The 1153433-nt window shown below is 31.6% G+C and overlaps 12 protein-coding genes, 6 long non-coding RNA genes and 2 other non-coding genes across 39 annotated transcripts; 10 read left to right on the top strand and 10 right to left on the bottom strand.

Annotated features, from left to right (window-relative positions):
* Positions 1 to 42294: 42294 nt before the first annotated feature.
* Positions 42295 to 131296, bottom strand: Eip75B (Ecdysone-induced protein 75B). 5 transcript variants are annotated; one of them, XM_076395605.1, is made up of 5 exons: positions 130884 to 131296; positions 60227 to 60315; positions 47940 to 48084; positions 45488 to 45729; positions 42295 to 44990 (listed from the first exon to the last, which is right to left on the bottom strand). In XM_076395605.1, exons 1-5 carry the CDS (start codon positions 131029 to 131031, stop codon positions 43251 to 43253), a joined length of 2364 nt encoding a protein of 787 aa, XP_076251720.1. In that variant the 5' UTR covers positions 131032 to 131296; the 3' UTR covers positions 42295 to 43250. The 5 variants fall into 5 exon arrangements, with proteins under 5 accessions (XP_076251720.1, XP_076251719.1, XP_076251721.1 ...); XM_076395604.1 differs by lacking the exon at positions 130884 to 131296 and adding an exon at positions 105551 to 105959; XM_076395606.1 differs by lacking the exon at positions 130884 to 131296 and adding an exon at positions 60974 to 61465.
* A 143158-nt stretch (positions 131297 to 274454) lies between these two features.
* On the bottom strand, positions 274455 to 276699 carry LOC143190990 (uncharacterized). The gene is made up of 4 exons (XR_013004371.1): positions 276441 to 276699; positions 276071 to 276235; positions 275552 to 275997; positions 274455 to 275495 (listed from the first exon to the last, which is right to left on the bottom strand). It is a non-coding gene; the product is annotated as an uncharacterized LOC143190990 (long non-coding RNA).
* A 44988-nt stretch (positions 276700 to 321687) lies between these two features.
* LOC143190979 (uncharacterized) lies at positions 321688 to 351856 on the top strand. The gene is made up of 10 exons (XM_076395603.1): positions 321688 to 322036; positions 332068 to 332771; positions 336962 to 337509; positions 340307 to 340919; positions 342376 to 342745; positions 342799 to 342964; positions 345397 to 345749; positions 349199 to 349625; positions 351221 to 351503; positions 351554 to 351856. The coding sequence occupies exons 1-10, from the start codon at positions 321755 to 321757 to the stop codon at positions 351753 to 351755; spliced, it is 3948 nt and encodes a 1315-aa protein (XP_076251718.1). The 5' UTR covers positions 321688 to 321754; the 3' UTR covers positions 351756 to 351856.
* Positions 351857 to 362569: 10713 nt separating this feature from the next.
* On the bottom strand, positions 362570 to 364080 carry LOC143190976 (uncharacterized). 2 transcript variants are annotated; one of them, XR_013004368.1, is made up of 4 exons: positions 363476 to 364080; positions 363125 to 363415; positions 362821 to 363077; positions 362570 to 362761 (listed from the first exon to the last, which is right to left on the bottom strand). It is a non-coding gene; the product is annotated as an uncharacterized LOC143190976 (long non-coding RNA). The 2 variants fall into 2 exon arrangements; XR_013004367.1 differs by having other exon boundaries at positions 362821 to 363415.
* Positions 363856 to 364452, top strand: LOC143190975 (uncharacterized). The gene is made up of 3 exons (XR_013004366.1): positions 363856 to 363983; positions 364058 to 364239; positions 364305 to 364452. It is a non-coding gene; the product is annotated as an uncharacterized LOC143190975 (long non-coding RNA).
* Positions 364453 to 365881: 1429 nt separating this feature from the next.
* On the bottom strand, positions 365882 to 366857 carry LOC143190974 (uncharacterized). The gene is made up of 3 exons (XR_013004364.1): positions 366734 to 366857; positions 366576 to 366672; positions 365882 to 366015 (listed from the first exon to the last, which is right to left on the bottom strand). It is a non-coding gene; the product is annotated as an uncharacterized LOC143190974 (long non-coding RNA).
* Positions 366858 to 367139: 282 nt separating this feature from the next.
* TRNAE-UUC (transfer RNA glutamic acid (anticodon UUC)) lies at positions 367140 to 367211 on the bottom strand. Its single transcript has one exon. It is a non-coding gene; the product is annotated as a tRNA-Glu (tRNA).
* A 5383-nt stretch (positions 367212 to 372594) lies between these two features.
* On the top strand, positions 372595 to 415281 carry spoon (A-kinase anchor protein spoonbill). 4 transcript variants are annotated; one of them, XM_076395596.1, is made up of 11 exons: positions 372595 to 372748; positions 405500 to 405756; positions 406500 to 406670; positions 406863 to 407207; positions 409643 to 409837; positions 410002 to 410262; positions 411168 to 411317; positions 411376 to 411553; positions 411620 to 411835; positions 412045 to 412187; positions 413804 to 415281. In XM_076395596.1, exons 2-11 carry the CDS (start codon positions 405547 to 405549, stop codon positions 413933 to 413935), a joined length of 2001 nt encoding a protein of 666 aa, XP_076251711.1. In that variant the 5' UTR covers positions 372595 to 372748; positions 405500 to 405546; the 3' UTR covers positions 413936 to 415281. The 4 variants fall into 4 exon arrangements, with proteins under 4 accessions (XP_076251711.1, XP_076251714.1, XP_076251712.1 ...); XM_076395599.1 differs by lacking the exon at positions 372595 to 372748 and adding an exon at positions 374787 to 374859; XM_076395597.1 differs by lacking the exon at positions 372595 to 372748 and adding an exon at positions 388462 to 388728.
* Positions 415282 to 416796: 1515 nt separating this feature from the next.
* Positions 416797 to 464202, bottom strand: Cpr (Cytochrome P450 reductase). 3 transcript variants are annotated; one of them, XM_076395593.1, is made up of 12 exons: positions 463991 to 464202; positions 445376 to 445560; positions 445125 to 445317; positions 425006 to 425155; positions 419858 to 419982; positions 418833 to 419018; positions 418601 to 418778; positions 418310 to 418544; positions 418020 to 418247; positions 417765 to 417964; positions 417489 to 417706; positions 416797 to 417306 (listed from the first exon to the last, which is right to left on the bottom strand). In XM_076395593.1, exons 2-12 carry the CDS (start codon positions 445549 to 445551, stop codon positions 417162 to 417164), a joined length of 2034 nt encoding a protein of 677 aa, XP_076251708.1. In that variant the 5' UTR covers positions 445552 to 445560; positions 463991 to 464202; the 3' UTR covers positions 416797 to 417161. The 3 variants fall into 3 exon arrangements, with proteins under 3 accessions (XP_076251708.1, XP_076251709.1, XP_076251707.1); XM_076395594.1 differs by lacking the exon at positions 463991 to 464202 and adding an exon at positions 462655 to 462795; XM_076395592.1 differs by lacking the exon at positions 463991 to 464202 and adding an exon at positions 450929 to 451107.
* Positions 464203 to 467264: 3062 nt separating this feature from the next.
* LOC143190966 (ras-related protein Rab-36) lies at positions 467265 to 469172 on the bottom strand. Its single transcript, XM_076395588.1, has 6 exons — positions 468935 to 469172; positions 468774 to 468875; positions 468652 to 468716; positions 468310 to 468443; positions 468052 to 468256; positions 467265 to 467453 (listed from the first exon to the last, which is right to left on the bottom strand). Exons 1-6 carry the CDS (start codon positions 469144 to 469146, stop codon positions 467404 to 467406), a joined length of 768 nt encoding a protein of 255 aa, XP_076251703.1. The 5' UTR covers positions 469147 to 469172; the 3' UTR covers positions 467265 to 467403.
* A 282-nt stretch (positions 469173 to 469454) lies between these two features.
* On the top strand, positions 469455 to 471088 carry LOC143190965 (uncharacterized). Its single transcript, XM_076395587.1, has 4 exons — positions 469455 to 469608; positions 469911 to 470234; positions 470294 to 470499; positions 470635 to 471088. Exons 1-4 carry the CDS (start codon positions 469572 to 469574, stop codon positions 471022 to 471024), a joined length of 957 nt encoding a protein of 318 aa, XP_076251702.1. The 5' UTR covers positions 469455 to 469571; the 3' UTR covers positions 471025 to 471088.
* Positions 471089 to 474291: 3203 nt separating this feature from the next.
* LOC143190962 (putative tRNA (uracil-O(2)-)-methyltransferase) lies at positions 474292 to 477250 on the bottom strand. Of its 2 annotated transcripts, XM_076395583.1 has the most exons (6): positions 477203 to 477250; positions 477044 to 477136; positions 476249 to 476993; positions 475961 to 476194; positions 475023 to 475827; positions 474292 to 474470 (listed from the first exon to the last, which is right to left on the bottom strand). In XM_076395583.1, the coding sequence occupies exons 3-5, from the start codon at positions 476969 to 476971 to the stop codon at positions 475030 to 475032; spliced, it is 1755 nt and encodes a 584-aa protein (XP_076251698.1). In that variant the 5' UTR covers positions 476972 to 476993; positions 477044 to 477136; positions 477203 to 477250; the 3' UTR covers positions 474292 to 474470; positions 475023 to 475029. The 2 variants fall into 2 exon arrangements, with proteins under 2 accessions (XP_076251698.1, XP_076251697.1); XM_076395582.1 differs by lacking the exon at positions 474292 to 474470 and having other exon boundaries at positions 475010 to 475827.
* Positions 477251 to 477569: 319 nt separating this feature from the next.
* On the top strand, positions 477570 to 478838 carry LOC143190968 (corrinoid adenosyltransferase MMAB). Of its 2 annotated transcripts, none has more exons than XM_076395590.1 (4): positions 477570 to 477754; positions 477802 to 477987; positions 478043 to 478244; positions 478302 to 478838. In XM_076395590.1, exons 1-4 carry the CDS (start codon positions 477690 to 477692, stop codon positions 478530 to 478532), a joined length of 684 nt encoding a protein of 227 aa, XP_076251705.1. In that variant the 5' UTR covers positions 477570 to 477689; the 3' UTR covers positions 478533 to 478838. The 2 variants fall into 2 exon arrangements, with proteins under 2 accessions (XP_076251705.1, XP_076251706.1); XM_076395591.1 differs by having other exon boundaries at positions 477571 to 477754; positions 477808 to 477987.
* On the bottom strand, positions 478827 to 479827 carry Sbds (SBDS ribosome maturation factor). Its single transcript, XM_076395589.1, has 2 exons — positions 479613 to 479827; positions 478827 to 479559 (listed from the first exon to the last, which is right to left on the bottom strand). Exons 1-2 carry the CDS (start codon positions 479741 to 479743, stop codon positions 478926 to 478928), a joined length of 765 nt encoding a protein of 254 aa, XP_076251704.1. The 5' UTR covers positions 479744 to 479827; the 3' UTR covers positions 478827 to 478925.
* A 153-nt stretch (positions 479828 to 479980) lies between these two features.
* Positions 479981 to 856186, top strand: LOC143190961 (protein phosphatase Slingshot). 3 transcript variants are annotated; one of them, XM_076395580.1, is made up of 11 exons: positions 479981 to 480200; positions 526346 to 526401; positions 732277 to 732499; positions 772822 to 772985; positions 797619 to 797684; positions 846713 to 846935; positions 850129 to 850370; positions 850437 to 850599; positions 851823 to 851991; positions 852053 to 852994; positions 853173 to 856186. In XM_076395580.1, exons 1-11 carry the CDS (start codon positions 480120 to 480122, stop codon positions 854225 to 854227), a joined length of 3384 nt encoding a protein of 1127 aa, XP_076251695.1. In that variant the 5' UTR covers positions 479981 to 480119; the 3' UTR covers positions 854228 to 856186. The 3 variants fall into 3 exon arrangements, with proteins under 3 accessions (XP_076251695.1, XP_076251694.1, XP_076251696.1); XM_076395579.1 differs by lacking the exons at positions 479981 to 480200; positions 526346 to 526401 and adding an exon at positions 720073 to 720405; XM_076395581.1 differs by lacking the exons at positions 479981 to 480200; positions 526346 to 526401; positions 732277 to 732499; positions 772822 to 772985; positions 797619 to 797684 and adding an exon at positions 832608 to 833237.
* Positions 586201 to 586307, top strand: LOC143192091 (U6 spliceosomal RNA). Its single transcript, XR_013004715.1, has one exon. It is a non-coding gene; the product is annotated as a U6 spliceosomal RNA (small nuclear RNA).
* On the top strand, positions 799645 to 802933 carry LOC143190969 (uncharacterized). The gene is made up of 2 exons (XR_013004363.1): positions 799645 to 802053; positions 802213 to 802933. It is a non-coding gene; the product is annotated as an uncharacterized LOC143190969 (long non-coding RNA).
* LOC143190963 (uncharacterized) lies at positions 856155 to 860545 on the bottom strand. Of its 4 annotated transcripts, XR_013004361.1 has the most exons (10): positions 859980 to 860545; positions 859770 to 859923; positions 859488 to 859711; positions 859246 to 859435; positions 858885 to 859086; positions 858726 to 858827; positions 857423 to 857515; positions 857060 to 857346; positions 856907 to 857004; positions 856539 to 856669 (listed from the first exon to the last, which is right to left on the bottom strand). XR_013004361.1 is itself a non-coding variant. In XM_076395584.1 (9 exons), the coding sequence occupies exons 2-9, from the start codon at positions 860131 to 860133 to the stop codon at positions 857173 to 857175; spliced, it is 1293 nt and encodes a 430-aa protein (XP_076251699.1). In that variant the 5' UTR covers positions 860134 to 860165; positions 860428 to 860517; the 3' UTR covers positions 856539 to 857172. The 4 variants fall into 4 exon arrangements, 3 of the variants coding, with proteins under 3 accessions (XP_076251700.1, XP_076251699.1, XP_076251701.1); XM_076395584.1 differs by having other exon boundaries at positions 856539 to 857346; positions 859980 to 860165; positions 860428 to 860517; XM_076395585.1 differs by having other exon boundaries at positions 856155 to 857346.
* LOC143190960 (telomerase-binding protein EST1A) lies at positions 860501 to 955132 on the top strand. Of its 3 annotated transcripts, none has more exons than XM_076395576.1 (28): positions 860501 to 860593; positions 860801 to 861115; positions 861182 to 861352; positions 861406 to 861665; positions 861733 to 861923; positions 862081 to 862290; positions 862379 to 862569; positions 863483 to 863775; positions 863831 to 863985; positions 864162 to 864182; positions 864251 to 864340; positions 864391 to 864596; positions 864754 to 865111; positions 865170 to 865486; positions 865605 to 865821; positions 865881 to 865959; positions 866017 to 866127; positions 868092 to 868310; positions 868568 to 868629; positions 868761 to 868906; positions 909026 to 909317; positions 911095 to 911195; positions 916145 to 916422; positions 923470 to 923670; positions 944088 to 944235; positions 945617 to 945919; positions 949108 to 949320; positions 953772 to 955132. In XM_076395576.1, the coding sequence occupies exons 2-27, from the start codon at positions 860827 to 860829 to the stop codon at positions 949236 to 949238; spliced, it is 5040 nt and encodes a 1679-aa protein (XP_076251691.1). In that variant the 5' UTR covers positions 860501 to 860593; positions 860801 to 860826; the 3' UTR covers positions 949239 to 949320; positions 953772 to 955132. The 3 variants fall into 3 exon arrangements, with proteins under 3 accessions (XP_076251691.1, XP_076251692.1, XP_076251693.1); XM_076395577.1 differs by lacking the exon at positions 953772 to 955132 and adding an exon at positions 950312 to 950501; XM_076395578.1 differs by lacking the exon at positions 862081 to 862290.
* Positions 955133 to 1001376: 46244 nt separating this feature from the next.
* Positions 1001377 to 1002397, top strand: LOC143191238 (uncharacterized). Its single transcript, XR_013004453.1, has 3 exons — positions 1001377 to 1001790; positions 1001865 to 1002080; positions 1002134 to 1002397. It is a non-coding gene; the product is annotated as an uncharacterized LOC143191238 (long non-coding RNA).
* Positions 1002398 to 1153433: the final 151036 nt, after the last annotated feature.

Genomic DNA, 1153433 nt, shown 5'->3' with positions numbered 1-1153433 from the left:
TAAGAGGAAATAACATAATAAAACATATAGGCACTATACTAAATCGATAATTAAACAATCATCATGCCTGATCATAACATAAAAATTTTTATTAAAAATTGTATATTTATCAATATATTTATTTTATTTTTATTTAACTTGAACAATGATAAAAATAATAAATAATTAAATCAAATAATTATAATAAACAATACATTTTTTAAGAAAATAAAATATATAGGAAATCATTTTGGATGTCCTACAACGTGAAACCATGAATCTAACATGAAAGATGACTAAATGCAAACGAAATCAATAAAAAATCACTACGAATTAATTAAGTCAATCGAATATACGGAACAAATATTTAGCATTGACTAGCAAACCAATTTTTCTCCACTGACTGACCTTTCACCACTTCCTTATCTCACCAACATCCTGCGAATAGAATACTTGAATGAACGGGTTCGTCAGTATTCAGCTGTCGAACTAGTTAAACTTATTTATCTGATTAGAATTAGTTGATATTTAACAGGTGTTGTATCGATACTCTTGTTGTTCATAATTTCTTAGCATATATCACGTCTGATAAGCAATTCAACTACTGGACAATGCGCAGGAAATCAGAAGATTGAAGTGATTCAAACCACACGAACTTGTATAGTATTATAATTCATCTTAAGTTATTTTATTTAATTTTAATTTTGGAAAGACACTGGTCTTGTTTGTATATTTATGCAAGTAACACAGATCAGTAAAAATAAATTAATTTGTAAATTAAAGTTATGCTAACCATATTTCATATAAGATATAAAATAAATACATTTTCTGAACATAATAAACCAACAAAAAAATATGACTGAACTCTGAACTTTGTTCTTTTGAAGAATCGACTTTTCAGGAGTGTCAATTAACCAAGAGAGATTTAAAAGCTCTACAAATATGATTAATCCGTGTAAATGACACTTTGGCTTTGGGTTTTAATATGCTATGTACGTAGTCGTTGCCGCATTCGCCAACAATGGAAACAAAACATGAATATGACTTTAAAATGAATTAAAGAAATTTTGTGCGTCGCTGCATGACTGTGCCTAAAGCTTAAGTTTACCGCCACAATTTCGAATCAAAACAGTAAGCTAAGGAGTGGTGTAGTACTCTGACACTAAAACGGGTTTAGACTCATAAATAGACCAACAATATGTTAAAATGTTTTCCCTATATTCTGCAAACTCGATACTATTATACGATCATTGTAGTTAATTCAAGAATTCACGAAGTTGCGCCAGGTATTCAGACGAATAAAATATTTCTATCAAGGAATATATACCATTTTTCACATCCACTCACTTATAATTTTTTTTTAACAATAAACTCATTCAATATTCACTAATCGAAAAGGTAATGGCAACTGTGAAAGTATATTTCAGCAGCCTTCTGGATACTCCAACGACAGAATCCATTAAAACTGAGAGGAATCGAAGAAGACCGGCTGAACAAGAGTATTCAATGAAGATTACATTGAATAATAAAATATTTGTGTTTGAAAATATTACGTTTATAATTTATAATACAGAGAGTAACATCGTATCAGATAATAAATGAAACGCAAGGTAAGAAATAGAACCAAACACAATTAATAATAAGTGCAGCAATCTAATAATTTACTTAAAGCGATAATAAATAACATAGCGAAAACCAAAAACCAGAACTATTGTAATTGAATTCAAAAACATTGGTAAACATGACAGAAGGCCAAATATACAAATATCATGGATTCCAACCAAACATCAGGATAAACCACAAAGATATTAAAATTATAGAGGCAACACAAACTAATTATATTGTTTATACTAGAAAGCCCACTTAATTCCCGCTATTATCACCACAAAACCCACTCTTCATCGTTCATCACATTTGCAATTCAGGCACTCACATACTTTTATGGTATAATCAAAAAAACGTAAACGAGGGAAATATCTACATTTCCATTTCACAAAAAAAACTTCAATCCATCAGCATCAATCCAAGTCACTACTAGATTCTTCTTACAGCTTTAGTCACACTTATGCATAGGTTGAATCAACGATAACAAATATATGATATACTATCATAATAATTTATATTATTATAATATTTCCATTGTTATATAAATTAACTAGACCACATATTAATTAAATAATTTATGTTACATTGGCTCACATAAAACAGTGAAACAATATATATATATATATATATATATATATATATATATATATATATATATATATATGTGGGGCTATGAAGAAGTTCTGCCAGAAGTAATATCAACATATTACAAGTATTTTAGAATAAAATCCTGAGAAATATTGTAGATGCACCCATATACTATAGGATTCAATTATAACAAGACCTTCGAATTCAAGCTGTCATAGAGGAAATTAAGAAATTCGTAATAAGTCACGAAGAAAGAGTTGTAGAGATAAAGCACTATACAAATAATAAAGACATAACTAATAACTAAGACTAGATCACCAACGGATGAAAAATCTTGGCTCAATGTGTTAAAACACATAATATGACAAGAAAAATTGTCTACCACTCGCCAGCACATATAAACTCATCGCAACCTATAAATATGTAAGTAATCTAGAATTACGATAATAGATTATAGATTGTTATCTATACTGAACACAATACCCAAATAAATCACACATAATTTTCTGAATTAGACAAACATGTCGTTTATCATATGAACATATATATGGTACGAATATCCAAAATAAGTTAAAATGACAAAAAATGGAAAAACAGAAAAAAAAGAGAAAAAATGATAATCAGACCGTCATTCATCAAACTTGACACGTTTTCACTACACATCTCGAACAACTGACTCAATTTTAAACCATTCATTTGTCAAAGTAACAGATCTATTGAAAAGCCCCCAGCCTGACACATAGATGGCGCTACTATATGTTTTTTAATTATCACTAACCCTCAAAAGATGCGTGTTTAAATTTGACAGCTGTCGGATCATTAGTTTGTGAATTATAGAATTTTGAGTGAAGTAACTTTGGTTATTGTGAAAAATGGATAAAAAGGAATTTCGCTTTTTGATAAAATATTGCTTTTTGGACGGAAAAATGCAGTTGAAGCAAAAACTTGGCTTGATGCCGAGTTTCCGGACACTGGCCCAAGAAAATCATCCATCAAGCATGCTAAGTTTAGACGTTGTGAAATGAGCACCGAAGACGGTCAAAGCAGTGGAAGCCCAAAAGAGGTTGTTACCAACGAAAGCATTTAAAATATCCCCAAAATGATTTTGAATGACCGTAAATTGAAATTGAATGAAATAGCAGACAATCTAAAGATATCTAATTCACATAACTCATTTCACACCGAAGTCTAATCGATAGTCGTCCGAGTGGACTGCACACGATGCAAAGCGTGGGAAAACGCAACAGTCGACTACCTTGAAAAGGGAAGGACCATTACAGCGACTATTACATAGCGTTATTGGACCGCTTGAAGGACGAAATCGTCGAAAACGGCCGCATTTGAAGAAAAAGAAAGTGCTGCTTCACCAAGACAATGCACCGTGTCACAAGTCAGTGAAAACGATGGCAAAAATCCATGAATGGGGCTTTGAATTGTTTCCTCATCCACCATATTCTCCAGATCTGGCCGCCAGCGACTATTTCCTATTCTCAGATTTCAAAAGAATGCTCGCTGGGAAGAAATTTTCGTCGAATGAAGAGGTGATCGCCGAAACTGAGGCCTATTTTGAAGCAAAGGACAAATCGTACTACAAAAATGGTATCGAAAAGTTGGAGGGTCACTATAATCAGTGTATCACCCTTGAAGGGAATTATGTTGAATAAAAAAAAATTCTAAAAAAATGTGTTTTACTATAGTAGGCCGAGGGCTTTTCAATTGACCTGTTACAACTAAAATTGCACGTTAATCAAGTTAAATAAAAGGCAGCAAGTTAAATTAAAAAAACGGTACTGGTTACTAGGAAGATACTCCCAACTTGACCTAAAATGAAGGACCGGTTGGATCAGTCAATTATAAAGTCTATTCGAAAACCCGAATTTAACCCAATATTTCGCCTTAAAATATAAAGTTGCCAAATAACAGTAACATGGAAGCCATACAACTACTAGACAACAAGCAGGAAATCAGAAGATTGATGCAAACTAAACCAGATAAACTTGTATAGTATTATAAGTATAAGATAATTAATTATAAATTAAGATTGTACTAAGCATATCTAATGTATAGTGTAATAAAAGTAAATTAATATTTAATATTTTCTAACAACATAACAATTAGCAAATACATTAATTAATTTTTTTGTTATTTTTATATTTTAAATATTTTGTTTGTTAAATTTTAAGGGCTGTGATAATCTATAGCGTGTGAATCTGATCCTTCATAAACAATAACCCATAAGTAAACTACTTAATTTAAGAAAGGTCATACAAACCATGAAGACGAACTATGTGGAGCAGACCAAAAGCTGCATCGACATAAAAAATTATAGCAAAAATGTACGCAAAGAAAAACTTACTTTTTATTAAGATAACGCACTTACCCACAGCTCAAAATACACACCTAATAACAGTGTTTTAAACTAAAAGTGATATCGTAAAAAATAACTTCCATCAAAGAAATAGGTAAAATCTGCAATATAGGTGTGTTTTGCTAGCCTTGCGGAAGCCCACTAAAGTGACTGTAAACGGAAATATTTTCCTTTCCGGGAATTTATTAATTGATTATTGAAATAATGCAACCATTCCTTAATAACAAGCAATACAATCTGAAACGACTTGGTTGTACATGCCGCCTCATAACAAAAGATCATTCTCACATCTAGAAATACACCCTTTAGTGAACAAAAGGGAGATGGCCTTTTGAACTGTACTAACGGCTGGTTTAAGCAAGATCTACAATAGCATAAGGCATTATCACTAAATGTTTTAACAATTCAGAAAATAAACATAGAGGATCATATTACAGATCATAGTCTCAACCAAATATCAATATTAATTTATTTATGAAAATACTTCCAAATAGTGAACCTAATACACAGAGCATTAGCAACTTGCTCGCTCAAATAAGGAAAGAAAAACAAAGAGATTATCATTTCATATTTAATGATGGTGCCAAGAACCAAGAACGATATATATATACATACGTATATATATATATATATACGGCAGAGTAGGTGATAAGATATATAAAACAGAATCAGTTTATAATTAATAACGCGTCTTAACAGTAGAGGTTATATTCCCGTGTAGACTAGCAAGCCTCGCACTCAATACAAACCCATGATTTCCCCATTGGAAACCAGTTAGGATCTGAATAAAAGGGAAGGAAAACCTCAAATTTCAAAGGCACAATGTCCTTTTAATCGTTCAATCTTTTATCTAAAATAATCAGATATTTGTGTATAATATTATTGTTAAACTGATGTGACGAAAAAATCGGAAGTAGTTCACTGTAAAAGTCAGTTTACTTTTTAAGCACAACTAGCATATGAACCGTCGTGGAAATATTGCATGCAACTGTTTCTATGGTGTAATGGTTAAGACGTTCAGCCCAAAGGCGGAGGTCGTGAGTTCGATTCTCAACAGGACAGCAACTTTTTTGTTCTAGTTTGATTGGAACATTTGTCAAATCACCTAGACTATCTAGTCTAGCGGACCCCAGAGCCTGAAATATTCCTTATTTTCAATCATTGTTTCTTTATTCCTGTTTTTCATCATATGGGCTGTAATTTTACATGGGCTATCCATTGTAATACTTAATAAAATACCTGCGTAATTTATTGAGTTAATACCTAATACTAAAAAGAGAAAAAGAAATAAATTTTAAAAAATTTAAATAGTTTTAACCAAAAAAATTTTAACCGACTTCAAAATATAAATAACAAATACATAAATATTAAACAATCGCAAACATAAATTTACGACCATGCCCCAGAAGGATTCGAACCCTCTACTATCGCAACAGTAGGTGGACCGTCCTGTTGCCTTTACCACTGCGCCAACAAAGCGGGCGAAAAGAATTTTAAAATAACATATATACATAATAATCGTTCTAATAACTAAATAAAATAAACAGTAAGCCTATTTAAACCATCTTCTATACGTATTTTATATTCTACTGTATAGACACAATATAGCTTAATACCTACCTAAACCTATTTATCTATTTACAATATTATTTTAACTACTACCAACTGAGCAGTTTGAAGTCGGTGCTGAGCCTAAACAATACAAATATAATATAATTTTCTGACATATACTCAAAATTAAATTACGAACAAAACAAATCTAATGTGTTGCAAGGCATTAAAAATGATCAGAGTATAATATTAATACAAAAAAAACATTTTGATGCCTTTAAAACAAATATATTTTATTTCTCTCCTGCCGGTTTTTTACGATTGTTATATTTTGATATTGTTTTTCGAATAAACAAATAAATACGTATATAAAAATCTGAATCCTGGTTATAGAAAAAAAAGTATATTACTGGTAACTTTACACGTGCTCGTTGCTAATAAACAATACGTCGTTAGCGAACTTGTTTTTCCGCTCAAAGAATATTTGTGCTGTTATTGTTATTGATACTGTTTTATTCGTTGTCGATCTTGTGTCTAGAAAACAAAAGAAAAGCAACAACAATCGAACGGTCGAGACTCCGATCTCGTCTAGTTTGAAAAGTTCGATAAAAATGTTACTGGATGGAAAACATTCGGCTGCGTATAAAAATAAACGCAACATTGGCACACGCAGATCAGCGCCAACCTTGACCTTGAGTTTAAGCGACTTTACTCGTGTGCGTTATTAAATTTTTATTGTATGAAATTTTCGAACAATATTTTTACGATCGACGTCATCGAACTGTTTGGCGTGTGATTTGTCCATTCGAATCATTTTAATTGTGTTTTACAATTACGTAAAGATATTTAATAAGTATTTTATAAATATAGTTTTAAAAGATATTTAAGTATTTAGATTTAGTTTTAAAAACGTTTTTAAAAAAGTTTGGCTTAATATTATTATGTAAGAAATATTTTAAAAATAATTTAATTCATACATTTTATTCTGGATATCATAATGTTACTCTAGTTTAATGTTTGGTTCTGTTGGGCACCAAGTTTTGATTATCTAGAAATTGAAACATTTATATTCTCACTTAACTATGAAGATTTCAAATAACTGATAATACAAGATCTACGTGCTGAAATAATTGATATCACTTTATTTTTTTCAAGCGTTTTAAATTAGACTGTATCAAATACCTGAAGGATTCAATTGAAATGTCGGAGGATTGAAATCAATAGATTATGGAATGGAAATATCGTAGTAGGTGTTGGAATTGATTCTTACCCTTTTTGGTAGGTTATTATCCACTTTAATTCCGTTATTTCCTCCAACAATATATTTTTCTCAATCAGATGTTATTAAGGGTTTATCAGTACCTTTCGGTTGATTAAAATGTAATATAAATTTTATGTATTTTGAGCAGTATCTATTAGCGAAACTAATAGATAATCAAGTCATAATGGTACTCAGAGCAGGCAAACTACCACAGGATAGGGTCTTGTATGGACCTATAAACTTCCTAATTCTAATAATTAGTAAATTAATGAAAAAAAATTCTAAACAGAATGAATGAGCACACGTAACCTTCTGTCACCAATTTGCATTCCGAGAGGATCATGGAACTATCGAACAGGTACTTCGCACTGTAGACGTTATCAGTATATGCTTGGATATACTGCTGCGACTATACTGCTCTACTGCCTTTTTGTATACAGTCTATACAAACTAAACAAGACGCTTCCACATATATATTACCACATACCCTCATCGTATCCCAATCTAAAAAGCTTCATGGTTAAGTGTAATAATGAATATTCCTTGCTTTGTACTAAATATACAAGTGTCCCAAAAGGCAGTGTACTACGAATATATTGTACTTGATTTACACTGAGGACCTTCCAACTGGTGACGACACGACCTGACTGCGACCTACGCCAACACACTGCCATACTCTCACTGCATTCTAATCCAAAAACTGCTTCTCTCGATGTCATCTAAACAAAGTAGGGAAATGATTTAACTAGTGGAGAATAAAGGCAAACCAAACCAAATCCACTCATGTTACTTACACACTGAGAAGAGAAAATTACCCGCCGATAAGATAATATAACAAAAATATCCCACAAGAAGAACATATAAAATATTTGGGCCTTTACTTCGATCGCAGAGCACATCGGCGTCAAGCTTAAACAACACCACAGCAAACTTCGTATTGTGTAGTTGTACTAAATGTTCTCAATAAAATCCTTTTAAAGTCAGAAAAACGATCATAATAGATACAAGCACGTAATAACAATAACAATATTATTCAACATTAACAAAATAAATCTGGAATATGAATAAACTAATTGAGCTTAAAATTCTAATGGTAAAGTGATAAATAAAGAGTCAACAATCAGAAAATATTTTAAGAGAAGCTATGAGAAAACCAACTGATAATTATTTAAATCTAATGGCATTGAGTATTACATGGAAATAATAACACTCAACTTACCTTTTTAGACAGGACTTATACACTAAACCAGTTCGTGTTCTTTGGTTCGCTTAAGTCTTCTGATTTCCTGCATGTTTTCTAGTAGCTGTTTTGCTTTCACATTTGATTCCGAGGTCACGGTAAAGCTTTTCGTTGGTTACGTAGCTATAAGCATTGGTGATTAATAGTAGAACTTTGTTTTGGGTGCATTGGATTACTAGTTGTTTGAAGTTTTAGTGCAACCCCATATTTGCACCCCATTAGTGCTATATGATTAACTATATATAGGCTCTATGATTAACTGATAAACCAATCTCCTTGATTTTGGATCAAGTTGAAAGTATCTTCCCACTAACCAGTACAGTTGCTTGACTTTGAGTCTAATTTGCTCTGCTTTTTGTCTCACATGATGTTTCCAGTTTAACCTACCATCGAGATATATTTCGAGATATTTATCTGATTCTGCTTGAGGAATCGGGTATCAAAGTGGTATAATTAAATTTTTGTCAATTCGCCGCAACACAAAATTAACTTTGGAGAGATTTAGAGCTATTAATCTGTATTTTCCAATCTCTAGTCCATTTGTAGATCTTGTTGACTGCTACTTGTACTTTTTCTATAGCTTTAAACAGAGATATATATTTTTCCATTATAACTGTGTCGTCAGCAAATGTTCCAAGTACTACCTACAGATAAAATAAAAAAATATTTGGATATTTCAAAAAAAAATTATCCAAGTTTAGTAGTATTAAGTAACCATATTTTAATAAATAACATTATGACGCAGAAATTATGAAATTGAATAATTTGTAAAAAAAAAACAAAGGCTTTTATACGTATGGCCTTAGTTATAGTTTAGTTCATAGTTTTGTAAATAGATTATTTTGAGGCTGTTTCTGTTAGAATGGATGTGTTAATTTAATATTGCGTGTCAAATAATCCACGGCCAAATAATAATATGATTTATATAAGGTCATTTGAATAAAAATCACAATAATAAATAAAGCGACCTCAAATTTGATGTACTCTAGAGATAAAATTGATAATGTAGCAATTGTTCACATTTGAATGCCAAAAACACAATCATAAACATTATTACTTTTACATGCCGTTATACTTTGAAGATAATAAAACAACATACAATATTTTACATTAACAATTTCACCAGTATTTGGCTATAAATATAGAATGTATTTTCAACAATAATTTTTAAAGGATTGTATTTTCATATAGTCGTTTATATTAAATGTTGTAGGTAAAATATACTGCGAAACTTATTATACAGTTCAAAAATATACTTATTATTATTATTGTTTTATTATTTTTGTAGATTTACGCAAAAGGTATTGATAAACATTTTCTTAAAGAAAAATATTGAATTATCCCAGATATTATAATAAACTCTAATGGTTCTTTAAAAGTTTTCGATTCCCCACTATTAGTTTAGAAACCAATAAGAACACTTTGTCGCTTTTCGTCATCAACATATACTCTTTCCGCATGGATTTGTATAGATATTCATATAGACGTAGTTTACAAATACTAGTCAGCAGTTTCTTGGCCTTTCAGGCCTATTGTTGGGAAAATAATTGGAATGCATGGATATCCTTTATTTTTGCCACTATTTCTTATACTCCTAGAGCTCTATATTTTGATATTTTACCAGTGTCTTTTAATGTTAGTATCATACGAATCAACTACTATAACGTCTGGTCAATTGTGGTTGGCCCGCTGGTTTGTTACCACTTTACGGTCGGTATACATTTTATATTCTTGGTTTTTTAAAACGAATTCCGGTGCCTACTCATAATGTGGAACTTGAGTGGGTAGAATTTCAGCTTATCACTGAGATCTTGAGTTCTTGATGGATTAACATGCTTTTCTTTCTATTCAGTTGATGCAAACAGATCCCTGTAATACGTTTTATAGTTTCATTACTTTGATTTTTATACCTAAATTTTTATAATTAAATATTTCAGATGTTTCCTAATCGTTACGTCTTGGTCTTTTATAACAGTATCTGGCCTTTCATCTCTGGATTCTGATGTCGACTTTCCGATATCAACCAGGATCGACCGCATACCTTACATTAATGGGTTTTCCTTTTCAGCTATCTATTTTTACTTCCTTTGTCTCTTCAATGTTCCAGGTTCTTTGAAGAAATAATTTGTTAGATTAACTTATCCCCTTATTTAAAAGTATCAAGAGAATTAAGTTATAAGGTTAGAATCAGCGTGCTTCCTTAATTTTCCTATGTTTCTAGAATAGTAATGTACATTATCAATTAACATTATCAATTCTGTTGTAGTGTATAGGCAATATTAGGCAATAGCTATGGTTTCTACGTAACATTTTGAACAGATGGAACTGTCCATGCATTAGAATGGCAGTGGGAAACCTTTGGCTTGCAGGTTTTAATCACTGACTAGAATACTGATTGTAATATATTGCTATTATGAAAATATGCTGATATTTATTGAAATTATATAATTGTCGATCTAAAATGATTTGTAATTCCTCGCATTTACTAAATGTTCCTTTTTAATCTCTTGTTTTAAAAAACAGCACATACCTAAGTAGGTTGTGGTGGTGTCTGATTTAAAATGCGATGAGTGTTTACAATATAATACTTTGTTTCTATTAGAATGAGACTGTATCAGCAATATCCTTTGTGCTTCGGTCAATCTAATAAGTCGTCACTTTTGTTTAAAAAAATTGCAGCCACATATTATATTTCAGGATTTTAATTTACCTCTTTACTATTCAGTCACCCTTGTCAAGTCGCCATGGTAAGTTACAGGATTCAACAAGTGAGTACTTATTATGATCCCTAATTGACAAATAATTATTATGTGTCAGGTTTCATTCACTTTTGTCCATACACAAACATCCATTCGCACTGGGGATTTCGAAGCCGCGAGCTTTTACAAAGTTATGAAGGAATTGGAATAGAATTAATTTACTTATTAAATATAACAGTCATTTTTAATTAAAAATTATTTTAAATGAAATATCTTGTCTAACATATTTTATATGTTACAAATTATTATGTGGAAAATGTGCAGAAAACGAACAACCTTCAAAATAGCCATAAAATAAAATACTAAATAAATATTTCAAGGAAACTAGTACCTTTTAGTACAGTTTTGTAAATATTATAAATATTTCGTTTTGAGGTTATTTTTGTTAGAACGGATTTGTTAATTTGATATTGCCTTTTGAATAATTCACGGTCAAGCAATATTTATATAAGGTAATTTTAATAAAAATCACAACAACAACCAAACGACCTCAAAATTATTAGATTGTGGAGATAAAAAAAAACGATAAATCGATAAACTTAAATCGAAGCAATATTAATTATTCACACTTAAAAACTAAATATCTAATAGTCACGAGATTTAGATGATTTTTTCTTTGATTTCTTAGTAACTGCCAAAATAAAATATTTTAAAATGTATCTTGTCTTGTTTATCTGCTGAACTTATGATAAACAGTTCCAAGTACACCATTTAATATTTGCAGTGCTTTTATAAGTTTTTACCAGAACAGGATCATTTAGGGAATTACCAAACTTATACTTTTTTATTAAAATATTGTTAATTAGTTGTTGCCGACTAACCGACAATTTACTTCTACAATCAGCTACATCTAAAACTGTCTAAGATGGTCAGATCAAGTATACCAAGTTACTGCGAAATGTTATAGGGTTTCGAAAACACTTTTCCCTGTCCTGTATAGACCAAGCAAACTACCAGTTTCAATTTAAATCCTTATCTCTTATAAGGTGTTCTCAGTCCAAAGTAATATGTTTAGGATAAAAACCTTAATGCCCCATTAATGCCAGAAATAATGAAATAAATCGAGAAATAGGAATATCTGCTGGTGCCACAATATTTCACAAATATTTCACAATATTTATCAATTACATAAATAATTAAATTGAAATGTGATATTTATTAGACGCTTAAATATTTCGTTATAGAAGTGAGAGGAAAAGTCTACGATTCTTTAAATAAACATATCCTAATAATTGCAATTGGCCTCTTTGAATCGTTTTTTCAACTCTTTATTGGCTATCTGGAATACTTCGCGGTTACTACGAATTCTAGCGATATCCATGTCACGGAGTCTTTCAGTGGGAAAGTTTGAAAAAACGAAATATTATTAACTATAATTTTTGACATCAGCAACTTGATTATACCCAGAGAAGCACATGATCTTTAAATCTTACAGTGAATATTTATAAGTAATTAATCGAAAATCTTGCGTAAGAGAACCAGATGAGGATGATAATAACGGAACTTACAAAAATACGATAAGTCGTTTAAACTCCAGTTTACCAGATTTACAAAGAGAAAATTGTGTTTGAATATATAAAGAAATCCAATGAACTGGGGATGCAATAATTCTTCAGTACTTAGCAGAAAACAAAAATACAGTTATAGAATATTTACCTAATTAAACCTATTTGCATGTATTTTTATATATTATGCGATATTTATTACTGGGAAACTGGGAAATATCAACGTAAATATTAAACACTCTAACCTAACCGTTAATATCGATGATTTTGATATTTCTCTGTACAAAATAATTTTTTTTTAAAATACTTTGTTTTTATTTTAACGAACTATTTAAATGTGTACAGATGCTTATAATGCACATTACTTTTGTTTCTTGAAACACTTTCAGAAACGTATAGTGCTGTTCCGTCAAGTCCTTATTGTCGACTTTGATTTCAAGGATTTAAATTTGGTGAATTTGATGAGAATGAATTGCATTTATCACGACCACTACGACGATCCCAAGTACAAAAAGTGTGTTGGATCACATCACCACAAACATGGATTAGTCTGGAGCATATTTATCGATATGAAAGCGGAATATTTATGATCATAACGTCTTGCCGTACATAACGGGCAATTGAAAAGCCCCTGACCTGACACATAGATGGCGGTACAAGAAATAAATATGGATTTATTTTTTTAGTTAGCCCTAACCCTCAAAAGATGCGTGTATAAATTTGACAGCTGTCGGATCATTAGTTTGTAAATTATAGCATTTTGAGTGAAGCAACTTTTGTTATTCTGAAAAAAAAATAAAAAGGGATTTCGCATGTTGATAATGTTGATAAAATATTGCTTTTTGGAAGGAAAAATGCATACTTCATCAAGACAATGCACCGTGTCAAAAACCCATGAATTGAGCTTCGAATTGCTTCCTTATCCAACGTATTCTCCAGATTTGGTCCCCAGCGACTATTTTCTTTTCTCAGATCTCAAAAGAATGCTCTCTGGGAAGAAATTTTCGTCGGATGAAGAGGTGATCGACGAAACTGAGGCCTATTTTAAAGCAAAGGACAAATCGTACTACAAAAATGGTATCGAAAAGTTGGAGGGTCGCTATAATCAGTGTATCACCCTCGAAGGAAATTATGTTGAATAAAAAAAACTAATTTTGCCAAAAAAATTTGTTTTACTATAGTAGGCCGGCGACTTTTCAATTGACCTGTTATCATGGAATCAGCAATGTTTAGAGTATTACGAGCTGTTAAATCCGAATTCAATTGATACTGCAGGTATCTATCTACGTCAATTTACTAAATTGAACGACGTCTTGTTGCAAAAAAGACCAGCAATAGCAAGTAAAAGAAACCCTCTTGTAAAACTTTGCGCGTTGTAAGAGTGCAACATACTCACCAGACATAGCCCCTTCTGTTTACCATTAGTTCAGATTGATAGTTCTTAAATGCCGAAAAACTGCAAAAATGCATCGACAATTAGATGGATCGCTGCTAAACAACTTTCCCAACTTATTTTGACATGGTGTTGCTATGTGATCCAGCTTGTAAAAATTTGTAGACAGTTGTAGCAAATGGTTTAATTAATATATATTGTACCAATTGATTTGATGCAAGCACCTAATATATACGTAGGAAAAGGTTTTCGTCTAAATTAATGCATTAATATCGATATTTTATCTTATTTAGATAAGGGTTGTTTTGATAATATTCCTAACGAATATTTTTGAACGCAAAATAAACCTATAATAAACAAGAATGCTTAACTCTTTTATTGTAAACGGTAAGGACTTTGAACATGTCTAAAATAGAAATAATTCTGAAAACTTCATTAACTTTTTGTTCTTAATAATTGTAGTTTGACCCTGGTACTTCCCTATTTCTGTACGTAGCTATCATAGAGACGCAAATGGTTCAACTTGATTTGAATATTGAAATCAAAGTTATAGTATCGAAGTATCATGTTAAGTATTATAGAATCAGGAAGTCGAAAATACCTAATAATATTATATTATATCTAATGGTAATAAACTAAAACATATAATTAATTAAGTACCTACCATGTATAATATGTATGTGTATATCAGATTCTATTATTGTTCTATAGATCTACATTTTTGCCACTTTAGTAATAATAATTTTTGACTTATTAAAAGATGTCTTAAACTAACAATAACTTAAAACTCAAATTGCTTCTTATTAAAACCTAGGTCACAAGAATTAATTAACACACAAAATCGTCACAAATAAATTCGATCAATATAACTAACTGTATTTTAACGTCATAATGAAACAGTCTCCGTTAATAATTTTCATGATTACACATGATGCTACGGCAATTAATATAATTCATCCGGAGTCTTAAAAACAAGTCGCCAAATTCAATAAAACCAAAGTACCAATCAAATTCCGACCACTCGGTGACCGGAACTGGGTATTGTTTTGTATAAACGTTTCAGCACTTAAGCCATCGATAACCTTCGTCTCCATTAAAAGATGCTAAACGAATTAAATATGGCTCAGAAAACATACTTGACCGCCACTTGACTTTTATGATTCATAAAAACGATCCCACTTCCTCATTTGTCGTTAATTGCGTAATCCAACAAAATTTAGAGGACATTCAAATATATGCTGATGTACCAGGTGAAATATAACTGTTTAACTCATTTCATACTAACAGAAATCATTCCGAAACATATTTTACTAATAGTAATTAATTTTTAATCAATTTATATTTAAAATACTAGGTGTAGAAATATGACCATGTCCTTTTTTGTGTAATAAAATTTTTAACTTTACGGATTCATTCTCTGTAATAATTTGCTTTTATAGATGTTCAAATGTTCTATCAGTAACGTTAAAGATATGAACCGTTTTTCAAATATTAGGTGCTTGCATTCTGTTCACTTTCTCACTTTAAAGATATATTCCTTCAGAAAAATTGGTACAATATGTATATATTTTTTATTATTATTGTTACTAGTCGTTTCCGACTAACCTACAATTTGTCTTTATGATTACTTAAAACTAGGTATATAACTAGAAGGACCCATCGGCCCTATCTCAGTCTCTGATGAAATAATGTTTATATATGTCACTGCTGTATTTTTTATTATGTGCACTTCACTACACAACACTACACAAGATCTGAAAGTTTGATTCTTTTCAGTCTGTATCCTGTATATTTATATTTTCCAAGCTTGTGTCCATTTATTTATATTGTCACTTGTCTGTTGTAATTTTCGTGAGGCTTCTTCACTATTTTCTCTGGCAGCTATATCAGCAAATGTAGCCATCGTAATATTCTCCATTTATGGTATATCACAAGTGTAGAGTAGATGAAGCCTTGGTCCCAGTACACTTCCTTGTGGCACACCTGCTTTAGCTTCTTTTATTGTAGTGTAAGCTTCTTCTTGTTTGACTTTAAACATTCTGGTTGTAATGTACGATTTTAATAATTCGGTGTATTGTTTTTGTAACATTCTCTATACTTTATGAACAAGGCCTTCATGCCAAACCTTATCGAAGGCTTGTGCTACATCTAAGAATAAAGCTGAGCATACGTTTTTACTTTCGTAGGCAATATATATTAATCAAAATATTATCCATAAGTTTCGGAAATTTTTTCTAATCTTTCTGGTAACATGCCTGTAGCGCGACGAAAGAACAATGTTGGTATGGCGGTCATCTGGAATTGATCCATTTTGGTATTTCTTCGGCATATCGAACTCGTGCGCCAACCAAGCCATGCTGCGTCAAGTGGTAATCAGAAAGCGCTATCTGGTAGCTCCGCTGAGCACGGTTATTGTCCTTTGATGATGGTATTCGAGGAATCGCGGTCATGTGTAAGTACCCTAACCACCGGCCAATAAGTCACCTCTTCTTTCCATAAGTTAAAACAGTTATTTTTTAAATAAAGTATGTTACAATTTTTTTATGTCTTAAAACTTTCCGGGATATCATAAGACTTTTCTCTTGTGACTAATTGAAAATGCAATTTTGAGAATTCCAAATTAGCGTTGTTTAAACTGAATGACTCAATAATACTAAATGGAAAACTGTTATTTTTTGTACGGAAATGTGAAAACAATCAGAATTAACAATTAAGTTAGATGGTTTAACTGTTTTATACAGTAATATAATTATACGCATTTTTACCAATAATCTCTGAGGTAACAGATGATTTGAAAAATCCCCGGCCTGACACAAAGATGGTGTTAATAAAATTAAATCCACATGTTTTTTAGTTAGCCCTAACCCTCAAAAGATGCGTGTATAAATTTAACAGCTGTCGGATCATTAGTTTGTGAATTATAGCATTTTAAGGGAAGCAATATTTGTTTTCGCGTGCTGATAAAATATTGCTTTTTGAAGGGGAAAATACAGTTGAAGCAAAAACTTCAAGGATTGGTATGCTAAGTTTAGACGTGGTGAAATGAGCACCGAAGACGGTGAACACAGTGGACACCCAAAAGAGGTTGTTACCGACGAAAACATTTAAAAAATCAACAAAATGATTTTGAATGACCGTAAATTCAAATTGAATGAAATAGCAACACTCTAAAGATATCAACTGAACGTGTATAGCATATCATTCACGAATATTTGGGTATGAGAAAGCTCTGTGCAAACTGGGTACCGCGCGAGCTCACTTTTAACCAAAAACAACAACGAGTTGATTATTCGGAGCAATGTTTGAAGATGATCAAGCGTAATAAACCCGAGTTTTTGCGTCGATATGTGACAACGGATGAAACATGGCTCAATCATTTCACTCCGAAGTCCAATCGACAGTCATCCGAGTGGACTGCACACGATTAACCCGCTCCAAAACGTCGCAAAATGCAACAGTCGGCTGGCAAGTTTATGGCGTCTGTATATTGGGATGCGCATGGAATAATTTTCATTCACTACCTTCAAAAAGGAAGTACCATCAACAGCGACTATTACATAGCTTTATTGCATCGTTTGAAGGACGAAATCGCTGAAAAACGGCCGCATTTGAAGAAAAAGAAAGTGCTGCTTCACCAAGACAATGCACCCTGTCACAAGTCAGTGAAAACGATGGCAGACATCCATGAATTGGGCTTCGAATTGCTTCCCTATCCACCATATTCTCCAGATCTGACTATCAGCGATTATTTCCAATTGTCAGATCTCAAACGAATGCTCGCTGGGTAGAAATGTTCGTCGAATGAAGGGGTGATCGCCGAAACTGAGGCCTATTTTGAAGCAACGGACAAATCGTACTACAAAAATGGCATCGAAAAGTTGGAGGGTCGCTATAATCAGTGTATCAGCCTTGAAGGAAATTATGTTGAATAAAAAAAAATTTGCCAAAAAAATGTGTTTTACTATGGTAGGCCGGGTTTTTTTCAATTGACCTGTTATAGGTACGTAAACACCTAATAAATTGGAAAAGTTAAGTTTCAATAGATTAACCATCTCTGGTTTTATCAACGATATATATTATATTTTGAATTTCTGAGAGTATTTTCTTTTTCATCATAATTATTAATTTATAGCCAGCAACAGGGAAAGTATGTACTTCTCAACCAATTCACTGTTGTTGCAACCGCAGAACTACTCAGCATGAATTTTTTATCAAATATGGCCATAACTGGCGATCGGCCGCAACCATTCTGACTTTCTCATCCGATTCTTATACTGCTGTTCTTTAAGATTATCGTCTAACTAAAGTAGTTTTGGTTCTTCCTAGAAAATGGCTTTAAATTACCATATCTCCAGTAATATTCCAAGTTCCTAGGATATTCCATAAAACTGCGTTATTGATTTATTCGGCCCAATGTTGTTGTGCTTTAAGAACGCAAAGCTCAAAAGATGATTCTCGTCATAGTTTAAGTATTTAGTCATGAGTGTTTAGTCAAGAAGAGCTAGTGTCAGATTTGGACAGTCCGTTTTTTTCTTTTTCTCAACGCAGTTACCGGCAAATGTACTAGATACTAACCTAATCAAAGATCAACCTGCCTTCCTTTTGAACAGTAAAATTTCAAGATATTTACAAATAATTCAAGAGCAAGAGACCGTTATTTTTATTAAGGATTCTTTTAATTAAAGAAAATTACATTTTATGACTGTACTAAGTCAATATATTATTAAAACCTAGGCCAAATGTAGGAGTTGGTAATAAAATACACAACCATTAACATTTTTTTAAATATTTCTAAATCCATTAAATATCTGTTTATTTAACTTTATTTATTTCTACCTCACAGAATACGTTGTGAAACGCAAATTCAAAAAAATCTGTCTTAACTTTGTGCCAGAAATTAATTAAGTTTGCAATGGTGATTTAAAAAATATTTTACCGCTAACGCAAAATATGAATCATAGTTTATACTAATTTCAGTCATCGTATTTTAAAATTACGTAAATCACCGAGACATCCGAAACCAACAGAATGACTAAAACTGAAATATTTGCAGTTATACACATCTGGTTATTCACTACTAGTATTTTTTCTTTAATATTTCTTTAATTCTTCTAAATCTAGATTTAAGACTTCAGACATGAGCTTAATTAGTACACTGGTGCTGTTCCATATAAGTTTACACGGCACAGTTTTCACAGATAGCTATACGAATACAAAGGGTTTTACCTCTTCAACCCCCCGGTACTGTTGCTGAGTATTTTAAGTTTGGATCATATTGATATTTCATTTCATTGTACAATCCCATAATAGCACATTCTAGGTCTAATACATAGGGATATTTGTTTATGCATTAATTATAATCTGTTGCGAAATGATCATATATATTGTCGTCCAAACAACCATTTCATTTTTTGAGCCTCATACATACAAATTCTGCTCACCCCTTCTTATCATTCTATTTCCACTTGAGATTGGCTACAGTGTCATGCACAAATTTTGTTATATTCGGAATTGAGATTCGATTACCACTGACCATACTTTTTGAACAAATCTACATGTTGAGCTTCATAGCATTTTTTTGAACAAATCAAAAACGCTATTAACAGCTGATTGTAATCTATTTCGATATCGAACTATCTCAATGTTATTACATTCTTACTTCTTCATATTTAAGAATATCTTTGGTTTAAAGTAATATTGGTTTAAGGATACTACCTTGCCACATATATGGGTTTCAAATCCGGATATTCATTATCTTATTCTGAAGTGACAATCAGAAATGCAGGATTTGAGAAATTGGCACATCTGACTAGGTAATTTATTTGTCATTTTCTATTTGAGGCCCTCATTATATCTAGAAATATCTGTCCAGAAACATATCTGAACAAAATTCTTTTTTAAACGTTTTCTCAATTATATTCGTAATACGATGTACTTGATCAATTATCGAGGGTTTATTTCTAAATCAAAATTCGTGAGCTGGAATGATTTTTTTTCAATAATTGATTTAAGAACAACTGCTCCAACAATTTGGATATGACTGTTAATGGCGACGTTGATCTATATAATGTTTTTCGTTGAGATTACCTGGTTTAGGCGTCATAATAATTTCCGTAATCTCCCACTGCATAGGCACATATTGCAATCGCAGTTTAATATTAAATAGGTGCACAAGTTTTATCATATTCTTTTTTGGTTCTTTCTCTTTAAGCTCCTAACCGTGAATTTTGCTTTTCCGGTGGTTTCAATGAAGTCCTTTCACGATCCTTTACACTTACGATAATTATTGTTACCATAATGGACGATGAATACACAAACACTCTCAAATATCTCAAGACTATTGAATAATTCATGAATATGACATGAATTTTCATGTAGTATCTTTGACTCCAACTTTTTTTTATGATATATTTACACCAATGACTAAAATATAAAAAATTTATTGGTTATTTGGAAGAAAATTTTAATTATCCATACATACTAAGTTCTACAAGCAAATACTAGACACTATATGTACCTATGGAATTCAGTATCAAATTGTAGTAAAGTTCTGAGAACTAATGTAGTATTATAGTATCCGTGAAGTGCTTACACCGGTACCTTTGGGTTCCAACTGTCCTAAAGGAAATTAGGAGATTCGCCACGAAGATACGAACTCTGTATACTGTGTTGCAATTCTTAGATAATATTCAACTAGAACGCAGACTGAAGAGAACCAAACGTTGTGATCTTGAATAGTTGTGTAGTGAAGTTCAATAAACAATAAATACATTGAAAAGTGCAACTGAATCTTCCCAGATAAGTACCTAAAAAATTATAAAAATTCAACCAAAGAAATATGTACAAACAAAATAATATATTAGCTAATACAGAATAATATAAAATATTTTTTAAAATAGTTTTATTCGTAATTTAATTTTGTGTCTATGTCACAAAATTATATCATTATTTTTGAATTATTTGGGCTCAGCACTGATCAGTTGATAGTAAATAAAATAATATTGTAAATATATAAATGAATTTAGGTAGGTATTAAGCTAAATTACGTGTATATAGTAGAATATAAAATGCGTGTAGTAGATAGGTTAAATAAAGTTTCTGTTTATTTTCATTTATTTATTACAACGGTTATTATGTACATATTTTATTTTAAAAAGTTTGATTATATTTTATTTTTAGTGACTTAATTATTTATTCTTTGAAGTCGGTTCAATTTCTTTGTTAAAAATATTTTATTTTTCCCTTTTCAGTGTTTTCAGTAACTACTCAATAAATTACGTAGTTATTTTATTAATTTAGGTAGGGAAAGTAAAGTTGCAGCAGTTATAAGGAAAAATTGTAATAAAGAAACAATCATTGAAAATAAGCAAGCGTTTAAGGCCCCGGAGTCCGCTACCTAGTCTAGGTGATTTAACAAATGTGCTAGCCAAACTAGAACAACAAAAAGTTGTTGCCCTCCTCGGGAATCGAACCCGCGACGTCCGCCTGTGAGCTGAACGCTCTAATTATTACACCATATAAGCAGCGGCTTGCAACGTTTCTACGATTTCACATATGTTATAGATAGTGCTTAACCAGCAAACTAAATGGCTTTTACATTAAACGACTTCCGATTTTTTGTCACATCAATTCAACAATAACATTATACTCAAATATCTGAAAACTTTGTGGATATAACGGAATCTTTCCCTTTCAAAAATTTGAGGATTTCCCTCGATTTCATCGGATTCCGACATCAGATCCTGACTTGGTTCCAATGGGACCACCTCGGTATTGCACTCTTTCGAATAAGAAAATAATTTTGAAAATTAGTCAATAATTGACCATCCAGCTTCTTTTTGGTAGTCGGTTAAAAACACATGAATATACGGACGATAAATAATAAAAGGAAATATTGGACATAAAAGAGATAAGTAAAATAAGCTTATATAATAATAAGCTTATATGTATGATTTATACAACTTTGAGCAACTGTAATAACTGAAACAAATAAATATTGTTATAAAACAATACGTATTAATCATTTACGATTGCATTTCTTATTAATAATAACTCTACCCGTCTTTTCTTGTATATTTAAGTCACTCAATAAAACTATAGTCAATAAAAAAACCTAATTAAATTATACCTTTTCAATTATATCGACAATTTTTGCATTTTAATTGCGATTAATACGTTTTGCCATTTATAACTTACGTAATTAACTAATTACAACACATATAATAACCATATTAAAAAGCAATAATTATGTTTAACCGTATATAAATTAGAAGTTACATTACATACGTTAGAATTCGTAGATGATTATCACTTAATTTCGTTGTGAGGCCGTTCAAACGTGTATTTAACCTTTGAAAGGTCGCTCGGCAAGATCATCTAAATTTTTGAATATTATTTTGACCTCCCGACAAATGATACAATGTGATTTCCTATTTCTGCCTTTGCCAGCGCACACATCACTATGTGCGAGTTTAATAGTTTCAAATTAATATACGGAACGTTACTTATTGCCTTGGGAAAAAGCATTGACAATATAGAAGGTAGACTAAATTATCTCGCATTTTTCCATACTTAATATATCAATTACAAAGTCAATGAAATTTTAAATTAGCTTAAATTTTGTATTTACTCGTTTCCTATATATACGAGGGTTTCGGTGGATGTTGTTTGTTGAACTATTGTGGGATGCCACCTAAGGTTTTCATTAGAAACTTGGCATTTTTTAATATAACCTTTTCAGAATTATTTTTAATTAGTATCAATAAACTTAATTATTTATAAGGTGATAAAGCGCCAGTAAAAAAACTGGTAATTAGAATACAACGGTGGTCGACGAATCCATGAAACCATAACGAATCAAATGGTTGTCTGTTTCTTTAGTATTATTGGCTTCATAGCAATAACAGCACTAAAGCAACGTAGGACAGTCAATCGTATATGGTATACTATTATTAGTTTATACTAATTAATTTTATACTAAATTTGAAAACAATAGGGGAGAGAAGAGAGGAATAATTATCACCAGAAAATAAGCGCTTACAAATCCGCCCAATTTGCTAGCTTAAAGCCCTGATTTGGTAACCAATGACTAGCAATGACTTTTATTTAAAAAATTTTGGTGGTCAATGATTTTCAACATCCAAATAAGCGGTTAAATCATTCCAAACACGTCAACAACATCGGAGTAAAAAAGTGTTACAAAAATTAGTTATAATTCATGGAAATGTCAATTATTTTAAAAACGCTAAATTTAATTTCGATCACCAATAAAATAATTAAATAGCGTGAAATGTGTCATCGTATCACAGTATCCACAGTAATGCAAGAGCATGTACAAAACAGGGTTAAACATCATCGGCGAAGAGGAATAACAGACGAAACCCAAAATTAAGTGACAGAGATCACGAGAGCTACGATTTTGAAACCCTTTATAAAGGAAACCAACGCTAAGCCGCGAAAAAAGTGGCGCAACGATCACAAAACCTAGACACGTGATGATTGGAAAATGGTATGTCCCGATGAGTTATCGATTATGTTATTTCTGACAAACGGCCGGGTTCATGTATGGAGAATTCCAAAAGCAGCCTATAATTCGGACTGCCTGCTTCCCACAGTCAGCATAGGGAAGATTCCGTTATATCCTCAATAATGAAGTATTTGCTATGACTAGCATATTGCTGTCAAACATCGCTATATTTCAAGATGATAATGCAACCGTACACACCACCAAAAAGGTTTAGCCTTAGTTTGAGGAGCCTCGAAATATTATCATTTGAGGAGCATACAGCATTTAGATTAAAATATGTCTCAGGCATTTGGAAGATGGCAGATATAATGGTCCCAAAACCGGGGAAGACACCAAATGAAATAAAAGCCTATAGACCTATACCACTGCTGCCAGTAATATCTAAGGTTTTTGAAAAACTCCTGTTGAAAAGAATAAAACCGATCATAGAGAGAAAAAACCTAATACCAACACACCAGTTTGGGTAAATTAACAAGCATTCAACAATTGACCAGAATAACACAGAATTCCACAGAATAACAGATGTTATTGAAAAAGCCTACGAAAGTAAAAATGTATGCTCAGATATATTCTTAGATGTAGCACAAGCCTTCGATAAGGTTTGGTATGAAGGCCTTGTTCATAAACTACAAGAAATGAGCCCGAACAACATGTACCAAAACAACACACCGAACTATTAAAATCGTACATTACAACCAGAATGTTTAGAGTCAAACAAGAAGAAGCTTACTCTACAATAAAAGAAGCTAAAGCAGGTGTACCATAAGGAAGTGCACTGGGACTAATGCTTTATCTACTCTACACTTGTGATATACCACAAGTGGAGAATATTACGACGGCTACATTTGCTGATGATACTGCGATTATAGCTGTCGGAGAAAATAGTGAAGAAGCCTCACGAAAATTACAACAGACAAGTGACAATATAAATAATTGGACACAAGCTTGCAAAATAACAATTAATGAAAGTAAATCTGTGCATGTGGAGTTCACCTATAAACAGACCGTACAAGCACCAATAACATTAAATAATACTATTATTCCGTATAGCAACAACGCTAAATATCTCGGAATGAATCTTAATGCAAAACTTCTCTTGAAGGAACAAATCAAGAAGAAAAGAAAAAAATTGGAATTGAAATATAGGGAAATGTACTGGCTAAATGGAAAAAATCACAATTATCAGTACATAATAAATTACTATTATATAAGCAACTACTGAAACCTATATGTACATACGGAGTTTAATTATGGAGATATTCTGTAAAGAATAACATAAATAAAAACAAATTTTTCAGAACAAAGTCCTCAGAGGTATTGTGGGCGCACCCAAATACTATAGTACTGATTACCTATATCGAGACCTTCAGATACCCACAGTAAGCCAAGAAATCAAGAGAATTGCAAGGGGGCATGCCGAAAGACACCATTCTCATGAGAATATTGAAGTATTGCAGCTTTTAAATATCACCAGAACAGGACACAGACTCAAAAGAATCAAACCATCTGATCTTGTGTAGTGTTGTGTAGTGAGGTGCATATAATAAAAAAAATACACCAGTGACATGTATAAACATAATTTCACCAGAGACTGGGATAGAGCCCATGTGTCCTCCTAGTTATATACCTAACTTTAAGTTATCATAAAGAAAAATTGTAGGTTAGTCGGAAACGACTAGTAACAATATAATAATTATATAATAAAAAAAAATTGAGAAGCAACATAATTGAACTTGAATTGAATAATTGAATTTCTTATAAAAACATAAAAAGTTTCCAAGCTCTTTGTAAAACAACTATTTGAATAAATGTGACTATGGAAACTGAAAAAAAAAAACACTATTTTCCGTCTCTACGACTTCTATCTTTCCGTCTATATCGAGACCTTCAGATACCCACAGTAAGCCAAGAAATCAAGAGAATTGCAAGGGGGCATGCCGAAAGACACCATTCTCATGAGAATATTGAAGTATTGCAGCTTTTAAATATCACCAGAACAGGACACAGACTCAAAAGAATCAAACCATCTGATCTTGTGTAGTGTTGTGTAGTGAGGTGCATATAATAAAAAAATACAGCAGTGACATGTATAAACATAATTTCACCAGAGACTGGGATAGAGCCCATGTGTCCTCCTAGTTATATACCTAACTTTAAGTTATCATAAAGAAAAATTGTAGGTTAGTCGGAAACGACTAGTAACAATATAATAATTATATAATAAAAAAAAATTGAGAAGCAACATAATTGAACTTGAATTGAATAATTGAATTTCTTATAAAAACATAAAAAGTTTCCAAGCTCTTTGTAAAACAACTATTTGAATAAATGTGACTATGGAAACTGAAAAAAAAACACTATTTTCCGTCTCTACGCTCAAATATGAATTTTCCCAATCCACTCGATTGTTGAGTCAGCTCTTTCTAAGTTTGTAGAATATCGACTATTTTTTTTGTAAAAATTAGACTTATAAGTTTTTAGAAATAATTTTTAAAAATATTTAAATACTAATCTTAATTTACAAATTAATTTATTACCACAATTCTGTTGTAGTTGCATTAATACAAAAACAAAGAAAGTATAGAATTAATACATCAGTATGTAATTCCTAAAGTTCGCTTCAATTCCTGCGTTTTGTCCAAGAATTGTATTGCTTCCACGTTGCGGTGATTTAGCAACCTTATTTCATATTTGATTTTTTCGTAAATCCTTTTGATTTCGAAGTTATCGTGCAGCTTTACGTTGGTTACTTAGCGATAGTAGGGTCGAACCTCGTTATTGGTAATCGTAGACTTTTTTTTGACTGGATTACTACTTAGTTTGATGTTTTAGCACAACCCCATATTTGCATCCTATTAGTCCAAATTTGTTTTTTGATTAAATGATAAGCCAATCTCTTTTATTTTAAGCCAAGTTTAGAGTATCTTCCAACTAACCAGTACAGTTGCTTGAATTTGAGTATAATCTGCTCTACTATAAACAAACAAAAAAAAGACGGAAGTCCAACTTGATGTTTCCAATTTAACATACTATTGAAATGGACGCCGAGGCCTTTAGATGATTCTGCTTGAGGAATCGGGAATCCATCAAATGATATAGTTAGGTTATTATAAATTCGCTGCAAGACAAAATTAACATGGACCGATTTCAAGCTATTACACTGTATTTTCCAGTCTCCAGTCTATTTGTAGATCTTGTTGACTGCAATGTTAGTGATAAAGCAAATACAAAATACAAAAAACAATTTGTATATAAAAATCAATTTTATAATAATTTATAACTTTAATATATATAGCATTAATGAATTTAATTGTCTTTCTTTATTGATAGATATTTTATATGCACTAATTATTTTATTATATTAATTCAAATTATGTGAATTTAAGATGTATGCTTCTTTTCCCTTTTAAATAAAATAACTAAAATTGCTAATCATCTCTATTTCCCTTTCAGCACATATTGTTTTACAAAATAATTATGATTCTTTTAATAAACTAAAAAATAGCCTATCGGAATCAAAAATAATACTTTTACCGATTTTGGATCGTTTTTTCCTTCGTTCCCCGCTTCGGCACGTCTGGTTCTTTCATTTTTCTGATGCCCCTTTATCGATAAAACATTACATAATCCTTTTATAAGCCGCTAGTCCTTTCACCTTGACTTTTCTATTCACTGTCACTGTTGTAATGACTACTACTGCATAACAATGCATCTCCCGATTCATTCTTTCTTCAATCACTCGTTGAACAATACTTGTGGATCGCAAGTGGACCACTTTTAGTAGTGGCTAGAAATGTTATCAACTACAATTAATACTCCATAATTAAATTATGTTTTGTATTGTAATTAATTACAATAATTATTATACGTCAATGAATATTTTACTTTGTTATTAATCTCTATTTGTTCATCAATTGTGCAAAATTTTGTGTAACAATTTGACAATGTGAAAAAATTATGTGGGAACACAACCAATATTTTACAACTTATCATTTTATTATCTTATTAGAGTAGGTCTGATACCAAATTTCCACAATTAACTTTTACAATGTTGCTTTAAAAATTCAACAATTTTGCACAGACAGCATTGCAATACATATAAAAGAAACGTAACATATTCAAAATGTTGTAATATATTGAAATTAATATTATTTTAGATATACGATCATAATGATACACAAACCGACCATATATACTTTGTTATTAATAATTTCAAATACAAATAACTAATAACAATAGCCTTATAGTGCTCTGTAAACGAGGACTAAATAGGAGAACGGAAGTGCTGGCAAAAATATAGAATTAAAACTACTAGAATTAAATCCATATGTTTTTTAGTTAGCTCTAACCCTTAAAAGATGCATATATAAATTTGGCTGCTCTCGGAACATTAGTTTGGAATATAGCATTTTGAGAAAAACTTTTGTTATTGTAAAAAAAAAGGATCAAAAGGAATTTTGCGTGTTGATAATATATTGCTTTTTGAAGGGAAAAAATACAGTTGAAAAAAAAATCAACAAAATGATTTTGAATGACCGTAAATTGAAATTGAATGAAATAGCAGACATTCTAAAGATATCAACTGAACGTATACATCATGTCATTCACGAATATTTTGGTACGAGAAAGCTCTGCGGAAAGTGGGTGCCGCACGAGTTCACTTTTGACCAAAAACAACGACGAGTTGATGATTGGGAGCAGTATTTGAAGATTATCAAGCGTAATAAATCCGAATTTTTGCGTCGATATGTGACAGTGGGTGAAATATGGCTCCCTCATTTTACTCCGAAGTCCAATCGACAGTCACCCGAGTGGACTGCACACGATGAACCCGCTCCAAAGCGTGAGAAAACGCAACAGTCGGCTGACAAGGTTATGGCGTCTGTATTTTGGGATGCGCATGGAATAATTTTCATTGACTACCTTGAAAAAGGAAGGACCATCAACAGCGACTAGTACATTGGGCCGTTTGGTGGACGAAATCGCCGAAAAAAGGCCGCATTTAAATAAAAAGAAAGTGCTGCTTCACCAAGACAATGCACCATATCACAAGTCAGTGAAAATGATGGCAAAAATCCATGAATTGGGCTTCGAATTGCTTCCTCATCCACCAAATTCTCCAGATCTGGCCCCCAGCGACTATTTTCTGTTCTTAGATCTCAAAAGAATGCTCGCTGGGAAGAAATTTTCATCGAATGAAGAAGTGATCGACGAAACTGAGGCCTATTTTGAAGCAAAGGGCAAATCGTACTACAAAAATGGCATCAAAAAGTTGACGAAAAGGAAAGAGGGTCGCTATAATCAGTGTATCACCCTTGAAGGGAATTATGTTGAACAAAAAAAACTAATTTTGAGAAAAAAAATGTGCCAGTATGGTAGGCCGGGAACTTTTCAATTTAACTGTTAAAACTTGACAGACGAAGAAGGATCATATTAGAGATAATGTCACTGAGAGCACCAGAAAATTATTTAATATTTTTTATGTAGAAGTACGCAGAATTTATCTCTAATTAACTTTCCAATAAAAATATGTATAGCTGTACCAAAAAACTTTCATTTCGAAAGGATTATCTGAGAGAAAAACCACCAGCATAGAAAAACGACAATTAACTTTTAGTTTTACCTTTCAAAATTTCTAAAAGGATATCCTGTTCTTATTATGGGTAAATAACCGACGATAGAAGGAATAGAAAATGCGTCTGATCGCTTTATATATTTCAGAATAATGATATTTTATGTTTGTATTACATTAAATATATTATTATTAAGTAAGTTAAGTAATTAAATAGTATTATTAAGTTTATAGAATCATTAGCGGCTTGTTTGTGTTCTAATCATTTTTGTCACTTGATGAAACGTACCGAAAGAACAATATTGGTTTGGCAGCGATTCATCGATCAATTTTCTTTCTTCTTTCAATTTTTATAAATTTTTTTTCTCCGATATATCGATATATTTTTTAAATATGGAAAACGATATATTGAAATTTTTCTCGGTGACCGACACCCAAACTACGCCTTGCTGATCCCAATATATGCGTAACAAGACTTGGATGTTGAGAGCCATGAATATTCCGTTTCGGTGTTAATGTGGATGCTTCTCCTGGACTAACCTGGATAACTTTTTCATTGTTGACTGCCAATCAAAGAAACCGCGATATTGAAACGACGCTATGATAGCTACTTCCCTCCCTTCTCAAACGTCTCGAAACACTTGATGTATCAATTGCTGAGTTTGAGCTGGGCCTTTTTAATTTAAAGAAAAATTGATGAAAAGTATTGAAAATATAATCCATTGATAAAACAATGTAGATATTGTTTTCCATATAATAGTGATTTGGATACAGTTGATAATATAAAAAACGAAGTAATTCGAAGTCTAGGAATTGAAAAACCTAAACTGAATGAATGTATCATCAATCACACACATCAATATATGTGACAGATATTGTCACACCCCTTCCGAATTATTATTGTTGGGATGTATTCTAGTTTAGTTGAGCAGCCCTTTTTGAAAAATTGGATACATTCAAGAAATCTATCGCTTTCTGATAATATAATTTTACTTGTGCATCTTCTTGTGTCGCTTTACACTGCCATACATACAAACACAATATTAGTGAAGTAAAATAAATCTTAAAGGCAATATTTAACCAGTAATGTAAATAACCAGTAATCTGTCTATAGTAAAAAAGTTCTCTTGTTTTTCAATAGTGTTATGTACTTTATTTATAAAATATTTTTAAGAAAAGAATTGAACCAACATCAAAAAATAAATAAGGAACTCACTAAAAATTAAAAACTTAGATATTTAAAGCAAAAAAGTCTTTTTAAAATAAAATATGTACATAACAATCGTTGTAATAACTAAATAAAAACAATCAAAAACCTTATTTAACCTATCTACTACACGTATTGTATATTCTACAACATACACGCAATTTAGCTTAATACCTACCTAAATCTATTTATCTATTCACAATATTATTTTACCAACAACTACTTCCAACTTATGACTTTGGAGTCGATACAAGCAACAAATTAGATTTGTTTTGTTCGTAATTTAATTTTTTGTGTATGTCACAAAATTATATTATTATTATTTTCTATTGATACTCGGCACCGAAATATAAGTCGAACATATAACATCCTCCTTTTTTGCAGTCCGTTAAAAAAATCATACAATTGTCGTATATGTACTCTTCATATTCTCTATAAAATGTATTATCAAATCAAGTTATTTTATTATATCTTCAAGTTTATGTTGTAACTTCAAGATATTTTCTTATTTTCTTTTACCTTTACACATTCAAAATTGGTCATATCATACAATGCTATCGATTATATTTCTCAATTTCTTATAATTAATTAATATACCAGGTGTGTCGGTATTTACTTTCCTGTTTTTATAATTGTAATAGGCCAAAAACGATTGAAGTTGAGGAATTACGGGAGTTATTGGAGAAACACCCAACACAAACTCAAGATCAATTGGCAGAAAACGTAATCCGACTCGCAATTTATAAATGATTACAAGCGATGAGAAAACGGGAAGATTATTGTCACATGAATTGAATGACAGACAATTAGAAAATTAAAAAATCGGTAACAAAATGCGTTGTTTCACATTACAACAAAACCAGTCAAAAAACTGTTGAAATCACTTGGATGGGAAATTTTATCGCATCCGCCGTACTCTCCAGGCCTGGTTCCATCTGACTACCACCTTTTTACATCGACGGAGCACGCGGTTACAGAGCAGCACTTCGTCTATTTCCAAAAAATTAAAAAATGACTGTATTAATGGTTTATCTCAACGGAGAAACTGTACTTTTGTAGTAGCATCCATAAAAGGCCTGAGAGATGTGCAAAAGGAATAAATAAATTTGGCCTATCCATTGTAAATGACATGTTTAGTAAAAAAAAACTGGAGAGGAATTATCGACACATCTGGTACAAATAAAATTGTAAGGAGTTCTGAAAATTGTTCAATTGTTTTTACACCAAATAAAAATGACCTAAATGATGTATATTTCGAATTAAACATGTTTTATAACCAATTTCTCTTCGAAGATTTCCTCATTTGCAAAACGAACCACTCGTTTTTACACTCCATTCGTCATAGTAATAAAATTCTGCACCAATTTTATCATATTATTGTTGTTAATGCTGTTTTTATCTCGACTTTTTTACGTTTACTTTCACTAGAAAACGAGCGCAATGATTCTAACGTTCAATACGAGCGTCGCGCTTCAATTAGCATCGAGCAATTAACTATAAACCTAATTGTTTTTGCGTTTTAATCGCAACTGGGGACTGGCCTAATCTCAAATCGACCACCGTCGAACCATACCGAGGAGAAAGTTTTTCGGTTAAAAGAAACGCTATTTAACAGTCTCAATGTGGGCCGTACTTGAAAATCCCGACAGATTTTTTACGTTCCGCTGCGGAAGCAGTATTAAATGAATGTTATTGTATGCAGATCCGATCTATGACACGTGTAACTGTTACTATTATGTTGAATTCTGTTCGTATCGGTTTTTGGACACAATTCTTAAAGAGGTCGCTTCGTTTAGAATAACTTAACGGAAAAATATAGCATATATCAAAACTATAAGTAGCGTAGTATTGTATTAATTACGAAAATAATGAAGGGAACATATACAATCATAAATACTTTTTTTTATTGGTAAATAAAATACAATATAATATTCACTATCTTGACATGAATTATTCTTCAAGAGACTAATATATAATCCTTCCATAACAACTCACACCCTCACGATGCCGAATATGTTGCCTATTGCATATTGTAAATTCATTTTATAATTAGAGCGTATTTTTCATGTTATTTAATCTTTATGGAACAGGCCTGAAAAAAATATTCCCTGTAGATCAAATGGCAGAATATTATTATGCTTTCCCAGTCATTGAATATTAATCCTATCAAATTGATAAAAAAGGTTGACAAAGAATTATTATAATTGATACGCTTGTCGACAGGGATATGTCATGAAGTACTGTTTGATTATGTGCCAAGAAGCAATGTTTACAATAAGACCTTTGGTTTAGATGAACTTAATTAGGCACACAATAGAAGAAATTAACAAATGGTGGAATCCTAACCAAGTGTTCAATAGATTAGAAATTAACAATTTAGTTATTGACTTAAGTAGTGATTCTGATAAAGAAGGTGACTGAATGAACCTTTTCTAGCGATGCTAACAATAATCAAGAGAATGGGAGTAAAGTCAGTTGTTTTTACTTTTTTACCTCCAGTCTTCTAGTGGTTCCACAATGCTGTACCCAGGACATGGACACGAATATATATTGCTACAAGATAGTATGCGATTCCCACCATGCAAAGCGCCAGCCTTTGTATCCAAAATCTCTAAATAAAATCCAAACTGAATCTCCTCCTGAATCATATAATCCAGTCCAAAGTTCTACCTTGTGCAAAGAATCTAGTCTATATATTGCTACCATACAGTGCTTACCTTTATAAAATCATTGAAATTTATAAAATTTAACTGTGGACCAATTGCATTAGTGGTGACTCCTATTCCCTGTTAGTTGGAAAATAATAAAATTAATTTCTTGTCGAATTATAATTTTAGCCTCTATTTTTCTTGAACTCTCAATGCAGAACTTAGTCAATGTAGATACATCCAAGTACCCCAATGGTCTTGACTGAGCCCAAAACAAATTATATACACTGGTTTATGGTCTATTAACTTTTTAATTAGTGTTGATATTTCCACCTAGATATGAAATTTAATGTTTAATCTCATAATCTTCTTCAACAGCTTTGAAACTTGTCCAATATGCTTCAGGCTCTTGGGATTGCTCACAGGTTATATTTAGCCTAACAGAAATTAAGTGTACATGCATAGTAAATTAAATAAAAGTTTGAGCAAAATAAAATACTCAGTTAAAATTGACCTTAATAATTAACCAACTTAACCATTATCATTATATGTGATATTCAACATAAACTGATAAGGTTGGGCATCCTTTGAAAAATGTTTTTAAACTTAAAACTATCAATAAAGACGAAGAAGATAAATGATATTTTAGGGTAAATGATGTAGCTCGGTGAATGGAGGTAAAACGAAATGAAACAGTGGTGTTTACATTATGGGACCGTTATTTATTGAAGTAATATAAAATATGGAAAATACAAATAGATAAAACGGATGGCAGCGGTTTTACCTGGTGACGAGGCTTGGGCAGTCGATGGTGGCACGTCTAAACCAAACGATGGTCGGTTACTGAATGATTGGAAATACCCTTCAATAACATCCCAGATAAATGTCTCGGGGTTGCCAGCTATTCGTTCTCGGATTCTAGTTGTCGCTGTTGGCACCCCGCCCGTGTTCAACATCTGGGATTATATTTCTTGGTATTTTGTAGACCATTATTCCACTATGTAAAATTCGACATGCCTCAAGGTCGCTACAATATGAATATATAAAGAAATCACAAATTATTAAAATTATAAACCATTAAAATATATTAACGCTGGCACACAAAACACACAATAATAATTGTCATCAAACATGTCGAAGTTTAACTAGTAACAATTAACATTGTTTTAGAGATATTTTTATTAATTTTTAGAAAAACTTTGCTCATTATAAAAATTACACATACATCATAAAGCACATGTCATAATCATAAATAATAAATAAGACAAATAACAGAGAAATATATCGTTATTAATGCTTTTATAAGAGGCAAACATATATACAAGTATTACAAAAAAGTGCTGTGTTCTTTTTCTTTTATCCTATTATATACGTTATTACGCAGCATTTTATTTATATTCATCTCAAAATGCATGTGGTTAAATAAAACAAGGGTAACAATCATATTAATCATCCTGTAACTCGATATTTCATTTCCTTCCAACACAGATTCCAACCTCATCATTTTTATAATATATCCAATTTTAGTATAACATATCCTGACCTCTTATGCATATTTTTCTAGTATAATTTAACTTGGATACCATTTAAAATAAAACGCTCTATACAAAAATCTTAATATTTTCATAGTGTATTACATTCGTTCATAAAATTACAATTTTAGGTTAACCTGTAATGAATATGAAATATATTAGTTTAAAAACGAATTTATTCGTAATATTTCAACAACTAATCAGTGATATGAACTGTTTCAATAAAATCAATGATTGACTTTCTGAGAACGGCATCTTGCCCCTCCAAAAATACATCAATAACATAGAACAATAACATTTAAAAAAGCGGGTTCCGATGGACAACTTCAAAGAAAGAGTACTTCTCTGCGCTCTCATTGAAGCTCGACAATTAAAAACATCATTCAAAACGAGAAGTTTGGTTTTCGAGCCAAACATTCATCAATGCAACAAACTATGAGGCTAACGGGCTACATAAACCGTACTTTTTATGACAAAAACCTCTTAAGCGGACAGTTCTTAAATTTGGCTAGGACCTTCCACAAAGTCTATCATGGTCTAATATTCAAGGCACTAAAGCTAGGGATTCCTAGTGATCTAGTAAACCTGCTATATTCATATTTAGAAAACCGATCATTCAAAATAAACATCGGTGATTCTTTCTCGACTAGGAGATGCATCCAGTCTGGTGTTACACAGTTCGATTCGCTCCGGTACTATTCAATATGAACATGGTTAATATCCCTAAAGTTGAATTAGCAAAATCCTCGTTTTATGCTCATGACGCTACCATCTTTGTACGCTCCCAATGGCCTAAACACATACGCTTGAAGCTCTAACAGCAGCAGAGCATAATAATGATGTGGCTCAAATTTTCCATCAAAAATCCATAAAAATCAAGAGGATAATTTTCAACTGTAAACGTTCTATTACTGAAAGCAATTTTTATTTACCTGAATTGGTTTCGTAATAGAAAAAGTTCCCATTCCATAGCTACAAAATGTGACATACCTCAGATTTCCATTTCGATTACCGTCGAAGCTGGTCACATCAAATCCAATAAACCTCTTCGGAGCGTTACCGCGTATCCAGAGAGTGTTGACTCCCCCGTATACACCAAGTAAACTACGACTATCTATTAGAATCCTTGGTCTCGATTCCTCAAACCTACCGAGACGAAACATTGCAAGTGTTCCAAAATAAGATATTGATGATGAATCTGATGCACCATTCCTTCAATCTCTAATTTCATAAACTCAATCATCGAAAAGTTCATGAAAAGGAACTTCCAGCACAAAATAATACGTTTTAATTCGTTTTATTTCAACTTTGCCACCATAACAATATTGCATATTGCCTAACAGTATACCGATTTGTATTTAAGAAAGGTCCCCCGAGCAATCGTATCCAGAAATGAAAAAAACACTTGTTGCAATACAACAAAGTGTATTTGTTGTCTGTTAAATGTCAATGCTTTCTTTATTGTTAAATATGTTTATGTATATGTCTGAAAATATATCATTTTTATATGCATATAGATAATGTAGGGTTCTAATTTATTAGCTCGTTTAGATAGGATTTAAAACAGTAAGTCTAATCTTCACCATTTTGTAAATAGTAATGAATAGTATCATTTTGAACAATCACTAGGTGTTCATAAACAAGTCACTTAAAAATAAATACATTTTTGCTCTTCAATTCACGTAAGGAAGAAAGAATATATATGCATTTTTTATAAAATGTATATCCTCTCCTACACTTCAACAGCCCTTGATCCATGCTTCGTTTCCTACCACAGTCCCGACTCCAACTAAAAAAACTGCTTCGATCCTTTACCACTTTTGTAGTGAAATCATACTCAGTAGAAACCGCCACTGTAGAATATTGGAGATTTCTGGGCAAAAAACTAATCAAATCGTTTTCATAATATTCTTCTGTAACCAGCTTTACGTCATGAGGAGAGTTTTTGGAGATTATTTGAGCAGTAGAAAGGTTTGATCTATAAAATGATTTCATCAAAACTTTTCAGCCAATGGTTTGATCAGTTTTAAAAATTACTCGATTTTGTTTTGATTCAGCAGCGATTCACAAATAAAAATTAAACTTGCTGGAAACTCAGAAGGCTTACAATGACGAATATTTCGTTAGACAAAAAACTAAGCAGATTAGACTGGATCGATATTGGCATAGATTAGACTAATCAAAGAACTATACTGGTGGAAGGCACTAACTTGACTTAAGATTAAGTTAATTATAAGGCCTATTTGGACTCAGAGTGTTCCAAGCCTTAGATTTGTTAGATTAGTGCCTTAGATTAGTGTTGCTTATCTCAGAGTAATCCCAAGCTGTCGAAACAAATTTCTTCGGTTAATTACCAATACTTATCATTACATAACCAGCGATGAAATTGCACAATGACCTCGAAATCAAAAATTAACAATAACAATACTGCTACTGGACAACGCGCTGGGAATCATAAAGTTGAAGTAAACCAACCACGCGAACTTATATAGTATACAATTTTACTCTTAACTTTAGCTTAAGTACTCTACCTTAATTTTAAATTGGAAAATGCATTCATGCATTTATCCCACATTCATCTTGTTTGTGTATTGATGGAGGTACAGTAGAACAAAAGTAACAAATTAATTTATAAATTAAGGGTGCATTAGAATTCGCCATCTAGATTGCTAATTCATGAGATCATAAAACAAAGCTTCAAAAATGTTGTAAAAACGCCTACAAATGTTTTAAACTATTCCTTCAACTTCTAAAAGTCACTGACATTCTTATAGCATGCGTAGATACGCAGACTTAGATATCAAAACGTAACATTTCTTTTTTCAGTTTAAACCGATTCATGAAACAGCAGTGACTTGATAATAAAGCCGGTGAACTTACAACTATATCCTCTACAACATCCCAACAAGTACTAAAAATTTCTATTGTAAAACAACAGCGGTTTTATCAAAATTTGATAATAATAGATGTAAAAATAATAATAATGTATTATTACATTCAGTGATACATTCAGTTTACATTTAAATGATATAAAATATATACATAAGAACCATCAATATTGCGGAATAATAAAATCGAAATATCTGACAGTAAACTGAAAATGATTTTTTCTCATATTTGTCAACGATAAAGATGCGAAAGAATGGCTATTAAATAATTGCATTATTCGGTTTAGGTTTACGCCTACTCTGTTATATTTATGACTTCATTTTACGCCCACACATATTCACGGGATACTTATGGTTTACAAAGCCCAACTTTCTCTACCGCTGAAGTAAATTAATGTTCTCGCTTGAGGTACAAATGACACCCCTATTACACTTTTTGGCAAAACTCTGTTATTTCAATGTCATCAAATATTTACTGAGCTTTTCACTGGACAGATCCAAAATCTCAAATCCAAAATATCTCAAATGGAACTAACCAAATAGATAAAAATAAATTTACCTAGCCACAGCAGAAATGTAAAAACAATTAACCGTTAAACTAAAATTTGTACCTGTATTTTGGAAAGTGAGGGATGTCATCATGATAACAAAGTCTGATAAATAATTAAATAGTGTTAATTCTTACAAATTAATTTATTTCATTTACTAATGTTTTTTATGCAACAATCGTATGGCGCTCATATTACGACTTGTTATTTATTATCTAGTAATTTTATTTAATTGTGTTCTTCTGTTTATCTTCTTTTTCTCTTGTTCCAAATCGAATATTTTAAAACTAAACTTAATTAACGTTTAGGCGTTTTCCCATCTACCGGCACCGACACGGCAAGAGCACGACACCGACACGGCACCGTATTTTGTTTTTATCATTTTCATTAGTATTATCCCATATAGAAGACTTTCATTCTACTAATCCATTTAGTGTTACAATATCATAATTAAAGCTAGACATTTTGCTCTTTTAACCTTAAAAATATCTCTGTACACAATAAAAATCGATGCCGACACGAGTGGACCGATTGCTGCCCGCCGACAGGTCGGTGCCGGTAACGACACGATACCAACATATCGGCGAGTGTGAAAGGGTTCCATTTTTTAACGTGAGATTACGCGTCCACCGATATCGGTGTCGTGTTGGTGCCGGTAGATGTGAAGACGGCCTTTGATGGATGTATTCCCACTTATGAACTACACGTATGTTCAAAATACGGCATAGTTTTCACACATAGCTTAACTATACCGGTTCAAAGTATTTTTGTTTCTTCACATCTCCGGATAAAGTTGTAGTATTTCAACGTTTTTATTTTCACGCGGCATCACTTTTCACATATCGATGCTATCTTTAAGTCTTTATGGATGTCCTCAATTTGAAGAACATAATCTCGGAGTAGTAATTTAGGTTCAGACACACATGACAATCGATTAGATTGGTCTATTACGTAAACTTTTTATTTTTAAAACTTATTTGTTATCTTTTAGTTGGTTTTATCAATATAATAAATATATAAACTGCTTGGAATAATGCTCTTCATATTTGAGAGAACATCCGAAGATTATTGAGGTAATTCTACATTGTATTACTCCAGAGTAAGGATGTCAAAAATATATCAACAGTTTTTAAAAAAGTATCGAATTTTGAGTTTTTCCGTGGCTACAACATGTTACATACCTCAGACTTCCCTTTCGATTACCGTCTAAGTTGGTCACATTAAGTCCAATAAACCTCTTCGGAGGGTTACCGCGTATCGAGAGAGTGTTGACTCTCCCGTAAACATCAAGTAAACTACGACTATCTATTAGAATCATTGGTCTCGATTCCTCAAACCTACTGAGACGAAACATTGCAAGTGTTCCAAAATAAGATATTGATGATGAATCTGATGATAAATATAATAAATATATAAACTGCTTGGAATAATGCTCTTCATATTTGAGAGAACATGTTTCCGAAGATTATTGAGGTAATTCTACATTGTTTTACTCCAAAGTAACGATGTCAAAAAAATATCGACAGTTTTTAAAAAATTATCGAATTTTGAGTTTTAAGTTAAAGTACCGATATTAAAAAGCTGGAGTTTTTCTCCACTATATCGATATTTTTTATACTTTAGATATTTATATATTTTGAAAGTATGGATATCTTATCCGCGACCGTCAACCCTACAGTCTAGACTGACTGAAAACAGCGACAGCAATACAAGTCGCAACTATAGCACTTTTCGTTATCAAGTTCACCGAGATGACATCCGCTACATATTTCTTTTAAGCTGTCGCATGAAGACCGTTTTACATTACATTAAATAATTGTTGTTGAGTAATACTTTTATTTAATAGAAGATCTAAAATTTTCTTGCATTATTTTTCTGCTGCTAATTAATTTGCCAATGCTACGTACAGACCGGACCAACGAAGAACAACGAACGAATTAGATTCGGCGTTGGTACATATTGCATTTTTTGTTAGGAGCAAACATTCGTTGGGTATGAATAAATAAATATGAAAAGATAAATTTATGAGTTTTTGTAGGAGTATTTGTACACTAACAAGTCTTACCATAGTGTTTATAACATTAGTTTCGCTAGTTAGCGATCTTCCCATCGGATTTAAATTAAATTTAAAAAATTAAAAATGAAATGTATTTTTTGTCAATCTAAAAATGTCTTCAGCCATCCTGGCCACACTAATAGACAGATCTATTAGGGCCAATGAAATAGCCCGTGGATTATCAGTCCAAAATGTTTGTGATTAGAACTGAACAAATTACACGGTTTGCTTTAGTTTTGTTGATTTGCATAGATTTACGACCATACCCCAGCAGAATTCGAACCCGCGAGTGTCGCAACAGCCCTGTCCGCTTTACCATTGCGCCAACCAAGGCGGCGCTTTGATTTAATTAATTATTTTTCTCTGTAATAAATATTCTCTCCCATGTATTTAAAATACGAAATACAAAATATTTTTAAAAAATTTAAATTATTAATAATTATTTGCAAAAGTCGTCTATTTTATTTAAAATAAAAATCATAAAATACAGCAAGGCTATGTATTTAAAATAAAAGTAATCCAGTCTAGGCTGTTAATCAATAATACAATTTGCTTTCATTAATACTATATTTTTAAATGTTCTTGTTCGTGAATAAATAAAACCTATTCAAGAAAATAATCTTCCTATCGGTCTTGATGCTTTTTGCTCTTATCGTTTAGGAAACTGTTTAACTCTAACCCCATTTTTGATGCCTGCACCTGTTCGCAAAAACATCATCTTCTTTACTAGTAGAGCTACTAATGTTTTTAGTAGTTTGCTTTGCAAGATTTTTAATTCTTTTTTCTCATCTGTTGCAATGCTCTATAATTAGGATGGTGGCATAAACCCGATTTTGCCCCATTTATTTCAGGGTGCAGGTTAAAAACCTTATCAAAAAACTACCTTTGTTTTTAAGTTGCCTGGACACTTCTATTCATCATTGAGAAATACAAATTAAGTTTTCCATCGTGGCATTCGTATTAATAAACTTTTAAGTTAAATAATACACCGTTAAAGTATGAAAATGACCACAAATTACATTTTTAAGAAGTTATTGAATTACAAATACCAAATACGTATTTGTATTTTAATTACAATACCAATCAATTTTACCAAACTCTGTTTGTCGAGACATCGAGAACGTTATCTGAAATTTCTAAAATATATGGTCAAGTTTGATCGTGTAATATTTAAAAACGAAAATGACTTAATATATTGCAAATTAATTTTACTCATTATAGATGCCAATAAATGCACTACATAAAACTGTTTTCAAATGTCACAGTTAAAATCTGCAGTCCCAAATTTTTTTAATAAACTTATCTGCCTATAGAATCAACTAGGGCCATTTTGTTGAAAAATTTTGACAAATATTAAAATTGTTGCCATATTAATCATATATTTTCTTCTTTTAACCAGAGTTGCTAGTCTCTCAAAATAGTTTTACTATTCAAATTTAAGGTGTTCCTTGCATATAAACATATTTTGTTTTACATGCTATATAAAATAATAGTTCTTATCAAAACACAAAAATATTTTATTGCTTCAAGATTCTACTAAAACTTACGCAATGAACGAATATTCAAAAAGTACATTGCTTTTATACAGAATTATATATATGCTATAGTAATTTAACGAATACCATTTAGAAACCGTTTTTTTCAAAAATCATTTATGTAGAATGTAAATCATTTTTATTTGTAAGCATTTTAATAAATTATTTATTTCCATTTCATTTATTTTTGCACTGATTTATTTTAAAGATGCAATAGTTTTTCAGTATATAATATAAATAAAATTATAATTATTATAATACTTGAAAGCTTTAGTAGTTTATACAATATTGCAAATAAATTAATTGCATATTCTATATATATAATTATTTTCTATCTTTTATTTTTATATTATATATCCATATATTTCTATATATATATATATATATATATATATATATATTTATGACCTGTTAATTTTTAATTTCACTAGTTCAATGAGATTTTGAATTTTTATTAATGTTATACTAAACAAACACAGAAGAGTATGTTTGTTGTTCGTTAATAAATAGGTTAAGGAAATGAAACTGCAATGTTTATATCACCAAGACGTTTTATTCTGTCGGCCTCAACAAGCTCCCAATTTATAAAATTGTTACAGCAATAAGTAGGAAACTCCTTGGATCGCCGCTGATGATGACATCGCTTCATCGGCGACGCTCCCCGGAGAAAAATAAATTACATGTTTAATTCGACGATATGAAATGGTGTTGGAGTGGTGCAGAAGCGCGTGCCACGCGCCTCAGCCGCCAGTCCGCGGGTTGAGGACAGAACTAATCACGTCCAAATTGCGAGCAGGAGACTAACAATGGGGGGCACCCCGAACGGTGAGTTGGCCCTTTCTTTTCAGGGCCTAGTACGTAGGCGGGGGCGTCCCCCCTCAGTCTCAGGGTCTCCTCTCCGACTCGCGCCTATCTCTAAATGAAAAAATGGTGGCGATACAAATACATGACGGGATGAGGATGCAATCATGGGTGAACGATCGATGATTATGGGTTTTTACAAACTGAGATACGTAATTTTAACACAAAACTTAGTTCATAAATATATCCTACAAATCAATTTATCACATATATATATATTAACAAATAATATAATAAATCTATAAAATAGGATTGATTGGGTGCCGATGCCAGAATTAATCATAAATAGCCATTTACAGATAATCTATTTAAATTACTGATTGTTTGAATGGAGTCCTAACTAGTGGGGGGAGGGGGGTGACGGGCGCCGCTCAGGGTTGGTCCGCTATGTACAATATGGGCGTCCGTCATGGCTTAGGAGATAACTTTACAGGGTGACTACACTACAACATGGTCACACATCGACATTCAGATATATAGACAGCGATAGTAATGTGAATATACAGCAATACGAATTATTTGGTTTGCATACGATTAAAGTGGCACCAGATCGCCCGGGCAAGGCTAACAGTCTCTCGCCGCGGAAACGCGCACACCACTTTGTACTGTCGTTGGACCGGCAGCCGGCCTACACCTCCAGCGTTACCACTTTGGGCAGCGGCGATGGGGACGGTGACTTCTTGGACAGATTTAGAGGTTGCTGCGAATCGGCCACGTCCACCTGCAGCTCGAGCAGCCGCGGGGGATGCGGACTGCACGGTGACCTCGACAGTGGCGGTGCTGGGGACGTTGAGTGTGGCGATTGGGGATGTAGCTGCATTGGACTGGAAGCTGAGCGTGCACTGGTGATGACACTGGTCGCCCACGCGGGTTGCAGCAAACCGACGTTGGTTTTGTATGGACAGGCGGTGGGTAAGGCGGTCACGTGGGGTGACGCCGTCGATACTGGTTCTCCACGCATGATATAACTGTGGATTACCTCTGTGTTCTTCATCTGTTCGGCGGTCATACGGGGTCCCTCCATCAAGCTCTTAGCGAGCATCGAATGTGAGCTGGACAGCGATGATTGTGGCGGCGAAGACAACTGCATTTGCAACTGTGATACTGCAGGAGGTTGGGGTGACAACACCACTGCAGGTTCGGCTTCTGCGGAATCCTTATTCCTCAAAGCACGAAATTTCTTGTGGGGTTTATACGCTTCATCCATTAATGAATTGGTGTCGTATAGTGGTGGGGCTTGCAAGACTCGTTTCAACACAGGCATATCTTCAACTATATGGTGATCGTCCACAGACGATCGCGGGCTGGAACAAACCGACGTTGGCTTATCAACTTTCTCCGTTCCGGACTCGATGCCAGAATCGCTGGGAGAATCCAGTTTCCTGAACCTATGTTGCACTGGCGGTCTGGGTACTGGGGTAATAGTCAATCCATTATGGATCAAATGTGATGTAGCAGCAAGTTCGTCCTCCCCGGACGATGTCGACCCGGAATTCGCCCTATGCCTGTGTGGTAAACCTCCCGCTAACGTAGCAGCTAAAAGAGGTGCACTGGCCGCATTAGCACTCACGTGATGTTGCACGTGGTGATATTCGTTAGAGATCATTTCTGACGAGCACATTGATTCGGTGCTCGACACAGAACCCAGGGGCGATTTGGCTTCGTCCATCGTAACGTCTGAAGATGATGACCACGACGACGCGGCTGGACTCTTGCTGTTACTCTCCTCTTCGGAGGGCGAGTTCCATAAATGTTGTTGCTGTTGCAACATTTGTTGTTGTTCTGTCATTTTAAAGGCCAACAATTTTTCGGAGTGAAGCGTGTTCAGCGTACGCAGATCTGGAACTTTCTTCATCAGCTCATCCAATATATGAAACTGCCCCTCGTGGTTCTGAGTGACAACGGCTTGTAGGCAATGCTTCAACTTGTTGTGCATCTTCTCGATCAGTTCGGTGTTCCGGAGACCGGGACGGTCGGCGGCGATTACTACAACCGAGCAGAACAGGCCGATTTCTGCGTCCGACAATCTCAACGAATTCATTCTCTCGGCGAAATCGAACATACTGTCCATAAGGAAACGCGCGTTTGAGCTATTATGTATAGAGTCTCTTTTCAACACTTGGCCATTCAGACAGATCATACTGGCTGTTTGAGAATCGAACATGCACGCGAGACGCACCAGCAGCACTTCAAAAACTCCAGCCTTCAGCAGGGTGACTTGGTCGTCCTGCGACAACAACGAGAAACCGGGAATACGTTTGGCGAATTCAACGACTCCTCGGATGGCTGGGGAGAATCTCTTGGAGAAATCCTGTAGCAGTTCCTGTTGGCCGGTTAGCGGTTGAGGATTTGGATTCAAAGGGCATGCCTGAAATAAAATAAAACCAATTAGTCAGAGCACACAACGAGAGATACGCGTATTGACTATCTGAGCCATGTTACTGCCAAAAAAAAATTATTAAAAATAGAACAACCTTTAAGCGTTCCATCGGAAGGTTAAAACTAAACGATCCGTAATTCGGTTAGGTCACGTACGAATTTGGCGTAAGTTTTTATTTTTCGAATGGAAAGTGATAAATAACGATCGAAAAAAAACAAATCGCTTTTATTATCCGGACGACCTCCACACTTTGTTTTTGACCAGTATCATCAGGAGGCGTTCAAGTGCGCGCTAACCTTGTACCTTAGAGCGGCGATCGAGATAGAGACGACAATCGCGAACCTTGAATATTTCCGCCTATCCCCGAGTATAGACAAGGCCACTAGCGGGAACATGTAACCGTTTCGACCAAAGGGATAAAATCGTTGTTTTTTTTTGGCAATTAATATCACTGTAATATTAAATATAATAAATTAATATCTTACCAGTGTTGGAGGGCAAGCAGTATATGAGGGCTGCTCTCTGGCGCGTTGTAGCATTGGTTGAACCTTTTCTCGTGTGAAATCGCATGTGTCAATGTGCGCTCTCACGACGGTATTCAACAGCCGCTGTTCATCATCGAGTTCAGCGGCAACAGCTTTTTCCAGGGTGCGTGAGTTGGAGCTCTGTTGCATAGCCGCCAAAATGCGGGCTTTTTCCCTCTTGGGGACACGGCCAAATCTCACAGCTGAAAAAGAAAACACAAATTACGATCTTTGTCTCACTAAAGGTTTGGATGTCATCAGGATGGCGGAATAATCGAAACAATTGAATTTATGTGGAGCAGCTGTTGCAATAAAAATTCGAAGAGAAAGTGCAACACCGGAGAATGATCTGAGTTCCGAGTGAAATTCGGCTGGCTTTCACGCGATGAAAGTGTGGGTCAACGAAAGCGACACGGGAGGAAGAGATCGACAGCGATAAACGAAGAGGACACCTACGTGCGTTATGATAGTTCACGACTCCATTGAGGATCCCTTTGAGTATGGGTAATTCTTCGGCCATCTTGCACTTGTCAACTGGCGGCGCGGCACGAACGACCGGGCTGCTGGCGTAGCGAAGGAGCGCGCGACCTGGCATTCCCGACTTCAGCGGACGACGTCGTGCGAATGGCGCGAACACGGCGCGGTCCGAGGCCCGCGGCTCCCCACTTGGCCCCCTCCATCACCCTTGAACTTGGAGCGCTGCGCTGACGCTCCGACCGATAGCGAGGTAGGACGGCGTCAAGGCCGCCACCGCGGCCGCCTACAACGCCACTCCTTTGTTTTCTGTGCCACGTTGCCGCGCTGCCATATCGTCATCGTTCTCCCCACTTTACCGTAATTTTCAATTTTATTTACTTTCGATTCGCAGTTTCCTTTCAAATCAAGCGAAATGCAACACTATTACTAATGTGTTTAATTAACCCTTATCTATCAGAAAAATCGCGCTGTGTAACTGAAAGTTATTTTGAAAAATCGTCAAATAAACGCCACCTTGTAGTCATATTACGCATATAGACTTAGCAATAATAAGCTACATTTTTTTCCTGGAAGCATTTCGACGTACACAAGATTATGGTAACTGTTGCCAAATATCACCATGATAATAAAATAAAAACTTCACTGAATTTTTTTATACATAAAAACAAAATAATCAATTAAAATTAACATCGGGATCAGATACCAATCGACAACGGTTCGAAATCGCGTTATTTTGATCCAAAATTAGATTATTGACCTCAGTCCGATTCACAACGATCCATTCAAACAGAACGCACGCGATGGAGTGAATTAGTTCAGGTATTTGTCGCTCGGCGCCGCCACCTACACGGCCACCGCTCGAAATCAGATCACGCGCGTAGTTGCCAAATGTCCGCGAATCTACCAGACACCCGGACAAAAAATCTCACTGACCACAGTCGACCGAAATCGGTCTCCCATCAGCCCCATGTTTCATAAGCGCGACGAACGCCTCTCTTCGCTCGTCGTCCGCTAATTTTTTTTTCCAGGTCAAATCGGCTATTTTGCAAAACGCGCGATTGTGAAAACAAAAGTTTAAGGTGAGCGGGGCGCGAAAGAGAATTTCTCCAACCATAAAAACAGAAACACGAATCCGAATCCATCATCGTTACGACATAGCGAACTTTCTCGCCGGGGCTTCGACCGCACCAAGGGGCATGAAACTTTCATTCTCGCTCCACGGTACGACGACATTTACATTAACTTTCTCCGAATTGGGGCTGGTATGCAACGAGCGCCGATTATTGTGTAATAGAAAAGTTGTAATTAGGATAATAACCTTTTAAAGGCGGTTTCTATTTTTTTTCTGTGTCGGATTGATCCGTGGAAAAAAAATTAAAATTATTGTAAAGTCGGGTGGGGTTGATGATGATGTTAGAGTTGCGAAATAAATTAGATATTTTTTTCCTAGGTTAATAATAATGTTGGTGAGGGTAGGGGTCCTCGTTCGGCAAGGCCGTGAGCAAAAAAACTGTTGCGCCATCCACCATAACTGCATAAGCGACCGAAAACGGACACCCTTACGCAAGCCGATGGAGACGAAAGTGCGAAAAGTGGCACAACGCCGTCGGGTACACGCATTGGAGTCGACGGCCTCCACGACAGCGAGCCTCGATGCAGATCGTTGTGCAAGAGGCGCGCGCGAGTTCGTTGACCTCGCTCGCTCGCCCGCAATGGACTTTCTCGATTCGCGAGCTGGGCCGCCCGCGGTCACCGACCTCAGCCGGGCGACCTATATTTCGCACTTATCTCCATTTATCTAGGTAAACCTCCAACCGACGAATGTGTCGGATGGTATCGATCGTTTTAATTACAATTTTCTGCTGCTCCACATTATTATCAGTACGGCTCAATGATGAAATGTATAATAAACAGTATAATAAAATAATGTACTTACCATCTCTGGACATTCCCACCGCGATGCACTTCTTTAATCGACAATACTGACACCTATTCCTGTTGATCCTCAATATGGAACATTGTTGGTTTTTGGTGCAGGGTCTGTACTGGATCTTCTGTTGGATGCTGCGCCGGAAAAAACCCTGCGGACAATCTTTGTTTGAACAATCGTCCCCCGATTCGCAACCGGAGGTACTACCCCCGCTCTCATCAGCACTATTGGGATGCTCGTCGGGCACCACTTTATCCTGCGACACTAAGGACTCGGTACACGGTAACACAGCCATCATGATTCACTTATATTTCCTTGTCAGCGTTTATTATTAATCGAAATAATCAATCAGCGTTTCAACTAATCAGCATAGATATACCATGGCGTTTCGAACGGACAAAACACTTGAGCTGGTTGAAAGATCAACACGACGGTAATCGAAGACCTGATCGCACGTCTGATCGACTTCGAATTCAACGTAGGACTGAGGCCTGGCGATAGAGTTCGCAGGCTGTTAACCAGTTGACCCAATTGCCGGTTGTCGACCCGCCGAAGTGAGCTCGCGAGGCCAGTTCACCGCGTGAAAGTGAGAGTCGTCGTTCTCTGTCGCGCGTTCGCCTACGCCGTGCCGCAGACGGAGACAGAAACAGTTTCGTCACCCGCTAACCAGCCCGCAGTGTGTTGTTGCTCCAACCGCCCGATTTTTCGCCGTTCTTTTCGAGAACCCGATTGTTTTTTCTCGTTCTATCCATTTCTTTCTCTTTCTCCCTCCTCCCTCTCTCTCTCACTACTTTTTTCTATTCGCAATATCTAGTATCACGTATTCAAATAGAAAATATTGAAAAATCGGGATGGATTTCGAAGTAAATCGCCGGTCCGTCCTCCAAAAAATTCAGGGCGAGCGGTCGACGACCTCGCGCGCCAGCGAATCTGGCTCGTTTCGCAATCGTAACGAAACAAAAACGCAAGTAGCGCTATTTACATTGGCTTATAAACAACGGGGACCCGAAATTGTTTACGTTCGAAAAAAAAAGCTGAAGGTCTCATCCGATAACTAACATAATCGGTTGAATTAGGCTTTGACCTGAATATTAATGGCCGCCTTCTATTTTCATCGAATCAGAAAAAAAACTGGGTTTCGAACCGACGCAAATCTCCTTGATATGTTTTATATAGGCGAAAAAATAAATAAATTCCAATGAATATATAGACCGGAGAGGGACCGTGATATTTAAATGTAATTAAATGGTATAAGTGGTCGATGATCATTATATTCTCCGATGTGTTCGAATCGGTTAAAGGAATAAAGTGTTTTCCATTGAACGTGTTGAAGTAATCGGGGTCTCGAGTTGGGCAAATGCCGACGAGAGAGAGAAAAAAAAATTGAAAATAGACCGAGGCGCGAAGGTTGGCAAACGAGTGATGATGAAGTGGCGACGGCGCGCGCCGCCTTATCTTGCTCAATCGGGGCGCACGATTTGTTTATCGAATTTCGGTAAGTATCGAGGCCACAACAATAGTGCGATCCGAAAAGGAGGACGACGCCCGCGAATGAGGTCGGAGCGTTATCTCGCCCGCGCGCCCGTTTAAGTTCATTTTTGCAAATTGACGAACGAACAAAACAACGCGCCCGATACGGCCCGGCCGGGATCGTTGACCCGCCGCGACGCTAATTGGTAACTGACCGACCGGTCAAAGAACTTCTTAGAACCGAATATGGGTTTCTCGAATGGTTCGGGCCGGCTGGTTCAGCGGCCTCTGACGTCACGCCGACTGTCACTCTTACGTCACCGAGATGCGATGTCAACGCTCGGGCCGCGCGCGCTATTTTCAAATATGCATCGGTGTTGCGAGCGGCCGAAGACGAATGCCCATTACATGCGCCGCTATCACTCACTCGCCCGTTATTTATAGAAGTATTCTCTATTTTCATCAAACCGCTCAGTTATTCTTATTTTTGGACGTCCTAACTCAACACTTGCTCAGATTTCCTTGTACGGTGATTTAATGCATAACTTATTCTTAAAAAATTACACGTTACTCACATTCCTGTTTTTTTCTATTACGAATAGTTACTAGACATTAGTTACTTGGACCTGGGTTAACTTTTTTATGCTGGATAGCATACATGATACATTTATATTAACTACAAATTAAAAAGATTCCTAAAAAATATCCAATTTAGTCAATAATAATTACCAACTAAATTTCTGAAAGAAGAACATATCAATGAACCAAAAATATGAATTTAAAAAACTTATTTTATTTATATTTAACAAGAAGAACTATTTTTTAATTATCTTTAAATATAAATATTTAATATCAGGCCTAGAAATTAATTTCAAAGGATTTACAAGAGATGGTGTTACTGTGTATTAAACCGCAACACATACAATTGTCACCAACTTCATGTTGAAACCTAACTTGACAGGCTTCGCTTTTCAGTATGTGTCATTTCGTCCGAAGTGTGAACAAAATATTTTTCGGTGCAAAAAAGGTTCGTTACAAAAATAATCGTTATTTCGAGATGGAATCCACTAAATGCCTGCAAGATGGGAAGAAGTAGCTGCTATCGATGCACAATACTTTGAATAAAATACACCGCAGAGATTGTTCACAACAAAAGGTCAAATTAAAAAAATTCTATAAAACTAATTTCTAAGCCCAACATAAACTAAATTAATAATATAAAGTAATAAAAATAAATATTAAATAAATAGTTCAAACATTTAAATTGCTACCATCAATATTTACTCAAAATATATTCAATATCGACGATTTTGCAATTTTGAAATCATATCCTGCTTTCACATTATAAATATATATTTGTTTTATATATCCTAACTTGAGCGTAATTTCTCGAATGTGGCTAACACTAAGCTAAATCACATGTTGTTTTATACTTTATATTTTCTTAATTTAAAAAATACTGTATATTATTACAAGTATTTTAAATGAAACTATATTAAAGGTTTTGACCATAATATAAAATTTTAAAACATTTAATCCACTAATTGATGCAGAATTAAGAAGATATAAACAATATTTAACGCTTTTTAAGTAAACAACCAGATAAAAATAAGAATATTATAATACTAATGTATGATAATAACACCGTATTATAAATTAATTAATAGTACAAAAACTTGATTATTATTCAACAAAAGATGCCATAATTATGCCATGATGCCATTAATTATCTGTAAAATTAGAGGATATTGAAAGACTCTCTCTTTTATATAAGTTTTTTACTATAGAATCATTTGTAGAAACTATATTGAAATTACTTGCTAGGAAAGAAATAAGGCCATTTAAATCGTTTAAAAATAATTAATTTCACATCGAAGACAAAGAACATAATAAATGGAGAAAGGTATATATAAAGATACAGAAATAAAAGTTCAAACTGCATGCCAACATCATCATCAGATATAAAGATATCATAAATTGAATCTATTCATATAGATCCCCAAAGAATCGTCCTTCTGATGCGTTAATCCTATGATACGTTGGGAAAACATAGTGATTTTTTGAAGTAAAATGTAATTACAACAGTAAAAAACGGCGACCTCCCAGTAAATTAAGTGAAAATATCTTATTCAACATAGAAAAAAATACCTCTTAGATTAATATTGACGAAATATTTCTTTTAATTCATTCAAACGAGAAAGAAACGTTCAAACTCACGCCGTTGCGTAAGGGATATTACGTTTCGCGTCCATTGTCTGCCATTCGCTTTAATCCCCGATTCGTGATATGTGAAATCGTTTTCTTTGCAATTAAGTAAAAAAAAGGAAAAATCGCCTCGTTACTTTCTTCGTCGCTTTCGTGTCGTCGATTTCATTATCTCGAAACGGCGTCGATTAGAAACCTCAAAGGAGTTAAAAGGGGGCCGAGGAAGGTTATTCAACCTTCAACTCGATCCATTAGTCCACCGCGGGATCATTCGAGGAAACCGTCACCTATCCAAAACGTAAACACGGTACCGTAAGATTCGCCCGAACTTGAGATGAATCAACTATTCGGGTATTTCACCCGCTTCTAAACGGGAGCGAGTTATTAATCAAACGCGGAATTTACTACGGTAAAAAAATGCGAATAGCCATCGTACGAATGCGCTTTGTTTCTTGAAACGCGGGTTCTATAACCTGACGCACCCACACCGTAAAGTGATTCACGCCGTAAGAGAACGAACGACCTGACGTCACCGGTCTTACGTCATGTTCGCGAAGCTCTCCGCCCGGCCGGTGTCAATGCACCAGAACGAAAACCGTTCGGAAAAATCAACTGCAAAAATACACGGGCAACGATTCGTTACATTGGCCGCACCCGGCTTCATTTCCAACACACAAACAAAAGATAAATCGATCGAACTACAAAAGACACACTTCCTCTCTTCCCATGCGATTCATTCCGACCGGAATTATATTTTCGAACGCCGAAGCGATTCTCGGTAAGGTTATGACCTTTTTTTTTCGACTGGTATCAAAGTGTGTTAATGCTCCGTCAAATTAGCACGACAAAAAAACACCCGAAGGGGTTAAAGAACTCCTCGTTGGTTTAGTGATCGGAATGTCGGTCACTGGCGGACGGGTCATTACAAATTTCGACAATAGAAAAAAGTTTCTTTCTAAGCGCTTTTAGCGACAAAGAATTCCAATCGATGGTGTTAATGAGGTGGACAAACTACCAACTAGTGTGGATACACAGTATGTAGCGATAATCAGTTAAATGACCTCGAAAAAGAATTATAATAGTTTCAAAATTCGACAAATAACTGTAACATGATTGATGGGGGACGATCATTTAAAGAACAACGACGATTCATCGTTTTTAAAAACGTTTGTTGTGTCTATAAAACGACACGACCAATCCACTACAAAAAAAGACACGTTATCGGCTATCTTGTAACTTGTTATCATGCATGACGCTTTTAAGGGTAGTAGTCATTGCATATTGAGTTGGTCAGTGCACTCATTCACCGTTGTGTATTATTATGCGCTGCGGCTACATTATGCGGCACCCACGTCCTAAGGTCAATCAAGTGCACTGACCCGCTGCACGAATTACTTCTGGAAGCTTCACTTTTTACGTTTTTATTAACTAGTTAACATTCTGACGTAGTAGCGCCGTTCCTGATAACAATAACAAGAAACGATTACGAATGAAAAAAACACAGCGCCTCGCATAAATCGGCATGTTTGCCGAAACGGGTCCCGTTCATGAACTCGCGAAACAATGAGGAAGTTATTTTTCTTTCAATTCGTGCGTAATTTTCTAGAACCTCAACATTAAGGTTGATGACTTGGACGCGCACGGTTACTAAGTTGTTGTCGTACTCGTATATAAGGTTTTTCTTGTTGCGAAACAAAAATATGAATTATGCAGATCTGTGTTTGGACTTCTTTTCTATTTATCTATTATTTCATAAAATTCCTAACTTTGTATTAGTTCGTAGATTTGTATTGCTTTTTCAGGTCACCATTTCAAAACTGCAGATTTTCTTCATGGAATTTTTTATTTTGACAAAACGCCTGCTGAAGAACAGGATTAAATTTCCCAACTCTTGAGCAAACCAATCATTGGTATAATGGGAGATCAATTTGAGTTTAGAGATAATATTTTTAAAAAAATGCATTTCTTACATTTATTGTGTGATATGCAGACTACAGAGAATTGAACAAGATGTACTAATGGTTCTTTTTGCGCATGTACATTACGATAATTTACTTTATGTTCATTATTCGCTAAGTTTCCATTTACATTTACCAAAAAAAAAACTTTAATTTTTTTATTGCTACTCGAACGAATAAACAATTTATTAATCTAAGTAAGTATCTGTTACTAGACTATATATTACTATAATGAGATTTCGTTTTCACTAAGTTTTTTAATGGCAATTAAAAAAGGCTTTATTTATATTATTTTAAGATATTTAGTGAAGAAAATTTTTAGCACATTTGAGTACATTTGAGCAACATACAAGTTTGATTTTATTGAGTTATGTTTTTGAAATTTTAATTCTACTAGTTGTCCTAAAATATTGATAATAGTAATCGTATTGTGATGAATTGTTTATTGAACAGAAAAAAGATCGTCAGAACAATGAAAACGTCGTAAATAACAAAACTAAATTGAAATACTATTCATTTTATTTAAGTGTGCATGCCAATCATATCCTAATGTTCTTCACTTATCTGTAGTTTAAGACATGCAAGTTAGTCGAAATTGTCAGGCAACATTTGCATTTGTCAACATTCGAAGTGAACTTCCTTCAAATAGTTAACTTCTGGAATATGAAAAACTCTGTGTATAGTGGTTTAGTTAATTATATATGTTGAATTTTTTATCAAAAAATCATAACAGCTTTGTTTCATGTATATATATATATATATATATATATATATATAAATACTTTTGTTCACATTTTTGCACATTGCTCCAATTTTCAGTAACAGCTTCACATTAAGTTGATAAATTTAATCAGCGACGAAAAATATAAATAAAAAAAACAGTCCACTGAACTATTTTATTGCAATTAATGATTCAAGATGATATTCGAAGATCATAAGATCATATAGATTAATTTTAATAAATTTTGCATTGAAAACAATATTAATTTGAAAAAGGGAATTATAAATACAACGCTGGAAGACCACGAATTTACCATCTTCAAGCAAATCGGAACAAAAATATACTTTTACTTAAAAATTAAAAATGCTGTTTAATTAGTGAAAATGAAGTTATATTGAGTAATAATAATATTTTGTTATTTCATTTCATGCTCGGTGACGTTCGAACAAAAATAAACCGAACGAATTCGAGAGAGCATATTGGTCTTGCAAATTTTCGGGAAATATGCGAATAGACGCGGCAACGTCGGGCGCCAGTGCAATTTCGCGCGCTGTATAACGGATCGACCGACGTTCGCGCAGGTTCTAGAATGCGGGTTCGTTCACCCCGCGTCGCGTAATTCCCATAATCCGTACGGCGAGTTCGAAAATTGGGCCGGCCTGGATATTTTTATCTCCATTCGCCCGAACGGCTCTCTCTCTCCGTCTCGCGCGCACCACTTGCAATATCCCCCAACCTATTTTCAGTGTTCGCTGCGGTGTGTTCGCCGTTTTTTTTTTTCCACTCAACGGCTGTTTTGCGAGCGATCGTACGTGTCCGATAAGAGTTCGGCCGTTTTAAAGCGATATTTCCCGATAACCTGTTATTATTATTCGACGCGAATTCAAGTGTTCTAGCGATAATTCGTTCCCGATTTAATTACGAGTCCGATACCGCAGTTACGTTTGTTTAAATTAACCTAAATTAATTATACTAAAGTATAATTTACGTCGTGACACGGAAACGTACACACACCAAAGGCAAACAAGTGTATTCGAACTTGATCCAGACGGCGGGGTGAACGAACGAAAATTACCCCGAGAACCGATCCATGTCGTCGCGTCCTTTTCTATTTCACGGTTTGTTTTGCCAGGTCTTTTTCCACGTCGGTCAATAACCTACCGCGCGTACCAAATTTAGGTCAAGAGGTCTCCGAAACGTTTACAAAAGACTCCTCCGGTTCATCTTATTGTTGTTTTTCTCTCGGTTGACGGTGAAACAAGAGTGGAATTTATTGATAACATATTAATCCCATTAATTTTGTAACGAAAAATTAAACTATTTTATGGAACTGACAATGCAATTTGAATAAATATTTAAAGGAAACGAAACAATGAAATATATCCGGTTTTGACTTCTCTGGTTCATCTCTATTTCTTTCAGTTGAGTATATTGACAACATTTTAATCACAATATTTATTCTCTAACGTAAAATTCACCCATTTAATGTACCCGACCATGAAATTTGTATAAATATTTAGAGGAAACGAAGCAATTAAATATGTCCGGTTTCTAATTAATCAATTTAATTACGGAAATTATTTTTAAAATATTGTAAGGATGCTAGAAAAATATCGTATGCCAAGTGTTTTTTCTTTCTCTTCAAAGTTGTTTTTCATGTATCGAACTAATTAACCCAAATTTAAGTTCGTTCGAATCCCACATTTCATTGACTCGAAAATTAGAGTGTCCCCATTTTGTGCTAAATAAAGGACGAAGAGGTGAACGACTGTTAATTAGATCGCCGACCTATAATACTCGAGCTTGCAAAAAAAGTAATTTATTCGCTATAAATAAAACGTCACGGAAAACAAGTCGTATTTTCCGCCGTATCGCTTGTTTATTTACGTCCTGCGCGCTCGTATAACGCCGCGATTTAAAAAACACCGACTTAATAACGATAAATACGAATTAATAACGAATAAAATGAGGATTTTCGTCGAAATTTTCCTTGACTCGGCAACGCCGCTTCGGGCGGAAAGGCCCTTTCATATTTCAGTAAGTGCATTGATCTATATGCCAAGCAAATGATACCGTTACTCAACTGCCGGATTCCAAACTCGCTTGCTCCACCGGGTCGTTCACCCGCGCACTTAAAAGCTCTATGTGGCGATGCGAGCGCCGTCGCGCGGCCACCTCGCCGTACTAAAGCTCGAGCGCCAATGACCGCTCAATAGACGCCTATCGCGCGAAGACCGACGTTAACGTTAAATCGCTCGGCTTTTGTTTCGCTCCCTTTATCGAGAACTTATAATTGGTTCATTGTTGATTTGATTTTTTGTCAATCGTAAATAGATAATAGTGTATTATTATTTAAACGGATGTCTGCTATTCTTAATATTTATTAACATATATACATAACGTCAATGCGAATATTTTACTTTTGCGATGATCTAGAACTATTTTTACTACCCGTATTGTTTCATAAGCGCCCGATTTGGCAATCCACGTAATAATAACAAGACTAATTTAAATATTAAATTGGTCTTGTTTTTTTCCTCGTTATCGGCGCTAGTGACGTTCCGTCTTTCAGGGTTACCAGTCGGTTGTTGACTCTTCGCGTTAAATTGGAACAATCACGGAACGACCCGAGGAGGTAAACGTATTTTTTGCGGTTTTGTTTATCTTACACTGAAAAAACCCCAACGCAAATGGGAAATACGACGAATAAATCGCTTTTCGCTATTCTATTATATATTTGTCGGTCTATCAAGAAACAAAAGACCCCCCGGATACGTTTAAATTGATTGAATTTGAGCAAAAAAATATATCCCTTCGTCAAACGCGATTATTTTTTTTCGGAACCCTTTAAGGACACAATAACGTGGCAGTTTTCAGTTTTACACGAAACCCTTCCGAATTTCACGTAGGGAATGATATAAAAAAACCTCGAAACCCCATATTATTTCAACAGGTAGATACGTATAATGGATTTTCGGCATCAGGTATATAGTAGATTGCAGATTGGCCAAAATTGCATCGACCATCTGCCGGAGGGAGGTAGAAATAACAATATTTCGTTCGAAAAGGGATTGACAGGATGCGAGTGCAAAATCCGTGAAAAGGGTAAAAACGAGTAAAAGGGTATGTTTTTTTTGAGGAAAATAATTAAAAAAAAAGACAAACTAGAACATACAGGTAAGACTGAAAAATTATCTGGCGTGAGAAACAGTCTGATTGACCTAGTTAATAGCAGTATATGTTTCATTAGCCAGATATCTTCTAAATGTCTTTGTTTACCAAACAGTGCTTCGTTATCGAAGTGGTGAATAATTTTCAGACTGTTAACCCATTCCAAGAACAACGCAGATAAGATTTATCGTACAGTGAAATTATTACGAACAATATGGTCTAGTTTATTTTAAAATATCAGTGTTTTTTATTATGATTAAATGAAGAGGATCGATTTAAGATTATTTGTGCAAAAACAACGATATTTCTTGCTCAACTCTCCGAAAATGGTGCTTTTTGTTTATGTAAAATATGTTAAGGCCGTTTCATTTGTTACATATCGAGATCGTCAGCTGTTAATCAATCAACAACCCCGTCTCGAAATTAGACGCCTACCCTTTCGGAGCTGCACCTTTACCAATTTTTAAACCCGCCCATTTGCACAAAAATAGGGGTGGCTCGGCAATGGTTCGGCGAAAAGTAAAACCGACAGCAGGTGCTCGGCAACGTCGCTGACCTTGAACTGCCAGAGCGCGGTTTTTGAACGCCGCGGCCGCCTCCGATCGAACACCGGCGTTGCCCGCTTCGGTTGCCTCGGCACCAACCTGACAGGTAAAAGAAATGTCGGAGAAAAGGAGAAAGCACATACTATTCCACTCGCTGGACCACTTTTACTTTTATTCTTGGTGCGTGAGCGTGAAGCGAAGCGCCCTGTAGGGCTGGCGGCGTGCCGAGGGGAAGGACACGGTGGTAAGAGGCGAAAGTGTGGTCGACGGACGATACCAATCGGGCGGGAGGAAACGGCGTTCTTTTTTTATCGCTTTCGTAAATGTTTTGACTCGAACACATGCCGCACGGATAATCGATTTCGTTCCGGTTATTTTATCCGGTCGATTTATAATTCATTAATCTCGCCGGATCATTAATAATATTCGGCAAACAGAAAAAAAACCACTATTTTAATGACACACAGAACGGTAACAATGATATTTCAATAGTCAAATAGCAAGGACGCCGAATGGTTCAATGTTGCGGTCCCACAATGTGTTTCCGTGGTCAACTAATGTCAACTATTCAATGTCGTCGTCTATTATAATTCGTTCAGTAAACATTTTCGGTACAGGAAGATAAAAAACTTGAGCACGGTGTTCCTTCCGCATTGCCCGTAACCCTGAATCGATCGCCACGCGATTGTATGACGGTGGCAAAACAAGAGGCGAACGAAACAAAAAAAAACAGCAAGAAGTTTTCGTTCTGCTTCCTGGCAACTCGTTACGCACTTGACCTCACGGATTACGCCGGAGCCTTGAAAATTGACTATTATTTGGACAAAGGCCATAGGCCGGCCTACTCAGATTTTGTTTTGGTCAGTAGCGGAACTTCATCAACATATATATCATTATATATATGTCATACATTTTTAGATACGTTTAATCAGCGTTCATGATAAGAACTATATTTTGGTGGATGCGTATTAAACTTAACCTCAATTTTCATCAAGCTTATCATGGAACTCTACCACCAATATATTTCTTTAATTTGGTCCATAGTTTTAGATTTCCTATATTTTTCAACAACAAATACAACAACAATACAACAAATACAATACAACTCAACAAATTTAGATTTTTTAAATATTAATAATCAAGTTTAGTTATACACTCAGTCTTCATATAATTTATATAATTTTTTAAAAAATTAATTACATGTACATTAGGTATGCTTAGTACAATTTTAATTTATTACTAATGGTCTGTCGTACTTGTGTCAATACACAGGCAAGGCGAGCACTGAGTTAATATTTTTATTTCTTAAAGATTTACATATTGATTTTAATATTAGCACCAAACTAGTCATTAAATATTAAGTGATTATCATTAAAGCTGATTGTTTGCCAAGTAATTTTTCCGTAAGTTTCAAAATAACATGTTTCTTTATTAATTAAGTAGTTGAAAGAAAGGATGCAAAACGTTTAAATATCATTGATTTTTTTCATTCATAATAATGAATACTAAATGAATGCCATCAGCATATTAGTATTTAACATTACCTTCAATTTCCATAAAAATGCCAATAACGATCGATAACTTGATTAAAATATAATTTAAGGTAATCAATACAACGATGGCAATGAAAAAGAATTGATGTCCGTTTATAAGCAATAACAAAAACATTATTTACCAAACGGCCAAACGAAAATCAATAAATAATTCATGCGAAATTATTGATTTCTGATTTAATTAGCAATGTACGCCTCTGGTGGCAAAGTTCCGTGATCGCTGTCGTCGAACAAACGCGAATCGGCCATTGACATTGGCAACCGGCCTTCAACTCGACGCTTTTTGCGCCTTAGACGTACACCCGTGTTCCAATCCACCACGCAGGTAAGGGGGAAACAAAATACGATATACCGCACGTTCCACCCTCCGAAAAAGGGCGAGATCTAATTTTTTCTCCGCGGCCCCTGAAACCCCTCCATCGTTTCCGGATAAGGAACGCAAGGCGAAAAAGAAACGCTGACGTATAACAGGAAGAGGCGAAATGCTGGTTGTATCGAGTCCTTAGCCGTGCTATTTCGGGGCTACGTCCTCACACGCGACCATTCAAATCTGAACGTTTCGTTCAAACCTGACGTCAGTCGCCTAATTTTTAATGCTAAGGACGCAGGCACGAGGAAGTTTTTTTCGGTTCGTTTTGTGCTGATGGGAAGGTCTTTTTTTCTTTCTTACCTTGCAGCCTTCGCAGGAATGGACGCCGTAATGGAAACCAGACGCCTTGTCGCCGCATACTCGGCACAGAACGGTCGTCCCATCGAATTCTGAAACAAAAACAAAACAGATACAGTGGACGAAACCGATCGTTGAAGCTGAAAACAAAGAAAAAAAAAACAACGCGACGAAGCGATCGGGCTGGAGAAAGAGCTTTTACTTTCTCTACGGGCATGCAGTCCGGCATTACGCAAGGAAGAGAAGCCGAGATGGTGAAAGTGGAATGGACGAGAGAGTGCATCGAACGTTGGAGAAATTACGCAAGGTGCTGTGCGTGCTAAGCGCAGGATTTATCCAGCGGCAAAGCCAACGAACTACATGTGTTTATTATTAGTTTTTGTTTGTCGTTCTCAATCATTTACTGAAGAATGCAACGACAATAAGAACGACGACAACAAAAACAACATCGCCAAAAACAAAATCATGTTTTCACGTAATGATCCTCGAATTTATCTCGTTTAAAAATAAACGTTCACAAACAATAATAACGTCTAATGTCATAACAATCAAGATAGTAGTCCGGCTTGAAAATCGAAAAAATTTAATATAATTCCGAGAGCTCAATGACCTCTTATCAGTCTTAATTATTTTGAAACATTTTTATTTAATATTACATATATATTATAGTATGTTTCTTAGAGTTTAGTTTTAACACTGTTGGTTTCCTTTATTTAATAAACTACATTATTTTTCTGTATATTTAATTACCTAGGTTCAAGACTGGTTCTTTAGATTCTCTAAAATCACCCATAGCAGCTGTGGTTGACTCTGGAACCTGGGACATGGTATGTCCACTGCTGTCAGGTGAAATAATCATTGTGTTCTTATCGTTGTCAAGTCACTGAGTAAATAAATATCACTGGACACGAAAATCGATGAAAAATCAATTTGCAGAACGATAACTGTTCGCGATCACTACATTTAGCACTGGGAAAGAAGTGGTGTCATTTTCACGGCCAGACCATGTGAGTATATATGGTGTTTAGTGTATCAACGTAAGACGAAGAAGACGATCCCAACGACCGGGAGCTTAGCCGACGACCAACTCTAAGAGTGAAAGTCCGAATATCAACTGGGCTCTTCTCGACGCGGCCGACGATGTATAGTAAATATTGCAACTACCTGAAGGGAAGAAGGGAAGCAGAGAACGCGCGCTATAGAGTTCAACGTATTTTGAAGTTGGAGGTCACTGACAACAATGCCGACTCGCGGGCCAATGGCAGGCGAGCTGCCGCGCCGCGATTGGTCGGCCGCGCCGGCAGCCCCACCTGGCGGCGGAGTGGGAGCAAGTTCATCGACACGAACCTTGACTGAATTACCCAGACTTGGCGTGCAATGATCGGCCAAGGCCGCGAATTGCGCGCCGATCACTCTCGCGACGATGCTGTTGCCAGGGTTGGCACGCCGTTCGTTCTTGAGTCTAACCCACGATACCCGGAAGGGACGGTTTTTTCGACGGATGAAGCACCATCGGCCGTCGTGTTACACCACCACCTGGTGCCAGGCCCTTTTGTCGATCACTTGTCTCTTTTTATTTTTAAACAATATCGACGTGATACATATTCGATTAAATTAACATAAATGCTGTCGACGGAAAACACAATCTTTAAATTTCAAAACAATTCCCTGAAATCGTGCTACATATTTAACAACTGGTGCTTATTTACATGCAAACGTCACTTGTAAAATATTTTTAATATATTTAATGAATTAATTTAATAATATAAAGCAAAAAGCAATGCATTATTTACGAACCATAAACTTGGAATATAAACAAATGTACTTAAATAGATTATATGACTCATGATCCTTCGAACACTTGTCAAATACATACAATCTCATCAATAGAAAAAAATTGCATTTAAAAATTAACTTTTTGGCCTTTGAAAAGAAAAACATATTTATTTGTCATTCGGTGTGTAGTACAGAAACAGTTTTTCTTATACTCAATGGATTAGTAAAATAAAGGTAACTATAGTCAGAAAAAGAGGCAAAAATATGCAATATTCATGAGAAGTATTGCTTATATTTTGATCCACAGAAATTTTTACGGGTCCTGTTTATTTATAGTATTGTATTTGAAAATTGATTCTCCATTATCGAGTTTTTTGCGCAAAATAAATATTTCAAAAGGAACTGGATTTCATTATCAGATACAAAACCCTTAAAATATAATTAGCAGTTTCAGCACTTATGTTATTATAACTTACCTGTGAGTAACCCTTATTTTCATAAGACAAAACACACTCTGAATATTCCTCATTCACAAATCATATGAATACATTGTATATTCAATAACTAAAAAAGTTCTATGTTTGGCTGTTTTTTTTAAATGTATGTTCGCCGATTTCTTCGTCAATTGTAGACCGATTTCCAAAATTCTTTTTTTGTTCGAAAGAATGCACTTCCGATGTGGTCCCATTGGAACAAAGTTACGATCTGTTGGGAGATAGGAGGGAAAATTGAGGAAAACCCTTAAATTTCAAACGCTTGTAAAAAGTTTTCACATATTTCTTATCTAAAATAATCAGATATAATTTTAAAATGTTTTTTTTTTGTCAAAAATCTTAATTTGATTATTTTTTAATATTTAGTGAGTTACATATTTATTTTTTGAAGTCGATTCAATTTTTTTGTTAAAAATATTTTATTATTAACTATAAAATTTGCATGACAGATTGAGACCAGACACTATAACACACTCTACCAAATCTGTGTAAATAACATATTATATTCCGACCGGAACAGACTAAATAATCTTAAAAAATTGAATACTATGTTCTGCAGATCACCGAGATACCGTTTTGGAGGCTGTCAAAAAGTCAAGACGTGAATAAATAAGATAATCTAGCAACATTCGGCCGTAAAAAAGGAATAATAAACCCACCGGAATAAAAAGGTCCGACAGTGGAACGGTCCGTTTTAGGCGATCGGTAATATCAACAAACTTATTGATTTTTAAAAAGTTAATAATGGACGCAAGAATGACAATTTTGTAATCCGTAAGCAAGCCGAACACAAAAAATGTTTTACGACCATATTAACCTAGTTTTCACTCTTGATGGGGATCATAACATTCAATAAATCTTTTTTTATGACACAATGCCGATTTCGAGCGTGCCGACATTTTTTCCGTTCAATACGAGAAAAATCCTCAAAAAATGTCGGTATAACTGCGTTCCAAATATTATCTAAACTTTGTCATGGATGTTGTTAACTGTTAAGTGTTCTTTCGTAAATAACATATTAAACAAGTTATATCTACGAAGAACGAAAATATAATAATTAATACACGTAACAAGTATGGGAGGTTAATGTGATTTTCTTCCAGCGCAAAGAAATGAACAGAATACACAAAAATAAATAGGTGGAATATAAGAAAGATATTGGAAGTGTATGTTAACTGTGAAGCAAAATTATTGGTACTTAAAAAACGAACCGGGCAGATGATCCACCTCAAAGAAAATATTTCATCACTCATCAGATCAAAATTATTGAATTTTTCTACTGAAAACTAGGCCTATTGCTCCAGTCACAATGATCTGAGCTTAATGTTTTATCTTGTTTAATCTGTGAACGCAAACTCAAAAAGTCAGACGAAAAGATGGGTTCAGAAGTCTACTGAAGTCTTGTTAGATGTATATTTAGTTTAACTAATTTTTGGTCCTTATACAGCTCCTTATTTTCGATGTGATAAATTTGATTTTGTTACATTTAAGAGTCTTCTTACCAACTGAGGTTTATCCGGATTGGACCTACTGTTTAGAGTGGATCCCAAACCACGGTCCTCCGTATTAAGCATACCGACTAGTAAGTGTTCAACTTCAACAACAAGGGATCATCTCAGAAGACATCCGGTCTTACTCAGCCTCGTTACTGGCCTGACTAAGATCATTGCCTTGAACTTGCCATGCCGGAGAAGGGTTCGAACTCACAACTATTGCAACAGTAGGAGGACCGTACTGATTTATTTTGTTATCCTGTCGATACTTAATATACTTAATATATATGGTAACGTTGAATTATGATTTCCTTATTAGGAACTAGATAGTTTTTAAACTTCTTATGTGAAAATTTGAAAATATTATCCAACACATAAGAAAAGAAATAAGAACAAATAAGAATTTAATCATTTAAAAGTGAACATATAGGTGACAAAGGTATGTGGAATGTTTTTTCAAACAAAGAAATTGTTCTGCTTAGCTGTAATTAATGATATAAATACAAACTCATTTATATATTGGTAAAAAAGCGATAAAAAATTTAAAAAACAGAACGTAGCTTTTTTAGACACTTATTGCGAATGAATTACGACATAACAATACCCTAATATAAACATTAACTTCAACAGTGAATAGGTTCAATAATGTAGAATCAACTCAAATGACACGGTAACCGGCCCTCATTCTGCGAAGTGATCCCGAATGAAAGTAAAAAAGAATACTAGCCAATAAACTTTTATAATTTTACGATAAGAGCGAAAGTCGGCATGAGGCCGGTCGTTGTAAAAGTTTTAACGTCTGAACCGTAAAATTGGAAGGGTTGCAGCACTGCCTCGGACTATATTCGTTGCTCCGGTATTGTGTCAACGAGTTAACGCATTTCGCAATGTTATTTACGGACCATTCTGCGTTTTATGCAAAACGGTGACCGACACTTGGGGCCCATAAATAACAATTTAAGCAGAAAATCCAAAACCCGTCTACGAACGCAAATATTTGATACGGACATCTAACCTTCGGCCGAATTGTTTGCGATTTTTTCCCTCGTCATTTCGTTAGAACGTGATATTCGGTCATCGAAACAATTCTAATTGTTAATAATGGCGACGCCAGCACTTTCTCCGCTGGGCGCATTGCAGGAAAGAAAGTAATTTTTGCGAATAATCTGCGAATTATATCTTCGGAGCCATTATCTTTTATAACATCGCTTTCAAATCAAATTATATAGATACTTGAAGCGTAGGAAGTGCACTTTTACGAGAAAAGAATATTGTTTGATCGTTGAATATTACTGTTTCTTGCAATTTCTCTTTTGCAAAGGTCAAAAACACCGAGCAAAACTAGTTTTTTTCTTCGCCGGCTTATTGACATTGCATATTGACTTTCTTCGCAGAATTAATGATCAAATGCTGCAGTTACTCTGATGGTAGATAAACATCTAATATAATTTAATAATGAAAACTATTTAGCATAATATTCAGTTTCTATTAGGGGCCTGTATGAACATCCAAAGCCATAATTTTCTACAACTTTATCCAAATGTTTCTGGCAACATAGTCGTGTGCCGATCATGCTGTATCAATCTGAATATAAAATTCTATATAAAGAGCACGTAAACAAATCTGGTAACAGTTGAATCATCAACTGCGAAGCTGTTTGAAAGATATTTTAGAATTTTTTGACATTGTCATCAAAATTCCCACTATCACTAGCATTATCATAAATTATAGGAAAGGATTTCATGGGCTCTAGCAGCGGATGTCTTCACATCAAACATCCATCAAAGTTATTATCTAATATATAACTTATAAATTTATTTATCAAGTTTTCATATAGTACTTTTTTTAAAAGTACATTTTAAAGGAAAATTATATTATTTGATCATTTGGTACTATAAAATATTACCAACTTATCTTATAAACACCAATTTTACCAACATTACCCAACATATTCAGAATCTACATCAATTGTCTTATCTTATTTATTGTTCTTATTATATTTTTTATTAGTTAATACAAAAAATATTGAATCGTATTTCATGTACTTACTTTAACTCATTTATATTCATTTACATACTAAATAAATAATATATGATTGTTGAAATATACTGTTTCTTATAATTTTTCTTGGACAAATGTTAAACAAAATATGTCTGTTGTTAAATTACTAGTGTAAAAAAGAAAACTGTGTATTTTGTTACAAGTATGTGTTGAGAAAATGTCAGAATAAAATTGCAAATATAAACATAAAATGAATACCCACATAAAAGTGAACAAGTTCAATATCGAGATATGTTGGTTGTCTAAGGTAAAATAATATTTATTAATAAATATAATTAGGGAAAGAGGGAAAGAATTACACTATTTATTTTAAAATTCTGTCTTTTAATCCTAGTATTAAACAAGTGGGACACGCAAGACTGATAAAATTACATTGTTTTGTTTCATAGGTCAAACAATAGAGATCCTCCAAAATGTGACTGGTGACGTGGGAGTGTCATTTATTTATTTTTCTGTTTTAAAATTATCTTATTTCATTATTAATTATTTATTACACATACAATAGAAGAATACTTTTAAATATTATGAATGAGTAAAGAATTAATTTAATATAACAATATATAATTTTTATATAACATCTTTATTAGATACGCTTAGTACAATCTTAATTTACAATTATTTTATTACTACTTTTCCTATGTACTTGGATTAATTAACAAGCAAGACGAGTGAGAGAAAATACATCAATATATATTCCTCAATTATAAAATTATAATTATTTATTAATTATTAACTTATAGCTATAGTTTACGCTAAATGTATATACTTTATATAAGTTCGTATGGTTTTGTTCGCTTCAATCTTCTGACATCCTGCGCGCTGTTCAGCAGTTGTATTGCTTCTACGTTAGTATGATTTAGTAATCTTCTTTCGTGTTTCAAGGCAAAATCTTGGATAACTTCGCAAATCCATTTAATTTCCAGGTCATCGTGCAGTTCTTCGTTGGTTACATAGCGATAGGCATTGGTGATCAATCGAAGAACCTTGTTTTGACAGCGTTGTATAACTAGTTGATTTTAATTTTTAGTGCAACCCCATATTTAATTATTTATTAATTATTATAATTATTTATTAATTATTAACTTCTAGCTATAGCTTAGCTATAGTTTACACTAAATGTATACACTTTATATAAGTTCGTATCGTTTTGTTCGCTTCAATCTCCTGACATCCTGCGCGCTGTCCAGCAGTTGTATTGCTTCCACGTTAGTATGATTTAGTAATCTTCTTTCGTGTTTCAAGACGAAATCTTGGATAACTTCGCAAATCCATTTGATTTCCACGTCATCGTGCAGTTCTTCATTGGTTACATTGCGATAGCCATTGGTAATCAATCGAAGAACCTTGTTTTGACAGCGTTGTATGACTAGTTGATTTGAATTTTTAGTGCAACCCCATATTTGCAGCCTATAGCTCCAAATTATTGCTTTATAATAATAGTATAGATCAACCTGTTTGATTTTAGATCATTTTAGATTTTAGATCTTCCGACTAATCAGTATAGTTGTTTTATTTTGGTTCCAATGTGTTTTGCTTTTTGTCTAACGTGATGACAAGATATAAATAAAGCGTATACTATTATATTCAAATTAGAACATAATTTTTGTCTATTTTGTATGTTTTTATGTTATAGAAGTTTAGTATTTTTTATTATAAATAAGATTTCAATATGTTATGTAAAATTATAGAAAGTAATATCTGAATTAAAGGAGAACATATTTTAGGTACTCAGCAAGAACCGACTACTTAGCTACTTAGCCTAACCGATTTACTCATCTAAACACATTTAAGACCTAATTCAACATACCAAATCGAAATTAAGCATCACCTTTTAAGACAAGCGAAAGTTAATGAATTAAAGATTAGGGCCATGAAAGTAGAACCTGGATACATTCCAAATGAACCATAATTAGGAGTTTTCAGAGCAGTGTATCATGTAAAAAATACAGTAATAAAATAGTTCTTTCGGTAAAACCGTTGGACGTCCGTGAATTTGTATTAATTGCGTTGTAACAATTCGGACGGTGTGCGTCTTGACCCGCGATAGATACAAACTTGTTTATGAAAGAGCGAAGGCAAACATTTCTCGAAAATCCAACCATCTCGGAATCTACGAATGAGATCGTCAGCAGTCGTCGTTGGCCAAAACCGACGCCCGTCTGGTCAGGAGGTTATTGGCTTTTTGGCTATTTTCACGGCCGAAACCTTGAACATAGGCGCTTATGGCCAGATCATGTACATTAAACTTCTAACGCCCAAGGCTAACAATCGAAAATTACTTTTGTAAATAAAAATAGCCACAACCTTGTTCTAATACAGGATGTTGTCGGTATTCGGCCGCACATCTTTCTGTCGGTCTTCGTCTCGATTTCACATCAAGGTAATAACACATATATAGCAAATTAATTTTTATCATAACTAGTCTCGACTAACTTACTTATCCAACTCAAACAAATATATACGAAATAACTGATTGGTTTTTTTTGGAGGCCATGTTGACCAGTACTGATTAACTCATTTTTTTAAGATTACTTATTAATATGATAGGGTCACAAGTTTTTACAAGTCCTCATATAAGTTGCTATAGAGATAATATCGTTGAAAGGTATTATCTTATCCAAATTCTCTTATACAAAGATCGGAAAAATTGAGAATAAGGATGAATTAACAAAAATCAAAACAACATAATATAAGGTAACCATTGTCATAAAAAAATCAAAAATATTTGCAAAAAAAAAGAATAAAAAAAGACCAAAGCTGAGATATAATTATTAGTAAAAGGGAATGAAAAATGACGAAATCGGGAACAAAGACAAGATCACTGGAAGGCGTGGAATAGTATATGCCAAAAAGTTACATAAAAGTCTTCATATAAATCACAATATAAATCGAATAAAAATTAATCCTTTAAAATAAGTTGTTAAAAAAATATATGTTGAAAATATTATATAAGAACCCGATAGAATATCCATTGATGAAGAACTGTGTTTGAACTAATTGAAGGTAAAAATAATTGAAAATAAAAAAAAAACTCAATAAATACCCAATTATTTCCACCAAAACGATTTACATGCGCAGAAATATCGTAACAAAGAAGATTATTAATCGCTCTAAAATAATATTAACAATAATATAATTCAAATTTTAAGCCTACTTGATACAAGTACTGTTGATACCGTACGGTTTCATTACACGATCACTTGGATTGGATGGTATCTCCGAATCGAAAGTGATCTGATTATTTGTAGAACAATTTTATATAGATTGAACTTGCTAATTATTAATTGACAATAAGAAAACAAATATCATTGTGGCTGAGAAAGTGAAGAGAAAGTTAGAAATGCGATTTATATTTGCTTCATTAAATAAATTATTATCTATTCCAATGATAATATTACAGGTTTCGCGGTGACAGCTTTATGAAAATTTGCATGCTACATAGTTGAGATGTCTCAACGACTGAATTTTGATATCAATCGATAGTCAAACATATTTTAATTTAGTTAAAGCGTATCAATAATAACTCCTGTATCAGTACCTAATATAAAAAATAACGAGAATATTGTTATTAATTTTGTATAACGATTTATTAGTAGTCCCGATTTTTGTATTTGTTCATTTGGCTAAGCTGTCAGAGACTTTTCATGTCATTTCCTTTAACTTCTTGAAAGCTGTTATAAATGATCACATAATATGTGTTAAAAAGTTAGCATTTCACAAGAATACAATAATCCATCAAGGAGACTCCTAAAACATCTTAATAAAATACTTTGACAAATATGTAAATATATTGGCATATCAGGGGCAAATGGAGTTATCCTTACATAACAAGACATTGCTATACAAATCAATATTTAAATCATTAGGTCTATAATCGTGATGTCTCTCTAGGGGACACAAGGAACCCATAAGGAACATAATTCAGTGTTAGTGTTAAGTATTTCGAAGGAGTGTCAGTACATCATAATAGACTTGGCCACTCAGCTAAATATCAGTGACAGGAGTGCAGTGCGTCGACCAAAATGTTTAGAACCATCCAACAAGATAAATAGAGCACGATTTAAAATAAGATATTATACATGGAGATTATTTAATGTGTTTGTTTTAAGTGATTTTCTGCATCTCATATCCATTAAATAGATTTAACAATTAAGTGACTAGTACTAGTAGTACTAGTATTAATTGCTAGTAATTAATTAATAGATTTTTGTTATTACCCTTAATGGGTGTTTATCAAATTTGATTTTCTTCTCCTTCTAACTATGAAAGTTTTCGAAATAACAATCCCATTAAAGTAAAATAAATAATACACAGTTATATGCAGATATACAAAAGGGATTTGCGCTGATATAGTGAAATATGTGTTACAAGTCATAGCGAGTCATAAAAAAACTATAAAGTTCACCTATCACCAGTAGGAATTGTGAAGAAAATGTATTAAGAAACCATTGCAGCATATTGTCCGAGATCAGCAACAATGATATGACTAAAAAAGATAGCAGAAAAGAAAATTCAGAATATTTTGTATGGAAACCAAACAAAAATCGTACCTAGCAAATCATCATTACAGATGTATGTCTTAAAGACTTACAATATTCATTGAAATAACGAAAAAAACGAACAGAATCCTAAAAGTCAACACCATATATGTCAACATATATACTATGTAATGGTCTAAACAGATATGAATAAAAAATAACAATAAAATTTTCTTAATTACCATGACCCTATAGTACATTAACAATAACTCTTACCCTAAAATTCTAAATTTTTAATTGAAAGTATTTCGCGTTAATTCCCATGAATTTCGCCATTGCGCCAAAACAACTTTTTGTTCTCCACCATGAATCTTCTCGCTCTATTAACTGATCCATGGCGAATATTATTTCACGTATCAAATCTCCCCATATACGTTCAAAAAACATTGTTCAATTATAAAACGTTACGTTATATAATCAAATCGGTCGAGAAACGTAGCGTAAACGATTTTTCCAACGACACAATACAATTGGCCATCATCCAGCAACCGTCGGTCGGAAAGAGACGAGTGACTTCTTTCGGAGACAAGGAAGAAAAACGGAGTCAATAAACAAGAAGTGAATTTCGTCAAGGTTAAGAGCGCCAGCAAAAAAAGACCACTTGTTATTCTATATTGTAAATTTTGGCCACTGCCAAATACGCGGTGCCTGGTTACGTAGTCGAACATGGTTGCCAAATTTGTTTCGATGATATAACCACCAAAGACAGGAGAACTATGCCTAATAAAAATTAAGTAATTTTAACATATTTTTATTGGTATGATATTATCTAAGAAGGTCATCTTGGTATAACAAGAAAAAATTAAAGCAGTTTGATCTACCAGGAGGAAGAACAAAAATTTATTTTAATTTCAATAATTTCTTCTTATGGCTTGCAACAAATATTCGTTTTCCGAATAAAGTCTAATGAAACCAGGAATATTATGTATATATGGTGACATAATTCACAAAACATAATAAATAAATCAGAAAATAATTTATATAATATCTAGGAACAATTTAATGCAATGTGGTTTTCGTTAAAATTCGGAAATAATTCGACAAAACTGGCAACGCCGGTTCGATTCGGCCCCGGGGCAATAATCCTCTTCTTCGCAGAGTTCAATGCCAAGCGCGACTTCTTTTTTCCTGGGTCCATGACTGGCCGTGGCCTGCGACTATTGCGAACGGCTACCGCTGACACGAAGCCTTCTGCAATGTGGCGACGTCGATTGTAAAGCCCATTCTTCCACGCTCTGTTTCCCAACAACGCCTGAAAGTTTATGGGAACCAGAAGATTACGTTTCGAAAACGTTAAAAAACCAGAAAATGTAGTGTAATTTTCAAAAATTTTAATCAATCTTGTAACATGTCAAGTATATATTTCAATAAAAGTAGTAAAACTAACTGTATTATTGTTCCAAATGTGGAAAGAAAAATCTAGTTATTTCCTTTTCTAAAATTCTAAAATGCTGATATTTAGTTATAAAGAATCGTTTAACTGGAAATCTTGAGTAGAATGAGTTCTATACTTTATTCAAAGGAAGTATGATGCAGGAACTTGTTGCTTGTATGTTGAAATAGAATGAAAAATTGTTAATTTCAACATATAAGTAATTGTGAAAATACGAACCGTTTGATGGTAAATTATTAGATGAAGGTATATTATAAACAAAATAACAAATAGTATTACATATGAGAAAGAGATAAATAAATGATTTAAAAATAAGTGCCAAAAGATGTTTAGTAGCTTGTGACACCTTGCATCTGTTAAAACCTGGTCCAATCTAACACAATGATTCATTATAAAAATTTCATTGAACTAAGTATTGAATCAATATCATTCGAAACTTGCTAAATGGCAATGGAGATCTAAAAGATGTTTGGAGGCCACACATTGGAAATATAACTAAAATTATAATACAATACACTATTATTTTACAAAACAAATTATTATAATTTATTATAGAATAAAAAATATTTAGTAGATTTTTCATAAACACCCATTTACATTGATTGAAATAACACAAAGAGAAAAAAAAACATTAAAAAAACTTTAAAACAATAAATTCATCAAGCTAACGAACGTACTCTAAATTATAACGCAAACCAATTTTGATTGAGGAAAAAAAAACAATGATCATTAGCGGCAATTTATTACCTAATAAAGGCAAAACAAGATACACTTTTATCCGAGTTTAAGTGAAGCGATCGTAAAGATTGCTCATAGATAAACATTTATACGTAGGAAAAAAATAACACGCTATATAATTTCGTTCCTTCTATTTGCAGACTGTTGCGTCACGGACTGATTACCAAATCAGCTTTGCAAAATAACGATAGATGGCTGAAAAAGTTATTTCCAAACGTAGAAGAACGCCAGTGAAAGGGAACCTCTGTAAATATTGTTGTTTTCATAAAATGAATTAGTTTTAGGTATATTTGGAAATAGGGATTGTTGTTTTAATAAATTTGCCCAAAATAGACTAATTTTAACTGATACCGATTTTTGTTCAGTATCTATTATAATATTACTATCGTGTTTTAAGATTTAAATAGGCTTTGGTGTCTTCAAGAAGAACAATGTGTCAATAATAAATGTTCGAAATAGTTTATGTCATTGCAATTTATTGTTGATGTTGAATGCACCGTATGATATCATTAAACTAATCAATGTAAGTTCTTATTCAGCACCAAAATCTACTTTTATCATGCATAGAAAAGCATGTACTCATCAATGGATATTAACAATTGCCAGTACCCACGGTAGAGATTGTTAAATATCTCGGCGTGCATCTAAACTGACGTTTAATACGGAAGAAGCACGTACTTCCTAAACGGAAACAACTTGGACAATTCTAAGTTATCTTTAGATAACCAGATAATACTATATAAATCAATTGTCCTACGACATCCAGCTATGGGGAACTTCTATCAAATCTAATATATCCATCATTGAACGGTTATATTCGTATTACGTATTATAGTTGATGCTTTGTAAGTTTCTAATGAAGCGATACAACGCGATAACCCTCTAGAACCCATAATAAGTATAATTCAAAGTGTAAGAGTTAAGTAATTCGAAAGAATGTCAATGCACCCGATGTAATTGCCAATAAGCTAAATATAAGTGATAATAGTGAACTATGTACACTAAAACGTTTACTATAATCAAATCTGGTTAATAGATGATATATATATATATATATATATATATATATATATATATATATATATATATATATATTTAGAATAAGATATGTTATAGATCCAATATGGCATGTATTGTATATATGAATTAAATATATGACAAAATACTGTATTAATGAATTTAAATAATATAATGAAAATAAAGAAGAGACCAACAACTAAAACAAAACAAATGAAGAATGAAAAACGAAACAAAAGAAAAATAAAACCTTTGATTACACTTTCATCTGAGAACGTCTTTTTTTTCTCTCAGTTTCTATTTCCGCAGCTAATAGAAATTGATATTGGCGATCGGCGAGTTGAGTCTGACACCGACCAAAAAACCAAAAAAGAAACGGTGTCAGAATGTCTTCGCGGTTTCGGGGGAACGTTCGCCTCTGCTCGAATTCGAACAGTCAACAGCACGAGAACGGCGATACAGGAAAAAAAACAAAAACCTGCCAAATCGGCGTGCAGTAAAGAATCGCAGGCCACTGCCAAGAAATAACTTTTCTGTACCAGTGGGGTAAGTGACTCTCGTTGACCTGCTATTCGCAGCAGCAAGCGTAGACCGACAGCGACGTCAACGTACGTAATCGGCTCGGCCTGTAGGTCACTGGCCCGGGAAAGGAAAAGAAGAAATTCGTTAGAAGAAGAGGTCCAAGCCGTAGTGGACTTATACGTGTTTTGGAAACGGTAAAGCATATAGTAGTTCGATTTGGTAAAGGTATAACGTCGATAAATTGCACAGTTACCGTTAATACGCAGATGTTGTTGCTAACGTATTCACGTTTGTTCTATAAAGTAGAAAAACTGAATGAATAACATCTATATATATTCACTGCGGTATATTACAACGAAATATAAATCACCTCATCGTGTATGACTTCCGCGACAATATCAGGCCTGAAATTTTAAACATATTTTTCTTTATAATGCCCACCTATCACACATTTGGATATTTCAACAAATTGCAATTACACGAATCATCTGTAATGACGATAATAAAATATTCTTGTTACATCATGAATATAAGAAATAAAATGTCTTATTAATATAGTTTCCTATTAAAACATGTTCTATCCTCTATTTTCTTCTCTTTTTTATGTATTTGTAACAATATCTAGGTTATATATTTGTGTAAATATTTATAAATTGGGACTATACTCAAGGGAGTTACAATTACCTATTTTTTTTATGGAAAATAGCTTATGTTACATAACTGCTCGAGCTAATTTGCCAGTAGTTCATTCTCTTAATCCAAATTTGCAGTTATTGTCAATTGTTTGTGGTTTTACTTGTGGTACGAACATCTCAATGGATATCTTAATTCACCAGTGATGTTCCTGAGTTACAAAATAGTATAATATATAATATGCTGCTATAATGTTGTAAATAATGTATATATGTAAAAAAGTTGATATAATATAGGATTGCATAATAAGTATCATTGAACAATTATTGTTCAAATTGTAATATTTAGTAATTATCACTGGAATAAAATATATTTAAGATGTTTAAATAATGGTATCACTAATTAACAACATATATATCCATGCTAATTAACTTCTATTACAATAAACGCACTGAATCTAACTCCTAACGGTGAACATTTTACATATTAGTGAATAAATTATATTTAATCCAGGTATCTTGATCAACTCAAATGATTCCTAAGTTCTCCCCTCTCACGTCTAAAAGAACAAAACTCATTTTGCCCTATACCAACAGGTCTATCTGTACAACAGGTTAATCTTTAATTGATTTAATAATCTTAATATTTATTTTAATTTATCTTGATTATATACTTATTTTATGCATTGTGCTTTATTGTCTGTGAAATTGACGTAATGGTATATATAATCTATGAATTCATTTTAAAGAATTTACAACAGATGCTGCTACTGTGTATTAAATAGCATTGTGTAACCAACTTCATGTTGAAGTCTGGCTGACACTTTTCAACATGAGTCATTTCGCTGAAGTGTGAATAAAAATTGTTTCCAGTGCGTTGAAAATTTCCGAATTTGTACCGAGTAAATCGCATTTGTGGGAAGTTTTCTTTTTTACCTCGATTTGAAGGCGGATGAAAGTCTTTGAATGCTATGTGAAGCTTATGACAGCTATGCCCCATCGATTTCAACATGTGAATACTGTTTACAACGTTAAAAGTGTTAATTTTAAATCTGAATTATCTGAATGTACGAAGATTTCTTCAAATTACAACAAAATCATTTAAAACTAATTTATAAACCCAATATATATTATTTATTTAAAACAATTATAATTGACTAATTTCGATTTCTATATTTTCGTAGGAATCTTAATGATTCCATCTTAAATTAAATATTAATTCATTATTAACATTATAACATAAATATTAGTTTCGAAGTATATTTAAAACTAATGAAATACATACGCGTATGTCATAAGATCAAGATTAAGATGAATACACCGGGTGAGTTCAAAAATCCTTTCGGTACGACGTCGTTTCACAATAACGAACCCAATCAACGAAGTCAAGGACAAAACTTTAAATTCATTCGATGATGGGATCTTTTGGCTGGAGGGCATCCGGTGCCGATAGAATCGTTGGCCCGTAGAAATGCGTAGTAAAAGTTTGGTTCAGTTGTACACAAACCCAAAAACTATATAAGTATACACGCACACGCATCGAAACGTTTGTAGAATAATATTAGATTATTGTTTGGTACCGATCAAAAAGTTCCGTGTTGTACGTTAACGTCTACGACATAATCACTGTACATTTTACGCATACATAAAATGGTGCCACATGTCGACAAATTTCTTCTTTATTTTTCAGGAACACCGGAAAATAAAATTATCTTGAACAATATAACTCGAAGGTTGAAAGAAGAAATATTGGAAGTTAAAAACAACATCCATAAATAACTAGCTGCGAGGTCTAACAAATGACACGGAAACCGAAACTTTGATCTGGGTAACCTCCAACAACCTACAACTATTATATTTGCAGTCCACCTACAAGAGTTCTAGATGGAAAATGAACAGGCAATAATCAACAAAAAGCTGAAACATTCACTGACTATTCAGGACAATTCTTCAAACCAAACGAAAGTGAATGTAAATATAATTTACTGTTCATTGAGTCGCCAAAGTTATGAAAACTAACATCTACAATTATAGAAAGAAAATTATCTAATACATTTCGATTACTTTGGTTTTATGAACAAATATTCAACAATTTCACTCAGCAGTAACAAGATCTTCAGATACAAAGAAGCTGCCACAGAACTATGACATTCCAATAAGAATATAAGTAGAACTAAACATGGAGAATAAAACTCAATGGCAGCAAATCAGTGCATATTAAATTCACACGACTCATATGCCCAACCTATAAATAAAATCATAGTAATTTCAATGCCCACTGCAACGAACATAAAAAAAGAAAATTACTTGGAATAATAAAGAAATAATAATAAAGAAAATAAGGTGCTTCTGTACAAGCAACATTAAAACGTAAATGAGCTTAATGAATTTAGTAAGAAAAATATTCTGCGAAGAATAATATAAATATAAAATAAGTATCCATAACAAAATCTTAATACGTAGCATTGATTTATGCATATATTACAGAAACAATTCAAAACATGTGGAAAGACAGTATTAACACTGAAAGAGGCCACCGCTTTAAAAGGAAACCGCTTTATATTTCTGTACTTTCTGTAGCAAAATATATTTGACCGTAAAAACAACAAAGGGTTAATTAATGATCAAGTATCAACTTCTAAGTAATTTTAAACATAATTTGTCATCACTCGTTCATCATTTATTTTATTCGGCTTTTGTCAAAATCATCTTTATAAATAACAACATAACTTTCGGCAATTCGACTTTGTACTAATCTTAATCGAGTGAATATAATGAATTAAACAAAACGGCGTGGACGTTAGCTTCTTTGTTGTCAAGATGGCCTTGTTCAAGTACGAATTTAGCCATTTGTCATCGCAGATCAAGGTTATCTTGTGTTTTTTTTTCTCGCGATACTCTTTTGTTTTGATCGACGTGTTTTTTTGTCTCTCGTTTCGTCTTATTGATGAATAATGAAATCACCGGGGTAATCAGAAACGAGTTATATTAGCGATTACGATGCTAGAGAAGGAAAAAAACCAGGAAATAACCGAAGAAATGAACGATTCTCAGGAGCAGGGAGGATGAGCGAGGGTACTGTTTGGTTTTTTCGACGCGGCATATGCGTAACGCGGACTGTTGTCGACCTTCTGTTCGTTACTCGGAATTTCATTTCGTGGTCTTCGAATGGGTCGACCTGTTAAAACGTTTTGACATCTGTCAAAGTAACGATCACCAACTACATAATATAATTATTATAATTAATTGAGTAATTAATACGAAAAACATATTTTTAATTATAAAAACTCTCACTTTATTTTATTAACTCTCATTTTCACATACCACACGAGAACTAACCATATATTAAATATACGTCAATTAGAATCAAAACATATATTAGATGTTTACATAAAATAGTCAATGTGTATACCGACGTCAATCATGGACCACTTGAAACTGCATTTTTGGTATTATGTTTGTTTTAAGAAGTCTATCAGACACTTCTTATAGTTATGGTGATTCTGTTCATATCCCAATCGTCGGTTTTGATTTCAACGATTCAAAAGCTGTGATTTTAATGTCAATGACAAAAGACGGCCTGCAGAACCAAAATAGTTCAAAAACAATGAGTTATAAAGTCGACTTACTGGACAAAACATAGTTGAAATTATCACAGAACTTTCAGACAACTTAGCAGTTGATTACTACATACGCTTACAGAACTTTACATATGATGAGAAAGATCATGTCAAGTCAAATCGTGGGTTAGCCCAGGGGAACCATCCACATCGATTATCGGCTTTAGACTTGCTGCATATATAGTAGAATCAGCAAGGTGTTACTATTAACGAATTAAATATTGCTGTAGACCCAATGGAAACAATGTCATCGTCTGGATGAATACAGACAAAGATGAAGGTTTTCTTGATGAAAATATGTCGTATCTATTTCATGCAATATATTTCACTTCTTATAATGTTTCATTAATGGTTTTGTATTTTTTACTATTTTAATTTATTAGAAAATGAAAAAAATGTTTTGGAGATCTTGTGTTTATTCATACAAAAAAGCGACTTTTTCATTTCGTACTATACGTAACATATCCTGACGACCACAAAAATATAATGCTACAACCTATTTTAAATTTTCATTATTAAACGATATTAGTCAGACGCCAATTCAACGCAGTGGTTAGTCGTGGCTTCGAGTCCTGCTGGGGCAATGGAATCGACTCCGAATGGTCGCAAATTTATAATTGTGATATTTTATAATTGTGATTATTATTAAGGAAAGAGTGCAACATCCGACCGAGAAACACCAGTAACCAGGCTCGGTAAGGCCGGATGTCCGGTAGGCTTAATGCCGGACCGTGGTTCGGAACCCACTGGACCTAAAGTTTAACGTGGGCTTCGAATCACGGTCCTCAGCATTAAGCCTACCGACTGGCGAGTGACCAACTTTAGAAATCATCCCAGAAGACATCCGGTCTTACCCAGCTTGGTTACTGGCGTGACTGGGATCATTTTCCTTGTCGGATTTTACACCCTTGCCTAGAAGATTCACAAATTTTAAACAATCACAAACATACATTTACGACCATGCCCCAGCAGGATTCGAACCTGCGGCTATCGCAACAGTAGGAGGACCGTCCCATCGCCTTTACCACTGCGCCACCAACTCGGCTTAACTTTTTTTTGTTAATTAATGTTAACGCCACTTTACTTACAGAATTAAACAAAATTTAAGGGATTCTTCATGCATCATTTAAACAATAGAAATCATAATAAATGCCTTTTACTTGTACTAAGCAAATGTTTAAACCACTAGAGGGCAATAAAAAACCGTATATGCCTTAATAATGTTTATAGGTCTCAAAGAATCTGTTACTATCACATCATTTATATCAATTGTTTCTAATATATATTCTAGAATCTACCAAACTGAAAATGTTGAATATTATATATATTACAATAGGAAACTATCAAAAATCTTTCACCTTTTTCCACCTTCAGTAAATGTATTATGTATTTTTTAAAGATTTGTCTAATGTGATATGATCGAATTACATTTTTATTATGAAGTGTTGCATATTATAATAAGAACACACGACCGACATATGTTTTGAAAATTCCCTCGAGGGTTTAGCCGGCAACAGACGAAAGGAAGGCGAAAAACGCCATTGTCAGACGCGTGCGTGCTTGCAGTACGCCCCCAAGACACATGGCGGTGCACGTCGACAATTTGCCTTGGCCATCTTCCAGATTCGCCTTCGTTACCTGTCGGGATCATATCGAAAGAAAAAGCGGAAGCGCAACACAAAACCGGGCGAGGAACAATAATCATTTTCATTTCGGCACACGCCCGTCTAACGGTAAATCTTCGATGATGGTATACTTGTAGGTTCTAATTTGGTATACCTATCAAAAGGGTGGGTGAGCCAGACACGTGGCCACGCTATTTTATGCAACTCGTACTAGAAAGTAACGGGATACAGTAACAAAACAATCAAAATTAAAAACCTTCCAATAATTTTTTCAGTATTTAGAGAGCAGTAAACTCTCCTCCGGTATTTGACCCTAATGAAAAAATAAAAATAGACCGACCCCCTTCCCTGTGCCTAATATTTACTACGTAAAAATATAATAGAAATAAAATACAAATTTGGTTAGTTATAACATTTATATAGTCATATAGATAAATAATTTGTCAGTAAAAATTTATATTTTTCAAAGAAACCAGTAATTTTTATTTTTAGCCACCTCCTTATAGGAAAAAATAAGACATAGTTGACCCTCCACGCCCTTAGATCGTTTTACGTAATAAATAAATAAATAAATGAACCCTATCTGGCAGAACTCTTTTAAAAATACCTGAGAATGTTTTATTTCTTAATCTTCATTCTCCAAATGAAATTGTATAACTCCACAACTGTACTTGCTAGATATATATAGACTTTATAATAATTTACTTATGTATGAGAAATAAGTTTTTTATGTTTCTTTTCTTTCATAACTATATAGTTTTGTTCGTCAGTCTCTATCAGCTTCTCCATTCAGTTTTAACTTGATTAATCAACATAAAAGGACATATTTCAAACATTATGTAGACAATATGGTAGAAGGATTGTGGAAATACTGGATGCTTGCATGTATTTTGATCAGAGGCATCTATTGGTGAAAATGTGAATTATTTGTGTAAACAACCTAAAAACTGTCAAATTCGATTGTGTTTAAATTAATGACAATAAACCATTTGGTGATCAAATTAGCAGTTTAAAGACAATGCAAGTCTTAATGGATGAAAAATAAAGCTCTCAAAGAACTTTCAGATTACTTAACAGTTAATGGAGTAACTGTTTCCAAATGTTTTCATGTGATAAGAAAGATCCAGAAACGGGAAAATTACTACGACACGAAACTAAAAATGTCATTTCGAACCGTTTCAACTTCAATGGTATTGTCAGCTTGTCAGGCTAATAAAAGTGATGAGTTTTTTGTAGAATATTATGACTGACAGGGAAAAGTGAATCTACTACGGCAACTCCATTCACCAAAATGTCTAGCATATTAATGATCAAAAAATACTGATGTGGGTATGATGCATTAAGCAAAGTAAAGCGTAACTGCTAAAGCCAAATAAAACTGCTACTGTTGCAAGTAACTTGCTGCAACTTAAATGGGAAGTTTTACCAAACCTAATTTACTCACCAGACATAACACCTTCTGATCTATTTTCGAAATATGGAAGAAGTGCGAATATGGATCGATGGATATAAAAATTTATAAAAAATGATCGAATATATAAATTATAAATATATACTGTACCATTAAAACCTAAAAAATGATCACAACACATGCAAGCCCATAATATATGCATATCGTTTTTATAATATTTTAAGTTGCCAGTTCATTAGTTTGACTTCTTGCGATGAACAGCTTTAATCAACTAGCCCATAAGGCTCAAAAATAATATTTCTTGTTAACACTTATGGCGGTAGATTTTTGTGTTTTTGTAAGAAAAACATAAGACATGGTTACTCACCTTCTGATCTTGTTTCGAAATACGGAAAAAGTGCGAATATGGATCGATGATTATCACTACCAAATCAACGTCTTTCTTTCAATACGGTTTCATGATATTGTCAAAAAGATGGAAAAAAGTTGTAAAAATTATCAAATATATTCTGATAACAATACATGCAAGCGTTTGATATTATCGTCTTTTTTTTTAATTTTTTAAGTTACCAGTTCATTATTTTGGCCTCTTGAGACGAACGACAAGCAAAACCAATAAAGCTCAAAAATAATATTTCTTGTTAATGCTTTTGGCCTGCGGAAGAGGTTTATAACGAACAACAGAGAAATTTAAAAATCTTACTATCTTTTGATCCTAATAAATAGTAGGTAGCCTTAAACAGTAGTATGAAAAATGAGTCATATTAAACTGAGTCAGTCTCGATATTCTATGAATTGTTAGTTCTTCGGCATTAAGCCTGAATCACGACGGGAATATTATAATAATAAAGATATATTTAACTTTGCGTATCTATTTTCTTAATGAATTTACGGTCTAATGCATTAATTCTGAAAAATCGAACGTTTCATCTATTCTGACCCGTTACTCTTAAATTTAAGTAGCGCAGACACCCGACAATTTTTGATAACGGTTTGATGGGACGATGGTCTTTCTTCTTCGTCCTTTGTTAGAAACAGATGCGGCCCATTTTGCGATGGGCGATCAAAATTCGACAGCTAATTTGATCGATAATTATTTCGGTGAATTTTTCTATTGACCGCCATCTTTTTTTAATCGAGATTGGTTCTTTTGTACGACAAAAAAGTATATTAACGTTGTTAGGAGGGTTATGAAGTGAGTTTTATTAATAACAAAAGAGCGATTTTCATTGACCGTTACTCCGGCGCGTTTTTAATTGGTGTTGTGTTACGAGTACGAAGCAGATCATACCAAATCGTATTTTATTCAATTCGATTTGAAGAAAAACTTCAATTAACGTTCGATTACTTTTAGAATTCGAAAAATGTCCGACGCCATTTACAGGAAGGACTATTTTATAACCACAATCGCCGAGTTCAAATGTTACTTTACCGAGGACAACGAACGTATTGGTTCGGATATCTTAAGGGCGATCGGATCTGTTTATGCTCCGGCCTTGGACCGAGATGAACCGAGCGAGAACGATGGCATACACACGCGACTGTTTCTAATGGCCAGATCGTGCTAGGACCGACAACATCTCTTAATGAAGTTGTTTGTTTTCAGTTAACAGTTGTTTACATCGTGTACGTTGAACGCAAAAAAAAAACTTAAATTGACGACGTAATCTTTAGCGGTGAACGACTTTGCGTCGGCTCTGACTCCCAAAATTTCGTTATTCAGATTAACATTTTTAGATATTGTTTAGAGTTCAAAAGTGGAACTGAAATACGGCACAGCGAAGTCTAGGTCAAATATATTTTGCTAATATTACTAGAAATAAAAACTGCACCTTCTCAACATTCTTATTGTACTAATTTGAGCAAATCAAGAAACTAATTAGAAAAGATCCTAGATGATTTAATAGCCCAATTGTCGCATTAAAGGTTTTTTTAGAAATATCTGAAGTAATATCACAATTTGAAGAATAGTCTGCGACTGAATCAATGAATTTTTCTAACCTAATTATGTATAATTAAGGCTTAAAACCTAATTCTTGCTTACTATTATATCTCCAGGACTAATAAGTTGATTACACTAAAAGTGCTATTAAAACACAACATTCTTAAACACTTTAACACTTGAAAATACATTAGATAAATATTTTAATCAATATTAAAATTAACTGCCAATAACAATTTCAAAAATATTAAAGGCTTATATATAAGGCTTAAAACCTAATTCTTGCTTACTCTTATATCTCTAGGACTAATAACTTGATTACACTAAAAGTGCTATTAAAACACAAAATTCTTAAATACTTTAACACTTGAAAATAGATTAGATAAATATTTTAATCAATATTAAAATTAATTGCCAATAACAATTTCAAAAATATAGATCACAATGACCTGAAAATATTTGTCGAATGAAAAATTAATAACTTCGTCACATATTTTTGTGGAGAAATCCTGGTGCAACTTGACTGCGGTAGTCGTAATGGAGCGAATTTATTTATGCTGAAAATTCCCTTCATGAACCTTTTGGTTATTGAGTTCAGAGACTAATGACACCCCAGCTTCTCGATGTATTAGTTTGTTTCTGACTTACCATGGGGTATTCAGATTCGTCATCAACATCTTATTTCGGAACACTTGCAGTTTTTAGATCGTGGTAAGTTTCAGGAATCTAGACCATACTTGCAAAACTATATAGAAACATGGAGTACCATAGTTATATAAGGATGTTAATTGATAGTTTAGTTGATCTACGCCAGAGAGGAAACAGTGCTCTCGATAACCTTTTGAAATGGCGTGTTGGATTTAAACTAATCGGGTTAGACAGATTATCGCTTGGTATCTTTTGTGGATTAATTTGCAGATTCCGAAATTTGAGCCATTGACGTTGAATAGCTATAGAATGCAGATTTTACTGTTTCATCTTTAGGGATAACAACCTCCTACTTGGAAAAGAATCACCTACTTTAAATGGTCGATTTTCTAAATATTATCATATCAGGTTTATAAGGTCACTAAGAACATCAAGCTTTAATGCCTTGAATACTAAACCATGATGCCACACTTTGTCGAAGGCCCTAGTCAAATCAAAATCCTAGAACACCGTGCCCATGAGGCGCTAATATTGCAGCTTGACATGGCATGGCTTGACGAGTGTTTGGCACGAAATCCAAATTGAACGTCTTGAATGGAGCTTTTTGTTTTTGCAGCTTCAATCGGAGCATAGAAGATCACACTCTCGGCATTTTTTTGATAGTGAGCTCAGAAGACTGATTGGACGGTTGTGGAAGTTGTTGAAGATTGCTTTAACATTTGCATACTAGTACATGTTGTTCCAGACCATGGATTGTTTGGTCAACAATGTTATAAAATCCATCAATGACTAAAATGCTACTCTTGTTAGATTATATTCAAAATACAAGCTCTACACTCAGTATAAAATTTCTTTATAATCTCCAGAAAGGACAGTTGTCGACAGTTTGAATGAGTGTCCATTATATTATCTTATGAAACTCTATGATTTAATAAATTAAAATAACATAATTATTAAAAAACGCTATACATGCATAAAAAGTTTACGTTTTAATAGAATTTTCGTGAAATGAACGACATAAAAAAGTCGGTGACTAATGATTTCTTAGCAGTATGAAAAAAAAGGTTGCCGACACGCTCGTTCTATAGCGTTACAGTGTTCCGGTCTACAATGCGGCATAAACATCATAAACGACGCGGATGCGCTTCGTTACACCAAATTCAAGGTAACAACAGGTACGCGAACATCAAAATGTAGTACTAGGCCCTCTGGGAAGCGACCTAGGCCCGTAGCGTTAAATATAATTAGCGAGTTTTTTTCCTATTCAATAAAGTTCTTAATGCGGAATAGACTGCCAACAAAGATATTTTTTGCCTATATGCAATTAATATCAGTCCGAAGAAAATGACTGATGATGTCTTTATAAAATATCTGAAACCCTTTTTTATTATTTGGTTCCATCATCACCACACATGTTTTAATAAATAATTAGCTTTGGGTAATTTGTACCACCCAAAGTTTGGTCGAGATTCGTCCGTACGCCCCCCAAGAGCGGCCATGGTTCCCAGAAAGGAACCATATCCAATCTGTAACGACTCAATCATCGCTGTTGACCTTCTACAAATGTTTTTATTGCTTCCAGTAATGTCCTTTAATCTTCTGGCCTTTTTTACGGGCATTTCATACAAAAACGACTACAAATCATTCGTCCTTAGCCAGCGTTAGTTTTACAAAACTATTAAGGAAAAATTTGACGGCCGTAATTTACAAATGCGCCATACTGTGTCCAAGAGACACCAACAGTCGATCAGAAAATAAACGTCTACTTGTTCCGCTTTTTTTTATTGAACGGTTTGAGTTAAACCGTACTGTCAAAACATACCGAGTAACGGTTCCAAAATAATTATTGTCCTCTTAAAAATGATGCCACTATTCAAAATATATTATATCGAACGTTATTCAGATAATCTACAATATTTAAAAGTGTGATTTTTTATTTCCTATACCATACTTAACAATATCATACAACAAATATAGAAAAAATTATTGATTATAATAAAATAAGATATACAATATAGAAACTGACAGTAGTGTATAACACTGTCATCATTTTTTTCAAATTACCTCATTAAATATTGCCAAAAACTTTTAAAAAGACCAATAACTAACGCAATTTTACATTAGATTATAAAGTAAAAATATATAGAAAAACAAGTATATTATCTAATATAAATAAATTACTTTATAATGATAATATTACTTTATTTCCATAACAACTTGAATAATTACATTGTTTACAAAGCAAATGTAACTGAGTTTTTCAAAGTAGTTGCTGTAGATGTTGCCCATTATAAAATAAATGTGCTACCAACAGATGGGATTAGTATATTTTGAATAGGATAGGTTAGTTAGATTTGCATGCGTACACCACGTAGATGAGAAAGCGAAGAAGAGGGGGAACAAATAAAGCTCTTCTGCAGATACAGAATAAAAATAAATTGTAAAAGGGTTAGTTAGTGAAAATTATTTTTTCTTTAAGTTTTCTATTTTTCCTAACATTTTTAATAAGACGCACTAATTGATAAATAATTAATATTTGTAATAAATCTTCTGTTTTAAACCCCAAACGTTTGATAACTGACGCAGTCGGTAGCATTTCGAAGAGATCTTAAGGCTGTTCTCAATCAATTCAATCAACAGGAAATTAACTTACAAATAGCATATTGCATATTTCTAATTGTATACTTAGATGTAGAATTAGCAAGCATTTTGCAGTTTACTCCAAGCTTTTTTTAACATAATTTAGCGGAATTCGGACAAAAGTACCAAAAAGTAGCAGTTCAGAATGTATAGTCATCGAAAGTAGATTGAAGGTGCTCAAGTCCCCTAGCCATAAATTATTAGAATTGAGAGACATACATTCTTGGAACTGGAACATCCCTAAAATCTATCAATTCCTGACAGAATCATTGCAATTCAGCGTATAAAGCCACCAAAGGCGGACTGAAATTGTGAACTAAACTAATCTACTAGAATTAGGGTGGAAGCCTTAATTCTGAGTATTTTACCAAGAAATGTTGAGACACCAAAACTTGGGAAAGGATTCCATACAGACGCTACCATGGAAATTGGGATAAAAACAAGGCAATCCGGATGATCATCAAAGGTAAACTGGATAATTTTAGTGCAACTGTAAACAGTCTAGATGGAACAACAACCATGTACAACCCGTTGGTTGTTTCTTTCAAAGAGTGGGTTATATAGCGCTCAGTACTGTATTATAAAATCCCTCTATGATTAGACTGTAACTCTTGTTAAATAATCTTCACGAGTATAAGCTTCAGTATTAAAATTCTTTATAGCTTTCAGAACCACACATACACAGTTTCTACAGTTTCTACTAGAATTAGGGCCATTAGAAAATACCATTGAAATTCAGATAGAAATAATGCAATTCAGATTATCAACAAAGATAAACTTCATAATTTTACTACAACTGTAAACTGTCCAGAGAGGACAATAACCATGTACATCCCGTTGGTCGTTTCCTTCGAAGAAGGTGTTATATGGCGCAATTGATGCAACTCTGGTTGTTCAGAAAATACAATGGTGTGTTGTCAAACATGGCTTATCACTTATTTCTGTTAACATATATTCAAATTAAAACTACACGTTTCATAACTTATATAAACACGAATAACATGTCCTCATTCTTATTAATTCAATTGGGCTTGGGCACAGATTCTGTACGGTTCAATTCGATCAAAATCAGTCAGTTCGGTTTCCGATCAGTGGCAAACAATTACTTGCAAACGAAACTATTTTTTTCGACGAATTCTAGACACAATGTATGCATAATATATTCACACAGACTACAACAAAGCTCGCGTATGTTTTTTTCGCGATGCCGTTATATTTATTAGTTTCTAAGATGCCGGGAGTGCATTAACCCTCGGCGGGGCCGGAAGTTAAGGCTGCCGTTTGTCAGTTGTACTGTCAGTCGTCGATTGTCAATGGCAATAATAGCCGCCGACCAGTGGGGACAATGAGAGAGAAAAAAATCGACGACACCCGATGAATCGTAATGAGGTGGACGACGCTCGAAACGGGCGAGTTTGTTGGCCTCTCGGCTCGATTTCAAGGGCAACTCGATTGACGATGACATAAGCGGAGTCCTTGATGGAAACCTCGTGTGATCTTCGCCGATAGAAAATCTGACCGCGAACGATGATATAACTGAAATACTCTTATCTCGATTGATACCGGGTAGAAGAAAACTTACCACGATAGAGTGGTATAATCACGAATTAGACGAAACGCCAAAACCACTTTCGTTTGGCCGTTTTGGCCTACTACATTTTCGGGTATTCGTAGACGAAAGTAGTGTAATAGACAGAGCGAAAAAATAGATGTAGGTTATAAAGATTTTGTGTTTACAGACGAAATATGTATACAAACAGGCAGCGAAATTATTACAAACTTTTCAACATTAGTTTAGTATTTTAATATTTTTATGCATATATTTAATTATAAACACCATAAGCTTTTATTCATATATTAGGTTCATATTTTATTATATTTAACATAACATTTTTGTTACATATAATTATTATATCTCCAAGAGCTTTCTTGTGTCCTAATATATGCATATATAGTGTTATCTATAACAGCCGTTTATATAAAAATACAATTATATATTAGTAATATATAGTAATGCAAAATGTACAAAACATAAGAACAAATAATAACATAACATAAATTTTATCAACATGATAACCGCAGTTGTTAAAGAAAGAAGACAGTCCCCCTACTACTACGATAGCAGCAGGTAATAAGGCCATAAGGGCATAAATGTAGCTGATGTTAAAATCGAGAAAAAATAACTACCCTAGTTATAAATAGAATAACTACCCTACCCATATACGTACCTAAATGGTTTCATCACTAGTAATAATATGAAGAATGAAAAATATAGAATATATTATGAATATGATGGTTGTGAAATAAAGTAAACAGCTAAAAATATGATCTATATCAAATTAAAATATATTTATATAATATTAGATATATCTATATATATATAATATTATTATTATATACATGAGTGACTGTCATGATACTCATGAGCCTACAATAACTAATCTTCAAGAGAGCAAAGCAATGAGTTTACGTTTATTGTACTATGTGAACTATAGGTTTTAGTTGAAGATGTTCTTGGTTTTCTGATTTTAGAATTGAACGAGTAACAATACATCGATTCCTCTGTTTGTGAGTCGCAAACATACTTCCATCATTTACTCAAAACTTATTGTTTAAGTATAACGTAACGCATTTGATCGATTCCTAAGCTGCTATCGAACATTAAAGAAAAACAGATCAGAAATTAATGTGCCCAATTCTTGTAGAAATTGAACAAGAAAACTTTTAAAATCATTTAAAATATTATCAAAAATTATAATTCATAAATATAACTAAAATAAATAGAATAATAAACGGATATAAGAAAAAAATTGGGTATAATAAAACTGACGTGTGATAAAAGAAAACCTGCTCAAGTCCATGCTCAACTGAGAAATAGAAAACAAAATAAAAGGGATGGACCCGTGGAAAAGTACAAGGAAAAAAAACAAACAATACGAAAGTACGGTTCTTTCAAAATGGTTATGCATTTATGTAAATAAGGGCTTCATTTATAACTTAACAGTACATATTAAGTAAGAATTGTTTATCATTTAAATTAGTTACTTAGAATACCACAAAGACAATGCTTTTGCAATTCACCTTTTAATGGAAAAAATAAATACCTAATAAAATGTGATGCTTGATGAATGAAAATCGCCTTTTCCTTTGAAAACAAACTTATTTCTGTGGCTTGGAGACAAATAAGAGTTCTTTCTTAATAACACACACTACAGGATTGAATTAGTTGTATGATAAACTAAAAATATGATTTAAACGAATAATATCACGTACTGAAATGTAAACCTATAACACCCTGATTTTATAACTTTTCCACTATTTAAGGACATTTTTACGAAAAACTAGAAATGGTTTGAATTAAATGGTAATTGATAATATACCAAGGATTGATAGCACTTTGGTTTCTTAATATATTTGTTTGTTTCTGACATACCGTGAAGCACACAGAATCATCCTGAATATATTATTTAGAAAAACCTCCACCTCTATTCTTTGGTCAGTTTGAGGAACCGAGGTCATACCTAGAAACTACATAAGAGTGGAAATAACTTTTTCCAATCGCTTTCTGTATCTGATCCAAAGCAAACATACTCAAAAAACAGATATTTTAAAAAGAATGAAAATGTCAATTGAAATATACAACATAAAAATCTCAATTATGTTATAAATAATGCTTTATGTCAAAAATAATATATTTGCGACAAAGACAAAAATAAGAAAATACATTGTCTGTGTGGCGTCATCAATGAGATAAAGTGTTAAAATTTCTAAAAAAAGAAAAGATCTTCAAAAGTGCGTTGAACACTTAGCAGGTTAATATTTACGTTTGGAACTAGGATCCGTTAGATTCGCTGACTCGGTTTACTTTATGACTCTTTTTGGCAATAAATTATAGAAACACCTACGTCAACAGTTCGTTCACATCGCCGTTGCAGAAATGTATACATCGAGAACTATTTTTCTCTGGGTACGAGACAAGTCACATGGAGTTCATTGACATATACACGCTATTACAAATTCAAACTGTCATGCCACTTTTAGCACAGTTTAAAAACATTATAAATAATGCGAATATTTCCAAATACTTTTTGAAAAAACATTATTCGCATGTCGTTATGTCATTAACGCGGCATATTAATTCGTCGTAAAAGGAAAAGGTTAACGATTCTTCGTCGTGTCAGTTTGATATACCACCATCTCTGCCGCGAAATCAAGTTCAAAACGGTTGTTCGAATTGTTTACTGCATGATCAATCAAATGCCTATCTCAGGTGGGAAAAGGCAACCGCACCTTCCGCATATAAAACACCTGATTGCAAACCGATCATTTTATCGCGATACCTGACGGTGAGCTCGATGACAAATGCAAAAAGCGCCCACGTGTATCGTAATTGAAACGTTTTTTTTTCTGTGCCATAGGAACTACTTTACAATATTTGTGATGTTTATATTTGGTTCAAGATATACTATAATATATGTATGCGTATAAAATTATTTATTATTTACAATAACGTAAGAAACAATCTGGTAAATAGAGACAAAAAAATTCTAAAAACTAACATTTTAAAAGGAAATAAGTATCATTCAATATACAAATAAATAAAACAAGAAACACGGACGGTCCATTCGGAGTTACAAAAATTATAACATCGTGAAAAGTGTGAAAAACGAAAGTTTGAAGAATTTTGAAAATAGACACGCACAAAAAAAATCACTCTCACATTAAGGATAATAAACTAGAGTAATAAAATGAGAAAGGCGCGAAAATGGAAAGATCTCTAGACTAACAAGAAGTTTATTACTTACTCTATAGGGATGTTTAATCCCTTCTTACTTACATTTTAGTCAAATTTAGTTTTCTTGAAACTTCCAGTGAAAGGGTATGTAAGTAAATATATATTTATGATTATCCTTTTTAGCTCTTATTAAATTTAACAACTATCAATCGTAAATTTTATATGATATTTGTCATCAACAGTAAATTTACTTAGGACTCAGCAATTTTACAAATATTATTCATGAACAGTAATGCTTTTAAAATTAAAAGAATATTACATTAGCATTATTTAACCTAAAATATATTATTAAACATAAAGCATCCAATATAAAAATGAAACAAAAACGTAAATGTATTTCATAATATCGTGGATTATTTTAAATTAATAATTCCGTACTATTAAGATTAGCATTAATTTGGATTAGCAATATTTGTTGATGAAAATGCGTATATAAATAAGTATCAATATAAATAACTATTAAATTCGATGATTTTGGTCTTTATCTACATAATATATCAGTTTTTCATTTAGCACTATGGAGCCATTCAGTATATAGAGACACAAATCTATAGAAATCTGCTATTGAAGCTAATCAAATGCTTTTAGAAACTTATAGTAGTTATAGTAGAAAAAGGACCAACAATTTGACAAGAATTGAAATTAATTGCGAACATGCAGAACTATTGGACGAAAACCAAGTTCAAACGCTCAAGGAACTTTCAAACATTTTAATAGTTGATGAATCAACAATATGAATGATACAAAAGGAAGAAAAATGGCTACTAAACGAATTAATTGAAAATATTATTCTGGATTGTTTTAACATCGCTGCTGTACTGCTCACCAGATAAGACTACTAGTTAGGACTGACGTTAAAAGTGAATCTAGTGCGACACATCTTAAGCGCAAAAACTCATGGTTTAGTCTAAGGAAATCATCAACATCGACACGAAACTCACAATGAAAAGATTGAGAAAATGGCTTGGGTGGCATACGGTTTCCAAATGCTAACAAAGTGAGAAAATTAATCAATGAATATCTGCCAAATCATTTTGGTTTTCGGCACAATATTGCCAATAATGAGAAAAAATTGTAGCAACTTATAAAAAATCTTTTGATTAATAAGCATTTTGTACCAATTTTCGACAAAATTATCAAAGTACCTGCAGCAGCTAATGTATCCCAAGCAGAACAATCGATCATTTCTTAATTTATTCAACTCTTCAGTTTTTTTTTGAAATGAGATCAATATGTCCCAAAATTATCATCCTAAGAAATGTTATCTCAATAAATTAGGACTATCAATTAATATTAGAGGATTTACAAGATGGTGTGATTAAATCACATCGGGTATATTTGTAACGGGCTTGACTCTTCTGTATGTGTAATTTTCTCGGAGAAAAAAAATCAGCGTGAGAAGTTTTGTCTTTTTACTTCAATTCAAAGAAAAAAGCAGTTGAAGATCATGAAATGCTGTGTGAAGGTTATGGCAACCATGCTCCATGGATTTGAACATATGAATACTGAATGATCGAATGAACGTTTCGAACGTGATTTTGACACCGAGGACAGCCAAAAAGCCAATGGGGATCGCTATCGACTACATTGATGCGTTTGAGCAGAATACTGCCCGATAAACGGCCAAACTACTGGAAAAGATACAACAATATTATTTTTCAGCATAACAACGCTCGACTACATGTAAAACCGGTGAAACATACTTGAAAACTTCAAAATTGAATCCGCCGCATTCTCCAAATCTCATCGCTTCTGATTTCTACTTGTTCCGAAATATGAATCTTGAGCTTCGCATCACTTTTTATGAAGAAAAAAAAATGGGTCGATCAGTGAATAGCCTTAGGAGGTATGTCGGTCCTTCTAGATGGAATCCGTAAATTGCCTGAAAGATTGGAAAAAGTAGCGGCCATTGATGGACAATATTTTGAGTAAAATACATTATACCGAAATTTCACAATGAAGATTCCTATTAAATAAAAAAATTTAAACTAATAACAAAATAATTTATTTGAAACCGGTGATTCTTCAATAATCAAATAAACAATTACAGAAACGGCGATTTCGAAGCAATGTTATAAACTTCTGAAAAATAAAAGTAAAGAATTTAATTGATTCTAATGTCTGACTATGGACGCTCATAAAAAGAATTCTCTCGAACAAGACGAATAAGATCAGTGAAAGCGCCAGAGGAATCCGAGTCCTCTGGGACCCGCCTCCGGCACCATCATCTGCAGTCCTGCGGCCCGTCGAGCGACCGTCGTCGACTGCACCGGCAGCCAGCAGGGTAAACGCACTCGGGTCGGCGTCATCGAACCCGCGGCCGATCGACACCGTTAGTTGCACCTTCGCCGCGACGCGATGATGCATCGACCCCTGCGGGCCGATGAACCACGTTACAGGAACAGTTGGCAACGTCGACCGTCGAACTATTGCAGTTGCACGCCGCCGCCGATGCAATTTACAGTGAAATTTTTCGATGCAGATCGATGGAGGAGTAGAGCGACGTCGAAATTGGAGACACGTCGTTAACATAGGTTAAGAAAATCATAGATAACGTCGTTTTATTTGTTTTGATTGCGTTATCAATCAATATATTAGGTCTATAAATTAATTTTAAAGGATTTACAACAAATTATGTTACAGTGTATTAAATTGCATCGGGTACATTTGTGACTAACTTCATGTCGAAGCCTTGTAGCTTTAACGTTTCCGTCAAGGGGTTCGTTCAATAGGCGCCACGTGGTTCTTGGCTCTCTCCGATATCCCAAACTAAGAAAGATCTACGGGATGTACTAAATAAAGAGAACTAACGAGAGGATAAAATATAACTATATCTATATATTAACTTATATGACTAAGAGACAACGCTCGGACTCATATAGGCAGACTGCAAACTAACAGTACAATGTCCTAACATATAATTATCCTGACAAAAATATTCTCGCATAAAAGAATAAAGAATCCTCGCCCAACAAAACAATCTCTCCTAAATCGTTCCTAGCTGATATGTCCTCGCGTGAAATATCTTATCATGAAATATCCTATGATCAAAAAATATCCTATCATGCTATGCGTTTGCCATTATATGTCAATGTCTGGATTGAACAGTCAGAAATACAAGTTTCTAATGTCTCAAGGAATACAGAACCGGTCGTTTGAAAGAACGAAGTTCAGAAAATGTTTTTTTTAGTAGAGGAAGCATACAATACAACTGTAACTTTATCCCAAGCTTTAAATTCGTTTTTCTCGAAACTTACTTTTTCGAGAACGGTTGACATGATATGGCTTCTACTAATCGAAGTTCTACTAAACGGATTTATATGAAAATTGATGTGAGCCTTCTCTGTAGTACTATAACTATAACTAAAGTAACTTGGATTCTTACAATTTTTAAAATAAAATTTTAATTTGGCGAAACAATTATGTTCGGTTTTTGTATATTAACAGCATTGCCCTAGATTAAGAATTTTAATTTTAAATTGATTTCAAACTACAAGGAAAGTTGGAGGTTGAAGGAAGGTTACAAGGAAGGTTGCAATCATGTCAATAAATATCTAGTAAAAAAATGACAGTAAAAAACTATAACTAAAAGCCTCTAGACTAGAAAAAATAGCCCCTTATATACAAAAGTATATTAAACCAACAAATAAACTTTGATTTAATTTTATCAACGACTTTCTATTAACACTTCACTTGTTTCAATCTATTTGCATGCATACTGCCCACAAAAGGTGTTACAACATAGTAATTTACCATTTGTTCATTTTTGAATGAAAATTTAAAATAATTCGACCGAAATGTTAACCAGATGTTTACTTTTTAACCAAACTTATATTTTAAACGTTTACTCCATTGGTATACCCGTATACACAACATTATTTACAAAGTAAAAGATGGCTGATAATATCGCTAATAAAATTCACTAATCAGTAGTACCGTTGCATTAGATATAATAATTATTTATCTAAACAAAATAACAGAAAATTAAAAATGCGATTTTACAAAACCAATGCAATAGCAATATAGATTATACATTTTTAAGAGTTTTTTTATTATAATAACATAAAATAATATTTTAAAATAACTAATTCAATTTGCATAATTAATAGCCCATTAAAATAACGTCAAAATAACGCTTTTATACAGAAATACTCTTCAAATATTTAATTAACCATAATGAAAAAAAAACAAGATTAAGACTGTCGAAGTCATATTATATGAACAGTTAATATTTAGAAAAATATATTACAATTTGTTTGAATGTATATAACACATGTACTATAAAATAAGGAAATTAATCTATACTATCAGCTATTATTTACCACGCGTGGACCTATACTAAACAAGTAACATAATCTGATGTAATACATATGACCAATTATGCTTAATAACCAGTTATCTATTGAATAACATGCAACACCTTCGCCAATTTTAGAATAGGTCAAGATAGTAAAACGTCAAATGGCCCTCCCAAGAAAATAAAGTTGAGGTTTAATGTTTGCAAGAGACGCACACGACGGAGTGCACCTATTTGCATATGGTCATAGAAGGACAGTTACGTTAATTCAGCCATGAGATCATCGCTTTATCGCCGTGGACATATCCAGCTATATATACGAGGGGCGATTATCCGAAAAGATCAAACTCTAGGCATAAAAATATGTAATGGCTGATTACAGTTCATTTATAATTAGACAAAAAAAATTGTATGGATATACGAACCCATGGATATTGTGTATAAAGAATGCAATATATATTTCCTTGACCCAATAAGAATAAATCCAAGTTCTAAAATAATCAGCGATAACAAAATAATAATACAATTCCAATCACACTGAAGCATTTCGGTACATAGGCCATATCCAATTAATTAGCTATTACGCCACAATCACAAATGCATACGATCCCTCGTATACGCACGTCTGAACGACAGCAGCCTGATCGTAAACAGAGTAACGACTCGGGCGTACGTCAGGTGAACGACTTGCAAAGGGGCCACTGGCACTAAGCCCATACCAATGTTGCCGATGGGCCTGAGCGTAAATATTTTTCTTTTACACGTAAAAATAGCTCCAACACAAACAAATATTACGGAATTCCCCCAGTTCCACGATCAATCCCATCCTCATCATCGAAAAACCGTCCGGTATTCCATTTACATAATTCTGGTTCGCTCGAACACATCTGGTTATTTCCCAGTTCCACCGAACAGACTTAACAGAACATTGATTCATGTTATAGTAAGAAATATAAAAAATATATTTTTCCAAGTTCACGCTTCTATTTAAATTTAGGTAAATGAGTAAAGTGCGGCAACGTCGTGCGCGCATTACGTAACGTGAGACATTTGGCGCGAGCCACTCGGTGTTATTTGCATAAATGGTTGCGGTGATTTGTCTTTAGGTTCAATAACAAATTAGTGGCGTGTTAACGACAAATTCGTTGTCGCTTAAGGAAACGCGACAATGCTCGTAGTCCGCTGGTTTAGTTTCGAGCTACTTTAATTTTAATTGTCCGCTGCCTTTTAATTCGGCCGGCAGTAGACGGTTTGGGCTATAAACAAAAAGAAAAAGTAAAAAATCCAAAAGAGAGTGAAACGGTCTGGTCGAATTTATAGTACTATAAAAGAGTTCCCATCACTAACACAGGTTACTCTTCACGTTTACAAGTATACCTTTTGTATTTACTCGATTTACGATAGTTTAACAATATGCTTTAATACTAAATTTGATTATAAATTAAAGAAACAATAAGATGTATTGAACGTTTCATTATTCATAATCTTTTATATAATATTTGTGTATTATTATATTAAATAAATATATAGAATCTAATTCTTAACAGCTTCAATATTATACAACAAATATTAGATTGTTTTGTTTGTTATATTTTAGTCATCTTACCAATTAACTACCTGGGGTTTATCTGGACTGATTCTACAGCTTAACAAATACACTCCAAATCATAGTCCTTAGCATTAGGTCTATTTACTTATATTGGTATTGAAGTGTATACCCTTTTATATAGACAAAAACAATTACAATCTTACAAATATCACAGCAGTAAAACAATAGAAAATTTCAATATGAAAACAAATGATCTATCATCACTGAAGAATATTTTTAATAGACATTAGGCCATTAGAAACAGTAATTCACATCATCCCCAAGATCAGATGGACACTATATGCTAAACCATACATTACCAAAATATTTCGAAGAAATCAAAGTCAATGACTTGAATAACATGTAAACGATCAAAACAATTCTAAATTCAATAAAACACTCAATTAAAATGCTTCATATAGGAAACTTAACAAAGATAATCATACGAGAGCAGCGTATAACAAAATGTTGTACTATACTTGTAATTAATGGATCAGGATCTAAGTTAGGCTGGTATAACATTACTATTACTGATTAAATTTAATGATCAGATCGAAATATTAGATAACCAACTTATATTAGTCATAAATTTCAATCTGAATAATATTAGTGCCTGTATACGAAGAGAAAACAACATTATACGCGCATCAGAACGTTATACAATAAGCATCAGGTACATTCCAAACGGACCGGTATCATTATTGTAGATAAATATAATTTATTCGGATTAAATTACGAAAAAATTCCGAATGACTTTCGAAATCGCCCAGTATATATAGCTTATCCTTCACCTCGACTACCGTAGGATTTTGACCTCGGAAATGGCAGCAGTTAGAGTCAAAGTCTCGTCACAGAGCCCCGTTATCGCAACTATGTTTTTAATATCGTTACAGCTCAACATTATAAAAGGCTGTTTACGATCAGTCCGTGCGAACATAATCAAAATTATTCCTTAACATATTCACACGCACCAAATAACAAACTAAATAAATCATTGCAAATAGATATATCGATTTTTAGATCGTGGGATGAAGATATTCAAAAATAGCAACAGGGGCTCTGGCATTTCATTCTTAGTAAACAATGTCTAAGTATGAAAAAAAAAACCTGAAATAACATTATTAACCCGAAATTTATTAATAAACAGTGTTTAGGAGCAATACTGCCAAGTCATATATTAAATGGCAGCAAAATAATGGATTTATTGTGAAAAATTGGTACAATGTATTTTATTCAAAATATGGTCCACCAGATAGCTGTTACTTTTTCAGCCAAATTATGGATCCCATCTCGAAATAATGGTTGCAAGTTTGAACGATTTTATGTAAAGCCACACAAAAATGAATTACCAGAATATTATACCGGAATGAATAGTATATATAAGATTTAAACAATAATACTTATTTTACTGATTAAATCAATTAATTGAAATATGTTAAATACATTATTTTAGCAATCAAATAAACAACAATTATCAGTAACTTTAGTCACTAATTTATAATCAATTATATTAAATAAATTCGATTACAAGGCTTCTTATTACCGCACAATGATAAGATACGTGGTTCTTTTATTATTAGACAACAACTCTTCTATAATTTAGCTTTGGAAATTATTATCTCTCCCATAAACTACGATGATTCAAGAATTCAAGAGGTTGAGTAGTTTTCGAGGACAACTGCCTACATATTTTGGGTTTCAATGAGATAAACAAGGACGGACTGTTTAGTTTCTTAGGTTGTATGTAGTTTGGCCTTGAGCTGTCTAGTAAATATAACAGACAAAACTTAGGAATAAACATAAGGCGAACATTTTTAATGTGTTTCTTAATTTTATGATATAATGTTTGCCAGTTGAAATTTTGAAATTATAATTCAAAATAATATCTAATTAATTACATTTATTAACAAAGCAGCATCCAAACAGTGTAGTTACAGGACTTACGTAATATCGCAGCAATTTTGTGGTGAAGTTATGCAATAATCTGGATAATTACCTGAAAATAAAAAAATTGTAGTGTAAAATATTATATAGAATAAAATTAATATTAATATAAAAATATCACTACCTATACATCAGCTATTTGTTGGTAATAAAATATGCCTAGAATATATGGTTACTACAAAATTATTTATAAATAATATTCATCTTTACAATTACAATATATGGTATTAATAATCAAAATTAAAGTCACATAGTCAGTCAATATAACTAAAAATAGGGAAAGTCCCACAGTTGCTTATACTAAGGGTGTGTTATCAGTTTGTGGCATATATGTATTTTATTCTATATATATTTTATAGGACTCACTTCCGAGTTTATCCATAACAAGTGAAAAATAATGATGAGAGGCTCTATCTTGTGACTGGATAACGAAAAGGAAGTATGGAAGCCTTAAACTGTTGGTTTGATGATACTCTGAAGTTACTATTTTAACTTTTATCTACTGAATTTATATAAGAACATCAGGAGTTTTTCGTTAAATGCTGACTCTACAATTTAACTTGCATTCGGAACAACGTATCAAAATTTGTTTCCTCTTGATTAATATTTGATGTGTATATATTATCCTCCGATTATTTGAAATTTGAGAGTGCTCTCAAGGCTTATTAAAATCATTTCGTGTCATATATTAGATTCCTACCTATATATAGACATTTACCTACCTATATATTGACAAAGATATCGTTCGAAAATAAAACCTCATAGTTACCGTACATCACTTGAAGGGTGTTGTATAGGTACTCTCGTGGATATAACATCAGATTGCATATATTAGTCTGAGACTGACTTATGCTGTTCAAGATTAAATTATTAATATATTAATATATTATTAAATAAATATCTTGCTATTATGTTTAAAAAACAGAGAAATAGACTTAAATAATTAAAACAAAACAAATTATTATCATAAATTAATGCATGTATCAAATATTACTAATAATATGATAAAAATAAATGATGTAAAATATCAACCAAACGGAAAAAAATATGATGCCTCATCATCCCACGTATCAATTAGTAGAATTACTTATGAAAACGGTCCTCATTCGTCCACTATTCCCTAGCCAACGCTTTTTTTTCTAGACAACGGCCTTTCCGACCTCGCTATCGAGGTCAGTCACTTCATTGAACGTTCCTCGACCCCATTCGTGAAGAGCGACGCGCGCGACCTCTTTACATCGCGCCAGAGTGTCATTATGCCGGATCGACGCTGGCGAAGTTCAATAACTCAATCTTTAGACTCCGAAGGCCTTTGTCGTCGTAAAAATAGATGAAAAAAAAAACAACACCGAATCGTACTGCGCTAATATTATAGATCCTTGTGGTTTTTAACGATCTCTCGAATTCGAGTGACACCACTAAATTACGTGAAAATTATCGAAATTGTAAATACCCGGCTTGACAAAGTTGAATTTTGAAATTAATATTGAACGCCGAATTGACACACATTTAAACAAAAACGGAGCAAAAGTGTATTACGTGACTTTATATAGCAAATCACATAAATGCTTATTAATATAGTTTTTAATGTGGCTTTCAAACAAAGGTCATCAGCGACCAAGGCCATTCCACTGTCGAGTAATTACTTCGTAGCACATTTCGCAAAAGTCATTGATCAAGTAATTCAATGGAAAAACGCCACATTTTATACAGTATAACATACATAACAGTGAGCCTTAAAATAAGTATTAACCCTATTGACGGAGTGATACTATTATTACATGAATTATTCGTTGAAAAACTTTCCAAAAACCAATAAGAACAAAAAATAGGGAAAACACAGATGTCTATCTTAATTGTGCAGGATATTAAATAATAATTAATGATTATTAATTACGTATATTAAAGTATAACACTAGCCCAATATCTAATACTTATAGCGGAAAAAGTTGTCATTGTTATCACACAATGTCATTATTATGTTGTAACAATATAATAGGTCATTTAAAAGGTAATACGAAGGTTTTCGTTTCTATTATTCATCATCAAGGCATTTCCAAAACGAAGTCTTTAATTTTTTAAATATATATATATATATATATATATATATATATATATATATATATATATATATATATATCAATATCATATATATGTATCAATATTGAGTTTATGGTATCATCACTAAACCCTAAGGATTATTTAATCCGAATGGTAATCAGGTTGATGGAAACAATCTTGTATAGCAGTATCAGTATGAAACAACAATCAATTTAGGATAACTCTTAGAGAATTTGCCCCAATGGCCAAAATGAATCAAAAAGCGGTTAAAGTAAACTGATCAACATTTAATGAATTTTTATTTTATTTGCCTCGGTTTACCAATCAGTGTGTACGTTCAAAGTCATTTTTCTTGTGTGTCTTGCAGTATTCAGTTTACCATTTGAAGTTGGAATTATGATAAGAAATCAAAAGGATGGATCAAGGCTGTTTATTAATTTCTGGACAAGATAATGTGGGAAACTGTTGCAAATAGTGCAACATAACATTACGGTGGCAGTGCGGAAATGGGTCAAACTAGACTATTATTGATTTCCTTTTATGAACTTGATGATTGTGTTTGTTAATTCGAAATTGCGTGAGTTCTTTTAGAATCATCCTCAACGTTTTATATTGCAATACTTTATAGTTTATTATATTTTTCTATTTTTCTATTTTTTTCTATTTTTATAGTTTAAGGAAATTGGACCATTCTTTCGAGCCATATAAAGAAACGAAACGCACTCAACTTATAATTTTTACATAACGATTTTCGCAGCTTTAAAAAAAGAAAAATTAATCAATTACAGCATATCAATAATGAGCACAAAAGGATAGTTAAAAGGAAGGGCTTTATATGTGTTTCAAAATAGGTAGACACGACCAACATCACGATCAAATTTGGGATATTTATAGCTTTTCAATGAAAGAGTTTCTTAACGATTATTGCGATTATCTTTGGAGTAACCGGATGGAGATACCGGTTGATTATCGCATTGGTGACATCTTGATTTTCGTTGGTATAGGAATTTTAATCGACATGGTTGGTCATCTAAGACTGGAAAAACTTAAAAGCTCTACTTCTATATGGTGTCAAGGTGTAATGAGTAAAAATTGGGGAGCAAAGTTTCCCATGTTTCTCTGATTATATTTTTTTATTTATGGGGGTAACATGTGAAGCATGGTTAACGTGGCTTGGAAATATTTGTTTTAGACATCATTTGTATTAGGAGGGATATATATTAACACTTTGGAGCCTCAATTAATCTATTATCACCAATGGTTAGTAATTAGTCTGAGTCCAATTCGTGGCGAAATAAGTTGATTGGACGGTCTACGTCTTTATCAATAAAAATTCCATAATTGATGGGTTATTTCCTGGATCGGATTAATTTGTGTTTTGTGGTTTGTCAATTAGCATAAGTTATAAACACTATTAATACATTTTTAATCTAAAACTGGAAATTAGCTGGGATTTCTTTGTGTTTCATGTCAACATAAATAATCCCAGTGCATCGAAACATCTATCGTTAAATGTATAATTGGCGCATAATTTAACAAAAAATTATTAAAATTTGTTTCTTAATTTCTACCAAAAGCCCCAAAGAAACGTATATACATAAAATTTGTAGCAAAATGTAAAAAGTTTTGATGGCGAAAGATATAGAGGATAGATATAGATTAAGAAGATTACGCTAGTTATATTATAATTCAAATAGTATCAAGTAATCAACTATCCAATGTTAATTTACTGAAACAAGGGATATGCTCTAATTAACATATAACATACGTTCTTGACCTAACACTATTGACGAAAATAATTATTGCGATATTTTTAAGCATTTTCCTTGATCCATTAATTCCAATTCAGATAATATCAACATCTTTGTATTTAATAACAATCGAATCACTAATTTAGAAATCCAATATAAAAAAATCTGAAATTTCCAAACATCGTCATTGTTTTCTAACAGAAACAAAGCCTTGAACCGATCGATTAAGTCCTGTTTTTATCTGGAATTAGAAAAAAGGACCGACTCGTTTTTTCCCTTCAGCATTTTTACCATACTCGAGCATTCTCTCCATGAAAGAAACCGATAAGGCAGCTAGAACATTGCGAGGTCTACAACCGCGAATAAGGTCGGGGGCCTCGAAATGGTGTGACTGACCTTAATTAAGTCCGGCACCGTTGCCTCATGGATAAAACGGGAGATCAAAAGTCTGTTTTGTAAAAAATGTGTCAAAATGGTCGGTAAAGATGTCTAGAAACACACCTAAATGTACAGGGATACAATGATTAGTATCAGTTACCTATGTAAAAGTGACTTATTCGCATAATACCAAGATTGCTATTTATATTTAGAACCTAATGATGAAAAGACAATAATTTCTTAACGTAAGTGCTTTTATTATTTTTCGAATTATTCTCCGTGATGATCAAAAAACTTTTGCATGAGCTTGAAACAATCTTCGTAACAGTTTTTCCACTCTGATTGAGGAACCTCCAAAACAATGTTTTTTACATACATCAACGTAGATTGAACGTCATCATTGAACATTTCTCAAATTACTCGAGATCCAGCATGAACAAATCTTTTTCATAACTAAATGTTCATTGATGCTCTTAAGTCACACGCATCTTTTCTGGCTCAACTGATTTAGGATAACTTTCGTGGGTTTCGTCGATTAATTACAATTAAAATCATTATATCAACGTTTCACAGTAGACAAGGATGACGCTTCGTAGCCAAAAGTCGAAATAAGAATTGAATTTGAAAAGTTGAAGGTGAATACTCCAGTTGGAAACGTCATATGGAGCTTAACAACACATAATATTGCCTAGAGTCAAAATATAAATAGCAACCCTTATAAATATATTGAATAAAATCCAATAAAGTAATATCTCAATATAATTTTAATTTCAATCAATAATTTTCTCAATCAATTTATACAAACATTAGAGAACATCTCAAAAGATAACTAAAAGTTAGTTTATATGAATAGAAATATTTAATTTACTTATAACACAAAATAAGAACATAAACCAAACTATAGTCTATCCAAAGCAGCAGTGAACTGACGTCATCTAAATGTATGACGTCGCAATGTTGCTGCAGTTAATTTTGATATTTTACCCATCTTAGTTTATTTTAGCTTTGATAGATAACAACATTCTAATATAAATAACATAATGAAATAAAAATGTTATAAAATATAAATCACATCTAATGTGTATATTATCCAAGAAGTTAAAGTACAGTTAATTAAACAGCCACAATAATTTGTAGGGTAGAAAATTTTGCAGACATTTGACAACACAACGACTTTTCAGGCTGATTCGGTTACATCTTCGAACGGATCAGATAGCAACTTTTCTCGTGTTAACTGGAATAAAATGAGGAATAAGATATTGTCTGGTATTAATTCGAATTTACAAACTGCAATGGATAATACATTATACATCTTGATGACCTGAGTTTACTGCTACTTTGGATAGACCATACATATATAATAATTTGTCAGAAATATTGATATCAATTGATTGAATTTGAAATATTAATGAATTACCAATTAATTTATTATTAAATAATAATTAAACACTTTAATTTTACTAGTAATAATATGGAAGCTGATACCTAAAGAAAAATATATAATTTACTGCATGAAATCATAGTTTTGTGCTAAATTGCAAATTATTTTTATATGAGTTCTACTGAACCCAAAATAAATACGAAAAAATCGAATCTGCACACTGCCTTGTTACATAAAAAAAACAAAAAACATGTGCTTAAATTGTACAGACGCCAGATCATAAATAGACTGGAATATATTTTCATTCAACTTTTAAATCAAATGTATTCAAAAAACCGCTCTTTCACAAACGAATCGATCCTTACGAAGGTCAAGCTCCGAGTTTCGTGAAAAATGAAACGGTGCGCCATCTGTTCGATTATACGAGAACAGCGCTACGGCTGAGTTCGCTCGTAGATGGCGACACACGTTCGCGTTTTCCGAATTATTTTAAATTTGAATTTAGCTATATTATTTATTGATATAAATTAACGTCAATATTATGGTAAAATAATCTATTCATGAATGTACAGAAATTTTTACCTGGAGAAGGGACTTGTTTCGGTTGTCGTAATGATGGCATTTTCACTTTCCGTATGCCGCGTCGGGAATTAGCGAATCCAATAAAATTCACCGATGATTCCAGTAAAAATTCGAAAGTTGTGCGAAACTTTGAGCGGTCCTGGAAATACTGATGGAAATTCTCTTTGGCGCCAGAGGACTTTTCCAGAGAAAACGTGGGCGATAGAGGCGCGCGCTTACACCGTCCCACCTGACGTCGCGACGCTCCTTCACCAACACGTGACCGAAACAACAGTTGAAGCACATGAACGGCACAACAAATCAGCCTCAATAATAACAACCATCCGTTCGGCGGCACAAGCAGAACGATGTGAACCACCTTTTGATATGATTTTCGCGACTGCAAACGCCACATTCAAAAATATGTTTCATGGTCGCCACACATATTATTAAAACGATAATGCTCTTATCTCACACGAGGTGAATGAACACAAATTGGGTCAATATTCAAGGACCCGATCGTCGTACGTCAAATTTCTGGTTGGTAGATGTGTATCATCTTCAAGATCTCGCATCTGGCGAAAACAACTGCACGCCGGAAAACGATATCGAAAACACAACGGAATAACGACAGGATATTTGTACATTTTTCCAGGTCAGTGTAGTCATGTGTTGTTGAGTTTCGGCCCGTAGCCGAAAAAAAAGAGATTAAATCGCATTAAAACTAATCTCGCACAGTCAAATATTTGGGACTGATTTTATTACTAAAATAATTACCGAACTCTTATCTTTGTTCGGTTTAATGAACTTTGCAAATTCGATAAGGCCGCTCGTTTTTATGTCGGTTACAGTGTAACACCAATTCAAACATTAGAAACAATAACAATAATGATATGATAACATAGCAAAACGTAAACAATTTACTAGAGCAATGTAAATATTTTCATTTTCTTCTTCAGTCTCTATTTATATTTAGGTTATTCGCGGAAATAAAACAGACATTTCCTAAAACAGAAGTGAAAAACAGCTAAAACTCAAAGAAAGCTAAACATAGCAAATAAATCCGATGTTAAAAAATTTCGTTAACTTTTTTAATTGAAATGGTTTTATTAATTTGTAAACCTCGACTTCTTTCTGAAAGATTCTGATTTTTATTATTTTTACCAGGTTAGAGATATAGTTCACGAATAAAACGTTTTTGTAGCCAAAAAAAATCCTTCCTGAAATACAAAAAACAGTAACCCGCTTTGGAGACGAAATGGAGTTCTTGTATGACTTCTGGGTATCTTATTTTAGATAAGGATCGTGATGGTGGATAAACCAATGTACAAAATCAATTTAATTATTTTTAAAGCCGCTCTCGAACGTGTGTTTGTTTCTTTCTCTATCGTTCACACAGTTTGCCTGGAAATTGCACCCACAAAATTGCATGGAATTGATAATTGACGAATAATATATTCTCGACGAATTTTATATCCAACCTAGTGTTTGAAAAAAAAATGACATTTTTTTGGAGATAAAATTATCTCAACTGTAAATAGTTATTTTGAACCTAACACAAACCGAACTTGTTAATGATTCATTTTTGCACATCCTGTAGTCTCAAATTACGAGATAATTGACGGCACGGTGAATTTTTCTACTTAGAGTTTGGCAAATACTGTGGGGTCTATAATTTTTTTTTGGTTATTTGTACATCTATTAGGCGATAAAAAAGATAAACGAGAGGTAAACGAACCGAATTTAGGTCAGTGCGAAAACAAAACGTACACAGGATTGAGTAGATGATTATTTTTGCAACAAAAATAATCCGATGACGTAACATCAAATTGCGAATTAGATTTCATTAAACACTCGAAGTCGAAACGGAAAAAACAACTCCGTTCGCCTTTCGATGAGCCGTTTTCCTTCGTGATGACGTCTGGTTTCTATTCATGTTTGTGATTACTATTTGCGTTGCTAATTACATTTTTTTAAATACAATTCAAGTTCATTTAAAATATAGCAATACTGAAATAGATTTACCTGATAACATGCAGTTTTTTTTATTGTTTTATTCAATGCAATAACCAGGCTAACTAATATCAAATGTCTTTTGGAATGGCTCTCGCCCGTCAATAAGCTTAATACGGAGAATCCTCTGGGTTAATTAATCTAGAAACCAAGATTTTCTAAAATGGAGGAGCTATGTGGTGAAATTTTAAGAAAATGTTGACATAAGGATATACCAATATTGGATATTTTAATAGTTGTTCAATTTTACAATCAATAAAAAAAACAACATACTGATAATTCATACATAATGAGTGAAACAGTGATTCACCACTACACACCTGAAACATAGAAAATAAATAGATAGGAAGGAAAGTCAAACGAAAGTAAAAAAAACAAAAGCAAAAACAACTGACAGATTTATTCTTTGTGGTTTGAAATTTTGTAAGGCATCTTTCAAATGCCAATAATTTTTTAAAATTATTATTTGTATATCATTATAAGTAAAAATCCATATTTTTAATTTCCCGCTAAATATGTTCCCATTTCTCACGCCCTTTGATGGACCTAAACTGGACTAAACTTGTCTATGACTTCATGTATGGGAGATCGCCTTCTATGTATATCCATCAACAACAACTCCAGTCCTAGCCCAGGGTTTGTCACCTGCAAAGCATCTAATCTTAAACCTAAAGCAACATCAGCCTAACATCATTCTGTTCCAGCTCGCCAAACAAGACAATGAATTTACAACAATTTACGGATTCCATCGGTTTAGACAGGTCACGTCTCATATAACGCAACAAGTAGTAATTAGAAGAAACAAGGTCTGGAAAATATGGTAGGTGGAGTAATTTCCCTTTAATATTTCGGGGCATGTTTCGGTTTTGCTACATGTGGTGGAGCATTGTCATGCTGAAGAATAACTTTGTTGTGTTTTTGCTTTCATTTTGACCCTTTTTTTCGCACGACGTTTCGTTTTGCTCGACACAAACGCATCAATTGAAAAAATGTTATGTCCATTTATTCTATGGAAAGCAACACCACATACAACACAATGCTACGTATTTTGGAGTGTTTCTATAATATTACACACAACTGAGATTAATTTATGAATAGCAAAAATATCTCATCGAACATATAAATTGAATATGTCGAAATAACTCGCGAAATATTTTATAAACCATTTCATCGTCGCTGAAACATCACGGAATCTAACATAATGACCGTATTTAGCAAGAGAAAGTGTTACAACACAGAAAAAATAAATGCGTTTCGTGATGCCGCGAAAGTACTATTTACGAGGCATAAAAAATATATAACTTTTACTTAACCCATTGTGTCGCAAGTCGGTCTTTTTCTATGTATTGTTGATGATTTTTTAAACAATTATTCTCATATAAGTCACCAAATATGAATGTGTTTCATAGAAATTATGATATAGTAAACAGTCATGAACCATATTGCGAAATAAACTAATCGTAACTCATTTTTCACCCAGAAAAAGTGTACATTTCATGAAACCTATAATCATTACTGACACATCTAAAGATTAGTTCATACTCAATGGTTTACAATCATGTCGATGTTTTTTCGCGATATTTTCGTGACTTTTTACCAAGAAACATAATTACTTATTGGCCTGTTTAATAGCAGATAAATATGCGTGTTTTTGACCCGGTTTGAGTTCAGTTACCTCGCCGTTTTATCTTTGACGATTACAGTACGGAGTGCGATCTACTTGTTAAGCAAATAGAAAGTGAAATTGAAGGACGACCATACGGGGACCGACCACAAAAAATCATTCTGGTTTTTTTTTACGAAACTGGTGTTATATATACTGGACTAACATTTAGAGTGATCAATCTAAAAATACTAACCTGTTTCAATATTAACTGCATGTTATAACGGTGCTTATTATATATTAGATTATAGTCCCAATTTAGAATGTATTCAGTCAATGTTTAAACAGTTTAAATAGAAGCCGGTGTTCCAATTTTATCAAGAAACCTAACAGAAACTATATAGAGTATTATCAAATTCAAAAACTATATGGATAGTTCATATTATATTTTTTATAAAATAAAACTTTTTCTTGAGAAGTTCGTAGAAACTTTATATTTCACAATTCTCTCAATATTTCCACTCTTCAATGGTGTTGGTAAAGAAAAACATCGAATGTTTCAATGCCAAATATTCTGAACAACTTTCCTATATTCACTTGGAAATTCGCTTGAAAATTGGAAAACATATTTAATCAAATTGTTGAAGTTGAATAATTCCTGTTACAAGAAAGTAAAAAGTAGCATAAAACTGAAAAAAAAAGGAAACATTATTGGGACTCAAATAACTTTTAGGTTAAGGAATGTGAATGTGATTTAGATGGAATAGTAAATTCACGTACGTGATGATACAACCAATTTTGAATGGGAAAGATGAGATCTATTAAGAACTCTATAAAAGTGAATTATATAAACTGAATTTTAGTTTGATGGATGCTATTATATATTAATTACTGACTAACTTTATATAAATGGTGACAGTAAAATGAAAATGATTCCTTACAACATTTATCATTAATCCAGGCGCATACAGTTGCGATTTTTAAATATAATCACATATATGTGTAATTTCGTATAATTTCATCCCATTAAGAAAAATAGATCTACTGTTATTATATCTTATTTAAGAATAGCTGGAAATATATATATACATACTAAAAATATATAAAATATACGTCCTCTATAAATGGAAATAGTATAAGCAATGATAGAAAACATCCAATTAGTTTGAAAAATATCGGGCTCAGAGTGCCGGGAACGATGATCACATGGCCTAACCGGCTGTCGGGAGAACTGATGACGTAGGAGCTTTTTCATTGTCAAGAACAAATTGTCGAAATTGAATGGATCGCTGCTTATCGGTCTAAATTTAACTGCGGACCTCGAAAACTCTTCTGCAACTGACGCCGCAAGAAGACGCCGCTGACGTCAATGGCTACTAAGTAACATGTCTATCCGCTGTCTCCGTTCACGTGGACATCCTCGTTCTGAATCGAGATGTTTGTAAAATTGTATTTAAAGCAGCGAACCGAAATCGATGTAAAAAAATTAAATTTAGTTCGGCGTGTCTGTCTTCATTATATCTCGGTTAATATATTATAAATATATTTTTTTAAAGTCTCCTTTTTACCAACGAGGGTTTATCTGAACTGGACCCACAGTTTAAGTGGTCTCCCAACCGAGATTCTCGGCATTAAGCCTAACGACTGCTCAATAACCATCTTAGAGATCATCCCAGAAGAAATCCAGTCTTACACAGCCTGGTTACTGGCCACTTACTTTTCGGATTTTCACTGTTGCCTAAAGACATTTATAATTACAATCACAGACATAAAATACATTCATGTCCCAACAGGATTAGAACCGACGACTGCCGCAACAGTGGGAGGACCGTCCTGTCGCCTTGACCACTGCGCCAACGAAGCCAGCAGTTAAAATATACCGATTGATTTTTAAATTATGTTATTTATTATCGATTTGAACAAGTTTTCTGCATACAAAGTTATTAAAGCCTCTAGTATAATTTCCTTCTGTAGGAATGTTCGTCAGGTCGGTCGAAATGTGTGGCTGCCGCTGCGATTATTTGTCAAAACACTAACTAATATTTTTGGAAGGATTTGCACGAGAACTGAAAACAGTGATTGAAGAAATACTGTTTATTTTAATATTAAATTATACATGTGATCGATGGGAGAATTGACAGGATATTAGGTTAGGTAGAGGAAGTACGGTAGCGCTGTGGAAGTGGTACTATTACAAGGAGATGGAGAAAAGAAAAGAGAGCGAGACGTCGTCGTGATGATCTTTTATAGCCTGGAACTGCATGGTACCAATCCAACTCAACTAACAAACCACCACCAGAGATCTTAGATGATACCTAGACTACTAATAACTATGACAGGGATGGTTGATCTTTCTTGAATTCTAACATAAATTGAAAATACATGCTCGTAGAGGGATTCGAACCTGAGAATATCCCATCAAAAGTTCAAGTTCCGCCTGCCGCCTTGGACGTTGCGATACCAAGTCACCTTTTTACCATAATATATTTTAATTACATATTTCACAGCTCTATTGGATTTACCTTCAAACATAACTAAGCATATTGGAAACTAATACTAGCAAGGACCAAATTAATAGATACGAGTCAGTCGGTTGAGAAATACATACAGTTTTTCACAGTTAAATTAGTTCAATATAGCATTAACGTTTTTTTTCTGCAAAATATCACCTTGCAATTTCCGGTGTGGTTATTCGAGTTTTTAATACAACGGAAAAATTCAATGTTAAATGCGATATTATATGTCTTTCACTTTCAAATTCTGATGATAAAGTCATTTAGTTAAATGTCAGTGCTAATTATCTTTGAATAAATTATGTTAAATTACTTAGATGAGTCAGATATGCATCTAATAAGTTATTAAGCGCTGTCACTACGTAGCAACTGACGATCTAATTATTTATAATCACCATTTTATTTAAAATTTCGAGTTATAATTATTAGAACCAAATCTAAATTAAGTAAATAATGACGTTCTTATTTTAAAGCAAACTTTAAATCAATAACTAATTTATTATAATATAGCACTAAAATTGTATAATAATTGTAGATTATTAAATATTATATCATCAATTTCATATTTAATCTCATTATCTTAACATATTAAGTAACACATTATTTCCTACTTTTAACCTTATTTAAAAATATCTCATGTCACAGAAACTAAAATAAAATTTCCTTAAATCTATTAGAGAAAATCTTAAAATAGCTTTACGAATAATAAACGGGCCATGGTTTTAATTAAAATTGGTTGTGCAAATTTTACGATTCAAAATATTCATAATCAAATGATCAATGTGTGAATAAAAAACCCTGATATATTGGTTTGATATTTTTATATAACCGCACGACGACGTCTACACACCGAACGGCAAATTCACGTAAAATGTAAACTAGCGGCACATGCGGTCTGATAGTGAAATAAACTAGAAAGAAACAAATTCAAGGACTCGGAGAATAATAAATAGCTGGCCCACTTTCCATGCAGGCGGTCGACGACCCGAACTGCACGAACTTATTTTAACATGATCGCTCATAATGGCGTTATTTATTATTGTTACTATATTCAGTTGTTTGTATTTACGTCTGCAATGATTCAAATATCGTCCAAAGCCACCAGATATGATTTTCTTAACTTTATAATTGGCATTATATAATAATTAGTATTATAAAGAAATAGCTAAAACGAAAATAGCATAAATAAAAAGATGTTGGATTATTTTTTGTCACTAAATATTTTTATTTCACATTCGGCTATAAAAGCACATATTGAAAAAGCGTTAAGCGTTAAAAAGTTTAATTTGTTTATATTTTCTCGTTAATTTTTTCCTAAAACAAGTACATGTACCATTGAAGGAAAGCATAAGTCGTTCCGAATATATGTATGGTACTTAGAATTTCATCTGGGAGACCTTTTAATTTTGGGTCGTTTTCATGTTTTTTCTAAGAAAAAAGTTTGAACGGCATTGTAAAATAAATAATTACCATGAATGACAACATCGTTGATGTTTCTTCGGGGTCTGTATTTGCCAGATGTGATAATATATATGTGATATATAGATGTGATAATATATGATAATGATTTAGTATATTCTATTCACTTATTATTATTTAATATATTCATATTAATTTTCATTTATTATTCTCTATTTATTATTTACTCTTTGTTACTCTCTATTCATTATCCTCTACTTATTTATTTATCATTTTATCTATTTTATTCTACTCTATTTTATTCTTTCTTCAAATACTCGTATATTCCCCATAATCCTTAAATTATGGTAAATTAAAGATAATTTACTTCGTCCTAGCATAGCTTATCATTACTATTAGTTGCCATTATTGCCTGCTTTATAATGATTGTCCCTCGATGTTATTGACAATTAAGGACTGAGATTATTATTAACCATGCTGGATTCCATCATTGTTATTGTCTACGATTGTCATCGTCTTTTCTTGAGATTATCATTACTAGTATTTGTCGATATATTTATTAATCGATACTATTATTATTGATACTATTATAGCTGCCAGCATTAGAATTATCTATCGAAATAATCACCAATTCAATAATATTTCAAGTATATTTTTAATTTCACCTTTGTCGTTGAAAATTGGTTGCTCAGGTACGTTTTCATTATGCTTCCAGAACTACCACCCGACCACTTCAAGATCGTCCGACATCAAGATCTCGCACGCTTATTTGCTTTATTTATTTTGCGATTTATTGAGAAAGTTCTTATTATATCATTTATTTTGATCTGTTTTATTTATTTAAAATGTTAGATTATTTTATATTATTTTCATTCAAACAGTGTCTCATGATGTACACCTATTCCTTATTATAGAATGATTTGTTTTTGCTTTCAAAATTAGATTCAACAACGACAAACACTTATTGATTTGAGACAACTTCTTTCCCCTGAATATTTTTTTCACTGGGAGAGGAATTTACATTCTACAATGGATATCAAAACAACTTTCAGCGCAATTTTTTTAATTTGACTTAACACTGTCTCTTCTAAATCAAACTCTAGATTCTCATGAAATCTGATCGTTTAGGACTATTAGATTTGGTTCAGGAAGGTTAAATAAAAGGAGGCATAATATATATACCAAGAGAAAAATTTTTGACTTATATGTTACAAGCAGAATCTGGAGTAACCGAAGTATTGAAAAGTAACATTTAGCCAATGCACTAAATGAACGAAGCCAAAGGGGACTTGACATACAAAAGCAAATTTATATGCAACGCAAAAGCTGTCTAAAAGAGAGAATTACTTCAAATTGTCACGTAAATCGGTACTATATTCGTCACATTAGTAAAAAGTATAAAAAAATCATAGTATAAAACAATAGTTAATATAAAATAAAACCCTTAAAATGTCTACTGTTATATGACAAAATTGAGATTATAGCAATTTATTAACCTTATAAAATATTTGCGAATAAAACAGAGCAATATCGCATTTTAATGACAAGTAAATATAGTAGTGCGCTGAATACCGAGAAGTGCATAATACCAATGATTCATGATGACATTAAAAAGTTGCATGACAACCCTTAAAAGACATTTCCTGTTGCATATCGAAAACAATCAACGATAAAATGCATTACGTTACAAAAACGAATAGCAACTCAAATTCTAAATATGGCGACGAGCGCAATCGTAACATAAGAACCAGCCGGTACGCCCCTGTAATTTCTGCAATGACGTAACTAATCGAGAGTGCGGCCCAGAAAACAAACGGTTCGCTGACCGTTTTGCGGGTCAAGATTCTTTTACATGTCTACGTAACATTCCTGCCATACAAAAACTGTTGCAGTATATTTCGGACTCGCTTATTGATTATTTTTGTTGACAAATTTATCTTAATGGATTTTCGATTCTCATGGTCGTTCACTTCACCACTTTAAAATATGGTGCCTTTATCTTTTTCATAACAATGTACGGATAAATCAATCACAATCTCGGTATCGACTTATCGATTTTTTATTGTAATTAGGTAATCCGAAACAGTCGAAGGTTAATATGGTAATTGGTGGTCCTTTTTACATCAAATTGGCCACATTGAAACGAAGTACAATAAGTACAAAGTAGATAATTTAGAGTGTTATAAATAAGACTTTATAAATCAAATGTAAATTATATCCAGAAAATAAAAATTAACGAAAGTAAATCTGTGTATATGCAATTCACGTACAATCAGATCGCACAAGCACTAATAACAATAAAGTAGTTTAAGTTTTCTACAGGACTAATTACTTATATCGAAACCTCCTTCAAATATATAATCATGGGTGAAAATCAAGCGAATCGCAAGGAGACTCCATTTTAATGTCAATATCAGAGTACTACAAATCTTGGGTAGCACCAAAATAGGACACACAAAACTCAACCCAATCAAACTGTTTGGTAATATTGTGCAGTATAGTTAGGTGCATTTAACTGAAAAACAAGTGTTAATACATAAGTATTATTATACCAGAAGCTATATATACCTATATTTAAGTTATTGTTACAACGATTACTACCTACATATTTTATTTTAAAACGTTTTTTGTGTGTTAAAAATCTAAGTATAATTATTTTTTACATTTTAATGAGTTCGTTATTTATTCTTTAAAGACGGTTCAATTCTTTTTGTAAAATATATTATTTTTCTCTTTTCAGTGTTAGACATTTACTTAATAAGTTACGCAGATATTCTATTAATGGATAGCCTAAGTAAAAGTACACCCCGTATGAGGAAAAAAGAGGAATAAAGAAACAATGATTGAAAATAAGAAAATCAGGCATTAGGGCCCGCTACCTAGTCTAGGTGATTTGAGAAATTTTGCTAACCAAACCAGAAAAAAGAAAGTTGCTGCTGTGTTGGGTATCGAACCCGCGACCTCCGCGTATGAGCTTAGAATTATAATGATTACACCATAGAAAAAGTTGCCTGCCATGTTTCTACGACTTCCCATATGATTTGGTTAGTGCTTAAAAAGCAAACTGAATGGCTTTTACACTGAACTACTTCCAATTTTTCATCACATCAGTTTAGCAATAACATTATACCCAAACATCTGATTATTTTAAATAAAAAATATGTGAAAACATTATACGTGCCTTTGAAATTTGAGGTTTTCCCACAATTTTCCCCCTTCCTTCATCTGATTCTAACTTCGTTCCAATAGGACCACCTCGGAAGTGTACTCTTTCGAGTAAGCAAAGAATTTTGAAAATTGGCCCCACATTGACGGAGACATTGACGAACATACAGTAAAAAAATTATACAGCCGAACATAGAACCTCCTCATTTTTCGAAGTCGTTTAAAAATTGATTAATTGTATCCAATGCGAACTTCTTCCAATACGGAATTGGTCTTTTGATTTATCTCAAAAGATGAGAAAATCGAGCAGATAGCGATGGGCAACAGTTTTATTAATTTATTGTAATATAAGAAATTAGAATAATTGATGTTAAATAACACACTATTTTTTTGATGTACTCCGTTCCAACACGCGATATAATTAATAACATATCTTCGATATTATATTTAAGATAGTACTATTAAAACCTGAAAATATGTTAAACTATAATAAGAAAATTTTTAAAAAGCATATCTCAATATTAGATTGTTCGCTCAGTCGGAGAATGACTAATAAAAAGAACGAGGAACACCATTATGTCGAGAATGTTTCCTATATCAAATACTGCAGCATACATCCCACGCGAAACTGAAAAGCGAGCGAGTAGGTAACTGACATGGAACGTTTAGAGCAAAAGAACCATCAAAGGTTCTATGAACTCTCAGCGTCAGAGGTTAAAAGGATTCGTGACCCGCTCTATATCCGTTGAAAGAAAATGTTTTTGTAAAGCTTTTGTGACCATTCCGAATTCCTCCGCTTAGAATGGAAAGACGTTTTGTTCGACATGAAGCCATAGAAAAGCGTTCTCGAGCGATAGAACAAAAAAATGTCTAAAACAAATGTTGATTCGTGATATTTTTCTCATTTGAAATATGGTTTTAAAATATTTGTTGTAATATTTCAACACAAGAATATTTTAATATGATAATATGACTGTTCATTTAAGCCATTTTCAGCGGTAAATGAGAACCAGCTATTCTAAACGAAATTTTCACCGCAATTTACAATAATCTAAATACCTTTTTCAAAACTTATAATTGTATAATAGTTACCTGTAGGTACTATAATAATGAATAGCGTTAATTTTTGTTTGTAAATGAAATTATTCAAATTATATTCAGCCTCAAATTTTAATGTGTCAATGCAGGTGCTGCTTACTTATTTAATAAAAAAGTAATAATAAATAACATATTTACTAGTTATGAACATTCGTACTGCTAAAAAATGCTCAAAAAAACCCTGAGTAAATTAGCTAAACTAAAATTAAACGTTAAAAATAAAATAGAGGCGAAACGCTTGGTATAGAACTGAAAAAATATATACCGACTACGAAATAATAAAACTAAAATTAAACGTTAAAAACAAAATAGAGGCGAAACGCAAGGTATAGAACCGAAAATATATATATCGTCTACGAAATACGCTGCAAAACCGCAAACTAGTGACAATTACAAATAACAAACAAATTTAGTAATCCAGAGTTGCCAGAATGAATTACCGAAAATAATTTTCCACGCTTATGGTACATTAAAAACAGTGCTCTTTATCAAAATATCCAGATGGACAGACTTTAAAATTTAATCCCCATGTGGATGTTTGCCATATAATATTCGAGTTGTACTGATTTCCTTTCAGACAATTTGTAGTTGCTGTTAATGTATAGATAATATTAACATAAATAAAAGAAACACCAAAAAGTACTAGAATCTGCTGAAAATTAAAAAGAAAATAGAGTTTTAATATATGAAACTCAGAATCAACAACTATAATAATATTTCAAAAAGAATCAAATTTAAAAAATTAAGTGAAAATTGCGTTTGAATGATTTAGAAAGTGAATTAACGTGGTATATTTTATTTATCTATTTGTTGTTGATAGGTCTTTAGCAATTGGCACTACCTTCAATACTCCATAGGTTTAATTATCCTAAAACTATTATTTGCAAGGAACATTTACTTCTTATTAAAATTAGTATTCTTTTAACCAAATTATTTAACCAATAATTAGATGCACATTCACAATAAAACAAAGAAGAGGTAAATATATAATTGGATGTCCAATAATATGACAATAATCTGGAGATACCAGAATAAAGTACTGAAGAATATTGCCAAAATGTTTTGGTACATCATCGAAGTCTTCAAATAGACAGAAATTTAATCACCATATAAATTTTGAAGCAAATTAGCCTGAGAGTTGTACTGGTGATCAGGACTTACTTCATTTTCGCTACCTAGGTATGCGTGATCAAATCATTAATTCCTTGACCAAATCATTAGAAACAGCTGCTTTGAATTATTATTAAAATTATAAATAAAAGAGTTTCCATATATGAAGTTCAGTTCAATCAGCAATATAATAATATTTCAAATAAAATATTTCAATTGAATTAAAATAATAAAATTAAAATATCACTGAAATAATTTGGAAAATAAATAAATTATTATTTTTATTTGCTTTGTCTCTTTATTGTTGATAAATCTTAAGTGGTTATTTCATTAAAATCTTCTTAGAAGTACTTGGTACTACCTTCAACACTCATTAAATTAAATTCAGCTCAAACTATTATTTGCAAGGAAATATTTACTTCTTATTAAAAATCGGTATTTCTATAACCACATTATCTAACTAATAATTAAACGCACAATAGCAATAAAACAAAGGCAAAATTACTCTTATTTTATTATATTTATTAGAAACAGCCGATGCGAAATATTAATATGAGCAAAGAAAAATACCAAAAAGTACTGCAATGTGTCGAAAATTATAAAAACAGTTTCAATATATGAAGATCAGAACTATAATAAACTATAATAATATTTCAAATTAAATAACTGAAATTAAAATGAAATGAAGCATCGAAATCATTATGGAAAATAAATTAATGTATTGGTATATTCTTATTTACTTTGACTATTTATTGTTGATAAGTCTTTATGACTCGAAATTAAATTCGCCTAAAACTGTTATTAGGAAGTCAATCTATTTTAATAAAAATTATTCTTGCATTTTACGCATTAAATATTGATAGTATAGCGACAGTAAGTCTCTATTTCAACGGATAAGAGCGGAAATATACAAGTCTCAATTCTAGTATGAGCATCACGTCCCGAAAAAGCGACCACGTATCAAATCGATGCAACAGTTGCATGACGGAAACATTTTCTGAGGCTACTAAAATACCATCACGTGGTCAATGACGTTTCGTGTGAGTTAATAATACGGGGAAACGTGTGCCCACGTGGAAAATTTATTAAGTCCTACCGCAACGCGTTCTAGCTTGACGTAACCCGACCGGCCGACGAAATAACTTACTTGTCCGTTTAGGATTCGAAACTACGGCAACTATTTACCTGAAACAAAACAAAGAAACATTAGTATTTATCGTTTATGATATTGATAATAAAATATCTATAAATAAAAAAAGATAACAGTAAGGTGTCGGCGAGTAACAGTGGCTATATAATGCCGGAAGAAATATGCAGCGAGCCTGACCTGGCCCAACCAAGTGCATTATACGCTGGTAACCTGCGCAATACGTCACACTCTAAGTGGTTTGAAAGCAGTCAACTGACGAATTCTATAAACTGCATTTTTATAATGCCTGTAGCAACAAAAATAACTGTAAATATTACAGTTTCGCGATGGATTTTTTATGCTGCGGTTGCGTCTAATAAATTTGAGATAACCATCTAGTTCTTCAAAAGTAAAATACACGTTCTCATTAGCAAATCTTAAATATATATAGTACAGGATTTTTTATTAAAAATAACTATATCAGAAAATCTAATCAATTCTTGTATATTAATCTTATTGTTTAAGTCCTATTCTTTAATGCGTATAGACTTCTTATCAGCATCTTTAAATTCTATTATGAAATAATATAATATATTGCAAAGTTATTTAATTCGTACCTATTTTTTTAATTGTCTATAAAATTGAAGGTGTTATGTAGATAATGATCAGAAAGAAAGTTAGTTTTCCAGTAGAACACTTCTAATTTAACTACGCCATGGAACTTTATCATAATGGATATATCATAATCATAAAAAAATTATGTATCAAAAAACGATCAAAACTTCTCATATTTTAAACTTTAAAATATAAATAACTTTGTATTATAAAATTAATATCCGAATTCTCTACTGATATTTAACACTATTATTTATATTTACAACTGATCTTAAAATACTATGTTATATAAATATAATTTATGTATCAGAATAAAGAAACGATTACATTCGATTTATTTTATTTTTCATTCATTGCTTCATTTTTCCTTTAATTAATAAATAAAAGTAAGGATTTCTAGAAATGTTGCTAGCATTTTAACCTAAATCTATTTGTTCTTGCTTCTAATTCAAAATACGTACACTAAAATAACATTAATTATTAATAATATCACGTACGACACTATTAATAAATAATCATTTACATATATTTAATATTACAATGAATATTAGTTTTAATGAAAATCTTATTTCATAGTAAAAAATATTTCATTATACATTCATTGACCAAACAGTATTAATAAATAATAATTATTTAGTAATATCGGAAAGTATATTATGATTTTATCAAAATAGATTTTATTTAACAGAAAAAAAATATAAAAAAATTTTCAAACCAGTAAAGTTCCAGTAAATAATAAATACGACAATATTTTTAACAATGTTATTACAATATTTTTAACTATATATAAAAGCATTAACAAAACATTACTTAATATTAATCAAACAATTAAATTATTAATTAATATTTTTTAACTAGAGATAAACATTTTAATTTTAAATATTAATTATGGTTTATCTATTTATATAATTTATATCTTTGAAATCATTATGATCAAAAAAAAAACAATTAGCAAACTAGAGAAATTAAAATATAACAGTGCCCATAAAGTAACCAGATTTCTTAAATTCTGCCTTTATTTTATCATTTCCTTCTTTTTTATTTTTATTTGAGAAATACTGATGTATTAATCTCATACCCGCCATGCTTATATTAATGCAAGTGCAACATAACAGTAGCAATAAATTAATTTGTAAGCAGTTCTTCAATCATCTCAGTTACCGTTTTCCACAAAATATTTCATAAGAAAAAAAAAAGAGCATTTACTTAAATGTCACGGACGATTTTCTTCATATATTACTAAACGTGCATCTAATTACGTTTCAATCTAAACCCAGCAGAATGCAAGGCAATACTCATTAAGAACCAAACCAATATTTGCTGCTGAAGTTTTGCATAAAAACCATTAACGATACAAAAGAACTCACGACAAGCTCTCTCGAACCCCTGACATACAAGAAAACAAAAAAATTTCAGCCATGACTTATTCGATTTCAAGTCAATTTTATTACCTAGCTTCCAGCGATAACAATGCGCAGTGTATAGTTGTTAGCTAATCGTATTAAAACGCTATTGATGCTGATGTTATGATGGTATAGTATGATTGATAGGATACCTGTTTATTACGTCGAAATATTTTCATTGACTGGTTTACTTGACATATATCGATATTGATTAACGATATTGATGAAATCCGTAATTTTTTTCGGTATTAGTGTGGTTTAGTCAGTCACGTTTGTGTCGATATTAACCCATTTTAGAACTGAAGGTTATTAAGTGCATATTCTACATTACTACTTTAAATGACGTAAATTACTTAATTAGTAGATGCGTTTACATTAGCCAATGCAGCTCTCAACCTAAATATTTCACATTATGTTGCAAATCGTGTTCTGCAAGATCACATATACAAATCATAATTATTATATGATACTTTATATTAATGATAGTTTCGCTGCACATAAGAAGGAATGTTGTGAATAATTTTATTTCAATTAAACTAAATTTTATAATTTCATTGATTGTCTAATTTAAGATTTTCTAGGTGTTCATAATATTTCAATATAACGCCCAACATAGTTGCTATTCTATTCTATAAGAGCTATTCTTATTTAAATCTTAATTTCTTATTAGGGTTTCATTTGGTTTGAGCTTCAAAGACTTCATTGGGTTTTTTTTTCAGCTGATCACAGGTTTTTCTGGCAACTGTAATTAAATAACTACTTTTAAGCATCAACATTTGTTAATATTTATTTAGTTATAGCCACCGTAAGTTTTCTATTAGCTGTTTGCATGTATTTTGACCAGCGATCACTATTATTAAATATGTGAAGTGCAAACGTAAACAACTGTTAAGAAGCTTAAACTAAATGTATAATTTAAAATCTATGATTTTGGGCATTTCTCTCCGTATATTAAGAGATGTTCTATTAGTATTATTAAGTTATTCAGAACATATAGACGATAATCATGGAACGGTCAAAATTACACATTCAATATTCATTACTTTTGTGGTATGGTTTGGTTTGGTGCCAAATCTATTTCCGAATATTCCGTCATATACCAATTGTTGATTTTAGTACCAATGAGAAAGAATGGTCTGGATGACTAAACATGTTTGATGATAATTAATTAATAACATAGAGCAAACTCTTAAAGAACTTTCAAATAGCTTAGCAATTTGTGAATCAACAGTTTTCAAACGTTTATATACAATGGAAAATGAAATAGGGGGAAAAATTGATCTACTTCACGAATTTACTGAGAATTCCATTTGAAGCCGTACTCGCCCTACATAGCGCCTTCAAATTACCGTTTGTTTAGATCGATGCAGCATGGTTTGGCTGGCACATGGTCTTGAAATGTTGAAGATATATGAAAATGATTGGAATGCTGCCAAACCACCATTCTTGTTTTGACACGATATCACCACATCGCTAGAAAGACGGGAAAAAGTTATTGAAAATCATGGAAGCTATTTTGATTGATATGTTTTAGCATTTTTTTTCAACAAATGTCCATTTAAAGTAAAAACTGAAATATGATGAATGAACGACGCAAGCACTTAATATTTTAAATCATGTAAGTAACTGCTAGCTGTAAATTAACCCGAAATGAAACATTAAAGAAAACAAAAAATTTTACACTAGCATGATGTCAGAGCCTTAGTAACCACAGAATCATCATTAATAAATTATTTCTCTGATCCGGTCCAGCTAGTGCAACATTTGCTTTAATAAAAATTCGAAATTTACCAAATCAATAGAAGACTATTGCGAAAATATTAGAAAACAAAAAAACAATCACTGATGACTATTGTTTCAGCTTACGTCAGACTGCAGACGGATCAATACACACCTACACAAATTCTTATAGTAATTTGTTTAAATATTATTCTATCATAAATGCGACGATGACAATAAATTGTAGAAAAACAACTCGCTCGACAACATATGGGAATATAAATTAACCCAACCGAAAACCTACCAAATTTTATACCAAATATAACAATGCAGGTTTCGTTGAATATTAAATGATTCATCCATAAATGTTGTGGGTTAATTTTTTCGTTCGCCAATTGAATGTTAACCAAAGGCCATCGAATTGGAAAGGGCGGTCCAACCGGAGGTTAGTGGTTCATTCACCGATGGTGAGTCGAGGCCAAAGGATATGGGTCAGTTGCCTCGCGCGCTACAACTTATGCAACCTCCTTGACAGCCGCACGTACTCCGAACGGCAATAACCTTGCATCGAGATTGTTCACGTTTAGTTATAACCGACGCTAAATATCTCGTTGTATCGCTCTCGGTTCTCTTTGCCCTCCGCCTGTATCGTTTCTTTTAGTCAGGGTTGAATTGAACAATGACTTGCAGAAGAATTTCTAATAGAGCATAAAGCGGCGACCGCCCGAGATAATGTACGTTGTGAAACGGTATGCATGCAAATGTAAGGGCGTTAGAAAAATGAGAAGATTGCGCAGCCAATGCGGGGCCGAATTATGCACAATTTACTCGAACGTGTCGTAACTCAATGACAGGAATTGATTTACCACTCGTATTTAGCGGACCGTTTATTCATAAAACTATTTGTAATATAATGGCCTTTATCAATCAAGATAAACGAGTAGAAAATCTAGTTGATTTTGTCAATGTGCATATTTTATCATAACGGCAATATTCTTATTCTATTGTTGTTAATTCAATCCATAGACCTATATGTATCTAGCGTCATATCAAGTTCGCTACATCAACTTAAATGAAATGACTTCAAATTTCAAAAGCATCTTAAGTGCTTCCTGAACCACCAGGAAACTGACGTCTCAGCAGATATTCATATCTGACCTCTTCACAGATTCTCAACAAAAATCGAGGGATTCTGAGAATAAAGGAGCTGACCGACTTGTTGGGCTTTATAAAGCGTTTGTCTGTCCACCCTGTACCAGGCAAAGCCAAAACATCATATAATATAACATAACCAAAAATATAATAATAATAATAATTTGATATTATAATATTTAATTTTAAAGACATCCCTCAGCCTTCACCCACTAAAATAAATGAGTGCTACATTAAGAAGAACGAATTTGTGCTTTGTTTTCTTCTTGTTGTGCAAAGCGAATTATATTTTAGAAACGAGCATATTAATAAACTTAGATTACTACTTTAATTTTTTTGACCAAATGCAGACTAAAGGAAAGGCAATAGATATAAAAAACTATGCCTAAATGTCAAAAACTTAAAGCATTGTTGGAGACTGTGTTGTTAAATCGGATAGATCTAAAACAGAATCGCTTTCGAAAAGAATCAAAACGAAATTTCATCAAGTTGCAAATATATTTTATGACTATTTATACCTTAGGATACTCAAATTAATACATTCAAAAAATGAGTTATACACTATGAATACGTTATTAAGAGTTAAAAAATCGAAATATTATGGAATATAGGAGCAAAATAATAAAATAGAATATATCGAACTTATCGAACTTAAAGAACAACGTACTTAAAAATAAAAAGACTTTTTTCTTAACTTAACTTAACTAAACTTATTTGACTTTAGTGACACATTTTTTAATAGGTATTGAGTAATTTGAGTCGTATTTATGATTACTCACTCTGTCACATTCGGAAATACAACAATGACACATTTAGTTTCATTTATAAAAATTCCTCTTCCATGGCTGTGGTCGATAGCTATGGTTATATATTTGTTTTTTATATATATTTTAAAGTCTCCTTTTACCAACTATCTTTTTATCTGGACTGGGCCTAAAGTTTAACGTGGGCTCCGAACCACGGTCCTCAGCATTAAGCCTATGGTCTGGCAAGTGATCAACTTTAGAAATCATCCCAGAAGACATCCGTGCTTACCCAGCCTGGTTTCTGGCGTGACTGGGATCATTTTCCTTGTCGGATTTTACACTCTTGCCTAGAACATTCACAAATTTTATGTTTTCCATGCTCTTTTAATTTAACTTTCTCTTTGATATTTTCTTTAATTAACTTTAATCCATCAGATTAATTTTTTGCATATTAATATATTTTATTTCCACATAACCAAAAAGAAAACGATTTTAGGTAGGAAATCAAATTATAAATGATACTATTTCCTTAATAACACAATGACATATTTTCTAAAGAGACAGGAAGTGTAAATGTTCATTTTAAACACTTTCATATGGCATATAAATCATCTTGTTCCAAAAAAAGAGATCAACAACAATTTGTATAATACTGTGTCGCTTTCAGATCAAGCGGGTATTCCAATAGTGAAAGTAAAAGCAGGTAAAAGTTTTTATTCTCATCAGCACAAGTCAATGATCTAAAAATTGTTTGAATAAATAATTTCACTTCTTTCATTTGACGAAGAAAAATAAACAAATATACAATGGGAATTATATTAAATTAAAATATGTTTCGGCAAACATTCCTGCAGCCCAAAGAACATATAAAAAACTCGATTTATTCTAAGCATTATGTCAAAATCACTGATCCATATTTGTATCTAATTTTTACTTTCATTAACGATATTCGATTCGAAAACTTTCGATCACGTCATGGTGGCGCTTCTGTGTTCTAGTTTTTTTAAATACTTAGCTGCTACACAATTTAACTTTTTTTTATATCTATATCGATGAGATTATAATGTACAAGCTTTCATTTCATCTTGTCAACGTCACTATAAATATTTGTGTTGTTATATAAGCTGGTATTTATGTTGAAAAAATTATAATACATTTTTACACGTTGTTATCTATTTTAACGACAGTTTTTTTTTTAATTTTCAATCTAATTCCGGAGATCGTGTCATTAGCCGTCCTATCTCTCGGAGGATGGAAGGAATGATTTATCTGTTGATAATTAACCTCAAAAAGTCAACTGCAACAGGAGCCCGTGTACAAATTTAGAACAGTTTGTTTATTGAACTGTATTTATTTACGGTGTAGTTTGACTCTTGTAATAACATAACAAATATATTGTACAATTCTTGTCAAGGAAATAGTAAACTAAATAACCTAGATTCTTTATAAACAAATGTAAAATGTAAGCATTATATTAAGCAGTATATTGTTCAGGCCTTTTTATATTAGCTCGTTATACGAATATAATGTTTTTTGGTGCCTCGTTATAATTTAATTATTTGATAAAAACATTCTTAGTCGGTTAACCCCCCCCCCTCGATTTCAAATTTCAAAACTTCAGTCCAATGTCTATATAGTGGGACATAATATGTTATTTAATTTAAAGGTAGTTTAAGTAGTTTGGGAATTTGGTTTAAATATGGTTTCGTGTACAATTACTATTACTTCTCTAAATGTTTTTATGTTTATGAGCCTTACTATAGAATTTTAATTTCATGCTCCTTCGTGTGATGGCTTCAATGTCAAAGCGCTCCAGATGATTTACATCACAATAGCTTTCTACCATTCTTCGTGTCTTCTTGTCCGTATAGAAATTGAAGATATCAAGTCGTAGACTTCCACCGATGCTGTATGATTCTTTCAACTGTGAATAATACTTATGGGCACCATAGTTATTTTGATGATTTTTGTGACCATTCTATCTTTCAGATATTTAATAATATGATAATATCCGAACATAAAAAATGCTTTTATGTTTACTATGTCACTAATAATGCTCAACTGAAGAAGTTTTGGACTTGGATTCCTTGATTTTGGAACGCCTTCTCTTTATGAAACTTGACGAGAATTCATTTCAAAAGGTACTGAATAATGAATAAAAAGTATGAAAAAATATTCGGACACTTATTAAACACCCTATATGTATACACGTGTGTCAGGGTCATTAGTGACGTTTGTTTTTTCAACCCCACGTAATAATAAATCCCGCTCGAACATTAAACCCGGAACTACCCTCCACCATATCAGCATTAATCAAGGCGCAAAATCTGACTTCGTTCGCTTAACAGTGCCCCACGCAAAAAATTAGGCAACCCTCGTTACGCTGGGCCATTCACCTTGAGCCTAAATCGCCTTATCTAGCCTCGTGGCGGGCTCGCGCGCTGCCGATATTAGTCCGCCGCATATCTGTTCTCTTTTAAAGCGCAAAATTCAGGTCAAGCGGATCCGCGCGCGAGGCTAGTTCGTTGACTCGGCCTGTGGCTTTATATTTGTCGGGGTCGGAAAACGTAGCCTCGAACCGGGCTCGTATGGCGAATGCCTTAACAATCGAGGTCACCGAGGACCCGGTTGAGAGACTAGGACAATGCCTCCTCCGATTTTGAGGTCGCAGCGCCTACTATAAACTGTAACTGGTAAGGATTGACGCGACTGACGTTTTACTGTCTTTGTTGGGTACGTGGAATTAACATAAGAGCGTCTTTGGGAGCGTTTCGTAAACGAGGTTGTTATTTTTATAAAACCAATGTCAGTTTATCTGAGACGCGCGTTATTTCCCCGCTTGTTTCTCTATCGTAATCTATATTTATATGGCAATCCGTATTGCTTAGTAGTTTTCCGTTCATTTAGAGGATTCTTTTATTAGAACAAAATGATATAATTTGAAAGAAGGTAATTTCATGTATTTTTTACGTATTCGGACAAGGTCAGTCATATTAGTAAATATAATTTGGTGGTTGGTGCTAAACAACTCCAATTCATGCTAATTAAATTGATTTGATGCAAAAGTAACTTTCGAATAGAATTATTATCGCCTGACACATCCTTCAATTGAATACGTAAAATATATATTAATAAATAAAATTGACAAGCGACAGGTAGCAATTAACAAATCGAATCTATTATGGTGTAGTTCGTGCAAACACCTGCCTAAAGAGATAGAGAATAGTGAAATCAAAATGATATGTATTCATCGCTTTCATGTGTTGCCAATAACAAAATCAAAAAAAAACATTCAAAATAAAATGACATCATCGCCAATAATACGCGACAATAAACGTAGTAATGAACTTGCGGTGAAAGTAAATCTACCAAAAATTCCTGACGTACCAAACAAAAGCGAAGTTAACTGTACCCCAGATGGAAATAAAAATCGAAACGTTCGGTACAACGGAAGAAAGTGAAACCATCATGACGTCTTCCTTATCAAGAACCAGCACCAACACCTCTCGCTCGTCTTCCGTCATACCTGGACTTTCTCTCTCGGTTATTCTTCTCTCGAGCACACATGGAGAAAGAGTTGGCGTAACAAATATTGGCCATGCTATTTTGTGGCTATCGCATACATGAGGCAAGATCGGACTCTACGTGCTCTTAAAAAGTTTCGGTGTTGCAAAAAAATTCGTAGCAAGCACGAAAAAAGCAGGTAACCTATTTAGCGAATTTCGTGTCGATGAACTTCAGCTCCACTTGGAGGTCATTGTGAAATGCGGTGGGATGGAAGGGCGCCTCGTGATTGGCTGTTTATGAGGTCATGTGTAGTGAACGCAATCGCTGTTGTCAGATTTCGAAACGATAAATAATATAATTCTTACTAAGATTTTGTTATCTATATATAATCATATAAATATAAATATAACGGTTAAAAAGATCCCGGCCTGTCTGTAAATAACATGCCTGTAATTAAAATAATACAAAATATTTAGACAAACGTCAAAATTTCCTGTGTTTTTCAAGTGATATGTTGGCTTAAAAAATATTTAAGAACATTTTCTTAAAAATTAATTTAAAAACTATGATGATATTTTTCTGTAATAAAACTACCATAAGTTGAAGTAACCAGAAAACTACTGAAATATGTACTTTATCTCACTTATTTATCCTTAACTAAAAAACAAACGTGTTAATGACGGTGGTGTCCTATATGTCGGTTATTCATCAAATTAAAACAAATAAAAAATCTCGACTAAAATAAAATTATTGCTCATCATCAAAATATCGCAACAAGTTGGATTGAAAATTATTGGACCAATAAAAAACTAGAAAAAAACTGAAAAATCATAACAAGTGAAAACCCTCGTTTTAAATGTTATTTCATAATTTTTTAAAAATCCTAAAGAGAAAATATTCAAAAATATCATTGTATAAAATTTCAGAATCAACAGGGTATGTTGTAACCCAAACGGCATAAAATTACGGAACGGAGAACCCAAAATCTATCGGCGTGAAAACCTACCACAATAATCCGAACATATCACAAAGGACTGTTAATTGCGCGAAGATCTGGCAACGTCGCGTAACACTCAACCTCCAACTTTAATTTCATCTTGCCCCACATTCGTTAGGACGGCAAACTGAGGTGAACGCACTAGCCTCTACCGAGGCCTGGCTCGACCTCGATACTTCAGTAAGCGAGCAGGACTCGGTAGCTGAGAGAGACGATGAAAATCCGACATCTCGACGCGAGGCTAAGCGCATTCGATGGGATTAGCAAACGTAGGCCTATATACATATAATCGGCCGGAGTATTTAACATTAATAAAAATGTTTACTTACAGTTATTTGGCAAAAGATAATTCTATAACCTATAACATTAATTTATCGAATAATTGTTCATTATATCTATTATCTGTAATATTGTTGTTATCTTTTCATTCATACATATTTGTCTCATTACCAATTCGATTCAGGTATTTCGGAATTAAAATATTTTTTATCGGATACATATATATATTTTTATCATCATACGAGTCATTACGATTTAATATTTGTCCCACATTTCTGAACCCGATCAACAATTTTCAATTGTGACATCATCGGGATTTTTCTTGCAACATTCCGGCCTTGATACGCGTAACGGGCGCGCGCCTTTTGCTAAAATTAAAATACACACACACACGCGGGAGTTATTTCAACCTAACAAAAGCGCGAGTGAGAAAACAAACGACAAGGATCGGGACATAGATCGGACAGAGACGGAGAATGTCCGTTGAAGGCCGAGAGTCAATGAACTAGTCTCGGGATCGGGCGCCTTTGGCCCAGATACCTCTTGTCGGCTTTAAAAGTGAAAACGTTTAACCTGCTGGTGGCGCCTTGCTTGGGAGGCTATAATCTGTTAAAGCGATAGTTTAAGGGTTGTTTTGAAGCGGTTTCGATGAGATGGTTGGTTTGTATTGGAATGTTGTTGTTTGTTATATACGTAGAGAAAATATGTTATATAATTTGGAAGATAAATTGAATATTTAGTACATGGATTTATATTTGAATGATTTATTTATTTTAAAATACTTTCGAAATGATTGTGGAGTGTATTAAGGTTTATTCATTATAAGTTAATTGAAAAGCTGTTCCAAAATTTACTAATTATTAAATTAAGAGAGCCAAAAACTTACCTTCTAAGACTCTTCCCAATAAATTCTCATCTTGCTCCTGAGGATCTGGTAAGTGGTGACTAATCACCACCTCCCCCTCCACTTCCATATCATCAACCACCGGCTGTACCCTGGCGCAGGCCGTTTCTTTGAAATCGTTGACGGTCATTTTTCAACCCTCTTTCCCTAATTCGGTCCGCTTATCCAAACTAAAACCTATCGATAATTGTCGTTCTTAAACACATTCAAGCACGATCACGTTTTGTCGGTGACAGAAAGGCGTTTTATTTTTGTTTGATGGGCCTTTTTTTGGTTAAAAAACAGTCGCTCGCACCGTGCGCTGTCGCAGGCGACTTGACGTAGCGACGGCGTGCGAGAGTGAATCGGCGCGATGGTTTGGCTCGCGCGGCCACTCCATGACCCACTAACTCATATACACGGCCGGGTCGACGAACCGTCCCAATGTCTTCTTCATGGGTGATGCTGGGTTGCGCGATGGGGCAAAGAAAAGCTTTCGGTTTCAATCAGAAATCGGTCTTTGATACGTAATCGATTCGGCTCACTCTGGGACATTAGGACGTTTCTTTTTTATTTTGGTCGGATAAAATTGTATTAGCGTAGGTCAGAAGTATTTATTACAGGAAATGGGTATTTAGGCATATATAAATAGGGAATTAAAAAATTCAATTACCATTGTTGATAAAATTATTTTTAATTTGTAAGTAAAGGTATTTTTTAAAATTACTACTGATTATTTATTATTTTGTTATTCAATTTTTGCTTAAAATAATGTTATGTTCTGATTCATCAGCTACGTATATTTTAAATAAAGAGATATTTTTGTACTGGACCATTTTTAGCTATATCACAATTTTTACCTTGATATAATTTATTAGTATCGATCATAATCATGATATTTTAGTAATTATTGTAGTCGAAATAATCGTTTCAGGTTAATTAATAGGGTATTCAAATAAAAACGTCCAGGATGCCAAATGTAATCTCATCTTAACATAATTATAATTTGCGATAAGTAGCCAGTATCTTATAACCTGGTAATTTCGTTTGCCATTCTAAAATAACTAGAAATATATGAACTTCGATATAATATATATAAAAAAATATTAATATATCCATATATAGACCAACAGAAAATGTCGATACTTATTTTTAACAATATTCCTTCCAAAACATTAAATTTTCTAATCGAACTTTTTCCGCTCCCGTCCTACTTTTCCACGTACAATTCATTTGATGGCCGTGAAGGAGAAATCTCAAAACAAAATCTCTCTTTCTCTAAAAAAAATTTTTAAAATAATTTCGAAAAATATTGATATATTTTTCAAAACATTTTGATCGTTAGTATCGTTATACTTCATACAACATGATTTATTCGAATAATACTCAGTATATTTTTCAAGATTCATATTAAATTGATTAAAGGATTCATTTTAATGCATTGGATATATGCAATATTACTACAGGTTAAAAATTACCTAAAAAATGGTAGAGAAAAAAAATTTCTGTAGATATTTCCTAAAATCTTATGAAAAAGTTAGAAAAGGAATTTTAGAAATAAATGATCGAAATGTGATCTGCAGAGTTTGCTGCTAAAAAGTTTATAAAACTGGCAATATTTAACAATATTTTCCAATATTTATTTATAATTCAGGTTCAAATAATAACAAATTTCCTAAACATTAATTTTTTTTTGATATAATTTAAAACCTCCTTTTTCGGCCTCGGTATTAAGCCTATCGACTGGCCAGTGACGAACTTAGAGACGATCCCAGAAGACATCCAATCTTATCCAGCCTGGTTACTAGCGTGACTAGGATGGTTACTCCTTATCGGATTTTCCACTACTTCCTATAAAGTCATTTACAATTGTAATCATAAATATAAAGTACATCCATGCCCAAAGAAGATTTCAATCCTCGACTACCCCAACAGTAGGAAGACTGTTGCTTTGACCACTGCATCAACTAAACCGGCATTTTCAGGTATTAATATTTTCCTACAATTTTTAGTTATTACTAGTTATCACATTATTTTCACCTACATATATTAAAAACAATTCTATTATTTTGAAAATTCTTTTGGTACTTCTGATTTTTGTAGAATAAAAAAAGAATATATGTATCAAATCATCATTTTTTAAAAATGTTTAAAACATACTACTAATTAGTTGTACAGCTAGTTATTAACCACAAATATCTAATAATTTTGCATATTGTTTTTATGAAAATCTAAGATCTAATTTGCTCACTCGATTTGCTATAAAACCTAAAGTTAATTTAGATTTGAAGAATGTGTTCCCACTAGTTTTAGTTCAAAGGGTGTTCACTTTAAAGTCCAAGTAAGTCCACTGCTGTAGATCAGTTGAAGTACTTCCACTTTTTTGTGACCACGCAATCTTTGTTGACGCTTTTTCACAAAGCTTTCTTAAAAAAGTCTTCGCTAATCGTTGGTACCCTTAGATCTTTGTGGATGTCCTCATTTCTAATGTACCATGGAGCGTTAACAATTCTGTCGAAAACTTTGTTTTGTTAAATTTGGATCAGGCTAACATTAGCCATCTTCGTGCAACCACACAATAACAAACTATAACACAATAACTACACTAACGTACCATAATAATTCTGATATAAATAGGTAAGCACATGTTAAACATGTTCAAAATTGTTTAGTTAAGTTTAGTTTTACTAATAGGGTACTAATATTTGAAGTAAAACCCTAAAAACCCTTACAAATCCTGACTATAAAGAAATTGACAAAAGAATGCTAAAAACATTTGGGTCACTAACCTGTCTAAAAGTATATTTTCTTCATTCTCATATTGACTACTTTCCAGAAAAATTAGGATATACAATTTGATGGTAAAATACTTCATCAGGATATTAAAGAGAGGAAGAAAAGATACCGAGGAGTCTCAGTGACATCAAGCTACTTTTGGACGCTTCAGAAAGAATTTCCAGATATTTATCAGAAGGGAAAATGTACAAATTAGGAAAAAGAAAATATTCTATAATATGCTAGCGAACGTATATGACGTACGATAAAAAATATGTATCGTTAAGAATTTGTAAATAAAATAATATTTTTGAAGTTTATTCTCTTTTATTTTTAACAGATTTAAAAAAAGGTGGAGGTTCTATGTTCGGCTGTATATTTATTTTTTCAATGTATGTTCGCCGATTTCACCATCAATTATGGACCAATTTTCAAAATTCTTTTTTTATTCGAAAGAGTACACTTCCGAGGTGGTCCCATTGGAACGAAGTTAGAATCTGATAGGGGTAGGGGGGTAAATCGAGGGGAAACAAAACAGTTTGAAGTCGGTGACGAGCCTAAACAATACGAAAATAATAATATAAATTGTGTGACATATACACAAAATTAAATTACGAACAAAACGAGATTTGTTGCTCGGCACTGACTTCAAAGTGATCAGTTGGTAGTAGTTAATTGTAAATAGAGAAATATTTTTAGGTAGGTATTAAGCTGAATTGTGTGTATATAGTAGAATATAAATTACGTGTAGTAGATAAATTAAATATGTTTTTTTTGTTGTTTAATTTTATTTAGTTATTACAACGATTATTATATACACATTTTATTTAAAAACGTTTTTTTTTGTGTTAAAAATCTAAAATAAAAGTTTGATACATTTTTACTTTTTAGTGAGTTCCTTACTTAGTTTTTGAAGTCGGTTCAATTTTTTTGACAAAAATCTTTTATTTTTCTCTTTTTAGTGTTAGATATTTACCCAATAAATTATTAAGAATTATAATGGATAGCCCAAGCCCCCCTTTTATTTTAACATAATAATTCCTTTAATATAGTTAAATTTGTCAAGAAGCTTGTCATCCTATAACAAAGACGAAATCATTTTCGGATTCATCACACCAAAAAACATAATGAAAAACATAAGAACTGAACAACTTTTTTTGCAAGCCTGTTTTGTAATCATCTATTAAAAATAGAAAAGCAGCAGAATAGCTTTAGAAATATGCTGTAAGTTAAAATTACTAGTTCGCAAACACCATATTCATCTATTAACCGTCCCCTGTTTATTATTTCTGGCTATTCCCTAAACTCAAAGAAACGCTTTCTTCTTTGAGCAGATTAAAAGTGAAATGAAGAAAACATGAAACATTGGTCATTTATCAACATTTTCAAATATTGATAATGACTATTTTTATAGACATTAAAAGTATATACCGTCGGTTTAATAACTACAATATGTTGAATACTGTTTAATATGAATTGTTTAATATTGAGACAAATATCAGTTAAACAAAAGAAACACTTTTATACGAGCAACATCTTTTTATCATCTTGGATATCATTGTTTGCTATTAATGTTTAATAACAAACGATAAACAAAATACATGTTATATATTAGTTCATTGATAACCCAATATTTGACTTATTTATGACGACTGAATAGTACAGAATAGTGTTGAATTTCGTCATATAACTGATTGAGTGGACAACAATTCTGACTCATTTTCATTATTCATAACGAAAAGTAATATACATTAAATGCAATATTGCGTTTATATCGAATAAATTTCTACAATCAATCAACGAATGTCGGTCAGACTTCTCGTATTTTTAAGCTTGTATTTTGCTTTTTGTTTCAGTATAGCCTCCCTTGATAAAGCGGACGAATCTAGGACAGTTTGAGAATGGGTGAATAACCGCTGAGCACGTTTCAGGGCTAAACGTTTCGCAGGATAGACTGGTACAGAAATTCAATAAAACTGTTGAAATATAGCAGTGATAATATTCGCTATATATATATATATATATATAAATATATATATATATATATAAATATATATATATATATATATATATATATATATATATATATATATATATATTATGGATAATAGATTGTTTAATCTTTGAATTATGCTTTTAACATTGTAATAAAGTTAGAAAGAATATTCATCCGGGTGAATTATTATTCGAAATATATACCCACATTTTTTTTCAAGTTAGAAAAGTATATTTGGAACATTTTTATTGCAAGTCGAATCTGTATACAGAAGATATTACATCAAATAACCTGTCCCTGTTGATAATGCAAAATATATATGTGGTTCAGTATTTTTATGATGTTGTTTTAAAATACAGTATTATTCTAGTTGTTATATTATATAATCGATGCAACATAACAATTTCGTTTGGCTTCCTAGCAAGACTACTTAAATCCTCAAATGACGTCATTAATAGAATAGTATTCGATTCATTTTTAAGATTAATATACATACTAAAAATAACCATTATAAGAGCAATAGTATATGGTAATACTTTATTCTATCTACTTATTCAAAGAAAATCATAACTTCTATTATTTTATATGCTTGTTCTTTCTTTTTATAGTATATCATTTTAATTTTTTCAACTATAACGTTATATTCGACCATGACCTAATAGTTATCGTTTTCTTTTTTAGATATACACGGTTTGTTTGATGTTAGTTCATGAATGTTCAAATTTGCTTAAAGTATGAATTATTACATTAGTTTATGCTTCAGTAACTGTAACGTAAAATTTATCCACACTTTTCATTCTTGTTTGGTTCTTTTCACAACTAAACAAAACGGGTAATATTGCTGTATGGTATGATTTTATTAGAGTATTATAACAGCTGCAACAATTAACAACAAATTTAATTATACAAACATTTAGAATTAATTATTTACTACTTTTACAATTTTAGTGACAAATGATCATTAATTTACAGCCCATGTGTGAGAGTTAGTTGGTAGCGTTTCTAAAGTAATTTCATTGTCTTTTCCATAATCTATTCCCTATTAAGCTATGATCACGGTGCAAGACGAGCAAACGTGTCAGATTTGATGTCCTCATCTTAAAAGTGATGATATTGATGCGAAGCAGAGAACACCCTGAACAATCGAACTTTGTCCATGAAAAATGAAAATGAAAAATGAAAATGAAAAAAATGAAACCATGAAAATTTTTTTTAATATAGCATAACATCCTTTTTAGGTAGCGATCGTTAGTCTGCAGACCCTGTGCGTTCGGGTATAATCGCAATTGTCCTTTTGGTATAATCGTGTACTCATGACCGATCAATTTTTTTTGCATATAGTCGGCATTTACGATGCATAATTTTTTTCTATATTCATTACTGGATGTTGCGTGTTTCCTAGTGGGTATTAGACTAGTGATTGAATATTCTTCAAACATGATTAAGGAAAGAAGGACATTTTTAGATCATCTACTTGGTTAGTTTATTTTTAATTAAAAAGTGTGATATTGAAGAATGTTGATGAACAATTTTGCTAGAATATTTGAGGTTAGCCTTGTGTTTATATCAGTTATGAACTAATTTAGTTGTAAAAATAACTTATTGATTCTGACTAAATTGGTAGAATTAATATAATATAATATGAGTAAATGTATGCTATATAAAATCAAAACAGTGAATTTGAATGTGATGGCAAAAGTAACATCTTAGTCTGATTTTATTTAAATGTTTTTGATTTAGACATTGACATGAAGACGAATAAATTTGACAAATTGTAAACATGAATTGAAGTGTATTAAAGTAATATGTATGTTGACTTGATTGTTATTTTAACTAAAGACTTATATATATACTTTTTATAGTTCACAAGGGTAGAATTACAATTATTCATTTATAACAATATATATCAAAATATCCCAATACAATTCTAAAATTTTATTGGGATTCAATAAATATTCATGGAAAGTTTTATAATAATCTGCAAAAAATTATGGAAATGGAAAATTTGTTTTTAATTTGCTTGTTAGAATGACTCTACGAATCCTTTTAGTAGTATCTAATCTATAAAAGTAATTAAATGATTAGTTAAGACATCACTGTACAAAACATGAACTCATGACCTATTTTATTTGAAATAGAAAAGCTCTTTGTTCCACTTTTCTACCTTTAGAGTAGGAGCTGTTGGAGCATTAGGATGTCGTTAACAATTAATATTATGTGTTTTTATGAAAGGATTTGTCAACTCTTGTCAGCACATTTATCCTTCGAGTATTCTCTACCAGTCTAGCATTCCGCAAAATCCTATCAACAGTTAGACCTGTAGTCAATTGATATTTTTGTTTATTCTCTTCGGCTTTTGTCCATTTTTGTAACATATCTTATATTTATGCCCCGCATGTGTTTCAGTATATTCAAGGCATACTTCACCTAAAATAGATATTATTACTAAAACATATAATGGCTAAAATATACTTTTAATTGTTACCAGTCAATGCAATTTTTGTTATTATTCTTGAAGGACAAACTCCATTAAAAAACTCCAAGTTACAACTCCAGTCCAAACTCCAGTATTAAATACCTTTGTTTGTATTTATTATTGATATCAATTCACAAACAAGATAATCGTAGGATTAACATATCAGTATGTATTTCCCAAACTAGTAGACAAACACTTACGCAATTTATAAGTTAAGTTTGTCTGGTTTGGTTCCCTTCAATTTTCGTTTTCCGTCGTGTTGCTTTCACGTTGCTGTAATTTAGTTCACTAGATAACTTCATATATCCATTTGATTTCGAAGCAATCGTGCTGTTTTTTGTTATATAGGTAGAGGTAACCATTGATGATTAATCAAAGAACTTTGTTTTAGCAACGTTGGATACTAGTAGACGTCATGGATTAGTGAAACTCTTATTTGCTTCTTAAAAGTACAAATAGGATTTATTATTGCCTTATAAATAAATATCTTTGATCGTAAGTTAAGTTATAACAGGTCAATTGAAAAAAACACATTTTTTTGGCAAAATTAATTTTTTTTATTCAAAATAATTGCACGCTTTGGAGCGGGTTCATCGTATGCAGTCTACTCGGATGACTGTCGATTGGATTTCGATGTGAAATGATGGAGCCTTGCTTCATCCATTGTCACATATCGACGCAAAAACTCGGGTTTATTATGCTTGATCATCTTCAAACACTGCTTCATCAACTCGTCGTTGTTTTTGGTCAAAAGTGTTTCTCATACCCATTAATATTCGTGAATGATATGATGTACAGGTTCAGTTGATTTCTTTAGAGTGTCTGCTATTTCATTCAATTTCATTGTACGGTCATTCAAAATCATCTTGTGGATTTTTTTTATGTTTCCGTCGGTAACAACATCTTTTGGGCGTCCACTGCGTTCACCGTCTTCGGTGCTCATTTCACCACGTCTAAACTTAGCATACCAATCCTTGATGGCATCAAGCTAAGCTTTTGCTTCAACTGTATTTTTTCCTTTCAAAAAGCAATATTTCATCAACACGCGAAATTCTTTTTATCCATTTTTTTTCACAATAATAAAAGTTGCTTCACTCAAAATGCTATAATTCACAATCTAATGATCCGACAGCTGCCAAATTTATACACGCATCTTTTAGGGTTAAACCAGACTAAAAACCATGTGAATTTAATTATAGTAGCGCCATCTATGTGTCAGGCCAGGAACTTTTCAATTGACCTGTTACAATTGAACCGTAAAGGTCGGGATTCTCTGGAAAATAAACATCATAAAATCGATTTTCATCTCCCAACTCCAAATCAAAATCAACAAGACAATGCTCCCTCACAAGTCCTAAATTCGGTGCCATTTACCATGTGTTAATCCCGCTTATAGTCTTAATATTCTTCAGATTATTCAAAATTCGATACCATTTTTTCTATTAAGTAAACACTATTGATTAATTACAACACTTAATAATATTGGTAAATATTCATTCGCTACAGGAAATGTACGTATTTCAATTCATGTAAAATTTAAACAAACTGGGAGAATTGAAATTAATTCATTAAATTAAAAGTTTCTTTAATTAAAATATTAACTATTCATACAGAGGTACGTTCCAAATTACAAAATTTCATGTAAAAAGGGCAATACACATTATCTTATTGTTTTACCCTACCGTACTCACATTTAGCATATTCATATTTGACCTAAAAATCGAACAAAAGGTTTTTCAACTCGATAAAACGATCGACATTTATCTTGGTCACTAGGTTGTCTCCTTTGTTTACACCAACCCGACAGTATACCGTTACTATTCCAGCCGAATTTAAACAGACTTATGCGGAAATGATTTTTTTTTACTATATACAGTTATCGTGCTTTTTTTCAGTCATACTCTAGTAGCATCTTTGTTGTTCGTTCGTTCACAGTTCGGTTGGGGCCAATTGTTATTAACGCCGCATAACGGTGTATTGCTAATTAGGGTATTAAGGTGATCGTATGAGATCATATACTGTGGAACAAATAGGCTGAAAATTTAACAATAAATTTGTTATTTTCAGTTAGTTAAATTGATGCTAATGCTAGTTAATGCTAAAATCATCATTAACTCGTATTCGATGTTATTTTTTAAATAGTTTTTATTGAGTTCTGTTTGGTACTTGATTATTCAATAAATTCGCTATAATGAAACGGAAACGAAAATGTTGATGTATATTTAAAATTAATGTATTTGTCAGAATAATTCTCTTCAGCTTCAACATTGTCATTCCAACGATCCTACAATTTATAGGTAGTGTCAGCGTACTGCTTTTAAATTAATTAATGTAAATGTTTTGACATAACGCTTAAAATTGACATTCATAACATTTAATTTGTTGTCCTAACCCATCACGCACTTTAAGAAATCATGGTAGGCAGCTGCGCCATATCCCAACTGTCGGTTTTGGTTTCAACGACTTAAAGTTGGTGATTTTGATGTCAGTGGCAAAGAAGAATAAAAAAATCGAAGAGAATGAATTGCGAAACTTATTCAACAAAAACTCTTTTCATTCAACTCAAGTTCTCAAAGAACTATCTATCAGCTTAACAGTTAATTAATATGTTTTCACAAAAAAGTAGGGAAAATTGTTAATACAGGAATGGACTGAAAAACCATTTGGAACTGATTGAATATCGCGGTTTCATTGCTTGCCATGCACAAAAAGAAGGGTTTTCTGCGGCGTGTTGTTATTAGTGGATGTAGTAAAATGAATCTACAACGCTAACATAAAGAGCAAAAGAGCCATAGGCTAATCGCATTCAGCATACTCACTAGACATAGCACCATGTGATTACCATTTGTTCAAATTAATGAAGTATGATTTGTGTGGCACAGGATTTGGAAATACTGAAGAACTGTCAAAACGAAACGATAATTGGATCGCTTTCAAACCAACATCGTCCTTTCGACACGGTATTGCCATGTTGCTACAAATATGGCAAAGAGTTCTAGAAAATAATGGAACATATTTCAATTAATAAATGCCATAACAATTTTTTGATGAATGCCTTTAAAAGAGAAAAAATGGCCAGAATATATGCAATCAGAAAAAAAACAACTAAATCATCCATTGAAATGTTGAGAAGGTTAAACTTGAAGCTAACTAGATATTGAAACAATTTGTAGTTTAATTCAATGATTTTAGGGATTTTTCTGGAGTGTCTGAGCAATTATTTATTGCCTTCAATCTTTTTTGGGAAGAAATTAATAACCTTATTAATATTGTCCATTATTAAAAATATACTGACACTTAAATGGCTAGTAAACAAATAACTCTGAATGCCACATTGTTATCTCACGAGATCTCGAACTAATTTTGCGACAATCCCAAAATATAATTTGAGCGAGATAAAACTTACGATATTAAAATAATAAACAAAATGTTAATAAATAAATTCAACTGGTTTTTGATAACTGAATAACCCATTGGTTCAGTTTTTAATCTTGATTAGTATGTACAGAAGTGAAGCAGTCTGTAGTTAAAACACTGATGCACTTTTCGTTCAGTTCTAATTCGGATACATTTTCATGGTGAAGAAAATGCGATCTTTGTTGGCTCTAAATATAAATGTCTAACAGTGAAACTGTCCAACGAGATCGAGTCGTCAAGATGTAGTAAGTGTATATGTAGTATACATATATCGCTTTTCATGATTAGATTGTGTCATATGGCAATTGCATCTCTGCCCAAAACTATTTAAAAACTACAAACGACATAAGACTGAAAATACTGAACTTACTAGCTCAAAATCTGTCCATATCAAATTTACCTTGCCTAAGACAGGAAACTTGTTATATCATGTAGCGAATTGAGGCATGTCGAATTTTACATCGTGGAATAACGGTCTACAAAATACCCAGAAATATAATCCCAGATGTTGAACACGGGCGGGGTGCCAATTGGAACCCGACACCGAATAGCTGGCGGCAACCCCGAGACGTTTATCTGGGATATTATTGAAGGGTATTTCGGTCATTCAGTGCTCAACCCTCGTTCGGTTAAGACGTGCCACCATCGACTGCCCAAGCCTCGTCAACAAGTAACTCCGCTGCCATCCTTTTTATCTTTGTATTTTTCTCATTTTTTATATTATCAATAAATAACGGTCACATTATGTAAACACCACTGTTTTATTTCGTTTTACCTCCATTCACCGAGCCACATCATTTTACCCTAAAGTGGTGACCCCGACGTGATCTTTCGCAAAATTGGGTTTGGACTCGTGAATGGAGGGTACGTAGAAAATGGTGTATTTTACGTGACCGTTATATTTTTTTTTGTTTCAAAATTTTAAATATTTTTAATTCGATTCCTTTTCAATTTTACCTTCAAGATTCATTTTCATTTTATTCCGATTAATTTCATTATTTCCAATTCATTTTTAAATTTTTTTTTTTGTCAAAATTTTTATTTCACAATCTTTTGAATATTTTTCATCACTGCTTAATCATCAGCGTCTCGGCTAAACATTTCTTTCGGCGCTATGTTTAAATCATAATGTCTTCCTTCGCTCGCCGTCTCCGTCATAATGGCAGATATTTTGATTTAAAAGGCTTTGGGCAGCTTCGGTCGGATACCGTCGTTATTTGTTTTTTCTGAATTAACCTAACGTATGTGACTACGGATTAGTCACAGAGCAGCTCCAGAAGCTAGGTACCGATTGCAGTCACCGTAGACTCGTTATGTCTTCGCCGAAGTACCAGAATTGCTAACGTCTCGTCGTGGAAGAAAATAAGCTACCACGTCGTTGAACAGTCGATCCTCCCACAGCGTCGATTACGGGAGCCCTGTCTGAAGAATAGCTTGTTTTCAATGTCGTCGATGGACCACATTCAAGTGCCAAAGCGACGATGATGCAACGGTATCTGTAGGACCGGAAGATATCAACAGCCGTACCAGATCGCAACCGTACCAACCACAACCGTTTCGAACTATCATATTTTTTCAAAGCCCATTTTACACAGCACATTTTGTTTGGTATATGTTTTTTTTGTATTTGATATTTTTTGCAAACATTTTTGTATTTTTGTTGAAGTAATTTTATGTAAAATTCTGGCAGGGGAGTATTGTAGCGAATTGAGGCATGTCGAATTTTACATCGTGGAATAACGGTCTACAAAATACCCAGAAATATAATCCCAGATGTTGAACACGGGCGGGGTGCCAATTGGAACCCGACACCGAATAGCTGGCGGCAACCCCGAGACGTTTATCTGGGATATTATTGAAGGGTATTTCGGTCATTCAGTGCTCAACCCTCGTTCGGTTAAGACGTGCCACCATCGACTGCCCAAGCCTCGTCAACAAGTAACTCCGCTGCCATCCTTTTTATCTTTGTATTTTTCTCATTTGTTTATATTGTCAATAAATAACGGTCACATTATGTAAACACCACTGTTTTATTTCGTTTTACCTCCATTCACCGAGCCACATCATTTTACCCTAAAATCACTTAAGGGATTCCCAATTCCTGCTAGGTAGTATTGCATTGGTAACATGTTGAACAAAATTCGAGCAGACTAAACTCAAAATTAAATAACTATACCCAACTGAGATAGTTAATACTCCCCACTTAACTTAAAATCAAAGAAATAAGAGATAATGTAAGATATCAATCAATAGTAAAGCCTATCAGAACTTTTAGTGGGCAAATATGGGATTGTATTAAGTCATCAAACTATTAATTACCAAAGCTTGTCGCTAGTTAGGTAATCTGAAATTTGAAGCGAATCAAACCAAGCGAACTTAGGAGAAACTCAGATGAAGGACTGTGTTACTATTCATTTAATTTGAGCTTAAGTTAGTCTAATTTAATTTCAATTTGGAAAATACATACTGATCTAATTTATCCCAAACTCATCTTGCTTGTGAATTGATGAAAGTAGAAGACAATAGTAACAAAGCCTATAGAAAAAAATACATTTTAAAAAATAGTTCGCTAAGTTAAAAGGCCTGAAGAATCCGCAGTCAAAATAGCTGGTCAATTCGATGAAAAAACCTACTACTACTTAATAAATACATTCTCTTACTGGAAATATGTTAATGAAAACATGAATTAAATATGAGAATACATATTTTTTAATAAGCTATATCCCAAATAAATTAATCATTATATAACCCATGTATTATTTCACTATTACAGTAGATACACGTACTTTATTAATTGCATGCAATTCGATTTTATTTGTGATTAATTCAAATGTTTTTAACAATACAATAGCGAACGAGGAAATAAAAAAAAATCGAAACAAAGCTTTCGTTGAATCGATAGAATCGGGGTCATAGGGTTACAATCACTTTCCGACAGATTTCGCCAAGTGAAAGCATCCCGTGAAAATAAAAGTGAACATAATAGACGAGGAGCTATTCGAGAAATCCGCCCCCGCTTTACGGTCTTAATAGCAACAATAACACGTTATACAATACAATTAGTGTCATTTTTACTCTGAATTAAAAAGCACAAAAATCTTTGCAGTATCATTTCAGAATTATAATGTTTTAAAACCTACAATTCCGATTATTGGATTTATAAGCCGGCTTGGTTGGCATGGTTAAGTTTACTGTTGGGGTAGTGGTGGGTTTGAATCCTGCCGGACATGGTAGTAAATGTATGTTTGTGATTGTTTATAATTCTGATTGTGAATAAGGTCAAGTGACAAGGCAAAATCCGGCAATGAAATAATCCAAGACATGCCGGTAATCAGGCCGGGTAGGACCAGATGTCTTCTGGGATGATCCCTGAGGATCACAGCATTAAGCAGTAGGTCCACTCCAAATAAACGCTAGATGTTATTAATTTATTTTCAAATTTAGGTCAAGATTAATTATGTAATTGATAAGATATAACTCGAAATATACTGTATCCGCCATGATAAGTTGAGTGAATCAGAGTGAATTGCTTTGTGAAGTGAACTAAAGTCAAAGGACGCTACAGGTTTGTGGGAAATGCCAAAAAATATCGATATATCTAGGTAACACTATTTAAAAAAAAACATCCTTGTTGAAAATATTTCGTATTAGATGTTCGGAAAAATAAAAATGTTTTTATAGATTTTATAAATATGATTTTTTTCAACAAGCCTAGAATTTAAACGCTATTTTATTCTGGATTAACTTTTCTGATGAATTCATTCATTCATCGGATGAATTTAATTTTCTTTCGGGATTTTTAATCGCCTTATCTGCTTTTAGAGGCCCACACGCTATTTTAACTGATTTCAAAAAAACTTCCTATGTTCGAAGGAGGAGGTTCTATGTTCAGTTGTATATATATATATTCAAAGGCACGTACAAAGTTTTCACATATTTTTTATCTAAAATAATCAGATATTTGCGTATAATTTTATTGTTGAACTGATTTGACGAAAAATCGGAAGTAGTTCAGTGTAAAAGCCATTCAGTTTGCTTTTTAAGCATTATCCATGTCATATGCCAAGTCGTAGAAACATTAAAGTCATGTATTTTTATGGAGTAACGTTAGGACGTTAAGCTAACGCGTGGAAGTCGCGGGTTCGATTCTCAACGGGGATAGCAAATTTTTTGTTCTAGTCTGGTTAGAACATTTGTTAAATCACCTAGCGGACCATGGGTACTGAAGCGTTTCTTATTTTTAATCATTCTTTCTTTATTCCTATTTTTCCTCATATGGGCTGCACTTTTATTTGGGCTATCCATTGTAATACTTAATAAAATAACTGGGTAATTTATTGAGTAAATATTTAACGCATAAAAGAGAAAAATAAAATTTTTAACAAAAAAATTGAACGGACTTCAAAAAATAAATAAGGAACTAACTAAAAATTAACTAATTAATTAATTAAATTTTAAAATAAAATATTTACATAATAATCGTTGCAATAACTAAATAAAAGTAAACAAAAAACTTATTTAACCTATCTACTACACGTATTTTATATTATACTATATATACACAATATAGCTTAATACCTACCTAAACTTATTTATCTATTTACAATATTATTTCAACTACTACCAACTGATCACTTTGAAGTTAGCGCCGAGCAAAAACAATACAAAAATAATAATCTAATTTTGTGACATATACACAAAATTAAATTACAAAGAAAACAAATGTAATTTGTTGCTCGGCATCGACTTCAAAATGACCAGTCGGTAGTAGTGCTAAGACACCATATATATATATATATATAAAAGTTTAACGCCTAAAGTTTAACGTGGGCTCCGAACCACGGTCCTCAGCATTAAGCCTACCGACTGGCGAGTGACCAACTTTAGAAATCATCCCAGAAGACATCCGGTCTTACCCAGCCTGGTTACTGGCGTGACTGGGATCATTTTCCTTGTCGGATTTTACACTCTTGCCTAGAACAATCACAAACATAAATTTACGACAATGTCTTAGCAGGATTCGAACCCGCGGCTATCGCAACAGTAGGAGGACTGTCCCATCGCCTTTACCACTGCGCTATCAAGCCGGTTTGTTCCTTTTTATTTAATTATTACAAATATTATTATGTACATATTTTATTTTAAAACGTTTTTTTTTGTGTGGTAAAAATAGTTTCGCACCATATATATTGTTTACCAATTGTGATACTGGCGTTATATTTTACCCCCGAACATTTTGGAGCAAATTTAAATATTGAAACAGATAAACAGGTTCTTTTCAGAAAACATAATATATGAAATAGTTAATATGCTATAATATTGTAGGACGATTTTTAAAATTTTAGTCATCGTCCCAACTGCGCTCTATCCTGTGTTTTTTCTTGAAGTATTTATTTAAAAACATTTTCTCAGGGGAAAGTTTCGACGAATTAATCTTGGCACATACATAGTTAAGAGTGATATATCGGCTTCTATTTTAGCGATAATAGAAGTAGCTCTAATACTTTTACAAGGTCGTTTTCTTGTCCCTATTAATATATCATTTGCTCTAATTTTCCAGCCCCTTCAAACAAATTTTAAATCCTCTAGGCTTATCAGTAGTCTTTCCGCCTTAACAGCTGATTTGTATGGAAATTTCCATATATTCTACATTCCAATATAAGTCGTAACATTCAAACAGTAATTTTCGTGACACAAATTAGTATAATGGATTCACCGAAATTAATAAATATTATTGAAACTACTGTGGAAAAATATCCCATATATATTTTAATTGTAATCGGCCAGCAATTATTTTCTCTAATAGGTTAATAACAAGTCAATTGAAAAGTCCCCGACCTACCACAGTAAAACACATTTTTTTGGTAAAATTAGTTTTTTTTTACTCAACATAATTTCCTTCGAGGGTGATACACTGATTATAGCGACCCTCCAAATTTTAAATACAATTTTTGTAGTACCATTTGTACTTTGCTTCAAAATAGGACTCAGTTTCGACGATCACCTCTTCATTCGACGAAAATTTCTTCCCAACGAGCATTCTTTTGAGAGCTGAGATCAGGAAATAGTCGCTTGGGACCAATTCTGGAGAATACGGTGGATAAGAAAGCAATTCCAGGCCCAATTCATGGATTTTTGCCATCGTTTTCACTGACTTGTGACACAGTGCATTGTCTTGGTGAAGCAGTACTTTCTTATTCTTCAAATACGGCCGTTTTTTTCCGATTTCGAACTTCAAACGGTCCATTAATGCTATGTAATAGTCGCTGTAGATGGTCCTTCCTCTTTCAAGGTAGTCAATGAACATTATTCCATGCGCATCCCAAAATACAGATGTCATAACCTTGCCAGCTGACTGCTGCCTTTTCCCACGCTTTGGAGCGTGTTCATCGTGTGCAGTCCACTAGGATGACTGTCAATTGGACTTCGGAGTGAAATGATGGAGCCATGTTTCATCCATTGTCACATATCGATGCAAAAACTCGGGTTTATTACACTTGATCATCTTCTAACACTGGTCCGAATTATCAACTCGTCGTTGTTTTTGACCAAAAGTGAGCTCGCCCTCAAAAGAGGGCACCCACTTTTCACAGAGCTTTCTCATACCCAAATAATCGTGAATGATATTGTACACGTTCAGTTGATATCTTTAAAGTGTCTGCTATTTCATTCAATTTCAATTTACGGTCATTCAAAATCATTTTGTGGATTTTTTAAAATGTTTTCGTCGGTAACAACCTCTTTTGGGCGTCCACTGCGTTCACCATCTTCGGTGCTTATTTCACCACGTCTAAACTTAGCATACCAATCCTTGATGGCTGATTTTCCTGGGGCAGTGTTCGGAAACGCGGTATCAAGTCAAGTTTTTGCTTCAACTGTATTTTTTCCTTTCAAAAAGCAATATTTTATCAACACGCGAAATTCGTTTTCGGAATTCACAAACTAATGATCCTACAGCTATTAAATTTATACACGCACTTTTGGGCTAACTAAAAAACATATGGATTTAATTATAGTAGCGTCATCTATGTGTTAGGCCAGGCCTTTTCAACTGACTTGTTAAGATGTAAGGGAATATATTGTTTTTTAACACATTTAAGTAAAGTTGTAATAAGGGGATAATTTAATAATTAATTAATAATTTAATATAAACATATAATGTGCACATAAAATATTAATTAGGGACGTCTATTGGTGAAAATGTAAAGTATCAATGTAAACAATTTCTAAACAGCCTAAACTAACAGGAAAAAATCGATGGTTTTGACATTTTTCTATATAAAATAACGGTTTTCCATTTAGTGTTCGACATATTTAATATACATAAAAGCTAATCCTTGGTTTTCGACATTGATTAGTTTTGTTGTTTGATTTGAGGAAATATGGTGCTAAAACCCATCAAACATTTTTGGAAACTCATGGCGATGCTGCTCTGTTCTATATCCTTTGTCAATAACTAAAATGGCTTGGACAACCAAAAAAATTTGAAAACAATATGTAATTCACCGTTCTTCATCTAGATGATTATTCAACGAAAACTTAGTTCAAACTCTCAAAGAAATTTCAGATAACCAGCAGTTTATTAATCAAATGTTTCTGCTATCACACGAATGGACGGAAACTATAATTTCGAACCCTTCCAACATTGCGGTTTCATTGCTTGCCAAGTAAAAAAGGTGTTGTTTAAGTAGCAATGGGAATAGATCTACTGAAGAAATGCGAAAATGAGTCGAAGATTGGATCCACTGCCTAACTAATATCGTTGAAAATCGGAAAAATGTTATAAACTATTTTGATTAATACATTTTACTAATCTTAATCAATAAATAAGCGAATGTTTATAGCCAAAAAATATCGATCAAAATGCGTGCAAGTACCGAATATTGACATAAGATGCATTGTCAAGATAACGGTCTCGAAAAATGTCATAAATATTTTTTGTTTTAGGTTAAATCTGTTAAACCAGTTTTATTGGTTACTAAGAAAAGCATTTCGAGTGAGCTAGGAGTTAGATCTATCTAACATTTTAACATTTATGCAATAAAAATCCAGTTCAATATAATTTAAAATTCATTAATCCATTCAAAATGAATCAATATTTATCGTATAACCGCAATCTTCAGGATCTTCAAGATCTTGAGATGAAAATATGGTAATATGACAAGGCTAAAAACATTAAAAAGTCCATAAATATATCAACGCGCTTATTTAAAAAACTATAATTATTCTAACAATTAAGCTGATTGAAATATAGAATATATGAAGGTTAACACGGGTTTTTTATTATGAAAACAAGAAAAACAAAATCAAAGTTATTCAAATGAATATACTCTAATATAATGTACTTATTACAAATAAATCACTATTTACAATATATGACGCACGTAATAAACAGATGTACAACCAGCAAATATGCATATTGTGGTTTTGAATATGATAAGTTGGATATAAAAGAGTTCCACTAACGTCATTGACATATCAAAAGAATAGTATGAGGTTTTTTACATCCTTTATAAAAATGCAAATAAAAATAAGAGAAAATAGAAGATTAGAGCATGTCATGGCTTGGTCACTAGGAAATTCAATACGAGGGGATGATTTATCTTTTATTTATATGTCATGGAAATGCAATATCCAGGACACAAACTAGATCGAAACTAGGACAGTCGCATAGCCGCCGAACTACTTGATAATAATACTGCAAACTTCAATTGAAATCATACGTTTTCGGTCAGAAATAGGATCTGGATCAATAATCAAAGAGAACGCGCTATTAATACGCCTTGCTAACAAGGTTAAATAATATAGTATACAATACTGTAATAATACTGAGCAATCAGTAATCTAAATTATTGTAAGACCATTTACACAATGCTTATTATTGCATTTTATTCTTTTAATAGGATTTGGAATAATATCTGATTTCAAGCCTACAATATCCCTAAGTCCAAAATATATTACGACTATTGTAAAGTGAAGTTGACAACTTAAGCCATTAATTTACGATTCAGACAACTTTTGGAGCTGCTCAAGAACCGAACGTGCTCCGAACTACGATCCTCAGCATTCGGCCTACCGACTGGCGAGTTAGCAACTTTAGAAATCATCCCAGAAGACATCCGGTCTTTCCCAGCCTGGTTACTGGCGTGACTGGGATCATTTTCCTTGTCGGATTTTACACTCTTGCCTAGAACATTCACAAATTTTAAACAATCACAAACATAAATTTACGACCATGCCCCAGCAGGATTCGAACCCACGGCTATCGCAACAGTAGGAGGACCGTCCGCAACAGTCGCCTTTACCACAAAAATTGAATCCAATGGTTCGAGTAATACTAAATTATACTTTACTATCAACTAAAACATAAGTTTTTTATGTTTTAACGGAGTTTAGAAATTCAATAACAAAACATCGTAAAATACATCATTGTTAATGTGCAAATTTGATTGAGTTCCATATGCTTATAAGTACTTATACTATAATTTATGTTTAAAAAATGTGTTTGGTAATAATATTATAACGTATTATTGAAAATAAGATGGTAGAATAATAATTCAGAATATATTAAATAGAACTATTATAGATGTTATAATATTAAATTTACGAGGATTGTATATGATATCATCTAATAATAATTAGATTATAAATTAGATTCAATGAGGTGTAGTAGAATTCAAACAAAATGAAAGATGTATAATAATAACTTAAGAGCCTTAATGAGCGTCAAAGGACGGACATCAATCATGTGACTGACATCCATAACTGGTAAGAGGACAAATTTAAAAATAAATATAAACTGAATGTTAAAGTATAGGTTACTTAAATTGATATTAGATTGTAAGGAGTATTATATAATATGCGTAAATATTTATGCCTTATATTATATTGATAGAGATAATCCGGTAACATAACTAGTGACTATAACCTAGTAACCAGTCAATTGAAAAGTCCCCGGCCTACCATAGTAAACCAAATTTTTTTGCCAAATTTAGTTTTTTCATTCAATATAATTCCCTTCAAGTATGATATACTGATTATAGCGACCCTCCAACTTTTCGATACCATTTTTGTAGTACGATTTGTCCTTTGCTTCAAAATGGGCCTCAGATTCGGCGATCACCTCTTCACTCGACGAAAATTTTCTCCCAGCGAGCATTCTTTTAAGATTTGAGAACAGTAAATAGTCGTTGGGGGGCAAATCTGGAAAATACGGTGGATGAAGAAGCAATTCGAAGCCCAATTAATGAATTTTTGACACAGTGCATTGTTTTGGTGAAGCAAAACTTTCTTTTTCTTCAAATGCGGCCCTTTTTCGGTGATTTCGTCCTTCAAACGGTCCAATAACGCTATGTAATAGTCGCTGATGATGGTCCTTCCTCTTTCAAGGTAATCAATGAAAATTATTCTATGTGCGCACCCAAAATACAGACGCCATAACCTTGCCAGCCGACTGTTGCGTTTTCCCATGCTTTGGAGCTGGTTCATCGTGAGTCCACTCGGATGACTGTCGATTGGATTTTGGAGTGAAATGATGGAGCCATGTTTCATCCATTGTCACACATCGACGCAAAAACTCGGGTTTATTACGCTTGATCATCTTCAAACACTGCTCTGAATCATCAACTCGTCGTGTTTGGTCAAAAGTGAGCATTTTGTGGAATTTTTAAATGTCTTCGTCAGTAATAACCTCTTTTGGACACCCACTACGTTCACCGTCTTTGGTGCTCATTTCACCACGTCTAAACTTAGCATACCAATCCTTGATGGTTGATTTTCCTGGGCAGTGTTCGGAAACTCGGCACCAAGCCAAGTTTTTGTTTCAACTGTATTTTTTCCTTTCAAAAAGCAAATTTTTTGCACAATAACAAAAGTTGCTTCACTCAAAATACTATAATTCACAAACTAATGATCCCACAGCTGTCAAATTTTTACACGCGTCTTTTGAGGCTTAAGGCTAACTAAAGAAACATGTGGATTTAATTCTAGTAGCGCTATCTATGTGTAAGGCCAGAGACCTTTCAATTGACCTGTTAGCTATATTAGAGTCTAAGAAGTATTATAGGAAATACGTAAGTATTTATGACTTACAATATATTAATAAAGATAATCCGGTCACACAACTAGTGACTATTACCCTCGACTTGATACTACTGGTGACCCCATAACTAAGGAAACAGCGACCCATGAACAGTTAGCTTTATTTAAACAATCATTATTTTATATTCATTAATATTCCAAAAATATAGATTTCGATTAAGTGAATAATTCAAATTAAGTTACTTCGTCGTTACAAAGTCGGGTCGAAATTGCTGTAAATTAACGTAGTCTTGCAGTTCAAAGTAATTCATTTAAAAGAAAAATTGTGCAAGTCAGAATATTGTCAATGGAAAACTAGGACGAAGGAAAAGACGATACTCACAAATAATTTAAATACAGCTATAAGCTTTCCAGACGGAACAACGACCACGTGGATCTCTTCGTGCGTTGGCTGTTTCTTCAAGAGGTGTTATATAGCGTGACTGATACGGCCCTGGTTGATCGAAAAGAACGGTGTATATAGTCAAATAAGATGAGTAAAATAGATAGATAGTAAAGTAAAAAAAATCCTTTTGTTTTAAACCCTGCACTTTCCAATAATGAAAAGTTCAATAAAGAATAATCTTTACATCATTAATTTAATTATTTTTAAGATGATATAAAATATATTAATTCTTAAAAAATATTTTGAGAATTTTAACAAAAAAGAAACGGATACTATGGCAACAGGTATTTCCTATATAATATAATAATATAATCGACGGGTTCATTATATTTTTAGTAAATTATTTATAGCCTATTCAGAGTTTTTTTTGTACCTACGTTATCAAGATGTTTAATTGTATTTCCTGCTGCAATCTGGATATTGGTTTTAGAATCAGACAATAATTTCCTTCTCATTTTATTCTAGTTAAAAAGAGACATAATGCTGTATGATTAGTTTGAACACGTAAACGAATGATCCTGTCAAAGTCATCCGGTTGTCAGACCTATGCAAAATTCTTGAAAGCAATAGTGATAAGAGGTTATAACACTAAGCTATAAACTATTATGGCTGTATAATTAACTGTAGTTTTTAGATGTACTATAATGTTAAAATAAATAATTTTAAATTTTGAGCGAGACTGCGAGAGAATTTGAGATAAATTGAGAGTTATCATCATAAAAACAAAAGACAAAATAGTTTTTCATAACGATTTTACTTGGTTATAAGTTAAAATAAATATATAGATCTACAATAAGATCTATAAAATGTTATATAAAGCATATGAACATATTTATTTCATCATTTTTAGTAATTAATTCTTTTTTCTGTAATTATATGACTAATTAATACCATATGGTTTGGCTCTGCAGCACCTTTAATTTAATTCAACAATAGAAAAATCCTGGAAAATTTCTAAATAAAGGTGTTTTCACTTTTCCGATGCAGAATTTAATAAAAGAACAAAGACAATACTTTAAAAGATACTGTTTCGTAATATTAATATATTTCTAAAATAATTAAGAATATTCTTCTTATTGGACAACTGTGTACGAATAAGTGAATGTCATCAAAACACATGCTACTCTTCTTTAGAAACGAAAAATGCATGAGATGATCATCAATGTTTACCCATAATATAAAAATATAAATGTAACTCACATCTGGAATTTATTAACAAGTTTTAAAAAATATTACATAAAATTTATCAATGTATCGTGACAAACATCAGAACAATAGAGCGTAAATAGTAGCCTGACTAAGTATTTTCTCTATAAATCTCGTTTTATCTCGTCTCATTCAGTATAACGTACTAGCTTAAAAGTCAATAACCAAATAAACCTGGTCACCTATATCGTAGAACAGACAGACGGTCATAACTCAAATAATTATGTACGTTTCATATTAGCCAGGTAATAATTATAGAGCAAGTTAATTAATTGATAATTGTTACTCGAATATAGCTTGTTAATTAAAAATTCATCTTATTGATTGAAATATAATGCAATTAAAAGTAAAGTTACGAACTAAATTTTTGCATTTTATTTTGCATTGCATTAAACGAACTGGAAAATGGAACAATTAGTAATCCCATGTGGATGACCTTATTAATTAGATTGTATAAAGCAGATCAATATCTATAAAATCATGTCAATAATACAACTATAAATTTGCAGCTATTTTATGTGAATTAATGAAATAATCGTACAGGTATATTTAAAAACTGTATATTAAAAAAATAATAATAATAAAAATTACTTTAGGCATCTTATTATTCTTGCAAATGATAACATATAGTTAATTTTTAAAAAGCTCTCGTATAGATGAACGACCCTCAATGGTTCAGTGCTCCGCAATCTGCATGTATGTCAACCGCTGTTTGTGCGTTGTTTCACTCTCAATCGCGTTGGCTTAGACTTTTATTAGCAATTACCATGATAGGAGGCGTTAGCATTTGCGTTTATTACGCGAATATTTTATTACGAAGCTTTTAATAATATTTAAACTGAATTGCATTTGATTTATGAACAATCTTTCGATATTGAGTAAATCCCGGGTATGTTTTACGACCACCTTCGAAATCAAAATAAAAACACATTAAGGATAGTTGCTATTAAAGAATTAGAATGCTGCGTGATTGTATAATTACACGGATAGCAATAACAGATCTATTTTTAGTAAACATATCGAAGGTAGAAATTTAATTATATACCTATGGTTTGATATATAAACCGATCTGATTCAGTGTTGTTAGAAGAGTAATAAAAAATATTAAATCGTAGTTACGTCATTGAAATTATTAAATAAAACCATCAAATAATTAATTGGCAGTGTAAAATTAATTACCAATCATTTTTCAAAATGAAACTATGGCAGAGTCAATCACTGGATACACACAATAACTTATTTTAACTAAAATGTATATTTAAATAATATACTTAATTTTGTTTCCTTGTTTTTGTCGATTTTATTTAACAATTTTAATTTCATTTACATTTATTTAATTCACTCATTCATTTTTTGATTCATTTATTATTGGTGACTTAAATTTCCTCTTGAACTGGTCAAACTATTGTTTAGTTCTGAAAAATGAAACAGAATAAAAGGCAAGTTAAATCTGCCATGTCTGAAATGGCGTAAAATAAATTTCAAATTGCTATAAAACAGGTTTTCAGCTGTTTTGCGTAATCATCTTATCAATACTTATTGACATTCTAGCAATAGTGATTGATTTGATCACTATACCACACAAGTATGCCAATAATGTCAGTATTCTCAATTTGTTATACCTCCGCATAAACACAGAGGTCTTTCAGCTATCAAGTACACAACACACAGGTTGTAGCCTAAAGAAGACTGCAACCTGAGAATTTTACAACTATACCTCATTATTAGATACACTTTAATAGTATAATTACTAATTTTAAGTATTACATTAACGACCAAGAGACCAAGAGCTTTAAGTATAAAATTATTGATAATTTAAAAAATCCTATAACACACCCGACTACATAAATTAAATGACAATTTGAAACACTAGCAACGGTAATACCTACTGATTATCCAAAACCTATGAAGAAATTATAGTTTGCTAAAACATAGAAGTTTGCAGTCGATATACCAACAAAATGGCGTAATATTTAAATAAAAATTTAATGCAAATATTAATGAGTCAACGACAGCCAAATTAAAATATTGTGATTCGTTATATCCATACAAGCCAACACTAACTTATACTGCCTGGTGACATTAGTAAATTCTACCCTTAAAAATTAGATAAAATTAAATCAATGAAGACTTACCACAAACTCAAGAACAATAGACATTAAAAGTGGAAAAGATTTAAAAGATGAGAAGATGGATGTCACATCAATTTTATGACAGACAATTATAAAGTCGAAGAAAAGTCAATGAAATACTGCTTCAAATATATGAACGGGTGATGAAAAGTGGATTGATTTCCAAATTCCCAAGAAAAAATATCATGTTTATCACCAGGCAAAGCCAGTTCATCGACTGTAAACCCAAATCGCTTTGTTGTTAGACCATGCTATGTGGGAACAGGTTTCTGACGTATACTATGAACTGTTGAAACCTGGAGAAATAGTTAATACTGATCGTTACCTAACACAAATAATTAATTTAAACCGTCATGATCGAAAAAGTCTATAATAAGCTCAAAGATCTGATAAGGTGATTTTGCAGCATCACAACGCGCCCTCTCATACAGCAAAACCAGTCCAAAACCAAATGAAGTATTTAAATCACTTGGATGCGAAATTTTATAGCAACTGCCGTATCCTCCAGACCTGGTTCCATCCGCGTCCTTTTCACATGCTCTTGCAAAGCAGCACTTTTTCGATTTCCAAGAAATTAAAAAATGGTTCGATGAATGGTTTACCTCAAAGGAGAAACTGTTCTTTTGGAATGACACCTGAAAATTAATGTGATTGTGAATTAGGCAAAATGTATAGAACTTTAGGATTTATTTATATGGCTCGGTTAATGGAAGTAAGATGATATGAAACAATGGTTATTTACATCTGGAATTATATTTCTAGGTGTTTTATAGACCGTTATTTCACGATGTAAAATTCGACATGCCTCAAGGTCGCTACAGAACAAAATGGTCAATGTTTTGTATAAATAAGTATCAACTATCCACTGTAAATAATCTGTTTCCTTTAATAAAAAAAATAACAGGAAAGGGTTTACCGACATACTTGGTATGTTTTGAAGTTTATTTGTAACTTGTTTAATTCAGAGAAATTGGTAAAATTCTATTCAAAATATTATGGTTCACTACAACTTTTCTATACCATACAGGCACTGTAGAGATACCCCGTAAAAATATCTCACTTATTGAATCTACCTAAGAATCAATCCAATTTTCGGACTTTTTCTAACTTCATATTGCTCGGTTAGGATTTGATTCATCGACCAGAACAAGTGGTAATCGGAAGGGGCAATAGCTGTTGAATACTGATGGGTCTTTGATTTTAACATTTTCCTGGATTGTGAAAGATGTGGCCGGAACTATCTCTCATAATGATTTAGTTCGTTTTTAAATTTCAATTCTGTTTTTATACACTATGGGTCATTTCGAACAACTCCTCCTCCAAAAACTAAAATAAAAGAAAATATATATGTTATTGACAGATGTCAAACAAATATCACAATATGACGATTTAAACAAGACAATTTCACCTCATTTAATTATTTATAGTTCCTTTCTAATTATGGAACTTATTGTACACCTAACAAAAATACTTTCAAATAATAATAAATAAGAAATATTAAAACAGAAATACCGTAAACACCATGCTAAACCTACCTAATATTCACCATCTCAGCGGAGCGATGGCCTCAATTTTTGAGGTTAAACTCGAGGCAGCTTCGTGAGTTCGTCGACCCTTCTAGATATGATCGGCACGATATCGGGCTTGATTTATATATAAAAAATCGGTTTTTATTGTCCAAGGTCTTGTGTTCGTACTCCCAGTGACATTTCTGTTTTTGTTCGCCTACGAGTGGTCGTAAGGGCAACTTGTACTTTTTGTTATTGGGTTATTAAGAACAATAATCATTCAATTAGACATAATATACCATTTATATTATCAGGCGATTATATATAATTCGAACAGTGGCAATAAACGCTTTATAAATATGTATATCATAAACATAAATTTACGTAAATTGGCAAAGTATATATTTTATATTTCAAAATCAAACATTTATTATTTATTTCGGCAACAAATCCGCCATAAATTATTGAAGAGTAGATTATAATGGATAAATAAACACAGGAAGTAAGTTATGATGAAATTACTACCTTCTTGAAATTTCGTCTTTTTTCAAAACTTAATTATAACATATTTTCATTAGACAATATTCTGAAATATTTCGTGCAAAAAAGAAACAAAGAATTGTTTTTTTACGTTGAATTGATTGGAATTTAGTCAATGGGTTCTTACGTAAGTTGTGTCGTTATAATCCGTTGGTCAATGAGTTTCTTATTAGAACCAACAAATAATTAATTAAAGGCAGTTCGTTTGGTGTTAATTTCCTGTCATTCATTAAAATCCTTTGTACTTTTCATTATTCATATTATAGATTTTTTTTAGGAATTTAGACTGTTAAATCACGCAACTTGTAATTAAATTAATGGCAAGTTATAAACATTATAAATAGACACATGATAAATAGGCGTTCTTATTATGATTTCTACAACTTAGTAGTACGGTAGATTATCTTAAGATGACACATTTCTAGCCTTCAAAACGTTATTAAATTAAAAACAATATATATACTGTTAAAAGCCATACGTCCATATCTGTTGGGAGATATATATGATAGTTATAGTTTGGATGTTTTAGTGTATTAATATTGATGCAGATGATAATACCATTATTATAATACTATTATAATATCATTATCGAATGCAATCGTAAATGCGACGAAGTCATATTGCAGCAGGTCAACATTTGGTTATAACTTCAAATTCATCATGGAAATCAGTAAATTGGAAATCTTACACAGCCCATCAAATTCAGTAGATTCAGTAGACCTATTCAATTCTGATACCGCAAGAGATGATTGGAAAATGATAGTGCAATTTTATTACAGTTTAATATGGATACTCATAATACATAATTTGCATCACTTTTTTCAAAACAAAATCTAGCCTTTGTAAAAATGCTTCAAAATTAATGCAGTGTCCTTATATATAAATTATTTTCTGTTGTAAAAATTTCTTTAGAAATTATATTAAACATTTTTGTTTAATCAACAATTCACTATTTTATTTAATTATTATATTATAACATTGAGTTAAGGTTAAAATAATTATTATGGAAGATTAGATAATAAATTGGATAATAGATTTTTATTGTTTTTATAAAGTGAAAATCAAATCTTCCTACAATGAATCAAAAAAGAAGTAATATTCAAAAGTGCTTCAAGGTTCTCCTCTTGGAACAGCCTTGATGAAATTTTATGTGGTTTATTTCTCTCAGTAAAAAATGAAATGAAAATGGTTAAAAATCTATAGTACTAACAATATTTCACAAATGAAAATACCAACTAAATCCAGACCTGTCTCAAAGACATTCCTGCAACAGGCTCTTTTTTCTAAATTTACATTAATACTCCATATCAAAGTTAAAATGTTCAGAATTCAGAATTAATTAGTACTAACTCAAAACAGTTAACTACTCAAAAGCAGCCAATTGTCGCAATCCTTCTTCTTGATTTCTCATTGTAAATGCAAGATTTCTATGACATTAAAATTTACAGAAAATTCTGCCTTTATTAATTGTTAATTATTGTTAGTTTTTGATATAGTTCTTATTGTCGTTATCGTCGTGTGTCTATCAATGAAAACGTTTGAAAAAATATGACTCGGTAGCACACTATGTGAACCATAACGTTTGTAGCATTTCAAAATAATTAAATCAAAATCACAATCATAATTTCGAAAAGAACGCCAAGCAATTTCTCAAGATTTCTCTCGAGTCTAAAACCTGATCTTCAGTCATTTACCTGATCTTCAATCATTTACCTGATCTTCAAACTGACAAAGGCTAAACTTATAATATTTTAAAATTAAAAATCGTTAATCCAAAAATAATATAATAAAAAGATATTTGACAGTAAAATGGCCAATTTCTCACAAGAACTATTTACCACTTATACATTTAAATATTAAGGAACAATAACAAATTAAGAAAATTCAAATGAAGTATTGGCAACGCAATTAATAATAATAAAGTTCATAAAAGAGTCAATTAATTAACACATTTTAAAATGCTTAAAAGCAGAAGTATTTGGTAAATAGAACTTACATATAAGAATAATTAAACGTTTTTAAACTATTGTGAATAATACTAAATATAAACATAAAGCAGTAATATAAAGAAACATTTAAAATTGCACTTTCAACCAAAATATATTTTTTCTTACCACACAATGCAAACAATTTCTTACTATATTTGAATATGTAAACATTTACATAGAATCGCCTAATAGACAGAACAAACGTGCCAAAATACATTTCAATAATTTTTATTATGTAATTTTGATGTAACCATGAATTTGATTGACAAAGTAGAACGGATTAAACTTATTTTTTTCTCGTTCCTATTTTGTAATCTGCTAGAAACTAATGAGACTCATGGGAGGTATCACTAATTGCATCATAAACATCTAATCTTCAAGATCAAATTATATACTGTAACTGGTTCGATGTTTATAAAAAATAATTAAAAACAGTTTTTTAGCACGTATGACATGAAGATATAATCTGATGGAGAAACAAAGTTAATTAAATTTTAATTTGACTAGCCATCTGGATAATGGAAAAACTGTTAAAATATATGAAAAAAATATCAAATATAGCGTACCGATCATTTTCACGATTCTGTGTATAACTCATAATATCAATCCTCATATTATCTGTAGCTAATTGAGTCCATAGGTCTATTTTGTTATACAAATCTATAACCAATTTAACGGCTCGTAAGTGTTTAAGAGAGACTAACATAAATCTCATGGGATTTTACTGATGGAAAAGATGGAAGATTATACTTTAATGACTTGAAAATGTTTAAATGACATTGAAGACAAGAGCAAAGAACAAGAAGGCAAACGCATTGTTTAGAATTATTATACAGTGTAATCACTATATTGGTTTGATTAATAATGACCAAATAAATAATATTTTCTTAGAAAATCGAAGAATTATTTTACTCAAATTTAAATCGGCCTTTATTTGTCTTAATTATTATAATAGTTGATATATAATAAGTCTGCTTAAATTTATTCAAAGGTAACAGCATAACATTCGACAAGGAATAATTCATCTTTATATATTATATAGAAAGCCAAGTTGAAAGAGAATTTATACTTTCTATATTTCTATACTGTAATTTCACTTTACTGTAATTCTAAAAAGTTTCGTGTATGTCGCTTTATCATTATGGAGGCTGTTTTACTGTATTAATTGTGAATCAAAACAAAAAGCTAAGAATTAGTGTGGCCAGAAATCGGCCAAAATAGTGCTAGTGGTGGGTTTTTGAGATGCAAAGGGAACTTAGTGAATTACCTCTAAGTTTGCAAAGCAATAATTTCAAATAATTATTATAACCTTTTGACAGAAATCCGGTCTACAGAAACTCATCATATGAATGGTATATATGGTAACCGACGGTTCTACATATGGTTCTGACGCCAGAAATGTCTTCTGTCGAAAATTATTGTCATCAAACAGATAGGGACTATAAAGCGGTGTCATCCAGGTTTACAAAAAAAAATGCAATGATACGATTCACAAATTGCAGGATGCAAAAATCCTGTTATGTACACTGAAATGTAATAAAATTATATTTTATATATCATTGGCAAGTGTTTTGTCAAGCCTGATGGCGATATTATAGCTTTCAGATGCCAATCTAATGATATTTTGAACACTTTTAGTAAACCGCTGTTCTAACTAAGAAATTATATATATATATATATATATATATATATATATATATATATATATATATATATATATATCACTGCTGCCAGTACTATCTAAAGTTTTTGAAAAACTCCTGTTGAAAAGAATAAAACCGATCATAGAGAGAAAAAAAAATCTAATACCAACACAACACATCAGTTTGGGTTTATTAACAAGCACTCAACAATTGACCAGGTCCACAGAATAATAGATGTTATTGGAAAAGCCTACGAAAGTCAAAAATTATGCTCAGCTATATTCTTAGATGTAGCACAAGCCTTCGATAAGGTTTGGCATGAAGGCCTTGTTCATAAACTACAGAAAATGCTACCAAAACAACACATCGAACTATTAAAATCATACATTACAACCAGAATGTTTAGATTCAAGCAAGAAGAAGCTTACTCTACGATAAAAGAAGCTAAAGCAGGTGTACCACAAGGAAGTGTACTGGGACCAATCCTTTATCTACTTTACACTTGTGATATACTACAAATGGAAAATATGACGATGGCTACATTTCCTGATGATACTGCGATTATAGCTGTCGGCGACAATAGTGAAGAAGCCTCACGTAAATTACAACAGGTAGGTGACAATATAAATAATTGGACACAAGCTTGGAAAATAAGAATTAATGAAAGTAAATCTGTACATGTGCAGTTCACCTATAAACAGACCATTCAAGCACCAATAAGCAACATTAAATAACACTATCATTCCATATAGCAACAACGCTAAATATCTCGGAATGAATCTCGATGCAAAACTTCGCTGGAAGGAACATATAAAGAAGAAAAGAAAAGAACTGGAATTGAAATATAGGAAAATGTACTGGCTAATTGGAAGAAAATCACAATTATCAGTACATAATAAATTGCTATTATATAAGCAAATATTGAAACCTATATGGACATACGGAGTTCAATTATGGGGATGTTCTGCAAAGAGTAACATTAATAAAATACAAATTTTTTAGAACAAAGTCCTGAGAGGTATTGTGGGTGCACCCAAATATTATAGGACTGATTACCTACAGCGAGACCTTCAGATACCCACAGTCAGTCAAGAAATCAAGAGAATTGCAAGGCGGCATGAGGAAAAACTCCATTCTCATACTACTATTGAAATATTGCAACTTTTGGATACCACTAGAACAGGACACAAATTCAAAAGAATCAAACCATCTGATCTTGTGTACTGTTGTGTAGTGAGGTGCATATATTAAAAAATTCAGCAGTGACATGTATAAACATTATTTCACCAGAGACTGAGTTAGGGCCGATGGTTCCCCTGGTTATCATTTGGAAACAACTATTATATTTTTGAATGTTGACTAAGAAGTAATGAGAATCATTTCTCATCCCAGGCACAGATGAGGGTAATGTATTTAACAATTTTGTCAATTTTACTTCCACCGGAACAACATAACCAGTAGATTTATCGTTTTATTTTAATGCATTGCAATATTGACTAATTATAACTGACTTGTTGGAACCATAATCTATTTTTGGATGGTAGTGGAATACTGCTTGTTCCTGGATCACAGAAGCACTGCGTCTGCGGTCACTCAATTTCATTGTGTCTCTATTATTGCGTTTGATGAACACGAATTCACTGCATTCTAAGCCTATCCTCTTCATTTTGAGTCACTCTCGAACGCAATTCTGATATACCATTACGACTATTATCATTTTATGTTTCTTGCTGGTCATCAGTACGGTTAGTACATTTATTATTAACTTCGACGAGCTAAGTCAGAAAGTAAGGAGAAGACGACTTTCTGTCATTGTTAATAATAAAAGTAAAGAAAGTTCTCCCATACTAAATCTATGACTAAAAATAAGTAATATGAAATACATTTATAAAGAATGCTTTACCATAAACAATCACAACATATTTCAACTATATTCTGGTAAATTTTTATTCAATCGAAGTTAGCATATGATTCGAAATTAACATTGACTATTATATTTATAATATCTGAGACATATGTAGTAATTTTTCATTTGATTTTCACGTTATTGATATAGGTATCTAAAAATACGTAGTACTAAACCCATAAAAACGTTCAGTGGCGAGTTAGTAACACAAGGACTGAAAAGGTCCGGACCTAACACATAAATGGGGCTAGTTTTACTGCACTCACCGCTCTTTCGGTTAGTACTAATCTTTGAAAGAAAGCTGTTAAAATTTCATGATATTATAATCATAAGTTTGTGTGTTATAGTGCTAAGAATGCTAGTTTTGTTATTTTCAAAACAATGGATCAAAAACAATTTCGTGTTTTAATTTTACATTGCTTCTTGATAGGAAAAAAACCGTTCAAGCGCAGCAATGGATTGAAAAGTGTTATAAGGTCTCGGCTCCATCAGAAACAACAACAATACGTTGGTTTGCTGAGTTTAAAAGTGGTTGTAAAGACACCGATAGTGCAGAACGCAGTGGATGTCCAAACGGAGGGATAAAACCAGAAAACATTAAAAAAAACTACAAAATCGTTTTGAATTATCGAAAAGTGAAGTTGCGTGAGTTAGCCAATACCACAAAGATATCAAAAGAACGTGCTGGTTTTATATTGTATAAGCAATTGCCTATGAGAAAGTTCTGTTCAAAGTAGGTGCTGCGTTTGATCACTGTTGACCAAAAGCAAGAACGTTTTGATGATTTTGAGCAGTGTTTAAACGTAATAAACTAGAATTTTTGAATCACTGGATGAAACATAAATCCATCACTCCCGAATCAAAACGATCGTTATCTCAGTGGACAGCAACTGGTGGCAGGCCTATTTTGAGATAAATTGTTCTACAAAAGTGGTACTGAAATGTTAGAGCGACGCTGGAATGATTGTGTGGATCGTGACATTGATGAATAAAGCCAATTTTGAAGAAAAAAACACCGCATTTTCTTTGTTACGCTCTGGACTTTTCAGCCCATGTGATAGAAGATTTAGAAATTAAATTAATTAAATAAAATATTAATGAAGCTTTAATAAAGAGATGGACTATCTTTCAATTCAATAACCAAAATATAATTTTTGGTAATAAGTACTTGTTTTGTAATAGCAAATTACAAAAAATTAACTCGTTATAGTATATTTTAATATAGTATACCGTTAATTGATACATAAAATTAGGTATCTAATTAAACGGATAATTTGATATTAAACCGGCTTATATATAGATTTAATAAGCGATTAATTTATTTTAGAAAAATGTTTCCATTTTTACGCGAAACTAAACCGTCGATTTGGTAATAAAATAACTAACGAACAAGATCGGTTTTCATTTTAATTTAGCTGCGCCCAAAAAATTTCCATTTACAACTCGCCAAGGCGCGTGGTCGTATAGTAAACATGTTCCGAGACCGATGCAAATGGTATAAATAAATTTCGTTTTCGTTGAGCAACCGAAATGATCATATAAGAACCGAGAGTGTCCATGAGAAAGTACTACGTCACAGTTTTACCTCACTGACAGACCCAGTTGGGGTTTAGTGAACCTGGTGCGAATCTGGGTCGCGACGGTTTTCACGCGTTGGACGGAGACGGAGCGCGCCGAAGAACCGCGTGCTGAAGCGAAAGGGGATGATCTGGACGGATCGGCGGCAAAGCTAGCGCAAGGGGGGTCGAGGGGGGGGGTTAACAAAAGTGACAGTGGAAAATAAATTATTAATAGAGCTGGAGGGAATTGGCGTTTTGTCATTTGCGCGAGGTCGTCGACACCGCTCCGCGCCCCGACCAAAAATAAACAATGTAAACGTTAGGTTGACGGTTGGGCAATACGGTTTACTTTGAGAATCGATTTCTCAAAAATCGAGAAGAAATTTTAACGGCAACACTTTTACTTCTGCGTTAGCGAAACAAAAGCGTTACATAAATGGCGATGGATAACATAATACATTCGATGCAATACAGCGCTTGTGGTATCAATGACCATTTGCTTATTTTGGAATGCCGTTTCGAAATATAGTTTAATAATAACTCTACAAAAAGTTATAGAACTTACTATTAAGTCCATAAATTAATTTTAAGAGATTATTTATTGAAGTCGATACAGTGTATTTTATTTAAAGTTATTTCCATCGGTAGCGACTACATTTTCCATCTTTTAGGCAATTTACGGATTCCATCTTAAAAGAGCGATGGACATTTTGACACTATCCACGAATATCCACGAACTCATATGTCCGAATAAGTAGTAATAAGAAGGAGCAAAGTCTGGAGAATTGACTGGGTGCTTTATCGGTTTTGCAACATGTAATCGAGCGTTGTCATGCGGAACAATAACATTGTTGTGTCTTTACTTGTATTCGGGCATTTTGCCGTTCGATATATTCAGACATTTTCAACGCACTGAAAAATTCACATTCACAAGTTATACTATATTATTCACTCCTTATCATTTTAAGTATTTAAATATTAGTTTATGAAAAATATTTAAAGGTATCTCTAATAGATGAGCAGTCGGTTCAACAGCAAAAAAAAGTCCAAGGTAATGAGATAGCTAAAACACATGTAAAAAAACTGATAATGTACATGGGGACAAAATAATATAAACAGCTGATATATACACAACACATATTTATTAATACGGTGTTGAGCCGTCATTTGTTTTTGAAACAATGAAAAATTTTGAACAATTTTTCGCGGAATAAATTCGTACATTTTCTGAATAGTTCGCACAGGAATATTGCCCCATTCTTGTACCAAAATCTCCGCCAATAGCTTCTAAATCCGAAATCTACTTCTAATTCTGATCTAAAACTCCCCATAACGGTTCAATTATATCGAGGTCTGACGTTTAATCTGACAAGTAAAAATGCTTGATGATATTCTAATGCTTCTTAGACTGAAGACTGAATCTTTCTGGTTGTGACTATAGGCGCCTATCATTTTGGAATATGCTATTGTTTGGCAGCAATTTGCTATATGACAGAAAATAGCTATATATAATAGCTAAATGAGAGGATCAGCTAAATACTACTATGTTTTCGCCGATCTCATAATGGAACCTTGACCTATGCTTGACTCTAAATCATACGCTGTCGTTTTCTTTTAGGTTTCTTCATACATAAACACTGCCGTTTGTAAGAAACAATGTATGCCATATTCTTCCAATCATCAAGTTTCCAGGTTTTATAATCCTTGCTCCACTTCTTCCAGTTTAGCATTGGCTTTCTTTTTAAAGGGTTTCGCAATGAAGGTCCTTGCATGAAAGTTAGCTTTTTGGAGCACCCGCCGTAATGTGTTTATCGAAAAAGTATTACTCAAGTGGGTATTAAATTACTTACTAGTAATACTTATTCAATGAAGCCGTGCTGTAAGCTATTTGAAAAATAACAGCCCATAGAATATTCTTTATCTAAACGTAGTATCATTAATTTGCTCTCTTTGTCCTTGATATTAATAGTGATAAGTAGTAAGGCAAACTCCAATGTCAGAATTGGTTCACTCGTTTTCGTTCAGAAAATGTCGATGTTAAAAATGAACCTGGCCAACCAATCCTTGAAAAATCTATTAAATTCATAGAAAATATATCGAGGCAGACCGAGACACTTCTCTTTGTGTCACTACGGAACTAAATATTAAAAAACTGTTTTAAATTATTGAATGATAAGAAAGTGAGCCATTTTTGATGTGAATACTTAATTATGAAGAGAGTCGATCCTGTACGAAAAAATAGTAGTTGCTCCGTAGTAAATCCGGGGAAGCTTCACAAACTGTTGCAAAGCCCGCATTGATATAAGGGGATACCGCAAAGTGTTTGGTAGGATTGGAATTACTCATTACTTTTACTGTAAACAACCAATGTGACTGAAGAAAGTGATTACAAAAAATAGACCTGAATTGATCAATAGGAAAGGTCTAGGAAAAACGTCTACAGCGTCCAATAGTTTTAGTCTCTGCAAGAGTCTCTTAATAGTGTAAAGCTGGTTTCAAAAGAGGCTTAGGAAAATCACTTGTTTCAGAGATTTTAGAAGTTTTACAGTTCCAGAATTATGGTTCTACTTTAAAAATTAGCAAATGGATATCTTGAATTAGTATTTGAAACTCATATAAACAAATTTGTAACGAAAAACAAAAAAATCCCCAATCTATTATTTCCATAAACCATATTTTGCATCTTTGTATGTGGTTACGTTTTGATGATATATTTGTATTTTCTCTCTGATCATTTCTAGCCACTTATTGTTGCCTGTTTTATTTTTCTTACCATATAATACCATATACTTGCTTATAATATGATCTCTTTCTAGTATTAATATACTGTTTAAGATATTACTTTTATAGTTAAATAATATTGCTATATTATTAATAAAATATTGTGGACATTCGACTATTTAGTTGAATTAGGTTTGCTTCATATAATTGCTATAATTTCACAATTCAATTTTCCAGGTGTCAAACTGTTTTTCCAAATATATAAAAATATGATGAAATCTCCAGCACAGTAATACTTAAAAATCAAAATTCAAATATTTATTAAACCAACGCTTATCACAAGATAATTTAATTAATATTTAATTGCAAAATGGTTGGAAAATTTTTATATATGCAATATAAAAATGCATTATTTAACATTGCAAATATATTAAATTTAGTACACAAAATACATATTACGAATTTCGTTTATTATTTATTATAAAATAAGAAAACTTAGCCAATGTACTCTACTTATTTTAATCTTAAGAAGTAAGTAGATCTCTGCACAAATAAAAATATTGGAAACATTGAGTAAAAATTAATTTATTTCGTAACAGTTAGCAGAATTATTCAATGTATTATGATGACAAAACAACAGAGATTGATTTACACAACATAGGAAGGAGATTATTTATTAGAATTATGTAGAGAGCGGATTAGTAGAAAAAGAAGAATATTTTTTATTAGTGAAGATTGAATAACTTTATGTAATATAATAACCAACGATGGGGAATTGAATGAACCGATGCGATTCATATTTCTAAAAATTAATTACTGATATATCATAACCTTTTATAGATATTGTGAACTTGAACAAGTTTATCCTCTAGAGCAGTATTCTAGATTGTTCTTAAAGACTGCATTTCATGTACCCACAAAGAAAATAACACAAAACAAAAACAAATTAATATCACCATTTAATTTAACAATCGGTCTAGCAGATTTAGTTGCTGAGGTATTTAAAAATGATGCAAAAAAGATATCGATATATCGATATATTTTATATACTTGTTGCACAAAATATATAGATAATTTTTTCCTCCGATATATCGATACCATTTTAAAAATGTGTTTAGACCAAAAGTGTAATGAAGCCGCTCAAAGACCACCTAGCCATTAACTATTCCAATTAGAAACAAAACATCCCTAGTCCAAGGTATACGACGAAGACTTGAATAAAAACAGTGCTATTCGGAACATAATTTAAAACAAATTAGCGAACGAAGGTACAGCCGTTACGAATACATAATTTTACTACTACCCTCTGCATCTCTTTGACCATTTTTTTATGAAAAGCATTTGGCATTGCAACAAAACTAGCCATAATAGATGGAACAAACTCGACTGTAACAGTACCGCATGGACCAAATTAGAGCACCCCTATATAAACTACGTCCAGCTTTTCTAGAGATGACAGAGATCCTCCTAACCTGACAGAGAACATTCCTCACTAAGGTCCGCATTCCTCCAAACAATCTCTGGACCATTGATCTTGTGGTTGCAAGAATAGTCAAAGACGTTCACTCTCCTGAAGACCCGTTTTACAGCAGCTTAACTCAGAGAGGAGTATTTTACCGATCGTTACATTGCCTTAGGCCACCATCTATCCAAGATTCCATATCAAGAATCCATCATACAATAATATACGGTTGGCAATGCGCGAGTACTGGTACCATGTGGCTAGAGGAAATAAAATCCAGTACTACAGCGTCTCTCTCTTTTTACTCTTTCCGGAACGATACTGATCGTAACCTAATTATTATGCCCATCATCCCGTCAGCCATGTATAACCTAACAACTTAATAAACTAGTACAACTTTACTAAGTGTTTTGCTGCTCCCATGCAGTTGCTTCCCAACGAATTTAATGAGTGTATAACTAAATTACAAAAACATAAATTCCTACAAATGTTTTGTACAAGAAGTGCCATCTAGGAATTAGATCGAACACTTTCTAATTGATTTGTTAGGTAACTTAAATATTTACTAACAAAGAAAAAAACAAGTTGCAAAAAACATTAATTGTAACAACAACGTTCAGGTCATCACGTAACTTACATAATATTTGATACATATTTTAAACGCCAATTTGTTTTTGCTTTCGACAGCCAAATAAAGCTCATTTCTATATTGTACAAGTAGTTAATTGCATTTTTCACCCGTTAAAATAGAAACTGATATAATTATTGTCGTTCGAACGTTCATTCGAGCGGTGATGAAATGGATGGATAACGGGAACAGCGGTTGTAATCTTACGCTCAATTAGTAGATCTAGAATGTCGGCGTGCAATTTTGCAGCCGAGGAGAAAAAAACGAAACGACCCAATGAAAAGTCTTTCGCGTTGCATCGGCGGCCGGCAAACATAATTTCTCTCAAATCGAAAACGATTAAATAACAAAACAAACAGAATGTAAATCAGTCATGCGATTTTATAATTATTCCGTTCGTACGATCTCACTTTCCATTTTCTTTTTGGGCTGGAAGAAAGTGAAAACGATCGGTCGAAAGTATGCATCTGGCCGAGTGTCTCGTCTTCGGTTTCACCGATGTCGATAATAATTATTATAACCTAGAAATTTTTAGGAAATACTCTTGGATTAAGAAAGAACTTTCATATTTATCGGACCGACAAAATATAATATAATTTCATATGTTTACGTACAGAATTATTCATTTATAACTTTCATATTGTTTTTATTTGTAAAAAGATTTATATGTAAACTGATATTTAAGATCAACTGAAAAAATCCGGTTTTGCAAATAAAAATGATTAAGCCTATAAATTAATTTTAAAGATTTTTTATACAACAGGTGGTGTTACTGGGTATTCAATCGTATCGGGTATTTGTAATCAACTTCATGTTGAAGCCTCACTGGCAGGCTTCAGTTTTCAGTGTGTCCCATTTCCTCCAAATGTGAAAAAAAATCAGTGAATTGGTATCAAGTAATTTGCATTTGCGGAAAGTTTTACTTTTTACATCAATTTGGAAAAAAAAGCTGCTGCATCGATTTCAACATGTCAGTGCTGATTTCGGCCCTTAAAAGTGATGATTTTAGCACCTAAGACAAAGAGCGTTCCGGACAGTCAAAAAAATTATAATAGGATTTGAAGGCATTACTCGATGATGATACGTGTAAAAGGCAAGAAGAATCTATAGAATTGTTAGGAGTAATACAGGAAACCATTTCCAATCACTTGAAGAACGTGGAAATGCTGCTAAAGCTTACATATTTTATGCCGTACGAATTCAAGCCAAGATTTTGGTCATGTATGACAAACTACTTCAACAGCCATTTCGGGAAGATTTTTTGCATCGTATTGTCACTGGTGATCAAAAATGCATTCATTACGATAATCCAAAGCGAAAAATCATGGGAACTACCTGTTCACGTCCATGGGTCCGAGCTAATTATCTATATTTGGTGGGATCAACTTGATGTGATATAGTGTAAGCTGTAAAAACTTAATGAAACCATCAATGGGGCTCGCTAAAAAATTAAGCTTCAAATTAAAAGAAACCCTAACACTTGCATCCACAAACTACCATTCAAAAACGAGGACACTATGGTTCAAAAATACAAAAATGTATACATTTTTCGTTAAATTTAGGTAATATAATACTAATTGTTTTTATAAAACTTATAACACTTAACCCATATACGTATTCGGAGTTTAGTGTCTTCCATTCACTGTTTTAGTATTCACACAACTGTGCTGAGCTTTATGGACATCGATTCTTCACTTTCCTATCAAGTTCACTCCTAATATAACTAATTCGATAAGGGAGAGGTCTAGCCATTGTCATAATTTTGACAAACGTTTAGGGTCATTTCTGTTGAAAAACAGAACATTTGCCCATTAGACCTCTTGAAGTTAGTGGTTACAGGAAATTTCGCAGTCACTGACCAAGAAAAAGTCGATCTCTTCGCAGAGAACTACGAGGCTCAGATGAAATACCCCCTCCCGCAGAGAACACTAAGCCTAAAGACAACGACACGGTCATCAACGAATCCAACCCCAGCCTTTCTTCTCCACCATTTCATGTTTGTAAAGTCCCTAAAAAGACTATGATCGGCAAACTTCAAACCTAAAAACCTCGAGATTTCGACGGAATATCGATTACTTAATTAAAAAAGCTCCCGCATAAGCAGCTCGCGGAATTGGCAAACATCATTACCTCCACCATGAGGCTGCAACATTTCTAGGCGTCTTGGACACATCTGAATTCAAGCCCATCAGCCTTCTCAGCGCCATTTCGAAGCTTGTTGAGGGGGCTATACTCTACGCTCTCAACTCTTTCATAAAGGAAAACAACATCATTCCTGATGAACAATTCGGCATTTGCGCTCACTATTCATCCATCAATCAGGCTAACCGTCTGGCCGCACACAACATTACGCTCTTGACCACCGTAAAAAGCTTGGAGCAGTCGTTCAGGTCTTAACCAAAGCCTTGGACAAGGCCTGGCACGATGGTTTGATCGCAAAATGCGTGAGGATAGGTCTTCTGGGATTTTTCCAGATCAAGATCAGGAAAACAATTTCCAGTCGAAAACAAATTGATGCTGGCGTACCTCAAGGTTTCCCGCTGGTCCCAGCCTTATTTAACTTCTTTATTTTAGATCTGCCAAGAAAAGAGCACATTGACGTCGCGTTTTACCCTGACGACATTGCTTTCTTCACACGGCCGCCAAGTTCGAAGTTACAATTCATGAATGTTTACAGAAACAGCTCGATGATGCGCTCAATTGGTACAACTTCTGGAGGGTGCAAATCAACCCCCTGAAAACCCAAGCCATCATTTTCCATAAGAAACGTCACGTACCTAGGTCTCTACTTCCATCTACGGTTCGGGTTGGCATTCCCAAATCCAGAAAGCAATTCAGAAAGTTTCGAGAGTAACAAACCTGCCATCTTCTCTAATCTGCCCTTCCAGCAGACTTCCCATCTCCATCAAATGCTTACATTACAAGATGTTAATTCGGTCCGTACTCATCTACGGATCTAATATCTATTTCAACTCAGCTCAAGTTGTTCTGAAAACGCGCTTGTTCGCGAGCTGGTTTGATATGCTGGGAGCTTAGCACCGCATCACCGCTAACCTCCCCCCTTTTCCAGGCTGAAACGACCTCATCCGTCGCTGCAGTCATAACTTTTGCTCCCATACGACAGTATCCAGTCGTGTGTTAACTCAAGTTCGCGAATCAATAGAATAGAATCGCCGGGCCTATGTGCCCAATAACGGCTGCCCGATCAGCGGGTGCCATATACCCAAATTTAATGCAGTAGCAGTAGCGATCCACAGGGGTCAACTATGAGGCGGTTTCGGTTTAGTGTATTGGTAAGCCCAGAGGCAGTCTCACATAACCCGATCCAACTTGTCACTCCAGGGCAAGTCTTCGCGACTATGCGTCATGCATTCCACCACCTGGTTTTAGGCCAGAACGAAAAAACATTGCCCATTAGAATCATTCTAGAAGGAATCTCATTTTCTTGATGTGTTTTCAAATAGCCTTCTTTATTCATTTTACTTATTATTCCCAAATCATCCCAAACTATTATACTACCACTATCATGCTTCATAATCTTCACAGTGCATGCTTTTGAAACTCGTTTGTTAATCGGCGCACAAAAACATGTCTAACAAATACAAAAATCTGAAATTTGGACTCATCCGTATATTTTCTAATTTTTTCCTTCTAGTTCTTTTTAGCCCAATACGTTTATTTTTCTTGTGAGAGTTAGTTAGCTATGCTTATGCTGCTACCCTTCCTCTCAGGTCAGCAGACAATGAATGTCTACATACTACATGTACGTATGTGTTGAATACTCTTTTCATTTTTCATTTAAGGTACCGTTAATATCAGGTGCAGTTAAAAGTCGATTTAATTTCGTTAACATTACAAAAACTTATTTTCCTACTTTGTTATATATTTGGGACATCCAGATCTCTTCCGGTCTTGATTTCCTAGGGCAGTTTGTTTTCGCGTAGGAGTATAGTGTACACCTTTACATAAAACTTCGACCTTCTCTGTAATTTGCGTATAAAAGATACTTCCTGGCTCAAGTACAGATAGCAATCCGCTGCTCAAGAGAAATCAATTTCCTTTTTGCCATTTTAATAAATGAACGTCACAAAGTACACTGAACTCTAAACTAATAGTTTTTGAAACTATTAGTAAAGATCTATTTACAAGTTTAGATTATGTTCAATGTAAAAAAATTAATAAAACTGCCAATTCTGAGAAATCAAAAACTGGTGGCAACAACCTTGTTGTCACAAAACACATTGCCTCTTTCAATATAAGAGACAATTTCAAGAAACCAATAATTTTATTAATTACTCTTATTAGCACAGTAGTAAAAATAACAAACTAATTGAAATGACGTTGTAATCAAGACAAGTATTTGATTCCCTACGATTTCTTCGTTTAGATGAACTTAAACTGTTAAATTTAGAAGCTCACCAGCAAGGAATAGTCTTTAGTATAAACATTTAAATTTTTTTCATCAATTCACTGTCGTTTTGACATGATCATCAATAGTCATCGTAACCTAGCCATGGTGATTTGCGGTTATATTTAAACTCGACATAACATTAATTGGTGGTTCGTTACACGTATCTCAAATATTTTCCGCGTTATCCCGATTACGACTGCCATCCAAAGATAACTCCACGAATTTTTTAATCAAAATGTTACTATGTGATTCATAATAAATACCCTTGTAGTATGATTATTTTGTTGATGGTTCAATCTTGCTGATTAATGCGAATATTGCAGAGGCTTACCTGAAACAAAAAAAAAAATATTAGGAAGGTTAAAACCACTTAATTTTTATATAAATTAATATTTTCTGTAACTTTTTCAAGAATATATTTTCTTCGCTCCTTTTTAACAGTTGCCTTGATTCTAGTATACTCTAATTCTAATATGTTCTAATATTCCATATTTACTTTATTATTTCAATTTATTTATTGTATTTCAATTATTTCAATTATTAAAAAAAATTAGAAATGTACTTAAAATGTCTTAGAAGGCTACAAAGTTTGAATTTATTAATCATGAAAACCATATTGTGAATAATTATACAAGCACTAACATCAAAAATATGACTCTTTCAGTTTGCTGCCTTGGGTCAAATTATATTTATATCTTAAAATAACAATATTTGATTTGATTTAATAACAATTTTCACTATACTAATAAGTATCAAATTATTGAATCCAAAATGACTATAGAAAATACTATAAAATTTTAAACAAAAAGTTAAATTAAATATCTATTATGATATAAATAGATTTTTAGCTCATTAATACACTAAATATACTACTAATAATACTTCGGGAAAAATAAACATGAGGGCAGTAATGAACGGTCCAACATTGTATTAACATTGCCATCTAGCGGTAAGCGGCGAAAACTTCAGTAAAAATATACAGATTGCTGCAACACTACGTCTATAAATCAATACTGGATAGTCTAGGCAATAAATTCCAAGAGAAAGAATTATTTTATTCGCTATCAAAACTTTTAAAGGGTTAGGGAGTTACTATTAATCGATATATCTTAATTAAATAATATAAGTTTCAATTCTTGACATTTTGACGGAATAGAATTTATTTTCGGATAAAATAAATAACGTTAGTGTTACGGAGAGAGAGAAAAATTAAACCGTTCTTTCGTTAGGTATCAGGAGACCGAATCCCGTAATATGGACACATAATACATTCAAGGTTAGGTACGTTGTCATGGAAACGCTTCGAGAAGCTTTTCCGGGTTGCGAATGAGAGCCTTGACCTCTTCCAAAGCTCTGTGTATTTTTGGATGAACTCATATTTGATATCGTTTCATCTATTTTTTTTTTCGTCAAAAGAAAAACGTTTGTTTTTTCTATTTGGAACTAATAATCTACTAAAAGAAAACAAAATAGAACAAATCTCTTGGAGGAAAAATGATAAATAATTTTTTCTGTCGAAATAACCATTATATTTTATACGAGGGTCACTATTTATATTTGGAAAATAAGAAAAAATAAAAAAACAAATAGTTAAGCTGCGAATATATTTTTATCGTTTTTCAAAGTACTCGCCATAATGATCGATACACTTTTGCATACTCTTAAACCCATTTTCAAAGCATTTATTCCATTCTGAATGAGGTACCTTCATAACACAATTTTTGAACGCTTTCATAGCTTCTTAGAGCGATGGAAATCGTTGGCCACGCAGTTTATTCTTCACGGATGGGAACAAAAAAAAGTCATTGGGTGCAAAATCAGGGCTGTACGGCGGATGACCCATCAATTCGATGTTTTGAGTGCTCAAATAGTCTCTTGTTTGAGCTCGCATTGTCATGATGAAGAACAATCCGGCTTCTCTTGTTTGTTTTCCTTATTTCACCGAAGATTTCTGGCAAACAAATGGTTGTGTACCAATCAGAATTTACTGTTCTATGATCCTCTAGAGGCACTGTTGCAACATGACCAGTTTTCGCGAAGAAACAGGCCTCCATTTTCCTTGACGTGCTTCGTGCGCGAACAACTTTTGTTGGATTTGGTTGATCTTACAACACCCATACAGTCGACTGTTGCTTACTTTCCGGTTCATACGAATATATCCATGATTTGTCACCACAACATAACTTTCGCACAGCTAAGTGTTGCAACGCAGATGTAAAATTGCATATGTGATGGTAGAACTAATGCTTAGAGATGCTTCAATCTCACAACAGGTGACATCACGATTTTGCTTAATCATTTCGCACACAGCATCGATGTTTTCTGGCACAATAACCGATTTTGGGCGACCTTCACGAAACTCGTCGGACAGCGAACTACGACCACAATTGAATTCACTGAATCAGCGATACACGATGGTTCTTGATGGAGCTTCATCGCCAAAAGTTAAATAAAGGTGATTGATACACTCTTGTTGTAATAATCCACGTCGAAAATCGCACGAAAATGTTCACGATTCCGTACCATCTTTTGCCGAGCCGAAACTTTCTACTAAATATAAAATAAACAAATAGCGTCCATGCGACAAAATGTTCTATATTTTTTATTATGTTTTTTTATGATGGAACCGTCAGATGGACTCACATGACAACAGTGCTGCCCCCGAAATATAAATTCCCGAAATATAAATAGTGACCCTCTTATAAGTTATTCAGTTATTAATGCTATTACTTGGTCTATATTTAAATGAAGATCAAGTTTTATTTTAATAATTAGTTTATTTAATCTTGGATAACTGAGCTTTAATGGAACTTACATATATCAGAGGAACCAAGGATCGAAAAGTTTAAATTCGTTATTCCTATTCTTTCTTTTTCTTAATTTTTATTTTCTTTCATTTTTTCTTCCTAAACCAAAATAATAACATAAATAATCATCTATACCAATGTATTTAGCTCGAAGTAGTAAATTAGTATAGGTATGTGAAAAAGTATTTGTTTCATTATATATACATCATAAGTTTGTTCGAGACTTCATTAGAAAGGTGCATTAGAAAGAACACTAATTGTCAACATTTGAAATAGTATGACACTCCATGATAAAACAAATTTTAGTAAGAAGAAGGAAAGAAAATATAAACAAAAATGGTCTCTTTTTCAGAATTATAATGGTTGTTCGCGAAAGACTACTAAAATTCACAGTGAGAATTGCCTGTATTATATGATGGATGGGATAAAATTTAAGAAATCTAATTTTTTACAGACGTAATGATTTTTTGTCCACTTATTTTAATACAAATACTGTGACAAATACAAGATTAATACGAAACTGATCTCGTTCATATATTTATAGGAGACTAAGACAAAAATATCTCGGCGTGACAATAAGAGTTATATAATCAGTAAAAAAAGAAAAATTATTTTTCTAGATAACCTCCACTGATTTCAACACACTTAGGCCAGCGCTTCTCCAATACTAATATTACAGCCCGGAAGAACAGTCTGAATTCATATTGTATGAAGTCTATATTCAAGATCATCACAACTCTTTAAATTTTCGCCAATCGTGAAAAAATATTTATTTATAATTTTTCGAAACATGATTCTCAACTGATTCTTGCATATGATAGAACCCACATTCCAAATATTCTGATATTGAAATAGAAATAACTCAGTTTTACTGTAGTAACTATTTTTCAGGTGTTGAGAACGTCTATGATATTTTTTTAATATATAGGAATAAAAAGAAGATGCAACATTAAATGTATATGTTCATAACATATCACACATAACATTCTCAGCTGTCACGAACATGACAGATAGCAGTAATTGATGTATATATAATGTATACTGTAACAGTCCACTTCAGTTACCACTGATTATTAGTTATAAATATAATATTTCATAAAATGACAAACTTTTATAAAAAGAGCAATATCATAGAACATTGACAATGATAAAATATTTGAATTGTTAAACGTAATATAGAGTTTTGTGATTAACTATATAATTGTGATTACATTCAATTTGTACGACAAACACGGCATGCTGAAGCTTCATCTTCGTGCTCGCAATCACGTTAAAATATCAGGTCAACTCAAATTTACTTTAGTCGAATTTTCAACCGTCTTATTTTCGACTGCAAACACGAAAACGTTATCTGAAAGTTAACGTAACTCGCAGACTCATCGCACAAACATTGAATGTTCCTCCCCTAATTCAGGGTGGCACACAGACATGCACACACATGCCGGGCTGATGCATGCATAAAAAGCGATGTCCAATCGATTGCAATTTTGCGTTACTGCACTAAGGAGGGGACTTCCCAGTTATGCACTGGCGTCTAATATACCGGGGTGAAGTTTTACTATTACTATGCTTTAACTCTGTGTATAAAATATTAAAGTATATATAAGTGCTACTACTAATTATAAATAATTAGTGTTACAAGAAAGTTAATTTACGGATGGGATAAGGTCAAAAGCATCTAAAATACAATAAATCGACGTTCAAAAATATGTATAATATTAGAGGGTCTTTTAATAAATTCTTCGTATCTTTAGTTTCATTTTTATTGTTAATTGAAGCTAGAACATTTTGTTTGATAAGAGAAATAGAATTGATATTTAGAAGGTTTAATACCGAAACGGAAATAATGTGAATTGGATGAAGTTCATGGCAGTTCTACTGCTCTGTCTAAAAAGGCGAAAGTCACAAACTAGATGGTATTATGCTCATATTCTAAATAATGATTCTCTCATGACTATAAAATACAAGTATTATTTAGTTTTGATAGCCAAAATCATAGACGAAGATTATGTCGACAAATAAAAGAAATAAACAAAATCTACAAATAATGTGCTAGGTTTTTTCTAGGTACCTATGGAACGACTTACCTTTTATTTTATACTAAACACTAAATATTAAATAATAATTATTTTTATTAAACTACTGTTATTAAAATATTTGTTATAAATTAGCTGTTAATATACAAGAAGCAAAAGAAACAAAATAAAAATTCTGAGCAAAAACATCTACCGAAATGGAACATATTTGAATTAATAAAGGCGATTTAGACGGAAAAATATTAATTTATGTGTTGAATAAGAAAGCGACCTGTTACTAAAATAAAACTTCGAACGAAGTTTAGAGTTCAAAAACTGCTTGCTTAGAGAACTTTATTATTGGATTATGTATGTAACTAGTTTGTTTTATATATATATATATATATATATATATATATATATATATATATATATAGGTATATATGTAGGTCCAGTCCAGATAAGCCCTCGATGGTAAAAAGGGGACTTTAAGATATTTGAAAAAAATTAATAAAAATAGCTCCCAAAGTAGCTCCATAAAACTAACACACATGGAAGGGTTGCGATTGCAAACCCCTTTACAACGGAAGCCAATACTAAGATGCGAACAAAGTGTTCTTAACAATGCAACGTTTCATAAAACCTTGACTCTTAATGATTGGAAGCATGAGGTATGGTCCGATGAATCATCGTTTACATTTTTTCTTAAATGACCATGTTTATTGCTTATATTTCAATACGAGTTTTTGCTTTTTAATGTGGCCATAAATTAAAACAAACACATAACATCTACTTCATTTCATGATACTAACACCCCATCGACCATCAACTTCTCTGTAAAGAATCATGAATGCACAATCTTGTAGAAAGTAAAAAAAAATTTAAGAGACCATTTGTATCCCCAGAGTTGCCCATCCCGCTACGGTTTTTCGCCCTCTCCGACCAACTACCCCCAATTATCGTTTGTTTTCTTGGCACCCCACTCGAAATTCAAACAAAAGCGAACGCTCACTGCCGCCGCCGCCGCCGCCGCCAAGCGAGGGTGCATGTCCCTCCTGTACCTGTCTGGGTCATTGTACCGCTCTGGACGCCTCCTTCGCCCCACCCTGCCGCTGCGTCTGGATGCCGACGCTGTTGGGGAGTTGTCATGGAAACTGGGGCAAACGTTCGTCCGCCCACACCGTTGTAAAATATGCAACCGTATGCACTTTTTTGTTTACTCCAGTCTAGGTGATGTTACATCCCTCTGTTATATAATAAAAACTAATAATTACCGAAGAAAATTTAAATGATGTATAAATATATAAATTGAAGAAAATCAAAAACATTTAAGTTAAGAATGTATACATATGTAAATACCTTAAGTAACAATAAGAAGTAAATATATAGCCTATTCAATGTTTTTTTTGTATATACGTCATAAACATGTTTGATGTTTTTGCCTGCCACAATTTGTAAATTCGTTTAGAATCAGACAATATGTTCCTAAGACATAATGCTGTCTGATTAGTTCGAACAAGTAAACAAATGAGCTTGTTAAAATCGTCCAGTTGTCAGACGTATGCAAAATTCTTGAAAGCACTAGTGATAAAAATTTATAACTCTAACCTATAAACTATTGTTGCTGTATAATGAACTGCAGTATTCAGATGTACCATAATGTTAAAATAAATTATATGTGATAACATTTCTGTTGAGTTATTTTATTTAGATTAGACTTTTGTTCTATATCAAAGCCCACCTGAACTAAAACTTAGTTTGTTTAGAGTTAATGCGTCAATATTGATATCACAAGTTTAGATGACGCATGTACAAAATAACATTGAATAGACTCTATAATACATTGCGATAAAACGCATAGCAAACAGAATTAAAATATATTTATTATTATTTTCAACAGTAGGTCAAAGAATAAAATGAACGAATGAATGAAATTAATGTTTACTTAAATGACTCGTTTTGTCAATTCTACACACTGCTCCGGTTGTTTAGTGACGAAGCAATTATCCTTGATCGTCTTCCCCTTCTAATTCTTTGACGAGTGAATTAGTCTATATATTCGTAGAATGTCTTATTTAGCGTATAGATTGGGTCTTATCCTAGCTCGTAATTATAGATAGCAACGGGACGATTCTAGTTAATAATGTTCCTCACTAATGCATCCTGTTTCGGACGTCTGCCATTTTGGTCCAAATTTGGCAAATATTACAGTTTCATATTTTAATACTTATGTCTAACTTTCGGTTTTTCTATAGATTGTTTTAAAATCACATACTTTATCAATGAAACTATAGAAATAATTTGTAATTAAACGAATTTCAAAGGTAACATTCGATATAACATTCTAGGTATAAAGGTAGTGTGGCTAATTCAGGGTGGCACACAGACATGCACACACATGCCGGACTGATGCATGCATAAAAAGCGATGTCCAATCGATTGCAATTTTGCGTTACTGCACTAAGGAGGGGACTTCCCAGTTATGCACTGGCGTCTAATATACCGGGATGCACTTTTACTATTACTATTCTTTAACTCTGGGTATAAAATATTAAAGTATATATAAGTGTTACTACTAATTATAAATAATTAGTGTTACAAGAAAGTTAATTTATACGGACGGGATAAGGTCGAAAGCATCTAAAGTATAATAAATCGATATTCAAAAATATGTATAATATTATACGAGGGTCTTTTAATAAATTCTTCGTATCTTTAGTTTCACTTTTATTGTTAATTGAAGCAAGAACATTTTATTTGATGAGATAAATAGAATTGGTATTTAGAAGGTTTAATACCGAAACAGAAATAATGTGAATTGGATGAAGTTCATGGCAGTTCTACTGCTCTGTCTAAAAAAGCGAAAGTCACAAACTAGATGGTATTATGCTCTTATTCTAAATATTGATAGTCTCATAATTATAAAACACAAGCACTCTTTAGTTTTGATGGCCTAAATCATAGACGAAGATTATGTCGATAAATAAAAGAAATAAACAAAATCTACTGAAATAATGTGCTAGGTTTTTTTCTAGGTACTTATGGAACGACTCACCTTTTATTTTATACTAAACGCTAAATACTAAATAATATTTATTTCTATTAAACTACTGTTATTAAAGTATATGTTATATCTTGTCTTATCCTAGCTCGTAATTATAGGTAGCAAGGGGACGATTCTTGTTAATAATGTTCCTCACTAATGCATCCTGTTTCGGAAGTCTGCCATTTTGGTCCAAATTTGGCAAATATTGCAGTTTCCTATTTTAATACTTATGTCTAACTTGGTTTTTCTATAGATTGTTTTAAAATCACATAATTTAACAATGAAACTATAGAAATAATTTTTAATTAAACCAATTTCAAAGGTAACATTCGATATAACATTCTAGGTATAAAGGTAGTGTGGTATTCATGATAATGAGTAGATCATTAAAGGCTACTGTTGGCATTAGTTTTCTTGTTTTCGTTCCAGATTTAGATCTTGAAGGTGAACCAGGCACTAACCAGCCAATTATGGAAAAATTAGATGAAATTCTTAAGTATATCGAGACAACCGACATATTTCATATCTCGATCATGCTACGGAACTAAACATCGTCAATAAAACAACTTTGAATTAATTGTATAACGCTCTAGCCTTATACCAAAAGAAGCACAATAATCATGAAAGACTCTATACTATCAGTAAATAACAAACGATAAAAAAGATATAAATTAATTAACAATAAAGACGTTATCTTCCATCACTATACTTCACACAACTTCAAGACTACAGTACACAGACTACAATTATGTATGGAACAAAAAGTAAGAGTGGAGTAAAAGTAAGAGTGGATGTTTTACAAAAAAATATATCGATATTTTTAAGAAAAAATAAAAATAGTTAAATTTTAGCCTAAAAAATATATATTTTTTCTAAATCTCTTAAAGATTAGCGCTATTTTTAATAAACCTTTAAAAATTAAGTAAAACCTAAATTAAGTACCAAAATTCGCTAAACCTTTCTTTAAAAAAATATCGGTATATCGGCCAAAAATATTGATATATTTTTCAGAAAATATAGATATATCCACAAATTAGTGAGGTCATTTAGTTGCGACTCTAAATTTTCATGTTAATATATTTATATAATAAGCCATATCAAGAATACACTCACTATTTCATAATTACACATTGCTGGCAATCATTTAAAACACGAAGAAAATGACAGCAAAACAACACCCTTATTATATCGAAAAGCCAGACGAAACAATACCCGCATATACCAACATAATTTAACATGAAGAAGAAAAGAAAAATTAAGCCTTGTCGAGCCGATAGAAAACCCCCACGTTAAACTTTTGTGGAAGTCCCTTTTGTTATCCCACACCAGACTGGCCCGTGATGCCGTTTCTATTCCACCCGTTCCGCTCGTATTTCACCTTTTTTCCATTCCTTTGCATAGACAATAAGCAGTCGTCTCGTCTGCAGCGGATCTGGCTTGCCTTCTTACCGAGTGGGCGGCAGCATTGTCCTTGTGGTCCCTATCTCCCCCATTGCGCTGTTGCCGCATTATTACGGGATGTTGAGCCATTCGTTAATCTCAAATTTGAATAATATATATGAAATGGAAATGAGGATTCGGTAAAAAAACACCTGTTTACAAGTCATGCTCAATTACACGTTTCGAAACTTCAGTCATATCAATATACCTATTTTTAGGCGAGCTGGAACTTTCCAGTCTGTATAACTTTATCAAATACCATTCGATATTATTGGAAGTAAAACAAATATATGTAAAAATTGTATTTTTTGTTATAATTAATTAATATAGAATCTTAATAAATAATTAAGAGCCTAAATTTTGCAAACTAGGGTTTATCTCGAGTTACTGCTTAATGCGAGTTCCGAACCAGAGTCCTCGACATTAACTGGCGAGTGATCAACTTGGAGATCATCCAAGAAGTCATCCGGTTTTACCCAGCCTGCTTACTGGAGTGACTGGAATCATTTTTCTTGTGGGATTTTGCTCTTTTGCCTTTCGGACAATTACATTTATAAACAATAACCAACATTTACGACCAAGTCTCAGCAGGATACCAATACGCAACTATCACAGTATTAGGAGGACAGTCCTATCACCTTGACAATTGCATCAACCAAGCCGGAGTACGTTAGATATGATTGTAATATTTTAATAATCTTTATTACCACAATCATACGTTTTGTTTAATTGATAGAACAAATTACAATTTAACACTATTTTTAACAAGAAAATTGGAAAATTGGAAAATTATAGTTTACATCTTTCTACAGATACGTAAGACCTTTTATTAGTTCTTCGCCACTCAAAAGCTTGGTTAAATCATTAGATCATTCATATCCAGACATTTTTGTTTCCATTTCTCAATTGAGAATAAGCCCCAATTTTTTTAAAGAAGAAATATTCAATTTCTGTTCGTCATGTCAATTATTTTCCATTTTAAACTTTATTTATTAATAGTTTTTCTGACCTGACCTTTTCGTTTTAAGATATGTTTAACAAAAAATCAATTGCTACACGAGTCGAACAACAACACATAGTTAGATTTTAAAAAAGCAGTCAAAATATTATGTTGTTGATAACAGAAATAGATTGGAAAGTATTATCATTAGTGTCCCCAACAGACGTTGATATATCCCAACATTAATTTCTGTTTGTAATTGGAACAATTTATTTCAACAATAAAACAAATACCCTAAGATAGTCATAACATCCAATTAGTGAATTTGTTGTGATATGTTTTTATAATTGAAATATATTTAAAAATTCCTGGAACCCTATTGCAGCGCTATCTATCGATTCCGATTGTCAATCTAAACTAAGTTTCATCAAAATCGTTCCAACTATTTAGTTTTAATTTTAGTATTAATTGTTTTTATTTTTAAAAATATGAATAACTTGAAATGGCGGAAGTAATCTTTGATGATTTCCTAATAATTACTGATTTTTAGTATCTCCATATAAATAAATTCAGCGGGCTTAAAATGAGGAATCCTCAAGATATACTACCAGTTCCATTGCAAAAATTTAATGTCAACAACTAGACTACTTAAACTAAAGTTAGGAGTAACACTTAAGCATTACACAAATTATCTTATATCCTGCGCCTTATCCATTAGCCGTATTGATTCTGTGATTTAGATAACCTCGTAGATCCTGCAGATAGAAGTCCAAACAGGCCTTATAATTGACTGATAAACCAATCTCTTTGGTCTTGTTGGGAGTATCTTCCGACTAACCAGTTCAGTTATTTGATTTAAACTCTGACCAGCTCGGCATTTTGTCTAACGTGATGTATCTAAATACATTTAAAACAAACGAAAATTAACCAGCTGATCGTAAATGATCTCGCCGGTACATAAAGTTCTCTTGCGACGTTAAAGTAAAATGTGACATTTTCTTTTAAATATTTCAACCAATTGTCAATTTAAATTAGTCGAGGTGGAAAAGAATGAAGAAATGATTGTGTAATAAGTATGTACACACAATATCTTCCATGGATACTGAAATTGAAACAGCCGTGCTACGCAATGAAACATCCCAACGCCAAAACGAATTTCTTTCTGGGCTACCCGGTATACTATTAATATGTTTCTTTTTTGATACTATTAATTATTAACTAATAAATAAATAAAACTTGTTACTGAATAATTACAGATTACAGAATTAACAGTATTTCGTACCTATGAGCTCTGTTTCTGAAGAAATTATTAAGGGGCTTTTAATCGCTTGACTGATGATAATTAAGAAAATACACAATGTTTAAAGTAATCATCAGCAAAGTTTAATTTATTACATTTAAATGAACGTTTATATAAAAATATTTAAGTAATTTGTATTTATTTAAAATAACGTTAAAAAGAGATTAAGTTTATATATTTCAAAAATAAGGAGTATAAAGTATAGAATTTATATTACTATTCGTAGTAAATAAAAAATTTTATTGCCGACTTGGTTGGTGCAGTGGTAAAGGGGACCGCGACCTACTGCGATAGTTGCGGGTTCGAATCCTGCTGGGACATGGTCGTGAATTTATGTTTGTGATTGTCCTAGGCAAGAGTGTAAAATCCGACAAGGAAAATGATTCCAATCACGCTAGTAGCCAGGCTGGGTAAGACCGGATGTCTTCTGGGATGATTTTTAAGTTGATCACTAGCCACTCGATAGGCTTAATGCCGAGGACCGTGGTTCGGAGCCCACGTTAAACTGAAGGTCCAGTCCAGATAAACCCCTAGTTGGTAAAAGGAGACTTAAAGACATATTTCAAAAAAATTCTATTAGGTAATTAAATTAAAATATTTTATTAGTGTTGTTGCATAGAGCAGAAATTTAATGATATAGAAACAATAATAAAAGAAAAAATCGATAATATTAGTAGATATTTACAAATAACTTATTTAGCTTCAAAACATCCAACAATATATGTTTAAATCAGCTTTAATACCACTTAAATGAAAGTTGAAGTAAATATTTTGTGAAAAAAAACACAACAAATAAATTAAGATTGAGCTTTGGATGTAAAGAAAGGTAAAAAACCTTTATAAAAGCGAAATAATACTCAGTGCGACAACAAAATGTACAATATTTTTAGCGCAGCCATGATACAATGACCCAGACAGATAGGGCACACTGCCAACACCCACCCATTCCACCCTCGCCTTGCGATCCCTCCAGCGAGAGTGTTTCGTGTTTTACTATATTTTCTGATCCTGCAGAGGCGTAGTTTTGGATGTGCCTCGCACAACATCTTATCATAACGAATAATGTACTTACGCTTAATTAAGTTTAGTATGTATAATAGCGTTGAACAAATATTTATTATGGAAAAAAGGTCAAAATAATAAATATCCTAGTAATTTTTAAAGGCAAAGATACGTACTTTTTAGAAAACGATATGTATTTAGATAGGTTGACCAAGTTAAAAAAAGTTTTAAAAATCATTAATCTAATGCATTTGGCATTATTATGTTAAGCATGGCATTTCAAAGACGTCAAGCTTACAAACTTCCAGAAGGATTGGCAAAATGAACATTTCAAGGAATTTGATATTAAGTCTTGAAGAAAGAAGGTGGTCATATTGCAACAGTGATTAGAACTATGAATACGCTGATATGTCAAAGCAGTACTAAAAGATTCTTATTTGGATATAAACCAAGCCATAGTTGTGATATTTTGTAACCAGACGATAAGTTAGTTGCATATAACAGATCAATTCAAAAGTCCCCGGCTTGACACTTTTTTTAGCTAGCCCTAACTCTCAAAAAATGCGATAAATTTGACAGCTGTCGGCATTAGTTTGTGAATAATAGCATTTTGAGTGAAGCAACTTTTGCTGTGCAAAGTCGGTGTTGCGCGAGCTCACTTTTGTCCAAAAACAACGACGAGTTGATGATTCGGAACAGTGTTTGAAGATGATCAAGCGTTCTTGCATCGACATGTGACAATGAGTGAAACATGGCTACATCATTTCACTCCAAAGTCCAATCGACATCCGAGTGGACTGCACACGATGAACCCGCTCAAAAACGTGGGAAAACGCTATAGTCGGCTGGCAAGGTTATGGCGTCTGTAATTTGGAACTCGCATGGAATCATTTTCATTGACTACTCTGAAAAAGGAAGGACCATCAACAGCGACCATTACATAGCGTTATTGGACCGTTTGAGGGACGAAATTGCCGAAAAACGGCCTCATTTGAAGAAAAAGAAAGTGCTGCTTCACCAAGACCATACACCGTGACACAAGTCAGTGAAAACGATGGCAAGAATCCATGAATTGGGCTTCGAATTGCTTGAAATCAAATTGAAATTGAATGAAAATGGTATTGAAAAGTTCGAGGGTCGCGTGTGTCAATCAGTGTATCATCCTTAAAGGCAATTATATTGAATGAAAAAACTAATTTTGCCAAAAAAAGTGTTTTACTATGGTAGGCCGGGGACTTTTCAATAGACTTGTTAGATAGACACGTTAATAAAAATGAGCTGAAATAATTGAAAAGAACCCAGTCAAATAATAACTAAACTGGTCCTGTAGACCAAAAAATCAATGGGTTAAAATAATAAATGTAGATAAACCTTTTACCTAAAAAACATATATTGGCGTTCATCAAAATGATTAGAAGACATGAAAAATACTTTAAAATGTAACACAATGGCTTAATTAATTCATTGATGCAAGGAAGAAGTGAGAGGCTCCTCTAATTTCCAAACTGCTGTAATTTAGAATATGGGCATGCATGCTTGTGATTGTTTATAGACAAGACTATAAAATTTGACAAAGATTAACCATATCTGTCACAAAAAAATGGAATTGGAACCATTCATAAAAGAACAAAATAAAACTTTAATCATTTGCAATAACGTGCTGAAATATGACATTTGAAAACGGTATCAAACTCAACATGTGAGCTTATTCTAGTTCCAAACCTAGAAAAATAAATTCAAGCAACTATTAGTATCAATATTCAAGCAACAATAAATGTATGTGTACTATTAATGATAATCAATATACTTTCTCAATATAGAAATGTGACTGTCAAATCTTAATATACAGTTTTAAAGGCATGTATTCAAAATATGATGAAATGTTGATTAAGTCGACTAGGTAATTTTACTGCTGCTGCGAAAGTCACTATTTCTAATCGTGTCCAAAGTGTAAAATTTCGATACGGAACACACAACAAACTACACCAATAAATAGACTGGATAATGAAATGTCTTCTGAGAAAAGAAAAAAGTCAAACAGTAAAAAGAAGCAAAACATAAAACAATATATTGTGTCTTATTCGTTATAATATATATTTCCTCCATTTATTATGATAAATTAACTGCAATCTCCAGAAATCATAATCATACTCATCAAATACGTCATACTTCAAATTCAAAACAACCTCGAAATTAATTAAAAATAATATTAAATATATTTAAAAATAATCTACTACTTATTCCATACATATCCGCAATTTAATAACAAGAAGACCAAATAAACAACCAAAGAACTGACTTCGATTTTAGAAACCGTTCGCTTTCGGACGAGTAAAAAAACCACAATATCAAGTCGAATGCTTTAGACTGTTTCAATCTCCCATTTTCTTCCTGAAATATCCTTCTTTTTTGCGGTTTCCATCGCAGAAACCATTATCCGAATATAGACGTAATCGTCCTAATGCCTTTTTGAATTATTCGAGTAAAATATCGCACGGTAGAATCTCAAAATAATTAATTAAGATTGTTGTGTTTATATTATATGTAGAAAATGTATTTAAAATAGATTATTTAATTAAAATTAGATTTCCCTGACTAATTGGCGAATGCGCCTTTTAAAAAGGTTATTTAAAATATTTGAAATGTGTTTTTTTTATTTTATCAATATTTACCATTTAAATATTTTTGGATATATATTTATTTAAATTTATTTATTACATTATAACTAACCGACTAACCTACGATAAATCTTTACAATAACTTAAATCTAGGTATATATCTAGGAGCATCCATCGGCCCTACCTTAGTATCTGGTGTAATAAGGTTTATATATTAACACTGCTGTTTTTTTATTAAATGCGATACACAGGATTAAATTGATTGTTTTTAGTCTCTGATGTTATTCAAAAATTGTGTTACTTCGATGGAGCCCTTCCAATTAACCAATAAATTTTCCTATATTTAAACTCCATTTCTTTCCTTTTCTTTTTTTACATGTTCCTTCCCGCGATATTTTGCATTAAAATTCATTTGACAATACTTAGCGCAGTTACTATATGAATCATGTGTCGCTTCTTAGTTATTGTCTCCGACAGCAAGAATCGAAGTATCATCAGCAAATGTATATCACATGTAGGATATATAAATAACTGGCCCTAATACACTTTCTTCTGGCACACCTGTATAGCTTCTTTTATTGTAAAGTAGTGTTACTCCTATTTGATAATAATATTCTGGCTGTAATGTAGGATTTTAATAGTTGAGTGTGTTGTTTCGGTAACATTTTCTGTAGCTTATGAACAAGGCTGTCGTGTCATACTTTATCAAAGACTTACTCTTATGCTTAAGAATATATCTGAACATACCTTTTTACCGTCATAGGCTTCATCAATCTCTATATTCTATTTTATTTTTTTCAACAGGAATGTTGCAAATACTTTAGATATTACTGGTAGCCGATAGACCTAAAAAATTGTATTTCATTTTTAATCATGATTTCCTTGAATTAATATTGATTTTGATAACTTTCGCATTGCTGCATACCCAATTTCTAAGCAAGTCTCTAATAGATGCACTGTATGGGCATAAGCGTAATAAACCTTTGGGTTATATTGTTTAAAATGTTTTACTTTTTGTAGCTTTCGTTTTTGCAAGTGGCATTTTCTTGATTTTTTTGGATATATAATAATAATATAAAGTTCAGATACAAAATTATAAAAGCACGTTCATATAAAAAGGTTTATTTACGTATAAAGGCATTACCAAAAATTAACGATAATTTTGATTATTTGGCAACGGTGCAACGTAACCCCGTCGGCTACGTTGCACTCTCACCAGAACCAGAGCCAGACGGATCGATCCCGAACGCGAGACAGTAACCCCGTTCATGAGTCACTCTCGCTCCCCGAGAACGACAAGTGCACCCGAAATGCGGTGTTGCCGATGTTCCATCGTCTGCACTGTGGGGCAATGGGTAAGAGAAATTACCCATGACGACCAGACGGGATACAATTAGTGACGCTGTACTTTGACGACGATGTTGGTAAATCGGTATAGGCACTGCACTAAATTGCACAATGTAATATTCATTGATTGAGAAACGGACTGATTCAACCGTATATCAGATTCATCAGAAATAGAATTGGTGGAAATCGGTTTACGACTCCTCTTTTTTTTCGACTGGTTCATTGTCTGATATAAAATGGGAGAAGAGAAAATATATATCGGAAATTTGTCGGAAACATCTCCGAACCCTTGGAGAACGCGGCAATCGTCGAAATTGAAAGGGGCCCTGCCCGCCAGAAAGCGTCTTTAGGGGATTATAGGATCATTTTCTCGGGGTGGGGTAAGGGTGCGATTTCAAGGCCAGACGATGTTGTTACGAAAGTCGAGGGAGGAACAACGAAAAGAAAACTGGGGAATATTGTTGCAGCTTTGTTTTTATTCGGTTATGTTTAGGAAGGCTCATTAGATAACGGTGTTGCTGATGCAGGGAAGGTTGTTTATTTACATTATTGTTGAACCAAACTCCACAACATGTTGATACTTTTTAGTGGAGAGTTTGTTATTATAGAGTCGTTTAAAAATTAATTTAATTTCAAAAGATTTATTCATTCATTTGCATGAAAATCTCAACGGAACACAAAAGTCTCTGCATTCTCGAAATTAGAATTAGAAAATTAAAATTAAATATTATATAAATATTAGTTTTGGGAAGTATCGACTGAAAATGACTATCGACTGTTTAGTAATTGTCTACTTTTTACTATCGACTGGTTCGACTGATTCTACTACTACTTTTTACCGGTAACTCTTTCAGTCGACTGTTTCAGTCGTACTTTTAGTTACTATTTTTGGTTCTACTTGTTTCATTCGAATGATTCGTCCTGTCTATGTCATCCTAGCCGCGACCTTGACAAAAATGTACCCAATTTATGCTTACATAAATTTATATATAATATATGTAGTTCTATGATTTTTTCATAGTTTGCTTGTAAACGCTAGTTTTTTAGCGATCGACTGTTTCGACTGTTTTGCGACTATCGACTGTTTTCAGTCGATAGTTCCCAACGCTTATAAATATCAAATCTTTAGATTAGCCGGCTTGGCAAAGCCGTGTTAATATTTTACCTCAACAACATGTTGATAATAAATAATTTTGTTACGATTTTAACTACCTCTAACTACAAAGGGTATTCCTTTAAAATGGTCTGAAAATATTAAAACATTTAATCATAAGTCTATAGGAAACTGAAAAGGAAAAAAAGAAAGTCTGTGCTTTGTTGTAATTTGAATTAGAACATTAAAATATGTATCTATATTTATACAAAAATTTAAATTATTACTTAAAAATTATTAATTCATTTAATAAATATATTAATACCAATTCTTCTGGTTCGCTGATGCCATAGACATAGGTTCGAATCCCGTTCAAATCGTGGGTGTTTTCAATTATTTCAATATTTGTGGTTGTTCATGAATCCTCATCATCATCTCTTGTTGCCGGAGGACTTCGAATATTCTTCACTAAATTTCGCCACAGCTGGCGATCAGCCATAGTTGGACGATTTTGATTCATGCCTTTTTCGGAGCTGCTCGCTGTATCTTTCACCCAAAATTCCGATTTCTCCACAGAAGTTTGTGAGAAATTTGTTAACCTATAATTCTGCAGACATGTCCAAACCATTTTAGTATGTTCTCTGAATTTGTTCCACAGCTGCGCGGTGGTTGTGGGATCTCAAATGGATGATTTCGTTTCCAATACAATCAGAAACATGTAGAATTTACCTCAAGTTTCGCAAAACCTCGAGCTTAGTTGATTACTTGCGCTTTCTTTAACTGAATCCCGATGAGAATTACACAAGCAGGCGGTTCGTCAGTTGCCAATACTTTGTATTTTCTTCATTAATTCTCAAGCCATATAACTCTCCAGTGCAAACTATATAATGAAGAATGCCAGAACATCAATATCAGCGTAAATTGCGCTCCGTCACCTCATGTTGAGCACCATGTCTGTTATTTTAAAATTTTCGCATTATTGCATGCATTATTATCTTAAAAACAGAGAAGAAGCAATCTTCTTGATTAACACCGCCACACATTTCAAATTAATTCGTTCAAAAGTGTTCGTGATTATTCATAAGAGTGAAAAATTCGAAAAGGAACATCCATTTTTCAAGTCACGCCATTAATAAGGTTGCCTTCTAAGGTCTAAGACCGTAAATCAGAGCTTATATTAAGCACTAGATTATGTTCAAATAAACCTCAGTTGAGAAAAAGGGTAATAAACTAAAATACAACCCAACAATATTATTAGATTTACTTTAAACTTCAAGACAATATACACAGCATTCTATGTATTTGATACGGTATTGTATAACATAATTGTTATATAACAACTTCTTTTCTATTTTATCATATCTAATTATATTACGGATTACGTGGGCATATGTTTTACCTACAACCACTTGGAACCGACCATATTAAAAAGATGCATACAATACATAAGATTCACATGGTACTACAAACTGTATTTAGTATTGCCTTTATCTCTTAATTTAAGGTCAAAATCGCGGTCATTGTTTGCCTATTACCCGAAATCAATATCTCCCAAAAGTATTTAATGTTTGTCACATTTGAAGTGTAATGATTGAAAGAGAGATACATAAAGATTTTTGTTAGCCTATAATATTGTAAATCTATAACTACATCAACTATATCTCAAATTAATTAGATTAAAAATGGAAATAGACTAACGTTGAGAAAATCAAGTAAAAGGTGAGGTAAACTTATGGGATTACTACGACTACCCGCTTATTATTTACAGTAATCACATTTGTGATCTATGAACCAGGATCTATAATGAGTAGTAAATCAAGTTTAGATAAACTGTAGATAAATGACAAAAAAAAAAGGAAAAAACAAAAATCGAGGTAAAACAATATTAATAAAAATACAGGAAATATAATATCTATATATACAGATTTTGCCATAAAGCTTCTGTATGTTTGTGTCTGCATAATGGAAAGTAACTGACTTGAAATCTGTACACAGCATTACTAATTTAAAAAAATTATTTGTGTATACCTTGCTTTGTTCAAATATTCTAATGGTATATAAAAATTGACTACGCGATTGAGATTGGTATATGAATTTGTCGTAGTAAAATATCAGTGGCAATTGTTAAAGGTTAACTGAACAAAGCGTTTTTACCATAAACCAATCTTCACGAGAATATTTCTATTTACTTCTTTGATAATTAATGTCAGACAGGACAGAAATTATACTACTTTTTAATTATAATATATTTTTTAATAAATCACTTGTTAAAACTGCCTGAAAAAGTTTAACCTTCTTTTCGTATAAAAATCTTTAATTTATTATGAAATCTAAATATGAAATTAGACAAACATAAAATAATACTAAACAAAATAATCTTATTTAATTCTTATTACGTTGATAAAAAAATCAACATATAAATTTCATTTATTTTATGTAAACTTGAAGTTGATTATCGTACCTATATATAAATCGTAATCAAGCGACACCTTTCGTTTAATAGCGGATGGAACTATCTGATCTTTTCAAGTGTTTTATATTCGTAGACGTCGATCCAATATAAGAATATATTCTCATCAGGATTTCAACATGATGTGTTCACATCCGCCGCCGAAAAAGTTCAACGTCATCGTTCTTTTCCAACGAACGCCGTACGAGAAAGACAGATAGCTTTATCGCTAGAGCACACGAAATAATAATGTAAAGGACAGATCGTAATAATGCCCGTTGTGATTGTGAGGCCGTGCTGCCGACCATAAAAACTAGTTTTTTTTCTCTTTAATATATGCCAGACGCATTAGATTAGATATAGGCCAAGGGTACGGAACTCTCTTGCGTATGTATGCGTGAGAGTGAGTATTTGTCAGCGTGTGACAAACAAGTTTGTCGAGGGTTAGAGGCATGTTGACTTTTAGATAGTGCAGGTTGAAGTTGTTAAGATGGTAAATTTATTTTACAATGTCGTCGTCTGTCTATATAAGAAAGAGCATTCTTTATCCATGACGATAAGCTAGTTGTTGTTATCGTATATCGTATTTATATTTTCCTTTTACGTATAATAGTTTCCTATCGTTTTATTTCAACTTTCGTTGGTACAATATGGGATAAATACTGTTTTCATTAAAAATAGACATATTTTATTTATATTTTAATATTATTGGTACTGAAAGGTTAAGTTTCGATAAAAGCTTCAAGGATTTGTCGGTAGAAAGACACCACAAAATCGTTATGATTTGAAAGCATTCTACAATTTATTGTAGCAATAGCAACGAATAAAATGACATATTTCATTTCCATCATCCGAGAGCTAAGAAATGATCATTTATTTTCTTCCTTCTGGTACGAATGACGAAAATATTAATAATATGTGGCTACCACTCGTATATTAGTATTATTTTATTATGACTGATATATTGAAGACGTCTGCATGCGACTCATACTGAAATTACGCAAAAGTGTTTAACAAAATAATCTGATATGGAAAACCACTTAAAGAAGTTGAAGATCATAACTGATGTTGGGCACTCTGAATGACATGAATAATGAAATGATTAACTGATTTATTATTTTGCCTTGGTATTTCCTGATGCCCTTTTTGATATCCTCTTTGCTTAACCATGTAAGAATATGCCCTTGGGAGGATTTTTCAATATTTAAATTATTTTTAGACACAGCTATTTTAGTGACGCGGCATCTAAAAAGGCATAAAAAAATCTAAAAAGGAAAGGAAATACACTTGACGTGAGTCTTCACTATATATTTTTCTATCCTAAATGTAAAACTAAACACTAAGATTCATTTTTGATTTTTTTCAAATTTGATTTTTTATTATTTTAAACAAATTTCTTTTTCGAACAAAAGTAATTTGGGGATTTTTTTAAATTTCTAGGACAGCAGCTTTTTTGGATTAAGAGTTTTCTTTTATTTTGGTTTCAGATTACTAAGGAGTTTGAAATTTCGCATAATTTTTTTGAGACCCCACTTCATCAGATTATAACCTGTCACGTTTTTTCTACTAACCTTTACAAATTAATAAATATCTGGTAAAAAATGTATGGTTGTTTTTCTGTTTATTTTTTATTTCACTTGAAAAAATAAAATGCATGCCTCTAGACCAGAATATCTCCTTTATAAGTAGAATAGTATGATTGAATTTTTAAATTGTAAATTAAAACTACTTCAAATAATGATAAATTCAGGAATAAATAGAACTAGTGTTATTTTATTTTGAAAAAGGTTTGATAATTTTAGTTATACGTTAATTTGTTTTAAATATTTATCAGGGAATATTGTACATTTTTAATTTTTTATATAGTGCCCCAAATTTCCGAATATTAACATGCGACGAATATTATGATATTATTGCTCCACTCCTTTTGACAATCTCCCACTATGGTCTCCTTCAGTAATTGTTTTTGTCTTCGCTTGTTACATTATGAACATCAGATTTTTCCAAATTAAAGAATGTTGGATTTATGAATTTGCAATAGTTCTGTAATTTTGTAAAATAAGCCTAAGAAAGGCTAATATTATTTAGATGCTAAGCCACATCAAATCAATTATATTACTTCCTGGTAAATTGATATTGACTCTTTTATAACACGGATCTACCGACAAGGACATCATTCTAGAAGTTATTCCGTCTTAATCAGCGTTGTTTCTGTAATAACTAGGATAAATATTCTATATGACACTTTTACCTATAAATAACTACTAAGATTCATGCTCATAGTGAGACAAAAAATATATTATATCAATTAGACAAGCAGGGTAGACTTCCCGGTCAGAAGGTACGAACTGAGTTAGAGTTCCATAATAGTATACGAAGACTGATGAATTGCACAAAGAACGTCTGTTCACAACACAATATTGTGGGGAAGATTTCTTAGAACCAAGACTCTGAACAGTTTATAGTAAAATGCAAATAATCGGAAAATGCAACAAATATATCTATATATTATTATAAAATATAATATTTATAACAAGACGACAAAAAAACTATTAAAAATAACTGTGCTGCAAAAAGTCTCTGTACCCAAAGGACACTCAAGGTCAATAATTTCCCGCTTTCCCCTAGCTGAACTCGTTCTAATGGCCACGCAGACGACCGTGTGCAGTTACCCCAAAAAAGGGCGGCACCCTTCCGGAGTCGCGATGGGGTGAGTGAGCCAGACAGGGCGGCTCATTGCCTCCCAGTCTGTGTCCCCCGCAGACAGGGGAGAATGCAACCGACGGAGGATGAGTGAGGCGGCGGCAGGGGGGAGGGTAAACGCGGAAGGGATCGAGGTCAGGGACCTGCGATTCGCCGGGAACATTCCGTGCGCTGTTGTCGTCGCCTCCTCCAGCCGCAGACTGATAAATAAGTCAGTTCCGATAATAATTTATGTGGCTGGCTGTCGGATATTTTCTGGAACTATCAATTTATGAACGACACTGAAAAGCTGAAAAGCTCATATTACTTTCCCGGAAAGGTAAAATTAATGCTTTGTTCGGAGTTTCCTTACCGGATAATCAGTTAACTTTTATATTCAGAGAAGATATGATTTTAAAATAAGTATAAAAATATAAAACCACATAAATAAAGATTGTTAAAGGGGATGGCTAGGATTTACTTTAGAATATTTTAGGAATTGGCACCTGCAATCTCATCAACATCTCATAATTTTATAAAAAATTAAATCTAAACCTGAAGTAAGTATAGATAAATACTCTATGAAGGAATAATTAAAGCCTAATCTCAAGAATTTTATCTGCTGATGGGTATGAATATTTAGAATTGAAATGTGAGTATGATTTAATATGCTCTATCAAAATAAAGTATTTGTTTCAAAAAACTTAACTTCCAAAATAAACTTCCAAAAAAATATGGTCATAGGCAGAGAAGTAGATTTACAGTATCAGCAATTACCATTTAAATAATTTTTTAGCACAAATCGATTGTTAATTTAATATTAAGCTCTCTATTGAACATATCAATGATATATTGATAATACTGAAGCTATAAATATTTAAGGAATCACCAGCTATTGTATATAATATTATATAACATTATATATATATATATATATATATATATATATATATATATTTAAATAAAACGGCTTTTTTGTAAAATTGTACCTGCTGCAGATTTTTTTATAGCATGTATCATTTTATAAAAAAAAGATAGTATGAAAATTTTAAAGCATATTTACTTATTTATATGAATAATTTCATAAAATAATAGTGTTTTTTATTATTTAATGATCATGTTGTTACTAGTCGTTTCCGACTAACCTACAATTTGTCTTTATGATAACTTAAATCTAGGTATATAACTAGGAGGACCCATCGGCTCTATCTCAGTCTCTGGTGAGATAATGTTTATACATGTCACTGCTGTATGTTTTATTAAATGCGCCTCACTATACAACACTATACAAAATCAGATGGTTTGATTCTTTTGAGTCTGTGTCCTGCTCTGGTGGTATCCAAAAGTTGCAATACTTCAATATTCTCATGAGAATGCAATCTCCCTCATGCCCCCTTGCAATTCTCATGATTTGTTGCCTGACTGTGGGTATCTGAAGGTCTCGATGTAGGTAGTCAGTCCTGTGGTATTTGGGTGCGCCCACAATACTTCTGAAAAATTTTGTTTATGTTACTCTTTGCAGAATATCGTCATAATTGAACTCCGTATGTCCATATAGGATTGAGTATTTGCTTATATAATAGCAATTTATTATGTACTGATAATCGTGATTTTCTTCCAATTAGTCAATACATTTTCCTATATTTCAATTCTAATTTTTTTTATTTTCTTGTTTATATGTTCCTTCCAGCGAACTTTTGCATCTAGATTCATTCCGAGATATTTTACGTTGTTGCTTTATGGAATGATAATATTATTTAATATTATTGGTGCTTGTATGGTCTGATTGTATGTGAACTGCACATGCACAGATTTACTTTCGTTAATTTTTATTTTCCAAGCTTGTGTCCAATTATTTCTATTGTCACTTGCTTCATTCAGCTTGTGTCATTTTAGTAGTTTAGTGTGTTGTTTTGGTAACATTTTCTGTAGTTTATGAACAAGACCTTCATGCCAAACCCTATCGAAGGTTTGTGCTACATCTAAGAATATAGCTGAGCATACTTTCCTAGGGAAAAAAATTTAAAAAAATAGTTCATTACAAATCAGCAGTAATTTGCTAACATTTTAGCATTATATCTTCCTTGATAATGAAGTTTTCTTATTTATAGGCCAACAAAAAATTATTTTAAATTTATTTAAATTTATAAAATTTTAATGTAGGATTACTTAACAGTTTGCAAATACAAAATCATTTACCATTTATATTCATGACATTGATAAAATTTTTCATTAAACCAAGTTTTAAATGTAAGGGTGAAAGAATCACATTTTCTTGTGGAATAAGAGGTTAATATTCAACGTTTGACCAATCTTTTCGTGGTGGTTTTTGGGTGTCTCCACGATCCCACAAACAGAGGAAACAACAATATTTCGTGAAATCTGCAGTCCAAGCAATATAGCACAAACTTTCCAGAAGTATTTCTTGTATTTGCTTAAGTATAAAATTAGTGATGTTTTAATACGTTTCTTTTAAAATATGTAATAGGTATGAGAGGATATCGGCTGCCATTGTGAAGTAATACAGCTTTTAACCATATCATTTAAATGTTAGGCAACCATATCAATAGACAATGATTTTAACAATGAAATAAGGAATGCAAGAGTATTCATTTATTCATTGCTTAGACAATAGGGACTAGGATTTAATTTATGACAGTAAACAAACAACGAAAATTGTTGGTAATGATAAACAAGAAAGGAAATTAGTTCCTTTGCGAGTTAGTACTCAGGCATATTTTTTTATTTATGACCGATTATTTAAACTTATCAGAAAGGTTTGTTCTTCCTATTTCAGACCAGGTGATAATGGACCTAAAGATGCAAAAAGCATTGGTTAACCAAGATACAATTCCTAATTGTAATTTTAGTAGGAAGTTTTTCATTAAAATCTACATCCGTATCGATAATGACTCGAAATACATAATATATATAATTTTTCACAGATCACTTCAATTAACCTATCGGAAAGGAAAATATGACTGGAAGTTAAATATTGAAATCAGCAGTTGCTCAACCCATGTTAGAAAGTCTAAGAACAATTAGAAGTAGTATAGATATAAAATTATTTTCAACTGAAGTAAATTAAAAAGTTTTAAAACCAAAAACATTTTAAAACGTGTTTTTCCAGAGATCCTGTCGAAACAGGCGAATATCTACCTTTAAGTTGACGCAGATAAGAGTCACACAGTATAACACCAAAAAAAAACTAAGAGTATAGTGGTAATATTACAGCCAAGAATGGTTAAATATATTTTTATTATTTTGAGGTTATGTTATATTTTCTAACTGTCTGACAATATTAGAAACCTATTTTTATTCGATTATGCGTGAATCTATCCTGGACCCTCTTATTTATTGGACGTATCAAACCAAATTAACGAAAATTTCCATTCAGATATTGCTAGAAGTGCTGGCTCTTTTAAAACGATTAATGATGCACAACATTCTGAGTAAGGTAATGTATTAAGTAAAATAATAATTAGGTAGGATGAACTAGAGGATGAACAAAAAATGAATGAAAGAAATGATAAATAATAAGGATTGTAAATGGCAAAAATTTAAAAATTTGCATGGGTGCATATAATACGGATTGTGTCCAATTATAACTATATAAAAAAAGAAAAGGAGGTATTGCAATCAAAATTGATTACTTATTAGATTACAAAATTGTAATTCTTATGTTCAATAAGTTTAAGTATTCAAATATATTTAAATATGAATATTATTTAAATATTAATATTATAGTATTCTAGAGTATATTTTCGATAAATAATTTTTTAATTTATAGTTTCTTTAGTTTACAATATTTAAAGAAATAATAATGCACAATTAGAAAATAAGTATGAGTATCTGTTGAGAGAAAAGATAATCTTTTCTGATGTATTTTGAAAATATTTTATACAAATGTTCAAATTTCGCTATATAAATAATATGGCTTGGAGCGCCCTCTGTAGTTACGACGGAAAAAACTTGTTTAAACAAAACGACAAAACGAAACGTTAAATACTGGCGTTTGTATTATATGTCTCTGTATTTTATGAATAAAATTTAACATTAATGACATTAAGTTCAGAAAATTCCTGTAATTATTTAGTAACTCATTTTACTAACATAACAGTGAATATAGTAATACTTACTATCTGTTACTTGATATACAAATCTTAATAAAATATTGAAGTTATACGATAAACCATTATTTTCGATCGATTGTCAAAAACGAAAGTTTTCGTTATTCGTCAGTAGCTTCATTACAACACCGAAAACAAACACCATTTTCTGAACAATTTATGGCGGCCTAACGTTTTTGCTCCTGTTTTCCATCTTCAACTTGTCCGCTCATCCTTGAGCAATCGTGACCTTCTGGTCGGCCGGCGTTGGTACGGGAGTTAATGTTTTATTTATTGCCCTGTTTATGCTGTTTTTCTCCCGTTGACTAGACTGGATGGCTTTCGAGTAGATATCGCACTTGTTTTATTTATTCTGCTAGTAAACATTTCATTCAGTTGCCGAGTTCGTTATAACTTTCTCTGAGAGAACTTATTTTAGTATAAAAAGATACTTATTTATTATCCTAAAAATTGAAGCTAGGTAGATAAATTATTTTTGAAAACCTTTTGGATGAATATATTTAGATGATTAGAGATCATAAAAATATATCTAATATTTACTTCAGATTTATAAGGAGGGTTTATGCAAATTTGTAGCATGTAAAATATTGCTTTTGAATTTTGAAGGAAGCGTTTTTAATTATATTTATGTATTTCAAACATTTTTCATAGATATATATGCCAGATGGCATATATATCTATCCCTGTCACTGTAGAATTCCTGAGGAAAAACTAAACTCTTTTGAAGGCATTTTGATGTCCTTGGCTTCAACGAGGATATTTTCGCACATTATTGTCGTACGTGATCCATCTGCAATTATTCATTTCAAAAATTGATCGTTTTGAAAACTTGACTCAATGAATTTTTTACTTTATTTTTAATCAATGTAGAACCCAAGTACCCAGTCTCTTTTAGTGTCTAATGTGTCGTAAAGTCATGACATGAAATTTCCTTGTTTCATGTTTGATCGACTGTTTAAATAATTGCAGGACCAGGATGAAGTTCACCAGTAACTGAAACTTTTTCTGGTAAAAAAACGAGCAAACCTATTTTGACATTGGGCTTCACTTAAACACTCATCATAAAAAGTACCCAATTTTCAATGAGACTGCATTTCATCTTTTGAAATCAAAAAAGCAAAATATGACGAAAATGACTTGCAGGAATCTCCATTTTTAAAGTGCAATAACGTTTGATAGAATTGTGGCGATCGCCACGACCATTTAGGCCACCACGAATTCACCAACAATGAGTACATAGGTTGGCAACGCCGGTGGATTGGTACCATGCAGTTCCAGGCTATAAAAGACCATCACGGCGACGTCTCGTTCTCTTTTCTATTCTCCACCCCCTTGGAATAGTACCACTACCACAGCGCTACCGTACTTCCTCTACCTAACCTAATATCCTGTCAATTCTCCCGTCGGCCACGTGTATAATTTAATATTAAAATAAACAGTATTTCTTCAACCAGTGTTTTCAGTTCTCGTGCAAATTCCTTCCAAAAATAGTAGTGAGTGTTCTGACAAATAATCGCAACGGCGCCACACATTTCGACCGACTGCCCGACCCGACGAACATTCCTACAATTGGTGACCCCGACGTAATCAAAGTGCCTAACAGGTAAATCAACTCAACATAAGCCACTCGACAGGTGCTTGACACGTGCATGGAAGGATAGCACGAGGAACGGAACCCATCAACATCACATGGTCGACGACATCCCACGAGACTAGCCTGATGGACGAAAACCACAGAAGCCCACCATGTATACCATCAACACATGAACACCCTCGTATCACGAAACAGGACACGTAACACACTTATAAGTACCGTCAAACAAAGCTAAACGCCCCAAGACGAATGACGTCCTGCTGCACCTTCGATGGCAGCTGATCCCGTAAAACTCCTCGCTCAGGTTGGGATCCCCATCTCATCAGCAGTCCCTGGGCGTTTGTTTGCGTGATTGCGGGTGCACTCCGGAACCTGCACCACATAGAGGTACGTTCCACGGTAGTTCCACTAGGAGGGGAGTTATGTGGCGACCGCCACTACCCTTTAGGCCACCACAAATTCACCAACAATGAGTACAAAAGTTGGCAACGCCGGTGGATTGGTACCATGCAGTTCCAGGCTATAAAAGACCATCACGACGACGTCTCGTTCTCTGTTCTTTTCTCCACCCCCTTGTAATAGTACCACTACCACAGCGCTACCGTACTTCCTCTACCTATTCTAATATCCTGTCAATTCTCCCGTCGGCCACATGTATAATTTAATATTAAAATAGACAGTATTTCTTCAACCAGTGTTTTCAGTTATCGTGCAAATTCCTTCCAAAAATAGTAGTGAGTGTTCTGACAAAAAATTGCAACGGCAGCCACACATTTCGACCGACTGACCGACCCGACGAACATTCGAATATAGAATAAACGGATGACAGTACCTTTATATCTAGAATATTCTGTGAAACATATTTATTGAATTGTTGCTAAAATATTGAAGTGTTGCTGATACCGATTTTGGGAAAATTACGCCTACTGTGGCTATTACTAATGCACCACGTTAGACCAAAAGCAGGGAATATTAGGCTCAAAATAAAAAAAACTGTACTAATTGGTTAGAAAATACTTCACTTAAAATTAAATAGATTGGTTTATCAGTCCATTATAAAGCATGTTTCGACTTATGGGATTCAAATGCTTATCGATACGTAACCGACGAAGAACTAAAAATATCGAGATTTCAAATTAAAACATGAAATAAGGTTTCTAAATCGCAGTAATGTGGAAGCAATACAGATACCATCATCATGCAAGAAATCAGAAGATTGAACTTCTAACATGGTGGTAATTAAGTGGTTAAACTTAACTTAGATTAAATCGTCTAATTTAATTTTGATTTGGAAAAATACAGTAATGTTAATCACATCGATCACTGTATTTCAATTTAATTCACGTTAAAAAATCCTATTTCACCTATATTTTAAATTAAAATAGCTCAGTCATATTAAAATAAAACCATTACACCAGTAGTGGACACATATTTTCATGTTATGATAAAAAGATCAATTCAATAAAAATTAATTGATGTCACATCATTTAGTGAACTAGTTTCATAGTATGTTTTGGTAATAAAGGTATTAACCTAGATAACATGTTTAGCTCCCTAATGTTTAATTCTAACAAAGCAAAAAATAAACGAAACCGTAATAAACAATATACTATATATAATGAAGAATATATAGTATAATAGAAAATAGATATAATCTATTTATTTGATCTTGGATATTACATTACCGTTTTTTATTGGTGTCTGTGTCTTATGTCTTCGTTCGATAAGTTCGATAAGATTTTTTTGTAAAGCTCTTCTACCACTTATAAAGTGGTTACTATTACTAAACTTAAAAAAATAGTTCTGTAAAATAATTTGAATTCTGTAAATAATACTACTACCAAAACAAGAAGAATAAAATATCATATGCATGATACTGTAATAACTAATTTAGTTGTTTTGGAATGCTAACAATGCAATCGATATTTCTATAGCGTTAGGAGAGATAAATGAGAAATATTTCAGATAGTAAACCAGAATATATTTAATATTGTAAGATACACAAGAATAATAATTTTAATAATTAAAAATAGAAAAGATAGTAATAACTATAAAACATAATATTTTTAAAAATAACTTGAAAGTAAATTTAAATTCTAGTTTGTATATATGTTATATATTTAGTTATTATATTTTAGTCATCTTTTGTAGTAACTAGGATTTATCTGGACTAGATCTGGGCTAGTGAATTTACAACTTAGATATCATGTTAACAACATAAACGGACGCCCATCTGCAGACGGAATTCGAACCCGTAACTCTGATAGTACAAGTTTAAAATTCAGCTCAACTTTAACATGATTTACAACGTTAATTTGACGCCCAGAACTCAGATTTTCTATCCGTATGTCAAGATTGGTTCTAGTTTTCGAGTTCGCGCATGGTGGCAGCACTGTGCTCTTATAACGGCTGTCAGCTGACGTTACTGACAGTTAAAAATCATTTAAAACTCATTTTTAGGTATGTGATTATGCCTTGAAAATTTTGAAAATGCAGAGGCAACTTTGCAAAGTTGTTTTGTTACATTTGTGGATGGCTCGGTAAATGTGAAAAAAAGCGACAAGTGAACTCAAGGATGCGTATTAGTAGTATTTTAGTTTTGCTGTAATAAACACTGAGAATGAGAATGGTGCTCACTTGTTAAAAATGTATGCTTTTCATTTTCTGTACCACTGTTATGGAGAGAACAGGAAGATCATATATGTTAGATGATTGTTACTTTTGCTCAATGAGTGTCGAAGATAGTTCCACGTACAAAAAGTAATCCATTGCCAATTTGTCCGGGTACAAGTGCAAAAATGCCTTAAGAACTTAATTTTCATCAGCGGCGAACAATGAAAGCCCCTTGGTTATGGAGGAAATTAATTAAATTTATTAAAGAATATTTGTCACACCTGATAATCAAAAACTAATAGCCGACGCAAAGCTTACAAAATGTTTAAGTTCTGATGAAGCAGTAGCATGGGCAGCGTTTCAAGGTGTTATTTTCAACTTTCTCGGTAACCAAAAATCATCGGATTACAAGCACGTAATCAACATTTTGTTGTAAAATAACCACAAGATTGGAACTCGAATGTATATCAACATAAATTTTCTGCATTCATATATTAAATCAATAAATGGCTGTTAATGGTCAAAAATAGTAGAATGAGTAATCTATTAAATATTTCTAAAACAAGAGCTAACTAAAAAAACGGGCTGCTGATTTGAATTCAGCCCCCAATTCAACTTATAAATTATATATTAATTATATATTATTATTATATATACCTAAGTCTATAGAAAAAGTGTAAGTAGCGATCAGCAAGATTTATAAATGGACTAGAGACTGGAACATTCAACTTAATAGCTCAAAATCTGTCCATGTTAATTTTGCGTAGCGGCCAAATGACAAAAACCTAATTATATCACTTGACGGATGTTCGATTTCTCAAGAAGAATCAGCTAATAATCATGTTAGACAAAAAATAGAGCAGATTAGACTCAAAGTTATGCAACTGTACTGGTTAGTTGGAGATACTTTCAACTTGACCTAAAATCAAAGAGATTGGTTTATCAGTCAATCATAAAGCCAATTTGGACTTAGGGGGTGCGAATAAGGGGTTGCACCAAAACATCAAACCAATTGGTAAACCAACGCAGCCAAAACAAAGTTCTATAATTAATTAATTAATGCTTGTCGTCATATAACCAACGAAGAACTGCACGATGACCTCGAAATCAAATGGATACATAAAGTGATCCATGATTTCGCCTTAAAATATGAAATAAAGTTTCTAAATTACAGCAACATGGAGTCAATATAGCTAATGGACAACACACAGTATATTCTTAACTTTAGCTTAAAAGTTGTATTTTAATTTGGGAAATACATACTGATGTATTAATCCCGTACTCACCTTGCTTGTGTACTAATTAATGCAGGTAGATCAAACTATCTTCAAATATAAAACAAAATAAAGAAAAAATATAACATTCATAAGAGAAATTTATAATAATAATAATAATAAAGTATCGGCATCGGCATACGAAAATCCAAGGCTCTAGTAAGGGTGACATATAAAGATCGATTACAACTGATGCGTTTGAGCCGAACACTGCGAAAAAACGAACCCCATTAAAATGGCTACCGCACCCTACGTATTCTCCATACCTTGCTCCTTCTAATTACTACTACTAAGCAGCGCTTCATTTCTTATGAAGACACCAAAATATGGGTCGATACGTGGATAAGCCTCAAAAGATAAATCGTTCTTTCGAGATTGAATCCGTAAATTGCCTGAAAGATAGAAAAAGGTAGATGGATAATACTTTGAATAAAATTAATTTTTTCGATACTTTACAATAAAGGCTTAAAAAAGAAAAGTTGCTCATAATTAGTGATCAGAAGCGAACAGAGACATATTTAAAATGTTTAAAAGAAATAATAATAAAAAAAAAATTATAACGAAGAATTATTAAATTGACGCTGTAATAGAAATTAGAGCAAATGGTTATAACAAAAATACAAATACAGAATACTCGGAGAAATATTTCTAGACGAAATATCAAAAAAATAACAAAAAAGCATTTACTAGACTAGAATATTTAGAAAAGATATATTTATGGTCAATAGTATTAAGAAATAAATGTATGTCATTATTGGACAAAAAAAAATTAAACAATTCCAAAAACGATAAATCTCTTAGACCAAACTATCTTTAAATATAAAACAAAATAAAGAAAAAATGTGGCATTCATAAGAGAAATTAATAATAATAATAATAATAATAAGGCATTTAATTAATAACATAAGTGGTTATTTTCGGTCGATAATTTCCCGGATACAAGCAAGCGATCGAGAACATCCAAGCGAAAGAAGAAAACGAAAGTCAAGGCTCTGGTCGGGGTGATATATAAAGATCGGGCCGGCTGGGAAATTAAACAAAGAACAGTCATCCAGCCATCAAGGTCCAGACGAGGCCACTTGGCGAACGACAGCGCTTACGGAAGGGTTTTGCTCTTGTTGGAGACGAACGGCTTTGTGAGAATTGCCTGATACCTGTGCGTGTCCGACCAACTCGATCCCTTTGCGTTTTACGGCTCTTAATCTTTCTTATGGATATATAAATCTCTATGGGTGTAAACTTGTTTAAGTCTGCTTTCGACCGTAAAAACAACCAAAAAGGAATAATAGGATAACATATCCAACCGCGTAAAGGAGTAATTATTAGTTTTTCCCGTCAATCTTGTAAAATACTTTTATTTATTACCACTTTATCGACGTATATATGGTTCTTTATTTTAAATTACTATAAGTTACAACTACTATATATTAATAGTAGTTAAATGATCATTAGTCTTAAATCTCTATCTGATACTGGCATATTATTTATTACAGTTCTGTCCATTTATAGAAAGTACCGGCATGAATGCTGCAGTGGTCAAAACGACAAAACGGCCTTTCTATTGCAGCGATAGTCGTAATGGTGATTATTTCTAGACAATAGCATAAAAAACAACCATCCCAGTCATGTCCGTAACCAAGATGGGTAAGATCGAGATCGTGGGTCAAACAAAAGTGAATATAAATCTTATATAAGTAAATAAAGATTTTTAGAAATTCCAGTTTATTATTGTAAAATATTGCGAATATTATTGGTTGTACTTTGTTCTGAAAGAACTTGAATTTAATGTCGGAAAACCTACACGTCCTTAGAAACTGCCCAAACTCGGTTTATTACGCTTGATAATCTTTAAACACTGCTCCGAATCATCAACTCGTCATTCTTTTTGGTCAAAAGTGAGCTCGCGCGGCCCACTTTGCACAGAGCTTTCTCATAACCAAATATTCGTGAATCATATGATGTACACGTTCAGTTGATATCTTTAGAGTGTCTGCTATTTCATTCAGTTTCATTTTACGGTAATTCAAAATCATTTTGTGGGTTTTTTATAATATTTTCGACGGTAACAACCTCTTTTGGGCATCCACTGCATTCCGAAGACGGTCAGTGATCATTTCACCACGTCTAAACTTAGCATACCAATCCTTGATGGTTGGTTTTCCTGGGGCAGTGTCCGGACTCGGCATCAAGCCAAGTTTTTGCTTCAACTATATTTTCTCCCTTCAAAAAGAAATATTTTATCAACACGCGAAATTTCTTTTTATCAATTTTTTTCAACAATAACAAAAGTTGCTTCATTCACGATGCTATAATTCACAAAGTAATGATCCGACAGCTGTCAAATTTATACACGCATCTTTCGAGGGTTAGGGCTAACTAAAAAACATAAGGATTTGATTATAGTAACGCCATCTATGTGTCAGGCGGGGGACTTTTTAACTCATCTGTTATGTAACATTGAAAAACATCGGGCGTAGCAAAGAAAACGAGATTTTTTTGTTCCAAATTGGCTTTATTCATCAACGTAATCTCCATCAAGAGAAATACAATCGTTCCAGCGCCACTCTTAACATTTCAATACCACTTTTGTAGAACAATTTATAACAAGAGTAGTGTCACTCTTAGCACAATAACTCACAAATTTATGAGTAGAATTTCATGAAATTTCTATAACAGCTTCCTTTTGAAGGGTAGCGATTTCTCATAATAAATCGGTTGCAGTAGATATGATGATTGATAAGAGTAGTAAATATCACACCACAAATCATAATACGACATAGCGCAATTTTTGTTCTACAGTGATGAACCCCTGCCAAATCTCTTAAAAGGGCATTAAATTAATAATTGTTTAAAATAAAAAATAGATTTAAATTTTTTCATTAATACAAACAATCTTAATTATGATGTTAACGGGTATTTTAAGTATTAACCAATCTACATCGTACAAACTCTAATCTCTCGTTACGCATTAACGACAAAACCATATTCCCTCGGACCGAAATGACGAAGTACGCAACAAATTCATTTTTGGATTGCGTTGCCGTGAAACCTGGATGGTGACGTCGCCTCCAGAGAGGTATATTTTATGCACGGCTTGGGCTTCCCTGCACCGTCGGGAACGAGCGGCAACGCCGCAGCATCCCACTGCGCCCCACCCGATACGTCTGGCGTGCCCCTCGCCCCTCCCCCTGCCTCTGCCCTTACAATAACCCTGATGCCACTGAACTCTACCGACTCACCTATTTACAACTGCACTTCACTTTCAATTACATTTCCTCTGCTCTTTCACTACGAGCCAGACTGGAACGGCGGTAAAAAGATGGTAAAACGTCTGAAAGACACTTCAGAACGTTAGAAGTTTTAAAAATCATTCTAATTAAAGGAGTAAGTAGACCGAGGTTTGAAAAATGTTCGGGGGAAAAAAGTGTAGTTTCGGTTGGGGGTTTAGTTGGTGTAATATTTTAATTTATTTCGCGTAACGACGTACTATATTTTTGCAGGTTTATACAGGAAGGGCGTTTCGGGACATTGGGGACTTATTTATCATTGCGGCACGTGTTAGGGATGCCTTTCTGACACCCGTGCATCCTCTAATAAGGGATGACGCACGGAGGGGAGGTCGAAGACGATAACTGAGAGGTAGTCTTCCTGGTTGCGTCATTTAAAAGGAATTTGATTAATTCGTCTGTCAACCGATACAATATTTCACGGGATTTAATTTAGGCTGGGGCTGCGAAACAAAAAGGGATCTTCGGATTACCAATAAAAATCAAATCCCCTTTTTTACATTGGATATTTTCTCCAATAATGAATAATTCTTCTTCCTCTTCTTAATTTACTGATAATTTTTATTGGCGATATCTATTGATAAAAATGCGAAGTAACAATGTAAACAACCGTTAAACACCCTAACTTCACTGTTAAATTCTATGGTATTTCTTTAAAATAACCATTTTCTATTTAGTATTATTAATTTCGTATTATATTAGTAATATCGAATTATTCAGCTTTTGAAATATCAACTTGAAGACTTATTATTGGACAAAACACAGCAAACTCTCAAAGAAATTTAAGACAGTTCAGAAATTAATGAATCAACATTCCTAGTCATTTTTCCAGACTTACATGCTTTACATATGGGCTAAGGGGTTCAACATCACAATGTCGTAAAATGATGAAAAAACGGAGCCATCCACATTAACATCGAAACTGAATATCCATTGCCATAAATTCTTGCTGTGCATATTGTGGATCAGCAAACTGCAGTATATTGAAAGCTGCTAAAACCGAATAGAACTGTTACTGCAGATGAATGATGACTTCAATTGAACATTATAATGCATTGAATAACTTATTGTTGAAAAAAAAACAACAATAACAGACGCAAAGTTATCCTCTTGCATAACACTTGGCAACATGTTGCAAAAGTTGTTAAGAATATACTGTTGCAGTCCGAATGGGATATTCAACCGCATCCAACATATTCTTCAGATATAGCGCATTCTAATTACTACTTCTTCAGATTGGTGCAGCAACTCAGATTGGTTGGAAAAGCATCTCTGTTATAAGATATTGTAACTATAAGAAAGATAAAAGTATTCCATAATAAAATTAGTATCATAAATTTAAACAAGGGAACATAATAAAACGTATTTTAAAATTACTTAATGCATTGTTACTAATCGTTGCTCACTAACCTACAATTGGTCCTTACAATAGCTTAAATACAAGTACATATCTAGGAGGGCCCATTGGTTCTAATTTAGTCATAAGTATAACAATGTTTACGTGTTAACATTGCTGTTTTTTTTCTATTAAATGCACTTTACTGCACTACTCAGGATCAAATGGTGTGATTCTTCTTGAGTCTGTTCCTGTTATCCAAGATGCTTTATCCAAGAGACGCTATACCTCGATATTAAGATGATGTAGTAGGCGTGTTGGCCCCCGAAAATAATATCGATATTTCGATTTTTTATATATCGATTTTCCTAAATATTGATATACCGTTTTCGATATTTTTAAAAAAATATCGTGAAGGCTAGATCTATATAAAATAAACAGCAGATAAAAAAAATTCCTAAACTCTGATCATAATGGGGATCATATTATCATTAAATTATCTATTACCCCGTATATTTTATTGTAATATAAATTTAGTTGCTCGCATTTCTCAACGATTTTTGTAATAATTACAATTAATAAAAATACATCCACACTACATAAAAAAGAACTATTTATAAAAGCAGCTGCCTCAACGATTCCTTTATAATCCAAGCATTATATTTAGAGAATCGCCCCTCTATTTAACCTATTTTATAAATAATAAAGCCGAAATTAGCCTAGAACTGAACAGATGTGTCCCTTACACCGAGAGCTCTATATTTATTCACCGATTAGATTCAAAGAATCTCCTTGTCTGAGGATTTTTAATGGCCATTAAGCGTTTTAAATAACTCTTCGAATAGGTATCGGAATTCTATTTAAGACTTGTTACTTCTTTTTCTGGAATGCTCCCGAATTCTTCGACATCCTTTTGTTTATCGTACCATTAAATATGCATCGTAAACATTAATTAAAATATTGAGAAATCCACATAGAAAATACAAATTAATGAGCTTTGCTATTTGATCATTCATTGTGTAATGATTTGATTGCAGTTGAACTGATAATAGGGACTCCAAGAAAACGTTTAGGACAATATATGTGTTAATACAGCACTGAATGTCATAAAATGATAATAAAATGACTTGAAAGTTAATTAATATGTTTTGTTATGAATCCTACACACGTTGACTTGAACACCTTCTTTACTCACTAATAGGCTATTTGAGTTATAAAATACGAAACGTGATAAGTAATTTTATTAATTGAATGAACTCGAAAGAGAATAGTTTTATGAATTCTCCCCAGAATCATGTTCGCTTATCACCATTGTTCAGTCTTAACATACACACCCAGCTTTGTCTTCGAATACACCGTTTTCGAAGTCCTGTAACAGTCGTGTGATATAATATATATTGTGAAGTTACTGTTACCGGAAGTTAATAGTCTAACAAAACCCCGGATTTGGTTAACCCTGGCTTATAATGGGGTCATTTAGAATTATCCTATACATATTATTCTGAAAACCTGACCTTACCCCCATCAATTTGCTAGGTCTAGTGTGTCCATCTTAGACAACGATTGCAATGAAGTATGAAACTTGTTGTAGCCTCAAAATGCACAAATAAATTGGTTTCGGTCAGTACTCATGAGGGAATGTTATGGCTTATGTTTCTGTGACTAAAATTTGCTCGTTTGGTTGTTAAAAGATATGCTGGGGCATGGTCGTAAATTTATGTTTGTGATTGTTTAAAATTTGTGAATGTTCTAGGCAATAGTGTAAAATCCTACAAAGAAAATAATCCCAGTCACGCCAGTAACCAGGCTGGGTAAGACCCGGTCTTCTGGGATGATTTCTAAAGTTGGTCACTTGCCAGTCGGTAGGCATTAATGCTGAAGACCGTGGTTCGGAGCCCACGTTAAACTGTAGGTCCAGTCCATATAAACCCATAGTTGATAAAAGGAGACTTTAAAATATATATATATAAAACAATATATAACATATAAATAATAGCACTAGCAAATAAAATAAACGTAAATAAATGCATGGTTTGAACTTAATTTAAAAGGAATTGAAATCATTTAAAACGCATATATAACAGTAACCATAATTTTAGTTAAATATATAAACATAACTACAAATATTTTACAATAACCTTCCTTATTTTGTTAACATTATTAAGAAATATATTCATAAAAAGACAATAATGAAATTCCAAGTACTACTGAAAATCGACGAATATCGATAAATATTTAGACATAATATATAATAAAATAAACAGAAGAAGCCAATAAAAATATGCCTGTGCCTGCTTGTTTGGCCCAGTGGTCAAGGCGACAAAAAGGCATTCCTACTGCTGTGATGGTCGCGTGTTAAAATCCTGCAAGGTCAGGGTTTTAAATTTACGTTTGTGATTGTTCATAATTATGATTGTCCATATGACAAGAGCGCCAAATCCAACAAAAAATAACCATTGCAGTAACGTAAGTAAGTTGGTTGGTTAAGACAGAATGTTTTCTGTAATTGGACCACGTTAAGTAGTAAGTAAGGCCATTCCAGATAAACCCTAGTTGGTAAAAAGGAAACTCTAAAATATAACAAAACAAATGCAAGCAATAGGTCTCTAATCAAATCAAAAGCAACGTCAGAAATATCGTTATTTTTTTTATTAAAAGTGTATATTTTTTGTTAAAAATTCGATAGCTGCATATCCTTTATCATTTAACAATATTATGCAAATTCATTATAAAAAAAGGGGGAAACGAAAAAGCTCAAAGTATTTATATACATTTTGTCAACTTAAACGTTAAAAAGGATCAATCGTCATTCCTCCCAACGGTCATTCAAATACCATGACCAGACAAAGGGGATTTAGGCCAAGGGCACACTTTTTACGCCCGATGGGACGGACAAACGAGTTTTTTACCCTGAAGGTTCTATTCACTTTGTCTATAGGGTTTATTTTTTATGGTTCGTCGTCTGCGACTGTGCCAGTACTTAACTTTCATCGCATCGGTTCTTTTAGTTTTTTATTTAAGTTAAAAAGATAATTAGTAACATAATATTTTGTTCATTTTTTAGCTCCTCCCTGTAAATGTAATGTATTATTTTGGAAGCTAGAGAGATGCTATATTCATTAAAACCTATATATTTAATTAGGTCTTGCATTAAATTAATGTGATTTTGCCAAACCTTTTTTCATTACCAAATAAACGATAAAACTATTGAACTTATTTACTAATTATAAGTATTTGAAAAAGTTTATAAAATGCATTATTTTATTTGGAATAATTGAATATTGAAGTTATTAAAGGTATACATTTCATATTTATTCTTATGGTGTTTTGACTACATTGTTCTGAAGTTTAAGTTTTATCTTATAATATATATTAATAAATATTATATTATAATATTGTTTTAAATACAACATATTAATTTCAAAATAAATTTCATAAAAATATTAATTTACATTGGTTTTACTTTAAAATAAGTTAACATTAATTTAAAATAAATTAAACAGAAATGATACATAAGAGTAAAAAATAAGAAAATAATTTTAAAATCGAAAAAAATAATAGAAGACAACGTCATGAAGATTTTAATTATAAAATTGCAAACATAATCATTTTATATTTATTATATTTTATTATTTCTTTACCATTTACAGCGCATTCGCAAATAGTACATTTCATATATAAACATTATTTATGTACTCACCACCCACAGAACGATGAAATTCCATGTATCTCTTACCTGAAATAAATATAAAATTGTATTTAAAAATCACATCATAGGCACACTTAAATAATTTCATCATTAATAGGCAAATGACTTAATTTGATAATTTAAAGGCCAAAGAAATTCCAGGATGAAAAAACAGAATATCATTGAAAGAAATCTAATTCTCGATTTATTTCACAGCCTATTCATGAATCTAAACATATTGTGATAAATTTCTCAGGAAAGGCAATAATTTTTCGAATTATATTAATAATAAGATCGGTCTAAAAAAGTCAAGCATCTAGTTCTAGCGAACGTGGGGCAAAATGTCCTCGTATACCTTATCGTACCTTCTGCAGAATTCAAGACAAGTTTCAGTACTCATTTTATTATTATTATTATTTCATATTTCTTAATTATTTATGAATTATTTAAATATGATTCATATTTAAATTCATTCGTACTTATAAAACTATTTCATATCAAGATCGGCGATTCTGACGTATGAATCCAATCCTTGCATGTACCACAAGATAAATTATAAAATATTTCTAACAATTTTTTTTCTCTTTTTAGGGTTAGATATTTACTCATTAAATGACGCAGTTATTTTATTTAATATTACAATAGGTAGACCAAGTAAAGGTGCAGCCAATATGAGGAAAAATAGGAATAAAGAAACAATGAAAATAAGGAACTTTTCAGACCCCGGAGTCCACTACCTAGCCTAGGTGATTTGAAAAACGTTCTGACGAAACTAAAACAACAAAAAGTTGTTTTCAGCGACGAGAATTGAATCCTCGATATCCGATTGAGGGCTACACGCTTTTACAATTACACCAAAGAAGAAATTGTCCTTATTACTTCTACGTCGTCTTATATTCTATTATTAGTGCTTAAAAAGCAAACTGAATGGCTTTAGTACTGAAAGGCTTCCGATTTTCCTTCACATCAGCTTAGCAATAAAACTACACAAAAATATCTCATTATTTCAGATAAAAAATATATGAAGACTTTGTATGTGCCTTTGAAAATTGAGCCTTTCTCTCGATTTAAATCAACCTCCTCCCCCCCTCGCCATTAGGTACTGACTTGGTTATAATGGGAGCACCTCGAAAGTGCACTCTTTCGAATAACATACATCTAAAAAAATATATACAGCCGAACATAGAACCTCCTCCTTTTTCGAAGTCGTTTAAAAAGAAGTAAAATTTGCGTTTTATTCGGACGATGCTAACTTCATTTTACGTTTTGGCTCCGTTATCCAAACGCATACGTCATAAGCCTCAATAGCTAGTAAATTCAATATTCAAATTTTAGAAAATGGGTATTACTTTACAAAAACACAAGCAATAAGTTTTCAACACAAATGTTCCTTTACTGAAACCAAATTACGTGGTAAAAAAGTTTCTAAAATAACATATATCGGACTTCATCTCGATTACCATCTAAGATGGTCAGATCTTATCCAGAAAGCCAATCAGAGAAAAGAGTTATGGCATATCGAGAGCACCTTTCCTTCTGTTATGTAATCAAACAAACTATCAGTCTCAATGGAAAAAACAGATAATTCTCGTCTGATTTCGTCAATCCAACCAAGATACAAAACTGCAACTTTACCAAAATAATATGTTGAGTATGGATTATTTTGAGTGCCCCATAGTGTGTAGGAAGATACACATTCAAGAATTGACAAACGCAATTATCGAATCATGAGTAACTGCGAACAGAGTATGTGTTTAAAATAAATATTATTTTATAATAAATAAATATGTCCAAAACATGACAAGATATCCTGCAGACTGGGTTGGGCCGTGATTGAGTTACTTATCATTAAAATATGTAATTGAAATACAAATATATTTTGTATTTCTAATTCAATTAGTCCTTAAAAATTTAATTTATAATTTGTATTTCAAATATATGACGCTGATGTATTTTGTAGTTAGTATTTCAAATACACTTGAATACAAATACATTTAGTGATCTTATTAATGGATGCGTTCTATAGAAAATAACACAGGGTGTATTTTTGCTTGTTAAATGTCAGTGCTTTCTTTATTGTTTGTTTATTTATGCGTCTGAATATATACCTTTATGTTACACTAAGGCACTTTAAGAGTATTATTTATTAGCTTAACATACAAGTTATATTTACGACCTATTTAGTAAATCACGAAAACGACTTATAGGAAATTAACTTAACATAAACAGTTGTTCATCTCGAACTCAATTTCTTCGTTTATTTACAAGGGTTTAGTTAAATGGGCCGAATGTTGTTGTAATTAATAACACTCTTAATTATATAGTATATCCAAGGATGCAGTGAACATAAGTCATTGTATGCTGCAATTTGCAAATTCGATTTAGAATCAGACAATATTTTCCTTCTCATTTTATTCTAGTTAAAAAGAGACACAATACTGTCTGGTAAGTTCGAACACGTAAACGAATGAGCCTGTCAAAGTCGTCCGATTGTCAAACGTATGCCAAATTCTTGAAAACAATAGTGATAAGAGGTTATAACTGTAACCTACAAATTATTGTGGCTGTATAATTAACTGTAGTTTTTAGATGTACTATAATGTTAAAATAAATTATATTTGATAACATTTTTATTTCATTATTTTATTTAGATTAGAATTTTGTTATAGGGCAAAGACAAAATAAACTAAAATTCAGAGTGGATGTGGCAACATTGCACCGTTTTAACGTCATAAATTGAGATGACTTTGGATACACATATATAGTCTATCAAATATGCACGTCATCAGAATTTATGACATCAGCATGTTGCACTGTTGCCGCATTAACTTAGAATTTTGGGTTACAACAATTTTGGGTTTGCCGGTTTGTAAGCTCCAATTACTATCGTTAATGTTTTGAAAAATGTTCAAAACACATTCGACAACAGTTTCCCCCAGTACTAAAACTAATCGGATTTTATAGAGTGATTCAAATACATGTTACGACGCATCAGAGAGCATTCTGTCTTTTTTTAACCAAGGTAAATTGAGAAAGAAAAATCCGTTCCGAGATTAAAACGAGTTTCATATTTTTACAAATACAATATACATACAATATATTCGTCTTATAAGAGGTCAACTGAAAAGTCCCCGGCCTACTATAGTAAAACACATTTTTTGGCGATATTAGATTTTTATTCAACATAATTCCTTTCAAGGGTGATATACTGATTATAGCGACCCTCCAACTTTTCGATACCATTTTTGTAGTACGATTTGTCCTTTGCTTCAAAGTAGGACTCAGTTTCGGCGATCACCTCCTCAATCGACGAAAATTTCTTCCCAGTGAGTATTCTTTTGAGATCTGATAACAGGAAATAGTCACTGGGAGCGAGATCTGGAGAATACGGTGGACGAGGAAGCAATTCGAAGCCCAATTCATGGATTTTTGGTATCGTTTTCACTGACTTGTGACACGGTGCATTGTCTTGGTGAAGCAGCACTTTCTTTTTCTTCAAATGCGGCTGTTTTTTGGCGATTTCGACCTTCATACGATCCAATAACTCTATGTAATAGTCGGTGTTGATGGCCCTTCCTTTGTCAAGGTAGTTAATGAAAATTATTCCATGCGCATCCCAATTTCAATTTACGGTCATTCAAAATCATTTTGAGGATTTTTAAAATGTTTTCGTCGGTAACAACCTCTTTTGAGCGACCACTGCGGTCACCGTCTTCGGTGCTTATTTCACCACGTCTAAACTTAGCATACCAATCCTTGATAGTTGATTTTCCTGGGGCAGTGTCCGGAAACTCAGCATCAAGCCAAGTTTTTGCTTCAACTGTATTTTTTCCCTTCAAAATCCAATATTTTATCAACACGCGAAATTCCTTATTATTCATTTATTTCACAATAATAAAAGTTGCTTCACTCAAAATGCTATAATTCACAAACTAACAATACGACAGCTGTCAAATTTATACACGCATCTTTAGAGGGTCAGGGGCATCTAAAAATATATGGATTTAATTCTAGTAGCGCCATCTATGTGTCAGGCCGGGGCCTTTTCAATTGACCTGTTACTATATATTGGACGTCCTATATGACACGCATTGGCTATAATAATGAATGGGAATGGGAAGGAAGATGATCATATGCTATAAGAATGTCAATGAAGTTGCGTTTGAATATAGTGAGAATGTTGCATCTATTTTATAAGCGCGCATCTCTATTTATGTTAAGAAAGCCACATCTAGGTGTATTTTCATCTCCAGGTAGTAACAAATCTGGTGGTAGAAAATGATAATAGATTCAACTATCTGAATTGCTAGACAAACATAAGATTAACACTTTCTCGATCATTGTATTGACCGAGTGTTGAGACCAATTGATGCAGATTATATTCAGGGCAACAATTGCTACTATAGCAAACATTGACCTATTTTGATGTCTGACGAACCACATTATCCTTCCATTTTTTCCATGTGTTCTTCTGTTTTCTTTTCTGAAGTTTTATTCATTCCTCAAGGGGTTGTTAAAAATCTAATGTTCATATTAGTCATAATCATAATTAGTTCTATTCTATTTATATGAAATAACAACTGACTATATTTTGTAATTTGTATTTTGCATTTTATATAAGAATAAATTATAGTTAAAATACTGCATTTTATGTTTTAAATACACCTAATAAAAGTATTTTGTAATTCGTATTTTAAATACATGGGAGATAGTATTCTGTAATTTCCATATATATGAGTCAACAAGAAAAAGGAAATACAACAGTACGAAATAACGAATGGCCAAAATTAAAGTAGCACTAAATCTACGTATCCGAAATCCTTAATTTGAACCTAATTATAAATCACGAACGGGCTTCTGTATCGACGAATACCCAAGAGAGGATTCCTTTTCCCAGAATAAGTTCGGCCTTGATTTTACTTTCGTCGGGGTCGGGCATTGGTTCTCGGTGCGTGTGTTACAAGGTTGCCACGTTGAACCTCCATCGGGATAAGACCCATATATACGTAGAAATGCGAAGAGGAGAAAGAACATTTTTCAATCGGCAGATAAACATCTCCAGGTAGCGGCAGGAACTAGAGAAATGGAAATATAAATATAAATCTAAGCGTATTTAGGCACATCAATCTTTAGGAAAAATGGATAGAAGATTAAGTATGATAAGGTATTATATTAAGTATAACCGGTACACAATAAAAAAAGTTAAAAAGCATTTTAATTAAAACAATTAGGATTTTAGTTAGATTTTTTTTTAAACGGTTTCATTATATGTAAATTAGAATTCATGAATATCAGAAATAGACAAAATAAATAAATATTAATTAATATTCATTTCTATTATGCATACACTTATTGAAAAGTGTAATTAATACTTTATAAACAAACAATTATAAATAATTAACTTGTAAGGTCTTGTCGGTGAAACTAGCAAGCGAAAAACCGGAAGATCATGTACATAGAATAAGTAAATAGAATATAGAATGGAAATTAAACCCCATTGACATACATCTTCTTTCAATTCAACTAACGTCAAGCTGTACGCTAAGTAAAGCTTATTCAATTTAGATTACTGTTGTTTTTACATTGTTGCTTCTAATATGACTAATAAGTTCTAAGTAAATCTAAACAGGTGTAGTAATATCCACTATCAACAACACATTCCAAACTGCATAGTGATTCTCCAAAGATAACAATGTACATTCAACATTTTCCGCATATATTTAATTTATCTGGAACTTTTAGTTGGTAAAACTTATATCTACTCCAAATTTTTAATTTTGACAGGATTATAAATTATAAATCTAAAAAAATGCCACACATAATGATCTCGAAAAATATCAGCTTGGTAAGATCATTCTTATTTTTATTTATTTATTTCTCATTTCCCATTAATTTGTCGCCCCATCACTGTTGTGTTATTTAATGACTTTCAAACACACTCACTTAATTTTAACGAACATTATCCTTTTATTTTAAACTTTTTTAAAGGACCTTTATTCCTAGCGAGATTCGATCCTAATCCGACGTGGGGGTCGGTAAGATGTGTCCTCAGGTTGGAACATGTACTTCTGAAACTTACGGGAAATATTTCGATAAGGGTCACTTGGTCAGATTTCGTTTCATTTGCTCTGCTTATTTTTGTGATACAATTGTCTTTATGTAGTAACAAGATAATCTGAAAACTATATATGGAACATTCCTAAACATTTATTGTTTTAGTATTAATACAGTTATTTTTTTGAAACTCAAACTCCAAAAGTTTCTTTTTTAAATTATTGAAACTTTTCCAGTAATAAACTAAGAATCAGATAAGTGTGTAGCATAAAGTAATATTTTTGTATGAATTTTTGCACTCAATTAACGATCTATTTTATGAAAGCCGATAATTTCTGCCGAATGAGTTACAAGATATAAGAAATGCTGCTGCTTTTTCTCTCCTATGTTTAGTCGCCCATTCAGAATCAATATTCTCTAGATTATGATGTGACTCTACTATTGTATTGATAATCATAAGAATATGGAGCTTTTTCCATCAGGCCAAACCGCCAAAACAGTATTGATGAAGGTCGTCGTTTCTTTGAAGTTTTCAAATGGTCGGAATTAAGGGCCGATAACTTTTCATCACATATAATTGGCTTTTCATGAAGTTTTAGATTCAACCACGTTTTGAATACTGGAAAACCCGTTATAATAAATACCTTATAATGTTTTAATCACAGGTACTGAATAGTACTCATTATTCATCGTTAGTTTCTTTAATATCATTTTATACAGCAATTATTCTATAATTACACTATATTTTTACATTCCACAATTCCACATTGACATAGAAATTAAACTGACTAAAGATAATAATTAATCCTAATGGTTAAAATTATTATATATTGAATAATATATTTAAAAAATGTGTTTCCTTCTATGACAAATATTGATGATTCAATCATTGATCAATGGGCTATTCAAGCCTGGGATATTGCGTAATAGCAAACATGTTGTTCCTGATGACTCATACGAACTTTTCCTTGTGCTTAGAAAATCCCGAAGGCTAAAGCTCTGTCACTTTTATTGGGGCAAAACGATGAGTATTGGGGCGTTCAGCGATCTAGAATAGTTGAAAAATAATATAATTCCCCGTTTATAACGTAAGATTTTCCTCTTTGTTTATATTTATTTTTGATGGAAATAATGAATAAATAAAAGTAGAAACTGAATAAGTGAAAAGTAATTAATACAAACGTTGTATCCAACATAATTATTTCTATTTATTATAGTATTATTATCCTGTACAATTTAGAATATATTTTTCATACTTTCTGTAGAATGTTACTTAAATCTAGTAAGTAATATAAACCATAACGAAGCCAAAAACAATTAGAATTCAAGCCTTCCACTATAAAATCAACTTTTATTTTATAATAATTAACAAAATGTTACATATAATTTACATATATTTGTATATTAACTTTGGGTGATTGAAACATAACAAAATGTCTGTAAATCTCATCTCAAGCGTCTTAGATTAACTTAGATTTCTAACATCTCCTCCTCCATATCTCTTTATTGTTATTGCAGAAAACAGCAACACACAAGTGGCAACATAAATAACTGGACTCCAAGATGGAGAATAAAATATATATTGAGTTTTTACATATAATAAAACTGTATATACATTACTAATCATAAATTACCATTATCCCCTATAGAAAGAATAATAAGTAATTTACAATAAATATTGACGCAAGACTCCGTTAGAATTATTATATCAAAAAAGGCCTCGAATATGGAAACGGAAAACTGAAAGAAACCAGTATCGCATAACAAAATGCAGGTATAGGGATGTTCTACTATAATATCTATATATCTATATAGAAGTTATTCAAAATAATGTTCTAAAAAGTATCGTATTTTCTTTGTACTTCGACTGTCATTCAAAAAATCAAGAGAATCGTAATGAGGCATGAAGAAAGGCTCCACTCTCATGTTAATATTAGTTAATGCTCTGGTAGTACGTAGACTCAAGAAAATTAAAACATTTGATCTTATGTAATGTAGTAAACAGTATTTAACAGAAAAACTTAGTAAAGTGTCATTTAATAAGCCAATATTATAACTATACAAACTAAACAAATTGTATATTAAATTAACCGCTAACACTATTAATAATTTAAAACAATATTTCTGCAAAGAAAAGAAAATTAGTGAGATTCATAAGGAATTATATAAAATATATGGCATATATGCTAAACTGGTTTTGAAGGTTTATCACAGATAATCAAAGTAATGATGTAAAAATAATATTTATAATTTAGCTGGATTATTTTATTGGTGAAATATTGTAAAATAAATGCGTCATGAAATTCCTATAAAGGAAGAAATTATATTAAATTGACAAAATGGAGCATTCACCAAGTTTGTTGGTATTTTTTAAAACCAATTATATCCGGTCATCTAAAACAGAATTGAGTATGGTAAAATTCAAGTATAACATATATTGTTAAAAGCAATTATGCGAAACTACATTTCCATTTGCAATTTTATCATGAATATTTAAATTATAAGACGAAAAACTGAATTGCTATTGAATAAAACAATATCAGATTTTAATCTTCCTTACAGAAATAAATAATAAATAATAACTTATAAGGCGAAACTAACAATATTTACCAAAAAAAAATACGATATACAAACAAATTTTAAAATTTTAAACATTTTTAGACGTAAGTTAGATAATAAATAACCTTTGTACACAAAAAACGACAAACAATATACATAACAAATTGAGAATTAATTTCACGTGATTTAAACAGAAGCTAACCGAAAAAAAGAAAATCTCCTTATTCAGATTAAGTAGTAAACAGAAAATTCAAACATATCAATTAATACAAATATTAATATATAATTAAAAACACATGTAACATGTATTTTTATTCAAACCTGCAGAACAAGTCGAATTTTACAGGCCTATTTCGCTACTAGCTGCAATATCAAAGCTATTTGAGAAACTGATATTTAAACGTGTTAAACATTTGGTAACAATACCAGATTTCCAGTTTGGTTTTCGAAATCACCATTCAACTATCGATCAAGTGCACAGAGTAACTGCGGCTATTGAAGGAGCGTTTGAAGAAAAGAAATACTGCCCTGCAATATTCCTGGATGTCTCACAAGCTTTTGATCGGGTTTGGCATTTGGGATTAATCTGTAAGATGAGCAAATTGTTACCGCGTAACTATTGTCAATTGCTGGAGTCATATTTATTCGGAAGAAAATTTAGAGTATCGCACGAAATGGCGTTCTCGACATTTAAAAATATCTCGGCTTGAGTTCCACAAGGTAGCATCTTAGGACCTCTCCCGTATCTGCTCTACACTGCTGACATTCCAACAACAAAAGAAACACTTCTTGGAACCTTTGCTGACGACACAGTTATTATGGCAAAATATATATCTCTGCCTAGGGCAATAGAAAAAGTGCAAGGGGCAGTCAACAAAATCTACAAATGGACAATAGATTGGAAAATTCAACTTAATAGCTCCAAATCTGTCCACGTTAATTTTGCATTAAGGCGGAATAATAAACACTTAATTATATCACTCAATGGATGCCCGATTCCTCAAGCAGAATCAGCAAAATACCTTGGAATCCATCTTGACGGTAGATTAAATTGGAAGCATCACGTTAGACCAAAAGCAAAATACATTAAAACCAAAATAAAACAACTATACTGGTTAGTCGGAAGGTACTCTCAACTTGATCTAAAATCAAAGAGGTTGATCTACCATACAATTATAAAGCCAATTTGGACCTATGGGGTGCAAATATGGGGTTGCACTAAAAATTCAAATCACTTAGTCATACAGCGCTGTCAAAACAAGATTCTTCAAGATTACCAATGCCTATCGCTATGTAACCAATGAAGAACTGCACGATGACCTGGAAATCAAATGGATTTGCGAAGTTGTGCAGGATTTCGCCTTGAAACACGAAAGAAGATTACTAAATCATACTAACGTGAAAGCAATACAACTGCTGGACAGCGTGCAGGATGTCAGGAGATTGAAACGAACAAAACCATACGATCTTGTGTAAACATTTAGTGTGTATTATTAGTGTAAACTATAGCTATAAGTTAATAATTAATAAATAATTATAATTGTATAATTGAGGAATACATACTGATGTATTTTCTCGCACTCGTCTTACATAGCAAAAGTAGTAATAAATTAATTGTAGATTAAGATTGTACTAAGCGTATCTAATAAAGATGTTATAAAAAAATGTATTTTTATTTACACCCCTTTGGTATTATTAGATATTAGTTGTTTAAATGAAATTATTACTTATTATGTAGTATCAATGAACTTTTAAGTTATCTTTTCTGACTATTTAATTAACGCCAAAAGATTTATGATATTGCCTCATGTGAAGCAGTCTCTTCGTATTATTTCCTCACCGGAATTCCAATAAAAGTATTGATTTCATCTTATTTACATTTATTTTTCTTATTTAATTTTAGTTTTTTTTTCTAACCATTAAATGTTTTATTCTTATTTAGTCTGCAGATAGCTTTGGTTAATTAATGGGAAAGAAACAAGAAGCATTTCTTTAAAATTCAATAGCTTTTTTTCGCTATAAAAATAAGAGGTATCTGAGACGAATAACAAATGCAATTTCGATTATAGCAATATTTACGAATACGTTTCTTGTTGCTATAGCCCTACACCGAAATTGCATTATTTATCGAGGTAGTCATGGTACCAGTGGAAGTTTTTGCACGTATAACGCGAAGTACGACTTACGAAAATACTGGGGATGTCACTGAACTTTTATGTCAGGCAACGATTCATCTTTTGGACAGGTACTTCGTGATATGACTCGAAATTTATCAAAATTTTAGGTTTTTTTCCATCTGCTTTCTTATTCCTTCAAGATAGCACACTGAATATGATGTATATAAATAATACATATTTATATTAAATATAATTTGGAAATTTCAGAAGCACAGCAAGTTGTGTTAAGGATGCCGCACTTACTAAATATGGAAACACCGTGGTACTGAATCAAAATAAAAGGTTAACAACGATAGTGAAACCGATTTTTCAGCTCTGAAGACAGTTAGTACACAGAATCGTATTTTTTACGACTTAAAAGGAATTTTGGTTGTGGATTGCACCCAAACTAGTAAAACAATAAATATCATATTGTTTTGGATTGGATGTCACAAAAAAAATTTCATCAAGATAACGCACCTGTGTATAAAAAACTACCTTCGTCTTCTGACTCTTATCACACCGCAAATACTATTTGTTAAACCACTAAAGCAATGAAATTGATAGATTAGAGAGTCGTTGGAATAAACGTATTGAAGTTGAGTGAAATTATTTACTTGATTAAAATAATGAAATTGTTTATTTCCTTTTAATTTGGCCCCATAAATTAGTTTTAAAGATTTTTTTTAATTTGCAGTTTTATTGTTAAAAATCGTACAACGCATTTTATTCAAAGTATTGTACATCAATAGCCTCTACTTTTTCCCATCTTTCTGGCTATTTACGGTATCTTTTTTCGATCCATTTTTGGCATCGTAATAAGAAGTGAAGCGCTACTAAGACAGGTCACCACTCAAATATCAGAACAAATGATAATCAGAAGGAGCAAAATCTGGAGAATACATGTGGTCGAGCATTGTCATGCTGAAGATTATCCAGTTTTCGCATCAAACGCATAAATTGTGGACGATAGCAATCCCTAGTAACAATACAATGCAAACAAATATTTTCAATTTTGTAGTTAAAACAGCATTTCACATGATCAAATGCTTCTTGGCTTCAATTCATACAGCGTAAAATATCTATGATTTTAGATCATTTTCAAGTTATTTAAGCGATTGGAAATGGTTTCGTATATTACTCCCAACAATACCGCATATTATTCTTGCGTTTAACACGGATTATCATCGAGTAATACCTTCAAATCCTCGTCTTCAACATTTTTTGGCTGTCCAAAATGTTCTTTGCGGTGTCAAAATTAGCACTTTTAAAACGCCGAAACCTATAATTCACATGTTGAAATCGATGAAACGCATGGTTGTCATAAGTTTCATACAGCATTCGATGCTTTCTTCAGCCCTTTTCTTCAAACTCAACTAAAAAAGTAAAACTTCTCGGAAATGCGATTTATCCGGTACACATTTAGATATTAAGGAAAAGTGAGGCCTGTCAGTGAGTGTTCAATATGAAGTTGATTACACAATGTTTTAAAATCCATTTTTTATACCAGATATTTAAATTGGTTCCCTTTAATTCATAGATAACATAAAACAAACTAATTATGTTTGTTTTATAGTTTTACATATTCTATAATTATCCATATATATTTCTTAATTAGGTGATGATTGAATGCCTTTGTACTGTTTCAACTTTTATTTTAATTAGATTCTGAAAATTGACGTCCTATCTTATAATTCCTTTGGGGGAGAGAACGAAGATATAAATCTGGATATAATGCCGGAAAAGTGAGGCGTGTTGTTAATGGTCCTGATTAAATCGTCCATGGTTGTTTTACCGTTATATTTCATGTTGATTAAACACGGTAAACTATGGAACGATTATTTGGCAGATATTACCTTTTCAGATTGTTTCTGTTACTTTATTAATGTCAATACAATCTAAATAACCAATCATCGCCAATATCTATAAATTATTTAATGTCAAGACCATGTTTCGATACTTATGGATTTGTATAGCAGTTCAAGTTAATAATGATCATATTGGATTTTTACTCAATAAATTATAATAAAATCTAATCATTATACTATTAATAATATTAATAGATAACATTTTAAATTATAAAAAATTAAACGTATCATTTATATCGTATACATTTATTATTGAACGGAAATATTTTAAAATTATTATTCAAAAATATAATCATGTTCAGCTTTTCTCGAGTGAGGCGATTTATTCGATCGTCATTATTTTCTTGTATTTTTAATAGCCATGAAAATTAATTGTTGAATATTAAAAGTTGAGTTCAAGTTGAGTTTTTCTATAAGAAAATGTATTTGTTTAAAATATTTAGTATACATATTGAATATAGTTTGTCCGCTCTTTACCGATAATGTTTCTTTACGACATTTAACAACTGTTACTGTAAAAACTTCTTCAAATTATTTCGAATCGATGCAATTTCTGGAATCTCTCGAATCTAAATTTAGTTTTCAAGATTTTGGGAAAGAAATTTTGACAATCAATAAGGCTTCAAAGTGAATCAAAAATATATTACCTATTATTGCTAAAAAAACAGTGAAAACTATTTTACTATTTATCATTCACAGTTTTATTATTTTTGACCTTTTACATTAATAATCTTGAAAAATAACGTTCCAAAATTCTGCTATATTAATGTACAATATATTGTTATTTACTATAAAAAAATATAAAACCTATGTAAGCATAAATTCGGCACATTATTTTCAAGGTTCGGCTGGGACCACAGAGTCAGTCGATAGTCGTTTTCAGTCTATAGTTCCCTACGCTTGTAATAAGTATCCTAAATGTAACAAACCAGCTACAATTCAAAACTTGTCCTTTGAATTTTTTACTGAACAAGTCGACCTCACCACTGCAGTTTATAATAGTGCACAACTAGAGTATTTGCTGTTTCAATTACTCACTGGTGTTTACATCTGCACCAGGTTCCTCAGATTGCAATGGTTTAGGATTTGATATTAACACTTAAGTGAATAATATAGTTTCGATAATATCGCGTTTAAAAACTTCCACCTTCTAAAGAAATAGAAAAGATTCAAAGATGAAACTAAAAACAAGATTTATCTATACAATACACACAATTCCACCATGAAATAAATGATATCATGATCATTTCATTGTTACATCCATTATTTTAATGCCCTTGGTAGTTTGACAATCTGTCCGGTGGACAATAAGTATTTTTTATGATAATTATTAAATACATGGCATGAAGATCACTTCAGTAAGAAACCTGTGTAGAATATCTTATTCTAAATAATTCTTATTCGAATAATTAAAGTCTATATCTATCAATTAATAAGATTGAATGGTATTAAACATTTTAGCCTACGCTCTTCACTCCTACCACTTACGTTTAAATAATTGGTAAGTACATTGGAGTGCAATGACATTCTTTCGAAGTACTTAATCGTAACAATGATTTATACTCCTTATAGTTTCTACAGGGATATCAAGCTGTATCACTTCACTCGAAATGAAGTACGGAACATTGACTATAACAAACAACAATTTTTATTTTGAACTAATATATAATAATTATTATATAGGTTTGTGTATGCTACTACCCGAGCCAGTATTATCTACATTATGACTGTAATGTTTTGTAATTTAAGAGCTTGATTGTACATATGTTATAGAGTACAACTTTTACGGTTCTGGTAGTTCGAAAAAAGTGGTATTTTATTTTATTGAGTATAGCTGTGAGATGGGGGTGAAAGTTCATCTAAATAGGATTAGTTCGGCATCATTCTCTGTAGAGCCCCAACAATCGCCTCCTATTTCAGTTAAAATCTAGCCCTTTCAATAAAATAGCAAATGCACGTCACCGTCGAACGTATTACCAAATTCAGTTTATAAAAACACAATATTTCTTTCCAGTTTTACTAATTAGCATTGCTCCAGTAAAAAAGACACAGAATGGAGTCTGATGCGCCCAAACATGTAACCAAATTGGTCTATAAAATTCGATTTGTGTTGGTACTGGTCGACACCGTTGTCACATATCAATTTAAATATAATATAACAACTCTAACCTAAAAACTATTGTGACTGTTTAATTAATTGCAGTTTATGTCCTTCTATAAATATGCTTTAGATGTACAATAGTATTAAAATAAATTACATTTTATAACGTTATTTTTGGTTCATTATTTTAGTTACATTAGTGTTGTCAGAGTTGCATTATAGATTTTGATGATGCGCATTGGCTCTTGTATTGAAAGGACTATGAGATATGTTAGTTATGAATTCTTATATTTTATATCTTGTATGCTATATCAACAAATTCGGAAAAGTATAACGAAAATAAAAGTTCACGTCTTATTTAGAAAAAACTGTATCACTCTAAACCCCAAAATTCGTGCGGAATTACTCCCCCTGTCGATATATTATTCCTTGCGTAGGGTTCTTCATTTTTCCAATGTTTATCCCTGCCGTCCATTCGCCCTTCCGCCGAAAACATGAGGGGTTACCGTGTTCGTAATATTGCGCGTACGAATTTTGAGTGCGATTTTTCATTTAAATGAGAACATCAGAGGAGGATATAGTCACTAATGAAAAATTAAGATACAGGGTGTGGAAAAAATAGTACCTGACACATGTACAATATTTATATAAGGTGTTAAGCCACCATTTGTTTTTAAAACAGTTGCAATTATTTAGGAAATAGATTCGTGGATAGTTTGAAGAGTTTCCAACGACATGTTGTCCCATTCTCGTACCAAAACATCCTCCAAATGCTTCAATTATGTTGGAGATGGATATTTACTCCTCAGTCTCTGTTCCAAACCTTCTCATAATGGTTCAATTAAGTTAAGGTCTGGCGAGTGTGATGGCCAGGGAAAATGTTTGTTAAAAAATTGAATTGAATGGTACTTCTGTCGCTCATGAAACGTTGAACAGTTCAGCAGTTTTCGTCACAAACGCTCCTGCTAACCGAACACTAATGATTTGCTCTATTTCGAAGTCTGAGAGATCATATATTTCACCAAACGCTTGGCATAACCTAAAAAAATTTTGCATGTAAACTGAGCAATACATACGTGTCTAATTACTTATACGGAAGCATGTACTGTATGTACTATACATTATATTCATATTAATATCTCCGGCATGTAACATGATAAAAGTGTTTCATATGACTTCTACAATATCTTAAAAACTCGTATAAATATAACAATGACCATTTTTCCTGCAGCTATCCTATCACCTTTCTCTACCAATCTAACGTTTCTATTTATATTTTCATCTTTGTTAAAGAAAGTTGTCAATTGTTATTTTATTGATCTAACAATCAAAGTGGTTGTCGGATGTAAATACAATTCCAAAATTATTAAATATAAGATATGAGGAGATATCATCCAAATATAGTTATGAACATTTCTGTGTATAATTAAAATATAGTTAGTAAAAATATAACGTATATTATAGCATCAGAAATTAATTATTCTACATATATTATTCATAACAATTGTTTATTAAAGAAGACATCGAGTAACGGAAATACTAAATCCTTTAAGCAGATGTTAAAAGTGATCCCATTAGATTGGAGTTTTGAATAAAATATTAACGGACAGAACTATATATCATCCACACCGTGATCTATCGATTTATTATTCTGCATTAAATTTCTGCACCCTTCTGTTAAGGTTAATTAACAACAAGAACGGGATCAGGTTGTCTTGGATATGTTTCAAAAACATATTTATTACTTTTAATTGAGAATGTATAATATATAGTTCTAAAGTATAACTTACAGTTATAAAATTAGGAGCTTGCAAGTGTTCTGCTTTGTTAGTCTTAATGAAAATAATTCCACCATTTTCTACAACTTTTCTTAACTCTCTGGCAAAATGGCTATAATATGTTAAAGAAGACGGCGATTGTGAGACAAAAATTTAATCATCTATCCACTTTCCACTCAGTATTTTGAAACAGCGTGTCAGCCAAGTTATGCTGCATCGATCTAAACAAGTGGTGATCAGAATACATTATATCTGGATACGGCAGAACTTCCCATTAAAGTTGTACCAGTATATCCTTCATCATACTTGTAACGTGTGGAGCAACCGTTGTCATGCAAGAGGATGACTCTGCTTCTGTTTATTGCTATTGCTAATTCCACCATATGCACAGCAAGATTTTATGACCATGAAAATTGCTCTTCGGTGTGTAGAACTAGTCTGAGCTTAGAATTGTTATAATAAATCGACTTCTACTCTCCTTCTATTCTTTTCCTTTGCATATAAACGTATAGAAATGATTCATCAACTGCTAGGCGTTCTACAGAGTTTTATTTTTTTATTTTTTTTATTTTTTTAACAGACAACTATGTTTTTATCAAATAAGTCAAACGAATTATAACATTACAACAATTTCAATATTAATATTAATAATTTTAAAAAAAATGGAAACATTTTAAACTATAATTATAATTGCTCAAAATGCAGAATCCACAAAAGTTGATCAAACTAAAATAAAAAATAAATATTGTGGCAGAATAAGATAGAAACATTTTAATTATACAATAATTCATTCAAAAAAATGTTTATTCTTTGCTTTCTTTCTTTGAAAAATTCTTAATTGCACTTGCTTTATCATTGATACTATAACAGTTTGCCGATTATAAAGAACTCTAATACTTGTTAATTTTAACTAATGACATCGTCATTATGAGTTCCAAAATTAACTGAGTAAATAAACTTTTTCTTTTAAAAATATTTTTTACGCATTACGCAGAGAATTTTAAATATAAAAAATGGGATTTTCTGACAATTTCTCTATTTATGCTCATAAAAATTGTAATAAACTAGTGCCTAAAATATGACATCGCTATCAAAAATACCAATGACCTTGCTCTTATTAGGGATGTTTCTCATAATTTATAGGAGATAATGTCAACTCTGCGGACTAATTATCCTAGTCTTGCAGTAACAAAGTCAGGTAAAACCAAATATGTGCTGATGATCTTCATGTCAATTACTTGCCACTTGAAAATAACCAATGGGGTCAAATAATAATAACTAAAAATTCCAAGAGAATGAATTGTTTAAAAAAACTTAAATAATTCTGATAACTTTTTGTCAACCTCTTCTAGCTCCAAGAAGAATATTAAAGATTATAGTAAAAGGAGCCAAGCGTGCGTGTTAATTAGCCAGAACTGCTCATGCGCATATTCTAAACTAGTTTGACAGATTTCACAGACACCCGTTGCTGTTCACGAGACTTGTGGTTAGGAAGCAATTTTTAGGTTAATTTTATATCTATAAAATTTTATTGAGGTAATAATATAATAAGCAACAATTATTATATTATTACCTCAATAAAATATAATATATATAATATTAAAAATAAATATAATATAATAATAAATATACTACAATAATAAATATAAAATAATAATAAATATAATATAATAATAATTATTCATTATTTGATAGAGAAAATTAGCGACAGACAATGCGAAAATAAGTGTATAAGGTATGAATTATTAGTAAAATGTTACAATTTTGTAGATTACTATGGAATAAAGGTATATTTTTATGTTAGAAAATATGAAAACAGAACTCCTTTGAAGATTATAATAAAGGTACGAATGAAAAATGGTCATATCTGTATACGTTTTTTGTTTATTTGTTATTATACTTGCAAATTTCTCATTTTACAGATATTTCAAAAAATAAATAAGACTACAGTTTTAAATGAAATGTCATGAATTTTGAAGGATAAAATGTAGTTAATAGAAACTGGATGGAATAGGTTGATAACATAACATTTGAAGCGATTTGTGATTTATTATTTCTTTAATAATAAATTGGATAATAAAAATGAAACTATAAACAGAATATTATAAAATTATACACAAATTAGTAGAGAGTCAACAATTAATTTTCAACAGAGTCAACAGTCAACAGAAATAAATTTATTTAAAAAAACAGCGAATAATTCCAGTACTTCATAATTGAAATACTGGTCAATGATTTTTTATTACGTTAAAGATAGCGCGTCAGTTAATTATTTTATTACAATATCGGACTACTGACATCAATCGGCAATGATTCATTTCCCTCCGGTAAATTCGTTTACGTATCGCTCTGCCCTCAAAAAGTGTAGCAAATTTCAGGCCGCTTTTCCATCCTTATTTCTATTTATGTTTCCTTCGCACTGTTTACGCACTTGGCCGCATTAGCGCTCCTCTCCGAGGTGAACGGCCTGTTTCGGCAGCAAAACCTTGAACCCTCGCCCTCACACCCTATTTCAGTGCCCTTTTGCTTTTGACTCGCCTCCCACTCTCCCCCTCCACGGAAAACTTTCGATTTCCATATTTGATCTAAGAGGAAATTATAAAAGGCGCCTTTTGATGGTTTCTCTGGGGGCAGGAGTTTTATTTACATAATTATTTTGGTTTTTGGTATGAGACATTTTAAAAACACAGGTTTAATTAACACACGCATAACGAAATTTATCTCAGCTTTGTAAATTATATCATTTCAACGCTTTATCGATTAAATCTGTTTAGTTATATAATAAATGTGGCAATGTTATTTAAAAAATATAATGTATGTTAGCCCTTATTCGACTTTAAAGAAATCAAATGAAGCTTTTATCACTATCACTCAAAAAGGCATCAGATAAACACTCGCACAAAGTATTCCTTCAAAGTGGTTTATGTTACTTAGATAATGATTTTTGCATTACTAACACTCCTCACAATGTTTACTTATTAAACGAATATCCAATATCAACAACAATATGTAATATACTTTTTTGGTCGCCTTTTCGCGACTAGGCCACACTACGGTATCGATATAAAAAGGGACGGGGACAGACTTAAAGTGTATATATAAAATAATAAATTAATAAATAAATAAAATTAATAACACAAACAGGGAGGCTAAAAGTATAAATAATGTAAACACAACCATAACGAAGTAGAATTTCTATCCAGACAGAACACATTAGCACCCATCCCGAAATGGTAATGGTTATTTGGTCAGTAACATTTAACTTAGCATAGGATAAATTCTATGGAGTAAATGGAATGCGAAGAGAGGAGAAAAAAACAGCTTTAACTCAAAGAGCCTGTTGTGGTTGGACTCCTGGGCCCAACGACGTTGTACTTCGTTCTATGTGAAACAAGAAACGAATGGGATAAGGTTTGTATGGATACAAATATTTGTGATGGGGAGGGGAAAGGCTGCCGATTTAGCCGCACCATCCGCCCGCTCATTTCCCGGTATACCAACGTGAGAAAGGATCCATAGTAAACTTATCCTGATCCCATTCAGATAGAGGGTACGGATGATTGACAGTGAGTCGGTGATGGTCGGGATGATTGAACTTCTGTTCCAGGAAATACTCGAGAGCATTTCGGGAGTCGGTAAGGATTAGCCATTCTTTGAAGGATTGTGTTGTGATGTAGGATAAAGGTATGAATATGGCGAAGAGTTTCCACAATTCATTTATTCATTTTCAGTCAATACTGAACCCTGTTCAGGGATCTTATAATATATTTAAAAGGTTATATATATTCTAATGTTTAGGAAAATTAATTACTATAACATAATAATATCACAGACAATATTATCCAGACTTACTTGATGTACTACATAAAATCAACAAACCTGGAATTTTGCTTAAAATTGTATCCTATAATTTTTCATAGCTCTCATATTTCGTCACTCACTAAATATGTAAAATTTTCGAATATGTAAAAAAAGGGAATTTAGAGATATTTTTTTTTTTTTTTTTTTTTTTTTATAATTATATACATTGTTACTAGTCGTTGCCGACTAACCTACAATTTGTCCTTATAATAGCTTAAATCTAGGTATATATCTAATAGGACTCATCAGTCCTACATAGTCTCTAACATAATAATAATTGTTTTAACACTTTGAGTTTTTTCTAATGCACCTCACTGCACTACACTACAACACACTACACAAGTTCAAATGGTTTGGTCCTTTTGAGTCTGCGTCCGGTTTTGGTGTTGTCCAAGAGTTGTAATACTTCGAAATTAACATGAGAGTGAAGTCTCTCCTCATGTCTCTTTGCAATTCTTTTAATTTCTTGATTGACAGTCGGTATCTGAAGATCTCGATGTAAATAAATGGTCCGGTAATATCTGGGTGCACCTACGATGCTTCTTAGGACTTTGTTCTGGAAAACTTGTATTAGATTTATGTTGCTTTTTGCGGAACATCCCCATAATTGTATTCCGTATGTCCATATAGGTTTTAATATTTGTTTATATAGAAGTAATTTATTATGTATAGTTAATTGAGATTTTCTTCCAATTAGCCAATACATTTTTCTATATTTTAACTCAAGTTCTTTTCTTTTCTTTTTGACATGTTCCTTCCACCGTAGTTTTGCATCAAGTGTCATTCCGAGATACTTAGCATTATTGCTGTATGGTATGACAGTGTGGTTTATGGTCAATGGTGTAAGCGCGGCCTGTTTATAGGTGAATTGAACATGCACAGATTTGTTTTGGTTAATTTGTATTTTCCAGATTTGGGTCCATTTATTTATAGCGTCAGTAGCCTGTTGTAGTTTTCGGGTTGCTTCTTCGCTATTGTTTCCGACAGCAAGAATAGCAGTATCATCAGCAAATGTAGCCATTGTAATGTTTTCGATTTGTGGTATATCACATGTATAAAGTAGGTACAGAATTGGCCCCAGTACACTTCCTTGTGGTACACCTGCTTTAGCTTCTTTTATTGTAGAGTAAGCTTCCTCTTGTTTCACTCTAAACATTCTGGCTGTGATGTAAGATTTTAATAGTTCTGTGTGTTGCTTCGGTAATATTTTCTGTAGCTTATGGACGAGGCCTTTGTGCCATACCTTGTCGAAAGCTTGTGCTACATCTAAGAATACAGCTGAGCATACTTTATTATCTTCATAGGCTTTTTCAATAACATCTGTTATTCTATGCACTTGATCAATCGTTGAATGTTTGGTAATAAACCCAAACTGGTGTGTTGGTATTAGGTTTTTTCTCTCTATAATTGGTTTTAATCTTTTCAAGAGGAGCTTTTCAAATACCTTAGCTATCATCGGTAACAGTGAGATAGGTCGATAAGCTTTTATATCATTTGGTGATTTTCCAGGTTTTGGAACCATTATTATTTCAGCCATTTTCCAAACGTCTGGGACATATTTCAGTCGAAATGCTGCATTGATTAAGTTAGTGAGCTTTATAATACCCTTTCTTGGCAGATTGTGCAGCAATTGCCCTGTTATTAAATCATAGCCTGGTGATTTATTTGGCTTGATGTTAGTTTTAATAACGTTGGTGACTTCTTTCGGAGTTGTTAATTGAATTGTCGAATTTTCGCCGTCTATGTCCGGTAAAGTATGTTCAATTTCACTTTCGTTTGGTTTGAAAGTTTTCTCTAAATGGTCAGCGAATGCTTCTGCTTTCTCCAGGTTGCTGCGTGCCCAACTTCCATGCATGTTTCTTATCGGAGGACTATGTAGACAGGATCGTTTTAGGTATTTAGTGGCTTTCCAGAGCGAGTAGTCTGTGTTCTTGTCATCTGTTAAATTTCGTAGATAGTTATTTATGGAATTGTTTTTAATTTCCAAAATTTCCCTCTTCAACCTTTGTGTTATGTTGTTTAAGATATTCTTATTTTCAGGTGTTCTATTTTGCTGCCATTTTTTCCGTAGTTTTCGTTTTTCAGCTACCATTTCCTTGATTTCTTTCGGGTAATTTATTCCTTTGGTTGAAGTTTTAATTTCTGGAGTGTTATTCCAAGCAGCCTGTTGGATGTCTGCAACGAATTTTTCGGTTTCATAATTTAATTGGTCTTCTGTCTTAAGGGGAACATTTAGTTGAATTCGATTGTTTATTTCTTCAACAAATCCTTCCCAGTCTGTCCTCTTGTTGGTTAATGTTGGATTTTGTTGTTTTCTTATAATGTTTTCACTCAGCGTCAAAATCACAGGTGTGTGATCTGAACTTAAGTCAAAATTTTCTTCAACTTCCATGTAGTTAGTGGTTATGTTTCTAGCTATAAAGAAGTCTAACAGGTCTGGAGTTTTCTCTGGATCGGTAGGCCAATAAGTTGGTTTTCCTGTCGACATGTAACTGCACCCTAGCTCAGCAGCTGCTTTATGTAATTCATTACCTTTAGTTGTCGTCATTCTAGATCCCCATCTTGTATTTTTAGCATTGAAATCACCACCGATTATAAATTTTTCTCCTAGGTTGTTTAGAACATTCAAGTAATTTTCTTTTTTTTGGTTGTATCTTGGAGGGCTATATATGGAAGCTAATGTAACCCTGTATTTGCTAGATATAACAGTTACTGCCGTTACCTGATTTTCTGCTAAACTGAGTCCGGGTTCTTGATGATGGCATATATTATTTTTTATTATTATTGCACTTCCTCCTCTTGCTGTGTTAGCTGGATGAATGGTGTGGTAAAAGTAATATCCTCTAAATTTAATAAAGGATTCCTTTGTCAAATGGGTTTCAGATATTAAGCAAATATCTATTTTTTGCAATTCTAGGAATACTTGTAGGTCAGCGTGATGTTTCTGAATCCCATTAGCATTCCAAATTGCGATGCGGATGTCTTTACTTGCCATTTTTAGTTCTTGAGGCCACCGCCCTATTGTTTTCGAGTTTAAGTAATCTTTCAGAAAACGATTCAATAATCTTTTCCTGGTTGTCCAGCTTTGCTATAAGTTTCAATAGCAGTTCGTTGGTTGTAACGTCTTCTTTTTTTGTTTCTTTTTGAGCGGTTTGGTTTATGCTTTGAGCATAGGTCATTTCATCGTTGGTTTCGTTGTACATTTTTGGTTGTTTATTTTGAGTCACTGTTTTTTGCTCTTTAGCCTGACTGATTTTATTTCTTCTCTCTTGGAATGTTTTCGCAACTACGCATCCTCTGTAGCTTGCTGGATGCGCTTCATTGCAATTCGCACATTTCGCTTTTGTTCCTTTGGGTTTTTTGCATTCTCCCGTGATGTGTTTTCCTGAGCATTTTACACACCTTGGTTCCCTTTTACAGAATTTTTGTGTGTGTCCATGTAATTGGCATCTCTTGCACTGTGGCACAAGATTTGCCTTTCTAAGAGGTTCTATTTTTACTTCGACTCCTAGAATTTGTTTAATTTCATAAATTGCTTTTATGTCCGTGTTATGTTGGAATGATAACATAAACAGTGGTAAAGGCTTCTTCTGGACAACTATTTCTCCATTGTTATTTTTATTTCGTTCTTTTTTCAGGATATTTGTGACGTCAGTACATTTAAGTCCATTTTTTATTAACTCTTCCACTATTTTAGTAGTTTTAGCTGTCGGTGGAAGCCCTCTTGCCATTACTTTAATGTCTCTGGTTTGCTTATCTTCATACGAGTGCCATTGTAATTTTAGGAATTCCAAGCACTCAGCAATTTTCGTAAAAGTTTTACGACATTCGGCGTTTAATTTGATTTGTCCATTGTTTAATGTTGTTGCTCTAAATAGTATATTATTTGTTTTCATTGTTTCATATAGCAAGTCAAAGTCTGTGACATTACTTACTATAATTGGAGGTGGTCTCGGCACTTTTATTTCTTTATTCAATTCTTGTGCTTTAATGGTTTTTGGTTGTTGTGGTGAAGCTTCAGGTGTGTAGTTTGCTTTTCGTTTCTTATTTCTTTTAACTGTTATCCAGCCTACTTCTTTTTGCAATTCTTCCTCGTCTGTTTCATAGTTTACAGGCAATTTGTTTTCAGTGCACTGGTTCACTACGGGGATGCTAGTTGGATTGTATGTGTTTTGGTTTTTTATTAGGAGTTGTAGTGCATCTAATTGTTTTTGCATATTTGTTAGTGCAATTTCCAGATTCCGTCGGGCTGTTTTTTCGTTAATATACGCATTATAGAGAGCTTGCTCATTTTGCGTTCTCTTATGGTTTTCTTGACAAAAGATTTGATTCTGTTGTGCCAGATAAGCTTCACCTGACGTTGAGGATTGTGTTTCCATCTCATTTAGTCTCTGGTTCTCTCTATTAATCATTTTTATTTAATGAATAGTTTAATTCACGTTTTTACAAAAATTTCAGTACCGGTATTTGTTTCAGAACCGTTATAACGCCGCATTTGTGGTACAGATGATGCACCTCCGACCCTTAACAGCCCCCAAAATTTTACCTTTGTTACTTTATTGCAGTGACCATCGTTTTAAACACATTTTCACTAAACATTTAACGCGCAGTTTTAACACTGTTATTGTCGTCACGGTTTTTACTTATTTTTTAAAATCGCATTTGTGGCACAGGTAGTACACTTTCAAATTTATTACACTGACCGTCGCTCCAAACACGTCTTTACTCTACGAAGGTCGAACGACAACTGGAATTTAGAGATATTTTTATTTTTGCAACTAGGTGTACTTACAAACAATACGTGATGTAAATTTTATTATTAATTGATTGTTTTGCATATCGACCAATAGCCTCAAAAATATTATTTTTAAATACATGTTTAGCCACGAACTATATTTAAGTACTGATAGTACCTAAATATTTAGTTATGTTTTTATAAACAGTTGTTTTAAATACTTCTTTATAAGGCGTCTTAAAACAAAGATCCAAATAGCTGTAATTTTTATATCTTAAAATATATATAAATATTTGTTTAAATATTGCATTATTATATTATATAAAATTTTAATAAAGTAATAGTTCCATTATACTTAAAAATATGAGTTTATAACATTCAAAACCAAAAACAATACACCTCAACAATAGTAATGAAATTGAGCTGTAGTGTGGAATGTGAAAAAATGCCTCATTGGTATCCACAACCCTCATGATGTAGATTCAAACAACGACGCTTTGACTAACGCTAGACATAACGCCTTTATTATCATTAACCAATCAATACACTGTTTCATTTGGTCTGGAATACTATTCATATTGACTTCAATTGATCACTAGAAACTAAACTTTAGAAATGTTAACAGTAACTTTATTATTTATTATTCTCAATTTGAACAAATTGGGAAATCATGTTTTAAATTCGAATTTGTCGTAAATATGTTTTTTCTTAAAGATTCATTAAAGTTAAACGAAGTTTTGATATGTTATTTTATGCGACCTCCCACATTAAGGCCCCGTTCAGCCTATCGCTTCCTCAGCCATATATTAATATATAGCCAAGAAAGATAAACATGTACAGTGTAATGTAAGGATGCATGAAATTAGTACTTAATTTCAAAGGTCCAATTTAAAAGATTTAGAAAAAATATATATATTTTTAAGCTAATATTTCACTATTTTTTTTAATATCAATTTTTTGTTGTTGTAAATATCGATATCCTTTTAAATATCGATATTTTTTACGGTGGCCAACACCCCTAATATAATGTATTTTAACTTTAATTGTAGTCTGGAAATAACAGTAGCGTTAGCGACGACAGTATGTTTACTAGCGTTGGGAACTATCAACCGAAAACGACTATCTACTGTTTAGTAATTGACTACTTTTTACTATCTACTGTTTCAGTCGCAATTTTCGGTTCGACTGATTTATCACTTTTATGATTTTTTTGGTAGTTTGCTTGTAAATAACAATATATTCTATATTAATATAGCAGCATTTTGGAACGATATTTTCCAAGATTGTTAATGTAATAACGTAAATAGATTAAAAGTGTGAATAATAAAGACTAAAATACTTTTGACTGTTTTTATGGCAATAATAGGTAATATTTCGGTAATATGTAGACTGCAGACTCAGGAGAATCAACCGTGATGATCTTAACTTTATTAGAGACTAAGTACCTAGTTTTAAGTAACTGCAACGACGTTTACTAAACTTTACTAGTTGCAAGTAGTAGTTCTAGTAGACTGCAAAGTTATTCAGCAACGACTAGAAATAAGTCAATTAAAAAGTCTCCAGCCTGACACATAGATGGCGCTATTAGATTTAAATCCATATGTTTTTTAGTTAGCCCTAACCCTCAAAAGATACGTGTATAAATTTGACGGCTGTCGGATCATTAGTTTGCGAATTATAATATTTTGAGTGAAGCAACTTTTGTTATTGTAAAAAGAATGGATAAAAAGCAATTTCGCGTGTTGATAAAATATTGCTTTTTGAAGTGAAAAAATACAGTTGAAGCAGTAACTTGGCTTCCGAGTTATGATGCCGAGTTTCCGGACACTGCCCCTGAAAAATAAACCATCAAGGATTGGTATGCTAAGTTTAGACGTGGTGAAATGATCACCGAAGATGGTGAACACAGTGGACGCCCAAAAGAGGTTGTTACCGACGAAAACATTTAAAAAATCCACAAAATGATTTTGAATGACCGTAAACTGAAACTGAATGAAATAGCAGACAATCCAAAGATGTCAACTGAATGTATACATCATATCATTCACGAATATTTCGGTATGAGAAAGCTCTGTGCAAAGTGGGTGCCGCGCGAGCCTACTTTTGATCAAAAACAATGACGAGTTGATGATTCGAGCCGTGTTTGAAGATGATCAAGCGTAATAAACCCGAGTTTTTGCATCGATATGTGATAATGGATGAAACATGGCTGCATCACTTCACTCAGAAGTCCAATTGACAGTCATCCGAGTGGACTTCACACGATGAACCCACTCCAAAGCGTGGAAAAAAGCAACAGTCGGCGGGCGTCTGTATTTTGGTATGCGCATGGAATAATTTTCATTAATTGCCTTGAAAAAGGAAGGACTATCAACAATGACTATTACATAGTGTTATTGGACCGAAATCGCCGGAAAACGGCCGCATTTGAAGAAATAGAAAGTGCTGTTTCACCAAAACAATGCACATTGTCAAAAATCCATGAATTGGGCTTCGAATTGCTTCCTCATCCACCGTATTCTCCAAATCTGGCCAACAGCGACTATTTCCTGTTCTCAGATCTAAGAATGCACGCTGGGAAGAAATTTTCGTGGAATGAAGAAATGATCGACGAAACTGAGGCCCATTTTGAAGCAAAGGTCAAATCGCACTACAAAAATGGTATAGAAAGGTTGGAGGGTCATTATAATCAGTGTATCACCGTTGAAGGCAATTGTGTTGAATAAAAAAAACTAATTTTGCCAAAAAAATTAATTTTACTATGGTAGGCCAACTTTTCAATTGATCTGTTACTAATATATTTATAAATAAAAATAAAAAATTGTGAAGAATTATAAAATGAGGCTCTATAATAATCTATAATAAAATTTCTATTAAAAATATTACAGTTTATCATGAATACCAACACAATATATGCGAAGAATAGCAAACAAGAAATAATAATGTTTATTAGAAACGAAAAAGGAAGTATACACATTAAAAAACATATTATATCTACAATAATTTAAATGATCAAATAAGAAAGGCATTTATTAAAATCTGCAATTCTTTTCCAACTCCAATATCTGAACAATAACATGGATGACAGACAAACAAACCCAAGTATGTAACCTTCCGGTTACGAGACCGTAGGTTCACCAGCGGAACCAGGCGACAGTGTTCAAATAGCGGTGGAGCGATAACCGTGGCCTTGCTCGTGGAACAACATGTTGTCAGGGTCAGGATTATTAACGACACAATTCTGCATCGCCAAAGTCGAAAAACAAGGCTAATTTCAATCTTATCTGGCGTATTGTCGTTATCGTTCTGATATACCAGCGTTAGTTCCTAAGCCAAGAAAAAAAAACGCGTATTATTCTGCGTTTGCAAACTTACGCTGAATCTTATTTTCCACGATTTATAGTAGAGATTAAGAGTGGTTGAAGTAAACACATTTAATTTTATTACGGAAACGGCCATCCCACTAAGGTTGTGTCCTTTGAATTGATATGACAGTAACAGTATAAAATCTACAGTTTAATTTATAATATTTGAGATATTTTCAGATTTAACATTCCGATAAACCCACAAAATAGTATTTAACAAAGACAAGTAAAATTATAATGATTGTCTATATAAAATATGTACAGAGTTTTAGTTTTAGTTATTTGTTATATAAATATAAAGAAAAAAACCAATATTGAAAATATGCTCATCGATATGAATAAATATATAAAGGTTATTTCCTGCGAAATCGAAAAACTCCCTAAGCTCTTCAACCATTGCTTTTGATATCACTTGTTGTTATATTTACCTTTTATATAGAATAATATTATGATAAGTAAAAACATTTTTTAAATAATAAAACAATTTTGTGAAATAATAAGCAATTAATTTAGTAAAATATTTTAACGAGCAGGATCGTTAAGAATTCAACTCAGAACCTTATCAAAGCAATGACAAAAGACTATAAATAGTTACGTTAATACTGCAGAGCTTTTAGTTCCAGTTTAATTAAAACTTTCTTAGTTATTTTATAAAGCAATTGATCTGCTTTATCTGAGGAAGAGTGTGCTTAGAGTAAATGAAAATAAAACAGTAATCATCAGTAGCATGTGACTGATCAAATAGGATTAATGGATTTAAAAAATATATCTTTCTTCCCATGTTTAATTCTAGATTTGCTAATTTATTTGATAAAATATAATCAAAAGATAGGGCAATCCATGATAAGTTGAACAGCAATCAGAGCGAATTTTGCCAGAATGATGTAATGAAAAATTAAAATGATGGAGAAAATATTGATATGTAAAAGTCCTTGATCTGGAACATAAATATTAGTTTGTTAAAAAATTGTGTCTTTTCAATATTCGGGAAAAATATCGCAATATTTTAATCTTTTAAAGATGCCTTTTTTGCATTTTGCTATATGCGAACATTGACAATCCAACTGTATTTTGCTTTATTTTTTTTGCTTTATTTGCAGTTATGTACAGAACCACACGCCACCTTATACACTATCGGACATTTTTATAGCATGTTTGTATAACAAAAAATCAGTTAATATTTTAGTAGTTGAGGGTTGTTGCATTTAATGATTTAAACATTTTCAAGGCAATCTTCAATTTTCTTCTTATCAATATTCTATACAAAGAAGCTTTCTCATCGGTGCTATGATAACCTGAAGTAACTAAATATAATTGTGATGGCGATACTGGACATCACTTCAATGATCTCACATATTAAACACCGAAACAAAAAAAAAATAAAACTCAGAAATGTTCTCTTTAGTTTTCCTTGTTACTAATAGTTTTTTTGCTAATAGTTTTGTAGCAGTAGTTGTAGAAAATATACAGGAAAACTACAGAAGAGCTAAATATTTGGTTATTAAAATATGTGCCAAATTAGAATATGAAAATAAGAGTAAGTCTTGTAGAACCTCAAAAAAAAAGAAGAAAAAGAAGACAAACCAAAACATCGGCATGTGTACACATGACGTTCAATACTTAAGTTTCAAAATAACGTATTTAGTTTTCAACATAGCCACTGCTGAAACTACAACTTTTAACCCGACATGTAATAAGTTTTTTTTTCACTTTTACATGTAATAAATAATAATCACTGGATATAAACTTTAATGACTTGTGCTAGGTTTTATTGCACTTAAAGAAAATTAAAACTAACTTGAGGCACATCTGATAATGAATTGAATTCGTTTCCGGAGAGGATTTCATTTGATTTGATCGAACTGCGTCAATGCTAACATTCATTTCAGTATTCACTTCAGCACTCAATGGTTTTCAGCAACATTTCTCAGTACAAATTCTTAAATAAAATTAAAGTAAAACTTCAAAAAGGTGATTTCTATTTTAGCATCTTGAGGGCTGATTTATGAGAAAACTAAATATGTTTTTGATTTAAAAAAATGAAAAAATAATTATATGTAATCATATAATACTTACAAAATTGAAAAAATATAATTATAAAGTGATAAATTATCAACCGTGATATTATTACAAATTTTATTATTTTATGACACTTTTCTACACTCATTACAGCATTAATTTGGTTTATATATTTGTTTGCCTTTTTTATTTGCCACGATAGAAAACATATCTGAATTTCACGTGCTTGAATGTTACTTGTACATTTTTTTGTTATTTTTTATTTTGGCCTCTTTGGTATGATATAATAATTTCATATTATCATGAACTTTTATCCTAGCTTTGTTTCGTTCTTTTTCACATCGCTCAATAAATTGCGGAAAATGAGTTTTGAAATGTATATTACTTAAAAACTTTAAACATTTAGTATAAATATTTTTTCATTTTTATGATATAATTTTAATAAAAAATTAAACCTACTTTTAAAATAACTTGATTACATTTATGAAGGAATACAGGAAAATAACAAAATATACTTGATTACCTTTAGAAAACCTTGATTAACTTTTTTTTAATTAAAATAACTAAAATTAAACCTGCTTATATAAACGAAATTTCAAATTAAACACAATTATTTAAATCTAATAAAACAAAATAACAAATATGTTAATATTTCATTGTTAAAATATTAAAAAAGTGTATGAAAGATCTATGGAAAATCATAAATTAGAAAACAGTTAGATCATAGTAACCATAAATTAAGATTATTAAAATTTAAATGCAGTGTGGAACCTAATACAGTTCAAACGTATCAGCTAGTATTTTTTTCTTATCAAAGCCGAAGAAAATAATCCAACTATTATTCCTTTGATCGTAATACACTGGTTTTGAAAAATGTCATTATAGTAAACAGGAAATGAAACTTAAATAATAACTAAACTGACTTGATCACCTTTAATATACCTTTTGATCACCTTGAATAAATTTTAAAAAATTACATGGAGAGTTTGGTGAAAAAATTTTACAGTAAACACAAAAATATCCCACAATATTATCTGTGTTAAAAACTTTACGGAAATATCAACAACTATATTGTATCATAAAAACCATTTAATATAATTTAATATATATATTTACGGTTTTTATTAGAATAAGAAGTTATTTAACTTGCTTAGCTTTTGAATGTTGTCTCAAATTTTATACATGCAACTAATTTAATTTTAATTTTTATAAAATAACAAGCTTTGGGAACCATCGACAGAAAATAGTAATTACTAGTAGTAATTACTAGTTTCAGTCGTAATAGTAATTATTATTTTCAGCCAAATGCACGGATCGACCGTTATGTTCAATTTGTGATGTCAGACGAAGATGTCCGAACCCTTTCCTGTATAAATTGTGAGAGAGGAAACGACGGAGATAATTGCTTGGAGCAGTTAATTTTATATGTACTCATATTTTCCAATGGTAGTATAAGCCAGACGGAGATGCACATATTCCTTCATGTACTAATTTTAAAAAAGAAAAGGAAAAAAAATAACTACTGAATACTATTAACATGATTAATAATTTCATTTTAAACAATACATACCATAAATAACCAAAATATAACAATATACAATGTACAATAACCATAAATACTAAATAATAATTAAACATATACCTAATCGTAGAAAAAAAACTAATTCATGACATAATTAAAAATGATGGCCCAGTAACTACTAGAGCTTTTTTAAATAAAGTAAATGATTTATTTATTGCTGAACGGAAATATATTTTAACAAAAATCGAGAGAGTAATCCAAATATTACTTAATATTGCCACAAAAACAGTCAAAAGTATTTGAATATTTATCATTCACAATTTTAGTCTTTTTGCCCTATTACATTAACAATCTTGAAAAATATAGATCCAAAATGCAGCTATATTAATATAAAATATATTGTTTTTTTTCAATCGAACTACCAAAAAATTTATAAAACTATATATATTACATATAAATCTATGTATGCATAAATTGGGTATATTTTTGTCAAGGTCGCGGCTAGGACTCTGTCGTCAGAACGTTAAAAATCAGTCGAATGAAACTAGTAGAACCAAAAATAGTAACTAAAAATACACGACTGAAACAGTCGATAGTAAATAGTAACCAAATCAATCGGACCGAAAATGGCGACTGAAAAGAGTCGACTGAAACAGTCATTTAAAAAGTAGTAAAATCAGTCCAAAAAAAATAGCGACTGAAACAGTCGGTAGTAAAAAGTAGTCAATTACTAAACAGTCGATAGTCAATTTCAGTCGATAGTTCCCAACACTAAAAATTACTAATATATTTTATTACTTTAGCAAGTATTAATTCACACTCCACCGAACACTCCGAACTGATTTTATAAATTATTTTACGAAAAAACAACGCTGAAATATCCGAAGCTACTTAACTCAGAGCAGTCTTCAAAACATTCATACGATCAATACTAAAACTAATCAATCGCTATTATTCCGAAATTGATAAGTACATTAATCCATTTTGGAGCTGAAAATCCCTTCACATAGCAAAACATTAACGGGGATCAGAATCAGAAATTTCAGTATCAGATGAAATAGGGAAGCATATCTGACCATCAGTAATTCCGTCACTTCTATTTGGAAAGCATTAGATTTTTTGGCTGGCTATTATACTAAAATGTGTTATTCATACCAAATCCATGTAAATGCTTGCGATTTATTATATAAGAAAATACCTGACATTATTGTCAATAAATCAATACAGATTCATATAATGATGACGGTCTGGATCTAGACTAATTACTCCAATACGTATTAATATCTTTAGTCTAGTTAAATTATCCGAGAAAGCACTTAAAATTGGAATTTTGGCAACAAGTTTTTTTTTTAATTAAATGAAAGGTTTTAAATTCAATAGGTTCAATTAAAGTTGAACAAAATATTGTAGTACTTAAATATAATAGTTTGTCTAACTTACTCTTCGGTAGTAACAACAGTCTTATGCTTAAGAATGACAGAATCAAAACTAGCTAAAAACAAAATAGGTTTTTCGTTATAAGTTAATGTTTTTAATTTTGAAAAATATTGAAAAATTACTTCCAAAAATATTGATTTTTAGGTAAAACAAAAGCAAGCTGTCGAATCAGTAATAGAGAAATCATTGCTTCCTAAAAAAGTGACCGTGTAATATGAGTTGGAAACGAAAATAGTAACATTATGGTAAATAAGTACACAACAAAGATATTGTAGCGACCTTGAGGCATGTCGAATTTTACATAGTGGAATAACGGTCTACAAAATACCCAGAAATATAATCCCAGATGTTGAACACGGGCGGGGTGCCAGCAGCGCCAACTAGAACCCGATAACGAATAGCTGGCAACCCCGAGACGTTTATCTGGGATGTTATTGAAGGGTATTTTCATTCATTCAGTACTCGACCATCGTTTGGTTTAGACGTACCACGATCGACTGCCCAAGCCTCGTCTCCAGGTAACACCGTTGCCAGGCTTTTTTTTATCATTTGTTTCTCAAAGTCTGAATATTTTCTAATTGGAATAGTTTATGGCTAACGGTATTTTTGCACCTTTAATCCATCTTTTGTCACCTTACGGCTTCGTCTGCGATACTTTTATTCGATTTTCAAGATCAACCTATCTTCTTCTCTTGATAGTCAATTTGATTCCACCTTAATTGAACAAATTCAAAAGAAATCAGCTCAGAAAAGAGTTAGAACACATTAACTATTAATTTACTACTAGAACTCTACTAGAAAGAAGACGAAGTGTATCGAATCTTTAGTTGCAATGTGAAATATCGATATTAAAAACTTACGGTTTTCGAAGAAGAGTATCAAACTTTTGTTTTTAATGGTGATTTCTAAATCCCAAAAAAGAAAAAGACAAAAAAAAATAAAAGAAAGTAAAATCAAATAACGGAAATGAAAACCATACTGTGTTCGTAATAAACAAACCTAACCGTTTTAATAGCGCCGTTGTTTATTACGAGAAACGACAACAAAAAAGAAAACACAAATATAAATCAAATTTGAAACGAAACTGACTTCGTAACGAAGGTGGAGAGGAAAAAAGTGCGCGATCTCATTTTCTGCGATATTTTCCGGCCGTCAGGCGAATCGCGAAACGTCGTCGACGGATCGTGCTCGGTCTTGCCGCTGCCTCCGACCTTGGTGGCGGGGCTTTGTCCGGAGCGGCACCGAGTGCGATCCGGGACCTGGCTGCTGCTATTTCGGTCGTGCGGCCGGGCTCATCGGGCCAAGGTTGATGGCACGCGTTCACCCTGACACGCGCTACCCCGAGATGGGGTAAAGGATCGCCGCGCAAAACCCTTCGAACAGGTGCTTTCTGTTTTGGTAAATATCGTCAAATGTCGTAATCATTTTAATGAATGGGACCGGATAAACCGAACTACAAAAATACGACAACCAAATTTTATACGCTAATCGTTAAATAAAAATTGCTAAAATATTTTGAAGTATATATGAAGTTTTTTAAATTAATTTCATCTCACTCATATACTTAGTACACTCTTAATTTACAAATTAATTTATTACTACCGTGCTCTTGTACTTGCATTAATATATACATCATCAAAAAAAAATTAAAACATATATTTCCCAAATTACTTAACCCAAAGTTAAGAATACAATTATGCACTAAACAAGTTCGAGCGGTTTGGTTCGCTTCAATCTTCTAATTTCCTGCGTGTTGTCCAGTAACTGTATTGCTTCCACGTTGCTGTGATTTAGCTTGAAATAAGGTTATTTCATGTTTTAAGGCGAAATCTTGGATCATTTCGTAGTCCATTTAATTTCGAGGTCATCGTGATGCTCTTCGTTGATTACGTAGCGATTATTGGTAATTAGTCGTAGAACTGTTTTTTGCATGCGTTGGATTACTAGTTGGTTCGATGGTTTAGAGCAACCCCATATTTGCACCCCAGGTCCAAATTGGCTTTATGATTCACTATTAAAACAATCTCTTTGATTTTAGATCAAGTTGAGATTATACTCCGACTAACCAGCACAGTTGATTGACTTTACGTCTAATCTGCTCTGCTTTTATGTAACATAATGTTTCCAATTTATCCTACCATCAAGATGTATTTCCAGGTATTTATATCCGTATTAGCATCCGTTCAGTGATATAACTAAGTTTTTGTCATTTCGCCGCAACGCAAAATTAACATACTGTATATGAAATATATACATGAACAGAAATTAATATTCAACATTAATATAATAGTTCGCGGAGATACTAGCCTATAGTTTACTATAGGCTAATTTTTCTATATATAGAAATTCCTTCCCGATTTTATTGTTAAATCAGCATTTCACACATTATCAAACGCCTTTCACTATCTCTTGGATCCAATTTATAAGGCATAATCATTTCCGTATTCATGTGTCACTTCGAATAATTTTGCATATCATTTTTGCGATTTCCAGGGATCATCATCGAACAATGTCGTCAAATCCTCAACTTCCCACAAATGCCACTTACTCGGTATTCAATCCTTTTAACGCACTGCAAACATTCTTTGTTCACACTTTGGCTTCAACATGAAGTTGGTTACAAAATCCGTCAACAGTAAATCCAAAATTTAATTAGATATAAACATTATTCAATAAATATCTCATTTTTTATTAAATCATATGGCAATCTTGAATGCTTTTTTATCATTGTTCGAGATATATTGGTGAAAGATCAAATTATCAATGTAAACAACTGTTAAATAGCCCAACGTAACTTTTAAATCCGATCCTTTTCACATTTGACATTACTGAATCACTCAGTGTACAGAGAAATTAACAATAGTACATTAAAAAATACTGATGAATCAATAGTTCTCGGTCGTTCACATTCGATAACGAAGATCCAAAAACGAGGGAAAATGTCTACTACAACACAAATTGACTGAAAATGCCATATTGAACCATTTAATATTGTGGTTTTATTGATTTCTAAGCAAAAAACTTTTTTTGCGTGCTGTTACTGGCGATGAAATTGTTATACAATTTCAAATGTCATAAGTTAGTCACTTTCAGTTATTTACATTTAAGGAAGTCGATTCAATTTAAGTTTACAAAAATTGTAATATTTTTTCTTTTTGTATAGTCTAGAAATCTAACTTATTAGACCATTTAACTGTTTTTAATAATGTGGCGACCGCCACCCCACCTTTTAGGCCACCACCAATTCACCATTAACAACTACAAAGGTTGGCAATGCCGGTGGATTGGTACCATGCAGTTCTGGAGTATAAAAGGCCATCACGACGACATCTCGCTCTCTTCTCTTATCACCGTCCCCCTGTAACAGTACCACTTCCACAGCGCTACCGTACTTCCTTCACCTTAACCTAATATCCTGTCAATCCTTCCATCGACCACATGTATCAATCGCAAGTTGAAATAAACAACTTTGATTCAATCAGTGTTTTTAGTTCCCGTGCAAATTCCTTCCAAAGATAGTAGTGAGTGTTCTGATAAATTATCGCAGCGGCAGCCACACATTTCGACCGACCGACCGACCCGACGAACATTCCTACAATTGGTGACCCCGACGTGATCAAAGTGCCTAACAGGTAAATCGACTCAACATAAGCCACTCGACAGGTGCTTGACACGTGCATGGAAGGATAGCACGAGGAACAGAACTCATCAACAACACGTGGTCGACGACATCCCACGAGACTAGCCTGATGGACGAAAACCACAGAAGCCCATCATGTATACCAGCAACACATGAGCACCCTCGCATCACGAAACGGGACACGTAACACATTTACAGGTACCCTCAAACAAAGCTAAACGCCTCAAGACGAACGACGTCCTGCTACAGCTCCGATGGCAGCTGATCCCGTAAAACTCCTCGCTCAGGTTGGGATCCCCATCTCATCAGCAGTCCCCGGGCGTTTGTTTGCGTGATTGCGGGTGCATTCCGGAACTTGCACCACATATAGGTACGTTCCACGGCTGTTCCACTAGGAGGGGAGTTATGTGGCGACCGCCACCCCACCTTTTAGGCCACCACCAATTCACCATTAACAACTACAAAGGTTGGCAATGCCGGTGGATTGGTACCATGCAGTTCTGGAGTATAAAAGGCCATCACGACGACATCTCGCTCTCTTCTCTTATCACCGTCCCCCTGTAACAGTACCACTTCCACAGCGCTACCGTACTTCCTTCACCTTAACCTAATATCCTGTCAATCCTTCCATCGACCACATGTATCAATCGCAAGTTGAAATAAACAACTTTGATTCAATCAGTGTTTTTAGTTCCCGTGCAAATTCCTTCCAAAGATAGTAGTGAGTGTTCTGATAAATTATCGCAGCGGCAGCCACACATTTCGACCGACCGACCGACCCGACGAACATTCCTACAATAATATACCAACCAAGAAAGAGTTATCCCATCGGCTCGTTGTTGAGTGTTTCGGATAATGAGGTTTCAAGTACCGACGCCCCTAGACAAAGCCTATCACAAGTTATACCTGATCACACTTATAAAATCAAGAAGCTCCGAAATTGTGGAATTTTCGGGAATTCCTTAAGAATCCGAAACGCACGTGATTTATTGACGGAGAAGTTCCTAGCTAGTAGAGTATTTCCTACGCGAATATTCTGAACGAATCGGGATACAGAAAAGGGTTTCTTGGACAAGCCCTGTAAACCACCATCAAGAACTGGAGGGAATAGCTTCAGCGATAAAACACGGTGCATCAACAACGAGAAACAGAATTGTTAACAGCATTGAAGAAAGCATTGATAAAAAGTTGTTTAGAGATTTTTGATAAAAAATGTAGTGAGTCAACAATTGACTAAAAATTCGCAACTAAGTATCAGAATTAGACAGAAATAAGGAGAAGGAATACATAAGAAAATGTATCGCAATTACTAAATAATTACAAGAATTGACAAGAAAGAATTACTGAAAAATGGAACCACAAGATCAGAAGTAGCAGAACCTCGAAAAACAAAAGAAGTATCGAGAATTAATCAAGAATCAAAAACAGTAGAATTCATATATGTCAGCATTATCCAAAACCAGGCAAACGATTTAGTAAGTCCCTCGTTTCCATCTAATTCATAATTATTTTTACTATAACGTACTGATTAATATCTTTAAGTGTATATATTGAGTATATTTGGGTATTAATTTACGTAAAGAAGAGAGAAAATAAATTGTATTTAATTTACAACCTTATTTTATCTCCACATTTCAGCAATACCAATTAAACAATTTGAAAAATGGATTGTTGCAAAAAAAATAGCAATTACTAACGACAGGTAACAAGAAAATCTCATATTATTGTATGACAACTTCCAACACCAGACATAACGCCTTCTAATTAATACTTATTCAGATTGATGCAGCTTGGTTTAGTCAGCGGTTTCGAAAAGTTTTCGAAATGTTTCGGGAAAGATTGAAAAAAGTTGTAAAAAATAACGGAACATATTTTTACTAATATATATTTTATACATTTTCTAAAGAAATTACTTTTAATTCGCTGTGGTTTAATTCATAGTGAGTATGAATCAAAACATGAGTTTAGAAGTGATGTAAATCTGTCTTATCAATTTCCAAGCAAGTTCGTATCCAAAAATCGGCCACGAGAATATTAGCGTCAATTTCTAAGGATGCAGATTGTTCGTAGTTTACTCCTAAACTCATATAACAATAAAATAATAAATAAAATAATCATTGCAATATTAAGTCAAATCTAACAAAGTCCAAAAAAACACGGTTCATAAAAGAAATATACCATTTTCTATTAAGATCATACACTAGCTCTTACAACTCAAAAAGTTTCGTTAGAAGCAGAAGTTTCAAGTTTTAGAACTATAAATCTGAATTTCCGTTTCCGGAAATGTTTGTTTGTTGTCATTTTCTCAAACTTAATATCATTATTAAACATCGTAGTATTAGATTAAAAAAATATTGACAACACTGTTACCCTTATACTTTTATGAAAGGAAAAGGTTTACAACTCTAATACTAATAAAAACCATGAATGGAAAGAAAAAGGCAAATACCAAGAATATAAGAAACAACAAAATTCTTCAACAAAGTGGATGCCGCGCGAGCTCACTTTTGTTTAAAAACAACGACGAGTTGATGATTCGGAGCAGTGTTTGAAGATGATCAAGCGCAATAAATCCGAGTTCTTGCGTCGATATGTGACAATGGATGAAAGATGACTCCATCATTTCACTCCGAAGTCCAATCGACAATCATTCGAGCGGACTGCACACGGTGAACCCGCTCCAAAGCGTAGGAAAACGCAACAGTCGGCTGACAAGGTTATGGCGTCTGTATTTTGGGATGAGTATGGAATAATTTTCATTGATTACCTTGAAAAAGGAAGAACCATCAACAGCGACTATTACATAGCGTTATTGGACCGTTTAAAGGTCGAAATCGCCGCTTTTAAAGAAAAAGAAAGTCCTGCTTCATCAGGACAATGCACCCTGTCAAAAATCCATGCGTTGGGATTCGAATTATTTCCTTATCCACTGTATTCTCCAGATCTGGCCACCAGTGACTATTTCCTGTTCTCAGGTATCAAAAGAATGCTCGCTGGGAAGTAATTTTCGTCGAATAACGAGGTGATCGTTAAAATTGAGGCCTATTTTGAAGCAAAGGGCAAATCGTACTATAAAAATTGGAGGGTCGCTATAATCAGTGTATCACCCTTGAATGGAATTATGTTGAATAAAAAAAAATGCCAAAAAAGTCTGTTTTACTATGGTAGGCCTGGGACTTTTCAATTGACCTGTTACCTAACCTTCTTTAATATTTTCTATTATATATGTGTTTCCTCAACCATATTCAGTGTGTTTTAAGTAGTAACATTAAAAAATAGTTTGTTAGTTTTATGGCTAGTAACAATTTGATTTAATTCTACACCTACTTTTTATAAACCTGTCGAAATTTAGATAATTGGATGTAAACTTAATTTTTTAAAGGTGCAGCAATAATTTCAGGCTCAGCTCAAACATCAGCTGTTAAAGCCATATAAATCCCTGAAAATGATGATACCATATTCTCAGTTGCAGATTTCAAATTTCCTTCAACTTTTAGATCACAGTACTCGAGCTTCTTTTGAAGCCAATAAATTATCCTCATAATGTTTTCATTCTGTAGAATCCATACGTTATTCATATGTATTTAATGAGTATTTCATTTAATGAAAAATCATTTGCTCTCTATAATTCAATATATTCAATCCAATATAATCCATTTATAATTTACTAAAATAATTTTCAATAATTTAATTATCTTTTATAACAAGCTTTTATCAAAATAGGAAACAAATATTCTCGCGTTTAAAAATATAGCTAAATATAAATGTTAAGAATAATAGTTCCTATTCTTGTATAATAGGTTTTATAAAAGTTTTTGCAAAATATATTTATCACTTGTTTTTTATGAAAAATAGATATACTACATTTTATAAAAACACGATATACCTGTATTATATAAATATAATGACAAAAGTATTTTAAATTTCAAAACTTCCTAAAATATATCACAACGGCTGGTCTACTAGTTTAATGCCCTCATACATGTACATTTATCCTAAATTTATTCAACAGATCGCACACTAAAATGGCATTATTTTATAACTTGGCGTATAAATATATTTTTTAAAGTGGGAATAAAAGAAAACCGATGCTGAAATACGTAAATCCGTATAAATAGTCGAATGAAGTTTGTTATCCTCTTTCGAATTGATGATGCACATACGTACATTTTTTAAACCTTTCAATGTCAAGTTTAATACCTATTATCTAATCTCAATTACATTAAAAATGGAATATTGTTTAGATATGATAAAAAAAACTTTTATTAAACTTTAGTTATTTATTGAATAATACTCAAAATATAATATCAATACATTTCATGGTAAATTTTGAGATAGGTAAAAACACTTCTGCTTTTGATAAATGCTTTTTTAAGTTAGTATAATGAGCAGTCAGTAGATTAATTTTACACATTTTACCGATATTGAACATCATATTGTTTAATACTTTTAGTCTTTAAGCCCAGCATAAATTTTAATGTTATGTCTTAAAAATTACTTAATTTCAACCATTTATAAATTGTTTGATTTTTTGATATTTTGATTAGTTAACTAGTAAACATATTAATCTTCCTTGGTAGATAATAGTGAAGATACTTTACTATGTTCTTCCTTCTTTTTAAAACTTTTATTTCAACTGTTTACTAATTGTTTGATATAAATATGACTTGATTCTTTAAATATGTTTGATTTTTTTTGATATTCTGTTTTGTTAACCAGTAAACATATTAATCTTCTTTGGTAGATAATAGTAAAGATACTTTACTATGTTCTTCCTTGTTTTTAAAACTTTTATTTCAACCATTTACTAATTGTTTCATATAAATATGATTTGATTCTTTAAATATGTTTGATTTTTTATGATATTCTGATTTGTTAACCAGTAAACATATTAATCTTCTTTGATAGATAATAGTAAATATACTTTACTATGCTCCTCTTTCTTTTTAAAACTTTTATTTCAACCATTTACAAATTGTTTGGTATAAATATGATTTGATTCTTTAAATATGTTTGATTTTTTTTGATATTCTGATTTGATAACCAGTAAACATATTAATCTTCCTTGGTACACAATAGTAAAGATACTTTACTATGTTCTTCTTTCTTCTTAAAACATTTATTTCAACCATTTACTAATTGCTTGTTATAAATATGATTTGATTATTTAAATATGTTTGATTTTTTTTGATATTCTGATTTGTTAACCAGTAAACATATTAATCTTCCTTGGTACACAATAGTAAAGATACTTTACTATGTTCTTCTTTCTTTTTAAAACCTTTATTTCAACCATTTACTAATTGTTTGATATAAATATGATTTGATTCTTTAAACGTGTTTGATTTTTCTTTTGATATTTTTCTTTGTTTACCAGTAAACATATTAATCGTCTTTGGTAGACAATAATAAAGATACTTTACTATGTTCTTCTTTCTTTTTAAAACTTCTTTCGTTTAAAATAAAATAATATTCAAGTGAATTAATTTTCTATTTTAAAACCTACACGTTGTGGCAAAGACGGTACGTTTCTGGAAAGCTTTAAGGCTGCTATTTTTATTTATTCAATTAACCGGAATCAATTTCCTTATAAAATAAAGTTATCAAGAAAAAAGAGAGGCTGAAGTTGCATTGACAATCCTTCCGCAATTAGTCAAAGGATTTCCTAACAATTTATAGGAGTTCAGGCATAAGAATCGCAGCTCAAGCTATAAGATCACTGAAGGTGAGTTTTAGTTGTTTAAAGCCTCCTAGCTATGAAATATTCGTATTATTATTATTAATTCACATTTTGCAAAAACTCTACTAGTTCGTGAATTCCCGGTACAAACACCAAAGTTTAGGGTGTAGGGCTACCAAAGGTAAACTGAAGTTGCTGAGAACTAAGCTAGGCCTTGGAACTTAGCTAGAAGCTGACAGATCATGGTGTCTGATCACCAAAAATAGTAGCTGTGCAGAACTTTCCCATAATTGAACTCCGAATGTCCATATAGGTTTCAGTATTTGCTTATATAATTTATTATGCAATTTATTATGTACTGATTATTGTGATTTTCTTCCAATTAGCCAGTACATTTTCCTATCTTTCAATTCCAGTTCTTCTCTTTTCTTCTTTATAGGTTCTGTAGCGATCCTGAGGCATGTCGAATTTTAGATCGTGGAATAACTGTCAACAAAGTACCCAGAATTATAATCCCAGATGTTGAACACGGGCGGGGTGCCAGCAGCGCCAACTATAACACGATAATGAATAGCTGGCAACCCCGAGACGTTTATCTGGGATGTTATTGAAGGGTATTTTCGATCATTCAGTAACCGACCATCGTTTGGTTTAGACGTGCCGCCATCGACTGCGCAAGACTCATCTCCAGGTAACACCGCTGCCATTTGTTTTATCTATTTTGTATTTTCACATTTTTATATTACTTCAATAAATAACGGTCATATAATGTAAACACCACTGTTTCATTTCGTTTTACCTCCATTCACCGAGACATATCAATTTACCCTAAAGTTCCTTCCAGCGAAGTCTTGAATCAAGATTCATTCCAAGATATTTAGCGTTGTTGCTATATGGAATGAGTATTATTTAATATTATTGGTGCTTGTACGGTCTGTTTATAGGTGAACTGCACATGTACTTATTTACTTTCATTAATTCTTATTTTCCAAGCTTGTGTCCAATTATTTATATTGTCATTTGCCTGTTGTAATTTCTGTGACGCCTCTTCACTATTGTCTCCGACAGCTATAATCGCAATATCCTCAGCAAAAAGTTTTGGTAACATTCTCTGTAGTTTATGAACAAGGCCTTCATGCCAAATCTTATCGAAGGCTTGTGCCGCATCTAAAAATATAGCTGAGCATACTTTTTTACTTTCGTAGGCATTTTCAATAACATCTGTTATTCTGTGGACCTGGTCAATCGTTGAATGCTTGTTGGTAAATCCAAACTGGTGTGTTGGTATTAGGTTTTTCTCTCTATGATCGGTTTTATTCTTTTCAACAGGATTTTTCCAGATCATGGTGTCTGGCCAACAAATGTAGTAGCTCAGTTACTCAGTCATGGACTATTGGCATTTAAGAACGCCGAAAATCCATTCCACAGAGGATGCCATGGAAATTGGTAATTGATAAAAATAATGAAAACTAAAGGGGAAACTGAAGCAAACTAGGGGAAGAAAGTACGGCTGATACGGTTCTGGTAAGTGACCAATCCTTTCCGTTAATACAAAATAGTTATCAAGCAAATTAAATAACTTTAATCCCTTTCTATTTCATAACGTATATAGTTTAAAAATACAGTGTAATTAATTATATATCATCAAATAATATCATAGACCGTAAAAGGAGGACTTCAGAATATTTTAATTTTGATTTAAGACAAAAGCAATAATTTCAGAAAACCTCTAAATCTAAAATTTTAAGTTACGATATATAAAAACGATACTTTTTTTACAACAGCATTGATAGAAGGAAGTAGTGTCTACGTGACCAATATTAATCTAATAAAAATATTTAGTACTCTAGCAAATTGGACTGGCACGTTATATTTACGCGACGGGCATATCAATATCATTAAGGAAATATTTTCCTACTGTTCACCATCCTCTCATATGAACAACTATGACCTAATATTAGTCTCAACATATTTTTGGATTATTACTATTTCTATGAACTACGTATTACGCAGGTGTTGCTAATTTAATTGCTGGATGTTTATCAATTCGTCTAGTTTATTCATTTCATTATCAGTTTTAGTTTTATTAACATTATGAATTATATTTCGTGTATAATTATATAATCCATTCAATAAAACAAATAAATACTTCGATGATATTTAATGTATTCCCGATTGCGATTTTTAGAAATGTAAAATTTAAAACCTGGAATGGATTTCTCCTTTTCCTTTTATTTTAGTTAAAAAGAGATAAAATGCTCTCTTATGCAGGGAAACATGTAACCGAATAAGCCTGTAAAATTCGGTTTAGGTTGGTACTGGTGGACCATGTTGCCAAATGTTTGAAAAATCCTTAAAAATATCAGTAAAAATAATTAAATGTTGTAAACCGGCCGACATTGTAGACCAAAATTCTAAGTTCATGCGGCAACACTGCGACGTGCCGACGTCATAATTCTTGATGACATGTATTGGCTATTTTATAATTATATAATAATGGATTATAATGTAATTATTCTGATTATGATATATCACTAAAATAAAAATATTTAATTCAATCAGGTCTTGCTTGCAAGTTGTTCAATGTATTTTGCGGAAATATTAGTCTATCTATCTAAATCTATCTAAATAAAAAAGGATATAGATAATCATGCATTAGCAGAGTATAAATTAATGACTTTTATTAAACCTATTAGTTAAAGTATTAATAACTAAACACGATTTACAGAAATGTAACCAAAGCAAATCATATTGATTATTGATTATATTGGTGCATATTGAATTTGCCTATAACCAAATAACTCATATAACAATTTAGTCTCGTCTCATGTAGCAACAACGCTACGTATCTTGGGATTAATCTCGATGTGGACTCTGTTGCAAAGATATGAAATGTATTTGAAATATAAACTCCCAATATATTCCTACATAATAAATCTCTGTTGTATAAGTCTCTGTCTCGATTCCACAATTCCAAAAACCGATATTGTGAGAAAAGTGAGTATTAACATAATAAAATACATATTTTTCCGAATACAATCCTAAGAGATGCACTCATATCTATGTAAATGCACATAGGCACTTTTAAATAACCACGGTTACTAAGGACATGAATATAATCGCAAAAATACATGAGCAGAGGCTCCACTCAAATTAATAGCGAAATATTGGAACTCTTGGATAACACTCGAACCGGACACAGACTGAAACGAATCAATCAACTTCATCTTGCAATGAAGTGAAGTATAACAGGTCAATTGAAAAGTCCACCATAGTAAAACACATTTTTTTGGCAAAATAAGTTTATTTTATTCAACATAATTCCCTTCAAGGATAATATACTGATTATAGCGACCCTCCAACCTTTCGATACCATTTTTGTAGTACGATTTGTTCTTTGCTTCAAAATAGGCCTCAGTTTCATCGATCGCCTCTTCATTCGACGAAAATTTATTCCCAGCGAGCATTCTCTTGAGATCTGAGAAAAATAAATAGTCGCTGCGGACCAGATATGGAAGATACGGTGGATGAGAAAGCAATTCGAAGTCCAATTCATGGATTCTTGCCATCGCTTTCACTGACTTGTGACACGGTGCATTGTCTTGGTGAAGCAGCACTTTCTTGTATTGCGGCCGTTTTTCGGCGATTTCGTCCTTCAAACGGTCCAATAACGCTATGTAAAAGTTGCCGTTGATGGTTCTTCCTTTTTCATGGTAATCAATGAAAATTATTCCATGCGCATCCCAAAATACAGACGCCATAGTCCTGCCAGCCAACTGTTGCGTTCTCCCACGCTTTGGAGCGGGTTCACCGTGTGCAGTCCACTCGGATGACTGTCGATTAGACTTCGGAGTGAAATGATGGAGCCATATTTCATCCATTATCACATATCGACGCAAAAACTCGGATTATTACGCTTCGTTCTACGTCGATGTTATTGGTCAAAAGTGAGCTCGCACGGCACCCACTTTGCACAGAGCTTTCTCATACCAAAATATTCGTGAATGATATGATGTACACGTTCAGTTGATATCTTTAGAGTGCCTGCTATTTCATTCACTTTCAATATACGGTGATTCAAAATCATTTTGTACATTTTTTAATGTTTTCGTCGGTAACAACTTTTTTTGGGCGTCCACTGCGTACACTGTCTTCGGTACTCATTTCACCACATCTAAACTTAGCATACCAATCCTTGAAGGGTGATTTTCCTGGGGCAATGTACGGAAACTCGGCATCAAGCCAAGTTTTTGCTTCAACTGTATTTTTTCCCTTCAAAAAGCAATATTTTATCAACACAACAATTTTATTGCTTCACTCAAAATGCTATAATTCACAAAATAATTATCCGGCAGCCGTCAAATTTATACACGCATCATTTGAGGCTAACTAAAAAACATATGTCATACTAATCAATATCCCTACTGTTAATGTGCGAAACCGCTTTCGATATCGAAGAACATATGTTCACATATCACTACTTTATATAGTATAGTATTCACTAAAATAGTTCATACTTTCAATAAGATTTAATAAATTGCTAACTTGTAACTCTTCTAACAAAATCACCTTCGATATTTTTTTAATATGACGATCTTCATGAAAAATTTTAAGAAACTGATAGAAAAAGCGATCGTTTATAAGCGTATATTGATTTGATACGTGAATGAGTTGCTGAAAATTTAGTTTGTAAAGTAATTTCTTAATCAAAACTCCTGAACATATTCAAAGAATTGGTTAAATATACTCGAAGGTATATTAGAATCTTGAAAAATATACAATCATCTGTAAAACTAATACTTCAATGACTCAATTTAAAAAATCAAAATTAACGCAAAATTCTGCGATTTATTCAGGAATTATTTCAAAGATTATTCAAAGCTTAAAACATTCCTTTTGAAAGACTCGTTAGTTGCCATATTTTCTAACCTAAAAATACCAATAATATGATTTTTACATATAAAACTGCAATTTTGGCAAATGAAAGGTTGAACAATCTGCCAAATGAAATTTAGAAATAGGATAGAATTAACATAGGTTAGACATAACAAAGTTGGCGTGTTGAACTCAACGAATGCACATCTAGATCACAAAAATGTAAACACATATATTATTTTAAATCAATTTATTAAGAATTAATTGTTAATTAAATATTATTAACTTATGTAATTAAAAATAAAATACGCATTAATCTAAACTGTTAAAGACAGTAACAATGTTTTAATGTCAGTAGACGCCTAAATAATATAAATTGAACAAATAAATTGAGAAATTGAACAGTAGTGATAATTAAAAACCTTGCACATGATACATTAAATAACAATTCTGTATAATTTCTAACAATATACATGTAAAATTATAATGATAACAACTGTAGACTATCAGAATACTACGATTGCGTAACATAACATTGAAAACTAGTTTTTTAGAACGGTCTTGACCTTCTCCAAACTATTTCATTGGGTCCAAACAAACACACGTGTAGCCGTATCACGGATAAATCTACCTCAAATAGATAATTAATAAATATTTGGCTTTCCGCAAAATACTGGACCAATTGACTGGCTCCGCTTATATAAACAAGATTAATAACAAAGATTTTCGGCAAGGTTATGACCTAGACCTTGATCGAGTGTTATTTTCGTTGCCTACTGACTGAGTTTTATATGTATTTGTGTTTAACAATAACTGTTCCACGCGGTGTAATTTAGATTTTGGAGCCGCGATATAAGATTTTTTCATTGACGACTTATAAACCACTGTAATCGCCATATTTCTCATATATTGCTATATTTAAGGAACACCTGTTTTTATTAATATTAAACTTAATGTTGCACAAGGTCGGGCATACTCTAGAATTTCGATACCTATAATGTTTCTCAGGTCACGTCTTCAAATTCAAACCAATATATTTTATATTTTATGTTTCTTAAAACAATATTAAAGTGAGTTTAAGGTTCGCAGTAGATTGAAATGAAATTTTAATATAAACATGTTTGAAGATCCCCATTTAGTTTAGTTAGTTAGTTTATTTGTTTATTTTTATATAATTATATTAATTAGTTAAAATATTTATACTCCTATACCTCCACTCGAGAATCCATCAAGTGCACAGAGTTACAGCGGTTGTTGAAAAGGAATTCGAAGAAAAGAAATACTGCCCTGCAATATTCCTGAACGTCTCACAAGTTTTTGACCGGGTATGGCATTTGGGATTAATGTACAAAATGAGCAAATTGATACCGCGGAAATACTGTCAACAAGGGACACAGTTATCATGGCAAAATATATATCTGTGCCTAAAGCTGTAGAAAAAGTACAAGTAACGATCAACAAAATCTACAAATGGACTAGAGACTGGAAAATACAACTTAATAGCTCCAAATCTGTCCATGTTAATCTAGCGTTGCGGAGAAATAACGAAAACATAATTATATAACTTGAAGAATGCGCGATTCCTCAAGCAGAATCAGCCAAATACCTCGAAATATATCTCGATGGTAGGTTAAACAACATGTTAGACAAAAAGCAGAAAGATACTCTCAACTTGACCTAAAATCATAGGGATTGGTTTATTAGTCAATCATAAAGCAACTCAGATATCAAACCAACTAGTAGTCCAACGCACCCAAAATAAAGTCCTACGATTAATTACCAATGCTTATGGCTACCTAACCAACGAAGGGCCTCTCATTCAACCTCGAAATCAAATGGACACAATCAAATGGAAGGTTGATAAATCAAAGAAACATTGAAGCAATACAGCTGCTGGATAACACCCAAGAAATCAGAAGCGTGGAGCGAATCAAACCACACGAACTTGTTTAGTGTATATATAGTTTTGCTTGTGTATTAATGCAAGTACAACAGAAGAGTAGTAATTATTTGTAAATTAAAATTGTACTAAGCACATCTAATGGAACGTTAATATATTTAATTAATATATTTTTTTGATTTTTTTGTTTGATTTAAATAAATCTGGAATTTATCTTATCTGGAATATCTTAATTTTAGGAATGGTATGGCGTGGTGATACTGCTCCGTTATATCCAAATTGTTAAATTTGGGTTCACTTAATCAAAAGTGGCAATTTTGATATCGATAACAAAGAATGGCCTGTAGGACCAAAATCGTAAATAGGTTAAAATCCTGCTCGAATTCTCAAAAAACTTTCAGAGAATTTAGCAGCTAAAAATGGCTATCACACTAATTGATTGAAAAATATACTTTGAAGCGTTTTAATATTGGGGTTTAATTAATTTTAGGTAAAAATGAGTTCACTGTAGCGTATTATGACTAATGATGAAAGATAAACCTATTACGGCAAGCACAACCGCAAAAAGACACAAGACACAAGTTAATGCAAGAAAACTACAAATGTCAACATGAAACTAGAGTATTCAAAGCCATAAAGTCCTGTTGTATAAGATATAGTGTATACAGAAACTGTTCTGAAGATAGCTACCGACTTCAATTGAACAAATTGAAGGACATATTGTTGGGAAGAATACATTGTTGCAGCCCGAATATGAAGCCGTCTAGCTCGTTATTTAGAATTCAGTTACTTGTTGAAAATTATTGATAAATTAATACTGTATTTTATAAACATTAATATTTATTAAATATAAGCCTAAATATATAAGTATCAAAATAATCTATAAGATAAAAGGAACTACCATTAACATTTTTAGGGACTACTAATAGCAGTGATGTCAATAATCCATGAACAATTATTAACAGATTTAAAGAGGAAGCAAATCTTCCTCTAATATGGGATCTCGTTTCAATAAGAAAGAGATGCTAGAACACTTCAGCCATTTGCCAATAAAATTATAACAATAAGAAAAGTACCAGACAATGAAATAGTTGAATGGGGATAAGACAAAACTTTAACTTAATAGTTACAAATATCTACAGAAACATCTACAGTAATTACTACAGTACTAAAATAATGTTACATTTACATATATTTTAAATGCAAGGAATATAAAAATATATAAATAACTCTAAGTCCATCAAAAATGAACTAATAATAAATTGTATAAATAATACTCCAACAAAGCTATTAAGTACACACTTGTATAATCTAAATATATTCAAATGAATATAGACATCGAATAAAATATTACTTATTTCATAAAGTACATTGTTTTGTTACTTTCTTCCATACTAAAAGTTGTCCTCGGATATTATTAGAATTTTAAATTCATCAAATAGCAAAAAACAGAAAATACTCCAAAGTCCATTTGTATTTCTATTATGTCACTCTGTTTGCCAACTATTTATCTGGAGTATGAAAAATATCGAAAAGTCTAGGTTAAACCTATCAATAATCCAAAGTAGTTACGCTCTCTAATAATCACGTCACCCTATTATAGATTATTTGTAATTGATTTTGTTTTTACAATTATTTTAATAACATAGGTTTTGTTGTTAGAACCTTGTCAACTTACTTATCTAAGACATTATCTCATGTAAAAGTAATATTTGGATCTAATGAATAATTTTACTAATTTATTTTAATACAAAACACTTTAATTATTTAAATATATAACAGTTAAAACCGTTCACACATTACAGCACTTAAGCCAACTTTTATACAAACACCGGTAAGTTAAGAATAATACCATACATGTCGTCTATTCACGGAAAATTAATGCAGCGTCTATCAAGTAATCAAAGAAACACAAAGAATTCAAAGCACACTCACTTAGAAGGTCAGTGGTTATAATGATAACAAACTGTTCAATGCAATTGATTTCGTTTATAAATAGATGGGATACATAATACAGCATTGTATATTATTTTATCATAATTTAATATATATATATATATATATATATATATATATATATATATATATATATATATATATATATATATATATATTATAGTATATGGAGAAACTGTTTCTATATATCGGTATTTATGGGATGGATATTACAATTTTTAATAACCGTAAATACCACTAGATAAATCACATGTATTAGTCCATCTGGTGTTAGTCCAAATAATATTTGAGATATTTTAAAATTATATAATTAAGAAAAAAAGTATTTTCAAAATATTCGTTAGTTTCGTAGGTTACAAATAACACCAAGGTTAATTGGTATTTCTATTTTGAATATTTTGTGATCAGATTGTATAATTACATTTTAATTATCGACGATAATAAAATACAGTTGTTAAAACATTTGAAGACGGAATTTGTTGGTGGCTGTTTTGTTTTTGTTTCTGAATTGGCTAGAGAAATATCATATTAAATAATAATAAAAGGGCATTGGTGCTAAAAATGATGGCAAAAAGATGAAGGTATCTGTAAACTTTTAACTCACCTAGATCTGGTATAGAGCTGGTAGGTTCCTCGAGTTTATTGTCCAGTAGTTTGACCTTTGGTGGAGGAGGTGGGGGTGGAGGTCGCATCGATGTCGTCGGCGATGACGTCGAAGATGATACGATTGCACCCGAGGGAATGCGAAATTCCTTGGTGTCAGTTTTAAAGATGATCGTTGAGGTTTGCATTGTGATTAGCTGGTTGCAATTTTTTTCGTACGGAAAAAAATTGTGAGTTTGAAACTTAAACAAGTCACCCTAGATTATTGGCTGGCGGTGACTGAACTAGTACTACTGTCTAAATAATACAATATTGCACGTGTAATATGAGAAAAATCACTGTCTGTTAGCACTCAGAGTCTGTTAGTGAAAGATGTGATCATGCTGTGGTGACTGGCACTCGATAAGAGATCTGTTTTGGTTCGATAACGGACTGGAAGCAAGCAAGGTTTCCTGATATCAATTCGATTTATTCCCGCGTGACATTCATCTCGCATCTCCTCCTGATCGAATACGACGATGACAACTGCCGAAACGTACTCGTCAACACTCAGTCACTGGCCGCACGGCCTTTCCGGCCGGTATTCGTCGACTGTCATCGTCATCGGTTGGGAAAAAATGTTCCGAAATGGAAAGTGGCGCCCGAAAGGTTCTGGCTCGGGACACACGAGATCGCGCAACGTCGGCCCGCAAACCGAAGAATGAAAGTGAAACCGGCGGTCGGGCTACGGCCACGACGCTCGGGGGGTGCGTACGCGTGCGCCGGAGGGTGCGTGGGGTTGGCGCGCGTCGTCTCTCCTCGCCGTGGAGCGCTGCTGCGTGTGGATCGCGGGCGCGGGACCGAATGCGCGACCGAGGCGGGCGGCCCGAGCGCTTGGCCTTGTCCTTGAACGGGTGCCTTGAACTCACAGGAGACGAGCATCGATTGAGTTGGATGGGTCGGGTGCGTAGGGGTGCGTACAGCGGCAGCACGTCGGGCACGGCGACGTTTTTAAACACTGTTTTAAACCGTTTTACTCTCAACACGGCACAACATTTTTTTTAAATTATTATTTATCATCTAGTAAATTAACGCTATTAGGCAATTCGTTTTTATCCTATGTCAATGTTTTTATTCACTGAACTAGATTAAATGGTTTTACTCTCTGTTAGATTCTTCGTTAAGAACTGGAGAAGTTCTCTCGACAAGGCTCGGAACGATAATGATCCCGTATCCTTTAGACCTTTGTTAATACTCTGGTATTTCAGGTCAACGGGGCACATTCAGTTCCCTGGACCTATCATAAATCTCCAATAACATAAACACTAATTCAGCATTAATGGGGCTCTGGGTTAATGTAAACATCCTGTCACTAATATATCAAATAACGTCATCTATGATGACGTAATCAATATGATTTGTTATATTATAACTTTCCTTAATCTAGCCTCTAGCCAATAAGTCATCATTGTCTAAGAGCTGAACAACCTCAATATTAATGTGCTGATGAAGCATTTATTTATGTCTTTGGTCGTAGTCCTTTTTAGTTCCTACCTTCAGCATCAACAATACCTCGCAATCAGTTGTATTAAATCTATGTATAATACTTATATTGCTTTGGCTGGTAAAACCTCAGAGTTGAGTAAGTAGGACTTGTTCCTAAGGCAGAAGCTTATTATATGCTGACAAGGCTGAATATATACCCCATAACCAGTACATTTTTTCGCACTTAAGTTCTTCAGATTTTTTCTCAACAAGAGTTTACATCAAAGGTTATTCCATGATATTTGATTACTTCCGTACGGGACCACTTGCTGATTTATTTGAGTAAAAAAATGGGTTTTATTATGAAAACCATTAATTTAATTGAAAAACTGGGAACTTAGGGAAACTGTTTTCTGTTAAGAACAGAAGAGGCGACTTGTTAACGACTTAAATTCCTCTTTTGTGAGCTTACAGCTCAGACTGCGATACGTTTGCGTGAAATCCACTTAACTACACCAAGAAATAATTCGAGTAAGGAATCCATGGAATCCAAGAAATCCATCGTCAAGTTATCTTCTTTTCTAGATAATTAATTTAATTCAGGTTAAATGAATGAATTCAAAAGACAACAGCTTCTCCATCACCTCCCCGAAATCCTACGGACTGCGCGAATAGAAAAATGGGAAAGGATTTTAATCACAAAAACTATTAATATACTTGGAATCAATAATATGTACTGATTTATTTTAATATACCATTTTTCTGTCCAACATTGTATAATAACTGTTTGTAACTTTTCGGTTGATTCAGTGCTATCTCCAATAAGTGTAACCACACCATTTTCATTGAATGTAAGGGTACCGAGGGTAAAGCAGATAAAAGACTGGTCCCAATATCCTGTCCCTGTAGCACAACTGCTTGTATTTTCCTCAACTCAGAATAGACCTATTCTTATCTGAATCTTAAGAATCTGTCGATTATACATATTTCTTTATTATATTGTTGCTAGTGGTTGCCGAGTAACCTACAATTTATCTTTGCTTTGCTTAACTTAAATCTAGGTCATCGACGATTTTAGTCTCTGGTGCAATAATACTCATGTATTAACACTGCTTCACTAGACTACACTACACAAGATCAGATGGTTTGATGCTGTTGAGCATGTGTCCTGTCCTGGTGTTATCCATGAGTTGTATTACTTCGATATTAACATAAAATGGAGTATGTCCTCATGTCTCCTTGCGATTCTCTTGGTTTCCGGTCAGTCTGTATCTGAAAGTATCGGTGTAAGTAATCAGTCCTGTAGTATCCAGGCGAACCTACAATAATTTTCAGAACTTCGTTCTGGAAAACTTGTATTTTATTTATGTAGTTATTTCGCGGAACATTCCCGTAACTGAATTCCATATGTTCATATAGGTTTCAATACTTGCATAATGGCAATTTATTATGTTCTAATAATTGTGATTTTTTCCAATTAACCAGTACATTTTCCTATATTTGACCAGTACATTTTTAGGGTAAATGATGTGGCTCGGTGAATGGAGGTAAAACGAAATGAAACAGTGGTATTTACATTATGTGACCGTTATTTATTGGCTATATAAAAAAAATGTGGAAAATACAATTAGATAAAACGGATGGCAGCGGTGTTACCTGGAGACGAGGCTTGGGCAGTCGATGGTGGCACGTCTAAACCAAACGATGGCTGAGCACTGAATGAATGGAAATACCCTTCAATAACATCCCAGATAAACGTCTCGGGGTTGCCAGCTATTCGTTATCGGGTTCTAGTTGGCGCTGCTGGCACCCCGCCCGTGTTCAACATCTGGGATTATATTTCTGGGTATTTTGTAGACCGTTATTCCACGATGTAAAATTTGACATGCCTCAAGGTCGCTACAATACTCCTCTGCCAGAATTTTACATACAATTATTTTAAGCAACAAAAATACAAAAATGTATGAAAAGAAATCAAATACAAAAAAAAAGATATATCAAACAAAATGTGCTGCATGAAAAGGGCTTTGAAAAATATGATAAATCGAAACGGTTGTGGTTGGTCCGGTTGCGATCTGGTACGGCTGTTGATATCTTCCGGCCCTACAGATCCTGTTGCTTTGGCACTTGAATGACGATGGCACACGATGTTGAGAACAAGCTATTTTTCGGACAGGGCTCCCGTAATCGACGCTGTGGGGGGATCGATTGTTCGACGACCTGGTAGCTTATTTTCTTCGACGACGAGACGTTAGCAGTTCTGGTACCTCGGCGAAGACATGACAAGTCTACGGTGACTGCAATCGGTACCTAGCTTCTGGAGCTACCCTGTGACTAATTCGTAGTCACATACGTTTCGGTAATTCAGAAAAAACAAATAACGACGGTATCCGACCGAAGCGGCCCAAAGCCTTTCAAATCAAAATGTCTGCCATTATGACGGAGACGGCGAGCGAAGGAAGACATTATGATTTAAACCTAGCGCCGAAAGAAATGTTTAGCCGAGACGCTGATGTTTAAGCAGTGATGTAAAAATATCTATGAGTTCAAAACATTCTGAAAGAAAATTTTGACAAAAAAATTTTTAAAAAATGAATTGGAAATAATGAAATGGAATTGAAGCTTCATTGTTCCAGCACTAAAATAAAATTTAATGAGGAACAAATGTTTGAATGAATGTGATATAGAAGGAATTTGAAAAGGAATAGGAATAAAAGGAAAAGGAATATTGAAGGTGAAATCGAAAACGAATCGAATTAAAAATATTGAACATTTTGAAACAAAAAATATAACAGCCACGTAAAATACACCATGTTGCACGTACCCTCCATTCACGAGTCCAAACCCAATTTTGCGAAAGATCACGTCGGGTCACCACTTTAGGGTACAGGTGCGGTTAGATAAAGACAAAATATTCGGCGATTTATTTCGGTACAAATGGAATCTAATTATATGCAGGAGAAATATTTATTTTTAGACGAACAGGTATTAAACCATAAACAACATATTAAACACTAAACAAGATCACTATATGAATTTAAAAAGAAAGAAATGCGCGTGGCAGGGTTTCCTTCAGGTGTTACGTACAGTGGACACGTCTGATCACTCTCAGAGTCAGGAACGGAAAAGAACCTCGAGGCGTCGCGTCATCCCCAAGCTTCACCACTCGAGGTTGCCACGTCGTACCCTCGTCAGTACCACTTGTTGCCACCTCACCGTGGGTGCTAACTTCAGGTATGTGCAACGCCTCGAGTAGATCTGTGGGCTGCTGAGAATTGCGGGAAAATTCGAAATATCTGAAGGTCGCTACACATTTAACCCTAGTTCTTTCATTTTGTTTTTTACATGTTCCTTCCAGTGGAGTTTTACATCAAGATTCATTACGAGTTACTAGCGCTGTTGCTATATGGAATAATGGTATTATTTATTGTTATTGGTGCTTGCGCGGTCTGATTATACTTGAACAGCATATGCATAGATTTACTTAATTTTGATTTTTCAGGTTTGACTCTATTTATTTATATTGTTGGCTTCATCGCTATTATTTCATACAGGAAAAATTACAGTATTATCAGCAAACTTAGCTATCATGATATTTTCCATTGTGGTATATCACATGTGTAGAGTATGTAGCGACCTTGAGGCATGTCGAATTTTATATCGTGGAATAACAAGTAGGTAAAGATCTTTTATTTGTAGTCTTTTTATACCCTGAACATTCTGGCTCTAATGTAAGATTTTAATAGTTCGCTGTTGTTTCGGTAACATTTTTAACAAGACGATCATGATATACCTTATCGAAGGCTTGTGCTACATCTAAGAATATAGCTGAACATACCTTTTTAACTTCATAGGCTTCTTCAACTACATCTGTTATTCTATGAATCTGGTCAATAGTGGAATGATGGTTAATAAACCCAAACTGGTGTGTAGGTATTAAGTTTTTTTCCTTCTATAATAGAATTATATATAACTCTAAAATTTTAATATTGGTCAGGGAGAAGTATTTCAATCTTATGCTTTAAACCCTCACGCTAAACTTTATCGAAAGTTTGAACGATATCTAAAAATATTATATTTTCTTCTACTGATTTTTCAATGATATTGGTTATTCTGTGAACCTGATCAATCGTGAATTATTTTCTGAAATTATTGATGATTCGGAATAAGATGCTTTTCCTCATTGATTGGTTTTGTCACTTTCTGTAGAGGTTTTTAAAATAATTTGAATATAGTGATCGGCAAAAGTGATATTGGCCGGCATGACACTGTTTCATGGGTGGCTTCCCTGGTTCATTAATTCAGCTACCTTCCAGAATTGTGGTACATATTGTAGTCTGAATGAAGCATTTATTAGGTTGATGATGCTTTTCTTGGAAGTTCTTTTAGTATTTTTCCAATAATAAGGCCAAAACCAGGAGCCTTTTTAGCACTGATACCATTTTTTATTTCTTTCTAAATTTCGGTCATAATGAAAAATGTTCATGCTTTGCTGTCCACCGACGCTGGGTAATGATTTAACGTAATCCACTGTGTGGGGATAAAACGTTATTTTAAGATGATCTTCATTCATCTTAAGATGATTTTGATAGCCTTCTCCTAATTACCCCAGCTCCTATCCTTATCCCTTTTCATCGAAACTTGACGTAGTTGACGACATCTTTCTCATTTTTGACTTGCCTACACAATATGCATTGCAATATAGATTATTCAAAATGCTATTTTAATAGTCCTGCGAGGCGTATATTTTGTATTAAGTTATTCTTTATGTTTATAGCTGACACTGTTATTTTGAAAGTAGCAAGCGACATACTGAGAGTATAATGCAAAGTCTTTTGGTTCATATTTCCTAAACAAAACCGTCAAATAATTAGTCAGCGACCTTCAGCTTTTTAAGAACTCGGATCACCGCGTGCATTTACTTTGTATTTTCATATGTTTTTTTTCCTTTAATTACAATTATGTTTGGTTTACGACTGTTTATTATTGAAATCCAACGATATATAAGTTAAATATTTCCAAGTTATAAAACCGAAGTCATTGAGCCTTAAAATTTGCAATTGTATTATATTATTGAATATTTTTTTAGTAATAAGACCTGTCGCTTAATAAGCGCTCGAAACCACGAACCTCAACCAACAATTACTCTCAGTCAACACCCAAATCATTAATGAAGAGAAAGCCGAGTGGAGAGAGACCTCTACGGAAATAATTTCACAATGCATCCGGTTTTATCCACCCTGATTACTCTCGCAACTGGTATGATTATTCAGGGTCAGATATTAGATTCTTTCTTATAAAAATATGCAGACATCTATACCTGGGGTGGTAATCAAGCGTTTACTAATATCACCAGTATGCAATATAACAACTTGCAAAAACCGCCATAACATAACATCATTCATTTAAATATTAAACCCCTTTACTCCACAAAAATCCCTCCCATGAGGAAAATTAAGTTGTAAAAAACTGAGAAATAGTAAGTTGCTGATAGCTATATCTTGCTGATATATTAACTGATGTTACATAAGTAATATTGTTAATGTTATTTATGCTAATATTAGATTTTCTTTTAATTTTATTAAAATCGCACTTGTTTTATACTTTCAATGTGTCAGATAATTTAATTTATATAGTCTTGTATATTTTTAATTGATTATGATAATTTTGCAAGGATAAATGATATTTTACATAAAAATAATTTCTATATTGTATAGGAGCAAATTATTCAGGTTATGTAACTTAATGCATTAACAAAAGTTTTATAACGTTGTGGTGACCGTAAGCTTTAATAACGATATTTTCAGAAGAATTTTTAGAAACAGACAAAGAAAGGCTTGGAGAACGAATAATGTTCGAAGACAAAAAATTGCTAAAATGGTTACCACACGAATTGACTGAAAATGTCTTTTCGAACAGTTTCAAGATCGCGATTTCATTTCCTGACAGTCAAAAATTAAGAGTCTTCTTTAGTAAGTATTATGCGTTCTTAACAAAAAGTTATTCATTTCAAAAGGCTGGAATTATGAGACGATTTTTTTTTCATCACAACAATGTTCTTTGTCGTCTAATATTGATGATTTAACTTCGTCAGACTTTGGAATATCTACTCCGTACACTTAAAGAAATGCGCTGATGGTTTATAGCGTTGAATATTATTCATTGAAGATATTAAAATGGAACTGTTGAGGATCAAAACCATTACAGTTACGAAATTCAAGAACTGTTTTACATAAATACATTGTGCTCAATGCAAATAACTTTGTCATATTGGTCTAAAACATACATAACAATAAATGTTTTCAAGAAACACTGTGCATACATTATTCGGTCCAAGTTTTGTGAACTTCTCCACTCTTATCCTGGCCGCAAGCACATATACCGATGCCTCCAAACTTCACAGCGGACTTGGCAGTGCATTTGTGGTGGACAACCGGACATTCCGTTTCAAGCTTTCTGAACATCTCAACACAAACCTTCAAAGAATGGCTAATCCTGACCGACTCCCAAAATGCTCTCGATTATTTCCTGGAACAGAAGTTCAATCATCCCCTGGTAACCAACTCACTATCAATTATCCGTACCCTCTATCTGAACAGGATCAGGATAAGTTTACTGTGGATCCCTTCTCACGTAGGTATACCGGGAAATGAGCGCGAGAATGGTACGGTTAAACCGGCAGCCTCATCTCCCCTCCCCATCACGAATGTTTGTGTCCAAACAGACCTTATACAATTCGTATCTTGTTTTACAACTAGCGAGGTATAACGTCGTTGGGCCAAGGAGGCCAACCAAAACAGGCTGTTTGAGGTTAAAGCTGATTCTTTCTTCTCTTTTCGCGTTCTTCTCGCACGGTCATTTGATGACTTCGAGCCCGCCTGCTCACTGTGAGTTTTGTCAACGTGGCCCTATTTCAGTCTACCACATATTGAACGACTGTCCACGGCTCACTCAGATTAGAACTAAGTTTGGGCTGCAAAATTTTAAAAATGCGTTTACAGGAGAATATTCCGACAAACTCCTCGGATTTCTACGAGAGACTGATTTTCTCCATAGAATCTAGCCTATGCTAAGTTTAGAGTTACTGATTAAATAACAATTACCACTTCGGTATGGGTGCTGATGTATGCTGTCTGGATGGAGCCTCTACTTCGTTATGGTCATGTTTATAGTCCTGTGTTTATTTTAAAATTTTGAGAGTTTAGTAACAAACACTAGGGTAGTTACCACGACATTATGTTGTATACTTGTTCATGTAGTAGTTTGTACTCTTTTATTTTAGTCGTCTCTCTATTGTGAATAAAGAGGTGTTTACAAGAAGACAAGCTTATTTTATTACAGTATATACATTATTTATTCTTTTAACCCCCTGTTTGTGTTATTAATTTTATGTATTTATTAATTTATTATTTTATATATACACTTTATGTCTGTCCCCGTCCCCTTTAGACAATAACCGTACTATTGTATAGCCGCGAAATGACGATACCCGTCAAAGCAACAAAAAAAAGTTTTTAATAAGGTAAAATATAGAACAAAATGTCATTAAAGTCTTGTAATAATACATGTTATTCTTTAGCTTACCTATAATAGATATAATTTTGTACTGAATCCAATTCATGCTATTAACAAGAATGAACAAAAAAAAAAAAAAAAAACTCCCCCACTGACCACTCGAAACGCTGAATTAATACGTAAACGAAATGTAAAACCTGGCCTCGCGCTCAAGTTTATGCTGCCTCGACCTTGTCCGTACAAATTTAAGGTCGATTCGGAAAAAAAATAAGCGTAGATGCCAACAAATTTCCTGTACAACACGTATGAACTGTCGGAGGCGTGACGTTGCGGTTGGAAATAGACCAATGCGCGAAACAAATAACCCATTCGCGAAAAAAACACAAGATGTCGACTTTTTTTGGAAGCCCGTCTCTGGGGTAAATTATATAAAATGCGTACGCATTCGGTGCGTACACTTTCATTCAGTGGTTAGAGACATGAGCGTGTAGGACTCCTATTGAACTATGTCAGCTGTTGTACGTTATAAAAATATTATATGTTATAAAATACCTGCTATAAAAATACATAAATAACCATTATATTAAAAAACCTTAATATGATTTTCAGATTATACCAGTTTGAACATTATATTTTAAAGAAAAACGATTTTTATGGGTTACACTGTTTTGTTTTGTCCTTAAATGTTAAGATTTATACTAAATTGGTCCACTGAAATCATCTGGTTAAATTACTAAGGTTTGAACGACCCCTACTATTGTCAAAAAAATAGTAAGATGTAAAAATTGTGGTTCTTCATTATGAATTCCTTGTGCCAAGGTTTATCTATTTGATATGTCAATTATTAATCCCAAATAAGTGATGCATAGTTATGTGAAAATTTTCGTCTTAACCACCTTTACTTTTAGAATTCAAACGGCCAAATGGCATTGATCCTTTAGGCAACCCACAATTTTCTTTGACACGTAAGAAATACTACAGAGGGCACCCTATCCAAGCTGAAACAGGCTAGTGATGATGTATCGTTTTCCCTAGACAAACTGCCGTCAAAATACTTTATTTTATTTATACTATATTATGCAAGTTTCGTAAATTTGCTGTTCATAATTAGCTTAATACTATTTGGCGAATAATAAATTATATTTATTGATTAATAACTTGAACCATTATGAAATTGTAACTTCAGTGATTACAGAGTCGACAAGGATTATAAGATACATACTAACGTCATTACATTAACAGCATATAACAATGTTAATCAATGACAAGTAGTAATCATCAACATATAATCTACCAACTGGAAAATAACCGACGTTAATATTAGTTCTAATGGTTTTTTCAAATCTGGTTACTGGCGAAATTGAGTTAACCATTCGTTCAAAATCAGTTCTTTTTGTCAGATATTACACCCTTCACTTAAGACAAATCCTAAACGTCCACGACCGATCAGGATTGACAAAAAAGTTTTGACAGATACTATTCTTTGTACCACCACAGCGACCGAAAATAATTATTGATTGTAATTGATGTGTTATAACCAAACAATAAAATGTGCCGTTATGCAATGAATGGTCAATGAGTTTAGCTCCTCCGAGCATCCCTTGTTTCAACCAATACCGCATAAATTATATAAGCAGTGCTTGTGTGATTTTCCCAATGTTGCCACAAATATGTGGCTATGGAGACATGATAGTCCTCCTACTGCTGCGATAGTCGCGGGTTCGAAACCGCCAGAGCATGGATGTGCTTTATGTTTGTAATTATAATTGTATATGTCTATAGCCAACAGTATAAAATACGACAATAACGAATACGAATAACCATCTCAGTAATGTCAGTAATCAGGCTGCCTAAGACTCGATGTATTTTGGAATGGTCTCAAATTGGTCAGATGAGTTGGCAGGCCGTCATTCGGAACTCACATTAAGCACTAGTTACAGACCATATAAACCCTGGTTGGTTGTAGTTACTTGCATTGATAGACAAGCAAGGCGAGGATTAATACATCAGTATATATTTCCCACATTTAAATAAAATTAGACTACTTAAGCTAAGATTAAGAATACATACACCTATATACTAAATATGTTAAGTTCGTGTGGTTTGGTTCGCTTCAACCGTCTGATTTTCTGCGTTTTGTCCAGTAGCCGTATTTATTCCTCGTTGACTTGATTTAGCAACCGTATTTCATGTTTTAAAGTAAAATATTGGATCACTTCAGATATCCATGTGGTATTTCGAGGTCATAGTGCTTCGTTCGGTTATGTAGCGATAAACATCGGTAATTAATTGCAGTAAATTGTTTTAACTGCGTTTTAGCTGCATATTTTAGGTCAAGTTGAGAGTATCTTCCGACTAACCAATACATTTACTTGACTTTGAGTCTAATCTGCTTTGTTTTTTGTCTAACATGATGTTTCGAATTTAACCTACCATCGAAATGTATGCCTAGATATTTAGCTACACAATCTTTGTAATTGACATGGTGTCCGTATTCATTACATAATGCACATGTTGCTACACTATTTCGTTGTTTTCTGCATTGCTTTGTGTGCTGTTTACCATAACACATCTATGTTCCTTATTGCAGAAAATTTTAGTATGCCCAAGCTGTTGGCAGTTTGTGTATTGCAAATCTGATTATTTTTGAACAATTCTAATCTCCGTGGTTATTCATAAGATAATGACCACACCATTCAGTTCAATGAGAACCTTTCAGATGGTTTTGAGATTTACAAACAATAAAATAATTTCAACCAAGACAAAGAGTATTAGACTCTACTGGCACATTATTATTTTGATTTTGTAATGTTTCAATAATCCATGAAAAAGCAAGGCCTTTGCTCATACAAGATTACCTGAACAGGCAAGCCGAACGATTGGAAAACGTCGATTAGTTTTAGTCCTTAGGCTACAATCCGAAAGCCAATAGTCTATATACTTTTGAATACATTGTACATTTACTTTTCCTAGTCTGTTGAATTGGTTATCGTAAGTCCATACTACCTTTTCAAAGAATCCGTTTGTTATCTATTTGTTAGGTGTATGACTTAACAAGACCTCAGCAAATTTTTTTTCAAAGAGCTATTCCAGGTCTATGCATCAAAAAGAAATAATTAAAAAGTTATCACAAAAAATACTGTAAACTACTATAAAATTTTGGAAATATCCTACTACAAGGAATATTGCCAAAATTAGATTCAGTAGTTTTTTGTATAAAATAAATTTGCTGAAATTTTTCAAATCCTAAATTAGCCGTATAATGAATATTTGAAACCCTTATTAATTGTTTATTTATAGTTTTACTGGACTTATAAAACTTTAAGTCTATATAGAGATAGATTATATTACTATTTTATTGCTTACAATTAATTAAACCATTTAAGGAAAAACAGAAATTAAATAATAATAAAACAGAATATAAAAACATTGTTCTTTATTTATATATAACAACCAAATTAACATTTTTATTTTCTAATGTCCTGATCAGTTCTCTGGTGTTTCGTCACCTTAGCTTTAAGTTTTCAGCAAAAATGGATAATAACAGGTATCTTATTTACCAAAGCTTTTGTCGGCACAATCGGGTGCTGAAACCTAGCAGCCACGCAAAGCTTAATTATCGTATACAGATATAAATATATCACATTATGAATAGATCCATTACATCAGTTTTATTTTTTATTTTATGATGATATATTATTTGCGGTATATTAGTTTACAGACATGCTCATTGATGTATAAATAAAAAATATTACTACTCCTCCTTTAATTGTCATCATTTTTATTTTCAATATTTAATATAATTTAAATTGTGGATATGGTAGGATCAGCAAGGTGTAGTGTACTACGAGCTGCTAAATCTGAATTAGTGCAGATGTCTACCGACGATAATTGCAGAAATTAAGCGACATATTGTTGCAAAAAATGCCGCCAACAGCAAGTAATAGACAGGATGTTATCTTCTTACATAACAATACTCGGCCACACATTGTAAAAATTGGACACACTTGCAGCTAAATGAAATCTGCCAGACCCAGTGTACTTACCAGACGTAGCATTTCTTGATTGTCTCTTGTTAGTCAGATTGATGCAGCGTGTGTCGGTTTCAAAATACTGAAGAGAAAAATGATCAGAATACATACAAGCAGTTAATAAATGAGTTTCTGACAACATTTATTTTGGTCTATTTTTAATTTTGTTTCTGAAAAAACTGTGCTGGGAATTTACTAATTTTTTTATAAATGTATATAAATAAATGCTCCAAAGTCTCATCAAAGATCTATTAATAATTTTCAGATATGTGAACGCCACTGGAATGATTCAACATAAAAAAATTAGGTTGAAGCCCAAAGTAAATTGTATTTTAAGGATTTTGAAATATTACTTTAGCGATAGAAAACGATGTAATTTTTTAAACCTACTAATTATGGTAGATGATAAATCAAAGCAAAAAAATCATGTTTTAATACCAGCGTTCCAAAAAATCGACTACAAAGAAGAATAGTTATAACTTCTACAACTAAAGCAAACCATTTACGAAGAAAGCTCAAAAGGACAGATTAGGTAACCAGACATGAAACATTAATTCCATATCATAATCGTACTTGATCTAATGTTATGGAAACAGTTAAAAATCATTCAGAAAATAATGGATTAGAAGCTCTATTCCAACCACCTTATAATCCAGACCTAGTCTGACTACCACCTGTTTGAGACGCTCTAAATATTCTTCTAACATACACTTAACTTTATTTACGATTATTAAATATTAGAATATTAGTGTCAACTAATTTATATATTTATTTAGAGGTATAGCAAGTTTCTAATACTTTTGTATCACTTCCAGTTAATTTATTATGTTTAATATAATCTAGTTTTCTACAGATCCATTATTAGAAAAATTCTCATTTACCTATTCTGAAAGACAACATTATTAGTATCAGAAAAAAGGAGTTAGTACAACAGTTTAAGTACGTAATTGCATTTTGTGACCTGGAAGAAGGACAAAAATGTAACTCAACATAAAGCTTAAGAGAGCTTATGATCTTATGAGATCTTAAAAAATATATACTAAGGTCAACTAGTGTTTTCGTAAGAATAGTCCAAAAGGAATTTTCAAACATCAATCAACACTAGCTGAGGAATACCACCGAGAAGACTAATGTAATCTGATCACGTTTACTGACTTCACTTTATTATAGTATTGATATATAGCACAAGAACTGACAGGTAGTCTTTGGCAACACCGAGCATTCGGGCAAAATTGTTACTTTAAATTCATACATTTTAACAACCTACAATACTAAAAATTATTATCTATTATAATTATTTTTGTAAAATTAATTTAATAATTTTTTCAAAAATAATTAATCAAAAACTATAATCGAATTAAACCATAATAGGATTTAAATTCCATTGACATACTTTTATAACGATATTTTGACGGATTTAAGAAGAATAATTTATAGCCTATGTTATATAGTTTATAACAGGTCAATTGAAAAGTCTCTGGCCTACCATAGAAAAAAATATATTTTGGCAAAATTAGATTTTTTTATTCAACATAATTCCCTTCGAGATTGATACACTGATTATAGCGACCTTCCATCTTTTCGATACCATTTTTTCAGTACGATTTGTCCTTTGCTTCAAGATAGGCCTCAGTTTCGGCTTTCACCTCTTCATTAGACGAAAATTTCTTCACAGCGAGCATTCTTTTGAGATCTGAGAATAAGAAATAGTCGCTGGGGGCCAGATCTGGAGAATACGGTGGATTAGGAAGCAATTCGAAGACCAATTCATGGATTTTTGCCATCGTTTTCACTGACTTGTGACATGGTGCATTGTCTTGGTGAAGCAGTACTTTATTTATCTTCAAATGCGGCCGTTTTTCGGCGATTTCGTCTTTCAAACGGTCTAATAACGCTATGTAATAGTCGCTGTTTATGGTCCTTCCTTTTTCAAGGTAGTTAATGAAAATTATTCCGTGCGCATCCCAAAATACAGACGCCATAACCTTACAGTCAACTGTTGTGTTTTCCCACGCTTTGGAGCGGGTTCATTGTGTGCAGTCCACTTGGATAACTGTCGATTGGACTTCAGAGTGAAATGATGGAACCATGTTTGACCCATTGTCACCTATCAACGCAAAAACTCGGGGTTTATTGCGCTTGATCATTTTCAAACACTGCTCCGAATCATCAACTCGTCGTTGTTTTTGGTCAAAAGTGAGCTCGTGTGGCACCCACTTTGCATAGAGCTTTCTCATATCCAAATATTCGTGAATGGTATGATGTACGCGTTCAGTTGATATCTTTAAAGTATCTGCTATTTCATTCAATTTCAATTTACGGTCCGTCTTTGGCGATTCGGTGGGGCAGTGTTCAGAAACTTGGCATCAAGCCAAGTTTTTGCTTCAACTGTATTTTTTCCTTTCAAAAAACAATATTTTTTCAACACGCAAAATTCCTTTTTATTCTTTTTTTCCCAAGAACAAAAGTTCCTTCACTCAAAATGCTATAATTCACAAACTAATAATCCGAGAACTGTCGAATTTATACACGCATCTTTTGAGAGTTAGAGACCTGGTTATAAAATAAATTATCAACGATGCTAAAATCTGAAAAATTCATCCACATCCACCATTTTCACCAGTTCTGAGTACAGATCCTGAGCAGAGACAGTTATTATACATATGCAAATAATTGCAAGCTTATAACAAAAAAACTAAAATATATTTATATTCAATATTATAATATACAAATAACTTTCAAGGAACGTAATTTTAAAGGATTTGTATAACATCATTGTGATGTTTTTTTCATAAATGGCTTATCAATATTTTGAACAAGGTGACAAGATAAAAATAATCTTATATTAAGTTTACAAAATTATCATATATGGCCTCTGTCAAGGCTGCATAATTTTGCCAATGAAAGCTTATCACACAAAAAATTATCAAATATATAATCAAATCTAGTTACTTGACGATAAGAAATATATAAAGAACGAATGCTCACATAATGAGTAATCTCACTGAGGGGAATATGTATTTATGTAATTAGCATAGTTGCAATGTCGTTAATATCAGAAATACATTTATTTCATTATGAAATAGATTGGAGGAAATAAATAAAATATTGAGAATTATATTCAGAAATACAATTCACATATTTACGAACAGTTACAACATTTTAAAATAAATCATATCATCAATAACCATTTTCCTTTCAATCCAAATCAAACCAAACCAAAATACATTTTATTTGGAGTTTCCGATTTCCGATTATTTATTATGCGGGCTTATTACAAATCGTTTCCGTATTAGTAATAAGCCTGCTTATTACTGAACATATGTAATACACGCTTAGTACAGCACTGAATATTCAAAAAAATCATTGAGGTTTAACGTGATGTGTTACATTGGAGGGATTTCGTTTGAAAAACACATATAGTTTGTGAGTTCATGGCACCGCAGTTCAAAATGTAAAGCCACCAAAAGCTTACTGATGTTGCCATAAACTAGTCTAGTCTATTGAAACTTAGACAGAACCTTGCAATTCAGAGAATACAAACACTTGGGACACAAAAGTTAATTATTCCATATAGAGTGACCATATAAATTTGTGTAAAAATTACTGTTGGGAAATATCGACTAAAATCGACTGTTTAGTAATTGACTACTTTTTACTATTCGCTGTTTCAGTCGCTATTTTTAGTTCGACAGATTTTATTGTTTTATTTATTTTATTACTGATTTACTTAATTACTGATTATTAACGTTCTGGCTTTGTCGTCCTAATCGCGACCTTGACAAAAATGTACCCAATCTATGCTTACATAAATTTATATATAGTTTGCTTGTAAATAACAATATATTGTATATTAATATAGCAGCATTTTGGAACGATGTTTTCGAGATTGGAAGAATTGGACTACTGACAATGTTTCAAAATTAAAGGTTTGGTCCAATTATTTTGATTAAGTACTACATGAATTGAAGCTGAGAAATGTTGAAAAGCGAGTTTATATATCTAAGATGCTACATTAACGCCGAAAAAGGAAGTCGCTTTAGCATGGTATTGTTATTGATCATAAAATATGGATGCAACAGAATAATAATAAACGAGAAAAGTTGTACATCTGAAGATAATCGATCGTGATAATGTTCAACTTAGTAGTTATCTATCTAGCTCTTCTGACTAGCACTTGCTTATATCAAAACCAAATTTTCAACAAAAAATATTGATTAGTTAAGAGCATTAGATAGATACTTGAATAATCAGAAATATACAAGGACTACACAACAATAACTGATTTTTAAATATTATGTACCTTCAAATTCAGGAACTCGTCACCCAAATATGGCACATAGCCTTCTGATGCCGTTATAAAATACTACCAACACGAAGATATTTAATACTTGAAGTAATATCTAATAACTCTGTTTGATCGAAAAAATTAAACAATCAGGTATTTGAAGCTTAATCCAAATGGGACCATCAAGAGAATTCACTATCGATTACATGTAATACTTTTAAGCTAAATAAAGGACGAAACAGTCAAGAACAGCCAGTTAAAAAACAATATTGTTATACATGACAAAATGACAACAATATCATTTTAGAACAAAACCTAATGCTCTGCATGTGAATTCTTAATATCACATGATGATATATGGTCTGGTTACTTAGCATAATGCAGAAAAATGTAATATAATAGTGACTAACGTAGTTATACTAATTACGTTAATGTCAGTGACAGAAGTGTTCATTTTCTTTTCATACCTTGTGCATTTGTTATGCTTCATCCTAGATAAATAGTGTATCATTGCTCCCAAATATTACTGATATTATCTGTCATTGGAATTGTCAATCATTGGTTGCTTGAAATTTGGTTGCTCAGGCATCTTTTCGTGTTGGTCAACTGATGCTAGATGTCGAAATCTCACACGTTTAAATTAGTTTTATTTATTATTTATTTGCTAGTAGGAGTTATTTTCTTTATCTGTAAGAATCTGTTTTCTTTGGTAAGGATATTGAATTGTTTGATTTTGTTTTATTTAGATATGATATATATTTAATTCAAGTATTTAAGTTTATTTTTAGGAATAACGAATTTTATTTTACACAACTTGTTACAACATTGGTTTGAATTCACAAAGAAAAGTAAGTACACCTTATAATCCTTAAATATTTAAACTTATATTTCAACTTTTCACTCAAACTAATATGTATAGTAACAATTTAATGTCCACGAAATGTTTTAATTCAAGATAGTGTAAAATACAAAATAATCCTTGCTCATTTTCCCATATGATTCGATGTAGAAATTTGTGTTAACGGTTCTGTTTGATCATCCCATAAATACGAGCGAGGTTAAATCGATAAAGCTAATCTTTAAATTTGCAAAAATAACTGCCTCGCATGGCCTCTAACAAGGTTGCAAAAATTTGTTGATTGATATATTTATCAATTGAAAAAATTTAATGTTTATTTTAAACTGTTCTTTAAAATTGGGTGCTTAAAAATTTCCTCTTTCCTATGATAGGTTAACCTATTATATTTTGTTTAGGGCGGGCCTTCTTATATATATATATATATATATATATATATATATATATATATATATATATATATATATATATATATATATATATATATATGTATATAGTGGTATATACTGGTTACTGGTGTGACGGGGATCATTTTACTGGATTTACTTTATTGGACTACTATTTTATTGGGCCAATTATAATATTTTGAAAAATTTTGCAGACGTTTGATAAACGGAGAACATTTGCAGGCTCTTTCGGTTATATGTTTGAATTCTGCTAACAGCATTCTATCTCTTTTTAAATAGAATAAATTGAAAAGGAAAATATTGTCTGGCTGTAGAACTAATTTACAACTTTTGACAGGCACATATTGGTCACGTGTGTCATTACTGTTTTGAATTTACTATAACTTCAATTCGTCTTTGGTGGCTTTACACACTGAATTGTGCGTGGAATCCACGAACTAGAGGTGCTTTTCAAAACTTAAATATTTCTCATTTGAAATAGTTGGTAACTAGAGATCTTTGAGCACTTTCAATCAACATTTTTTGACCTTACAGTTTCAGCTGCGGTACTTTTACCCGAACTCCACTTAACTACAAGGAATATCTCGAGTAAATGTGGAACGATGCCAGTGATGAAATATGAAAGATGCTTAAAACACAAAAAAACTTTAAAAACTACTATTCTATTTTCAAGAAAGAAGATGCAATGTTGCAGAAAGGCGATGCAATACGATACTTTTATCTGTTAAAATCCTATCAACGCCTATTTTGGACATCTCACTCGTTCTTATTCTTAAAACACATGACCTCCAGATTACAGTATAGTAATAATCGCGCAATGTATTGTGGTTAACATTGGTATCCTGAAAACATGATATCCAAGCTGATCATCGTCTTTTTGTCTAACTAAAACGTCTAAGAAAGACATCTCGGATTGATTTTCGTTTCCCATTTTGGGTTATGGTAAATAGAGGGAGGATGTCATAAAAAAAGTTATTACATGATGTTACTATTATTTATTGTCAATGTAAAAATGTAAAAGGGAAAAAGAGAGACACTTAAACAGTCGACGGTAACATGTCTGTACTTGATGATCAGTGACTTAATGGTCGAAGTTAGTTCAAATAAAATCCGATTAATATATTATGATAACGTGCAAATAGTTGGCTAGATTACTATTCAATAAACGTGGCTCCAATCCGTAAACAAATAATTTCTACTTTGGTTAATTCAATGTGTAGTAGGAAGAAATTTTAATATCGAATACACAATTGCTTTACAATTTAGTTTATACATAATTATTTATGGAATATATGTAGTTGTTATATAACTGCAGATTTAACAAATTAAGAGGATCGGTAAACTTCTGTTGATTCAATATTAGGATTTAAATAACAGATTTCGGCCATGTATTTGTATTGGCAAACCCAAAAGACACAGAGGAATTAGAAGTGTATCTCCCATATATACTTGTGAATAAGTTTAGAGTTCATTTGCCACCAGAGGGCACGACTAACAATATGTGTAGCGGAAAATTTAAAACATTTTATTAATAATAATAGCAGTAATAAAAATGCAATAAAAGTTTAAAAATACATTTTCTTTAAATATATGTAAAATTTATATTGCAAATATTATTTCAGAGAAGAATTCTTAGAATTTTCTGTTTAATGACAATATATTATACTAACAATGCATTAAAACATAAAATAACAGATTTAACACAAAACTTATACTTTTAAATATACAAAGTTTAATAAACTATTGAATATGGAACATTTTATATTATCTTAAATATAAATCGGCCAAATACAGAGTACAGTACAATATATATGTTGAAGACTAGTTATTTTGAAAAGTCTTGCTCAAAACAGTTGAATGTTTGAAAAGTACAGGCATTTGGTGATATAAAATATTGCTGACTAAAAGAATATTGATTGATAAAAGACTGCTTAATAAGTTTTGTGCATAACCTGGGAATTAAATAGAATAGTCAAGATATCATTTAACAACAAAGTAAAAAGTTCTCTGACTTTGGCAAATTATATCTATCATACTACTGGTTCAAATCAGTTACGTATATTAACATTATAAAAGACCTTAAATTACAACTGAAAACCGTATCCCTGTTAAGCAATGCTCTTCTACATTTTGGTTTGTAGGTATCCTTTGTAAAATGTACATTACAAACCCTTTTGCTCTTATTTAAGAACTCACAAGAGATTTCCATCAGTTTTTCATTATTTATTGCTAAAAACCATTTCTAACATAGAGCAGGATCCCTAGGAAAGCTGTACTTAATTTTTAGAATAGCAGAACCCTCTGAAAGCAGAAGGTGTCAAATTTCAGTTTTGCAACCAAATTTAATCCTCGAGTCCCCTGGTGGCAAATTAAGAAACTGAAACACTCTATCGCATGCGCCCATTTAAGATACCCTTCTAAATTCTTAATATTTTGTAGGCATACCTCATATAGTGTTACCATTGATTTAACACGTCTTCATTAGTTCCTACAATAAAACATTCATTGAGCGCGTATCAAAACTATTTGTTTATTTTAGATATTTCACATAAATGTACCATGTCCACAAATATTCGGCTTTAAAATATGGTCCTGCTGATGTTGACATATTTTTAATTACTCAGCTACTGATACCAAAGCACCATGTTAAAGTTAGATGATTTGTGGCCCATTAATATTCTTGCACTATAATTTTGACAAAAAATACTTTTTAAGGACAAGGTGCAATTTTAGATGAATAACTATTAAAAAGCATAGAACAAGTAGTATATATGAAATGATGCCAAGCCATATTACTTTTTTAAGTAGCAATATATCCACCAAAATTATTATTTGGTGTGGACTTTTTATCCCATTAACGGTGAAAAACTATAGAACAATAATAAACGATCTCTTTTGCCCAAAATTGAATTATATAAACGAGAGTCACATGTTCCAGAATAATTTATGAGATAATAGTAATGTAGCGACCTTGAGGCATGTTGAATTTTACATCGTGGAATAACGGTCAACAAAGTACCCAGAAATATAATCCCAGATGTTGAACACGGGCGGGGTGCTAGCAACGACAACTAGAACACGATAACGAATAGCTGGCAACCCCGAGACGTTTATCTGGGATGTTATTGAAGGGTATTTCCATTCATTCAGTGCTCAACCATCGTTTGGTTTAGACGTGCCACCATCGACTGCCCAAGCCTCGTAACCAGGTAATACCGCTGACATCCGTTTTATCTATTATGTATTTTCCGAATTTTTATATTACTTCAATAAATAACGGTCACATAACCTAAACACCATTGTTTCATTTCCGCAAAGTAATAATAAATTTGATCATGTTAATTCCCATTGCCGATCCAAACTACTAATAGCTATTTTTATAATTAAAAAATTATTAGGTTGTACTGTTTTTCCGCGACTTTTTAATAAGCAATTTAGCTATTTCCAACTACAAACTATTTCTAACTCAAACTCAAAGAACATCTTCAATGAAAACGTTTTAACTAAATTAAAGAAAACTAGAATTGAAGAAAGTATTAAGAGGCATTTCAAAAATTACATTGAACAATTATTTTGAGAACTGGAAAATATATTTTTTTAAATGCATATTCATTCAAGGAATATTGTTTTGAAAAGACGAAATTTTGAATTTGACAAAATTTTTAAAAATAAACCATCTGTGTTCTACTTCAAAAGGTTTACAATTTTCATATGACGTTAATATATATTTGACTCATCATAATTTCAATTACGTTCATGCCAAATAATACCATCGAAATAGTTTCCCTTTAGGCAGTCTTATTTGTTTATACCACCATATTAAAAAGATAAAAACCGCTATAATAAAAGACAATGACCGTAAAACGTCTGACATTGAAAGCGTTATCAAGATACGTAGTTTTTTTAAAGCATAAATATTTACTTTCTGACTGAGCAATCTACTCTCTTTGTGTTACTGGGTAAAAATGTGATTCACAATCAAAACGAGGATAGAAGACGTTCACTTTCATTGACCCATTGGATCGTATAATTATTGTATGTATATGTCAAAGCTTTAGAATTAAATGTTCTATGTTGCAGGTAGTATTTTGGGTTGAAACATTTTAAAGTTTTTACTATGGATTTATATTTTTTAACATATTTACGTTATTAATGTGGTAAATATTTAAATAGGGTTTCCACACTATTTGCCTCAGTGTGCTCGGTTCGACTCTTAGTTATTCCTTATTATCAAAAATAACTCGCATCATTTTGGCGGAGATTAAAGGTTTGAAAAATAATTTGAAGATATTAAAAACAAATTGAAAAAGATTAAACACGATTCTATAATCAGTTTGCCTTGTCAATTTTATTAAAAAAAAAACAAGAAATAGCAAATTGTTGGATATACCAAAGCACTAACGGTACTAACCAATGTGTCTGTATTTTAATTCAAAGTAAAGCATAAAATATAAATAGTTGACCCTGTGGGTGTATTGCATTTACCACTGTCGTACAAGTTGCACAACGTATACAAAAGAAAACAAAAATGAAAAAAGCGTTTTATTTCTCAACATAATCTTCTTTTAACTCAATACATTTAGTCTAGTGATTTTCCAATATTTTTATTCCTCCTATTTATTAGCATATATGGGCTATAGCAATTTGCATCGAAACCTAGACATCACTAGGTCTCGTGGTGTTTTTTTTTTCATATTTCAGAGTCTCTCTTTTTGCCAACTGGTATTTATCGGGTCTGGACCTACTGCTTAATATGGCTTCGAAACTAGAGCCCTTAACTGACGCCTACCGGCTGGCGCCTAACCAACTTAAAACTAACTCATCCCAGAAAACGTCCGGTTTTACCCAGCCTAGTACCTTTAAAATTATGCTTTATGGATAATAACAATTACACATAAATCAGTTAAAAACATAAATTTAGACCAACCAGAAGCACTTAGAACCGACCTGTTGCCTTGATCACGGAAGGAGACTCAAGGTGACTTTGTAGTAGCCAAAAATACTGAACCTCAATCTTTATCCCTATAATGTATATTATTGCACATTTACCGTATTATTGTCTATATAAGATATGAAACGTGTTTAAGCGGAAAAAAGTGGTATCTAATACTATTTTAACGTAAAAGTATCTAATAAAATATCTCATAAAAGTATCTAATACTATTTTAACTATAACAGGTCAATTGAAAAGTCCCCGGCCTACCATAGTAAAACACATTTTTTTGGAAAAATTAGTATTTTTTATTCAACATAATTCCCTTCAAGGGTGAAACACTGATTATAGTGACCCTCCAACTTTTCGATACCATTTCTGTAGTACGATTTGTCCTTTACTTCAAAATAGGCCTCAGTTTCGTCCATCACCTCTTAATTCGACGTAAATGTTTTCCCAGCGAGCATTCTTTTGAGATCTGACAAGAGGAAATAGTCGCTGGGGGCCAGATCTGGAGAATACGGTGGATTGGATCATGGATTTTTGACATGGTGCGTTGTCTTGGTGATGCAGCACTTTCTTTTTCTTTAAATGCGGCCGTATTTCGGCGGTTTTGTCCTTTAAACGATCTAATAACGCTATGAAATAGTCTCTCTTGATGGTCCTTCCTTTTATCAAGGTAGTCAATGAAAATTATTCCATGCGCATCCCAAAATTCAGACGTCATAACCTTGCCAGCCGACTGTTGCGTTTTAGCACGCTTTGGAGGGAGTTCATCGTGTGCAGTCCACTCGGATGACTGTTTATTGGACTTCGGAGTGAAATGATGGAGCCATGTTTCATCCATTGTCACATATCGACGCAAAAATTCGAGTTTATTATGCTCAATCACCTTCAAACACTACTCTGAATCACCAACTCGTTGTTTTTTATCAAAAGTGAGCTCGCGCGGTATCCACTTTGCGCAGAGCTTTCTCATACCCAAATACTCGTGAATAATATGACGTACACGTACAGATGATATCTTTAGAGTGTCTGCAATTTCATTCAGTTTCAACTTAGTGTCATTCAAAATCATTTTGTGGGATTTTGTTAATGTTTTCGTCGGTAACAACATCTTTTGAGCGTCGACTGCGTTCGCCGTCTTCAGTGCTCATTTCACCATGTCTCAACTTAGCATACCAATCATTAATGGTTGATTTTCCTGGAGTAGTGTCTAGAAACGCAGCATCAATCCAAGTTTTTGCTTCAACTGTATTTTGTCCTTTCAAAAAGCAATATTTTATCAACACGCGAAATTTTTTTTTATCCATTTTTGTCACAATAACAAAAGTTGCTTCACTCAAAATGCTATAAATCACAAACTAGTGTTTCGAGAGCTGTCAAATTTATACACCCATCTTTTGAGGCTTGGGGCTAACTTAAAAAAATGGATTTAATTCTAGTAGCGCTATGTGTCAGCCCAGGGACTATTCAATTGACCTGTTATAACATATAATATAAGCACCTCCCTCATCACATTTTACAATCAGACATAACTCCACCACCATTTTCTGAATAACCAGAGCCGGATCAGTCGCCCTATATAAAATATATGTTACTTTATACGACTAGTAGTGCACTGGCTACTGACTAAATTGTGATATGTGATGTGGACAATAATCTTAAAACTATTATTGAGGGTATTCCTTCGCAAACTTGTCTGGAAGTTAAGAATGAACGTATTGTCTAAAAATATTTTTAATTAAATAATTTTTTTCTCTTTTTAGTGTTAGATATTTACTCAATAAATTCCGTGGTTATTTTAATAAGTTTTACAATAGGTAGGCCAAATAATGGTGCTAATAGACATATGAGGAAAACTAAGAATAAAGAAACAATGATTGAAAATAAGGAATGCTTCACGCCCCGGGGTCCGTTACATAACCTATTTAATTTGACTGTGACAACCGCTACGACCCTTTAGGCCACCACGCATTCACCTACACGAAGTTTAAAGGTTGACAACGTCTCGCTCTCTTTTCTTTTCACTACCCCCTTGTAACAGTACCACTTCCATTGCGCTGCCGTACTTCCTTTATCTAACCTAATATCCTGTCATTTCTCTCATCGACCACATGTATCATTCAGTGTTAAAATAAGCAAGTATTTCTTCAACCAGAGTTTTTAGTTCTCGTGCAAATTCCTTCCTAAAATAATAGTGAGTGTTTGGACAAACAATCGCATTGACAGCCACACATTTCGACCGACCGACCGGACGAATATTCCTACAATTGGTGACCCCGACGTGATCAAAGTGCCAAACAGGTAACATAAGCCAGTCGACAGGTGCTTGACACGTGCATGGAAGGATAGCACGTGGAATGGAAACCATCAACATCACATGGTCGACGTTATCCCACGAGACTAGTCTGTTGGACGAAAACCACAGAAGCTGATCATGCATAACATCAACACATGAACACCCTTGCATCACGAAACGGGACACGTAAAGCACCACATTTATAGGTACCCTCAAACAAATCGGAACTCACCAAGACCAAGGACGTCCTGCTACAACTTCGATGGCAACTGTTCCCGTAAAACTCCTAGCTCATGTTCGGATCCCCATCTGAAAAGCAGTCCCTAGGCGATTCATTGCATAATTGCGGGTGCACTCTGGAACCTGTAGAGGTACGTTCCACGGCAGCTCCACTAGGAGGGGAGTGATATGGCGACCGCTACGACCCTTTAGGCCACCACGCATTCACCTACACGAAGTTCAAACGTTGGCAACACCGGTATATTCGGACCATGCGGTTCCTGGCTATAAAAGACCACCACGACAATGTCTCGCTTTCTTTCCTTTTCTCTACTCCCTTGTAACACTATCATTTCCACAGCGGTACCATACTTCCTTGACCTAACCTAATATCCTGTCATTTCTCCCATCGATCACATCTATCATTCATTGTTAAAATAAACAAGTATTTCTTCAACCAGTATTTTTAGTTCTCGTGCAAAATCCTTCCAAAAATAGTACTGAGTGTTCGGACAAACAATCGCATCAACAGCTACACATTTTGATCGACCGACCAGACGACAAATGTTCTAACCAAACCAGTACAACAACAAAAAGTTGTTGCCTTCGCCGGGAATCGCATCCGCGAGATCCGCGTGTGAGCTCAACGCTCTAACCTCTACACCATAGTGTTTAAAAAGCAAATTGAACAACCTTTGCACTGAACAACTTCCGGTCTTCCACTGCGTCAGTTCAGCAGTTACATTATATACAAATATCTGATTATATTACATAAAAAAGTATGTGAAAACTTTATGCGGGTCTTTGAAATTTTAGTATTTCCCTTGATTTCACCACCCTTCACATCATCAGATCCTGACTTAGTTTCGATAAGACCACCTCGAAAGTGCGCTCTTTCGAATAAATACGGAACTTTGAAAATCAGTCCTTAATTGATGGAGAAGTCGGTGAATATACATTGAAAAAAATATACAGCCGAACATCGCTCCTTTTTTGAAGGCGAACAAAAAGCGAACGAACTTTCTTCGACGAAAGATAATAAATTCTGTATGTAGTATAAAATATGTTTTTAACTTTATAAATAGCTTATATTCTTCCTAATATCTAATTATTGTATATAAAAGGGATCTAAAAGGATAAACAGCCAAATCGATATATTGATCACGTATGACGATATATTTTCCGCCAATTACAAATAAGGTCAACAGAATTTAAGCGCTATGGGTGTTAATTTTAAAACTTACGTGGACCAATGTGTAAACAAACAACCAAAAATACAAAACTATAAAATTTCCATTATTTAGCTTTGTCGCAATAATTTTGGTTCAATTTAAACCAAACAATTCTTGACCTTAGTCTAGAATATTTAATGTCAAAACAATGTACATTTTACTTACAACAAAAATGTACACATATATTAAATGCGTTTTGAAAAGTAGGCACTTTTCTTACATCAACAATGGTACAATGGATACTACCGCTCATAGATAAAACATATCTAAACCTAGACAAGATCCTCAATGTTAATTAATTTGTGATAATGAAAAAAGAATGGCGACTTAGTTGGCACAGTGGTCAAGGCAACAGGATGGATTATTGCGATAGTCGCGTGATTGCGCGAACCTGGCTGGTAAAGCGCGGATGCCTTAGAATAATATCTAAGTCCTTCACTGGCCAGTTAGTAGTCTGGAGCCTACGTTCAGTAGCAGGTCTAGTTCAGATAAATCCTAGTTAGTATAAAGGAGACTAAAATATAACAAAATATTTTTTTCAACTCTAATGGCAAATATTCGAATAGTCAAATATTTTTGGCTTATTGATTTGTTTTTCTGGGAGATTTTAATACACTTTTATTTAGAATATATATTTTTAAATTACATTTGTACACAGTTTTCTCGAAACATATTCTACTACAAAGAGTGTTATTTCATTTTTTAACAATAAGAATTTTGTTTAATTTTAGCACCGCCTTTTACATATTAGCGAAATGTCTAATTGAAATTCTCCAAATATTTTTTATGACATTAGTGGCAAGTACAGATTTTTAAATCTAAAACTTCTATAAGACTGTTTTCTAACTCCTTATAAACTGGTCAGAACGAAAATTCTTGGTTTTAACATAAATTTCTCCTAATATCGTATTGTATCATCAGTTAGTTTACCTTGGTAGATATCTTAAACTATGTTTCTGTCCAAATTCCAGTAAGCTAGACTAAGAAATGTTTTGAACATTTTCCACAACACCGTTCTTATTATCTTTAAATAATTACGTATTTAAAGAAACTTCATCTATTATGAAATAAAAACGTTAAAAATATATGATAAAGATAATAGGGGCCGACCTAAACAGTACCAGCCACGTTATTTGGCCAGAACCATTGAACCTGTTGTTTATTATTATTACAACTTGGAAAGTATATACTGATGTATTAATCCCGTACTCGCCTTGGTTGTATTAATGCAAGTACAACCGAACAGTAGTAATAAATTAGAAATTGATTTGTAAAAGTAATGTAAAGGTGTTTGTAAATTGGTAAATTAAGATTGTACTAAATATATCTAATGCAAGATGTAATTAATAAAAAAATATTATTACAAAGTTAATGCCAAAATACAAAAGTTCATCAGAATGCTATTATTAGGTACTTACATGTATTCTAGTAATTTAAAAATAATCAAAATAATATCTTTCTTGTGCATTTTCCCGATGGTATGTGGAGGTCTGGAAATAGTTGATTCATTTACTGCTAAGCTATTTTAAAGTTCTTGGAGAGCTTGAGCTTAGTTTTCATCCGAGAAGTCCTGCCACATTATTTTCGAACATTTTTGATCCTCTAGCTGTAAGATTAGCAATTTTAAATCTCTGAGGCCAAATAATTAACATATTGGGATAAAGGTATTTAATCAGATATAGCAGGCAGATTACTTCAAATCAAATAAGAAAAGTAATGGATGTTGAAAATGCAATTTCGTTCATAATTATCGTTTGTATACACTGAAGAACTCAATAATACTATACGTATTTGAAGTACTATAATGTCAAAATAAATTATATTTGACAATATTATTTTTGTTTCATTATTTTATTTACGAAATATAAGAAAATGTACTGGCTAATTGGAAGAAAATCACAATTATCAGTACATAATAAATTGCTATTATATAAGCAAATACTGAAACCTATATGGACATACGCAGTTCAGTTATGGGGATATTCTGCAAAGAGTAACATAAATAAAATACAAATTTTTCAGAACAAAGTTCTTAGAGGTATTGTGGGTGCACCCAATACTATAGGACTAATTACCTACATCGAGACCTTCAGATGCCCACACTCACTCAAGAAATCAAGAGAATTGCAAGGGGGCATGATGAAAGACTCCATTCTCATGAGAATATTGGAATATTGCAGCTTTTAGATACCACCAGAACAGGACACAGACTCAAAAGAATCAAACCATCTGATCTTGTGTAGTGTTGTGTAGTGAGGTGCATATATTAAAAATTACAGCAGTGACATGTATAAGTATTATTTCACCAGAGACTGAGATAGGGCCGATGGATCCTCCTAGTTATATACCTAGATTTAAGATATCATAAAGACAAATTGTAGGTTAGACGGAAACGACTTGTAACAATGTATTAATTAAATAATAAAAAAAAATTATTTACATTAATATTTTGTTATATAGGTTGGGGCAAAAGCCCCGCTACTATTGACAATTTCTGCTGAGTGGCAATAATGGAACGATTATTTTCAATAAATATTGTCACTATTTTTGCTCGTTCTTGTAGCATATATTTATCCATAATAAAATTTGGACATCTACACAACACAATAGTTAAAGCGAAACTAAGCTAAACATCACATAACCAAGACGGTGCGCAATCAAAATGGTAGCGAGACTTTTGTCCCTCACTATATATCAAAGTCAAAATAAACCAAAAGTGAAATTTACGGCAACAGTGTGACGTGCTGACGTCATACATTTTGATGACATGCATTAGCTGTTTCATGATACGGACTATGGTAGTGGTGGTTCCAATTAAAGCTTGGAAATATAACATCAATCATAAGTTTTAAAGAAATTGAATTTATAAGCTATACAAATTCTTAAATTTGTGATTTTAATCTTGTTTACATTTAATTTAAAACTATAATTAAAGCTACGCTAAACTAAACATAAATTAATTACGCAGTATATTACATTGCTGCCTTAACGGGCTTTTAATTTTAATTTGACGTGTGATGTTAATATTAACGAGAACACTAAGGTATCAATATATTCTTGCATTTTATATTCGCTTAAAATTATAATAATCATTATGTTATGTCATTAATATAAAATTGATGAAAATTAATTTTGATTTAACAATTAATTATAAATATTTTATTTCGTGCGCAAAAATCTATTAAAGGTTTTACATTTACCCCTATTAAATGAAAAAACTTTTACAATCACAAAGTTTAGGCTGAAATTAGATATTATGTACAAAACCAAATTTTGTTTCCCTTTGGTTAGAATAAAGTATAAACTGAATTATTCAAATTCTTCTAGTCATTATTTTTATTATTCTTTTAATTATTCTTAAAATTATTATTCTAATTATTCTTCTAAATTCCGCCACAACTGGCAATTCGGCCGCAGCTGTTCTAGCCCTGTACAATGTCAGTTTCAGGTCGTTTTCGATAATCTTGATCCGTGTTGATTCATCTTCCATCCAAATGATCGGTATCGCCACAGAAGTCTTCCAGCAATTGGTTCAGTTGTTAAAGGTTTTCGAGACCAGAAATCTCCGCATCTACCGAGTCTATCTATGAGATTTTTTTTATTATTTAATTAATACATTGTTACTAGTCGTGATTAATTCAATCATCGAATTTTCAGCTTCTATGTCCGGCAAATTATGTTCAATATTGGTTTCGTTTAGTTTGAAAGTTTTTTCTAGATATTCAGCAAATGCTTCTGCTTTTTGACGATTGTCACGTGCCCCATTTCCACATAGGTCTCTTATAGGTGGACTGTGTAAACATGAGAGTTTTAGATATTTTGTGGCTTTCCAGAGTGAGTAATCAGTTTCTTTATCATCTGTTAAATTTCTGAGATAGTCATTTATAGTTTTGTTTTTTATTTCCAGTATTTCTCTTTTCACTCTTCGGGTTATATTGTTTAAACTATTTTTATTTTCAGGTGTTCTGTTTTGTTGCAATTTTTTTCGTAATTTACGTTTTTCAGCTACCATTTCCTTCACTCCTTTTGGACAATTAATTCCTTTAGTTGTACTCTTAATTTCTGGAGCATTATTAAAGCAGTTTGTTGAATATCTACTACGACTTTTTCTGCTTCAAGATTTAATTGTTCAGTTTTCTTGAGGGGTACATTTAGTTTAATTCGTTTGTTCAATTCTTCAGCAAATCCTTCCCAGTCTGTTCTCTTGTTTGTTAATGTTGGGTTTCTTTTCTTATTATATTTTCACTCAACATCAGAATCACTGGCGTATGATCTGAGCTTAGCTCAAAATTTTCTTCGACTTTTATATAGTTTGATGTTATGTATTCTTACTATGATGAAATCTAATAGGTCTGGGGTTTTCTCTTGCTCAGTAGGCCAATAAGATGGTTTTCCAGTTGACCTGTAACTACATCTTATTTCAGTAGCTCATTGCCTTTAGTTGTTGTCATTCTGGATCCCCATCTTGTATTTTTTGCATTAAAATCACATCCAATTATAAATTTTTCTCCCAGGTTGCTTAGGACATTCAAATAATTTTCCTTTTTTTAATTGTACCTTGGAGGACAATAAATTGTGGCTATTGTAACCTTGTATCTGCTTGATTTAATAGTTACTGCTGTTACCTGATTTTCTGATGTACTGAGCCCGGGTTCTTGATGGTGGGAAATGTTCTTTTTTATTATTATTGCACTTCCTCCTCTTGCGGTGTTAGCTGGATGTATGGTATGATAGAATGTATATCCTCTAAATTTTATAAAGGATTCTTTTGTTAAATGGGTTTCGGATATTAGGCAAATATCCATTTTTTATTTTCTATATCTGAGAATCATAGGATAGGATCATATCTAGGAATGTTTTTCATTTCTAGTTTTTCAATACTTTCGGAAAAATATTCTATCACTTTGTAGCGACCGTCAGATGTTTCGAATTTTCCCGCAATTCTCAGCAGCCCACAGATCTACTCGAGGCGTTGCACATACCTGAAGTTAGCACCCACGGTGAGGTGGCAACAAGTGGTACTGACAGAGGGTACGACGTGGCAACCTCGGGTGGTGAAGCTACGGGATGACGCGACGCCTCGATGCTCTTTCCGTTCCCGACTCTGAGAGTGATCAGACGTGCCACTGTTCGTAACATCTGAAGGTAACCCTGCCACGTGCATTTTTTTATTTTTATATTCATATAGTGTGATCTTGTTTAGTGTATAATATCTGGTTTAGTGTTTAATATCTGGTTTATTGTTTAATATCTGCTCGTCAAAAATTAATATTTCTTCTGCATATAATTATATTCCATTTGTACGGAAATAAATCATCGAAGATATTGTCTTTATCTAACCGCACCTGTACCCTAAAACTTTTTCTTGTCTGTCCAGCTTTCTATGAGATGTTAACAACAAATGAGGCTGCAAACGGCAGCCCTTATTTTGTTAACATTCTGAGTTTCTACAAGGAACTCGCGGCAGAACCATTAGAAATAAAATTTGTCGTATCTCTCTAATTAGGCATAGGTCTTCATAGACCTTCAGTCAAAAAAATGAGTGACAACGCATGATCAAATACCGAGATTCTCGTTAACAGCAGGTTGCAAGGAAGCGTACAGAGTACCATTTGTGCTCAAAAACATTATGTTATGTAGCATAAATGTTCTGAAAAATATGGAGGCAAACTATACTAGGCTAGAACGCTCGCAGCCCATTGTCAATGTTGAAGAGGTATGATGTCCAATGTACCAACAGGAGCTTCTTGGAAAAGTAAACTCCCGGAGTAAAGTAGTAAATAGAGACAAGTCTGTCGTAAATTCGGAGTATTATAAGGATTAATAAAATGTGATGAATAGAAAAATATTGAAATGTAATAGAAAAATAATACAGATGGTAGTTTTTACGAATAATCAAAAGCTTATTAGATTTTCAGTACTACAATTTTTGCTAAATATGATTCACCTTCACCAAGAATCAAGCTCCGAAATATTTCGTCTTGACATTACATCTCCAATACTATTCTCATAAAAAAATGTTAGCCGAAGTAAAATAAGACACACAAGATTTATTTTTCAAATTCTAATTGGTCTCCTTGAAATGAATAGTCCATGGATAAAATGGTATTTATGCCAATATTTTGCAGTCTTCAAGACAATTCTACAATTAGAGTTCTACAGAATAAGATATTTGGATTGGCTTTTCAAATTCTTTCTTCGATTTTATTTTAATTATTTCAGTCAATTCAAAACGAAGCAATTTTTTAACTTGAGTAAGTGCCGGATTTACGATTTACAATTTACAATTTAGAACAATTGTGTAATGACATGAGTTGATTTTTATACGGAAAATATTGCGCAACAATGAATTAATATACCTGTTAAATAATATTCGTTATTTTATATCAAATAATTTCCTGAGTTTAGCCTGACGGAAGGAATTCATAATGAACTGCACCATCATTTATATTAGTCTTACTAGTTTTTGTACACATTAGCATAGCAATCATTCATATTACATAAAAAGTATTATTTTAACAGCATTACCCACAATTAACCTATTTTGCTACAATACTTATTTTCATCACAATATAAATTTATAAGCGAGGTTAAATCGATAAAGTTTATCTTCGAGTTCATAAAAATAACTGCCTCATATGGCTTCCGACAAGGTTACTAAAATTTGCCAATTAATAGTAAATATATAAGGGAACCAAATAATTATACAATGTGGTCTCAGATAAACTATAAAAATATTACAGAAATAACAAAATAACGCGAGTGTACTAGTTTATCATCGCCATTATGAGATGAAGGTTTAAAGAACATTATATACGCAAAAATAGTGCGTACTAAAACTGAATAAATAGACCTAGAGTCAAAAGAATTCGAGGTCAGTAAAAATACACAAATGGAGATAAAATAAAGTCGAAATTTAAGATCATATATTCGCAATGTTCAATAACATGTCGCACATGTTTCTTTATATTAACAATAAACATTATTGGAATTGCAAATGTTTGAATAATTTGCAAAACTACTGTAGCCTAAAAATCACCATATCACTGAAATTATTTTATTTATTTAATAGTCTCTCCTTGATAATATAAAATATTTATTTCTGCATATAGGTTTGGTATTAAGCTAATGATTGATGATTGACAGACTAATAGCTCATATTTTTTTAGTTCTGAAAAAAAAATATTGTGCCGTTTTTGTTTATTAAAATTCAAATGGTTTTATTACAATCTGAAAATTAAATTATTTAAACCATATTTTATTACTCTTAACATTTTTTTGCAACTTTCAGGCAATCATGATACAATTGGTTAAAAGCTTGAACAGTGAAGAAAACTTCCCAATCAAGCTCTCGCAATTGTTGATTGGTGATCAAAAAAAAATGAGCACGATAAAACGTCATCCGATTTGGTTATAGATGATTTAGTTATAATTATAAGAAATTCTTATTGCCCATTGGGCACATTATTGAACCACTAAGAATAATAATAGTAAAAAAGTAATAACCTTACAGCCGTCGTGATTGGCGCAGTAGTAAAGGCGACAGGACGGTCCACCTACTGTTGCGATAGTCGCAGGTTCGAATCCTGCTGGGGCATAGCCGAAAATGTGTGTTTGTGATTGTTTAATAATTGTGATTATCCTAGACAAGAGCGCAAAATCGGACAAGGACAATGATCGCAGTCGCGCCTCTAACTAGAGTGGGTAAAACCGGATGTCTTCTGTGATTATTTCTAAGTTGGTCGCTCGCCAGTCGGTAGGTTTAATGCCGAGGACCGTGGTTCGATGCCCACGTTAAACTGTAAGTCCAGTCCAGATAAACTCATAGTTGGTAAAAGAAGACTTTAAATAGACATAATACCGTCTAATACGTAACATAAGTGAATCAGTCTATAAAATTCGATTTGTGTTGGTATTGGTCGACACTGTTGTCAAATGTTTACAAAATTCTTTAAAACGTTGTCTACCAAAATTTTAAATTAATGCGGCGACATTGCTACATGCTGACGTCATAAATTTTGATGACGTGCACTGCTTGTTTTATTGAAAAGACTATACTTGTTTCTGTCTGCAGTTTTTCTCGATTGTTTCGTTTCAATAGAGACCATTTGTATACAAAAAATTATGGATATAATGAAAAACAACCGCAATATATTTTTATACGCAATATTTACTAAATAATACAAATCACGAACAAGGCGTAATCATTATATGTTTAGGATACACTTCTTTTATAGCGGCCATTTCAATTTTACTGCCGTTTATAACCTTCTACAGAATTCCAAACGCAATTTTCTGAATTAGATGTGACGGTAAACGCAATAAATATTAATACGAATTTGTCTCCGACCAAGGTGAACTCACTTGTTCGTTACCATTGTAGAATTCGCTCTTGACCTTAACTATACATTTTAATTTCCTGATTAAATCAATAAACTTTACTCACTTTCGTATCAGTTAACCTTCGTCAGTTATATACCAACAAAAAGTCTACATTCCATTATTGTTTTTGTTCCTATAAAAACTATATTTTATTAAGCGAGTGTAATAAGATTACTTTCTCTTTCATTATTATAATATATAGAGTATATGATAATCCTTTACCTCGTAAAGCATAAACATTAGCATAACAAAGCACAGGTAATAATGAACTAAGCATAGACATTCCTACGTATTTAAAGCTCCACATATATTAAGTGCACTCAATGTTTTGTTAAAGATTCTTGTCACTTGTAAAAACTACATGTCTTTGAGATCATTATCTTTTAATTTAGGTCACGTGAAGTTGGAATTTATTGAAAAAATCTAAATTTCAAATATTTACTTAATGACGTCAAACAATTAAGTAAATCAATTGGATTTATCAATCAAAATATCGGGTGTATTTTTCAAGTAAGAATTGATTAGTAATCAAGAAGTTTTTGTATTTGTGTTTCAATTGAAAAATGTGTTTTCAATTTTCCATATTTTATTCTCCAACGAAAAATATTCTTTCATCAGACACAAAGCATAAACTATAAAGCCATGAAAAATGATATAGTTGAGGTTGTTAACAAATGTTGAGACAAATCTACGGCATAATTTTCAGAACTAACATACTCAGCATTCTAGTTAGGGATTTTTTCTTCTAATATATGGACTAAAAGTTCCCGGGAGCAACAAAGAAAACGCGTTTTTTTGTTTAAAAATGACTTCATTCATTAATGTAATCTCCATCAAGGTCCCTACAATCATTTCAGCCCCGCTCTAATATTTCAATACCACTTTTGAATGATTTATCTTTTGCCTTAAAATAGGCCTGTCACCAATTGCTGTCCACTCAGATGACGATCATTTTAATTTCGGAGTGAAGTGATGGATCCATGTTTCATTCATTCTTACATACCTACGCAAACATCCCGGTTAAATACGTTTAAACATGACCAAATACTGCTCATAATAATCAACACATCCTTGTTTTTGATCAATAATGAGCAAACGCGGCATACACTTTGAACAGAACTTTCTTATAGTCAAATACTCAGGCAATATAAAACCAACATATTCTTTTTATATATTTACGATGTTAGCTAACTCAGTTTTCGATCATTCAAGCCGATTTTGTGGATTTTTTCCGGTAACCACCTATTGAACGTCCACTGCGTTCTGCATCATCGATGTCTCTACGACCACGTTTGAACTCAGCAAACTAACATTCTATTGTTGTTTCTGATGAAGCGGGGTCCTTGTAATACTTTTCAAGTAATTGCTTCGCTTTTACCCATTGTTTTCGACCCATTGTTTTGAAATTAACGAAAGTAGTGCCACTTTTAGCACAATAACTCACAAACTTAGGATATCATGGAATTTTAACAGCTTTATTTTGAAGGTTAACAGAAAAAACGGCGAATGCAATAAAACTAGCGCCATCTATGTGTGAGGACCGAACATTTTTGAGCCGATGTGTTATGATGTAGTCGGATATAGGAGAAAATCCATCAAACAATTCCGTACCTTGACTCCGCTAAAAACACCTTACCTGCGCTATAAGTAAGTCCATCGTTTTCTGGACTTCTTCTCAACTACATGTTTATACCCAATTTGTCAGTTCCAGTATCTTGCAATAGCAAGATACTGGAACTGACATATAATAATAGCCGTAGATTTTGGACTTTGTGAAGAAGAAAACATACATAGCACTTTTGTCGGTCGTTTTAACAGGACTTGGTGAGCACGACTTGCCTGTGCCTATATAAAATATAACATTAACTCAAACTAGAGCTTTTTGAGAAATCTGAACTAATATATTGTTCTTAATAGCAATAATAACAGAAATAATTTGAAAATAATTTACTAATATCATCACAATTACTTCTAGAAATGCTCGAAAAATACTACGATACGTTTGTGATTTGAAAATATAAGTCAAGTTATTCGAGATCAAAAGATATAATATAACTACTAATCAAATACTACTTGTAGTATATATACCAAATATAGATATGCTATGTAATACGGCCATCTGATTTTTAACTACCTGAATACCTGCCAAACCGGCAGAACAAGTTGGAACTTACAGACCTATTTCGCTGCTACATGCAATATCAAAATAATTTGAGCTGTTAAAACGTATTAAACAATTTATAGAAATACCAGATAACCAGTTTGGATTTAGAAATCACCACTCGACATTAGACCAAGTGAGCAGAGTAACAGCGGTTGTCGAAAAGGCATTCGAAGAAAACAAATACTGACCTGCAATATTCTGGATGTCTCACAAGCTCTTGACCGGGTATGGCATTCAGGATTATGTTAATATACAAAATGAGTAAATCGCCGCCGCTGAATTGCTGTCTACTGCTGGAATCATATATTTTCGAAAGAAGATTTCTCTCTCGAGTCTCGCATGAAGGAGCAATCTCAACACTTAAACCTATTTCGGCTGGAGTTCCATAGAGTATCTTGGGACCACTCTTATATCTGCTTTATACTGCTTATATCCTAAAAAAAGAGAAATAGTAGTAAGTAGAAAAAGTATAAGTCGCGGTCAACAAGATCTACAAATGGACTAGATATTGGAAAATAGAGCTTAATAGCCCCAAATCTGCAACCAAAGACCTAATTATATCACTTGACGGATGCCCGATTCCTAAAGCAGAATCAGCTAAATACCTCGGAATATAACTCGATGGTAGGTTAAACTGGAAGTATCATGTTAAACAAATAGCAGAGCAGATTAGACTCAAAATCAAATAGCTGTAGGGGTTAGTCTGAAAATACTCTCAACTTGACCTAAAACCAAAGAGATTGGTATATCACTTAATCATAAAACCAATTTGGGCATATTAGGTGCAAATATGCAGATTGCACTAACACATCAAACCAACTAGTAATCCAGCGCACCCAAAACAAAGCTCTATGATTAATTACCATTATCGCTTATAGCTACGTAACCAACGACCGCACAATGACCTCGAAATGAAATGGATACACGAAGTGATCCAATATTTCACTTTAAAACGTGAAATAAGGTTGCTAAATCACAGCAACGTGGAAGCAATAGAGCTACTAGACAACACACAGGTAATCAGAATATTGAAGCGAACCAATCCACATGAACTTGTTCAGTGTATAAGTGTGTTCTTAACTTTAGCTTAAGTAGATTAATTTTATTTTAATTTGGGAAATATATACTGATGTATTATCCCATACTCACCTTGCTTGTGTATAAAAGTACTAAGCATATCTAATGTAAGATGTAATTAATAAAAGGAATCTATCTAAATGGTGAACGAGTGAGACGGGATGGTCTGTTTTTACCTTCAGTGTCGTTTTATATCGCAGTTCAACAAGTCACCTTTTCTTTCCCTTAAATAAAATAATATTTCCAAGGATATGAATAGTTTTTGTTATCTATACCCTTTCATATTATAACTTACATTTCTAAAAACACAAAGTATACACTTGTAAATTAAACTGCTAAAAGGGTTTCGATAATATACTAAATTAATTATAAAAACAGGATTACGAAATGTTAAAAAATGCATTAACGCAAATAAAGTAATGACCAAGTAAAATAATTTACTCACTCAACAAGAGAGTAATGACAAATGAAATTAAATAATTAGTATTATTACCTTGATTTCTTAAACTGTAAGCAGCAGTCTCCAGGCAATTGTTCTCCTCGTTGAACTCTTTACTATACGAGGGTCATGCGAGGCTACATTTATTGAGATCAGAAAATTTTAGGTAACCATACAAAATTAGTTATTGCTTATTAAATAGTACGGTATATGTTAGTTTAGTATATGTACAGTTAAATAGCAGATACTCTAAAGATATCAGTATGAGAAAGCTCTGTGCAAAGTGGGTGCCGTGCGAGCTCACTTTTGACCAAAAACAACAACGAGTTGATTCAGAGCAGTATTTGAAGATGATCCACCGTAACAAACCCAAGTTATTATGTCGATATGTGACAATGGATGAAACTTGGCTCCTTCATTTCACTCCAAAGTCCAATCGACAGTCATCCGAGTAGATTGCACACGATGAACCCGTTCTAAACCGTGGAAAAAAGCAACAGTCCGCTGGCAAGGTTATGGCGTCTGTATTTTAGGATTCGCATGGAATCATTTTCATTAACTACCTTGAAAAAGGAAGGACCATCAACTGCGACTATTACATAGCGTTATTGGACCGTTTGAAGGACGAAGTCGCTGAAAAACGACCGCATTTGAAGAAAAAGAAAGTGCTGCTTCACTAAGACAATACACCGTGTCACAAGTCAGTGAAAACGATGGCAAAAATCTATGAATTAGGCTTCGAACTGCTTCCTCATCCACCGTATTCTCCAAATATGGCCCCCAGCGACTATTTCCTGTTCTCGGATCGCAAAAGAATGCTGGCTGGGAAGAAATTTTCGTCGAATGAAGAGGTGATCGCCGAAGCTGAGGCCTCTTTTGAAGCAAAGAACAAATCGTACTACAAAAATGGTTTCGAAAAATTGAAGGGCCGCTATAATCAGTGTATCACACTTGAAGGGAATTATTTTGAATAAAAAAAATAATTTTGCCAAAAAAAGAATATCAGACAAAAGTATTCAAAATTAAAACCGCCCCTAGAATTGCTAAGTTAATGCACGTCTTCAAAGATAATGTTGTCCTAACCTGCATAGCTTCGTATTCTTCTAGAGCGAGACAACCACCATTTATTTCCTTTTTATGTGAAAAACGAAACAATATTTCATTAGATAAAACTAAGACGAGATAACCGTTGGCGCAAAAACATTCCTCTAAACCGTGACGCAAAAAGCGCTAACTGTCGTCAGAGATCTAGAGGGCAGAGCTAGGCTCTAATAGTCTCTCCGACGGGATTATCGTCCTGTGAAAATGTCCTTGACCACAGCAGTTGTGCCAATGACCGCAGCCAGTTGGGAAATAGCAAATAGATAAGCTATTTCTGTCGAAGAGGTTGCGTAAAAGAGAATAATGCGATACTAGTGCAGCGTTAGATAAAATTAAACTAGTTGATGTTAAGACCGAATCTTATCCATAGATACAACGACCTCATTAATTACGTTAATTAAGAGTATAAATTACTTATTACAAAATGGATTGGGGGATGGCTCAGTTCTATTTTCACAGCATCAACGAATCATTGTAATGACTATACTGACCAGATTCCAGAAATATCTGGAAATACTAGGGTGGGAAAATTAGCACAAAAAATAAGAATAATTCCCGCCATTTTACAAAAATTGAATAGCGAATAAGGGAGGTTGAAAATCGAGAAAGGGGTTCAGAAGTTAACTCCTCATCATTACACTATTACAAATAAACAAAAAATATTACATTACAAATTAGATATAGCACGATATACATTTAGGTGAGTATGCATGATTAACAACAAACATTGCCATTTGCGGAAAGTAATAATTTTACTTGCAAATAATATAACTGACGTTCGTATAATGATAATAGAAAGATATAGTGATGAGTGTATTAGTGAAAGAACGTTCCGGAAATGGTTTCAAAAAATAAAATCAGGTGAATTCCGCTTGGGAGAAGAGATAAGAGCAGTAAATAAGTTTGAAGACGCGGAATAGGAGCAGCTGATGGATAGAAACTTTCGAAATGGTTAAAAAGAAGCACATTAGCTACCATTTGATTTTAAACCTAAAGTCATTGAATGGCGTTTTTATTCCTAACAATTCATAGAGAGAAAAAACCTAATACTAACACACCAGTTTGGGTTTCTTAACAAGCATTCAACAATGGACCAAGTCCACAGAATAACAGATGTTATTGATGTTATTAAAATCGTACATTACAACCAGAATGTTTAGAATCAAACAAGAAGAAGCTTACAATAAAAGAAGCTAAAGCAGGTGTCCAACAAGGAGGTGTACTGGGACCAATGCTTTATCTACTCTAAACTTCTGATATACCACAATTGGAGAATGCTATGATGGCTACATTTGCTGATGATAGTGAGATTATAGCTGTCGGAGACAATAGTGAAGAAACCTCGCGAAAATTACAATAGGCAAGTGACAATATAAATAATTGGACACAAGCTTGGAAAATAATAATTAATGAAAGTAAATCTGTACATGTGCAATTCACCTATAAACAGGCCGTACAAGCACCAATAACATTAAATAATACTTCCATATAGCAACAACGCTAAATATCTCGGAATGAATCTTGATGCAAAATTTCACTGGAAGGAACATATAAAGAAGAAAAGAAATTAACTGGAATTTAAATATAGGAAAACGTACTGGCTAATTGGACGAAAATCACAATTAACAGTACATAATAAATTGCTATTATATAAGCAAATACTGAAACGATAATACGGATACTTATGGATGAGTTTTTTGTATATTATATATATTTATATTTATGGATGTTTTGGATACCACCAGAACAGGACACAGACTGAAAAGAAACAAACCATCTGATCTTGTGCAGTGTTCTGTAGTGAGGTGTATATATTAAAAAAATACAGCAGTGACATGTATAAACATTATTTCACCAAAGACTGAGATAGGGCCGATGGGTCCTCCTAGTTATTTACCTAGATTTAAGTTGTTAGTATCATAAAGACAAATTGTAGATTAGGCGGAAACGACTAGTAACAATGTATTAATTAAATAATTTAAAAAAAATTTTACAATAAGAAACAGGGTTTTTGCATCTTGCCTCTTGTACCTTTCACACTTGCTTTTTGCACGATCAGTGATAATCCGATACAAAAATCCATTCCTTTTTGATAGTTAAATAGTCAGGCCGCGATTGAGAAATCTTCCTATATATCTTTATGAACCGGATAATAATTCAAATGTCAATTATCTCATTTATTTATTTACATTACACTAAAAAAAGCCGGCGTTTGTGTAGCTACAGAATGTAACTTCAAGGTGGAGGTTTTGATACTGAAGTTAGTTTTGGGGTTAGAGAACCTTCACCTTCATCTCTGTTTTGAATATAACCTTAATGTTGTGGTTGTTTTTCATTCTTTATAGTATCTGGTTCGTATATGATAAAGGCCTTATATACCGACTTCAAAGTGATCAGTTGGTAGTAGTTAAAATAATATTTTAAATAGATAAATAGGTTTAGGTAGATATTAAGCTAAATTGTGTATAATTAGTAAAATATAAAATACGTGTAGTAGATATTTTAAAATGTTTATTTTTCTTAATATATTATTTTATTTATTTATAATATTATTATTTATTTTAATTTAAATACATTTTGTTTTAAAATGTTTTTTTGTGTTAAAAATCAATAATTACAAATAATAATTTTAGGTAAGTTCCTTATTTATTTTTTGAAGTCTCTTTTTAGTGTTAGATATTTACTCAATAAATTACGCTGTTATTTTATTTAATATCACAATGGGTAGGCAAGTAAAGGTATGAAGAGAAATAGGGATAAAATAAACAATGATTGAAAGTTAAGAGCGCTTCCAGGCCCCGAGGTCCGCTACCTAGTCTAGGTGTTCGAAAAGTATTCTAACTAAACTAGAAAAACTAAAAACTATTGTCCGTTCTGGGAATCGAACCCGCAATCTCTAATTGGGAGCTAAACGCTTTAACAATTACACCATAGAAGGAAATGACAACGTTCTTTCTACGAGCTCTTATATACTATATATATTGCTTAAATAGCAAACTGAATGACCCTTGCACTGAATGAATTCCAATTTTCCATCACATCAGCTCAGCAATAACATTATACACAACTATCTTAATATGTGAAAACTCTCTAAATGCCTTAAAAATTTGAGAGTTTAATAATTACAATACAATTACATATGCAGTACTACACAAAATTAATTTGAAATTCTAAGCAATGAGGAAGACGTAACAGATATTAAAGAAAAAAAATTACAACGGCAGAGCATTTTACAATGACAACTCTCATATAGGGTTACATTGTGAAAATAATCCAGTAACTATAGAAGTATAAATATTAAAAAGAGAAAAATTAATCACGGACAACATTAGCCACTATATGAACATGTTAAAGAATGAAAAACTATACAGAATTGTACTTAGAGCTCTCCACAGTTAAGGGGATACTTTCCAAATGAAGGAAGAACTCAATGAACATGGACACGAAGTAAGATAATTTGTAAATGTACGCTAACGCACTTCAAGAGAGACTTTACCTCTATTTTAAGTAGACCTGGTACCAACGCATAAAAGTAAAGACATTCAAACTAAAATGTTTATCATATGAGAGTATCCTTCCACCCTATAAGAAATAATAAGTCGTCCAATGCAAATAGTGCCAAAGAATTATTCATTCCAAAAATCAATGCTTACAACCATTCAGATTCGTCAAATGTGTAAACGGCTAATAAAGCCTCACAGCAACTAAAGGCTCTAATCAAAAAATGAACGAAAACGAGAGACTACAATAACATTTCGTGTTCTTTGTTGAAGACTACAAAAATTTAAAACGCTCCAAACAACAGGAAACACCATTAAAAACACAAATGGGACATGGATTCGCTCCAACTGTGAAAAGCTAATACGTACATAACTATGTCAATCACCTACAGTGTTTGACCTAAGTTTTTAAAATATTTTCTAGCAACAATCAACATCTCGACTATGAAATTGACAAATAGCTTAGCTCTAGCTGTATGCCTTCCACTGAAACATGTGACACTATATGAACTAAGGTGAGAAATCCAAAAATTTCAGGAAGGTAAATGCCCTGGTTACGATCTTATTGACGCTACAATTGTGAAACATCGCCCAATACGGCTCATACTTGTTATATTCAGGGCATGCCAAGAATGACCTTATACTCAAGCCAATGGAATATAGCCCAAACATCAATGATACTGAAACCAGACAATTCAGCTCAAGATGTGGCCTCATAGAGATCCAAGTCTCCTTTCGGTAATTGAAATACTACTGGAAAAAGTCAAGTCAAGTTCATAGTTGGTACCTAGATTTGAATCTGCGTACAGTAAAGGAAGAAATTAAGTCATACAGCAAAAAATAACAAGCCAGACTAGACCAACACATTGACCATTTAGCTGTTGAACTGCAAGGAGTCGGCAGTTGAAGATACTCTCGCCTCAAGAGAAATGTTATGCCAGATCTAGCACCAAAATTACCTGAAAAAATATAACGATGGCATCAATGGGCAGTTCCGTGCTAGCTTTCGAAGATAACGGTCGTGTCTGGTCCTCCGAGCCTAACTACTCTACCGAGAATTACCCGCAACTGATTGTCAAACGATCGACTCGTAAACCGCTTTCATCAGCACCTTCGCCCAAATACCATAAACGGCACAAAAGCCATCATTGCCTCCAGAAAGCTGCCCAAGCCGTCCTACAACCGAAAAATCTGACGACGATAGCCCTGACGATGCCCAGTTGATGTGTCTTGGACTTATCGAGTATCTGCAAAAAGAAAATGCAGAGCATAAAATTGAGGTTACTCAACTTCGAATACAACCAAGCAAGGAGACGAGCTCTCCGCAATGCGGATGCTACTACAAGACGCCCTTGCTAAACCCACCCCGGCCCAGCCCGTAGATCAACGTACTGAGACACCAAATCAACTCATATCCCTACTGTTGGAAAATGAAGACCCGGATGATGGTTTCACTTTGGTGGGAAAAAGGAAGAGAGGACCCATCACTCCACCCCAGGAAAGCTGCCGAAGGCCGGCAACAAGGCGAAACAGGTAGCTGCTCCCAAATCAGAACCCAAGCCGGTAGCCAAACCGGCCATTCAATCCACCCAATCGAAGGCCAAGGCTAACTTAAAGCCTTCGAATACTAAATTTGCCATCAGCTCAGTGCAACACACGCCGATCACCAGGACGGTCCCACAACCACCACTGAAACAAATCACCACCAGACCAACCCAGCCTGCCCAGGTCCTATAACCAAATCCTAACCTCCACAGCAAAAACATTGCCAATCATTTCGGCGACTGCTTCTTAAACTCCCTCAAAAAGGGAATAAATCCCACCTATAGTGCTCAGTGAAAAGAAGAGGTTCATGGAGCTCATTAGAATCTCCAAAGCACAATGACATTCAAAAATCACCCGAAACAAAAAGGAGGGCATTTTCTTATTCGTCGCCACAAGCCACGAGCGACAGATCATCTACATGACCAAACTCGGCATCATCACACTGAAGGTCGAGATCCAGAGGGAAAACGGCCAGCCAGTACGGTGCTTCAACTACCGGCTTTTCGGGCATTCCGGCTCGCATTGCCGAGCTTCCCCGCGGTGCGTCAAATGTGACGGGCATCACGACTCTAGATCCTGTACCAAAATCCCGGAAGCACCCCCAAAGTGCAGCAATCAACCATCAACAATAATTTTCCATAAGAAGCGTTACGCACTGCGCGTCTCGCAACTTAAGACCGACACCGCAATAATTCCATGGCTGGATAATGTCACGTACCTAGGTCTCCACTTCGACCGACGGCTCGGTTGGCATTCCCAAATCCAGAAAACAATCCACAAAGGTTCGGGGATAGCAAACCCGCAAAACCATCTTCTCTGGTCAGTCCTTCTATCAGACTTCTCATCTCCATCAAATGCTTATTTCACAATATGTTAATTCGGTTCGTACTCTTCTACGGATCTAATGTCTACTTCAAGTTTGTTACACCCAACCAGGTCAAACGGCTTCAAGTTTTCCAAAATAAGCTCCTCAAGAGAATCTTAAACTGTCCATGGTTTGTCAGAAATAATCAAATTCATAGGGAAACTGACACTCCAGAAATCAAGCACTTCATATCACAATAATTCCACAAACAACAACTTCAGCTCAAGCTCTTCTGAAAACGCACTTGTTCGCGAGCTGGTCGACATGTTAGGAGGTTAGCACCACGTGACCGCTGACCCCCCCTCTCCTACCCAGGCTGAAACGACCTCATCCGTCGCTGCAGTCATAACTTTTGCCCCCATACGACAGTATCCAGTCGTGTGTTAACTCAAGTTCGCGAAACAATAGAATCGCCGGGTTCTCGTGCCCACTAACGACTGCCCGATCAACGGGTGCCATATCCCCAAATTTAATGCAGTAGCAGTAGCGATCCACAGGGGTCAACTGTGAAGCGGTTTCGGCGTAATGTAATGGTAAGCCCAGAAGCAGTCCCACGTAATCTTACTCCAACTAATCACTCCAGGGCAGGTCTCCGCAACCAGGTATGCGTCATGCATTTCACCGCCTGGTCTTAGACCAGAACAAAAAGAAAGAAAAATATGACATCAACGGACGCATATCTCAACTAAATATATATCTACCAATGATAATCTGACAGCAAATTAGATTATTGTTTCAAGAAAACATATTACTAAGTATAAGCAGGATATACTAAAAAATATATATTAGCTGTGTTAAAATTAAATTTAACCGGTATTCGAACACCTGACCTAACATTTTTTTAATAAACAATAAAAAAAATTGTATGGCATGTGTTAAATTAAAAAGTATGTATTTATTATTATTTTTGAATATAAACTTTTTTGCGAGGAATTTCCCTTGCCCGACACATTTCACTACATAATTCAGAAAATGTACGCAAAAGGTTTTCCCATCCAGACGTAATGCGGACATTCATCCTGTCGAGTCGCAGCAAAAGTTGTGTACGGCAGGGGTGGCAGGGCCGTCGCGCCGTCTCGTGACCCGACTCGTCGTAGGTGGTTGACCCATCGTCAAAGGTTTGGAAAATAGCCGGGGGTTGCCAGAACGCATTGGTGTGTTCAACATTGAAAAGGTTGAAATTAAGGTTATACAAATGCCGTTTTTTCTGACCCAAAACAATAACAAAAAGGGATCAAAAGTTTGATGATTTTGTTTTAATTAAGTTTAGTTTTAATTTCATATTTTATAAAAACAGAAACAGTTTAATAAACTCATATTTCAGCAAGTCAATATTTTTAATATAACGCATTTTATTACATACACTTATATTTATTATACACTAAAAGACCATTTTTATTAATTACATCTTATATTAGATATGTTTAGTACAATCTTAATACACAAAAAAGTATTTTTACAAAAAACATTGAACCGACTTTTGCAAAAACCGACGAATTGCAAAAAAATAATCGTTATAACTAAATAAAAATCAGTTTGAAGTCGGTACCGAGCCCAAACAGTTATATTAAATTAGATTTTTTTTGTTCCTTTTTAATTTTGTGTTTATGACAAAATTATATTATTATTTTTGTGTTGTTTGGGGGCTCCGTGTGTGAGCTTAACGTTCTAACTATTACACCATAGAAACAGTTGCTTACCATGTTTCTACGACTTATCATATCATATGGTTAGTGCTTAAAAAGCAAACTGAATGGCTTTTACACTAAACTACTTCCGATTTTTCATCAGTTCAGCAATAACATATAATATATACACAAATATCTGATTATTTTAGATAAAAATATGTGAAAAATTTGTACCTGCCTTTGAAATTTGAGGTTTTCCCCCAATTTCCCCCCTTCCCCCATTTGAACCTAACTTGGTTCCAATGGGACTACCTTGGAAGAGCACTCTTTCGAATAAGAGAAAAATTTTGAAAATCCGTCCATAATTGATGGAGAAACATACATTAAAAAACATATGCAGCCGAACATAGAACCTCCGCTTTTTTGAAATTGCTTAATTAATTTATTATGTGTTGTACTGTCAATAAAATTAATATAAAAGTAAACTACTTATTATAAAGTTAAGTGTAACACTTATACACTATACAAGGTCATGTGGTTTAATTTGCTTCAATCTTCTGATTTCCTGCGTGTTATTCAGTAGTTGTGTTACTTCTACGTTGTTGTGATTAGTAATAATTTTAAAGGCGAAATCTTGAATCACTTCATATCAGACCTCCGTTCATTGGTTGTCTAGCTATAAATATTGGTAATTAATCGTAGAATTTTATTTTGCCAGCATTGAATTACTAGTTGGTTTGATGTTTTAGCGTCCCGATATTTACACTCCATAGGTTCAAAGAGGCTTTATAATTGACTGATATTCAAATGAATCATCTCCTGATGATTGATTGACCAATCTCTTTGACTTTAGGTCAAGTATACAGTATCTTCCGACAAACCAATAAAGATGTTTGATTTCGAGTCTGTTTTGCTCTGCTCTTTGTCTAACATGTCTCCAAGTTAACCCACCATCAATATAGATGCAGAGATGTTTAGCTGATTCTGCTTGAGGAATCGGGCATCCATGAAGTGATATAATGAGGTCATATCGCCGCAACACAAAATTAACATGAGATTTTGTCGAAATAAGTTTATGTGCTAAGAATGCCCCTTCATGTGACAGTTTAAATTTTCTTTCGAAAAGATATGATTCCAGTAGTTGACAATAGCTCCTCGGTAGCAATTTGTTTATATTGTAGACATAAAAAAAATAGAAATTTCACGGTATAGGCGACCTTGGGGAAATGTTTTGTTTAGTTCAATCAACTGTAGCGCTGCGATCGCAAATTGTGATTGGCAGTTTAAATTGCAGGTGCCGCCACTAACATGAAATGTGATTGGTCGATCAAATTGTGTGAAATCAGCATTTTCTATAGGCGTCCATTTTTATGTTTGTTGTTTGTAGGTTATGGTTTTTGTTTAGATCACGAAATTTTCGTTTTGCGTTGTGCATATTTTCTGTTTTACATTAATTATTATGGGGTAATAATATAAAAATTGATGACAATACGTCAGTGTAGTAAAAGATGTAGTGTACCGGGGTAAAATTCTACTACGGAAATTAGACATCGTTTCCCAAAGAATGATCTCGATACTTTCCAAAAATGGGTTGATCGAGTAAATAATAGTAAGTTACCTGGATAAACCACAATGCAAATATATCAACGTCATGGTGTTTGTTATGGACATATTAGTGAAAAATTTAGAATTATCCTTCCTTCACGAACAGGTATTTGGGTAAATGCATATCCATCATTGGTTTTATCAGGTACATATAAAATTATCTATCTACTACATGTCTGTTTATATATTGTTTGTTTACAGAAACTCAAAAACTTATGAAGATGTTAGTAGTAATAAAATTCAATTAATCTACCAAGTTGTGCGTATGTTGTCAATGTGATGTCTCTACATAAAGAAGTCTTACAAGAAGGTAATAATTAATATAACTGGATAATTAGTAGTAATAAATACTACTTTTAATTGTAAAATATCCCTAAAATATTTGCAATACTTTAACTTTTTAGAACAATCAGTGTTCAATCATTTTATAGTAGAGGAATTATATATTTAAATTTGATTGCCTTGTTAAGAAAATATTTGTTATGGTGCCATCAATTAAAAATTTAATTGCTACTTTTAGGGGATTTATTAACTTAAAGAAATCTATTTTGTCTAAATTTACAAATAACTACATTTGTTTAACAAATCTTAACCAAGATTGCTTAAAGATTTTTGTTGGATCTATTAGAGGTCATAGAGGTAGAAACAGCATCCTTCCCCTAGTATGTTCGAGAAATTTCTAAAAGGGCTCATCATTTCATTTTTTTCACATCATTCGCCCGGAGCAAATTGTGAAGAAGATGAACATGTAGGCGCTTTAGATAACTTACATTATTTTTTAACTGGAGATGTAGCATCACCAGAGGTTGTAGAATCACCAGTTGAGTCTATATTTTCAGTTCCAGAGAACTTTGCTCTGAGGAAAACAAGAGTGGAACGTTGCACGTTAGTCTATATTTCAGGCTATTTGATAAAACTTCTGAGAAAAAAGACAACGTGCAATGTCTGTCTACATTCTACATTAAGTAGTTCCACAGATCAAAAACTCGATACTGATTTTATAGAAGCGATGCAGCCGCGTAGACCCAAATTAACAACTCCATCAAGACTGTTTGACTATACTGTTTGTAGATCTTTAAGCTATCTCTTTTATTTAATACCTAGATTTTGTCATAAAAATAGCATATCTGTTATTCTGAGAGATGTCTTAAAAAAACACATAAATTTTAAACGTTTCAACTGCCCAGTCCATAGCGATTTTGAAGACCACATTTTAAATCTTATTGTCAAATGTTCATTGTATTTTTGGGTTAAACAAGTTAATTCAATATTAACAGGGAAGGACTTAAAGTTTACCTTCAGTATAGCACAAATACAAGATAGAACTCTAATAGATCCTATAAAATTGATGGCACTAAACAAATACGAAAAAGGGAGCAGGCGTTATAGAAGAGTATTTTAATTATTTTGTCTGGAGTATGGGGCTTTTAATTTTTTTTATTTACATTTTTGTAGTTTATTTATTTTTGCTTTTTGCAATTATGTATATTTCTGTTGTTTTTTATTATTATTTATATTATTTACATTTATGTATATTTGTATAGGATTTTATTTTAATAAATTAGTTTTTTAAATTAAATTCGATTTTCATTCAAATATTATTGGCCAGCAAATGTGACGTCATAAAATAGTCACGTGAAATGGCTGACCAATCAAAGCAAATTATTTTCCTTACAGGATTCTATATAATATTTTTAAACTAACCAATCAAATTCACGTTGTCAGCGCCACCAATGATTGGACTAAACAAGATTTTGCCCCACTACTTAGCATTGTAGTTGCACACCCCTGATTGTAGATTAGTCAAATGTCATACCCGGTTGAAAGCTTGTGACTACTGTTCTACTGTCAAGTCGATTGTTGAGTAATGTTTTCGAAACCTAAACTGGAAATCTGACATTTCTCTAAATGGTTTAATACGTTTTAACAGCAATTCCTCAAATAAGTTTGATATCGCAGGTAGCAGCGGAATAGGCCTGCAAGATCCGATTTGTTCTGTCGATTTGTCACGGTTTTTAAGCATAATTATTTGAGTAACAATGAAGCAATCCAAAACATGCTCCGCCCGATAGCTTCCAAATAGCCTTTATCATCTGATAAATCAATCGTTTTTAACCTAAGATGGTAAGTTAAGTTTGATTTTCCGACTAAACAGTACAGATTTTCTTCTAGATGTTTCCAATTAAATCTACCAACGAGATGGATGTCGAGATTTTTCGAGGTGTCTCATTAACATGTTATTTTAATTAACAGGTTTCGTGCTATTAAGCTATATCTCCTTCGATTATCACTTGTAGTTTTCCAATAACTCTAGTTTTTTTTTAAGATACGACTCTAGCAATCTTGTTCCAAATGCCATACAATTTACATGCATCATTAATTTTAGAATAAATAGGTAACATAAAAAATAGGAATAAATAGAAGTTATGAAAATCTTAAAGAAGATAGTTTCTTAGATCTATTTTAGACTCTCCTTTTTACTAACTAGAATTTATGTGGCTTACCAACTGGCGATCGGCTAACTTCAAAATCATCCCAGATGACATTCACTCTTCCCCAACCTGGTTATTAGCGTAACTGGGATTATTTTCCTTGTCGGATTTTACTTGTTAAACAAAAAAATTGTGTGCACGGTCGTATTATCGTGCATATCATCTTGGAATATGCCAATGTTTAGCAGAAATATGCTAGTTATAATAATAACAACATCATTGAGTATGTTGATATATTCATTAATTTAGTTCGCAGTAATCCGTCAAGAGATGTGATTGAGAGGACCAGCTGAAAACTACGGTATTGCCGCCCAAATTAAAACGGAACCTCCCCCATGTATCCCCCATTCATTCTATAATACCAAATCTTTCACTTATTAGGTGTTCAAAAATTATCGATGCACTAGTTTTTTCGAAGCTGTTTTGGCTGCGGTTATAATGAATTTGGCAATCACAGCCGTTCCATGAACGTTAGCTTTGTGGAACTTCCGACGTATGTGTGTTTTGTAGAAACAATGTTATTCAAGAGTGTTGAGTTCTGCTGTCCCTGCTGTATGTAGCATTAGTTTTACTTTTTTTTGCTCACAATGCTTTTTAATGTTGGTCGATCTATCAGTTAACTTTCACCCACTATTCCTGTCCTTTGATGATGTTTCTATGCTATATTGCTATAACTAATATACTCTAGATTCAGTACTCAGCCCAGATTTTGCCTATATTTCATGTATCCAAATTTAAATATATGACTCGGTAAAGTTATATTTAACATGACAATAACACTCTTCAAACAGATAATAAGAAATAGAAGAACTATAAATTAATTAAAAATAAAATATATTTTATATAGGGATGTAATGTACATATTTCAGTTCAAGGACATTCAAACTAAATTCAAGGTAAAACCCAAATTAATTTTACAAACTGTACTCTAATTTCCGTGGTCGACTTCTTGATTACAAAGTTTCGCAATCCTAATATTGACATTGACAAAATTTAAAAGACCAAAAATATATCAAAATGAACAAATCGATTAATCTGACAAAATATACCGTAAAATTAATTTTGAAAAGACACTTGCTGAAAGCCATCAATTAGAGAGGATGTTAAAATATTATAAATTGAATTGTTCTTACTAAGGGTATTGATAGGCATGAAAAATATCAATATTTCGATATATCGATATTTCAAAAAATATATCACTATATCGATATTTTTTCAGTATCCCTAGTTATTATACAAACGAGGGCAACGTGCAGATATCTTATTTGTCGCTTTTATAAAAAGATTAAGCTGCTCTTTGTTATAGAACATATTAACACATATTTAATATATGATAATATCAATGTATAGATACTAATCATATATAATGTTAAAAAATATAAGTTTTAAATACATTTTTATAAGACCACACACTGATTAAAATTTATCAAAAATACTTATCAAAAGGCTGAAAACACATTTTATCATTACTAGTTTATTTTTCTTTTATTTTTAGTACGATCAGTAAAGAGACATTGGCTGATTTCTGTTAATGAACTTCTCGATTATTATTAAAACAACAACAAAAATAACATCATATTTAAAGTGCTACTGAATGAATTTAACAATCACTTGATAATTGAAGGCCAAGTTTAATGATTCTTTAAGATTATATATTAATATAAATATACTTACGTAAATAGTATTTTTAAGATTAATAGTTAATATAATGTATTTTAATGAGTATTGAAGATAATGAAAAGTAATAAAGATTAATAATTAGTATATTGATGATCATACAAAAATAATAATTAATTATTTATGTCTTGTTATTCTTTTAATATTGCACTGTCTATATATGACTTTTAAGCTTAACTATCCTGAATCCTCAAGGATATCAAAAATCGCAGCAATAACGGAATATATATATATATATATATATATATATATATATATATATATATATATATATATATATATATATATATATATATATATATATATATATATATATATATTCTGTCAATTTCATTTTGACGCATAGAGTAGTTCTCTATGTTTTGATAACAATATTCACGTTATCTATAATAATATGCAGGTAAAAAATATTTGATTATGTGACCTAGTGTATTTGAATATATCTGCCACTTAGATGTCAGTTGACGTTATCAAAATTGTGTTGTTTTTATTATTACTTTCATTTTATATTTAAACAACTCTAAATAAAATGAAGAACAAAAAGAAATCCCAACCAGAAAGGGTTAAATCATCGGTGAAAGATTTAATGGAGTCTTACAGCCCAAATAAATCCATTGGTAGGGTACTTCCAACGTCGACAAAGAAAGCCGACAACGTTTTTGATTCATATAGGCCGAACAAAGAGTGTGTAGATTATACAATTTCCGAAACGTTCACGAAATTTCAATCCGGTGATGTTAAAGTTAATGTGAGACAAACAACAGCAACTTATAAAGACATTCCTGAAGAAATTTGTAAGAAAAAGAAAAAGGTAACATATATATTACTTATCTATTTAGTGTATGAAAATGGTAGTTTACATAGTATTGATAAATTGATGCCTTGAAATGCAGAGTTTTAACCCAAATTTCATTAATATATAATATATTGATATATCATTAATACATATCTATGTTATATCTATTCTAATCGTCCAGTGCCTCACAAAATCACAATTTATAGTTTACATGCGAATGTTCATATATCCAAATACAGTACGACAGCAAACAGGCCTCGTTTTTCATGTCTCGTAACGCTGGAAATGTGGCTCTGGTGAACGATAGTGTTGCACAGTTTTCAGACACATCAATTCGGACACATGGTTCTCAGTTAAGGCGAATTTTCAAAACTAATTTGAAAAGTTTCCCGTACAAAACTCAATTAGTCCAAAAATTGCTACCGAGAGATCCTGATCAACAAGTTGACTACAGTAATGCAATCCTAAGGCTGTCTGGTGAAATTGAAAATTTTTATCTAAATTGATAATGACCGATGAAACCCATTTTCTTCTCAGTATCCACGTCAATAAAGAGAACAATCGGTTTTGGGGAACATAACATCCTCAGTTAATTCATGAAACATCATTGCATCTACTAAAAGAACTCTATGGCGTGGTATTCATACTGGAAACACTATTGGTCCATATTTTTTTTAAAATGATTAAGGTGTTATATCTGAACTGTACCAAGACATAAATCCAGATTTTCTTGAGCCTGAAATGGAAGAGCAAGGACTAGAGGACATGTGGTTTCAGCAAGATGGGGCTGTGGCCACACACATTGTGGTGGCATTCACAACTCGTGCAACAATTCAATTATTAAATGACGCCTTCCACGAAGACTAATTTCGCGAAGTGGAGATTTAGCATGGCCAGCCAGATCTCCTGATTAAACAGCACCAGAGTTTTCCTTATGAGGTTTTTTAAAATCAAAAGTTATATATGAATAAGCCCCAAACGATTCTATTCGTCACGAAATTGAAGAAATTCAGCCTCATCATATCATATATTGATATCACCATATCATTGAAATATGGAATGGGATCTCAAATTTTAGTGCACAATAAATTATAATACAATAAAACATAAAACCATAAACAATTTATTAAATTCCAATAATCCACAGCTCAGAAGCTTCAATCCACCTTACATCTTGTACTGCGATGCTTGTGTCAGGGATTCATATATTATAGGTGTTTTTAAAACATAGATTTTTCCTTATTCCAAAAGATTATGGCCAGGGAACTTTGTGCATTTCAATCCACCTTAGACAACGCTACAGTTTACACTATTTAATTTTAAAGAAAAGAAGTGGTTGTTTTTTCGAACTACTGTAAGAACGATATTGCCGACCCAATCATATTTTAATATAAACAAAATATTATATATATAAAATACGAATCAAAAATTAAATAAACGAAATAAAAGTCATAGTCTTATTCCAAATCCCTGCACACTAATCAAAACTCAAACACTCAAGATTCAAACAATGACTGCAGAACGCTACTGCTAGTTTATCAAAAAGCTCGAAGAACTTATTCACAAAACACCATGTATTGGGTAAAGAAGTACAATTTAACATTGTTTCCATTACTCAGAAAATATTCTTCAACCTGAGTTGGCGTAAAACCAACAATATACGCTTTTTTATTCGCTGATACAAATATAATATATAATTCGTTATTCGCTATTGGTTTATAGAAAAGTATTTATTTATATAAATTCAATAACCTTGCGTTTATGCTTATTTGAAGCACATTCTTTAAAGCAGCATTGATGTTCTTTTGTTTTGATCACGTCAATGTTTCGCAATATCAACAAAGAAATGGTTGAATATCATTTTATACTTATATGTTAAACATAGACAAGACAGACAGACTGACAAGACCTTTAATTTGTTTTTTAGTATAAATTAAGCTCTAAATAGTTGTTCAAAAGTTCTTCTAACATTTTTCTAGAACAGAATTTTACCCAATTAATCTTGAATATTTATCCTTTTAACATAGTTTCTGTCTATTCTAACCAGTTGGTCTGCAAACCTGCAAACTGAGTCTTGCAATCTCCCGGTTAACTATTAAAAGCAAGTGCAATTAGCGGCACTCTATTAAAACAAATTGATGATATATCTTAAAAAGATATTATCTTATAATTTTCTGATGCATTCTAGTAATTAATGGAGTTAATTAAGGCGGGCCTTTTCACTTTAACTTACCACAACTTGTGTTAAGCTGTACCCCTTTAAATATCTAGAGTATATACTATTTCTCTATTTTAGGACGATGTTAATGTAGGTGTTGAACGGCCTTCAAGTATATTAGGTCTTCAAAGCTTGTACGACCAAGTTCTAACAAATTAACTTATTATTTTTTCAGTAGGCCAACTCCCTAAACTCACTAAACGATATTCACTTTTCTATTGTTAAAGATCTACTTATACCTAAATTTAAATGACAAATATTTGTAAATAAACAATCAACTGAGAAATCTAAATCTAAAATGGAATCTAATGGGATATTGGACACATTCGCATGCAGGTGAATTATTAAAATGATTGTTGACTAATAATGTTCCACAGAGTTATTGTAATAGCAGTTTGATTTAAACATTAACAAATATTAGACAACAAGCTTAGGAAATGCACATTGATGTTAACACATGTGCTAAAAAGTCCCGGGCTTAACAAAGAAAACGCGTTTTTTATTCAAAATTATCTTTATTGATCAACGTAATCTCTATCAAGAGCCACACAATCATTCCACTGCCGCTCTAATATTTCAATAACACTTTTATAGAATGATTTATCTTTTGCCTGAAAATAGGCTTGTCACCAGTTACTATCCACGCGGATAATGATGGTTTTGATTCCTGAGTGAAGTAATGGATCCGTTTTTCATCGATTATCACATATTGACGCAAAGAATTCCGTTTAATCAAACACTGTTCAGAATCATCAACACTTTCTTGTTTTTGGTCAACAGTGAGCAAACGCAGCACCCACTTTGAACAGAGCTTTCTCATAGCCAAATGCCCAAGCAATATAAAACCAACACATTGTTTTGATATCTTTACAATGTTAGCTAACTCACGCAACTTCACTTTTCGATCATTCAAAACTATATTGGTTTTTTTATGGTCCCTTATGTACTTTTAACTATTATTATTTTATTATTATTACTATTCTTTTATACTTTTTGTGTTACCCTCTTATTTGGAGGTCCACTCTGTTCTGCATTATCGGTGTCTTCGCCGCCATGTTTGAAGTCAGCAAACCAACGCTTAATTGTTGTTTCTGATGAAGCGAAGTCCTTAAATCACTTGTCAAGTCATTGCTTCGCTAGAACCGTATTTCCTCCCATCAAGAAGCAGTATAAAATTAAAAAACGAAATTGTTTTTGATCCATTGTTTAAAATAACAAAAAGAGTATCACTCTTATCACAATGTCACCCTCACAAACTTATGATCACTGACTCATATCAGGAAATTTTAATAGCTTTCTTTTAAAGGTTATTATTAATTGAAAAAGCGGTGAATGCAATGAAGCTGGCGCTATCTATATGTTAAGCCTGGGACTTTTCAGCCCATTAGTTATCAATATTGCACTAGTCCCATCTAGTCAAATATGTAATAAAAAGTCTGATCTAAATTCGTGCATCTATTTTATTAGATCAAAATGTCGTCTGTATCTAAGGATAGCACAGCATAGGAGAGGCCTGGTAATATAAATGGAAAGAATTTAGTAGTTTTTAACCATGCCATAAATCTGATTGTATTGTTTTCTTGACTTTATTGTTTGTTGTTGTTGGTATAAGGCTATAAAAAATATTCAACACATTTTTAATAATTCAAAAACGACGTTAATATTCCACTCAGTTATTTGCCTGGTTAAATGGCAACAGGATGCTATCAATTTATTTATATAAGTATTTTCAACTACGATCTGACATTATTATCTGACAATAATTTATCAGATTTGCATTTCTTCTAAGGAATATTTAGGTTTCCCTGATATATTTTTATTCGTGTCATAATAAAATGATGATATTATGTTATACTAGGGCACATACCAGATATAACATAACGGAATTTCTTAAAATGCATTCTAACTATTACCCATAAACATTCTAGGTCAAGTTTAACTCTTCGATAGCTCCATATATTTGAGATATCCCGATATATTATATTATACATCGACAATTTCTATTTACGGTAAATAAAAGATGTATATTTAAATATATGATGTATTTTTATAAGCAACATCTTTTAGCGAAAATGCAAAATAAAAAATTAGTAATATTGAATTATTCTATGTATACAGACGCTAATCATAGAATAATACTTTCGTTGTAATCTTCTGTCGAAGCACTTTTAGAAATCTATGGTAGTGCTCCATCATATTCCAATTGTCTTTAGATTTCAACGATTTCAGTGATGATTTTGGTCTCAATGACGTAGATTAGCCTGGAAGACCAAAATAGTTTGTACTGAATGAGTTGCAAGGCTTTTACGAAAACCCAGCTCAAACTTTCAAAGCCTTGTCACAACCTAACAGTTCCAAACGTTTACATATGATGAGAAAGACCTAGAATGAGGGAAAAAGGCTACCGCACGAATTGACTGAATTTTCCCACACCCTTCAGATAAATTCAATACTAGATGCTAGCTAATTATAAGCAAATTTGTTTACTTATTGCAGTTGTATGAAGGGTACAATATAGTTCTGGTATTTCACAAGTAGTTTGCCTCCATGTCACACCATGATAACATCCTTTTGCAGTAGTAACTTTTCAATGTTAAGTCAAAAATAAAATCACACTCTTTACACATCAGATTTGAACAATGTGACGATGTTTTAAGACCAAAAAACATTTTCAAAAAAATTCGAACCTATAAGAAAGAATGATGGCTGAACGCTTTTGAATTATCAATGATAGTTTAAGCAAAGTAAATTTTGTACATGTTTATTTTTATTTTAAATAAAATATCCTAAATACTTCTACCCTTCCACTTTCTTAATTTATTTCCAGCCAATATTTAACCTTATTTTTATAAGTTACGTTAATATAATTTATATTATTAATTATTTGTATTTATATCTAGGTTAGTATATCGAAATAAGTATATTTCTATGATATTGAACTATTCTATGCAATAAAAAACATATCCAATAAAATATTAAATTAAATATAAGTAATAATAAGTAGACACATTAGTTTCTTATAATAATAAGTAGAGTTTTTTTTTTAAATATTGAACATTACATCATGTTTTAGTAGGTTATTTACCTGCACCATGTTGACATCGTGCCAAAATTCCTATATGTCCGCTCACGTATTCTTGTCCTATTGCTCATACTATGTTTCATTTTTTTTCTAGGTAAAAAACAAATACGATATAACAAAAAACAAATGAATACTAATTTAATCGTTTCTTTGACTTGAAAATATTTCGTACAATCTCGAAATATTCCTAACATGAAAATGAATCTTTACATATTTATAACTAGTTTACTGTAATTTTCATAACAATAATAAATACGTAATGTATTTATTGCTATTAGAATAAATCTATGTATTAATATTAATGAAATATTTTTTAAGGTTGAATAAAATGTACTAAAATATCTGTAAATAGAACATATCTAATTTAAATGGTAAACGTGGAAGGCTTATTAAAGTTAATCATATTTAAACGTTGGATAAAGTAAAATACTGTATTTCTTATTTATATGATTTAATTAACGGCACTTACAGAACTAAATATATTTCGGGCTTCTATTGGTTGTTTATAGTATGTACTTATACATAAATTAAATCAACTAACTCGTTAACAAATTCATTTCTATAAGTAATGACGATATATAAGCTATTAAGAATTAGGTAATAAGTTTATATATTCTATTCCAATACTAGTCTGAATTATTAATTAAATTTTAAGTTATTTTAAGTTTTATTATAATATTCTTGATAGAATATGTTAACACTCAGGTCTGCAAAAATTGTTTCAGTATTAACTGATTTCTATACATTTTGCAAAGTTGAAAACAAAAATAATATGGAAAAAAATCCATGACGTCAGGAATTGGTTTATTGCACCAATCTAGAAAGTATGATGGATGGATTTAAGATCCAATACGATATAGCACGATGGCGTATTTTCAAAAATTCATCAAAAAGAAGCCTTGGAGCAGTTCTGCTTCACAATGGCTGTTTTATGTTCCCATCCCTGTAGGTTATTCCGTACACCTTAAATAAATCTGCAAGAACTTTTGAAATGCTTTTTCACAAATTGCAATATGAAGAATTTGAATTTAACAAACTTCCTTGCCTTTTGAGTCTATGATATTGCAGAGACTGTCGCCAAAGGTGTTGTGAAAATGTGAAAAGAATCCACAAAGAAACACTGGTACCTCCACATAAAATAATTTTACCGCCGCTACACATAAAAACGGGATTGATGAAGAAAACTGTAAAATCACTTCTCAAAGATGAAGATTGCTTCCAATATATAGTTTCAAAGCTTCCAGCTCTTTTTTTAGGCAATCATAAAAATCCTAACTATATGGAGGAGATGGAGCGTCTCCATGATATATTACTGTCGGAATATTATTTTAGACATAATTTATTTATATGTATACTTACTTTTATCAACCTCGAAAAAATGTTTTTTGTCGAAACAAAAGTGTTTGTAGTGGAAATACAAATGATAAAAGACTTCAGTGTAATTAATAAAAATAATTATAACAAAAATCCATCCGTCACATGGGAGAATAATATTATTTTTAATGAACTTTTTCCGCTATGAAAATGATCATATGCAAGCCTTGCAAATTAATGCTGTCTAAGAATGCGATTCAAAATAAAAACATAAAGCCAAAAACACCAACGAAGTACGTGACTCTCGAAAAAATTTACCCCCTCGAAAGTTTTAATTAGAAAGGGTACTTTATGTTTCAAGTATGAGAAGCATAGGGAGAACTTTATGGCAGCTACGTGTGAATAATTAAACATAATATCAGGTTAATTATATTATGTAACAAATAATTTTATTAATCATAATATTAGAAATTATAATTTTTGCTTATAAAAACATTTTAGAAATTTTAATTTTTAAATAAATATATTTAAGTTTATCTCAAGATTAATGTGACCTATTTATTCAGTTTGTCATTATATTATAATTCTCAAACCTAGAAGAAAATCAGAAATTTTTAGGAAACTGTACATCAACAACGTGAAAATAATTACAGAAGAAAGAATTATTATTCCAAAGAAGCAATTTGGTTTTCATGACAAACATAGAATACAAACTTAAATGATATAAAATATTGATCGGTTACATTTCTCGGTACACAGAGGATGAACAAAAATATACAAACACCTGACATATACAGAATGTTTATTTATTAAAGGTATTGAAACCCATCTGCTTTTGAAACGGCTGAAGATCTTCTCCCAATTGGTTAGTAAATTGTCTAAATAGTTTCAAAGGAATATTGTCGCTGTACAAAAACATGTGCCAATTGGTTCAATGATTGAGTATGATTGAATGATCTAATGATGGATGATGGAAATCTACACCCTAACTGCTCTTAAACTCCCCTATAATGGGTCGATTCTGTTGAGGTCTGGCGATTGTGCTGGCCAAGGAAGATGTTTGATGATATTCTGATGCTCTTTTCGGTTGTGGTCATGGACGTCATGATATCATCATGGAATATAGCAAGGCTTGGCGAAAATATGCGGGTCATAGTAAGATTGAAACCATGAATATCTTTGAAGATGTCGAGAAATTAATTCGCAGTAGCCAGGCAAGCGACGTGAATGAGAGAACCAACTGAATATCACAACATTACCGCCCACATCACAACGGAACCTTCCCCATTCTTGATTGTAGGAAACAGTTACTCCAGTACATAGGCTTCTTTTGGGGTTCTCCATACATAGACTCTCCCTTTTGTAGGAAAGAACATAAAGGATGTTTCATCGGACCATACCACATTCTTCCAATCATCAAGTATACTGATTTTATGAACATTACACCGCTTCTTTCGCAGCTTAGCGCTGGCTTCTATTACAAACAACGGAAGGACTGTGGTGTTTCGTAACGACAGCCCTTCCATAAATGGTAGTCTTCTGGTGGTCCTGCTTTCCCTGTCACTTTTGCGCCAGATGTTTTATGTTATCTGGCCACAGTCCTTTATAGTCTTGGTCGGTCTCTGTTAGTTAACTTTGAGTTATACGCTGTGTTCCTTTTAGTTGTTAATATCGTATGCAAGATATAATAAAATAGGATATAATATCGTAGATACTATCACAGACGTTTCCGCCAATCAAGCACCAACAATTTATCATCTTACAAAAAAAAGGTTGAAAGATTTCATTATATTGTTGTTGAGCTTAACAGCCAAATCAAAATTAATGAAAAGTGACTCGCAAACATGGTTAATCATATATATTTCAGATATTTTAAAAAATAAATCTATTATTGGCAGGAAATTTGAACATGCGATATATGAAATAAAAATGGAGACCATATTAGGTATTTTCCTGAATATTATTTTGTATTTTCGTAATTTGAGGGAATTTTAACTCCCTAATATCTGAATTATTCGCCTAAAACTAGCTTTGCGTAACAAATAACAGGGCAATTGAAAAGTCCCGGCATCCCTGCCACATAGATGGCGCTACTAGAATTAAATCCATATGTTTTTTAGTTAGCCTTAAACCTCAAAAGATGCGTGTATAAATTTGACAGCTATCGGATAATTACTTTGTGAATTATAGCATTTTGAGTGAAGTAACTTTTGTTATTGTGAAAAAAAATGGATAAAAAGGAATTTCGCGTGTTGATAAAATATTGCTTTTTGAAGGGAAAAAATACAGTTGAAGCAAAAACTTGGCCTGATGCCGAGTTTCCGGTACTGCCCCAGGAAAATCAACCATCAAGGATTGTTATGCTAAGTTTAGACGTGGTGAAATAAGCACCGAAGACTGTGAACGCAGTGGACGCCCAAAAAAGGTTGATACCAACGAAATCATTAAAAAAATTCACAAAATGATTTTGAATGGCTGTAAATTGAAATTGAATGAATAAACAAACACTCTAAAGATATCAACTGAACGTGTATATCATATAATTCACGAATATTTGGGTATAAGAAAGCCCTGTGCAAAGTGGGTGCCGCGCGAGCTCACTTTTGATCAAAAACAACGACGAGTTGATGATTCGGAGCAATGTTTGAAGATGATCGAGCACAATAAATCCGAGTTTTTTCGTCGATATGTGACAATGGATGAAACATGGCTCCATCATTTCACTCCGAAGTCCAATCGACAGTCATCCGAGTAGACTGCACACGATGATTGACTACCTTGAAAAAGGAAGGACCATCAACAGCGACTATTACATAGCGTAATTGGACAGTTTGAAGGACGAAATCGCCTAAAATCGGCCGCATTTGAGGAAAAAGAAAGTGCTGCTTCACCAAAACAATGCACGTGTCACAAGTCAGTGAAAACGATGGCAAAATCCATGAATTGGGCTTCGAATTGCTTCCTCGTCCGCCGTATTGTCCAGATCTGGCCCCCAGCGACTATTTTCTGTTCTCAAATCTCAGAAGAATACTCGCTGGGAAGAAATTTTCGTCGAATAAAGAGGTGATCGGCGAAACTGAGATCTGTTTTGCAGCAAAAGACAAATCGTACTACAAAAAGTTAGAGGGTCGCTATAATCAAAGAATCAAACCTTTGAAGGGAATTATGTTGAATAAAAAAACTAATTTTGCAAAAAAAATTTGTTTTACTATGGTAGTCCGGGGATTTTTCAATTGATCTGTTATAAAATAATTAAAAATTATTTAATACATTTATTTAATAAATTTAAAGGATATTTTAATAATATAATTTTTGTGATAAAAGCAGCAATATATATTTTAAAACCAAAATTTTTTTATAAATATATTTCACAACGGTTATATATATATATATATATATATATATATATAGTCATATATTTTTATATTTTAGATAAAACATTTCAGTGGAGGGCCACCTCAATGGCAATTCATTGACGAGTTATGGAGAGAGCGTCGCGATGAGATACTTGTACAAGTCAAAGCTGAAAATAAACGACTATTACGACACAAGAAATCACAAGATCGTCATAAATTTAAGAACGCTCATCGAAAGGTCCAAGAACTTTGTGGGCCCGTATGGTACATGGAATTAAGTCCGAACCAATTAAAATGCATCAACACATTACGGGATAGTATCAGAAAGGACATAAAAAAACAAACGACCGAAAATACCCATGATGTTTTAGTTGGATTGGGTCTGGTGATGAGATCGTGGACTATTAATATACAAATAGCTTTAATGCACAGTTGCGAATGCCCAACAGAGTTCTTATTGGTTCTATATCAGATTATTAACCCCAAAAGGAAATTTTATTCGCTAAATGACCGTTTACTGTTATCGGCTGTGGTTCATTTATGTATGACGCAAACTTTACGTGAGCTCCATGTACGTATACCGTCGCCTCCACGGACTAAACAAACTATCGATAAACCGATAAAGAAAGATGTTAAAGTTCGACATAAATCTCCATACTTGGAATCGTTAACCTTTAACCCTCCCCCTCCGAAGCATTCGGGATTGTACAAGAATAACCACATACAGCGGCCAGAAAGTCCATACTTTTCTTATCTATATTTCTATGAATTAGATAAAATGTAAGTACTAACAAATTTTTAAATACTGTTTCAATATACAAGAAGGCTATTTTTTATTAGATGCTTACATGAACTCTGATTTATTTATTTTTGCACTTTAAAAATACATTTATTGAGAAAAATACCTTCATCAGTAATCAATCAATCATGATCTTTAATTAATCAATTTAATGATCAAACGATAAAAATATTGCTCAGCTGCATTCCCCCATATGTATCAAGCTTTTGGTAATGGGTGGCACACTGGGTTAAATTTAAAAATTTACTACCACCGTGAAAAATCAACTACCAAAGTGATATCTCAAAGACAGACATTTTATTGTGAAACAAGGTGATGAATACACTGAACTACATCCAACATATTCAGGTGTTCCACAGGGCTCATTGTTTTATCTCCTGTACCGACGTATAGCTGACGTACCGACCTCAAACACCATTACTGTGGCAAAATATGCAGACGGTATGACGATTTTATCATCTCGCGAGGATCCAATATCAGAATCAATGAACCTCCAACTTCATCTCAACAACATTAATTTTTAGTTGAAAACAGGGCGTATTAAGGCGAATGAGACAAAATCTACTCACTTGGCGTTCATCCTACATAGAAGGACTTCGGTATATCTTAATAATCATGCATCATGCTAGGAATGCATCTGGATCTTTATTAGAGAATATACTAGGAAATCGCACATAGCCATTCTTCAGAGATTCCAAAATAAAGTGCTACATGCCATCGGTGACGCCAGTAACAACCTAATTCAGCGCGATATCTCGCTGAAAACCATAATGAATGTGATTCTAAGTGTCAGTGATCAAAAGTACTCTGAAAGAGTGTCAGTGCAGCAGGATGCACTAGCCAAACAATTAATTTTGTATATGTCGTAAATATCATCAAATACTTATTAACCATTGGGCAGATTGTGGAATGATAACAGAATAATTAAAAACCAATCTTTCTTGATGATTTTCAAGGCATTTCAACATTTTTCTGGCAAAATTGCGATACTGTGTTTAGAGAATGATATATGTTTGGTAGCGACACATTCATTGATCTATTTTCTCACTTAGCAGCATTTAGAATACGTATACCAACCAAACCATGCTGCATCGATCTGAACAAGAGATAATCAGACGGCGCTATATCTGGTAAGGCGGAACTTCCCATTCTAACTGCAACAGTGTATCCTTCACCAGTTTTGCAGCGAGTAGCCGAGCGTTGTTATGTAAGAAGATGACTTTGTGTTTTTTACTCGCTATTGCTAGTCTTTTTCAACAATATGTTCAATTGAGGTTTGACATCTACAGTGACATTTTCATTTGGTTTTAGCAGCTCGTAATTCACTATACCTTGCTTGTCCCACAATATGTACAGCAAGGCTTTATGACCATGAATGGATATCGATGTGGATGGATCTCCTGTGCTAAGCCAAGACGCTTGGGATTGTTGTAGTAGATTCTATTTTCGTATTTAATTTTTTTTGCGTGCCAAATAAAGAAACCGCAATATTGAAACAGTTCGAAATGATATTTTCAGTCAATTCATCCTCCTTTTGGGTCTTTCCTATCACATGTAAAGGTCTGAAAGCAGCCGATTCATTAACTGCCAAACTGGAAGTTCTTCGAAGGTTTGTTGTACGCATCTTTTTCATCGCGATTATAAAAGAAAAACTGGTAGAGTAAAAACGACTTTATTTACAACAAAACTTATTAATTACAAAGATTAAACGAGTATAAATGGTTGTGACGACAACATTCATACTGTCATAGTGACACCAACTTTGCGTTCCCTTGACCAGTTTTTTATATGTTCTTGAAGGCTCGTGAAGACTTATGTAAAGACTGTATTTGACTACTGTGTAATTTGTATGAAGACTTTGTTTGATGACTATGTTAAGGTTCATATTACTTGTATGAAGGCTCTGTACACTCGTGTGACTATTTGTGTAATTAGACGGTTAGACCGCATTTTATCCTCCATTGCTCCTCCCTTGGTTACCTTCTACTGAGAAAAGGCTGACTTAACTATTCTTCTCGCAACCTGATGGTAGACTAGGTAGTAATTATTTTTAGGGTGGAAAATATCTATTCAGGGATGATTTCCTTTTTTTCATGATGACCAGCTAGAACCAAATAGTCTTCTGCTGATTTCGCTTCGGGTTCGGGGTATGAGTGTTTTGCGGACGACAGAGACCCTGGATTACAACTGGGATTGTCGTAGTTGGTTTACTGCCGAGGTTTGTGGATGTATAGGAATTTAATCAAGGTGTTGTCGTATTGTAAAGCGCCTATGGAGAACCTTACACTGAGAATGTTCGTGAAATTCTTCACATACGGGATGCCTGATTCGAGGTTAGTGTTGACGTTCCTCATAAACCATCGGTCATTGAGTAAAGCGCGGACTTTTTTGGAATGGATCACTTGGAGTAGTTCAAGTTGTCTCTCAGAGATATACCTGTACCACACCTGTGCTCCGTTGAGGCAGACTGGAGGGACTAGCATTTTGTACAGAATCGCTTTCTAGGGAATTAAGAGTTTACTTTTTCTGCAGAGGAGTGGTAATAGTAGGCTATACATGTCATTTTCTTTGCAAATATCATGCTGTATTTGGGCTGACCATTGGAATCTGCGGTCGAACTGGCGACCGAGGTATGAAACTTTCTGGAACCAGGGGATATGGACTTTATCAATTTGGAGGCGAAGGGCGCGGAACTCCTTCTTGCAGTTGAACAAAATAGCCTGTATTTTGCTCGGGTTTATCTGTAGCCGCCAAAATTTGTACCACGCTATATATATTCACTTGGGTCAGCTGGACAATAACCGGTTGTGAAAAAAGATATCATCTGCATAAAAGGCTGTGTGGGAAAGTTTGTTGAGTTGGAAATCAGCCATATAAAAGTTGAATAGGGCTGGGGCTAGTGAAGCACCTTGCGGAACACCTGTGGAAATCTGTTTATGAGAGGAGACTACGTCACCGATCCTCACTTGAAAGGACCTGCCATCCAAGTATGTTCTTTCAGGGATATTAGGTCATTAGGTAAACCAAGCTGTTTCGCTTTAAATATTAATCCGTGGTGCCATAATTGATCGAAAGCTTTGGAGACATCTAAAAAGATGGCTCCAGTTTTTCGACCTTTTATTAATGCTTGGTGAATTGCGGCTGTCACGCGGGCTGCTTGAGGAGGCATGAATGCTTGGCGCAAAAACCGAATTGTTCATTCGGGATTTTGTGATGTACGTCTGCACGTGTAATATCGCTTTTTCGGAAAGTTTGGAAGTGATGATTTCCTTATCTCGTGTAAAATATATACACCCAAAAATATTCTGCGATTCACAGTTCCTACGGGTTTCTAAGGTCAATACGATTCTCGATATATAGCTACTTATTTACACTATCGGAGATCTTTCAAGGGGTTGAAATGTTAATATATTCCGTCTGGCTCTTGGCATCTGTACTCTCGTTATCTCAAGCGTCTTGTTCGGTACTAAATATGCCTGGTTTCATTTCATCAGAGAAATTAACTTATCGCTCAAATAAATATGACATAAATAAACACTAAACACATAAATACATTAGACTCCTAAACTAATTTATACAGATTGAGCTAGTTTCATCCAATAAGTCTGTCATGTTCTGGTCAAAACCACCAAGTGCATCCATTAGGATATGATGAAGAAGCATCATCATGAGTTTATAAATTGTTTGATGAGCTTCACCAGCAGATTTCATCGAATAATAAAAGTAATTATTATCGAAAATGTTATTTTGATTCCATGCTCACCATATATTAACATATAATTAAATGATAATACTAAATAGAAAGCTGTAATTTGACGCTAAAGCATCGAAATTAGTACTTAAACAAGTTGTTAAACAGTTTTTTATATTGATATATCGCTAATCAAAGTACATGGAAGTGCCTAATACAATATCGTTACCAAGAGCACTAAAAATTGATTCTCGTACTTACACAAAAGCGATTTCCATATTCAAATTTAGACAGAATACAATGCTGTTTAGTATTTTTTTAGTATTTTATTAAACCGTCTATTCTATTCCACAACAAAAGCCAATTAAAATACTTATATTTTAAATATAAATTTAAGTACGAATAAAAAAATCTGTTCAAACAAAAAATTACACATTTTAAATATTAAATGCTTACTAATGAAATATATTCACTTTACAGATACAATAAATTTTGTTTCAATTATGCGCTACCTTCGAAAAATCCTGAAACACGAGCTCGCATTCAGGAGTATCAGCGCGCTCAAGAATTCTATTCAAGCTTAGAAGGAGTGAAGGAACAAATGTTGTCATTAATACCACCATCAACTTTGTTTGAATGTCCAAATATGCTGCGTCCTAGAACGTTTAATAGAGAATCAAAATCGGTTTTACCCCCTTTGTGCACAGTATGGGATTCGGAACCAGAAATATGTTTCTGCAATGAAAAAGTTACTCATGGCGGTTCGAAAAAACCAATGAAAAGCTGCTGCGAGAAAAAGGCTGAAAAATATTTGAAATCAATTTGCCACTGCGATGATTGCATTAACGAAATAATAAATAATAATTTGATTCGAATTAGTGGGGGAGTACTGGATGGGTCCGTATCGATCGTTGGAGGCACCCTGCCAACTAAAACATGTCAGTGCTACCAGGATTATAGAAATATGATTGTTGCTTCGGCTGCTAAACAACGTTTTCAAGATCAAGATGTCAAATATATTATTTCAGGTAAAATTATATTATTATTTTCCGAAACACTACTGTCCGCTTAGCTGACGATATTTTTCGTTCAGATATTGAAGATCTACGTTGTTCTAACACTAGTAACACTATATAGTAACCGATACTGTCAAAGAAACAGGTAAGCTTTTGCTTCGATGTCCTTCTCCTTTTGTTCTGATCTGAACATTTGTTGGGTTTGTCCCATCTTGGAAGACTTACAGGTTGAACGTATTTTTTAACATTTCCTTGCACCAGTTGAGCCATTTTTTGAACAAATATGAACAAACGCAAATGAAACTTATACTTGCACAGATATTGTAGCTTCTAACATCTAACAAGTCGTTATCTATCCCCCGTAACTTCACCTAACTGCTTTGTAACAATCAACCATTTTCTATGCAGTATCATTACTATTTGTATGACCGCTTTTAAATTAATAGTATTAGTCACTAATTATCACACTTATCACGCCATTTATCAAGCCACTAGATAATTTCACCAATTTTCTCCATCAAAATGTAATGTTTAATTAACGCGTGAAATAATTTTAAAAATCGCAAAAGTTGTTTCACTAAACTCACTATAAATTGCATACTGATACTGCAGCACGTATACACTGAATGTAAATTATATCCGAAAATATCCATAGTACCATCCACTCGTCAAACCCGAGACTGATTATTCCGAATTTAAAAAAGAAGTATTCTTTATATTTTTTAGTTATTTAATAAGCTGATTTATCCCTTTATTGCTTTTCAAGCAATAAATATTCTTCATGAGGATTATTAGAGTTGAAATCATTTTCTCAACATATTTTGAACTCTGATGACGATATCTCTTCGGGTATTGTTACTCGTTATCCTCCCAATCTATTATTAATATGTGTTAGTACAACAAATCCCTTAAATAGAAAAACAGAAGATGACCAATCGACGTTAAATAGTAATTATACCCAGTAACCGATCAATTGAAAAGTCCCCGGCCTACCATAGTGAAACACATTTTCTTGGCAAAATTAGTTTTTTTTATTCAACATAATTCCCTTCAAGGGTGATACAATAATTATACCTCCAACTTTTCAATACCATTTTTGTAGTACGATTTGTCCCTTGCTTCAAAATAGGCCTCAGTTTCGGCGATCACCTCTTCATTTGACGAAAATTTATTCCCAGCGAGCATTCTTTTGAGATCTGAGAGCAGGAAATACTTCAAATGCAGCCGTTTCTACATGTATATACACGTACATGTTCAGTTAATATCAACAATGAGTGTCTGCTATTTCATTCAATCTTAATTTACGGTCATTCAAAATCATTTTGTGGGTTTTTTTAATGTTTTCGTCGGTAAGGTTTCAAGGTAGTCAAAAAAAAAGTATCGACGCAAAAACTCGAATTTATTACGCTGGATCATTTTCAAACACTGCTCCGAATCATCAACTCGTTGCTGTTTTTGATCAAAAGTGAGCTCGCGCGGCACCCACTTTGCACAGAGCTTGCTCATACCCAAATATTCGTGAATTATATGATGTACATGTTCAGTTGATATCTTTAGAGTGTCTGCTATTTCATTCAATTTCAATTTACGGTCATTCAAAATCATTCAATTTCAATTTACGGTCATTCAAAATCATTCAATTTCAATTTACGGTCATTCAAAATCATTTTGTGGATTTCTTGAATGTTTTCGTCGGTAACAACCTCTTTTGGGCGTTCACTGCGTTCACCGTCTTCGGTGCTCATTTCACCACGTCTAAACTTAGCACACCAATCCTTGATGGTTGATTTTCCTGATGCAATGTCCGGAAACTCGGCATCAAGTGAAGTTTTTGCTTCAACTATATTTTTTCCCTTCAAAAAGGAATATTTTATCAGCACGCGAAATCTTTTTTATCAATTTTTTTCAGAATAACAAAAAGTTGTTTCACTCAAAATACTATAATTCACAAACTAATGATCCAACAGCTGTGAAATTTATACACGCATCTTTGGAGGGTTAGGGCTAACTAAAAAACATATGGATTGAATTCTAGTAGCGCCATAGATGTGTCAGGCGGGGGACTTTACAATTGACCTGTTATATCATAGTGGAAAGCTTTAACTGCAAGTTATTCCTATTAGGTACTTACCTGTATCAATTGATCAGCGATATCTATTGATGAAAATACGAGACTTCGAATACACCCAACTGCTAAACAACCTAACCCAACTGTTAAATTCAATTGTTTTATCGTTTCTCTACATAAAATAACAGTTTTCCATTTAGTGTTATTGAGTATTATTGAGTTATTCAGTGTATACAGACACTAGTCATGGGACTTTCAGAATTTTTTGACAATAATATACTTGACATTTTGCCCGAAACCAATCCAATACTTTTAGAAACTGCTCTGTCATATCCTAATTTTGATGTCAGTGGCAAAGAACGGCCTGAAAATCGGAACCAAAGGAAATTCGAAGACAATAAACTATAAGACTTATTAGGTAAAACTCCACCTCATACTCCCATATAGCTTTCAGACAGCTTAGCAAATAATGAGTAGTAGTTAACAGAGTAGAAAAAATACGAACACATCTTCGAAGTTCAAAAATTGACATCTTCGCATATTAATTTTTCTCAAAAGTTTTATAACGTATACCCAGGTGCTTTTATGTTATCAAATAACTCGATCTGTTTATATAACGTGTTTCTCTAATAATTCTACTAAAATACTTATTCAAAACAGCTTTTTTGTAACATCAACCTGATAAATATTGATAAGAATTGCATATTTATGTTAATTAAATTGATGTTTCATTACTTATAGGAATAACTATGACCAAAAACGGGCCAGTATACAACGTTACAAATGCAATTGGTAATAAAATATGTCTTTGCGATGAAATTAAAGCACGAAAACAACAGGTGAAACTAGCCAAAGAGAAACTGCTTACCAACGAGACCCAATTCGTTCTTGGTGGCGTTGTGATGACTCAAAATGGACCTGTTTACGTTTTATCAAATATTGTAGCTAGAAAACCATGCAAGTGCTTACTGATATACTACGATCAGTTGGAAGTGCTATCAAAACAGAACGAAATTCGAAAAAATCGTACTACATTCGTCAACAGCGGATTGGTTAATACGAACCTCGGTCCGGTTTTCTATTTTATGGGAATTGTAGATGATAACACGTATACAAAAGACTATAATTTAGATGACGCCGATGTTTGTTCTTGTATCATTGAGAAACCAAACTGTTTCACGCATTGTCAAAAATATTTTGAATACCAAGAAACGAATTCATCGAATGAACATAGTCCTTGCGTCTCGGAATCAACTTATAGCAGTCAAAGTCGTACATCGAGCTCTACAGACGAGGAAACATGTCCGTATTGTAGGCATTTTATGGTTATTATGGATTCAGATCAGCCCAGCTGGTAAGTAACAAATATTGCCTATTGAGTCTATTATATTTTGGTTGTCTATTATCTTTCGAGAATCTTCTTCCTTTTGCCAATTAGCACTTATAAAGCTTTAGGGTTTTGTAAAGTTTACTAGACTCACTCAGTCTCACATAATTTTTTTTCTTCATGCTGAAATGAAACGATTGTATGTCAATAACGTAAAGATTTGATAATGATGAAAACATTGCTAAGAATTTTTGATTAACTAACAGAGTAACCTGGTTCTTAAAGCTATTAAACATTGCTGGAAAAAAAGATATTTTTTTTGCAATTACCTACTTATATCTATTGTTAGGTCATCAGCAATATATTACATTATTATTTGTTCGGCCTTTACAAATATTGGGGTTTTCAACTGCTGAAGTCATATCTTTTCGAAAGATAATTGAGAGTCTCGCATGAAGCAACATTCTCAACACAAAGCTATTTCGACGAAAATTCCCCAGGATAATATCTTGGGCCCACTCCTGTATCTGCTCTACACTGCTGATGTCCCAATAACAAAAGATACATTTCAGTAGTGGCAAATGTTCCAATTTGTCAACGACACAGTTGTGGTAAAAGATATATTCTCTGCCTAAGGCTTTAGAGAAAGTACAAGTGACAAGCAACAAAATCTACAAATGGACTACAGATTGGTAAAATACAGCTTAATAACTCGATATCTGTCCATGTTAATTTTGCGTTGTGGTGAAATGACAAAGACCTATTTATATTACTTGACGAATACCCGATTCCTTAATCAGAATCAGCTAAATAACTCGACATCCATCTCGATGGTAGGTTAAATTGGAAATATCATGTTAAATAAAAAGCATAGCAGATCAGACTAATATTTAACAACTGTGCTAGTTATTCGGAAGATCTTCTCAACTTGATCTAACCTATGGGGTGCAAATATGGGGTTGCAGTAAATCATCAAACCAACTAGAAACCCAACATTGCCAAAACAAGGTTCTACGATTAATTACCAATGCTTATGGCTACGTAATCAACGAAGAGCTGCACCTCGAAATCAAATGGAATTGCGAAGTTATTCAAGATTTCGCATTAAAACTTGAAATAAGCTTACTAAATTAAAGCAACGTCGAAGCTATACAGCTAGTGGACATCACGCAGGAAACTAGAAGATTGAAGCCAACCACTATTACTCTTAACCTTAGATTAAGTAGTTTATTTTATTCTAATTTGGGAAATACTGATGTTTTAATACCGTACTTGCCTTGCTTATGTATTAATGCAAGTACCACAAAAAATAGTAATAAATTAATTTGTAAATTAAGATTCTACTAAACATATCTAGTGTAAAACGTAATTAATAAAGAAACAAATATTCACTCACATAGATACTAAGTTTAATTATCCATCCAAAAACCCAAAGTTATTGTTTAATAAGTAGTTATAACAATTATTTTTTATATATTTTAAGTGGTGACAACAAAACTTTACAATCACTATCCAAGTCATCGGAATCTTCAGAGTCCTCTGAGTCTTCAGAATCATCTGAGTCCTCAGAATCAACGGACTCAGACTCCTCAGAACCATCTGAATCAACTGCTGACCTATCTACAATATGCGAAGTTGAAACAGTCCCAAGTGTAACTTGTTTATCTCCAAAAAATGAAACAAATGATGGACTGGAGACCGACAATACATTTTCACCGACTTGTAAATGTAAAGAAGAGTTGGAAGTATTCATGAAATCTAAGTGTCAGTGCGAGGAATGCAACCAAAAAATACGACAAGGCTACGCTACATATATAGTATCTGGGACGAAATCAACACCTAGTGGAAATCGAGTAAATGAAAATTAATGTTTGTTGCCAAATATAGTTATAAAACAATATTTCAGGTTAACATAATCCAAGGAATTCATCAACCACTATGTAATTGCTTACATGAATATTTAGAAAATATCAAGCGAGTTGACGAATACAAAAGTAGAATTATGGCTAGATACAACTTGCGGAAGCAGAAAGATAAATATATGATTGCGGGTGTAACTTCTACGCCAACAGGTAACATTATTCAGTTTTTACACTATTATTCAGAACTATCAGACCTTCAATCAGTATTTCATACTTTTATTTATACCATTTTGGTCTGTCTGTGGCAAATTTTAATTATTTATGCATTGTTACAAGTTCTTTACCTATAGTTTATCCTTAAATCTAACCCTCTCTTAATTTCGGGTCCAATAATATTAATACCTTAAGAGGGATGTATTTCTATTAAATGCACTTCAAGATTAAATGGTTTAATTCCTCTGAGTATGTGTCTTGTTCTAGTGATATCGAAGAGTTGTAAAACTTTGATATTGACATGAGAATGGAGTCTCTCCTCATGCCTCCTTTTAATCCATAATTATCTTGATTTCCTGAGTGACAGTCGGTATCTGAAGGCCTCTGTCTAAGTAATCTGTCCTGTAATATATGAGTGCACCTACTCTCAGGAATTTGTACTGGAAAATTTTTGTTGTATTTATATTACTCTTGCGAAAGCAAAACATCCCTATAATTAAATCCGTACGTCCATATAGGCTTCAACACGTGCTTGTATAATAGCAATCTATTATGTACTGATAATTGTGATTTTCTTCCAAATAGCCAATACATTTTTCTATATCTGAATCCTGTAGCAATTGAATTTAATTATAGTTTGTAGATTTTTATTGTTGGTTTTCTTGATGGTTTTATATTATCAATACATGATACTTAATGATTTAGCTAAGATATTAATTCTTCAATTAATATTTTTTTTGTTTTTCGAAAAAAATTGATTTAGTATGATAGTATTTTAAGAACATGTTATTAAAATAATTATCTATCTATCTTAAAATATGTTTATTGATTATTAAAGTACGCTGGGGCTTTTAACTATAACTTAATAAATTATTATATTATTATATTAACTATAACTTAATAAATTATTAATAAACTTATTCTTTTAAAACTTAATTTTTTATAAACAGAATATGATTTTATGAACTAATTTAGACAATATAAATATTATGATCTCATCGTTAATTTAGCCTTGCTTCTTAAATATATCGAACTTTATTTCTCAAAATAGCAAGTTCAATCAAAAATACCAATAAATATAAAACCTTCCCTCTATCATCTATCAATTTGTCATCATCATTAATACTCCATAGTGGAAATGTCTATTTCTCAGTCAATACTCTGATGTTGGTGCCCTAAGACTACAAACACTCTACACTAAAAATCTTGACGGAAAAGTTGACGGTCAGCCGCAGCTGTTTTGGTATCGGACAATGATAGTTTCCTATTTTTCAGATAGCTGTTCAATGCAGCAAAGGCTCGTCTTGCTTGACTGACACAGTGGTCTAGTTTACAAAGGCAAGCATATGACTGCTAACTTCGACCACCAAGTCCTGCACCATTAGAATTGTATATCTGGGCCGCTTCAGATCCTTGTGTATATGCAAAATATTGGGATCCCTACGATCAGATTAATTGATATTCACAAAATATTTGTAACACTCTTGAAACAATGTATCTTAAAATAATTAAGCCCTTTGATAATCTTCGCTGTTCAAATATTCTCCTCATAGAATATATTTAATCATATATATATATATATATATATATATATATATATATATATATATATATAGCTATATTCATACTTAAATATAGATTATACATTATGAGCTCACATGCAAGTAACATATTACATGCAATTTTGATTATTTCTTCACTTTAAACAGACTTTACTGATACACAAAATGTTTTCCAAGATTTTCTTAAACTTTTCCCATCTTGCTGACAAAATGGTTATTCCATATCGAAAAAATTCCAAGGCGGTAAAGCCATGCTGTATCGATCTGATGAAATCGAAGAATGGTAATCAGAGGACGCTATGTCTGGTAGATACGCTGGGTATTAATATTTTATTTATTGGACCGTTTAAAGGACGAAATCGGCGAAAAATGGCCGCATTTTATTGTTAGATTAAGCTGTTAAGACATTTGCTTCCTTAAAATATACACTTCGCCTTTTCACCAATATATATTGCTGATCAAATTACGTGCACCTAATAGTAATCAATTTATTATTAGATCAATTTACCCAAACACATTAAATATTAAACTTAAAACTTTACCTTGATATAAATACAATTAGAATTTTAGATACCATTCTTATAGATTTTTTTTAAACACTTTAATGATTTTGGTCTGTGTGAATTTGTTCTCTTTAAGCTTAACAAATTTCTTATTCATGTTGGCATAATGAACAGGTTTTAACATCACTGATATATTCAGTAGTTTATGTGTGTTTAAATTTAATGGCAAATACAAAACTTATTATAAATATATTTTTCGACCGTCGCGTTTCTCCATCAAAAGAATATTTTATTTTATTGTACAGCGTACATACACACAACACTAGACAACTTTAAACGTATTTACGTTAATACTCTATTTCAGGACCAGTATACATTATATCTGGTGTTAGACCACCTGTGGAGTGCGAATGCGCAAAGGCTATTCGCGAAGAGGAAGAAAAAGCAAATTACGAGCGACAAAGAGCCAAGATGCCTGAAACTGGTCGAATAAAATACGAAATACAAGGTGTCAGGGCAATGCCAGATGAGAACGTGTATATTATATCGCGAGCTTTAAATATAGCCAAGTGCAAATGTGAGGAACTACTGAAAAATTTCGAGGACGCTCACAAGACTTGCATGGAAGAATTCGAGGCCTATTTAAAGCAAACGGAACAAGAGACCAACGATTTTATCACAGACATAGAACCAAATTGTGGAATTTTTAATAAAAAGGTAACTACAAACTTCTTTATTTTTCTGTTAACATTTTTCTATCTACCCAATGGACAATAATTATTTTATGGGATTTATATTATAAAATGACTTATAGGATAATTCAATAAGTGAAGTTTCAATAAGCTTCAAGCAAGCTTCAATAACTGACCGCCTGTACAAATGTGTAAAATAGTACTTTTATAAATTGTATAAACTAGAACTACTCTATGTGTGTATTAATCAGGTCAGATGGTAGTACACATTTAATTTGTAGCGAATTGAGGCATGTCGAATTTTACATCGTGGAATAACGGTCTACAAAATACCCAGAAATATAATCCCAGATGTTGAACACGGGCGGGGTGCCAATTGGAACCCGACACCGAATAGCTGGCGGCAGCCCCGAGACGTTTATCTGGGATATTATTGAAGGGTATTTCGGTCATTCAGTGCTCAACCCTCGTTTGGTTTAGACGTGCCACCATCGACTGCCCAAGCCTCGTCAACAGGTAACTCCGCTGCCATCCGTTTTATTTATTTGTATTTTCACATTTTTTATTTTTGCCAATAAATAACGGTCACATTATGTAAACACCACTGTTTCATTTCGATTTACCTCCATTCACCGAGCCACATCATTTACCCTAAAGTGGTGACCCCGACGTGATCTTTCGGAAAATTGGGTTTGGACTCGTGAATGGAGGGTACGTGGAACATGGTTTTTGGTATGTATTTTACGTGGCCGTTATATTTTTTTTTTGTTTCAAAATTTTAAATATTTTTAATTCGATTCCTTTTCAATTTTACCTTCTAGATTCATTTTCATTTTATTCCGATTAATTTCATTATTTCCAATTCATTTTTTTAAATTTTTTTTGTCAAAATTTTTATTTCACAATCTTTTGGAATATTTTTACGTCACTGCTTAATCATCAGCGTCTCGGCTAAACATTTCTTTCGGCGCTATGTTTAAATCATAATGTCTTCCTTCGCTCGCCGTCTCCGTCATAATGGCAGATATTTTGATTTAAAAGGCTTTGGGCAGCTTCGGTCGGATACCGTCGTTATTTGTTTTTTTCTGAATTAACCTAACGTATGTGACTACGGATTAGTCACAGAGCAGCTCCAGAAGCTAGGTACCGATTGCAGTCACCGTAGACTCGTTATGTCTTCGCCGAAGTACCAGAATTGCTAACGTCTCGTCGTCGAAGAAAATAAGCTACCACGTCGTCGAACAGTCGATCCTCCCACAGCGTCGATTACGGGAGCCCTGTCTGAAGAATAGCTTGTTTTCAACGTCGTCGATGGACCACATTCAAGTGCCAAAGCGACGATGATGCAACGGTATCTGTAGGGCCGGAAGATATCAACAGCCGTACCAGATCGCAACCGTACCAACCACAACCGTTTCGAACTATCACATTTTTTCAAAGCCCATTTTACACAGCACATTTTGTTTGGTATATGTTTTTTTTTTGTATTTGATATTTTTTGCAAACATTTTTGTATTTTTGTTGAAGTAATTTTATGTAAAATTCTGGCAGGGGAGTATTGTAGCGAATTGAGGCATGTCGAATTTTACATCGTGGAATAACGGTCTACAAAATACCCAGAAATATAATCCCAGATGTTGAACACGGGCGGGGTGCCAATTGGAACCCGACACCGAATAGCTGGCGGCAGCCCCGAGACGTTTATCTGGGATATTATTGAAGGGTATTTCGGTCATTCAGTGCTCAACCCTCGTTTGGTTAAGACGTGCCACCATCGACTGCCCAAGCCTCGTCTTCAGGTAACTCCGCTGCCATCCGTTTTATTTATTTGTATTTTCACATTTTTTATTTTGCCAATAAATAACGGTCACATTATGTAAACACCACTGTTTCATTTCGATTTACCTCCATTCACCGAGCCACATCATTTTTACCCTAAAAATTGTTTGGCGAGTCCATTCGGTTGTGGCTATGTTGCATTTACTAGTAATACTCTGCAATTCTATACCATACATCCATTTATTATTTATTATATATAGAGTAGATTTATTTAGATTTATGCCCTAGACACGTCCTAAACAAACAAACCCAATTTAAGTATCTAGCTAGATGCATTCTCAGATTCTTAATATTATCTGCTTATTGAAATTCCTGATTATTAATATTTACCAGATGACAAGTCTATGGAGGGTGAACATTACATGAGTGGATTTTGTCTCGTTCGTTTCGACACGCCATATTGTCAACCACAAATGGATTTTGTTGATATCAATATGTTACCACAGTAGTAGATTCTAAGGTCGGTACGTTAATTGTATACAGGAGATATACCCAATAAAGTCCAGTGTGTCATACCTTATCAAAATCTTGAGATAAATCCAGAATTACAGCCGAGTAATAATTTTTAAATTGTTATTTATTCAATTGACCAATAAAGTGCAAACATAAAGTAATATTATTAAACTCGATGTTAACGTAATCTAATAACATTCAAACAACAATATTTCGTATTAGCAATGTAAGTGTAAGAGAAAATATAAAAATAAACGATAACGAAACCAACAACTTAATTTACGATATATAATAACTTAAATTAATTATAACAAATTTTTAATGTTCACTGTACTCACTTTTCGTGCATCTTATAAGAATCTTCTTGTACGTTTGCTATGCGTGTGCTTCGTATCGATGGATGGAGATTGTCTTTTAAGCTGATTACTCGCCAGTCGGTAGGCTGAATACCAAGGACCATGGTTCGAAATCCACATTTATTAATAAATAGTTCCAGTCCAGATCAACATTTAGTTGGTTGAAAAGTCTTTAGTATATAACAAAAAACTTATTGTAAAGTATCCCTTAAGATCCTAAAATAGTATTTTTGGACTAACTAGATATATTAGTCATTTTAATATTTTGTTGAAACAAATTGTTTTTTAAGTAACTATTATAAGAACTGTGAATTAATTTTGGATACTTTTTGAGATTTAAAGCTTTATTTTGGGAAACTTGTATAAATTATTTTTTCTCATAGCCATATATAATCACTGCATTTTCTTGTAGCAAGAAAAAAGGAACTATGTTTGATAAAAGGAACTAGTGGGGTAGAAACTTTAAGAATGTAAATGTAAATTTTCGAATTTCCAATCCTGAAACATATTCTTACATTGCAAAATTACCTTGCCACTTTTCTGGTGATATAACTGTTTTGTCTTCAGTGTGCTGTGCCTTTCCCTACAGTGTGAAATGTGTAAACTCATCTCTGAAATAGAAGTTTTTTATGCAGGAGAATAATATAATAAAAGTCGTACGACTTAATAATATACATACAAATATAGTTACAGAAATATCCGGTATAATAAACTTAGATTGGAATTACGCCAGACCATCAAAATTAATTCACCGTCCTAATTGAAATGATTATAAAATTATATTCTAAATAATTTATGAATATTAACATATGCCATTCTGTTGCAGTGTTATGAAAGCGACAAAGGACAATATGTAAAACACGAGAAGACATCTTGCTGTAAAGGAGGCGGCATATCTAAGAGAGAACTTAAAAGAGAAAACAGTCCTTGTGGCATAAGAAACGATGTACTTAAAACAGAAGTTAAAGCTTCAAGTAACAAAGAAAAAGAAACGATTTCGGCGGCATGTAGTAGTGATACATCAAGTTCCTCAACCGAATCCGAAGAGGAGGGCTCCAGTTCTGAGAAGACGGATACCGATACATCAAGTTGTACCAGTTGTCATGTAGAACTTCCACCACAAGTTAAACCGATTCAGCTGACATCAAAAAATGATTATCCCGATTATTTTGTATCCAAGCGATTTGCAATATTTAAATCGTTTCCAACAGATTACAAAATACAAGAACAAATTTTAGTTCATATATTGAAAGGTTAATTTTACAAAATTAAGTATCTTTAACTGTAATTATTACTTATCTTAATATGTTGTACACGAATATGACAGATATGATTTTTCAAGCATATAGTGATAGCATCATCCTAAATGTAATTATCTCTTGAATTTTAACTTCTTTAACGTGAACAGTGACGCCACCACTACGAATTTTTTTCTTTTAACATTAAACTCCAGTACAGAAATACAGTCCATTGTTTTGACCATAATATTAAGATCATGGACTTCAGTTCATGACTTGAGTTCATACTATCTCTTTGGTAACACACAAATACAGTAGTAAAATGAACTTGTAGGCTTCGAGGTCATAAAATAATCGAGAAATTTACACACATCTTTCAGCGTATTTATTAAAGGGTATGGCATTAAGTGAATTTGTCTCCTCCTTGAATAATAAACAATAACCTTTTCTGGTCAAATTGCCAATTTAATTGCTTGTTCTTGTAAGTTAATAATTTTAATAGAACTTTTCCTTTTGTTTCTGTAAACGAAATTCAAGCGATTGGAGCGGATGCAAAAATTAACTCTGTCCAGAATGTTCCAGACGTCCGATCTTAGCATCATTACAAGAACAAGATGAAAAATTAGAAGCTCTCCACCACAAGAGAACGGAAACCATCTTTAAATGGTTGTCCTGTTTGGACTACTAAAGTCCTTTTTCTACCTCATAATAATTGAAAAATTCGCCTACTATTTCCCATTAGTTAGATGAAAATGCTTGAAAATAGTTGTAGAGGAGACTTCTCACTGAGTTAACTGAGTCAAGCTTTTATTACATTTATTACTATCAATTTTATCTTGTTTACCTCTAAAGGTTCTCTTATGACATCTTTATGTTATATGATGATAGCCTTACTTTCAAGGCCATCAAGGCAAGTTCATTGTGAGAACATTATTTAATCAACAGAATAAATCATATCGCATCAACGGAGGATTTCCAATTTTCTCCACACTGCCACTTTTAGAGCAAAAAAACATAAGCCCTTACATAATTTGGTTTCTTTTTCAGAAGGGGATGACTAAACATGCTCTATATATGCTTTCATGCCTACTAATAGGGTTCCAAAAAGATCTATATTATCCAGAACATAATCTTATGTTTAAAGTAATCTTATCCAGTTGAAAACTGCTTTTCCCTCAATTGTTTGCTTCCAGATTGGAGCCGCGTTTATTAACTAAAACTAGCCAAAGTTTCACATTCGTTACAGATTTCATCTGCAGGGTGGGAGCTCTGACACTTAAACTTTCCTATCATCTGGTTGTCCTGTTGAAACAAGGGCATCTTAGGGCTGAGTGATCACTCAATTAGGACCCTTTTTTTTAATGGTTTTCCCTTTGGGTAAATCAATTACATCAACAATAGAGTAAATTTTAAAAGATTAAATTTCTTCATGTGTTTTCTCACATCTAATCAAAAAAAAACTTCAGCTAAAGTGATCAGAATTATTATGGTAATTTTCTTATATTAGACTGGTGACTTTTGAATAATGTTGCTACTTAATTATAAATTAAGTTATATTATTAACTTATTATATTACCTTAAAATAATATTTATCTAAAATATATTTTTAGGTATGGCAGAAGATGGTTTTCCACTGGCAAAACTTCCTCAAGTACATAAACTTCCTATTTTTAAACTTTGGCTTCAGATGAGATCCGGTATTTACTGGACTTACGAAGATCGTTTAAAGTATCAATTGAAAAGCCAAACGCTTTGGAGACATACATTCTCCTGTTTCCAACAGCCATCACTCGTTAAAATGCCTTTCCCCAAGCATATTGCTCAGAATATGACTTGGCAACAGGCGGAAATGATCCGAAATGTAGCGGCACATCAAATGCATAAATACTATAGGTAATGAGAAATCAATTTAATTCATATGCCTCACAACTGATAATTTTCAGAAATGTGAAACACGCCACCATTGAAACCTGCAGAGAATTCTTCGCGACAACATTTTCATATAATTTTCCAACACCTACTTGGAGAGATTGCTTCTTCGCATATTCAGCCAGTAAAGAAAATGAAATATTTCCATACAAAATTTATCAGCCTCATGATGTAAAAGTTATTCCAAGTAATAAAAAGACACGTTGTTATTGCTAACTTGTGAAGTTATCGTTAATTATCACACATTTGTAAGGGTTATGGCTCGGTGAATGGAGGTAATATGAAATAAAACAGTGATAGTTTAACTTGAAATACCACACATCAAAATCTTGAGATAAATCCAGAAATGTAACCGAGTAATATTTTTATTTCTTTGGTTGACAAATAAATATAAAATAATTTCATAATATTATGACATTTAATATCATTGTGGTATTAACGTAATTTAATAGCATCCGAACAACAATAATTTGTATTAGTAAATTTATCATCACTTCTGAAGTGTAGGAGAAAATATACGATATATTAAAAAGCCTTAAAGACATAATTAGTTTTAAATATTTGTAGAGTTATTTTTAAACCCAGGGCGTAAAATAAAGATTATATTTAATAAAACAATAATAAAATTTAAACATCTTAAATAAATAAAAGCAGAGATCAAAATAAATGATATAACAACGATTTACTCAATAAATGGCAAAATAAATAATGCAAAAAGCGTACATTATCTTAACGTTGAGGTGGTCGGGTAATAATTCTGCAAACAATAAAATCGTGCTTCAGCAACCAATTTTCATCGACAAGAGTGAAATTAAAATATAATTGAATTATTACGTAGATAGATAAAAAATACTGGCCGATAATATATATATATATATATATATATATATATATATATATATATATATATATATATATATATATATATATATAGAAAAATGAATATCTCGACAAATACTGGTATAAGCTAGTACGTCGTGCGTTAATTTCCCTTCGTACCGTGAGCACATGTTATACTTCATCTTAGCATAGTTTATCATTGCTATCACTTACCATTTTTGTCTGTTTTATAATGATTGTCCGTCAATTATTGACTACTATGGACTATTATCACTATTGCCCATTATATTGGCTTTTGGCTATATACATCCCTTATTTGTGGTTTATTGACTATTGAAGCATACATAAACGCCACCATACGTGATTCCTGCTGGCTCTAGGTGGCAGCGTATTTAGCGTGTTTGCCTCTGGCTTTTTCCTTTGTACGCATTGCACGTGCATCATAATCGGAGTTAGGAGATGTAAACGCGCAATAGCAACTGAGTTGCTTATTTATTGATTTAAACATTTATATATTTACTTATTTATATATTGAACATTTTAGCTTTAGCCTAGCGAGTATTACTAACGATAATAAGCTAGTACGACGTGCGTTAATTTCCCTTCGTACCGTGATCACATGTTATACTTCATCTTAGCATAGTTTATCATTGCTATCACTTACCATTTTTGTCTGTTTTATAATGATTGTCCGTCAATTATTGACTACTATGGACTAAGATTATTGCTAACCATTCTGGATACTCTCATTTTATTGCCTACCATTATAATCGTCTTTCATTGAGATTCTAAATACCATACATTAGCCCTTCTGACCATCTGTTTGTGATTAAAAATACTTTTATTTCGAAGCAACAGATTAACCAAGGTAATGGCCATCTCTGACTGTTACTTTTTCCCATCATCCAAGTATTTTCGATTTGCATTTAGAGAAATTATCACATTTTTAAAAAAGGATTAGGTTAAAAACCAATTATATATTTCCACGAAAGAACTGAATAATCAATAGCCCATAGGAACAACGTCGGGCAAATATGACATCTGCGGTAAAATATCCCACTTAAACTTTCTTAAACAACTTAATTGTGGAATGTTTTGATTGCTAAAGTGTTGCCCCTAAAATATAACAAAAAAAAAGAGAGGTTTGTTAATTTTAGAATTTAAAAAGCACCCCATTCATTAATGTTGAATTTACACGACATACAAAGATATATTATTGCAAATGATGCATCAGATGCGTAAAATACGTAGAACCACACTCAATCATACTCTACTGTACTCGTAAAGTACGCGACAGTAAGTCATAATATGAGAAAGGGTTTAGAAAACAAAAACTATGAATTTACTTGAAGATAGTATTGTATTTAACAAATAGAAAAGGCAACTGGTTGAACGGCCATAAAAAGCGACACTGATTGTAAAAACAAACCAACCCGTCTCACTCGTTCACCATTTAGGTAGTCTTAAAACAGATATCCGGATAATCTAGGCCGTATTACATAACATACATCCCTTACAAAGACCCAAAAATTACAAGGATAACATAACCGAAAGGAATTGAGAGATAATGAAACAAGAGAACACAATATTTAATCCACTCACCACTGTCGTCAGCAAAATAGCTTAATTGATGATTAAAGTAAAAAATCTTCGTCTGGAATGGCTATGGCCACCAACAACATGCCAGGGAACTAACAATATTTATAACCGCAAAAATTATTCACATAATCATAGTTTCATGTAAAACCATCGCTGCTTGATTTTGTTTTACCTCCATTCACTAAGTAATATAATTTCTAAAACTTTAAGTAGATACAATATATTCACAAGTGCCACAAGGCTGGTCATACATACCCTGTCTGTCCAATCTATAGACTACAAAAATCACTACTGTGGCAACAATAGACGAAACTAGATGAAGACGACACGATAGTTTTGGCATCTCATGAAAATCTATTAATAACATCAAAAAAACATTTATAAAACAAAACCCTAGTTGAAAACTCGGCGTTTTAAATTGAACCAGTGATAATTAACAACTCTTCAAGCCGAAGAATGCCAAATACCTTACATATTTAGGGTATGGATGAATGGAGGTAAAATTAAAGTGGTGTAAGTAGTTGTTTATGAACGTTATTTATTGATGTGGAAAATACAAGTGATATAAGGAAGTGGTCCTGAGTTACCTGTAGACGAGACTTGGACAGTTGATGTTGGCACGTCTCAACTGAACGCTAGCAACTGAATGACAGAAAATACCCGTCAATAATCTCCCAGATAAACGTCTGGAGGTTGCCATTCGTTATCGTGTACCAGTTGGCGCTGCTAGCCCCCCGCCCATGTTCAACATCTGGGATTATATTTCTGGATATTTTATAGACCGTTATTCCACGATGTAAAATTCGACATGCCTCAAGATCACTACACATGCATCTAAATTGACTTGATCCTTGATAAAACAACTTGATCTTAAACTAAAGCAAACCGAAATTATCCTTAGAAAACAAGATTTAGGATTTGTTATATGACTCGGTGAATGGAAGTAGGTCGAAATCAAACAGTTATGGTTGTTTACATGGTGGGACCGTTATTCGTTGAAGTTATATAAAACAAAAAGTGGAAAATAGAAATAGATAAAAAAAAAAGGGCTGGCAGTTGTGTTACCTGATGACGAGGCTTGGACAGTGGATGGTGGCACGTCTGAACTGAACGATGGTCAGACACTGAATAATGGAAAGTGCCCTTCAATCATCTCCCAGATAAACCTCCCAGGATTGCCAGATATTCGTTATCGTTGACTAATTGGCGCTGCTGGCACCCCTCCCGTGTTCAACATCTGGGATTATATTTCTGGGTAGTTTTGTAGACCGTTATTCCATGATGTAAAATTCCACATGCCTCAAGGTCGCTACAAACATATTACCTGTACAACTAAATACTCAGGCCAATTTAGTTCTACGGAATCAAACTATAGGGTCCTTCAAACCAATGTAACATAGCTATCACTCAACGGTTCCAAAACAAAGTGCTGCGTACTGTAACAGGTTAATTGAAAAGTCCCCAGTCTACCATATAAAAACACATCTTTTTGGCAAAATTAGTTTTTTTTATTCAACATAATTCCCTTCAAAGGTGATATACTGATTATAGCGAACCTCCAACATTTCGACACCATCTTTATAGTCCGATTTGTCCTTTGGCGATCACCTCTTCATTCGACGAAAATTTCTTCCCAGCGAGCATTCTTTTGAGATCTGAGGACAGGAAATAGTCGCTGGGGGCCAGATCTGGAGAATACGGTGGATGAGGAAGAAATTCGAAGCTCAATTCATGGATTTTTGCCATTGTTTTCACTGACTTGTGACACGGTGTGTTCAAACGGGCCAATAACGCTATAGTCGCTTGCAAGCCACACTTTGGAGCGGGTTTATCGTGTGAAAGCCACTCAGATGACTGTCAATTGGACTTGGGAGTGAAATGATGGAGCCATGTTTCATCCATTGTCACATATCGGCGCAAAAACTCGGGTTTATTACGCTTGATCATCTTCAAACACTGCTCCGAATCATCAACTCGTCGTTGTTTTTGGCCAAAAGTGAGCTCGCGCGGCACCCACTTTGCACAGAGTTTTCTCATACCCAAATATTCGGGAATGATATGATGTACACTTTCAGTTGATATTTTTAGAGTGTCTGCTATTCATTCAATTTCAATTTACGGTAATTCAAAATCATTTTGTGGATTTTTTAATGTTTTCGTCGATAACAACTTCTTTTGGGCGTCCACTGCGTTCACCGTCTTCGGTGCTCATTTCACCCCGTCTAAACTTAGCATACCAATCCTTGATGGTTGATTTTCCTCGGGAAGTATCCCGAAACTCGGCATCAAGCCAAGCTTTTGCTTCACCTGTATTTTTTTCCCTTCAAAAAACAATATTAACAACACGCGAAATTCTTTTTTATCCATTTTTTTCACAATAACAAAAGTTGCTTCACTCAAAATGGTACGCATCTTTTGAGGATTAGGGCTAACTGAAAAACATATGGATTTAATTCTATTAACGCCATCTATGTGTCAGGCAGGGGACTTTTCAATTTACCTGTTAGTTAATGTTTCATACAATGTCTAATGACAGCTCTCTAGAACGTGATATCCCTCTAGAACCTAAAACGAATGCCATTCAAAGGGTTAGTTATAAGCACTTCGAAAGCGGGTCCTATACCACCCTATTGTACTTGCCACCTCAGATAAATGTGAGCGATATTAGTGCGTAGACTAAAACAGTATGATTAATGAACAAATATAAAATTTAGAGTCAGATTTAGAATAAGATAATTTTACATTGTAGCGAATTGAGGCATGTCGAATTTTACATCGTGGAATAACGGTCTACAAAATACCCAGAAATATAATCCCAGATGTTGAACACGGGCGGGGTGCCAATTGGAACCCGACACCGAATAGCTGGCGGCAACCCCGAGACGTTTATCTGGGATATTACTGAAGGGTATTTCGGTGATTCAGTACTCAACCCTCGTTTGGTTTAGACGTGGCACCATCGACTGCCCAAGCCTCGTTAACAGGTAACTCCGCTGCCATCCGTTTTATTTATTTGTATTTTCACATTTTTTATATTGCCAATAAATAACGGTCACATCATGTAAACACCACTGTTTCATTTCGATTTACCTCCATTCACCGAGCCACATCATTTACCCTAAAGTGGTGACCCCGACGTGATCTTTCGCATAATTGGGTTTGGACTCGTGAATGGAGGGTACGTAGGAAATGGTGTATTTTACGTGACCGTTATATTTTTTTTTGTTTCAAAATTTTAAATATTTTTAATTCGATTCGTTTTCAATTTTACCTTCAAGGTTCATTTTCATTTTATTCCGATTAATTTCATTATTTCGAATTCATTTTTTAAATTTTTTTTTGTCAAAATTTTTATATCACAATCTTTTGGAATATTTTTCATCACTGCTTAATCATCAGCGTCTCGGCTAAACATTTCTTTCGGCGCTATGTTTAAATCATAATGTCTTCCTTCGCTCGCAGTCTCCGTCATAATGGCAGATATTTTGATTTAAAAGGCTTTGGGCAGCTTCGGTCGGATACCGTCGTTATTTGTTTTTTTCTGAATTAACCTAACGTATGTGACTACGGATTAGTCACAGAGCAGCTCCAGAAGCTAGGTACCGATTGCAGTCACCGTAGACTCGTTATGTCTTCGCCGAAGTACCAGAATTGCTAACGTCTCGTCGTCGAAGAAAATAAGCTACCACGTCGTCGAACAGTCGATCCTCCCACAGCGTCGATTACGGGAGCCCTGTCTGAAGAATAGCTTGTTTTCAACGTCGTCGATGGACCACATTCAAGTGCCAAAGCGACGATGATGCAACGGTATCTGTAGGACCGTACCAGATCGCAACCGTACCAACCACAACCGTTTCGAACTATCATATTTTTTCAAAGCCAATTTTACACAGCACATTTTGTTTGGTATATGTTTTTTTTTGTATTTGATATTTTTTGCAAACATTTTTGTATTTTTGTTGAAGTAATTTTATGTAAAATTCTGGCAGGGGAGTATTGTAGCGAATTGAGGCATGTCGAATTTTACATCGTGGAATAACGGTCTACAAAATACCCAGAAATATAATCCCAGATGTTGAACACGGGCGGGGTGCCAATTGGAACCCGACACCGAATAGCTGGCGGCAACCCCGAGACGTTTATCTGGGATATTACTGAAGGGTATTTCGGTGATTCAGTACTCAACCCTCGTTTGGTTTAGACGTGCCACCATCGACTGCCCAAGCCTCGTTAACAGGTAACTCCGCTGCCATCCGTTTTATTTATTTGTATTTTCACATTTTTTATATTGCCAATAAATAACGGTCACATCATGTAAACACCACTGTTTCATTTCGATTTACCTCCATTCACCGAGTCACATCATTTACCCTAAAACATTAATATTTTGACTGTTCAAACTTTGGTAATCTCTTTTATGATTAAATATTCAGGCAACATTGAGGATATCTCACCAGTACAATATCCTCATATATTACTAAATTATCGTATTATTTCATACACAGCGTAAAAATTTGTTTGACCAACCAAAGAATATTGAAGACCATTTAATAAATATCTTGTTCATTATTATATACAATTATATAATAATAATTCTGAGAACATTTATTACTAGGAATCATAGCTTACTTTCATTAACCTACATTACTTATACATCAGCAAGTACGCAATAAAATTAAAAAAAATTAAATCGCTAAATTTCTCACGCTAGCTTTTCGTTGACGTCCGAGATAATTTTATTGATTATGCAAATAAACGAATTCTGTTGACTTTATTCCATCTTGGCAAGGTCAGGGTCATCAATCCCATAAAGCCTGCTATATATAGTTACTCGGAAATTTCTTTTGATCGCCCACATCTCCTAGTATCACGTAACACTTCAATCCGCCAACTTAGATTTCAGGAATGCACCGGCATTTGTTTTGTAAACAACTCTTTTATATAGTTTAGTCTTCAATATTCGAATAAATACTAAACAAATGGCGTAGTTGCTTTACATTAACAATGGTTATTCTTGAATACAGTTATAATTTATATATTTTGAGATTATGATTCGACGAATACATTATTTAGGTCTCTTGGATATGGATATAATGGATTCATTAACTACTGTAAAAAAATATATTTAATTCTTGATAAATAAAATACAAACTGCAAAAGCGAGTTCTATTTATTCATATCTTCTCCATATTTATTTTAAACACAAACACATGTGTCACATGCTGCAAAACACATCAGAACCAAAATAAAACAACTATACTGGTTACTTGGAAGATACTCTCAACTTGATCTAAAATCAGAGAGGTTGATCTGTAATACAATTATAAATCCAATTTGGACCTATGGGGTGCAAATATGGGGTTGCACTAAAAATTCAAATCAACTAGTCATACAACCAATGCCTATTGCTACGTAACCAACGAAGAACTGCAGTATGACCTGGAAATCAAATGGATTTGAGAAGTTATCCAAGATTTCGCCTTGAAACACGAAAGAAGATTACTAAATCATACTAACGTGGAAGTAATACAACTGCTGGACAGCGCGCAAGTGTATGCCTTTAGTGTAAACTATAGCTATAACTTATTATAATTGCTTGTGAATTAATCCAAGAACATAGGAAAAGTAGGAATAAATTAATTGTAAATTAAGATTGTACTAAGTGTATCTAATAAAGATGTTATAAAAAAAACAAGGAAATCATAATCATTCCGAATATCTATGATACCTAGATTCCATCTAGTAATTCAATAATTTAGACCTTTTATCGTTGGATCGTTCAATATTTGAGCGATAATGTAAAATGAACCATGCGAGATTGCCGTTTTTTTTGAACTGTGGAATTTGTCGCCTTTGCGAATACTTAGGAATAGAAATAATGTGATATCTTAACATGTTCAAGTAACGTTAGAACTTCCTAAGAGTTCATATGTCAGGATGCGAGACTCAGAGTCACTACCTTTTTTTATTCAATTGATTTTACTGTGTTTTGTACCGCCTATCAGAGTTTGATCAAATGGTGGGTTGTATTTACTAGATGTGATCATGTCTTAGGGATGTTAGAACTTTATAAAAGTCAATTTCTAAAGACACGACGGCCAGAGTCACTACGTTCTTTTTGTCCAGCTTATTTTCAAGTTATATATAAGTTTCATCAAATGGTGAGTTTGTTCACAAAGTATTCCAGTTTTCCCTTTTTAACTCCCATCTATTATTTCTTAAAACCCCATTTATTATTCTTTATTTATTATACACTATTTGTATCTATTTTATTCTCTTCTATTTTCTAGCATTTTTCCAATCATTTTTCTTCTTAAATTATATTATAAAGACAATAGTTTTATGTTTGCACCTTCAAAGTCTAAATGAAATTAATGCTAAGTAAGCTAAAGTAACTAATGTCTAGTTATGATCTATAGATAACTTGAAACATACATAAACGTCATGAAAAGTGACTACTGCTGGCTCTTAGTAGGATATTTAGGGTGTAGCTTTTTCCTTGTGCACCTATTGTGTGAATGCACAGTACCAAGAGTATTGCTTATTAATTTCAACCAATTTCGACCAACATTAGTGGCAAGATCTTGTACGTCTACTTCCCTTATTCTCATTGCACGTCCATTATTGTTAGTGTTAGGGTAGAAACTGATACGTCGAGTGCTAGTTTGTTTTTTTTGTTTACCATTACTATCAATTAACGTAATTGTCTCTTATGTTTGTCCATTGTTGTCCTATTCTGATTATATTGCTATTATCACTATTGTCATCATCTGTTATTGGTATTTTAGGGGTTTTACATGGTGAATGGAGGAAAAACGAAATGAAACAGTTATAATTACATTATGTAACCGTTATTTATTGAGGTAATATAAAATTTGATGAAAAGATAAAATATAAAATAACAGATAAAAAGAGTGGCGCTGTGTTACCTGAAGAGGACTCTTGGGAATGGTGGTACGTTTGAACTGAACTATTTTCACAGAGTGAATGATCGAAAAACACCCTTCAGTAATATCCACGATCAACGTCCCGGGGTTGGTAGATCTTCGTTATCCTTTGCTGAACGGCGCTGCTGTCACCCCGCAAGTGTTTAACATTTGGAATATTATTTTCTGGGTATTTTGTAGGCCGCTATTCGATGTAAAATTCGACATGCCTCAAAGTCGCTACAGTATTAACAATACCATCCATTATCAGTTTTTGTCGGTACATTTATTTATTAATACCATTATTTATCAGTACTATGATCGGCCAGCATAATAAATTACCCGTACTTTTAGCTACGCCAGAATATAAACTATCAACTTGTCATTGAAAATATGTTGCTCAGATATATTTTCCATTCATTTTTATCAAGAATCAAGAATTATTTATTTTGCCATTTATTGTGTAAGTAGTATATTTATTTAATATGTTTTATATTGTTTTATTATATATAATTTTTTTTATATGCCTGGGGTTTAAAATTAGCCCTACAATACTAAATACTAAAGATCCCTACCGCAACATTTGTCCGTAAACTATGCCAACAAGATACTCTGTACTTCCAAACGAAAGATATTGTATCCCAAAAGTGTGTGTGGCGTATGGGTCATCAGGAGCGCTCTAGGCAAATGGTCAACATTGCCAAATATTGTCCGAAATATTTTCGTACATTACCTCTAGGCAAATTTGTATCATCTTCGTCTGCACCACTCGTCATAGGTTATCCCGAAAATAATTTGGCTGATAATTTAGCCACAATATGCTATTCTAAATATGTTATAATTCATTATAAATATATGTTTTACAAGGATTTTAATTAAATCGATCTACAGTAGCTATACATAAACAAACTCTGTTCAATCAAGGCCTTCTTCTGCCTCTCTCTCTAGACAAAGGAGGTAAGTATTAATTTGTGTAGATATAAAAATACGAGTCAACATATTTGGAGATTGTGGCAAAGATAATAACGTAATTGGACTATATTTATCTAAGTTTAAAGCAGTTGCTCTGATTTACAGTTATCCATGTGGATGAAAAAGTACTAGGCTTCGCAACTACCCAGAATAATTTGTTGATTATCTGTTCACCAGAGCCAAATTTGAAAACTTTCAAAAAACAATTTCAACATAAAAAAGTGTAGTTATACAGAGTAAGAAATGTTTCCTAAAATGTCGGTACTACAATTCACTAATGTATACAAACTACATACTAATGATCTTACAAAGATTCAAATTATGATATGTGAAGAGTTAAAAACGTTTAGTTTACTTTAAAATATGATGCAAATATGGGGTTGCACTAAAACATCAAACCAACTAGTAATCGAACGCAGCCAAAACAAAGTTCTACAATTAATTACCAATGCTTATCGTTACGTAACCAACGAAAAGAGCTGCACGATGTAATACAAGATATAAATATTAGACCTTTTCGTTGTATAGTATATCCAAAGTTATTTTGTACATATGTCATCCAAACTTTTGACATCAAAATGTCGCAATTTTGCCGTATCAACTCTGAGTTTTCAGTTTCAGTTCAGTTTGGTTTGGACATACAACAAAATTCTAATCTAAATAAAATAATTAAACAAAAATACTGTTATGAAATATAATTTATTTTAACATTATAGTAAATCTAATGCATAGATTATCGAAGTACTTAAAACTACAATTAAGTGCACAGTTATAATAGTTTGTAGGTTAAGGTTGTGTTTGATTATATTTACATTGAACTCTTTTCCATACCACCTATGAGTTCTATGCGCGTTTGTAGTTGTATCTTGTCGATACCTAATCCACCTAATTAACAATTATATATCCAAGTAATATATTTTACTTTCATTAGAGAGCATATTTACCTTTTACACTTAGATCTTGTGTCATTCGATACAGTGTTTACTTGTAAAAACATTTTGATATCACTGTGTTTCCTCCTTCGTTTGTTCTGTTATACATCTTTTTTGATAAAACTAGATTTAATCACTGCATTCCTCTTAATTTATTTGCCTTATCAGCAAAAAAATTACTATACTTTCTCTCCTGACACAAGTTACCAAATGTTCATGGATATTCTGAACAATTAGACACATGTCTGTTCACACAAATCTTTTTCACTCTACAATTAGCTTTCCTACAGTTATCTTATAATAATTATATACTCACCTTTACTTGTTTTCACTCTCATCACTCTGTTTTAGAAATTAGCAGCACTAAATTATATCATATTCAGAAAGCTTCATTAAAGTGAATAAGTAAGCTGTTAATTTCAAATTTATCTAACATATGTTCACAATTATATCATTTGTCAATATCTTCTTCAATGTGTCTTATCGAGTTCATCCAAACCTTCGTATAAGGATGGCTTCTTATCGGTGAATTCAAGATCTTATTTTTTAGTTTTTGGGATATTTCTGTGACAGTGTCCATACGAATATACTGTGCAGCTGCAACGCGCTAAAAAATATTTTCAATCAATATCGCAGCAACTTCAGATTTAGTAGTAAAAATGCTTACGTCTAAAGAAATTTACTGGCAAGAGGCCTCCATTATCGCGTTCCTGTTCAAAGTAACTTCTTCTGTCTGGCTTCGGAATTTTCAGTCACAGTAATAGTAAGCAGCGATTTGAAATGTATCAAAACAAGGAAAGCATTAAAATAAGGTTTGCCGGTTTATAACCCCTTATCACTATTGTTTTGAAGAATTTTACATACGTACGACAACCGGAGGACTTTTATGGGCCAGTTCAGGATACGCTACTCCTCAGTCACCTCCGGATTTAGCGCATGCGCACTATCCTGCATAAAATAAGCCATAGAAAAGAATAAACCATATTGTCTTCCTTTTCTAATGGCGGTACATTATTTTCGAGTCGATCGGTACAGTCGATCAAGTAAAAACAACAAAAAAATCTAGGATATTTAGATTTAATGTTACATTAATAATCCTATAGTTATAATGATTAAATTGTATGTTATTCTTGGTGGTTTAACATGCACTGATTTTAAAATATGGAAGAACTAGGGTAAGTGCAGAATGTAAGGTTATATTTTTAAAATTTAACATATAAAATCCAAACAGCATCAATTTTATTTATAGTGGAAACGTTAGCTGCCAAATTTATAACGCATCATTTTCAACGACATCGAATTGGTATCAACATATATCAAAATTTAATGATAAGAAGAACAGAGAAGAAAATGATTCTTGTTGTGTTGGAAGCAGTCAAGTCATTAATGAGGTTTGTCCATCAAGAGAAATAGCAAAAATTGGAGTAACTGGTATTAATTAGACATTTATTTTAAACATAATATATTTTAGTAATGATTTAAATTTTATTTTATAGGTAAAATGTAGCTAGAATTTGTATGAAAGTCGAAGAATGTGAAATTCAGAGAGGAAGAAATTAGGCAGCATTTTGCTAAAATGTAAGAACAGTGTACAGTGTTACTTTGAAATAATTAAATTTGCTAACAAATGTAGACTTGGATCAAATAGACAAAATATAAAACTATCAACTACATCCTGATGATCTAATGACAAGGATAATACAATACATAATTATATAAAAGTATATGTTAAGTAAATAAATTATTGTTTTGTAAAAGCAATTATGTATCGACTGAGATTTATTTCAGCTTAAAAGTACGATAACCCATTCATTATAGGCTAGTAAATGTACAATACGTTAATCGAAAGCTTGAAGTAGTCAATTAATTAATGCGATTTGTGGATCAAGAGCAGTAGCGATCATATTTGGAGATTTTTAGGAGAATTTCACTGCTTTCATATATAGTGGTGGCTTTTTAATTTGGATTTAACTATATTGGCTGGGTTTGATTTAAACGATTATGGTCTTTTTTATGGTAATGTTTATTAATATTGTTCTTGGAGATTTTAAATATGTTTCAAATATGTTGTTTTTATAAAAATAGAAAAGCATATATAAATTATTTTTATTATTTCATTTCATTAAATATTTTTTTAAATAAAATGTGTTATTTCAAAAAATGTTCAATATTTATTTCCTTCCTTATATATAGTTTCAACATTAAATCAATTAATTATCAAATTTGCGTATGTTTATTTATAAAAAATTATCATGTGTAATATGATGTTTTTATAAATATGGAATGGACGTATATTAATTATATTTTTTATTATTTCGTTTTATTCAATATTTTTTAAATAAAACGTGTTATTTCCAAAATTTTACCATTTTATTGTCTACTATATTTACCTCCTGAACCTATTTACCTGCTTTTATATATATATATATATATATATATATATATATATATATATATATATATATAAATATATATATATATATATATATATATATAAATATATATATATATATATATATATAAATATATATATATATATATATATATATATATATATATATATATATATATAATATATTCGACATTATATCTAATAATCACGATGCGCATGCGCCAAATCCGTAGATAACTGAGGTGTAACGTATCCTGGCTAGTTCGGTTACATATTCGAACTGATCTACAGCATTGTATTTCTTTTTAACTAGAATAAACTGATAAGGAAAATATTGTCACATTCTAAAGCGAATTTACAAATTGCGACAGGCAATACAATAAAAATCTTGATGACGTACGTACACAAATACTTTGGATGGAGTATATAACACATAAAGCCTTTCAGGACATTTTTATTAGTTTTATAAATATTATGTTAAGATAATAAAAGAAAAAATTATGTGATATATCTTTGGGATGTAGAAGTTATAAGAATAACAGCATGAAATATGACGCCATGGTGTCACGAGACGCATCTGACTGGTCAAATTTGTTTATGAACGAATCAAATACCTTCACAAAAAAACCTTTTCTTTACAGGTGCCTATAATGAAAATTTAAATCAGCCTATCAAATTACGAGAATGGCGTACCACAGTATCATCTGGACATTGAACGTTACCAAACTTTTCTCCAGAGACCCCTATAAGATTTCTCTCTATTACTCCATAGTATATCCGTTAAAATCTGTCAAATCGTAGCCGCAGTTTGTCACCTGGAATTACATATAAATCCCATCGTTACAAAATTATTGACAAACTTAATGTTCATCATTTTATACATAGTAACAATCGAGAACCGGTCACATTTCAATACTAATTTTTTAAACGTTTACCAGTAATCTATTTTAAACTACACGTCATAATTCTTCCGCATTTTGTATCACGTTGTGTACCATTTTATAACAATTTTAATCTTATACCTTAAATTATTTTGTAACTTAGTAAAGTATTTGTAATGATAAATAAGTTGTTAATAAATATATCACTTAAAACAAATTACATCTTTACGGATTAATTTACGCAAAGAAGAGAGAATGTATTTACATATTTTAATTTCAACCTGTATCCTCTCTTACATTTCAACACTTATTTGGTAATTATATCTTAAAGTATTTTTATTGATCAAGATTCATCTAGACTGAGTAAGTTATAAGACTGGACTTAGTGAGTCTTCGAAACACGGTCCAAGAATCGTGAACTTAATATGATGGCTTTAATTCTTCCGGATAGATGACCCACAAGGAACTACCCCAGAAAATACTATTTTACCTACTTTTAGCTAATCTAATTACTGACATGATAAGGATGCTGTTCTTGATCAATACTACGAAGATCGTTCTGTCGCTTTGATCAATGAGCTATCAATTCGGCTGAAATATTTGATTACATCTAGAACATGTAATATCAGTATTTGAATATGGCATATCTTACATAACATTTTATTGGTTGGTGGTTATATCGTCACGCTAAAATCCGTAATATAAAGATCGACGTCACACACGGATATTAATAGAGCACCTTCAGGAGGTTTCAGTTCATGTTCGTTATAACCGCGGCCACTGCACCAGGGTATCGGGTGTGGGGTAGCAGACGGCGGCATCGATCCCGCCGCCGACTGCCGCCTCCGGGTGCAATTGCAGGTCGTCGTCCGTGTCTGCAGGGCATCGGCCGGTAGCTCGGTCAGCCACCAGTACTAAGTAAATAATAAAGGTTGAAATTTTCTGAAATACTGCTTAAGTCACATTGACATTGTATAAAACAGATCATGTTTACAATTAAATTCATTATATAATAAATAAACATTTTTTTTTAATTACATAATAATGAAAAAAATGTTTTCCGATACCGGGAATCGAACCCGAGCCTCCTGGGTGAAAGCCAGGTATCCTAGCCACTAGACCATATCGGATGTGTACTATGTTGTAGTTTGGCAGTATATCATCCGGTCATACACTTAAACAAATATTTTTATATCTAAAACAATAGCACTAATAATCATTGAAATACATATTTTTTAATTTAATTTTTTTTAATTATTAAAATCATAATAACTTAATTGTTATATATTGTTAGCTATAACAATATATAACTTATATTTTAATCACAGATACATTAAATCTGGGATATTTATTTCAATTCATTTTTTAATTATTAATATATTTGGCTTTTATCCTAATTTTTTATACCAATTTTATATCAATTAAAGATACACTATCTAATCTTTATAATTCCATTTATCAACATTCTTGATTTTATTCAACTTTTATTTATTTACACAAATCATTTAGTAATAATTATCATTAAATCTGAAACTATTAAAGTTAACTATATATACTTTATTATTCAGTTAACGCATTAGATCTATGTTTCTTATCATTTCTTTCTTCAAGGACTACACGTCAAGAAATTGTTTTAGAAAAAAGAGTTTCTTCTCACAACAACCAAGAAGTTCTAGTAGGTTTTATTCCACTGCCTATAATATTCCCCTTTCCCGTTGTTTCTACACACCAAGCCTCTGCATTACTTTTTACGCATTCTCTTACTCTAGCGTAATATCTATTATATTTTCTTTTTATCAAAGAAACCTTTGTACCCATCGTCGCACTGCAAAACATAACTATCGCATCTTTCAATTTTATTAAATTATTTTATCAATCATACATCACTTCCATATTTCTAATTTTGTAATAAATGCTCTCTCTTTCGCTCATTTGCTGTTCAATTGAATATCTCAAATATTAAAATATATATTGCATATCTCAGTATAACTAGAGTATACTCTAAAGCAACACTTAACGATTTAAGGACGAAAATCACAACGCTGTGGCTTCATTACCTCCTTCTATATGAGAATGAACGATTTATTCACAAACTCCAACTATCATGTCGTGTTCCACACGAGGAATGGATTAAAATATCGGTTTAAAGTAAAGAAATGTTTTGGTTTCTAAAGCCAGAACAGTTTGTAGTTGGCACCAGCTTATTATTATTTAGTTTATTATTCTTTTTGTTTAGTTATTATTCTTTAGTCTACATTACTTACCTTACCTTAGTCTACATTTTGATTAGCTTCTTGGTATTCCAATTCTTGCACCTATTAAATATTGCAAGAGTACAGCGTTAAATGATAAATTAATTAGAGTTATAATGATAAATGCACATTTAAGTTACTTCCCTGCTTCCCAACTTAAAGAAATTTCGTATCGTCAGCGATAAATGGATGAATACTCTCCACATTTTTAATCGTTCTCTGTAAACTTTCTCGCTCTGATTTTGCTTTTTCCATTAATGTAGTCGTTTTTGATCCATTTTCGACACAAAATGACCAAACGGTAAATAGGGTCACCTAGTCACCATTTTTGTAAAATCTAATAGGAAAAAATGCTCTATTGCCTTCAAGTAGTAAGCTAAACAATATAAACGTTTATTGCACGTATTTTATTTTAAGATCTTACTATTTTTTGATAGCATATGATAGACATAACAACTTAATCAGTAAATTATATATAGTCGCCCCTTTTATCAATGGAAAAGTTCATACTTCAATGTAACAGTAAATTATTTATCTGATAGAAGAATAAAAAAACCGCATAACAAACAAGTATATAAAAGATATAAAAACGATAGAAAATATCGAAACCCAAACAACGTAATTCTATATTTGTCCAAATATAGACAACACGACCATTCTATAACTACACTTTTTTCATGTTCTCCGGACATTCGCAGTTAAAGTTTTGGGTATTCTCAGACATTTTTATCAGGTACATCTTCGCAAGAATAACAGCCCAGAAACTTTATAGAGCACTTATTCGGTCCGTTATTATTCTTCGCATACGTTCTTATGCCAAAAGTGGAGAGAGAGCGAGAGAAGTTCAGACCTCGGCGTAGTGCGTTGACTGCCCGTTTCGCAGTTCAAGTTCAAGGTTAAACTTGGAGTTATCTTGTCGATAAATGTTGCCGCAGTGAGTGCTAATTCGCGTGAAATTCAGTGGCGTTCAAACTGCGAAAGTGTGTTTTAGATCAAACACAATAACGGGTTTTTATTATGATGTAAAACATGAGATTTAAAAATAGATGAATGAAGAAAATTGATGATTTAATATACCTACCATTATTTTTACGAGGTTTGATATGGATACAAAGGTATTTACCAAAAATGTTAATATATACAATATTTAACATTATAGAATATTAAATCAGAGCGGATCAGTCAACCGGTCAGCCTAAAATCAAACAGTTTATCAATCAATCCAAAAACAATTTTGGGCCAATGATGGGGTGCAAATATTGGACTGTCCAAAAACACTATGGAAAATTATTCAAGATTGTTTTCTTAAAACATGATATAAGCTTACTAAATCATAATAACATTATATTAATCTTAACTAGCGACCCGCCCCGGCTTCGCACGGGTGCAATGCTGATATTAAATTAAATACACTACAGAAAAAATATGAACGTTGTATATAAAAACATAGCGGCCCGCTCCGACTTTGCACGGGCATAAAATATATATGCCTATGTCACTCAATGAAAACATGATTAAAATCAATCCAGTATTTTTGGTTCATTCATTACTGCCCTTGGCCTGCACGCATTAAATTTGGAGTAAAACAATTCCTCTTCCCCTATACTTATTATGAAGATTTCCTGCTATCTTTGGAATATCTAATTACATTACATTAATCTATTACATTACACATTTTTAAACGCAAATTTTAAATTTGTAATATCTCCGAAAATATTTGTTTAATTTACATGCTGTAAAGAACCATATTGATCTATATTAATTGCACACTGTATTTAAGGTACTTAATTCGATAAGGATTAATGCCGTATTGCTTAAAATAGCTTCGTAAATAAGCCATTTTCTCACGTAAAAAGTAAACAATAAAAATGGTTAATGTGGGTTATCCCTAAAAGATAAACATATACCATCGCGGACTTTTTTGTAGACCTTTTTATGGTGTACAATACTGTAGTACATTAATTTGATCTAACTCGTAGGGTTAGGCAGCGTTTTTGCTAATTGCTAAATAAGCCTAAAAAAATAGGTTAATTTACGACATCACGTTAGAAACCTCTAAAATTAGCAATGTTGCCTTAGTATATTATGCATGTATTATACATATAAACCTTCCTCTTGAATCACTCTATCTATAGAAAAAAACCGCATCAAAATCCGTTGCGTAGTTTTAAAGATTTAAGCGCACATAGGGATATAGGGACAGAAAAGGCGACTTTGTTTTATACTATGTAGTGATACAATCATAAATAAATCATAATAACGAGAATGAAATACTACTTGATAACACGCTTACCAAACCAAACCAAATCAAACCAAATCGCACGAACTTGTATAGTGTAAATCCAAGTAGTTTAATTTTATTTTAATTTGAGTAATTCATACTGATGTATTAATCCCGCACCAATATTGTTTGTGTATTGATGCAAGTAACATATGGCCCGAAAAGTCCCGGGTTTAACACATAGATGGCGCTAGTTTGATTGCATTCCCCATTTTTTTAAGTTAGTACTAACCTTCAAAGGGAAACTCTTAAATTCCATGATATTCTACTCATAAATTTGTGAATTATTGTGCTAAGAATAACACTACTTTTGTTATTTTCAAAACAATGGATCAAAAACAATTTTGTGTTTTAATTTTACATTACTTCTTGATGGGAAAAAATACCGTTCAATAAACAATAAAACATTGGTTTGCTGACTCATGGGGAGGTAACACCAAAAAAGATCAAAAAAAAATCCAAAAAGTCGTTTTGAATGATCGAAAAGTGAAGTTGCGTGAGTTAGCTAACAAGTGAGTGTTGCGTTTGCTCATTGTTGACCAAAAGATAAGAACATGTTGATGATTCTGAGCAGTTTTTAGCCATGTTTATACGTAAGAAACCGGAATTCATTATTTTACTCCGGAATCAAAACGATCGTTATCTGAATAGACAGCAACTGGTGAGAGGCCTATTTTGAGGCAAAAGATAAATCGTTGTACAAAAGTCGTATTAAAATGTTAAAGCTGGGCTGGAATGATTGTCTGGCTCTTGATAGAGATTGCATTGATGAATAAAGCCAATTTTGAGCAAAAATGCGTTTTCTTGGTTACGCCCGCTTTTTTTCAGCTCATCTGTAGCAACAGAATAACAGAAGGATAAATTTCATAACAAAAGGCCGATACTCTCCTTCAAAAACACTAATTACTTCATATCGACATTTTAATTTGAAACTCACCATTAAATAATCTCCCTTACGACTTTAGATACCTTTTTGGAAAAAAATATATCGATGGTTTTTCGTCATCCTCAGTTACTTGCTTGTACAAATCAGTCAAACTAGTTAAGTGTATCTTTTAATATCATACAAGTCATACAAGAGAGCGCATGGTTTGTACCACTTGTATTTAATTTCTCATTCATATATATTCACATCTATCCATTATTATAGTTAGTAGTTTGTGTTAATTAGTTTAAATAAATATACTTAAAATATTTGCCGTTTTTTCTTAATCCATTGGTAAGGAAATGAGCGCGCACAAATAACAAAAAGAAATATAACTATTTTTTATTTCTAACTAAATAATTATTCTTAAATTAAACCATTTTTAAATGAACTAATATTCTTTGCAATGGTTGCGGTATAGTTCCTAAGACACGATTAATTAAATATTAATCTTTAAACACATTACAACACAAATGATTCCGTGGGAGAATAACGGGTTGCATGTATTTGAAAAAAGCTATATTTTTACATATACATATAATATATTGGATTACAGCATATTCCAATAGATATAAATAGGATTGGAAATATTACTTAATTATCTGTTAAGGAGTTTATAATGAAACAATTAATTATAATATATATTTTTTTAACAACCAAAGAGGGAATAATATCTGTAAATATAAATAATCAATAAAATTGGACACCTTATATTTGGATTTTCTTATGTTGTATCGCGACATCTATCCACAATACCTACAAGATTCACAGATCGTTGACACGATCATCTTTACAGAAATTTATCGCTATATCATTGTGCTGCCATCTATTATTAAAATTTTAGAAAGGGAGTACAGGTGTTGCAAAAAAACATTAAATTATTCTAAATATATATTATAATCTACATTTATTTAGAATTTTGTAAAAACGTAGCTTGCTATTATTAATAAACGATTCAAAATTGATTTAAAATAGCAACAGGTATTACCTACTTTTTCGAAAAAGGTCGCTGTTTTACCGATTCCCTCACATTCCAATTGTGTGCTCGCCATGATATTACAGTTCATAAATTTGAGCACGTGGAGAGTCTTTTCAGCAGTTTTTTGAAATTTGTGAGGCTGTAATTGAACTTATTGTGAATTTTGTGTCAAATCCCCCTTAGAACTTTGTGCTGATTATCAAGCAATAGTTAGTCAGAAGCAACAACTCGTAAGTTCTGCAAATTATTTAAAATATATTTGACTAATATGCAATCTGGTAAGGCCGGCATTTTATTTTGGGCCATAGGTGCATATAAAATATAGCATTGATGCTGTGCCAGATATATCATATTACCTTATGTATTACGTTAGTCATAGTAGAAAATAATTGTAAAGTATTTTTTTTTTGGTTAAATTATTTTACTTTTCTATTAAATATTTATCTGCCACATATTTAAGATACAAGAGAAAGTAGTTGAAAAGCCTGTCAAGTTCAGGTTTTTTGACAATCGATGGTTACAGACGCCTTAATTACACGTAGATATAAATAAAATAAGTTAATTTTAGCCTCATTGGTCTTTTTTTATCTTAGATATACCATTAGATTTTTTTAAAGAAAAGAACTTTAGAAATAAAAATGGTTGCCAGCAAAAATATTTCAAAAAATTTAGCCTTTAACTATTATAATCAAGTTGTTTACGGAAAATTCATATTTGGATGGAAAATTCCACTTATTCCTAAGAGATAAGAAACTCTTGGGGTCTCTAATTGGTTTGATAACTTCATTTGAGGGTCATATGTTTACAATTGTACAAAAATTGGGACACATGTTTCAGATTAAAAGAAAAGAATGTAAACATTATCGATTGTCACAATTCGGGTTTATTTATTCCCAAATAAATTTATTCATTTAACGCTGAAAACCAGGAAATACATTTTGTTATCGTTTTAGTTAGAGGAGGAAAACAATTTATATGAAAGACAATTGAAATTATTACTATCATAAATCAGATACCTGTTTGCAGTAGACTATTTACTACCTTTTCATTATTAATAATGGGTAAATATATGTAAACATTGATTCATTTTTTTTTAATTCTCCATTAAATGAAAATATTAATATCATGCATTTTGCATTTAATAGAAATTGTAATGTAAATTATACTTATTTCATTACTACAGTAAATATTTATTAGATCATTTTAAATATAATTTTTTCAGATCTTAATCATTAATTCAAATTAAATTAAATTAATTAATAAATTAATATAAAGAATATTGAAATGTTACATATGAGTCAAATTTTTCGCGTTCTTTAAGAATAAAGTGTAGTTAAGACAGCAAAAATATTAACATTCCAGAAAGTTTTGTAATCATTTTAAGTTTTACGCGTTATGTTTCTGACTATGAGTATGTTCAAAAAATAGCGGTCATTTTTATCTTCCGTTGGTTATGTTGCTCCGATTGCCATGATTTTTTGTGTTGCATTGGCGAATATGTCGGGGAACTATATACATTTTCAGCCATATTGCTTATTTACTTTTTGTAGGACTTGAAAGGATAACAAGTGTTATCCATTACCAGAAAGGTTTTGTATGTTTAAAAACACTTTGACAAGTGTATAATATGTAATGGGACTACTTTGAAATGTGTAAGATTAGTGTCAATGAACAAATAAAATATTTTCAAAGAAATTGAAGCTACTTGAAACTTTTAAAAATGTTTTAAAAAATAGCTACTGAAACAACCAGTCCAATTTTTTCAATAAGCATGAAAATATTTTGTTTATAAATTATACAATTTTTATTACATAATGAACATTTAGTTATTGCAATTAAGATATGGGGTAACAAAATATAATTCTATTTTCTAGCTCTGAATTAAATATTGAGCAATATAATCAGTAATGTAATTGGAAGTGGTTTTTGAAGCCATAGTACAACAGATAAATTTTGAATAAAAACATATATTTCACCGTTTTAAACTTACAGATATTTCTGTGTATAGAACACTTGTTCAATATTTCTGTTATTTTATGTACATCCATGTTATAATGGATACATCGTGAATCAGCATTATTATGAGTTTTTTAATGTAATATATTGCCGTTCCACTTATCTTCCCACGCGGAAATGAACAGTGTAAAAACCAATTAAGTTCACGTTGTCAAGGGGATCAATATATTTTTAACTTTTTATTTAAAAATACGTCTACAATTGTTGTGACGGTTAAATATATGTAAGTTAGGTTTTAAAAATCCTAGAACAACTGATTTTAGTCTAGTATATGACCTAAAAGTGTGAGACTAAAACCGTTTAGTTTGGATTTACGATATATTAGGTACGTTACCGTAAATAACAAATAACTAACAATTCTACTTAATTGTAATAATTGGAAAAGGTTGTTTTAAGGTTCATTTACTCTTGGGGTTAGTTTGTTTGCTTAAATATATTGATGATTGATTAGTTGGTAACACTTATCTTTATTTTGATTTTGAATTACTGTATATAACCTAATGCTAACTTGCATTTGCCCTGTATTATTATAACACAGTCTACGTTAAATACTCTGTACAAATAGGTTTTTCTGTTTTTTAATACAAATATTTTTGTTTCAAGCTACATTAATGTCTAATGTAAGATATAAGTTTAAATGTGCTCAAATATCATCAGAAAATTATATCGACATAGATGTGTAAATAGACTGATCGTAGTTTTAAAATAGTGCAAAAACAGGTCGTTCTAGAAAACTGGTGCCAACATAGGAAGCTGTATTTAAGGTAATATACAAATCAGGAATGTAAAAGCTCTATATATAAGTCTGTTGGATGAGCCTCATGAAAACCACATTTCTCTTCTGGAATTATTTTTACATTTTATGTCCACTCGGTTAAACAACTTAATTCCTTTGTTATTGCCACCTTAATATCAATAAGTGAAATTAAATAATGACGTTATTTGATGGCTTATTTTTAATATTTATCAATAATCTGATTAATTAATTAATAGAGTTTGTCAATGGCATGGCATTAGTACCATGCTCTCATGTGATATATGCTAAATTGATTCTGTTTATAATATAGTCCACGTCTGTAATGGATGCTATAAACAATTGTAGAGATGGCCTTGACAAAGATGTTTTTATTATGATGTCGAAAATAAACGCCCATTTTCACACCAATCTGTAAATGTGTACATTTATGTAAAACTAAATTTTGCCAATTTATTTATATTTCCCTAAATTTACTAGCTGGCTGCGAGCCAGACCTAGTCACACATTGTAATCTGCTAACTTACGATAGATGTTAAGAATAATCGGAAGAATGTTAGCCAGTTAAAGTCGAGTTTCAACTACGTATTTTTATATATTGACATTTTTATTAATAATCGAGAATACTTTGAATAATATGTTTTTACTACTGTTAGTATAAAATAATTTAACTTTCGCTTTATTTTAATATTCATATTTTAACAGAAAAGAATCAGTATTAGAAATGCATTCCTAACAACTTTCGAGAACTAAAACAATTTTTGAAGGATATAAAATATTTTATTAGAGTGTATGTATACTGTGTATATTTACACTATTTATGACAATAGATATTTGAAATAGACTGCATACAAATGTTTTGGAATTTACTGATAAGTTACTTATGAAACTATCTACAAGCAACAAGTGTCAAACTTTATTTACTTTTAGTTTTATGTACATAATTTGTCTTTACAGGTAACTGCGCATATTAGAAACAACCTGTAGTTTGTTTAATTATACGGTTTACTAGAAACTTCAGCAGATCGTAAGTTTCTCCATATATTTTTTCGAAAGAAGGATGAGTAGTCATTAGGTCTATAAAACAAATAATGCACCCGAATTAATGGGTTTGTCATTCCATTTTCATTTGAATTAATTTATGATTGTTTACATAATATTATTTATGCATAACAGCAATTTTCTGTCTAGTTTTAATATGACTAAAAAAATAAGTCATGGTCCAGAGTTTTGCGTAATATTTATGCAAACACTTGTCAGATTTATTCGATGTATGTTACTTTCTTCGATTTAGTATCTACAGTAATTTATTAATGACTTGCCATTTGATTTAAAAATTTTTACACGTCTAATATCAACAGCCATGGGTAACATCAATGGGAACTTTTCAATATCGAAGTTCTGAATATGTATTTTGGCAAACATTCTCGTATTGGTGATGTAGGCCATTTGTGTTTCACCTTTTAATAATCATAATTAATCGAAATTTTAATTACCTTTCGTTTCTGTCTTAAGGTCAATGGCTAGAATAGGTTTTTTCCGCATTAATTTATTCTATGTGAATTGTATGCTCCACCTTCACATTGCTGATGAAACTATTTTATTTTGAAATTGTGTACTTGAATAGATTTGAATGTTGATGTCTAACCGATGGGCATAAAGTTACTCGTGGTTGTAGATTTGTATGTGTTCCCTATTAGTTGATAGTTATCAGTTGGTCACCTACGTCTTCTAATTTGCAGCATTCAAATTCGAATAGTGGCTACTGAGCATTGTTTTCCAAGGTCTCTTTATTATAAAACTGTGTAGTATATAACCCGAACAAATGTATTTTACGGCTAAGCATTCATCCAATACTAAAAAAAAGAAAGTCGCATCAATGTTTCTGTAGTTTAGGAAATTAAATGAGGTGCGACCTAGTATTTTGTAATAATTTATTTAATATAATCATTGTTTAGATTGCCTATTTACAGATTTGAAACGTTATTCCATATGAAATGTATTATTTAAAATATACGTTAGTCCGATAATTCAAAAGTCTTAAACAGTGAAAAACTTGTGATATTCTAGCTTTATCCCATTGATTAAGTTTATTCATAGCAACATTTATTTCAGTACAATAACTTTAACGCCCAAAGGGTGTCTGTTTTGCTAAAAGCTCGTGCGAATTGTTAAAATTTACTTCTACATGCATAATGTTATGCGTCTACAGATTCGCGTTAAAATGGACGGTTATTGTTGGATATTATAACATAAGCATATTATTGACAAAAATTAAAAATTCACCGAATAACGTATATGCTTATTCAATTACACTTATTAATATTGAGGTGGCAACAACAAAGGAATTACGTTGTTTAAATGAAATTAAAAAATAATTCCAAAAAATAAGTGTGATTTTCAAGAAATCCATTCGATAGACTTATATATAGAGAGCTCGACACTGGTGTTATACTACTAACTACTGGTGAAAGATGTTTTTGGCCTATGACAATTTGTTATGAATTTGTATATGGGAAGTTGACCATGGTTGTAGAGGGGACAACAACAGAAAGTCAATTCAAATTAATCGATACATCGTAAAGTAATATTAGGGTACATAAAAAAGTAATTTTCTATTAAAAATCGAAGTCTGAGGATCAATTTGATTTGGATACCATCGCACTACGGACTATATGCTTTCGATGTCCTCACTCCATGTTTGTTGTTTATTGTCGTAAAAATATATCTATATGGCTTCCAATATATTAATTTCAATAACATAGATAATTATATTGAATTACGTAAAAACAATTTGATTACGTTACATATTGTAAACTTCAAGCTATTTTCTCAACACTATTTTCCTGTAAAATCATAAAATAGGAAGGTCAGTCTGAAAACAAATAACCAATATGCCTATAAACTAGACTAAACTAACAAACTAATTTTTTGTTGTTGTTCTGGTGATTTTTTAAAATTATTTATTCAAAGTATTTATGTTAAAATATTAATTATCTTAATTAGTTTATTAACTCTGTTTCAATTGTATTTAATCATGGGTGTAAGGTTAAACATACCGGTCACATATCGAGTTGTAACGTTTCAATTGGTCGAATATATATTTAAATTAAATGAAACTATCAATGTAAAACACGGTTGCTAAGTGATATAAAGTGCAAATATCTTGAGGGTTCGCATACTGTAGGAAATCGAGGGAAATAGCCTTGGTTTTAATTTTTTTATGTATAAATCATACCTGTTTTAGTAACCCGATTATATCAATCATACCGAAAGTATAGAATCCGCTCTACGAGAATGTGAAAGTTATCTTATATCGTAATTCGCATTACGGAGAGAAGAGGGGAATGTGCTTTTTCTTATTCAATAATTTTCAACGACCTTGCTAATTCTCAGTGTAAAAAGAAATACCTTTATAACTATTTCCAATTACCTTACCTATTACCACAACATAAACTGGTATTAAATGTTAACTTGCTCCCTTAAAATTATAAAATTATTTTATGATTGAACATATTGTCAGCTTGTATAGAAAAAGCATTTTTTCATTGATAAATGAATATATTAAATAATTTAAATTAATTATTTTATGTGTTATACTACAAAAATGGCGATATTTACAGTATAATTTAATAAGAGAATAAGTGTAAGTTATACACAAGAATCCCACAATTTATGAATGCTATCAGTCTATTGATTTTCTGAAAAACAAGCGAGATAGCGCTCTGCAAGAGCTATTTCTTCTTCATTTGATGAAAATATTTTGCAAGGGAAGATTTTTTTGGAGGTATAAAAGAGAAGTCTGAATTAATTGTATGTACATCTTCTTTTTTTAATTAGCATACTCTCATTCATGGTGGTAAGACAATTTTATTAAATTTTTAACGTTATTGAAAATTGATGTAGTAATAAAACAATATTTTTGTTATAGGTAAAAAAGTTTTCAGTTCTCTTTGTTCAGTTTACTTTTTCATGCCCCTTTTTATCCTCTCAGCTCTGATACTTAGGCTCATCGTTAGTGGAATGAAAGATACAGCACAGTGAGTGAACAACATTTATTGATTCCTTTTTAAATAACACGAATAAGTACTTCCTCCTCCAAATCTAATTTCAGTCTGCATTATGCTCTTAGGGCCTATGGTCAAGTTTAGAGGGCTAAATTTCCGAACACATTACAACTAAAGGATATTGCAAATTGATTTTTCTAATCATTTTTTTCCTTCTGCAACAGTACACCAAATACTTTGTTTTTTTTTGTTTTCTCCTGTGGTTACAACTAGGGTGCGTTTACAATCTATTTTGATCTGCTGGGACGATGTGATTCATTCTAGAGTTTCCCTATGATTGATTATTATTTTCTTTTTTGTATGTTTATTGTTATCAACATACATAAAATTCATTCTTGACAAACATATCATCAGTCTTATCAGTGATATCAGTCATAGTCAGTGATATTAGATCTATAATTCTTTTTGATTGGTTCTTGTAAGTTCTTTTTTAAGTAGAATTTTGATCTTTATACAATAATTAGCTCACTGACTGTTTCCAATATTAAAATTACAATTTCTAAATATTAAAATCAGTAGCCACATGTTTAATATCGCCTTTTTACTATTAAAAAATTACTTTAGAACAGTTTTGTGCAAATGAAACTAAATTAATTACTTTTGAAATGAAATTAGTTATAAATGTATCTTTATTGAGCCCTTTTGCCTCTACCAAATTTGATTTTAAATTATTAATCACACCTTATATATTATAACATTTTAATTTCAAAGCAATTGTATTCAACTTGAAATTTTCAAGGTCGTCAATTAGACACAATTAGTCAACACCCTTAATACACTTATTCAAATTAAAATAGATCAAAATCACACCGTTATTCAATAAAAAAACCTACTATAATTTATTTTTAGAATACATCTACCAAATCTTTTTATACAGTTTTTATGTTCGAGAATGTGCCACTCCCATCGCCTTTTTGTGTTATGGTTTAACTGAAATAATAAATTCTTCATCTTCATTATCAGCCACGTGGAGGTTTTTTATATGGACTGGAATATCTTGGGTATTTTGGCGATGAGTGACAATAGTGTCTTACCAGTTAAGTGCTTCACAGGACGAAGTGCATTAGAAAACATGCCACTTCTTCGGCATTAACTTACACTTTTTTAAGGTTGTTTTAATAGGTACTTATCTAGTTTTTGTAACTATAATTCCCTACATATTCTGATATTCCGAAGTCAATTGATGTTGATTTGTTTTGCCGGTTAAATACGTTTGATCTTAGCTTTCATTGTCTTTTCCAGGTATAGTTATAGTCTTGTATGTTGATTAATTTTTCTCTTTCTTTTAACTTTTAAAGTTCATTACCAATGTGGAGTTTCATTCATTGGTGGGAGGATAATGTCATGTGTTCGTTTGTTGAACATCAATCTTGTAATGTTTTTGACAAGTTGTCCTTCAGTGGCGTTACCGTGCATATTATAGGTAATACGTCTTAATGTGTGGTTTGATGATGCTCGTACTTTGCATGTTTTATGTCTACTGGGGTACAGCGTAATTCTAAGGATTCAATGTATAGATTATAACAGTGGGAGATTTTTGCTGAAAATAGCTTTATGCTTTTCAGATTAACGCTTTCATCTGATAGGTTTCCAAGAATGCTAAACTACCGACTACTTCATTTCTGACCTTTAGAATTCAGTTTTCTGTTTTGTTCTAGATTTTTCCCTCGTAGAGATTGAAAATATTACTCATAGGATTTCGTATGTTCCAATATATGAGGCTTTTCCTAATTTTCATTCATATATAATCTTTGAAAGAACTATTACTGTCTTGGCGACGTTTCAGTTGTAGACAATTCGATATATTGGCTAAAGCTAAACAATATATTTTCCCTATGTGAAGACAAACAAAGGGGGAGCAAAGGTTACACGTCCTTTATGTTCGGGAGCAGATTTATGTAAGTCGTCTATGTGGCTGATTAATTAATTTTTAAGTATTTTCATTCCATATTTAAAAAACTGATTGAGTAAAATAAGAGTGATTTTTTATCCTTACACAAATTAAATGTTATATCTACAAACCTGGGTTGTTATTGCATAATCTTAGTTATTTAGTATTGCATTATCGTTAAAATAGTTGTAGTAATAATTAAAAGTAAACTTTAGGTTAATGATGTAAATATTACGTAAGAGCTAAATACCTTATATTGGAACGTAGTCGAGGCAAGTAAAGAATTGTAAGATGTTTTTCACTTATAAATAGGCAACTCCCCAAAGTTTGATGACACCTAATGCCCGCAAGGAAAACTGGTAAAATGTCTGATCTAAAAATAAAGGACGACTTTATGAATTTAAATATTATCTAACAAAAAAAAATTGTTCAAGACCATCAAATAAAGATATGTTAATATTTATATTTCAATAGTAGACAAAAAATACGAATTCTTACCTTTATATTGTGACTAATTCCAAATATTAAACATATTTAGTTATCAACGAGAGGTTTGGGTTTTTTTACATAGTTAAAAAATACATTTTCGTGAATAAGTAATGTACGGCCAGTTAATTATTATCTGTGATACGATTATTTTAGCCACCAAAGTTGAAACAATACCGAGACCACAATTAATGTTGTTGACAATCAAGTAAACACAACTAATCATACGTGAGAACACTTAAACAAAAACAAGTTGACATTTGTAAAAGAAATCGAAATAGTACATTTTTTTAAATAAAAATAAAATAAAATAAATAATGTTACTTTAGATAAAACGATGACTCACAGTTCGTTCGCATTAAAGCTTTATTTACATTAAACTTCGTTTTGTCAACCCAACATCTAACTATAAGGTACCGAAATCTATCATTAAAATTTCTGGTAACAAATTCAATACAATAATTTTCAATTACAGTTAGTCCCCATAAAATTTTAGATAATAGCTCCAATGAAATGTCTTACCACAACATGTGATCTTATTTTACGCAGATATTTTAAAATAATCGCATATTTCAACATATCTCTCCAAAAAGATTTAACTTGTAGCCATCTTAGAGATAAATACTGTTATTCAACATATTTCAAACATATTTTTATTGTAGATTTTATATTCGTTATTAAAGTTTTTTCAAATAAGATTTAATTCTTGTTTTTTTTTTGTATACATTTTCTGGTATTGTGAGAGTATTGATTTTTATAAGATGAACAAGAAATACGTAAATAATAAAGTAACTTTGTATAATTTTTTCAAGACCTAGAAATATTCACGATTAATGTTAATAATGTCTTAAATTTTCAGAATTAAGTAATGACGCGTTGTTTAATCTTAACACCTTTTAAAATTTCAGATAATATTAAAATAATAACTATAGCTTAACATTTATTTATTTCTAACGTACCAACAAACATAATGTGACTTTTATGGGAGCTTTCATTTATCCGAAATATAACTGTAAAGAAAGTATAATTAAGTTTCTGGTATTACCCCAATGTCGAATCAAGGTCGGGTAAAGTCACTGTAATTCACAAATGAAAGTAAACTTAATTATAATATATTTATTTGATATATGACCAGATTATAAAATATAATAGACAGCCTTGCAGTTACTGAACAGTTGCAATATTGGAATGAACTATATAGAAACGGTACTGCTCACGACGTCTGTTATAATAAACAACTGAAACCTTTTCGGATCAATGAGTAATGACACACCTATAAAGAAAAATATATATTTACATTCATATTGACAGTTTTGTCTTAAAAAGTTATGAAAAATAGGCTATGCGTTATTAACGAAGTAAAAAATAGCGAAAAGGAATAATGTTTGGCGAATACAGTAAATGATACAATGAAAGAAAAGTTCCTTGTTTCAATGTTACATGTTTTCTATATACGATTTATAGTTGTTTGTTTGAAACAATCAATAGTAATTGTTTCAAAAAATACTCACAACTATAGTTCATATATATCATAACACAAATAGCTGCTCTACTGATGACATTACATATCTAGCATTTTTGTATATATTTTCTCAATATTAAATTTAGGATCTTTTTTCAAGATAATGACAATGAAAAATCATCCATTTTTAATTATCGATCATAGTTTTACTTAAAAATACTCTCCTTTTGTATATATGAAGAAGTCTTTTACTAGTTAATAAATCTCATCGCTAAAAAACAATCTTCATTATTATAAATATTTTTGTTACATTATTATAATATTGTATATAATACATAATAACTTTGGATATTTTCTTATTATCGTCAGCGCTCATATTTTTCATATGTCTCTCAAATAGAATTTAGATTGCAATAATGCAACTCTTCAGTTTTGTAAAGATTATATGTATTTCAGGTAAACTTTTCGATTAGTTGTATATTATCAGTACAATTGCAAAATCGATTTCATATGCATTGAATAAGTAATGGAACGTCTGTAGAATTATCTAGTTTTTTTGTTAAACTCATTCATTTTTCATTATTTAACAGACCTGCCAGAATAGAGTTGCGAATACTGAAAAATATCAGATGTCCTTGTCTATTAAAAATATGTCTTTTGGCATTTTCTAGCTAACGGCAAGCTGCTTCAAACAACTGCCAAACTTGGGTGAAATGGTTCCTACTTCTGTTAGGCTCTATTCTATTTAAATAAGCTATTTTTTAATTGTTTTGATCGGTTTTACTATATTTTATTAATACAAAAGTTTATATGGTTGCTCCCGCTTTTTAAAAGTCGCTATCGCTAATGGCACCGTTTGCATTTGTTACATTTGTGTTTAACAGGTGTGACCTTTCACATTTAATTTATAACATATGTTCTAAATATAAACAGCTATTTATTTTACGAAGTACTAAGTCGAAAATGCCCATGTTAATTCTAGGCGAAATATTGCACTACTTTTATTGCAATTCACTTCAAAAATACCCACCGAGTACAGGCAAATACAACCCACAAAGAATTTGACACAAATAATCAATATTAATAAAAACCATTTTCCAGATAGCTAGCAAATTACTATGATAAATATTTCCCATTAATGTTTCATAGTCGACAAAATTAACAAAAATTGTAATTAATCTTAAAATACACTAGCTTCTGCATGAATTGAATATAGAAACTATTGTTATTAGCGATGAAAAACTGATATGTTAACATCTTAAACACAAAAAATGTTGAATCATGGCCAAATATATATAAAAGGATAAAAACTTTTATTATGCTTTAAAACTATTTTATTTTAACGGTTATAAGTGCAAACTTGTTGAATAGATGGTACAGAAAATACTGCCAATCATATTCTAATGTAAACGAAACCTTTAATATAAAGACACCACGTCACCAGACACTACACCGATTTTTTAGAATATCCGTCAATGCCGTATTAGTCGCACTATATAAAATATATACATTCTCTCAAGATATGAATATCTGTTTTATGGTTTTAACAGAAAGGTGTTATCAGTTACGATTTTCAGAAAATATCTATAACATATTATAGGTGGAAACTACTGAGTCAACTTACAACAATAGATTTAACACCATTTGAAATGAACTATACAGAAATGAAGGGTAAAGTGATTGACCACATATTACATGTTAATTTTAAAATGACCAAGCTGTTAAAAAGAACTACTAAATGCTTCATATGCAGTGATTTTGTGCGTTTGGAGTATCATTCGCTCTGTACGGACCACGCGTCTTTAAAGAACTGTTCAGTTATTTAAGAAATGTTCAAAATGGATAAATAATTAGATTTCATCCAAATAGGAAAATCTATAATCAGAAATGATCTCTAAATTGAGAGAAAAATTAGCAAAGATTGTAATATTTAGAACATACATTGGATACATTTATTATATTTTATTACATTAATAAGCAAGAAGTGTATTTTATATACTCAAAAAACGTAGAAATCTATTTGTACGTTTAATACAATAAGCCATTTTAATTTTTATTGTCAAGTAATATTTTTATATATAAACATTATTTAAACATAATTAATTATCAGGATTAAAATTAATCAATCAATGTATTATTAATTATCTTAATAGGAAGATATGATTTTGTTTAATGGTTTTTCCCATGGATACCCATTACTTTTCTTTCTACAACGGCAAATACTTTTTACATAGGCTTAAACTGTTTAATTATTAAAGTAACTCGAACGGTTTAGTACTCTTTCGTATCCTTATTATTCTGTTAGACAGTTGGATTGCTTCGACATAACAGATTTTTCATTCTTTCGAATTACTTGGTCGCCGAACATTGATCCAAGTAATAACATTGAATAATGCTGTCATAACTCTTAATTTGTACTTAATTTATTAATTTCATTCTGATATCTTTAGACTCATGTTTAGATTTTAATATTTATTTTTATATCATTTTTTTTGACATGATTTGTATTATTTAATATCATCATAACCTCTCTAACGGAATTTACCGGCAAAAGGGGGCCTCCGTTATCTCGTTCATTTTCGAAATAACCTATTAAAGCCGCAATCAATTTTTGACCTTGACTATCTATTATTTTCAGTATTTTCTAACAAAGTAATATGATGTATTACCGAGCGACTTAAAATTTATCAAAATAAAGAGCTAAAATAATGTTTGCCGGTTTATAACCTGTAATAATTATAACTAATATTTTGAATAATTTAGGGTGCATTTGACAACCGGACGGCGACCGGCTGTCAGACGTATGCAAAATTCTTGAAAACAATAGTGATTACTTATCTACCGTATTATCGTATTATCTTACCTATAAATGTAGTATATGGCTGTGTAATTAACTCTGGTTTTCAGATATACTATAATGTTAAATTAAATTTTATTTGATAACATTTTTGTTGAATTATTTTATTTAGATTAGAAATTTTTTGCATGTCAAAGCCAAACTGAATTAATACTCAGAGTTAATGCGGCAACGTTGTAATGTTTCGACGTCACAAATATCCACTACGCATTACTAAAAAAAACTTTGAATAGACTATAAATCTTTTTATCTAACATAGTAGCTATACCCCATCAATAAACATAAACTAAGTAGAATAAAAACACGATAGAACCCGCCAAAAACACAGCTGATTCAAAGAACAAATCAATAAGTATTCAGTGATATTTCCCGGTATATTCCATTCCTCTGAGAAGAGTCGACAGGACAAACCTGTTTTGTTATTTTTTGTGTTTTATACCAAGTCATATGGGGAAATACAGACTTTTTACTGTTTGAAACAACCAATCACAACCTGTCTGAGAAATATTGTTGATATGTTCAAATTAAACATTCATGACGTTAGCCATGCTTTTTCATAGAATTGTTTATTACATTATTAATTTATATATTGATATAAGAATAACTTCTCAATTATTTTTTCTTTTATTATAATGAATGTAGAAGTTTGAGATCATTTTGACTTTTTAAAATCGGTGCTATGGGATTTCGTGATTATATAATTTTTATACCGTTAATAGTTTAATTACTTATATTTGAAAGAAACTTGCTTGAAAAAGTAATTTTTTCTTAATATTATTTACACTAACTATTGGTCGTAGAATTTAGTCCTATTCATTTTGATATATATATTATCTCTAACTTCAAATATTTCTAATATAATTTAGTATCCAATTCAGTGCACACATTCGCAATTTTTTAGTATATCTTATCTTAATTTTGATTTATGACCTAATAACGTAATCAGTGTTCTAAATTCGATTTTAAAAATCTTAATTCAGTTTATACATTATGTAACACACGTTTTTATTTTTAATAATTATTATTGGTATAGGTTTTGTATATTATCCATAAGGTGACCATGTATTATTTTTATCAGAATGGGGCTATTAAGCAATTGTCTACAAAAATAATCTAATTATATTTTATTATCGTAAATAAAACTTCGAATATCTACTTAATGATACACATATTTTATCACTCAATTAAAAAACTATTTCAACAGACGAATTACTTCTAGGCAAGTACTAGATGTACCCTATATGGTTATAAGAAAATTAATACACTTTAACATTGTTAAAATGAAGGCAAAATAATATAATGATTAGCAAACACTCATCGGACAATTTCGTGTTTTGGACCACTGCTAAGAAATCTTTGGGCTATTATTAGTAGTAGATTTATCATTTTTTCCGCTTTTTCTGGCGCTTTTTCCTATGTAGGCACTCTTATCAGATTTACCTATTCAAGCGCTTCTACTTACTTGTATAAAATGCAGCTGCAGTAGTTTGTACAGTCCGAAAATCAACATCAGCACTAATTTAGAATACCACCAATAAAGATTTCGTTATCATTTGATATACTTACACCACGTTAAACGAAGCCGGCGTATTGGTTAATCAGAAAATATTCTCAAATTGACTTAAAATCAGAGAGATTGATTTATCAATAAATCATAAAGCCAATTTGGACCTATGAGGGTGCAAACATGGGGTTGCACTAAAACATCAAACCAACTAGTAATTCAACGCTGCCAAAAGAAAGTTCTATGATTAATTAGCAATACTTATTGCTACGTAATCATGGTGACCTCGAAATTAAGTGGTTTTAGGAACTTATCCAAGATTTCGCCTTAAATCATGAAATAGGGTTACCAAATTATAGCAACGTGGAAGCAATACAGCTGCTAGACAATACGCAAACTTTTATAGTGTATAAGTGTTAATTTGGGATATACATATTGACGTATTTATCCCGTACTTGTCTTGTTTAAGTATTGATGCAAGTACAACAGAACAGTAGTAATCAATTAATTTATATTAAGATTGACTAAGCACATGTAATGTGAGATGTAATTAATTAAAAGAAGTGATGTATTTGCGGTAGCAGATGATATTAATCATGTTAGATATACATTTAAAATAAACGTAATTAAAACCAATGTTTAAAATTAATTCGTTTTTTGTTAGATACAGTTGTAGAACTTGAATATCGATAAATAAACGAACATAACAGTTCGAAGCAGACATCTGGGTCCGCCACTTGTAATGTATTATTTTCCGATCGTCATGTCAACGTGGTCGCAGAAACCGGCATGTATTGTCAAAGGCGGAAGACCTTGAGCGGGCACTCGTATCAATCGACACGGCGCAAGCGCAGACAGTCCCTTTCGAATTTTCAAGAACGCCTCGTCGACGGTTTCTCGGCCACGTGGTAAAATCCATCGGCCGGCAGAAGGAATCGCACCACGCGTAATCGCTACCAATCCCGCATCAAACCGCCACGCGGTAACAATCAATTTTAATCGCCAGACAGTTTTCCAAATTTGTTTTCCATCGTTTTTTACGCATCGGTAATTGTGACTGTCGAGTGAAACGTCAAGAATAAAAAAAACAGGCGGTATTTTGATCGGGTCCATTCAGCCGAACAGCTGTTACAGTTTTTATCGTTCCGCGTTGGATTTGTTTTTTCGAACATGGTATGTATTTTTATATTTTATGCCATTCAATTTTATTGCACGATTTAATATCGTTGGTAGTTTTTAGTGGAAAATGTGTTAAAATGTGTGTACACGGTATCAGAGCAATCAAAAGCACGTTTTATGCCTTTTTCCAAACATTGTAAATCGTAGTGTTGTACATAGATCGCTTCTCACATTTTAAAACACACAATTACTAGACATAATTTCGTACTATATACTATTAGTATTTTTATTTAATTATGCCATTTTATTCAAATATGCCAGGTTTAAGTGTACGTTTTTATTATTTCTTCTATTAATATACTTCCTATGGACTATCGCAGCCTCTGATAGGTCCTAGTATAAAATAATACTACTGCCGTTCGGTTTTTTTCTTGTTTGGGGCACTAATAATAAAAAGTACAGTTCAATAAATAAGCACGTCTGATGTTTTGATTTGTTATGTATTATTTTGGCAGGACCATTGAAACGTATACTCTCCGTGATCTTAAAATTAAATTCTATTTCATTAAATTGTTATTTTTGTAATATATTTGTATATTTTTCTGTCTATTTCAGTTCAAACATGGTTCAAATCCGATCTTATCTCTTATAACACTTCATTAACAACCAACGAATATTGATAAAGCTCTATTTGTTATTTGATTTTCTTGGTGTTTTCGTTTTTTTACATTTTCACAACTTTTTTCTGGGAATTAACGAGTTCTAATTTAGTGTTATCTTATTTATTGGTGCACCGAATACTTCCAGATTTAATAAGTTTAAAAAAAATGTTCGTTGATTTTGAAACACCTTTTCGATGATCGAATGAAAGTATCGGTTAATCCGAATGTCAAATGTCTTGTATTTTTACGTAACTAACAAGAACTAGGCATAGAAAGAAGGTCGCCGTGTGCCAGTCATGTAAAAAAATATTTGGAATGTTTAAACTGTTTTTGAATGATGCAACTTCAATTTTTATAAGTCTCATTAATTTTTCGATATATTCAGATCACTTAACACAAAAAAATATTTGTTAATTATTGGTCCTTTATTCGGGATGTAATATTCGATATATAGATATATAGATCATATATTCTAAGTTTACAAGAGCTATTAAATGAATGATTCATTCAATGAATTAAAATTAAAGTATTATAATCGACACGTGGTAGAGTTATTATACAATTATAATGTCTGCCATTTTGCGTCGAAGGCCCTAATTATTTTATGTATATAATTTTGTAATTTTACTCGATATAACCTATTATAGGAACAAGCATAGACATAATTTGTGACGAGAATTATAAAGTTATATCCGGTATGGTGAAAAATAGTGCCAGTAATGACAACAATAAAAAATAAATAAACAATTAACAATGTTTTGCGCAATACACATATATGGAAAAAACTGCAAACTATTCTGTGCATTTTAATAATATCAATTAGCTGTTTTATGTAACCACCTTAGGAACAAGTCAAAGAAATTGTCTTGTTTCTCCGCTAACGGTAAGCTTGTTTAGAAATCAGGAGTGACAAGAAAAATATACTGCTGATGTTCTGCAAAAGTGATAGTCTCATAGGTCAGTGCTCAGCATAATTAGGGAATATCGAGTTGGTATCAGTTATTTACATTAAACTTTAACTGTACTTGCGTTTAAGGATATTAACTTTTTGAAATATCTAGAATTTTTCGATTAGGTGTTGTGACTACGTTAATTGAATTGTTTATATGTGGGAATTTATAACATAAAGAATTGCACTCTATGGACTAGATTGCATCAAAAAATATAATCACGTGAATTTTGACATAAACAGTTTCACAAGGCCAATCTAAACTAAATTAGTCTATTATTGAATGAATTTTTAAAAACGAATACTCGTATCAAATCTATAAGTTTTCATCCAATAATCATAAATTATAATGAATAAATTTAAAAATGAATTATCTAAATGTCCATAGACAATTGTTGGAACAGAGTCAAACTTCAGGATTAACATTTTTTATGTCTATTAATAATTATCTATTCTGCATTTTTAAAACATTTTAACTTTATCAATATTTAGGAATAGTTAGGTAATAATTTCACCTTTTATATTTCGATAGGAACCTTGAAGAGATCTGAGTATTAGAAAATATGTCTCGGAATGTTGAAAACCTTGTTTTAGATGACATTAAAATATCTTAACTTAACAGCCAATATCAATGATTATTTTGCCATGTACCGTCAGACGAGTTATTCCAATAATCCATCATGTAATTTAATGAACAACAACAGGTATATTTTGCGGCGTTCGGCACCCATTATCGAAAAATAATCATCTAGGAATTAAAAAACAACTAATTACAATAAACAAAATTGTTGCAACATTGGGGCGTATTGCACCAACTTATTTTTTTGTTGTGAGAAAGACGTCAGTGTAGAAAGTAGAACGAAATGTTTAAGAATTGGTTTAATTAACTGTGTTTAAAAATTGTTATCTCGAATGTGTTCGTAAAACATGCATATCGTTAATGCATTATTTTTTAAGTTTTCCTTACTGCTAATTAAGATAGCTGCTGCATATCGAAAAATTATGGTACTACGTTTTTACTTATTTTAAATAAACAAGATATGTATTTTCAATACTTTTAAAAATCCAATTAACTTTAGGAATTTTAATAAATGTTCAGGTATTATCACCAGGTTCATTTGAGACATTTTCATACTATTACTGGAATTCTAAGTACACAGAATTGAGTATACCATCAATTGTCTAAGCATTGTTATTTGAAAATACAAACCCGGAAAAGGGAATTGCTAAGGTTGTCTGTGAGACATGAGACCACTCCAAGCACCATTGTTCGCTAGAAGTTATCAAAGGATTTGCTGTTCCTCTTTTATGTTTATAATTTTATAAACGTATAAACCAACTTAACAAATTTTATACCTGTAGAAATAATAATGGTACCTATTAGAAAGAATTCGTTTTTTCTTAGAACCATCTGCGTAGCAAAATGTTAAATTTAAGAGGTTGAAGCAGCTACCTGAAAGGAAAATCCTGTCGGCTTAGTACATAGTTGAAAGATATTATCTGCTATATCTGATAGGATTTCCGATATGATAAATGTATCGTAATGTAAAATTTATTTTTATGTTTTAGTACAATTATTATGCAATGAATGAAATATATATTGAGTTAAATTTGAAAATATTCTTAGTTCTAACTATTTTATATCGGTATGGGTTGTTTAAGCTATAATTATCTTCATATTGCAGCAAAAATTCTTGCTTGAAATATTACCAGTTCATTAAAACAAAGAAGTGTACCATGACGAATGTAACGACCATGCAACTTTTTATAGCTCTTCATAATTAGTTTAAAATCTTATACACATACTTTAGATTTTATTTAACTGATATATCGATTACAAGTTAGGCAACGAATTCGTTATGCAGCGTATCAGAGAACAACCAAAAGTTCCAACTAATATTTCATCATATCATATTATATTTGATCTAAAGTTTCAATAATACCACACCTTTAGCTAAAACAGCATTTATTTGTAGAGTTTTGCATTTTAAGGTTGTTACCCCTGACACCATTATTTAATTGCGAGCTATTGGAAATATAAATAATTAATAGCAACTCTTCATTATAATCCTTTGACTGGTTACTGGTTTTATTATCACCACAAATCAAAATGCATCTGCATTATCATGAATCGCTTTAAAACCATAAAACTAGGGGTTTAGGTACATGTGAGCGGTCATTTTATTATCTATTAATAGGCAAGGTGTTGTCTGGCCTCGTTATGGAATTCACCATTTGAAGACCTTATTACCCATTTTTCTACGCCAGTTTACTTGACGAGCTGGCGTTCCCCAATAGTTAATTCGCCTGACCACCTAAGATCATAATCAGTATTCCTATTTCATAGACCGAAATGTACAAAGGGCCTTTTTTTCATTAATATTCCGTTCTGGTGACTGATCCCGACGTCTTCTTTTTTAAGCTGGTTATTTAATAATAACAATAGATGGTCCTTCGAAGAAAGCATTACCTGTTTTATAACAGGTATAAAGAATACCTCTGTAGGAAGAAAAATAAAAATATGTGTTAAAATCTTTAAAGTGCATACTAGTTATTATCTTAATCGGGTAACTGATTATTGAATGAATGGCCTTAACGATAATCAGAGTTAACTTTCTGAATAACGAGTTAACGATTAACAAAGATTATTTTTCGATTAATTGCTTCCAGAAATGAAAATTCGGTACTAGTACCTTCCAGTTTTCAAAATAGTCTGAGAATTATTCATTCATAGCAAATTAAAATTAATATAACTTGTCTAACTTTCACCAACGAAAATCGACATTAAAATCAGCTTTGAGGAATCAGAAAATAACCACTTTACATTAGCCTTACATTAAACAAATTTAATTAATATCAATATAACAACAAAAAGCACTCAGTCATGCCCCCTCCACAATAATATTTTAAATGCACAATTCCATTCTTATAATTTGATGTCTGTAATTAATAGAAATGTCTATATTTGTATATACAAATATATTTTAATATAGATAACTTAAAAGTTAAGAAAAAACAAGGTGTTTGCTTAAAAATGTTTATGATTCTATTTAAGTTGATAGGGTTTCCAAATTAAGCGTTACATGTAGAAATTGAGGTAAAAGAAAAGCATTCTTGAACGTTCGTTAAGGAATGTGGGCAATTACGACTTTTTCCTTTTCGTAGCTATTCGTTTTAATTGTTATTTTCTGAATAACTAGCGGTAATTAAAGCATCTCTTATAGGGAACTAGAGTAATTGAAATATATAGAACAAAAAACTTGTATCGATTAAAACGGAATAAAATTAGTTATTTATATAATCCGATTGTTGATTATCCGTAATGTGTTATTTGGTTTACTTTTTTAGTGATTAGTTTAACTCATATAGTATGTTACTTCACTTCCTATCTAGTGGCTATAATAGTTTTCTTATTAAGTTCTATTATTAATAAACTTTTTTTCAAGGGGAGAGGTATAAGTACCTGTGTTCCTACAATAATAGTAGTGTTGTGTCCTGTATCTTTATTAGCCTTTATTCTGTATAATCGCATTTGTTTTCAAATTTCTTATATTTCCAGGATTTCCCAGGATCCAAGTACATAATAGCGATAACTAATAGATAACATATATAATAACAGAACTATAAGAGAACTTATGGTACCCACACACACCTCTGGGCGGTCTAGGGTAGAAAATAATAAATATCAAGAGGTAGAAATACATATAAAATGTTTCAAGTAAATTTAATTAATAAAGAAACAAGTAAATAAAAGTGGCACCTATTCATACAACTTTTTTTGACATGGGAACTGAATTCAAAATATATTCATATAAAAAAGGATCCTATATTTTCTCTATGTTAATGTCATTATAAACTAAATTTTTGTTTCTTGAATCGATTTAACAAAACCTATATCTTAAGTTAGGCTTACACGTTTATCTAGATTTCAATGATAAAAAGAGGCGGATTTGTTTTGGTTGTCTGGTCTAGTCCAGTTAAGGTTAAGAACCGGACGTTTTTCTAGTTCATTCGTCGATATGCGTTCTCGAGAATGAATTAATCGATAAGAAAAGTAACGAGTTGCGAATTGGCAACCTTAGGGGACGATGGTGTAATAGCGACCAAGCGGGTACCGTTTAAAATCACAATATTTGGCTATGTACGTGTATGTTACGTAAGTTAAAATGTGTGGGCGTGGCTTGGGCAGTTACTTGGAAATGTCATTAAAAATCTACATTCAAGTTCTGTATAATGGTAATCAGTAAATGTAACCGTTTTGAGTTTAATACTATTGACCAGCAATCCACACGGATAGCAACAACTTTTACTTAGTTGTAACGGATGTAGAGTTCTCGATAGAATCGAATAACGAGGTTCGTTCGTTTGCAAACGTTTGCATCGGATTGATATTTCAATAATCAAATTATTTCTCCTTGTTAATTTAATTATGGCAACGATGCTAATTATTGTTGGTTTTGTAGAGTACTGTCAGTTTTTTTAATCTACGTTTCGTGGGAAATATTTTTACCACTTAAATTCCACATTTTACGATGGTTGTGCGATTACGTGTTCTTCGAATTACGCATTGGGCAAACCTATGTCATCGAACTCGAACCAATAAATATTAGCGATAAACATTCTTTGGTTTCACAATACACTCTGTTAATTTTTTATTGTTTATTTATCTTACATGCTAATTATATTCAAAACTGTTTTTAATACCTACAAAACAAGTAAATGTAATTATATTATTTGTTTTTTTTTTAATGGCAAATATTAAAGGTAAATATTGTAATTATCAAATAAAGTATTATTTAATCAATATCTTCTGTAGCAAAAGAAGTATTTAATCGACAGAACAAAAATGATTCTTCGGAACTTTTCGATTGCTTCCGAAGAATAATTTTTTTGTACCGCTTTTACCAGCTGCTATGTATTCAATCGTCAATTTAGGTATGTAATAGTGGATTCATGTTTCATCCATTGTCACATAAAGAGGTGAGACATTCATTTCGCCTGAATAACATTCTGAACAAAGGCAACATTTTCTTGAGTCAGATTCTCCATGACTCTTTCAAAGCCACTGTTTGGATTTAACTTGGAAAATTGTTCTATGTATTGCCTTGAAAATTATTTCAGTATAAACTGTTGTAAATTGGAAGAGAAATACATGAAATAAATCACATAGGCTTGTTACAATAGTGTTCTACTATCTACTTACAAAACCTTGTTTTTTAATTAATGATTAATTTAAATAGTTGGAAAATTAAAATTAAAGTTATCTATTTTATTATTGGTCTTTATATTTTCCATTAATTATTATTTAATAAGAGTTAATCCAAATATATATAAAAGAATTATAAATGTTCTTTTACGTACCATCATTGTACATATTGAATATGACTCGCTAAATACAAAATCGAAAATAGCGATGTTTGCTCATATCTCACTGACACCAAATCCATTGGAAATCTAGTAAGGTTAAGAACCGTAGTAGCAGTTCTATTCAACATAGCCTTTCGATACTAATTAATCATCAGTAAAAGTTACGAATTCGTAACTTGAGGCAGTGTGATGTAATAATGACCCACTGTACACCATTCGATATATCAACAATTGTAATATTAAGTTCTTCGTTACAGTTACGTCGAAATATCATAAAAAGTTTTGTTCGGGTTTTACGTGCATATAATAATTTAACTATAACCAGGCTTCGTACTACTTTTACTTAATACCGGTTATTGTTACTCGCAAACTATAATTGGGACTCACAACTTCAATTTTCCTGTTGCCTTCCTGTATCACTTTGAAATGGTCTAAGCCTAATGTTTACATAATACATTATATCCAGTGTTGGATTTTATTTATTGATATTATATCTGTATGAATGTCTTACCATAAAGTTTTTAAATGTGAGATGATTTTTTCTTTAATCAATTATTTTTATTCATAGTAGTAATTAATGTAGAATCAAATACATTCCACGAAATATTTTATTTTTTAAAATTTCCTCTACTACAGTTAATTCATTCACATTATCGGAAAAGTATATCTATCACACAAGTTAAATCAAACTCCATGCTGTTATTGTTCTGACTCACTAATTTAAATGTAAAGGTGGCGTTGCTACAATTTATTGTCTATAAATGATAGGAAATTTTTTTTGTATGCTTTTAATATAGAAAAAAACGTACGTTGTTTAAAGATGTCGAGGATTCTATTTAAGTTAATCGAGTTTCCAAATAAAGAATTACATTTAGAATTTGAGGTAACATTATGCAGTAAATATTTAATTTTCTATTTAAATTTATTCAGTTCGAGTTTGATGAGCCTTTTCTTCAGTTTTTTTTGTAATTCATGATGTGAAATCTAATGGACATTTCGTGAAACATTTGGTAGTATTTTTATATTCTCTAATATATACACTAACACGAATTCCACGAATGCCAAGATTGGTAAAACTTGTGAAAAACTCAAAACGATTTATTTATCCAAATTTATTTCAAAGTAATTGCTCTTAGATATAATGCATTTATACCAAATGTTCATCTTTCAATCTTGAACAGCGTTATCGATTTGACCGTGACTTGGGAGGATTTTTTTTAGTTTAAGAAATATCCAGAAAGTCTGACGGAGCTAAACCAGATGAATAGGACGATTGCAAAGTTATAAGTTGATTTTTTTTTATAAATACTTCCGAAAAACGTCCATACGAGAAGGTCCCTTATAATGATGAAAAACCGATAATTATCGAGATAGCTTAAGTGAAATAAATTCATAGACAACACCGATTTTACGTCTTATATTTTTATTCACAAGAGTATATAGACTCAATTCTTAATACAACTGCAAAGATGTTTGATCAAAGGCACCTAACATCCGTTGTCACGTATTTGTCAATTTTCTTTGGGTTCCTAATCACTTTATTTATGCTTCTATTTTTTAATGTTTGTTGTTTGGTATTTTGTATATGTTCCTGCCTTCTAATTGATAATGTATTTTTTTATCTTTATTTACTTATTTTTGCCATATAATGATGTTCAGCGTCCTATTTTAAAGTCTACACATTCACAGATCATTGATTTCTTATGATTCATTGGTTGTATGTATTTTTTCTTAATATATTTCATGAACGCAATCATTTATTTCTATTTACATATTCTTTATAATGAGGTTTGTTTTGCATCCCATTTTAATGTATACACCATGTTCACATATCATTAATGTCTATTAATATACCAGCAAAATACAGCTTCAGATGTCTTCATTTCAGTTCTGTCAATTTCTTGTTTATTTTTGGAAATTACTTGTTTTAATTCTTCGTGAAAATAAAAAAAATAAATAAATATCTGATTTTGACGTCGTCCAGGTATATACACTTTTTAGAAAACTTTGAATTATCATCAGATGAATAGTAGAACTAATTATGTAATGTTAATGCATTATCAATATTACTACTTCCAGTCTTAAGATCGTCACCAAAAACACTGTTTTAATTCTGACTTCATAGATTGCAGAGTAAATTTCATAATTTTCAATAGTAAAATATACCATGAACATCACTCGCAAATAGAGGAGATGAGATTCTCTTTCCATACAAATTAGCTTTTCTTTTTGTAGAAAATGTAGCATTCTTAAGTCTTCCATTTTTTAAATATTTTTAGAATGTAGTCTCAGCTTCTTTGAGAAGGTCTTACTATTTTTACAAAATCAATGTTAGTTCTTGTTTGAGAATATTGCTAATTTTATTTAAGAAAAAAGGTGTTACGATTATTTACCTCCATGATACAAGTATATATAATTGCATGATATGGGTACCACTTAACAGTATCGCATGATATTTACAATATGTTGTGCGAAACTGGACCGACCATAAGTATATAGTGTGTGCCAACTATTAAAGACGTCTGTACAAATACAGTTTATTAACCTGCATGATGATTAGTATCAAACTCACAAATATTGATTGTATTAATTAGATAATTCGTTAGTTGCATAGTTGGTCGTAGTTTATTTGTTTTTGTGGATAAATTACGCTAAATTGTGGTTAAATTTACACTGTTCTTCACAGATTTTCTGAACTATTTCACTTGAGGCGGGGTAAACGATACTTGAGTTGCCAAACACGAGGTCAGTCACCTATTGAAGTCGACGCAGAGTATCCTGAACACAGTATATAAAAGCAGACCAATTTAATTATTTTATCGAGGCATCTTATGAGTAGGTGATTTTTCAAATCTTATCTAAACTTTTTTCAGAGGAAACCTATAGAATAAAGGACGTATCAAGCTACTTGATATTAAATTTTTAATAAATCCAATATAACTTGCAGGTTTTTAAAATATCAATTTAAACAACCAATCGGATCATATTATTGATCAATGTGGACTTTACAATTAGGTCACTGTAACGGTCAACGTCATCTGTTTTATATGCGTTTGGTTCCAATCACTTCATTCTATTTTAAAAAGATTACTCAATATTAATTTATTACCGTAATAGTCATGTTTATTTTACTTAAAGAAAACAAACTTATGGTTATATTTGTTTGCGTATATATAATAGACAATATTTACATACTATAATACAAAGATAAGCATTTTAATTAAGCAATGGAATTGAATATATTTTGTTTGGTAGTTCTTATAATACATATAGGGGGTTATTGATCTTCAAATCTCAACAAATTTTAGTTTTGATAATGCATTTTATAATGGTCGCATACATTTCGCAACTATTTTATTTCGTTGCAATAATCTGATATTTAGTAAAATCCCGTAAATTAAAAACAGATTTACAATTCTTTATGATCGTCTATATAAATATCTATGGTAGCATTTTCTTTTATTGTGATTTAGGGAGAATCGGAAGGCAGAGGGAGGGGTAGATATATGTTATTATTACGTAATATATGTTAGATGCTTGCGTATATTTTAATCGGAGGATCTATTGCTGAAAATTAAAATTGAATAGTATCACAAAATGATACCAAAAGAGACCAAATTGACTGAAAATGTAATTTCGTTTTCTGCTTGCTGATCTTACTTAACATCTAGCAAAATTAACAAAGTGTGTTACAAGCCGCTAAAGTTGTTACTGCAGATGTACCACGAGTATTGAATAACAGACGGAAAGTCGTCATTCAGTTGATGATTTCTGCCAAAACTACATCGTTTTTTCATCGACGTTCAATATCACCGTATTCCGAGAAAGATGGGGAGTTGTAGAAAATGATGGAAAATATTTTTATTAATATATATTATACTAATGTTTCCCAACAAATGGTTTTTTAAAGTGAGAAAATTATTAGAATATATGCAAGCATCTAGTACAATTATGCATGCAAATCAAATGAGAACTAACTATTTTATTATATACTACTGTGATCAAGAAATAGAACTTTTTTGAGAAATAAAATCGCACAAGTTATTCATTCACGATTGTCTTCGAAACTCTAAAATTCATATTTAATCGTTTCTTCTAGTAGTCTGACGTAACTGAATCAGGCAGATGTAGTAAATGGGTAATGATTTTTGATAAGAGAAGTGCCAATATTGTGATAGTATCGTGAAGAAAACCCAAAAATTATCAATTAATATATCCTGCCTCTTAAGATGATTTCACACTTTTTCACACGTTTCACTATATTATGATCGCAGTAGTATATATTTATTTTATTATCAGGATTCAATAATGGAGTTAAAATAAATAATTATAAATTGTATTTAGTAGGTAGTTTAAATCCACTTTTTATTAATATTTTGACAGAACAGCAAATTTTTATTATATTTGTTCTTTCGTTGAACCAAAATAAAAAGAGCGGATATCCTCTTATCTGATAATCATTGGTATTCAATGGGGACTGAGTGTAATTTACTATTGAAAGTACGCATTTTAACAACACGCGAACCATATCAATTTTCGTTTCCTTCCCTCGTGATTTCGCATGCAAAATAATAGGAATAATTCAGAAATGATCGGTTTTTCTCTGCGTAACTCGTTAGTTTAACGAATTTTCGTTTTTGCCTCAACAATCGGAAATTTTTGAGCGTAACAAAGGTCAACGACGAGAAAAATAACGCAGAGCGTCGTGACACGGAATTTGTGAAACGCAATAGGTGAAAAATAGAAATTAATAAATTTAAGTTCTCCTTAAAGGTCGTCTTCGCATCCGATCTGACATATTTATTGGTTAGCGTATTTAAATTCGTGTATTCGGTGATTCGTTTTTAAGAAATTGGTGTTAGACAAATGTCAAAGTATACGAGGTCCGTATACTTTGATAATATATGTATAATAAAATAAAATAAAATATTTAATCTTATAAAGAACTAAAAGAATTAATAAAACATTTTACATGAGGTATCTTGAAAACCAGTTAGTTATTATTGATTTGCTTGTGACTGAAATCCTTAACTTGAAATCTATTTTCTCATTATTCTAAAAGTAAAAATAATGTCTTTAAAATCACTAGCTTAGGTTTTATCGAAATCTCAAGGATTTATTTTTATTTGGGGCACCATCACCACAGATCTTATCAATTACCTTTTTATTTCGATATTTAGTGCTTTTGTTATCTTATCGTAAAAATAACTTCGCATGTTCATATCAACAACAATGTTGATTGATCCTTTATTGTTTAAGATTATTTTAAGAGAACCGCAAATGAATTGACAGGAAATGATAGCAAATTGACTTGTGATGAGAATTAACGGCACGTTAGAGTGAATTGCTAAATAGTTTACTTAAATCAAGCCCATTAAGCTTTTAGTCCCAAGTACACCGAAATTGTCCGTCGCTATTAAATTATTCTGTTTTGTCCATTCTCCAATGGCTAAAAATTAGATTTATCATAAATATAGATCAAACATTAATAACATATATATTTAACTCATGAGTCTAAGAAAATATTTCAAAAACTCATCAAGAAATTTAGCGTGTGTTATTTTCTTATGTTAAGAGTACACATTAGTTCGTTTTATTCGTTTGTGTCCAAAAGTTATTTATAAATGAACGGATTAATCGAAGAACAGCAGTTAAATCAATAAATGATGATTATTCGACCCATAATTCGTAAAAATACACACTCTTTAATATTCAAACATTACGCCTTTTTCATGGGATAATTTTAACATAATTTATTAGTTGACTGTTTAGTTCAACAATGGAAATTATTTACTGATCTAATGCATATTTTACGTTTTTATTATAAATGTACATTTTAATGTTTGCAAATTTGCACTAATCTGGCGAAAATAAATTGAGTAAATAACATAAATATCAATTAGAATTTAACAGAATTTATGTTAGCTGATAATTAAATTTAGGATTCTAGCATCCGCATTTTTGTCTATCAATTCCTCATCGATATTGTTGTTCTTTAACATTCTGATGAACCAAGGCGGTATTCTACCGGGTAGTCTCCATATCTATATAATAACCACGCCAATTAAGTAATTGATTCTGTCACTTAACACAGTGTCACACTGACCAGTTTCAAAATAATAAAACTCCAGCAAAATTGCAATTCCATTAGTATATAAATTAATTAAAAAAATAAGTAAATAATCGTGCTTGAACTGACCACATCCGGGTTCAATTCGCGTTTATCCTTAATGCTGGCTTCAAAAGCAATATTTTTGCGTCTCTCTCCTTCATCGGTCTGTGCCTTTACCGTATTGTTAAGGTGCAGGTTGGAACCTGTTTTCTCGATTGAAAGTCGTCCAGTCATAAATGGCTTCGAAACATCGCACGCCTCTTTGACTGATGACATGAGTTGAGAGCTTCCCCATCGTTGATTTCTTAATACTGTACTATGCGTTGTTCCTCGTGAGAAAAAAATTCTATTTAATTTTTGAACCTTAACGCAGCACAAATTATTAATTTAATTAGAAAGAATACAGATTGGTTGGTTGAACGATTGAATGAAAATATTTTAAAAATTGTTATTTTCAAAGCTCATTATTTTACTTATCCCTATTTTTAGCATAGAGTAATAGAGAGAAAACTCAATACGGGTCTCCGGAGAAACGTTTCGCTACGTCCAATATTTAGATAGGGTTATAATCGGTCATTCAAGTAATTTGACAGGTCAATTTAAATCTCTACTGTAGGCTATAGGCGCCTGTAAAGAAAACATTTTGTTGTGAGGATATTTGATTAGTACTTGATAAAATTTGCTAGGCAGGTGGGGCACATCCCTGACATCACATTTCGATGAGCAATTAAATTACTTACTATGCAACGAAAAGGTTTAAAACATATGTTTTTAAAAATTATATATAAAATTACTGTGACGTTATTGACATGGCAGAATCTAGGAATAAAATTAAACAGATAGCGTAGGGACGTACACACAATATAATAAAACAATCTTGACAGAGTTTCTAAGAGTGGCATGAGATATTTGCCTTACCTCAATAAACTTTTTCTCATCTTGATTAACTATAACAAATTATCAACAAAAATTTAACTTCTAACTATATAATTGTTTAAGGCATGTGTATTTTTACCTCCAAATATATCCAAAACAAAAATACTCAAAACAGGCCCAACTCAACCAAGTGATTGCGTGGTACAAATTATGCCGATTCCAAATTAACCCGAACAAAATTCAGGCTATTCTGTTCCATCTCCGGGAGGAGTTCGATGCACCCCTTCAATTTGAAAAAGTCCCGATCCCCTGGCTCTAGAAGGCATCATATCACGGTCCCCAATTCGATCGCAAGTTGCAATGGTCAGCCCAAATTCAGCATGCTATTTGCAAATGCGATGGCGTGTACAGCTTACTATTCCCACTCCTCTACAGAAAAAGCAAACTTCCAATCCTCTAGAAAGCGACTCTGTATAAATTGCTGGTCCGTCCACTCTGCTTCTACGGAGCACACAGGTGTAGTACAGGTAACTCTGCGAGGGACAATTTGCAGTACTCCAAGAGTTCCAATCCAAAAAAGCCTGCGCGTTACTCAATGTGGTTCATGAGGAACGCGTACACCTATCTAGAATCAGGCATCCCGTCCGTGAAAAGCTTCAAGAAAATGTTCAGTGTGAGTTAAACCAAATACCAAATACAGTAATCCCAGGATCTATGTCGCCCTCGCAAAAGACCATTTGGTTCTAGCTGGTCATCCTAGAAAGAGAAAATAAACCTATGTCACAACATATTAATTTGGATACTTAACCAAAAATATATTTCTTTAAATAAGCAAATCCCTTTAATAAATTTGGTGCTACTTTAATAAGCATATTGCAATTTAACAGTATTCAAATGTTGATAAATTGACTTTGCAACACACATTTTCTTGTAGTCAACATTTATCACCATATTTTCAACATTGTCCCATTTGAATATATGACTCTGTAGTAGGGACATTGAGATATTGGACTTCGCGAAATATTTCCCTCAAATTACCTATAAAGTTAAAACTCTATTTTCCCTGTGATTTTTAGAACTGAAAAAAAAACACATCCTATTTAAAAATATTGAACAAAGTTCTAACACGGACGAACCCTTAATAAATGTTAAAAGGGAAAATAAAAGGCAAAAATAGACAATTATCCTCAGGTAAATCGGTTTAAAGTTTACTTACAAATTCAAAATTATTTTTCTGAATAATATAATTCACTTCTGATGTCAATTTAAAAGTTAATTATAAGTCTAGAAAGATAATGAATGAACTTGCTTGGAGTGACGAATTTAACAACGGATAATAGCAAACGCGTGTGCAACATTGAAACTTATGGTTTTAATAATTGTTTGCAATATAAAAATTGGGGGCAATTCAACATTACAACAAATTAAACTCCACTTTATTTCATAATGTGTAGCTTCAACCTGTAATTTTGTTAATTTGCTGTAACCTTAAATCAAAAATCACTTTCGGATGTGATTCTGAAGTTAATTATTGATTATTAATTTCCAAGATTTGTTTTTGATACCCGAAACGAATACGTCTGATAACAAATTGAATGTTTTGATTGAAATGCCTAAACGCTTTAAAAGACGGAACTAAATGTGTGAAAAGTTCACAAAGCTTAAGGCTTGTTCTTACAGCACCTCAAAGGTTGCAAAATATAATCCCACCTTATATGTACCTGATATCTGTACCCACAGTATCAGTTGTGTCATCTTTATCACCTGATATGTTCAAAACACTTGCTAGAAAGTTTATACACAAATTAGGTTTTTAAAAAGACTTGGTTGTATTGAAAACTACAATAAAAAAACATTTGCAAACGATTTAACGCCTATTAAAACTGCTCGTTTCTATTGTAAGGAAACCAAATAAAAATAAATCTTAGATGCTTTTTTAATAAAGAGGTACCTAAAGATGATTGGCTCTTGTTTAATTGTGATTCACTACCTGTTAGAAAGGCCAGTACTGTAAAAATATAATGCATTAAACATCGGCTCCCATTACACACAGTTCAAAAAATGCAGATGCCTCGGTCAATGACCTTCGCAGGATATCTGAAAGAATTGTATATTATACGAATTCAATTCGATTTAAAACTAATGCCAAAGCCTTATTTATTTCTTTTGTAATGCCCAGTAAGTACCATAACTAATGTCATTTATGACTAATTACATTCATTCTTCAGCTGGTACGCCTAGAGAAAATTTGAAAAATTATTTGAATAATACTCTTTTATTGTTTTTAATATACTCAAAATAATAAGATTGACAATTCATTGAATTATAGTCAACTAATTATATACAATAAAACAACTGACGTAAGTTACCAATATCTTTATTAGTTTTAACAGACTATGTAGCATAATCGTAATTAGCCTATATACAATTAAAATAGAGAATGTTGAAAAACATTAATAGTTTGAAATCTACCACAAAATAACGTAAAACGTGCCGAATAATACTTTACAGAAATATTAACAAAAACATGGTAATAATAGTTACAGCCATTACTGATTAGAATATGCATTAAATAAACGATTTTTACAATGATTATTAAAAGCAACTATAAAAATTCATTTAACAGCATTCAAACTACTTTTCACGTTTGACGAAAAGACCATTGTTTTAAAATATACATATATTAATATAAATAATAGAATGAGTGATATTAAATTTGTTTTAATTATCTACGGAACTAATATTCATGGGTGTATATTTTGAAAATATGATTGCTTTTTTTGAACTCACTACATTATTGGCGACATTATTTAATTTTTCTATTTTTTATTTTATTTTATCAATTTTATTATGTTCCAGGACCATTTTGTATTATCTAGACTCAGCAAACGTGGATCAGTTAAAATATGGCTCCGTACGTACCAACCACTGTTATAAAATACAGTGTTCCAACCGTGATCATTCTTCTCAGCTATTTCTTGTTCAGAAGGAGGAAAACTGGAGTACGAAGTGACACCGGCGGTACAAAACCCATTGAAGAGTTTAACGCCAGAAAAGAATTAGCGGACTTGGAAACTGTTGATTGTCCCGATTCAGTGATATCTACACCAGAAAAGGTGTGTATTAATCAAAAAAACTTTATCTCTAGGTACTTTTTTTACTTTAAATGCTTTTTTCGATCACATTTTAATTTTATTACCATTTTAAAATATCTATATTATTAATTTTAGTATAACCTTATAGAATTGTAAGAAATAAATAAATTTGTATTTATTTAATTATCAAAATTTTGATTACATATTTTAATCTTATAATTACCATTTTAGAAATATTCATATAAACATAACCTATAAAATTATATATAAAACAGATAAACTCTATCTAGATAGCTATAAAAAAGTTTGTCTCTATGAGCTGTTTCCATTGGTTTAAATATTCCTGTTATCATGGTAATATTTTAAGCTGTCATAATAACTTGCCATTTATAAAATATTTGTTCCGTTAAAACGTTTTAACTATTTATGGTAAAAAATTTTGCACTAATACAATTTTACTAAGATGCCAATATTAAAAGTAAGCCACAAGTTTTATTCTCACTTTCTTATAAATTTACATTCAAAATGCCTTCAGTGTTTTTTATGCAAATAATCGATGTAATCGATGTTTTGTGCATAAATACTGATAGATTATATTCCGGTTTATCCTCCAGTTAATATAATTTATTTGATTATCTGGGTCGGAAACGCCGGAAACAGTAGATTAAATTCGGAAAAATTGAAATGTATACAAAATATTTTAATGTGGTGTTAACAACCAAATATTTTGTTTGTAGTTAATTTAAGAGTATATTTAATTCTAGGTCCAGCGAGCGCAGAGTACGCCTATTCCCACGCCAGCAAGAAAAATTAACCGATCGCTGAGTGGTGTTGAAACTGCCCCTATTGATATAATTTATCCTCCAGAACTAAGGTCTGTCAAATCTACACCTGTTGTTATTCCAGACGAAGAATTGGATCAAGAAATTGAAAAGGTATGATTTTATGGGAAAAATAAATTTTATTTCTAAATTGAGACAACAAATTTTCAGAAATTTGTACACATTATCAATTCTATGTATAATATTGTTTTTTTAAAATTTGTTTTGAATTTATAATTATTGTATATTTACGTAATTTGTAAAAACATTTCCCTTTTTCTTATTTTAAGTATAACAAATTTTTAGATAAAGTCAATGCGAAGCCAATACCATTCTCCAAGTTCCATATCGGCACGTTTATCCACCACAGCGCCTTCAAAAACCGAAAAAGATAATACTGAAGCCAAGTCAAACCCAGAAACTGGCCATAACGGCAGTAGCATTACAGTAAAGGAGACTTTTAATCACAGTATTATAAATAGCGGTCCAATAAAGAAAAATAAAAAAATGGTACAAAAAGACGCTCCTTCAGTTGCCAAAACAAACAAGAAAAATAAATCCAAAAATAAAGAAAAGAAACAGCAGAAAGTAAATCTCGAGAAGTCCCAAAATGAAGTGGCTGCTGTAGAGCAAAAAATGACAACTTTAAAGGTAGATATATTAAATATGATATATATTTTTGTTATCCATTCTATAATCTGAAATGAAGTTAGAAAAATTTAGAATTTATAGCTTTTGATCTGTAAGTTTAGGTTTTGTTAATTTTTGTACACATTGTTGAGCAAAATTATTGTATGTTTTTCTAAATACTATGTTAAAATTGGCTGTAATATTTCAATTATTCATTACTAATTGTAGTTTATAATTTGTATGTTCCTACAAAGCACCTGAGATTTTCCATGTATGGTTTGATCCACTTGTGTTCCAGTGTAACCTGAGTATTAGATCTTATTGCTAACTTGAAAATTATTTTTACATATCTTTTCATCAAGATCATTGCTGCGAAATGAGAAATAAGATATATTTTTCAAATCAGTTAACACAGTTCTAATCTGGGAAAAATGCTGATAAAATAGCAATCCCCTGTATTTTCTCCAGTCAATTGTAGAATTAATTTTCGGTGTTTGAACATATGCTATATTGTCTAATTATTATTTTTTACCATTTTTTAAGGTCTATCGAATTTTTAACCAACTTCCAAAAAGGAGGACGTTCTATGTTCGGATGCATTTTTAAAAAATGTCTATTCGCCGATTTTTCCGTCTTTTTAAGCACTAACTGTAGCATATAAGACCTAGAAATATTGTTTATATTGTACTACTGTTTCTATTGTGTAATGGTTAAAGCCTTTAGCTTCCAAAGGGAGGTCGTGGGTTCGATTCCCAGCACGCAGAACAATTTTTTGCTGTTGTAGCTTAGCTAGAACATTTTTCTTTCTATTTTTCCTCATACTGGTTTCACCTTTACTTGGCCTACTCATTGTAATATTGAATATATATTTTTTTATAACCTCTTTATTAGATACGCTTATTACAATGTTAATTTACAATTAATTTATTACTACTTTTCCTATGTACTTGGATTAATTAACAAGCAAGACGAGTGCGAGAAAATACATCAGTATGTATTCCTCAATTATAAAATTATAATTATTTATTAATTATTAACTTATAGCTATAGTTTACACTAAATGTTCACACAAGTTCGTATAGTTTTGTTCGTTTCAATCTCCTAACATCCTGCGCGCTGTCCAGCAGTTGTATTGTTTCCACTTTAGTATGATTTAGTAATCTTCTTCCGTGTTTCAAGGCGAAATCTTGGATAACTTCGCAAATCCATTTGATATCCAGGTCATCGTGCAGTTCTTCATTGGTTACATAGCGATAGGCATTGGTAATCAATCGAAGAACCTTGTTTTGACAGCGTTGTATGACTAGTTGATTTGAATTTTTAGTGCAACCCCATATTTGCACCCCATAGGTCCAAATTGGCTTTATAATTGTATTATAATTCAACCTCTTTGATTTTAGATCAAGTTGAGAGTATCTCCCGACTAACCAGTATAGTTGTTTTATTTTGGTTCTAATGTGTTTTGCTTTTTGTCTAACGTGATGCTTCCAATTTAATCTGCTGTCAAGATGGATTGCCAGGTATTTAGCTGATTCTGCTTGAGGAATTGGACATTCATTGAGTGATATAATTAAGTTTGTATTATTTCGTCTCAATGCAAAATTAACGTGGAAAGATTTGGAGCTATTAAGTTGAATTTTCCAATCTTTCGTCCGTTTGTAGATTTTATTGACTGCCACTTGCACTTTTTCTATTGCCCTAGGCAGAGATATATCTTTTGCCATAACAATTGTGTCGTCATCAAAGGTTCCAAGAAGTGGTTCTTTTGTTGTTTGAATGTCAGCAGTGTAGAGCAGATACAGAAGAGTTCCTAAGACGCTACCTTGTGGAACTCCAGCCGAGATAACTTTAAATGTCGAGAACGCCGTTTCGTGCGATACTCTAAATTTTCTTCCGAATAAATATGGCTCCAGCAATTGACAATAGTTACGCGGTAACAATTGCTTATCTTGCAGATTAATCCCAAATGCCAAATCCGATCAAAAGCTTGTGAGACATCCAGGAATATTGCAGGGCAGTATTTCTTTTCCTCAAACGCTCTTTCAATAGTCGCAGTTACTCTGTGCACTTGATCGATTGTTGAATGGTGATTTCAAAAACCAAACTGGAAATTTGGTATTGTTACCAAATGTTTAACATATTGAATAAATAACTACGTAATTTATTGAGTAAATATCCAACACTAAAGAGAAAAATAAAATATTTTTAGCAAATAAATTGAACCGACTTCAGAAAATAAAGTTTGATTAAAAATTTAAGTTTGATTATTTTTTAATTTTTAGTGAATTCCTTATTTATTTTTTGAAGTCGGTTCAATTTTTTTTCTAGAAAATATTTTTATCAATTAATTTGATATATAATATATAGGAAAAACTAAATCAATCAATCTAAATATTTATGTCATCAATACTTGAATATTTATTATCATTAATTTTAAATTACTTCATTGTTTATAGATTACAGAAACTGAAATACCTCTAAAAGAAGAGGTTGCTGAAATAAAAATAAACAGCCAAGAGAAATCTGAGGAATTAAATGACCATCATAAAGTTAGTAGAAAGAGTTCTGGCAGAGATTCAGCCAATCACAGCCCCTCAGATGTAATGATGGGCAGTTCAAGCTTAAGTAGTATGTCAGATAATCATAGTGAGGTAATTATTTTTTTTAGTAACGAAACGAAAATATGTTATCTTATTGTGTTAGGTTTATAGATTTATCAGTTATTATCACTCATTTTCTGAGTTTATTTCGTAATCTAGCTCTTCATACTATTTTTGCGTTGTGTTTTCTAAAACCTAAATGCTAATATTTTTAGGGCTCGAGTGATAGTGGAAAAGGCGGTAGCGACGTAGCCACTCCACCGTCCTCCCGAACACCTCCACCGTCCTCCCGAACGCCTCCAGTTAACGTGGAAAATGAGGTGGATCCAAACATGCAAAAAAGTTATGAATTTATTATACCTCAAAGTCTGGTTGGCAAGTTAATCGGTCGACATGGAACTTTCATTCAAAGTATCAAGGATAAATGCAATACAAATGTTAGTCTTGGAAAACATCCTTCTGATAAAAGGTTCAAGGTAGGTGCTAATTTCTTGATGCTAATTTTATATAGGAGATAATAAAAAGATGACTGAGATAGTTGCATGTTCAAATGCTTTCAAAAGCGCGAGGTTAACGTTGGCAACTATTTAATTTAATTTAGTTACTAATGCGAGATAATGAATTACATAATTGACCAGATAATAAAACCATATTATCAAAGTTACATCAAGTAGTGCAAATTTACACTTGTTGCGTCAGGTCAAGTGTGCGGTATAATTGGAGATTAAAATCAATTCCTTGCATACACAAGAAAAAAACAAGTGCTAAAGAGCGAAGGAAAAAGTTATTGTTTGATGCGGATGTATTTTTCAAAACAACTTTGGCAAGATGATCACCATCAGCGGCGATTAACATATGACATATTTAAGGGTATGATCTCTTGCAGAGGTAACGTGAATTGGCCACCAAGATAATGCAATTGGACCTCGGTAATATAAAGTATACCTTGCGAGCGCTTTTGAAATCTTAAGTGTACGCCAACAAGTAGCAATCCCATGTGTTTAGTCAGTATAATTGGCGTAACTCGGGCCATCTCTTAAATTACTTCGCAGCAGAGTTATTGAAAGTCTTACATACATCAACGAAGATTTAAACGTTATTATATTCCATATATAATGAAATCAAACAAGAAAAAGATTCGGTTAATACCTCGCCAATGATTATGTTAGGTGGTTTCCTGGGAATGTCTTTAAATTCAATCACTAATCACTCGCCAGAAGGTTCCTTGGCTACATTAAGCAGGTGACCAAAAAAAGATGTTAAGGCAACTAAAATGATGTACCTACTTTAATATATACTCCACTAATAAGACACCGGATATTTTAAACATTCTAAATTTTGCTTTTATTTTTATTTCTTATAGTTGTTTACACTTTTTCAGATATGTTGCATTGAAGGAAATCAAACTGAAATAGATAAGGCGTTGAAGATGATCCGTAACAAATTTCCCGTTAAGAAATACTCAGAACTGACCCTAGAGCAAGTAAAAACAGTTGTACCTACAGTGTCCCTCACAAGACATTCTCTTTTTGTATGTATCATTTTAAATTAAGGTTACTTATTCTGTTATACTATTTTTTTGCCATTAGTTAAAACTAGTTGAGGCCATCAACAATGACACAGTATTAAGCCATATGGATGCACCAAATCATTTGTTTATGCATCTACCAACTCATCCATCTTTTCCTGCCACAGCTATGTTGACTAATCACATGAATTCATGGTACAACATGTCAGATTCTCCGCTATTACCTTCGCCTATTGCAGGTAATTTTTTTTTATTATGAAAGACTATTAGTAGTGATCTTTATTTTAATGAATATATGTTTTTAGAAAACACTATATGTGTTGCTTATACAGAAGATGGATGGTACAGAGCAATGGTCCTCTCTTCGGATGATGAAACAGACACCTCATATATTCAATTTCTAGATGATGGGGGCTACGCCTATATAGAAAATGATAAATTAAGGCAAATTAGACAAGACTATTTACTCTTACCTTTCCAAGCAGCAGAATGTTATCTAAGTAATATTAAATCAAAGAATGGTATGTAGGGTTGACTTTTTTTAAGCATTCATTTTAAAATTGATTGAAAGATTATAAAATGCACTATGTGCCAAAAACAAATTTAATATTGGTTATGGTGTATCTGTATTTTTTATTAGTTTCTAACTGTTCCTAAGCATTTATAATTATATTTGTTTAGATTCTATAAAATTGGAAATTATAAATTTTAATATTATTGTGTTTTACAGAGGACGATTCATGGCCAGAAGAAGCTTACACTTTAGTAAATAACATTGCCAAAGGTTCTATAATTTACACACAGATTATAAGTTATTGTCCTGATGGAATAACCCCTTTAGTTTATTGTTATGTGATAAAAGGAGGACATGATGTAAGTATCTTTATTGTCATAACAATATAACACAAATTAGAGCAACAAAATATTGAATGATGATGCATTTTACTGCATAAAAATATTGAATACATTTTCTAACATATAGTGTATCCAGTAAAACAGTGAATATACGTCATCTAAATTTATGACGTCGAAATGTTACTGGATTTAACTTACTCCTTTCCTTTTTTGCAGTGATTCCTTGCCAAGTAACTTTTGCATTGTTTGTGTTTTTCCTTAGTTTTTGTTTTGTTACTTGTGTACATTTTTCTTTACACAAGATTTAATCACTACAGGTTTCTTAATGCATTTGCCATATCTACAAAATGTTGCTATTAATTTTCTTCTCATACATAATACTCATGTGTATTTTGAACAGCTTCACATATATATGCACACACATTTTTTACACTCTACAATGTGATTTCTACAGTTATACTTTATTAATTTTATATTCACCTTTAGTTGTTTCCACTCTCGTCACCCTGTCTTGGTAGTTGTCTACATTGAATCATAATCCCACGTCCAAAAATTTCATTCAGTCACTGTTAATTTCCAATCTAACAGTAATTCATAATTCCATCATTCTTCACTTTCAAGTCAATTGAAAGGTGTTATTCTAGACAATTCTTTCCACATCTCCAAAGAATTCTTATTTATATATCCTTCCTGACCTGTATACCTATTGCAGTAATTCTTTACTACGTCCCATAAAAATTCCATATGATTGATGAATAGGCAGTAATAAGGAGGAAAACTTTACACCCTGTGACCATATTGTTCAGCCATCTGATATGCTCTATATCTTTTTCAGGTCTATTTTTTAAAAAGTAAATTACCAAGTAAATTGCCGTTCTTTACGGCGAATCCAACACTATATTGTTTTTCTTTTTTGAGATATATTATTTAATATTTAATGCAGCTGCAATACAATAAAAATATTGGCAATAAAACCCAGCAACTTAATATTTAATAGTATCTCTTATCTCTCTGATGCTTTTTACTGTTAAGATGGGGCCCCCTTACCTCGTTCCTTTTGGAAGTTTTTTTTTCGTTTGCCGGTTTATAGCTTATATTTTTAATCATTAATGTTTTGAAGAGTTTTTCAGACATTTGATAACTAGAGTGATTTTATAGGTTGATTCGTTTACGTCTTCGGACGCATCAAAAGTTAGGCAGTCTATTTTTAACTAGAGTAAAAGAAAAAAATATTGTCTGATATTAAAATGAATTTAAAAACTGCATTAAGCGATATATCGATAACATGACTTATTAAACAACCTAACAGTTATGATATTCAAATATATGTTGAATGAAGTTTTGGTAACAAGTCTTAATGTATGCGTGTGCATTTTATATAGATCATTCAGCATTTCCCATGCAAAATAATCTAAAATATGAATATTTTGTGCAAAAATGCTGATAAAGTAATAGCCTGTATATCCTCCAGTCAATTTTATAACTAATTTTCTGGGTTGGAAACGCAGGGAATAATCTTAACAATATCATATGTTTTTATCAATTAATTTACGAAAATAAAACCAATTATACAAAATAAACGATGTTTTTGGAGAATGTTCTTATAAAGGATTCTAATATATTTTGCATTCTAGGGTATAATATTCCTTAATAGAATGCTTGTTGAGGAAGGTTATGCTGAGTGGATAGATCCTGAAAATATTCCAGAATCCACGCGACCAGCAATAGAAGAAACAGTTACAGAAGTTGCATTGGTTAGACAATAAACTCCAGAAAAGTCAAGTTGAGGGGAAAATGTTCGGCTTGCGTTCCTACGTCTCTTGTTATGTTATATTGTATGTAGTTTAATAATTCACATTCGAATCAGTTTTATAATGTAACTAAAATAGTGTTTTACATTTAAGTCTCCATCATATATTTTTATACAGGGATATAAATCCAGAAATTTTACGATATTACGTTATATCGTTCAATTACCAACAATCCGAAGCTACTATTTGTTCTAGTCTTATTTGAATACCCCCTGTATAAACGATTTATATATAGCGTTTTACTTCAGAACGGGAAAACAACGTTGTTAGCTTGAGTTGTTTAATTTTTTTCTTATGTAATAGTTTTTAGATTAACGACTGATATGTATGCGTATGTAAGTTTTAATACTATACAAGTCGTATTTTGATTTACTTCTAGTTTTATTAATATTTGTATGATGACATTGTTGGGTTTTTAATTCGCGTATAAATGAAAACAGTGGGTATTTAAAAGAAATACAGTTTTTAATAGGGACATACGCGTTTTATTCAAAATTCAATTATTTTGATTTAATTTCGATTTTACTTGATTATATATTCAAATTGTTTCATGTAATATCGTTTTATATAAATTGCATGCGTTTTCATTTATCCCTATAACAGAAAAATTAAAAACCTTACAATAGAAGATACGTTAATTCTAAATAGTATTCATGATGAAGAAATTGAAATATTTTTTGATATAGTTCTATATAACTGTTCTTATATATTTATATTTGTCGTTCTCTTATTAACGTTAATGAATATAAAAACTGATCAGGGAATAATTCGATTTCTGATTGCTTCAGTCACATGGTCTGATTAATAATCTATTTAAACATACATTTTTATTTATTTGAAATGCATTGTGAATTATACTTAAGTTCTGTAAATATGTGAGCCTTAAAATAGCCAATTGTTTTTTACTATGTTAGAGTGATAACTAGTTTTTTAATTTCTGTATATTTTTGGGGTTAACCTTGTGAACTGTATATTATTATGCAAATTTTTCAGAATCATAAAGCACCAAATTCTTAGTCACTAATACACACACTACACTATTGAAATCTAATTTTTTTTACTGAAGCTAATATGGTGACTGCATTGATAATTTCATTATTTAGATCTTCTGTGTTTACTCTTGACATGTATGATTTGTATTTTTGATGCTTTATTATTCTGCATCTTACATTATTTTTTTAAAGTATCATTACGACTTGATATTTGTGTTACGGTAGTATTTTGTAAATATTTAGTCTGTATTATAACATTTCTCGGTTTTTTTTCGTCCCTATTCATTAATAAAACATATTTAAAATAAATTGTCTAAGTTATTTTTTAAGTATAATAATACCTAATAGATTAAGAAATGAAATAATAATGTGCCTGTGTAGAGTCTGCCTGTCCATAAAGAAACAATTGATTTCAAGGATTTTTTGCTTCTAATTGTAGGAATGAGAACTGCGATAGTGTGGGTGTTGTCAATATCTGCTTTTTGTAAGACAGGGACTGTTATGGGGAGATTTATAAAAAATTAATCATCAACATTAATTTGACAACCATTAATCCATAGTCCGCGCTAGATTTAGTATTTACTGAACCAATATGCCGCTATTGGTGGGGTAAAGCACCAAATCTTACTTGAATCTGTAGCGGTTAATCGTCTTTCTTATTCAGATCACTCTCTAGATGCTATTTCTTTATATGTCTTTGTCTGTGAGGACTTCGTTCATCTTTCACTGGAAGGATATGTTCAAACCATTGTAACCTGCGTTCATCGACTTATTTTTCAAATATCACATTTTCAATCAATAAATTAATTAATAATACTACATTGCAGAGAAACGTAATTTTGCCATATTCTGCATAATTTTAACTTAATTTTGATAATTTTTTTAAGCTACAAATTTATTTTTAATATTTTGTCCCAAAAGGTTTTAAAAGGAATGGACAAAAGTTAGCCCGCGTTCTTGCGAGTCTGCTATAATCTTCACCTGTGTCATACTCTTCCGCATTTTGAAATATTCCCAATTTTCTTCTGTTCCTGCCTATCTCATATGTACCAAGTACTCACGTGCTATTGTTCTCAAGAGTAATAGTTAGGTTGTATTTTTTTAAATTTTATATTTATATTGTTCTTAGATTAGCTTAAACAATTATTTATTACCTAATAGAGAAAATTAGTAGCATACAATACGAAAATTACACTTACTCAACACTAATCAATATTACACTTTCGGTAAGTGAGATATACGACAAGGACTGCCGAAAGGGGTACTGCTGTTATATATAGTAGTGCCTTGAAAATAATATCACAAATATTATGCATATTCATGTTATCTGCGATTTTAAGAAGAGAAGTGGGCCTATCATAGTTACACCAGAAATGTGAACGAAACTGCTGAAAATTATTGTAAGCTGTTCTCGCGTACCTCAATACATTGACGCGTATTTGGTGAGGCAAGACGCGAGAGCTTTATTACGCATTCTTGAAGACTGGCCAGCAACTACAACCGGCAAATGGACAATTGAACTTGATCAATAAAGGCTGGCTGTAACTAGCTATACCCATATACGTTACACCGCGCTACCGGTACCGCAGATGCATTCCCGGCCAACAAGTCATCATTTCTTTCGATAAAATAGTTTATACTAGTAATAAAAGTTTTTGTTTTTAAACTGCTTATACTCCACAAAAAGAACGTGGCTAGTTAAAATCTGTCAGAAGCTAATTTTAATATAAAATGTTGCCGATCGTAGAAAATATTCACCAAAATTTACGACTTGAATGCATTTTTACCAAAAGTTATGCTTGGGTTAAGAAAAACAAAAAAATAATATAGCAATATATATTTTTAAAAAATTTATTTATATTATTAAATAAAAGTTGTCTCCGAGGGTTGATAAGAACAACAGCATATAAAGTATAAATTGCACCTTGTTACACGTTCCAATAGCAAACAATTTGATTTATAGTTCAAATAGGCACTATGTGTCATTGAATTAATACAAGAGAGAAATATATGTACATTTTTTATATAAAAATATATAAATCACTAGGACCAAATCATATTTTTTACATATAGTCATGAAAAAAATATAAAATTAATTTACCAACAATTAATTTACTATTAAAGTAATAATTTCACGTAAAATCGACAAGATCATTAGTAAAGGTTCTAATTCCTATTTTTCTCCGGCATTAACTCCAAACATCCATTGAAATGCGTTTTTGTGTTTCCATCTTTTTGTAATAGGCTTGCGCTTGTTCTTCAGTCATGCCTCCATTTTCTTGGATTATTCGCAAAATAACATTGCGTACATCAACAGCCATTGATTTAGCATCGCTAAAAATATTATATTATCTCATCAAAATTAATACTCAATGATATACTAAATTGTCAAGAACTTTTATTGAAGCATATTCATTAAAATTAAATTGCTATATTTAAGTAAATCCCAATAAGCAATTTCAAAGTTGGCAATATCAGATATTATCTAGAAAATTATGTTTGTATATATTACTTACCCACAGATATAAAGATGGCCGTTATTTTCGAATATGTTCCATATCAAATCAGCATCTTTCTCCACAAGATGTGTTACATATACTTTCTCAGCTTGGTCCCTTGAAAATGCCAATTTTAACGTCAACAAACCACTTTTCTCGTAATTTTCGAACTCTTCCTGATAAATAAAATCTTCAGTTTTCTTCCTGCATCCGAAATATAACACAGTTTGTCCAACCTAGATATTAGTAATAATATTAATAATATACGAACTATTGTGTTTAATGTGAACATACTTGTTTTCCCTCTTCTTTAGATGTGTGTCGTTCTTGAATAAAACCTCTGAAAGGAGCAACACCAGTTCCTGGACCAATCATGATGATCGGCGTCTGTGGTTTTGTTGGTAGGCGGAATTGAGATTTTCGAATAAATATAGGGACAGTGCAAGTTTTATCAGCACTTGGTACTTTTTCTTGCAACCATGTTGTAGCAACACCTGCAATATTACTAATTATAGATCCATAGATATTATAATAATATATTTATATCACCTTTATTAACACGGCCAGTAGGAGTCTTATACTCTACAACAACAGCAGTTGCATGCACGGTAGTTGGATGAAGCCGTGGAGATGAAGAAATTGAGTAATAGCGTGGTTGCAAACGTGGCAGTAATTCGCAAAGATGATCAAGAGCGGGTTTACAAGATGGCATATCTTCAAGAATATGCACAATATTTCTATTGTCCTCAATAATCCATTTCTGATACAAGGCTTTTCCTGGATACAATTGGCGACATAATATATGTACAAAATGATAATATTAGCATATAGTAACATACCTTCAGGGCTGGTGCTAACCATTAACTTCAATTTCTCTTTCTCAGCATTATCTGAACAATATTCAGCCAATTCTTTCAAAACGTGAGTTCTGGGATTTTGGGTAATATCAAGATAGTGTGTTAAAGCAGTTCTATAACTGCAAGGGCATGGGAATGGATGTTTTTTGCTTGATTCCTCGTCAGTGTTAATAAGTGAGAAAATTGTATCAAGGTTCTTTTCACAAAGTACACCAATCTATAGCATAACAGATTTTTTAAATAAAAATTTTTTTTAATTCTTGATAATCTCACCTTTTCAACAAGATCAGTATTATTTATAGGATAAACTGCTAAATGATCTCCAGAATCATACCGCATTTTAGAATCTTCTATATCAAATTCAATATGCATGCAGTTTCTGTCTCCTCCTTTAAATAATTCTCTGTTTACAAGAATCTTAGCCAAGTATGGGTTCTTTGCATCATAAGGTCTAATAAATTGAAATTTACCAATAATACTTATATGAATATGAAACTACGCTTACGGTCTCTGATTCTTGAGTGAATGTAATCTTGCCATTTCTCCGCTATATACACGATCTGGTGCATCTTCGTATTCTTCGAGTCTATATTGACGGATGCTAATGTCTTCCCCAGTCGATTCAATGCCGAAGTATTCACAAACAACCGGCCAAAATTTGTCCTTCCATGTAATAAAATCATCTTCAATACTAAAAATATAAATGTAGTTTTAGCATTATATTACTACTTATGTTCATGTTTTTATAAAATAACATTTGAAGTATTGCAATAAAAATTACGTCAATCAAAAACTGGTTTTAATATTGCTCAAAATATTATATAGTATATTCAAGAAGTATATAGTGTATACATGATTTGTATTAAACATGTATATTTTTATTTTATACTTATACATCTGTAACTACACATTATTTGAAAAAAATTAGAGAAAATAATAATTTTTGCTTAGAAAAGAAAACCAAAAATTTGATCTAAATGCAAACTAATTAATAACCATATTTGAAAGCATAATTACATCAATATCATGGATTTATTAATAATATTGAGAATTGACTATAAAAAGAGCCTGTTTCTTTTCATTCCAAGGCAATTTCATTCAACTCAAACTTCAAAATGAATATCCATTTTATTGATATTTACCTTGATCCATTATTTTCCTATTATTTACTTTATTTTAAGGTGTTATAAAATATTAAATGCAAATACAATACAAACAATAAATTATATTCTCTACGGTCTTTTTAACTAATGTTTAGTAGAACTAGACCTTGTTCTACAAATAAGTAATTAGTAAGAACTATTCTCGTTCGATAGAAAATATAATTATATATTCCACGAAAATATTCTAAATAGTATAAATATTATAGTAACAATTTAATGATATATGATCAAGCTCTATAGGCGCAGTTATAACTCATATAATCATCATAAAATGGAAGGAATATTACATATGCCTTTAAAGGCATAGAACTATGTATTAAGCTGTATACTACATACTTTATGTTTTTACCACTATCTGTCTACTTACTTTGCATCATCATCACCTAAGCCTAACTCGTACACTCTGGTAGCACCTAATTCTTCCAATCTTTTGTCAACATACATAGCAACTTCATTATAATGTTCATATGTTTTATTGCCAAGTCCAAATACCTATAAACAAAAAGGAAATATAATACTGAAATAAGAAAGGTTAAAAAGATGGCTTACATTTTAATTTTAAGTACGATATAGATTAATATTTAAAATAATTACTCATTGAAATGTATAGACTAAAATAAAATTGCGTATACAATAGTTGCTTTTGTCGTGTTAGCATTTCCATGTAAAGTATTAAAATTATGCATGCTTGCTACTATATTTAAACTTTGACTCCAGACTAAAAAGTTAAACAAGGTATTGCTCAATCCATGTTTTCAACACATTTTATACAAATTCGATAACATTTGATTCCTTCATAATTAAATTTAGAGATATTTCAATATTTATATAAAATTTTAACGTATAGAAAATTATTGGGAATATAAAGTTTATGCAGTTATAAAAAAGTCATTGTTAAAGAACAGAATATCATATTTTAATTAAAATTGCATATTCATTACAGTGTATAGCATCTGTTCAAGGTTTCCATCAAGCATATGAAATCAACGTTTAGTGCACAAAAAGAGTGGGGTTTGACTTCCAACTTAAGCGTTTCCAATTAGGTTTTTAAAAAGTTGTCACGATGCAATCATTTGATAGCGTTGTGCTTCTGTGTTTTCGTCTCGATATTAGAATGCATTGATTACAATCTATCGCAATCTCCACACGATTATTTCATTTGATAGGCTTCTACCATTTCGGCATTTTCCTACACTATTCTCTATGCTCTTTGATTTCGACCAGAAGTACATATAGTATATTCAACGCAGCAGTGAACTCAAATCATCTCAATTTAAGACGTCAAAACATCGCAATGTTGCCGCATTTAACTTTGACTTTTAATTTATTTTTGCTATTATATATTACATTTTAATGCAAATAAAATAATGAAATTTATTTTAACATTATAATTAACTGCTACTTTGATATGAACTTATATGATACTGATACTAACAATAAGTTAAAATTTCAAGCTCATGTTGTTGACAGTTAAATTTTACATGAAACAGTTTTAATTATAACTTACTGATTGATATAAGCGCTTTCCCTTGTAGAGTATGGGAAACTTATTTATACCTTTATTAAACTTAAAACTTATTTAATTACTTATTTTAAACTTATTTTATTACTTATAAAGTTATTTGCAGCTGTTAATAGCAATTTGATTTTAATAATTGGATTTTGAAGCCAAACCGAACCTTATTTATTAATAATTATTTATATGGTACATTTGTAATAAAATAAAATCTGAAAATTAAATTTCTTGAACCAGAAGGTACATTATTTTATTACTAATTTAAGATCAATAGTAAAACTTACTCTTTCATTAGCGAATTTTAAATTAAAGTATATTTTAACATACTTAACGCACACTGTAAAATAATTGTACATATATGTTGTCTAAGTAATGATTACCAACTCGACACGCGATGAATAAACAACACGTAACGTACTTATCAATGTATAGCGCTTAACTAACGTCACAACAAAAATAAATTGATCAATTTTGAGTTAATAGCTAAAATTGCAGGAATCTTGTCATTGTCTTTAATAACAAAGCATATAGGTACACATCAAGATATCAACTTTTTTGTTTTTACTTGCTTACTCGATCATAGAGATCACACCACGAGATTCGAAATAAAGTATTTTCGCAGTAAAGTAACTAGAGTAGGATATATTACTTTACGTTATTTTAAATTATGACTGTCTACTCTAGATACAGTGTATATTTTATTAGCGAATACAATACGAATAATTATGTTTCTTAATGCATATTAAATCTTAATATAGTTCAACGTGTAGATCTTTCATATGTAATGTTTTTTTAATATTTAACATGTTTATATTATAATTAGTGTTGGGAACAATCGACTGAAATCGACTATCGACTGTTCAGTAATTGACTACTTTTTACTATCGACTATTTCAGTCGCTATTTTTGATTCGACTGTTTTCAGTCGGCATTTTCGGTCCAATTGATTTTATTACTTTTTATTATCGACTATTTCAGTCGTTTACTTTTAGTTGCTATGTTCGGCTCTACAAGTTCATTAGACTGATTTTTAACAATGTGGTTGTGTCGTCCTACCCCCGACCTTGAAAGTAATGCGCCGAATTTATGCTTATATAGATTTATATGTAATATACGTGGTTTTATGTTTTTTTTGTAGTTTGTTTGTGAATAACTATATATTGTAAATTAATAAGCAGCATTTTGGAACGCTAGTTTTCGAGAGCAAAAAAATTAAATTGTAAATGATAAATAGTAAGATATTTTTGACTGGCACAATAGGTAATACTTTGGACTGGTATAATAGGTAATACTTCTTTGATAAACTTTCACGATTTTTGTCCGAGCCTCTTGTTTGTCGAAACTTTCTTTCTAAGATCTTGAAAACTAAAATTAGGTTCCAAAGGTTTCAGAAATTACATCGATCCAAAAGATTTGAAGAATTTTTTACAGTAGCAGTTGTTAAATATCTTTTAAAAATATTAACCGTAAAGAGGTGAATAAAGTATATTAAATATTTGTAATAAATACATTTTCTGATAGGAAAAACTCTACTTTAATATTCAACAATTTATTTTGTTAGCTTTTAAGAAGAGCACCACAGTTTTTGTTTGTTAACGAATTAATTATACGGTTAATGAGAGGACTGCACAATTCCATCAAATCCAGGATTTTAACAAGTGAATGGGGAAAAAATGACAAAATTGTCTATTAGATGTCTTCAATAAAAGACTGGCAATTTTAGAAATAAATACGATGTGCGGAAAATCCGCATTTTTAGATCCTAGATTTAAAAAAGCAGGATTTGGTATTGCAAATAATGCTGAGGCGATACAAAAAGTTATCACAAAAGAGGTATCTTCCATTCTAACTTCAAAAAATACAAATATAGTTCCACAACTCAAAATTCAAGACAAAACTACTGACCAAGAATGTACTGACATCTGGAGATATTTTAATAAAAAAATGGCTAGAATGAAAGAAGTAATTACTCCAAGTGCTGCAGCAACTTTACAGATTTAGCAGTATTTGGAAATTCTATTTATTGGGCGTTTAGAAAATCCATTGGATCTTTTGCAAACCCATGAAATGAAACTACCTGAATTATATCAGTTACACGTAAAATATTCCTCTATACCCGCAACATCTGACCCCTGCGAACGAGTTTTTTCAAAATCTGGGCAAATAATTAACGATCGAAGAAATCGCCTCACGGGAGAAAATTTTAACATGATAATATTCACAGTAATTTAAAAATATTTCCATTCAAAAATAAATAAAACTTTTATTTAAAAAGGGTCTGGTAGTTATTGTACGATCATTTTTAGGTTCATCATGGATTAGATTTTTCAATGATTAGGTATACATTTTATTTAGTAGTTATGGTTATTGAAAATCTTTAGTTTTTAGATTTTATATATGTTGTATTGTACTATTTATATTTATTATGCTGTGTTATTTAAAAATAGCAACCAATATATTAAAACACAATAAAACATTTGTGGTGTTATTATTCCATTCCTTTTTACACATCCACAGAACATTCAGTATAAAAGTAATCCTACTTCCTTTAAAATTATATTATTTATTACATGATAATAGAAATTAGTTTTTTTCCTTTTCTTTTTTAAAGTTATCACGTGAATGAATATATATACATCTCTGTCTCGCTTATACTACCATTGGAGAATATAAAGACATTTAAAATTAACTGCTCCAAGCATTTATCTCCGTCCTTTCCTATCTCACATTTTATACAGACAAGAATTCGTACATCTTCGTCTGACATCACGAATAGGAAAAAACAGTCGAACCGTGCATTTGACTGAAAATTGTAATTACTATACTAAATAAATAATAATTACTATTTTCAGTCGCTATTTTTTTGACTATCGACTGTTTTGTGACTATCGACTGTTTCGACTGTTTTCAGTCGATAGTTCCCAACGCTAATTATAATCTTGTAGAATGGGCTTATGAAATAGAAAACAAGTTTATTTTAATACCTTTGTAATTATTTCCAACACAATATTTATTACATTTTGATATCATTCACAAACATAAAAGACGGATTGTAAGATAAGAAACTGTAATTCAAAATTAAGTATTTTGACAATTTAATTACTATATAACCTTGTGTGTAGAACATATTAAGATATAAATAATTACTAATGTATCGGCTTCGTAATTGCCTAAAGTAAGAATACGGTTAAGAATTTAAAATTTATAATTGAAATCATCATGTGTTGGAAAGTCGGCATTTTATGTCCAAGAAATTTAATTTCATGAATAATTTTTTCGATTGAATATGCCTTAAAGAGAAAATTGACACTAACCGTTCACTGTCCGTTCCTTTATTTAACTTCATCAATATTTCGAATACAACTGGCGTATCGAGTTCGAATTTGCCTGTATCCTCTATTAGATTCCACATGAGTTTATATCCAATGTTTTAAAACTCTGGAGATATGATGAGATAAGCTTGTACCTTGACGGTACATTTATTCAAATGAAGCATCAAAAATAATTAGTTTCGAAATTTTTGATTTCTCTGATTTGAATAAATCAGTAATTGATGATCATAGATCCCAAAAGACCGATAATATGCTAGATCTAGAACGGGAAATTAAAAGTGAATAATACCATCATAAGAGATCGATATGGATTGTAACCGAGTTGAGTGTCAGAAACGTAATCATTTTGCAACTTAGCAATGCTTGATCACATGTTCCAAAATATATAACAATCGACATCTAAACGCCTTATATCGGATCTTAATCCTATTGTACCCGCCAAATCGTTGATCAAATAAATCTTTTGATTCTTGATTTATGAGTACAGGTTTCTCGTTATTAATTAATACTAATCTTATTCATTCAATGTGTGAATATTTAATATTATAGTTGAATATACTTGCTTTGACATATTAACAACAGTTTTTTCTATAAATGTTATCCTTTCCTTTACACTCAATGAACTAAGTATACAGCTAGAATGTTTAAATACTGCTGGATTACTTACCGCATAATTTAATCCTGTCAAGTCGGCATCACCGTTCTGTAACCATTCATAAAATTCCATAGCATTATCAGTTGGATCACCTTCACCATAAGTTGCCATACAGAAGACGGCTAGTGAATTAGAAATGTTCTTGAGGTTAACTAGTTCCTCCTGTAAGGATAATTAAGCTTGATTAGTACTGATTAAAAAACGATTGCTCAATAAGTAAATAGATATTAAATAAAAATTCTTTTGAAAATGTCGATTTACGATTGTGATATTGGCAAATGTCAGCTCTTCGACTTTTTACATTACTTGAAAAACGACATTATTGGTCAACTGATTGATTGTCATTTGTTAACACTTCAGACTTGGCGATCGTATGTATTTTTTATTTGACACAGAAAGTAAGTACACACGCACACAAAAGTATTATTATAATTTTTATTGCACAGTAACAAAAGAACAGTGTTAAACTTATAAAAAAGACATTTTCAATATTATTAAAAAATTAAAGGTCAAATAAAATATATTTACATGGACGACTTTTGAAATAGACATATTTGATCGAAAAGGCCGGAAATTACTTATAGAAATTGCACTATTCCAGCTTTACGTTTGGTTAATTCATTTATAAGATTCAATATCTAGTCACTTTAAAGCCAGATTCTATTGAAATTATTTTCTAACCGCTCATTTCTGCGATTTTCTGGCTCATTTTAGATAAGTAAAATCCTTAATTCTTTAATTAGTTTTAATTAAGAAACCGCCCTCTCAGCTGTAGCCAGAGAAATTGGTATAGTTACCTATATATATAATTTTTCATAACCTAATTGAGTAAGTGTTTTACCACAGACGATGTCATATTCTTATCGCAATTAGTTTTAATTAAGAGACCGCTCTCTCAACTGTAGCCACAGAAATTGGTATAGTTACCAATATATGTAATTTTTCATAACCTAATTGAGTAACTGTTTTACCACAGATGATGTCATATTCTTATCGCAATTAGTTTTAATTAAGAGACCGCTCTCTCAACTGTAGCCACAGAAATTGGTATTGTTACCAATATATGTAATTTTTCATAACCTAATTGAGTAACTGTTTTACCACAGACGATGTCATATTCTTATCGCAATTAGTTTTAATTAAGAGACCGCTCTCTCAACTGTAGCCACAGAAATTGGTACAGTTACCAATATATGTAATTTTTCATAACCTAATTGAGTAACTGTTTTACCACAGACGATGTCATATTCTTATCGCAATTAGTTTTAATTAAGAGACCGCTCTCTCAACTGTAGCCACAGAAATTGGTACAGTTACCAATATATGTAATTTTTCATAACCTAATTGAGTAACTGTTTTACCACAGACGATGTCATATTCTTATCGCAATTAGTTTTAATTAAGAGACCGCTCTCTCAACTGCAGCCACAGAAATTGGTACAGTTACCAATATATGTAATTTTTCATAACCTAATTGAGTAACTGTTTTACCACAGACGATGTCATATTCTTATCGCAATTAGTTTTAATTAAGAGACCGCTCTCTCAACTGTAGCCACAGAAATTGGTACAGTTACCAATATATGTAATTTTTCATAACCTAATTGAGTAACTGTTTTACCACAGACGATGTCATATTCTTATCGCAATTAGTTTTAATTAAGAGACCGCTCTCTCAACTGTAGCCACAGAAATTGGTATAGTTACCAATATATGTAATTTTTCATAACATAATTGAGTAACTGTTTTACCACAGACGATGTCATATTCTTATCGCAATTAGTTTTAATTAAGAGACCGCTCTCTCAACTGTAGCCACAGAAATTGGTACAGTTACCAATATATGTAATTTTTCATAACCTAATTGAGTAACTGTTTTACCACAGACGATGTCATATTCTTATCGCAATTAGTTTTAATTAAGAGACCGCTCTCTCAACTGTAGCCACAGAAATTGGTACAGTTACCAATATATGTAATGTTTCATAACCTAATTGAGTAACTGTTTTACCACAGACGATGTCATATTCTTATCGCAACTAGTTTTAATTAAGAGACCGCTCTCTCAACTGTAGCCACAGAAATTGGTACAGTTACCAATATATGTAATTTTTCATAACCTAATTGAGTAACTGTTTTACCACAGACGATGTCATATTCTTATCGCAATTAGTTTTAATTAAGAGACCGCTCTCTCAACTGTAGCCACAGAAATTGGTATAGTTACCAATATATGTAATTTTTCATAACATAATTGAGTAAGTGTTTTAGCACAGACGATGTCATATTCTTATCGCAATTAGTTTTAATTAAGAGACCGCTCTCTCAACTGTAGCCACAGAAATTGGTACAGACCAATATATGTAATTTTTCATAACATAATTGAGTAAGTGTTTTACCACAGACGATGTCATATTCTTATCGCAATTAGTTTTAATTAAGAGACCGCTCTCTCAACTGTAGCCACAGAAATTGGTATAGTTACCAATATATGTAATTTTTCATAACATAATTGAGTAAGTGTTTTAGCACAGACGATGTCATATTCTTATCGCAATTAGTTTTAATTAAGAGACCGCTCTCTCAACTGTAGCCACAGAAATTGGTACAGTTACCAATATATGTAATTTTTCATAACATAATTGAGTAAGTGTTTTACCACAGACGATGTCATATTCTTATCGCAATTAGTTTTAATTAAGAGACCGCTCTCTCAACTGTAGCCACAGAAATTGGTATAGTTACCAATATATGTAATTTTTCATAACATAATTGAGTAAGTGTTTTACCACAGACGATGTCATATTCTTATCGCAATTAGTTTTAATTAAGAGACCGCTCTCTCAACTGTAGCCACAGAAATTGGTATAGTTACCAATATATGTAATTTTTCATAACCTAATTGAGTAACTGTTTTACCACAGACGATGTCATATTCTTATCGCAATTAGTTTTAATTAAGAGACCGCTCTCTCAACTGTAGCCACAGAAATTGGTACAGTTACCAATATATGTAATTTTTCATAACCTAATTGAGTAACTGTTTTTTCCACAGACGATGTCATATTCTTATCGCAATTAGTTTTAATTAAGAGACCGCTCTCTCAACTGTAGCCACAGAAATTGGTATAGTTACCAATATATGTAATTTTTCATAACATAATTGAGTAACTGTTTTACCACAGACGATGTCATATTCTTATCGCAATTAGTTTTAATTAAGAGACCGCTCTCTCAACTGTAGCCACAGAAATTGGTACAGTTACCAATATATGTAATTTTTCATAACCTAATTGAGTAACTGTTTTACCACAGATGATGTCATATTCTTATCGCAATTAGTTTTAATTAAGAGACCGCTCTCTCAACTGTAGCCACAGAAATTGGTACAGTTACCAATATATGTAATGTTTCATAACCTAATTGAGTAACTGTTTTACCACAGACGATGTCATATTCTTATCGCAACTAGTTTTAATTAAGAGACCGCTCTCTCAACTGTAGCCACAGAAATTGGTACAGTTACCAATATATGTAATTTTTCATAACCTAATTGAGTAACTGTTTTACCACAGACGATGTCATATTCTTATCGCAATTAGTTTTAATTAAGAGACCGCTCTCTCAACTGTAGCCACAGAAATTGGTATAGTTACCAATATATGTAATTTTTCATAACATAATTGAGTAAGTGTTTTACCACAGACGATGTCATATCCTTATCGCAATTTTGCAGAAAATGTAATTCATGAAAAAATTCTGTTTCGTCCCTATCTTTCTAGTTTGGATCTTCGTCGGTTAAAGCCTCATTGAGCTCTCCAAATAAATTAAATTGCTTTTGGACCGGACACCTTTTTAATATTTCACGAATATTTAGAATATTAGAATGAGAGAATGATAGCTCAAATCTTCAATTGAATATAAACAGATGAGAGTAATATAACTGTAAAGAAACAATTCACTTTTTAATTCACGCTTTTCAACTTTTCATCTTCAATCGGACGCTTTCTGATAGCTGATATTCAATGCCGTAAGTAAATTGTTTTTTGTTCCATTAACCAAATGTTTTGTACTATTATAGATATTTCTTCCTGGCGAAATTGCGTAGAAGTCATCGTAAATTTCGTCCAAACAGAATCTTAGAGGGATTATTGCATCAATTATGTTAGACCCTTTGGTAATTTAGTCGTTTCATTTTGAGTTTCAACGTATACTTTTTTGAGATCTATTAATATGTTAATATTACATAACTGAAAAGATTGAGGAACAATTTCTACATTGGTCTGGTAGGTCAGTATCGATAGATAACAAAATAATAAAATTTCACCATTGGTTTTGTCTAAGTATATTGTAACAAAGTTTTTAAAAAATGTTTACATTTAACTTGAAGGCATCGCACGACTTTGCCCGTATGATTCGCATATCCTGGCCATGGTGGTACTTACTATGTGGTATTAAAAATACGATTTGAAAAAATAAAATTTTACGATTTAAGAAATCAAAATTGAAAAAAAAATATAGTACGAATAATTAAAAAAAACAATTGGAAAATTTGAACGTGTTGTCCGAGAGCGTAAATTGTCATGATGATTTGGCAGAATAAACAATAGGTTAAACAGATGCAGTCTAAAACAACAAAGGCGCCACAAACTGACAAGATCGACCGGTCCTTACCGAAGAAATTAATATAATTTTAAGTTTAACAGTAGTATATGATGGAAAATTACTATCCATTAATATTTAATAAAGTACATTAAACTTAAATTAATATGTAAATTTGATAAAATCCAAAATGATATATTAATGACCAAGGAATATTTACAAAATCAATATTAATGTCGAAATAATCGATATTAATGATTGTCCCTGACATCATTCCAAAAACTTTTAAACATTAATTACACGGCGAATTCAATAATATATTGCAACTGTTAAAATCCTTACCATATACATTTTTTAGTTAGTATTATAATTCTACGTCGAAAAAATGACAATGGAAAATACAATGTTTGGTTAATACGGTGGATTTCGATAATAGCTACGTAATTAAGTACCCAGATACTTGCGACAATAATAAATTACCTTTACCTGGTTATATTTGAAGGGAAGGGTTTCGAACCATGATTTTGTCAAGGATATGGGTGCATTCCGAGATTTATTTCACATTTCGATACTATTGTATCTCTTTTACAATCAAGAGACAAATAAATGTAAAAAGATTCTGACCCCTACAGCATTGAAATCACCAGAATGATTCAATTGCTTTTATATTTTTTCGATCATAGAGAGAAAAAACCTAATACCAAAAAAACCAGTTTGGGTCTAACAAGCATTCAAAAATTGACCAGGTCCACAGAATAACAGATGTTATTGAAAAATCCTACGAAAGTAAAAAAGTATGCTCAACTATATTCTTATATGTAGCACAAGCCTTCGATAAGGTTTGGCATGAAGGCCTTGTTCATAAACTACAGAAAATGTTACCAAAACAACACACCGAACTATTAAAATCGTCACATTACAACCAGAATGTTTACAGTCAAACAAGAAGAAGCTTACTCTATGATAAAAGAAGCTAAAGCAGGTGTACAACAAGGAAGTATATTGGGGCCAATGATTTATCTACTCTACACTTGTGATATACCACAAATGGATAATATTACGATGGCTACGTTTGCTGATGATACTGCGATTATAGCTGTTGGAGACAATAGTGAAGAAGCCTCACAAAAATTACAATAGGCTAATGACAATATAAATAATTGGACACAAGCTTGGGAAATAAAAATTAATGAAAGTAAATCTGTGCATGTGCAGTTCACCTACAATCAGACCATCAATAACATTAAATAATACTATATCATTCCATATAGCAACAACGCTAAATATCTCGGAATGAATCTTGATGCAAAACTTCGTTGGAAGGAACATAAAAAGAAGAAAAGAAAAGAACTGGAATTGAAATATAGGAACATGTACTAGCTAATTGAAATAAAATGACAATTATCAGTACTTAATAAATTGCTATTATATAAGCAAATACTGAAACCTATATGGACAAACGGAGTTCAATTATGGGGATGTTCTGCAAAGAGTAACATAATCAAAATACAAATTTTTCAGAATAAAGCCCTGAGAGGTATTGTGAGCGCACCCAAATACTACAGGACTGATTACCTACATCGAGACCTTCAGATACTCACAGTCAGTCAAGAAATCAAGAGAATTGCAAGAGGGCATGAAGAAAGACTCCATTCTCATGAGAATATTGAGCCATTGTAGCTTTTGGATACCACCAGAACAGGACACAGACTCAAAAGAATCAAATTATCTGATCTTATGTAGTGTTGTGTAGTGAGGTGCATATAATAAAAAATACAGCTGTAACATGTATAAACATTATTTCACCAGAGATAGGGCCGATGGGTCTTCCTAGCTATATACCTAGATTTAAGTTATCATAAAGACAAATAGTAGGTTAGTTGGAAACGACTAGTAACAATGTAATAATTAAGTAATAAAAAAAATTGTCAAATATTTTCAACAGTTAGAACAAGTCCAGTGAACGTATAAATCAATCTCTTTATGTTGTTTCCGACTGAGCTATAATAGGGGTTTTTAAGACCCACATGATAAAACCAGATTTCCAGTTGACATTTTGTAATTATAATTATGAGAAATTATCTCAGTTTGTTTGAGTAGTTACATTACCTTTTTCTTTCTTTTGTAGATAAAACCGTATCCTCAGTGATAACTTTCTGGGAATTCTGAGATATTTTTTGAGATTGTAATCATCTGTAGTGAGAAATATTCTCCACAGTACTGTTTACAAAATACATAATATATAAACATACAACTTTTAACAACAAAGAGTAGAAATAGAGGTATTATACTGTTACACAATACAATCGCAAAGAAACATGAAGGGAGACTCCTACTCCTCACTTTCTGCTCTATAATTGAATAAATTCATCATGTTAGAAAGCAGAGCAGTTAGACGAAAAGAAGAGCATATTAAACTCAAAGTCGAGCAACTGTAGTGGTTAGTCGGAAGATACTCTCAACTTGACCTAAAATCAAGAGATTGGTTTATTAGTCAATCATAAAACCTATTTGGACCTATGGCGTTGCACTAAGACATCAAACCAACTAGTAATCCAATGAACCCAAAACAAAGTTCTACGATTAAAATTACTAATGCTTATCGCTACGTAACCAACCCACAGTCAGTCAAGAAATCCACAGTCAGTCAAGAAAGCAAGAGAATTGCAAGGGGGCATGAGGAAAGACTCCATTCTCATGAGAATATTGAAATATTGCAGCTTTTGGATACCACCAGAACAGGACACAGACTCAAAAGAATCAAACCATCTCATCTTGTGTAGTGTTGTGTAGTGAGGTGCATATATTAAAAAATTCAGCAGTGACATGTATAAACATTATTTCACCAGAAACTGAGATAGGGCCGATGGGTCCTCTTAGTTATATATATATAGTTTTAAGTTATAAAGACAAATTGTAGGTTAGACAAAAACGACTAGTAACAATATATTAATTAAATAATAAAAAATGTGATCTTGTGTAGTTATGGAGTATTAAATGGTAAAAATACTGAAAAGTGCTTACCTTTATTTTATTTAAATTTATTAGAGACTAAGCAAGGGCCAATGGGTCTTCCTAGATAAGTATCTAGTTTTAAGTCACTAGACAATTTCTATGTTAGTCGGCAATGACTAGTAATAATATTAAAAAAAAATGTTCAACATAACTTTGAAGCAAGTCACGTATCTACAATTATTTTAGCATATTTTATCATGGTGCGGCACCTATATTTCTTTAATAAAATTTTTGGAGTATGTCAATTTACATCATTTGAGATATTCGGGTAGTAAGGTTCCAGACACTAATTTCCGGAAAATCCTTTAAGTCATTGTTTATTATCAAAAATTGGACCAATTATTAATAATATATCGGCTAACATAACATTAATATTATCTCATTTGTCATGTATCGATGGAAAAACACTTATATTAAAATTATCATCTAATATGATATGATCATCTAATATCAACATAATAGATTTTAATTATACTGTGTTTAAAAACAGTTTATCAATAAAAGTAGAATCATGTATCGTAAATAAATGAACTAAGTATGTTATGTATCTCCTTAATCACAGTGAAATTAGTCTGTCACGTGTATGTCCGTTTTAATTAATACTATTTCCTCTATCGATGAGTAGTTTTCAGTTTACTTATTAGGATCAAAATTAATTTTTATCATCGACTTATTAGTCAATTATTTTTTGCGTTTTATTTTTGATTGTTTACGCTAAAAATAAGTAGCTCAAAATTGTATTTTCCACGACCATTACTTTCCCTGTGTAATCTGCTGATGAAGTTCCATTAAGCACTAAAATAAAAACTGCTAAACCAAACCCAAATAATACAAAATGGCAAAAGTGCCGCTACCATTTTGCCTATAACTTTGCTCAAAGAAAAGATAAGTAAGTTTGGTTTTCATAAAAAGTTTATTTGGTCTTCACATTTTGTTTTCGTTATGATTGAAAAATTATATCAGCTAAATGGTGACCGCGATTCGCTATGCAAATTTCGGCTCTTTTTAATGCATTTCTTAATTACATCCTTCAACATCTCAGGCCGAATTTCTTCAATTTGTCCAACCAATATTGTCTTTAAGATTCTGAATCGTTTGGGGCTTATTCACATAAACTTTTGATTTTAAAAAACCCCATAAGCAAAAGCCTGGTGCTGTTCCAGTCCGGAGATTTGGCTGGCCATGTTAAATTGCCACTTCACGAAATTAATCTTCGTTGAAAAACGTCATTCAATAATTGAATTGTTGAACGAGCTGTGTATCCAAGAAAATTTCGAATCATGCCTTGGTACCGTTCATCAGTAACAGTAACGGCAACACCTTGGTCATTTAAAAAAAAAAAGGAACCAATGATGTTTCCAGCATGAATACCACACCATACAGTTGTTTTTAGTGAATGCAATGATGTTTCATGAATTAATTGAGGAGTAACGTGGCCACTGAGAAGGAAATAGGCTTCATCGCTCATTATCAATTTAAACGAAAAATCTTCAATTTCACCAAACAGCCTTAGGATTGCATTACTGTATTCAACTTATTGATTACGATCTCTCGGTAGCAATTTTTGGACTAATTGAATTTTGTACGGGAACATTTTCAAGTCAGTTTTCACACTTCGCCTTAAACCGCGTGCTGAAAGTGTAACTGGTAACCACGTCTCCGAATTGATGTTTCTGGAGACTCTGCAACAATATCGCGCACCAGAGCCACATTTTCAGCGTTACGAGACGTCCGTTGTCTTCCAGAAGAGGCCTGTCTACTGTTGTACCGTACTGTCGAAAATTCGCATGTATATTTTTGATGTAATTTTCGCTGAGTAACAATAACGGAACGATTATTTTCAATAAATATTGTCATTATTTCTCCTCGTTCTTGTGGCGTATATTTATCGATAATAAAATTTGGTCGTCTACACAATACAATGGTTAAAGCGAAACTGAGCTAAAGGTCATATAATTAAGATGGCGCGCCTTTAAAATGGTAGCGAGACTTTGGCCCATCTGTTATAAATGAATGAATGTAAAATTATTTAAATTGTAACTAGATCCATCATCAAATTTTCTTCCTCACAAGGGGTGCTCTTTATAATTGTTGAATTGGTGATAAAAAAAATGACCAATACTATGACAATCCAAAATAGGATCGATATAGCTATATTTTTTCAAAAAAAATTAAATACATTTCTTAAATATTATAAAAAACCATTTAGTTATTTTTAATAAACTTTTTAAATTGGCACTTAATTTTTGTTGAGTTTGAAGTCGGCGCCGAGCCCAAACAAAAATAATAATAAAATTTTGTGACATATTTACAAAATTAAATTACGAACAAAACAAATTTAATTTGTTGCTCGCCACCGACTTCAAAATGATCAGTTGGTAGTAGTTAAAATAATATTGTAAGTAGATAAATAGGTTTAGGTATGTTTAAGCTAAATTGTGTATATATAGTATAATATAATTTTTATTTAGTTACAACGATTGTTATGTACATATTTTATTTTAAAACGTATTTTTTTGTGTTTAAAATCTAAGTTTCATTATTTTTTAATTTTTAGTGAGTTCCTTATTTATTTTTTGAAGCTATTTCAACTTTTTTGTTAAAAATATTTTGTAAGTAAGAGTGTGTACGTGTGTGTCATTTTCGAGATCTTTTGAGATTCGAATGTCAAATTTGAATTATCATTCGTTCAATTTTCTTTTTGTGCTTCAAACATACACTTTTACATAAAATTAATTCGTAATACATTATAAGTAGGCAATATTAACAATTTCAGAGTACAATAGTAATGTTAAATATATCATATACATACAATGTTACGAAACATATATTTGTATCAGAAATGAGAGGTGGCCTTGTACAGTACGGTCGAGCGATTTTTCATAAGTTGTTGGATAAAAAAACATAACTACCGTTATTAAGTCATGCTAACATCTTCAGTGTAAAAATAATTTAGAATAAAGTAAGACATACTTCATTGTCGATAAAAATATTTGAAGATTATTCAGTATTATGTAGGCAACTTGCATTTTTATTTTTAGTAGAATCTCAATCTTCAGTGTTGGAGTTTGTCCGATATACATTATAAAAACTAGTTTATTTTCAATGACAACAACATGTAAGGTCTTGTTCATTACAAGTTAACGAAAAAATAACGTGAAAATCTTCACGTACGCTTAACAATAACGACTGTATGTAAAACATCAACCTTTAACCCATATACCATTGTTCCAGGAATATCTTAATATCATCAACTCATAAACACGTGTCAATTGTATTTATAAAAATATGGAATATACTTAAGGTGGACAACTCCAAAAATACGCCTTATCTATCTATATATTAATTTTTATTCTAAAATAAACACATTTTTAACTACGTGACTAAACTGTGCGGACTAAATAAAAATTCAGTAATAGCCGGCATGTTGACAAACTCAATATTAAAAAAAAAATTAGTGTTATTACAATTTTTATAACTAGGGCAAATTATTTTCTACTATCAGGTCATCAAGTTAACTAACTTACGTTTAGTTAAATAGTTGATGAACTGTAATAACTCAGTTTCGTACTAATTAACAAAAAATTGCCGTTAAATAAACTATCGATGTAATATTACTATCAACAATATTGCCGTTCATTAATATGTATATCATTATTATAAAGTCAAAAATTTAAATAATACATTTTAAAAGGAAATTAAAATAAAGCAATGTCGTAAAAATATTTATAAATTTTTTAATTCTTTAGCCTATTAGCTTTTATTATATTAGACTATATTATCACGTACTGTGTTTTTGGGCAAATTAACATGCAATTCATTAACAAATTGTTCTATCCATTTTAGTTTACGAACAATAAGTATTCCTTTCAGCTTCAACTTAATAGTCAAATTTCCCAACAGCTATTTTCCAAATATTAGTTTGGACTAGTTTGAAATATCGTGGTTTGGAATTAAATTTTATTGTTTGAGTTAAATTCGATGGTTTTTCAATAAAAGTTTTTCATTTAGTGATATTCAGTTATTTAATGTATACACAAGCAAAAAAATTACTGAAAATTCAATTTCGAATTATTTCGCATTTGTGGTGTCAGTACTTGCCGCCAATAAAAGAAAAACAAGAGTTTTCTGTGGCATATTGTGTGCACTCCTGTGTTTGCCCTATACTGCTGATATCTCAACAACAAAAGAACCAGAACATTTGCCCATGAACGCAGTTCATAGGCATATATCTTGGCAAAAGATGTATCTGTAATCGCTTAAGGTACAAACGGCAGTTAACAAGATCTACATATGAACTAGAGACTGTAAAATACAGCTTCCGAATCTGTCCATGTTAATTTTGCGTTGTGACGAAATTATAAACTAGTAATCCAAAAGTTGCCAAAACAAAGCTCTACGATTGCTTTGTCAATTTATTAAGATATTACTCTACTAATGTTTAACGCTACGTAACTAACGAAAAACTGACCCCAAAATCAAATGGACTTACGAAGCGACCCAAGATTCTACCTTAAAACATGAAGCAATATAGTTGCCGCATAACACGCAGGAAATCAGAAGATTGAAGAGAATCAAACCACACGAACTTGTATAGTGAATAAGTGTCACTCTTGACTTTAGCTTAAATAGTTTTATTTTAATTTAATTATATTAAGTAAAGTATAATAAAAAATAAGTAAAGTATAATAAGTAATAAGTAAAATAATGTAAGTACAACAAAACAATAGTAATAAATTGAATTATAAATTAAAATTATACTTGTAATTAATTTAAAAAAGTGACGAACAGTAGATCTACTACGAAAATCCCAAACTGAAAAATCATGAGTCAGTCCAGAGCCATCCACATCGATACCGAAGAGTAATATTTATCGCCATAAAGTATTGCTGTGCATATGGTGGGATCAGTAAGGTGTAGTGTGTTACTAGCTTTTAAAACTGAATGAAACTCTTACTGCAGATGTGTTGTTGTAAAAAAAAATCAGCAATAGAGCAGAACGATACACTGATGCAACTTGAATAAAAAATCCTATAAAGATAGGAAGATGTAGAAAATGACGGAAAATATATATTTTCAGTATATACTGAACCAATTTTTCTTAATAAAGGCCTTTTAAAGTGAAAGAATGATCAGAATACATAAAAGCACCTAATAGTTTTAACACCATCATATAAAGAAAATGATTTGTTAACAATCATTTTAATTTACATCATATAATGATACACATTTACAATCAGTATAATGGTACCATGGAGTTAGTCTATGTTTGAGAATGTCATCCAGAAATTTCTGAAATTTTTTATTCACTTTTTATCATTCATATCCAAGTTCCATAAGAATATAATAACGCTTTATAACGAAAATCTAGATAAATAAAAATGAATCGTCGAAATGTAAGCACACGTATAAATATGTTCATATTTAATAACTGTTTCATCTGCAAATTAAGTGCAAATAAAAATTTGTGTTTCGTACTGGTTGTTTTTTGTGATTTGTTTGAGTGAACACACGTGTTTCGAGGTTTATCATCGATGATATTTTATTGACACCTGTGAGGCATTGAAATATATAACGATACTGAAGAAGAAGCAAGGTCTAAGAAGGCTCAGGAAGAACCTGTACCGTCGAGTTCAGACAAGAGGAAACAAAACAAACGGTCAAACGAAACAATTATCTGAACAATTAATGAACGTTTGGCTTTTAGAAGAGCTAATTAGATAAATCATCGACGCTGCTTGTTTTATTTCCAGATGGAAAAACTAAAAATATTGTACACTATAAGGCGTTAAAACAGATTAAGTACTGACGTATTATAAAACCTTTGTATTCTTTAATATTTCATTAAATGATAACATTATAAACAAAACAATTTGCATTTCTTTTTTTAATTAGATACACCAAAAGATATATGAAGAACGTTTGTTTTCTCATTTTAGAAAATAAAGAACGTAGGTGAATTTCGCTACAATTAATGCTTAATAATAACAGGACAATTGAAAAGTGCCCGGCCTACGATATTAAAACACATTTTATTTACAAAATAAGTTTTTTTTTATTCAACATAATTCCCTTCAAGGATGATACACTGATTATAGCGACCCTCCAACTTTTCGATACCATTTTTGTAGTACGATTTGTCCTTTTCTTCAAAATAGGCCTCAGTTTCGGCAATCACCTTTTCATTCGACCAAAATGTCTTCCTTTTTTAAATTTTTTTTTGCCTTCGTTTTCACTGACTTGTGACATATTATCTTGGTGAAGCAGCACTTTCTTTTTCTTCGAAATTTTCGGCGATTTCGTCCTTCAAACGGTCCAGTAACGGTATGTAATAGTCGCTGTTAATGGTCCTTCCTTTTCCATGCGCATCCCAAAATACAGAAGCCATAACCTTGCCAGCCGACTGTTGCCTTTTCCCACGCTTTGGAGCGGGTTCATCGTGTGCAGTCCACTAGGATGACTGTCGATTGGACTTCGGAGTGAAATGATGGAGCCATGTTTCATCCATTGTCACATATCGATGCAAAAACTCGGGTTTATTACGCTTGATCATCTTCAAACACTGTTTCGAATCATCAACTCGTCGTTGTTTTTGGCCAAAAGTGAGCTCGCGGCACCCACTTTGCACAGAGCTTTCTCATACCCAAATATTCGTGAATGATATGATCTACACGTTCAGTTGGTATCTTTAGAGTGTCTGCTATTTCATCAGTTTCAATTTACGGTCATTCTAAATCATTTTGTGAATTTTTTTAATGTTTTCGTCGGTAACAACCTCTTTTGGGCGTCCACTGCGTTCACCGTCTTAGGTGCTCATTTCACCACGAGTAAGCTTAGCATACCAATCCTTGATGGTTAATTTTACTGGGACAGTGTCCGGAAACTCGGCATCAAGCCAAGTTTTTGCTTCAACTGTATGTTTTCCTTTAAAAAGCAATATTTTATTAACACGCGAAATTCCTTTTTATCCTTTTTTTACAATAACAAAAGTTGCTTCACAGCTGTCAAATTTATACACCACGCATCTTTTGAGGGTTAGGGCTAACTAAAAAACATATGGATGTAATTCTAGTAGCGCCATTTATGGGTCAGGCCGGGGACTTTCCAATTAACCTGTTAAAAGCTAACATAAAATAATAATAAGGTAATACAACATAAATTGATTTCAAGGCTAAGTTCAACTAGTGAAAATAAAAGAATCTTTTAATAATCTTTTAATAAGCCGCTGACAATCACTCAACGTACGCTTAATATCGCACGACATAAAACAACATCGTTAAATAGTTACTATTTGTTAATAACATTAATGTTATCTTAATAACATCAAAACTATCACTTCGGAACATATGTCAATTTCGTGTATTAAAAAGCGAGTTAAGTATGCATGTGAATAAAGACAAAATGCTTTCATAAAAGAAAGCCAAAATAATAATAAAAGATAAACTGCCTGTTCGTTGAGCTCGCTGTCGGCCTCAAAACAAAATTATCGACCTATTTTTTCGAAAACAAATACAAAATTTTGAGTTGTGTGTATTTATTGAGACACATTCGGTAAAAACAAATTTATCGCTATGTTTTCAAAAATATAAAGGAAATCTACAACAATAAACGACGGACTTGGACCGGGCGAATAAACTTGGTTAGTTTGTATTTCAATATTCTCAAGTAAAACGGTCCACAATATTGCTTGAAGACGCAATATATCCACAAAATGTGACATATCAAGAATTTTTAAATATAACTTAGCTTATTTAGAAAATAGTAACAACTTTAAAACATATATAGGAATATTAAGCAATATGTCACTCTCGCGAACTCTGCGTTGTAATTCATGGCCATCTTTTTTGTTTAGCATCATATCAGTATAATAACTTTTTACCAAATTATTGCACATGAAACGCGTACAATGAAAATGTTAGGTCAACGAAAGATTTACGGTTCTTTAATTTAAAATTACGCTACAAGTAACTCAATATAAAGGCTATATATATTGATTTAAACTCATTCAAAAATACTCATCATTGCCCCTTGTTCAGGATTGTTTACTGCTCGTTGTTTCAGTAAATTAACATAACCTAGTACAACAATATAACAATTACTGAAAATAATGATATCACCCAAAAAGCGTCTAAAACAATTTAACTAATAAAAGTAACCACATGTTTAAAACAATAATTAAAAGTCAATGTTATGTCACACTAATTGACGGTGAATATTGTAAATGATAAATTAGTAGCTTCGATGATAACACTGCATAAATTATTACATTTTTCTTAAGAAACTACTGCATATTGTATGTATTAGTGAAAAATGCACTTATTGGGAAAAATTAGTACAATGTATATTTATTAAAATATTTTCTATCAACCCGGCATTTCGACACCGCGTGCCAGCCAAGTCATGCTGTATCGAACAAGTAGTAATTAGAAATAACTATGTCTAGCCCGTATACTAGGTGAAACAAAACTTCGAATTGCAATACTGCACCTTATCTATCTCACCAAATACAGCAAAACTTTAAAGTCGCGAATATTTCATTTCGGTGTCGATATTGATGGTCCTCCTGGACTAGTGATAGCTCGATTTTTCATCGCCAATCACAATATGCTACAGAAAACTATTCTTTCTTGTGTGGCAAGCAATTAAACCGCGATGTTGAAACAGTTCCAAATGACACTTTCACTCAATTCATGTGGCACTCATTTTGAATATTTTCCATCGTATCTGGAAACAGTTGATTCATCAACTTCTAAGCTATCTGAAAGTTCTCTGAGAGTTTGAGTTAGGTTTTCTAATAAGTTGTCGATTAAGTTTTGCTATTGATTGTCTTCGAGGATTTTTGGTCCTGCAGGTCTATATTTTCCATCAAAATTATTACTTTTAAATCGCGGAAATCAAAACACGGAAGAATTGGGATAAGACAGAGAATCATCATCGTAAGTTTGTTTAAAAAATGTTTAATAATTTAAATTTTGGTATAATTCCGCCCATTATAACTACGTGTACAAAATTGGTATCTTCGGTCTTTACGCAAAATGATTTTATTTAGTTCTGAAAATATATAGAATTTTTGGATAATCTTCTTATTGAATCAAAACATCATAAAATAAGCTTGCGAAAATAACAAAAATTAAAACATTCTGAACAGTATTATTGTCATGCAACATTATAAAATACGGCATATTTCTCAGAAAACTCGTGTGTTTCTTTATAAAAAGATATCCCATATTACGCTTTGTTTGATTTCCTTCCTGATAACAACATAGTAAAATATATTGCATATATACAAATAAATGAGAAAGCAATATGCTAACTAACTAACAAAGATTAACGTGAATGATTCATTGCGTCATAAAAATAAAGCATCACTACTGTTTATATAGGATGGACATCAGTATCATCACAACTGGCTATTGACTCTAGATGTCAGGGACAGGGATTTGGTTTATGTTAATGTTTTAAACCTTTCACATTTCAAAACTTAAATACATATGTCCTCTATTAAACTTAATCGACAAATATTTCGATGTGTAAATTATAATTCCAGATTTCATAATATAATGCAAATGAAGGGAACATCGTCTATTTCTTAAAAACTATTAATTTGTAGAGAAAAATTAACCACAATATTCTTTGGAACATAACAGGATATTTTAACACTGTAAAAAATGTTTACATTCGAGGAAATGAATAATCGTTTAATTTCAAGGCCATAGAAATGGAAATTTACACTCTAATTGAAAAGGTTGGGATAATATAGCAATAATAAACACAAAAATATAAATCAGATAGTGACATAATTAGTATATTAAACCATTAATATCACGAACAACGTATGTATAATTAGGTATGAATGTTTGCCTCATCAATCAATCAATATCAAGAGGTGGAATGGGATCAGCATTTGTCCAGTTCATATTTTGTTTTTTATATACTTTCCTCCACGTCATACTATCGTTTATTTCTTTTCATATTTCATCATCTCGCTTTTCCAGCATATCATATTCAACTTCTCGAACCTTCGTCTAATCATTTCTATCTCTATGTTCGTTTTTCTCTTCTGTTGTTGACTACACGATAATTATATTTGTAAAAAATGTTTACCACTTGCTATAACCATGTTTGTTAACGAAAATATACCGTCGTTACTCACAAAAAATATTTCCATTGAAGTCTAAACGTTACAGATGACCAAAGTCTGTTAAGGAAGTGTTAACAGAACGCAAATTCTTGCTTTATTCTTATTTATTATAATTGTTAATCGAAGAAGATACTTCTATATAATCTTACTTTCGAATTTTTGATATTTTTTTCAACATTTTTTGTTTTTGTTTCCATAAAATGAAAAATATGTTATTCTAGCCGAATAATCATTGAACCTTCCAAGTTTTTCATTTTTTCTCCATTTAGCACAAACGCCTAGAAATAAATGGTAAGATGGTTCCTAGCTAGATACAATAATTGTTGTGTTTGTCATTAACTTCTTGGAACATTTCGCTCAGCCAAAATATTGTAATACATTCGCCATTAACTATTAAACGTTATACATTGTATACACTATATTTTAGGTTCACAAGTGGTTTTGTATAACTTATAAATGCTTATAAATACATGACGAATGAAATTTTACATGCAATGAAAAATATAATTATAACGTAAGTTTCCATACAAGTATATAACATTAGGCTTTGAACCAGTTTAATGTCATATTTATCGTAAAATTTAAAACATATATAAATAGTAATCAGGCCAATGCTAGTTTTCCTTCGAATAAATGGGTCCAAACGTATGACATACTGTGGTGTTAGTATGAAAAGGTTAATACCAACGTGAATATGAAATAGAAGAAAACAAAATAAAGAAAACTTAATGACGTAATGATACGATGTACAATTGTATAAAACCAAAATTTCTAAAAATTATATTTGTTCAAACAATATACTACATAATACTGAATGCAGTTGCTGCGCATAGCATTGTATAACTAATATTTGACTATTTTGTTACACTCATTCGCATGTTTGCACAAAATAATAATGCTAAAGAATAATTACAACATAAATATTACATATCTCTGTCAATATTTACGTAGACAATTCGTCTCCATTCACACCAATTTGCATGTTCTATTTTTGAATATAACAATTTCAGTTGAGTTTCATAATATACCGACACATTACAATTTAATACTAATGCACCAAACTAAATAAATAAAGTTGAGGTGTTTTTCATAACTTTCGTTTTCAAAAATGATGCCCCAATGAGTTCTTGAGTTCACACTGATTACTTCTTTTGGGATTTTTATACGTTTTACTTCCTTATCAAATAATAGATATATTTATTTTAAGATAACGAAGGTGGATTCCAGTTAGTACTTGGAATTTTAGTTTACAACATTTGCGGGTTTATAACTTATTAGTAATGTTATAATATTATAAGTAATGTTTTAAAGAATTTTGCAGAAATCTGATCCACTATTATCAACATAAATCGAATTTTTTAAACTGCTTCGGTTACATGTTCCGACACATCACACGGTATTCTATGTCTTTTTAATTATGACAAAATGAAAAGGAAAAATCGGCTCCGGTTTTAAAACGAATTTTATATTTTTACAAGCTGCAATTGGCAATTAGGGCATTATCATTGGCTGCTTTTTTTAGACAGGTTTTATGTTAATATATGAATAGTAAAGAATATTTCTTTAAAAAAACACAGGACTCATTAGAATAAGACAATTGATCGGCCTTAAGGTCATGTTTTTGTATAAGATGATATTTTCTTTATCTCTTACGTGGAATGATGTGTTTCTGTTCGCGGTTTAGATTTTCAGTGGCATTAAATATGTTTTATTTTTAATTGACAAATATACAATATGATTAGGAAAAAATTCAACTGTTAGCAGTGACATACTGGTTGCTAACATACATTAAATCCAAAAATAATGCAAAAAAGTTAAACTAAGGGAAATTTAAAATACATTTACAGAGAATAAGAATAGTTAAATACAGGATTTTAATTTTTAGTTTAATTATTTCTGGTACGTTGAAACACATCTAAAGTAAAACTGTTTTTATAAGGTTATATCTAAGAAAAAGTTAAAAGAAAAAGTTTAAAGTAGTTAGCTTGTATTTGGAATACCTCAAGCGCATTTTGGAAAACATTAATTATTCCTAGGATATTGAAAGACATCAAAAGAATTTTTTTAAGGTTATATCTGAGAAAAATAAAAAAAAACAGGAAAGTTGAATTGTTAGCTCATATTTGGAATATACCAAGCACATAGAAAAATTCAAGTCCTAAACATTCTAAGACAAATCTGTCCTCACAGTAATGGTATTCTAAAAGAATTATGATTGTAAGAAACTTATATATCTAAAATACGATAGATATTAGATCTTGGTTTAGTTTTTTATTATTAAAAATGCTGTAAATATTAAATATTATAATATAAATAAATCAGAAAATCAAATCTATCAAATTAAATATTACTAAAAGCCTAATTGGTACTTACCATATCGCATTCTTCCGGATCAGCCACCATTCCTTTCATTCGATACCGAACTCCTTCTTTTGCGAGTCTACCCGCAAATTCTTCTCCAGTACCAGTTTGGCTTCCATAAAAGACAACTAAACTCCTACCGGATGACTGTAGCTTCTTAACAAAAGAATTGTCTGTACTGTTTTGCATCGTGAGGGACGTGGGTCTAAACATTTCGAATGGAGTTTAAAATAAAATTTCTGACGATCAATCGATAGTCTTACTGAATTGTGTAAGATTTGCCATTGGTGAAACTGTTAACCTTCTTGTTACTTCTTTTTACTAGCCACCAACTGATACCTCCGATGATCAAAGCCAATAATATTATGTCGATGGGTCCGAAAAGTGATTCTTCAGTTTCGATTGGTTGGGTTCCTACGTCCGCTTTAGTTTCCTCCATTATTAGTCCCTGTAAATAAAGCGAACGTTTAAATCGAAACTGTTCTATACGAAATGAATACAATAGACACAACAGAAAATGTGTTTAATGTCGTCATGCCATACAACACCAGTTCATTTATTATTAATTCATTTTGACGTTAAATAAATTTGTAAATTCCATTGAATTCATTTTGCATTGACGTATTGTGGTATGATACAAAATATTACAGAACATATATATTACATCTATTTTCTAGTATATATAAAATGTTAAATGTTGCATAAAATATAAATATTGCTGGTAATTAACAATATTGTATTTATTTTAAAAAAGTAGATGAAAATACATTTATTTTCATATTTAGGTCCAGATCATTAATTTATTTGATAAAATTTAACAGGAATATACAGAAATCCGCAATGATAAGTAAAATCAGAAAGAATTACGTCAATATGCAATAATGGAAGCAATAAGGAAATAGAAAAATATATTTGGTCTAAAACGAAAATAATATTGTTTTTGATACATTTTTATAGTCGGAAAAATATAGATTAAATATATTTTTATCGATTTTATAAATATATTGATATATTTCTTAATAAGCCTAAGATTAAAACGTTTTTTTTTTGTGAACATATAAAAAGTGTCATTATATTTCATCTATAATTAAACAAAAAATTGGCGAAAAAAGAAAACTGAGAAAAACCTGGAAACAAATCAGAACAGAAGAAAACAAGACAAAATTCAACAAGGCCACAAAAGAGCTGAAAGAGCTAATAAATAAAAAACAAAATCAAGGAATTCAAAACTATTTAGAAACTTAACGCCAACTGATGCAACGGAAGTACCTCACAGACAGACATTTTATTGTCCAACATGGTGACGAATACACTGACTTACACCCGATATATTCGGGTGTTCCATAGGGCAGTGTTCTTGGCCCATTGTCATACCTATCGTATACAGCTGACCTACCGATCTCAAGAAACACTACTGTTGCAACATATGTTGACGATACAGTGGTTTTATCATCATACGAGGATCCAATATCAGTCACAAGAAACCCCTAACTTCATCTTAACAAAGTCGAATTGTGGTTGAAAACGTGACGTATCAAAGCAAATGAGACAAAATCTACCCATGCGAAATTCACCCTTTGTAGAACATGTTGCTCAGTAAAATTGAATAAACAAGAACTTCCGCAAGCAGACAACGTTAAATATCTGGAAATACATTTCGATCGACGTTTGACATGAAAAAAACATATAGTGACAAAATGCAAACAGATTGGGGTTAAACTAAACCAAATGTACTGGCTGATAGGGCGTAAATCTAAATTACATTTTGGACCCATGGCATTGAACTGTGGGGTACTACTAGCAAATCTAACATAGATATCCTCCAGAGATGCCCCATATTACCTGTCCAACAAACTGATTCATCGCGATATTCCCATAGAACCTATAATGAGTGTGATTCGGAGTATTAGTGCGAAGTACTCTAAAAGACTATTAGTGAATCACAGTGGAGTCGACAAACAGTTAAATGTGTACAATGACAGTGAAGTGCGTGGGCTCAAACGCAAACTACCATACGAACTGATTAATAGACACATAGAGTGAGATTTAATAATCAAGCTAGAATAGTTTTCAGAATAAGTTAGGATAGACTTCAAAATAAGTTAGAATAATATTTAGATTATAAGTTGTACAGTAGATTACTTACTGATGTGATCTACATGTGAGGATAGTTATATTATATAACTGAAATCATATAATAATACTTATTGCCCACGGGCAAATTGTTGACGTTCTAGGAGATTAATTAAAAAAATATTGTTCTGTGTGATCTTTGATAATCTTTGGGGTTTCTAATATTTTAATAATTTCAACTACGCTTGTACAGGACCACATACCAATTGGGCACTTGAGAATATATAATAAAGCTGCTTTTTCGCCCAATGTTCATTATTTAGCAACTGTATATTAAAGTCATGTGACACCAGAGGGTGTATTGACGTGACTTATAATCTTATAATAATCTTAAAGTAGAAAAAACGTTTTTTTTTAAATTAAAACCTTTGTTTCCAGTAGAAATAATATATTAAAGAAAGGTAAATGGACTATAATATTATACAATAGATTTTAAAATTAAGTTATCACGCCAATAGTATTTTCGCTATTTTAAAATGGAAATAAAAAGTACTGTAAATGTTAAAGAATCAACAAAGAGAAGGTTGTATATTGTCGGATTTATGAGACGAAAACTAAGCTCGAACTCTCATAGAACTTTTAGACAGCTTAGCAACTAATGATCTGAATGAAAATTAATTAAAAAGCGCTATCTCATGAGTTAACTGTAAATGCCATTTTGAACCGCCACAACAATGCTATTTCATTGCTTGTCGATCAAAAAAAGAAGTTTTCTGTGGTGTATTGTGACTCGCCATCAAAATTGGGTCTACTATGACAATCCTAAGTGTAAAAAGTCATAGGTTAGTCCGGAAGACATATTCACATCGACACCGAAGCGGAATATTTATGACCATAAAGCTTGGCGCGATCAGCGAAAAAGAGAACCGACTTTAAAGTTTTAAAATAAAATATGTACATAATAATCGTTGTAATAACTAAATAAAAATAAACAAAAAAATTATTTAACCTATCTACTACACGTATTTTATATTCTACTATATACACACAATTTAGCTTAATACCTATCTAAACCATTTATCTATTTACAATATTATTTTAACCACTACTAACTACCAATCACTTTGAAGTCGGTTCCGAGCAACAAATTAGGTTTGTTCGTAACTTAATTTTGTATATCTGTTACAAAATTATATTATTATTTTTGTATTGTTTGGTCTGGAGTTCCTTATTTATTTTTTCAAGTCGGTTCAATTTTTTTGTTAAAAATATTTTATTTTTCTCTTTTTAGTGTTAGATATTTACTCAATAAGTTACGCAGTTGTTTTATTAAGTATTACAATGCATAGCTCAAGTAGAAGTGCAACCCGCATGAGAAAAAATAAGAATAAAGTAACAATGATTGAAAATAAGGAACGCTTCAGTCCGCTACCTAGTCTAGGTGAGTTGACAAGTGTTCCAACCAAACTAGAACAAAAAATGTTGCTGATCTATTGAGAAACGAACTCGCGACCTGCGCGCGAGAGCTTAATGTTCTAACCATTACAGCATAGAAGCAATTATCTGCAATGTTTCTATGTTTTCTCATTTGATATGGTTAGTACTTAAAAAGCATACTGAATGGCTTTTACATTAAACTACTACCGATTTTTCATCACATCAGTTCAGCAATAACATTATACACAAATATCTGTTTATTTTAGATAAAAAAATATCTGAAAACTTTGTACGTTATTTTGAAATTTGAGAGCTTCCTCGATTTCTCCCCTGCCGTCCCCCCTACAGGTTATGACTTTGTTCAATGTGACAATCTCGGAAGTGCACTCTTTCGAATAAAAAAAGAAAATCGGTCTTGAGCTGATGAGGAAATCGGTGAACATACACTAAAAAAATATATACAGCCGAACATAGAACCTCCTCCTTTTTGAAGTCGGTTAATAAAACCGAATGAAAATATTATTAGCAACGTCAGTTATTATTGTAGAAAAGATCAGCAATATCGGGTAAAAGACGCAATGTTAACAGGTCAATTGAAAAGTCCCCGGCCTACCATAGTAAAACACATTTTTTGGCAAAATTAGTTTTTTTAATTCAACAAAATTCCTTTCAAGGATGATACATACTGCCAATTTCAAAGGTGCATACAGCCAAAATGTAAGTAAATATTAGAAGATTAGAAATAAGTAGTTGTTTTAGAATTGATTTCATTTTATTTCTTAATTTCTATAAATTTTCTTAACTACAATTTTTAGTAGGTACATCTATCGTGTTTCCAGTTTTTTGTTCCATTTTTTTGTACATTATCTACTTCTTTATTACTTTACTATCTACTAATGTTCTAAAAATAACAATACTGTTCGAGAGAGTAATCATAAAAACTTTGTTGCGTGAATTATTTTTAAATTAATTATTTTTACTGGTATTCATCGGGCGCTTTTGAAGATTTAATTTAAAATTGTACAATAGAATGCATAATTTTGTAATTATCTGACTAGATTCGCATACATATACATCGGCATCGGCAACATAAGAAAATAACAAATAATTATCATGACAGTGTTCATTTCACCCGATTTTTATAATTATACTGACATCAACATATAAAAAATGTACTAGAAAATAAACAAAATTTTGATTCACACAGCTAACTAGATTTATTTTCTTAATATAGTAGATAGATTCGATAGAATAGATAGATCTATAAAACAGTATTCTGCATATTACTTTATATAGAATATTAAAGTCCACACTTCCTTTTATATCGAACTTTCCCACAATAAAGACGTCACATATAATTATTGGTTAGGTGATGCAGATAACAATATATGAAAATAAACGACTATAAATGTACATACTTTACATGTCTGTATTATATATTTTTATATATGTTCAACACTCATTTACTTTGACTATGTATTAATATTTTTTTCAGTATTTCATTAACCAATATAATAAATATACACAATATTGAAGGAATTACTAAATGATATTGGGGTTCACAACAAGTTAATTAATTAATTAATTAATCACCTAGTAAGTAGCGACAAATAAATAAATACAAGATATGAAAAACAGATGTTATAATTTTGAAACACACAGCAAAGTTCAACTGTTTTACGTATCGATATGTTCTTGATATAAAATAACTGTCGTGCAACCACAAAACATTATTTTGGCGAATATTTTAAAAAGTACATAAAGCTAAAAACGAAATTAATCTCACCACCAAAAATTCACACTTCCATTGTTGTCGAACTGCCCCACAATAAAGACGTATAATTAATGGTTTGGTGATGCAGATAACAATATATGAAAATAAACGACTATAAATGTACACACTTTATGTGTCTGTATTATATATTTTTATATCTGTTCAACGCAAATTTACTTTGTCTATTTATTAATATTTTTTTCACTAGTTCATTAACCAATATATATTTTACTATCTGCAGTAACATTTCGCTATTCTATTTATTAAATAGCACACAATATTGAAGGAATTACTAAATGATATTGGGGTTCACAACAAATAAATAAATTAATTGATTAATCGCCTAATAAGTAGCGACAAATAAATAAATACAAGATACGAAAAACAGATGTCATAATTTTGAAACACACAGCAAAGTTCAATTGTTTTACGTATCGATATGTTCTTGATATAAAATAAGTGTCGTGCAATCACAAAACATTATTTTGGCGAAAATTTTAAAAAGTATATAAAACTAGAAAATTAATCTCACCACCAAAAATCCACTCATCAAATTATAAACTGAGGAAGCCATCTTCAGGGTGATTGGAGTTTGGATGATTAAAAATTGTTACAACTCGACTCAAGTCACTCACGATAGACCTTTTCGCGACGAAACACCTCGGGTAAAGCGCAAAATGTTCCATCGCCGTACACATTTAACGGGTAGCGACTGCAACTGACGTCAGTCTTAATAAAAAAACAGGCTCCAATTACAACATTTACGTGTTATATATAAGTTAAGAAACATGTAGGGATTAAAACACAAACTTTTAATTTAATTGAAACCTATTTCATTTTAATAGAATGAAATCGTGACTCATTGAATCGACTGTATGAACGATGATGATGATCCAATCCTAATCTAACATAAACCAAACCCTTTATTGTAAACTCTCCACTCAAATCACATCACATCTCAAACGAGCCATAACGCACGGATTTTTCAAAACAACCAGGACCGTAGGAGTCGCCTGATGTAACATCTACCTCCTGAAGAAATTAACATTAACAATTGTATAATAACATTATTTGTGAGTATGCCTGTACATTCGCTTGCTAGTAGCTAATTTTCACTTAAACTTCCATAGTATACCCCGAATGGGCAACTACAGCAATTTGCCTTTAGTGGCCTTAAATCCTGAACGAACATGCATATCGGGAATTCATGAATTACGAATGTTTTTGAAAACACACACATATTATAATGCCAACTGTGAATGGCTCTGGGACAACTTTAATTTTCATTTGGCGACCTTATAGCCTAACCTACAATAACCCTAACTTCAGTAAACTATATTACAGAATACATCGAATAACCGCGATGTTACCTACTTCCTTGCACCATGAAACATGTAGGAACTGAAAAACAAAACTTTAATTTACTGGAGAACTATCTTATTTTGCCAAGCTCAAGTGGAAACAAGCAGAACTTTACATGAGGCTTAAAAATGTGTTGGTTGGTTGGATGACAATCCGAATTAACATTCTACAGTAAACTGTTATTATACAAGCAAATCTTGAAGCCAGTGTGGACTTATGGCGTGGTAGTTATGGGATTACACAAAGAAATCTAATATTAACATGACCCAAACTTACCAAAACAAGATTCTCCGCAGCTTGGCTTGTTAAAGCACCATAGTACATTAAAAATGAGGACATGCATAAAGATCTAAGGGTACCAAAGATCACCGAAGAAATCCAAAAGTTTTAGAAAAACATCAAGAATGTTTATGTAATCACAAAAATGTTGAAGCCAGTGGATTTACATGAATATTGAAACAAAAAGCCTTTGAAGTAATATAGGTGCGTGTGAACATGCAATATCTGTGACAATTTTTCAAAATCTGTTATTTTCGTAGGGATTAATGCGGTTGCAGAATGATGACTTGAACGATGATTTTAATGATTTTAATAATTTATAGCTAACACAGTTCAACCAACCTGTAAATAATTCAAATTTTAGAACCAAGATTTTAATAGCCAACAATTTTAAATAAATTTGATTTAATGAATAGATACAATAGTTTAATACAAAATAATGAAAAATTATGTTACCTAGCAATAATAAGTATAATTGTAAATATTTATTATATACAAAACAATAGTTTAGTGCTATTTAAAAATCAATAAGAATATTTCTTTAAAATTTGTTTTGTCATCTTCTTAAATGATTTTTTTATTTTCAAAATGTCATGTCAAAAAGTGAATGGTGATTTTTGTTTTCTTTTTCAGCAAAACCTGGCACTAGGATTTCTCTTGATAAGCAACCTGTTAAGAAAGGTGTAAACTCATTTTTCCAGAGCATTCCTACAATTTCTTTATACTTACAAAAGTACACTTTTTACAACACACACTACTCATTAATAAATACTGTTTACGTTTACTTATTTATTCATGTTTTTGTTTGGTCTGATCCATTTGATATCCACGCCTAAATTTTTGTTCACTACAGTATCATAAGTTTTTACGACTCTTAACTGATTTAATTTGAACTATAATTTTCACACAAAATCTACCCATGCCACTTTTATTTCAGGTAAAACATGCACACCAATGAATATTAACTGTTGCCAACTCCCCTAGAAATATATACCAACATGTCTAGATCAATACGTAACTATAAAACAATATTTCCAAAACTTGGCATCTAAAATATATTGGTTTAATAGATGCAAATTTATGTTATCCTTAAATACCATGGTATTGCTGCCATATATCAATTAGCCTCATTTGGTCAACTCAAATTAATTGTTGGGTACTGTCTATCTGCCATTGTCAATGTCTTATACCACTCTTGTAATAATAAGGTAATTGTAAAGATTATGTAATTGATAATGTTAACAGCCTAATCTAACTATTAAATTTGATGATTTTGACAATTCTCTACAAAAAGTAACAGTTTTCCATTTAGTATTATTGAGGTATGTGGCGTATACAGTATACAGAAGCCCATGAAACATTATTAGAAACTTATGGCAAATTGTCAGTTTTGATTTCACTGATTTAAAACTGGCAATTCTAATGTCAGTGACAAAAAACAGTGTGGAGAACCAAAAAGGTTCGAAGACAATGAATTTCAAGACGTATTAGATGAAAATCTAATTCAAAAGAAAGGAGAAATGACTATCACAGGAAAATACCATTTCGAACCATTTCAACATCATGTTTCCATTGCTTACCAGGTAAACAAAGAGTTTTCTGAGTTGTAATGTAAGTAGCGATGAAAAGTGAATCAATCTACTATGACAACATCAAGCCCAAACAGTCATTGTTTAATCTAGAAAAGCAACATATAGATACCGAAGCGGAATAGTCATCGTCATAAAGTATTGCTGTGCAGTGAGATGAATGAACTGACGTCAATTTAACCAAATGAACGTATTGCAACAAAGAAGAAAAATTGCAACAAAATTGCAATAAAAAAGACCAACAATAGCGAGACAATGATCGGCCACACTTTGCACATGTTGCGAAGGACACACTGTTGCAATGGGGATTTCTGCCGCAATCAGCATTCTCGCCAGCCTTCTGATTACCACCTATTCAGATCGATACAGCATGGCTTTTGATAGGGTTTCAAAATGCTGAAGAAGCAATGAAGACTGAATAGCTGCCAAAATAAAATTCACTACACAGTATCACCATATTGCCAGAAAGATGAGTAAAAATTGTAGAAAATGATGGAAATATTTTGATTAATATATATTGTACCAATTATTCTTAATAAATACTTTTTTAATGCGAAAAACTACCAGAATGCATGAAAACAATGAGACAATTTAATAAAACTTTACAGTAACTTATTTGGTTTAGTACAGTACCAAAGCAAAGAGCTAATTTATAAAACGTTAATAAGACAGGCCTTTTTCACTTTTAACTTTTTACTTTCCATAGATTTTTAAATTCAAATTATCATAGTTGAAATTCCAGTAGCTTCGAATAAATACATATTACCATAAATTTAAATAGTCTATACGTATCGCCGTGATTATATCTTGTCTGCTAAGGAATCGTCGTTCTGGAAAGAAAAATGAAGATACCACGAACAAAATCATGGAATTCCATTAGGAATTCCGTTATACGCGCGGCCCTTAAACTCGACCTTTTAGAACTCTGATCCTTTTACGTAAAAACTGGTATACGTGAGCCAAATTAACATACAAGCAAACCATATGTATTAATTAAAATCCAAGGCGTAACTAGTTCATAATTAGTCATTTTCAAAATACCACTTAACGTCAAATAACGCACTAAATTTTATAACAAACTTTGAACCTTACAATCACTAAATATCAAATAAATTATATTTATATCGTACATAGAGAACACGAAAAAGGTACGGTAAAAATCCTGTAATTAAAAAGTCATCATATTCATTCAAATATGCCAATGATTTTATGATGAGGGTATTAAGTTTTAATGATTTTAGTGTTTTTACAACAAAGTAACAATAAAGAGGAAACTGGACGTACTTTCTGTTTAGAATAGGTTATTTTGTTTCAACGACTTCACGTGCTCCTGCTCACACAAAATTGACGATCGGAGATAGGAAGGCCAAGATGGAAAAAAACAATAATTGTACCTATCCTGAAAAAAGACGACAGTAAATAGTATAAAACCTATGGAGATATTATATCATATCAAATGGCGGGAAGGTGTTTATGAAGATCATAGAAATGAGGTATCAGATAGTGATCAGAGACGAAACAAGTTGAGGAGAGCAGGCAGCACTTAGACCTATCAAGGTTGTCTAGATAAGCATTTCCCACTACACCAGCTCTTTATGTGCGATTATCGATTTTATTGATTTTTACTTTGCTTTCAATTGTATACACTTGCCCTCACTTTGGGCAGATTTGGAAGCTTATCATTATTCCCTAGAATTTATTAAACTCTGCACTCTGTAAAACTGTAAGTCTCATCGATCGCGAAAGTAATAAGCCGAATCAGCCAAGCTACAGTGTGGAAGAGTGGAAATATTACAATCGAGACTAAATTCCGCCTCTTTCCAAACGCTTATCTTGCCAATCCTTCTGTATTACTCCGAGACGTTCACTGTATAACACAGTTACATAAGTAGTGTCTAAACATAAAATCAAGCAAGGAACAACAATCCCAGTTCTAAACCCGCTTATTCGCTGATCTAGCAGGCTACCCACTCAAATCAAGTGTTAATCGTATATGATGTTAGTCTGATCCATTGTCCCGTAGAGGCTTGTCTTCTTCAAGTTCGTTACACCTTCTCAAGTGAAACGACTTCAAATTTCAAAACAAGCCACGCAGGCGAAATTTCAATGCTCCCTGATTCGTCAGAAACTTAGAAATTCTTTGAAAGATCAACGTTCCAATAGCCCAGACATTTATCGCCGAGCTATTCACTAACTCACAATGAATCTCCAAACATAGAGAAAATAAATTTATTCTAAAGCTGATCGATTAGTTTGATCTTATTATTGTAATGATTATGGTATTGATATATATTGATTTTCCAGCATATTTCTTTTATTGTTTTGGTAGTGTTTCTTAGTCACTATTAACTAAACCCAGATGCCGCCCAGATCAAAAATATAACCTTTCCAATAAAACATCCAATATACTGCCAAATAGTTTGTAAAAATATAAAATTAGTTTTAAACTCGGAGCGTGTTTTTTTTTCATTTTCATCACTTTACTGGTCGACTTTGTCAAATGCCTACAAAATTTTTCAAAATGTTAACTATAAATTAGTTTTAAAAGATGTTTTTTAATCCGAAGCTTCATTCGGTACAACTTCTATTATTCAAAGGATTGTCAATCGATAGCCGCTACTTTTTCCTATCCTTCAGGAAATTTACAGATTCCATTAATTTTGATGCATAACCAGTTCGTCCTCTAATTATAAATAATTATCTAATAACACTGGATTAATAATTTTGGCATTGGATTATCGTAATGGATCCACTTTTCATCATCTGCAACAATGCGATGTCAAAAACCTTTCTGATTTTGATATTGAAGAAGCATTTCACACATGACCAAACGCCTTTCAATGTCTCTTAGCTTCAATCCGTACGGCACAAAATAACCGAGCTTTTGTAATAGCTTCAAATCTTCGACTTCAAATTGTTTGCTTGAACAGAACACTCCTTGTCTTCGTTGTCAAAATAACCATTTTTAAAAGTTCGAAATTCACATGCTTTAATCGTGTACTTTAACTAGTATTCACATGCTGAAATCGATAGAGCATGGTTGCCGTAAACTTCACACAGCATTCGATAACAGATTTTTCTTGAAATTAAAAAATAAATCTTCTTCAACGCACTGAAAAATGTTATTCACACTTCGATGAAATGACACATACTGAAAAATAAACCTTGTCAACGAGGCTTCAACATGAAGTTGGTTACAAATGTACAACATGCGATTTAATACACCTAACCTACTAAATTTTCTAGACCTAACCATTTAGAACAAAATCATGGTCCGCTCAAAATTAAATTTTTGCCACAGGTTGTTTTTGTTATTTGATCTAAAGAAATCTGCTGCCGAAGGTCATCAGACACTTTTAGAAGTTTATGTTGATATAGCTTCGCCATATTCCAATTGTCGGTGTTAGTTTTAAGACAGTGGTGATTTTGATGACATTGATAATGAACGGCCTGGGGAAAAATTCGAAAACAATGAATTGCAAGACTTTGGGCAAAAACCCAAATAGAAAATATATGGCTACATTTGCTGATGACACTGCGATACTTGTTATCGGAGACAATAACGAAGAAGCAACCATAAAACTGTAACACGCAAGTAATAATATAAATAAGTGGAAGGCATGGAGAATAAAAGTCAACGATAGTAAATCAATGTGTATTGAATTCATCTACAACCCAACTATTCATACATCAATAAAACGTCCATGTGATCTTGTGTAGTTGAATAGGGAAGTGGTAAAAATGGTAAAAACTCTGAAAAGTACTATTAACTTTTTTTATTAGATACTAAGGTCCGAGTTTTAAGTTATTGTAGCGACAAATTGTAAGTTATATTAGTAATTATATATTAATAAATTTTTTAAAAAATGTAAAAAATTGTCATAAATGAAATGAAATCAGCCGAAGTGAAAACAACTCAATGATTTTCAAAACCAACATTCGACCGAAATATATATTTACGGTACAAATAGAATGCCGTTCATTAACTACATTTAAAAGTAAATAATTGTCAAAATTCAATGATACAACTCAACAAGACATGAATAATTTTAATTTTTCTATTTGTTTTCGATTAAATTGTATTAACTGGATGTCGAAATTAAGGTAACTCGCTTCTTATAATAAAAAAGAATCTCTATATCCGTGTTACAAAAATGGCTATTTTAACACTAAGACTTCATGAATTGTAACACTGAATTAGTAATTATTCTCAACAATAACCTCAACAAAGGAAACCCAGGCAGGATAATGTGATTCATATTATCCTGCTTCATATATTCTAGTTAATAATATAACAGTTTTAATTTATGTGGGTATAAAAACAAACATTATTGACAATTATCAATAATACTATTGTTCGTATCCCTAGCTCAACCTAGGGATGCCGAAAATTAAGTAGTGGCTGGTTCTGGAAAATCCCAACCGTATTCATTAAACTTCGGTAATTTCCGCCTGATTATGCGACGTTGCCAACTATATGCAATTGAGAGGTTGGATCCAACGTACTACAGCAGCCATTTTAAATCCGACCCTGGCGTTGGCAGGAGCTTTGTATAGAAAGGTTAAGAATTGTTAATAGTTTATTCTTTTCTTATACTGTTCATATTTTGATTATAACTGGTTGACAGTAATGGATAAATCATCGATTTGTGAATTTTATTAAAAAAGCTATTATATTTCGTTTAACACTTTTAATACAAATAGGCATATTTTTTTAAATTTATTTTATTTTATATATTTATTTTATTTAGTTTATCTGGACTGGACCTACAGTTGAACGTGGGCTCTGAACCATAGTCCTCAGCATTAAGTCTACTGACTGGCGAGTGACCAACTTAGAAATCATCCCAGAAGACATCCGATCTTACCCAGGCTAGTTACTGGCGTGACTGGGATCATTTTCCTTTTCGGATTTTGAACTCTTGTCTAGGACAGTCACAAATATTAAACAAAGACAAACATAAATTTTCGACCATGCCCCAGCAGCATTCGAAGCCGTGACTACCGCAACAGTACTGTCCTATCGCCTGCGCCAACCAATCCGGTTTTAAATTAACTATATCTTACATTAGATATGCTCGATAAATTGATAAATAAATTATATTTGTTACCTATATAAAAAATATATAAAAACGCAAGCATCTATTTATCTTATATATTGTTTTATATTCTCTTTTTCCTTTTAAAATTAAGTATATAAATATATAAATAACTTAGATATTATATATAAGCTTAAAATAATAGACAGTAAACTTAGTTAAATTTAAAGCTGAGTTTCAAGTGAGATTTTACGTTAATTTGTGAATTCCAGAATATATATTGTATTACGAATCACTTATGATTCGTGACGGGACGGAATTAATACACCACTTATGGCCTTGGAACAAAAGAGAAATTTTATTTTGATCCCTGGTAATTTATACCCACTCGATACAAGTCACAGCGCCCTCTACTAACTTTTCTTCCTCCTTTCTATACTGGCTCTTGTATCGAGACAAGTCATATATTTAACATATTGTACTCTTCAAGTATACGAATAATTTACAAGAACTATAACGTTGGTTTGGCATTGCAGTGTTTATGTATTGATTAATTACACGTTGTTTTATTTTTTAAATTATTTTAAAATTTAAGATGTTTATAAAAGGTTTTTCAAATTACATTTTTGATATTATAAGAGGCGAAAAATATATAAAAACATTTTAACTAGGGTCTTAATAGAAATATTAGGTTCTATGATATTAGGCTAACTTGTGAATCCAAGATAATTTATACTATTTATATTATATTCTTTAAATATACGTATAATTTTTAACAACTGACAACGTTGCAAACTCAAACCTTGTGCGCATGCGGAGATTATCCAGAACTAGATTATTAAAATATATTGAATAATTGAATATATCGAAAAATTATCGGTATATTGATATTTTTTGAAAAAATGTTAGCCGATATTTTTTTAAAATATCAATATAATTAAAATAAAGTATCGATATTTTAAATTCTCCGACATCATCGATATCTTTAAAAAATATCGAAGCTGATGTATCGATATTTTTCTCCGCGGCCAACATCTATAGTTCTTGCTACTCAGTAAAATAATATGGTATAAAGTGTGGTTGGTCGTAATTGGAAAATAGATAAATACGTCAGATAGAACTTCCCATTTACACGTTTCCATGTAGATTCAGAGAACCTATAACTATGTGAGTGAGCAGTCTTATGTTGCAAAATCACTTATTCGTCTTTCTCTTATATAATAACCATGTTCATTACTGTACAGTTCAGCCGGCTTAAAGTTTCATTAAATTTGAGCTATTACACTAGTACATAAGAATAATTACATCTGACAGTTATAATTGTAAATAAAAACGATTTTGGTACATAAATAATCTTCTTAATTCAATTTTAAAAAATATAAAAGAAATAATAATATAAATAACACAAAAACTATGTAGTAAAAATGAAAGAAATATTTGAAATTTTACAAATAAGAAACTGAGAAGACTGTATTCGCTAGCCTACTATTGAAAACTCAACATATTGTCCATAAACTCAAACGACAACAAATTTTTGTTTGTATGTACAAACCGAAGGTTGTAAAAAAGTTGTTTAAGGAAATGTATTAACCTAGAAAAGAAGCCAACAGTCAGTTTGAACTTAGACAAATTATATTAGCCTCTAATAATTAAATGAAGTGCCAAATGTATGTCACATAGTGATCAGCTTTAAAAAATGTAAACTTATACCATCCTGGTCAGTTTTAATTCTGATAGACATAAGTTAAATCGTCAATAATGTAATATAATCTACAATAATTATTACAAAAATATATTTAATAACTTAGTATTTTTAACAGAAATAATATTTTTATTGTCAATAAATAATTTTATCTTGATATAAAATTAAATTAGTATTCATTATCATTTCGCAATATTGAAAAAATGTGATCCAATATACTGTATATATTTTATTTAAAAAACGTAAAATCTTAAAACCGGGCATATTTAATAATTCCTTCATATATTAACAATAAAATAGCATAGTACATCACTAGAAAGTTATTGTCGTTAAATAATAAGAGTAATTTGTTTATAGAAATATTGAAAGATGAACTAATATTCATATGAATCATATTCATTGTTATATAAGCATTGTGAACAAACTTTAACGCAATTTTTTCTATAAATTCAAGGTTTTATTGTAAAAAAGCAAAACTACTTTTTCATTTCATTTCTTCGCAACTTTTATGTTAAACTGCCATAAACATTCAAATAATATTTTAATAATTTAATACCACAATATATTTAATTAATTGATTAATAATCATAATAGCAATTTTAATAACAAGTGTTAATCGACATCATGTTCACCATAAAAAAATTCCCCGTGAAAATGGGTGTTATTATTTAAATGTTAAATCATGATCCCTAATACGTATTTCCAGTTTTATTATATTTATATCAGTACAGCAAATATGTTTTTGCTAATCCAATAATATCATTTTGATGAGTCAATGTATTATAAATAATTACTAAAACAAATTGACGACAATGATTCGATAAAATATACTTCATAAGGGGAGATAAAAAATTAAGGTAAGATGATAAATTATAACGCCAGCTGATGATAAAACTATGTATAAAAAAACTGATAAACGTTTATAAATATGATAAAATTAAATAATGTACAACCTGCTAACTCACTGTAGGATAGTCATTACAATGATTATACTATAATGTTTATTTTAAAATAAAAAGATAAATCTAATTGATAAGCTTAACAAGTAAATACAATAGACAACGATGACTAAATTACTTTTACAATTAAACTGGAAGAATCATATCAGATAAAAAGTAAATGGACTATACATGTATACTGCAAAAAAGTAAGACGGAAAAATTGCACAATACAGTAATGTCTAATTTCAAAAGTCATCCTTATATTACGAACAAGAAAAGAAAGTTTTGGAAAAAGCAAGAATTGCTTTTCCGTAGTTTCGCTAAAAATCGAGAACGGCTGGGCCGATTTAGCTAATTTTGGTGTTAAAATATTAGCAGAGGATCACGAAAGGTTTATATGTCGCGAAAATATATAATAATTGCGATTGAGGAAGATAGTAAAAACAATTTTGTTTACTCATACAAAGTGCCACTGTCATCAACAGTAACTGTCATATTTCCAACAAGGATCAACATTTGAGTATTCAATATAGGTGAGTTGGAAAATGTATTTTGTGTCTAAAAATGTTGAATTAAAACTACTGGCCAGTATTATAAAACCGCGATTAGAAGTTAATATAATGTATTAAACATTGAAGATAATTTCTCGACACCGACCGTTTTAATACTCTACCACTATTTATATTTGATACAAATGTAGGTTTTTTATGGGTATATTCGAGTGAAAAATAATGACATATATGTCAAATATGATATAAACATTCTTAACGGTAATTTTGAATTGTATACTAATTGCGGTCGAGTAAACATTTAAGAAGACTAGAGATGAAATATTAGTTGACCTTTTGTGGTAAAGCAAACTTTGTCTTAAATTTAGTTCGGGATAACTTTCCTTACTTTTATTATTAACAATGCTAAGGAAGAAATGACTTGACTTAAGTCGTTTTAGTAAAAATGATTTTATCTTAAAACAGAAAAATAATGGTTCAGTTAATTACATCAATAAATATAGGATTACAATAATATTATCATGGAATAATATGCCAAACAGCTACAACACAGCAAATTCAAATTACTAAATATCTAATTAACAGTTGTTTTCATCGCCAGTTGCGATTACCTAAAAAGTGTTTATTATATAATCGTTGATATCTACTAATCTAATAGCTAGTAATAGATCTACTAGAAACACTAATTTTGTTGTTAATTTAAAATATTTATATTATTAATCACACTGTAGTAATAAACAAATATTAATACAAAAAATAAATATGGACACAAAAGATTTAGCTATTAAACACATTGCTTTAGATAAAATATAACCTGTATCACATAACAAAACTTACTTCCAACAAAAAATACTCAATACACTGTAATAACTGTCACTAGAAAACACCGTGATCTATTTTATCTGAATACAGACACTATCACTGCTAAACAACAGTTACGATCTCGCAGCAGCTTTGTAGGTGATTATTTTATCGAACCAAAGCTTTATCAGTCAACTGATAATAATTGAAATAGAAAGATAAGTGAAAAACAAGTAGTCTAATATGAGTTGAAACAAAAAATAAATTAACAAAACATTTTTAATGCAATATCTATTATATAGTCACGTAAAATATAAACTCGCTTTTGCTTTACTCTCAGCGTAACATCTAATTGCGTATAACCTTGATAGATCAACTAACTATGCCATCAAAAATAATAAATAAGCAAACAAGTAGATACGAGGTAATTTTGTTTAAATTGAAGAAACAGTACTTCCTGTCAAAATCCACGATTCTAAATGGACCCATTAAAAATGTGAGATAAGAAGCACATGAATAGTTATTTAAACTGATTAATTTAAGAACGAAACTCATCATAAGTGCAAGATTAAAAAATGCAAGTGCAAGTGCAAAAAAATAAAAATTGTAAACAATTAAAAATAAAAAAAACAATTCAGTAAAGTTAATAATAACATTATTGAATTATTAACACTTGGTAACACTCCTAACTACTAAATAAAAATCACCAATAAATAAAAGGTAAAGACACAATTTTAAACACATCCATACCATAGGCAACATTTAATACACATGAATTTAACTTTCTCCAGTAATCTTCAGGGAATGTAAAACTAATTTATTGCATTGTATTTAATTATACAAGAATCCTATTCATTAAGCAAATATAAGCATTATTATAAAATAATATAATATCTAATATTGCATATACATTTCATTTTTTTATAATTATATTAATTTAAAATAATAATTCATGTATTTAATTAATTGCGTTATTTAAATATTATTCTAGATAGAACTTAAAAGTTATTTAATATAATATTTATACAAATTATACAAAACAGATATATATCTATCTATCACACTAAACAGACCTATCTGCGTCTGAAAATATGTTGTATAAATATTTTATAGAACAAAAAATTTGAATAAAGTCAAATAGCAACATATCACAACGAATTTATGAATGATATTATTAGGGTCAAAGTTTATGTCAACGTGTAATTCTAATTTAATTTAATATTTCAATTTAACATACATTTTCTATTTAAGAGTCTAACATGATCATAAAAACAAAATTGCAAATCTTTTTAACCCAAAACAAAATATTAAACAGAACCTATAATAAAATACCCAATTAACACCTATTAATAGATTATGTATGTAATCTTACCTTATGTTAAGACTTAAGTAACTTAGTAAACGAAAACTTCACCAAGCCAACAAATAAAAATCAACAGAAACAAAATTAAAAGTTAAAACGAAGCAGAAACCATAACCTATGAGCCCAGGCGATGGTTATCTTTCTCTCTTTCTTCCTCAACTGACAATTAAACGGCCTTGAATGGGTTACGTTGTTACGTGTCCGTCTGCGGAAAGCGCAGCAGAATTTCCAGTTAACACACTGTTGCCAAACAGAGCGAATTGTATGTAATTAAAGTTCATTTTAATTAATTATAGATTAAAACTTATAATATAATTTACTTTCGAAAATGTATTTGTATAACTTTATGAACATATAATTCATTGAAATCCATAATTTATAAATGTATAATGCTTACTAAAACCTTTTTTATAGGCTTTTATTATTTCTACTTCTACACAATCTATAATAAAATAAAATTATATATATTAGTATGTTAGTAACTTTTTTATTATAATAACTATATAATTTAAAATTAATTTCTACTGAGTTTATGTACACTAAAATACACTAATGTAAAAATATTCTGAATTAAAAATAGTAGTAAAGTTATAATAATGTTATACTTAAAATGAATAAATCTGACAACGCTGCCGAAGATTCAGCTAATGGAAGAGATTTGTGGATATCACTGATTTGAACCAGGGGTGTGCAACTACAATGCTAAGTGGTGGGGCAAAATCTTGTTTAGTCCAATCATTGGTGGCGCTGACAACGTGAATTTGATTGGTTAGTTTAAAAATATTATATAGAATCCTGTAAGGAAAATAATTTGCTTTGATTGGTCAGCCATTTCACGTGACTATTTTATGACGTCACATTTGCTGGCCAATAATATTTGAATGAAAATCGAATTTAATTTAAAAAACTAATTTATTAAAATAAAATCCTATACAAATATACATAAATGTAAATAATATAAATAATAATAAAAAACAACAGAAACATACATAATTGCAAAAAGCAAAAATAAATAAACTACAAAAATGTAAATAAAAAAAATTAAAAGCCCCATACTCCAGACAAAATAATTAAAATACTCTTCTATAACGCCTGCTCCCTTTTTCGTATTTGTTTAGTGCCATCAATTTTATAGGATCTATTAGAGTTCTATCTTGTATTTGTGCTATACTGAAGGTAAACTTTAAGTCCTTCCCTGTTAATATTGAATTAACTTGTTTAACCCAAAAATACAATGAACATTTGACAATAAGATTTAAAATGTGGTCTTCAAAATCGCTATGGACTGGGCAGTTGAAACGTTTAAAATTTATGTGTTTTTTTAAGACATCTCTCAGAATAACAGATATGCTATTTTTATGACAAAATCTAGGTATTAAATAAAAGAGATAGCTTAAAGATCTACAAACAGTATAGTAAAACAGTCTTGATGGAGTTGTTAATTTGGGTCTACGCGGCTGCATCGCTTCTATAAAATCAGTATCGAGTTTTTGATCTGTGGAACTACTTAATGTAGAATGTAGACAGATATTGCACGTTGTCTTTTTTCTCAGAAGTTTTATCAAATAGCCTGAAATATAGACTAACGTGCAACGTTCCACTCTTGTTTTCCTCAGAGCAAAGTTCTCTGGAACTGAAAATATAGACTCAACTGGTGATTCTACAACCTCTGGTGATGCTACATCTCCAGTTAAAAAATAATGTAAGTTATCTAAAGCGCCAACATGTTCATCTTCTTCACAATTTGCTCCGGGCGAATGATGTGAAAAAAATGAAATGATGAGCCCTTTTAGAAATTTCTCGAACATACTAGGGGAAGGATGCTGTTTCTACCTCTATGACCTCTAATAGATCCAACAAAAATCTTTAAGCAATCTTGGTTAAGATTTGTTAAACAAATGTAGTTATTTGTAAATTTAGACAAAATAGATTTCTTTAAGTTAATAAATTCCCTAAAAGTAGCAATTAAATTTTTAATTGATGGCACCATAACAAATATTTTCTTAACAAGGCAATCAAATTTAAATATATAATTCCTCTACTATAAAATGATTGAACACTGATTGTTCTAAAAAGTTAAAGTATTGCAAATATTTTAGGGATATTTTACAATTAAAAGTAGTATTTATTACTACTAATTATCCAGTTATATTAATTATTACCTTCTTGTAAGACTTCTTTATGTAGAGACATCACATTGACAACATACGCACAACTTGGTAGATTAATTGAATTTTATTACTACTAACATCTTCATAAGTTTTTGAGTTTCTGTAAACAAACAATATATAAACAGACATGTAGTAGATAGATAATTTTATATGTACCTGATAAAACCAATGATGGATATGCATTTACCCAAATACCTGTTCGTGAAGGAAGGATAATTCTAAATTTTTCACTAATATGTCCATAACAAACACCATGACGTTGATATATTTGCATTGTGGTTTATCCAGGTAACTTACTATTATTTACTTGATCAACCCATTTTTGGAAAGTATCGAGATCATTCTTTGGGAAACGATGTCTAATTTCCGTAGTAGAATTTTACCCCGGTACACTACATCTTTTACTACACTGACGTATTGTCATCAATTTTTATATTATTACCCCATAATAATTAATGTAAAACAGAAAATATGCACAACGTAAAACGAAAATTTCGTGATCTAAACAAAAACCATAACCTACAAAAAACAAACATAAAAATGGACGCCTATAGAAAATGCTGATTTCACACAATTTGATCGACCAATCACATTTCATGTTAGTGGCGGCACCTGCAATTTAAACTGCCAATCACAATTTGCGATCGCAGCGCTACAGTTGATTGAACTAAACAAAACATTTCCCCAAGGTCGCCTATACCGTGAAATTTCTATTTTTTCTATGATTTGAACTTGTTGATATAACATGTTGACAAAATAGTACCTTTCATGCAATTAAATAAAATTAAAACAAATTATAAATAGGCACGTTTCAATGAAATAAATAATTAACCGGTAACGCTATTTTTCTACTAATTAATGTATGTAATAGATTGATAATGTTTTTTAACATTTAATTTGCAGGTAATACAAGAATTATATATATTAAACGATGAAGGTTAATATTTATGCTGAAATATATGCAAGTCTCAGTTGATAGGGCAGAAATTATACCCTGAAATTAAAAGAAATTATTACCTGTTTTACCATAATAATTTAATTTTTCTCTGCTACATATACATATCTTTTGTTATAACGTTTGTCTCTCTTAGCATTTGTTATGTATTTCGAAACTGTAAGACTTGAGGAAATTGAAGATTTTTTTATCAAACGTAGCCGCTTTTTTTCTTCGTGTGGTTTACTATACTGATTTATTGACTTAATCAATCCAATCCCTAAATTAATGAAACAAGTTTATGCTTAAATATATCTTCAACAACAATTTATTAAGGGTTTTTGATGGTTAGCCTTATCAGATATTCCTAAAATTTAAAGAATTAAGATAACATTAGTCCCGAACGTGAATAGATCGGGGAAAAAGTAATTTCGTTTTTTTTTTAAATTTTGGTGAGTGGTACTGTGCCGTTATTAATTAATGACCCTTTGACACTTATCTGGCAAAACCATAGTTCTGTCTCGTCTGAAAATGAAAAATTATAAATCGTTTTAAAACCAGATTTATACAACTGCCGAGACAAATAGTAGTCGGGATCCTTTCCAATCGCCTTTTTAACACATTACCATCACCGTCAATGGGGCTTTAATACCATTTTGGAAGCTTAGACCACAATATTTCCGCAGGTCCATCAGGCACTTCAGCTCGTTCATAATCATTCGTTTCGAAAACGGGCTCGACTTCGATTACCTTCAACAAACATTCACAAATGGAAGCTTGGCCTATGGAGCTTTTCACTGTTAATGACCTGGAATAATCAATTTTAAAAGGCAATAAGCAGCGACCCTACTTCAAAGCAACTTCAAAAGCCTTATATATAATATGGTTTGACAGAATCATTGTCAAGTCATCTATTAGGAAAAAACGAAATTACTTTGTCCGCAAACCTTATGTAATGATATTACCGACTAATTTATTTCCAATTGGCTTTATGACAACTTCATCTTTTATAATCGTCTTTATTAATAAATCAAATGTTAGAACAGCAATCCTAGAAAACAGTTTTTCGATGTTATAACCAGATTTAGATGATACTCCCCAAAATTCTGCGTTCAATTCATTTGCTAATTTAACTGCATCTGTTTTAATATTTTTATAAGTGAAGTTATTCTAAAATGTGTCGGTATAATTATATTTGGTAAACATTCTATACTATAACTCACAATCAAATCTTTTTTAGAGCCAACCAAAAATATAAATGGACTTTGATTTGTATTTGCGTTCAGTGCTTCCTTAAGCCACTTTTTAGCGTGCATCAAACTTTCGTAATTTGACAAATCAAAACATACGACAATCGCTGCAAAACAAATCAAATTAACCATATATTTTAATACATATACACCTCTATTACTATCGAACTAATTAAAGTAATAAGAAAAAGAATTTAAGTATTAAAGGATTTTTAAAAATAATCTTAATTAAATAAATATTAAATTAAATATTATTAAATATATATAATACAAACTTAACACAATTAGGCCTATAATTTTAAGAAAACAAATTACCATGAGCACCTCTATAGTATGATTGAGCGATACTTTGAAATCGTTCTTGGCCAGCTGTATCCCAACTAAAAATAAATGAGATTTAATTATCCAGATTAAAATATTTCTATTAAATGTCTCACATTTGTAATGAATATGGAACTCCCAAAATAACAAATTTTTCAATTTGAAAATCCACACCTATTGTAGCTTTATAGTTTGTATCAAATATTTTATTACAATATCTTAAATATAGTCATTTCCTTTATTATTAATTCTCAATGTTATACGAATTTTTCCTTACCTGTTAATAAGACAAGTCTTTCCCACAGATGTATCTCCAATAATAATAACTTTACTCATTGTTAGACCATCATACTTATTATTTCCAATAGCTTTATAATTGCACTGTTGTCGTGTTTCTACACTGAAATTATTTTGCAAATATGGTGTACTTTCATAATTATAAGGTAATATAAATTTATTTAGAACCCGATCAAACATTATATCTTCCATGTTACTTATAGAATCTTGTTTTGTGTTAAATATTTGTTTGTATTTACGTGATACTTCAAGCAGAACTATCATATTTTTTAAGATTATTATTATTTTCTAAATTTTAACTAAACTCCAATTTAATACTTTTTATTCATGGATATTTTATAAATTATAAATCACATTCGATTAAATAATATAACAAATATCTATATTTAAATTTTAAGCGCTAAAAAGGGACAATATTGGTTGCATATGCATCAGGAATTGTATATATTCGTGTTTGTCTATTCCATTCATAAAGTGAGATGAATATATTAGGAAGAAATTCAAATGATTTGTTAAATGCTAAAACGTGATTGGGTAGAGGTTTCAATTTCCGTCTGTCGTTTATTTGACAACTTGTGGGTAAGGTTAACTTCCTTTTTGTCTGATCTATTGAGAAAATGGCTCCTACGAAGCCGAAATCAGCGGAAAAACCCGGTAAGTTAATACATATTATTGATAAAAATATTTTAAATTGTTAAATTGCACTACCTTTATTTTATAATTATTCTATTAAGCTGTATTTGCTGTTAAATTTTTATTTAAACACTTAAATAAACATTGACCAAGACAGACATACATATGGCCACATGGTAAACATTAGCAGATAAATTTTTTAATTAATTTTATTTAGCATTTGTATTTTATTTCTTTGTGGCTTTAATTTATTTCATTGTTTACTATTAACTTGGATAATACAATACATATAATTAAATTGTATCTTTAAATTTTTGTTGTAGCTGCCAAAAAAGAAGAGAAAAAGAAGCCAGCATCTGCTCCTTCTGGATCTGGTGCCGCTGGGTCTTCAAAAACCCCAGCTCCAGCCCCAAAAGCTGCAGCAAAAGTTGGTGGTTCTAAACCTGCTGAGAAGAAGGCTCCTGCACCCAAAGCTGCTGCTCCTAAAGCTGCCCCAGCTAAGGCCGCATCTTCTAAACCAGCTCCCGCCAAAGCGGCTACAGGAAAAGCCTCGGCCAAAGCTACTACAAAAGCTCCAGCAGCTGCACCAAAAGCTAAAGCTTCTGCTACCAAAACTGCTGCTAAGCCTGCCGCAAAACCAGCTAAAGGTAAATGTTACAGGTTAGGTTTATGAATTTTATTAAAGCACTTATAACAATTATTTTAGCTGGAGCCAAACCAGCAACTAAAGCTGCCGCTGGCAAAAAACCAACTGCTAAAGCCCCAGTTAAAGGAAAAGTTCCACCCAAGCCACTTTTATCTAAACCAAAACGTAATGTTCCTTTGAAGCAACAAAGAGGACTTGGACCTAAAAAAGCACCAGCGGCTCAATCTGCACCAGCAGTTGCAAAAGCTCTTCGTATAAGAAAGAAAGTATGTACTTCAAATATTTATATTGTCAATAATAGATTTTAGTTGATAATGAAAATAATTTCAATAAAACATTATACTGTTAATTAAGTCATTTTGGATTATACTTGATATTTGATGATTGTTTTATCATTATAGGTAATTAAAGGGCCCAATGGCACCCATGTACGTAAAGTCCGTACTTCTGTACATTTCCACCGACCAAAAACATTTAGACCTGACAGAAATCCCAGGTATCCTAGGAGAAGTGTACCAACTAGGTCTCGCATGGATGCTTACAATATCATCAAATATCCTTTAACAACTGAAGCAGCGATGAAGAAAATTGAAGATAACAACACGTTGGTATTTTTGGTACATACTACTGCCAATAAACATCATATTAGGGCTGCAGTTAAGAAATTGTATGACATTAATGTTGCAAAAGTTAACACCTTAATCAGGCCTGATGGTAAAAAGAAGGCTTATGTAAGGTTAGCTAGAGATTATGATGCTCTAGATGTAGCCAATAAAATTGGAATAATATAGGTTAATGTTCTTCAAGTTTTGTTTTTGTACATGTGGAAGTATAAATAAAATTTGATGATTATAACTATGTTTTATTAATATTTTATAATACATGTAAATAGTTTATTTTGATATTAGGTTAAGCTGATTCAAAAAACAACAAATATTAGTTTGAGTGCGTCATGGTATGCTTAGAGTGTAAAAAGTTACTGATTACCCTGGAAGCAATGGAACAAAGATATTTGGTTATGAGATTTACATATTTAAGTAATTATATTGAGATCTGATAGCCCAATTTTATTCTGTAAATTATGTACTGAAAAAATCTGTTTTTATCTAACGTGAACGCATTTGGTTCAGCTACTGGTACATCATAAATTCCTAAATTAAACTGGTTCTTTATATCTAGATCTAACAAAATTAATTAATACTGGATGGATCTGGCTTCACTTATCTTACACATTATTTCCGATAGTAGCCGGTGGGTGATTTGCTAGGTTTGGTGACCATATTATGACTGTGAAATGGCATACAATCGTCATATTGATTCTGATCATAAAATAGACAGAATATTTCTATATACGTTTCGTTTCACTGTTGGATTGTGAACTCAACGTCTTAACTTCTGCATCCGGATTGTCCATAAATTAAATCTGCAATTGTTTAAGATTTTGAACTTATTTCTGATACAAATTTTATGTCACAAAAATGCTTATGGTATAATAGCTTTGAAGTGATCATGAAATTGTCCTTTACTATATGTGTTGCGCCAAACGACGTCATTTAGAAACAACTGTCATATTTTTGAATGTTGGCCAATAAGTGGGTAGAATAATTTTCCATCCCAAAAATTAATACGCGTAATTGATCTGTTTGGTGATGGGATTAACTGTGGCAATTTTATTTTTTATCAAGCGTTTTTATAATATTAACAAGCGATTATCATCTCATGATTTGTTGATATTATAATCTATTTCCTGATCGTAGTGGTAAGCTGCTCGCTTCCGGATCACAGGAGCACTGCGTCTGCAGAATCGCAGAATTTATGTCGTGTTCGCTATTGTGTTTGATGTTCAAGAATTCATTGCACTCTAAGCTTATACACTTAATTTATAATAACTCTCAAACGCAATTATAACATACTACTACGAGTATTACCATTTTCTATCTTTCGCTGGTCATTAGTGTGATGTAACTGGTCGCAAAGTTCTTTTGATGACCTATGTCTACTCTATAACATTGTTAATAATAAAAGCAAAGGAAGTTCGATCACGTTAATCTTCTCAGTAAATAATATGATATGATTACATTATTATATGAATTACATTTGCAGTATATTTTACTATAGACAGCCACTGCATACTTGGCAGCAATTAGAATACGATTAAAAATTCTAATGGTGGGCTTCGGCACGTTAGTTATGTTATATATGACATATATATATATGTCATTATTATTTACTTATTTCTCACTTTATTGAATCGATGTACCTTGTTAAAATCATACAACTATGAAATACTAGCTGACCCGACAGACTTCCTCAATCGATAAATAAAAGACCTAATAATCCCTAATTAATAAAATAAATGCTCGGTATCAATGCATTTTTATTATTATTTTCGATTAATTATACATGATGTTTCATACCTAAAAAAAAAGTTTTCCTGAAATACTGGCTATTTATAAGGTTTCAATTAGGTATTTACAGACACACACAGTTATGATACAGTTTGTTAATTAATTTAAAGCTTTCTTATAAACTTTATTTTTTCTTTTGTTTTGTGGTGAGTGAATAAACAAAGATGACGATTTTCCGATGCGCGAACACGCAACCTTATAATATAATTGTCCGTGCGCGAAACAAGGAAACTCTAAGTTGATTCCGCAAACTTCCAACGACTGGCTTTGAGATTTATTTATGGTCATCGCAAAGGCCAGACGTACTGGAAATTGTAAACGTTTAAAATCGAAGGGTAAATCCGTTGGAATCATCGGAATACGTGGGAATAAGACATCCTCTCCTTTGTATTTTCCCTTTATGATTGTTGCCTCAATGACGTTATTCATTATCTTTTTCACAGCCAGTCTTGTTCCATTGCACAGTCGAGGTTGATTAATGTTACGCAGCATGATGAAAACTGATCCAACTTTTAACTTGAAATTGTGAGGTGGTAATCCAGGCAATTTTTTGTATGGTTATTCCATGTTATTCTATGTTATTATTGTATATAGTCTTTGCATAGTCGTTTCATTTAAAATCATTACAATAACTGTTATCTTTTCAATAATTCTACCCCAAATATTTTCATATTCATGTGCTGCTAATGCCCAGCAACGTAATATAAGTTATATATAATGTATGATATAAGTTGAGATATTAAAGAGGTCTACTAGAATAGTGTTGAAACCGATTTGGAAGTTGCTACATTGAAGCATGGAAAAAGCAAATTCTTAGGAGGGTGAATGTTAGTAAATCAACAACGATTTTGAAATGATGAAGGAAGTTCTTCATTCAGCTCAACCATTCTAATTGATACACCAGATACCTTTCTAATGACCAACCATGAATGAATTATATTAAACGAATAAAATAATACATTCATTAAAGCATGGTACTGGTTTGGTAGCCATAGTGAAAAAGACGACAGAGGCCTTTCGTATGGCCATGGTTTTATGATTAATTTGTATTATCCATAGAATAGACTGTAAAATCCTTCAGAAAAATAATTTGTCACGCTAGTAGCCAGCCACTCGCTAGTCGATAGGCTCAATTCTTACAACCTTAGTACGTGGTATATGACTGAACCCACGTTCAATCATATGACTTGAGAACATCTGAACAAAATAATAAACTTAAACAAAAGATCTGCCTAGCTGCAGTAGTTTTCGCTTCTCTAAGATGGGCTCTTTTGAACACATATTTTCCCAATTTACCTGTATGATTTCCTCCAGGTACTTTTTAAAAATAAAATTTTGGTTTGGACCGACACTGGCCTAGCATTTGCAAGCTTGAAATATTTTCATAATAATCGTTATTAATATGGTAAGTAATTTATTAAAAAGATGTTCGATTAAGATACGTTAATCAGTGCACATTGAGAGCAAATTCATAGGCGTATATTACAAGACTTCAATAGGTTTGTTGATTAAGGAATAAATTATTTCCTCTCAGACTTTTGTGATAGCATCGGATGAAAGATGCAATTAGATAAAAAAACGGCTCTAAAAATAAGCAAGATCATAAGTGATCTGGATTGATGGTGATGATGTTAAATAAAAAATTGCAGCTTAACTTTAAACTCCCATCTTTAAATATTGAATACTAAGAATGATTAAATTACTACATACAGTTAATTTGCTTTCATATGCTTAGGTTCACTTAATTTTTTACCACTCAAGAATCAAGAACGTTCATGGTTGGGTCCATCATGAGTTTCCACTGAACTGTTCTGTCTGAATCGAATACCCTGCAACTTTTCTTATGTCGAATTCTGTCAAAATATTTTTTAATTTGAAACTCTCCACTAAAGTTGATTAGATCTGATTAGAAAATGATCTATAAAATATAACAAATCTTTATACTGTGTAATGTATTACGTGTATTATTTTTGTCATATTTTAGACTGCTTTCTAGAGGTTAAGGCTGTACTGTACTGACCCCACTATCTAACTAGTGATCAACTTAGAGGCTATCCTCGGAAATATCCTCGTCTTCTCCACTATGATTAAACCGTCAGCTGAAATTGTTCATTGTCAGATTTTACAGCCTTGTACATGGAAAAGCATAACAATACCGTATCTATTCCTAGGCAAATCGCCAACAATGGAAGTAGTATGGTTTATAATGTTTACCACATTATAGATTATGTTATACCCAACACAGATTAAATTTAATATTTTAGAAATTGATATTTTTAAGTAAAAAAACAATGCTAAGTAGAGCTTGCCTTTCAATTTTTCATCAAAATTAATCTAATACTGGTGAAAATGTCAATAAAACAAACAATTTTTATACTTACATTTTTATTACTTATGATTATAACCACATTCCTCTGCATTATATAAACACCCATCTGGATGATTTTCTAAGAACCAGCAAGGTTTACTTTTATATTTGAGACTATCTTTTGTAGTCAATGGAGGTCTAAGTTGAACTAGACCTTTTTTTAATTCAAAAATATAACGATGATTTTTTAATAATGTCTGAAATCCCCCACATTCCTTCTTCAATTGCTTTAACTTTTGGTCTGGAATAACTTTTACAAGTTCAGATAGATAAACCGCTATACCTTTATTCCATTGACTGTAGTTATTAGCAATTATATAATTTGTACCAGACAGCAATTTCTCTACACACAGTTTTATAATACTGGTTATTAGAGATCTATCAAGTTGTGTACAATTTCTCACTTTTTCTATTACTTCCCTTTGAGTAACTTCATTTGGTACTTTCTCTTCAATTAGCTTATCAATATTCAGGAGTATTTCTTGATATTGGCATTCTTCCAACTTATTTCTCCTCCCAATGAAACATGTTCTTTTTGTGGATGGTATCCTTAATTTATCGATACCTACTTCAAACCCGCATAAAATACAAATGTTTTCAACATATTTTAAGTAATCAGCATATGTACTCAATGAGGTATTAGTACGAATAAACTTCTTGCCACTTAAATCAAAGGGACAACAAGGCAGAATAAAGAAATTTGTCATCGGGCTACTTTTTGATGCTATTATTGGTATCCATGGTGTAAGTTCATCTGAATGATTACCCAAAATCCAAGTGGTGGTTGGAAATGATGAATTGGGTGTAACTGCATTAACCTAAAAGAATAAAGAACAACATTACCAAAGACAAAATTTTCCTAAAAGGTATAAACATAAACATAGTAGTTTTAGAAATGCACTTAGATTTCAGAAATTTAACTTGTATTTGGATGTTGTCTACTACCTATACCTGTAAAATTGTTGTGTCAGGATATAAATTCCAAATAGATCTTTGTCTTATATCTAAACCAAATCCTTTATACCCTTCTTGATTTAACAAATATACTAAGAGACCATTGCCACATCCACAATCAACAAAATTTATATTGCTATCATATTTCCACAAACAAATAAGATAACTTGCAATTGCTATATCTTCAAAAACAAATTTTTGAGGATCCGTTCCACATCTTTTAGGCCACTCCTAAAATAATTTAAGACAGTAAACATGTGCAAATATAAATATATGTTTAATTACCTTAACTAACTTTGATGCATATTGGTCTTTAAGTTTATCGTAAGTCAAACAATACTCATCAGTATTAATTAGTGATAATGATGTTATATTGACTTGATTTTCATCTGAGTTGAAATTATCTATCCATTTTAATAGTTTAGGAAATAGTTTATCTGCTAACCATCCTGCCTGACTAGTATCTGCATCCTCAAAACTTTTTAAATTTATTCTTAATATCAAAGATATTGTAAGCTCAATTTCATATGAAAATGGTGGAGCAATGTTGAAATCCTTCGAATCTGAGACAGCCAAAAATGTACTTTTAGACTGATTTTTATCTAGTACTACTATTTCAATAGCCCTCTGACAATTTTTAATACGAGGATATAATATTCTTATAGACATAAAAATGCCACCATAAGAATTTTTAAAATTCTCTATATTTATTTCTTCTAACTGAACTTTATTATCATAGGGTTTTAACAGATTTTCTAAGAATATATATGATATATTTTCCTTTGTTAATTCATTAAGTTTTCTTAATTCATATAATATAGAATGCCTATTAATTAGATCTTGGAGCTTAACACTTGAATTAAAATTAACAGTGCAAAATAGTACTTGTGATATTGCAGTAATTTTTCGGTTAATTATATGTGGTCTGTCATGATATAACATAATAATGTTCCAATATTTTTCTACTGAAATTATATTAGAACTTGTCACTAATGGAATTGGGAACATTTTCAATTTATTGTTTCAAATACTAAAAATTAAAAATGTAAATAAACAACTTTACTAAAATACCTAATGTACCTTTTTTAAAATCCACTGACAATCCTCATACGATCGTTCAATAATTTGCTTTATTCTCTCTGAATCTGTTTCATTAACATGTTGCTTAAAGCTCTAAAATAGTTATAAGTTTCTCTATGGTTATAAGTGATTAACATTTAAAAAAAGAATTATACTTACTTGCTTTATCATAAATTGATAATGTTCTTTAGGCCCTTTTGGTAATTTCTGAGATTGTCTTAAAAGATATTTATAAAGTTTTTTCCCATCATAAGATGAAACTTTTGTTGCTAGACTTTTAATTTGAGAAATTTTAAACATTCTGTTAGGTTATGACCGAAAATCTTCTTCCCTTGATAAATTATTTTATTAAATTAGTACAGTAAAATATTAAATTATCTAGAAAGAAAGTTTCCTAAACAATACAATTATTGTTTTAAAATTATAAAAACTACAATGTAGGTAAATTTAAGTATGCTTTTAGATTAGACTAAGTTTCTAGCGAACTACAGAATATGAATTTGCTTAGTGATAACAGTAAATGAAGTTATTCTGTATTTGGACAAGATCAGCATAAGAAAGGTCATGATAAATTTTCATAATTGATGTCCTGATGTTTTGTCAGTATTCTGGAAAATATTAGGTTAAAATTTGGAATCTCAGGAAAATGGTTTTTCGAAAAATACTTCGTGGATCTTTCAGACAAATAAGACAATATTGCAATGATAAAGGGTATTATTTTCAGTAGTGATTTTTTTTGTTATACTTTATTCTTTTAGTTGCAGTCAAGCAAAAAATGTTTCAACTGAAGTATGTAAAGAATCTAAATCTGGTAAACAATTAGAAATATTTAGTAGAGAAGGTGATAACGGAACAGCTAAAACAATAACTGGTGATGTATTACCTAAGGACCATTGTATATTTAATGCAATTGGAGCTACAGAAGAGTTGTTAAGTTATATAGGGTATCTACTATTTATAGTGATACATTATATACCCTAATTTAATGTTATCTTCTAGGTTAGCAAGGGAATATGGAAATGAATCTGATCATGAATATATAGATAAATTAAAGAGAATACAAACCATTATTATTGATATAAGTACTGCCATATCTAGAAATACAAAAGTGTCTATACCACCTGTTTATACAAAAGAGCTAGAGGATTGGATATATGAATATTCAAAACAGTTACCACCACCAGAGCAATATATTATACCAGTATGTTATAATTTAGTTACATTATATTTTATTTATATCAACCAATTCCACTTCTAGGGAGGTGGTGTAGCAAGTGCTTCTTTACATGTTGCAAGGGCTATATGTCGTAAAACTGAGAGAGTTATATGTCCATTAGTTAGAGATGATAAACTGGATAAAGAAGCATTAGTGTATATAAACAGACTTTCAGATTTCTTATTGACAGTATCTAGGATTGCTGCCAAACATGACCAAAGGACTGAAAGCATATATATTCCAAAACCAGATGAAAAAGTTCAGCCTCAGTAAATTTTTGCTTTGATTCATGTAGTTATATGAAACATTGTTTTATATAGGTTGCTAAAAGGATAAGACTGGCAACTGATGTTATATTGAAGCATTTTTCTCATTGTTGTTTTCTTTTAGGGTGATACATATTGTGCAGTTTTAAAAAAATGGTTGAGTTATCAATTGTCACCTTGTAACTTAAATTCAACCAGAAATATATTTTACTATTGTTGATATATTAAATGCTTTTGTATAAATTTGGTTTACTTTACTTTCCAAATGTATAAACAATCTAAATAAGTGCATACATAAAAAAACATATTAGCATGTGCTTTTATTATTTAATCAGATTGCATTTCTTTAAAAATATATACAGGAATTTAAATAGATTGGCACTTTTCATAATCCTAAGTATTAAAAGTATTCATCACCTAATACCATCTCTTTATATGATAATACTTCTAAAAATGCTTTACTTTTTATTTCATTCCTGACTATGGTATCAATTTCTTTAAACTGTCCTGGATCAACTAAAAATACTATAGTTATTTGGTCATCTTCTTTTTCTTCATTCTCTATTTCAATACTTTCCATCTTGACAAGCTTTTCTCTTAATTTCTTTATATCTTTGCCTTTAAAATTGACCTTCAACCTCATTTTAGCTCTTTCAATTGGTATTGAATTTGACTCTTTCAGAAGTTTTATTACTGCCATAGCTTGTACTTTTGTACTTTGGTTTGGCTTTACAGAGTAATGTACATCTTTCATGGATTTCTCAATAATAGTAACAGGGTAGGGCCTTTTAAGCTCTGGATTTAAACATTTATTTGCAACTGTAGTGGCAATGTCTTTAAAAAGCTGTTCAATTTGACTTTGCCTCTCTTTATCTGAGACTTGTAGTTCACCTTTTGACAAAATCTGTTTACATATTTCAGTTTGGTTATCAGTGTTAAAAGCTTTTATAAGATCTTCTTTTTTAGCTACTTGTCCTTTTGAAACATTTGCAAATACTGTATGCGTCTGTAGAACCTCATCTATATCTTTTTCCCTGAATTAATAAATATAAATAGATTGTTAATTACATATCAATGCTTTGCTTACACTTGGTTTCGCCATGATACAACTTTATTTCTATAACATGCTATTTCAAAACGCTTGCCTGCTTTTTTTATTCTTACGACAGCAACATTTGTAAGTCTGATTTGGTTTGTAGGGGTGAATATTTTACTCATCTTTGCTATTAGTTTTAACAAAATTTGGGAATTTAAGGTTAATTTTATGTCAAATCACAAAATAGAGGATTTCTCAATATTTTGTGTGTCAAATCAACCATTTACATCATGCCGATAAGATAGGTTTTTATAGTAATCTTCTATGAACTTTGTTGGATGGCGCTGCATTAGTGATTTAACTCTTATGATGATTGGTCGAAAATGTAATCTTGAAAAATGTTTCGAATTTTATGTGATAATACGAGTATTGAACAGTATTTCTGAACTTGACGTTTGTTTTCGGTTGTCAAAGTTTTACTAAAATGTATAGTTTCCTCAAACTTTTGTTAAATTACCGCTGTGTTTTGATAATGTAAACTTATGTATTTAGTGTTATATGCTATTTTGGTTATTTTTATATAAAATGGCTTTAGTGACAATCCAAAGGAATCTTGGTTCAAGCGGTTCACCCACACAGGTAAACAATATTTGATACTATTTAGGAGTGGGTATACTGTATTTTAATTGTAACAGTTCTATTTGTTCCAATCCCAATTAATTAAAATACAATTTAATAAAAATAAAAAGCGTTATGTATTATAATGTTTTTTCACGTTGTAAATAATGCATGGTAAATATTTGGAATAGCTTTGCTCTTTTTTATTTTAATGTAATACGTTTTTAAAGAGCTTACTGTTATGGTTTAATTATAAAATATAGAATTAGACTTTTTAAACTAATTAATTTTTGTATGTATTTTTGTACTAATTTTTGATTTGTTATACATATCTTGCACTTATTTTTTTAAAATTTATTATTCTATATAATTATATTTTTCTTTTAAATTTATCTTAAATTTTGTTATTAATATCAGAATGTACTCATGTTCTCCAATATTGAAGTAATATTTTCCTGATTTATATTACCATTTATTCGTGTAAAGCTGTGGGGTATATGTTGAGTATTATATAGTTAGATTACAATCAGTTTTATATAAGTATAGGAGCCGTAACAAACATATTTTACAGGTAACACTATGAATCAGATTTTAATATTCAATATATATATAAAAGATATTTAAAAATTTTTAGGTGTATATTTGCATATTGTATTGAAATTTTTTGAAATATTTGTTAAAATTAGTACGAGTTTTATTTATGATTATTTTTATTTTATTCATAGTTATAGTAATTTTATACTGATATATTATAGTGCTATATATTATATTATATATTTCATATTTTTTGAACGTTTTCTAATTCATCAGGAGGTTTACAATAAAAAATATATAAAATTATGCCTTAAGTACAGTAATTTAAGGATTTTTCGTATACCCAATTCTTTATACGTAGTTTCACTTCTCCATATTTAAACAGCTGATATCGGTCAATTATAAAACTGACAGTCTTCCCCGGTGTTATATCCTGCAGTTAAATAATAATTCTGATTTTTAAATGACGAAATGGTTGCTTCCAAAATAAATTTATTTGAAATATCTGTTTTGACTTCTGTGTGTGATCTGTGACCTTTTTTGTGTTGCACATTTGTAAGTTTTTCGATTTCCATAGCCGGTAAAATTTTAAAAATTATGCTCTCTGTTTTACCCCCTCTAAGAAATTCATACTCGAAAATATATTATTTATGTATGAAAGGAAATATAATATCAAATTGGAAGGTTCACGATTTGGGAGGTAAACCTCCAAAAATCCTAATAAGAAAGCTTCCGGTGCTTCAGACCGAGAATGTAAGTAATTTTTTCTATACGATATAAAAATCAGAGTGTTAAAGAAGTGAATATTTTATTGTTTTAAATATACATGTTGCAAGCGTTTTATTAATACATATACATATCATATATATACATACAATGTTATCAACACTTATACTAGAATACTAGACAGCAATTAATTTATATAAAGGTACAATTGTTTCCGATTTAAAAACTTTTTTTACCTAATATTTTTAACATTTTATAATATTGAGGTCTATTTTGAAAGTAATGGGATTTCAAATCCAATTTATATTATGGGTTATAGATTATTGTTATAGTTTTTCTTAATTTGATTTATGCTTACATTTTTTATCTATATTAATTATGGATGGGTTATAGGCTTTACAATTTCTTCAGTCATTTTTCTTCTATTCGCCATAAACACTCATGAGTTCATTAATTGAGAAGTAGATTTACAATTGTAGTACTTTTAGTGAATTTAGTTTGATTCAGATTTATTACTATTTTCATTGTACATATATTCATATTTCCTTTAAATGTATATCATTTACATACTATTATCAGAGGTGGAATTTTTAGTATGTTATTGCTTTTCATGGCACATCGTTCATTTCTTATAATTAAGTAATTGTGTATTTTTGTTTTTATGATTTTAGAAGAAAATTAAGGAACAATTGAATTTTCACATTTAATGGAAGAAGAAGCCATACAAGTAACAAATGAGAGCAATAGGAGTGACCAGACAAATGTGGTATAGCGGACTGTGAAACAGAAAGGGTATAAGGGTTCTTCTAGTGATACTTCTGGAGATTTTTCATGACTACTATAATAATGTTAATATCTAGTGATTTGTAGTATTGTATCAGATGTATTAGATTTTTTCATGAATATGTTTTTTTCTTGAAACAGTACTATCATAAAGTCTGCTCAATATTTGCAAGATAATATGTCCTCTATTTACGATAACCAGGCGTTAACATGAATAAACATTTGTAACAGATATTATAATCTCATTACTTTTCATTTAGCCCTCAAAACAGAATAATATATTTTGTGTTATAAGGCACATATTTTCTCTTATTGAGAGTGAAGATTTGTGCATAATTATAATTTTGAATTGATTTTAGCTGATTTAATTTTAAATATAATATGATTCTTAGATAAAATGAGTAATATGATTTTGAAATTTGTGGCAGTTTGCTATATAGCTAGTGCAACGATGCGTCGATAATTGTCTCGGTTTGAAAGGATTGTTCCTCATTCCGATCGGACTAAAACTGGACCCGTCGATGGAATTTGGACCATTTTCCGCATTGCAGCCGATGTTTCACCCGTTATGTTAGCCGATTGACATTTTGTTTACATTGTAATGTAATATTGAGCTAGTAGTCGGTAGTCTCTGATTGCGCGATGCTTGAGATCTGATCTTCGGGGAATAATAATCAATGATATATAAGTATTCCACATTGTTATCTTTTTTTACAATAATGGGTTGGGGAAAAAGTAATTTCGTTTTTTTTTGTGTTTTCTACTTATTTCTTGTCATTAACATTTCAAACACTAATCAGTGATGTATCTGAATTACTTCTGGACGAAGCGCATTAGTTGTTGTCAGTTGTGACATCATTTGACCTTTCAACAATGTTTTCATTGCTTTTGTTTCGTTTGTTTTTAGGGATTCACAATTGCAAACTCGGCTCATTAAATTTTTTCATTGTTTTAAAATAAATTTCGATTGGCAGGCCAGGGCAAGGACAATTTCCGTAAGAAAAACAAACAAAATAATTCTCAACCCAGCGTTCACCTGATCCGTACAATACAAAAGCAAAATATGATTAAAATGGTATTCAGGAATCTGTATTTTCAAAACACCACAACTCTTGATCGATCCAACTTTTTGAAACGTGCTATGGTATGGCTTCATTGAATAGGTATTTGTAGAGATATGTGACTCTAAAGCTATCTGTTATTAAACTTATGTTATTGATATCATATAGAATGATTTTAAAATTTCTAGATCATAGTTTTAAGATTCTGGCATCTGTAGTATGCCATGTTTATATTTTGTGATATGATTTAAAAAAGAAACTTTGATTTTTGTTTATATTTTCCAGAGAGCTTGTATATTAACGTCTGTTAACAGCTGGTGTTAATTGGAATGTTTTGCGTTTGTCGATGTATTGTTATCTTTTGTCAAAACTACAGTAGATCATATACTATCTACTGTAGTTTTGTAACATTACGTCATACGTACGTCATTTATTATTAGATGTTGGATTACTGAAAATATAAGTTTCAATGTATGCTTCTATTAGTGCAAACAAAAACTAGTTTTTATGTACCATTAACTAGTTATATATTTTCATATTTGTACTTTGTATATCTATACATATAGATAGTACGATTACTTTATTAAAAAGGAATATTTGGTTTTTACACAAAACTTTGAGTTAAGGATTAACATAGGTCGCCATAATTATATATTAAATAATTCAGTTTTAAAATCTATAGAATTATGAGAGAGACTAAAATTATGCCACAAATTAAGATAAATGCGTGAAATATTTCAAAATATGTATATCTCAAATATTGATTCCATGTGTTTAATAGGTATGAAACTCATATGTTTTGCCTCTCCTTATCATCTTGGTTATTTTTTAGTTCTTACAATTTCATTATTTTAAATTTTATGAGGCATTTGAAATAACTAATAATAATATTTTCAGATTGCAGAATATTAGTGTTGATGTTGGTATGGGGTTTAATATCATTGATATATAATTCAGAAACATGTGAAGACATAATTAATATGATTGCTCTTTGTTTTCTATAAAGATGAATAATCAGTATTTGAACATAACTCGATAATTTTCTTTTTTAAGAATATTTTTTTATGAATTTTATGGAAAAATAATATTTGAGTAAATATTGAGAGATAAGTGTCATACCTGTAATTTATTTTCCTAGCTTATCTTATCTGTTTATAATTTATGCAATGTTTTATATATTGAAACGCAAGTTTCAATATTATGTCCCGTCAGTGAATTTAAGTTGCATAAGTTTAATATCGTGTTGGAACATGTGTGGATTGAAAAAGTCTGTGTTATAACGTCTTCTATCTGTAGTGTCTTGTAACGGCTCGCTAGTTTACTTTTTTTGCTCCGATTTGATAGCAGCTAATATTTACTGGTGGCCGTGGTACTAAAATCCACCTTTAAGAAATTAGTTGAAATTATTAGCATCTAAAACAGTTAAAACTTACAAAAAATTGTGGGTGAGCATAGAGCTTAAGCTAAAGGATACTACATAGTGACTACAAAGTTAATGTAATTGTTTAGGTATTGAAGGAAAATGGTTTGGAATTTAAAATACATTTGCAGAATTATTGACCCCAACATTAATGATGTCAAAAGTTGCTATCAAATAATGAACAAAGGATTTGTAACTTCATTTTAGTACTTTGGTATTTTTGTAGCTTTATCTATTTAGAGGAAGTTACGAACGGTGACGCCAGTTAAGGCTTGTCTAATTATACCACTGGTGATACCGCCCTCTGAACAGGAACAATCTGATACTCTTTCACGTCCAAAATAGAGCTCTCTAATAGGCAGGATTATTTTGAGATTGAGACTGACAATAGTATCCGTTAGTTGTCAATTCTTCTTCATTAATTCTCAAGCCATATGGCTCTGAAATGAGAATTATTTCATTTAGAATGCTTAGCATCTTACCTAAGCAACATCTGCATCAGCATATTATATTTCATCTTAAAGTCTTTTCGCATTATTGGGTTCACTGCTATATTGGAACAGCAGTGGAGAGATCCATCTGGAGAGATCTGAATTCTTTTATTTGAAGGTTTTTCCTCGAGCTAAGTTGCTTAATTAGTAATAGGACGATTATGGATACTTTCGCCACTAAATCCATTATGTACAACACCCATTTCCTATTTTATCTCGTGTTCTGGACGATTTGAGCAACTGTAAAAATGTATGACTATACTACAATTTTTTAATGACACCGTTGTGAATCGTAAATATTAGACGTGTCTTAATTTTTACAGATTTTCACTAGTATTGGGTTATTTTAAATATACCTTTGCAGTTTTGAAAGAATAAGACGGTATGTTTCAGAAAACCAAATGACAAGTCTGTTTGATGTACATAACCATTTTAGTACCTACTTTAACCATTTTAACTATTTTTATTTTTATAATTTTTATTCATTATTAAAATATTTTAAAGTCTCCTTTTTACCAACTAAGGTTTATCTGGACTGAAAAGTTTAACGTGGGGTCCGAACCACGGTCCTTGGCATAAATCTACCGACTGGCCAGTCGCCCAGTTAGGGACCATCCCAGAAGACATCCGGTCTTGCCCAGCCTGGTTACCGGCGTGACTAGTATGGTTATTCCTTGTCAGATTTTCTACTGTTCCCTATAAAGCAGGGTTTGAACCCGCGACTATTGCAACAGTAGTAGGCCTGTCGTCCTGTCGCCTTGACCACTGCGCCAACGAAGCCGGCCTATTTTTATTTAAAATACAAAATACACATTACAAAATACCGTCGGATGTTATGTGCAGTGTTAAAATCTGCTAATGAAAGCAATATTTATATAGGTCCTGATTAGCACAGACTCGTGTTATATTGTATGAAGACATTTTTTATATTTAGATATCGTTCAAGAAACGAGGAGCTTTTTGCTTTTATCGTTTAGGAAGCTAAGTGATTCTAATTTAATTTTTAATGTATGTGGTGGATTACTGTCCCTGTTTCGAAAAAAACAATAAAGTCATAATATTCTTTTTATCATCATACATTTAAGTCATTATCCTGGTACATCATTTTTTGTTGGTTGGACATTACAGCAGAACTTCGAAATAATAACAGTTGTTGCCCTGAATGTAGTCTAACGTTGTAGGAATTGGTTTTAATACTTCGTTGAATTCCTCCAAGTATTCTACTTTTTTGACTGAGAAAGTGTTAGTTTTACCCAAGTTAGTTATCAAATAAGTCATTTAATTTGGATTTACTTCTCATAGGCTACGCTATAGAATCATAAAGAGTGTCCTATCTTGTAGTACAGTTTTTTTGACTTCAGATGATTTGGGCTGAAAGGCTGTTCTATAGTCGCAAAATGACTATAAAATTGTGGATAAAAAAGCTCATTAGAGCATGACAGTTTAACCAAAATTAAAATAATTTTAGGATTATAAAATACTTTAAACATTTTTAAATATTTTTTTTAATGCTTTTTACGGCAGGGTAAGCATAACCGAGCTTTAGCAGTGTTCATGATAGAAATTGAAATTCGAGTCATTTTATAAAATTCACTAAAGAAAATGCAGTATTTAGTGATGCGGAAAAATATTGAATCAAGTACATGTTTTATTCTTAATATATCTTGATTAGTTCTTTGCGTGACTTCAATGCTCGAGGCGTTTGTTGCAAACAAGAAGAATTTTAATGTGAATATTGATAAACTCATTCGTACTTTAACTTTACAGACTTGTTAGTTATTATATTACTGTATAGTGATCAGTTTATAGTCACCTTGGTAAACGAATCACTGCTGTTGAAAATCTGAATAATATTAATCACCAAGAAAGACAAAAGGCAAGGAGCTGACATCATTTACAGGACGTGGAGTGTGATGAAACAATTTTTTTGATCTTAATTGGCCTTGTACAGAAGTGGGTTACGAAAATGTCTTATATTTAAATATATAGGTGTACTATACATTTTATTATCAATAAGCTCATATTGCAGATAAATTTACATTCTGTATTTTTTACATTTTGTATATACAGGCTGTATATACAAAAATTTTCAGTACTTGGCTTCTGGCTGAAAAAAATAACATTTTAATAGTCCCGATTGTTTATAATGAGCGATCGAGTCGTTCAAGTTCATGGAGGTGGAATACTATGGTCTATAAAATTAATGAACTTAAAAAAATGGAGTGGTGGAAGTGGTTATATAAATGCTACTAATAATCAACAGTTATTATTTTCTTACTATTATTACCTTGGTTTAGGAAGGAAATATGTGACGAGCAAATATTTTCACATCAAGACAGAGCAGGACACCTTGCAGCAACTACATACTGGCTTTAAGAATTATCTGTTATGTGCAACTGTATAACATTATAATTTCCAGTATGTAGTCCGGATTTAGTAAAATAGTTGTTAGTAAAAATGTGAGATATTGAAAATAACTGTTAAACAACCTATCTCACAGAAAGGGAAGTCATTACCATTTTTTTTTCTAAAAAAAACATCATCAATTTCAAGTAACTTGAGAGATGTATTTATTCAAAGTATTGGCCATTTGATCTATACATCTTGTCAATTTTTCAGGCAATTTATGGATGCCTTCCCAAAAAACTGCTTATCCTTTAGGTAAAACCATTCATCGATCCTTTTTAACTTCTTAGAAATTGGCGAAGTACTCTGTAAGCGCGTATCCTGTTGATGCGAAAATTTTATAGTTAGAGGGGGCAAGGTCTGGAGAGTACAGCGGTGCGATAATATGTCCCATTCAAGTGCTTTCAACGCTTCACCGGTTTTGCTTTATAAGACGGCGTCGGACTGTCGTGCTGTAAAATCACCTTACCGTGCTTTCGGTCCCATTTTGGAAGTTTTTCGATGGTTGTTTTGGTGTGGTTTAAATTGATCATTTGTTGCCGGTAGCGATCACAATTAACTGTTTCACCAAGTTTCAACAGAGGGCATTGCCTTGAGATTGAGACTGAGCTTCGCCAGGCGATGACTATGATTTTTTGCGCTTTGGCTTTTCAAAATAAATCCATTTTTCATGACCCCCCTATTCGATGCATAAATGACTTCCGATAATATCTTTGAAGCAATATTTCACAGACGATTTTTCGATTTCCATTTGCCTGTTATTCAATTGGTGTGACATCCATTTTCCCATCTCTTGGATTTTCCCCATTGCTTGTAATCGGCCGCTATTCGTTTCTTGAACCACATTTAACGCTTTTGCTAATTGTTTTTGAGTTTAGGTTGGCTCTTCATTCAATAACTCTTGAAGTTTCGTATGTTCAAACTATTTCGGTTTACTAAAACGTTCTTCGTCTTGCACTTCGAAATCACTTTTTTTGAATTTTCGAAACCACGCCTCATATGTTTTAAAGTTTGAGCATATTCACCGTAAGTTTCTACCAGCAAACGATGACTGTCGGTGGGTTTTTTCTTTTGGTTAATTTTTTTTTGTAACATGTTTATTAGATACGCTTAGTACAATCTTAATTTACAATTAATTTATTACTACTTTTCCTATGTACTTGGACAAGCAAGATGAGTGCGAGAAAATACATCAGTATGTATTCCTCAATTATAAAATTATAATTATTTATTAATTATTAACTTATAGCTATAGTTTACACTAAATGTATACACTTTATATAAGTTCATATGGTTTTGTTCGTTTCAATCTCCTGACATCCTGCGCGCTGTCCAGCAGTTGTATTGCTTCCACGTTAGTATGATTTAGTAATCTTTCGTGTGTCAAGGCGAAATCTTGGATAACTTCGCAAATCCATTTGATTTCCAGGTCATCGTGCAGTTCTTCATTAGTTACATAGCGATAGGCATTAGTAATCAATCGAAGAACCTTGCTTTGACAGCCTTTTGGTTAAATAAGAAAAAATATTTGTAAGAAAAAAATTGAACCGACTTCAAGAAATAAGGAGCTCACAAAAAATTAAAAAAATAAGCAAACTTAGATTTTTAACACAAAAAACATTTTAAAATAAAATGTGCATATAACAATCGTTGTAATAACTACATAATAAAGAAGAAAAACCTTATCTACTTCACTTATATTATATTCTAATATATACACACAATTTTGCTTAATACCTACCTAAAACTATTGATCTATTTACAATATTATTTTAACTACTACTAACTGACTACTTTGAAGTTTTAGATATTTACTCAATAAGTTACACAGTTATTTCATTTAATATTACAATGGATCGGCCAAGTAAAGTTGCAGCCCATGTGACGAGAAATAGGAATAAAGAAACAATGATTGCAAATAAAGAGCGCTTCAGACCACGTGGTCCGCTACCTAGCGTAGGTGATTTGCCAAATGATCTAACTAAATAACAACAAAAACGTTTGGGAGAAATTTTTAGTGAGTTCCTTATTTATTTTTTGAAGTCTGTTCAATTTTTTTGTTAAAAATATTTTTAATATCAGTGAGAAAGAGCGGCGTGGAAATGATCAAACTCTAAGAACTCTCAGATCGGTGCGTGGGGCTTAACTCAATGAGGCCTACATCATTTTTTCGACACGACATCGTCATGTTGCCAAGGATGGAAAAGGATTGTAGAAAATTGTGGAAGATTGGTATATATTGCGCCAATTTTTATTAATAAATGCCTTTTTAAAGTGAAAAAATTATCAGAATACATGCAAGCACTTAATAGAACTCTTTAATGTTTCCACAGCACTGGGTTATTATTTAAAATAATAATACGATATAAGATAAGCCTTAATTGTTAATTTGAATATTTATAATTGGTTTATGAAATGTTTTAAGTGCACTAAGGGATATATTTATGGTCCGTAAAGGTGTTATTACGCATTTTTGAGCTTAGTTTCAATAAACGCTGTCCTGGTTAGTAATAACGAGCACGTTGACATTCAAATTATTCCCGCTAAGAGATGTTATTTAATGAATGTGCTGCAACATCCTGTATAATAAAAAATAAACCTTGTCGTTATCTGATCGATTCATACATAGAGAATTAGCACATAGTGTTTTCTCACAATTAGATTTAATGGTCAATAATTTCAGTTGCAGATTTTCTGTGTCAACATGGCGATATATTACTTCCTTTTGAAAAACTGACATTAATACTGTATTAATTAACAGTGTCGCGTAGTTTTATAAATTCAACAAGGATTTATAAAAATTCTGTGTATGGAAAAGTGTTATATTTCTGGCATAATAATCAGAAAAACAATAATAATTGAATTTATTATTTTCAAATTATTTCCTTCTACATTACAAAAGGCATCTCATTAAATCAAATTAGTACAGAAAGCTTGTGCGATTTAACATCTAATCACACTCCAGTATTGTTAACGCTGGGCGCCACAATCCTAAGAAAAGCAAAAAAGCCTAATCTTATCAACAAATATACTGACTGGGACAAATTCAGATTAATATTGCAGGAACAAATCAGTTTAAAAGTAAGACTTAAATCTATAGATGATCTTGAGCAACAAACCAAACATATAACTGAACAAATTCGGTCAGCTGCAAAAGATGCTATCCCAATAGCAAGAGAGAAATCAGAATATGAAGTACTTTACCCCCTCGAAATTAGAGAAATGATAAAGGAAAGGCGAAAAGCTAGAGGAGTATGGCACAGGACCAGAAATGCTGCTGACAAAACTACGTTTAATAAAATTAGTAATCAGACGAATTAAAAGATCAAAGAATATAAACAGAATTGCTTTCAAAAGTATTTAAGTGAATTAAGCCCACAAGCTGACAAAGATTATTCGCTATGGAAAGCAACTGGAAGATTTAAAAGACCAATTATTCGAGTACCACCAATTAAAAATGATCGAAATGAATGGGTTCGACGCGACAATGAAAAAGCTGAATTGTTCACAGAATACTTTATTAACATTTTTCGGCCTAATGATATACAATCTACCATGGGTACTTCTCCTATTTATCAACCCGATGTAGATCTAAATCTAATTTCTCCACTGGAAGTTGCCACTGAAAGTGATAACCTCAATCCTAAAAAGGCACCTGGTATAGATAACATTTCACCTGTGTTATTGAAAGAACTGCCACGAAAAGCAATCATCATGTTGACATATATATTTAATGCCTGTTTAAGGCTGAAGCATGTCCCGGAATGCTATAAAGTTGCACAAATAATTATGTTCAAAAAACCTGACAAACCAGCAGTAACAACTCGAATCTTACAGGCCTATTTCGCTACTACCTGCAATATCAAAGCTATTTGAGAAGCTGATATTTAAACGTGTTAAACATTTGGTAACAATACCAGATTTCCAGTTTGGTTTTCGAAATCACCATTCAACTATCGATCAAGTGCACAGAGTAACTGCGACTATTGAAAGAGCGTTTGAAGAAAAGAAATACTGCTCTGTAATATTCCTGGATGACTCACAAGCTTTTGATCGGCATTTGGGATTAATCTGTATGATGAGCAAACTGTTACCGCGTAACTATTGTCAATTGCTGGAGTCATATTTATTCGGAAGAAAATTTAGAGTATCGCACAAAATGGCGTTCTCGACATTTAAAAATATCTCGGCTGGAGTTCCACAAGGTAGCGTCTTAGGACCTCTCCTGTATCTGCTCTACACTGCTGACATTCCAACAACAAAAGAAACACTTCTTGGAACCTTTGCTGATGACACAGTTATTATGGCAAAAGATATATCTCTGCCTAGGGCAATAGAAAAAGTGCAAGTGGCAGTTAACAAAATCTACAAATGGACAAAAGATTGGAAAATTCAACTTAATAGCTCCAAATCTGTTCACGTTAATTTTGCATTAAGGCGATATAATAAAAACTTAATTATATCACTCAATGCATGCCCGATTCCTCAAGCAGAATCAGCAAAATACCTTGGAATCCATCTTGACGGTAGATTAAATCGGAAGCATTACGTTAGACAAAAAGCAAAGCAGATTAGAACCAAAATAAAACAACTATACTGGTTAGTCGGAAGATACTCTCAACTTGATCTAAAATCAAAGAGGTTGATCTATAATACAATTATAAAGCCAATTTGGACCTATGGGGTGCAAATATGGGGTTGCACTAAAAATTTAAATCAGTTAGTCATACAGCGCTGTCAAAACAAGGTTCTTCGACTGATTACCAATGCCTATCGCTATGTAACCAATGAAGAACTGCACGATGACCTGGAAATCAAATGGATTTGCGAAGTTGTGCAGGATTCTCTAAATCATACTAACGTGGAAGCAATACAACTGCTGGACAGCGCGCAGGATGTCAGGAGATTGAAACGAACAAAACCATACGAACTTGTGTGAACATTTAGTGTGTATTATTAGTGTAATCTATAGCTATAAGTTAATAATTAATAAATAATTATAATTTTATAATTGAGGAATACATCATAATTAATCCAAGCACATAGGAAAAGTAGTAATAAATTAATTGTAATAATAATAATAATTAAGATTGTACTAAGCGTATCTAATAAAGATGTTATAAAAAAAATTATATCCCATGAAAATCAATGTACTTTTCCATGCATTGGAACCAGTTTTCGTTGCAGCTTTTCTACTTTGATTGAGGTAACATCAGCCCTTTTTTTTTGAGTGTCGAATTAATGTACAGTAATAAAAAAAAGTGCTTGCGTTGTTGTGATGGATAATGATTAGCCTTTTCTTCGACTTTTTTCGAATTTCTCGGAACATAAATGGTTGTTTACAATTCAGCATTGAGCTTGTCTCGCCTTGGAAGGCTTATACAGCGGATTTTTGTTTTGTTTCAGTATTTTAGGCCTACATCTAGGACTTGTCACTTGTGTGGATGTTATAAGCAGCTAGTGCTAGTCGCCAACGGCTATTTCTTGGGTATTAATCAGGTTATGAGGATTCAATGTGAATTATTTTTTTTGAAAAGTGATCATGTAATATATTATTGATGCTCGTCATATTAAAGGGTTAAGTGTGTTTCAAAGACTAAAAAAAACGTATTTTACTTTTTTAATATACGAAATAGAATATTTATTTAAGACCTAATATTAAAACTTTTTCCTACTAAGTGTAAATCAAAGATACATATTTAACAAATAATTTGTGAAACGTGTTTTTTTTAAGTTCAGCCATTACCTATCTTATTCTACCTTAAGTCCCTTGACCTCTCAAAAAAGTTTTCTCGGGATGGTCAGGATAAATCGTGACTGGCCAATCTGAAACGAAACAACCAAATATATTTTAGTAGATGTATCGTACTTGAATGAAGGAAAAATCGACATAGGGATTTTTGGTGCAGTTGTGAACAAAAAATCCTATTTTTTTTGTTAAATTTTCACCACGTATTCTCTCGCAAAATAAGTTGCGATAAAAAATTCTTCTTGCGACAGCAGCGACAAATGCTGCTTTTGATTGGTTTTAAAGCTTTTTTGGATCATTTTTCCAAATTAACTGGTTCAAAGTTTCATTACTATTCTGCGTAAAGCCACCAATATACCTCTCCAAACGATCTTCTTAGTTGAGTTCTTCATAAATGGACTTAATAGCTGATGAAACGTAGCTTGATAATGGATCGTAATCGTGCTTGAACGATGAAAGTGTATTCATAGCCGAAGCACGCTGCCAGGTGCAACATCAGTCAGCTCCACTTGGACATATGGATTTTTTTCTGTCGAGTCTTTTTTCTGTGTTGTCTTTCCTTATATTCCTTATATAAATTTTGATGTTAAAATAATAATTTTGATATTATAGTACACTTTTTGTTTGGCATTTATTTTATTCTGTTTAAAATTAAGTACGATATGTATGAATGAAGTAATTATATGTACAATATAGGAAAATTTTAATTATTTATCGCCAGGCCAATTTCATTAATATTTTTATATTCAAAATCCGTATGAGAGTGAAGTTAAATACTTATGTAGCGATGTGCAGTTCCGGTGCCATGAATTGCTAATATTTACCTAAAATAGGTATTTATTCCGCCGTATATGCAATAATAATGATTATGAACAGCAACGCTGAATTTGTTTGATTTTTTAAAATTATTCTATTGATATATGAATTTATAATAATTTAAGTAATATAAATAATCCGGCTTTTTTGTACGTTTAAAGTTGTTTAAATATATCACAATACTACACTACAGAAAATTGAAACCTTGAACAAGCTGTTTTAACAGTGAAAGTATTACTGTTTTTAACGTTCTAAAAGCAGATTATTTAAAGCATAAGCATCTTTTAGTTTTTGATTTTTGATAAGTACTAGTGCGACTGCAATAGTACTAACAAGATCTACTAATCTAATTCTATAACAGGACTCGGCGATTCTATTGATTCGCGAACTTGAGTTAACACACGACTGGATATTCTCGTACGAGGGCAAAAGTTATGACTGCAGAGACAGATGAGGTCGTTTCAGTCTGGAAAAGGGGGGGAGGTTAGTGGTGACGCGGTGCTAAGCTCCCAGCATGTCGACCAGCTCGCGAACAAGCGCGTTTTCAGAAGAACTTGAGCTGAGTTGTTGTTTGTGAAATGATTGAGATATGAACTGCTTGATTTCTGGAGTGTCAGTTTCCCTATGAATTTGATTATTTCCGACAAACCATGGAACGTTTAAGATTCTCCGGAGGAGCTTATTTTGTAAAACTTGAAGCCGTTTGATCTGGTTGGGTATAACAAACTTGAAGGAAGTAGACATTAGATCCGTAGAGGAGTACGAACCGAATTAACATCTTGTAAAATAAGCATTTGATAGAGATGGGAAGTCTGCTAGAAGGGCAGATTAGAGAAGATGGCAGGTTTGCTATCCCCGAACCTTTTTGGATTGCTTTCTGGATTTGGGAATGCCAACCGAACCGCCGGTCGAAGTGAAAACCTAGGTACGTGACGTTATCCAGCCATGGAATTATTGCGGTGTCGATCTTAAGTTGCGAGACGCGCAGTGCATAACACTTCTTATGGAAAATTATAGCCTGGGTTTTCAGGAGGTTGATTTGCAACCTCCAGAATTTCAACTACTTGACCGCATGATCGAGACCATTGCTTCTGTAAAGGTCCATGTATTGTAACTTCGAACCTGGCGGCCGTGAAGAAAGCAGTGTCGTCAGCGTAAAACGCGACATCAATGTGTGGAAAGTGTTTTCCTGATCTTGACCTGGAAAGATCTGTCCGATAGGTAGGACTTGATGAGAGCGGTTAGGTCTGCTGGGAGGCCTAACCGTACGCATTTTGCGATCAAACCGTCGTGCCAGACCTTGTCGAAGGCTTTGGTTAGGTCCAGAAGGACTAATCCAAGCTTTTTACGTTGGTTAAGAGCGTGATGGATGTGTGCGGCCAGACGGGTAGCCTGGTGGACGGATGAGTGGTGAGCGCGAAAGCCGAATTGTTTATCAGGAATGATGTTGTTGTCCTTCGTGAAAGAGTTGAGAGCGTAGAGTATTGCCCTTTCGGCAAGCTTTGAAATGGCACTGAGAAGGCTGATGGCTCTGTAGTCAGATGGAGATGATTTTGCTCCTTTCTTGGAAATAGCCGCTATATGTGCGTGTATCGAAGACGCCGGGAAACGTTGCAGCTTCATGATGGAGTTAATGATGTTTGCCAGTTCCGCGAGCTGCTTATGCGCGAGCTGCTTATGCGCGAGCTTTCTTTAACTTGATAATCGATATTCCGTCGAAATCTGGATTTTTTGGTTTGAAGTTTGCCGATCATATTCTGTGGAGAAACGAAATGGTTGAGAAGAAAGGCTGGGGTTACTGGTCTTGTAATACATTTTGCTTTGCCGATCTTACCATATGCATAGCAAGACTTTAGGGTGATGAATGTTCGGCTTCCGTGTCGATATGAATGGCTCTCGTGGACTTTTTGGCCTTGAAATTACCGTAGTAGACCCACTTTTCATCGCCAGTTACAATACGCCACAGAAAACATGAGGAAGTGTTTGATTGTTTGAGAAGGTTGGATGTTCAATAAGAGGGAGCTCGTCCAATAAGTCTTGCAATTCATTGTATTCAATTTTGTTGATCCTTATAATTGACATCAAATTCGGCACTTTTAAATTGTTGAAACAACGACCGACAATTGGGATATAACGGAGAAGAAGCACCATCGGCCTCATGTTTAGAAGCTACCTAAATCAGAGTTGAAAAATTGTCGAAAAAATTCTAACGCATGGAAAATGTATTGATTTGTAATTTATAAATTAGAAATATAAATAGAAGTATTCGTATCAGTTGCTTAAAACTATCGATATTCCGCTCTTTTGATGGTATTGATGCTTAGTCAGACATGCGTATCTCATTTTTCATTAACTTGCATCATGATATTATATATGGTGTATGCTGATGTTATATTTGGTATACAATGCTGAAGTATACATGTAGGTTTGAAAAATAGTAGTTCGATTTCACTCCACACAGAATCCACTAAAAAAATTTTCTTGCAATCGTAAACTAATCTCATAGTCTGATGAGGATTTCTTGGAAAATAGGGAAAATTTATTTAATATTCCTAATAGTTATAATTCTATTACAGATTTATTCAATTCAGTCAAAGTCAAAAGTTATATTTAGGTGGTCGAGAGGTAAGGGAGAGGATAAGTATATCATATTAAGTCCTGATAATGGTACATATATGTACGAAACTTGTAGTTTATAGTTGTTAGTGTTTTTATTTGGTTGCCGAACTGATGGTTGGACTATTAGTTTGACCAATCCAACACTTTTTCGTTTTAAATCCTCACAGTAGATCTAGTTTTAGTCAGCAGTATGTTACATGAAAACTTATCTTTTTATCCTTGCAAGTTACAATGGTTAACCTGTTTTCAATGGCGTTTTAAGTCGTGTTGTACTAATTTTTCTATTTTCTTTTTTTCTATTTCTATGTTCGAAAAGTGTTATGTTCCTTATTCGCATCACTACAAAGCCTCTGATAAAGTATGACATGAGAAATTATCTAGACAGGTGAGCCCGATTTTCGGATCCTGTATTTCCAATCGGCATTTCAGGATAAGATACGGTGACCATGTTCAGATTTGTGAACCCTTCCATTATGCGGGTGTACTACAAGCTAGTGTCCTTGGTGCAATATTTTATTTGCTGTATACTAGTGATATTCTTAAGTGTGAATGCGTTCACCGTCTTCGGTGCTCATTTCACCACGTCTAAACTTAGCATACCAATACTTGATGGTTGATATTCCTGGGGCAGTGTCCGGAAACTTCTTTCTTCTTCTTTCTTAGCCAAGTTTTTGCTTCAACTCTATTTTTTTCCCTCGGAAAGCAATATTTTATCAATACGCCAAATTCATTTTTATCAATTTTTTTCATAATAATAAAAGTTACTTCACTCGAAATGCTATAATTCACAAACTAATGATCCGACAGCTGTCAAATTTATACACGCCTCTTTTCATCGTTAGGGCTAACTAAAAAACATATGGATTTAATTCTAGTAGTGCCATCTATGTGACAGGCCGGGAACTTTTCAATTGACCTGTTATGTATGAAAACTGTGCTGTTTTTGTAAACTACGGAGTGCACCAGTTGGAGTATATTCACTATATGTAACAATATGAAGGAGGAATTACTAGATGGTTGTCTTAATAACTAGTTGTAAAATGTGTAAAATGTAGTGTGCTAAGTACTTTTAAATAAAAATATCAGTAACTAGCTAGTTTGATTTTTTAAATCAAAAAGGAAAATAGTAAAATTTTAGAATGCAGTTTTACTTGGCTAAAATATTAATTTTGTATAATAAATATGTTAAGATTACATTAATTTTATGACCAATAGATAACACTAACATATATTAATTTTTGATTAATAGTAAATCCCTTGTGTAGATACTCCATTTCTAACGTGGTGTTGTTTAAAACAAATTAAAATTTTCGGTGGGTATATATACATAAGACAAACTAATCATTGCTAGTGATAAATGGGTTTCCTATGATTATCATTTGAAAATTATGATTGATGCATGATGAACTTGTAAATTGTATTGAAGGTTGAATTGCGACAAAGGTGTTTTTTATTAACAGTTTGGCATTATTATAATTACACGATATATTTTGAGATGTCACTCATTAATCAAAGCGTCAATTTAGACGTTTATTCTTAATTATTGTGCAACAGGACACATTGTTATATAAAAAAAAATGATATTTTGTGTACATCTTTCATCGTAAGAGAGATTCTTGGGAAATAATGTTTAATCGTTTTTGATGATTGCAACATCTTTTTCATTCGTAATTTTGAATTTAATTCCCATTGGTTATTTTTTGCTGATAAGCACGTTTTTGTTTACATTGTGTAATATTTTGTGATATAATATGCGATTTTGCGATAAAAATGTTATTCAAAAATAAATATGAAATACAACTTCATATCTAGTTATGATTAATAACGCTTTATATTTATATTTACTTTAAATTGTGTCTAAACGAATAATGATTGTATTGATAATTTTATCATTTGTAATACAACGTTTATCGTACAGGTGTATTTTTTATAATTCTATGAGTTGCTTGTCAAATAAATTAAAGCGATTGCTACGTTGGTGCATTTTATGATATTATAGTTTTCTGGTAATTATTTTGTTGTTATGTGTATCGATTTTAATCACGTCAACGTCGTACCCTACTGCTTAACATGGGGTCCGAACGGCAGCCTTCATAATGTACCTTAGCGTTAAGCCCACCCTAAGGGTACTAATGGCTCGGAAAGAAATTAAAATATTTGTGAAAATACATAAAATAGACTGGATTATCACAAAAACGCTAAAGTATTATAAGTGCTCGACAACAGTAGACTTACCTGGAGGTTAAATAAACAAAAACCCTTAGAAATAATATAGTTAACAGGTCAATTGAAAAGTCTCCGGCCTACCATAGTAAAACACTTTTTTTGGCAAGATTAGTTTTTTTTATTCAACATAATTCCCTTGAAGGGTGATACACTGATTATAGCGACCCTCCAACTTTTCGTCACCATTTTTGTAGTACGATTTTTCTCCTTTGCTTCAAAATGAGGCCTCAGTTTCGGCGATCACCTCTTCATTCGACGAAAATTTCTTCCTATCGAGCATTCGTTTGAGATCTGAGAACAGGAAATAGTAGCTGGGAGCAGATCTGGAGAATACGGTGGATGAGGATGCAATTCGAAGCCCAATTGATGGATTTTTGTCATCGTTTTCACTGAGTTGTGACACGGTGCATTGTCTTGGTGAAGCAGCATTGAAGTGCATTTTATGATATCATAGTTTTCTGGTAATTATTTTGTTGTATGTGTATCGATATTAATCACGTCAGCGTCGTACCCTACTGCTTAACATGGTGTCCGAACGGCGGTCCTCAGCGTTAAGCCCACCGACTAGTGAGGGATCAATTTGCAGGCCATCTTAGAAGATATTCGGTTTTATCCATTCTGGTCAGTGGCAAAATTGGAATGCTTTTCCTTGTCAGAATTTACACTCTGTCTATGGACAATCACAATTAGAAATAACTACAAACATAAATTTACCATCCTGGCAGGGTTCGCATCAGCGACTGTACGTACTAGGATCGTCTTGCTGTCTTAAACACTGCGGTAACCCAGTCAACTAAGTTTGTTGTGCAAAATTTTTCTAGTTTCCCAACAGATAACTTGGGATTCGAGGAAAAGAACCACTCTTTCGCTTAATTTGTCTAGTTAATGGTATTGAAAGGGAAATTACAAAGAAAAGTAAAAAATGGCGGGACTCTTCTAATGTTTTACGCCCCTTAGTGATTATATGGTTGCCTAATGTTGTTGTAGTTGCGACATTCGTGCTTGTAGTTTACCAATGGAAACATGTCTTAAGAGTTGTGGGTGGTGAGGTGTGAAATTTAATATTTATCATTTGCTTGAACACATTTTTGTATTGTTAAATATATCAATTATTGTATTAAAGACAATATTTGGCGAAAAATTTATTGTACTACTTTATTTAGAAGTAAATCTCCATTTGAAAAATGGCAAAGCATGCTAAAACATTAAGATTTTTAGAGCAAGATGAGAAGGGTGATATAAAAGTGAATTTGTCGATAGACGTCTTCGTACATATATAAAAATAATTTAAGGTACATTGAAAATAGAATTTTCTAATTCACTGTGTTGTATTGTATTTATTCGATCTATAGATAAGTTTTTTACAGAAAGAGCGATTTTTATTGAAAATGTTTTATTTCAATGACAACATGTATTAATACATTATTGAAAGTATGTCCGTTGAATCTTATATACATTTTTTAAATACTTTAAAGCACATATTTAAATCTGATAATAATTTTAACTTGGTTGCGTTTATGAGTTCAAGTATTGGGATGATGACTAATTTTTTCTAAAGCGATTCTATATTAAAATAATTTCAATATATTTGTTATCCCACTTGTGTATCCACAATGTTTATAAGCGGTGTGTGGTCATGTACGAATGCAAATAAAGCGACCAATGACAACTAAAAAATCTAGAGATTGTCGAAGTTTATACAGAATAATGACATTCTAACAGGTCAATTGAAAAGTCTACCATACAAACACATTTTTTTGGCAAAATTAGTTTTTTTTATTCAACATTCAATAATTCCCTTTAAGGATGATACAGTGATTATAGCGACCCTCTAGCTTTTCGGTACCATTTTTGTAGTACGATTTGTCCTTTGCTTCAAAAGGGGCCTCAGTCTCTGCGGTCACCTCTTCATTCGACGAAAATTTCTTCCCAGCAAGCATTCTTTTGAGATTTGAGAAAGGAAATAGTCGCTGAAGGCCAGATCTGGAGAACGCGGTAGATAAGGAAGCAATTCTAGGTTCAGTTCATGGTTTTTTGGCATAGTGCATTGTTTTGGTGAAGCAGCACTTTCTTTTTCTTCAAATGCGGCCGATTTTTCGGCGATTTCGTCCTTCAAACGATCCAATAACGCTATGTGATAGTCGCTGTTGATGGTCCTTCCTTTTTCAAGGTAGTCAATGAAAATTAATCCATGCGCATCCCAAAATACAGACGCCATAACCTTGCCAGCCGACTGTTGCGTTTTCCCACGCTTTGAAGCGGGTTCATCGTGAGCAGTCCACTCGGATGACTGTCGATTGAACTTCGGAGAACGGTGAAATGATGGAGCCATTGTCACATATCGACGCAAAAACTCGGGTTTGTTATGCTAGATCATCTTCAAACACTGCTCCGAACCATCAACTCTTCGTTGTTTTTGATCAAAAGTGAGCTCGTGCGGCACCCACTTTGCATAGAGTTTTCTCATACCCAAATATGTGTGAATGATATGATGTACACGTTCACTTGATATCTTTAGAGTGTCTGCTATTTCATTCAATTTGAATTTACGGTCATTCAAAATCATTTTGTGGATTTTTAAAATGTTTTCGTCGGTAACAACCTCTTTGGGGGACCAATACGTTCACCGTCTACGGTGCTCATTTCACCACGTCTAAACTTAGCATACCAATCCTTGATGGTTGATTTTCCTGGAGCAGTGTCCAGAAACAAAACTTGGCATTAATTCATTTAAAATATATTTAAAAAATAGTGACGTATGGATGGAACTTATCATGGCTATATTTGCTGGTTCTATTTTCTATAACAAATGATCACTTATCACAAAAATTGATATCAACATCAATCATAAAAGATTTTATTGTTTTTCTTATCAAATTCTTAATAAATTCATCTAAATTACATCCTCAAACAAAATGCTCTTACATGTTCTTGCATAGAGAATAAGAACGTACTGTATCATTGGTTATGTCTAAATCAAGTTATGTATATTTAATATCTTTTTAGAGGGTAGTTTAAATACTATTTCATAAACTAACAGATGGCACAGTTGTATATTATATATATATTCCGGAGGTAGATGTCTACTTAGCGTGGGATATATCTGATTGTGGTACCATACGCTGTCCATTTTAATTTGAAATAGTTCATTTAAATGCAAATGTTTATTGAAGGAACTGAGAGGTGATTTCTATTCGAATTTCGTTTCATCTCAACGTCAGCCTCATATTGTACATAACTGTTTTATATAAACAGTTTTAGCTATTTATCACAAGGTATTTATATTATCTTAATTTATATATTGGTAGGTATCATCGATAACAAAGTAGTAATATATATACGATTTCGCCGAAAGCATTATAGAAATATTTTTAAAATTTTTAATACTATTTATCAGTTTCTAAGATATTAGATCGCATATAGTGGCTAAACTTCTTAAATTGATATATTTCGGCTTTTCTTATAATATTAAATAAGCACGTCTAGATAATAAGTGAAAATAAATAAATAATTTTAATTATGAATGCACGAATATTTCTCTCTAGTGTTCCTTTGTAAAACTCCCCTACTGATACATAATCAAAGTCAAAAGAAAACACATAAAGACAATCAAAGAAAAAAATTACTGTACTAAAAATTGTCCCTTATTAAAATGACTTCAAATTATGGCAATATTTTCAAAATGTATTCCTTCAAAAATTATTTAAGTCCTAATATTTTTCATACCCCATTCAAATTACAAATATATCAATTAATGTAAATTACCAATAATCGAGGCTGTTTTAAGCGCATAATAACTTCACGGGGTTTCACTGTTATGTTTCAATTCACACTGTTGATTTATTGGTAGTGCCAACTCAGCTCTTAGAATCGCCCTGGATGCCTTCCACACCAGACCAGTAGATATGTTGCTCTGCGAAGCAGAAGTTTCTTCACTAGAAACCAAACGTGAATTGCTTTTGATTAAATATAACAGCTCCTAGAAATTTAAACCAAGGCTGTCTCGGTATAGACATTTCTTGCCATCAAGCACCAAACTCAACCCATGTAGAGAGCAACACAGGGGTCCTGTCATAGATTCCATGCGGTTTGTAGTCGCTTATCGCTGGTTTTTCCACCGATATACACCTTCTAGGATAGATTGCACATCTCGGACATCTCCAACAGAGCAATGACTGCCGGAAGGAGACTTCAGGCTCCCCGTTTCATCGAGTATATTGATGGCTGAACTGTTTGCCTTGTATAGGGCTGTGATCTCAGTACAAGATGTAGATTACAAGACAAGATTACTTATCGCTTCCGATTCAATGAGCTCCTTAAAGTGCCTGCAACAATCTTTACCTCTACGCCCGTTAGGAGTATTTATCCGTGAACAAACCTCTAAATTGGAAAGAAATGGCAATATCATCACCTTTATGTGGCTCCCTTCTCACTGTGGGATCATTGAAAATGAAAGAGCGGATTATTTAGCCAAGAGCAGGAAAGGATCACTTACGGAAAACTCCCTCTTCTGGAGTAGAGATATGATGCACCACTCTAATAGGATTTTTAGACATCTAGAGCATCTCAGATGGGATTTAACAGAAAACAACAAGCTTTGGGAGGTGAAAAGCGAGTATTATCATGACCTTAATACCACTAACATTAGCAGACGCAACTTAAGCTTATTCTCGCGTCTCAGAATTGGTCACTGCAAACTCTTGAGGTTCTCATTAGGGGAAGTAGTCAACCACTGTGCGGCGAATGTGGTTCCTCGCTCTCTATCAAACACATACTGACTGAATGCCGAAGATAGAAATTGCAGAGACGGTTGGTCAACCTGGGAGAGACGATGGATCAGTGTCTTAGGCCGGAGAACCTGGACAAGCTGATTAATTTTCTAACTGTAACAGGACTACTATTAGAAATATAATAGTGTTCATCTATGTAATATCATGCACGTTCTTTTACATTTTTTGTATCGTGTATCCTTATCACTGTCATGGGTCGTACGACCATTGTACTGTAGCTTTTAATATATTCATGCATGTAATTGTCATCTTGCAATATGTACTCTTTATCCTACACATTTAACTCTAGACTTTACATTCCGACCATGTATTTATACTGTTCTTTGCATTTTATACTTGTAATAAACTTGTATACTTTTTACTGATGTAAATGTAAATGTGTTGTACATTGTATATCTGTAAACAGACCCTAAATAGTCTAGGAGGCTGATGGCTCTATAATATATAAATAAATAAAAAAAATTATTGGAGTATACAGCTTTATCGTTAAGTGCTCTGTAGAGTAGAAACATTTCTGTCCAGAATTTCCCTTTTATAAGTTATATAATGTATAATATATAATGTATTAAAAATATATGAGAAGAATTATGTGTCTTATAAAAATTCTTGCCAACTTTGGAGGTAGGATATCACAAACCTAAAAACTATCCAAAATTTTTAAAGCAATAATTTATAGATCTCTGTCAATGCTTTGTGAACAGTTCTATTTTGAAGTATTAATATAATTACAACTAACATAAACCTAACTTATCCGAAGTTACCTTTGCTTTTCCATATTTCCAACAATACTGGACTAATCAAAAGTAAAATTAAATTAAAAAGCAGACTCACTTTTCATATGAAATTACATTCGTTGCATTTAGAATTTTATTCGTAGTATGTAGAATTTACGACATAAATTTGCCTCAAATAGATATAGTAAATCTACCGAATAAAATGTAGAGCTGGCAACACTGCCTGGTTATACGAATGTATCGCGTTAAATAAGGCAGATCGGAAGCCGAATTGATAGATATGAGTGGTTGCCTATAGGTGCTTTTTATATATTTTTTTATGTATTTGTAATTATTATTATATTTAATATTATCTTATTTAATTATTATCATATTATCAGGGGTCAGAGAAAAATTTGTTGATTCCCCACAAAATCATCTCAAAATTATTTTAAGGATTGAAAGCGTTTAAATAATATTTTATCTTTTCTTAATATGGACAAGCATTTTGCTTGATGGGTTAACTTGACACTTCTGCAAAATTTCTTAATCCCCTTTCTTGTTGCTATTAAAGATACATTTTTGTATTTGTCGATTTATTTAGTCGATTGCAGTTCTCTGCTTTAAAATTTTTAGGGACACTAAATTTTCGTTGGACTAATGCATTCGAAAATGGCAGTATCGGCTGTATGGACATAACAATTTTTATGTTTGGTAACAGCTATTCTCCCCGAACATTTTTAAGACGAAACGTTTTGTCTCAGTAGCATTCACCATTAATATTATTTTTATGGAGTTCAAGCCCATGCTGATCAAAATTTAGCATAGCATGAGCTCGACATTCGTCATATAATTTTTGTGCTGTCATAGATTTATAAAACACTGGAAATTGCTTCAATATTGGTACCAGTGGATTTACAGTGGATATAAAAGGAAATAATGGTTCGCTAAAATCAAATCGCCAGGTCTGAGGTCAATGCAATATAATCTTCTTGGATGTGCAATAGCAGCAAGAGATACATTTTCGTCTTTTTTTCAAATTTTCCATACTTTCTCCAGCAATTAGTCCAATGTATATTTCGCATAAACCTAGAAAATACGTTCTTCAAATAGCCATTTAAAATATTGGCACAGGACTTGGCGTACCTTTGGATTTAATTTGTAAAGAAGAGATATTTCTGATTGGAACAAGGTTCTGTTTGAAATTCATTAGCAGTAAGAGTGCGTAAGGCATGAATTGTTAATTGTTAATTGTTGTTCATTGTAATGAGCGTTTCTTCGATAGTTGTTCGATGTCCAAAAGTCACCTAAAAAATGTTTTGACATAATTATGCAGGTATTTAGAGTTCTTGTGGAAGTGTTTTTCTTCACGATGCTAACCCCCAATAAAAGAGATTCCCCACAGATTGGGGAATTCCCCACAAATTGGCAACGCTATATATATATATATATATATATATATATATATATATATATTTATTCTCTATTCGAAATATTCTTAAAAAGGGGTAAAGTTTCTTTTCCTCCGAACCTCGGTCCTCGGCATTAAGCTTACCGACTGGCAAGTGACCAACTTATAAATCATGCCAGAAGACATCCGGTCTTACCCAGCCTGGTTTCTGGCGTGATTGGGATCATTTTCCTTGTCGGATTTTACACTCTTGCCTAGAACATTCACAAATATTAAACAATCACAAACATAAATTTACGACCATGCCCCAGCAGGATTCGAACCCGCGGCTATCGCAACAGTAGGAGGACCGTCCTGTTGCCTTTACCACTGCGCCACCAAGCCGGCCATTTTGGACATTTATTTTGCATACTAGGGTTTCGTAATAAAAAAGAATAAACATATTGGATTTTCATTATCAATATGTAATTCTTAGTAGAAAAGTTAAGGTTGTTTTCTTTAGTTTTTCTTTGATTGGTTTATTTAGTTTTATGAGATAGTTTAATTGGATTATAGATAGATAACTATGGAATGTTAAACGAAGTAAAATTTGTAAATTTTTATATTAAAACAAGGAGTATATGAATATGAGTATATGAATTTTTAAATTATTCTTTGATTTTAACATGTATATTAGAACACTAACGAAAATAATTGGGCACTTTATATTTTACCATTCTTAATGGTCAATAAATACGCCAAATAATGAGTGATAATATTTTATGTGTGATAATAAAATCAGGTAGGGTAATGCATTTACTAAACCGTTTCCGGAAGCGTTATAAAAACTAACTTCAATTGATAGGTTCCTTGAGGGTCAATATAAATTTAATTATTGTGGTATAACTTTCTTGGGGTAATAAAATGATCGAAAACCCTCGACGTTGAATAAGGTACACAAAGGGCGCCATGTAGACGATGACGCTCTTTGGCATATTTTCCATGAAAGCTAAAACGTCCGAAGACGCCAGACCGAAACTCCCTGAGGTCTCCCTCGTAAAATTGAAGGGTATAAAAGCTATCGAAGTGGTGTTATATAAGACGTTTTATTTTCGTCTTCCATTAGAGCTATGGCCATACTTCGGGTTATGTAATTTTCATTTAATTTTTGTTTATCACTTTTTTATTAGTAGTAACACACACGCGCACAGACGGCGATAGGGCGGTCCTCCTGCTGTTGCGATAGTCGTGGTTTCGAATCCTGCTGTAGGATTGGCCCTAAATTTAGGTTTATGATTGTTTAACATTTGTGATTGTCTTTAGGCAAGAGTGCAAAGTCCCACCAGTATAATGATCACAGTTACGCCAGTAGCCAGGGTGGATTAGACCCGGACCGGAAGTCGGGTAAGCTAATGCCGATGATTGTTGTTCGGCGCCCACGTTAAGCTGTGTGTCCAGGTCTACTAGATAAACCCTAGTTGGTAAAAAGGAGACTTTAACATGTTAAATTAAAAAAACTCAAAATTATAAACAAAAATACAAAAACTATTGTCACCGTTTAAAATGCGTACCAAAGCACAAGGCAAAAAGAGATGAATCCGGCCCTCTGTTGCTTCTAAATCAGATACAAGCATGGTCTCAAGTCTCCGTCTTCAAATTGTTGAAATAATAAGTGATGTGTGTTTGTTTCTACTCTGTCACTATTGTTGTATGAGAATGTTTTAAGAACCAAAGAGTTTTCTAAATGGTTGCTTAACATAGGAAACGCAACTATTTGAGAAAAATGATGCAAGATAACTATTTCAGACTATGGCATTGGATGTCAAATTGAATATCAAAATAATGACTGCATTGTCTTTCTGGAAGGAAAGGCAATACAAATTAACAATAAAAAAAACAATTATTAATTGAAAAATGGAAACTGGAAAAATTAACAATGATTAAAGAAATCTATACTAAAATCCCGCGGATTTTACCTAACAAATGGAAGAATCTTACAGGAATCTTACAGCACGGTGGTTGAAGAACTTTGATATTTAAGGCTATATTACTAATAAACTATTGCCTTAGCACTCGGAAAATGTCTGAAATCATTATGATTTTCAAATTAGCGAGAAAGTCAGAAAGCGTCTCCTCCTATCGTCTTATAAATCTGTTACTTAGAATTTAAGAAACTATACATCAAGGAACTCAAAATAATCACAGAAGAAATAAATATTATTCCATAGCATCAATTTGTTTTCGTTAATAAATACGAAACAATAGAACAGGTTCGCAGATTGGTCAACTAAATAAATAAAAACTACATTTCTCGATATTTTAACAATGAGCGGCATACATATAAATCGTATTTAATAGACAGTTTATTGAGAAACAGTATCCAGTATATAGGTGTTTAGCAGAGCAGTACCCTTGTTACACCATTATTACACCTCATGTGCATCGACTTCAAGAAACATCCAATTTCATTTTAACAAAATCGACTGGTGGTTGAAAACGTGCTGCATAAAGGCGTATTAAGGCACATTCAGCTTCCGTCCCTCAATAAATATTATTAATTATGAACTCCCGTAAGCAGAGAATGTTAAATATTTGGAAATTTATTCGGATCGGCGTTTAATTTGTGAACCATATGTATTGACTTATAGGGCGTAAATCGTATTATCTCAGCGCTCTAACATGAAAAATATTTATTTCTATGTATTTTGTCTTCGATTTTAAATTTACTATGTTGAAACATTTGGAACTATTCACTATAGTTTCTCTAATTTAAGTCAGCTTTATCCATATAAGTTTATATAGCACACTTTAAAGTAATAAAGTATAATAATTAAGTAATAAAAAGAAAACGATGTATATCGATACAAAATCGCTTATATTTCAAGGTTATATTGCTAATAGATACCCGATCTTACAATATAATGTTTTATATCAACATTTTAGTATAATTTATTACTGGTTTTACATAATAACTATTTGAATCCAAGAAAAAGTATTCTTAGATTATATATTAATCAGTAAAGTAATCTTATATATTTGTGTTATATTTATAAAAAAGGCAGTTATGTCAGAATTTTCTTGAAATCTATCGTAACTGTGATGCTACAAATGAAAACGAAATCTAGAAAGTGTTCTAGTTACTTTTGTCGTGTTAATAACTGCCGTAACAATTAAGCACGATGTTATGAATGATATAAACAAATTAAGATTGAAACAGTGGACGAAAACAAGAATAAATCTTTTAATAAAGTTATTCAAGATATCCAAATGTATTGTCATGTTTAATTAGCATTGAGAATTAATAAACTGATGGTAACACCTTGAAATTAGGTGGTGGTGAAAGTTTGAACATAATATTATACAATTTGTCGGTTGGTAATTATTTAAAGGTGGCCAATTTAAAAACAGCCAATTACGGATATTCATCGAGTCACTGTTTTCATTGAACATTCTATGTTATATAATAAATCAAGGTTTCCATTGTTTTTCGATAGAGTTTGTCGATTTTTGAAGCAATCTTATTTCGACTCGCTTATTGTTCGACTTGTACATTAGTCATGGTGATTTCGTATCTTTCAAATACATTTATAAATAATTACATAGTCTAATATTAAAATTCATTGGAAATATGTGTAATTTTAAAGACTAATGATTTTTTAATTTCATTTTCTATAAAGTGGAAGTTTCGTACTTGCTGAGATGAATGTGATACGTCAACCAGATTATCTGTTATTTTTTGAGTTTTTTCGCATCACTAGTGTTTCGTGGATTTTCAAGAATTTAAGGAGGATTGAGAGATAGTGTCTTGTTTTGGGCAACCATCGAGAATTTGAAGGAAATAACTATAAATATGTTCCTTGATTACAATATAGGAATTGTTTTTAGAGCTTTGTTCTCAACAGGTCGGAAGTAAATAAATAATTTTATTTTGTCGTATTGAAGCTTTTAATAATTCTTGACCTGATTATCAGTATGTATAATGCACTATCGTATAACTAAAAATAACAGATCAATACCGGGTATATAGCCCGTCAAATAAAACAGCCAATGCACGTTATAGATGACGTTAAATATGTTGTCAGTTGCAATTTGTAAAAATGTAAAATTCGTATTAAACCCGTAGCGGATTTTTCCTTCTCATTTTATACTAGTTAAAAAGAGATAGATAGCTATGTGACGCGTTGGATATGTAACTCTGCCTAAAAAATTCTTTAAAACATTAGTGATAATAATTAGAGGTTATATACCGGCAAATTCTACATTACGCAGCATCATTGCGGCGTGTTGACGTCATACATTTTGATGGCGTGCATTAGCTATTTTATTGGAAGGGGTTATAGATATTTGAACACCAAATATCATGTGTATATAAACAAGGACGGAGTTGTATTGCTAGTTCTATTTGTCTGCGTAGAAATGACTCTGACCTAAAAGAACACTTATAGAAATAGATTTTATCAATGTTTTTCCTTATAAGGCCAAAAATGTATGCCTAAAGATCTGTAAAAGAGGACTGACTGACATAGTAGCAGGCCATCTACTAACTAAAGATCATCCGACTGTCTCGCGCTTAACGATTTTTACCGATATGTTTGTCTATTTTTGAAGAGATTCGTTTAATGGTACCAGTTATCTTAAGGGTAGGATGAAAGTGCTTTAAATGGGGTTGAAGGATATGTTGCGTTTTCGTGAAGCCACACATATAGTAAAGGGGAAGTTGTGTAGCCGTCAGAGCACCTGGTTCATTTAAACGAACCGGAATAGTGCGTTTAAAAAATGCGCATCGTTTCGGATTGAAAGGTAGTCCTTTAGGTGTACTAGGGTAATAAATCTAATTTAGATCCACAAATGCAGGTCGTTTTAAAATTTTGTAAAATGTGGCTTTATAATTGGAATATGGAGCTTATTTTTTTCTTATCCATCTTCTTTCTGGGTCTTGTATTGGTACCTAGCCTTTAAAAAAAGAAGCAAATTTTAAAATATGTTTTATGTTATAATACATTTTTAAAGTATAATCGTGATAATTTATCATAGCCTTCTCAGTAGTATAAGTTAAGTATAAGTTATGAAATGTGAAACGGTTTAAAACACTGTAACTTTTTTTTAGATATTTTTTTTTCTATATTAAGATATTTTTCTTAATTAAATGTGAATGCTTTTGTTTTTTATTGTCTGTGTTTTAGTGTTTTTTTAAAGTTGTCATTTTCAAATATGTTGATCTGTTTTGATATGTTGTATATGTTTTGATGACATGTTTCCTTAGTTTTTAAGAATTGCTTTATAGTTGATAACAAAGATGCAGGGTCATGACTTTATCTGAATTTCCTTTTAATTCCATGATTTTATTCCTTTTTCTAAACCAAGTATTATTGCCGCTTGATTGACAGATTGTTTATTATTTTAGGATTAATTATATGTTAGTCTTACAGCATAGTTATAAATGATGTGATAATTTTAAAATATATTGAATGATATGTGATCATAAAATGATTTAAGTTTGAGTTTATACATAATCACCGAAATTTTTGGAAATTTGCCTATCAATATTATCAAGAGATTCGGAATTGGAAAACACCCATACTAAAGTGTAAATGAAATTAAAATATATAAAATAACTAATATTTAATTAGATTATTATTAAATTTTAGCGGGTAAAGGCTTCAAACCATTGATGCCAGTTGATCTAATAAAAAACCCTTTTTGTCATTGTTTTGATCTTCCGCTCATTTATCCATATAGTAAAAGTATCGAGTATTAAAGTATAAAATCGGTTAAGAAGTTTAATAGTTCACATACATTATGGTTTATCCAATGATAAGCTGTAGTTTTGGTATCTCACTCTCACATCCTGTTTTGCTCGGACACTGTTACATAAGTTCATAATATAGGGCTTCTTCAGTCTGTGGACGATATGTTATCCACCTAGTAGCTACAGAGCCTCTCGGTTTTAGTGGAGGAGTAGCGAGGGCTGGTGTTAGCCTGCGAACCTTTTATTTTTCCTTTTACCGTAGGGATTTTCTAGGTTTTAAGTTTCCATTGCGTACATACTAAGGTTCGTTCACTGTTTTACGCAATGCATTGTCCTGAAATATTTGAATGTTTCTTATGATGCTGTCACATATGTTGCATTGGATACAATCCCACAGTTTGTATACCTTATATTAATTTTAGTATTGGACTAAAAATCATAATAAATCAATGTAGATTTCTGTATGTTACTTGCAGCTCGGCTAATATATTTTTAATATCAGTATCGGCATTTAAAAAAGTAGATAAGTAAGTAGATTATATCCTTTATACATCGTATGATACATTATTAAGCAATTGGCCTTATGCCTTATCTGCATTTTGTTTTCTTAACGTGTCAACTTGCGTGATCCGAAATAGAGAAGAAAGTCGTAGTAATATGACCTCAAAATTAAACAAAGGAATATTTTTAGTGGGGAATGACGTACCCCTTGACAACGCATAACGCAAGATTTATTCTGCATGTTCGAGTTAATGACCCGTAATAAAGATCGCCTCTTTTATGGCCTTTGATGGTAATGTCGCATTTTCTACCAAAAAAAAAAGACGGTGAAAACAGTCGTTCTACGCTTTATTTTGTTAGATGATTTGTTTTCATGCAGATTGAGACAGAACGGTTTAATGTATTTTATTGTATTGCCTTTCTTCGGAGAAAGATAATTACAAGTTCAAAGACCATTATTATACCCAATGCGAGTTCGAGGAGAACGGATACAAGATTAATTATATGTGATTTTTTCTCATGGATAAGTATTGCAATAAGTTGACATTAATAGGTTGTCCGTTTTTTTTTGCTAACTGTTGCTATTACGAGGTGTATTCTTTATATGTTAAGTATATTTTATAATATAATATGTAATTTACAATAGATAGCAAATCTTATGTTAACCAGATTGGTAGCCTCAATGACCAAGAGGACAGGATATGGTCATTTTACTCATAATATCGAATTCTGTACTTATTAGATACTTATATACATTTTGATCAGCCATATCTATTGGTGAAAATGCGTAAGTATCAATATATCAATATGAACAATTCTTAAACAACGTAACCTAACTATTTTGACATTTATCTGTATAAAATAATAGTTTCTCATTTAGTATCGTTGAGTTAATACTCGTATGCAAACGTTAATTACAGGTCAATTGAAATGTCCCCGACCTACTATAGTAAAACACATTTTTTTGGCAAGAATTATTTTTATTATTTAACATAATTCCTTTCAACGGTTATACACTAATTATAGCGACTCTCAAACTCAAACTCAAACAATTCGAAGCCCGATTCATGGATTTTTGCCATCGTTTTCACTGACCTGTGACACGGTGCATTATCTTGGTGAAGCAGCACTTTCTTTTTCTTTAAATTCGGCCGTTTTTCTGCGATTTCGTCCTTCAAACGGCCCAATAACGCTATGTAATAGTCCCTGTTGATGGTCCTTCCTTTTTCAAGGTAGTCAATGAAAATTATTCTATGCGCATCCCAAAATACAGACGCCATAACCTTGCCAGCCGACTATTGCGTTTTTCCACGCTTTGGAGCGGGTTCATCATATGCAGCCTACTCGGATGATTGTCGATTGGATTTCGGAGTGAAATGATGGAGCCATGTTTCATCCATTGTTAGATATCGACGCAAGAACTCGGGTTTATTACGCTTGATCATCTTCGAACACTGCTCCGAATCATCAGCTTGTCGTTGTTGTTGGTCAAAAGTGAGCTCCCGTGGCACCCACTTTGCGCAGAGCTTTCTCATAGCTAAATATTCGTGAATGATATGATGTACACATTCAGTTGATGTTGTTGAGTGTCTTCTATTTCATTCAGTTTCAATTTATGGTCATTCAGAATCATTTTGTAGATTTTTAAAATGTTTTCGTCGGTAAGAACCTCTTTTGGGCGTTCACTACGTTTACCGTCTTCGGTGCTCATTTCACCACGTCTAAACTTAGCATACCAATCCTTGATGGTTGATTTTCTTGGAGCAGTGTCCGAAAACTCGGCATCAAGCCAAGTTTTTGCTTTAACTGTATTTTTTCCCTTCAAAAAGCAATATTTTATCAACATGCGAAATTCCTTTTTATCCATTTTTTCACAATAACAAAAGTTGCTTCACTCAAAATGCTATAATTCACAAACTAATGATCCGATAATGATGATATTGTCAAATTTGTACACGCATCTTTTGAGGCTTAGGGCTAATTAAAAACATATGGATTTTAATTCTAGTACCGACATGTATCTGTCAAGCCGGGGGCTTTTCAATTGACCTGTTAATGGATGGCCCGAAATTGCATTGTTTTTGTTGTTTTATTCGAAAAATTCTGTTACTAACAGTAAAACGCTTTAAAATACTATAGCGACAATGCTCCATCATATCCCAATTTTCGATGTAAAAGCGTCAGGTCATTTAAAAATGTCATGTCAATGACATGGCAAACAACGGTCTGGCGAACCAAAATTTTTCAAGGCAATGGATGGCAAGGCTTATCGGACAAAAGCAAAGTTCAAACTTCCAAAGGACTTTCAGTCAGTTAGCTTAGCAGTTGATGAATCAACTATTTATAGTTGTTCCCATGCGATGGAAATATCCAAAACGAAAGAAAATGGTTATCATACGAGTTGACTGTACTAAAATTGCTATTTCGAACAATTTCAACATTACGGTTTCACAGCTTGTCAGGCAAAAAATTTGCAATTTTTTGGCGTATTATGACTAAAATTGAAGAGTGGATCTACTACGACAATCCTCACCGTAGAATGTCATGGGTTATTTACATCGTCACCGAAGCGGAATATTCATGTCCATAAGATCTTGCTATATATATAGTGGGATTGGCAAGATGTAATGTATTAGGAGCTGCTAAAACTGAATAAAACTGTTACTACGGATGTTTACTGATGTCTATTGAACAAATTTAACAACGTATTGTTGCAAAATATGTCAGCAATAGCGAGTGACAGGCATTGACTTGTCTGTTACTCTTGCATGACAATACTACGATATGGTGTCTGCTGATTACCACTTCATCGGGTCGTTGTAATATGGCAACATCGTTCTTTTGGTACGGTATCGTCATGTTGCTAGAAAAATGAGAAGAATATTAATTGATTCATTGATTAGCAGATTGAAAGAGTCAGAAAGAATGATGCTTGAAAGCTACATATAATTTTTTAAAAAATGTAATTGATATAAAAGTAATGCTGAAATGTATAAAATACTTGCAAAAAATACTATTCCGTTCAATCCGAATGAGATTATCATGTGTTTGTGCCGAACAATAATAAACGAAAAATAGGACGAACAACAGATTTTTAAGTAAATTATTATTTATTATTATTATTATTATTATTATTTATTATTTTTAAATAATTAAGACAAATCTCTGATGGACACTCTTCTTCGGAAAAGATTTCGTAAAGGTTTCTTTTGAAATTGATTCAATTTCTTGTTGAATCTTCAGCTTAATTTTTTGCAATAGTGGACGTTTGACTGTCACAGAGTAAAGACGTGTCCGGAGAGATGGTCAGTGAAACGAAATAAAAGTGCAACATCTGTGTCACAAATGCCGCGTTAAGAAAAAGTTTAACAATAACATTTTAAAGACTTTGTTTAAAATAAAAAGTGAGTGTGCGATCGGAAAAAAAAGGTCAGTACTGTAGAAAATACATGCAAAATGCCATAAAACGTTAACGGTCGAAAACTCAACATCTGGACCACAAATGCAGCGTGGGATAATTTGAAAAATAAAAATAACAGTATTATTTCAACAATACGTAAAACAATATGGAGAAGAATACAGCACAAAGAAATATCCATAAAAAAAATTCCATAAAATGGAAATATCGACATCAGGCGTATCACATGGTGCAGTTTAGAATCTAGAGAACACAACTAGAACCCAGAACGAACGGGCGCTTTACAATGCGTGGTTGAACGAAAAGTCGTCTCGGGAGAGCCTTGAAATTGCATTAGCCAATGTGCAAAAACAAATAAATGACCTCCAGCTACAAGTAAATAAACAAAGCTCTGAATGCAAGGACTAAACAACGATTAACCACCAAGCCAACAAAAGTAGTCCAATTCTAACATATGAAAGAGATGAAAAAGAATTGCAGAAAGAAGTAGGCTTGACATTGGTTAAAAATTAAAAAAGGAAAGCAAATAATTCCTCAGGATCTTCACCGCAGCAATTAACAATAAAACAAAACAATTAACAAAATAAAGAAATTAGAATGCCCAGGCCACTCCCAATTATCGTAAGTAATGTTACCGACTTTGACTTGCTTTACGAAAGACTGTGGCCCAACTATATAGTATTCAAAGCAACGGTACTAAACAATGGACAAATAAAATTGAACACCAAATGTCGTACAATTTTCATGAAAATTATAGATAGTCTAGAATTGCTGAAACTACAATGGCACTCTTATGAAGACAAACAAACCAGAGACATCAAAGTTATAGCAAGAGGGAAAAACTGAAAAAAATATCGCAGAACTAAACCAAAATTGGCTTAAATGCTTAAATGCGACAAATATTTTAATAAAAGAAAAGACCAAGAATAACAAAGGAGAAATTTCAGTGCACAAGAAGCCATTACCCCTATTTATGTTAGCATTTGAACATGATACGTACGCAAAAGCCATTTTTGGTATTAAAAGAATTTTAGAGGTCGAAAGAAGAACCGAACCTCTTAAAAAATCGAACTTAATACCGCAATGCAAAAGATGTCAATTGCATGGGCACACACAGAAATTCTGCAGAATAAAACCTAGATGTGTAAAATGTTCAAGCAAACATATCACCACAAAGTGTAGAAAACCCAAAGAAGCTAAGGCGAAATGTGCAAACTGTAATGAAGCACATCCGGCAAGTTATAGAGGATGTGTAGTTGCTAAAACACTACAAGAGAGTAGAAATAGAGTAGCTCAAGTTAAATCTCAAGAAATAATAATGGTTGATAAGAAACAACCGAAAATATAACTAAGTTAATGGTGAAATGACTTATGCCCAAAGTATCAGTCAAAATAACCAAAGGGGCAGAACAAAAGGAAGATGACGCGACCACCAACTAATTGCTACTTAAACTAATAGGAAAGCTAGACAGACAGGAAAAAATTATCGAATATTTTTTGGAAAGAATTGAAAAACATTAGGCCTGTGGCTCCAAAAACCAGAAATAGCAAATAAAGATATCTGAATAGCAATTTGGAATGCTAATAGAATCCAGCAACATCACGCTACCCTACAAGTTTTCCTAGATATGTAAAACATAGATATTTGCCTAATATCAGAAACCCATTTGACAAAAGAATCCTTTATAAAATTTAGAGGATATACATTCTATCATACCATACATTCAGTTGACACCGCAAGAGGAGGAAGTGCAATAATAATAAAAAAGAATATTTCCCACCATCAAGAACCCGGGCTCGGTACAGCAGAAAATCAGGTAGCAGCAGTAACTGTTAAATCAAGCAGATACTGGGTTACAATAGCCGCAATTTATTATTCTTCAAGATACAATCAAAAAAAGGAATATTATTTGAATGTCCTAAGCAACCTGGGAGAAAAATTTATAATTGAAGGTGATATCAATGCAAAAATACAAGATAGGGATCCAGTATGACAACAACTAAAGGCAATGAACAGCATAAAGCAGCTGCTGAACTAAGATGTCGTTACATGTCAACTAGAAAACTAACTTATTGGCCGACTGATCAAGAGAAAACCCCAGACCTGTTAAATTTCTTCATACTAAGAAACATAACATTCAACTATATAAAAGTTGCCGAAACTTTTGTGCTAAGTTCAGATCATACGCTAGCGATTTTGACGTTGAGCGAAAATATAATAAGAAAAGAAATAAACCCAACGTTGACAAATAAGAGAACAGACTATGAATGATTTGCTGAAGAATTGAACAAACGAATTCAACTAAATGTATGCCTCAAGACAAGTGAACAATTAAATTTTGAACCAGAAAAATTCGTAATTCGTAGATGGTCAACAAGCTGTTTGGAATAATACTCCAGGAATTAAAAGCACAATTAAAGAAATTAATTATCCAAAAGAAGTGAAGGAAATGGTAGCTGAAAAACGGGAATTACGAAAAAAATGGCAATAAAACAGAACACCTGAACATAAAAATAGTTTAAACAATATAACTGAAAATAAGACTGAAAAGGGAAATACTGGAAATTAAAAACAAAACCATAAATGACTATCTGAGAAATTTAACAGATGATAAAGAAACTGACTATTCACTCTGAAAAGCCACAAAATATCTAAAGCGCTCATGTGTACACAATCCACCTATAACAGACCTATGTGGGAATTGGACCTACGTGACAATCACCAAAAAGCAGAAGCATTTGCTGAATATCTAAAAAAACTTTCAAACCAAACGAAACTAATATTGAATGTAATTTGTTGTACATAGAAGTTGAAAATTCGATGATTGAATTAGTCACGCCGAAAGAGCTAACTAAAGTTATTAAAACTGACATTAACCCCAGGAAATCACCAAGATACGATTTAATAACATTAGAATTTCTTCAAGAACAACCAAGGAAGGGAATTATAAAAACTCATGAACTTGATCAATACAGCATTTAGATTAAAACATGTCCCAGGCATTTGGAAGATGACGGAAATTATAATGATCCCAAAACCTGGGAAGTCACCAAACGATATAAAAGCCTATAGACCTATATCACTGCTGCCAGTAATATCTAAGGTTTTTGAAAAACTCCTGTTGAAAATAATAAAACCGATCATAGAGAGAAAAAATCTAATACCAACACAGCAGTTTGGGTTTATTAACAAGCATTCAACAATTGACCACTTCTATAGAATAACAGATGTTATTGAAAAAGCCTACGAAAGTATAAAAGTATGCTCAGCTATATTCTTAGATGTAGCACAAGCCTTCGATAACGTTTGGCATGAAGGCCTTGTTCATAAACTATAGAAAATGTTACCAAAACAACACAGCGAACTATTAAAGTCGTACATTACAACCAGAATGTTTAGAGTCAAACAAGAAGAAGCTTGCTCTACAATAAAAGAAGCTAAAGCAGGTGTACCACAAGGAAGTGTACTGGGACTGATGCTTTATCTACTCTACACTTGTGGTATACCACAAATGGAGAATATTACGATGGCTACATTTGCTGATGATACTGCGATTATAGCCATCGGAGACAATAGTGAAGAAGCCTCACGAAAATTACAACAGGCAAGTGGCAATATAAATAATTGGACACAAGCTTGGAAAATAAGAATTAATGAAAGTAAGTCCTGAGAGGTATTGTGGGTGCACCCAAATACTATAGAACTGATTACCTATATCGAGACCTTCAGATAGCCACAGTCAGTTAAGAAATGAAGAGAATTGCAAGGGGGCATTAGGAAAGACTCCATTTTCATGAGAATAATGAAGTATTGAAGCTTTTGGATACCACCCGAACAGGACACAGACTCAAAAGAATCAAACCATCTGTTCTTGTTTAGTGTTGTGTAGTGAGGTGCATATAATAAAAAATACAGCAGTGACATGTATAAACATTATTTCGCCAGAGATAGGGCCGATGGGTCCTCCTAGTTATATACCTAGATTTAAGTTATCATAAAGACAAATTGTATGTTAGACGGAAACGACTAGCAATAAGGTAATAATTAAATAATAATAATAATAAAAAAATTGCAATTCTCTTGTTGTAAGCTTTTGATTCTTGCAATTTCCTTGAGAATATTCTCGAACTTGCTGAATAATTTTGTTGGTGTATCTAACTCTTTTGGGGCTTTGAGGTCATGCTGTTTTTCTCGAATTTTCTACTTAATTAAATTAGTGTTTGGGCATTTTATTTTGGATATATGACACTTTATTAATAAAAACTGCTTTAACATTAAGAGATGTATATTTACTTAAGGCACAACATATTTTTAGCATTTTTAACTGACTTATTTGTTGTTAATATTAATTGACCTGAAAATGTCCATAAATGTCCATCCGATTTTAATTTTTCGACACAGATCCTACATATGCTTCGAACAGCTGTTTTAAAAACATAACTTACTATAATAAGCGAAGATTTTACGCACTAACGACAGATGCTTCAATTTAAAAAAATGACCTTAAGCAACGTGGCTTTTAGTAAACTATGCTAAAGTCATAACATTGTATTATTTTATAATCCCAAAACAGTGGGGCAGATGTTGCAAAGCTGGAACAAAGTATTTTATTTTTATTACATTATCTAGCCATTGTGGTTTACATTTTTTACATCAGCTCTTTAATTGTGCGCTTTGATGGAATTATTTTTAATACTGATTCACACATAATATGGATTCATTTCGAAATACTGATATAAAAAATTAGTCACTTAGTTAAATGATCGCCAACATTAAAATTCGGAATCTTGCACCATTTTAGAAAAGAGAACATTCTTGCAGTAATCTGGTTTCCTCGAACGCCGATTCCAGTTTTTTTAGTTTTCCAATGTTGTACTATATTGTTGTGATTAAATTGTTGTGATTAATAGTTGCTAATGACCTACAGACCTTACATTATTAAAACTAATTCGTTGACATTATACATTTTTAGAATGAATAGAATGTAATAGATATATAAAATTGTTGAAAACATATTTGCTGTATTCAATAAAGGACTCTTTTGGAAACGGGTCATCAAGAGATATTTTTTATTTGTTTGTGAAATGCTATATTTTATTTTGTAAAAGTTTAATTCTTTTTATACTTCTATGTTATCGTATTTGCTCTTTTGGATCTTTGGTATAAAGCTGGCATGACAAAATACTTAAAAAAAGAAAACATTATATATAACAGGTCAATTGAAAAGTCCGCGGCCTGCCATATTAAAACATTTTGGCAAAATTATTTTTTTTTATTCAACATAATTCTCTTCAAGGGTTATACACTGATTATAATTGCTACCCTCTTAACTTTTCGATGCCATTTTTGTATTACGTTTTGTCCTTTGCTTCAAAATAGGTCTTACTTTCGGCGATCGCCTCTTCATTCGACGAAAATGTTTTCCCATCGAGCATTTTTTTGAGATCTGAGAACAGGAAATTGTCAGTGGGGGGCAGATCTGGAGAATATGGTGGATGAGGAAGAATTTCGAAGTCTAATTCATGGATTTTTGCCATCGTGTTCACTGACTTGTGACACGGTGTATTGTCTTGGTGAAACAGCACTTTCGTTTTCTTTAAATGCGGCCGTTTTTCGGCGATTTCGTCCTTCAAATGGTATAATAACGCTATGTAATAGTCGCTGTTGATGGTCCTTCCTTTTTCAAGATAGTCAATGAAAATTATTTCATGCGTATCCCAAAATACAGACGCCATAACCTTGCCAGCCGACCGTTGCGTTTTCCCACGCTTTGGAGCGGCTTCATGGTGTGCAGTCCACTCGGATGACTGTCGATTGGACTTCGGAGTGAAATGATGGAGTTATGTTTCATCCATTGTCACATATCGACGCAAAAACATCATCACGGCATCCGTGTTAATTGAGAGAGATGTAATTATTTTGTCAGTTGCTAACGACTGGAACTCATGTGTTCGTAGAATACTTGGGTACTAGATTTTTTATTAGTAGTAATTATTCTGGAATGCATAAACGCTTCTTTAGATGGGAATCAAGCTTTTGACGTTGCTTCAAACATTTCTCTGTTAACTCGACTGTATCAACTTTCATATAGTTATAGAGTACGTTTTGTGTTTGTTTGGAAGTAACGCAACTGTTGAAAGAGTTCTTTTTCTAGGTATTTAAAAGATACATTCTTAATTTTCACATAAAACTCATTTTCGTTTTGAAAGCTGCATTATCAACACGTTGAATTTGAGACATGTTATAGTAGAGAATTTATCGTATTATATACATTTGGATTGAAAGTGCAATCAAAATGATCTTTTTGCAAGACAGTTTTTTATATCGTAGAATAAACCAACATTTTTTGATTGCTAGTTTATGTTTATGTAAGTCGATGTTGTGCACTACTCCATAGGTAGTCCTTGTTACAGTAATATATATTTTTTGATTACATCTTTGATAGATATACTTAGTACAATCTTAATTATAAATTAATTTATTACTACATTTCATTTGTACTTGGATTAATGGACAAGCAAGATGAGTGCGAGATAAATAAATCAATATGTATTCCTCAATTATAAAATTATAATAACTTAAGCTATAGTTTACACTAAAGCTATAGATTTTATATAAGTTGATATGGTTTGGTTCGCTTCAATCTCCTGATTGCCTGCGCGTTGTCGAGTAGTTATAATGCTTCCACGTTAGTGTGATTTAGTAATCTTCTTTCGTGTTTTAAGGCGATATCTTGGATAACTTCACAAATCCATTTGATTTCCAGGTCGTCGTGCAGTTCTTCGTTGGTTACGTAGCGATAGACATTGGTAATTAATCGAGGAATTTTGTTTTGGCAGCGTTGGATGACTAGTTGATTTGAATTTTTAGTGCAACCCCATATTTGCACCCCATAGGTCCAAATTGGCTTTATGATTGTCTGATAAATCAATTTCGTTGATTTTAGATCAAGTTGAGAGTATCCTCCGACTAACCAGTATAGTTGTTTAATTTTGGTTCTAATGTGTTTTGCCTTTTGTCTAACGTGATGTGTGTTACAGTAATATACTTAAAAATTAATAGAGCCTTGGCATAAATCGTCATCCTTCAAAATTAGTTCATAATGTTAATATTTATTCTTATAATACCTAATTTGGTCATAAACCAAGTGTATCAAAAATCTATCAGACGGTTAAGACCTCATTATGCATGTATACATAATTGTGCATGTCCCACATTTATATAATTTAAGAACAATTCAGAAAGATCGTAATGGGGCGATACAAGGTTTTACGCTGTATAATTAGATTATTGGAACAGGTATGGCTATTATTAAAATCGATTTATTGATCAGATGCAAACAGAAATGAGAGAAAAAAGGTCGTTATTAAAATTAGGCGCGGTTTCTATTCGCAATTTGCGGGGAATGTCGCCGAGCTGGATTTTTAGGTGCAACTGTATATTATTATTGTTGCTTTTTTGTTCTAAGCGTGAAACGGTTATTGCTAATTAGAGCAAATGCGCATGTTGATATTTTACTTGTTTTTTTTGTTTGGATTCTGTTCGTGCTATCTTACTGCTGCAACTTAATATTCACATAATTTAGCGTTTTTTTTCTCGTGTTTATTTACACCCAAGAAATTTTAGGTGGTCAAATAGTTTATTAAACACTTCAAAATTTATTGAAATTGTCATTTCGATATTTTTTGTACGTGTCAGTTTCGCGTGTGAGAAAATAATGGTCAAAAAAGAGCTTTCGCTACTTAATATACTTAAAATATTTAATACTTAAAACAATGGATTATATTAACTTAAAAAGTGTAATATTCACAATAACATAAACTAACAGGTAGTATCCTAAGATGCCCCAGTACAACTTCGAAAAGAATCGAACGTTTAGACGGTTATAGATATACCCTAAACCTAACGATATATATTTATTATTTATCTATTTTGTCTCTTATCTGGTAACTAGCATAAAAACGTCATAACATAAAAAAAGAAAAAGGGTTTACCTTTCAATTGTCACTATTCTCCCTTCTGGAGAGTGTCATTAATCGGCAGACGCCCAGCTCAGGCAGAGTCTGAATGGAAAATCAACCTCCTCGATCTACCTCTGAGGATGGCAATAATGCGGACAATAATGTCAAACAATAAGGTCGAGACAAGTCGCGTGGTATACACTTATAATGATTTATAGCATATATTATATGTGGGTTGAATGCTACTGACTAATTTTTAAAAACACTGGCAATGAAACTTCATATAATTTTGTAACATATACAAAAAAATGAGTTACGAACAAAAAAAATCTAAATTAATATAACTGTTTGGGTTCGGTACCAACTTCAAGGTGATTAGTTGGTAGTAGTTAAAATAATATTGTAAATGAATAAATAGGTTTAGGTATGTATTAAGCTAAATTGTGTGTATATATTAGAATATAAAATACGTGTAGTAGATAGGTTAAATAAGGTTTTTATATCAATATCAAGAGTATAAATACTTGGGTTTTATAGGTCTACGTGTATAGTAATTATCCGTAATAGAGTAACTGGCCCATAAAAAATTATTTCAATAGTATTATATTGAAAACTGTGTCAGTATATTAGAATAAATCGTTACTAAATAATCACATTAAGACTACATTTCACCAAGTTAATTTATTCTAGTATATTATTTCTTGTGTCATTTCGCAATAGGCTATGTTAATTTTAATATAAAGAGACGTGAGTGTGAATATATTTCTTCGTTATATGTGGCTGTTGATCTGTTATAATGTTAACCTTTTTATTAAGAATTTCTACATGTAACTAAGTGACTAAGTGAAAGATATTTTTTATAACTTGATTGATTGAAGGTTGTTCAGATTAATAAGTTGATTTTTTGAAAATTTCACCGGAAAAAGTTGTCGGATTATGGATTTTTCCACTTTCTCGGCGTCCTGCAGAAAGTTGGCTTGCAATTTCGACAGGAAATTGGCTACTAGAGGGATACCAGCTTTCCTGCGTGAAAACCATGGTGTTTTTAGGATTATATACAGCCACTTTATGTTGTTTATGTTGTCTAGATAAGTTATATTATGTCATTCTTCGTACGGATTTTTACCTTTTATATTCATTGTCTGAATATCGAATTTTGGAGATATGGATAACGTTAAAGATCGATTATTATTGCTTGAATTTTAGCTAGCTATACTTCCGGTTTCCAGAATGTTACAGTTGAGATAGTTCCTTCCTGTAACGGAGGTCTGACGAAGTAATATGCTATAATACGTTATTCCTTAGGCGGTTGGCCATATAGACAATCAATAAATCCAGCGCAAGAATGGCTCCTTGTGTTTTTATGAATCTTTCTTATGTTGATGAGTCTTGGATTTAAGTGTTGGTTGATTGTGAAAAATTCAGCATTCATTTTAAATAATAATTTTTTATTTTATCAACGTCTCTATTTAAAATATGTTCAAAGGAAACTAATGTATTATATATATCATAACTGATAATTGATCAAAAACAAAGTTGGATCAGCAAACAAAATTATCCTACAACGTTTTAGTATAATAATAATAAGATAAACTATATGCAATTATAGTTTATGATTAGATTTTAAAATTATCTAACATATTGTTATTGTTGTGCAATCCTTAATACCGGAAAATAATAGATTATTTCGAGTGAACCTATCAACTTTAGATTTTTTATTCGAAGAAACCTGTTCCCTTTATTATTATAATTTTTTCAATTTTCTTGTTAATTAGTTTATAATTTTAAATAACAAAACTTCTACGTTAAAATAATTTTAAAAAAGTAATAATAATCAGCTTTTACCGAAACAATTATTCATACAATATTATTAGCTACTGTAAGAACTTCCATGGTTTATGAAAATATTTATTAAATTTTGGTATTTTCTGTTAGAATACCAAGAAATATTAATACCGAATATATACCTTGAATTTTTTATTGGCAAAATATACTGACAACATATTAATATTGATTATATTATTTAGCAATATTTTAATTATATATATATATATATATATATATATATATATATATATATATATATATATAATTTTTAGCTATTTGGCCAAGATTTTGTTTGGAACACAAAGTTTAATACAAATTCTCTTCGACAATTTTTGGTTCATTACAATATTTTCTGTTATTGCCAATAATGTCTTGCACTTTCTTACAATATTTTTTACAATAGCAATGTTATCAAACTAAAAACTAACAATATATTATCAAAAACCACTTATGGATGATTTAATAATTAATTAATAAACTCATCTCTTACTAAACGAAGTATTATATCATTTTTGTACTTGCAGTTGTTTTTAAAGTAATTGTTCTTTATTAAAATAATCATAATTAATTTAATTTCAATTTATTATTTTGTGATTATACCACATTAATAAGTAAGATCTTTTAAAAAAACGTTATTTTCCAGAACATATTTTATTAACATTGGTTCATAAATCTTGTCATTGACTTAAAGGTCTATTGTTGTAAAAAATAACTGTTTGTATAACGATTAAGTGGGAGCCGATGTATTGTTTTCTCCTTGTTTCTATTTATAAATATATAAATATACTAATTTTAGCAAATAAAACATTTAGAAAACATGGAATATTGGTTTTTAATGCAAATTGTATGATAATAAATATGTAAATAATTAAACGTTCAGTTTTATATTAATATTTAATTAAATAGGGTTATGTGTCGTTAATATATAATAAATTCACATATATATTTTATCAATATATCGAAAGTTATTGTTTTTTTTTTCCAGGATTTGGATAACTCGGAGCTTCAAGGCAACCCCGATGCGAATCGGACTCCAAAAAGGTAATTATCTAACCGATTTAATGAGTTTCGTTAAATATTCCAAGAATTAAATTCCTTTTCTCCCTTAATTCTCATCGTTCGGCGTTAAACAAGGGCTTCGTAGCCTGTTCACTAAGTGTTGTGCATAATTTTTTTGTAAATAAGGACGGAACCAGATAGAAAGGGGGTTGTTTTAGGGGATGGTCAGGCTGTGTTCATTCATTTGTCAGGGGATTGTGCGAGACAAAGCGCATTACACCCAGATCCGAAGTATTAAAGGATCAAAGGGTTGATTGATGGACTGTGGGGAGAAGATATTAGCATTTTTGATATATTCGAATATATTGCGATTATAACAGGGCTAGTGTCGGCGATAACGGTTTTCGACATAATGTTGCGCTCGTTTCGATTCGGCCTGCTTGATTATATGTTTTAATATATAAAATTATAATGGAATTATTGGGAAATATAGGTTTCGGTTCAGCATTATGGATTTTTTATGAGGAAATTTCATTATATTTTCCTTTTTATCCTGTTATACGCTTGATGGGAGTATATTATTATCGTACAATCCCTACAATATATTATCATTCTATGACTTCTATTATATAACACATCACTAAGTTTCTGGTCTGACACATGGATGTCGTCATTGCTGACAAAGCAATATTTTAGTAAGCTTTTGATATTTTTTAAATAACATATAAATGAAAGCTTCTTGCGCTGATCAGGCATTGTTTCTTTACTGTTGAAGTAAAATAGTGTCTTAATAAGCGTTCTAGAGACTCGTTATCATCATCATTATCATGACTCCATAACCGGCCATTGGGTTGTGTCTAATTCTCAACCAATATATTTAGCAATCGGCTGCGGACAATGTTGGTCATGTCTTTCGGTTCGCTGTATCTTTCATTCAAAAGTTCGATTTCATTACAGAAATCTTTGAGGAATTCGTTTAGTTTTCATTTGACATATATGTTCCTCAATTGAGCATCTTAAACGAATGACTTCATTTTTAATACCATCTCGGTGCGAAAGAGGTTAATGATTTGCCTTGAGCATTTAATTTGTAAAACCTCAAGCTTACAAGTGTCAGACTAACAGTGTTCAAGTCTCGGAGCTATACAAATGGATTGATCAGATAAACGCTCAGAAGACGCGGATTTTAGTCTTGTTGTCATTTGCCCTCTCTTCGTAACACATCACCTTAGAGAAGCAAAAGGTCCAGTAGCTTGATCGATTCGGCTTATAACTTCGGCGGTAGGTGCCATTTTTCCAAATAATTGAACAGCTGTACGTGCTCTAACTGGACCACATTCAGCTTTACAGTAACAAACGCTTCGTCAGAAGTCATTTATATTTTATATAGTTATTTGTAATTCTACTTCTTTTATTTTAATCATACAGCACATAGGGTTGTGCCTTGCTGGCACTCACGCATATAAACCGTTTTGTTTGAATTTTCCATTTTGCACAGATGTGGCTGAATTCCGTTGATATAGTGTAGAATCTCCATTTTTAATTCCTAAGGAATTAACACATAGACATTTGATTTCAAATAGCCCTATAAACAGAAATCAAGTGATGCTAAATCGTATTATCTAGAAATTAAATTGTTTTAGACTAAAAAATAACTTTTTAAAATTAGACTGTATGAGACTACTTTTCAATTCCATCTTCTCAACGTTCTGTAATTTAAGCGTTACAATACATTGCAATAACTTTAAAATTTAATCTCGCGGAAATATGCCTGTCTATAATCAATTGTAAAAATCAGGATAGTCATGTGACATACCGTGAGATTAAGGTATCCTTGAGAATAGTATAAGAAGCGTCAATCATTTGGTCATAAAAAAAAACTTAATTTGATTAATGCTGAAAAAATGGCGCTTGATGCAAGCAAATGGTTAAAAAATATGTTCACTGTATGCCTTTGAGTCCGACAAAAAAGAGAAATCGATTGTATGGGTCTTCTAAGATGAGATAACCCCAACAAAAGTTGTTCATAGCCGGCAAGGGGAAGTGGGAAAGTATCGTGTGAAGTGCATTGATCTTCCGGTCTTGCATTGACGGTCCATCTTAAATTAATAACTTCATTTGTAGCACTATTTCTCGGAGAAATTTATGTAAAATAATCATATTTGAAAGATCTTAAGGCTACAGATGTGAGATTTTTTTGGAGCTATACAGAATGATTGGCATGATAAGCGTTCAAAAGAGACGGATTTTGGTCTTGCATCTTTCACACGAACCATCTTAGAGTAACACAAACAACATCTTGTCAGATACGGCTTATTGCTTCAGCAGTAGATGTCATTTTCTTCTCCTGTTTTGCCGATACCTTTGCACGAACAGTGTCTCGTTGATATTTACCATAGCAAGCGATCCATAATTTATCGATATTATGCTCTTTTACATTAATTCTCAAGCCATATAGTTCTGCTCTGCGAACTATGTTATGAAAAAGGCTTGAAGTCTCCCTTCCGGACTTGATCATTTCTGTCGTACCTTGTTTGGCTTTAGTGGTTTCATCACACTTTACTTATTTTATTGTCCTTCGCAATTCGTCGTTATTATTGGCTGGTTATCAGGATTTAACGTTTCTGGAATCTCAATTAGCGGGGAAGTTGCTAAACACTGTGGTGGGTCATTCTCCTCTCCACTCAATTTTTACTAATACTAAATTTTCAGCTGTCAAACTATTTTTTTGTCACCATTCTACTGCAAAATGATGATAAATTTAAATCATAAAATTTCTAGACATCCTTTAGATGGCGTCTTGTTTTGTCAAACGGTGGACAAATTTGTTTGTACATATGATATATTATACCCGTTAATAAATAATTGTCCATGCTAACGTTTAATAAGGTAATTTGTTTATAGAATAGCTTTTTCATCACCTTGCCAGAGTTATTTTTATATTCCGTCTGAAAGCGATGTAAGAAATGCTAATTGTTTATTTCGCACCATACCACGTCATAAAACATAGAACTAAGTACACTATGTATTACTTGAAAGTGCGTCGTTGCATATATCAGTCATCTAACAATGCATGTTGCAAGTATAATAACAAACCCGATCTGGTAACCTCAAGCGGACCTAGTTCACGTACCATTCCGAGTGCATTTTCTTTTCACTGGTTTATGAAAAAAATATGAGGTGTCAGCGTTTCCTCAATTTGAACGAATTTATAGTTGGTAGTAGTTATGTAAAAATGTATGTCAGCGATGTGTAACAGTGTTATTGTTGCAGTATGCATTTTAAATATTAATAATTTACTTAGAAATTTTTAGAAATTACGATTTATTATATGTAACTGTTTTAACAATTATTATTACATTTAATAATTTATATATTATGGTTTCCTGTTTTGAGCAAACTGACTTACGTTCTTTAATAAACGTTTACGTTTACAGTATGTTTATGTTGTCACAATTAAATTTTGAATATGTCACGATATTTTGGTTTAATTAAAAAGAAGCTATATGTTTTTTGGGGATTGAAATGTATCATTATCATATTTAACATATAACATTAAATTGGTTACAAAGGTATCCGATGCGATTTAATACACAGTAACACTATTTGTAAATGTGGTAAAGCAGTGCAACTTTGAATATAAAAATTGTTTATTTCAGATATTAAGACCAAATGATCAATTCAGATGTTGGTTTTTGACAATTTCATTTCGTAACCTCTCCAATACATCATATGAATTATACTGTATCGTTGTAAGAAATATTCTTTTACACCTTTTTTATATATGCCATATTTCGCACGATATGATTTTCATCGCCATCTGAAAGGTTATTCTTTTTTTTTGTTCTGGCCTAAAATCAGGTGGTGGAATACATGACGCATACTTAGTCGCGGAGACTTGCCTTAGAGTGACAAGTTGGACCGCGTTATGTGGGACTGCTTCTGGGCTTACCAAGACACTAAACCGAAATTGCCTCACAGTTGCTCCTTGTGGATCGTTACTGCTACAGCATTAAATTCGGGGATATGGCACCCGCTGATCGGGCAGCCGTTATTGGGCACGAGGACCCTTCGATTCCTTTGATTCGCGAACTTGAGTTAACAAACGACAAAAGTTATGACTGCAGCGACGGATGAGGTCATTTAAGCTTGGAAAAGGGGGGAGGTTAGCGGTGACGCGCTGCTAAAGCTGGGAGCATGTCGACCAGCTCGCGAACAAACGCGTTTTCAGAAGAATTTAAGCTGAGTCGTTGTTTCTGGAATGATTGAGATATGAAGTGCTTGATTTCTGGAGTGTCAATCTCCCTATGAATTTGATTATTTTTAACAAACCATGGAGCGTTTAAGATTTTCCTGAGGAGCTTACTTTGAAAAACTTGAAGTATACATTAGATCCGTAGAGGAGTAAACATCTTGTAAAATAAGCATTTGATGGATATGGGAAGTCTGCTATAAGGGCAAGTAGAGGATTTTGGATTTGGAAATGCCAACCGAACCGTCGGTCGAAGTGGGGACCTAGGTACGTGACGTTATCCAGCCATGGAATTGGTGCGGTGTTGATCATAAGTTGCAAGACGCGTAGTGTGTAACGCTTCTTATGGAAAATAATGGCCTGGGTTTTCAGGCGGTTGATTTGCAACCTCCGTAATTTGAACCACTTGACCGCATGATCGAGCTGCTTAAATGTTCATGAATTACAAGTCTGAACCTAGAGGCCGTAAAGAAAGCAGTGTTGTCCGCGTTAATGTGCTCTTTTCTCGACAGATCTGAAATAAAGAGGTTAAATAAGTCTGAGGCCAGCGGGGAACCTTGAGGTACGCCAGCGTTGATTTGTTTTCGACTTTGAACTGTCTTCCTGATCTTGACCTGGAAAGATCTGTCCGATAGGTAGGGCTTGATGGGAGCGGTTATGTTTTCTGGGAGGCATAACCCCGCGCATTTAGCGATCAAATCTTCGTGCCAGACCTTGTGGAAGGCTTTGGTTAAGTCCAAGATGACTGCTCCAAGCTTTTCACGTTGGTCAAGTGCGTGATGGATATGTGCGGCCAAACGGGTAGCCTGATGGACGGATGAGTGGCGAGCCAAATTTTTCACCAGGAATGATGTTGTTTTCCTTTGTGAAATAGTTGAGAACGTAGAGTATTGCCCTCTCGGCAGGCTTCGAAATGGCACTGAGAAGGCTGATGGGCCTGTAGTCAGATGAAGATAATTTTGCTCCTTTCTTGGGAATGACCGCATATAAATGTGCGTGTTTGCAAGACGCCGGGAAATGTTACAGCCGTATGATGGAGTTAATGATGCTTGCCACTTCCGCGAGATGCTTGTACGGGAGCTTTTTTAATTGGGTAATCGATATTCCATCGAAACCTGGAGATTTGTGGTTTGAACTCTTACCCCCTTGCATGCTCTGTTCGCCTCACTTTTGTTTGCAGCATCAAGGGTGAATCTCACTATGTAGATTGGGCCATTTTTAATGCGAATTTGACGTTTAAGAAAGAAAAGCTTATTCTTTATGTAACAGTTAATTTTATTTCACACTATATAACAAAAATTCTTCCCCATATAATTTTTGGGACAGCAAAGAACGAAGCTAATTGATTGATTCTCTGAGATGTATAGATCCGTTTATTTTAAATATTTTTAAAATGGCAAGTGGCATTGTGGAAAGAGGAATATATTAATTATCCTAATTATGTTCCATAGTATTTTAATATTTGGTAGGTAACAATGACGTAATATGATAAAAGTAATTGTTTTATTTCTATTTCATTCCAACGTATGCTTACAAATGTTTCAACCGTGCCGCTCCAAGTGAGAGTGTACCTATTCCTTCTTGAACATTCTTTGGGAAAGAAAAGGAAACGCATAATTGCTGGATTCTATTATGTTCAAAAGAACAGCTTTATTTTGAATGTTATTAAAGCTTATTAAATTAAAAATTATTAGATATAAATTATTAATATGACCTGCTTCTGAGATATTCAATTGTTCTTTCGATCTTAATATTACTCTATGTTCTAAAATAGTCAATATTTTAATGTATCAATACTAAAACAACTTTTAAAATAATTCTTATATATTTTAAAAAGCTAGTTAGTATTATTAACAAAAGTATTTGATGCAATACTATTGTCAAAGGTATTGTACAATGGCGGTCGTTCATGATGTTCGTACCTGAGTCGAACGATTTGAGCTGATAAAGGTTGTAACCATCCGAGTTGAATTGTTTCAAAGGTCGTCGAAAACCATTATAAGCAAGACAACAGCTTCTTATCATTTGCGAAGAATCGAATACAAGAGAAATATTTGTGACTGTTACTTTGTAATATGTCACAATATTTATATACCTTTCAGTAAAGTTATCCTTTATTTGACATATTGTGAAAAGCATTTTGTTTTTACATTTCACTTGAGAAAACAAGTTTCAAAAATTTGATGAAGTACCACATCGTGAATTTTATGTTGCAAACGATATACCGGAAGCATTGGCCCTCCATTACCATCAATAATTCCCCAATTTATGAATCCTTCATTATTGGCTTTCCTGGAGTAATCGTTGTTTGACTAAAATCTAATAATACATGTTTCAAATATGCAAGATCTGGACATAATTCACTGTTTTTAGCGTTCCTTTCAGTGTTATTTGAGTAGGTGAGTTATCCTGATGGAAAGCGTTTTTTTCTTCTTTCAGGCTTGATGAAAACATGATTTTTAAATGAATATTTACATCTTATTGCCCCAAAACGTTACAATAAGAACACAAGTTTACAAATTCGGGTCAATTTTTGAACCCGAGCAGTTGAGTACGATTTTTAACGTTATTTGATACCATAAACTCAGATCTTCAGTCCCCGTGTCAAGATTGGTGCTAATTTTCCATTTCGCGCATAGTGGCAGCCCTGTGTTCTTATAATGGCTGTCAGCTGGTACCGTAGCAGTAAACATTATTTGAAAGTTGTTTTTATGCTGTCAGTACTTTGGAACGTATGAAAATGCAGAAACAGAGTTGCACAGTCATTGCAAAGTGTTTTTATTACGTTTGTTGATGTTATATGCTCGGTAAACATGATGAAATCATGACAAATGTACTCAAAGATGCGTATTTGCAGAACTTTGGTTTTGCTGCAGTAAACACTGAGAAGCCATGGGTACCGAAATTGGCACATGATGTATGTATTCTTCAATATATTATTTTATTTTTTTGTGACAACAGTATGGTAGAAAATCATGTAGATAATTGGTACTTTTGCACCATGAAAGTCTTCGGTATAAAAGCAAAAAATAGCACCATATAAATATCCTGGAGTATTATCAAGTTGAAGCCAGTTCCATCTATAAATAGTGATATATTGTCAAGTTGTCTAGATAAGTGCATACAATGAAACAACCCCGTCTTCATCACTGGCGAGTAATGAAATCTGTTTCGTTATGAAAGAAAAGCATTTAATTATATTGCGGAATATTTGTTGGACCTGATATTCGAAAACTAATGGCTGACGCAAAGTTTCCAAAATGCTTAATGATGAAGCAACAGCATGGATATCATGTCAAAGTTTTGTTCACTACTTTCTCGTAACCACAAATCACCGGATTACCACAAGATGGGAGCTCGAAAATCTCTCTTGTTTTCTGCATTTACTTATTCATTTTTTCCCAGATAACTTGGTCGGCACAAAGGACGGTCGGGGAGAATGGCTACAATAATAGCCAATATCAAAAAAGGATATCAAGAATTTTAGGATGAAGGCATGGAAACCGGCTACTGTTGAACCCTAATACGCGAAACAGAACCAAAGCAGTATAAGTTACTCAGTGTTCAATATTAATGGTCAAAAATATTTCAAAAACGAGAATAAATTTTAAAAAACGGGCTGCTGATTTAGATTCAGCTCTTCAAATTATCTTATAAACAGCTGTTGATTGATCAAGTGCAAAACCATGTATACTTGTGTAATCTAAGTTTATTGATTTACTAGTTTAGAAGTTTTGCTCGAGTACTTTTTTTGCCTGACGCTAAGGCTTTATTCACCACTCCTTAGCCCCTTTTTGGTTCAGAAGCATTTGGATCTACTACCTCAAGTCTAATTCGTGGTAATTAGAAAATGCATAAAATCATTTTTGTCTTTTCTAAAACGTTCTTTTTCGTTTTGGTTGCATTGTTGCAAAAGCAAATGCAGAACATCCAAACCTGTGTTCTGGTGTAGGTGCAGGTTTTAGACATCTTTGTTGATCTTTTTCTAAGCTTGTACAGTCACTTTTAAACGAACTAGCTCACCTACATATTTTATGAAATTATTTTTTTTTAAATTGCATTTAAACGTTTCTCCAGAGAAATTTCTATTTTGTGTTTTTTGTATAATAGATTTTTTTTTACAATTTTGATATGTTTTGTTTCAATTATTTAGTATCACCGTGTATGGCATTATTTTATTGTTGTGCCTGATTCAGAATCCACGTATATGGAAGAAAGGAGGTTAAATACGTGACGTCCAATACAAAAAAGACAAATCGCCGAATAATGCGTCGAGCGATCGAATAAATACATACAATTTCAGTCGATTTATCTACATGCATTTCGGGCTGTCTGTAGGACGGTCGGCGCGAACCGATACTATCGAAGCTGTTCCGATACGGTCGGCTTAAGAAAATGGAAGACGACCTGACCTGGAATATGAAAACATTGTCGAAGACGATGTAATAATTGAACATCTGCCGTCGGCCGTAGTCGGTCTTGTCAACAAGCCCCCATTATTCATCTCCCGACGGTTCGGGAACAGAACATCGGTTTTGAGTTTCGTTTGTTCGAATGTCCGTCTGCTTTTGCATTTTTAAAGTCGAAAGACCTTTAAGCAAATGCGTGTTACGATTGATTGATTTTCTTATTATGAGATATTTGTTGCCTTATTTTATATGCTGCCGTTTCATTTCCTGTTTTAATAATTCATAAAGTGTATTATGTCGGTGAGATTTTTTGTCTCTGATTGTATTGGCCTGTTGCTTTCTAATTAAAGTTATAATGTGTATCGATTTCATGCTTATGGTATAGAATTTTTATATAGTTTTGTGTTTATTTTGAAATTATTTTTCTTTTAAAATGCTTCAGCTCAAGTTACGAGTCGAAAAAAAAACTATTCGCAGCAAAATTCACTTTTCCTGGTTAGTTTAAGAAAACTGGTGCTGACGCTATTGAATAAAATTAGAAACTTTTCTGGTTTGGATTCTAGATTTCGGAAGTTTGGAAGTGAATCCGTGGAGTAGAAGTTTAAGGAAGTTAGAGGATTGAAACTTATATCGAACTAAGCAAAAGATCATGGAAGATTGTTATCAATTATAATTGGGTACTGAAATAAAAACTTCATTAAAATATTTGTTATTTAAGTAGAGTAGAAGTGAATAGAATATTACATAATCAATAGAATTATATCTTAAAGCAGATGTCCTACTTTTTTTCCCTTAGTTATTGTCTTGAATGAAGAGGCAGTTTTTTGTTAAAATATTATTAAAAAGATTATACTTATATCAAGTACATACTTTTATATTCACTTATTGATTGTTAGTCATGGGAATTTCGATACTATATAGGTACCTGGTTGATTTGCAATTTGTCATAGTTTCTCTGTTCCCTACTAAGGTCAGGTTTTGAGCATATTCAACTTGAAATAGTATTATATATATAATTCATCTTACCAGAGTCTATATATGCTAGAGTTACGTTATCATAGTAACCGTTTGTATTTCCTGTTTACAAAATTAGATAATTAATGGCGGCTATATTAGCTTTTTTGTTATGCAGAACATCCGATGAAATAATGAAAAAAATACCGAGGAAATTTGCCAGAAAATATAAAAAGTCAAAAGAGAGGGTAGATATGTGAACTGGTCGTTGGTATGATTTGCAAGCGATGTTAGGAAATATACTGTTACATTTGCTGCTATAAGGAAGCAAGACACTGGGAAGTAATGTTCGTCCGGTCGGTTGGTCAGAATGTGTGGCTGTCCATGCGATTGTTTGTTCGAACACTCACTACTATTTTGTGGAAGGAATTTGCACAAGAACTAAAAAGACTGGTTGAAAAAATACTTGTTTATTTCGATTTAAAGTGATACATGTGGTCGACGGGAGAATTGACAGGATATTAGGTTAGATAAAGAAAGTACGGTAGCGCTGTGGAAGTATACAGATACAAGGGAGTAGAGAAAAGAAAAGAGAGCGATACGTCGTCATGGTGTTTTTTTATAGCCGGGAACATCTTCAAGCAATGCGACATGATGCATATTTTTGTGTGGGGTGGGTGCATTAAGATTTTGAGTCTCTTAACAGGACCCTGGGGAATTCACAAGACATTAGAGATTATCGTACTGAGAATTTTAAAAAAATATATTTCAGGGTATTTTGACTGTTTTTTTTTCAACTTTTTTTCACTTATAGTTTCGTTTGTTTATATAGGATCTGAGGATATTTCGCATTCAAATTGATGTCGATGTTATTCTCACTTGAAGTAGCAGGTTCACAAACTAATAATTGCCTCTCTTTCTCTGAATCTCAATTCATAAACGAGCCAATTTAATTACTTGGTTATCATATCTAATATTTGAAGTCTTTGATGTGCGAACTCGGAATGGTTTAGATAGATTTTCATATGTTTCCGATAAGTTTTTATAGTGCACAATTCTTCATTTCATTCCTCATATTTGAATAACGTTGTCAGCTGCCCGCATCGTTTAAGCAACAAAAATCCCTAATTTTCCTAATTTTTAAATTCACAACCCAATATTCGATACGTTTGAATAGCTTCCATTAAAGATTTTAGGTAGCACTATTTTTATATTAAAAGCTGGTTATTTGGTACAACACACAACATGTTCGATAAATAATAAATTATTGTTATTCACTTCTTAACGAAAACGACATGTACTGATTTGCGAGATTGCGTATTTATTTTCTATTTTTTCTACGAGATTGTATATAATTAGCCTCATTTTTTGTAAAACAGTATTTTGTTGAAGTTTTAATTAAAGTTATATCAGGCTTATAGATTAATTTTAAAGGGATTGCATAGATGGTGTTACTGTGTATTAAATCGCATTGGGTGCATTTCTAACCAACTTCATGTTGAAGCTTCAACTACAGGTTTCACTTTTCAGTATGTGTTATTTCGTCGAAGTGCAAGTAAAAACTTGTTCTAGTGCGTTGAAAATGTCTGAATTTGTATCGAGTAAGTCGCATTTGTAGGAAGTTGATGCTATTTGAAGTTTATGGCGACCATGCTTCATTGATTTAAACATGTAAATGCAGTTTTCGACGTTTTAGGAGTGGTTATTTTGTCACCGAAGACAGAGATCGCTCTGGACAACCACAACCATTTTAAGACGAAAATTAGAAGGCATTACGCGATGAAGCTAACAATGGGGATACCAGCCGTATTTCTCAGATCTTGCTCCTTTTGTTTAGATATAAATAACACTTAGATATAAATATTAATATAATACAATATACAATACCTTTTATTATATTATTAATTTACCTTAAAGGCCTACGAATTCCAACACGTAATAGTTAATTTTAATTCACCTCCACAAAATACAGACGACGTTAATAATTAATAAATTGGGTAGCTTGTTTAAATTACATTTTGAAGTAGTATATATACTTACTATAGCCTACTATTAAATTAATTTATTTTATACGGTCATTTAGATCACTTAGTCAATATATCACTTAGATTTTTATACAATAATATTGTTGTGTTCTTATATAGATACAGATACAGTTTTATTATTACGATATTTCGTAGTATTTGTGTATTAAGTGATTTTTTTTCTTAAATTGACTTATTGAGGTGTAAATAATATTAGTATTAGAATTAATATTAATATTAGTATTTTTTACTATTAATTCTCTCCTTATAAATTCTAAGCTAATGCTCATGTATATTCGGAACAATTACACACACACACACATATATGCACATAAGTCTTTCATCTTTTACTACGGTTGTCCTATACAGAGTGGCAGATATTAAGTATCTTTGGTTGCTATCATTCTATGTTGGTATTTGTCGGCATTATAAGCAAACCAGAAAAAAGTTTCATTCAGGTATTACTCAGTTTTACTATCAGAATCGCCGATTTAGCCAATTACTAAATTGTTAATTGAATATTTCTTCACGGTTCCACCATTTGTCAATTTCTTCTTCTATCTCTCTGATAGTGTTTCTCCAAACCTATCAAAAGTAGGTGTTATTCTAGACAATGCTTCTTTTTAGAGTCTTAGCTTTGCTGCTAAAAAAGTAAATTATACAGAAATACACGTAAACGATTACCTTTTTCCATATTTTTTTTTGTCTTGTCACTCTTTATTAGCATTTTTGCCAAGAGTGATACAATATTCCTTTTCGAAATATCCATGTCTTGTTTAGATACATTGATTGAAATAATAAGTCTTCCTTAATTTTATTATATGCTTTTAAAAATAGTATTATTTTAAAAACAATTCCTTAAACCTACATTAGATTCTTCCTGTGTTATCTTTACACCATGTAAATTCTATATTTATTAATAGTGTATGAAGGAGTGGCTTACATCCCTTAAAGAGTTGCGTATCTCTAAGTTTTTTTATGGATACTTCCGAGATCAACAGTTTCCTCTGAAATAATCAGCAGGCATTGCTGCTGACCATTTTCCATTGTAGCGTCTTTCAATTTGCATAATATCTTGATGAAATCTTTCATGAAATAAACCATGCTCATCTGAGACGGGTCCAAGATTCTCAGGGAAGAAATCTAGATGCGAGTCCAAAAAATGAATTTTGAGTGACGTGTTGCATCCTAAAGCTTTATAAGCAGAAAGAAGCTCTTTAATGATTTGTCGGTAGCTGTCAGATTTCGTATTCCCAAGAAAATTATGGCACACTTTCATAAAAGCCACCCAAGCTCTCTTTTCTGCTTTGTTCAACTTTGATTCAAAAACTTCATCCCTCATAAGCTCGCATATCTGTGGACCTGCAAACATTCCATGTTTCAATTTTACGTCACTGATTTGAGGAAACTTTGTTTTGATAAATTGGAAACCTGCACCATCTTTGTTTATAGCTTTCACAAAGTTTTTCATGAGTCCCAACTTTATGTTAAGTGGTGGCAGAAAAATTTTATCACTTGGCACTAAAGGTATTTGAGAAACATTCCCGGAGTCAAGCTTTTTCACTTTGTAATGTTTCTCTCTTGCGCGACTGTCCCACTCATTGAGAAAACAGCAAAACTTCGCGTATCCTCCTTGTAATCCAGTAAGTATATCGACGACTTTTAAATCAGCACAAATATTCCAGAAGTATTGGGAATATTTAATTTTTTCGAGTAACACCACCAGGTTTTCATAATTTTCCTTCATATTTCTTGCATGTGCAACGGGCACAGATGGGTATTTATTACCATTATGGAGTAAAACGGCTTTCAAACTTATTTTTGGGGCGTCAATAAAAAGTCTCCATTCACTGGAATTTTCTGGAAAACTCAGTCCTTGAAGAAGCCCTACAGTATCCTTACAATATACCAAATCATTTTTTTTTAGAAAAGTGACTTGTAAAATTGTCTTATCTTGTGCAAAAATATGAAACTCTTGTGCTTTTATCCAGCAAATTCCACTGTTTTAATCTTGATCTTGGAGTAATTGTGCTTTAGATTTTGAAATCCCCAAGTCTCTAACAAAATCTTATAAGTCACCTTGTTTGCGTAAATACTATTCCTTTGATGGGCTTAAAGATCCAGATGAAGTGTATGAAGATGAAAATATACCAGTAGAAAGAAAACTCGGTTGAGACTGTAGACCACAAATATTTTTATTTTCCAATTTTTCGCTATTATTGGATGGAACTGGAGGTAAAGTGTCATCACCACGAGAAGTCGGTCTCTTAGCAGATGCGATATTCGGCCACACAATCTTTTTTTTTTTGAAAATCCTCGTGTTGATAAATTGCAAAAATAACAATTTTGTGATTTTGCGGTTCTGCAATAGACACGAACGGTAGACACGGTTCTACGGTAGACATGAACTACAAGTAAAATACTTCAAAAAGAATAGAGAATATGAACTTTAGCAAAACTTACCAAAATATTTTATACAAAACGTAAACAATTAAAAGATTAGCTTTTAAATAACTGTTGGAAAGTTACAGTCTTATACAACTTCCCAAAACCTATTTTCTATATATATATATATATATATATATAATCTGTTTGTGAAGGCGGATTTCATTGCAGACCAGTGTTATATTTTATAGCGTTATCAGTTATAAGCTTTGCAACTCTGTTGTCGTAGCAACGCAATTTCTGTTTGTTTTGTATTGTTTTTGGTTATTCTAATCAATGGTCTAAAATTTTATCGTGTGCGAAGTGAAGTCACACAAAGAAATGAATCAAGCTTTTTAGTCAACCTTTTATTATATTTTAATTGTATTTGATAATATATATTCGCTATTAATATCTAATTTAATAACAATAGTAATTACATGATATATTATATAGAGTGATTGATGAGTAATTTATTATAGTGAGCGATAAGTAATTTATTTCGGATACGTGCCAACGACGAAGTTAATTAAATTAATTTAAAGGTGATTACGGGAGGGGCAAGGTATTTCGGTCATTTAAAATAACACCATCACAGATTATTAATGTTACGTAAGAGAAAAGTGCCAATAAAAGTGAAACTCTCTCAAAACAGCTGGTAATTTAAGATGAGCCTATCTATATTACGTCACGTCAATCTATCTCAAGTACCACTCTAACTGTCAAGATGTAATTGGAGTTCTAATTAGATCTGCGCTTTTCTGTTTCGTATTTTCTCTTTAAGCGTTAGAAATTTCCTTGGCGTAATCTGTTTAACTATATAGGTCGCGTTCGGAAATCAAATCTCTTATTTGCATTAAAATCGTCTGATTTGTAATACGAATTCGTTAATTTTATTTTAACGTTAATTAACAATGACATTGAGCAATGAGTTTTAACATTTAAGAAACCGATAATGACTATAACACAATAGTCAATTTTAATTTAATTGAAAGTTAATATTTTGTAAATTGAGTTAGGTTTTGTATTATTGCGATTTGTTTGTGGTAAATTTTTATGTAATTTATAATGGATATTTTTCAGCACAAAATCCTCATTTTTTTGTAATGTTTGGTGTATATGATATATGTAGGAGAGAGCACAATTTTAGTTTGTTTAAAATACTTTATTTCAAGAAAAGGAAGTGGCTACTTATTGAATTAATTGAGGAATAATATAAACATTTGTCACAAATGCTTGAAATAAGAATATTAGCGTAGACATTTTGTTGTACAGTTGTACGATATGACATATGTGTATGAAGAAGAATTTGAAGATATTAGATGTAGTAACATTATTGGTGAATTATATTAGGTTGGGGAGAAGTAATTTTTTTTCTTTCTAATAGATGGTTTTAAAGTTACATATCTCTAGTAATATGTATTTAATGAAGTCATACTATAGTGAGCTTGACCATAAACATTCTAAATATAAACGCAGTATCATTATTTACTCAGTCAAAGGTTATTGTGCTTTGAAAATGGATATTTCGGAAATCATTTTCAGCATATTTTGTTTTTCTATTTCTGAAAAGGCAGAAATGTAAGCTCATCGAAAATTGTGCGGTGTTTATGGCGATGAGGACTTAAGTGAACGTTAGTGCCAGAATGGGAATTGCAAGATTAATTTCTTATTTACCTAAGAATATCGCGAGATCGCGACATCCCTAAATAACATCAATATCAACATCAACATATCATAAATAATAATATCATAAAATATCGACAATAAGCAATTTAAAAATCTTTAAATTATTTACATAAGACAGAATATCAAAAGAAGCTCCATAGTTGGGTTCCTTGTGAATTAAAAGTGAAACTCTTGGTAGATTCAGTTTCCGTTTGTGAATCATTCACAGATGGTTACAGAGGGTTACGGGCGCCAAGGAAAGTGGTGCTAACTTTTTATTGGGATTGGAAGGGAGTAGTTGATCATTAACTATTTGAACAGCACTAAACCACTAATCTTTGGAATATAAAGTTCTAATAGAATTGGTCAATTAAACAAGATCACGTCTTTCCTCGTTGTCTTACATTATGGTACTAATGCTATCCTACTTATACATACTTTTGGTGGTTTACTTTTTCAGAACTTTCAGAGCAAAAAATTATGGTTTTATCAGAATGGCGATAAAATACCATTTTATTACCATTAGTACCAATAGTCATAATTATTATATGAAATCTTGAAGTGGTTGTTTTTAAACTAATATTTAACTGAACCTTGATGAATATAATTGGTACTATAAATTAAAAAAATGGGCTAATATAAGTAGGGTTTCATGAACATGTCAATATGAGGCCGAGCGCTGTTATATAAAAATACTACTAAATTAAAATACTAATTTTCCTAGGCTTTCCTGCATAACTTTCAAACTTTCTTGCTTAATTTGGAGGGGTCATTTGTAGTTCGATCCCTATCATAAATTACACCTAGCTCATCGCAGCATACCCAAAATACAAGCTTCGAACCATATCTTTTTAGTTTTATAAATACATACTTTACGTTATAATCTTTTATAAATTTTTCAAAACTTGACATGGTAAAATGTTTTGCTGCCTCTTGGCTTTTGTATGGCATTCAATAATTTTAAATTATTTTCAATATGTTTAAACTTTTAGATATTGTTAATTTATAAGTATCAACTTTTTATTTCTATGTCTATTAAATTGGCTATTTTCTAAGTGTTTAAATTAATATCTGCGTATTGTTTCCAATAGAGCAAGATTGCCATAAGTTTCGACAAGTATTATATTAAGTTTTTTAACGTTTTCAAAAATACTAGTAATTTTAGTTTCTATAGTTTACTACAAGGTCATGTTTAAAATACGATATAATGAGTTGGCAATTAAGATATTTATCCGTAAAAGGAAGTCATTATTTTCGTACAAAGAATATTTAGGTAAATTTTAGCAATAGTACTACTAATTGCTTTCCTCTATTATTGCGATTATGGAGATATTGCCAAGTTAGTCATCCGGATGTTGGCTTGATTAATACTTTCGATCTTTATTAATTGGCATGCTGATTTTTAGGGTGATTTATTATACACATAAATACTTCTAAATAATTTTTTATTAAAATGTTGAAAATTACAAAATGGCTATAAAAAGATATATAGGTATCATAAATTACATAAATTTGGTTGTAGATCATTTTACATTAAATTTTTTTGGAAATTGATTGTTTCCCTTTTGACTTTCATTAATCTCAGTAATTAGAAGTGTATATATTGCTGTACTAATATTGATCATTTTAATTAATTCAATTAATAATTTTTCCGACATCCCTACATTATTTAATAAAATTTGTCTGTTTGGTAGTCGTAATGTTCAGGCCGACATGAATGGAGTGGAATCGAAACTAGCCGGGGAATGGAAATTTATGTTTGTGAGGTTCTTCTCTTCTCTAAAATATTCGTACTCTTTATTTCAGTTTTTTTGCTGTCGATTTTGGCGACGTTTTTATACGTTGTTTTGAAAATAACAAAATTGTTTTTCTAAATATGTTGTTTGAACTAGTATTATCTTGAAATTATACCGAAATTATATAGAGTTCGTTCACAATCGTGCTATTTATGTGTCGAACCTGAGGATTAGAAAAGATAGAAGTCGTTAAAAAAAAACTGATTAAATTTGTAGTCTTCAGCTAATAATTATTAATTAAGTTAATTTAAAATCCAGATCGAGCTCCTTTCATCGTAAACATCAATTTTTCTTTAATAGAATTCTAGATTAGGTACTAGATTTCATCAACAATTTAAGGACAACAATAGATGTTTTATTTTATTAAAGTTAAAATTATTCAAAGTATACTTTTGAAATCCTTGGACTGATTGGAAGAAAAATATCGACAACTAAAGTGACATTTGTTCAAATATTATCTAGACTTGTTATGGTTTTATGTACTAAAGGTAAACGTACAATTAATGTTTTATTCGTGATTACTAATCATTGGTAAATTATTTAAATGATGTTGCAATCTGTATATCACGCGTATGTTTTAATAATGGTGGTATTAAGTCAGATTGTAATTCTATTGTCATCGTTGAAACAAAAAAAATACACAGCTGAAGTGAAACCTTGACATGAAACGTCCTGAAACCTAACCCAGAAAATCACAAAACAATTGTTTAATAAATTGCTAAATAGGTCTTTTGAGATTTGTTATAAGTGTTGTATTGTTGATTGTGTTCTTCGCAAGATTTCAGTTAGTAATAAAGGAGTTTCAATAGCGATTTTGTTAGTTTCACGTATTTAGTATAGTTATTTGTAGAAATAATATTCAATTGACAACTGTGTTATCAAAAATTTCAGTGTTGTTTTTGATATACTATAAAGGTTATACTATAAAACGTTAAACAGTGAAAATAAATTAATGTTTTTTTTTTCCGAATTTTAAGTTATTCTCATTAGCTTTCGAGAATATTAATATTTTTAATTAATTTTCCATCAGTTTCTTAGTCTATTTCTTTATCAGAAACGTTCATAACCTTCAAGTTGTGTTTCTGTAAAGACTTTTAGTTTCTAAGAAACAAACTTGTGAGAATTTTTTTTTTCTTTAGAGTTACAAAATTATATCTGAAGCCCTACATTGTTATGGTGTAATATAATTTATGTACGTAGTATATTTATAGTATTTTAAACTTTTTATTTGTGTTAATTTTAAGGACACAATGATTTTTTTATTGTGATTTATTTGTTATCAAAACTTATGATTTGTTTTACCCTTTTTATAGATAAGATACATATTGTAAATATTGTTACAACTAATTTATTAAAATTGATTGTAATTCTGAATTGCCAATTGTACAAATTTGGAATTCTTTAAATAGATAAGACATTTGAAGATATTATTTTATAACATTAAATATGTCATAATTATTTCCACATGGCATATCATGTATTATCATGCATTTCAGTTTATGATTCAAGATGGGACAACAACTTGATTCATCGAAGGCAACATATTGATTTGGGAGCTTGGGAGCATTGGCAAAAGTTGCTTTGTTATGTTATTCTGTTAGAAATACCGGTGTTTTTTGAAAGAATTTTAATCTACCACCTATAAATAAAATTATCAGAAGTTATTTTTTTCTAGACGTAATTAATTTAATATTAGTACAAAAAAGTTACAGTAATGACAGGGAAGCTGTCGAGTTGAAGTTTATAAAATAGTTTTATACAAAAGTGATATATTTTGTCAGCATTTGTAAACGACAAAAATTACAATCATTATATATTATAATATATAAATAATAAATATTTAATTATATAATTATATATTTTATAATTATATTAATTTTCATATTATTTAAAGAACATCAAGATCGTGAATTAAAAAATATCATTAGCAAAACTTTAATAAACATCAAATATGATAAAATTGAAAGGTACTACTAGCATCATAATAAAATTGAAGAATCAAATCTCTACTGTTAGCAACAATAAATAATGAATTAAAAAACCGACAGATATATTATTTCTGGAACATTCTGTTGAATATATACGACAGTATAGCATCCTAATATTGCTTTTTACCGCGTTATTTAAGTTTCTCAAGAATTGCTTAATTAATGGCAAAATGAAGAAAATGGGGAAATGGATTTTTTGTCAGCGGTTTAGTTGTAGCGGAAATTGGTTTCTTTGTCAGCTCATAAAATCATTTTGTCAAATTTTTAAAAATAACTTATTTGTAAATCAGAGGCGATGTTTCTATATTAATTATATGACAGTGTTTTTATATTTAGTTCTCTTATAATTCTTACTATTATCTGCCGTATTAGTAAAATGTTAAATAATTTCAGTAGATAGCTTTATCTATATATCTATAGGTTTCTTTAAATTATTCGAGATGATGTCTTGATTAAAATAAAACCATTTTTTATTATAAAAAGTTATTGTGTTCACAATTTTAAATATAAGATTTAATATTGTTATTATGCTTCATAAGTTTGGACAAGAATTTATTTGTCTTCATAACAAATATTACGCGTGCTAGGAAGACAATTTTTTAATATAAAATTGTAAAATAATTTGCTGTTACATTTTTAATGTTTTTAAATTGTTTTAAAACTTAGACGACATAATTTTTGTTAACAAAACCTTGATTGCAGTTAAATTAATACTTATGCTATAGGTTCAAGATCAATAATTATTAAAAGCATATGGTAAATGCAAACTGCCATAAGAACACTTCTTTAAGTAATACACCATTTGGAATATGTGTATGGGCGATAAGAATAGCCAAAAAAATATATGATCTTACGCAACAGCTGGAATGGTAAAAGAGTGTTATTGGGTTAAATCATTATGTAGTACCACAGTATATATATCACACATAGATCTTGATGTTACCTAAGTTACATGATTGTTTTAACAATATAATCATTATTTATTGTTTGTATCTTTCGTAGATAAATTAAATACAATAAAATTAATTAAATTATTGCTGGTTTATTTATTTATAACGAAAGAAACTTGTAATTTGATACTGATCAAATATATTGCGCGTATGTTATTGTAAGGAAGAATGTAACATATTAATAAATAAGCATACAGTTATATAATATAAGAAAATCTTGGAGGATTGAAATTTCGCTATAATTCGTGTTTGTGTAGTTTGTTGGGATACAGAGGCAAAAATCTGTCACTGGTTTTGTCAGATCGGAAAGACCTGTTAGAATTTGATGAACATGATGCTTATGTTATTAACAATAATCAACATTATTAAACTGGATATGATAAAGAAAAACTTTGATTGGGAAGGATATACGAGGTAATATTTTGTATCAAAGCGTTCTGCTCTGTGTTGAGATAAATCGGGATTACCTTTCTGGAATTTCGCTGAATTCAACTGAACGCTGTATTACTTATAGTCCATCCAGTAAAACGGTGAATTTGTCATCTAAATTCATGACGTCAAAATGTCACTATGTTTCCGCAATTTTAGTTCATTTTGGCTTTGATATATAACAATATTCTAATGTAAATAAAATAATGAAACAAATAACGTTATAAAGTATTATTTTGGCATTATAGTACATCCAATGCATATATTATCGAAGGACTTGAATTGCAATTAATTAAACAGCTACAATAGTAATAGTGAGGTTAGTGTTGTTTTACTACATTTACATTGAACTCTTTTCAAAACCATCTAATAAGAGCAGATTGACCTTTTTATGTTTAGTTCTTGTTTCCTTCGTTACTGTGTTTCCTTGTCAAGTTATTACAAGTCATTATATTGTCAAGTCTGTTATTACTTGTGTACATTTTCTTGACCAAACTACATTTGATCACTGTATTCTTCCTAATGAATTTACTATATCTGCAAAACTGTTAGTATGTACATTTTAACCAAATGCTCATATGTATTCTTAACAATTAGACATACATCTACAGATTTTCTATAGTTTTACTATATTAATTATATACTCTTTTTTATTAATTATATACTCTCTCTCTAATTATATACCTTTAGCTGTTTCCACTCTCATCAGCCTGCCTTGGTAATTATCAGCATTGATTCATAATCTCACAGAAAGTTTCATTCAGTCACTCTCACTTTTTAAGCCACTATTCAAATGAATAATTCTTCTATGTGCCTTCTATCCAAATTGAAAGGTGTTATTGTGGACAATCTTTCTTTCCACTTATCCAAACAGTTCTTGCTTGTATATTTTTTTCACATCCTCTAACAATTCGATTTGATTAAATATGCAGTGTTAGGGAGAAAGCCGTAAAACTCTGTGGACATATTGTTCAGTCATCTAATCTACTGTATCTTTTTTTTTCAGGTCTATTTCTAAAAAAGTAAACTACATAAAACACAATTAAACATTTCATTTATATATTTACCAAGTAGCAATTTGAAATGCTTCACTCTTTAACATGGTGTCCAACTTAATTTATGTTATGCAAGCCATTCCTTAATTACAGTCTTTCTTCAACATATCTACTTGTTGGGTTTTTTTCCGGCAGTATGCTATGTTATGGTGCATTATACATAACAGTAACTAATGGTTTATTTCTCCATGGTAGTCGCTTTTGGACTTGGAGGAAAACACTAACTTTGCTCAAGGAATAAAACCATTTCTGTTTCTAATATGAAGAACAGTATATCTACAATGAATTATTAAAAAATATTACGATTAACAAAACCTAATCAAATATTATTCTAACCTTTATCTTTTTCCATCAACTTTTGTTCCTCTATTTTATTATGTGCTTTTAAAAATTGTATTATTTTTAAAGCAATGTCTAGAAGTCCCGTTAGATTTCTTCGTGGGTTATCTTTACACTATATGAATCCTATGTTCCCCAACAGTGCATTAAGGGTTAACTTAGGGTCCTCAATGACTGCATATCCCTAAGTTTTGTATGGATACTTTCCAGACTAAAGGTTATCTTTGAAATAATTGTATTAAATTATGTTTATATTGAAACAACTACTCACTGTTTTTATATGATAAATTTAATATTGAGTATAGTATTGAACCATAGCAACCAAACATTATCAATATTGCCTCTCAATCTTATCTTACTGGTGAGAATTATCTCGTTCCTCGTTCTTGTTCGAAAGTATTGTTTAGAGACACAACCTGTTTCTGACTGAACAGTTATTGGTTTCGTCAGTTTCAACCAGAATAATCACAATTATTAAGCAGCGACTTGAATATTTTCAAAATCAATGTAAGCACCAGAACAACGTTTCCGGTTTCAAGAATTTTGTAAATATTTGACAACTAGACGAAAGTTCACTATTATTTTGCAGACTATACGCTATCTTCTATTAGATTAAGAATTAATCATAAAAGATCTAATAATATGGACAATGTAGTTATGGAATTCCAATAGTTAATTAGTTTAGTTTAATACCAGAATCAGAATACTTCAACAATTATATTTCGACATAAGGTTTTCGTTCGAAAGCAAGGGTGTTGTCGGTTGTGTTAAATCGTTTAGTAATTACGAACAATTTGCAAGTTTTACGAGTGTTTGCTCGACGATAGAGGAAAAAGGAACACTTGCCTAACAGTTACATAATCGGATTTTTAATCTCGAAGTTATGTTGTTCCTACAGAACTAGGTTAAGAATAATTTCGGATCAAAAGCGTGAGAAATGGAATAGGCGCGGTACGCATTCTTTCGATCAACTGACAAGTGCAAGCGTACTGAACATTCACTGTAACGTTTGTTTTTATTTCGGTATTGTTTTTATTGTTTGTTGTTTTTTGTTTGTATTTAGCGTTGGCCATGGCTGTCAAGTTCATATTTAACCACAAGTAATGATAAATTCCGGTAATGTTTTCGAGGACCACGATTTATTTTGGAGTAAAAAATACTTGAGCTGTGAATTTTGAGGGTATTTATAACTAATAACGTATTTTATGTCGCATCCGAATGACTTATTATAAGGGGGTTAATATAATTTTGATATGTGAAGGCAATACATTTGTTCACAATTCCCCATGATTACATTTGTGAATTAGACAAGGTGTGATATATATTTATGTAACTTTACTAAGTTTCAAGCGCATTAATTCCCTTTTTTTTTGCTGGTGAATTGAAAATGAATCGACACTCTGTTTAGAAGTAAATCAAACATGTTTTTTGTACGAAATACAAATGGGTAAAAAAATAAAAAGTTCAAGAACTAATGGACCATATTGGGCAGTACTAAAAAATAATGTTCATTATTGCTCATTAATTATAGTCTTGAATTTACAGAAAACTCGCTGATCATTACATCTGACGAATTTCTAAGATGGAAAAGATTGATTTTGATTAAAGTTATGAGATTTGTAATAATATGGTTTTGTTCATGTTCTATTCTAATTAATAGTATTATTATAATGATTTATTGTAAATAGTATAATATATAGTCTACCCAAAGTAGAAATGAACTCATGTCATTTCAATTTATGACATCAAAACGGTGCAATGTTGCCGCATTTAACGTTGACATTTTAACCAATTTAGTTTTTTTTAAATTCCATTGATAAGAACAATCTAATTAAAAATCTAATCTAATTAAAACTATTAACTACAGTTAATTAAACAGCCACAATAGTTTGTGTGTTAGTTATTTTATTCTATTTATGTTGAACTCTTTTATAAACCACCCATGGTATACTCTGGAAGCTTAATCCACCTAACTAATAATTGTACGTTCAAGTAATGTAACAAACAATTCAAATAGCATTGTATTTCTCTTTAGTTTATTCTGTTACTACCTGTACATTTTTCTTGATAAAATTAGATTTAATCACTGCATACTCCCATGCATTTGCCATATCTACAAAACAGTTAGTATTTATTATCTCCTTGTATATTTTAACCAAGTGCTCATATATATTCTGAACAACTACAAACATATCTATGCACATAAACTTTTTACACTCTACAGTACGATTTTCTGCAGTTATCCTATATAAATTTTATACTAAGCTTTAGTTGTTTCTACTCTCATTACCTTGGTGTAGTCAGCATTGAATCATAATCTGACATCCATAAAGTATCATTCACTCACTGTGACATTCTGAGCCAGTATTCAAGTACGTTCCAGTTACTGAACTAAGCTGTTCTTTTAATTCTTCTGAGTGTTTGACAGAGTTTTTTTTTCACATATCCAAGCAGTTCTTGCCTGTATATCTTTAGTAGTAATTCTTTGTAACATTCCGTAAGAGTTTGATTTTATTGAATATGCAGTAATATGGAGGAAGTCGTTACACTCTGTCGCCATATTAATTAGCTGTCTGATCTACTATGTATCTTTTTTAGGCTTATTTAGTCATCTGATCTGCCGTGTATCTGTTTTCAGGCCTATTTCTAAAAAAGTAAATTATATAAAATACAATAAAAAATTACTTTATATTTACCAAGTGACAATTTGAAATTACTCTTTAACATGGTATCTTCAAAACTTAATATATGATTGGCAAGCTAATCCTTAATTACAGCCTTTACCGACCACTTGTTGGGATCTTTTTGTTGGATTTCAGTTTCTAGCATGAAGTTACAAAACCTAATCAAATGTCATTCTAACTTTTACCTTTTTCCATCAACTTCTGTTTTCTTTCCTCTCTTTTATTAGCGTCTTGAATGGTGGCCTAATGTTCCATTTTGAAACACCCATGTCTGTACACAAATTTAAGTAACAAGTCCCCCTTAATTTTATTTTGTGCCTTTAAAAATTGTATTATTTTAAAATCAATATCTGGAAGTTGGGTTGGACCTCTTCGTGGGTTATCTTTATACCATTTAAATCCTATATTTCCTAACAGTGTTTAAAAACATGACTTATATCCCTCAAAGACGGATCCTGTCCAAACTAACAGTTTCCGCTGAAATAATTGTTGTGTTTATTGAAATAATTTATGAAATAAAATGATATATAATAATATTTAAAATATTTTAGAAAATGAAATATTTTTAAAATATTTAAATATTTATATTGAAAAAATTACTTACCGTTCTTATTCATTTCATGGATTTGTTCTTGAATAGAGCAACATCAAGGTATACTTTCTTTTCGGTGAATCCAAAATTATATGGATTTTCTTTAATATGGCAGATTTTAGTCATATTGCCCATACTAATATTCAGTGCAGCTGCAATACAATAAAATTATTAAAACCCCAGCAGCTTAATATCTAATAGTATCAATATATATTCCTGGTTGAAGTTATTGATTAGGGAGGTAATCTGTTTCTGACTATTTATTTGGCCTCGGCATTTTCAACCTGAATAATCCAAAATATTAAACAGCGATTTGAAATTTATCAAAACAAAAAAAGCCCCAAAACAACGTTTGTCGGTTTATAGCCTCTTATTATCATTAATGTTTTGAACAATTTTGCAGATATTTGATAATCAAACGACTTTTGCAGGCTCATTCCGTTTCGTGTTCGAATCAGACAGCATTGCATACCTTTTTAACTGGAATAAAACGGGAAATATTGTTTGGTGTTAAAAGGAATTTACAAATTGTAATGGGCAATACATTATACATCTTGATGAAGTGAGTTCACTGCTACTTTGGATAGTCTTGTTATTGTAAGAATATTGTTTAAGTTTCGTGGCCCCAACAAATTGTTTGCTTAAAAAAAATATCTAGAAAATTCTTATCTAAACCATTTTAAAATTCATTCTATATAAAAACTTACATTAAAAATACAATTAAGTCAACTATTTTCTTTAAAACTTAATTATTTTTATAAAGGTTTCTTGCATAATTTTTCCTCACCGCTCATGCGATTTCTATTTTGTTTCTTTTTGAGCCATTTTTATGACCTACAGTTTGACCTAGACAGAGAGTTTCTAAAATTGAATCTTCGACACTTAATTCTCTAACTCGTTACACTTTTATATATGGCAAAAAACTGTAGTATTCACATGTTTAAGTCGACTTATTTTTGCAGTCTAAATTTTAACTAGTAAAGCTTATTTGGTTGCTTTTTCTTTTATTGAAATTTTGGCGATATCTAGAATGCATTAAAAACAACTAATAACAATTTATAAGCACTATAGCTTCCCACTAATTTTATTCACGAAAAAAACTTTAGCATCACTAAGGCCAGTTATTAAAACACTTTTGTGTTTACTCATTTAAATTGATGTGAGATAAACAAGCTTCATGTTATAACTAAATCTAATTGACATATCAAAAAAGTCATTTAAAACATTGACTTTTTCTGCATTTTATAGTTATTGAAGTGTTACTTATACTAAATTATTGGCTTACAATATTATTCTTTAGTTTTCAAATATAAGCAAGCATCACGTTACACAAAAAGCAAAACACATTAGAACCAAAATAAAATAACTATACTGGTTTGTCGGAAGATACTCTCAACTTGATCTAAAATCAAAGAGGTTGATCTATAATAAAATTATAAAGCCAATTTGGACGTATGGGGTGCAAATATGGGGTAGTCATACACCGCTGTCAAAACAAGGTTCTTCGATTGATTACCAATGCCTATCGCTATGTAACAACTAATGAAGAATTAATAATTAATAAATAATTATAATTTTATAATTGAGGAATACATACTGATGTATTTTCTCGCATTCATCTTGCTTGTTAATTAATCCAAGTACATAAGAAAAGTAGTAATAAATTAATTGTAAATTAAGATTGTACTAAGCGTATCTAATAAAGATGTTATAAAAAAAATATAAGCAATTTCATATGTCATAAATTTATCAAATAGTTTGTATATAATAACATATTTTGATTAATTCCTGACATAATAACTATTGAATAATAAATAGTAATCAATGCAATATAGTGTAATTTACTATCGAACTAGGTGCAATTATGGGAAATTTGCATCATATTACATGTAACCATTATTTGAAAATATTGATATTGTAGTAGATAAAAAATCATCACGCTAGTATTTACATATATTTGCTGCATATTCTCACGATAATAATTATTAATTGTCGTAGGCTTATATATCGAGTTTTCGTATTATGTTAAATTTATACTTTCATTAAATAATAATTAAAATATAAATAAAATATAAATTAAGAAATTATATTCTATTCTACCGCTGAATTAATGATTGTTTCAAGGACGATAGTTTTAATAATTTCGAAACAATGAAATAAGGAGAATTCCATGTGTTAAGTAAATATTGAATTTTGATGATAAGTAATATGGTTTAATCAGTGAATCGGTTGGTTCTGTATTTATCAACGTAAACACGATTGTAACTTCATGGTTATTATTCATTTCTCTGAAAAGCCATTTATTTCGAATTATTTAGTTATTAAATTTATTAAGTATATGATATCTTAAACATTTCAGAATAAATAAATATATTAATGAAGTTCATTCCTGTAGTACTATCTATTCATTAACAAAAAAACTAAAAATTTGGAGTCATTTATTGACTTTTTATTGTTTTTATTCTATGTCTTATATAATAATATAAAATTTGGAACTTCATTATATTTAAAGACACAACAAGCACACTGCACAATGGGCGTGATATGCGATAATAAAGGAACAAAACATTTTCGTGTATGAATTGTAAAATTATTTAAATGATTTGGTGAGTTCTTTTATCAGTAGATCAGACCTGAGATTACCATCATAATTTTGAAGCAAAAAATAGACTACGGAGTGATGTGAACTTGACTTTTCGATTTTGAAGTGAGTTCATCTTTAGAAAGTGGTTGATAGTTTTTAGCAATAGTTTCTTGGAATGCAAATAAATTTTGGTCATAGATTACCTTCAAACTGGTAATATAATTTACCCAGATTGTTATTGTAAGCTTTTAGACCAGCTGGATGCAAAAAAATACAAAAAGGACACATTGAAAAAAAATCGCTGAACATCCAGGTTACTTATTTACCTTCTTTTGATTTTGGGTTTTGATTTTCGTGGGATAAAATTGTCATCAACGATGAGTTAATGGCCGTAGAAGGGTCTTGGATCATTACAGTTATTTACTTTGAAGGACCGTAAGGATAGGTGTATTGAAGTTGGAGGGACATTCAACTAAGTGATCTATATAACTATTACTGTTTCCGTTTTATTACTCGTAAAAAATCTCTTTAATGTAGGTGGTTTCCTTAAATGTTATTTGTGCCATAATCTATTTTTTGGTCTAAAATTTTATATTTCTATCTGTTGTATTACAAAATTAACCTATTGAAGATAAATATTTTCAAATGCATATTTTCAATGAGTTTTTTTTTTACCAAATATGGGTAGGTATAGATAAATGAAGAATATATGTTAATTAACATATTGAAATATTGTATATTAAATTATGGGAATATATGACCTTGACCTTATTTTATTAACTTTAGGTAATTTGGTGATAAAATATTGGTCCTGTGTTTCTATTTGGGAATATTCAACTAGAAAGGGTTGCGTGATATGTTCTAATTTACGTCAGTAATTATACGTTCGTTTTTTCCTCAACTGACATTGGTCATAACTTTTATACAGTTTTTTATGTTTTTTTAATATAGTCTGGCTAACAAAGTAGTCTGAAAAAAGTCTATTGTTCACGTTACTTTATTTGTGTCACCACGGTTCGTGTAAAAACTGTTGGCTATTGACTTGCTTTAGTTCCACTTGGACGTTCTTATTTGACTAATCATGACAATACAAAATTTTACATTTTAAGAAAACTTTTTTTAAATCGAAAAAATGGGGAAAGGTCGGTTGTATTTGATTTATTTTGGAATGAATATGTTGTTGGAAATTTTATAATTATGCTGAAAAATTTTCAGCTGTATGAGAATTATCTTTTCTGAGTTTTTCATGTTATTTGCGTTCTATTTGCCTAAAAAGTTGTAATAATTATGTAAATTGATTGTTTTACCAGTTTGGAGGTAAGCCATAATCAGTATTATTTTTATATGCGAAGGAACTGGCGATAATACTTTCTTCGCCGATCTCTTACTACTGAATACCTTGAAAGGACCTTGTTGGTTTGGGAGCGATCCAATCATCGATACATTTTTAAACTTTCTCAGCATTTCTAAACTGTATGTTAGCTCTGCTGTATGTATTTGAATAAGAGATAATCAGATGTCGCCATGGTGAGTATGCTGATAGTATACGTTATTTTGTGGACCCTGTGCGTTCGGGGCAAATCGGTATTTGCAATCGGCAATCAACGGAGTTATCGCCGGACGATCGCCACTTTCGAGGCTGTGTCCGAGTGAGATAGATCGTTTAATTTAAAATTTTACAATTGAATATATGTTTTTATCATTGTTATTTATTTAATTACTTTTGTAATTCTACCCTTGTAATTTCTGAAATGTGTTTATATCATTCTTTAGTTAAAATAACTATCAAATCTACATACATATTACTTTAATATACTTCCACTCATGTTTACAGTTTAACAAATTTATTGGTCTTCATGTGTTTTGTGGTCAATTTATTTAAGTTATTTTTACAACTGAATTAGTTCATAACTGGTATAAAGATAAGGTTAACCTAAAATATTTTAATAAAATTGCTCATCAACATTCTTCAATAAAATTAGATTATACTAGGGTCTGCAGAATAACGATTGATGAGTGCCATAGAGCCATTCGAACTGCAACAGTATACCCTCCAGAACATTTCTAACATCTGGTGGCGGGTTGACATGCAACAACTTGATTTTGCGTCTGTTCTGATATTACTGTTTTTTTTTTGCAACAATATGTGGTCTAATTTGTTTTGTTGACGTCGGTATATATTCTACAGTAATAATTTAATTCAGATTTAGCTACTCGTAATAAACTATACCTTGTTGATATCACCATATATATAACAAGACTTTATGACCATGAAGAATCCGCTTTAGTGCCCAAGTAGATGACTTTATTGGGCTAAACCATGACTTTTTATGCTTGAGTTTATAGTAGTAGATCCACTATTCATTGATTCATTGACTATCGTATGGTAGCTATTTTCCTTCTTTTCTTTGTTGGAATTGAAAGGAATAGATCCATCAATTCCTAAGCTGTCTGAAAGTTATTTGAACATTTGTCATTTTCAACTTTTTGCCATCGACATAAAATTCACTAGATTTAAATACCCGTATAACGTGGGAAAACCGTTTATCTATTAAGATCTAAGATCCTACGTTATATATCCATAGATTTCTTAGTTCTAATTACTTGTGGATATTCATATATTGTTGTTGTTTATCTTAATATTTCTACATCAGTTGTTTGATCTGAAGTTATTTAAGGTTACTTAGATTGTTAAATTCAGCCCATCTATATTTTAATAGAAATTTAATCCGCAAACCGATCATTACGTGTTTTAATTTTATCGTGCGTAAACGCCCGTTTGTAAATCGACTGCAATTGATAATGGATAGGCTTAAAATTATACGAGTGGTCAGGTTACTATATATAGTTGGATATAGGATCTCCCATTAGTTTGAACTGAAAGTTTATTGGAAGCAATTACTTAGTAACTCGCAATATTTCAGAAATTGATATTTGATAGTGAGTAATGCAGCAATTTGTAATAAACCAGAACGCATATTTCAGATTAGATAGAACCATATCTGTTGATTAATAACCAGATACTGAAATTTTTTTCTTATATGGTACTTGAACGATTTAGTGAATTAATTTCCTTGATCACTAAATATTATTTATATATTTTATCTTATTTAGCTTTCGGTTTGATTTTCTCTCCATGACTTTCTTGAGATGAGTGCATATACAAGTCGTCAAAGGGAACTTAATATGGCGATTATGAGGATGTTTTCACAATATATTTTACCATTTTTAAGAAAAGCGGAAAAGAAAAGTTTTCTGTGGCGTATTGTGACTGCTGATGGAGTGGGTATACGATGACAATCCCAAGTGCAAGAAGTTTTGCTGTTTAAATCGAACAAAACTGTTACTGCAGGTGTCTAGTGATGTCAATTAAATTGAACAACATATTATTGCAGAAAAAATCAGCAATAGTTAGTATCAGACGCAAAGTGATACTCTTCGTAATTACTCAGTCTTACTTATTACTCTTGACAACTTTCAAAATGATTAAGAAGTGTGTGGAGATCTAGGATCGCTCGTCAAGCCAACGTCCTTCTTTCGACACGATATCGTCTACGTTCGCAGTAAGATGGGAAAAAGTTGTCGAAAATGATGGAAAATATTTTGTAATAAACAATAAATGCCTTTTAAAGTAAAAAAAATATTAGAATGCTTGCAAGGGCTTTTTTTGTATTACCAAAATATTGCGGCCAAGACGTGGATCATCTTCAAGATTCGTACAATCAATTTTAAATTCAACAATTTATCTTTTTAATATTCAAATTGAAACTATAGTATTAACACATTTTTGGCAATTGTTTATAAATTTGTTTGATGTTATACATTCCGGACTTTTGGACATTCAATTGTTTTCTTTGTAAAATGCACTGTGATAATCAAATTTGAATAGCTATACAGATACACATGTGTCGACAGATCTACATGAAACACGCGTTCTTTTATATGAAGATAGACAAATAATATGTCGAATTTAATGGCGCTATTTTTTTCCGAATGACAAAACTTACTGAATAACCCATTATACTATATGCTAACATAATTTCTGCAACAATACTTAATTAAATGAACTGTGAACTGAGTTTATGAACAATTGTTTCTTGGTATTAGCGCGGTTGTGAAGGCACTTTTTATGATTGTATGCTCTTTGAATGATCTCAACAATCGTGTTTTCATCGTAAATTTACTATTGATCTTATTATGAAACCGTAACATACCAACTTGAATTTGTAGCAACCGTTACGAGCCTTTAGGCTACCATGCACACATGAACACCCTTGCATTACGAAACGGGACGCATAAGGCACCACACTTATAGGTACCCTCAAACAAATCGGACCGACCGCTCATAAGTAGTCCCTAGGCGATTCATTGCGTTGTTGCGGATGCACTCCGGAAGCTGCACCACATAGAGGTACGTTCCACGGCAGCTACACCAAGAAGGGAGTGATGCAGCGACCACTACAACCCTTTAGGCCACCATGCATTCACCTACAGCAAGTCCAAAGGTTGGCAACGCTGGTGGATTGGTACTATGCGGTTCCAGACCATAAAAGACCATCACGACAACGTCTCGCTCTCTTCTTTTCTCTACCCTCTATAGCAGTACACTTTAACGGCGCTACCATACTTCCTTTACCTAACCTAATATCCTATCCATTCTCCCGTCGACCACATGTTTCATTCAATGTTAAAATAAACAAGTTTTATTCAACCAGTGTTTTCAGTTTCCGTGCAAATTTCTTCCACAAAATATTATTAATTAATTATGCTTATTCACATAATCATTCATCCAAAAATGCATCTCGTCACTAACGATCACTTTGACCGTAAAGTTTTATCTTATGTATGTGCGACTTAATCAGGTAACTGCCAGAGTCATTGTATGAGAGAGTAACTGAATAATAAACAACAAATAAACACTGCCAGAGCAACATAATCGCCATAGACTAACACCATCATCTACATCATTAGAGAATTATATACAATTTTACTATGATGATTAATTTATTTATAATTATTTCACTTAAGAATGTGTAGGAATGTTCGTCGGGTTGGTTGGAATGTGTGGCTGTCGATTGTTTGCCCGAACACTCACTACTATTTTTGGAAGGAATTTGCACGAGAACTAAAATCACTGGTTAGATCAAACTTGTTTATTTCGTTATTAAATTGATACATGTGGTTGACGGGACAATTGACAGGATATTAAGTTAGGTAGAGGAAGTATGGTAGCGCTGTGGAAGCGGTAGTTACAAGGGGATCGAGAAAAGAAAAGAGAGAACGAGACGTTGTGATGGTCTTTTATAGCCTAGAACTACATGGTACCAATTCACCGGCGTTGCCAACCTTTGTACTAGTTGTTGGTGAACTCGTGGTGGCCTAAAGGGTCGTGGTGGTCGCCATATAACTCCCCTCCTAGTGGAACTGCCGTGGAATGTACCTCTATGTGGTGCAGGTTTCAGAGTGCACCTGCAATCACGCAAACAAACGTCCAGGGACTGCTGATGAGATGGGTATCCCAACCTGAGCGAGGAGTTGTACGGGGCCAGCTGCCATCGGAGTTGTAGCAGGACGCCGTTCGTCTTGGGGCGTTTAGCTTTGTTTGAAGGTACCTATAAGTGTGTTACGTGTCCCGTTTCGTGATGCGAAGGTGTTCATGTGTTGATGGTATACATGATGGGATTCTGTGGTTTTCGTTCATAGTCTCGTGGGATGTCGCCGACCATGTGATGTTGATGGGTTCCGTTCTTCGTGCTATCCTTCCATGCAAGTGTCAAGCACCTGTCGAGTGGCTTATGTTGAGTTGATTTACCTGTTAGGCACTTTGATCACGTCGGGGTCACCAATTGTAGGAATGTTTCGTCGGGTCGGTCAGTCGGTCGAAATGTATGGCTGCCGCTGCGATTATTTGTCCGAACACTCACTACTATTTTTGGAAGGAATTTGCACGAGAACTAAAATCATTGGTTAGATCAAACTTGTTTATTTCGTTATTAAATTGATACATGTGGTCGGTAGAATTGATAGGATATTAGGTTAGGTACAGGAAGTACGGTAGCGCTGTGGAAGTGGTTGTGTTACAAGGGAATGGAGAAGAGAAAAAAGAGAACGAGACGTCGTCGTGATGGTATTTTATAGCCTGGAACTATATGGTACCAATCCACCGGCGTTGCCAACCTTTGTACTTGTTGTTGATGAATTCGTGGTCGCCTAAAGGGTCAGATTTAACATTTAACAGATTTAATTCTAGTAGCGCCATCTATGTGTCAGGCCAGGCATTTTTCATTTGACCTGTTAAATGTTTTGTTAGTAGCTAAATATTTTGGCAATCTGTTTTTTTTTGTTAATTATACATAATTTAACATGCTTAGTTATTAGTAGATAACACAATTTATTTTGTCTTTATTATTATACAGTATATTACTGTATTCATATATAATTGTGCTAATGCGTCTCAGAGTTTAGTGTAGTTAATGTATCAACATTTTCCATGGTTTTATTAGACTATGGCTGTATTGTTAATTAGGTTTCAATTAATCGACCTATATTTACGCATTCTTGACTTTATTTCGCGTAAACTTGATGTTCCAGGTCAACGGAACACTATAAAATACCGATAAAACTATAAAATTATACGAGCTTCTAAATTTAGACGAACGTAGGTGTTTTAATTATTTTTCATGTACAACGTATTAGAAACCTTTGCTCAGTAACAGAGGAATTAAAAGATAATTAATATGTTTATTAGAGGAAACATTATTACGGAATTTTGTTAATCGATATTTCAAGTATATTAAAATTATCTTGATGATATTTCATAGTGAAGAGGTATTTGGAATGACTGTGACAACAAGGAAAATTGTTGAATTTCGGATCACAAGATTGACAACTGGAGATTTATCAATTTTCTTTATGTGGTTTGTTTTAAAAGCTGTTTAATTGTTTGATATGGATTTTTGGATGGAGAGGTTATTGGCCTGTATTTTTTTCAAAAGGAAGTTTGCGTAGATATGTCAAACAACTTTGTGAACTAAATTCGAATGAGCGAGTAATATGAATATTAAAGTTATGCAGTTCCATAACTATGGGTATCTTTCGTAGTTATTAATATACGTACGTTAAATAATTGTAGGTATTTTTGTATTGGTTTATCACTGTTGATGAACAAAAATCTATCCCAATTTCATGCGTAAAGAGTTGTGGTTTATGTCTGACACACCATCAATATTAGTTACTATATGTGGTCTACTATAAAGTGCTAAAATCAAGTGAATAATTGGAAGCATATACATTTTATTATGAATAAGGTCAGGAAAATATTCCAATACCTAATTATAAACTTATAAAACAAAATAAGACATCAAAATATATACATCTTAAATAGACAGTTTAAGTCTATTTTTATATTCTGCATAGCGAAGCAAAAATCACATTTTACATCTGCTGGACACAGCACTAAATAATGAACCACCTGTTGTCTGGTTTAAAATAGAATTTCAGACAATTTTATTGTCATTGGCGGGAAATGCGGCTTATTTTAGAGAGAATTGGATTTTAATTGGAAATGACCCTTATTTTCAAACATTTTCGGTACATTTGACTGATTTTAGGGAATGCCTGGAATTGGGTTATAAAATATAACATTTACGAGTCTAATAACTTGTACATATATCAGAATATAATCTATATAAATATTAGTAAAACTAGAACAGATTATTTTTTTATTAACCATCTAATAACAGCAGTAACCGTGAATTGATTCTATATATATGAACCAATTAACCAAAAATATCCCTATTATTTATCTGTACTTTTCTGGAAAAAATATCCCAGTATAAACAACTGCAACATATACGTTCCACTTCATATAAATCTTTAATTTACAAACACTTAAGTTTCATTAATACTAGCTCAAAGGAACAAAAATATACACACTAGTGAATGATGGAAAAGAATAACTTTTTTAACTATGATATGTTTCTATTTGAGCATACCTTATATTGTTTCTTCAACAAAGCCTTCAGAAATGGACTGGGCCATTTATTACTTCAAATTCATTTTACTTCCTTCATAATAATTTACTAGATTGATATATATGAAAAGAATGATAATATAAAAACTCAAAATATCATTTTCGTTTGAAAAGGCGTGTTATTGTGATAAGAAACATATTTTTCTAGGTTTACAACTCCAACCTGTTGAGTAGAATAGCTCTTCACGCAAGTGATGTATAACACTCAAATAATATTCCTTGTTGACAGTTTAGTACCGCAACATCACTTAAACAACTTAAACTTATTATATATTATTATTACTGCTATTATTACCTTTTATAAATATTCTATGCATTTTTCGTGTAACATTGCTTTATCGCAATAGTAATAAACATTGCCTTTTACAAGCTTGCTCATGTACTTTGATCAGTAATATCCATTGTTGAAAATATGAGGCATCAATTGTAGCAACAGTAATAAAGTGTTGAATAATTTAGCTTAAATACTGTTAAATTCGAAATTTTCGATATTTCTCTACATAATATAATAATTTTATATTTAGTATTACTTAATTATTCAACGTATCCAGAAGCTAATCATGAAACGCTCAAACACACTTGACATTCTGTTGTTGGATTTGAAGAAATCTGCCACCGAAGTCTTTCAAATATTATTCAAAACTTATGTTGATGCATGAATTAGCATATTCTAGTTGTCAATTTTGGTTTCAACGATTCCAAACTGGTAATTTTAATGTCAATGACAAGAAATGGCCTGCAGCACCAAAAATGTAAATGAAAATGTGAGTGAAATATTCGTGAATGATATGATGTACATGTTCAGTTAATATCTTTAGAGTGTCTGCTATTTCATTCAGTTTCAATCTGCGGTTTTTAACCTGGAAAAACATCAGAATACATGCAAGCACCTAATAATAAACTGAACTGGTTGAAATGCAGGAATTAAAATGTTGTAGTCAAGACTAAAAATTAGATCGAATATTTATTTTGTCAGCTCTAATAAATTCTGATATGAAACACAACCCAACACAATCACTGTACAATTGTAACTTTTTTATGTAGAGTAATATAAAAATCATCGAATTTTAGTTAGGTTAGATTGTTTCACAGTTCTTTACATTTATATTTCCCATTTTCACCAATATATATCGTTCATTAAAATGCCTGCAAGTACCTAAGAATTTAATCATTTTTCCTAGTTGTATTGGAATCTTAAGTGCTTAAATATTATTATATTAATTACACATTTCCCAACATGCCAATATGCTATAGGGCTTTACAATTACAATCATTGGCGATACTTTAGATTATTTATAAGCCGTTTGAACTATATTGTGAACAAATATTTAAACTTTAATTTCTTTTTAATAACTTGTTAAGTGGTAACTGATGTATTTCTTGTGTTTATTGATTGATATTTACTACTATTCGATCCAAGGTGACTTTGCTCTAGTTTATAATAAAAAAAATTAAACCAAATAATTTCAAAATGTGTAATAACAAACAATTATAACAGTATATTTTACTCGCTCTATATTTTCTCATTGTTTATGTCGGTTGTTTTTAGGTCACACCTTTTTTCATTTACACACTGACATTTTGCGCTGATGTAATGATCATAGTTTTTAGTTAGATGCCACCGTAGCTTTACTTGTTGCACGTAATTCTCTTGTTCGATGCATGCGACATTTGCTTTATTCCGAGAAAGAGGCCGATACGTGGCGCATATTACGTAGCCGAAACAGGAAGCCCCACACGTGAATATACTTTATGCATCTCGGGTTGGTTTCGCGCAATAAGGACGGGTTTTTCCTACTGCAGCACAACCTGTCGCGTTGCCTGCGACATTACTTTTAACAGGTTTCTTGGGAAACTGACATTTTACTGCTTCCGCGGAGATTGTCCGTCAAGCTCTGAAATGGAACGGAGAGAAACTGCTACCAGCACCTTTTTCACTCTTGTCTCCATGTTCATAATGTATCGGCTTAGTTATGACCTTGTCAAGTTTTATGTTAGCATGAAGGTATTGCATACACCCAGATAAACGAAAGTAAGTATTTTTTTGCATTTAAAAACCACGTTATGTATAGAATTTCTAATGCTGTATTTATTTTTATTTTGTTTTTATTTATAATATGTATATATATATATATATATATATATATATATATATATATATATATATATATATATATATATATATATAGTCTGTTATATATACTCATTTCAAAACAGCAGTGAACTCACGTGATATGTCAAAACGTCGCAATGTTGCCGCAGCAGTTATTGAGTACATTTTGACTTTGACAAATAACAATATTCTAATCTAAATAAAATAGTGAATGTTATGTGTTATAATTTGTTTTAACATTATAGTACATCTAATGCATATATTATTGAAGAATCGCAATAATTTCTAGGTTAGAGTTGTTTTATTATATTTACAGTGAACTTTTTTCCACACTAGTATAGGTAGAGTTCTAGTCGCGTTTATTATGTAGTGGTATTATGTAGTGGTTTATTATGCAGTGTTTCCTTGTACAGTAATTTTGATATTACTGTCTTTCTTCTTAGTTTGTTCTGTTACTACTTGTATTCATTCTTCATAAAACTACATTTAATCACCGCATTCTCTTTAATGCATTTACCATATCTGCAAAACAGTTAGTATTATTTCTCTCCTCATACATTTTAACCAAACGTTCATGTATATTCTGAACAATAACACATATACTCATAAAGCTTTCACACTCTATAATACAATTTCCTACAGTTAAGGTATATTAATTATATACTGATCTTTAGTTGTTACCTCTTTCATCACTCTGCGTTGGTATTTGTCAAAATTGAATCATAAACCAACATTCATAAAGTTTTATTCAATCACTATCACTTTCAGAAACACTAATCAAGTAAATAACTAAGCTGTTTATTTCCAATCTATCAAAAGCTTGCTCACGATTCTACTATCTGTCAATTTCTTCTTCACTGTGTCTGATCAATCTCATCCAAACAACATCCGATTTAAGGTTATATTGTTTTTTATTTTTTGAGATATTTTAATGACCGTGCCTGTACTAATATTCAGTGCAGCTGCAACGCAAAAAACATTTTCAATAAAAACCGAGGCGATTTTAAATTGATTAAAAGAAAGCGTTAAAACAACGTTTGCCGGTTTATAACCTGTAATTGTAATATTTTGAAGAATTTTGCAAATCTATAACAAACGGATAATTTCCGGGGTCATTCGGTTAAATGTTCGAATTTGTCAAACAGCATGCTATCTCTTTTTAAATAAAATAAAATGAGAAGGAAAATATAGGCTGACTCTAAAACGAATTTACAACTCTCGGCAGGCACATATTGAGGCACGTGCGTCACTACTGTTTTGAATAGACTATATATACTCTTTGGTTATATTTTAGTGTATTAAATGACGGTTAAAATAAACGATCGAAGGAATGTGTGATCTCTTAGACTTCGAAAGAGGGAAAATTGTAGGAGCTCGTTTGAGGGAGCGTGTGTGACAAAATCAGCTGAATTATTTAAGGTTTCAGGAACGAATATTTTCACAAATCATGGTAAAACATTATCGGCGAAGAGGAATATTGGGCGACATAAAACACAGTAGAAATGAACGCCCACTTGAGGGCTACTATTGCGAAGCTGCGATAGAAGTGAGGCAACGGTCATAAAACCTGGATACTTGGTAATTGGAAGAGTGCGGTATGGTCCGTTGAATTACATTGTCGTGGCATTCAGCCCAGATCCTCGAATTCACTAGTTGGATTACTGCGAACAAATATCTCAATATCCTCAATGATAAAGTTCTTGTACTTTGTTAATGCGCCTAGATTTACAGCCAATAAGGTCGATCTTAGTTTGCGCTCGCGACTATTGCGAGCAGTAGGATAATCTTAATTGCTTATTACGACCGCCTTAACCACTGCGTTTACCAAATTAGCTACCAGTGTGTGTCTTTAGAATTATCAGCTGTGACTCTCAATAAGTCGTCACCTCTTTCTGATAAAGATTTTTATACGTTTTTTTTTTCTTAATTTTTTTTGTGTTTTTTTTAATTTTCAGTTAGGTTTTATTTCAATAACAGTACGAATTAAACCATTCAAAGTACTCTCCATAGAAAGCTCAATTCTAGTAAGTCAAGTTTTGATTCTTTGAAAACTGTATTGTGAATTATACCTCGCCCAATTTTTTTATACTTATTTTAATTTAGTTGATATTATGATCTCCATTAATGATTTTGTTGGATTTTAGCAACTGATAATAAAACTTTTTCATTTTAATTTATCGTTTTCCCTTTTTGTTAGCACAAGCAATTTTGTTACAAAATAAGTCAGGATAGGACCGGAGGGCCACCAGAATTAAGAGTGCGATTTGGTACCATACCCGCGATGTAAAGAGAACTGTTTGTTTCCCATACTTGACATTATCAGGGCAATAGGACTATCTATGAGGTTGGAGGGAGGTGCCTACTCAACGCAGGAAGAGCAACAGTATCTAACAATACCATGCAAAACGATTTTTAAACTGAAGTGACATACTGCTTTCCAACACCTCCCAGTTTCAACTCATGTTTTAATGACTTTCAGACGTTGATTGAATTGATCAACATTAGTAATTTCCAAGGTCCTGTATTTGAAATAGATCTCTTCAGTAACATCCTTAACTCTTCACATTTTTGTGACCAGCTCGAACGTTCTCTAAATCTTACGTCAAAATCATATTTTTTAAAGCATCGAAAACAATCTTTGGTATATAGATAGGTTTCAGATTTTAGAAAATTTTCTGCTTAAACCCCCACAATATTGCGGTGACTTTTTGTAGCTGTTTTTTTCATAACATTATTTGAAGTAAGTTTCCTGCTATATATACTTTTTCGGAAATAATATTTGACACTTCTGATTCAGAGAGAGCCTACGTTGTAAAAACACTTTTAGCTATATATTCTTATATTTATTAACATATAAAACATACTTTGAGAATAAACATTTATTGAAAATGAAGGTATCTGTTGTTCAGTCACAGTCAAAACTTATTCCACACATCCAACAACAAGAATATCATGTTTGTGAAGAAATAGTAGTTAGATTAGGTAGTAACATCTGGATACTTCTCCCAATGTTTTGTTTACGTATTATTTATGTTTTTTAACGATAAATAGCAACAACATAGTTATTTGAATTTTATATCTGATTTTTTTTGTATGATTACGTCGTAAATTTTTATACCGTTACGAAGTTTGTAGTATATTCAATTGTTTCACAGACGTTTACAAACGTAAGTTTCTTCCTAAGAACCTTACAACACTCAAACTTGTTCATAAAATCGCTTCTTATCCGTAAATCTAAATCGGAAGGTCAAACTCTAACTTATTAGGTTATAGCTCAGAGTTTATGCCACTTTCGAAATTTGTTTTGAAATTGAGGCAGTATCATATTTTTCTGATATCCTACGCATTGTCCAGTAATTGTATTGCTTCCACGTTGCTATGATCTAGTAACCTTATTTCATGTTTGAAGGCGAAATCTTGGAGACACTGGTAAATCTATTTGACTTCGAAGCCATCATATATTCATTGACAATTAATCAAATTTGTTTTGGTAGTGTTGGTTTAATTACTAGTTGGTGCAAAGTGCAGTAATGTTTTAGTGCAACTCCATATTGGCACCCTATATGTTTAAATAGGCTTATTGTTGACTAATAAGACAATCTCTTGGATTTGGTTTGATTGATAGGTCAGATTGGGATTAATTTCCGGCTAACCATTACATTTTTTTAATTGTGAGTCAGATGTGTTCAGTTTTTAATATAGCACGATAGTTTTAAAATTAGTCTACCATCCAGATAGGAGATATGTCAATGATTCTACTTTCTGAATAGGGCTTCCTTAAGTGGTATAATTACGTCTTTGCCTTTTCGCCGCAACACAAAACTCATATGGACAGATTTCGAGCTATCTTCGAGTTAACTCTCGCTAAAACTCGAACGGCTGGGTCGATTTGGCCAATTGTGATTTTGAAATAATTGTGAAAATGCATGGAAGGTTTATTTATATATTTAGAAAATATGTAATAATTGCGAGGAAAATCATAAAAACCATAATTCCTCATACAAAGTGTCATTGTCATCAATAGTTTCAATGTCACAAAGGATTGATAGTTTTTTTCGTTTTCAAATATTTATGGGTACGTTCCCTTATATAAATTGTAATTGCAAAGCCAGATGCGGTAATTGTTAGCCGTTGAGCTCATAATTGAAGAGTGGGGCGATTATTGACCAAGAACTGCAACCATTTATTCATCAGAACAACAATTTAGGCAAAATATTCAAAATGGCCTTAGATTAGGTGTCATCTGACAGTCATATTGAAGTGGTTTAATTCATCAACACTCGACTATTGTTATTGCCGGAGAAAATTTGCAACATTGATATAGATGACCATGTCCAAAAGTTCCAAATTAGAAGTTCGAAGATTATATTGCTTTCAGGGGTATTCAGTTTTTTCTTTGAAAATCAATCATTTAGCTGTGAAGGATTTTCATATTAAAAATCCTTCACAGTTAAAAATGATAGTTTACTAAAAAAATTACACAACGGTACGTATCGATATATAGATAATTATATACCTTCCGATATATTATAATTATTTTTTCCCGTTTTCAATTACATGTTGTGTACGTCCCTAACGAGCTGTCGTGATTATCAATATTCATGGTTTTACGCGTTTTTCCTTCAGTATAATTTACAATCAAAACATTATTACTCAACTCGACCGTAAAACAATTTTAATCGTTTTTATATGAATCACGAGTCCGATATCGCGGACGAAAAAATGTTTAATTTACGTGTTCTTTAACGAATTGCCCAATGTTTCTTACTCCTGTCCAGCCGGGTTATTAATAATGTCGAAACGGAATTGTAAATCTGTTTCTTGGGCATGGCGGAAATTCTGCCGCCATGGTAAAACTCTTCGCTTGAGTAGTTCGCTCACGATCATTTTCTATATTCGCGTAAAATATTAATAAATGTCAGTTCATTCAACTGGAAATCTGTTTATTTTTAATGTTTATTTACGAGGCACTGCACAAAATATTCTATTAAATATGACATATCCTGAAGGGTATAAACCTGGCCGGTAGAATGATGTGGAGAATGGTTAGTTAATATTATGGCATTTTGGATAATATACTGCTTTCTCGGATTTTTTTTTCAGGTTGACTTGTGACCCAATGTTTCGAGTTTAGTACATTTAACAAATACTAATATTATGAATTAATTTTATAGATGGTGTAACATATATCTTTAATCACATTGCATTGCTTTTTTCTATTTGTTGTTTATGATAACTTGATAACTGTGAATAACATTAACAAATAATATGTAAGTAATAATATGTATAATAATATTTGTAAGTTTTATTTTGTCATTTAATGTAAATAGATACCTGTGATTATTAGTTCAAATGTTTTAGTTATAAAATTATATTTTTAAAGCTTATTTTTTGGCCTTTATAAAGAATGCTGTAATTTCTGTTAACTGCCATCTTATAGCGTCTATAAATAATTTAAAATTGACATATATATTGACAAACACCGTGAGATAAAAAGACTTCAGAATGTACATACTAGCATGCGTGCCTCAAATCTATTGAATCACTTAAATTGTGAAGAATGAAACTGACTCTCAAAGAAAACATAAGAATTATCCGCATTAGCGGCAGCTCCAAAGTCACATACTCTTATATAATGCCTCCCTGTAGATGACGAAAATATTCATATTCAGATATCACTAAGGTAGGAAAAAAATTGATATATTTCCTATCTGAACCGCCATGGACTTTCCCCGCTATCAAATGTTTATTTAATAGAGATTTAGACACTTAATTAGTGATTTCACTTAATATTCATTTAAGTCATTATATAACAAATGCTTTGATTGGTTGCGAGTTGGATTATTATCGTGAAATATTCACAAACGATAAAAAGTCTGTTTTTGAATATACTTTAAGTAAACAAAAATTAGCAAACATATCAAAGTTATTAATAAATAAAGCAAGAATAAAATTGGAATGTATTTAAAGCTTCCAATGAATCATTTGAATTGTAATTTATATTCATTGATTTTTATTCTTATTGATGATCTATAAATTAAATGTTGCTTTTGCTTCGTTAAACCAGTTGTCCATTCTCTCATTATTATGGTCCACTGTTTAGCTTTTTTCAGCTAGATTTGGCACACTTTTGGTTGTTGCAAGCACGATCAAGTTTTTCTGGCTGGCTTCGTAATAACAGTTATATAATTTGTACCTCGCTAATCGAACTAGATAATGTTCTACTTTCTGTTTAGTTTTTACATTTCAGTAGAAATATTCCACTTCTTAACAAAATTAATTTAATTCAAAGTTACTCTAACTTTTGGCCTTTTCTTTTATACATTCTTAATAATTAATTAATTTTAAAGTAGTGTTTAGTGATGGACAATTCTTGAATAGAATTTCCAAAAAAAAATCGTAAAAATAACGTGTATGCAAATTTTATATTGAAAGAATAACAGCAAATCTTGGAAATGTTGTTCTGCATATGTATATTGCATTTTCTGCGCTATTCTATGACCTTGCTCCATTTCTTAAGTATATGAATATTGCCGCGAAAGAGACTCGAAGGCTTCGAAGCAATAACGTTATCGGCCAATTTACTCATATCCTCCAGTGTTTTAAACTATTTATTTACTAAAATATGTGTTACATTGGCTGGTTAACAGTTGACTGGTGGTTGGATGGTGTCAAGTCTGATGAATATGCCGTCTGCGAGGGAGATAAAAATAATGATACAATCAATAAGCTAGATTAGCCCAAGCTAGATTAATAAGCTAAGCTTTTAATCTAGCTTTTGAGGATTAAGGTTGAATTTCCATTATATTCCAGAGCAGGCGTTAGTTACAACTTGGTATTAATATGCATATTAAAATGATTATTGTTTTTCGGGGCAGTTCTTTCAATATTCTAGATTGGATATTCTTAACTCCGGGAGTCTCTTGAGGATCGAGGTTGAATTTCTATTAGAACTGTCGGAAAATCAGCTTTATAGCTATTTTGGGCTGATAAACAGGCGTTGTGTTCATTATAGATTCATTCATTCAGGTGAAAAAATATAATATGAATATTTAAGCTATAAAAAATATTACACCGAGTATATAGCAGAATGGTTAGATTTTGTCGATTATGTATACATACAATGTACAATTACACTATTAATTGCTATTAATTAATGTATAATCAATATACACTACATAATTTATATTTTTGCGTTTTCATAGTTCCATAACCAGCTCTCATAGCCCCGGTTTCTCAGGATTTCTGTTATTCTTCGAAAATATAAAAGGGGTTGGGAAAGGTCTAGATATTTCTGTCTATATATTTATTATTTATTGCGCGTTGTTTTAGTTATGTTCCTTCGAATTCCCGCCTTAAATACCAGATATTGCGTGTGGCTGGTTTCTTGCTTCATTAACAACAACCATACACACCAGGAAACATTCATACCACCTGCCTTCCACTACTTCGTTCTAACGTCATGAAATTTTCGTGATGCAATTAAATCTTCGGTTTAATACGGTCCCGGTCACTCACTGGGCCTACTGGCACAGCTGCCGGGGTAAATGTTTACGTGAGATAGGAACGTAAAAATATTTAACAACTAGCTGTGAGAAAGGTATATTCTATGCTATTATATTAATAATGTTGTTATAGTTGATAGATTTTTCACTTAACGATTCCCATTAAAAATATTTTCAATTAATACCATTAGAAATATCTGAGAAAGCAATTTATAATTATTAACATATAATCATGTATCTAAAAGTAGCTTATATGTAATAGATTCTTCATAATCGTCAAACATACTTAATGCTAGTGTAAGTTTATCACAGGAACAAATCAGTGTAAACGTTAAACTTAAAAATATAGATGATCTTCAGTCAGCTGCGAAGGAATCTACCTCAACATCAAGAGGTAAATCAGAATATAAGGTAAATTACCTCCTCGAAATTAGAGAATTGATAAAAGAGAGACGAAAAGCTGGAAGAATATGGCACTGAACAGTAATCAATAAGTATCAGACAAATCAAAAGATTAAGGAATATAAACAGAATTGCTTTAAAAAATATGGGGGGGCTCCTGAAATTGATGATGTTTGACCTGGGCTATTGAAAGAGCTGCCACGAAAAGCAATCATCATGTTGACGTATATATTGAATGTCTATTTGAGTGTGTTTAAGTGTTTAGAAGAAACCTTATAAACCAAGATAGGACAAGTCGGATATTACAGGCGTATTTCGCTGCTACCTGCGATATCAAAATTATTTGAGAAATTGCTGTTAAATTGAATTAAACAACTTTTATAAAACAGTATTTGGAACATTTGCCGATGATACAATTATTATGGTATAAGACCAACAAAAACCTAATTATATCACTTGACGGGCGTCAGATTCCTTAACTGGAATCAGGTAAATATCTAGGCATCTGTCTTGGCGGTAGTGTTAGACAAAAAGCAGAGCAGATCAAACTCAAAATTACGCAACTGCACTGGTGAGTCGGAATATACTTTCAACTTCATCTAAGATTAAAGATATTGGTTCATCTTTGACATATAATCGTACAGCCAATTTCGACCTATTTTGGGTGCAAATACGGGGTTACACTAAAACATCAAACCAACTGGTTATCCAACGCTACCAAAACAAACTTCTACGGTTAATTACTAATGTTTATCGCTACGTAACTAACGAGGAGTTGCACGATCACCTCACGTGTTTCAAGAGTTCACCTTAAAACATAAAGCTTACTAAAACACAGCAACGTGGAAACAATAAATCTATTGGAGAACAGGCAGGACATCAGAAGATTAAAGCGAACTTAATCACATCAACTTGTATTCCATAGTTTATATCTGCAACTCTTAACTTTAGGTTAAGTAATATAGTTTTATGTTAACCTGGAAATACATATGTATATATTAATCTCGTATAGGCCTTGCTTGTCTATTATAATTCAAGTACAACAGAACATGATACCATGAGAGAAAGATGCACATTTTCGCTTTTATTTAGCATTTCGAAGACTTGAATCATCTAAATCAAATTGTATCGATCCATAATTGATGATTAGAAAGTACCACTTCTGGAATATACGCTGGATGTGCGAGAATGTTACTTTTAAAGAAACATATTTACTAATTTTGAAATATTTCTCAATGATATTTTAACTTATTTACTTTACCCGAGTTAAATGTTATTTCTGCAACAAGAAGATTTGAAATAGCGCATTTTAATGGGTTCCGAATAGTTTGAAATCTCTGTTTTCCATACACTATATTACTTTTATAATGTCTAACGCCTCTCGTACCAGTGTTTACGAACTTAGTATATATTCTTAATAGATTTGGGTGTTAACCAGATATAAGAAAATTGGTTTCTATTTTAACAAGCAACAATATGTTCTCAAAAATAAACAAAATATAATTTAAATACAAGAGCTCTCAAAAAGTATCAATCACGCTTCATCATTGTCATATTATAAATAGCTATTATTATCAAATATCGGATGTCTTGTACGTCAAATGTTTTGATTGATTATACTTCATCAGGCCATAGAATAATTTTATATATAAAATATATACAAATTAAGAAACCAAATTAAGAGAAACCAAGCAGATAGTTTAAGTTAAGATGTTAAGTTTCAGGATAAATATACTTAAAAACTGCTAAAAGCAAATCCAATATATATGTACATTCAAATTTATTTTTATCGAATTTATATAATTCATAATATAACTTTAAATTTTTTTATTTGTAGTTATAATCAGCTATAAACAATAATAGCACCAATACTTTAATACTTTTTTCATTCATTCCAAATTTATTATTCACGAAACATCGTGTCTTAATTAATAAATATTTATAAATATATAATGATACAAATTTTGTATTTTTTTTTTGATACAAAAATTTCTAACATCATTGATGAATCGATTCTTGGCATATTTTATGCATTTGCCTTGATAAATACTTGCTCCATTGTTTTCGTTTTTTTTTTAATTATTTGCTACACAAAACTGATTTCATAACTATAAAATATAATTAGATGCAAATAAATTCAAAATGCGTCAACAAGTTCGAACGTATACCGCTGCCGAAAGTCTCTTTTTACAAACGAGGGTTTATCTGGACTGGACCTACTATTTAATATGGGCTCAGAGCCACGGTCCTCGGCGTTGAGCCTACTAACTGGTGAGTGACCAATTTAGAAATCATCCCAGAAACCATCCTGTCCTACCCAGCTTGGTTACTGACGTGACTGGGATCATTTTCCTTGTCGGATTTTACACTCTTGCCTAGGACAATCACAAATATTAAACAATCACAAACATACATTTACGACCATTCCCCAGCAGGATTCGAACCCGCGACTATCGCAACAGTAGATGGACTGTCCACTGCGCCAACCAAGCTGGCTGAGTTCAATTCTTGTATGACTTAACATAGGGAATTTTTAAAAATGATTTATTTATTGTTATTTTATTACTGTTATTATAAACCTCACTATTTTTCCAATTTTACACAATATTTCCACATAAAAATTGTTTTCTTAATATTAGTAAATCTGGCTAATAGGTTGATTCAGATTTAGCAGCTCTTAACACACTAATCGTTGTTGATCTTGCTAAGTGAACATATAAAACAATAAAATTGTAAAATATTTTGATTATATTATGAGATATATATCTGGTGTTATTATCAGAATATTTATTGTCACTAAAGCATTACTCTGGGCTGGTTCTTTATTATGATATTATATGTTGAATCTCTCTTGAATTAACTGATTTCACATTGACATTTACTTTCAAAACTACTGTTAAAAGAAATAGAACCGTTAGGGAAATAAGGCAATAGCTAAAATTGCCATAACTGTTTCTGTTTCATCGTTACAAGTTGTTAAATGGTCATGAGATTTATACTTCTACCTCTTGAATTGCGGGAAAAAATTATGGGAAATATATGTGAATGACTAACATATTTATATTCATGCGGTTTCTTGTATCTACATAATTATTACGTTAATTTATTTAGATTATATAATATGAATATATTAAATTAAGAGCTGTAAGTTAAATCATGCTTTCTTTGTTTTTTTTTTGTTTGTTGATTAGATTCTTGATGATGCTTCTTATTGTTTTTCTTGAAGTAAGTTTGAACTATTTTGACGGTTTATTCGTTTTTCGAAGTTTTTTTAAAGAATGGTTAAGCTTTAAAATACTATACATACATTGCTCTAACTAATCTCCAAGGTAATTATTTTTGACAGATGTGTAAAAAATGAAAACATCAAATAATAATAAACATAAGAAGGTCGATACTTGAGTCTTATGCGAATTAACGGTGACAAATTTAATGGGTTGGGTTTCCATTTGAGAGAAACAATTCTATAACCCATATCGACGCCAATGAAGGAGATACTGAGTGTTTGGTGGGACTGGAATGGAACTGTTCATCATGAGGTGTTTGGACTTGACCAGATCATTAATTCGACTATTTAGTATCAACAAGTGATGTGATTTAAGTAGGCAGTTAAAAAAATCTCCAGAATTTATCCATATGAAAAATGTTAACAAAAATGGAAATCACTTTTTCTTAAAATTAATTCAAAATCCTAGTAAGCTTTTAATAAAAACAATATACATAAAATCATTAGTAATAATTTTGTTAGGACTAGCGTTGGGAACTATCGACTGAAAACAGTCGAAACAGTTGATAGTCAAAAGAATAGCGACTGAAAATAGTAATTACTATTTTCACTCAAATGCACGGTTTTATTGTTTTTTTTTTCAATTCGGGATATCAGACAAAGATGATAGAACTCTTCTCAGTATAAATTGTAAGGGAGGAAAGTACGGAAATAATTGCTTGGAACAGTTAATTTTATATGTGCTTATATTTACCAATGGTAGTATAAGCGAGACGGAGATGTACATATTCTTTCACGTACTAACTTTAAAAAAGAAGTGGAAAAAAATAATCAGTAGAATAAGTAGAAGTAGAATTACATTAATATTTGAATGTTCTATGGATCTGTAAATGGAATGGATTAATACCCCACAAATGTTTTATCGTATTTTAATATGTTAATTACTATTTTTAAATAACATACTATAATAAATATAGACAATACAATAGAACTTAAACAAAACCTAAAAGCTAAAGATGTACAATAACCATAAATATTAAATAAAAATTAAACATATACCTAATCATAGAATAAAAAACTAATCCATGGCATAATTAAAAATGATGGCACAATAACTACTAGAGCTTTTTTATATAAAGTAAATGCTTTATTTATTATTGAACGGAAATATTTTTAAACAAAAATCGAGAAAGTAATCGAAATGTTACCTATTATTGTCATAAAAATGGTCAATAGTATTTTACTATTTATCATTAACAATTGTTATATACAAGCAAACTACCATCAAAAAAATCATAAAACTATATATATTACATATAAATCTATGTAAGCATAAAATGGGTACATTTTTATCAATGTCGCGGCTAGGACGACAAAACCAGAACGTTGAAAATCAGTCGAATTAAACAAAAATAGTAACTAAAAGTACACGACTGATACAGTCGATCGTAAATAGTAACAAAATTAGTCGGACCGAAAATAGCGACTGAAAACAGTCGACTGAAACAGTCACTAGTGAATAGTAGTAAAATCAATCGAACCAAAAATAGCGACTGAAATAGTCGATAGTAAAAAGTAGTCAATTACTAAACAGTCGATAGTCGATTTCAGTCGATAGTTCCCAAGGCTAGTTAGAACTATACATGATATTAACTAATATCTATTTAAAAATAATTTTTATCGTTAGGTTTTGACTTAAAAAATAATAAAGGTATTATATTGCATTGTTTAAGACATTCTCAAAATGCTTTGCTAATAACAAGAAGTTAGCTGATAATTTATGTTAATGCGCAGTTTTAATGTAAAAGGTGCATCTTAACTAATTATATATATGAGCGATATGATGACTTACATATTATTTGAAAATCGATTGACTTTTGCTCTTTAGCATATCAACGTTATACATTATACATTAAGTGTTATTCGATTTTTTTAAATTTATTAATCACTTTTTGAATTTCAGATATAATTGTGCAGTGTGCATATATTTTTCACTGATTTGGAGACCTATGAAGGAGTATAATGGCATAATAAATAATCGAAAATCAAAAGAAAATATCTACTTTTGTAGTCGTTTATAATTATGAGAACTATTATTTTATATAAAATTATTCTTATTTAATTTTTATAACTAGCCGTATTTTGAAAACTTATTCAAAATTAAATTAGCATTTATTAATGAATAACAATCTTAACTGCCTTTTTTAATGAGTCAATTTGTTTGGTAATAATGATCCATATCTATTGCTTTACCATTTTATAGGAATATTAAGATATTTAATGGGAATAATCTAAGAACATGGAAGTTAATGGTTATAATAGTTACATGTAATCATAGACGCATCAAGCGCACGGACTTTTTGGGGACTAAACATGGAAGATGTTTTGCATATAAATTGCGACATAATGCCTGAGTTTAGATCGTAACTTAAGAAACAAATTTGAATATAATATTTAAAAATTAATCCATTAATATTCATTATTTAATTTTATTTTGTTGTTTTGGCTGGTCAGCGTTTACTTGTTAGGTCTTTGTATCCAAATATTTATTCATGTAGACAAAATAACATGTAACTAATTATGTAGATGTCATGTTATTTACGATTATTTTGTTCATAATAGATGTATATAACATTTGTAAATGTCTGTTTTAGAAGTGACGAAATCGATTATTTGAGGTTACCAATTTTATGTTACAATTAAAATATATTTTTCTCCATAAAATCCACGAAATGTATTATGAATAAAATATTATCGCGTCATATTCTAAATGTCAATATTTTCAGTATAAGGTATTTCTTTACAAATTCTTTAATAATTTTTTTACTTTGAATGAATCGTTCATTAACACAGAGAACTTTTTCGTTAATTTTAAATATGTTTTGTGCTCTTTGGTGTGCTGATTCCGAAAATAATAAATACCGTAGTCGTATTTAATATTTATATATCAAAATAAGTTTAAAATGGGTAATATTATATACTTAGAATATTTTGCATCATTGCCTGTTGCTCATTCAGTATATAGGAAAGAAACTTGTGAATCTTTTAATATAACTTTACGGAAAACTATCTATACAGGTCACCATTCGATGCTGTGTAAGGATTTGAAACTTGTCTCCATGTTCCTTGGTCAACAAAAGCAGGACTTCATGTAATTTCATTGGTTAAAAAAATGTTGACGCGCAAGAAAAAAAATTATATCCTGCAAGATGAAAATTTTGCATAACACTTTAGTAGACTCCAAAATGATTCTTCTATAATCTATCACTACACATAAAACTGGGTTTAAAGAAACAATTGGTATACTGCAAAAATAAATTTAAACAATTTAAATATTTGTTTAAAAATTGCTTCTTGGGTATAATATTAGAAAATTGATGTCATTTATATAAGGTGGCTTAAGGTGGAATTTTGGATAATATGAAAGTCCCTAACTATAAAATTATTGTATCTAACATTGTAGACGAGCTCAAAGGTCACTTTTTAATGGTAAGGAAAGGATAAGGCAGACAGTTTTATCACTACCTAAAAGACATGGAGAGCCGATACCATGGGGATGACATATTAACACAAGGTGGTTATAATACCAACCATAAAGTAATTCCTCTAGTAAATAATATTTTTTGTGTAAATAAAAATAACGGCGGTTTTCCTGATAGCTGTTAAAGTGACTCTTAGCGATAACCAATATTATCAATTTATAATTCTATACCTCTAAAAAAACCTTTTTTTTTTTTAACCATTTGTTTAACATAATGTTAAACAAATGGTTAATGTTAATGATCTTGAAGAATCCGATTCTGGGCACAATTAAGGAATTGCAAAATTAACATGGATAGATTTGGATTCATATAAGTAGTCCATCTTAACTTTGGTAAAGTGTTTTTTGTGGATACTTTACAAAGCTTCGTCCTATGATAATGTAATAGTATTTAGTTTGTGTGGAAAGACAAGATAAGACTAGCTGTGATTGCTCAATATTAATCATACCTCGTTAGCCATTCATTTTTTAAAAGTTTTCTAAATAATTCTGTATTTCTAGACGTAACTAAAGTCAGAAAAGTCTGAGAACAATACCAATTAAACGACAGAAAAGACAGAAATAATACACCGAAACCAACAAATAATTATAAATAACAAATGAATATTTCAATATTCGACATACATATTTCCAGTTGTTTTTGTTCTCACGGTTAAATTATATTTTTAGATATTTTTCAGTATAAAATTAAAGTTATATTCACTAACTTATCTTAGGTAAGCAAAATTGATTAATGTAGCAAACGTATACTTAAGAATCGCTAATAAAAAACAAATTTGAAGAATTATCTTATCAGGTCTCTTAAATTACGTAAAAATCTAAACATCAAAAAATTGTGAAATGTAATACATTTGAAATGATTAAGTAAACTGGAAGATCTATATCTCAATACGCTAAGCCAAAACTTTATCTGAACGATAAATGCAATATTTGAAAAACGACGTACCTGAAAATTTCATCCTGTACCAAATTGATAAAATTCGAGATGAAAATGAGCCATCTGTCCTCTGGGTTCATAATAATAACGGTAATATTATAATTATTATTGTCATATATTTAGATTTCCATAGACATATTTTTCATATGCATAATATTCTAACTTGAATTTTGAAGAATTTGAAAATTAGGAAAGCCAGGAGAGAGGAACACAGATAAAAACTATTCCTCTTTTGGAAATGATAGTAATCGAAATAGTTCTAGAAACACGCAGTGTCCGTGTATTGTAACTAAGTGCAAGTATTACTAATATTCTTCAATATATTTTGATGAAATTCATTAGAAATGAAATTACGTGATATGAATGATATGTTTGCAAATTAATATGTTTTGTGCACTAAGAGTAAAAACGAAAAGACTAATAATTAATATTAATAAGAGGAAATTTAAGGCACATATTACAAAAAAAATATCAACATCATAGAAGATTTGGAGCTGTCGATTGAGCTTCGGAGTGAAATAATGGAGCCATGTTTCATCCATTATCACGTATCGACGCAAAAACTCGAGTTTATTATGCTTGATCACCTTCAAATATTGCTCCGAATCATCAACTCGTTGATTTTGGTCAAAAGTGAGCTCGCGCGGCACCCACTTTGTACAGAGTTTTCTCATAGCCAAATTTTCGTGAATGATATGATATTGAACGTGTATATCTTGTGCTGATATCTTTAGAGTGTCTGCTATTTTATTCCATTTTAATTCATGGCCATTCAAAATCGTTTTGTTGATTTTTTTAATGTTTTCGTCGGTAACAAGCTCTTTTGGGCTTCCACTGCATTCACTGTCTTCGGTGCTCATTTCACCACGTCTAAACTTATCATACCAATCCTTGATGGTAGATTTTCCTGGGGCAGTGTCCGGGAACTTGACATCAAGCCAAGTATTTGCTTCAACTGTATTTTTTCCCCTCAAAAAACAATATTTTATTAACACGCGAAATTTTTTTATCCATTTTTTCACAAAGACAAAAGTTACTTAACTCAAAATGCTATAATTCACAAATTAATGATCCGACAGCTGTCAAATTTATACAGGCATCTTTTGAGGGTCAGTGCTAACTAAAAAACATGTGGATTTAATTCTAATGGCGCCATCTATTTGTCAGGCCGGGGACTTTTCAATTGGCCTGTTAAATATATTTTAAGGAATGTCGATATATTGGCTTTAATATTAAAAAAATATATCGATATTTCTTTTTAATGTTTTTGCAACAGCCAATAAAAGACATATTTTTTTAAATATCGTAAATCAAAAATCATATTGATATGTCGGCCTATTTTTTTTTTGAATGTATAAAATGTAGCAATCTTTTTAATAAATATTTAAAATAATGTATCAAGAAAATATCCTATATCTTTAAAATTAACTAACACAAAAGGTTTGAAAAGTACCAATTATAAAGGTTTATTAATAATGTCGATATTAGGTTATTTGGAAGAAGAATTTGGCGAGAATTTAGATAATTTAATCATATAATTTGAGTTGATAGAAGATATGACCAATAGTTATTTTAGTTATTTACTTCATATAACACAATTGCTATAAACTTAATGATTTTCACAATTCTCATTGAAGTTGTGTTTTAAAATCATTGATTAATAAATGTTTTTTTAATTAAAATTTTAAAGATTTAGTTAATGTAATGTTGTACTTGCATAATAACATTAATTAGTATTAGTGAAAATGGTTGCATTTTATTATTTAAATGGATAAACTTTGGCTAAAACTGTTGATTTTGGTGAATTTGTATTATGGTTAATTGTGATGTTAAGAAATTAAATGATTGAAAAAAAAATATTTCAATATATATATATATATATATATATATATATATATATATATATATATATATATAAAAGTCTCCTTTTATCAACTATGGGTTTATCTGGACTGGGCCTAAAGTTTAACATGGGCTCCGAACCACGGTCCTCAGCATTAAGTCTACCGACTGGCGAGTGACCAACTTTAGAAATCATCCCAGAAGACATCCGGTCTTACAAAGCCTGGTTACTGGCGTGACGGGGATCATTTTCTTTGTCGGATTTTACACTTTTGCCTAGAACATTCACAAATTTTAAACACTCACAAACATAAATTTACGACCATGTCCAAGCAGGATTCGAACCTGCGGCTATCGCAACAGTAGGAGGACCGTCCCATCGCCTTTACCACTGCGCCATCAAGCCGGCTATTTCAAAATATTGTCAACATTTGAACTGTGTGATTTTAAGATATGAACAAGTTTTACTATATTATTTTAAAAGTTTGTTTTGAGGGGATTTTTACATGGACGTATAATAAATTTGAATGAATTAAGGTTTAATTTGTATTACTGGGCGGTTAATAGTGAATAATGAAGGGGCATGAAAAATATAATTAGGGATATTACTTAATCGGCTCTTAACATAAATAAAATAATAAATAATGTATTTTTACATATAGGACACATACTTGACTAGCAAATTGGATAATATATCGAGATTGATTTGCTCCATTAAACGTTGAAGCGTTATTCATCCGATAAAAAAAATATATATAGTAAGCGTTTTAATATACCGTTATCGTTATTTACTTTGTCGAATGATACATATATTATGCGATATATCTTTTTACTTGTTCATACTAAAATATTGGGTCTTTCCCAACATGTTTTTTTAACATAAGATAAAGTCTATATAACATTATTGCTATATGTATTGAGCAGCTATATATATTGAGTCGTAGGCAGAAATATTTTTTTGCGTTTATATTTTTTAGTATTATTATCCAGATTATAACTTTTTAAAAGACGTTTAGTACTATCTTGATTTATAAATTAATTTATTATTACTTTTTTTTCGTACTTGGATCAATTTGGCAAGCAAGACGGGTGCGTATTTCCTAAATTAAAATTAAAATAGATTAATTCATTAACTAATTTAGTTTGATTTGTTTCAGTTACCTGATTTCCTTTTTGTTGCCCAGTAGTTAGTTGCTTCCACAATTAACCGCTGCATTTGTTTAATTTTCAGTTTTATCTGATCAGTTTTTTGTCGAACATGATGTTTCCAATCCAGTGGATGCCAAGGTATTTCGATAATTTTGCTTGAGGAATTGGATAATCTTCAAGTGATTTAATTAGATTTCGTAGCAACGTAAAATCAACATCGACATGTTTCGTTGCATTTTTCAGTCTCCATTCTGTTGTGGATTTAAGTGATTGTCAGTTGTAATTTTTCTATAGCTTTAGGCAGATATATTTCTTTTTCTTTTTATCTGTTGGTATTTGGATATCGAAAGTGTAGTGAAAATATGTAGGAGTGGTCACAATGCACACTACCTTCTGGAACTATAGCCGAAATAAGTTTGAACGTTAAGAACACTTTTGTTGCTTTGCGATCAATTTTGTTACTTTGTAAAAATATCTTGAGACATTACTTTGGTAATCAATTCACTTCATTTGAGCCAAACTTCTTTCTTTTCATTGGAGCATTCTTTTCTAGTCTGTAATCATTGCTGATCATATTTAGACTATACGGTGGACGAAAAATAAATTCGAAACCCAATTGATTCTTACTTCATTCAATTCAATCAGTTCGTTCAATTTTTTGCTTGAATACAACAAGAATTGTTTAATTAAAACCGTTACAATTGGACCTATGAACTATACTGCCACCAAAATAATGCTAAATTACATATTCCATTATCTGAAGCTCTGGAAGCTTAGTTGGATTCGGCACCAGGTAATTACCACAAGTTCTTATCTATGGCAAACTATTTTTATTGTAAACTTTTAATTGAAAACAGAACTTCGCTAATACTTGACATACGGCTTATTTCTTTCTATTTCGCCCTTAAAGGAAAACCTTATGTTGTGATTTACTTGATATAATGGTATTAATTGTAGTTTATAACGATATGTTTTTCTTATTCCACTAAATCCACTCACAATATATATATGAAATAAGAGTGGATAAATTAATTAAACATTGTGATAATCGATATATTTAAGTTAGTAGCCGAGCGGTGGTTGTTGACTTACTGGAATAATTTAAATGCGTTTTTAATATACAAAATCGGACAAGGTCGAAATTAGCTGAGCAACACTAAATTATTACCACAACTATAAATAAAAATACATTCTTTAAATTATGAAACAAACACCCATTTCCCAACGAGGTTTTGTCGGCTAGATATACTGCTTAACGTGAGCTCTGACACACGGTCCATGATATTAAGCCTATCGACAGATCAACCTAACTTAGATCAACCTTATTATATATGTTACTGGCGTGATTAAAATAATTTTATATATGGAATCTATGAACCGTAATTAATATAAAGTTATAACCATTCGGGATTCGAACATATAAATAACGAAGTAGTAGGAATATCGCCCTGTCCTCTTTACTAAAACTATGACTTGTATTTGGATTTTTGTAACTTTACAAACCTTCATATTTATTGCTCTTACTAAAATGTATTATCAGTAGCGCCATCTATCTGCATTAATAGGAGAATTCTACGAGTTAGGCGCGCGCATGCGTTTTAATCAGCGTGATCTATTAGTGAAAATTCGAAGTAAAAATGTAAGCAACTGTTAAATAACCTAACCTAGTTGTGAACTAGGATAGTTTTGACTTCTTTTTATATAAAATAACAGTTTTATATGAGTTATTTATATACAGACTCTAATCACGCACGCCAAAAATTGCACTTTCAATATTTATTACTTCTGTTGTTTGATTGGAAGAAATTTACTGCCGAAGTTCATCAAACACTTTTAGTAACTTGTGGTGATGCTTCTTGATCATTTCAGTTATAGATATTAGTTTGAATGATTTAACGATGGAAATGTTAATGTAAGTAATAAGAAAATACATACATACAATAATAGTTTTACAAGAAAATTGCAAAACTTCGAAGGAAAAGTCAGGTCAAACAATCACATAATTTTTAGGCAACTTAGCAGTGCATATTTAGCAATGATTAATTAACTGTTTCCAGACGTTTACATGCGATGGGGAAGATCCAAAAGGCTGGAAAATGGCTATCAAACGAATTTATTGAAAGGGTTGATGTCTCACTTCAGCAGAGTCATTCACATCGACGCTGAAGCGAAATTTTAATACTCGTAGGTTCTGAGTATGATATGATAAAGAAGGTGTAGCATATTTCAAATAAAAAGCCGAAAGATATATTTTTCTTTTTAAGGTGAATGAATGAACAGTGATATATGCGGTCACCTAAAAAGTAGTAACAAAAGAATAAAATATTTTAATTGAATACTTAAGGATTATTTTCTTGATTTACCTGATATCGATATTATATCTGAATTCTCTTTATAAAATGGTTTAGGAATATATTGGCAATATTCCAATTTGGCAGAATGAAATCGGATCATGTCTGTATAGGGGATGCGAATTATATACGACCTTCGCCAGTACGGAACACATTTTTATCTGCACTTGGTGCCTGTGACCTACTTCTTAAGAGATCGGTCCTGCATCCGAAATGTGGGTAAGTGGGTCAGGGCGATCGCCTGCAGTGCGGAAGAGACAGCGTTGACCCGTGACAAACGATCAGTAGTTTTGCTAACGGCACTATCTAAAATCTTTATGTCGCTAATCCCCGGAAGTATGAAATTACCGGTTAAATATTATCCGATGTTATGTCTGATTATTATTATCGTAAATTACTGAACAGTTTTTAAATAATGCAACTGACAGGAAGTTAATTATTGAAGACATTTAAGAACTTGTAATTTATATATGAAAACTGAATTAATTTTGAAAGAATTGGGATGATGACTGATTCTGAAGAAAAACATTATCTATGAATATTAGGCTTGAAGACATGAAAATAATTTCTTCTCGTCGCGTCTTATTTATTAATTGTACTCGCTTTACCTGTACCTATACTAAAATTGGAACGATACAGAGAAGATTAGCGTGGCCCCTGCCCAAGGACGACACGCAAAATTGTGAAGCATTCCACATTTTTGAGTTCTAACAGGGTCTTAACACTTTGGATATTAGCAGACTCAAACTGTGTATATTTTCACGTCTTCGAATAGGTCACTGCAGATTGACACATGAATTTCTCCTTAAGAGAGATAAATCCACTGTTATGCAATGAGTGCGGATCGTCGCTGACTTAAGCATATACTAGTTGAATGTCAAATGCACAGCTTACAGAGGAGACTGATAAACCTGGAAAATATGATAGAACGGTGGCAGTTAAATAGCATGAGTCTGGAGGAATTCTGCCAAATATTTAAAGATCGTAACCAATATTTATATTAATATTCACATTTATGTATATTATTTGTACCGTATACATTTCGTCATATATTATATTTCTATTTTCTTATATTTTTATGTATTTATACTTCTTTATTTTATATGTTTATATTTGTATAATTTTATATTTCATATTTTTTTCATTTTTTATACTTTTATACTTTTATTATTTTATATTTTTGATGTTTTTATAATTTTATTATTTATATTGTGGTTATTTTTTATTTTATATTTTATGTTATCTTATATATCTGATTATACAACTTTATATTTTAACTTAGTATCTACTTGGTTATACTTGATATTTTGACATTTTTTATACTTTTATACTTTTATTATTTTATATTTTTGATGTGTTTATAATTTTATTATTTATATTGTGGTTATTTTTTATTTTATATTTTATGTTATCTTATATATCTGATTATACAACTTTATATTTTAACTTAGTATCTACTTGGGTATACTTGATATTTTGTATTTTATATGTAATAATTATATTAGTTGACATATATACATTATAAAAATATTGCAACTATATTTCATTGTTTTGTAAAATTGGCCCCAAATAACTTATAAGGCTGACGGGTCATTAATAAACAAATACATTATTTATGAATTTAAAGTCTATAAATGGTATGTGGTCCTATACAAACATAGGTAAGGTTATCAAACAACAACAAAATGGAATTATCGAAGTTCGTGCAGAGCTAAATATCATTTACATCGTGGATTTTAAGAAAATGGATATATCTATGAAATATATAAAATAGATCTACTTTCTTAAATATAAAAAAGGCATAAAAACGTTAATTTTGCAACAAACTTATATATGTTCCCCGATATAAGAACCTGTTTATTTTTGTCGTTGACATGCAAAAATATATCTTATAATGGATTTAAACAAAAATAACGATTTACTGCCGCTTTCGATATTCTTGTAGCTTAGGTTGGTCGGCCGTACAGAAAAATATCAATATATTAAAATATATATTTAATAATAGTCTTTTTATTACTTAATCGAGAATAATTTCCTCTATATCGATTTTGTATATTAATACAATAGAATAAAGGTTTTACCAAATATTATGTTTATATTTTTTATTATAATAGTTTATAAATATACTTTTATATAATGAAGTTGTGAAATCACTGTATGATTTAGTTTGAAAATATAAAATAGAATAACACGGTGCGTTTCTGAAAAAGGGAATAAATGTTGAAGTTGAAATAGAGCTCAGTGCACTCTCTGGATACTTTGAGGATTTAGAAAAACGTAATATGACAGGGAACAATTATCCCTGTCACGTCAGGCTAGGTAAGACAGAATGTCCTTCCAGATGCTCTTTATATTGGTCACTGGTCAGTTAGGAGGTTTATTGCCGAGGAACGTAGTGCGGAACATACGTTAAGCGTAAGTCCAGTCCATAAAAACCATATATTTTAAAATAGAGGTTCTAAAATATAATAAGAAAGAAGCGTGTATATGTGTGTTTGCCTATTTTCCCATTGAAACGGATTTAGTGTTATTGACAGTATGAATATATATGGATTATTAATGGAATAGTTCATTAACAAGTTATGTTATTGTCCGATTTAATATTTAAATACTGTTACTAAAATGCTTAAGCCCCTCTTTTCTGCAAAAGCATCCAATTCCTCCTGTAACAAACCTTTTTTTAGTGTTTACTTAATATTAAAATTTCCTTATATTTCAATATTTTAACTTTACATCTACTCTCAATGGGGTCAAGTACTCCAAAAATACTGTCCATTTAGAATAACATTTTTTTATTCAATTCTTAAGTTCGCTTTAATATTTCTTGCTTTAATGAATGCCATTGTTTGGGACGTTGTACCGTATCAAGGTTACAAAACCGCAGACATTCTCCAATAAATTATTAGCAGTTAGATGCATATTTTGATTATTTACATAAATAATTTATTAAAACAATAAATCATCAAACATATTTCTGAGCAATGAATTTTTCAGATAAAAGTTATTATTTTTAAAGCATCTAAATCAATGTTTTAAAATATATTATCTTTTGCTGTAAGTCTTCAGCATGTAACACCTCAGCTGTAAGTTTTAATAAGTTAGCAGGGTGAAATCTCCCACAATTACTTGTAGCCAGTAACTAGGCATGTTAATAAATATAATATATATATATATATATATATATATATATATATATATATATATATATATATGGCATGTTAATAAATTATTGTTGGTCAGTTAATACGAGGTTTATCAGATGAGACCAGACCCACAAGAAGTTTTTGTGTTATATTTTAGTTTCCTTTTTACTAACTGAGGTTTATCTGAACTGGACCTACTGCTTTACGTGGCCTCCGAACCACGGTCTTCGACATTAAGCCTATTGACCGGCGAGTGATCAACTAAGAAATCATCCTAGCGTGACTGGGATCATTTTCCTTGTCGGATTTTGCACTCTTGCTTTTTCTTTCACCGTAATACAAAGCCACAGATATAAATGTACGTCTACGCCCATCAGGATTCGAATCCACGACTACTGCAACAGTAGGAGTGCGTTTCTGTCGCCTTCACAGCTGCGCCAACCAAATAGGCACAAAAAGTTGCCGGTAGCATGATCCATTTGTGTTTATTCATTGATATTATTGGTCTAGAGTCTCTCTAAGAGTCTTATTTTAAATACTATCAATACATCCAGAATATTAGTGAGGACTAAAAGGCTAGAAGTCCTCAGTCTGTTTTGCTATCAAAGGAGGCCCAAAACAAGAAGGCACCATTCAATTAACAATTATAATATTTAGAATTTAAAAATAAATAAATAAAATCAAGAACCAAACTTGCAGGATAAATATCGAAAAAAAAACAAATATTTAGACAAGCAAATAAATAAATATAGTTAGGTATAGATAAAAGTATTTTAAAGTGAAGTTATGTACAAAGTAATGTTGTATTTTAAAATGAAATTTGATTTATTTAAGGAAGAAATAACATATTACTCAACGAATCAAACCATCACTGCTTCTAATAGTTGATAAATTTCTGAATTTTGTTAAAATATGGGAGACTGATATTGGCTCTTCACAAAGGTGTCTTAGTTCGATTTCTTGTATAGGTGATGTGAATTGTGTAACAATATCATGCAATTTCTTATATAGGGTGGGGTAAAAGTCCCGCTACTAGTTTGATAGAGCATCTTCTTGGTTATGCGACGTTAAGCTCAGTTTCGCTTTAACCATGGTGTTGTGTAGACGTCCAAATTTTATTATGGATAAATATACGCCACAAGAACGAGCAGAAGTAGTGACAATATTTATTGAAAACAATTTTTCTAGTATTGCCATTCGGCGGAAATTGTGTCAATGGTAGCGGGACTTCGGGCCCACCCTATCCTTCGTGTATGTTCGTGCGAAGACTGGAATACACCGAGGGATTTTTGTGTCTATTTCAGTATCAGCCTGTGATTATTGAAAAAAGGTTGTAGTTACATTAACATTCCTAAAATTCTATTAGAACAGCCAGAGCCTACTGCATGTATTAATGGATTAATTAATATTGGCATTATTTCTTTTAAAATCTAATTAGTAAGAAAAAACTCAAATATTGCTTAGTAGAGAGTAATTAGAAACTTAAAATTTATTTAAATTTTAAAATATACTGTTTGATTAGGGATACATCATATAACTAAATAGAGCTAACATTTCTATTATATGAATGTATTAATTAAAAGCTTTCCTTTTGCGACAGCTAAGTGTGTATTGAAAAACTAATTACTATTTACTTTAATCATAATAAATGCCATCATATTGCCAATTAAACGCTTGCAGTTTTGTTGTCATTAAATGTTTTAAGATTTATGGGTTGAATTAAATAACTTAATTGTTGGTCTCGAAAGTTTTCATGCTAAAAAATAATGAAAGTGAAAATTACTCATTATATATATGTCAAATGTTACCGCGATTCGTTCGACGAATTCCTAGTGAAATTTTCTGTCTGAAAAGTTTGAATTATGTGTCTAGGACGCTTTTTATTAATTAAAACATGTACTTTACCCTTTGGTATGTTTCATTTTATGCTGCTTTATGAAATATTTATTTTTTGCCTGTTAGCAATGTTTGTTCTGTTCAATAGAATTTAATTCCGCGCTGTTTTCAGGTTTTATACTTAGAAGGTTTTAAAATGTGTTACCATATTATTTTTATTTTTCTTGCTGCTGATCAGTCGTTTTAATTTCGTCGTGAAAAAAATTGAAAAATATTTTTCTAGTTTCTACGTTATATATAAGCCGAGTATATTTAAAAGAAACATCATAATGACTGTTAATCGTAATACGAAATACGGGGATATGATTGAAAAGTTCTCGACCTGACAATAAAAGACCGCGATTTTCAGGTAACAATTTAATTTTTCTACATAACTTCCCTTGATTTCAACATATTGTCAGTCACAAGTCAATCAAAAGAAAAAGCAATATCAAAACTACATTAATTGAACTTCGAATTGCTCCCACATCCACCGTATTCGCCAGATTTGACTCCCTACTGGCGACTACTGGCTGTTCGCAGACCTCAAAAAATGCTCGCCGGAAAGATTCGCTCGAATGAAGAGGTTATCGCTGAAACTGAGATCTATTTTGAGGCAAAAGATATATCGTTAAGTGATAAAAGTGGTATTGAAATGTTAGAGCGGTGCTGGAATTATTGTATGGCGCTTGATGGGCGTTGATGAATAGAACCAATTTAGACCAGAAAAAAACTTTTTCTTTGTTACGCCCGGCTCTTTTCAGTCCATGTGTTAGTTAAGAGTGTTATTGATATCATCATTCACCAAAATAAATTCCGCAACATCCTCCTTAAGAAATGTTGTTTTCGTACGTCAGTCCATGCGCTAAATATCTACAACTAAAAGAATTGGAAGTGTTAAAACAAATATATAGTTTACAGCAATTAAAATATAAGAAATGCATTTTTACCATTGGTCTGCGTATCCACTTCTCGATTTTTACCATTTTTCAACCAATAACTAATCGAACTAAAATGTCGTTGGTTATACTTTGACAACCTTTTAATATAACCGATACGGAGATATTGCTATAATCACAGATAAACCTTTACTGATATGGTACTTTATGGCAATAAAAACACTTGGAAATGACATTCTTAAATACCTCCGTTAATTAATTCTGACATCTATGGATTTTTCGATTCGTATTTATTCCGATATAATACCATATGGTATAAGTTTTATTAGTTATTTAATATATTCAGTAATGGTCTTCCTAATTGAAAAAATCTATTTATTCTCTTTATTATTGTTTAAGAATGACCTTGTTGGTTCATGTTATAAATAGTGTGTGATGAGATATTGGCTTTTATACAATATTTTATGTATGTGTTTTTTGTTCGTGTTAGCCAATTATCAAGAATTTATTCTAGTGGAAAATTATTGTAATTAATTCTGCTTGCTTTTTTTTATCAACGTTAACCTTGTGTTATTATGATTTGCATTTTTGGTAAAATTATTAACAAATCTTAAATTGTTATCACTAGTGTTATATTACGAGCGCTCTATGATAGATACTTGCTACTTGCTATGGATATCCATTATTTTTATTATTTAGTACATATTAATCTTTGTTACATAATTATTACATTTTGTATGTAATATGTGTATCAGGTGTAAAATATGTTTCCTTGGGTTAGTTGGGTCTAATGTCTTTTAATTCAGTTTATGTTTCATCTCACTCTACTTAGAATTTAATAACGTGATAAATTGCAGAAAGATTGGTAGGAACAAATTATAATTAAAAGTGGCTGGAGAACGTTGTTTCATAAACTGAGCGTCTCCATAGAAGTTTTTACCCATTTAAGTTGCATAATGATTATAATTATTTTTCCGTCAATACTTATTTCAAAGATTCTCAAAGGCTTTAAGAAAAACCTATTAATAGTTCAAACATGTGTATAGTAGCTGCGCTATAGATTACAATTTATGTATATTACATAAATCCATTTTTGAAGTCAGAGACTAAAAATTAATTTTTTATTTTGTTAAAGTTCAGTATTTATATTTAACTGTGGTTTTGTAATAAAGATCACCATCGCTAACCGGATGCCAGTAATGTTTATCATTATATTATAAAATTATTAGTTAAGAACTTAACTAAAATCCGGTTCTCTCTAACGCATATTTTGCCAATTCTTTTGCACCGCGCCGACACAGTAATAGTGCCCTTTACACTATGATATCTGTAAGATTGAAATCTTTTATCTGTGATGCTTAAAGATAATTCTACATGTTTTTCTCAAATATATATAATTAAAGATGAAATCATTCCATTAATATATGACGATCAATGTACAAATTCAGAGTCGTATACTCCAATGGTTTGGACAAATCTGTCGTATGAAAAATTCACAGAGTATGAAACAAGAAAAAAAATGGAGAGATCATGGTCTAAAAAATAGGAGATAACATTGTGCGGTGCCAGAATAGCTACATGTGATTTTGGATAAATGTTCAAAGCAGCGTTTTCGATGTGAAATGTCACTTTCTACGAACGGTATGGATTGATAATGATAGAATTCAATTAAATATGAATATCTTATTAATTTGAACCAATTTCTCTTCATATAATAAATAAGTAAAATATATTTGTGCCTTAAATTTCAGATCTAAATAACCAATTTAACCTTTTTTATTTGTTCTGTTCTAAATGTTGAATTTAAATGAATAATTTTAAAATATATTTATGATATTGATATAATTAATTATTTTATAATACGAGTAATATCATTACTATAATGGACGGAGCCATAGTTCATTTTTCATTTTCTTTTCATCAGCTTCAAATAAGTATGTGAATTACTGGATACCGAAGGGGGCAGATGGCGTATTAGTCTTTAATTATTGCGCAAGCTGAAATAACCGTAATGTGGGGTGACTTTCTTTGTTTGTGACATTTTAATATACACGTTTCGTTAAGTCTAAAATTTATTGATTCGTGATTCATTGATTGATTTATGGTATTTAGATATTAATTGTACGTAACTAATTTGATTTATAAAGGCGCGAAAACTGTTCATTGATCTCTTTATTATTGATCTAGTTTATCAACAAATTATCTGCTTCTCGTATTATATAAATACACTTATAAACACAAAAAATACATCTTTTAAAAGATATTATATACAATGCAATAAAATATTAGGTATTAGCATTAAAAAGCAAATTATTTAGTAAACGTAAAGTAATAAATTCGTATATAATAATTTGTTAGAAAATATCTTAAGTTATAAAATTTTTTAGAATCTCTATAGAAGACAGAATCATCCTTTGTGTCTTTGTTTTCTTGATATAAATTTATTTAATTTATTAAAATGAGTGTACAACTAAGGATTCATTTTTCTCTGTCTTATTATACCAACAAATAACTGCAACTAAGATATCTTCCACTAAATAACTTAAATTTGGTCTCGATGCCGTATTGGACGTGGTCCTGGAATCTTTTTTAATGGGAAATCGGCAAATTGGTGCCCGTGATCATCTATTGATCAATTTATAGGTCATGATTTACAAATGCGTTTATACAAGACGTATTCACAAAACATTTCAGCACTTTATTTTGTAATCTTTGAATAACTTGAATGTTGGAGTCATTTGCCGAGCCTGAATTCCATAGCAACAAACTGGTCTCAGTATTTGCTCGCAGTTTCGGCCAAGCAACCAATACATTTTCTTGCACTTGGTATTGTTATGATTTGATTATATATATATATATATATATATATATATATATATATATATATATATATATATATTTATATGTATATGAGGACTTTTCAGTCCTATCTTTCTCTCGGTTAATAATGCTTATGTATTAAAAATGCTGTAGAATAATATTAAAAAGTGTAGACAAAATGGGTTGATTCGCTGTTTTCGAAGTTTGAGTCTTTGTCCTGTTCTGGCGTTACCCAAGAGTTGTAATACCTCGATTTTGACATGAGTCTCTTTGGAATTTTCTTGATTTCCTGAGTGACAGTCGGTGTCTAAAGAACTAGGTGTAAGTAATCAGTCCTTTAGTATCTGAGTGTAACTACAATACCTCTCAGGGCTTGTTCTGAAAACTTGTATTATATGTATATTACTATTCGCCGAACATCCCCGTAGTTGAATTCCGTATAACCATATAAGTTTCAATACTTGTTGTATAATAATATTTGATTATGTATAATTCTGATTTTCTTCGAACTAACCAATACATTTTCCTATATTTTAAGTGTGTTAGTAAGATTTTTTCTTTCTTTTTAGAGTCATTCCATATTGTGTCAACATTTAGAATTGACATGCCGTTAATGAAGACACATCGTGGATAATCCTGTTATTTGTGAAATCTTCTGTAGCGATTTTGATTCATTTAATTTAATTCGCCATATTTTCTTTCGCTCTGCAATCTCAGCTATTACTAATATTGCGGTATCATCAGCAAAGGTGGCAGTTGTGCTATATCATATTTTGTGGAGATCACTGATGTAAAGAAAATTGAGAAGGGACTGATCCTAATATATTGCCCTGTGGCATGCCAGCTCTTATGAGGTTGAGGTGAGAATTATATACTGATTAGAGGTTATCTGTAAGCATATGCACAAGAACTTAATTTTATTTATTAGGATAATAATATGTCTCAGATATATAATTTAGAAAAATATTGTTTTGTGAGGAACATACTTCTTAAAGTGTACATCAGAATATTATTAATATACCATGATATCATTTGAAGGAAAATATATTTGCTATTTTAAGATGCCCTGAGTAAGTGTTTTATATTACTAATTTTACATTATGTTACATTACTTATTACGTTTAATTACATTCAATTAATTTTATGAATATTTTTTAATTCTGTTGAGCTCGTGATTTTGATAATGATAATGTGTACTGATTATATTATAATTGATATTATCAATGCCAAGACCCTTAACCGTATATGACCTCGCCTTGGAGTAGCCCACCTCCACACTTTCACCGCGACTGTATTTTTGTCTTTATCGGCCCCCATATACTTTCACCCGAGCCGTTCATTGTTTTTCTTTATCTTTTTTTTCTGTAACGTATCCAACTAGCGGACCATATAGGCCGAGAACCACTCGAAATTGCATGAATCACCGTAGGATATCAACGTAAAATGGATGGAGGAGAAACTTCATTCAATGGGTGAGAATAATGAGAATGGGTTATTGTGATTTTTTTTGTATACACGGTTAGATTCAATCATATTCTCAGTTGTCAATTCAATGTGTGCAAAATTTGCATATCAATATATGTTAGGGCGCACAGAATTTCAATTGAAATAAATTTTGTCGTTTCCCACAAAGTTATTCAATGCCAAACATTTATAAATAATAGGCTTTAGAATATATCATAAGATATATCAATCGTATATGTTTAAGATCGTTAAAGTACATTTAATTATTTATTTATTATGTATTTACAACGAAAATAATTTGAAAATCAATAAATCATCCGCGCAATTATTAATACTAATATTGTTTTGTGCTGCGCTTTATTAAAAATTAAAATATTATTTGTTTTTATATTAAATTTTTGATTACTTGATCTTCAACATCACAAACCATAACAACTCTCTATGTTAAGTCAGAAATGGAAAGGCTATTTATATACGAAAATAACAAAAATTTGCCAAGAATCGGCGCGTTGAAAAAGTTCATTCAACCTAACTGACCGTGAGTAACTATAATAAAAATAAGAAAATTTGAAATTATATACATTTGGTGATATCAGATGTTCCATGTGTGTCCAGTGTTGTAAAATACAGTACAATAAGCGCTTGATTGGTGTGGGAAGCCTTTTAGAGGTTTGATCTTATTTAATTCAATTTTCAGACATGGTTTAAAATGACTAGATACTTTGTTTTATTTCTATTGCCAAATAAAATTTTATAAAATTACGTATGAAACTACTGTTCCTTGGTCTCTGGTGTGTACCAGTGATTCCATATTTCGTTGACGGTCACGAAACGACGCAGAAACTCCTTCGGATTGCGCTTAAACAGCGTCAAAATTATCTCATGCCCAACATTTCATGCAGAATATGACCCAAGTGGCCTTTTAAGATACGTACTATCTCAGCTATCTCGCGCACCTTCAATCGGCGGTCTGCTAATACGAGATCGTGGATTTTTGTCATGTTATCCTTCGTGGTAACAGCCAAGTCCAATTCGGCTGAAATTTCGACAGTAGCAGTCTACCAGAATGTACTATACGATAGTAAATTTTCCTTACAATAGCGGCCTCATCGGGTGGTAAAGCTAAGCACTTATCGGACCGCCCTCGTAACGTCTTAATCCGCAACCAATACCCTGCTGCTGGTGCCGCAGGGCTTCGAATATTCCTCACCAAATCTCGCTACAGTTGGTGATCGGTAGAAATCTTCCTAGCCTCGAACATATTTTTCAAATTGGTTATGAATTTAATCCACGTCGTTTTCGGAGTTGCTTATTGCGTTTTCCATCCTAAAGGTCGAGATCAGACTCTAAATGTGTGTATTATTTCAACACAACAGTTATTAGAAAAATATGTTCAGCTTCTTACTCAAATTCAAAACTGCCCAACGTGAGGGTCATTGCATACAGTCGAAAGTAGAACGAAAATTAGTAAAAGCAACAATGCAACAAGCTTTCTAATTCTAATACGCTGCATAAACTGCCGGGTTACGAAATATTCTGTAAATATGATTGAGATCGCGGGATCGAATACCGAGAATAATGATGCATCAGATACTGCAATTATACATATGCGCTACTTACTATAAAGTAAGGTATCTAATGTAAATGCCTTAAATTTAAGTAACATCAGTAAATATGTATATATATATATATATATATATATATATATATGTATATATATATATATATATATATACAAATAATTGTATATTTTCAAATAATTTGTTTTAAGTGTACATAGCCTAAATTGATATTTGACAGGATTTCCGTTAACAGAAACTAATCCACTGCCTGTTTAAATATTAGTTTTATGAGATTTGCTCTTCTAGAAGACCACTATCTTTTAGTCGAAAAATAACATCTTTGTTGGTATTCAATATCTTCGTACCATACAATTTTAAAGATTTGTCACACAAAAGTATTACCTGTACTACTAAAATGTAGCTATTTCTTTAATTGCACAATATTTTCAGTACTTTGCAAATAATTACAATAAGTAAATCACATAATGCACACATTCAACCATATTGTAAGTTGTGCGTTCAATATTTGCGTTGTGTTTTGAGTTTTTTCCTCTATTTTGATTATTATGATTCACGTCCACGATCCTTAAACAACTAAGAAACAAATCTGAACTTTTTTCAAAGCCTTGCATTTATGGTAGTACAGTGAATTAATTTATAAATTGTTTTATTATATATTAATAACATTTTATATCGGAAACAAAGACATATATCTTTGAGGTAGTTGTTCATTATACATTCGATCAATTTAAGCTTGTTTTTTCCTAACTGTGCAAGTAATTGTAAGCTATTTTGAATAAAACTCATGTGGAGAACTGCATGATGACATCGAAATCAAATGGATTTACAAAGTTATTCAAGATCAATCATCAGAAGATTGAAGCAAAGTAGACCACTCGAACTTGCATAGTTTATAAATGTTATCATTAACTTTAGCCTAGGTACTCTATTATAAATTTAATCAGGGAAATACATATTTATCCCGACCTCGTCTTCCTTGTGTATTGATGAAAAAACAACGGAACAAGATCAATACGTTTATTTGTTAATTAAGATGGTACTAAGATGTAATAAGAAATAAATCTTATATACTTCGAAACGTGTCTTATACGTGTCGTATATTCTTCAATTCAAAATAACAAGGGGGAATCTAATTTGAATGACTTGGCCTCATATGCAAATTAAATGCCACGGAGTCGCGTAATTTTCTTTTAATTTTTTTTTCATTCATGTCAATAGAGTGTCTTAAATGTTAATCGCATTTTTTGCATAACAAATTACCGATTGTTTATCCGAAATTATTCAACAAAAATTTATTTTCATTAAATGTTGTATTATTTCAACATTAGATGACCTTCTTGAACCGGGATCGAAGTAAAAGGCATGATGTTACGTCGTATTCGTGAGGATGAAGATCCGTTCATCGGGTTATGGCTTACTTGCTTGCTAGCAGTTAACAATCTCTTTTTCAGGTGGATGATATAATCTTCTGCCATAAATCTTTTTTGATCTATTTGGTTCCGCGTTTCACTGCCACTAAAATATTAATAGTCTTTATATTTAATGATTTAATGTAATACACGTACATTTGTTAATGTTAATTCTAAATTGCAGTGCAATTAGCGGTCGTTCACTATTATCGCAGTGAAACATTAAATTTTACTTCGAATGTTATTTCAAATCAGGTTTATAGTTTAACTGAAGAAGCTGAACTCGCATATTTAGTTTAGCTAAATTATTACGCTAAAGCCACTCAATATTTATGATAATAACGTTACTATGTTAAATTGAATAAATGTTAATGTTTTTGCTAATTTGGACAATATTACTAATGCTTAAGTAATCATAATAATATGAATTAATTGATAAGTTACTTAATAAGGTATTATTTTACAAACAAATTCTAACATCTAAATGGACTTGTAAATGCGAGATAGAGGGAATGGGAATGTTCTGCTAAAAGTTGGGACTAAAGTTAATTTTTTTTTAATTTCAAGCTTTATTGTGAAAAATTGGTACAATGTATTTTATTTAAAGCTGTATTTTCCCATATTTCAAGCAATTTACGGATTATATCTCGAAATTTTAGTCGAAAGAACGATGTATCTTTTGATAATTTCGATGTCCCCACGAATCCACCCTTTTTTGGCTACCTTCATGATTCATGGTTAAGCGCTGGTTAGATAGGTCACGATTCATATATCGGAACAAAAAGTAATCAGAACGAGCAAAGTCTGGAGAATACGACGAGGGGAGCGCTTCTCATTTTAATGTTTGCAAGTATGTTACGGGTTTTGCAACATGTGGTCGAGTTATAATAAACAATTGCAAGAGTCTTAGTTATGCTTTTGCTGCTAGTTATGCTAGTGTTGTACCTTTGCGCGTATTTCGACAAAAACGTTTAGCGCAGTGCTCGGCTCGAAAACTTTAGTTACAGTCAATAGCAATCCCCGTTGATGGTTTTATTAGGTTTTAGTATCTCATAATATACCGCAGTAAGATGATAGTCGGCTTTGCCACCTATTTCCAAGCGTTAATACATGATCAGATGGTCCTCGTGATTTTTTTTTTGGTTTGGATTATCGTGGCTGATTCACTTTTTATCACCAGGAATAATACTATGCAGAAAACTTTTTCGGTTTTGACGTTGAAGCAGCATTTTAAGCATGACCAAACGCCTTTCAATGACTCTTTGTTTCAATTCAGGCACCACAACATATCTAAGTTTTTGGATCCTTGTCATTGTTTTCAAACAGTTGGAAATAATTTGTTGTGTTACTCCTAACAATTTTGGATTTTTCTTGCGTTTTAAACGGATCATTATCGCGAAATGCCTTCAAATCCTCGTCTTCAACTTTCCGTCCTTTTTCCGTCAAAATCACCACTTGTAAAATGTCGAAGCCAGTATTGATATATTGAAATTGATGGAGCATTGTTGACATAAGCTTCACACAGCGTTCAATAGCCTTAAGCCGCTTCTTCTTCTTCTTCAAATTGAATTAGAAAAGTAAAACTTCCCTCAATTGGGATTTAAAATGTTTGGTTGGTGATTTACACTATATATTTACATGCAGAAGATCGCTTCAGTAAATTATATTCGATACAAAATTATAAACTACAATTTAAGGTAATTACTATTCTATGTTCTTCTAAAAATTATTCTAGTGTAGCGACCTTGAGGCATGTCGAATTTTACAGCGTGGAATAACGGTCTACAAAATACCCAGAAATATAATCCCAGATGTTGAATATGGGCGGGGTGCCAGCAGCGCCAACTAGAACCCGATAACGAATAACTGGCAACCCCGAGACGTTTATCTGGGATGTTATTGAAGGGTATTTCCATTCGTTCAGTGCTCAACCATCGTTTGGTTTAGACGTGCTACCATCGACTGACCAAGCCTCGTCTCCAGGTAACACCGCTGCCATCCGTTTTACCTAATTGTACTTTTCACATTTTTTTATATAGCCAATAAATAATGGTCACGTAATGTAAACACCACTGTTTCATTTCGTTTTACCTCCATTGGTAATTACTATGGGGCATGTCCTTCTACACAGAGTGAACGTCATGCGGGTAGATTTTGTCTGACTCGCTTTGATAAGCCATGTTTGCAACATCGAATAGATTTTGTTGAGATGAATTTGTAGGTTCCTTGTAACTTGATACTAGATCCTCCTGAGATAATAAAATCGCCGTATCGTCGGTATAAGTTGTCACAGTTGTGGTTCTTGAGGTCTATAGGTCAGGATCAAGGACACTGTCCGAATGCTGCGGAACACTTGAATATAGGATGTAGTTCAGTGTATTCGTCATCATGTTTCACAAATATGAGGTATTATGTAGTAACATAAATAAAATACAATTTATACACGAATGAAGTTATAAAGTAAATAAAGAATGATTATATTATGTTATCTTGTGCAGCAGTTAATTAATACATGAACATTACTAATGTAGTTACTATGTAATGACCGATGGGTTCTCCTAAATAATAGTCGATAATGACTAGTAATAATGCATTAATATTAAAAGATAATGGCAGATTTTATGATGGCAACTAATAAACAATGCATTTGCTACTTCTCTAGGAATGAAAATCATTTTCTGAACCTTCAAAAAAACAAATTAGGAAACAATTGCAAACACCAATTTTGAAATATTTCCATCAAATGGGAAAAATTCAGAAATTTTAAATTTAGTCCCACATGAGCGTGTGTTTTTCATTTACTTAAATTAATTTTCTGAAAATCTCAGTCAAAATTTTATGTACGGTATATATTATATCAGTCATACATAATTATATCATATATACATACTATATGGTGTCAAAGTTTGTGTTGTTTCTAATTGTTTAAGGCTACTTTAATTGTATTTGTTTTATTTGCTACCTATTGTCTGGTGTTTCGTTTACAAATTCGGCCCATACTTTCTTACTTCTGTTCGATTTTCTTACTCTAGCGTGGACGTTCTCTTCTCTTTTCGCTCTCTTTTTTCGTTCTCCCTTCTGTCCTTGATTCCTAGGTTCTTCTAAACTACCTTATATCTTACCCCATAAGTCGCGCCGCCAGTTAAGTTTTCTTATTCTTCTAACGGTTCTATAATACTCGTACTATACTATATCTTTTTTGTATTTCTGTAGTACCCATATCTCGTACTTTAAATTTCGTCTATATATTGTTGTGTAAACCTTCCATTTTTAATTTGTTTGGTATCTTTTTTGTGAATACATTTACTATTATATGAATTGTATAGCTTTTTTAATTTTTGAATTAATGTCCTTCTCCTTTCCCTTCCTTTTTTTACTCTGTCAAATGCTTTTTTCCAATTATATGAATGCTAAGTATATTTGTTTTTCGTTTTACATTTTTTAGTTTTTATTTCCTTTTTGCTCCTGAATCTGCTCTTCGATTCTGTTGTTGTATTATCTGATGACTTTAGACGGTTTTCTATTTATATTTGGAAATAAATCGTAGCTGTGCATAGCAGAATAATTCTTTTATTGTTGTCTTCCTTAACGTCATTTATGTATCTTAACAATGAGGATAATAATATCATAGTGTTAACACATGGTGTTACTGTGTACTAAATCGCATAGGGTACATTTGTAACCAAGTTCGTGTTGAAGCCTCCTACATTATTAGAAAGACTAAAACTTCATGATGCCAGTTGAAATGTCTGAATCGAATTTTGTATAAAACTTATGACAATAATACTCTACGTTCGACGATTTAAAGGGATGAATTAGACACCCAAGATAAAGAACGTTCTGGACAGGCAAAAAGTAAAGATGAGGATATGAAGGCATTACTCGATCATGGTTCGTGCAAAACGCAAGAAGAATATGCAGAATTGTTGGAAGTAACACAAGAAACAATTTCCAATCGTTGGAAGGATATGGGAATTATCTGTAGCGACCTTGAGGCATGTCGAATTTTACATCGTGGAATAACGGTCTACAAAATACCCAGAAATATAATCCCAGATGTTGAACACGGGCTGGGAGCGCCAACTAGAACCCGACAACGAATAGCTGGCGGCAACCCCCAGTGCTCAACCCTCGTTTGGTTTAGACGTGCCACCATCGACTGCCCAAGCCTCGTCAACAGGTAACTCCGCTGCCATCTGTTTTATCATTTATATTTTTCACATTTTTTTATATAGCCAATAAATAACGGTCACATAATGTAAACACCACTGTTTCATTTCGTTTTACCTCCATTCACCGAGCCACATCATTTACCCTAAATATCTAAAAGCTTGGATATTTTCCGCCGTATGAATTGAAGCGAAGATATATTGAAAGATGTTTAGTCATGTACGAAATGTTTCTTCAAAGGCAAAATTGGAAAGGTTTTTTTGGCCTTGTTTGATTGTTACTGGTGTTGTGCAATACATTACGATAATCAGAAGCGAAAAAAATCATGTGGGCCATCTGGTCATGCATCAACATCAATTTCAAAGCCGAATATCCATGATTCCAATCTAATGCTCTCTATTTGATTCAGCTTGGTATAATATACTAGGAGCTACTAAAACCTAATGAAACCTTGAATGGGGATCGCTATCGACTATATTTGATTTGTTTGAGCTGGGAAAAAACGACCAGGATACGAGCAATGATTCTATTATTCGAATGACAATGCACATGTTGCAAACCCGGTGAAAACCTACTTGGAAACTTTACAATGGGAAGTGCCCACTTGCCATATTCTCCGGACCTTGCTTCTTCTGATTACAACTTTTTCAGACATATGAGTCTGAGAGACCTCTCTGAACTGCGCTTTACTTCTTATAAGATACCAAAAAATTCATCGATTCGTGGAAAGCCTCTAAAGATATCAGTTTTTCGAGATGGAATTCGGGAATTGCTTAAAAAATTGGAAAAAGTAGCGGCTATTGCTGGCCAATACTTTGAATAAAATACATCGTACCGCTTTTTTACAATCATTTTAGAAACATGACATATATATTTAATTGTATTTATTTTTAAAGTAGTTAATCTTACCTTAAATACATTATCTATTAACCATTAAATATATTATTTACATACTAATTATTGGTGCATTTTAACAGTGGATCTTATGTGGATTTATATTAAAAGCCTGTTTAACTTCAGATTTAGTTCTAATTTGGAGAAGATTAAAAAACATATTACATCACGAAATTTAGCCAATATATGGGTTACGGAGTCTATTTGTATTCTTTCAGATTATGCATAGCTATTCACTTTATATATGATTAATGTTAGTCTAAAACTTTCAATATTTATGAATAATTATGATGATAATACAGAGATTAACATAATACAGATTAACATACATGAATATTAATATATTTGCTAATTTTGTATTCATAATTATTATTTATGGTTTATAAATGAAATAAATATATTTTGCTAATTAATAATGTATTAAAATTTGATTATGTTCAATTATAAGAGATATTGTGTTAATATAATTAGTTAACGATAATATTAATGTTTACCTCTATATTTTTTAAGTAAATAAATTAATAGTTTTAAGCATAAATTGTGATTTATAAGTATTTACTATAATTAATAATAAATACTTAATATTTAGCACTTAATTGTTTGAATAATTGTTTAATAAGTAAATGATAACAATGGGATATCCTATTTTAATTGTTGTTTTTTTTGTTTCAGGTAACTCTCTTAGCTATGACCCTTGCGATCAAGAGTATCAGTATAATTATTTGTACTTATGAAGAGAGACCAGTTACATACCACTTATTAGGAACCAGTAAGATATAACTTATATATTTATTAATGCTTTTTAAATGTTTACCTGTTGGTAGCAGATAAAATACATGAATTTATTTAATTTTAAGATATATTACTTAATTTTTCTGAAGTTGTTTGTTTTCGATATGAATTCTGAAAATTGTTATATTTCGGGGCTTAAGCTGTGTAAAGTTGTTATGATTCTTAGTTTTTTGTAAGTTTTTATTATTTTTATAACAGTTTTCTATACTTCGTTAGTGTTTAATTTATCTAGACCAATCGCCGAACCCTGTTTGTTATCAGTTCCATATTATGCTAAACCTGTTTATATAGTCTATCCAAAGTAGCAATGAACTTACGTAATCTCAATTTATGACGTTAACAGGGCGCAATGTTGCTGTATTTAACGTTGATATTTTGCTCATTTTAGTTTATTTTAGCTTCGATATATAATAATATTCTAATATAAATAAAATAATGTAACAAAAATGTTATTAACTGTATTGTGTTTAAAAATTGTGGAAACAATGGTTGGAATAAAATAATAGTTATTAATATTTTTAGTTTCACAGAAGGGAATTATTATTTTAAGCTTAAAAGAAAAGTAGGTTTATGGAAAAACTGATAATACCAAAAAATTACAATTTGAAAAAAAATTGATTCTGATACGAGGCTGATGTCCATATATGTTGTTGCTATTCTTAATAAAACTTATTGATAGGGTTGTTGTTGTTGATATATCTATATAACATTTGTTGATGTACTAGAGTAATATTTATTCAATAAAGTGATACTATAGCGAAATTTGAAATATAACAGTTCACATAAAACTCTACATATAAACGTAGAAGTGAATAGAAGTAATTAAGAAATCGCTTGTATCGGAATTGGTTTGCTAATTTTCGTTACGGAAGTTTCGATGTTAAAGTTGAAAGTCAGCCTGGCCGGACAATATATTGACAACGAGGTAGACTGACATCATAGAGTAATAGAGAGAAAACTCAATAGGGGTCTCTGGAAAAAAGCCATTCAAGTAATTTGATTGGCCAATTTAAATCTGCATTATAGGCCTGTAAGAGAAACATTTTACTGAGAAAACGTTTGATTGGTTTTTTGACAAAGTTTGGCACGTGACAGTTCTGACATCACGTATAATTGACCAATTTTGCTTAGCTTCTTTCGCAAAGGGATTAATTTCTAAAATTAAAAAATAAATATTTGATATTTTATGATTACTAACATGAGTAAACTTACTCCAACTTACAACTAAACAGGCTGTAACGATCATAAATATCTTTGATACTTAATCCAGTCAATTTGGGATTAAAACAGCCAAATACTTCTTCCAAGTAAAACGATTTTGTATTTCTCTGCTATATCTGTGCATCCGGGAACATAATACTTTCTAGATCGAAGATTCACTTTACTTATTGTAACATACTACTGACTTATATATACTAATGAACTAAATAACTTGATCTCCAAAGGTTATAAAAATCTAAACGCACTATTCCTTACGTTAGGCATAGTGTAAATGGCGTCCGAGATTAATAAACAATAAACGCACCATATAAACGAAATGAGCTTTTTTTTCATTTACTAGATTGATCAGCTAGAACCAAGTGGTCTTTGGCTGATGTCGCTTCAGGTTCGGGGTACGATTGTTTTGCGGGCGACAGAGACCCTGGGTTACGACTGGGACTGTCGTAGTTTGTTTACTACCGGGGTTTGTTGATGGGTAGGGATTTTATGAAAGTGTTGTCGTGTTCTAAGATTCCTATGGAGAACCTCACACTGAGCATGTTTATGAAATTTTTCACAAACGGGATGCCTGATTCGAGGTGTGTATTAACGTTCCTCATAAACCATGGAGTTCTGAGTAACGCGCATACTTTTTTGGATTGTAACACTTGTAGTAGTTCAAGTTGTCTCTCCGAGACATACCTGTACCACAGTTGTGCTCCGTTGAGGCAGATTGAACCGACTAGCATTTTATACAGCGTCGCTTTCTGTGGGATTGGAAGTTTGCTTTTTCCGCAGAGTAGTGGAAATAGTAGGCTGTACACGCCATTTCCTTGGGCTGACCATTGGAATCTGCGGTCGACCTGGAGACCGAGGGATGAAACTTTCTGGATCCATGGGAACGAAGTGAGCTGATTAGATCCCGTCGCGGCTTTTAGCATAGCGATTAAAGCAAGCAATAAGTTGAAAGTAGCGACATCTAGATGTTGGACGTCGCGAAAGATTTCCCCAACATTTCCTATAAAGTTAAATCTCTATTTCTCCGCGACTGATATTATATTTCGTGACATCACTATGGAAATAAAAATCTGTCATAAAACGGCTTCGAATACTTTACATAAAAATAGGTGCCAAAAGAAATTCGATAGTTCAGATATTTCACATTAATGAGCAGTAACAAATTTAATGGATAAAATTTATTAGATTATTATATTATTAGAAAGTAATATGTGGAAGAAGCCGTGGCGAAAGTTCGGAGAAGCTTCACAAATGGTGGCAAAGCATGGACGGCAATGAATTTGTGTTTGGTGGGATTCAACGAAACTGTTCATCGTTAGCTACTTGAACCTATTCCAGGCGACCTGTTGTCGATTCTCTATAGCCAGCATTTAATAAGATTTAAGGCAACAACAATAATCAATAGGAAAGGCGTTTAAAATGAATGTGAAAAGCATGATGAAACATTTTATATGATATATATTTTTATATGATTTTATATCCTTAAGCATCTTATATTGTAATCGAATCTATCTAAAATTATCCTTAACTATATCTGCACCCATATAAGATTTTGATACATTCGTATCAAATATTCGTATATAGTATTAATGCGAAATTCCATACCCATAATATCCCACGTTCAGATTCTAGGGATTTATATATTTAAGTTGCGTACCTTCAGAAATCTTGTGAAATTGATAAGTTCATATTTGGAGAAGTGGTTATTTTAAATCAAGATCGGTGAATATCTTTTGACTAGGATTTTCGTTCAGGCTACAGTAGAGAAATATTATAATTATATGTGATAGTAAAATTAGTATTTTACGCTGACGACGCTGTCGTCTTTTTGTGCTGAACCATCTCGTACCGTCCAAACTGTAAGAACTTCAGAACACTAATGGCGGACTGAAGTTGCTGTGAATTAACATAGTTTACTGTAATTTGAATAAAAGCTAGCAGTTCAGGGTGAACGGCCATCATATGCGGATTGCTGTAGCTCAGTTTCTTAGCCGTAGACTATTCTCTTGAGTCACCAAAGCTAGGAAACCATTCCATAGAGGATTATCATTTTGGGTAGAAACAGTGGCATTTGGAAGATCTTAAAAGGTAAATTAGCGGACGAAGATACAGGCAATACATAAACATAATTTTATAATAACTATAAGCTCTCCGGACGGAATAACGACTACATACATTCCTGCGGCCATTCCTTTTGGAATGATATATTAATTAATATGATTATCCTTCCACTCGTATTTTGATTGTTGTGTGGTTGTTGTGGCGCTGACAACGTGAATTTGATTAGTTAGTTTAAAATAGTTAATAATATAATAAATAGTAGAAACCTGTAAGGAAAATACTTTGATTGATCTGCGATTTCGCCTGATTACTTGATGACGTCACATTTATTGACCAATAGTATTTAAATGAAATTTAATTTTTAAAATTAATTATTAAAATAAACTCCTATACAAATATACAAAAATACAATCACACCTTATAATTACTGTTAAAATTTGATCTTGAAAATCATTTAAATTTTTAGATTTTAGAGTATTTGATTTGTGGAATTACTTAATATAGAATGTGGACAAATATTGCATGTTGTCTCTTTTTTCAAAAGTTTTGTTAAATTGTCTGAAATAAGACTAACATCCAATATTAGACTCTTGTTTTCCTCAGAGCAGAGTTCTATGGAACTGAAAATGTAGACTCAGCTGGTGATTTAACAACCCCTAGTGGTACTAGATCTCCCGTTAAAAAAGAATATAAGTTATCTAACATGTTCATCTTCTTCACAATTTGCTCCGGGAGAATGATGTGAAAAAATTGAAGCGATGATGAGCCCTTTTAAAGATTTCTCGAACATACTAGGTGAAGGATATATGTATCTACCTCCATGACCTCTAATTCGTTGATTGAACTAGGCAAAACATTTCCCCAAGGTCGCCTATATCGTGAAATTTTAATTTTTTCTATAATTGTCGTTCAACAAGTCACCTCTTCTTTCTGTTAAGTAAAATAATATTTTCAATTAAATTAATAGTTTTTGTTTTCTAAAGCCTTCCGCAATATTCCGCAAGTTATATTGGTTAAAATGTCCACTTTGTGGTCCTGTGTCTACCATGAGTTACATAGTCTGATCTCGAAATAGCGGCGCTAGAAATGACAATGAATAAATAAAGAAATTAAATATACCATTTTTTTTACCAGTTTACGACAAATATACAAATATATACCCGATTGTTTAGAAACTTTAAATAATTACTTTAATAACTTTAAAAACAAAAATGTTAATTTATATGAATCATTCGCTTAACTCTCAATAATTGTCTTTTGTCTTTGTATCTTTTAACTGTTCACCCCTCTTTCTGTCATCTTCAACGTATACAGGTCGCTGTTGACGTTCATTTTATCTATAACAACAATTTTGATACACTTTATAATATATTTTATTTAATTTATCATATTTTTTAAAATTTATTCACATAAACATTTTGTGTTTGTCCACGTCCTTGGTATGGAATGTCCTGTTTTAAGTGCAAAAGCACAATTCTATAATTGTGAAATGACGATAAAATTGTCCATATCGACAAAAAAATATATATACCGCATACTTATTGATCAGAATGCTGGCAATAGTTTATTAATTTGGAATGTATTAGTAAATCAAGAGACGTAAATGATAGACTTTGACTCCTAATTATTATTGCATCCAATTTTAATAAAATTTACTAACAAACCACTTTATTATAAGTGGTATAAATTCAGGTTTCAGTTTATTCTAATTAAATATGTATCCGTTATCCTAATTTAAACTAATGTTGATTATATATTTTCACTTTTACCCAAGGTAATTTAATTCAATTTTTCAATTAAATATTCTATTTAAAAGGTACCATTGTTACTGTTATATCCCCGTGTTGGGATAACATTTTTTACGTGTGTGACACGTGATTAGATCTAATCTATCCCGTTGAATGTTGCTATTAGGTTAAATAACGGTTGAAGTTTTAGTACGGTGAATTTATCTCAATTTGTCGTTTATAGGGCGTGTTATTAATACGTCCTTGATATTTCGCCGTTGTGTTTTCGTTTCTTTCGCATCTCGTGGTCTCTTGTACTCGTTGCGCGCCACGTGTAGCATTCGTCCTTGCCAGCGGCACAGACGCACAGCACGTCCAGCATCCCGAATCAGGACGGGAGTCGTGTCGTATCTTTTCTTTCTGGATTCACCGTTGAGTTCGCATATCCAGAATGCTTTATACGTTCTCACATTTAAAGGTTTTAACGATTATTAAGGTATTAATGGTTAATGGGAGCTAAATATGTTGCAAATGATTAATATTATTATTTTACTACTAGATACTGTTATCTAAACAACATATTTTATAGACTTCATAAATTACTAGTGTTGGGCATAATCGATACCATTTAATAATCAATATAATCAAAATCTTGAGTATAATAAATATATTATATTTTCATATATTTTGCATTAATTTATTGCGAATTATAATAATATTATCGAATAATTGTTTTAATAACAGAACACAATATATCAGACAGAAAGTGGGTAAAAAGCAAGAGAGATAAATTTGCGCATACTTTCTGATAATAGGCAGATTCAAACATTATTATATTGCAAATCCCAATCTTTTAACTAGGTAATCTATTTAAACATTTTTATAATACGTTTCAATAACCTGAAGAATTTTAATCTATTTTCAGACAATTATAATGTGTTATTGATATTTAATTTTAAATGATCGTGAATTGTTTTTCTAGCGAAATATTGGTTTTGCCCTTCGCAAGAACTTAATTTCGGATGATTTTGCAATTTTTGCAAGTGGAAAGAACTTTCTTACGCAATAAATCTCTTGAAGAGATTCATTATATTTAAGTTGAAATTAAATCATTTAAGTACTTCAAATTCACTAAATATTATTAATGTAACACTTTCCAAAAATTTTGCTAAAAACCGATTTTGAATTTTATTCAATGGTTACTGACGGATCACAATTTGATGCACATCATTTTAAATAACTTTACTAAGCAGCGAGTTATAGGCAATAGTGGAAAATTCGACAAGGAATAACCATCCCAGTCGCGATAGTAACCAAGACCGGATGTCTTCTGGGATTGTTTCTAAGTTGGCCACTGGCCAGCCGGTAGGCTTAATGCCGAGAGCCGTGGTTCAGAGCCCACGTTAAACTGTAGTTCCAGTTCAGATAAAGCCTCGTTGATAAAAAGGAGACTAAAATATTTTTAAAATAATGTTACCAAGTATATTTGACATCTATTCAAATGCTCTGTTAGTGAATTACTAAACTTCTAACTTTGATTATTGATCTATTTTCTAAATTTAATTAAATATCTTTTAAGAATATTTGGAAACCTTGACACATATATACCTCAATACCGATTAAAAAATTTGTTATACTTCCACCAATCCGATTGAGAATATTTGATAACTTGGAAAAGTTTTATTCTTCAATTTAGCATCATGTAATATTGCAGAGATTTTTATATAATTAATTTTAAACCCATTTTCGTTTTATTTCAAGTACTACTAATTAAAAATAATTACATTGGTATAACAGCTGAAGTTCATCAATATTTAAATTGTCTAGCATAATATAAACTATTAGTTATGGATAACTGATTTATTTATAAATCAAAAGCAGGTGTGTTATAAGATTATCAAGTGCATATTACTACAACCAATTTAACTGCAATTCAAAATTAATACTGAACGCAAATATATACTGAAGAGTTGATATATTGCTAGAATTGAAAAGAAAATAAAGTTATTACACTTAGAAAGAAAATTATTTCTTGTATAGAAATAATTAACAGACCTATAAAGTCAACTGTGGTTACATCAAGTATCTACTGGTAATTTAGACATAGAAATAATAATACTGAGTATAGAATTATTGAAAAAATATCGATATAACATATTGATATATCGATTTTTTTCAGTTGATATTTTTATAGATAATCAATTTTTTGTGTGATATTCTTAAATCTAGAAAATATCAATATATTTTACCGAATATCGACAAACCGATATTTTTCTTGATATGCAATAATAGATCTAATGTTATTATAATTTTTTGTAGTTACAGTACTGAAATATAAATTATATTGATATATAATATGTTTTTAAATCTTTTTTGGTTGTTCGAGTAGTTGATTGGACTGGTCAAAAATTATACCATCCTAAAAATGTTAATCCTTGTATAAATATTATATAAGATTTGATTTTTTTTTAATAGAGAAATTCTCTTGTTTCTGAATATCGAAATATCAAAAACGATATAGTTTTTACAACAAACAAATGTATTTTGCATACCAATGGCTCCAGGGTAACAAATGTAGGATATCGATATTTTCTCATCCATATTGTTATAACAAAAATTAATTTTTTTTAGTCGTCATAATAATGAATCTCAAAATTTCGATATTTTTGTGAAATATGGATATTTTTCAATAAATCGCTATATTTTTTACAGCCAAATGATTTTTTTACTCTTGAAAGTAACGCATCTATAAAACACCGATATATTTTAAATATTCCAATATATAGATATTTAAAAAGACTATAAAATGGTATCGGTATTTTTTCATCAGTTATCCATAACTGAATACAGTTAAAGTGCAATTAGTTATTATTTGTGATTGACTATTATTTAGTCTCTTAATGTTAGAATAATTCAAAATTCAACTCTCTATTGTTCTAAGCTCGTTGTTACATTTATTGAACAGCTGTAAGACCATTTTCAACGCTGCGCCGTTTTTAGTCACGCCCGTGTTTCGACCTGAGATGTGCGTCTTTCTCTTTGTAAGAAATCACGATGTTTGTATCTCTTGATTTTTGTTTATTTTTATGAATTAATTTTGTTAGTACTATACGAGGGTTCATACGCCTTTTACCTGTCGATATAATTCTCATGGATTTTGGGTGAAAATCGACACGCTCCTACCCCTCAGTATAAATCTCGTGGGAATAGTTTTTGGGGTCATTGTTAATACTCTTGGTTTCATGCTGGTTTTGTCCTAGATCAGGGGGTTGTTTCTATTATGTTTATGATGTTGAACTATAGGAAATATTGAAATATTGATTAACTCTTGACACTTTTGTTAAGGTTTAGGTCGATTTCCTTAGGAAATTCTATGTAGCAAAGTAGCAGTTCTACGTAAATTTCCAATTATAGTGAGCAGTTCATTATTTATTCTTTACATTGTCTAATATAAATTTTATATAGCTGAAATATTACTCTAATATTGCTACTGGTTTCCACTGCATTATTTTATTAAATTAGTTTGGGAAAATAGCTCTGAATCTGTCCATGTTAATTCTGACATTGCAGTGAAAAGACAGAGACCTAATCATATTAATTGAGGGATGTCCAATTCGTTAAGTAAAATCAGTGAAATACCTTGACATTCCTCTCGATGTGGGATTAAATTGCACGTCAGACTCAAAATTCAAGAACTGTACTGGACGGTCCAAAGATACTCCCAACTTGACCTAAAATCAAAGAGACCTATTTATTAGTCGTAGTCGTTAGTAATATAATATAAAGCCTATATGAACTTATGGGTTGTAAATATTGAGATGCGCTAAGTCATGAAACTGAGAACTGTATGATTACCTCGAAATCAAATTAATCCACGAAGTTATCCAAGATTTCGCTTTAAAACAATAAAATAAAGTTACTAAATCTCAACAACGTGGAAGCACACGCCTACTGGACAACGCGCAGGAAATAAGAAGATGGAAGCGAACCAAACCACACGAACTTGTATTAAGTACATAAGTGATAGTATTGATTTAGGAATACATGCTGCTTTCACCCTGTTTCCAAATTAATCTAAATAAATGTTGATGTAATAATTTAGTTTATAATTAATTTATATTATTATATTGCTCACCGTATCGTACATCGTAAAAAATGTCAATATTAGTCATATTTAAATGTCAAAACTAAATTATAGAAATTTGTCAACTTTCTTTCTAAAATGTTGTACATTGTTCATCAGGATGTTTATATAGTAAGGTATATACATTTTCTATTTCGCAAACGATATTAACCTAGTAAAATAGTTCAGAATCGGTTGTATAAATATTTAACCACTTAAAAGCCAAATTTAACTTATTAAATGGCCTATTTTAAAGATACCATAGTACTTAATTTTGCAGATGCTCTCATTAAGCATTTCAATCAATTTGTATTCTTATTATCTCCTATTTAACCAATGATTTAATACAAATATTTTAGACGTTTTTTCTTAAACCATGGTTCAAAAAAATCCCAGATATACGCTATAGTCTTAGGGTATAGCAGATACATATAATTAATATTCGGCCTTTTTGCAGTTGTTGGGATTATTGGCAATGATTGATCGGATATAACGTAATAATTCTTCTTAGGATTGTTGCAGTTTATAACTTTTTCTGTATTTATTTATGTATTTATAGCGTCTGTTTATTTCTCTTCCTAAAGTACTTACTTGACTTATTATTGCAATATGATTCTTTGAAATGTAATGAAATGATTTGGAGCTTAATTTAATAATATCTCCAATTATTTATGTTCAAATTGTTTTGGCTGTACAGAGCCAGACTTCCCTTCAAAGCTAAAATCACCATCGTGGAAAGATCGAAACTATATCTTACATGGTTTATGAATTATTTGATGTATTTCTTTGAATAGGTCTTACTGCTACGGCATTGAGCTACCAACTGTCCATTAACCAACTTCCAGAAGGTCACTTTCTAGAAGATAGCCGGTTTTATTCAGCTTGGTTTTTGTCGTAATTGGGATAGTTATTCCTTGTCAGATTTTCCCTTTTTACCTACAAAGACCTTTACAATTACAATCACAAACATGAAGTACATCCATGCTCTTTGGAATTCGAACCTACAACTATTGCAGCAGTAGTAGGACTGTCTGGTTGCCTTAATTACTATAGCTTCGGCCATATTCTTGTTCGAATTAGAGGAAAATTGTAAAACTACCTCAAAAGATGTCGAATTAATAGAAAATTTTGCATATTCAATGGAGTAAAAAACGAGGGTTTCCTATAGAATTCAAAGTGATGATTCAAAGAAATCCACTGATTCGATTTCGAACGGGTTGAACCAATTTGTGTAATATACAAAACATACACACGTTAATATACAAAAATCTATTCTAAAATTATAAAGCGGTCTTTCCCAGATAAACTTGAAACTGCAGGAATTAAACTAACAGTTAAGTAATATTTTATTTGTACTTACATATTTGTGTACATACCGAGAAATAGTTTAATTTTGTATGGTAGAAAATTAGATTAGAAAAATGTTACTCGTTGATAAGGGCTAATGATTTCATTCTCATTTAATCAAATTAACATAAAACGATTTTGCAAAATCACTTTACAAAGCAATTTTCTGATTGCGTGTTTAACTGTAACCACGTTCACAAAATGTAACACGATCTTATGGATGTACGAAACTCCACAAAGGCTGAACGAGTTAATCTAATTAACCACCTACGAGGCGGTTTCCCGTGTCGATGGTCCTATTTTCGTCTTCGTCGGCAAAAAATAAATAAAAGAGGCTTCTGTATCCCACCCGGCGAATTCGCTCTCTTCGCCAACGGATAGGGCCATCGGTTAAATCCGTCCGTTCAGTCGGTAGTCCATTTGGGTTTTCGTTACTGGCATATCCGTCTATTTTGTTGTGGCTGGCGCAAAAATTGACATAAACGCTCGTCTATTCAGTCATTTAGATAATAAATCATTAATTTATATATAGCCATATGTAACGCTATAGTAAGTTTGGTTTGGTTGGTTTGGTTTAGTGGTCAGGGTGTACAGGACTGTCTTCCCACTGTTGTGATACTCGCGGGTTCGAATCTCTTCAGGGCATGGTTGTAAATTTATGTCATTGGAAAACCGTTTCGGTAGCTCTAGTACCCATAGTATGCTGAGTAAGGCTGGATGTCTTTTAGGTTAGTTTCTAAGTTTGGTTACTCTCCAGTCGGTAAGCTTAATGCCGAGGAAGCTAATTCGGAACCAACGTAACGCAGTAGGTCCGGTCCAGATACCTCTTAGTTGGTAATATGGAGACTATAATACATAACAAGAAAATAATCGCAAAATTATTTCTAAAAGAAGAGAAAATTGTTTTATTTGATGATGCTCTTGTACCTACACATCTAAGTATTTTAAACTTATTCCTTCATTATATGTAAACTAGATCAATTGCTTTTAAATATTCAAAAGGCGGCTGCGGTCTGGCTAATGGACATCTCCAAGATTTTATGTTTTTTATAACCGAACCTAATGCGATAAAAACTAATTTTGGCGACTGATTAGTCTAATAGTGGCCACAATTATATATTTCTATAGGGATGTTTTAAGAGAAACAGATCTCTATTTCATAACCTACAGCGAGCTGTTAATTTCAGACTTTACCTTACTTGTCTATCATTTCTTGTCGGTTTACAAAATCTACTTTTCTACTAGTTTCTATAATATTTCAAGTTTATTCATGTTGTTTTAGTGATTTCCTTTGAAAAGATAAGTTATCTTTTTTTACCTTACCGATCTCAATAATATTTATTTTCTCAAGTTAAATACATGTTCTACTGATCTCGCCCCTGATACGGCCAATTTTATGTTATTGTAGAAGCATATTTTATGTTATTATAGAACTACTGGTTCCTTTAGGTCCTTTTGAATGTCAAGTATTATAAAGGTTATAGCCCTAGATCATTTTTCTGATTTAAAAAGATCTAGGCTGTGATTGAACACTCTTCTAGTATTTTTATGATTATAAATGATTCCTAATATACTTTATGATTCTAAGATCAAATTTCACTGTTAGTGATCACACTCTGCAATATATTAAGACGATAAGGCTAATCTTTTGAATGTCTACTTCCTAAGCATTACATTGCTGTTAGTTCCACAGGAATTCTTGTAATATTCTTCAAATCAAATCAAACGCTGCAGCACAAATCAACTCATGCTCAATAATTAGTTATTCAAATTCGTATTTAAAACTAATGTGATATGACATGGAGCGCTATAATTTACCTCATTCTTGTGGTCTATTTATGTCTTTATTATTATTTTTTATTCCAAAATGCTATACCGGTCATTTCTACATCATACAGTTTTCTATAATTCACTTTGTTTATCAGGCATTATGATATTATCCATTCTGTCATTTTGTTTTTTTGTAACTTTTCGTTTCACATCTTTTTAACCGACTTCGAAAAAGGAGGAGACTGTATATATATTTTTAAATGTATGTTTATGTTTTAATGTATGTATTTTCAAAATTATTATTTTATTCAAAAGAGTGCACTTCCAAAGTGCATTAGAAACAAATCAGGATCTGTTGGGGGGAAGGGTTTGGTACCAACTTCAAGGTAGTTAGTTGGTAGTAGTTAAAATAATACTGTAAATAGATAAATAGGTTTAGGTAGGTATTAAGTAAGTAAATTGTGTGTATATAGTAGAATATAAAATTCATGTAGTAGACAGGTTAAATAAGGTTTTTGATTATTTTTATTTAGTTATTACGATAATGTACATATTTTATTTCAAAATGTTTTTTTTGTGTTAAAAATCTAAGTTTGATTATTTTTTAATTTTTGTGAGATGCTTATTTATTTTTTGAAGTCCCGTTCAATTTTTTTGTTAAAAATATTTTATTATTTTCACATATATGCAAACAAACTACATTTTAATGTAACACTTTTTATATACACAATTATTTCATATGCAAGCTTATAATAATTTTTTTTAAATATGAAAATATATTTCCTTTTACCAATTATGGGTTTATCTGGACTGGGCCTAAAGTTTAACGTGGGCTCCAAACCACGGTCCTCAGCATTAAGCCTACCGACTGGCGAGTGACCAACTTCAGAAATCATTCCAGAAGACATCCGGTCTTACCCAGCCTGGTTATTGGCGTGACTGGGATCATTTTCCTTGTCGGATTTTACACTCTTGCCTAGAACATTCACAAATTTTAAACAACCACAAACATAAATTTACGACCATGCTCCAGCAGGATTCGAACCCGCTATCGCAACAGTAGGAGGGCCGTCCCATCGCCTTTACCACTGCGCCACCAAGCCGGCATAATAATAATAATATTTTTAATTATTTTTATTTAGTTATTGCGATTATGTACATGTTGTATTTTAAAATGTTTTTTTATGTGTTTAGTGTGTTAAAAATCTACTACACACTTATTTCGTATTCAAACTTATAATAATTCCATTATTCAATCTGATTGTACTTATTCAACTAACAATTTCTCCTATTTATCAACCCGATGTAGATCTAAATCTAATTTCTCCACTGGAAGTTGCCACTGAAATTGATAACTTCAATCCTAAAAAGGCACCTGGTATAGATGACATTTCACCTGGATTATTGAAAGAACTGCCACGAAAAGCAATCATCATGTTGACATATATATCAGGGGTGTGCAACTGCAATGGTAAGTAGTGGGGCAAAGTTTCGCTTAGTCCAATCATTGGCGGCGCTGACAACGCGAATTTGATTGGTTAGTTTAAAATAGTTATATAGAAACCTGTAAGGAAAATACTTTGCTTTGATTGGTCTGCCATTTCCCCTGATTATTTTGTGACGTCACATTTATTGGCCAATAGTATTTAAATAAAAATCAGATTTAAATTTTAAAATTAATTTATTAAAATAAAATCCTATACAAATATACATAAGTGTAAATAATATAAATATATATAAACAAAAAGCAAAAAAAAAACAATTATGAACTCTATTCTAGGCAATATTAAAATACCTCTTCTTAACGCCTTCCCATATATGTTTAGTGCCATCAATTTTATGGAATCTATTAGAGTTCTAACTTATCTTGATATATTGAAGGTAAACTTTAAATCCTTCCCTATTGATATTGCATTAACTTCATTAAACCAAAAATACAATCACACCTCATAATAACTTAAAATTTGGTCTTGAAAATCATTATGGATTGGACAGATGAAACACTAAAAATTTATGTGTTTTTTAAAAATATTTAGATTTTAGAGTATTTAATCTGTGTAACTACTTAATATAGAATATAGACAAATATTGCATGTTGTCTCTTTTTCAAAAGTTTTGTCAAATAGCCTGAAATAAGATTAAAATACAATATTAGACTCGTTTTCCTCAAAGCAAAATTCTCTGGAACTGAAAATATAGACTCAACTGGTGATTTAACAACCTCAAGTGGTACTATCCGTTAAAAAAGAATATAAGTTATCTAACTTGTTCATCTTCTTCACAATTTTCTCCGGGAGAATGATGTGAAAAAATTGAAGTGATGAGCCCTTTTAAAAATTTCTCGAACATACTAGGGGAAGGATGCTGTTTCTACCTCCATGACCTCTAATAAACCCAACAAAATTCTTTAAGCAATCTTGGTTAAGATTTGTTAAACAAATGTAGTTATTTGTGAATTTAGGCAAAATAGATTTCTTTAAGGTAATAAATCCCTTAAAAGTAGCAATTAAATTTATTGATGGCACCATAACAAATATTTTCTTAACAAGGCAATCAAATTTAAATATATAACTCCACTACTATAAAATGATTGAACACTGATTGTTCTAAAAAGTTAAAGTATTGTGAATATTTTAGGGATATTTTACCATTAACAGTAGTATTTATTACTACTAATTATCCAGTAATATTAATTGTTACCTTCTTGTAAGACTTCTTTATGTAGAGACATCACACTGACAGCATACGAACAACTTGGTAGATTAATTGAATTTTATTACTACTAACATCTTCATAAGGTTTTGAATTTCTGTAAACAAACAATATATAAACAGACATGTAGTAGATAGATAATTTTATATGTACCTGATAAAAACAATGTTGGATATCCATTTACGAACAGGTATTAGCTGTTCGTGAAGAAAGGATAATTCTAAATTTTTCACTAAAATGTCCGTGACAGACACCATGACGTTGATATATTTGCATTTTGGTTTATCCAGGTAACTTACTACTATCATCTACCCATCACTTGATCTTGATCAAGTGGTATGATGGTACTTGATCAACCCATTTTTGGAAAGGAGCGAGATCATTCTTTGGGAAACGATGTCTAATTTCCGTAGTAGAATTTTACCCCGGTACACTACATCTTTTACTACACTGACGCATTGTCATCAATTTTTATATTATTACTCCATAATAACTAATGTAAAACAGAAAATATGCACAACGTAAAACGAAAATTTTGTGATCTAAACAAAAGCCATAACCTACAAACAACAAACATAAAAATGGACGCCCATAGAAAATGCTGATTTCACACAATTTGATCGACCAATCACATTTCATGTTAGTGGCGGCACCAGGAATTTAAACTAGCCAATCACAATTTGCGATCGCAGCGCTACAGTTGATTGAACTAAACTAAACATTTCTCCAATTTCGCCCATACCGTGAAATTTCTATTTTTTCTATGATATATATTTAATGCCTGTTTAAGGCTGAAGCATGTCCCGGAATGCTTTAAAGTTGCACAAATAATTATGCTCAAAAAACCTGACAAACCTGCAGAACAAGTCGAATCTTACAGGCCTATTTCGCTACTACCTGCAATATCAAAGCTATTTGAGAAGCTGATACATAAACGTGTTAAACATTTGGTAACAATACCAGATTTCCAGTTTGGTTTTCGAAATCACCATTCAACTATCGATCAAGTGCACAGAGTAATTGCGGCTATTGAAAGAGCGTTTGAAGAAAAGAAATACTGCCCTGCAATATTCCTGGATGTCTCACAAGCTTTTGATTGGGTTTCGCATTTGGGATTAATCTGTAAGATGAGCAAATTGTTACCGCGTAACTATTGTCAATTGCTGGAGTCATATTTATTCGGAAGAAAATTTAGAGTATCGCACGAAATGGCGTTCTCGACATTTAAAAATATCTCGGCTGGAATTCCACAAGGTAACGTCTTAGGACCTCTCCTGTATCTGCTCTACACTGCTGACATTCCAACAACAAAAGAAACACTTCTTGGAACCTTTGCTGATGACACAGTTATTATGGCAAAAGATATATCTCTGCCTAGGGCAATAGAAAAAGTGCAAGTGGCAGTCAACAAAATCTACAAATGGACAAAAGATTGGAAAATTCAACTTAATAGCTCCAAATCTATCCACGTTAATTTTGCATTAAGGCGAAATAATAAAAACTTAAGTATATCACTCAATGGATGCCCGATTCCTCAAGCAGAATCAGCAAAATACCTTGGAATCCATCTTGACGGTAGATTAAATTGGAAGCATCACGTTAGACAAAAAGCAAAACACATTAGAATCAAAATAAAACAACTATACTGGTTAGTCGGAAGATACTCTCAACTTGATCTAAAATCAAAGAGGTTGATCTATAATACAATTATAAAGCCAATTTGGACCTATGGGGTGCAAATATGGGGTTGCACTAAAAATTCAAATCAGTTAGTCATATAGCGCTGTCAAAACAAGATTCTTCGATTGATTACCAATGCCTATCACTATGTAACCAATGAAGAACTGCACGATGACCTGGAAATCAAATGGATTTGCGAAGTTGTGCAGGATTTCGCCTTGAAACTCGAAAGAAGATTACTAAATCATTCTAACGTGGAAGCAATACAACTGCTGGACAGCGCACAGGATGTCAGGAGATTGAAACGAACAAAACCATACGAACTTGTGTAAACATTTAGTGTGTATTATTAGTGTAAACTATAGCTATAAGTTAATAATTAATAAATAATTGTAATTTTATAATTGAGGAATACATACTGATGTATTTTCTCGCACTTGTCTTGCTTGCTAATTAATCCAAGCACATAGGAAAAGTAGTAATAAATTAATTGTAATAATAATAATAATTAAGATTGTACTAAGCGTATCTAATAAAGATGTCATAAAAAAAAACTAACAATTGGTACATCGTTCATAGGTAGTTCGCAAAATTTAACCAAAATTTGATTAAGTTGTTGCATTCTCAATCCGTCATAATTAAGAAACGCAGTGTCGATATGAATACTAGACGATAGTCACAGAATGTGGAGAGCTGTCACAGAATAGAGAGAATACAGAAAGGGAACTACTAAATAAATAATAGAATAAAGTTTAGTTTTACTTTATCACAGAACAGAGTCACAGTGAAATTTAAAGACGAATTGTAAGAAAATATTAATTTGATTATTACCGTTTGAGTGAAATATTTCGGAAATATATGAAAAACACTTCCTAATATTAGAATTTTTATATTCAACAATAATACAAATATTTTTTATATTTGTTTCAAAAAAATGTATCAATTCTAGGTGCAGACTCATATAATGTTTGTACATTTTCAGCTAAAACACCTAAATATATCTGAGGTATAATAAAAACAAAATAAAATATAATTGAGATATTCAGTTAAATTAGGTGTTTAGTCCGGATATTTCTTGGTACCCATACATTAAAGTACTTTCCTGCTATCATTAACAACCTTTTCACCGACACACATTCACACACACCAAAAGTTACCAATAATTATGTTAAACTGGTGTAAAATTTGTGACCAAAATACGTCAGTTTTATACAATGTACACGAACTTTGTAAAGAAATTTACGTTCCCATTCAGTGTTCTCTATTATATATTTTGTGTATTCTAGCCCGTTAAAGAAGATGAACCATGGTTCCAAAGACGTTATGATTTAGTCGAAGCGGAGATGATGTACAGAAACGAACTATTGAATTTATTAAAGCCAATACCATAACTCTGAAGAGTTTATTAACGAGATTCACAAACAATTGCCATCTGTGTAAGGTGTTACGATCTGTTTCAGACCAAGTTTTCTGTTTCTGTCCAAGCGAGGGGAGGAGGTGACTTATTATCGTCTCTTTAAGCAAATAGTTTTTTTTGTTATTGAATCAATACGATTTGACAAAAATTATACACTGAGACTTGTTATTTTGTCAAAATACGATAGGATTGTAAGGTTCTTGAAAAATATACGACAGTTAATTTAGTATTATTATTATATGTTATTATTATTTACAAAGTGGTTTTACAAAAATAATGCGGTTGGGTTTCGCACAAAATTGCTAGATCATGTCGCCTACTGAATTCTCGTTTTTCGTCTGTTGTTTCATTACGGTTTCCTTTGCACATTATTTGTTGTAATTACTACCTCCTCGAAGGTTCAGACATGTTCTAGGGTTTTTTTCATGAGTTATATCGTCTGTGTCTTGGCAATGGGGTCGATTTCGTTGTGTTGGTGGTTAACCTAGCTAAGCACCTCGTCGAGTGTAGCATATATGACACGTGTTATTGGCAAGGTGCTTTCTCAATTAGCAATTTTAACAATGCAGTTCTGTTCTATTGTTTGTTAAACAGTTCTCTGCTTAATCTTAGTTCTTGTGTCTAATTTTTTAAATTTTTGTTTAAGTAGTTAAAACACATATCAATTTTACATTACATCTTGCGAAACCATCTAAATGACTTTATTTTATGCCATTTTTATAAGAATGATGCTGCCTAGTCTTTCGATTAAATTTTTCTATATAGATTTTTACGAATTTAGTGACATGCGGTTGAATACATAGCGTAAAATAACTTTTTTTTTATTTTTCAGTACGTTTTAAGTTCAGAGGCAATAGATAAGAAATATTCTAACTTTATTAAGGCGACTTTTCTCATCTATATCGAAATTAATAATTTTGAATTGTTAAAATTAGTACTTATTTTTGGAACGGTATGTTAATATGATTTGCGGGTTAAATGTATTTTTAACCACTGTCAAAATTAAATCTTCCCATCTTTTCCACTTTAAATGATCGCCTTTTCAACGTTTTTTTTCATCATTCTAGTAACATGGGAATATCGTAACGAAAGGGATATGTTGGTTTAGGAGCAAGCTTTGCTGCATCACTCTAAACAGGTAGTAATTAGAAGACACTATGCAGTACAACTGGACTAACTCATTGACTTATCATGCTCAAGATGGTTGTAGCCAATTGTCAAGTCACTTAATGGTCATTTGCAATATGTTACAGAAATCTCTTTTTTTGCTGCCAAGGAATGAAATAGCAATCTTGAAAGGGTTTTATGTAAGATTTTTAATAATTTTGTGTATTAACAATAGTTTGTTTTCTTTCAATAAGTCTATTCTTTGCTGTTGACACTACAGAGCCATCCACATCAACCTTTGAGGTTAATTTGCTTGGTAGCCATTTTCGCTCGTTTTGTACAATTCTTTTGCAAGTCTGGAAGCAGTTAATCACGGATATGTATACATTGCTAAGCTATATGGAAGCTTTTTGCTAATTTGAGCTGATTTTGTGTCCAATAAATTTTGCTATTCCTTGTCTTCGAACTTTTTTAGTCTTTCAGGCTGTTCTTTTTCTTTAAAATCAGTACTTTTAAAGCGTTAAAAGAGTATAAATCGACAATTGAGATTCTAATAGTGTTTTATTGGCTTCGATAGCAGATTTCTTCAAATGAAACAATAAAAGTAACACATGTCGAAAACGCGGTTTGAGATTTCTATGATCTGTATCTGTATGCATTGAGTAACTCAATATTACTAAATGGAAACCATTGAATTTAACAGTTAGGGTAGGCTATTTAACAATTGCTTACATGATACTTTGTATTTCCACAAATATATATGACTGGTCAAAATATATGCAATCCCCTAAAAGAATGTCTACCATAACAATCGAAGATAATCTAAAAATATATTGTGTGGGCTAAGTACGACTATGTAAGAATTGTTTCTAAATAGAATTCGACCAGTTTAATTTTGATGTATCAATACTTGCTTTATCCAATATGAACTTATAGATCTGATATTTTAATTTGTAACTGGTGTTGATGATTTATCGGATTTATCGTCGGTGCTAATCTAATGTGCTTTTTTATATTATTAAACCGCAGATCGGTAATTAAATAACATCATAAACATATGTGGCTATAGTTTTAACACGCATGAAAACCAATTTTCAAGTGTATTCAAACCTATTTGATGAAGTTTATACCACTATTATTTCCTTTTTCACCAGGTACAATATATTGAAATAGGTGTTTAGTAACATCTGTTTCTGTAATATTTTGAGAGACAAAAAGTATTGAATTAAAATAAAAGTTAACCGTTATTATTGACCAATTAAAATACAAAACACATTACGTACACCTCCATAACTACACATCGTTTTTGAATGAATGTATTAAGAAGAATCCAGTCGTTAAGCGCGTTTTTAACGTTTTTTACCATGCATGTGATGCATATGACAAACCATCGGTTATTAACGGCATCGTGGATTAAATATAAAATATGTAAAACAAATAAGACACGAATACGGATTAACCTTTTTTGTTGTTATTAATACGATACGAACTTAAACTTGCAGCGAAGGGAAGCGATTTGTCTGGGATTTAACTATAAAATCAATGTTTTTTTTCTCATTTTGTTAAGCTTATTCGAGACCCGTATTTGCATTTCATTATAATTATATAAGGAGAATGTATCCATCAAATGTTTTGAACGATAATTATTGGTCATATCGTAATAAATGGAATTTCGTTCGCGCTACTTTAATTTATGTCAACGTTAATGTTTTTACACGAATATTTTATTAAGAGCAGTTTATTAAATCTGTAATTTGCATGCGCTTATAAAAATATTTCTAATTAAGTTCTGATGCTGGTAGTGGTTCGCGTTAAATTTTTATGTTAAGCTGGAAATATTTCATTATGAAATATATAAGCATTATTTTTTTATTATATTAAAAAAATTATAATTGCCCTATAAAGAAGCCAATTAGTATATATTTAGGACAGTCTTTTTTATAATCTTAAAAGTAATCTCCGTTGCAAATAGTGTGCATGCTCTAACGATTTTTTCAATTTTCACTACTTCAAGTTACTTCTACTCTGCTTTCCCGCCTCAATCGTCTCAGGAGGATTTTAAAATAGAAGACAATCGCACGATGCTGTCTCAAGTTTATAAGTCGTTCAGTCATACGTTTCAAGCTCAAAATATTAGTTATATTAGGGTAAATGATGTGGCTCAGTGAATGGAGGTAAAACGAAATGAAACAGTGGTGTTTACATTATGTGACCGTTATTTATTGGCTATATAAAAAAATGTGAAAAATATAATTAGATAAGACAGATGGCAGCGGTGTTACCTGGTGACGAGGCTTGGACAGTCGATGGTGGCACGTTTAAACCAAACGATGGTCGAGCACTGAAATCGAAATACCCTTCAAGAACATCACAAATAAACGTCTCGGGGTTGCTGCCAGCTATTCGGTATTGGGTTCTAGTTGGCGCTGCTGGCACCCCGCCCGTGTTCAACATCTGGGATTATATTTCTGGGTATTTTGTAGACCGTTATTCCACGATGTAAAATTCGACATGCCTCAAGGTCGCTGCAATACTCCTCTGCCAGAATTTTACCTACAATTACTCCAAGCAACAAAAATACAAAAATGTATGACAAAATATCAAATACAAAAAAAATTATATACCAAACAAAATGTGCTGCTTTGAAAAATATGATAAATTGAAACGGTTGTGGTTGGTACGGTTGCGATCTGGTACGGCTGTTGATATCTTCCAGTCCTACAGATACCGTTGCTTCATCGTCGCTTTGGCACTTGAATGCGGTCCCTCGACGACGTTGAGAACAAGTTATTTTTCGGACAGGGCTCCCGTAATCGACGCTGTGGGAGGATCGATTGTTCGACGACGTGGTAGCTTATTTTCTTCGTCGACGAGACGCTGGCAATTCTGGTACCTCGGCGAAGACATGACGAGTCTACGGTGACTGCAATCAGTAGCTAGCTTCTGGAGCTGCTCTGTGACTAATCCGTAGTCACATACATTACGGTAATTGAGAAAAAACAAATAATGCCCAAAGCCTTTCAAATCAAAATGTCTGCCATTATGACGAAGACGGCGAGCGAAGGAAGACATTATGATTTAAACATAGCGCCGATAGAAATGTTTAGCCGAGATGCTGATGATTAAACAGTGATGTAAAAATATCTATGAGTTCAAAATTTTGTGAAAGAAAATGTTGACAAAAAAATTTAAAAAAATGTTCATTGCTCCAGCACTAAAATAAAATTTCATGAGGAACAAATGTTTGATGAACAATGTTTGTTGTTGTAATATAGAAGGAATTTGAAAAGGAATAGGAATAAAATGAAAAGAAATATTGAAGGTAAAATCGAAAGCGAATCGAATTAAAAATATTGAAAATTTTTAAACAAAAAATATAACGGCCACGTAAAATACACCATGTTGCACGTGCCCTCCATTCACGAGTCCAAACCCAATTTTGCGAAAATTCACGTCGGCGTCACCACTTTAGGGTAAATGATGTGGCTCGGTGAAAGGAGGTAAAACCAAATGAAATAGTGGTGTTTACATTATGTAACCGTTATTTATTGGCTATATAAAAAAATGTGAAAAATACAATTAGATAAGACGGATGGCAGCGGTGTTACCTGGTGACGATGCTTGGGCAGTCGATGGTGGCACGTTTAAACCAAACGATAGTCGAGCACTGAAATCGAAATACCCTTCAATAACATCCCAGATAAACGTCTCGGGGTTGCCGCCAGCTATTCGTTATTGGGTTCTAGTTGGCGCTGCTGGCACCCCGCCCGTGTTCAACATCTGGGATTATATTTCTGGGTATTTTGTAGACCGTTATTCCACGATGTAAAATTCGACATGCCTCAAGCTCGCTACAAAAGGAATTTTTAAAATATCGCTGTTATTACCAAAAAATATTCAATAACTTTTTGATGTTTTTTTTTGCTTCAATTTATCGATTTTTTTTTGAATATCGAAAACAATATATCGATATATTCCTATCCGGCCGACACCCCTATTATCAACAAACGTAGAAAATATGCCAACATCAGACTTACTTGAAGGGTCAGTATTTTGATTTTGTAGGCTATTTCGTCATATGTAGATGTTGATTAATTATAGATGACCTTCAGCTTTCATGTAAAGTTTGGGGCAATTATCAGAAATACAATTATTTAAAAAATGTAATTTTAGTTTATTAATTTTCTAAATACGGGGAAACGACCAAATAAAACATCATCGGCGAAAAGGAATAAGGGGCAAAACCGACACAAATTTTTTACACGAATATTTTATTTTATTATGAGACCGACGAATATTAAAAATGATTGTGGCCAGAAGAATATAAAACTACCGCGGCAAATGTGGTAGCAGAACTCTACACTCACTTGGGTAACACTGTTTTTAATAAAAACAGTACGGTGGAAACTTCACAACCATGGATGCGATTGCAAAACTCTATAAAGGCCAAACAGGTTTAATCTTGTTTTGCAAAGCATCAGAATATCATCAAGCATCTTTTTTTGTCTCGCAGAATCATGGAACTCAAGCATAAAGTGAGGAGTAGGTTTCCATCTCCAACATAATATCATTGAATCATTTTTTTTTATTAATTACATCTTAAATTTGATATACTTAGTGCAATCTTAATTTACAAATTCATTTATTACGACTGTTCTGTTATACTTGTGTTAATACACAATCAAGGCGAGTACAGGATTGATACGTCAGTATGTATTTCCCAAATTAAAATAAAACTAATCTACCTTAACTTTAGCTTAATACACATATACGCTAAACCAGTTCATGTGGTTTGATTCGCTTCGATTTTTCAATTTCCTGCATATTGTCCAGTAGCGGTATTGGTTCCACGTTGCCGTGATTTACCAAGTTGAACCAATTTGCGGAAGTTTTTAGTACAAGTATGAAACAAATGTATGAGAGGATGTATTTAGATACTCTACGAATCTATTCTATGAAGAATTGCAGCTGTTTTAAGGGCAAATGGTGGCTCAACACCTTAATAATTAATAAATATTGTGTATATGTCAGGTATTCATATTATTGTGTCCATCCTCTGTACATCCTGTGATTATGTCTAAAGATAAGTAAAGCAATATTAGATGGCATTTATTTTTAACTGTGTAAACAAACCGTTTTTTATGACCTTTCTTAAGTATTTGTTCACATACTGCTATAAATTATAAGATGTGACATCCGCAATACTAGAGTAGGAATGCATTAAATTAAATGGTAAACATTGATGCTGGAAGTTATTTTTTCTAACTTCTCTATGATGAAACTAGTGATACTTATGTTTCTTGATGTATTTAATTGTTTATTAACTTCCGTCATAGAATATGATATATGTTTAATGCGAATGCATCAATATGCTGATAAATAATTTTTATTTTCATTATCAAGATACTAGTCATATTTATATTACTAAAGGGTGTAAATGTTAGTAATATTATCTAGTATTAGTATTTACACTACTGTAGTATACTGTAGCCTGATTAGTAAATTAATCAATGAGCGGGTTATTCTAACCTAATAAAATTCTAATTTTATAGAGAGTTAATAAATTTGTATGTATAATATTTATTACACTTTAGTATTTTATACCCTTCATATTTCGTATCTGGTCTTAAGTACCGAGGCAATAAATAATACGTTGGTGACCAAACTCTCTATAGATACATATTGTTTAATAATAATATAAATATAGTAATTGTGCAAATTCTATATATTAAACACACAGTTATCGCAACCATATTTACAATGATAAAAATGTCGCCGTATGTGGTGTGGAATAGTTTCCGATATGTAAATATGAATATTATTTAAACTAAACGTCGATAATGCTGTAAAAAAATGAAATAATTTTAGGTTGTTGACCTCTTTTCATTCGATTCACGTGAATAATTAAAGTTTAGTCATTTATTCTAATAAGTAATAATATTTTAGTGCGGGCCATTATTATGACCGATTAGGATCTAACAATAAAGGCGCCACCCTCAAAAAATTAATTAATTTTAATAAAGTACCGACAGTTCGACGCTAAGGCATATAAAATTCGTCTAGCTTTATTATCTTATAGATTCTATTATAAATCTATATATACAGACAAAGTTCATTTCAAGTTTTGTCGTTCGATAATAAATATATGATTTTATGCTTTCAAATATTTTCATTGTAATCAGTTATGGAATGTATTTCTAAAACTTCAAAACACTAATTCTAGGGACTTTTTAATATATCGATTTCAGTCCTAAAGTGAGAATCCTGATATCCTTAGAAGCTAGAGGAACGCAAATCTGATTAATAGGGTGGATCTTGTAATAATTCTTTAATTATGGATTTCTCTTCATCATCCATTATTTTACTAGTATTTGCTGTTTAGGCCTATAGAATAATTCTCAGAATTCTAATAATAATGTATAATAATAATTTTAGTTGATTACTTACCCATCACGGTAGCTACAAGGTACTTAGAAAAAACGAATTATCAATTAAGTTATTATAATATATACACAATAGTCTTAAGATCAATACATGTATAATTTAAATGTCAATTTTTGATGTTATAACTGTTGTGCTTAATTACTAATTATCATCAAAAACTGAGAAATTTGTGTTAAAGTTGAGATACTTCTGCAGTTCTTCAAGGAGAAAAGTTGAATTATTTTTGTTTATTCTGTTTTAACTGTTCTTTTTTAAATATTTATAAAGTCTTCTTTTTTACCAACGAGGGTTTATCTGGACCGGACCTACAGTTTAACGTAGGCTCCGAACCACGGTCCTCGGCATTAAGCCTACTGACTGGCCAGTGGCTAGTTTAAAGACCATCCCAGAAGACATCCGATCTGCCTAGCCTGGTTACTGGCGCAATTAAGACGGTTGTTTCTTGTCGGATTTTCCACTGTTGCCTATAAAGACTTTTACAATTACAGTCACGTAGATAAAGTATATCTATGCTTCGGATTCGAACCCGCGGTTATCGCAACCGTCGGAGGGCCGTTCTATCGCCTTAACCAGTAATACATCTCCATGATCACGTCTATTCAAGTTGTGAAAGAGTGTCATTTTAGAATTTATAGATTTATGTGTCTTTAGAATACAAATCTCTAACTTAACTTATAACTTATTTCGTTGACGCAGTTATACAACTCAAGACCCTATATGTCTGTAGTTTAAAAGTATATATCTCTGATCACTGTATCTATTCAGAAAGAATGAACACATCGAATTAATATTTATTAAACTGTGTCTTTTCTGCATCAACACTTACACTCAAAAAAGAAAAAATCATATTTGTCTAGGGAGTCCATTAAAGCAAATATATTCTGTTGTAAAATGCAGCATTCAGTGTCTAGCCACATAGCGATACAAACTCTTCTTTGCAAAATAGAAACAATTTGTGTTCGTCGTAACAACTTGATGATCATTGTGGAGCGTTACCTTAATAGGGCTTCATGTTATCGATCTATATTCTTGGATAACCTTTCGACTACTGCTATGGTAGCTAAGACTCGGCTCTATTTCATTTTTATCGAGACACATTATTCCGGATCTTCTTGTATATAGTGTTCAATCCATCGTTATTTCTGCTTATTTCATCGTATTTTATATGCATATTTACTTGCCTCATTTTTACTGTCGTTTTGTTTATATATTTTTGATCTATATTCTACATGTTAGTTTATAGCACTTATGAAAGGAGGACATTTTGCTACGTTTAGCCGTCTATTTCTGCCCTAAAAGCCCTTATGACTCATGAGTCATATATCCTTTATTTTTGTATGATCTTGAGTCTTATTAACATAACGATGTCTTATAATAATTTATTGAGAACTACGATATTTTAAATGATATAGTATATTTAGCGAACCTTATATGATTCTAGAATTCAATCCATCATATAAACCGCGGGAGCAGTTTTACAAACTAAATATGCTCTTGTGAATATACGTTACGAGTATACGATAATTCTCCTGAAACAATTTTTAAATAATTTGATACAAAACGCTTTCTGCTGGAAAATCATGTAAACCATATATATCATATAGTTTTCTAAAAACATTAATAATTACCTTTCTTTTATTTTCGTACGTTGTTGATGTTGCAGATTAGAAAAACAAATTTATATTTATTCACTTAGAACGTGTTATTATTTGCCTTTATATTTAATGAGATATTCAGAACTGAATACGTTATTGATGATTCACGTATGTATATTTTTGGTATAATATATATTCACACCAAAAATATACAATAAAAAATTATATAGTTACTTTCACAAGAGTTGTCGATGTTTCAGAAAACTAGGCCACATGTCAATAAAAAAGAACGTCCAAAGAAAGGTATCACTATAATCGAAAATAAGTTAGAAAGTCACCGATACAAATTTGGGTTACACATTTTACGGTTTGTGGATAAATGAATTTGTTGGTACCCAGTTTTTATCGTAAATTAATTTTACTTAAACAAGCATTTTTTAACTGATCAGTTTTTAAAATCAATGATTTGATCATATAATAATTTTAAAAAGTTAGAAAATAAGAAAAATACCGTTGAAATATTCTCTCTCTTAATATGAACATTTTTGTTAGCTTAATTGTTTTTTTAAATATTGCCTTTTGTTTTTATTATCATATATCAAAAATAGCTGGTGTAATAATTAGTTATATAGATGAATGTTATATGGAAAGATGTAATGAGAATGACCAATAGACTAAACAACAACGTACAACGTATACATTTATTTCTATTAATGAAGGTGGTGTTATTGAATCGTTCTCTCAATGTGGATATAGACTCTCTAATAGTTAGCTTCAAATATATTCCGTGGTTTTCTTTATATTTTTGTACTGCGCAGGGGGGGGGGGCTTTGTGCGAATTTGTTTCTTTTTATCAAAAGTAGTTTTTTTTCTTCTATGTTAACCAGTCCTTTTTATCCACCTGACTCAAGGATTTGGTAATATTAATTTTGTAACTACTTAGTACTTAATTTAGGAATTTAGTAGAAACTTCAATGAAGCCTAGCTTCGATATAGAAGTATCTGGTTTAAATCACTCTTTAGCGTTTTGTTTAATTTCCTATAATTGCAAGATTTGACATATTTCAATTCTTTATACTAAACCTTTTTTTGGGTTAAGTTTTTTGTAAATATAATCTTAAAGGAGTAGATCTAGGAAGCAATTCTATACATTTACGACATTAATCTCTATTGTGCAGTTTTATTGATTGCTCAAATGAATCTCAATATTACCGATGGTAGCCGACCAAGACATATACATTTTTTTAAATATAATTTTATTTATTTAAGTGCGAAATAAATGAATATGAGTTATGATATTTAAAAGTTTTTAAAATAATATAACATAACAAATTGAAAACTATTTTAGTGACTAACTATTTAAAGAAAGTGGCAAATTGTTGTATGGCAATGCAAAATGACACTGAGGATTTTAATCTATTCTATCGTTAACCAAACCCTATCTCTAGACCTCTCATCTATGACACAATTCGGTCTTAACATAAAAACAACCTTCCTTCGAATGAATAGTTTTCTACCTAGGGCGGTACCAGTCGTTCGATGTAACGTATATTGTACATAAGAATTTTGTTTGATATTTGACAACAGGGTTGATCACTGGCAATATAAATCGAATTTTTTAGGTTGCTTCGGTTATATATTCCGAAGGATTAGGCATAATTATCTCTCTTTTTAACTAGAGTAAACTGAGAAGGAAAGCCGCTTCGAGTATAAAACGAATTTTGCATTTTTACAAACTGCATTTCGCTGTTTTTCTCGCAGAACTCGACTCAAATGCATTAATTGTAGTCGATATCGATCCCCATTGATGGTTTTATAAGGTTTTAACCTTTTAACGTTTTATGATATACATTTGATATCATCTTTGACGCTTATTTGCTGTTTGTATTGTATTGGAAATACTATTAGGTTTACATGGTCACAAGTCTCAATCAAAAAAGTTGACTGCAATTTTACATTTTATTTGATAATACAAAACATGGTTAACCTAAAAACGTAAACATTATTTATTTTTTCATGATCATAATTATGGAAGATAAACTAAGAATTGTATAATTTTATAGTATTATATATAAACAATTACAAACCTCTTTGTGGAAGGGCGTTCTTCCCGTTTTCTCGTTCATATCCTAAAATTTAAGGTCATACCTTAAATTTTTGATAAAACACTATTCTAGTTGTAGCATATTATTTTGTTATGATGCATTATCATTTTTCTATAAATATTACCAATATATATATATATATATATATATATATATATATATATATATATATATAATAAAATAAATAATAAAATTTATTATAGGATCATAATATGTTACTTCCTGAGGCTTGTAGACTTTCCAAACATGTGTAAGCTCGAAAAACAATTTGTAATGTCTTTTATGGTAGAAATTAATTTTTATTTAACAAGACCGTACACAAGCGCAGCATGAGACATCATATTTAATTTACAGTTGCTCTCGGTCATAAATTACACACTTCTCTCACCGGAAAAAAGCCTGAACTTCTTCCTCTAGCTTTAACCTCGAGTTACCTTTCGCTATCGTTCGGAGCCACTCCGTGTCCTGTTATTATTACCGAAAGCCGTTATTACGGTCCGATTATATAACATAGACAAGGAGTCCAGACAAGTGCCAATTTCAACGAGGCAGGTAAACGCTGTCTACGTTATAAGGGAAAGTAATAAAGAAGAGGTAAATAAGGCATTACTCCATTATTATTAAAGGTTCTTAAATGGGGACTCTTGTAAAAGACATATTACTCTTCCTAATTTGGTTGAATCAGTTCAGAATACTCTTCTAAAATGTATTTATTGTATTTAAAATTCCCTAATTTTGAAATTAACAAAGATCCAAGTAATTTCTAATGTTGTTTGCTTAATTGCTTATAAATCTTGACAAGCTTATTAAATATTGTTAATTGCTCTTATATATTATTTTTGTGTCTTGAGATTTTTAACTGTCTCTGGATTTAATGTCTTATTCTTGCTTATAACGTTATTTGTAAACAGTAAAACCATTAACTATATGATAGCAATCATTAGTTATAATGTGTTAATTTTCTAGGTTTATTTTCTGATATCTATATTTAATTATTTGTCTTTTTATTGTTATAATAATGGTAAATGTTAAAATGGTATTAAATAGTGTTGATTTGTTCTGTAGTTTTTATTAATCTTAATAAATAATTAATTTACAATTATTACAAATCACTTCTATTACATATCACATCTTTGAAGATGATGGTTTTCTTAGATTCTGTCATATAATTTCTGTTTCATATAAACGTTTTCCAGTGGATCTCATAGAACACAAAAATGAACCTGATTGGTTTTAATTTTTTATTTCAAAAGCAGACTAGAGAAGAAAATTACTTTTCTAGATCTTCCGGGTGTTGGTACTATAACTACAGATTCTCGATATTGATACAACTCTATTTCTTTCAAAATGTTTAGTTCACTGGCTTGGCAGTGCCGCCAATTTTCTTCACCTCCTAATTGAATTTGTGTCAGTTTCATTAACAAATTGGCTATCCATACCTTGATGAGTTATAGCTGTGTATGAGTTCTTCTCTGAAATTCTTGGCAATTTTTGATTCTGATTTTCTATTCGATAGTAACATATATATAACACACACATAATTACAACAAATAATTGGAACGTTATATGTCTATAATGGATTGGTGACAATACTTTAAGTCTTTATTAATATTAAAACATATAAATCACTTAAATAAATTTGTAGTTGTTGGGTGTTGACGATTTTAACTATATGTAGAATAAACTATTTTTTGTAGAATAGATGTTTTATTAATAGTTTCTGATTGGCAGCTGTAGTAATCCACTCTTGATTTGCTGGAAAAATTTTATATCTCAACTTCAATTAAACAGTCAGGTTACTCACAGTGTGACAATATAATTAATCCGTAATTTCTTAATTACTTGTGGTATTGCTAACATTAATTGTTTTAAAACTCAAAATTATAGATATTTGTTAATGTGACAAGCATTTCAAAATACCCTGAATAATATACATTTAAATTAAAAAATAATTAAGATAATATAAGTTTCTCTCTTTTTAGTTATGAATATCTTGTAGCATTTCAAAACATTATTTATACTTGAGATATTGAATGCGAATATATACAATTTTGTTGGAAAAAATATTTGTTATTACCGTAAGTTATTAAATAATTATGTTATACTGCAATTAATTTTTTTGCTATATTATATTATTTTATTATTAATATTATGATTTTTTAAGATGTAATGTTAAAGTTTTAATTGTGTTGGGATTTTACTGGTCTTAATAATTCATATTATGTAGTAAATTAATTTTGAATATATGTTTTTTGATGTTAATATAAACATACATATCATCACAAAACACTCCCTATGTATATTTTTATCTCATCTAAAAAGGCACGATAATTTCTGGCGTCTAGAACAAAAGGTTCGTCAAAGGTCAGAGTAATTTGCAAGCAGTCTACCTATGACCTTTTGTAATGAGTTAATGGTGATGATCTTTTCGTGAGGAAATTAAGATCGAGGCGAATGGTTCCCAACGTGACAGTGGCGTAGGTCGAAACCTTCGCAGCAAACGATGTCGTTTAATTCAGCATATGCACATATATTAAATCAATACATTCGTCCAGGTGGGTTAGACTTACGGTGTCATTAATGCTATTATATGGGAAGGAAACCTTTTAAATGTCGTGTAAGCCTAGTACGTTCATTTCATGTAATCAGACACACACCGGGTTTTACTTCCGATTGTGTTTTTAGTTGTTTTTTTTTCTTCGGCAGTAATTGTACTTTTTAAAGGATATGACCATTAAACGCGTAGGCATAATAATGATCTTTCGTAGGAAAACGGAAATAATTCGCGATTATTTATGCTTATTTAGTATTGATAATAATTATTTTCGTTGTTTTACACATTCACTAAACTAACAATCGACTTTCTGTTATTAAATATTCTATTTATTGTTAAATGATTTCAAGAACAATTTATTATTGTTGATTTTTTTATACATTACACTTTACGTAATATGTAATTATTACTATTAATGATTACTGTTTACTGTACCAAACTGTTTAAGTTTATAAAACATTATAATAACATTGTTGCTCAAGAAAGATATTATTGGCTTCCTTTCATTGCATTTGAAGCAATGTTTCAATTATATTTTTAAATCTCTTGAAGGTTATTCATAGCTTCTCCACCAATAATACTGCTGTTGCAAGTTTTTCTTAGGATACTCATACAGTCCGCAGTTTGCAAACTCCAAATGCGAGGCTTAAGACTAATTCCACGATCTTGTATTAGAAATGAATTTGTTAGAGTAGGATAGATGTAGATCCCAATAGACAAATCTGTCAAATTACGAAATTTTACAAAGAATAACGGGTTTAAGATATCAGAAAACACCTTGCTCGTTCACTGCTGGGTCCATATAGTTAAGTTATACGAGACCAGAACGGTTGTGTTAACTGTGACCTATTGATTAAGAAATAGACGCTCTGCTAGAGCTAGTTCAGGACTCATTTTGAACAAACAGTCGATGAACATTTAGCAGCATTTTAATTAGAATAAAATGGGTTCGAATCCTGCTGGGCCATGTAAATTTATGTTTGTGATTGTCCTAGACAAGAGTGTAAAATCCGACAAGGAAAATAATCTCAGTTACGCCAGTAACCACGCTGGGTAAGACCGAATGTCTTAGTCGGTAGGCTTAATGCCGAGAACCGTGGTTCGGAGCCCATGTTAAACAGTAAGTCCAGTCCAGATAAACCCTCATTAGTAAATAGCTAAATAAAATAAAATATAAGAAATAAAATAAAACAAGACCACAACAGATAAATATATATTCATTTTTAGGTTGATGCACTCTTACATCTTGCGTATATTGCAGATGCAACGAACAGTTGTTAATTCAAACAAAAGCTGCCCCCAAGATTATTATGTATATAAAAAGCATATTTCAATTCTTATTGTTTTTTTTACAAAATTCTTTTTCTTAATTTTTTTTTCTTAATCTAAACTTTTTTTAGCCCAAATTGCTTGTAAATGTAATCTTAATGAGGTGAGTATCGAAAGCGAATCCAGATTTAGGACATTAATCTTTATTGTACAGTTTTATTGGATTTATCTAAAATGGATATCAATTTTGTCGATTGCGGGCGAACAAGACATATACATTTTCTCTGTATAAAATTTTATTTACTTCAATGTAAAATAGATGAATATGAGTTATGATAGGTGAAGCACTGTTACACCTTGCGTATACTGCATGCGTACACTGCAGATGCAACGAACAGTTGTTAATACTAACAATACAAACAAAAACTTCCCCCAAAATTAATCATCAAAAATCATCATAATCACCATCAGTTAATTCATTTAAAGCATTATATAATTGAAAGTATTATGAGTAGCATGATTTTTTGTATTATGAAATATTAGTGTTCTTTAAGGACGAATCTGTAAAATCTGTATGTTTATAATCAATAATAATTTTTTACTTGTAATATAGGTGGAAAAACTTGGTACGTAAGTATCTTCACTGTTCCCTTTCAGTACAACTAGGAAATTATATAGATTTTGTCAACTGTTCTTATCGTATTATTGATATAACTAGTTCGTTTTCATTAGTTTATTCCCATGTTTGATAATTCATAGTTGTAAAAGTTTTTGCACTGTTAATTAATCCTTTGATCTTTCAGGTATTATTGATTGCTTTCGATCGATGTCTGATTTTTGTACCTACATCTTTGCTGAGCAGTATTGCCATAAAATGTATATAGGATTTTGTTTTATAAGAGAAAAACTGTTACAAAGCTACTCTGGCTACATACAGCTAAAATAATAGATTACCTTAAATCTCTTCTGCCTTTGGTTGTGTCTACCCTTGAAGCAATAAGAGCAAAATGATGGCGTACAAAGCATCATATACATCATGTAGCCATTACACATTGTCAACAAGCAAGCAACAACAATAGTGGTATAATAGAAATATTCTACAGCAAAGCTTGAAAGAATATGCTCAATATTCTTCAAAGCATAAGCAATAGGTGCGTGAGTCTAGATTTCATTATAAGAACAGTGAAGCAGGAAATAAGTCAGCATAACATAGAGGGCAACAGTCCCATCTACAGATTATTACGTAAAGGCACACATTATTTGCATCTATACATAAAAATACAACAAACAAATAGTTTAGTAGTTGGACAACACAGTGGCTTATTACTCTGAGTCAGATTGGCATGGCGCAGAATAGAGAAGGAAAGAAGAGTCGTCTACTGTCGAATTTTTAAAGTATAAAATCTTCCTCTACCCTCTTGCCGCTACTCTCAAAGTACTCTGCATTATTGCTTACCTATCCACTGGGCCTAATAGTAGATTAATGTTCATCTGCTAAATTTATCGAATCTTTCCTTCTTGTCCGATAGCTGATCTAAACTCTTTTCCATACATTTAAATCTAGCTTTCTTTTCTTTACTCATTTACGTTCCCAAACTTTTAACCATTTTTATTCTGTATTGTCTCTGTATTCTTTCAATGCATATTTATAGCATGTAAATTTCTTTTTAATGGCCATCTTTTCTTACGTTCTTTCCTTTATTATTTCTGAAAATGATTTATTTAATTATTTATTGCTTTGTTTATTAACCGTGACTTATCGAACATTAAACTTTTTAAGAACAGTTGTAAAAAGTATTTAATTTTTTCGCAGTTTTTCTTCAGGATGTTTTAAATGATTCTAAACGAGTCTCATTGAAGGAATGTGTCATACACAACACATTTAAAATATCTCCTACTTGTTTATATCTCTCTCTTAGTAGAACGAATAAATGCAGAAGCAAGGAAATTTTTCTTATTTAAATGTATATTGTTTTCTCTAACTTATTTCGATTGGATTATAACTATTTATTGTTCTGTTACTCAATTTTCCAAACAATTTTATAACTTTCATTATATTTCATGGTCCATTTTATGTATTACTGCGGAATAGCAAAAAAACTATACATACATTGTTGATTCATTACATTTTTCGATGTTTTTTTTCGTTAATCAAATTGTAATTAACATGTTCTGTTTATCACAGTAAAATTGGGATCCGCCCAAACGCCCTCACTATTAATTAAATTTTTTTTAAAAGTAATTTCATTACAGTTGGTTTATTTAACCCACCCGGTTATATTTTTTTAGTCCTTATGAGAAAATGACCTCGTAATTACTGTGCACACCCACCATATTAACCACAATACACAAATTATCTACTTATCATTTTAAGACAATAGAACATGCCTTTATAAGATAACATAATGTTACGGATTTCGAAGAACAACGGTGATGTCTTTTCTACCTTTTACGTCATTGTAATCATAATTGTACACACATTCTGGTTCAAAGGTTTTGAAATCAGAACGTAAATAATACAATCATTGTTTATGCTACTATTTTTATTTCATTCAGCTATTCAATGCAAGTAGTTTTTTACTACAGTATTGTTAAGTTATTCATTAAAATGGATATAAATGCAATGTGTCAATAAGATTATTAAAAGGTTCATATTTATATATTTTCCAATTTTTTTTTTGTATATTTTAAAGTCTCCTTTTACCAACCCTTGTTTTTTACCTACCAAAAAATCAAAATCAGAAGGTGTAAGAGTGCATCAACCTAAAAAAGAATATGAATTTATTTGTTGTGGTTATTGTTGAAAGCTGTAATTTAATTACCTACGAGGGTTTATCTGGACTGGACCTACAGCTTAACGTGGGCTCCGAATTACGGTCGTCGTTATTAAGCCTACCGACTGACGGGTGACCAACTTAGAAATCATCCCAGAAGACATCCGATCTTACCCAGCCTGGTTATTGGCGTGACTGGGATCATTTTCCTTGTCGGAGTTTTCACTCTTGCCTAAGGACAGTCACAAATGTTAAACAACCACAAACATAAATTTACAACCGTACCCCAGTAGGATTCGAACCCGCGATTATCGCAACAGTAATTGGGCCGTCCTGTCACCTTTACCACTGCGTCAACCAAGCCGGCTTTCCAACGTTTTGAATTAAAGTACTTTGGCATTATCAAGGAAAACATTTTTAATTCGGTTTGAATGTAAACAAAATTATTTTCGTCATCAATGGAGAAACATTCAAATAATTTAAATATAATTCAATTATTTAAAAATCAGATTAGCCTAGATTTTCATATTAGTATCACTATGTAGAATAATTTTCGCACGGTAAATACATATTTTGCAAAAATATTTTTTTATTTTGTCTAAAAACTATTGCAAATTTTATTATTCTGTTATTTCCAATATATTAATTTTCTGAATTTGCCTGTTACACATTGTAAACTCTCGTAAGTTTATGACAACGCGGTAAACATTGTCCGTGCACTAAAACAGCCAACTTATGTCATAGATAACGTCGAATATATTGTCAACTGCAGATTGTAAAAATGTAAAATTCGTTTTAAACTTGGAACGCATTTTCCTCCTCATTTTATCCTAGTTTAAAAGAGAGTATGGTGTCTGATGCCTCAAAATATGTAAATATCATGTATCGTATCAGCTTATAAAATTCGACTTGGGTTGGTACTGATGGGCCATGTTGCCAATTATCTTGAAAATTCTTGAAAACATTAGTACATAGCCGTACAATATCAGTTGGCAATAAGGATATCTTATGGTAATTATTATATACAATGTCTTTACTTATGAACACATGGCACACATATTACAACTAGTCATTAACAACAACTATCTAGTAATGTTTTCTTCATATTGTTCTTACAGTCCAGATCTAAGGTTCCAGATCTAAATTTAATTAGCGTTTGATGGATGTACCCTCACTGATGCACGCCATTTCATTCAAAGCACACTAATTTAACTATATTAGTTCAAAGGGGTTTTGTTTCTTCAACCTCCAGCTAAGTCCACTGTTGTTAATAATAGTACTTTGGCGTTTTTGTGTTTACGCAAATTTTTTTTCGTTGACCGCTGGCCTAATCACCAGGTTTTTTGATTCTAATACAAAGCTCTACTTGTTTCTTTTTAACATGCATTCTTATACACATGACATGTCGAAAATCGCAGCAATAAGTATTCTTTTATATAAATTACCGTATTCTAAGTCTTATTGTAAAGCCTACATCTATCTGTCTGTAGTCAGATTGGATGTCTATGTTTTTTCTAATACATATTATAGAATATTCCCTCATATGTCGAAATTATAAAACACTATGCGACCCTCAACAGTTTCTGTTAAAAATATACTCTAGCTATGACAACAGTTATGAGACAAAAAACATATATGAGACGTATATTACTTAGAATATTACAGGGTCGTATTTCTTGTCTTCAAATCGACTTGGTGGATCGTTGGATATATAGTTAGATCAATTTCGGAATCTGAACTGGAAATCTAGTATATCAATAACATTCAACTGTAGTTTCTCAATTAATTTATAAACAAAAGAAGCAGGTAGAAGTGAGATAAATAATCTATATATTTTTCGAAGTAATTATTCTTATATTCGTTAATCTGTTGATTCAACTGATTACTGATTTTATAAAATTTTCTTTGTGTATGTATGTGTACCTTTTATTATATATTTAATTTCTAGGCGGTAATTTACTTCATCACATGTCTCTGTTATTGCTGGCGTAGCGTCTTTGGTAGCCGGTATTGATTTTGTCTGTTTTAAGTTTAAGCCGATTTGTTCCTCCATTATTAACCCGAACTTATGCCAATTAGTGTATATATTAATAAGAATTTTTTTTCAGAATTATCGTGTCTAGTGATATGGTGGTTTTCAGGTTTATTTTTAAAATTGAATATATTTTGTGTTTATTAGAACGCAAAATTTTGAATATTTACTTAAATAAAAAATATTACATTTGTACATAATCTGGCACTGATAACATTTCGATATAAGAAATAACATATGATTTAATCCCTATTAAACAGGCATAATTTTCCGCGCTACTACTGTTCGGCTGAATGAATTCCCGTAAAAAAAGGTGAAAGTCGTCGGTGTCACAATGTCGTCGTCGTTGTTTTTGTTCCTGTTGGTTTCGAACGAAATTAAAATGTCGTTATCTCGCTAACTAGAGTGTAAACTATGCGTAGTTTTATTTTTATGTTTCCATTCTATATGCGTTTTTAGCTTTGTCCCGGCTATAGTGCGGATGCCTCTCGTGATTTACATTGTTGCAATTTCAGTCTATGGATGGATATTACAGCCACACCAGTGCATTCCTAAAATTAATTCGCAACTATTTATTCAACTTGCTAGAATAGTTATAAATGTTTATACAGCTCAAAATTATATATTGTTATCAGTAGGATCCCAGAATGTTCGAATAGTTTTCAAATTTGCAGGTACGATGCATTTACAGGTATATACCATTCAATTATATATTAGGAGTTTGCATGTATTTCGATCAACGGTATTTATTGGTGAAGATAGGAAGTATCAATCTAAAGAATAATTTCTCTACATAAAATAACTCTTTTAGATTCAGTATTATTGAGTTATTGAGTGTATACAAATTCTAATCATAGAATGCATGCATATAACAAGAATAGTTAATTGAAAAGTCCCCGACCTGGCACATAGATGGCGATACTAGAATTAAATCCATATGTTTTTTAGTTAGCCCTAACCCTCTAGAGATACGTGTATAAATTTGACAGCTGTCGGATCATTAGTTTGTGAATTCTAGCATTTTGAGTGAAGCAACTTTTGTTATTGTGAAAAAAGAAGTACAGTTGAAGCAAAAACTTGGCTTGATGCCGAGTTCGGACGCTGCCCCAAAATCAACCATCAAGGATTGATATGCTAAGTTTAGACATGGTGAAATGGACACCGAAGACGGTGAACGCAGTGGACGTCCAAAAGAGGTTGTTACCAACGAAAAATGATCAAAAATTATGTGTTTCAAAATGATCAAAAGTAATAAACCCAAGTTTTTCCGTCGATATGTGATAATGGATGAAATATGGCTCCATCATTTCACTCCGAAATCCAATCGACAGTCATCCGAGTGAACTGGACACGATGAACCCACTTCAAAGAGTGGGAAAACGCAACAGTCGGTTGGCAAGGTTATAGCGTCTGTATTTTGGGGTGCGCATGGAATAGTTTTCATTGACTACCTTGAAAAAGGAAGGACCATCAACAGCGACTGTTGGATAGCTTTATTGGACCGTTTGAAGGACGAAATCGGCGAAAACGGCCGAATTTGAAGAAAAAGATAGTGCTGCTTCACCAAGACAATGCGCCGTGTCACGAGTCAGTGAAAACGATGGCAAAAATCCATGAATTGGGCTTCGAATTGCTTGCTCATCCACCGTATTCTCCAGATCTTGCCCCCAGTGACTATTTCCTGTTCTCAGATCTCAAAAGAATGCCCGCTGGGAAGAAATTTTCGTCGAATGAAGAGGTGATTGCCGAAACTGAGGCCTATTTTGAAGCGAAGGACAAATCGTACTACAAAAATGGTATTGAAAAGTTGAAAGGTCGCTATAATCAGTATATCACCCTTGAAGGGAATTATGTTATGAATAAAAAAACTAATTTTGACAAAAAAAATTATCTTACTGTGGTAGGCCGAGGACTTTTTAATTGACCTGTTTCATGAGAACTTTTGTTGTATTTAAAGAAATCTGCTACCTAAACCGAGGAAATGCTTTTAGAAACTTATGCTAATGCCGTTCCGTCATATCCCAATTGTTGGTTTTGGTTTTAGTCACTTAATATTGGCGATTTTGATGCCAATAACAAATAGCAACTTTAGAGGACCAAAAAAGTTCGTAGACAATACATTTCAAGACTTATTAGGTGAACACCTAGGTAAACTTTTTCAAAGACTTTCAGGCAGCTCAACAGTTGATGATTCCATTGTTTATAGAATGTTATAAGTCATGGGAAATATCCACTAGGCGGAAAATGGCTACCAGACAAATTGACTACTGAAAAAGCCACTTCGGATCTTCAACATGGCAAGTTTCATTGCTTTCCAGACGAAAAAGAAGGGTTTTCTATATCGACCAACCTTAAACGCAAGAAGTCATGGTTTAGTATTGATTTAATCAACACTTGCATGGAATATTAATGGTCTAATGTGCATATGGTGGTATCAGCAAGGTATATTGTGTTAAGGGCTGTTAAAACCGAATTAAACTATTATTTCATATATCTACCAACTTCAATTGAGTAAACACATTTTTATTGATCGACGATCATGCAAAAGTTGCGGAAGGATACAGTTTCAGTTCGAATAGTTTCAACATCAAGTATAGAGTATCCTGATTATCACTTGTTTAATTCTATTCAGCCTGACTTGACTGGCAAACTCTTTCAAAATATTAAGCTAATATATATGCAGTATTATATACAATGATATCTGTTATATGTAATATTATTAGTGTATTTAGGAATGTTATATGTGGTAAGTTGTTATATGTTATAGTTGTTATGTTTATAGTTATATGTGGCTCAGTGAATGGAGGTAAAACGAAATGAAACAGTGGTGTTTACATTATGTGACCGTTATTTATTGACATAAATATTTATTGAATTTATTGAATAAAAAATATTAAGAAAATACAAATAATTGATAGGTACCGGCGTTGGGTTTACCTGTTGACGAGGCTTGGGCAGTCGATGGTGGCACGTCTGAACTCAACGCTGGTCAGATACTGAAATGATCCAAAGTACCCTTCAATTACACCCCAAATAAACGTCTCAGGGTTGCCAGATAATTGTTATCATTTCGTAGTTGGCGCTGCTAGCACCCCGCCCGTCTTCAACATCTGGGATTATATTTCTGCGTATTTTGTATATGGAACGCCTATCTGTTAACATATACTTGGGAGTAAATATGTATATCAGCTCGCTGAAATATTGGTCAGTGATATATGGATTGAGAATTTCAAATACAATAAAACAGAAAACGTTCATGCCACATCTTATTAGCAGAATCTCTAGCAGAAGCGCCTACCAAACTGAAACCCTTTTCATATCTAAAAGAATTGAAAAAAGTGAGATGCCCTCGTCAGCATGTACACCATGATATCGATAATTATAGTGGACATTATTAGTGCTAATATTACTTGAACAAATTGGATAAATCCTTAAAATGATTGAAACGATTTTAAGATTGATAATAAAGAAACAAAATCCTGATATATTTTGCTGATCTCCGTTTTAATCTTATCATTTGTTTTCTGTTATGAAAACAACAGTTCCATTGTTTTAAATTATAAAAGCTATTTTATTAAATTTTAGTCACATACTAAACCATGATAGATACTTCATAGTTTGACAGTATTATTTTGTAAAAAATTTTACTTTAAACTGTGTTATTCCAGAATTTTAAAAATTAATGTGTTAATATTTGAATGCACATGATTTATATAAGCAAAATAATCATTAATATTTTTACATTTTAGGATCTAATTTATACCGATGGGCTTAATGTGGACTGTGAACTGACGAATGATACATTTAAAAGACATGCGGTTAGTGATATCATCAGGATGATTATCCTTTGTTAGATTTGACACTTGTTTCACACATTAGGAACAGTTATTATTATTTAACAGCATGTATTTATTTCGATATTTTTCAGATTTATTGTTCTGAGGATCAAATAATAGATAATTGTTGTAAAATATATCGAAAATTAACAATTTGGAAAAATGCGCACAGACTTACTCTAGATTTGTTACCCCGAAGAGCAAAAAATATCGATATCGAAATAGTGGTAAAAACGATCGGGTAAAAATATCGATAATATTTTAAGGTCGTATGTATATATCGATTTTTTTTTCGACAAGTCTAGCTCCACCTGTGTACTTAAGCAAAACAATATTTAACATTAGTCGATTTTTTAATGTAATTTCTTACTACTAATCAACATTTATCTTCAGCGACATGATTTATCAAACACAGTGATGGAAAGTCGTAATGTTTCAGTACTTCTCCGGTACTGGTCGTTTAACCTAATAAATAAATGTTTAAACATTGTCAATATCGAAGGAAACTACGGCGATAAAGCAACTTGATGGATATGATTTTCCCTATATGGGGAAACTTGTGTTACCTTATAATCTTTTATCCACAATAAATTCTTGTCACTAATGTGCTGCAATTTATTTTATAGCAAGTGGCTTAAAATGGTCATGCTCAGTATGTAAATCCAATACATTTGGTTATTTTAGCGATATTTCACTGTTTTCCATAAGTCGTTTAATCGACTCAAATTAAAATTTTGCAGTTTTGAAAAGTTTTTAAAAAGTACTTTTTCATCTTCGTATAATAAATTCAATATCAAAAATATTGCTTAGCAATAATAAGCCTTTAACATCGTTTTGTTGTCTAGTTAACCCTTATCTAGTTTTATTAGGTGGTTATAATCATAGAGTAATAGATTCATAACTCAATAGGGGACTCTGGCGAAAAGTTTTGCTTTGCCCAACATCCAGAGGGCGTCATAATTGTCCATTCAAGTAATTTGATTGGTCAATTTAAATCTCCATTATAGGCACCTGTAAGAAAAATATTTAACTTTGAAGACATTTGATTGGCACATTGGATTAATGTTTGCCACGGACAGCCTTGGCGTCATGTTTAATTGGCCAATGAAATTTAAATAAAGAAACAATTTTTTTCTGAAATAAATTTATTAAATATAAATGAAAATATGATATGTATAAATAAATAAATATAAATAGAATCTATAACAATAAATAAATATATACTATAAATTTATCTATAAAATATAAATATAATATAAAAAGAAAGATATCTATAAAATATAAATATTATATAAAGCTATAAACAAAAAACTTTGCACATTGCAAATCAAAATTATCTCTTCCATCTTTTTCCATTATTTATTTGTTTAGTACCATCAATTTAATAGGATCAGAGTTCTGTGTTTTTGTTTTCTTATACTGAAAGCAAACTTTGAGTCTTTTCCTCTTAAAATTCTGTTCATGTGTTTTACCCAAAATTATATAGCGCACCTTGTTATTTTAATATTACCTGAAAGATCATTATTATGTACATTTAAAGGGTTTTAAATTTACTTTTTTTTAAACATTTAACAAAAATATTGTTATGTTATCGACGTGACAAAATCGCTGAATAAAATAAAAGAGCTAGCTCAAAGACCTACTGATAATATAATAAAACAATTTTCTTGGAGTCTGGTGTATTAGATATTGTCTTGTCCCTATAAAATCAGTCTCAATTTGTCGGTCTACTGATTTATTCATAATTATATATAAACAAAAATCACAATTAATTTCTTTTTCCAAAAGTTTTACTAAATAACCTGACACTATGGTACAACGTAAAACTTTGTTTGCTCTTATAGGAACGTCTGAAATTGAAGTTATAAAGTCAAGTAATTAACGGTAAGAATGAGCAGAAAGGGGGGTACTGTTTGAATTAATACAAACTTTACCATTACTTTCTGGAGTTTGTTCAAATGTCGATAACGCTTGCTTGGAACACCCTGGTTGTAGGCCTGGGACGATGAACATAGGCACTACAAATATAGTAAGACAATTTGGAAATAAATGGTAACAATTATGAACAGAAATGTGGCTGACTCCTTCTGTTTACCTTCTATATCATTTTAGTTTTGATCCACCTCCATTTGTACATATTCTCAGCTCGTAATATTATTTTCACTTCTTAGCCATTTTTTGGTCTAAAACTAGCTTCTGAACCGAAATATAAGATTTACAGTATTTCATAAGCTCTTGTTTTGATTAAGGACTATGGTACAAGATTTACATCTCCCATACAGGGGATAGACAAAAGAATATGAACAACATTCAATATAGTACATCTTGTTTGCATGTTGGCAGTGCATATTATACGCTTTGTTCTGCGGAAGTTAAAAGAGCTGAAATGTTATTGGCGAAGTCGGAAATAGGGGGCGAAGGGAATAGAGGCCAAAATTAACGACAGAGACCGACCAACATTAAAAAGGATTGTGGCTACCTAACATAAATCTGCTGCGGCAAAAGTAACACTCGCTTGAATAATACTGTTTCGACAAACCTTTGTAGAGGAAACCAATGCTAATCTGCAAAGGATATAGTGCAATGATTATAAAACCTGGACCTTTGATGATTGAAATAATATTACATTAAAAATATTGTTTGATACAAACGGCCGGGTTTATGTATTCAGGACTCCATCCTTAATGATGACGTTCTTACTATGACTGGCATATTGCTGCCTAATACTGCCATATTCCAAGATGATAATGCGCCCACACATGCAGTCAAAAAGGTTCAATATTGGTTTGAGGAGCATCAGAATATCAAATAGCTTCCCTGGCCAGCACACTCGGCAAACGTCAACATAATGGAAAGTTATTGGAGAACCATTTTGGAGAGTTTGAGAGCAGTTCTTAAATGAGGAATAGATTTGCATCTCCAACATCTTTGAAGTAATTTGAGGATGTTCTAGTACATGAATGGAACATTTCGTGGGAGACTATTTATATAGATTATGAAAAAATTACGTAAAGAATTACAGCTGCTTTAAAAGCACATGGTAGCTTAACACATTTTGATAAATAAATGTTGAGTATTTGCCAGCGGTTCATATTATGATGTCCATCCCTTGTATAGCAATTAAAGTATGCACAAAATTATTTTAATTAATTTTAAAATTGCATTCGAATGTGCTTTTCTACTTTTTTTTATTTATCGTTTCGCAAAACCTGGATACAACTTATCAAATATTGCTTAGGAATTTAAGTTTCTTGCGGTTAATGAACGATTTAATTATTAATTGAGAGATCACAGAACAAAATATTGTCCTAAATATAAGATTAATATTAAAGAAATATAAAAATCACCGTTTCTTATTGAACACAAAATTTACGGACTTTCAAGTAATCTTTTGTTTGCTTTCGTTTCATTTGACTATTTGGCTGTATACAATGATTGATGGTTAAACAATGATTGATAATTTAGACAATAATTTTTCATGGTGGGCTTTTATATTTGTTATACCTGACAATTAATATTTTCTTCGTAAATACTGGAATTTTTTAAGATATTAATAATGACGTACAAGGGTTGTTGGTGTTACTTAGCAGTAAAAATAATATTGAAGTGCCATCTAGAGTAAATGCAAAATTAAATAGTTAATGGCTTCTATTTTTGATGGTAACAGATGGTAGTTCGATAAGTCGTCCAGTTTAGTTGTAAGTTTATTTATATTTTTATAAACATTAATGCGGTAGGTTAAATTATTCTGCAGGATTTTTAAAAAATCAAGGAGGATGGCGGGAACAACGTAAAATATCCTGGAGACGTAGACGTAGACATCCTACAAATTGTGATTAAGGAAATAAGCAAGCTTTAGGACTCTTAAAATATTAAAATTTGACGAGTCTTTTTTGGCGACCATTGCATATATAAAGAAAAACAATGATATAAGATGCTTTAAAAATATGTATTCATAATAGTCAATCTTGATTTGGGTCTTTGTATATAAGTCATGAAAAATGTAATGTTTAAAAAAATTAAACGGAGTGAAATGGCGACTTGAAACTTGAAACGACTGTACAGATAATAATGCCGTCTCAATTCCATTTAATATTAATGAAAGCCCTATGGTGTTAACCCTTCTCTCATCATATTTCACAGCACTTTTTTATCAAATTGTCCGCCATATAGTTTATATGGACTTATTCCATATATATGGTTTCCAAGTGTTGGTGTCTCCAAGTTTAAATTGTCTACGTCTAAATAACTGAGTAACATTCACGGACATTCATACGGACTGGGTGTATTTTTCAAAACATGGATGTTTTCTAATTCTGCTGGTTCATGCTTGAGGAACCTTAGTGCTTGAACTGGCTATATTTTCATCTGAACACCACTAAATTATGCGAAGAAATACTTCGATTGCAAATCCAACCTATATTCTTATCTTGGTAAATAAGTTGATTCCGGTTAATTAAATTAATTCAAAAGAGATCTTATATAAAAATCCTCCGACTGCGCCAATTATGAGACACAACATCTTTTGGAAACTATTTTATTTGAACGGAAGGAAGTGAAATAGACATATGTATTTAATATCCTAGTAAATACAATAAGTACTATTGTTTTATAGTTCTAATACAGAGTTATTATATTGAACATGTTTTCAAAATAACTTCAAATGTTGATTACATATAAATTCCCAATATTTGATACTAAAAATATGTGTTTGAACAGGTGCTCAAACGTATCGTAATGTTTTATTAACATAGCGGTAACGGACAGGTTTTAATTAAATTCACACCTAATGTAAAACACGTTATTTATTTGATTTGACATCTGTTCAAAGCGACCCATCGACAGTTTTGAGAGGTCTTTCATCTTATTTATAGTATGTGGTTTTTAATAGACATATATAAATATGCATTACTATTTACGCATTAGAAGAATTTATCTGCAAAATTGTAGGTCGATAGGTAGTATAAACTGATTGCGGATTGTTGACTGGCGTTCCCTTGGTGTAATTTGTTTAATGCAGAGCAACGAGAAAATATTAAATGCTGTAATATCAAAGTATTATCGACGTAAGCATAATAGTTCCAATTAAAATAAATCTGTCAGTTAATATTAACATTATAATAAATTTGTATAATATTAACATAAATTGCCCCATTTATTGTTTGTCTTTTTGATTTCTTTTATATAAAATACACTTACATAAAACGGTTTTCAAAAACCCACAGAAGACAGAGCATAGATTTTAACTCAATTTGTATTATTTCCGACTAGTTGTTTATCTGGATAGTGATACGGCAGAAAGAGGGAAGTTTCAGGTCTGTGTTTTAAAATCTCACAGGCACTGCGATTTTTCATGTGGCGAGACTATTGGTTTGGAAACGAAATTTTAGGAAAATTAGTTTTCAATCCTTAGACATTTCCCAAAGTTCAAACTAGGGAGCTACGATTTGGTTAGAATTTAAAAAATCTTATCAGCACAGGCTATTCTTGATAACTTGAAACTTATTCGTGTAAAAAGAAATATATCGAAGTCGAGATATTTCAAGGAATACCAATGTTTATTGTTGGAAAAATCCTCTTATCGGTTGAAGATCATTTTCATCTTAGGTTTTCGGCAATAAACAGAGCTTTGGTACTACGCAAACCCACTTGTTATGTTGAAGAAGTAATTTCATCGTAAAAACTAACGTGATATAAATGTAGGATCCTTTATTCATCCTCACTTATTTTTGAATAAAAATTACAACTTTACAGCAATGGGGAGTGCGTTAGAGATATGAACTGTTTATTTTTGTTTCCGATGTGACAGTGTGTAAACTTAAACCTACTTTCATTTCAATGGCGTAACTATGTTATAAGTTATTTTAAAGATGCTATTTGATAAAATAATTGTTTTACTTACAGAAAAGCACCATGAGGTGTTCACGAAATTGAATCACGTTAGTTTTGTTTGTTAAAAAATGTTCGGAAATTGTAATTCTGCAAAAGTACACCAATTTAAAAATATTTACAGGTGTACTTTCAATTTCAATAACGTGATCAACAAGAAACCAAAAGATGGCATAACCTAATATATTAAACCAGTGACATTGTTGCCATTAACAAGCATTATTACTGGTTCTAAGAGTTATTCTATCCCTTGAGATGGAGTCTAATCAGTTAAGAATTGTTTCTTAACATGTAAATGCATTTATTGTGTAGTCTTAATTTAATGTATATTCAAATATATATTTTTTAATATGTTATTAATAGCCACTGCCAAGTAATTTATAATTTGTACCCACATTGACATAAAACTAGTTACTTATCTAGAAATACTCATTGGCATTTATTTAATATCTAATAAAATAAAAATTAGTGGCACTTTTCAGTGTTTGATCTATTAGTATTAGTAGTAGACACCACTATACAAGATCACAAGGCATGGTTATCTTATCACGTTATCACGTCCTAGTTTGGTGTTATTAAGAGTTGCAGCACTTTTGAGTCTTTGTTCCTGTCTTGCAAATCTCTATATTTCCTCTATGGCTGTTGGAATCCAAATGTCTCGATATAAGTAATTGTTCGTGTGTTTTCAGGGCTTTCTAGTCCATTTTCCTTCTTAGTAACAATTTACATGTATATAGCAAATAAAGAACAGGATAAAAAAGACTACTTTTGGTACACCTGCTTTTTTATTTCATTGTTGAGTAAGCTTCTTCTTCTTCTTCTTGTTTAAGTCTTAATATCCTGGTTGAGCTGGATGAGTTTAAGGGTTTAATGTATTGCTTCGGTAACATTTTATAAAGTTTATGCATGAGTACCTTGTGGACTACTTTATTGAAGGCTTGTGCTACGTCCAAGAATATTGCTGAGCAAACTTTTCTCTCTTCGTAGGCTTTTTAGATAAAGTTTGGGATTCTATGTACCTAGTCAATATTTATATAAATTAATGAACTATTTGAAATATTATAATAAATAGATGTTCCTAAGAGTCATCATTAAACTGAAAATGTGCCCATTTTAAAAATTCGATTTGTGTCATTGTTTTCGTATTTTCGAGTAAGAAAATCACTCGGAAAAACGTTCTGTAATTCATTGTAGCTATTTCTACGGCGACACTAAGTCTGTTCAGCGGTCTCGGGCTGTTGAACCACCGCGTGACTCATTCGTTAGATTGCATACGCCGTGTATTTCGGTTTTCGTATTTGGTTTTATGGCGATTTTCCGTATTCCTCGACACAATATTTCAGTAGAAATTCGTTTGTTTGTATGTTAGAAGTCGAACGATAACGATTGCGTGTCTGTAACATTTTTAAAAATATCTTTACAGTAGTTATTTTGCATGTCACGTGGAGGTTGTTAACCCTCAGAAGAAAAAACCCTTTGTGTGTTAGCTTTGAAAGCGGGTTTTATTGTACTTGTAGTAGTGTATGGCTTTTTATAATAAAATATTTGAGTATAAGAAAAAAAGTAGTCGCTTTTATTTTGTGAATACGAAAAAAAACCTTTTATATGTGAACGCCCTGAGATCCAAATTCGACCACAATCTATTAAGTTAATCATGTTTCCCTCACAATAAAGTAAAGTTATTATAACTAAAACTTGTTTTGACAATATTTTCAATATAAAATCTGAAATATATTTGATACATAACCTTTATTATAGTAATAAATGTGTTTATATTAAAATATATGTAAACTATTTTAAAAATTAACACCCACAAACCTTTTTTTAAATGGCATTTAATTAAATCTAATTACCATTAAGTTTTAATAATCAATGTATTAATAAGTTTAAATTATTACACCACTGAATATTGTATCATAAGCAGACCATCAAGCATAAGAATATATGATTTTTATTTACTATTATGTTGTTAATTATAAACATGGAATATTAAATTAAGTAATACATATTTGAGCACTTTAGTTTTTGCAATATAATAATTATATTAAAGTAATGTATTTATGACGACTAAATGAACTACTGAGTTCTCAAGACTCAGGTCTATAAAGTAACTAAAATAATTGAAAATTAAACTTTTCAATTATTTATTGGCAATATTTTATATATTTATATTTAAGTATAAAGTGTCCTATTGTTACTTATTCTTTTGCATTAATCGCTAACATCCTCATATTTATCAATTTACTCTTAATAATTTATAATATCTGATTTATCTCATGTGGTCCATCTATGGGAATTATGCAGTTGTTACTAATTTGATAAATTAATAATTTATTTACCTACATTTTAAAATAAAATTGAATTTTTCTTTACTTATTTATTGTACTATTCAATCTTTAAAGCAGTAGCTCATATTTTTCTTGTCACTAAATTTATTTATTTCTCTTTCTCTTCTTTAATATTCAGGTCATCTTTAATTTGTTTTCTATAGTTTTGTTAATTTACAGCTTCTACTTTGCATTGTGTCCCACATGAGGGCTAAAAGTTGACCAACAAATGATGAATTAACATTTTACAAACTATTTTATAAATGCCAGCATTCTTTAGAATATTCATTTTGACTGTTGATGCACACATTAATATATTTATTACCTGTAATATTTGCGTACTGGTTTGTTACGAGATATTAATTTACTTATGAAACTTGAAATGGATTAGAAGTTAATACCAATAAAACTTACAGAAAAATCTTAATAAATGTTACAATTACCGCTAATGTAATGATATACGAGTACTATGCCTTCAAAGCTTTGTTAATTACTACCAGTTCTTAAGCAAGAACAATTTTCAGCAGTTCATCAAATTAATTGAAATTCTTCAAATTGAGAATGGATTAATTAGTACTTGTATTGTGAATCTGAAAAATCTGCTTGTGAAGATCTAAATACCTTGCCAACAGAGACTAGACAATTCTTGTTAATTTGGAATTTTGTTAATCTATATTAGGATGATACGACTCGTATGTGTTCCATCTATGGGAATTATGTAGTTGTTACTAATTTGATAAATTAATAATTTATTTACCTACATTTTTAAATAAAATAAAATTATTCTTTACTTATTTATTGTAATGTTCAATTTTTAAAACAGTAGCTCATATTTTTCCTGTCACTTAATTTATTTATTTCTCTTTCTATCCTTTAATATTCAAGTCATCTTTAATTTGTTTTCTATTGCTTTTTTTAATTGACTGCTTCTACTTTGCATTGTGTCCCACATGAGGACTAAAAGCTGAGCAACAAATGATGAATTAAAATTTTACAAACTATTTTATAATTGCCAGCATTCCTTAGAATATTGATTTTGACTCTTGATGCACACATTAATGTATTTATTATCTGTAATATTTGCTTACTGGTTTGTTACGAGATATTAATTTACTTATGACACTTGAAATGGATTAGAAGTTAATACCAACAAGATTTACAGAAAAATCTTAATAAATTTTACAATTACCGCTAATGTAATGATATACGAGTACTATGTCTTCAAAGCTTTGTTAATTACTACCAGTTCTTAAGCAAGAACAATTTTCAGCAGTTCATCAAATTAATTGAAATTCTTCAAATTGTGAATGGATTAATTAGTACTTGCATTATGAATCTGAAAAATCTGCTTGTGAAGATCTAAATACCTTGTCAACAGAGACTAGACAATTCTTGTTAATTTGGAATTTTGTTAATCTATATTAGGGTGATACGACTCGTATTTTCGCTTCTTGTTGTGTCGTACTTTTTTTCACCGCTGAATATTGAACATTGATTTGTTGTCCTTACAAATAATGTAAAATGTAAGTTTTTATGATCGCACTTTTCTTAGTCGTTAAATCATAAATCATAACTGTCAGATTTACATTACAGCACAAAATTACACGTCCGTAGTTGATTTACATACAGTAGTAATGGCGAATAATCTACCGTATTAGAATTGGAGCTGGCAGCGTGTTGGACAGGTCCAGTGAAAGTAAATATATATATATATATATATATATATATATATATATATATATATATATATATATATATATATATATATATATATATATATATATATAGTATATATAGTACATTTTGTGTCGCCGATCTGACGGCTAATCCTAATCTTGCTTGATTTGGGCGTATTTCGTTTTATTGTAATTTACTTATTTGTAGGACATTAATTTTAAGCCTAAAAATTCTTCTTCCGAATAAGCTTTAGCCATACCAAATGTTATGCCTCCCGGTGCTCCCGTTTTCGTCAAAAAGGGAGGCAAAGTTTTCGCAAAGCCGATTAATATATAGAAGAAGATATTTCATAAAATTGAAAATGCTGTTAAAGAATAATATATACCATATATCTACATTAGTCAGTTTTAGAATTATTTGTTGTCGGTTTAATACCCGCAGTGGTTAAAGCGACAGGACTCTCTTCTAATTGCTGTGATAGTTGTCGGTTCGAACCCGCTGAGGCATGGTTGTAAATTTATGTTTGTGTTTGTTTATAATTGTAATTACCTATAAGGCAAGAGCGGCAACAGAAAGTCTGATAAGAAAAATCTTCCCAGTCACGCCAAGAATAGGCTCATCCCCGTCCCTCGACACTCTGTAGGGTTCGAGTCGATCGATGTCGAGGACCATGCTTTGGAGCCCAAAGCACTAGGTCGAGTAAATAAGAAATCCAAGAGGTTGATGTGATACAAAGCCATATCCACGCATATATTTTCTATATTGTTTCATAAAGTCTTTTAATTATGAAACTCTATTATTGAACTTATTGTAAGTGATAATAAAATATGCTACAGTTTTTAGTTCTGCAAATTTCTTTGTTTTTCTGCATTGATGCTTGATTGAGCAGCCTAGATGCTTTACCTTTTCGAGGCAACACAAGTGTTGATTATTTCAAACTTGAAGGGCTAAATTTATATATTTTCATTGTTTTTCTTGATATTGCCTCACAGTTGTAAGTTGTTTCTTGTACATTGGCTTAGTTGCAGACCAATACTTTACTACGCCTAAACAACGGAGAGTTTCTTATCGCATATTATTATTTTATTCTTAAATTTTGTGATGTACTGTTTTATGCTGTTAGAATAGCTATGAATACATTTAATTTGTCCTTGATATGCTAATTTCGGAGACATATTTTTAGATGTATATAGGATTTACTGTTCCTGCAACTGTCTCTTTTGTGGCCATACAAATCTTGGTATTTTTGTAATCTGAATATTGTATACTGTTCTATAAAATTATTCGCTTTTATTGTTTTCAATAGTATCATTAGTAAATAGTAAGTATTCAGTTTCAAATATGTAAGTAGTATTTTTCTTGTAACGTTTTGCATAAATAATAAAATTATCAAATTTTCAAATTGGAGCATTTACTCGTAATGTATTCAAGTCAAACTTCTCAATGCATTGCATCATTTCTCACATTAGTTTTTGATAAACAGTGCATATTAACTCAAACATGTTTATTACGCTTTTATTTTAGTTTCTTCTTGATGAAATTATAAGTTAATATGTCTTTTAATTTTTAAGCTTTCTTATTTAAGGTCATTCAACAGTTTTTATTCACAAATAATTGAAGTATTTTACTCTTACTTGAATTACTATAAATATATTTACTATAAATAAATTTATTTAATCGACTAAACTTATATAATGTCAAACATTTAAACATTGATCATTACTTAATATTTCTGTTTCCGTATATTTAAAAACTTCTAACAGTTCACGTAACGAAAGTGTTACAATTTAGTTTAACTAAATTAATTAACAAGTATTACGAAGAAATTAGGAGACATTCAGATTCAGGAAATTTCTTTTACTTTTCTATACGTTTTTGTAACTTCTTTTCGTAATAACTCGTATGCAATGAGTTAAACAAATTATACGTTAAACAGAAATCTGTGAACAAACAATTGAAATCGAAACGAACAATCTGTGATCAAAAAATACTAAGGCCTAAGTATTGTGGTTTTAATCATTATGAATAAGAAATATTATTTGGGGATTACGCGTTATTTGTGTGAAGTCATTTGTCTCAAAAGAATGGAATTATAATATCTCATATCATTCCACAACAGCTCTATTGGTCTGATTAAATTCTTTCCAATTATTCTCTAAATTAGATCTGGAAAACTGATAAACTTTCTTCTTATCACATGGTCGTAATATTCTTAAAGTATTCTATTTTCTAACATATACATTTCGTTTGTTAAAACGGTATTAAAACTTATTATTGGTATTTTAATGTTCGTGTATTTTCATTCAAATTAATTCATCGATATGATTATGTATGATTCAGTCGTTGCAGGTGCGAAGAATTATTGCTTAATATGGTAATGTTATGGTGAAATATCTAAGTGAATGTAACATTTAATTCCATTAACAGCATCAATTGTGCTACGCCTGAAGCGAGCGCGAGTGCCCTCTCTTGTCAGATGACCTTAATCTAACCAGTTCATGTTAATTCATTAACTGACGATTATGTTGACGATAAAATTTTCGGTAAAATCGAACGGCCGTTGAAATACATAGTAACAGGACTTTTGATGGCACGCTCGTAATTAAATTCGACCGCCATCCATCTCATTAGCTGCCCGATGCATTGTGTCTGTTTATGTTCGGCGGTTAACGGTACTTGTTTTGTTCCTTTTTTCCAAATAAAAAAGCGTAACCCGTTTAATTTTCTTATTTTTTAGAACATCAACATGACCGAGTTTCGGTTTTGCATTAGTAGCCATTAACACAATACACCTCCTACACTGAATAGTCTACATGTTTTAACCATTCTATTATTGATAGTATAGATTGATTTTATTTGCTATATATTGAACTTTCTTTATCCGATATCCATAATTGTGATAAATTGTTTCATGCTATATTAACACTATGCGTTCTTTTCGCAAGAGTGCAGTTGGAATCTCTGACACTCCAGAAATCAAGCACTTCATATCTCAATCATTCCACAAACAACAATTCAGCTCAAGTTCTTCTGAAAACGCGCTTGTTCGCGAGCTGGTCGACATGCTGGGAGCTTAGCACCGCGTCACCGCTAAGCTCCCCACTTTTCTAGGCTGAAACGACCTCATCCGTCGCTGCAGCCCTCGTGTCCAATAACGGCTGCCCAATCTGCGGGTGCCATATCCCCAAATTTAATGCAGTAGCAGTAGCGATCCACAGGGGTCAACTGTGAGGCGGTTTCGGTTTAGTGTATTGGTAAGCCCAGAGGCAGTCCCACATAACCCGGCCCAACTTGTCACTCTAGGGCAAGTATCCGCGACAAGGTATGCGTCATGCATTCCACCGCCTGGTTTTTAGGCCAGAACAAAAAAAAAAGTTGGAATCTCCTTTTTTTCGATCTCTCATAGTAAATTGAACTGATATTATATTGCCTTCAATTGCCTTGTCCACCTGATTTACCCCATTCGAAGTGCTAGTTATTAGTTCAGAGGTTGACAACGCCGGTGGATTGGTACCGTGCAGTTCCAGGCTATAAAAGACCACCACGACGACGTCTCGGTCTCTTTTCTTTTTTCCACCCCCTTGTAACAGTGCCACTTCCACAGCGCTACCGTACTTCCTTTACCTAACCGAATATCCTGTCAATTCTCCCGTCGACCATATGTATCATTTGATATCGAAATATACCAGTATTTCTTTAACCAGTATTTTTCGTTCTCGTGCAAATTCCTTTCCAAAAATAGTAGTGAGTGTTCGGACAAACAATCGTATCGACAGCCACACATTTCGACCGACCGACCGACCTGACATCTATGTGTCAGACCGGGGACTTTTCAATTGACCTGTTAACTTAATTTTCTCTATTTCCACTGTGCTATCGTAATGCCATATTGCACAGTTTGCAACAGCATAATGAATGGTAATTACGAAATTTCTTCATACATTTGCCGAGTTATCTTGTCCATAAATTAACAAATGCCCTGGACCATCCTTTCAATAGGTAAGTTATATGCATGTCTGACTAACGAGAGTTACAGTCGAACTATAAATAAATTGAAAGATATGACATAGTAAAGAAATAATAATAGCATAGCAAATAATATAAAACTACCTCATGCTCATATGCTTCATAAGTAGCACAAATACAAGTATTACAGGAAAAATGCCTACGATAAATAAATAAATATATAGGATAAGTTTTAGACTCTAATATTAATTTTCAACTATAAGTCCAAACGATAAACGTCAATGACAGTATAATAAATGTGTTAAAAATTATGTACATAGATATACCCAACAAGCTATAAAGAAAATCTCAAGCTGTAGTCGACATACCAGTGTATAAAGTAAAAACCATTGTGTTGGTGAACCGAGAAACAAGCAACATTAACAAGATAGCAGAAAGACATTATACAAAAGGCGAAACACCTGGACTCAACAGAAAATTCGTGCGAGAAATAGGATAGTACTATAAAGATCAGATTGAAGCATTGGAAATATTACTTAGCTTAATAATGTTTCAGAATATTTACTTTAAACGACAATTAATCAACAATAATACATTTTCTTGAGGTTGAATCTATGACTTTTTTTACTTAATTTTGTTGTTAGAATATTTGATACATAATTTAACAACTTACTAAGCACATTAAAAATCAGTCTTTAAAAAAATCTTCAATTTTCTGACGTCTCATAGGTGTTTACTCATCTATATTCAAGACATGACGCATTAAAGTCAATGAAACAAAATCCATCCATACAACTTTTACCCCTCGTAGTAGGACATGCCCATCAGTGAATATCAATCATTGTCAACTCCCCCAGAAGATGTTATATTTAACTAATAATGAAGATATTTCTTGGTATGCATTTAGATCTTATGCCTAACCTGGAAGGCGCATATACTCACTAAACCAAAACAACTTGGACTTAAATTATATTAAATATATTGGCTCATCAGGCGCAAATGCAAGTTATTATTACATAACAAGGTATTGCTGTATGAGTTTATACTCGAGCTTATTTGGTCATATGGAATTCAATTATGGGGTACCGCTAGCAAATCTAACATATCCATCTTTCAACGGTTCCAAAATAAAGTATTGCGTGCCATTGTTTATCCTCCGTACTATGTTTCAAACGAAGTGATACAACGCGATATTTCTCTAAAACTCATAACGAGTTTAATTCAACGTGTTTGTGTGAAGTACTTCGAAAGAGTGTCAGTGCATCCTAATGTACTCCCTATTCATATAAATATGCGACGTGATAGTGAAGTGCGTAGACTAAAACGTTTAACGCCATCTGACTTATTGGACATATATAGACTTTAGAATAAGCTTTATAATAAGATTAATTAATAAAGATAGTATTTTGTACAGGAGACCACTTAATGAAGTGATTTTTTACATGCCAGGTATATATATAATATAAACATAAAAAATACTTATTACCTATTGGGTAGATTGTGGAATCTCTAAGAGTATTAAAAATTACTTGAATTATAATTATTTATGATGTAATAGCTAACTAATTTAAGCCTTTTGTGGTATACATATTTGAGTTGTTCTCTACCACTATCTTTTAGATGGCAGCAGTATTTTTGAATCAAAATTAGTTGAAGAAGGACTAGCGTCTTTTTTGTCTACAACCATATTGCAGATTCGTTCAGAATCTTATACCATCTCTAAACCATATAAAATGGTTTTTAAAATTTCCCTAAACTTACGTGATCATGCCTTTGTTGAAATCATTTTCATTATACGTAACTTCAATTTTTTCGATAACTTATAATCTATTCAATATGTTATTTTTCAAACATTATTCAAATCTATTTTATCGAAAATAACGTCGAAAAATTTCCAATAATATTATAGGCTTTTTAACAATAATTCTTGTAATATTATTTCCGCAGGGCAGTGTCCTTGACTGATTATTATATCTTCTGTATACAGCTGACATACCGACGTCAAACACCAACACTGTGACAACATATGTTGACGATACAGCGATTTTGCCATCTCACGATGATCCGATATCCGCTACAAGGAACCTCCAACTTAATTTCAACAAAATCCATTTGTGATTGGAAACAGGGCGTATCAAGGCGAATGAGACAAAATTTACCCATCTGACGTTGACCCTACGTAGAAGGACTTATCTTCCGGTATATCTTAATAATCATGAACTTCCGCAAGCAGATAATATTAAATATCTGGAAATGCATCTGGATCAACGCTTAAATTGTAAAAAACATGTACTAGTAAAACATAAACAACTTGGGCTTAAACTGAACCAGACGTATTGGCTCATAGGGCGTAAATCGAAACTATCTTTTGATAATAAGATATTGCTGTATAAGTCAATTCTTAGACCCATATGGTCGTATAATATCGAACTATGTCAGTGAACTGCGTAGGTTAAAAATTAAATTATATATTGCATCAAGCAACAATTTTAATATTAAAAAATTACAATGTTACATCCGTAAAATCATTAGTATCGCCCGCAATTATCCAAAAAAAGTTATAGTGTTTAGGGTTTTAGTAATATATTAAAGTCAATTACCTAGAAAATGTCTACTTCATACTATTCTATAGAAATTAATAGAACTGTTATTCACTTTCGGCATCTTATATTTGTTGTATTTCAGATCAAAATCAGATGAGTCATTTGCACAACTGAATCACAAGATTTCTTTAGTTTCTGCAGCTGTTACATCTTTTCCAATTTTTGTGAAAGTAAAACATTATCGTCTGTAAATCTTCAGATGTTTTGATAATTATGCAGTTACTTGGAATCGTTAATATGCATAATATATAACATTATATCTTCATTTAAATATGATATAGTAATGGATTTGATATCGTAAGAGTATATGTTTATAATCAATTATAATTAGTCATGGCATTTATAATTCAAATTAAATAATAGAAAGAATTAAGTGAAATTTTAGTGAAAATGGAATATTTTAAAATAATGCGATATTTACTTATATCATTATGCTATTGTGTTAAAACAGTAGTAGCAGTTTTGTAATAAAAGTGTTTTAGTAATATATTTTGGACGCCATTTTGTCCCAAACAAATTGTATGGTCAACGATTTTAGACTCCCGAAGAAGTAGTTCAGATTAGGGATGGCGATCAGTATATCGATATTTTTCGATATTTTTCCAAAAAAAAATTATGTTTCTTAAACATTATAAAAACCATTTAATATTTTTTTATACTGTTCAAATTGGAAATTAATCTTAAATGTTTATTGTATTTGACACTTAATTTTAAAGTTTAGTATTTTTATATTGCTGAAAGTATCGTTAATTTTTCTTGGTGACCGACACCCCTAGTTCAGACGTTGCAATCCATGTATTGGAAATACGTCATTCGGTATAGAAAAGGAGCAATGCAAATTGTTTCCAACACATGGGACAGGGCAATGACTTTAACTGAGAATATTTCGAAAATCCATTAATTCAATTTGGATTCAAATCAATTCAAGTCATAAATATAAATAGCAACACTCCAATAATATTCTTAATTAGTTATTTTTTTGTTGATCAGAGTAACATAGTTATTTTTACTTGATGTAAGTGGTGATCTGATGTATATTTAAACTTAATATTTATAATAATTTTATAGAATGCTAACATATGATATAAACGACAAATAAAAATAAACGTTTCATATATTCAATATTTTAACGCTATTAAAATGCTTCATACATAGCGCGAATGTACAAAATAGAACATTCTTAATTAATGAACCTTATATTTAAAAATAATGCAAACGATCACTTCGTTCTAGATTTAACATAATTTTGTACCCGAAGCTAACAATTTTATAACCTTAAAATGTACAGGTTCTGTTAGTATTACTAAACAATATTGAAAAATATGCATCATTAACGAAAACTGAAATGGAAGTAGGTAGGCTGCAAGTACCATAATATTTGATGGCAATATTTATCAGAATTATTGATGTATAATATATATATCCCACGCTATTTAACTATTTTTAACAATTTTTTTTTATATAATGAACTATATGGAAAATTGTGATTCTATTAAATACATACTGATGTATTTATACCGCTTGCTTGTGAGTTGCTGCTGAGTTCAACAGTTGTAATAAGCCTCTGTAATGCAAAATGTAAGTAAAAAATATGTATTTAAAATGCTGTTGCAGTTTAAATGCATTTTTATATGTACCTGCAACTATACACATTATTTTAATCTGTACTGCAAATATTGTTATCGTTTACTTTTTTATTTCCATGAAAAAATATGAGTGTCGATAAGATCTATGAAGCTTAAAGCAATTAAAAAAGAAGCGTCAACATTAGAATTTATTATAAAGAAGACTGTGATATCTTTAATAAATATAATAACTCTTACTATATTCTTTTGTATTTAATTCTGAATTAAAATTAATAAAATGATAAGGAAAATTAAAAGATGAAGAGATTTTAAATTTTTTTTATTTTCTTATTTTTCAGATAATTGATATTTATAAATCCTGTGAAATCATATATGGCTTTCCTAACATTGATGTAAAATTATCTTCTTAAAATATAAAATATTAAATAAATATCATGAAAGTATTTATTAATAAATAATAGCATTGTTAAATTATGATTTTTTAAATGTAATCAAAATGCATTGGCCATTTAATAATAACCATTTTAAACAAAAGCAAAAATAAATACAATTTCCATTACATTTCAAATATTCAATTACATTTCAATAATGCCGCATTTGCGAACGCTTTACTTTTATATTTTAATCGAAATAAAAATACCGCTGAAAGCCATCGCTTGCTCATTAAAGTTTCGCTTTATCAATTTCAACGTTGAAATAGAGAAGGAAATAGATTTAGGCAATTGTGGAGAAGAGTGGAGATTTCAAAGTGACATACGATTGTAGGGAAATTATTGGTCCATTTTATAAATCAGTTAATTCCAATTGCCACTGACAATCTAAACATCATTTTCACAATTACATCATTACAATATATTATGGTTATATTGTAATGATGTAATGGTTAAGGCAACAATGCAGATCTTCTACTGCTGCGATGGTCGCGGGTTCGAATCTCTCCTGAACAATGGTCTAAAATTATATATAGGAGAATGTAGGGACAATAAAAACTATCCCAGTATCACTGGATAATACCAGATCTCTTTTGGGTTGGCCTATATTTTTATAATCCTAAAAATCTAGCTGAAATCATAATTATAACTTAAAAGACAAGGGCTTTCTCAATGTCGGCAATTCTGTCATGTCTTTGATTGTTGAATATCGAAGAATCAGTCTCGAATGTACAAAAGAATAGTATAGTATAGTAAACAACATATTAACAAATAATGAAAATCCAATGTTTTATTCTCCAGATGTTGACCTTATCTCAAAAATTCAATAGTCCTATAAAAGTTGTTTCATACATAAAATGGGAATTTGTTTCATTTGTTTGCAAATTTATAAAGGAGCTATAACTGTAGTATTAACGTGTGTCATATTATGTATGTAGTAATGTATGTGCAATTATCGAATGAAATATGGTAGATATAATAATACATAAATCCAACATAATGAAAATGATTTTTATATATTTTTACTATTTGTACGTTTATTTAATCTCTTTGCGACATTGTTTATGTTATACAATAAATACAAATTAAACAATATTTTTTCACCGTAAGCTCAAAACTGTAATCTTAAATAAGAATATAGGAAAACTGTCCTTATCTTGTACAATTTTGCATCTAGCTATAAAAGTAGGGTTAATTCCTATATAGGGTGTAAAGAAGGAAGTATTTCGAAATGAAAAAATATCGTGACAATACTTTAATCGGATTTGTAAATTTTGTTATTTTAATTCAATAAAACAGTGTAAAAATTAATAAAAGAGTAAAACAATTCGTGAAGAACAAATCTACGAGCTAGTTGTTTTAGTTAGGTTTGAGATGTTAGGATGATATTTATGAGTGGTGATTACAAACTAACAAGAAAGATACCCTTAAATGATCTGCATTATTGTGGAGTTAAAAGTAATTAAAAATTAAAACGATTAGTTATTCACGTAAAATGTTTCCCGCTAAAATATATTTTATTATCAAGCCCAGTACTTTTACCACTATCGAATGAACACATACAAAATTAAATGAACTGATGGCAGACTTTATACTATTAAAAATATGATCTTTAGTATGGATTTCGTAGGTATGGTAGGTTTCATAATTTTTTATATACTACATTCCTTGTTATAATAAAATGATTTTCGGAAGAGACAGATCATATCAATCCAATATTTTCATTCATAAGGGTAAGAATTATAAATGAATGCATTAGTCAGATGTTATAAATTCTCCATAATATCATCGGTTTTGTTATTTCATATCCACATTTGTTATCGACGTAAAATCATGAAGTTGTTATAAATATATTAAAATGTCATCGCTCAAACTTTTTTCCGCGCTATATATTATATTTATATTCAATAAATCTCAAATTACCATTTATAATAATTGGTGGGTGCGACAAAAATATGGAATATAACTCACCAAATTTTTTATAATCTCACCGACAAACAATATCGCCATCATTCATCAATTCTGATCACGTATTTTTATGGCATTATTTAATGTATCCAATTGACGATGGAATATATTTGAATTAATAATTTCTTTCCTTAGAAATGTCTAGAAACACGCGCTATCTTTGAGATCTTGACAACTTAAGAACATAAATTTTCTTTAATTGAAATGTCTATCATGTCACTGCAAATGCGGCGATATTCAGTTTTAGCTAATGTTTTTCTATTCGATGTAAAATATATGTCAAATAAAATGTAATTATTTTTGGTATATTTTCATAACTTTTTACATTGTTTTAAGACTCATAAAACGCTTTTTTAATATAACTCTTCATATTATGGAGGAACAACACACAACACCCGATTCTGATAAAAGTAATCATCAACATTATTTACAATTAACTTTTAATACCCTATTATTCTTTATGTATATTTATTTCTACTATTTACAAATTAGTATAAATTATTACTAAATATGGTTAGTATTAGGTGTTCTAATATTAACCAAAATTAAAATCGTTTAGATCTTCTATATGTATATTATAACTTTAATTCTTCTATATGTATTTCGCAGAACATCTTTTGTAATCTTTATAGACATTTTTTAAAATTTTTTTTCCGTACTCAAATAACTGAAATTCGAAATAGTGGTCACCGTTTCCCATAGTATGCAAGGAAGTCAAGTCATTGATCAACGTATTCACACAATATTAATACGATAAAAAAAACTCTCGTTTTCCAAAATAACAACTTTCACAACAGCAAATGTACTTTCGTAAACAAAAAATAGTATATAACGTACTAGAGTGTACTAGCAATATCATTATAATAAAACGTAAAATATATTAAAATAAGTAATATCAAAGTCAAAAAATATAGAACATTGTGAATCGCTAAATGTTATAACTTTTTTAAATTAAAACATCTTTATAACAATTAGCATGTTTTTCCCCATAATCTACGTTGGTTATATAGTGATAAACATTGCTAATTAATCGAAGAACTTTGGCAGCGGTGAATTACTTACAATTAATCGGTTTAATAATTGTACTAAACCTCATACTTGGATCACATAAGTTCAAATAGCTGATATTTATAGAACAGATAAATCAATCTCTTTGATTTTGCGTCAAGCTATTAGTATCTTTGGGCTACTCAGTGCAGTTGTTTTTTTTGAGTCTTTTCCGTTCTAGTATTGACAGCTCAGATTGATTGACTATTTAACATGATGTTTCCAATTTAATCTACCATTGATATGGATGCTGTAGTATTTGCTGATTCTGCTTGTTAATTTGAAAAAATACTCAAGTAATATCATTAGGTTTCTATCTTTTTACTGCAATACAAGATTGCTGTTAACAGATTTAGAGTTATTATGTTGTATATTCCAATCTATAACCCATTTCTGGATCTGTCACTGTCAGTAGTTTTTCTTATAGCTCCTTATATATTAACGTAGTATTATATTTTGCCATAACGACTGTGTCGTCAGCAGATGCTCCAACTACTGTTTATATTGTTAGGATATCTATATATCAAGGAAGTATATATAGGAGCGGATCCAAGACGCTACCCTGCGTAATTGAAGCCGAAGAAATTGAAAGTTGAGAATGGCACTTCATATGACACTGTAAGTCCCTTTTCGCCACGATTCTACCAATTAACAATAGCTCAGCACAAATAATTAATCATCTTGTGGATTAGTATTAAATGTTATACCTGATCAAACACCCCTCAGACACCCAGGAAAACTACAGGACAAAGGATTCATAATAATAATTATTTTAAACATGTTTTTAAGTATGCAAATAAATATTGATTTAGCCCTTATAGCCAAACTGTAATCTCTTTGTCCAGTAGCGTATTTTTAAGAACATTGAAAATTAAATATTAAACAAACTATGGTTCTGGCCTAAAAAACCAGGCGGTGGAATACATGACGCGGAGACTTGCCCTGAAGTGACAAGTTGGACCGGGTTATGTGGGACTGCCTCTGGGCTTACCAACACACTAAGCCGACACCACCTCACAGTTAACCCCTGTGGATCGCTACCGCTACTGCATTAAATTTGGGGATATGGCACCCGCTGATCGGGCAGCCGTTATTGGGTACGAGGGCCCGGCGATTCTATTGATTCGCGAACCTGAGTTAACACACAACTGGATACTGTTGTATGGGGGCAAAAGTTATGACTGTAGCGACGGATGACGTCGTTTCAGCCTGGAAAAAGGGGGGCGCTTGGCGGTGACGCGGTGCCAAGCTTCCAGCATGTCGACCAGCTCGCGAACAAGCGCGTTTTCAGAAGAATTGAACTGAGCTGAGTTGTTGTTTGTGGAATGATTGAGATATGAAGTTGATTGATTGATTTCTGGAGTATCAGTTTCCCTATGAATTTGATTATTTCTGACAAACCATGGAGCGTTTAGTATTCTCCTGAGGAGCTTATTTTGGAAAACTTGAAGCCGTTTGACCTGGTTGGGTGTAATAAACTTGAAGTAGACATTAGATCCGTAGAGGAGTACGGACCGAATTAACATCTTGTAAAATAAGCATTTGATGGAGATGGAAAGTCTGCTAGAAGGGCAGATCAGAGAAGATAGCATGTTTGCTATCCCCGAACCTTTTTGGATTGCATTCTGGATTTGAGAATGCCAACCGAACCGCCGGTCGAAGTGAAGACCTAGATACGTGACGTTATCCAGCCATGGAATCACTGCGGTGTCGATCTTAAGTTGCGAGACGCGCAGTGCGTAACGCTTCTTGTGGAAAATGATGGCCTGGGTTTTCCGGGGGTTGATTTGCAACCTCCAGAATTTGAACCACTTGAACGCATGATCGAGCTGCTTCTGTAAACGTTCATGAATTGTAACTTCGAACCTGGCGGCCGTGAAGAAAGCAGTGTCGTCAGCGTAAAACGCGACGTCAATGTGCTCTTTTCTCGGCAGATCTGAAATAAAGAGGTTAAATAAGGCTGGGGCCAGCGGGGAACCTTGAGGTACGCCAGCATCGATTTGTTTACGACTGGAAAGTGACCAACTAATAGCTCTTCAGCCTCTGTGTTTTAATGGAGGTGTAACCGAGCTTATTGTTTATCGAAAAACCTTTTGTTTCCTTCTTTGACTATAGGCATTCTTAAGTCTCGATGCAAGGCTTCATTGCGTGAGTTTAGTTACATTGCGTTATGCAGCTAAGAAACTGTTCTAAAAACCGCCATGAAAGGTGAAACTAAAACTATTACGAATTTGGTCTAGAATTTATTTTCAAAATCTTAATTTTTTATTATATTTCCATATTATTTGTGCAATTAGTTTTCGTATTGTCTTGCGATATTTTGTTCTAGGCAGAGATATTTTATTAGGTATTAGGTATGTTATCTGTAGTTTAAGTAAATTTATTAGCTCCATTTTATCTAAGGAACAAGCGTGCATTGACAAGCAACTTAATTGAATTGAGTGATCTAACTAAGGTTGGATTTAAATTTATACTTTATAGTAGTTACATTAATATGGAACTTTTTCCTTATAAAATATTTTTATTAGTATAGGTTACTGTCGTGTTTCTTTTCCCAAAAATGTTCAAAACAAATGTGAGTTTCCTTCAGCATAGAATACAGTTGTATACTTGTTTATCATTATAAATATCGATTAAAATTATGAATATAATTAACAACACTATATGTCACCACAAATATTATTTCATGTGATTTAATGCCCATAATGTTACAATTTTACTGGTTAGAATTTTAATACATATTTAGCAGTTCATTATTAAAATTAAGGTTCTCTTGTTCCAATTTCCAAATTGTCTAATAAGTTTCTGAAAGTGAAATTAAGAAATTAAATTAAAAGTTGTATTATTGATGTACGTATTTTTTCTAAACGACTAGATTGGCAAAACTAGTACCACTTTTCTAACAAATCCACTAAATAACTTTGTTATTTTTCCTGTCTTTATAAGGTAGAGAACTACCATAGGGTTTGCCCAAGATCTTGGCATAGTTCAAGTACCTAACAGTACTAATGGATTTATTATTGCCGCGAAACGGTCATTAGTTGAAATTACCGAGCTCCGTAGAGTAGAAAACGTACCTCGCCCATTTTACCATTAACCGCTGCATAATAATGTCATTAAATTTCTAATGGTAAAAAGAAGTTGGCGCGGGCATTACGCCTCTACTAGGGAGAAACCTGCAAACCGGCAATTTGACGTCCATACACTTAACATGATCATTGTTGAGGTACTAAGTACGGCCTCTGTCGCATTGTTTAAACAAATTATAAAGCAGTTTCGGGTCGCTAATTGTCGGCTGCGTTCGAAAGTTTTGCGGTACTGTCGAAATTAGGTAAATGGGCGGACCTTCGTTTCGTATTGTATTGCATAGAATTTGCGTTTATTGTATTGTGGTCGTTGCATGAACACTTTCATTAATTCTCTTTGTTTTTTACAAGCACATACTGTGAATACACTTCATTTATAGTAAAATATAATTGAATACTAGTAACAGAAATTGAAAACCTCCGTTATTTTGTGCATATTTTGAGTGTAGTTATAACATATTTGTGCATGTAGTTAATATTTCGAGTAACATGCAAATTCGCTGTCTTCTTTGGATCGACCAAATTTTTGATACCGCTTGTACCTCTTTCACTAATATTCCGAATTAGCAATATTTCGAAAACACTGTAATTTTGGTATAAAGTTTTAACCTTCTAGTTGCATATAGACAGATAGTCAAGCTTTTCTTGAAATACTAGCAGTTTCCTTAATGTCCGGCTTAAAAGTTAAAGCTCAAAGTTTTAGCAACTCGTAGTATATTATAGGGATCCCGAAAAAATATTGATATATCGATATATCAATATATTAGCACTTAATTTTAAATGTTTAGTATACTTTGGTACTTAATTTTAAATTTTTTTTAAGTATCGCATTTATTGCAAGAATTTCCTGTTATTTTATTTTATTTTCTGCGATGTATCGATATTGTTTTGTATTTCAGATTGTCACTTTGCTGATCGAAATCATAAATTAGATAATTGGAAAGATTAAGGTTATTGAAGTTTAGGGATATTATATTGATTAATAAAATTTATTTCACTCTATGAACTTGCCTTTTGTATCAAAATACTAAACTTATTGAACATAATATTTTCGTAAGGTTATTCATTTAAAATAAAAATGAAGAAAAGAGAAAAATAATAGTTTATCCCTGGAAGTAGTGTGTTGTTAGGTAAATAGTGAACAACACGTTTTTTTTAATTAGTAATCTACATCTAAATCAGAATAAATTATTGATAAAACTGGTTTGATTGACAAGGAGATTGATAACTGCATACATTTTTTCGCTAAAACGAGATAAAACCCCAAATGTTGTTCGTGTGTGTATCAAAGTGTTTTGCTTACCGTAACCTAATTTTATTAAAATTAGGTGGTCATCATTGTAATAATATGGACTCCAACAGATATGAAATACATGTCAGGTATGTTAAATGAAATTTAGAAGTGTACAAACTGGGGAACCTAATAGTCTAGATGCTTTGTTTATATATATCACTTCAGTGTAGACGTTTTTGTCGATTGTGAAAGGTGTATTATATATACTAAGCTTCTTATTTTTTATTTTGTACTCGACTGTTTATTTTTAAACGTCAAATTCCTTAGACACTGCGATATTGCTGTAACACTACAAATAGTATATCTTTTTAGTGAATTATCTTTGGTTATATTTTTGAATCGTTTCTTTACCTGTAAGAGACAAGACATTTAGGTGGGTTCCAAGTTACAATTTTAGGAATAAGTCTACAGGTCGGCTAGATGCAATCCCAAGAAATCCGGCGTTTCCCTGTCTGGTTACTATTGTAACTGAGTTGCTTATTTCTTGTCGAATTTTACACCAAATATTTTTTAGATACTATTAATACTATTCTAATTATAAATTAATTCATTATTACTTTTTATTTGAATTTGAGTTAATTCACGGGCAATGCGAATACGGAGTAAATACATCATTTTGTATTTCCAAAATTAAGGTTAAATTGGAATACTTTAAGCTAAAGTTCCTCTTATTTAATTCGCTTTAATCTACAGATTTCGTGCACACAGTCCAGTCGTTATATTAATTACACATTGCTGTGTATTTAGTAAACTTCTTTTATGTTTATGGCTGACTATTGTATAACTTTTTTGATGCCATAGATGGTTTATATTTTGGGGTAAGTTATAAGACTCGGTGAATGGAGGTAAAGCGAAATGAAACAGTGGTGTTTACATTATGTGATCGTTATTTATTGGCAATATAAAAAATGTGGAAAATACAAAATAGATAAAACGGATGGCAGCGGTGTTACCTGGAGACGAGGCTTGGGCAGTCGATGGTGGCACGTCTAAACCAAACGATGGTCGGTTACTGAATGATCGAAATACCCTTCAATCACATCACAGATAAACGTATCGGGGTTGCCAGCTATTCGTTATGGGGTTCTAGTTGTCGCTGCTGGCACCCCGCCCGTGTTCAACATCTCGGATTATATTTCTGGGTACTTTGTTGACCGATATTCCACGATGTAAAAGTTGACATGCCTCAAGGTCGCTACAATATAAACTTCAGTAATTAATCGGAGAAATTCCTTTTTGTAGCGTTGGATTACTAATCAGTTTGGTGACTTGGCAGAACACTATATTTGCAGCCCATAAGTCCAAATAAGAGATCAATTGAAAAGTCCCCGGCGTGACACATGGTAAGCTAAGTTAAGACGTGTTGAAAAGAGCACCGAAGACGGTGAACGCAGTGGACGCCCAAAAGAGGTTGTTACCGACGAAAACATTTAAAAAATCCACAAAATAATATTGAATGACGGTTTGAATTGAAATTGAATGAAATAGCAGACACCCTAAATATATCAACTGAACGTGTACATCATATCATTCACGAATATTTGGGTATGAGAAAGCTCTGTGCAAAGTGGGTACCGCGCGAGCCAGTTTTTGACCAGAAACAACGACGAGTTGATGATTCGGAGCAATGTTTGAAGATGATCAAGCGGAATAAACCCGAGTTTTTGCATTGATATGTGACAATGGATGAAACATGGCTCCATCATTTCACTCCGAAGTCCAATCGACAGTCATCCGAGTAGACTGCACACGATGAACCCACTCCAAGGCGTAGGAAAACGCAACAGTCGGCTGGCAAGGTTATGGCGTCTGTATTTTGGGATGCGGATGGAATAATTTTCATTGACTACCTTGAAAAAGGAAAGACCATCAACAGCGACTATTACATAGCGTTATTGAACCGTTTGAAGGACAAAATCGCCGAAAAACGGCCACATTTGAGAAAAAGGAAGTGCTGCTTCACCAAGACAATGCACCGTGTCGATGGCAAGAACCGAAGATGATGGCAAAAATCCATAAATTGGGCTTCAAATTGCTTCCTCATACATCGTACCCAGCGACTATTTCCTGTTCTTAGATCTCAAAAGAATACTCACTGGGAAGAAATTTTCGTTGAATGAAGAGGTGATCGCCGAAACTGAAGCCTATTTTGAAACAGAGGACAAATCGTACTACAAAAATGATATCGAAAAGTTGGAGGGTCGCTATAATCAGTGTATCACCCTTGAAGAGAATTATATTGAATAAAAAAAAACTAATTTTGCCAAATTTTACAAAAATTTGTTTTACTATGGTAGGCCGGGGACTTTTCAATTGATCTGTTAGGTTTTATTATTAAATGATACAAGTAGTTTTCGAGAATGCCAACAGTAAAATCAAGTTTTCTGAATTAAACTAAAATTGCAATTTTGAAAAGGTAAACTTGAAATATCGTGAATTCAGAATAATGAGTCATATAAAATCATCTTTGATTTGCGTTTTGTGAAATATTGTTGGGTTCCCTTAAGAGAAATCTGCGATATGTGCAGGATAAAATTCCTATAGTATGAAGAGAACTAAAAATGTGCTCTTTCGAACTATTAGGTAATTATATAGAAGCCAATTTTGTAAATTTGGATCTTGTAGTACATCTACAGTATCTCATATCATATCACTATCTCATATCACTAAGACTTCTTCTTCACTAAGAATATAATTGTTATAAATTGCAAAAAAGTAAAGAAACCACTAATAAAACTTTTCTTTGTTAAATTGAACCGAAACAAGTAAATCTTTCTATGAATGTTGTTTTATTACTACTTTGTAATTCGACATCTTAGAATCTGTATAATCTTCAATAATATTATCTATAACGATAAAAATATTTTGTAACAAAGACGCGTAATATACATTATACGCATGTAACATTCACGATCCTATTCATATGAATTATATATGGTGGTATTATTATCTAGGCGTTATTTTTTGGTATCGTTATTGCTACATGATCCTTCAGAATTCAGTTTCTAACCAATAGGGAATCTATATTCTACGCCCCTTTCTAATATTTTTATTAATTTGTTTAAATGATATCGTACCACCTTATTGGCCAATACGCATAAACAAATCTGCCCATTAGACGCAATTAAAATGAGTCATCGGAACGAGTGAAACAGTAATTAAACGTGGTGTAATGCACTTGTTCGGACTGAACATTGTTTCTCGCTGTCGAACAAACCGAAGTGGATAATAATCGAGATATAAAAGAAGAAAAAATCACCGGAAAGGAAATGTACCGTTGGTCAGGTGAACGACCACCGGTGTAAGACCGTCGATTGTTGGTTTTCTTGGTGTATGATTCAGATTAAACAAGGATGCTACGGCTAATCTCTTAGATAATATTCTCTTGTGGGGTAAAATATATTGAGATAATGGATAACGTATGTATTAGGACCGTGAATCGTATTAAATGATTTTGAAACCATATGAAAAATTGTATCCTTTATTACTTTTTAAATGATCTTATTTTTTTATCGAGTACTACTTCTTATCATTATTAGAATTAGTCAATATTTGAAAGCGTTTTCCAGCGATGGTTTCATTTCATTTATTACCAATTCACCAATATTGTAGACGTAAAATGTTGTGTGGTGTCAATAATTATTCAAAGTTCGTTATAAACTTAACCCAGTAATGTGTAACTTTCCGTTTATGAAATTTTTATTATCGTCTTAGAATTCCACATCTGCCCATTGGGCAGTAAGCATTTGATGAGATTTATGTTATACAATGACATGTGGAAAATTGCTTCAATAACTAAACTCCTGTACAAATTTTTAAACTAGTATGATACTTAATTTCATTACTATTCTATGTTATTCCAAAAACTATTCTGTGTGTCTATTAGGTTGGATAGTACTAAATGTTTTAACCTACGCACTTCATTGACATCGCGCACATTAATTGTCTGGCGAGTGCATTCGGGTGCACTGACAATCTTTCAGAGTACTTTACACTGGTACTTCGGATCACACTTATGGTACATTATGGTTAGGGTTTGCTGAATTGGGTTGTTACGGGTATAATGGGCTGTCAACGATGGCACGTAGCACTTTTTTTTGGAATCTCTCAAGTATAGTATTATTTCCGTGGCTTCTTCAATACATTAGGTAATAAATTCATTTCCGGGGGAGATTACGATCCTAAACGTCTGTAGAAGGGTTTAAAATTGACAACACCAAAAGGTAGAGAACTAGTTAAAGCAATGAAGGTAAATATACAAGTCAGAAACATCTCGCCAGTAATCCTAACCATAAATTTTAATATTATCAACAAAATTAAATCGCCTTCTCTGTACAAAATGAAAATTAACTGCTAAACCCCAAATTTGCCCCACAAAACTGAAATAAATAGAGAACTTTAACAAAATTAACTATAAACAAAAACATTCAAGATGCAGCATGGTATGCAACTCCTAGTAGTGCAGCATATCCAAAATTTAACTTCATATCATCGACAATTAAACAGAAAATCGTAGACGAAAAGGAAACTGCGGAAAACTTGACAACAAGTAAAAACAGACGGACACAGCACAAATTTTAACAAGACTACAAAAGATCTGATAGAGCAATTTAATTTTGAACAATACCAAGTAATACAAAAATATTATATAAGAAAACCTAACGCCAACTGATGTAACGTAATATTTTGTCTGGAAAATAATAAAAAATATTAAAAGAACCCAACAATATAATCCAATCATTATTACACATGCGTTAAAAAGTTTCGGGCCTAGTTTTAATGGATCCACCACTTTTTCAGTTAGTACTAATCTTTAAAAGAAAGCTGTTAATTTTTTTTTAAATTTGTAAGTTATTGTGCTAAGAGTAGCACTACTTTTGTTATTTGCAGAGCAGTGAATAAAAAACAATTTCGTGTTTTAATTTTACACTGCTTCTTGATGGTAAAAATACCGTTCAAGCGAAACAATGGCTTGAATAGTGTTATAGAGACTCAGCTCCACTAGAAACAACAATAAAACGTTGGTCTGCTGACTTCAAACGTGGTCGTCCAAATGAGTTGGTAACATCAAAAAACACAAAAAATCCATAAAATCGATTCGAATGATCGAAAAGTGAAATAGAGTGAGTTAGCTAACATCATAAAGATATTAAGACAACGTGTTGGTTTTATATTGCATGAGCATTTGACTAAAAGAAAGTTCTGTTTAAAGTGGGTGCCGCGTTTGCTCACTGTTGACCAAAAACAAGAACATGTTGACGATTATGAGCAGTGTTTGGCTATGTTTAAACGTAGCAAACCAGAATTTTTGCCTTTTTTGCTATTTTGAATGTGACAATGCATGGATCTAACACTTCACTCCGAAATGAGACACTGAGACAGCAATTGGTAACAGGCCTCTTTTCAAGCAAAAGGTAAATCGTTCTACAAAAGCGGTATTAAAATGTAGAGCAGTGCTGGAATGGTTATGTAACACTTGATGGAGATTACGTTGATAAATAATGCCAATTTTGAACAAAAAAACGCTCTTTGTTTTCTTTGTTACGCCCGGAACTTTTCAGTCCATGTGTTACATAGTGATAATAGTTGGGCTATGAACGACCATAAAATCGGACGTTTTTTCTTAACATCTAAAAACGTATCTAATCCATTCTCGTGTAAAATATGCATGAAAATAATTTATTGACTCTCTTAACGCTCCATTTCAAATGGATCTGCCATACGAAGCATTTAATGTTAGGGAAATAAAGAAATACACAACTGTGGCATTTTTGTCAACTGTTCTTTTACGTTCATCTATATTATTTATTTTGAAAGCTTTATTTTTTTTGGCATAACGAACTAGATCACTGATAAGATTATGCTGCTTGTTGAAATTGCTAAACCAAAGAAAGAAACTGCAAGAAACCAGACGTAACGAATATAACGTAGATTAAAGATAAATGAAGTTGATGAAACATAAAAGACTGCACAAGGAGTAATCTTATGCTGGTGATCTTCGTTTATTATATCTTTTCTAGATTCGTTTTATGATAATTGGTCTAGATAATTAGTTAGTCATATATGAGTAATATATCCAATGCATGGGTAGAGAAATACTGTTTCGACTTCAATTATATCACCTATTAATTATTTGTAAGCTAATATAAGGCCGCAGCTTTCTTTTAAAGACATTTTTTCTTTTATTTCATACTATATATGCCTATCTTCTTTTTTTGCTTAATATTTGGTGTTGTCCAGCATATTCTTATTTATTTCTTAAATTTAAATAATTAACTTAAATTTAAATTTGATAGAGTACTTTTGGTAAAGCGTTACATTTTCTCTCTCTGGATCTACATCAGGAAAAATGTTTTTATCTGCATTATTGTGTTCATATGTAATATTTTCGATAGCATAGCGCATTGCTGATAATTAGTTTTATTTTGTATTAGATGCTTACTGATTTTTGACCTTTTTTCACTTTAAAATGATGCTTATTGAGAAAAATTGGTACAAATCTATTGATCAAAATATTTTCCATGATTTTCTACAACTTTTTCCCATCTTAAGCAATTCTTCCAATTCTTCGGCATTTCGAAACCATGTGCCAACTAAGCCATATTCTAATAATCAAAACAAGTAAAAATGTCCAGATGCTATGTCTGGTCAGTACGCTGGATGCAGCAGAACTTCCTATTAGAACTGCAACAGTGTATCCTGTACTATTTCAACATGTGTGACACAATACAGAAAACTCTTCTTTTTTAGCTGACGTCAGTTTATTCACTGAGTTGCCTGAAAATTATTTGAAAACGTGTGCTGAGCTTTCAGTATTTTAATTCATTGTATTTGATCTTTTTTGGTCCTTAAAGCCGTTTGTTGTCAGTGGTTTCAAAATAATCACTTTTAAGTTGTTGAAATTAAACCGATAATTGGGGTATGATGGAGAGCATCGCCATAAATTTCTAAAAGTGTTTTATGAACTATGGAAGTAAATTTCTTCAAATCAAACAAAAAAAGTAATGAATGTCGAATAGGCAATTTTTGTTGTTAATATAAAACTGCCAAATTTAATTGGCCAATAGATATAACTCATCAAAATATAGGCAAGCAATAATATTAAATATTCTCCTTTTATTTTTTAATGGAATAACATCATTATAAGGGTAACCTTTTGCAAATAGCTGTAAATTAGCTTATATTATTTAGATATCACCAAGTTATGCTGTTAGCGAAACCATTCAGTATAAGTTCCTTTCACCAACATTACTATGCGCACCTTATGAAAATTATAATTAAATCTAAAGTACACGCAGATATAAAAAAACAAATATATTTTAAACTAAAATTTTTATTCAAATTGTTTTCTCATTTCTAACAATTATATCAAAACCTAACAAAAAAAACAGTAAACAAGTTATAGGAAGTATTTTGAATATGTGTCTAATGACAGTTTTTTTGAAAGCAACTTTCAATTATATTGTCGATGTCAACAATTTTTGTCCCTTTGTGATATTTCTTGCATTATTTATATTAATGTTTAGAGTCAAACAAGAAGAAGCTAAAGCAGGTGTACCATAAGGAAGTGTACTCGGAATGAATCTCGATGCAAAACTTCGCTGGAAGGAACATATAAAGAAAAAAATAAAAGAACTGGAATTGAAATATAGGAAAATGTACTGGCTACTTGGAAGAAAATCACAATTATTAGTACATAATAAATTGCTATTACATAAGCCAATATTGAAACCTATATGGACATACGGAGTTCAGTTATGGAGAGGTTCTGCAAAGAGTAACATAAATGAAAAACAAATTTTTCAGAACAAAGTCCTGAGAGGTATTGTGGGTGCACCCAAATACTAGGACTGATTACCTACATCGAGACCTTAGATACCCACAATCAGTCAAGAAATCAAGATAATTGCAAGTGGGCATGAGGAAAGACTCCATTCTCATACGAATATTGAAATATTGCAACTTTTAGATACCACCAGAACAGGACACAGACTCAAAAGAATCAAACCATCTGATCTTGTGTAGTGTTGTGTAGTGAGGTGTATATATTAAAAAATTCAGCAGTGACATGTGTCACCATTACTGAGTTAGGGCCGATGGGTCCTCCTAGTTATATACCTAGATTTAAGTTATCATAAAGACAAATTGTAGGTTAGACGGAAACGACTAGTAACAATGTATTAATTAAATAATAAAAAAAATTATATTAATTTATAGATTTGCATTTTTATTTATCTAATGCAAATTGTTTTCACACTGGTGCATTGTATACTGTTTATCATTATGGATACTTTCTATCTATTAATCCGCGTTTATTTTTACTTTCCTTTTCTTAAACATATTATTTTTTTATTGTTCTACACGTGTTTTGTGATTACTAAATATTATATTTAAATCATTATTGAAATGCTACTGAATAGCTATTAAATATATAGTCGATTCAAAATAGCAGTGACATGGGAAACGTCGCAATGTTGCCGCAGATAGTAATATTTTAGTACATTTAGGCTCTGACATATAACAAAATTTTAATATAAATAAAGTAATTGAACAAATATTCTATTAAATATAATTTATTTTAACATTATAGTACATCAGATGCATTTATTATGGAAGAACTTAAAACTACAATTAATTTTACAGCCACAATAATTCATAGGTTAGAGTTGTATAAATTGTATATATATATATATATATATATATATATATGGTAGATATGGTGCATTGTACATAACAATAACTGATGGTTCCTTCAAGTTCTTTAAAGTCTGATTTTCAAACTACTGCAAAGATAAGTTATAGTTCATTTCTTCATGGTAGTCACCCTTGGATTTAGAGACACACTAATTCTGCACCAGGAACAAAACCATTCCTGTTTCCAGCATGAAGAACTATATGTCTGCAATGAATAGATGTTATAACTAACAAGACCTAATCGATAGCTATTCCAACGTTTACCTTTTTCCATGAACCTTTGTTGTCTTCATACTATATTTATTATCATCTTGCCATGAGCAACCCAATGTAGCATTCTGAAATATTCATGGCTCTTTTAAATATATAAATTGATATAATTCTTCCTTGATTTTATTATATGTTTTTAAAAATTGTATTATTTTAAAAGTAATCTGTGGAAGTTCCATTAAATCCCTTCGTGGGTTATCTTTACACCACTTGAATCCTATATTATCCAATAATATATGAACGGATGTTCTACATCTCTCAAATAGCTGTATAACTTTTGGATCTTTGCGGAAGCTTTCCAAACTAACAATTTTCTCTGAAATAATTGTATTAAATTATGTTTCGATTGAAAAAATTACTTACTGTTTTTTACGTTTCGTATATTTGATCTCTGAAACACCAAGATTTATCTTGATTGGTCACCTGTTTCGCGTATACACGGTTTTTTTTTGGCGAATTTAAGGTTATATTGTTTTTCTATTTTTTGAGATATTTTAGTGACCGTGTCCATACTAATATACGGTGCAGCATCAAGGCGTAAAAAATATTTTCAATAAAAACCGCAGCGATTTCAAATTTATTACATCAAAGCATTAAAACAACGTTTGCCAGTTTTAGTCCGTAATTATAATATTTTGAAGAATTTTTAGACGTTTGACAAACGGACAATTTTTGCAGGCTCATTCCGTTACATGTTCGAACTTTTCTAACAGCATTCTATCTCTTTTTAAATGGAATAAAATGACAAGGATAATATTGTCTGACTGTAAAACGAATTTAGAACTTTAGACAGACATATATTGACACTCGTGTCACTGCTATTTTGAATTGAAAATAAAAGTATTATACATATTAAAAAAGAAATGGGTAAAATATATACATTATCTACTGCTGAATAACAGTTTAGTATTTTGGAATTTTTATTTTAATATATGTTTAGTTGAGGTTGCTAATTGGAATACATTTATTGATTGAAAGTTACCAAACACGTCTATCGCTTTAAGTATGCTATATTCAGTTGGACCGGTTTTTTTTATGTTATAGTACCGAATAATTTTGATGAGTGTGATGATCTTTTAACGCTAATATTCCAACATATAATTCGGATGAATCACTTAATAAGATACGTTAATTTTTTATTCGTTGTTTTTGAAATAATTATATTAATAGTAGGAGCATAATTTGCCACGAAAAAACAAATGGCTAAATATTTAAAATATTGAGATGACACATACTATAATAACTAATATTGCTCTTCATTGCGTTCTAAGTACGTGGTTTCCGTTGTCGCCAGCGTGTCTCCGGTATTTCGCGTTCTAATCGGAACTATTAAATTTTATTAGCGGAAAATACGTGTTTTGGTATTCCATGTGGTCATTATTCATAATTGTAATCAGATTTCGTCGCTATAATATTGATATTACAACCACAAATATATTTATTGAAATATATGCCAAAATTGAATAAATATAATTATTCTATTATAGGTACACACTTTTGATAAAAATGATTAATTATTAAGTCTTATCCGGCATTTGGTACTTCTTAACTAATATGGTGCTGTTGGTGTCACGGACATTTACACATTGATGTCAATCTGTGGCGGGCCATAGTCGTACACCTCAATAAAAAAATCCGTTACACCTTTTTTACAATATTAATTATAAGTTACTCTTCATTTACATTTAGATCAGTTCGCAAGCAACAAGAGTACTGGATAACTGCATCAATATGTAACTTAAGTAAAAGTTAATGATAGCTGACTATATGCCTTATGCTAGAATCTACCCAATAAAACAGTGAACCCACATCATCGAAGTTTATGGTGTCAAAACGTCGCAATATTGCCACATCAGCTTTAAGTTTAAGATTATTTTGGCTTTGTATAGGTCAAAAACAAAATTCTAACCTAAATAAAATAATGAAACAAAAATAATGTTATCAAATATAATTTATTTTAACATTATAATGTATCTAATTTAATTTAACTATTTAATTATTTTAAGGTTGATATATTATCAAAGGACTTAAACTACAGTTAACTATATAGCCACAATAGTTTGTAGGTTAAAGTTGTTTTATTATATTTTCATTGAATTGTTTTCAACACCACCTATGAGGTAGAATTCTAGGCGCGTTTTTTGTGGTGGTATTCACTGGTAGCATAACACACCCAATTAACTTCATTCACTTTCTTTAGAGAGTCAGTTTGTCAATTCAAGTCAATTTGATATCACTGTATTTCTCCTTAGTTTCTTCTGTTACTTCGTGTGTAAGCTTTGCTTCATAAGATTAGATTTAAATACTGCATTGTCCCTATGGCCATATTGTTCAGCCATCTGATCTATAGATCGTCTTTCTTCAGGCTTAATTCTACAAAAGTAAATTAAATAAAATGCGTTTATATTTCGTTTATATTTACCGAGTAACAATTTTATATAGTTCACTCTAACATGGTTTTTTCAAAACTTAATTTTACTTTTGCAAGCCATACCTTAACTACAGCCTTTGTCGATCTCCTTTTTGAGATCTTCTCTGTGAGTGTGCTATGGTATAGTGCATTGTCCATAACAATAACTTATGCAAGTTATTTAACAGCTAATTTTAAAGCCAATCAAAGATATTATGGTTAATTTATCCAAGTGAACAAATGTTTCATTTTGAAATAGCCAGGTCTCATGTAGATAGACAAATAATAAATCTTGTAAAATTGTATTCTTTTAAAATAAATGTTAAAAGTTGCATTAGACGTCTTCGTAATATAAATCCTTACCTTGTCATTTTATCTTACCCTTATTTGAATTCTATATTTTTAACAGTGTAGCGCCCCCACCCCCCATTATATGGTTTCTGTCCGATGCAGCTGATTAGAGAGGCAATTTGTTTCTGACTAGCTATTCATTGGTTTGGCCATTTTTAATTAGAGTACTCAGAAATATTAAGCAGATTTAAAATTTATCAAAACAAGCAAACTGCCAAACAAAAAAAAGAATTTTGCGGCTATTTGACAACCCTTTTGTTTAGACGCATCAGGCAGCATTGTAGTTCTTTTTCACTAGAATGGAAAAAAGAGATGGAAAATGAAGATGGTCTGACTTTAAAACGATTTATAAACTGCATTAGGCAATATACACTGTGGTGACGTGAGTTAACTGTTATTTTGGAGAGCTTCAATCTTGAATGAGTTCATTGATCCGTTTGATTTCGAGATGATCTGCAGCGCTCTTTGTTGCTTATGCAGTTGCTCTTCAAAATATATGTATTATGTATATAACAAGCTTCCTTTTGATACAAATTTTAATATTGTCAATCTTGTTGCCGTTTAATTTTTATTTCAACCTCAATGTCATCTTTAAAGCTAGCGGATCGACCATTCTGAATCTTCCCTTTTGTAGTCGGAATTTTTCTCAGTAGAGCTAAAATGTATAAAAACTTCAAAGAGATAATTTACCTATTTCCGCATTTCTATTTATAATGTTGTTTAATTATTATTTAATAATAATTATTGTGATGTTAAATATGTGCATACATAAAATAATGTTTAAAAAAGGAAAGCAGAAACAAGTGATGAATAGTTAGAAATTCTTCATAATAGGCGGCATTATACAATGCAGCGAAAATAAAAGTGAAAATAAATTGCATTGGCAAAATAGAAAGATTATTTAAATACGGTGAAATACGTTGAAAAATTCTAGGTTTGGCAATAAGATATTTCGATTTTTATGGGTATGTTTATCTACAGTTCTCCCAATCGATCGACTTTGCTTTTTTTGGCGCTGTAGTGGTGGATCGTTGCCTCATCCATGGTAACGAATCGTTACACAAAATCGATCAATTGATATTTTTAAAATGTCTGCTATTTCATTCAGTTTCAATTTACGGTCATTCAAAATCATTTTGTGGATTTTTAAAATGTTTTCGTTGGTAACAACCTCTTTTGGGCGTCCACTGCGTTCACCGTCATTTCACCACGTTCATTGTGTTCATTTCACCACGTCTAAACTTAGCATACCAATCCTTAATGCTTGATTTTCCTGGGGCAGTATCCGGAATCTTGGCATCAAGCCAAGTTTTTGCTTCAGCTGCATTTTTCCCTTTAAAAGGCAATATTTTATCAACACGCGAAATTCCTTTTTATCAATTTGTTTTTACAGTAACAAAAGTTGCTTCATAACCATATATCTTGTTTGAGTCTTTATCATATATGGTTCATCCATCACTTTTGACGAATTTTCCATTGCTCCGTTTGACTCACTGCTTGCGGCCAATAGCGCAGTAATTATACACTTATATATAATATTAACGTATTACTCAAACCGTTACACAGCATTTTATGAATAAATACTTGAGAAAATAAAGGTTCAGTTGCTTCGAATGATGTTTAATTTTTTCACAGAAAGATCAATATTATAAATAAATTATAAATACAGATTATTTATATACAAAATATTCTTAAAAATTAATTACTATACTTAATATCGTATTATATACATATAATAGTTATAAATTATTTTTATTCACGTTAAAATTAATGTTACGGTATTATTTATATAAATTACCAATTACTCGTTAGATTATAAAACAGTAAAAATGTCAGTGATATATACATGGTTAAAATTGTTGTTCGAACTCTGTTTACACATGTTGGGTTTCACCGTAAGGATATATTTAGCAATAACACATTCACTCGTTTACTAAAAACATGTCACTTTCAAATCGAAAATAAATGTTGTTAAAAATGGAAAATATACGCATAGTTTGGGTCGATATATATAGTTGGAGAATAAAGAAAATTGCAACACTTAGAAATGTATTTTATGTACCTAAACCGTACTGTGCAATAATAATAATGATATGCGATTTGCGTTTATTACCAGGCATTAATAATTCATTTCTCGCAATGCTTGTAAGTTTTGATGTTGAATTCCGAAAAAATATTTGAAACTAACCCGTAATACAAACCCAGGATTGGGATTGTTGAAAGTAAAAAATGGAAATATAAATATTTATTATTTAGATATTGGTAACTGTTTGCGACCGTAAAAACTGCCTATTAATTTGTCGTATTATTATCATAACTTTATGATTGTTGATGGTGAAGTGTATTATCCTCCTACTGTCTTCGATGTCCGAAAATTGTGGGTTTGAATCCCGCTGAAGGCATGGATGTTTTTTAATTTTTTTTGTTTTTGTTTTTCTATAAGCAATGCCTAAAACAAGTAGTTATTGTAGTTACCAGCTTGACTAAGACTGGTTGTTTGAGTTTTCTGGGATGGTGTTTTGGTTGGTCACACAGCTGTGAAGCACTGCAGTGCTGCAGAGCTCCCAATAAAAAATAAAGAAGCTCCCAAAAATAATTATGTAATCTCACTGAAATACTAAAATAGTTTCTATTGTTTATCAAAAAGCAAATCCCACTTCAGCATCCGCGAATTCTTGTTGTAATAAATGATATAAAACTGCAATGGAAGTTCCAGCCACGGAAGTAACGTGGACCAGTGGAATAACCCACCGTCGTTGGCTACCGATTCGCGCTATCGCTATTATTTAAGAAAAACGACCTACAAAAATACTTTATTTTCCAAGGTCTGTTATATTGGATAAGGTACTGCTTTAATCTTTAACCAAATAAGCGTACTTGAAATAAATTTTACGTACTACAATAAATTCAATTCTATAAATTTCTAAATTATAAATATTTGTTGTATTTAAATAATTAAGCAAAATTAATTCGTTATGTTTTTGTTGTTTTTAAATAATTAAGCAAAATTAATTCCTTATGTTTAACCATATTTTAGTATAGTAATAACATTGTTCTTTTTTTATTCGGTGTCAGTGTACGAATATATTTAACTGTAAAGGATCCCGAGCCAAATCATGACCTAACTTAATGTTAAACATGCGGATGTTTGATGATTTTTTCAAGGAAACCGATCTTTTCTCTAAAAATGTTAATTTATATTAATATGTATGCGTACCAACGGAAAAGTACAATAGGATCAATATGTATTAAATTCATTGCTGATGATCAAATTACTTACCCAGTGTTATTCTAGTAATTTGCTGCAATTATTATATGTATATCAAGGTAAGATGCACTAACTTTAAACATAAAATGTCAATAATTTCTGAACTTTCTAAATGCAGAGTAAATAAAATCTTATTTTCTTATTACTTATTAAATTATCATTTTTTATTTAAAATATAAGCTATAAGAAACTTCTAGCATTCCCATTCCATTATTATGCCTCACATCGTTCTTTGTTTAAAGCTCTATTGTAGATCAAACAATTTCGAGGTAATAAAATATTACCATAAATGATACCAATAAAATACCGTTACCAATAAAATGATAAACATTCAGTTTTATTTATTTATTCTTATACTATTTATGTTTTTTAGTTATTCATCTATATTTTTACAACATTTTTACTACATGTTTACGCCCATCATCTGCTCTATATGATTGTGTTTATATTGTATCATACAAGTCATTATAACAAGTTAATTGAAAAGTCCTCAGCCTACCATAGTAAAGCACATTTTTTTGGCAAAATTAGTTTTTTTTTATTCAACATAATTTAAGGATGAAGTACACTGATTATAGCGACCCTCCAACTTTTCGATACCATTTTTGTAGTACGATTTGTTCTTTGCTTCAAAATAGGCCTCAGTTTCGGCCTCTTCATTTGAAGAAAATTTCTTCCCAGCGGGCATTCTTTTGAGATCTGAGAACAGGAAATAGTCAAATATTCGTGAATGATATGATGTACACGTTCAGTTGATATCTTTAGAGTGTCTGCTATTTCATTCAATTTTAATTTACGGTCATTCAAAATCACTTTGTGGATTTTTTTAGTGTTTTTGTAGGTAACAACCTCTTTTGGGCGTCCACTGCGTTCACCGTCTTCGGTGTTCATTTCACCACGTCTAAACTTAGCATACCAATCCTTGATGATTGATTTTCCTGGGGTAGTGTCCGGAAGCTCGCCATCAAGCCAAGTTTTTGCTTCAACTGTATTTTTTCCCTTCAAATAGCAGTATTTTATCAATACGCAAAATTCCTTTTATCAATTTTTTCACAATAACAAAAGTTGCTTCACTCAAAATGTTATAGCATTTCACAAACATCTCACAAACTAATGATCTGACAGTTGTCAAATTTATACACGCATCTTTTGAGGGTTAGGGCTAATTAAAGAACATATGGATTTAATTCTAGTAGCATCATCTATGTGTCAGGCCGGGAACTTTTCAATTGAGCTGTTATATTGTAACTCCCTGAGATGTTATTATTATTTTTTAAATATTGCATTGCTACATGTCGTTGTCGTCTAGTTCTTCTTGGCAAATTAACCTACAATTTGTATCATACAATAACTTAAAACAAGGAACCCATCGGTCCTTATAAAGTCATTACAAAAGTGATATTTAAGCATTACTGCTGTTCTCGTAATTTGGCCATCTTCCGAACATCTGGAACCTGTTTTAGTCGAAATGTTGCATTTATCATGTTGATGGTAGATATTGCAACACTTATTCGATTATTGATGATGACCAGTTTTTATAACTTTAAGAACCCGCCAATTCTTGGGAGAAATTTGGCACTGATTGAACGTTAAATTATTATTAAATTCACTCTACTTTAATTAGAAAGTTTGTTCACTAGTATCAGCTGGTGCTTTAGTTTTTAGTTGATTATTACGTATCTAATTTCTAACAGGTTTCTTAAGATGTAGCCGGCTTGATTGGCATAGTGGTCAAAGCGACAAGAGGGCCTGTTGTCAGGTCATACTGTTGCGATAGTCGGTGGTTCGAATCTTATTCGGGCATGGTCGTAAATGTTGTGATTATTTTTTAGGTAAGAGTGTAAAATCCGACAAGCAAAATGATCCCAATTACGCCGGTAACCAGGCTGGGTAGACCGGTTACCTTTTGGGATGGTCTCTAAGTTGGTCACTGGCCAGTCGGTAGGCTTAATGCTGACGACCGTGGTTCGGAGTCCACGATAAGCAGTAGATCCAGTCTGTGCAAACATGATTGGTGGACTGTGCAAACATGATTGTTTTAGCTTTTTGCGATATCTTTTGTTGGTAGTATTTCCCTTTGTGTTATATTATTTATACATGTTTAATTTCAGGTGTTGTATTTTATTACTTTATTACGAACATTTTTTTAGGCATGATATTTTTATTTTTACACTGATAGATATGTCTTAAAATACTAAATAAACTAATAATACGCATTAGAAAAATATATTATAATATGTTTAAAAATAACCTTTCCTATAACTTATTTTATATCTATTTGGTTGTATTAAAGGAACAAAGAATAATTGTGAGCTAAACGTGCTTTACGCGTGAAAAAGTTCATTTAACTTTTCAGTCCGCTGGGAAAATTACTGAAAAATTCCTTGATAAATCGTTTATCTTGCCAACTTTTCTGCGAACCGCTGCTAATTTTTTTAATTATACCGTTTAACGTACTATTCAGACTTTGGTGTTATATTTCTGAAAGTTGAGATTTTCGAGGTAATTATAAATGCTGCTTAACAACTACTCGTTATATTTCAAAGCAATAAAGGCCTGCATTTATACTTTATTAATATTGGATAAAACGTATTATACGTAGTTGAGATATAAGTTTTTGAAAATTAAGCTTTATTTTAGCATTGCAATTAAAATAGTAAGATTTTGAACAAAGGACGAACCGGTTATTTACTTTGTATTCCTATAATTACGGATATATTCAACGTTCTTTGAAATAACTACAAATCGGACCAATTTCTGGAATTTTTAACATTAACATTAACGTCTTTTCAAAATTAAAGAAGGGTGTGAGTATTCTGTGTTAAATGAAATACATGCAAGAGTGTCTTAACCTGGGAGTTGGAACTTAACCTCTGTCTATAACATCTATCCTCTCCTCTATAATATACCCAAACTGTAGGGAAGCAACAGTTGCCGATGTTAAATCAGTATTAGCAGTGAGCACATTGAACAAATTAACCGCTATGTTAAATATTTGAAAGAACATTTAAAAAAGAAATTATCTGAGCTAAAAATTAAATATAGATAAGATCTTGGGAGAATATTAAAAATGTCAATGCACAATAAGATTTTGATTTGGAAGGTACACAATTGTGAGGATGGTAATGCATGGAACATTCAAATATTTTGGAAGGAAATGTTGCATGATGCAGTAAATGTACCTTCGCATGTACGCAATGAAAATCCAGAGGCTTTTCCGCTACTTAATTGATGGAACAACGTTCGGAGACTGAAGAGGTTGAAACTCTGGAATCTTGTGTAATATGGTTAGGGTACAGTGAGTGTAAAAATCATCAATTATTGTATTTGGAAACTTATAATTGTCTGGAATGGGTAAATGGTTTATTTTTGACAACGTTTATTTTCAACTTTCGAAACATTGGTTCAATTCAATTTCAAGTATTGTCTATGAAGCCTTTGTTCGATTCGGGTTTGATCTTTTAAATCTTATCTTAACGAATAAATAATAATATATAATAATTAAACCAATATTAATCTTAACTATCTGATCTTAACTGGAAGTGATTTTTTAGTTTAGGAAAGAACTTAACTCCCTGGTTAGAAGAACTTTCATAACCAGGGTGGTTGTGGCGTTTTTAATAAAATAGTCGTGAAAAAGTAATGCTCCGTAATTAATCTTAGCAAAATATGTATGGATTGAAAATTCAGTGTAACTCTATTAACTTTTGAAGCAATTATTTTAAAATAGTTATATATTGATTTATTTTTATCTTTTAAATATTGCTGATTTTGTATGCTATTATGTATGTATTAAAACTAAAATATATGGTTTTAACATTGGGGTGCCAGACACAAAAACCGATAATTACTATATATATTTTATTCACGCTGGTCAAAGACGAAATCTTTCGCTATATACGAAATCGCTAGCTTGCTGAGAAGTGTTTGATTTAATGAGTCGATTTTAGTAGCAGACATTGGTATCTACAATCTATCAGACTTAGTATCAGAGTATATACAGTATTGTTAATACGAACGAATATAAATTCTTCTTAATTAGAGTTTCTGTGATATGTAATATTTAATTTTAATATAATTATTTGATTCAGATATTGCGTTAAAACTGAGTTGTTAAAAAATGCGAGATTAGCTAAAAATATAATATGGATACAATTTAGATTTTTAGCTGCTATAAAGTTAAACTAAGGTCTTGTTCACCAGTGCACATCAAGGTTTGATCTCTTGCACTAAAACTGTGGTGTAACTTAAAATCGTGATTTATATTTATAATGGGCTATTAATACTAAGAGTATTAAGAAAACATGACAACAAACAAAACTCTGAAATTTATGGGAAAATCCTTAGATCGTACGCTTATATTCAATGGACATCTGAATGGGAAAAGTGGGAATATCAGATGTTGTTCCTTTGTTTTGATGTCAAAAACTTAAAAAGTTACATATATGCAGTATTAGGTTATTTAGTTATTTTTGTTATTATAATTAAATAATTTTAATAATTTTAACAATGAATAGCTGTGGTTTAATTCTAGCCTGTATTTCTACGTTGTGTTGAATTATATTTAGAGTTGACAAACAAGCTTGGTATATAACCGAGAAATGTTTAATGCGTTATGTAAGAAATACTTTTGAACTGATAATAAAATGAGTGAGAATATAGCATTATGTTACATAATTTAAACTTTGTCTCGAAACTTCATTTGCCAAACTATTTGAAGGTTATTCAACAGAGTTTATTTATAAGTGTGGGAAATTTACCATACCATACAATACAATACAACTGCAATTCGTTATCGACACTAACGCATAAGAATCGTTATGGACATTCAACTACAAATACAATCGCAAATTCCATAAAATATTTCGCCCAAGTGCCAAGACTACATTGCTAGCATGCTAATTTGGAGATAAGTTAATACACCCTATTTATGAGTCATCGTTCTGATAGATTTTTTAAGTCCATTATTTCTAGCTTGTTATCACTTGTTATATTATTGTTAGTGGTATTGGTCAAACTTGTTATGCCTATATTAGGCGTTGGAATTAATTTATAGCGTTTTTTTAGAACAATATATAATAGACGTACAGATTATGTGGCGTGTTCTGACAGTTGTCACCAACTGTCAGACGTGTCCTGACAGTTGGTGTTTTGCAAATCCTGTTTTATTTTCATTATCTTATTATGTTCTTGCATGTATTAGAATCATTTTTTCACATCAATAAGGCAAATTGTAGAATATAATGTATGTTCTATAACCACATTTTATTCTCTTTTTCCCCTTCATTATTTTCATTCATTAATTCCATTCTTTTTTCTTTTAGTTAATTCTAATTTTCTACATCTTCTAGTCGTTTTTTTCTGGTATTTTCTCTATGTCATTCTTTTTATTTCTGCTCTTCTTTATTGCCATTCAATGCTTCATCTTTCTTCCTTTCAGCTCTCATAATTTCCATCCGTCTCTATTTGTTCTCTCTGGAATTGGACTACTATATAGCGTTTATGTTTTCACACCCTAAGGATGCCGGATATATCGATATTTTTCCAAAAAAATTAAATATAATTTTTAAAATTGCGTACCAATTTTAAAGGTTTTGTGAATTGCGTTACTTAATTTTAAATGTTCATTAAAATATCACTCCTTTTTAAAACTTTTAGAAATTTTATCTAGCATTGGGAACTTTCGACTGAAATTGACTATCGAGTGTTTATTAATTGTCTACTTTTTACTATCGACTGTTTCAATCGCTATTTTTGCTTCCCCTGATTTTACTACTTTTTACTAGTGACTGTTTTTAGTCGCTATTTTCGGTCCGACTTATTTTGTTACTATTTACTATCGATTGTTTCAGTCGGGTTCTTTTAATTACTATTTTTGGTTCTACTAATTTCATTTGACTGATTTTTAAAATTCTGGCTCTCTAGTCATAGCGACCTTGACAAAAATGTACCCAATTTATGCTTACATAGAGTAAGAGAAATTTAATAAATAGTAGTTTTTAAAGTTAGTACATGAAGGAATATGTACATCTCCGTCTCGCTTATACTACTATTGGAAAATATAAGCACATATAAAATTAACTGGTCCAAGGAGATATCTCCGTCTTTTCTTCTCTCACAATTGATACAGTAAAGTATTCGTACATCTTCGTCTGACATCATGAATTGAATAAAACTGTCGAACAGTGCATTTGGATGAAAATAGTAATTACTATTTTGAGTCGTTCGTTTTTTGGCTATCTACTGTTTCGACAGTTTTGCGACATCAACTGTTTTCAGTCGATAGTAGCTAAAAATATCGATATTTTTTTGTGTCAGTATTTCAATATTTTTATATTTTCTTTAAAATATCTATATATTTTTTGTAAAATATCGATATTTTTTATAGTTTTATTTTTAAATTATATTTGAAATTGTATCAATAGATCGAAATATCGATATTTTTCTCGTTGGCCGACCGGTAAAACAGGATGGACCAAAGGTATATTAATATTAAACTTATCTGAGCATTTTCTGAATTGAAATTATTTTATAGAAAAGCACTTACATTCTTTTCAAATGTGGAAAAAAAAATTAACTTTATATATATTGTATAATTTTATCAATATAATTTATAATTAATTCTAACATATTTTTATTCTTAGCTTTTTTTCTGAAATATCCTCTAATTATTTTTCTCTTGTTTCAGGTATATTACATCTTTTACAAAAAATTGTTATATATGAACTTGTTTAAATTTGGGTAAGTTGTAGATAATTTAATGTTTGTTGGAACTTGTAACTGTTTAATGCAATGGTTTTGACATTTCTCTGCATAAAATAACAATTTTCGTTTTATTATTTTTGTGTTATGCATTGTATTAACTATCATTGATCCATGATCATTGAATAATACATGATGGTCATTAATCATCATTGACCTAGTCATTGAGAAATATATTTTTCGTAATTCATTACTTTTGTTGTTTGATGCGAAGAAATCTGCTGCCCAAGCCCATCAAATATTTTTAGAAATGTACGGTGATACTGCTCCATCAAACTCCTTTTGTCGAGTTTCAATGATTTAATGGTAATTTTGATGTCAAGGAGAAAGAACAGTCTGGAGAACCAAAATAGGTCAAAGAGAGTTAGTTGTAAGGTTTATTGAACGCTTCGTAAAGGTTAGAGAACTTTTATACAATTAATGAATTGGTGAATCAGCTATCTCCAGATTTCTATATCCAGTGGGGAAATCCGAAAGGCGAAAATGGGACTACCACATCCACTGATTGAAAATAATATTTCGTACCATTTTACCGTTTTAAGAATTGATGAACGAATCTCTGCCAACATCCTTCTTTAGACGTGGTATCGCCATGTTGTCAGAAATACGACAAAAACTGATGGAAAATATTTTAAATATTGTTCATTTTTTTCAATCAATGTAACTTTAAAATGAAAAAATCACAATACATGCATTCACCTAATATCTGATGTTTTATATGCTTTGCCAAGCGAATTAAATTACAGAATAACAGGTCAATTGAAAAGTTCCCGGCCTGACACATAGCTGGCAGCTGTCGGATTATTAGATTGTGAATTATAGCGTTTTGAGTGAAGCAACTGTTATTGTGAAAGAAATGGATAAAAAGGAATTTCGCCTGTTGATAAAGTATTGCTTTTTGAAGAGAAAAAATAAATTTGAAGCAAAAACTTGGCTTGATGCCGAGTTTCCAGACACTGCCCCAGGAAAATTTAACCATCAAGGATTGGTATGCTAAGTTTAGACGTGGTGAGATGAGCACCGAAGACGGTGAACGCAGTGGACGCCTTAAAGGGGTTGTTACCGACGAAAACATTTAAAAAATCCATAAAATTATTTTGAATGACCGTAAATTAAAATTGAATGAAATAGTAGACACTCTAAAGATATCAACTGAACGTGTACATCATATCATTCACGAATATTTGGGTATGCGAAAGCTCTGTGCAAAGGGAGCGCCGCGCGAGCGCACTTTAAAAAAAAACTAATTTTGCCAAAAAAACGTGTTTTACTATCGTAGGCCGGGGACTTTTCTATTGATCTGTTATATCCAGATTCTTAATTCCATTCGATAAATTCAGAATGAACCAGCAACCAGCCGTTTTAAATTTATTTTAGTTTCATTTAATTTCCTCTGTTCAGTCTTGATCGAATCTCGAAATCGAATGAATGTTTTATTATATGAAAAATTTATTTTTATAGAATTAGCATAGCTAAAGTATTTGACAATATTTTTGACCCCGCATTATCAACGAACTATCGTCACATCACATGTTAATGCAAGTCAGTCAGTATTTGAGTCATCAGATCTCACACAAAACTAACTGTATGAAATTGCCTTTCACATTTGGCAAAAGAATCATCACGACACACCAAATATCGAAAAGTATGTTGGGTAGCGAATACACAAATTGAGGTCGTGTCAAGGTCGCCTATCGGTTACGCGCTTGTTTGGTTCTCTGTCCTGGTCAAAAAACATTTTATGTGTTGACCGTTTCTATAATCGACCCATAAATAAAAATGGAAATTCTTTAATGATCAGCTTAAAATACTTATGGTTGAAATATAGTCAATAGAGAGATAGCTTTAAATGTTTTCCAATGTTATTTTTGGTATATTAACACGATAAAATTGTTTTGGGTTAAATTTTCGGTGTTTCCCAGAATCGTTTTAACCATTTTCAGGCAAAAACAAACATTGTTTTTAAATCCATTAAGAATGCAGGATATATTAAATATTATTGAATAATAGTGTTTTATTCTGAATATAACTAGTCAACATTCGGTCATCCAAGTGAGTGACTTCGCAAAATAATAACTTATATCAACGAGTAATATCGATTGGCAAAACATTTTTTTAAACGCAATTTCTAAAATATGCACCAAGTCTCGCCTCCAACTCTCTTTTATGTTTTTTATTAACTGAAAACGGAAGTCTCGAGGTAATAATTTGAGTTATGAAACGCGAAGGAAGTTGGCAGTACTCATATCAAGTAAATACGTGATGATTGTTTGATGATGTTGGTTAAATTTTTGCCAAAAAATTCTTCAAAATGGCAAGCTTGTGTATGGTATGGCGTCGTAACGCAATCTTCAAAAGTTTCCTTTTCACAAATCTGGACTTGACCCTTGATGAATTTGCTCTATTTCAAATTTTCCATCAGTGTTTCCTTCAATTTAGCGATGGTTTACCAACCCAACTGTGTCTTATAATTCATTGCATTTTTTGGTACTCTACACTTCTAACTCGTTGAAGTAAAAATCAAAAATTATATAACACAGACGGACAATATGACGGAGCAATTTCACCATCAACTTCTAAAAGTGTTTAATGGGCTTAGACCGCAGATTGCTTTATATGAAACAATAAAAATAATGAGTTTAAATTACCTTATTACTATTAGTGTTTGAGTACACTGAATAAATTATTAATACCAAACGGAAAGCTTATTTTTTATAGAAAACTGTCAAATCCATCGGATTTAACACTTGGGTTAGGTTGTTTAACGGTTGTTTGCATTAATACTTCTCATGTTCACCAGTAGATCAAGATATATATAACAGGTTAATTGAAAGTCCCGGCCTGACACATAAATGGCGCTACTAGAATTAAATCCTCCTGTTTTTTAGTTAGCACTAACCATCAAAAGATGTGTGTATAAATTTGATAGCTGTCGGATCATTAGTTTGTGAATTATAGCATTTTGAGTGAAACAACTTTTGTTATTGTGAAAAAAATGGATAAAAAGGAAGTTCGCGTGTTGATAAAATACTGCTTTTTGAAGGGAAAAAATACAGTTGAAGCAAAAACTTGTTTTGATGCCGAGTTTCCGGACACTCTCCCAGGAAAATCACCCATCAAGGATTGGTATGCTAAGTTTAGACGTGGTGAAATGAACACCGAAAACGGTGAGCGCAGTGGACACCCAAAAGAGGTTGTTACCGACGAAAATATTTTAAAAATCCACAAAATGATTTTGAATGACCGTATATTAAAATTGATTGAAATAGCAGACACTCTAAAGATATCAACTGAACGTGTACATCATATTATTCACGAATGTTTGGGTATGAGAAAGCTCTGTGCAATGTGGGTTCCGGGCTAGCTCATTTTTGACCAAAAACAACGACGAGTTAATAATTCGGAGCGTAATTAGCATGATCAAACGTAATAAACCCGAGTTTTTGCATCGATATGTGACAATGGATGAAACATGGCTCCATCATTTCACTCCGAAGTTCAATAGACAGTCATCCGAGTGGACTGAAAGCGTGGGAAGACGCAACAGTCAAGGTTATGGCGTCTGTATTTTGGGATACGCATGGAACAATTTTCATTGACTACCTTGAAAAAGGTAGGACAATCAACAGCAACTATTACATAGCGTTATTGGACCGTTTAAAGGACGAAATCGCCGAAAAAATGGCCGCATTTGAAGAAAACGAAAGTGCTGCTTCACCTAGACAATGCACCATATCACAAATCAGTGAAAACGAAGGCAAAATTTCATGAATTGGTCTTCGGACTGCTCCCTCATCCACTGTATTCTCCAGATCTCGCCCCCAGCGACTATTTCCTATTATCAGATCTCAAAAGAATGCTCGCTGGAAAGTAATTTTTGTCGAATGAAGAGGTGATCGCTGAAATTAGAGGGCTATTTTGAAGCAAAGGACAAATCGTACTACAAAAATGGTATCGAAAAGTTAGGGGGTCGCTATAACCAGTGTATCACCCTTGAAGCGAATTATGTTGAATAAAAATAACTAATTTTGCCAAAAAAAAGTGTTTTACTATGGTAGACCGGGTACTTTTCAATTGACGTGTTATACATGAGCATCTACTATTATATGCTCTCATACGCTGCTGTTAGTCCAAACTTGTCGAAAGAGCTATATTACACGCACAGCTTCAAAGAGGCACACCATATAATCCCGAATGAACCATTCGGTTTCCGTTCCAAACACTCAAGCCTTCATCAATCTGCTCGCGTTTCAGCAACCATTCACCAGAAAATAGATCTCCGCAGGACTCCCGCAAGGTGCTCCACTAGTCCTACCCTGTTCAACCTTTATATGGCTGATTTCTCACTCCACAAACATTCTCACACAGCATTTTATGGACATAATATAGCTTTCTTTACCATCGGTTTAAAACCCGAAGCCATCCGTAACAGAATCCACGCCCAACTGAACCAGGCGATTGCGTCGTACAAATTCTGATGGCTGCAAATAAACCCGATCAAAACTCTATTCTACCACAAGAAGGACTTCCGCGCTTATCGCCTCCAAATCCCCAATTTCCAGAAGGTATCATACCTCGGTCTCCAGTTCGACCGCAGGTTCCAGTGTCAGCCCAAATCCAACACGCTATCTGCAAAAGCAATGACGTATACAATTAACTCTTCCCACTCATCTGCAGAAAGACCGACAGACAGCGCAGAAATCAAACAATTGCAAACCTGCAGAAAGCGACTCTGTATAAAATGCTAGTCTCTCCAGTCTGCCTCTTCGGAGCGCATGTGTAATACAGCTACGTCTCTGAGAGACAACTTGAACTACTCCAAGTGTTCTAGTCCAAAAAAGTCCGCGCGTTACTCAATACCCCATGAGGAACTTCAACACTCACCTCGAATCAGGCATCCCGTTCGTGAAGAGTTTCACGAACATGCTCAGTGTAAGGTTCTTCCTAGGCGCCTTAGAACACGATAACACCTTGCACCGAAACACTTCTCTATCCCGAACTCGAAACGGTCATTCTGGAATAGGAAAAAAAATATGCTGTTAGTGCTGAGCTACTTTTTATACAGACTGAGATGTTTTCCCTCAAGCGGTTACAGATATGACCTCTTTTGATTACCATTATAGAGAGCGATGGAGCCTGAGAACATTTTGATGCTAATTTTTTCCTTTTGCTGACACGTGAAAAATATAATGATACACCATTTAAAATACTCCTAATATTAATAAACACGTTTTACATAATCGGCGAATATTAAATCGATAACAGGTTGGTAACCTCGGATTATGCCATTTTAGGTGTATAGTTCAGTAAGTGGGGACATAACTAAATAAGACAGTGTTAAGTTGTGTACATGTTAAATTATATAAACTAAGAATACCAAATGTACTAGGTATAAAAAGTATAGTAGTATTATTGCAATCACCTTGTATATGCCAAATATCAGAGTCAACCCCTATTACCAAACGTATAGCGTCTTCTGGATGTTACACCATCAAATACTTTCTGTTATCGCATTTGAATTATATTTACTTAATGGATTGAAAATATTATAAATATTGTAGATATGCATAAATAAATAACATCACATTTTGACATTTTGTTGGCTTTTTAAATTAGTCATTGGATATATTTGCAATTCTATAAATTGTAGAGGTAAGATACTAAGTAAACACAGGCACAATTGACTTTTGTATATTGAACTTACTCTCATCAATATTAACATAAGGTTATGTACTTATAAAACCTTAAATAAGCGAAATAGAAAGAGATTATAGTTGTAATATCCTAGCTTTTAATTAGACACTCAATAAATTGTTTTTTTTTTTCTTATTTTTGTACTACAATTACCTACTTATCTTCCCTTTAGCAATTGCTAATCGACAAATTGTCGACATTTCGGAAAAATATCGATATTTTATACCATTATCAACTGATGATAAAAATGCCATTACTTTGTAAAATATTATCTTTGTACAAATATCAGTTTACCCAAAAAATATCGTTTAGAGAAAATATCAATATTTTAAAACAAAAAATATCTCGAAATATATTGATGTATTTAAAAAAACAATATTTTTCGGATTCTAACAGTAATGTTCTCGATATATAAATGGAACCTGAATAATTTAGTTTTCTGCTTATTTGTTATATTACTATATTTTCGTTTTATTTTACTTTTAACAATTTCGAATTATTTATTATTCTTATATTAGATAAGCCTTAATACAATCTTCATTTACTATTACAAGACGAGAGCGGATGAATACATCAGTATATACTTCCCAAATTAAAATTAAATTAGACTAAGCTAAAATTAAGAGCAACACTTATACACTAGATTTTATTGATGTGATTTAATAACCTTTTTTCATATTTCGATGCGAAGTATTGGATAACTTCGTAATTTTTCTTTGGTTATGTAGCGATAATTAATTTGTAATTATTTTGGTAACTAATTAAGAATTTTATTTTGGAAGCGTTGGTTTACTTACTGTTTAGTATGATGTTTTAGTCAAACACAATATTTATACCATATAACTACAAATTGGCTTTAAAAATTGACTGATAAACTAATCTCTTCGAATTTGCTCTACTTTCTGTCTAACTTGTTGTTGTAACACTATATGCTTATTATATATATATATATATATATATATATATATATATATATATATATATATATATATATATATGACAAAACGTCACAATGTTGCCGCAGCAACTCTTAGTTTTAGTACATTTTGGCTCTGACATATAACAAAATTTTAATGTAAATAAAATAATTCAACAAATATTCTATTAAATATAATTTATTTTAACATTATAATATATCAAATGCATTTATTATCGAAGAACTTAAAAGTACAATTAATTTTACAGCCGCAATAATTTAGAGGTTAGAATTGTTTTATTATATATACATTGAGCTTTTTTTCCCTTTCATCATCCTATCTTGGTAATCATCAGCATCGAATCATAAACCAACATTCATAAGGTTTTATTCAATCGCTGTCACTTTCAGAAACTAATCAAGTGAATAACTAAGCTGTTTATTTCCAATCTATCAAATACTTGCTCAAGATTCTACCATTTGTCAATTTCTTCTTCAATGTGTCTGATCGAGCTTACACAAACTGAAGGTGCTATTTCCAACAATGCTTCTTTCCATAAATCCAGACAGTTCTGGTTTAATTATCCGCCTCGACCTGAATATCTATTGTAATAATTATTTGCAATACCAACTCAGTTGGATTAAAAATGCAGTGATAGGGAGGAAGACATAATACTCTGTGGTCATAACATTCAGTAATCAGATCTACTATGTATCTTTTCTCAGGCTTATTTCCAAAAAAAGTAAAGTTTTTATACATATAAAATAAGTTTCGACGAAATCATGTTCAAGAATAGTTCCTCAAAGAATGAACTATTTCAAATTCAGCTTTTTCAAATATTCAGCCTTTGTTGATGAATTGGTTGATATATTCTCCACCAGTGTACTATATATATATATATATATATATATATATATATATATACATATATATGTATATATACATATATATATATATATATATATATATATACATATATATATATATACATATATACATATATACATATATACATATATACATATATACATATATACATATATACATATATACAAATAAAATATGGTGCATTGTACATAACATTAACTAATGGTTCCTCTTCTTAAAAAGCTGATTTTCAAACTACTGCAAAGACAAGTTTTGGTTCATTTCTTCATATGTTTTTAAAAATTGTATTATTTTAAAAGCAACCTCTGTAACTTCCATTAAACCCCTGCGATGGTTATCTTTTCACCATTTAAATCCTATATTATCCAATAATGTACGAACGGATGTTCTACATCTCTCAAATAGCTGTATATCTTTTGGATTTTTATGGATACTTTCCAGACTAACAATTTTCTCTGAAATAATTGTATTAAATTATGTTTCAATTGAAAAAACTACTGACTATTTTATACATTTCGTATATTTGATATCTGAAACACCAAGCTGATCTTCTGAAATTCGGTTTCTTTATGGCGAATTTAAGGTTATATTTTTTTTTTTTTTTTTTTGAGATATTTTAGTTACCGTGTCCGTACTAATATACAGTGCAGTTGCAAGGCGCAAAAAATATTTTCAATAAAAACCGGGATTATTTCAAATTTATTAAAACAATGCGTTGAAACAACGTTTGCCGGTTTATAACCCGTAATTATAATATTTTGAAGAATTTTCAGACGTTTGGCAAACGGACATATTTTGTTGGTTCATTTCGATACATGTTCGAACTTATCTAACAGAGAACTCTCTTCTCTTTATCTCTTTTTAAATAGAATAAAATGACAAGCATAATATTGTCTGACTGTAAAACAAAACTAAAAAAACAAATCTGAATTTACAACTTTAGACAGACACCTATTGACACTCGTGTCACTGCTATTTTGAATTTACTATATATATTACCTATATAAACTGAAAAAAAAAGTATAGCCAAAACAATAATATTTCAGCACTTTTACTTGAGAATTATTGTTTTATATTAATTGCCTTTAATTTTTAATATAATTATTAATAATATTAACTATGCGTTTCCATACATATCACTTGAATAGAAGATATATTGATTTAAGAGGAATGTTTTAAATAACTACGCTTTGTTGTACATACATCGTTTTATTATATACTTATCATAAATGATAGATGTTTCAATTTTAACATAAGATGCCTTCTAAATAAACTGGATGATTCATTGATCCGTCTCTCAGCTTATTTAAGGTTATTAAAAATGTTAATTAGCAATTTAACAACATTACTTAACGTCTATTTAAATTAAATTTAGCTTTTAAAATAAATGTTAACTTGTAGTATAAATGTAATAACGTAATATTAATGTAATAATTTAAAATGACAAATAGACTGACAAAGAAGTATTAATAATGAGGGAATTTTTACCTTATCATTATAACAATTATAATCAAAATGCTTAGGAAGTATATTTTTTTATCAGCTATGCTAAACATTGAGATGGTATTGTATTAATATTTAGATATACATTACTAGAAGCTTAGCTGAGCGAATTTCGTAAGCATTTGAATTGTAATTGTCGTAATAATAAGGTAAATATTATATTATTATTAATCTGCTTTACCTATTTATGCAATAATATCCCTCCTGTTATCATTCTAGATTATTACATTAATATTAAATTATTACATTTATATTACAAGTTAACATTACTCATCCTCTAGTTCAATTATCGATGTATTAATGTAAAACAATTTGTGGATAAATTGATTAATTGATCCAACTATCTAATTATGAAGGGTTCTAGATAATTATGGTTCACGAATTCTAAAATTAATTTTTTTGTATTACAAAGTTTCCAAATTTGAGTCAGTTTTTAAACCTGAGCAGACGAGAACAGTTTATTAACGTTATGTGTTGCTCTGATCTCAGATCTTTGATCTGTGTGTCAAGATTGGTTCTAGGTTTCGTATTCGCGCATGGTGGCAGCACTGTGCTCTTATAAGGTCTGTCAACTGACGACGTTGCTAACGTCGATGTTGATTAAACATTATTTAGAACTTGTTTTTATACTGTGATTGTGCTTCACAACGGTATGAAAATGCAAGCAAAAATTTTAAAAAATGTTGCAAAGTTCATTCGAAGTGTGTTTGTTACTGTTCACATTAAACTTGGCTTTGTTATGTTCTTTACCAAAGCTCTCAATCAAAGTACCAGCTTTCCAGTATTAACCAAGCTGTACTAAAACTGTCATACGCAAAAAAAGGAATATTTATCGGACCTGATATTCTTGTTGTTCTTTCTCGGTAACCACGAATCATCAGGTTACAAACACTTAATCGACAATGTTTACAAATTACAACAAGATTGGAGCTCGAATGTTTATATTTTCTGCATTCACATCTTGAGTTTTTCCCACAGAGCTTAGGTTATACGAGCCACGATACCAAGGATTTTGGGACGAAGGCATGATGTTCATGTTCAACTTTAGTTCATTGATTTATACTTTTTAATTCAATAAATGGTCGTTAATCCTCAAAAATAGTAAAACAATGAATTTGTTGAATATTTAGAGAACTAGAGCCAATTTAAAAAACAGGCTGATTTGGATTCAGCCTCTCAATTTACCTTATAAACAGCTTTTAGGCCCATTGTTGTTCAGGCCCGTAACCTTGTTTACTTGTGTTATTAATATTTTAACATATATATATATAACATATATATATATTTATATATATATATATATATATATATATATATATATATATATATATATATATACATATATATATATATATATATATATATATATATATATATATATATATATATATATTGATACACATGTTTGGTTTGGTTTGATCTTATTATTGACCCCCATCTTTATTATAATACTTTGTCACACCCTATTTTAATTCAATTGGGTTGAATATGCAGTGATTGGGAGGTTCTTAAGAGCTGATTCTTAAATCAGACCAAAAACATATTATGGCCCATTTCTCGATGGTAGTCAGCCTTGAACTTGCAGCAAAACACTAGCTCTAGCTCTGCCGCAGGAATAAAACAGGAAAAAAATCAATATATATATATATATATATATATATATATATATATATATATATATATATTGATACACATGTTTGGTTTGGTTTGATCTTATTATTGACCCCCATCTTTATTATAATACTTTGTCACACCCTATTTTAATTCAATTGGGTTGAATATGCAGTGATTGGGAGGTTCTTAAGAGCTGATTCTTAAATCAGACCAAAAACATATTATGGCCCATTTCTCGATGGTAGTCAGCCTTGGACTTGCAGCAAAACACTAGCTCTAGCTCTGCCGCAGGAATAAAACCATTCCTATTTCCAGCATGAATAGCAACTGATCAGCAATTAATTATTAGTTAATATTATGACTAACGAATCCGAATTAAATGTTCTTGTAACGTTTACCTTACATTGTCAACTTTTGTTGCCTTTATGCTATTTTTATTACCACCTTACTTTGAGTGATCCAATATTCCATTTTGATACTAATGTATTTATGGCTTATCTAAATACATTTATCATATACATTGAAAATTGAAATAACAATATTAGCTGTATCAGATATAAAATTTATAAAACCGTTAGTAGTTTTTTTTATTATAAACATAATTAAGCTGTTAGTCTTGAAAGTATCCATAGAAAACTTGGAGATATGCAGCTCTTTGAGGGATGTTTCATTAACGCTAATCCAAGATTATATTGTTTTTAATTTTTTAAGATAATTTAGTCACAGTATCCATACTAATATTCAATGCAGCTATAATACGCTAATAAAAACACGCCACAACTTTGTATTTAACAGTATCAATACTTACCTCCCTAATGTATCTCACTGGATAGATAGAGGTCTCACTGATTAGAGACACAATCTGTTTCTGACTCTTCTGGCTTCTAATGATCTAATGGCTTCGTCATTTTCAATCAAAGTAATAATAAGCAGCGATTTGGCATTTATCACAACAATCAAAGCTCGAAAACAACGTTTGTCGGTATATAACCTGTAATTATTATTACTAGTGTTTTAAATAAATTTGCAGGCATTTGATGACTGGACGGCAGCTGATTCGGTTACATATTCGAACGTACGAGACAACATTGTTATTATAGATAGGCTATAGTTTGTTTCAATTGTTTTTAATAACTGTCTGTATAAAAATACTAATGTCCGGCCCTACTAATAACAGGACTAAAATATTTCAAGTAATTGAATTGAGAAGTACATTCTTCGCTTATTATATTCTTAAGAATTCTTCTGGTCTAAAATATTTTATACTGAAGACTCTTTTCAGCCAAGGTCCATCTGGACTGGGTCTAATGCTTAACATGGATTTCCAATCACGGGCTTCGACGTTAATCCTATCGATTGACGAGTGACAAACTCGTGGTAAACTAATTACTTAGAGACCATCCCAAGCATCCAGGTTGGTTACAGACTTGACTGGGATCGTTTTCTTTATTATTGGTTTACAACCATGCACCGGCGACTATCGCAGTAGTAAGACAGGATAGCCCTGTCACCTTAATCACTGCGGTCACCAAGCCGAAAGATAGTAGAAGTTAATAAAGTCTTTAATAAGAAATAATTTTTAAAAATGTAGACCAAAGAACTGGACAATTTAGTCTTATCCATCTACTTATCCAAGGCTATTGAGTTTTTACTAAACGCACATATTATTTTTAATAATTTAATGACATTGGTTCATTCGGAATACAACGGAATAAGACGACCTGTCAGTTATCAACGGGCGAATAATTCATTATCGGTTTTCTTTTATTATCCGCTTCGATCGTGTTGTATTCGCTTCCATCATGGGTCTGTCATAAAGTCTAGACGGCATTTGCAAATATCAGCCCGTTCAACACACCAGCTGCCCGATGGCAAGGTCATCTTTGACGAAAAAGACCTTTGTCGGGACGTCACCGTGTGTTGCGTGCCGTTGCCCTATGCGGATTTCGCAAGTCGAAGAAAGACGGGGGACCGAAGGGCATTATTATGCCAATGCCGGACCGAGGAATTATGGAAATCAGGCGCCAAAGTTTACCGGGCAAGGTAATTTATGGATGAATTGTTTCGATGAACAATTCGGATGTCGACCCATTTATGTCGTCGTTAAATCTTTATTATATCCCAACCGGGGTTTTTATTATGGTGTTGGGAAAGTATTTGGTGTACTGCAAATATTTATCTGTTTATATTAAAGTAATATTTATGACCAATATTAAAAGACTACTCAGCTACTTAATATGACATTTTTATGTTCAAGCAATTATATCAATTAGCTTACCATATTTAACATTAATGAAGTCATTAACAGTAGTAACAAAAATAATAAATAAATAATTAATCGTAATGCGGGAATCACGCTATAGTTATCAATCAGCCATTAATCTATTATTATTGTTATTATTATTATTATTATAGAGTATAGAAAAACTATTTAGCCATGCAAAACAAAAGGTTGTGTCTCTAATACTGCACTCGTTTGTTTATCTGTCCATGCCGTTGCTTGGATCGGAATCGGCTTTTGAGAATATCGTCTCTTCATTATCTACAATTTACTAATAATCTCGATAACATTACTGCCATGAAGGAGATTTGTTATAGAAAAAAGAGAAATTCTGATCATTGAAAATCAATATTGTATACATATAGGATATGTACATATCCTATTATGCCAAAGGTTTTCGATATCAGGATATATGAGAATTTGTATGAATACTTAATTATCTGATTAATCTGATATAATTATCTGAATTACTGAATTATCAAATTATTCAGTAAAATTGTTATAAAGTTGTAAATAGTTGTTATAAATGTTATAAAGGATTCTACTTACTAATTGGATCTGAAAATGTCTGCAGATATCTGCTCTTCGAAAATAACAAGGTTGTCGCACTTTTCTGGACGATGAAAAGATATGATAACGCAGATCTGTCACAAAAAAAGTGTTTGAGCATGTCGTACTGATTTCTATTTAGTTTGATATGCTCGAAACGAGAATTATATACAACAAAATGCAAGGCATCAGGAACTGGTTTATTGTACCAATATTGAAGGTTCTATGGATGCATTTATGATCCAATATGATACAGCACAATGATGTATCTTCATAGATTCATCAAAAAGAAGTTTTAAAGCAGTTCTGCTTCAAAACGGCGTTTTTTATGTTTCCATTCCTGCAGGTTATTCCGTGCACCTCATGGCAGGTGTACGGCGATTTTAAAATGTGATTCGGATACCAAGATGGGTTTCCCAAATGCCCGTGCTTTCAAAGACCGAGTAAATCACTGGACCAAAAAGAGTTAACCGCAGAGAGAGCTTCAAGTGAGTGAAAAACGCGTCGTCAAAAAAACATTGACACCCCCACATAAAGTTATTTTACCACCGCTGCTCAAGTTTGCATTACACTTCTTAAAGGTGGATATTGCCTCATAGTTTCGAAGTTTTCAGTTTATACACCTACATATATTACTACATATAACATATATCATTTATACACCCTCATAGTTTATCTTCAAAAGCAAAGAGGAAGGAAAGTATAGTTACGTTTTACGCACACTATCTTGAAACTAACCCAAACAGACGACAGTAAAAGACCTCGCCATCCATGCCTATACAAGTTTCTATTGGCTAAGACTGCACATGTGCACTTATTTCTAGCCTGGCAGTTTTCACACTCGCGTCCCTTTCTACTACGCCTTCCGTACCACAGCCTCAGTTGTGGTTAGATGTCATTTTTAGGTTAATTTTGTATTTACATTTTGTTGAGGTAATATAATTATTTCATAGGCAAAATTAGCAGCAGATAATACGAAAATAAGTGTATAAGGTATGAATTATTAATAAAATATTATCATTTTATAACACTAATTTTGTAGATTGTTATGGAACAAAGGATATATTTTTGTTAAATAATATGGAAACAGAACTTATTTGAAGATTATAGTAAAGGTAAGAATTAAATATGGTCATGTTTGTATACGTTTTCTGTCTATTTGTTATTATACTTATATCTTTCTGATTTTACAGATATTTCAAAAGAAGAAAAAAGCTATAATGAAGCTAAAAAATAACTCTATAACTCTTCAGAGCAGGTAAATAATGACGAAATATTACAAAAAGAAGAATATATTTTAAAGGAACCATAACAAAAGACAGCAGATTATTCGTTTGTATACTTCTTTATTATATTTTGATTGAACTCTTTTCCACACCACCCATGAGGTAGAATTCCTGGTGCGTTTTTTTTATTTTGTGGTGGTGTCCCCTGTAGGCCTAATCCACCTTTCCTAAGTATTCATTAATATTCCTGACTGATATCTACTGCTAAAAGTAAGAAAAACAATGAAATAATACATTGCACTTTTAGTAAAACAATCCCCATTGTTCAAAATGCAGTTGAATTTTAACATTACTAGTAATTTTTTCTGTAGGGCAATCTTTTTATGACTTAGATAAGTATAGTAATTAAGAAACCATCATCCCCTTGGGCTTTTTAGATATAACCTTTTGTAGATTATTTTAGTCATGTATTGGATAATGTTGATTAATTTCATTTCATATTATTAATTCATAATATAGTAAACATCACACTTTCATTTTCTTTAATTAATACAAGTGTTCATTAACTATTTTTCATTTCACTGTTCATTTTATTCTTTATTTTTTCTTATTTTATTATTATTATTTTTTAATATATTTTAAAATATCTTTTTTAATAATACTGTTTAACGTAGACTCCGAACCACGGTTCTCGGCATTAAGCCTACCGACTGGCCAGTGACCAACTTAGAGACCATTCCTGAGGACATTCGATTTTACCCAGCCTGGTTACTGGGGTGACTTGGATGGTTATTCTTTGTCGGATTTCCGCTGTTTGCTATAAAGACATTTACAATTACAATCACAAACATAAATGCTTTTCGGAAGGATTCGAACCCACCACTATCGTAATAGTAAGAGGACCGTCCTATCGTCTTGACTACTGCACCAACCAAGCCGACTAAACATATTATTATTTTTTCACCAGGCACAATTACATTTAATTACAATCATATTACAATAATGATTTATGATATTGAACTAGCATAGCCCGATTATAGGCATAACAGGAATGAATCTTGTCAATTTTATTTTGGCGTATTTTTTACACTCCTATCTGTAAACTACCATTGATATATCATTGCCCAATGAAACTCAACAAGCTCTTAATAAGGAAACGAGTATTCCAACGATTCTACTCACTACACCAACAAATCGAATTTAGTCGTAACAAACATCGTATAGTTATATTTCTTTACATTTAAATTAACTTTATTAAAGCAATTGTGATTCGCATTATACCAGATAACATTGTGCTATTTTATAATAACAATACCACTGTATTTTATGAATAACAACTCAACCGCCAGTATATCTTTTTTTTTGTTTGGTGTGTAAATCTGATTTTTGCAGGTATATGGAAACATTGGTTGTTTTAATCAAATCCCCAAGTTCACTTCATTTGGTATTATTCTGGTTTTAGCAGTTATATGTCATTATTTATAATTATTGAAATTAAATCTTACATTAGTCATTAGATCTTAGTCTTTCTATTAAAAATTGCTAGATGATGTTTTGATCTATCATTTTTTTGGTCATACGAGACATAGACCATTAAGATTTTTTAGCGTATTACATTTATGTATTAAATGCTTGCATGTATTCCAATATTTTTTTAGTTTAAAAGCTTATTGTCATTTGTTAAGAAAAATTAGTATGATATATATTAATCAAAATATTTTTCATATTTTGCTAAAAATTTTCCCGTTTTTCTGCCAACATGGCGAGACCTTTTTTAGACGAGTACTACCAGCCAGGTCATGGTACTAGAGAGCTTTCCATTATAATTGCAATAGTGCACTCATTACAACTCTTGTAACGTGTGGCTTAGGGTTATCTTACAAGATGACTTTCTGTTTTAGTTTGTTTAGTAAACATCGGTAGGTATCTGCAGTAACAGTTTCGTTCGGTTTTAGCAGATCTTAATATACTTTTCCTTGTTGATCTCACAATATAAATGGCCTATATCTCCTGGACTGACCTATACTTTTTTGTACTTGCAATTCACTTTTTATGACCAGTCAACGATTTTCAAGGCCAATGAAAACTTTTTTGCCTGGCAAGTAATGTAACTGAGATGTTAATTATTTCCATATTATTTTCTTTAATTGAAAAATTAACAAAAATTTTTTCGTCAATTTTTCTATCAAATCCATTTTTACAGAAATAAGTAAATACGTAGAATTGTCATAAAATAGTTTTTCATATTTAGTCATTATACCTACAAGTGTAGAATTAACTAATTACAATAGACTTTATCGCTTAGTAATGTTTTAAGAAATACAATCAAGGTATAATTACCAATCCAATCTGTTTATGTTATGTATGGCCAGTCAACAATTTTCAAGGTCAATGAAAACTGTTTTGCCTGACAAGTAATGAAACTGCGATGTTGAAACGGCACGAAATGGCATTTTTAACCAATTTCTTTTGAATCTCTCCTATGGCATGTAAACATCTGAGAACTATTGATTCAACTGCTAAACTACCTGAAAGTTTTTAGAGATTTAGATATTTTAATCTGTTTTTTCGTCTAGTGACAACAAAAATCGTCAATTTTAAATAATTGAAGAGATGTGACGGAGCAGTATCACCATAAATTTCTAAAAATGGTTGATATAAGTTGGCAGCAGATTGCAGAACGCCGAAAATTTTTTTTGGTTTGAGCGTTCAATGATTAGAATCTGTGTATGTTGAATAACTCAATAATTTTACTATTAACTATTGGAAAAATGCCCTTTGATGTAGATAAATATCAAAACCACCGAATTTAACAGTTAGGTTATTCAGGAGTAGTTTGCATTAGTATTTCGCATTTTCACCAATAGACCTTCTTTAACATTCGCTTAGACTCTAGTTTGTTCTCTAGTTAATATACAATTTCGATTTTTAATTTTTAACGATTTTTAAAATGTCAGTCAAAATAAGGGACGAATCCCATGTGGAAAAAACTTTTTCTTTTTGGATGAATGTATCAATTATTTGCAGTTAAATTGTTGCTGAGAAGTGAATTCCTGATCTGAGACTCTATAGGTGACTGATGGAGACAATGCAACAGACTACTATTTGGAAAATTCGGTCGATAGAATAGGATTTTATATTTAAAGTTTCCAAATAAGTTTTATCCAATTTTGAATCTAGACAGACATTGTAATGCCTAAAATTTATTTTGTAGTTTCTCGGAGCACTAAAGGTATCGTTCTCTTCATTGTAGGGTTTAACCCAGTCCTTATTAATCCGATAAAGATAAGATTCGAAAAATATTGTAGCTACTCTTTTTTATACTTGTAATTATTCGAATATACTCAATGCTAAAGATCTTTTTTCTCATGAAAATAGCAGATCACAGAAACCAATATCCTTGCATGTTATTTTTCATATTTTTTGTTGGTTATTACGATAATTCACGTGGTATTTTACTTCATGTTTTGCATCACATTGCCATTGCACATGATTCAAATAATTGTATTCTAATAGGAGATAATGCATAGTAAATATCAATATACTGTTGCTTAGTATGAAAAAGTGACAAAGATATTAACATATTAACTGCTTTTATTATGAATATAGTATGAATACCTCTAGGTGAACGTCTAAAATGATATACATTAACAGTATATCGTATTATTATACTGTTTTTAACTGCAAATATTTTTCCGCGTAATTGGCGTTTTATTAACGTTCTTGCTTAAATTGTTTTTAATATTTTACAACTTTTGTTATTTTACAATGTCTAAATTTGGTATATACAAATTGTTTCAGTTTCCTTTACTTAACAACTTTAGTAGCAGCATGTGAAGACATACATTGTCTATACATTACAATTGTTCGAAGTGTTTGAAACTTCGGTTTGCCATAAAGCAGACATACCCTGTATAGACATACCCCACATATGTATCACATACCCTTAAGATCCTTACTCATCATTACTTACCCTTACTCATCGAACTATTTGATGTACAAGAAACAAGCAATTTGTTAGTCTATCCAGAGTAAGAGTGAACTCACATTATCTCTATTTATGACGTCATAACTTCGCAATATTACCGCATATAACTTTAACTTTTATTTTATTTTGGTTGTGATATATAATATTATTCTAATTTAAACAGAAATAATGATATAAACATTTTATAAAATAGGCAAGACATTATACATCTTGATGACGTGAGTTCACTGCTAGTTTGGATAGACTATATTTGATATTTTCATAGCCTTTTGTAAATTAACCATGATAGGATTTGATTGAAACTTGTTGAAGTATTTTCTTTAATTAAAAAATTAACAACATTATTTTCGTCAATTTTTCTACCAAATCCATTTTTACTGAAGTGAAATAAAATAATTTTTATTCCTGTTAAAGTAAATACCTAGAATTGTCATAAAATAGTTTATCAAATTTAGTCATTATACCTACAAGTTTATAATTAACAAATTACAATATAATTTATCGCTTCGTAATGTTTTAAGGAATACAGTCAAGATATAATTAACAAATTTATGTTAAATTGTGAACGACGAATTGAAAAATAGACAAATCAGTTATCTTCAAAGTTAACATTAACACGTCAGTTTGGTGTTGAACAGGAGTAGATTTTACTGCTTTTTATCTATCTTTAATATATGGTAAACCTATAACAATAATTAATTGTATTAAACGATATTTACGTTGTTTTTAATATTTTCCTCTATACACATTTTTGTATTTATTTGTTGACTTTAGTGTTTAATTAAAAAATAAAAATTAAATAAAAAACACTAGGAAACATTACTGATACTATATTTTTAGTCTTACTAAAATACTTATTAAAAAAATGTCAATTGACAATACTACATATTTATTGCAATTAATTGGTTTAAAAGACAATCACTTAGTTATTGTAAGGACATCGATTATTAATGAAATTATCAGGAAACGGAAACCAAATTTAGCTTTAATGAGTGGATTAAATTTATAATTTATTGTTTATTGTGTATCACCAAACAATGATCCACCAACAGAAATGGTTCCGAATAAATTTGTGAAAGCATACACGTATAACAGAACCAGTATTATTATATGTTAGACACACTTACACTATATTTGTTACAAGTTATCAAAATGCCAGTCCATTTCTCATGTACCAAAGTTAAATTTACAAATTCATGGGCAAACATTGTCCCGTCCCCATTTTCCTCCTTTTTTTTGAGCTCACAGAAACCAGTTGATCGTGGAGAGCGCTGGGGAAGGAACTTTTTCCGAGAATAAAACCTTCGGGACGACACACGAAAATCTAATAGTGCCTTGCGTCGGTTTGCGCCCACGCATTTCAAAAAGGACCCCACTAAATTGTGCCGTCGGCGTTGCCGGATTTACCACGTTTTCCATATTATTAAGCTTCATTGAGCATCGTTTCATCTCAAAACAAATGATCCAACAATTTATTTAAAAATATAGGCATTGTAGTTTAGATTGAATTTCGGCTAAATACGATCTGTCATCTTAGGTTTTCTCAGGTTTTCTTTCTTTGTCACAAGTAGAACTTTCGTAGATTATTAAAAAATAGGTGTGATTTTTCTGTATATTTTTTTAAAAATGTATTGGAACTATAATTCAACTATTTGATAAAACAGGAAAAATTCTAATTTTGCAAGAACTCGATGTTCATTTTCTGGAATTTTTATTTTTTTAATTACCATTTTTTCTTTGATTCTTTTCTGAATCTTTATATACCTTCAACTATAGCGTCTTATTATTTTCTTTTTTGAACAGCAAATACTATTTGTCCTCTTTATACTGCCAGTGCTATATTATCCACAACGTTTTTTGTTTTCTCTTTATAACGGTACGAACACACACTTGTTATACACCTAACATTTACACTTTTAGATTATTCTTGGTTGGTGAATCACAGTTGTACAACCATTTTTATTATTTTTGTGTATCTTATTATCTTACTTATAGCTTAAGTTTTACTAGTTCTTATTTATATAATTATTACAAAAGTACCCATGCGTCAAAATGTATTTTCTAAAAAAACATATTTTATTAGATATGCTTAGTACTTACTATTGATCTGTTTAGTGTGTCAGCAAGCAAGACATGTGAGGCGTAAATACATCAGTATGTTTTACTTTTAGACTAACTTAAGCTAAAGTTGATAGTAATAATTATACACTTTGTACAAGTAATTCTGATCTGGTACGTTTCTTTTTTCTGATTTCCAGCGCGTTGCCAGTAATTGTATTGGTTCTATATTTATACCAAACCAACTAATGAGGACACAATTACTGTGACCTACGCTGACGACACTTCCATACTGTCTGTTCCAACCTCAATGCCATCTAAATAAAATAAACAAATAGTTTAATTAGTGGAGAACAAAATCAAATCACACCAAGTCCGCTCACGTGACTTACATTCTGAGAAAAGAAACCAGTAAGTCAGTAAAATTAAATAACTAAAACATCCCACAAGAATAACAGGTAATATACTTGGATGGTAGATTAACTTAGGAGAAGCACACCAGAATCAAGCGTGAACAACTCGATTGCAAACTCCGTAGTATGCATTGGTTAACGTCTTCCCCCGGAATCCCCCCAACTTAAGCATTGAAAGAAAAATGAAGGTACAGAAAATCATCATCAAGCCAATCTCGATATGTGGTCTTCAGCTATAGGGCACAGCAAGAAACAGCAATACTGCAATATTAAAAACAATTTAGAACAAAGCATTAAGAAACATTAGTTGCATACAAATAATATAGAAGCGAACTGGCGCTGAATGGAGTAAGACGACAACAGCACGCGAGGCTGTTTCGATAGAGGGATGGGAGCTGCGCCCACAGATAGAAATTATCGTTTTAACACCATTTTTGATACCACAGTTTTTCAGTTTAGTATTCGACACTGATAGCTAAATCAAAAATCAAACTCAAAGTTACTCATAAATGAAAATTAAAGATTATATATTTTTCAAAGTATTTTGATTATGAATAAAAATGCGTTAATTTAAATTCCTGAATTATATTAGTAGGAATATAGAATAATTAGAACTATTTATGTTTCAAAATATATATTAACAGGACAATTGAAAAGTCCCCGGCCTATCATAGTAAAACACATTTTTTTGGCAAAATTAGTTTTTTTATTCAACATAATTCCCGACACAGTGCTGGTGAAGCAGCACTTTCTTTTTCTTCAAATGCGGCCATTTTTCGGCGATTTCGTCCTTCAAACCGTCCAATAACGCTATGCAATAGTCACTGTTGATGGTCCTTCCTTTTTCAGGATAGTTAATGAAAATTATTCCATCCGCATCCCAAATACAGACGCCATAACCTTGCCAGCCGACTGTTGCACAACTTCGAAGTGATGTATGTTGTTGGATGGTTTGTCACATATCAACGCAAAAACTCGGATTTATTACGCTTGATTATCTTCAAACTCTGCTCCGAATCATCAGCTCGTCGTTGTTTTTGATCAAATGTGAGCTCGCGCCGCGCCCACTTTGCACAGAGCTTTCTCATACCCATATATTCGTGAATGATATGATGTACACGTTCAGTTGATATCTTTAGAGTGTCTGCTATTTCCTTCAATTTCAATTTACTGCCATGCAAAATCATTTTGTGGATTTTTTTATGTTGTCGTCGGTAACAACCCCTTTTGGGCGCCCATTGCGTCGTCCGTGAGTCTTCGGTGCTCATTTCACCACGTCTAAACTTAGCATACCAATTCTTGATTTTCTTGGGGCAGTATCCGGAAACTCGGCATCAATCCAAGTTTTTCCTTCAACTGTATATTTTCCCATCCAAAAGCAATACTTTATCAACACGCGAAATTCCGTTTTATCCATTTTTTTTCACAATAACCAAAGTTGCTTCACTCAAAATGCTATAATTCGTAAACTAATAATCCGACTGATATCAAATATATACACGAATCTTTTGAGTGTTAGGGCTAACTAAATAACATATGGATTTAATTCTACTAGCTCCATCTATGTGTCAGACCGGTTACTTTTCAATTGACCAGTTGCTTAAATTTGTTAAGTTTTATATTTACAGATTTATATAGTTTTATAAATTGTTTTTTTATTTTCAAATCACGCAAACCACTATTTAAAATATGTGATTGTTCTTATTGAATGCAAATCCGATAAGGAAAATGATCCCAGTCACGCCAGCCGGTTGTATTCTGGGATTCTAAAGTTGGTCACTCGCAACTCGGTAGGCTTAATGCTGAGGACCTGAGGTTAAACTTTAGGCCTAGTCCAGATAAACCCATAGTTGGTAAAAGGAGACTTTAAAATATATTTTAAAAAAATTAAAATATATTATTATTCTCATATATATTTAATAAGAAAAATAATTGTCGAAAATTATTTATTGATCTAAATGTTCATAATTTCAGCTGTTTTTTTTTTAAATATGTAACCGCACCATTCTTACACGATTCTATAACTGAAAACGTTAAATCATAAAGCTCACCAGTTAGTAGAAACCGTTACCTTTTATTACCTTTATTACCTAACTATTATATATAACATTATTTGTCTCTCTTTTGGATTTGTCTTGGCCCAATATAGGTAGTTTTGTTTGTTTAAATAATCTTATTTAGCCTACTCTGCAAACCCGACTGCAAAATCTATTTTACGTAACTTCTTTATCAACTTTTTTTAGCAAATTGACACTGTAGGCATCTCATTGATAGTTGATATTGTATACTAAGTACTTGACTGGTAAATCCACATGTTGGAAGACATTATCTGTTCCTGGCAATCCAAATTTAAAATATGTCTTTCCCTAAGTACACCCTGTAACGCATTCTTAACAAATACGTATTTAAGACTGTTTGAAAATACGAGTTAATTAAATATCATTTAATTGCATATAAGACAAAGGAATTTATCGTTTTTATTTTGGTTTTTTAAACCATCGCTTAGCGATAACCCATAAATGATAGTTAATAGTCAGTATCAATAGTTACGAGTCCAATTATAATAGAAGCATTCATGCATTTTTAATGTTCGCGATACAATAATTTCTTTATAAGACTTCAATGTTTTATCAGTTTATTGTTTGTTCTAAATTGGCCATAATGTCATAATTATAGCATTATCCGTTGTTGTCTATAGTACTTTGTTACAATAATGATTTCAGTTAGTTTATATTTAATGTGAGCCAAAGAAAAATTTTAATCTTATGATAATTTAAAATATTCACTTTTTTTACTCTTGAAATTTTACACGTTTTTTACCACCCTAGTACATGAGGTCAATATGGTTTTATAGGTTTTATATTTTATTATATATTATTTTATATACGTTAAATCATATTATATCCCGCAAGACATGGATGTACTCTCTGTTTGGGTATGTAATTGTAAATTTCTCTAGACAACAGTGTAAAATCTAATGAAGAATACCCATCCCAGTCACGCTAGTGGCCAAACTAGATAAGACCGGATATCTATCTATTGCGATGGTCTCTGAATTGGGGACTGACCAGTCGGTAGTTTTAACGCCGAGGACCGTGGTTTGGAGTCCATGTTAAACAGGTTGGTAAAGAATGTCTGGTTACGGGTGTGACTGGGATCATTTTCGTTGGTTGTCGAGTTTTGCACTCTTATCTAACGGACAATCACAAATATAAATATTTAGGAGCATATCTTAGCTGGATTCGAACTTGCAACTATCGCAACACTAGGATCGTCCTGTTGCTTTAACCACTGCGCCAACCAAGCTAGTTAATATCATTTATTATACTTAATATAAATTTCATAGAAAGACGATCGGAATGCGCCTTTAAAATTAATTAAAAGGATTTTGTGCATTTTGGGTTTTAGAATGTTTTATCTTCGGCTGCGAAGAGAGCCCTACCATTAGTTTTGTCAGATACAAAGGAAAATTTGTTCATATATTATATTCCAACTAATACAGCAAATAATCTAAGATCACACAGATTAACAGTTAGTACGAAGTTTAGTTTGACTTTTGGTAACACGTTATCTCTGCAAACTTATTAAACACTCAAGCATATATATATATTTAGGAGCATATCCCAGTTGGATTCGAACTTGCGACTATCGCAACACTAGGATCGTCCTGTTGCTTTAACCACTGCGCCAACCAAGCTATTTAATATAATTTATTATACTTAAAATAAATTTCATAGAAAGACGACCGGAATGCGACTTTAAAATTAATTAAAAGGATTTTGTGCATTTTGGGTTTTAGAATGGTTTATCTTCGGCTCCGAAGAGAGCCCTACCGTTAGTTTTGTCAGATACAAAGGAGAATTTGTTCATATATTATATCCCTACTAATACAGCAAACAATCTAAGATTATCACACAGATCAACAGTTAGTACGAAGTTTAGTTTGACTTTTGGTAACACGTCATCTCTGCAAACTTATTAAACACTCAAGCACTAGGCCAATACTATATTTTTAAATAAATAAATTAAATTCTTCTCAACTTTTCTATTCAACCCGACATCTTTAACGATATGATTCGATCATGAAATGATAACACGCCATGCTGCATATGACGTGTATTTATAAGAATCTATATAGGTTAAATAAGATACTTTGATATCAATTAATAAAATATTATTAATTTAATCTAATCAGCTAAAAAAGTCCCAGAGTTCAAAATGCAATAAACTAAACTCTATAAATAAATTATTTCTGGCAAATTATGACGTATAATTGTTAACTCTGTTGAAGCATCAGGATGTCACGCTAATTTAAACATTACAAATTAAGCGCACATTAAATTGTTGGTGAACCTGAGGGTAGGAAATCATGGAAATGTTTAAATAACAGCCTCACTCAGCAATAGGGTTAATTCTAGTGAACAAGTAAAAGCTACAGGAGCTAATTTTTAAGAAAATTAAATATCCTTAATTCAGTGCTTTGTACGTTTCTTTTGTTTTGTTCTTTGTTTATCTTTCTTTATAATTATAACTAATTAATCTAAATTATTTTGAATCAGTCAGTGATAGACTCACTGATCTTTTTATATCGTTATTACGAATGTTGGCTTCCTCTGAATTGAGACCAAATTTGAACTAGTCATGCAAAATGATGCGCATTTTCTGCTTTGTAATCGTAACTTTAAATAGCTTCTAGTCGCCGACAAATGACGCTTTGTAATTATTTTGATTCCCGATATATTATTCCAAACCTTAAATGATTCGGACAAATATATACCAGAATTGTGCTAAAAAGCTGATGTGTTGTTCCTGTACAATGCAACCTCACCGCAATAAGTTTGGCAACGTCGCGCTGATACAGAGGCACTGTCATAGTAGTAAACCGTTCAGTTAGCTTCGGTTTCGAGGCGGTGTTCCGACGTAGTTATTCTCGGTTCGTCGACGATTCACGCTGCAGACGTCAGTCCGCGTTTCTCAGTATGGCAGAAAAGTTCGCGATTCGAAATATCCTCTGATGTGTGTGTGAATATTACTTGAATTCCCCGTTCTGAAACAGTGATCGGTTTTCATGTTTCTTTACTGGGCCGATGTGAATATCTCTGTGAAAAAACGATACCGACCGAATGTCGGTGACATTTCTTGTGTGAACAGTGGAGGATTGTTATTCACGATTCCTAACTATTTTAGAGTGTCCTCAGAGTTTGCCGTTAATGTCGGCAGGTAATGAATCAGAATATTTACGTGGTTATTACTCTTAAGAATTTGATTTCCGCCAACTGTATTTCAGTTTACTCTCTGTGGTATATCGTAAAAACAATATTTCAGGTGTAGGGTTTCTATTTAAAAACATACCACCGAGTAGTAAACATATGATTAATTCTTTGTTATGAAAAGTAATTATGAGTAATTGTTTTTAAACAAAAATTGAAACGTAGCTCATACTATGTAAATATGTTAACAAAATTGTAAAAGGTAATTGAATTCGAAGATCTCAAATTTTCTTAATTTCAATAATGTATAAATTCTACATTATTTATTTGAATTAAAAAACACCTATTCAGAGTAATTTTATCATTCTAAAAATGTATAGTAGAACGAATATTTTCTTTTGAATCTTATTTACTATTGTTAATTGGAACCACAATTGTAGTATTATTTATTTTTGTTTTCGATATGATTTGTAAAAAATTTCTGTATTTATTGATTGGTCCTAGCAGCTTCTATTTTTATTTAATAAAATAATAAATTTAATACATATTTTCAAAATATAATGCATATAGCTGATTTATTTATAAATCCGAATTGCTATTCATGAATAATTATATGTTAAAAAAATGCATTTGAATACGTTAGTGAAAAATATTGGCCAAAAGAGTCATATTTCTAATAATTTTAATCTTTATACATTATCCAAAATGTTGTAAGTCTTGATATTGCTTTTGTTATTCCCTAATATGTGAAATTCAGTGCAATAAACAAATATGGAATATATTTGCACAGTTCTCATAATTCTAAAATTTCCTTAATATTTCCCTCTTTTAATGTTTACCTTTCATCAAATGTTTGCATAATTTCTTCTAGAAGAAACAATTATGACCTAATATTATATGCAACTTATGTTTATTTGTTATGAATAATTGTTTATAAAACAAAAGTTTTAATGTAATACGATGTTTATATGAAATATATGATAACATAAAAATGGGTTAAAATAATTGGAGTAAAATAACGAAAGAGTAGTGTAATAGATAAATTTAAATTAATTAATTTGTATTCAATTAATGTGTGAATATGAAGTCGTAATAAACCATTGTTAAGCAATTTTGTAATATTTTGTAATATGGTTATTATTAGAATGAGCTTTTATATCAAGTAGTCTTGGCTTTTTATATGAACTATAATAATGCATAAAATATTATGAGTCTTTTTTAACATAAAATAGCATCAGTAATTGTAAAATAAAATAATAACGTAAGGCATGTTGAAAAGTTTTCGTAATTAAATATTAAAAATTAGAAAATTTAATACAAAATACATTGTATTAAATTGCAAGTGCTTACGAAACAGTGATAGTTATATATTTTTTTAAATATATTTTTCAATATTTATTCATACAATTTACAGTAAATCGGTTCTAAGAATTTATTATAAAAGAAAATTATTTATTATAACTACCAAAAACGTAGTTACGAATATAATTATAAATATTTACATATGTGTATATAACTAATAAGTTTTTTAAGATAATAGAAAATTACTGTTGTCACATATTATATAAATTAATCAACGAAACAGTAAAATTAACAGCCAAAACATGTATTACCAATATTTACTTGTTTATCAGTACGTGGAGCTATGTATGGTATCAGCATCAAAGAATGCTTGTTTTATTGAAACTGACTGAAGTATCTAATTTTGTGTCGTTTTAACGTATTCTGTATACGTATAAGTTAGTAAATATTTATAGGGATAATAACTGTCGTTAACCTATGATGTTCTAAGATGTAAATGCACAGTTCATCCTTGTTAAAGACGCTGTTAATGTTTGTAAAAGTAGCAAATTGATTGAGGGTTCGGTATCTTTATATTATTTCTGAGATTAAGTTTTATTAGAAAGTAAATAATGGCTTATTTCATTGTCATTAAATCATTATTCAAGGCATGGAAATGGCACAAATGCACCAAGGCATTACGTATATGTTTTTCTTTCTGATATGCAGACAGCGGACTAATAGTTTCAAAGAAATCTTGCTAACAGCGCACACTAAGAAGAATTCTAAACAATTTTGCTTTAACAAATCGCTAAACTTTTGTGGTTCATATTAATCAATGCAAATCACATTTTTGGATGTGTAGATTATCAACAGAAATCCATTTTCAGTAATTATGTAAAAAGTATTTTAATATGTTTTAATAGTAAATTTTAATTAAAAGTAATAACGTTATATTATTGTAAGGTCAGCATTAGTAACACCATCTATTATAGCTGATTTATCATTAAATACTTTATTAAATGTAGTAACTGATAACATAAATCATTCTTAATTAGATTTCCAAAATACTAACTAAATTTCATAACTAAAAACACGTCAATTGAAAAGTCCCCGGCCTAACAAATAGATGACTACTAGAATTAAATCCATATGTTTTTTAGTTAGCCCTCAAAAGATGCGTGTATAAATTTGACAGCTGTCGGATCATTATATTTGTGAATTATAGAATTTTGAGTGAAGCAACTTTTGTTATTGTGAAAAAAAATGGATAAAAAGTAATTTTGCCTGTTGATAAAATATTGCTTTTTGAAGGGAAAAAATACAGTTGAAGCAATAACTTGGCTTAATGCCGAGTTTCTTAATACTTAATTCCGAAGTTTAGACGTGGTGAAATGAGCACCGAAGACGGTGAACGCAGTGGACGTCCAAAAGAGGTTGTTACCCACGAAAACATTTAAAAAATCTGCAAAATGATTTTGAATGGCCGTAAATTGAAATTGAATGAAATAGCAGACACTCTAAAGACATCAACTGAACGTGTACATCATATCATTCACGAATATTTTGGTATGAGAAAGCTCTGTGCTCACTTTTGACCAAAAACAACGACGAGTTGATGATTCGGAGCAGTGTTTGAAGATGATCAAGCATAATAAATCCGAGTTTTTGCGTCGATATGTGACAATGAAGGAAACATAGTTCCATCATTTCACTCGGAAGTCCAATCGACAATCATCCGAGTGGACTGCACACAATTGTTATGCACAAAGGTTATGGCGTTTGTATTTTGGGATACGCATGGAATAATTTTCATTGACTACATTTAAAAAAGAAGGACCATTGACTATTACATAGCGTTATTGGACCGCTTGAAAGACGAAATCGCCGAAAAACGGCCGCATTTGAAGAAAAAGAAAGTGCTGCTTTACCAAGACATTGCATCGTATCACAAGTCAGTGAAAACGATGGCAAATATCCATTCGTCCACCGTTTTCTCCAGATCTGGCCCCCAGCGACTATTTCCTGTTCCCAGATCTCAAAAGAATGCTCGCTGGGAAGAAATTTTCGTCGAATCGTATTACAAAAATTTTATCGAAAAGTTGGAGGGTCGCTATAATCAGTGTATCACCCTTCAAATCAATTATGTTGAATAAAAAAAAACTAATTTTGCCATAAAAAAATGTGTTCTACTAAGGTAGGCCGGGGACCTTCCAATTGACCTGTTATAAAAAACAAATGGAAAATATTATGCGGTAATTATATTCACTATAATATAATTATATAACTGATTCGTTAGAATTAGCCACAGAACGTTCAAAATCTAACATCCACTCCTCTATTAACCAGATAAACTAACTGAAACTGTAATTTTTCCCCTCTTGTCAAGTATAAAGCATACATTGAAGAAAGCTTAACATTTTACGATCTTAGGCGGAACATTATCCAGAAAATTTGGGGAGTTGAAAGGAACATTAAACAGTTCGTTTTTTTTTTCGAGAATCAATAACCACTTCTTGTTACAGATAAATTAAAGCGCCACAGATTTCTTCAACGTAAACACCTTTATCTTTGTACTTAACATTTACTGACCTTTTTATGTGTTGGTAATTTTAAGATAGAAAGTACTACAAAGCATGTACAGATTTTTAAGTATTCTTTACCGTTTAAATACTTTAGTTATGGTTTAAGTTAGAATATAACATTTCAAGGTCAAGAAAAAATGCTACTAAATATATTTGTCTACTAAAGTATTTGCCTTATATATACTATATTTTGTCTATAAATAGTTACAAACAATTGAAATGTATAACAGTGTTAATTTAATAATAGATCAAATTAACACTAACTTATATCTTAAAAATGTATTGTATTTTTATATAGGATAGAGGATTCAGTCAGTGCCAAATCTGTATTATATGGCATATAACATATATTGTATTGATGATTATCATTTGGTATGAATTAATAGAAATTCAATGACAACAATAGTGTACCACAACCGATTTTGGAAATTCGAAATTCGACGAAACGTTTTGGTAGGATTGGAAACGTAGGATCGAAAAGTGAATTAATCAATGATTCTAACATTATTCTGCAGAATATTATATTGCCAAGATTAAGTTTGGCCTTCCTCTGTAACAAATGGGATGACAGTTAATGTGATCTTGAAGCCTTGTCGATTTCTGCTTTCATACGTCATAATTTTCCACTTATACAATTTAGAATAGGACAAATAGCAGATGGAAGCTTCGAATATTTTTTCTTCGTTGACAATCCTGCTCTTATAGACAAAGTCAAGCATAAATTTCAGTAATCTATATAAACTGAAGGTTCTTGGCAAATCATACGCATAATAAATGCCATGGATGGTATCTTTCAGCAATTCTCATGATATAACCAAGAATGACGTAGAGCCTATAATCACTTAATATAACTGAATCATTCAGCAGGTGAAAATACATGAGAATAAGTTACTTTTGACTCCGAAATATTTTCATTATTGAAGGGTGTCGTTAATTATTTTTAATATGTATATTTAACAATTAAATTAAATCTGCCTCTTCATTTTAATTAATTATCTAATTTCATTTTTAGTTGAAAAATAAGACGACGGAAAAATTCAAGAAGCATTCATATGTCAATTCGTCAAAAATATGAAACTTTACATTATAAACGTCAGTTGCCAGATGGCTATCTTAATTTAGCGTGATACATACCATTATTTGGTCATTACCATCATTCATAAAAAAATCGCTTTTTCTTGATTTCAGATTGGGAATCTGATCAGTAAAATATTTCCATTTTAATTTTCACGTGGATATCCATACGTATGTTTTCAAATATAACTTAATAAGCACAGTTAATGAAGCCTCTATATCCAGAAGTATAAAGTAAGAGCCAATTATGATTTTTTATATAAAGATATTGTTTGTTAATTATAGTTATATATAGTCGTCAAATTTATTATAAAATTGTAATATTCAGAAATATTTAATACTTGAGACTCACAATTGATAGGCCAGCATTTCCCGGAACATTCACGAGAAAAATCCATGGAGTTGAAAACTCTAGTAAACAGTTAGTTTTCGAATAATAAACTACTACTTGTTAGTGATAGGTTGTTGTTTTATTTAGTGACAGAAAAATAATTGAAACATGTCGGCTAATTTATAGTTCAAATACAAATAAGTTCTAGTTTGACACTATATAATCTCAGTAAATAATACTATGATTGTATTTCTTAACATGATTTTTATTTTTAAAGATAAATAACCATATATAACAATAATGGTTTTTAAGAATTAGTTATAAGATGCTTGCATATAATCTGATCATCAAATCAATTAGTCTACAAAATTCGCCTGGTTGTCAAACGTCTGCAAAATTCTTCAAAACATTAATAGTTGTTTTAGCACTTTGCTTGTTTTCATAAATTTCAAATTGCTACTTATTATTGCTCTGATTGAAAATCCCAAAGCCATTTGATAATCAGAGTCAGGAACCAGATAATATATACATTATATGTACTCTAATGGCAAATTTGATGCGGCAACATTGCGACGTTTTTACGTCATAAATTTAGATTACGTCAGTTCACTGTTCTATTGAACGGACTATAAACACCACCAACTATATTCACCAACAAATATATCTGTTCAAAATAGATATAAACACCACCTCAATATTATGTGTTAGCCTTGTTCTGGCTTGTTTAACGTTATCTGAATATCGTTCAGGAATTATTTTGTGTCAGATGTTATCCTCTTGCCTAGAGAGAAATAGAAATACCCTTGTCTTTAGTACTGTTTACGTTTTTCTCAACGAAGCGAGCATACTAACTATTTACCCGCATCAGGTAACCACCAGTAGGAAAGGTTTTGTTCGATACTAGTCAGGCTATCTTATTTTCTATATTTTACAAAGCGGCTATATAATTCAAATGAATAGCAGCTGCGTGCATCTGTTGTATCAATTAAGATTTAGTAAAATTTCCACATCAAAAATATCTCTCACCTGTTAAGTAATTGTTATTTAATACTACTTTTATCTAACATATGTATAAAACATAAAAAGAAACTTACCCGGGTTCTGTGTGTTCTACCAGCGCCATTTATATTAACAGTTTCATTAAAAAAAATTCGCACACTACCATTAATCTACATCGATTCATTTTATTATTTTAATTGCTCTGAGAATATATGTGGCCAATAATAATCGTGACGGTCTTAATTCTTCAATCGACTTCGTTTAAACTTTAAATTGGATTAGAATAGATATTTTTATTGGGGTTCTATGATGCTTTATTTTAAACTTGGGCTTAATGAATGAAAACCGTTTTAAGGCTGCTAACTTTGCAATTGAAATTGATATTAATCGTAATAGATGTGTGCAAAAAATCGCCTGGACGTTCACAGCCTCCATTCTAAATCGTTGTCGTTCGAATTTATTAATGTCAATAATAATTTAGAGAAATATTGTTCGTTAAAAAGAATATTTTTTCTTACATAGGGCTGTTGATATGCGTCATATTAATTAAGAACTATTTTCTAGATTTTTCGAGCTTTCGGCATGCGTTTATTGTCTCGTCTTTGCATACAATAATCAGAATGTAATTTTCGGTTTAGCACATGCGCATTTTCATTTATTTGAATTAATTAAGTCTGAAGGTACAAGCGCTCTTTTAACAAGCTTTACGCAAACGCATACACTTTGTTTTGTAATTGGTGTTGGAAAATTTCGTCATATTCTTATATATTCAAGTCATATGCAAAGTGACATTCTATTATATAATTTTATTGCAAATCTGAGAAAAAAACGGAACCAAAAACACCATATTTATATAGAGATCATATTAAAATATCCATGCTCCATATTTACATAAAGACTTGATCTTATCTAATATTATTTATAAAAAGTTCAGAAGCTATATTTGTAAATGTCATTCATCTGCTTCAAATCAAATTTTCATTTTGCAGACCATCGTACTTTTCACACATGCTCTTTTATAAAAATATATTATTTTTTTCTTGTTTATTTTATTCATCCACCTTCAGAGTAGTAGTCATTAGATCATTAGGGTCATTAATGGTTAATGTAATATATTTTGTTTATTCGATTCATTTTGATATTCTTTGATTTTGATATATTTTGATTCATTCATAAATTTGAGGTCTTCAATGTACCATCCTCTAGTATTCTTGCATTTTGCAAATTCCTAACTCATTTTTTCTCTTATTTTAATTTAACCTTCTTCAGCTTTCTATCAACAGATCCTAGCAACACTTTATCTATAAAAGAAATTAAGAAAAATAAGAAAGAAATTAGAGAAATTAAATCAAAAAATGCAGGGGATTAATATTTGAAAGAGCAGTATATTTCTTATATATGAAGGATATATCTTTTTAGTGTTATTTTTATATTATTTCATTATATTTTCTCTATTTGTCTTTTGAAGGCATTAATGCGCTATAAAGACAACAAATAATATAGCTTCAAGTATTATAATTATGTGATCAAATTAAATGAAGATATAAGAACTAAGATATAGCTTTATTCATATAGAGATATAATTTATTATAACTGTCTTAGAGCACACAATAAAGCTTGCATAATCTTAAGATAGACTTCTTAACAATTCAAAGCCATGGGATATCTATCTTAGGTTAATCTGTTCAAACATCTGCAAAATTATACTGGCATGTTAAACGTATATAGGTATAACAAGTGTTTATTATTACCCTTGTTATCTTCTGTAAGTAAATTATATTCTCATACTATTTAATATAAATGTTAATATAATTTTTTAATAAATACGTAATAATTTTATTATTTTAACAAATGTATTTTGAAGCATCTAGCATATTACGCATTTAAATTTACTTAAAAATGTAATTATCTTAAATTCTGTAAAGCATTCAACTTAACCTTTGGTTGTAAATATCATTACGTGTCACAGTGAGGCCAGGGATGACCGAACATGCTGAAAACTGAAGCATGCACAAAGAGTAAATCGAAAATAGTGTGGCGCGTTTTAATGTATGCTAATCTACCTGGTGTACTAACGAAGAGTTTGATATTGCTATACAAATATTATTAAACAAATCAGTTGCTTTCAATATTAAAAGTGTTGATGTATCATGTCGCATAATCAAAATTTAGTTAACTTTATATATTCAAAGGCAAACATTATAAAAAGAAGACTTATAAGGAATATATCAAACTCACTAAAAAGTAAAAAATAATCAAAATTAGATTTTTAACACAAAAAAAAACGTTTTAGAATAAAGTATGTACATAATAGTCGTTATAATAACTAAATAAAAATAAACGAAAACCTTATTTAACCTATGTAATACACGTATTTTATATTCTACTATATACACACGATTTAGCTTAATACCTATCTATATCTATTTATCTATGTTATACTATTTTAACTACTACGAACTGAACATATTGAAGTCAGCGCCGTGTGTGAGCTCAACGTTCTAACTCTTACACCACTGAAACTGTTATCTACAACGTCTCATATGATATTGTTATTGCTTAAAAAACAAACTGACTGATTTTTACACTGAACTACTTCCGATTTTTCATCACATCAGTTCAGCAATAACATTACACACCAATTTAGATAAAAAATATATGAAAACTTTGTACAAGTCTTTGATATTTGAGGTTTTCCCTCGATATCCCCCCTTCCCTTCATTAGATCCTAACTTAGTTCCAATGGGACCATCCCGATTTCGACTAAAAAAAGAATTTTTAAAATCGGTCCAAAATTGACGGAGAAATCGGCGAACATACATTTAAAAAACAGCCGAACATAGAACTTCCTTTTTTAAAGTCGGTTAATAAAAAGGGTTCTGTTAGTAGAGTAAATAAACAGAGATTTGCGCAAACGAGGCGATGCGTTATATTTTACAACGTAATGTTAAGATTATTTTATTATTATAGAAAGTGGCCTTTGGAGTAATATAAGGTACAAATCAATTAGAGAGCATCCGAAGGACAGGATGACCGACCGTTTATATCCTGTTCTCGACCTGGTTTTGTCGAGAAAGTGCTAATTTTGAGATTTACATAGGTGCAAGTTAATTTGTCCTTAATACGCTGAAAGAGTTGCTTTGCAATTTTTTATTCTCCGCCGTGAACCGTAGCCGCGAGGAATAGAAAACCAATAAACACTCATGTGTTAATCAGATGTTCTGTTTGTTTTAACATTTGTAATTTTATCCTTAGGATTCGAACTGTATTTTTTTGGTATTAGAGAGATACATGAACATATATTTTTGTAATTTCAGATAAAGCATTAAACGAACTATTTGCAACATATTTTTTTCATTTAAGTAAGAGTGTGAATTTAATACTCTTTAATTGAATTAATTTTACATTAATTAAGTTGTGCACGTAGCATTTTACCAATAACGAATGGGCTAAATACGTATTAACAAGCGCAATGGAATTATAATTATGTTTTATTTACAACTAAATAATACCGAATTATCTATTATATGATACCCTCTTTTATTAGTTGGATTTATATTTAAACATCATCATCAAAAAAGGACGCTTGTTAAGCAGGTAGTCTTCATTTATACCATGTGATATACCAAATTGCCATATGCCTTTATTTCTTTTATCCGTGGCCCCTTCTTTAGTATGATCAAAAATTCCCAGGCATCAGGATGATTTTAAAGAGGTTATCTCTGCGATATATTTTATGTGATTTCTTTCCTGTATATTTTACGCAGTTTTAGTTAAGTATTCTTAAAACAATATTCGATAGCACATGTTATACGTCACCTTGAATTATTTAATATTATATATAGCCATATATAGGAAATTAATAAGATTTACCTGTGCATTATGAATTAAGACTAAAAATCAATGAATAAATAGTTGAAATAATCTATCGAAGAATGTTCTATAAAGTTGCACAGATGGACAGAACAGCTGGTTTAGTTGGAGTATTACAGCTATGAGTAAATTAAAAATAAGACAGAAATATAGAATAAAATGGTCGATAATTTATTAAACAAAAGTAAAAAACACTTGATACAAGAATATATTTATTTTATAGTATTTATATTTTATTAACTATTTTAATTAAATTCAAATTATAATTCATAATATATCCTTATCTATAAAAAAATCGTCCAAAAGAACTAAAGATAAATAATATTTTCATTTCATCGTGTTAGATACTGTTTTATCAAGGATATATAATCCAAATATGTTAACAATAAACTATTTTTGATAGTATTGTCTGATGATTAGTCTTAAATACTAAGAAGTATTTGGTAATAAATTGATATAATCGGTTTAGTTTCTTTGTCGTTAATGTCTGTTGAATTATGTTATAACTGTCTATGCGTTTTAAAAGACATACATAAATAGATTAAATGCGATCCATAACACAACACTTAGTATCTCCCAGGAGAGATCCCTTCTCTCACTTCAACACGCGAGATACTTTTGAGAAAATAAGCCAGCTCATTGAAATGTTTGTCGAATGAAGAGGTGATCGCCGAAACTGAGGCCTATTTTGAAGCAAAGGGCAAATCGTACTACAGAAATGGTATCGAAAAGTTGGAGGCTCGCTATAGTCAGTGTATCAATCAGTGTTGAAAGGAATTATGTTGAATAAAAAAATCTAATTTTGCCAAAAAAAATGTGTTTTACTATGGTAGGCCGGGGACTTCAATTAACCTGTTATTGATTGCCATACGTATTTTAAAATAATTGAATATGTTTCTTTATTATTATTTATACAGTTTTTTGTTACATCAAATGAAAAGGGCTTATTTTTGTATAATCTTAACAAACAATGGAGTAATCGAAGTCATTTAAACAAGAATACAAGAACTGTTAATAAAATAGATCTCACAATACACAGTTTGTAGTTAATACCCTCTAGTAGAAGTTTTTTTTAAATTTTATAGATGTATCTCGTATGTAATTAATTTATCTTTAATTTCCAATTAATTTATACATAGATTGTGTTACTTTTTGTCTTGAATTAGCCAATTTCTTCCAGTTTCATTAAATTTTATAGGACATGCTACTTATTTTTTACATATGTGTTCTGTAAAAAAACTTAACTTGTATTAGTTAATTTAATATTATTCATATAAATTCCTTAAAATAAATATGAAACAATTGTATTTTACTTAAAGCAATTAACTGAAGTTTACTCAGGTTTTAAGATAATGATGTTTGAATATTATGTTTCAATTTTAATCTTGTTATCGTTATCTCTATTATTTGTTGAGTAATGCCGCCCTTGGCTTTTCCCTATATCGCTATATTGCGGGCTGAATAATGTATCTACATGGGAGAATTTATGAGATTTGTCAAAAACATAATTAAATTTGCGACTGCCGTATTTTAAGGAAAGGAGAAAGTCTGTTGTGATGGGCCAATAATTTATTAGATTTATTCTTTCTATTTTGATTAATGCCAAGCGAATATGTAATTGATGAGGGATGTTCCACTACTAAGATTGATCGATTACTAAAAGAAAACGGTTCAATATTTGTGTTATTTAAGATTTGATTTTATTCAATGTATACTGACTTTATAATATTCTTTGCAGCCTCAGCGAGTGTTACTTTGCTGGCAAGGGTACGGCGGTGGTCCTATCCAATGCCGACCCCATCACTCAGACCCAGGGTCCCGCGGATGGGGTCACGGCAACGACTGAAAATAGCCAGAGTTCGCCTAAAGGTGACTCTGGCGCTAATCCCAATAGTACCCCCATCCATCATCATCTAAGATGCATGTTCCGCTTGTTGCGGAACGGTGAAACTCTTAAAATGGTAAGCATATATTATCTGATAGATTGTAATAATTTGCTATAAAAAAATCCTTTATTTTATTGTATGAGAAATTTGATGATATTCTCTTATGCATTTCAGTTTCTTTTTTACATCCATAATCATAGCTCAAAACTGTATTTTAATATATTAACATATACTGTAGAAATATTTTGAAATGAAAATGGCGGACACCTGTTAATATCGGGTTAATATGAACTAAATTCCCTTAAAAAAATCACACTTTTATATAAATGTTTCACATTATGATTGTGATCATCAAAGAATACGTTACCAACAATTATGTTTACCTAACTTTATTATCGCTATCACAGTAATTGTAAATTCAGAGCGAAATAAACCAAGCCATATTATCATGGGAAATCACTACAGACAGTAGTTGGCGCGTTTGACTTGAACAGTGAAACAATCATTTTTAAAAAATTAGACACGCGATCAAATGATGTTGCAACATGACATTGTAAAAATGAGATTGTTCATTCCTATGCACAAGCAAGTTAGAAAATGCTGTCTAAGTTATCAATATCGACTTGATATACTCATTTTTGTGAATCATTTCATAATAAGTTTGACTAAAATAATTATTCTGCCAATGTCCCGTTACAAATCACTGAATTGCAGAAGACATTTTGCACTAAATATAAATTTTTTTTCGAAAAAATTCTTGGAGTATACAAAATGTATCTGAGGATTTTGCAAATTTGTAGAAATTAGTACAAATACAATATTTTCAAGTCAAAACAGACTTGGTCTTGAAATTTTTAAGTAGTTTCGGTTCATGATGCGTTTGTAAAAAAGTTTTTTAGATCTTAAATTTCTTATCTTTCAGAATATAAATGCGGCATATTACTAACTGGACAGCATATTGCTGACTTATTGTTAGTATCAACATCTGACATATATATTACAATTTGACGCCTAACATATATATTACAAGCAATGTCAAAAATCAGATTGATTATATTAATTACGTACCTTAGTTTTTATTTGAGATACATACATATATACATACAATTATAATTCCCTATTTAGCATAAGATGCTGTTTGTTTCATTATTTTAATAAGCAATAATTATAGTTCGTTCAAAATGTTAGTCTTCTATTGCAAAGGCCTTAAAAGTAACCAAAATAATAACAGTCAGTGGACCACTGAAAAATTTATGAATCGTACTTTTAGTCCGATTGGTAAGTAAACTCTGTAAAAATGTATATCGAACGTTTTCTTGATTACTATTTATTGAGCAAGGACCCGTTACCTCTATGAGCAGTATGTTAGTTTAACTCTAGAGAGATAAAGAATTTATAATCATATAGCACACCGATCTGGGTGTAAAGGTGAAAAGTATAAAATAACTATTAAACCTCTGTTTGTATGAGAAATACACCAAAAAAATTGTTCCATCATTCCTAGTAATTTTGGATGTATCTTGTTAATTATATGCTTACTAGTGATATTTTTTATATGAAAGAGAAAATGTTTAAAGAATTGGATATTAAACCATCGTTCCACACGTATTAAGTTCAGTAATGTTTATGGAAAATCGCCTCTAATAACCAGCTGGTTTTCTATGCATATATGCACGTTTTAATACGTTTTAATATGGCTCGTCTTTGACATTTTCCATCTGACCGAAGATGAAGGCGTGGATGATATGTAACTGAACTTATATCGAGTGAATATGTATGAGATCACTCGCAATGCCCAGCCTTCGAAGACGAGAAGAGACTGGTGACAATTTATTCTTGATTAACCGTCACGGCTCCGTAACGATCTATTGTTGGTTCCGTGAAAGTAGGGGACTGATTAATAATACGTTAAGAATATTATAATCATCATAACTGGCGTATAAAATCGATTGCACTAGAAACGAAAAGCGCTTGACAGGAAGCTGCTTTTTTGTATTTGTTTAGAAGCGACTAAAGAGATGTACAATAATGGTGTATTGTTGTTGGTAAACGTATGGAGAGACTAATGATTCTATTGTAGCACGTGTATTTTTCATGTTTTAGTTGTATTCTGTACAATTATTGCATTCTTTTTTATTTTAAATTGTTTATCAATATCGAAATTAGTATACACTTACAGTTATTACAGAAAAAGAATATATATTATGAATAGCTCAATTCTAAAAGCATATAACAATAATATATATATATATATATATATATATATATATATATATATATATATATATATATATATAGATAGATAGATTGATAGATATTAAATTGCTCTACTTTATTTGTTTTGTTTGGTCTCTCGTGTTTTTTAAAGATTCTCATCAGTATTTTCATAATGTACTCATGAAGAAACCACCGTTCCTTAGAATACTCTACTATTCATAGTATAGCTATAACCCATATAATTTATTTTTAATTAACTAGAAACTAGTAAACTGCATCGCTATTGATTAAGTAAGATCATCTTGATCATCATCATCAGTTAGATCATAGATTAGATCATCAGTTAGAGATCTGAGACCCTTTATTTTCAGCCAGACCAACGTGTTAAATCGACTATCCGATTGAATTCTCGACAACAAATCACCAAGCGATAAATCAAAATTATACGGCAGGTGGGTCGATTTCAGTGTGTTCTATTCTTTAAGCCTAATAGACTATATTTTTGTAAGGAGAATTTCTTTGCTGTGAACAATTGATGTGAATTGATAAAATATATTTAAATATGACGAATACCGAGTTCAAGTCCTATAGCGTTTGCAACATAATCATTATTGAAATGAATAATTAATAATAATTGAAGGTCGTTAGCAATTTTTCTCTCTAATTATGAAACGATAATTATTTCTATTTCTGTTTCTAATCCTTAATGATTTCGTTAAAAATGACATGTTAGTTATAACTTATTTATACTTATCCATCACGCTATCGACATTCTAATAAATTCGACATATTGATTATATTAACTTTTCATAGACAATATCTAGTCTGACACCTGTTTGTTGTATTCGGTATCTCAACAATGTCAAGGATTCTCGAAACTTTTAGTGGTAATATTTAAATGTAGTTTCAAGGCTTCAGTTGGTAATGTTTTATTTTTATACATGAATTCAATTTTTAGATTTTATAGCAGTTTTTAAATAGTTAATTCTCTAATAAGACTAAGTTTTATATTTATAAAGTCGTAGTAATTATATTTGTGGAATTTTCCTACATAGCACTGAAAGCATCAAGATTAAATTAATAAAGAGAAAGTTTTAATAACCTACGAAAAATACATAAACAAGGTACTATATGTCGTAGGTGCAAGCTTATTTATGGTTATGTATGACGACCGATAATCTTTATAACCAGAAATTCGCGAAATATATAAGAAATAATATGCAATTTGCATAAAATATTATGCAGAAAGTTCTGAAATTTTAATGAAATTCAATAAAATACATTAATGATGTTTCATAAATAAATCCATAAAAAATAATTAAACCTATACAGCACAGTTACATTATGATTGTGTAAAATCAACTAAACTAAACTCTAGTTGTGCAATCAATCACAGAATCTTCGCCAAATGCTTTTCTAATTCTACGTTGTTGTTGCTAGACGGAATACTAGAAATTATTCTTTAAATAAAGTCAGAGAAAAAAATAACAAGCTGTGCATGTTTATTTTTTGTTTAACAGAAGTTTGGCTGAAAATAACGGATAGCGGAAAAATAGCAATACATCATTCAGTTAAAGGGGTCGTTGATTTGATTGAATGGTTGTTGGTTATGAAACTGATAGGCAAATATTAGAAAACATATCAGACATTACCGTAATAATCAGCTTGATAGCCGCAGTGGTTATGGCGACAGGACGCTGAACATTCAAATCCCGCAGGATATGGATGCACTTTATGTTTGTGACTGCAATTGTAAATGGCTTTAGGCAGCAGTATAAAATCTGACAAGGAATAACGAACCCAGCCACACCAGTAACTAACAAGTCAATAGAAAAGTCCCAAGCCTGACACATAGAATGGCGCTACTAGAATTAAATATGTAGCGACCGCTACGACCCTTTTCCACGCATTCACCTACAGTAAGTTTAAAGTTTGGCAACGCCGATGGATTGGTACCATGCGGTTCCCGGCTATAAAAGACCACCACGACGACGTATCGCTCTCTTTTTCTTTTCTCTAGCCCCTTGTAACTGTACCACTTCCACAGCGCTACTGTACTTCCTCTACCTAACCTAATATCCTGTTCATTCTCCCGTCGACCACATGTATCAATCGAAAATAAACAAGTATTTCTCCAACCAGGGTTTTCAGTTCTCGTGCGAATTCCTTCCACAACTAGTAGTGAGTGTCCGGACAAACAATCGCATCGACAACCACACATTCCTACGGACCAGAGGAACATTCCTACAAATCCATAGGTTTTTTAGTTAGCCATAACCCTCAAAAGATGCGTCTATAAATTTGACAACTGTCGGATCATTATTCTGTCGGGCGTCTGTATTTTGGAATGCGCATCAAATAAGCGACTATTAAATGGCGTTATTGGACCGTTCGAAGGACGAAATCGCCGAAAAACGGCTGCATTTGAAGAAAAAGAAAGTTCTGCTTCACCAAGATAATGCACCTTTTCATCAGTCAGTGAAAACGATGGCAAAAATCCGTGAATGGAGCTTCGAATTGCTTCCTCATCCACCGTATTCTCCAGATCTGGCCCCCGCGACTATTTCTTGTTCTCAGATCTCAAAAGAATGCTCGCTGGGAAGAAAATTTCGTCTAATAAAGAGGTGATCGCCGAAATTGAGGCCTATTTTGAAGCAAAGGACAAATATCAATCATACTACAAAAATGGCATCGAAAAATTGGACGGTCGCTATAATCAGTGCATCACGCTGAAGGGAATTATGTTGAATAAAAAAAAAATTTTGCCAAAAAAAGGTTTTTTACTATGGTAGGCCGGGGCTTTTCAATTGATCTGTTAGGCTAGTTAAGACCGGATATTTTCTGGTGAGTGTGGTCTCTAAGTTCGACACTGGCAAGTCGGTAGGTTTAACGATGAGAATCATGGTTCAGAAACCACATTAAACAGTAAGTTTAGTCCAGATAAATCATATTTTAAACCATTAGCGTAATACAATATAAATGTGCCTTCCTAATGACCATTCCCAATGATTCGATGATTGCTAAAATAAAACGAGTGAAAGTTGTAAAATATCTACGATCATTTGTTCAGATATTAAATTTTTTTTGGAATAAATCTGTTTAGATACTAGTGATGAATAACAATGGGTTATGAAGTTGTTCTACTTTACATCAAGCCAATATGGTCAAAAAATATTAATGCAAGCTTATGCATTCGCTGATGCCTCTGGGAAGAACTGTTAAGGACCGTAGTATTAGTGTGAAGGAAATATAGAATATTCCAGAGGTGAAAGATCAAAACAGAGTCGGATCTAGAAAATATAAGAGGTTCTACCATTTACTATAGAGAGTTCTTACCTAAAGTTGGCTTACTGTTGGGAATGCCCAACAGTAAGCCAGTAATATTATGATCTAACATTTTATCATCATAACAGCAATACATAACAATTTAATCGTCATCACAAATGTTCAATAAAAGGCCGAACATTTCACAGTAATACCAAAATCTTTTTTTTTTTCTATACTGTTGGTGTTTGGGACTATAGATCATAACTAATATTATCGAATTATATGATTAGTTAATTTGAGGTAACCACTATGATATTTCGATTCAAAATGATCAGTTTTGCTAGAGCAATTTATAGCAACCAAAACCGTGGCATAACAAATCTTTAAGAATGTTTGAATTATTTATGATATAAATACTAGAAATTTAAATACATTTCTAGTGTTCAGAAAAAGACTTCACCAATAATGCTGAAATTCTCTGGGCATTTACTAGAATGTATAATGAGACTGACTGATCGATGACTGGTATAACCTCAAAGGATAAGGTATTCTTCCATTGTGATAACTATACGCTATTAGAAAGATAGGATAAAATAGTGAAATTCTTCATAAGGAAATGGTGAGACTTATTAGTACTCTCAAAAAAAACTTTATACAAACTATAGTTTTGGTACTTTAATAAACTATCATTTATCGAAATTATGATAAAATTTTTAATAATCTATGTTGAAATAAATCGTGTTACTTTACATGTAATAAGTTGGGAATATAATTTAGCATATCAGTGAAAAAATAGGAAGGGTTAAGCAACCTTTTATATTCATAATCAATCATTTACTTATTGGTCACACAAAATGATTATTTATCTTGGGGGGCCTAGAATAGTCAAATAGTGTTACCAATACAATAATAAGCTTAAGAAACTTGAATGCGATAAAACGTTGAAATATAGCAATATTTATCTATGACTAATCCTACTTCCAAAGGTTAACTAAATACAATTTAATTAATACTAATTAAATACCGCGTCTATGTAGGTAAAGGATGTGTATTCAGTTAAGGCGTCCTAGTTATACGAGGACGAGTAAAACCTAGCCAATTAAGCTGATGATTTAAGGCAAATTTTATCTTAATTCCCAGTTTATTTTCGAATGTAACTATAGAAGCTACCGAGTACATATCATTTTTATCTAGACCATCTAATCAGATACAATTCGTTTTTCGTAATTTAACATTGTTGCCGTTACAAAAAATCGTTTTCGCGTATTACATATATGAATATTAATGAATATGCAAACGACATGCGGTTTTTCCCTGAGTAAATCGTAAATATCGAGTATTAACGGTTTTGATTTTATTGTTATCGTGCGGCGTCGCTGAAGCCAATTATCAGTGTTTAAATATTATGTTTAAGTATTAATGTTGTTGCGTTTCGCCTTTTTGATATGGAGGAAGTAAAAATGATCCGACCCCAAGGACTTGTAAACAATGGACTGATTATTTTAAGTTTAACAGTTTAATTGTTCTGGGAACGTGGAACATGTATCGTTATAGATTTCTGTGAAATACTGTTTTTAATTGTTACGTTTACTGTATTGTAAGCAATGAAAACTACCACTGATATCGTGTTTATTAATTTACGGATATTGATATTGGGTGAAAATTAATTGCAGCTTTTTTTAAATGCTTTATTTAAAATCTTTAATTGAATTGACTTGAGAATGGAAAATAAATATTGTCAAAAACATTGTGCACCGATACTAGTTTACCAATTTTTTTACTCTTTATATTCAATCTATGAACTGCATTTTTGGTGGTGCTTTAGTATTTGGTGGCAATTAGTATTCTATAAAAATAAGCGGTACTCTGATATAGAATTCTAATCCTACTAAATGTATACATAGCATTCTTAACCGATGTTAATGATAGAATGTTTTTAATCTTTCAACACTGAATTGAGTGAAAAACTAGAGTCTTGCATGTATTCTGATCATTTTTTTTTCTTTCATATCTTTCTGGTAAAATAGCGATAGTATATCAAGAAAACAACGTTTTAAACGGAAACAATACATCCGAACGATGTGTCGTAGTGATAATGTCTCTATGTCTGGTCAGGACATCAAGGTGTAACTGGTATTTATATTCTTTTTTCCAGCAATATGTCATTCAATTTTATAATACATCGACTTTTTAATGAATTGGTACATCTGCAATAACAGTTTTATTCGGTTTTAGCAAGTCGTAATATATTACATTTTTCTGACGCTACATATTATTCCGCTTCGATGTCGATGCCACAAAAAAGCTCTTTTTGCATTAATACCACGATATCCAAATGGCTCGAAAAAACATTTTCAGTCAGTTCGTTTAGTAGCTATTTTCCCTCCTCTTTGGATCACTTCCAGTGCATGTAAATATCTGGATATTCATCAACTGCTAATCTATAGCTATCTGAAAGTTATTTACAAACTGGGTTATCGTCTTGCAATTCACCGCCTTTAAACTTTTATGACCATCAAAATAAGTTTCTAAATGGGTTTTGTAGTAGTGAATGCTAAAAATGCAATTTTGAGAGTTCCATAATTAAAATATGTATGCACTGAATAGCTCAACAATAATAAATAGAAAACTATTATTAAATGTAATGAAATGTCAGAACCATCGAATTTAACAGTTAGGTTGTTAAATACTTGTGTGTATCGATGCTTTGCTCATGCGATCAAAATAAATGCAAGCAACTTTTATTCATCATTTCGATATTATCGATGCAAAACTTAAAAATTCATTGTTTGTCCTTGAACTAATAGGTCACAAATTAAAATATTCTTTCAATGTCTCTAGATTGCTTCCTTGTTTATCACTCCCAAGGCTTTTCAACATTCTTGCCGACGATAAATCAACTTCATTTGAATTAAATAATTAGTTGTTTAACGAAGTGGTCACGTGACACGTGCCTTCATGATTTCTATATTGCCGGCGTCATCTTTTGTATATATCATTATCAATATGATTTATGTCTATATTTAATGAAAAATAATATAAAAACGAAATTAAAAGAGAAATCAATCAGAAAAAATGCAATAAAGTGAGAGAAATGAGTAAATAAATAATAGAAAAACCCATAGTTCTAATGACCTCGTTTGTTTTTGTTATTTGTCGATAAGAATTGATTAATTAAATATAATTTCACTACATCCAATTATTATAAGCTTATGTAGGTAGAGGAGAACTTGATAATTAACTGATATATGGCACATATTAATTAAAAATTGAGATTGATCAAATATAGATAAATTCCATTTAAAAGTCCGTTTTAGAATTTAAAGATTGTTAACATTTATGTGATATTATGTGTTTATTTTTGGGAATATATCTTGAATAGAGGTGTCCTTGATAATTGAGTAAATAATAGAGGTAATATTTGTCCTTGATATTCTATACACAGATATTCATTTTCACTAAGAGTGTCGGATGGAATAAGTTTTGTCATCATAACTCTTTCCTATATAAAAGTACGTAAAAAAGAATAGTTTAGACCTATGACGATCATAATCAAATCTTTAAATAAACTTTTATTAAAAATAATTTAAGCCTTTTAATTTTTCTTATAATTTACAATAAATAATTGTATAGATTTATTAGATTCCTTATTAGATATATGCATATATATATGTATGCATATATATATGCATATATATATATATATATATATATATGCATATATAAATATATATATATATATATATATATATATATATATATATATATATATATATGCATATATATAATGTATATATAGTGTAAATGATATGTAAATAATTATGCAGTGCAACATTTTCTGCACGCATATATAGTTAATATTACTTTGGGCACGTATCAGATCACTTAAAATCGAGAGATCTATAGTTAACATAGTAGAATGAAAAATAATTTGGAATAATAATCATAATCTCAAATTATTGGGAAAAGAGAGTAGAAGTCAGAGTTGAAGAAACATAATGAAAATCAGTATTATTATTGCAGTATTTATGTTATTTGCGATATTTAATTTCCTATTCAATCTCATATGCCCAGAAATGCATAGACAAAGAGCAAATATTTCATTTCGATGGCCTTCACAATATTAGAAATGGGATAAGCTAAGCTTTCTTGAAAATTATATTGGAAAATAGAATGTATTTGTAATGCATTTAGTAATAAACCATAAAAGTGCGTTTCCTTCATACTCGTGTCACGGCTAAACTTTTGATTTTTACAAAGCATAGTGTTTTTTTACCAAAACTATTTTGCTACTACTGAGGGACTGAGCTAATGCACAACAGATTTGGTGGGCGTACACTCTGAACTACGAAGTTTGTGTCAGGAATCCTGGCACTGGGGGGGTGTTTTTCAAAGGGAGGATGTTTCCAAACTCGAGAAATAATTCACGGACATAGAATTTTGTACATGTTCTTGAATGATATGCTTTTGCCCCAATCCTGCTTAACTACTATTAAAAATTTGATTTTTGAAATCGATTTTTTCATTCGTATTTTCGAAGCTTAACCCTCTAAGGTTTTTTTTTAATTCAAATTACTTTCGGAGATATAGCTGTTTCAGTGATGCGACATCTAAAAACAAAACTTTAAACTCGTTTTTCTCGAGACTACTTTTTTCGACACGGTTGACATGATATTTCAAGTTCTACTGAACCAATTTACGTGAAATTTATTGTGAGACTTCTCTATATATTCTTCTGTTGTATCAAAGAGAAGTTATAACAACTATTTTTAAAAGATTCGGGAATGTCAAAAAAAGGTAAAAAACTTCGAACTGTCATAATTTTTACTTTGAAATGAATAAAATAATTTGAATTTTTAAAAATCTTCTTATGGGAATATTCTTAAAGGGTTCAGCTTTGAATATATATAAAAAAACATGTTTCTAGATTAGAATATCCCCGTAAGTAAATTATACTGTATAAGTATTGCAAAAACAAAAGAAACCGTATTTTTATAAAACCCGATAACCGTCGTTTAATACGCTGACGGTTGTATTTCAAGTCATGCATGTCTTGCCCATTGCAAATTCCTCTTCGGCCAACCCATTATTATGTAAAAATAAACACTACCGCCCGTAATATATCAAGTACATGGATTTAGGTGGATTTAATTCCAGGAAAAAGGCTCGAACGAAAGTAATTTTTGCAAGGCGCAAGCCAAAGGCGGACGCTCGGCGTAATTTGAAACTAGCCGGTTGTCGGGTAGCGAAATGGAACAATCACTCGAGGAAAGTCATTGACACCGGTCATCGCGAGATTATCCGATGACCTTCGATCGCTGGACAGGAATTTCCGGAATCGAAGAACTTAGATAATTCGATCGCGGCCATCATCGCGTAATATCCGAGTTGCGTGCGTCAGGTGTGAGGCGGCGGACAACGTTTCTGCCCTCTCGCGAAACGGAATGCCCACAATGTCCATCAATCCATCTATTCGACTCGTAATGGAAATGGAAAGTAATTTGTAATTACGCGGGTACGCGCCTTGGACGTACAAAGTGGACTGACCTTGGACGGGAGAAAAAGAGCATCGATCCTATCGGAGGATCGACCGTTTGAGAGGGCGTGATCTTGGTGAGAAATCTAATTTCTCGGTTATGTGTATGATATTGAGTTGGGAGGAACTGGTGTTATCACTTTATGAGATAAAATAATTGCATGCTTACAGATATTATTTCTCAATCGTTTCTATATTAAGTAACAAATTAAAACTACTCCACGGTTTAGTTAAGTGAGTTTATACAGCTAACTATATAAATGCTTTTACCATATTTCATTACAAATATGAAACATTTTAAAAAGTAATTTTTAAAGTAATTAAAGTAATTAAAGTGCAAAAGTTCAGCCTTCCATTACTACTTTAATTTTAATGTCAAATTCGCCACATTTCAGCATTGGATGCATTCTAACTTATTTTACTTAAATCTGGATAACTTAAGGAACTCAAATGATTGAATCAAATTCAAAGTCAAAAATATATAAAAAAAATATATCGGATAATTTTATTCTAATTAAATGGGGACATCTTGTTTTCTTAAAACTAATACGCTTATTTTTGCACCTAATAAGTAAAGTTATGTCACACTTTTTAATGCACTTAAAATGAACAATGGAACTCAAATCATTATATGCATGAATTAGACTACTATGAGCGTTCAAAATAATTTTATACGGATCTCCCATAGTTTATGAAATCAATAAAATTATTAAGACAGTATTCATATATGCAGCGCGAAGTTCTTGTAGGGACGACATACGTTTTAGATGTTTCTTTTCTTAAATGTATCCATATGGTGGCCAGATGGTATTAGAACCGGTAGATTTATTATTATTTTACGAGATGGGGATGCTCATTGCGCATATTATATAACCGAACTATTTATATATTAAAGTATTTTCGGCAATTTCTTAACAGAACCAACATATGCGTTTTCTTTTGTTGAGTGTATTATTTAAATAAATTATGTAACAGTTTGATAATGAGAAAGCTCGTATTTATGACTTTCTTTCACAACTTAACAAAGGCCTATTCTTTGTACAACAGTAACTTCAAGAATGTATTTTTATTCTACTAGGTCATCATCAACTTTGGGTTATGAAAGAGGTCAAAGATTCACATAATGATATATATCACCAAAATGAAATCGAGCAATGTCGGTAGTGATAAAGTATAAAGATCTCTCATAAATGTTATTACCTATTAAAGCTATTACAACAGTTAACTTAATTCGTAACTTTTAATGCTTTTTGTTCTAAAATACTTTAAAATACATTAGATTTACAAATTATACCAAATATTTATTGATTCACAAAACGATCAATATTTGATATAGATTGAATGTTATAATATGTTATAATTGAAGATCTATCGACATCATAATCTTGAAATACTTTCACTTCGAATTTCGTATAATCACATATTTTCTTTTCAAGTATTATTTTGATATTTAACTTAAATAAGCGTTATTTATCACAAATTAACGTTGACTCTTTAATTTGAAGAAATATTTAGCTAATGACACGAGAAGGATATGGTAAAGCTCGTCAGCTAGTAAGCTAGAGTAGTTTTCATGGCTTGAAAAATGTTAAAAACTGGATTTAACGTGGAAGACAAGAAAAATAACCGATACCCAAAAGTATATAGATTGGAAGTTTAAACCAAGCTAAACCGTTGTAGAATATTGAATTGAAACCATCATAGAAATAGATTGTAATTATTGATTTTATAATAAGCACTGAATAAAATATGTTTCTTAGCAGAAATGTGAAATGCAGTGGAAGTATGAAAAAAAAAATATATATATAGTGCACTCCTAACAAAATTTCAATAAAGAATTCCAACGTTGTTACTGTCTTTAATATTTAAAGATAGTCGAAAATAAATAACAATGACAAAGTTATCCATCCATCTAGATAGATAACAAAGAATTGAAATCCGGACAAAAAAAAACAAACAAACCAAATAACCAGAAAAGAATTGTTACCTTGACTCAATAGTGGAGATAATGAGTGTATATTAACAGGATGTTAGGTAAATATCTTTCGGTCTGGTTTGTTAGGAAGGTTTTTCATGACTAATGTATTCTTAAAATGTTTCTTCAGAGGTTGTCTTAAAATAAGCAAACATCCACTAGTTCGTTTACTAAATTAATAGCTTAAAAATTAATAAATTTGATAATAATTTAGTTTCAAATATTTTTAATTTAAAAGTGAAAACACATGAAAAAATATCAAACAATTTCTTGTTGAAAACATATCGCTTATTAGTTAAAGGCGAGCTAACATGTATCGATATTGTGACAGTAGGATTTAATCACTTTTAATTCCAGTTTTTCATCATTGGTTATATACATTGGATTTTACGGTCGTGATACTGTCATTGTTTTTTAACAATTTCGTTTTTCCACGCTCATATTTTTTACATATACGTGTTTCAAATCGTGTTCTGATTGTCGCACATATAAACTATTAACCTTCATTTTAAACTATTTATAATTGTAAATTTTCCCTGTATAGCGGTGGGCGTACGACAAAAACACAACTGAAGTTTCTAGGTATCGTAGAAAGGCGAATGACTGATGACAATAATTCATTTATAATTTTTAATATGTTTCCAGGAAGGTAAGGAAATTTATAAACTATTTAATAGAGAAGATGTTATTATATTAGAATTAAACATATAGTTCAAAGTGAAATATTTACGCTAAATAAAACGCATTAAGATATAAATGTTTCCAAATTTTGCGATAATTCAAACTGAACATTGCTGTCTAAGGTTATGTTGCTATTTAAGCGTTGTTATTTATATTTTTCCGAGTAAATTGGTTCATAAAGTATTTTATAGTGTATTATAAATCATGATTTGTCTTTACACGTGCGCTAATTTTGTTGTGAAGAAATTGTATGCCAATATGTCGTAGACTAAACAAATGATAATTTTTTAAAAGTACAAAAAGATCAAATATTGTTATTAAAGTATTGATACAAGTAGAATAATAGAGTAATACTACACTGCATTACCACCGTTTTGTTAACATTGCATATGAAATCCATAAAATAACGATACTGATATAAAAGTTTAATTTTTATTAATCTCATTTTGTAGTTGTAATAATTTATGTCAATTAATTAGTCGTTTATTTTAATTAGTATTATACATAAAATTGTACAACTTGTATTAATTTTAAATTAGATGATATAATTATTTCTACAATTATTAGCGAAAATAAATAAGTAAAGTCATAGAAATATTAATAGTGTTAATTATTTATGTATAAAATGGAATAATTTTATCTTCACCAATATCTATTACTGTATTGATAATGTGTTTGACCATTATGACTCAAGGCAGCGGAAATAGCTTGAGACCATCAAATGATATCATTTACTGATAATTTATTCATTGTTCTATGCTTAATTAAACTTAAAACTAAGAATCTCTCTGAAATGTATTATCTGGATGTAATTTACATTAGTTAAAAATTAAGGAGCGTTATATTTATAATACAACAATCTTATTTATAATAAGTTCTTTAATAATTAAATAATCTTAAATGTCACTATTTGCGATTTTCCTGGTGGTATTGGTAATGTTCCCTGGTACCTATTCAGATAAACAGGACTCTTATTTTATGCTTATCTTATTCTATTCTAGTCTAATATCTTATCTTTATCTTATTCTTATGTTTATCATGGGGCAAAAAAATTGATAATATTATAATTAAATCAGTTATTGAAATATGTGTACAAGAAAGTGGGCAATAACACGAATAGTACAAAGTGTTAAGCTCATAAGTGGTCTTATTGCTTATTCGTCATATATAAAGCAAAGATACGATAATTATATGATAATTTTAGTAATATATGTTGTTTGTAACTGAATTATTTTCACGACCATCATGACTCAATTAGCGGAAAATCATTCAGGTCATAAAATGATAATGTATTATTTTCTGGTAATTCATTATCATATTATAAAAACACCTATCGCCTTATTTTACTTTAACTAATCTAGTGGAAAATAAATATTTGTTCGATAAAACGAATTAAAAAAAATCTTCGAATAAAGATTAAATTATTATTACACAGAGTTCTAGCAACTTATTATCAAAAAGCTACTGTAATCCCCTTGCGGATGATGATTGGTAATCGGTTTAGTTTTTCTAGGCCTAGGTCCGAACTGGTGCTGTATTTAAGGTACTAGCACACTTCATAAACGACCACCATTAATCGAAACATTTCCTTTCACGATTTCTCAGGTTCAACATTATTTTCTTTCTACATTTTTCTATTAACTCCTCAAGTTCAGATGACCACTGTTCATCAGTAAAAAATTCCGCAGTAATATGTAGAGTCGTGCTTTCATGCTGAAAAAGTATAGAAGTGTAAATATTAGCTTATATTTTAATGATCTTGACATTGAACTAACTGACGAAATGATTTTACCATTTTGTTTTTTATTATGCATCTACCACATTTAATACTTCCAGTTTCCTTAAAACGTTTAATTACCTTTTAAATAATCAACCGGACTCAAGTATCCTATTTTTTTTTTCAAAAATAGAGATAACTCTACAACGGAAAATTGAAAATAAGTAAAATGAATTTCTAAGCTAAATTATCACAACAAATTCGACTAAACTACTGAATTTAACAAGATAATTATAAAACCAATGGCAAAAAATCAGTATTCAAAACAATCAGAATTTAAAAGAGCCGAAATTTATTTCCAATCTGTACAATTTATTTTAAATATGAAACAGTTTAATGTAAATATTGCCAAGTCGTCGTATATAAATGTAATGTTGTTTGATAAACTTTTTTCTGAATACTAATATTATTATGAGTTTTACCAACTTATTAACCTCAAAAAACAATTCTTTTGGAACCTACTTAAAATCTATTTTATGTCTATAATATTTCAGTTTGACCATTATGACTCGAGCAACATAGTGTCAGGCCAAATTATCAAATCAAATTATATTTTCTTATAACTTATTAATTCTATTTTACTTAATCTAAACTAGTTGTAGATAATACTTTTACATTTTTATTAGTTTTTTTAATGATATATTAATTATAATATTAATTAATTAATTATAATAATTATATAATTATACTTAAACATTAGAATAAGATTTACTACCAATAAAAATATATTTAATTTTCATCAAATAGATTTCTGACTTTGTGGTATTTAGCATATCTGCAGATAGCGGAAATAGTTTCAGAATATGTAATGATTATCAGTACTACAATAGAAACGTTCTTTGAATTAAAATTGTACGATAATAACGTATATTATTTAGCATTGACATTACCCTTGCTAATATCAAATATAGAAGGAGGTGCTTTTTCTTTTTCAAGTATATTTTTCTATATTTCTAGTTATTCCTAATTTTATTACATTTTAATATATTTTAATATATACAGAGTAATATTAGTGAAATTTAATATAATATGAACTACCATGAATTAGTATTAACTATTGTGAAAAATCAATTCTATTATTAATTTAATTAAACTATGAAAATTCGGCATTCGGTTATCTCCAATGACGACCTGTACACTAGAGTAATAAAAAAGAAAACTGGCAGATATTTTTACATCGAATTGTCATAATCAAATTACTAGCTGATGATCTAATTACTGTATTTGGTGAAGTTAGAGGGGTGATTTACAGATTAGAATTGATGCACCTGAACACTTCGAATACCCTGCCCGTCATATTCTTTAGTTAATTAAGGCCTATTGTAGCAAGAGTGTTTTTGAGAATTGTACATTTGCACCGAATAGCATCAGCAGACGAGGAGAGTATTTTTTATTAAAAAATGCTACTAGTTGTCTAAAAAATAAATAAATTGAGACTGATAAGTTCCCAGAGTATAATTAAACAAGTCCAAATAAGGTTGGATATTTTAGTGAGATAATAAAGTATATTTAATGATCAATGAAATTTAATTTTATAGATTAGACAGTAACTGGACAAGATGCTATATATATAATACTAATTAGCTTTTATATTCTGCATGGCTGTTCGATTGAATTTCTGAAAAATATATTCCACGTTTATGATATAATATGTGGTACATATTTGGTGAGGTAACCGAGCCAGCGTTTCCTGTAATTTCGGAGGTAGACATGCAGCGTCACGTGGTGCGGTTTATACTTGTATGGGTGGTCGTCAAGAGATGGACCACACGTGTATATAGCGTTTCAAATCATATTTTTATGTTTTTCAGAAGGATAAATTGTAACCATGTTGGATAGATTAAGATATAACTTTTTCCATTATTTTACAATTAGAATATATTGTAGAAAATATTGTCCATTATCATCTAAGACTCTTCTAGCGTGTTTTCAGTGAGCATATTCAGCCATATTTCAACTCATATTCAGATATCTTTGTAAGAATAAAGGTGCATTGAGTTTTGGGAAGCTCGTCATGAAGAGCATACAAATACCGAACTATAAATCATATTTATTCTTGTTATTATCATAATGCATAATAATAATAATTCATATATTTTCTCATTCTTGTTATTATCATAATGTATCAATATTTCTTATAGTTATATTTTTTCTTAATCCATTGTTCATTTAACTATCACTCATAGGACACTCAATATTCTTCCTTTTGTTTCATTTCTTGAGTTTGATTATTATTCCTAATTATCTTTGCAACTACTCTGCTACCATACAAGTATTCATAATTTATGTCCCTCATTCCATGTACAACGTATTCGGTAATCGTAACCTTAAAGTAGCTGTTTTATTGTTTTAGTAGGTAGGTATCTAAATCAGTTTTGGGACACAGCACTTTTGGTACCATAAAGCAATTTAACATCACAAAATAAGTTATTTGCATTTTGTGAAAATAATTAAGATTCTCCATGTTACAACTCTCCCAGTCCCAATATTTTTATATGACCATTAAAAGTATATTGTACAATTAATATTGTTGTATAAAATATTGCTTAATTCATTTCGACTGGTTGGTAAAGTTTAGCTGAAGAAAGACGAATAACATAAAATTAAGTGTTTCGAGTTTTTTAATATTTATGTATTAATTTATTCAATTATTTATACAATGTTAACGCTATATAGTTTTTTTATGTTTTCTATTTATTGAATCAAAATTTGATTGATTTTCTTTTTCTGCAGTATTTCAATATTTAATATATTTATTTACTTGGTTCAAATCTTACCACAAGTTACAATGTATTAGTCATAATTCATCATAACATCAATTAGTAATAATAATCATAATTTGACATCATTAATGCGGCTGTGGCACAAGCCGATTCATAAAAAGTACTTTAATATAAAATTCGTGTAATATTTCGGAAACAACAATTTTCCAGTAATATATAACAAAATGACTGACTGTAATAAAGATATTTTATATGTGTTTATTTTATCCTGTTAGAAATTATCTTGACAAATATGGTCTTGATTTGATTAGACCGATATTAGAGTTTAAGCTTAGTCTGTATGTCGAATTTATGCGTTAACGTTTAAACATTAAAAAATTGATTATTTTTTATAACTTAGTGTAAATATTACTGCGAGGCGAGATAACTGAGATCTGTCAGTTATAATTTAATCAAGCAAAAACTATCTTTGGAATTCACATCGATTTTCAAAAAAAGAAATATGAAGAAATATCACGTGTATTTATTTTTTCGTTGAAAACTATTCCCAAAATTATGTCATTGAGTTAAATTAAACCTGTATTTAAATAAAAAATTCTGAAAATGTTTTAAAAAACTTTGACTAGTCTTATGTCTCACCATAAATCACCGGTCGTGAAAGGGGAGGTTAAAGAGTTGCTGAAACATTATGTGATTAATGGATCTTTGATTGAAATTATCTCAATCAACTAATCAACCATTACACAATGTATAATTCCGTTTACAATTTTTTTACTAATAGAGCAGAAAGGATTTACAACAAATGATGTTACTGTGTTTGTTTTTAAATTTCCTGTTGAAGCTTCACCGACAACTTTCACTTTTCAAGTATAAGTCATTTTGTCATGAAGTGTGAATAAACATTTTGTTCACTGCGTTGAAAATGTCTGAATGTGTACCGAATAAATCGCGTTTGTTGAAAATTTTAAAATTTTATTCAAAAAAATTGCTCATAGCGGTCGAAATTCATCGAATGATATGTGAAGCTTCTGGAAACCATGCTTCATCGATTTCAACTTATGAATATTGGTTTTAACGATTTGAAAAAAAACGAGATATTGATACTTATTGCAATATATCAATTGTAAATATGATATATTTAGAAGTTGCGCATATTTTGAAGCACAACGTGGTCTTTAGCGGCCGTACCGTGTTCGAATACTTTCACTGTCAACAGTTTTGAAAAGGAAAAGTGATAATTTGAATGCAGCCGCGGTCGCCGGTCTTGTTATGGTTACATTGTACAAGTTAAGCTTTGCTATTCGATCTGGTTTCGTTCATAGCATTTTGTCACGATATAATATTACGATATAAATACATAAAGGTTTTTAAAAGCTGTTTAATATGTATCGCGCAAATAGTATGAGTATCACGATTTAATATAAAATGTTTTGATTTAATAGTGTATCCACATGTATTGCAATTTTCTTACGATTTAGGTCTGACAAGTGTTATAAACAATATTAAGGGTAGAAATTGTAAATACAAGTTAGTAATTGTGTTTCATACAATAACATTTTCTTTGTTTAAGCGCTTAGCTCTTTTATATAACATAATATAAGCATAACTGAATAATTGTGTTAATTTTTTCACTGAATAATTTTACCGTAATTTTAATTGTTTTATTAGCTCAATACAATATAGAATTTCTTAAATATAATAGCATTCTACGTTTATCTTCTTATCCCCATTACATTTTAATAAGTGGGTACAATGATACGACATTTGCATTAATTTCACAACGTTTTGTGGTACTGGCATATTCCATATTTTAAAATGGTTCCGGAAATATGTTGTTTATTTACTTTTTATACCATTTTCTTCCCTTTATACTCTATATTCAATGTGCTTCGAGTATTTCGATTATTGAATTGAAACCATTCCGGTATTCTAATTTAACAACTATTTCGAAGACATAAAAAATCAAATATTTTAGATCACTGGATTTTTTCACTTTGTATGCCAAAATTACTGAAATATGCTGTAGTATGACGGAAAGCTGATATTGGTTTGTCAGCGATTCAATCATTGATATATTTTCGTACTCCAAAATCATGTGCCAACAAACAATGCTCCATCAATTTGAACAAGTGATAGTTTGCAGGTGCTATATCTGTTGAGTACGCTAGACTGCAACAGAACTTCCCGTTCGAACTGCAACAATGTATGCGTCACAACTCTTAAACATGAGCACGCAAGATAATCTGTTACTCGTTATTACTGATCTTTTTTGAAACAATACATCCCTCAATTAATTCAATTGGCGTCAGTAAAGATCCACAGTTGCAGTTTTATTCTGTTTTAATATAATTCTACATATTTCGCTTCAGTGTCAGTATTAATCACTTTCCTGAACTAACACGATCGACACGCCAGTCACGATACACCAAAGAAAACTTTTCTTTTTTGCCTGACAAGCAATGAAACCGTGACATTGAAACGTTTCGAAATGTAAGACTCATTTTCCATACTTTTAGGTATTTTCCGTTGGATATAAACATCTCAAAAACCATTAATACATCAAGTGATCAACTGTTTGAATGTTCTTTGAGTCTTCGTCGTTCTTTTGTTTTGCAATTCATTATTTTGCATTCATTATACTCATCGGGATTTCTTTGTTCTTAATATCAGCAGTACTACCCTTCGATTGCTGTTTAACGTGGTTTTGCAGTGGATTTCTTCATATAAAACCACGATTAGCGTCTGAATTTAATAATTAAATATTTAGACTGATGATTTAATTTAATTTAATACATTGTATCTACATACAGTATCTACAGCATTTTGCCGGCTTGGTGGCGCAGTGGTAAAGGCGATGGGACAGTCCTCCTACTGTTGCTATAGCCGCGGGTTCGAATCCTGCTGAGGCATGGTCGTAAATGTCGTGGATGTCTTCTGGGATGATTTCTAAAGTTGGTGACTCGCCAGTCGGTAGGCTTTAATGCTGAGGACCGTGGTTCAGAACCCACTGTAGGTCCATTCCAGATAAACCCATAGTTGGTAAAAGGAGACTTTAAAATATACTTAAAAAACAATTCCATGTTTTAACAGACTTAAGATATAAAATCACGTAAGATTTTAAAATATACATTTTCTGTTTCGTTTTAATGCCTTTCAATTAAGTCTTGCATTCTTATTGTTTTATAATGTCATTGAAGACAAAGTGCAGCTTATAATATCTACACTGTATAACTTCTTTTCATTTTAAAAATCTTTAACGATCAATTAATTGGCCCCGATTTCATCGTTAGCCACTTTAATACTGAGTTTAATTCATGAGCCACTAAATTCTGCGTCATCGCCGGCAAGTTTACCTTCAATTTTTCTTTGAATAGTTTTATGCGGCACTTATATTTAGCCTGATACATGAGGCATAATTCCAGTCATTTGTCGGCTCTTTTTTTTGTTTCGCTGTCAAGGACGATTTACCTAAAATTAACAAGTCATTTTGAAAAGCAAAAGGGAATAAATATTGGGTTGGGCTATGTGCTTTTAAAGTACTTACTTGAAAAAATCACATTGTTTGATCATGAAGTTGAGATAAATTCTGTAATGTCATGTATTCATTTAAACTGTTTTATTATTTATTGTGTTTGCTTTATTTAGGATTGATCGGGTTTTTTTTTTTGAACAATATATTTTTTAATACTTTTTTCGATTGTATTGGCACCCCTTATGGAATGTTACATAATACACAATAAAATAATTCATTAGTAATTTGACCTATGAGCACTATTAATGTATTCATATTTGTGATCTTAAATTTAATGAAAAGCCAACGGCTTGTTCATTATGGTGCTTGAAGTGGTTAGATAGTATATAATTAGCACATTGTCGTTACTGCTCCAATATCTGCCAACTCTATATGGAGCAATTATTTTCAGACGCCATTTCTATTTTCTATTTCTATACAGACCTACTATGATATATTTTAATGAGAATAATGACTACTGAGATACGTTAATAAAATTATAGTTATACCTTAATGATTTTTTAACTTACAGATTCGATCAATAAATTGTTCAATGTGGAAAACTGAAATACGCCTCCGTATATGTGACTATTTCTTTGTTGGTCAACATTAATAGATGGTTTTTGTGTATTAACTTGATAAATTCTGTTTTTCGTACGAATTTCTATATCTTGCTGGTCCAAAAGTTTGCAGTAATTTTATGTAATTATCTGAATGTATTATTTTATATTTCAATTTACTTTACCGATAATTACAAAACATTTGCTCTTCATTCCAATAACACTGATGTTAACACTTTTGTCTCAGTTTATTTCTGGGCACTTAGATTATTCGTTGAAACTGTAAAAATTTGGGTTCTTGCCTTTTCTTAGCTTTCATTTATTATTGATTACTTGTGATGTATATTACATTAGATTTTCTGAAACCAACAGTTTCAGACAAAATAAAGCGCACATCGGATCTAATTTTTAAAAAGGTGATTTATATTTTATTTCATAATTTAATAAAATATATTTACGTAATTAAGAATAGTAGGAATCTCAACAGTAAAAGAAACTATATTTAGAACATTTGATGGCGACACAGTCATTATGGCAAGAGATTTATCTATCTAGAGCTGAAGAAAATCTGCAAGTGGCAGTCAGCCAAATCAAGAAGCAATTTCTCAAGTAGAATCAGCTAAACTTCTTAGCATCCATCTTTACTATAAATTACATTTAAAACCTGTTATTGCAGAGGTGAGGTAAAGGTGCAGCTATCATTGCCAAAATAAAGTTCTTCTATTAATTATCAGTTTTTAACATCACGTAACTAACGGCACAATGAACTCGAAATCAAATTAATCCGCATAGTTATTTAAGTTTCCGTTGTAAAACATAGAAGAAGGTTACTAAATCATACTAAGCTGGAATCAATGCAACTATTGGACAACTCGCAGGAAATTATAAGAATGAAGAGAACCAACCAAATTACACGAACCTGTATAAAGTACATAATGGTGATGCTAAAAACATCTATATTTTTTAACGATATATTTTTGGACAATATTTTTCGATATTTTTTAAAGTATCGATAGTTGTAAATGAAAGTATCGATCGATTTTCTCTTGTTATTGATGTTCTGCACCCATCCCAGCTGTGAATGAATAATTGATCTAAATACAAATGAAAAGTAGTGATAATATTAATAATTAAGATCTAATGGAATTTGTTGATAGATAAAAAATATATTTTTTTTTATTTTTTAATTAATACATTGTTACTAGTCGTTTCCGTCTAACCTACAAATTGTCTTTATGCTAACTTAAATCTAGGTATATAACTAGGAAGACCCATCGGCCCTAACTAAGTCTCTGGTGGAATAATGTTTATAAATGTCACTGCTGAATTTTTTAATATATGCACCTCACTACACAACACTACACAAGATCAGATGGTTTGATCTTTTTGAGTCTGTTCAAAATTGCAATATTTCAATATTTCTTGTGGTACACCTGCTTTAGCTTCTTTTATTGTAGAGTAAGCTTCTTCTTGCTTGACTCTAAAGATTCTGTTTGTAATGTATGATTTGAATAGTTCGGTGTATTGTTTTCGTAGCATTTTCTGTAGTTTATGAACAACACCTTCATGCCAAACCTTATTGAAGGCTTGTGCTTCATCTAAGAATAAAGCTGAGCATACTTTTTGACTTTCGTAGGCTTTTTCAATAATATCTGTTATTCTGTGGACCTGGTCAATTGTTGAGTGTTTGTTAATAAACCCAAACTGATGTGTTGGTATTAGGTTTTTCTCTCTATGATCGGTTTTATTCTTTTCAACAAAAATATAAAAATGACTGGAAAGGTAAAATTTCATTGCACTGTAATACAAAAATGTGAAATTGACGCTTCGTATAAAAAGTATCAGTTGGAACATGAACTAAAAGTGGAGTAGATTAGTGGTTGTGAATATTGTGCGTATTTTGGATAACATTTTTGGAAAATCAAATTAGCAAGCCTTTGTAGCACATGTAACATATTTTTTGAGTAGATTTTTAATGAAAGTGTTTAACACACGTGTTTTGATGTTGATATACAATTAAAAAAGACCTTAAAAACTATATGTTATATAGTTGGAAGCTATGTATAAAAAGTCAAACGAAAATACCAACACCGATTTCTATTTTGTCAGGGATGTTGGTAACCACCCGGAATTGATCGTTGGTTTTGAATATAAATTGTTGTGTACGAGCACAAAGGAAAGGCGTAATAAATGATTTCGGTTGCGCTTACTTAACACTTTCAATGTGTCAATTAATCATAGAACCCGTAATGTTTTATTACGAATATTATATGTATCGAAAATGTGTGAATATTTTATGATATGTATTAGCTTTCGTTTTTCCGGTTTTCGATCAAGTCAAGTACGTACAGTAAAGCAGTTTATCGTTCAATATTTAGAGCGTGGGGTACTTTCACAATTGATATTTATAAATTGGAAAATATATTTGGATATATTATGAAATTTTAAATTTACAATGAATAACTACTACCGGTCAATACTATGGAATGGTTGACTGAATATGGCAAACCGTGTTAAACTAATTAATAGCAATGTATGTTTTCTATTTGTTCATTCAATTTCATATTTATTTTTCAGTGAAATAGTGCTAATTTTGTTAATTTGGTACATTTTATCTTATTTCTTAATAGTTCAACTAAGACTAATTATGACAAAAAAATACCTTTTATACCACTAAGTGGTATTGGTAGGTTATGTCTAGTCTGTTTTCTTTCTGTTGTCCCGTCCGAAATTCCGACCATTTTTTTGTGTTTGCTCAATCCTCTTACTTCTCAGGCTTTCTTTACTTGTCTTGTGTCTTCCATGCACCATAAGTATCCCGACCAATTGAGCTGCCTCTTTCTTATATACTATTCCACTGATTCAATACTGAGCCTTAAAAGATATTTTATTTCTACTACTTACGTACCGTGCGTCTCACTCACAACCGAATATTCTGGTTGGTCTATATATTGGTTTGTACACTTTCATTTTTATTTTGCTTAATATTTCTTTTTTGTTTATGAATTTACTATTTATAGTGAAGTTCTGGCATTCGTTTACTTCTCTTGTTCTTGTTCTGTTTTTATACTTTCAATATAGATATTTACTTCTTCCGGCCCTCCCATGATTTTAGTGTCGGTTTCCATCTGTTTGAGATTTTCTATAGGTGGTATGGTATATCGGTTATAGTTCGTACATAATCCGCAAAATATCCTAGCGATATTTCTATTTTTATTTTTATTCCATATTTCTATCCCTCTATGTTGTCCTGTTTTTCAGATTTGACATTTCTGTATTGTTTTAAGAATTAATATTATGAATATTATGTGCTTAAACTTTCGCCTTGGTCCAATTATTATAATATATTTTACATTTTTAATCAATATCAGTTTTGAACTTTTTAAACACTCTTCTGCATTTTAGACGCTTACAATGGCCCTCTAGTTCTACTAACTCCAAGTTTTTCGATCACAACCTTTGAAAACAAAAACTTTAGCCTTAGTATATTTAATGCAATACTTAAAAATGGAGCTTAATGTGGTTCAATATATATAATATATAGTCTTATTACCACAATAGAAGTCTATCGAATTGCAGATGTACAGATGAGGGAAATATTATTATATGAATTATTAGTTAAGTCGATGGGAATAAAAGGAAACCGCATGGCGATTATAATATTTTGATGTTGATGGCATACTATTAGAGATTAATTTGACTGGCATTTTAAAAATATTTACAAACAATTGGTACATAACAGGATAATTCTTTAAAAATCGCATCATTATCAATATTTATTTTAGTTTTATGGACACTCATATTATTGTATATATATATATAGGATTAAATATTTAATAGTTATAGAAAAATGTTCGTTCATTGCACTTTTTGCGCTTATTATAAAAATGAATTTGCTTTTGATTATACTTATTTTGCGTTAATCGTATTATAATATTGTGACAATGAAAATAATTAATTTTAACTACATCAATAATAATTACTGATGTTAATATTTCAAAATATTCATAGTAATTTGCATAGGGTGAAAAAATGCTACTAAATAATATTGCAACGGTTAGCTGGTTAATAGGCGTTATTTTATTTTATCATTAATAAATTATATTACTTGCTTGCATTCTGATGTTGCAAGTCAAATATATACAAAAAGTATGAAGATTTGTTTTATTTTAGAAATTTTGATTTTTTAAACTTAGTTTTGTCAGACAATGCAGGTATTTGTATTTGAGAATTTAAATCTAAAAATTGTTTTGAGAACTTGGAGGAACATTCACATAAATACATTGTATATGAGAAGAATTTTTTTGACTTTGATAAGGCCAAAATAAATTTGAATAACTAAAACAGCCCATTTGCGTTTTTTTTTAATAGTTTTGCTATTTTTGATCACAATTGTCTATTATATAGTAGTCTATACATTTACTACAAGGTGCAATAATGATATTAAGTTTGATAAATTTAATAATACTAATTAGAACTGAAAAAATTATTATTTAGATATTATTTATTTCAAGCAAATTTGAAAAGGTTAAAAATCTTAGTTATTGTTTGTTACTATTACCCAAACCAAAATGTGTCGTAAAGTTGATTGAAAAATCTGGTCTTTCTTTGGTCAGCTCAAATGAACCGAAACCGAAACTGCAACTCATACTTAATTATTCCATCATGCTCAATGCCACTTAAGAATATTTTACCTATTATTTGTCTTTAACTTGAGCTAATACTTCATATTGTTCTATCCTAATAGACATCTGGTCAACGAATATTCAGAAAATAATCTAATTAAGATGTAGTATTTGCAAATAAGTATGAACGAACCATACTCAGACATTTTAAATATTTCAAAAAACATTTAGTTGAACAGGGACGATTGTTCTCTATGTCAGCGAGTAGATAACTCGCAATTAATCCAAATACTTGCATCTGTGAGCAAATACGTAATACCATGATTATTTTAATCTTAAATCAACAAAACTTAAACGTTTTAACTGTGGTATAATGGAGATCATATGCTTTATCGTCTCAACAGCTTCAAGTACGTACCGTCGGAAAAATATATATATGAACGGAAATAATGAACACCTTGTAATAGAAACGGAACGAATTGACGAAATAAAACAAACGAAGAAGAACATGAAGCGAGAGTGGTTAGACCTTCGCGTTCGAAACGATAACATCTCTCATACTTAATTAATACAAAAGATTTTCAATGGCGAAGAAGAGCTCCAGGTACCTGAAGTGCTGTCAACCGTAAGTTTACATTTCAATCAAGCGAGTGACGTGTTTGTTGAATCATAGATAAAAAGCTCGTGTCGTATTCGATTTGTTTTTTAAAGCGACGTCACTTGTGAATCGCCAAATAAGAGCAGATGAAATAATCTCCCAAATATTTGTTGCGGGAAGTGGTATATTACAAGTAGTTAATAGCTTCGTTTTATTATTAATTATGACATAAGTGACCTTTAAATCAACAACGTAATGCTTATTATGACTTACGTTAAGATACATTGACTTTTTCGGACAATGTATATTTTCAATTAAAAATTAGTTGAAATAACATTCCTGTTATTATTTGATTTCTTTGACTTTGATTTTTAGATATTTCACATGAAAAATAAGCATTTAGAATCATCTCTTATAATTACAATTTACATGAATCTTGCAAGCTTTTTTCTGTTAAAATTTTATTTGTTTACATTTCTGCTAACCTATTAACTATTTCATTTTTTTTAATAACATCTTTATTAGATATGCTTAGTACAATCTTAATTATAAATTAATTTATTACTACATTTCATTTGTACTTGGATTAATTCACAAGCAAGAAGAGTTCGAGAAATACATCAATATTCCTTATATATAAATTTATAATAACTTAAGCTATAGTTTACACTTTATATAAGTTCGCATGGTTTGGTTTGCTTCAATCTTCTGATTCCACGTTAATATGATTTAGTAATCTTCTTTCGTGTTTTAAAGCAAAATCTAGGATATCTTTGCAAATTCATTTGATTTCCAGGTCATCGCGCAATTCTTCGTTGGTTATTTAGCAATAGGCATTGGGTAATTAACCGAAAAATTTTGTTTTGGCAGAGTTGGATGACTAGTTGATTTGAATTTTTAGTGCAAGCTCGTATTTGCAGCCCATAGGTCCAAATTGGCTTTATGATTGTCTGATGCCGCAATGCAAAATTAACATGAACAGATCTGGAGCTAATAAGTTGAATTTTCCAATCTTCAATCAGTCCATTGTGAATTGTGACTGCCACTTGTACTTTTTCTACTGCCCCATAGATATGTCGTTTGCCTAATAATTGTGTCGTCAGCAGAGGTTCCAAATAGTGTTTCTTTTGTTGTTGGGATATCAGCAGTGTCGAGCAGATACAGGAGAAGTATTTTAAACATAACTGCCATTATCGGATGGACCTAAGCCACCTTTCGAACGTTGATCAGATTCAACTCAAAATGTTTTTGAATCCGAAAATAAAATATAGGAAATCTTATATTTCTTACTTATATTATATTTTATAATAATGAAAAGAAAGAGCTATTCTTACTACTATTATTAAAAATACAAGTAGTGACAATTAAGGCTTATGTTGGCTACTGTCAGCTCTTCCACTGTTGCTTTAATACATAAAACCTCATTCATTAGGTTAGAACAAAGATTTATCCTTAATTTTTTTCAGGGAATGTCTATTCCAATTCGGAGTTTGGTTTTACTTAATATTTGTCTTTTTTGTGATATAATTATATATTTTGCATCCATTTGTATTAGTCATTAACATCCATTATCCTTAGTTCAACTTCAATTCTCTATTCATTTGAGATGATGAAATTATTTAATAATAATTTTAATTCCGTAATATACAGTATTGTTTATTTTTAGGATTTTTTCTTGAGCCTTTTGTATTATAATGGAACAAAATAAATTATTTAATATTTATTATACTTTTATATTTAATATATTTAATATTTAATATTATAATATTTATTATAGAGTATGATATTGTCAAATTTTTTATATAAAAGTACATTTTATATAAATAGTCCATTATTCTATATGATAGTTAATAATTCCATATGCTACTGTGATAAAAAAGTAATACATAAAAATTGTGGTATAATTTACTATGTATTCTTTCCGTCGGACCAAACGCCAACCAAAGTTGCATCATCGATTTTTTCATAAGAAATTGAACTACACAACTATCATAATCATCTAATTTAGCTTCATTGAAGTTCTAGCTATTTAGTATTTTGTTGGTTTTACTATGAATTGTATTATGTGCTTTACGAATACACTATTTTCTTTTTTAATTTCAGATTTATTAAGGCTATAATAGAATTATTTTGATATTGTATTTATGTATGCTGTTTTTTATTTTAGCGTATATAGATTTAATAAAGCCTGGTTTTAATTGGCATATACCATTTTAAATATTTCTAAAAGTAGCTTTTTCTAGATTTGGATTTCTATTTGACTATAATAAAAACTAATTAATAGGAAATTGCTATACATATAATTTTATTGTGTAACTAGATTTCGTATAAAATAGACCATGTCCCATAGCAGGATATATGGTTTGCTGGAGCAATATTATGACATTGTTGCGTTTAAATTTATTTTTGCTCTAATTGCCTTAAATTGTAAAAGATTTTTATTTTCAACTGTTACATTCCATTACCCGTTGAATTTCAATATCACATATAATTTCAGCCACTACATGAGGTGGAGAGAGAGAGGGAGTATTTTTTATTAAATACAAGGATTTATTTGAACTGAAGTTTCACATTACGAAAATTAACTAAAGCTAGCTGGTAAACGTGTCAGTTAAGAGTTTAGCTCGCCAACAATAATTTACTAGAATCGAATCTCGCTAGGATTAAAGATCGTTTAAAAAATCTATAAAATAAAAGGATAGTGTTTGTTAAAATTAAGTGAGTATTTAAAGTTACTAATTAACTCAACTGTGTCGGAGCGAATATAAATAAATAATTTTTTTTAAAAATTAACTAAAACTAATTCTAAGCTCGTTGCCTTTAATTAAATAAGCTATTATATTTTACTATTGTGGCTTTCAGAGAAAATAAAGTGCCTCGTATCATAAAAGAGGGTCATTGGATCCACCAAAAATAAGTCAAACATTTCGGCTTTTATCCCTCGTGGAAAATCGGTGAAAGCTATCAAGCAAATTGAATATTCCTGTCAAAGGAATAATAAGTCTTGTAGCTTCTTCTTTTTACCCTACAATTTTTTATTCAATATACACCTTATATTCCTTATTTCTTTATTTAAAAATTCATTCTGCATCTCTATATATGTATATAAAATTAAAACGTAACCAATGTATATAACTGCACGTTATACCCTCTTTCAATCTATAATTCAACAGTGATGTTCTTAAATTGGAACCGTACTATTTTTTCAATTGAAAATAAGATTAAATTTTTCCTACTTTAATAACTCATCAATCAGAATAAGTTATATCTAGTTCGCCTGCCTGGTAAAAAAAGTTTTCTATGACGCATTGTTACTGGCAACGAAAAGTAGATCTATAGAATAATCCCAAGCGCAAAACATGGATTAGTGTAGGACAACTATTAACATCGATGATCGATGCAGTATGGTTTAGCTGCCACGAAATGGTGAAGAAGTAAGGAAATAAATCAGTGATTAGATCGTTGCCAAACCAACATTGTTCCTTTGACACAGTATCGCCACGTTACCAGAAAAATCCATAAAAAATCTCACTGATGTTGTTGAAAATGCAATATCGAAGTTTCATTAAAGCTTAAAATTATCAAAAGAGGCCTCTGTCGATTACAGTTAATAAATTTGAACTGAACATTGAAAGAAAAACGTGTAATTATAGTTAATCACAATGAAGTGATTGTGCAATATAACTATGGTTATATAGGACACATAAAAATAATGAAATAGAAAATATTACACCATCAAACATTTGTTTCTTCATTTAACATTCATTATAATGCATTCTAAACGATGCACTGGGATTTAACCATATGACAGAAACTTACTTGACAGTTTCAAAGGACTTTTTTCAATGGATCTCGCTCAGTATTTGATAATAAAATTGCCATTAATACATTACAATATATATTAAAATGCATTCAATTTATCGCATTGAAACTTTTTGAGAGAGGCTGTGTTTAAAGCGATTTTGCTTTGGAGTTTCCAAAAATCCTAGTTTAGTTCAGCACACTCTCAGAATATAAGAGGTACCCTTGGAGATCAATTGAATAATATAACATATAAATATGTCGATATAAAATATGTCATTATGCCAAAAATATATACGCCTAGTGCAAGTACAATCTTTATTAAAATTTAATTTACCACCATTTTTCATTTGTTTATACCACTTGAATATATTTGCAAGCGTCGTTGATTTACTAGCAAGATGACTGTAGGATAAATATATTAGTAGGTATGTTCAAATTAAAACTAAATCAGTCGAACGTAAATTTTGTAGCAACACTTATACACTTACATACACCTACTAAAAAGTGATCAGTTGGTAGTAGTTAAAATTATATTGTACATAGATAAACAGGTATAGGTAGGTATTAAGCTATATAGTGTGTATATAGTATAATATAAAATAGGTGCAGTAGATAGGTTCAATAAGTTTTTGTTTATTTTTATTTGGTTATTACAACGATTATTATGTACATATTTTATTTATTTTAAAAGGTTTTTGTGTTAAAAATCTAAGTTTGATTATTGTTTACTTTTTAGTGAGTTTATTATTTATTTTTTGAAGTCGGTTCAATTTTTTTGTTAAAAATATATTTTATATAGTTCTATTCATCTTTTGATGGTTGAGTTGTATCTTTTGTCTTTTTGTCTTTTTGAAACAGATATCATAAACATTCATATTACAGATATAGAATATTTTGTTCAAATATCTAAAATATTCAATGGTATAATAAAAATAGAATTATAATTAATAATCCTAATACACTTTACACTATACTTAAAATCAAATTACTTGCTATTAGTTAAGTTGTAAGAAAATATGTTACCATCTACATGTTAATCACGTTAAGTACATAAAATACCACACTATTAAATATGACAATTAATAGGATCATTACTGCACCCACCAATCCGTTATTTAAAAATACATAACAGTACTTTTACTTATTCACTATACCACTTCAATATTTAATGTCTTTTTATGTAAATTTTACTGTATATCTATGATAAACTGTTACGTTGCATTCTAACGTTAATCCGTGATGGAAAAAGGAGAAAAGAAAGAAAATACTGGTTCGTATGAAATGAAAAATTTCAATAACATTAATAGACTAACACGTTACCATAAATAATTCATGTTGGGTAATTGCTCTTAAAACCGTTTGCCCAGATGCATTCTGATTTATTGCTTGCTCTGCTTCCTATCAGTGTGAAGTTCATTTAGATAAAAGGAGAGAGGAGGAAATAATGTAACGTAATTTATCAAATGTAAGGAGATATTGCTTTTCCTTAAAAAATGTAATCCGGCTAGCGCCGAGTATACTGAAGTGGTTACTGACCTTATGCTAGGCATGAGATAAATTTAAATGTATTAGTACCGATATTGCCAAAATTGTACATATAGTCTATTCAGTGACATAAACGGTAGTAACACACGTGATCAATATGTGTCTGTCGAAAGTTGTAAATTCGTTTTACAGTCAGGCATTATTTTCCTTCTCATTTTATTATATATAAAGAGAGATAGAATGCTGTTGTTCAAACATGTAACCGAAAGAGCCTGCAAAAGTTGTCCGTTTGTAAAACGTCTGCAAAATTCTTCAAAATATTATAATTACGGGTTATAAACCGGCAAACGTTGTTTTAACGCTTTGTTTTAATACATTTCAAATCGCCCAGGTTTCTATTGAAAATACCTTTTTGCGCGTTGCAGCTGCACTGAATATTGGTACGCTCACTAAAATATCTCAAAAAATAAAATACAATGTAACTTTAAATTCACCAAAAAGAAACCGTGTTTATGCGAAACAGGTGACGAATCAAGATCAGCTTGTTGTTAGCTGCATCAGAGATCAAATATAGGCAATGTATAAAAACAGCAAGTAGTGTTTTTGATCAAAACATAATTTAATACAATTATTTCAGAGAAAATTGTTAGTCTGGAAAGTATCCATAAAAAGCCAAAAGATATACAGCTATTTGAAGGATGTAGTTACATTCCTTCATACACTGTTGGGTAATATAGAATTTAAGTGGTGTAAAGATAACCTACGAAGGGGTTTAGTAGAACTCCCAGACATTGCTTTTAAAAGAATACAATTTTTAAAAACATATAATAAAATCAAGAAAGAATTATTATATCAATTTATATATTTAAATGAGACTTGAATATTTCAGAATGGTACATTGGGTCGCTCATGGCAAGATGATAATAAATATAGTGTAAAGGCAATAAAAGTTGATGGGAAAGGTAAACGTTGGAATAACTATCGATTACTTTTTGTTAGTCATAACATTTATTAAAATGAATTGCTGACTTATAGTTCTTCATGCTGGAAACTGGAATGGTTTTAGTCCTGGTGCAGAATTCCAACTCCAAGGGTAACTACCATGGGGAAATGAACCATAACTTGTTTTTACAGTAGTTTGAAAATCAGGTTTTAAAGAACTTGGAGGAACCATGAGTTATTGTCATATACAATGCACCATATCATAGTACAGTGGTGGAGAAAATCCCCACAAGTTCATTAGCAAGGGCTGCAATTAAAGAATGGCTTAAAGTACATAAAATAAGTTTCGAGGAAAGAATGTTAAAGAATGGACTATTTCAATTTGTTACTCGGTAAATATAAATGAAATATTTAATTGCATTTTAAAAGATACATGGTAGATCGGATTACTGAACGTTATAGCCACAGAATTTTACGTCTTCCTCTCATTCACTGCATATTTAATCCAATTGAGTTGATTTGGGCTATTGCAAAGAATTATTAAAATAGACATTCAGGTCGAGGAGGATATTCAAATTAGAACTGTCTGGATTTATGGAAAGAGGCGTTGTCGAAAATAGCATCTTCGGTTTGTGAGAGCTCGATCAGATACTTGAAGAAGAAATTGACAAATGGTGATTCTACCATTGAGCAAGTTTTTAATAGATTGGAAATAAACAGCTTAATTATTAACTTGATTAGTGTTTCTTTGATTAGTGTTAGTGACAGTGATTGAATAAAACTTTATGAATGTTGGTTTATGATTCAATGCTGGCAATTACCAAAAGAATGGATGAAAGACGAAACAACTCAGTATACAATTAATTTACTTGCATGAAATTGTATGTGGTGTGAAAGCCTTATAAGCATGTGTCTCATTATTCACAATATACATGAGTGCTTGGTTAAAATCTATGAGGAGAGAAATAATACTAACTATTTTGCAGATATAGCAAATGCATTAAGGAGAATGCAGTGATTAAATGTAGTTTTATCAAAAAAGATGTATACAGGTAGTAACAGGACAAACTAAGGATAAATATAGTAATATCATAATTACTTTACAAGGGTAACATTGCATCAAAGGAATCAAGAACTAAGCGTAAAATATAAATATGCTCTCTAATGAAAGTAAAATACATTACTCAGATTTACAATTGTTAATTAGGTGGAATAGGCTTTCGGGGGATACTACTACATAAAAAAAACGCGCCTAGAACTCTATTTATCCTGATGTTTATTTCATCTTTTCCCCATCTTTCTGACAGTATGGCGATAATTCGTTAGCATTTTTAAACTGTGTTTCAGCCAAGCCATATTACATCGATCTGAATAAGTGGTAAATACATCGTCACCTTTAAGTCATTGAAATCAAAACCGATATTGAAAATTGAGATATTGCGGAGCTGCATAATCACAAGCTCAAATTAAATTACCAAAATATTGAATATATAAAATACAATTTTGAACATTCTATAAATAGCGTATGTATATACCTAATAACTTGATAATATAATAATAATAATACTAATAATAGTAACTGTTCATCAGAAAAACAAAGTCATCAAATTTAATAGGTAGTTTACGTTATTTAATAACACAAGTTCGGGCCAAGTTTTGAACCCGGTCAGATTAGAAAGAATCTTAACGTTATTTGCTGCCCCGAACTCAGATCTTCAATGCGTATGTCAAGATTGCATCTAGTTTTCGAGTTCAGGAGTGGTGGTAGCACAACGCCCTTATAACGGCTGTCAGCTGATGACGTCCCGTTAAACATAATTCGGAACTTGTTTTTGTGCTATGAACGTACTTCGGAACTTGTGAAAATGCAGAGATAACGCTACAAGTTACAAGTTCAAAGTATTTTTGTTACGCTTGTGGACGTTATATGCTGGGTAAATGTGGAAAAATTATGACAAATGCGCTGAAAGGTGCCTAACAAGTCAATTGAAAAGTCCCCGACCTGACACATAAATGGCTCTACTAGAATTCATATGTTCATTAATAATTAATTAATTCATATGTTTTTTAGTTAGCCCTAACCCTCAAAAGATGCGTGTATAAATTTGGCGGCTGTCGGTTCGTTAGTTTGTGAATTATAGCATTTTGAGTGAAGCAACTTTTGTTATTGTAAAAAAATGGATAAAAAGTAATTTCGCGTGCTGATAAAATATTGCTTTTTGAGGAGAAAAAATACAGTTCAAGCAAGAACTTGGCTTGATGCCGATTTTCCGGACCCTGTCCCAGGAAAATCAACCATCAAGGATTGGTATGCTAAGTTTAGACGTGGTGAAATGAGCACCGAAGACGGTGAACGCAGTGGGCGCCCAAAAGAGGTTATTACCGACGAAAACATTTAAAAAATCCACAAAACGATTTTGAATGACCCTAAATTGAAACTGACTGAAATAGCAGATTACAAATATCAACTAAACTTGTACATCATATCATTCACGAATATTTGGGTATGAGAAAGCTTTGTGCAAAGTGGGTGCCGCGCGATCTCACTTTTGACCCAAAACAACTACGAGTTATAAACCCGAGCTTTTGCGTCGATATGTGACAATGGATGCAACATGGCTCCATCATTTCACTCCGAAGTCGATCGACAATCATTCGAGTAGACTGCACACGACGAGCCCGCTCCAAAGCGTGGAAAAACGCGACAGTCCGCTGGCAAGGTTATGGCGTCTGTATTTTTGGATGCGCATGGAATAATTTTCATTGACTACCTTGAAAAAGGAAGGACTATAAACAGCGACTATTACACAGCGTTATTGTACCGTTTGAAGGACGAAATCGCCGAAAAATGGCCGTATTTGAAGAAAAATAAAGTGCTGCTTCACCAAGACAAGACCGTGTCACAAGTCAGTGAAAACGATGGCAAAAATCCATGAATTGAACCTCGAATTGATTCGTCATCCACCGTATTCTCCAAATCTGGCCACCAGCGACTATTTCCTGTTCTCAGATCACAAAAGAATGCTCGCTGGGAAGGAATTTTTGTCGTATGAAGAGGTGATCGACGAAACTGAGGCCTAATTTGAAACAAAGGACAAATCGTACTACAAAAATGGTACTGAAAAGTTGGAGGGTTGCTATGATCAATTTATCACCCTTGAAGGGAATTGTGTTGAATAAAAAACCTAATTTTGCCAAAAAAATGTTTTACTATGGTAGATCGGTGACTTTTCAATTGACCTGTTATTTGCAGTACTTTGGTTTTACTGTAGTAAACGCTGATAAGCCATGAATACTGAAATTTTTTACCGCGTGCAGAACGAAGCTAAACAAATGAAACAAATTTAAACAAATCCTACTTACGTGACGTTTAGCCTAGTTTCGCTTTAACCACTGTGTTGTGTAGACGTCAAATTTTTATTATATTATAATGGATAAATATACGCCACAAGAACAGTGGACAAGAAGTAGTGACAGTGAAATAATCGTTCCATTATTGCTCCTCAGCGGAAATTGCGTCAAAAATATCCTAACCGTCCAATGCCTCACAAAACCACAATTTATCGTTTACATATAGACAGACCTCGTTCTGAAAGACAACGGACGTCTCGTAACGCAGAAAATGTGTGAGTCTTCAGAAACATCAATTTAGAGACGTGGTTGCCAGTAACACATTTCTGCACGCAGTTTAAGGCGAATTTTGGAAACTGATTTGAAAATGTTCCCGTACAAAACTGAATTAGTCCAAAAATTGCTACCGGGAAATCCTGATCAACGAGTTGAGTACAGTAATGCCCATTTTTTCTCAGTGGCCACGTCAATAAACAGAACGGTCAGTTTTGGGGAACATAAGATCCTCAATTAATTAATGAAATATTATTGCATCCACTAAAACAACTGTATGCTATGGATTTCATGCTGGGACATCATTGGTCCCTATTTTTTTGAAAATGCCCAAGGTGTTGCAGTTACTATTACTACTGAACGGTACCAAGACGGTACTCTGGATTTAACAGCACCAGACTTTTTCTTATGGGGTTTTTTAAAATCATAAGTTTATGTGAATAAGCCCGAAAGGATTCAACATCTTAAAGACAGTTTTCGTCACGAAATTGAAGAAATTCAGTCTCAGATGTGGCAGGATGTCATGAAAAATGCCTTAAGGAGAGCCGAAAGCCGAGCCGTTGCATAGCGAATCGCGGTCACCACTTAGCCGATATAATTTTTCAGTCATAACAGAAAGAAATAAAGACCAAATAAACGTTTTATGAAAATCAAACTTACTTATTTTTTCTTTGAGCAAAGATACAGGCAATCAAAATGGTAGCGGGACTTTCGCCCCACATTATACAATATGCGAATGAATAAAACAGAGATATTAAAGCGGTGATAATTAAGCTACAATTATATTGCGTCATCTGAAACTAATAGCCAATACACTGAACCCGAATTGGTTTTTTAACAAATTTCGAGGTTAATAACAATCACCATGAAAAATTAACTACGTCAGCAAGCGTTTTTAAAATGATCTACAGCATAAATAAGAAAGATACAATATTTATCAATACTTTGTCTTTATGTGGATGGCCGATTTCCAAGAAAGAAATTGTCGAAACCGCATAATTTTACACCTGCCCGAACGGAGGCAAATATTTGACCTTGCGCATTCTAGGAAAACGTCCGTGTTTGTATTCTAACATCCAAACATTTCGAGCAGTTTGTTCAATAACTTCGTTAGTTCCACCGTGGGGAGACTAGTTGACAATAACCATACTGTAAAATAACTTTCGCGAAAATGTTCATGTTCGAAATCGGTTATACTTTTATAGTGTAATTCTTTAAGTTTTATTAAATCGTTAACCCCGAACAGTGGGGTAATAAAAAAGGGACGAAATACCACCGCAACTTAAAGCTCACTGATGATGTTGGTTAATAGCGTTTCGACTGTGGATGAAAATTTATGAACCACTTAAAATCACTTTATAAAACTGTTCTTGGTTTATGGCATTTTTCATTTTCGGTAATCAATTTTAAAAGTTATATTAAAAAAAATGGGCGTCGGTCGTGAAATGAGATTGAGTGTAAGTTGATATTTTTTATGTTGTGCCGTTTTTCGTTTTATCTCTCATACTAAGTATACCCGAAATGTACCAGAAGGGTTGGAATGTTATCAGGTAGTTAGAGCTCAAAAAAAATTATTTTCTAACTTTACAATGGTGATATTATTACGATTTGTACTTAGTATTACCAAATAGTAATAAAGGTGAAATTTTGTTGTAAAGGTGTTTTTTTTTTCTAATTCAAAAATTTATATTGATTCAAAACAGTTTTGTTGTTATATGTTTTCGAGAAATTAATTCCCATAAATAATTAATAATATTAAGCGTTGGAATTAATTTCTATCATTTTAGTATAGATGGCGTAGGTAACACAACATTTGTTGTTCCTCTGTAACGGTCTCGATGAAGCAGTTATTTTTAAGCGTCCATTTCAATATATTTTGTTCGGATGACGAATGAACAATAAAAATGTATATGCAATAGATCTGTTTGTTCAAATATATGGGTTTCGTGTCTAATAAAGTGTTTTGGTGTTTTTAAATTATATTTTATATTGCGTTTATTTGAATCACGTCCCGCAGTATTAAGACCATACCAGAAAAACATCCGGTTTTACCCAGTTTGGTCACTGGCGCGTCTAAGAGAATTATTTCTCGTTGTATTTTACGCTATTCTCTAGAGCTATTTACAATTACAATCACAAGCAGTAAGAGACCGTTCTGTCACTTTAACCGCTGCGGCTACTAAGCTAGCTGTGAGGTTGTAAAAATTTTTATGTAAAAAAACACTTATTACAAGAATTATCTAAATTATTGAATCGGATAAATTCGTAAGTCTTAGGTATGATAAACTGGAAGAAAAATTGGACCTCGTACAGATTGAAACCCGAGCACATTGAGTATTTTTATTTATTTTTACCTTTGGAATACAAATCCTATCCCACCTGTCATATTTACCAGATGATGTTACGTCCAACTAGCATTATGAAAATATATGAAAATAAAAACCAAATCACTTTAATGCATATTATAATATATATATATATATATATATATATATATATATATATATATATATATATATATATATATATATATATATATATAATATATATATATATATATATATATATACATATATAATAAACTAATAATAATAAAAACCGTGAGCAATAATAAAAATAATGTACCCGGCAAGGCTTGGCAAGTTGATACCAAATCTTTTCATATATTTTCATATATTGAATTTGCCATATTTTACATATATTTTCATAGATTTAGGGTTAGGGTTACAACAACATTTGGTATCAACTTGCCAAGCCTTGCCGGGTACATTATTGTTATTATTTTTATTATTGCTCAAGGTTTTTATTGTATAAAGATAAATTATACATTGCTAAATTGACTAAAGAAATTGGAGAATAATATCGATGATTAGATTGCTTCTTCAACCATATCCTGATTATGTATACGTTTGTTTTGAAAAGGTACAATTCATGAGAAAACCAGAACCATATTTCAATAAATCATGTAACACCCTACAAAGTCCCAAAAGTCAGGCACACCAATATAATAAATAAATATATTTATTATTTTTATTAATTTTATTCTGTCTAAAATATGTTTTTAAATTGCAGGCTGTTAAATTAGAGAGCGTCCACCCTACTAGGACGCGGTATTTGGTCGTCGTGTCCAGGGGCGAGGAAAGCTGTTTGTTGGGTATAGATTGTAATGAGCAAACCACCGTCGGTTTGGTCTTGCGAATTTTAGCTAACACTACGATCAGGTTGGACGGAGATGGGTAAGTGTGACACATTTTCCAGATTATTTGACAGTATGTCACAGTATTTTGAATCGATTATCTAGAGAAACTAACAAATACCAATTTTTAAATAAACATTTGTCGCGATCTGTTAAAATAAAAGTGACACTTATTCTAGCTTTCCGTAAAAGGGTTTTTTACGCAACAGAATGTTGCGTATTTCAACATTTTCACCTGTGATTTGCGATTATTATCGTGTGGTTTGCATCAACGGATACTGTGCGATTATAGCGAACGTATAAGGATTGATGTTAATATGCCTGAATATTTTTTCAGTTTCTTAATGACAATTTTATCTTTTAATGTGGGGAAAATAAGGTGTTAGGACTAAAAACAAGACAATTACTTTAATATATTTAGTCATTATGTATTTATCATGTGTTTATGGCATCAAATTGTATGTTTGTATGTTTCATAATAACGGTTCCTATCTTGTCACATGTAAATAGCAGAATTATAAAATATGTTTGTTATTTTCTATCATTTACTAATTACTAAAATATGACTTCGAATTTTGGTTAAATTATGTGTAGTCTTAATTTTGATAATTAATAAAAATTGGGATACAACATACTCACTAATGAATTAAAATAGATTCCTGACATCGTTAACTAATATTTAAATATCAGACATCTAAATTAATATTAAAGGATTTACAACGCTTCGGGTACATTTGTAACCAACTTCATTTTGAAGCCTCGCTGACAGACTTCACTTTTCAGTATGTGTCATTTCATCCAAGTGTGAACAAAAAGTGTTGTCAGTTCGTTGGAATTGTCTGATATTGTACTAATTAAATCGCATTTGCGGGAAGTTTTACTTTTTTACTTAAATTTGAAGAACAAGGAGGCTGATGACCTTCAGCGAATGCTGCATGTACATCGATTTCAACATGTGAACACTGGTTTCGACATATTAGAAGTGATGATTTTGACTTCGGAAACAAAGAGCGTTCAGCATGGCGAAAAAAAATTGAAAGCGAGAATTTGAAGGACTTAATCGATGATGATTCATGTATATGACATGGATCATGACAATAATTCAAAACGCAAAAATTTATAACTGGCGATCAATTAATCAACAGCAAAGCCTATAAGAATATCCATGACTCCAAGCTAATGTTCTGTATTTCGTGGGACCAGCTTGGTGTGATATACTGTGAGCTGCCAAAACCTAATAAACCCATCAATAAGAATCGCTATTGACTACAATTGACGCGTGTGAGCCGAATAGTGCGCGAAAATGGCCTGAATACGAGCAAAGACACAAAAAAATTATTCGACACGACAAGGCTCGACCACTTGTTACAAAATCAGTAAAACATACTTAGAAAGATTAAAATGCGAAGTGATACCCTACCCGTCGTATTTTCCTTCTGATTATTACTTGTTCTAACATATGAGTCGTGACCTGTCTGAGCAGCGAGAATATCAATAATTATTCATGAATATATGTAACAGTTGTTACTTTCAATATTATCATATGTACAATTACTTTCTGGTCTTTTTGGTGTTGTACTTCCTGGGTCCTTCCTGCCTAAGTTATAAGCACGTTGATGTTATAGGTTATAATTTTCTATTTTCTTCTAGTCAATTAACTTTGTTTGAAACAATATTATATTTGTGCTTACGTAATTCATTTTAGAGATTTTAATGTAGACTGAGCAACTTTTACTGATTTCAATATTGAACTTGAGACTATATTTTCCTTTTCGATGGCTTAAGGTAAATTATCTTTAAATAAACACATGTTATGCATTTCAATTCAATTATGTACGTCGACCATAATGAAAGACTTTTATTGGGGTCTGTAGTCATCAGGTCTGAAATGCAAAGATCAAACCTTCCTGTACTTATGTAGGAGTTTATAAGATATTACCTTATCATTGTTTACTTTTAACAACAATTTTTGGGCTGAAATAAGATTCTTTGGAAAATGTACTTTATTTGAACCTTTGCATCCTGAAACACAACACTTTTGTTTCGTTTTTATATTTATACAAATAAGTTTTAACGTAAATACGTCTCGTAAGTTCTTTATGGATTATGGTGTTAATATATTTAACATATAGTATTCAAAAATTAAATACGTGAATCGTTGAATAAACTCTTATTGCATCCAAAAGACGATACTTATAGCAGCATTACAACTTTCCAAAGACAAAACTACAGGGATTATTTGGAAAAATTAAAAATAACTTTCTTTCTTTTTTGGGAGGGGGGGGGGGAACTTATAGATTTAGAAAGCATTATGTAGTTGTTACGTTATGTTCATTTGATATGTAGAAAATAATTTGTTTTTCCGATGCTTTTTGACTAATTGAACAATCCCCGTACTAAAACTAAAATGAACAAATATTCATCATTTTAAATAAATATTGATGGCTATATCTTTCGTCCTGTATAAGGCGTAAACGTATGTTAATATATAATTCTCTTGTTTCATCGGTATGTAATGTATATCGTCTCGTATATCACGATCACCATATACTTTGTAATACACGTATCGGTTTATTCTTCTCGTGTTGCGGGCACTTTTCAAGTACGATTGCAATCGGTACTTCGAAGACAGCCTGGCGCCATCGCAACAACGACGTCTGCTAAGACTCAAATGTAAATCAACACTCAATCGGGTGGAATATTAACTGCCTTTTACCGTTATTTCAATGACCGCATTAAACGTAGTATTATAAAGTTTATTATTTTTCTCGTTATAGACTGGCGTGTACTATTATAAAATTAAATTCTCGTACAAGGTAAACTATGCAACTTTGAAAAATCATAACCTGGTTTAACTGACACGCTTTACAATGAATACTTGTTTTATATCACCTATTAATAATTATTAATGTAATTACCAATTCTTGTTGTTCTTTCTAATAAATTCGAACTAATAAACAAATAGCCAACTTAATAACACAGTGACGGTGAACATCTGCTTCGTTTGCTTCTCTTCAGTAGATTTAATTCCGTGTACCATGGTTCAGAGTCCATGTTATGTAAGTCCACTGCAGATAGACCCACTTATTAACAGATCTGTCGGGCTACCTACCCTAATCAAGTGTTTGTTATACAAAATATTAATCTGATCCTTTGTCCTTTACGAGTCTAACGTCTTCTTCGAATTAATCACACCTTCGCTGATGGAAGGATTTCAAATATTCTGAAACAAACTACTCAGGAGATTATTGAATGCTCCATGGATCGTTACAAATTCCCAAATTTCAGGCATTTTATTTATTGCCGCATTCTATAAATCCACCTGTCATCTATTAGCATAAACTTTTTACACTGGTAATAAATGTTGAATAAAATTTGTTTTTTCTCTATGTGAATGTAATTGATTCTCCTTGAATTTACAACGGATGTTTTTTTAGTTTTTGTTATTACTTCAACTCATGATGTCTCCCAAAAGAGTCGGGATATTAATTAAAAACCAACAGCAAGCATTATTTATAAATCGTACAGTTCTCTTAAATCATTTTATATAAGATAGTTGAAACTATGATAAAATAAATTATTAAGAAAACCTTTTGCATTTCAATGTAACACAAACTACCTACCTAAATACAATAGTTTTTGTTATTTTGTCTCCAAATCTACTGTGTTAAAGCAGTTAAGTAATATACTATACATGGAATATTAATATTTGATAAATTTTATCAGTTATCTGAGTCATATTTAGGACTCTTATGATATCTTCACGATATACGCTCGCCTCTTCGTGGATATTCTTTGCGAATTTTTCTCATTTTAGTATTTTATTCGCTTACGTTAACCTATTGAAGTTAGTCAATAAAGCCTGCGTTATGACATTGCTAGCTTCATGAGCTTTGTAATGGTAATGTTAACAGCACAATCTAGTCATATTTCGATGAGTTCCTCTTCGGTGAGTTCATTGTCATTAGTGGTTAAAACATCTGTTGACTGAAGATCTTAGAAACCTTCTCCATGTATTTGATGCATAACTTGTGAAATGTTAATGACTTCCGCTACTTTGTCCGGCAATGCTGAAACATAGATAACAACTTCGGACCATAGGTTTTTCCAGCATGCACTTATAGTTGATAGTCTTAGGTCACTCACTGCATCTTTAATAATGGTTATACAATGAGAAATATTAAACTGTTTCCAACTTTCGGTAACAGTCAACGAAGGATCTGCTTGCATGCTTTGTAAGATGCGGCCGAAAGTACGCCTTAGATAAAGTCGTTGAAATGCTGCTATTATACCCTGATCTAGTGGTTGCAGAAGCGAAGTTGTGTTTGGAGAAAAAAATTGTATTTCATATTGGGTTTGATTAAATTTAAGGTTTCCGGATGTCCGGACGCATTGTCAATAAGCAGAAGTTATCTTAAATGGTAGTGACTTTGAGATCAAATACTGTTTAAAACTAAACACAAAACAATTAGTAAACCAGTCTGTTTGCTCACCAATACACTTAATTTATATTAATTTATTTTATTAATTTAATAATTTGTAAACAAACACTGGCTTCACCTTAGGCGTTACAACAAAATACAAATATTTTCAACAACTTATTTCCATCTTTCTAGAAACGTGACTATAGTGTATTGAAAAAATAATGTTGGTTTGATAGCGATCTAGTCATCGATCCATTTTCGTACTTCTTCAGCATTTCAAAACCTGCTGACAGTCATGCCATGCTGCATTGATGTGTACAAGTGGTAATTAGAAACCTTTGTATCTAGTGATTATACTGAGTGCGGCAGAACTTCCTCTTTGAACTGCATCAATATATTCTCACAATTTTTGCAAAGTGTTGTCAAACGTTATGATACAAGAAGGCGACTTTGCATATATTATTCGGTATTGATCTTTTTTTCAACAATGCTTCGAGTTGACCTTGATAGATATCTGCAGTAACAGTTTCATTCGGTTTTAGCAGCTCATACTACACTCCACCTAGCTAACCCTATCATATGTAGAGCAAGACCGTATGGCCATGAATATTCTCCGTCGATGTCGATGTGGATAGCTGGTATTAATCCATGACCTTTTGCTCCTTTGATTGTCGTACTAGATACCATTTCGCCATCCATCACTGGCTGGCAACCACTGAAACTCCGACGTGGAAAGGGTTTGAAACAAAATGACATTTTCCTCCCTTTATATTTTTCTCATTGGATATAAACATTTAGAAACAGTCGATTCATTCATCAACTGCTAAGTTGTTTTGCAGTTTATAGGTTCGTTAAGAACGCTTGCGTAGTGAGTGTTGAAAATCTAATTTTGAACGTTGGTTTAAATGGTTAGCCAGATTTTTATACACTGAATAACTCAACATTACTAAATAGAAAAATGTTATTTTATGTAGAAAAATGTAAAAAACCACCGAATTTAACACTTCAGTTAAATTGATTAACAGTTTATATTGATACTTCGGTCTTTCACCAATAGATAACGTTAATCAAAATACATTCAAGCACCTAATACATTCATACTTACTAGATAATATATACAATATTAGTAGTTATTATATAGTAGTTATAGAATAATAGTAGTAGTATTAGTAATTTAGAGTAAAATATGATAAATAAACAATTTTGAATAGGAAAAATTTGTCGCCCAGCTACTATAACAATCTTGCCAAATAATATGTGTGACGAAGATAATTTAATACAAAATAAACGAGTAATATTTGTTCGGTAATCTCTCTTCTACGAATTCAAAACAAAACCGAAATATTTCATTCGCAACGAAAACGCTTTTTGCGAGGACACTATCGAATTAGTAGAATCGGTGATTCTGTAAGCGATGGTTTCTTTCGCCATAGGCGCGCGAAACGGCTTGGACACGTCTTATGTCACCCGCAGACTCCTTCGACGACGTTCTGCCGATTGCGATCTTGTGGTGCCCTAAATTCTGACGGGTTCAACGTCTCTCGTCTACGGCATTGCGATTTTTTTCCTTTCGCGCTCCGATTTGTGCCACTTTTGTCACGGAGTGGTACGCAACAGTTCAGCTGGCTTAGAGAGAGGAAAAGTTTTTCACCTTAATTCGTTGTAAAACTTATCGTTTTTTTTTTCTACATGAATGTGTCAACGTGTTTTTACTATACCCGGTGACATAGAAAATTGATATACCGGTTTGCTTTTTCTATCTATATCTATATCAAACAATTCCTATGTAAATTAATTTTGAAAGATTTTTTTTTGATCGATGTAATATATTTTATTCAAATTATTGTCTCTCTATAGCCGCTATTTTCCCCATATTTCAGGCAATTTTCGAATTCTCGAATCTCGAAAGAAAGACGTATCTTTTGAGATTATCCATGAATCGACCAATTTTTTGATTTCTTCGTAAGAAGTGGAACGCTGCTCAGGCAGGTTACGACTCATTTACTGGAACAAGTAGTAATCAGAAGGAGGAAGGTCTGGAGAATACAGCGGGTGGGGCAGCACTATCAATTTTAATGTTTTGAAATATGTTTGTTTCGCCGATTTTACAATATGTGTTCGAGCATTGTCAGGCTGAATAACATTGTTGTGTCTTTGCCTTCATTTGTTGTGTCTCAACATTCCGGTCGTTTTTCTCGCGGTGTTCGGCTCAAATGCATCAATTGTAGTCGTTAGCGTCCCTATTGATGCTTTCATCGAGTAATGCCTCCAAATCCCCGTCTTCAGTTTTTTTGCTATCCAGAACAGTCACTTGTCTAAGGTGTTAAAATAAGCGCTTTTAAAACCTCGAAAGCAGTATTCACATGTTAAAATCGATGGGACATGTTTGCCATAAGCTTTGCATGACATTCAGTCGCTTTTTTCTTGAAATTTAAGTGAAAAAGTGAAATTTCCTGCGAATACGATTTGCTTGGTACAAATTTTAACATATTTTCATTTGCACTGAAAAACATGTTTTGTTCACACTTCGACAAAGCGAGACATACTGAAAAGTGAAGCATATCAGTGAGGCTCTTACGTGAAATTAGTTACAAATATACTCGATAATGCGTTTTAATACACAGTAGTACCATCTGCCATAAATCCTTCAAAATTAATTTATAGATCTGATACTTTGTAATAATATTATTAATAAAAAATCATTACTTAAAACCAGACGCAACTATTTATCAAATGTTAGATTATTCTGTAGCGACCTTGAGGCATGTTGAATTTTACATCATGGAATAACGGTCTACAAAATACCCAGAAATCTAATCCCAGATGTTGAACACGGGCGGGGTGCCAGCAGCGCCAACTAGAACCCGATAACGAATAGCTGGCAACCCCGAGACGTTTATCTGGGATGTTATTGAAGGGTATTTCCATTCATTCAGTGCTCAACCATCGTTTGGTTTAGACATGCCACCATCGACTGCCCAAGCCTCGTCACCAGGTAACACCGCTGCCATCCGTTTTATCATTTGTATTTTTCACATCTTTTATATAATCAATAAATAACAGTCACATAATGTAAACACCACTGTTTCATTTCGTTCTACCTCCATTCACCGAGCCATATCATTTACCCCAAAATTATTTTTTTAATATTCCCTTTTTTGATCAACAAACTTCTTAAAACATTACTTTGATCAGATATTGCTTCTTCAGATATCAAGAAGGTGTGTTGCAATTTATGCAGGAGCAAAAATAATTCATTGCCATCATAGTCAAATAATAAGAACACAAATTTCAGTACTGCTAAAGCTAAAGTAAAAGTAAAGCTAAAGGATCCGTAGAGAATCACATTTATATATTTTAGGTCATCCTGAAAACTTGAAAATAGTTTTGTTTGGTTTAAGTATAAAAGTTTATTATTATATTTACATTTATGTCTTATTGTTTTCGAATAATTCCTGTAAAATTTGCGATTTGTTTATTACCAATACATTAAATCGACAATAGTGCCTATTTCTCAATCAATATGCTGCTGTTAGTGCTTAGTCGCAGAACTCTCCACCAAATTTCACTATAATTGATGATCGACCACAAGTTTTCTATGCTCGTACTAGTCTACTTTATTTCAGATTTTGGTCCATGTCTTTTTGGAGCTGCTGCTTTTTGGAGCATCTTCCATACAAAAAAATGCTCAAACCGTATTGGAACTGTGCACTGATTGGCGCATCTGAATCGAATTAACTTCATTTAATACAAAAATGTTTTATAAATCGAGATTATACAATGAGTAATCCATAACATAAACCTAGTCAAAAAGTCAATATAAAAAGAATACACATGATATCCGAATGTCACTGTTTTACCCTGAACAATAACTAGTAAATAATTTTAGTAATAATTTTTTTTAATGACCTCAGTGACATTTATCTCTAAGGTCACGCTGGAAGTTGATAAGCCATTAATTAACTTTAGTTCTTACAGGCTTTATTAGCATAATTCATTCATCAAGTCGATTAACACTGTCAATCCAAAATGTTTAGAATTGAATTCCGTTTTTAATAGAGATACATTTCGTTCAACCGTTACTGTAAATAACTGAAATAACATTATATGTCAAAACATTTCGATGATGTTAACAATGCGAAACTCTTCAATCAATGTCAAATGCTAGATGGAATACTAGTTTAAACTATATTGGTTTTGAAGAGGCCAAAATTTTTTTATGTTATTAACTATATACCATAGCATTAATTGTATCTTTTTTCAGAGTCATTTTAATATTAATACTGTTCATTTTCAATGTTTCTTTTATATCGTCAGATCAACTCTTTCACTATAAATTTACTAGTTTTTTTTGTCTACTTTTTTCTTTCTATATTTTTCACCATTTTCTATAATTTGTTGCCACCTTTCTGGCATCATGGCGATACCGTGTTGAAAAAACACGAATGTTGTAACCATGAGTATTCAGCTTCGGTTTCCATGATTTTTTTCTTTTTTTTTCTCTTTTTTTTTGCCTGACAAGCAATGAAACCGCGATGTGAAAACGGTTCGAATTACCATTTTCAATCAATTCGTGTGGTAGCCATTTTCCTTTTAAATCTTTCCCTTCTTATACAAATGTAAGGTTCCTAAAAGTGTTGATGGGCTTCACTTGCAGATTTATTCAATATCGAAAACACAATTTTAAGCGTGCCTGATATACTGAACTATATGTATATACTGAACAACTCAATAATACTAAAGGGAAAACTGTTACTTTATGTAGAGAGTATCAAGACCATCTAATAATTATAGTTGTTTAACAGTAATTTACATTGATATTTCGCTTTTTCGCCAATAGATATTTTAGATAGATATACCAGATAAACATAGTGTGCTAATCTGGCATATCGAAAGTCATTTGTATATTCTAATGCAGTATCAATCTGATTATGAAAAAGGTCGAAAAGAGATCATGCACTTTACTAATATCGAAGCAGAGCTGCCACTGATTTAGCTTGCTTAATTGCTTGGGTGTGTACAATAATTTTGATGGATAATATTCTATGATTTGTTCAATAAAAGCAACACAAATATAATTCTGTGATTTTTATTATTCAATCTCAAATTTAATATTAAACCTTCAAGAAATATTCTTATCGTTTTAATTTCGATCATTCTATAGTTCTACCACATAGGGAGATTCTTAATGTAACTATGATGATTTCATTTTTTTTATATTCAAAATATTAAATGGTTATTTTTAATTTATTTTTTTAGATTTTAAAATAACGTTTTGTTAATTTTGATAACACTGATATCAATATATTCTTAAAATTATAGAATTCACAAAGAACACATCCGTTAAGAATACGTTTTAATACTGCAATCAAAACCTTTGCTAATAATACACCTGAAAACCATGAATATCCAAAAATAGCATCTTCCAAATTTCGAAGCCATCTGGATATTTGCGAGAGTAGTCTGATACTTGGAACACTAAAAACAATTACGCAAAATCAGCTCAAATTACACTCACATTACGGAAAGGTCATTGTCCTAACATATCACTTTAATCATCAATAGTATGGTACCCGATACAACAATCGCTATCCAGGATTATATTCGTTTATAAAGCTGAATATAAAAAGTCGACATATTTTTTAAACTTGTTACAGCAACCGTAAAATTAAGTTTTAAGCACATTAGTCCTTTAATCATATTTAAAAGATTATTTATTGTCGAATAATAATATTAGAATATGAATTCTTGATGAAATGAGATGGTTTTTTGAAAGTTTAAATTCTGTATATCTTATATATTTATAATTCAAACTCCTAATATTATGTATCTGATTACATATATAATTAGTAATTAGGATTAGGTTATGGCAGATTATCTAATTTGACATAGTAATATTATTCAGTTGTTCATATTACAAAAGTATATACAATATAAAAATTATATACACAAAATATTTTTTTGGTGTTCTATTATAAGCCCACTACTATTATATTTATAAATTTCTCTTTAATTTTGTTGAAAGATTTTGGTTGGAAATAAGGAGAGAGAGCCAAACGCGAAAATATACGAATTAGTAACAATAGAATACCGCCAGGATTCTCTAACACGTCAATAGTACTATATAGAAAATTTTCTAATTCATAAATGTCTATAAAATCCTATTAAATGTTTCATCAGTTCATGAATATTTAATCAACAATATTTAGATACGCCTCGTAAAACTGTTTTGGTGACTTAGCTGACACGTTTATTTTATTGCCTAAGGCAACGATGGAAGAATAAACTGTTTATTCTTCTTTTGTAACGTTCAGTGGAGGTGTTTAATGAGACGCCAAGCGGTCTGTGGAGGCATGAAAAGTTGCCGTAGGCCAGGAAATTGCCAAAGGTTGTAGGAATATTACGCGCGCAGCTGGACGTTCTATCGCAAGTGACTTAATTAATTTAATGGCATTAATGAATACCATAACTTGATCACTAGTGTGTAATAAGAGTAAGCGTTGTATAATAAAATGACATCTACATGTTTTATAATATATTTTGTTCAAATTAAACATTGCCATTTTAATAATAGTTTTTAATATTGAATCATATTATATATTTAGATAGATTTATTTGATTTAATTGAAGTTATTTATTTTTTCTCGATATCATACAAATACAGTCACAACGATCTATATTTTCGGTATATTAAAGCCCTTTTAATCCAAGTTTAACAGATATTATTTGAATATAATTTTAGTACACTTCTCTTTATTGAAAAATAAATTGCTGCTTGAGACCCAGCTAAATTATATTTGAGACTTAATCTGAAACTGCATACAAACGCTGATATAAACTGATATTTTTTATGAACAAGAAACAGTGTGGTTAAATATTGCTGAAATGTATTGTTGATACTAAACAGGGATTTATTAGTCAACCAGTTATTAATTGGCATAGTCTGTTTATATAGAAGTATTAGAGAGAAAAAACCTAATACCAGCACATCTTGGGTTTATTAACAAGCACCCAACAATTGACCAGGTCTACAGTATATTCTGAGATGTAGCACAAGCCTTCAGGTTTGGCATGGACGCCTTGTTCATAAACTAGAGAAAATACTACCAAAACAACACACCGAACTATTAAAATCATACATTACAACCAGAATATTTAGAGTCAAACAAGAAGAACCTTACTCTACAATAAAAGAAGCTAAAATAGGGGCACCACAACGAAGTGTACTAGGACTAATGCTTTATCTACTCTACACTTGTGATATACCACAAATAGAAAATATCACGATGGCTACATTTACTGATGATACTGCGATTATAGCTGAGACAATAGTGAAGAAGCCTCACGAATATTACAACAGACAAGTGACAATATAAATAATTGGACACGAGCTTCAAAAATAAAAATTAATGAAAATAAATATGTACATGTGCAGTTCACCTATAAACAGACCATACAAGCACCAATAACGTTAAATAATACTATCATTCCATACAGCTTCAAAACTTCGCCGGGAGGAACATATAAAGAAGAAAAGAAAAGAACTGGAATTGAAATATAGGAAAATGTACTGGCTAATTGGAAGAAAATCGCATTTATCAGTACATAATAAATTGCTATTATATAAGCAAATACTGAAGCCTTATGGACATACGAAGTTCAATTATGGGGATGTTCTGCAAAGAGTAACATAAATAAAATACAAATTTTTCAGAACAAAGTCCTGAGAGGTATTGTGGGCGCACCCAAATACTAGAGGACTGATTACCTACATCGAGACCTTCAGATACCCACATTCTGTCAAGAAATCAAGAGAATTGCAAGGGGGCATGAGGAAAGACACCATTCTCATAAGAATATTGAAATATTGCAGCTTCTGGATACCACCAGAACAGGACACAGACTCAAAAGAATCAAGCCATGCGATCTTGTGTAGTGAGGTGCATATAATAAAAAATACAGCAGTGACATGTATAAATTTTATTTCACCAGAGACTAAGGTAGGGCCTATGGGTCCTCCTAGGGTATACATGGGTATACCTAGATTTAAGTTATCATAAAGACAAGTTGTAGGTTAGACCGAAACGACTAGTAACAATGTAATAATTAAATAATAAAAAAAATATAGAGGTATACTATTTCAACACCAAAAATCGGCAGTTGTTTTAGAAAATAAAAAAATGAAATGAAGTATTTTTAAAAAACGCGAGCTTTTGTGACCCTAAATTTATCAGAAAACCGCATAAAAATCGGAGTAGTTGTTTTCTGATCAAACGCGATATTTTCTCACCTGGAAACCATTACATTAATTGAAGTTTTTCAAGCTAAATAACATAATAAGGATTATTTGAATAATAATCAATGGATAAAACATGGATCTACTACTGATATAAAACATATCATTAGCTATTTGGAACGAGGACCACAGAAAGCATCGAAAGTAAAAAGAACATTAGAACGAAGAAGCTGTTGAAATTTGAAAAATTTGTTGATGGATCAATCAAATGTATAAAAATGTTTTGTTGATTAGACAGATGGCATATTTTTAATAAATTGAAGACAAATTTAAAACATAAACATTGTTTGAAATTATATAACATTGTTTAGCCAACTACCATAACATTTGTTTGCACATAAAGGTAAACCTACAAGTTATCTATTTATATTTAGAATATGTAACAAACTAAACATTTATATACGGCTTAATAATAAATATATTGTCGGCAAAAACTTCTCCTTATATGGTTAAATTTTCGCATATATTGATATATTTGAATCGTAAACAGACTGTCTTACTTAATCATCTTATCTTAATCTTACCTACATCTTATCTTAATCAAATAATGTATGTAATTATATAGCATTATTCATTCATCTCTTTGCACCGGCTTGAATTATTTAATATTTTAAAAGTATTAGTATTCAGATTTTTAAATGCAAACAAATTTTGTTAATGTTTTAATGACTCATAAATAAAACTGATCCTCGTTTTGACAAAGAATGCTGAGAGGTATCTCGATTAATTTTTAGTCTAGCAAATTAAATATCTGCGTTGATATTGATGAAAACTGAAAGAAATATTATGCATCCGTTCATAATTGTATTTTCAACCGACCTTCTATATTTTTCCTGGTTGGTTTGCAGAAATCCACTATTGATGCTGTATTACATTTAATGTTGTCCAACGCGCTGTGTCCAACGGTTGAAAACATTTTGCGTAGTTTTGGAAAGATATTAAAGAAGAGAATTAAATTCACGACTAAACGAATTAACTGAAATGCTGACTTAAAATGCCAAAAATTACATATAGGTTCAGCACTACAATATATTTAATTATATACTGTTATAACTGTTACTTTATTACTAAACATTTATTTAAAAATAAATAAATCGTACAATTTGAATAAGGAATTGTTTCCGAGAAGTTGTAACTGACACATAATCATCCTCTTACACGACAATACTTGCCGATCAGTTGAAATGAATAGGCGAATATAATCTCAAACCGACATCTCTGTGTAGTTACAAATAATTGAATCAGGAAAAAATGTAGGTAATCACTTAAAATCATGATTAAACCTAACTTTTGCCTAATAAATATTCAAGCGAAAAAATACAAAAATTAATTCCTGTATCCAAGTAATATGTTAAATGTTATAGTTATATATATATATATATATATATATATATATATATATATATATATATATATATATATATTGCTTAGCTTTAAAAATATCTCGAAATATGGAATTAAAATCACGAATTAATTGAAAATGCTGAAAATGATATGTACATTCGCCATTACAATCTATTTGGTTATAACTGTTACTCCATTACTAAACATTTATTTAGAAATAAAAGTAAAGTTTGTAATCCAATTAAATAATTTAAAGAATTGAATAATTTTATTGGATTGGATTATTAATCTCTTAGAACGTCAACAATCTGCCCGTGGGCAATAAGTATTATTATTTGATTTCCGTTATATAATATAGCCATCCTAACATGTAGAAGATCACTTCAGTAAGTGATCTACTGTACAACTTATAATCTAAATCTTATTCCAGATACTATTCTACCTTATTTAATGTCTATCCTAACTTATTCTAATGACTATTCTAACTTATTATAGAAATTATTAAATTTCACTCTATGTATCTATTAATCAGTTAGTATAGTAATTTGCGTTTGAGCCTACGCACTTCATTGTCATCGCGCACATTTAACTGTTATACAGTAAAACCTTGTGATAATGAACCTAATGATAATTTTGATTTACGCCCTACAGGCCAATACATTTGTTTTAGTTTAAGCCCAAGCTGTTTGCGTTTTGTCACTACATGTTTTTTCCAACTCAGACGTCGATCAAAATGCTTTCCCAGATATTTAACCTTATCTGCTTGCGGAAGTTCATGATAATTCAATTTTACTGAGGGACATGTTCTTCTGCAAAGGGTGAATGTCATATGGATAGATTTTGTCTCATTTGCTTTGATACGCCACGTTTTCAACCACAATTCGACTTTGTTAAGATGAACTTGGAGGTTTTTTGTGGCTGATATTGGATCCTCGTGTGATGATAAAACCACTGTATCGTCAGCATATGTAACAGTAGTGTTTCTTGAGGTCGAGAACACTGGCCTGCGGAACACCCGAATATATGGGCTGTAAGTCAGTGTATTCGTCACCGTGTTTGACAAATTAAATCTCTGTCTGTGAGGTACGATTTCAGCAATTGAAAGCGCGTATGGGCTGTATGTAAAAGCTTTTTCAATTTAACGTGCAGTCCAGTGTGCTACACCTTGTCGAAGGTCTGAGAAATATCGAGAAATGCAGCGGAGCAATATTTTTTATTGTTATAGTTTTTGTTAATTTGGTTGACTAGTTTATGTATTTGTTCTCTTGTTCCGTGTTTATTACGGGAGGAATAATATTTGTCTCCTCTGCGATTAATTTTAATCATTTAATGTATAGTTTTTCGAAAGGTTTTGAGATGACAGGTAACAGGCTTATAGGGCAATAAGATGAGACGTCTTTTGATTTTTTTCCAGGTTTAAGAATCATAATGATTTGAGCCACTTTCCAAGTGCTAGGAAAATAATTAAGTCTTAGCATGGCCTTAAATATAAATGTCATTAATTTGATGCACTTTCCTGAGAGCTCTTTCAAGATTCTTCCAGTAATTAGGTCAAAACCGGGAGCTTTTTTTATCAGTGAATAACTAATTTGAATAAGAATTTGTTTCAAAAAAGTACGTAACTGATACAAAATTATCCTCATACACGACAATACTTGACTATTAATTAAAAAAGTATGATACACTATTACAATTCGAATGTCGATGTTCTTCAAACATTATCAAAATACTCACTACTCACGCCTTCATTATTTGATTTAATCGATAGAACATCACATAGCTGATACAAGTTTTTACAAACACTTAAGTAATAAAAATAATATATAATAATAATATAATAATAAATAGATTAATATAATCTCAAATCGACATTTTCATCAATAAACATTCAAGTGAAATATAACAAAATTTATTCCTGTACCTAAGTAGTATGTTAAAAGGTCCAAATGAAATAGATTGTAGTAATTGTATGTAATATGAATGGACATAAAAGAGGTCAGCAATTACACAGGCATTTCCCGGAGTTTGCTACTCACGTAAAACATTTAGTCAATAATTACCATATAATTTACGATCATAAAATATATTCACTTTGTTGGCAAATTAACCCACTCTGTTGACATATTTGAATAACTGTCAATTAATTGGCAATTTTACTATGGGAAATGTACATTCTCCATTTATTTTAAACCTTCACTGAACCTTAAGCAGCTGTACCGATGCTTGTAATATTCTTTATGGTTTCCTATTTACTATTTTACTGTCACCGTTAGTTTGTGGGAAGAAATTATAACTATATTTTAGTACTTCAGTTAATATTAACAGATGGCTTTAAGTATTTCTCATTTTATTGTAAAATGTTATAACGATCATTGATCATAACGAAATCTAACATTATTCTTGTGTGAAATAGATAAATAATAGTCTAAGATAAAATAACAGAAAAGCATGTTATCAGCATACTATTGTTAGAAAATATTAATAAGACTGAACTGAACTGATCGACAGTCTTGATGTATTACTGTGATGTTTGACCTGTTGAGATAAATAACCTCGTTCAAATAAATAATGTTCCTTGTTGAAATTTTAACTTTCAAAAGGGAATTCATATCACAGTGCACTTACAGTATTTAGACATTTAGAACTATAACGTAAAGAATCAATCAGGCCGTGCAGCTTTGCTTGACTGTCCTTTGTAGATCAAGGGTAGTAGGTCCAAGAAGGAAAGAATCAGATTGGATTTATTTGTCGAAAATTATGTGGATACTTGATAACCCAATAAACATTTCTTCTTTGAAGAAGATAACCATGTTCAATTTTTTTTGTATGCCAATTTCTTACCCTCTGGTAATAATATATAGGAAAGTAATCCCAGTCACGCTAGTATCAAAGCTGGATAAAACCGGATGACTTCTGGGATAGTCTCTAAATTGGTTACTTCGGTAGACTTAAAGTATATATAAATTAATTTAAAAAGATTTACAACAGATGGTGTTACTGTGCATTAAATCGCATGAGGTACATTTGTAACCAACTTCATGTTGAAGTCCCACTGGTAGGTTTCACTTTTTAGTATATCTTTCATAGAAATGTACACAAGCAAAACAAATTTTTCAGTATGTTCAAAATATCTGAATTTGCAGCAAGCAAAACGCATTTGCCGAAAGTTTTACTTTTTACTTTTAAGAAAAAGGCCGAATACAGTTTTGTAGTCGTGACCCATCTGAGCAGAGCTTCACGTCTTTTGAAAATACCAAAAAATGGATCAATTCGTGGATAGCCTCAAAAGATGTATCATTCTTTCGAGATGGAATCTGTATATTGCCAAAAATATCTTTTACAACTAATTTATAGGCTAATGATTAACAATCCTTCAATAATAATTATTTATATAATTTGTTTAAAATTTAATGAAACTAAATGAATTTTACACATTCTTTTTTTTATATTTTTGAAAGTCTCCTACCAACTAGAAATTATCTGGACTAGACGTACAGTTTAACGTGAACTCCGAACCACGGTCCCCGACATTAAACCTACCAACTGGCGACTGATCAACTTAGAAATCATACCTCAAAACATCAGGTCTTACCCAGTCTTGTTACTGGCGTGACTGGGATCATTTTCCTTGTCGGAATTTGCACTCTTGTCTAAGTCAATCACAAATATTAAACAATCACAAACATAAATTTACAACCATATCCTAGCAGGATTCTGACCCGCGACTATCACAACAGTTGGATGACCGTCCTGTCACCTTTACCACTGCGCCAACCAAGCCAGCTACACTTTCTTAAATAAATAATATTAAAATTAAAAACATCTAAAACATGGCATAACATTTTAGAATAGCAAGAAAAATAACTAAAAATTCAATGTTCATTGTATCAGTCTTCGTAAAAATTATATCTATTATCAGTTTAAATTCTGATTAAAAACATAATTTCCATTTCCCATGGAAAGACATTATTAGTAGAGGTCCTGCAGGTTGATTTGCCTCTAATCAGTATCTTAAACGTAGGATATGGGAACTCTACACTCCACGCCCCGCAGTGCTGTTGAAAATAAAGCGCTCTTCAAGCAATAAAACCATTAAATTACCAATTTCATAAAATATCCAGTGTAGGTTATTGACTTGCAAATTTTGATCGACAACCACGTATCAATTATCACCATAATTGTTTAAGTTTATTTTTTTATTTATGACCGACTTACTCATAGATAAGATAATCCTTCCATCAGAATAAAAACTCGTATAAATAATAGATCCAGTGTTATGCAATGGTGTTCGTATCGGTTTTACAGTGACCTCATTTGGTAGAGATCAGATCGGTTATAATCAGTTTTGTATAATGTTATTTTGTCCTAAATAGTTGGATTGTTAAAGTTCATCGACACTAAACATTGTTCGAACTATAAATAAATAATGATCGTTATTACTTCAAGGAACAAGAAACTGCTAGCGATGGCCATCAAGGTCGACTCAAAATTGAATCGGTAACGGCGATCCTGAAAAAGTCATGGACTCATAAAACTTCAACCGAAACGATTTATAAACTTGTGGAAACAAAAGAATTGAATTTTAATCGGGAGTCACATAAACATTATTCGATTTGTTAGATATTTTTATAAATTCCGAAATAATGCGATTTAATTTTTAATAAATTTTAATTTCCATTTAAATCGGCTTAATTAAACTTGACATTTTGCTGAATTTTGTTGATAAAACCGCAATTCTATTATTGCAATACTTTTTGGATTTTTAAAATAAATTTAATCTTGACACATGACCAATAAAGGCGCCAGAAATAGTTATAATTAATCGTTAGCAATTTTCAATAATTTTCAGGTGTGATACCATTAGCAACAGCATATTGTTTGACACTCTGAACATCGAATATTCAATTAAAAAAAAGTGCAACAGTAAAACACATTATTTCATCGTGCGGTTAAAAATGTTTCTGTTAACCTCTGTCTGCTTTTTTCACAATTATAAAAATGAAACATACTAATTTACTTTTTTCTATATATTTATTGTAATATGCTCTCAAATATATTCTTGATGCAATAATATCATTTGTATTATTTTCATTCAGAATATATAATTGAATACCAGTATTAAATTTAGTGAACTCAACAAAGAGACATGCACAAACATGAACAAAGAATTGAGCAAGAAAATATCTTCTCGAACGTATTTTGATAAAATAACTTTATGCTTGATCATTTTTGGTATTTATTAATTAGGTAAATATAATTTAACAAAGTTCATAAATAAATTGCTTTTATTTAAAGACCTTCTTCTTCCTTTCTTTCAAACAGTTCATGAAGGATGCCCAACGTCGACTCCGAGTTATTGATCCACTAGTACGCCAATCACTAAGCTTCTTCCTTATTTAAGTCATCCCTAACCCTTATGAAGCTTGGAAATTTTATAGAAATTTCTAAATTTTTATAGAAATTGTCTTCATATTTCATTAATATTTTATTTAATTAAATATTTTATAACTTTTAATATTGTATTTTTCTTTAAAATAAGTAACAGGTGTTTATATAATTATTATGTAAATCATATAGGTAGCAAAATTATTTATTTATACAAATAATCTATCCTTCAACATTTTTACAACAAGTTTTAATTTTCTGCTTCAATATGACAAAATAAACATTTAAAGTGCATGAAATGCTGTGAAAGATGAATTCAAAAACAAAAATTTTACATCGAAAAAATTAAATGTAGTAGAAGTAGATATAAATTGCAAAGTCCCTAGTTCAACGAACTCAACATGACACATCGCCAGAATTTGCACATTATATGAAAAAAAAAGAGAAAATAGTAATCAGCGAACGACAATGCTCTGAATAATAAATGTGTAACTATTTTTTTACAATAAGGCCTCAAACATTGGCCAAAAACAGAGGAAGATCAACTAAAGAATGAAAGTTGTAAGAAATAAAAGTTGTATTACCTATTATTTCCCTCATTAACCATACTCTATGTCTAATAATATTTGTTATTTGTGTTATTAATTTTTATTGATTGAATTTAAGATTACAAGTATTAATATTTCAATATTTAATTAATTTTTTATATAAGTTTCAGTGCTTTTATAGCTGGATGATCATAAATCTCTACATTTTATCTAGACTCGTATCAGTAACTTTCACCTGATAACATATAATTAATCTTAAGAAAATTAAACGAAAACTAATATAAATTTATTGAAAACATTGTGTTTAATGATGTGATCCTGTGAGAATTTACGTTACTAAGTAATACTATAATAATTATAATTACATATATATTTATATCTCTACATAAATAATTAAAAAATAGGAAAAGGGGTCACACGTTTCAAATATTATTTTCAAAGTTCTGTAAACACACAATATTTTGTTATCAGTAGAAGAAGCAACCGATCATTATGTTTAGACGCGCTGAGCTTTGCTAAATTTGCTAATGCATCTGACATAATTACCCCTGTATGAGATGGTAGAATCGTTTTTTTTTTGTTCCATCGCGTAAAAGATTTTTTTGGGAACAAATATTGGTTTTATTCAAATTAAGGCTGTTGCGGTTTTCCAATTGCGAAATTTCTGCATCTGTATTCGCATAATAAGCAATTTTTACTATAACTATATATATGCATAACTAACAGGTCAATCGAAAAGTCCTGGCCTACCATAGTAAAACACATATTTTTGGCAAAATTTGTTTTTTTTTTATTCAACATAATTAAATTCAAGAGTGATACACTGATTTTAGCGACCCTCCAACTTTTCGATACCATTTTTGTAGTACGTCTTGTCCTTTGCTTCAAAATAGGCTTCAGTTTCGGTGATCACCTCTTCATTCGACGAAAATTTCTTCCCAGCGAGCATTCTTTTGATACCTGAGAACAGGAGATAGTCGCTGGGGGTCAGATCTGAAGAATACGGTGGATGAGGAAGCAATTCATGGATTTTTGCCATCGTTTTCACTGACTTGTGACACGATGCATTGTCTTGGTGAAGCAGCATTTTCTTTTTGTCCAAATGCGGCCGTTTTAGGCGATTTCGCCCTTCAAACGGTCCAATAACGCTATGTAATAGTCGCTGTGATGGTTCTTCCTTTGTCAAGGTAGTCAATGAAAATTATTCCATGCGTATCTCAAAATACAGACGTCATGACTTTGCCAGCCGACTGTTGCGTTTTCTCACGCTTTGGAGCAGGTGCGTCGTGTCCAGTCCACTCGGATGACTGTCGATTGGACTTCGGAGTGAAATGATGGAGCCATGTTTCATCCATTGTAACTAATCGACGCAAAAACTCGGGTTTATTACGTTTGATCATCTTCAAGCACTGCTCCGAATCATCAACTCGTCGTTGTTTTTGGTCAAAAGTGAGCTCGCACCCACTTTGCACAGAGCTTTCTCATACCCAAATATTTTTAATGATATAATGTGCACGTGCAGTTGATATCTTTAGAGTGTCTGCTATTGCATTCAATTTCAATTTATGATCATTTAAAATCATTTTGTGGATTTTTTGAATGTTTTCGTTGGTAGCAACCGCTTTTGGGCGTCCACTGCGTTCACCGTCTTCGGTGCTCATTTCGCCACGTCTAAACTTAGCATACCAATCCTTGATGGTCGATTTTCGTGGGGCAGTGTCGGGAAACTAGACATCAAGCTAAGTTTTCAGTTTTTAATTCACAAACTAATGATCCGACAGCTGCACAAATACACGGGTTAGGGCTACCTAAAGAACATATTAATTGTAGATAGCGCCATTTATGTGTCCGGCCGGGGACTTTTCAATTAACATGTTATATTTTATGTATTCACTCCTGAGTTAAAATACAAGTATACATGGACTTGACCAATCAAAAGTTGTTATATGTTAAATTGGTCATCCGTTTTGTAAAATTGCTAGAACTAATTTTCATAAATAATTCCAATATTCAATACATTCATATTTTTGGCCATTAATATCCAGTTATTGAATTAGTGAAATGAAGAGAGGTTGAACTGAATTTTTTATACTGCTTGGGATCTGTTTCACGCATTAGAATGCAAAAGTAATATAGCGATTTTTGCTGTATCTTGCTGTAGGCGCTCTCCTTGCCTGTTGCTCGTTTCGCCCAAGTTTTGTGGGAAAAATTCAAAATGTGAATGCAAAAAAATTATTGCTTAATCAGGTGTTAATCATTTTGTACGTTTACGTAAAATTTTTCGCTTGTCGCCTAAGTTTTATTGTGTCGTCAAGGTGATCACATGCAACCGTGATGCAATCAACTCTGCTTTCTCAATTCAAAATTGAATTAAATCATTCGATTCACTTTTCGAAATTAAATGACTCTCTTCCATAACGAAGTCGCCTTCACTGCTCGCTGCTCGCGATAAAGACGAAGTTTTTAAGGGATTTTTTGAAATTTTACCTGGACAAATAGGAAATGGATTCTTGGCTTCGATACTAATGATTAGTCAGGGTATTTAAGTATTTGTGGTATTTTTTGCATTTATACCGTTAATATTCATCGAGCAAAAGTAGCAATCATCTACATGATTTTTCTGTTCTCTCCATAACGTTGACCCAGAAAAAATATGCTTCTTCGCCAATTGGCCATTTGTACAACTTTGTTCCGCACGCATTACAAAGCAATTTCGGTACCGATAGCCAGTGTTTATTACACCAACCAACCAAGTATTGCAAATACGTATCTTTGAGTGCATTTTTCATAATTTTTCCACATCTACCGAAAATACAACATCCGCAAACATAACAAAACACTTTGAATCGACTTTGCCACGTTGTCTCTGTATTTTCCCGCTTTCCGAAACATAATCACAGTACAAAAACAAGTTACAAATGAGTAATGCAACGTCGTCAGCCGAAAGCCATTATAAGGGCACAGTGCTGCCTCCATGCGTGAACTTGAAAAATGAAACCAAACAAACTGATTGAAGACCTGATTTCATAATTGAATAATTTTTACAATGAACGTTCCTTCTCATCTGATACGTGTCCAAAAGTTGAGCTGAGATTTTAAATCCACGTCTTTTGAGAAGCTGGACATTGATATAGAATTGTAATTCTTTCATGTAATTTGGAAATCATTATTTATTAAGCAACACGGGTATTTACAATATTCCTTAACACTGAAACAGCTGAATTATATCTAGTCCTTGGCACAATGGGGTTGTGGATCAATGAATAGTATATGTTAAATAAAAACCTATAAATATTATATTATACATACTATATACTTGGTGTATTATACTGGTATTTGCTTATACACTATAGTTTATACATACAAACCCTTTAAAGTTCTGAATTGTTTGAGATATTAATAATACTCAATAATAATTAGCATAGAGTGGTCAATTTAAAATAAAAAGGCATTCTAGTATTTTTTTGTTGATTGAAACAATGATTAATTTCAAAACTTACTAAACTTTGGGGTATTTTAAAAATATGGACAGATAGCACTTACAGTTTCTCGGTCAAAAAGTCATTTCCCGTCAATATTAATTCAGACAGAAATTGTGTTGCTTCATTCATCAATTTTTGGATTGTATGCTAGACAACGGATCACAATTTTGTGAAATTAGTACGGCCTAATTTCTTCATTTTATTCCTAAAATCATTTTTAATACTATTATAAATTATTACCACTAACCATTCGTAACCATCTCGAATCCCACTTCTCATGTGAGAATTAATAGTGGACAAGTAGTTTTTATAATGAAACTACTGGTTTATTCAACTATAGAAGCCAGCTTAGAAGCTCATTCAATTGTCATTAAATTAGGACTCTTCCTTCTTTCTCTGGCTACACTCGTTCCAAGACTGTCCTGATTTTGCAGCCGCTCCACAGATTATTAGATACTAGAGCTTCTTCGTATTTTTTGGAGTATCCAAAATGAGGTTTCATCCCAACTACTTTCGGGAATAAGGGACGTATGCTCACATACAAATAAGTAATTCGATGCCGGCTTGGTTGGCGCAGTGGTAAAGGCGACAGGACGGCCCTCCTACTGTTGCGATAGTCGCGGGTTCGAATCCTGCTTGGGGCGTTTAACATTTGTGATTGTCCTTAGGTAAGAGTGCAAAATCGGACAAGGAAAATGATCCCAGTCACGACAGAAACCAGGCTGGGTAAGGTCGAATGTCCTCTAGGATAATTTCTAAGTGTCATGGAATGTGGTTCGAAGCCCACATTAAACTGTTGGTCGAGTCCAAATAAACCCTCGTTGGTAAAAAGGAGACTATAAAATAAACACAAAAAAAAGTAATTCGGTATTATTTAGTTCATTCCATTTTTATAATTTTTCAAAAGCCCAAGTGATATTCAATCAAATTTCAGAATTTTTAGAAATTATATAAACTAATATTTACATTTTATTCCTATAAATTTGACATGTAATTACCTTTTTTATAGGAGTAAGGTGTATAAAATTGTTGTTGTCTTGACGTGTTATAGATTTGAAAATGTTACTAAAATATTTGTCTGAAGAAATTATTACTTAAGAATAATATAATTCGACACTGTTAATATTATATTTATATATGTAATTAATTCACTGTGAGACACATAATTATAAGATGGTTTTCTTTTATTTTCAGCGGATTCAGTGTCAGCGTCTGCGAGCGGCATCACATTTTCAAGCCAGTCTCGGTGCAGGCCATGTGGTAAGTTATTATAATTAAACGAGAAGAAATATAATTATTGCCGTAATATCTAGATCAGTGAACCTAAACATTGTTGGTGCGTCGTCGCAACGACGCGTTGGTGAAAGAACAACAAAAACGGAGGCATGTATGGTGTCACTGGCGCGATAATTATGTTTTCACAGTCGGACATTGAAACGTCATTTTCGAAACATAAATTCGTAGAAGGGAAGACGAGGATCGCGGGGAGGGAAAAAGTTATACGCGCCGCCATACGGTCGCAACGATAAATTTTCCCGCTTGCTTCTTACATAACCGTCTAAATATTTACTTTGCTAATAGTCGCGTTCGATTTCCGAGAAAAAAAATAAGATTCCGTAGCTAGTTTTCAGTCACTATGTTAATTACGGTGGACGAACTTGAGTTATTTACTAAACCGCTTTTTTGGTTTTATTGGACTTTGTTTTTCCTTGTAACATTTCCATATTATCCTCGAAACTGTCCTGTTGATCTTTTATTCTTCTACAACTCATTAATTATATTTAGTTAAGTTCAAAATAGTGGCCAAATAACTACCACAACATGCTTCTTTAACAAATTAATGTGTCTTGTAATGCAATAATTATTAATGAATTACTTCATACTTTAAAATAACAACAAATATAAAATTGTCGATGTTTTCCTTTTACGTAGGTTATTTTAATGATATTGCATTTTTCTAATTTAAAAAAGGTTTGTATTTTACTAATGTGATTGGAATTTTTCTAAAGTTCTGTTTTTTTATATATGTTAAGCCTATAAATTAGTTTTAAAGAATTTTTTTAAAGGAAGCTTTATTGTGTTACATTTTGAGGCTATTCACGGATCGACCCATTTTTTGGTATTTTCATAAGAAGGCGCTACTTAGACAGGTCATGACTCATATGTCGGAACAAGTAGTAATCAGAAGGAGCAAGATCTGAAGAATAGGGTGCAAGATCTGGCGGATAGGGTAGCACTTCTCATTTTAACGTTTCCTAGTATGTTTTTACCGGTTTTACATATGGTTGAGTTTGGCCATGCTTGAATTATTGCAAACCCTCAATATCGAGTAATATCTTTAAATCCTCGTCTTAATTTTTTTTGACTGTCTAGAATACATTTGTCTTCCGTGTCGAAACTAGCTATCGATGACCTTCGGTCTTCTTTTTTTTTAATGAAGTAAAAAAGTAAAACCTGTCGTAAATACTCATAAGGTACAAATTCAGACATTTTCAACGCAGTGAAAATATTATTTGTTCACACTTTAACGAAATAACACATACCGAAAAGTCTTGAGGCTTATATTTTACATGACAGTAATATTATCTGATGTATATCCCTTAAAATTAATATATAGGCCTGATATAATTATTTGAATTTGCTTTTTTCAAGCGGCTCTGAAACGTACCACTCATCTAACACAAACCCATTCTTGATGGGTACCATTTTTCTTCTATAACATTGATGATTTCCTTCCTTTTACTACAGATTTTATCTAGAGCTAATCTTAACTTGCCATATCACTTAATTCTCGTTAATCGTATTTTCATAGTTCTGTTGCCTTTTTCTTCAAACTTAATTTTTCATCAAAATTGATCTTTAACTTATAGTTAATTTATTAAAAGATGTGGTTAATAGATGAGGATATGCGAGATGGTGGTTGTTTTTAGAAATAATATGTTGGGAAATATAATAAAATGTTATGATTGTTATCAATATTTTCTCAAGTCTAACATAGAGTAATCTCTCACTAACATACTATCTTAATTACTATCTTATTATTACTATATTTTATATATTATATTATTCATATTTTGATTTAATAATGCTGGAGTTTACCAGTACCACTGTTCGCAACAAGCACTATTTTCGTCTTCCATTATTACAACAGTGATCGTTTTCTTCATTTTAATATAAATTGAATTTTAACGAATAAATAAATGTCATAATCTATAACTAAACTAATAGGAATATTTTTTGTTAATGCAATTTTTTTTTGCAAACAATAAATAATATTGATTCTGTTAAGGTCATCCTAGATGACTTGATGAAAATTGATAAAATAATATGATAAAATGATAAAATTAATAGAATTAAGTACAAAAACGCACTATATATTTAAAATTAAGCACCAACTTTCAAAGTTTACTAAAAATATTTCAAAAATTATCGGCTGACAAAGATATAGATGTATCGGTACAAAAATATCTGCCAAAATATCGATATTTTTTGTAAAATATATCCTATCCAAGGGTCATTATCGTTCTGCAAGTTGTCGAGAGCAGATCTCCAGTTTCAACAATCTCTATAAAGTTTTCTGACAATCTGACCAGATCAGACTAGAAACTTTTTCAATACTTATATAATATTTTACAGTAGATCAGTTACTGAAATGATCTACTACGTGTCACGACAATTATATTATATAACTGAAATCATATAATAATACTTGATGCCTACGGGCAGATTGTTGACGTTCAACGAGATTAATAAAAAAACAATACTTTGGGGAGAAAAATGTCTCGATGGTAGCATATGCTTTATCATATTCCTGGTCTTGAAAATTCACATATAGGCATGGATTTAGATTATCATTTGTGTGTGACGTCTGATTAAAGATCCTCTACACATATCCCTTTATAGGTTAATTATAATGTCCGTGTATTCTTCGTCCGTGTATAAGAAGAAAAACAAATTAACATATATGTTATTTTTCTTCTTGAAATATTTATACTTCCTAGCCATTCATTAATAAAATGAGAGAATGATCAATTTAGGCTAATTGACGTCTGATACCGAATAAGTTACGTCACTTAACGAAGATTTTGAGAAAACGAACTGTCGACTTCATACGCGAGAACAAAATGATTTCCTCGTAACCCATTATATCATTATATTCAATGTTGCTTCTTGGATGTTTCACGTAATTTCTTAATTTAACAACAAAACACAAGTAGCACACGCTGAATGAATATTTAGCAGCTTTGAAGTAAGAGTGTTTAGACCTATAATTATCGTTTGTTATTAGTAATTTCGTATCCTGGAATAATCGAATGTCAAATCGAAAGTCAGTGTAACGTTCATGTTATTTAGAATATATATTCATATCTTTTAGAATAAGCAGGATGTAAAGCTAAGTAATCCACTAAATTCTCAAGGATATCGTGCTCTTTGTTTAGTCTATTCAAATTAACACGTTGCGTATAAGGAAATCGTGAGGAATAATTGCTATTCAGTACTGATTGCAAAGAGGTAATGTTATGTAAACTTGTTCAGAAAAAAATATTACTTAATATTTCCTACATAGAAGACTTATTTAAACCATACATATGTACCATATATTCCCTAGAGTGATATAACGAATATTAATATTCGCATATTTCTTGATATTTGCTTCCTGAAATAGTACATCTGGTAACCTTAAATAAATGAAATAAGAAAATAGTAATATATTATTATTTTCATTACAGAAACTGTGCCCAAAAGAATGTAATAAAATATAAAAATGCTAACTGCAATGTTAATGCAATCGTATTAGTTATTACTTATATCAGAAGCTACTTTTTGTTTAAAATTACTAAATCACCAATCATAATGTATACATATTAATATTTAACTTACAATAATAGTTTTCTTTTATAAAGATACAAATATTATATATGCTAATATATATACACTTATAACTAATTTATTACTACTTTTAATTTATACTTAGAACAATTCATAAGTAAGACGGAATGTCAATAGGTATGTCCCAAATTAAAAATAAATTAGAGAAAACTAAAGTTAATAGTAACACTTTATACGTGTTTATGTAGTTTGGTTCGCTCCGATCTTCCGATGTCCAGTACTTGTATCCATTTGCACGTTGCTATGATTTAGTAAACTTGTTTCATATTACACGGCGATCTTGGATAACTTCGTGAATCCATTTGATTTCGAGGTCATCGTTCGAACTGATGTTCCTTGGTTATGTTGCGGAAAAAATTGCTAATTCATATAAGAACTTTGTTTCGTTAGTGTTAAATTATTTACTAGAAAATTGTTTTAAAGAGTGATTATTACTTATTTTTAAAAAATCAATGGCAAAATATACCCCAAAAATTGTAAAAATAAAAAATTAAGTCATATTTTAACATATGCTTCTATATTAAAAAAGACGTATTTTAAATTTTTTTAATATTATTATTTATAACTCAGAAGATTAATTATGTTTTTGTATTGATCAAACTCCAAAATTGAAACGAAAAGAACTGTAAATTGTAAACTAAAAAAATAACGCCATATTTTAATATGAGCTGTGTGACCGAAAAGCAATATATTTCAATATTTTTATTAATCGTATTACTAAACATCTTAATGACCTGATGTAATTTCATATTTGCACCCTATAAGCCTAAACAGGCTTTATTATTAATTGATAAGTTTAAAATACTATCAAAATATTTTCATAACAAACTAATAATCGAGCCATAGTAGAAGAACGTTGAACTTCAAAAATAAAAGAGTTCCTTAAAAATAAGTCAAGTTAATAAAAAGTCCTTTTTTCATAATATGTTTTTTTATTTTAACAATATAGTATAAGAATACACTAGTTAAAACTGAATATTCACAAATGCGTTTCAAATATTTGAATCCGGATTCGCCGATGTTTAATCATTAATATTCGTTACATCACTAATTTCTGATACATAAACAAGTCACAATTATTGAATATCTTTTGTGCTTATTTTATCCGTGTTTGATACGTCTTGTTTTTTCTGTATATTCGAATTGAAATGAATGGCATTGATTATTTTTATTTGTCATTTCCAATTAATTTTTTATTAAGGTTATTTGAAAGCAATAATTACTCATTATTATACTTTCTTTTGACGCAAAGAATTAAACTATTATAAGAACTAAAGCAATTATATTGGAGATATGTCCGTAATTGAGTTACCAGCCAATTAACACGTGCTAATGTAGTATTGATTTTATAAGTAACGTGCGTTGCTAAACAATAGCAAATAATTCTCTTGATAGTAATAAATACGTTTGCAAACTGGTCAACATAATTAAGAATTTTATCGTGAACTGCCATTGCTAATCGCATTGAAGATAACAACGTCGTTATAGAAGATGTGGAAAAAATCTACATTTTACGGACATTCTGGAAGTCGTAGTTACAAGATATTGTATATATTTTTTAAAAGCTAGGCTGAAGAGCTCACTTTAAGCAACAGGGTTTAAACTCTAGTTAACAAAAAGGATATTCTAAAATATAACAAAATAAATCAGTATAGGAGGATCTCATTGTTATAATTCACTTTTTAAATTTTATTTTAAGGATTTTATAATGCTTACCTATTTTATTTCTAACTGTAACCCTATATGTCTTTCAAAATTCTATACTTATTTTAGTAAATTCTGAGTGAATATATGCATGTCATATTAAATTAGTGTAGATGTAAATACGAGTGCATGAGAACATAGAACGTAAAGCAGTAGTTCTGCTTCCTTGACTACCAACTGCTACTTCAAAAAATTAAGGAACTCACTAAAAATTAAAAAATAATCAAACTTAGATTCTTATCACATTAAATACATAAAAAAACATTTTAAAATAAAATATATATATGATAATCGTTGTAATAACTAAATAACTTAAACAAGAACCTTATTTAACATATCTACTACACTTATTTTATATTCTATATCTTAACCTATTTATCTTTTTACAATACTATTTTAACTACTACTAAGTGATCACTTTGAAGTCGATGCCAATACAGTAAATAATATTGTAAATAGATAAATAAATTTAGATAGCTATGATATTTTATTTTTCTCTTTTTAATGTTTGATATTTACTAAATAAATTAGGTAGTTAGTTTATTTAATATTACAATGGGTAGGCCAAGTAAAGGTGCAGTCCGTGCGAGGAAAAATATGAATAAAGCAACAATGATTGAAAATAAGGGGCGCTTGAGGCCCCGGGGTCCGCTGCCTAGCCTAAGTAATTTGATTAATGTTCTAACTAAACTAGAACAACAAAAAATTGAACTCGCGACCCCCGGTTAAGAGCTACACGCTGTAACAACTACTCCATAGAAGCAATCGCCTTCATTGTTTCTACGAGGTCTGATACGCTATGGTTAGTGCTTAAAGAGCAAACTGAAGGGCGTTTGCACTGAACGGCTTCCGATTTTCCGTCACACCAGCTCAGTAACAACATTTTACACAAATATCTGATTATTCTAGATAAAAAAATATGTGAAAACTATTTCTACGTGGCTCTGAAATTTGAACATCTCCCTCGATTTCCCCCCTTCCTCCATCAGATCCTAATTTTGTTCCAATGGGACCACCGCGGAAAATCGGTCCACAAATGACGGAGAAATCAACGAACATACATTTAAAAAAATATACAGCCGAACATAGAACCTTCTCCTTTTTCAAAATGGGTTAACAAAATAATCGTAATTACTGTTTCATCATGTCAATTAATTATGATCATTCACAATTATGAATTTCATATACTTTTATACATTTTCATACATTTATTATTGATATTGATGGATGTCGTAGTTCTTAATTTTTGTTGAGGTTTATTTTGTTATTAAAATTATTATTTAGATATGTTAATTGACTAACAATAATAACATACAATAACACGATTAATTATGACATGAATATAATAAAATGTGATATTAATCAATACTCTGATAGCAATATTTGTAGTATAACAAAATCTGAATCTCTATATATATATATATATATATATATATATATATATATATATATATATATATATATATATGTATATGATATGTTATATATGTTATCAGTGACAGATTCAGACATATCATTGAGAGATTCAGATTTTGTTATACTACAAATATTGCTATATATATGAAATGTAACAAATTCGGTAATGATAGAAAAGTTTTAAAGTTTAAAGAAATCTTAACGAACAAGTTATTTAAATTATTGGTATTACTGTTAAGCTATTAATATAAATATGGAATTATGTTAATTACGTTATGCTATCTCTCTAGTTGTTATTGTGTTTCTGTGGGAAACAAACTTTAGTCGGCATTTTATTTCATAAATATAAACTAAAGAATTCCTTCCCTATTTAATATTATTCAGTATTCAATGTCATCAGAAGTGAAGAATATATAGATATATAATGTCGACATATTTTTATATAGACAATATATATATTTATATAGACTAGTTGGAAAATAGCATTGAAACCAAATTAAAAATTAAGTTAGTTCTTTAAAATTTCGTATTTTTCTACATAATTTTACTCAACTCTAACTTCTCTTTAAAATTTTACCTTAATCTGTATACCTATAGTAACTACACGATGTCCAATTATTTCGTCAACACGTTAACTTTAAGCAGCTTGTAAAAAGCAAGATAAAATTATTGATGGAATATTAATTAATATTTGATCAATTCATTTGATTATTTCAATTTATCAATTGAATATTGATTAATCAATAATATTGATATAGTGACTATATTTTGTTCTACTATTGACGAATAAATGATACTTCGGAAGTTATTGAACTTAGTATGTAAAATACCATATAGTAGTAACCTTTAACATTAATAGATAATGTAAACGTAACCAAGCACATGCTTTTTTAAATTCTGGCGAATATAATGGATGCGGAAGTAATTTGTATCCCAACTTTTGGAATTTTGCCATGGTACTGACGCAAGTGTGCATAGAAGCTTTGCCTTGATAGATTTTTTTATAAATTGCAGTATTTTTATCACCATCTGAACATTATTTCTTGTCTCGTTCTAATTATTGCAAGATTATTAAAGTTGCTTTGTTTTAGTGGCTAGTTAAGTTTAGATACAAACTAAATAACACCGTGATGTATGAAATTATTTTAGAGCATAAAAAAATCACTTTTAAAATATAGGACCATAACATCATTTTAAAGTTTTGTTTTTAGATACCTCATCTTGAAGGGCATTTGTCCTCTTAAGAGTATATTCTTAAAGAGTTAAGCTTTGAAAATATGAAAAAATTCGATTTTTCAATTTTGTGGACTAAAATCCTGATTAATGCTAAAACATAATAATCTTTCTGACCTTGTATTCCGAAACTTTTAAATAGCTTTGATATGAAGTTTCATGGTATATATTCGGAATTGAATAGAATACTATATTCTTATACAGACTTTTACTAAAATACTCAATTATTATTTATTTTAATGCTGAATATGTCCTGACTTTGGAATTCCATTCAATTATTCATATTGCGTCTGCATGTGCTTTTTCTTTATTAACTTATCTGAAGTTATCTCTAGATATTTTTATTCACTGACAATTGATAATTAAATTTTTTAAAACATCAAAATTATTTCAACTCTAACATGTTATCATGACAAAAGTATATGTATCTCTGTCTAAGGCTGTAGAAATGTACAAGTAGCGGTAAACAAGATCTACAAATGGACCAGAGACTGGAAAATGCAGCTTAATAGCTCCAAATCTGTCCATGTTAATTTTGCGGTACGGCGAATTGACAAAAACGGATGCCTGATTCAACAAGCAATCAACACATATGTCGGAACTCGATGGTAGTTTAAGCTGGAAACATCATATTAGACAAAAATCAGAGCAGATTAGGCTCAAAGTCAAGCAAGTACTAGTTAGTCAGGAGATACTCTCAACTTGACCTAAAATCGAAGAGATTGGTTTATCAGTTAATCATAAAGACAATTTGGACCTATGGGGAGTGCAAATATGGGGTTGCACTAAGAGATCAAACCAACTAGTAATCCAACGCGCCCAAAACAAAGTTTTACGATTAATTACCAATGCTTATGCTACGTAACCAACGAAGAGCTGCACGATGACGTCTTAAAGATTTCGCCTTAAAACATGAAATAAGGTTACTAAATCGCAGCAACGTGGAAGCAATACAGCTACTGGACAACACGCAGGAAATCAGGCGATTGAAGCCAACCAAACCACACGAAGTTGTTTAGTGTATTTTTAACTTTAGCTTAAATAGATTAGTTTTATTTTAATTTGGGAAATAAATACTGATATATTAATCCCGTACTCGCCTTGCTTGTATATTAATGCAAGTACAACACAACAGTAGTAATATATTAATTTCTAAACATACAAACGTAAATATCAGATCTAATAGCCACATTCACAGGTGGTGGTTGATTTGAAGGCCTAGCTGAACCGGCGAAACAGCCCGAAATATTTTTTTTTACTAAAAATAACTTGCCCCTAATAGAGCCATGATAAAGTATGACGTAACCGACAATTTCCAAATCGATGTTAATTTTAGTCCCGAAGGAAGGGGCCACGTGGAATACGATGACGTAGTCGGAACATTTCGCCTTGGAAAACACATAAAGATGTATTTTTAACATTCGCCGTTGTAGAAATACACGCTGGCGATTACGAGAAGGTAAGCTCATTAAGTGAGGTTTAATAAATCGGTCTATATTCCCTTGACTTTGACACTTTTCGGATTAGAGCGAACAACATTGGCGAAAATGTTCGGAAAAGCGCAACTGCGTTATAGCCGGTGGGACTCAAGTCAAAATCGAAACCTTGACATCCATTCGTGAACTATAAAACGTCTATTAACTGGTTTTTATTGGCAACGTGTTTGGGGTACTCATTTTTAGACAATTTCGCTTATTTTTATATTTAGTCTACGTAAGCGATTTATGACAACTTTAACTTCGCATTCGTAGTTTTTTTTATTTAGTTGTTAAAAAAGTAAAAGGTAAGACATCCCCTCAGTTGTCATATTTGTGAATTTAAATTTAATTTTAATTTAATGTTTGTTAAATTTATTTTTAACTTTAATTTTTAATAAGTGTTATTGAAGCTTGCTGAATGTTCGCTTCCTTCACATTGTTCATGACATTGTTCTCTCAACCATTTTTTATGCGAATTATTGATTAGGCTATATTCGCTGTAGCTGCTATTATATTTAAAATCATATTTTGTTTTAAACTTTCTCAGAGTTTTATTGTAGCGTTCAGTTGTTTTATTCTATGCATCTTGCTTATATATTTGGATTGAATGGTTCTTAGTTTTCTTTGGTTTCTCTTAATTTTTTTCAGTTTTCATTTATTTATTTTATTTTTATTTCTATAAAATCCTTATTAAAAAGAAAATGTTATTGATAATTCCTGGTAAATCTCCGAAGTTGGATGCAATGTGTGCATAAAAACCGCAGAATATTATCATAGGAATTCATAGATTCAGTTTAAATGGCTAACGTTGGTTAAAACATTTTCAATACTTAATGGCTCTTAATACATTTTCTACAAATGAAAAAGGAAATAGTAGAAAGTAATTTTAAATTAATAAATAATTTATTTCCTTTCTAGTTTATACATACTATTCGCTTCTATTATATTTATATAAATTCATCGTTTTGATTGTAATAGATATTATGTTTGTTTAATAATTTTCTAGTTGTTTGTAGTATTATATGTTATTAAAATTGTATTTTAAAAATAGTTTAAAGGCATATTTATTTGGGGGTATTAGGCGGATATATTAGTTTTAAAGGATTTTTTTTTCAATTTTTTTTGAAATTTAAAGCATACTGTAAAAAATCGGTACAATCTATTTTATTCAAAATATTATTCATGGATATCCTCTACACTTTTCTCTCTTTTACGCAGTTTAGGGATTCCATCTCGAAACAACGGTATATCTTTTGAGGTCATTCACGACCCATTTTTTGGTATCTTTATAAGATATGAAGCGCTGCTCAGACAGGTCACGACTCGGAAATATGTCGGAGTAAATAGTGATCAGAGAGACCAAGGTCTTTAGAGTACTGTAGGTGGGGTAGCACTTGCCATTTTATGTTTCCAAGTATGTTTTTACCGGTTTTGCAACATGTGGTCGAGCATGACAAACATGCTGAAAAATAACATTGTTGTCTCTTTTCTTGTATTTCGGCCATTTTTTGCCCAGTTCTCATCTAAAATACATAAATTGTGGTCTTCAAAGCCACGTGTTAAAGTTTTTTTTGGCTGTTTAGAGTGCTGTGTCTTCCGTATCAAAATTACTTAAAACTACTAGCTTAATCAATAAAAAGAACTTACTAGATAATGATAAATCAATTTAAAATATCTATGTAAGGGACACGAAAATTATGATAAATTGATACAACAGATATTTCATCTTGGAAATTAATTAATTTTATTACTATTTTAGAGAATTTTATTTATTATGTTTTAACAGACTAATAAAATCAAGATTGTGTCTATTTATAAATCGTCTACGTAAAGTTAAATAGCACAACGAAAAAGGCCATGGACAGGAAAGTCGTCGGTCAGTTAGTTGTGGCGGGCTCTAAAAAAAGCCTGCTATGGGATGGCGAGACGCGGGGGTCGACGCGACGCCGAAAGGCGGCAGTGCCGTCGCCATTTAAGGGAAGACCTACGGTACGTGGACACGGGCCAACTCTTTACATTGCGATATAAATGTTCGATTAAATTTATTCGTACGATCAATGGACGTAACGTACCGCAATTGAAAGATTTTCGTGTTTTATTTTGTTCATTATTTAATTACTATTCATTACTCAATATATTTAATTATTAATCTTCATAGCAACAATAATTGACTTATATTTATAACATTAAACTACATTTTTTTTCTTTTTATGTACGAAATTTATATATATATATATATATATATATATATATATATATATATATATATATATTTAGAGGCTATTCATGAGTCGATCCATTTTTGGAATTTTCAGAGAGAGCAATATCTGGAGAATACGGCAGGTGGAGTAGCACTTCCCATTTTAATATTTCCAAGTGTGTTTTCACCGGTTTGGCAACATGTGGTCGAGCGTTATGGTGTTGAAGAACAACATTGTTGCGTCTTGGCTCGTATTACGGCCGTTTTTCGCACAGTGCTCTGCTCAAATGCGTCAATTCTATTCGATAACGATTTCCACTAATGATTTTATTAGGTTTTAGTAGCTCATAGTATACCATACCAAGCTGATCTCACCAAATACAGAGCATTAGCTTAGAGCCATGGATATTCGGCTTTGTCGTCGATGTAGATGCAGGACCAATTTGAAGCAAAAAATATTTCAGATATTGTAATTGAAACAACATTTCACACATGACCAAACGCCTTTCAATTAACCTTGGCTTCAATTCATACAGCACAAGATATCCAAGCTTTTGCATCATTTCCATGTCCTTCAAGTGATCGAAAATGATTTCTTCAGTTCCTACTCCCAAAAATTTTGCATATTTCGTGCAGTAATGCCTTCAAATCCTCGTCTTCAAATTGTTTTGGCTATCCAGAACACTCTTTGTCTTCGGTGTCAAAATCATTACTTCTAAAACGTATTCACTAGTATTGACATGTTGAAATCGATGAGCATGATTGCCATGAGCTTCACACATCATTCGATGACCTTCAGCTGCCCTTTTCTTCAAATTAAATTACAAGAGCAAATACGATTTACCCTTTAAAATTAATTTATAGACCAAAAATGTTAAATATTTTTAAAATGTTATTTTAAATCAGAAAACCTAAATAAAAAGAAAATCTTATTTTCTCTAAAATAATATTTTTATCCTGGTATCGTTTTCCCAGCTTTATGTTCACTTACTTTCATCTCGCCTAATCAGTTAGAATCATTGAGCTTCAAAATAGTCATTTTAATTAACCGTATATAAATAAAGGTTCGAATACTGAGACATTTCTCAATGAAATAACACTTTCCCACAAAATATTCTTTGTTTTTTAATTCATCAAGCGTGGGAATTACATGATAGTTTGCATATAGCTCACCATTTCTTGACCATCTGAAATATATGCTACTGGGAACTAATTCGTCCTATTTTACTCAAAATTCTGACAATTTCTTCCACTATAATATATGATAATCTAATATTATGGGCTCGAATTTCAACCTCATTTATATTGCTGCGAAACATCATCACATTCTCAATAGAAATATACTGCAATGATCTTTTCGTTCTATCATGGATAAATAAATAGCAGGCTTTCAGTGGACTCTTGATCATGTTTGCAAAGCCTTTAAGAGGTATTGGTTGCGGTCAATCAAATATTAAATGTTTTTTGTCAAGAACTACCTTTGTACGTTTGGGTCTGTAGAATTCGAAATTCTGAATATACTTCTATCTGTGAATTCTCTAAATTATTGGTATTTGACATTTTATATAATAAATATATAATATATATTATTATAATTAGCTGGAACGGCTTATTAATGATTTATTTTATTTATTCACAATTAACCTTTATAATAGACATCCCGGTGTTAATATTTAACATATTCAATTTATTCATAAAGTACCTGTAATTGAAGTTGACATTTTCTTTTGTATTTATGTTTAGTAAATATCAAGGTTTTATTTCACTGTAACTTGGCTAACAAACAACATATTCTGTACTTTCGCTATAGTAAATCAAAAATATAAATTTATAATTTTTCAGAGTACCCATAGATAACAAAATTACCGTCCACATAAAAATAAAATTCAATTCAAGCTTTCTTGAGCCTCACAAGCCTTAATAAAAATCCTTTGTACTTTACAGTTTTTAATAACGTAATACAGTAAAATTCATCGTAAATGTTCTTCTTTTTCACAATGTTATACGATGCATTTAGATGAGTTTTTATACGCTTTACGAATTTGTATTTAATTATTTTCACATTATCTGTTTTTTATTAGACTTGATAAATATGCAAATTTTGGAATCGTATAGAAAATTAAAATTCTAGAACAAAAAGTTATATTACTGAGTATTGATTTGTTATGAACTAAATTTTAAAACCAATGTTCTTACTTTGACTGAGTACGGAACGTCAAGCTTGTATTTTAGAACGTATCGTCATGAAAAACTCACCATTACAGTCACTATGCATTCTATCTCCATTTTAATTTGTCATTCAACATTATTAATTATTGACAATTTTTAAACATAACAAACTTTTTTATTTTAAAACGTTGTTGAGCTATTGTGAGTGCATGTCTTAATACTCTATGAATCCGACCTTTAGATTATGGATCAGTCTCTATCCAATTTTCCATTCCACGCCTTCCTGTCTTTGATCTTCTTCTTCTATATTTGATCTCTCTGTTTATTCCAATCTGATATAAATCATGTTATTTCTGCGGGTTTAATTCATATGCCACTTACTATGATATAGAATTGTCACCTCTTGCTTTCTATTCAGTCTATTTGTACGTCTTTGTTGTGAGGATTTTTCGTAATTGTGATTGTCCATAGCCAATCCAGTAACTGACTGAGCTGCCCTCTGAGATGGTATTTAAATTGTCACTAAAAATCCCAAGAGATCGTATTCCTTAATAGTTCTCTTTCTACTACTTTTATATATTCAGTATGTTATTTATTACAAATTGTTTCAGTTTTCTTGTTTTTTAATAGTTACACTCCCTCTAATCTTACTGTACCTTTTTTTTATCACTTCATTTCTTATTTTAGTGTTCATGCTTTTATTTATGTATGTAACATTTTAGCAGATGCAAAAGTTAACTTTAGTTACTTGTTTTTTTCACTGTTTTTGTAAAATGGTATAACCATTAGAATTATTGATACTAAACGCTTAAATTTGAATAGTTTTGACAAGAAATCATTGAACCAAGACTGAGAAACGCAGTAATAGTCATTATCGTAACGCTATTTAAGATGTTTTCCACCGGTTTCATTCAGAGATCTTTCGTTACCAAATATAGCCAACAGGTTGCGTTGACCAAAAGCGAACTGGGTGGCCTCATTTCAGACATCGGTCAACAAATTTCGAGGACTGCCGTATAGAAATTCGTCGGTAGCGTTTTTTTTCTTCAGATTTCTTCTATCACGATTACGTTTTTTGTCGTTGATGTTCAATCCATTATCAGATCTAAATTGTTTTCTCTTTTGCACTAATAAATCTAAATCAATTTTATTTTCTATTTCCTGTATTAAAGTCGATTTGGATGGTTTGTCAATTAAATTTCTATTTTTAATCTATTATATACGAACAATGGTGTTTAAATCGTTTTACGATGATGATGATGAATCGAAATATACTTTAGATTTATATCGGTCTTCTTTTGGAAATGTTTCCTTTTGGCGTTACTCCTACTGCATTTTTTATGATTGACTTTGCCAAAAACCTTGACAGATATTTACCATGGATACTTTGGCAATTATATCGGTTCAATATTGAACATTTTATCGATATTTTGTGTGGGTTATTTTATTCAGATAAAAGCAATAATTTGCGGTTTTATTTTGTTATATCGTTCTTATTCTGTAAGCGACATAGCCATGATCTAAATATGTCAAGCGCGGTTTTTATTTACATCATATATTTCCCAAATGAAAGGGAATATTTGTAATTTTTTGCAATGTTTTTTTTTCTTGAATTTTTAAGTTAACTTTTGTTTACACCTGTAAATAAATGTTTAGTCTATAACTGTTTTAACAGTTTATATATTCACTCAGTTAATCCATAATTTCAATCAACGGTTAGCTTATTTTAGATTATTTTATTATCATATTATTTGGTACTAACTCAAATATATCAAATGTATTAACTAATTTATTTACAAATTAGTAATAAACGTGTTATGCTAAAATAAATAAGTTCATGTAAAATATTGTTATTTGAAACTTTATGTTTATTGGTATTTATTGCAAAATTACATACTACATTTTGTTAGTTATAGTACTTTATTCTTATGGCTATTCTGGTGTCATAATCTACCTACAATCGATTAAAGCTAAGATATATTTTTACTATTTATTTCCGTATAATTTTTGTAGTCTTCAAACACTTTCTATTGGATTATTCCATGAATGATATTTTAATAGCTACAGTTGTAGAAGGAAGTTACCATATTTGATGAATATGATGATTGCCGGACAAAACAGAAATTTTCTCTGAAGCTTTGTGGCTAGTGATGAAAAATGGATCTACTGCGATCATCCCAAGCGTTAAAAGTCAGGGGTTAATCAAAGAAAACCATCCACATCGACAGTGAAGCGAAATATTTGGTATGATCAGCAGTGCGTAATATATTACGGATTGCTAAAACCGAATTAAACTGTTACTGGAGACGATTAACGACATTTTATTGAATAACGTATACAGAAAATTGAGCAACATATTGGTGCAAGAAGTTCAAAATGAAGGGTTCACTGTTGACAACTCGAATGGGAAGTTCTACCATACCCAACGTACGCGCCAGTCATACCGCCTTCAGATTTGATCTGATCTGACCAGGCACACGGTTTCAAAATTCTGAAGAAGTGCAAAACGGGTTAATCCATAATTGTATCGCAGCCATATTAATACTGTTCTTTTGACATCGTATCATCAGGCAAAAAGATCAGAAAATATTTTAATTAATATATATTGTAATAATTTTTCTCAATAAAGGTGTTTTTTAAGAGAAAAAAAATATATCAAAATACTTTCCTGATAAGTACCTAATATAATTTACTGAGTTTTAATAATTTTCTTAACCTAATTAGTGAAAAAAAAAAGGTTTATTTGTGTACCATGTACAGACTAACAATGCTTTTGGTGTAACTGATTTAACGCTTGTTAAAGAAATCTTTTTCATCACCAACACTACCTTTACCATGTTTATTAAGTACACAGTTACCTTAAGGAAAATAAATATCTACCAATCATTATGACGCAGCTTTTAAATTAAATACGTCTGATACTTTTATGCATATTAAGTAGATACTAATATATAGACCATATACATATTTTGTGAATTAATTACACACATTTTGGGTCATGTTTGTAGGATGACTGAATAGCTACGTCGTTACAAATATATTGAGAATTTTACCGGTGGCAGTTTCTTGATTAATTGCCGCCGACTTATGTGGGATACTTTCACTCCATTCAAGATCTGCACATTTTTTGTGTGTTTTTCATATACAACCATCACAGACCGAATTAGCATAAAGTAATAAATATTTTGGGAATATTGAATAAATTTTTGTATATGATGTCATTCGAAAATGTGTAATTTAAATATATTGCTCTTTATTTTTCTGGTTTTACCGACCATTAAATGGAAAATATACAATTATTTCCAGTAATATATTAGCGGAATTTACATAGAATGATTATGTATTTGAATATATTCTTTTAACATGTTATTTTACAGCTTTCAGCAACTATTTTAACACTATCGCAGTCCATGTTTTAACTAAAAAACGAAAGGAATACACTAACGATGATTTGGTAAATTACTTCGTTATTAACATAATTATGAAGACATTCTTCATGCTTCCATATGCTGCTTTCGTTCCCATCATCGTTTCTTATGAATCAAGTGATGTTCTTTGTGTGTGATGTAGATACTTTAGACTTTTACTTTGATAACCTTGAATAGATGTCACCCTCGGCGATCAGGATATGTTTTACCACATTTCTATATTAACAATTTATTTTAATTATTTAGTCATTCTTTTTTATAATATTATGATTACAAAAGCGGCAAGAAGCGTATTTATGCATTTTTTTAAAACATCTTTATTAGATACGCTTAGTACAACCTTAATTTACAATTAATTTATTACTACGTTTCCTATGTACTTGGATTAATTAACAAGCAAGACGAGTGCGAGAAAATACAGCAATATGTATTCCTTAATTATAAAATTATACTAACTTATAGCTATAGTTTACACTAAATGTATACACTTTATATATGTTCGTATGGTTTTGTTCGCTTCAATCTCCTGACATCCTGCGCGCTGTCCAGCAGTTGTATTACTTCCACGTTAGTATTATTTAGTAATCTTCTTTCGTGTTTCAAGGCAAAATCTTGGATAGCAGATCATCGTGCAGTTCTTCATTGGTTACATAGCGATAGGATAGGCCTTGTTTTGACAGCGTTGTATGACTAGTTGATTTTAATTTTTAGTGCAACCCCATATTTGCATCCCATAGGTCTAAATTGGCTTTATAACTGTATTATATATCAACCTCTTTAATTTTAGATCAAGTTGAGAGTATCTTCCAACTAACCAGTATAGTTGTCTTATTTTGGCTCTAATGTGTTTTGCTTTTTGTCTAACGTGATGTTTCCAATTTAATCTACCGTCAAGATGGATTCCAAGGTATTTAGTTGATTCTGCTTGAGGAATCGGGCATCCATTAAGTGATATAATTAACTTTTTATTATTTCGCCGAAATGTAAAATTAACGTGAACAGATTTGGAGCTATTAAGTTGAATTTTCCAATCTTTCGTCCATTTGTAAATTTTGTTGACTGCCACCTGCACTTTTTCTATTGCCCTAGGCAGAGATATATCTTTTGCCATAATAATTGTGTCGTCAGCAAAGGTTCCAAGAAGTGTTTCTTTTGTTGTTGGAATGTCAGCAGTGTAGAGCAGATACAGAAGAGGTCCTAAGGCGCTACCTTGTGGAACTCCAGCCGAAATAGTTTTAAATGTCGAAAACGCCATTTCGTGCGATACTCTAAATTTTCTTCCGAATAAATGACTTCAGCAATTGACAATAGTTACGTGGTAACAATTTTTTTGTTACGCAGTATTTCTTTTCCTCAAACGCTCTTTGAGTAGCCGCAGTTACTCTGTGCACTTGATCGATTGTTGAATGGTGATTTCGAAAACCAAACTGAAAATCTGGTATTATTACCAAATGTTTAACACATTTAAATATTAGTTTCTCAAATAGCTTTGATATTGCAGGTAGTAGCGAAATAGGCCTGTAAGATTCGACTTGTTCTGCAAGTGTGTCAGGTTTTTTGAGCATAATTATTTGTGCCACCTTTAAGCATTCCGGAACATGCTTCAGCCTTAAACAGGCATTAAATATATATGTCAACGTGATGATTGCTTTTCGTGGTTGTTCTTTCAATAATCCAGGTGGAATGTCATCTATACCAGTTGCCTTTTTAGGATTGAGGTTATCAATTTCAGTGGCAACTTTCAGTGGAGAAATTAGATTTAGATCTACATCGGGTTGATAAACAGGAGATTTATGAATTGAAGAATATTGTAAATTTACGATAAATTTAACGATAGATTACTGCGGTGTTCCCTGTTTATTTATCTTTAAATATGCATTAACATATTTTTCAAATACATTGGTTGTAATCGGTGCTGACTGACCTATAACTTTTCAAATAAATTATATTAGAGCAGCCAGTTGTTTGTGTATTCATTAACACTTTATATATGATCAAACGACTTGGTTCCAGATATTAAAAATGACAGTGTTATCCAATAATTGCAGTACTTATGTCAACAAGAGAGTGGAGTGTTATATAATTATAATTTTGAATCCTGTGAAGTAACGTTTCCCAGGACTCCACTCTGAAACGCTTATATTATATTTATATTACTTCTCGCAGAACATCCCTGTAATTAGATTCCGTAGGTGTATATAGCATATATAGTTCCAGCGTAAACTCACATTTAACAAATGTAGTGTTTGTGAACCAGAAAAATCGTGATTACAATTTTATATGTATCTTATCCACACATCCATTCTTAATTCAACATTTCAGTAGTTTCTGAAAATAACAAACTATTTGTTTAGTAAACTATTGTTTTATATCGTTGAGTAAAATAAACATACACCAAAATGTGGGATTTATCGTTATATAAGAAATCCAGACGTTAATTTCTAAAACTAGTTAGTTACACTAATTTAAAAATAGTTTGCTGTTAACGCTAATAGATGGTTAATAGCAGTTGCACGATAATATATAAGTAATATATTTAAGTAATGACATTATAATAATATTTGTTGTTAATATGATAAAAGTATCAGTTACGTTATTTACCTCAGTACCTAAATTAAAATCTACTAATAATCTTTGTAAGACAGACTAGTTACGTGTTACTTTTTAGTTCAGAAATATTAATACTTAACACTATAATTACATGTTACGACTTAGTATAGTTGTTAATCAAGATTGTTCAATATTTTGAGTGTCTATCTGTAGGCGCTACTTTTACATCTTTTGAATGACTTGAGACAAAAGCTTCAGATATCTTCAGGCTGATGTCAGACAAAATATGCTATAACAAAATGAATAACTTGTAACCGAATTTCCAGGAAACACGGCAATCCTTTGGACGTGGTCGTTATCTCGTCTGAACAGCTTATAGTTATTGTAATAGTATGTGTGAGTATTGCCTGTATCTTCATCCTCGAGTTTGTCTTTGAAGATCTTCGAAATGGCACTCTTTCTGCCCAAATTTCCTTGGTATCCCTCTTTGAATTGTTCCTCTATGGTTGGGCTTTGATGACTCCAGATTCCAATTGTGTACTGCTAAGAAACTGAGCTACAACAATTCGCATTTAGTGGCTGTTCACCCTGAACTGCAATATTCTGTTCAAATTCCAGTAGATTATGTTAATTTACAACAACTTCAGTCTGCATTGGATGGCCTTATACTTTGAACTTTGATTCATATGCCGGGAATCTACGAACTAGGGGTGTTTTTCAAAACTTGAATTTTTCTTACTTAAAACAGTTTTCATCTTTTGTAACCTTATAGCTTCAGCTGCGATACTTTCGCTATAACTCCACTTAACTACACCACAAATAATTGGAATAGTTTATAGCTAGGGGTCGTTGAGCATCTTCAATTCACCTTTTGTGACCCTACAGCTTCAGCTACAATACTTTTGTCTGAACTCCATTTAACCACACCAAGAAACGCTTCGAGTAACTGCGGAAGGATTGCCAAAAGGATATGGTGAATATGAAACTATGTATCACAATAACTTATAGAGTACTTGGGACTGCTAAATAAAATATTAAATGTTATGGCAATTTATTTCGGTTTCCGTATAAACGCAAACCATAAAATAAATTTCTATACTAAAACAGTTTCTAACAATTATCGTGTGTCTAACACGTGTATGTGACATGATATATGTACCCGTATGATGTTTCGCTATAGGAGATAAAATTCTAGGAAGTATAATGTAATTGCGCGTCGGTTTTTTCATCTTCCGTTCAAAAATCGTTTAAAATGAATGAACGCCTATCCGAAGGCTGGTGTCCTTAAAAGGTAAGTAGATTTAAACGCTGCACGAGCAGACTGGCTGGCCTGGTAATTCCTTATAAGCATCGCGAATTTAATGTTCAATGAAGGTTTGTCTAAAAGAAGGTAGAGAAAAACCTCAAGAAGCTTCGATTTTATTGATACTTTCAGAGTATTTATCAAAAGGCGAAAAACCTGCTTATTCGAGGAATATATAAAACGGGTATACGCGCAAAAACTGGTAAGAGATATTGTTTTTGAAATTTGTATGAGTCTCGTGCAGATAAAATCGAGCAGTTTGCAAACATTTCCCATTGTTTTCTGCTGACGCTGGATAAATGACGTATAGTAAATATCTGATGGTTGTTTTTTAAATTTTGAGATCATATTTTTTACCTATAATATAGAGTGAAATCCATTAGATACGGCAATTTTTAGAAAAGTCACTTACCTATGTTATATAGGCAGTAGTTATCATATCACTACAGTATCAAGATTAGCAGCTTCATTTTAACATTTTTTATGTAGACTGTGACTAACCAAGTCATCCAAGTTATCTTGTAGTCGCCAGTTAATCAAATGTAGCAAATATAAATTCGTACCTGTCTATATAATCCATGTTTTTATCCTGGACAGATGAATTACTTGATGATTATTTATTTATGAATTTTATGCGCCAAATAGAGGTAATATTTTTAATTTATGGTTTTATTATGTCTACCTCATAGTGACATTGAATATTTCTTCTGACTATTTTGGATTATTTTGTAGTCATTACAAAATTTAAAATGTTTAAAACCTTTTCAGAAATCTACAAATAGATTAATTACTAAACTAAAGTTGTATCAACATAAGAATTTTAAATTTGAGTTGAATTTCAATCTTGTTAGTATTGTATTCCTTGTTGTAGCTGTGTTTGTTAGCAGCAAACGTCGCTCTTCATTGTCTTAAAATTCATTGTCATAAAATCCATCGAATGATTGTAGAGGAACACCTGAGAAGACCGCGAATGGTTCGAGCTGTTCGCCGAATCTTCCTTGAATGTTTGCGCATGATCATCTCGAACGCTTGCTTCTTCCCTGGTAAAAAGGAATTTCCAAAATATTTAAAAAAACATTTCTAAGGTTCTATATTCCGAGTTAATATAAGAGCATTATGTATTTTTTTTATAAATAACTATTTTAATCTGACAAGATGACAGATTCATTTTACTCATGGTGACCTCGACGCTTATTTTCATTAGGAAGCCAGTGAATTATTGCTTCCATATACTTATTTGATATCATTAATAAAATCAGTCTTCCAATATAGCTGAATGAATTATTTTAATTTTTAAAACCCTCTCATATCAACTTGTAAACACTTTGTTTTTAATCACAGAATAATTTTATAACAGTGATTGTGCAAAAAGTCGTTGACAACAAAATCAAATATCTTTATTAATTACAAGCCGTTTACATTGAATTAATTGTAGGAAATGATGTCACAATCGTCATCAACCCACCACATTACTCCATCATCTGCTCACCAATGTTTTTTTTCTTTCAAAAAGTCATGCAGTTGCAGTACTTATATTGTTTATATGTGTTAATTGATATACAAAACTGTTAATTGTTTCGAAATATGTCGATATGTTAAACGTTCCAGGACTTCGATCTCGTCGACTTTCATAGGGCTGCTACTTGAAATGCGCATATACAATCGCCTAGTAGTCAAGTTGGCCATTCAGAGCGAAAGCCAGTGATCTGTAAAGCGACGCAGCTGCCTATTTTTCGCGATTGAGATTGATTGATGCCGGATAGAAATGAAGGGGCAAACAAAAAAATAGACTAATCCTTTTGAATACAGTAGTGAACAAAAAGTTATTTATGAACAAAACATATATTGTCATCAGAAGAATCATTAAGTTTTTCTTAGTTGTTATTGTTTCTACTTTTTTAGTTCATTTTGGTTTAATATATAAGAGTTTGACCCTAGACTGACCTTTCAAAAAGTTTCAATAACAAATATTTTTCTAGTATTTTGTTATAATTATCTTTAACATTTAATTGTCCTATTTTTGCATCCTATTGAATATTAATACGTTCACAAAAATTGTACCGCAACACGTTCAAAATTAGCAATGTTGTTTCGTTGATACAATACTCATTCCGAAAAAGTTGTTGGGTATAGTTTGTATTTTTTCTTTACAATTACATGAATATTTTACTATACGTTAGATAAAAATCTGAATTATTCACTAAAGATCTTCATAAATACGATACAGACGTTAAAATTAATATTTTACATAATGTCTCGTTCATTGCATAAATTTAAGCCCTTTGAACTCCAAGGAAAAGTAACTATTAGAATTAGCATGAACAGAAAGGAAACTAAGATTAATTAATTGAAGACTATCTTGTTAAATTATAGTTAGGTCAGTTTTTATTTTATCTTAATTGTCTTTCGGACTCGAGCTTTAAATTTAATGAAGTTTTATTAGACAAGTTGAATGAAATTAATAAAACAACTCGTTTATTTGTCATCATATATAATTATTATACTGTTTTAATAGTTTAAATGTATTATGTTCTATATAATACTTCTTGTGTGCTCGAATGATATGTAGGGTTATAAAAATCTACAGAAATATAAGAAAAACATTTCAGCATTTTTATCGTAAATTGCAAATTGGAATTGTCTTAGGAGCATTGCCTGTAATCTCATATATTCAAAGATGTTTAGATATGATAAAAATTATATAAACTATCAAATATTATTGGTCTTTAAAAATATTCAGATATTTAAGAATATTAAAATGCATATCCCGATTTAATGATGGAAACATGTGGATTATATTTATTAATATGAATTCCGAGCCATAGACTTCAGCCATCGATTATCCCAGACCAGCAGTCTCTGCAGCAATAATCAATATAGACATAAATTTAGAATGTGAATACTGGGAAGGTGGTTAGGTCGTGTTTTCATGTTACATTTTACCTAATTTTGCCTCTACACAACTAAAAATATACCAAAAGCGAGATTCGAACCCATAATATTATAAGATAGACAAACGGTCGATAGTAAATCAATAGTAATACATATTACGTAGTTACAGTATTAAAAAATAATATATTTAGAATATTTATGTTTATTATAATATAATTTCTGAAGAGTTTTTGAAATCTAAAGAACCACGAGCTTATGTTGCAGGTATTTTTTGAACTGAGATGCTGAAAATATACAACGATTTTCAACATTTTAATATGCGTATTTCACTCCTACCACGCTCATTTACCACCCCAATATAGTGCATTGACAATATTTCGAATCGCTTCAGACTAACCCTTTCACTTCACTTTTTTGATGCTTTCATTGGAGAGATAGTTCTTCGTGAGATGCTAAGACTGTCGTGTTGTCTGCGTTTGTTGCCACAGTAGTGATTCTTGTAGTTGGCTTGTAGTTAGTATATAGCAGATATATTACTGGATCCAGTACACTGCCTTGTGGATATCCATCACATCCATGTTGGAAATAGTACACTGTATTCATCTTGTTTTATGTTAAATTGTATATCTGTTAGATGCAATTTCAGCAACGGAAAGTGCCGATGAGGGACAAACTTCTTTTAACATCAGGGCTGTGTGCTAAACGCAATGTCTTTTAACTTTTAAGTCTTTATTTATTTAACTTACCAATCTACGTATTATAGTACTATTATACTACTATTATATAATTTAGTGCAATAATGAAATGACGATGACGAAAATAATCAGAAAATGGAAAATTGATTTTTTTTTTGTTTTAAAGTCACCTTTTACCAACGATGGTTTATCTGGACTAGACCTACAGTTTAACGTGGGCTCCGAACAATGGTCCTCGGCATTTAACCTACCAACTGGCGAGTGACCAACTTAGAAATCATCCCAAAAGACATCCGGTCTGACCCAGCCTGATTACTAGCGTAACTGGGATGGTTATTCCTCGTTGGCTTTTCCACTGTTGCCTATAAAGATATTTACAATTACGAACATAAAGTACACCCATGCCCCAGCAGCCGGCGAAATGGATCTTTACGTTATTACCGAAACCACAGAAAACCGCATATTTTGTATAAAATTTAGGAAAGAAATTATATACTGTTTACATGTATTGTTTATCCTTGATCCTTGATGTATTACACACACACACACACACACACACACATATATATATATATATATATATATATATATATATATATATATATATATATATATATATAATATCACATGTCTGACAATGTTTATATTTCTAAAAGGAAATTCTATAAATCGGATTCCTTTTTAGAATCACTTCTTATCGGCCAGGATATACATACCCGCCGTAAATTTTCATATTATCGTTCGGATTTCCTGTAACGACGCAAACAAACCCATTTTTGGCATTACAGCAAGCGGTCCCTTCCCCATTATCGGTGGTTCGACCGTGATAGGCTTCCGAGCGAAAGAAGTCCACGACTAGTGTCGATACACTGTGGCACGAACTCAATTATCCGCTTTGAAAGATATTTTTCGTTTTATAATCTATTTGTTTACTTGAAATTTATCATAAAATTGAAGTATTTGTTATCAACGTAATAATTATACGCTATTTTTAGATAGTTTTTTTTATTTTATAAGAGGTTCAAGAATTAAATTAAAAAATTATTATGAACTGTATTAATATTAACTAAATAATTTCAAGCACTTGAAATATCTATGTTTGAATCTAATATGTTTGAATGATTTTAGAACTGATAAATGATAAACATAATAATAACTAACAATTTGTTATTGGTGAAGAACTAAAATATTTTTTTCAAAGACTAAAATTAAATTTCTTTATTTAAATGGTTTTATTTTAATGGGTTCTTTCATTATTTGGAACTAATCCCTAACAAACTCGAAATTGTTTTTCGAGATTCATATTAATATAGTTCCATGATTGGGCGATAATGTATTATGTGGAAGACTATTAATTTGCGGGATTCTTTTTTAGGTTACAGTAATAGTATAAAAGTCCACGCCCATTGAGTTAAAAAATTGGGAAATAACATATTAGTTCGGTCATGTAAATTACTTATTTAAACCTCTATGTCCCATGTTGGAGTTCCTTTTTCATTTAATCTTTGGCATCAAGCTCTTGTTTATTAAAGTTATTAAAATATTTAGAAAACTTAGGGAAAATTAAAGAAATATTGTATATTTTTCTGTATCAATTAATATTATGGTCGTCATAATCCGACACCGTATACATAATAGGCCCAAATTTTAAGTTTCTGATTCACACCGAAGTTTAAATTTCATCAATTTTTATTTTAATTTTATTTCAAAAGATAATGTAAATAGTCCTAATACTTCAAATAATTTTAGAAGTACATATTTAGTTGTTCTATAATATATTATAACTGTTTTAATAATTAAATAGAGATTCTTCCGCTAGTTTTCCCACTACTATTGAAATACAAAACTAATAACTAATATATTTACGGCATATCATTATTCTCTAAGCTAACAATAGACCATTATTATATTATCCAAGGGTCTTTCAAACTGAACCGTTTTTTAATTGTTAAGTAAGATTTAATTTGTATTGACGCACAAAGTATGTTGTAAGCTTTAACCAAGAAATGCAATATCTGCCAAAATATCCACCATTTTCTCTAGATATTTTTTCATCAAATGTTAATATTTTGGCATAATAACATCATATAATTTTCTTCTTCTATTTGCTCTCTTATTTTCCACCGCACCAATTTCTTTAATTTTGAATTGAATCTTTCTTGAATGTGTTTAATCTAAATATTTTCCCTGATACCTTGTTTTCATAAAACAAAGTTTTTTACAAAGTATATTAATATTTGAAATGCAGTAGCTCATAATATATTGAGAGTTTTTTCTATGTTTTACTCAGGAAGCAAAGAAGTTGCTCTTTTGAAAGTTCTTTAATTAGGCGCTTAATTGACATCACACAAAATTATGGTAATGTTTCTCCGATATATCTCAATTGTGACTTTTGGTTTCAATAATTTAAAAGTAGTGATTTTGATATCAATGGAAAAGAACAGTCTGGAGGACCAAAAATTTTAGTGAATTGCAAGGCTTATTAGACAAAAACGAACTTAAACTATCTTAACTAGCTAAAACTCTATCTAACTCTCATAACTTTCAAGTACGAAAAGATCCAAATAGAGATAAAGTAGCTATTATACGAACTGACTGCCCTTTCTATGAAATAATGAAATAACACTAATATACCGTAAATACTTAAAGTAATTTAGTAGCATTAAGGCCGGCTTTGTTGGCACAATGGTCAAGACGACAGGACGGTCCTCCTACTGTTGCGATAGTCGGGGATTCGAATCCCTTCGATCCCTGGGAAATGGTTCAACAGTGGAAAATCCGACAAGGAATAACCATACCAGTCACGCCTGTAACCAGGCTCGATAAGAGCGGATGCGTTCCTGGATGGTCTCTAAGTTGCCCACTGGCCAGTGGTTGAGCTTAACGCCGATGGCCGTGGGTCGGAGCTCACGTTAAAGTTTAGGTCCAGTCCAGATAAACCCTCGTTGGTAAAAAGGAGACTTTAATAATATTTTTAAAAAAAAGTAGTATTAAGTGCTCTGAGAAAGTTAGCAGGAAATTCTATAATTAATTAGTATTTTGTAGTGAGTGAAATTGTGTTGTAGTGAAAAATTGTTTCTATTGAGTTAATAGTACTTATCTTATTGTTAAAAATTTAAGGGTGGTTGTGAAAATAGAATGAGAAGATAATTTATTAGTTCATTCTTTTTTGTTTTCAATTTAAGTGTTAAATCATTTGGTGCTTTTACGAGTCCATGTTTGGTTTTTTCTCACCTTAAACATAGACATCAAACGTATGTTGAAAGATTGTTCTTTCACCCATAACTAGTTATTAACCTTCGGGCATTCCAAAACATCAATTCGTAACAGGCCGCCCAAAACATTTCGTTGCGAATGCGGCAGAAACCTTCCCTCGTTAAAATTAATGAATTTTTGCACACAATTTAGGACCGATCATTAACAGTTATGCAGCGCTACGGTGTAGGTTCGCGTTCCGCGCCGTCGACCGAAACGTCGGCCAAATTTAGCCAAAGAAGGCTGCCCGAGCCGTAAAAGCAGACGGCTGGTCTACGGTCGACCAATCGACCTGCCGCGGTGAGATATGGCGAGAGGTCGACGGCTTGACGGTTTTTTCTTTATCCCCGCGAAATATTTGAATTTCAGATTTTATGATTCCGTTCGTATAACCCGGTTGCCTGATTGCGAGAAGGTTGCTGTTGCAATCCGCTTTCGTTGGGTTTGAAGATCGTTGCTATTATTTGCTTTATTCCAATTAGATTATATAAAAAAACATTACGACTGTAACGGCAGAATAAAGTTCAAAATATGCAAATTTCATAAGGCAAATGTTAACTATACAACAAATAAACGACACATGTCAAGGCTGCTTGAATCTCCTACGGCTGTCAAATTCCGCCTAGCAAAACATAAAATTAAAAAAGAGTAAATAGTCTCACCAATAACTGAACTGAGTAAGGACAACACAACATCTTCTGGGATGTTCTCTAAGGTCTTTCTTTCAGTTAGAAGTAATAATGTCGAAGATCATAGTTCGAAGCCCGAGTTATATTTAAGGCTATTCCATATAAATCTTGTTCATAGAATGGTGAATCTAAAAATATAATGATAATAATAACAATAATACAAATGTCACAGATTATGGATACCAACAATCACAATTTATATCGGAAATTCAGGACGAAAACAAAAAAAGCAAATCACATGTTTCATATATTAGGTGTTTGCATGTATTCTGATCATTTTTCCCTTTGAAATGTATTTACTGAGAAAAAATAGTACAATATATATTAATCAAAATAGTTCGCACAATTTTCTTATTTCTTTGCATATTTTGCACAAGTTATTCCCATCTTTCTCGTAACATGGCAACACCGTATCATTTTCACACTTTCTCATCATTTCGATACCGTGTTTCAACCAAGCTGCATCGCTCTGAACAAGTCACTTTGTATCTCATACTTGCTAATGCTGATCTTTTTTTTGCAAATGTATGTCATTCAATTTCTTCAAGTGACATCGGTAGAGATCTACTGTAACAGTTTAATTTCACTGCCAACAGTAAATCTTATTTTTCACTGACAAGCAGTGAAACCGCAATGTTAGGTTTGGTATTTTATAATAAGCCTTTTTTTCGTAATAATTAATTATCTTCGGACTTTTTTGGTTCTCCAGGTCGTTTTTTGCCGTTAGCATTAGAATCACCACTTTTAAATCGTTGAAACCAAAATCGACAATTGGGATGTGATGCCAGTTTCTAAAAGTGTTTTATAAGTTTCGATAGGAAATTTCTTAAAATTAAATTAATTAGCAAGCGCAATGAATCTCAAAAATGAAATTTTTAATATGATTAGCGCCTGTATACGCTAACACAATAATGCCAAATGAACAAGTATTTTTTAATATGAAGAAATCTCAAAACCAACGAGTCTTATAGTTAGATTAGGTTGTTTACGTTGTCTAATATTTACCTCACCTTAGCAGCAGTATGGCTATGAAATTATAAAAGGTGATAATCCTAACATTCTTCATCTCAATTAGAGGAATTACCCTAACGAGGAAAATGTGAACCCACATCTTAAGCTTAATTAAAAATATCATATAAACAGCTTATTACATAATTAATTAATTCAAGAAATTTATTCTGATTACTTATGATTTCTCATGATATAATAACGAAATAAAACACCAAATTTCAAATGATAAAATAAAAATCGCTAAAAGAATCCGTTTTTATATTCTGCGTTTACCGAGTCAAAGTCTATTTCTCCCAATCCGCAAGTCCTCAGCGCCCACATTAGCGCGTATACTTGAGATATAAAATTAAATGGATTAAAATTTTGTGGATTCTACTAATGTCAACTTTTAAATATTTTATAACCCCTTCCTACCGCAATCAATGACTTAAATAAAGTTATAGTTGTTTTAATTTCAATATATATTCGAATTCTTATTCTATATATATATATATATATATATATATATATATATATATATATATATATATATATATATATTCTATATATATTAAGGTTCTGTTGGTTGCTACACAATTGTCAGCTAAGAAATATTTTAACTAAAATTACGTATTATAGAATGATTGTTTCTTCAAGATAAACAAGTCTTCAATGATTTTATTGTAGGCATTAATATTAAAAATACTCACCTAGAGCACCCAGTAGGTATAAAATATATATTACGGAACATACAATTTCTCAAAATTAGTGAAAAAGCTAAATAATTTGGCATCCATCTCCATTGTAGATTAAATTGGAAGTGTTCACATTAGATCAGAGGATAATATGCTCTATGCAAAATATGATATGATTGAAAACCTTATTTTTCTTGTTAATTGTTAATACTTATTGATACGTAACCAACGAAGAAGTAAACGATGGCCTCGAAATCAAATTAATCTGCCAAATTTTCCAAGATTTTGCCTTAGAGCATGAAATAAAATTACTAAATCACAGTAAGAGGAAGCTACTGGACAACGCGCAGGAAATGTATAATGTGTAATTCTTGCTCTTAATTTTAGCTTAAATAGTCGAATTTAATTTTAATTTGATCTCGCACTCGCCTTGCTTGTGTAAGTAAAACAGAACAATAATAATTAATTTATTATTAGTAATTTAAGATGATAGAAAGCATATCTAGAGTAATATATAATAAAAAAAGTAAATGAGTGTTCTCCATCACTCATTGTGATGATTTATTTTATTCTGAACAAACCAAAAATGAAACAAAACACTTTGTTTTATGACTAATTTTAATCATAAAAAATATGCTCACCTGTTTATAGAAATTTCGTTCAAATACATTGTTTCACTGATTGCAATTACCTACGTACTGTGGCATGAAAGCATCCATCATAGCATGTAATTTGCCAAATGAACTAACTCGCAATTAAGTCTGTATGTTGCGATTTTATGTCTAATGAAAGTTGTACGAGAAAAACGGTAGAAAAACACTATCTGGTCATTCAACTAGCTCGGCTTACTTAATGTTATCTCATTTAGTATCGGCGGTACCAATTATCAGTAACTTTTACTTTTTCATTGATAAATTTCCTTCGATAATCTATCTGAGACCGCTTGAAGAAAGCTAGTGAAAACTAAACGGATTGGGTGTTTTTTTCATATATCGATGATACGGAAACCAAATAGTCCTAAAGTGAATTGTTTTTTTTTGCTGGTTGGACATTCTATTAGCGATAAGAGAAGTTTTTAACCACTAACATAGTTCAGGGTCTTTATGAAATGTTCTCTTTTAATCCAAAACTTTTAATGATTCATAGGTCTTGTATCGAATTTACGAGTACTTAACGATCTAGAATATTTGGCTGCTCAGGATGAACGAGATGTTGGGAAAATTACAGAATCGCTGTGTGTGTAGTCTAACGTTGTGTATCGTGATAGCAGAAAACGTCTCTTCTATTGATCATTTCTGGCCCTCATTTTTAATCGGGTTCTCTGCTCTAATAGAGCGATAATGTGGCTTTGCAACCATTTTTAAAACTCGTCTGGGCTTCGACCACGATATTTTTCGTCTATTGTTGTCGTACATGATCCACTTTCTATCTCCCATATCATTTGTTTCATTATATTCTATTATAAATATATTAGCAAAACATATATAAATCTCAATTACTTTAAAAAAAATTGTATTTGCAAAAATGTTTGCAATATTTACATTGCAATACATATTTAGCTCCGACTCAAGAACACCCTCAGAAAAAGGGAATTAAAAAAGAGTTAAGTTTTTTAAGCTAATTAAACACCTATATTAAAAGACAAGTTCTAGTGGTACTAATAACTTCATAATACTGAGGTAATGTTAATGAATAGTATTGCAGTTCGTAAGATCAAGAACAAAATTACTGGTTAACGGTATTAGTAAAATTAATTCAGATCACATAACGTTTCGTATGATATTATTTTTTTATTCTCTTCTATGTAATATGCGTATTTAAGCAAGAATAGTAATAAATAGATACCTGGATCCTTAATAAAGTAGACCGGAAAAAAGATATAGTCGTTAAGTCACCCAGATGTTAAAACACATTTACTTGTAAATTCAACATATTAAAACCAACTTCCTATCTCAGTCTCCGACAGTTTACCCCTGATGGGTACGATTATATCAAAAAGGCGGTTGTGGACAGACCATCGATTCCAACAACGACAAACGCAGACATTTCTTGTATATAAAACCGCGCCGATGAAGTTTATATCGTGGACGTCAAGGCACGCAGTTCGTCTCGATATGTGAGATATGAAATGAAATCGAAAATATTTACACGGGCTTTACACATAAATACCAAAAATTGTTTTAATATTGACATGGTATTTTATATTTTCAAAATACAGACTGAATGAAATCACATATATAGTTATTCAGTAAAATTTCTATTAATCATAGCTAAAATTATTTGCAATATTACATCAGATAGAAAATAGATGGGAGCTAAAGGTAAGAAGTATAATAATAAACCTTGTACTAATAGTATCATGACAGCAAATAAATGCATTAAACCAACAACTTTAATTACAAAATGTTAATATGTTGTTTTGTTTGTTTATTGAGGAATGATATTTTTAAATTACATACACATTAATAAAGTACATTTATAGGCGTTTTTGTTGAGAAAAGTCACCATAAATAGGGGAGTCCTTAAAATGTTTACTGCTATATATGTATATATGACTATTATACTTAGTGACCGAAAGCACAAACGACACTATAGGCTATTCTAATGCAAACGAAACCATATTAATCGCAAAGTATAACATCTCCCTCTTGAAGAAATAGTCAAAACTATGTACATGGAGGTTGTTCCTTCTGCACAGCTTATTTTCTTTTTCTGCACAGTCCCTTCGTCCGCCAATTTGCCTTTGATTATGCACTATTATAATAGTCTATTATTATTGAATAATAATATGTAATAACAAATAACCTACAACAAACGGTAATCCATGAATTACCAAGTTACAATCCGTCCATATTTTATTGCTATATTATTTTACTTGCTTATTCCAAAAATTCAAGCATTTGAAGTATTTGATCATCTTCAAACCACTCTTGGTGATCTTACCACTTGACCTGCGATACTTTTGCCCGAAATCTTGCTTCGAGTAACTGAGCTACAATTGTCAATGAAACTTCAATTTATTTGGTAGCGCTCACATACTGTCTCCCATAACCGGGTTCAATAAGAAACATACAAAACATAGTGCAAGATCACATAGCAAATATTATAACCAAAACTAATTTTAAGTAGAGTGTATCCAGTCGAAGTAATGACAAACGAATAAGTATCAATTTTTGCGGAACTTGTCTCAGAGTACCCAGACTATTGGGTGGCATAGTAGCATTTCTGAAGTGTGTCAGATCATAACCTAGATCTAACGGAGAATATATGTGATTAATTTATGTTGTTATTTATTTAGTTATTATGTATATATGGCGGATGGAGTAGCACTTCCCATTTTGATCTTTCCAAGTATATTTTTACTGCTGTTGTAACGTGATTGAGCGTTATTATGCTGAAGAATAACATTGTTGTGCCTTTGCTCTTATTCCGGTCGTTTTATACGCAGTGCTCGGTTCAAACGCATCAATTGTAATCGATAGCGATCTCCGCTGAAGGTTTAATTAGGTTATAGCAGCTCATAGCATACCACATCAAGCTGATCCCACCAAATACAGAGCATTATTTTGAAGCCATGGATATTCGGCTTTACCGTTGATGTTGATGCTTAACCAGGTGGTCTCCATATTTTTTTCGCTTTCTATTTCACTTTTCATTATCAGTAGCAATACGACATTCACATTTGATTCACACATGTCCAAACGCCTTTAATATACATACGGCTCAGAATATCCAAGCTTCTGGATCATTCCCATGTTCTTCAAGCGATCGGAAATCGGTTGCTTGTTTTACTTCCAATAATTCTCCATATTCTTCCTGAATTTTACGTGGATTATCTTCAAGTAATGCCTTCAGGACTTCGTCTTTAATTTTTTTTACCTTTAATCGCCACTTTTAAGACGTCAAAACCAATATTTACATTGAAATCGAGGGTTGCCATAAGCTTCACACAGCATTCGATGACCTTTAACCGCTTTTTTTTCGCCCTAGTTCTCGCCAATGCGATTTATTCGGTACAAATTCACATACATTTTCAACGTACTGAACAAATATTTTGTTCACACTTCACATTTTTCACACAATGAAATGACACATACTGAAAAGTGATGCCTATCAAAGAAGCTTCAACAAGAAGTTGGTTACAAATGTATCTGATGCGATTTAATACACAATAACATCGTCTGTTGTAAATATTTTAAAATTAATTTATATAACTGATAGTTATTATAAATTAAATGTTTTAAGGTGTACCGGTTCAAATTGCTAAACGTTACCAAAATTTTGAAAGAACCGTAATTAAAAATCGATTTCTAATAAATGTAAGGTAGTATTTGACGCTCATTGCCAAAAGAACCAACGTCTCTCCTGATTTTGGTCATCGAAATCAAAGTTGAAGCTCCATGTTCGGACCGCGGCAGTTTTCAGATCAGACCACATCCATCGAAAAGTCCATAATCGAGCCCCTCCATGAGAAACGCGCGTTCGCGCCAGATCAAACGCCCAAACCGTATCCAAATACGGCGGATCTTCGTGGGCCGGCCTTTTCATGGCCGATTCCTTCGCCAGCAAACGTTTTTTCCGTCGTTAGTTTGGTTCAGTCTACGAGAAAATCGCAAACGACGAACAGCGCAACCTAACCAGTGTCTCGTTTCTGCTGTGGTTCCCAAAAATCGACGTTCATAATAGGAATTGAGATCGTCAGAAGTTAATATCGCGTCGTGCCTTTCGATTACGGCCTGATCATTACGCGTCCAGTGTAACGGGTTTTCGACTAATCGGACTGCATCCCTAACTCGTCCTTCTGTTTCTAACTGTAAAGACTCCGGACCGTTCGCCTATTTACTTTTCTTTTGGAACTTTCGAATCGTCTACCTACACGATGATCGCGTGTTTCCCCATTCTTTACCGTAAAAATGAGATTTTTCTCCGCGTCATACGCCTTACCTAATAAGAAAGGTTGGCTGGTTCGCCCCCTGTCGACATAAATGGTCAACTTGACGAGATCTGACGCTGTATGTCTCGTGGTGCTCGATAGAATCGTATTCAATCGGTCCGCGTTCGAGCGACTCGAAGTTTATTAACAATTCCGTTGACTAATTGATCTCTTATGTGATTGTGTATGTGAAATATCCGTTGACGTTCCCATATTCTTCTTGTGATAATGGTGGTGCATAGGACAAGGAGGTTTACTGATAAAACAGCCTCAATGATATGGAATGACTACAGGTGGTTAATTTAATAAAACTAACTATAAATAATCTTTCAATACAAAGAATATATTTAGATCACCTCCAAAATCAATCTCAAATAACTTTAAGTGTATTTATTTAAAGAATAATATGAGTCAGAAACATTGTTTTGAAGTGTTTTCTAGAAACAATAACAAATTAAAAACTAAAGTAATTCATTAACATTGTCACATTTTGTATATCCGAATTTCTATCAATATATATTATTATATTATTAAATGTATTATATGTATTATTATCATATATGTGTTGCGTATTCATAGAATGAGGTATTTATTCAGTTGTTTTAATGTTTGTTATGAAAATTGTATGTAACTAAAATGTGCATGTATGTGAAAACACTGCACATTTACTATATAAGATTTACTATAAAACGTTATCTATTGTAACGTGAGTTATTTAATTATTATTAGATTACCGTATCATCACCAATAATACTTAACCAATGTTCGAGCAGAGTTGGTCGATATAGTGGGACCCGCTAGATTTTGCAAATTCTTTATCGAATTTCGGTATTTGTCGGATAGGTTGCAGCTGTTGTAATCTCCTATAACCCAAATCCTTTTTTAGGGGAGCTGACCCTTTACCCCGTCGACTTCTACATAAAAGTTTAAGACGTTAATTTATCATTCAGCAAATATATCCAAACCATTCTATCCACGTCTTTGGATATGTTTTTCAACTATACACATCTTCAATATATATCTTATATAGATATAGCTGTATCTTCAAAATTGCATTAACATTTAAAATTTAATTTTAATTTCATTTCTCTCTTTCGAATGTATCATATTAAACATTTTTTTTTATTTTCTTGATCTGTTGTCTATGTTTGTAATTATAGGAACTTGAACACTTGTACTTGTTGTTTTTCAAGAAGTTTTTATGGTATGATTTGATGGTGTGTGTTGTATCACGAATAATGCCTGACGATTCAGTATTTTCAATAAACATTTTCGATTCACCGTGTATAGCACAAAATTAAATTGCAATTGCAGGCATCTAGTTAAGGACTTTTCGCATTGTTGTGTTGAAAGTAAATAAATAGATTTTGTGTTTGGGTAGCATATAAAAATATATACTATATATTGTATAATAGAGATATGAATGTGGACACATATTGGGAGGTAATGAATTATTGCGAAAATATTTGTCATAGAACTAATATGTAGTTTAAATAATTATGAAAATAGTTTAATTATGAATTAATTGTGAAAATGTATTAGGAAATTTATAATATAGGTTAATTATTGTGGTAATTTCAATAAGATATCTGATTACTGATGAATTAATTATTATGTTGAAATAAACAAACACTCTTATTACATAATAAATTTTATGATGTGTTATAAAGTAGTTCATCTGGCATTATATTGTTCATTTAACTATCATTGTCCAACTGTCGATCATGATGTTTCAATATTTTCAAACCAAATTACCTATTTCTATGTTAGTAGGATGTTGCTTCATTTAAACTGACTATATTTAAAACACCTCTTTCGCTTTCTTCAAGTATTGATTTATAATTAATAGAGGAATTATAAAATACATATAAGCCATAAAACCTGTAAGGTTTAAAAACAAAACCTTGTTTTTCTAATTTTTTAAATTATTTTATTTTAATAGAAGTGGTGTAATAAATAAATAAACACGTCACCAAACTTCACCAGAAGAGATTTCTTAGAATATCCAGTGTCTTATTAGGCACGATATATAACATACATAAATACATAATATAAAACATATATTGGATAAAATAATGTGATTCTCATAGCATTTTAATTCAATTAATTATAATAATAGTATATCATTTCATGGAAAAATGTTATAAATTGTCCATACTCACTAGTGAACTTTCCTTATAGATCTGTGGCTCATCACGTTATCAATCATTCTAACACTCAATAGTTTTTATAATAACACACTATTAAAGCTGTACTAATGATCTTTCAGGATTTATACATTTCTTATTTAGATAAAATCAATATATTTTTTCAATTACAATATTAATTTTTAGTTCAACTCGAACATCGAAAACAATATTCGATCTACTTTCATTTTTATAACAACTTTCGAAATTTTAACCCACGCTACAATCATGCCTGAAAACATTAGTCATTGATACTGACCCATTCTCAACGTCTTCAATAGTATAGTACAATCATGTTAATAAACAAATCAGTTCGTGGAAACATTAATATCAGATTTTTTATTGATAAATAGAATCCATCGAAACTATTTGTTTATTGAATTAAAGTTGTTTGTTTATTATTTTCAATGATAAACGTAGTTTTTTTGTCGGTTAGTGACATCGTTCAACCGTAATGATATCATGTATCCTTGATATTAAACACTGTTGGTTTTGCTGCTTAATTAACTTAATAGAAATTAATCAGTGAGCGGTTTGGTTGCTATATTGATGATGTGGTTTTGAAAATATCGACGTTAAATCTTTGAGAAAGTATTATTTAACAAAATTTAATGTACGTGCAGTAACATTATAATGTCCTAACATTATAATTCTAACAAAAGAAGATCCAGCCAACTAATGCGTTTGACATTAACAGATAATGTGAAACATCAACTCTAAGAATTAAATCACTTTACCACTTATACTTTGTTCAATTTGAACGTTGCATATATGGTGGAGATGTCATTGCATTTTCGGATACTTAAAATAAAAATTTTATTAAACATAGACCTATTTTAATACTAAAAATATTTTTAACTAAAAAATTGAACCGACTTCAAAAAATAAATAAGGAACTCACTAAAAATTAAAAAATAATCAAACTTATCTAAGTTCTTAACACAAAAAGAAACATTTCAAAATAAGTATGTACATAATAGTCATTGTAATAACTAAATAAAAATAACCAAAAACCTTATTTAACCGATCTACTACATTACATCTATGTGAAATCTTTGTACATGCCTTTTAAGTGTTTCCCTCGTTTTTGCCCCCTTCCTTTCAACAGATCCTGATTTGGTTCCAATGGAACCACCTCACGGAAGTGCACTCTTTCGAATAAAAAAAGAACTTTAAAAATCCGCTCACAATTAACAGAGAAATCGGCGAACATACATAAAAAATATACACAGCCGAACATAGAACCTATCCTTTTTTGAAGTCGGTTAATTAAAATAGTGGAAAATACCTCACCTACGAAATAATATCATACACTTTGAGAGAGGAGACTTTTATTAACCAACACTCAATAATACGGGATATGATAAGCGCTGTTGTTACTCCTAAAATCCGCAAATAATTGATACATAAAGAAAATATTTATCATATTCTTGAACGATTGTTACAAAAAAATCTATAATCTACTACAAAATTGAGTCAAAAAAAACGAACCATTTTCTATTCCCAATTTTATTTGAAAATATAATTTAATTCTAATATTAAGAAAGTATAATGAGGCTTATTAAAAGTTACAATCAATCATTATCAATTCTCAATCAATCCATCCAATAAAACAACCAATGCACGTCATAGATGATGCGAATATACGACAAAATGCATTTTGTTAAAATCCGTTTTTAATTCGCCGATCTTTCCTTGTCAATTTACCGTAGTTAAAGAGAGACAGAATGTTATTTAATGCGCCTGGACATGTAACTAAATCAGTCTATAAAATTCGTTTTGTATTGGTATTAGCCGATCCTGTTGTCTACGAAATTCTTCAAAACATTAGTAAAAATAGAGGTTACAAACCGGCAAGATTCTATGTTAATGCGGCAACATTGCTATTGCTGTTGATTGGCCGTTTTATTGGATAGTATGTGATGATTCGTTCTGTGATGATACACTTTCGCATATCACAGCTTATAAATTGTAAAATGACAAAACCATAACCGCGATAAAACGTCATCTTTAGCGTAACTTTATTTGGGATATTCCAAATAGGAAACTGTAATACCTGCATAATATTGCATGCCAACAAAACCGACAATAATCCCGCCGTCAATATCAACCAACGGCCGTTGTTCGGAACTGAATATGGTAATCGGATAAATTGATCCCGGACACACTCTTATCCATTTTATGGTAATAATATTCGGAGCACCGTTAACGCAACGTCGAAGTTTTTCCCGTAAAAGCGAAAAAATAGCGGTACATTCAAGCTAACCGGCACCCATCCCGTCATCGTGAAAAGGCGCGCGTTTTCGCACAGGTCATGGTGACTGGCTTCGATGAACGATTCTCTCGCCAGATTATGACATGATGAACGGTCGGAAAGAGGTTTTTTTCCATTATTATTCAACACAAAACAAACGTTGATTAATTCACTTCCATTTACAGTTGTCGGGCTCGCTATTGGCATCCCATGGCCGATTTTGGAGTTCGATTTTTTTTTCAATCGAACCTGGTCTTGAAAATAATATGCTTCATGTGGTGGTTCCATACAAAGGATCATTGTTGATAGGGATTTTCATTGAAGGCCAATATTATAGATATCTATATAAGATGATAAACAACGTCTAGCTTTTTTCCATTTTTACTTTAAAAGTAATATTCATAAAGCAAATTTTGACCCAGTGACTATCAATTTCAATGTCCTATACTACTATAGCAACTATAGTCTATTCTAAATAACAGTGAATTTACGTCATCACGATGTGAAATGTATCGCCTGTAGGAATTTGTAAATTCGTTTTAAAATCACAAAATATTTTCCTTCTCATTTTATTCTAACTAAAAGAAGACACAATGCAGTCTGATACGTTCGAATATGTAACCGAATCAGCCTATAAAATTGGCCTGGTTGTCAAATGTCTGCAAAATTCTTCAAAATATTAGTGATAATAATTACAAGTTATTTCCCGGCAAAACGTTGTTTTGGCACTTTGCTTTGAAAAACTTCGAATTGCTGCTTAGTATTACTCTGATGCATTAAATGTACTATAATGTCAAAATAAATTATATTTGATAACATTTTCTTTTTATTGAAAATGAACAAAAACTCAAAGTTATTGCGACGTTTTAACGTCATACGTTTAGATGACGTGAGTTCATTGTTATATTGAACGGGCTATATCTAAACTAGCGTTCATATATTAATAGTTACATATCATGTTTACATACCGAAAAATAGAAAATCAAACGAAAAACAGCGTTTGCTTTGTTCTGTTATGTTTTCAATGTAGTGGTAATTCGTTTTCAATATAACGGAACCAAGCTTATTTTGTATCCAAAACATACCTTTTGGAACTCTTGGTGAAATGAAAGATATCAATGTAAATAAATGACGCTTTTCCATACTACATTATTAAAGGAATATGACACTTCAAGCTGTTTCAACATTCAACGGTTTCATTGGTTTCATTGGTTGCCAAACAAAATCGACACCGAAGCCGTATATTTATGGTCTTAGTCTTACTGAGCATATGGTGCGACCAACAAGATGTAGCTGCTAAAACCGTATGAAATTATTACAACAGATGTCTGTGGATGTCAATTCAATAAATTGAACGGCGTATTGTTGCAAACAACACAACAGCAATAGCGAGTAACAGACGCAAAATCATTCTCTTGTAAGACGACACTCGACTACACGTTGCAAGAGTTGTTAAGTAAACACTCTTGCAGCTCAAATATAAAGTTCTACCGTACCCAGCACAGTCACCTGGCATAATGCCTTTTGATTGCCAGTTGTTCAGATCTATTCAGCCATAGCTTCGCTGGCACATGCTGCCAAACCAACATATTTTCTCTTGACACCATCGCCATGTTAGCAGAATCATGTGAATGATGTGTGTACTCTGTACTACACCTCTAATAAAATAATAACTTGATGTTACGAATGTTGCAAATCTGTCACATGTGTACGATGAAGTCGGTAGACTAAATCCTATATATTGACATCCATTTAAACCACAAAGAACAACATTAAAGAAGAAAATTTTGTCGAAGCCAAAAATATGATTTAATTTTTCACTTGTATTATTTGAACTTTGATCTTTTTTATTAAACGATAATAGAGATAACAACAGAATAATTGTTGTTCACAGTAATTGTTGCGTTCATTTTTACACTTTACAAAACCGATATTATCTCAAATAATTGCGCCTTATTTAAGCTAAAAGCCTTATTGAGCACACCTTAAAACTAAAACGCTCTTTGTTTTCAATGTTGTATCAATTCACGGATTTTATCTGAATTGTTCGAAACGTTCTTTTTCGTTTCGTAATAGGTTAACTACACTTCACCAGAGCTGAACATAAAAGTTATGATAAAAATCAAGGCCACGCGGGTAACGACTGGCAACTGGCATCTAATAATAATAATACCCAATGTTTTGTAAACCCGTACGTAGTAATATTGATTTAATTTTTCCTTTCAATTATTTATAGATAGTCAAAATATATCTTGAATCAGTTAGCAAATATTTTTCGAGTTATTTTTACACCGATGATTAAAACACGAGGATTTTAAACTCAAAATAATATTTGAAGAATTGGGTTTGGTATTAAAACCAAGTAGTAGTTTATTGACTATAAAATTATATTGCATCTCGTGGTCTATTGAATAATTTAAATACCAGAAGGGTGGTACGCCAGATATAATTGATCTTATAGCCTTTGTCTTTCCTCAAAATCTTCTCGATGTTTTTTCGCAAAATTGTTTGATGAAAATGAAATTATGCTGTTTCTAATATCACTCCAGTGTTAAGCCAAACCTGACTAGATCGTAATATCTATTTCTCACGCATCGTTGATTTTTTATCCGTGTACTTATTATCCTACCAATTTCTCATATGTACACTTTCTCACCCTCACAGGGGACCTTCTTGTATACTTCTGTTACCTTTACTAGATCCATTTTAGCTTTGGGATTATGAAACGCCTGAGACACCTTCCAGTATGGTTTCAATATGATTTTGATGTTAAATTTCATCCGTACCTTGTCCTGTTAATGCGGTTTGTTCTTCCCTGAAGAAACGGAAGGACTGAAAGCTCCCGCCCTGAAGATGCAATATGTAATGATAGCAAAACGTCGACCAGTTTTGGTCAGAGAACGCGACTCCAATCCGGAAATCAGTAGTTCAAATAAACAACCGCGTAAGTCTCAAGTATAATGTACGTCAGCATGTCGCAATGTTACCGCATCAAAGTTGAATTTTGGTTTGTTTTGAAATAACAAAATGTTGATATAAATAATATAATGAAACAAAAAATAATGTTCCTGTACATTTCATAAATTGTATCTCGAATGGAGCTAACGTCAAATTGATCTTGATTCGTCACCCGCTACGTATGAGGACGTGTTTTTTTAGTGAATCCAACATTAACAGGTCAATTGAAAAGTCCCCGGCATACCATAGTAAGTAAAACATTTTTTGGGTAAAATTAGTTTTTTTTTATTCAACATAATTCTCTTTTCTGATTTTTTTAACACTGATTTAACGACCGTCCAACTTTTCAATACCATTTTTGTAGTACGATTTGTCCTTTGCTTCAAAATAGGCCTCAGTTTCGGCAATCACCTCTTCATTGGACGAACATTTATTCCCAGCGATCATTTCTTTTGAGATCTGAGAACAGGAAATAGTCGCTGGGGCCAAATCTGGAGAAAACGGTGGATGAGGAAATAATTCGAAGCCCAATTCATGGATTTTTGACATCGTTTTCACTGAGTTGTGACTCAGTGCATTGTCTTGGTGAAGCAACACTTTCTTTTTCTTCAAATGCTGCCGTTTTTCCGCGATTTCGTCTTTCAAACGGTCCAATAACGCTATGTAATAGTCGCTGTTGATGGTCTTTCCTTTTTCAAGGTGATCAATGAAAATTATTCCATGCGCATCCCAAAATACAGACGCCATAACCTTGCCAGCCGACTGTTGCGTTTTCCCACGCCTTGGAGCGCATTCATCGTGTGCAGTCCACTCGGATTACTGTCGATTGGACTTCGGAGTGAAATAATGGAGCAGTATTTCATCCATTGTCAAATATCGACGCAAAAACTCGGGTTTATCACGCTTGATCATCTTCAAACACTGCTCCGAATCATCAACTCGTCGTTGGTCTTGGTCAAAAGTGAGCTCGCGCGACACCCACTTTGCACAGAGCTTTCTCATACCCAAATACTCGTGAATGATATGATGTACAGTTCAGTTGATATCTTTAGAGTGTCTGATATTTCATTCAATTTCAATTTACGGTAATTAAAAATCATTTTGTGTATTTTTTTGGGCGTCCACTGCGTTCACCATCTTCGGTGCTCATTTCACCACTTCTAATCCTTGATGGTTGATTTTCCTGGGGCAGTCTCTGGAAAGTCGGCATCAGGCCAAGTTTTTGCTTCAACTGTATTTTTTCCCTTCAAAAAGCAATATTTTATCAACACGCGAAATTCCTTTTTATCCATTTTTTTCACAATAACAAAAGTTGCTTCACTCAAAATGCTATAATTCACAAACTAATGATCCGACAGCTTTCAAATTCTCATTATTCTTGCAAATTCTCAGCATCTTTTGAGGGTTAGGGTTAACTAAAAAACATATGAATTTAGCTTTAGTAGCGCCATCTATGTGGCAGTGCGGGGACTTTTCAATTGACCTATTATATTGTTTTTAATTTTCTGAGCAATTTTAATCACAGTACTTATATTAATATTAAGTGTAACTGCAATACGCTAAAAATATTTACAATAATTCGCAGCAACTTTATATTTAATTGTATCAATACCTAGTTATCTCCCTAGCGCATTTTACTGGCTCACTATTATCTCGCTCCTGTTCGAAGTAATTAATTATAGACGCCCATTTATAACATCTAATTATTATCGCTAATGTTTTGACGAATTTTTCTAGATATTTGACAACAGAGTTGACCAGTACCAACACAAATCGAATTTTATAGGCCGATTTGGTTACATGTTCCAACGCATGAAACAGCATTATGTCTTTGTTAACTAGGATACTTTAATTAATAAAATAAGAAGGAAAAATCTGCTCCGAGTTTAAAAGGAATTTTACAATTTTACAAATTGCATTTGGCAGTATATTCAACGTATTCTATGTTTGTATTTTTTGGGTATCTGCCAAGAACATAACCTTGCAAAATTATCGATTTAATTGTATACTGACACGTGTTTGTTGCTTTTTTTTTGTTCTTTTAAAGATGTTGAAAATTTATTTATAAATACTAAATTTAAAACATAATTAAATTAGAAACATTCTCGTGGGTAGTTTCAACGATAGTAAAAAGTTTCAAAACGGTCCATTTATTGTCAAATGCAAGTACCTTTGTTTAAAAGAAGCAATTTTGTATCATAATCTGTTTATTTATATATTTGTTGATATATTGAAAATATTTATGACATTAATTAGAAGTAACATTTTCATAGATCCAACATGACATGGATAAAATTAACTTAGATTTTTAAAATGTTCCTATAAAATAACGAGAAAATAAATTTTATAGTTTTTTGTTGTTGTATTAGGCCTATAAGTTAATATTAAAGGGTTTACAACAGATGGAGTTATTGTGTATTAAACCACAACGTGAACTTGGTTACAAAGTTGGTTTAAACTTTAAGTTGAAGCCTCATTCACAATCTTCACTTTTCAGTATGTGTCATTTAGTCGAATGACGAAAGAAATTCAGTGCATTGCAAATGTCGGAATTTGTACCGAGTAAATCGCACTTGCGGGAAGTCTTATTTTTTACCCTAATTTGAAGAAAAGGCTGCAGCTGCAGGTCCTCCCATGCTGTGCTCTTATGGCAACCATGCTCCATTGATTTCAAGATGTGAATACTGATTTGGATATTTTAAAAATGGTGATTTTAGCACCGAAAGCAATAGGCGACAACCATAATAATTAAACACAAGGATTTGCAGATGTTATTCCATGTAAAACGCAAGAAGAATATACTGGTTTGTTGGAAGTAACACCGAAAACCATTTCCAATCGCTTAAAGAAGATGGGAATTATCCAAGAGCTAGATAGTTTGCGCCATATGAATTTAAGCCGAGGTATTGAAAGGCGTTTGGCCGTGTGTGTAATGCTGCTACAACGGCAAAATCGGAAATGTTTTTTACATCATATTGTTACTGGTGATAAAAAGTGGATCGATTACAATAATCCTAAATGAAAAAATAATGAGGTCTACCTGGTCAAGCATTAACATGAACGGCAAAGCCGAATTTCCATGACTCCAAGTTAATGCTCTGTATTTGGTGGGATTACCTTGGTGTGGTATACTATGAGCTGCTAAAAGCTTATGAGATTATCAATGGGGATCGTTATCGATTACAATTGATGCGTTTGAGTCGAGCACTGCACAAAAAACTGCCAGAATACGAGCAAAGACACAATAATATTCTTTAGCATGACAATGCTCGACCACATGTTGCAAAATCTGTGAAAACATACCTGGAAACATTGAAAGAGGATATGCTACCCCACACGTCGTATTCTCCAGACCTTGTTCATTCTGATTACTACTTGTTTCGACATGTGATTCGTGAACTGTCTAAACAGCACATCACTTCTTATGACGATACTAAATAATGGGTCGATTGATTGCATCGGCTATCGATGGACAATACTTTGAATAGAATATATTGTACCGATTTTTCACAATAAAGCGTCAATCTAAAAAAATCTTTTAAAACCAATTTATAGGCTAAATATATTTTTGTTTAAACTTTTTATTGCGTTCAAAATAAATTTAAAAATTAACTGCGACATATACAAAATTGTTTACTCGTTCGCGACAATTATTGATATAATAATTAGTAGTTCTCGTGTTTGATATCACGCAAACTTGAAAACAAACACCAGGTTTTCCTAACGGATATTAAACGATATTGTTGTAATTTCACACTTGATGGGTGCAAACGTGGCAACATGGTGAAAATCACACCTTACACGGACTGGAATGTCGCACAATAGTAAGAAAACCCGCGATCTTATTGCGCTAGTGCCTCTCACTGTTGAAGGTGAATCATAGCAAAAACTGAAAACAATGTTTAAAACAACTATATCACACTGAGACCGAAATAATATACAGCTTGTCAAATAAGTTTCAGACTTATTATAATTAAACTGATAATAATTAAACGACCATGCACTACGTAATACAGCTAATTGATGTCTCAAAATTGTTTCAGAGTCAAGGTTAAATAAAATAAACAACGTTTCTTGGATCTAGAAAACGAGACCTTTGTCAATATGTTGTATTTTCTCTTACAGCGTTGTTTTGTGAACGCAATTTGAACATAACATACTCATGTAGTTCGTTTCTCTTTAGATTTTGCTTACCTTGACGTACAAGTGAACTGAAGAAGCTCGATCTTAAAAATGACAGTTCAGTTTCATTAATTAATTTGTTATATTGATTTCGCCAATAAGACTTACATTCTAATTAATATTATTGTTTCTTATATAGCATATCTAATTTTTATTCTCTTACAATGTCCCTTTTTAACCGACTTCAAAAAGAAGGAGGTTTTATGTTCGACTATATTATTTTTTAATGTTGTGTTCGCCGTTTTCTCCGTCGATTATGGACTGATTTTGAAAATTCTTTTTTTATTCTAAAGGGTGCACTTCCGAGGTCCAAGTCAGGATCTGATGGTGGAATCCGGGGAAATCGAAGGAAACCCTCAAATTTCAAAAGCACGTACAACAAGGTTTTCACATATTTTTTTTTATCTAAAATAATCGTCTATTTGGGTATAATGTTATTGCTTAACTGATGTGGCGGAAAATCGGAAGTCGTTCAGTGCAGAAGCTATTTAGTTTTCTTTTTGAAGTTTTTTTTGCGATTGCTTCTATGTTGTAGTGGTTAGAGCGTTCAAAATAGGTTAGGTAGCGGACCCCGGAGCCTGTACCGTTCCTTATTTTCAATTATTGTTTCATTATTCCAATTTTTCTTCCTACGCCTTTACTTGGCCTACCCATTGTAATAATAAAATAACTGCGTAATTTATTGAATAAATATCTAACGCTAAAAAGAGAGAAACAAAATATTTTTAACAAAAAAATTGAACCGACTTCAAAAAATAAATAAGGAACTCAGTTAAAAGTAAAAAATAACCAAACTTAGATTTTTAACACATAAAACGTAAACAATTGTTAAACAATCTAATCTAAATATTAAATTTGATAGTTTTGACATTTTTCTGCATAAAACAACCATTTATGTATACCGACGCTTATCATCATTGTTATTTAACATTTGTTACTTTTGTGGTATAATTTGAATTAATTTATTGCCGATGGTCAGCAAACACTTTCAGAAACTGCTGATGCTATTCTGTCATATTACGATTGTCGATTTCACCAATAAGACTTTTACATTCTTATTCATATAAATCTGTTGAAATGCCAAAACTATTTCTCCTTTTTATGGCAGACGTTATTGTCTATATATAAATAACTGGACATAATATATGCCTAACTGCATATAAATATTTGTTCAAACAATCATCGTGTTAAAAACCATCACCATAGCCGCCCCCATATCAATCACTTGTCATATATTCATTTCCTGTGCGATATTACCACTATAAAAAAACAACTGCACAAATCCTTTACTAATTCTGTCATTTCTATTTTTATTGCAATAATAAAACAGTGTTTCTACCGTTAATTTGCATAGAAGAAACCAGTAAACATCCGGAAGTCCACATAGAGAGAGAGAAATATTTAATTAGCAAATAATTATTGTGTGACAATCCGGCGGTATTATTCACTTATATAGTTGTTTTGCATAGTATCTCAAACGAATTTAACATTAGGTGCTTTCGGTTTTAAAAGATATTTATTGCGAACATTTCTTATATCAGTATATAAGAATCAAAATAATCCCCATCACTTTCTACAATTGTTCTCAACTTTCTGGCAATATGGTGATATCATGTCGTAGACATTATATTGGTTTTGGTAACGATCCAATTGTCGATCAATTTTAGCACATCTTCGGCATTTCGAAACCGTATGCGAGCCAAGCCATGCTGCATTGATGTGAGCAACTGGTAAACAGATGGCTCTATATCCAATGAATACTCAGGGTGCGGCAATATTTTTCATTCAAGTTCCAACAGTGTGAAAACACTTGATTCTATTAAGCGCCCTGAAAGTTCTTTAAAAGGTTTAGTCCAATAATTATTGCATTTAATTGTTTTCAAACTTGTTTGGTCCCCTAGGTCGTTCTTTGTCATTAACTTCAAAATCACCACTTTCAAATCGATTAAACCAAAACCGACAATTAAGATATGGTGATTTCTCCAAATTAAACAACGAAAGTAATGAATGTCGAAAATGCAATTGAATATTTTATTATTAGCGACTTTAAAACGAACTTATAAATGCGAAAACATAAGAATCTGATTATTTCAACTAAAATGTACCACACTACATTTTTAAACGTTTATACTAATAATATTTAAGTTGTTTAACATAACAATAAAGATGTGTTTTCTTTGTTTTACAGGTCAGCTCTCCAGACGCTCCATAAAGTTAGCGCAAAGGCGCGCGACGCAAATTTCTTTCAAGGTGGTGGTACGCATGCTTGGGTTGAATATTACGAGAAGCACGTCACCTCCGACCGATCCTGTCTCAATGAATGGCACGCAATGGACTGTTTGGAATCGAGAAGACCACCATCACCGGATTCGATCCGGGCACGACCCACAGAACGGGAAGAAACCGAAACGGTAATTGTTATATTCATTTTAGTTAAATACGAAATATATTACTATACTACTTTCTTAAATGATATATATTAATTTCTTATAATCTACTCATCATCATCAATGTAGAGTCAGTGCTCTCCAACGAATAGACTGCTATCGTAGGACTTTCTTCTAGAATCTTCTTCACCCAATCTCGCCACAGTATGCGATCGGCCTCAACCATCCTAGGCTTGGACAATCTCCTATTTTTCAGATTTCCTTCCATGATCCATGTCTTTTTCGGAGTTTATCCACTCAAAGTTTCGATATCGCCACAAAAGTCTATGATCTCATTCATTCATCTTTCATTCAAGGCATGTCCAAAATATTGTAAACTGTGTCTATGGATTTGTTCCTCAATTATGCACTTGTTATGGCATCTTGAACGAATTACTTCATTTCTAATAATATCGTAGCTTACAGAAACTTACAGATGTCAGACTGTAACATTGTTCAAGTCTCGGGGCCATACAAAAAAATTGGCAAGATAAACGCCTGATAGAGACGGATTTTAGTCCTGATTATAATATTTCCTCTTTTCCACTCGTATCTTCTTAAAGAAGCAAAAACATCTGCAATTTGGCAGATACGGCTTGTTACGTCAACGGTAGATGCAATTTTCTTCTCCTGCATTATTGATACCAAGTATTTGAACTTTGAACGCTTGCTCTAGCTGGAGCCCATTGAGATTTACAGTAGCAGACGATTCGTCAATTGTCAATACTTTTTGGTATTTTCCACATTAATTCTGAAGAAATATGGTTACAATACTAACTTTTTGTGAATATAATTTCATATCTACTTTTTCGATAATTGATAAGAGATTTATTTCTCGATAATTTTTACTGTGTTAACTCTCTTCTTTTATCGATAGTTATTGCTTTTGAAGGTAGGGGTGCCGAAAAAATATCGATACATCCATATTTTTGGCCGATATTTTTTGACCGATATATCGAAATTATTGTTAGCCGATATTTTTCGATATTTTTTCTAAAAAATCAGATATTTTTTAAACATTATAAAACGTTTTTAATTATTTTTAATGAACCTTAAAAAATTTATACTTAATTTTAAAGGTTTACAAAAAATATCGATATATTTTTCTACGATATATCGATATTTGTCTCAGCGACCAACACCCCTTGTTAAAGGTACTCGCCCTCCAATCATTTTATTTTCTTAAAAAACATCTACGAAGAATTCAGTATCATTTAAATTCTACATCTTTTATAACAATTTCACGATTAAATTTAATTTAATTTGGAAAATTTTAAGAGACGGCAAGCTTCGTGCACGATGGATGCCACAATCACTAACAATGAAATAAAAGCACATCCGAGTACGACTTTAAAGAGAATTAGTCCCCGTCTGACTTCCGACTCTCGCGAAAATTCTTTAGTGCAAAACGATTTTCGGCGAACAAAGAGGTAATATGTGCCGTGAATGGTATTTTGCAGACTTGCCGGAAAACGATTGCAGTGGAGGATCGTTGGAATAAGTGTCTTGAAGTTGAAGGAAATTAAACCTAAAAATAAAGTCAATTTTATACTACATTTCCATTTCATTTTCGTAAGCTGCTATAACAAAAAGTGAACTCGTGATTTGATAGATTGGTGGTATTTTTCTAAGATAAGGTTGTACTTGCTGAATGTTGTAAATATTCTCGAAAAGGTTGTAGTGTCGCATACATATTCCACCACATCCGTCATTTCCATTATATTGCTGATGATTTCGTTTACCTAATTATACAGCAATAGAGTAGTTCGTGATGGACAGCCAAGCTCCCTAAGGTTCGAGACACTGTCGATATATCATCTGCCCAGGAGTTGTCTCGATAAATTACAATTAGATCACGGACAGGACGGGTCCTAGTGGCCAAAGATAGCCGTTTCTGGCGATTGCTTCTTTCAGATGGTCCAGTTGTTCATAGCACAGGTTCGAATTAAGAATTTGGCCGCAATTCGTAGTATATGACCCCTTGTCAATCCCACTAAATGCATAGCAAAACCTTCCTGTCTTCCAATCCTGGTTTGGTCACCCTTTGCGCCGGTTTACCGCACTTCTACCACGACCCCTTAACATTGTCGTAAGTGATCCTCTTTTCATCACCATTTCACATCCGCTTCAGAAAAGAGCAGATTTTGTTACGATTCAACAACGATTTACTAGAAATTTTACCTTTGAACTTTTTTTCTGATGAAAATTGATTGATTTCCAATAAAAAATGAAAATCACATGCGTAAGTGTGGCACCCAGACATCTAGCTTATTTTTGTATCCAACTTTTTTTATAATTCCATACTATTTTTTGCCTAATGTTTAGCTCCCAGACAATAGAAACAGTGATTATATGAAGGTCGGACTTGATTATTTCTATAATATTATCCATATTTTCAACAATTGTCCTTCCAGGCCGTGGCGTATCTTCGACAACGAAATTACCAAAACAAACCTAAATTACAAAGCCAAGCAAAATTACGCTTGATTGGCTGTTAGAGTATCAGAACTATAACAAAACTATTCGCATTTTCAGCCGCTTGGTTTGTGTATTCACCTGCATCGAAGATAAACGGTAAAATTAACGTATTCTATCTTTGCTGGTATCCATCTTTAGCGTAAGTTCAAACAAAATTAAGTACAAAAGGTCGCCTTTTTGATTCCATCTATTGGAAAAATAACAGATTTGTTTTTCTAGATATGTCAACATTTTTCCAGTCTTCGAATGGTGTTAAACTCTATTTCTGAAATGACCTTTAAAGCTTCCTCCAATTCGATGATTTTCAGCGACTTTTTCCTTTTGATGAAATAAGAAAAGAAATGTAGACAGCAAATAACGTTTTCAGACACAAACCTCTACATTTTCAAAAAGTTATAAATATATAATGCTCTTATTTTGGCAGAACGTGACTTATCAGTAGAATAAAATGATGTATGCATATATCAAAACATAAAATTGCATACTTGTGACTAGCGAAATTCATTACAAAAACACGAAAGTATTTACCAACACACCTGGAAAATATATTCAATAGTGTATTATTATAGTGGAGACAAAACTCTGGTGTATATTTCAACTATTAATTGTTTAGATTTTGTGTTTGGTTAATTATATTAACGTAATTTTTATATTAATTTTTCAATTATTAACCATATTAAAAAATGCTTAATTTTTGAAGGTGATACGGGCTACTCTTAAAGAAATAATGATGTCGGTCGATCTGGATGAGGTGACTTCTAAAGTAATCCGAACGCGTCTTGAGGAACAATTAGACATGGATTTGGCCGAGTACAAGAGCTTCATCGACCAGGAGATGCTGGTCATCTTAGGTCAAATGGACGCGCCTACGGAAATATTTGACCACGTTTTTCTTGGAACAGAATGGAATGCTAGTAATTTTGAGGAATTGCAAAAAAATGGGTAAGGACCCGTAATATTTTTGCTCGTACTATATCCCTATTAAAATATTTTTATTTATTGTTTCAGTGTGGGTCATATTCTAAATGTTACTAGGGAAATCGACAATTTCTTCCCTGGGTTGTTTCAGTACATGAACATACGCGTTTATGATGATGAGAGAACTGACTTATTGAAGCATTTCGACGATACCTTTAAGTATATATCGAAGGCTCAAAGTGGGAATTCCAAAGTAAGTAAATTTATAATTTTTAAGTTATTAAAAAAGCTAATGAGACTTAAGACCTATGACAAAAACATCGAATAGCTTCGTATATAATATGCTTTTTTTTGTTATTAAATTAAATTTGTACTCGGTGAACTAAAAAGTGGATAACTGGAATAGTCTTAACAAGTCTGAAAATCATCTGTCGTTCTTTCAAGAAATACTACTTTATATTAGGTGCTTGTATATATTTTGATCAGTAATATCTTTGTGAAAATACAAATGTGTCAATGCAAGCAACTCTTATATTTCATGGTTTTGACATTTCTTTACATAAAATAATAATTTTCCATTTAGTATTATTAAGTTATTCAGTGTATACAAGTGCTAATTATGGAAAAATTGTTGGCATTCCTTATTCTTGTTGTTTTAATTGAAAAAATCTGCAGCCGAAGCCCATCAAACACATTGATAACATGTTCGAAGACGGTGAATTGCGAGTCTTATTGGACGAAAAGCCCAGCTCAGAGTATCAAAGGACTTTTAGACATCTTTGATGTATCAATTGTTTCAACATGCAATGGGAATGATTCAAATTGAGACAAAATGGTTACTACACAAATTGACTGAAAACAGAAAAGAAGTTTTCTTTGCCATATTCTGACTAACAATGGAAAGGAGATCTACGTGATAATTCTAAGCGTAAAAAGTCATGCGTTAATCAAACCACCGCTGAAACGACATATTAAGGTCCATAAAATGTTGCTGTGCATATGGTGACACCAGCAGCGAAACTGTTACTGTAGATGTCTAGCGACTTTAACTGTGTAATTGAACAACGTTCGGCCACACGTTGCAAAAGTTGTGAAAAAAGGCTGGAATGGAAAGTTCTGTCACACTCAGCGTACTAACCAGGCATAGCGCCTTTTGATTACCAGTTGCCCAGATCGATATAACATGACTTGATTGAAAACCAGCAATCTATTTGTAAAAAAATGGAAAATATGTTGATTATTTTAAGTTGTATTGTAATAATTTTTCTTCATTATTGATGTTTTAAGCAAAAAAATTATCAGAGTATCTAATACATTCAAATGATCTTTATCTTTGAATTTTATGGTATTGTCTAATAAATTAGCAGTTTAAATTGATAAAAATGCATTGTTGCTGATTAAATGTCGATTTAGCATAAGGCATATATAATCTGTATTAGATCTATTTTTAAACTAATAGTTATTTTTTGTTTATAGGTCTTAGTGCATTGTAAAATGGGCATAAGTCGCTCGGCTAGCGTTGTTATAGCATACGCCATGAAAGCATATAATTGGGATTTCCCCAAAGCCTTGCAATATGTAAGGGAGCGGCGAAATTGCATCAAGCCAAATTCAAATTTTTTGGCCCAACTTGAGACTTACCAAGGTAAAGTCTGTAATATCAACATTATTGTAAAGTATATTAAGATTTTCTTACCATTTTACAGGTATACTGGACGCAATGAAAAATAAAGAGAAATTACAGAGATCGAAGTCTGAAACTAATCTCAAATCACCTACTAATAATAGCAAGACGGATAATGTGCTCTCTGGTAGTGAACCGAGTCCAGCCGTGCAAGCCTTGTCAAAATCCTACGACTTTCAGTCGACTCTTTCTGGACAAGACCTTCGGCAGATGGGTGCGCGGCCTAAATCCTGGTCTCCCGACAGCATTGCCACCAGGGAAATACGTAAGAGTATCAAATCGTCTCCGGGTTCTGTCAGCCTGGAAGACCTACGCCAGGCACGACACGTGCTCATGCCCTGTGATAATGGGGAGTCGTATAGTGTCTCCCCAAACCAAATAGTGCATCTACCTGGTCGTGATGCTAGCGATCACAGTTCCTGTAGTTTAAGTGCGAAAACTGTAACGTCCGAAACGTGGGATCCTGGAGAGGGACATAGAGAAGCCGTGAATGCATCAAATGTCAGTACAAATAGCTTAGCCTGTGATTTAAAACTTAGTGTAGTTGAGAATGTGGACACGCCGGTGTGGACTTCTTCATCCGTGGTGGTAACTCAAAGTGCTACCGCGTCTTTTAATAATCTTAGTACAGTTCCTGAATCTCGGTCCAAAACTGGTTCCCAGAGCGATCTCTTCTCAAATCAACTGGATCGTGTGTTTGACAAAGAAGAGAGGAAGCAACGGCTAAAACCAGCAATATTAGCTGACACTGGACCGGATGACGGATTACAGTTAAGGGAATGTCCCTCGAGGCAAAGCTCGTGGAGTTCGTACGATAGCGCTGTTGTTATGGCAGAAAAAACTGAATTGTCAAGGCACAGTTCATGGGGTTCAGGCGACACGCGAAACCGCCCAAGCAGAAATAGCTCTTGGGGATCGTATGACATGCGCCCAAGAGGTTCTGTTTACTACAATAATGAAAAAGGTATGCATGAACAATCTCACAAAAAAAACACTTGAATGTTAAATTATGAACACATATCATATATATTGTTTGTCATCATTTTTTTCCGACTTTCAAATACATACTATTACATACCTAATCTACAATTTTTATTGATTTGTAATATTTGTTTACAACTGATATTCCTATTTTATTCAAGGTGAAAAGATTCAGCACAGCACCTCGGATCTTGATCACAGTTCCTCTGGGATATTTCCATACGAAAAAGAAGATATTCCCTGGCATCCCGGCACAGTGAAACGTACTAAACAACGTATTGAATGCGGCACTACGAGACAAACAAGCATTGACAGTAGTACCAGCAATGGCTTATCGCCTACTGTTACTCCTAGTGGTGAAGCAGTGTTCACCTATGCATTTAATAATGCTCTAATAGATAGAATGAAATCAACACCGAAAGATTCTAGTGCCATAACAGACCTCACTGATACTTCTGTAACAGAAAACGATGAAATACCTGCGTTGTCAAGGCTATCGGCTAGCGCTCCCGAATCATCAACTATGGAATTAATATCTCAAGAATGTTCTCTATCTAGATCAACTTCCAACGTATCATCACTTGCCTGCTCCGTTAACCAGCATAAGAGTTTTTTTAACTTAAATAGAACTACAAAACCTTTAGATAAAAAGAAAGATAATCTATCGGATAGCACAAGTTCTTTAGGAAAAGTTCAAAATTTGAAAAAAGAATTCGAGGCCAAATCAAGCCCAACTTGCCTAGACCAAATAATAACTGGTACTGAAAGTGTTGGGGTGACATCTAAAATTACTAAAAGTAAAGGTAGTAGTTTACCATCATCACCCGTTAGCATACATCAGAGCAAAGATCAGAAGAATAACTGTGACGATTCAAATGTTAAATCAATCAGAGGAATATTTGAAAATAAAAATGATGATGTAAAACCGAGACAAAAAATTGGCAAACAGAATAGAAATGGGTCTAGGCACACATATTCTGAAGGAGCAGATAATAAAAATTCACATTTTATACAAAATCAGATATTGCCTAATATAAATAAATCAGAGAAGGTTGAAACTGATTGTAAAAAGCCACCGATAGGACCAACGGAAAAACAGTTGCATTTAATAGCAACAAAAAAGCGACAACAATACGGAAATACGCATCCGTTAGCAAAGCTTAATATCGACCATATAACACCTCTGCATAATAAAGCTGTTTATAATACTATGTAAAAAAGCTCAAATGATGATGTAAAACTAGAGAAAATCTTTATCACAAGGGTAGCGTTATATTGTCTAGAGTTGCAAATGTACGTAGATTCTAAATATATGTGTTCTAATTGACGATTTTATTTTGAACTTGGATATTTTTGTTGCGAAAATACATAATCCCCTTTAAGCAAGTAGCACAAAATCTATTGTCACATATAAATTCTATTCAGATATAAATTTTATAGAATTGTTAACTAAGTAACACTGTAATAAACTATAGTACAGTTAATATTTGTCATATTTGTAAATCAGATTTTGTTTCTAAGCATTCATAACATTCGTACAGCATTAATAATTTAATAATTTTAGGTACAGCTATTAAATCAAATAAATTCAGTCAATACAAAGCCTACTGTATATTAATATAAAAATAATATATTTAATTTTTGATGATAATGGAATGAAATTTGATTTACTATTAAAAGAAAATCATAGTATATGTGTTGTATTATAAGCAGTAACTTCCAATGGAATATAGATTCTTATAGCACATTTTGTTTTGAAGTTTTTTGTATAAATTTTCATCTTTAGCTTGTGTTAGATTTTGAGCAGTTTATCTGTAAGTGTTATTATACCATTGTGTAATGCTCAAGTTACAAAAAGAAATGGCTGTGACAATTTTTTTTCTATATTTTCACAAGCTAGATTTTTAATTTGTAATTATTCAAATTATTTGTTTCTATTTTTTATTGTTAATTTGTTTATGCGTCTCTTGTTATTTAACCACAAAGGAATTCTGTTACTGTTCAGTTGTGGTAATGCTTTATATTTAAGGATATATTTATTGTGGTAAATGCTCTTCTCTACTGCTCACTAGTTCATGTGAAATTTTATTAAAAAACATAATACATTCTGTAGCTATATCACTATGTACATAATGCTTCAAAATTATAAATATCCAATTCCTCTGTAGGCACAGCTTATATAATATTGTAAATATAGAAAAATATATTTTTCAATAGATTAAAAGCACAAATGAGGTTCAGCTTGAGGTGTGATTACAACTCTAAATCACATTTCAATTCAACCATGATGACGTGAGAGAAATGTAATAATTTTGTGCCCTAGAAAAGAGATACATTGTTTTAGAGTTAAAGAGTAAGTCATGGGGTATTTTTTTAGAAATGTTCATTAATGGCAAGGAGATATTTCAATCATCAGGTTCATAACGAAAAGTCAATACCATGGGTTACTCTCCAGAACTAAATTTATATCTAATGCTCTCTAGACTGCCAAAGACCAACAAAATCATAAACAAGTGGACCATCTTAAATGGCATAAAACCCAAGTTCTTTGTAAGGTGTTCAAGTTTAATATACAAACTAACTAGCTTTACATCACCTTTTAAGTTTCAAATGCATCACAGTAGCATCATAGATTCATAAAAATTCAAGTAAGTGTAAAATGTGAGTTGAAAAACAATTTCGCATCATGAGATGGTTCTTGTTATTGAATATTGGAAATAAAGCACAAATCTTAACATTCTTTTTGTAATCTAAAATTAAATAAGACAATAATGGATTGTTTATATTCATGATTGTATCCGTATTATCTAAAATATCCTGTTATGTATAAATTTGTATTATTTTAAAAAGTTCCATTTGAATGAAAAACTAAGGTGCAAGTAAGAATTATGTGTTTGACCTCAGTATATTTGTAACAGTTGGCAGCTGATCTACACATGTTTTATTACAAAATTATGACAATGTTTAACGTTCATAAAAGAACACTTTTATTACTTAGTGGTAAGACTTCTTATGTTAAATACAGGCGCTGTCGTTTTTTGCTTTTGTGTGTATCGTGTGATAGTTATTAATTTTTTCTACTATAGGTGTAAATTATTCTACGATGTACCGCTTAAAAATATATGAAAACACTCAATACAAGATTTAAACATTAAAGAACATTTATTGTTTCAAATATGTTTTCTTTATCCTCCCCAAACTATTATGTGTTATAGAAAAAACATTTACATTACATATAATTTGTAACTTCTTATATAACATTAAAATTATATTTTAATTGGTATACTACCAAAAAATTTAGCCAATTTATTACATTGTATTATTTATTAAACTCAAATAAAAAAAAACCGACAAAGTATCTCACTATAAACTGATATACAGAGAGTGCGATGGTTCCAATTTATCTACTATATGCATTAAATGCAGTAGAGTGTTCCTATAATGAATTCTAGAAGACATACCAAAAATGTTTAAAGGATTACAAATAAACCGGAGTTTTAGGCTTCTTTATCTTCTTCTTCTTCTTCTTATCTTAGGCTAATGATCTGTGAGCGAAACTATATGAAGATAATTATGATAATAAAACAGTAATCAAGAAGCGTTAGTGATTTTTCTCTGCTGAATAAAAACTTTGAGCAAAGCCGATTCTCGCTAACTTCTGGAAAAGACAAAGGTTTATGCGGGTGCAAGTTTTTTGTAGGGCCCTATAAGGGAGTGGGTATAAAAGGTTAAAAATTCCCCCTCAAAGCATCATGTTCTCCCGTAATAAACTCAATCCTGAATCCTCTACTGATCTATTAAAAGCGTTTATGTGTAGTTTTTATCGTTAATTATCGTAATCGTTATCTTTGAATCCAAGAAAAATAAATGGAAATTAAACAATACAGACACTTACCAGTAGAGCTTTAACAAACATTGAAAAACAAGGCCGTAGTTGTGCCAGTCGCCATAAGCTAGTAAATCCATAGTCAGCTGCTATAAAACTAACAGGTTCTGAAGAAATTATAATTAATAATTAACTGACCTAATAGTTGATGACATCAATTACAATTCGCTATCCGCAGATGTAAAGCCTTGTTAAATACTCTAACTGTAAACTGATTCGTATAATAAAGTGAATGTAATAATGAATACAAATTTTAATTGTGTATTTTAAAATAGCTAATAAAAATCAATTTGATACAATTTTTTGCCTGAAACAAACGCTGTTTTGGGAACCGATATGATTTCATTTTTTACAGAGTATTTTTCTTGTTTTGATTCCTTCTTAATTTTTAATGGGCCCATATCTATATTATATATTGCTCCTGGTAACTGATTTATATAAGCAGAAGTCTGTGAAAAAAAAATGTTTCACATATTTTGTATTAAAAATTGTTTAAAAATAAAAGACAAAAATAATAATACTCACTGCAGTTGTTTGCAAATCCACAACTCGTATAATATTTGGGTCTGATCCTGCACATATAATGAAATCTTTGGTTGCGAATTTTCCACAATATAGCTAAAATAAAAACTCTAGAAGATTTTTTTTCCAATTCATCACAACAACAGATTAAATGTACTCTTTAATAAACTATTATTTTAAATACCTGTTTCATGTTTACTTTTTTAACTAAAAATTTCTTAAAACCTAATCAATTATAAAATTAATAATTTAGCAGTGGGGAATCCTATCGGATCGGATAAGCAGAGCTGATGCTAACAGGCAAAAAACCACTCCACCAAAAATACATCAGAATCCACTCGGTGGTGACAGTGCAAATTACATTAAATGTGTCTATTAATAACATTTAATTATATTATTGGGTGTACAAAAATGTATATAATGTTCAATTAAAGAAGGGCCTGTTATATGACCCAAAACGCTGAAACTACGCAAAACTACTGGAACCAACTTCCTATTGTTCAGTTTGGGTGAAATAAATCGATTTTCAGCGTTCTGTACCATTCCACAATGACTATAAAATAATGAAATTAAAATTAAATTTAAATAAAAAAAATTAATGACTCCGTCAGCTCATAGCCAGTAACAAGTGGGCTTGTAGACGCCTTACCGCTTGATGAATATGTTGTGACTTGTTGAAATATTCTTATTATCCATATCCATTTATTCAAAAATCGGTCTCGTTAATAAGTATAATTTTGTACCCAAACTTGGGGTCTTGAAGTCATTTTGACAATAAAGTTTAATCAATTGAACATTTAGCTTAATTGTGTAACTTGTTATGGTAATTTGGTATTACTAACTGAATCATAAACAAGAATTTAAACAGACGTCGTCAAAATTACGTAGACCAAATACTACAAATTACTTTGTATGGCAATATGAAAATTCGTAAAAACCTACAAGGAAATGTTTGAATGGAACGCTCTCGCCCAATCACTGCATTTCCTTTCCTACCTCTTGTTCCGGCTGATAATTTATAGGCTGATACATCTCATATAAAGAAGCTACAAATTTGATGTATTATCGGATCCTTTCAAAAGATGAGGAATTTTTTCAACGCGGAAATCTATTACTACTTGAAAGAAAAGGAAAAGACAGTTAAAAATGCTTTGAATAAAACATATTGTACCAATTTTAAAACTTCAAATTTACAAAAAAAAAACTCCAAAACTTAATTATACACCCAATATATATGATTAAATCTGATTTGGCTATTAAATAAATTGTAGCGTTAAGTTAAAATAGAATGCAGTAAATAATATACCTTAGAATTATAAATATCAGGCTCTAAGCAATATAATCTTTTCCCACTGCCATAGTCAAATATTTGGAGAGGATCCTCCTTCTGCCATGAACATGTTAATATCTGCAAGATTGATGAGTCATAAGAAATTTATGTAGCTATATTTTTAGTCAATATGACTTCGGTCCCTTTTTGATTAATATCAATTCCTTCTCCACACATGTGGACACCAGATAAATGTCTGATGGCATGAGGTTGTCGAAGATCCCAAAATTGTACTACGTTATCCCAGCCGCCAGTAAGTAGTTCATAATTGTTTTTGGGGTGAAAACACGCCGCAAAAATTCTTGACATGTGCCCATCATGGACTTCTGGTGAATCGCTGTAACAATATTATTTCCTCATTTGTTTATTTGCTTTTCCTTAAAAAAAAACTAGCAAAATATATATTAAGCCTCTAGAGAATTGTTGGTGCACCTTTTTTAAGTGTCATTTTCAACAGTAAACATACAACTATTAGATATACAATTATTAATTTAACCTGCATGTTAAAACTCTTTCTTGGGTTTTAGTTTCCTCATCATAAAAATACACTTTCAAGTCATCACCAAATGTTACAAACTTAGGAAAACGGGGATGATACACTATTCCAAATGTCTGTCGTTTCTCTTTTATTGTATATAAGCATTGATTGAAATTGTAACTCCAACATTTAACACAACCATTTGCATCTGTATATAAAACCTATCAATATTGTGACTATATTTTGTTTAGATAACTCACAAGTACCAGTATAACAATTGGTGATTGGATATATTTTTGAAACTGGCCTGTGTTTAATTGATGTTACAGGTGCACGATTTTCTTTAACGTCTGCATCATAGAGTGTAAATACCAATTCCCCTGTGCTACTCTGATACATCTTTATTACACCATCAGCATATCCAACAGCAATATAATCATATTCTTCATTGTATTTGCAACATAAAGCTTCTCTTTTTGAATCTCTATGTTATTAATAAATATAGTATATAAATAAATAAATAATCAACATATTATCGTTACATTTTTGATATTATGTTAACCTTTCCGTCCACAATAATATTATCTTTAGGCAACTCTCTACGAAGTCCTTCTGATATTTTTGTTTTGTCAAAATCATCTTCACTAGTATCGGTTTGAAGAAGTATATCCCGGTCACTATCTTTTTTCTTCGTACCTAAATTAGAGGTATTATTTTAACAAAATTTTCATTTGAAATTTCTGTTATTAAACCTGTAGAAGAACCTAGAGCATGGTGAGGATATAACATCGATGGAGTAACTGCTGATGGGCCAGATTTAATTTTCCTAGTAATTTGATGGGCTTCTGTAATTATTGCAGAACTTATTAAATCGTTTGTTTTCTTTGTTTTTTCCTTTTCCATCATTTCATATAGTTTTCAACAAGTTAAAAAAAATTCTAGAAAAGTATTTCTTGAGACATCATATAATACAAAACAATGTCAAAACATTTGTCATATATGTTATTCTTCTGTACGGGTAGTCATGAACTTTAAACAATAATTGATTTTTCTTTTGCAAATAATTACATATTTATACTTATTAAAAAAAAAATGCCATACAGATATAATTGATAAAGGTATTATTAAAATTTGACCTTCTATAAGTTGTTTATAATTTTGCACCTAAAGTACATATATCTCTTCATTACTTCATTGTACCTTCATATATATTCTAGAAATATCAACAATGAAAAACAAAAAATCTACCAGAATTAATATTTAAAACTTTAATGAAACAATATACCCTTCACATAATTTTGAATGTCAAACGTCAATTATTTGTCAGAAATGACATGCTAGATAATAGAAAAGGGAATAAATGTTGGTGAGTGTTAAATAATATATTTTTAAAATCTAATTTTATACCTTCAAAAAAGAAGTAAACATATTGCTTTATATTAGTAAATTTAAAATATCAGTATTATTATTATATAATAGGATTAACTAAAATATATGCTATATAACCTATATTTTTTGGAATTCATAAACGCATGTTTATAAACAAATTAGTAACGGCTTTTTGATTTTTTAGATCTTATATTCGTGGAAAGGAAGAATATGAGACGTGGGAGACCTCAACAAGATATCTATGTACCTGGAAGTGGAAAATTAAGACGTTCAAGCCAGTGTTCAGAGGACACATTTTCAGAATCACTCTGTTCAAACGATCTAAGGACTGTTTCCGCATCCCAAAGTGACTTAAGAAGCAAATCAGATACCACAAGTGATTTGTTAACAAAAGATCTTCAAAAGAGAACTAAAAGACCAGATAGGTTACTTTATGTGCCTAAACCAATTCAAGCAAGGGAACAATTAAGTCCTCAATATTATGATCAAGATAGTAGTAGTTAGTTTTATTTCGCTTAGATGTATGAGAAAACAAATTCATAAATCACAAATGGTATATTTTCAGGTATACAAAACGGTGGTGATCGAATTTTAAATACTGATAACAAAATGTCTAAAAGATATTCTAATAATAGGACTGGATATCATGGGAATAATTCAGGGTACAATCAAAATGAGAGGGGAGATAAATCGCCAGGTTCCAATAAAAGCTTTAGAATGGGATCAGAACCTAGGGGTATTTTTTTGATATACTATGATTGTTTATATGATTCAAATGGTTTATTTAAGGTTTCCATAGTGGATCTAATTGGTCAAATGATCAAGATAGATATAGTGATAGAGATACTAGAAGTATGGAACCTACAGGTTTAGGAAATAGAAGTGCTCAAGTTAACAAAAAAATACAATCAAAACCTCCTAGTGGTAGACGCCATAGTATAATAGGAAATATTGATAATATACCACCTAGGTTTAGAAAAAAAATGTTGGATGATAATAGAATGACTGGTGATTCAAATAGATGGGATAATTCAGCTACTGGGTTTCAGGTTAGAGTTTCTATATATCAATATGAGTTGTAGTACAATATTTTGACATTCATTTCCTGTTTTACAGCCTCTTCAGCAAAGTGCTGGGACTACTTATCATTCAATGGAAAATTGTAATACCTTGCCAACCTATCAGCAATCTGTTTCTAATACCAATGTAGGATATTATACATTACCAGGAAGGCCTCGTGGTCGTGGCCGTTTGCAAGATTCGGATTATCATCCTGCCCAACCATTTAGATCATTAACACCTGAAAGGTAATTATTTTATTTTTATTATCATAAATTTGTTATTTAAATATATTATTTATGTTTATATTTTCTTTACCTTTTGTTATTCTTTTTTTTTAACATTGGGCAATTTTTTAGTTGATTTTTTATAATGTTTTTTTTTCTGTTATTCCATTTTATTTAGTTTTTTATCAAATTCACGGCCTGGTACGCCCACTAGAAGATTCGATAATAGACCGTCAAGTCGATCATCCAGCCGATGTCATACACCTAATAGTTATTATGAAGATGCAAGATCTAATAATGATTTTAGGGGGGACCGGGGGAAAAGTGCCGTTTTTGATAGATTAGGCGACAGATTTAGTGAAACTCGTCAGTTTGAAAGAAGTGATAGGTAGAGTAATGCTCTTGCTTAATTCTAACTTAAAACATTATATATTAAATTGAATGGTTAGTAATATGGCATAAATATTTTGTGACAGGAGAAATGATGATTATGGCAGAACTCGGATTGGTGAAGAAAATAGAGGTAGAAGAGATGATATAAGGAATGCAGGTTTTGATGAAAATAGGAATAGAAGAAATGACTTTACAAATGAGAATGACCGCGGCAAGCCTGACAGAACTAGAAGGGAACATCCCAGAAAAGGCGATAGGCATAGACGGCGTGGAGGTAAAACGTTACACTGCCGATTTTCTTTAGTTAATATATTGTTATTGTGTTACTTTTTTAATCTTAACATTAATTTTGATTTAAATTTTTTGTCCATAGTAATATTTTCAGTTTCAAATATTTTCTTATTAATTAACAAGTATTTATTTCTCTTAGGTCAATTATTAATATATATAATAATAATTAAATTACCTAATAATGAATATAGTTTGTAATTAATTTAATACACCATATTTTGGGAATGCCATCTCGACCACAGTTATTAAAGGATTAGAAATTTCGTCCTCCAGATCATTTTCTTTATTTGTAAAAGTGACGTTGAACGTTACATGATTAAGTAATACACAACATTGAAATTTAAAAGTTTATACTTTTTAAATAAGTTACTACTCTTTTAACTACTGCAAATACTAGAACCTCTTATGACTCCTCGTAGGAAATCTGTTGAGTTTCAGAAGCAATAAAGAGAATAATCATTGATTGTCTGCTGATGTGGTATTAATCACATTACAATAGCTTGAAACATATGGAAGAGGTTTTCTTACATTCATTCATTTTCATACAATATTAGAATTAGCCAATTGGCTCTTGATACTCATAGGGATTTTTTAAGTATAACAATACTTGGAGATATGCTTTTTCATCGAATTTACCAATTTCGTCAAATACCGCGAGATCAGGATTATATTTTCTAACCATAATACCTTACTGTTATGTGCAACTGAATTTCATTCCGTTTTTTTAGTTTTAAATCTGATAAGATTAAATATAGGCTTTTGTTTCACTCTGGTCATTATTTTTACTGTGTAGACTATTTAAATTCGTTATTGGATAATAATTTAATTCCTAATGTAATATTTCTGCATATTAAAATTTAGTAATATATTTTTTCACGTCTTGTTATATATTTTAGGCCGAGATAAACGTAGTTCAAGTAGAGATACCCTTAAACCAGAATCTAAGGATGCTTATGATAGTTGTCAGTCAGAATATAATCCGACAACTGAAATTCACAATAGAACTGATGTACACACAAGAGATTTTCAAAATTCATCAATTTCTTCAACTTCTCTTGCAAGCGTGCCATTACAGCAAGTTTCAGATACTACTTCAAGTTTGGATAATCACTCCAATCAATCAGGTGATGGAATCCCAGATATTAACATAGAGAGGGTAGAGAAGCTTGATGAAGACAGAGTCATTTTGGTGAGATCAATTATAAGAGGAGTTTATTAAATAATATTTTAATTATATTTTTTAGGACTGGAATGAAGAAGTAGACCTTATTTATAAATTGGAGACCGAGGCTCTAAGTGATTGTATGACTAGAAGCTCATCAGTAACAAGCTTACAAGAAATCAGTACCAAATCAATGCCATCTTCAATAACTACTACACCTAACTCAAAAAAGAAAAGGTATATCTTATAAATGATTTATAATTCATTGTTATAAATATAAATAACAATGTCTACAACAATAAATAAATATATATATATATATATATATATATATATATATATATATATATATATATATATATATAAATTAATCTTATTGTTTACAAATTAATCTTATTGTACGATATTTTTAGGAAAAGTGGCAGACGTAGGCGGTAAGAAAAATAAAATATCTTTTGAAATTAGAAATTTATATCCAATTATTTTAAATTCGAAATTTTAGAAGTGGTAGTAACTACAGAGATAAAACCCCTGTAAATACTAGGAATCGCCAAGATTCAATAACAAGCATAGAAAGTCGAGACAACTTCAGGTAAATAGGTTTCTATAATTTTTGTATTTTTTTTAACTTTACTTGTTCAGAGTTCCACATACTCCACATTCTAACCGTGGTGATAGAAGAAGGCGACGTGACTCTAGAGCTCATCGGGAGGCTAGTTTTGATCAGTATCATAACAGATCTAGGGGTCCTAGTAGAGATGTTAGTTTCGATAGGTCTAATTCAACTGGAACTTCTGAAAATTGGAGAGATGAAATTAGACGTAGTAGACAAAATTCGGACAGAGAAGGTAATATATATAATATATATTATTTATATAATATATATTATTTATATAATATATATTATTTATATAATATATATTATTTATATAGTATATATTATTTATATAATATTATATAATATATATATAATTATTAAATTATTCTTAATTTGGGATATTTTAGGTTCTGTATTGAGTCGTAGGATTAGCTCAGATAGAAGCAGAACCAATTCAGAACTTGAAGACCACCCCATTGATAGTACAATAAAAAAAGCCGGCATACTTGTTTTGCCTCCCAAGTCTCCAGAATTATCGCAGAATTCGAATATAGAGAGACCTAAATTTCCGGAAATTAAGCAGTCACCTCCTCAACAAAAAACCTTGTTTGATCCCAATAATCCAAAAAAACCAATATTAGTTAAATCACCAGGAAGTAGAGTAGCAGTCCCAGGATTTTCTGATAATTCTGGAGCCTTACCTCCTCAAATGTACACCACAGACCAATTTGGTAATTTACGTCCAACTTGGTATGACGAAAACAGGTACACAAAATTGTATTTACCGACTTTGATATATTTCATGTTTATTTTAATTTTACAGTTCTGAATTCAAATCTAGCCACTATCAAGAACTGTTAAGAGATATTAAGAGAGCTGATACAGAACTTCAATATGTTTTGAATAATGGTTTACTGTTGGTTAATTACGAAACTGTTGATAATTTGCGACAATTTTTGAAAAGTGCTTTAGAATATCTTCTAAGTAAGGCAATAAAGTTTTGTCAAGGGGTAAATGTGGAACAACATATCTGGAAGATACTTTATTATAATATCATTGAAGTTACAAGGAAGGCCATTACAAATGATCCTGATAAGAAACAACAGTTTAAAGAATTTCTCTTATATTTGATAGAGGAGGGTAAGAAGAAATTAGTATTGTTATGTTCTTTAGAATTCTTTAGTTTGTACGTATGAGACTTTAATAAACTCGCTAACACCTATAATAACAAGATTTCTTAATAATAATAAACTTTTAGGCACCAAGTATTTTGAACATCTAATAACTATCTTAGAAGATACTTACAAGTTTAAAGTGAGCAATTATATTGGTAACAACAGTATGATCCAGCAAAAGGGTCTTGGTTATATTGGATTGGCGTTAGTTTCCACCCAAAAAATATTTTTATTTTTGGGTGATCTGGGAAGATATAAGGAACAGGTTAATGAAACCTCAAACTATGGCAGATGTAGACAGTAAGTATATAAATGTTATTTAACATGTTATTTCTGAATATGTGCCTTGTACATAACAGGTGGTATATTAAATCTCATGAAATCAACCCTAAAAATGGCAAGCCTTACAATCAGTTAGCTGTTTTAGCCGTTTATTCTGTAAGTTCAAGACAAAAATTAGTGGTAATTATGTAATACAATATTCAACTATTGCAGAAACGGAAACTTGATGCAGTCTACTATTATATGAGAAGTTTAATGTCCTCAAATCCAGTGCCCTCAGCTAGGGAAAGTCTGATCGCATTATTTGATGAGAACCGAAAAAAGGTAATTCATTGTGCAAATACAATATATTTATTAATGTTGATTTGATTAAAACTGATTAAACCATTATATTTGATTATAAGTATTGTGTGTAATTCTTGCAGGTTTTTGTAAACTTGTATAATTCAAATTAATTTCATTCATTTTTCAATGCGTTTTCGGTAAAACGCTACTACCTTTTTTCCATATTTTGTAAGAAATACTCGTGTTTCTTGATAAATAAAATACAATCAATAAAACGAAATGGCTTGACGTTATAGAAAATACTTCAAATTGTCTACATGACATTTCAATTATTTTTATTCGACATTTCTACTTACAACATGGTGGTACTCTGATAATATTCTATTCTAGTTCAGCCTTTGTGTTTATCTCAGCATTTCAGTGGCTTATTCCCTATACTTGGTTATTCTCGATGAGTTTTCATCAGGGGACCCCTATGTTAACAACGTTGTTCTGTATCTTATTCTTTCTGGTATTATTGGAATTCTACTATGGAAAAAATTATATGTATTCAGATTATCTAAGGTTTGACCAAACAGCGATATGTCGATATTATCATTTTTGATACGACAAAATGTATCATACATCACTCGATAATTTTTAGTAGAATTTTTCTTTTCATTATATAAATACAATTATGGAAGTGGTTAGGGTTATAATAATCTGTAATTTTAATCTGAAAATCTGTTATTATGAGGTCCTGTGTACAGTAATATAGTTTTTTTTCTAATATAGCACCAGTTCATAGAGATGTTCATGAATTGAAGAAAAATAAAACCAGTCTATTTTTTGGCACTACATTTTATTTCATTTAATTTTATTGTTTGTTTGAATTGAATTAGATGCTGGGTTTTTTATTGAAATGGATTTGGTAATATTTTACGGGTGATTTATAACATTTTTCAATTGCTGTAATTATTAGACAACTTGTCCATTAGAACATGCTTTATGGAATATTTTCATTTGTAATGATGCGGATGTATTGCTTTTTATTAATTTTTAAATTTATCTGTTTTGGATAACCGCATAGGTACTTGTTTACAATACCTATAAGTGTAGGACACTTCAATATAACACAAAAACAATAATAAAAATTATGAAGATGTTAATCCAATGTTGCAAATCAATTCTTATAGCAATAACTTATAAAAAAAAACAATATACTTATGCAACATTTCTTATGATTGACGTTTTTCATTATCTTCAATTTTAACCACAGAATAGTTTTATAAATATTTAATAATTTTTATTAACATAAATGTATGTAGTAACAAATTTATGTAGTTATTTATGTAAGGTCTTATTAATTTTATATAATTTTCTGTTGATTTTTGGGAAATCATTGTAAATGAACTAACAATCTTTTTCTTTTTAACATGCTCATCATTTTCTCCAGTATCTACATCAGATATGTGTACGTATTGCACTATTGCACTTGTTTAAATACTGGTGCATAAAGTTACGATATTTTTATTATTGTGAAATACTTATTCATGTAATTCACGTTATGTTAGATTATATATGCACCAACTTCTCTGCTTATGTTTAGAGCTACTTTTAATTGCATGCAATTTTCATGCTTTAAATTAAAAAAGAAGTTTTTCTTCATTTATCATTACTTTCCTTTTATTTATCAATTTCATTATAAAATGTTTTTTATTTCAATTTGAATATTCTTGTCTAAAAAATCAGAATTCTCAAAATTTCCTATTTTATTTAATATTTAATATAACTCAAGTATATATAGGATAGACATTTTAATATTTATTCTTAATTTTATTATGTTTATATTTTGTTATGACTATATCGTCTTTTTCTGTTCAACAACTGTAGTGTTGGTATTTATGTTCAATGTTCCACAAATTGTTGTATATATCTTTCAGATATTTTTTGCTATGCTTAACTTGGTGGGAAATGGGTTTTTTCTTTATCCTTTATATATTTCTAATTATCTGTATTATTAGTTTGAACAAGGCGAAAAAAAGCGTCGTGAAGAACGATTGGAGCGACAAAGACAACATATGAAACAGAAAGAATCTGAAGGTGGTGCCAGGAATTTTTTGCGAAGGGAAACGTGGATTCCTCCGGAAGGCGGCAGGGTCTTGCATCGAACAACTAAAGCTGTGCAAGATGAATCACAAGATTCCGAAGAAGAAGACCTAGCTGCATTGAGCAGCGTTGACGTGAGTATTTAATAATGTGGATGATCATAATACTTTTGCAAATTAACATTTTCTTTTTCTTTTTCCCGATGATTACTTAGTAAAAGGTTTGAGGTGTTTGTTGAGTCACACTTGAGTCATTTTCGGTGTGTTATTCCGAACATTATATGATATCAAATTAATTATGAGGGATTTTACTCTTTATAATGTAAAGCTAGCATTTTTATTTTGATATTTTGTTACTTGTGCGCATTTTCATATGAATATTTATCTTTTAGGTTAACAAAAGATTTGTGATCAGCTATCTTCATGTCCATGGGAAATTGATAAACAAAATTGGGTGAGTTTTTCATTATATTTCTTAAAGTTTACTATGAACTACAACAAATTGATTAAGAATTTATTTTTATATATATTTTATATATAATATATTTTTTCAGCAATTTTTATTTAGTCAGTGGTTTGTTTTAGAATGGAGACTTTCCAAGATGCTGCCATGCAAATGCTGAAAGAGTTTAGAGCACTATTACAACACTCACCAGTTCCTTTACCATCAAGTAGATTTTTGCAATTGTTGGCGCTTAATATGTTTGCTATAGATAGTACGCAGTTAAAAGGTAAGTCATATATGTTAGTGGATTATTATGTTGATTGTATTACTAGTAAGGCTAATATTGAATATGTTGAAAAATTGTTACTGAAAATTGATTTTAAAGAGATTTAAAAGGTACGATTGGTCGACTTAATTTAAATAACTGTGCAGTACATTTGCACTTTTATGTTTGTTTAACTTTTTATGCCTTCCTTTCTGTGTTTTTCCTCTACCTTATTGATTTCGATTTTTCTGCTTTTTATGTAATATTGTGTTTATAAGTTTTATTGATTTGATGGAACATTTTTCTGGTCATGGTTTATTTCTTTTTTGGGTACCTGTTCTCTTAACTTTTGAACATCTCATTACACCAGAGGTAAGGTATATATTTATATACCTTTACAAACTACATTGATCATATGATGCTCATTTTTGTAGCTAATGTAAGGATTTTTGTCCTTTAGTTAGTAATATAAATTTTCATGTACACCAGATAAAAGTTGTAATGTACGTCCAATTGTGATAATAGATAAGAAAACTGTATATAAATTATCAGCATTTTGCAAGTTGAGATTTCACTTGGCAGAAATGTTGTCTTTTTGACAGATTCAGAGGTCCATATATGCATTATTATATATGCATATCTATAAGTGTTAATTTAATGCACTACTACTTTCAGACTGGCGAAAATAAATTGAATCGTTATTATTTTTTATTCTCACATTCTAACCTGTTAAAATCGTTTAATAAAGCTTACCCTACGGTAATGTTATATTGGCGAAGAAGACATGGATATGTATTTTCCATTAAGGTGCGATTTTTGCCATTTATTCTGCAACATGAATTCCGGGTTAAAAAGACTGTGTTTGTGTTTTTTTTGTACATCTCTTAAAGTTTAGTTGTATACGATTTGTTTTTGTTTTTGTTATTATTTTTTATATTAAGTTGTCATAATTCTAATAATTATGCGCATTGATAAGTTGTTTTAATTCATTTTAGTTCGCTGCTATTTATGCCTTTTATAACCAGTGAATAATAGAATGGCCCGTTAACTAGCAGTAAATATAAAAGGCAATAATATAGTTCCGAATTCGATATAATTTGCGGGCAAGACCACCGTAGATGTCTCCTATTTTAAGAGAGTAAACTGAGACTTGGCAGTGTTTAAAGTGGCAGATTTTATGACGGAAGTAACAAATCATTGCAAAAAAGCTGCCAGAACCGTCTTTGGAGGTTGTAAAGTTTAACGCGTTTGTGGTTTCGATGAATGGAATTAGTGCGCAACGCATTATGCTTGATTAAAGTTTGTTTTGTATAGTTTCAGTAACGATTTCTTTAATACTAAATATCATTTGTGTTAAAATATTTATGAATTTTATAATCATATTTCACGTTAACTTTTTTGGTGTGTAATATTTTACAGTATTTCAACATAATGTAGAAATTATAATCTATTGGATAATATGAAATATTTATTGAAATTCCTAGTTATTGGAATAACTACCTATTTTAGCTTGTAATTGGTTATTTAAAAATCGCAATTTCTTTGCAACTTTCATATGGCGAATAGTTACTTTGTTTTCATTCACAACTAACGGGCAATGACCTTACCGAACCTGTTAAACGTTGTTGAAAATTGTACTGTTTACAATGCATTTTGCTTTTCTTTTAATCTGTTTACTCACTAAATTATGCACGGTATTATGTTTACTTTTGAGTTTCCGGTCGAATAAAATGTGTGAGACATTCTCAGAGTGTATGTTGACATTTTAGGCTAATTAAAGGATATTTCATCCATGACCGGAACTGATTTAAATGTGATAGTTGAGCTACACTTGAATATTTAGTTCGATTGATAAAAACGCTAAAAATAAACGAATAAGTTGTACATCCGCATGTTTTTTGTGTTCGTCGAGGCTAAATGTTGCAAATAGAGACAAACCACTGTTGAATTTGCCTAAAATTTTATAGTAATAAAGCATATAATTTTATGCCTTTTTTCATGTTTCATGAAAAATGTTTCAATTATTATATTTCAAATACATTCATCAAATTGGAAAAACATGAGGTTTTTAAAACTACCCAAGACTGCTTGTTTGGTGAGTTGTGTAGCTATACTGTGTATCAATGATTCCAATAAGTGATGTTATGTAACACTTTGTGAATAAGGCCGATTAATTTTTATCGTTATTCACGGATTTTACAATAGTATAAACTATTCTGAAACTACTTTTGAAACGTTTTACTACTTTATATATACATGTTATACATTTTATCGATGTCTTATGTCCACCATACTTTTTCAACGATTCTGATTAACATTAAGATATCACATGATATTCAATCTTAATTACAACCAAACAATGAACTTGAATAAAGTAATAACAAATAGGGCATCGTATTCCGATAAGAAATTATTAAACGTATTTCAAAAAGACAAATTGAGGAATTATTGATTTATGGAACAGAAGACCCGATCAATATGGTGGGTTTTCTGTAAGAAAAATTGATTTTTTTGTTTCAGAAAGTGGCACAAACTATTATAGAAAAATAGTAGTTAGACAATATTGTGAAACTTGAATCATTAAAAAGTATAGAGAATGGATATATGATAGTAAGAGAAATATAATAGTATGTATTGGGGTGTAATAATAGTGACATGGATATGTATTCAAACAGTGTAATAACAATATTGATACTTATAAAAGATGTAAGAGGAAGATCAAAGTTAAGATGATTGAAACAGCAAAGCATGATGTATTGAGTATAGGAATAGGAGTAGCCGAAGGTGAAAAAATGTATAGAGACTGATCCATTTGGAGTATCTAGGAATTTTCTTTAGAGGCGAGTGTACACCATCATGGATCAAATTTCATTCGATTTTTATGCTTTTTAGTTCAGCGCAGTAATACATATATTTTTAACATAACTCTCTGATTTTATCGAAGGAATTAATTGTCGTTATACAAGAATTCGTATTGTTACTATTGAGTGGAATGTTATAAATCAATTTTTATTATGTGTAAATATATTTTTTTGCAGAAAATACAAGTTCATATACAAAAGGCACCAGATGCTTTGATTTTTCAGAGAACGGCCCATGTGCGCACGGGATGTACGTTTTTCTTGCACACATTTGTGAATGACCTCTTGTGTAAATGTTAACAATAAAAACCATTGATTCGTTGAAAGAAGTCGTGTTGCTATGCCAAATACAAAGATTTCTTCAGGTCGTCTTTATCGCTGTCGGAGTTTTCGGAATTGGTTACGTGTCTCATTTGCGGTAGTTTTTTCCATGCTGCCCCGGAGCGAACCTCCATAATGGGACTCGCTTAACTATTTTGGATTTGCGCGGATATTTTTCAATCCTTCCATTTCCAACATGTTATCTTCTATCGGGTCGCCGAGAAAACGTACTGATTCAATTTCTCCGTCTGTCTGTAAGGCACTAGCGGCCCACGAAGTACAGGTGTACCGTTGACTAGCGCCATGGGGAAATTCTTCTGGTACCCAGCCCATGCGTCGCATCTCGCCCGGGTCAGAACGGCTGGTTTTCTATAAGAAAAATTGGCTTTTTTATTTTAAAAGTGGCACGAACCATAATAAACATTGTTTCTTTATGCTAATCACGTTAAATATTTAATCGATTGGTATATGAATATTTTATTAATTAATATTTATAACTTACTGATATGATTTTAATATTTTATATACAAATGTATAATTTAAAGACGAATATTTTAATTTAACAAAATATTATATTAATATAAATTTTGTATTGTGATAGTTATTGTGAGTAAATACGATAGTAATTGCTGTTCGAATAAAGCTTACTAATATATATTTTAGGATAATTTTTAGTTTTTATACCTTTACGTGTACAAAACAAAAATAGTAAAACAAAATTTTTATTCAGTTTTTTTCCCCAACATTTTTCTTATTTTTATTAGTACATCTGTTATTTATTTCTGTTTAATTCACTTGTAATTTAGTTTAATTGTTCACCAAGGCGATAATTATGTATTTTTCCTCTAACTTTAATTATAGCTTGCATCATTATTAACGCAACAAATGCATAGAATGCTGTATGTCATTGTTACTTGGTCGCATTATGTGTTAATGTAGTAACGATCTTTTACTTTAAGCTTTTTTTTATTTTTATTTTTTAATATATTTTAAAGTCTCCTTTTACCAACTATGGGTTTATCTGGACTGGGCCTATAGTTTAACGTGGGCTCCGAACCACGGTCCTCAGAATTAACCTACGGACTGGCGAGTAACCCAGACTGGCTAAGACATCCGGCATTACCCTGCCTGTTTACTGGCGTGACTGGGATCATTTTTCTTGTCGGATTTTACACTCTTGCCTAGAACATTCACAAATTTTAAACAATCACAAACTTAAATTTACGACCATGCCCCAGCAGGATTCGAACCCGTGGCTATCGCAACAGTAGGAGGACCGTCCCATTGCCTTTACCACTGCGCCACCAAGCCGGCACTTTAAGCTTTGAATAACATTGTAATTGTATTTGAATTTTGTATGTGTGTTCTCTCAATTACAGAGAGTAGGGAAACAGTTACTGAAATAATATAACCCATTCCTAATATTTAATTCTATGTTTATACACATTCACAAAAAAGTTAATAAAATTAACACTTACATCACATAGCATCAACAACTGCATCAAAAAATCTATATTTCTGAGGTAACATTAAATAAATTGCTTATTAGAAGTCCCATTAATACCTAAGATGTTATATAAGATAATATTATAATATATCATATGATGCGGGTTAGCGTCCAGAAATTAATCGGGAAATTGTTAACTTTAATTCCTTTTTAAAGTAAAAGTAATTTCGTTAGCTGTTTACACCCCAAGCGGTAAGCGCAACTTCTCACACAACCTCGCAAATACAGCAAATCAGGGAATTAAGATACGAATAGTTGTACCAACTCTTCTATTCGCTAGATTTAGATCCATTTGAGTTTTGCTTGTTATCATACCTTCAAAAATTAGATCACTGAATCAAATGTATTTAAGGAGTGAGTAATAAAATCTACCTGTAATATACTTCAAAATGTATATCAAACTATAGAATCGCGTGGAATTACAATACTTACTGTACTAACTGCTAGCCATACTTTTAAAATATTGTTACTGGAAGTTTAGTAGTCTATTAGGGTAGAAACCATGTCTTGTAATCTTAATGTGTCATAAATAATATGCTTTCAGTAACCTTTGGACGTGGTGCACGATTCTTTACGACATGAAAAGTAAATGAAACAGTCTCGGTTCTTTATTAATCTTGGCTGGTCCATTTCCACGAGACGCACACAAAGATACACGATTCCTGTTAACGGTGCCGTAGTCATAAACCTACGGTTTCCATCAGAGAACGTCTCCTTGGAGTTATCAATATTGACAGGCCACATACGGCGTGGTCGCCGGCACATAGCCGGAGGTACTCGGGCGTTTTTCGTTTGGGCCGCGGTTGCGAGGTGGATGAACAGTTATACCATCAGTCAGGTGAAGGTACTTGAAAGCGAAGAGTTTGTTTTAGGTGGAAAAAAAGGCCGAGTGTGCGGTCTGTGCAAATTTGAAGAGCGCTCGAGAACTTATGGGAAATTGTTTTGATAGGCTCATTTGCCATGAGAGCAGATGGATGATAATATTTTGTGGTCATTTTGCTACTAATAAGGAACTATAACTATTTCCGTTCAACTTCCGTGTTTATTATTTCATGTTTTTTTTGGTCTCTTATTAAGTTGACAAGGAAACATTTTTATAAACACTTAATTTTCTCGTATGTTGATTTTCTTGTCATTCCGGTGTTTTTTTTTTAAATAGATTGTTTTATTTGTTGATATACTGCAACTTATTTTTGTTAGGTATGTTGCTAGAAATGTATCATTTATAACCAGAAAATATATTTATCACCGATTCAATAATTTGTAATAAAGCGCTGCTAAATATTTTGTCGTGTTCATTTTTCGACTGTTTGGTGTGTATTTACTAGGTTTTAAAAATCTTTTAAGAATATGCTTTTCTGATCTTATTGAGCACAATCTAACATTTCCAATATAAATGCCTGTTTCCGTGCTGATGGTAAGCTTTTTCTCTAGGTATTTTTTTAAGCTTAGGATTGTTTTTCTCCATCTGATGGAGCTAGTGACTAGAGCAAGTGTTAGTCAGAGGAAGGAATATCAGTGTATTATTAAGGGGCTTCTATTTTTTTAAACAAATTTAATAACAGGTTGTGGAAGTACTATAGCGCAAATATGTAAAAGTCCTTTTTTTTCATATTCAAGGCTATCCTTTTCAACTCTTGATTCAATGCATTATATACAATTTAATATTTCTTATGGAATGACAAAATTTATCGAATTCCAAATCCTGGCAAAACTTATCGAAACGTCTCTTCTAAGTATCTCCCCTTTGTTTTACTTGCTCAAATAGACTGAACGGAATATTTCTTTTGACTGGGTTATACAACTTTTGTTTATTATTTTAATAGAGCTTTTTTTATTGGTAATTTCTAAGGTATATTTTTCATTTTAACATACATTATAACTTTATATAGCATGTATTTTTGAACACTGAACAATATATGGAGAGAGTTTGAGTCCATTTGACTTTTTTCAAATATTTTTGTTTTTGATTCACGTTTAATGTTTGAAAAATGATTCTGTCGTATTTTTCAGAGAATTTTGACACTTTGCCCTGTTTGCCAGTGGTTTCCTTTCTTGTCGTTGAAGCAGTGTGTCGTAAAATTTACATAGAACGATTTTAAACATTTCTACTTCAAATTTTGAGGGAACCAATTCCCTTCCGTGTTTATCATACTTATGGATTTAGTGGTATCATGTAGTACAATTTACCTATTTGAAATTAATGTCCCACAAAAATATTTTATTGGGCATAAAATTCAATATATTTGCCAAAGTAATTATTGTTATTGACTCTTTAAAATCTTACTAGTTAAAATATACTGGAATTGGATCTTGATAACAATTGTTTTACGTGAAATAGATCGTTGAAGAGACCAACTGAACACTGTATTACCTACGAAATATATGAAGAAATCATTAATAAATAAAATGCTATATCTTATATAATTTTATTGTGCTATTTTTTATAGCCGTATATAAGAAATTATTAACCAGCTCAATTATCTAAATCGCCGGCATTTTTAGTGACGTTGTTTGAAACGCAAAACTATCACATTAAGGGTAGAAATAATGATCGGCAAATAGCATCTTCGTAGATTTCCGCAATTTTCCGAATTCTAACGTCGATCGTTGCCGTTCCGAGCGGTATTAGAAGGACAAGCGTGCTCTATCACATACTCCATTGGAGAATGTTAATGAGTTATTTTGCAAACGGCGTTCCGCGCCTGTACATCGATGAGTTGCTGTGAAATTTCCATGCCTCTTAAGTTGTGTTTTTTTTTCGGAATTTAAAAATATACAAACAAAAATAATCAATTAATTGATTGTATTTTATATTACTTTTGAACATTTTATATAATGTATTAATATTATGTGAAATATAAATAGTAATTATCTATTTATAGGCAACTGTTTTTACAACTAATTTTAACCCTCTATCATTAACGCATCATTTGACATGTCTCCGGTCAGATGATTCAGGTGTGTAGTATGTGACTCCATGTTTTCTCCATATATTTCATACAGGCCTTAAGAAATATTTTATAACTCGTAGCTGAATAACGTAATGCTTTAATTCGACAGGTTGTTTTTTAAATTGTAAATTATCTACGCCACTTCAACCTAAGATTTTCCACAATTATTGTGTGAACTATCTTTAAGTTTTTCACGACTGGCAGGATTCAGCATGAAAATAAATAATAGATAATTGCCTGATGCAGATTCTCTATAACAATCCATAACCAATATATGAAATTGTTTTTCGTTGCTGAATCACGTTGGGGAGAGAGCTGTCTTGGTAAATATCATGTAACTTTTTCCCGCAAAAATCGCGTAAAGGTGCGATTAAATATGTAAAATCTGACACAATAATATTTATAATGGTTATTCGAACATCGTAAAACAGTACAATAGTCCTTCGATTGTCTAAATGCCATCTCCCAGTCATGAAGTTGAAGAAACACATAATTTTACAGAATCACATTGAGAAATTAAAAAATTTTTAAGAATTAAAATTTGAAAATGGCTTTCGTTCGTTAGTATTAAATTGGATATTTTTTGAATTGTATATATTAAGTGTCAATTGAAGATGTCGAATTGATTAAGTAGCATCTCTATTCAAATACGTAGAATCTTCGACATCCCCTGTGGACAATTTTCAAATCTCAAGTACAAATAACTCAAAAAGTTTCCAGAAAATGGAAGTGAACAGCGTTTAGTGAAGAACCGTATTTTGAAAAATTATGTATTAAGAATAAAATGTAAATTATATAAATATAATTAAAATTATATTTAAAAGGTCAATATTTTTATGGTTTTTGTGCTTTTGAAAGAATACTATGCAAGGTTTCAGAATAGAATTTCTAATTACAAATTTACTTCAGTTGATGCCGGCTTGGCACTGCATTGGTTAAGTCCCTTCTATGGACTGTCCTTCTACTGCTGCCATAGTTGCGGGTTCGAGTCCCATAACCCATGGGTGTATATTATGTTTGTTATTAAATGTCTTTAGGCAACACTGTAAAATCTGACTAGGAATAATTATCCCCGTTACGCCAGTTACCAGGCTGGGTTAGACCAAACTATAAGTTCAGTCACTTACAAATTTTTTTTTCTTTTTAGTGTTAGATATTTATGCAATAAATTACGCGTTATTTTATTAAGTATTACAATGGATAGCCCAAGTCAAAGTACAGGCCGTACAGGAAAAATAGGAATAAAGAAACAATGATTGAAAATAAGGAATGTTTCAAGCAATGGGTACCGCTACCTAGTCTAGGTGATATAACAAATGTTTCAGCTGAACTAGAAAAAAGAAAGTTGCTGCTCTGTTGGGAATCGAACCTGCGACCTTCGCGTGCAAGCTTAACGTCTTGACTATTACACCATAGAAACAGTTGCCTACCATATTTCTACGACTTCTCATATGGTATGGTTGGTGCTTAAAAAGCAAACTGAGTGGCTTTTACACTGAACTACTTCCGATTTTTCGTCACATCAGCTCAGCAATAACATTATACACAAATATCTGATTATTTTAGATGAAACATATGTGAAAACCTTAGAAATTTGAGGTTTTCCCTCGATTTTCCCAACTTCTCCCCATCTGATCCTAACTTAGTTCCAATGGGACCACCTCGGAAGGGCACTCTTTCGAATAAAAGAAGAATTTTGAAAATGGCGAACATACATTAAAAAAATATACAGCTGAACATAGAACCTCCTCCTTTTTTGAAGTCGGTTAATGATGTGTTTTTATTTATAAACGTTTCGGGACTGACTATTTCAATCTTAGTCAACCAGCCACATTTTGGATTGTCTTGGAGGTTTGAAGAGTTTGAAGATGTTTGAAAAAGCTAAAATAGGAGCCATCTAAACAGCTAATCTAAAAATTCTTAAAACTTAAAAGGGTCAAACACAATACAGTTCAATGCAAAAAATACTTTTTGTGGGAAATTATGACGAGTGCTGAAAATTATATTTTTTACTATAATCCCAAATGTAAACAGTTTTTTGTTTTGAAAGTCCCTGGCCTACCATAGTAAAACAATTTTTTTGGCAAAATTAGTCTCTTCAAGGGTGATACACTGATTATAGCGACCTTCCAACTTTTCGATAGCATTTTTGTAGTACGATTTGTCCTTTGCTTCAAAATAGGCCTCAATTTCGGCGATCACCTCTTCATTCCACGAAAATTAAGCTCAATTCATGGATTTTTGCCATCGTTTTCACTGACTTGTGACACGGTGCATTGTCTTGGTGAAACAGCTCTTTTCTATGCAATAGTCGCTGTTGATGGTCCTTCCTTTTTCAAGGTAGTCAATGAAAATTATTACATGTGCTTCCCAAAATACAGACGCCATAACTTTGCCAGCTGACTGTTGCGTTTTTCCACGCTTTGGAGCGGGTTCATCGTGTGCAGTCCACTCGGATGACTGTCTATTGGACTTCGGAGTGAAATGATGGAGCCATATTTCATCCATTGCCACATATCGACGCAAAAACTCTGGTTTATTACGCTTGATCATCTTCAAACACTGCTCCGAATCATCAACTCGTCGTTGTTTTTGGTCAAAAGTGAGTTCGCGTGGCACCCACTTTACACAGAGCTTTCTCATACTCAAATATTCGTGAGTGATATGATGTACACATTCAGTTGATACCTTTGGAGTATCTGCTATTTCATTCAATTTCAATTTACGTTCATTCAAAATCATATTGTAGATTTTTAAAATGTTTTCGTCGTTAACAACTTCTTTTGGACGTCAACTGCGTTTACCGTCTTCGGTGCTTATTTCACCACGTCTAAACTTAGCATACCAATCCTTGATGGTTGATTTTCTTGGGGCAGTGTCCGGAAATTCGGCATCAAGCCAAGTTTTTGCTTCAACTGTATTTTTTCCCTTCAAAAAACAATATTCCTTTTTGTCCATTTTTTACGCAATAACAAAAGTTGCTTCACTCAAAATGGTATAATTCACAAACTAATGATCCGACAACTGTCAAATTCATACATGCACCTTTTGAAGGTTAGATTTAATTCTAATAAAGCCATCTATGTGTCAGACCGGGAACTGAACTGACTTTTCAATTGACCCGTTAGTACATCAACGTCAAAGCAAATCAAAATGCACTAAAAGAAGGTTCTTTTGGTTTTCTGGTGGAACATGTAGGATGTAACTTATAGTTCATAATAAATTATGAACTACTAGAAACAAGTTAGACTAGGTGATTGTGGTACGCTACAGCCAACAATTAAACAAACGAAGGACTTGATTAGAGAAGCCGATTTGTTGGGCAAACAAGCAGGCAAGTTATTTTTTTGCATGACTGTACTCGGTCTCCCGTTTCACGGATGATTCAGAGGGCTCTCTTGAACTTAGAATGGGAAGTTCTCCAACGTCTGTTATATTTGCCACACTTGGCACCAGTTAGAGTTCAGTTCAAAAGGTATTTGTGTTTGTATTTACCTTAGAAGTGGCTCAAAGTGATGGAAAAAATAATACACAATATTTCGATGACTATTGGTCCTATATTTTTTATATGAAACACATTTTCTGAAATATATGTAATTATTAAATTATACACCTAATATTATGTTTACAATTAAACCTTGAATTAAAAAAAATCAAAATGTTTATAACTATAATAATATAATTGAGTGTTTAATATTTACAGTTCCTGTAAGGGCAATGAAAGTGACATTGACGGAGAATAATATCAAAACCATTTAAAATTTAAATACGTGATAATAAGGAGGGCTATAGCAAAAACGATCCTAGAAGTGATTTCAGGCAACGTTTGCCTTAGGCGACAGCTTGACGTGTCTCTTCCGAATGTTATTAAGACACTTTTTGAAAATGGCGTTCGAAAATACTATATCTATTTTAAACGATACTTTGTCCGTCGGTCCGTGTTTGGCAGGTGAGCAGACGATGACACGTGATTCTCGCGCTTTGGCTGTCAATCACACGGTTCGCCTAGTCAGCCTGATTCTCGGCTATCAGAAGTCCCTTTTGGCAGTTGCACGACAGGATAACGGACCCCGCTTTGATTGCGTTAGCGGTACGTGTTCTATTATCCAGCGAGCGTGGAAATTGAAACAGATTTTGATTGAGGTTTAATTTTCTTACAAATTGTAGCGACATACCACAAAAGATTTCTAATGTGCAATTATTTGTTCGTTGAAGAATATATTCTAATCTAAAATATTTGCTATTATTACTGGGTTGATTAATTATGTCTTATGGACAAATATTTATTTTTAAAATATTAATCAATTTTTATTACTACATTTTTGCAGTTAAGATTTGTCCAGTTAAAACGGGTTAATCTGTTGTAGTTTCCTTATTATTACCCGACGATTAAGTATATGCATCAGGTGTTTGCATGCATTTTGAGCAGCAATATCTATTGATGAAAATGCGAAGTATCAATGTAATCAACTATTAAACGACCTAATCTAATTGTTATATTCGATGTTTTTGACATTTTTATACATAAAATAACAGTTTTCCTTTTGATATTATTGATTAATTCAGTGTATATAGACGCTAATCATAGAATGCAAAAAATGACATTTTCGACATTCATTACTTTTGTTGTTTGATTTGAAGAAATTTGCTGCCGAATTTGCCCCATCAGACATTTTAAAAAACTTATAGTGATTCCAATCTACGATTTAAAAGAGGTAATTTTGATGTTAATGATTAAAAGTCCGAAGGCATTGAATCGCAAGACTTACTGGAAGAAAATACAGCTCAAACTCTTAAAAAATTTTCAGATGGATTAACAGTCGATGAATCAACTCACTCAAAATCAGTCATTTACATACGTCGGGAAAGATCCAAAAAGAGGGAAAATAGGTGCCACATGAATTGTTCGAAAATGCTATTTTAAACAGTTCTAAAATCGCAGTGTTATAGTCAGCAGTTAAAAAGCGGATGTAATACGGCAGTCTCAGGTAGAAAAAGTTGTGGGTTAAACCAGGGAGGTTTCCTGCATCGACTCCAAAGCGAAATATTCATAAGCAGTCTGCTATCTTGCTGGATCAGCAGGGTATAGTGTATTATGAACTGCTATAATCGTATCAAACTTGTTACCAACGCTCTTTGAACAAATTGGACGATGTATTGTTGCAAAAAAACGAACAAAACGAGTAACAGATGCACAATCATCCTCGACTATGCGTTGCAATAGTTGTAAAGGATGCACTGATGTAAAGGAAGTTCTGCTGCATTCAGCATACTCACCAGACATAACCCCTTCTAGTTTCTACTTGTCCAGATCGAGATAACACGGTTTAGCTGACGTACGGTTTCGAAATTATTATCCCGTTTTTATTTCGTCAAATAGGAAAATTAAAGATTTCTGCAAAGGCCATTATTATGGAATAATAATTCAACTTTCAGCTTAAAAATGTACATTGCTGAAATATAGCTAAATGATAAAGCTTTAATATGAATATATCTAGCTACAAATTTTATAAGCATTATATTTATATAGTATAAGTACAAGTAAGCTAAGTATTTTCAGTTTCTTTCTTGTTTTTTCATGCCAGCAAATTAATTTACTAATTTTAAACACTAATCACATTATATTATATATGATATATCAATATATCGATCTTCACCGTGTTTCTTGGTGAATTATTGAATACAGAAGAATTTTTCCGAGATTAGAACAAATGGTAGTCGTACGGAGCAAAGACCGGGTTGTACGGTAGTTATTTTGATTTCGTTCTAGTCACTAAAGATATGTTTAAACTTCGTTGTCGTGATAGAAAAGTCTCCCCAATTAATTTAGTGCTTCAACGACTGCTTCTTATCGCATTACTTATTGACAGTAGAGAGTAAAATTAATGGTTTAGCCAGTTTCGAGCAGTTTGTGAGGAATAATTCGGTTTTAATTTTACCAAATCAAATCAAGTATCAGTTTCACTTATCGTCAACGTAGCCTTTGCAATTCGATCGTTCAAATTTTTCACTGCAGTTTATGTGTAATCGTATCGAGTTTTAAAACTGTTTTATGTTTAGCTCTGTAGAGATATCGGGAGATGAAATACATCGGTCGCTGCGTTATAGAATTTCATCGACTCTTCCAACAATTGATCGACCAAGGCGACACTCAATATTAAAGTTTCTGGAATAAAAGCGACCACACCAACTCTGAGATTGGCATTCTCTTATGTTTTGGATGATAAACATGACACAATTCTCAATGAGTTTTTAAATATTACTTAGTCGCGTAAACTTCAAGATCTAATGCAATTTTACAGAACTAGCAAATCTTACTAGATATATATGGAATTCGTTAAGAAATGTTTAAATATAAATATAAAATATAAAAATTAAAATAAACGTAAACATTTAAATCCACTAAATATGTTAAATTCGTAAATACAGATAAAAACGTATCTTTTTCCTAGATGTTCTTCCTCGTATACATTTTTTTCATTCAAATGCACCAAGAACCAAAAAAGTTCCAAATCAATACCCGATGAAGGCCCGTAGCGTATTCACTAACCGTTCGATTACCTCCTTCTGGGCCATACTAATAACAAGTCTTAATCGACGTTCAGGAAGCGATTGACGATGCTGTAAAAGCACACGCACAGCCACCGGCTCCCTATGTGACGCTCAGCTGGTGGCTAAATTGTGCTCGCTCATAGATCCATTTAATCTGCCTAGATTAAAAACAGTTTACGGGTTATACAAAGAACAGCAATTCGTTTGTATCGACCAGTAATCGGTAATTGATACTGGTTTCATAACTAATAAAAGATTGGTTTTCAATAGCTTTAAATTATAAGTTCAGTGATGTAAGTATTCGACTATTTCTACATTATGCGGTACTACATGCCAAAAAATTGGTTATAGTTTTTATTTGAGGATTTGTTTACTGTCTGAATTAGCGCTGAAAAGCATCGAGTGAAATCGACTATCAAATATTTAATAACTGACTGCTTTTTACTATTGAATCAAACATTCAAATGTTTAATTCGTTTCTGGTTCATTGGATTATTTCATTCGTTATTATTATTTTTAAGCATTATTTATTAAAAATGAATAATTTTTGATCGATAAATATTTTTGGCTGAAAAATAATAAATATAAATGTTTAATATATTATAAAACAAGGCGAGTGCGAGAAAATACATCAATATGTATTCCTCAATAATAAATTTATAATAACTTATAGCTATAATTTACACTAAAGGTTTATACTTTATATAAGTATGGTTTGGTTCGCTTCAATCTCCTGATATCCTGTGCGCTGTCCAGCAGTTGTATTGCTTCCACGTTAATGATTTAGTAGTTTTCTTTCGTGTTTCAAGGCGAAATCTTGGATAACTTCGCAAATCCATTGGATTTCCAGGTCATCGTGCAGTTCTTCGTTGGTTACGTAGCGATATGCATTGGTAATCAATCGAGGAACCTTGTTTTGACAGCGTTATATGACTTATACTATACTAGTTGATATTAATTTTTAGTGCAACCCCATATTTGCAGTTAAGACCACCCATAGGTCCAAATTGGCTTTATAATTGTCTTATAGATCAACCTCTTTGATTTTAGATCAAGTTGAGAGTATCTTCCGACTAACCAGTATAGTTATTTTATTTTGGTTCTAATGTGTTTTGCTTTTTGTCTAACGTGATGTTATTTTTATATTAATTACATATTACTCATAGATAGATATACTTAGTACAATATTAATTTAGACATTAATGTATTACACTGTTACGTTGTGCATCAATACATAAGAAAGACGAGCATGGAATTAATACATTAATATGTACTTCTCAAATTAAAATAAAATGAGATAGCTTAAGCTAAAGTTCAGAGTAACACTTATATACTATACAAGTTCGTATGATTTTGGTCGCTTTAATCTACTGATTTTCTGCATGTTGTCCAGTAACTGTATTGCTTCCACTTTGTTGTGATTTAGTAACATTGCTTTAGAGCGAAATTTTGGATAACTTCGTAAATCCATTTGATTTCGAAGTCATCGTGCAGCTCTTCATTAATTAAGTAGCGATAAACATCGGTAATTAATCAAAAAACTTTTGACGGCGTTGGATTACTAGTAGGTTTGATGTTTTAGTGCAACCCCATATTTGTACCCCATAGGTTCAAATTGGCTTTATGATTGTCTGGTCTCTTTAATTTTAGATCAAGTTGATAGTGTTCCGAGTAACCAGTACAAAAGTTTGATTTTGAGTCTGATCTGCTCTGCTTTTTGTTTTATACATATGTTTAACATAATGTTTCCAATTTAACCTACCAACAAAAGGGATGCTGAGGCATTTAGAGCTTCTTCCAATTTCTCTGCTTGGGAAATTGGGCATCCGTCAAATGATATAAATAGGTTTTTGTCATTTTGCCGCAACACAAAATTAACACGGACAAATTTGGAGCTATTAGCTATATTTTCCACTCTCTAGTCCATTCGTAGATCTTGTTGACTTTCACTTGTACTTTTCTCACAGTATTAGGCAGAAATATGTTTTTTGTCATTATAACTGTGTCGTCAGTAAATGTTCTTAGTATTATGCCTTTTGTTGTCTGAATATCAAAAGCGTGGAGCAGATATAGGGGTCGTCCCGAGACACTACCGTGGGAAACTGCAGCCGAAATAGGTTTAAATATTAGGAATACCCCCTCACGCGAGACTAAATTTTCTTTCGAAAAGATAGCAGTTAACAATAGTTCCGTTGTAGATTAGTCAAGTCAAGCAAGAAGGAATTCGTATATCTCCGTCTTACTTATGTTATGTTTAGACAACATTCATAAGCATGCATTCGAATGAAATAGTAGACTATATTACTTGTCAGAATATATTGAGACCCGGCATTGTTTAGAGATCCTGTGATTCTTCGTTCTTTTGACATACACTTTTTTGTATACTAATTTTGTATACTAAGACACTAATTTTGTTTTGTTTGTTTCATATTTAATTATAGGGGTGCAGTTAGGAATCTTATGTGATATGTTATAGTTGATAGGTTCTAAATAGCATGTACATCAACAATTATCTTGATAACGGATCCCTTCGATTGTCCGCCATTGTTTTTTTTTAAGAATGGAAGAAAAATGGAAGATTAAGTCTAGATCCTTTAGAACCTAGATCCTTTATATTGTTGCTCTTTTGCCATTTGGAACAATTATTTATGAATACTACTCATAATCAGACTCATAATTTTTCAACATTTTCTCCGTAAAGACTTGAAATAAAACAAAAACTGGTTATTTGTATCTCCAAATTAATTTCGTCCCTTTCAAAGTAATCCATATTGCTATTTCCAGTGTTCAAATAGTTACTGATAAGTCATATGATAATGTTGTAGTATTATTATCCATTTATAAACAATAGTGCTTCGTAGTCAAAACTCTAGTCAGGCTTATAGTTTTTATCACTGTAAGCAGCAAATATATTTTTCGTATATGAATATGTTTTACTGACAAAAATGTTAAACTATATAATAGAATATGTCACTTTGTACATAATAGATTAATTATGCAATGATCATTGCTCGAAGATACACAAACCTAATATGAGAACTTTATATAGTCTATCCTACTTTATTCAATTTTTAATGCCTCAGACTGCCATTAAATTTAATCATCAATTTATGTGACCCAAAATAATCTTTTATCTTGATGATTATTAAGATACCCTAAATAATTGCGAAAAAACAAAGAAAGCTTTTAGAAATTATATTTGAGCTACGAAAGAGTATTGTGTAGGCTTGCATGTTTTGTCTCATTTGTCTTTTTTTTAACCGTTTCAGTTGATAATATCTTGTATACGCGAAATTGAAACTAAATTTCACGCATAATAATGTTCCACTTTCAATTCTCAATTGTTGCTAATCATTTTCTTTATGGTTTTGAATATATCTGTTCTTAAATTCGCGCTCGAAATACGTTTTCGAATATCACACTCTCGTTTTCAATTAACTAACACTCATATACACTGATTGTCTTTTATATTACGGGATTCATGGCATTAGATAATTGTTTGTAAGCTCAAAGGTAGTATATAATATACCTCGAAAATATTTTTGTTAAAAATACATGCTTGCTTTTATGAAAATACTGAAAATTACATTCGATTTCAATCTAGTCTATAGAGACTTTATTATTGTAAATATACATAGAGAGTATAGAAAGAAAACTTATTTAAGATGCAAATAATATATCACACATAATAGTCAACTGACTAACATTTTATCAACTGTAATGGCAAAACTAACTTAACTGTTATAATAAATAGTCTGTATAAATAGTATTTTATTCTATACGAAACGTGTTGATTGTTGATGATAAAAATTAATCTGTGTCCATTAAATAAGATGGTATTGTAGGTATTCTAAGCAGGTGTACAGCTATAGGTATGTTGGAAAATATGCGGCAGAAGCAATAAAGCAGGAACTAACGCTCATCTAACTAAAATTTGCATATATATCCGCCTTCGTTGTTTTATGGCATGTTCTTAGTTGCAAATGTCTTGTTTTATACCGTTATTTCCATTTGAATGGGTATTGATGCAATTATGCGCTTTACGACGTGTCGAATATTGGTTTGTGTTGTGGTCGTACAAGGTGTTAACCTGAAAACTGGTCAAAGCTTAGATGTTTTTGTCGACTGGAGCCGATACAATATACTTATTTTAGTATTGCCAATTTGTTTAAGTATTATCTGTTGTCTCCGGGTTAATACTTTGCATGCCGCCAAGATCATTCTGTTAATCTCGAGTTCTCCTGCTTTGATTTTCTTAAGCGCGCATTCACCAAAATTATTTGTTCTGCGTAAATTTAATAAGATCTTAAATTTTAAATTAATCCATTTATTTGTATTTCCTTATGTAGCTTGTATGTACTTTCTTTCATCTCAAAAAGGCATTTATTGAGAAATATTTGTACAATATATTTTAATCAAATTATTTTTCATCATTTTGTACAACTCTGTTCGAAAGGAAGATGTTGGTTTGGCAACGATCCAATGGTCGATCCATTTTCGCACTTCTGCATGTCTAAACCGTGTGCCAGTCAAGCTATGCAAAATCGATCTAACCAAGTGCGTGTACTTTCTGTTCTTCAACATTTTTGCAACGTGTGACCCAGAGTAGTCAAGCAAAAAGATGACTTTGCGTATTTTGCTGATGTTTTTAGTAGCAGTACATCTGCAGTAACGGTTTTAATCGGTTTTAGCAGCTCGTAAAACACTACACCTTGTTTGTCCTATCATATGCACAGCAAGAAAAAACGCCAATCACAATAAGCGACAGAAAACTCTTAATTTTTTGTTAGCAATCCGTAAAATAAAAATAATACATCGTGATTTTACGATATTGAAATGGTATAAAATTGTGTTCTCAGTCAATCTGTGTGGTATCTATTCCTCCGCCCCCTTGTGGATCTTTCCCATCGTTGATTAATTATTCTAATCTTGAAGTAAACATTTGATTAGTTCATGGTTAGCGCCTGTGTACACTGAATGACGTATGTCAAAACCATCAAATTTAACAGATGTTTACATTGTTACTTCGCATTTTAATGAATAGATGTCGCTGATTTAAATTTATTTGATATGTTACTGATTTTAAGTTAATGTCTATTGAACTAGAATACTAAAAATGTTGCTGCGGAATTTTATTCAAACGCTTTTCTGCTGACAATCTCAACGTACTAACTATCATATCACTGTTCGTATATCATATTTATTATAAAAAGTTACTATAATTTTAGTTACTTATAATTAGCTTTACCTGCTGTACGACCACTATTTGAATTTCGTGAAAAAGATAGAAAGGTTCAGCTTTCTTTTAAAAGGATAACTATTAGAGGTCGGAAATATGGTAACAAATTGTAGCTAGCGGGGGTTATTTTAAATAACTATATCACTGATTAAGAGTTTTAAGTTCTGTGTGTATTGATGCTTTTAATGCATATGTAATATATTGTTATGTAACGGTGCAAAATTTTGGTTTGATGCCTTTAAACAACGTTAAACTACACATTGAATCATTAAAACTTTTGTTAACATTAAAAAGCCAAAACATTTCTTGTTTTAAATGTTTCTTTTAACAAAATGGAATGGAAAATGAAAAAAATGGTTTCATGTAGCATTGTTGTATATTTCTGTTAATATTATACCTGACCCAGATTTTATATGTCAAATATTTTTACACATTTATAGAAATTTGATATTAAATTAAGTTGTTCGTATTGCAGATTCGTTAACAGTTAAATTTCTATACTTATATTACTAACTAAAAAATAAAACTATTCCGACACGTAGCTCGCTTTATCGATGATCTAATCTGCACCTGTTTTATACGCGAAGAAAAAGAGATAGTTCGACTGGAAGGTGGTGTTGATGTTGGCAGCCTTGTCAAGGTCGTCGCTTTGAGGTGAATAACTCCCTTCATTTGGCCGGTCGCCGGCGACGTAGTAGCAAAATAAAACGGCAAACAAAAATTCTATCCGACGTTTTTTCCTAATTCGAATTTAATACCCGCTGATCACGTCGACTCCGCGGACGAATCGTTCGAACGCTTTCGGTAAAATTGGTTCTATTGACGCTAATACAAAGCTTCCTGTGTGTGGTAGGAAGTTTTCTAATTAATTCATTAATATCATTATGTTTTTTTTGCATGAACTATTATCTAAATTGTTATAATAATCATCGAAAAAAAAAACCATAAGAATTCTTCTAAAAATAATTTTATGTCTTCAGTGGGAGTTAATTAAACAGTCATAAATGTTTTATTGGATATCGCTTTAGTGATAACTCGGAATTATTTAGCGACTAAAGGAAGTTTAACAAGAATAGGTTCCAAAAATTGAACAAGGTATGAGGGCAGTTTGAGAGTCATTGACTTTTTGAATTTTCCACGCAGTAACTTTAAATGCATCATTTCTGCCATCAATTGTAAATTATTAATATAGTACTTTTGAGCAAGCTGTGTCATCTAGTTCGTGTTTGACAGCCATTGACAGCAAACAATCTTTCGACGTTTAGAGTTTTAATGAAAATTGAAAAAAGTAATTTTGGTGCGCTGATAATTTTTTTTCTCTGAATGACTCTGTACCATCAATTTGAATAGTTAAGAAGTGGTCTACTAAGTTCTATTGTGGTTGTACGAGCACAAATGATGTCGAATGTTCAGGTCGCTCAGAAGTCGTCACACCAGAAATCGGCTATATATATATATTATATATTATATATAGTATGAAAGAGCTGTCCGCCCAATGGGTGCCGCGATTGCTCTGTGATTGAGTGTGGTTTCTTCAAAGGAGGGTTTGGCATATAACATGGGTATGTCATAAAACACCAGCGACCAAGGAACTATCAAAACAGTGTTTTTTCCTGAGAAATATAAGTTGGATCTGTCGGTTGTACTCAGTTTTTGAAGATGCACGTATTTTCATTCATATTGATTATCTTGAAAAGGGTAAAACGATCACCGGCTAATATTAGTCAGAGCGTCGAAACACGAATGACCAAGATAATGCACAGGTACACATGTGTGTAATCACTATGGCAAACATTCTAAATTGAACTAAGAACTTCTACCCCATCCAGCATATTGCGACTCTCCTATTTCAGCGACTATTTCTACTATTTCCTATTTCAAAATCTGAATAAATTAAAATGACTGAAACAAACGCTTGTTTTGATAGGCTTTAGTAAACCGATTATAAAGAAATTGGAAAAATACTTCGTATATACTAAATAAAATACTAAATACTACCTCATGTATTGTTAAAAGAAATTTATGATGCGATATAAAACGTTTTTTGTCGAAAAAATATAGAAACAATAGCAGAATAAAAATATGATAATATAAACTATATCATTGTTTGTAAGTACTAATTTAACAACATCTAAAACGGCGATAAACGATTGACGATCTCGATGAGTTTGTATTTGGAACATGAAATCCATGCTATTGGAATCAATATTAATCAACTTCTATACTATCGTACCAATATACCTATAATACATATAGTAAAAGATAGCTACCATTATTGTTTGGTGCTTATGTAAAAATATAGAAAATAGAAATAAAGACGACAGCATACCAACACAGCAACTTCATTGACTATGGGAACAAACAACAAGGAGTTGTCTATAATAGGGGTCTTGGGTTAACACTAAGAGAAATCTATATATTTTATAATGAATAGCATTTTTTGGAATTGTTTATATTACGTTCTTCTAACCATGCCAGATAGACTTTGAATGTTGTTATCAATCTGTTTATTAATACGAATATTGCTATGCTCTATTAAACTTACTTTATTGAATACGCTTAACTGTATGAGATGAGGACTTCGGAAATAGTACCATTAAGAGTATTCATTATAATCAATCCATAGACCCGGTACGAGTGTCTACTTCCCAGCCAATATGCTGCTGTTGGTGTTCTAAGACATTCTTCACTAAATCTCGCCACTGTTCACGATTATCCGCAACCGTTCTGGTTGCGATCCATCTTGAGCAATGCCATTTTTTGAGCTGCTCATTGTTTTTTTTCTCATTCAAAAGGTCGATTTCGTTACAAGCGTTACGTTAAAAGCAATCTATGTCTCTGGATTTGTTCTTCAACTGTACATTGATTGTCGCAACTTAATCCCATAACTTCATTTCTAGCATGATCTCGCAGAGAGATATGCAGAATTTACTTTAAGTATTACATTTGAAAGACTGTAACACTGTCCAAGTCTTTGTATTATTTTGTTTTTCTTATATTTTTTCCTAGAGTTAATTCAGTTAATTCAAAGCTATATTTTAAAATACTGTGAACTTTTATTCTGATAGGATGGCAAATAGTTATATAGTGTAAATGGCATTGCGAACGTAATTTTTTGACTTACTAATACACTGACCAAACTGATCTCCATCGATTCATAAACAGAACTTCATAAATTCATAAACAGTTGTGTTTCTGTACACCCATGAACATGAAAAACATCATAAATATCAAGCTATATTCTTGAAACAGCGCTGAGAACATTAACTTTGCCGCAAGCTTTTAGTGGGGATTTTTGAATGAAAAGCAAATTCAGCATTAACACCAAGAACCAAGTCAAGTTGCATATACTAATTTAAAAAACTGAAGACGAGTTCGTTGGAATCGTCAGCAATATTGAAGTGTAGCCAAGAACTTCCGGAGCTCCTTTTGGTAAATAGAAGTGTATTAGTTGAAAAGCAAAAGAAAAAGCAATTTCGGGGTTTTCATGTTTTTAAAAGCGAATTTGTTAACCTTTTACCATTTTTCTAATAAAATCATAATTTCGGGTAAAAGGTCTGAGTTTTTTTGACACAAAAAGGCCCATCATGTTTTTCACTGTTTTTTTTGCGAAATCCAGGTTTCGAGCTCCTTTTGATATCTAGTTTTATGTAAATGTCTCAGATTATTTCTCTTTTATGGTTGATATTTAGTTCTGCAGTGTGTGACTTTCCTTAGACGAATTAAGACTTAAGATGACTTTAAGTGACTTAGTCAGAGGGAGAATAATCTTTAATATCGAAATTTCCGGATTGAAAAAGAGCAAACCAATTCTGATATTGGTTTTCATTTAAGTACTTTTTCCTTTTTCGCCATTGCGTTTTTGCTTTTTCGGGGTAAAAAGCATTATTTCATGAACATGATTTCTGTTAGTATCTTCTGAAATCTATTAGTATTATTATAACTAGAGGTATTCGATTTTAGAGGAGTAAAAATAGAAAATATTTTTTCTTTACTTATATACAAAATTATATCTAATATGGAATTCCTTCTTGTCTGGCTTCATTATTGTAACTAGTTGTAATAAACTTATACAGTTATATTTTAATTCTTTGCATTATGTTGTGTAAATATATTCAGTTCAGTTAGTGTTTAAATATTCATGGTATCTAATACATGTTTCAAAAGAAACTTCTGTTATATAATGTCTTCAGATTAGCAGGAACTTACTCTTATATTTAAATTGAGGTAACACTGGTTGAAGAAATATATATTCTTTATTGTAAATAAATAAGTTTCAATTTAATACCTAAATATTTTTTGTTACATCTCGATGACAAAAATCTTCTTCCTTTGCTTATGTATTTTTTAAGACAATTTGCAATTCGTTGAGTTGTATTCATTGTTTTAGTTAATCTATTAGGCCTTTACATTAATATTAACGGATTTACAACAGATGTTACGGTGTATTGAATCGCATCGGTTATATTTGTAACTAACTTAATGTTGAAACCTGACTTTTCAGTATGTGTCATTCGAAGTGTGAACAAACATTATTTCAGTGCGTGAAAATGTCTGAAATTTGTACCGAATAAATCAACTTTTTGGGGAGTTTTACATTTTTACTTTAATTTGAAGAAAAGGGCAGCTGAAGGTCATGTTTATGGTCATGGGTTCATGGTCATGGTTAATGCTGTGTGAAGTTCACGACAACCATACTCCATTGATTCCAACATGTGAATACTGGTTTTGATGTTTTAAAAGTGGTGATTTTGACACCGAAGATAAGTAGCGCTCTGGACAACCAAAAGTTTAAAGACAAGGATTTGAAGACATCATCAGGTAAAACGCAAGATTAACATGTAGAATCCTTGGGAGTAATACAAGAAATAATTTTCAACCGCTTGAAGAACATGGGAATGATCCAAAAGTTTGGGTATTTTGTGCCGTATGAATTGAAGCGAAAATACATTGAAATGAGTTTGGCTATGTGTGAAATGTTGCTTCAACGACAGAGTCGGAAAAGCTGTCCGCATCGTACTGTTAGTGGTGTTGAAAAGTGGACCCATAACGATAATCCAAAAATATCCATGGCTCCAAGCTAGTGCTCGGTATATGGCGGGATCATCTGCAAATAGGAAGTATTACCCCTCGTGCCGTATTCTCCAGACCTTGCTCCTTCTGATTATTACTTGTTCTGACAATCACTTGTCTGAGCAGTGCTTAATTTCTTATGAAGATATCCAAAATTGGATCGATTCGTAGATAATCTTATAAGATACATCGTTCTTTCTATATTGAATCCGCAAAATTCCCTGAATGAAAAAGTAGTGGCTATCGAAGGACTATACTTATGGCTCTGAATAAGATACATTGTACCGATTTTTCACAATAACAACTTTTAAGGTTTTACATTTATTATACTTCTGTAGTTACATTTTGCCAATAAATAGTAATCGCCGTTCGCATACACATACTCTTAATATTTTAGCAGACAAGATGGCAGTAACTTACAACTAACAATTTGAATAAAAAACCATAATTAATGTAAATATTATTCCTGAAAACCACTGATATTATTCTAGCTTAATTTTTATGTATTAGTCAGATTAATCATAAAGTATTTCTTTTACGGTGTCATCACTTCTACTAATATTTTAATTTATCTTAGTTGCTTATGTTATTTTGAAAATCTACAGTCGATTTATCGGCGCAATAATATGATTCTAAAGCATTTTATGAAAAACTCATAGTTTAATAGTATTTAATATGTCTCAGTAATGAAATATATTGTTGATAATACCGCGTTTGTATCTATTGGCCCTTTTAATGATGCCGTACGGAATGCCATAAACTCGGCGGCGTCGTAATTCACACTTGCCAAAAATTACCGAGAGTGCAAAGGTCTTGCCCATCGAATATAGCGAGCCATTATAATAAAACGCCCACCGGACGATAGAGATAATCAGTTTTGTGGGAGGTTTGTGCAGGCCGCCGAACCCTCGCGAAATTTAAAACTGTTTAAAAGCTTAATCTCGTTTTATTATCGACGTAATCGATTTGGCCAATGGCCGTGCCCGCCCGGAGTGGTTTTAAATCACGTGGCTAGTGATTTTTCCGGCCGCGAGGGGACGCGGAATGCAAATAGTCCTGGTGGTCGTTTCCTGCTTCGGAATCTCCAACGGTTCATCATGTTGGAATCATAGGAATAAACGTTTTATTTTGATTGTATGCTCTAAACAAAATCGGTAATGGTTTTCCGGAGTGTCCGATAAAAATGTTGTGATTCAATCCTGGTCCTGAAATGGTCGGAAATGGTTATGTAGGAATGTTCGTCGGGTCGGTCGGTCGGTCGAAACGTGTGGCTGTCGCTGCGGTTATCTATCAGAACACTCACTACTATATTTGGAAGGAATTTGCACGGGAACTAAAAACACTGGTTGAATCAAAGTTGTTTATTTTAACTTGCGATTGATACATGTGGTCGATGGGAGGATTGACAGGATATTAGGTTAAGGTGAAGGAAGTACGGTAGCGCTGTGGAAGTGGTACTGTTACAGGGGGACGGTGATAAGAAAAGAGAGCGAGACGTCGTCGTGATGGCCTTTTATACTCCAGAACTGCATGGTACCAATCCACCGGCGTTGCCAACCTTTGTAGTTGTTGATGGTGAATTGGTGGTGGCCTAAAGGGTCGTGGCGGTCGCCACATAACTCCCCTCCTAGTGGAACAGCCGTGGAACGTACCTATATGTGGTGCAAGTTCCGGAATGCACCCGCAATCACGCAAACAAACGCCCGGGGACTGCTGATGAGATGGGGATCCCAACCTGAGCGAGGAGTTTTACGGGATCAGCTGCCATCGGAGCTGTAGCAGGACGTCGTTCGTCTTGAGGCGTTTAGCTTTGTTTGAGGGTACCTGTAAATGTGTTACGTGTCCCGTTTCGTGATGCGAGGGTGCTCATGTGTTGCTGGTATACATGATGGGCTTCTGTGGTTTTCGTCCATCAGGCTAGTCTCGTGGGATGTCGTCGACCACGTGATGTAGATGAGTTCCGTTCCTCGTGCTATCCTTCCATGTACGTGTCAAGCACCTGTCGAGTGGTTTATGTTGAGTTGATTTACCTGTTAGGCACCTTGATCACGTCGGGGTCACCAATTGTAGGAATGTTCGTCGGGTCGGTCGGTCGGTCGAAACGTGTGGCTGCCGCTGCGGTTATCTATCAGAACACTCACTACTATATTTGGAAGGAATTTGCACGGGAACTAAAAACACTGGTTGAATCAAAGTTGTTTATTTTAACTTGCGATTGATACATGTGGTCGATGGGAGGATTGACAGGATATTAGGTTAAGGTGAAGGAAGTACGGTAGCGCTGTGGAAGTGGTACTGTTACAGGGGGACGGTGATAAGAAAAGAGAGCGAGACGTCGTCGTGATGGCCTTTTATACTCCAGAACTGCATGGTACCAATCCACCGGCGTTGCCAACCTTGGTAGTTGTTGATGGTGAATTGGTGGTGGCCTAAAGGGTCGTGGCGGTCGCCACAGTTATTTAGAGTATTTAAAATATTTTTAAAAAATGACAATAGTAACCTCTTTTCGTTTTATCTTCAAGTTTCTTATTAAATTATTAGATTCTTCCAAAAGCGAAAAATCTAGTTTTAACTTTCCTAAACATATTTTTAATTCGTCTCTTTTCTATGCACATGTACAATTAGCTAGTACTGTGACTTCTGGTGTGTATTATTGCATTTTCCTACTGGATAACTTCTTTGATAGTTTAAAAATGGCTGCTTTTGGAGCCCTTTTATTTCCGTTTTTAGTAACACCACATTTTCAAACTTTGGTGTCATAATCTTCAATGTATAATAAATATGTTAGTTACTCACATTTGAGCTTCAATTAAACTTTTATTCAGACCCCACACACACTATTTATAATTTACATGAACCAGGCGATATTTAACTATGATCTTACATTTTTAATTTCTAAAATAGTAGGTATAATAACTTCCACCTTGAGAGAATATGTTTTCCAAGAATCTTGTCTTATTAACAGATGTACAAATGGGTCCAATTATCATTTACCCTTAAACCCTATATGATGATAATAACTAATGGATTAATGATGGAAATGTTCTAAAAGAGGATACCATATGTTTAGACTACTTGGAAGTATCATATATTTGTCAAAAGTAAACAACTTTATTAACGTATTTAAACTAAGGCGTTTTATGACATTCCAAAAAGGTGATGTATTGCCGATGAGAGGCAAATCATATATGTATACACAAACAGCTATCCTTCAGATGCACTAAAATGTTACGTGCTTTCTTAATGTTCCTTGATGTGTCTCGTATATACATGGACGTATATATCGTATATAAATGGATGTTTTCGAAACTCTGTTAGTACTATTGCAGATTCTATAACAAGGTTTAGGTTATACTTTACATAGACCTTTATTATTAATCATTTGTTTAAAGTATTGATATAACCTCTGTTACTAACTCCACTATGGTTAAGTTTCGAAGCAAAATAATTCTATTTATCCCATTTATAAATTAATTAAGTAATTTATAGTTACATATTTTGAAAGAGTGTCCATGAAGTCCTTAGATATGTTATACAAATTTAATTTTATTAGAGAACGTATATATATATATATATATATATATATATATATATATATATATATATATATATATATATATATTGATTTGAACAAAGGATCATTTAACATATTACTCGACTGATCTCTTTCAATGGTAAGTTTTTTATGTAATTGCTTTCAATGATTGATATTCGTTTATTGTCAAACATCTCATTGTAAGAAATCTTTTTTGCCAACATTGACAGATTTCTGTTTTTCTTTTGTTATGAGCAGATGTTGAACCTACATCAAAAGTAACTTCTACATGTTTAACAATTTATGTAAAATCTTGAACATACAGTTATCTGATATGCTTATAACATCAACTCACTCAACTTAATTCACTCAATTTTTGTTTTATGTCTTTTGGGAGCAATTGCCGAATTAGGGTTATCAGAGTGTTCAGCATTGTTGTAACTTCAGCATATCGATCAATGATAACTGATTTTTCTGGTTTAGGGCCTTTAAAGCGCTTTTGAGGTTACCTTTTGGCTTCAACAATGCAATAAAAATATCTAGTTTTTTGAAAATAATAGAAGTATTTTCACTAATAAAGCTTGTCTAATTTTTTTATCCCGAAACCACATGACTATCAATGCAACGACTGTATGAGATTAGAGTTTTATTGAAGTTATAGGATAATATTATTATGGAATTTATATTTATTTTAATTAATTATATTACGGATCTTTACGGAATTATAGAATAATTAAATTAAGTAACCGATATCCGATATGATTTAAAATTATCGAAACAAAAATTTTAACAAAAAAATATTGATAATTATATATAGAAATATTTAATTTTTTTTTGTTCACCTGTTTCGAAACTATGTTAACAATTCCCATGAGCGGTTCATCATCTAATCGAGATAATATTTAAACAACCTTCGAGTTATTTCGACCGAATGAATTTGGCGAAGAATTTATCACGAACTAAAGCCAGTTTTGCCGTCCCTCTCGACTCCCTTCACCACTATTTTTTTCTCATTGGGTCATTATTTCAATTTTATATAGATAAAATCATAATTGATTGGGCGAACTGCTACCAAATAATTGGCCACGCCAACGACCTCAACGGGAGGCAAGCGCCGATGGACCGGAACCTGCGTCTTCTTTTTCTTCAGTTAATGTCGATTTGAATAACGAGATGAATTAATCCTATTATGGGAACGTTCTATTATTTTTCTTGTAAAATGTGACGTAACAGTGTTTGTATCTCCTACATTTTTGATATTATTAAATTAATTTTATATTTGCATTTATTGCTGTATTGCATTTGACCTTTCATTGGCACATTAGTAATATATTTTATTCAGATGTACTGTATTATTTTTCTTATCTTTCCCATTGACCGTTTCATACATTTAGATGTCAAGATTAATTTTAGAGAACGCATCAAGAAAAAATGATCATAATCAGAGATATAAACTTAAGAAACAATTAACAATATTTTTTAACTGATGAAAATGTAGGCATGTATGTATGAATGTATGTATGTATGAATGTATGTATGTATGAATGTATGTATGTATGAATGTATGTATGTATGAATGTATGTTTGTATGAATGTATGTATGTATGAATGTATGTATGTATGAATGTATGTATGTATGAATGTATGTATGTATGAATGTATGTATGTATGAATGTATGTATGTATGAATGTATGTATGTATGAATGTATGTATGTATGAATGTATGTATGTATGAATGTATGTATGTATGAATGTATGTATGTATGAATGTATGAATGTATGTATGTATGAATGTATGTATGTATGAATGTATGTATGTATGTATGTATGTATAAATGTATGTATGTATGAATGTATGTATGTATGAATGTATGTATGCATGAATGTATGTATGAATGTATGTATGCATGAATGTATGTATGAATGTATGTATGTATGAATGTATGTATGTATGTATGTATGAATGTATGTATGTATGAATGTATGAATGTATGTATGTATGAATGTATGAATGTATGTATGTATGAATGTATGTATGTATGTATGTATGAATGTATGTATGTATGAATGTATGTATGTATGTATAAATGTATGTATGTATGAATGTATGTATGCATGAATGTATGTATGAATGTATGTATGTATGTATGTATGTATGTATGAATGTATGTATGTATGTATGTATGTATGTATGAATGTATGTATGTATCTATGATGTTCAACTGTGTGGAGACTGAAATCAACATTCAAAAATTAGGTATTTAAGGAAAAATTGATTATTAAAGCCAAATATAGTCTTTGTCGGGGTATGGGTAGAGTATATTTTCAACTGATTGAAAATTATGTTATTTTGATGGAAAGGGATGGCGACTTGTTGAATCGACAGTACAGACAATATTGCTTATCCCATTTTAATATAAATATAACATAATAGAAACCATTGACTCTAAATACCTGAAATTTACTGATGACATCTTACAATTAGATATAAATACATCTTTTATTTCGAACTAGGGCCCTGTCACTTGCGCTATATGGCATCTCTCTCTTGAAGAAAGGACCAAATAGATGTATGGTTGTTGTCCTTTGATGACTTTATGAATTGCACTGGTATACTCTGTATGGAATGCTTTCCCGTGTTCGTATACCGTGAACTACCATGCTTGTGCCAGGATCTATGGACCTACATACCATGGAATTTTCCTAGGGGACACTGAGTGTTTAACCTTTGAGGACGCTATAGTCTGAATTGTGATTTTTTCCCGAAGTTTACTAAACAATTTTAATGAATGCTTCAATTACGGAACTATTACCATTCCAGCGTCAACCTGTATTAGTTTCTTGATAAGTTGAATGAAGTTAATTGAATTAATTCAAAATATTCAACGCTCTTATATCTTTGTATTCCTATGATTATTTTGGAAATAACCAGAACTATATGAGTAGCGTTATATAACATATACTTATGTGAACATATTTTTATCATGATAATCACTACGATACTCGCTGTTGCTGTTGTTAAATGATGAAAATATTATTAGATAAATTTAATCTAATTATAAACTAGTCTTTAAGGTGTTCCTGTTTAAATATAGATAAATAAGATATATAAGAAGCATGAAAAATACCCCCATAATTACATTAATATCGTAGCGATACAGATGATTGACTAATTAACGTTTTGTTATATGACACTAACAAATGTTTAATATTTCAAGTTAAAATCAACCTTGTACAGCTCATAGAAAGTTATAGCTCAGCACAGGACTATTTATCACGGTGCTATACATGCTGTGTTTATACAGTAGCGTTGCTTTTAAGTTGCTTGGATTAATATAAATGTTATGTGTGGAAAAATATTGTGTTGTGTTGCAATGAGTTGAACTCGAATTAGAAGGTAAATTTTTTTATGGATTTAAAAACAATCCACCAGGTATTTAAACAAGAAGTTTCTATTGTGAGATTATTGGAATTAGAGTTGTTTAAAGTTGCCAATACTTCGTTCGTTCTCTCTTAGTAGCGCAATTCGTTTTTATCGTATGTAATTAGAACTGAAGTTTCTTTTAGAAAATCTAATACTTTTTTTGAATATCAAATGTGTTCCCTTAACTGTTGTCTGATATTCTCTTCACCGTAATTAGATTTTAAGGTTCTTGTTTACAGTTATTTAATGTGCTTTACAGCATGGTTGGTTGTTCTTATTTTTTACAACCAAGCGTCTTTGCAAGCTTGCACTATCATTAATTACAATCAATTACGATCAATATATTTAGATTTGCGATTAAGTTTAAATGTTATTAGAGAACGATAACTAAATTGAGTACCCAGTTAATTTAATCTGAGTAATTTAGATACAAATTCCAGTGAGTTTAAGCTTTTCATTGTAATGAGTCCTATTTAGGGCTCCAGCCGAAAAAAAATTAACGGTTATTTTTTTTCGGGCGCGTTATTAAAAGGTCGTTTTGATTTTTAAGTTGATGCGATACAGTTAGAGATGATAGCTGAAAGATTGATGGAATTCTGTAAATCAGGTTATTACCTGTCTCCGCTTATTTAAATCCTAGATAATATTCTGCTGCAAGTTAAATCTATTTTATGTTGTTTTGATTTATATTTCCGCCAATTTAGCTACACAAAGCAAATAGCGATTCTTGATGTATACAGGGTGAACACAAAAAGTTGCTGTTTGTTGAACTTATATATAAGGTGTGTCTTTGCGAATATATTAATAGTTTTCTTTGTCAATATTAGATCTTAATTGTCTTTTAATATATTTGTAGTTATCATAAGTAGTTGTTGCTTTAACAAGAGAATACAATTTTCGATTTTTATGGAAAACGATTTCAGTACCTGGCCCAGCAGTAACTGTTTTTTTTATCTCAATATAACGAAACCTTGTCGATTTTTTGTGGCTCTAGTTATGTAGTTGGGTTGAGTAACGTCGGCTGTTGATGTATGTCTAATAATACGGTTATTTAATAAGATGTTTTGCAGTTGGGAGTTAAGACTGAAATTTAGTTTAGGTTTAAATATTTAATATTGGCTTCAGAATAATCAGTAACTCTTTTTCTCAGGGCATTTTATTAAACCATTCCAAAACCAATATCATACAGTCACGCTATACTGATTGAATACGCTATACTCTTCAAAAGGCAAGTTAAGACTACTTTTCTTTAGTTTTACTTGAAAAGGATGGACTTGGAGTGTTTATAATATTTAGTATCCTTTTATTAATTATTGAAGTCAAAATGTATTCTGTTTGTATTTTTTTATTCTGTTTATATTATTTTTGTATTCTGTTTACCAAAAAATCTTTTAAAGTTACATACGAAGATTTGTTGGAGATCAATCTAATTTGAACGAGCTGGATGATGCTTATCAAAAATTATTGTATGGCCACATTTGAATTCAACTATGCAGTTTATTAAACTTTTATAAAAATATAAAATAAATTAATAAATTTTTCTATTTAAAATTCTTAAATTTTTTTTAAATTTTGTATACATTATAGCAATATATTATATAAAGTTTTACAATTTGCTATTAGAGATGAGTTTAACAGTGAACTAAGTCATGAACTAGTGATGTCAGAATGAAGACGAGCAAGTTTTAAATATATTTTGCTTTCACATCAAGTATGGAAAAACATTGTATAGTAAATCTAATAAAAATTAATCTACTTTTCTAATAGGCGGCTTTAACACATGTTATCTCTTGATGTAAAAGTCCGGTTTACATCAAATAATATTAAAAAACTGACATTTCGTACTAAATAAACTTATTCGACAGTTTTGTGAAAGGTTTAATTGTGTTTGAGTCACGTCAAAACTGGACACCAAAAAAAAAAAAGAAAATGCGCTATTTTTACAATTTTTTTTTGATAAAGGCGGAAAGTTTAAACGAGCGTTTGAAAATGTGAATAGCGTTTATGGTTCTGATATTCAATAGCCTATCAAGCAGACTTGAAAGATACACCACTATCTGGAAGCATATTTCCGAAGTATAACTGTTATGTTATGAAGCTTGTGCGAGGGTACTACCAAGCAAACAAGTACAGTTAAACCAAAAGAACCTCAAATGCCTCAATTTTTCATTTTTGAATCATAGCAAAATCGACCAATTTTGACCAAGGTTTCGGCCCCTACGATAAACAACAAAAAAACAAAGACATTTTTGAAATACTTTTAATTGGCATCTGTGCTCTGAGCAACTTGACCGTCTGAAGAAAGCCATTGTACCTAGAAATACCCCTATTGCTTGCGACTCGTCAGAAGCTCCGGGAGCTTAGTAGGGAGGTTCTTATACATTCATCTTATAGTATAGTCAGTCCATACTTTTGTCTTTGAAAATTTGTCTTAAGAGAGGTTTGTGAAAATCGACTGTCAACCGAAAATTAGTTTCAACATGGTGGAACGTATTAGATAAGGAAAGGATTTTCGCTCTGTTTTCGACTGTATCCACTAGCCCCCAATTTGGACAGCTTTAGAAGCTGAACATCTTCCCCTGAAACTTCTTTTGAGCTCTGAGTTAGTGTTAGCTAAGGAGATGTCGTTTCTTAATTGCTTTTTAACATAGAGGATGTAATTATGCGAAAAACTTTCAAAAACAGGCATAGCAATTTCAATATAATGCCACCATCTTCTTGATCCCACCATCGCTGATACAAATAATGAGGTATTTAGGATTTATTATAATATAGTTCGCAGTGCAGAACCATATGGCTTGATAATTAGTAAACAAACGTCCAAACTGACGGATCGCTTGCTATTGTAAATGTCAACGGGACCCAGTTAGAGTAAATATCTGAGTTCAAGTACTTGGAATCAATAATATAACAGAAAAAAAGTGACATGTACCGCTTCAGTAATAAGCCGAATCGGCCGAGCTGCGGTAGCTTCTGGTTCTGCCTGTCGAATGAAAAATAAACGAATGCCTTCCAGACTTTTCTGGGGAAATCGACCTTTTGGGCGGAAGGTACAGCAAACAGCTCCAAAAAAGACATTGGCATTATCCGATGCTGTAACAGTTGAGGCTGATCGCCAATTGTAGCGAAATTTAGTGCAAAATGATCGAAATCCTATGACACCAATAACAACGTATTTGTTCATAATATGATATCAGCGTCAGTTATGGATTAATGATGATGAAGATGATGCTGATAGTCAAAATGTTAAAAAAAACCAATAAATATTTAATTTCGCTTTAGAATTAATAGCTAGGCACCCTGAAAGCATCTGTCAGTTTCAGAAGTGATGGATCTTGTTCGATATTGGGTCATTGGCAGTGATGGTGACCTATCATTTATTACCTCAGCAGCAATTTGACAGTGTGACATTAATAGTAAAACTTTGATTTCTTTGGTAATAGTATAAACAACATAATTTTAAAACTATTGTAACACGTTGGCTGAAAAGTCCCGGGCCTAACACGTAGATGGCGCAAATTTTATTGCATTTACCGCTTTTTCAGTTAGTACTAGCCTTCAAAAGAGAGCTGTTTTCATGATATTCTATTCATAATTTTGTGAGTTATTGTGCTAAGAGTGACAGTACTTTTGTTAGTTTCAAATCAATGGATCAAAAACAATTTCGTGTTTTAATTTTACACTGCTTCTTGATGGGAAAAATACCGTTCAAGTGAAGCAATGGCTTGAAAAGTCTAATAAGGACTTCGCTCCATCAGAAACAACAATAAAGCGTTGGTTTGCTGACTTCAGACGTGGTCGTAGAGACACCGATGATGCAGAACGCAGTGGACGTCCAAATGAAAATCCACAAAATGGTTTTGAATAATCGAAAAGTGAAGTTGCATGAATTAGCTAACATCGTTAAGATATCAAAAGAACGTGTTGGTTTTATATTGCATGTGTTTTTGACTATGAGAAAGCTCTGTTCAAAGTGGGTGCTGCGTTTGCTCACTGTTGACCAAAAGCAAGAATGTGTTGATGATTCTGATCAGTGTTTGACCATGTTTAACCGTATCAAACCGGCATTTTTGCGTCGATATTTGATAATGGATGAAACATGTATGCGTTACTTCACTCCGGAATCAAAACGATCGTCATCTGAGTGGACAGCAACTGGTGACAGGCCTATTTTGAGGCAAATGATAAATTGTTCTACAAAAGTGGTATTGAAATGTTAGAGCCGCGCTGGAATGATTGTGTGGCTCTTGATGGAGATTACATTGATGACTAAAGCCAATTTTAAACAAAAACGTTTTCTTTGTTATGCTCGGGACTTTTCAGCCCATATGTTATGGATAAGTTATGCTCTATTGATTGAAACTTTGTGATATAATGAATGATATATGGTAAATAAAGTGAGGTACCAATGTTTGTCATATCAATAGTGTCAATATATGTCTCCCATTACAAAGTTGATTTTATATATTGTTACGAGTGATTAGATTTGATCTGATTAGTGATTATCTGCAGCTATCTATCTTAAATATCCGACTGCAAATAGATTTCCTTTATTTTGATCATTTGTAATGCTGGTTATGTGCGTATCGTTTACGGGAAATACTTTGATTTTTTTACTGTTATTATACTCCAGCTTTGATTTATTCATACCTATTTACTTTTATTTTGTTTGGTATGAAGCATTAGTAAACAACTCAAGGTCTTCGCCGTCTGAGTTAAAGTGGCGCCTTGCTATAGACTACGGTAAATTAAAACGAGAAGTATTTCACTTGGGAAAGTCGCTAACCAACGGCATGCAGAAATACTTGGCCGCATAGAAATACCCTGTTTAAATGTCGGTAACAAAAAGGAAGCGGTTCTGCGAAACGGCCGTGCGTCGACACCGCTCCAGATCGCTGATTTTTGTTTATCTCCCCGGTGTCAGGAAAGTGGATCTCGGCGGATGGAGAGGCCGACGATCGGGGCCCGTACGCGATCTAATCATTCCGGTTGTCGATTTGGTGACTTTTCATGACCCCCGCTGAAGGCTGTTTCAAGGCCGACCGTTGCCCGTCAGCGTTCACCGTGGATGGATTTTTACTATTGAGCTATTAATATGCAGTCCAATATGAAACTTAAAAGAATAGTTAAAATAAAAAATATTTAATATTTTTGAGAAAATGAATTAATAATTGTATATAATGTAAGTAATAATTTAATAATAAATCAGTAGTGTAATAAGGATGGTTGTGATCAATAGTGTATCCAAAATTGGTGTGAACATACGCCATCTAAATTTATGGCGTCAAAACGTCGCAATGTTGTCGTATTAACTCTGAGTTTTAGTTCAGTTTGGCTTTGACATATAGCAAAATTCTAGTTTAAATAAAATAATTACTGTTATCAAATATATATAGTTTATTTTAATATTATAGTACATCTAATGCATATATTATCGAATAATTTAATCTGTAGTTAATTATACAGCCACAATAATTTATAGGTTAGAGTTGTTTTATTATATTTACATTGGACTCTTTTCCACACCACCCATGAGTTCTAGGTGCATTTTTGATGTAGTGGTATTCCTATGGTAGTGGACATACATCTTTCATACTCTTAGAATATAATTTCCTACAATTATCATATATTAATTATATACATACCTTTAGTTGTTGCCACTCTCATCACTCTGTCTTGGAAATAATCAGCATTTAATCATAATCCCATATTCAGAAAGTTTCACTCAAGTGAATAACTAGGCTGTTCATTTCTAATCTATCGAAAGTTTGTTCACGATTCCATCATTTCTCAATTTCTTCTTCAATATGGCTGATCGAAGTCGTGCAAACCGAAGGTGTTATTAACCTTTCCTGTTTTCAGCATGAAGCACAACATATCTGCCATGAATTATTAATAAATGTTAAGACTAATAAAACGTAATAAATTGTTATTCCAACGTTTAGCTTTTTCCATCAATTTTAGTTGTCTTAACACTATTTTTATTTCGTCTTGCCGTTGCGGTGCCCATTCCATTTTGAAGGTCCCATTCTAAAATATCCATGCCTCATCTAAATATACAAATTGAAATAGTAAGTTTTTGATTTTATTATATGCTTTTAAAAACTGTATTCTTTTAAAAGCAATATCTGGAAGACCATTAGACCTCTTCGATACTATTCAGACAAACCGCTTCGTTTGAGGACGGTTTCTTTTCACTGAATCGAAGATTACGTATTTCACTTTTTGGTATATTTCAGGGCAACACGCTAAAAATATTTTCAATAAAAACCGCAGAAAATTAATATTTAACAGTAAAAAATGCTATCTAATGAATTTTATGGCAAGAGGGGGGGGGTCTAGGTCTACATTATCTACTACCTGTTCGGAGTATCTGATTAGAGACGCAATCTGTTCTGTCTGGTATCACAATTTTTAATCAGAGCTATAATAAGCAGCAATTTGAAATTTATCAAAACGAGCAAAGCGTTAAGAAAACGTTTGCCGGTTTATAACCTCTTATCACTATTGTTTTGAAGAATTTTGCATACGTTTGATAACTGGACGACTTTGACAGGCTGGATTGTTTACGTGTTCTAACGTACAGACAGCATTGTATCTCTTTTTAACTTGAATAAAATGAGAAGAACATATTGTATCATTCTAAAACGAATTTACAAATTTCCTACAATTATCATATATTAATTATATACATACCTTTAGTTGTTGCCACTCACAGCAACTTTGAATAGACTATGCATTTTACGTATGCCAGTTACCTGAAAACCTTTATTTCCCACAGAAATTATATTTTTTAAAGAACTAGTAAATACATTGCAAATATTATATTATATGGTTTTTTCAAAATTAAGTCACCATCCCAATTAAGATCATATTGAAGAAGCGAAGAAGTGATTTTAGCTATGTACAAAATTCTGGAAAATAGACATGGAAGCGCTTCAACGACAAGAAAATATTTTCTCTTTCGATTGTCGCTTGTTCGGATCGATGCCATCTAGTTTGAGCAGAACGTTATTATGAATAGATCCGAAAATTAATTGACTTATGTATAGCCTCGAAAGAGGGTACTGCCAGAAAGTATTATATTTTAGTGATAAATAATTATAGATTTAACGTAGGTTAAGTAATTCCAAATTCGGCGTCCACGTTTGATAGCTCATTGCGTGAAGCGCTCTGCTCTCATTACGTGGCTTTTTACGGCTGCGAATATTCTTTCCTCCCCGCAGATCACCAGGTGAAGATCGGCGGTATAGCCAGTAGCGCCAGGTCGGGTCAAAAAACTTTCCCGACATTGCGACGTCCTTGTTTACTGCCACTTATTTATGCGCTAAACATGGCATACCGTTAAACTTTAGTATTGTTGATGTTGATGGATACTGTTATAGATGTCCTTGAGTCAACCAGATATGGATTAATCAGAATGGTTATTCAGATGCTGCTAATTAATGTATTCCGAGTACAGCGAGAGACGTCGTCTCTTATTTATTTAAACCACTTTTACTTTTACATTTTTATTAATACACCTGATGATCTGCCTTGTTTATTTTTAATTATTAAAGTAAATTAACTGGTTGAGCAGTTAATTTTAATATTTAGGCTTTTAGCTTGGCAAAATGTTAGGTGCTTGCTTGGATTTCACTTTAAATTTTAAAAACATTGTATAATATACATTATTAATTGTTGTTTTCACATTTTATCGGCAGTTTGAAACTGTGTTCTAGTTAAGCTAAGCTAGTAGTAATCTAATCAAGTAGATCTAAACAAGTAGTAATCAAAAGATGCTATATCTGGTGAATACGCTAAATGGGACAGAACTTCTCATTCGTGCTGCAACAGTGTATTCTTTACAACTCTTGTAATGTGTAGTCAAGCGTAGTGTAGTCTTTTTTCATATTTTTTGTAACAATGCGTTGTTCAATTTGCTCAGTTGATGTCGATAGATATATAAAGTAGGCCGAAAAAATGTTTCTTAAAGATTTTAGAAAACCTTAATTATTTTTGATAAACCTTTAAAACTTTTTAAAATTTTATTTTTAATTTGTTTAGAGAATATCGACATTTTTTGGGCCTATATATCAATATTTTTATTTTTCTTAAATATATCGATATATCCTTTGCAAAATATCGATATTTTACATGGTTGTTGCAAAATATCCATTTCTTTCTCCGGTATATCGATATTTTTTTACAAATACCGAAATCGATATATCCTTTTTGGGCTTCTGGGCGATTCTTTGTCATTGACTTCAAAATCACCAAGTTTAAATCATTGCAATCAAAACCGACAATTGGAATATGAGGAATGTGCACCATCATACTTTTTTGACAATGTTTCATGGGCTTCGAAAGCAGATTGCTTGAAATCAACAAAAGAAATGAATGTCGGAGATACAGTTGAATTATCACCAATTTACTATTCAGATCTTAGTACAGATACACTGATTATATATACACACCAGTTAGTTTATTGACATTTTCTATATTATCTTTCACCCTTTTGGAATACCCATCTTGGACATTGGTAAAGGGTTGATTAAGTTTTGTATAGGCTTTATTAATAACATTTCAGGAAAATAGTTTGTTTCGTTGAAACGCTTAATTTTCTAACTTTTATTGAGATAATCTTATTTCTTGATGCGCTAATACATATTTTATGGTTAATTTTTTTTACAGATCCACAACTGCAACAAGCCGGTGCGGCATATCGATCAGAGTATCAAGAACGGGCACTAGTAGTATCCTTGCAGATGTTTAACTTGATTTTGGAGAGATGCGTCTCAATATTGCAAGAATATGCAGAGAGTTATCACCAGAAAGAAAATAAGGATACAAATGTATCTCCATTCGATTCATTACCTCCTGATGCCAACGTTCTCTTACCATCCATTAAAATTTGGTGCGATTGGATGTTATGCCACACATCTATATGGAATCCACCACCGAGTATACAAGACTTCAAAGTTGGGTAAGTTGCTCATGTTATTTAGTTTTGTCTTTTTTGCTAGTATATTATTTTTGTAACAATAATTATTCTGCAATCTGTCATCTGAAATGTCTCAGGTCCGATAACAAAAACCGTTTTTGTCATTCGTTTTTGTTTAAATATTCTACCTTTTTTCATTACCACCGTTTTTAATTTTTATAATTTTTGTGCAATTAGGGCAGTTTACCTGGTCTTAATTAATTAGGATTTGTAAATTATAAAGGGTTTCCTGAAATTATAATATTAATCATTCAGGTATTGTATTTGTTGACAGATCATTTGTTGTAAAGATCAGTCTAGTAATAAAGAGACATGAAGAAAATATTGATTTTCAGTTATTTTATTACATCGGTTTTTACACATAAATAGTGATGTAGTCAGTGTTAAGGTTTTTCTTCTTGCATTTAATATCTTTCAGCTTTAGAAATGTGCAAAAATGTTACTGGTATATTCTCGCAATTTTCCTCTTTGCATAATTTAGCTTCATCCCGCTTCAGGCTATTCTATATTCCATAAATACAAAACATGTCTTTGGTGATGTCATTGTCAGTTGAGGATATTATAATAAATGCTTATTAAGAATACTGAAGTTTTAGAAGTAAACACTGTGTAATAAACCGATAAATTAATAATGCGAAAAAAATGTGTTCATATTTATGGTATAATAAAGATGCTATGTGACTTTATATAATAGATGGGAAAAAAAGTAATATCAAGTTTTTTCATGGTTTTCGAAGCGAATGTATTCATATACATTTCAAACACTAATGAAATAATAATCAAATGGCCTTTTGTCATCTTTATTGCAAAGCTTTAATTTCCTTACTGTGGCACTTCTGAGATTTCTGCGTGCAAAACTGAACCAACTAATTTCCATACGCCTCTTTTGAAGCCAGCTTTATGGATTTTTTTGTGGAGGCCTAAAAATATAAATAAAGAATAGTCGGAAGGTGCAACATTCGGGCTTTAAGGTGAATGCTTCAAAATACATTCATTTTAATTTTACTGAAACACTAAAATTATGTGTAGTTCGTCGTGGAAAATAACGCAGATTGAACAATTCTCTTCCAATCCTATCAAACTCATCACCTTCCTTGGGTGAAGCTTGTGTAGCTTCTTCGGACTTCAACCCTAATTTTTATTACACATTATTGTTGTACGTGATCCACTTTTAGCGCCCGTAGTCAGTTGTTTCAAAAATGTTAGTTTCGCCTTTAATCCAAAAGATTGAGTTTGCTACAAAGTCTGTGGTGAATTCATTCAATCTTCATTCGATAGACATGTTCAGATTATTGCAAAGTGCGTGTTTGGATCTTAAAACTGTAATATTTATGAATAGTATGAAGAATTCGCATTTTATATCAATTATCTATTTTCTCTATATCTCTTATGAAGGACAAAATTATAAGGTTATATATCTAATTAAGTATATATTTTGTATATATACGGATTACAAATAAGTCTTCGTCATTAAAAATGGGCATTTTTAATGACATATTTGTGAACAAATAACTAACAAAACATAGATAAAGTGGTTATATATAGATAATTATGGTAATTATTTTGATTGAATAAATGTAATTTGTATTGTTTTTGTAGTGTTTTTCAATGTATGCAATGCTATTCAAGCAAAACTATTTTGAAATTTATTTTCTAATAATTGCAATTACTTTTGATGCATACATTAATAAAATTTAATGTAATTAACATTTACTTTGATTATCATCGCGGTTAGTCATTGTGTTCTTTATTGTTTCAGATCATCTGGTGATTTGTGGTCAAAATTAGGAGTGCTGATGAATATCTTAGAAAACCTGGATCAAGACGCCGGCGACATATTTTCAATGGATCCGAAGGAAGGTAATACACGCTTAAATGTAACAATAAAAAATATGTTTGTGCATACGTATCATTAGTTTGATCTTTACGAGTCTTAATTAAGCGCAATTCATCATTTGAGCAGTTAAAAATGGTTAAAGTGCTTTGATACAGAATAATCGCAGCGGGGGTTGAGCATAGCACATTAATAATTTTGGACGTGAAGGCATTTTCTTTCACTGCACATAGACCGACCGCTATGCATCCTTGTAACTAGTGTACCATCTGATTGATGATTTCGGTACCGAATTAACTATGACTATGCATTAGAATCGCCAGTGTCGTACCCGTGAGAATATTTCGATCGTTTGAGGTTTTACACTTTCATATTTTTCAGTTGATCATTCGTATACTTTGTTAGAAAATCTTGACGTTATTAAATCGCTTTAAAATCTTATAATAGGTAAACGAACAAATTAAATTTAACATGTTATCTAGAAGATAATTGGCGTGGACATTGATCGAAAGTGGATATTTTGGTTCATATAAAAAATGATTTTTTAAGATTTTTTGAGCTTGATTCTTTTCCAGTATATTATGTTTAATGGGATATTCTAGTCTAGCAATTTGAAAAATGTTTTTCAGATTTTCAAAGCTTAAAGGGTTATAAGGGGATTTTTTAAAATTTAAATTATTTTCCATAGATATAGTGTAAGCCTTCTTTATATATTCTTCTATCGTATCAAAGTAAAAACAAAAACAAAAAAAAATTCCGCTAATTTATAGCTGTTCGAAAAAAACTAAACATTTTTTATATTTTCGTTTTTTTTTATACCAAATTTCGGGTAAATCGCTTCAGTAGAACTAGAGATATCGTGTTAACCGTCTTGAAAAAAGTAGTTTCGAGAATATGTCTAGTTTCGTTCTTAGAGACCGCGCCACTAAAACAGCTACCAGCTATCTCCAAAAATAACTTACATTTTGAAAAGTCTTCTTAAGGGCTTGTTCTTGGAGGGCTTTGAAAATGTGAAGAAATCGATTTTCCCAACTTTCTAGTTTCCAATATCCACTTAAGGAAGCTTAAATACTCTTGGATTATTAGACATTTATGAAAATCTCAGTACGAGTATTTACTATTTATTATTAGAAAATATTAATCATTGGTACGATGTGTATTAAATCATTTTTATATTATATTTAAAAGCCAATGTAAAGAATATATTAGGCCTGTAAATTAGTTTTCAAGTATCTTTTTAAATTTAAAGCTTTATTGTAAAAATTCAGTGCAATGTATTTTATTCAAAGTATTGTGCATCGATAGCCACTACTTTAATCAATATTTTAGGCAATTTACGGGTTCCATCTTGAAAGAACGATATATCTTTAGGGGGTATCCACGAATCAACCCATTTTTTAGTATCTTCATAAAAAGTAAAGCGCTGTTCAGGCAGGTCACGACTCATATGTCGGAACAAGTAGTAATCAGATGGAGTAAAATCTGGAGGATACGGCGTGTGGGGTAGCACTTCCCATTTTAATATTTCTAAGTATGTTTTCACCGGTTTTGTAACATGCTATCGAGCGTTGTCGGGCTGAAGAATAACATTGTTTTCATGCAGTGCTCGGCTCAAACGCATCAAATGTAGTCGATGGCAATCCCTATTAATGGTTTTACTGATACCATCTGTTGTAAATCCTTTAAAATTAATTTATAAGCCTGATATATCAAACGTAATTATTTATATTTATAGTGGCTTCAATATATTTTCCGAAAGTAGATTTAAAATTCCAACGCCATTTTACCACTGCAAGATTTTTATTGTGAAGTTTATCTTAAAAATCAGGAAAGTTTGAGTTCAGAAAACATGTTTTGATGTTGATGATTATACTGAAAAGTTTCTCAAGAAATTTTAATGTCAGTGTTCAGAAATCTTGGGTCATATTTATCTACGATTTATAGATGTAGAATAAGGAATATAGAAGTAATTGAAACTCTGTTATTGTAGATAGAAGTATTGTAGTAGGAAGAAGAGCTAGTCTCTTTAACTGCTGCAAAGTTTGAAGGTGTTATTGCTCTGAGGAAGATGACTAATATGGGGCTAGACAATTCAGTGAAATTATCTAGTACAAATGGCGTTGTAATCTTAACATAATTTTTAATTGAGGGCAATTTACTTTTTTATTACCTCCCACATCACGTGTAATATAATACCGCTATTAACGCCCGTTACACCTTGTCATAACTGATGCCTTGGTGTAAATAACATGGATTAGCCCGTGGAAGTGATGCGGCAACGTTGTCGCCCAAAGAAAATAAATTAATTAACCACCTTTATAATAACAGCTACGACTTCTAAATAGCTTTGTAGTTGAACTTGCGGTGATGGACGGTGGCGCAGAACGATTACATGGTGCCTCTTGAATCTGAACGGACTCCGCCTGTAGTTTTTCGCCTTCTCTCTCACTCTCTCGCTTTAAATGATCCCTTGCCCGAACAGCCGAGCCAGTTGGCTTTAATTACGGGTCTTTCTTATATTACAATGCATTTCCATTTTCCAGTCCATTTTCGTTTAATCGTTCCCCGTGTCTCTAAGCGCAAAATGAAAGTGTCAGGTTAAAAAGCTTTTTCCCTCCCAGTAGATTAAAGGATTTTATATTATTTGACGTTGATTTGATTAAATTGAAATAATATTTGAAACAGTTTAATGTTTTTTGGTAATTGAATAAGAACAATACAGTCTTAGACATTAATATAAAAAGTTCTTAGTATTTGTGTTGTATATTTAGCTTTTAGAGTTTATATAAAAGTCTATGTGCTCAAATTGTGAACCTTATAGAGAACTCGGGATGAATTGGGTTCGAAACATATGTGTTTTGATCTTGATGTTTATACGGATAAGTTTTTCGATATATTACCGTAGGGAAGTCGATGTTGTGTGGTTGCTTCTTATATACACCTTAGTGATTTTTTCGTTATATTATAATTATGACTTAAAACTCATATAAAACTCAGGAATACACTTATTTAGGAAGACACATTGGTCCTTACTTAGTCTCTAATAAAATAAAAATTAGTAGTATTTTTCGGTGTTTTTTACCATTTAGTTCACTTCACTACTTATGTACACGATATTACGCGGTTTGGTTCTCTTGAGTCTGCTTTCTAGTTCAGTTTTCTCCAGGAGTTGTAGTACCTCGGTGCTTACATAGGAGGGGAGTCTTTCCTCACGTTTTGTTTGCGAATTTATTTTCTTCTATTACTGTGTACAGACCCGGCCAATGAAGGACAACGAATGAGATTGGGCGTTGGATACCGAACATTCATTGGTCTTCGATGAAACGTACATTTGGCCATGTATGTATAGAGTAGGTAAAAACAGGATGCATTGCCCTTGCTGTAACAACTACCTATTTTGTTTCTTTCATTGTTGAGTAAGTTTCTTTTTATTTAATTCTAAACATCCTGGCTGAAATGAAGAGATCTGAGTGTAAGAGAATATTTTGTGGAGTTTATACATGAGGCTAAATCTGAGTAAACTATTTTCTCTTCGTAGGCTTTTTCAATAATGTCTGTCGTTCTTGTACCTGGGCAATAATTGAATTGCTCATGAAACCAAATTGATGTGCAGGTATTAGATTTTTTCTATCGATGACCTTAGTTATTGAGCCAATTATTTTGATGATTATTGATTGATTATTTTTCCAATATAGTCTATTTAGATCTGCCTTGATTCGTTTTCACATACGTACAGCAGAAGAAGATTGGTATTATGTCTATATCTCGGACCATTTTAGTCTTTATTTTCAATTCATATGAAGAATGTGGATGATGTTCATTATATTCGTGTGTACCATAGTTAACATCGAATCGAATAATTATCACAATAATTATATATAGTTTCATGGGGAGGCGAGAAAACTGCGTTCTGCTGCATTAGTGTTACGACAGCTGAATATGGTATATAGGTATGTAACAATAGTACACATGTAAAAGGAATTGAGATACAATAGTACAATTTGATGATATTAATAAATGGCAGATATTACTATATGTTACGATGACTTTCCAGATTAATTAACATACATCAGTTTTATGAAGAAATAAGAAACTTGTTGGCATAATTAAATGCCCAGAGGTGATAGGAACATTACTATTAGATTGATTAACTATTGCTCAAATAAAATCAAGAACACTACCAAAATAAAAGATTGCCAAAGAATTAATTAGATCCTGATTTGAGATTAAGAGCAATTATGATTGGTCCTAATTTTGTCTACCAAACAAAATTTTGGTGCTTGATTTGATGATATGTGAAATAAATTAATGAATTCCTCTATCATTTGCCTGTTTTAAAACTTTTCTTCACTTTATGCATTATGGGTCATCATGATTGATTATTTAGATTTATGAGAATACTGGTCGGATATTAATAAAGACAATCACAAAATTTTTCCCGTGCTGATATTTTTGTCAGTTATCGAATGGATTTATATCACAAAATTGGATACTTGTCTGTTATTATTAGAGATTTATAGAATTAAAAAGGAAGAATTAAAAACAGATTAAATTACAACGTAACATTCTAGCTCAATGATTATTTACTATGATTTGGCAAAAAATTAAATAATTTTGAGAATTTATATTTCTTAAAATTTAGAAAGTTTTATTTTTATTAATTATTTATTTAATACTTTTTTAATTTATTTATTTTTAGAAATAAATATAATTGAGATGCTGGTGACGAATGTTGGGACACGTGGTGAATAGAAAAATAAATTTGCAAACTTACCATTGCTTTCCAGCTGTATTTAATGTGTTGAATGTAAAATTATAATTTTAAAAATATTAAATCTTTATTGGTATTTGTTTTTAAAATAGAAACAGTCTAGGCTTCAGCAATTAATATTTTTGGTTAAATGTTCTTTTATACACTTCAATTTAAAATCTTTGCATGCTTATATGTGTTTTCATAAATAACAATTACTTACAGATTGTGAACCTGTACGTCTTCCTGAAGATGGTACGCTTTACGGTTTCACTCCGTTGATGTTCAAAGAACGTGAAACATCATATGCTCCCGCTGGAATGGACTCCGAAATAGCACAGAGCCGGTTGAGAATATCGAAGATGTTATTTTTTGGAACGGTGTATCTTTGCGGCCTGGAACCGCCAGTACTTAAATTGGAAATCGAAGATGGCAGGAGAGAATACGTATCGGTGGTTACCAGTGAGAGAGGTAGCGATTCGCCTCGCGATGATACTATACTGGTAAGTTTTTGTTGTGTTCTATTTTACCTTTTTCTGTTGCCTAGTTGCTAATTAATTCATCAAATAATTTAGTATTTAACAACTTGTATATGGCAAAAGTGTCTTTTCGGAAAAAAATTTTTTTTTTCTATTTTATGAGAATAATCCAAATGCAATTTAACCATAGACCTTCCAGCAAAATAGCCAATGCACGTTATATATGACATCGAATATACTGCCAAATGCAGTTTGCAAAAATATAAAATTCGTTTTAAACTTCGAGCGGATTTTTCCTTCTTTAACTTTAACTGGTGGAATAGTTAGTCTCATAGTTAAAAAAGGACAGAATGTCTGATGCATGGGAACATGTAACCGAATTAATCTATAAAATTCTATTTCTGTTTGTATTGGTCGACCCTGTTGTTAAATGTCTGCAAAATTCTTCAAAACATGTAATACCACTAATAACAAACAGAGGTTACAAACACGCAAAGGTTATGAAAGAAAATTCTAATTTAATGTGGCAACAATAAATTTTGATGAGGTGCATTGGCTGTTTTATTGGCTGTTGCTAGCGTGTCTACAATAAGATCTTCCTTGGTCTTTTTGGTTTATGATTTCTTTGAAGTAAAATGTTTCGATCTTTGGGACAATCACGAGATTGAAATTGCCTTAAAATAATTATTGAAACAAACTAATTTAGGATTTTAGCGGTAATACTATTATTTTGTAAGCTGTACTGTTAATGTTAACGTGTTTAACACATATGTTAAACTATTCATTCTTTAGCTGTATATACATTCTACTGTTAATGGTGATTGATTTGCAAGGGTTATTTTAAATCTATATTGGATTTAAGGATAAACCAGGCCATTTCTGCGGTATGATCTTAGAGTCCAGAACTCCTGGACAAAAAATTACACATTTTAAACAACATAAACAATACGATCAACATATTCTGTTACTATATTGTTAACCATCCCTTGCATCTTCAATTTGTGGGTCATTAAACTCATTATGTGAATTATTTAAAATAATATTTTTTTTACAAATACCATTTATGGCAGGAGCAAAAAGCAATCGTCGTTTTTTACCGATCTTATCGTTATTACTTCATCGTTATCATTTACTTCTTAATTACATTACTCATTACTTCACTGCTGTCTGAAAATTAAAACACTAATTTATCTTCTAGAAGAATACACTGGAGGTTGATTTTTTAGTTATTTATATCTTGTTATTTTTACGCCTGCTATTGAGAATATGATTTAATAATAAATATAATATAAAATTAATAGTACGTATCTTCAAATATGGAACACCTCTCTACTTGAGGAGTATTTATTTCAGTGTAAAATGTGCCAAATCACCGTGACTTATCATGTCTGGAGCTATTATTGTTTATATCTGTCTTTAAAATGCTATCTTATTTACTGATCATTATCGAATTAAATAATGATCATCTTATAATATTGACAGACGATGGGATGCGCGAGATGCATTTTTGTGTTATTAAAAAATAGTGTCGTAAAAAATAGTAAATGGTGAATTAAATTTAGAAGGATTTAACATAGATAATGCCTCCTGTACTATATAACATCGAATATTGAAAATATATTCACGTCAGTCGTCCGAAATTGATCTATGTTATATTGTCAGTTTTCTGGATGTTCAAACGACAACTCTTGATTTTTCTTCTTGTTTTATTTATTATTTAAAAATATGCCGATAGAAGAATATCTTAAATATTCATCATCAAGCAAGAGGATGGAAAAGAATGTTGGTTCTTCGACACAGTTGAGCAATTATGTAAACCTATATAGAAACTTTTTTTATCTCAGCGTATTCATTAGACATCTCTAATTATCTCTTGTTTCGATCGATGCCACATTGTTTGATCGAGCAGCATTTTTCCATCTGTAGATAATCTATGATTAGATTGGATAGCCAATTTTGATTGTGGTGGGTTGTTCCTCGAGATCGGATATTGGATTTGGAATAGTTAATTTCCACACACACTTTTGATGTCAAAATCGGATATATTAATCTACGGTATTCAACTACAGTTTTGAACATCACATATATTAAATTATAAGTAATTTCTAGATAAAAGTTGTTGTTCAATTCTAAATTACAAGCTGAAAAAAAAACGAAAATTTTTAAGATTTTTTAGAAATAAAGATTTTCTCATTAAAATCTCTTATGGTGGGTACAGATCTGAGCATTCGGGGCGATCAGGTCAGGCGCTTGGCGACGAGCAGAATGTTCTCCCAGAGTCGTGGATCGGGGAAAAAAATTTGAGCGGGAGTGGGAAAAATGGCGGGAATGGTTGAAAAAAATACAATAATGCCTTATTACTACCAATTTTATTTAATTCATAGAACAATGCCATCATTTTAAAATGTTTCGAGCACAACAATTGGTTTTTTAGTTTCTTTTCTAAAATGTAAAGTAGAGCTCATTAAATACAGTTATTTTAGAAAGTAGTCACTCATCTATGCAGTTATTTCACTACGGTTTCAAGATTTTACTCCTTAATTTTTTCCAAGATGTCTCAAATGTGCTTGTTGGCAGGTTTATTTTTTAGTTTATAATTTGAAAAGATACTATATCTTCTATATAGATATAATATCTTCTTATAAAGAATGTGGCTCTTCCATCCAAATCATCCTGTACAGGTCAGTTTTTATTTCTTCATACTACTTAGCTGTTGTGTCTGAAATAATTTAAACACAGTTAACAAAAATTTCACCTTCAAAACAGTAATTAAATTTGTAGAATATAATGATTCACTATGCAGTAAATACAAATTCGTACCTGTTTATATAGTTCTTGTCTCCATCCTTGACATGTGAATTGCCTGATGGACTCCCTTTATAAAGTTTGTGTCACTGGATAAAGGTAGTTATGTTAATTTATGGTTTCATTAAGTCTACCTCATAGTGAAATTGTTACATATACAGTCTTTTCCCTTGGAGCTGAGTATATCTTCTGATGATTTTGGATTATTTAGTAGTCATTACAGAATTGTAAATGTTTGAAATCTCTTCAGGAATCTATAAATAGAATATTAAGGTTCTATAAACATAAGGGTTTTATCATATGTTCTTACCATAATCTTCAAACAAGTTGGATTTCAATATTATTCGTATTTTCTTGCATAATTTTGTTTATTATGTTACTGGTTATACTTACAATAATTTGATATTCTTTTAAAAACGCCCAGACGGTACATGTTATTTTAGCAATAAACATTGCTTTTCAGGAAAACAACACTACACGTATCATGGAAAGATAATTCACAAGATATTTTCAGACTCCGAACCATTCGCTTCGTTCATGTCTGTATTCACCATTAGGTTTCAATACTTGTTTACACTAATAGTAACGTGTATACTAACATTATACTCTGCTTTTGCAGTAAAACTACATTGTACTACAAATACTACCGGATTGCTTTGACATTGACATTATGAGGTCTCTTTTTATGACTCTTGACAAAATTATCCAATGGCCTGGTTAATGGTATCCATTTGCGAGTCTTTAGAGATGGTTATTTTTAAGTATCATGGGCCCGTAAAAATATTCTTCAATATTTTGTTTTGAAAGCGCTGATTACCACAATATTGCTTTTCTTCGTACAGTCCTGTATAAATGCAGATCATCTACCCCATATGTATTTATTCGACAGTTTAAGTACGTAAAGTACGTAGGTTTTTCATCATTATTCATATATATTATTAGTTTAACAGCAACCCTCGTATTTATTAAAGGGAGTACCTTACTTGCTGGTTATTTTGGTTAAACACCATTTTATTGTTATATTTCTCAGAAGGGAAGCCTATCAAAGCGTGGTATTTTTTTTCGTTTGTGATGCATGATTGACTGTTTATAGCCCAATTGTTTATGGTTTTTTACATTGTTGTTAAAAAGTTTTACCACAAAGTCATCTGAATTCCTTTGATGTGATTTATATTTTGGCCATGGCCTAATATAACGTTTTTTCAATTATTTCATATGTTACACTGCTCGCTTTTTAAAATTATCGAATTATTTCCGCAAAGATTTTTCGCTTAAGTATAAAATAAGTGAAGAATTATAACAACAAAAATGAAACGAAAAATATTCTTTCATTAGATGTGACTCTCCTTTAATTCAATTCCTCGTACCCTTTTTTTTCATTATTTTATTTTATATATTTTGTAACCAACATTTTTAGTTCAAATGGTTTACTTTATATTATACAACGTGGGGCAAAAGTCCAGCTACCATTTTGATTACCTATAACTTTGCTCAAAGAAAAGATAAGTAAGTTTGGTTTTCATAAAAAGTTTATTTGGTCTACATTTTTTTTTCGTAATGATTGAAAAATTATATCGACTAAATTTTTTTACATCTAACATTTTCTATGACATCCTGCAACATCTGAGACTGAATTTCTTCAATTTCTTGACGAATATTGTCTTTAGTCATTTATTTATGGCTTATTCACATAAACTTTTGATTTTCAAAAATCCCATAAGAAAAAGCCTTGTGCTGTTAAATCCTGAGATCTGGCTGGCCATGCTAAATCGCCACTTCGCGAAATTGGTCTTCGTGGAAAAACGTCATTCAATAATTGAATTGTTGAGCGAGCTGTGTCTGCTGTGGCCCCATCTTGCTGAAACCACATGTCCTCTAGTCTTTGCTCTTCCATTTCAGGCCCAAGAAAATTTCGAATGTCTTGGTACCGTTCAGCAGTAACTGTAACTGTAAAAATAGGGATCAATGATGTTTCCAACATGAATCCCACACCATACAGTTGTTTTTAGTGGATGCAATGATGTTTCATGAATTAATTGAGGATTCTGTGTTCCCCAAAACCGACTCTTTTGGTTTTTGACGTGGCCACTGAGAAGAAATTGAGCTTCATCGCTCATTATCAGTTGAGACGAAAAATCTTCAATATCAATACTATCGCGCACCAGAGCCATATTTACAAAACGCTTGTTGTCTTCCAGAACGAGGCCAGACTGCTACCATACTGTACTGTCGAAAATTCGCATGTAAATGATAAATTGTGGCTTTGTCAAGTACTAGACGATTAGAATATTTTTGATGCAATTTCCGCACAGTGGCAATAATGGAAGGATTATTTTCAATAAATTTTGTCACTATTTCTGTTCGTTCTTGTGGCGTATATTTATCCATAATAAAATTTGGGCGTCTACGCAACACAATGGTTAAAGCGAAACTGAGCTAAACGTCACATAACCAAGATGGCGCGCAATCAAAATGGTTATTATACTTATATTATTATATTTATATTATTATATTTATATTATTATATTTATATTATTATATTTATATTATTATATTTATATTATTATATTTGTATTATTCTATTTATATTATTATATTTATATTATTATTATTATAATATGGGCTTAGCTAGAAGGTTTTTTAACTCCCTACAGATTGTAGAACATTAACTTATCCCAGATATTTAGAAGTATTAAAACGATTTAGCATGGATGATATTGATCAGTTATTCATTCTTTTCTATATTAAGGTTCAAATTAGGTTATGTCTGTCCTAGATTTCTAACATTATAATGTGAATTATACTTTCACTTATGCATATTGTCTACTATTTGTTGTTTTATGAATTCCACTGTGATGTGATGGGTACCTGCTGAGGTTCATGCGCGATATCATCAACAAATGCAACTTTTGCTCTTGCTTGGCTCCTTTGTGTATTATTTTGCTCTATAGCTGGTTATGTTGTCAGAAGAAGGGATCTGGGACAGTCAATGGCATATATTGGGAAATGTGTGGGCAGGAAAAGGCAGAGAATTCTTGAGAGTTCAGCGGACTGTTACCTCGCCATGCAAGAGGAATTGAAACAGTGAAACTTTGCCTCTGTTACCCGCTATTGATCTTTTTTTCAACAATATGTTATTCAGTTTGTTTAGTTGATTTCAGTGATAGTTTCACTGGGTTTTAGTATCTTGTGTTGTATACTACACTTTGTGAATCCCATCACATACACAGCAAGGCTTTATGACCGAATATTCTCCTTCGGTGTCGATGTGGATGCTCGAATGAATAATAGTGCTCTTCGGAATAATCCCATGACTTTTTTCATTTGGGATTATAGTGGTAGATCTATTGTTTTTATCGCCAATCACAATATGCTACAGAAAAGTGCGACGTTTAGCTGAAGTATGGAAAAGTGTATTAACCATTTTTTCTCCTCTTCCATATTTTCCATCATGTAAACTTCTAGAAACAATTTATTCATCAACTGCTAAGCTATTTGTAACTTTTTTTGAAGTTTGACATGGGTTTTCGCCCAATAAGTTTTACAATTCATCCAATCAATTTGTTGGTCCTCCAAGTCGCTCTTTGTCATTGACATCAAAATCACTACTCAAAATAGAGGCTTTTTCAACGCCATGTATGTCGGTAATGAAATTTTGAGTGTTCTTGCCAGTTGTTTAAATTCATACTTCGCATTTTGACAATTATATATCGTAGATAAAAATACATCCTAGCCCCCAACAAAACATGTATGGTTAATAACGCTTATCTATAGAAGCAGAAAATAAATGTGTAAATTCACCACCAACGTTTATCCATAATTGCTATTGTGGTTTAATGTTAAGTTAAATAAACATATAATAATTAGTTCTGACCCAGTTAATCGAGTTTGCTAATTGACAGACCCGATCTGGTGTAACAACCAAATGCAGTTGTTAATAATTCTTGAATTGTCAGACAGTAATTTGTCTCTGGGTAAATTAGCAGACAGAACGGGCGTTGCGGTCCGTAAATCTCGGCACATAATGCAACGCCTAAAGCCTATAACGTGCAATTTGGAAAATGTCACTGGTCGTGTAGTGCTGCAACAAAGCAGGTTGTTAACAAAGTTCATTAGGCGGGTATTCGGGGGACTTTATGGCGCCGAATTGAACTTCGAGTTCCGCGCAATTACTTTAAGCCGGACGATTATGGCGGAGATACTACGCCACGTTCACTACGAGAAAGCCAACATTTATCTTTTTTTTTGCTTTTTCATCTGTTGTAGGCGAGGAACGACGAGGTCCTGCTGGAAACTTTTAGCGGCGAAGAGGACGAAGCTGGAGATGACGCTAATCCGGAAGTCGCCCAGTCCACAGATTTGAGCGGATCGAGTGTGCCTTCGTCGGAAATTAGGGACTTGTTAAGCAGGAAGATTGAGTTGGAGAAGAAGAAGAAAAGCCAGGAGTTACATAGGCAACGTGTTATGGTAAGTTTTTAATTGAGGTGATACTTTGATTTGAATTTTCATATTTTTATTAGAAATATTTCCTGTAGGAACAAAATTGTCTACACATCATTTGATTTTATTTATTATCTAATGATGGTGTTTATTCAATTTTATTTTCATATATTCATTTTTTATTTTATTATCGATTTAATTAAAATGATTGGCTTAATAATATTAGAAACCTTTTTGATGGAATTTAAAAGGTTCGTAATTTTTAGAAAATCAACAGATATTAGGCCTGTCTGCGTAGAACTTTTTAGATTTCTTGATGAACTGAAAAAATGGTTTTCAAAAGCCTGTTTTAAAGACAGCTTTATACTATTTAGATATTTGTGTTTCTTTGGTAACAAATATAGGTAGTCCGATGCTGCAAAGCCCAGGTTATACAGTGAACTATTGCTGTAATAGAAGACAATTCCTCTCCTTTTGATCAATAGTTTTTAATCGCCTACTTTGATCGTTTTAGTTGTTTAGAGCCAGGTTTGAATAGCTCATAATGAGCACTTCCTTTTAAATAACTTTATTTCCAATTCAACGCTTTGTAATCATTTGTGAAGCTTCTTCAGGATTCGGCCACGATGTTTTTCGAACATCATTATCGTACATAATGCTCTTTTTATATCTGTGATCGTCATTCGTTAAAAAGGCTTTGTTGTTTTATTTCAGTGTCGATTCTCAAATAGTAACTTGTTTCTATTGAATGTTTCGCCGTTAGTTCATGTGGAACCCAAACCTCAAGCGACTTTTGGTATCCATTCTTATGAAAATAATTGAAAACTATTTATAATTCTGTACTGTAGATGAATATGTATTACTTTGTATCTACTTTGACATGTTTAGATATCCCTCCAAAATTTTCTCCAAATTTTGTACCGAATAACTTTTCATTGAGTAAACGAGTAATAATATCTTTAAATCTAGAATACTCTAATTCGTCAGTTTTCAAATACCCTATAATAAGCTTCATGGAATAATTGATTGATGCATCATAGTAGCTTCCATTTCAAAATGCTGCTAATTATTAATTTTAGGTTATTCTTTTAGCTATATTTAATTTATTAATCAGTACAATTTTTAATTTTTAACTGATTTATATTCATAGCTTTTACTAATATCTTTATTTACTTTAATTAATGATAATCCTGAGCATTAAATGGCACTGTATCGCTTAATACATAGTGCATAGTGCAGGGATGGTAAATCGTATTTTAAATGCAAAATACTTGTTATTTAGTTGTGATTGTAAGATGTATATTTTTTGACTCGGAGTTGCTGCATGCGGGTTAGCGCTTGGTGGTTTGTGCATACATGAGTTACCACACCTTTGCTGATTAGCTAACTATATTTCATTTAAAATCTTTAATTTTTAGGTATTTGGTTTAATAATTTTACATGTAAGGATATTAATTTCTATTATATAATATTTGTTTTCCTGTCGACGTAAGAAAACTTTATATTATCTACAGGGATTTTTTGTGGGATGTTTTATCAATTTAAACATCTACATTGTTGATGTTTGTGAACAGAATAACCTTTTATAAGTTTTGGTACTATATTGTATTTAATAAAGTCGCTAATCATTTCGTTGGCTCTATTGGATGTATTAGATATTTTTGGTCGATTTGCTTAGCATTTATATATTTGGGCGAGTCTTTATGATTGACGCTTTGTGAGTTATTCTGTGGCCATTACCGTGTTTTTTCTTTTTAAACTGATATTAATGTAGATAATTTTTGAAAGAACATTTTTATCCCAGATTTTTGGAATATTGTTAAAATTATTATGACCATAAAAGCACCAAATTAAGTAAAATTCTACTTGTTTCACTGCTACTGGTAGTAACTAAGGTAAAAACTTTTATTGAAAACAATAGAACCATTTAGAGAAAGAAAATATTTAATACATGCAATTTGGTTTTATAAAAAATACACTCAATATTTGATCAGGTGCATATAATCAGAAACATCATTGAAAACGCATAAGAAGATAAAAAATCACTATCACAAAATAAAACAGTAACAATGATACTATTATATCATATTGCAACAATGCTTTTCAACAAGTCTTTTGGATGAATATCGATGCAAAACTCGGAAGGAGCACATTCAAAAGTAAAGACAAGAACTGGAATCAAAATATAGGAAAAAGTGTTGTAATGGCTTAATTGGGAAAAAAAGTCTCAATTTTTCGTACATATTAAAGTTGCTGAGACGGTACCCGGTACCTAACGTCGCCAGGACAGGACAGGCAGGACACAGTCACAGAAGACTCAACCAATTTGATATTATAATGCATTGACGTATATTTAGTAGGAAACACCTCAGTGTTAATTAAATACATGCATATTATTACTTTAAATATTAGATATCGATGTGTTCTTATTTAATTTAATGATTTAATACACTGTAACACCATGTGTTGTAAATCTTTTAAAATTAATTTATAAGCCTAATATTCAGGCTTAGGTCTCGAGGATTCTACTTTTATAACTGTGTCATGTTCATTGCGAGGATACCATTGAAGGTCTACGATATCTAGCAATATTCTGTTTAAAAATAGTTGATTGTGTTCCTTTTGATTGTATAATCCCAGACTTGCAATGAAACGACGTCAGTTGTTTTCCACAACGACATGAACAGGTTAATGCAATCTTAAAAATATGATTATCATACGGGATCAATTTTTACACGAAAAATTACTCGACCCACCATGGAGTACACTATTACCCATCTGCAAGGTCGCCAATTTGAATCCATTATATACGCCGTGACCGATCGGTACCCATTATAATAGTTGGGCCAGCGTCGCCATTAGACACAATTAACCCTCGTTGCTGCGCGCCGACAAAGCTAAGCGCCACACGGCTGCCGTTGAGATCAGGTTCGCGCATCGCCAACCTGACCAGAACGTCCCCGATTGAATAATTCATTTCGTCGGACGGTGTATCGCGAAGGTCGATCGACGCGGACAACGGTCGACCCCGACGTGTGGACCAGAAAAAGTGGCGCCTAGGCGACGTGAGATAAATAACACCATAAAACATTTTCATCTGGAAGGAAAAAAGGAGAGGAAAAATCGGCGACACCGACGCGTTCGGTATGCGCGATAACTGGACACAAATAAACTCGTTACGGTTGAACATCTCCATTGTTTCGGCGAATATGTTTAATTTCCTCATTTTGGGCGATTCTTCTGGCTCGATGTGTTGCCGTTCGTCCTTTCGTTCGCTGCTTCGAATCGACCTTGTCTGTTAAATATTTATTTATGGATATTGTGGTCTGATGACGCTAGATCATACAGTTACGATGGTGTGTCCTGTGTCGCATTTTTACAGTACTTTTTACGTTATATCGGTTTATTTTGTTTTTTATTGTTGAACGTAGAAAGTTAATCACTCCCATGTTGGATAACTTATCCAATATTCATTTGAACAATTTTTCTCGGGTATATTAGGTACTTTTATGTATTCTGATCATTTTTTCATTTAGTTACTCACTTTCCATTTTTTTTTGGCAACATGGCAATACCATGTTGATAGAACAACACGAGCGTTGTAATGCACAAGATGACTTTGCGTCTTTTACAAGCTACTGCTGGCCTTTTTGTAAAAATAAGTAGTTCAATTTATTCAGTTGACTTCGATAGACATCTACAGTAATAAATTTATTCAGTTGTATTAGTTCCTGAAGTCTGCACCTCCCTGATCCCACCAACATTATGTCCAGCTAGATTTATGGTTGTGAACATTCCCCTCGGGTGTCCACATGGATGGCTCCCTGGGCTAATCCAAAATTTTATGCGTTTGCTTTTTGTCTTAGTAGATTTACTTTTCATGGCTAGTTACAAAAATTGTCTTTTTTTCTCCAAGCAATCAAATCGCCATCTTGTATCGTTTTGAAATGGCATTTTAAGTCAACTCTTCTGGTACCTATTTTTCCTATTTTTGGATCTTTTCCATCACATGTAAGCGTCTGGAATCTATTGATTCATCAACTGCAAGCTGTCTGAAAGTGCTTCGAGATCTCGGTTCTCGTCCAATAAGTCTTGCAATGCATTGTCTTCGAGCTTTCAGACCATTCTTGCATGTAACTGACATCAAAATCATCAGATTTAAATCGTCCAAACCAAAATAGATCACTGGGATATGACGAAGCAACATGACCACAAGTTTCTAAAAGTTAATATAAACAGTTCAGTATGTATAGTACTTAAGTTGTACAACTAGTATAGTAAACGATAAATAGTTATTTTTCATGTTCAATGAACTTTGCATTTCTGTGTTTGCTGTTAACTAGAATTTTTAGAGTATTTCTATCTTATTATTATTATATATTATTGGTCATAAGATACACGCCAGACCTTGTAAGATTTGGTATTTTTTGGGGATGCCCTCTGAGGTTGGTCAATCGTCAGTCGGTGGGCTTAATGTTGATAATCCTGATTTGGTTCCCACGTTGCCAAATTTGTAATGTTTAATTACGTATTATTCTATCTATAGTGTGATAGGTTTCGCTAGAGTGTATTTGAGGTTTGAATATAATATATGGTCTATTAAAAGTTATTTTGTATATAAGTCGTCTAAATTTGTGACGTCAAAACGTCGCAATGTTGTATCAACTTTGAGTTTTAGTTCAGTTTGGCTTTGACATAACAAAATTCTAGTTCAAATAAAATAATGAAACAAAAATGTTATCAAATATATAGTTTATTCTAACATTATGGTATATTTAATGCATTTGTTATCGAATAATTTAAACTACAGTTAATTATACAGTCACAATAATTTATAGGTTAGAGTTGTTTTATTATATTTACATTTTTGAATATTTTGAATAATTTTGTGTACATTTAACAGCCGGACGACTTTGACAGGCTAGTTCAGTTTTACGTTAGAACTTATCAGACAGCCTATGTCTCTTTTTGACTAGAATAAAATAAGAAGGAAAATATTGTCTGATTCTGAAACGAGTTTAGAAATTGCGACAGGCAATACATTATCAATACAACATCTTGATGACGTACGTACAAAAATACTTTGAATATACTATAGTTTTTGAAATAACATTTAACTGAAAGGAAAACCAAAGTGATGATTTAAACATTTTTTAAATGTAAAGATGTACCTGTGTTACGTACCTCCTTTCCTTGCTCACTTCCTCTAGTGGGTGCTAACATATATGGTAAAATTTCATAATCTTGTCTATAAATATTGGAAGATTAGTTTAACAATATTAAACTAATATTAAGTTGCCTCATCTTCTATTGCATTGTGAACTATTTACATTATTGTCCTCGTTATTTTTTCTGGATTGTCGATTGACGAATTTCAGTATTGTTGTTATAAATTATAGCCTCCCACCTTTGTTACCAGCCATAGCCATTTTTACATAATTTATAGATAAAATATAGGGTATAGTTGATGATACATATGTTATAATTTTTATCTAAATTATTACGTGGAACTTATATTTAAATCTTATCCAGTGTGATGTTTAGTATGTTTAATAGATCCGAAGTTGTTGTTTAATTAAACTAAATGTTTAATCTATTTTTTAAAAAATAAATTAGATTTTTTCATTATTTTACAAAATAAATAATAGCTACAAAATTAGATCAAGTCAAACATAAATATACATACAAGATACATAAAATAAAATAACATAGACAAAAGTTACAGAGGTACTTTGATAACCTATTAATTATAATTTTGGAGATGTACAACAACAAGAAATACAGTATACAGTATAATTTAAATTTCAGATATTTTTAGGGAAGGGTATTTTAAATAATATATTTTTTTCAAAAATTTAAATTTCCTTAAGAAAACGAATAAATTTTGTCAATATAGAACATGCAAATACTGCATAAGCATGTTAAGTATGTAATATATAATTCAATCTTCATGTTATGTTGTCTCATTTTGAAGATATATCGTCTGTATTAGCTTTAAATACAGTTAAATTGGCAATATATTTTTTTAAATATCTTGGCCGTTCGTGTGCCTTTTTTGTATTCAAGGGAATATAGTTTGATCATCGCCGATAATTATAATTGTATTCATCTGTATAAAAAAAGTATTTTTGAACAGTAGTCGAAAATGTGTTATAATAACATTTTTAAATATTCTTACTCTTTGACTTTGCCATCATAAATGAGGGAAGCCTTTGTAATATATCTCTATGAGCATTTTGAATGATGGAAGAAGAGTGTATTGTAAAATAGATAGCGTCACATTAGGGAGCGTAAATGCTCACACAGTAAAAATTTATTGATTCAAAAAGTTCGCATTCCGTGAGAACAAAAATTACATATCTTTAGTTTTATTTCGAGTTCTATTTAATGCTTAACCTAACTTCAGCAATTCATTGTGAGTCTCTATCCTAATTAAAATCCTTGTATATTAGGTAAAAAATGCGTTCTGTCCAGAAATATTTTCCGTATGTTCTCATAACTAATATATCACAATATTAACAGTTTTCTAATATATGAAGTCAAGAATGCTTTTCAGTGTTCCTTTTTATGTCAAAAATGATTAAATACATCGACAAAACCATACAGTGATAGACACCAGTCTTTGAGTTCACAGACACAATCACCGGGAAGTTCATATAAGGAAATTCTGCCATCAATTACTATCGTAATGTCATGTGTTACGATTTATAGCAGTTACCTATTAGGTAATTTGGAAAGGTTTTAATACCTCTTCCGAGTGTTTATTGATTGATTTTAGATATGGATGTTTATCGGTGTAGTAGTTCGCAATGTCAGCATCATTTAGTAGTTATGATTATTTGAAAATCCTTTAATAGCAAGTTTAACTTTTAATTAGGCTGACTATTTAAGTCTACTTTTCGTTATAACTCATTACTAAGTCTAAATTAAGTCTAAGACTAAATTAAGAAAAATTATGAATTAACAGTAGGTTCAGGGTTAGGATCATCAACAACTGTAAATCTCAACAACATTTGAACAGAGAATATTCAAGGGTTCCAAAACTGTAGGGTCATTCATTTACTAAGATTAAGATTTTCGGATGTTTTGCAATTTTTAAATTTGAATCCTCACATCAGTAAGCTCGATGATTTGTAGATGCGATAGCTGAAGCGATTTCTGCTTGTTTTGCTCTGAGACTGTCTTAAAAATCAAATTATTCGATTGTATTTTATTTGATCAACAATGCATAGTTGGAAATCCAGATGATATGCAGATAATGGTGTGGACATTTTTTGTTGATCATGGTAAAATAGTCGAGTTCGTGGATTACTCTGACTTGTCAGAGTACCCCTGAAGAGGCAACCTGTAAATATATCGAAACGTCGGTAACTTTTAGTCAATTAAGTCCAATCAAATGATTTGGCCATAAGATGAATTAATGACTTCTTCACATATTTCTATTATGAATTGTGTCCTTTTATACAACGATTTAAATCAGTGGTTTCTTCTCCACTGGATTCCCTATCTCTCTTTCAAAGTCCTCTGCAATACACTACTGTCATAGATGTAACTGTATCCGCGTCCATTCCTTCTCTCTTAATAACATTCCAATCCTAATTATTGATCCTATAGAGTTCTTGGAAGCCATTTTCGACAACCGGCTGTCCTGAAAACATCACATCAACGATCTTAAAACTCCCTGCTCAAAACCAGCTATCTAACCGGCGCACAGGTGCAGACCAGGAAACCATGCTTAAAATATATATCCCTCTATAATCCTTCCCAAGCTTGACTATGGCTCCCTTCTCTTCGCCGCTGCTGCTCCAACTTACCTCATATCTCTTAATGCTATTCAAAATACTGCACTTAGAATATCGCTGGGTGCATCCTGGGATCCTCCTCTGCAATTAGCTTGTGCAGTCTTACATCCATCCCACCTCTTTCTTATCGTAGGGATTTTTTTCATTGAAGTCGTTGTGAGATTGCTTGCTTTGTCATCTTCCTTAAATCTGACCTCCACTTGGAGTCATTAACCTATCCTGGGCCATCTTTATCTCTAATTACTCCACTCGTAACTCTCATATAATTGCTGATCTTTTTTTCAGGGTTGGAGATGGTCTGTTATATCCCCTCTCTATGCACTATCCCAATTTTCCCCCTTGTACATTCACTACCCCCCTTCATAAACACATCCTTATGTCAATTTTATATTTTATAAGATATATAATTTTGTCGTTATCTTAGTCGGTACAATTTATATGAACTTCTGGACTGTTACCCTGGCAGCAAGCACATATATGGCTTCGATGGCTCCAAATCTCGCAGGGGTCTTGGCAGTGCATTTGTGGTGGGCAGTCGGACGTTCAAGCTGCCTGGATAGGGTTCAATATTGACCGTTGAACTCTTTGATATTTAAAGATTTATCCTACATTACAACAGAATCCTTCAAAGAATGGCTAATCCTTACCGATTCCCGAAATGTCCTCGAATGTTTCCTGGAACAGAAATTCAACCATCCACTGGTTACCATCCTCTATCTGAATGGCTACAGGACAAGTTTACCGTGAATCCCTTCTCACATTGGCATACCGGGAAATGAGCGCGCGTATAGTGCTGTTAAATTGGCAGCCTGCTCACCCCTTCCCCAAGTGTTTGTATCCATAGTGACCTTATCCCATTCGTTTCGTGTTTCACCAAAAATGAGGCACAACGTCGTTAGGCCAACCACAACAATCTTTTTGAACTTAAAAGTAATTTTTCTCCTTTCTTCACGTTCCTTCGCCTCGTCACCATGCCGTAGCTTTGAATTGACTGAGATTGGGTCTCTGTCGTTTCTCGCACGGTCACTTGAGATGACATCGATCTTGCTTGATCACTGTGAGTTTTGTCACTTTGCCCTTGCTTCAGTCTGCAACATACAAGACGACTGTCCACGATTCACCAGATTACAGCTATACATGGGCTGCAAAACTGTAGAAATTTCTTAACAGGAGAAATCGATTATCTTCATAGGGTTTAGCCTAAGATAAGTGTCGTTGAACAAATATATAAATTGCCACTTCGGTATGGATTGTAATGTGTGCAGTCTGGATGGAGTCTCTACTTCGTTATGGTTGTGTTTGTAAGTCTCCTTTTACCAACTATGGGTTTATCTGGACTGGACCTACAGTTTAACGTGGGCTCCGAACCTCGGTCCTCAGCATTAAAGCCTACCGACTGGCGAGTGATCAACTTTAGAAATCATCCCAGAAGACATCCGGTTTTACTCAGCCTGGTTACTGGCGTGACTGGGATCATTTTTCCTTGTCGGGTTTTATACTTTTGCCTAGAACATTCACAAATTTTAAACAATCACAAACATAAATTTACGACCATGCCCCAGCAGGATTCGAAGCCGCTATCGCAATAGTAGGAGGACTCTCCCATCGCCTTTACCATTGCGCCACCATGCCGGCCAATTTATTATTTTATATATACACTTTATGTTTGTTCCCGTCCCCATTATATACATTATAACACTGAACTGTCGCGAAATTACGATATTTGACATCCATGGTGTTTAAAAAAAAGACGTGGGTTATTGAAATAATTTGAAATATTATCTAAGCTCAAAACATTTGCATCCTATTTTTGGTGTAAGCTATAGTGTAGAAATTTCCTGCGGCATGAAAAGCAATATATTGATTGATTAAAAACGCTCACCTCAAGCCTAAGCTAGTAACTGAATTAAAAATGAAGAAATTTGTCATTATTTCTATAATTATTTTTTTAAATAAATAAATTACTAACAGCATTGACATTATATAACGTTATTGTTACTATGTTATAAGGTTGTTATAATTGTTTCGGCTAATTTCGATATTCCAATTTGTATAGAATGTTGAGCAAACGTTAACTGTATTTGGTCAGATTGCTCCAGTTCATTTCCCAAAGTGGCCGTGAGAGTTAACAGCGCACCGCATCGTTCGATTACATTCTTCGTAATGACACTCGGTGTTAAATGGAGCATCGACGAATCGGTAACTTTTTCGAATTAGCGTCAAGATATTCGAGACTGCCCTCTAAGGTCAAGAACGATAAACAAAAACGCGGCATCGCGCGTTATTTAATGGCCAATTTCCATATTGCGTAGAGGCTAATTATCGACCTCTGCGCGCTTTTAACCTAATTCCCATCGGTTAGAGAACCGAAAGCGACCGAAAAATTAACCGTTTCCCAGACACATGGGATCATTAATAAGGAAAGCGTATTTATATGGGGGCTGATCGGCAATAATGATAAGATTAAGTACCACGAATGTCACTGTTTAGGGTTGAAATGTCCTGCTGTTAAACTACACTTTATATATGTGTATTTAACCTACAGCTTATATAAAATTAATTAGAAAATTAAATTTATTTGAGCACAGAGTAGTTGTTAAAAATTTCATAGGAATATTTTAGATCGTTAATAATACAGACCCGGGCTTAACAAAGAAAACACTGTTTTTTGTTCAAAATTGGCTGTATTCATCAACGTAGTCTCCATATAGAGCTACACAATTATTCCAGCGTCGCTCTAACATTTCAATACCACTTTTGTACAACAATTTGTCTTTTGCCTGAAAATAGGCCTGTCACCAGATGACGATCGTTTTGATTTCGGAGTGGCGGTGAGTCCATCAAGGATGCATGTTTCATCCATTGCCACATATCGATGCAAACATTTCTGTTCGTTACGTTTAAACATTGCCAAAAACTGCTCTTAATCATCAACATGTTTTTGGTTTTGGTCAACAATGAGCATACGTGGCATTCACATTTTGAACAGAGCTTTCTTATAGTCAAATGCTCATGCAGTACAAAACCAACATGTTCTTTTGATATCTTTGCGATGTTAACTAACTCATGCAACTTCAATTTTCGATCATTCAAAACGATTTTGCGGATTTTTTGATGTTTTTTGGTGTTAACGCCTCATTTGGACGTCCACTTGTGAAATATTGAGGGCAGAGTAGTGTTTAGTGTTCAACAACAACAGAGAGAGTACTTGGAACTTTGCTGATGACACAATTTTTATGGCAAAGTATCTCTCTGACTACAGCAATAGAAAAACAACAATCGACCAGAGGCCGGAAAATACAACTGAAGAAGTAGATATCTATCCATTTTGCGTTGCGGAGAAAAGAAACCTAATTATATCACTTGAGATATTTCCAGTTCATCAAACATAATCAGCAAAACATCTTGGCATCCACCTGGATGGTAGACCAAATTGTAAATACCATTTGTTATCATGTACTGAAGTAAAACATCGTTTTATTTCGGTTATGAGAACACAACCTTCTGATATTTCTAAGGGTTCAACTATTCCATGCAAATTCTTTTAAGTGACATGTGTGTGGTGTTTGCATAACAGGCAGTGATAGTTGATTTTCCTTGTATAGAGCTTTCAGATTGTTTATTAAAGGGTTTCGAATATTCCCATCCAAAACAATGTTAAACTATCACAGAAAACTCCTTAAGTATTATTTAAGTAATTGATGATGGTTGTTTCAATAATTATTGGAATAATTATATTTTATTCGGTGTTATGATCGGCTGTTAACTTCTAGGTCTAGGTATAAGGGGTGATTAAATGTAATGCCAGTATTTAATTTTTATTTATATAAATTTATACTTTGATTTGAAATAAAATTAATGATTCAAGTGCGGCTAGATATCTACATTGATGATTCTTATGATCATTGATGAATTAATTTTTTTAACTGTTTACGTATGAGAGTTGTATCTGATGTAGTATATGAAAAGTACTGTTATGCTAAAATCCACTACATTTATTAAATTTTATTTATTGGTCATTAGTGCTAATTCTAGATTATTGCTGTCATTTTTATTTTCGATAATTTAGATTCGCTGTACTGATTATAATATCGATGCATTTTAAATAGGCTTTTCAAATCTGTAGGCTGTCGTATTACTTCCGATATGGACATTTTAAAAACCTACGCCACTGACCTTCAAAGTTCAGAAAAACGCTCTTCGACTGTACCAACCACCAAGTTGCCATGGTTACCGAGCTCGACAAGTACAATCCGCGACATAAAATTGATTTAAAAATGGTATAGTTAAGTATTTTGGACAGGTCCATGTACATCATAATTTCCTATTTCATTATTTACATAAAGATATATGTTTTTATCAAAAGGGAAAGAAATCGTTTATAATTTTTAGGGTGTTTTAAGATTCTCATTGTGATATTGTTTTATGGTAATCAATTTTGTGTACTTAGAAACTCTAGCGATATAAAAGCTGTCAATTATATTGTAAGAACATTTTCAGAAAATTTAAGTAAAATTAATCTCATGTGTATTCTATGTTAATCATGTTTATATATTTGTGTTATGTTATGATTGTTTGTGCGCAGATGAACAATAATCTGAGGAATATAAAGTGTCTATGGGCGAATTAACAGGTCAATTGAAAAGTCCCCGGCCTGATGGCGCTACTAGAATCAAATCCATATTTTTAGTTAGTCTTAACCCTCAAAAGATGTAAAAATTTGACAGCTGTCGGATCATTAGTTTGTGAATTATAGCATTTTGAGTGAAGCAACTTTTGTTATTGTGAAAAAAATGGTTAAAAATTAATTTCGCGTGTTGATAAAATATTGCTTTTTGAAGGGTAATAATACACTTGAAACAAAAACTTGCCTTGATGCCGAGCACACTGCCCCAGAAAAATCAACCATCAAGGATTGGTATGCTAAGTTTAGACCTGGTGAAATGAGCACCGAAGACGGTGAATGAAGTGGACGCCCAAAAGAGATGGTTACCGACGAAAACATTAACATTAAATCCACAAAATGATTTTGAATAATGACCATAAATTGAAATTAAAAAAATAAATGAAATTGAAATTGAAATAACACACTCTAAAGATATCAACTGAACGTGTACATCATATGATTCACGAATATTAGGGTATGAGAAATCTCTGTGCAAAGTGGGTGCCGCGCAAGCTTACTTTTGATGAAAAACAACGACGAGTTGACGACTCGGAGCAGTGTTTGAGGATGATCAAGCGTAATAAACCCGAGTTTTTGCGTCGATATGTGACTATGGGTGAAACATGGCTCCATTGGAATTTCACTCCAATCGACAGTCATCCGAGTGGACTGCACACGATGACCCCCCAAACCGCTTGGAGGGTCGCTACAATCAGTGTATCACACTTGAAGGGAATTATGTTGAATAAAAAAAACTAATTTTGCCAAAAAAATAACAGAAACTTGCAGGAAAATTTTCGTGTTAGTCTAAAAATTATAGAAGAGATCCAGAAAGAAGAAACATTCATTCTTCTATTTTATTTTTCTGCATAATCATTCTTCCCGCAAGTGAGAGTGTGGAAGATTATTAATTTTAAGTTTACATATATATTATTAAAAAATTTAAAGGTACCTTTGTTATCTTAAGAAGTATACATACTGTACATAGTACTGCACATACGGTATGTTGAAGACTTTGATTCAAATTAATGAAATCATTTTTTTAATTTAAATACAACTGAAAATCTATGGGATCATTTGGAATGCTCTGTAAGATAAAATAAATAGACACTATGATACACATACTGTCTTTGATTAATAAGTCTAGTTGATTATTTAGACAGAAGTATCTCCATTTGTGACCGGTACTGTATAGAAACATATTATAGTCTTATGTGGAATATAATCTTTTAAATCGCAGTTCGCCGTAAAAATACTTTCTGGACAACTCAATAAAACACATGCTAGGACACGGGAAAAAATTCAACGTCGGTTGATAAAATGTATCGCCCATTTCAGAAATACGATTTTAAATGTTAAAAGAATAGTGGCTATGTTTTGGCCGGTTATTCTTGCTTTTGCAACGATATGTGTATGTGTGGGCGCATTCTGCGTTTGACCCAATGACGCGAGATGGCACCGCGATAAGCGCGAAGGGAAAAATCGAGAGACAGCGTCTTGTAACATCGGAATCCGTGTAACTAACCCACGTGCGATCGCCTTTTTATCTGCTAAACCCACGGTATTGCTTTATTTTAATGTGTAGGGCCTTGGAGTGTGTGCCTTTTTTTCTCTCTTTTTGTCCAATAGAAGGTTGCACAGGTTCCGTAATTTTTTATTGATGGGTATATATGGAACATACGATGACCAGTTAATACATCTACACACAATCTGAACTGTCACAACCTTTTTGTGTTGTGTTTATCATGTTGCTATAAAGTTTTGTTTCAAGGGATTTATAAAAAAATTTCCTGCATTTTTATAATCTCATTTGTTTTTTTATTGAAATATGCGCTGCTACTATTACATATATTTATGTTTTGTTGAATTATAACAATTATTGTTTATAATATAGATTAAAATTATTATTTTAAATTATGGCACGAAATAATAATACAACGTTTGTATGATAATCTCTTCGTGCTAGTGATTGTTAAAAAAGTATGTTGATTCTCTTAATATTTTTCAAACTTATATATTTCTTCTTGAAATAGGATTTTTTAAACCCTATAAATGCTAGTTTGAACAGTAGATGTGAATACAGTTTTATATACAGTATACTCATAGAATTTTGCCGGGGTACAATCGTTCGCTTTCATTTTCAGACAGAAATTGGGATGGTAATGTTTTCCCTAATTTATACAATTTGTTCACGATTCTGTATATTTGAAATACATTTTTAAGTGGTAGTTTTATTTGTAGTCCGTCCACAAAATAAATCCCACATGATTACTATGAGCGATTATATTGAAGAAAAATTTTTTCAAATTCCTTTCAAATGCGATAGCTAAAGCAAATTCTACATGTTTCTCTCTGAGATCGTATTAGAAGTGAAGTCATTCGTTTAAGATGCGAAAATGAGTGCAGATTTGGAAAATAAATTCAGATACGCAGATTTCAATGGTTTGGAATGGTCTGTCGAAAGAAATTGATCTGTCGAACGAGTTCCTTACGCTACAGAATGCGAAATCAGTCTTTTGGATGGTACAGCAAACGCTTCAAAAAGCTGGAAAAGGATATGAATCTGAAAAAGGACTGATGAGTGAATCAGATGTTGGTTTTACTTACCCATATTTCCTATACAGATCGCTTATAGCTATCCACTGTTTTGAGAGTTCATTTATATAACAAGACAGTAAAATTATTGGTTGTTTATTAAACATTGTTTTATGAAAAACACATGTTCAATCAAAGCGGTGTCTTGGCACACGGGAAATTAGTTGCCGCGTTTGCTTTAAATAACAGCGCAAAATAGCATCAACAAGAAAGTGATGAGCTCAGTTGCATCTGTTTAAGGGAAATAAATTTTTTAACGATATGTGAGAGTGGTTTCGTTGCTACAAGCCCGAATCAAGCAACCAGTTAAAATCTCACACAAGGTTTTTTTTTGTATTTATTAAAAAAAAACAACGAAAGTTATTTCTTTAAAACTACTGCAACTTTTAATCTAATAAAGTGATATGTAATTTTAGTCAAATATCGTTTAAAGAATTTAAAGGAAAGTTATTATTCAGAAATCATATGAATCTATGAACGATGATGTATTTGACCGAAGATAAGTTTTGAGTGTTCTACCAGATCTGAATCATCAGGAGCAAAATAAGTACTGATAGGGCAAAAGTAAATTGTTCTATCAAAATGGAATATTGGAGAGTTGGAGAAGAGCCTTATAGTTTGATATAGTTTTTTTTATTAGTTAGACCTAGGACTTTTCGGAGTATTTTATTACACATTTAATATTTAATTTCTTTATTTATAGTTATGTATATATATTTCGAAGAATTTTAATTTTGTTTTATTGCTGGTTAGTGGTATATTGATGACATTGAATAAAAATAGGTAAGAATAAATTGTGGTTAGATTTCTTTTTGCAATTTTGCAATATTATCTGTTATTCCGACAATAGGGTCATTCGGTAGACCGTGAAGAGGCCAAGAGGTTGGACGCACCTTAAGATCGTATGACACGCTGCCGCTTTTCGCCATATTATTATTTTATTTTTGTAAATGACAAAAAGTGACATGACATCATTATTACCTTGAAGAAATCGTTAATTTTCCAGATGTTCATCATAGTACCGAATTTTGTCAATATTTTGTACGTTGAAACAACAGAAAACAATAGTTTTTATATATACAATATATTCATATTTAATAAATAATTGCATCCAGTGCTAGATAATAATGGGATGGGGAAAAAGTAATTTCGGGTTTTCCTTGTGTTTCAAAGCTTATTTATTCAAATATATTCCAAACACTAATGAATTATATATGTGCTGTTTTGAGTGATAATCTTTTGCCACGTTTCTGGTAAGACCATAATTCCGTCACTGAAAAGTTTGGGGATTTTTGGGCAGTTTTGAAGTAATTTTAACAAACCTCTTTTTATTATTAATCTCCTAGAAAGTCAACAGTTTTGCCGCGGGTAAAATAATAAGTATTATTATATTATTTCAGTTATATAATGTATAAGATCACTTCAATAAGTGATCTACTGTACAACTTACAATCTAAATCTACTATTAGTAATTACTATTTCAAATGAATGGTTCAACTGTTTTGTTCAATTCGTGATGTCAGACGAAGATGTACGAAGCCTTTCTTGTATAAATCGTGAGAGAGGAAAGGACGGAGATAATTGTTTGGAGCACTTAATTTTATATCTGCTTATATTTTCCAACGGTAGTATAAGCGAGACGGAGATGTATATATTCCTTCACGTACTAACTTTTAAGAAGAAAATTAAGAAAATAATTACTGAATACTATTAACATGCAATTAATAATTTCATTTTAAACGAAGTAGAATTACTTTTATATTTGAATGTTTTGTGGATCTGTAAAAAAGAATGGAATAATACCCCACAATTGTTTTATTGTATTTTAATATATTAATTGATATTTTCAAATAATATACTATAATAAATATAGACAATACAATAGAACTTAAACAAAATCTAAAAACTAAAGGTGTAGAATAACCATAAATACTAAATAAAAATAAACATATACCCAATCATAGAAAAAAAACTAATTTATGACCTAATTAAAAATGATCGCACTATAACTACTAGAGCTTTTTTAAATAAAGTAAATGCTTTATTTATTATTGAACGGAACTATTTTTAACAAAAATAGAGAAAGTAATTGAAATATTATTATTTATTATTGCCATAAAAACAGTCAAAAGTACTTTACTATTTATCATTCCCAATTTTAATCTTTTTACCCTATTAACATCAACAATCTTGAAAAATATGTTTTCAAAATTCTGCTATATTAATGTACAATATATTGTTATTTATAAACAATCTACCAAAAAAATCATAAAACTATATATATTACATATAAATCTATGTAAGCATAAATTGGGTACTTTTGTGTCAAGGTCGAGGCTAGGACGACAGAGCCAGAACGTTAAAAATCAGTAGAATGAAACTAATAGAACCAAAAATAGTAAATAAAAGTGCACGACTGAAACAGTCGATAGTAAATAGTAATAAAATCTGTCGGACTGAAGATAGAGACTGAAAACAGTCAACGGAAACAGGCACTAGTAAAAAGTAGTAAAAACAGTCGAACCAAAAATACCGACTGAAACAGTCGATAGTAAAAAGTAGTCAATTACTAAACAGTCGATAGTCGATTTCAGTCGATAGTTCCCAACACTAGTTATTTAATAACTCAGGATGAAACATGTCTTTCCAATTCCACCAAATACCTATTTTTTTCCATCGGGTCAATGCAGTCTTTGCAACCGTTTATGAATGTAACCGTTTTATGATCCATATGTCTAATCCCGTAGTAATGTCGCGATATTATATAACTCTATCTCGATATATTTAAGAATTTTATTTTCGAGAAAAGCAATTCTGACACTGTTGGCGTTTAGTTTAGTTAAACATTGATTACCATAAACACCACACAGGTTTTGACAAGCATTTTAATTTTGTAAGGAATTTTCATGTTCTGAGCGCAATAGCTTTTGATTGAGCTAACGAATTACACTATTTTTATACCTAGAATGGTATATGGCATGTGCTATAATATAGTTTCATTGAATAAATATCATTGGGGACATGCGACGTTAAAATGATCATTGACTCATATTTATGAAGAAATGTTAGTTAATCGTTAAAATGTAAATTAAATTGTTTTTTAATTTGTAATGATGTGATATTTAGTTTATTCTAATCTACATTGTTAACATTTAAATATACAAAAATATTAATACTCACACTTTCTAATAAAAACACTTATAAGTTTTTCAAAATAACACTTTTGCCAACAAATTATTCTGGTGTAATAATCCTATGGTGTAATGCTTGGACTATATGATGGATTCCGTCAATATACCTCCCATGTAACGCTTTTAGTGTTTTTACGAGCGTTTGAAGAGACATGTGGTATAGTGTTTTAATATTTGGTATTGGTTCACCAGTAGTACTTATTATTTAACAATTTTTTGGTGAACTACATCAATTTTGGTACCACAAACTAAAATGAATACTTTGTGCATAGTGAATACAACATCGTTAAGTAATTTCTTTCTGATTGATGGACTCTTTTAGATATTATTCCAGCAGGTTTTTTATGCTATATTCATTGTTCAGACGTTTTAAAGTTATATAACATTTTTTGAGTAAATTTGAGTCAAATGATGTTACGATCTATCCTGTAATCTTAATTATGTTAAAGCATTTTGTTATAATTATAGAAATACAGAACAGTAATTATTAGCAGTTCTCTTATCAATTTCTTTGCTAAATGTATTTCTAATTTTACATGCGGCTTCCCTTATTTTCAGTTTATACTCTTAAAGGAGACTTGATTAAACATCCCGCATAAGTTCAAGAATTTGCTCATATAATAGTTGTAATCAATTGTCGATAGATAACTGACTTTTTTCCAAGAAGTTTAGTTCTCCACTCAAGTTATTAAATATTATATCATTACTACTAAGTGGTCAAATTTATTTATAGTTTTATGAATAACTTATAACAAGAATTTTGTTTTGGTAGCGACCTCATATTGCATCCCATAAATCTAAATAGGCTTTATTATTGATTGATAAATCAATTTCTTTGATCTTAGGTGAAGTTGGGAGTATTCTCCGACTAACCAGTAAAGTTGTTTAATTTTTAAACTGATCTGCTCACCTTTTGTTTAAGATGATATTTCTAATTTAACCTACCATAGAGATGCACGCCGAGGCATTGCGCTGATTTTGGTTGGGTCTATTGGACATGCTTTAAGTGTGAGAGAATGGTCAATTGACTTAATGGAGAGTGATTTTCTCTATTGCTGATTGGGTTTCTTTTCTACGAATTTTTGCTTTCAACTGTTAAACATTTTTGCAATAACTTTTACAATGATTTTTGTGAAAATTGAGTTAGTCGAACTTTTTACATTTTGTGTTTGAGACTTTCGTGTCGAAGCGTATATAAAAGCGTTTCTTACAGAACTATATAAGTTAACTTATAGGTACTGTTGATTTGTTAAGGTCGATTCAGAGAGATTGTTTGCAAATTCGTTGCCACGACTATCTGGTCTTCGAGCCAGTGCGACGACAGCGGTGGCAGTTCCTGCGGTCTGTTGGCCGCCTGCATTCCTGCGATTAACTCGGATAATGTACGGGTCGTGTAGGGTGATAAATCACCAGTGTCGTCCGCCACTGATTAGCCTGTGCTGTTCCCTCTTGGAGAAGCGATATTTGTTTTCTTTTTGTTATCTTGTCGGTTTAAATCCCATGTATTCTTTGGAAGTAATTACGTTGGCCAGTCAAATATAAAGCTACATTTTACAAAATGTTATGTAATTGTTTATAAAATAAAATAAACAATTGTTTTTAGTTAAACAACTGTGATTACCATTAATTTTATTAACTATTTTATATTTGTTATCGTTTCGAGCATAATATATTTTATTTCAATTTTCAGTTTCAATATATGTTCTGTTGTCAGTTCAAAAATCGAATCAAGTTTTAATCAACTATTTTTAGTTAGAATTAGCATAAATTTTTTTGATGCCTATCATATATAGGTGATAGTATTCTGGTTGAAAAGTTCCTGGTCTAAACTTCATAGTGGCCGTGTATTAGAACTGTGAGAGAGGACATTAGATATTATTTTCTCACCATGTTTAAGTAACTCTGCTTCTCTTCAGGGATGGAAGTCATGAATTGTAGCATCCCTGCATTCACTTTAATAGAGTTAATACTAATCATAATGTAGACCACATACCTTATATTGAATAATGAAATGTATTTTTAATGAATTTCAGATCACAAAATCTTTTTTTTAACGACATATTTAGGATTTTAACAGGAGAATTTAACGTGAGAATATAGAAACTTCCGTAATAATGTCACTCCATGCCATTTATAGTAAATAGTTATTCTTTTTTCTTTGCGGTTGTTGAAATTTATTGTTTGTTTCAGAAAATCCTCAGTCAATCAGTGGTTAGCGTTCACCTGGAAATTCGACCTAAGTACCTAGTTCCTGACACTAATTGTTTCATCGATCACCTAGACAGCATACAAAATATGGCAAAATCCCATACGTACACGGTCATGGTGCCCATCGTTGGTAAGTTCTTATCACAGCAAGTTCTTTGATGATATTATTGTATGTAGGATGATCGTTTATAGTCTTGTTTAAAATATACTGGCTCTCGATTATTTCTTTTCTATTCTATCTAATTTAGGTCTTTTAATTTAGTACTGTCTAAACTTCGGTGTTTTAATATATCAATTGATAAGTATTTACATGATGATAAAATTATAGAGCAGTTAAAAATAATAAAATTATGTATGTAATATTTTTTGGAAATACGGGTTTATATGTTACAATTAAGTTGATTGTTAATGCTAAAATTGTGTGTTGGCATTCGTATTTCTGGCCTATGTTCTCAGATGTTACGTTTTCGTTGGAAAGTTGGCATTGTTGAAGGTAATCTTCTTTGGAACATTTTGTAATTTGAGCACAATTTGTACTGTTCACAGTAACGTGAAAAATGTATCTCTTGTATCGATTGGGAATGTTAAAATCACGGAGAAATTCGTAAAAATTCGAAGTAAAGTTATATATATATATATATATATATATATATATAATTTACTGCATTTCACATTTAATTAGTGCCTTTAATTTAATAGGATCTATTAGAGTTCTGTTTATCATTCTTCTTCAATATGTTAAACTTTAATCCAAAAATATGTCATATACTTTGTCATTCTTAATAATTGTAACATTTTATTCTGAAAACTATTACGTATTATAGAACGAAAAGGTTTAAAATTTATATTTTCATGAAAATAGGTGTAAAATTACTGTGACATTATTGACATGGCAGAATCTAGGAATAAAATAAGGCAGATAGCTTAGATAGCTTAAAGACCTATTCACAATATTAGATAACAATTTTAATAGAGTTGCTTAGTGTGAAATGAGATTGCCTTGCTTCTATACATTTTTATCTCGGTCTCGGTATTTTTATTTTGGTCTACGGTTTCATAACATATTATAAACAAAAATTCTAACCGTCTTGTTTAAATAGCGTTTATGCCACAACATATTGTTATATATACTTGGATGCTTAACCAAAATATATTTCTTTAAATAAATAAACCCCTTAGAAAATTGATGTTACTTGAATAAGTTATCGAATCGATGGATCTACCAAAAAATACTTACACGTGTATGAAATATTAAAAATAGTGTTAAAGTATTAAACGGTCAGTGTTCAGCTAATTACATTATATATTTTAATCGTGGTTTGACAATAGTTGTCAGTAGTTTTAAACAGTATTCATACAAAATTTTTAGTCACAAAATAAATTTTCGAACGTATCTATAAATATTTGATAACCAACAACAATGCCGACCTTTGTGACAGTGAAAAAGAATACGATTAATCTTCATAAGGTAAATTACAACTGGTATTCTTACAGTTGTTTTTTCGTTTCAGTTTTAAGCGAATTGGAGGGTTTGAGTAAAGGAACACCGCTACGAAATATCCGGGGACCGGCCTTGCCTAACATAGAACACGTCCAGAAAGTGGCCCAGGCATCCCGCCTGGCATTGGATTTCTTGAAGAAACGCCACTCGGCCGTCAAATGCGTGACTACACGAGGTGCTGTTCTAGCCTCCACTACGTTCAGCACGGAAGACGATGCCACTTGGGACGGCACGGTAACGAACGACGACAAAATCTTATCAACGTGCTTATTTTTGTGTAAAAACTCAACTACCCAACAGGAATTGAAGAAAGGTAATTAAATAAATGTAATAACTATTAAATAAAACTAATTAATTTTAACCGAAGTCAATTTATTTTAATAGATATGGGAAAAAGTTTTTTGGTTTTTGTATACAACGGGTATTTTCGGAAATTATCTATTATTAATTCATTATAATCTCTCTCTCTATATCTTTCAATGGGAAGCGGAGAACTCTATAGATTTGATAAAAGTACTACGGTGGTTTTGGTTTTTGTTTAAGTCCATGAATTTATTTCACAAGGTTTATTTTAATTTTAATGAAGACTGGGTAATAAGCACCATCGATTAGATAATGGAAGCATTTGCTTGCTTTAAGTCCTATTCTTGGACAAATTTCTAAATAAAACCGTATTAAGATTGTAGGAATGTTCGTCGGGTCGGTCAGTCGGTCGAAATGTGTGGCAGAGGAATTTGCACGAGAACTGAAAAACACTGGTTTAATAATCACTTGTTTATTTCTATATTGAGTGATACATGTGGTCGACGGGAGAATTGATAGGATATTAGGTTAGGTAGAGGAAGTACGGTAGCGCTGTGGAAGTGGTACTATTACAGGGGGTGGAGAAAAGAGAAGAGAGCGAGACGTCGTCGTGATGGTCTTTTATACCCTGGAACTGCATGGTACCAATCCACCGGCGTTCCCAACCTTTGTACTTGTTGATGAAAAGGTGGTGGCCTAAAGGGTCGTGGCGATCGTCCCAAGATTAAGGACCGATAGAATGTTAGAACTGGTGTAACGGTTACTTTCTAACTATTTAGAAAATAGTTATGATGTCAATTGAAAAGAAGCAGAGAGCGACGCATTAATTAAGTTTATAAGCCATATATGCGAATTAGCATTTATAACAATTATGACGTTAAAGAAAGTCCATTGTGAGGTAATTTTCTGCGAGGAGCTTCAAACGAAACATTTTATTTAAACATGTTTACTTTGTTAGATATTTCAGTTTCAGTGCTGGTTGTACATGTTATTTTTGATATAAACTCTTAACACTTTTTCCTAAATCATTCATTATATTATCTGTACAAACAAGTTTCCATCGCTCGATTAGATCCAATCAACGATCCATTTTTGCACTTCATTTCATTGTCATGCAAGAGGATGGCATTGCGTCTGTTGCTCCCTATTGCTGTTCATTTTTTGCAGCAGTACGTCGTTCAGTTTGTTTAATTATTGTCGATGCAGCAACAAAACGGTTTTAGCAGCTCGTAATACACTAAGCCTTATTGATCCCATATGCACAGCAAAACTTTATGGCCATGAATATTCCGTCGCTGATGTTAAAACCACCAGTTTTAAACCAGTATCACTATAAGTTTGATGGGGATCGGCAGCAGATTTCTTCAAATCGTCTGTATACACCCAATAACTTAATAATACTTCAAGAAAGCTGTTATTTTATGTAGAGTCAAAACCATCGAATTTAACAGGTCAATTGAAAAGTCCCCGACCTACCTTAGTAAAACACATTTTTTTGCCAAAATTAGTGTTTTTATTCAACATAATTCGATTCGATTATAGCGACCCTCCAACTTTTTGATACCATTTTTGTAGTACGAGTTGTCCTTTGCTTCAAAATAGCCCTCAGTTTCGGTGAACACCGCTTCATTCGACGAAAATTTCTTCCCAGTGAGCATTCTTTTGAGATCTGAGAACAGGAAATAGTCGCTGGGTCGCTGGGATTACGGTGCATGAGGAAGCAATTGCCCAATTCATGGATTTTTGCCATCGTTTTCACTGGCCTGTGACAGGGTGCATTGTCTTGGTGAAGCAGCACTTTCTTTCTCTTCAAATGCGGCTGTTTTTCGGCGATTTCGTCCTTGAAACGGTCCAATAATGCTATGTAATAGTCTGTATTGATGGTTCTTTTTCAAGGTAGTCAATGAATATTATTCCATGCGTATCCCAAAATACAGACGCCATAACCTTGCCAGCCGACTGTTGTGTTTTCTCACACGTTGGAGCGGGTTCATCGTGTGCAGTCCACTCGAATGACTGTCGGTTGGACTTCGGAGTGAAATGATGGAGCCAGCCACCAAAAACTCGTGTTTATTACGCTTGATCATCTTCAAGCACTGCTCCAAATCATCAACTCGTCGTTGTTTTTGGTCAAAAGGGAGCTCGCGTGACACCCACTTTGCACAGAGCTTACTCATACCCAAATATTCGTGAATGATATGATATACACGTTCAGTTGATATCTTTGGAGTGTCTGCTATTTCATTCAATTTCAATTTACGGTAATTCAAAATCATTTTGTGGATTTTTTAAATGTTTTCATCGGTAACCACCTCTTTTGGGCGTCCACTGCGTTCACCGTCTTCGGTGCTCATTTCACCACGTTTAAACTTAGCATACAAATCCTTGATGGTTGATTTTCCTGGGGCAGTGCCCGGAAACTCGACATCAAGCCAAGTTTTTGCTTCAACTGTATTTTTTCCCTTTAAAAAGCAATATTTTATCAACACACAAAATTCCTTTTTATCCATTTTTTTCACAATTACAAAAGTTGCTTCACTCAAAATGCTATAATTCACAAACTAATGATCTAACAGCTGTCAAATTTATACACGCATCTTTTGAGGTTTAGGGCTAACTAAAAAACATAAGGATTTTATTCTAGTAGCGCCATCTATGTGTCAGGCCGGGGACTTTTCAATTGGCCTGTTAAGTTGGGGTTATGTTTTTTAACGGTTGTTTGCAGTGATATTTCGCTGAGTTAAGTAGGAGAAGTTCCGAGTTGTTTGTTGTTGTCAAGGATCATAGCAGAAGGGTGAAAGTATACGGATATGTGGAAATGAAATATCAAATCGAAAAAGTTCTTGCGTTCATGTAATTGTTATATATTGTAAATATCGCGTTTAAGTTGGAATCGTTGGAAACAATGGAATGTATAGAGAGATAGATAATTTCAAGACGTAAATTATTCTTCCGATATGGTAACCTTCTACTTTTAGAATACCATTAATTAAATAAAATATTATTTCTGTTTTTTTTGTAATAAATACTCAATTCTTGAAAAAAATTACCGAGACTTATTTGTACTTCCAGTACAAGAAAATAATAAATTGTTTTATTTTTATTCAAATTCTTCAAATATCTACAGCTTAACGACTAGTCAAATTGTTTATATTTGGAGGCATAGTAAACGTTCGTTTTATTTCTGTTTATGCTTAGGAGAACCTCGATACTTAGTGCGGGAAGTTGTATTGCTAACGGAGGATAGAAACCTACGAGTAAAGGCACATGCGCGTGATGTACCGGTTCGTGCTTTACCGGATTTCTTGCGCTGGGCTGGTTTGGGATGAACAATGTTTAGCAATGGCGAAACGAGGCAACAAGCCTACTAGGACACTCTTAACAAGGTACAACGGAAGTGCGAGGATGGCGGTAAGTTTGTTTCGGCATTTTTACTGGTTAATAATAAAAGTTGCAATTTCTTGGATCAGTAGTTTAGTCACGAGTTATATTACCTACCTTTGTTTCAGCCTGAAATGAAATGAATAAGCTTTCTTAATGAAATGTGCTTATAATAAGGGCACGTTAAAAAAGCCTACAATTTTTAAAAAGATGATTTAAATTTTTCTTCTTTCTCATTTTGCTTTATATTAATTTTCTATGTTTTGTTATAACCTAATTTCAGCTGATCTTTACATAGGCATTTTCAGTGACGAAATAATCGTTTAAAGTAAATTATATTTCTAATTCTCTAGATATGATTTTCACAATATTCGAGATTTTATATTTGCTTATTTTGACGGCTAATTACATACTAAATAACTTAAAAGGGTTCTAGAAATTTACTACAAGACGTTGGATAATCCATCAATTTACTGAGAGAATATTCAAGAAATCTTTTGTTAAATTAAAAATAAATTAAAACTGAAATTAATTAATTGCATTGCATAAAAATACTCAGTGTTTTAATATAGTTCTCTGTGTTTTTAATATTATGAAATTACTAAATATAAAATTAATAAAAAATGTTGGCCATTATAGTTTTAAGATATTTTAATACAAAATTGATTTTAAGTGTTTAACATATAATTTATTGGTTGCCCAGTTTTTCCTCATTATTTGTAATTTACATGATTCAAGACGTGTTGAAAATTTGTATTATTTTATTTTAATACTTAAAATTGTCGTTTTAATGTAATGTTGAACTTTTACTTCAGAATTATATAGATTATTTTTATCTTCAATTTTCAAAAAGATACAAAGATGTAAATTATCATAATAGCAATCCAACATTTACAATATCATCAACCATTAACTCAACAAATTTTTCAAATATGATTTTAATTTATTTTTTGTAATATTTTTTAATGTACTACTATTTTTATTTTTTATGTTGCACTTATCTTTCACTATAATGTTTTAGTTAAGATTTGGCCATATAAATGTCCAAGTTACTAAATAGCCCATTCCTTGTCCAATTTCCCCTGTCATTGGTAGCCGTTATCCGTGTATTGGAATTGAAATTTACTTGGTGGAAAGCCGGAATACAATATTAAAAATGTATACTTGAAATTATATGAATCACTATACAAGTAAAATTATTCCTAATTTTGTATACGTTGTTTTAATTTGATAATAAAAGACTTTATAAAATATTATTAGATGCGGTAATCATAGACAAAATTGCTTTTAAGTGGTCGAATCTAATTCACTTTTGTACGGACGTGTGATCTCTAGTGAAGATAGCGGAAAAACAACAAAACTCTTCTAATGTAATTCAATACAATGTACATGTATTGAATATTACATGTATAATATATTATAATGTAATACAATACAATAACCTTTCGGCTATGAGGATTGGTTATAATAATTGCACTAGATTCAACAGCTTTGCATTTTAACTGACTAAACATCATTTAATACTTATTGCGGTCGTTGATGCGAAATTAATATGTGATACTTTATTAAATTATAAAAATTTAAATATTACTTTATAAAAATTTAAATTAATATGATACACTTTCATTGCGACATATTATTGTGTGTTTATCTTGGATCTTTAAATATATTTCCCAGATATACGTTCTTTATCATTTTTATTAAAATCGATGTAGGTTATTCACTACCATCATTCTTCCACTAATATTCTTTCCCGATATGTTTAATGGGTTCGTTATATTCGAAATTAATATTACAAAATTTACTAATCACAGTTTATAGGTTATGAGCCTCATGTCGATATTATCGCCATTAGCTAAAATGTGGTTAAAATACGCATACACATTATCGGAGCGAAAACTCTTCTTCGGGTGTTAACAAGCTTTATGTTTTTTAACTTATTAATTAGATCGTTATTTCGTTCCACCAGGTGTTTTATTTATACAATTTAAACGCAAATACAATTTTTATTAAATTTTCATTTTGCTTACATAGTGTTAAGGTTATTGTTACACACAGTTTTTTTTCTATCGTCGATATTAATATAATTACTAATAGTAAGTATAATTTAATATTATCATACGGTATAACTGAATACAAGGTATCTCAAAGAAATTTTATATTTAATAGATTTATTTAAAAAAAACTGGGAATTTATTTATTAAAAGTAATTACAGTCATTTTAGACGGACGAGGGGCACCGGATTTCTGATAGGACTTCTGAATTTGTTGCACTCTATTTAGGTAAAAAAAAGCATCGCCCGAAAACAAGGTGTTCGTATTTGTTGAAAACTCAATACATTTTTCAATTTTATTTGAGGTCGGAACCCGCTCCGACGCTAAGGACACGTCGTTTCTCCACTGCTTTTCAACATAGTACTCGTAGTAGATGCAATTATGCGAAATTTTTTTTTGAAAATCACGGCATCGACATTGGGCTACAAACTACTTGATCGATCTGATATTCGCTGATGATAGCGCTATATTTCCCTGCACAGATGTTGAAGCTTCTGGCATTCTTCATTATATAGTTCGCATTGGAGTGCCATAAGGCGTGAGATTGTATGAAGAAAAGACCAAATTTTGACAACTAACTGATTGTCTGCTAATGTAAATCTCAACAAGATACAGTTACAGCAAGAGTATGAGTTCAGGTACCTGGTATCAATAATAAAGCAGACTAAAGTGAAGTAGAAAGCTGTAAGAGTTTTTCCTTCTCTAAGACAATGTAAGAAAGAAAGAAAACGCTTACGCACGCTTATCTTACTAATTCTTTTGTATAGTTCTGAGACTTGGACACCGTTACAGCGTCAGTGCATATTTGTGAAAAAAAAAATGTAGAGACTCAGATTAAAATGATTTGGACCTGTTTGTAAAATGAAAGGTGAACGAATTCCTCATAGACATTTGTGGAAAACGTTTTGGGTTGTAGATGAACTAACATTGTCCAAAGTCAGAACATTTGCTACCAATCTCAAATTATGGCGAGATTTAGTGAAGAATATTCGCAGCAGATTGATTAATAAGTAGGCACTTTTCATGATCAGCAGCTATAGTTTGATGATGATGATGAAATGTTGATAAGTATTAATTACAGTGCAATTACAATTACCTCCGACTAGCATCTTGGTGTTGTATTCTTGCACGAATTTATTTTTAGGGGTTCAGTTTTAGTTTTTGTCAAAATAATGTGGTATAATGATCTTGTAAACATTTAGACCATGAATACATTAACAGTCTCTGTTTTTGATGATATTAGTTGTTCGAAATTACGTTCTTTTTCCACTGTAGTACCACTCTCACTTTTTTAATTATTTTCGAATGAGAGGCATACTTTTTTGATAGATGCTAAACGACCCCTCCTGTAAAACACTTAATAGCATATCCCAAGCGCGAGGTTATCGAATAACGTACACTTCGGTGAACTTTTCTTTGAGCTAGAGTTGCCAATCTGTGAGGAAATTCCCAATCTTCGCAGAATCTCATGTTGATTCGAGATTGGCATTATGCGTGAAAAATGCAGGAATTTTGACGATAATATCGATAATCTGGGTCAATACCATATTTGATTTCAGCGATAGTTTTTTATATCCATCAGAGGCTCAAAGCTACAAACTATCCAGTGCTTCATAAATCTGTGGCAGCCCAAAAGTTACATGACGAGTGGCCAGCTCATGCTATGCTGGATTTTGATCAACGTGGGATTGAACTTCAAGATGATAACATTGATGGCGAATGCTACTGGGGTAAAGTGTTTCGCCTTAAAAACGTTGGGGTAGAATATTTGTTCCCAAATATAAAAAACGTAACGTCCTTATTGTTGATAAAAGAAAAAAATAAGAAAATATCCTTAACAGTTTGAAAAACAGAAAACATCAATCATCCAAATACAAATACCGTAGTGTCTTTAATAACAACAAGGGAAGAAATTGGGCGGCAGTGTGAAGGTAACAAGCAAAATACTTGCTAGAGAAATATGGAAAAAGTGTAATGTTATAATTTATAATATTGCGGTTTATTCCATATTATGAAAATATAAGAAATACGTATTATTTAAATAGTTGACACTTTCGGCTCTTAAAATAAATTTATTAATTAATTTAATTAGTATATTATGTCTAATTAATTTGAATTAAAATCATTCCTTCAAATAATTTTCAGGAAAATTTGTGGGGATTCAACAAATTTTTCTCTCCAATCAGGGGAATTTAAATTATTATTGTTGAGGAATTTGATAATTGGCAACCCTGTTCGTAGCGTTCTTGTATGACATTTGCAGCATAGTGTACATAGCATTATAATTTTGCGTTAACCCAAGCAAATATAAACATTCTTTTGAGAGACCTTGTATAATGATTTTTAGCAGTGAAAAATTATTTAATTACATTATTATTTATCTATATATATATTTTTTTTAAAGATAGTTTTTGCTCTTATTGCAGACATAAAATGGAATCAGATGGATACTTGGATCGAATTTAACTCCGCTAAGCTCTGTTTTAAGCCTGTATTGATTGCGCCTATTTGCGATTAGCTTTTTTTCCATATGATTAGTTTCATTTTAAGTGTACATCGTTTAATAAATGCCATTTCTTTGTAGTTTTGTTTAGTTTTATGTCGTTTAATTTTTCTGTTATAAAGGAGACCGACAACAAAAGTACCTTTATATCTTTATTATATAGTATATCTTTTTTAAGTGGTTTACAAACAAGAAAGAATACAACGATACGTAAAGCTGTAAAAATAGCTTTGATATTTTATTAGTTTCTTACTATTATGGTAGAGGTTTTTAAGTAGTTTGTTAGACTCAATATCTAATTGTATATGTATAAAGCACTACAAAAAAATACAATTTAGTAGAATTTTTACTGAGATTTTAATGAAACGAGGTGGTCGTATTTAATTCTTAGTACTTTTTGAAATAAAACTTTTTAAAAGTGTTTACTAACCGTACGTAGATTTAAGTAGATCTTTCCATTAATTGAATCAAAACTAAAACGGCAATTATTCTTATTATTATATATCTATGTGTATAATGGAATGTTTGATATGAGAATAACATTTTTTCCATGGATTATGAATTAGCGGAGTCGAGTTCAGGCACTTGCCATATAGAAGTTATTTTTTAAGCTTTACGTCGCACAAAACCTATTGTGCCATTAATTATTAAATTTATCACATTTTACAAATCCTTTATAGATTTATATTTTTATCATTTTGATTCCTAATGTTTTACATTTTTAGTAATGTATTATTTTTAGTGTACATTTATGCTTTATTGTACTTATTTTAAGATTAGTTATTATTTTAATTGTTAACGTAAATCATTTTAATCATGATAATATGGACACTTTTGTGCAGTGAGAGAAGAGAGGAGGGCAGTTGTGCTTCGTTGTATTCAGTTATGATCATATTTTAATACTACTTACAATATACTTTTTATATTAAATTTTTTAATAACATAGGTTAATAAAGTTAGAAGCACAACTTCTTGACTTAGGGAACTGATAATCATACTTACAATAAATTGATTTATATAATATGCTTTATGATTGTTGGTAGCACTTTTTATTATTTACTCATAACTATTATCGTAATTCACTAATAACATCACGGATTTTCACAAAAATGTCCTTCATATTATTATTAGCGGGTAGAATATTTTGAAAATTTGAATAATTTTAGATGACTTTAAATTCTTGTATGTTAGAATTTTACACACTTCAACTTTTTTTTTTAATAAAGTTTTTGCAATGTCATTGCTCAGGAATCTGTTGTAAATAAAGATGATTTATTTAAATAATTCGACTATTATTTAGTCGCCCAACCTTTACAGAAAATTTGTAATATATGAAAAAAATTGCATATATTTTGTTCCAGTATCATATTTAGAATGTTAATTAGGGGCACAATAGGAGGGTAGTTTAAGAATATCTGGGGAAAACAAATTTTTAATTTTAAAGAGTTATAGTAATTTGGCCTTTTGAGAAATTGTTTTGGTAGCTTTTTTCGCTCATTCTCTTTAATAGTTTTTAATAAACGTCAACATTTTATTTAATTAAATAATGTATCATATTTAATGTATCTTTAGGCATCGTTGACTGACATTTTAGTTTTATGGAATGCATATTAATTCTCATTAAGAAATCGGCATTCATTGTAACGGCGTACTCTGTACGTATACGATTTTATAAAACTAATATGTTTGAATTAATTATTAGGAGAATGATGAATTAATTTTTCTAGAGGGTAGTCTAGATTCTATTTCTAGTAGACTATGTTTTCCGAGTATAAAGTACGTTTTAAATCGAAGTATGCTACTTGGGCAAAGTCGTAGCAAAATAAACATAACTGCAATATAGAAAAAATTACAGGATTTATATGTTAAGCATATAGTTAAATTCAGGTAAGTATTAATTAAGAACCCAAGGATCTAGAGAGAGATGTTTGAGTTAATTATTAGGGGAATGATGAATTAATTTTTCTAGAGGGTAGTCTAGATTCTATTTCTAGTAGACTATTTCTAGATTGCTACCGTATTTAAATATGTTTTCCGAGTATAAAGTACGTTTTAAATCGAAGTATGCTACTTGGGCAAAGTCGTAGCAAAATAAACATAACTGCAATATAGAAAAAATGACAGGATTTATATGCTAAGTATATAATTAAATTCAGGTAAGTATTAATCAAGAACCCAAGAATCTAGAGAAAATAAGGAAGAACGTTATAATTATTATTTGTTATTGGATATACTTAGGTTTTGATGATGTGGAAGCGATCGTTCACTTCTTTTGTGGTATTTATGATTGTAAAGTTAATTGGATAGATTTAAATAGTTCCTTTTTGAAAAAGGGTTATTAGAATAGTTTATTTGATTTACTCTTGTTTCACTTTTATATAGTTAATTTCTACAATTTTTAATTGTGTTTATTCTAATTTATTAATGCACTGATTAGAGATTTGACTTATTTTAGCCTTCATATTAGACATAATGTCATTGTTTTGTGCATTTTTTTTTTGTTTAAAAAGTGTTTTCATTTTATGATTCAGACACCTTTTTAACCTAGTTATTAATTTGATGTTATCTGCAATGACTTTATATATCATTGATTTTATGATGAATATATGACGATTTTTGATGCATTCAATTCGGTACATTTCTTTGGTTGATTACCTTTTTCTAACTTTTTGATAGCTTTCTCATTTGCGACGTATGATTTCAAACGTGATATATATTTTGAAATAAAGAGTTCTTAACATATTTCTGTGTCAAGGTAAAATTTTTGAATATAAAATATATCTATTAGTTAAAAGTTAAAAAGTTAAAAAGGCAAGAATTAAAATCATACAAAGTGACAGCCAGCTTCTGAGGCGCTAACAGGAGCGTATTGGTTGAGAAGCAATTGGTCTTTGAGCGTCACGTACATATTGATGAAGATTATAGAGTTATAGGTATTGGACAGGTAAGCATATTATTTCATTATTTCAGTAGGTAATTGTATTAGTAATTTTAACAAATGCCTAAGAAAATATTAGCGGTTTTTTTTATAACAACGACGAATAAAATCCAAATGGTTGGGTTGGGAATTAGCTTATATGACAGCATTCATACTACGTGCTTGAGTGTACTTTGAAATGCAAAGTATCACTGTTAACAATTGTTAAACAACCTAACCTAACTGTTAAATACGATGGGTTTGATATTTTCTTCATAAAATAACAGTTTTACATTTAGTGTTATTGAGTTTATTTAGTGTAAACAGATTGCCGGTATTCATTATTTTTGTGTTTTGATTTGAAGAAATCTGCTTTCATCTTTCGGCGCGTCTTTGAACTTTCAGACAGCTTTCCAGACAGTTACATGCACTGGGAATATTTTAAAGGATGGAAAATGGTCACCACACGAATTTATTTACTTAGTTACTTAAAGTGTTATTTCGAACCGTATCCTGTTTTTTTCTGTGGCGTATTGTGTCTGCTGATGAGAAACTGATCTACTACAATCCAGCAGAGCCATCCACATCGACACCGAGGCGAAATATTTATTCCAATAAAGTTTCGCTATGCATATGGTAGTATCAGCAAGGTGTAGTGTATTACAAGCTCTTAAAACCAAATTCAATTTTTACTTCAGATATATACTGATGTCAATTGAACAAATCTAAAGACGTCTTGTTGCAAAAAAAAAACAGCATTAGTGACAACTTACCTGACAACGCTCACCCTTACATTGCAAAAGTTATGAAGGATACTCTGTTGCAGTTCGAATGGGAATTTCTGAGGAAGCCAGTATTCTCATCGCACATAGCGTCTTTAGATTGTGACTTGTTTCATATATATATATATATATATATATATATATATATATATTTATATCAGATGACTGCTAAACCATCGTCATCGTCTATATATATATATATATATATATATATATATATATATATATATATATATATATATATATATATATATATATATATATATATATATATTTATATAGATATTCTCATAGATTGAATTAAATACTTGTTCGTTTGCAGATTTTTAGAATAAGTAAAGCAGCCAGACTATGCTAAAATATTTATATAAACGTGGAACGTTTCTTCTTTGATTATACAGTATGTTTATTTAAGGACCTGTCACAATAAAAAAATTATTTAAGCTCTTCGACTGGTACTCGGCCTTTCTCATCAGTAAAACAAAACGTGAGAAGTAATGACGTAAAAGGCAAAAAAAACGCTGATCCTAATCTGACGAAATAGCTATTCCGATGTGGAATATTCGGCATGTACAATAAGTTTGATGGATGAGATCTGCTGGCCTGTAATCATGGGAATTATCTTTGTGGCGATGATTATAATTATAACTTCCATTAAACTGTTATTGCATGGTATTAGACAAGCGAAAAAATTAGGCTCATGTCATAGCTTAATGCTTATTCAAATGTTAGTGGATACATATCTATTAGCAATATATTTAACAGTAAACAACACGTTTTAGGAACTACACTATATTGTAAAGCAGCGTTAGTCCACTAATAGATTTAATATTTCTTTTTAATCTTTTACTTTAGCTATAGTATTTTTAGTAGGAATCCGAATTTTGTTTCGTAGATAAGTCGATATGCTTTATCTCCTGTAATTACGGAGGTAGTTATTATTGACAATCTCATCTCATTAGGCTATGTGGGCAAAATTTGGATTGGAGTTTTCGGCTTCGAAGGCATGTGTACAGAATAGGTGTTGCATTGGTATAACGGATAATGGTTTACTTTAGTGATCCATCATTTCATTATTCCATTAATCTAAATAGTTTCAAATGCGAGTTAAAAATGATTTAGATAATTTTCAAGATTTAAATTTTGCATGTCCTTTAGTTACTTTTATTTTATTTTAAAGTTTGTTTCATTTAACGGAAATAAATGGCAACGTACTGAACCGAGAGCGCAAATATTTGAGGGTATCTTTTACTAATCATTATTTATCCGGACTGGATCTACTGTTTAATGTGAGCTAAAACGCGGTCCTCAGTATTAAGCGTATCAACTGGTCAGTGACCAACTTAGAGATAATCCCAGAAGATGTCCAATCTTTCCCAGTTTGGTTACTAGCGTGATTGGGATGATTTTCCTTATCGGATTTTATACTCTTATTCTTAAAACCTTCTTCAAGGCATGACCTTACATGATTCGAACCCGCGACTATCGCGACAGTAGAGGCACCGTTCTGTTGCTTTGACCTCTACGCCAACCAAGCCAACCTATTCTAATGTTATCGAAACTTTTATACATACCTAAATATCTCATGTATCAATCTCGTACTATATCTATCACAACCTATAATGTCAATAACAAAACGACCACTTCGACTACATTTACTATTTATACTATTAATAAATAATACTATTTTATAAATTTATTCTTTATTTACAAGTCATTTAAAGCGGATGTATTGAAAAAGTGGATTAATAATAGAAGAAATAGACATTTTTTTTAATTAATCTCTTGGAACGTCAACAATCTGCCTGTGGGCAATAAGTATTATTGTTTGATTTCTGTTATATAATGTGTCTATTAACCAGTTCGTATGGTAGTTTGCGTTTGAGCCTACGCACTTCACTGTTTTCGCGCACATTTAACTGTTTGGCGAGTGCACTAGGATGCACTAATGGTCTTTCAGAGTACATCGCGCTAGCACTTCGAATCACACTCGTTATGGGTTCTATGGGGATATCGCGTTGAATCAGTTTGTTAGACTCGTAATATGGGGCATAGACGATGACTCGCAATACTTCATTCTGGAACCTCTGGGGGATATATATGTTAGATTTGCTAGTAGTACCCCACAGTTCAATGCCATGGGTCCAGATGGGCCTAACTATTGACTTACAACAAAATTTAGATTTACGTCCATATTTAACGCTGTGTGCTTGCGGAAGTTCATAATTATTCAATTTTACTGAGGGACATGTTCTTCTGCAAAGGGAACATAATTGAATGTCATATGGATAGATTTTGTCTCATTTGCTTTAATACGCCACGTTTTCAACCACAATTCGACTTTGTTAAGATGAAGTTGGAGGTTTTTTGTAGCTGATATTGGATCCTGGTGTGATAATTAAACCGCTGTATCGTCAGCATATGTTGCAACAGTAGTGTTTCCTGAGTATATTTACAACTTCTTGGCCTTGTTCAGCTAGGGTTGTTTTAATTGTGTTTGTATCCGTTGCGTGATGTAGTCCTTTTATGACAAATTTAAAAGCTTTTTCGGATTTTGGTCGAAAAGTATGATATTGCGTGTTTCTATTGTCTACCTCTTTTATTAGAATTTTAAAATGTTCAGGGTCAAACATTTGAATCTCTATTACTTCAGATCCGATTGTTTTTATTGTATAATGACTGGATATTGTCTTGAGCAAGTCATACAGATGTTTAACAACACCTACCTTATATACTGTTATTGGGGGTGGTCTGGGAATTGCTTTTGGTTGGTTTTCTTAAGAAACAGAAAAATGATTGAATTCTTTGCAAAGAAACGCTTAAAAACACTTAATATATTAACTTAATAAAATTAATATCTAAATGCTAAAGATCTTCTGAATGATGAATTTGTTCCACATCTTCCATACAAATTAAGGACGTTCAACAACTGCAACGATAGAAATCAGCGTGAAATATATACTATATGATTTGGTAGAAACACTATATATTTCCCTAGATAGTGTAAGCACTAATCTAAATAATTTTATATGTGCTGTTATTATAGATAGGTGCTATTTTAAAAGATTGTCGATCGTTTTATCAAAATAGATATACTTGGGTCTTCTATCAAGATTCTAAAGCTAAAACAAATTGGTGTAGCTCTACGTCTGCGAAACAATTTCTATTTAGAAATCAATTATTTGAGAAAGGATTTTTTCCAGGTTGCTTTCAAAGAGGTTAATCACTAAATCTAATTATTTTTCTACATAATATCTATTTTAGAAGGAAAAACATGTTTTATCGATCTAATACATACTTGCAGTAGTGAAATTGAAGTAAATTTTATTATTTAATTATTCATTTCAATTATTTAACAATAGTATGTTATAACAAGTGTTTCATTATATCCACTTTATATAACTGATCTGGCACTATTTGGCTTATTCTCTAAAATATCGGGTGACATGTGATTCATCTGTTCAAATGAAATCATCAAATGGTTTTTTTGCAGGTGTCGTTTGGGGTTAATGATAGAAAGGTCTTGCGGGCGACAGAGACCCTGGGTTACGACGTATTTTCGTATTCTAAGGTGCCAAGGAAGGAGACTAGCATATTTGTGAATATTTTCACGAACAGGATGCCTGATTCTAGGTGTGTCTTCGCGTTCCTCATAAACCACGGGGCATGGAGTAACGCGCGGACTTTTTTTGGACTGGAACACTTGGAGTAATGAAAGTTGTCTCTCAGAGAGGTACCTGTACCATACCTGTGCTCCGTAGAGACAGACAGACAGGATGGACTAGCAGTTTATTCAGAGTCGCTTTCTGGGGGATTGCTTGCTTTTTCTGCAGGAGTGGAAATCGTAGGCTTTGCACGCCATTGCTTTTGTAAATTGCGTGCTGAATTTGGGCTGATTATAAACAGCAGGCATCATGTATAAGCTTACACACCAAAACTTGAACTTTGAATGTGTGATGTAAAGTGACGTAGATTTGGGATGGACATTATATTAAATGAGTAATAATAATTTTTTCATATTTCATCTGCTACGTAGGAAAGTTTAGTATATTGAGTATCACTTAATTTTTACGTATTTACCAACAATTTTTTACAACCTATATATATATTATTTATTTACAACCTATATATATATATATATATATATATATATATATATATATATATATATATATATATATATATATATAAATCCGTACCTAATAAACTAACAACTACTATTTTAACTACTTATTTACAAAGCAACAGACGCAATTATTACAGTAATTTGTCTATTATTTAACCGCTTCCTCGAAGAATAAAACGTGACATAAATGACTGAAGAAAAAATAGTTTAATCTAATCTGATCAAATGGCTGGGGCATTCTGATTTAGAAAATTCATGCGTCTGAAACAGACTCTGATTACATTCCTCGTTATGTTGGTCCTTTTATGGTTTATATCTAAGACTAACTTAATTAACCTTAATTGGCCAGCTTCATATATAAAGTTGTCGGTATATTTGAACAATAAACTAAAGATGATCCGAGATCACTTTGGACGTGATTGAAATAACTTAAATGTTCACCGGATCACATTGTTAAGAAATGAAACGGAAGTATTTTTGTTATGCTTATGTGGCTGTTAAATGTAGGTGTCAGATTTAACATAACATAATTTACATAATCGGACAGTTATATATATATATATATATATATATATATATATATATATATATATATATATATATATAGATATATATATATATATATATATATACATATATATATATATATATATATATATATATATATATATATATATATAGATATATATATATATATATATATATATATATATATATACATATATATATATATATATATATATATATATATATATATATATATATATATAGATTGTTATGACATTTTGACGTATTGTTTAAAGTCTTAGACTATTAAGGTAGGTTCAGGAAGTTTAAGGGGTGACGTTACGTGTATGTCAGGGCAGAGAATTCAACAGTCACTGCAGTCTATCCAAAGAAGTTTTGTACGTACGCCATCTAAATTTGTGACGTCAAAACGTCTCAATGTTGCCAAATTAACTCTTAGTTTTAGTTCAGTTTGACTTCGACATACAATAAAATTCCAATACAAATAAAATAAACAAAAATGCTCTTATCAAATATAATTTATTTTAACATTATAGTAGATCTAATGCATATATTATCGAAAGATTTAAAACTACAATTAAGTACATAGTTGTAATACTGAATTTTGAACTTTTGTCCATATCACATATGAGTTAGAGTTCTAGGAGCATTTGTAATTGTATATAGAAGTAATATATTTTAATTTCATTAGAGAGCATACTTACCTTTTACGCTTAGTTCTTGTGTCCTTCGGAACAGTGTTTCTTTGTAAAGACATTTTGATATCACTGTATTTCTCCTTCGTTTTTTCTGTTTATACCTGTATACATCTTTATTGATGACACTAGATGTTATTACTGCATTTTCCTTAATGCATTTGCCATATCTTCAAAACTGTTAGTATTGTAAACAATTTCACACATATCTGTGCACATAAATCTTTTAAACTCGACAGTAGCATTTTCCACAGTTATCATATATTAATTATATACTCACCTTTAGTTGTTTTCACTCTCATCACCCTGTCTGAACTGAAGGTGTTATTAACCATTCCTGTTTCCAGCATGGAGTACAATATATCTGCAATGATTTATTAATAAATGTTATGACTAATGAAAGCTATTCATCAGCTTTTGTTGTCAGAACACTATTTTTAATATCATCTTGCCATAAGTGACCATTGAGTATATTGGTCCCATTCTGCAATATCCATGTCATTTTATTATATGCTTTTAAAAATTGAATTCTTCGATACATATAAGACTAACAGTTTCCTCTGAAACAATTGTTTTTAATTAAGTTAGTCGATAACTCTGTTGGTCCATTTGATGCAGAGGCCATTGTCCAGCTCTTTGTTGGTTACCTAGTGAAAACATCTTTTGAAAACTACTAACTGCTTGACTTTAATAAGGGCACATACCATATTTAACCTATATGTGTATTAAATAAGATATTACACCGGGCTGTATTTTCAGACTTGAAAGTAAGAAATAACCAATGAAATTGATGAAAATATATATATAAGATGTACCGGAAAGCCATTATCGGTTTTTCAAACAGATGTCTCTAGGCTTAAGTATGCTATTTTATGATTTGACACATATGTCATTTTATTCTACTGACATAAAGCTTCAACGCTATACATGTTATATTTTGCGAAAGCAACTTTTTTTTATTTAATCTAAAGAAAAATGCCGCTGAAAGTCATCGTTTGCTGGTAAACTTATAGTTTACCATTATGCTCTATTAGCATGCTCTAGTCCTAAAAACATGAGAGGCGTGGTTTCGAAAATTCCAAAATGGTGTTTTCGATTTGTAATACAAAGAACGTATTAGTAATAGTGTAGTAATTATCAATCATCCTATGCATTGATCTAAGAACGTCCAGAATGTACACAAAGATACAATAAAGTGATTTTAACGCACGACAACGCGCCGTTTTATAAAGCAAAACCGTTCAAGGAAGTGTTGAGATCACTTGGATGGGACATAATATTGCACCCGCCGTACTCTCCGTCCGACTATCAACAACAATTCGCCAATTTCGAAAAAATTAGAAAATTGTTCGATTAATGGTATTGTTCAAAGGACACGCAGTTTCTTTGGGATGGCATCCATAAAGTGCCTGAACGATGGGTAAGATGTATAAACTCAAATTTAATAAATAAATTTGTCATACAATATATTTTCGGTACACCTGGTATATTTAACAATATAAAATACTACTAAATATAAAATAACCCTGTTTTATTTAATGACTCCTTGCCTTTTCTTTTTTCGTTAAATCTTTTTTAAATTATCTTTCAGAATATAATATTACAAATAAACATTAGTGTTATTAGATAACTTTTAATGGAGGTCTTAAATAAACACATTTGGTTTTGGTATAAATAGAGAATATCAAATTACAGAAAAACACCAGATATGTTTATTTTAATGCAGTTTATTTCTGTTACTCAACACTTCGGTTTGTTAACGGCCACTTTGTAGTTGTAATTCTTGCCATTATATTATTTCGAATGATATAATTCATACTAGCATTTTACAAAAAAAAAAGAAGAAATATAATACTTTCACCATTTAATTGGTGAAGTTGTCTAGTGTATAAGAAATACTCTATTTCAATTTAATTTTAACACTATACATGTAATCCCTTCCTATATTAATCATGGTTTTGTCAAATTTGTTTTAGCTTATGAAAATTCTTATTGATTTCCATACCCTTTTATAAATATTATTTTGTTTTAAAAACAACAATAAATTTGCGGAATATGTTTATAGTTTTTACCCCCATACGCATTTTCCAGCGATGTATATTAGCTTCATTAGTCTGTTTATGCTGATAATCCTCAACATCCTGCGTTGCAATCAAATTTCGTAGGACTGTTTCTACTTCGATTAAGTAATTCCAAGGGTACCAAATTATGATGGTGCGGTGATTATTTACTTAAAATACTATTTACTAGATTATTTACTTATATACTTAATTGTTGGCTGGTAAAAATTTCCTATGTTTGAGCCAATTGGTAAAAGCTTATATTGTCGTAATGGAGAATGGTTGGTCTCATCTTCAATGAAGAGGCATCCTCAACACTTAAACCTATTTCCGCTGGAATTCTACAGGGTAGTGTCGTGGGACCACTCCTACATCTGTTCTATACTGCTGATATCTCAACAATAAAAGAAACAATACTTGAAACATTTGTCGATGACACAGTTATAATGGCAAAAAATTTATCTCTATATAAAGCTGTGTTCTATTCAAACCACCACGGACTGCAGACGTACCTTTCAGAATACTATTAGGTGTCATAAAAGTGCCGGTCATAAAAAGTGAAAACCTAGTCTCAACTATTGTAGGGTGAGGACGTGATTAAAAACGTGAACTTTTGAACGTGAAATTTAAAATTTATTTTTTATAAACAATGCTTTACCTTCTAGGAATTTTCTTTCTTATTTTCGGAAGGGTAAATCGAGCGAGTAAAAAAAATAAACTAATAATTAATAAATCTTAAGTGATCTGTACGGTTAATTTCAATTCATAATGGCTAATCCACAACACCTTTCTGTCGATTTATTAATTTAATCGCCCGCTATTCGAAATAACCATCAAATGTCAGTAACTGAAACCCCTCAAATGCCAGAATGGAACATCGTTACTAACAAAAAACGTGTGAGAAGTCCGGAAGAATAAGTCGTCCGAAAACAGACGAAAATCGGCGACTATTGGTTTCAAGAACCCATCCAAGCATACAACAGTTTCAGTGCCCTGACAGAAGAGACAGAAGAGCAATTCCCAGATCACCACCAGTAACAATATATAAAGTAGGTGTTGTTAAACATCTGCATGACTTTCTCAAGACAATATGTAATAATTACACAATAAAAAAAATCTGATCTGAAACAATGAATATTCAAATGTTTGACGCTGAAGTAAATCTAAATTATTATTAGATAACAAGGTTTTACTGTATTAGTCAATACCTAGGCCCATTTGGACCTATGGTATTGAACTGTGGGGTACTACTGCCAATCTAACATAGATATCCTCCAGAGGTTCCAGAATAAAGTGTTGCGAGTTATCGTCGATGCTCAATATTACGTGTGCAATAAACTGATTCAGCGCGGTATTACCATAGAGCCCATAACGAGTGTGATTCGGAGTGTTACGAAAGTGAAGAGAGTTGCGAAGTACTCTGAAAGACTATTAGTGCATCCCAATGCACTCGCTAAACAGTTAAGTGTGCGCGATGACAGTAAAGTGCGTAGGATCAAACGCATACTACCATACGAACTGATTAATAGACACATAGAGTGAGATTTAATAATCTCTAGAATAAGTTAGAATAGTTTTTAGAATAAGGTAGGATAGACTTTAAAATAAGTTAGAAAAGTATCTAGAATAAGATTTAGATTATAAGTTGTACAGTAGATCACTTATATTGAAATGATCTTCTACATGTCAGGATGGTTATATTATAGAACTGAAGTCATGTAAATATATTTTTTGCCCACGGGTAGATTGTTGACGTCCTAGGAGATTAATAAAAAAATCTAAAGCTGTAGAAAAAGTAGTATAAGTAGCTGTCAACAATATCTACAAATTGACTAGAGAAAAAATACAGCTTAATAGCTCCAAATGTGTGACAAAAACGTAATTATATCACTTGACGGATGCCCGATTCCTCAAGCATATATCAGATCGAGCTACCTCGTAGTATATCTCGATGATGGTTGAAACTGGAAACATCATTTTATACAAAAAGCACAGCCAAAAAGGAAGACTGGACAAACAAATGACCACGTACAAAACGTATCATTAGGGATGCGTTTCTTCCGCAAATAATTTCTATTGGTTCGCCTTGGAAGATAATAAGAAGCCATTTAAATCACTATGAAAAGATGCTTGTCATATTAATGGCAACAATTCCTCAGTTTCACGAAATATCATGTGATAATATTATTCAAATTAGGAGATGTTCTTAAGAAGATTAACAATGTTAAGTTTACTAGCGTTAACTAGCGTCAGAAAATGCTTAGTGCTGTTAAGGCCATATATCTAAATAGCAACCCTTGTGTTAGTCTCGAAAGTTTTGATTTCTGCCTTTATATCCAAACCATGTACTGGAATAAATGAAGTGGTACTTTGGCGTCAGAAAAGGAAGCTTTTTTCAGCGTATTATTGCTGGCGATGGTGATGTAAAATGTATATACCACGATAATTTAACCACTTCAATAAAATCGATGCAGAAAAGGCTGCTACGGTATATGTTAAAATCCTATAGGAATATGCATGTTGTTGTTTTAAGAATGAATTTAAAAATACTTAAGTTTCATCTTTCAGTAAGATAATGATGAACTATATATTTATAGGCTATACATGTTCTCGGATATGAAGGAGATTTTTATTGGGTTGGTATAATTTAACGTGTTTTCTCATAGAATCGAGTCTGGCGCAGTCCAGTTCAGTAGAAATAATATTCATTTGATAACGAATTTACATTAAAAATGAGCAATTTACCGGTGATCAGTTTTAATTTATTGCTGAAATTATGATTCAAACTAGTTTCCACTCTCAGAGAAAATTGTTCTTCTACAGAGAAATGGGACCTGAGCTTTTTATATATGAGAAACCATTATATGCTTTAAATTGTATTATTTAATTTGCAATTTACATTTATGATGTTAATTATACGGATCTAATGATTGCGACATACTTAATTGATTCGTATGAACGTTCTATTTTATTGTATTGGACGAGTTATAATATAAGGGGCAATTTGCATAATATATTACAGCAAAACATGAATATGCAATGATTGTTCTAAATTAAGCGTTATATTGGCGCGAAAATATATTATTGCATAGTGGTTTGCTTTATATTGACCCACTATTTATACTTAATTTATGTTAATTACTGTTTTGATGTATTTTAATTAATTTATACGAATTGATATATTGTTAAATCATTTTTAACATACTTGGTAATAACATATTCTAGTGTCGATATTTTTTTATTAAAGTAGTTGATTGACATTTGTAAGTAATTGTTTAAAGGTAAGAACGTAAAAAGCTGGCTGGCTAAGTCAAACACACCACTAACTAGGTTAGGTAACCCAGAAGGTCTTCTTGAGTCCTTGAGGCATGTCGATTTTATATCGTGAAATAACGGTCTACAAAATACCCAGATGTTGAACACGGGCGGGGTGCCAGCAGCGCCAACTAGAACCCGATAACGAATAGCTGGCAACCCCGAGACGTTTATCTCGGATGTTATTGAAGGGTATATCCATTAATTCAGTTACCAACCATCGTTCGGTTTAGACGTTCCACCATCGACTGCCCAAGCCTCGTCACCAGGTAACACCACTGCCATCCGTTTTATCTATTTTGTATTTTCCACATTTTTATATTACTTCAATCAATAACGGTCACATAATGTAAACATCACTGTTTCATTTCGTTTTACCGAGCCACATTATTTACCCTAAAACTTTATTGATCACTATCCACTATCATTTTTTTACTATCTAGTTGGAAAGCAGCCGACAAACGTGCTTCGGAGGTGGTATTAAGCAGTCCCGATTAACTGTAACTGTTTATTGTCAGGACGTTTTAAGGTAAAGAAGTTATTGTATGCTCTAAGATAAAGAGAGAAATGAAATGTAGAAAATTATTCTCTTAGCATTTCATAATCTGATTAATGGGCATTAAATATTTGATGGGATTTATGTTATACACGTAGAATATTGATTCAATAAGTAATCTTCTGTACAAATTTATAAAGTAGTAATATATTAAAAACTATGCTATGTGTCTTTTAATTAGATCGGTAAACTTTTTAATCTACGCACTTCACTGACATCGGGCACATTTAATTGATTGACGAGTGCATTTGGTTGCACACTCTTTCAGAGAATTTTAAACTGCCACACTAATACTCATGGTTTCCAGTGAGATATCGTGGTGAATCACGACGACCGTAGCACTTTATTTTGGAATCTCTGAAGGCTACCTATCTTAGATTTGTTAGCAGTACTCGACAAATCGATACCATACGTTCATATGTTTCTAGAAATTGACTTATTCAACAATATCTTATTATCAAAATATAATTTGGATTCACGCTTTATACGCCAATACATCCGGTTTAGTTTTAGCTCAAGTTAAAACTTAAGTTTAAGATCATTTAAGACAATATCTTCTAGCCAAGGTGAACATGAACGGTGAATTACAAAAAATTGTGAATTGATTTTGTTTCTAGGCAAATGAAATGATAAGCCATATTTCCAACTACAGATTTTTAGGGTATATGTATATGGCTGGGTAAATGGAGGTATGATGAAATTTTTTTTAAATTAATCTCTTGGAACGTCAACAATCTGCCCGTGGGCAATAAGTATTATTGTTTGATTTCCGTTATATAATATAACCATCCTAACATGTAGAAGATCACTTCAGTAAGTGATCTGCTGTACAACTTATAATCCAAAACTTATTCTAGATATTATTCTAACTTATTTTAAAGCCTATCCTAACTTATTCTAATGACTATTCTAACTTATTCCAGAAAGTATTAAATTTCACTCTATGTGTGGTAGTTCGTATGGTAGTTTGAGCCTACGCACATCATTATCATCGCGCACGTTTAACTGTTTGGCGAGTGCATTAGGATGCCCTAAGAGTCTTTCAGAGTACTTCGCATTAACACTTCGAATCACACTCGTTATGGGTTCTATGTGGATATCGCGTTGAATCAGTTTGGACACGTAATACGGGGCATTGACGATGACTCGCAACACTTTATTCTGGAGGATGAAATTAAACAGTGTTGTTTACATGGTATGACCGTTATTTATTGAAGTTGTACAAAAAAAGTGAAATTACAAGTAAATAAAAGCAATGGCAGCGGTGTTACCTAGATACGAGGCTTGGGCAGTTGATGGTGGCACGTCTAAGCTGAACTATGGTCAGTGACCGAATGATCGAAAGTAACCTTCAATAATCTCCCATAAACGTCTTGGTGTTTCCAGCTATCGTTATCGTGATCTAGTTGGCGATGATGGCACCCCGCCCGTGTTTCGTAGGATGGGAAAATCGTCAGCATATGCTATCAAAGTAGTGGTGTTGGAGGCTGGTATGTCAACTGTATAAAAGAGATATAAAAATGGACCAAGGACACTGCCCTGCGGAACACCTGAATATATTGGATGTAGTTCAGTGTATACGTCACCCTGTTTCGCCATAAAATCTATATGTGAGATATAACTTTATTAGTTGAAAGTGCGGATGGTGCAGAAGCCTTTGAAATTTGATCTAAATTCTTTAGTATAGGGCCTTCATCGCATCGGAGCCAGATTCCGTAGGTAATGAATTTAATTATCTCATTGTAATAATCTTATTATATCACCTTCCATAGAATGGATACAGCTTAACGGATAATGAGTTAAGAATAAAAGGATCGTCCAAGCGAGCAATAAGATCGTATAATGTAAAAAGTGAAAAATAAGGAAGTAAGCAGCCATAAGCCAGGTTGGAAGAGAACTGAATAAAAATGACATCAAAGTTATTAAATATATCAAACCACACAGGAATATGTCTTAGGCGCACCCTAACTCCAAAGCTAGAAGTGATCCGCTAAAAATAACAGGTGTTTACAAGGTCCCCTGTGAGTGTAAGAAAGAGATAATATCTATGCTCTGTGAGAAATAATTTGATCAGCTTGGACTGAAGGCTAGTCACGAAATTCAGTTCAACAAAGTCGAGGTTTTAGTTACTCTTTGTTATGGAACATTAACAAGCAGAGTCCTAATACATTAATCGCTTAATTGGGACAACTGTCCTTACCTAATTAGGTGAGCTTCAGTAACAGGTGATATTATCTGTAACGATTGAAAAGTGTTGATTAGTTGTAAATAAACATGATTGCAATTTGGAAACAAATAGTTCAAATAAATACATTTGTTTCAATAATTTCAACCTTTTTAGTTTATAATCTGCTGAGTTTATGTGTTTACTCTATTGCGAGAAATTGTGGTCTCAAGAAATTGTGGGAAAGGATTATTTTTAAAATTGGTTTTTTGTTTTTTTTTCAGCATTCGAATTTTATGTCTGATAAACTGTACGTCTTTTGAATACATTTTTGAATCAACATTCTCGTTTTTTAAAAATATTCTCATTAAAGAGGAAATGCTGCTTATTAAAATGCTTATTTGAGCGGAAGTACGATCATGTCATTGTCTCCAAATATTTGAGTCTCCTGTAATCACCCTTGCTGGCTGGTTATTTGCTGACGCTAGTGTCGATCCCCTCTCATGTTGAGATACTTGGGAATGAACAGCCAGATGCTGCGTCGAGATCTGCCGTTCACTCTCAACTCCCTGTCGAGAACATATGTTTCCACACTTACCTTTATCATTAGAACCTTTATTAGAGCTGCATCATAAAGATGCTGGGACTCAGGGGATGGGTTAATAAACAAGCTTTTTGAAATAAAAAGTGACTTTTTCAGTGTCCTTCCTGTTCCTTCTGTCTGTTACCATGCAGTGAAACTCAATGGCCTGAGACTGGGAGACTGTTATTTCTCTTACAGCCCCTTAATGTCCTCAAACTTAATCGTGCTGTGAATTCTATGATCAATCCCCAGCTCCTGTCCACCTTTTGAGCGACTTCCACCACCTTTCCTCTATAGGAATGAGATTCGGACTGAATAATTATAGGAACACTTTAGTCGTGGATAATATGTTAGTGCTCGGTTGATGGGATTTTTGCGAGAGGTCGATTATTATCAAAAAAATTAACTTATATGAATCGTTCCCTGACTGTCAATAATTGTCATTTGCTTTATATCTTTTAACTGTTCACCCATGTTCCTGTCATCTTGAACGTTCACAGTTCGCTGTTAAAGTTCATTTTATCTATACCAACAATTTTATCTATAAACACTTTGTCATAAGTTTTATTTAAGTTATCATAAAAAAAGTATTTATATACATAAATATTTTGTGTTTGTCTACGTCTTTTGTATGAATTTTTCAGTTTTAAGCACAAAGCATAATTGTATAGTGGCGAAATGACGATAAAATCATCGAAAGCGACAAAAAATATATTGCAGTGCTAAATGTTTAATGATACACACCCGCTTTTTAATATTACCTATATAACTATTTTATATGATATGTCAATTGAAATGTCCCCGGCCTGACACATAGATGGCGCTACTAGAATTAAATCCATATGTTTTTTAGTTAGCACTATCCTTCAAAAGATGCGTTTATAAATTTTACACCTGTCGGATTATTAGTTTGTGAATTATAGCATTTTAAGTGAAGCAAGTTTTGTTATCGTTAAAAAAATAAAAAGGAGTTTCGCGTGTTGATAAAGTATTGCTTTTTGAAGGGAAAAAAGTATAATTGTAGCAAAAACTGGGCTTGATGCCGAGTTTCCGGACACTGTCCAAGGAAAATCAACCATCAGAGATTTGTAAGTTTAGACGTGGTGTCCTTTAACGATAGTGCTGCTTTACTAAGACAATGCACCGTTTCACAAGTCACTGAAAACGATAGCAAAAATCTATGATTTACTTCCTCATCTACCGTATTCTCCAGATCTGGCCTCCATCGACTATTTTCTGTTCTCAGATCTTAAAAGAATGCTCGCTGGGAAGAAATTTTCGTCGAATGAAGAGGTGATCGCCGAAACCGAGGCCTAATTTGAAACAAAAGACATATCGTACTACAAAAATGGTTTCGAAAAGTTGGAGGGTCGCTATAATCAGTGTATGGAATTATGTTGAATAAAAAAGCTAATTTTGCCAAAAAATGTGTTTTACTGTTAAGACTGTTAGACAGTTGTTACTAGCCTATTGTAAATCCTTAAAATCATCAATTAAACCATATGCAGATGAGTCGAAAAAAACATATAAAAAACAAGCAAAACAAGGTATAACTTAATGTTATAAAGAGGTGTTAAATATTTTCTGTTGATGTATCTTATAAATTGGTTTTCCGGAGAACAAACAGAAGTGTTTGAATACAAAGACAGTAAACTTTGGTTGTTATTGTTTCTCGGTAATTTGATATTTTTTATATAACGTTTTAAACAAAATTAATACTAAGTAAATCGACATTATTTTAAATATGCAAAATATACCGAATGTGTTTATTTAGGACCGACATTAATTTTGGTCAAAATATTTTTAATTATTATAATATGATATTACCTTATGAAAAACACAGTTATTGTAATATTATTTACATAAACTATTTGTTTCATTTTGGCTTTTTAAATTAAGTTTTGTCATTAATTGTGAATTATTATTAAGGAAATTATTATAATTTAACAATGATCAGGTCTAAAACGGACACGTATTTTGACCATAGGGAACTGTAAAAAAGGAGATAATCTACCTAGACTAGGCTGATGACACTAATTAAATCATTTTTATCAAATAAAAAACATCCCTTGGCTTTAAAAGCCCATGTTTTTACTACGCAACGTCTACTTTTTACCCAAAGTCTCAAGAAATCTTCTTAAATTTAGCTTGTTTATGAAAAACGTAACGGAATAGTTAGCGTGCTATCTATAATCTCATGCATAATCAGCAGACTCATTCCACTCTCACTTCATTTCAATCTCCACTCAATAATGAAGAACCTTCGAAGGCCAACGGCATATTTGTTCAGAACTAGGTACTATCCCCGAGCGATGGCTTCGGTTTGAATGACGATGGTGATGAAGTAATTCAACATTTTCAACTAGGACTATAAATTAAATCTTGGATTGTTTTATTTGTTAACAAAGATTTGGTTCTTTGGCAAAGTTCAATCAAAATATTTTGCATCATTTTGTTATAAGATTATGCCGTCCTTACAACATCATAGTGAGCTGAATTGACAGACCAATGAAACTTCATATTCGAATTGCAATAGTGTACACATTTATCTTATGCTTTGTGTCTACAACTTTTGGGAGAATATACCTACTGTATGTGTGGAATGTATTGTGTGTTTTCATGCATCACTTGCTATTATTCGTCTCTTCCTCACAGGTTCTTCTTTTAAATTATTCAGTTATTATTGGTAAACTTCACAGGTGATGCTTTTATTTGGCTTCTTTCTTTGTTGATTATATAAGATTTTGGCTATGGATATTCTATGGTGGTTGTATAACTATTGATTTGCTAACTTCCAATCTCAGGTGTTTTTTCAACAGCGGTTAGAATTGACAATAAAATCATCACTAATTGGAACTCCTTAAATCAAATTTGTAAGTTGAGATAACTTGTATAAATCATTGAATTATTGAAACATGATCAAACATTCGATCACATCGATTGAAATCAACACGAAAAGATTAACAAAATTAACAAAAAAAGGATAAAAAAGATTTTATATTTCAGAAATTTAAAGGATATGTTTTATTAATCACTGTAGTTGGCATGAAAATGCATTTTTTTTTCTTTTATGTAATTGATTCACTGTCGTCAAAATATTTTACGAATCGCGGCAATTTTTATAATGGTATAAGAACATATTTAGAGAGGTGTATCACTTGTTATCACTCTTCAATGAATTATCAGTTATCACTATTGCCAAATAGTCATGTCATGTTTTATCATCGACATGATCAAACATGACATCGATTGAGATCAACTCGAAAAGATTAACAAAATCAACAAAAAAGGATAAAAAAGATTTTATATTTCAGAAATTTAAAGGATATGTTTTATTAATCACTGTAGTTGGCATGAAAATGCATTTTTTTGTCTTTTATGTAATTGATTCACTGTCGTCAAAATATTTTACGAATCGCGGCAATTTTTATAATGGTATAAGAACATATTTAGAGAGGTGTATCACTTGTTATTACTCTTCAATGAATTATCAGTTATCACTATTGCCAAATAGTCATGTCATGTTTTATCATCGACATGATCAAACATGACATCGATTGAAATCAACACGAAAAGATTAACAAAATCAACAAAAAAGGATAAAAAATATTTTATATTTCACACATTTAAAGGATATGTTTTATTAATCACTGTAGTTGGTATGAAAATGCATTTTTTTGTCTTTTTTGTAATTGATTCACTATCTTCAAAATATTGTACAAATAGCGACAAATTTTATAAAGGGATAAGAACATGTTTAGGAAGGTGTATCACTTGTTATTACTCTTCAATGAATTATCAGTTGTCACTATTGCCAAATAGTCATATCATGTTTGATCATCGACATGACCAAACATGACATCGATTAAGATCAACACGAAAAGATTAACAAAATCAACAAAAACAGGATAAAAAAGATTTTATATTTCAGAAATTTAAAGGATATAGTTTATTAATCACTGTAGTTGTCATGAAAATATATTTTTTTTGTCTTTTTTGTAATTGATTCACTATCTTCAAAATATTGTACAAATAGCGACAATTTTTATAAAGGGATAAGAACATGTTTAGGAAGGTGTATTACTTATTATTACTCTTCAATGAATTATCAGTTATCACTATTGCCAAATAGTCATGTTATGTTTTATCATCGACATGATCAAACATGACATCGATTGAAATCAACACGAAAAGATTAACAAAATCAACAAAAAGGGATAAAAAGGTTTTATATTTCAGAAATTTAAAGGATATGTTTTATTAATCACGGTAGTTGGCAATTTTTATAAAGGGATAAGAACATATTTAGAAAGGTGTATCACTTGTTATTACTCTTCAATAAATTATGAGTTACCACTATTGCCAAATCGTGAGAACAAAATCTGAAGCCATTTATAACGTCGTAAAGTATTTCACTATTTATTAGAGTCACAGCTGTACATTGATCATGATAATCAGCAACATACATTTGATATCTATAATCTAACTTAACGAATAAATTATACCAAACCTGTCTCAAATCTGAGAAAATTAACCTCATCACTTTTCAATTTTTCTTGTGAAAATTTCAGCGTTTTCATTTACTATGTGACGAACCGAGAACATGCTCAATTTGTTAACGTGAAATTTAAGCAGCTTATAGACTTAAATCTCCATTAATTTTGAAACGAAACCAATATTACGATATCGACGTGCATTAATTTTAATGGGAATCTGTTAGAGTGATTTATCTATTTATAAACTTAAATTATAAAAAAAAATGTTGCCCAAATGAAACAGGATTGGTCATGTTATTCGAGTAATTATTCATAATTACAGGACATTTATTATATTTATTTATTGCCGCATGTTTTATGTAATCTTTAAACGGTGTTAACATTTAATGGTGGTATTAATAAGCTGAGTTTTTTAGAGTTTACTATCTTTCTGGCAGCTTTGAATCATATATATATTCGGCCTTGTGATATGCTGGTTATGGGTGATGTATGTTCGTGCTTATCATGTGATTCTTTACATTTAGAGTTATAGTGGTAGATTTATTCTTTGTTGTATTTCACGATAAACTGTAAAGTATTTTATGTATTTTCTGTCATTAAAGATTACGTGCACTAAGGCACTTTTGATGTTCTTTAACCTATTAAGAATTTTAATGAACTGCTAATAATTTTTAACAAAATTTAATATATTAAGTCATGATCAATTTAGGATATTTATGGTAAGATACTGTCTCTTTAAAATATATATTTCCACTGCTTTGCCACGAATCTTACTCATTGATTTGGATAAGCTTTTCGGAAGATCTTACAACAGTCTCTTATGTGCATGCTCCAACTTTCTGTACTGATGTCATTGCATCATTTGCGTACGAGTTGTATTTTCATAGTATTTAACATAAATATCCTATTGTTCGGTATAAATCTATAAACTAGGGTATCAAAATTATAACATTTTACCAGCAATTCACACCTTACACACCGATTCTAATATTTCAATACCTTAATTGAAGAGTAATGTAAAAGTAAAATTAACCTAAAAACACTATATAATCATAGCAGCAACATCTTGTAGTACCAGGACGCTTCTTGCTGAATGACAATTAAAAAGTTGGGGTATAGGTGAGTCAATAGTCAATATAGGTCAATAGTCCGTCCTATAAAACACTGACCTGAAACACTGATGTCAACTGAATTTGCCGCATCAGCTCTGAGTTTTAGTTCATTTTGGCTTTGACATACAACAAAATTCTAATATAATATATAAATATAATTTATTTTAACATTATTGTATATCTAAAGTATATATTATTGAAGGACTTAAAAGCACTATTTATTATACGGTTATAATATATTGTAGATTAGGGTTGTGTCTAATTATATTTACATTCTCTTTCATATGAGTTAGATTTCTAGGCGCTTTTTTATGCAATGGTATCCCATGGGGGACTAATAATTAACAATTGTATATCCCAGTAATATATTTTACTGTCATTATAGAGCATACATACCTTTTACGCTTAGTTCTTGTTTCCTTCAGTACAGTGTTTATTTGTAAAGTCATTTTAATATCATTGTATTTCGCCTTAATTTACTTTGTTACTACCTGTATAAATCTTTCTTGATTAAACTAGATTTAATCACTGCATTCTCCATAATGCATTTGCCATATCTGCAAAACAGTTCTTTATCTCCTTACACATTTTAACCAAATGCTCATGTAACTTCCGAACAATTATATGCATATCTGTGCACATAAATCTTTCAAACTCTACAATGACTCATACTACTCATCACCCTGTCTTGGAAATTGTCAGCATTGAATCATAATTCCATATTTAGAAAGTTTTATTTGAGTGAATAACTCAACTATTAATTTTCAATCTATCTAACATTTGTTTACGATTCTATCATTTGTCAATTTCTTCTTCAATGTGTTTGATCGAGTTCATCCAAACCGAAGATCTTATTAACTATTCCTCTTTCTGACACGAAGAATAATATATCTGTAATGAATTATTAATAAATGTTGTGGCTAATGACTAATATAACCTAATCAATTATTATTCCAACGTTTAACGTTTTCCATCAACTTTTGTTATCTTAACACTATTTTTATTATCATCTTGCCATGAGTGACGATTGGGTATATTGATCCCATTCTGAAATATTCATGGGTCATCTAAATATACAAATTGAAATAATAAGTATTCTTTGATTTTATTATATAGTTTTAAAAATTATATTCTTTTAAGAGCAATGTGTGGAAGTTTCATTAGACCTCTTCGATACTTTTTGGCCAATTTCCCTGAAATAACGATACGGACGACTTTTGCAGGCCGATTCGGTTACATATTCGAACTTATAAGATAGCATTTTGTCTGGTTTTAACTAGAATAAAATGAGAAGGAAAATATTGTCTGATTCTACAACGAATTTGCAAATTGCGGTAGGCAATACATTGTCTACTTGATGACGTAAGTTCACTGTTATTTTGAATAGACTATATCTATTATAGATGATTATATGGCCGTTAATGAGGCCTTGGATGATATAATGTTTTTTTCAGCGTGTCCGTAGGTAGCTATCTTGTGATGCAGTCAAAATAATGCAGATATGATGCAGGCAATATTTTGTAACATTTACAATCTACTGTTTGATGTAATAAGCTGTAACAATTATATATAATTACTTGGTCCACTTGTTCTAGATATTATTAGTTTAGTTTAGTTATTAATAGTTTTAGTTTTGATTACTGTCTTTATTTATATGGATAAATAACTACGGGCAATTAAAAAACAGTTCAAAAAGCTACATAAATACGTACATCTGATTACAATATAATTTAGAAGCATTTGAGATTATACGTATTGTTGTAATCTAAGACGCTTTTTTCGAGTAAATAATGCGACTCATATATATGGCTTAGTTTACATGCCAAGTTTTGTAAGTTATATTTCAGTATTTTATATGCTTTGTTCTGCGATGGTTAAAACAAGCTATCGGTGAAATATGTGATCTCTCAGATGTTGTTTAACGTTTCAAGATATACAGTATTTATAGTAACGGCAGCATACACAACTCATATTAAATCATCATGGATTAAGAGGAATAGTGGAAAAACCTAAAATTAACTAACAGAGATCGAAGAGTATTAAATATGATTATGATGAGACATATTCCAGTCATAATATGCCCATACACACAGCCAAAAAGGTTCAGTTTTGGTTTGTGGAGCATCAGGAGCATCATCAAATGTCTTCTCTAGTTAGACTTTAACATATTTGAATGGGGAGTTTTAGAGCAAAGAAAATTTCTATCTCCAACATCATTGAATCTATTGAATTGAATTGAATCTATCTATTTTGATGCGATAATGGGACAATATTTCGTTGGAAATTAGTCCGGGTTTGTTACAAGTGGTTTAAATAAATGGTTGCTCGAGACTTTATTAATAAATAAATATTGTGTATATGTCAGGTGTTTATATTATTTTGTCCATCCCTTGTAAATTATGATTTATTATTTATGATTTATTGAGGATATAAAGTTACATTTAATTCAAATATAAATAAAATTATAATTTGTTTTAATACCTACCATAATATTAACGAAAATACATACTAAAAATCAGATACTATAAGAAACAGTATTAGTCACAACCTAATTTTGACGATGAATGAAACTTCAAAATTAATTCTGTGTACATGTTCTGTGCCACATAACCGGAACGACGTAATATATTGTGTTACGTTCGACACAAACATCAACTACCATATACCCCAATTGCAACATTTCCATGAGATAATTATCTGCGCTGCATACATATCAAATAAGTTACGATCTCTTAATAAATGAATTATTCAACATATTTTTAATCCCGTCCTACAAACCTCATATATTTCTGTTTTGTTCGACGACATGCATTTGATACTCTTAATTACATTTTATTTATATGTATTGAAGACAACTATATAGGCATGTATACCTCGCCTTGCCTGACACGACCTTGGATGCAAGGACTGTGCATTTGAAGAAACAAGGTCATGAGTTTATGTTAAAACTGAATTCAAATGGAATGATGAGTAAGACGTCTAGAGATAGGGGTTTGGTCTATGCTACGATAGATTTAAATCCTCAGTTGCATTTTGTGTCGCCGTTCAACAAGTCCTCACTTCTTTCCCATAAATCCAACTAGTTAATTAAACTATTATTAAAGCATAACAAATTAAAAGTTTCTGTACTTTAAACCCCTCATATATCATAAAGTTACATACACACAAGTAGCACTGATAATAGAAAATGATAAAAATAATGAAAATAATGCCAGCCATTACAATCAATATTTGAAGTTGCGGATTTTATACTCGTCTCCATAGCAACACGATGAAAATTTAATCTCGGTCACCCGTCGATCATTTTCCATACTGGATATTGGTTTTAACCAATCATCGAGTTTTTTAAATATTTATGTGATCGCTTAATGGCTTATGACAAATGGGACATTACCATCAAGAGCCATAGGTACGGCATATCCTCGAGTTATTTGTTTTACAACCAACGTCGGTACAAATCAAGAAATATTTTCTTATTGGTTTTGTACTAATTGGCTTTCTAAATTAATAGGCCATTTTCTGAAATTGATTTCTTCCTTCGTAAAATCCATTTTTGTAGAGATTTATGAAAGAAGATTCGGATAAGATAGTAGATTTACAACATTAATGCAGCGGTTAAAATAATCTGATAATTGCACCATACGTTTTTATCATCGACATTTCTAATAAATATGTACGTGGCTAAGAAAACATCAATACGATAATGATTATTGGGTTAATGATTCTTATCGTTCTGCTAATATAATAAAATGATATATGTATTTTAATATACTATGTTTGACTTTTTAAATTATTGTTTATGAGTCTGACTATATATAAATAACACTAGAATTAACAATTTTATTGCTATGCAGTGTGTAATTGGGGACTCATTGGAAGGGGTTAACTGGTTTTTTAGTACAGTGCGCTTTTACCACCTACTTAACTTTTATGTTTTTATTCCAATATAGTATTCCAATAGTCTACTGTTACCGGTACTTTAACCAACTTCAGTTTGGCTTTGGTGGCCTTACAATTTGAACTGTGGTGCATTTGCGCAAACCTACAATCTACAACATTCTACAGCGATTGATATAGTTTTCGTCAATTAAAATATTTGATTTCAAGAGAACTAACTAGCAACATGTAAAACAAAGCAATTCAATGCTTTAAAACAGGATTTCACTGATTGATTGATAAATGATTGAAGATTTAAATGAACATTGGCTTGGGAACTTCTCTCTGTAGGACCAGGTGTAACGGCAATTACTATCCGTTGTTTTTTCGATAAGGGAAACCCTGTTTTTAATAATGGATAATTAATAATATTATTTGTTTGATGTATTGGCTATTTGATTCTATACGCTTCTAAATGCTATTTCAAAAGAACAGTTTCTCCTTTGAATTAAACCATTTGTTGAGCTATTTCTTAACGTCTTCGAAACCAGTGCTTCGAAACCAAGTAGTGCTCTGCTAGAGCGCTGCCCCATAGGTACGAAAAGCTGTTAGCTGTTACTGTGAGTACCGTGGGTGGGGTAAAATCCACGTAATTTCAACACTTCTTTGGATGGTTTTGCTGTATAAAACGGCGTGCACTGTCATGTTGCAAAATTATTCGATCAGCGCACAGTTCAAATTGATTATTTGTTGTGAGTAGTAGTGTTAATTTTTTCTCCATGTTTCAACAACAAAAGTACGGTACCAATCTGGTTCCGCCAGACCCAAAGCATAGTCTTGCGACCAAAGCCATATATATTTGCAGTTGATGGGTCGGCTTGGTCAGATGATAACTTGATTGAAATAAATTTTTTATTACCCGTCACTTTTGGATACGGATTCCTTTCATACCTTTGAAGGAGCATTTCGCTGACGATTTTTCGATTTTCTTATTTATATTCCCAACTTTTCTATTTTTCCCATCGCTTGTAATTATTCACAAATTGCAAATCTGCTCACACTCAACTTTTCTGCCAGTTGATTTTGAGTTTTTGTTGGGATTTTATTCAATAACTCTGATTTTCATAATTGTGATCTTCTACCGTCTTCGGCCTACCAGGACGTTGTCTTGAATGTTTAAATAACCACATTTGAATAGCAGAATCCATGTTTCACATTTTCGTATGTTACCAAAGGAGAATGTTTACGTACTTTTTTATGTACTTTCAGAGACATTCTTTTTTGTCTCACAGAACTTGATATTGAAGAAAATATGTATCTAAAACGCTGTTATTTTGGCGGAACGTAACTTGTTACCAAATTATAACATTGCATACTTATCGCTAGTAAAATATGTTCTACACATCAAGTATGTATCATCCCGTTGAAGACGAAAATGCTAAAAACCGCACTAGAATAACACATGAAAACATTTTGTTCTTTCCACGTAAAATATATTCAAATCAATATCAATCAATATTAAAAAATCATTTTTACCAAAAATAAGTTTTTGGATGAAAAGGTGTATTAAAAAAAATGACCGTGCATGGAAAGATGACAGTCCACACGAAGTCCGTTAGGTAATGTGTCTTTACTATTTGATGCAGATTTTGTGTTAACGGTGCCATTGATCAGTATTATTTCAAATAGAATTTTATTGTGCAACAGGAGGTGTATCATAGACCTCGCAATTTTTGGTCATCAGTCCATGTAAGTCGTTAATTCACGTCTCTGGTGAGATGACAATATCAACAATACGGGTGTTATGGATGAATGGATGATGGGATCCAGGCATTGGTATGATAATAAAATCAACAAAATATTTTTTACGACGAGCAGACGATAAATTCTATATATTTTCGGGGCTATGCTGTTTAATTGAATACTTCTATAATAACCGAGTGCTGGCTTGATTATTTGGTTTTGGGTTGGTAATACATTGGTTTGATCGAAAACTGGTGCTGATTTGACGGTTATACAATTTTTTATTCATGATGTTCTCCTCTCACATTTATAGTAGGTTAGACCAAATATCTCCTAAATTATTTCAGTATTTTTGGTATATACCCAACTTTTTACAATATACATTTTATAAATACATCATGAAGATAATAAAACCATTCTATATGCCTATTCCTATCACATTTAACATATTATTCCTTGTTTAAGTAATAATGAGTACTTTTTTAAATATATTTTACAAGACTAAATTGCATCTTCGACTTAACCATGGGGATAGATGACTTGTGATACCTATGTGTCATCAGCGGATATTACATTCTGCATAAATATTTCGCTTTGATGTCGATGTAGATGGCTCTCCTGGACTAACCCATGACTTTTTGCATTTGGGATTCCCGTAGTAGATTCACTTAGATACCACAGTAGAAACGATTCGAATGACATTTTCAGTCCATTCACGCATTTTGGATTTTTCTCATATCACTTTTTAGGACTATAAGGGTTTTCGTAAAATAATTTTGGCAACTTTTTTGGAAATTTTTTGATCCTCAGGTTGTTCTTCACATTTATCACCCAATATATGTTTATTAAATGCCGAATTTAAGCTTTTCAATATTTCTCAGCAAAAAAAAGTGTTTTGTTTTCAACCGAAGATAAAAATGATAAACGTAGTAATTGTAATAAGTGAGACTTTAGTAACTGTCTAAAGAGCATTAAATGTAAATTTTTTAAGACTTTATAGATTTGTCCTGTATCTTTAAATCATACTCTTAATATATTTTCCAGTAAGAAGCAGATTAAAGATTAATTAGTAAACAGTTTTCTCTTGAAAAAATCAAACATCCAATAAAATGAATAGGGGGAAATATGATTTAAATAAAAAATTATGTAAAAAATCTAACTAGTTTTAGAATAAATTCATAAAATATGTATAGCGCTCGCATTTCCTTATGAGATTCGCATTTAGTTGCATCATAAAATATTTATTCGGGTAAATGTATCGTTGAATAATCTTCAAATAATTGTTCCGATACAAGTTTACGGTTGCATTTTTAAAATATGAATCTCTTAACGAGAGATTCCCTGCAACCAAATATGTCCCTGTAATATCTCTGTAATAGCAGCTATTTCATTGCGACGTACTTATCTGCCATGTCTTTGCGAACCCAGGCTACTAAAGGCACTACCGGGACCACTCCCATCTCTTGTAATAATACGATACTTCGATTTGCATTGAATACGAGATGATGCTCTTTTAGCGCAGGCTAAATCTTCCATTAAAACTTGTATTTACTCTATTACAACAGATAATAAACAGTTTACAAGCCTTAACATCGCTTTATCTCCATATGGCGGCGAATTCGAGAACTTCACCTGAACAACGATAAGGATTTTCCTAACAAAATGAACACATAATCTGAAAATATTGAAAAAATGATCAATTTTCGAACGTAGTTTAATCTTCTAGACTTTCTAGAAGTTTCGGCAAAACCACATGTAGTGTTTTGTTGTTTTTGTTAAATTATTTTGATATGTATAATCAAAAAAAAAAAGAACAACAGGGTTAGAGCAGACGATTGATATTAAACATATTCTTAGACTTAAATATAAAACATATGTTTATATACGAGGGGGAATCAATTATAAATGGAAATTTTGAAAAACAGAAATAAATTTATTGATCAATGGTATACACAAACTAAACATTTAACATTTTTAATGTAGTCTCTTCCGTGCTCTACACAATTTTGCCACTGATGTGGAAGCTAGAATGTTCCTTCTTCATAAAAAGTTTGAGGTCGAGTTGTCAGCCAATTGCGCACATCTCTACTTCTTTATTGATTTGAAATACTTTGGTTCCAAGTAATTCTTTCAAGGGCGCAAACAAAAAATAATCACAAGGTAACAAGTCAGGGCTATAACGAGGGTGCCCGATGGTTTCCCAGTGCATTTCTTTCAATTTATTCCTTGTTAAAGCTGTGGTATGTGACTTGAGGTTGCCATGAATGATGATAACGTCTCGGATGGGTATACTGCGTCGTTTGCTTCGATATGCGATTTTTGTCAATAAACCTTCAATAAGCTCTCGAACAGCATGGATGTTGTCATTTGTGAGACTTGTTCGTGGGCGTCGATCATGACTTTCATTTTCGACACGTTCTCGCCTATCTCTGAATTTTCTGATCCACGTGTATACTCGATTCTGACACAGTGTAGCATCCCTAAACTGTGCCGTCAAGTATGTGAGAATTTTCGATGGTTTAACGCCTTCATTGGTTAAAAACTTTATGATGGTGTGGTGTGCAACAGACCTGCGTCCAACTGACCTCGCGCTCAGTCATGAAGTTTATTTTTCCAACGCGCAACAGTTCATTTTCCAATTTCGACCACTGAGAAATTTGACTTATTATTTAATAATAAGTTAAACAAATTTAAAGAACGGCTTTAAAGAAATAATAAGAAAATATGTCTCAAAATATAATCTCAAATGATGTACAAGAAAGTGACAATGTGGAATTGAAAAGTATAGGCGTAGATGGTTTAGTAAATTAACAATTAATGTATTAACCCAGATATTGATCACATCTAAAAATATAATTGTGTTAAAGATTACAAAAGACTAAATTAATTTGTTATAATTATTTATTATAAGAGAACAATTTCTTATAAATAGTAATTTAAATTAGACAGGTCAATACAACAGTCAACAGGACAGGTTAAAATATAACAGGTCAACTGAAAAGTCTCCGGCCTACTAGAGTAAAACACATTTTTTTGGCAAAATTAGTTTTTTTATTCAATATAATTCCCTTCAAGGATGACACACTGATTACAGCGACCGTCCAACTTTTCGATATCATTTTTGTTATACGATTTGTCCTTTGCTTCAAAATAGGCCTTAGTTTCGGCGATCGCCTCTTCATTCGCGAACATTTCTTCCTAGCGAGCATTCTTTTGAGATCTGAGAACAGGAAGTAGTTGCTGCAGCCAGATCTAGAGAATACGGTGGATGAGGAAGGAATTCTAAGCCCAATTCATGGATTTTTGCCATCGTTTTCAAAGACTTGTTAAACGGTGCATTGTCTTGGTGAAGCAGCACTTTCTTTTTCTTTAAATACGGTCATTTTTCGGCGATTTCGTCCTTCAAACGGTTCAATAACGCTATGTAATAGTCGCTATTGATGGTCGCAGTTCACTCGGATGACTGTCGATTAGACTTCAGAGTAAAATAATGGAGCCATGTTTTATCCATTATCACATATCGACGCAAAAATTCGGGTTTATTACGCTCGATCATCTTCAAACACCGCTCTGAATCATCAACTCTTCGCTGTTTTTCGTCAAAAGTGAGCTCGCGCGGCACCTACTTTGCACAGAGCTTTCTCATAGCCAATTATTCGTGAATGATAAAATGTACACATTTAGTTGATATCTTTAGAGTGATAGTTCATTCAATTTCAATTTACGTTCATTCAAAATCATTTTGTTGATTTTTTTAATGTTTTCGTCGGTAACAACCTCTTTTGGGCGTCCACAGCGTTCACCGTCTTCGGTGCTCATTTCACCACTTCTAAACTTAATACACCAATCCTTGATAGTTGATTTTGCTGGGACAGTGTTCGGAAACTCGGCTTCAAGCCAAGTTTTTGTTTCAACTGTATTATTCCCTTCAAAAAGCAATATTTTATCAACATGAGAAATTCCTTTTTATCAATTTTTTTCAGAATAACAGAAGTTGCTTCACTCAAAATGCTATAATTCACAAACTAATAATCTTACAGCTGTCAAATTTATACACTCATCTTTTGAGGGTTAGGGTTAACTAAAAAACATATGGATTTAATTCTAGTAGCGCCATCTATGTGTCAGGACGGAGACTTTTCAATTGACCTGTTATTACAATATACGTTATACAACCAATTTTTTTACTTTACCTGCCATTCCAGTGCTCGGCTAGCATATATCTAGATCTTAATAATAAATACTAACTTATATTTTCTTCATGTTAGTAAATGTTCATCATTGGGGGAAAGTTACTATTAATCAATACTTTCTTGTTAAGTCTTTTTTAATTAAACGTGTTTTTTAACATGTGAATTTTATTTTATATAGACAAAAAGCCTATGTCTGAATTGGAATGCTAAATTATTAAGCAATTTTTATATAGAGTATCTCTTTTATTTTTGTACTAATTTGAGCACTTGTGTGGTAAAATTGAAAATATTTGGAAGATTCAAGACCAGACTTTTTATTGTATTTTATAATCAATAAGTAATTATTGAAAAAATCAATTGTTAATCTAAATTTAAATATTTAAACTAAGCAGTTTCTTAGAATGACGATCTTTGTAATGATCACTTTAATATTGCGGTTAACACTAAGTAAACGCGCTACATTTTTGTTTGTCGTAGTTGGTTGGCCTGACTTTGCAGACAAAACAAATATAAAACGATTCTGGGGCATTTTAAAATATGCACATTGAATAATTCAACCGTACGTTTGTTATGAGATCATCAGTGCATTTGTATGTACAGGATACATTGTTTAAAACCACAACATGTTGTTAACAAACAATGATATAATTGATGATATGGTTATGTTTCCTATTGAATTGAAACTCTCCTTTTAATCTGCAATTTATTGTTTTTGTTACTTAATTACGGATTCGTTACTTAACTTTCACGTAATGCTATTTTTAATTGAATTTATTATAATGGTCGAATTTGAAAGAATTCAAATTCGACCGAAACCGAATTTTCAAGTCTCGTTCATTGGTGACCATATATTAAATATAATTTCTATCCAAATTCATTCTTTGGTGCTGAGCTACCAGTATGCAAGATGTTTAGCATCTTTTCGTCTTGTACTCTTATCGTTTGCATGCACCCATCTCCATAAATGTTTGTTAATTTCTGATGACTTTCTTCCAGAACTTCAACCACCCAAAACAGGGAATTTTTTGAATGAAGGATATATATTTTAACCAAAAATATCTGCTGAGAATATGCATGTAAAGAAACCACTTGGCAGAATATACATGTGCAATGAACCTTTCAACTTACACTTGTATTGAACAAAATATAATAAAATATTTTCGAGCATCTTGCAATAATTTACTGAAATTTTACTGCCATAATATGATATTATATTACTTAAAATAATATGAGATTATAGGGGAAGTTAAATAATAACTTTCTAATAAATATTTTAAACAATAATATGAACTAATGATACATTATTAATGATCCATTAATAATAAAATATGTTCATAAAATTTCAACATTTGGGATAGAGCATGCGAGGCCAGAAAATAGCACAGATATAGGTTGTACGAATTAATACTTGCAGTCTATTCAAAGTTATTTTGTACATACGACATCTAAATTTGGACGTCAAAACGTCGCAATGTTGTGGTCTCAACTGTGAGTTTTAGTTCAGTTTGACTTTAACATATAACAAAATTCTAATCCAAATAAAATAATTAAGCAAAAATACTGTTTTCAAATATAATTTATTTTAACATTATAGTAAATCGCATATGTTATCGAAGGTCTTAAAACTACAATTACACAGTTATAATAGTTTATAAGTTAGGGTTGCGTTTGATTATAACAGGTCAATTGAAAAGCCATAGTAATACAAATTTTTTTGTCAAAATTAGATTTTTTTATTCAACATAATTCCTTTCAAGGGTGATACACTGATTATAGCGACCCTCCAACTTTTTGATACCATTTTTGTAGTACTATTTGTCCTTTGCTTCAAAATAGGTCTCAGTTTCGACGATCACCTCTTTATTCAACGAAAATTTCTTCTCAGCGAGCATTCTTTTGAGATCTGAGAACAGGAAATAGTCGCTAGGGGCCATATCTGGTGAATACGGTGAAAGAGCAAGCAATTCGAAGCCCAATGCATGAATTTTTGACACGGTGCATTGTTTTGGTGAAGCAGCACTTTCTTTTTCTTCAAATGGGGCCGCAAACTAACGATCCGACAGCTGTCAAATTTATACACGCATCCTTTGATGGTTAGGGCTAACTAAAAACATATGGATGTAATTCTAGTATTGCCATCTATGTGTCAGGCCTGGAACTTTTTAATTGACCTGTTATTTATATTGAACTTTTTTCCATATCACCTATGAGTTAGAGTTTTAAGCGCGTTTGTAGTATCCCCTGGAAGCCTAATCCACCCAATTAACAATTGTATACCCAAGTAATATATTTTAGCTTCATTAGAAAGCATGTTTACCTTTTACGCTTAGTTTTTGAGTCTTTTGATACAGTGTTTCCTTGTAAAGACATTTTGATATCACTGTATTTCTCCTTCGTTTGTTCTGTTAATATCCTGTAGATCTTAAAAAAACTAGGTTGAATCACTTCATTCTGCTTTCTCTCCTGACACATTTTAACCAAATGCTCATGTATATTCTGAACAATTACACGCATATCTGTTCACATAAATCTTTTACACTCTACAATAAGATTTCCTATAGTTATCATATAATAGTTATATACTCACTCATACATAATTCCATCATTTGTTAATTTCATCTTCAATGTGTCTCATCGGATTCCTATTTCCAGCATGAAGTACAATATATCGACAATGAATTATTAATAAATTTTATGACTAATAAAACCTAATCAATTGTTATACTAAATTTTATCTTTTTTCCATCTAGTTTTGTTGTCATAACACTACACTATTAATACTATTTAATATCATCTTGGCATGAGTAACCATTAGGTTTATTGGTTCCATTCTGAAATATCCATGTCTCATCTAAATACATACATTGAAATAATAAGTGATCCTTCATTTCAGTATATGTTAAAATTTGTATTCTTTTAAAAGCAATATCCGGAAGTTCCATCAGACCTTTACAACAGCAACAGTTTCCTTTGATAAAATCTGTATTAAATTATTGTTTGTATTAAAAATGTACTCACTGTTTTTATACATTTCGTATATTTAGTCTCTGATAGAGCTAACATCAAGCTGATTTAAATATATTTTTAATTTTTTGAGATATTTCAGTGACCGTGTCCATACTAATATTCAGTGCAAAAATATTTTCAATAAAAATAGAAGCAAATTAATATTTAAAATTTGCATTTAACAATAATTATTTAATATTTGTAAAAATGCTTACCTCTCTAACGAATTTTACTGGAAAATGTGGACCTCCATTATCTGGTTTCTGTTCAAAGTAACTCATTAGAGACGTAATCTGTTCTGTCTAGCTTCGACATTTTCAATCAGAGTAGAGATAATAAGCATAAGCAGCGATTTGAAATTTATAAAATCAAGCAAAGCATTAAAATAATGTTTGCTGGTTTATAACCTCTTATCACTACGACTACGACTACGAGACTACGAACTCGCTCGAACTTATCAGACAGCATTGTGTCTGTTTTTAACTAGAATAAAACTATAAGGAAAATATTGTCTGATTCTAAAACGAATTTACAAATTGCGGCAGGCAATACACGAAACTTCTTGATGATGTGTGTATAAAAATACTTTTGATAGACTATAGATATATTTGAGAATATATATTCCTATTATGGGATACTGTTAGCAAGTCCAAAGTAGTTCCAAAGTTCGAGCCGTTGTCAATGCTCCATACTATGTCTCTGAAATGTTAATGAAATGATACAGCTTGATGTTCATTTTGATCTAACAGGTAGTGTTATACAAAGTGTTTTGAGATCCAATCTGCTTAAAGGAGATAAATATATAGTCTATTCAAAATAGTAGTGAACCCACCCAGTAGTGATCTAAATTGATGTCACAATGTTGCCGCATCAACTCTGAGTTTTTGTACATATTGGCTTTAACAAATCTAATCTAAATAAAATAATGAAACAAAAATGTTATCTAATATAATTTATTTTAACATTATAGTACATCTAACACATATATTATCGAAGAACATAAAACTACAATTAATTATACAGCCACAATAATTTATAGGTTAGAGTTTTATTATATTTACACTGAACTTTTTTCCATATTAGTATAGAGACTCCCCATACATTTTAACCAAACGTTCATGTATATTCTGAACCATAACACACATGCACATAAAGCTTTCACACTCTATAATACAATATTTTTTACAGTTAAAGTATATTATTTATATACAGACCTTTAGTTCTTTCCTCTTTCATCAGCCTGTCTTGATATTTGTCAGTATTGAATGATAAACCAACATCTATAAAGTTTTATTCAATCATTGTCACTTTCAGAATAGCTACTCAAGTGAATAACTAAGCTGTTTATTTCCAATCTTTTAAAAATTTGTTCACGATTCCACCATTTGTCAATTTCTTGTTCAATGTGTCTGACCGAGCTTATCCAAATCGGTGGCGCTATAGTCGACAATGCTTCTTTCCATAAATCCAGACAGTTCTAGTTTGATATCATTCTCTACCTGAATGCCTATTGTACTAATTCTTTGCAATACCCCATATCAACCCAATTGGGTTAAATATGCGGTGATATGGAGAAAGACGTAATACTCTGTGGCCATAACGTTCAGCAATATGATCTCCCATGTATCTTTTCTCAGACTTATTTCTAAAAAAGTAAATTACATAAAATGCAATTAAGTATTTAAAATATTTGTATATTTGAAATAGTTTATTCTTTAACATGGTTTCTTTAAAAATTATTTATGTTCTTTAGGCCATTCCTTAATTGCAACCTTTGCTAATGCATTTGTCATGATCTTCTCCACCAGTATACTATGATATGATGCATTGTCCATAACAATAACTGTTGGTTCCTCCAAGTTCTTTAAAAGCTGATTTTCAAACCACTGCAAAAAGGCCGAGGCCAAGGGTGACTACCATGGAGAAATAATCCATAACACGATTTTATGCGATTTGAAAATCAACTGTTAATGAACTTGCTGAAAGAACCATAGTACACTGGTGGAAAAGATCACAACAAGTGCATTGGCAAGGGCTGTAATAAAGAAATGGCTCGCAGAGCTATTTCAAATTGTCACTCGGTAAATGTAAAGGAAATGCTTATTTAAGTTTTATGTAATGCACTTTTCTAAAAATAGACCTGAGATCTGAATTAACGTGGGGTTAAGAATTTTTATTTTTTATTTTTATAATATACATGCAAGTCGAGAGGGATCTACACACATCAAGAAGAAAGAAGCATTCTCTAAAATAACACCATCCATTTGGACGAATTTCATCAGGTATACTAAAGATGAAATTGACAGATGGTGGAAACATGAGCAAGTATTAGATAGATTGGAGAACAGTTTACTATTGACATGAATAGTAACGTAGAAAGCGACAGCGACTGACTAAGACTTTGAAGAGTGGAAACATCAAAACTTAGTATATAATTAATATAGGATTACTGTATGATAACTGTGTGCATAAATATGTGTGTAATTGTTCAGAACATCTATGAGCATTTGGTTGGAATGTTTGAGGAGATAAATAATACCAATCGTTTTGCAGATATGACCAAAGCATTAGGGATAATGCAGCGATTAAATTTAATTTCATTAAGAAAGATAGCAACAGAACTAGAAACTAAGGGGAAATTCAGTAATATCAAAATGACTTGATAAAGAAACACTACAATGAAAGAAACAATATTTAAACGTAAAAGATAAATATGATGTCTAATGAAAGTAAAATACATTAGTGGATATAAACTACATAACAAAATCACCTAGAACTCTACGTAATAATTGGTGTGTAAAAGAGTTCCATATAAACGAAATAACAACTTAAACCTACAAACTATTGTGGATGTATAATTAACTGTTGCTTAAATAATTCGATAATATATGCATTAGATGTACCAAGTTAGGTTAGAATGTTGTTACATATCAAAGCCAAAATGAACTAAAACCCAAAGTCGATGCAGCAACATTGCTACATTTTGACGTCATTAATTTAAATGACCGATTTAATTTTTTTTATTTTTAGTTTACTGATTTATTGAACGGTATACCTACATATAGCATCTTTAATATTATGGAGGACGTGATAAACGAATCGGAGTTAGAATTGCTTTGAATGATATTCAAAGGTGGAACTATGTTATAGATAGCTTGAAAAACAAAGTCATAGATACGATATGAAATTGATTGATATCAAACAAAATCTAAAATGTAATTTAAAAAATTATTTAAAATTAAATATAATACCTAATGCAGTAATACGATTCGAATATTTACCAATGCCGTTAACTGTTATCCTGTCTACAGTGTATGTATTGAAGATGATTATAAACAACTTGCAATTAATTATTTTTTATTTTATAAATATTGTAAGCGATTTTTAGGTCATAAATCAAAATGTAAATGTAGGAGAGAAATAACGTCGTTGTAGAAAATTTATCGGTGCCTAGCACGGATTGCCTCATCGCGAAACATCATCGTACTCTAACGGTTTGAAGGCCGTGCGAAATAATTCAATTGATTAGGCGATGTTTTATTCGTAATAAATTTTTGCTATTGCTGCATATAACAAGGTACGACCGTGTTGTTCTAGTCTATGCACCGACAAGGATTGATTCACCACGATTCTACCGGGTAATTTTCTCTGTGAAAATTTCTCTGTATTTTTATTTTTCCATTTCCTAATTGACAACAGTTCTTCGTGTACAATAGTGCAAGTGGTAGAATAATAGTTCTGCATATAATAATAGATAATTTGATTTTTAATAAATACCATACTATCATGGAGCGACATGCTCGTTTCAGGTAGATTTTGTTTGAATTATTAGGTGCTTGTATGTATTTTGATCAGCGATACCTTTAGATAAAAATGCGAAATATCAACGTAAATGTTCCATTCAAACATTTCGTTACATAAAATAATTGTTTCCCATTTAATATTATTGAGTTGTTCGGTGTAAACAGACGTTATTTCTTTACTAACATTCTTTTCTAATTGATGTGAGGAAATCTGCTTCGAAACTCACAGAACATTTGTGTTAATGCTGCCTCGTCATATCATTATTGTCGGATTTGGTTTCAATAATTTAAAGATGGTGAATTTAGCAGTCTGGAGGACCAATAGTCCTTAGTTTTGAAAACCAAGCCTTATTGGATGAAACCTCAATTTATACTCTCAGCGCATTTTCAGGTGGTTGATCAGTTGATTAATAAACTGTTTTCGGATGTTTACATGGGGAATATTCAAAAGGAGGAAATTGCTATTTCGAATGGTTTCAACATCATGGTTTCCTTGCGTGGTAGCTAAAAAAGCACATTGGATTTGGAAATAAAAGCTATACTATTGTGACAATCCAAAGAGTAAAAAGCCATGGATTATTTTAGTAGAATGATCGGCATGAAATTTGTATGATCATAAGGTCTTGCTATGCATATGGTGGGATCAGAAAACTCTAGTTACTATTACGAGTTACTAAAATTAAATGAAACTGTTGCTGCATATGTCTACCAACGACGTATTGCTATAAACAAGATCAGCAATAGGGAGAGTCATCCTTTTACGTAATAACAGTGCTCAGTCACAAGTTACAAAAGTTTAGAATGTGACACAGTATCGAATGGGATGTTCTCCCGAACTTGGATTACTCGCCAAATATAGTGATTTATGATTACCACTTGTTCATATCCATGTAACATTACTTGACTGGGCTTGAACGGTTTTGAAATGCTCAAGAAGGGCGAAGATTAATCGATGTCAAAGGAACAATATCGTTTTTTCGATAGAGTGCCACCATATTGTCATAAAGATGAGAACCAGTTCTAGAAAATAATGGAAAATGTTTTGATTAATATATATGTTGCATGGAATCATTGCGTGTTGGTTAGTTGACGGCTGTTTGTTAGACATTGAATAATCAACGATGAGCGAACGTTTATTATTGAAAAAACGGAAAGGCCTGGAGAGAAGTTTTGGATAACCATTTACTACGATTTCAAGAAATGCCGGAACATTTGCATATGAAAAGATATGAATATGAGAAAAATTGGAATTTGTAGTTAACCTTCCACTATTAACATTTAATTGTTATTAGTATTGATTAAATTTTCGTAAATTGGATTATAGATGAGAAATAGATGAGTTATAGTTCGGTTTTTATTACATCTAACATATTTACAACATACTAGAATTTGGCAACAAATTTTGGATATTCAATGCTGTTGGAAAAAAAATGTTTAGTAAAATTGTTATTAATCATGTGTTTTTTCATGGTCTCCTATAGCAGGGCATATTCACTGATTAGCCGAAAACAAAATTAGAACATTCTATATAATTTAACATTGACTGACTACTGATGAGCATTAAACCTACAAAAGTCGTTAAGGAAACAAAAATATAAAATGGTATATATACACAATTTTCCAGTTTTTTGATGGAAATAGATGTAGAAGTAACTGACAGAGATTGGCGAACATTAAAAATGATTGTGACCAGACAAGGTTATATTTACTGAAATAAAAGTGACAGTAGAACTTAACATTCACCTGAGTAATATTGTTTCGACAAAAGTAGTACGATGGAACCTCCACAAAACTAGCATTCATGGATAAGCTGCTATTGTGGAACCTTTTGTTACGGAAGCTGATCTTGAATGTGGTATAGCCCGATGTGATATCGTTTAAGTTATTTCCTTCGAATGGCCGGGTGTATGTATGGAGAATGATTATGGCGTTGAGTGCTTAAGTGGACGCCAGTATCGGAATTGGGTTGCCCAAGTTTTGCAGTGTCTACCGTATAGTCAATTGTATATAGACTATAAGTATAAAGTATAAAGTTGGCTTCAAATTGTTGCTTCAATTGATTGTAGAAATCACTTGGTTCAGGTTTTCGTCCAAAAATCTCAGAAGTGCTACAATGCCGGATTTTTTGTTGAAAGGATCAAAACGGCAATATATTATTGATTACTCTTTGAAATTTATGTGAATAAATTAACTTTGAAACATATGAAAAGGAAAGGAAATTACTATTATTTATTTTATTATTTTTTATTTTGTTATTACTTGTAATATTATCATATGTATAAAAACATTATATATATTATACATTAAAGTAGAGAAAAATCAATTAAAAATTGATTCTTTATTTTTTGGAGTGATACAGGAGCGGCAAAACAAACTAACAAAAGTTAACAGACATTTGTTTCCTTTGTATCTTTTTGGAAAACGGTTGGGACAGACTAATTGAAACGTCACAGTTGATAATAACAAAGGAAAGTGCTTCCGACATAATGTAACTTTGCTAAAGGGTAAATTTATACGTACTATGCGAACTAAAAGTATAAAGGCTTTGAATTAATTTGGAGATATTTTTCGGATAATTTAATGCTTTATTGTGAAATGTATTATATATAATTTTTCATCGCTAATCACTAATTTTTCTTGTTTTTTTTATTTGAAGTTTGGATTCCACATTGTAAAAGTGTGTAGAATTTATTTAAACTTTCAGATGACAAACAATTCAAATGATTACTTCATTTGCAGACACGGACTGACATTAAATTACTCGGTTCACGAATGTTATATTTATTGTTAACTTATATTGCTCCGCGGTTCCATAAAACACTTCCGTTTCATCATTAAACTCATATTCTCTCCATTTGAACATGCTATAATCTTCTCCTTCTTGCTTGGTGCTTTCAGGAGTCAACGGCCCTACTGTCTCGCGCGTTTTTCTTCAATCGCTGTGAGTAATAAGGTAACATTTTTAACGACTGGAACCTAACGTTAATCTATGGAATGTTTGCCATTTTAAAGATTAAAGAAAATTGCGTTTTATAATAGATATAGGATCATATTCATTACCTTACAGACCCATGAGGATTTTCTAACTGATAAACTAACTGTTGTTATTGGAGTCGTAAGATGAATATTATGGTACTATTTTTTAAATCTAAGCTGGTTTTGATCGCATACTCTTTTTAATTTATATATATATATATAATGAATGTTGAATGTCTATTTTCTCCATATACATGATCCATACCCATACTTGTTCCAGATATAATTTATGACCGTTTTCACCTGTCTCTGCTAAGTCTTCTTGCATTGGTCATGTTTCTTTTTGCTGTATATCTCTAATAAATTCCGTAGTGGATCGCTTAGGTCGCTCTTTGTCATTGCTTCTCATATTCTTTTTACATGTATGTTATTTTGTGCTCTATGCGCTGTAAGTATTCCCATCAAATGAGTTGTCTGCTTTCCATATACTCTTCCATCGATTCGACGTCGTCTTTTCTTATTTCTTTACTTCTCCTCATTCTGTCTATCTTTGTTACACCCGAGACTTTTCTGAGGTTTTTGATTTCTGCTGCTTGTATCTTAGTTTAAACCCTCGTTGACAATGCCCCCCTTTTCGCAAATTAATGTTAAGGCTAGTCTCTAAATTGCTTTGAAAACTTCCATTTTAGTTTTCTTGATATTTCCTATTGACGAATTAAAAAAGCCATCAGTGATATGTGTGATGTTTCTGACTTTGAAAGAGACTAAATTATTGGTGCTTCGTTAGCGGGCGTATCTGTAAAGAAAGCGATTAAATTGATTATTTAACAGAAACTCAACACTCACTCGAGTAATATTGTTTCGACAGAAACAGTACGGTGGGAGCATTATTAAGCTAACATTCCTGGAAGAGCTGCGATTGCGAAACCTTTTTTATGAAAGCTAAGATTAAGCTGAAAAAAAAGTGGTGCAATAATTATAAAATCTGGACAGTTGATGATTGAAAGAATTTGGTATGGCCCGGTGAATCATCGTTTAAATTATTTCCTGCAAACGGATGGGTTTATGTATGGAGAATCACAAAAGAAATTTCAGAAGCCTATGATTCTGATTGCTGGTTTCTACAGTTGAAATTGAGAAGGAGTGTGGTATTCAGTTCGCTTTCTCTTTTACAACATTAGCAATATTACTGCGAATGAATATATCGATAATCTTAATAATGAGGTTTTTGCTATCACTAACTTATTGCTGTCAACCTCCGCTATAATCCAAAATGATAATGCGTCCATATACATAGCCAAAAACGTTTAATCTTAGCTTAAGGAGCATCATAATATCATTAAATATATTGTCAGGCCAGCACAATTGTCAGACCTCAACATAATTGAACCGTTGTGGAGACTAGAGGGTGAGGAGTAGGTTTAGGGAAACATTCGATTGGAAACTATTCAGACAAACTACGAATGTATTCCGTGAAGAATTGCAGATGTTTTAAAAACATTTATTCAACACCTTATGATAAATAAATATTGTGTATATATTAGATGTTTAAATTATTTTGTTTATCCCCTCTAAACCTAGATAAGTTTATAAGAAATTGTAAAAAAATTGTAAGTCATTTGGCAACGATTATTAATAATGTATTGTTGTTCCATATTATTGGAAATTGGTGGAAAATTAAATATGTCTCTCAGAGTATTGTTAATAAATAATCTACAATGATGCGATGTTAATTTACTACATGAAAACGATTGCAAAAATATAGATGTAATGATTTTTTGAGGAATTCTAGAACCTGTGCTTATAACTTGTAACAATTCAAAATCAAGAATAAAAAATCTACAATATATACTACAATAACAGGTAAATTGAAATGTTGCCTGCCTGACATATAGATGGCGCTACTAGAATTAAATCCATTTGTTTTTTACTTAGCTCTAAATTTGACAGCTGTTGGATTATTAGTTTGTGAAATATAGCATTTTGAGTAAAGCAACTTTTGTTATTATGAAAAAAATTGATAAAAAGGAATTTCTCATATTGATAAAATATTGCTTTTTGTAGGGAAAAAATAGTGTTGAGGCAAAAACTTGGCTTGATGCCGAGTTTCCGGACACTGCCCCAGGAAAATTAACCATCAAGGATTGGTATGCTAAGTTTGGACGTGGTCAAATGAGCACCGAAGACGTTGAACGCAGTGGACGCCCAAAAGAGGTTGCTACCTAAAAAAACATTTAAAAAATCCACAAAATGATTTTGAATGACCGTAAATTGAAATTGAATGAAGAAGCAGACACTCTAAAGATATCAACTGAAGGTGTACATCATATCATTTACGAATATTTGGGTATGAGAAAGCCCTGTGCAAAGTAGGTGCCACCCGAGCTCACTTTTGACCAAAAACAATGACGAGTTGATGATTCGGCGCAGTGTTTAACAGCTAAATTTAAGCAGCAGTGTAAGATTATCAAGCGTAATAGACCTGAGTTTTTGCGTTTATATGTGACAATGGATGAAATATGGCTCCATCACTTCACTCCGAAGTCCAATCGACAGTCATCCGAGTGGACTGCACACGATGAACCCGCTCCAAAGCGTGGGAAAACGCAACAGTCGACTGGCAAGGTTATGGTGTCTGTATTTTGGGATGCGCATGGAATAACTTTCATTGACTACCTTGAAAAAGGAAAGACCATCAACAGTGACTATTATATAGTGTTATTGAGCGATTTGACGGACGAAATCGGCGAAGAACGGCCGCATTCGAAGAAAAGGAAAGTGCTGCTTCACAAAGACAATGCATCATGTCACAAGTCACTGAAAACGATGGCAAAAATTCATGAATTGGGCTTCGAGTTGCTTCCTCATCCACCATATTCTCCAGATCTGGTCCCCAGCGGCTATTTCCTGTTCTCAGATCTCGAAAGAATGCTCGCTGGGAAGAAATTTTCATCGAATGAAGAGGTAATCGCCGAAACTGAGGCCTATTTTAAATCAAAGGACGAATCGTACTACAAAAATGGTATCGAAAAATTGGGGGGTCGCTATAATCAGTATATCACTCTTGAAGGGAATTATGTTGAATAAAAAATAACTAATTTTGTCAAATAAATGTGTTTTACTGTGGTAGGTCGGGAACTTTTCAATTGACCTGTTTTCCTGACCTGTTGTATTTTGAAGCACCATTATGTAATTTTTTAACTATATTTTTGACAACTAACTAAACATCTTAATGGATTGTTATATAGTTGTTATATTTAATGAAGGGCTAGTTTCATTTCCACGGTCATAAAAGCTAATTTATACAATTATTTTATATATATTCAACAATCAAAATATATTTCTCCGCTTAAATTGCGTAAATGTTATAAACTTCCAATCCTGATTATAAATTTCTAGATAAGTTGACTACTTTAGCATAAGATATAATTATTTTATCAGTAATTTAGTTCTCAAGTCGTTATCGCAGTCAATGACAACATTTGCATTGTTATATGGCAGCTATTATCAATAAACTTAATTAGAAAGAAACTAAACAAATTAAGTGGCCTTTATAGATCGTGTTGTGGTTCCATTATCGTCTATCGATACTAGTTTCAGTACATATCGTTTAATTAAATATAGTTACTATTTTAAGCTCACTCAACTTACATATGTTTAAAAATAAATCTTAGATGTTACTGATTAATATATTTTCTACAGATTTAGATTCTTGTTATCTTGAATATCTCATTTCTATGAAATACATTTGATTTATTTTTTATATTTCTAGAACAATTTTCTAATTTTCGAGACAACTTTTGCAGAATTAACAAATTGGATCGTATACCTTGAAAGTTGTGTTAGGGATCCAGTCATCATATATAAATCGAAAACAAAACTTATAATGGTTTATTAACATTGCAGTAAACTCCATAATCTGCTTCATCTGAAATCACTGTCAATATTTAGTTATTATTCCATTTGGATCAAGTTTATTTAGGAGATTGTATAAATCATCGATTCAAGGACCTACCAAGAATGAAGAAAAAGAAAAAAATAATGTTAAGTGATTAAAATAATCTGCCAAATTTACCTAAACTGATATTTTATGAAACAAGATATTTTAAAAATGGATGAAAACTGTAAATTAAATAAATTGTATAACGCCTAGTTTTTCTGACTATACAAGTTAGTTACGAGCTTTTGATATCTTTAAAGAAAGTGTTTAAATCTATATAAATAATTAAGTTAATAATTACTAATTAATAATTATTGATTATTGAAAATGTCTTTTAGCGGGTTGCTGCCATGCTAAATGTGGTTACTGTGATTAACGTTGCTTACAAAATGAAGAATAATACGTTAGATTTACCGAATAAAACCCGTCTACATACAAAGTGGATGATGAATCTTGACCATCTTGATATTGGCTCTATTCGAGAACAAATGTACGAAATGTATAAGAACAGTAAGTACACGAACTATTTTATCGATATATACATAATTTAATAAAATTATTTTAGAGAAAATTTTCTCTCTGGAAAGGGTACGTAGAAGAATTAGGGACATGCAGCTTTTTGAGGTTACATTCCTCAAACATCCTTTTAAACATTCTTACAGGGCATAGAGTTTAAATGGTGTAAAGATAACCCTCGGAGAGGTTTAATGGAACTTTCATATATTACCTTAAAAATAATTCAATTAAAGGCATAAAATAATTTTGAATATTTCAAAATGGCTCATTGTAGCACTCCTGGCAAGACAGTAACAAAAAAAGTGTAAAGACAATAAAAATTGATGGAAAAGGTAAAAGTTACAATAACATTCAATTGGGTTTTGTTGGCCGTTATATTTATTAATCGTTAGTTAACAGATATATTGCTGGTTGAGAAAGATATTCCATCAAAAACTGTTCGGATATGTGGAAGGAAGCATTGTCAATCATAACAACTTCGGTTTGGATGAACTCGACAAGACATACAAAGGAAGTAATTGATAAATGGTGGAATTATGAACATGTTTTGGACAGGTTAGAAATTAACAGTTTAGTGATTGAATTGGACAGTGACTCGTAAAGTTAAAGTGACTGAAGGAAACTTTCAGGACATGCGATGGACATGAAATTCCTGAGACAGAGTGATGAGAGTGGAAACAACTAAAAGTATGCACATAATTAATCGAATATAATTGTAAAAAATGGTATTGTAGGGCGTAAGAGATTCGTGCGCACAGATACCAATGTAATTGATCAAAATTAAACATGACCATTAGGTTAGAACATATGAGGAGAGATTGAATACTAACTGTTTTGTAGATATGGTATGCATTAGATAGAATTTAGTGATTAATTATATCAAGAATGGTGTACACAGGTAGTAGCAGAAGAAATAAAAATACAATAATAGCAAGGTGACTTGCCAAGTAGACACACCATCGAAGGAAACAAGCACCAAACGTAAAAAGCAAATATGCTCTCGAATGAAAGTAAAATACGTTTCTCAGATATACAATTGTTAATTAGGTGGATTAGGCCTCCAGGGAGATAACACTACATAAAAAACGCGCCTAGAAACTCTACCTCGTGGTGTGGAAAAGAGTTCAATGTAAATAAAACAAATCTAACCTAAAAACTATTAAACCTGTGTCCTTAATTGCAGTTTTAAGTCCTTCGATAATATATGTATTAGATAACTATAATGTTAAAATAAATTATATTTGATAATATTTGTGTTCAATTATTTTATTTAGATTAGAATTTCTTGTTTCCAAACTGAACTAAAGTTCAGAGTTGATAATTTGAAATAATTGCGGAACATTGGAATTTAGTTCAAGTATAAGATATTTTGAGGTGTTGGGATATGGAAGATTTTTTACCAATATATCAGAGTGTATATACTTAATTCTCTTATTTCTATACATTTAGGTTACCTCTGATGTGTTAACGATTCGTCCATTCAATAATAAATATATATTTAATGTATTTCAAACCATTCAATATAGACATGTATATAAATTTGAAGCCAACAACCAATAACACGCCAATTTCTGTGACAGCTGTACATCGTAAAGAGCACATCAGAAAACACAAGAAAACTGTATATAATTCTTCGGTGAATTTACTCTAATGAACGTCTGACCAATTTCTGTAAAAATTATGAAATCTACTGTTTAATGGCATTCTACTCTGCTCATCTAACAAACAGACTTGCAATACATTTTAAGTGCTGTAAAATAGCTCACGTTATACGAGATGGATAAAGTTAATTTGTGTAACATCGCAATGAACGAAAAATATAGTAAATGCGTTACTAAGTAAAATAAGAAAGTCTAGAAGAGCATTTTTAAAAGAGACACCAACAACGGTGATTTATTATCATTGCGTGAAGATGGACAATCAATTGAGATCTTAGAAAATTCTGGGTTGTTAGTGTTGGGAATTCCATAATTCTGTAAAAACCATTATTCTCCCGGGGAACACCATACTATTTACAAAGACCGGTTCAAATTATTGTTATCCCTAGTTGTTCTGATACAGGATGGATGCTCACATATATATAAGTGATGGACTAAAAAGTATTAACATCATATTATTTACCGAAAACGGTTGCAATTCTTCGTTGAGTAGATTCATAGCGTCAACAGTTTTCCAAGGAATATTTTCCCATTCTTACGCTAAAATATCCGCTAATTATATCAATAATGTTGGGGATGGAAATCTACCGCACTCTCTGTTCTGAAACTCCCCATAATGGTTCGATTATGTTGATGCCTGGCAATTATGTTGGCTAGGAAAGATGTTAAATGATATTCTGACGCTCTTCAAAGACTTTTTTGACTATGCGTATGGGCGGACAGTATCTTGGAATGACAGTATTTGAAAATAATATGCTGGCCATAATAAGATTGTCTAGATATGATCCCATGCTTGACTATAGGAAGCAGAAGGTCAGTTAACTTTAGGTCTCGGTTTAGGTAACTATGTTTTGCGTATGCTATCATTACCATGAATATTGTCGCACGCGACGTTAAATAAAATCTGATAAATCACGCATTTCACTTATTTGTTTGTTTCAATCGTCACAGAATAAAGTGTAGTAGTGATCGCCTATAATTCGAATTTCGACCACAATTTATTAAAGTTAATAATGTTTCTCTCATGATAAACTAAAGAGAATAACTTTAAAATGATACCTAATATTACTAACTGATTATTACTAAAACTTGTTTTGATAATATTTTCAATATAAGCTCAGAAATATATTTGACATATGACATTAATTACAGTAACAAATGTCTGTATATTAAAATGCATGCGAACTATCCCAAGATTAACCAAGTATTTAACAGTTTTAATTACTACATCACTGAACATTATAACAAAAGTATCATAAGTTTATTTGCAAAAAAGCAAGAACTTCAGAGCATGAAATATAAGTATATTTAATTATTAAATACTTTTATGTCGTAATCATAAACACGAAACATTAAATGAAGTAATACATATTTCTGTCTTAACTAAAATAATAACGAACAAACTTTGGCACTCTATTTTTATAATATAGAAATTATATTAAAGTAATGTATTTATAATCATTACCGGAATTACTGTTACTGCAAAATTTAAAATAATTGATGAAAGACTCAAAAAAGAAACTGTCATATAGTTAGATATTTTATTACATTAACCGTTATACATCATAATATTTCTCAACTATTTAAAATATTTTTCAAATTACTGGTAACAATTCAAAAATTTCTTCTATTAGTTCCATGTGGTTCATCTAGGCAAATTGTGTAGTCAGTTTGGCTTTATATATATATCCTCATTACCTTATTTATGTACTAATATGATTTTTATCTTTCTTGTATATTTTTCACATTAAATATATATTGAAAATCAATAAACTTATCAGACTTATTTGATTAAAGGAATAATTTCTTTACTTATATTTCTAATAGAATTGCATCGTTCTTTACTTATTTAATTCACTCTGCAATCTTTAAAAGAGTAGCTGTCATATCTTTTCCTGTCAGTAAATGTATTTATCTCGAAATATCCTTTTATGTAATACTTTGGAATCTCTATGCTTCCGTTTTTTTTTAAAAAGGTGGTAAAAATCTCGCTAAGTCGATTAATATATGGATGAGATAATGCGCTAAAGTATAATAACAGGATTCGGCATCGAGACTGTTCAAAAATGTATAAAAATCCAGCGATGTAAATAAAATTTCACTTATGTTTCGTTAGCCATTCCTTATTGTTAATTCCTTCCCGTCCCGAATCATAAGTAATTTGTAACAAGTTATGGACTCAGATCTCTTGGTATAAGCAGTGGGCTGAGAACAGAAATTGCTAAATTGCTAAAAAAAATTACGTAAATTTTATTTACGTAATTACGTAAATTACGTATATATATATATATATATATATATATATATATATATATATATAGTATAAGTAGTAAAAAGGAAGTACAAGATGACTGTATGCAACAGATGGCGGAATTAAGTTATGAAACATTAGAAAACTAGAAACATGGGATCCAAAGTTATCGGTAGGATAAAAAGACATTGAAAACAATGGAGAAGAGTTTAGTTGCAAAGCATTAGAATTTTGATATAAGCATCACTTCAACAAAACTGGAATATAAAGCAAATTACGTTTGAGTCATATTTTTAAATGGAATAATGGACAAAACATCTATATCAGAAAATAAGAGGGCTTATTTTTTTACTAAAACAAGATACCATCAATTAAATCAAGTATTGGTTGGCTAAGATATATATAAAAATTCACCAAAATATTGGCACATAAGATTCAATGAAGTAACGAATAAGTTACGATTTGATAGATCACATTATGACTATTTATTATTCATAAAAGGTAGTAATTATTCAATGCTGATGCATTAATAAAAGAACATGAATAGCAAACAGCAGTATGCTCTCTTTTAATGGAAGTAGAAAAGATAGAAAAGTGATTTAACGTTGAAAATAAAAATTATTATTAACATCAGCAAAAGTGGAGAAATAATTTAAAGTGCACTATATAGAAGATTAAAATGCAGTATCATATAATTTTCGTTAGTTACGAGATCATATCTAAACAGATCAATTTGATACACCAATGGAAGTGAACTTTATTATTGATGATAGTGAAGAAGTAATTAAAGATTACAATTTAGAAGATATTTAGATAGATCCACAAAAGGCGCATGAAAAGTTGCAAAAAGAGCATTACGATACCTCAGTGGTACGAAAAACCATGGGTTGATATATGATGTAAGGCGATAGTGGACTTGAAGGAGTAAGTTACGAAGATTGGCAATTGATGATTGGCAGATGACATTTTATAAAGCAACCCAGTGGCATGGAATAAATTCATTCGAAGGCAAATACGTATGTATGTTTGGCAGCCCAAGAACAATCTAAATAATTGGTATTATCAGTGGACAGTGTTTTGGGGCTATATCTATGATCGTTCAAAGTTTTTTTAATAGTGTTGTGTGTTATGTGAAAAAATTAATTGATACGTCTATTTATCACATAATTGTGCAGACTTAAATTCACGATGCAGAAATTGAATAGTTCTAAGTTCAAACAGATTTGTATGTAGAATATAATAATTTTGTTCTGGCAATTTAAAAGTATTTTCGTAGTCTTTATCCATAATGTTAATTAGGTTAGTTGTTAGATACATTTAAATTGAGATGGGGTGTTAAATATACGATTTATGTCGATAGAAGGGCCAATGTAGAAAAGAAGAAGAACAATTACTAGAGGGAGCTGCAATTTGTATTGAGGCTATTCAAAAATATATAAATTACCAGCGGTGTAAATAAAATTTCCCTTTTGTTCCAAAGCCATAAGTAGAATTATTATTTCTGCCCGTTTCCAAATCATAAGTGATTCGTAACACTGAGTACTAGTAAATAAATACGCATTGCATTATTTACATGGAAGTACTATTGGGAGTATGTAGCAAGATGTACTTTATTGCATGGTGTTCATATTATTTTGTCTATACCTTGTATTACGTAGAGAAAAACACTTGAATCGGTTAAAAATCTCTCGGATTTTTTTACCATGACCTTAACATGTAAATGACTGTCGTCTGGTTGGTTCAATCAACTGATCCCATTACAAGAACGAGGTTATTAAGTTTTACGTTTTCATCATGAACTTTATATTATATATCCGGATGTACGGTCGCAGTAAAAATACGACGATGCCAATTAGCGTAAATCCTGAAAGAAAATCCGTCCATTCATCGAAGCTTCACGTGGCGCGTTCGTCTTCTAACAACGAGAAAAAAACGTAAGAGATTGTTAACTCTGATGAATCATAGCGATTCGATTTAGTCATCTTAATCATATACGCAAGGAGAGGAAATGCGATGTTTGAAACAGTTTAAACGTCAAGGATGTTACGTTACCTAGAAACGTTTCGTGAAAAATGCATTTTTTCTTATGATTATGATTATTTTCTCTCGTTTTTTTTTTGTTGGAGGAGGTGGAGTTTAGAACTAAACCACAGATTTTTTTAATTTAAAAAGCGCAATAAGCTCACTGTAATAAACATTATCACAACTACTTATTCACTATCTAGTAATTTTTCCTTAATTGCGTTAATAATTAAGGTTTGATGGATGTTGTTCCATTGGTGTACTCTATATAATTTAAAATCTCGACACAATCTTCACACTTAGCTTAATTATACTAGTTGAATGAGTTTTTATTAGCGTTGGGAACTATCGATTGAAAATGACTATCGACTGTTTTCATTTGACTGATTTTTAACATTCTGGATCTGTCGTCTTAGTCGTGACCTTGGAAATAATATGCTGACTTAAGCTCATAAAATGGTATTACCTAAATTATAGCCCTAGGAACGAGTTTTTTTAAATATTGCCAAATTATTAATAACTGAATAAATCGCCTTACCTGAGAAAAGCTGGACATGATTATATTTTTGACAGTAATTTAAAAATATTTCCATTAAATAATAAATTAAACTTTTATTTTATTTAAAAAGAGTCTGGTAGTTATAGTACGATCATTTTTAGTTATGTCATGGATTTTTTTCTATGATTAGGTATACATTTAGTTTTTGTTTGGTATTTATGGTTATTGTACATCTTTAATATTTAGGCTTTGATTAAGTTCTATTGTATTATCTCAATTTATTATAGTATGTTATTTAAAAATAGCAATTACCATGTTATTAAAATACGATAAAAATATTTGGGTGTCATTATTCTATTCCTTCTTACAGATCCACAGAACATTCAAATATAAAGATAATCCTACTTTATTTAAGATGAAATTATTCATAGCAACGTAATATAATTCAGCAATTATTTCTTTGCTTTTCTTTTTTGAAATTAGTATAAGAGAATATATACATCTCCGTCTCACTTACAGTATGGTTGGAGAAAGTAAGCATATTCTAATAAAATATAACAACCTATTACATTTATTACATTATGTCATCACTTTTCAAATATTAAAATGAAATATGATGAAATGTTTTTGGGATATTTACTCCATTCCTTTTTTGTATATTCAAAGTAACACTAAAATATAAGTTCCCGGTTTGAACTATTGTTAGCAACACTTGTATCAATACGCGCATTTTCCATCCTAAATTAGAAAACTGCTTTAATAGCTTACAAAGGCATTAATTACAACAACACTAGATATTTATAATCTGCTCTCACTATCTTTCGCTTTTAAATGTTTAATTTACTCAATACCGATACAGTGTTTTGCATATTTATTGATCAAATACAAATTACTAATAACTATAAACATTGGAGTGAATCAGGATAAATTTATATATGATTTCATATCTTCAACTATTAAAATGTGAATAATTCATACGATTTCACTAGCTAAGTTGATCAGTTAGTCCTGCGTTCCTAATTATAACTGATATTGTCTGAATTTTTTTGTAAGAATCGATTTATTATGGCAGATGGATCATAATTTTTAGCAGAATAAGGTCTCTAGGGTATTAATATATCTAAGCCATATCTGCGTTACATACAGAACGAATGATTGAACCAGACGTTTGTATAGGTTTATTTTCATGAAGTTGCGGAGTTACCTATTTTTACATATTCATATTCGACATATAGGGGATAATTTACTATATGACTGTTTTGCAACGTGACAGGTATACAATACTAACTCTAAGACAATTTTATGTTTCTCAATATTCTTAAAGCATTCTAGGTTTTCTTATGCAATAAACTTATTCCATAAAATAAATAAGATATTACAGAATGTGATAAATGGCACAATGGCTGTCGATCAATTAGAAAATATCAAACAACTTTAATACAATTTAATACATTTTAGTCTCTTGTCTGGCGCGAAATAATCGGTATATAGAGTGTCTGGCAATTGAAAATAAAGCTTTATAATATCAAAAAATAAAGCTTATATATAAATAAATTTGGCTGGTATATAACCTTCCTTAATATTGTTTAATTAGTTTTAAGATCGGCAAGATTCACAACATAATTAAGCTGCAAAATTATCATCATAGTCAAATAATCTGCAGTAACTTACTGTTCGAATAAGGATTAAAAGAAGTCTGCAGTAGTAACTGCATGCGATGATCGAGGATTTTTTGACATTTAGATGCATTAGAAAGAACTGAATTCCATATAACTGGGGTTTAATACTGAACGAAGCTAACGAAAGGTCGGAATGAGTTGATACAGCGAGTCTGTCAGCTAATGAAAACAGGCGCCACACGACACAGGTGAGAGAGCATTAAATTGAGCGTTGGCAATAATTTAATACGAAAATTTATGTTTATTTGATTGTCCTTGCGGAACGCAATCCAACCGTTAAATCGGCACGATGTCAGGTTAACTCAATCATAATCTTCTGCTAATCCCGATATTATACCTAAGACCAGTTTTCACAAGCTGCTCTATGTATCATGCCAGTCACCTTTAATCGCGTATTATATTAATGGCTACAAAGACTTAAATGTTTTTTAAATAGTATATTTTTATTTATTTTTTAATTTACAAGGAGGTTTTTGCACATTGTTTTACGATTTAGGAGGGTTTCTTGATTAGTTTCAAATATAAGGTTAGGAAAAGTAATTTCGATCTTTCCTAATAAACAACTGTCGCTAACAGAAACGGTTTTTCCTAATAGACAGTCTTTTACATACGAAATCGCATATCTTTAGTAATACCGATTAAATAAATTCATACTACAACGCCTTTGAAAGTAACATGGAATGTTCTATGGGCAACAGTTATTACCATTTGAAAATTGAGATTATAAGAAAGTCATTTTCGTCATATTTTACTTTCGATAAAGGAAAAGTTATGAGTAATTTACGTAAGACTGGATCCCAAAAAAACTCAGCAGTTAGGTTCCACATGAATTAACACATAGAAATTTGGGAATCGAGTTGTTGTGAGTAGTTTCTGATATGAAACGAAATGGATTAATTTTTCCGGAGTCTGGAGATCTTTCACAAGTCGCTGCAAAACCTAAATTGACGCCAAAATAGATGGCGCTAATTGTTTGGTGGAATTGGATAGGAATAATTCATCTTGAGATGCTTGAACTTGGTTAAATCATTAGTTTAATTCTCCACTGCTAACAACCAATACGATTGAGGCTTTGAAAGAAAAATGCGATGTTTTCCATCACCACAACGCTAAACCACACACATCTCTGACTCATTTTGACTGGGCAAAAAATGGGGGGATGTTTGGATAAAACGAGTTAGTAACCAAAAATAAAAATTTTATAGTAATCATAAAATATATTATGAAATAATAAAGCGTTACAAAGGAAGATCCTTGCCCACCTACAAAATAGTTCTTACCCAAGATGTCAAATTGTTCAGGTATTTTAAAGGCTTTTAAAACTCACCTCCGAACTCTCTCAGCAGGATAAAAGCAGAATATATATAATTCTGAAAGTTCATGTAGGTATTCATGTAGGACATGAATTTACCATTTTTAGGCCGTTTTTGATAAATTGATTTTACCTATACTCCATACTTTTAAAAATTAGGGAGCATCTCTTGGAGAATGGAACACTGGAATTACCAAAATTCTGACTATTTCTAACATACTATGGGATATCAGAATCATCTTCAAAATCTTGTTCTCGAACACATCCTTTTTTATCTTTGTAGTTTTCATCGCTTCCTACATTTTATTTGACTATTTCAGATGGTGGTTGAAATTAATTATCGTTTCTCAACCTGTAAATTAGCTTCAGCAAGGAAATGTTTACGGTGGAAAATTATCCATAGTGTCTTTCGTGGGTTAATAAGTTTCCAACATTGAAATTGTTTGACTGTAATATTTAGCTACATTTAGACTCTGAGACATAAGCATGCTCGTGAATAAATAAGAGCGTATAAAGAAGGCGAAAATTTCAAAGTCGAAAAATAATCACCTACTTTGATTATGATCTATCAGATTTCCAACTATAAATGTGTCAAGGTTACAAGATCAGTGGCTACACTAAATTAATGTCTAAAAATTACGCCATAACTTTAAGGGTTGATTTAAAGACCCTGGAAATGCTCAAGAAGACTGCCCCCAGAACGTTATTGTCCTGAAAAGGACACTTTTCTTCGTATGTATTGATTAGTGTTTAGCTCATTATACAAAAAAAGTCGTTTAGGGCCGTAATTTTTGATAAGGAGCACAGACAATTAATGTCCTATTTTCAGGGGGTTTTTGGTTAAATAAATTTTACCTATACTCCATATTTTCGAAAATTAGGGAACATCTCTTGGAGACTGGAACAGCACAATTATTCCTCATTATAAAATTATTCCATGAAATAAAGTTATCAACAAGGAAAAACTTTTTGCATCAGGCAAATGCATCTGTATACACAACAGTGGTTTTTCGTAACCTTTTCATTCAACTTCTTCATTTAGCTTCGCCAAATTTCCTAAATAAAAAAAGCTTTGAAGAAATCATTTCGCAATTAAAGAGATTAAAGCTAAACCAAAACGTGATTTAAACGCTGTTCTAGAAATTGATTTCATCAACTGTTTGATATTAATATGAATGTATTATATCCAAATATTATTACTTTATCATCAAAAGTGTGACAATTTTTAATCACAAAATAGTAAATTGCATATTTTGTTAATATTGCTTCAACCTAGGAAAGATAACAACTGCGAAATGATATAATCACGCACGTTATGTCGTTGGTCATGGGAGACTTCTAGTAAATTTTACAACCATAATAACCGCATAATGTCATGGCTAACGCAAAATGCTAATAGGACAATACTACTGAATAATTTTGTGTTCTAATGCATTTGTTGTTGAAATAGTTCCGGTGTGCTTACGAGCGAAAACTAATTTGTGCACCAATGATGCATTTTAAGTTGTTATTTCAACAGGAATTTTAACAGCAATACAATTTATGCGTTTAAGGTTACGTGAAGTGCTTTAAAAACTTGAAAAGGTCGATAACAATCAAAAGGTAATCAATATACTAATTATAGGAAATCTAATATTTATCATGGTCAGATGAGAAAATCGAGATATAAATTATTCAGTTTCAGTCATCATAAAGAACGCATTGCTAATTTACCAATAAATGAAATAAAAACGTTCATTATAATAAATGAAAGTAATAATAGCTCGAGGTTGTTATCTGTTGATTTTTCGAATGTGATATTTTTGTACATGAATTTTCACTATAATTTACTGATTTTTATGTGAATAGGATAATGATGGTTTTCTTCTTGACTTTTTTTTAGCCAATATAAATATTACAATTAAAGTGAACCATTTTAATATTGTCATATACATATTAACGTATATATTTTGGATGTTTTTAGTAGATCATCGATGAGTAATTTGTATAGTTATATACGAAAACTTGCAAATCACATCTATCATCCCTCCGAAATGGAAATAATATTCCTCATTAATATTTATTGAATATTATTTTATGAATGTTTATTTTGAAATGCTTAAAAGGAAGGAGATGTTATATTTGCTATATTCGCCTAATGTTGGTCTTTTATATTATTGTTAGATTCGATCGATTTCTGTGAAGAGAAAATAATATTGGAGAAAAAAGGTAGTTTTGATATTCAAACCAAGATAGGCAAGCGTGTTCTAGCTTAAAGGGGCAACATGTGTGTTTGTTGAAGAAATATCAGATTGATTCTCAGATTCTTGATTGATCAGAAATTGATTCTTAAACATGTTTATAATATGCTGACGTGAGTAGACGTTTCCAATACTCAAAGTTATTAGAAAGTTACAGAAAGTTAAAGCCAGTTTCTTAAAGAATGCTCCGGACCTTACCATATATATTTAGACAGTACCATATATAATGCGACATTATATCTTTGGTAAGCTTTGTGGTTGATAATCTGCTAATTGCAGTAAATATAAAGTTGATAATTAAAGTTAATAATAACAATAAAGTTTATAATCTAATAAAATTAGGTTAGCAATTATGCGTTTTTGCAATAAGTAACAGAGAAAAAGCAATTTTCCTTCGGGCTATTCTAAAGAACGAAACTTCTAATCCCGTGTATGAAGATATGTCTAGAGAAGAGGTACCGACCTGATGTCTTGGAGCAGAAACGGAAAACAATAATGAGTTAATTATTGATCTCGATTTTCAGTGCATTTTAATTTGGCGCAAAAATCATTGTGTTGTCACATTTTTCATCCACATTCCAGTCATTAACCTGGCTGGATAAGAACAGCTTTCTTTTTCGATTCTTTAAGATAGTTATTCGCCGCACTTCTCAGCAGCCACTAAAAAGTTTAAGACGTTGATGAAACTAAAAATCCATTAAATAAAAGTGTCTCCACGATATCTCAAAAACTGGTTGATATTGATAAACCAAAATATTGCAAAAATTTAGGATAGTCTTTTCGTAACAACATAATTAAGAAATAATGCAAATCGAATATTACTTTCAAGAGCATGCATTTTATTAAGTTTTCAATATTTCCAAATTATTCTAGTTTATTTGATAGTCAGAACTGCACACATTAAAATGCTGTTTGGTGCTTTGATCCTTGATAAGCCAATCAGCAGTAAATATGGAGACCGTCGACAAGCTTATTTTAAGTGGGTGTCTAATGTGGCACAACAGACATTGAAATTAAGATTTTATTCTGAAAACATGTTGACTGACTGTTGAAAAGTCAATGGTGTAATCCTTTTAATAACATAGCAGGAGGGAAAGATAATGTTAACTGCTTAAAAGAATCTGCCAAGTTTCTCTGAAGTGATATCTGATGAAATGATATTATTAAACGAGTTATTTTTTTATAAACTATAAATTAAATACATTTTGTACTATTCTTTTTTTTTCTTATATTTTACAGCTTCTTTTTTACCAATCAGGTTTGATTAAGACCGTACCTGGGGACCAACGTGGGCTCCGAGCCACAATCCTCCATAATAAGCATACCAACTAGACAGTGACCAACTTAAAGACCCTTCCAGAAGACATACGGCCTTACCAAGCCTCGTTACTGACTTGTCGGGGATTGTTATTTCATGTCGGATTTTTAGTATTGCCTAGAGACATTTAGAATTAAAATCAGAAACATAAAGTACATCCATGCCCTGCAGGATTCGAACCCTCCACTATTGTAGTAATAAAAGGGTTCTAGTATTATATTATATATATCGAGGTTCTAGTATTATATTCATAATTTATTAGTGTAAACTAGTTATAAATTGATATAGTTAATTAATCAATTTGTCAATATTACACGTAATTATATCTATGATAATTTTCGTTTTTTGAGATTTTTTAATTTATCTTCATTGTTTGTTATATATCAAGGAATTATTAAATAGATTCGACGCAAATGTAATGTAAAAGTAGTTTTGTTTAACTGTGCCCATTTTCAAAGCAGTTCAGGCATATTAAATTAGAGGAGGTCACAATTGATTGTATAATAAATATGCCTAGTTTATTGTGTACTTTATTTAATTTAATTTAAAATAACTATTATCGCAAATTCAATAAAACCAGCGAACAAATTACCCTTTAAAAATAACGGTACGATTTTCCTTGCCAACTGTAATTATCGTTATTTCGCTGTTGTAAATTTATAAGACAGAAAAGTATTTAAGCTAAATTACTCTTAGTGGGTGTTCTATTTCCTATGTCACGCCATTTTCTGGAGAATCGCACCAAATAAGAAATACCAAAGGGGCAATGATGCCGATTTCACACCCGAGCACTGAAGTGCCCGCGCGAAATAAAAGAGACATTCTTGCGATACAAATTTTATGTTTTTGGCTTTGTGTGAGTTAAGTGCGAGCCGCGGCCAGGCCTGTCAGGTACCGCTGACCAGGAAAGGCTTTATATGGAAACGGCAAATTCCTGAGGTCTTGTTTCGCAGTAAACAGTAATTTTTCTATTGATATATTACTGTTTCAGGTAAAGTAATATGCTTGTCTTTACTCCGAGTGTAATAAAAGCTCGATATTTTTATAACGTTTCTTTGTATGACCTCATTGTTATTTAGAATTAATATTACTAAATAATATGTTTTTAATGTGTGTGTTAATAATGTGTTATTAAGACATATCTAAATAAATCATCTATGTTTTTTGTATAATTTTAATATACAATAAATATAATGACCTAAAAATCCTAAATATGTGAGATAAAGTAAACTATAATTAATTAAACAGCCACAATAATTTATAGGTTAGAGTTGCTTTATTATATTTACATTGAACGTTTTTTCACACTACTATAGGTGTTCCAGGCCCGTTTTTTATGTAGTGGTATCCCCCGAAGGTCTAATCTACCTAATTAGGAATTGTATATCTAAGTAATGCATTTTACTTTCATTAGAGAGCATATATATCTTTTATGCTTAGTTCTTGTTTCCTTCCATGCAATGTTTCCTTGCAAAGTCAATCTAATATTACAATATTTCTGCTTAGTTTGTTCTGTTACTACCTGTATATATCTTTCTTGATAAAACTACATTTAATCACTGCATTCTTCTCAATCAAAGTAATTACCAGCATTGAATCATAAACCAACATTTATAAAGTTTTATTCAATCACTGTCACTTTCAGAAACACTAATCTAGTGGTTAACTAAGCTGTTTATTTCCAATCTATCAAAAACTTGCTTACGATTCTACCATTTATTAATTTCTTCTTCAATGTGTCTGATTGAACTCATCCAAACCCAAGGTGTTGTTTTCAAAAATGCCACTTTCCATAAAACTAGACAATTCTTGTTTGAATATCATACTCGACTTGAATGTCTATTGTAATGATTCTTTGCAAAACCCCATATCAATTCAATTGAATTAAATATGCAGTGATAGGGAGGAAGATATAATATTCGGTGGTCATAACATTCAGCCATCAAGTAAAGTACATAAAATGCAATAATTTCATTTATATTTACTGAGTAACAATTTAAAATAGTTCATTCCTTAACATGGTTTCGTCAAAACTTATTTTATGTACTTTAAGCCATTCTTTAAGTGCAATTTTTATTGCTGCACTTGTTGGGATATTTTCCACCAGAGTATGTAGTGAAAATGTATCCAAATTTTCATCTTCGTTTTTTTACTTAGAACATTTTCAACTATCCTGAAAAATTACAACTTTTTAATTTAAAAATTGACAAATAATAAAAACTAGAACTTAACAACCGAACTTAACAACACTAATATACTATTTACACATGTGTATCTGATGCGATATAAGATAAAATATATCATAAATCATTTCAGAAATCATTTGTAAGTATGGACATAAACAGTTAGTTAATGTAAAATCTGACAAATAGAGTGTATTGTAATAGTTTGAAATTTAACTTCAAGAGTTTGGCCCCAAAAACTGTGCGTATATTGCATTGTTCTTCATTTTTAAATGAAATGAGATCGAAATTAAATGAATTGGTTTCGTTCAACCGTTGTAATTATATTATTTTATATTCCACGTGTATCCAAGAACTTCGATCCAAACAATATTTAAAATTACTAACAAAACAATTTTATGTTTATTTCTCAAACAGAATATCGCATCCAGAATTCGTTCATAGTTATGTACTCACTGAGATTTGTCATAATTGTCAAGAAAAAGCTTCCGAATGGTCCGAGAGCAGATTATTTAGAGAGCCTATTGCAATTATGCTGTAAGGTATTAAACGCAGAACCCATCATGTTGAGGTTCTTTTTACATTACATTTTTTTATAAGCTGTTTATCGTAGATTTCGTCAAGTATTTGTAATCTCTCTTATTCGCTCTCTCATTTGCTTTCATTCTTCCAAACCATGTTTGTCTTTTGAAAAATTTTAGTTGGGTGAGTGACCATTTCTTGTATTTCTAAAGACCTCTTGAATGACCTGTGTAGCTATGATTAAGATTATTTAAATTTGAGTAAAACAACTTATATACTGATAGAAGGATACTATCGGTATAAAAGTTATATAAAAGTTATCAGTATGAAAGATATTATTCAGTATGTCTATATTACAAAGATATAAAGTAGAAGTTTAACATAAAGTAGTTACTTTAATTATATACTTATCTAATTTCTAGTTTCTAGGTTACGTTAACAAGGCTTATTTAAATTGTAGTTAAATTACGTCTAGATTGTACTTTTTCTGTTAAGAAAAAATCTATTTTGTTCTTATCATACAGATCGTTTTCCAACTCCCACCAATTCAATTGTATGTAATACAAAACTTTTAGACTAAGTGGTCATTTACCCTATATTAATAATATTAAATAATGTTTCTTAGGAGCTTCTTCGTAGCGTGAATCTGCTCCGTTATATTAATAGCTCAGAACAATAGTGAAACAAAGGTTATTCTTCGGAAGGTAATCTGAATACGAGTAAGTATTTCAACAATAGGTTCTCATAGGTCTAGAGGCCGCAGCGGCTCTAGTCGAAATTAAGGCATAATGAGGGAAAAATGCAACAGTAATTTCAGAATAAAACATTTTTATATCAACCTAATAAAGAATTATTTGATTTATAATTTAATTTGCTATGTTTAACAATAAAGGAAAAATATAATAAATTAAGGAAATATCAGCGAATATTGTGTAACTTTTTATTTTGGACTGTTTTTAGAGGAGTATTTGTCATTGGCCAAAGAATAATTTATAAATTAAAATTAAGAAATCGATAGTGTAGTGATGGTATATAACAAATACTCTACAGTTTAGAAATGTCATCGAGAGTTATTTTGCTTCAGCTATATGTAACGTAGTACAAAAATAAATTTCCTTTAAATATCTGTTTATTTTAACCTATACTAAATATCTTTCGAAATATTCTACTGCCTCTCTTGCTTACTTTCTACAATTATTTTTTCAAATTGTAAAATTGATTGTGTTGCTGTAGTAATTAAAAATTGTCATAATTTAAATATATTAATAATATATAATTAATAATATAAGATTGATAATATATAAATAATAATCTATTGTTACCTATGGATATGGATTTATACGAATGGTAATTAAATTGTAATAATAAAATTATACTAATATAAATAAATTATAGTGGTAACATATATAAATATCATATATATATATATATATATATATATATATATATATATATATATATATATATATATATATATATATATATATATATATATATATATAGATTTTAAAAATTCTCTTTTATTTTTGTAATTTTTTTTTGTACTGTTCTTTCGGTATTTATTGTTGCTCATTTTTTATCTAAAAAACCAGACGATGATGAGAGCTTTTGTGCAATCCCATAGCAGTAAAGTTTGTTTTAAGTAAGAAATGGTAAATACTAGTCTGAACAGAAAGAATGCATGTTATGTACTGTGATGAAATGTTGCATTCTATTGCTGCATACCATACTATATACTATGTACTATTTCGCACTTAAAAGTATTGCCAATATTGCTTTAAATGTATTTAACTTTATGACTTAATTTATCTTTATGGCTCTCTTAAACGTGTTTTTATTTATTATTTGTTATGTAGGAACTAACAAAGTCATCATAAATATAATTACTTTTCAAAATACAATTTATACTAAAATAATTAAATCTAAACAACTTAGATTTAACTATGTTATGGTTATTGGCTCGTTGGCCACAAATCGAATAAAATTTTGGTTAGATTATTAAGATATACTGTTATATAGATGATCCATTTAGCTCAACAGTTTTACATTTATATCTATAAAGAATTTTGATGAGGTTGCAATAGAAATAGCTCTCATTGAACTGTTGCAATCCCCAAAAGTATTGTCGCAGTAAAGAAGATGATGGACTTGATTGAATAAGAATTGATTATTGAATTCTCGAAAATCAAATATTTCAATATTTAATGAACATTTACATTTAAAAAATGTTTCAGGTCTATTTGTATCTCATTATCTATGAGTCCCATTAAAAAGAAAGTTTTTCAATTTGTCAATAAAATGCAGTTACTTCTTGCTGACAATTGTGCTTCAGAAATAAGAAATGAGACTTTTAGTCACAATTTAATTAAAAGCACAGAATGTAGTTAACGTTAAATGATATGTTGTAGGAATGGCTGATGAGGAATGATAAATTGGCTGTGTTTTGTAAAGAAAGTATGCTTCTTTTCAGTATATAGAGGAAAATAAATTTCTAGTTTCACAAGATCCTTTTCTCTCGCCATAGTATTCAATGTGTGATAATGAAAGTATTCCAAAAGAGATTGCTGATGCTGTAAGTTTATTAAGAGAGTATTTGTAACGGTTGATATTTTAAACGCTAGATATTAGTATCTCTTTTGGCTGAACACTTTTAAACTTGAATTAATTTACTCGTTTAATCTTTACTTTTTCAATTTGAAGTTTCGTTTTGGTTTCGCTCGGTATAGTTCTTTAATACTCTGTTTCATCTGCTTAGAGTTTATTATGTTTATGATTGTTATTAACAGTGCTGAGCTTAGTCGTCGCTTTGGTCTTAGACATTCTTGCGATACAAATTTTATGTTTTTGGCTTTGTGTGAGTTAAGTGCGAGCCGCGGCCAGGCCTGTCAGGTACCGCTGACCAGGAAAGGCTTTATATGGAAACGGCAAATTCCTGAGGTCTTGTTTCGCAGTAAACAGTAATTTTTCTATTGATATATTACTGTTTCAGGTAAAGTAATATGCTTGTCTTTACTCCGAGTGTAATAAAAGCTCGATATTTTTATAACGTTTCTTTGTATGACCTCATTGTTATTTAGAATTAATATTACTAAATAATATGTTTTTAATGTGTGTGTTAATAATGTGTTATTAAGACATATCTAAATAAATCATCTATGTTTTTTGTATAATTTTAATATACAATAAATATAATGACCTAAAAATCCTAAATATGTGAGATAAAGTAAACTATAATTAATTAAACAGCCACAATAATTTATAGGTTAGAGTTGCTTTATTATATTTACATTGAACGTTTTTTCACACTACTATAGGTGTTCCAGGCCCGTTTTTTATGTAGTGGTATCCCCCGAAGGTCTAATCTACCTAATTAGGAATTGTATATCTAAGTAATGCATTTTACTTTCATTAGAGAGCATATATATCTTTTATGCTTAGTTCTTGTTTCCTTCCATGCAATGTTTCCTTGCAAAGTCAATCTAATATTACAATATTTCTGCTTAGTTTGTTCTGTTACTACCTGTATATATCTTTCTTGATAAAACTACATTTAATCACTGCATTCTTCTCAATCAAAGTAATTACCAGCATTGAATCATAAACCAACATTTATAAAGTTTTATTCAATCACTGTCACTTTCAGAAACACTAATCTAGTGGTTAACTAAGCTGTTTATTTCCAATCTATCAAAAACTTGCTTACGATTCTACCATTTATTAATTTCTTCTTCAATGTGTCTGATTGAACTCATCCAAACCCAAGGTGTTGTTTTCAAAAATGCCACTTTCCATAAAACTAGACAATTCTTGTTTGAATATCATACTCGACTTGAATGTCTATTGTAATGATTCTTTGCAAAACCCCATATCAATTCAATTGAATTAAATATGCAGTGATAGGGAGGAAGATATAATATTCGGTGGTCATAACATTCAGCCATCAAGTAAAGTACATAAAATGCAATAATTTCATTTATATTTACTGAGTAACAATTTAAAATAGTTCATTCCTTAACATGGTTTCGTCAAAACTTATTTTATGTACTTTAAGCCATTCTTTAAGTGCAATTTTTATTGCTGCACTTGTTGGGATATTTTCCACCAGAGTATGTAGTGAAAATGTATCCAAATTTTCATCTTCGTTTTTTTACTTAGAACATTTTCAACTATCCTGAAAAATTACAACTTTTTAATTTAAAAATTGACAAATAATAAAAACTAGAACTTAACAACCGAACTTAACAACACTAATATACTATTTACACATGTGTATCTGATGCGATATAAGATAAAATATATCATAAATCATTTCAGAAATCATTTGTAAGTATGGACATAAACAGTTAGTTAATGTAAAATCTGACAAATAGAGTGTATTGTAATAGTTTGAAATTTAACTTCAAGAGTTTGGCCCCAAAAACTGTGCGTATATTGCATTGTTCTTCATTTTTAAATGAAATGAGATCGAAATTAAATGAATTGGTTTCGTTCAACCGTTGTAATTATATTATTTTATATTCCACGTGTATCCAAGAACTTCGATCCAAACAATATTTAAAATTACTAACAAAACAATTTTATGTTTATTTCTCAAACAGAATATCGCATCCAGAATTCGTTCATAGTTATGTACTCACTGAGATTTGTCATAATTGTCAAGAAAAAGCTTCCGAATGGTCCGAGAGCAGATTATTTAGAGAGCCTATTGCAATTATGCTGTAAGGTATTAAACGCAGAACCCATCATGTTGAGGTTCTTTTTACATTACATTTTTTTATAAGCTGTTTATCGTAGATTTCGTCAAGTATTTGTAATCTCTCTTATTCGCTCTCTCATTTGCTTTCATTCTTCCAAACCATGTTTGTCTTTTGAAAAATTTTAGTTGGGTGAGTGACCATTTCTTGTATTTCTAAAGACCTCTTGAATGACCTGTGTAGCTATGATTAAGATTATTTAAATTTGAGTAAAACAACTTATATACTGATAGAAGGATACTATCGGTATAAAAGTTATATAAAAGTTATCAGTATGAAAGATATTATTCAGTATGTCTATATTACAAAGATATAAAGTAGAAGTTTAACATAAAGTAGTTACTTTAATTATATACTTATCTAATTTCTAGTTTCTAGGTTACGTTAACAAGGCTTATTTAAATTGTAGTTAAATTACGTCTAGATTGTACTTTTTCTGTTAAGAAAAAATCTATTTTGTTCTTATCATACAGATCGTTTTCCAACTCCCACCAATTCAATTGTATGTAATACAAAACTTTTAGACTAAGTGGTCATTTACCCTATATTAATAATATTAAATAATGTTTCTTAGGAGCTTCTTCGTAGCGTGAATCTGCTCCGTTATATTAATAGCTCAGAACAATAGTGAAACAAAGGTTATTCTTCGGAAGGTAATCTGAATACGAGTAAGTATTTCAACAATAGGTTCTCATAGGTCTAGAGGCCGCAGCGGCTCTAGTCGAAATTAAGGCATAATGAGGGAAAAATGCAACAGTAATTTCAGAATAAAACATTTTTATATCAACCTAATAAAGAATTATTTGATTTATAATTTAATTTGCTATGTTTAACAATAAAGGAAAAATATAATAAATTAAGGAAATATCAGCGAATATTGTGTAACTTTTTATTTTGGACTGTTTTTAGAGGAGTATTTGTCATTGGCCAAAGAATAATTTATAAATTAAAATTAAGAAATCGATAGTGTAGTGATGGTATATAACAAATACTCTACAGTTTAGAAATGTCATCGAGAGTTATTTTGCTTCAGCTATATGTAACGTAGTACAAAAATAAATTTCCTTTAAATATCTGTTTATTTTAACCTATACTAAATATCTTTCGAAATATTCTACTGCCTCTCTTGCTTACTTTCTACAATTATTTTTTCAAATTGTAAAATTGATTGTGTTGCTGTAGTAATTAAAAATTGTCATAATTTAAATATATTAATAATATATAATTAATAATATAAGATTGATAATATATAAATAATAATCTATTGTTACCTATGGATATGGATTTATACGAATGGTAATTAAATTGTAATAATAAAATTATACTAATATAAATAAATTATAGTGGTAACATATATAAATATCATATATATATATATATATATATATATATATATATATATATATATATATATATATATATATAGATTTTAAAAATTCTCTTTTATTTTTGTAATTTTTTTTTGTACTGTTCTTTCGGTATTTATTGTTGCTCATTTTTTATCTAAAAAACCAGACGATGATGAGAGCTTTTGTGCAATCCCATAGCAGTAAAGTTTGTTTTAAGTAAGAAATGGTAAATACTAGTCTGAACAGAAAGAATGCATGTTATGTACTGTGATGAAATGTTGCATTCTATTGCTGCATACCATACTATATACTATGTACTATTTCGCACTTAAAAGTATTGCCAATATTGCTTTAAATGTATTTAACTTTATGACTTAATTTATCTTTATGGCTCTCTTAAACGTGTTTTTATTTATTATTTGTTATGTAGGAACTAACAAAGTCATCATAAATATAATTACTTTTCAAAATACAATTTATACTAAAATAATTAAATCTAAACAACTTAGATTTAACTATGTTATGGTTATTGGCTCGTTGGCCACAAATCGAATAAAATTTTGGTTAGATTATTAAGATATACTGTTATATAGATGATCCATTTAGCTCAACAGTTTTACATTTATATCTATAAAGAATTTTGATGAGGTTGCAATAGAAATAGCTCTCATTGAACTGTTGCAATCCCCAAAAGTATTGTCGCAGTAAAGAAGATGATGGACTTGATTGAATAAGAATTGATTATTGAATTCTCGAAAATCAAATATTTCAATATTTAATGAACATTTACATTTAAAAAATGTTTCAGGTCTATTTGTATCTCATTATCTATGAGTCCCATTAAAAAGAAAGTTTTTCAATTTGTCAATAAAATGCAGTTACTTCTTGCTGACAATTGTGCTTCAGAAATAAGAAATGAGACTTTTAGTCACAATTTAATTAAAAGCACAGAATGTAGTTAACGTTAAATGATATGTTGTAGGAATGGCTGATGAGGAATGATAAATTGGCTGTGTTTTGTAAAGAAAGTATGCTTCTTTTCAGTATATAGAGGAAAATAAATTTCTAGTTTCACAAGATCCTTTTCTCTCGCCATAGTATTCAATGTGTGATAATGAAAGTATTCCAAAAGAGATTGCTGATGCTGTAAGTTTATTAAGAGAGTATTTGTAACGGTTGATATTTTAAACGCTAGATATTAGTATCTCTTTTGGCTGAACACTTTTAAACTTGAATTAATTTACTCGTTTAATCTTTACTTTTTCAATTTGAAGTTTCGTTTTGGTTTCGCTCGGTATAGTTCTTTAATACTCTGTTTCATCTGCTTAGAGTTTATTATGTTTATGATTGTTATTAACAGTGCTGAGCTTAGTCGTCGCTTTGGTCTTAGTCCTGCTTGATTTTTGAAGGTATTGGATTTTTTATTCTTTGTATTTGTTCTATAAATCTTTTTTATTACTCATATAATTTTATCAGTTACACTTTTTTTCTTTCCTACGCCTTATTGAAATCTTTGTATTCTAGTTATATCTGTTAGAGTTGCATTTTCCATAACATGCATTTCATAACTGCACACAGCAGAGTAATTCCTCTGTAATTTTCATATTCCTTTTTGTCTTTATTTTTAAAACATTACATTGCAACAATGAGTGAAATTTTACAGTCTTGAGGGAATCGTCCTTATTCCGATAGTCTATTGTTATTTTTCGGTACTGCTCCATTTTCGGTACTACCATATACCCAGGTCTTTTCCGGTTTTTAGTTTTCTTAGTAATTCTGAAGGACTTACTCCATTTTATCTCTTCTATGTACCATTTTTCTTTCGTGTTGGTCTTATTCGAATGAAGCGATTATCGAGAGTATTTCTGCCATTTCTTTATTATTTTCCCTTCGTCAGCTATCATGTAACTTTTCTTATATTTTGTATGTCTATAATTCCTAAAATGTTTACGTCTGTAAGATTTTTATGTTTCTTGTTTCTATCCTGTATCCAAGTTGTACAAAAACCAAGAAAACATGTATTTTGCCTCTTGTATTATTCGTTTTACTCTTTCATTACTCTGCCTTTTTGCACGTTTCTCTTTTCTTTCCGAGAGTTTCTCCAGGTTTTCTTGTTTTATATTATTTTAATTTCTTTATATCACTATGGTATTTGTTCTTGGTCAGATATTCTTTTATTAATACCATGGAAAATTATAATTGTATAAATTAACATGTATTTACGCACTGTTGAAAGTTTTATCAAGTTTACCGCATAAGTAAAGTGCGTTCATTAATGAACAGACTCGTGAAACACATGTTCAACGTATTTCAGTTATCCGATATTAATTGCAACAAAGTAAACACAAAAGGCACCGTTACTCGTTAATAACCGATAACCGATCAAAACCGCTTTTAGAGAACGACCCATTCAGAAAACCATTCAGTATGTTTGCGGAAATATTTCGGTTGTATTTTATTTCCTACTGTTCACAGCAGCCTCTTTTGTTTGCTTAATATTTCTTGTTTAGTGGCAATAGTTTTTAACTGTTGCGAACGGTAATTGCAAGTTTGTTGCCGAGGCGCAAATAACAAACGACAATAACTTGTTTGCATGCCGACTACTGCCCCGAGACGTTTGTTCCTACCCAGAACGAACTATTGAATCGCCATTCAATTGGCATTAGTTCCATGGTGGTTTTCCTTCGAGGGAAACCTCAATTAACATTGTAATGATTCTGAATAGTTATTTTTTCATAATGAAATATCGAGATATATATATGTAATATTTTAAATTTTATTTACACATACATGTAACGAAAACAATTTATTAATTATTCTTAGCTATTTTAATGACACAAAAACAGCTCATTTAAAATTAAATGCATTCTCAATACTTAACCCTATTTCGGCTGGAGCTCTACAGGGTAGTGTCTTGGGACCAATCCTATATATACTCTATATTGGTGATATCCCAACAGCAACAGAAACAGTACGTGGGACATTACTATACCGACCGGCTATAGGGCGCCAAGGTTTATAACAGTTCAATTGAAAAATCCCCGGCCTACCATAGTAAAACACATTTTACTTGGCAATTTTTTTTTATCAAACGTAATTCCCTTCAAGGGTGATACACTGATAATATCGACCCTCCAACTTTTCAATACCATTTTTGTAGTACGATTTATCCTTTGCTTCAAAATAGGCCTCAGTTTTGGCGATCAGCTATTCATTCGACGAAAATTTCTTCCCAGTGAGCATTCTTTTGAGATCTGAGAAAAGGAAATATTCTGGGGGCCAGATCTGGAGAATACGGTGGATGAAGAAGCAACTCGAAGCCCAATTCATGGATTTTTGCCATCGTTTCCACTGATCTGTGACACGGTGCATTGTCTTGGTGAAGCAACACTTTATTTTTCCTCAAATGCGGCCGTTTTCGGCGATTTCGTCATTCAAACGGTCCATTAACGCTATGTAATAGTCGCTGTTGATGGTCCTTTCTTTTTCAAGGTAGTCAATGAAAATGATTCTATGCGCATCCCAAAATACAGACGCCATAACCTTGCCAGCCGACTGTTGGGGTTTTCCACGCTTTGGAGCGGGTTCATCGTGTGCAGTCCGCTCGAACGACTCTCGATTAGACTTCGGAGTGAAATGATGGAGCCATATTTCATCCATTCTCACATATCGACGCAAAAACTCGGGTTTATTATGCTTGATGATCTTCAAACACTGCTTCGTTTTATCAACTGGTTTAGGTCAAAAGTGAACTCGCGCGGCACCCACTTTGCACAGAGCTTTCTCATACCCAAATATTCGTGAATGATATGATGTACACGTTCAGTTGATATGTTTAGAGTATCTGCTATTTCACTCAATTAATGTTTTCGTCGTTAACGACCTCTTTTGGGCGTCCACTGCGTTCACCGTCTTCGGTGCTCATTTCACCACGTCTAAACTTAGCATACCAATCCTTGATGGTTGATTTTCCTGGGGCAGTATCCGGAAACTTGAAATCAAGCCAAGTTTTTGCTTCAACTGTATTTTTCCCTTCACAAAGCAATAATTTATTAACACGCGAAATTCCTTTTTATCTATTTTTTTCACAATAACAAAAGTTGCTTCAATCAAAATGCTATAATTCACAAACTAATAATCCGACAGCTGTCAAATTGATACACGCATCTTTTGAGGGTTAGCTATAAGTAAAAAACATATGGATTTAATTCTAGTAGCGCCATCTATGTGTCAGACCGGGGACTTTTCAATTGACCTGTTAGCTCCTATCAGAGAGTGTCCTATTTTGGAGTCCATGCACTTAGTTTTTCGTGAGATATTGGCTACTTTTTACTTTTAAGATTCTTGTAGATATATAGCTTTAACTACTCGTCAGGGTTTTTCATAATAAACCATTTTTGATGATTTCATAATCAATGAATATAATATGATATATAGATACACTAACATATGTTGTCCTCTGTCAACACTTGTGCGATCTATATCCTGCCGGGTTTTTGAATGTTTCTCATTTGGGATATAATTGGTATTCTAGTAAATACTTGGAAATAGCTGTTGTTTAGTTGAGTTGAGTCAAAAAGTTGAGGCATGAACTTTCCTTTCATTTACATTAATATTTCATCCAGTAGAGCCTGCAATTGCCCATTTAACTGTCCATCCAAGGCATCGCTAATCACTAAAATTAAAATCACTACTTCTAAAATGATTGTGTCTACAAATATGTGGTTCCAGCAAAACGGTGATATGTACAGCACATTTTACCAAAAAAAGTCTATGAAGTTGTTAATCGAACCTGTTACAGTTTGGTTGTCCAATTAATACCATCAAAATATTACGATTTGTATATATTAATTACACTGCTATAAAAATCTCAAATATAATAATTTAAATTATATTCATATTGACTTTCATTTTCAAACCTACCAACTTCAGTGTCTCCAACTGTATTTAATGATTTAGTTTCTACAGAATATTTAGAGACTCTGATTAGCATGATTACAGTTTTTAGAGAATATTATTAGGCATTCACTCACATTAAGGGCTTGCAATGGGGTTAAAATAATGATTATTCAAATAAGGCCACTCCTTTAGCCGCAAATATCCAATACGTCTTTAAACGTCACCTGAAAGTTGGTTCTTTCTAGACCTAACTAAAGCTTTTTACTATCCAAATTTAATAAACTAGATCTACTTTCTAATCTTAGGTAGTACCAATTACAAAATTATGAAAACAAACGTTAGATACACGGCGGGATGCAAAAACAAACTTGACAACATGATCCAATGTTTAAAATTCTGGAGCTTATAGATCAAGCCAGGTTATGTGTTATTAGATGTGTTTAGTGAGTCCCATATCGGGGATTACTATCCTCGCCATTCAAAAATATGGTAGGATGTAGGACTAAGTTTTTTTAAATATTTTAAAATCTCGTTTTTACCAACGATAGTTCATCTGAACTGAACCTATAGTTTAACATAGGTCCGTTCCATGGTCTTCGGCATTAAGCCTACCGACTGGCTAGTGACAACTTAGAAACCATCTCAGAAGACATCCGCTCTTACCCTGCCTAGTTATTGGCGTGACTGGGATGGTTATTCCTTGTGTAATTTTCCACTATTGCCTATAAAGATATTTACAGTTACAATCACAAATATAAAGTACATTCATGCCCCAGTAGGATTCGAACCCGCTACTATTGCAACAGTAAGAGGGCCGTCCTGTCGCCTTGACCACTGCCCCAAGGAAACCGGCTATGATTAATTTAGACACCTAATATTCTGCATTCTCTCACTTTGATCGTTTACCCGCCCTTTTTCTTATAGATCTAAGGTATAGTGATCTAGTATAGTCTAAGTACGTTACACTTTGTAGTGTTCTAGAATAACCTTCCCAGGTCAATCCTAAATGAATCTTGGGTCGCCCGGAATTCTTAAATTTGTCTGGATATCGATGTTACAATAGTCTGGATACTTATTTTCGAATTATTCATGAACTTAAACTCAAACTCCAGATACTCGGATAATAAACCTATTAGAGAACCGACTAATTGAATGGCGGGAACTGACCGATTTGCCTGCTTTCTAGTAGGCTCTGCTTTCAAGTCATTTTCTCCTGATTTTGGTGTCATTTCTTGATATATACAGTTAGATATTGCGGTCATGTATACTTTTTGAAAGTTATCCGGTTACGGGTACCATCTTGAATCTGATAAGGTGATAAGGAAAAGAAACCAATGAGAGAGTTAAGTAGGTGGGAGTCTACATAACTCAGCCAAACTTTTTGACTCATAGACAGATGTTATCCTTTGGGTATGAACAATGGTTTTAGGTTAAACCCTGCAAAAAAACCATTGCAGACTATGGTCTATTAATTTTATTATATTATTATACCCAAAAATTAGTTTATGACTCTAACATGTTTGAAGCGTGCGTTTAAGGTTTTGTGTTACCTATACAAATTATTTTATTTAAATAAATCAATTCAATTCCCATTTCTTAGTAATTATAATTAATTCTTCTAGGAATTCCAGGAATTATCTCCAAATAATTCTAGCTGATTAATTTTCTAAAACATTTTCTTATAAATGCCTACTACTATTAAATTGTCTAAATTGTCTTTTATCAAACTGATATAAAGAACACTTCTTAAGCTACCACGTCAGATTTCTTCTGTACTTGACATTTAGAAAGGTTTCTGGAGACTCTACACACCCCTTCGACATTATAGCAGGACCCTTGCAATTAGAAGCGAGTGAAGGGGCGATAGAATAAGTGAAACCAGCAAAGTATAATCCGGGGAGATAGTTAATGGACCGTTGTATAAAACGTGCGTCTCATAGCGCAGAACGATTAATTAAAACGTTCACGAAGAGGGACACTGGATAGGCATTATTAGCTTCGCTTTCATTTTTCTTATCATTTATTAAGTTTGAATTAAAACTCTTTTAGTTAATCAATTCTGTATCACTATTAGAACCTTAAATGAAATATTCTGTGTCAGACAGCAGACATTTTGTTTTATTCAATTTGATTAAAGATGACTTCTTACATTTTTAATAATAATATAGTGTATAATCTCAGGAAAGCGATACATACAGTTCAAGTAATTAAATTTGTTAACGCATTTATGATAAAAGCTTTTATTCTGTTTATGAATTTCATGCAGACTTACTAGTTAATTATTATTTGTAATTGAATTAAATTAAATGTAGCTTTTAATTATATTCGAACATTGCTAATATGACAGTATTGCAAGCCTATGATTTATCGAACTAAAATAAACTGATAAAATTTTGTTTAGCTAATATTAATATTAGGTAAATATTAACTGATATTTAAGATGGATTAGGGGTTATCAATCATACCAGAATGAATGTAAATGTTTTAAAATATGAATTTTGGTCCCGATTCAGATAACTCATACATCATCACCTCGCACAATATATTACACTTTGTTTCATATTATTGTGACTTAACATAAAGTAAATTTAATTTATGTATTTTTGGTAAAATTATATAGTTGTTTTTATATAATGACATTAAAACATAATTATACTATGCACTAATTATTTCAATTATACAATTTTAGACATTTATATAGAAGCCTATGATAATAAGCAAATAAATCATATTTACTTGCATTTTGTTTACTAACTCTATTTTGTGTAATAGACCGTCGAAATTGATTTCAGGTGACAGATTTCAGGCATTATATTTTTTATATTAGTCAATTTTAAGTCACTGATATGATTGCTCTCTCTTTCCTACATCTATATACAATTACTAATACTTTATCACAATAACTATGAATTACAGTAATCTTTGTTGTATAAAAATGTTTCACTATTTCGTTAATAATTATCATCAAAGCTTGGTTGCAAATTTATGTTTGTGATTGTTTAATATTTGTGATTGTTGAAAATGAACCCAGTCACGCCAGTAACCAGGCTGGGTAAGATCGGATGACTTTTGGGATGATCTCAAAGTTGGTCACTTAGCTTAAAGCCAGGTTTAGAGCTCAAGTTAAAGAGTAGGTCCAGTGCAGACAAACCGCAGCTGGTAAATAGGGTCCCTTTAGCTCATTTAGGTCAGTAATTTTAGTCATAACAGTAGTTAGTAAAAGCAATTTAATATGCAATTTAGAACATAATAAAAGGAAAACTGGCTTACGATAGTGTTGTTGATACACATAATTTTATTATAACAGAATGCTATTTATTACGACATCACTACATAGTATAAAACAAAGTCGCCTTTTCTGTCCCTATATCCCTATGTTCGCTTAAATCTTTAAAACTACGCAACGTATTTTGATGCGGTTTTTTTCAATAGATAGAGTGATTCAAGCGGAAGGTTTATATGTATAATACATGCATAATATACTAAGGCAACATTGCTAATTTTAGAGGTTTCTAACGTGATGTCGTAAATTAACCTATTTTTTTAGGCTTATTTAGCAATTAGCAAAAACGCTGCCTAACCCTACGAGTTAGATCAAATTAATGTACTACAGTATTGTACATCATAAAAAGGTCTACAAAAAAGTCCGCGATGGTATATGTTTATCTTTTAGGAATAACCCACATTAACCATTTTTATTGTTTACTTTTTACGTGAGAAAATGGCTTATTTACGAAGCTATTTTAAGCAATACGGCATTAATCCTTATCGAATTAAGTACCTTAAATACAGTGTGCAATTAATATAGATCAATATGGCTCCTCACAGCATGTAAATTAAACAAATATTTTCGGAGATATTACAAATTTAAAATTTGCGTTTAAAAATGTGTAATGTAATAAAAATTGTATGAATTTAGATATTCCAAAGATAGCAGGAAATCTTCATAGTAAGTATAGGGGAAGAGGAATTGTTTTACTCCAAATTTAATGCCAAGGGCAGTAATGAATGAACCAAAAATACTGGATCGATTTTAATCATTTTTTCATTGAGTGACATAGGCATATATATTTTATGCCCGTGCAAAGTCGGAGCGGGCCGCTATGTTTTTATATACAACGTTCATATTTTTTCTGTAGTGTATTTAATTTAGTATCAGCATTGTACCCGTGCGAAGCCGGGGCGGGTCGCTACTATTACTATATATTACGAGACAAGGACACTTACATTCTTTTGGTCGTTTTTTTAGGAAGGAGGTGTTATGTAGAGATTGATATGGAATTGCGTATTCTAAGAAATCGGTGTGGTGTCTGCGGATGAGATGTGACGAGTGTTGTGTTTACAGTATGATGTTTTCATTTATATTAGAATAGAATTCGATAGGATACGATTCAACAACTTTTTGTTAAAATAAAGTATATTTCTAGTAAGAGAAAAGCTTTTATTTTAAACCTTACACAATTAATAACTAATATACGCTATTAATAAAAACCTGATAGAATAACTTGGGCTATTTTAAAATGAAAAAAATCAGCAGTAAAGATGTTATAGTTGCAAAATGATCGATATACCTCTAAAACGCGATAAAGAAATATTCCACTGTCACAACCTTGATATACAACTTATAAAATATTGAGTTCAACATTCACTTGTATAACATAAATATTGGTAACACCGGACGTTGGGAAATATTTTATACTTTTATATATACTTTCCTACAGTATTCCTGGCCGTCCCACAAGCTTTTGGCTGGGTATGAGATTTGGGATTAATCTACAAACTGAGCAAATTCGCATGAAGGAGTATTCTCAACACTTAAACCTTATCCCCACCTTGGAATCACTCCTGTATCTGCTCGACACTATTGATTTCCCAACAACAAAAGAAACACTACTTGGAATATTTGATGATGACACAGTTATCATGGCAAAACATATGTCTTTGACTAAGCTATTGAAAAAGCACAAGTAGCAGTCAACAAGATCTACAAGTGGACTAGAGAGTGAAAAATACAGATAGTAGTTTCAAATCTGTCTATATTAATTTTGTGTTGCGGTGAAATTTTAAAAATCTCAACCGATCCGAGATTCCTTAAGCAGAATCAGCTAAATATTTCGCAATACATCTCGATGATACTGATTAGACGGAAGATACTCACAACTTGACCTAAAATTTAAGAGAATGGTTTATCAGTAAATAATAAAGCTAATTTGGACCTATAGGGTGCGAATATGGGCTTGCAAACGAACTAGTAATCCAACGCAGCCAAAACAAAGTTCTAGGACGAATCTCCAATACCTATAGCTACGTAACGAAGAGCTGCATGATGACCTCTAAATTGAACGGATATATGAAGTAATCCAAAACTTCATCTTAAAACATGAAATAAGGCTACTAAATCACAGCAACGTGCAAGCAATACGCAGAAAATTAGAAGATTGAAGTGAAACAAACCACTCGAACTTCTATAGTGTATAAGTGTATTCTTGACTTTAGCTTGAGTAGTTTAGTTTTATTATATTTTGGGAAATTCATATTGATGTATTAATATCGTACTCACCTTACTTGTCCATTAATGCTAGTACAGCAGAACAGTAGGAACAAATTAATTTGAAAATTAAGATTTTCTAAGCATGTCGAATGTAAGATGTAATTATTGAATACTTTCTGAGTAGTATTACTTTCTTTTCTCTATAATTAATAATCATATCGGGTTTTTGAGTAAACAAAATGTATATCAATAGAAATATAGTTACTTATATATTTCTATAATATGGAATAAAATTGTTAGTCTTTTTTACTGTGGGAAGCACCAAGTAACGCTGAACAGTAAAAATAATAAAAACACCACCCCTGTCGGCCCCGTAAATCACAAATGTTCAGACGGCCGTGGCTTTGACGCCGCCCGCCATATTGCAATTTTGACATTATGACGACATGGGCAACGTCATAAACTGCGCATTCAACCTGCGCTCATAAAAACTTCAATCGGATTTCTTTGTTGCCTGCGCCGAAAATTGTCTGCATGGTATCGCCTGCTGGGCGTCGACATAGTGCTTTATTACGCTTTTATAAGCTGCACGAAGTGCTCATACTACATAAAAACGTTCATGTTTTTTTTTGTGTGGATTTAATGCATTTGTTTTAATACTGTCAATGAAAATAAGACAACGATTAATCTAAATCGCTTAAAAAGATGTTAAACACATTTACTGTTACTAGTTAACTAATAATAACTAATTCATCAGTCATTAGTCTTCTAATATGTATAATTCCTGTTATTTTTGTATTAAAATGTGAACATGGATTTCTAAGCTTATTAGTATGACTTGCAAATAAATAATTTGCGATGTATTTTATCTTATTAAGATATTTGAATCAAGTGTTTCCAATTAAGGGTTTCGTCTATACTATAAAATATTTTTAACAAAAAGTTGAACCGACTAATATTTTTAACACAAAAAATATTTTAAAATAAATATGTACATAATAATCGTTGAAATAACTAAATAAAAATAAACAACAACCTTATTTAACCCGCCAACTACACGCATTTTGTATTCTACTATATATGCACAATTTAGCTAATACCTATATAAACCTAATTATCTATTTACAATATTATTTTAGCTACTAACTGATCACTTTGAACTCGGTGCCGAGCAACAAATCAGATTCGTTTTATCCGTAATTTAGTTTTAAGAACCCAACTCAAACTTAAACTCAAATAGTTGTTTTAATTTAGATTTGTTTTTGTTGGTAATTCATTTTTTTATATATGCCATAAAATTATATTAATATTTTTGTATTCTTTAGGGTCGGTACCGACTTCAAACTTGATAATACTTCTGGTCTGGGAAATAATCCGTGGATGTCTGGCATAAATATTATAGTTTAAGTTGTATAGTCATCAAAGGCAGATTGAAGCTGCAATTAAATAGACTTATCTACTGGAATTTGGCTAGAAACTTGCAGTTGAGGATGTTGAACCACCAAATGGTCTTCACAGATGTTTTACAGTAGCTGCCTTGGTTAACCATAGACTATTGGAGATTGGAGAAACAAAAATGTGGGAAACCATTTGATACAGGCTATATTATAGAAATTTGGGTAAAAATAGAGCAAAATGCGCAAACTGACCGGCGAATATACTACAAGCTAGTCCACTTGGGACTACTATTATGTTACACTTAGGACTACATCGCTTTGGTCGTTTCGTCAGGAGGGAGGTGTTATATAGTTCAGATAAGGCATTCAGGATTGTCCACTCAGAAACCTCTTATTTCAATTAATTTTGTAATTTTCTATTTTCTTCAATCTCTTTATTAGCGGCTTTGAAAATTTTTACATTTACATAACTGGTAGTTTCAGATTAATTTCAGATAATGTGAACTCTACAATTTCAACGATGGAAATATATAGATATTAAGGGTATTATAAGGGTGAGTAGGAAATTCTATGGGACTTCATTCTCAATAAATTTATTTTGTTAGTTTTGATCGTCCTGATGGTATCAAATAAAGCATTAATGGTTCTATTATAGCTTAGAGTCCATAGGGAAGAATTGTTATTTCATTATTTAAGAATAGAAATTCTTTCGTTGGACGATCGATTATCCTATTCACGATTTTTAATAGAAAATATACTATTACAAATAACATTAATTATGATACTTATACAAATTATAGGAAGGCATTTTCAAAGTAAATGCTCTGCATGTTAAGAGACTATTTTGTAAAATATATGTTTATAATGAACAATAATGTTAATCATGCCAGTATCAGATCTCTTCTGGGATGGTCTCTAACCGTAGTTCGGAGACCACAATAAGACTAGTCCAAATAAACCGTAGTTGCTATAAAGAATACTTTAAAGTATACCAAATAAATAAAGAAGACTAAATCCCCTTTAGCAAAATTTTCAAAATAATGATTACTGAAATTTAAGTTTAATTAAATAATCTTTAATTATTACAATTGTTTTTGATTTTGAGAATTAGTAGTCTATATATAATATTTGGACTGCTTAATTATATATTTAATAATATATTTGATGATATCTCCTATGATAAAATATATGTAGATGTAACTCAGCATTTTTAAAAGTGGAATTTCATGTCTACATACATATTTATAATTATGAGAAGCAAACCAGAAACTGAAATATCATTACCTTTAATGGCTGTGTAGTTTATACTTTCTTTTCCGATGCCGAGCGATTGTTTTTGACCACTAATTATTAGCATTTGTAATTTTCGTTAAAAGAAGTTTTCGTCTTTCCGAACTCGCCAAAGTAATTTGCGGCGGATACCTTGACGTAAGCCGCCCATATTAACTCAGAGAAAAGAAAAACCCGAAGTCTGACAGACTTTACGATGGGCTCGTTTAAAATTGTATTAATTAGAATGAATGCTGTTCGTTTTTCATTCAGACGCAGTTGCGTTATAAAAACTTTACGATTGTTCTTAAGGACAGTAATTTTATAATTCAACTTGAAACTAGTGTAGTGTATAAGTACCTAAATAAAAATTTCTGTAGTAAGACGGGTACTTGAATCTGTTTTTACTCCCAGTACCGATAAACTATCGACCATTCTGACAGGATTAGCTGAATATTAATTTAAAGTTTATTTTAACGATCTTGATCTAAGTAATTAATGATTAAAGTTGCAAAAATGCAGTTCGAGTTAGAGAAGAAATATACGAATTGAATAGTTAAGGGTAAACTTGTCCATAATGGATTGATTATCATTTCAAAAAATGTGATTAATGATGAAGTTCGATATCAAATCAGACTTTTTAAAATATAAGAATAAGAAAATTTAAATGTGAATGCACTCTGGACCATTCTGATTGTAGATTCTGGGATATTAGCTGACCTTGACATGACGAACCCTTTCTGCACTTTTTGATGGTTGCTTTTTTCTTTATTTATTTTTATAAATGTATCTTCTTTTACCTATTAGGTAACTACCACCTGGACTGGACCTACTAAGTAATGCAACTTTGGATAACATTAGAACCTGTTCTCAAAATAATCAAGCCCTAGTTAGAACCTATGGGTTGTCCTAGCCCTAGGCCTACATTTAAGCTATTGTAAAGACAAATAGTTAGGTTACTCGGCAACGTATAATTAAAATGTAATTAATAATTTAAATGAATATGTATATTTTTTTAAATATATTTTAGAGTCTGCTTTTTACCTACCAGGGTTTATCTGGACTGGACTGGCCCCCGTTAAACAGCGTGGGCTCCGAAGCACGGATGGACCACGACTTTGGAGATCACCGCAGAAGATATCCGGTCTTACCCAATCAGGTTACTGGCATGACTGGGATCATTTTCCTTGTCGGATTTTGCACTCTTGCCTAAAGACAGTCACAAATATTCGACACAAACATAACGAGGCCCCAGCAGGATTCTGCATTTTTATTGTTTTACTTAGTTGTAGTTATACTAGTTGCAATTTGGCAACTTACATATTTGAAAAGCTAATTCTTACATGTATATTAATACATGTATGGTGAGATATATTTCAGGTACAAAGCTGAATTTGTTAGAATTTGCATATTGTACACACACACACACACACACATTTTAAGTATGTTGAATTTAGCAAACCACCAAATTATCAATGGAATTGTTACTGACGATACAATTTTCATATTGTTTTTGATGTTCTTGCTCACTCAGTAAGTTAAACATGGATGAAAGCCCTTCGGGTGGTGCTGAAGTGTAGGGTACACACGTTATATCGAAATAATGTTAAATACATACGAAATACAAAGTTAGTTACAAAGTACTTTAAAAATTAAAAAATACCAAAATAACCTAAATTAAATTAGAGATAAACTTAACCTAAGATTATTACTAATATGCTAATCTAATGATGTTGATGAAATAGATCATGTGACACAAACGGTACGCTATACGCTTCCTCGTGGTAGAGACTCTACATCATCGTGTAAGCCTTGATTCTTCCTATCTTGTCGACTTGTGGACTTTGTTTGATGACGTTACAAGTGCGAACGTTACACGTTACAAATGGCCAGGTCCAGTGGTAGACCCTGACGCCTCCTTCTAAGTTTTGTGACTAGAATATTCTTGCTTCTGATGAGTTTTGTTTATGACTCTTAGTTTCGATGGCTTAGTGACCATGCTTGATGTTAAGAAGATTTGACTGTGCGAAGATTGGAGGCTTCACTCTCGACTAGTTATTTCACCACGAACTTGGGTTGTTCTACCACGAACTTGATCTGATCGCGATGGTTGACCGCGGGTTGTTTACTTGACCATGTTGATGTTGGTCTAAAGGTTGTTTCCTTGACCATGTTCGTGACCGTGGTGGTCTCTTCACCACGTTGGTAGTCGTACCGTGTTCGTCTGATGATGGTGTTCTGATGATAAAAGAAGAGAAAAAGAAGATGGTTACAGCAGTTTTTTTATTGTTGTTGCTTCTCGGGGGTTATTCAGTATTAGTCCAATTGGGAATTTTGCACTTATATATATATATATATATATATATATATATATATATATATATATATATATATATATAATATGATACTAAAACTAATTAAAAAAAATTGGTGACGAAAAATTAATTTTAATTTGTGAATGAGAACTATATGGAACAATGTTTAAAACTGAACTATTGGCTTCTGCATTGGAATCGCGTTTATTGACTAAAATTAGCTGATGTTTAGCAATCGCTATTGATTGGATTATCAGGGTAGAAACTCTGATATTGAGATTTTGCTAATCAGGTTTATCTATTTAAGCAAGTGCTGGTCACTGCGGAGCCATCAAGTATTAGTTAAAATAATTTATCTGTATATAGATATATCTGAATGACATCTTTGTACTGACTCCAAACATCTAATTCACAATAGATACTAATAATGATTCGGAGGTATTAGTTTTAGACGTTTTAGATTGACGAAAAGACAATGGTCATCTTCAGGCTATGTCACAAATTCATCCATCCCGAAAATGTTTCGTCCTGAATTCCTTTATTTAAGGAGTCGCTTTCTGGGGGATTGGGAGTTTATTATTTTTGCAGAGGAGTGGGAAGAGGACACACGCCAAGCCAAACAAGAGTACGCCATTGCCTTTGCAGATAGCGTGCTGGATGTTGACTGACCATTGGAACCTGCAGTCGAACTGGAGACCGAGATATAATACTTTCTGGACCTAGTGGATAGAGACTTTATCCATTTGGAAGCAATAAGCGAGAAACTCCTTCTTGGGGTGGAACAGAATTGCCTGAGTTTTGCTAAGAAGAGCCGCCAGAATTTGTATCTTGCAATAGATTGTAGCCGGTTGTGAAGAAAGGTGTGCCATCTGCATAAAATGCTTTGTGGGAATATTTGTAGAGTAGGAAATCAGTCATGTAAAGGTTGAACAGGACAGGGGCTAGTGGAGTACTTTGTGGGACTCCTGCGGAGATTTGTTTTCGAGAGGAGACTGCGTTACCGATCCTCAGTTAATTGGACCTACCGTCCAAATATAAATCTGTCAGGCAGATTAGGTTATTCGCTACACCAAGCTGTTTTGCTTTGAATATTAAACCGTCGTGCCAAACTTGATCGAAAGCTTTGGAAACATCTAAAAAGATGGTTCCAGTCTTTCGACCTTTTCTTAATGCCTGGTGGATTGTTGCTACGACGCGAGCAGCATGATGAAGGGTTGAGTGTTTGGCACGGAAACCGAATTGTTCGTTTCGGATTATGTGGTGTGCATCTGTGAAACTGTTTAAGGCGTCTTGTATCACTTTTTCGGCTTCATAGAGGGGATGGTATTGATTATAATAGACAACGTCTGTTGAGGTGGGCCAAGAGATATATTGCAATTAATTTGATTCTTGAATGAATTGATGAGAAGGCTTTTTAGGGCTTAGGCTTTTTCCGGATTTATTAAGGCCATGTCCGTGGATGAATCTGCCTTTAGGGGGTGATTGCGTTCGAATATTTTCCATTACGGCGCGCTTTAAGTCATAGGGGGCAGTGGGGTTGCCTAGCTTTTGAAGAAATGATTCCCATTTCCTTTCGTTTCAGGCTTTAACCCTGTCCCTGACTTCTCATCAAAAAGGATTGCTTCCTACAGTCAAGTAAAGGAGAGGATCAGTTATGATTTGGGCAGCAATATGGCGGTATTCATCTGGTTATCTTATTCACATCACTGGTCGGATTACTAGGAATGAGTACCTCGACATCCTCTCATCGTATATTGCTGTATGTGACATTTTCAAAGGTATTTGCTCATATCATTCATAGAAAATTTTCAGCTGTAACTAGTTGAAAATGCATTTTTGGAGACAGAAATACAAATCTCAGCACTACCTTGTCTTAGGTACATTTTTCAATATATTTTTATTTTATTTTTTGTCACTTATCACCACAAAACATTGAAAGTCTGTATATTTTGTGTTTATCACTAGGTAAATGTTACAATATTTTTGGTGCATATAACGGCATTATTTTTATAGCATTATGTTAAAAATACGATGCTTGAAACGAATGACTAAAATATTAATGAATGGGTAATATATTTTTAGGTTTATGTATTCTAGAAAAGTGTCATACATATTTAGTTTATGTAGCTTTTGATAAATACACTACTATATTAAGGCAATAAATGTAAGACATTTCCTAAAACTACAACTTCATAATTCATAATTTAGGTCATCTGTTATATACCTCTCAAGTTTAATACACACTTCAAGAGTTTAATAGTAAAGTGAATTAGTAAATAAATAAAATTGTGACGACCAATTGATAAGAAAATCTACTTTGCCAAATTGATTGATTTTTCAAAAATGTAAATCTGGAATTGTCATGAATCATCGATGTCATGAATTGTAATAATAAAATTTGATAAGTTTTTTAAAATGTCACCTGAAATAAATGGAATCATATTGGTATCATGGCCAGCCTCTGCCTCGCCATTTTACTCTCTGCTATATATCTGCTCTAGTTTTTTTAAAAAGACCAACAATACTCACTGCACTTTTACATCTTTATTAACCTGATCCATTTATGTATTATTATCTCTATTTTATTTGTTTCTTTTCACTTATGTATATTTCACGTACTCGTATTAAGCGTACCTTATTTTTCTATATATTTTATAAGATTACCAATGAATTTTGTTGGCCAGTCATTTATTAATATTCCTTTCTAATTACTCATTCTGTGCTAATACATCTCTTTGCCTTTATATGAAAACTAGACATGATACTCATCAACAATGTTAACCAGATATAACTTTTTTTTATTCAAGATCATTCATCAAGACTAGTCTCTTTTATTAGGTCCTTGGGATCCTAAAGAAAAATGTTCATTTGCGAGAGCTGTCAATATTTAAACTTGGCAACACTGCACCTGAACTGCGTATAATATTGCCATTTAATATGTCGATATATTGATATATATCGATAAATATTAATCGCCGCTATATTTTTGCCCAATATAACGATATATCGATATTTTTTCGTTCGACAATTTATTCAGATGCTTAAATGATAAAAGTAAAAAGCTTATCATGTTTGAACTCTATACAAATATAAATATATATTCATATAATATACTCTTCAGGACCTGTATTCTTCTTTTACTAATTAACAGGCTGGGGTGAAAGTTTTATTCTATTTACATAATGTGACTTCTAAATCTATTTTATAATTTGCACTTTTATATTAAATAAATATAAATGCTGGACTTCGCATTTTAAATATAGGCGAGATTGTATTTTGAACCAACTTTGAAAAAGCAGTAGGTTCTAATAAGTTTAATTATTTTTAATTTTATTTTTGTGTTCCTTATTATTTTTAAATCTTGTGTTCCTTATTATTTTTTGAAGTCGGTTCAATTTTTTGTTTAAAATATTTTTGTAATTTGTAGTTCAATTAAAGTAACACGTGCATTTTACCTCATTTCAAAGATATCTGGATTTCATTTCATTTTAGCAGTAGTTCACAAATGGAAACTTGATCATGAGCAAACCAATTCTGACACTAGCTTTCACTTAAGCATTCATCACCATAAACACCACGCAAATTTAATAAATCTACGCTGTATTTCTACCTTTGAAATTTACTTAATTAAATATGTAAAACAAATATATAACAGGTCAATTGAAAAGTCCCCAGCCTACCACAGTAAAACACATTTTTTTGGCAAAACATTTTTTTTTATTCAACATAATTCCCTTCAAGGGTGATTAGCATTCTTTTGAGATCTGAGAACAGGAAATAGTCGCTGGCGGCCAGATCTGGAGAATACGGTGGATGAGAAAGCAATTCGAAGGCCAATTCATGGATTTTTGCCATCGTTTTCACCGACTTGTGAGACGGTGCATTGTCATGGTGAAGCAGCACTTTCTTTTTCATCAAATGTGGCCGTTTTCCGGCGATTTCGCCCTTCAAACGGTCCATTAACGCTATGTAATAGTCGCTGTTGATGGTCCTTTCTTTTTCAAGGTAGTCAATGAAAATTATTCCATGCGCATCCCAAAATATAGACGCCATAACCTTGCCAACCGACTGTTGCGTTTTCCCACGCTTTGGAGGGGCTTCATCGTGTGCAGTCTACTCCGATGACTGTCGATTGGACTTCGGAGTGAAATGGTGGAGCCATGTTTCATCCATTGTCACATATCGATGCAAAAATTCGGGTTTATTACGATTGATCATCTTCAAACACTGCTCCGAATCAACTCGTCGTTGTTTTTAGTCAAAAGTTAGCTCGCATGGCACCCACTTTGCACAGAGCTCATACCCAATGATGTACACGTTCAGTTGATATCTTTAGAGTGTCAATTTCAATTTACGGTCATTCGACATCATTTTGTGGATTTTTTGATATTTTCGTCGTTAAAAACCTCTTTTGGGCGTTCACTGCGTTCACAGTCTTCGGTGCTCATTTCACCACGTCTAAACTTAGCATACGAATCCTTGATGGTTGATTTTTCTGGGGCAGTATCCGGAAACTAGGCATCAAGCCAAGTTTTTGCTTCGACTGTATTTTTCCTTTCAAAAAGCAATATTTTATCAACACGCGAAATTCCTTTTCATCCATTTTTTTTCACAATAACAAAAGTTGCTTCACTCAAAATGCTATAATTCACAAACTAATGATTCGATAGCTGTCACATTTACATACGCATCGTTTGAGGGTTAGGGCTAACTTAAAAACATAACTATTTAATTATAGTAGCTATCGATGTGTCAGGCCGAGGACCTTTCAATTGACCTGTTAATATATTATGTAGATGTACTAATTGAGACATGAGTTTCGATAATAGTTAAACGTGCAGTGTACCGGGAAGGCAATTAATCAAAACATAATTTCTCAAAGCCGTTGCCAGGTGGTTCATCGGATTCCCCAATCAGGCCATTCCGTTTGATAACGCTCGAGTGAATCTTCCTAAAAATAATTTTAGTTCTGAAAGAACAGCTTATAAATAGCCGTGACGCTGGACCAGGATCTAAAAATGTAAAAACGAACGCTGATTTTTCTGATACGACACGCGATGGATGAGTAATTCGCTAATCGGTACTTGGTATCTTGATGTCGTATATACCTGTCTTAACAAAAAAAAATCGGTTACGTAATTTGTTTAAATGAATGAATGACCAGACCCGCGATTCTACGAGAAGGAATCGTAACGACCGCACGTCCGTTGTTATTTTTATCGTTTACAACTTGAACAAATAAATTAATAGTTGGCGTTTCGTAAACATCAATTTTAAATTTACATATTCCACCGCATCTATATCGATGATAATAAACATTAATTTAGTACTTGAAATTAATATTTCAGCTTCCTTACAATTCATTAGTTATCTAATATCAATACTGGTTTTCTTTTCTAATTTTATGTGGATATAATTTAATCAACAGTATGTTATTAATTTCAATAAAAGCTAATAATAGATTACGTCTTAAGAAGTTAATTATATGATAATACTTGTACAGTCCATTAATTTAGAATAATTCATAATAGATAATTTAATTTGTTCTGCAAGGTGATTGCATATACTAATTCCTCACAATCACATAATTTCTTCGCTTTAAAAAGATATTTAAATGATAAAAATTTCCAAATTTTCTACAGCTTTTTCTCATTTTCTCAACCTAGCCATGCTACATCGACCTGAGTATGTGGTTATCAAAAAGCGCTAGGTCTGGTGAGCGATCTGAGACGCTGGAGGTGGCAGAACTTCCTCAATCTTTCACAGAGCCACAGTGATCTTGTCAAAGTGATCGAGCACTGTCATGCAAGAGGATGTTGTTACTTCATGAGCAAACCCATGACCGCTCACACTTGCTATTGTCGTAGTAGATTCTCGTCTCATCGCCAGTGACAATACGCCATAGAAATCTCTTTTTGTGATTTTGTGACGACGTTGAAATGGTTCAAAATGGTATTTTGAATCAATTTGTTTTATAGTTATTATCCTTCCTTTTGGACATTTCTATGTTGTCTCTTAATCTACTTAATCTACTACTAAAATACTATTGAAAACAATTTTGAGTGTTCCATAATTAGCATTTGTATACACTAAATAACATAACAATACAAACGAAAAACCGTTTATGTAGAGAAATGTCAAAACCATCGAATTTAACAGTTGTTTATATTGATACTTTGCTTTTTATACAAAAATACATACAATACAATACATCGAACAACACTGTTGTAATATTTAATTTTTTATTTTCTGGAATTTTGTTATATTTTTATTATTTTGTCAGGTTTGTCTCCGTTTTTCATTGTACATTTAATTGTTTTTTCATTGCGCCCAATGTTTATATTTCAAAGGAGGGATAAATAATTTTGAGCTTAAAAACTGAGCCAATCAGAGACACTTGTTAAGGTAGGAATGAAGTTGATGTTAAAATTCAAATATCGGGCGCATTAATTTGCAAAATTCAATGAGAATTATTGAAAATTGAAAGGAAAGAAAATTTGACACAAAACATTTTTCCATTCTTTTCAATTTTATTTTTAGATACGAGTGCGATAAAATAATAATACGCTCTCAAAAGTATACACTATAAAAACCAAGATGATTTTGATGTAAAGAGGGAAACACTAAGTTTTTAATTTTTAAACGTAAATTTGTTTTATTTTCTTACATTGTTGATTATTTAGCACTGAAAATTTGTTTCTGTTTAAATTGCCTTAATAATTGTGAATAAATTGTTCATAATCGTTATATTTATAATAAGTCGTTCATTTATAAATTTGTAACATTTTAACATTAATAAAACATATTTATTAATAGATATTTATGTAATTTATTGATTTGTTTATATTTATTATTTCCTTAATTATTTGATCTTTGAATAAATAATATGATTGGAGAAATCCAGTCACTAGAGGGCTTTTTTCCAAAGGACATCGAGCATTGCCCAACCTAATTTCGGTATCAGCGGGATGGGTTCTCTTTATAGGATACAAACAATTATAACATATCACAGCAGCAGAAAGACTTTTGCTTCGACCACTGCATGTAGTAAGACAGCTTTTTTCAAACTGCATTAAGGTTTGTTCAACATTTTTAAATCGTCCCTTTTTCAATCTATGGATTTAACATTAATTAATATTTTTTATGATAGTAGAAATAATAAGAAAATTAAAAGAAAATAACAGAGGCATAAATATATTGCCCAATTATTTTAGATACAAAAACACACCACTTGAAACCCATTTAAAATCATAAATATTTTAGAAGGATTATATCGTCAATTCCGAATAACAATAAAATATCTGGAGAGGGTTAAGTGGCTGTGGAGGCAATAAAGACCAGAGGCTGCTTTTTAATAAAATATAAGCGTTTTTCAACATTTTGCTTGCAGATAATTAGCATTAGGGACAAATACCGGGACACTATTATATACCGAGCCCATAACACTATTTCACAGAAGCGCAAGGGTCATGATGAATCTACTTGTGTTATAAAATTTAATTATCCAGAGATATAACCAGACGTGCGTCAGCGAAATCCATCTCGCCTGGATTAAAAATTGATAAATAACATTTTACATTCCACGAATTATCATATCAGGTTGTTCGATATGTTTCGGAAAATAAAATGGAAATAACTGGAACATAATTGTTTTTAAATATATGAATAAATGAATTTATAGATGTAAATAAACATATTTTAATTAATTACTTTTCTTGTTATATTTTAGAGTCTAATTTTTTATCAACGGGGGTTTTTTTGGACTGGACTTACTGTTTAACATGGACTCAAAACCACGATCCTCGGCATTAAGGCTACAGACTGGTGAGTGACCAACTGGGATCACGTTCCTTGTCGGATTATGCACTCTTGCCTTAAGGATAATCACAATTATAAATAATCACAAACATTTTTTTTATTACTCTTCGTGAGTCCACAATTATTAGCAATAAGTATTTCTTATGTCTATATTATATATACATGGCATGTAGAAAATAACTTCATTAAGCAATTTTCTGTATAAAATATTATCTTAATTAATTAGTCTTATTCTAAAACTTATTCTAAAGTCTACATATGTCCAGTAATCAGATCAGGTGGTGTTAAACGTTTTAGTCTACGCACTTCACTATGATGTCGCATATTTAGCTGATTAGCGAGTACATTGGGATGACACTCTTTCGAAGTACTTCACACAATCACGTTGAATTACACTCACTATAGGTTCTAGAGGAATATCGCGTTGTTATACGTTGTTATTTGAGATATAGTACGGAGCATCAACAATGACACGCAACACCTTATTTTGGAACCGTTGAATGATGGATATATTAGATTTGCTAGCGGTACCCCATAGTTGGATCCCATATGCCCAAATGGGCTTGAGTATAGACTCATACAGCAATACCTTGTTATCTAATGGTAACTTGGATTTGCGCCCGATGAGCCAATATATTTGATATAATTTTAGTCCAGGTTGTTTCCGTTTAGAGAGTATGTTCGGATTCCAGGTTAGGCGTCGATCTAAGCGCATACCAAGATATTTAACATGCTCTGCATGGGGGAGTTAACGATGAATGATATTCACTGGTGGGCATGTTCTTCTACGCAGGGTAAACGTTATATGCGTGGATTTTTATTGGCTTTAATGCGCTATGTCTTCAACCATAATTGTATTTGCTTCAGGTGGGTTTGTAGGTTTATTGATGCTGTGATTGGATGTTCATGGGATGCTTAGATTGCTGTATCGTCTGCATATGTTGCCACAGTAGTTATTTTTGTGGTGGGCAGATCAGCCGTATACAGAAGATACAGTATTGGACCCAGTACACTACCTTGCGGAACTCCTGAATATATGGGATTTAATTCGATATGTTCATCGCCTTGATTTACAATAAAATGTCTATCAGTGAGATACGATTTTAGTGAGTTCTGATAGTCCGGATGAGGAAGAAGTTTCTTTAGTTTAACCTGCAAGCCCGTATGCCATACTTTGTCAAAAGCCTGAGATATATCTAGAAAAGCAGCCGAACAATATCTTTTGACATTTAGGTCAGTGTTTATTTTGTTTACAAGTCTATGCACTTGTTCTATATTCCCATTCTTATTGCGAAAGCCAAACTGATGTTCTGGAATAATTTTTCTTTTTTCTATCATATAGTTTAGCTTTTTTATGTAATCACAAACATAAATTGACGACCATACCTCAGCGTGATTTGAACCCCTGACTATCGCAACAGTAGCAGGACCGTACTGTGATTTTTACCACTGCGCTAATCAAGCCGGCTTTAGTTACCTTCAATACGATTCCATTACATTTGCAAAGGCGTGCAGTGTCACTGAATAGCAACTATTATCTCTTCAACTGATAAAAATTGGAACCAAAGGTATACGACATATTGGTAACTATTGCCTATTGCTCAACGTGGTTCCAGATCAGAATCCTCAGCATTAAGCCTATTAAATTTTCATTAACCAATTTGGAGACCATCCTAGAAGATATTTGATCTTACCCTGGTTACTGGCATGATTGGAGTCTTTTTACTTACTTACTATCATTATATTTATTTTTATCAAAATATTATTATGGTCTAAATGTTGTTATGGACTTATTTTGCTAATGCTTATATACAAAATGTTGTGTTGTTACCTCTGTAGCTGTTGATTTTTAATACATTTACTGTTTTTCAGTATAATTTCATTTAAGCGACTTGAACGAATCAAGTAATTCTACTTGATTATACGGTGTATCTATTATAACAACTGTGTCTGCTTAGCTTGTCCTGTTTCGTCGACGAATTCGACTTGGGAACGAGTATTGGTTACCAAGCCAGACGTGAGCACTCATTAAGAGTCTTTATAGGTCATTAAATTGTGATGTACGGCATATTTAAAGCGAACGTATCGCAAAAACTTACATAATATGAAATGCATTGAGCATCAGATCCTAATTCATCTTTACCATCTTTTTGTCTTCGGTGTCTATTTGATTAATTTATTCGAAAGTTATATAATAATCTCAAAGATTCCTTGGTTGTATATAATGAATTCTTTGAGATGAAAACATTGGAGATTTATTAGCGAAAAACCAAATGATTTTCAGAAGCCTTTTTTAATATAACTAAGACGCTTTCACAGAAACTGGATCGGTCATATAGTTTATTCAAAATAGCAGTAAGTGCACGTCATCACGGTGTCGAATGTATGCTTTGCAGATGATGCCTATTGCAGTTTGTAAGTTCACATAGAGGTAAATATTGATGCTGTTAAATAATAAATTATGTATATAAATAATATTTTAGATTATGGATAAGATTTAGCGGATGATCAATTAAGATCACGTTGATGTTAGCTTAATTTGAGATCAAATTTAGGAAATATATAAAAACAGTGATTAGTTTTTTTCGATATAAGCGTAATATAATACAATTATTTCAGAGAAAACTGTTAGTTTGGAACTATCCATTGAAAAAGAATCTAAGACGTCTCTTCACTGTTAGGATACATATGATTTAAATAGCGTAATGATAATCTATGAAGAGTTCTTATGAAACTTTCAGAAAATGCTTTTAATAGAATACAAGTTCTAGAAGTATATAATAAAATTAAGGAAAATCTTTTATTTCAATTTGTGTATCTAGACGAGACATGGATATTACAAACTGGAACATTGAACAACTTATGGCAAGAAGATAATAAAAATAGCGTTAAGACAAATAGGGTTCATGAAAAAGGCAAAAGTTAAAGAATAAAATTTGATTAATAAGGGGATGACTTGCAAGACGTATATTAAATTTTGAAGATACCGTATTAAATATTGTTGTTTCACAGTTTCACTGTTTCAAAGTGTTACGCCCCAAACATAAATTTAATCTTTTATATATACTTCTTTATTATTTTTCCTTATCAGTTATTTAGCAACAAATAAATAGTTGAGGATATATTCTGATGTTCAATTTAAAAAAATATCTTGTAAAACCATGACAGTTTTTTTTATTCAATTTCAATAACTGATTCGCTTAATTTTATATTAGTATAAAAATTTTAGAAAAATTCAACTTCCATAAGAAACTTTTGCTTATGAGTTCTTCATATGTGATAATAATTAATAGTCCAGGCCACCTACTGGAAACTAAATAGATTTAATTAACAGATAGATGTACTAAGAGCATATGGAATTGTACTGAAAATAATTAACGAAAAGTTATAGTAATGGAAAACCAGAGAAATTCACTCAAATCTGAAAATAGTAATGCAATGAATGCCAGGAAAATGAAATTAATATCCGAATTGGAAAAACTATGAGTTTAAGTTAAAGAATGTAAAGGGCGTGAAAAAACACAAAAACAGTTAACTTAGTTTAAAATACCATTATATTTTAATGAAACAAGTGACACTGAGGGTTTTTATCTCATCTATGAGGAAACAACTATTTCAACGTCATTTATTTTTTAAGATCTCACTCGTTTCACAGTCCGTAGCTGTATTAATTATACTATATAACATTTATATATTATAATAGTGAATGGAAAATTCATTAATAAAAATATATATTAAACAATAACAATAAATATAACAAACATCCAAAAATGGAAATATATAAAACGATATATGAACGAATTTTAACGATCGACAAGATATGTTAAGAGAGTTGGGGAAGCAAGCACGGAAAAGAGTGGGATCAGTAAGGACCTAAGGAAAAGCAAAGGATAGGAAACACCCTAATCAAAGTCCAACCATATTGAACAAAAGCAGAAAGGAATGTTTAAAATGGTGTTTTTGATTACATGTATCTGCTATATGTAATAGAATTTAAGCAAACAATTGAAAAAACAAAGAAAAGCTAGATTATGACAATATGAAATATATGCTTTATAATGATTATATTTGTATACAACTAAATAATTAAGGGGGCTCAAGCAATGTTTTAAAAACATATAAAAGTGGTCATTGTGAAGTGTTAAACATTGTCTATTTACATAATCTTTTCGGACCATGAGAAATATAAAGGACTAATCATTCAATTTAAAATTATGTGCTTCTGAGAGATAAAGTTGGGGTGTTTTTTAAGAATTTTCTAACCAATATTCTGCGATCAGGCTAACTGGATGGCAGACAGATGTGCTTTCTGCTACAAAACTATAATTACATTATTTTGCATGTATCTCTGTTCAATTTTTATGGTGTCTTAAAAATTTTAATTAACTATAATTAGCTTATTTATATAATTGGTTGAAGATTCCAACGTTGGCCTGTGGAGATATTCATAATTAAGAAGGAAACGACTTTTCGGTCGATGATTGGTGCCGTTTTCAATCTTCTGCCATACCGATTACGAAATAACAACAATCCGCACTATAAACGTTCGGAGAGCGCGCGCTAATAATTATAATTAGAAAATTTTCAGCTGCCAGCAAACGACGCGCCATTATCCATCTTCGAAACTATTTCAGAACCGACTTGCTGTTCCAACTGCAACGATCATTATAATGCATTAACTTTCTCGGTGCCTGATACGATCTACAAATCACAGGATTGACAATGTCTCGGCCGGTAATTATTACTTCATTGCACTTGCCGTAAGAAACGAGTTGCTTTCAGTGTATAATTGAAATAAAATGATCTATATTCAAAAAAGAGACAGGGGAAGTGGGTGTAGCGCGGTACATCTTTACTTGGCGTTGCGTCATATACAACCAATGTTTTAGAACCCTTTTATATTTTTAGCATCAAAGAGTTTGAAATCAAATTATCAATTCCTTCAGAAAGGGTTATTATGCTATAATTTATTAAGTTCACCAAAAACCCAATTAACAAATAGAAAAATATTTGTGCTATAGTCATTTTTACGTAGACTGACTAATTGCAGAATTTATCATTTTAATAGTATTGATAGTGTGCATTCGTGCTCGCTATATATCTAATTAAGATTTAAACACTTGATGACAATGCATGTTTAGCAATGTATTAACTCTATAGCTTTACCTAAAAATGTATGAGATGTAATTATTTTGCGAAATCTCAAGTCTCAGGGAGAAAAAGTTTAGAACAAGAATTAAGTTCAGAAAAAAAAACTATTTATTATTTGGACAAAATTCTACATCAACATTTTGCAAGAAATAATGATCAAAAGATTCGGCCTACGAGGTACATTAGGCAATTCTCCTAGGTCTACTCCTATAGTGTGTTATTTATTAAGATGATGTTAAAGTGTCATTCATTCTTACTTCTCTCAAAAGATTATTAGGCAATTCTCATTCATTCATTACAAGTAAAATTAAAAAGGCTAGGGATTGGTCACTACCAATTCACCCATTCCTTCCTAATGAATCGAACAGAAATACCTCTATGTCCCAATTGTAAGGAAACGATATCAGTGCCCCATGTTTTGGGGAAATGCAGAAATTTACTAACTTAGAGAAGAATTCATGGACTTACCTGGTTCATTAAAGGATGTGTTCTTGCCCCAAAACCTGTTCAAATTATTTAATTTTTTTAAAGAAATCGGTTTCTATTTTAAAGTCTAATTATTTTAGGATGACTTTTATCTATACAAAATATTATTATTTATTTATTTCTCCAGATATTAAAATTGTCTCGTGTTTGAATTGTAGGTTGGTTGTTGACCTATTTAATGTTTTTTTTTGTAATTCTAAATATTGTAACGGTTAATTGGCTTATTGTATTGAAATTTCTTGGAACGCGCAACTGTGGGAGGGTATTTAAACTCGGTTTTCATTAATAATTCTTAGTCAAAATATATAATTTTTTCAACTACGCCACGCAATTGCAAACTGTTCAAAGTAAAGCGGTATTCATCTCTATTTTTAACTTTATGCTCTTATTAATTCTGATGACCATTCAAATAACCTTGCAGTGTGATAAAATAATCATATCTTATAACATCAGTAAACATTTAGAACGAAAAACAGGTGGGGCAAAAGTCCCGGTACCACTTTGATTTCGAGACATCTTGGCTAGGTGACGAGCAGAAATAGTGACAATATTTATTGAAAAAAATAGTTCCATTATTGCCACCCAGCGAAAATTGAGTCAAAAATATTCTAATCGTCCAGTGCCTCACAAAACCCCAATTTAATGTTTACATGCGAATTTTCAACAGTACGGTATGACAGCAGACAGGATTTTGAAAACTGATTCGAAAATGTTCTCGTACAAGATTCAATTAGTTAAAAAATTGCTACCGAGAGATCCTGATCAACAAGTTGAGTCAGTCCTAAGTTAATAAATAGAATAGTTGGGTTTGGGGAACACAACACATCCTCAATTAATTTATGAAACATCATTGCATGCACTACAAACAGCTGTACGGTAAAAGTACGGATAAAGCTGAAATAAAAAGCTCAAATAAATTTATGTATATTGTATCATTTTTCTTATATTATTTAAACCTTTGCTAAAATAAAGGAAAACAAATATTTTGTCATATTTTAAATGTGCATTAATATGATATTTCATAGTAACGAGAAACCAAATTATCGTTTGCTGAGGGACGTGAAGCAACGTTTCACTTTACACCAGTTTCCCCTTGAATGATACCGATGTTTAAAAAACATTAGAACTTGAACTTGTATGAGAAGTAGAAATTTTGTAACTGTTCGACTTTTTCTTAATTTGTTAACAACCTTGAATACTGAATGTTTGTAAACAAAAGTTCGTTAACCCCGACCAAATTACTACAGTTCGCTTACGTAAAAGATGAAATCTGAAAATTAAGAAAGGCATTTTCAGATATAATATTATTTCGAATGAAATATTTTCTTGAAAGAAAAATTATACATTAGAGTATGTTTCACAAAAGCTGATATATTTTTTTTAATTTAGTTTTTCAGAGATTGAATCTCTGATCTTTGGGATATCTGGATTTACATGGTCTTAATAGGTTAAAATAATCGATAAGAAATGGCGAAGGAGCTTGGATGGTGTTGATATAGTCTTCAAATAAATATGAAATAAAAATTAAGGCTCTAATTTTGAGGCAAAAAGAATAAATTAATAAATACCTGCCAAAATAAGATTACAATTTTACATAAACACATTTTATATATTATTCTTTGTTAATTATTTTACAGCATGGTTTGATCCAAATACTACCCAAATATGAAGAATCCATGCCAAAATTACGAACAAATGCAATAATCATATTTATCGATTGTTTATCACTGGGTAATTAAAATATTAATCTTTAAGTTAGTAATCTTCTTATCACGTTGGGCATAAAAATATATATCCTTTAATCAAGATATTCGTTGAATTTTAATTAAATATAAAATGTCTTCTGGCATTGGATGTATTCTGGAACTATCTACTACTGACTACATTAATGCCGAGGACCATGATTCGGAAGCCACGTTAAGCAGTATGTTCAGTGTCCAGATAAATGCTATATGGTTAAATGGGGGCTCTAAAATATAATTTTTAAATAGTTGTAATAATATATAAACATTCAATAAAATCTATTGTTTTTATTTGACTAAATAACAATTTTTTAAGAAAATAGTTATAACGAAAAATTGAACCGACTTCAAAAAATAAATAAGGAACTCACTAAAAATTAAAAAATAATCAAGTATTGGTTTTTAACACAAAAAAATCATTTTGAAATAAAATATCTACATAATAATAGTTATAATAACTAAATAAAAATAATTAAAAAATTTTTTTAACCTATCTACTACACCTATTTTATATTCTACTATATACAGACAATTTTGATTAATAATTACAGACCCAAACTTAACCCAAACCCAAATAGATGCAGCTGTCTATAATATTTTTGTGAGGTCTTATATGCTATAGTTAGTACTTAAAAAGCAAACAGAATGACCTTTTCACTGAACGACCGATTGTCCGACACATCAGCTCAGTAATAACATTATACATAAATATCTGATTATTTTAGACAAAAAATATGTGAGAACTTTGTACGTGCCTTTGAAATTTGAGCATTTCCCTCGATTTCCCCTTCTTCCCAATAGGACCTGATTTGGTTCCAATGGGACCACTTCGGAAGTGTACTCTTTCGAATAAAAAAATAATATTAAAAATCAGCCCACAATTGACGGAGAAATCGACGATCATATATTAAAAAAATATATACAGCCGAACGTAGAACCTCCTACTTTTTCGAAGCCGGTTAAAATATATTGGGTACATATATAAAAGAAAAAAAAGTTTTTAATTGATAATAAAATAATGTTTCTATTCGCTGCAATAAGTTAATAAAATTGTTAAATGTACATAAACAAATATATAATATCAGTTTAGTAGTGGATTTTTTCTCCTTTTACCAACTATGGGTTTATCTGCCCTAGGCCTAAAGTTTAACTGGACTCCGAACCACGGTCCTCAGCATTAAGCCTACCGACTGGCGAGTGACCAACTTATATATCCGGTCTTACCCAGCCCGGAATCTAGAACATTCACAAATTTTAAACAATCACAAACATATAAATTTATAACTAATACTATTATTGATATTAACAAATATATAATATCAGTTTAGTAGTTTTTTTTTAAATAAAAAATGGGCTAGATCCTTTCTATAGTATCCAATCTTTCAGGCAATATTCATAGTATTTTTTCAGTAACTACTGGTATCTGTTTATTATTGATAAATAAATTCGAATTTATTTGGACAATTTTCTAAATATTTTTCATGAATCATCGCATCAGGGATTGTAGTATTGTTCAAGGTAATAAGTGAGATAAAACCTGCAAAACTATATTACAATTATAAATAAATTATTAATTTTATTTAGCGTATATTTTAATTATTACATTTTTATTCAGTATTTACAGAGCTTATGTTTTCCTTTAGAGCTGATAAGGTGACATCGCTAATTATTAATGATAATAATTGCCAAACCTTTACAATGATCAGTTTTGTGTCTTCAATAATTATTAAAAAATATTTGTATAGTAACTTATCGCAAATAAAAAATATATTTGTGTTAATGATAAGAATCTATTTGTAAACTTATGAACAAACTGAAATTTATATTGTGTGTCATTAATTATGTCATTAATATTTGTATATTCCATATATCCAACTGTTTGTTTTACATAACTATGTTTGACTATTAGACGGTTTATTGTTTAATATTTTTTCTGGGTATCATTTAATTGATTTTTTTCTGGCTTATTAGCAGATACGTGTTTGCTTTTTCTTCAAATATTAAACAGCACCTGCTTTTCTAGTTGATGTCATTATTTTTATGTGTCCTTGAGCGAGGCCATATGTTTTCGCTGAACTTCCTTGTGGTCGCATTCGGTTGTTTCTTCAAATTCAAATGGACTCTTCGTGTCGATATACTTTTATAAGTATTTTAAATAAGATTGTAAACAGGTATTTTAATTGTATGATTTCGAGTTTTAAACCATAAACATTTTTCTTAAAGGTATATTGTAATTTAGTTCTTATTTACTACAAAGGGTATGCAAAATGCAACTAATTATTGTTTTTTTTTGGAAATATTAAAAACTCCATTAAGCTAAATTAATGTCTCGTAATTAAAAGCTTGGATGATTTCCACATTGAATTAAGGCTGGAGTATGACTGTCTTGAAGTGTGCAATTTACAAGCATACATCACCAAATCCACTCATATTTTTGGTGTTATAACTGTGGTTCTCTTATAAAAAAAAAAACAAATAGATAACATGAATATGTTTACACATTATACTTTTTATATTATTCTCCGAGCACTGGAAATTATTTATTTTTAAACATATTTTTCATTTGTAGCAGTACTCGGCAGTTCTTCCCACACCTACCGAAACTATTTCATAAAATTCATATAATCGTTCTCATATAATTTAACATAAATAAATCCTTAGTCTTTAGCAATCTACAAAATTACTGTTGCAAAATTATAACATTTTACCTGTAATTCATATTTTATACGCGTATTGTCTGTTGTTAATATTCTCTGTTAACTTATAAATAATTATGAACTAATCCAGGAATAATGTAAACATAACATTATCAAAAATATGTGCGTTTGTTAATTTCTGGACTATTTGAGAATGTTATAAAGATCTTTCTTAATTACAAATCGGTATATTGTTTTAATATGTCCACGGTAGAATGGAAATGGATCTAATTAATCTATAGAGTAATGGTTTTCTTTATTTCTGACATACTATGGCGCAGAAGGAACAATTGCCGTTAGATATGTAACTTTTTGTAGCCTTGGAACAGGACCTTAGATGATTATATGTTTGGATAATTGGGGGTATAAAAAGAAGGCTGTGTCATCTGCATAAAAGTGAATTTTACTGTTTATTTAGGAATACTAGCCGTCTTGATATTAAACAGTACTAGCGCGTGTAGCTTCTGAACGAAAAATGTTCTGTTTTTCTGTTTTCACAATACAACAAAATCTGCTTTGTGGCAATTTTGATGCACTTACTAATTTATATTAAATATTAATAAATATTTAGGAGGGGTGAGGAATTATTGCAAGAGATTATTGCAACTAACATTCGGGGAAAAATCTCAAAAATATTTTTCTTCGCAGCTCGTTTTAGTGTTTTCTTTTTTTCTATTTCTATTTTATCTCCTCAGAAGATTCAACATTTACAAATTTGTTGTGCGTGAGAAAGATATTATATGCCTCAACTTCTACAAATTTACAGTGAAACTTTTTCTCTAAAGTGTATTTTAACACTTCTAAACTAATAAACTAGTGCAGGGGTTAAAATTGTTGCTATTGTTGCTAATCCAATTAGAGGTGAATATAGTTTTACTATTCATTTTTATTCATCTTGGGCCCTTTACGAACAAACAGACTAATTGGACTATTAAAATATTAGTATGCTGTTTCAATATTGAAGTTTAACACTAAAAATGCAGAGTAAGAATTTGTCAGTTAATATGCCTCCGAGATAAATCACGAATTATTTGTGATAAATGGTTGTAACAATAAGGATTGAGAATTTTTGACATGAAACTTTGTTTCTTTGCAGTTGTTTATATCTTAGTTGTTGGCTTCCGGATTGTAGATTAGCCGACGTTTCGCAATCGTCAGAGATTACATCTTCAGAGCGGAAGCTCGCCTAATCAAGTAATCTTATTTAAGCAAATATCTGTTATGACTGAATGATCAACCGGTAAGCATTATTCTTTTTCATGGTTAGTTGAATAATAAAAAAAAATCAGAAGGAATTTATACATATCAATACGCTCTCAAAATTACCTTGTGGTTTAACTAAAACCTAGACTTTATTGAACTGAATTTTGTTACCTGTATTGAACGAGTGTTTAGCCAAAGTTTACGATATCAGATCATAGAAATAAGTGAACATCTCACACATTGTTCTTTCATTCCTATACTTATCATATATGAATGCGGAATGAATCAAGCTAATAATTCCAGTTTTGAGTGTTTATTGCAATTTCAAACCTTCATTCTGAGACACTGGTATAATTTGTTTTATTAAAAGTACCCAATGTTGTCTATGAGGATTTCCCATTCTTTTATGCTGATTTAATTGGGTTTGAATTTTCAATTCAGGGTTATATTGTTGCATACCACTATGCTTTTCCCTTCTACTCCCACGGCAATTTCATTTCAATTTTTGAAAGGACTTACAATAACTTGTTTTATACATAACTAGAAATTGGTATATTTTATCTTCAAATTTATTCAAGTAAGAAAATCCCTAAATTATTCGAACCGAAACTCGAATATCAAAACTGCTAATTCTTTTTTTAAGTTTTATTATTGACACATATCCAATCTTACGATGTGTTTGAAATTATTATTATTATTAGGCAATTATTTAACGAGTGACGTCCTTCGTCTATAGTAAGAGATAACGGGCTCAGTGAAAATTTTGCCCCCTTTTTGGGGGAATTAAGGTGTGGTAAATTTTAGTGGTGCTAACTTCTTGTTCATTTAAGTTTCTTTAGTAAATACATGTCTTAATAATGAACTAAGAAAATATTGCAGGTAATAAATTTGTTAATTTGTGCATCAAGAGTTAAAATTAATGTTGCAAGGAGTATTAATAATTATCAAATAGTTTAATAACATTTTAATTGTTCTTTTATTGGTGAGTTGTTAGTTTCTACATGAGACAGAGGACAAAGTAGAAAAAAATAGATAAACAAAAGTAATAGAAAGCGAATTAAACATGAGTATCTGCAAGAGTGAGATCAAAGAGTGGAGTAAATAAGCAAATAATGTTTAACAATTAATGCAGTAAGATATGTTACTATATGACGTTTTATTCTTTGGACTGTATATACATTATTTTGATTAATTACTTTATAGACCTAAGTTTTGAAAATTAATAGCCCATTTAATGATTGTAAATACATTCTTTTCATAATATTTCTAAATTGTGAAAAATAAATTACTAATTGTCTTCGTCATATATGGTAAAGTCAAATATCAATTTCAAAATTATTTTATTTGTATATTCTCTGTTTCAGTATGCAAACATGTGTTAATTCGTTTATTTTTCCACTTATTTTATAACATAAAAGTAAAGAAAGATCATGTATAATTATATTTGATTTCCTGAAATTGTTAACGTTCTCAAAATAGCCCTATTTACGATAGTTTGTTTTAATGTTTAGTGGTGTAGTATTACAAACTTATCAATACTTATTGAAACTTAATGAAAATTAGGTTTAATTACATGCAATTTAAAAAGTTGTACAAACATTTATTAATTTAATTAATGTTCTGTATTAAATACATTTCTGATCTTATATTGAAAATAATGTAACGACAAGTTTTAATAACATATTATTTTGAAATCATCGCTTTTACTCTAATGTGAGAGAAACATAATTAACTTAATAAATTGTGGTTCAATTTCAACAGCAATATTATGCTTTTAACAATATTCTATGAGTGCATTTTAGGTATATAACCAAAGATTTTAACGCACTGACAACGTAGTAATTAATTTATAATTTACAAACCAAAATTATTCCATTTGTGCGTTTACTCGAATATATACCAGTTTATTTCGTTGACATGATGCATCATTTATGCTGACACTGTGAATCGTCGAATCTAGAACGAATTCGGTGCGAGACCTAAGAATACTTGAATAATTATATTGTCATAAAGCACACAATTTTATCATGTAAAACAGTATGTAAAGTTTTCTTATTAACGCTAGACCGTTGTGGTATGTCGACGGAAGATTTATTACGTAGAGTAACTATGTAAATAGACGAGAAAAAAAGGGGACACTGTACGATATTGTGCGACGAATTAACATAATTACGTCAAGAAAGTGTTTTACTAAACTCGATAAATATGAGCCGAACAGACGAAAAATACCGTAAGCTAAGACGTCGATGTAATATAAATCGGCCGCTTTCGGTGGCTCTTGCATTATGTATCTCCACTGTACCGTATCGATAAATTATAATTTTTACCGAGATATCATACATAGGTTGAACATCTGTTCAGTTTCTGTGAGATACTAGTTTAGAGGATAGCAACTTCAATATGATATATGTCGAGATTGAAACATCCGTTCCTACACACATGTCAACTCACTAATAAAATATTAATTAAAGCACGGATCTGTCATAAGGGATATATCATGTCTCGTTTGAGAACATTTATTCTCTATTCGAATTAATTTTCTGAAATTCACTGTAGAAATAGTAGCTACTCCATTTTTTGTTTTTGTGACCTGTAGTTTTAATTGAAGGCTAATAAATTAGTTTTATAGGATTATATTTAATTTGAATCTTTATTGTGGAAAATCGAGAGAATGTATTTTATTCAAAGTATTTTCTATCAAAGCATTTTCCCACCTTTCATGCAACATACACGTTCCATCTCGAAAGAACCTTGTATCTTAATTATAATAAAATATTTTTAACAAAAATATTGAACCGACATCAAAAAATAAAATAGGGACCCATTAAAATGAACGCAATCCACCTTTGGTGGCCTTCACCTTGAACTGTGGTGCGTATGCCGAAAATCTACTGACTAGGGGTGTTTCTGAGCTTGAATATTTCTTACTTTGAATAGTTTATAGCTAGGGGATTTTGTAACCTTACAGCTTCAGCTGCGATACTTTTGCAACCTATCTTCTTTTCTTGAAAATTCGGTTCAATTGAATCAATTGTAGTCGATAGCGATACCCATTACTGGTTTCATCGAGTAATGCCTTCACTGTTGCTGTTCAGAATTCGCGTTAGTCTTTCATGTCAAGATTATCACTGTTAAAACTTTGAAACCAGTATTCATATGTTGAAATTGATGAAGCGTTGTTGTAATAATCAATTAATGGCAGTATTCCATGACCTTCACCTACCTTTTTCTTCAAGGTGAAGTAAAGAAATAAAATTTAGAATCTTATAAATTCCACTAAAGATGGTCCCCGACTGAAAAAGGAAGAGGGTACTCACATTGTGATCAGTGATCAGAGCTTGGAAACCAGGGAAATTGTTTTGATAAAAAAATGACAAATGTTACCACAGATGTAGCTGAATTGCCAGTATTGGGAAAATAGGGTGCTGGTAAAAATTGACTATTGGTCAAGGAACACAGACTACATCCGGAGTAACTGATTGGCTAAGGAACCAAGCAAAAGTAGCATAAAATGTATAAGCGGTAAACCATGTTGGACACAAATATATTATCCTTTTAGAATTGATAAAGTATAAAATCCCAGTCACTGTTCTCTCCGAGTTACGAATAGTTGGTTGCGGAACCATTTCTATTAACTTACCGACCACCAATTGATTGTTTTTATTCTATTTTGTTGTATTCCGGCGATGATCAGCGGGTGTCGGTTTAATGGTCGACAAAAGAAGGATTAGTGTCTGCTTTTCAGGATACATCAGATTACGTTCTCATGATCCACGGCATGGTGAGTGCACATAGTGTATCATGTATACACCTACTAAAACAAGTTCGTATATAGATGAAAAAGCCTTTTACAGCCAAATCCAAGAAGTATTTAATAAGAAAACAGTGCAAAAAAACTACAAACTCATTAACCAATCTGATATTCGCTGATGATAGGTCTACAAATGTTTAGGTTCAGCATTCTCATGATATGGTCCGCATAGCAGAGCCATATGGCTTGAGAATAAATGAAGAAAATAACAAATTATCGACAGCTGACATGTTGTTTGTTAGATTTTATAAATCTCAACCGGATCCAGGTAGGGCAAGTGCAGGAGTGACTGGAATCGGTAATATAGAAGAAGAAACTGACATCTATCGCTCAAGCAATAAGTCAAATCGGTAAAGCAGCAGGAGCTTTTACTTTTTTGAGAGGGCGGGTGTGGGAGACGGGTTTAAAATTACGATCAAAATTAAAATTCGACTCTTTCGAACGCTTATGTTGTCTATCCGATTCTGAGACTTAGAAACTTGAACTCTGTTAAATTTTGGCATCTGTAAGCTTGAGGTCTTTCAAATGCTATGCCATGGCTTGCAGATTCTACATATTTTTACACCGAGATCGTATTAGAAGTTAGTGTACAGTCGAGGAACAAATTTAGAGATGCATATTACAATGGTTTGGAGGTTGAATTAAATGTTCTCATATACTTCTGTGGTGAAATTAACTATTTGGGTGATTAAAACACAGAAAAAAACATGTTTTAAGATCATAGAAAAGGATCTGCAGAATAGGATATTAACATTATCCAAGTCCAGAATAATTGCGGCCGATAGCCAAGCCGATGTGGCGAGAGTTTACGGCACCAACAGCAATATATTGGATGAGAAGCAGACACTCTTTCCAAGGGCCGGCTGATTAATTGATGACGATGAGGATGATGAGTTTAAATAAGGACCGTCAATTAATATTCAAGGATTTATTGTTAAGCATTATCAAAATATTTCAATATAACGGCCGTAGCTGGTGCTAAATGAGAAGTCTACTTTTAACTTCCTCTAATCTTTACTAAGCCTCCTTCACTCAGCATCAGCGATGAACCACAGCCATTTTTATTAAAGATAGTATTGCTTGTTTGTTAGATAGGTCTTTAGTTATTTTTCGTTAATTCATCCGAAAAGTCAATTTTGCGACAGAAGTTTTTGATGGCCCTTTCAGTTTTTATTCGAAAGCAGTTTTTGAGACCCGTAGTTCTATACTGTAGTCTGCAATTTCATTTGGAGTCGGATTTGTGGTAAGGAACCCAAACAATGGGTCAAGGTCTATGATTAATGACAGTCCGTTGACGTAGCGCAGGTATAGATCGTTTTAAGTTAAATGATTACTTAAACTAAACCACTTCACGAGAGTTAAACACTGTACAACACGAGTCTATTTTGGATAGTTTCAATCTAGTCATTTCCTGTGTGTTGTCCAGTAACTTTCACGTTGCTGTGATATAGTAACCCTATCACATTTCGCCTAAATTTTATAGATTTATAAATAAGCTCGTAGGTCCATTTGATATCAGAGTCATTGTGCAGTTTTTTGTTTTCAACACTGACTTTATTTTTCCAGCATTGGATTACTGGTTAGTTTGATGTTTTAATGCAAATCTATATTTGCGCTTTGTAAGTCTAAAGAGGTCATAATTGAGCGATAAACTAATGTCTTTAATCTTAGGTCTAGTCTAGGTTATCTTCCAACTAACTGGTACAGTGCTTCAATTTTGGGTTTGAGCTGCTCTGTTTTTCCTAATAAAATATTTTTAATTTAATCTACCATCGAGATGGATACCGAGATATTTCGCTCATTCTGGTTGAGAAATTCGGACTTCCCTCAAGTGTTCTATTTAATGTGGTAAATTTTTGAATTTGGTGCTTTTATTTCTACTAACCTCTTAGTAATCACACCCTTTGATTTATCATTATTATAATTATTGTAAATTTTTCTAATTATTATTATCATCATGTCCATTCAGTATATGTTTATATAACATAATCTCAAATGTAATACCAAGACTAACTTTAAAATTATATGAATCAATATTTTATAATATACGTATTCATGAATTATAAAATATACTAGTATAAGTTTTTGTAATGCTACACACGAAAAACCAAACACAAAAGGATTCATAAATCAATTTAAAAAAACACCGACAAGAATAAAAGGAAAATCTTTATGTAAGAGTTTTTTGAACTAAGAACCGGCTCGTAATCGATACAAATCAAAATTCGGCAGACTCAAAGAGTGAAAAAGAAGTCACAGGAAGAACGTCGAAATAAAAGCAGCCAGCCGAACGACAATCTCGATTTTAGACGAAAAAAGGACAACATCCGGTCCCGTAATAATCCACTCGGGGCCAATTAGGAACACATTGGTTGATTCTTTTCTTGTTTTATTACTTTAAATATTGCGGACCATGTCCATTTACATAATGTAGATTAACGATACGAGCTAAGTGATCCTTAAACTATTAACGGTAAAGTGTAAAAGTCATAATTACCTAATATTACATATCTGCCGAGTGCACTTTTGGTATAATAGCGCCCATCAAACGATCTCCGTATATATTAATTTGATTAATTATAGCGTTCGATAATAGTCTAGTTTTTTTATTAATTAATCTTAGAACACTAGTTATAAATTAGCTTTGATTTTACCCAATATATAACGGATATATTAGCTCATATATTACTTTTTTTATTTAATATTTTATACGGCATATGTAATTAATTAAAGTAAATATTTATAAATGTATTGAAATATAAAAATGTATTACAAATTATTTCTGTCATGTATGATTATATATAAATGGATTCCCAATATTTAAATTTTTGTTCTTGTGAAAAATAAATTATTAGGTATCATAGTTTAATCGAATTACATGAATCCGTACTGTGACAAGGAAGAAGAGTTGAAAGTGTTTGTTAGTCCGTGGAACATCGTTTAGAATGACCTGTTTAAGGTCGAGTTGGTAGTAGGTTTCGCTCCAATTGATTTTGTTGATCGAATGTGTATTTCGGTAAAGATTTATTAGAAGATTACAACAAATAACAGCCTAATAGAATAAGTTTGTAATTACCGTTTTTTTTTTGGGAAAATAACTATGTAATTATCCAAAAACCATTAATCGAGCCATTTTCTAACCTCTTCGAAATTGGAAAAAGTGCTGTTGTGCAAGCGCGCGTCCCATTAATGCGAATAGTTGTTAGTCGGACGGGGCAAAGTCTGGGAAATACGGCGGGTGTGATAATACTCGTATATCCCATCCAAGTGCTTTCAACGCGTCCTTGGCCGGTTTTGCTATATGAGACAGCAACAACCATAGAAAAAATAGAAATTTCACGGTATAGGCGACCTTGGGGAAATGTTTTGTTTAGTTCAATCAACTGTAGCGCTGCGATCGCAAATTGTGATTGGCAGTTTAAATTCCAGGTGCCGCCACTAACATGAAATGTGATTGGTCGATCAAATTGTAAAATCAGCATTTTCTATGGGCGTACATTTTTATGTTTGTTGTTTGTAGGTTATGGTTTTTGTTTAGATCACGAAATTTTCGTTTTACGTTGTCCATATTTTCTGTTTTACATTAATTATTATGAGGTAATAATATAAAAATTGATGACAATACGTCAGTGTAGTAAAAGATGTAGTGTACCGGGGTAAAATTCTAGTACGGAAATTAGACATCGTTTCCCAAAGAATGATCTCGTTCCTTTCCAAAAATGGGTTGATCAAGTAAATAGTAGTAAGTTACCTGGATAAACCACAATACAAATATATCAACGTCATGGTGTTTGTTATGGACATATTAGTAAAAATTTAGAATTATCCTTCACGAACAGGTATTTGGGTAAATGCATATCCATCATTGGTTTTATCAGGTACATATGAAATTATCTATCTACTACATGTCTGTTTATATATTGTTTGTTTACAGAAATTCAAAAACTTATGAAGATGTTAGTAGTAATAAAATTAATCTACCAAGTTGTGCGTATGTTGTCAGTGTGATGTCTTTACATAAAGAAGTCTTACAAGAAGGTAATAATTAATATAACTAGATAATTAGTAGTAATAAATACTACTTTTAATTGTAAAATATCCCTAAAATATTTGCAATACTTTAACTTTTTAGAACAATCAGTGTTCAATCATTTTATAGTAGAGGAATTATATATTTAAATTTGATTGCCTTGTTAAGAAAATATTTGTTATGGTGCCATCAATTAAAAATTTAATTGCTACTTTTAGGGGATTTATTTACTTAAAGAAGTCTATTTTGTCTAAATTTACAAATAACTACATTTGTTTAACAAATCTTAACCAAGATTGCTTAAAGATTTTTGTTGGATCTATAAGAGGTCATAGAGGTAGAAACAGCATCCTTCCCCTAGTATGTTCGAAAAATTTTTAAAAGGGCTCATCATTTCAATTTTTTCACATCATTCTCCCGGAGAAAATTGCGAAGAAGATGAACATGTTAGATAACTTATATTCTTTTTTAACGGGAGATCTAGTACCACTTGAGATTGTTAAATCACCAGTTGAGTCTATATTTTCAGTTCCAGAGAATTTTGCTCTGAGGAAAACAAAAGTCTAATATTGTATTTTAGTCTTATTTCAGGCTATTTAACAAAACTTCTGAAAAAGAGACAACATGCAATATTTGTCTATATTCTATATTAAGTAGTTCCACAGATACTCTAAATAAAAAATAGTTCCGTAAATACTCTAAAATCTAAATATTTTTAAAAAACACATAAATTTTTAGTGTTTCGACTGTCCAATCCATAATGATTTTCAAGACAAAATTTTAAGTTATTCTGAGGTTTGATTGTATTTTTGGTTTAATGAAGTTAATGTAATATCAACAGGAAAGGATTTAAAGTTTACCTTCAATATATCAAGATAAGTTAGAACTCTAATAGATCCCATAAAATTGATGGCACTAAACATATGGGAAGGCCTTATAGAAGAATTATAGATATCTTAATATTGCCTAGAATAGAGTTCATAATTGTTTTTTTTTGCTATTTGTTTATATATATTTATATTATTTACACTTATGTATATTTGTATAGGATTTTATTTTAATAAATTAATTTTAAAATTTAAATTTGATTTTTATTTAAATACTATTGGCCAATAAATGTGACGTCACAAAATAATCAGGGGAAATGGCAGACCAATCAAAGCAAAGTATTTTCCTTACAGGTTTCTACATAACTATTTTAAACTAACCAATCAAATTCGCGTTGTCAGCGCCGCCAATGATTGGACTAAGCGAAACTTTGCCCCACTACTTACCATTGCAGTTGCACACCCCTGGCAACAACAGACACTTCTGAATTTTTGACAGTATGTCTGACATATTTTTAAGGTTAGAACATGCTTACCGTAAGTTTACACCAATAAACGATGACTCTCAGTGGCTTTTTTTTGTATCAATCAGTAGAATAAAATGACAATGTAGTTAAATAGGTGTCAAAACATAACATTGCATACTTAAGCCTAGCGATATCTGTTAGGAAAACCGGTAATAACTTTCCGGTACACCTGGTAATAAGAATAATATGTATTCCGCTAAATATCGGTGTTGCGTATACCTAAATGTAGTTTTTCACTATACTTGTAGAGCGTTTTAGCGTTTGAGCAACATGACGCAACTTTATGGTAATGGTTAATTGATACGACATACAAGCAGAAGAAGCTCTTAATGTAAGAGCAATGTAATTAATATTGTATTTTAGCTTTATATATAAATTTTTTGGCGCAATAAAGGGAAGAAACTGGATGATAAGGAAAGTGTAATATTGAGGAGGATGGTAATTTATTTGTTGGAACTTTAAATTGAAACCATATTAATAAAGAGTATTTCAAACAGGGTTTATGTAGTCAGTTTCAATAATAATAATAATTCTTTTAGTGATATCTTAATAAATCAGGATGTGTAATAGAATATGACTATGGTGACTCAAGTAATTTAATGAATACATCTTTAAGCTCTTATGACTTGAAAAGCATTGGAGGCCTTTCTCCAGAATATCATACACATTTTAAGTTTATCGGATTTGTTAAAATAGTTAGATAACTAGAAATAAGGGAAATAATTTGTAATCTAGTAGACTGAAACTATAATAATTCGGAATGAAAAATATGGGATTCAGTAAGGGTGCAGTAAAGAAATAAACCATATAAAGTTTTATCGATTGGTATATATTGGTCATATATCCCCATTGATGTTATTACAACACCAATATCTTTGCTTTTCTAGAAGCAATTTTTGAAATAAAGATTTTTGTATTTTCATTGATTTTTATAAATTATATATATATTTTGTAAAATAAAACTGGAAGTTAAACCGGAATCTGCATCGTAAGAGTTGTTATCAGTCCTTCCAGCTAAGAATACTTTTTACTAGCTTTAATTGTTATACGGATTTACTTTTTAGTAACAGGGCATATTATATTTTGGTAGGAATCGAGGGCGTCAAAGGGATCTATATAATTTGGGAAAGGTAAAAGATCTTCCCGATTGGTTTACTATGTAAATCATAACATCACAATAGCAGAAGATTAGATCACTGATGTCGGAAGTACTTTTTCTTCCTCCAGAAGGAGGACTATTATTTCTCGATGAATTTGACTGTTTCTAGTATACCAAGTGTTATTCAGAATCATCGTCAACCTATTTTTTGGAACATATATTTTTTCTATCTTGATCGAAAAGAGAATTATAAATAGATAAAATAGATTATAGTTAAGCATATATTAAGCCTATAGAAATATGGAATGCACATGCCCCTTGTACACAAATATTTCTAAATTGAGTTTAGTAGATTCTTTGATTTCTATAGCAGATGGAACATTAAATCAAATATTATTTCGATATGACAAAATCCTTCACAATGATTTGCTGAATTGTCAATCCTAAAGGCCGATCGAAGTGAAAATGGAGGCATGTAGTACATTGGTGTCTGCCATGTATGCATTTAGATGATTAAGAGTGTAGAAAGAAGAATGCGAGTCTTGCTGTTAAACTGGAGATATCAGTCATGGTGCTACACTTTGTCAAATAATTAAGATTACTGGGCCGTGGGGTTATATCATAAAAACCGTGGTGTATTTCGGCTGCTGGACCCGCAGCTTTATGGATAGGCGAGTGTTCGGCTCGAAACCTTAATATATCATACTATTCATTTTCTATCTACTAACTTATTGACTACGGCAGATTACTCGATGGTTTATAAGGTTAATATCGATGACTGTGGTTTGATAATAATGATAAGCAATAAGTCTAGATAAACCTCACTAGATAAAATATACTAGTAATATTATATAAAACTAAATAATACCGTCTTTGATGCTCTATTTACCATATCTAACCATTTATGAAATTTCAAACTTAAATAATTTTATATCATTTATTAGTCTATTACTTTTTTAAGGAATAGACAGTTAAAACATTAGACATCAAATAATGGAAAGCTGTCAATTATACTTTTAATAATCCGTCAACTAATAGACTTCCCATGAATGATACTACGTTTTATAACTTTAGTAATTAAATTTTAATAATTTCTATCAAATTTTGCAATTTCCTGTTAAATAGAAAAAGCCCAAAAATTAAATATTTGCTAACTATTACAAGCCTATTACAAACTTTTTTAGAAGTAATAAATTCTATTTCGTGAATGAAAATAATATACGCTATATTAATATAGTAATAAATTGGAATTAACTTAAATGTGCGATAAACATAGCTATTATTTTTTTCTCAATGGTGAAATAATCTTGAAGGTAAGTTGAAGATATTTTTATCTTTTGACCTTAATATTTGAACATAATATAATATTTATTATATTTAACTAAAATATTATAATTCTGAGAAAATTTTACTTGCTGATTTTTTTGAGGAATAATATTATTCCGAATTTGATAATTCTTCTTATTTACATGATATATTAAGACATAAAATTCATTAAGTGCGTTTGTTGTTTGATTCATGAAACTTCCCATGATAATTTATTAAAGTTTCAGAATCATATCCAGGCTATCTCACCGATGCGAAGTATCATTATAGAAAAACAACCCAACCTAACTGATAAATAGCATGATTTTAAAAGTTCTTTATGTTCTGTTGTTTTCCATTTAGTATTAGTGTAATTCAAAATGGCATTTTCTACATTAATTACCTTTGCTATTCGTTTTGAAGAAATCTGATACCGAAGCTCATCAAACCCTTTTAGAAACTTATTAACTTTTTAAAATATGATTTGATGTCATTGATAAGCAACTACCTAGAGGTCGAAAACTTTTGTGTTATGAGCTGTTGAAACCATATTTCATACGTTTGCTATTATATTCCAATACGAGAATGCCCTCATAGACAGAGTCAAAAGGTTCAATTTTGGTTTGAGGATTTGAGTATATTTCCATTTACAACATGATTGTTGTAATTCGCGGATGTTTTTGTACAAGAACGACACAGAATTCCATTGGAAACCATTCAGACACTCTACGAATCTATTGTGCGAATAATTTTAGGTGTTTTAAGAGCATATGGCGGCTTAATATCTTATTAATTAATTAATGTTGTATATATGTTAGATTTATATATTATATTGTCCTTGTATATGAGAATTTGAGAATCTAATTTATTCAGAACTTGATTTGATCAAAACATTGACTCAAAACACATCACTTTTAAAAGGGAAATGTATGACTATAAGGTGTATCGTAATCAAAATAATGATAAGTTAATTAAAAGTGAAAGTCAAGTAGTATGTATAAAAGAAACACAAGAAAAACAATATATATCAGAGTATTATATATATTTAAAAAATATACCAGTCATTTGGTCAAGGTCATTTAATTCATTCAGTAAAGTAAATATATATCAAAATTTACTATCTTCCTGCATCATTAGAACAGAACTTTAAACAAAATAACTGTATAAAACAGTATATATTAAATAAATGATTATACTTTTCTAGGGGCATATTAAATGTACTATATGTTGGCGCCAATTTTTTTAAAGTTACATCAGAGACTTTTCAGCCAGGTGGCTTTTCCAAGAATTTCTCTTTGTCTGATTCTTTTTCTCGAAATTACAAAAAAAAAACAATTTCCGCCATCCGCTTATGCTTCAAAATGAAGGCTTAATTGCCAAAAGGTCGAAATTATTTGGCAGTACGGGTCAGTTACCTTAAAATTCTCCGTTGAAATTCGAGCGAACGGTACCAAGAGAAAAAGTCGGAATGGTCATTGGCGGAGGATTTCAATTTATTTCAAGAAAAGTGAAAAGTACTAATCTGTATTTTTATCAATATAATGATCATTTGTATGTATAAAATGCTCATCCTAACAGATTAACTAACTTGTTAATATCAAATATTCCGATTCGTTTCCTTTTATTTGATATTTTAATAATGTAATGACATATCATGTTAACTAACATTAGGTAGATGTTAGATATCATTTGATTGAAATTAATTCTACTACTTCTACCATCTACCAGTTAACTTAAAAAAAAGTAAACACTATACATATAAATATACTATAACACATATAAATATATATATATATATATATATATATAATTCTTAGAATTTTATATTTTGCAATACTTATGTTACAAGATTACTGCTACTGATATATATGTAGATCATTTGGTACATTATTCTGAAATCATTGGATAATTAAGATATTTATGTTACTAGGACATATCTAGAATTATATTTTAAATTCACCAAGTCTACCAAGAACCCTTTATATTTTCTTGAGCTGTAATTGAGCCTTATATTTTTGAATGCAAATCTTTCAGAGAATTATTAAGCTAATATGATCGCTAAGCATTTCAAAGGTCTAAAAAATAAATAGTAGTAACAATTTAAATCTAGATATAGCTTATGATGACTAGCAAAATTCAAAAACTCAGAACATAAAAAAATTGGCTGAAAATATCTGGTAACATGTATAACATATTATTTTAATTTTTTTTCATTAACAGTTTTGTATCTTTTAGAGGTAAAATATTTTTCCAAAAATGGTTTTTATAAAACGATGCATTTTCGATCTAGAAATGTCTATGACTATCACTTCATTTCAATTCTTTTCACCCAGAACTATAATGTTGAATACTATATCTGGTCGAATTCAACCCACCATTAGTGTAATTTTGGTCTTGAAATCACCAATTATTACTCTGTGTTGTTTTGGTTAATTAATACATTTTTTCTATAATATGATTAATTCCAAAATTATTTGATTAGTTTTTAATTATTTTCAAATATATACATGTTTTAGTGCAATTATCGACTGTGATAATTAAATTAGTTCTGCAAAGTTTACAACCTAAAATTCTAAATAGTCACATGATGATAATTCATAATTAAAAAGACGCATGTACAATAATAAAATATTACATCCTGAAAATAATATTATGTTCAGCGACTCATTTGCATGCCATTTATCATAAAAAATGGGATGAACAGTTACTGAACGCCTTGAAAGCGATAAATCAGCTTTTAAAAGCACTCTTCTGTCGAGTATTAACTTCTTTAATCATTTTTTAAATGTCATTAGCTGAGTCCGGCCCAAAATATAAGTAGGTAAACCGATACCCCAGTGATTTTACACACAGATACATAACACTTCGTATAGGTGTGGGAGCTTGATGTTAAAACCTCTCAAGATATATGCGTTCCACCTTTTAGCGTAAACAGATTATATTTAGGTAAAAAAAATTACTTCATAAAATATTTGTAAACATATTAACGGTATAGTTATATTTTTATAAATACATCTCAATTTAAAAATAACGCTGTTTTTATTTATTAAGCATTATTTTATATAAAGCATTATTAATACCCCGATATGAATGAACGATTAAAAGATATTATCGCTTCTAGAGGTGACATGAAGTGGTTACCATGATTATGCAATTTGAATTTCTTTTCCCTGTCGTTGCTCTTAAAGTCAATATATCATAGAGCATTGCTTAAATTCAAATGGATCCATGCGACAGAAAATATAGTGTGGATGTGGATTCCTTGTCAGGAATGCATGTTATATTGAAATTTTGTAGGTTATATTTGTCTATATTTGTTATATAATAATGAGTAATTTACGTATTATTGTGGGGATTCGAGTTTTCACAATTTATAAATGCTGTAGTCAAAGAAACAGGAATGTTTAAATGCTGTTGGATCATGGTTGTAAATTTATGTTATGATTGTTTCTAAATGTGATCAACAGGTAAATTGAAAAGTCCCCGGACATAGATGGCGCTACTAGAATTAAATACATATGTTTTTTAGTTAGCCCTAACCCTCAAATGATGCGTGTGTAAATTTGATAGCTGTCGGATCATTAGCTGTCGGATCATAACATTTTGAGTGAAGCGGCTTTTGTTATTGTGAAAAAATGATTAAAAAGGAAAAGGCATGTTGACAAAATATTGCTTTTTGAAGGGAAAAAATACAGTTGAAGCAAAAACTTGGCTTGATGCCCCAGTTTTCGGATAGTGCCGGATACTGCCCCAGGAAAATCAACCATCAAGGATTGGTATGCTAAGTTTAGACGTGGTGAAATGAGCACCGAAGACGATGAACGCAGCGGACGCCCAAAAGAGGTAAAAGCATTAAAAAATCCACAAAATGATTTTGAATGACGCTAAACTGAAATTGAATGAAGTAGCAGACACGGTATCTAAAGATATCAACTGAACGTGTACATATTATCATTCACGATTAATTGGGTATGACAAAGTTCTGTCCAAAGTCACTTTTGACCAAAATAACGACGAGTTGATGATTCAGAGTAGTGTTTGATCGAGCGTAATAAACCCGAGTTTTTGCATCGATATGTGACAATGGATGAGATATGGTTCCATTATTTCACTCCGAAGTCCGATCGACAGTCATCCGGGTGACTGCACACGATGAACCCGCTCCAAAGCGTGGGAAAACGCAACAGTCGGCAAGGTTATGGCGTGTATATTTTGGGATTCGCATGGAATAATTTTCATTGACTACCTTGAATAAGGAAGGACCATCAATAGCGACTATTACATAGTGTTATTGGACCGTTCCAAGGACGATATCGCCGAAAAAGGCAGCATTTGAAGAAAAACAAAGAGCTGCTTCATCCATGAATTGGTCTTCGAATGGCTTCCTCATCCACCGTATTCTCCAGATCTGGACCCCAGCGACCATTTCCTGTCCTCAGATCTCAAAGGTATGCTCGCTAGGAAGACATTTTCATCGAATGAAGAGGTGATCGCCGAAACTGAGGCCTATTTTGTAGCAAAGGACAAATCGTACTAATAATGGTATCGAGAAGTTGGAGGGTCGCTATAATCAGTGTATCACATTTGAATGGAATTATGTTGAATAAAAAAAACTAATTTTGTCAAAAAAATTTAATTTACTATGGTAGGTCGGGGACTTTTCAATTGACCTGTTAGAAGTAGGTAAAAATATAAAATCCTACAAAAAAAAATCATCACAGTCACGCTAAGACTGGATATCTTCTTTGACGGTTCCCCAGTTCACTTGCCAGTAGGTTGGCTTAATGCCGAGGACCGCAGTTATGGAGTCCACGTTAAGCTTTCGGACAAGTCACTAAAAATCCAAGATGTCCACATGACTACAATCCATGTACATATATACGCAGGAATTATAGATGTCTCTATTACATCACTTTCGTTACTTTACAAAGTTACCATTTTAAGTTATCGTTTAATAGTTTGTAGTGCAATATCGATTAATATGTGGCAAACAATTTTATATTGTTAGCAAATCTGACATTTTAAATAGATAGATCTGTAAAGAAATTGTCTAGCATCAATGTCCCTGTTTTCACATCACCTGATATGTAAACAAAACATGGAGTTTGTCAAGGTAAATATGACCACAAGACAAAACAGAAAATAAAAACCAAACTATATAGTTTACCATTCGACGCCTATGCCAACAAAAAGATGAGACAGGTTGAAGATTCGCGGTTTAACACCGGATGTAGCCGATTTGGCCTTCTAAGGTCGCATGTTTCACGTTTGAAAGAATCGACCGACCGGTAGCCGAAGAAAAACAAAATATCTGAGAAAAAAAAAACAACAGTCGGGACGATGGAATTTTACGCTCAAATTCCATAACCCCACCGATTTAATGAGTCTCTCCTTTAATGAACTGAATCTAAACGAATCGATTTCATCGGTAGCGACGTAGATGACGGGATTCAGGTCGGTTTGATTATTCGAGCAAAAAAACACATTATAATTAAACATTGTTAGCGAACGCCTACGTTCGGATGGCAATCCGACTCTTGCTGATATTGTTTTACATTCATCCTCACTTTCTTGTTGCCTGTTTAATTCATTAATATAATTAATAATGATTATTAAATTTAATTAAATTCAGTTTATTGAGTGCGAGTGTCAGTAATTTATTATAATGAATGGTGAAAGTGCTATAAAATTAGTTTAAAAATATAGAAGAATGAAACAGATGCAAGCAATACAACATCTTTGGCAAATTACGTTTCACCCCCTTCTGATTCTACAAGCAATATAAGACCAAGTACATTTACTCTACTGTTATGATCAGAAAACTCTTCATCCCCATTTTTAACACAGCAGATATGCAGGCTATTCCAATTAATGAATCACCTTCAAACTCAACTTGACGGGGCAAGCCTTGTCGCAAAAAAAGAAATTGAGAGAAAAAAAGAGAAATGTGAAGAATATAGGAGCAGTAAGAAAAAAGGGGACAGAAATGTAAAAAAATCTAAAACAGCAGGAATCAACAAAAATAAATGCAAGCGACAAGAGAAACAATTTGGCATCTGATTACCACCTACTTTCGATCTTTATCGACGAAAAAGATAGCGAGCGACAAGGGTGATGCTAATTGTCCAATTTGTTACAAAACCTTTTCACAAAGACAAAAATGGATAAGATGCATCAATATCAAAAAATTGCGTAAACTTAAATTTGTTTGTTGTTGGGAAAATTACTCTATACTAATGTTTGATAAAGGTCTGATTGAATTGTTATAATATGATTATTAAGTACTAATCATATATTATATAATTATCATGACTAATATTTAAGATCACACACCGATTATTGTGATCTCAATATCGTCCCTGGGATGGAAATAAATCCCCAAAAAATATTTTTACATTTTGTATTTTATACTTTGTTGTTAAAAGCGTCTTTACAGAATTTACAATAAGTTGTTAATTATTTTTAAGAATAAAGTGGAGCTATACTTAATGTAAGTTTTTTTCTATATTTTTTAAAAATGGAACAATATTTAGCGACTGTACCGCATTCGCTTTTATACTGTCTTGAGTTCTATTATATTCTAGTTTATATTTTGCATATTAGAAATATTAAATTTTTCAAAACAAGATATTATATATAAAATCTGGAGAATCTTATATTATATCAGGAAAAATCATAATATCTGAAAAAATGGGAATGTTTGTATGTAAGTAATAAACTTATAATAAACTTATAAGTTTATCTATTCATTATCTTTGAATCGATTGATCGAACGGATTTGGTTGTTCGAAATAAACGTTAAAATGTTAAAATTTTCACTATTATAATTTATTTTCATATTTAAGTATTTCCATATAAAATAATATAAGCCATTTTGTTGAGAATTGTTAATCGTCAGCAGGTACCCGAAGAACCATAGTTTTCAACCGTACTACCGTAGTACTTTTTTTTGGTGCCTTAACTTTTCTCATCACCGCTAATAATTGGCTATAGTCTTTCTCCCTTAGACATTATTAACCATCTATTCTACTATCACTTTCTACATATTCTACATATTCATGCCTTATTGATGTTCCAACTATTACTGTTTTTGTCTTTGGATTTGTTCTATTCTTCGATGTTTCTTAAATTAATGTACTAATGCATTAGGAAGATTATATTTTAAATTTGGGCTTTAATTACAGTAATGGAATTTTGTAGCATTGCAGTATGTCTTTGTGCTTTGATCAATGTATATTGTTCACTTCCAAATTGAAAGATCCGATTGATTATAACTTTCCGCGTTTTCTATGTTACCATTACTAATGGCCTGGAACAATCGATTTGTAGTTTTTACTTTATCATATCCTTTACATTTTCTATCTATTTTCGAAAGACAGGTTTGGCGCATTAACGATCTCATTTTGAGAAACGTCCTATAGGAGTTGAATTTCTCAGAGTCAAGATCATCCATTAATTGAAACTTGTTGCCAATAAAAGGTTTCAATGCTGCATCCGCTCTTGTGCTGTTGTGTTTACATTTCGGAACCTTACAGAAGAATAAGCGTTCAGACAAACTTTTCTACAAACACCATTTTAGGAGAGCGAGGCGATGGTTAGCTGCTTAGTTGACCATTTGCGTTAATTGTGCTTGACACTTAATGTAATAACTGTAATACTTGACTGTAATAATGATCCAAATACCTGGATATTTAAGCTTGCCGTAGCCCGATAAATTTTGGATTTAAAATTGAAGGTAAGTCACCACAGAATTGATGAAGGAGTGATTTGCACTGTCAAAGCAAAGTAAAGAATGCTCGCAGCTTCAATATCTGTACCAACTCATTGAAAGTGGCAAGTCTCCAGTAGTTTCTCGTATCGTTTGTTCACAAGCATCTAATCAATCGTTAAATTGGCGAAATGGTTTCCTCAAGGATCTTGATCATTTCTCTTATTACTAGGCCCACTTCTACCATGTTTTAATTTCTTATTTTATTGCTGTCATTTAGCAATTTATTGATTTATAATCAGGAAATTTCGAGGTCTTTGTAATCCTTATAACGGTTATGATGGCAGATTAAGTTCTATATTTCAGAATATTAGAAACAAGCTTCACTTCAATTTATCTCACTCAAGAAAAAACATCGTCCAAGTCCAATAATATATGGCATATTAACATTATACCCTATAAAATAACACCACAAAAATATTTGCACGTTCTTGTTCTATTGGTTCCTCGCATATAAATTAAAAAGGCTTTAAAACTAATTTCAATCGTTACTTATCCATCTAATAGTTCACATTATAACTGCTTTTTATATACGAATATAAAAAACACGTTAATATTAACTGATGTGTTATATTTTTTGTAATAATAACAGTTAATATATTGGTGTAATTTGATCAGTTTTTTCATTTGGTTAGAACATCTATCACAAAAGAATATTGTACAAAACGTTATAGTTTCCGACGTACATTATTATCATGTACAAAGGCAATTTATTTTTTATTTATATTTAAATATCATTGGCATTTCAAGTAGACTATACTATACTATAAAGAGATACTATTTGAAAATCTTGATTACCAGTAGTATATGAAACAGAAAGTTAATATCGTAATACCCGCGAATGTGTTATATATTAATTCAATATTTAATTTTAAAGCAATAGTAATACGGCCTTTATCAAATAATCTTACTAATCTGTGGTTTTGAGATTTATGTAAATCGATTTGATCAATTTTTGCGACCTCATTGTCAAATTAAAATTTGTCCACTATTTAGAAAACTTTCATTACATGCAGCTCACGGAGTTCTATATTCAGACTGATGTATTTACCTGCATCTGAAAGCAGGCTCACTTCGCCGCAATTTTACAAAAGGATGACGCTCTCGCTGACGCCAAGATTGCGTAAATATTATTCATGATGACCGGTACATGTTTCGGACCAAAATAAATTTTGGCTTAAAATAAGAATTACTTAGTCTTGGTGGATTATAATAAAATTTTGGTTATTTTACCAAAATATAGAAAAAACATAAAATCTACACTCCAGTTTGGGACTATTAACACATATTCAACAATTAACAAGGTGCATAGAATAACAGATACAAGTGAAAAAGCCTGTGAAGGTAAAAAGGTATGGCCAGCCATATTCTAGGATATCGCATAAAAATTAATGAAAGCAAATCTCTACATGGACAGTTCACGTGTAACAGGTGAATTGAAAAGTCTCCAGCCTGACACATAGAATGCGTTACTAGAATTAAATCCAAATATGTTTTAGTTAGCCCTAACCCTCAAAAGATGCGTGTATACATTTCACAGCTTTCGGATCATTAGTTTGTGAATTATAACAATTTGAGTGAAGCGACTTTTGTTATTAAAAAAAAATAGATAAGGATAGGACTTTCGCGTGTTGAAAAAATAAGTTTGAAGCAAATTGGCTTAATGCCGAGTTTCCGGATACTGCCCCAGGAAAATCAACCATCAAGGATTGGTATGTTAAGTTTAGACAAGGTGAAATGAGCACCGAAGACAGTGAACGCAGTGGACGCCCAGAAGAGGTTGTTACCGACGAAAACATTTAAAAAATCAGCAAAATGATTATGAATGAAATAGCAGACACTCTAAAGATATCAATTGAACGTGTACATCATATCATTCACGAATATTTGGGTATGAGAAAGCTCTGTACAAAGTAGATGCCGCGCGAACTCACTTTTGACCAAAAACAACGATGGGTTGACGATTTGGAGCAGTGTTTGAAGACGATCAAGCGTAATAAGCCCGAGTCAGTATGTGATAACGGATGAAACATGGCTCCATAATTTCACTCCAAAGTCCAATCGGCTGTTATCTGAGTGGACTGCACACGATGAACCGTCTGTATTTTGGGATACGGATGGAATGATTTTCATTAATTACCTTGAAAAAGGAAAGACCATCAACAGACTATTACATAGCGTTATTGGACCGTTTGAAGGACGAAATCGCCGAAAAACGGCTGTATATGAAGAAAAAGAAGGTGCTGCTTCATCAAAACAATGCACCGTGTCACAAGTCAGTGAAAATGATGGCAAGAATCTATGAATTGGGCTTCGAATTGTTTCCTCATCCACCGTATTCTCCAGATCTGGTCCCCAGCGACTATTTCCTCTTCTCAGATCTCAACAGAATGTTCGTTGGGAAGACATTTTCATCGAATGAAGTGGTGATCGCCGAAACTGAGGCATATTTTGAAGCAAAGGACAAATCGTACTAAAAAAATAGTATCGAAAGTTTGGAGGGTAGCTACAATCAGTGTATCATCTTTGAAGGAAATTATGTTGAATAAAAAAAAACAATTTTGCCCAAAAATGTGTTTTATTATGGTAGGCCGCGGATGTTTCAATTGACCTGTTAATCGGACCGCACAAGTACCAATAGCAATTAATGATAATACCATTACATCGTCTCTCGGGATGAATCTTGATGCAAAACTTCACTGCAAGAAACATGTAATACAGAAAAGGAAAGAGCTTGAGTTAAAATATAGGAAAATATATTCATTATTTGGACATGCGGAATTCTATTATGGGAAGGTTCCGAGAGAAGTAACATAAATACAGTACAAGTTTTCCAGAATAAGGTTCTGGGAAATATTGTAAATGCACCCAGAAAATACGGGACTGATTACTTACATCAAGATCTTTGGATACCGATTGTCACTCAGTGAATCAAGATAATTACCAGGAGATATGATGTAGGTAGCTTTGGTAGCTGTGCACCATAAGTCCAAATCTCTAGTTAAATTCCATAAATTTAGTTTTGCGCATAGTAGCTTCACTCCGCATTTGTTTGTCTTCAATATGCCTCTTAATTCTGGAACAACCAATGATGTCTATCATCTTTGCAAGTAAATTCGATACTTTTTTTTTTATTTGGAATAGATATATATATATATATATATATATATATATATATATATATATATATATATATATATATATATATATATATATATATATATATTTCAAACTCTGAGTGCGTATTTCAGTATCTAATATATTTATAAAAATTTGAATGTGTAAGAATTTTTTTAACAGGCTTACACAGTCTTATGCGACCTTTGTTGCTAGAACAATAACGATATGTTTAGTTTAGCTGACATTGGACCTGAAAAGTTGTCTGTACAGTCATTCCAATAAGCTGTCACTTCTTTCCGTTAAATCAAAATATTTTTCTTAACAACTTAAAAGTTTTTGTTCTAAATCCTACACGTTTCAGAAATAGAACACTCGGTAGGATTGCGATGAAATTATATGGGAGCCTGTTCTCCTTTGAATTAATTTAAAAGTATTGCTGCTCACGCTATAAAGTTGCTAGATTGAAGTTGCTCCAAATCCTTTAACCATCAAATATTAAAATTAGAAAGATCCTTAGAATGTTTGGCACAAGCGTCTCAGTTTAGGATGTAAGATACTAAAGGCGAATTGCTGTAGACCAGTTGCTATTAGAATTTGGGAACATTAAAATTTTGGAAATTATTACACCATAATTTGAGTGCAATTCGGAAGGCCAGCTGAGTACATATCGCACAACGAGCACCTATATCATTTTGGTGGTTTATTCTGAAAGAAAAAACAACTTGTTTCGTCTGTATGGTTTCATACCTTCATATCAAAAATTGACAGCCGGCTTGGTGGCGCAGTGGTAAAGACGATGGGACTGTCCTCCTACTGTTGCGATAGCCGCGGGTTCGAATCCTGTTGGGGCATTGTAGTAAATTTATGTTTGTGGTTGTTTAATATTTGTGAATGTTCTAGTTAAGAGTGTAAAATCCGACAAGAAAAATGATCCCAGTCACATCAGTAACCAGGCTGGGTAAGACCGGATGTAGGCTGTCGGTAGGCTTAATACCGTACAGAGGACCGTGGTTCGGAGCCCACGTTAAGCTTTAGCTTAGGTTTAAACTTTAAAATATATATAAAAAATTGACAATGTATTGTCTTAATAAGTAATACCAAATTGCACTTCTTTGAGGAAAATATAATTTCTCCAATAAGAATTGCTGAAATTTAAAATTTATATATTTCATTTACACCTTTAGAGAACAAATCGTCCTCTTAAAAGTAGCATGAAAACTGTTACATATATTTATAATATAGTTTAATATAGGTTTAATATCTATATATAATATAGTATAATATAGGTTCTTTGTTAATAGAATGTTAATAATTAATGTATGTGTGAAATATTCTAGATCACTCTAATAGAAAATATTTTTTTAGGCCAAACTTAGATATAGTAGATTTGAACTAACGTGAAAGGAATTTTGCAATATATGTTGCAAAATTTATTGATGAAACGGAGATAACTTTATTTAACATTAAATTGTAAAATAATTATAAGTTAAAATATTATATAAATAAAATCCACAAAGATATCCTGTATATTGAATCTCTTACTCACTTTTAAATCCATTTATGAATCAGCCACTATACTTTTAATTTAGTATATTGATGTTCTTGTAAAAATGATTTTGCAAAAGTAATAATCATGTTTTTAAATTATCTCAAATGATATAAAAATACAATTTTATCTGTACGGTTTGATGTGGGTGTAGTGTATCCAAAGTGCTCAACACAGCTGTTATTAAGGTATCAAATTACGTCAGGGTCTGAAATTGTTTCCACTTTAAAAATGACCTATAGACGAGAAAATACCACAAACTTTATAACATGGATGGTAATTATGTTCTTAGATTCGATTTAAAATGTATTGTTGTTTCTTTCTTCTTAGAAATTGTGGAATTGTCTTAGAGATAATGTTGTGATTTTCCTTATTTATTATTTTAATTTATATCCTGTATTATCCGCCATGTTAAATTTTGTTTGAGATTGAATGAACATGAATATTGAAGATATATATGAGCTTATTGTGATCTGATATGAAATCCAGCTATAACATTCAATGATATGATTAGGTAAAATTTTTAAGCAAAAATTACTGTTAGTTATATGGGTTGTTGCAGTAAAATTTTGAATTGGGTCATATTGTGATAAATATTGTGTGAAATATAATTGTCATCTTTGTGTGAATGATTTTTTTTGTGTTTTGGGAATATACCGAACTAATTTTTAAATTTCACAAATTTGCTTGAATTCAATATAATAAAATTTACTTAATGTAAATTTCATTTCGTTTATATTTCATTTTATATTAATTATAATTTAATTCATTGATGTACAACTTTGCTGCTGTTTCTGTATAGGCGGCTGTACTAGTTTGAAATAAAATCATCAGCTAATAATTTCGTGTATTCACAAAATATTTTTTTTTTTAGTTACAAATAAGTATAGTTTTGCAAAATGTGTAATATGATATTACGGTTGTATAGCATGAATCCATTGAATTAAATTATTAAATATTCCTAAAGTTTCTTTTATGAATTTTTCGATTACTGTCTTCAGAAACTCACCAACTTTTTTCCTATATATAATGGTGCATTCAGATGCACCCTTAACATGATATTTAGAAATACTTGCTTGCTTGTTTTGATGTTGGTTTGTTTGAAGAAACGGGACAATACTTATAGGAACCATATAGGAAAAAAGAATGTACCATTGTCTGATTTATGAGAATTTTATTGAGACTGATGGTTTGCTTGATCTACAATGGAGAGGAAACGGTGTTATCTGTAAACTGTAACCCTTTTTCTTATGCTTAGATTTATGCGTAACCCTTGGATTATTGGATTTGTTGTGACCTCAATTAATTTCACAGTTTCAACTTTAGGGATATTAGCTAAATAGATATTAAACATTACCAATTAGTTAATAATACAGACAGTAACCGAAGTATTCTCCTAGCCTAAAAAGTAAGGCCCTAGTCTATTTCAAATTATGACATATAAATGGCAAATCTTAAATTAATGCTTCTTCAAACCCAGCTTTGTAAAGTAATGAAAGGGCCAATAAAGTGTTTGATGTTATTTTATAACATATATATTTTTATGTAATTATATTTGAAATCATTGTTTAAACAAATGTTTATTTACAATATAAAATAAAGATCTTTGATTTTTAAATTACGCTTCGCAGAACCAATTAACTGTAGAAAGAAAGAATCTTACCTGATGCTGTCAGAGATTGCAGAGGAAAAATGTAAAACGCCCACACGAAGTGGCACATAATGCTAATTCTGCATCGCCGCATATGTTCGCAGAGTTGAAGAAATGTTGCGCCTTTGTAGAAAAGGCATTTTAAAAATGCGTTTGTCAAGCTGTAAAGCAAAACGGCATTTTTTATGCCGTGTATATGACAATATTATAAAGAACTACACAAAATGCGACATAGGTGGTATAAGATTGATATATTGATTTTTTTAAGAGGATGTCATAAATTATTGTCACAATTTTTATAATGTTATTTTTTATCAAAAATGAAAATAATCCTAAGAATTTTATCTTTGACTATATTATTTCAGTAACTGTTTTCAATATTTAATATTATAACTAGATAGCTAAAAGAGTTATTTAGTGATAGAATCTGGTGTTTCTTCATTGTTTTTATGCCTTTTTACTTTTTTGTCATTTTGAATTGATTTATAATAGCGATTTTAGTACCGATTCTTATATATTAGATTAGGGAAAAATTAGTTAGGTTTCTAATAGTATATTTATATTATATAATTTCTAATACTTCTAGCCTTTCTAATAGAAAATTTAATGCACGTCATCATATTTATAATGCAACGTTGATACACCAAATTTAAGTTTTAATTAATTTTGATTCTCACAAGAAAACACTAATCTAAATAAAATAATGAAATAAAAATAACGTTATAATGCATATTTTTGAAGAACTTAAACTACAGTTAAATGAACATCCACAATATTTTGTAGGTTAGAGTTGTTATATTTATATTGTTAATGTACATATTGTCAGTACCAATACAAGTACAATTTTATAGACCAAATCGGTTAGATGTTGAGACGATCAGACTTCATTCTGTCTTTTTTTATCTAGAGCAATACTAATTAGAATAATGAGAAAAAAAATTCTCCGAGTTTAAAATGGATTTTACGATTTTATAGTCTGAATTTCACAATAGGTTCGACGGTCTTGATGACGTGCATTGGCTGTTTTATTAGAAGAACTATAGAATATTCTGGATGCATCATCATCTTTGGCGACGTAGCATCATTCCTTAACTCAATTAAAAGTTATTGTGCTTCGAAAGTTAAGATTCCAGATGGTCGGTTTCGCCATATTTTGTTTCGTTTTACTTCCACATGAATTCTGTGGTGTTTATGGCGATGGCTGCCTAAGTAAATCTTAGGGTCGGATGTTAAAGATGAATGTTGATCTGAATAGTTAATCGTTGAATAGTTGAACTGATCAACAGGAAAAGTGTTACCTTCCATAATAGCAATAAAACCACACAAATAGAATGGCAGGAAGTGGAGAATATTACGAAGCTATCGCTATAGCTTTAGGTGTATCAGTCCTATAACGACTATTTTGCTCCATTTGAGTAGTATTGATTCCAGTCACGGCAAAATCCTTGTAATGCACAGCTGGCTTTAAGAGGGGTCTGACAAATCCCTTAGTTCAGTTTTAGTTTTGCTCAAAATTCTTAGACATTCTACAGTGATTGAATTATGGTTTTATCAGAAAGGTGATATGAGATCGTCGATAAAAATAGCACAGCATACCATTAACTATTGTCTGAAATGTATATGAAAAATTCGTTTTAAAAATACATGAAAAAAAGAACGAGATAACTTTTTCCTGACAGATTTTTGCTTCATTTCACAAGGTACGTTTCTAAGAGGGGGGGGGGGAGGGGATTATTTAAAATTATTTGAATTTTTTGGTTACAAACCTTAAATTATATTAATTGAACGATATCGATCAGTTTTAGTTTATTCTATAGAGAGAAAAAACCTAATACCAATACACCAGTTTGGGTTTATTAACAAACATTCAACAATTGACCAGGTCCACAGAATAACAGATGTTATTAAAAAAGCCTACGACAGTCAAAAAGTATGCTCAGCTATATTCTTAGATGTAGCACAAGCCTTCGATAAAGTTTGGCATGAAGACCTTGTTCATAAACTACAGAAAATGCTACCAAAACAACACACCGAACTATAAAAATCATACATTACAACTAAAATGTTTAGAGTCAAGCAAGAAGAAGCTTACTCTACAATAAAAGAAGCTAAAGCAGGTGTACCATAAGGAAGTGTACTGGGACCAATGCTTTATCTACTTTACACTTATAGGTTTATTGGTTTTTTAATATAGGCTAATTGGAAGAAAATCACATTTATCAGTACATAATAAATTGTTATTATATAAGCAAATATTGAAACCTATGTGGACGTATGGAGTTCAATTATGGGGATATTGTGCAAAGAGTAATTAATTAAATATACTTACTAAAATAAATTAATTAAATATACTTACTAAAATAAATTAATTAAATATACTTACTAAAATAAACATTAATAAAATATAAATTTTTCAGAACAAAGTCCTGAGAGGTATTATAGGCACACCCAAATACTATAGGACTGATTGATGACATCGAGACCTTCAGATATCCACAGTCAGTCAAGAAATCAAGAGAATTGCAAGAGGGCATGAGGAAAGACTCCATTCTCATACCAATATTGAAATATTTTTTTCAACTTTCGGATACCACCAGAACAGGACGCAGACTCAAAAGAATCAAATCATCTGATCTTGTGTAGTGTTGTGTAGTGAGGTGTATATATTAAAAAATTCAGCAGTGACATATATAAACATTATTTCACCAGAGACTGAGTTAGGGCCGATGGGTCCTCATAGTTATATACCTAAATTTAAGTTAGCATAAAAACAAATTGTGAGTCAGACGGAAACTACTAGTAACAATATATTAATTAAACCATAAAAAAAGTTTATTCTAAACCGATGATAAACACGTAGCAAGGCATGTACAAGTCCGAATTATATTCAGAAGAAAGAAATAAAATATCGTTGATCTGAGAGAAATTTTGGTTATCTTGGCATAATGTAAAAGCTTTGTATCTTTCAAAATAAAATAATCTGTCAATGCGTAAAATAAAAATTGAATATGAAGTCGATGAATATGAATGATGAGTTGAAAATTAATGCTATTTTTTAAAATTATTTATTATAATATTGGTCCCACAGGACGCATCGGTCCTAATTTAGTCTCTAGTCTAATAATGTCTATTTGATTTTCTTTTGAATTTATACCTTTAAAAGAAGCGAATAAATATTCGTAACAGAATCTCAGCGAAGAAGTTTATTTTTGACAAATTCAGATAAGTAAAGAATATTATGCTGGAATGTTTCTAGTTCAACTTGTGTAATGTAACAACAAAGGTTATGTTAATATTTACTAAAATAGGAGATATCTTCAAAAGGAAAATTGATATAGCCAGCTTGATGGCGCAGTGGTAAAAGCAACAGGACGATCCTCGTGCTATTACGATAGACGTGGTTTCGTGTCCTGCTGGGGCATGGTCGTTATGATTCAGATAAACCCTAGTAGGTAAAAAGGATACTCAAAAATATATTTTAAAAAATTGAGATATTTATTTAAATTATTCATTACATTTAAATTACGCGTTTGGGGCTAATCTACTGTTTGTCGATAGCCTAATGACGTTTATGTACTAACTCTGCTGCTTTTTCCATTAAATGCACCTCACTATATTTCACTACACAAGATTAAATGGTTTGATTATTTTGCGTTTGGCTTCTGGTGTTATCCAAAAGCTGCAATAGTTAATATGCCTCTACTGTTGATTTCCTGAGTGACTCTCGCTATCTGAAGGTCTCAGTGTAAGTAGTAACTCTTATGGTATCTGAGTGTAGTTACTATGCTCCTTAGAGCATTGTATCAAAACTATTGTTACCTATTCACAATTAACAATGTTATTAACACGTTAAACAATACATATATTTCAACTCAAAAATGAAAATATGACGAGAGAAGACCTGCTTTGACATTGATATGGAAAATTTGACCAGAACCTCAATAACGTCGTATAATAATTAACTCTTATGGCCATACCTCAATAGATGGTTAACTCAGAACTATTAGAGTAGTAAATAAAAGCATTAAAAAAATATCCAACAAGCATCTATAAACAGCCTGAGGCGAATAATATCTATTTGGAAGAGAAAGTATAGAGTGTCTGGAATTTTCAGCGTAGTTCTTGGATTATTTGTAGAAATATCTAAGGTTTCTAAAATACATTTAAAAAATTAGGTACGCTTATAATACATATTTCAATTTCGATTTTTTATCAAAAGAGAAAAAGATAAATCTAATATCAACTTAAGTACAGTAGTACGTAAAAGTCAAGTATAATTCTCTACAGTGTATATGAGTTTTATTAAAAAAAGCTTTCAATATATCATTCATCAATTTTTATTAACTCTGACTTTTTACAGTTGGTGATAAAAACCCGAGCTTCACAGACCTCCTGTTATTAACTAAGTAGTGTATCAGCCCTCAAACACTGCACCCCATTCACAGAGCTGATACGGCATTCGAATAATCCAACAACAGACGGCACTTTGCCGTTTTGCCAGCGACCAGACGAGCCCCAATTTCATCTTCCTGGAAGGCAACTTCTGCGTATTAACCGCCGGCGGTATTTCAATTTCAAAGAAAGACACACATGTCTTTGACGCAAAAAAAATCACTCGAGTACGACGGTGACGATAAACTCATTTTGCCTGACGAGTTTGTGTCGTTTTATCTTGTCGTTTTGGTAACATATCCAATGATATCAGTAAGACAATGTGTTTTTTTTTTTAATTGTTGAGGCCATATTAATGTATTTTAATTAATTTAATAATTCCAACAACAAAATACTACATCGGAATTTGTTAATTGAATATTTGTCATAAAATAAAACAAACAATAAATCATCCTTGTTTTCGAAGAGTTAAATAAGTCACGGAAGAATAGGCATATTTAATTCGACGTATCGTCGTCGGCTCACAAAAGATTTATTAACCACAAAAATAAAAGAAAAATGCGGTTGAATTTGCTAAGCGATAAACAATGATTACGAAGCAACGATTCAGAGCAAATCCATTAAAACCCATAAAAAACAGTAGTAACAAAACATGAAATTCCTCCGATATCTATGGATAATTATCGTTGGTTGTGTTTCTTAAACTATTATAGTGTTAAGCCATTTAAACAGTCATATATGAATTAATTAACAATACAAACTTTAAATCAATTTTTGTCTTATATAGTTTCGATATCATTTTAATAAAACATCTTCACAATTATCACAAATTATAATTGCATAATTGAATTAATAAAAATATGTTTAAATTGCTTGCATTTTAATAAATAAACTATGGTTCTGAAAATAGTTACTGCGATTGTTTATAATTAATAACTAATTTAGGCTTGTGTCAACTGGCATAGACACATTCGACATTAATATATTTCTTCTTTAAAAAAATATGACATCTAGACCCATCAAACACTTTTATAGTTATGTTCCTTCATAATGAAGTTGGAGAAATTGGCTTGGATAGTTAAAGTAAAAGCCAAAGAATAACTTCATTGATAAAACATAATTCTTCATAGTTCAAAGGCAATTAATTCACCATAAACTTTGCTCAAACGCGTAAATAATTTATGTAGGAAATGTTTTGTTAGTCTGAGAGAAAAACGAAACAAAGGTAACCTTGGAGTGCCATTGTAAAAAAGTATCATAAGCTCATATTCTTAGATAGAGTGGTATTGTTGAGTCTATTAGTATTGTTGAAGTCTACTAACATTGAATACTTTGAATGACGCGGATGACATATAGTTTCAACATATTATAAGAAATATTTTAGTGATCAGCCATCAAGATGGCATAAATATAAACTGCAATTGATCCATGATTTAAAGCCAACATAATTCACATCAGACGAGTTAATTCAGAATTTGAATATAGAGACGGATTCAACTTTCAATCGGTCTAATGTGGTCCCAATAGATATTGAGTTTTCTGTTACTGCAGATTCATAAAAGAGTTATGTTTTAGACAGTAGCCTTTATTGATTTTGAACACTAGACCTAAATAACTTTTTTTCACCAGGAGATCAGCATACTTGTATCAGATCTTATATTGGAAGAAAATAGCTTCTGTATTGTGGGGCTCGATCTGAAATCTCCAAAAGTTTAGCCTGTTCAGCATCTCATTCAGCTGACGTAGTTTAAAATGGATAATATCTACGGAAGAGCTATAAGTGTCCACCACGTAAGACGCATTCTCTTCTTGGGACGCCAACCTAAAATTTAAATAATGCAGATATCGAGGGCAAACCTTCTGAAAATCTTTCAGCACTGATTGTAATAGAGGTGAATAGGTCGTCGGATAGGCCTACTTTAATGACTTTGCAGCCGACTAGCTCCGTGGCCCGTCAGAAATTATGTTGCGTGCCTTTCAGACACCCTTCAAAGTCAACTGAGTAGACAGGTTGTCCTAGGGCGATGTTATTCATGGTTACCAGATTGTTATGAAGTGTTACAACTTTAGATTGGAATTGACAATGTTTGCTTATTCGATGAGTTCCTTTTTTCGAACTTTTTAAAGGTGTGCTGGAGAAAGTAAGATAGAGGCCGTTTTTAGGCGGTTCGTTTCTCTTTCTTGTTATCCTATCCTAGTGCTTACTACGTAAATGCACCTCAAAATTTGGCACACAATAGGCGCACAAATTAACTAATAAAATTTTTTATTAATAAGATTTAACTAAGATATTCTAAGATCTTTCCAGCCTTTCATGACGAGTGATATTTTGAATGGATAAGATTCTGGGGCTATCACAAGGCTTGTTCTCTTTTGAATTCATTAATTTAACTTAAATCTATTTTGTTACATTACGTTCGTATTAGTGACGTTGGATTGGCAATCATTTTGTAGTTACTTGAAACACTTCTTGCTATAGTTTTGTGGAGTTTTGGCAAAATTATTGGTGAAGAAAAGTAGATAGGCACATAAGGCGGATTTAGCGATAATCTATGCATTTATGGTGCATTTTTGGTACCAGCGTTGCAGTTCGGTTCAACACACTATACTGGAATTTGAGATGAAGCTTGCAGTTCAGTGTATATAGCTACCTGGTGGATAGCAGAATCTCACTTAGTCAGGCGTAGACTATTGAAATTTGGAATCACTAAACTCATTAAAACATTACGAGTTATTAAACTACAACAGTAAGCTATCTAGACGGGACAACGGACATCTCTTTGGTGGTTTCTTTAGGATGGAGGTGGTAAGTAAAGCTACTGATACGGCAGTGATCTTTACTCAGTCTCAGTCTCTTTTCATTAAAGAGCCTCACTTATATTAGGTTGGTTTTAAACTGGCAGTATTGCTTGTTCGGTTAATCAAATAAATCGCAATTTATTTTCGTAAAATAAAAAAAAATGTTTTCTCCAATTATATTTTATATACAGAAGTAAAAATCTTCAATAATGTTTGTATTTTTTAACAAAATCATATTTGGACTGTTAAAAAATAAGAATGAAATATATAGTCTATTATAACAGTAGCGACGCATGTGATCAATAGGGGTCTGTTGATAATTGCAAATTGGATTTACATCTAGACAATATTCTCCTTCTCATTTTATTCTAATTAAAAAGAGATGTAATGCTGTTAGAGAAGTCGAACTTGTAACCGAAAGAGCCTATAAAAGTTGTCCGTTTGTCAAACGTCTGCAAAATTTTTCAAAATATTGTAATTACTCTTTATAAACCGGCAAACGTTCCTTTTACACTTTGTTTTACTAAAGGTTGTTTATAATTATTTATGTTAATATGTAATATAATATATATATATATATATATATATATATATTTAATAAATTATAATTTTATTAATTATAATTTAATTAATTATTTATATATACATATATATATATATATATATATATATATATATATATATATATATATATATATATATATATATATATATATATATATATATATAAATTATTACGGCTGTAAGATTAATTGTAATTTTAAGTTCTTCGATAATATATGCATTAGATGTACTATAATGTTAAAATATATTGTAATACATACAATTTTTGTTTCATTATTTTATTTAGATTAGAATTTTGTTATATGCCAGAGCCAAGAGTTGCTGCGGCAACATTGCGAAGTTTTGGCAGGTCACGTATGTCACTACTGTTTTGAATATACTCTATCTCTATTATATGTATTCCTTATATAGTAAATTTTAATATCGATATATTACAACGTTAAGTACGTATTTCTGTATTATTTATTTCCAAAAAATAACGGAATAACACAACTGCGAAAATAAAATTAATTTGTTTCCTGTTTTGTCATCGATACCTTACCTATTACAAATGTTTCCATTAAAATGTTCATTAAATTTTCCATTTGACTCTTTGATCCTTTACGGTGAAGACAACATAAAACATCGCACGAACAGATGCACATTTATAACTTCTAATAGAGTTGTTCGTATAATAGATTCTGTAAAAAAACACGCATTGAAAGCAAATTAATTTCTAATATTTACATCGGGCATATTTAATAATGCTTGCCTGTCGCGTCGAACGTTAACGCAATGCTATTAAACACACCGGCAGCCAAATCAGTTTTTGATTTATTGGACAGGCCGTGTCGATCGAATGTATTAACTCATCACCGTTCGGTGCGGGTGAAAACAGGCTGGTGTGTTCGATTCAGCGCCAACATAGAACTATTTCCGTTTCTACAATTAAATGATTTTACTTTCGGCGACGTTCATCGAAAGGGAAACCGATGTCTGTTGAACACATCAACAGATGCGTTCAATTTATGTTTGATGATGAGTCACTTCGAAACGGTTATAGCGGGTGACTTATGAGTGAGGGTTTCGAATAATAATGGTGTTTAATATGAGGGTTATTGTCTGGGTTAGGTATTGTGACGAGGTCGCTATAAACTGAGGGATCGTAATTTTAATTTACATAATTTTTTATCAGACATTATTACTAATATACAATTTTGATGAAATAAGAGGGGTTTTCAAAATGTTTTCACAGTATTTCAAAATTTGCTGTTAAGACTTTCATAAAAATTAATATCTATTATTTACTGGAACCAAAAACTTTTTTAAAGCTTGTAGCGACCTTGAGGCATGTCGAATTTTATAGTGGAATAATGGTCTACAAAATACCCAGAAATATAATCCCAAATGTTGAACACGGGCGGGGTGCCAGCAGCGCCAACTAGTACCCGATAACGAATAGCTGGCAACCCCGAGACGTCTATCTGTGATGTTATTGAAGGATATTTCCATTCATTCAGTACTCGACCATCGTTTGGTTTAGACATCGACCACCCAAGCCTCGTCTCCAGGTAACACCGCTGCCAGACTTTTTTTATCATTTGTATTTTTACATTTTAATATTACTTCAATGAATAACGGTCGCATAATGTAAACACCACTGTTTCATTTCGTTTTACCTCCATTCACCTAGCCATATAATTTGCCCTAAAACCTATATACAAAAATAGAGTTTTTGTATTTCACTGTAAACTACTCATAAATATTTATAACGTATTACTAAAATTCTGATTTTGAAACATTTTTAGATATCTTTATGTATTTTTAGAGAATTCTAGACTCGTTAATAATTGGGACATCTGGGACAAAATAAAACAAATATGGTAAAAAGAACACGCAGAGTATACCATGGACATTCCAATAAAACATTGAAAATTACACGGCTCTGCAACAAAAAAGCTGCTAGAATATTAACAATAGATTTTTATATACTTTGGTACACTGAAATCGAAAATAGTATGGAAAAATTTTGTCTAAATGGATTGATTGATGCATATAAGTTCTAATACGATACAGTACAATGGTCCCTTTTCATAAATTCATCAAAGAAGCCTTAAAACAGTTCGGATTCTCAACGGTGGTTTTGTACCTGCATTCCTGTAGGTCATTTCATACATATCAGTATGTGGGGTGAAAAGAGATATGCAGTCGTTCGTTTTTATTTAGACACCTGTTAAAAGATGGCGCAGAACCCAGGGTACCGGACGAAAGCTGTTGAGAGTTTAACCTGAAGGAAAATCCCCGATTATGACAATAAGAAGACCAACATCGAGAATATTCTTTGTACTTGAAATCCTGCGATCGTTGTACGCTTGAGATATCCATCGAGATGGGAAAATCGCTCTTTGAAACATCCTTCCCGCCCAGAATTGACATTTCTTACAAATTAGACTACAAAGATTTTCAGTTAGGCTTCTGAGATGTCACTAAGATCCAGAATAAAGAGCATTAGAAATAAAATGATATATATCCTTCCAGCCGAACAGCCTCATTATTCCACTTTTATATAGCGGAGAAGAAGGAAGAAATGTAATATGTAAGAAGAAAAGTCGTAAGAATCTGTTTTAGATTCATACTATACTATTAACCTTTCTGCAGGTAATATCAGACTGGATTAAGGGCATGCTTAAAATATCTTCCTACATGGTCCGGCAAAAGTTAGGCTAGTTTTTAACCGCTTCTTCTTTATTTGTCCACAGTTGGGGCCTATCAAACGTATTTTTAGTTTGTTTCAAGTATTTTTGTTCTCAAGTTTTTGAGTATTGATTCATTTTCGGACAGGAAGGAGAAATTACATTTGTCTTCCTTTATTTAACACATTCTCCTCCATGCACTTCAATGTGAGAAGATATGTGAATAACTAAGGTGTACGCTATATATGTTGATATTTTTACCCATTTTAAAAATGCCTTATTGATGTTGTATGATAATGTTGCTGTGAAATAAAATAGTCTACTGAAATCTCGATAGAAGCTAAACCATTCCATACATGGATACCGTCGACATTACCTCAAGAGATCACGAATATTAAACTGTGGACGAAGGTACAGGCGATGTTCAAAAATAATTTTACAATTAAAAGCTGTCTAGACGGGACAGTGATCACGTCTATCCCTGCGGTCGTTTCATTAGGGAGGTCACCACGCGACTATATGCGGGTCATACTACGAAAACTGCCTACTCGAAGAAGGGCGGGGTACTTATGTGATGGTGGTGATGTCAGACATCTAGGCATAGCCAGTTTGCTTTATAAATGAATGGATTTAAATCGAAAGTGCAGTTTTGTACCGCCCTTCAGCAAGACGTCTCTTTTTCTAAATAATAAACTAGTTACAAAAGTATATTTAATTTATAATTTCTATTTTTTAAGACCCCTTCATATCTTATGTTATAACTCATATATCTGGATACTATAAGAATTGTTATTTCATCGAGTCCTTCTCACAACGATATATCGCGAGGGACCAATCTTATGTTAAGTATTGCTGATACATTAGTATATAGTGCTTTATGAATATTGTTACTTATTATTGTTATTAACTTTTTGTGACCTTTATCGTTTGATATTGTATTGGTTAATTTACTGGTCGGAAAAGGGTTTTGTGACAAAAAACCGAAAGTACATTATTAAAAAATATAAAAACTAAGATATTATGGAACCAGCGTGGCAATATAATATCAAACTGAATTGAATTAAGAGCTTATTGATGTCACAAGTGTTTTTATGAATTATTCGGTGATTTCAACCAATATAATCTTTTCGGTTTCTCGATGCCCTTTGTTGTTGCTGCTGAACTGTGAGTCTTAATGGCTATGAAATGTAATTCTTGAGTAACTTGACCTTTTTTCACTTGGACCTGTATCAGAAACCGAGGCAAGTTTTGCAAACTGATATCTGGAAACTTTTCTCATTGAGTTGCCAAATCTAATCATTTATCCATAAAAAAGTTTTAAATGATCAAGTTGACTTATTTTGTTACTAAATTAGTTTTAATGAGCATACTGTCCAGAATTATTGTTTTCCGATAATTGATTTGCGGCTTTCAACCTTAACATTTAATCCTTACACTGAATTGAGGTTGCAGTTTGTGACGTAAATAGCTTCCTAGTGAAAATACATTTATTAATTATAAGTATATATGACATACAACCATAATAAGACTTCTTTATACCTGCCCTCATAGTCATTCCACGGAGGACCTTCGGAAATAAAGCACGGTGTAGCGGTTCGACCAGGGAAGGTAGCGAGAGAGTTAGGTCGCCTCTGATATTAAGATAAGATTCCATGAGATTTCGGTCCATATAAATAATTAATTAGCATCAATCACTCGAAGTATATTTGAATTCAGAGATAATTACTGTTTGCGAACTAATAAAAAGTAAGATTGTTCTGGATCAGGATCTTGTTTCACAGCTTATTTAAACCTACAATTGTACAGTTGTTAATCCACGAAATAAATTTACGTATATGGTGAGAACATAACGAAACTAATATTTCATAATGAGCAAAATAACAACGTTTATTGGTGGGTGTATATTCAAAATATTAGTCTGATTTAAGTTAAGATTGTGAATTAACTTTATATTAAGACATAACTTACTTTTACCTTGATTTTACCTAAAAACACTCTTGATGCCTTTCTGTTTTTTTGCTTGCAAATAAGATAAGGGGCGGCAAAAGACCCGCTACCATTTGGATTGCCCGCCATCTTGGTTAGGTGACCTTTCGCCCAGTTTCGCTTTAACCATTGTGTTGTGTATACGTCCATTTTACTTTGTACTACGGATAATCTTGTGGCGTATATTTATCAATCAAATGTTACTAGACATCAATAATTACGTTAGCTAGATCTATTCTGGCTCTGCTATCATGTACAATTTGCAGCAGTATACAGATTGGTAATTAAGAAAGGTTTTCATACCATGCCCGTGTTATCTTGTCCATAAATGAACAAACACCTTTGTGCCATTCTTTGGGATTTGAGATTTGGCACCAAAACCGATTCCAACCTATAAATTGCACACTGCAAGCCCGAATAACAAGACTAAAAATTACAGAAGGGTGATGAAATAACAATTACTACAATTATTCAAAAATATTTAAATTTATTTTAAATATTCCGCCAGGTGTAAATAGCAATTAATGAAATTACTATATTTAATGCAACAAACCGAGCATCAATAATTGAATCGTAGGTTTGTTAACGTATTAGATCGCTTATGACCACTGCACATCTCAATAATACGAATAACGGGATCTTACCCGCTTGGATTTAACGAATTAATATACACATCGTACCTTACGGTACACATCCTTAAAAAAGCCAAGGTAAAAATACCCAGACAAAAAAATTCACCATTGTTTGAAATTATCACCGTGGTTAAATATGTTGTTTGAGAATGTTTTTGTCCGCGATTGGGATCTTTAAGACCGACAATTTACGGCGTGGAATTGTTTATTTACGTACTCTAATTGCTCCATTTGATGTTATGCAATTCCTGTTATTTGTTGTTTACTTTCATATATTTATTTTCACATTAGCGAAAGAGCATATTTTCGAGTGATCAGACCAAAATTGGTTTTAAAGGATTTACAGCAGATGGGTGAGTGAATTAAATCGACAGATACATTTGTAACCAACTTTATATAGGATCGTCACTGACAGGCTTCATTTTCACACAAAACATTGTTTGCGGTGCGTTGCTGATGTCTGAATTTGTGCCAAGTAAATCGCATTTGTGGAAAGTTTTGCTTTTTACTTCAATTTGAGAGAAGAGGCGGCTGAAGGTCATAGAATGCTGTGTGAAGCTCATGGAAACCATGCTCCGTCTATACCAACAGGTGGATAGTGGTTTCGATCTTTTAAAAGGAATGATATCGAAGATAAAGTTCGTTCTGGGCAGGTAAAAATATTTGAAGATGATGAGTTGAAGGTACTACTCGACGAAATCATCAATGGGAATCGGTACCGACAACAACTGATGCGTTTGAAGGGAGCACTGTGCGGCCGGAGTAAGACCAAAGACATAACAATGTTAGTTTTCAGCATAATAACGCTCAGCTGTAATCTATTCACAAGAGCAGTAATCCCACATGATGTCACAATGTTGCCATATAAACTCTGTGTTTTAGTATATATTTCACATATAACAAAATTCTAATCTATATAAAATAATGAAACAAAAATGTTATCTAATATAATTTATTTGAACATTATAGTACATCAAATGCATATATTATCGAAAAAATTAAAACTACGATTAATTAACCAGCCAAAATAATTTATAGGTTAGAGTTATTTTATCACATTTACATTGAACTTCTTTCCGCACTAATAGAGGTAGAGTTCTAGGTGCTTTTTTATGTAGTGGTATCCCCCAAAAGCCTCACCCACCTAAATAGCAATTATATAATTACCTTTTACGCATAGTTCTTGTTTCATTCGATGCAATGTTTCCTGGTAAAGTCAATTTGATATTACTGTATTTCTCCTTAGTTTGCTCTATTTCTACCTGTATACATGATAAAACTAGATTTAATCCCTATATTCTTCATAATGCTTTTGCCATATCTGTAAAACATTATTATTTCTCTCCTCATACATTTTAACCAAACACCCATGTATATTCTAAACAATTAAACACATGCACATAAGCTTTCAAACTCTAATAGAATTTCCTACATTTAAAGTATATTAATTATACACTGACTGTTAGATCACCCTCTATTATAAATCAAGATTCATAAAGTTATATTCAATCACTGGCATTTTGAGATTTACTGCTCAAGTGAATAACTAAGCTATTTATTTCCAATATATCAAAAACTTGCTCACAATTCCATCATTTATTAATTTCTTCTTCTATGTGTCTGATCGAGCTCATCCAAACCGAAGGCGTTATATGCCGATAATGCTTCTTCCCATAAATCTACACAGTTCTGGTTTGAATATCCTTCTTGACCTGAATGTATATTATAGTAATTCGTTGCAGTAGCCCACATCAACTCAATTGGATTAAATTTGCAGTGATAGGGAGAAAGACGTAATATTCTGTAGCCATAACATTCAGCAATCTGATGTACCATGTATGTTTTCTCAGGCTTTTTTGTAAAAAAGTAAATTACGTAAAATGCAATTAAATATTTCATTTATATTTACCAAGTAATAATTCGAAATGGTTCATTCTTTAACATGGTTTCTTCAAGTCTTATTTTTTGTACTTTATTTAATAGCAACCTTTGTTGATTGTTGGGTCTTCTCCACCAGTGTACAATGACATGAAGCACTGTCCATAACAATTATTGATGGTTACTCCAAGTTCTTTAAAAGCTGATTTTCAAACCACTGCATAAATAAGTTAAGGCCCATTTCTCCATGGTAGTCATTCTTAAACCCTATATTACCCAACAGTGCGTGAAGGGATGTTCTACATCCCTCAAATAGCTACATATTTTTCAGCTTTTTATGGATACTTTCCATACTAACAATTTTCCCTGAAGTAATTGTATTAAATTATGTTTCGATTTAAAAAGCTATTTACATGTCGTATATTTAATCTCTGATACATCTAACATCAAGCTGATCTTGATTAGTCGCCTATTTCATATAAAGACGTTTTATTTTTGGTGAATTTCAGCTAATTTCAGTGCAGCTGCAACACCCTAAAAATAATTCTAATAAAAACCGCGGCGATATGAAATGTATTAAAACAAAGCGTCAAAACAACCTTTGCCGGATGACTGGATGACTGCTGCAGGCTCATTCAGTAACATGTTCGAACTTTTCAACAGTATTATATTTCCTTTTAAATAGTATAATATGAGTAGGAAAATATTGTCTGACTGTAATACTAATTTAAAAATTTCGGCAGGCAAATATTGATGACGTGCGTCACTATTATTTTGGTTAAACTATACATGTTGCAAAACCGGTGAAAACATACATGGAAATATACATTAAAACGGGAAGTGCTACATCACCCATCGTATTCTCCACACCTTACTCCTTCTGATTACTACCGATGAGTTGAGTACTAACATAGTATGAGTTGTGACTTGCCTGAATTTTAGTTCTTATGAAGATACCGAAAAATGAGTTGATTAGTGGATAGCCTCAAAAGATACATCTTTTTTTTGAGATGGAATCAGTAAACTAATTGAAAGGTGGGAAAAAGGAGCGTCCATCGATAAACAATACTTTGAATAAATTATTGATATTTCATAACAAAACTTCAACTTACTAAAATATGTTCTAAAACTAATTTGTAGACTTTAATTTTAAAATGAACTGCTATTATTATCATCAAACAGGTGTTAATGAAAATAAAATTTTATTGAGCATATGAACTAATTTTGAGGGAGGAATTTATTCTATATAGGCAATTTTTTGAATTTTTCTATTTTTTTGATAATAACATGGGGACAAGAGAAAAAGGTAGATTAATTTAACATTTTATATTTGTGTAACAAACATGGGCGATAACGAGAAGAAGTAAAAAGAGGTGAAGGTTGAAGAGTACCGCGACGGTGAACGGATATAAAAGAAGGGGAAAAGCGAGATAGGAGCTGTTGTTCACAAAACAGCTGTCTATGTTCTTATTGTGACCATATATATTATATAAGGCATTATTTTAAACTAATATCTATAATTAATATAAAAGTTTTATCATTAGTCCCCTTAACAGTTTTTTAATTTAAATCTCTTCATGAAAATGAAAATAGACCTGGATATATTCTATTTATAAAAGCAGACGAATATTTATTTGGATATTTCGGAAGTGCCAATTTCGGTCAACCGAAAAGGATAAGATAGAATTTGGCGAAGCGAAAAAATATCGATAACGATAATAATTGGTGCGTGAAAATGCGAAGTACTAATATAAAAAACTATTAATCTAACCTAAGTATTAATTTCTGCATAATATAACAGTTTTCTTATTAGTATTATTAAGTCACTTCGTGAACACAGACGCTAATCAGGGAATGCTCAAAATTGCATTTTTCAGATTATACTTTTATTCTTTGACTTGAAGAAATCAGCTACCGAAACCTATCAAGTACTTTTAACTGAAACTATTAGTGATGTTGCTCAATCTCATTACAGTTGTCGATTTTGGACTCAATGAATTTGATTAATGACTAAGTTGTAAGTTGTAATGAACCTAGTTTATACTATCAAAGTGCTTTCAGATCGCTTAGCAGTTGATGAAGCACCTGTTTCCAGAGATTTATATAGATGAAAAAATATCAAGCCAGCTTGGTGGAGCAGTGGTAAAGGTGATAGGACGGTCCAACTACTCTCACGATAGTTGCGGGTTCGAATCCTGCTGGAACATGGTCGTAAATTTTTGTTTGTGATTGTTTAATATTTGTGATTGCTCTAGCCAAGAGTGTAAAATCCGACATGGAAAATGATCCCAGTCACGCTAGTAGCCAGGCTGGGTAAGACCGGATGTCTTCTGGGATGGTTTCTAAGTTGGTCACTCGCCAATTGGTAGGCTTAATGTCGAGGACTATGGTTCGGAGCCAACGTTAATCTGTAGGTCCAGTCGAGATAAACCCGTAGTTGGTAAAAGGAGACTTTAAAATATATATAAAATAATTCAAAAGCAAATAATATTGCTACGATACGAATTTACCGGAAATGTAATTTAGAACAGTATTAATATCGAGGATTCATTACTTGTCAAGCAAATAATAGAAGAGTGTTCTATGGCGTGTTGTAACCGGGGATGAAAATTGCATCTACGAAAATAAATCCCAAGTGGAAAAAGTCAACAGTTAGTCCAGGAGAGCCATCCATATAGATAGTGAAGATTATTTAGGGTAGTGCGTTACAATCTGCTAAAATTCAATGAAACTTAATGCAGATGACGTAAATTGAACAAATAGAACGTCGCATTATTGCAGAAAAAAACTAGCTATAGCGAGTAACAGAGGGTTGTTAAAAATATTTTATTATTTTTATTAATATATTCAGTAGTATATACATACATTTTGGGGAATATAGATTTTCAGTTGTTCAGAGTGATTTTGTAAACATAAATGTTTTCTTAGAACACATGTTCTTTTAGAATAATGAGCATATAATATATGTGTTATCTCTGAAAAGTATTTGGAATTAAAATTAACTAATCAACTAACATACTAATCATACTGTGTTCCCTTCAGTCAATGTGTTGTGTATGAAAATACCGGATGTTTTCGACAACGTGGAAAAGTGGAAAACGCTGTTGGATTTTTGCATATTCAAGTAATAACTATATACATATCTATGTTTATAACTATCAAGCCATTAGAGGTTATTTACCAATACTTAATGAAAGTCTGATTAAATTAACGACAGCTACGAAGCTGGATACCGTCACTTTTTCTCAGAGATATTGCGTTTTCGTAGCGCGTCTTTATGCACCAGCGAACCATCTTGACCGTCGCATCTCCTGCCTTAAATGACCATTCCTAGCTGTTACGGCGAGAAAGAAGCGGATCCGAACCCGTTCGCTTTTTATTTTTTCTTTCCTTTATACATCATACTGTAGGGCTTTCAGTTATGTGCTGCATATGCGCTATATCTCAAGAATATCAATTTTGTTTTTGTTATAATGCCTGCGTGATCCCCTTTTTATTTTATATAGTAATTCTTTCTAATAAAGTAGCAAATAACAATTCGACATTGTGTTCATATGAATTATGTGTAAAAAATATACATTAATTAATACTGTATTTAATTTATTCATATTAGAAATATATAAATCTGCACTCCAAGTACCTGTAATTTTATTTAGGTATTATATCAGATAATGATTGTTCTCAATATTATTTGTATTTTTTCTCCAACAATATTACCAGAGGATGGTTTCTTTTATAGTCTTAAAAGAGATTTGACATAGAACTCAAATGGTGCGTGCATTTTTCAGTTAAAAACCTCATTTATTGAGAAGCATTTAGACATACCTAAAACATTTTTATATATTATATAAACACATTTATATATATATATATATATATATTTTTTTTTGTACAATTAATATTATTTAATTTTTGTTCCATAGTTTTCTACAACTATTTCCCATATTCCCAAATTATTTCGATACCCTGCTAACAAAATTGATGTTGATTTAGCAGCGATGTAATAATTTTTGTACAATTAATATTATTTAGTTTTTGATCTATAATTTTCTATAACTATTTCCTATATTCTCAAATTATTTCGATTCCTTGCCAACAAAAATTATGTTGATTTAGCAGCGATGCAATAACTGATTAATTTTCGCACATCGTTAGCATTTCGAAACATCGAGCCAGTGAAGTCACGCTTGATTTATTCCTATTTGGTGTCGATTGTAGAAGGTTTTCCTAGACCAATCCATGATTGCGTTTAGGTTTATTTACAATATTACTTTAGATCAAACAAGAAAAGAAAAGTTGAAAATATAATTCGAAACTGTACATACTTTTCAGTATGTGTTATTTCGTCGTGTGAATAAAATACTTTCTCCGTACACTGAAAATATGAGACTTTGTACCAAGTAAATCGCATTTACGAGAAGTTTTACGTTTTTATTTCAATTTCAAAAGCGCCTGATGGTCATCGAATGCTTTATGAAGCTTATGGTAACTATGCTTCATTTATTTCAACATCTGAATATTGGTTTTGACGTTTTGAAAGTGGCCATTTCGCATCGAAGACAAAGAGCGCTCTGGAGAGCCAAAAAAGAAGATTTTTTGACGATGAGATTCATGAAGAAGATGAGAGACGTAAACATTACTCGAAGATGATCCGTGTAAAATGCAAGAAGAATATTCAGAATTATTGGAAGTGACAAAGAAATCTATTTCATATCACTTGAAGAACATAAGAATGATCGATAAGCTTGGATATTATATGCCATACGATTTGAACGCAAAAGACATTGAAATACCTTTGACCATATGTGAAATTCTGATTCAGCAGTATAATCGGTAATATTTTTTTCATTATATCTTTGCTGGTGATGGAGGGTGGATCTATTACGAAAATTCAAAGCGAAAAAGATTACGAGGACAACTGATCATGTATAAAAATCAATAACAAAGCCGAATTCATTCATGACTTCGAGCTCTTCTTTATCAATATGGTGGGATCAACTTGATGTGGTACACTATTTTTTTATTAATTATATCTGGCATTAGACATTCTCAGTAAAATATTAAGTTACAAATTAGTTTATTAATACTCTTCTGTGCATTAATACACAAGCATGGTGAGTACGAGATAATGTAGTAATACATGAGTAGTAATACATGAGTATTACGTATTTCCTAAATTAAAATACAAGTAAACTACTTAAGTTACGATACATTTATATACTGAACAAGTTCTGGTGGTTTAGTTCGCTTCAATATTCTCATTTCCTGTGTGTTGTCCAGTATCAGTATTGCTTCCACGTTGCTGTTGGTACGTAGCGAAAATCATTGTTAATTAATTCTAGTACTTTCTTTTGGATGCCTTGGATTACTAGTGGGTTTGATGTTTTAGTAGAACTCCATATTTATTTCATCCATACGTCCAAATTGGCTTTTTGGTTGACGAGACCAATCTATTTTAGTATGTGCAATTTAGGATCAAGTTGAGAGCATCTTCCGTCTAACCAGATTTTACTTTGAGTCTAATCTGCTCTGTTTCTTGTCTAAAATGTAAGTGATGTAATTAAGTTTTTGTCATTTCGCCTCAACGCAAAAATTAACATGGATAGATTTGGAGCTATTAAACTGTATTTTCCAGTCTCTAGATCATTTGTAGATCTTGTGGACAACTACTTGTACTTTTTTTATAGTCTTAGACAGAGATACATTTTTTCCATGACAACCGTGTCGTCAAAAAATGTACTATGTACCCTTCCTTCTGTTGTTGGAGTATCAAGAGTATATAGCAGATATAGGAGTTGTCCCAAGACACTGCCCTGTGGATCTCCAGCCGAAATATGTTTAAGTATTGAGAATGCCCCTTCATGAGAGACTCCAAATTTTCAGACAGAAATTTTGCGGTAGCAATTTGCTCATTTTGTATATTAATTCCAAATGCCATACCCTGTCAAAAGCTTGTGAGACGTCCAGAGAAATTGCAAGGCGTAGTATATTATCAACTGCTAAAATTTAATGAAAGTATCAATGGGGATCGCCATCGATTAGAGTTGATGCATTTGAACAGAGCACTGCGAAAATTGGTCGGAATACGAGCAAATCTACAACAACGCTTTTTTCAACATGTCAACACTCTATCATATATTGCAAAATCGGGGAAAAAATACCATTAAACATGAAAATGGGAAGTGCTACTCCACCCGCCGTACTCTTCAAGCTTTGCTCTTTCTAATTACTATTTATTTGTTTTTACAGCCCATCAGCCTCTTCGGCTATTTAGGGTTCTAGTTACTATTTGTTCCGACATATAAGTCGTGACTTGTTTAACAAGCGTTTTACTTCTTATGAAGATACCAAAAATAAGTTGATTTGTGGATTGCTTCAAAGGATGCATCGTTCTTTCGAGATGGAATCTACAAATTTCCTGAAGGATATACCGATTTTTCACAATAAAGCTTCAAATTAAAGAAAGTTCTTTAATAATAACTTTTGGATATAAAAATTTATTAAACTATATATAATTTTGGCCATAAGAGAGTTACAATAAAAACTTATTAATGTTTCAGAAAATTCAAGTAAGTCAAGGTTTTTGTTTGAAGTCGAAAAAAGTTCTCATCTGATTTAGAAATCGCTCATATTTCAATAAAAAACTTGAACTTTAACTACTAAAACTTGTATTTTACTTAAATATACTTATTTGTATACTTAGTATAAAATATATTTATCATTATTTAACTATATAATATTCTACACTATACAAGTCTTGTTACGAAACTTTTATATAACAATTCAGGTGTTTTCTAATAACTATATCTTATAACGTACTAATTAATTTTAACTGATATGAGAAGAAAAACGAAATAATTATATCAATTAGTTCTAATTATCTTCAGAAGCTTCAGAAATTTCGCACAAACTAATCAATCGTAAAATAGCAATACCTGCGACAAAAAAACTCATAAACGATCAGATGAAAGATGCCGCCAGGGCAATATAACTGTACATTATCAATAAATTCTGGTTGTTATTAGCTGTACAACTATAAAGACCAAAACACGACGCGTAATCATATCACAGATTTAATGACGAGGAAACAAATAACAATAAACAATAAGGTACCACTTCTGTAATTATTTTTCAATACGGGAGGTAAAAGGAAAATAAACAATTAACTGCAGCAGGAAAACAATTTCGACATGATGAGTTTAACAATACATAGATAACATTCTATCTGTGTAGCTTGCACTTGAGGAATATAATGTGTAAGATACGTAAAACATATTCGAATCGTGCACTGTTGAAGTTGTTTCATTCAATTGTCCATATCAATTTATATTCGTCGGTTATGTTGAAAGTTTAACGGAGAAATTTCAATGGCTTTCCATTCCATCAATATTTAATGATTATTTATCTGTATCTTTCTATCTCTTTATCTATCTATATTGTTTGAAAAAATTAAGGTAAATAAAATATTCCTTTATTTAAAACAATCATAGTTCAATTTCATGTGAAAAATCTTGATGAGTAATAAAATATTAGACACTTGAATGTATTTTGACCGGCGATATCTATTGGTAAACTATAATGTTAAAAATGTTGAACAACCTATGCGAACTATTATATTTTAAGGGTTTTAATATGTTTCAACATAAAATAACAGTCTTCAATTTAGTATTACTGATATATCCAGTGCATGCAGATTGATCGCTTAAAATTGCAATTTCGATATTTATCACTTTTTTTATTTAATTTATAGAAATCTGCTGCCGACCCCCATGAAACACTTTTAGAAATAATTTAGGGTTTGTAAAATATTTGTTAGAATTACAAGTGTTATTGGACGAAAACTAAGCAGAACCTCACTAAGAACTTTCAGATAGTTTAGGAGTTGACGAATGAATTATTTAGTTCCGGCTTTTACTATTGATATAATATACTAAAACAGGTGTTTTTGGTGGCGTATTGTCTTTGGCAATAAAAAGTAGATCTACTATGACAATCTCAAACACAAAGAGACCGTACATATCGACACTCAGTAAAATATTCATGGTCATAAAGTTTTGCTGTCTATATGGTGGGATTAGCAAGATCTATTGACATTGATTTAATAAGCTAAATGACGTATGGTTGAAAAAAAAACTAATATAATGTCCGGTTACAAGTTCAAGTAGTATACAGTGTTGTGTTTTAGCTCGAATCGGCCATTCTGCTTTACCTAGCGTACTCATTAAATCTTTCGCCTTCTGATTACTAGTTTTTCAGATCGATGTAGCCAATGTAAGGTAAGGATGAAATGGCACATGGTCTGAAAATGCTGATATGCGAAAATGAATGGATGACTACTAGATGGCTGCCAAGCTATCATTGTTTTTTCAGACAATATCACCATGTTGCAGAAAAATGGAAGAAGTTGTAGAAATTTATGGAAACTATTTTGGTTAATATATATTGGCCAATTTGCCTGAATAAATACCTTTTTGCAGAAAATAAAATGCTCAGAATACATGAAAGCACCAAAAACGATTTAAAGTAATAAACTAAATTATTGCTTTTGTAAAAATTTATAGCTGATAAAATATTAAATTGATAAAATAATAACAAATTTATGAATGAAAATTATTAATGACTTGCCTTTTTGGATATGAAATGAATTCGTGTTCAAAAATTGCAAAAAGAGTTTGGTGCATCAATATTTTGAGGTTAAAAATATTTTTCGTTTCTTGTATACTGGATGCAAAATTTTGTGAAAAATCAAGATAAAAACGATTTTCATCGAGCGAAGAGCTAGTAGTTGTAATAAAGAGAAATTTTATATATCTTCCAGAAAGCCGTTAATATACAATGATATACATGTTGAAGAGTTGTTAGAATACATGTATTGAAGTTAAGAGAAGTTATATTATAAAGTAAAATAATTTTTTGCAACTTGAAATCAGTTTATCCATTTTCTACAAACCTATTGGACATCCATTATTACATAATGCTATATTAACCGTTAGTATTTTGTTAATTGATTTCAAATATTAATTTTTTCAGTGTGTCATGTCAGTGAATGTTAGTAGTCTCTTTTTTAAGTACCTTGAGATATTCTGACAAAATCTTCAATTTTCAAAAAATATTTGATATCAAAATATTTCAATCAAAATTGTAATAAATCCTTTAATTAGTGATAAGAGTTTTATACCAGTGCCATATAAGTGTAACTATCGGTAAAAATACAAAAAGGAAAGTATATTAATAACTAACTTAATCTGCGATATAAAACCTAAGATAAGATATTAAGTTGATAACAAAAAATGTTTTGGAGCAATTTGGCGCAAGGAGCACTTAAACCTTACAGAACTATATATACCTGAGATTATCATTTTATGTGATGTTGTTATCTATCTTTCATCAACTCTTTGATTTACTAGCAAAAACTCTACGATACTTTGAAATTGAAAGTCAATTGATGCGTACAAGAAAAACAGCGAGTAATAAAATTTTCGAAACAAAAGAAACAAATAAATCCCGATTCAATTGTCTGTAAGTAAAACCGTTCTCGACTAAATTGATTTCATATGTTTCTAAAAACAGTACGCCGAGCTTTTTTGCAGGTTAGCAGTGTAGGGACTTACTTAGGGTTCTGTTCTTGAACGCGCAAAAGGTCGTTAGCATCACGACCGGAGGTCAGGGGCAGTGTCGGCGAGTAGCCGGAATGGTACCGTAGAAGAATCGGCGGGTACCGGGTTACCCGCGTCGATTTTCGTGGAGATTTCAAGTCTTGGTCGGTGAAATCGATTCCGGTGGTTCTCTCAGCGGAACGTCGTGGAAATCTCCACGCCTCGGTGGTTGGTGGTCTGCTAATATTTAAGAAAAAAATCGAGTGAGCAATGAATTTATTTAAAAATCTACGCTATGCAGACTAGTTTAGTACGGGTGTTCATTTTGTTATACAGAGTGTCTCACCATAAGAATGGCAATTAAAACGAGAATAATATGAAATAGTGTCTTTCAACTATTAATAATCTAATTAAACTATATAAGTTGTGGTCAAATATATCATAAATCCATTATATAGATTTAGGTTATTCTATTTGGATCGATTATGATATTATGTGAAGTGTGGAACAAGGACCATGTGTGCAATGAGCTAAAAAATGCAGCAGTTCCCTTGTAGAAAATCGAAAGCTTTACATCCATTGTTTGGAAATATTGACCCAACATTGCATTCGAATACGTACGTGATTTTATAAATTTATTAACATGCGAGGGAGGTTTCGAATGAAATCAATTTTTTCAACAAAAAGCGTTTTATTTCTCTACATAATCTGGATATAAGCGATTTTTCAATTTTTTTCTTCCTTCCAAATAATACGTTTTCCTAAGTCAAAACCATCAGATACATCTTGGCTTTTTTAGTGTACGTTTACCTGGAGAAACCCACGTTTTATTGCCTCTAGTCACTGGTGTTTTCTGATGTATTCATGTTTCGAAACGCTGCAAAGCTTGTTCGTTTTGGTGTTGAACATCGCCAAACACTCTTTTGATGAGGATTCGTTTACGATGTTTGGCATGATGACCCTTTTTGGGTAACCTAAAAGTCATTTCTGCTGGTATGACTACAACGGAACTCAATGAAATACTTAGCCATTAAAAGTGATGGTGCATAGTCTCCATAGTATACATCGAGCCTTTTTTTGGCTGATTTTATTTTTGCATAAAAATAACGCTTAATTAGCACAGAAAAATAATGTATCATTTATATATTTTTTTTATCTGATGTTAACGGCTGTCAAACCTATATTACATAACACAGCTTGTTCAAAATTTCACAATAGTCTATTAAGACATGACAGTTGAGAGCAGCAATGATACATTTAAAGTTACTGAACGTGAAATTTAAAAAGTTATCGGCAAAACAAAAGGGTGTACTTTAAACTTGTCGAAGGTAAAACTAATTTTAACCGATTTCCAAAAGGGAGGAGATCTAAAATAATTAGATATTTGTGTATAATGTTATTGCTGAACTCATGTGACGGAAAATCGAAAGTAGTTTAGTAGTTCATTCAGTTTGTTTTAAGCACTAACCATATCGTATGAAAAGGCGTATAAATGCTTCTATGGTGTAATGGATAGAGCGTTCAGTTCACACGCGGAGGTTGCAGGTTCGATTCAAGACGGGGACAACAACTTTCTATTGTTCTAGGTTGATTAGGACATTTGTCAAATCATCTAGACTGGGTAGCGCACAACGGGGTCTGAAGCGTTTCTTATATTTAATAATTGTTTCTTTATACCTAGTTTTCCTCAAACGGGCTGTATTTTTACTTGGGCTATCCATTGTAATACTTAATAAAATAACTGAGTAATTTATCTAAAGCTAAAAAGAGAAGAATAAAATATTTTTAGTAAAAAATTAAACCGACTTCAAAATAAATAAATTAGGAACTCACTAAAAAGTCCAAAATAATCAAACTTAGATTTTTAACACAAAAAAACGTTTTAAAACAAAATATGTGCATAATAATCTTTGTAATAACTAAATAAAAATAAACAAAAAGCTTATTTCACCTATCTACTACACGTATTTTATATTTTACTATACACAGACAATTTAGCTTAATACCTATCTTTAGGGTAAATGATGTGGCTCGGTGAATGGAGGTAAAACGAAATGAAACAGTGGTGTTTACATTATGTGATCGTTATTTATTGGCAATATAAAAAAATGTGAAAAATAGAAATAATAAAACGGATGGCAGCGGTGTTACCTGGTGACGAGGCTGGGCAGTCGATGGTGGCACGTCTAAACCAAACGAGGGTTGAGCACTGAATGAATCGAAATACCCTTCAATAACATCCCAGATAAACGTCTCGGGGTTGCTGCCAGCTATTCGTTATCGGGTTCTAGTTGGCGCTGCTGGCACCCCGCCCGTGTTCAACATCTGGGATTATATTTCTGGGTATTTTGTAGACCGTTATTCCACGATGTAAAATTCAACATGCCTCAAGGTCTCTACATATCTATACCTATTTATCTATATAATTTTAACTATTTCTAACTGATTACTTTGAAGTCGGTATCGGAGAAACGTAAAATTGCAGTGCAATAAAATGCAATATTTTGTAGTTTTATATGTTGATGTTGAAACTCTCTTATATGATTTCCAGATCAACTGACCTGTCTTAATTTTGAAAGCAGCAGATTGATTCCAAATTTAAGAGTAAAATTAGGGGCATCGCCAAGTCATAGAGAAGCGTGGAGTCATACACAAGATAATCTGAGGATATATGGTTTCGAGCACATGATATCGTTTTACAGTTTGTTAGGGTACTTAATAGAATGAATACGCTGATATTAAAATTAAACTGGAATCACTCACGTGACCAACATAAAGCTCTACAATTTTTATTGACTAATATACCTCCATCAGTACGGAATTTTCATCACCATCTTTCACACAGTCTTGTTCATCGTTTAAAAATGTACAGGGGATCTTCGAAATAAAAAGCAAATTATTCTGCAACAACTATTCAAAACAACAATTGTTAATCATAACATAATTAACATATTAATTTACAAAGCTTTGTTGTTATATCTAATATATTATTGTGTGTTGTTATTTATTGTGTATTGGTTATTCATTTAATTCTAATTTTAACGTTTATCAAGCATTGGTATATTTTATTGGTATGATATGTGTGACACCATTAATAGGTCAACCAATCAATGTTGATCGCCATGTTCTTGTCTGTTTGGTCTAATATTTATTACACGATGATTGCCATTGATAGTGATGTAATGATGTCCCAAAAATTAGCAGAAAATATTCATTAATTACTATTATTTTCAAAGAAATTGTTCCTTAGGGTATACCATGTGCCAATATAGCCATAAAAATGTATTGTTTGCTCCTGATTTTAATAAAATGATAATTAAATTACGCGATATTAGGAGGTAATGACTATAAAAATAAGAAGGTATGGTTCAGAAGGTATTAGAAGGTATCTCTCAGAGAGGTAAGACTGAACTGAAAAAGAATTTGATCCCACACACATTGTGGACTTTTCTGAAATTTTGTAAATGAGCTTTGATTCATTGTTGGCAGCTAATTTTTGTTGATAATAAATATCTCATAAATTATAGTGTGTCTTTTCATAGTCTGTTTACCTTTACATTCGACTTATCACCTTTCTAGTTCTCTAAATAATAGCTTTTGGACACTAAAGCAGAATATTGATTAGCATAAAGTATTGCTGTTCATATGGAAGGATCAGTGAGTTACGACCTGCTAGAACTGAATAAAACTGTTAATTCATATATTCATTGTCGTTAGTTGAACAAATTCAATGACTTTTGGTTAAGCGGACCAGAAATAAAGAATAAGTGACATACAGTGATCCTCTTGCAGGAAAACTTTTCAAGAATTACGAAAAATGCACTATCGGCTCAAATAGAAGCTCAAACGCAGCAGCGTCTTTTAAATATGGCTTGTTTAAATCATAGCATGACTTCATTGGTACAGCAACATTCTTCCACACGGTATTGCGATATTGGTAATAAGTTCTTGCAGATAATAATGGAAAATATTTTGATTAATTTATGCTGTACCAATTTTTCTCAATAAATGTGCCTTATTGAAATGTAAAAATGATCAGAACTTCCGTATAGATTGAACGGAGCACTGTTAAGCTGCCATTAATGACTGATGCAAAAAAGAAACGAAAAAGCTGTTGATATTCTATTTAGATTAAAACAGTGTATGTAAAGTAAATAATAGTTCCATTTGATTGATATTAAACGGTGGTTGAAAATGATCAAATATATCAAAATATAATACAGAAGTGAAATATTTAAATATAATTGAAAATATTAATTATTAATATAGTTTGATATGTAAGTCGAATTTGTTTTTTTATTTCATATTTAAGTTTTGGTATTGATACTTCTAGTATAAAAAACTCTTTTTACTAGCTTTACAATACATATAAATAGTGAGTCTAATATCAATAATAATTATATTTAGTTCTAAAAATAAACTTCTCTAATAAACCAATTTTAGAATAACTTATATATTTCTTATAACAAATTTATCCTATTAATTTAATTTCTCAGCACAATACCGTTAATTGAAAAAAACTGAACATCATTGTTAAGTAGCAATTAAATTCTAAAGCATAAAATAATTTTAATTTAAGATTTACCGCCAATATTGATTAATTATTAAATTTTATATTAGTACACATCATTTTCTAATAACCGTGAAAGTATCTTTTTTCCCTGTATTTTTTAGGAGCATTTTTTTCCCTGCAAACTTCTTAATTAAAAATTCCATTCCAGGTAAAACAATTTTCATTTTATGATAGATATGATATAATAGTATGAGTAATAAAAAGACAATAGTATAAGTTCTTATGTTTGGGGTGAGTCTTCTGTGAATGTTCGATTTTGGGGAGAACTAAGATTATCCGATTATATCTAATGATTTTCAGCAAATAGAAAGTAATTTTTCACCACAAACATACACCGAAGGGACAATAGGGAATTATCTAAAACGTCTACAGAACCGTATTAAGCTTGCTTCTTATCGAGGGCTAGCAGACAATGAGGTAAAATCAGGCTAAATAAGGTTCGTCCATATTTCCAATATTTTAGCTTTTGTATCATTTTCTGTTTATTTATTTTTGAAGAGTTTTATTATTTTTAGGTCATAGTACTCCTAACGTATATGTCATGACAAACTATACTTTCTTTTTATTCGGAGATATCTGTTTGGGTTTTTAGTTTAAGGTTACACAGGCTTTGAATTTATATCAATGGAGCGATATAAAGAAACAAAATAAAAGCTTGCCATATTTCCAAAACTTTATAAAATCATAAATTTAGATTAAATACGTAAAGATGTAAAATAATAGCACATGCATAATAAGATTCACTTAACAACAGACATAACAACAAGGTTATGACGCTTTTAGGAAATATTACGAACTTATTGCGTTTTGACATTCAGCCTCTTTTGGAGCCTACTTTTTGCAAATGGTTAAAAATGGCTTTATGGTCAATATTAGTTAATACTGATATGCTTATTTGGATGGACCTTTAAAGAATTTTACAATGATTTTCTTTTCGTAATGATATTCCAAAATTTAGGATATCTGTTGAAAAAATCCTGCGAATATTAGCTGCTTGCACGCATTTTGATCAGCCATTTCTATTAGTGAAAATGCGAAGTATTAATATAAACAGTTATTAAACAACCTTACCGACCAATAAATCCAAGCAATCGTTAAATTCGATGGTTTTAACAATTATTTTCATAGAATAATAGTTTTCCATTTATTACAATATTATTAACTTATTCAGTTGTAAAATTGTATTTTGGACGTTTATTATTTTTGTTGTTTGACTTGAAGAGATACGTTGTTGAAACTAATCAAAAACTTTTAGTGATGATGCTTCCCTATATCCTGTTTGTCGGTTTTAGTTTCAACAATTTAAAGGTTATGATTTTGACAAAATTTATCCGTAACTCAAAAAAAAAACTTTCGTATAGCTTAGTCATTGATAAATAAACTGTTGCTAGACGTTTACGCGTCACGGGAAAGATCCCAAAAGAGAGAAAATGGTAACAACATGAATTACTGAAAATACCATTTCGAATTTTTTCAACATCATATTTCTTTGTTTGTCAGTCAAATAAAAAAGAGTTTTCTGTAAATGATGGCGAAAAATCGAAAAAAAAAACTATTATGACAATCTCAAGTAATGGAAGATAAATATTAATGGCCACAGAATGCAGTGCATAGCGGCAGTATATTATAAGCTACTAAAACTAAATGAAGCTGTAGCATATTGCAAGTTCTTTGACTGCTAATGCTTCTCTACATGTGGCAAGAATATTCTGTTACAGTTCGAATGGGATACCGATGAAGCTCTGGTCCACTCAGCATACTTACCAGGCATAGTACCTTCTGATTACCACTACTTGGGATACATGGAGCATGATTTGACTATTACACGAAAAAGTCGATTGCTACGAGAACTATGGGAGAAAGCTTGCTACGAGAACTATGGGAGAAAGCTGCACCAATTTTGACCTTTCAAACTTTTAGTGATATCGCCGAAATTTCATAAATGCAACGATTATTTTTCATTACCCAATTTTCATATAGGTCGAATTTATCGATACCTTTTATCGACAACAAATATAGTATACCTTTTTTTTCTTTATGTTCATGTATCATGTATCAGTCTAAAAAAATTGTATTTACCCATACGTATTAGTCATTGTTGTTATATAACCGAAAATGTAATTAAACTATTCATTAAATGGCGTGATCGAAATTAAAACAACATTAATATGAATGACCAGCGATGTACTTATCTTTATGTATTTCTTTAAATACAACGAGCTTGATTTCAATTGACCATTTGTATGACTCAGAAGAGGATACAAAATAGGACGTACATTTACATACACTTTACTTGAACTGCTTTTAAGGAGATATTTATTCAATGAGAAAACCACAAAATGTTCGAAATTACACAGTAGATGTAACTGAAATTTATCGATTTTCGCTTTCAAAGATTATTGTTTTAAAAATGATGTAATATTGTCTGAGGGAAAGTAAGCGATTACAAAATTTTTCTCTGAATTGTCTAAATAAAAATGCAAATACATTTCTTTCGTATAAAATTTGGGTAAATAAAATTTCGTAATTCTATTGTATCTGTCAGCACAGAACTCAAAAAAAATCATGAACTCATATTTATTATATATAAAATTTTATAGTGTTATATATAATAATAACATATTTTTCCAAGTAACTAGTCCTAACATGAAGCTAGAGGTTAGGTGTTTTAACCGAAATAAATTTTGCCATAATATTATAGATTTGAAATACCAAAAATTACTGAGCTGAGGATGACGATTCTTGGTATTTGGGAATTATTAGTAAATCATCTAAGAATCAGAAAGATATTTCGCACATAAATAGTTGAGTACAGAAAATATTTTCTCTAAACATAAGTAAGATGTTTGTGACAGTTTTTTAATGTAGATTTTTATAATAGGAGTGAATGGATGAATGAAAATAAAATTTGAAAAAATAATTAAATTATTTTTTATTTAAATTTTAAATTAAATTAAATTTAAATTTAAATTAAATTAAAAGCCAAGTTTGATTGATGATAGCCAATTGATGATGATAATTCTCAAATATTCTGACCTGATCTCACTCATCTTGAGAATAATTACATACCAAAAACATTGGATTCCATAGGAAGCCAAGAAACGTTGTTAGATGATCTTGTAAGCCAGATATATTGCTGCGGGATGAAAAATGCATGTATTGAAAGAAATAGATGTCAAGAACAACCAACCAACAAAACATTGCATGAGAAAATGGCCATCAGTACGCTCGTGTATCATGACAATGCTCTATCATATCTTCGGTCAGTTAAAATATATATACATTTATGTGGAAAATAATGAAAACTTGAAAAATTATAGTTTTTTAGGATACCACTCATAATTAACTTGAATAATGGGAAAAAATGCCGGATTCGATAGATAAATACTTTAAGTAATCAAATCGTTACAGAAATAATTAAAGAAATAATGAAACTACAGTTTCAACAAGAGCAGTCCTTTTCAAAGCCAGATTTTAGTCGCTTGTTACATAATCCCGAAACTTTAAAAATGCGAGCGGAACATGGGTTGACTAAAAACAACTTAGGTCAATATTTGCATATGTGTTTGTTAATGGTTACCCTGCAACAGTACTCCTAGAAAATGGCCAGATGAAAATTTTACAGACAAAAATTTAACAAATTATTCAACGAAGCAGTCAATTCTGTTACGTAACGCTGAACCTTATATTGCTTGGGTTACGTACATTAGATTTGATCTCATTCGGTTTCCATTGTTTTTGTTCCAACCAACACAGTAAGTATCCGTGGATAACACATTCCAAAATATTGGACAATATGAACAAACCCCTTTATAATATTATAATTTAGAAGTCAGTTCATAAAAAAATAATTGAATATATTTGCTTATAAATTTATTGACGAATCAATAACGCTGCGAAAACTACACAAAGTTATTATGGTCTTTCTTCAAAAGGAATCCTTAAATACAACACCATTATCTTAGCCAATATAACACACATTACATTTTAACAATTGATTTCATCAAAAGGGATCTTGATGATGTATTATTTGCACCTTTCCCGATTTCGTCAACAAAACTGTTATCGAAAATCAGTCACGTAAAATAAACGTGTTGGTGTATGTGTGTGTGCGCGTGACGTGCAATAGAATACACTACGGACTCCAGCCCTGAATAGATCGTAAGCCACCCTCCCCCTAATCTCCTAATGGGATTTTTCTAACCCATGAATGCTTTTGACAGACACCTAAGCGCAATCCAGAATGCAATTTTCATCACAAGGATGCATTATTCATTGTCATTGTGCACATCTGTAACTCTATTCGAATTATTTGGGATTGTGACACACGTTCTACCCTGTCCTAGACAGAATATGTAAAATATTTACCTCCCACCATGTTTTTTTGTGAGTATGCTTTGTATAACATATTTAATATTTGAACTAATATATGATAGTATACATTTTAATAACTCATACTAAATAATAGATGTCCAATTATAATGGACATATTTAAAAATTATTTATAAAATGAATTGCTAAGAAATATTGGAAGATTTGGACGACTTATAATCATATATATTATAAACTATTGGTTATTAATTATATTAGATACATAATTTATAAAATATATAATACAATAATGGTATGGTTGGGGGACAAAGTAATTTCTGGTTTTCGTATTAGATGATTTCGTCATCGCATATCTCTAGCGACACTTATTCAGTTAAGCTGCACTATATCTCGTCTGAAAGGTAATATTAAATAGAATAGTTCAGATATGCAATTAGCTAATATCCTCTTGGTAATATTTCATAAAAAGATTTCGGTTACTCAGTCAAAAGTTATTGCGCTTTGAACATGTGGATTTCAGTTAGTTTTTTTCGTCACATTTTGTATTTTACTTCCGAAAAGGGACGGCACAGAGCAAAATCCGAAAAGCTCAGGATCATCAAACATTGTATAGTGATTTTCAATGATGAGTGCTTAAATTAATGTTAGTATCAGAATTCGTTTGTTCATTTTCTTTATGGAACTTTCTATGTAAAAGTTTAGATTTTCATCGTTGAAAGTGGATGAAATTCTTAAAAATAACGAAATAGACCGACCGACCGATATTTAGTCCAGTTCTATGTAAACAAGAAAACCCAGATAAAGCTGAATAGTTGGGTGATGGTGATTTCTAGGTGATGGTGATGGTTTTCAGTTGTGAAGTATTGCTAAACTTAAACTATGAGGAGCTTGAATATTGTTTTAATCAACTTAAGCGATTGCCCGCTCGTCGGCTTTATCATGAACTAAAAAATATTGTGTAAATAGATTGATATTTATTTAAATAAATAATTAAAATGCAATTATGAGCAACTAATGTCTGGTGAAAATGATGGTTGGATGGAACATAATCTCTCTACTAAACCAATATGATCAGTTATTCCAGCTGATTCTGAGTTCGCTTTCAATCTAGTTTATTCTTTATTTTGAACATATGGTCAATAATTTAATCATCAGTTTCATATTTAGGAATGTTGAATATTAACTCTGGCATTGGGGCCTAATTTTTCGAAGAAAACTCCCAACAAATCTAACTTCACCATCAATATGTGTTTGTACGTTATAATGTACTAGATATAATAAGTATCATGTACTGCATTGAAGATATTATGAAATATTGAAATGAGTCAAAATTGCCTTTTATACAGGAAAATAAATCTGATTAAGAGATGGGTGATACTTTTAATTTTTAATTGGACGCCTCCTTAATACCTTGTCACATCACATCACTAAATAAAACTACGAAAAACATTTAAATCTGATAGAATTTGTCTTTTATTTAACGTTGATATAATTCATTCATATTATTATTAATTTTCTGCAACGAAATGACTATTAATAAATCACAAGTTTAGTATTCATGTTCACGTTCATGATTAACTACCACATCTAATATTTATAGCGTTATGGATATGTATATCAAATAGAAATTAAACACTAGCTGCATAAGAGTCAAGATACCAAAAGTTAAAGAATGGGTACTGAGGAAAACATTGAACACTCTGTGAATTATATACATAAAACTACGGAAAAGCTGAAGTGTAATAATATGAAGTATTATAATATTATTAAATATTTATAAGATATAAAATGTTCAATGCTTCAAATATGTTGATTAATTATCCATATTGGTTTAAACGATATAAATGTGTGTATTTTAATGTTAGTGTTAAAGGAAGGCCTGGAAGACCAACAAAAATCGAAGACAATCAATTAGCTAGATGCCTGTAGAAAAGAATCACAAAATATATATTTGTAATAATAAAGTACTATAGACAGGTGATTAAAAATACATTTATTTTAAAATTAAAAGTGGGGTTACTAAGATTTTACCAGAAATAAAAATACAAAATTTAAAATTTTGCCACTTGGCCAGTAGCGCTAAGCAATATTGACGTTACTTACCGTTTTTTAACCATCATTTTCATTTTCATCATGTAATTTTCGCAATGTAACATTTGAACTTTCTAGCGCCCTTAAATTAATTCGCCGATTCGCTGAGTCTGAATTTTAAAAATGGTACTATATTCTACATAGCACATTTTATAGGGTTGAAGTATTCTACACACACTAACTATGAAATGTGCTAGAATATTGAAGAAAATGAATTAAAAATACTATTAGTATAACACATGTCAAGAAAATTAATAAATGCAAGTACTAATTAAAGAGTAGTCAATAATATCACAATCGTCAATAGGGAATTGTGAGAATACAATTGTTGAAATCAAGCGCTCTCTATGCTAATACAAATTAAAATTGTTGCGATGGCAAAATATACTGATACCTTTTATAATGATAATTTGAAGACATAACAGATGAATAAAACTAGTTTTGAGAGATTGACATACAGAAAAAACAAAACAAAGGCGGCCCAACCTCAAATGTTATCAATAGTGTTATTTACGCCAAGCCAAATTAAAATTATATAAATTTGATAATACAGCTTTGTATAGTATCAAATTACCTAGTAATATTTGGGTAAATTAAATCCACAAAGGTAAGTCTCAATTTTGAATTTTCATTTTAAGAATAGCCTAACAATATCATAAGCATGTGCAACTGCCACTTCAATCAAGTATTTTACAAAATCTGTGCTTAGGTATGCTTTATCATATCAAGTTTTCCTATGACTTCCTCATCTAGATATCTATTTAATTTATTTTAGTTAACTCGATTTTCAACAACATTTGGTTCACATATTGTCTATAGGTGAGTATAATTCGAAATGTTTTAAATTTCTGTTTGCCACATCACACAAAACAGGCTATAAAAATTTGACAACACATTTTTCAATCAAATCTGTGTTACTTACCCTTAATCTGGCTACCATAGTAAAATACATTTTTTGGCAAAATTAGTTTTTTATTCAACATAATTCCCTTCAAGAGTGATACACTGATTATAGCGACCGTCCAACTTTTCGATACCATTTTCCATTTACCAGCGAGCATTCTTTTGAGATCTGAGAACAGGAAATGGTCGCTGGGGGGCCAGATCTGGTGAATACAGTCGACGAGAAAGCAATTCGAAGCCCAATTCATGGATTTTTGCTATCGTTTTGATTGACTTATGACAAGGTGCATTGTCCTGGTGAAGCAGCACTTTTTATTCTTCAAATGCGGCCGTTTTGGGTGATTTCGTCCTTCAAAAGGTCCAATAACGCTATGTAATAGTCGCTGTTGATGGTCCTTCCTATTTCAATGTAGTCAATGAAAATTATTCCATGCTCATCCCAAAATAGAGACGCCATAAACTGGCCAGCCGACTATTGCGTTTTTCCACGCATTGTAGTGGGTTCATCATGTACAGTCCACTCGGATGACTGTTGATTGGACTTCGGAGTGAAATGATGGAGCCATGTTTCATTCATTGTTACGTATCGATGCAAAAAGTCGGGTTTATTACGCTTGACCATCTTCAAACACTGTTCGGAATCATCAACTCGTCGTTGTTTTTGAACAAAAGTGATACACGTTGAGTTTATATCTTTAGAGTGTCTGCTATTTCATTCAATTTCAATTTACGGTCATTCAAAATCATTTTGTGGATTTTTTAAATATTTTCGTCGGTAACAACCTCTTTTGGGCGTCCACTGCGTTCACCGTCTACGGTGTTTATTTAACCATGTCTAAAGTTAGAATACCAGTCGTTGATGGTTGCTTTTCCTGGGTCAGTGTCCGGAAACTCGGCATCAAGCCAAGTTTTTGCTTCAACGGTATTTTTTCACTTCAAAAAGCAATATTTTATCAGTACGCGAAATTCCTCTCTATCCATTTTTTTCACAATAACAAAAGTTGCTTGACTCCAAATGCTATAATTCACAAACTTATGACCCAACAGCTGTCAAATTTATACATGCATCTTTTGAGGATTAGAGCTAACTAAAAAACATATGGATTTAATCCTTGTAGCGCTATATATGTGTCAGGCCGGGGACTTTTCAATTGACCTGTTATGTACAAAAAACCAGATATTTGATGTTGGCGTTTCGTAATCTAACCTTGATGGGATCTCATTTAATAAATAATTTGCTTGGAATTTTGAACTAAACTAGCCACATTATATTGAATATTATTTTGTATATTATGTGGCAACTAAATAGAGAACAAAATTATTCGGGGCTCATTTACACAATAAATAAAACAATTGAGGCCTAACCTCAAATTTTAGCAATGGTGTTATTTGCCTCTATACTAAGTTAAGACCTCTACTCCATTTGTACATGTACGAGCCGTCCAGCACGACCGAAACAACTACGTCACGTACAGATTGGAGTATTTTAGGGTGCATTTAGAAGCGTTCGGCGAAAACCCAATGGAAACTCTCAAAAAATCTTTCAGAGAGCTCAGCAGCTTATGAGTCCAGAAATTCCAGATGTTTGCATATGACGAGGGAGATGCAATAGGAGGAAAAGTGGCTACACGAATTTACTGAAAATACTATTTCAAATCATTTCAATATCGCAAGCACTGATTGCCAGACAAAAGATAATTTTATGTAACGTATTCTAAGTGAAGTTTATTGAACTGAAGTGGATATATTTAAGATACAAGAACAAAAAGCAATAGATTAGCTTGGGAGAGCCGTTCACGCCACCACTGAAGAGGAATATTCATAGTCATAAAGCATACGGTAGAAGCTGAACGGTTTGGAAAATTGCGCGCGGCCAAATCTCAATGAAACTGTTACCGCAGATGTATACCGACGTCAAGTGAATAAATTGGAGTACATATTTTTATAAAAAGGATCACCAATTGCAAGTGGCAGGCGCAAAATAATTCTTTTACATGACAAAGTTCGATCTTATATTGTTAAAGTTGTGAACTCTGCTATTGTTCAAATAGGGAATTCTGGAGTACACAGTGTACTCACCATACATAGCAGCTATATGCAAACATCGAATAAAGATATTACATAATTTAATATAAAAAATGTTTAGGTTTTATTAAATTAATTAATTTAAAACAAACATAAGAACATCTTCTTTCTATATTTGAAACATTTAATAATGGTTTTAAACATTTAAGACGAAATAATATAAAACAATGCACAAATACTATGGTGATAAATCTCACCTTCAATTGTCGAAACAGCAATTAACCATTTAAAACAAACACAAATTATATTTATGTAAACTAGTAACCATCAATTTTTAATTTCAGGAACTTGCGGTTGAGATCAGATCATGTTAATATAACATTATCCTGTTTGTTTTTATATAGATAGTTTGCATACATATATCATAAATCATTAACAACTAAAACGCAGTTCGCCGAAATACCGATAATCTATTGGCTATTGAAATTGAATTTAATCAAAGAGATTAGATTGATATTGCTTGTATTATGTATGTAAATATTTCAGGAATTAATATATAATTTCTATACATATATGTAAAATGTGTGTCATGATTTATAATAAATTTAGAGAAGTGCGAATTTTTCTATTGATACTGATGATATAATAAAATCTTACTTCCGACTCTGAGATTATCTCATCTTAAATATCATTAAATATTATTGGGAACAATATATATTTTACCAGAAAATTTATATTATTTTACAATATCACATCAATCATGTCCATGAGCGTGATAGTAGGTCTTCTTCTCCTTTTTATTTTCTTCGAAAGCCTGGAGACTTGTTTTGTCTAAGTAGTTTGTTCTTCTGCTGAGGCAGATGACCAGCAGTCTCTTCACCTCTTTGGAGGTCAACTGGCTAATGATTTGCTATCTTTCACTATTTTCGCCACTCTGTTAATGTGCTTGTTCCAGAATCTTCTTCGTATCTGGATTCACGTTACAAGGTCTTCCGTGTTGCAGTCCTCTCGAATATCTCTGTTCCTTCTAAGGTCTCGTAATGGAATTCCTCTTAAGTGTACTCTTAATACTCTCATTCGGTTAGAGCGTGCCATCCTTTTTGTTTCGGCTTTGTCAGCTCGTGTTTCATCTGTGTATGTCATGACTGTCCCCTATACCTAATAAAGTCTTACTTTAGTTGCCGTTGACATGTATTTATTTGTCCAAATGGTTGTTCTTAAGGCACCAACTATCTTATCACTTTGTTCTTAAGATTTATCTATTGTTCTCCTCAGGACGTTATATTTGGACACCTGTTCTATTAATTTGTTTTTTATTTGCAGCGCGCATCTGCGTGGTTCTCTGGAAATGACCATGGTTTTTGTTTTAGAGGTCGATATTTCCATGTAGAAACTGTCAGCTTCTATCTTCAAGGCCTCTAGTAACCACTCTAATCCGTCTTTTGTGTCTGCGAATATTGTTCCGTATTCTCGTACCACAAAAAAGATCCCCATTACTTTATGGTTCACTCATAATTATCACTTTCATAATTATCAACATCACCCTCAAGTATAAGGTATTGTTGTCATCATATCATTTTGAGCTCAGTATGCATCATTTGCGATGAATTAATATTTAACTTATTTTTTCAGAAGAAGATGAAGAAGAATGTTTTATTGGTGGTGTAATTAGAAGTGGATTCAACATTTAATGGCGGTGAGTCTGGCGTCCGTGGTAAAAATAATTAGAAAATGGACAAAACGTCAGGAAGATGTGGAAATAAAAATTTGAATCGAACCAAATCAACATGTGATCCATGAGGTCATGAAAAATTATATGGAAATTATTTATTTAAGAGTTCTACTCTAAAACGTTGCTTCTTTCGACTAATATTTATTCCGGTCGATGACTATTGTCTCAGCATTGAAGTGCATGTTGACTGAAAGAAGGGTAAAAGTCGTATCTAACTTCTACATTATATCGATTCTTCTGAATCATTATCATTATAATGATAGTCGGCGCTCGGAGGGAGTATCTACTTCTCAACCAATACGCTGCTGTGGATTCCACAGGACTTCCAATATTCTTAAACACATATTGCCGTAATTTTCGTGCCGCCGCAATAGTTGCAATACTCTTCTCGGACAATATCAGTTTTATATTTATCAGCACGCTTTATATGATTTTGATCCATATCTGGTTCGGATATATTTTCTGCGTCTTCGACCCAACAAGTAAATTAGCGACAGAAGTCTATACGGAACTCGTTCACATGTCATTGGACAGACAATATCCATTTGATATCCGTTAGAAGCAAGTACTTCAGCAGACTGGCTATTCGTATTTGAACTCCAGCAATTTAAGACTAACTGAAACTCTTTAGCACCTCCTTCTTTTTTTCCTTGTCTGCATGGGAACGATAACATAAAGAATGCTAAAAGTCTAATCATAAAATACCTGTATTAGCAAATATAGTGCTATCATTGGATTATTAGTAGTTTGAAGCGTTATATTGAACCTCATGTGCATTACTGTATTGAAAGTTCAAGTCTCGATCCCATTTTTATGATTTTTATAAATACTTTTCCGAGAACTATTTACCGACTTATACCCTAATAATGCTTACGATGTTTACCATGTCCTATTTTTAGTACATGAACAATTATTTTACAGACATATAGATGGCGATACTATAATTAAATCCATATGTTTTTAAGTTAGCCATAATCCTCATAACGTGCGTGTATAAATTTGACAGCTGTCGGGTCATTAGTTTGTTAATTATATCATTTTGAGTGAAGCAACTTTTGTTATTGTGAAAAAAATTGATAAAAAGGAATTTCGCGTGTTGATTAAATATTGCTTTTTGAGGGAAATAATTACAGTTGAACCAAAAACTTGGCTTGATGCCGAGTTTCCTAACACTGGCCCAGGAAAATCAACCATCAAGGACTGGAATGCTAAGTTTAGACGTGGTTTAGAGCGTCGAAGACGGTGAACGCAGTGGACGCCCAAAAGAGGTTGTTACCGACGAAAACATTAAAAAAATCCACAAAATGATTTTGAATGACCGTAAATTGAAATTGAATGAAACAGCAGACACTTCAAAGATATCAACTGAACGTGTATATCATATCATTCGCGAATATTTGGGTAACAGAAAGCTTTGTGCAAACTGGGTGCCGCGCAAACTCACTTTTGACCAAAAACAACGACGAGTTGATGATTCGGAGCAGCGTATGAATATGATCAAGCCTAATAAACCCCATTTTTTGCATGGATATGTGATAATGGATAAATCATGGCTCCATCGTTTCACTCCGAAGTCCAATCGACAGTCATCCGAGTGGACTGCTCACGATTAACTCGCTTCAAAGCGTGGGAAAACGCAACAGTCGGCTGGCAAGGTTATGGCATCTGTATTTTGGGATGCGCATGGAATAATTTTCATTTACTACCTTCAAAAAGGAAGGACCATCAACAGCGACTATGACATAGCGTTACTGGACCGTTTGAAGAACGAAATCGCCGAAAAACGGCCGCATTTAAAAAAAAGGAAGGACTGCTTCACCAAGACAATGCACCCTATCACAAGTCAGTGAAGACGGGTGCAAAAATCCATATATTGGGCTTCGAATTGCTTCTTCATCCACCCTATTTTCCAGGTCTGGCTCCCAGCGACTATTTCCTGTTTTCAGATATCAAAAGAATGCTCACTGGGAAGAATTTTTTTCGTCGAATGAAGAGGTGATCGCCGAAACTGAGGCCTATTTTGAAGCAAAGGACAAATCGTACTACAAAAATGGTATCGAAAAGTTGGAGGGTCGCTATAATCAGTGTATCATCCTTGAAAGGAATTATGTTGATTAAAAAGACTAATTTTGGCAAAAAAATATGTTTTACTATGATAGGCCGGGGACTTCTCATCAGTAGTCGATATCGATACTTGTACACCAGTTGCCTTAGAACTCCATTCACAGCAATCTTTAACCTCTTGTTTTAATTCAGGAGCATAGAGGTAGACCCAAGTCTTGTTAATATTGATAAAATGACTCACATAATATTTTAAAAATGAAGGTGTTTTTATTCCATTGTTAGCGGATCTGGCAGTAATTATGCAGTTTATATTTGCTAAATGAACTTTAATCATGAAATTTTGATTATGTTCTCGTGAAAGATGGACGACGGTGGAACTTCGTTATTAAACATTGCTCTAATTAAGCAAATGAAGAAAAATAATTAATGAATTAATTTTATTTTAAAATAATTAATTAAATCATAATTCACTATAAATTTTATTCAGTATTAGTATTATTTAATTATTATTTTATCGAATTCTTTTTTTATGTTCTTGTTTACATTCTAATCAATTTATATTTATTTTCATGGAATTTCTATTACTAATTTATATTATTTAAAATTTACTATTTTATTTATTTTTAGGTATGACTCGCGAGGTGAAAGAACAAGGTAATTTGTAATTTCCAACTTTTTATACTAGGTCAATATATACATACATAAAATGGCGTCAATTTGATATTGATATTAGCCATATAGCAATTAAGAAAGCCAGCTTAGGGTCCATTCGAGTATATAGCTTTGTTTTTAAGTGCCGAAATAATTTCATAATACCTTTTCCGTTAATAATGTATAATTATACAATTAACATATCTCGATTTGGATAATTTTTGGTGCATATTGTATGAACTTTTTAACTTTTTAACATGTTTGATGTTGCACTCTAATGAACAAGTCGATCGGTCATTTATTTTTACCTAGCTTCTTTGTGATTAAGGCAAAATCAAAACTTACTAAAACGTATCAGAGTGATAGTTTGTTTAATGAAAATAATGTTGTGGCATTAGGTAATATATTTTTATTATTTACTAAAACTGACTAACTAAGCATATTTTAAGTGTGAATTTCATTATTTGAATAATTAGGGGCTGTAATTCACTGTTCGTAGTTTATTTCAACAATTTTAATTGGAATGATGAATGTGATTAAATATCAATTTTGATAACATCTGTGTTTTTGATCCTTTTGGTCTCAAAATAAAATCTAGCAATTGAATCAGAATTTATAGGTTCAGAATAAGGATCCAATTTGTCAAGAGTTGATATATTGATATTGAGGTACTTTCTGAAACTTACACTGTTATGTTAAAACGTTAAAAATTAAAATAAGCTTCAATAAGTAATGTAGTTTTTTAAATGCACTTTTTTGTACATTAATATTAGAGGTTACATTTTATAAATATTATTCTTAGTTATTGTACGAGTTTATTACATATTACTCTCTTTATTTAAGATCCTTTTTAGTAAACCTTACAGTGATGATAATGCTATAGTTTAAGAATGACGGAAATATGTGCATAGTGAAAGCTAATTCATATCTGAGGATACAAGGTCTATACCAAATTATATGTAATAGCTGTAACCATGAGCGCAATGGATTCAGCAAATACATTATTATGATGTATTCACAAGAAGTTTCGATTGGATTAGACATCAGTCCACATTAGGCTCACATGAGCCCTGGAGCTGGCAAACCGCTCATAATTAGTTATTTTAACTACAAAAATGCATTCAACCAGGTTTCATAAAATTTTATTCATATGGAAACCATAAACATATTATTAAAGTTTTATTAAAATTTTATTGTCTTCCTGGAAAGCACTAAATATAATTAAATGCATTTTATTGTAGTCAATAAAGCACATATATTATTAGTAACATTGTTGGTTTGTTTCACTAAATAAGACTGCAAGTTGGCTAAATTAAGTATTTGACTATTGGTTATAATTTACATATATGGTTTTAAAATGTTAAATTCTCAAGGCAATAGGTCACTTTAATTCTTTAGTAATATTTTTCCTTTTAAATCCTTTTAAAATTCTTCAATTAATAAATGTTTTTTTTTAGAATGGCAATCAAATTGGGGAGGAACACACTTTGGACTCGTTATATTGTATAAAACTGTTCACATTATATAACTGGAAAATGAATCGAGTACCTATTAAAATATAAAGTGCTGATGTATACAGTAGATAAACTATAACGCCAAAAACGTTATAATTTGGATTCGTTTAAACAAAGTCACACGTCTTTTTTAGAATATATGGAATAAAGTAAAATAAACTGGAGATATCAAACCAGTTATTGGATTTCATTGTTTAAGATTAAGTCACCGAATTTGCATTACCCTGTTGTTTGAATTGTAGAAATGAGGGACCGCACACCTCTTATACACTTTGGAATTCATAATTATCAAGCAAATATAATAAATGATCTTGATGCTTTGGCGTCCAACGTGCGTTGATTGCTCACTGAATATTGACGTCATATGATTTTTGCAAGCCTATTAGTAATAATTCAAATCTCTAAATAAACAATACAGTTTTTCCGAAAATTCTTTAGTAAATTACGTAGTTTTAAGAAATGGTAAATATATTAGAATATTACAGAATTGATTTTTCGATATAAGTTACCGTGCCTATGTTTACTATTCATGATGTCCTAAAATATATTGGGCAATATTCAGTAATCCTTTCTTATACTGTCATATAATACTCAATATACCTTTGATCTAAGATGAAAAATTTTTTATAAATCCCAGAAGCGCAGTACTTCAAATAAATATACACATTTTAAAATTGGTCTAAATGTACATTCGTATAAAATTGTAAATATTAAATTAATAAATATCTTCTGATATCTTTAAAATATAAGCTATCTTCTGCAACTTCACTTTACATTTTTTGTTTTTGAAACAAGAATCGATTTTGGGTCATCTTTTAACGTAATCTGTGAATAGGTTAGGAACAATGGACTGTATTTGAAAGGTATTAAAGAAACCCAAGATAAAAGTTGCCTTCAAGCCACAAATTTTGGTTATTTCTAACTAAGTATTGTTATGGTATATAGCCCGGTTGTACTTTGTCACTAGTAGAGGAGAATTAATTTATTTACAATACTTTAAAATATTTTACAGCCGGCTTAGTTGGCGCAACAGTCAAGACGCCAGGACAATCCTCCTACTGTTGCGATAGTCGCGGGTTAGAATCCTGATAGAGGATGATCGTTAATTTATGATTGTGATTGCTTATAATTATGGAATATGGAATTAAGGAAAATTATTGCAGTCACATCAATATATCTACTATCCATTTTCTTACGAGATGTTTGTTAATATTTATAGAATACATAAAAAATGTTACAAAAATAAAATTACAAAAGGTACAGGGTCTCAAACAAATTGAATGCCTTCGTTAACATCATCGTAATCTAGTAACATAGATTACATCCAAGTAATCCGAAACCTACAAAAAAAATGATTAAAGTGCCCCTATCGTACGAAAGTAAATAAAGTCAAATAAATGTTTAATTGTCAAATTAATAATTATTATTAAATTTCGAGAAAAACGCGTTAAAAGTTTCCACTAAAACTAGGCCTACGTTGGTACTGTATACTCACATTTTTTCAATCTGCGATTCCTACTCTATACCTTGGGACTCTCTGTGCTTCAAAAAATCATTTTCTAAAATAATTTTTTTCAAAAGAGCTGAATCCTGGTTTTGTCACGTTTAACTGCGAACCAACAGGCTTCTGACCAATTTTTATTGCCATAAGGGTCATCGTTTTTAAAGAAGGAATGAGGCCTTCATTAAAAACCCAAACTGGTAAAAAGATTGCAGTTTAAATTGTGTGAGTTTCACCATCTACATCTAGAGGCAAAAGTCCATATCATTGAATTCAGAGATTCATTATTATTTTAGTTTCTGAACTAAACATGAAGTCATTTAGATTTCAGACGATACATTGTCGTAAACCGTATTTATAATATTTAATACTTCGTTTGATAGAGAAGACTTTTACGAGGAAATACGTCCATGGTCAATTTTTTGATTTGTTCCGACCGAGTCGGTTTAGATGCCGCGTCACTTAAACAGCTATAAATCCGAAAATAATTTAAAGTCTTAAGGGCATACTCCTAAATAGCTAAGCTCTGATAATATGAAAATAAGCGATTTCCGAGAGGTCAAGAAAGCTTGAAGTTTTACAAGTAGTAAAATAAAACAAGCTCTATTATTTCAATTCAAATGCTTCAATTTACATATTAAATTAAATTTTTTTTATTTTAATTTTTTAAAGCAGGGTTAATTACCAATTAGTCTACCTAATTATCATGTTATGTTAATAGATACAATACTTAATTATTTATTTAAAAATTTAGTTCAGATATTTCGAAAATATAATTTATTTACGATCATTTTATATGTAATATATTTTCTGCTCTACCATTTTCGCGTAATCACGATAAAGTAATTTTAGTAGCGAACACCATAATTTAATCAATAATTTTATAGATCCATAAAATATGAATTTAACAGCAAATTATGTTATACAAAAAATAGTATTAGTTTGCTTTTATTTCTATTGCAGGTTGATTATAAAAGACATATATAAGTTGATTTATTTTAAGTTTTAATGTATAATATTAAATAAATTACTAATACTGTTTTAATTATCCTGACGAGTTCGTTTAAAAAATGTATTTACTTGTAACAATATATGAAAGAGTGTCGAGAACTACGCCGCAATATTAAAAATTTTATAATGAAATGTATTTTGTAATCATTGTTGTTGAAATCAGAGAACAAAATAAATATTAATTAAAACATCCTTGATAAGATTAGGCATAAACATATTATCAAATAAATTTATTTTTAATTGATTGATTCCATCATTGTTTTTAAGTTGCTTAATGTAAACAATATTGTATTATAATTGCAAATATTTAAAGGAATATAGTGGGAATAAATCTTTTGCCGTACAAATTAATACGCTAAGTAAATAAAAAGGTTTATTAATGCGAAACTTTGTTACTTTATTTAAACAGCTTAGATGTAGTAAAATAAGTGTACGTATGAATAATTTGACTACTTCAATATTTACACAATTTTTTCAATGATATCGCGATTAATAAATCAATTTTGAAAAGGAGATCTATCTTTCTAACATAATTAAAGGAAACAAGTATGTTTCAAAGACACTTTCACGACTCATTAATTAAAAGTTTTTTTTCTTGTTCCAGAATAACCAGCTAGAACCACTCTTTTGCTGATGTTGCTTTAGGTTAGGGATAGAGAGAGTGTTTTGCGGGCGACAGAGACCCTGGCTTACGACTGGGATAACACTGAGCATGTTCGTGAAATCCTTCACGAACGGGATGCCTGACTCGAGGTGAGTGTTAAGGTTCCTCGTGAACCATGGGGCATTGAGTAATGCACGGACTTTTTTTGGATTGGAACACTTGAAGTATTGCAAATTGTCTCTCATAGACCTACCTGGACCACACCGGTGCTCCGAAGAGGAAGACTGGACGGACTAGCTATTGTATACAGAGTTGCCTTCTGGGGCATTCGGAGTTTACTTTTTCTGCAGAGGAGGGGGAAGAGAGGACTATTGCCTTTACAGATAGCGTGCTGTATTGATGCTGACTATTGAACCTGCGGTCGAACTGGAGACCGATTAATTAAAAGTTTGGTCTCGAGTAATAAAGAAAGCACCTGAATCAATTTTGAACTCTCTGAGACAAAGTTAAATATAAATAATAATCTCACAAAGCATTGTCTGATCTATATGGTGGATGCTTTTAATTTTGGACAATCGACTTCTTGTTTACTAAAGCTTTTCAACTTTTCATTTTTTAATTTTAATCTTTTTCATGCACTTGATATATTCTATGAAATTTGATGGGTTTGAAATCTCCAAACTTTTTAATTAAGTTACTTTAAAAACATCTTATACAAATTTAATATCATATAGTTGTTCAAAAAGTCGCCTCTTCCTTTCATAAAATTAAATAGTATTTATAAAATAGTATTTTTAAATTAATAAATGTTGTGTTTTAAACCGTTTTATATTTCATAACTGGTCTATCCGATAATAACTTTCAAATATAAAACTTAAATTCATCTGTTTTTGTTTTTTTCAGAGTCATCCTATACGCTCCAAGAATGATTACTGGATGAATCATATATTGGTTGAATATTAATGGTATTTTTTGAAGGTCTATCAGACATCAAACCTGAGATTTTAAATTACATAGTTTAATGCATTAGACTACGTGACATGATTGAATTGCCAAGTACTATTGGATTATTCGCAAGTTAGTCACTTCAAATTTCTCAAATTTAAAATTAAAGTAACACCGAAACTAAATATTTTAATTGCTTTCAACATTTATATCAAACTTAAATTTAAAGAAAATTTTTAATATTGCGTAACACTAAAATAACCCTTAATAATTTTGAATACACTAACGCAGAAGAATAGGGTAACATTTCAACAGTTGGCTTCAGGATTGAAGCCGTCTTTATTGAGTAAAACTAATCGACGTTTCGTAATCATTAAAGATAGTATAGCTTATAAGATCTCGCCTGTTTATGATATTTATTATAAGAAATATTTATTTAATAACATAGTTTTCAGTGAATATAATTCTGGAAGAGATATTCATTGTTTTCGCTGTATTAGAGATACAAATTCATTGAAGAAGTTACATGGTCGATTTTTACTTATCTTTAAATACTATCGTGACTCTGAATATGCCATTTGGCATCCTTTTACATTTTATATACAGACTATTTGTTGAAAATTTGAATATGAATACGTTTTGGTCTGTTTACTTTCTCTGTGAAACATTCGATTAATGAAATATTCAATATTGTAGATAGGAAGAAATAAAACTTATTTATTTTGAGTAATTTAATAGAGAAGAATGTAAAAAGTTGAGCTATAAAACAAAATTTAGTGACTAAAACTATTCGATGCCTTGTAATCGTTACATATGCATTATAGCTCAAAGGTCTTCAGAACATTTATTTGAATAAGTATATATTTAATAACCTAGTTTTCAATGATTGGCGTAGATTCTGAGGAGATAATATTGAATTGATTCCGTAGAGAATGAATATTGAAACTAAAATATAAGATCTCCTAATAAAACAACTTAGAAAGTACCCATTACCTACTAGTTAGAACTATTTCAATTAGTTGAAATTCTAGTATGTGAAAGGGTTCAGAAACCAAAAGTTATTAAATTACTTTAAAAAACAATTTTATTTAACGGAAAGAAAAGGTTACTTGTTGAACGGCGATACTAAGCGCAACCCAGGATTGTTATTTATTAGGAAACAGACCAACCCATCTAACTCGTTTACCATTCAGGTAGTTTTAATACAGATGGTCTTTGCATACGCCGTAAGCAGCATTATATAATACCTCTCTCCTAAAAACACGGCGACAGGGATGTACATGATCGTTATTCCTCTTATAGTTGACCGTACCTTCGTCTCTCAGTTTGTCTTTGAAGATATTCGAAATAACACTGTTTCTACCTAAATTTTCATGGTTTACCCTGAGCTGCAAGATTCTGTTCAAACTCCAGTGTACTTCACAGCAACTTCAGTCCGTCTCTAGTGGCATTACACCTTGAGCTGTAGTGCATGTGCCGAGAATATATGCACTAGTGGTATTTTACAAAACTTGAATGTTTTTTACCTGGCATTACTTATGGCGAGGGGTTTTTGAGCACCTTCTCTACACCGTTTGTGACCTTACAGCTTCAGTTGCGGTATTTTTATCCGAACTCCATTTAACTAAACCAAGGAATACTTCGAGTAGCTGGAGAAGGATTGCCAATCGAGCGCCAACCTGTCTTCTTTTCTTGATTAAAAAGAGAACTGCTTTATGATCTCTTCGAAATTCTACCGACTGCTCCAATTCTAATAATATGTGAAAGGGTTTAGAGAACAGAGTATATTAATTTACTTTAATGTTAATTCATACTAGAATATTGTTGATCCTTCAGTATCTTTTACGCTTCAACTTAGGTACCACTATTTTTCCTTTTATTGAGAATTTTGAAATGAAAAAAAACTGTTTCTATCTCTAGATATCCAAACTTATATAATTAAGATATAAAAATTGTCAGAAAATGTGTTATTTAAATGGATAAATTTCATATGGATAAATTACCATAGTAAAGAAGATAATGTACGTATTTGTCTATTATAGTCCTTTAGTTAAAATAACAAATGTTGAATATTTCCGGTTTAAGACTTTTGACAAATTTGACGTAGTTCTATCGAGTCGACGTATTAGTCTTACTTATAAAAAATTACCTATATATTTGTGTGTTTTAAACAGAAATTATAATGACATGTTGAATTAGCAGAAACTTCACTCGCATACTCTCGACGCACAAACCACTAATAGCTTATAACCAATTTACATAATAAAACAACTTCCTATGCTTTTAGGACTAGTGTTTAATTTTAATTTGTAGGAAACGGTAGATACGTAAAAAAATGTTCCGTCATAACAGAAATCAAAATTCCCACTATGCTGGAGATGTTCACAGATAAATGTATGTAAAATTAATTAGCAATAATGAAATACTTATTAATAATCAATCTGTCTGATGCTGCCAACTACATGTCTATCTCGTATCTTATTCGGACTTCCTATAATCTTCGAGCGTAGAAAAAAACCGCCAATAATAAGTTAAAAATAAGTATTGAATCACCTGCGCATCGCAGCAACCTTTGAAGGTCGTTTTTTATATTTCCAAGTCAGTATTTGTACTCTAACAATGCCGCATTATAAGTCCAATGAAACAGAACTACAGTCTAGATGATGTACGATATTGAAGCTACTTGAGACTCGGAAAAAACGTTACTAAAATGATTTATAATATAGTGAATGATATTAACCCGAACTGTTGGTATTGTTTTTTCGATTATTAATCATTTATTATTCATCATTTACTAATTAGAATTGAATTAGTATTGTGTTATTATTAATACAATATTAATACAACCAGACATGTCCAAATTGTTCCATTTCATTTCCATTTACTGTACTTCGATTTTAAATCGTAGTCAATCGATCAATTACGTAGTATTAAGGATGTTTTCTTTAAATATTATTTAAATCCTTCTTGCCAACGAGGGTCTGGGTCCTCGGCATTACGGTTACGGCAACCTACCGACTGGCCAGTGACCAACTTAGAGACCATTCCAGAGCCACAAAGCTTTCTGAATTATGGATGTAATTGTAAAAAAAAACATTTGAAAGAGAGAAAATTTGTTCAGCTATATTCTATGCGGGTGTACTATAAGGTATCTTTAGATCTATATAGTACCTATTTTATACCAGTGACTTTCATACATTTGAAGGAATAACAACAACTAACATTTGCTGATGGTACTGCCTTACTTTATACAAGTAAAACTTAGATAGCTGTAAATAGATTAGAAACAATTGCCAATAAAACTGACCGAGAAATGGCGAATCAGCGAATGTATAACTTTGTACCATACTTTTAAAAATTGTGTTACCCGCGAGTGATAATTGTTTCTAAAGTAAATTCATATGCAAAATTCTTGGCCATGACACAGGATATCAAGCTCAAAGGGAAAGATCATGTCAAGAAGCAACGAGCACAGATTTGTGTGAGGCTAAAAAAATATAGTGCTTGACAACGGTTGATAGCCGTCAGATCGGTGACACATCATATATAAACAAATATGTTAGACCTGGGCGACACGATGGCAGCCCCAACTCTTATACGGTAGATTATTCTGCACTGCATATGTGAACTTTTCCTAATCTAGCCTGAGAGTTTTCACAACTACGCGTTTTTTTCTATATGCACCTTGTTCTTTACCACAGTTGTGGTTAGAAGTCACTTTTCTGTTAATTTTGTATTTACATTTTTTTGAGGTAATATAATTATTTCATAGGCAAAATTAGGGGCATATAATACGAAGATAGGTGTATAAGGTATAAATTATTAGTAAACAATTATTATCAAAAAGGAATGCTAGGGTGTCAGTTGAAAAACTATTAGATTCGTTAGATGATCTGGTAGATCTGAAAATTTTGAAAAGGATTTTGAACATTGAAAGACCCAACGCTAGTAGCTATCAGGATCGTTAAAATTTTAGGGCCCATAAGAGAGCAGAACGTACAAAAAATAAGTATAAGATACATACAGTTCAACAAAGTTCAGGCAAATTTGAAGTCACATATTACAACAAAATATACAATGTAAATATAAACCAAATCTGCGAGAATAGTTGTAAAACTTTGTATTGTAGAATGTGTAAGATTTGTGTGTATAGGTATATCTGTAGCTGTCCAAAATATAGGATAAAGAATACTCTGTGCAAGCATGTGCATTTGGTATATATGTATGAAAAGATAATGAGCACTAATTCTTTTGCAGATAATATAGCTAGTCCTCGGGGAGAGAAGACACTGTTAGTAACATAGAGGTGATGCTTAAGAGATGTTAACAAAAAAGCAATTCTAAAGGGAAATGAAAATAATTTTAATATTTTATTTATATGGTTTGTGTGTATGTCTCTAAATATGTATTGCTTAGATTATGTTTTCTTTATTTGATTGCATTTATGGCAATAATATTTGTTAAATGATATAATATTTCGGCATTATTTATCTGCTCCCAGGAGTTATATGAACCGAAGGAAATAATAAATCACAAAGCTTCAAATCCTATATTATCAATTTATTCCAACTACTTTCTATTAAGTACACCTTATATTCCTTATATTTACACTATGCTGAAAATGTATGACACTTCATTTAAACATTTAGCTTTTAATCAAAAAGATATAAGTTTAATATCAAATAGATAGAAAAGGTATACAAACATGACCATATTTCATTCTTGCCTTTACTATAATCTTTAAATAAGTTCTGTTTCCATATTATAAAACATAAAAATATATCCTTTGCTCCATAACAATCTACAAAATTAGTGTTATAAAACGATAATATTTTACTAACAATTCATACCTTATATACTTATTTTCGCATTATCTGCCGCTAATTTCGCTTACGAAATAATTATATTACCTCAACAAAATGTAAATACAAAATTAACCTAGAAATTACTTCTAACCACAACTGTGATAAACAACAAGGCGTATATAGAAAAGGACGCGTAGTTGTGAAAACTCTCAGGCTAGATTAGATTAAGTACGCTTGTGCAGTTCTAGCCAATCGAAACTTGTATGGATGTGTAGGTTTTTTAGTGTCGTCTGATTATTCGTCGTTTCTGATGTATGAAAATCAATTACGGACGCGTAATTTTTATAATTAGGATCGAAACGATATTAAAACGGAAAGTCAGTGTGTTTAAACATTGTTAAACGAAGTTATTTAATTTTGAGTAGTGTTGTTTAAAAATTTTGTGATACTTTCGATCATTCCCGTATTGTTGAAACCATTAAAGAATTATGGAAAGGATAAAAGCGATTAAGAATAACGTGATTAAGCTGTTACATTTTCCATTTCTTGTAGAGGATAAATTAATATGTCCTTTATCGGAATTTACAAAGAGCTGTGAAAGATAAATCCGAAGTAAACGAGAATTTCATTCTATCATAAAGTAACAAAATTCGAGAGTAACAAGAATTGTCTTTGGAGGATCTCCTTGTTTACAAGGTATTTATATTTTCGCAAGCAGCTTTTGGCTTAATTTAATGTCTGGTGAACACAGAAGACCTAAAAATAATTTGAAAAAGCTTAAGAACTGAAATGGTTTATCATTGTACTAGAGGTAATTCTAAACGTCTTTTGTTGGATTTTTCTGTAAATTTTAATGGTATTGACTTCTAATTAATTTCAGATTTCATCTGTAAACAAAAAAATAAAGCAAAACTGAATTTTTCAGGTAATAAATACGTTAATATGTATAATATAGAATTTTAATAGAAGTATAGAATTTTATATCTACATTTATTGCTGAGTTGTAAGTCCCTATGTGGAAAATAAGATAAAGTAATTTGACGAAAGATGAGCTACGAGAAGGGCGAGATTCTGGAATTACTTAAAATACTGGCTGGAAAATTTGAAAAGTCAATAGTTTATTTCATTATTTTGAATGCATTCTTTTAATATATATTTCTAAATTGTAAGTAATAAATTACTTTATTGTGTTATTTACTGTTTTAATATACATGCTAAAGTCAAATTTCAAACTTGTTTTATTCATATACTTTCTGTTTTAATATATCAAAAGTTGTACTTATAATTGATACTCTTAAGTAAATACAGTTCTGAAAATAATAACACTTCTGATTTTATTTAAGGTTCAGTAAGTATAATATATAGCATTAGTTCAGTTTATTATAATGTTCAATGGTGTAGTAATTTAAATTTATTTTATTTATTATTGAAACTTAATGGAAATTAGTTTTAAATAAAATGAAAATATTGTTATACTCGTAAGAAGTTCTAATTTTTAGTCTATTATGTGAGAAAATTGATTAACTTAATCAAATATAATCTTAACAAATATTCTTAACAAACAATTGTATAAACAAATGCTGAAGCCAACGTGGACATACGATGTGCAACTATGGAGCTGCACAAAGAAAATCCAAACAATGGCACACAATGGCTACAGTTACTAATTTTTATTTTTGTTTGTTCTAATATTTTTGAATCAAGAAATTAATAGACAATTATTGGATTATCACTTTGTATGTGCAAAAAATGCTACTAAATTGAAACGTGTTTATGTAAGTAAAATGGCACGTTAGCACAATAACTTATTCGATTTGAAACACATTTTATTGCGGCAACAGTTTGACATCCGTGTCAGAAATCCTTGTACAAACAGACCGTACGTACGTAACTTCCTATGTTAAGCGAATTTTCTATATAAGGCCTTCATACAGTCGCATTATTTTCGCATTGTCGCCTGCTCGTAATGATATAGGCATTCTGGCTAACTATATTATCACACATTTTATATAAATTGTCGAAGTCTGTAATAACAAGAAGTACGGAAAGGATGGGCGATTCTTCAAGAAATTCAAAAAATTATTACCAATTGCGTTTTACAATACTATAAATTAATACGCTATAATTTCAAATATTGTATATACTTAATTTACAAACTACTTTCTTAGAAGTTTCATAAAAAGATAAAAAGATAAATAATTGGAAATGGTGGCAAACCTCATTGTGAAGAAGAACTCTATTTTACTACTCACTCTTTAGCCTATCGGCTTCACTTGGTATATTGTATTTAATCTTCAGGCAGACAGCTGCACTAGCTTAGGTGATTATCCGTGAAGTCAGAGTGAAAGAATTTAAGGACATTCTTTATCAGAGTTTGTCTATCAGACCTATACAGATAGAGATAGGTTTTCTCAAAAAATGAACCACGAAGCCTTTATTTAGGCAGTATTTTCCTTGTTTTACACGATTACAGTTTGAGAGTCTTCGTAGTAAAGACCGTATATTTTTACAGTTAAGTTGTGCGACATAATTCTTTTTTTTTTAATTGTACCAACAAAGAAATATACGTTGTCTTTATCTCGTCTGGATAGCTTAAAATTATAAAATTATTTTATACTATCGCCTGTATCTTCGTTCTCCATTTCGTCTTTAATCGGCTTCTGAAGACTGTTTTTACACAAATTTTCATAATATAGCCTGTATAATATGGAATAGCATGAAGGTTGATAAGTTTTGGTGACTCTATATTTCAATAGTATACAGCTGAGAAACAGAGCTATTGCAATGTATGCAATGTGTGGCCATATTCTCTGAACTACGATGCTTGTGTCGGAAATCCACGGAGTAGGGGTGTTTTTCAAAGCAAGGCTGTTTCTTAGTCATAATATTTTACGGCTAAGAGTCCTTGAACACCTTCAATACAACTTTTGTGATCCTAGAGCTGAACTGAAATTTACTTAACTACTCCAAGGAATTCCTAGAGTAACGGCGGAATAATTACCAATTCATCGCCAACCTCTCTCCTTTTCTTGATAAGTAATTGAACTTCGATTAATTGAATAGATTCAAACGAGAACGATCCCTATGATGCCAACCAGACCCTATGTCTAAAGGTCTCAATTATCACAACTTTTAGTCTAAACTATCAGGTCAATTGAAATGTCCCCGGCCTGACCCATAGATGGCGCTACTAGAATTAAATCCAGTTAGCCCTAACCCAAAAAGATACGTGTATAAATTTGGCAGCTGTCGGATCATTAGTTTGTGAATACAACTTTTGTTATTGTGAACAAAATATAAAAAGGGAATTTTGCGTGTTGATAAAATATTGCTTTTTGAAGGGAAAAAATACAGTCGAAGCCAAAACTTGACTTGATGCCGAGTTTCCGGACACTGCTCCAGGAAAATCAACCATCAAGGATTTGTATGCTCAGTTTGGACGCGGTGAAATTAGCATCGAAGACGGTGAACGTAGTTGACGACCAAAAGAGGTTGTTACCAAGGAAAAGATTTAAAAAATTCACAAAATGATTTTGAATGATCGTGAATTGAAATTTAAGAAAATAGCAGATACTCTAAAGATATCAACTAAACGAGTACATCATATCATTCACGAATATTTGGGTATGAGAAAGCTAGATGCAAAATGAGTTCCGCGCGAGCTCCCTTTTGACCAAAAACATCGACGAGTTGATGATTCACAGCAGTGTTTGAAGATGATCAAGCGTAATAAACCCGAGTTTTTGCATCGATATGTGACAATGAATGAAATATGGCTCCACCATTTCATTCCGAAGTCCAGTCGACAGTTATCCGAGCGGACTGCACACGATGAACCAGCTTCAAAGCGTGGGAAAACTCAACAGTCGGCTGGCAAGGTTATGGTGTCTGAATTTTGGAATGCGCATGGAATAATTTTCACTGACAACCTTGAAAATGGAAGGATTATCAACAGTCACAATTACGTAGCGTTATTGAAACATTTGAAGAAACGGCTGCATCTGAAGAAAAAGAAAGTGCTGCTTCACCAAGACAATGCACCATCGAATGAAGAGGTGATCGCCGAGACTGAGCCATATTTTAAAGCAAAGGACAAAAATGGTATCGAAAAGTTGGAGGGTCGCTATAATCATTGTATCACCCTTGTAGGGAATTATGTTGAATAAAAAAAAATTTTTGCCACAAAAATGTGTTTTACTATGGTAGGTCGGGGACTTTTCAATTGACTTGTTAGACGCATAGTCTTCGATAATTAAAGGTTGCACATTATATTAATATATGATTGGATTTACAGTAATGTTTGTATTGTTAACTCAATAAGTTGGCATTTCTTTCCATTGGAATAAAATATCCTCAAGAAATTTAAAAGTTTTTGTTTTAAATACTATACTATATTTAACTATATCTGTTCTGCTCATAAATCGATAATTTGACGAGCTTACATTGAGTTTAATTTTATATTTTATACATTTTCTTTAAGCTTATCTGCTTATCTGTCCAACAATTACAATTGTTACAATTAGCACTTCTTTTAGTCGATGCTATACGATTTGACTAAGCAGCACATACAGCACAATTAAAAAAAATATGGTATTTAATATGGCTCAATCCAATCAAATATTACATATAACGTTTTAGAAATCCAGAATTAAGTTTATATACTTTTTATTTGAATAAATCTGTTAGTAGTGTTTTCCACCTTTTTTGCAAAACGAAATATTCCCTTTTTACAAACGGTTTTTAAAGAATGTCTCATATATCACAGAATAAAACTGACAGTTTACCATTATACAACTTCCTTTTCCAGTTCATCGGATTGCCATTTAAAGGACAGTGTAATCTGTAGTTACATCTCACACCGTAATACGGATAAGAGTACGAGAAAATAATAGGTTTATTTTCTGCTTGTCGAAATTCTGAAAATAAAGCTTTTCCTTTAGATATTACGCTATATTGCTTACTAATACCTGCCAGTTAAAATTTCCTTCAAAAGGAATAATAAGTACCTAAAGCCCCGTTTTATTTGCAAGTTGTTTTTTATTATTATTTAAGTATATATGTAAAACTATTATTTTAGTAGAGCCATATCATAATATTTTAATACATTTTATATTATCATATCTATAGATTATACGATTTAATATATAGAATGTTAATAGCATTTGATATATATGATAGATAATAATAATAATAGATCATTTGCATTATATAAAATAAGGATTTAAATAGATTAATACGTATAAAGGCTCAGTTCTGAGTTATTCTTTTGATATTTTACAGTGTGCTATAACTGATTTTCAAAGCCTACAACGTAAAGTTAGAACCAGTGCACAAAAACTCTGGGATAGTATTTTTGTGTTGTAAGATAATAACGTTGTCTTGAAATATATGAAGAAGACAATGGAGAATGAAGATATGGATGCCGAAGCAGGTATTTGCCAGATGGAAAATATTTGTATCAACTGAATATAAGGAGAGGCATGATATGGTAGCTCAGACCACCAAGAGCTAGCTTATAATATTTTTACTTATTCCTTTCTATGAAAAAACATCTGAGGCAGTTTTAGAAAATCACGACAGACTAGCAAGAAGTCAATCACAATAGACCAGCCATTTTACATTTTATAGTAATCTATAGTAAAATATCGACAACTAGGGAATACTTGAGAAATACTGGCAAGTAGGATGTCCACACTGTCCTGATCATATTATTCAAGACATGTTACGTCTCACATGTTACGACATGTTAAATTTCGAAGACACTGGTGGAGAGTACTCATCATCTACTTCTCAACAAATTCGCTGCTATTGGTGCCGCAGGGATTCGAATTGGCCATCGACTGCAGACCTTTTTCCGGTTATCTGGTATTTTTCGAAGGTGTTTGCTCTGGATTCCAGTGGCTGTGAGGAATTTTCGGAGGAAAACAAATTCGACGAATTCGACAGTCATGGCCAAAGCAGTGGAATCTTAAATGAATTATTTCATTTCTAATACGATCTCGGAGAAAAATTCGAAGATTCGAGAATTTGCCTGAAGCATCACATTAAAAAGACCCAAATCTCGGAGCCATACAGAAGAATTGGTAGGATGAGTATATCATGATATCGTATCGAGTATTGATCTGAGTCTAATTAATATCTATACAAAACCATGATGAAAGCAAGGAAACCTTCGAATAGTCCGAAATATCTTAAGCGGTTTCGAAAATAATGGCGGAGTGTTAAAAACTTTTAATGCAGCTTATCAGATCTTGCTGCTTCCGCGACCCAGGGAAAGAGAAAACAAAACAACAAAAGACAAGGAGAGACAGTCTTTGTGTAAACATCAATAGGATCTATTTCATCATCATTATCAAATCACATTCAGTGATCGGATTCAAGCTATAGTGCTGGATCTGTGGAACGGCGAAAAATCTTTGTCAGATCTTGCGACTGCTGACTATTGGTTACAGTCGTTCTGACCTCTTTACTATTAACCCTGTAATTTTCAGATCATTTTTCTATGTGCTTCCATCTGGAACAAAAATTTGGCGACAGAAGTTTATAGGAAGTCCAATCTTGATTTAGATATGGGTAAATCACTGCAATAATCAATGCAATATACCTCTTTAGTTCTCGCTTGTGCATTTGTTGTCTGTACTAATTACATAATGTTTAATACAATCTTGGATAGGGACATGTATTTTTTATCACAAGCATTATCTTCTCCTGTATTGCGGACTGAGTATTTGAAAATCTGCATTTGTTTTGAATGGTGGCTGTTGAAGGCTCAACCCTATGTGTATTCATTCTCGCTTCGACTACTATCTTGACAATTTGGAAGATGTGAGTGAAGAGCAAGGTAAATAGTTTTACCAGGACATTAAATATATGGAGAACAGATACCAAGAAAAATGTAGAGTTTAAATAATATCAGACTACAGCTGAACACTTCACAGAAACCTTCCAGATTCTTTCCACGAGCGAAAATGTACAAAGAGGAGCCGCACTAGGAAAAATAATAGGTTTTAGCGTGCGCTAATGGACGTACATTTGATTAAAATATATGTATCATTAATGGTTTGTAAATAGAATAATGTAGTAATAATTTGCTCTTTTATATTTTTTAACTTTTAACATAATTTTAACGTGTCGGCCTATAATAAAAAGGAAGTAATTTTCGGATTCATCACGACCAAAAATATAAAGATTACGTTATAAAATCTAAACAAATCTTATAATTTTTTTTATAGATCTCTGTTTTTAATATCATATAGTATCAAATACACCTACTTATCCGTTTATCCGTTTAAAATTTTAAATACACTATAATTATATTTAAAGTTATTTAAATCAAAGCAAAATTGTGTTATGTATTATATTGGTCTTATTCTTACCCGACGGAGCTCGTATACACCTTACGATTGTGATACAGTTTACATATGTAGCTTAAAATAAGTGAATAAATCTCAATAATGCCACCTTTATGCCAAATAAAACATCGATCTAATTGGCATGATAACTGTATAAGTACCGTACAGTCAGATTTGTTTGCAGTACGAAAAAGCAAAAATATATGCGATTATGAGATGCAGTGCAAATCTTCTTGAGCCTATCGAATAAGATTATGAACTCACATAAAACTTAAAGTCAGCTATAAGTTAGCATAAACTATTATGCAGAGTGTCGTAATCTCTTAAAGCAACAAATGGTTCTCAGGATGGTCTCTTCCGGAGTAGTATAAACGACAAATTTTACATAGAATAATATATCGACCATCCTAAAATTACAAATATGGTTTTATTTGGATTTTTTATTTTACGTATCAAATAAGTAAGAGTTTGAAAATAATTTATTTTGAATATAAACATGTAATACAACCATATATTACTCATAACATTAGTATAGGTTTTATAGATACATCCTAAACAGTTTGGACAAGAGAATATTAATTTAATTGTTCATTATTATTTAATAATGAGTCTTCAGTATAATATATATTATGATCAGTATATTAAATAATCTACTGAACAATCACATTCTCTCATTTTATCAATTACAAAAGTGTATTAAAATGCCATCAAAACAAAACTTAAGGTGTGTTTGTATAATTTTGAAATACTATATTTTGATATTTATTTACTACTGTCTAAAAATATTTTTATAGGAATTAAAGGTCTTCAAAAAAATTGTAACAGAAAGCTCGCCGACGTGCCGTTAGTCTTTAAAATTCATTGTTATATTTAATTGAGGAATACATATTGATGTATTTTTTCGCACTCGTCTTGCTTGTGCATTAATCCAAGTATAAATGAAGTAGTAATAAATTAATTGTAAATTAAGGTTGCACTAAGCTTATCTAATAAAAATGTTAGAAAAAATTATTCTATTTAGATTCTCATTTGTAATATTTCTATACATATATGTTAAGAATAAGTTGATGATGATACAGGAGATGAAAGAATATCCATAATTATCCGTGAAAACCGAAAACACCATGAAAGAGAGAAATATAGCGAGCACTCTTAGTTACTATTAGTTATTTTTTACCCGTTACCAGTGTAACCATTGAAGAAGTACACGGGCCATTAACAATAAGTGCTATTTATATTCCACCTAAACACAACAACAAGGCAGAATAATATCAGAGTTTCTTTAACACATTGGGTAATGACACGCTCAAAATTGAAAGAGATACAGAAACAGCAGCAATAAATATAACAAAAATATAAAAGGGGCCGCATGATATGCTATATATAACAGCTCAACATATTAAATAGGTAACTCTATATACACAATTAAACAAAAATATTAAAAAGAGAAAACTGTGAAAAATTTGACATGTTAGAGTAGAAGAAAGCAAAAGAAAATTAAACAAGGCAATAAAAGAGCTGAAAGAGATAATAAGTAATAAACAAATTCAAAGAATTCAAAAATACTTAGAAAACTTAACGTCAACTGATGTAACGGAATATTTTTTCCGGAAAAAGATCAAACAAGTAATCCACCCCGTAAAATTGATAACAATACTTGGGCTAAGAATGATAAAGATAAAGCGGAAGTTTTCTCTAAACACTTTAAAAAGTGTTTAGTCCGTACCCGTCTGAAATATCCACAACAGAAAAAAATGACATAGTTGACTTTCTTAACAATCCATTTCAAATGGACCTGCCACATAAGAAATTTACTGTTAACTTAATTAACTGGAACTTAATTACTGGAAAAGTCTTACAAGAGCTCTAAGAAAAGTGCATTACGTTATAAATATATATAACATAAATATATTTAATAACATGTTAAGACTTTATTACTTTCCCAGCATTTGGAACGTTGCACAAATCATTAAGATTCCTAAACCAGGGAAACAATTAGAAGACTCATCCTAAGAATCACAATCAAAATCCTATATCGTCCTTATTAGTCTATTATTTGTGATCTCTAAAATTTTTGAAGGACTATATATTAAGAGATTCAAAATAACTACAGAAAAGAGAAATATTACTCCAGACCATCAATTTGGTTTCCGTAATAAACACGGAACAACAGAACAAATACGCAAATTAGTCAACTAAATTAACTAAAGTTTAAATGATAAAAAATATTGCTCCGCTGCATTTCTCGATATATCTCAACCTTTTGACACGGTGTGGCACACTGGACTGAAGGTTAAGTTGTAAAAGCTTTTGCCTCACACGCATCTTCAGTTACAAAAATCCTGGACGTATGGACAAAAGTACCTCACAGACAGGCATTCTATTGTGAAATAGGATGACGAATACACGGATTTACATCCAAGCGATCTTATCATCACACGAGGATCCACAGCCACAAGAAATCTCCAACTTCATCTAGACAAAGTCGAATTGTGGTTGAAAACATGGCGTATCAAAACGAATGGGACAAAATCTAATCATGTGACATTCATCCTTAGTAGAAGCATTTGTACCCTAGTAAAAATGAATAATAATGAATTGCCGCAGGTAGACAATGTTAAATATCTGGAAATGTATATTGACGCTTAACATGGAAAAAACATATAGTGACAAAACGCAAACAGCTTGGGTTTAAAGTAAACCAAATGTATTGACTGATAGGGCGTAAATCTAAAATATCCGTAGATAACCAAGTTTCGCTGTATAAGTCAATACTTAGGCCCATTTGGACCTATGGTATTGAACCGTGAGGTATTACTAGAAAAACTACCGTAGCTATATTCCAAAAGTTTCAGATTAAAGTGTTGCAAGCCATGTCGAAATATTACGTCTCCAACAAACTATTTTAGCGCTATATCCCCTTAGAACCCATAAATATTGTGATTCAATGTGTTAAAGCACTCTGAAAGACTATTAGTACATCCCATTGTGTTCGCGAAACAGTTAAATGTGCGCGATGACAGTGAAGTGCGTAGGATCAAACGCACGCCATCATACGAACTGATTAATAGACATATAGAGTGAGATATAATAATCTCTAGAATAAGTTAAAATAGTCTTAACGCGTTAGAATAGTCTTTAGAATAAGAATTAGATTATTAGCCTTAGAGAGCAGATCACTTACTGAAACGACCTTCTACATATCATTATAGTTATATTGTATAACGAAAATCATAAAAAAATACTTATTGCTCACGGACAGACTGTTGAGGTTTTAAAAGATTAATAAGAAATACATATTTTATTAGAGACTGAAATTCCAATAGGTCTTCCTCGAGAAGCACCTAGTTTTGAGTCACTATAGAGGCAAATTGTACGCTAGTCGCCAAGGACTGGTAATAACATATTAATAAAAAATATTTGTGATATTCTTGATATTGACATTCGAAGGTACTGGTTGTTATTAATACGATCTATTTATTATCCATCGGGTTATTCTTCGTATGTAAACGAGCCTTATTACTTCTGCAAGGAGTTGCAGGCATAGCTTCACAATGGTCGACATTCCGGCAATACGACCGCAACTGATGCCCTTACCCAGCCTCACTCCACTCCGGTCAAGATTCTATTTTTGGTCCGGGCAGCGTCGTCTCTCGCATGGTAATGATATGATAATGACGGTTTTATTTCGTAACAACGTAAAATTAGAATCAGATTCGCGTTCCCGATGAAATTCTTCCGATACAGAACGCTAGGAATTCGGTTATGCACATTGTAGATTTTTTTTTTCAATTAAGTAATGAGGTAAATTAGAGGTAAGAATCCCGGCAGGGACTGCTCGATGCTGGCCATAAATTTTGTAGGATGTCGCGTCTGGTGCATCTCTATAATTAACAGTACTCGCGTTTACTCTATTTTGGCTTAAACGCAAAGAGAAATAGGTATTTTCTGTTATAACATATTTTTTCACATAAGCTTTGCTTGCGGTATTTGTCTAGCCTGGTTACAAATTCTATTAAACATTCTTTTGCCTGCAGTTTTGTATCGTATTCTTTTAGCTTTCCTTCTTTCTTTTTTCGTATCCGGAATTTTGAATTGGGAATTTACTTCAGCTTTTTGCAGCACCGAATCTGTTTTATTAAGTTTCGGGTTTGTTGCTTAAAGGCGTGTATAGTTTTGATTATGTTGATTTATGTTGAAACTGATTTGTTCCTCCATTATTAATCTGAACTTGCCCTAATGAGTATATTTGTTACTAACGCGCCCATTCTTAACGATACTAGAGTATATTCAGATGTTAATTTATATAAGTTTTCATTTTTAATTTACATTGCTGAGATGTCTTTCATTGTGAAGAAATCCAACAGATTTGTCATTATTATTGTAATTATGTTAGTAAATCTCTGATAAAACCATAATTCTACTACGATAATAGGAGTTGTCGTGATGGAAGTAAGCTTTTTTCCCGTCGATGAATTCTAGATTTTTTAGATCACCTGTTTTAACAGCATGCGTTGTTGATTGCAGAGAATCGAATTAACGGCTTGGTTTAGGACCAAATTCATGATGGACAATTCCATTCACATCCAACACCTTTTCATCATCTTGATTTGTATCAACGGGGCCTTAGCAATCGGTTCTTAAACTGCCATGGGATTCAACTACTATCTTTTTCACACATTATTTTCATACGTGATAAATTTGTCATAGCTCTTAATGATTTGTTTAAAAATACTTCTATTTCATTTATTTTCAGCACTCATTCTCAAATGGAAAACCGATCCAAACTTTTACTGTCACTTTCTTATGTAAATTATTCAAAATTGTATTATGGTCGACATTTGGTTCTATCGTGTACTATACTTATCTATCTAGTCTTTTATCCTTATTGATATATTTTTTATATTAATAAAGATATGATATACAAACTATACAAGCAATTATTCCTATGATATTTTAGAGTCTTAATTTTTACAAAATAAAAGAATATTTTTAGAACTTTAATTCTATGTATAGCAGCAAATTATATAGTTTGAAGGAACTTTAAATTTTATTATTATTTTTTATTTTATTTTATTTATTATATTATATTATTATATTGTTAATTATCTTATTCTGAATATATTACATTTCTTAATAGTTGGTTTTAAAATTTGAAATATTACGATCCAAAGAACATTCTAGATATTATATAAAGTTGGAGACAACAATGCGCAGTAACGAAAGTTTCTATATTTTGAAAACTGAGCTCTCAGAAGGGAATTTTCGTCATATTTTGTTTTTATACTCATCAAAAGGCAAAAATCTGTCGGAAATTATGTGGTATTTAGAGGTATCAGTATTTAAGTTAAATAATATACTATATGAATAATACTCTATATTATAATAACACAAACTGAAAATAAACATTTTGTAGTTATATTTATAGACAAATACAATCGTTGATAGATCTATATTGAAAAAATAATTGAGTAATCAAATTTCATACTGTGAAATTAAAATAGTAAACAGTACTTACTTAATGAAACTTAAGCTTCGTTATTTATCATGGAACTTTTAAGGTTACTTATAATTTCTCGGTTCATTATATATATATATATATATATATATATATATATATATATATATAAATCTCATACTGTGAAATTAAAGTAGTAAATAGTATGGAACTTTGGGTAATATAATTTTAAAAATAAAAAAAATTGTTAATGCCTCACTCCTAAGTGGCTTCATTCCGTTTCCAGATCGACCCACCCTTATTAAAAAACCATAAAGTTTACTTATAATTTTTCTGTTCATTATATATATATATATATATATATATATATATATATATATATATATATGCCAACTGAGACTGAAATAAAACAAAATATATTACTAAAAATCATAGAAATATGTTGAAAAGGCGTCAGTTTTGTATGATTGCAATAGTACGAAACCGATATATTTCAGAGACGCTAAGTACATCTCGCCATTTAACCACAGCTTAATGAATCACTTCTAGGAAGAAGAAAAACTAGCAGAAACATATACTATACGACGGCCACGATAAAATACCATCATATATTGTCCTCAGTTCAGGACCTCCATGGAGACGCTTTACTTGAAATATATTATATTAAATGAGGAAACTTGATAGGTCTTCCTGGTGGAGACATCGATGAACAGATGTAACAAACCGATACTGTCTGTCGAATCGATTTTCGTCTAACAGATCGTTATATTTTTGTTTCAGTTCAGTTCTGTTATATAATAGATGCATTTGAATTGTAATATAAATAACATAATGTTAATAAATTAAAAAAATCTTAATGTATGTTTGACTTAGATCCATGACTATATCATTGATTTTCACAATCTATATCTAATTTAATCTACGAAAACAAAAACAATTAAAACGTTGTTTGGCATTTATTATCCAAGGTTAGTAATTTATCAAATTCTCCAATAACCCATATCAGGTTCCCTAAATCCGGGAGAAAGAATTGTTGAAAAAATTTCCCGAAAGATTATTTTAAAAAATGAAACGAGTCTCAAACGTCATAATAATATTTATTTTTTATCTATTCATAATATGGAATAAAGTATAATGTTCATTTATAACGTTACAATTTTTACCATATATATCTTGCAAGCATTTTGCTTGATGGGTTAAACTTCACACTGCCACTCAGTTTCTTAGTATCTGCCTTTGTTACAAGAATCTTGAAATTTAGTCGATTGTGGTTCTCTGTTCTTAAATTTTTAGGGACACTAAAGTTTTGCTCCACCGATGTCTACGAGAACGCTATATGAGTAGTAAAGCCATCACAATTTCTATAGTTAGGAACAAGTATTCTCTCGCAGTGTTTTAAGACAAACTACTTTACCATAGCAAGGGTTATCTAATCTCCAAACGTCATCTAATTTTGTGGTATCACATATTTATTCAGATCATCAGTGATTTCATTTGTCTTGGTTTTAAAGTAGATAGAAAAGAAAATAAAGCATGATTGAGATATTGGCGTGTTCTATAGAAGAAACCTGCAATAACTGCATGATATTTTTTTTTTAATTTTTCATACTTTCTCTAGCTTCTAATGTATATTTTGCCTAAACATAGAGAATGTTTTGAAGTGCTGAAGTCAGCGTTTGAAATATTAGCCCAGAACTTGACGTTAACTTTTACCGCTATTAATAAAATGACAAAGTTGTGTAATAAAAATGAAAGTAACATAAATAAAATAATAAAAATATGAAAAATAATATTTTATAGAATTCTATTATGGTATTGAAGCATTGAATTATGGAGTTATGTTATATAACTACTAATGCTTATTCATATTATTTGCGTGTTGCGTATCTATAGTAAAATTATCTATATATGGAATATCATATGTACATAGTATGTAAAAAATAGGACCAAAATATTGCCTTGCGGTATATCTGATTTTGTTTCCTTCATTATTGAACAAGCTTCTTCTTGATCTAAATACCCTGACTGAGACGTAGAGAGGCTGAGAGTTCAATGTATTGCTTCGGTAACATTTTATGGAATTTATACATGAGTCTTATATCAGACCGAAGTCTTGCGCTAGGTCCAAGAATATAGCTGAGTAAACTTTCCTCTTTGTAGGGATTTTCATTAATTTCAGTAATAAAATATAAATGATGAGTTCTTAAAAGAAAGCTTGCCCACAAAAACCAAATTGAAATGTGCAGAAATTTTTGACATGAGTATTTCAAATTGTTTGGATATGTTGGTAGCAGTGAAATTGGTCGATAAGATTTCACATTATTTTGCGATTTTCCAGCCTTCGTAGTCATAATTATAACCATTTTCAAAACACCTGGGATATGTTTTAATCGCAATGCTGCATTAATTAAGTTTTTATTATTTAATTAATATATTGTTACTAGTCGATTCCGGCTAACCTACAATTTGTCTTTATGCTAACTTAAATCTAGGTATATAACTAGGAGGACCCATCGGCCCTAACTCAGTCTCTGGTGAAATAATGTTTATACATGTCACTGCTGAATTTTTTAATATATGCACCTCACTACACAACACTACACATGATCAGATGGTTTGATTCTTTTGAGTCTGTGTCCTGTTTTGGTGTTATCCAAAAGTTGCAATATTTCAATATTAGTTTGAGAATGGAGTCTTTCCTCATGCCCCCTTGCAATTCTCTTGATTTCTTGACTGACTGTGGGTATCTGAAGGTCTCGATGTAGATAATCAGTCCTATAGTATTTGGGTGCACCCACAATACCTCTCAGGACTTTGTTCTGAAAAAATTATATTTTATTAATGTTATTCTTTGCAGAACATCCCCATAATTGAACTCCGTATGTCCATATAGGTTTCAATAATTGCTTATATAATAGCATTTTATTATGTACTGATAATTGTGATTTTCTTCCAATTAGCCAATACATTTTCCTATATTTCAAATTAATTAAGTTGATGAATTTTATAGATGCCTATCATGGTGAATTGTTACACTTGTCCGTTTATTGAATTATAGCTAACGATGGTCAACTGCAGACCTTATCGTTCTTTTTGGTTTGTTTTTTAAACTTTCTGTTGTTGACACAAAAGCACGAAACTATTATGATCGTCATCTATTAAATATATTAATCAATATGATATCAAATTTTAATAATATACACTGGTATTTTTTTTGCTCCTGTGTAAATTTCTTCTTACTTATGAATTTCTGTATCAAGATACTACAAACGAATGTTAGAACCTTGTTAAATCTTATTTCCATTTTCTAAATATTTTTCGTGAAGGCAGTGATATTCAACTATCAATCCATTAGTAGTAGTCATTAAGTCATTAGTATTAGCCAGTAGCCATTCGGAGCTGTAATTGAATTACTAATGTTGTTTTTCTCTTCGAAAATAAGATAAGGAAACAGTTTTTATTAGTTGTAAAATTTAATTGATTTTGAACAGATAACTCTCCTGATTTTGGTCGGCGAATATATAAGGAACTACAGCATTCGTTGAAATATTATTTCAATAAGTTTATAATTCCATTATAGATATTTCATTATTATATATTTCGATATAGCTAAATTCCTGAAATAAATTTTCTTTAGAATATCGACTTGAGTGAACTGATATCGCTTCCTTTGTGGAAACTTAAAATTTTTCTTTGGAATCATACATGTATTGAAAATAAAAAATATATATTTATAAATAATAATTTGAATGGTATCTAATCATAAACTGGTTTCAGTAGACAATATAACAGATATTAAACAATATTCTGTTTTAAAATTTTTGCCATTTATCTGTGACTTTATTTGAAGTAAAAAATTCCTCTATTGAGGATTGATTATTGTTTACAACTTACTGTTGTGATATTATAAAATGAATGATATTAATTGAATATTAAATGGTTTCTAAAATAAATTTAATTTGATGATTATATTTTTGTTTGTTACTATGTATAATTCTGTAAAAAAAATATGATTATTTTAAGTTCATTGAAAAAGTAGATATATATGAAGCTATAGTAACGTTTTTATTTCTTAAGGAACGCCAAATGTAATATATTTATGTTTCGTGATTTTCTAGATCCTAATAAAAGGGTAATTTTGATACAAAACTGATTATCATTAATAGAATTGCGTGACTAG

This window comes from Rhynchophorus ferrugineus, unplaced genomic scaffold (genome assembly GCF_030347505.1).
Source record: "Rhynchophorus ferrugineus isolate W39M unplaced genomic scaffold, kcgeb_rfMv2 rfM2, whole genome shotgun sequence".
NCBI classification, from domain to species: Eukaryota; Metazoa; Arthropoda; class Insecta; order Coleoptera; family Curculionidae; genus Rhynchophorus; species Rhynchophorus ferrugineus.
The sequence above is the reverse complement of the archived record's forward strand: the minus strand, read 5'-3'. Positions and strand labels throughout refer to the sequence as shown.

Coding starts and splice junctions, on each gene's coding strand:
- Eip75B (XM_076395604.1), bottom strand. CDS start 105,944: ATGTGGCGTTTGCAGTCGCGAAAATCATATCAAAAGGTGGTTCACATC. Junction 48,085..60,226: donor ATTCCTGCGAAGGCTGCAAG/GTAAGAAAGAAA, acceptor GATTGTCCGCAG/GGTTTTTTCCGGCGCAGCAT. Junction 44,991..45,487: donor CTGCTTGCCCTCCAACACTG/GTAAGATATTAA, acceptor ATTTTATTTCAG/GCATGCCCTTTGAATCCAAA.
- spoon (XM_076395596.1), top strand. CDS start 405,547: ATGGCTCCGTACGTACCAACCACTGTTATAAAATACAGTGTTCCAACC. Junction 406,671..406,862: donor TGGATCAAGAAATTGAAAAG/GTATGATTTTAT, acceptor ACAAATTTTTAG/ATAAAGTCAATGCGAAGCCA. Junction 412,188..413,803: donor TGATAAAAGGAGGACATGAT/GTAAGTATCTTT, acceptor TTTGCATTCTAG/GGTATAATATTCCTTAATAG.
- LOC143190963 (XM_076395585.1), bottom strand. CDS start 860,133: ATGATGGAAAAGGAAAAAACAAAGAAAACAAACGATTTAATAAGTTCT. Junction 859,712..859,769: donor GTTAACATAATATCAAAAAT/GTAACGATAATA, acceptor TTAATAACATAG/AGATTCAAAAAGAGAAGCTT. Junction 857,347..857,422: donor TGGATTTGCAAACAACTGCA/GTGAGTATTATT, acceptor TTTTTTTCACAG/ACTTCTGCTTATATAAATCA.
- LOC143190962 (XM_076395583.1), bottom strand. CDS start 476,971: ATGTTCCCAATTCCATTAGTGACAAGTTCTAATATAATTTCAGTAGAA. Junction 476,195..476,248: donor ATGCATCAAAGTTAGTTAAG/GTAATTAAACAT, acceptor AAATTATTTTAG/GAGTGGCCTAAAAGATGTGG. Junction 475,828..475,960: donor CTGACACAACAATTTTACAG/GTATAGGTAGTA, acceptor TTATTCTTTTAG/GTTAATGCAGTTACACCCAA.
- LOC143190966 (XM_076395588.1), bottom strand. CDS start 469,146: ATGGAAGATATAATGTTTGATCGGGTTCTAAATAAATTTATATTACCT. Junction 468,876..468,934: donor AAGACTTGTCTTATTAACAG/GTAAGGAAAAAT, acceptor ACTATATTTAAG/ATATTGTAATAAAATATTTG. Junction 467,454..468,051: donor AATTGGAAATAAATTAGTCG/GTAATATCATTA, acceptor TTTAAATTTTAG/GAATATCTGATAAGGCTAAC.
- Sbds (XM_076395589.1), bottom strand. CDS start 479,743: ATGAGTAAAATATTCACCCCTACAAACCAAATCAGACTTACAAATGTT. Junction 479,560..479,612: donor GTATCATGGCGAAACCAAGT/GTAAGCAAAGCA, acceptor TTATTAATTCAG/GGAAAAAGATATAGATGAGG.
- Cpr (XM_076395592.1), bottom strand. CDS start 450,970: ATGGCTTCCTCAGTTTATAATTTGATGAGTGGATTTTTGGTG. Junction 445,318..445,375: donor GGCAAATCTTACACAATTCA/GTAAGACTATCG, acceptor CGAAATGTTTAG/ACCCACGTCCCTCACGATGC. Junction 418,545..418,600: donor ATACTGATCTTGTTGAAAAG/GTGAGATTATCA, acceptor GTTATGCTATAG/ATTGGTGTACTTTGTGAAAA.
- LOC143190961 (XM_076395579.1), top strand. CDS start 720,254: ATGTTTCTTTACTGGGCCGATGTGAATATCTCTGTGAAAAAACGATAC. Junction 851,992..852,052: donor CCAACTTGAGACTTACCAAG/GTAAAGTCTGTA, acceptor ACCATTTTACAG/GTATACTGGACGCAATGAAA. Junction 852,995..853,172: donor TTACTACAATAATGAAAAAG/GTATGCATGAAC, acceptor ATTTTATTCAAG/GTGAAAAGATTCAGCACAGC.
- LOC143190968 (XM_076395590.1), top strand. CDS start 477,690: ATGGTTTTTCGAAAAATACTTCGTGGATCTTTCAGACAAATAAGACAA. Junction 477,755..477,801: donor CAATATTGCAATGATAAAGG/GTATTATTTTCA, acceptor TTATTCTTTTAG/TTGCAGTCAAGCAAAAAATG. Junction 478,245..478,301: donor CAGAGCAATATATTATACCA/GTATGTTATAAT, acceptor TTCCACTTCTAG/GGAGGTGGTGTAGCAAGTGC.
- LOC143190979 (XM_076395603.1), top strand. CDS start 321,755: ATGAAGAACAAAAAGAAATCCCAACCAGAAAGGGTTAAATCATCGGTG. Junction 337,510..340,306: donor TGTCAAATATATTATTTCAG/GTAAAATTATAT, acceptor CATTACTTATAG/GAATAACTATGACCAAAAAC. Junction 345,750..349,198: donor GTGGAATTTTTAATAAAAAG/GTAACTACAAAC, acceptor ATTCTGTTGCAG/TGTTATGAAAGCGACAAAGG.
- LOC143190965 (XM_076395587.1), top strand. CDS start 469,572: ATGGCTCCTACGAAGCCGAAATCAGCGGAAAAACCCG. Junction 469,609..469,910: donor GAAATCAGCGGAAAAACCCG/GTAAGTTAATAC, acceptor TTTTTGTTGTAG/CTGCCAAAAAAGAAGAGAAA. Junction 470,500..470,634: donor CTCTTCGTATAAGAAAGAAA/GTATGTACTTCA, acceptor TTATCATTATAG/GTAATTAAAGGGCCCAATGG.
- LOC143190960 (XM_076395576.1), top strand. CDS start 860,827: ATGAGACGTGGGAGACCTCAACAAGATATCTATGTACCTGGAAGTGGA. Junction 861,116..861,181: donor TTATGATCAAGATAGTAGTA/GTTAGTTTTATT, acceptor GTATATTTTCAG/GTATACAAAACGGTGGTGAT. Junction 945,920..949,107: donor CCAACAGGAATTGAAGAAAG/GTAATTAAATAA, acceptor GTTTATGCTTAG/GAGAACCTCGATACTTAGTG.